Source organism: Zootermopsis nevadensis, unplaced genomic scaffold, assembly GCF_977971745.1.
Source record: "Zootermopsis nevadensis isolate Lab colony 2312 unplaced genomic scaffold, Znev_1.0 Znev_ptg000025l, whole genome shotgun sequence".
Lineage (NCBI taxonomy): Eukaryota > Metazoa > Arthropoda > Insecta > Blattodea > Termopsidae > Zootermopsis > Zootermopsis nevadensis.
This window is the reverse complement of record NW_028259157.1, coordinates 6,597,664-7,516,713: the sequence shown is the minus strand read 5'-3', so window position 1 is coordinate 7,516,713 and position 919,050 is coordinate 6,597,664. Positions and strand designations below refer to the sequence as shown.

General features: G+C 36.5%; 29 protein-coding genes and 7 long non-coding RNA genes across 94 annotated transcripts; 22 read left to right on the top strand and 14 right to left on the bottom strand.

Moving 5' to 3' along the window:
• Positions 1–1,546: 1,546 nt before the first annotated feature.
• Ada3 (transcriptional adaptor 3) lies at positions 1,547–8,345 on the top strand. Of its 11 annotated transcripts, none has more exons than XM_087355646.1 (6): positions 1,547–1,723; positions 2,466–2,571; positions 3,329–3,650; positions 4,438–5,144; positions 7,135–7,315; positions 7,844–8,345. In XM_087355646.1, exons 3-6 carry the CDS (start codon positions 3,354–3,356, stop codon positions 8,081–8,083), a joined length of 1,425 nt encoding a protein of 474 aa, XP_087211772.1. In that variant the 5' UTR covers positions 1,547–1,723; positions 2,466–2,571; positions 3,329–3,353; the 3' UTR covers positions 8,084–8,345. The 11 variants fall into 11 exon arrangements, with proteins under 11 accessions (XP_087211772.1, XP_087211763.1, XP_087211770.1 ...); XM_087355637.1 differs by having other exon boundaries at positions 1,548–1,723; positions 3,306–3,650; XM_087355643.1 differs by lacking the exon at positions 1,547–1,723 and adding an exon at positions 1,892–2,175.
• Positions 8,346–10,230: 1,885 nt separating this feature from the next.
• LOC110831355 (uncharacterized) lies at positions 10,231–18,547 on the top strand. Of its 2 annotated transcripts, none has more exons than XM_022067254.2 (4): positions 10,231–10,343; positions 12,066–12,188; positions 12,627–12,776; positions 14,226–18,547. In XM_022067254.2, the coding sequence occupies exons 2-4, from the start codon at positions 12,108–12,110 to the stop codon at positions 14,349–14,351; spliced, it is 357 nt and encodes a 118-aa protein (XP_021922946.1). In that variant the 5' UTR covers positions 10,231–10,343; positions 12,066–12,107; the 3' UTR covers positions 14,352–18,547. The 2 variants fall into 2 exon arrangements, with proteins under 2 accessions (XP_021922946.1, XP_021922947.1); XM_022067255.2 differs by lacking the exon at positions 10,231–10,343 and adding an exon at positions 10,533–10,681.
• A 1,524-nt stretch (positions 18,548–20,071) lies between these two features.
• Positions 20,072–34,840, bottom strand: LOC110831354 (small integral membrane protein 29). Of its 5 annotated transcripts, XR_002543558.2 has the most exons (5): positions 33,042–33,263; positions 31,145–31,371; positions 30,171–30,314; positions 20,720–20,817; positions 20,072–20,369 (listed from the first exon to the last, which is right to left on the bottom strand). XR_002543558.2 is itself a non-coding variant. In XM_022067253.2 (4 exons), exons 2-4 carry the CDS (start codon positions 31,358–31,360, stop codon positions 20,770–20,772), a joined length of 408 nt encoding a protein of 135 aa, XP_021922945.1. In that variant the 5' UTR covers positions 31,361–31,371; positions 33,042–33,263; the 3' UTR covers positions 20,072–20,769. The 5 variants fall into 5 exon arrangements, 4 of the variants coding, with proteins under 4 accessions (XP_021922945.1, XP_087211783.1, XP_021922942.1 ...); XM_022067253.2 differs by having other exon boundaries at positions 20,072–20,817; XM_087355657.1 differs by lacking the exons at positions 20,072–20,369; positions 20,720–20,817; positions 33,042–33,263 and adding exons at positions 22,901–28,328; positions 34,819–34,840.
• LOC110831356 (uncharacterized) lies at positions 20,817–30,093 on the top strand. The gene is made up of 2 exons (XR_002543559.2): positions 20,817–21,953; positions 23,213–30,093. It is a non-coding gene; the product is annotated as an uncharacterized LOC110831356 (long non-coding RNA).
• On the top strand, positions 33,160–85,657 carry LOC110831361 (Wnk kinase). 8 transcript variants are annotated; one of them, XM_022067264.2, is made up of 31 exons: positions 33,160–33,228; positions 37,729–38,326; positions 39,627–39,976; positions 41,660–41,816; positions 42,568–43,326; positions 45,437–45,609; positions 45,985–46,205; positions 46,696–46,853; positions 48,034–48,122; positions 48,257–48,485; positions 49,083–49,212; positions 49,864–49,994; positions 51,084–51,305; positions 52,584–54,086; positions 58,797–58,915; positions 59,265–59,532; positions 60,352–60,540; positions 62,945–63,016; positions 64,398–64,541; positions 64,865–65,934; positions 66,860–67,052; positions 68,404–68,592; positions 68,851–68,988; positions 69,124–69,213; positions 69,836–70,355; positions 70,700–70,948; positions 71,653–71,804; positions 75,104–78,121; positions 81,246–81,319; positions 82,350–82,564; positions 83,337–85,657. In XM_022067264.2, the coding sequence occupies exons 2-31, from the start codon at positions 38,309–38,311 to the stop codon at positions 84,185–84,187; spliced, it is 11,691 nt and encodes a 3,896-aa protein (XP_021922956.2). In that variant the 5' UTR covers positions 33,160–33,228; positions 37,729–38,308; the 3' UTR covers positions 84,188–85,657. The 8 variants fall into 8 exon arrangements, with proteins under 8 accessions (XP_021922956.2, XP_087211733.1, XP_087211731.1 ...); XM_087355607.1 differs by having other exon boundaries at positions 51,855–52,736; XM_087355605.1 differs by having other exon boundaries at positions 51,855–54,086; positions 64,868–65,934.
• Positions 43,364–464,457, bottom strand: LOC147872633 (uncharacterized). Its single transcript, XR_015537031.1, has 2 exons — positions 463,798–464,457; positions 43,364–43,944 (listed from the first exon to the last, which is right to left on the bottom strand). It is a non-coding gene; the product is annotated as an uncharacterized LOC147872633 (long non-coding RNA).
• On the top strand, positions 86,589–96,142 carry LOC110831362 (bifunctional peptidase and (3S)-lysyl hydroxylase JMJD7). Of its 6 annotated transcripts, none has more exons than XM_022067266.2 (5): positions 86,589–86,820; positions 91,590–91,660; positions 92,197–92,350; positions 93,192–93,523; positions 94,623–96,142. In XM_022067266.2, exons 1-5 carry the CDS (start codon positions 86,786–86,788, stop codon positions 95,432–95,434), a joined length of 1,404 nt encoding a protein of 467 aa, XP_021922958.1. In that variant the 5' UTR covers positions 86,589–86,785; the 3' UTR covers positions 95,435–96,142. The 6 variants fall into 6 exon arrangements, with proteins under 6 accessions (XP_021922958.1, XP_021922962.1, XP_087211773.1 ...); XM_022067270.2 differs by having other exon boundaries at positions 86,590–86,827; XM_087355647.1 differs by having other exon boundaries at positions 86,590–86,914.
• LOC110831366 (uncharacterized) lies at positions 97,067–98,411 on the bottom strand. Its single transcript, XR_002543562.2, has 2 exons — positions 98,082–98,411; positions 97,067–97,274 (listed from the first exon to the last, which is right to left on the bottom strand). It is a non-coding gene; the product is annotated as an uncharacterized LOC110831366 (long non-coding RNA).
• LOC110831364 (eukaryotic translation initiation factor 4E type 3) lies at positions 98,630–103,663 on the top strand. Its single transcript, XM_022067274.2, has 5 exons — positions 98,630–98,648; positions 98,814–98,976; positions 99,790–100,018; positions 100,545–100,767; positions 101,410–103,663. Exons 1-5 carry the CDS (start codon positions 98,645–98,647, stop codon positions 101,451–101,453), a joined length of 663 nt encoding a protein of 220 aa, XP_021922966.1. The 5' UTR covers positions 98,630–98,644; the 3' UTR covers positions 101,454–103,663.
• On the top strand, positions 104,486–133,395 carry g (adaptor-related protein complex 3, delta 1 subunit-like garnet). 5 transcript variants are annotated; one of them, XM_087355615.1, is made up of 27 exons: positions 104,486–104,710; positions 105,519–105,614; positions 105,983–106,111; positions 106,806–106,946; positions 107,784–107,913; positions 109,194–109,333; positions 110,626–110,699; positions 111,572–111,621; positions 112,352–112,401; positions 113,060–113,108; positions 113,856–114,001; positions 115,012–115,160; positions 116,174–116,398; positions 117,479–117,641; positions 119,186–119,403; positions 120,420–120,594; positions 121,192–121,351; positions 121,717–121,803; positions 122,463–122,628; positions 123,136–123,331; positions 123,896–124,040; positions 125,533–125,723; positions 126,713–126,850; positions 127,789–127,926; positions 128,349–128,525; positions 129,732–129,845; positions 131,749–133,395. In XM_087355615.1, exons 3-27 carry the CDS (start codon positions 105,989–105,991, stop codon positions 131,878–131,880), a joined length of 3,477 nt encoding a protein of 1,158 aa, XP_087211741.1. In that variant the 5' UTR covers positions 104,486–104,710; positions 105,519–105,614; positions 105,983–105,988; the 3' UTR covers positions 131,881–133,395. The 5 variants fall into 5 exon arrangements, with proteins under 5 accessions (XP_087211741.1, XP_087211740.1, XP_087211739.1 ...); XM_087355614.1 differs by lacking the exon at positions 104,486–104,710 and adding an exon at positions 105,067–105,376 and having other exon boundaries at positions 122,469–122,628; XM_087355613.1 differs by lacking the exon at positions 104,486–104,710 and adding an exon at positions 105,067–105,376.
• Positions 135,532–152,048, top strand: AdipoR (adiponectin receptor). The gene is made up of 9 exons (XM_022067272.2): positions 135,532–135,625; positions 135,993–136,100; positions 137,662–137,783; positions 139,462–139,606; positions 141,134–141,404; positions 142,626–142,806; positions 143,519–143,706; positions 144,833–145,026; positions 145,963–152,048. The coding sequence occupies exons 3-9, from the start codon at positions 137,689–137,691 to the stop codon at positions 146,098–146,100; spliced, it is 1,212 nt and encodes a 403-aa protein (XP_021922964.1). The 5' UTR covers positions 135,532–135,625; positions 135,993–136,100; positions 137,662–137,688; the 3' UTR covers positions 146,101–152,048.
• On the top strand, positions 153,150–193,625 carry LOC110831358 (ankyrin repeat domain-containing protein 13C). 6 transcript variants are annotated; one of them, XM_087356086.1, is made up of 11 exons: positions 153,150–153,622; positions 156,140–156,181; positions 157,951–158,055; positions 158,263–158,394; positions 158,940–159,151; positions 159,629–159,760; positions 164,998–165,162; positions 165,796–165,945; positions 166,547–166,676; positions 167,533–167,650; positions 170,887–174,953. In XM_087356086.1, the coding sequence occupies exons 1-11, from the start codon at positions 153,598–153,600 to the stop codon at positions 170,981–170,983; spliced, it is 1,308 nt and encodes a 435-aa protein (XP_087212212.1). In that variant the 5' UTR covers positions 153,150–153,597; the 3' UTR covers positions 170,984–174,953. The 6 variants fall into 6 exon arrangements, with proteins under 6 accessions (XP_087212212.1, XP_087212213.1, XP_087212211.1 ...); XM_087356087.1 differs by lacking the exon at positions 153,150–153,622 and adding an exon at positions 153,647–153,737; XM_087356085.1 differs by lacking the exon at positions 153,150–153,622 and adding an exon at positions 153,778–153,967.
• apolpp (retinoid- and fatty-acid binding glycoprotein apolipophorin) lies at positions 205,402–263,821 on the top strand. The gene is made up of 59 exons (XM_022067295.2): positions 205,402–205,545; positions 212,224–212,256; positions 213,375–213,577; positions 214,290–214,475; positions 215,086–215,235; positions 215,861–216,053; positions 216,281–216,524; positions 217,363–217,528; positions 217,884–218,063; positions 219,005–219,151; positions 219,866–220,013; positions 220,463–220,746; positions 220,949–221,158; positions 221,670–221,852; positions 222,374–222,561; positions 223,166–223,426; positions 224,944–225,140; positions 225,823–225,972; positions 227,771–227,995; positions 229,158–229,232; positions 229,405–229,619; positions 230,218–230,347; positions 231,030–231,193; positions 231,462–231,667; positions 232,259–232,391; positions 232,997–233,241; positions 233,500–233,632; positions 233,814–234,068; positions 234,669–234,950; positions 236,276–236,447; positions 237,470–237,627; positions 238,310–238,474; positions 239,085–239,335; positions 240,173–240,320; positions 241,776–241,920; positions 242,598–242,789; positions 243,152–243,372; positions 244,203–244,379; positions 244,683–244,829; positions 245,606–245,774; positions 247,206–247,390; positions 248,739–248,959; positions 249,537–249,663; positions 249,793–249,964; positions 250,447–250,574; positions 251,730–251,870; positions 253,120–253,269; positions 254,065–254,236; positions 255,290–255,483; positions 255,582–255,815; positions 256,551–256,693; positions 257,076–257,245; positions 258,026–258,212; positions 259,061–259,149; positions 259,692–259,921; positions 260,823–260,952; positions 261,502–261,623; positions 261,888–262,091; positions 263,393–263,821. Exons 1-59 carry the CDS (start codon positions 205,470–205,472, stop codon positions 263,426–263,428), a joined length of 10,242 nt encoding a protein of 3,413 aa, XP_021922987.1. The 5' UTR covers positions 205,402–205,469; the 3' UTR covers positions 263,429–263,821.
• On the top strand, positions 267,597–346,540 carry LOC110831348 (uncharacterized). Of its 4 annotated transcripts, XM_022067243.2 has the most exons (9): positions 267,597–267,710; positions 274,591–274,816; positions 301,801–302,061; positions 318,686–318,883; positions 320,802–320,936; positions 321,823–322,064; positions 322,967–323,135; positions 337,358–337,458; positions 338,561–346,540. In XM_022067243.2, the coding sequence occupies exons 2-9, from the start codon at positions 274,762–274,764 to the stop codon at positions 342,509–342,511; spliced, it is 5,112 nt and encodes a 1,703-aa protein (XP_021922935.2). In that variant the 5' UTR covers positions 267,597–267,710; positions 274,591–274,761; the 3' UTR covers positions 342,512–346,540. The 4 variants fall into 4 exon arrangements, with proteins under 4 accessions (XP_021922935.2, XP_021922936.2, XP_021922932.2 ...); XM_022067244.2 differs by lacking the exons at positions 267,597–267,710; positions 274,591–274,816 and adding an exon at positions 283,399–283,429; XM_022067240.2 differs by lacking the exons at positions 267,597–267,710; positions 274,591–274,816 and adding an exon at positions 300,645–300,735 and having other exon boundaries at positions 318,689–318,883.
• On the bottom strand, positions 349,701–351,659 carry LOC147872635 (uncharacterized). Its single transcript, XR_015537030.1, has 2 exons — positions 351,423–351,659; positions 349,701–351,313 (listed from the first exon to the last, which is right to left on the bottom strand). It is a non-coding gene; the product is annotated as an uncharacterized LOC147872635 (long non-coding RNA).
• Positions 351,741–371,506, top strand: LOC110831357 (carnitine/acylcarnitine carrier protein colt, mitochondrial). 2 transcript variants are annotated; one of them, XM_087355652.1, is made up of 6 exons: positions 351,741–351,920; positions 353,960–354,074; positions 354,633–354,829; positions 355,604–355,724; positions 365,348–365,527; positions 371,484–371,506. In XM_087355652.1, exons 1-6 carry the CDS (start codon positions 351,819–351,821, stop codon positions 371,489–371,491), a joined length of 723 nt encoding a protein of 240 aa, XP_087211778.1. In that variant the 5' UTR covers positions 351,741–351,818; the 3' UTR covers positions 371,492–371,506. The 2 variants fall into 2 exon arrangements, with proteins under 2 accessions (XP_087211778.1, XP_021922948.1); XM_022067256.2 differs by lacking the exon at positions 371,484–371,506 and adding an exon at positions 365,614–369,800.
• On the bottom strand, positions 357,365–372,726 carry LOC147872634 (uncharacterized). 2 transcript variants are annotated; one of them, XM_087355626.1, is made up of 4 exons: positions 372,549–372,726; positions 362,930–363,082; positions 361,592–361,717; positions 357,365–360,671 (listed from the first exon to the last, which is right to left on the bottom strand). In XM_087355626.1, the coding sequence occupies exons 3-4, from the start codon at positions 361,712–361,714 to the stop codon at positions 358,335–358,337; spliced, it is 2,460 nt and encodes an 819-aa protein (XP_087211752.1). In that variant the 5' UTR covers positions 361,715–361,717; positions 362,930–363,082; positions 372,549–372,726; the 3' UTR covers positions 357,365–358,334. The 2 variants fall into 2 exon arrangements, with proteins under 2 accessions (XP_087211752.1, XP_087211751.1); XM_087355625.1 differs by lacking the exon at positions 372,549–372,726 and adding an exon at positions 364,187–364,286.
• On the top strand, positions 372,881–375,657 carry LOC110831360 (uncharacterized). The gene is made up of 4 exons (XM_087355658.1): positions 372,881–373,008; positions 374,082–374,311; positions 375,057–375,122; positions 375,310–375,657. Exons 1-3 carry the CDS (start codon positions 372,896–372,898, stop codon positions 375,101–375,103), a joined length of 390 nt encoding a protein of 129 aa, XP_087211784.1. The 5' UTR covers positions 372,881–372,895; the 3' UTR covers positions 375,104–375,122; positions 375,310–375,657.
• Positions 391,598–450,802, bottom strand: LOC110831377 (histamine H1 receptor). Its single transcript, XM_022067294.2, has 3 exons — positions 449,951–450,802; positions 398,072–398,162; positions 391,598–393,137 (listed from the first exon to the last, which is right to left on the bottom strand). The coding sequence occupies exons 1-3, from the start codon at positions 450,314–450,316 to the stop codon at positions 391,996–391,998; spliced, it is 1,599 nt and encodes a 532-aa protein (XP_021922986.1). The 5' UTR covers positions 450,317–450,802; the 3' UTR covers positions 391,598–391,995.
• GlcAT-S (Glucuronyltransferase S) lies at positions 459,442–474,787 on the top strand. Of its 2 annotated transcripts, XM_022067248.2 has the most exons (8): positions 459,442–459,610; positions 459,850–460,030; positions 460,599–460,791; positions 462,707–462,966; positions 463,105–463,311; positions 465,234–465,369; positions 466,280–466,322; positions 471,112–474,787. In XM_022067248.2, exons 2-8 carry the CDS (start codon positions 459,872–459,874, stop codon positions 471,128–471,130), a joined length of 1,017 nt encoding a protein of 338 aa, XP_021922940.2. In that variant the 5' UTR covers positions 459,442–459,610; positions 459,850–459,871; the 3' UTR covers positions 471,131–474,787. The 2 variants fall into 2 exon arrangements, with proteins under 2 accessions (XP_021922940.2, XP_087211776.1); XM_087355650.1 differs by having other exon boundaries at positions 466,280–474,787.
• Positions 474,788–475,063: 276 nt separating this feature from the next.
• Positions 475,064–480,543, top strand: Dus4 (Dihydrouridine synthase 4). Its single transcript, XM_022067247.2, has 6 exons — positions 475,064–476,023; positions 477,228–477,349; positions 478,142–478,217; positions 478,636–478,815; positions 479,470–479,678; positions 479,963–480,543. Exons 1-6 carry the CDS (start codon positions 475,944–475,946, stop codon positions 480,376–480,378), a joined length of 1,083 nt encoding a protein of 360 aa, XP_021922939.1. The 5' UTR covers positions 475,064–475,943; the 3' UTR covers positions 480,379–480,543.
• A 247-nt stretch (positions 480,544–480,790) lies between these two features.
• Positions 480,791–487,141, bottom strand: LOC110831353 (mitochondrial S-adenosylmethionine carrier protein). The gene is made up of 6 exons (XM_022067249.2): positions 486,945–487,141; positions 484,772–484,928; positions 484,509–484,618; positions 483,705–483,975; positions 482,742–482,892; positions 480,791–482,398 (listed from the first exon to the last, which is right to left on the bottom strand). The coding sequence occupies exons 1-6, from the start codon at positions 486,996–486,998 to the stop codon at positions 482,284–482,286; spliced, it is 858 nt and encodes a 285-aa protein (XP_021922941.1). The 5' UTR covers positions 486,999–487,141; the 3' UTR covers positions 480,791–482,283.
• Positions 487,142–487,238: 97 nt separating this feature from the next.
• LOC110831350 (man(5)GlcNAc(2)-PP-dolichol translocation protein RFT1) lies at positions 487,239–504,088 on the top strand. Of its 2 annotated transcripts, XM_022067245.2 has the most exons (11): positions 487,243–487,629; positions 490,696–490,898; positions 491,756–491,945; positions 493,119–493,220; positions 493,950–494,168; positions 494,819–495,079; positions 496,159–496,409; positions 497,134–497,262; positions 497,455–497,575; positions 498,240–498,399; positions 499,414–504,088. In XM_022067245.2, the coding sequence occupies exons 1-10, from the start codon at positions 487,570–487,572 to the stop codon at positions 498,393–498,395; spliced, it is 1,692 nt and encodes a 563-aa protein (XP_021922937.1). In that variant the 5' UTR covers positions 487,243–487,569; the 3' UTR covers positions 498,396–498,399; positions 499,414–504,088. The 2 variants fall into 2 exon arrangements, with proteins under 2 accessions (XP_021922938.1, XP_021922937.1); XM_022067246.2 differs by lacking the exon at positions 497,455–497,575 and having other exon boundaries at positions 487,239–487,629.
• Lamtor5 (Late endosomal/lysosomal adaptor, MAPK and MTOR activator 5) lies at positions 502,446–504,495 on the bottom strand. Its single transcript, XM_022067293.2, has 4 exons — positions 504,314–504,495; positions 504,027–504,088; positions 503,348–503,465; positions 502,446–502,688 (listed from the first exon to the last, which is right to left on the bottom strand). Exons 1-4 carry the CDS (start codon positions 504,346–504,348, stop codon positions 502,625–502,627), a joined length of 279 nt encoding a protein of 92 aa, XP_021922985.1. The 5' UTR covers positions 504,349–504,495; the 3' UTR covers positions 502,446–502,624.
• A 134-nt stretch (positions 504,496–504,629) lies between these two features.
• Positions 504,630–514,670, top strand: Gen (XPG-like endonuclease). Of its 2 annotated transcripts, none has more exons than XM_022067291.2 (8): positions 504,630–505,658; positions 505,986–506,220; positions 508,140–508,229; positions 508,698–508,978; positions 510,241–510,432; positions 510,693–510,852; positions 511,535–511,862; positions 513,502–514,670. In XM_022067291.2, the coding sequence occupies exons 1-8, from the start codon at positions 505,504–505,506 to the stop codon at positions 514,164–514,166; spliced, it is 2,106 nt and encodes a 701-aa protein (XP_021922983.1). In that variant the 5' UTR covers positions 504,630–505,503; the 3' UTR covers positions 514,167–514,670. The 2 variants fall into 2 exon arrangements, with proteins under 2 accessions (XP_021922983.1, XP_087211753.1); XM_087355627.1 differs by having other exon boundaries at positions 511,523–511,862.
• On the bottom strand, positions 513,326–516,046 carry LOC110831372 (uncharacterized). The gene is made up of 2 exons (XR_002543563.2): positions 515,925–516,046; positions 513,326–513,752 (listed from the first exon to the last, which is right to left on the bottom strand). It is a non-coding gene; the product is annotated as an uncharacterized LOC110831372 (long non-coding RNA).
• A 142-nt stretch (positions 516,047–516,188) lies between these two features.
• On the top strand, positions 516,189–536,711 carry LKRSDH (lysine ketoglutarate reductase/saccharopine dehydrogenase). 2 transcript variants are annotated; one of them, XM_087355622.1, is made up of 18 exons: positions 516,189–516,328; positions 518,315–518,430; positions 518,830–518,985; positions 519,623–519,799; positions 520,049–520,201; positions 520,599–520,824; positions 522,013–522,140; positions 522,409–522,683; positions 523,072–523,243; positions 524,835–524,905; positions 525,346–525,479; positions 526,526–526,766; positions 527,481–527,617; positions 528,891–529,175; positions 532,330–532,424; positions 533,373–533,574; positions 533,764–533,940; positions 534,922–536,711. In XM_087355622.1, the coding sequence occupies exons 1-18, from the start codon at positions 516,298–516,300 to the stop codon at positions 535,035–535,037; spliced, it is 2,892 nt and encodes a 963-aa protein (XP_087211748.1). In that variant the 5' UTR covers positions 516,189–516,297; the 3' UTR covers positions 535,038–536,711. The 2 variants fall into 2 exon arrangements, with proteins under 2 accessions (XP_087211748.1, XP_087211749.1); XM_087355623.1 differs by lacking the exon at positions 516,189–516,328 and adding an exon at positions 517,977–518,124.
• LOC110831373 (uncharacterized) lies at positions 525,637–544,381 on the bottom strand. The gene is made up of 2 exons (XR_002543564.2): positions 543,867–544,381; positions 525,637–526,746 (listed from the first exon to the last, which is right to left on the bottom strand). It is a non-coding gene; the product is annotated as an uncharacterized LOC110831373 (long non-coding RNA).
• On the bottom strand, positions 535,539–542,740 carry LOC110831370 (uncharacterized). 3 transcript variants are annotated; one of them, XM_022067289.2, is made up of 3 exons: positions 542,269–542,740; positions 541,858–541,989; positions 535,539–541,631 (listed from the first exon to the last, which is right to left on the bottom strand). In XM_022067289.2, the coding sequence occupies exons 1-3, from the start codon at positions 542,407–542,409 to the stop codon at positions 539,100–539,102; spliced, it is 2,805 nt and encodes a 934-aa protein (XP_021922981.1). In that variant the 5' UTR covers positions 542,410–542,740; the 3' UTR covers positions 535,539–539,099. The 3 variants fall into 3 exon arrangements, with proteins under 3 accessions (XP_021922981.1, XP_021922982.1, XP_087211750.1); XM_022067290.2 differs by having other exon boundaries at positions 542,349–542,740; XM_087355624.1 differs by lacking the exon at positions 541,858–541,989 and having other exon boundaries at positions 542,269–542,332.
• A 26-nt stretch (positions 544,382–544,407) lies between the features above and the next one.
• p120ctn (adherens junction protein p120) lies at positions 544,408–600,741 on the top strand. Of its 7 annotated transcripts, XM_022067283.2 has the most exons (23): positions 544,408–544,614; positions 544,782–544,996; positions 547,056–547,185; positions 549,566–549,672; positions 554,441–554,506; positions 555,475–555,516; positions 556,330–556,498; positions 556,785–556,980; positions 559,561–559,785; positions 564,891–565,016; positions 566,263–566,322; positions 566,545–566,754; positions 567,732–567,951; positions 568,755–568,908; positions 569,557–569,696; positions 570,609–570,847; positions 575,223–575,365; positions 576,576–576,828; positions 577,247–577,385; positions 578,214–578,559; positions 579,848–579,940; positions 583,642–583,688; positions 594,661–594,777. In XM_022067283.2, the coding sequence occupies exons 3-22, from the start codon at positions 547,090–547,092 to the stop codon at positions 583,657–583,659; spliced, it is 3,042 nt and encodes a 1,013-aa protein (XP_021922975.1). In that variant the 5' UTR covers positions 544,408–544,614; positions 544,782–544,996; positions 547,056–547,089; the 3' UTR covers positions 583,660–583,688; positions 594,661–594,777. The 7 variants fall into 7 exon arrangements, with proteins under 7 accessions (XP_021922975.1, XP_021922970.1, XP_087211745.1 ...); XM_022067278.2 differs by lacking the exon at positions 583,642–583,688 and having other exon boundaries at positions 594,661–600,741; XM_087355619.1 differs by lacking the exon at positions 583,642–583,688 and having other exon boundaries at positions 594,638–594,741.
• Positions 600,742–601,922: 1,181 nt separating this feature from the next.
• LOC110831367 (serine/threonine-protein kinase pim-3) lies at positions 601,923–816,924 on the top strand. The gene is made up of 12 exons (XM_022067277.2): positions 601,923–602,353; positions 604,241–604,344; positions 605,704–605,751; positions 607,302–607,565; positions 609,797–609,896; positions 610,466–610,642; positions 611,200–624,699; positions 638,725–638,870; positions 640,058–640,537; positions 727,063–727,214; positions 765,926–766,009; positions 816,857–816,924. The coding sequence occupies exons 1-7, from the start codon at positions 602,269–602,271 to the stop codon at positions 611,409–611,411; spliced, it is 990 nt and encodes a 329-aa protein (XP_021922969.1). The 5' UTR covers positions 601,923–602,268; the 3' UTR covers positions 611,412–624,699; positions 638,725–638,870; positions 640,058–640,537; positions 727,063–727,214; positions 765,926–766,009; positions 816,857–816,924.
• LOC110831380 (uncharacterized) lies at positions 626,391–718,297 on the bottom strand. Its single transcript, XM_022067305.2, has 3 exons — positions 717,822–718,297; positions 659,919–660,836; positions 626,391–637,535 (listed from the first exon to the last, which is right to left on the bottom strand). The coding sequence occupies exons 2-3, from the start codon at positions 660,828–660,830 to the stop codon at positions 637,497–637,499; spliced, it is 951 nt and encodes a 316-aa protein (XP_021922997.1). The 5' UTR covers positions 660,831–660,836; positions 717,822–718,297; the 3' UTR covers positions 626,391–637,496.
• LOC110831385 (uncharacterized) lies at positions 735,126–788,013 on the bottom strand. The gene is made up of 4 exons (XR_002543570.2): positions 787,957–788,013; positions 752,634–752,765; positions 749,578–749,685; positions 735,126–741,776 (listed from the first exon to the last, which is right to left on the bottom strand). It is a non-coding gene; the product is annotated as an uncharacterized LOC110831385 (long non-coding RNA).
• On the top strand, positions 816,852–833,477 carry LOC110831379 (uncharacterized). 3 transcript variants are annotated; one of them, XM_022067300.2, is made up of 2 exons: positions 816,852–816,923; positions 829,226–833,477. In XM_022067300.2, the coding sequence occupies exon 2, from the start codon at positions 829,231–829,233 to the stop codon at positions 830,926–830,928; it is 1,698 nt and encodes a 565-aa protein (XP_021922992.1). In that variant the 5' UTR covers positions 816,852–816,923; positions 829,226–829,230; the 3' UTR covers positions 830,929–833,477. The 3 variants fall into 3 exon arrangements, with proteins under 3 accessions (XP_021922992.1, XP_021922989.1, XP_021922995.1); XM_022067297.2 differs by lacking the exon at positions 816,852–816,923 and adding an exon at positions 823,029–823,253; XM_022067303.2 differs by lacking the exon at positions 816,852–816,923 and adding an exon at positions 824,036–824,521.
• A 1,897-nt stretch (positions 833,478–835,374) lies between these two features.
• Efr (ER GDP-fucose transporter) lies at positions 835,375–845,268 on the top strand. Its single transcript, XM_022067307.2, has 8 exons — positions 835,375–835,739; positions 836,819–836,932; positions 837,683–837,785; positions 838,949–839,080; positions 839,501–839,573; positions 839,852–839,961; positions 842,238–842,389; positions 843,247–845,268. The coding sequence occupies exons 1-8, from the start codon at positions 835,663–835,665 to the stop codon at positions 843,488–843,490; spliced, it is 1,005 nt and encodes a 334-aa protein (XP_021922999.1). The 5' UTR covers positions 835,375–835,662; the 3' UTR covers positions 843,491–845,268.
• Positions 845,269–847,331: 2,063 nt separating this feature from the next.
• Positions 847,332–861,805, bottom strand: LOC110831383 (uncharacterized). 4 transcript variants are annotated; one of them, XM_087355653.1, is made up of 4 exons: positions 857,519–861,805; positions 854,268–854,318; positions 852,930–852,967; positions 847,332–847,925 (listed from the first exon to the last, which is right to left on the bottom strand). In XM_087355653.1, the coding sequence occupies exons 1-4, from the start codon at positions 858,122–858,124 to the stop codon at positions 847,910–847,912; spliced, it is 711 nt and encodes a 236-aa protein (XP_087211779.1). In that variant the 5' UTR covers positions 858,125–861,805; the 3' UTR covers positions 847,332–847,909. The 4 variants fall into 4 exon arrangements, with proteins under 4 accessions (XP_087211779.1, XP_021923000.1, XP_087211781.1 ...); XM_022067308.2 differs by having other exon boundaries at positions 847,332–851,588; positions 857,519–861,804; XM_087355655.1 differs by lacking the exon at positions 854,268–854,318.
• Positions 861,806–919,050: the final 57,245 nt, after the last annotated feature.

Here is a 919,050-nt window from a genome sequence, read left to right as displayed (position 1 = left end):
TTCTTTGCCCCATGTTTTGAAAAAAAATCAGTAAGGCAAGTGGTTAAAACTCCTTCCAGACTGCAGTACTAAATGGTTGAGTGGTTATCACTCCTGCTTCATATTCAGAAGACTCTGGTTTAATTCTCTGCTGTGAGACCAGCTGCCCTGCCCAAGATTTTTCATGGTTTCTCTCAGCCTTTCCAGGTAAGTGCTAGTACAGTACCTTGAATTCTACTGTCACCACTTTCACAGAGAGAGAGAGAGAGAGAGAGAGAGAGAGAGAGTGTGTGTGTGTGTGTGTATGTATGTATGTATGTGTGTGTATATATATATATATATATATATATACTGTAGTGCTCTGAGTCTGCTCCAAACCATGATTGCCACCATCTCTCCGAAGCTTAGCATTCAGACCATTTTCCAGGCTTCCTTTGGACACTTTGGATTACACCATCTCAGTTTAAAACACACTAGGTCTGTCCCCCCTGGACTGCTCCCTGAGACGGGCATGCATCCCATGAAGATCTCATTGGAATTTCTCCAAGTTCACTCAAAAAGGGTTGCAACCTTTAGGGCTTTCTTTGGAACAACTCTTAAGTAAATGACTGGAACAATTACTTTACCCTACTGCCACATGTTCTAAATTACTTATGCTAAAGACTGAGAGTTCTCAATTCTTTGGTGTACTTTTTGCATGTTATTTACATTTTTGTGCAAGTGAAGAACATCTGATGGGCCCATACATTATTGTGTCATTCATCTTTCTGCTAGTCTCCACTGAGACCACTTCTAGACAATACCCAAGTAAAAGGGCTTCTAACGTGCAGAGCCAACCAAAAGCCTTGTGATCCAAGGGTTCTTAACCCACATAAGCAGTTTTGATCATTCGATTTAATATGTTTGTAGTATTCCCCTACCGCGGAGCCAGCAGTATCCATACATCTAAGGCTCGATGCACACGAGCGAGTTATTTTCGAGAGCTCGCCGCGTCATTTTCTCGCGCGTTTTAGCAGTACATGTGAAGCAATGGAGCAATGCACACTATGGCGGTGATGCGGCGAGCAATTTGCGCTCGCCAACATCTGCTGCTTCGCAGCGAGTTCGCCGATCGCCGCGAAGCAGCAGACTGTGTGAAAGCATTGGGCAGTGCACACGTGCTTCGCAACCCTCGCAACTGCTCAGAGTCACAACCAGCATTTCTAGAGGTATTGCAAGCCTCATCGCAGAATCTTTACTTTTGTTGGATGCATCCAGTTTTGCTGCTAGCTCATCAAACGACTTTATACTCATACGACAATAATTATGAAATTTACTTTCATCTTCTCTTAAATCTATAAACATTGTCACGAAAGCCCCCCTTTTAAGTGAACTAATCAACGGGCGTGTCCAATACTTCCTATTGCGTTTTTTAAGGATGTATTCATAAACGAAATAGGCAAAACTACACGTTTTCTTCAGTACACATCCATTTTGGTTGCCATCCAATGTAGTACTGGTGGGAGTTTTTCGGCGAACTCGCAGCGATGACGCTACGTGTGCACTGTCACGGGTTTCCTCGCTGCGAGCTCGCGCGACATTTTCTCGCTCGTGTGCATCGAGCCTAATACCAACTTTTAACGCAACAGCTGTACAGAAGATTTCAAGTCTCTATTAATCTGTGAATGCGAGAGTTATTGACTTCAGTCGAGAAAAACCTATGTGTATGACAAATACTAGCTCGAACTGCTCGGTCGCATACCTAGTAAATATGTTTATTGTCTTTGCTAGCAGTTATCTCCTACGTTGTTCAGAAACTTTTGTGTATCAAAAAGGACAAAGGGAATATATTAATTAAGTGTAGTAAGGTTAAATAATCTAATTACTCGATAGTCAACGATCAAATTATGCGATATTATCCACCTCTGATTTTCATTCGATCATGCTCAATGCTACCACTTGTCGTGTAAATTGCATTTGTGTAAATAAAAACACTGTACATGATGATGAAACCATTACACACAATTGTGCTTAATTCAGTACTTTATTTATAGCTTTCTTTCATACTATATGAAATCGTAGGATCGTTTGTCATCTCTGATCGAGTCTATTTGCTGTATTTATGAGCTCGGCCATTGTGATTTGTCAGTGGTGTTTGTGAATGTTTATGTCTGGACTTTAAAATGTAATGTTTACCATGACATGTGTACGGATTAGGTAAAGAAAGATATTTGAAACTGGTTTTCAGAGACCGATGAAAGCATTGTGTGTATGTAACTCGACCTGTTTGCATGCTTCATTTAATTTGTAATTTCCGTAATATTTATTTTATGATTACATTCTTATAGGTTCTATGAAATATGTGTACATTGAATTCGGAACATCTTCCAGGCCTGTGATCATATATAATTATGGAATTTTAGGTTTATTTAATTACCGACAGTAACTTGAAATTTCTGACGTACTCAATCCCTTTAACGTGTGACCGAATTTTGGTTTTATTTCAGATTACTAGGCCAGTTACAGACCATTGAAACCAATGTATTTGGTAACTGTATTTCGATGAATGCATTGCATGTATGATGCAAAGCGAACTTGAAGAAATATATTGAAGTAAATAAACTTGCATTACATTGTTACAAAACGAACTTCAAATTTGTGAATAACAACATTTTTAATCTGGATATAGGTTATGATAAAACAAGTTAAAAATTTGATAATAAATTGAATAGTGCACATCAGAGCAATGAGTGGGGTTGAGCCACTTATCGCCTTGATGATGGAGGCAGCAAAGACCTCTGAAACTTTACTAACTTCTACCAGACTACATAATGCTGCAAACAAGAAGACAGCCATCTGTGTGACATGTTGTATATCCTTGGCTTATGTCAAATGAAGATCTGTGGAATGTAAATACATTGTAATTATAATTATACCTCTTCTTTATGTGATGGTCAAGAGGTCTGTTGAGAACAATCAGGTTTTGGTACAATTTCCACAAAAGTCTGAGTTTCATCACTAAAATGGATTGTCACATGGAAGTACATAAGAAATAAATTTTGAGCATTCATCTCAATCACTCAGCATTGGAAATGTTTAAAGAATTTTTTATTGATAACATCATATATTGTAAATTTATGCCTCCCAGATTCCTAAATCCATTGTCACATGATTTGTACAGTATTCTTTTAAGATAATGTACAGAAATAATTCTCATGTATAACTGATGAACTATATCAGCATTGGGTTTAGTGATGTTTCAGTCTGTCTGTGTATAACATTAGGAATTAATGCAGCATTATTGAGAGACTTATGTACCTTGATAAATTATATTTTAATCGTTTCAGGTTAATAACTTTTGATTTTGTAGAAAAACATTTCAAATTGGAGAGACCATGATGTCCACTAAAGGAAAACAAAGCCCAAAGAAGGGTGCTGGAAAGCTGAAAGAATATGGAAAAGGAAATAACAGTAAAATTAAAGGAAGTGACATATCAGATTCATCTGGGAAAGAGTGTGCACTCTCCTTTCCACTGTTGAAAACAGTAGATAATGGCAGGATGCTTCCGCGGTATTCTGCCATATTAAATCGAACAGAGGATGATGGGGTTGGCATGGAAGATCTTGATGCTCTACAGCTTGAACTGGAAGCCTTGTTGTCTGCTGTTGTTGTTCGGACAAGAGTATTGCAGGTAATGTTACTGTATCTACTTGTTATATTTTATTATTCTTTGCTTTTGAAGGTGCACAAGCTACATATCTGTGTGTGTGAATGTGTGTATTGACAGTTTGGAAGCTAGTAAGAGTAAATCAGGTGGAACATTGTAATGAAAAGCAAGTTTTAACTTTAAAATAGTAGAAAAATTAAGAATAGAATAATTATTTAAAGTACCTTGGTGAAGTTGAGTCAAGTCGAAGCAGATATAAAAATTGCTGTTATCTGGCAACATTTTGTTACCAGCCTTGGAATGATTATCTTCTTACTACTGGGTCATCAGTGCAGTTAATAACTAAAAATTAATTGTTCCGCTGTTAACTGACTTTATAAATGTATGATTTGAGGTTTACACAGTGGTGAGTCTGAAGATTGCTGTCTTCTGACTTTATAAAATGAGTGTTGTTACATGACTTGTCCAAACCCTAAATAACACATTAATTCTGTATAAGAATATGCATGGAGTAAACATATTAGGAGTATTTAGTATTATTTGTAGGAAATTTAACATTAGTAGGGGTAGTTTTAAATCTACTATTTCTAGGTTAGGATTAAGTGGTATTTCACACCAATATAGTAGAAAGATGTTCCAGTATCTAGATACAGTTTTATGTTGCATTCCTATGCCTTAGATTACATTGTTGATACCCAGATAAAATATGTTTTAGTAATTGAAATCATTTGAACTGATGTGTGATAAATACCTCATTCATAATTTTGAGTCAGGCAATTTGTAGGCACAGTTTTGATTTATTTCCTTTCAGGAGGAGATTCGTGTGTTGAGCAATGCTGAGGAGAAGCGTAGTGGTGACAGTAAGAAGGGAAAGCTTAATAGTATTAACCACATCCACAAAGCACCTCTATCCCCAGGCAAACGAACCAAACAGCAGGAGCGGCCAATGAAAAAACTGAAAGAAGCCAGCTCTTCAAAATCTCGTGGCGGTAGTGAAACAAACCAAGCTCCATTACCCATCAAATTCACCAAAGTTAAAAGTATTCCATCTTCAGCCTCTTCCAGACCAATACAGAATCATGTCTTACCAGAACATGATCATAATGATCAATCTCGTCATGATGCACCCAAAATTGTCCTTCCAAAAAATGATACTCCGAACAAATTCTGGCTGTCAGTGGAGCCTTATTGTACAGATATATCAATGGATGATATAAAGTTGCTTGATGACCTACTGTATGAACATGAAAATGATGTTGAATACCAGAAAGTGCCAGTATTAGGTCGCCATTACAGTCTGCGATGGGCACAGGAAGACTTGGAGGAACACCCTGATGCAAATACAAGCAAAGCAAAGCTGAGACCCACAGCAGTTCCAGTGGATGGAAGTAATATGCTAAAAAGACCAGATAGAGGAAATGATATTGGTAACACAGGACCACTTACTCAAAGGCTGTTATCTTGTTTGATGGAAGAGAACATCATGGTTCCTACAGAAGATTCCTTTGATGTGAAGAGGTTTGTACAGTGTTTTATGATATAAGCAGAACATTTCTGTTTGGTAAGGTGCGGTGTGTTCGTCTTACAAGTTTTAAGATGTGCTTCTATCCCAGAATGAGAGTGCTTTTCAAAGCAGATGAAAGAATAAAGTTTGTAAATAAGGCTGGTTTTCTGATTTGCTGCATGTTTCCATTTGTGCATGTGTTAGCTGGGGGATGCTCTTAAGACATTAATGTGCCCGTCAGGGCATTAGTGAGTATCGATTATAGTTTGCACTAGTATGAATTAATAAAGAAAGCTAAAATAATTTATACTTTTATTCAGTTTTTTACCTTATAAGGTAAGTTGAATCAGAGAATAAGAATTCACATTGCATTTTAATTTTCCAAAATTCTTTCCCACTGCTGACCCTGTTAAGGAAGGGCATTGAATGATGTATGCAAATAACTGGTATTGGTAATATTTTATTGACATGTATGTAACATGTGAGTAGTTAATTACTGACTTATGACAGGAAATTAACTGACTACCTGATGGTGGTGGTAAATTTATTTATTTGTTGACGATTGTTATGTTGTATATCATTTTAATAATTTCTTTCCCTCTTCAACTCTCTCTAGGATTACCACACTTCACAAATGATTTGTGTTGTTTAACAGTGTGTTGAACCATACCAACTCACAATGATAATTAACACTATTGCAGCCCTATTCATTCAGAGGCAAATCCAATACTATACTTATTCATCAGAGTATGCATCATTTCAATGGTATTTGCTGGTAGTACTTTGAATCATTCTATATTTATATCAAAATGACATGGCAGTGCTTATTCAGATGTAAGCTGTCACCAGTTGGTAGTCGTGAAAAGCTAGAAGAGTGCAATATATCAGGAAAATGTGCTATATAAATATCACATCTGAACTTATCTGTGAAATTATTTTAGATTATTTATACTCATTACCTTATTGCATTCTTTCTGATCAAACAGTAAAAGGTTGGTCTGAATTTGGACAGCCATTTACTAGTTATTAATATAAACACATTTGAATATGATGTTATACATTAAACAGGAGTTTAGTTCAGGTAGTGATAGTAGATGTTTTTCTGTTGTTTTTTTCATGGGTGTCTACTTGTAACTGTATAGTGTCAGAACAGGAAATTTTTGAGTGAGGTGTAAAATGAGTGTAATTAAATCATAAGTGTTATATAAAGGGAGTTAAGGAAATATGGGAGGTTGGTTACAAATATGTTGAAGAAAAGATATTCTATAAATGTATTGTGTTTTTAATAAGGTGAATATTTTAAAGTTTTAAAAAATCGTGTTATAAGGGGAATAATGTCTTGTGTAGCATATTTGCAGAAAGCCTGACTGTTTTTATTAAACAGTGTTTATTAGTTAACTGATATTGTTAAAACCTAACTTACAGTAAAGTTATGTAATGATGTGTTCTAAATTTAATTAATTAAACTTTAAATGTAATGATGGGACTGCTCAGTTAATGTATTTTTATTATTTGTAATCACATCTTGTTGGTACAGACAACTTTTTTTAAACTGCTATCCTAGTGAATGAAACTTTAGATTTAATATTATATTTAAGTTATGTAATTCCCACAATGTTAAAAAATTAATGTAATTTTGTTGATAGATACTGTGTTGTATTTATAATTTAGGTGGATTTTGACTTCAGCAAACCTTAGTTATGTAGAAATTCTATTATAGTGTGGGTATCATTCATGTCCACAGATGCACATATTCATTTTGTATTTGTGCTATACAGTAAAGCTTAAATGAATATTGAGACTGCTGGGTGCCTTGAGAATAGTGATTTTTATCTGCCCCTCCAGACAAATTCCAGGATAGTAACGTAAATTAGACCATGACTCTTTCCTTCCACATCCTTCACAATTAATTATCCATTAATCATCCTGTTCATTACTACTGAGTTACTGACAGCATCATTAAATAAACCATAAATAAATAGTCTGTCTTATGTTGTAATGCAGATGTAGGGGCGGTGAAAATACTAAACCAGCAAGGAACTTCACTATATCCAATGCTTCCTCACTTGAGCGACGTGTCAGGAAAGAATTGGAAGATCAAGGCATTCTGGACAGTTCTGAGCAGAAAGAACAAGCTGATGATGAAATTCTAACAGAACTTAAAAGATGTCAGACAGAACTAAAGGTGAGCATTTGCCTTCTTTCAACCAACTTCTGTTATTTATATCCCAAGGACACCATTGCTATTTCTCAGTGAGAAGGGGAGTAACTGCATGAAAAGGCTTGTGATACAAATCTTAGCAAATGGTGAGAACAAAAAACATTAGTTAAAATGCTTTATAGGTTATGTTGTATAGTTTAGTAGTTATTCATAATAAAAGATTTGCTTGAGTATGTCCTTGCCTAATTTTAAAATGAGCTAATTGATTTTCTTACAAAATAAAAACACAGCTTCTAGTCCCATGGTTTAAAAATACATGTAGTTTTCCCACTCCTGTTATAGTCATTCCTTGTGTGTTGCTTAAGCATAGGGTACTAACCTTTTAAGACTATAAGTATTAAATTTCATTGTTAATTCATTACTAGTGAATTGTAGTGGTTGTTAAGCAAGGGATGCAGTTTGTATTATTTGAATTGGTGGATCACATCTTACAGTGTTTTCATAAACATGTGTTTGAAGAGAAAATATTACAATTTTTTTGTGATGTTGAAGGTTATATCAAACCACAACATTCATCAACTGAAACGCCTGAGGAAACTTGCGTGTGATGAAATGTCTCGGCAGGAACTGAAAAGGAGACTGCAGCTAGCTGATAATGATGTTCTTGACATCTACAGAAAGATAATGGCATCAAAACAGAAAAAGAAGCCACCAACAAAAGAGGAAATGGATCTAGCTTGGAAAAGTTTGAAAGATAGGGAATTACTGCTTAGACAGATTGACAATATGTAAATCAGTTTCTGTATATTGTATATATGCTTTAATAATGGTTTTCAAAGTCCAAAATGTGCTTTATTTGGTAAGTTGTTGCAGTAATAGATCCAGATCATCCAGGTGAGTACACATAGTCCATGCTGCTATGATCTTCACATTTGAATAATAAATACCTGATATTTCTGTCTACTTTATTCACTAATGTGGATATACAGTAGGCTAATGGCCTCCTTTTTAAATGTAATCTGTTTGTACTTTAAATAAAATATTTTTAACAAAAGCTTATTATTTTGGATTCATATCATCTTGCCTGTCTTCTTGCATTTTTTGTGTTCAAGAGTGTGGATTGGATTCGCCAGATTCGGAAGGGACTTTGGTGATGGTCCTTGTGAACATAGTAATGAACCTTTAGATTCCACAAGAGATGAGCAATTTCTTAATAAATGGGTATACCAATGGCGATTTCTCTTGATACATCTGAAATTCTGTATTTTCAGTGTTCAATCTGATTGAAAACTTTTGTGTTTCAATGGTTGAAACCCTCTATAGGTCTAACAATAAAACCCAAAATATCAGCCTTGGTATCAAAGATGAAGGATATCTGATTTGATTTTGTGTCTTTGATCTTTATAGATCTTCATATATTTTTATTGTTACAGATAAATAATTTATTTAGAAGTTACATTTTGTTTTTCAAATGTTAACTGAAACTGTGGTACATATGTTTTTGCAACTGTGGCTGCTTGGATTTTTTTGTTTCTTAAATTGTAGTTTATAACCAACTGGAATATTTATAATTTTTTACTTTATAGGCCTATAACAGCCAGAGGGATGGAAGAAATTATCAAAACTCTAATTCTAGTGTTAGAAAGTCCTTTGTATTATGATGGGACATTATTATTTAGAATTACTGTTTAGCAGGTGTGACTTTGTTTCTATTCCAAAGAAATTAGGATGGCAAAAGAACCCTAGTCTAACTTGTTTTCCTTTTTTTTTGTGTGTGTGTCTTTTTCTTTTCATCACACAGGTATTCCTTTTACAGTTGGGAGGGGTGTAAAATATAATGAAGTCATGTAATTTTTTTCCCTGCTAATAAATGTTGCATGATAGTTGCAGATTATTTATCATGTGTCATGCTTCATGGCGACGAAGTTAGATGATAAAAATTAATAGTGATTTCCCAGGATTGATGGCATCATCTAGGTTATTTTATAACTTGTTTGAAGTGGCTGAGGAAATTCTTGGAAACGTTATGCTACCTAGATATGGGACTTGGCACACGGACTTAATATGAGGCAGGCCTACCCACGCTTCAGGTACTTCAAAACATACCTTTTTGGCAAAAGGAATTTATATAATCTCTCCCTGCACACGTTTTAAAGAATTGTGAAATCTGAGGGCGGGAATTATTTTATTTTTAAGTGGTAACGCAACGGTAACTGCAGAGTCATCTGTGACCAGTCTTTTAAATTGACGTAATATGTCACGGTAGAAAACGTAGAACATGTGATTTGAAGCTGGATTATTGATTTCATGTACGTTTGTATTTTGGTCATATTACAACCTCTGAACTGTTCGTACTGTTCAGTTCTCAGAGTAACTAACATCATAATTTTTTTTTACAAAATATTCACTAAAATCAAATTCGACTTTGGATTTACTTATAAGGCTTTGGTCTAAAGAAGCTTTAACCAATCATAACTATAAATCCAATTACGAAATGTTTATGCCAGGCAAAAATCGATATTTCAGCCGAATCAGTGCTTATAAGCAAGCAACTTCCCAAATAACATATGCCAACGGCCTTATGGGTAGTAATGGGGTTGAGAAGTTAACAATTTCAAAAATGGGACGTTGCTTATTTTAAAACCAAGAAATAAATTATAGACCTTTGAATAATACATTACAGAACAGGCATTATTTTATTTTATTACGATTGGTAGCATACAATTTTGTACGTAGTGTGAAGTAGGGTGGTTGACCATTGGTCATTTATAATTTGAAAGACAAAAAATAGACCTGTATATTGGCAACTAATTTCAGCCTCCTTCTCATACATAGTAATTAACGCCACAAAATATACTTTTAAAATATTGTTTGAATTATTGATATTTTACAATTGTGATTCATACTTCCTGTTTTATAATACATATCATAGATAATAATTCAATTTTAACAGCTTTAGCTCGGAGTCAAATCTCGAGGCGGGAATTTAACGCTATCTGTGCCAACGCGATTGAACTACCTTCTTGCGAAGCCGTCATTGTGTACAGTGGAGGTAAGGAGTGATTTAATTTAGTCGGTTTACATTTAATATTTCCTCTGAGGAATTTTCTACAGTTATTTTAAAAACAGTGTCATATAGATAATTTTTGAAGTGAAATTTTGGTGTATTTTATTTGTCTTGGTGTGAAGTGAGTGGAAAGTAAAAATTGTAAGAGTGTATATTCCGTCCAGATTCCGGGTCTGAAATACAGGGATATGGCGTCTAGTGAGATCGAAGAGCCGTAGCTAGGCGGCAAGCCAGAAGCTAGGCAGAGAATTTTACTGGAGATTCCGATCACGTCTTTAATTTTATTTGGGGCTTTGAAGATGATATTAAGTTAATAAACACACGTAAGATGTTTAATATTTTTTGTTTACTGGTCCTTTAGGGATAATTTGTCTGTTTATGCGTTCTAAAAATAGAGAAAAATTTATGAGGACCGAACTCGTTATTTTCCTTGAAAGATGGGTTCGATTTGAAAATGGCGGGCGCGGAACTTCGGTTATTTTATGAATAGTATCGGTTATAAATGTTCATTAAAAATTACGCAGCAGAACAATTAAGATATGATTTGAGTCCATTTTGACGTTCTATTGCTTGGTTGTTTCGGACCATATTCATAGAACATGGCGTTATTGTAATATAACAGTTTGGTGTCATGTAATATGATTAATTTTTGGAGACTGGCAGTTGTGTGAAAATAGTGGTGATTTGAGAGGAACGTGAAGTATAACTAATATATATGCAAGTGCATATTTATTTTACGTATATAACAATTTTCGTAAGTTTGAAATTTTTAGTGAAGTATCATCTCTAGGAAATGTTTGTACTATCGGTTTCTTGGCCATATGCTGTGTCTTGTACGAAATGTAGTGCCTTGTACCGTGATTTTATATTCGACCTGTATTCAGTGTGTAGAAGGCCTAAAGAATTCAGTACATTAATACATGGACTATCTGCAAAATATTTGGGAACATGAAATAAATTCTGAAGCGAAATTGCTGGTACCAGTGTAAAGAGGTGTGAGTTATATTTTGTGAGAAAAACATTTTTTGTTCTCTTGAATCAGATGTATTTATTTATAACAAAATTGTACAAATGTGCTTGCACAGTTTACATAACTTGCTATTTTTGCAATATTTCAGTTAATATGAAATAATGTATGATTTAAAACTTTCATGTCTAATTAAATTAATAAAGTCCTCTTGGGCTATAAGCTGTGTCAGATGATAAAAATTTGCTGATTCAGAGACCATTTCTGTCCTTGTTATGAAGGTATTTGATCAGATGGTTCCTGAAATGGCTGAACATAACATACTTATCTGCTCGCATGTGGTGAGTGATTTTTTTTAAAATTCATATTCTTTTTTGATTACTGTACATTAAATTTGTAACTGGTATGGGTATGAGGGCCCTTGTTAATATAACACTGACATGTTTGAACATTGGGATGAAGAAAAGATAAGTATGATTTGCTTTTTTTAGTTTTATTGTTGATTCGCTGAATGATTCATCATTTGCTTTAGCTTTATCATACAGCAGCAGTGGATTTAAAAGTCTGTATTATGGCACTACTAACCATACTTTAACTTTTGTTTAACAGTTTAGTGGTAAACTACTGTGATGCATGGTTAGCTGGACTGCCTCCACAAACCATGTAAAAAACATATCTTATGTTCATTTTAGAGTTTAAATAATTTGGTTAAAATGTTATTTTGTTTTTTGGGTTTGTAGCCACATACTTGAGTGTCTGGTACAGTGTCAGTTACTGGCATCATGTCTGACAATGAGGCACCAGCTCAGGAGGAGACCAAGAGGAAACGTGGTCGACCAGCCAAGGCCGGTGGAGAAGTCAAAGTGAGAAAATTTTATCAATAATGTGTCTTGCATGGAGGGTTTAACAAGATAGGTGTGTATAAAGTGAAGCTTTCGCTGTGACAAAAGTTTATGAAAGACTCTCGGACTACAAGCCACGTCATGTGGCTGAATGGTGAATACACCATATCCTATGCCAACGTTTCGAGAGCCATCTCTGCTCTCATCCTCAGCTGCGTAACAAACTGGTCCTCTGTAGTGTGCTCGCTGATGGGAACTGGCGATGGACGGCAGGTAGTAGCATGGTGTTGCTGGTGGCCTGTCTGTTGCAAAACAAAGAAGTATTTTGCTGTCCAAGAAGCAAAAACTTAAAATGTATCCAGTTTATTGTATTGATTGAAACACTGTTAAGTTGCAGATCTATATAGTTGCCGTATTGCATAGTTATGAGGCACTGAGGAGTTGGTTTATGTGCTGTAGGAGTTACCAGGAAAGGAGGTGAAAAAGCGTGGGAGGCCAGGGAATGAAGAGAAGAAAGAAGTGAAAAAGGCTGATGGTGCTTCCCCTGCCAAAAGAGGGCGAGGAAGACCAAAGGGCTCAACAAAGAAGAAGGGGAAGGCTGCTGCTAAGGTATGTTTATGATGTTCTGTTGCAGTTCTGCAGTTTGACATAGCATGTTGTCGGTCAGATGGAAGTTTATGTTTTTACAAATATAGTAAAATTTGCTTTTAGTGACTTTGTAATACAGCCATTAATAAGCAGTTTGATAATACAGGTATATCCCAGTTCTCATTGGAGAAACATTCCAGAAAAGAAGAATGTATGAAGAAGCAATTTTTTCCGTAATGTAATTTATTGGAATGCATTGATATTGAATTTTTTTCTCTATACATTTTGACCATTGTTGACTGTGCGTCATAGTTTATATTTGACCCAGTTGTCCATGCATTGCTCTAACACATCGCTTACCTCAGAGTTAAAGTCCACCAGCCATCTGTGGCTTGAAAACTGCTCAGTCAACCAGATTCAACAGAATAGATGTCTTCCCCCTCTTTTTTACCTGAAGACAAAGGAGGATCCACTCTTCAAAATATATTGATATTTAATTTTTTCTGATTTTTAAGACTTTTAAAAACTAGACAGTGGCATTATTCTTAAGAGGGAAAACAATGTGTATTGATTTTCATTGTAAACCTCAAAATGATTTATATTCTAGGCAGAAGTAATTAATCAGCATTGTCTGGTGTGTAGAAGAACAGTTCAGGTGCACATACGTAATATTTTGAGCTTTGCTGGTGTAACTTGACAGCAGTTATCTTTTAGTGCTAAAGATTTCTTGCAAACAAACTATATATTTATGTGGAGTCTTGCATTTTTGTTGGTGCAGTGAGGTAGTTAAATAGGACCCTGAAGTGGTTGTAATTAACTTTAAGTGGTTAATTTGCAGTACCAGAAGAAAATGTAGAAGATGAAGGAACTTTGAGACGTAATGTCAGTATTGTGCACGTGTTGGGCACTGCTGCCTATATTATTACACTCTTCATCCATCTCATGAGTTGTCGAGTTGTTGGTAACTGGTATTTTTCGTCTTTACACTTCTAGGACTAACTTTGTGTTTGGCTGTTTCACCTCTTGCTTCCAGGCCAGTTAACGAAAACAGAATTTTACAGGTAGAACCATAATTCTTGAACTATTCCACACATGTCTAAGAAAACCTACTGTAATACTGTGTCTGTGGGCACATAACAGCAAGTGGTGTCACGTGCAATGATGTTATAGTGGACCTCAGAGTGTCAATTGTACTGAGTAATTCTGAAGAATTTAATTGCAAGGTTCACAGGTATATGCTGTTACGTGAACAGTCCATAATGCTGTGATTGCCTTGCATCTAAGAGGAAGCCAATTAGCCATGGGAACGCTGGGTGGTGGATTGAGAGTCGTTGAGGATGCTCCAGGGAAATTGCCCTGTTATTTAGGCAGGAGTCACAACTTAATGATGGGAGCTTCTGACAGGCGATAATCAGTAAATCTTGAAGAATGCACAACAGTAAATGTTGTAATTATTGTCTGGTTGAGCAGAAGTCTGCAGGAAGCACTGGGAGGGGCCGTGGTCGTCCCAGGAAGGAAGAGAAGAAGGTAGAGTCAGCAGGTGAGGATGAGGAGGAGGAGGAAGAAGAGGAGGAGGAGGAAGAGGGAGAAGACTAAACACAACCATCATCATGATTGGGAACCCAGACTTTATATAACCTGTAAAAAAGTGTCTTCATCATTTTAACATGTATTGTACGAAGATAATGTCTGCAGAGGGTTAATGCTTGGCTTTTATGTAGTGTGGCAGTTGCCAGATTGATGTTTCTTTTAGAGTGGTTTTCTGCTTTGTGCTGAATCCACTTGGAATATCAACTGCACAGGTTACAGTTCACATTGGATGACTGTTTTTCACTGTTTTAGTGTGTATGTAGGGTGTGATTGCCCTGATTTGTTCTTGAGTTTTTCATAATTGAATGAATTGTGTAACTGGAAAGGGGGAAATGATGCAAGGCCCTCTGCTGTTATTTATTTTTTGTGTATGTTTATACTATTTATCAGATTTTGTAATGCGGTGTTACAGTAATATAGCTGCTCATAGTATAAATGGTGAAAATTCTTCATAGTTGCTAAAATACTTTCAGGAATAGCAGCATTTTATTCTCTAAGGATTCTGGCTTCTAGAATGCACAAACTCTGCTAGCATTTGTTCACACCAGTACCTTTTTGGACTTTTACACAACAAATTCAGTTTTGTGTTTTTTTAGCATTTTCACTGCTGCTGTGTCAGGAAATAGGTTATGCTTTAGTCAGCTGTAACTGAAGCTGGTGTTCTCTGCTTTGTTTATGACTATCAGTGTATGTAGCCCTGGGCTCATATTCTGCAAATTTTTGACATACAGGATCCTGTGTGGTGCCATGTTGAAGAACATCATTTGTTGTTGATTAGCAGTGCTTCATATCAACAAAATATTGGAAATTCTGATGCTGTAATAACAAAAGCAAATCTAGTATCATGGCACATGATCCTTTCTAAAAGATACAAGTTTTCATTGCTTACAGTAGTAGAGCAAAGGCATGCATTAACACGCATTTACAACTATGAAAATCTACTGACAAGATGATACTATGACAATTTATTGCTTCATGTTTGAACTTGTAATGGCAGGTATGTCATCGTTATTGCAGCATGTTATTAACACATTTTTGTATACAATTCCACTCATTACTTGTAACACTTCATCATTTATTCACCCTGAGGTGGATCACTACATGTCTGAGTTTTCTTTTAGAAATCACTTATTAAATGGAATATTTTCTGGGTATTTGTATAATTTACCAGTTAAGGAACTTGAAGATCTTGGTAGCCATGTGACTGAGGATAATGTATCTTTGTACAAAAATGCTGTTCTAATGACATCTTTCCAGAATATTCTTTTTTGAGGTTATATATATTTTAGAGTTCCCATTTATAAAACATTTGAGCAGCAGAAATCTCATTAATGTGTAATTGTCACATAAAATAAATATTTTACCAAAGCATTTGCTTTCAAGTACAATTGTAATATCAGTTAATTACAGGACTTAATTAAACATTATAAACATACAATCCTCCTTTTTCCAGGAAGCATACTGTTAATATTTGGAGCTTTGGTTGTATATCAGATGGTGAGGAACCTGTCTTGTGGTTTAAGCTAGTTGTGAAACTTGCACCATTTGGAGGGGGTTGAATTTTAATTTTCAACTTGGATCTTATTTATTGGAAAGGTACACTTGTGGGGAAATAAAAGGGACTTTCTGTTACTGATCCTCTTCTGTTTTGTTAGATGTATCCAAATAACTAGTCCTGCCTGATACATTAAAAGTTTGTGTTTGTTCTTGGGACCAAGGAAAGTTATCACAACCCTGAAAGTACTTGACACGTTGGCTCCCAGACATCTTTTACCGGGCATAAATTTCGTACCATGATCCACTTGTGACCCTGACTGTATACTGTTAAAAACATTCAGAATTCTTGTATGAACCATGTGACACTTGTAGCTCACAACAGACCTCATGCATCTTTCCTGTCTCAGCTGTGGTGTTAGAAATACATTGTTTCACTCCATGAAGACAGCCTCCAATAAATGACTTGCAGTATTAAAATCTATTCTCAGGTGACCCTCATGGGAACCAATATATTAATCGTGGAAGGAAAATCTTTGTGTTTCCTTCTGAGAGTACTTCAGCAATTAGACTTTTAAGCTGGAGTATTTTGTTCATTTTACCTTTATCACATGGGAATAGGGATTAATTCCCTGTAGTGTGGGGCTGCTGGCTGGTTTTCAACTCTGGGCTATTCACATAGCAGTATGCTAGCATTAAACAGATCAGCTATATTGTAAGCAAGGTGGTAGTCATGGATGACAAAGTTTTATAGATGGTATGTAAGCAGGAACCTGCAGGTTGTATTTTTATCAGCTGACTTATGTTAAAACAGCCAGACTTTTGTTAGTGGGACAATTTATTGTCATAGGATGATGGTAAAAACTACTGCCATGGATTGCTTAAATTTGCTATGTGCAGATAAGGAGCTATAATGGAGATCACCCTTCAGAAGTCTCATTTCTGGTATCTAGTATTCTCATTTCCTTGCTTGTTTCAATGCCATTTAAGTGGGCTGTTGATCCAATTATTCCATGTAGTATTGACAAGTCTTCAGTAAAGTTTCAAAGTAGTTCTTGGCTTGTGTGCCCATTTTAGGCATTTGTAACTTGTGTAAAAGTGCACCATAATTTAGTATTCTGGGATTTAGGAGACCCACAGGATGGTAGCTGCAAGGAGTTATGAAAATAGGGGACTGAGCTAATTGCCATTTGCATTGTATGACAGAACCCATGAAAGTGGTGAAACATGGAGTATTAGCACAGTAGATATGGTCCTGTTGCACTGTAACTCCATAGATTATTTCTGTAATAAAGGTTTGCGGTGGTGTAGCAGTCTGTTACATCTCATTTAACTCCTGAAGTGTGATCAGTGCCAGACACAGGCAAGTGATAAAGGAAATTCTTTTGCCACCCATCTTCATGATGGGGGTTTGTATGTTTATGAACAGCAAAATAAAATTACCCTGAATTTTTTTATGTGTATATGATATTTAAACTGCCTGAATCAATTGGAATGAGAGATTGTATTTTTAGATGTAACATGGCTCTGTTGAAAAATGATTACCTAATACCATGATGGAAAGATTGTTATGTGAGCCATTGCTACTATAATTATATCACATTTTTTTATGATATACTTTATATAGTGCTAAGGTATGATGAAGTCCTTTTCTGATAAAATAGAAGTATGTAAATGTTCATACTGTAATTTTAGGCCTCCAAATATTTAAAGCCTTGAGGAAGTATATTGGAGTACTCTGATCTAACATAGAAACCATATTTATATTGGAATAGTTATGGTATAGTTACATCTGATTTACCATCTGTTGTGGGCTTCATCATGTCTCCTTGTAGAGTAAGTGTTTACAATGACAGACAACAGTAATGTTAGCTTGTGCAAGAACTAATGTATATTTGCTGAAGTATAAGTGCAGAAGAGTTTAATAAGGTATGGTGAACAAATAGTAGGTTTAGATGTAGGAAGAGTTGCACTGCTAATTTGATAGTCATCAATTAAGTCTCAGCTGTTACAGTTCCTGTCAGTGATAACTGAAGATGTCACTGTAGCATGCAGTTCACTCAAATAGGTGTGTGTCTCTGAATTGTCATGTTCTAATTTTTTTCCACACCTTTTTAATTTGTCATACATAGTCACGTCAGAAAAAGATCTTAATTGAAGCACCATTTTTAATGTTTTCTTTTGTGTGATCTTTGGTAATAAATGTGAATGTTTTTAAAAGATGCCAAATTAGAAGTAGGTACTTTTTAAAACAAATTCCAAGAACTTCTTGACAAATGTGATGGTTTTGATTACTACATTTTCTTTTAATCACATCATGTTTATTTCAGTGCTGTGGAAAAATCTGTTCTTATTAAAAATACTTGGGAAACAGTTATATCAGAAATGTTAGAAAGGAAAGTTTGTATGTGTAATTATTGTATCATTGGATAAGATTAATCATTATTAGTATTCAATACAATGGATTTTTGTGCTAGCTGTACTTTTTAAATTCTGTTAAATATATGTTAATGTAGTAATCAGAATTAAAACTCTCAGAAGTAGATTATTCATCTTTAAGTAGGTCTGCAATATTAGTAAACCTGTGCGACACTGAAGAATAGAGGCCGTATGTTGTGAACAAAAGGAAAGTGGTGTTTATATGTATCACAATACCACTACAAGCACTACAATTTTTCCTTTTATAAATAAATGTTCAATTTAAGTAATGTGGCTTCACTTTTTTAACTTGCATTATTCACATTTCCCAAACGAAAAAGAATAAATTCCCAGTGAGCATATTTTACCATCTGTGTTTATAAAATTAATGTTTTCAAATCTTGTCATGATTTCTGATTTGATATTGCCTCCATCAGCAGATTGCTGTGATGTCTGCTGTGCATTATACGGTTTTGGTAGCCAGAAATAACAGCTGGTGTTGAAGAGGGACTTTCTATGCATTTAAACTTTTCTTTTTTTTGGGGGGGGGGGAATGAGTTGGTGGTTATAGAGTAAATTAGATCGTTGCAACCATCTAATCGTTTAGTACGTTTGCTACCGCTGAAGATAGATGCCAGCATAATACATTTACATTTACGTAAGCTCGTGAAATACACCACGTGTATTGCCAACCTGTAGCACGTAAAATCACACTTGGTTTTATAACGATCAAGTTTTGAGTTTGTCTTACAAGCCATATCATGGATTCCAGTTTTTAAGGTTAGAATTGGAAGGCAAGCAATCTACTTTATTTTACAGGTTTCATAACTAATATTACTGACTTTATATAAGTAATGTGACATGCGTAGTATTCATATTGCTTAATCAACGATCGAAGTCTACTTTTGCACACATTGAATAGCTAAAGCAAACGAAATTAAATCGCTGTTCCTCATTGCAATGAACACACATCAGTCAGTCTAATGTTGATACAATCTGTGGTGAAATAGTTTCTCGTGTAATTATTATATCTAGCTATTTGTAATGGGTTAAAAAAGCAGTATATACAAGTACGTACGGGAATTTCTTTCCGAAGGTTGGGGGGGGAAGTGTACTTGTAATATGTATAACTTTAGCTTTCGGTTGAGAGCAAGTGTTTGGTGTTAAACGTCAGTTACCATTTTCATTGTGGATACTGGTGATAAGTTTGAGCAAACTGTAAAGACCATGAATTGTTTACAAGCTTCAGTGCTTGTGTTAAAAAGACTCGGGAGATAGAGTGGGATACCATATTTGATCTAGCCCTTTTAAGTAATATGATTGTTATATTGTAAATTATGTAATGGGGAGGTGCCATTTATGATGGAAGAAAAGTGCACAATGTGGAGAGTACAGATATTTGTTAGGTGTCGTTTGTGGAGAGTGCAGTTTGTGGGTTAGCAAGCACTTCCAGTATGTCATAAAAACTGGCTGCAGAAGTCAATGACCTAAATAAAGAGAGTTATATATGCAGTGAGGTCACAGTAGGGTCTGAATCATTCTCTGTTTCTTGCCCAGTGTTTTTAATTTTCGATTTTTCGGGCATGTTACTGGTAATGGATATTCTCCCTTTCATTCAAGCCAGGTGTCAGATTATGACATCCATGGATTACACAAGTTCTGCAATGGAAAATCCATTACCATTACACTAGGGCTCAAGATAGAGTCCAGTGGCAGGCTTTTGTGAAGGTGGGTTCCTTAAAGAAAGTGGGTTATTCTTTGACAAGCCGAGTAACAATCGACTTTTCAAAGAATATTCTGTGTCATTGAGTGAGTGACCTTTAGACCAGTTCTTTATTTAAAATACAATTGATACATGAAAAGATCAGTTGCAACTCAACTGTATCACAGAAGTATATACATATTGGTTGATTACCTGGCTAGCAAATACAATAAAAGGAAACTTTGTATGTAAACATAAGTATACGTTTAATACTGAACTTAAGCTAATTTTAATTGGGAGTTGAAATTTTTCATCACCACCTTGGACGGCATTTGGGCTTCAATCAGGCCTGCTGACAGTCAGGGTGGACATTTGTGTTTTGTTGCATGGTACAGAATGTGCTTTTCAATCTGTATGTGACAAATCACTATAAATGAAATCTTTTGTTTTACAAGGTAAAGTTATCCTGAAGCTTATTTGCCAAATACAAATAAAACTATAGTTCAGGGCTACCGAGAACATATTAATACTTTTATCAGGTAAGGAAATATGTGTGACAGTGAAAGATATTATTATAAATAATTCAGACATGTCAAACAGAAAAAGGATTGACTTCTGTGAAATCAAATATGTCTGACAGAATAAAATACTAGGCTGTCAGTCATTGTTAAACTCAATTAGATTTATAATACAGTATAATTGACCTTAAAATGAAGTTCTCATTCATAACAAACGTTTTGAAAAACTGTCACATACTAACCAAAAAAAATCAGTCTTGAGGGGTGACTCAACAAGTTGACGATGCCATCACTACTGACCCAAGGGCTCTATAAAGGAAAGCCTTCTTGCAGGAACACCCTGAAAAAAGAAAGGATAAAAATATACAATAGTATTTGGGCATAGGTTATCTGATGTTTGAATTGTCTGTGGCACTGTACGTCCTGCAACATAAGAGGGGCCTTGCTATAGAATTGGGAAGCTGGAAGTGTGGATGCATCTTCATAAGTTACCTTTCTCTAAATCTTGAATGTCATGAGATTTTTTATTGCAATATGTATATAAAATGAGCCAGTGTAGCTCAGTCAGTATAGTGACTGGCTATGAACTGGACAACCGGGGTTCGATTCCTGACGGAGCAGAGGATTTTTCCTGTAGACTGCATCCAGATCGGCTCTGGGTCCCACCCAGCCTCCTATCCAGTGGGTGCCAGGGTCCTTTCCTGGGGGTGAAGCATGGCCGGGGCATGATGCTGACTACTCACCCCCATCTATGCTGAGGTCAAGAATGAGTAGGAGCTATACCCCTCCCCCCCCAAGCACCTACATGGCGAATAGTGGGACAGCTTAACTTAAATGTTATTTTCAAACATAGTGATATTTTTTTCACAAGTCATTAAGCTTTTCAATATGGTTGTCATAAAGTAGTAAAAATAAAGATGTGTAATGAGTATGTTAGATGACAGAATGAAATCAGTCACAACAAATTTGTGATTAATTTTAACTATTTATATTCATGAATTTGTTTCACTCTTTATTGGCCTAAGTTTGAATTTTATTTCTGGTTCCTGCCTTCAATATGTTTTGTGTGCATAACAATAGAAGAAAACACTGGGCTAAGGAAGCATTGTAGTGTCGAAGTATTCATGTTCAGTTAGCTGAACACATGCTGCCATCTTAATTGATGTAACATCTGGCATCAAGATTCAGTATTGTGTTTGTTTCTTTGTTTGCTTGTGGATTCTGTATAATGTGATTTATAATTTCTGAGGGCTGTGGAGGTAAGCAATAATAGATTATATTTGTTTAAATCAAACTGGTTATTACCCATAGTTAAAATACTGGAAGAAACATAAAAAAATAATTATAGTATATTTTATAGATAGCAGGTATATCTGGTGTCTGGTCTTATATTTTTTTCAGTAACAATTCAAGGTGGAAGAAAGAGAGGGAAGCAGATAAAAGAATTGGAGGTATTTTCACCTCATAATGAAGATGGTAAATAATTGAATTTGGGTTGAAACTTTATAACTAAATACAGTAACTGTTTGGCTATTGCTGTATTTTCTTTTACTTTTATTTAGTATGGGCTCTTCGCCATATTTCTGCATGCAAGATCTGTTATGTGGTCTGAAGTTTTCTTCAAGTGTTACTTTCTTATAACTGAATTATATTGATCAACATTTGGAATTATTAAATAATAATCCATGGCGTAACAGCCCTCTGAGAGCCAAAGCCGACTAGCTGCAGGAATTACAGAAAACTTTCACCATCTGCATTAATTCCTACAGACCAATAGTATTTGCACTTTTCACATATATTTACCAACTGAAATTTAGTTTATGGGTAATGCCATATAAAAGATATAAATTTTAACATGACACTGCTCTGTAGATATTATGCATATACACATGTATCTGTGTGTGTATGGGTTTGTTTTTGCTGAGTATTTAATGACATTTCACTTCTCCCTATTGCCAAGATCTAGAATGCACACAGTTTTCCTGAACTTCAGAGTTTGCTTAGCATAAAATCACTTTACTTCTAACAAGGACATTATTCTTACTTACTAATGTAAATTTCATGTCAAGTGCTTTGTTATACAATCAGTGTTCATAATAACTAATTTACCTTTGGTCCTTTCTGTATTTAATAAAAAGTTTATTCTTGTGCATAGTCCAATCCAGTATCATACCCACACAGTGGCAAATCTTATTATGAAAAAAGTCATCATTGAAAACTGTACTTACTATGAACTCACCTGTCTTGCACTGGGTTTTTGAGGGAGGAAAAGACGTTGAAGATGACTGTCTTGTGGGTTGTAGTGTGTGGTCTTGTAGAAGTGACCAATGTTTCAGAAATACTTACTGCCACCATCAAGGCACAACATCCCAGAAGACAGTTATCTCCATGCTTGCCATCAAGAGAATCTGAAATCTTACTAAGACTGTTCTTTCTTTGGCACGGTTTTATTATTTATAAAACTAAATGTTTTTAATACTTTGAGTATTTTAATACCTAGCTGCATATCACACAGATATAATACAAAGACATTTAAGATTTTATATATTTTAAATGTATTCCATTTTTACAACCATGGTCATACCTACTAGAGATGACAAATCTGATACAAAAACTGGTGCTGACTGGATGTATGACGTAACATTACACGTAGCAAAACACTGTTTAGTGAAGCTGACTTTATTCTTACAACATGTCCAAATAAAACATTAATAAAATGTTATTTACATTTCCAGATGAAGTATAATGTTGGTATCCAAGTCAAAGACCAAACCCTGTTATTGATATGCAAGATTAATCTTTCTCAAAATCACATACTCTGGTTTACAGCTGATATCAGTTATGGGTATTTTATGAGTGTGGGACATAGATATAAACAAGCTGTAATCTGGACATTTCAACTACATCCTCGACGCTACCCTATGTGGTAGACAGATTTTAATTACACACCCACAATAGTGAAAATATGAGAAAATGTTTATATATTCAAGTAAATTGTATTTGCTAATACTAACAAAATTCAACATTTCTCTTAATACAATGTTATGGTGCCCAAAATGGTTATTTGGTCTGAGGTTTCCTAGAAGTGAATGGTAATGATAGGTATTCATGACACATTTTTCTCTTCTGATGATGTGACTGTCCCCTCCCCCAAAAGTCCTGGTTTCAAAATGTGTGGAACTCCCCCATATGTCTGCATAGTAGGGTACTAATATGTTGTCTCACCCAAAAATGATCCTGATATAAGCAGAAGGGTGGAAAACTCAGCCACACCACATGATTGATAGGAACTCAAATGTGCTACACATTTTTAAGTTTTTGCAACACTACCTTGTATTCTTGTCAACTGATAATATGTGTTTTGTCCAGGATGTTTAAAATTAATTCATGGGAGAATTGATAAATTCTTGAAAAACATTGAAAATTTAATGAAATGATCTGTAAAATCCCCAGGTCAATATATGAAAGAGAATTGATCATTAAATAATGGTAGTATTTCTTGTACATGTACAGCAGGTTGACATAAGCATACAAGTCTCCTTCCATTTGTGTGGTGGGCCTTTCCTCTTTGTTTATATCCGGATCATTCTTGAGTAAAGAGAGAATAGTTATAACAGGGACATCTTTGCCTTTATTGTTACCCTAACCTTAAACATATGCTTAAAAACTAATAAGCCACACAACCTATATATTATACACACAATGATATTTTATGGGTCAACTTTAAGAGTTGAGGTTAATTAAAAGTTTTTTGTAATTTGAAACAGTATTAAGATGTGTTTATTTCCATCAATCTACTCCAGAACTTATTTCCTTCTAATGCTTTGTTCCATATACAGTTTTTAAGATGCTCACCAATAATTACATATTATTTAAAAACACTTTCACCATTCCAACTTTAAAACTCAATTACTAAATTAGTTCTGACTAAGAGAGCTGGAAAATACGATTCTTTAATATGACAAAAAAGTAAACACTTTGATTTGGATACCAGGCACATAAACACTAGAACAGCAATGGAAGTCATTTGAGAGAAAATATATTTTTATTTTAACAAATTTCTGTGTGTCATGAAATTATAGAGAAATTCACCTCAGTCTACTTTATTGAAAATTATAAGGAACTGAATTACAACTGTTAATATCAAAGTTAAATTCAAAATAATTGTTTTACTCTTATCAGTTTTATACTTTTTAAATGAACTGTAAACTAATACAGCGAATTTTACAATGTATAGGCACTCTGTACTCTTCATGTAATAAACTGGTATTTGGTCACTTAAGTATGGTTGCATATTCTTAATATGCAGTAAAAACTTAGAAAGAAAATTAAAATTCTGGCTAAAGTGTACTAGTATTCACCACTGAACAATATAGAATTTCACACTACACATATGGAGGGCGTTGATTAACAAAAATCAGTTCCAAGTCTGCAACCTCTCATTGGGTTGGAACTTTAAAAAAAAAATATTCATAATATCTCGCTAAGAAAATAGTCTAAATTGCAGTAAGCAAATGAAGACATATATCTGACCTCTGGAAGAACATTTCTCTAAAGATAAAAGATTTGTAGACATCACTGACGATTGTTATTTACAGGAATTCAAACGCATGATATTAAGGCTTGCATTTACATTTTTGTTTCTTTAATTAAAAAAAGCTAGCTTTTTTAACATGTGGAATCAGCTCATCACAGAAACAGTTTTCTAATCACTGTTAAAGATGAGTGGAACTTGCTTTACCTGTATCTTATATGATTCACTAGACGTTTTATTCTCTGTTTTGAATGGAAAATGACAGGCCAAAGTAATTAACAAATGTATACAGCCTATTAAATATAAATATGAAATAAATTGCAATGTATGGTCAACTGAACTACTCATAAGCTGTAACACATGGTTGAGAAAGGTTAAGTGCTACACACACACACACACACACAATAATTTTTCCACTTGGTTATGGACTATAGTTGCATTCAAACAACATAAATTACAATTGTTAATTTTTGTCTTCATGGTCAACAGTGTTTTGAAGGAACATTCTGCCTTCATATTCAAGGTCCATATAGACCTTGAAGATTCAGAACACTGTTCATTTGTTAGGTACATTTGCAGCAGTGAATTACTTTTCATAGAGTTCAGTAAATGTCCATATAAAATAAAACTATGCTGTTAACCTGTTTGTGAAGAACAGTAAGCTGTCTCACATGGAACCTCCAGACTTAGAATATTTCAGGGGATTTCCAATGTATGACAGAGGGAATGTTCAGGCATGACCAATATCTTACTTTAATTGTTCTATTGGTTAAGGGGAGGACCAAAACTTGGGATTTGGTATGCAATGAGAATATGATGATAAGGCATTTCTTTAACAATAAATATAAGTGTAGCCATACTTTCACTTTTGTACTCAGCCCTACACAAGTTTCTTTCATTTTTTATGTTTTTATACTGCACTCACTCAGTTCCTGTGCAGAGTCATCTACAGAACAGTCAATGAAATTCTGAAAAATCATTTCTTTGTTCTTTGCAACCAATTTCTAATATTGCAGTGAAGTTAAGAATTGAGGAAGGAACCAAACCAATATATGGGTGACTCTTGTTATATGCACTTTTGCTATCAAGTTTTTTGCATGTCTGTGGTTTTATTTCAGTATCATATCCTATCTGTGGCCACGGTCGAAGTGCCACACAGGTCCTCTGAATTGTGCTCGCAGATTCACTGACTTGTCCCAACATTCTGACTCTGGGGACTACGGATTAAGGCCTCTTATGGTGGATCACTCAGGAAATCCATAGGTGTGTAATATGATTCCCATTTTACACATTCTCAATATACATGGTGAGTTGCAGGAATGCAACCTACACATATAACAAGAGTCACCTGTGCTGTAATTACATTGCTGTTAAAACACTCTTTTAAAATAGAAGTTTTATCAGTTTTGATAATTAATATAAAAACAAGATAAATCAAGTCATTAAGTAACTAGTTTCTCTACATATAATATATGGTTAATATATTTTATAACACACTATTTCTTTATAATGTTTTTTACTCTTAATAAAACACATTATTTACACTTCTCTTTTAAGAGAAAATATTTATAAATAAGTTCTTCAGGTATGTTTGCACCTTAGTTATACAATACTTTGGGGGGGATCAGGTTCTTTTATGAAAAAATAGTGGAAACACTTGACATGGAGAAATGTAGGAAGCAATCATAATTTATAAATCTACTATAAAACTATTTAGTTACTTAGTAAGAAAACAGATACTGATTAATATACACAGATTAACGTGCTCAGACTGTGGTCAACTTTGTTGTATAAAATCTTACATACCATGACCATGGCACATGCTATACTGTTACAATTGACTAGATCCTTTTAGGATTGAAAAGAAGCAGAAATGTCATGTTTTATTAAAGGGGTGAGATGATATTAGCCTGTATAACAGAATAATAGACTCATGGTATTTCTCATTTTATATATATATGTCATTTACATCTGCCACATGAGAAAATTTTGTCCCATTTGACAGAGGTTAAGTGTTGTTTATTATTTTATGTGTATCTTTAACTCTTCCAATATAACACTTCCATTGATTAAGGCCGGGCGCAAACGGAGCCACTAGTGGCTAAACACGACCACTAGTGGCCGCCACTTGTGGCTAAACACGACCACTAGCGGGATAAACAGTGGTCGGAGGCAGCCACAAGTAGTGAGACATGGCCACAACCGCAGCGAGTGGCCCGGTCGGGCCACTACGAACGCCGTGTCTGCGCTGAGTCTATTAAAACTCCGTACAAAATACAGACCGCAGCTTGTGGCGGCCACAAGTGGCTGTGGCTAGTGGCTCCATTTGCGCCCGGCCTAATACTATCTTTTCTTTTGGGTTCAAATAGTCATCACAGGATGAACAGACTTGACATTAATTTCAAACTATAAGTGCAGGTTTCACCCTGAACAGCTTTCCATTCTGATACTCCTACTCTTCTTTGCACAACAATTACTGATAACTGAATAACATTTAAAAATATATTAAAACTAGGAAACAGCACATTGCTATGTTCAACAATAATGAACATCATCTGATTTATTAATTTTAAGAACTGATATCATTTTTATCTACCATTCTGAGAATTTGAAGAGAAAACAAAAAATTTCACTGTAAGTGTTCTTAAAAGGATGAATGATTAGATTTAGACCTGTACCTCTTCATCTATGCATAAATTCATTAGTTATACATTCAGTAAAAAATTCTTAACACTCTACTGCCATGTGGGAAATTTCTCCATAAGTAAGATTTAAATGCTGCAAGATGAAGGTTGAGTGTGCAATAATTATTAGTATAATACTTATAACAGTGTAGGAATTAATAACTAACAGTCTCTTGTCTTAAATGTTTTTTAAAACATGAAAAAGAACATTAATTTTGAATACATTACAAAGAAACACATGATACAATACATCTTTAGTCATTATTATGTTCTTGGAATTTTAAATAAAAGTTACATTCCTTCAAACATACTAAGCATGTTATTAAAAAAGTCAATAAAACACTTCATTATAAAGTTCAGTAAAGAAACATAAAATTATTTACAGTATAACTAATGTCCTTAGTGCTGCTGTATCCATATTCTGTACCAGAAGTAGGTGCAACAGAGGTTGGGGGTTCCCTTACTCTTTAAATTTCACAGTGCTTTAAACTTCTGTTCAAGGGTGACATTTCTCTTTGAAAAATATCAATCAAAATCTGTTTAATTGTGTCTGTACTAATTAATTAAGATTAGCATTTATCTTCTAAACAGGTCTGTGTTTTCAGTTGTTGGGAAATCCATTGATTTGTAATCCTAAACAGAGAGAAACAAAGCACTAATTTTAGTATTTTACTACAAACATACCAATAAATGACATGCAGCTAAATAGATTAGACTCAAATCTAAAACTGGATTCAGATTGTTGCATGCCAGGAAAATTGACTAGATTACTACAATGTTTCTAGTAGTTCGGGCCGTCCCCAACAATGCAGGCAGTCTAAATGGCTTACCTAGGGGGAGGGGAACATGTAACTTTATGCTCATGAAGGAATTTTGATTTGATGAAATAACCATAAGACGCAATTTTTAATGACTGCCATCAGCTAATGGTCACTGTCAAAATATGGGTAACAGTGTGGAACATGGTTTGAATTCCCTTTAGCTGATCTGACCTAATTAGAAAAGAATCATGGGAACGAAAACAGCCTCAGCATATGGCATGGCACTGGCAAGAAATTTCTGCCCCAATCAAAACTGAAATTCATGGCACAGTGGTCTGCTGAGTACATTATCACTCATTTATATTGTTTATATCTTGTTATAAACTCTGTAATTACAGACTTAATTCTGAAATGGTCTAATAATTATTGTTTATGCTGAACAAAATAATGAAGTCAGAGAACTGCTGTATATGCATTTTTACTGTGGTGGAAGAAATGTAGCATTACAGAAGTTCTGGTTTTTAAAAACTTTAAGCATGCATGTGTTAGGACACAGGAAATGAAAAGATTTTGTTTTGCTGTGGAATTCACTTAACCGTTCTTCTGGAAGCTCTTTAATAATTGATGATCAAAAGATTGCCTTCAATGTACCTTTCAGATGAAGTTCTTGTAGTCGATGTGTGATTATATTAATAATTTCAGGGGGCTGAGTAGTAACATATGATAAGGTAACAACTGGTAAAAGTTTTACAGAATATCAGGTAAGTATTATAGTGATTTTACACCTGAAGAAGATAATGAAAAAAGAGATTTCTTGGTAATATCTGTTCCATTTTATTATGTTAGAATGTGAGTGTTTGTGATGCAGGTTGTAAGGAATTCGTATAAAAGAAAGAAAGGGAATATGGAGGTTATATAATATATTTTATGAAAATGATAAACACTATTGAAAAGAATTATGTATTATAATTATTACTATTAAATAATAAATAAATATTTACACATTTATGTATCAGAATTGGCTGAAAGAAAAGATTGTCAGGCACTGAGAAATAAGAGGGAGAAAAAGGAACTGTAGGACTTGATTTAAAAACATTCAACTGGGACACTTTATAAATGTAATTGTGAGAGTTCACAGTGTATAAAACTGCAGTGCAGTAACTGAAGTGAATGTATCCATACTGAGAAAGATAGAGATCCTATGTAAAATTCCCAAAAAAAGTGCATTATGTGCTAGTGATGGAAGTTGGGAGTGATGTTAGTGGTGAGAAAAATTACAGTTATAGTACACAGTTTCAGTAATTAAAGCACAGTCATTCCACCATATTCCACTAAAGACTATTCCAAAGATGTGATTAACTGTAGATTTAAACAGGATAAAACAGCATCTAAAATAATGTTAGTAAGAAGTAAACCAAGAATGGTTAATATGTACAGTAATCAAAAGTTATATCTCTTGTTCTTAAAAGCCTTTCTAGCTTACATAGTTCAAAAGAATTTCATAGTCTTTCTCAGTTCCATACAGTACTTCCACTCAAATGCTTACTAACTGTTAATATTTTTTAAATATTGTTCATGTACTCCCTTAAGTCTCAGAATAAAATTGTGGGCAGTAATGCTACAGAATTAGACACAGATGTAACAGTTTCATTTTATGATTATTTACAAGATTGGTAGCAGCTGTGTAAACATGATACAAAAATTTGTAACCTACCCGATGCATGTTGCGGTGATCCATGCCTTCTTCCAGCAATTCTACTTCCCAGTCTTCCCCATCCTCTGTTGGGTCAAAATTATACAGTGGCATCAGGTGGTGGCGTAGACGATCTAAGCGCTTCTTTCGTATGATGAAGTATACCTGCACCCAACAAGTGACACTATGAAAAGTCATATGGAGTCCATGGAGTAGTCTTCCTCGAGAAGCTGATAGTCATTCAGATATTCATAAAATTACCCACATGATATTGAACCTGAAGGTTATGATGCTGGTCGTCTGGATAATAATGCCATGTGGATTTGTAGGTTCATACCGGTGTTACTCCAAAACAGTGGTATCTACCCACAAGTTCACACAGCATTACTACCCAGACCAACTTGAAATATTTTCTGCCACGAGAACCTCAGATCTCAAACCTGAAGGTTCATTAATTTGTTCACAAGTGCTTGTCACCAGCCTGAGAAGAGTTTGTTGAAAAAAACTAGTGAAAGTAATAGCCAATGAGAGGGAATGAACCCTGGGCCTTGTGAATATGAAGTAGCATTGGTAATTCCTATGCAGCACCAGTTTGAATGTTGTCATTACTTGACAAACTTTGTGATGCTCTTTCAGAAGGGCATTGGATATCCTATTTTCACCTTCATTAAAGTATAGTACTATGTTACACTGAAGTATACTAATGACACAGTAGTTATTTAGTTCCCCAGAGAGCAGTGTGGTATATCAGTAATGATCTAGACTTATATTCTGAGGTAACAGAGTTTGAATCTTTGCAATATTACCAGATCTCCAACTGACTGTAACATGCTTTTCCTTATTCTCTTCAGATAAGTTCTGAGATAGTACCTTGAACACCTCATAAATCCTTTGCTATTCATCATTCATAATCATTTATCTGTTTAATTTAATTCTACATAACCTCTGAAAATGAAACAGCATCATTTACCTAAGAATCAATAAAAACAAATTACCATAACTGCTAGCAAGCAGAGGAGAATGAAGATACCCAAAGGAATGATTATGTATTGCATTCCTTGTGATTCATCTACACTGACAGTAGGTACAGAAGGCATGTTTGTAGCATTCACATCATCTGTGGATTGTAGAGGCGAAAGAGATGTTGGGACTCCAGTTGAAGAGGTTAGTATCATAGTAAAATTAAGTACTACATCACTCATTGCCACCATGGTATGACTAGCTGCAACAACAGCAGCAACAATAACAACAATAAATGAAAAAATGACGTCCTAACTTTATATTTTTAATATGAATTGAATGAATGGCTCCTTAGTTTTTAGTTGGCTCACTGAATAATTCAATACTCAGCTCTAAGAAATACAAATAATATTCCATGCAGCTGTACTTGACTCTGGCTACAGCCCCCATGCCAAAAGGATATCTTAAGTTAATGCTATACTGATGACTATAAATGATGTGCTATTAAGAAATCATCACTATCACTTTAAGAAAATGAAATTTTTACATCATATAAGTGTATAGCTGAACTTGAATGTCTATTAAAATCCATTACCAAGAACCAATAGTTCATCAAATTTGCACCAACCAGTACAGTTCAAATGCCACTTCTGAACAGCAGTAACCATGAATGAGTCTCACTTAACAACTATGCTAACAGAGACAATTACATTCTGTGAAGGAGTTGAGATATCTGCATCTAGCCACAACTTTTTATTGATTATTGAGCAACTAACATTAAGCATAACAGCTATATGCTAAATAAATTTATGATAAAAACTACCATCAGCAAAAATAATTAGTTCATGTCACACATGTACATCTATATGTGAAATAAGTTCTGTACTTGTATTATGACATATTCAACATCCTTTGGTTTAGCCTAAAGAAGGATCTATGGAATGTAAAGAAACTCACAACTCTCCAGAAGCACTATAACTATCACTTACTAGGACAGTGATATGTAAGAAATGTTTAATTTGTCATTGATTTTGCACACAATTACAAAATATACATAGGCTGACAAATTCTGAAGCTATATGGCATTAAACTGTGGATAACTTTCCAAATGTACATCAGAATTATTCAATAATTACAAACATATCAAAACATCCTGAGTACCCAGAGAAAATTTTCTGTTTCACATTTCTTTGTTAGGATGAATTTATAACCTAACTTCTCAGTAAATTTGGTTTGTTACATAAATATATTATGGATAAAGAGGAACCCTCAAAATGAAATGATTGTAGTAAATATGTGGAGATAATAATATGGCTCCCACCTCTGTGTGGACCTCTCATATTGATGGAGAAAGCAGTTTAAGATTCAAACTAGTAACAAAATCTTGTCAGCCATGTCTTGATACATTACTTGTCCATAACTGACAATCATAAAACAGAACTAAATAACAACCATTAGTAGTTATGAGGGAATGCAAACAATTACAATCATTTGCCAAGGTGATATGGCATTGTACGTGTATACTCAGAAGGACAAAACAGGTTGTGCATAATGTAACATCCCACAGCTGAGATAAACTTTCAAGCTCAGTATGTTCTTAGTCATCCATCTGTAGTACAATACAGTACTCAAACATGTTATTTATTAGGTGAAAAGTAATTTTCACAAGATGGGCATAAATAAAGGGCCACATTTTTAGATGTCACAGAAATAAGAACTGAAAAAATGCATACCAATCGAAAGTATGATTCTCACACACTACTACAGAATAAAATTACAGTACTACATATTCTTCACTGGCTTGTGAGGAATTTATAGGTTAATATTCCACTTATTTATACAATTGCCCAATAAATGGGAACGGCATTCTTCATACCACACATAACATTAGTCACTGAGAACCTACTAGCTAAAATAACAAATTATTAATACCTGTATTTCATTATAAACTGAGTAATGGCTAGATTTTATTTCAGAACTATTTGTTTACTCATTTTTAACCACCATTATTTATACTGCTTTGCTCATATTATTTCCGCCAGATAGGATCACAATCGTATTGCAGAGGATTGAATAAAGGTCGGGGAAGTTAGGCAGTGTCCTTTAAAGCGAAAATATTGTAAGTTTCACAAATTTAATTATAAAAATTGTAACTTCTCTGTGCCATATAGGCGTACGTCTTCACAGCGTGTGAGAGTAAATGTAAATGATCATTATGGATTGAATATCTGTAAATTTACAAGCAGTTTTCTGATGCAAGGTTACGCAGGGATGGGTCTTTTCTACAGTCGGCTCGACGTCATTTGTATAGAAGGCAACGAGCTATATCAGCCGTATTTTATTTGCATTGATTTGGGTGCGTACTGTACTAGTTGCGGATTAAAAAGTGATGAAGTATTCGGTTAATGTCTGAAAAAGTATTTGCACCATTGTTTTATGGTCATTAACAGTTTTTCCGCGCTGTCATATTCGATTTTGACACATGTGAACACGTCTATGAAAAATACAGTATATGTACGTGTTCGTCACATGGAGTCATATTTAGACGAATAATACAGCATTTTTATTTGTATGTAAATAGTGGAATTCGATGAAGTCAAGACATTGTTTTACAGCATATTTACGAGATGATTGGCGCATATGTTGTCAAAGTTTATGCAGTTTCACACATATTTGTACTTTGCAGAGTAGCTGACTGGTCTTTATATAATTTTCGTACAGTTTGTTCCATGTAGAGTATAGGTTTATATAAAGGGCTAATAAGAAAACTGCTTTTATATGTGTTGGTTGGTTGGGTTTGTGCCACTCTGCAACTTCCGTAGCTATCATGCACTGAGATCATGGTAAAGTGGTTAACACTCATGTTTCATATTTGTGAAGTCACTGGTTCAGATCTCATCCTAGAGACCTGATCTTTCTACTGAAGTGTTTCGTGGTTTTTCTGAGTGCCAGGATAGTACTTTATGTTAGGCCATGCCCCAATTTCATCTTTTAAATTAATCAAATAATTTGATGCTATATAGTCTGGCAGCATTATTAAATAAACCGCAGATAAAATCAAATATCATATTGTCAGCGTTGGAAATAATTTTGGCCATTGCATTTAAGTAGTCAGTGGTATTGAAATTTAAGTTCTTCACTTCACCTTAATATTGTAAACCCAAAGTGGGATTTAATAATATAGAAGAACTCTAATTTTGACTGGTATTAGGATTTATGGTTTCTGTGTTGACAGCTGTTTCGAGTTAAAGTGCAAAATACAGTTTGTATTCCATTATTATGCCATTTGACATGGTGGATTTGTATTCAACAGTCCTCCTTCCTGGCTTTGTTAGGTTTGGTAAGACCAGGTCAGCCTAGCCGAAATTAGATTAGGGGAACTTGTGCACAATTTTAGAATTGTAGTAGCCTTCAAAGTCCATATCTGGTTGCATGTGTAAATGGTAATGGTAATGTTACCAGTTTCTAAGCACCAAGCCATGAAGGTATGTAGTGAGTATGGATATAAGCTCTGCACATTGTTGGTCTTGGTGGAGGTTTGGGGGTCTTGGTAGGCCCCATAATGAGTTTGGACATGATGGCAAAAAAAGAAAGTTGACAGTGGAACCACAATTCCGGAGAATCCGACGTAAATATGTCTCTGTATTGTAATAAAATGTAATAATTATTATATAAGATAAGTACTTGTGATATTCTAAAACGTTTTTACCAGCACAAAATTATCTAGTCTACGACACACTTCTTCTACAAGCGATTCACAGCTCAGCTCTTTCCGCAATAACGAAAGCGGTTTGTTGACGGCAGTAATGTAACACAACAGTGCCAAGTAAACAGATGACGCAACAATTAGTTTATTAGGTAACATAACAGTGCATGCAGGAGTTCATATAAAAGCTGACCATTGTTGTCAGTCCATATTTACACATTGTTGATATGGATCTTACACAACTTCGTTACACATCTTCGTTATGCTTCTTTGCCGAATGACCCTTCCGCATAGACATATTTACATCAAAAAAGGTTCATTGCCAAGAATTGAGCCCCAGTAGTCTGTCCTGTAGCCTATCATTTTACTGATTGTTCTATCTTGGTTCACATTATGCATATTTGATTTACAGTACTAATTCTTGCTCTCATTATTATAATTTTTAGTGGACAACATAGAAAAATTTCAGACAAACTCAGATGTCCACAGTATAAGTGCAAGATATATAACTTTCATATGCCAAGTACTTAACTGAGTAAATATCAACAAGACGTTTACTATACTAGAATTAAGCTATTCAGTAATCTTCCCTCCACTATAACAAGCCTGAATCTCAATATAAAAGAGTTTAAGCCAGCACTAAAAGAGTATAGAATAGAATTTATTTACATTCCATAGATCCTTCATTGGCCTAAGCCAAGTATGTAGAACAGGTCATCTACTATCTCACTCCTACTCCATAGAAGAATTGTCTCAATCATAAAACCGTAGCTATTATAAATATATGTAAGCAATGGTGGTTATGTTTTCTTGTCATCCACCAGTCACACGGGGCCGGAGCAGGTGTGTGTGTGTGTGTGTGTATCTATATATATATATATATATATATATATATATATATATATATATATATATATATATATATATATGACACGGTTGAGAGCCCCAACCACTTCAGTACCCTGAGGACAAGAACAGAGATGGACCTCAAAATGTTGGTCTCTTCATGTTTTAACCACTTGACGCAACTGATGGCCTGAGAGGATTTTATTGTACACAGTCATTGTGAAAGCTCAAGATCATACATTCTTGTATAATTGTTTTTGCTGTAATAATGTAGTTGACTGTAAATCACATATCTATGTAATTTATATTTGTACTAGAAACAGATATTGTATTTGTCCTGTGACATCCTTGGCATAGGCTGTATAAAATGTAAATATATTCTATTCTGTAATTTAATGGGTAATCTTTGGAACCAGGATCATCTTTTGATTGTGAAGGTTAAGTCCACAGCATGAACTAAGTGAGGAGAAAACTCTCGGTTCATTTCTTAAACATATTTTGATGCAAGTCATCTTTATGAGTTTAAGTTAGTGTGTTTATCATATTCCTCTTTATCACTGCATATTTTTCAAGAGTGTAAATAAGAAATAGTCACTTTGGTGTGCTGAGATCCAGTTTGTTCAGTATATTGATTGCATGTGACATGCCTAAAAGACACATTGCTGAGGGATGCTATAACTGCACAAAAATACCTGTGCAGCCATCTTAGTCCTGGTTAATTATTAATTTGTTTAAGTTTAATTAAATTTCTTTAAGTGAGTAGGTTATATAGTGTCATATTTATGCTGTTTCAATACTGACAATCTCAATCACATTGACTTCTATAGAACCAGTGTAAAAGTGGCAAAATAGGTACAACCATGAATAGAATGGGTGGAATCATAATGAAGGTGGTGTGTTGTGAGCTGGTCATAGCAAAATTGGAATGACACCATTATAGAAACAGAGCCAACTACAGGATACAGAAAATACAAATAATCAGCATATGTGATTTGGTCGAAACAGTAAATTGTCAACCAAACTAATGTAGGTATATTGTGTGTTTAGATTCTCACTAATGCACTAGGCACTTTCTTGGATGTGCAGAAGCATGTCTGTGAAGGTCCTTAGCAGTTTGGCTGTCCAGTGTGAAATTATAGTGGTGGTTATACTTGGTCTTGGAGGCTTGCAGCAACTTTCAGCAACATTTTGATTAATCCTCATTGATTCTTGCTTAATTTAACAGCCCTGTATCAACTGAAAAGTATATAATATTGGTTGGTGATGAATGAAATGGCAGCTGCTGTATGAAAGATCAGTCATCATTTACCAGTTGTCATCTTCATTCCTTGAAGCATCAAAGCTTTTTGTACAATCCTTGAGGTTGATTGATGACCAAGGCTTGATTTGTCTTGATGTTGTTATTCTGGGCTTTGGAACCATGTAGACTCATAGGTAGATGTCAGTGTTTTAGAGTAACATCTCCATCTTCAGGGCTGATTTGAATAATCTTGTTCAGAGTTTATTTAAAACTCTTATTGCTCACTCATAAGACTTAAGCTTGGTTGGCTATTCATAACAAGATTGTAAGAGCTTTTAGAAACAGTCATTCTCTGCAGATGGCAAAGTCTTGAAAGTTGTGAACCATGTTTTGTTGGAAGTTAGCCCATTGGCCCACCATTTAACTTTGTTTTTGCTTCAAGGGAGGAAAATAAATAACAAGTGTATGAAAATGAAGTTGTCAAAAAATACTTGATGCAGAAGAAGGATGAAGAAGTGAATGTTTTAGGATGTTTCATAATGAGGAACCTTGTGGTTTGTAAAGGGTTTTTAGTATTGTTAGGTTACAGAAATGAGGGAGGCTATTATGGGCTGGTCTGGCTGTATAATTATATTGTTTGTTACCTTTTATGTTTACTGTTGAAATAATTCTGATTTTGAACGTAAAACAGTTATATAAATTTTTCACTAACATTGGACATTTATCCACTTTACGTGAAAATGATTACCTGTAAAGCACTACCATGTGAAGCAAATGCCCTCTATGTTTGGTTCAATTGATATGATATCTCATCACTTTTCTTTCAGGAATGTTATCTTCAAGGATGTCATCCATATGGACTCTTCCAAGAGATAGTAAATAGTAACAAGTTGTAAAACATCAGTTCCCTGAACCTAGAGGCAGATTGTGAACCTTTCATCTAAGTCTCAGTTAAGCAAAAAGGTGGAGGACAGAAAAACAGGGAAAGATGATTCAACATATCAATATATTTTCCACCACTTTTCTACTAATGCATAAAATTAGTAAAAAATTAGTATTGTGAAATTATAGAAGTTTAAAATACTAAGCTTAGGTTTTGATAGAATGCTGTTTATGTGAATCTGCATCTTTAATTTATTATGAGTATTAAAATATCTAATTACATACATTTTAATTAAGTTCTGTAAATACACTGTGCTTTTAAGTTAGAAGACAACACAAAGTTTATAATCAGTTTAATATTATAGTCTCTATTATTAAATTGTTATACTGTTGCTGTGTGAGAAAGTCAGCTATGAAAGTGTTGCTGTCAGAAATTCTAGAAAGAGTTCATTGTGATGTACTCTTCAATTGAAACAACTTCTGTGTAGCAAGAGGAGCCAGCAATAGTGTGGGTCTCCATGTGCCATGAGCAATACCCATAGGGTGAGTACATTAAATAGAAGCAATATATCCTGGGAAACCTTATCATGCCTCCTTTCCTTAAACTTTTTCTTACATTAGAGATGCCTACAAAACTTACAGTTTAACAGTTATTTGCTTAATGATCTGTCTGTATATAGAATTTCTCTTGGTATAAAGCTCCAATGCATGAAAATTTACAATCATTACCTCAAATGTTCAAACTGCTGCAATTTTTATGTTTTGTCTCACAAAATATTGCCATACAAACTCTACAGTTGTTTTTATATCTATGGCGCTGCATATGCTAGGCTACAGAATTAAAGTGACTAGAAAATATAAACATTTTTTATGCATCTTTTTTAGAATATTTTGTTAACAGATGGTGGTATGTCCCTACGTCCTTACCTAAGAAGCTCATATGAGCATCACGTTGGAATTTTAGATGGTGAGGAATTAAACAATAGAAGGATGGGGTTACCTCCAGTGGCAAGACATCAAGTTTCATGACAAATCACCCATTATATAGATAAAATTATTGGAGGAGAATGGACACTTGCAGCTGCCACCACATTTTTGTCCCTCCTCCATTTTTTATTGGTGTTTAGTGGATTAATTACTTTGTTATTTTGTGTTCCTCCATTTCTTATGTGTTTACACCTTCTCATCCTTTTACTGAACATCATTGTTGAGTGGTTAGGTCTCCTGCTTTGTATTCAGTAGGCCCATGTTCATATCTTGGCTCCGACACCAACTATCTGGATTGAGGATTTTCATGGTTTTCCTAACTACCTCTTAAAATGCTAGGATAGTAACTTAAATTTGTTTCACCTGCTTCCATTCACCTCCTATCTAATTCATTTTTCCTAATTGTTCTATCATTTGATGATATACAATGTGGGGTATTGGTAGCACTGTTAAATAAACCACGAAGTGATAAACAAAAATAACCTCATAATGTTATCCAAATTATTTTATATTTCTAGGTATGTAAGGTGATCATTAGTTAAAAAATACATATTGAATAATTTTTGAAAACAAATTTTTAGGCACCTCCCATTGGAGTAAAAGTAGAGGTTATACAGTATTGGTTGCTTTATACTGATTATCATAGGCTTCAGTTAATACAATTTAAACCTTGTGTTGTGATGAAATCATGAATAAACATAAATTAAATTATCAAGGAAACTGAACGTGAAAAAAAAAGGGAATGCAGAGAGATGCGTGGTTTCCCTTTTGTCTTCTGTTATGTGGACAGTTGACATTTCAAACCAGCATTTTATGATTTTTTTTAATACAAATTCAGAATGTTTTATTCTTTCAGATTCGAAGTGGAAACAATAATATAAGTACGAATAATACAAGCACAGCTTCAGCAAATCCAAATTGTCAGGTGGAAACTGACAATAACAGAGACATTTGTGGTGAAGTGTTAGTTAAGAAGGTACAAGAAACCAGCATTTGCAATACGGGGACCGCAGGCAGTCTTATAACAAGAAGTGATGCTGGTGGTGGCACCACCAAACGAGGTCGAAACAGTCACGCCACCTCCTTAGCCTCAACAGGACATGGTTGCCGTAGGTCAACACATGAACCAACTCCCAGCCCAACTAGAAAGAGGAATTCGCTTGGAAGTACTGTTCGGAGTTTGTTTCAGTCACGGAATAAAGACAGGTTAGAGAACTTTTTCCTCTTTTTTATGTAGTAACACAGACATGTAGTGTGATTTCTCTTTTTGTAAGCAAATTACATTTTTAATGTGCGATACCATGTTCTCATGACAGTAAGTATGAAGATGGCTGTCTTCTGGGTTGTTGTGCTTTGTAAACTTGTAGAAGTTTACTAACATTTCAGAGGTGCTTGCTGCTGCTATTAATATTAGCTGCCCTAATGATGGAGGCAGCAAGGTCTGAAATGTTGGTAAATTTCTACCTGACTACACAGCACAACAATCCAGAAGACACTTTCAGCATTTTTTATATTCCAGAAACTTTTATTAAAATTATTGGAATATAGTCTACATTTAGGTTCATCCATTTTATAGCATAATCAGATTATTATATTTTAGCAACTGCTGTAACTGATGTGAAAATTATGTAGATTGATGAGTAAATATGGAATTACAGAAAAATATTGTTGAATCTAACATTCTTCTGTCAAGGTTAAATTCATATGTAGTTAAAATTAGGGTGAGGACCAACAGTGTTTATTTGAATGGAAAAGATCAACTACTGATAGATACTCTGCATTTGTCAGATACTGAAGAAGTAATGGAAGCATAATACTGTTTATAGACTTTTGTTCTGATTGAAGTATTGTATAGCATTCACATTGAATTTGTTATTCCCACGACACTTTTTAGGCTAATTGAAATGTGTCATGAAAATGTCAGATCTCAGCCTCTTATATTATAATTACATATTTATAATTTCTTGTAATTATACTGAATATCTAAGTATTTTCATATGATTTGTGCCGTAGAATTTATTATGCAGTGATGTCTTTAGGGAAGGTCAAGGCCTGAAAATGGGCCGAAGCACCAAAGATGATGATGGTGTCTTCTTATTTAGAATAGGAGATAGCTAAATATTGAAATAAAACAATTTTATGTGAAATGCAGTCTTTTATTATATAACATACATGCAAGTGTTGAGGAAAATTTTAGGAAGTAGTAGATAATAATTAAATAGGGAATAGAGAATATCATATAATTAGGAACTGTGTAAATTGTACTGCTCACCTAATACAGTTAAGAGTTATCAGTTCAGTAAGGTAATTATGTGCTGAGTGTGTATTCTATAATAATGAAAACAGTGGTCCATATAGATTTTTTGGAATCTTCTTACACTGCAGCCACTCTAAGATTGAGGAGATGAGAAACAGGATGCAGGGGTTGCAACTGGACTTATCTGGTTTGTGGCATGCTGTATTATTAGCATTGTTATACCTTTGGTTTATATTATAAGAGAGTTAATACCCATTCATATCCATAAGCATACCTACATATTCTCATACTTCGGGTCTCAATCACTGCAAATGTATGCAAAACCTTGGATAACTTGAATTGGTCTGTTCTGTAATTTTTGAGTGACATTGTGATATTGTATAGTTTGGTATATTTTCTTGGTGACAGGTAACATTTGGAGATCAATGTTAACTATTTTGATCACTTTTAGGCATATACATATATTGTTTTAATGGTTTAAGATTTAAAGAATCTAGTGCTTTAATTTACTGCTGTAGAAAAAGTAAAACACTGCTAAATTACGTAAGTGCTCTTCTTTCTAGATAATATGTACCTGTTGATCAAAGACTGTACTGTATTACATTCTGCATGATATATTTATTTTTCTGCAGAGTAACCTCTCAGGTAGTGACTTCATACTCTAGTCAAGCATCTACCAGTCACCGCACTCAAGACCGGAATTCTGCCAGTCTGTCTTGCTCATCTAGAAATCGACATAAGACCGGTACTCCATCCCCCACACCCTTACTTTCTGGTGGTGACAAAAAGGTGGGTACAAATTTATTTTCTCTTTTATCTCCCTAAAATTGATAGATAGGTCTCGGAACTTATTGCATTTTTATGCTTGATCACAGAAAATTAAATTGGATACCCAAATTTGAAGAATGTGTATTGTAAATGTAAGAAGTAACATGTTGTTCCAGAGCACAAAGTACTGGTTTGCACTGGAAGCTGATTGAACCCCTATTACAAATTTTGCTCTTTAGTTTTCTTTTTAAGGGGTTGCAGACTAATTAAAATATGTTTCACCCATCCATTTACAATGTGTTATGTATCAATGCTGTTCATAATCTGTGGTGGTGAATGGAAAGAGAGGATATTTACATTTTGCAGAAAATGTGTTAAAGTTGTGTGAGAAAGCTGGTGGAATTTTATATGGCATTTTCCCTTCCTATAATAGTGCCCAAACTAGTATGTTGGTAGCAGGGAGACTGGAAGTCTTATGTTGTCATCTGAGGTCATGTTTTAAATAAAGTAGGGGGTGAGAGTATGCCTAAGTATTTGAACTCGGACTTTGTTTAAATGTGACATAGTGTTATTGACTTAATTGCATCCAGTCCTGAGGAAGTGTACTCACATTGGTGTATCCAACATCAGGTGATTGCTACTAATTGCAGGAGTTCTGAGGTAAGTTAAAGTGGGGCTGAATGACAAAAAGAGATCTGTATGTAGGGTGACAGTTTTGCTTTCTCAGTTTGAATCATTATAATTAATTAACGCATTTGTGTTTATGTTTCAGACATCTTTGCCAGATTTTTCTGGCCGCATATCAGCACCAGTTTCCCGCTGTGGCTCAAGATCTGTATGTCCTAGTTCTCAGAATCTAATTGCTGATACTCAGGAAGTTCTACCTCTCATCATTAGCACCGTGGCATCAAACAAACAAAAAAGTAAATCCCACCAGCTTGACACCACCTCTACATCTGAAGTTCAGGAAAATACAATAGCTGATGAAATATCAAAGGAGGTATCAAGTATATTAACTCCAGGTGACAATTTAGCACAGGTGGCATCATCACCACCAGTGTGTGCAAATTCTGGATTAGTGAATAAGCAAGAAGTGTTACCACCTTCTGCTTCTGGTGTTACAGTCGGACCCTTCAAACTAGAGGCAAAGCTTCCAGAAATAGTTTCACGAAATCCTGTGAAAGCAAGTGATGTAGAAGAAGCTACTGGTGCTGCTCAGTTAGTGAAAGATACTTTAGATTGCGTAATTCAGTCATGTTTACCTACAGATGATGACGGTATTGTTGTGGTAGAGAGAATGGGTAGAGAGATTGTATCAGCAGGAACTGCATTGCTGACTGGTGGTAATGTATCAACTTCAGCAGTGGATGGAACCCTTGAGGATGATGATGATGAGGAGAAGGCAATTGGTGTTTCTCCAGATGGAAGGTTTCTTAAATTTGAGGAGGAGATTGGAAGAGGAAGTTTTAAGACCGTGTACCGAGGCCTTGACACACAGACTGGTGTTGCAGTCGCATGGTGTGAGTTACAGGTAAGAATATGCAATACAGTGAAACCTCGATGCATCGTTTTCGGCGGGGGTGGGAAATAAAAACGATGAATGCGGGAAAACGATAGATGCGGGAAAGCATTAAAAATTTAAAAAAAAACAATGTTTCTCTTTCAAAGTTACTTCTTTTTACCAAAAAAGTCTTTAGTGGACAACTGGTTTGTCGAAACTTTACGTTTTAGACCAAACAGAGCACTTTCCACGTTCAAAATGTTTTCCTCGTCATGTTCACTAATATTAAGCGCATAAAAGAACGACTTCACTTTCGCCAATGCAGCGTGTGCTTCGGCAAAACTCGGCAAAGCTTCGGGCTCGCATTCGTCTTCTTCCTCTTCCTCACCACTCCAACCCCCTTTGCGGACAATAACAGGAAGAATGGAAATACTATTACTGCCGAACTCAACGAAACGTAGCTGTAGAAGACCCTGAACCGCTGGAAACGAGATGAACCAGAAGAATGAAAAGTGCCGCCAGCCTTTCCTTTGTACTTGTAATAAAAGCATTTGTGAAGAAATTCACACTGCACATGCCATCTGGCATCGCTGGAACGAAATATGAGTGCACCCTAATTAAAATCGTAAAATTTCTGACAATGAGCACCTCCATTCACTCCAACTATCACCCCTGCACCGCTGACCCTCATTCCAAAAGTATGTGCTGGTTGGGCGATATAACAGGTTACCGCTACTGCGTATTCCAAAAACATTGTGCGTCTTTCGGTATTAATTTATCTCAAAACCCAGCATTTTAATTTCTCAGAAACGATCATTGCGGGAAAATTGTGGGCCGGGACTAAGATTTTTGAACGATCGATGCGATAAAACGATAGTTCGAGGAACGATAGAAGCGGGAAAATGTAACATTATTTTATATGGGATGTATTCGGGACCGAACAAAACGGACGATGCATCCGGGAAAACGATAGTTCCGGGAACGATGGATAGAGGTTTCACTGTATAAGAACAGTAAGGGTGTATATGGTCCCACATGGTCTGAGGCATCATGCTTCAGACCGGCGATATGGAATGCATGCTGGTTCAAGTCTCGGGGGAGAAGAAATTTTCTCATGAGCTTTCGACCAGTGTATGGGACTGGTGCCAATCCAGCATCGTGAGGAAATTGGGGAGCTACAATGGGTAGCGTAATACGGTCATGAAAACTAGCGATGGCTGGGGTTCGTCGTGCTGACCACATGTCACCCTATATCTGGTTGGATGATCGTTCATCTCTGCTTAGGCATGTGTTGGCTTTGGCTCTCTGGAGCTGTTATGTCACGGATTTAATTTTAAAGGGTGTATATGTACAAGCAAATGTGCTTGTATATGCGCATGCACACACGCATGCCTGACAGCATAGTGGACCTAACTATTCCTTGTCAGAAAACATGAAAATTATACAATGCCTCTAATTGGAAACTAATACAAAATGAGAATCAGCCAGTATATTTATTTTGTGTGTTAGAATGGTTTTGCATATACACACTATGAATTTATGCTTAAAGGTTGAGTTGTTTATTTTCTTAGACAGTCCTTTGGATACTGCTTACATATACATACCTAACCAGGCTTTCTTTATACAAGAAAGAAAACTGAATGCCTTAAATTGATGAGTGTCCTTCCATGTGGTAACAACTTGAGAATGACTGAACACATTACTATGTAATTTGATGTTGGGGAGTTTTATGAAAAATTACTAAGCCATTTAAATTTTGGTTGAAATAGGCCAAAAAAAATTGGAATTTTACATGAAGACCTACATACATTTCTTCACTTTGGTTGGGTGTCTATGTAATCATGGAGACAGGATCTAAAATTTGATCTTGGACCTTGTGAATGGCTAAAATTTCAAAATTTAAAGTGGGTTTATTAGCTAGAAACCACTAGAGAAAAAATATATATTGTGTTAATTTTTTGTTGAATTTTTAATTTGTTATACTAGTATGATCAGCATAGAGAGTAGTTTGAAGATTATATTTATAGTGGGCGCAGTGTCATTAATATATACTAAAACAAAGGAGAGAACCATATTGGTTTAGTCAGTCATTTATTAATGAAATGGAAGTAATGTTTTCTGATGTGTCTCATCTTTGTAGGAGAAGAAATTGAATAAGACTGAACGATTGAGATTCCGAGAAGAGGCAGAGATGCTAAAAGGCTTACAACATCCAAACATTGTCCGCTTCTATGACTATTGGGAGGTGACTTTGACAAAAAGGAAGTACATTGTTCTTGTTACTGAGCTCATGACATCTGGAACACTCAAAACGTATGTACAGATTTACGAGTCCTATTTTTTTAACCTGTCACTACAAGAACATTTGTATCAAAAACTGATATTTCACTCAGGTGTTCTAATTTAGATCCTAAATATATACTTTTAGTATAGTTAATTTGATTGTATTTAAGCAATAAAGAGTTCCGAGTAAACATATATAACCATGTTTCAATGCATGTAGCGCCGGTTTGACCTTATTAATGATTTGAAAAATAATAAATAGTAGTGTTGCTGTGGATGTTATTGACCCCAATTTTGATTGTTGGTGAAATGACTCTGTTTATGTTTGTAATTTTGTATTTTGCCCTGCTGAGAATGCTGAACACTCAAGGAAATGTGAAAATAACATTCTTAAATCTTTTCCAGTTACCTAAGGAGATTTAAGAAAATCAATCCTAAGGTTTTGAAGTCGTGGTGTCGACAAATCCTAAAGGGTTTAAGCTTCCTGCATTCAAGAACCCCACCAATTATACACCGTGATCTGAAATGTGACAATATCTTCATTACGGGAACAACAGGCAGTGTCAAGATTGGTGATCTTGGTCTTGCAACTCTTAAAAACAGGTCGTTTGCTAAATCTGTGATAGGTGAGTTATAAACTTCTTGCCCTTATCAGAGTCATTGCTGGGATTTTAATTAGTAATTTGTGGAATAGAATGTTGTAAGATTTTAAGGAATTAATAAATATGAAATTTAAGTTATCTCTGTTCCTGAACATTTTGGCTTATAGATACATAATTGGTGCCAAGATAAAACTCCATGCATTTATATACATGACATCAGATGGAGGGAAATGGTTAGCTTCACAGTCAACAACAAATTTTGTTCTCTGTATGGAGTATGTTATGTGGAGGTTTCAATTCTGAAAATTTAATGTAATGTGTATTTTCAGGATCTAAGCATTTCTGTTGTACTTGGAGGTCTTGATTACAGAAATGTTTACAAGGTAGTCTTATTGTGTAATGTAATGGGTATACAGTTAGAAATACTTTTGTTTCTTAGAAGTGCTTCTATATAGGATAGTTTCTTATTAATATCTTGATACAATTTTAAAAGTATATGATGTATTATTTTTAGGAACTCCAGAATTTATGGCTCCAGAGATGTATGAAGAACACTATGATGAGAGTGTGGACGTGTACGCATTTGGGATGTGCATGTTGGAGATGGCCACATCAGAGTATCCATACTCAGAATGCACAGGACCTGCCCAGATTTACAAAAAAGTTATCAGTGTAAGTTCTACATAAAAACTTAGCTTCCATATTTTTCACTGTTTTGTTCTCTCTGTAAGCAAGGGTGCCAGTGTTTGAGAACTTTAAATGACTGAATGTTTTACATCCAATTCAGTAATTGGAGGAAGTATTTCTTCAGCAAGCTATTTAAGCAGGAAGTTAGGAGAGACACCCTTGCAGCCAAAAGGCTTTGAAGAGACTATATTTGGACTGGATGTCATAAGTGGGTCTGTTCTGTATTCAGGAGAGCATGGTTTCAAAATTCAGTCTTCATACTTGGTATCGTAACTAAGATTTATTGTTCTTTTCCTCATTTCCACCAGAAAATGCCAGGATAGTATCTTAAATTAGCGTATGACTGCCTTCTTCTATATCCTTTTTAATTTATTAATCACTGTATCCCTTAACACCAAGGTAAATGTTTCAAAATATCTGAAATGGTAAATCAGAGTATAAAAAGTAGTGAATACAAAATTCTGCATGGGGTTGAACAGTGTGACAGGTTGCACCACTAGTGATAGTCTGAGTTTGCTGTTTCCCCAGCTTCCCTTTGTTTTGGCAAAAAATTGGTTTGGAGATGCTCAGGTTTTAATTTTTGAGGCACTATGTATTATGCATAGTGTGTATTTTAAAAATTGATCTTCCAGCACTACCAGTCTAGGAAGTATAACAAGTGATTAACAGCTGTTTGGCACTACTCTTTGTCTAAATTGACATAATTGATTGATGTCTGGTGGAAAAAGTGGTTAAATATAAAAATTACTCATATTGTGTGAGAATGCAGTAAGAAATGTGATTAGTAAGGCCAGATATTGGTGCTACTAGCATTCTCATGCACTACACTCTGTTCTGATAAACTGCCCATAAAAGTATTGACATGCAGATCTTCCACATTTTCTGTTGTCGGTAACCTCTCTGCTCCAACAGAACGTGACTTGATCCATGATATTTCTGAGTCTGTGGCATGCAGTAGCTAGAGGTTGGTAGCAGCATGTTTGCTGTTTATGATGGTTAATCATAGGAATAGTTGCAGAAAAAAATGGTCATATTTGTAGTTTTATTTTCTGAAAGGAGTCTTATAGAATGAAAATGACATTACTCTGCTAAGACCTTTTATGCACTATGAATGTTACCCATGGTTTTTAAGAGTATGTAATGTTTTAATATTTTTTCTTTTCAGGGAGTAAAACCAATGAGCTATGAGAAAGTAGAAAACCCAGAAATTAAAGATATTATTGAACACTGTATAAGGCCTAGGAAAGAAGACAGGTGAGGTCCATATGTTGGTTCTATGTTTGCTCTGAAAACTTAGGTGAGGTTGGAAAGGATAAAGCTGGCAATGTGAGCTAAAAGAGGGAGTAAAATTTTCATGTACATCAGCCTTATTTTTTTTGTGTTCACAGGCCTGGCGTAAAGGATTTGTTGGTTCATGAGTTCTTTGCTGAAGATCTGGGATTGAGGTTAGAGATTATATCACGAGAAGAGGCGATAGCTTCTGCTTCAGCAAAGGTGGAGTTCAGGCTGCGAGTATTAGACCCAAAGAAACGCAGCAACAAGCACAAAGAAAATGAAGCCATTCAGTTTGAGTTTGACATTCAGGCAGATAATGCAGAAGAAGTGGCTAGTGAAATGGCAAGTTATTGTAAAATTTAAGTATTCTGTAGTACTGCATGTTAAGTGTTGGTTGCAATTTATTTTCATGTTTATTTGTGCTTCAATTAGCAGTTTTGCCCATAGCTCAGACTGTATTGTGTCAACATATGTCATGGCTGAATTAAGTTCTGATTATGGCTGAGATATAAGTAATGTAATAAATGAACGTTTATTCCTATTTTTCATTCCATTTTGCCATTTCAATAAAATTAGTTTGAAAAATATTAATTTTGTGCTGTTGTGTTCCCCAATCTTTTTTTTTTTTTTTTTCGTCTTTATTTGGAAGATGATTATATTGAATGCAAGATTTACTGGACTAGGACTGCAGGTTGTTTTCCTGTCTTTTCCTACATTATAAAGGACACTATAAGATTATATATGATGATCAGGTAATATTCTTGATATAAGAGATTCAAGGTTTTCATGACAGTGAAAATGTAGAATTTGGTCTTTTGGGTTGTGACACTAGTCTTGTAGGTTACCAGTGTTTTGGAATACTGCATTACCTACATCTTCAGTGTGTAACCCATTAATTTTTTTGTTCTTCTAATTTAATATCATTATAAATAATTACAGGCAAAGTCTGGACTCATAATGGAAGATGATGCCAGAGCTGTAGCCAAAATGTTAAAAAATAGTATTTCAACTTTGACTAAAGAGAGGGAGGATCGGAAACATCTGGAACGCGAGGTAGATGTTGTAGTAGGTATGTTGATCCCACATGTAAGGACTAGATGTATGAACTTTTGGAACGAGTGACAGCTGTGGTCAGCAATAAAAACATACTTAAATTGTGTAACATTATTAATTAGTACTGTGTGGTTCCAAGTACTTGTACAGCAAATTCTGTACAATTAGTTTGAGTTTATGACAGAGCCGTATCTCTTATAATAGAAGAGTGCCTTCACTATGTTTCTTACATAACAACAGTGATATTTTTATTACAAAAGTCCCTTTTTTGTGTGTTTGGTCTGATAGTCAATTACCCATGACTGTTTCTGTATGATTTCTGAGCTAGGTATTTGACTGACAGGTATTCCCAACTCTGCTGTCTTAATACATTGATAACTGGATTTAAATATTGTGCTAAACTGCTGTAAACTTGTGCATCTGTGGGGACTGTCAGCAAGAGAATTGCCAAACTTTGGTGGACCTGAAATGGAGAGAGAGTATTTAACTAACATGGCAGCACAGTATGCAAATTTAAATTGGGTGATTAACCATTCTGATGAAACTACAGTTTTACTAGGCTCTATTTTGTGAAAAAGCAGTATGTCTGATTTCTGTACATTTTGTCATCTAACATACCAACCATATTGCGGGAATGCTGTGTGATTTTATGTTTGTTTAATTTCAGAGATATCTCCAGACTCCAGTTATATGTCTCAGAGCAAACCAGACAGGGCACTGGCAACAGGTCAAACTCTCTACGTGCAACAGCAACAAGTGCTGCCTCAAGTCCCACCACAGCAAGTGCTACCACAACAGGTTCTTGTAGAGTTCATCCTCTTTTGTCTTTTTTTCCTTTCCCCACTGTCAAAGAATTGGCCCAACATGTATTGCTTAGTTCAGAAATCTCATATCTTTGTAGTGATAAAATAGACAAAAATTAAGTGTGATACATTATTTTTGTGATAAATTCAAATTTTCTTGTTACGCTGACATCAGAAAATAACTTACTCTGTTAAATCAGACATGTCTTTTTATAGTTGTCATATAAACTTCCTTTGGAGTAGGTGACAAAGACCTGGTTTTTCTTCTTTGTTGTCTTTTTTTCCTTGGGATTATCTTGCAGAATTGTTGGATTGGATGCGAATAATTTTTCTGTTTACTTAAACACTTTGTCCAAATTGCATTGGTTTGATGCCTGGATTTTGCTGAATCATGCTGATGTAATAACAGGACATAAAAATGAAACAACTACAAAATAACAGGTTTTATACAACTGTCCATAATTGATTAGAGAAAAATTGAAAGAATGATATTTGTCTGAATCCTAAAGAAGCATTTTAAATATCCACCCATGTGAGGAACATCTGAAAGAACACCTAAATATTGTAAAGTCTGTCTTATAGTACCCACATCTAATGAGTCATTTCTGGTCTTTTGATTATGATGCCATGTAGTCTTGTAGGTGGTTGTCTACAAGAGCACTCATTATCACAACCCATAAGACCACAGTCATCGTGTCACTGCTGTGAGAATCGCAAATCTCAGAATCTAGTCAAATCTTGATAAGGATAATTAAGGTGATTCATATTTGCTCTGTCACTTGTAAAACGCATGTGATTATATTGACGGTTCGTAGAATATTTAATACCTGTGACTCGTTAATGAACTTTTGGTTCCATGACTGCATAGTTTCAGATGTTATATTAAGTTGATTGTGAGTGATGTGTGGGTAAAGATTTGAAAGGCAGCAGGTGTGAAGTGTTTGAAGATGTTATTCTGACATTCCTTTTAAAGGGCAGGAAAAGCATGAAAAGCATCAGTCATAAAGTGAATATTTTTAAAGTTTAGGAACATAAACTGTTTAAATTGTGATATCAAAGTATATATTCATCTTTTGCTTTGCAGCAACAGACTGGCATAGTTCATGGCAGTTATATAACTCCGTTCACTTCGTTATGCCAGCAACAAGCAATGCATGTAGTAGTTCAGCAGCCCACTGTACCAGCTGCTCAGCAGCAGGAGCAGACATCTTCCCAGCAGCAACAGACACAGAAGTTGTATATTGCAACTAACTATCAGCAATCTGGTGTCCCACCTGTGATTTTACAACAGCCGACTAACCAGCAGGTAATGATAATACTTCCTATGTTTTTAAGAAATTGTGAAAAAGTAGTCCTTCCAGCTTGGAGAAAACACAAAGTTCTGCAATTTTATGGTGGTTAAAATTCCTTATTAACCGATTGAATTTGTGATGTTATTTATACTGATGAATATTGATGCAAATGCTGTAATGAATTAAGAATATTAGAAATGACAATATCCAAGAAAATTTAGTTACTGCTTGCTTGATATCTGTCCTGTAGCAGTTGAGAATTGACCTTGTTTTGAAAATTTTGTTCATGTTGATTTACATGTGCAGGAGTACATAATTTGATGTCTTTATTTTATTTTTCCCACAGCTATAAAAATATCATTGGTGATTAATGTGCATAATTTATGAGAGATCTGTTATTGGAATTTGTGTTTAGATTAACATATTTTATGTACTGAATTATTGTTTCCACTGTCTGTTTATTACACATGAACCGTGAGAAAAGAATAGCATGCCCTTAAGGGTAGTAATTTAAAATATGTTACTGTAATGACATCCTGACACCTTGATTACTATTGTTCCAGGTTGGCAACATTGAGCTGTCGGTGTCAGCCCCAGCACCCCTCCTCCAACCTATGTATGATCCTTTGCATCACCCATCCTGCGTAGTTAGTTCCTCCAATGTCAATGCAGGCATTGGCAATATGGTACAAGTGAATGTGGTCCAGCAGCCACCACCAGTACAATCCATCCCAGCATCTTATTCCAGCTCCCAGTCTTTGGGAAATATGGCTGCTGTTGCTATGCACAACATTCCCAGTTTTCATCCAGCAGTGGGTAGCTATATCTCCCAACAGACTTTGCAGGTGCAAAATATCCCAGGTTTTGTGCCACAGGTTCAGCAGCAGAGTTCAGTGATGCCAGGGTTATCAGTGTCAGCGACACGGGACACCCCACTACCCACTGTTTTAGACACTAATTTCATTGCAACACAGGTCTCTCAGTGTTCATCAGTTGCAAACATTTCACCAGCCTCAACGTTATCTGATAGTGTAGTGAAATCAGTGAATACTGTAAAGAAACAGTTAATGTACTCCCAGCAACCTGTTCCATCTTCAACCATTGCTGACCCTGTATACCATACCTCCAGCCAGAGCATTTCAAACTCAACATCACAACCTCAGAGTTCAGTTACATTCAGTCAGGCTTCCCAGCAGAATTACCAGCTGCCAAACCTTGCTCAGCAGCAATCTATGATGGAAAATTTCCAGCAGTCAAATCTCCTCACAGAAAATCTTTGTATTCTATCCCAGTCTCCTCATCAGACGAAATCACTGGGGGCCAGTAACACTGCCCAGTATCATCCTCAACCAGACATTCCACAACATGAATCACAGATGGCTGCAACTAGTGCCAGTACTGCACCGATCTTAGGATCAGGGGTGACTTCAAGTGACATATCAAACGTAAGTTTTCTACAGGATATGCCACAAAATTCAAATTGTAATCAAGCTTCATCTGATTGCAGTACAGCTTCCAAACCTAATGCTAATGCTAACACTAACCTCGTACAACCAATAACTTTAAAAATTCCATATGCTTCATTTCTGCAAAATACTAATGCACAGGTGCTTACATGTTGCCAGTTTTCAAAAGTAGATCCATTGCCTTTACAGCAGACTGCTCCAGTCATACTTCTCCAGCAACCTAGTCCTACAGCCTTTGTAGTCAATGGAGATGCTTCTTCTGTTCCTGAAACCTACACACAAAACACTTCATCTGTGCTGCAGTACCATTTACAGCAGCATGCAATGTCAGATTTTGTGCCAGCCAGTAGTGAGAGTTATGCTCTGTCCCCTGTCATGACTCCAGTTCCTACACCAAACCCACCTTCAACACCTATCCCAGGGGCTCCTAACACTCCATTCTTAAACCTTAATTTACAGATCCCAACGAAAGATGTGTATTGTGTGAGTAAAACCTCTCCAGTTTTACAAAATGCTGAACTGACTTGTAAATTTAATCAGGTGCAAAACTTTCAGGCAGAACATGGCCAGTTTCAGGGAGTTGTATATTCTGATAAAGTTGATCAGACATCAGATTATGAGACTCCACAGTCATGTGTAAATGTGACTGGATCACAGAATTACCAGTCAAATGCTACAAGTATCAGTCATATTAATGATCAGTTACTGAACATTCAAATTAATGAATTACCACTACATGACCAGCAATTTGATACACAGAAAAGGCTACAACAGAAACAGTATTCTGCTCGAGCTAAAACAAAGGATGTAAACAAGGTGAGTGAAATCCACCATTTGAAACAAGAAGCCATTCACAATGCAGGAGAATTCTTTGAAGAAGGCTTACATAGTGCAAATCAATGTATAAGCAGTAAACTAGACCCAAAAACCCATATAAACCATGAAATGAGCAGTGTGAAAACCTCAAATACAGTAAATGTTTGTACTCAACAAATTCACAATAAGGAGGAAACACAAAGAGCACTTGAATGTTTGAAAAAGGACCAAGAAGAAATTGGTACACAAACAACACCTTCATTGGACTGTGGGTCAACAGTGGTGGATTCACCAGCCAATAAGGAAACTGGTTCTGGTTCCTCAGTACTTTACCCATTATTGGGTTATACTGCAGAGCCTGTGCAGGCATCAGAAGCAGTACAAATATTGCAAAGTTTGCCATTACCAACTTCAGTTTCTGATGAGATGGCAGCCCAGGGTCACATGCAAAATAGAAGAAATTCTTCAGCAATGTCCAGTGTGCAAGGATCTCCAACAAGATCCACTACAAAGGTAGAAGATGGATTTTTCTTAAGTAGGTCATGTAATTAAAAAAACAATTGAGTTGCAATGGGAAGAAAAAGCAAGACTTCCTTTTCATTTGAAAGTTAGTTCATGCTTTTTTGTTATGTTAGATTAGTTTCTCTTCATTTTCTCTCTGTTGTAGGTTTTTGCTGTCATGTTAGCAAGGTAATTTTTATGCAAGAAAAATACATACCCATTGTTCGTCAACAAATAGTGCTATATTCCTGCATTTTAAAATATTTAAATTCACAGTTATTGGAAGTATTTATCTAAAATAATGTCACACATATTTTGTAAAAACTTGTTCAAATTTGTATGCAAGAGATCATTACACAAGGGATAGAGCATTGTGATATGACAAAGTAAAACATTGTTGAGAATGGGTGAGTGTTATGAAGCCCATGAAAAACTGACTGAAGATATTACCAGATATTTTGTTTATCATTGAAATTCTCAACTAGAAGTTTGAGCTATGGAAGTACTGAAGAGCAATATCTTAAAATATAAAATATATACAACTATAAACAGGTTAGTATTAGAATGTTTCTTAGAAAAATTGGGTTGGAGGGTATGAGTTGGATTTGTCTGTTCAGGATTGGGACCTGTGGCAGGCTCTTGTGTGCACAGTAATGAACCTTTAAGCTGGATTTGTGGTTCTTATGATGGTGAGCAAGAAGATGGCTGTCTTCCCGGTTGTAACACCATGTGGTGTGGTAGAAGTTATTAGCAATGCAGAGGTCCTTGCTGCCTCCCTAATCAGAGCTATGAACACCTCTGAAGTGTCACTAAACTTCCACCAGGCTACATGTTAGAACCCATAAGACAACCATCTTCATAATTACTGCAATGAGAACCTCAATCCTGCTAAGAATTGTTCACTGAGAAAGTAGAATTTGCTTGGAATATTTTGTATGCTTGACAGTGATAAGGCATTGTTTTGTGACAGTTCCTGTTTATTTGCTGTCTGTGAATATGTAGGTTTTTTCTGTTTTGTTTTTCTCTTGTTCACTGTGGCCGCTACAATGGAAATCTCTTTTTCTTCTTTTGGATTATGTTAACTTCTTTACTTCATGCATAGTGATCATTGCATTTGACAGACTTGAGTTTCAAAATTGCTGATAACTTAATTCAAGATTTGTGGTACATTCTCACATTTATCTCTTAGAATACTTTTATACATTATAACTCATACCTAATAAATTTTACTCTTGTTGCATTAGAAGATGACTGTCTTCTGGATTGTAGCACCATTTCAAAGGTCCTTGCTGCCTCATTGCCCTGATTATGGAGGCAGCAGTGACCTCTGAAATGATGGTAAACATCTACCAGACTACATGGCGCTATAACCTGGAAAACAGCCATCTTCATGCTCACCACTCTGAGACCCTCAAATCCTACTTGTTATAACATTTATTAGGAAATTAGTATTTTGAATGGAATGGTTGATACCTGTGATCAAAACTGAACATCATTCAACAGTACATAAAGTGTGGCTTAGATTGGAATAAGTACAATATTTGAAGTATGTTATCATCAAACATACACAGTTTTCTTGCAAAAATATTACATGCTCCTTTATGCATTTCTTTTGAGCTATCTCATTGCATATTATTGGTGGCAAACTGGAATGTTTTGTGTGCTTTCCTGTAATGGGCACATCTGACACGTAAATTTAGTTCTTACCATTTAGAATTTACAGTAATTTTAAAAGTAATTCCATCTTTGTATTCAATTTGTTCTTTTTATGTGGACAACAGTTGCTTCATAGTAGCTTCTTCAATAAATTTTGACCAAGATAAGAACAATTCACAGTCTGGTTAGGTTGTAGCTTTGTGGGTATTACAGCTACCCACAAGTGTGACTTAGTATTAATTAGACTTCAATGGATGAAGATGGTGATCTTCTGAGTTGTTGTGCTGTATAGTCTTCTGGGTGTATATCAACATCTACCTCCATCTCCTTGATTGAAGTGAGGATAGGCAAATTGGAAGCACCATTGCTATATTCAGTTCTGTCATCTGCAGAAGTAGGCTGTTACTGAATTAAACATAGGCCTTTGTATCTTGTCAAATGACACCAGTATCTTAGCTAACAAATCCAGGCATATGGACAGGAATATCAGATAAGTTATAGAGATTGAGCTCCATCCAAACAACTTGAATATAGTGGAAGGTTTCTTCAGAACAGGTCATGGAAACCTTATATTCACATCCCAAAAGTGGAAGAGGCTTCTAAGAACAATGCATATATTTTTCCTTGATCCAAAGTACTTTCTTGTGGTCCTGTTTGTCTTGACACATCTTTCCTGTCTGATTGCTCTGTAAAGGGGACTGTTCTATTTTTCCAGTCTTGGCTCCATCTTTGCCCCCCTCTTTTATGGCTGTAATTGACTAATCATGTTCTGACCCCATATTTAACCAGGATTTCCCATCTTTTCTCAATTCAACCCAGAGAGGTAGAGGCAGTATATTTGTGTTATGTTGCTTTGTAACCAGAAGATTACATAGTAGAACAAGCCAAAAGACCATGCTCTCAACTCATCACTATGAAAATCTCAAATCCAGCAGACTTAAAATTATTCCTTCCCCATGCATATAGTTATACGTGGGAACTCGGTGTTTATTAACATGAAGTTATCAGTGAGTATCATAATAAATTGCTGTATAATCATTTAAAAGGATGATTGGGAAATAAAAATATTCTGTAAATTTCTGTTCATTTTATTGAAATTTCAGTATATAGAGTGAAACTAGAGTCTTGCATTAACCTTTGTTGGCCATGTGCCATGGCTTACCCAAGGTCTAGTTGTGTATCACAGAGCATAATGCTAGATGACCTTAAACCCCAGAGTTAAAGTGTGACCAGTAGTAAGTGGGTTTAAATTGTATTATTGTGCAATACAGGCTAAGCAGGTCAATGACCAGCTGGTAGGTAGAATGTGTGATTACAAGTATACTTCATAGCATCCTAAATGGTATCTTACCTGAGACCCTGTATGGCTAGCAGTTGACTGCTGGATTTTGGTTAACACTGAAAGTTACATTCCTTTGTATTGTTTAAAAAATGGTTTGAAGGAAATGTGAACATATATTAAATGTTTTTAAATAACTGTTGAACTGAAATTGTTGAATTGAATATTTAAAACACTTTTGGGGGTAATAAATGTAAGTGCCCTGCTCCATTATGCTCTTATATTGGTCAAATATTACATGCTGTTGTATAGATAAATTGTAAAGTCCTGGTTCTTCTGTGTTGGATTTTTAGTGGATTGAAATGCAGTTTTTTAAGCTTGGTGGTAGGATTATATTTTGGCCATCAAAGCATACTATGAAATTATATTTTGAATAGTATACTTAGTATATATTTTTCTGAGTGTATTAATAGAATAAAGAAAATGGCAGCATTTTCATACATGGAAATATGAGAAGTATGTTTTCAAACTCTCCATTCTGCAAGTTCAATTTCATAATTTTTTTCAAATTTGTAAACTGTTTAGTGTTTGGTCCTGTTACTACTTTTGTTTTCAGGGATGTGGAGATTCTGAATCATGGTCTATAATTTATATATAATGTAATGTCCATAAAATTTTGTTTATAAAATCCTCCAAGTTGGAAATCGGTTATACCTGTATTTTTAAATGAATAGACAAAGGAAAATATTGTAGAATATTTATCAGTTTAAATACACATCTTTGTGAGAATCCTTCATATCACCCCAAGTACCTTAGCCAAAGCAAGTTATATGCTGTGACATGTCCCACTTTATGGATATGTGACAAAATATATAATATTCCCATAAAGATTATTGCACTTGCAGGATGGAGAATGTCCTTGGCTTATACCTGTTGAATATACTGGGGAGTGAAGGCAGTTACTAGCCTGTGCCACCTTGCAGATTGCCAAGAACATTTGTCACTTGGGTTTAGGACAACACAAGTAATATTTTGAAAGTTAGTAGATTTTTATGGTTTTGGTTCTTTGGTAATGGAATCTTATGCATGGGATCTTGGTACATATATGTATGTGTCACTTTTGAATGTGCTAATGATTTTAAGTGATTCCTTATTGTTAACATTTTATTTCTGCCAAAATTGGCATTACAGCTCTTCTTATTTCTAAAAAAAACAACTCAAGAACATTAATAATAAATGTAATTTTTAAAAGATATTGCTGCAGTTTTAGTGTTTACCTATAACTGGGCAGTAAGTTCTTATGTGTTTTAATTGTATGAAGCACCACATTAAGAGGTAATATTATATGGATTTTGAGCTTTATTTTAGCAATAAAAGAGTAAAGCTACCCCATTACATGCCATGGAGGTGTTTTTTGGGGAGGAGGTGTAGTTTGTACTGATGCTTGACCTTAGCACTAGATGGGGTTGAGTTGTCGGCATCATACCGACCGTGCTTTACCCCTGTGAAAGGAACCCCAGTATCCACTAGATGGGGAGTAAGGTGGGCCGCAGAGCCTGTCTGGATGCAGAAGCTACAAGAAAAATCCTCTGCTGCTCCCAGGGATCAAACCCCATTCATCCATTTCATAGTCTGACACTATACTGACAGCTACACCATCTCGTTTTCTTTATGCAGTAATTCTTGTTAATGTGAATTTAAGGCAAACAGTTTGTGTTTACTGGTTATGTTATATTTGTGTGTTTTTATATTGAATCTCTATAACAAATATTTTGTAACATTTCCAGCTGAATGAAGGCGGAAGCCCTCGACAAGGATACCAAAATGGATTATTAATTAGTGACCTTCCTCATACCTCATCAGATCAAATGCCCTCACATTGTATCAGAACTACTTTATCAGAACTGTAAGTTTAAAGAATTTTCTGTGGTAATATTGATGAGAATATAACAGTTATGAAGATAATGTTTGTAACCGTATTTCATCAATTTTAAGACGCCATCAGTTGTAAGATGCACTTTTGATTTAGTAATAGTCAGGAAAAAATATATATATATTACAATAGGAACTGTCAAAGTTATAACATAAAACTTCTTTATATCTATAATTTTGGGATATTTTTTGTTGCTATTTTTCTGTTTACTGTCCCATGACTAGTGTTGTGGACATGCACATAATGCATATAGCAAAGAACATGTGAGAATATTATGTGTATTCCAGTACAGAATCCACTTTCCAAGCTTCTTTTCTTTCAGTATATCGTCATCTGACCTGGAGTCTTGTTCTGAGACACAGAGTGCTCCTGCTGTTCCTGCTGCAGAAGTTCCTATTGAGAAACGTTCTAAAAGAACAGGAACAAAACGACGTAAGACTGTAGGTGATCGTGGACCCAAATTGATTGTTCTGTCTTTGGGTAATGGTGGGGGTGTTGTGGAATGCCAGCTGGAGTCCAGCAAACACAGGACGGTGACATTCACCTTCCATATACAAGATGTGGTTCCACAGGATATTGCAACCAACTTGGTAAGTCACTTCTCACACTGTTGTTTCTTGTGTGAGTATTGAGGATTGAGTAAATGTACATTTTTTCTTTTTACAGTCTGTATTGGAATGTCCCATAGAGTTAAATGTTGATATAGTCAAGTTTATTTTATAACTAATTGTGTAATTTACAAAAATGTTTTCATTCCATTTTTTCTTCTTTATTTTTAAATATGGCTAATTCCAAGCCTACTAACAGGCCTCAAAATGGCCTTGCCTGTGGTTGTTGTTATGTCCTTATTGTTATTTATATTTCCACATCCTATTGTCATCTGAATAACTTATGCATCCATGGAATGTAATAAAGATGTATGTATGTATGTACTATCAGTGAATTGAGCTAAGTATGTATTGCATATATATTGCGTTTCATTTGCTATAACGTTTGGTTGTCTTTAATCTCTTGGCATTGTGACTTATTGTGTCATACCAATTTTATTATTTATGGTACAAATCATGCATTTTATTAAAATTTATCAAATTTAATTACTTCCTCAAACCACTGAATATCTTTGCTTTAATATACATGACACTGTGTTTTGCATGATTTTATATGCATTTTAATGAGCTTTAATGTCAACATATTTTCATTTTTATGATTTGTTTTCTTTGGATTTAAAATGACTGTAACTGGATTTTCTTGTATGACAGAAGCTTCTAAACGTTGCATCTAATGCAGAATAATCTATGGAAAATGGTGCAGTTTTATCATACTTTGATACTAGAATAGTATTTTATTTTTAAAGTGTAACCTCAGACCATGGTAGTTCTGTAAGAATGTGGATTTATCTTTTTTTTTAGGTGGCTGAGAACCTTCTGCCAGAACACCAGTCTGATATATTTGTGGACTTGATAAAAGATATTGTACAGCAGTTAAAAGATAATCCTGATCGTTTGCCTGTGTTGCCTCACTGCCCATTAGATAGCCCTGTAACTAGTAGGAAGCCGCGAGACAGAGAACGTGATCCATTGGCTGAGTCACAGACAAGGGTAAGTTTTTCTTTCATATAACATAAATAATTTTAGTGCAAATAGTCTTGTTTCTGTAGAAGCTTTATTAAAATGGAGGAATGCATAAAGAAAAAATATTTGACACTCTTTATTGAAACATTTGTTGGGGAGAGATTGTCAGTATATTATTGATCTACTTGCCTCCTAGATTCTAGAAACAGTCTCATTGTAATGGTGATCTATTTCCAAAATATGAACATTAAAAAATCATCAGAAAATGCTGGTTTACCATTTTTGGCTTCCTTCCATTTTTATACTATATTTTGAAATTGAGAGTACTCTGCTGGTTATAGAGTTCATGTTTTAGCCACATGAAACTGACTTTTTATTTTTATTTTATAATGCATTCATTTACAGTAGTGGTTGAGAAATCACTTTTTTTCCATTTTCTTGTGTACGACGTGGTTGTACTGTAATAAAGAAAGACCACATTACATGGGAGAAGTTCTGCTCAATTTGTCACTATTAGTTTTATTTATTTGTCTGACATTGCTGTGTAAGTACCATTTTAAGCTGGATACATTGTTAAAGCCATGATTGTGGTAACATTAAGAACTTAGTTTACCAATAAATATTTTGTTTAATACCTATGTATAGTTGTTCCTAATAAGAAGTTTTCCAGGGGACAAAGTAATATAAACTTAAACAGGAAAATTTAAAAGGGTAGGTTTCATAATGTTTAAAAATTAGTTTTATCCTATGTAGAAGACTAGTGAAATAATAATGATTTGTTAATTGTATGATTACTATAATTTAGCATGTGAATTGTTTATTAAAAAGAACAAAACACAGCTATAAGTTTGTGTATGTATGTACTATAATATTTTGATGAAAATTATTTTGCCTTATGTCTTTTCGTGTGTATGCTGTATTACATCGCACTGAATAAGTAGCTATGAACACTTTCTAAATGCACAGGCTTTCAAATATACTCTGTATACTTCTGCTATCTTGGTTAAAATCAAGAGACTTGTCTGAAGTGTTCTTCTTTCTTAAAGAACATATCCAGCATTATTTGTTTTACTTTTCTTTCTAACAAAGTTCATGTATTAGCATTCATTTCCTAAGCATTTGTAGTGATTGACTGACTCATTAGGAACACCATTAAGAAACTGGAAATAGGTGTTCAGACACTATGCTCCTTTGTTAAACATTGCTTTTGGTTTGCATACTGCTACCTGATCTTCCTTATCTTTTGCATCGTCAGTTTCTACATTTCTATCTTCAATAAAGAGGTCATCAGTTTCCTGAACTGCACACGGAAGAACATTGTCATCATCCTGTACATACTTTTCAGATGTGAATGTCATCTTCATGGTGATGTTCTGGTGTTTTATAGAATTCAACATTCTGGAAACAATTTAAGATAATGTTTTTGATTCATTAGCCATTCTCCTTTTTCAAACCTGTTTATTACTCCATGGACACCATATAAGGCATCTGTACCTTACTTTTGTGTCTGTCTACACGGCAAGGACTTAACAGTGCTTGAAGTGCCTTGGCTCCTCTGACTGTCCATTTGCCAGAAATGACATATTTTCAGATTTATCCATATTTGTACATACAAACACAGTAATTATGTCTTTACTTCTGTAGCTCCCATTACAGCGGCTACCTTTGAGAGCTTTTGTTTTGTCTAGGAGTAAGGTGAGAAATTACCTACACTCATCTACATTAAATATATCCTTTGGATCGCATGCACACTCAGAAGAGTTGCAAGCAATCATGCCATCCAGGGAGTGCTGAAGGGTAAAATATTTATTGCTAGGTGTGAAGAAGAATGAACTTTTTGTAGTTTGAAGAGTTGGATATAAATATCTGAACTGTGCAGCAAAGTTCATAATTGCACATATATGATGGATTTGCTGTTGTGAGAATATGGCAGAAAGCATTTCCGTTGTGTGTGTGTGTGTGTGTTAGTTTCTGATGTGTCTTACTTTGCTTTTCTCTTTTCTTTCTTTTCTCTCTCTAATTCCTCCAATCTTCCTCAACTTTTCCTTTCCAATCTCCTGTATTTATTTTTTCTCCTGATTTTGCTGTTTCTGAAATCATATTCACATCTCCTGTGTTATGTGCATTTTTGGTTTCCATATATGATATCATTATATCTTCATTAATTTCTGACCATAATTTTCTAATCTTGTTGTCAACCAAAATGTTCATTCTTTTTGTTTTCATTTTTAACCTTCTTATATCTTAAATACTTTGATTTCTTTCTACTGCTCGCTGTCATTTCAACCTTTGTATGTCCAACTATCTCTACCCCTTCCCACAACATATCTATAAACAACTCCCACCTCTCTCACCAAACCAAAATCCTCTTGATACGACCTACACCGCTGAGTTTCTTACTCCATTATCTCGTGACCTGACCTAACTGTAGGTACGTCATTCTTCACTAACTCGTCAGAGTTCTCATCGGGCTTCATATAAAGGTCACAGGCGACATCGTTCGGTAAGTTAATCAGTCATGAATTTGGAAAGCAATGATTAATTTTATTGCATTCAGTATTTGCTTGTTAAACTTATTTGTGTTTTGGGTCATGTTTCCTCCATATGAGTTTATTACATTCAGACTGATTACCTTTATGTGTCATTAATCTGTTGTCTGTTACTTTGTATGTTTGTGTATGTTGTAGATAAACAGAAATTCAACATAGTTGATGAACTGGAATCTGATGTTACTCATGAATTGTTATAACATTTTTATGGAAACAAAGACCTGGAAATTCAGTTATGTGTTAGAGTATGACTATCAAGAAACCCAGAATGACACTAGTAGTTGTATCAGATAAATGTGTGCTAATGAAATAAATTGTTTCGATAAATTGTTGAAGATATTCTGCATTATGTGAACTTACTGAATTTAATTACTACTAGTGGTTAATGCATCTGTTACCTAGGTATTTCCATTTAACTCTTATTATCTCATGTAATCTGTGTTTCAAAATAGCCATGGATCCATAAATGAATGTTCCTCTTTTCCTTCTCTTATTTCAAATTGCAAATGAGATCGAATGATTGTTATGTATGATGAATTGGAAAGAAATTACCTCCATCTTCAGGGTTGGAGTGAGTCAAAATGATGTGAGGTGTGGGGAAACTGAAGGAAGGTAACATGAATTGGCATATGATTAAGATGATCTTTTCAGGGCCTCTCCCCATTCTTACTGGCTACCCTCCTATATAGATGACATCACTTCAACCCTGAAGTTGGAGGCAAAATATTGGTAGCCGCATGCCTCAGTCTAGATTGGTGTTCTGCTACTTTTTCACTTGTGGCACATTTTCAACAGAAACATTGTGGCACACCACTAAATTTTGTCTCTTGAAAAGAGGTTGTGAAACTATACGTGGCCACAAAGAATGCAGGCATATGAAAACAAAACATTACACGTGTTGAATAAAATTATCAGTGATGAAGAACCTGTGTGTATTTGTGCACGTGTGTGTGTGTATGTGTATTATAAATTATAATTTTGAAAGAAAAGGTATTGGCTTTTGTCTGACTATAATGCAAGAATATACAATTTCTTACAAAGTGCACACCTGAAACCTTGTGGTGGCACACCAATGTACTGTGACACACCATTTGTAGAACACTGATCTAGATGACAACAGTTGGCCTCATCACCACTATTAGAACCTCAAATAAATTACATGATATTTTGATTAGTGCTACTAAGATAGCCCCAAGAAGCTGTCTGGAGTTAGAGTATGAAATATATATATATATACCAGACTAGCTTTGACACTATGTAGAACATGAAAAAATAATGAATGTGTTAATTTAAGTTAAGCGTTTCAGATGTGTGTATGTAAGTTGTGTTTTGCAGAAGGATGAAACAGCCACAGTAGCAAAGCTGATGGATCCCATAGTGAGAGAGAGAGCATCATTATCAGGGCCAAGCAGCCCCATGCATGTTGTACAGCAGCACCCTTTGGCAGCCATTTCAAGTACTACAGTTGGCCCTTTGCCGGTATGAATTTTTCATACATAAGGCAGTCAAATTATATGCGGTTCCCCACAATAGACAACTACAAAAAAAATCCAAAGATTTGATTTGTAATTAATTTAAAATTAAAATTTGAGTACATGTGTAAACAAGTGGCTTATTTTGTTATAATTTCTTAGTAGAAATATAGTTTAAAAGTTTTCTTCATTTATGTTAAATTTTTCTACCCATTTCTGTACTTGCTTCTATCTACATCAAATTCATAGTTTTATCTTATCTTTTCTGAGCTGTTATATCTTATATTGTGAGTATGATGTTGAATTATGCAAATATATTTTGTGTTGCAGCAGCGCCTAATATCTCGCTTTATGGTGAGCACTGTTGATGAAAGTGCATCTTCATCTAGTCTTGTTGGCTCCATGTCAACTCCAGTGTGCTCCTCAGCGATTGCAGATCCATCTGTCACCCTTCTTCGTTTACCATCTCTCGATCTGTCAAAACAAAGTGCGGACCAGGTTGAAGTGAAATGCTTATCTAATGACAGGACAGTTTTGGGAGAGACAGAAACCCATTCCATAATTTATAGTGATACAGAAGGAAATGTCAGCAATATAGGAAAGAAAGTTGCAGTTGGAAGGGAGAATCTAAGCAATGAAGATGTTAGGAAACAGTCATCTGCTTCTACAGATACCATTCCTACATTCTCAGTGGATGTTAATTATGACCTGAATTCTTCAGAATCTCAGTCTCAGCACACTGAAATGCCAGGCACACAATCCGAAATATCCATGAGTTCCTCTACAGATGTATATTCATCTAAACGTTCAAGCATAAATGACCCAGATGTTCAATTGGGGTTGCTTGAGATTGATACATTTATGCACACCATGCCTGAACCTTCCACACAGGACCATATCATGGCTTCAAATGGTCAACTTATTGAAGGAACTCCATCTCACTTATCACAAACTCAGGGACAGTTTGGCACAGTTCTGGTAATGGATGGAACACAACTAGAACAGGGTGTAAAGAAAATGACTTTAACTCAAGTAATACAAGACACGCAATTGTCCGACCTCTCTGGAAGTGAAGGCCCTAGCCGGAAAACAAGTTTTATATCTGAGAGATCAACAGAATTTGATGAAGCTATGAACACAGCTGAAGTCTATAAATATGCATCAGAAGTCATTCCATCATGCCATTCACCTGCAGAGCCTCAGCAGCAGCAGCAACAAACTAATTTGCAGACCACTTTTCCACTGGCTAGTCAATTATCCACATCACAAGCTATGCCTGGAGCCAGCCAGACACCAACTCAGCAGTACACCCCTGAGAATACCATCATGCCTGCAGTTGATCAGCAAGCATTGTCAATGCATCCTAGATTGTCACAGCAGAATTCTCTGGAGAAAGACAGGTAATGGTGGGGGTGGTTATAACAAGTGCAGCAGCAGCAACTCAGTGATTTAAATGTGTTTCAAAATTTTGATCATAGCATATCAATTAGTTGTCTTTCATGTTGATTTTTAGTATGTTTTCCCTCTACGTGTACATATTTGTACCATTCTTTCCAGATATAATTTTTAGGTTGTGTCTGCAACCAGAGGAGACTTTGAGAAAAACTAAAATTTTGGGTCAGATTTGAACTGACCTTGTAGTAGTGATACTGGTGGTGGTGGCTGTGGAATTGATAGCAGTAATATAATAAATAATTCTGTCTGTTGCAAGTGGATGGAGTATAAGTAGGATTTTAGATTTTCACAGCGTTGAGTCCAAGGATGGCTGTCTTCTGGTAGATGTTTATCAACATTTGAGAGGGTGATCATCTTGCTGATGATGGAAACAGCTAAGACCTCTGAAATGTTGGTAAAATTCTACCAGACTAAATGGTGCTACAACCTAGAAGACAACCATCTTCGGACAGAGTACAAGTTCTGATATATTACACTGCTTCTGGTAGTTCCTGGTGGGGGTGGGGGGGGGGGGGGGTTGTTGCTGTTATCATTATCATACAAGGACTGGTGGAAACAATTATAATCATGACATATTGCGAATGAAGTAAAGTCACACCCTTTGCACCATATAAAGGATACAGTTGTCTGAGTATAAACAAACAGGAACAGTGACAAAATTTCACTTTTCATTTCTTGGAAATATTTTGTGTTGAAATACAAAATTAAGTTTAGCTTTTTGTGCTGCCACATTATAAGCTGTAACATTTAATAACAAAACTTGTGTTCTGTGGTATTTGTTGTGAGATAAAAACTAATGTTGATTTTTTAACATAAGAAATAGAATGGTGGAAAACAAGTCTTGAAGGATGTGCATATGTATTATTTCAGTGGCCCACAAACAATAGCAGATTTACAGCAGAAGCTGCTGCAGCTTACATCACAGCCATCATCAGAACGTGTATTGACTGCAACCCCCCCATCCCACCCTGCTACTCCTCAAGTTCAGCATACCTATGACAGCTACATGCAGACATTACAACAGAAACTAGCATCCATATCAATGCCTAGTGGCCACAGCCTGGTGAGTAAACTTGAAACTTATTATACTTAGTTTTTGTAACTTGGGAGATAAATATGTCCGTTCTCGGGGCTGTATAACAAAATGTTGCCTAGTGTTCCAAAGTTGGAATAATCTCTTCATTATAGAACATTAATTTCTGAGTATTTTGTAGTGTTAAGAATTGAGTGCATTTTGCCAGCTGTGGTTACTAAAAGAATGGCTAATGATATGGCATAAATTTATTCAAATATTCTCTGTTTTGAGATTATTTAAGTCTGCCAGACATGTTTGAAATACTTGGTTTTTCAAGTAACCCCAGGGTGAACAGACTCACTGAGAAATGTTGCCATAGCAGTAAATTATTCAGTGTTTGAACACAGTCCTTAAGGTGTTGAGTTGACAGACAAGTTGCAACCTAGCTGTGGACAACATGAGTTGATTATTAACTGAGTAGAGCAATGGGGCAAAGAAGCAGTGGTTAGACTTTGATACTGCAAGAAGAGCATACTTAATACCAGTGCAGAAACTAGACAGAAGATACAATGAACAGGACTTACGACATAACTGTAAAGAACTGCAAGCAAGAATATATTTATTTGTAAGCATTGTGAAATTAATAAATCTATAGTTTAGACAAAGAACCCAGCAAGTTGTTTAGTTGTAATTGTTACAGTGTTGCATAATTTTTTGTATTTGTACATAATTTTCAGAATGAAAAGCCCTTTTTTAAACAGAAACTTTATTTTGTTACCTTTTTCCTGAAAATCAGAAGTGAAGCTAACAGTTTACATATGTTTAATGCAGAGGTTAAGAATGGAGATACATTTCCTCTCATCCATTCATTGTAAATGCCTGTGAGGAAGGCATTCTTTTTTTAAAATTTCAAATAGCAACGTAAACGTTTTATTAAATGTAAGAAATTATTTTGGCATTCTTGTGTGCATTCAAGTTGTATTTTTTCATACTTGGTTCCTTCTTGGGTGATGTTTCAGTAGTGTCTGTTCAAGTGATATGAGTCGGGTAGCTCAGTTTGTATAGTGACTGGCTATGGGCTGGGGGTGGCAGAGGATGTTCCTCTAGCCTCTTTGTCCAGACCAGCTCTGGGGCCCACCCAGCATCCTGTCTGATGGTTACTGGGATCCTTTCCCAGGAATAAAGTGTGGCCAGGGTGTGCCACTTACCACTTACCCCCTTTTAGTGCCAAGGTTGAGAATGAGTATGAATGAGTATGTTGGCACTTAGAGGAGAGGATGTATAATCCTCTCCTCTAAGTGCCAACATTGGCATGTAACAGGATGGCTTTACTTTTACTCTTTAAGTGATACGTTTAAAATATTATTTTCAGAGAGTATGATGTTTCATTTTACTGCAGGGCCCATTGTCACCACAGAGCACGTTACATGCAGCTGTAGCTAGTAGTTCTGTGATTCCTACAGCTGTTGATATTATATCTCAGCCAATGATGCAGACAGGTGTAATGGGCATTGAGGGCTTAGCAGTTTTACCAACTGATCAGCCAGTCATTGTTCAGCCTTTGGCTGTATTAGCTCCAGTTCAACAGGTAGGATTCTTTATTATATTTGATACAAGGTAAAATAATTTGGCGAGTGTAATACTTTCTTTCTCTTTTTATCAAACTAGACCTCTCCAGTCCATATCACTTCATCTTTATTTCCTAATATACATTTTATGTTGTGTTGTCATAATTAATCAGTTAAATTGTGATTGAACTGTAGATATAGTTTTTATTACTGTATGTCATTTTATGATATGATACCATTAAACTTGTGTTGTTATTTAGCACATATTGGACTTTCAGATGTCAATAACGCCTCTTGTGGATAGCAGTAATAGTAGTAGTGGAGTCATGTCACCTAGTCAGATAGCATCAAAGGAAGATATTCAGCGTCAACTGAGGCCACGACCAGCGGCAATTGACCTGCACGATCTTGAACAGGTGATAATTCTTTAGCATATCTGACCCTCTTTTTACTTTTTTATTGTACATGTTGAATTTGAATATTGTGTTACTAATTTTGTTTCTTATTATATCTTTTGAACAGTATAAATATGTGATACATTTCTATTTCAGGAGTTGGCAAAGATACATACTAGCCACCGTCATGTTGCTTTAAGTCAGGCACCAAGCATTATACAGCTGGGCATTAGTCCTGCAGCGCAGGTAATATAGGGGTTTAAGGATGTTCAATCAAAGAAACATTGGGTTCTTCCAATTTAAAATGTATGGGTTACTACTGTTTCATACATAAATATGTGATAATGAATTTATTAAATATTGCAGTGAGATTGTGGTTTAGTTACATAAAATGAATTTCCTTTGCATGTGTTTTTGATTTATATTCAGTTTTTGCGTATCTGAAATGCATATATCTAGCACATAATGTTAAACATTAACATATCTGACTTGTATTGAGGAATTATCTAATTAAAAACTCAGGCAGGAACCAGGTATCCTGGATTTATCTCTGGCTTTAGGCAAAGGTTGAGAAAAACACTTTGAAAAGACTATAAGTTGTACACGAGAGGCTAAGTGAAAAATGTTGTTGCTTGCAAATATCTCACTATAGTATCCAAATTAAATTGACCAATCATATTTACTTTTATAGCTGCATACTTTATCAGGTATGCAGAAAATTTTGTGTGATATATTGTGGTCATAAAATGGTGTCTGGACCATAAACAGACATAAGATCAGCCCAAGGCAAACCTGGTTCACATTGTCCTCTAAAAATATTAAATTGGAGTCTTGCAATATTTAAATTAAAATTGTGGGTTCTGTGCAGGTAATACCACAGCCCATGGCTCAACTGCTGACTACTGTACCCTTGGCAGTACCAACTCCTGTTCAGCCAGCAAATACTCCGGTATTCCCTCCTACTGTACTGAATCCAAACATGCCACTAGTTACTGACATCAGTGTTAACACTACACCAGATGAAGCTGTCATAGTGGTGAATCACTCTGAGGCTTTGGAGACCCAAACCAGGGGTTTGCGTTATAACAAGGAAATTTCAGAGGATTCCCAAGAGCGTGTTGTTTCTGATACAGCAATGGTTGAGAGTGAAACCCAAACTGCAGATCTGTTTATGACAGAATGCCAAACTATGACATCAGATACAAATCTTGTACATAAAAACAAAGGCCCTGCAAGGAGAGAACCACAAGAGGAGAAGTCATTTGATGAAAATAAACAGCAGGAGCACAAGGCAAAGCATGAACAAAAGAAGACAGATGACAATTTAACTGTAAAAAGAATATCCAGATTTCAAGTGAGCATTGTACAAGAGGATATGTCTGTGGCAGGTGAGATTTATTATGCATCCTGGCTTCATTCATGTACGTAGTACCAGTGTTTTGTGATTTTCTTTACAATATATAATTTCCATATGTTTTGTGTTGTAAATTTTATTTATTTTGTTTAAGACCTCCGATCAGAACAATAAAAAGTCTGATGATAATATTGTCACTGTATTAGTGTTGAAAATCAAATAGAGTGTGCAAATGTCCAGAAGCTCAGAGGACATTTTGATTATTTATGATAAAATTTTCATTGTGGGCATGGAGGAGAAGCAGTGATAATAGACTCAGCATCAGAAATTTCAGGAAGGAGGGTTGGGTATAAGTTGATTCATTTTTCGTTTCTTCAGTTTCATCTCAAGCTTCTTGGAGTTCAGACACAAGTAATAAGCCAATAACCACAACAGCTGTAAAGCGAGGTAGATTTAGTGTGGTTACCCACACAGATGATATAACTCCTGTGATGCCACAAATTCCAACATCACAAGTATCTGAGGATCAGATTCCAACAACACTGTCAGCACTTGGTAATAGGTTTTCCACAATTCCACCACTACCTGATAACAGGACTCTTGCATCACCACCAGTATTTGATAATGGTGAGTGTAGTTCCAACCTGCATCGAGTTTCTGTCTTGTGAAATGCAGTCTGACTGTAGTCTCTGAATTTATTTGAAAATAACTGAAACATAGGTTATAATTTACATAAGTAGTATATATATAAATAAATATATATTGTTTATAAATTATATTTATATTATATAAATTCATACGAATTTTATAGGGATCCTGTATTTCATCCATTACATATGACTCATTTTTCATAGATAATTTTTCAGTACTTAAATGATTCTTTTGATATATAATGTTATGAATGGATTTATGTTAAATGCCTTTGAGTTACTCTCAGTTAGTGACGCTGCATCATGAACTATCATTTTTATAGTATTAACCATAATATTAAGTAGTTAGTGAATTTGATACCACAAATTACTTGCATCACAGCCGTATGTCATGTGTAGTGACTATGATGATGCATCTTGAAGGTTTATGTGTCAAGTAATTATGCCAAAGCATCAGTAACACAGACCGTATTCAGTACAATATTAGACTGAAAAGTAGCACACTGTAACTTTCAGTATATACTAGTTTACAATTGTGATATTGAGAGACGAAAGAAGTAGCACTATAGGTTACAGCTTAGATGGTTAGTTTACATTTTTAGTGTCTAACTGAGAACTACTGTATGCCTATGATGAAAGAATTTTTGTTTTGTATTAATGGGTTAATGATGGTGTTTACAGCACCAGATTCCCAGCTGTTAACAGAGAGTGACTACACTCTTCAAATACTTCACAAAGCAAAACCAATACCATTAGTTTCCTCGGGAACGGGACTTGTTACTTCGTCCAGTGGTTCTAGTTGCAAGTTTACTTCAGCAGGTGCCAAGAATGTTGTAAGTATCCTTTATCAGTATTGCTAAATATTTCTTGCTGATTGTTTTTATATTAATTTAGTATGGGCTTAATGCCATTATTAATTTTTTTATGTAATAACTAGCATAGTGTGACCAATAAAAGTTGACAGTAATGAGCCTTTTGTGTTGAACTGCAATACAGTTTATTGCAGCATTATTGCATTGAAAGTACAACATTTATAAACTGTCTTTATAAAGTAAATTTAATGATTTAATGAAAACATCTTAACAGTGACTGAAGCCAGATTCCTGCCAAATGTAAAAACACAAAACCAACCACCAGACTCCCCCAGCTGCAAATTTTGGTAGGCCCCACCATATTGCCTTATTTGAGTTTCTTGTGAGAGTTGTACACGAGTTGTACTGTCATAATTTAATTTCAATGTTTCCCTTATTGTGTGATTGGCGCATTTATAGACTCAAGTGAACAACAAAAGGAAGTCTGTCAGAGACAAGAAGCATTTCAGTGTGCTATCTTGCAACTCAGGATACTCATCCAGAAAAATAAAAATCATCAAAATCTCATTGTGTTCAATTAAAATTCCCAAACTCTCAGAATAAGGGTTATAGTAGAATTGCTTGGTGAAGATTTCTTTCTGATTACATCTTATTCACAGTTCCCAGGAGTTCTTCAGGTGAAAATTAAAACTGAAAGCAATGTTTAAAAGAGCTTGTATTTGTGAAATTAGGATATACTTTTCTGGGAAGCTTTTACATTGTTTTAAAGTACAAATATCAGGTTGCTGATGCATAAATTTATTTCTGCACTCTGTTTTGCTCCTTACAATCGTGAAATAAAGTCTGTTTGGTACTTTGTCACATAGTATTCCTTTTTTCTCTCGTTCCACCTATGTTATGCCATATTTGTTTTTATTAGGACTATCAAAAATTATATTTTAATTTAATTTACCATTAATCATTCATTGTCATGTACATTCTAATATAAATAGTAACAAATTTGTTTGATCTGTGTCATAGATACATTTCTTTCATTTTGGAAGTAAGTTATTAGTTGACAGTATCAAAATAGTTAACACAGAGCTGTTGAATGAATAGAGCTGATATTGCCAAGACAACTAATGTGTTTAAAATTTAATATTTTAATAATTGACAGTAGTGACTGCATACAATAATAGAATTATGTTTGTATGAAGCTAAATGTACATTACTTTTAAAAAGTTCATATTTTGTAATGTATTTATTGTTTAATCATGACAGTTATAAAGTTTACAACTTTTAAGATTTTCTGAATCATTAAAGTTTTGTCTCTGTGTGTTAGTTACTAGATGACAGTCTTCTTCTCCATACTTAATTTATATTTACATGCTTATTCTGTGAACCTCTCCCTAAGTAGTCTTACTGTGTCTCATTTGGGCAGGGTTTATTTCTTTGTAGGCATTATTGATGGTTTGCCGGTTTTAAGGGTGTATTTAATGAAATCTAATTTTAAAACACGTATTTACAGTTTTGCTATAATTTCTTTTAATTTTTTCTTCTAATACACATATTACTTAAATTCATCCTTCAGTGACACTTTCTTCAACTATCATTACTTCCTGTAACATTTAATTGGAAATGTGAGATTGTGGCCTTTAATATATTGTCACACTAAATGGAGTCCAATATTTTAAGTTTACCCACTGTTTGTATTTAAAACACTTTCAGTATCTCAGTTTAGAATAACAAGAAGTGTTCACTCAGAAATGTATTTACGATTGTGAAGTATCTTTGTCGTGTTCATAATTTTATTATCAAATAGGGTACTTTACTTGAAAATGACACAAATGCTTAGTTTTTATGCATTCTTTGCTTGAAGTGTGTGGGGAGAACACATTATGGCTGACCATTTGTCTCTCTGTCTGTCCAGTCATTTCTACTCAAGAACCAGTAAATGGATTGGGATGAAATTTGTTATGGAGGTTGTGCCATTTGGCAAGATCTTGGAATCATACTTTTTGAATATTCTACGAAATAGAAGTAGAAATAAAATGGTGGAATCTGGTATGGTATACACTTTTCTGGCTTGTTAACCATGTCCTTATCTTTAAACACATGTCATGGATTAGTTTCATAATACAAAATTGTTCCCCATCTTAGTCTTTTGAATCTCTAGCTGTATGATTAAGTGGTTTTTTACACTGCCAAGCTTTCTTGTGATGCTATGCTATTGATGTCATATTTGTTCTTATTGTTAAAGTTATTATTATTTACCATAATTAATTCAGTGTTTTTTTATTGTTGTAATAGTAGTAGTGGTTGTAGTAAAAGTAACAATTATATAACAGAGGAAGTAAAGAAATCTGCCTTTACTCCTTTTTAGGTACAATCCTTTAAAAAATTATTGATGACTTTGCTTATTGCATCTAAACAGAAGTTAAGTTCTAACACCTTGTGCTTCAACTAAAGTCACACATACTAATTCCCTACCTAAACATTATATAAATATATTTCACATTTGTTATCACTGTATGACAGCTTCATAATGAAAGTTGATATAAACTGACTGTCAGGATATATTTTAAGACATTGTATGCTGACAAGTAAAGAAAATGCTGAATCATTGCAAGTGATATACCAGATTAGATCTGCTGATAATATAGTATCATAAGTGTGTAGTTCTTGTAAGCTTTTATTAATTGCTGGAAAATATCGACAATTTGAACATACCTGTTTATTGAATTCATGACGTGTGGAAGTCGTATCACTGAAACAGATATAGTATGTTTGTGTATTAATTTTAAGTTAAATTTTTTTTATAAACATTCATCCTTTAATAGAGGCCATATATAAGTTATCAACTCATTTTCATTCATGTTAATTAAAGTGAACCTTGAGGCAGATGAAGTTCCCCTTCACAGTTATATTTGAGATTATTGTCAAAGTTGTAGAAAAAAGACTGCATTGGAACTAGTGTATGGATATGGATTACAATACTATGTGTAAGTGAAGCAGTTACTTTATATATTACACATTAGTTATGCCTATAGAACACAGCAAATAGCAAAGTCGCCAAGATATTAGAAATTTCTAATTTTATAATGAGAGTAACTGTGATTCATTTATTGTGCTCAGGAGAAGTGAGTGTTTAACAACTTTATTAGCTTTTTATTAGTGGATTTTCATAAATTTTTTGTCATATTTTACAGATCTCTCTTGTTTCTTTTGTATTTTCATTTTCTTAACCATCGTTTCTCGAAATTATTATTTATTGTAGTTTTTTTGTTTGTTTCTTTCCGGCCTCTTTTTGTACCTCAATTCTTGGGGCTGGGAAAAAATAGGTTGCTACAAATGCCACTGCAAAGCAACTTATAACAGTTCCAAAATCTGCTGTTGATATGAATACTGAATCAGTATCGTGTGGCCACATTGAACCACAGGCAGCATTTCGACTTCGTACACCACCTGTGTCACGGAAACGGCAGTTGCCATTGACACCTGCTGTGGACAGCCAATGGAAGCCACTTGTACCATGTTGTGGACTGGAAAGTGGAGTCAGTGTAAGTGATCCTGGTAACTTGATGTCTCAACCACCATATCATAATACCATCCAGAGTAACCAGTCTGAGAATGACAATGGAAACCAGGAAAGCAGAATTGATGTTCAACAGCAAATGCTTCATTCAGTGGCAGCTGTACCATTAACAACACAACCTACCAATATTAACATCCAAAGTACCACACAACACAATGTTACCCAAGTTGCGAGTATTTCTCATCAGCCCAGTACTTCTAACATCCCTGTTTACCAGAGTGAAATACATACACTTCCAGTGATGCACACAGTTCAAAATAATAATAACCATCGATTACAGTACCAGAATGTTTCTGGTTTCTGCTCAGTAGCAGCACTACCACTAAATGTTTCCATTAAATCAGATAACGAAGGGACAATTAGAACACGAGATATTCATTATCCAAACCTCGTAATAAATCAGAACCCAGTTGAATTGCCAAGATTCTCTTTGAATACAATTCATACACAAACAGGACATCACAACATTGAAAACTGTGAGAGGATCACAGATAAATACAATTCCTCTTGTAGTACGCAGTCACATAAACTATATCAGCAAGAATCAGTGGTTGGTTACAAACAAGGTAATGCAAATCTCATTGCAGGATTTCCTAATCAGATCAAAAAAAAAATTAATATTCCAATTCAAAAGTCAAGGCAACAGTCCATGGTGAGACAGAATAATCACCCTGCTCAGCAACAGTATTTTCCAACCCAGACAGTATCACCATCAAAATTGCCTTTGAAACGAGCTGGAAGTGTTAATATTGCTTCCGTGTCCCAGGGAGTGAATACTAGTCATCGTTACAGGAAGTACAGTAGTAATGTACCTTACTTTGATCGTGATAATTCACTGAGAAGTATTGAAGAAGGTAGAAGTGATTTTGGAAATCACTTAAAACCTGGTTCAAAATTTCATGACCACTTCAGTGAGTCTTACCTAGTTCAAAGTCTAGGCTCCAATAATCAGAAAATATCAGAGCCATGTGATGTTAAGAACTTAAAAGAGCTGTCAGAACATGGTGAATCAAATCCTATCTGCACTGAATTTTCAAAGACAAACCTTGTACATGCCAACAGTGTTGCAGACTTTAGACAGTTTCATCTTGCACCAACATACAGGAATTCTCAAGACAATAGAAGGTTTCGAACCATAAGTACAAGTAAAATTTCAACACTAGATGAAGGGAAAGGGACAACGGTGAAGCCTAAGAAAACTTATCAACCCATACAGAAGTGGTCCAGTTTTTCTAACCTTGAGAAAGTTGATAAATGTGGAATTGTTTCTGGGAACATCAGTGAAGCTTCAAAACAGTTTGCGAAAAGTAGCATTCATGAATTGAAACCACTACAGCAACGCAGGAAGCTACCTGTTCCTCCATATACATCTAAACCCTTTGATATAAAGTATCCAGATCCCTCAACTTCAGTTTTTGCCCAGAAATTATCTTCATCTCAGATATCAAATAAACATGCCTCAACAGGTGACTTGACTACAGACCATCCATTTCCTTCAGAAAATCCACAGTATCGCCGTTGTACCAGCATTGAAACATCAGCATTACAAAACAAGTTTCCATCACAGCATCTACCTGGTACCTCTCCAGACATCCATTACCATCATAACACTGGTTCTGTATTAAATGCATGGCACAGTACTACAGATATTGTAAAGGATGTGAATAATCCATTTAGAAAACTCATTAAACCATCACACCTGTCATTGAGCCAAGAATCCTGTAATGCAAAGCCCAATTATCCTCAGTCCCACAGTAATAAAAAAAATTATGAATGCTTTAGTAATGTCACTGATAATGACAATGATCCTCCTGTCAAGAAAACTACAAAACCATGCTACCTGTCACTGAGTCAAGAGCCAAGAGATCTGATCAGAGCAAAACTGAAACAAGCAAAGAGTATGAGCAACCTTCCGCTATTTAACAGAAACCAGCCAGTGCGTGTCAGTTCAAGTTCCTCCATGAACTCTAGTCCTAGTATGTCACGTACATCTCTTCACCCTAATGATGCTTTCTCGATCCACCAAAATAGAAATGGCTTAAGAACTCACCTGTCACATTCAGAGGATTTGCTTAGGGACTTGGAACCAGTGTATCATACAGTTCATGCTGGCATGAGACCACCAAAATATTTAATGGAATGGGAACATAAGCTGCATTATTCCATCAATAAGGAACTGGAAGATGTTGGCAACTCATCAGAAGCGAACTCAGATGATATGGAATATTTGGACAGCCGATCTTACTTTGAAGATGAGGAATCTCAAGATGATGATATGTTCTACTCTCATGTAATTCCATCAACATCACCCCAAGACCAGGAGAATATTAATTATAGATTTTACAGGGATACTGAGGATTATGTTGATGATGAGGGGAATTTGCGAACTAATCCTGTTCTTGGAAGGACAACAGAGCAGGCATTGAAAGCCGAATGTTTGTGTCGGTCTCCAACGGCAAGCACCAAGCCTCTACTCCAGTTTCATAGATCACAAGAAGAGTTACAGACACAGCATAAGAAATCTCTGGAATTAGGAACTTCTGCTGCAGGGCAAACTCAAAAAAGGTCAGAAGATGCAAGTCAGAAGTGTGAAGTTCTTTCTCAGTTGCCTTACAGTGGTGAAGATCAAGTAATACCATCTGGTGGCAGATTTGAGAACTGCAGCAATCCAAATTTTGATGGCAGAAGGAGAAATAAACTTCCAACACAATATGTTTCAAGCCACAGGGGTAGAGAAAGAGACTTGGGTCAACAGACTGTGATGGTAAGAACTTCATCAATTGGAAAAGTAATATCTGGAAATGGAAAGGGAGTGGTGTCCGGTTTTGGAGCATGCTGGGTTATGGGAGCTTGCGCTTTTTCTGTTTATGATGGCTAGGAAATAGCTTCATGCAGTTGCATCAACATATCATGTGTTCAGAAATGTGAGTTTCCTTGCATAATGATGATGAAAAATGTATCAGAATATATGTACTCTTTTTTTCTAGAATGAAAGTGGCATTGCTATTTGTTGGATAATTTAATTTTACTGTCCAGTGGAGATGGATTAATGAGTGGGCAGAGATTACGTAGAGAATGAATGTGTGTGTACATGTGTCCATGTGTATGTAACTAGGAGGAAGTGTTCTGTTTTGACTCCACTTTCTTTCATGTGCAATTGATACCACTGGTTAAACAGCCATCATTGCATTTTATTATCCCATAAACAGAAGGTATGATAAGTCCCCCCAGTGCCCTCTTTTTCTGTTTCAATTACATATGGCAACACTTGACAGGTAACAAAGCTTTACTTTAAAATTGCATTGTTTTTCCTTTTCATCCCATGTTCTTATACTTTGCATATCCTGTCCAGTTTGAAAAACCACATCATACTTGTTTATGCAGAACAAAGGAAAATGACAAAGCATAGAATAAAATGATGTGATTCTTGTTTGAGTTTAATATGCATGTTATTACTGTCAAAATATAAATCTTTGCGTTATGGATGGTGGCTTTATACAGTTCTAGCATGCAGCTTTAGATTATGTCATTTTGTATATCCCAGATCAATTGCTCTATCACATTGTGAAATCTGACAGTTTTCCTGTGCTGTTTCAGTATCCTTGCCTGCTGTAAATATGATCCACTGCTTCGTTTCACATTTCTCTATGTGGCTCTTGGTCTCTCATGCAGAATGCAAGCAATTTGAGAGGGGAATAATTAATTGTTTGCATAAGCTATGCTACAATAGTGAAATATGATTATAATTCAATAATTTTGCATTTTCCTCATTTAAATATTTTCATGCCATGTCATTTATTAATATTTATCATCTGCAGAAACTGTAAATGGGGTTTCCACCCACCTGAACATTGTGGTGCCTTTACTTCAGTCTAATGGAATGTAAATTGTTTTGTCAACTTCAACCATTATTTAGAAACACTGCTTGGTTACCATAATAGAGATGCTTGCAGAACATGTTCCAGCATTTTTTGTGTTATCAGGATATTTAGCAACAATTGCTTTGAATTGGCACAATGTCAGATTTATACATGGCAGTGGTAAAGTATCACACAAACTTTAGTAGTATCTATGTGATTATGGGTTTTTCCCTTCCATTATAAAATGTTTCATATATAAGTTGCTTTGTAAATATTGCTATATATTATAAAATTAGATGTAAGTTTGTAGCTGCAGAATTGTATATACTGGCTTAATGATGTGTAATTTTTTAGAATGGAATTTGGGAAGATAATAAGTTTTCATAATGCTAAGTAATGTACTAATTAATTAAGTGTTTTACAGCATTCAGATCCATGAACCATGTAACTCTGATTTTTGATATTTTATTTTACAAGGTGCCATGAAAACTTCTTTCACAAAATATTTGTCTTAATGGATACAAGTCCAGTCATTCTGGTAGCAGGAGATATACAGAGAAAACTATTTTTGGAAGTTTCTGTGTAAATATATCCTGATGAGTGGTGGAGTATGATTTTTTAAAAAGTGTTAACCAGATCCAAGCAGGAGGTGGGAGGGTGTTTGTGAAAATTTTGGTACTTTAGTATATACATCATACTTATCTTTCGTGATGCACAAATCACATGGCACACGTTTACAACAAAAGTTGCAAAATTAAAATTGTGGGAAATATGATGCAGCACTCTACATCAAACTCCAGCACACAAGCAATTGTTAATGTTCCAACACTGGCTAACATGAATGTCATGCAGTGTCCCTCCTCCCCTCAGACTTCTGCCATATCATGTCTTCTCTAATTGTGCCGACCAAACAGATGGTGAACATAACCCCAGCTAGCTGGCCAACAACACCTGGCTGGCTGCAGCTTTGTAACCATGCATTTTATCTTAAAAGTTCTGCTGTGTTTCGGTGTATGGAGTATCACTGAACCAGAAACATGAAGCTTAATTTTTAATTTTTTATGGTCTTAGCCATCCCAACACAATTATGTGAACGCTTCACCCCTGATCCTGATCATAATATTGCGTGATCACTGAAAGAACTTGTAGGCTTTGAGGTTCTCACAGCGGTGAGTACAAAGATTGCTGTCTTCTAACCATCATCTTCACGGGCATATTAAATTTATGTTTATTTCCCATTATCATGTTGCATTTATATAATGCTTTAGTCTATAAGTTGGAAATGGCAGTTAGATAGTTGCATAATCTCTGCTTCTGAATATGTTTCTTGAACATCAGGACATTTTTAAATACCCTCCTTTACATTTTGAAGTAAAGGTAAAAGTCCTTACAATATAAGCATACTGCAGTGACCCATACTTTGTGCACTTTATTATTTAAGATTTTTTTAATATACTCTGGAAAGTACAGTGTATAAATGATTGGAATTAAATTTGGAGTAAATTTTTGCACAAGTAGTCTAAAATATGGCTACCTCAGCTAACTTGATTTCATCTCATTGGTCTGGTATCTCCTGCTGTGAGAAATATTTTACATGTTGTGATTGTTATTGCATCAGGTTTTCTGTGTGTCACTTATATATTATTCATACAGAAGCTGTAGAAATTTCATACTGAATTTGCCCATTGTTTACCAGATATGTGTTTCATATTGTGGCCTCTGTGTGCTGGAATATTTGGTGATTATTATATGCATATAATCAGATTGCTGTATATGAGTTTTATGATGTTGGTTTTCAGAAAGTTTATTGTAATGATTTCTGCAACTATAAAGTCTCTGTCTTTCAACGCATTGTCCATGCATGACCACCTACCAATAATATGAGTACTAATGGTTTGTTTCCCCCCCCCCCCACCCCCCTCTTTTTACATTCAATACTTATAACTCAGACATTGGGCAGGGTCATTACGTGGTAAAGGCATTGGAATGTGTTCTGTTATTTAGAGTAAGTTATTTCCACTGTTACAGGATTCTGAGTCTGAAGAGGAATTTATTGCACAGTCATGGATGAATACTGATGGATTTAGACTACTTCTCAAAAGGTAAATTAATTTCACTGTGTTTTACATGTGTTGAATTAGGGCTAACATAATGCAAGCTGGTGGTCATTAATATGGGTTCTTACACAGTTATAATGTATATTGTCCATTATTTATGGGTATTTGGAATGTAAAACATTTGAGGAGTTGGCTTTTCACCAGTTTTCAGGCAAATGGTTATCATTATATTGACAAGCCACCCCAGCATTTATGATTAGTACTTTGGGAATTTTGGGTTTGATTCCAACCATTGTCACTAATCTGAAAAATAAAATAAAAATGATTTGAACTGTATAATGACAAGCACTCGCCTGAAGATAGGGGTAGATCCAATGTTTGAAATGTCATTCATATCAAATATAACTTAGACAATAATGTGTTATACATAATTGTAATGTAATGAATCTGGCATTGTCACAAACCTCAAGGGAGCTATTGGATTTTTCTAAGTCAGTCATTTTCTACTGCTGTTAACAGCATCTGGTTTTCATTTTATTTGATGTGTTTGACATTGATTAGGCCTCCCTGAATAAGGGACTGGCATAATGTAAAGTCTCTACCTATATAGGGTGACAGCAAAATATAGACAAAAATATTTGGTGCTTGATAAGAAGGTCTTAACTCAAACATAATTATACCAACTTAGGCCCTTCTTACTGAGCACCAAAGAACAGTCCATGCAGCCACTGTGATTGACCATTTGTAGATATGTTAATGTGATATTGGTTCTCAAGCCCTAACAGAAGCCTATTGATGATGATTCTCCAGTATAGTCAACCTGATGTTTTGTCATAATCAGTAACAAATTATAATTATTTTAGTCCATTCTGCAGTGAGTTACATGAAGATCAATTTTAATATATCCTCCAGTTACCTGAGATTCTCACAGCAGTAAAGCTGTCAACATTTGTAATGGTTTTTGCGTGAATTTTTAAAGTATTGCATCACTTGGACCTTGACACTGACTTACACCAATATAATGCATAATCATTTTGCCTATTATGAATAAAACCAATTTTGTTGGCATATTCAGGCAGCATCTAGAAAGGGAAGCATTGAAGCAAAAGCACCAAGATGAGATTGACGCATTCCACCATCAACAGTTGATGCAGCAGTTGAATATGAATACCAGCAAGTTTGAGACTCACCAACAATCATCATCATCATCATCATCATCTACAGTCTCAGCACCTGCAGTTACAGCCATGTACCCAGTTATGTATCAGTCCATGGCTCCAGCATATACAGGTAATTGAATACTATTCATCCTTAAAAAAATGCAAATATGCGTGTGATTATTAAACACAAAATATAATCTCCCACCATTGATCCCTTTCCTGAGCCACATGAATCCAATCCATACTCAGCCTATTTCCCTGAGTCCATTTTAATATTATCCTCCCATGTATGCCTACGTCTTCCAGGTGGTGTCTTCCTCTTCAGGCTTTTCAAGCAAGATTTTGATACATTATGCCACTGTAAGTGTTCAGTAATCAACACAAATGGAAACGTGCTATGTGGAGAAATAAACTGTGTAATTTACTTTCTGTGTCAGATACTCAGACATGTTTCCTTGCATCTAAATTAAAGCCAACACTCAGTGGTTAGAGAAAGAGCTTGTTTATATATATATATATATATATCCCCCCCCCCCCCCCCCCGTATAGTATGTTTTATGAGTTAATAGTAAGAGGCATGCCTAATTATTTGAATGTCAATATCAAGGCTTCCATTGAGGGTATTTTGTACCTAAGAGCTACACTTTAAATGGGACATATGATGTGTATGAAGGTTGAATTCATTACAAAGTTCATTTCATTACATAGTTGACTAATGTCTAAACTAGTTATGTTCGTTTAACTACATTGACTCCTTTGTGATAAGGAAGAAGATTTAAGATTACAAAATAAACAATAAATTGTTGTCTTAAATACATACCTAAATGCATGTTAATTGAGGAATTAAAGTTTATTTCTGGAAAATAACATTAGTAGGTAAGTGTTATCTAATTCTGTTGCAGTGACTGCATCACGTGCACCTGGAGCCAGTTTGGAAGATTATCTGATGTACAGCACAGCACCGCAATCACCCACATTCGAAGCAAGTGGATGCCCATCATTACCAAATACACCTCCTCCATATTTGCCACGTCCAATTAATGGGCAGCTGCATTCCATGACATCTGAAGAAATACTTCAACTCTCTGGTGCAACAAACCAGGTTTTAACAAGACCAGTAGTTATTAACACTGCAAATGGTCATCAGTTTCTCTCTAACCATATCAGTATGGTGAATCCAAATCAAACAATGATGGGATACAACCCTAAAGTCTTCCAGCAAGGGAGCAGTCATGGGTCACCTAATACTGCTGTAAATGACTGTCTGGGAGCAGAGACAACTAACATTGTCACAGTGAGACCTGACCTTGGACAGATGCCTCCTCCATCTGGTGGTATTCATTACACAGAACCCCTGTGGGTACCAGTCTCATCTGCAAACCAGGCAAATCCCAATATGATTCCTAGTTCAAGTCAGTGTTTCAACCAGTATTCAGTTGGCACCCTTGGTGGCCTTCCTGGTTTTCGTCGTGTTTCAACTGCAACTGGAAGTATCTTGCAGCTGGCCCATGGCTCACCTCCTCAGTTAGCTTCTGCAGTAAGAACTCCTGGCTATTACTTCCAGCCTGCTGTAACTCCCCTGCTTCAAGCTGGGATGAGATTTGTATATGAGACCCAACAGCAACAAGATGGCATGGTTTCTCCTACTCGGCAGCCATTGACTCCAGTGAACTCTGCAGGACCAGCAAGTCCATCAGATCGCTGTCACATAGATCATCATGACGGAATGAGTGGGCAGGCTGAGCATAACTAAACATATTGTCTTATACAAAATTTGTTTACCTTGAAAACATTTAGAATGAGATTGCCAAAGTTTTGATTTATGTAATTAACTTTGTTTCAGAATTAGCTGTTTGGAATTTCTGCCATGTAATAAGTTACACTGTTTTTTCAAGACTGTTTATTCATTTTTAATCACGCTATAACAGTCCAACACTTTCTTTAAATTTGTTCATTAATATGACTACTTGCAGAATGAAGTGCTGGAATGAGTATTAGTGACAGGTGAAGTTTAGTATTGCTGGATCATTACAGTCACCAGAAATATATTTAATTTGTATGTTATGGCAGTCATTAAAATAGCAAACAAGTGATATTGTAAATAACATTTGGAGAGTTCAGTAAATAAACTTAAGAACATAAATAAAGTAAGTAACTTTCTGAATATGCTTTTTAATAAACAATTTGAGAAGTATCATTAAACTGTCATTATATTCTGATATGAATGTAAAAGTGTTAAATATATAATATGAATAGGCTCAGTTTGCGATACGTTTGAAAATTCAGTTTTAAGATAGAAAGACCTTAGAACAAAAATAAGGATACTCAAGTAGTATATGAAATAATTGATATTATGCTGAAGTAATTTGTACAGTATTTAATTATCAGTCTTTGAAACAGTGGATCTCTTATAAGCTTAAATAACGTGAGAATTTGTGGTGCATGTATGATTGTTAGATGTTTAATTTCAGCATAAATTAATACAGTTAAGTTTCAAAGACTGGTTCGTTTGGATATATGATAATGAAATTGGAATTATTAATTAGTTTTTAATCCATCACAGCACTTTTGAAATCAATAACTTTCATAGTGTAAAGAACCATTCCATAACATCTGTTTAAAATTAAAACATGCATCTGAACAAGACTGCAAAATTGTGCTTTTTATTAGATTCATGTATATTTAAATCTTATAATTGGAAATAAGTTTTTGTGTTAAATGCATAAATATAAGTGCTTTTATCATAATTCTGCACTACAATGTCTTAACATGGCAAATCTGCATATGCTGTACCTTAATAGTGGTACCTAGTAACAGCTTTGCAACTGCTCTATAATCTTTCAGTTTTTATGTTTTTTCCTTCTGTTTTGCCTTCCTGGTGGCATTTATATCACAATAATAATAGTAAAGACAGATTAAAAATGTAAGACTGAAATACCAGTAATTTTAAATGTATTATATTGGAGGTGATTATACTGGTATGTTTATTTGCAAATAAAATTAAATGGTGATGGTTGGCTATAAGAAATTGAGAGACCTACTGCGTAAGTACAGAATAATTATTTATTTAAAACACTCTGTTCATCAGAAAGGATGAAATAATCATTTTAAGGGTTTAAACAGTAAACTGCAGAGAGATGAATGAGTGTTCACAGATTTAGTTAAAATTAATTTGTAAAGTTAAAAACATCTGGTACTGTTAGTAATAAAACAATTGAATTTATTGTGCATCTGATCATTCATATTGTATTTGTTCCTGTGATGGAATAGCTGGATTTAGCAATTTGTACTGTCTTTCAACAAGCAGGAAGCGCACAGAGGTTTGTGCAGTTACATCTGACCACACATTGTGAAAGTAAGTATAATTGCCTTATTACATGTTTGTATGGTGCAGTTATATAAGCAATTAAGTATGTTGGAAGCATTGTGAAAAATAGCATTACCTGGTGAATTTGCAATATAATAATGTTAAATATGGGGACTACAATGTAAAAATTTGTGTATAATGTATAAGCATGTTGCATTGTGGATACATACAGCAGAGGCCGAGTGAGAAGTGCTGGCATTTGCACAAAGGACTGATTTTGGTCGTATGAGATGGACCAGTGTATGTGAACATCTGCAGGTATAAAAATGAAAAATGTCACCAAACAGATATGGCTGTGAGATTTCAGGATCTCACAGTGGCGAATGTGGCAGTGGATGTCTTCTGGTTTGAACTGCCGTGTAATTTGGTAGAATGTTTCAGAGGTGCTCATTGCCCTAGCGATAGCGGCAGTAAGCATATCAGAAACGTAGGTAAACTACACAGTGCAACAAACCAGAAGGAAGCTACTGTCGGACATGACTTCAGGGTGCTGACGAACAGAATGGAAATTATTTGAGATCACCGAAAAAATGCATTGGAAGATGTAAAGGCATCGGTTCTGAAGAAAGCTTATCCACGAAACACCCTGGTAATAATCTGTGCCGTCACGATCAATACATGGCGACCTATGCCGGTTACTTCCTGCCGCGCATTGGACATGTGTACCAATCAACCAAAAAGCTAACTAAGAGTGGAGCCCTGCAAAAGACATTGTTCCTTGCTAGGTAACACCATTCCTGCGTACGAAACGCATTACTGTAAATGGTAAACAGAGCCTTATAACTGAAACGTGAATATGCTTACGCTGACGGGGGTTTTGTCGCGGCGGGAGCATGACTATTCAAACTGGGGTCTGTTTGCTGCTGATAAGAGGTTATCCCGTCAGGAACATGTCCGTTGTGCAAAGAATTTTGGTTGGTCGTATGTGCATTTCTTCGTTACTTTTATAGTCGCAGTTGGATACATTGACTGCTAGTTTTTAATATGTACTATGGAGCATTAGTGGAACTTGGGCGGAGGTGAGAGGTTAGTCGGAAAGGTGTTTCGCACGGATGTTGCATGTTTTAACCGAATAGAAGAATTCATTCGATTATTCCCATTACTATAAGTAAGGTACGGCGACAAAACAAATATGTATTTACTACGAACAAAAGGCTTGTTTTTACGTTTCCCTGATTGAAGCAAAAATGAAAAGGTTAGTGTGTTGCTTTCGCTTCATTTATAGAGAACTTTAACCATTGCCTTTGTGCATGTTATGTATCCCAAACTCATGCATTTTCCTTAACGCTACATCCATCTTATCTCATGACTGTAAGAATCAGTATGAGGAAGAGTAGAGTAGAGTTGAGTTTTACATTAAATAGATCCTTCTTAGGACTCAACCAAAGGATGTAGAACATGTCATTTCATACAATATACATACACTTCAGAACTTTCAACACAAGTACAAGAACGTATTTCACATATCAATGTACATAAATTTCAGATTCTGCAATACAAGTATGAAAAATAATTTTACAAATTAATATTCATAAACCTCAGAATTTTAAATGTAAATACAAAACTTGCTTTACATGTACGTAGATTATGGATATAAAGCTTAAACATTTTCAGCAGAGATGAAATCATCTACAGAATAGAAGGAGTGAGTAATGAGGTAATCTTTCAATGCAGGCTTGAATACCTTTATATCATAAACAGGAATTATGGAGAATGACTATTGAATTTACATTTTGCACAAAGAAAGATAATAAAACTTTCATTCCAGACATTCTGCTATGAAATTATTATTTATATCTTTATCTGGCAATGTAAATATATGAGAATTGTGTTTAAAGAAACATCATTTTTAAATAGTTATATTTTAAAGAAGTCAACCAGTTTACCATTTTATTAACCATTGGTTGCCCTTTAGTTTGAGCTATACTACATTTCCAGTGAATTCATACCTCCAACATAATATTAGGTTGGATTAGTTAATAAGTTCCCCTGAAATGCCCTTTAATATGTATGAGACTTTGTGGTACCACATCCCAGAAGACAGCCAACTTCATGCTTGTCATCATGAGAACTTGAAATCTTGAATGAATTTTGATTCTCTAGTGACAGACTATGACACAACTTGTTGCATATTCTTGTAAGGGGAACATAAATTTATTTACCTTAACCATTACCTTAGCTGTTACTGATAAGGTAATGGGCTTGAAATATGATTGGAGGTGTGATGGATCTGTTAGTTGACAGGACTTCAGTAAAGGGAACTGCTACCAAGAATGGGGAAGATTAAAAATTGATAGAAAGAATTGCTAGTTGATCTAGTGAATAAACACTGCAGCAGAGGAAGAGAAGGGTTTAGGTAGTGCCATCTGTGAAACATATCAACTTTCTGGGTTTTTTGGCACTGACATTACCCAGGAAAATAATTCTTAATTAAATATTGATGTTTCTGCTGAAATGACTTCAGTTGTAAAATTTATCTTTTGAGTGTTACAATGTGTATTCTGCATGTAGTGGACACAAGCTGGAGGACCGCCCGTTGTTGTCTGTATGTGGCTGCTTATACCATACATATATTCTTAGGTGCTCTTCTTATTAGGAGGTTGTGTCCCTCCATCCTCATCCTAAAGACATGCCATGTCATGACAAGGGACAATGTTAGCATTATACAGTAGATACTTATGACACTCACATATGGTGGAATTTCCACTAAATTTCTTTTGGGGTATCTGGATGGATTTGTGGAGATATATTACAAGAGCGTATTTCTCTCCTAGGTATCATTTCCAGATCAGGTGTAGGGCCCACCCAGCCTCTTATCAATTTGCTACTAGGGGCTCCTTCCCCAGCTGTAAAGCAGATGGAGTAAGAAAATGACAGCTTACCTCCATGTAGTGCTAAGGGCAGGATAGAGTGGATCTGTACCTCGATTCCCTAAAATTGCTTAATGGCATGGTGCTTAATAAGGACCTAGGACAGCTTTACGTATAACATGATTATTAAACTATAATTTTATGTGAAAATATTTTGTTGCTGTGAGGTTGGTAATGCTTATTTTCACAGCTGTGGTTGGGTACTAGTTAACCTACTTTGTGTTGGTTTTAGCTTCTTGTAGTTAGAATCTGACTTCATTTTTATAAATGAACTAATTTTATTTGTAAGAAGTAATGCATGTACACATGAATTTTAAATGGTCAGTGATGTACCATGACTTGCATTATTCAATTTACAAGTTTGTGTTTCTTTTTATTTTTACAGATTGCAGATGTAACAAGTACTTCAACAACAAAAACTTACTCTTGCATGCCATTACCCAAGCCCTTAAAAGGATACTTTTGGACAAGGCTTAAGAATTGTTTCATTGAAATGCTAAAGAATATCAACTGTATACACTATATCAGCATTTCTGACTCAGTGGTTGCAGTATATTATTAACCCAAAATATTTCCCTTTTATGTTATATAATCATGTATATCTGACTGTGGGTATAAAAATCCTTTTTTATCAATACCCTCTTTTTTATTTTGTATATCCAGCTAAAGGTTTGAAGTTCTCATTTTGCTGGCTCTTTTCTTATTTGTCTCTGTAGCAGTGTGAGTAGGTATTCAAAACATTGAAATGAAGAGAATTACCTGAATAATTTCTCTACTTGCAGAGGTGCATTATTAAATTTTAGTGGATTTAAATATTTAGGTTTGCACAAGTTATATCTCTACAGGCAATCTTGAATGTTGTTATAAGTGGGTTTTGTTGACATATTTGGTTTCTTGCTTCTCAAATCAAATTCTGTTGGAGGGCAGTATGGCTTAAAAATCTGAAGATGGAGAATCCAAAACAGTTGCCTCAGTTAAATGCATCTTCACAGCAATGGAATCATCTGTATCAGGCTGCTCAGTTCTCTCTATATAAGCACATACAGAATAGACAAAGAAGCTTGAATGAACATGCTGTGTCTGATTATTATTCATATCTTTCTGTGAATGTGGCAAAGAAATCCTTGCTGAAAATTGTGCCTCAGGTAAAACGGAATATATGTAAAGGTTGTGAAGGACTACTACTTCCTGGAGTAACAGCACGGGTTCGTATTCTCAAGAAACCATCTAGTGTTATTGAATGGAGATGTATAAGATGTCAGGCATGCAAGAAATTTCCTTCTGTTCGGCATTACGAAGCTTCGTTTGAAAGTTCAGCTCTTAAATGCCAAAATATAGGAGCACAGAAAAATGGACATAAGATTGACAGTGATTACAGAGTTAAGATAAAAGTCAATAATTTGGGACTTGAGGAAGAGCGTGGGAATAATGTTAAAAGGCAAATTTCTCAACACATGATGCTTGACAGAGAATCTGACTCGCTAAACATAATAAATGGTAAGTAAGTGTGCAAGAGGAGAGCCTTATTGATAGAGTGAGAAGTGGTGTAATAAACACTGATTTCCGTATGTGTTAATAATGAAGCAGAAGCATTTTACACTATTGCAGTGTTTAGCTTTTATTATCATAGTCTTCAGCAATATAAAATTTTCCTTGTCAATTATTTTGGCTTATCAGTTACTTATGAAATTGCATTAGGAACACAAAAGGAGATGTGGAATGAATTTAAACTTATAATAATAGTTGAGTTCATTTATTCTTGTGCATGACAGCAGCCAGACAAGGCCAGTTACAGCCAAGCACACAAAAACAGCAGTAATAATAATTATTATAGTTCAAGGTTTAGAAATTAAGAGACTTATCATAGGTTACTGTGAAATGAATCTGGTTACTTTCGGTATTTGGAACTGAATCAGTTTGTAGTGCAGTAATACTCCAGGCTTGTGATCAAGGGATATGTGATTCATATTACAGTTGGCAATTTTGGTTGTAAAAGTTTCTAGCGTTCTCATCCTCTGCAGGGATATATTAAGTTGGCATCTCGGTGTCAACCACCTCTTTTCAAATCTCTCCTTACTTACCATTCATGATATTCATCATGCAGTTGAAACATCATAAATAATATAAGTATCAGCCAGTTGTTGATGGTAAAGTCATGTTGTGTTAGGTGTTCCCTTCACTGCACTACATTTGAGACAAATATGAATAAGAAGTCAATAGGTTTAAAGGATGTAATAAAATAAATTAAATTAACCTAGTGGAAACAAACCAGGAGGAAGCCCTTTTGTAGGATCAAAAGCCACCGTTATAACTTGTTCAGTGTTGGTAAGTAGGAAGTTTGATAAAAGGCCTTGATGGAAACAATAGCATGGGGAATTTAAATTTCATGTGAACTGAAATATTCTGTTAGGCTTGCTGTTTTTTCAATCTGTGGTCTAGAATTGTGAACATGGTAGGAATGAGAATTAGTTCCATAAGTAAGCAAAATTGACCTAAAGAGTAGCAGACTTCAATGATATTTTAAAGGACTAATTCAAAACAAATGTGGGCAGGCCAATATTTGCTCCTGATAGAGGTAAATTTGTCTACTGACTTTCATGAGCAAACATTTTGTTCCAAAAGTCATATCACTTGAAGATGATTGTCTTGTGGGTTGTTGTGCCTTGTAGTCTGGTAGAAGTAGGTAAACTTCTACCACACTACATGGTGCAGCAACCCAGAAGACATCCATCTTCGGACTCACCGCTCTGAAAACCTCAAATCCTACTTGTCATATCACTTGTTTTCCAAACCACAACACAACTGTATGTTAACATATCCCATCATAGTGATTAGTGAGGCTGATAGTCTTAGTGTCTGAAAGTAACTGCAGAGTATGCAGATTTTTTCACTTTAATATTATTTTGTTTGTGTTTCAGCTGTTTCACAATGACAGTGTCGGAACAGAGGATTTTGAAGTCTTTCAGACTTTTATCAACAGATGCCAAAGGTAACTTTCTTTCTGCTTTATGTTTGATCTTTTCATATTTCTTACTGGTCATGTTTCTGAGAATTTTGTTCATACTGCTTACAGTTCACAGGAGTGAGCCCAGTTACATATTTAATGTGTTCATAGTCTTGCTGTTTCTTATATTATTCATTTATGCTCAGCTTCATATGAAACTAATGATACAGTGGTTAAAATGCAAATGGTTTTCAAATTAATCAATATACGCAACGCAAGATGTACAACAGTTTTTAAAATATATTAAAATTGATAGACCTGATGATGATGTAATACTCATTGAAACATGTCGTCGATAACAAAAAATGTAACAAGATGCAGTATCTACTGAGAATGTTATAATTTTAAGTAATTTTAAACAACATTATTTTAAGTTTGTGTATAGACGGAAAATAAAATATTGTATCAATAAAACACAAACATGACGCAATTAAGATATAAAAAAAAATGATAGTATGTATGAATTGATTTCATGTCATGTTATATCACATGAATTCAGTACATTTTGTCTGTCCATTCAGAGCTGTACTTAAGATCAGCTGTTCCAGTTGTGGATAGTCCTGTTTCACCATTGGAATTTTACCGGGATTGGGTTGCGCCTAACCTTCCTGTCCTGATCAAAGGTGCAGTGAATACTTGGCCAGCCATCAGAAAATGGAATGTGCAGTTTTTTAGGTGAATTGTAGATATCTCCTTTATAATGATTTGAACAGTAACTTATTAGTTGAGTTAGTATACTACAGTAAGTCTGCAGTAAAATAACTGAATTAATTATAAATATTTAGAACTTGTTAACAGTGGACAGAAATTTTGTTCATAGAGAAAAAATTACCACTTGCTCAGAAATAATAAGCATACATTTAAGAAGTTGCTATGAATACTTTTCATTATTTTTTGGGCACCCAAAAACCTTTCTGAGGGTGTCAAGGTGCCTGTAGGCATATGATTTTGATCTATATTGTAAGGTGACACCTAACCAGTGTTATCGTTGTCACCTTTAGTTTCATGGACAGGGTTTTTGTGCCAGTATTTTCACCAGCAACAGTGTAAAATTATTCATTCATTGATGTCTTCTCGGGTAGTCAGCCATGTCAGGTGGTTGCAGAAAACCAACCTTTCAAGAACCATCTTGGTCTTCATCATCAGGGATCTACCATGCCTGAGCCAACAGACATTGTTTGAAAATGAAATTTAGGGTGCTATTTTAATAAGAGTAGCAACAGGCAATGCATCAGTCAACCTCTTTTACTACCGATTTGTTCTTATTTATAAGTAATGTGCTTCTCAGTTTAACCCTTTAAAGCCTATTGGTAACTATATGAGCCACCTACTTTCAGTCAGTAAATCCTCACTTTCCTTATTTAATTTCCATGTGTCCTGTGGTATTGGTTCATTGCTTTTCACATTTCTGAAAGAAACTGCAAATTTTAATGCCTCTTGTTAAGGATATAACTCGATAATTAACGGTAGCTTTTCTCATGTCAGTAGCTTGACTGAAATATGTTTTTTGTAACAGGGATTTCCTGGGTAAAAAACTAGTGACTGTTGCTGTAACACCAAATGGTTATGCTGATGCCATTGTCACAGGCAGTGGAGAACCATCTTCAGAATACTTTGTGACTCCAGATGAAAGGGTTATGCTTATGTCAGAGTTTTTGGATGCTCTTGAAAATAATGATCAGTATCCTGGGGTGTTTTATATCCAACGTCAGAATTCAAACCTGACAAAAGATTTCCCAGAATTGGTTACTGATGTAGGAAGAGACGTTCCATGGGCCACGGAGGCCTTCGGCTGTGAGCCTGAAGCTGCTAACATATGGATGGGTGACAAACGGGCTGTCACCTCAAGTAAGTAAATTGGATACAACCGCATTATTCTTTAATTCTGGAGGTTTGTGACAGTGGTGCATTGTTGAAGCAGACTACTTTCTTTACATTATCCATCATCCCAAATTTAATAAAACACGACATTTCGGAGATAAGAATCTTATCTCCGTCTTCAGCCCAATCAGTAGCTCTAGTCCCTATCTCCAATCTCCGAAACATTGTGTTTGTTAAATGTGGGACAATGGATAATGTCCAGAAAGTAGTTTGCTTCAACAGTATTCTTTATTGAGTAATGTAATAAATTTACAGCAGTAATATTGAATGTGAACTGGGGATAGCTGTCAGTGTAGAGACTGGCTACAGACTGGACGACCGGGGTTCGATCCCCAACAGAGGATTTTTCCTGTAGCCTCTGCATCCAGACTGGCTCTGGGGCCCATACTGGGGTTCTTTCCTGGGGGTAAGGCGTGGTCAGTGTGTGACACTAACCACTCACCCCCCTCTAGTGCCGAGGTTAAGAACAAGTAGAAGCTATACTGCCTCTTCCCCCAAGTACCTACATGGCATATAGTGGGTCAGCTTTAATTTACTAACTTTACAGAATGTGAAATGCTTTGTATTTGGGAGGTTCTACATTCCAGTGTTGACCCCTAAGAGCAGCTATCCTGAATGATTTTTTCCCCCCATTATTTTACTGTCCCTTCAGGCAAGTGCCAGGATAGAACAGATTAGGCCGTAACTACATCTGTACATATCCTTCCAAATTCATTATCATCCTATCATCTGGCACTTTATAGTCTGAGTTACTGATGGTATTGTTAAACAAACATAAATAGAGACAATACATGTGGTATTTGTCAGTTAGAATCTGGACTGAGAAATTAACTTTGCTGATTGAGATTTTATATGAAATGAAAGTAGGTTGTCAAGTTTGCTCTTTCTACTTCGCCGAGCTGTTCATTACTATTATAAGATATTGTTGCAACAAATTCTGTTCAAGACCTCATACAGAGTTCTGAGATTTTGTGCCTGAAGTATGTTCCACATGATTTTCCAGTATATTAATATTCCATTTTAAATTTTATACAGTATTTCAGCTTATTTATTCACTTCATTTCAGTGCATAAAGACCCATTTGAAAACATTTACTGTGTAGTCTCTGGCTACAAGGACTTCATTCTTCATCCTCCAACTGATCGGCCATGGATTCCCTACAAGAAGTTTCCTCTTGCAAGATACAAGGAGATATCCCCTGGAATTTTTGACATAATACCCTGTGGTAATGTCCAACGTAATAATAACAATTCTGATTCAGAAAAAGAGAATCCACAGCACTCTTACTGTAATGATTGTCCAGGTGCTGCAACAGCAAGCTCTGAAGTATGCAGTAAGGAAAAGGCTTTACATAACAGTTTTGAACTAATTCATAACAATTTAGGTGAAGAATCTGATTTGTCTGATGGATTTGTAAATTATCTCAGCAAATTAGAAATAGATGATTGTGTGAAAGCTGAGTCTAAGGTTCTCTATAAAATGTATGTTAATGAACACAAAGTTAAAACTACATCGCATGGAGGCCCATGCCAAGTGTGCAATAAAGAAAATTACAAGCAAACACTAACTTTGTCTGATGATGAAGATGGATGTCAGGATGCATCACAGACATCATCACACAGTTTAAGTGCCAGCATTGTCCCATGGATCTGTATTGATCCATTATCGCCTGATTTTGCCTCATATCCGCAATACAGAAATGCAACTCCTATCCGAGTCAGAGTCGAAGCAGGAGATGTGTTGTATTTACCATCTCTGTGGTTTCATCATGTTCAGCAATCACATGCTTGTATTGCAATAAATTACTGGTATGACATGCAGTATGATCTTAAATATGCTTATTTTCAGTTTCTGGAATCACTTGTAATGAAATCATAGTTGTGTTTATTGCCATTACTTTAAATTGGATTTTTAGCCTTTTTCTACTTCATTTAATGCTCATAATTAAAATGTTTTTGAAGAAACCTGCATAAAAAATCCATGTCTGTGTCGGGCTTTTCCAGGTTGATTTTCTAATAACAATCCTTAATGATTGAGGCAACTTGTTCAATCTCATTTGAAAGGAATATGACTGGGAAGTTTAATATAAGTGAAGAAGAAATTGATTATGAAATGGAAGATTGTAAGTCACATATATTTTATTTGTCTGGAGTTGTGAAATAGTTCATTGTCAGAGAACTATATGAAGCCCATTTCATGCTGTTTACATGCTTTGGTCTACACAAAGTACCATAACATAGTGTACAGAATCATGAGAGCAAATAACACTAATAGTGTACATTACAAATTTGGTACTGTTTCACAAATCAGGTTAATTAATTGGTTTCAAGTTTGTAAATAAAGTGAGATGTATATTTAAAATAATATGCGAAAACTTGTTTGGTGTTGTCTCTTGTTTGTGCACCTAAATGTGAGCAACCTTACCAGAATGCATGAGAAGGGAACATACGTAATTACCATTTTGTAGATATTTGATTGTCTTGTTCTTGACACCAAAAAATGTAGCCTGCTTATTAAAGTTCCTCTTCAACATTGGTGTATGGAAGTTTTACTGAATAAAGAATTATGCAGTTGAGATGATTTAAATCTGCGGTTGTATTAGTATTGTTAAAGGACACTGCATATTAAAGTCTTGCAGACTCCTTACATTTTTAAAACCATCATACTTCTATTCCAATTTGTGTAAAATATGTGTGTGGTGAGGGAAGCAGAAAGTTTTTGGAAAAATATTTATGCTGTGGTAGTCACATGGTTACTTTGAAACTGACTACAGAAATTTTTTTGTAGGAAAGAATTTGATAGAATGAGCTAGGGAATCAGTCAAAGAACACTATGCAGAAGGATACAAATATGTTTATGAAGGTGCCTCTTCTGGAATGTAGCTCTATGTAATTTGTTGGATGCTGACAGTCATTTTAGATGACTCATCACTCTGATGATGGAAGCTGTAAGCTTCTCTTTAATGTTGGTGTATACCAGACTTCATGGTGTAGCATCCGAGAAGGCTGCCATCTTAATACTCAGTGTGAGAACCTCATATCTGACCATCTCACTTTATGTCAATTAAACTAACAGTTGATAGACTGTGTATACTCTATAATGTGAATGTCTTAGTAATGAAAATCCTTTCTTGTATTAGTATTTTTTCTAAAGTAATGTTTTTTTTTGTTGAGATGCCACAAATAGTTTTTACAGAAAAGGTGCCTTTCAGATACCTCGGAAAAAATTAAGTCATACCAGAAAGGTCACTGTATGATATATCTCATGATTTGACCAAAATAACTCCATGGAACAGTGCTTGACAAGCTAATAATTTCCCCATCTAGTCAAATTCCTTGTATTTTATGAAAGAAAGCCTACTTCTGGATTCTATCCTGAATCAGATAAATCCAGTTGCTTGGATAATTTCAAATAATGTGGAGGATGACCCCTTACTGCTTGGTCACTGCTGAGCATCTTTATTTCAGGATATAAGGAACAATACTGTAAAGTATAAGCAAATTAATACAATTTACATAATAAAACAATTTAATAATGCAGATATAAAGTCTCACAACACTTACATGATTAAATATTAGGCACAATAATTACAATTATTTTGTTCATACTTATTGACTGCTTAAAAGATAAATGTAATTTCTGTTGCGGTGAATGAAGATGTAAGAAAAGTGTCAGATCAAATGGACTAAACTGAGAAAGCAGCTGGAAAATCGTGCATCTGGAAGAAAAGAACAACCTTAATGTATCCATGTCTCTTCTAGGTGCATTATTTTGAATCATTTAAGGTAAGTTAAAACTATGGGAATTCCTCCTCCTTTTATCGTTGGAACTGGGTAATGTGTCTGGCAACTAAGGGAGTTGAAATAAAAAACAGTACCCAGCTAACAGCCACACATGTATAAAAATGCAAAGTTTTAAAGAGTAATTTGTCAGATTTCAATTTGAATTTTTTCTTGTTACAATTCAACTTGGGATTTAGGTGAATCATTTGCCACCCTTCCCTACAGCCTGATGCTCTTTGACCAGACATTTCCCTTGCACTATTTTCTATTTAAATTGTACAAAAGTTTCAAAATATAAGTTAATACATTATATATGGAAAGCTACATGGAATTAAATGACATGAGTTTAATAAGTTCTTCTGACTTGACTAATTGGAGGAAACATTTAAAGTATGAAAATGCATCATCCCTTACTGTTTTTGTAAGAATAATATAGTGCATAATTTAAAAATAATATTACTAAACTAAAATGAAAGTTATTCATGTCCTCCAGGACTGATAATTACAGAGGCATGGACCCTACATCATGTTTCAATTGCCACTACCTCTACCCAATATCTAATAAACACAATCATAGAAACTTTAAAAATCCTATTATATGTATTTTTTACAAATGATTACTGTGAGAAAGGATGAAGTCAGATCTGCAAATGAACAAGGAAACTATGTGGCATTTTGATATTTCAATGGAATTCATGCAACACTGAAATCTTCACACACATCTTAACAAATTAAATGCCCACCTTTCCAAATTAAAATACGTATATCTGTGATGCAATTTTGCACGATGCTATAACGCATCTAGTCCTCCACCTCTTCTTCTGGCATAACAACCCAAACAGGCACATATGCCAACAATCCCAATAGCCATTCCAATAATAAGTGCTAATGCATCACCAAAATCAAAGCCATGTGAAGCGTATGCTATATGACAGAAAGTGAGAAATACAAATATGATATATTCCCACATAATTGTCACATTTATAAATTATATTGTAAACAATACGCGAGAATTAGACTTCATTGGTGAATCACTTTGCAACACACGCAACTGATTTATCACGCCGAACATAATCATATGATAGCAGTGTTGTCATGTCTCCAAAATGGCGCGATTATAAACAATGGCAAAATTATACAACAATTTTTAAGAGAAATGATGATCACTATTATTTCAATGGTTGCTAATTTGTAGACTAACAAATTTCACATAAATATCTGCAAATTATTATACACAACTGATAACACCAGATTTATCTGTTCTCTGGCGGAGAAACTCTGAACGAATTTAAGTTTATGCGTGAATATGGGTATAAATGTATTTTATTTAATTATTTTCGAGAATACTGGATGATTGCCTATTACTTTAAAAGTCGTACCATAATTGACACGATGTTTCATCATTTTAAGTGAAATTATTATATTGCTGACAAGTGAATCGTGCAAATGGCAGTGAAGTGTCATTTTCATTTTAGGTGGTTTGGTTAGGAAGATGGCTTCCTCTGGTTCAGAGTCTGGAGATGGTTCTTGCGATTTATCGAAGTCTCCCATATTTACAAATATTGCACTCAGCAATATTCGTAGCCAAGAAACTAAAGGCGTGCCACTTCAAACTCCATGGACATTTTGGTTGGACAAGTATGGACTTTTTATTATACAAAATAAGTTGTATTTTTTCTGTTACCTGTTATCGTCTAGCCTTAACATTTTCGTATCACCCTGTGACGTTACGAAGGTCAAGTTCGGAAATCTCCCCCAATTTCCGTATTACCAACCTTCACATTCAACAGATGGCTAATTGGTATGAATGTTAGAAGAATAATTTGTGTCAGCAAATTATTTATGATAAATTATGTATTCGATTGCAGTGGAAAGTGATAAAGGACAGTTTATTGAGGTAACAGATTATTTGTTTGTTGCTAATTATTTTAATTATATTTTGACAACAAGGATTTTATAAATTTTTAATTAGTAACAAGCCAATATTTGTTATGAACAACATATACAGGAAACAATAAGAACAAAATTCCATTGCCTAGTAAATTATTAATAAAAATAGCGTACTGCAGAGTTGGTGGGGAAGGAGTTGTTAGGATGTCACTTGTGGAAGATTAGGGGTAGAGACAGAACATTTCTAAAATTGTTGTTAAAAATGTATATATAATTATTTGTTCTTTTGGTATCTTGAGTTCAAATTGTTGAAAAAATAACAATCATTATAGGAATACTCAGAGTTATTTCATTGTCCAGAAGTAGGAATACATAATTTTGTCCAAATGATCATAATTCATCCCATCACACTATACTGTTGCAGTAGGACTGTGAAGTGATTGAGCAAATTAACATACTGTAAATGCGGCAGCACCAGCAGCTGGCTTTGGCTCTCAGAGGGCTGTTACGCCATGGATTATTATTATAAATTCTTAAAGTAAAATATTTGCAATGTTTCAGGTCAATTCCAGGATCCACAGCAGCTGAGTACCAGGCAACGCTAAAGAAAATCTATACTGTGAGCACAGTACAGGGTTTCTGGGGTGTGTACAACAATATTCCAAGTGTGGGTGATTTGCAAGTGCGATACAGTTACCACTTGATGAGAGATGAGCACAAACCTTTGTGGGAGGAGTCCTATAACCAGCGAGGAGGCACCTGGCGCCTGAAGTGTTTCAAAAATGATACGGTATAATTATATAATTTGTTTTTTATGCTTTCAGGAAATTTGAGATTTTCACATGTCATGTAAACAGTGGAGGTCTTAGTCATATTCATTCAACTTCTGGCTGTCTTCCGATATAACAAGCATTAGCTAGAACATCTACTTTCGTGTCCATTGAAATGGTCTTGTCAAAATGAGCAGTGCATTTGAAAGATCCTTCTCTGCCTGCTATGTGAAGGAGGATGAACAAGTTTTTTCAGCCACATTTCATTATTTAAAATAGAATCTTTCTCTTAATCCTTATTAACCTTTTGAAGACCAAGCTCATATAAATTATACTGAAACATCCAGTCCATACTTCAAAGAAAACTGGTGTTATCTAACATTCAGACACTTTTCACAAACACAGGTCTCTAGTGTAAATATCAGTAGATGAATTAACATGCCACAAAGTATTACATTGTTTCTTGTATTTGCTATAATTTTCAGTGGTTTACAATTCTAATTTGAATCACCTTATTATAATAATAGCTGTTTTGTAATGTTATAGACCAGAGTGTGGAAGGAACTACTGCTGGCAGCAATAGGAGAACAGTTCAGTGACAGTATATCAGAAGGGGATGAGGTGTGTGGTGTGACTGTGTCAGTGCGGGAACGTGATGATCTGGTCCAGGTATGGAACATATCTGCTGAACTAGCATCTGAGGCAACAATACTACATAAAATTCACAGGCTTCTACCAGATGTCAACTTCACAACTGAGTTTTACAAATGTGAGTATCTACCATTGTAGAGCTAAAATGCCTGTTTATTTTTAAGGTATATCTGAAAGTCTTTATATGTCATACCCATAGAATTGTGTACAATGGAAATACAGTGCATGTGACAGTGTTTGTTGTCTGAGCTGAAGGTCCGTAAATAAGTACAATTGTTGCAAAGTTCATGGGATCACTATTTGGCTGAATCTGTACATTACTGTAGATAACTGTTGAGATTTGTCAGGTCTATGCCTCTCAAAGAAAAATGGCTTCGGTTTAGCTGGGATGTTTCAAATAGATGGAAATGTTCCTAAGATTGTAAAAGGAAAAATTGAACAGGGTGAATGTATTGTTATGCAGAATCAAGATGTAGTGGTGACAGAATGTGTCTCTCATTTTCACATTTCACAATGGTATCATGTGGACACTTCCAAGATAGGCAAAGGAATGCTAAGCTGTATGAAGGAGTATGAGTTCAATTAATTGGTATTTTGGTTGTTTTTAACCACTTCATTTATGTTCATTTTAGCACAGTTCATCGTTAATATTTCCATTTGAAAAAATCAATAACCGTGTTTAATTCATATTTATATCTCACCAAACATTGCCATCTGTGTTAGTGCAATTTTTTGTAATACTTTTTCTGTTGTATTTCAGCTCATCAGACTCATCATGCTTATGAAGGGGGAAAGTCAGCGTGATTTCAGATAGCCATAGTGCAAATTATGTGATGAATTCAGTAAGATGTCATAGTAATAATTACAAATTAAAGGGAAAACAGAGCTAACCTACTCATGTCAGCTAAATTCCAGTTTTTCAGTCCTCTTCATTCCTGTTATTTTCTTCACGATAAATTTATTTTTCAAGTTAGCAAATTTTTAAGATAACATTTCTGTTAATAACAATCTTCACAATGTTTTCCTAAAGGTTTATGATGAAGGCATTTCACTAAACTGGTGTATGGTATTGGGCATTCAGACATTTTCTTTTGTGAACTGGAAATTAAAAACTTTTTAAAGATCCATTAGAAGCTGGCTCTGCACAACCTATTCAGCTGGGTCCATTGGAAGTGATGATAGTTTGGATGATATACATGAATTGCTGATTGCAGTTGATATTTCGAACACTTGATATAACATTTGTTTTTGATTTCAGTGTAATTTATTTTTTGATAAATTTAACATGTGTCAGGAATGGGTTGTGTGACTTTTCTATCACCCTATAATTCAGAATGTTGAAAAATTAAATTAAGAAACAAATTTCTTTTCTTTACACATCATTTGCACAGCTTTAATGAATAGTTTCTCAATGGCTAATTATCTATTGACATGTTAAATATTTCTGTAAATGATTGTTAACATAATGAACAGGACTTGGGTGGGGGGAGTCTGTATTTTGCTTGTGAAAGTGTAATAATACAATTCATGCATCAGTCTGGAAGGGTCAGAAGACAGGTGGTTGGTGGCCTCTGTTAAAATTTCCTTTTTTTATGATATTCTTATATGCTGTTTTTGTTTAGAGACAATAATTAGATTTTGAGTAACTTTATACATACACTTAATTTGAAACTGTCGTGCTGTCGTGATTTGTCCAATACACTTCATACACGGAAATGCATTGTCAACGTACAAGAACTTTACTAGTCTTAGAGTTCTGCTTTGCAATCACTGCCAAATGAGAATGTTTTTGAATACAGCAGATTAGTTTGAATTTATGATTTGAATGTTGTAAGGGTATAATACATCTGTAAATGAATTTTGTTACTCTATCCACCCAGTCTGTTTCTGTAGGACACACACCATGTGATACTTCATTGAACCAAAGGACACGTGACCAAGGCGATATGAATAAAAGTGGTTTTTTTTTTGGGGGGGGGGGGGGGGGTAGACCAAGCAAGTTTTTTTCTCAATCGTAACAGGTACAGATTACATTTCATAAAATTAAATCAGTCAGTGAGTTAACATGGCATAAGTTAAATCCTGGGGTCCGAAGTGGCCACGCGGTCTGAGGCGTGGGCCTTGTGCCGCTTGGTCACTGGGACCGTGGGTTCGAATCCCACTCAAGCCATGGATGATTGTCCGCGTTTTTCTGTGTTGTGCTGTCCTGTGTACAGGTAGAGACCTTGCGACGGGCCGATCCAAGGAGTCCTACCGAATGTCTATAGATCAAGCCAACGAAAAGTTGGGACCCGCAGTGCTCAGGCACTTGAAGAACGGGTCGTTCCCAGTATCCCCAGTAAGTTAAATCCTCCAGTAGTGAAGATCATTCGTTTAAGGAAAACATATTAATGCAAGTTATATTCAGATTGTCTTCCTAGTTGCCACTTCGTTTGTCTGGCTGCATCAAGGTTGCATGAGCAGACATTCTACTTACTGACTGTTAAGAAAACATAGGTACAGTTTAGCATTATTATAGATCTGTCTCTCATTACTTACTGTGAATTACCTAGTTAAACCTCCTCCTGCTGGTGTTAGCCTTTGCTGACAAGTGTCAAAGCAGTGGAGAAAATGTTTGCTACCACACTTATTTAAAAACCTTCTGTTCTGACTGTCCTCACTTAACCCTCATTAACTTAAAACCCCATTTTTAAATTAATAATACACATTCACTTGTCTCTTAGTTCCAGAAAATGTTTGACTCTCAATCCTTGTATGATACAGAAGGCACAGTGTGCCTCTGATGTTGAAATGGAATTATTAAAAAGAAAAGTGTTTGACATGTTACTATGCATACTTAAGTGTAAGTTTGATATGAAGTTTGTTGTTTTTTATGGGGGATTTTTGTGAATTCAATTTTCTAGTGGTATAACATGCACATAATTCTGCCCAGAAATTCATAGATATGTGTTTATAAAAATCATGTTGTATTTTTTATGTGTTTGCAATTGAAAATAAAACACTATTTTTATGTACTGGTTTTATTAATATACATTCTGAAGCTTGTTTCTTCTACATGATATTGACTTATTGTGAGGCTTATGTTTTGATGTTGAATCCTATATAAATTACATGTTACAAAATATGGGTATTCAGTCACTGCTGCATCTAATAGTCTTCCACTATGAGCATGGTTCTTAGTAAGTTTTATGCTACGTATCACATGGTCTATTTTGTATTGTTTATTGGTACCCTTGACATAATTCAAAGAGGTATGTGATGCAGCCTGATTCTAACTGCCATTCCATTTTCATGGGCTAATAGCAAAACTTAAATTTAATTAACTAGCTTACATAAAAGAAGCTTTGTAATAACACTTTGCCTAGTTCAGTGACCATTACTATACTCTCTTTTTTATGATTTTGCAAAATATTTGACCCATGTTCTTATGGTATATTGTAATTTCTCAGTTTTTACTTGCAGTCATTAATTTTTTATCACATTAATTTTGTCCAGCAAGAGTAAGTGGCCCTGTGAACCTAACTTTGCTTGAGGAATACCAACTGGAAAAATCATGTCAAATTTATAAGTGTACTTTTTTATCATGTAATGATAAAGACTTAACTTGAAAAAAAGATTATTACTTTTCTAAATTCTGATACTATTATTTAATGAATAATTTGAGTACTTTCATTTGAATAAAAATCAATGGAGACTACTGAATGATGCATACAATAATATCGATTGTGCGACCAAATAAACTTCCCAATGGGAATGGTCACAGATCAAATAAGTTTTCCATAGTGCTAATCAACTGTTTAAAGTCTGGTTATAACTTTCCAATACTTTGATTCGGTTGCCATTATTCAAATAAAAATTTCAGTGAAACCTTTAACAAGCTTAACCTGTATCAAGCTCACAGTTGTTTAATCTATATTAGCTTTATTTCTTGATTAGGTTCAGAAGTACATTTCCATGTTTTGAAATAGGTTAGCAGACATTCTTTTACAAAATTACAATTTTACGTGTTTTGTATGGGTGTGAATCCTCGTCTGTCATTATAACAGCAATATGCAGGTTGAGTAAGTAAAACATGTTATTTTCAGTATTAAAAAACCCTGACGTGTTGTATTCAGTTCTTTTTTTGTTGGACACATTACAAAGGCAACTTTTCGATTTCCATGGATAGAGTGCAATGTTCACAAACATGGATTCAACGTTCACAATTATTTATTGCTTGGTAGGAAGGGTTTAAGATCTTGTTAAGCAACAATGAAATTACCTCCTTTTTTAGATTTAATGTCAATCTGTTCCAAAAAGAATCCACTCTTCGTCAGTCGAAGGATACTCTAGACAGTAACAAATATGTAATGACATGAAGGAAAGTGTGTGTATATAACACGGAGCATTTCAGTGTTGCATGGCGGGTAAGATCTGATGAACGTAAACGTCACATGACCTCCAGATAAGATTTGCGGTGGTAGTGTGCGAAATGAGGATTTACATTTATTCCTGTTCTGTGATAATTAGTATAATTTTATGCAAAATGAGTGTAACATTGTATTGATATTTAGTTAGGTGTATACCACATATTATTAAACTGTATTCCTTCAATTTACAAATCATATTTTGTTGCTGATGTGGGGATTGCCATGGCACTTAGAAAAGTCAAGGGGAACTTAGAACGTATGTTTGATAAAAATTTAACAGATTTAGTTCGTGGAATAAGGAATAACAAAGACAATGAGGTTAGTATTGAATCTCTTTTTACGTACGAATTTAATTACAAGTTCTGATAGTTGATTTAAAATACGTATGCGTGACTGACTTGAAACAGGTTGGAAAATATGGCTTCGAAGCAGTAAGTTGATATGACAATTTATTTTTCAGGCAAAATATATTGCCCAGTGTATTGAAGAGATCAAGCAAGAACTGCGGCAAGACAACATAGCTGTCAAGGCAAATGCTGTTGCTAAACTTACATATGTGAGTAGTAAACCTATTACGTGAAAAATAGATTTTATTTGTTGAAAATGTGACAGCATTTTAAAATCCAATTCTTTCTCTATTTGTTCTTGTGAATATGAGCATTTTTGTTCCTTATGTCTTTGTCTCGATTTCCTTGTTTAGAAGATGAGTTGTTTAATTTTGAAGCATTCTATTCCTTGACAGATTCATTTACATTTTGTGTTTTGAACACAGGGCCCAGTTGTAATATTAGATATAGTAAATATTGTAATGCTAGGTGTAGATGTGTCTGATTTTGCAGTGACACCATTTCTGCATTGTAGACATTTCATGTCAGGTTAATGTTGTCAAATTTTTTTTTATATTTGTTGCATTTATGTTTACAGCTGCAGATGTTGGGTTATGACATTAGCTGGGCAGGTTTCAATATCATTGAGGTGATGAGCTCATCCAAATTTACCTATAAGAGAATAGGTTATCTTTCATCATCTCAGAGTTTCCATTCTGATACCGAAGTAAGTGTTTGACTAAATACATTGCATGGGATTATGACTACAAAATATTCTGCATGACAGCGTGGCTAATATTTACATGCACATTGAATATTTGTGGCCAGTAAACCACAGATTTATAAGACCCTGCTCCCACACACAAATGCGCACATAGAATCTGTGAGAGAAGGAATGGTGTAGGATGTTATTTTAGAATGAGTTTGAAAAATATAATCTATGGAACAGATTTACTAATTTAAAGTAACCTTAGGGTATGTAGTAAAAGAGTTTACTTAAAGTGATTGCATAGAATAAAAATATTTTATTCAGATTCCATCAGGTTTTATTACACATATCAGTCTGTTATGACTGCTGACAAACATATTTCTTTATAAACCTAGCATGATATCTTATACACAGTCCAGCTTTATGTGCATTGTATTAGCAAACTTGCCAAACTGGTAACCATAGGCTTAAAATCTTCTTGTTTTAAGAAGCTTTGTACCTGAAATATGTATTGTTTCATAAGAACAGTGGCATATGTTACAGTTTTTAAAAGCACTTGTGTTACACCGCAGTATCCATGAATAGTGACCAGAAGCTGACTGAGGCATTAGTCAGATACATCATGTGTGAATCATCCTCCATACAGTGTCTGTGACAGGAAAGTTTAATTTTTTGGCATCAAGGGTAATGAATATATCACCTTTTTTTCCAGTTATTAATGCTCACAACTAATATGATCCGTAAGGACCTGAATAGTCAAAACCAGTATGACTCTGGTCTTGCTTTGTCTGGGTTGTCATGTTTCATCAGTCCTGATCTTGCTAGGGACCTTGCCAATGATATAATGACCCTGGTAAGTACATTTATTTTCTCTCTGCAGTTTGTTAATGTTCATTGCTGATTTGTTGCTGGATGTTCTCCTTGACTTATCTCCAAGTTGATGTTTGTTCCAATGCTGTGTAATGTAAAGCACTTTGTAGTTGAGTTGTCTGTATATCATTTAAAGTATGAAAACTATGTAGAATGAAGTTTCTATAAAGTTAATGTTGAATAAATGAAAATTTCAGATTTTTAGAATATATCTGTCAAGGTGCATAATTGGTGACACTGTCGCACCTGGCATAGACCTCCTGAAATACAGTTTAGTACATTACTCATTTGTTACGTAGCAAAGATGGTGTCACTTAGCTTATTGACAGAGTGTTGTTTCATCTAAGTTGGAAGACACGCTTTTGATATGTGAGATAATTTTCTCTCCATAACATGTATCACATGTAATTAAAACATTAGAAAGCTTGTGTTGGATTATAATTATAATTTAAACGGCTGAAATCCCTAAATATTTTAATACAACATTAATCAAAACTTGAAATTTATCATCCCTGAGACCATAACAGTGTATGGGGTAGAATATACAATAGAAGGTGTCTCCTACTGTAATATCAACTTCAATTTTGCATTAAATATTCTGTTGTCAGAAACATCGCTCTGGCGACCAATAAATCATGGTGGTAATATTATTACAACTTGTGTGGAGGAATTGTCACTACCAAAATAAAAATTTCACATTGGATATACCACTTAGGTACTGAATAAACACATATTTTGTGTTCCCATATAGTGTTTTCTTAATTAAAATGTGACATGAAGTCACACTGTGTAACAGTAAATAGGAGTTGGTGTGTTGTAGCTGACATCTACAAAGCCCTACCTCAGAAAAAAGGCTGTTCTGATGATGTACAAGGTATTCCTACGGTTTCCTGAGGCTCTTCGGCCAGCATTTCCACGCCTAAAAGATAAACTTGAAGATCCAGATTCTGGTGAGTTATGTGGCAAAATTAGAGAATAATAAGAAGAAGAGTATAAATTTAGGGATTGAAGTGAATTGAGATAAAATGCAGTTGTTATGTACCAAGAATGAAAGTTTCTAAAGTTAACAAGATTGGAAAGATGTGTTCCTTGGAGTACACTAATATGTAAAATTGTTCTGTGTGCCAAACCACCTAAGTTGTTGCTGTAGTGTGCTCTGAGACCATCAGCATGTTATAGGTAATTCTTGCATGATTGTGATCCCAGGTTATTGCCTTGGGAAATTCTTGAGCCAGTGTGATCTGAGGTCCCATTATCTTAACAGTGGGTTCCAACAGTGGGGCCTCAGGTCCTGTTGTTGAACAATGATCCATGTTTACGTCCATAAAAAAATGCGACAGACAGGCTGACATCCGTGGATGGGCCCAGAAAGTGTTCTCTGTTCATCTTACAGCATGTAGAATATCTAAAGACTGTTTTGTAAAAACTATTCTTTCATTTCTTGATTCTGTTTGTACGTCTTTCATTTAATATTATATGTAATTGAACCAATTTGTAAAATTTTCATACAAAATATCTATCCAAGGCAATGACCTGTTCTTGAAAGCAAATTTAAATTTTCTAGTAGCTTACTAGACACTTTACAGCTTCACAGGAACACTTGGTGATGTGTTTAACAAGTATTTTGACTTACCAAGCATTACCAGGAAGAAGGTAATTTTCTACTGAACATCACAGAGAACTTGGATTGTGAGAGAGACAAAGTGGCAGACCATTTGTTTGTGTCTAACACTGGACTGGTTGTCAAATTTAAGCATTTAACATGGCCTAGAGCAGGGGTTCTCAACGTTTAAAACTTGAGAGCACATTTGCTCCATTTTATCAAAATGCAGTTACACATGATTATAAATGAGGACAGTTCATTGAAACTTTGTGACAATTTATTAAAACACTATTAACCTCCTGTCACAAACAGATTCATATAATATCCAATACTTTTCTTTAACAGATTTGTAGATTTGTTACCTTTATTAACTGTTCATTGAAATTAAACTCTTAACTTAGGTGATAATTATTGTTTCAACATGCAAGGTCCTACAGTGTTCTTTATGTCTTACAAAACCTACCTGTGGGGTACTGTATATGGCTCATTAGTTAAGAAATCCTTGTCTATGAATTATAATTTGCATAAGCTGTTGAACTATAACATGATAATATAGAAATATGAAAGTTGCATATATATATTTTATGTTGCATAGTTGTACTATCTCAGGGTGTTTATGTGCAACAGGTGTCCAATCAGCAGCTGTGAATGTAGTGTGTGAACTGGCACGCAAGAACCCCAAAAACTATCTAAGCCTAGCTCCAGTTTTCTTCAAACTGATGACCACTTCTACTAACAACTGGATGCTCATAAAAATTATTAAGTTGGTGAGTGCTAGAATCTGTGTGCCTGTCTTGAAAATATGAATCTGTGATCGACCATGTCTTAGAAGCTAAAGAAACAAAAGTTGTGGCAAGAATTACCCAGAACATAAACAGTTTTTTTGGTATAATTAACCCTTTAAAGGCAAGTGGTAACTATATGTACTGTCTGCTTTAACAATTGGTAATGATGCATTTTATGTTTATGTCCTCGTACAGCATTAACCAGTTGATGTATTTGAAATGATGAATTTTAAATGCTGAACTCAAGTCCGCTCAGGTATGTTGTGTGCCAAAGATAGAACTGAAAAGTATTCCTCTTGCTTAGTTGCCATGTGCTGTGGACATGGCATTGTACATCTTGGACACTGAGTTGGATCAGTGTAGAATGACAGAACACTGTTTTTGATGAAAAGCAGATTGAATAGGTTTGAATGGATTTTTTTTCTTTTGTGATTCATAATTTTGTTCCAGTTTGGTGTCATGACTCTTTTAGAGCCAAAAATTGGATGCAAACTTACTCAACCACTGATAGACCTTATATCAAGGTAATTCAATGTCTGCCCCCTAATTAAAAATGCTTCAGATAAAGGCTATGTAATTATAGGTGTCATCTTCATGTAGAAGTGATTTTAACACTTGTTGGATAAATATGACTGTAAGTAATACACAGTCTGTTAAAGGTGGTTGGTAGTTTTGTGTTCTGTGCAATCAAGGTTGATGTAGAGGGGTCAGAACACAAGCTGCTGGAAATACGCAGCACAAAACAAATGCAGGTGTTGTATCTTTGCTGTACATCTTTTTTTTTTTTTTGTTATTGCATAAGCCCTATCGCACTTGAGATAAACCTTTTGAATTTGAGATAACCATTGTTTTAATAACTTGCATAATTGGAAATAGAAATGCTAAAAGTTGTCTGTCTTTCTGGGTTGTAGTGTGGCAGAAGTTTACCAACATCCTGATGATGGAGGCAGCAATGATCTCTGAAATGTTGGTAAACTTCCACGAGACTCCATGTAACTACAATTCAGAAGATGGCCATTTTTGTACTCAGCGCTGTGGGAACCTTAAATCCTACTTAAAAATGCTTAAAGTCAGCTAGCAAATATGTTGATTTTTATTAGTCCATTAAGTTAAGCTGTCTTTTTTATTTGTCTAGGAATGTGATATTCAGACTCTGGTTTGCTCTCTCCCGAACCAAATTTAAGTTATTCCCGTAGTATTTCATTCAATTTTTTGTGTTGTCCTTAAATTCCTTCAGGTGAGGTTTTCCCAATTGGCTTTTCTATTATTTTCAGTTTGGAGCCCTGACCCCATTGGAACCTCGGCTTGGTAAAAAGCTAATAGAACCGCTCACCAATCTCATCCACAGGTAAAAACACCTTTACTGCTTCATACCTTGTACTAAGCTAAGCTAACCTACTCTGTATTATGCCATATTAGAGGACATCAACAAGTCTGGCATGTGTTAAATTGATTATGTGTAGTTGTACTATATTGCATTATTGTCTTCAGGCCAGAATCTATCTTTTTACATTGATGTCATATGGAAGTGGTAATTATCTTTTTCTGCATGTACATAGGGTATATTTTAAAATCTGTATACAAGCCACTGTAGTGACATATTTTGTATGGTTCTAACCAAATTTGACCAGGTGAAGACGAAAATGTCAATTAATGGTAAGAAATCTTAAAAAATAAATATGTTTATCCAGTAAGCCACATGTATAGGACATATATACTTCAATTTACTTGCATAATTTTTCCCTTGAAATATAAAATTGATTCATCAGTTTCATGACTGCATGTTATTTTCAGAATAGTTTTATTACCAGTTTGTTATATTTGAAATTACATATTTAGTTTTGTTTTGCAGTAATTCAAACAGTGTTTTCTTTCTTCTGTAAAGGTAGGGCATATGTTGCCCAGTATACGTATATTAGTTTCATCTTACAATGAAATGTACATATATGAACCTCTCTAGAACTCTTTCATATAACAAAATAATTTTTTGGTCCCAGTAAGATAACACTAAGATTACATGGGTTATATATAGCCTTTGTTGCAAAGAACTCTCATATAAAATTCTAAAAATTTGAGTTGCCTGAACATATATTTTGGGTCAACAGACATTTAATTTTATTTATTTATAAAAAGAATAGCTTTAAGACTCATGTTCTTTGTAAATTATTTTTTGGTTTACTAGTTACCAGTGAATTGATTTATTAAAATTTGTATTAACAGCACATCGGCCATGTCCCTCCTCTATGAGTGCATCAATACTGTCATTGCAGGTAAGACCTTGGAATGATTATATATTATTTCATTTATCACTAGGAAGTCTTAGTTACCCTTGTGTGTCTTATTTGACAATACATAACTTTGACTAATTGATATAGCAATATTAAATAACCTGCAACAGTTGAGTACTAGTTACCCACTTATTTAAGACAAAATTCCATGGATGATGACTGTGTAATGAATATGAACATGGTCATGTAAGCTGATGTAACAAGTGGGAAGGATACTTTTCAGCGACATGACATTGGAATTTCTGAGATCAATCACTGTCCTAATGAATGAAATCTCTCACACGTTACCGTGTTACCATCGTACATATGCTTCAGTTTGTTTGATTTCGTGGCTGTCTGTTACTGTACTGCAAGAAGTAATTCACTTTGTGTGGATGGTACTTAAGATGACCGGCTGGCAGCCAGGAGGTGGGTAGCATTTCATTTCTGCCTGTTTGGCATGTGTTTACATACACGCCATAGTCAATATGAAGAAAGTATTAATAATTAAATTATATTAATTTTTATAGAAATGTGGAGAAAGTCCTAAACAAAATGAATAAGATAACAGCATCTGGTTATTCTTCATACTTGTTTCACTTGCATGGTGGTGAATGTTCCTCCAAAACATCAACTCCCTGAGGGAGGGATCCCAGTTTTCTTTTTGCCTGTCAATTCTAGTTGTTAGATAACAGCTGAATATAATGTGGTTAACTGATTGGTTTGTTGACAGTTCTGATCTCAATATCATCTGGAATGCCAAACCATAGTGCATCAATACAGGTGAGTTACTAGAGGTTATTTTATGTGAGAGAAAGAATTTGAACTTTTGTGAATTTATTCAGATTAGTTACTTCATTTTTTGACATATTTTATTAGGTAAGGTGCGCATGCACAATCATAAAAAGCAGGAAATAGTCTGTCTTGAAAAAGGTTTTGTGTAAAAGATTAATACTTGCCACATCAGAAGTCGCTTCACCCTGTTGGAACCAGATGTCATTGAAGTTGTTGATTCAATCCATTGCTGAGGGCTCTGTGTTTAGGTATGCTGGTAGTGCATGGAGCTATGTGTGGTTTCATGTTCTTTATTGAACCTGTAATATGTCATTTTGTAACCTACTCTGTGGTGTGATATGATTTGTCAGTTTACAAATCACAAGGTGCTTTTGAAAGTTTCACTGTATTACCGTTAAATATTTACTTGAAATAAGTGATTCTACTTAAGCAGCACAATTTTGTACATTTCGTTGATGCTCCCAGCCAGTTCTTTAGGGTTATTACTCTTCACCCAAAAGAAATATGTGCATAGTTATTATATACAAATAAAACCTTTCAATTTCTGACAGACCTTGCATAAAGCCAAATTTATGGCAGAAGTTTGACTTTGAAAATTATGGTGTTTCAATCTATAGTATATATGTGTGTGTTCTACTTTTTCTAGCTTTGTGTGCAGAAGCTGCGAATACTTATTGAAGACTCAGATCAGAATTGTAAGTTTTTCACTCAAAGATATTCAAACAGCCTATTAGTTCCAATCTAAGAGGAGAAAGAATGGTAATGTGGAGCTTAATGGTATATGTTTCATACCAGATTTTCTTTGAGTGTTTGAATTATAGAAATTTAAATTAGCCAGCCTTGCAGCACACATGAAAGAGACTTTGGTGAACCTTATGGAAGTATGTTATGAACATTTTAACTGCATTAAAAAGGTGCGTGTTAGGATTTAGTGGTGGGCAATTGTAGTGACAATTTTGAATCTTCAGGTTCAATATTTCTGATTTCTAGAAGTGTGAAGACTGATTGTGGAATATTCTTTACTGTCTAATGTTTCTAATGAACCTAGCTTAATAATTTTGTTGTAGAATGTAAGGTAACTTTCATTACATTGTGGAGTTTTAAAATATTGGTCTATTAATAAAGTTTCTTATATTTTATTAATTGAATAGATCCAGAGGGCCACAACTGAGCAGATAAACTACCAAGGCTATGTGAAGTATGGCAGCATTGTGATCAGGCTTACAGGTTCATTACCTTGAAGACAGCCACATTATTGTTACATATAGTATAAAATATTCTCTTGCTTTAATTTTGGAACTTTATTGTCAGACCTCATAGGTGTCGCATTTCTGTTTTCTGATAGAAAATTTGTTTTTCTTATTTTATAAAACTGTCTAGAATTTTGTTACTTTTGATATGAGACATTGCTGTACTGTTTTCATTCTAATGTTTTCCTTCAGTGAAGTACTTGGGGCTCCTGGCTATGTCAAAGATACTCAAAACACATCCAAAGTCTGTGCAGGCTCACAAAGACCTCATTATGCAATGTCTAGATGACAAGGATGAGTCAATTCGTCTTCGTGCTCTGGACCTCCTTTATGGCATGGCAAGTATATAACTGCAGAATTTATTGAGAAAGTCATGTCTGTACAGTGTGTAAGAAACCATCATATTACTCTTGAAGATGGTGAAGGCCGTGTGGCCTGGTGGAAGTTTACCAACGTTTCAGAGGTCCATGCTGCCCCCATCGTCAGGGCGATCGGTAAACTTCTTCCATACTACATGATGCAACAACCCAGAAGACAGCCATCTTCAAACTCTCTACCTTAAAAACCTCAAATCCTACACATTGCTCTTGTAAGACAGTAATCAGAAATTGAGAAAATTTTAAGCTGTTGCTTAGGCATTTCAAAATACTAAATGCCATGACATTTTATATGTAAGTGTATATAAAAATTTTATTTTTAAATGTTATTACTACCAGCATGAAGTATGTATTGATAACTGATATACAGTGTCTTCGAAAAGTCACTGTGTAATTGCTGTTATGTAGTAATGTGTAAACTGGAGAGCTCTTTTTGGGCAGAGCAAAGGACCTGTCGTCAGACAGAACACTGAATAATAATAATAATAAGTAATGTACAATCTGATAATACTGGCGGATTGTAAGAAAGACAAAAAAAGTGCACAGTGACTTTGAACACACTGTACATACACTGAAATGTACAGTTTGATGACAAATTTAAATACTGTAGACATTCCTAATCAATATATGTTGACAACTTTCTATAGCCATATGTTACCAAAAATTTAATTATACAGCACTGTGTTTGAAAGTGAAGGAAAGGTTTAAAGACATGCAGTTTGTGTTTCTAAACTCAGCAATAAAACAAATGTATACAATAGTAAAGACAGACGTTTGAGAGGTAGACAATACCAGTTATTTTTTCCTTCAAATTATGGGGGAAGTAGAAGGAAAACAAATTGGTATTAGGCTTATAAAGTCTAGAAGAGCAAGGAAAAAAATAATTTAGGCAAAAGGGAAAAGTTTCTGGTGTTTAGTGGGTTCAGGGAAAAGCTGTGCATGAATAGAATATTGTGTTTCTCATTCTACAGGTGTCCAAAAAGAACCTCATGGAGATTGTGAAGAAGCTGATGGTGCATATGGACAAGGCTGAGGGTACAACATACAGAGATGAACTACTCTCAAAAATTATTCAGATCTGTTCCCAGAATAACTATCAGTATATCACAAATTTTGAATGGTGGGTATTGACTCTTGGTCTGCAGTCAACTATATTACTTAGTTATGGTAATTAAGGCATTCTTATTTATTTAATAGTGCCTCTTAAAATACATATATGTTATTGAATACTGATTGACTGAATGATAAATTGAAGAATTGTTGTAGGGAAGTTGTGGATTGTTTTTAGCTAGTAACATACCATCATTTAGCTGCAGGGACAGAAGAAAACAATTAAATGCCTCAGGATAGCTGAATGGAAAGACAACACAAACTAGTTAGAAGACTACAATTTGATACAACCATTGCCTGTAGATTTTATGATGAGTATGAATGCTGAAGAGTCCTGCGCCATAGCCGCACGATCTGAGGTATCATGCTTCAGACCGGTGATACGGAATGCGCGCTGGTTTGAGTCTTGGGGAAAGAAATTTCTCATGAGATTTTTGACCGGTGTATGCGACCGGTGCCAACCCAACATTGTGAGGAAATTGAGGAGCTACAATGGGTAGCATAATCCAGTCATGAAAACTAGCAATGGCTGGGGGTTCGTCGTGCTGACCACACATCACCCTATATCTGGTTGGATGATCATTCACCTCTTCTTAGGCATGTGAACGTGAGGCCAGCAGCCAGCTAGTCGGCTTTGGCTCTCAGAGGGCTGTTACGCCACAGATTATTTATGAATGCTGGATGTTATATTACTTTTGATTTAGTGAAAGCTATTACATTTGATTCAGAATCATCTGTAGTTTATTTTTTTATATTCTACCATTCATTTTACTTAGCAACAAAATAATGTCATCTGTTATCTGTACCCATATCACAGAGAACGGTTTTTCATGTATTCTTGGTACCATATACCCTATTACCTGTACTTTGTTAATAGTGAAAGAACTGTGAAGAATTGGTCCTGTATTATAGGATTTATGAAAGTAAGCTTAGGAAGATCAGTTAAGACATTTTAAAATGTTTTGTATCATGTAATTGTTTCTAGCTAGATGATTATGAATGTAACAAACAATTTTGTTTCAGGTATGTGAGTGTGTTGGTAGATTTGACACGCATGGAAGGTAGTCAGCATGGATTACTTGTAGCTTCTCAGATGCTGGATGTTGCAACACGAGTACAAGCCATCAGACCATTTGCTGTCCAGCAGATGGCTCTCCTTATAGACAATGCACATTTATTAACAGCTCAGAGTTCTACAATGTCACAAGTTCTGTATGCAGCGGCGTGGATAACTGGAGAGTTCTCTCAGTAAGTGTGTTTATACAGTAAATTGTCAATAAACATTAATAAAGGTAACAAAATTTTAATTTTCACACACAAAATCACCATATATAGCGTTTTGTGTAAGTGGGAATTTGTCTTATAAAATTCATATTAACATCTTTTTTATAGTTGTGTCCCCAGGGCACAATTTTTGTTGGCGTAAGGAGAACAAAGTTTTCTATATGTCTGTATAAAATGTTGAACTTTACTATTGTGATGTATGATTCCCATGTTGTGTTCCTTCATGTGTAATGGAGATGTGCATAACAAAGAAAGAAAGAATAAATGAATTAAAGGAAGGAGGCAGAGGAACATGAAAATGGAATTCCTATATTCAATAACTTCACAGAAATAAAGTATGACTTCAATTAAGTACAAACTCAGCTGCTGTCACCATGAAACAAATTACTGAATAATCAGCAATTTCTAAGTTATAAACTCTGAATTCCATGCTTGCATATTTACATTGCTTTTCTGATGAACACTGTGCCTCTAAACCTAGAAGCACGCAATAAAATGTATTCTGAACCCATTGTGAATCATGTTCTGTATTCACTGCTGTATCATCACCTCTGAATTACCATGTTCAAATGTAGGTACGTAATGAGTGGTAACATCTTAACATATGTTGTCCATTGACCCATATAAAATGGAAATAAGTTTATAAGAAGAATAGTACATGTTATTGACATGTCTGTCTTGTTCACTGTCAGTTTGCAACATCTGTCACACCTTCACCAGTGAGTCTCTTTGCCATCGAAGAATTTATAGTTAATTGTAATAGCAATCTAAGGAGCTGAGGAAGTATGTTAAGGAATATAAAAATTAATACCTGGACAGAAAAATCTTGGAATAGTGCAATTATACAAAATACTTATTTTTGTGATATTTGAGTTTCTTGTGGCGATGAGTGTAGAGATGACTTATGTTGTTGTCCTTTGAAATTTCTGTGACATGTACCAGAATGTAGGGCAACATCCCAGAAGATGATCACCTTCGGTGTTTTGGAACTCTATCATTCTTTTAATACTCATTTTAATTTTCTGAATCCTGTCCTGCTTGCAGGTATCTGTCAGACCCTCAGTCAACACTTGAGGCCATGTTGCGTGGACGTGTGTTTGCCTTACCAGGACATATTCAGGCTGTTTATGTTCAGAACATTCTCAAACTGTTTGCTAACATTCTTAGTCATACTGAGGAGGATGAATATATTGAGAGGATCAATAAGGTAATTGTATAAATTATTCTCATGTAAAATGTTAAAAAATGTGCATTAAGTAAATTATTTTTAAGCAAGGTGGGTAACTGGCATGTTGTTAACCTTTCCAGAACAGATTTTACATGAGTCATTATAATGTAATGTATCTGATATACCACCAGTGTTAATAGTTGTATGTCATCAGTAGATATATTCTTAACCACTATTATTCTCTTTTAGTTAGGTATTAAAAATTTCCTATTCATGAATACCCGCATATCATGTAGAGCTGACAAAGTTAACCTTTTTTTGACAGTGAGTCAAGGTTTTCATGAGACAGCGACTTCTCATTGAACATATACAACTCAGATGAAAAAATTGTGACTTGGTCCTTGTAAGTTTAATGGAAGTATGTAATCTGTGTGATGGAAAGAAAAAATATTATAGAAAGATGAGCCATCTCAGATTCACACACTGGGTTGTTGTTGTTCTTCTTCTTCTGCTTTACGGTCCTTATTCGGTCCATGGCCTCCTCAATTCTCCTTTTCCATTCGGTCCTCTGTTAGGTCCATCTGTCCGAGGCTTTGATTGAGGTTTCGAAACATCTTCCTTTTTACGGTGCAAGGTTGTTAGCCTTGCGACCAACCCCCAACCAGGGTTCCTGTCTTAGTCTGACCTCTCCCCCTCGACCAATCTGGCTAGGGAGGCCCTACCAGTAGATATTCTACCGCCAGCATAGCTCTTGGGATCACTGAGGTACTCAAGCCCCACCACTACGACAAGGTGCGGGTACCATTAAGTGGGGACTGGGTACTTAGCAGAACAAATTACAGTTGTAAGGAAGTACAAACTCACCTGCTTGTGGCATGATATGTTGGGAAAAGAGGAAGCCCTTGTAGGATTTGAGGTGGCAGCAAGTCTGAAGATGGTTGTCTTCTGGGTTGTTGTGCCGTGTAGTCTGGTAGAAATTTACTGACATTTCAGAGGGCCTTGCTGCCCTGCAGGGACCTCTGAAATGTCACTAAACTTCTACCAGACTACACGGTACAGCAACCAAGAAGGTAGCCATCTTCAGGAACTCCTTGACTTCAATTTAAGGAACATACTGTAACTTGTTGAATTTCAGTTTTTGAAACTTCAGGTTTGCTTCATGCAGCTAAAGCTTAAAGTTTTATGGGAGTTTGACACTTCTGGTTTCAAATGTAGTTTTTGCTTGGTTTCAGAATGATTGACCCCTGCTTCAGTGTTTGTAAATATTTTTAATTAATTACATCGGAGCAAATTAGAGCCCCCAAGAAACTCTGATTAATTTTGAATTCAGAAATTTGGTAAAGACTGGAATAAATGCAATTTGCATTTTGATTCCTTCCTTATTCTTAAGTGATGAATATAAAATTGTTTTACATTGTAATGCTATGGGACTATAATGATTAAAGGACAACAATTTGACTTCTTCATATTTTGTCTTATTTTTGTTTTTCATGAAGCAGAGGGAGATAGGAAACCAACATTTCCACTCTTTTTTATTAATTGATTTAGCGAATGGTACTGTATTGTAATGATTTTTATTGCAGTTGTGTGATCTGATAGCAGAGAACTTGCCACAATTTGTGTCAAGTGCAGATCTTGAAGTCCAAGAACGAGCTAGCTCAGCTTTGCAACTTCTGCGGTACCTACAAAAACAAGTCAACAAAGGTGAACTGGGATTAGCAACAGAAATGGCAGCACTGTTTGTTGGAGAATTGAATCCTGTGGCTCCTAAGGCTCAAAAGAAAGTCCAAGTTCCAGAAGGGTGAGTCAATATATTGTATTTTATTACATGGTAGCTCCAAAAAGTTCCGGTGGCAGAAAAATTGAGCTATGTTGTGTCAACTGGACAGGTGCTAGCACATCATGTATGACCCTACACACAACAGAATTGTTGTCACTAGACTAACTGGCATGAAATAGTAGGTTTTGTCACCTGTAACAATTGTTCAGAGACAGGCTGCTGTATGCTACATTACTAATTCATGAAGATTTCTTTCTTCTGGGTTGTTGCGCTGTGAATATTCATCGCCCTGATGACGGAGGCTGTATGACCTCTGAAACGGTAAACATCGACCAGACTACACAGCGCAACAACCCAGAAGACAGAAATCTTCATACTCACTGCTGTGAAAACCTCAAATCTTACATTACTAACTCACTTATAATTCTCATGCATTCATCACATTTTTTCCTGCATTACCATTCGTCATTCAATGTGTTGTCAGATGCAGATGTGTCTTACAATCTTTACCAAGATTGATGTGACAACTACCAATTGAAATTCTTTCTCTGCACTTGTTTCTACCATTTGATAATGAGTACAGTGCACAGCCTCTTGCATGTCTCACATTGCCCTCATTCCATGATGTTCCAGGCCACCTGCTGTGCAGTTCCTGTACCACAGATTCACAACAATCCTTGAAAAGACATCAAGAACTTTGAAATATTCTTATTTTCATATCTCCATTAACTAACCACTTCAAAAATTAAAAGCATTTGCTTTACACACATTAATTGCTTTAAGCTTAGTGCCATATTGTGATATACTTAATTAAAAGTTAGGAGACAGACTTGAAAATTATGTATTTCATTTATTTTTAGGTATTACTGGTTCCTATTAGAAAGAGAATTTTTTCCAGAATTCTCTTTATATTGAATGTTTGCAAGTTAGACATGATTGGGATTGGAATATATTACACTTAAAATTTATTCCTTGCATAATTCCTAGGTTTAGTTGCATCTGAAGATAGGTAATTGTAAGTTTGTTTTGTTTTATAGGCTGGATCTTGATTTATGGATTAATGACCCTCCATCCGAGAGTTCAGAGGATGAGGATATTCCTGGTATTGGAGCAGTGGACATATTTGTTAAGACTGACAAGTTGACGGATGGAATGTACAATGCAGATAACTACAACAAACAGCCTGAGTTAACAGAGGAAGAACTGGAGAAGGTAAATTCTTCGGCTGAATCAGTTGCATAGTGTACTATTTAGAATACAAATAATATCTTTAAATTGAATGTCAGATTGAGAAATGTTCAAAATTCATAAAAATTTATTTTGTATATAACTTCCTGTGTAAAGATGTTGGTTAAGTTCTGTACAATGAAATTACATTTGATGTAAATCCAATACAATGTAAAATTCAATATATTTTGTGAAATATTTTGAAAATAGTAATTTATTATTCAAATATTTTGTATTACATAAATTTGTGCTGTACTCAATGTGAAATGGTGCAAGTACCGTTAAAGAATGCAAAGAGGAATCTTGAATTCACATATTTTCACGCTCAGCAGAATGATTACAGTTGCAAAGTCTGAGATCAGTTTGAAATTTGAGAATTTGAAGCCACAATTCTGACACTTTTTTGCACATTCTTAGCATTTAATATTCAGCTACTCTTGTAAGACTTAGTAACTGAAGAAATTTAAAATATATTAAGTTAATGAGTTTGTTAAATTTTAGTTATGAAAGGATATGGAAAATATTCCATTTACATGTACTCTTTTATTCATTATGTTTTAATTATTATGATCAATATTGTAGCGCCGAGAGGTACGCAAGATGGAGCAGGCAAACAACCCCCACTATTTGAAGACATCTAATGATCACAAAACAAACAACAGGCTCAGCAGCACTGTAATAGACAACTTTGCAGAGGTTCCCATTGCAGAGATAGATCTGCCCGTCCCACTTAAGATTCCAGGTAATACTAATTGTTACAATATGGTTATTTTATTTTTGGATGATGTCAGTTTATAGTGGATCCTTTACTTAATTTTTGTTGCATTGTATTGTAGTTTGTTTTTATTAACATTAAAGTACTGTTTATGTAATATAGGCTACTTAAAAAGTTACTTAACAAGGTCAAAACATTTAAGCATTGTGTTTATTCAAATCATGAACATGAAATCTGTACCATGTACAATAATTTTTTATTCCTTCTTTATTTTTGAAGTTATAGCATGTTTGGAGCTCCATAATTTATACCCAGTGTTCAGTAAAGTTTTTTTCTGATTATATGATTCTTCAGTATTAAATATGTAGACCTTTTTAATTCTTGTATTTTAGGTATTGCTTCATCTGACAGTTACCTCAGTTTGGACCGGTCTGCCGAGAAGCGGCACAAAAAGAAGAAATGGCGAAAGGGAAAGAAAGGTACATTGAAAAATCAACATGCACACACACAAAAATAAGTAAAAATCAGTAGAAGTAGACAAAAATGGAAAGATGAGATTTTAGGTTTTAATAGCAATGAATATGAAGATGATGTGCTATATAGTCTGTTAGTCATGTAGTCGGAGTGATCACCCTGATGACAGAAGCAGTAAAGTCATCCAAAATGTCTGTCACTGTATCAGACTACATGGCACAACATTCCAAAACACAGCCATCACCAACATCGTAAGTATGTACTCTGTTAAAGTACACAGTTTAAAAAAGAATTCCATGTGATTTTGAATCTTTCACTGGTCTTTTTATTTATTTATTACGGATATTTATCTGTTATTGACAGATGTCAAGCCGTAGAGATATGCTGCATGGTATAAATTTTCTTCATGATACTAATAAGAAGTAAAAATTTTACATTGTATGGAGGCTCAGATATTGCTGTCTCTCCTTAAATGTATACAATATTTAAATATATCTGAAATAGGCATTGCAGATTTTATTCAAATATCTAGATTAAACAAGCAGGTGGACAGATACTGTTTCCATTATGATTTAATTTCATGCAGAATGCAAAACAAAAGTGCCTGAAGTTGAAGAAATGGTTATAAAACCTCAGACTTCTGCATGTATTTATTTTCTCCAAGGTAAAGTGGCTACAAGTGAAGAGGAAGAGGAGAGTGTTGTGCCTGTCCACATGGTGAATACGGACATTGGAGAAATGCCTGAGGGAGCAGAGGTGTCTGATGGGGAAGAGCCTGATTCTCGGCCAAATGATGACCCTCATAAAGCATTGGATATCAATTTAGACGAGTATGTTTTGCATAGAATGGTTTTAACAATTTCAGTTTCATGTCTAAATAGTTACAGAGAAGATAAGACATTCACTGTGAATGCAACATTTTAGTACATAAAATAAAGTTGTAAACTATTTAACTAAAAACATAATTCCAGTTATAAAATATAACTACAATTTGTATGCATGTCAAAAGTATTAGTATATGCTAGTGCTATCCTACATTTAAATTTCTTAATCACCAAAATTACCTTTGCACAGAATTTGTTGGGTTAATGGTGTGTTTTTAAAATATAATGCATTGATAAAAGTTTGCAAGTAATTATAATATGAGGAGAGGCAGGAATATTGAAATAATTACTTTTCAAGAAGTAGACAGATTTTTTCAGTTAGTCTCCTGTCCTTTAAAACACAAAATAAGTGAGCATTTGTAATAATCACATAGATTTGCTGATATTTTAAATTTATAAAACTGGATATTTATTTTTTTATTGTTATTACTGGATACTTTCTTTACTTTGTAGGCCTCTGCGAGATGAGGAAAAACTTCCAGTTCTGACACACCGAATTGCTGAGTCACCACCCGTGGCTTCAGAAGAACAACGTGGTGGAGAGACAAAGAAACACCACCGCCACAAAGACAAGAGTCGAAGCAAGGACAAGCAAAAGAAGTATAAGAACAAATTAAGAGAGCATCAGAGCAGCAAGAGTAGTCAAAAGGTGAACATTGTAAAATGTAACTAAAATATTTATCATCAGGATGTGTAGTTTGTTTATTGTTGGCAAAGAACAACATTTAGTCATCATCCAGGAAGTTGTATTGAGTTTGGGTTAAAAGAAGACAATTTTGAATGCCTATTCCAAAGTGATGAGCAAATGTAATTTATTATTACTTTTAGACTATACAGAGCCATTTTTGTTTCTTGTAGAACATTATTAAGTATAAATAGCATATCATTTTACGCTGCTCTTGAGGTGGATCAGTTGTAGTTCGGTGCCATCTAATTTTCTCCGTCCCACTACTGTCACCACTGACAGTGTTTAATATCAGTAACAGAACATATTCATAAAATTGGATGTCTTGCATGCTGTTAAGGAAGAACTGATGCTTTCTGTTGTAGTTATGGTGTTAAATCATTAATTAACAAATGTCCTTAGAGAAAGAATTCACATTTGGTTCTCCTCCAGAGGTTGATTTTAATTATAGAACTCCTCTTCACAGCACAAGGGATTAGCTTGTAATTGTCCAATTTGGTTACATTAATAATTTTCTTTTATTTCCAGGCAGCAGAGAGTGTGGACTTATGGCTCAACGAGGATCCTCCAGATTACCATGCTGTGATATCAGAATTGAACCAGGAAGAAGCTTACACAATTAAAAATACAGAACTGAAATCTTCTAGAGAAAAGAAGAAGAAAACCAGAGATGGTGAGTTGACTTAATTAATTTCTTTGCTTTTTTACATTACAGTGAAACCTCTATCCATCGTTCCCGGAACTATCGTTTTCCCGGATGCATCGTCCGTTTTGTTCGGTCCCGAATACATCCCATATAAAATAATGTTACATTTTCCCGCTTCTATCGTTCCTCGAACTATCGTTTTATCGCATCGATCGTTCAAAAATCTTAGTCCCGGCCCACAATTTTCCCGCAATGATCGTTTCTGAGAAATTAAAATGCTGGGTTTTGAGATAAATTAATACCGAAAGACGCACAATGTTTTTGGAATACGCAGTAGCGGTAACCTGTTATGTCGCCCAACCAGCACATTCTTTTGGAATGAGGGTCAGCGGTGCAGGGGTGATATTGGAGTGAATGGCGGTGCTCATTGTCAGAAATTTTACGATTTTAATTAGGGTGCACTCATATTTCGTTCCAGCGATGCCAGATGGCATGTGCAGTGTGAATTTCTTCACAAATGCTTTTATTACAAGTACAAAGGAAAGGCTGGCGGCACTTTTCATTCTTCTGGTTCATCTCGTTTCCAGCGGTTCAGGGTCTTCTACAGCTACGTTTCGTTGAGTTCGGCAGTAATAGTATTTCCATTCTTCCTGTTATTGTCCGCAAAGGGGGTTGGAGTGGTGAGGAAGAGGGAGACGACGAATGCGAGCCCGAAGCTTTGCCGAGTTTTGCCGAAGCACACGCTGCATTGGCGAAAGTGAAGTCGTTCTTTTATGCGCTTAATATTAGTGAACGTGACGAGGAAAACACTTTGAACGTGGAAAGTGCTCTGTTTGGTCTAAAATGTAAAGTTTCGACAAACCAGTTGTCCACTAAAGACTTTTTTGGTAAAAAGAAGTAACTTTGAAAGAGAAACATTGTTTTTTTTAAATTTTTAATGCTTTCCCGCATCTATCGTTTTCCCGCATTCATCGTTTTTATTTCCCACCCCCGCCGAAAACGATGCATCAAGGTTTCACTGTAATTGCATTTGTTGTTAACATTTTCCTACTGGTTAATCTATATCTGTCAAAAGTTTATTATTATAATTTATAGTGAGATAATAGGTTTTTTGTGTGCGTGTGTGTGAAAGGAATTGTATTTCATAAATTTAGAATTTACTTAAATTCAGGAATATTTTTATTCATCTGTCATATGTTCTCTTATTGACTATTTCATTGACATTTGCCATCTGAAGTTCATCTGATTGTCATAATTATCAGATTAATGTATTCAGTTATATATTTTTTTGCTTGATTTTTTTCCTTCAAATTCTATATCTTATTTCTTGCTTTCTGTCGTGTTAGTATCCAAATAACAACTAGTTAATAAACAAGACGATGTATCAGAAATTGAAAATAAAATTGATTTATGTATGTCAATTTTTAAATAATGATTTTTGTATGGTAATGAAGTGTCTACTGAACCATCATGTTCTTGCTTGCTATGTTTTCTAATTTTGCTTTGTATTTTATATTAGGCAAGAGAGAGAAGAAGAAAGGTCAGGCAAAGTACAAGGAAGGTTATGAAGAAGCTGCTGGAATCTCAACACCCTCAAAGGAAGTTGTGGAAGATGCTGTTACTTCCGAGATAAACCACCTGGTATCAGTTGTGCAGCAGCCTCCCCTGTCAACCTATGTTAGGTTAGCAGGAGACAAAAATTTGCATCTGGTAAGTTGTTACTAACATTTTATAGACTCATACACAGGGGGAGGTTGGTAAGATTTACCAATGTGACATATGCTAATATGCATTTCATACATAAATGTTGTACTGAAAGCAACAGTTTCAGCAAGGGTATACCAGAATTAGTATCAAAAATGGAAGCAACTTTCCTTCTGGTTTTGTACACCACCATCTCAGGGAAGTGTTTTTGTTCATACTGCAGACGCACGTTAACCATGGTAGGTGCCACTTGTTGGATGAAGAGGATGTTATTTTCTGTACATGTTAATGAATCAGCAAGCACTCATCATATTTACATCTCAAACTGGCCTGTTTCAGATAGCTGTGTTCTTTCTTGTAGTGCTGTATAGTTCATTGTTTCAGAGGTACTTGATGCCCTAATCATCAGGGTAATCAGTGTAATTATATGTATTTTGATAACAGGAAGTTAATAGGGATGACAGAAACTTGTTTATACATATTTCAAAGAACCTTAATTTTTAGAATGAAAACTTAATGTTTTGCCTTACATTTCAGACAAATATTATTTAGGAAGGGCTTGCAGGCTTTTGGTCTATTTTGGAAACTTACGTATCAGTGTAATGGTAAAGGCAGACCTATTATTATAGCTATATTGGAATAATCCATAATATTCAGATAGAAGTACAATTTTCACATCAGTAAGTTAAATTTTCAGGAAGAGTGTTTGATTATAATTCTTTGTGATAGAGTGACAAGTCCTCCCCCCAGTTATACATGCTTTTCTTTTCTGAAAACATAAATGTGGTATTTGAAACAAGTCAAAAGGTATGTTTTAAGGAACATCAGTGTTCCATTAGTCAAATGGATGCTTGTAAATATTTTACATGTCTTAATGATTATTATTACATATTACTCTTCTCTAATAGCAAGATAGCTGTTTTATCTGCATTTCCTTGGTAAATTAAAACAATATTCACCTTCACAGCTTGTAATTTCTTATTTTCCTTTTGCAGATGTATGAGACAAGACTTCTACCGCATGAGATTGATCAGATTGTAATTTCCTTCCTGCTGACAAATCAAAGCTCTTCTCTCATTAAGGAAGTGGTTTTCAGCATGTGTGATACTCCAGCTGTGAGCTTGCTGAGAGCTGTATGTACTCTGCTTGACTTCTTTGAATTTTCTTGTGTCTGATATCAAATAAAATTAAAATGGCACAGGTTAAGAGTAGCTTTTATGTTGACATTTCAGGTTACCATATCAGCATGTATGAAGATGGCTGTCTTCTGGGTTATTAGTGTGACAGAAGTTGACTGACATGTCAGAGGTACTTGCTGCCTCCATTATCAGAGTGCATGGCACAGCAGCCCAGAAGACTGCCATTTCTATCTTTTATGTCATTTACATTACATGTATGTAATGTAGGTTGAGTGGTAATAATTTAGTGGACTCTTATTCAGTGCCACACAGAATGTCATAGAACAATGCTGAGAGTGAAAAGTCACTGACACGACTTATTGTAACCTTAACTCTTGTTTCGTAATGATCCATATCTGCACAAAGAGACCTAGCAAGCTGTTGCATACTTTTTTGATTTGGATAGCAGTGTATCAAAACATATTAAATTGTCCTTCTGGACTTTGTCCATTTTCCAATATACAAATTAGAAAAATACAATGTTTTGGAAGTTGGATTTTGTCTGTGAACAGGTAAGAAAGGGAGTGAGGACAAAAAAAAACTATCTGCAGGGCCTCCTGGTTGTGCTAGCCAGAAACCTGAGATCTCAGTCCAGGTTTAAAAATAGTTTGTTGTCTTGCAGTGGAGATCTGATCATCATGAAATTTGACTTGCCTTGCAAATGGATTGTGTTATAAATGATAAAACCACAGTGATTGATACATTCTACATTCTTATTTGAAATGAGTCATATGCACATCACAGCAGACATGCCTTTTGTCTGTCTGAATGCCAGGTATAAAAATTTGCATTCTGTAAATTGGGCTTACATCCATAATTGTTAAAACTCTTGAATTATACATTTTCCATCTTCTCATGCCTCATAGGTCAAGAAGCTTATTTTGTGCTTTCAGAACAGAGACAATCAGTTTGGGATCAAGATGCAATTCCAACTCCCAGCTAGGTCTAATAGCGAGGCTCAGCTTGCCTTCCGTGTGGCAGATGTGACATTCCCACATAAAGTGAGGGGGACTGTCACTTATATGGTCCAGGTGAGGTCATAGAATTGTAGGAAAATATACTATGTTAACAGAATATAAGGTGAGAATTTGCAACATTAATGTTATCTTTTCAGTAAGTTTGTACCTGTTAAAAAAGGAGATGTTCTTAAAAAGGGACTGCAGTATTGCCAAGATAAGCTTCTCATTCTTTTTATTAATAAAAATTGTTTTGACTTGATATGGCCATAAAACAGGCCATTAGTAACAGAAACTAGTTGGATCAGATTCTATAGCATTAGTATTTTCCTTGTCACTTCTAGTATGTATGTGTTCTAGGTTCAAGGTTTTTTAACAAATTGAGAAGACTGTTAGATTAGTGGAAAACTGAATAACAACAAAATATTGAATGTATACACGCACACACACTCTCTCTCTCTCTCTTTTCTTCGCTATATGAGTGTTTCTTTTTTCAGACTGCTGATGAGTCATCCACACATGAGAAACTTGACTTCTGGTTAAGTTTACCGTGTTCAACTTTCATGATTGGTAGATTGTCACATCGTGATACTGTTACTGATCTGCTGTCTAGTGGCCAACTAACAAAACGGAGGTCCATGCTCCTTGATAATATTCCAGGAGAATTTTCACAGGTTTGTCTTCTATCTGCTAATCCACAAAAATTTTGGCAGGTAGTAAATTGATAGAAAATGCAATTTTAGTTGAAGTTTGTGAAAGTATTGAGTTTTTTAAAACAGTATTATGTAATCCAAGTTTTTTGTACATAAAATGATGAATCTTTCTTCCAACTGCTTCCCAATCATTTGCTTGATGTGAATGTGGCAGTGTTTGTTTTTAATATGATAGATCATTAAATTTGGAATTACAACTCTGTCTAGCTGCGTTATAAACTTTTGCCAATGCGAAATATTGAAATGAGGGAAAAGCGAGTCACAAAATAATTTCCACAGATTTTTCCTTGTTTGTGGAGATACAGTATTTGTGGCTTATGCCTTCAGGTATGGTCTTTGACCATCTTGACCTCTACTTGCCTGGATGATAATGAAAATAATGATGATGGCTGGTAGCATGCAAATTATGGTATCTGATCTCTGGTGATGGTCTGGTATGGCTGACAAACACAGAGTTATGATTATCTGTCTAATAATGTATACATATTACTTACAATGCACTCATCCTTGAGCCATGTGCAGGTCATGCACCAATAATGTGTAATATCTGGTTTGCATGTTTGAAATTCCATTATATCAAAGACCTTTCACTGCTCTGAATAAATTACACAGATTTCTCAATTTATAAATCAGGGGTCCAGAACATTTTAGTAGCGTATTCAAAGCATATGTTTAAATGCAGTTGAAAAATGGTACAGTTCCTTTGTTATTTTACCAGGAAGATGAACACATTCCAACTGTACTGACAAAACTTCACAACAGATCTGATTTACAGGCAATATATGTATATATAAATTTGATAGCAGTGCTTATATGAGCAGTTTCTTTTTCATAAGTTGTAGTGCTGTCTGTTGGAAGTTTACCAACTTTCCACAGGTCCTTGCTGCCTCCACCATTGGGACAATGAGGGACTTGGTCCAATTTATCATGTAGAAATGGTCTTGGACGGTTTTAAATTCATGTAAATATGTCGAGAGCTTGGTGTTATATTGTATTTGCAATATTTCCATTGTTATTTGGCATTTTTGATTTAAACCTTTAATGCAACATAAAGTTTACGCATCTATAAATGTAGTTTACTTAGATCCTGGATCTGAGGAAAGTGTATAATGCCAAAAATCTTGAGGTTTATTCTGAATGGTGTGGAAGCTAATAAAATTGTTTTAGATATTGGCACAAGTGTGTTTCCACTGCCACTTCATGCTTGTGGAGCAGATTGATGAGACTGCATCCCTGTACAGCCGCTCCATTCAAGACCACCACATCTGTCTTCTGATTAAGGTAATCATCAAGCACTTTTTAATTCATAGAAGCTGTTTCTATATTTTACTTCTAGTTTTGTTTCTTATTTTGGGATAATTCAACTCATTGTATTTTTCAGAAAGTAAGTTTTTTTTATATAGTTGAGAAACCCAGCACCACCTTGAATTCAACCCTAAAGTAATTTACCATTAACCATGTAATTCCAGGGGGTGCATTATATGTCTGTTTTACATGGAAGATTCTTTGGCACACCACAAAACCTCTCTCTTATGAGTATACAATGAGGACCTTTGGGTCCCATGTATTTATATGTACATTTATTTAACAAAAATAAATGCTTAAGATATGAAGCGTACTCTGTGTCAAGTGTATCAAGTTATTTTACTATGAAGCTCTATCTTTTTATTACAAATACAGTATGCAGTTTATCATCTGAGCTGAAACAAATGACATCCTGCTTCAGAAGTTTATATGTGCTGGGCTTGTGCATGCTTGTAGTAAACTCTCTAGCATATAACCAATGAATAGCACTTCACAGAAATTTCAGTTGAATACTAATCTCTGGGGGGGAGGGGGGGGTATTTTTATAAAATAAGGTTTAAGAAAAATGTTGAGGACTCGTGAGAACACATTTTTATACATATTCTGTCACCTGTACAACGATTCCAAAATATGTCACAATGGATGTATGTAATCACAACTACTTTTATGAATAATACAGAAAATAGTAATCTAATTTAGGTGTTTCCAGTTTTACTCCATTCTTGGGATTTCATTTTTCTGTATAACCTGAGTTAACTGAGTATTGAAATGTTTTTATGCATTCAGTGATTAAAGCTTGCTACATAATTAGAAAATGTTATTAACCCCTTTACAAGTATGGCATAATTTTGCTTGTGGACCGTTATGTGGTAGACACTTTACTTTGAATGTCATCTTAATGTTCGTGTATTGTTATTATTTTATAATTTAATAATCTTTAACAAATTCTTCCTACAGCAGGGACCCCCATGTGGAAGGCAGTAACATTCTGTTTCTGTAGTCTACAGTTTCAATTTTAAAAATCTTAATATTTTGGAAATTGGAGGTTGTTAAATATAATTTTGTAGCAAGTACTGAGGGAATGAGATAATATTAGAATGAAAAGCTCTGTTATCAGTGGATAGTAACAGATTTGATTATTGAATATGTATGGTGTTTAAAAGTGGCAAGATTTTTAATTATTTGATGCTGGAAAGTGGTTGTGTTGATCACCAACTGTTTCTGTAACTATTAATTTTAACTTCCATCACATTAAATGCCTTTTATCATCAAAATATTCTATTTATGTTTTTGAAGGAAGCACCTAGAAAGTAATGCAGTTTCTGTTACTCTTTGTTTAGTGAAAATTACCAGTGTATTGGAAAATTAGTTTATGATTACTAAAAACAGAAAGTTTGTTTAAAAAGCCACAGCCTGCTGTTGGACTTGACCCTGAATCAGTTATATCCATCTCCTATCCTCACAACCCATTTTCATAAACAGTCTTCATGGTATCTTCCAGATTATCATTTTACAGGTTTGACTGTCAATTTTTTTATACATTTTGCCTCCTTCATCTGAACTACTTGTTTTGCATGTCATAATCTCCTTTCTTTGATTTCACTATTTTAAGAATGCTAGGTAACACTGAAAATGTATGTAGCTTACTTTATAATGAAAAGGAAACTTATTACTGTATAATAATTTTTCTTTTCCATTTTTGTCCACTTGATTTTGAAAAGTTGTTTTATTTATGGATAAGTATGATAATTGTTTTTAAATGATAAGAACAGATTATCTGACAGTTATTTAAATGGATTACAAATTAAAGTATTAATAAGTTTATATATGAGGTATTTGATTTGGGTTAATGTTTCAAACTGTTGGTGATTTGTTATAGTCTGGAAACAGTGGCAGTGATGTTCAGGTCTCCTTTGAAGGAAAGAGCAATTGCGACATGCTTCTCACTAACATTCTGTCTGAGATTGAGACACTCCTCCGCCCTTCAGAACCACTGGAATCATCAACATAACTTCAGTCCACATGTGAAAGTGGTTGCAGTTCTCAGATCCCATTGTATTTATTTGTGTCCCATTTGGTAGAAGAAACATTTGGATTACAGACATTTCCTGTCATTATTACCAGTAATGTATGTATGATTTGTTGATTGGTTATTTTTCAATGTATTTTGAAATGCTGTACCAGTATACTAAGTTGTGGAATGCTGATTCTGCTCTAACATAATTAAGTGAAAGCATACTGTATTAATTTTACATTGTCTGAATCTTATATGAAGCCCAAACTGCATTTGTTTCTGAAGACTGGGAAACCTTGAAGACTTAAGTTTATATCAGTTAAATTAATGCCAGTGAGAAAATGTTAATGCCTTGTTTGGCATTTAAATGGCCTACTGCTTAGCTTATTCTTAAATGTCTAGTGATACCCCTTTCCTGGCATTTTTTCATGTCAGTGTTTGTGTTTATTTGCCAAGGCATTTAAGTTGTATGATTCATAAGGCAGTTCCTTGAAAGTTTAGTAGCTAACATTCTTGTGCCCTCTTGATGACATCTTTAAATACAAAAGGTAGAACATTTAAAAATGATAATGAGTTGATCTCAATGTTGCTCAGAATGGATGGCATCTTGCCTTACGAATCAGTCTTGATATTCCAGTGCAAGAATTTGATGAAACTTGAAGACATTATCATAAAGCATTGTTAAAACATTCATGTGTTTAAAATAAATAAGAGTGTGTAGTGCATAGGAGGTAATTGCAGGGAAGTTTTAACTTTTTAAGATGGCTGTCTTTTGGGATCTTGTGCCATGTAGTCTGGTAGATATTGACCAACATTTCAGAGGAACTTTCTGGTGCGATGATGATGGAGACGGTAAGCTCCTCAGAAGTGCCAGATAGTATCTGTTTGACTACACTTTGCAACATCTTGTAAGACAGCCATCTTCATACTTGTAACTGTGCATTAATAGCTGGCGGCAGAAGAAAAAACTGGGAATTTATATGTGTATATTTTTGAAAAGTAAAATAAATTTAATTCCAGGCAGAATAACATTTTCATACAATTACGTTTAAAAAAAAGTACATAGAAGTTTTTTTTACATAACAGTGTCAAAAATGTTATCTGTTCTCATAGTATAAACCATATGGTTTAGAATGATAATTATTTGAAGATAGCACCAGAATAAATAGTTTCAGTCACTATAACTATCATGTTGGTAATTCATACTGGTCCATGCTTTGAAATAACTGAAATCACCCTTTGAGTTACTAACAAACTACTAGCTATTTTGAACAAATAAATTGAAGGCATGGTTATTACAATTTGTAGTAAATATTCTGTCTTTAGGTTAAAGAGTTAAAGTATAAGAGCAAATATTGACATTAAAAAAGAATGAAATTTGTTTCTTATTGTTGATACTCCAAAGTATGTAAACTAACAAGTTAATGTACCCCACCATTTGAATGCACTATTTTATTGAATACTATAAAATATGTTTTATATATACAGTATATTAAATATACTAGTATGTGAGACAGTTGTGTTCATCATCACAGCATATGATACCACAACACCAAGTAGTCAGTCATTAATGACCTCATGACAACTCTGTCAGTTAAAAGTTTCATTGCAAATGTAAAATAATAGATGTTATCATGAAGTATGGGTGCAGGACTTTTGATTCTAAATACTATTAAGGGTAATTCATAAATGATGGGGACTCTCCTGGAATACAGGCTGAGACACGTTGATAGCCACACAGTCACACTCCACATACTTTCAACTGATGTCATGTTGCCATCATTGTGGTAAGTTTATGGTGGATGCAGCACATCAGCCTTTTGGGATAGTGTACACCAACTCAGACACTGCTGCAAGTTGTAATTGGTAGGGAAGATGAAGATGTGATAATACTGCAGTGAATGACAGTTTGCTGTTGCCTCTTGGTGAAGTCACTTCACTATCAGGTTGTCCTTTGTGTCCCAGAGGACTGTGACCAACTGCTCGCCAGTCAAGGGAGCTGTCCGAGTATTTCCTTCACACTTCCACAGTGTTGATTGCCTTTTATTTTCAGGGATGTGGTTTTGAAAGTATGTCTCGTATTCTGTGAACTTTCCTGTGGTGATTCCGACACTGACGACTTCTTTTTTGGGTACATTAATGTAACATGAGTACTACAGTTTACTAGATAGAATGTTGTATTTCTGTTAATGCAAGGTGTCTTAACTTCTTGTTCCTATGTTCCTAGGAAGATGATGACACGTAAATACTGGTTTATGCGTCTAAGTAATTAGTATTTCATAATTTGTTTCACATGGCAAAAATATATTTATGTAAATATTGTGCTGTTGTATAGTAAGAAATGATGAGCATTCATTAGTACTAAATAACGTGTCCTGAAGAACTAAGACAGTATTTACATGCATTTAAATTTCCACATGGCTTTATTGTGTTGAACTTAATTTTCAACTTTGATATGCTTTATTTATGTTAAATGCCATACAGAATACTGCAATGAACAAATTGACATCCTGCTGTAATTGACCATCAATGTGAAATGTGTCTTGAATTTGATAAGGTTTCTGTGCCAATGGAAGTTTGAATGATTTTTCACTTTTTAGATCAGGTTAACATGGGTAATACACCCCTCGTTTCAGTAATAGCATGAAAAGGTCAGAAGGAGGCTTAATTCATTTATAATTAAATTGGGTCTTGTTTTTATGGAGCAAGTAAAATGTGTTTTTGTATATGTAATAATTTCAATTTCCGTACAAAAGACATGTTAATTTGAACTGTTTGTTTTATAAATACTGTCCTAATAGCTATCTTTACAGATGTCTATTATTGATAGATTTATTTTGATTGGATGGTTGATAAGTCTCATTATGTGTGCTTGGGCTAGTATATGATTTGCAAAATATTCTTGACAATTTAAAATTTTACTTGTTTTGTGGGTGTGGAGTCATGGTCTTTCACCATAAGGGAAGAACATGGATTGAGATGTTACTGAACAGTGTGCTGTGGAGAATATATAGACATAAAAGTAGAAGTAACAGGAGGATGGAAAAAATTGCACATTTAAGAGCTTCATGTTTTGTGCTGTGCCATATGTTATTAGGATGATCACATGGGCAGGACATGTAGCATGCATGACAAGATGAGAAATGTTAGATTTTTAGTGGGGAAATATAAAGGGAAAATACAATTTGGGAGACTAGGCATAGATGGAATTAATCTTTCTTGAAAGAAATAGAATGTTACAAGGAATGCTCTTTCCTCCATCACCCACTTCCACACCCACAAGTCACAAGATTACAGTCGCGGACAGTACTTGACACCCTGTTTTTTATTTAAGTATATGCTCCAAGTTCCTCATAACTTTTTAGGTGATCAATGAGGCGATGCTGACTTCCTTACCAAGGAAGGAAGGGTTTGGTTTATGGACAAATATAACCGACCTAGATGATATACTACAATAAAGAATTTTATTTACATTAGACCCTCAACTTGAATGGATTGAGTTCATTAAATAAATACATGACTTCGAGTTTTAAACTGTTACGTAATCTATGTCTAGAAGCGTTTCCTTGTTGAAAGTGATTTGCGCGTGCAAAGGTTCGGAGTCTAGGGTGCTAGTGGTGGATGTGAGTACTGGATGGCGCAAGTGTCACAGGAAGTGGGATTCTGCTTTTGCGTCCGTAATCGACCTTCAATGTACGTAAGGAATAGAAGGGGGGTGTGTGAAATGTAGTTGAAGTATGGTGTAAGTTATAAGTTAATGATAATTTTGTCATAGTTAATTGTTATTAGAACCGAAAAGGGCTCGGTTTTGTTTCAGAACTCCCTTTTTTTGCTCGTGTCTTGTGTAATTTATTTTCGTATGTATTGAGCATGAGGAAAAAGATCAGTGTGATTGTTTTTGGGGTGTTAGGCGATAATGAAATCCATTATTATTTATTTATCAACATATATGATTTTTTTTATTTATTTAACGAATTTCGGTGACGTGCATGCATGCTTTACCAATAACAGTGTGTTATATAAAAAGATTCGTATGGTTGCATAATGACTAGGTATGAAGGCAAAGTCTAATGTTCCAAGAGTCTGTAATTAAATATCTTAACTTACAGATATATCTTTCATACGATCCGATGAACAAAGTTATGATCACCTCATGTTACAAACTTCACATCCATCTTAGTACCATTGACTTGGAATAGTTGGACTGTAACAAGAAGGTGAGTATGTATCTTTGAAGAATTTGTCTGATAACAAATTTGCAGAGGTAATAGGGACATTTTGTAATAATTATGGATACTGAACAATGTGTTCCCCTTTTTATCTTATGTGTTAACTGGCACAAGACCATTTGGAATTAGAGTTAATGAAATTTGGTAGATACCAAGATGAAGTGGAACATGTAACCATGTTCTAATAGAAGTGACAGAAAGAACTCTGAAGTCATGAATTAACTAAACCTTTTGGAGTATGAAGTTTATCTAACCATCGTTTAAAAAATAATTTTTTTAAAGAGAACCCAACACATCTTCATTGCGAAGATAAATTGGTTAAAGCTGTTCAAGGAAATAATTGCTCTTCATTCTGAGAATTACATGAAGTCCATAAACACTTGAGCAGGTGCAGAGTTATTGAACGTTAAAACGTGATACATAGCGTTACTACTGTGCTTTAAAAATTTAATCTTAATAGTTGTTCAAATGTTAACAAATTTCACTATTTATGTTCTTTAAGGTGCTGGTTGTAGAAAGTTATGACTAGCCATTGTGAGCATCAGAATAAGTTATATTTCCTTCCTATAGACATTCAGTAGTTATGATTATCCACTTTCAATTTTTACACTTCTCTGGCATAGAAAAGCATAGAAGTATTTATTGATGTACATGCATATGCATGTTCCTTTTGGAATGAATCTAGTAATTTTCTTCATATGTATGTAATTTACAAAAAGGAAAGTATTTTTTAATATTACTGTTGTAGCTGATGTTTTTGGAGCTACTATCTATGTATGGTATACTGTGGACCCTGAACTTTTCAGCCCTTGGTCATCCTTCGCTGGTTTTAACATGTGTGAACTTTATATGGTTATAAACCATGTTAAATTTTTCAGGCAACTTTCTAAGCTTGCTTGATGTTTGTCAGAACAGAAATGTGGACACCACAATAAGTATCTCTCTTTGGGTTTTTTCCTGTATTATGCATACTATGTTGAAATCTGCTAAGATGCAGTTTTCTTGATTGCTTCTTTTATATGTTGGATTTTGTATGTGGATACATTCTGTGTCACAGATAAACCTTGTCAGTTTAATGAGTGTAGTTAAAACTGCCTGTTTTTGTACCGGGTGACTTTGCAGGGAGACGTAGATTGAAATGGGTGAGTTTTCTATATGTTGTGTGACATACTGAACCATTTGGTTATGTATACACTTTGGAGTGACAGCGAGCCATTTTTTTCTCTTTTCATAATAATCTTTGTTTGTGTGCATGTTATTTAAATGTTGTAGAAAATATTGTAGTTTCTCTATTCCATGTGGCCAGATGAAAAAAATGTCATTTTAATTTAAATTACATATAATATTCAGATTAGGCCATAGTTTCTTAAAGAGATAACACCAGTGAATAAATATAAAAGGCCATGCATGAGGTATTATAGGTAATTAATTTACTTACAGGAAGTTCAAGATGTTAAGATATCATTATGATTTGTATCAACTATTGTGTTGCTAATTGAATTTGTTTTCAGGTGTAATAACAGTAATTATTTTTTTGTTATTTTTATAGCATATTGTATAAAGTTCATCCTTTGCAATGAGTGACTATGAGGATGCCATTGAGACGCTGGAGTATTCAACACTAGGTTTGGTAGAAGGTCTCCGTCGGCGATCTCTGTGGGATCCAGAGAGGTATATATCTTTTATTTACTTTAAAACTGTCCATTTCTGTTGTCAGCTAAAATACTGTTTAGCCATATTATTCACTTTATAGTATTTTGTACTTGAAATAGTTGAGAAATGGAAGGATGAATTTTAAAGTAGGCTACAGCTCTTAGCAAGGCTAAAAGAGGAAAATCAGTATGCATGTCGTAAATCTTTTATATGTTATTCAATATTGTTAGTGCATTATGTAAGACTGGTGAAATTAAGAAAATGTTGACCAGTATGTTACAAGTGACAGACTTGTTTAATGTTTATTGAATGTGATTTAAATCTCCATACATGGAGTTAATGACAGAACTCTGATTCAGAAGTTTGTCTTTATTTGGTAAATACAAAAACGCAAGTGTGTGCACAGGTTTTTTTTGTGCTTCTCCTGCTGAAATGTGTTACTCATTTCTTCTTTCTTGGTTGAACACATACAGTATTGCAAGCATGAACCTGTGCTGACTTCAGTCTTCAACACTGACAGATTTTTAGGTGCTTTTCACACTGTAGATTGAGTGAAGAATGCCTTATGGGCTCATCCATGACTGTCTGCTTGCACATAGCACTTTTTGTAGGAATTTAGGTAACTCATTTGAGCCAAAGTAATTTTTTAACACAGTGTTAGGACACTGGGGATCATGGTCATTGTTGAAACACATTGCAGCAGTAGAAACTGAGACACATCGTTGCAGCAGTGGGAACCAAGACTGATGGTGTCTCACATCAGTGACTTTGGTTACCATTATTGTGCTATTTCTTTCACTGAAGTTGTCTTCTGCTGATGGTGTATGCATAATTATTGATTTGTACACATCTCAGTTGCATTTACAAATTATTGCTGTCAGGTCCCCTTTCACCCTAGCATATATGTTACCCTGTTTGAAATTTGTGTTTTGCTGTCAGATCCCTCCAGCATGATTCTGTTTTTGAAGTCTTACATTTGCTTGTTCATGAGTGCACTTCATCAAAAAGTCTGGTGAGGAGAAGTCAGCCTTTTAAAGCTTGTAACATATCCCTTCTACACTTTTGATGATTTTGCACTGTCTCATGTGCTGCTAGTTATTTGTGTTGTATAGTGCCTCTCCTTTCCCATATATGCGTTCATATCATAAGTTAGCCATTTGCACAGTTTGTAAATATTTATGCAAAAGTATTTATGTTCTTAGGAATATAATGCATGTAAATTACTCTCCCTTTGAAGAACTAAATCACTTCATCCACATGTTAATATTCAGGTTTTGGTGGATTATGAAGTTTAGCACAGGTCTCATTTGTCTGGTTCCTTCATATTGTCCCAGGAATTTAGAAATCTTAGTATGTAAAAATGATAGTGTGTCATCATGTTGCTGTAAAATTTTATGTAGAAATGTTCACGAGTTGACCATTAGTCTTTGGTGTACGGATTGTGTGTAAACCAGCCATTTCCATGATTCATTGTTTTCTTTTATGTGCTTGAGACAATTTATACTTTTATAGGGCGTAAGGGTTGATTATATATTTATTAGTTTGTCTGCACGTTTACAAAAGTCTTCTGTTGGACCATACTTCTGGATACTTCAATACAGTTTGCATCATTACAATTAGTTTATCCAAGATAAAAAATAACCATTTATTGCCAGTTATATTTTTGTAAAAATTATGAGTGTGCTTTAACCAACAGGGAGTCACTGTCATCAGAGATCCCTGTGTTTCGTGATGTAAATGATTTGTTGGATGATGATGCCAGTGTACTGGCAGAAGAGGATGATGGTGTTGGATGTCCTTTACCAAGTACTCCTGAAGATGAACATCTTTTGGATTGTGAAGTGAGAATGTATTACAAAATTTTTGCTGCTTTCTTTTTCATGTACGAGTAATTACAAGCTGTAGATCATGTATACTACTGGATGTATAATTAGCAGAATGCATGGTGGATGAAATATATGTGCATGTATGGCATTTAGAGGCCACATTAAGCAGTAGTTTCCTCTTTGGCCTTCATTACCATCCTGCTACTATTGGGAACTTTGTTATAAACAAGGTTTTGAAAAAATAATTATTTTCTAAATAAATGTCAAGTAACTTTTTTTTTGTCAGTTTCATATTAACCTTGTGATTTTGTGGACATAAGAATATAATCTCACCTTCCATAGAAATCATAATATTTTCCAGAACTCTTCTGCATATGTCATAAAAGAAGGATCAGTATATGATGTGACTGATGTAGAGTCTTCTTCTTCTTCTATGGCTCTCTGGTCCGTATTCGGTCCATGGCTTCCTCAATTCTCCTCTTCCATTTGGTCCTCTGTTAGGTCCATCTGTCTGAGGCTTTGATTGAGGTTTCGAAACATCTTCCTTTTTACGGTGCAAGATTGTTAGCCTTGTGACAAACCCCCAACCTGGAGGATCAGGGTACCTTTCTTAGTCTGACCTCTCCCCCTCGACCAATCTAGCTAGGGTGGCCCTACCAGTAGCTATGCTACTGCCAGCATAGCTCTTGGGCTCACTGAGGTACTCAAGCCCCACCACCATGACAAGGTGCAGGTACCATTATGTGGGGAATGATGTAGAGTGGTCAGTGAAATATTAAACACTTATACACAGGGTCTGCTGTGTGCCAATTTTCAAATCTTTGTGGTTAGAATTTAAAGGTTTATCATTGTCATTGTCATGAAAATGCTGGTATAATGCTTTAAATTAGATAATATTCACTTCTGTTCACATGCTTTGTGATTCATTATTAAGATACCTACTGCCATTAAATGTTATTGTAGTTGGGAGAGCGCTTGTAAATAAAAACACAGTACAGGAAATCAGTGGTCAGTGAATAGTGATTCAGAGCAGTTATTTGAACTTCTTTGTTACAATTTGGTTAAATGTTTGAAAACTTGCAATACATTACATTGCATTTCAAATTAACTAACTCCGTGCATCAGAATAATTAATCAGAAGCTAATAGTCACTTAGCTAGTCAATAAGCCAACCAGTGGACTTCATCCTGTGCTAGATATGCAATTCTAGTTTGGACCATATTTTGTTGTCCTCTCATGTATGTCTAGGGCTTTCACACAGTCTCTCTTCTTCAGGTTTTGTGACCACAATCTTGTATGCATTTATCATCTCCAGTGCATGCTACGTACCCTGCTGAGTTTTAAATATCTCTATAATTAAGCCTGCAGCTTTCTTATATGTATTAAAATCATTAATAGAGTGATCCTACAATCATGTAAATGCCCCTGCAGTTTAATCAGTCAAGTATTTTCAAATTAAATTACATTAAATCCATCCTCTTGAATGATTGTTATCTATTTCATGACTCATATGTAATTAAATTAACATTTTTTTTTGTACAGATTACAGAAGTATTGAAAGCAGGTGTTTTGTCAGATGAAATAGATCTGGGAGCTTTAGCACATAATGCTGCAGAGCAGGCTGAAGAGTTTGTACGCAAAGTATGGGAGGCATCGTGGAAAGTTTGTCACTTCCGGAACCTGCCTCGCTGGCTCCAGGACAACGACTACCTCCATGCTGGACATCGTCCTCCATTACCAAGTTTCTATGCTTGCTTTAAGAGTATCTTCCGGATTCATACAGAAACTGGAAATATATGGACACATCTCCTTGGTATGTAAAATACGTTGTCCCAAAATAAAAATTGTTCCAGCAATGATAGTAGTATAATGGTAGTGACATCAGTGGTTTATTATTGCTGTCACAGTCCCTGCAATGTTGTACTTAGAGCATATTTATTTGTGAAGTTCAAAATTGGGTGAAAGAACTTTCCGTTATTGCCACCATTCTAATAGAATTTGAGACTCTGTAACATTTAATTTGTATGTAGAAAATAACATATTTTGGATTTTGAAATTTTGTTTATGTTGCTGGTAAATATGAAATATGTAAAAAGTCTCAAGATGCTGTGGGAACTAGAGATATCTGCTTCCTTGCAATAATTGTTTGAGGGGCTCCCTTACCACATCAGTTTAACGAAATTGCAGTAGCCTGTTCTCACTTAGAATGCTCAGTATTTGCCAACAAATTAAAATATTTACAGTGAAGTGGTCTTTCAAGAACCTTCATTAGACATCAGAAAGAAAATGCTGGTTGAAATTGATCAAAATGTGTGTCAAATTTTGAAAATTGTGCTAGAAACTAAAGGACCAAATTTTCTCAACTGTAAACCATTCCAAGTACTGTTGAATGATGAGAATGGTAGGAAATGAAAGTGACAGGAAAAGAGGTATTTAAGTTTAATTGTCTCCAGACTGTGTTGTGTGACAATGATTGGCTGAAATTACTGACAGAAGCAGTTGAATGCTCTTGTCAAACCAAAATAAATCATTTAGTTTATGGTGATCCTGAACATTGTTCTGAAGGATATGATGGCATTTCTGAAGTGGAAGGTGACAGTGATGATGACGACAGATCCTACAAGAATCTGTGCATCTAATTTACAAGTGTGTCTCCATCCATTCTCACACTTCCTCATCCTGAATTTGCTCAGATACTAAGCTATAACTAGCATACATGCTCATGTTTGCAAAAATTAGATGAGAAAGAATAGTATGGTAAAGTTATTGTGTGACCCAAAATTTGGTAGTAATAAGTATGTTCATAACAGTGCATCAGACAGTGTGAATGTTCTCCAGATCTGAATGCTATTAAAAAATGCTAATGCTAATATTAGCTAGAAAGTCCAAGTAAAGCAATGAAGAAGTAATGAGGGTCTCAGATTTAAGAGAACTGATGGCCTTGTGTAGTCGAAGGGATCTTTTCTTTCCAAACTGTTTTCACCCCAAAACTATAAAATGTTCATTTTCACAGGAGTTTACCTCTGCATTACAGGTTGTGTGGCTTTTATTGGGGTGGCAACTTACTTCTTGACACGGCCGAGTATTGAGATACAACTACAAGAGAAACTAGTATTTGCAGCATTCTTTGCTGGTGCTATTCTTTGTCTAGGTTTGTCCTTTGCCTTCCATACAGTTCACTGTCATTCAGAATGTGTTGGCAAACTATTCAGCAAGTAAGTATAAAGGTTGGCTTTTATGTTAGGTCATGCATGTCACTTTGTGTGTGTGCGCGCGCGCTCACTTGCTCGCTCACTCATTCATCCGTCCATGTGTGGGTGTGTGTGAACTCCTTCAAAATTCAGTTACAATATGCAGTAATTATGCTCTACAAGCAGGTCTATTAATATTTTTTTAGAAGTTTCACATTTATCACTAAAATGTGGCTGAAAGAAAGATGTTAGGATTTACTTTTGAAGGGATTCTTGTAATTTCTTCAGTTTGGTTTTATGTGACATAAATGAATTTGGAAAATTTCTAGCAGAATGTTTTGGCAATGTTGAGGTCTTAAGTTCTTAAATTGCTCAGCAAATTTCCTTAAATTCAGTTTGAGGTCAAGTTTAAAAGTCAGTCTTATTGTCACTACTTATTTGCACACATGAACAGTTGTGAAATATAATGATAATATTGATGAACCTTACTTGGCTTTTTATAGAATGGTAGTTTTAGTACATATTGGACAGTCCACTTTGGTAATTCTGACCCTGAAAAGTTCAGTTAATGTAAGTTTTGATTTAATGTAAGGGTGGAGGTATCCTTTACAAAAGTCTTATCTAAAAGTAATTAATAAATTAATATTGGAAACCTTCAGTAGATATGGCAAAAAATATTCTTAGGGTTAAATTTATGATGTTGTTATGTTTAAAAATATCTTTACTTTCATTTCAGACTGGATTATTGTGGCATTGCAATGCTCATTATGGGATCATTTGTTCCGTGGTTGTATTATGGATTTTATTGCCATTTCCAGCCAAAGCTTATCTACCTCAGTGTTGTCATATGTCTTGGAATATCTGCCATAATTGTCTCCCTATGGGATAGGTTCAGTGAGCCCAGGTATCGACCGCTTCGAGCAGGTAAGACTCCATCCAGCATTTCCTGGCATATTTTAAATCAGTTTTCAGACCCCAAATTTGTTAAATCTAATAATCGTAATAATAGTCATAATCATTGTCATTGTGTTGTTCTTATCATCATCATCATCGCTCATGCTGCTGTCTACTGCTTCTGCTGCCACTACCATCATCACGAGGATTGCTGCTATGTATCATAACATTAATTTATGTTATGTTCTTTTATATGCAGATGTATTCTTTCATGCTTTATATGACTAAGGAGGTCTTCATACTTATACTTTAATGCTGTCTGTGTTGTCTATAAACTTTAGTTGCTTTCTGTATGCTCTATGTGCATAACTTTCCTGTAAAGTATTTACAAAAGGGGTTTATAATAGCAACAAAATTACAGACAACTGCTGGTAGAAGTACAATGTTTCCCAGTATAAAGTGTCCTAAGGTATGAACCTCCAAATCATATTGTAAAGTGACATTTGTAGAATATGCTCAAGGAGGGATCCATCATGCTGAAGGCACATTTCAAATTGTTGGCGAAGGTTTTCAAACTTACATAAAAAAGTGTCTATTATTTGCCCTGCAGTGTATGTGTGGTGTTTTCCATTGTCATTAGGTGTTGCTCCTTGCTTCCTTCCTCATCAGCCTGCATGCTGTATGAAATTCTGCCAGAAAGAAAGAAGACATTTTACACAGAAATCTCTCTTGGACATGTTCATTGCAAATTTGTTTATTTTGATCTTTATAAATCATCTGTTGAAGGTTTTTAAAGAGTTTTTACAAACTTTCAACAGATGATGGTAAAAGTCCAAAATAAATAAGTAATGTAATATCTTTGCCAAAGACATTCAGACAAAGAGTAACATTTATTGCACTTCTGCAGTTTCTCAATCCAGTGATAGCACAAAAAATATCTGCTTCCTGGAATATTTAGCAAAATTTGTCATGGATAGACATTCCATAAAGGCAGTTTTTGTTTGGGCTGCTTTTTCTGGTCCTTACTGTATTAACTCATCTACAGCTGTAATGTAATAGATGTAAATGTCTTCTAATTACTCAGTATATTGAGTCATTAGTGTTATGTGGAAAGACATGACTACTGCTGAGGTTAAATTGTTCCATTATATTCTAGGAGTGTTCATGGTGTTTGGACTTAGTGGAGTTGTGCCTGCTGTCCATTATGCCATCTCTGAGGGTTGGTTCAATGCTATATCACGAGCATCTCTTGGTTGGCTTATACTTATGGGCTGTTTATACATCTTAGGAGCAATGTTTTATGCATTGAGGGTCCCTGAGAGATTCTTTCCAGGGAAATGTGACATATGGGTAAGTTTTCACGGCAGAATGATCACTCCACAATATATGTCTTGATCATTACCTTATATTGATATTTATCATTCTATTTATAAGTACAGAATTTAATTCCAATATTGTATTGTCTGTACTTGTTGCATATTTGGCAGAGTAAACAAGCAGTGCAAATTTTAGAGGTTATGAAATATTTGATATAGCTGAGCCGGCCTTATTTATAAACTAAACAATAAACTGGACTGCATTAATTATCTAGGAATATTACTGTTATTAACTACATTTGTAAATAAATTACTGTATCATGATTATATACAGGAAGTCTCATAAGAAAATGAGGAGTTTCTTCATATAATTTTGCATAATCACAATTTAGTGAAAATGTCAGTTTACAGTAAGAAATATCGGGGATTTCATTGTACATGTTTTCACTACAACTTTACTTAATGGTATATGAGAAGTGACAAATACAGCTTAGCCTATAGAATTTGTCTAGTGGCTGTTTTATACTGAATTTTTGTTTAAAATGTGAGATGTGAAATGGATTCTAATTTGCTGGCCTCCACCAGTCCCTGTCCTGGGCCAACAACTGGGCTACCCATTTTAATTATATTGAATATGTTGAATTATTTTTAATAAATTAATTCTACTGGGGTATTTTCTTAGTATGTAAATTCAAGTTCATCTACAATTTTCAGGTAGTATGTTATGCATTTTTCGGTTCACATTGGTTGATAATAGCTCATACTTGGTGTACGTTAATTTTGTTCTGTAGTTTGTAAAATAAATCATTATCAAGCCAGTTTGAATTATAAATTTATCAAAATTGGATAAATCATGTATGGACTTACATACTTACAGGCTTACATACTGGACTTGGAAAAGTTTCTGTGCTATGTATGCTGTGAATTTTAATTTGTTGATGTTACTAATTTACCGATTTCTTGAAACCAGTTTCAGAGCCATCAGATATTCCATGTGCTAGTGATTGCAGCAGCTTTTGTTCATTATCACGGAATATCAGAAATGGCTATGTATAGAATGACTGTTGGTGAATGCACTACTCAAAGTGCTGCAGTCATGGCCTTCTGATGTCATCATGTGGCTGGTATTACTGCTACAGCACTGGGGAAACATAAAACTCTTGTGAAAGTAACTCTGTATGATTATGTACCAAGACAAACTAAACTACTTGAATGACATCAAAATAGCGAACTGAAATCGGTACTACTAGGTGTCTCAATTTTTTCCATCATCTAGTATTTTGAATGGAATGTAACATTTCAGAAAATGGATCTCTCTATGTTTTCAGTTAGAGAGGAACCTAGGTCCTGGCTCTTTCTAACAGATCACCTTTTCATCTGAGGATGGAAACAGATTCAATTTCTGAAATATTGTGATCCATTTGGTATACTGATCAGTGGACAAAGTCCAGAAACCTAGTAATAGTAATTGTAATATTGTACACCAGTATCAGAACCCTGTAAAGTGATTGGTTAACGTAATGAAAGAGACCAGAAAATCTGTTAAAGGTAACATGATGCCATCCAGTGTGAAATTACGTGAAAGAAAGGTACCAATGCCAAAGGTATAACGGGAAAGCTTCAAGTGAACCAGTACTCATGGGTTACTTTGACATAAGAAAGCAACATTTAGATGTGGTTTGAAATATGATGTGAGCAGAAAGTTATATTATGAATGAAATTGTTTTCGTCGTATTGTAAGGAATTACTTTCATGAGTGATGTTCACATCAACAAGAACTGAATCTGTCTGTGTTAATCTGTCAGACCTCACACATCAGTTAGTACATTCAGGTAGCTCTTTGTTGGGAAATATTGAAGTTACACAAAGAAGAAATGAAAACAAACGAGGAATTGAGTTCTTAATATAACTTGCAGAAGGTAGCTGAATTAAAGTACAGTGTGTAAGGATTTGGGTTAAATTTAGTTTAGATAAATATGTTGTTATATATGGATCTAAGAGAGGGAGGAAGTAACAGGAGGATGGAGAAATTACATAATGAGGAGCTTCATAATTTATTCACTTCCATCAGATAGAAATAAATGATCAAATGAAGGAAGATGAAAATAAATCAGAGGACAGGGGGGACATGGGGAAGGTAAGTGTAATAAACAAGTATAGAACTTTAATTACTTAAACAGTAAAATATGGTTAACTGAAGTGCTAGAGAAAAAAATGAAGACTGAATAAAAATGCAGAAACATTTTACCATTTGGTTAGGGACATGAGAAATTTCTATAAAGGGAGACATATGCCTGTTTGACTGTTAATGTATGGAGCAGAAACTGGATGTGGACCAAGGCAGATATTAGTAGACTAATATCAACAGATATGAGATATTTAAGGAGTATAGAAGGAGAAACCAAAAGAGAAAACAAAACAGAAAAGGAGAATATAAAGATAAACATCTTGGGTGGCAAATTAACAAATAATGATAACTGTATGGATGCACTTTATGAATTAAGAGAGAATCCCACAGAAGATTTCAAACATGAGAGCAAAATAAAAATTCCAAAGAGGGAAACCAAGATATGTGGAAATATCTTATGAAACAGAAGATGAAGATGCTAAACTAAATTTGATGAAGAACTAGAAACTCAATTGCCATTGATTATTGGGATCTTAACATGTAAAAGAATTTTTTCTGAATAAATGAAAATGATGTTATTGTTTTAAGAGTTATATTCTTTACAGTTAGACATTAAAATTACAATCCAGTCAGGTGAATTTATTGAAATAAATAAGCATGTCAGTGTACATTTTTATATATAAAGTCAGACAGCTAAAGCAGTATGTAGTATGTCACTTCAGTTTTTTCTGTAAATCACATCATGTCTTCTGGCCATTTTGCATTAAGAAGGCATATTTGGAATCATAAAACACATTTTCAATATCAAAGGAAGGCATACTGGGAAAGAAAGCATCTGAACATTTGAATAGATTTTCAGATCCCAAAATTTGAAAAGTTTCGGTTAATTGATATGTTCTTTGAAGGATGAAGAAAATTTGCATTGAAATTCACTGTGTCTGTGAATAGCATCAACTGATCATGGTTAAGATTATTTCAAAACTATTTTTAAATCATTGCATACAAGTAAAGTTTACTGTAATTTTCTTAAAGTGCTTTGTCTTTCATATAGATTGAGTCAGAACAGTTTGAGCGGAAAGTTGTGTTACCCCAAAACTTACACAGTTTTATAGATCTGAATTTACTTTTGCAGACACTTTCTGCATTGTGTCAGTATAAGCCCCATCATTATCTCAACGTCAGTGAATACATTGTCACATTAATTTTGACATGTCCTGTAATGTCTGTGGAGTTGCAAGGTGGAATGCCACATTTGTCACATCTTTTAATTCTTAAGTTGCCCCATAATATTCAACTTCTGTAATCTCTTCTATGAAATCCCATAAAGCATTGTTGGCGTGGTTGTCAGGTCTACTGTGTGCTAGCCAAAGAAGTGCAGTGATAGATGACTGATAATGTTATTGTGGGAAAATGTCATTAAGCTAAACTGTTGCAGAAAGAAAAAAATCTGTGGGAATGCTGTCTTGCTGGAACCACATGGTTTCTGCAGTCCATGCTTGAGTCATTTGCAGTGTAAGTTGGTTTCTCAACATGGCGTCATTCGCAAGCCTGTCAAAAAATTAGGGACCAAATGTGTGCCTGTTATTCCTGCCCACATCATAATGTGGAGAATTGTGTTCCAGTTTCTCATTTAAGTGGGGCATTGTCTTTAGCCCAGAACACACCATTTCATTGTGAGGAACTTCAGTACATGGTGCATTCATAATGTTTTTTGTAGGTCTGGTTAATGTCTGAAGCATTAATTCACATCAGTGCCATCTTCCCATATCCATGCCACATCATTGTTAACACACACCAGACATTGAATTGGGGTAATGTGACATTCCGCCCACTCTGTAGTTTATATATTGACTGAACTAATAGTAAAAGTGGTCAAAACAAATGCTGATATTGTGGAACGTTGATCTTGTAGAATCTAGCTGAATCTGCTATTTTTGTGAAGGAAAATGGTAAAGGTTGTATAGTGGTTAATAGTGTCCCTGATATCACTTATTATTTAATTATTAACGCTGTCAGATAACAGAGAATTAGAGAACAATGTCATACTGGATCAGTTTTCACTAGTTATAGTGTGTTTACAGCAAATAGATGTAAGTGGTCATGAAATTTGAATGCTGTTGCTTATTTTTGGAAGAAAACTTAAATGTCATTACGGTGTGTCTCTTCTAATATACTAGACATAAAACAAATGGAAGAAATCCTGTGTGTTTATTTTACAGTATTTCATATTTTCGAAGAAGAGTTCTTGCTGTCACATATCTTAAATTGTATTAGTAAAATTGTAGCTTAATTGTTAATAATTTATAAAGTATTGTTCCTTTTTTGTCCATTACTAAAGTATGTATGTAGGTATTTAAAGATAATGATACAGAGAAGCATGGCAAAATTAACTTTCATGGAAGATTCCTGTAACTAGCTTTGATTGGATACTCAGAAAGTAATTCTGGTAGTTCACTGCTGAACCAGCATTTATCATATGTTTTAGTATTTTCATACCTGAAGTTATCAAAATATTTTAAAATATTGTGTAACTGTAATTGTCAGGACTTACATACTACTTATATGTATATCTTACTGATTAAATTTATGAAACTTGCTTTGGCACTTCAGACATATTAATGACATTTCCTGAAGAGAGAATGTCTTTAAAACCAACTTTTTTGTTATTGAACCCTATTAATGTGGAAAGTACAGAGTAAAGTCTGCTTGTGCGATACTATATGTTGCGTGTTATTTATTGGCTTTATGTAAATTTATATGCTGGGGTCATATGCCACAAGTAGGACAAGGGATAAATTATAAATATTTATAGTCTGTATAAATGAAAGCCACTGGTTTTATTATCAAACTTTAATTCTGTAAGTTCTCTGTTGTTCTCATATGATAATGGGAATGGGACAAGAACATTACATTCCACACTTGATGCTATAAAACATGGAAGAAAACTTATGGTATAAAATGTCTGGGGCAGACTTGTATCTTTAAGTTATGAACATATGTATATAATTGTTTTGTTACGTGTGCATCCATTTTGCATAAAAAATGATTTGTCCATTGTTTGTAAACATCAATATATGTGGTTTTCATTAAAATGCAGAAAGTGAAATGTGATTGGGTTACACAGTAGGCCTAAAATTTGTGTTTAGTATTACAATTGAGATTACCTTTTCCTTACTACTATGTAGATGCTTACATTTCTACTTTGTATATACTATTATTTACTTGCATTTAGTGTATAAAGCCTTTGTCATGATCCATAATTGGCATTGGTACTACTGCATTGCCAACTTAATGAAAAATACACCATTCAGAAGTTTATCCTGCTGCAGATTCTCCATGAAGTAGCCAGTTGGTAGCAACAACTGACATTTGATTTTAAGAATTTAAATTAATCATCTAACAGTAGACACAGAATATGTATTTTATATGAATATAGTGCTGCCATTATGCTCAAGGCTTGCACTCCAAAATTTGTTACACTAAAAGTTAAGTTAAAGTTGGACTTGTTATGTTTTACATCATTTTATAGATATTCATTATGCATTTCTACCGGAAACATATGTTTTCCATATTCATTTTGGAAAGTATACATGTTTGTAAAGTAATTGATGTCCAATGCATTAATCTCTGATTTTGTTGGCCAAGGATTTTACAATGAAAATTCTTTGGTGTATGTTAGGAACACAGAAACTATCAGTGATAACTGTTGTGATTTGACAAATCTTGGAAATTGTTAACTGCCAAGCCCTAAAGTAAGTTGTTACAGGAGAATTACCTGAATTAGATGATTATTAAATTAATGCAGCTACTGATTTTCCTAACTGTGTTGTAACATAGACTATTCAGTTCGGTGCTAGTTTGCTGTCCCCTAATAGTCTACAGGGAAATGGGAGTATATACACTTGATCCTCCTGTAACATGATGAGTAATGGAAATTTTTATAACATGAATCTGTTTTGTAAACCCAATTGTAAATAGAGAATAGAACAAAACAATGATTTCTTTAATTTTGCTTAACCTAGCCAGATATTGTAATTCATAAGTAATGTTAACATTTTTGGTAGTAAAATAAAATTGTTATCAAATTCAAGTTGTAATTTGTTACAGGAGGACTTCCACAGTTACTCTTTCTGCTGCTGATGCATGTATACTGCATATCAACATTTACTGTATCTTAAATTTTCTTCCCAGTCTTTTCTTTCAGGTTTGGTTGCATACTCAGGATAGTATGCAGCATTTCTGGCTATGGACTGAGTTGTTATCTACTTAGCAGTATTCGAATAATGGTAAAATTTAAATAAGGCAGGAAGATATATAGTTCAAGCCTTTAGAAATGTATGTTTATGGACTTTATTTTCACTAGTATATAACATTTCTGTGTTTGCATAAGCTGCAAACTTTAGTTACCAGCAGGTATTTTTTTCATGTCAAGCTCAATATAATTATATCACTAGTCTTGAAATGGAAATTAATTTATTATTATCATAACAAATTCTATGTATGGTATTGAGTACAGATGAAATTTTGTGAAAATTGACAATACTTCTCTCGAGAGGGTTAAAGTAAGGTGTTCTAATATAATTGAAAGTACTGCAGACCACACTGCTGTAAAATTCAGCATAGTTAAAGTTTTGTTAAGATTCTTTATGTCACGTGGAAGAGAAGAGTGATAGTTCATTAAAGTATGTTATGTACTGTATTCTAGATGAAGGATGAATGCAGATGTTGGCAAGATATTGTAGTTGGAGAAGTGGTTCTGCGCCCTCGCCCATTGACGGAATTGCAGTTTATCAACTTGTTATTTTTGTGGCATTGTTACCGTACTGGGTCAGAATCATGACTAGCTGAAATGCTTGTTTCAGCTATAGTTTGAACATTGTATATAATGTAAGAAATGAAAGTGATATAAAATTAATACTTGTATTGTACAGACCTTTGAATTGACTGAAAAACCTTATTCATTTTACCAGAATTTAAAGAAATTAATTAGAATATATAATTTTTAACATTCCTTTTCATGAGATTAATATAACTGAATTTTATGCAAATTCATTCATGAGCTAATAATGTTAATGTTCTCTATGTGAACTTCAGGGTAGTTTCCATACAACACCAAGACACTTGTCTTGAATGTGTGTGTTCAAATGTTGACTCATGTAGCCTATCCTGAGAATTTTTTTCATGTCCATGTCACCAAGAAAATTCCAGTGACATATCCCTCATTTTAGGGTAATGATCCATCTGTGCCCCACACTCTTTTGTAAAAATTATGATTGGGTCAGAAAATAACACATTGGATTGAAAGGAAAATGATATGAAAAGATTTGTGCTTTAAAGTTTGCTACAAAAGAAAAATATTGAACTCAGAAATGAGCATACTGAATGACAGATGTAAACACAGGAATGGAAGCTGTCTTCATGCTTATCCCCCAGTTATCACCACCACCATTTTTCCTTGTTATCTTTTCTCACATTCATAATCTTTGAAAAATAGACACTGTAGTAAATTTCTTTATAGCTTTGCTGCTGTGTCTATCTTTCAGACTTAACTCCAGTAATACACAAATCTTTTTCTTCACATATACCTTATACATATATCTTCATATTATACAAGCCTAAAACATTATTTTAACAAAGAATCTGTGGAGTAATTCTGTTTTCCTACTAATATTACTAAATTCTCAGCAGAAGTAACTATTCAATGGGAAATATAATATTTTTTTTAAAAAAAATTATAATTACTTTATAAGAACATGAAGTAGCAAACAGGACAGCCAGTACCCTCATCAGAGAATGCAATTTAAAATAATTGATTTACTTTGTTTCTGTGTAGGATTTGAGGTTTACATAGCAGTGAGGCTGAAGAAGGCTGTCATCTGGGTTGTTGTACCATGTAGTCTGGTAGAAGTTTGCCAACGTTTCAGAGTAAACTTTACCAGACTACATGGTGTAGCAGTCCAGAAGACAGCCATATTCTTACTTTCTTTCTTCCAGTATTTTTATTTTACTTCTTTCTTTCTTTCAGAATGTTCTGCTGCAAAGAATTCAGGGATTTGAACATTTCTACATTGATATATAAAATTTTAATGAACATGAGTGCAATTTAAACTTAATGCGGATTTATATTGTTTTTTTACGTCCGCTTTGGCAGCAAACCCATCCTAAGAATTCCGTGTTGTAGGGATGGGACAAGTTTATATGTGTGGAGGCTGAGTACCTCGAAAATCAGGGCTAATACAAAACGGCTAAGGTGATTTATTTTCACGCTATGACAATAAGGAGGGCTTAATGTTATTACAATTCAGGCCCATTTTACTTAGTAGACCATAGAACATCAGCATACCACTTTGTATTATTATTTAGTTTTATTTGAAACAGTCGACGGAAATGACTAAAACCAAAATATGGAAGTTTGGTTCTTCATCCAAAACATGAGCAGTCTATCGCTTCGTGTGCTTCCTAGTGGTAAAGCTGTAAATGATGCGGTCTTACTGGAATGTTGGTATGTATCTATGGTATAGGTTATGTTGATGGTGTGTGGGTTATGACTAGTTTCTATTTCAGTGATAACAACTATGTTAAGTGATATGTTTAACTAACACGTAATTAATTTTTAGGTAATTATCAAATTATATATTTAGACGCTGTACTATTTTCTCTACAAACAAATGGTATATGGGAGACCAACTTATTCAAATTCTGTATTATTTTGACTGACATATTAAACATGAAAAGATGGCGGAAGACGTTCACTATTGCCCGCTACATGAATGTGTTTTTAGTGGTGATGTAAGAAGATTGTCGGGTTTACTGCGGTTACACGACGTTACAAAGAAAGATAAACATGGTATGTTTCTTACAGCATTTCTGCTTGTTAATAGAAATTGGTGTAATATAACTCAAATGATTCGTCGATTTTATTTGTTACTGTAGGAACTTGATTTGCGTAAATTATACAATTCACCAGATATTAGGACGTTCAGATCAAGGAGGATGATATTGGCCGGGCATGTAGAACGAAATGCTGGTTAACGCGAAATGAATACAAAATTTGGTGGAAAGCCTGAGGAGGAAAACCTAGGCATAGATGGGAAGATAATATTAAAATGGGCCTCAGGGAAATGGGTATGGAGGGTTTGGATTGGATTCATCTAGCTGAGGTTGGGGACTGCTGATGGGCTCTTTTGAACATGGTAATGAACCTTAGGTTTCTTAAAATCTTTAAAGTTCTGGATTTTTTTTTCTTGACTAGCTGTGTGTGCTGTTACTGTTTCAAAAAGGACTCTGCCCCATGGAGTTAGTTATAAACTTGATTTGTATTGTGTTTTAATGATATGTCAGTAATAACTCTGTATTTCATGGTATTTAGTAGTAGTGAAGTAAAAGTAAAGTTTGTCTCGCTATATGCCATGTAGGCGTTTGGGGTGAGTGGAGGTATAGCTCCTCTCTTCCTTGACCTTGGCACTAGATGGGGGTGAGTGGTCAGCATCACCCCCCGGGAAAGGACCCCGGTACCCATTGTAGAGGAGGCTGGGTGGGCCCCAGAGTCGGTCTGGACGCAGAGGCTAGAGGAAAAATCCTCTGCCCCCGTCGGGGATCGAACCCCAGTCGTCCAGCCCGTAGCTAGTCACTATACTGACAGCTGTTCTGGCTCATATTTAGTAGTAGTGTTGCTAAATAGGAATTAGTGTTGAAGTATGCTTGAAGCCTAGCTCTGTTCTAAGGTATCACATTTGTTGCTCTAAGATCCATTCAAAGATTTTCCTTTCATCTATCCCTAAATCTTGTTCATGGTCTCTTCACTTCTGGCTTTTGAACCAAAATTTTGTATGCATTTCTCATCTTCCACATGTACTGAATGCCCATCCTATTCATCCTCTATCATGTGATTGTAATAACATTCAATGAAGAGCTATGAAGTTCTATTTACATTATATAGTTTTATGTAGCCTTCATTTCTTCCCTTCTGGGTCCAAGTATTCTCAGCACCTTGAATCTGTGTTCTTCCCTTAACTCTTTGAAGCATCTGATCTAAATAATATTTAAAGATTCAGTCTTTACCACAAAGAAATGCAACATGTCTCTATTACTTGGAAAATGCTGTGTAAGGAAAGAATTTCTCTTTAGTCTGAAAATGATAGGAAACTCACAAATACACTCTGTGGAGCAAAATGCAGATTTATAACTTATTGAAGCAGGTAGTACGTGTAGTTACCACTGGGTTTTAAGGTGTTAATCAGATAAATAAAGTTTCACACCCATACAAACAAGAAGTGAAGAGGTGGTTTTGTATAATCATGATTTGAGGTAGGAGACAAGAAGTTCTAAACTGCTATGTAGCAAGCACCCCCACCCTTCCGAAAGAAAAGTAAAGCCATCTCATTATGCGCCTGTTCATTCCCCAAATTTAAGTGCCTTATAATTTCATTGTGAATGCCGTTTTAATTTTATGCTGTTCATATCTCTGTGACTGCTTATTTAATATTCAGCTACCATCTTAGGTGTTTGTCTTTTCCATTCATGTCCTGAAGACATGCCATGTTTTGATGGAAAGGGACTGACTTGACCATTATCAGAGTGATGAGCCCTGATGATGGAGGCTCTACAACCCAGTAGACAGCTATCTGGATAACAGAAAGTCTTGTCACCAGAAAACTGAACCTTGATGTGGATACTCCATAATGTTCTGCCAATTTGCCACAAAATCACAGCTATGTGGTTTTGTTAATTTGCACAACTTAATATCACTGCTACTTATGTACAATCTATACCCTTTGTTGCTTAAGATCATGTTTGTCTTATCTGAAGAATTAACAAATTTAAAATTAATTTTCCTAATAATGCCACAAGCTAGAACTGCTGTTTGTAAATAATTGAAACCAAAGAACTTGCCCTGCAACCTATTATATCTTTATATTTGTACAGATGAATGCTGTTATCAGTATGAAGTTGTTAAATCATTATCACACTCCAGAAATTTGCATTTTTTGTGTTGGCTACTTACTGTATTTATTTTCAGGTAACACAGCATTACATTTGGCAGTCATGCTGGGCAGGAAAGGTAATTTTGTGAAAACCTCAAATCTTACATTAATTTTGTAATATTTGGCTTGATCATTTCTGTTCAGTTTCCATTTGTATTGTGTGGTGTGGTATGGGGTCTTTCAAAAAGGTTACTCAGTTTAAATTTTTTTATAGTTTATGAAGAGTACAATAGAATGCAGTCCAAAATAAGGCTCCTCCATAAAGTATTTAGGCTCACATGGACAATCTTGGCAATTAATTAAAATTTGTTTTAATTTTGTAATGTTGAGTACTGGGAAGACCATTGGTGAGGAAATGTGAGAGTAGTCTGCTGCCATTAATATAATTAGCAAACATCTGTGTGTAACTTGCTTTCATTTTTTCTCACCAAAGTTTGTTCATATTCATTTTTACTAATTTTTGTTTGTTTGTAGGAATACAGTTGGAGTAGTCTTTTATCCCATCTGAAGGTTACTTGCTTTACAGTTGATTTCTGTTTGTTGCTGCAATATCAAGTGGCAGTAATCTCTTTTAATTAATTGTAATTCTTTAAGAATTTAAAAATGTAAAGAGTTACACATGGGAGTGCCTTAGAGGAATTGTACTTAATGCGTATCTAAAGTATTAATACAAAGTGAGCCTGCAATGCTACTTGCCATGGGGCACTTGGGAGGAAGAGAAGGTATAGCTGCTATTCATTATTGACCTCAGCACTAGGTGGGGGTGAGTGGTCAGTGTTATGCCCTAACCACACCTTACCAAAAGAAAAATTGCCCTTAGTACTGATTGGATAGGAGGCTGGGTAGGCCTCAGGGCTGGTTTGGACACAGGCTGGAAGAAAAATTCTTTGCTCCTGCTGGGGATTGCACCCCATTTGTCAAGTCCATAGTTAGGCACTGTAATGACTGAACTACTCTGGCCCACCTGAGAGGTTATAGTAATGGAAATAAATTAACACTAACATGGAACTCAATAACATTACTGAATCAATATACATTTTTTCCTTGGAATAACATGATTGTGTATTTATGTTTAATTTTATTGAGTTTATAAGAATTTTCACAGGGAGATAATGAATGCTATTCAAACTTTGATTCATAGCATGTTGTACCATCAAGTGTCATTTCCATACTTATCAAGTATAGCAGGCATTTGCTGACTGCCCAGTTACAGGGTATTAAGCCTGACCAGTAGAATTTTGTTTGTTTCAGCCATTGGTTTAATTATTCTTGAAAGAACCAACTTGGACTTGGGATTTGTGATGTTAATTATACTCTTATAATATTTCTAATTTGTCAGATTTTTATATGTTTAAAACAACTGAATTAAGGTATTATATACAAATTGGTGTATTTAGGGTCTCTTTAAAGTTAATATTTTGATGCTATATAATCCAAGATAATGGCCACGGTGGTCTAGCGGTTAGAGCGCTGGCCTTGTAATCCTGGGATCTCGGGTTCGATTCCCGGCGGTGCCCGAATTTATAACTTGTGTTGGGCAAGGCCGTGGTCTAGGAAACACGGAGTTTTCCTCCGGGGGCTTCCCCGGTTTCTCCGTGGCATCCAATTCACACACAGAAGAAGGCAATGGCAAACCACTTCTGGATCATCTGCCAAGAACGTATATGAACAGGTCCCAGTCCGAGAAAAGGATGGAAGGATCCTGTTCATATGGACCTGTCGTCAGACAGAACACTAATTAATTATAATCCAAGATATTGTTAGCATCAGTAAATAAACTGCAAATGAATAAATAGATATATTATAAACAAATAAATAAGTAAAGTGAATGTGTTTATTCTTTCAGAATGTGTCCACTTGTTACTTGCACATGGAGCACCTGTTAAAGTCAAGAATCTTGCAGGTTGGAGTCCTCTGGCAGAAGCCATTAGTTATGGTGACAGACAGACAAGTAAGTGTGTTGGAGTGGTTTGCCTAGAAGGATTTATAGCAAATGTTTTATTATTTCTATTTTTGTAGTTTATATATCAAAGAAACTGTACTGTGTTGAAAATAAAAAATAATATAATTGTTTGTATAATGTAATATATGATTTTATGTAATATATTACTATATATATATAAAACATGGTGTAATATTATATTTGTTAACTTCACAGTTTCATCACTTGTACGCAAACTGAAACAGCAGGCTAGGGAACAAATGGAAGAAAGGAGACCAAACCTTGTTTCAGCTCTCAATCAAATGGGTGACTTTTATATGGAACTCAAATGGGACTTCCAAAGCTGGGGTGAGCATTACTTCAGTCTGAATGTTCCTTGATTACAAGAACAAATACTTGTATATATAAATATTTTGTGTAGTTAATCTCTTCATCATGGGTTTCTAAACTTTATCATTTTACAAACCCTTCTTAAAAGATCAGAATACACAGATTATCATCTAAAATGGTATAGAGTGAAACATGCTTATAAGGAAATCTCAATGGAGCCAGACATTTTTCTATTTATACAGGTTTCTGTTTTGATAGAGGTACTTCTTACTTCTTGCATTAACAGCATAGGAAAGGAAATGATGTGTCCCCCTGAGTGTTAATCTTTATTTAATAACTCGTGTAGAATATATAAGATTGTAGTGTTCAGCAAGGGTAATATATTTTTATAATTTATTGAAAAAGTCTGTTATAGTATGTTTGTAGATATGTCAGTACATTTTAAAACAATGTAATTGTGTTAGATAAATATTGCCTTACTGGTTCTAGACAATATGAAAAGTTAAACTAATCTTATAGAAATAGTAACTTTGTAAATGTAGAATTTTGATGTATTGTTGCAGTACCACTAGTATCAAGGATTCTTCCATCGGATATTTGCAGAATTCACAAACGTGGGTCATCTATTCGTCTTGACACTACACTGGTAGATTTCAATGATATGAGGTGGGAACGTGGAGATATCTCGTTCTTGTTCAATGGAGATCGGAAACCCAACCTTTCCTTAACAGTTTTGGACAATAAGGCTGAACTATATCAGCGTGTACGATATGAGGTAATGCATCACTAATTATCTTAGTGTAATTTCAGAACACCTCCAATGTTTCCTATGACTATCTCTTCTCCTTTATTTGGCACACAGACATTCTAAAATAGGGTACAACTTTTAAAATTGGTAGTCATGTCATCTATACATGCATTAATGTTGGTGTAGAAGAAATAACCCATGTCCTTTCTGATTTGTAAAGCAGCAGGCAATTAAAAATGTGTGCAAAATATCTAAATTACCAAATAAGTACTGTACAATTCTTTATTTGCCTAGAATTCCAGATTTAAGGTACAAGACACACAAAACCAATTATTATCATTTCCACAAGAGCATAAATTCTTTTTTGAGCCAGTCTCAACATGACTGCTGACAGCATTGTGTAAACTGAAGTCCTTGGTTTAGTGCACAGTTTCATTGCAGTAGCTTAGAAAAGAGTGAATGACAGATGTGCGTATCAGATATGGTAACATTTGTGTTCTTCAGGAGACAGAGATGGAAATTGAGGATGAAGTGGATATCTTAATGAGCAGTGATATTATGGCGGCACAAATGTCAACAAAGTCCATAACATTCACAAGGGCACAGACAGGGTGGATATTCAGGGAAGACAGGAAGGTATGGCAAAACTCACTGATTATAATTAAAGTGAAAACTTATTTTTGAAAAGAAGCTGCGAGTTCATTGTGTCTTACTCCTAAATATGAAATTATGTTGTTAAAATAGTGTCAGTTGTAGTTGTCTTGGTTTTGATGCTGTTGCATGGTCTTGTAGGTTGTTTGAATATTTTGGAGGACTGTGTCACCCCTGTCTTTCAGGGTTGAGTGTGGGTATATGTGCCTACATGCACGTGCAATGGGCTTGTGCTTGCAGGTGTTGGGGAGGGTGGATGTTTCTGATTTTGTAAGTTTGTAATCTGTACAAACTTGGGAATATTTCACTAGGTATGATGTGATACATATCATAGCATGAAGCTAAACAGAAATGTAACAAGGTGCGTTAGATAATTTGATGCTGGATGTTAATACAGTTGTAAGACTTGAGGTTCTCACAGCGGTGAGTATGAAGATATCCGTCTTCTGGGTTATTGCGCTGTGTAGTCTGGTCGATGTTAACCAACGTTTCAGAGGTCATACTGCCTCCGTCATCAGGGCGATGAATATGCCAATGGGGTGTGAGGAGCTGGATTTATAGGCAGGGAAGTGAAAGGTGTAGCCTGCCCCGAGCCAATGGGAGCAGGTATGGGAGTGGACCAATGGTAGCACGTGGGCGAGAGTGGGAGAGGGAGAGAAATATATGAGAGAGAAAGGTGAGTTAGGTTGTATGGATAAGGGCCCTGAAAAGGGCCGAGTTAGTGGTCTGGTTGGTTCTGGCGGCGCACTCTTGCTCGCTCTCGGAGTGTGTGAATAAGAGGCTTCCAGGACCGGCTCAGGTGAAGTCCATCTTCCCTGTTGATCTCGATGGCTTCCCTGATTAACCGATCCATGTAGCCGGTTTTTGAGGAGAGGATGGAAGTGTCCTCTAGCTGTATATTGTGTTCCAAGTTGAAGCGGTGTTCAGCAACCGCAGATTTCTCGGGCTGCCCGAGCCGGATGTGGCGTTCGTGCTCCTTGATCCTGGCCTCAAAGGAACGGCCTGTCTGGCCGATGTAGACTTTTCCGCACTCGCAGGGAACTCTGTATACGCCAGGCGTCTTCAGTCCTAGGCCGTCCTTTACCGGCCGGAGAAAACTGGGAATTTTCTTTGGCGGAAGACCCACAGACTTGATGTCGTGCCTGGCCAGCAACCTGCTTATGCGGTTGAAGGTCGTCCCGACGTAGGGCAGGAAGGCAACCGAGGCTGGTTTTTCAGTAGGCGGTGGCAGCCTCGCAGGCGGATTGAGAGCTTTCTGAATCTGACGGTTGCTGTATCCGTTTTTCCTGAAGGTGGTGGTGAGTGTCTCCAGTTCACTCTGTAGGCTCTCGTGGTCGCAAAGGGCTTTATCCCTGTGTACCAGGGTCGAGAGAACGGCTTGTTTGTTGGACGGGTGGTGATGGGAATTGGAGTTGAGGTAAAGGTCGGTATGGGTTGGTTTTCGGTACACCTTGTGGCCTAATGAGCCATCAGGTTTCCGGTGGATGTCTATGTCGAGGAATGGGAGATGGCCGTCCTTTTCAGTCTCCATGGTGAACTGGATGCTCTCGTGAATGCTGTTGAGGTGGCTGAGGAACTCAGCGAGCTTGTCAGGGCCGTGGGGCCAGATAACAAACGTGTCGTCTACGTAACGGAACCAGCAGAGGGGCTTGAAGGTCGCCCCGTCTACGGCCATTTCTTCAAAGTTCTCCATGTAGAAATTGGCGATGACAGGTGATAGTGGGGAACCCATAGCCACCCTGTCGGTCTGTTCGTAGAACCGGCTGCCGAACTTGAAATATGAAGATGTTAGTACAAGGTGGAACAGCCTCAAGACGTCGCCATCGAAGTGCCGTTCCAGGAGACGTAGGGCATCACCAACGGGTACCATGGTGAAGAGAGACACGACATTGAAACTAACCATGATGTCCCCAGGACCCACGTGGAGCGACTTGATAGTATTGATGAATTCGGTGGAGTTCTTCACGTGACGTGGAGAGTGCCCCACCAATCCACCGAGTAGTCCCGCGAGATATTGGGCGAGCCGGTAGGTTGGAGCGCTGATGGTGCTTACGATGGGCCTGAGGGGAGCTCCTTCCTTATGGATCTTGGGTAGCCTATACAGTCTAGGGGGCCTCGAACCCTGGGGCCGTAGCTTTTTGATGACCTCCTCTGGAAATGAACACTTCTTGAGAAGGAGGTTGGTCTTCCTTTCAACGGCTTCCGTAGGGTCCTTAGACAGTAGCCTGTACGTCGGGGCTTCCAGAAGGGCTCGGATCTTCCCGTTGTAGTCGTCGGTGCTAAGGACAACCGTCGCGCTACCCTTGTCTGCCGGGAGGACCGTGAGGTCCGCGTTATTCCGCAGGGCTCGGAGAGCTCTCCTCTCAGCTCTGGACAGATTGTCTTTTGGCTTCTTGGAGGCTCTCAGGATCCCCTTTGGGGGAGGGTTAGTTGTGTTTCAAAATCTTAAGTAACACACTAAACTAACCCCGCTGTCTCTATCTGATATTTTACTTCTTTACGTCGCTGTTCAGAGGCCAACTGTTATAGGTCAGTCAACTTTCTACGTTCAGCCCCACCCTTACAAATCTTCGTCTGCTTTTTCCCCTTCTGTTCTTGTTGAATACGTTTTCCTATGTTTATCAATGTGGATTTCCCTTCGCTTTTCATTATTTGTTAGATAGGTCAGGTTTTTAAGTTCTTACGTCGCTATTCAGAGGCCAATTGTTCTTGGTCAGCCAAATTTCTACGTCCAGCCCCACCCTTACAAATCTTCGTCTGCTTTTTTCCCCTTCTGTTCTTATTGAATACGTTTTCCTACTTTTATCAATGTGGATTTCCCTTCGCTTTTCTTTATTTGTTAGATAGGTCAGGTTTTTAAGTTGCTACGTTGCTATTCAGAGGACAATTGTTCTTGGTTAGTCAGCTATCTACGTCCAACCCCACCCTTGCAAATCTTCGTCTGCTTTTTCCTCTTCTGTTCTTGTTGAATTAGTTTTTCTACGTTTATCAATGTAAGTCTTCCTTTGCTTTTCTTCATTTGTTAGATAGTTCAGATTTTTAAGATTTTACGTTGCTATTCAGAGGCCAATTGTTCTTGGTTAGTCAACTATCTACATCCAACCCCACCCTTGCAAATCTTCGTCTGCTTTTTCCCCTTCTGTTCTTGTTGAATACGTTTTCCTACGTTTATCAATGTGGATTTCCCTTAGCTTTTCTTTATTTGTTAGATAGGTCAGGTTTTTAAGTTGCTACGTCGCTATTCAGAGGACAATTGTTTTTGGTAAGTCAACTATCTACTTCCAACCCCACCCTTGCAAATCTTTGTTTTCTTTTTCCCCTTCTGTTCTTACCGAATAAGTTTTTCTACGTGTGTCGTTAATATGGTCTCATCTAGCATTGTAAGTCTTACATTGCTTTTCTTCATTTGTTAAATAGTTCTGATGTTTTAGTTATTTACATTGCTATTCAGAGGCCAATTGTTCTTGGTTAGTGAACTATCTACGTCCAATCCCACCCTTGCAAATCTTCGTTTTCTTTTTTGTTCTTCTGTTCTTGTTGAATACGTTTTCCTACGTTTATCAATGTGGATTTCCCTTCGCTTTTCTTTATTTGTTAGATAGGTCAGGTTTTTAAGTTCTTACGTCGCTATTCAGAGGCCAATTGTTTTTGGTCAGTCAACTTTCTACGTCCAACCCCACCCTTACAAATCTTTGTCTGCTTTTTCCCCTTCTGTTCTTGTTGAATTAGTTTTTCTGCGTTTATCAATGTAAGACTTCCTTCGCTTTTCTTCATTTGTTAGTTAGTTCAGATTTTTAAGATTTTACGTCGCTATTCAGAGGCCAATTGTTCTTGGTTAGTCAACTATCTACGTCCAACCCCACCCTTGCAAATCTTCATTTTCTTTTTTGTTCTTCTGTTCTTGTTGAATACGTTTTCCTACGTTTATCAATGTAAGTCGCTCTTCGCTTTTTTTTTATTTGTTAAGTAGGTCTCATGTTTTAGTTCTTTACGTCGCTATTCAGAGGCCAATTGTTCTTGGTCAGTCAACTTTCTACGTCTAGTCCCACTCTTGCAAATCTTCGTCTTAAAATCGATCATAAAGTCAGTTTTCGTAATTGTAATATATCGAGTATATATGAGTAGTATTATTAGTATCACTTTACCTTCTTGCAGTTGTTGGATTTGGTACTTCAAATACTTGATAACATCTTCTTTCACTTTTCTGATGTTTTAAGCCAACTGTCAGTCAATTTTTAATAATGCGACATGCTGCTTCTGTAGCAGTGATAATGCGACTGGCTTGGTAGTCAAGCGTTATTTGTTTACTCGGCATTATTGTGTTGTACTCGGCATTGTTGTGTTCCACAACAATGCCGAGTTTGTTTATAGTTGACATTGTTGATGACGTAATTTCTTGAAGACAACGAGGAATCACAAATTTTTATAATATAGATACAAATGCGCATAATTTATCTTGTATGGTGTGATATCCGTAGTGTTTTGCAAGAATAGATTTATGTCCATAGTAAATCGTTATGAGATCCAATGAAGCGTTAAAAAAAATGGAAAATGTGTGCTGCATTGGAATGCACATTTTCATTTGTGTTCTTGATGGACAGAAGATTGACATTCAGTATATTCTGTTAAAAAGAAACCACCTTTTATATAACTTATATACAGTAGGGCCCTGCTTTTCGGCGCTCCGCTTTACGGCGATCCGCTAATACGGCGCTCAACAGCTGAGTCATAGAAGTGCGTCCGGCGCCATTTTCTCGTCGCTGATTCAATCTGTTTACAACTTTCGTGTGCTCCGCGTCTATCTGTATTTCTGGCAATTTTTCAAAGTTATTTCAAACTGTATATTTAGCGTTCGATGAAATTAAACGTGCCACACCAATGAACTCTAAAGTCATAAGAAAAAGAGATAACCTTTTTGCCGACATGGAAAAACTTTCAGTTGTGTGGATTGAAGATCAAACCAGCCACAATGTGTGTACTACTGATATTCATTTAACTTTCATATCGTTTTCTTAGGCCTAGCGCTATTGTGCACTTACTATATGATAGTGTAAACATCTTATTAGACTTTGATATGCATTTGCAAGTGAGAAAAGGAAAAGATCCGCTTTTCGGCGATTTTCGCTTTACGGCGGGAGTCTGGTCCCTAACCTGCCGTATAAGCGGTGCCCTACTGTAAAACTGTCTTTTCAGTATTGAAAATGAATATTATAAATTTGCAGGAGATGGTTGGGCCATTCCATTCAGAGTTTTATGTCATCAATGGTATGCTTCTCGAGTCGCGGAAAAGGCGGGAGCACCTCTCAGAAGAGGACCTGCAGAAGAACAAAGCCATTATGGAAAGTTTTACCAAAGGCAGTACACAGGGTTTTGATAACAATGGAGAGGTAAAGGCATTACACTTTCTTCCTTTAATTGTGTTGCCTTAATTAGCTAGCAGCCACATCACTTGGTTAAACTCTGCTGACATTTCAAGGGCAATCTCTGCCCTCATTTTCAGGGCTAGTCATGAGTTTAACCAAATGATGCTGCTGTTAGCTCGAGAAAATTTTATTAATTGTCAAAATTATTGGGGATCATCAGCATGGATTTTTACATAACTGCTGATCAGATATTCTGCATTTGTCTGATACCCAAAAGAAAATGGGAGTATAATGGGACATTAGTGCAGCTATTTATAGACTTTAAGAATACCTTGGTTCATTTAGGAGAGAAATATTATACATTCTCATTGATTTCAGTACACCCATGAAACTAGTTGGGCCAATTAAAATGCGTTTCATGAAACCTATAGTAAAGTCTGTGGGCATAGGAAAAAATATGGCTTAGGATAGGGTAATTTCTTGACTAGCTGAACGTACTGTGGTCAGTGGAACTAGCTAGCTAGTTAGGTAGCTAGGAATGAATGAGGCAGGAAATTTTGTTCATTATTTGTGGCACATGTGATGAAGTTTGACAGGCTATGATTTTACCGAGAGATCAGTCATTTAAGGCAGTCTGTTTGGATTTTTGCATTGCAGCCTGTACGGAGGCCATCATTGTCACCCCCACCAGAGAGCAAAGTATCATGGGAGGAATATATAGGAAGTGAACCTGGAAACCATCCAACATTAGGGCGAAATCTTGTATACAAAGAAACCAGCAAAGCATTCAAGGCTACTGTTGCTATGGTAAGTAAAAAGAATTACCATATTTATTTCTGTAATTTACCGTGAATGACATGACAGTTTTTGCCACATTAAATGTTTATATCGTTCTTCTGGCCATTCTTATATTTGTATATAAAATTTAGATTGTCATATGCAAATTCATTGCTCTCTCAAACACACATACATGCACACACAGAGAAAACTATCCGTACAGAAGTATATTATTTGTGTTGAAGATATACTTTTTATAAAAAAAACATTTAGTAAAAATAAAGCTGTCCCCAGTATATGCCATGAAGGCTTTGGGGGGGGGGGGGGGGGGGGGAGAAGGTATAAATTCTACTCATTCTTGGCAATCATCACTTGTGTGTGTTACTTCCTGCGGAACATATTGGGATTCTGTTGCCGATGCTCTTCAACCCTGTATAGGTCATTTGTGTCAGTATGCCACCTGCTTTTTGTGTTTGTAACTCTGCATGTCACAGAGTTTATTTTAGGGTTTTCTTTGGTTCTCAAAATAAAGAGCAAAAATTGTTCTAGAGATAATGTGTAATGGTGATGTGTGTTTTTCTTATGGAATTGAATTAATATGTAAGACCAGTAAAACACATCACATTTTCAGAGTCCTGACTTCCCGTTGTCTGTGGATATGCTGCTGAATGTACTAGAAGTGATTGCTCCTTTTAAACACTTCAGTAAGCTGAGAGAATTTGTTCTTATGAAGCTACCTCCAGGCTTTCCAGTCAAAATAGGTGAGCAATGGTTCTTTAGTTTTAATTCACATGCATTGATAACTGTGAGCCATGTGGTTAGTTTGGTTGGTGTTAGATGCTTTTTCTTCCATTAAAAATACCAAATAAAGGTCAAAGTACTTTACATATTGGGCAACAAGTTATTGGATACCAAAATGATTCTCTGTGATACATTTGTGACTTTTATTTTGTTATGTTTAAATAGTTCTATATAGATGTTTAAAGTGAATAAAATAAAGTACCATATATAGGGATTACATTTGTCTGTTATGATAATTTCTTTCCTTTAAATCTGTCTGTATTTCCTTCATACATGTTTAATCAACCATCCACTGTGCCTGCTATTCATAATCTGTAAGCAGTTATTTTGCAAACTTTTTGTGTTTATAGTATGTGTGTGCTAGACACATGGCAAATCGAATACTCGCACACTGTATTGAGGGTCTTTTGGACTGACAGACTTGTTGGTCATTTGGTTGAAATGTCAGCCAGTCTACCAGTCCACATGGTGCTACATCCCAGAAGAGTCGTCTGCATATTTACTGCCCTGATATCTTAGGTTCTCACCTAGGTGGTGATTTGTTAGTATGATATTCAGATAGTATAAGACAGTCAAGATTTTCCCATCAAAATATTTTAATAATTTATAGTCTGACTGGTTTAATATATGGGCAGCCATCATTAGGAAGATAGTACACTTCCATATATGTATATAAAGACTTTGTTTCCAGTCACCACTTTCACATACGCTTTCTTACCTCATTTTTTTGGAAAGAAGAGTGTTTGATATAACAAGATTATTGTTAATGCAGGTACTGTACCAGTTCCAAGTTCTATTTGATTTGGTTTGTTCTAGATATTCCGATCCTACCCACTGTTACAGCTAAAATCACATTCCAGGAATTTGCGTTTCGGAATGACATCAAGGCTGAACTCTTTGAAATACCATCACATTACATAGAAGACCCAACAAGGTAAGATAACAATGTTTATATATCATCACAGTATGGCTATATCACATGTTTCTTGGTTCTACAACCCAGTTGTGGGTTTTTGCCTTGTCCTTTTTGGAGGTTTCTTGGTCTTTGAAGTGTGCATTTGTGAGTAGTGAGTGACCAGCCCACTGACTGCACAATTTCTACTCAATCCTGATTTGACTACCAGAGCCATCAAGCAGTGAATCAAGGGACTTGGGTGAGAAATGACTGCTGAATTTTGCTTACAAAACATCTCGTTCGTGCTTGTAAGGTTTTTTTATATGCCATGAATCTACGACGTGGGACCGCTGGCTTTACTTCCCCTCCGAAGAAAGTTGTGCTACGGATTTTTATCACCCTTAAAAATCCATTGCCCTTGGCTGGGTTTGAACCCGCTAACCTTGGGTCCAGTGGCGAGCGTGCTAACCGCTAGTCCACCGAGGGTGACGTGGTTATATCATATGGGCTAGATTAAAAATGCCAGATTTAACACTTTGGACATATTTTTATATATATTACCTGACAGCAGTTTCAGTTTACAGTTACAGTTTGTGTGACCATATGAAAAAAGATGATATGTTGAAGTTTACTATTTTGGCAAGTATTATGTGACATTGTGTATTTCCATCACATTATATTTTAGAGAGGATAGTAAATGCTGTAACTGTGTCAATGTCATGCAAGTACAAATTTTCATGCATTAGATTTGAATTTTGATCATCGAGTGGTTAAGTTGTTTTGTATTCAGAAAAACCGTGCAAGTGCTAGTATTTATTATCTCAATCTTACTGCATGTCTTATCACATTTTATAGATAATGATAACAAAATGCAGTTTATATGCACTTTTTACTTTCATTATAATACTATTATATTTCATTATTTATCAGTATTGACTATAGTGGTCAGTGTTTTGTGTATGAATGTGAAGGAGAGAATTGTTAAGAAAGATTGCTCCACCATTGGTTAACCCTTTAAAAGATACGCAGCGTATTGCAGTATCCGTCTCGGTGGTATGCTAAGTTTAAATTTGCTACACAAAGTTACGTTGACACAATTATATGCCTGCCATATTTTTTGTTTCTGTGCCAATTTTGCCTAAAATAATCATATTTCGATAATTAATTAAGAAATGGCAATGTAACCAATGGCATTGTGAAGACTTAAGAAAACATTACTTCTTTGTGTAAAGTCATTATTCTTGTACATATTTACTGTTTTAAAATTTAAAACAAATTTGAATTTTAATAATTGCAAAACATTTACTAAATATTTTGTAATATAATCACCTGCTATTCAATTCATAGTGTAGTCATTGGGCTGGGATGTTGTCTACAGAGGGAAGTTCTCTTTCTTTTGGTTGGGTTTGAGTTGTGAGCACAAACAGCCAATTTCTTCACACACAAACTTGCACATCCACATGCATGTGCCTACAAATACACAAATGTGATGACTGTTACTGAAAACTGGCCAGTGATTTGAATGTTTCAGTTCTAGCCCATTCCTAATCAGGTAAGATATATTTGTGGTGCTTATGACATTATACTGATAGATACAAACTTTTTTTATAATGAGAATGGCAACCTATGATCTTGTGCTGAAGGATTTTGTACCATATCTTTAAGTGATTAATAAAATCATAACAGTATCATTCAGGTTAGTGAGTATTTGGGCTGAGTTTCTGAACCCGATACCTCATCAGTATGAAGCAGATGTACTAACTGCTCGATCACCATGTTTGGCACAATAATAAAAATATATTTAAAAGTAGTCGAGTGATGAAGAGTCTGCTGTGGTATGTTGGGCAACAATATAATTCAAACTTGGTTTGGAAACTGTGTTTTCAAGTACTTACCACCATCATATACTGGTAAGTCCTATATATATTCGAAATCAGAATCATTCGACATAAGTTCTCATAATTGTCTGTAATTCTGTTGAGTTTTTTTTATACATTGGCTTTGTGATCCACCCAGCCTCCTATCCAGTGTGTACTAGGGACTTTGCCTGGAGTTTAAGTTGGCTGCAGTGTGAAGCCGACAGTTAACGTTATCTCATTTTGAAGTTTAGAATATGTGGACCTTATTGCCATGTCCACTTTATGCCTTTGTCTTGTAATGGTTAATCACAAATACAACTTTATCTTTATCTGAGGTTAGCACATTTATTGGGCATAATTAAAACCAGCAATGTAATTACAGTGGTGTAAAGTTTTTGAATTTATATTGTGTATCAGATAAAAATTATTTAATGAAATGTGAAATTTTAGTTTTGAAATGTAAGGAATTAGTATTTCTATGTGTTATCAGTTTCTGAAAACATTTTGCATAGTAGTAAGGTTGAAACTAAATTTGATGACTTCATTAAGCACACCAGTAGTTTTTGCACTGTAACTATTTCATGCAAAATCCATTTACAGAAATTCTTCCTGAATTGTCATCCTTAAAAGAAGGTCACATACGTGGTCTATAGTTTTTAATGGCTGACTGTTTGTGGAAGATGTAGGGCTATATTATAATGATTGATGAAATATTTTAATTTTTTTTTTAAAACAATTTCCCTGTTTTCTGCCAATATTATTTTCCCATAATGGATGTAATTTTTTTTAATTTCTGCAGCGTGGTTACTCTCTGTTTTGGTCTATAAATTCTGTCTAGATGGTTCTGTTACCTTATATTGTGGAACTTGTTTTAAACATTCTGTTTTGGGATCAACGTCTCATATCTGCGAGTGTCCAGATTCTCATTCTTTATTGCACATTGTTTTTTCCTTCCCTATAGGACATGTTTTTTTTCCAAACATCTTTTGCATTATTATAATCCACTGAAACATTTTTTATGTAATTTCCTTGTTAAATATGAAGATGAACTTCATTCTTTTCACATTTTGTCATGGTTATATTTACCATTGCCATGCATGGCCTATACGTAATTTTGTTCTGGTTTTACTTCATATAGCTAGCTGCTGTTTTATTGTTGTCATTATCATTGGCATTTAATCTTAATAAGTCACAGTGGATGAGGAAGTGTCATATGAAAATATTTTTGATTAATTATTGATAGGGAAGGAAAGAGGTGGGAGAATGATGTGTTTTTAGGGTGGTTGTAATACTGCAGAAATTTGGAAACTGCTGCTATAGTTCAGAATGTAGCTTGTCCAGTAATTTGGCTGGTGATACACTGAATGGCTGGGGTGCAAGTTTATTAGAGGTGTTGGAAAATTTTCTCTTCACCAGCATGTCCGGGATGGCTTTGGGATGCACCTACCCTCCTGTACGATGGGTACCAGATGGTGGAGAACTTTCCTCAGAGGTAAAGGCATCCAGAACGTGAAGCTATTGCTGAGGTCTGAGAATATGTTGAACATTCCCTCCATGCCCCTGTGCATATAATTGGCATGCTGTTAGGTACAGTGGTACCGTCCCTTCACCTTAACCTCTTAGATAACATGTAATTCTTCCATTTACCTGGATTAGTTTGGAGAGATGGGATCAGATAAACCACTTACGTTTCTTCAAATCTTGTCACTGTTATGCTCATTCTGTCACCTTACTCCTCCTATTTCCTAATTGTGATTGAATGGGGTCTTGTGCATCAAATTCCATTTAAAGTCTTTCTGGCATTCTTGTAACTTGAAGACAGAGAAAACTGCATAATGAGGAACTTAGCTATGTGTATTTTTACTCAAATATTATTAGGAGAATAATGGGGATAGGATATATAGCACACCCAGTACGAGAAGTGTGTATCAATTTTAGTTTGCAACCCTCAATATAAGAGACCCACGTCAGTGACTGAGGCATAACTTCAAGTACAAAATTAAAGTGGATTTTAAAGAAAGGTGAGGTGACTGGATTTACCTGGCAGGATAGAGTCTAGTTGCTGGCAGTTGTGAACACAAGTAATTTAAGTTCTGGATTCTGTCAACTGCTTTGCCAATCTCATTGCTTCATTTTAGTAGTGGAGTGTTTCATTTGATCTTCTTAACATCAGTTCTGTACCTGTACTGCTACCTACAGAGTTGAAGTTCTAATTTGTACAAGGTGTACAGTTCTACTGCATAAATGTAAGGAAAATATCCTGTTTGTTAAATTGTGCTAAATAAGCAGTGTAAGCCTCACTTTAACAGTCCAGTTTTATCTCTAAAGTTTGAGGTTTTTACTGCAATGTGAATATCAAGGATCTTATGGGTATTGTATTTTGCACAATGTCTTGATGATGGAAGCAGTGCATTCCTCCAGAACAGTGGCACATGGCCATATACTATAACAGCCCAGATCATCATCACTTATCTCAAGTATTTTTCCTTGTTCTTTGACGTTTCTTCGTGATTCAGTTTAAATTGACATTTTGTTTCTTGTCATGCTGCTTAGATCGTCAGGTTCTGGGAAGAATAACTTATGGAGTTGAAAAGTTGTTTTTATTACTTATAAAATAATTTGCTAGCCATGATTTTAAAGCAGGGGTTCTCGCCCTTTTTAGACCAGGGGTCATATCATTTCGTACAAACTTACAGGCTGCCAGGTTATATTTGAATACAGTTTATTTAAACTTCATTGTAATTTATAAAAAAATATACTATTTATTCATCACAGAATGTTATCGAGCTACAGAAATTAATGCAGGTCGTGAGTTGAGAACTCCTGTTTTAATGTACTGAAGATAAGTTTGCAGGAACTTGATTATTGAATGGACATCCATTTTTTTCATATCACTGGAAAGTGTGTGGTGCCTTACTCAGGCAGTTAGATCAAAATAATTTCATTCACATGTGACATTAAAGAAATAGTGTCCTGAATGTACTGTTTGCCTGTAGTTTCACTGACTATATCCACAAGGTCTCAGTTTTTAAATGTTGTGAATATTTGTTGTTGAACTTTATCAGTAATGCAGGAAGGTATAATTTAACACCATTAGCATTTTTAAAAAAATTAATCATAGTCTGGCCAGAAGTGCCCAAAACAAAGTCTCTAAATCAGGTGAAATGGAAATAATAATTTTAAAGTTCTCAGTTCCATTTTGTGTGGTCAAGTGGTACAGAAAGTGTAACCACAAAATTGTATGTTTACATGAATGCTTGCATGGTTTTGTATAGGGAAATTATGTGAGATTGAGATTATTTGAGGGGGGTGTATGCATGTGTGTAGTTGCTTATGTGTATGTCAAGTTCTTGTATCCTTCAGCAAAAATGTGATTGTAGAGTAGTAACTACAGCATTATAGTAAGATTGTATTTATTTGTTTATAATTATTAACCAAATTTTAGATTTATTAAACAGGTAACTGGTGTGTTGAAATGATACTTTTGGCAACCTGTGATGTGTAGCAGAACAGAATATTTTAATGGATAAAACATGGGTATATGCGAGTGGTTTAGTGAATGTGCAGATTGTCCAGGAAAGATGTTTATACACATTCAGTGAATGAGATAAAGATATTTAATAACAAAACTAAACTAAACCAAACCATTACATAATACAGCATTGAGACTTATTTAATTAGCAAATCTAGTATAGGTATTCAAAATAGCTACCATTGGCTTTGTGGCACAGTTGACTGTTGAACAACTGACTGAGACGCGGTCACTGAAGTTGACGCTTGGATGGCTGCGCAAGACTGTTCTGTTTCTTACTGTGTAGCTCTTGAAGTGTTACTGGCTTTGCTCTGTGCACTGCATCCTTCAAGTACCCTACCAGAAAAAGGCGGGTGGGATTAAATCTTGCGAACATGGGGGTTACTCAGCAGATGCTGTTGTGTTCTATCTGTTGGATGGGAAAAGTGTCAAGATAGGCCCTGACATCATGATGGTAATGTGGGGGTGTCCCATCTTCTTCATACCATGTCCTCACATCCATACAGCTGACGTATGGTAGGAATAATGAATTCTTGAATGTGTATGTATCTTTTTGGGACACTCTGTATATGAGCCAGGGTAGCCCAATCAGTAACTTGACTGTGAGCTAGATGCCCAGGATTTTATCCCAGGCAGGGGCAAAGGATTTTTCTTCTAACTTTTGCATCCATATTGGCTGTGGGGTTCACCCACCTTCCAATCCAATACAGTGGGCACTGGGGGTCCTTTCCAGGGGGGTAAGGTGTGGTTAGGTTTGTGATGCTGACCGTTCACCCTGTCCAATGCCGAGGTCAAGAATGAGTAGAAGCTATTGATCCTCTTGCCACAGGTGCCACTATGGCGTGTAGCTGCACAGCTTCACTTTAGTGAATATGAGGTGCTAGTTCGACTCATCAGTTACTTGTGTTAACCCAGAAAGTTTGTTTATTCTTGAATTCTCTTATTCTCTGTGACAGTAGAACTCAAAGGTTTAACACTACCAACACCAGACACTGCCTTTAAATCCTATACTGAGTCCAGTCCACAACATCTAAACCTTATTACTTAAACTGTCTTTCTTCCTCCTGCTTTATCATCCAAGTAACAGCTTTCCACTAGGTTTCTTCACCAAGTTCTAGCCCCAGTAGCTTGTGAACAGCTTAATAGCTTAAATATATTTAGTTTACAAGTCTCATTGCACATAATTAACCCTTTCAAGTCAAAACTTGTGAGAATAATATTTTTTAATTACAGTCCATACCTCAAAGAAAACACAGCATTTCACCATTACAAAGATGAAATTGATAAAAACTGTTTAAAGAAATCTCCCTGTTTACATTGAGAATTGTACAAAATGCAGCATTTCTGATTGTTAAAGAAGATGGTACACACATTATCACTCGACTTCAAAGGGTTAATCAGTTTCTTTGTGAGTTTGTTTGCTTTTTGTTGTGTGCTAATTTCTTTAAAATAGTTCATTATAAGCTATGCACACTAACCTTAAATTTTACTATAGTTTGAATTCATACATGTAAACATTGACACAAATGGCAGTTTTAGTCATATGGTTTTACTATTCATGTTTCACTACATGTATGCATTTTTTTCATTAAGGAGAAAGGTACTTCCATTACTCTGAACTTTTAAAGAAATGTTTTGAGGCCAAAAATTTAGTGTTCGGTCTGTATGCTGTTATAATTGTTAAGAAAAAATAAGATACCAAGGTATTCTTTTGTTTGTAATAAAATATTTAATTGATAATTTTGTTTAGATATGATATATTAAAAATTGCCATTTTGTGTTAAGGAATGTGTATTAATGTACAATTTTCAGATCGGTTTGGAGTGTACAGGTATGTTTGCTGTATGTGTGCAAGGTAATATCAACTTAATAATTTTGATTAATTCTCTTCTAGATACTCATGTGTTATTCTTTTGAAGGTTACATTTGTAACACTGGTTATCTTCCATTTGCGTAGGTTTCCTGACTTATGACGATTTGATCAGTTGATGCTGATTGAAATTAATTATCGTCGTCCTCTGATTAGAACCAATCACCATACCCCACGAAGTTTTCATCGTCATCATGTCCACCATCACCACCTCCACCACAGATCTGCAAATCCAGTATTGAAACATCCTACTGGTTGCAAAGTTGGCAGCACTGTTACCAAACATAGTCACTACGGTACAAATGACGTCACTTATGAAAATGATTTTGAGTTTAACTGTAGCAGCAAATCTCTGCAAGATAATGTGGTCACAAGTGGCAATGTTATAAATAGACATGGTGTCAGTGGGGGTCTGGAGTGTGGTTCTGCTCTGTGTTTGATGTGGTCTGGCACCCATGGTGAGTCATTGACTGGAGGTAGCAGTCGTGTCTGTTTTCCAAAACTTTGTGCATCAGGAAATCAGTTAGCATCTGCTGGAAATGGAGATGTAAATGTATGTCTTTCTGTTTCTCATCAAGTGGCTCTAGAGTTTCCATTAACCCTAAGCCTAGGAAGCAGCTATTCAAGTCACTGTGTCTTGTATCTTGATAAGACCACTTCTCCCTAAACTGTACATCATTTTATGTCAATTTCTGCAGTGTTAAACATCCAGAGAACTGAAATATTTGACAGAATCTGTCATTAACCGTATTTAAGATGCTGATATTTCCAAACACCTGAAAACACTTGAACTGTTTAAGAAAAACATTTGTGGAGTTCATGTTGGTTACATTATGAGTTAAATATGGCACCTTGTTTTGTGTTGATAAATACTTAGAAACCTTTATCATGTTTGTTCTTATTTCTTTTATAACCCAGCTATTGTAGTCTCGTGTTGGAAGTTAAATTACATTACACAGTTCTTTTATGCTGTATGTGATTCAAGCGGGTTTAACAGTATGTAGTTAACTGTTGAAGTATAAATAACTTAATAATTTAAGTTTTGTTTCATAGATATTTTGGCATAAATCTTCTATTGTAAAATTGAGCCCAAAGCAAATTTGCTTTTGAGTTTCATTATGCTCATAACAGTGAGGAGTGAACCAGCGAATGTCATCAGTATGCACTACACTGGATTCATGTGTGTAGATTCTGATAAGGGCTATGGTTTAATATAGTATGAGAAAGTTAGTTACTCCAAAAAGTAAAACAGTTTAGCATCAAATTAAAATGAACATGTGAGTCAAGTGTCATACTTTGATTATTCTTGTTTTGTGTGCAGCTAATTATTATATTGTATATATGGTCTAATTCAGTTTTATGAAATATACCATTTTCCCTCTTTCTCACTTTTTAACCATTTTAATGTAATTTTCTACATAAATGTATATAATGTATAGTTCCAGAATTCTTTGTGTGGTGTCATTTGTTGAACATTTGTTTTATTGATCTATCAATATTTTATGCAGCAAATGTGAAATACTTGTTTACATATAGAACTTAATTCCTTAAATATTTATAATTACATTTTAAGAACTTAAGCAGTTCCTAAATAGTATTTAATTTACATGTACTTCCCAGCAAGTAAATTGTTCCAAAAAATGTTTGTTTATTTAGTTTTTTGTTAATTATTGTTTTAAATGTTATAGTAAAATTATAGATGAATGTATATTAATACTTTAATGGTTAATTAGGTTAATTATTCTCGTTTTGGGTACTAATCTGCATCTTTTTGTTTTGTTGGAGAATCAGAATCACAGGATATAAGTGAATTGCAAGGTGGACTGCAGTACTATATGGATTTGTGTTTGCATGTACCACCTCAGATCTTTCCTGTTCAAAATATGTGATCTTCATGCAAATAACTTGGCCTCTTGCCATTTAGGCCATGTATCCAATATGTAATGAGTGTATAAACAGAGTATGATTGCACTTTATTTGTTATAAGTATATAATACATATGATATGTCTGAAAAGCAAAGCACTGGATGCAGAGGGATTCAGAAAAAATGAACATTTATAGAAGTGCAGAAAGCTATGGATATATCCAACAGAGTTGGTAAGGTTACGTGGTAAGGAGAGATTAGAAAGACAGTCTACATGGTAAGAAAAGTATGTAAAAATTACCTGAACACGTGCTAGTATTACAAATCATTTTTATGATTTTGAATGTAAAATAATAAAAGAAATTCATATAGAGTTATCTGAAACCTTAGCAGAACATGACCAATTGTTATGACAAAATTTTGATCATTAATTAAATGAGGCACTTTTTGGCTTTAATTGTGTGACGTTTTAGTGATGATCAAGCATTGGATTATAGTAAGTGGCTCTTCTGTTTAATCACAGACATTTGTATGGAATGAATTTGTTCACATTTGGTTCATAAGAATAATCAGAATAATGCATTTAATATTTATTTGTGATTAACAGTTTTGTTGCTTTAATTAAATTTTCTGGACATGTGAAGAGATTATGAGGAACTGTGTATATGGTCACTCTTGTAGTGAAAAAGTAACTGAATACTGGCAATATTTAGAAACCATAAACACAATCTTAAGTTTACTAGGTGCCAACCCAAAAAGTATTCTTTAATATTAATCACAATTTAAAATACTAGAAATTTGACCATCATGAACACTAGTATAGAAACTGGAATACAGAACACCATTTTGAGTATTTTTTGGCCTGGTATAGTATATCTAAAGATGTGGAATTACATTGTTTATTTCTCAACATTCTTCTTTACTCAGTGCAGGATTTCTCTCTGTTCTGTTTGCTGTACTTTTAAATCTACCCTACATTCACTTTATTTATTTTATTGGCCTGCTGAAGCTAAAGTGGGTCTAAATTATGTTGAAAATTGAGTTTATACCAGGAAGGAAACAATGCTTCTTCATAACAAGGTCCGCTCAGCCTATCCTATTTACCCTGACAATTGTGTGAAACCCATAAATACATTCTGTGCGCAAAATGCAGAGTTGCTGATTATTAAAGTAGGTGGTTGAAAAGTTACCACTGGGCTTTGAGTGGTTAAAAAGTAGCATTTTACAGAAGACATTCAAGATATTTTTTAAGAAACATGGACAACAGATTATTCTTTCTGTTTTATTATATTTCCAGTCACTGATACATTATACTGTACAGTTCAGCTTGTCAATGTGAAAACTGTGGCAAACTTATTTTTATTTAACTGCTGGAATATCCTCCTGTCCATTTGTAACCTTGAATTTCCAACTCTTTGGAAACCATGTTCACATAATCCATCATATGGACTGTTTTTCTAAAATGCAAGTGTAAACAAAGACATAGTTCAACCAGAGTGGAATGTGTTATTGTTATATTAATTATTACATAATCAAACTTGTGACTGTCATTACCATTGTCATAATTACTATCATCTTCATTATCATTATCCGCAAGCAAGGCTATAATTGTAGTACCTTATGCACTAGGGTAAAAACTCCTTCCATGTCACACATAATTTTTTTCTTATTGAGTACAAAAAGTGAACATACTCATTTCAAATTACTAATGTTCATTACATATGACATACAACAAGTATCATATTATTAAATTGGGATAGAGCAAAGGAGGGAGGCTGATAAAGTAAATCAATGATGTGTACATATCTTTGAGACTTTACGAGCCTTGTATTACAGTTTGGTGCACTTTGGTTAAAATTCTACAGTTGTACTGCAGGGTACCAAGGTATTTAAAAGGAGTAGAACACTTGTGTAAAGAATAAAAAGTAATGGAGTTCACTCTAACTTGTGTGATATGACATAAAATACTAATTAAAAATTAAGTGATAGATGAGAATGACACTTTCCAGGATAGTACGTAAAGGTACAAATTTTTACAAATGTATATCCATTGTATTGCATCTTTATTGCAGACTTCGATGGCAGTGACTACTCTACCATGAAATCCGCCCAATCTTCTGCTATTGAAGTTTGCAGGGAAGATGACATTGATATTGCTCATTTGCCCTTTGCTGGCAAGTGTGCTAAAATTTTCTGTAATTGATGGCAAGGGCTGCTTTCGCTAAACTGAAGTCCACTCAGTATTGTGCTTATGAAAGTTGCGCAGAAGATGACATTTAATTTGAAATGACTGTCTTCTGGGTTGTAGTGCCATGTAATGTGGTAGACATTTACCAGGCTACATGGCACTATGACCTAGAAGACATCCATCTTTGTGCTCGCCACCATGAGAACCTCATATCTGATATTTAAATTGTTTCTTTGGCCCTTTAATGCTAAGTGCAGTGTAATTTCCGGTTCTGTCCATTATGTAGATTTGCATAAGTAATGCATTGGCTTCTTGTGGGTGTTCCGAATGTGCTACTCTATGTGACCTTGAAATGAGTGTGTCTGGAATTAAAGTATAATATACTTGTGTTTTGAAAAAGGTATGATTAAAAGTGTTACCACTTGCTGGTGGGGAAGGAACACATTTGTAGTTTCTAATGTCCTATGTTTACTTGTCCAGAGTTGAAATTTGTCAACTGAAGTGTGTATGATTTATAGTATGTGGTGAATATTCTGCCAAAAGTCAGAAAGCCTAAATATATTAAATGTCCAATCCAAAGGGCCCAGGTAACTTGTAATTAAGTTTGTTCTTGTTCCTTATGTAGAGCCTATGGTGTGAAGAGATATGTTGCAAGATACACATAAAACATTTTTTTGTGTGAATGCAGTTGCGTGAGGAATTAATGTAATATTACATTCATAACTAATGTTCAGTAACATCTTATTTAAATAAAAGTCACACATATTGAACTTAATAATGGCCATTCCATTATAAAATCCTGTGAATGTGTGAGCACAATATGCCACCAAATAACATTGAAAATTATTGAAAGTTACATTGTGGTCAAACAATAACTAAAAATATACCATAAGGGCATATGCTGAAATGGCAGTTTGCCCCATTCAGTGAATGCAGATGTGTTTATAATTTTTCGGCTGTTGATCTTAGTTACAAGCCACAAGTTCTAAGAATTTAATAAATTAACACAATTGAGGAGTAAAAGTTTTTTATTGCATTGTGTGATCAGAGAACAACATTTTAAGTATCAAACTATCAATGAGCAGTACACACTGTCATTCAGGGGGTGAAGCTGATGCATGTTACTAGAATTTCCATAGCTTGAAGATTGAGCTTTCACTCCTGAAGCTCAGTTCTTTTATTAAAATATTATTCTGTGTACAGGACTTAGGTATGATGTCAGGTTACTAGGCTCCGATTAAAATTGAAGGATTTTGCAATGATGCTTTGAATCCTAATGTTTTGTGCTTGTCAAGAGCAAAGGCTTATTCTGGTAATATTGTATTGTAAATGAATTCATTTACAAGTTTACAGATCGTATAATTGTTTTATCCTGAATATTGGCTTGCAGCATGTTTTAATTAAGATATTTCTTTCATTAATGACATTGTATTAGCCTTCCTTTATACAGTGTGTTCGTACATGAGGCACTAGACATGTTTAATTTTATGGTGTTTATTTCATTCTGTTTAGTGATTTTCTGTATGAAATGTTTATTCATATTTTCTGCTCTTGTATAAGTTACAAACATTTTCGTGTATTTGTCACTGAATTACTGGTCAATCATTTTTATTACATATGATTATTACTGTAAAAATTATACTGTAATATTGCTGCTACTGCTTTCATCATTGCTCTACCACTGCATTTTAAAAATTCTTTAACATATTTGGAATATATCAAATTAAGTGTGCCTGTTACTCGAAGGAAATTAATATCATTTCAGTCATCCAGATTTTCACTGCCATTGAAATTTAAAATCTTACACAGTGTTTTGTTTTTGAGGTCTGTGATTTCTAAATTTTTGGTAGTATTCTGCACGGTCAGGTATTTATATATTGGTGTAAGTTTCTGAAAATTAGAATTGTATGTCAGAGATTATAAATCTTATGTTAGTAATATTTTGCCCTGTTATTTGTTATTAAAAATAAATCAGTTACACTTTTAATTTATGTATTTTTAGAACAAGTTTTTTGAAAAGTAAATGGCAGCTGTAAATATCTAAGATTCTGGGATGTAATATTCTAAGAGCATATAAGTTTAGCTTCATTTGCATCATGAATACTATGTAGAAGTCCACCACCATCTATACTTATGTCACCATGAAGACCTCTAATTCTGCGTTGTTTTCTGAAGAAGTGATGGAAAACCAATATCCATAAATTCTTCTAACTGGTTTAAGCTGGTGATTGCAGATCAGGTTGTACCATGTTAATTATGTGAGTTCCCTTGAAATTTTGGTTTAGAGGTGGTTGGGAAGCCGGTAGTTTATGTAGGGTTTGTAGAAGGACTAGGTTAGAGTAAATTGGAAAATTCCATGGTGTCTTGTTCAGATGTAACACAGTGGCATTGCATTTGATTTTGGCAACACAAAGTACCATCTTTAAATATATGCACAGATTTCAACATGATTTTATCAAAATTGACACAGAACTAAAGTATCCCAGTCTGTTGTGCAGTGAGTTAACTATTTATACTTTTTTGTGTTTAATTTTATACCTACCATTGTACCAGAAGCTGAGATTACCCAAATTGCGGATGTCACACAGTTATCAGGTTATGTCAAAGAGTTTTCACTAGTGTTTAACAAAAATTCCAATATGAAATAATTTGTATTCTGAAACCTTGGCAACCTTTCTCAGCAAATGGATATACACGCGCTGTATACTCCACCTATCTTCTGAATACCTCCGCTCTTAATGGTAATTTTCATGCAGATTGAACATTGTTATTAACATCTTAAATTTTTATGAAGTTAACAATTTAATGACTTTTCCTGTTTAATTTGTTTTGGTTGTATGATGATGTTTCAATGTGTTTTATAATGAATCCATGGTAAAATGTAACCTTATAAAATTCTGGTTCCAGGAATCAACAAATATGATAATAATAATGCAAGTGAAGATAGAGGTGATAAATTAATACTGCCAGTACTGCGACTGATTTTTTAAAATTATTTTAAAGTAGGTGTGAAAACAAAATAGAACCTCAGATATATTATAACTCTCAGTTTCCTGAACATAGTGTATTTTATACTGTCTCATGCTCTTGTTACTTCAAATTGTTTGTTATTAAAGTTGAACCTGTTGTATCATGTGACACCATTTCTGTGTCAGATTTTATTTAACATTCAACACCATAGAGTTGCTATTGAAATACATATGTACATGGATTTGTGCTATCGCTTTAAACTTGTTGAAAATGGTTGTGTGGCAAGAAATGGAGCTATTAATTGAACAGAATGTATTGCTATGCAACCTCATCATTCTGTTTATTAACCAGAGATTTTAGCATCCATACAAGCTTAAAAACCTATGGCATTTGTCAGAATATAATGATTTTCTTTTAATTATACTTGGAGATATTTTGTTATTTAGTATGCTGTGAATTTAAATTATGGTTTTTCATCTTTATTTCAGTCCCTCCCAGTGACCACATAATTTCTTTACAAGCATTTGGAAATAGTTCCTTGCTAAATTAAAGGCAAAAATATGTCATTTACGATACTGATTTGTATCTAGTAATATGAGCTGTTAACACATTATGTATTTTATTAGGATTATTTCTCAAGAGTGAATATCAGAGGATCATAGAGAAAATGCGTTGTGAAAATTTTGGCAGTGCTGTCCTCTGGGTAGACTGAAGATTTTGGTAATGGTTAAGATTTTTTATTCCTGCATTAAGTGAATAGAAATGTGTATGATTTGAGGATTTTATAGTGTGAGTTTAGATAGTGCCATATATAAACCTTTCAGAGGAACTTGCTGCATCTGCCTGTAGGTACTTCAATCTTGTATCCTCTGAAATGTTGATATACATCCAGATTACTACATGTGTAACAACACAGAAGACCATGGTCTAAAATAAAAATGTGTTCTGTACAAAATGTGGATATTTCTCTCAAGTAATCCAGTTTGAGCGCTTCCAATTTAAACCCCATAAAATTAATTTCTGGTGTTACTGACATGGTAGTTGTCAACATAAAAATCTTACATTATGAACCTGTGTCTCAAAATTTTACTCTTTTCTTGTTGCAAAACACATTGTCAGCAGAAGAGCACATTCTGATTTAAGATTTTGAAACTAATTTGTTTTATTTTATCTCTTTCCATATATAAATAAAAGTTTGGGCTATAACAGTATCTTCATCAATAGAATCTTGTTGATTTTGAATCACAAAGATTATAATTGTTTGTATAATGAACTGATAAAATGTTTTGTTTGAATCAACTCCATGGAACATAAAGATTCCAGTCACAGTACAAATATTTATTTTACATACAAAAGAAATAACATTATTAAACATGTGTCACCTCTTACATGTGATCCGGCTTCATACCACTAAACGATGAAAGTAGTCAGTAGCCCCTTTGTCTGAGGGTTTAAATGCCCTGTCCCTCTGCAATACAGATTATATGTGACTAATACCTTCAAGTTTTGTGAATAGCATGATGTTTATTGTAATGTACTGCAAGACATAATTATATATCAAATTTAAAATCTTTGGTGATTAATTAGTTTGAACTGGTGCTGTATACCACATTTCAGTACTAATTCTGAGTTCATCATCTCATATAGTGCATTAATTGTTGATATTATAAGATGTAATTGTATGATGTTAAAAAAAGGGATGTTACTAACGTAGTCTACACCTATTCGTATTTCCTCATTTACACACATGCTGTTCTCATCTATCACAAGTAAACTGTTTCTAATTGAACTTTGTTACGTGGTTGAAGAATCGTGTTTAGATAATGCTAGATATGAGGTTCAGTTGCAAGAAGGACTCGGAAACAACTGAACTATGACCGAGTTAATCTATGTGTCTGAATGTCTGGTTCGAATTAAGTACCAAGCAGGTTGGTGCAGTGATACCACTCCAGACTTGTACCTGGTTCTAATGTCTGCCTAATTACCAGCCATTTTGTTTCATATCTTTCATGGTTTTTCTCAGTCTGTCCAAAAAATTAATAAAAATTTGTCACATGTTGCAGGGATAAGGTGAGATTTTGAAGGAAATTTTTAACATTACTGGAGTAGATGTTCTTGAAGGTTGAACCCATAGATTTCTAATCATTTTGATGACATTGGTGTAGAAAAAGAAAGTATTTTTGAACACATGATGTAATAAATATTCTAGACTTCCATTAATAATAGATAAAATAGTGTGCAAGACATACAACAGGTTCATTCCCATTTTCTGCCAAAATTGGGAGTATCTATTCGTGCAGCTGAAATATGTGGCTTCCTTGTAACACAGAAATGTTTCTATAAACCAGTAAGTAAACATAGATATAACTAAATATATGAACATAGCATGAAAACAAAATCAGCAACAGTCATGTTATAACTATAATTAATAAATCATTTGAGAATGTTTCAAAATTCAGTATGTTTAAGTAACATTAGGAAACAAAGAATAAGATTCAGGAAATACTTGTTCTTATTTGGTTCAAAAACTGTTATCCTCTCTACTTTCCATACTGCCAAAGATCAAGTTACCATTATATAGGTGGATAACTTTGCCATTTGCTTTAGTGTGAAACATGGTTTTATTTAGAGGAGTCTGAAAGGAAGGAAGTAACAAAAGTTTTGGATATTACACAACAAGGAATTTCATGATTCACACAGGACACCAAATATAAGTGGTGAAATCAAAGAAAATTGTGAGTTGTGCATGTGGGTAGGATGGGGGAGACATAGAATACATACAGAATTTTTGGCAAGGAAATCTCTTTAGAAACGTACACTTGGAAGACTTACAGGGAGATGGGAGAATAATAATAAGATGGACATTAGGGAGAGGGGTTGAGGGTGGGAAGTTCAAGTGTCCTGTTGGGCTTTGGTATTAAAATCGTCGAACCTTTGAATTCTGATACCATATTACGAGTATTTATTGAGGCAAGTTACTCTTGAATCGGAAAAAGGTAAAGAGGATTATGTTGAGTGTATTTTTCATGAAAGCATCAAATCATAAATGGATACGAGGTGCGATCGCAAAGTTTCAAGACTGCGCCTATAAAAACCCGTACACTTATCTCAGGTATTAAATTCATCCATCACCCTCGAAGTAGTTCCCCTGGGAGTGAACACAACGATCCCAGCGCCGCTGCCAAATCTGGAAGCATCCCTGGAAATCTTTCTTTGTCAGCCTGTCAAGCACCATCTGCGATTCTGCCTGAATCTCTTCTATCGTCTCAAATCTCCTTCCTTTTAGCTGAATTTTCATCTTTGGGAAGAGGAAGAAGTCACACGGCGAATAAGGAGGGTGCGGGATGACGGCCATGGTGTTTGAGGCCAAAAACTGCCGAACTTTGAGGGCGGTGTGCGCTGGCGCGTTGTCATGATGCGTCGCATGTGGAGTTCTTCCTTTAGAAACAGCTGACAGGTCCCATAGCCTATCCCAACAATGTCGCACAAGTCGTTGATGGTACGACGTCGATCTTCGTGAATGGCCTGCCGAATCTTCGTAACATTTTCGGGCGTTGTGCTCGAAGATGGTCGTCCAGAACGCTCGTCATCATCGACAGAGGTTCGGCCATTTTTAAAACGTGAATGCCACACAAAAGTTTGTGCACGACCCATTGCGGATTCCCCAAATGCTTGCTTTAGCATTTCATAGGTTTCCGTAGCCGTTTTGGCGAGTCTTTGGCAAAATTTGATGCACACGCCATTCCGAAATCTCAGGAGGGTCGGTGTAATGCACTACCAAAACGCCCGTAACTAAGAAACAAATGCTAATTCGATGATGCCGGCTGGCACACTGATTCACTATGAATGTAGGCCGCACCCCCTAGCGGCAGAAGCTCGTACTACATCCGGTTCGCCCTCTATTGACACAGTCTTGAAACTTTCCGATCGCACCTCGTACTTATTTTCACACAGGTTCAATCAATATTATTGATTGTTTTTAAACTTGCCATGTGTGTGCAATATAGTAGCTTGTGCTCATGTTTTTGGTAATTGTTAAGAGGATTTTGTAATTACTATTTGTCATATTAATACCTCAAAATATATGTCATATTCAAAGCCTGATCACTTTTTTAATATTACATGTTAGGACATGTATATCTACTGACATAAAAGTTTCATACACTGTTTTCGTTTTAGATTTTAAATATGTCGAGTAAGATATGCTTTCATAACTTGACTTGAAATTTTGTAGACTTAATACAATCATACTTTACGTACATTTGAATTGAATATATTTTTAAAGTAAAATAAATTTTTAATAAACATTGTGAACACTTTACATAGTATTTTAAGAATGTTAAAGTTTTACAAGTTATGTTTTAATGATGTTATGCATGAAGTGTCATGAGAGGAAAGAAATGGCTGTGGCCTAGTTGAACCTTTTAGTTGTTGCCAGTGAGATAACTTGTATACTGTTTCTGTCTTCATGTGTTGGGCAAGATGGCTCATATAGTTACAAGAATATTTTCTATGTGCGATACTTTTGTTCAGGCATGTAGTGAGGCTCTCAATTATCCATATCAGAAGTGTTGTAAAAGAACAGAATTATGTATTGTGGTTGGTTGAGTTGGTTTTGTGACAGTTAAAAAGAGGTCCACAAAGTATAAAAAGTCAGATTTTTACAATTTCAGTGATAACAGTGATATTTTTACTAATTGGCAAAGGATTAATATTTTTATTCCTTCATTTATGTAGAATGGCTTTGGGATCTGAAGAAAGAATTTAATTTGGGATACCATTTGTTATCAGTATTTAAAATGTGAACATCCTAAGTAGAAAGGAGAAGTGTTTATTACATCACAAAATTCACTGTAATTTAAAGAAAATTGTGTGTGTGTGTCTTAAGAATATAGATCAGGAGTATGTACCATTACCAGATGTATGCAATAAAACAAAAGCTAAGAATTACAAGAATTTTAATGAGCTTGTTTGGATGTAATAAGAAATTACTATTTTAATTTATCATAATTGAATCATTTGATATTATTATTCACCAAGTAACACGGAACCATGATATTATATATGTTTTAATTTATCGGGAATTCTTACAAATTAATAATGTCTTAAATTAATCAATTAAGGTTTGTAGTGTGATAGTGAATGCTGTCAGTATTGTTTTAGAATTATTTATTATAGTGATATTATTGTGATTAAGGTGTAAAAATAATGGTGTGTAGAAAAGGGGAATTAAATTAGAAAGTTGTCAACATTCAAGAGTGTTTTCATTCTATATTTAATTAAATTTAAAGTCTGACCATTTGCTCTGATCAGGTTACGAGTACATGCCAGACAAACCTCGGAACTGTCTTATGAATTCTGAGCACGCTGTTTATTAGATATGTGAAATGCAGTTAGCACACCGGTTTATCACTGGCTTGTTCCATGGATAATCATTCATTGAATACAGTGAGGATATGAAATTTAGGCAGTTTCATGTTTTTTTAAACTTATAAATTTGGTGAATAGCATTTATCATAGTTAAGATCTGCTGGTGAGACTATTGCTAAGACAAATAAATGGTGCCAGTTATCTAAGCTGTCAAATGATCGACACTGCAAACATAATGGATTTGACCCTGATCTGTGCTTTTGACTTCTGGGTACAGGAGAACTGTACACAATGTTTTATACAGATAAGCACCAGTTTACTTCCAGAGTTCAAGGGTCAAGATTCAATTCCCCAAAGGAACTTTGTCAGATATTAAGAAGAAATTATAAGCAGAAGTTATCCACTGCACAGATCAAATACTTATGATTTTCTTTTATAATATATTATTGCCCTCTTTTGCTGTATGCCTTGATAATGACTGGAAGAAAATTGGACAAAAAAAGTTTTTTTGTAGCAGCCTGATGTATTGTAGAAAAGAATAGTGTGAAAATTTTCAAAGGTTACTTTCCTCTCCACTTCTTCCCCCTCCTATTCCTTTATCCCCTTCACCCTTTCTCTACCTTTACCTTCTTTCTCGTCCAATCCAACTTTTGGGGCAGTCTTTTGGCAGAAATAAACACAAAAATTTCTAACATCGAGACCAGCATGTCAATGTTGTTCTGGGTAGTAATGCCACATGGACGTGTTAGTAGTTACTAATATTTCAGAGGAATAGACTGCCTCGATCTTTAGGGCTGCTGGTATGTACGTGCAGGTCCGCCTGTTGTTAAATCCAGAAGACGTATCAACTTCTTCACTACCGTGAGTTCCTCAGATCTCAAAAAAGATACATGTTGATAAAGTATCTGGTTAATATGGTGTGATTAATATTCTGACCCACACAATAGTCCATTGATGATCTGAAAATGTTAATAAACTATTGTAATTAGGTGTGTAGACTTTGGTATAGCAAGAGGCAGTGAGAAAATGTATAAGTTTTGTGTAGTGTGTGTGTGTTTGGTGAAGTAACAAATTGGTAACGAGCACAAAATATATACTTTTGTCTCAATTTTATGATGACAATTGGTGGACCAGTGTAGGCAATCATATTGTTTGATGTCTAATGGGAAAATATAATCAAATTGCAAACATGCCTAAAAATACTGTCTAAAAATGTTTATTTGTAGAGAAATGTCAAAATGATTGACAAATTTGAGTATGGAGACAGCATAAAAATATCAACTTTTTTTCTTGTGGTTTTCTCCTTCTACATGTATTTCCTGTTCTCCTGTTATGTTCACTTCTTCTTATTCAGTGTCGTGCCTGGGGTCTGAAGGGGTCAGATTGGATTAAGATTATCTTAGCTAGCTAGCTAACTAACTAACTATATGCCTTACCGAACCCAAAGGTCCATCACCGAACTAACCAAAGCCCTCCATCGGTCTCTGTCCTGGGCCAACAAAATCCAGTCTCCTTCAACTCCTATCTCCCATCTATGTCTAGGTCTCCCCAGTGGTCTCTTCCCCTCAGGCTTCCCAACCAACACCTGGTGCGCGCTACAGGGTTTTCTTAGTTTCATCTTTCAGTCATCTAAATGCAAGACTGCCATAATCATTCAAACAGTATTGCAGAATTTAATAACGTCTGCATGGGTTATCAGCCATGTCAGTCAGTTAAACATCAACATTTTAGGGACCATCTCGTCCCCATCATCAGTAGTATTTGATCAAATGAACTGACGTGGCTTATAGCCCAAGAAGATTTTATTAGTGGTAGTTGCCGTGAAAGCTTCATATCATGCAGTCATACATCGCTTTGATGTATTTGACCTTCCTGGTCTCTGTCAACTGTAACGGTATTGAAGGAATACATTTCTGATCTCGGGGTACCGATAATGTACAATTTGCTGCTCCTACTTAGCAAGAGGATGATGGCTGGTAGAGGAAGTCTACGTGTCCAAAGCACTGTGTTAACCTGGTGTTCGTAATGTTAAAAACAGATAGGATGAGTCATTACCAATTTCAAATTTTTTGTCTTTTTCAGTCGCCATTGTGCTTCCTCAAACCAATTCAACAGCATTACCAATAACATTTGGAGATGAATTAAACTGAGTTATTCCTGACTAAAGATCAGTTCTTGTTTCCTCGGAAGCATAACTTTCAAAATTTGTTCTGTGTCTTGCACGTGTTTCATATTATTCCATGTAGCAGTGTACATGTTCTAGCTGGTGTTGCAAATTGTTATTAGACTAGAGCTCAAGGTAAAGGTTTATCTCACTTTAATAAGATTTCTAAAAACTTCTACCGCGTAAATTTGAGGTGGGTCACAATTGTTTATTTAACCCTCAAAGAAGGTGGTCGGTTATTCAGTAACATAATTCGCTTGATATTTGGAACAAAATTAAGAAGTGAAAGAGGACAATTGCCTTAACGTCAGTGCTGAGATAAACTGGTCGTTGTTTTATTAACTATTATAAATTTCATTAGTCTTGTTAGAAAACATCCAAACATCACGATATATAGGAAATATCCACCGACCTTGTGAATAATAGTTTTTAATCGTGGAAATATTTTGACCTGTGTACAGTTCGTTTATATTTATTACACTGACAGAATCTGTCTTGTCATTCCCGGCATGTGATTGGAATGAATTATTACACAGATAATCATGAACTTTTAATACTTCCACAGTGGAAGATTTTCTGTTTTATTGAACCATCTCTGCATCTGACTTATAAACACATTAAAAACTTTTTTGATCTTTTATGGTAAAATTGTAAAGTACAGGAAGGAATTCATCTGCTGGTCTGAAAAGTATACATAGTATGAAACTTTTGAATTTTACTTCCTGTACTTGAACTTGTAGTTGCTATGGAAAATTGTAGTGAAATAGAAAAGAAGGGATTGAAATTAGGTTTCAGTACTCATTCCGTAGTGGAGAAGTTTTCATGAGTGATCACTCTTGTCGATACAGAGTAAAACCCGAAACATGAGATTATTACCCCATATCGATTTTGAGCAAGGATAGCCATGGCCAAGGCAGCTTTCGTCAAGAAGAGAATACTTCTCACTAGCAAGTTGGGCTTTGAGATGAAGAAGAAACTAGTGAAGTGTTACGTAAGGAGTGTCGCGCTGTATGGAGCGGAGACTTGGACACTCAGGAAGAAGGAACAGAAATACCTGGAGAGTTTTGAAATGTGGTGTTGGAGAAGAATAGAGAAGATCAGGTGGACGGATCGAGTGACCAACGAAGAAGTATTGAGGAGAGTCAACGAGCAAAGAAACATTCTGCAGGCGATTACACGAAGGAAAGCTAACTGGCTGGAACATATTCTGAGAAGAATGGGTTACTGAGTGATGTCATCGAAGGCAAGGTTGAAGGAAAGAGAGGACTAGGAAGAAGATTGATACAGCTAACCGACGATCTTAAACAAGGAAAGAAGATGACGTTCCAGGAATTAAAACGAGAAGCCGAGAATAGGGAAAACTGTCGTAAGACAGAACACTGAATAATAATAATATAATAATCGATTTTGTTGATCACCAGAAAGATTTAATTATTATTAGTCACCTGTCGTAAAGGCTTAGAGGTTTGTGTATTGGAAAATTCAAATACTTCCATAAAATACCCTGAAAGTCCTTAAAATGAATTTATTTTAGTAAGAGTCCTTAACATAAAATGTTCCCACTCTTTGGATGTGGCCTGTGTTTTATAAAAGGTTCCTGATTTAATGAAGATGGCCACCTTCTGGGTTGTAGCACTGGTAGTTTACCAACGTTTCAGAGGTTCTTACTGCCTCCATCACCAGGGCGATCGCCCTGAGGATGTTCTCTCCTGAGTTACCTGGCCGGACACTGATCACAAGGCATTGGTAACTCTTATGTTCCATGAATATTTGGATTGTAGAGCTTTATTCTGATTGGACCCCGTACTCTGTTTCTCGAAATCCTGGTAATAGGGAGTTCGTTCTTTTTAACCGTGTTAGCCCAGCTATCACTTTGAGAAAGGAAAGGTGAAAAGTCTTCTGTCGTACTGTTTCAGTGGTACTCCGTACACTGGAACACAGCAGAACCGATCAGAAAATATGTATCGTGTCGGTTGTCCAATTGTCTTTTCTCAATGATGACGAGGTTGATTGTGAATCGTATAAAGAGACTGCATTTACGAGTTAAAAGTCCGTCAGATTATTGCATTATCAGTACCATAATTTTCTCTACCTCGAATTGTCGTCATAATTGTGTCCTTGACCTGTTTTATCCTGTTTACCACTTGCCTGGGTTGCCATGTCAATTTTCATTAGGTTTGAATTGCATTTTAAATTAAACGTTTTCCATAGAGTACAAAGAAGGTTATAATTTGAAGACTGTTTTCTGGTAAATTGGTAGTTTACCAAAGTTTTAGGGGTTCTTGCTTCCTCCATTGTCAGGGCGATGATGAGGCAAGAAGCACTCTTAAAACGTCGGTAACACCCCAAAAGACAACCATCTTCTTAGTCGTCGCCGTGAGAACCTCAAGTCTCACAAAGTTGTATTTTGTCTGTAACTTACATTGTAAAATGGACAGTTTTGATCTGAAGAAGACATTTTATTATATCGATGGTGTCGCTAACCAAGACACGCTTCACACCGAATTTATAGACGTGTTTATTTCTTCATCTGAGTTTCACATGTCATTAAAATGGTTTGCTAAAAACTATTTCACGGGGTTCGGCTTCTATTTCCCGAAGAGCGCTGGACAGAAATGGACGTGTTTTCAAATACACAACTTTTCAAATGAAACTTCAGTTCCATATCAGATTTGAGATCTCACAACGGCGAAGTCGTCTACGCTGGTCTTGTGGATATATTCCGACGTTTCGGAGAAACACTCCCCATTTCCTGGCCGTAACCCCCCGAAACGAAGTCCTCGTGGAGTAGTCCCGAACAATGACATCCATATTTTTAGATACTATAAATATTTTCCTAGAAGAATGAAGGAATCTTTGAGTAGCCTTATTCACTGTAGTTTTCTTCAGGCCGTGATTTGAACCCAGGACGTTCCCAAATACGACGCAGGAATGCTGACCGCTCGATCCAAATATTCGGTATTTGATCTTCAATATGAGTTTAGTACACGGGATTTATGTGGAGGAAAGTTGAATTAACCCTGCAACTTTCGAAAAAAAATTCCACATACAAAATTTATCCAGTTTATGTCATGTAGGTGATTCATACACAAGGGTTAAAACATTTTAGCCCCAGGCTTTTGGATACGACCCACGGCCTGTGGAATTGCGACACAGACGCGGGCTGAGCTCGTCGTCTGTCCAGATTGATTGCAATTGTTGCCATCACCACCCCTAGAGGAACATCGTGCTTCCCTGTGATGATGATTCGTTAAAAAGTCTCTCGCATAAATGAGCTGCTTCCTGACATCGCCCGTCCTTTTTTCCCTACTCCTGACTGACAGTCTGAAAGAAGGAGACCTTAAAGCCGAATTCTAACATGCGTCACACATCGGACGTCACTAGTTCTCAGTATGTTCGTCTTGAAGTCTTGCTTAATAATTGTAGCTTTATAGGATTTGAGGTTTTCACGGCTGTGAGTCTGAAGATGGCTGTCTTCTGGCTTGTTGCACCGTGCAGTCTGGTAGAGGTTTACCGACGTTTCAGAGGTCATTTCTGCCTCCATCATCAGGGCGAGCACCAGAAGATAGCCACCTTTAATTGTAGCATTGTTTGTGCCCATTATATGTATCATTGAACGGGCGATCTGCTTTTCTTATCTGGTAAGGACATCGCCATTTGTGTCAGCACCTCGTCTTGTGTGTGAGAGGGACGTTTTGCCCTCCTTTCCCACCTGTTTAATAAATTGACAAAATCTCAATAGAATTTCATCTGCATTTTATACCATTCTAAGGTCTGCAGTAAGAATTATAAAGCTGCCTACAGAAAGTTATGATAAAATTCAGATTGTAGTTCGATGTACTTCACTATTGAAGAGTTTTGGCCGATCTGTGCTCTAGATGTTTTGCAGACAGTCTGTAAATTCTACTGTTCACAGGCAACGCTTTGTACAAGTTTGATTACATATTACGGCAAATAATCACAGCATTAGTAAATCAGCTGTTTCTTCACCAAGTCATCATGACATTTGTTTCTTCCTGCTTTGTTACAGGAAGAAGTGATTAATTCTCCGAAGACGTCACAACACGGATAAATATTGCCTTTTCCCCAATAGACTGCAAACTTCTACATTTTGGAATCCGTTACAAGTAAGAGTCATCTTTCTATGTTTTATATAAGATTGTGAACTATTTTGATAAAATAAATGGTAGGTTGGCTCCAGTTTTACCTTCATTTGACGGAACATAGGATTTTATGTGAAATTTACTCCCTGCGAAATGTGAATAAGATTCCTGAGGGCAGTGAAACAATTCTATATTCACTTAAGGCACGCAATGAGGTCTCAGACGATCAGCTGACGCTGGAGTTTCGGAGACTGTCTTTGGGCCCATATTGTGGGCGATGCTTTCACCGGAAACGTTGATAAACCCCTACAAGGCCACACGACGTCACAACCCAGAAGACAACGATTGACATTCGCAGAATTTTCTTTCTAGGGCGTCTTGGATGTAATCTTTCTAGCAAAATAACATGTCTTTAAATATATCACGGCTGTTTCCACTCACTAATCAACATCTACTGGCAAATGGACAAAATGCACTGATAAACTGATAGCTGTATAGCTCGTGTATTTTATAGACTATAGACCTACAATAATCAGGAGCGGAGCGTTCGTGTTGGCCCTGTTAGACCGACGTTCCCCTTAGACCTTGGGATTGCTTTGTAGGCACCTTCATCAAGTTAACACTCGTTGTTGGCAAGGATTCCTGTGCAATGGGAACAAAGCACAAAACGTGGTCAGCCATCCTTTGTCAGAATTTTCCCTTCCTTCGTCTGAAGATACGTATCTGTAGGGACACCAAATCGGATGTTGACGAATGAGTAAACACTGTGTTAGGTTAAAATGACGTGTTTCACCTCTGCCACTCGCAAATAATCCATAAACTTACTGTTCGAACTATCAACAAAGACCACAAGCAATGGAATATTTTGTGGTCACAGGTCAAAACGGCTTCGGGGCTAACTCAGCCTTCTGTCAAATTGGTACTGGGTTCCTTCCTCGATCTATAAATGATGAACGATGCTGAACTGATGTGGCATATCTTTTGACTTTGCCTGTATGATTCAATTCACGTCATGATGGCACCTAAAACGACTTCTTTAGTCCCTGTTTGATTACCTGCCAACTGTCCTCGGCAATTGATTCAAATAGGTAATTGCTTTCGAAATGGAAAGGGTAGAGCTGCATAGCCTATTGTTAAATTGGATAATTGGGGCACGTACTGGTGACTGTTATGTTGACTATCATGTATTTTCTGTGTGGCCTGTAGGAAGGAAAAGTCTGTTCATCAGGGTGCGTAATAGTTGCAGAATAGGCTCGTGATCAGCATAATTTGAAAAAAGGTTCGACGACTTTGGTAAAGTTAATAGGGCCTACATATATAGTGCTTAATTGCTTGTAATTCCAGTTATCTAATGACTGTAAAATTGCCATAACCTCTTTTAACCGTTTGAAGCCGAAGCTCATCTAAACAATATTTAAAATTTTAATTCTTATCTGAAAGACAACACAACGTGTCTCTATTGAAGTAATCAAATGGTTTGTGATGTTAAGCTTTCAGGGCGACTTAGTGTAATAAATTCTTCTCGGGCTACCAGTCGTGTAAGGTGTCTTAATGAAGAAAATGTCTTCGTTATTGCTGTTTAGGGAAATAATCTGTGCTTATTCTGCGAAGCAAACGAAATCCAAAACTACGCTCGGAGGCAAAATGCATAGTTATTGATTGTTCATGTAGTTGCTATTGGGTTTTGAAGGGTTAATTGACCATATACTTATATGGCCTTGAAAAGAAATTAACTAGTTCATACTTCCAACTACTTGTATTGCTTTATGCTGTTTTAAGAGGAAATATTTGTAGTTAATACATACCAGCTTCATAGGAGGCCTACCTGAACTTTCGAGCAATTCTACGGAAAACTCAAGGTTATAATGAAATGGAATAAAATTAATGGATTTAACTATTAATACGTTTAAACTTAGCAGCACCATGATAGGTTATTAATGAAGGTGAGATGAATCAGTCACCAACAATAAAACAAAGGAAGCATACAAAATGTTTGTGGACAAATCTCGTTGATAAAAAATGTGGAAGACGAAGGCATAGTTTGGGAGATAATACAAAGCCTGCCTTGTAGTAACAACGGTTGTGACAAGCCATCTAAGAAGTGATAATTCGAGAATGACAAAATAAACCCAACATAGGAATGCCCTTAACTAACTCCATGGAGCAGAGTCCTTTTTGAGCAGTTGATAGTATGCCCAGATAATCAAGGAATTCACCGCCCTTTACAGAAATCAAATGTTTATTACTGTGTTCGCAAGAGACCCCCACCATCATGGGAATAATCCTTTCGAAAATTATTCTTAAAGTAATAATTAAAGATACATTTTAATAATACATCTCTTAATGTAACTTACTTCAGTACAGCCAAAATACTGACGGCGTAGTAACCCAGATAGTCACATCGCCATGAAAACATCAAATCTTACATTATTTAATCTCATTAGTTTGTACCACTTCGTTAATTGACAACTTTTAACATCGGATATTTTATTCAGTCATTGCATTTTTACAATTAGTCATGTGTTAAATATGGACTTTAGAACATCGATGTAGAAATATTTACCATGAACTCTGGAAACATTGATGTCGCTGAGAATAAACCTACGTCTCTTTCCGTCTATTGCTGTAGGCCTGTATTTGAGTCGTTTCACCATTGAAAGTTATGTTTATTAACCATAGATATGTAAAAACAAAATACGAAATTATTTTATACGTAAAACTCAGCATGGAAACGAATAATGAAGAATTTGTCTGGTTTTAAAATGAGAGACTGAGTGAAAAGAAGGTTCCTGCGAAAGTGTCGTGACATCTGGAGGGTTGTCTAACAGTTCATTACCATTTAATGAGAAGACTTGTATTAAATCTCATAGATAACATGGAATGATAGGTCACAATATTTCTGAGTGTATTCAGACTTGTTACATTTGGCGATGTTCTTGTGGGACTTTCCGTCATGTACACACTCTGTGACGAGTATACACGGCGCCAAAACCTAGAAGTACATTATTCTCACTGCAGTGGAAACCTCAAATCTCATTCTGTGAAACTGAATTCGAATTACATTATATGAACTGTTGTAATACAACGAAGTTATTATGAAAATAGTAAGAATCCTACGGTACGTCATAGCTGAGTGGTTAGCACTGTTTTGTGTTTTCGAGGTTCTGGGTTCAAATGTCCGTCTGGAGACTAGCAACCCTATCATCTCAATTCTCGAGGCAAGTGTCAGGATGGTACCTTAAAATAGGCCACAGCCGGATCATTTTCAGTTCGTTATACGTTAATTATCCTGTCATTCAACACTGTATAATCTGATCTACTCACAGCTCTGTTAAATCAACTATAAGTAAGTGAAATACAGCTATAAGTTCCTAGCCAAACTTTGATGCTATAAAATTTGTGTAGTTGAAATCAAAGAATTAATCATCAATTTGAACTGAGGGACCTGTTATCCTGAATTTTTGCATATTTCTCTTTTTCTGTGTGTGTTTTCCTGAGCCTCTACATGCATGTACTGAGTTAGTAGGTCTAACCTTAAAAAAAGAGGGAGAGAGAGAGAAAAAGAATGAAAGAGCCTTGAACATCTGCATAATTAAAAAAATAGAATCTTGGTGGTATAATCAGACAATGTGGTTTAGAGGAAATTCCACTAGCAAATCATATATTAAGTTAGTTTCAGTTTATCATTATGTTATTCCACTCTTATATTTGTTTGACTTCCTACCACATACAGTTTATACTGGATACTGGGAACGACCCGTTCTTCAAGTGCCTGAGCACTGCGGGTCCCAACTTTTCGTTGGCTTTGATCTATAGACATTCGGTAGGACTCCTTGGATGAGGGATCGGCCCGTCACAAGGCCTCTACCCGTACACAGGACAGCACTACACAGAAAAACATCCATGGCTTGAGTGGGATTCGAACCCACAGTCCCAGCGACCAAGCGGCACAAGGCCCACGCCTCAGACCATGCGGCCACTTCAGACCCCTACATACAGTTTATATTATTTGAATTTTGAAATTAACTGTGTGACATAGTCCAACTTTAGACTGGGAAGCGTATTCTCAGTGTTGGACTGACTCCAACAAAGATCACTTTATCTCAATATGTGACAGACCACTAGCATTAATTTAAGTTTATTTCTTTATTTTACATTTAGTTTGCTGGGGCTATTGGTCTGAGTCTAGCTGAAATGGTTTCCGCATATTTTGGACTGGGGGGATCTGAAATATCCGGGCATTAACGGTCAGAAACTATCAAAGCAGTTTCAACTTAAAGATTGGACATTTCCTCTGTATTTTCTTTTTAATTTTCATTTCATTATTCCACTTGCTCAGCTGGCAGCACAGAAATTCAGATTATTTTATATGAATTTTTTAAAACATCTTGCACATATCTTGAAATCTGATGCCTTTCTAGTGAATAATATTAAAAACCATATCGAATAAGCCATGCAACTAAAAAAATGTAAAGTATGTATAAACATCTTTTGTTCCTGGGGAAGGCTATACCATATTGGGTTATCTGGAATAAATTCCTTTCAAATCTCAATGTACTAGTTGTAAGACTTACCAAAAATCAAAAGTAAGAAACAAAAGAGTGTAAAAAGCTGTAATCGTGATAAGGAGGTTATGAGTTTTGCTATGGTCGTTAACCTGCATCGTCCATGAAACTCACCTTATGCGTGATCTGGCTGGCTGTGTGATGCACTATCTTACCATTAATCCATAGATCCTGGATCTAAAGTCCAGCCAACAGCCACAGTTTAAATTTCTATTCCTGTATCATAAAGGCAGATATAAAATATGACAAAGGATATTCGTTGTGAGGTTTATAAACTTTCAGTCATTTTTATTAACTTTCCACATTTTCACTCATTCTGTGTGACATAATTGTCTAATTTTGCAGAATTGAAATAAATAGTGTGTTTAGATGTATTTATAATTATATTAACACATTGACTCTTCTGGGATGTTGTTCTGGAAGAAGTTTACTGACATTTCAGAGGTGCTTGGCCCCTCAAGTTTCATTAGTGTGTTGATGATCATCTTTATTTTTGCTGCTGTGGATTCTGAAAACTCACCATTGACAACTATTTTTTATTCAGAAGTTATCTTTTGGTATTCTTGCTGAAACTTTTTGTCCCTATAGGGGGCCTCTTTCTTTGCGCATGAATCTAGGATATTAGAATTTTATTTGCTGCAAAGTCTAAATGTTATTGCAGAGATCAGAGGAGATATCCTTTATGTGACCTAGTCAGGAGGTGAAGTAAACAAGTATCCTATTTCCCTCATTCAGTCAGTTACAATTCTTTTTTTTTATAGACATTGCCTTTGCAGGATGCTTATCTCGTGAAGTTCATGGACACTATTAGGTTTTCTTAGTTGATAACAGTACTAATGAATATTGCTTTGTAATTTGTTCAGATGGTCGGTATTCCTCACGTTCTTTCATACATAACCTTTTGTAATCAAAGAGCACGTGAATGTGCACTATAATGGAACAGTGATACTGTACTTCTCTCTATGGGAAAGGACAAGAAATAATTTTGAAATAAAGTAAAAATTTTGTGTTGGATTTAAACTACTGGTACTATGACTCTGTTATCTTTGACATGAATAATTTTTACATTGATAACTAATGCAAGGGAAATGGATACAAGGTTTTGTAATTTGATATTACTGGATGTTTGACAATTTACAGTTTTCTGCAACTAATTATAAAAGTAAGTTTAGATGCTTCAGTTCCACTGTGGGTCAGCTACAAATTTTACAGGTTAGCTGACCAAAGCAGTAGTTGCACTTATTATTGATGAAATATTCAGCGCATTTAATCCATAAATGCCATCTTATTAATCTGCCTGTAGTCTTGGTTTCTACAGAGAAACATATTTTATTGGCACTCCTCTGAAATACCAATGAAAAATTTGTTTTTAAATCATCCTAAAATTCATTCAGGTGTTTTTCGAACTACATTCTGTCCAAGAAGTCTCTGTACTTTGGTGTTATTTCAAATTTAAAGCTTATTTTTGTGACAGCTGAGTATGAGTCATTGACAACAGCATGACTTGGTAACAGTTTTGCTGAATGAAGTTCGAAAATGAGCTGGGTTTGAGGTTTTCACAGCAGTGAGCTCGAAGATTGCCGCCTTATGGGTTGTAGTGCTCTGTAGTCTGGTAGAAGTTTACCAAGGTTTCAGAGGTCCAACTGCCTCCATCATCAGGGTGACGAGACAGCCATCTTTTTCTTCTTCTCCTTCTATGGCTCTCTGGTTCGTATTCGGTCCATGGCCTCCTCAATTCTCCTCTTCCATTCTGTCCTCTGTTAGGTCCGTCTGTCCGAGGCTTTGTTTGAGGTTTCGAAACATCTTCCTTTTTACAGTGCAAGGTTGTTAGCCTTGCGACCAACCCCCAACCTGGAGGATCAGGGTACCTGTCTTAGTCTGACCTCTCCCCTTCGACCAATCTGGCTAGGGAGGCCCTACCAGTAGCTATGCTACCGCCAGCACAACTCTTGGGGTCACTGAGGTACTCAAGCCCCAGGACCACTACAAGGTGCAGGTACCATTAAGTGTGAAAATGCTGCTCATGTGTCACTGATGTTATCCACTGTAACCCAAATGCACTTAGCTGAGTGTTAACGAGTCACTGTACCTGCCTGTTTTGAGTGAGCCCTCTGCTGCAGAGGATGTCTTGATGGACCTGGCAATGCATTTGACTTTTAGCCAGTCATGAGGTAGGGGTATAGTGACGTTTTATTGCTCAACTAAATGGGTTTAGACCATGACAGATAACATTAATGCACACTAGCACCACCACCACCGTCACATGCAATATTGTCACACTTCAGACATCATTCTGTTGTTAGTGGTACTCATAGGTACCATAAATGTATTATGAGTATTACAATTAACTAACAAAGGATTACAGTGCCTTCTTGGACAATCTGTTGGTCACTGTTACCAACTAAACACAATAAAACTGTTACTGACATTAGCTGATTAAAATGGTTAGCAAAATAAGCATTGCTTATTCTGTAGAATAAATCTCGTCCAAGGAGTCCTACCGAATGTCTATAGATCAAAGCCAACGATAAGTTGGGACCCGCAGTGCTCAGGCACTAGAATAAATGCTGTTAATTAGAGAAATCTTGAACAAACACATATTTAAGGCAGACGGTTTTTATAACTGTTGTGTTTTATAAAATGCTGTAATTACATTTTGTGGATGCAGTAATACAATTTATCAAGATATTTGACTGAAAAAACCCCAGAGAAATTCAAGTTTGCAGAGACACTTGATATCTGCCATAAGACATCTCAAGTCAAAATCAACATAGCTGTAATATAGTGTGGTCACTATCATGATGAGTTAAAGGTCACTGGCCCTAATGATAAGAGCCGAATTTAGAATGAAATGATGCCAATTTCCGATGTCAGCAAAATTGACTGATTTTTCTTTTCTTTTAAGTTTTGTGAATTTATAACATTGAATGGAAAGCTTGTTTTCTGTGAGATAGACAACACTTAATGAATCAAGTTCATATAAATTTCATTATAGAATTAACTGTTCGGTTGAAGATTTCTGTCTTCTGGGTTGTTGTGCTGTGTAGACTGGTCGATGTTAACCAATGTTTCAGAGGTCATACTGCCTCTGTCATCAGTTAGTTAGTTGCTCAGTCTTCCATTTGTCATCAGTTTTAGTTCAAGATAAGAATGTCTGGAAATTTGCGGATGCAACTACAGTTGTACTCATTAGTAGACACGCTATCTGGCTAGCAACAATTATCTCTTTGATGTATAAATATGAAGCAGCTGAATAATTAGAAATGCAAGAAAGGATATTTGTAGCTCACATTAATGCAATATAACTTCTAATATTAGTTCGGTAACTTCATCCCTTTCATCTTATAAAAGCTGATCTCCCCTCCACCATAAATAAAAGTGCCATTTGGTATCTGTAGATGCAGTATACATCTTTGTGAGATTTATGGAATAATTGCCACACGCTTATCTATTAAAACATTCTTCATCTAGTGTATAAAGTGAAGCTTTCGCGGCGACCGAAGTTGATGAAAGACTCTCAGGTAACAAGCCACGTCAGGTGGAGCGCTACATAGGACCAGTTTCGTTTCGCAGCTTCCCTGAGGATGGGAGCAGAGATGGCTCTCGAAACGTTGGCGGATAAAATGGTTCATTCACCATTCAGCCACCTGATGCGGTTTGTTACCCGAGAGTCTTTCATCATTCTTCATCTAGGTTTTTAGTTTCTAAAATTAGATATATTAAGGATCCTTCTTTACTAGATATGAGCAAAATTGTTCACCATGTGGTCATAAATATTTCTTAATAGTTAATTCAGTTTGGCATGGCTAGAAGAGAAATTTGAAGTCCAACTTTTCATATAAACAAAATTTCTAGGAATATCACTGAAATTATATTGGCATAATGCACGCAATTAACATTTTAATTCTAATTACAAAGGAGAAAACAGGAGAATGAACATACATTTTGGTAAAGTGAAAAAAGGCATACTTTTTTTTTGAAAGAAAAGGGTACACGAGGGGCCCAGCTAACACTTTAAAAATAAATAGAATTCTTCTGCCTTACTTTCGTGGTTACAGTGGTACTCCATACGCCAGAACACAGTAGAACCGATGAGATCAAATACATTATTAGTTAGCTGCAGCGTGGCTTATTAGCTAGGTGTCTGTTGGTTACGCTGACGGTGGAAAAATCATAAAACACGACAACCTGTTTCTTGTTTCGAACCAAGGACATCTAAGTACGATGTGTGCGGCACCATGATCATACCCCCCCCCCCTTTAAATATAGAATTGACGGAGAGGACCAATGAATTTTATATATTTTTGTACTCTTTTCGCGTCAGATATTTGAGTTACTTATAACAGAGTTCTGTTTGATATCTAATATATTTATTGACTGTGTGTTTGCTTTTGCATGCAGTTCTGGTGGGGTTGCATCTGTTACAGACATTATCATCATCATCATCATCATCATCATCTCACTCGTTTTCAGATGGTTGATGCTTAATCAGCTCGTTGAATTGCCACTAATCGAGCATGTGCCTTGCTGTACAGGGAGACCAACAAACTCTTTCTACTTGGGGCCATTGGGTTTCTTGTTTACTTAACATCGCTCTATCTGCATACTTTGTACAGCTTCGAATAGGAGATGACGAGAAATGAATTGGAAATTGTACAGGAAGAAGTGGCCGTAGACTGTTCTGAAACATTCTTCACACAGTTGTTGGGAAAACCATGAAATATTGTCAGAATACCCGGCTTCAGGGTCGAGAATCGAATCTGGGACATTCCGATTGAAAAGGATAAATAATTATCACTGTGACGTTCAGTTTATGGTCAAGTTGTTAGGCTTGTGGGCACCCCGATTTTTCCTTCTATCAGACTACACGGCTCGACAATCTGGAAGACCGCAGTCTTCAAATATTAGCATGGTTTATGTTGAATGTTTTCATAAACAAACTATTTTGCTTCTCAGAAGAGTATAATTAGTTATTGACTAACTATTCAAGGACTTAATTTGAGAATGTGGCCGGACCGGTTTACCATTCAGATAGGCCTGTATCTTCCACGAGGATGCGTTTTATTTCTGCGTGATCCGCAAGCTACATTAGTTGGCAAAGCTAGATATGATATGAAGAATTGAGATTGGAGAATTGGAAACGATGAAATTGACGGTGTTGTTTTCCTGAATTGTGATGCCGTGTACACGTGTAGGTAGATTACGAGTCTACACTGAAGATTTCTGTCTTGTGGGTTGTTGCACTGTGTAGTCTGGTAGATTCATCGCCCTGAAACGTTGGTTAACATCGACCAGACTACACAGCGCAACAACCCAGAAGACAGAAATCTACATACTCACCGCTGTGAAAACCTCAAATTTTACGAGTCTACACTGCGTCACAACCCAGAAGAACATAGTTGATACGAAGAGGTGCACACGAAATTTTCAAATTAAATAGCATAAAAAAATCAGTGATGTATTTGGATATATTGTGTTACCTTTGGAGGATATTTGTAAGTAATATACAGTTGTTTAGATTGATATATTTTAAAAATCTGAGAAATAGTTTCTATGTGATTTATTGGAAAGGGATAGGATGGAGGCGGTTGTGAATTGTTTCAATATTCTCTTCCGATATCTTCTTAAAATGAGTAACACGGAAATTGTTTACAAGGATGACTTTCTTTCCAATTGTGATTCGATAAATTATCTATAATATACGTCAGGCCCTTACAACTCAAGTAATTTATTCTATAAACATCATAAACTGATTTTATCCTAATAAACAAGTACATTGCAAATTACTGAAAATATTGAAATTCCTTGTGCCTATTGTACAATTAGCAATATGAAATATAATCGCCAAAACGGGACTAACATCTTCTGCTTATCAGTCTTACGCAATCGATAATATTGTAAAAGTTATGTTTATTCGTATGATCTGCGCCTTGCTAAAATGAAAAGACGTGAAATATTTCAGGTGAAAATGCATCATTTTAAGATGCGTATTACGATGCAAGTTTTGTGGGCCGTGTGCCACCCTTGCTTGTATCATTGTGCTCAACCACGTCATATTGGTGAACAGAGACATCCGGTTGTACCTCTGAGGTCCGTGGTAATAATAATACAGTCGAATGTTATTTATGAGATCTGATGATGGTGTGAGAATGATGATACAGGTACATATCAATGTATGAGTTTACATGTCATCAAAATCCAGAATAATCACATTGTCATATGTTCCTTACTAATCACAAAACAATTATGTTTGTGAACTTTAGTGGAGTCTCATGGGGCCTTACTTTGTTTTGTGTACTTTTAGATAATGTTCAAGTTTGCTGCAGTTATCTTGAATGTCAAAGGGCCTGGTGAACTTTATGTCATCATATCCACCGGCTGCTAGTCACTAATAGACGTAAATACATTGATATATGCACAACCAATAAATGGAATCATGTCGATATATTCTGACACACCTGAAACCTTGGGTTTATATATTGATATTCTTTAGTAATTCCTCTGACAGATTCATTAATGAAGCTAGTTACAGATTTGAGGTTCTCATGGCAGGGATGTCGATGTTAGTTTTTGTTGTGATGCCCTGTGGTCTTCCAGAATGCTAGTAACCACATACAAGACTACGTGGCATTACAAGCCAAAATATTGTCACCCACGTTATTAAATACGTCTATAATTTTGTTAACAAAGTTCACGTATGGCACATATTTAGGATATACCTGTTAGTGTCAAAGTTAAATAAGATTACTTTGATCATACGAAGTATAGTTGGCGCAGTAGGTTTTGGCCGGTGAAATTTTCAAGGGGAAGGCTAGGAGCGAGTCTCTTTTGCGATAGTATAATGCTGACTGCACCGAGAAATACACTGACCGTGCCACCTCAGGTACACAGACTAGGCCCGTCCGCCAGCTCCGCTAGCTTCTCCACCGGCCAAAAACTACTGCGCCGACTATACATGAATAATTTTTTAATTATGGTTTTCACTGTAAATAATATCTTTTAGGAAATATTAAATACAAACAGGGCAAAATATTTCGTCAGTGACATATTAAATGGGCCTGCATATATGAATAGAGCAAGTTTTCATTCATCAAACCAGACCTGCAAAGCAATGTTTGGTTAATGCAGATCAGTCAGCAAACATTAGTTTATGAAGAATTTCAATTGCTTTAGTCAATCTGTTATTCAGATAGACAAACAAACATTCGGGCAGTCACCCAGTATTTGGACAGACTGAACAGTAATGGTGGCATGCCTGGCTCTTATGTAAGCTTTGCTGATGTGATTGCCTGCCCCCACCAATTCATGAAATGGAGGCTATATAAACGCTGTCAGGACGTAATGGCAGCTCTTGTGGGTTTGTGCTGCCAGCATGGCAAAGCAAGTGAAGTCCATGGGGGTAATACTCCTATTATCTCTTCTGTTGGTGCTACTGGCATCTGCTGCAGGTAAGGCTGAATATGACTACTTCCAGCTAAGAATATTGTTGAACTGCGGTTCGGAAACTTAATGTAAAGAAACATCGCAGGATATAAAGTGTACATGGAATAAATAAATTTAAATTAATATAATAAAAATGAGTTTTTGGATGTGTATTTTAATTAAAAAACCCAGGGTGTGATCAGATAGACTATTGTGACTATGTTAAAGATTCAGGTTTCCTTAGTGAGGAGTTTTCTGAAATCTGAGTAACTGTGAATTGCTAAGGGAAGAAAATGAATCATTTTTGGCAAAGCCTAAAGGCAAGCAGTGTTTGAGCCCCCCCCCCCCCCCAGCTGTCTGAAAATGGTCGTCTTCTGGGTTGTTGTGCCATGTAGTCTGGTAGTCCTGATGATGGAGGCAGCAAGGACCTCTGAAACGTTGGCAAACTTCTGCCAGATTACACGGCGCGACAACCCAGAATACAACCATCTTCAAAGTCACCGCCGGGAAAACCTCAAATCCCACATACAACTGTCTCATTTCTGACATCTCTGTTTTAGGTGCAAGTGTTATTTCTTTAGCTGTTATAATTTGGCGTCTGTCTAATATTTTATATCATACTGCATGTAAATATTCTGTTAAAATGCTATGTATTATTTCTAGGGGAAGTTATATCAAATTATAAATACCAATGATGTGATAATCGATTTATCTTGATCAAACTTCGCACAATTATAGCTATTTAATTTTAGCCATACTTTATATAATAGTTTATAAAATTAGCTTAAGATTTTCGTAGCTTTAGGCCTAACTGATTTTTTCATATTAATTGCCTGAAAATTAATGAATATATAAGTTGCACAGTCCATAATGGTAAGAATAATCTTCTATAATTGTTCAAAGCAACATATTTCAGTTCGTGTTTGTCACAATGCAGAGACAGGTTACAGGGGCTGGTAATCACTCTAAAAATGCCTCTTGATTTATTATTGGGCATGAAATTTGATTAACAAATAAAGACGAACCAAGCGACCACTAAACATTTGCTATATATAAATTTTCCCCATAATTTTTTCGTCATAAATATGTTATGTGATATTGTCAAATTCTGTGCCTAATTTCGTGATATTTTAAATTTTAGTCATCACGTTTTGCACTTTGTCTTGTTCCATGTACTAAGGTCGGTCTGACTAACTTTTAAATCCATTAAATATACGTAATATATCATTGTGATGAATTTTTGAAAAAGTTGTAACCAGGAGCGTTATTTAGGCTCGTGCCGGCCCTGGGAGCTTTGAATGTGGTTTAGATTTAAATCCATCAGTTTTGATGATTTATTTCATCTATAAACTTAACCTAACTTGGTTTAAATAGTAATGAATACATCGAAATTCCAAATGTTTAGTAGTCATGGATAATCAGACCATATCGCATGTTGATATTATTTGCTTAATTATTTTAAAATCTCCATATCGAGTGTTTATTTAGCTACGTCATTAGCTTAGAAGCGTTGAGTTGTTGGATGATAACGAATAATGAATTGGAAAGGATACGAAAAGAAACTGACAAGTTAAAGGAAAATGTGGAAAAATCATAGCAGTTTTGTTTATCGTGTAATGTCACTTTTTATGGTTCTGCAGTATAGCACATAAAACTCATTGTGTCTGTACAAAAGTTGAAACTTCTCGTTACACGCTACGGCCCTCGAAGAATTTGTTTCCTGTATTGAGTTGTTAATGTTATTTTTTTTTTTACATGTCATATCCCTGTAATATAGGCCACAGTTCGCCCAGTGTTTTTAGTGTTTTCAGTGTTTTTAGTGTTCCTTGTGGCGCATTTGGGTCTAATCCTGGGTTGTGGTAGGCCGCGTGTTTGTCCTACCAAATCTTACGGCCAATGTTGCTTCAGAAGAGTTTTAACTACTGTCAATTTTTAATCTGACGATACCACTTAACGTAGGTTAAAAAAAAATATGGACGTCTTTTCTTTGTCGATTCTTTCAGCCTCTTATTTTGTGAGTACCAGACAGAAAGATAATCGGAGAATTACCATACTCTTCCATCTAATGTTGAAATTAATGCGTGGAGATTTACTTCCACGTCCCCTATTCGCCTTCGTGGTGCGTTGATTGTGCTCAGGGATAACTTTACTTTCACGTTTGCTAATCTGCTATTTTTATTTTATTGCGCGTGGTATAACCCCATAATTTGAAAGAAGTTTCGTCAAGTAAGTAATAACAATCCCTATTGTGTGAGCTAAGTGATTCTTAGATTAGAGGTCATTTGCGTTGTCCGCCCCCCCCCCCACCGACCATCGACACAATATCGCCGTCCTCTGCATTCTACAAGCAGTGATGGACACTGTCGAATGGATATCTGTAATTTTTATTCGAATGAAACAAAGCAGATATCATGATTAGCTACTTTGATGTGAAATTTATGTTTGAATTTATTTACTTTCTATAACGTGATACACTTACGAATTCTACACGACTTTTAAAATTTATACGACATAATTTTGTAGTAGACAAAGGAAGTTCGTAGTTTTTATTTCTTACATAGGCCTATAGTTACCATTATTTATTTTCGCGTGTTAGTTATTAGCATGTTATCAGTTCCAAGTTTTATGAAGTGTGTTATATTAACATTTGAAGTCAAGCTTAATGTCTATGGACCATGTGGTCATGACTGTGTGGATTGACCATTGTTTGATAATTCTTCAAAGCTTCTTATATCCGGTCCAGTGATTGTTAGGCTCGTATGTCTTATCATTTATAAGTAGAACACGTGTACAGACTGAGTTAATAATATTTAGTGGCAAATCATTAATAGGCCTATAAAAGAGAAAAGCATACCAAGTACGCTATAAAGCTTGAATAAACTTGATGTTGGGTTTTATCCCAGTTAGAATAAAGATTATCATGTACAATTTTCCATCTGTTCTATAACAAGTTAGTTTAGACATGATTTAACATTGTCATTGACCCTCACAAGGTCTCAGAAAATTCTTGATGCGTCACTGTTGCATGCACGTAATATTTTATAAGTAACTTTGTATTTGTATTCGCACTGGTTCAGAGGGAAATAACTACAGTCGTCCTAGGCACTCAAACCACTGCTGGGTTCATTGTGCGCCCTTGATCCTGTTAGGGTCCATCTAAAAGAGCTTATCGCTCCCCGTGTATCAACAGAGCGAACACTGCAGCACAGAATGTTGTTTGGTCAAGAACCGTTTTGTTGCTCCATTACATAATCAAGACATAACGACCCGAACAAACTCCAAGTGAAGTGACGCAGGCAATAGTTAAATGTTACGAGATGCAATGTCAGTTTACTTTTACAGTGGCTTCAGAACGAGTCAGTTTATAAAATTTGTCATCAGAAACTAGAGCGTCGTTAGATAGCACATTCAGATATGCATTAGTAAAATAAGTGCGTAGTAAGCAATGAATTTACTTTGAAACAAACCCAAGACTTTTTTTTTATAACCTTCCACTATTAGCAGGAACGAAACGAGTTACGGTGATTATCTTGTACTGTTTCTGTAATGTTTTAATAGCATAATTAAGCTGTAAAGCGAATAAATTAATTATGAGTTTTTTAAAAATATTATAATTATTTCGCAGTTTGTAACAATGTCATTTTTCGACAGTTTTTATTGGATCGTGTCCATCACCGTCACTAGCGTATTCGTGAAAAACTGTGCATTCTAAGCTCTTACCTGCGAATCAAAATCATTAAATAGACACATGTAAGGAAGATACAATATATACATAATATACTAATGAACACGTAAAACCAACAAGAAACGAATAAAATATAAATAGAACGTGGGTCTTAGAGTACGCGTGAAACAACCACACCTACTGCGCTATTATCCTGGCACAGATAATAATTGCATAGCGTTACTGTTGTGTAACAAGTGAATAATAAAATGCGTTCTTATGAGGGGAGGTGTGGGTTTTGTGAAAGGGACATTTTAGATGTTCAGGTTGGTGAGATTGATGATGCTGTTCTTCCGGGTTTTGGTACGTTAACCCGTTTTTACTGGCATTCGTGTGCCAGAGACTCGCATGTGACACAGGCAGGTGTCGACATTGTGTTGACATTGAATTTCATCGTTTGTCTTGGCCAAAGTTATTTTATGGGACAGGAACGAACTCTGTTTAATATAATGTAATGAAATAGTTCTTTTGTCATATTCAGAAAGTTTTTCATGTATCACCGTAACATAAAACATACGATGTTACCGATTGGCGTGCCACCTGCTAGTACTTTGTGTTCAGCAACCATCTTCAGTTCCACATTTCCATGATGAGTAGTAGGGAGCGGAATATCACTTTAACAATTTTTTAGGAGTTGTTCTAAATAACTTATATTGACGTCTGAGTGTTTTAAATCTGTGAGGGGGGAAAATGTTATTGATTCTCTTTATTTGTCGACGCTTTTTCAGCTGAATGGATTTTGTCAAATGTTAAAAAGGAGGATGATTGTTTGAATTGCAAATGGGAAACATCTTAGAGGAAGTGGTCTGTTTGAAGATAAAATCCCTGTATCCATCTGCAGAGTCGAGCTAGTCGGTCTCCATGCCGAGATTTGAATCAGGGATCTAACAAATATTAAGGAGCTCCAAAATGCAATGACTGATTCCGTTACAAGTGGGAAACATGTTTGATGAGTTAAATATGTTAGTATAAATTAAATATATAGCATTAAAGGGGGGGGGCATCTGTGTCACACAAAATGTAGTCTTTGTAAGAGAATGGTGAAGAATCGAATAACTCTAACTTAAATTTATTTTATATATTTACATACAAGTATTATAACTTTAACTTTACAGAACTTAAACACCTACAGACTTTGTGCCAAAAGTGTCAATATATTTTAAAGATTCTAATAATTTGTTGTCTGTTTTCACATGACCTCTTGACTTCGTATTTACAATTTTTTAATTACTGGTTTGAGAATCCCGATAACTTACAGAACAACATCAAGTATAAAATACATTGAACTCAGACGAAGCTCATTTTAAGTTTCACTCATGATATCTAAGATAAAAGGTTAATATTGCATCTTTTCAGTTTTATACAAATAAGTATGGCTGCAATACAAAAGAACTTACACAACTTATTTCAACAGCACTGTTCTGGCTTTAACTTCAGGGAATTTGTGTGGGAAGAAGTAAAATTACACATCCACAGACATCATATTTAAGATTGGATAATTTCTTCATTATCTCAATGCCAAGGTTAAGCTGAAGCCCTGCCTCAGATATTGACCCATAGTAGGTGACCCATACTACATGTTATTGCCAACATGAACTTCATCGTTAGATAAAAAAAGCACAAACTGGTCGGAGAGACAAATGTCACAGTCCAAAAGTGATATTTTTGCCCTCATTTGCATTCTGTTAGTACTGATGTTGCATAGACGACAGATAATTACGCTTGTTTGTCTGTAATATGTTATATATTTCTCTCGTATTCGCATGTAACCTTAATTTGAAACCAGAGGCCATTTTTAATTGTTTCCAATTTTCAACACGTGACATAGCAGTAGAGTGTAATAAATTGAATTGGTCATACATGTACCTAGAATAATAAACCAGTGATGTAAAGGGCTTTTTGTCTTTTGTAATATATGCCTTATGTAATTAATGTTTTAAAATTCCGTTTATATCTCCAAGAAACGTTGCTACATTCTCACCCAAATCAGTGAATTAAACGTACTTTAGAATAGTGGTACTCAACCTGGGGTACGCGAAGACATCTTAGGGGTACGTGAAATTTAAAAAAAATATTATTTTATTATAAACACTGAATAATCAGTAATGTAATTTATTTAATTTATTTTAGATGTAGATTATATACTATGTATAACTTGAATTATACACCTTTGGGGGTACAAATTTGGAGAGAAATTATATCTGGGGGCATGCAAACAAAAAATGGTTGAATGCCACTGCTTTAGAACACTTTATTCTTATGCACTTTATGCTTGATGACTGATTAATTTTCCGTTTGTTTACACTTTTCCAACTGCATTGGTTATATCTTATTGAGTCGAAGGTTTTATTTACTTATTTGTTATTAGTCTATGTTATGAATGATGATATTGTTTTAGTGTGATATATGGAATATGATTTTGGCTTTGTTGTTTAAACTAAGAAGAATTTTACAGGTAGAAACTTTCGTCAAATGATTCCAAACACAATGTCTTTCTTCTTGAAGGGTGTGGATATTAATATTGTATGCAGATAACAGTATAGTAGCCTTTAAAAGGGTGGGGTGGGGTTATTACAGATCATTTCTGTAAGTAATTTAAAGAAGGAAGTGGAGCCATTATTATAAAATTTTGTTTCTTAGTCAGATTTCAGATATTAAATCAGTTTTTCTATGTGAGGCATCATAAATTTATTCTTGAATTTTATTTTTCATTACATTATAATTATATTCTACTCCTTATCATCAGTTTAAAATTAGAGAAAACGTGACTTCATGGTTAAAAATGTAAGCTCTAATCATCTAGTACAGGTAACATTGAAATTGCTAATTGTATACTTTGTTTGAACGAATGTGAAAATTGTAAAAATATTATTTGCTTTTGGTGTGATGACATTGAGATTTTTTATATAAATTATGTAAACTAGTAACTGCTACATTTTTTGATAAAGCACTAACAGCCATTTTGTTTTCTATTTTTCAGCATCACAGAAATGCAAAATTGGATGTCAAGGTCGTAAGTATTTATTGTTCTTTTAATTAAATACTGTGCACACAGATTAATGCTTCACATCTGTGCAAAGCAAGGATGTTATTTATATCCACATTTAAATAATTCTTGAAAGTAGCAGTTAAGGAATAATAGCAGCTTTTTAAATTTTGATTTATTAATTATATATTTGATAAGTGAATAGTTTTTAGTGTTTAATTGTTGTTATCAAACTGTATTAGACTGTATTTCATTTTATAAATGTAAAGTTTTAACTTTTTTAAAGAAAGTAGGCAAGACAAAGTACAATTCATTACCCCGCTGTTATTATATTGTCCAAATAATGGGCAAACCATGAGTAACAGTTCGTTGCCTAGTTTTGCGACATGTACTGTAGTCATGAATACTACTTGTTGTGGGTGGTTTATGGAAACTTTTAAACTGAACTTTAAGTAGTGAACTTATTTTATTTGTAAAACCACTGAAACATCATAGTGCCTTTCCTATGTGTCGTTGCAGATCAGGCTAATGCACACATAGCTACTCAGTGTTAATTAAGCTTTCCTGTTGAAAAGGAATAATATTACGATTGGTCTTAGCGAAATGTTGATAGGTACATTAATTGTATTGTACTGACTCAGTATAGGAACCTGCAACAAGCTTTCTGAGGTCACTCAGTTTAAATGTCTAGTTTCTTTAGACTGAATTTCTTGTACTACCTAGAAAATACCCTGTTCCAGAGAACTGATTGGTTAGTTAAAAAACCTTGACATTAATCATAATGATCAGAGCAGAAAATTAGCAGGAGATTAAAAACAAATGGGAGAATAAAATCATTCTGATTGCATTTTTTGTTTGTTCCAATTTTTCTTCTTGGCACAACTTTCTGTCCTTATTGGTTCAGTAGAGAGAAGGAAGGGCAGTAAAATAGTCTGGCATAGTGTTAGGAAAGTATGCCGTTACCAGGTTTGTTTGAGATGGAGTAAAAATATCAAGATTTTGGATCATTCTGAATTCTGTCCCACTTTAATTCAGCATTTTGATTATTATCTTAAGGTTACATGAAGTGTACTGTGCCCTGTTCAAGCCTGAAGTATTGAAGCATCCATGTGAAAGTTAATTAGATTACCAAATTTTGTTTCAAGGACCGTCCATATACCAGTTGCAATACGGAACTGGATATACTTATGTGTACAATTTTGAGGGGAATACGGTTGCAAGACTACCGGGTCAACAAGGGGATGGAATAAGTCTTCAGTTGAAGGCAACAGCAGAAGTCAGCATATTGGACAACTGTCAAGGTGTCCTGAAGCTAAAAGATGTCCAAGTTACTGGACCTGACTCACAGGTAAGAATCTTAATTTGATAATACAGATGTGTCAGCCTTTATCTGCCATTGTGTGATTCATTTGCCTGTGTCACAATAACATACTGCTAACTATTAAACCCTGGTGTTAAAGTTCAGCTGGCAGCCTCCTGTTTCTATACAACAGAGGTTAATAATACTATTTCACATTAACATATAGTTTAGAGATGAATAGCTTTAATACCATGAAAATGAGTTATTAGTTGTGTTTCAAAAGGGAATAGTAAAGCATCCATTAGTTACACCAGAAACTATATAATAGCTATGCAAATGGCAATACATAATATATGGGATGAATGGTATTGAAACCCGGTATGGTAAATCTACGTTAAATTTTGTAGAACAAATTTATTTTGATGTATTTCAGTTAATTTAAAGTACCAGTTTACTCAAGAGCTTAAAAATCTTTTATATATATATATATATATATATAATTTTTCATCCTCTAAGAAATGTTGGTTATATTTTATATACAGCACTTCATACAAATATTACCATGTGTAAATTTCATTCACTTTAATTTATTTTAAGATTTCTTAGTATTTTAACTGATAGATAAAGAGGTTATTAAATGTTTCTGTAGTAAATATACATAAAAATTACCTAATGTTAAGATTATTACAAAATCTGGCGCCAAACAGTGTGAGACAAACATATTGAAATGTACCATGTTTCTCCATTGTTTGGCGCATAGAAATACAGCCATCTTAGTGACCTGGAAGCTCACCCAGTTTCATTTGGCTATGAGAATGGCATCGTGGACAGGGAATTGTGCACAGAGGAGAAAGACAGTGAGGCATCAGTCAATATCAAGAGGGCAGTGCTGTCTCTTTTACAAGTGGCTTCAACTGATGCTGTCAAAACAGGTCAAAGCAAAGTGGTAAGAAATCTAGGTCTTTCTGCTAATATGAGTATCTTTTTTGTTTTTTTAATAAAATAATATAGTTTGTCATTTGCTTTTGAAATCTGTAGTCTTCATTCAATAGGTAGTATTTCAGTTGCTATGACACTTATGTGGGGAAATGGAGACATTGCTAATTAATAATGGTTGTGTTAGATGTCTGAATCATATTAATAAATAAAAGTATAACACACCCTCAGGTGTTACTTATTGAACATAGTCTGTACCACTTAAGGCATCATTCTGATTTTAAACATATGTTCAGTCTTCATTTGTTCTTAGATTGTTTACTTTGAAGAAAGAAATTTATGTGAATGTGAAATTGTTACAGTTACTGATTGTAAATATTATTAATTTTGGATATTCTTTTAAATGCATTTATAGTAAATATGAAAATTTGTTGCAAGTCACAAAATCACTGAATATTTAGAGTGTTGTGATGTATTATATATTTAATTTTGTATTTAATATAGAATACTGCATTGTTTCACGAGTTATAATAATTTTGAAAGTTATACCTGACATTCAATACTTAAAAGAATATTGCAGAATTGTGGTATTACTAGTTAATTTAATGTGTAATTTGCAGCTTGATGTGTTTGGTCTCTGCCCCACTGACATCAGTGTCGCTGAACGTGGTGACACAACCACCATCACAAAAATTAGGAACCTCAATAAATGCCAACTCCGCGAACATCTGCGACAGGATTTTGCTTCTGTAACATATCCTATTAATTCAGTAAGTATATGGCTATAGTAGAAAATCCTTCTGTCCACACTCTTTCCTTCATTCTTTTCATTGTCTGGTATGTTTATGTGTAACTATATATGGCATATAATGCATAAATTAATCTATATGCACAGCATATTATGGTTTAATGTATGTGGAAGTCTGGTATATACAAGGTTTACTACCAGGGAGTGCTGATATAGTGTTTAATAGAAAAGATGTGTGATGTTACATACATTAATTTTTAGAACCTAAATTTCAACCATGAACTTAATAATTTTTCATTGCTGAACCACACTTAGGATATGATTTTTTTAAAAGAAACTTTGCTTAAACAAATAATTTTCTTAGCTGTATGGAAGTCATTACCATTGTCAGTAAGAACTGTGCACGAATTTACTTATATAAGGCCCTGTGGGTCTCACAAATAGCCTTCAGGTATTTGAATCTGGAAATCTAATATTTTATTCTTGTCTGAATTTACTATTGTGTAATATACATATACTTCCATACATCAAACACAGCGGTGTTTCTTTCCTGTAATCCACAATTATTTGAATATGGATAAATAATATTGTAATCTTGCTTCATTTATTTGTTTATTCTGACAGGATTTGTTTTGATATTTCTGTAGGATTTTCAGGCAACACCCCTGCTGGAATCCACACAAGATCTACGCCAGCAGCTGAAGGGTGGTATCTTGAACAGTGCTGAGAGTCATGAGAAGTACCTGTATAGGCCATTCTCCAATAAGGAGGCTGGTGCCACAACCTTAGTAACTAGCAAACTGACATTTGTAGCTCACAACAAGCAAGCTGCACCTGCAAGTGAGTACAAAGATATGTCATTTATTACAGTTCAGTAACACTGAATTCACATTTTAGAGGTTGAGTTGTGTCTTCCAAAATTTGAGCCTACTTGACAATAATGTAGCAAGTTCTATGATGTTTTGACTACAGTTTTGAAAACAGTATTCCATATTTTAATTTGTAAGGCCTTTATTGAATGAAACAAACACTGGAGGCCTTAATATAATTTTTATGCCTGTTTATAGCATCTGGAAGCACTCCTCGCTCCCTTGTATTTGAACCTCCGCACGTTGGCAATACGGGATCCAGTAGTGTTGCAGCTATTATTGAGGCTTTGCACAAAGCACATCATGCCATGCCGGAGTATGTTGGAGAAACAGCAGCAAGAGAGTTTGCCAATGTTGTCACCATCCTCAGACAGAGCAACAAGGATGATCTCTTCTCAGTCTACAGCCAGGTGAAAGCGGGTGCTGGTTTTAAGGCGGGAACGTAAGTCATGGTTTTATTTGGTGCAATTAAAACAAATAATTCGTCTGATACAGAAGAGAATGAAACCTAGAACTTTAAAACAAAAGTCTAAATGCCATAAATGTTTTGTGAATTCTTTGCTTCAAGTTCTGTGATATTGAGTTCATACATGTTGTAACCATTGACAATATAAAATCATGGATTTTAACATTACTGTTAAATATTGCTTTATTTTTAATCCAAGTAGGTTAAGTCTAGGGAAATTTTAATAAATATTTCATTACAATGTCCTAAGAATGCAGACTAATTAATGATCAGAGGTTTCAGGAAATTAACAGCTACTTTGTCCAGCTCATTTCAGTCTTTTCCCAAATGGAATTTGATATGCTGTGTAAACCTGGCCATAAAAGAAAAAAAAAATTGGTGAATATTATTTACCTATGTAAGTGTATTAAAATATAATCTGCCTGAAGGTACATTTTTCACAATGAAGTTATGCAGGAAGGAGACCTTATATTGCATATTGACAGATATCAAATTCCACAGCAATTGCATTCTTTGATACTGCCTTGGAATATTTTGTACTATTTGAAGCTATTGAGAAGTGTAAGGTTAGCGAGATGAAACCTCAAATTGATTGTTCTATATTAGCTTAAAAAAAATTCACTTCATAAAGTAAAAATCTCAGAAGATGATTGTTGGGAAGGGGATCAGGCAAGACAAGACCTCTTAATATGCTTTCACTAATGTGCCTGGCTGTAGATATCTGCAAAGTCAGAATTGTATTCTGAGCTATTGTTATATGTAATTTAAAGGTGGATTGGAAGATTCTGTTGTTGAGTGAGTTTCTACATTGCAGAAAAATGTTCTTGGATGCTCTTTTCCGAGCTGGCACAGGTGATGCAGTTGAAGTTGCTGTTGAACTGTTGAAGACCAAAAAGATCACTGGCCCATATGCTGACTTATATTATCTTCAATTTGCATACACCAAACATGTAACCTTACCAGCTCTCACAGTAGCTGTGGTGAGTGAAAGCTGAATTACTTCTATAATTTTTTATAACAGTTTGTGATATCACACATTTTATATTTATTATTTGATCAGTGTATCTCAAAATGTGAAATTAATAAATCAAAAGTAATTGTTTTTACTTTAAATGACAACCAATGTGCTGTCATAATCCTTCATCTAAGTGCATCATTGCTGCATATTATATGTGCAGATTTTTGGACATTTCAGCAAAAGCAATGCCTTCTTTAAGGACACTTTCTTTTTATGAGCGATTAATAATATGAACCAATACTTTCATCATGATTGTTATCCTACGCAGATCAGCTAGGTTAAAAATTCATCATATTGTTGATATCTGATGTTAACAGTCTTTGCTGGACCAGCCAGAATTTTCTAAGCTGGCATACCTGGGCGTTGGAGCTCTAGGTGGCCGATATTGTGCTCATCACAGATGTGAAGATGTTCCTGAATTTGATGCTTTCCTAGAGAAATTGTCGAAACCTGTCAGTGGTGGCTGCAAGTCTTCTAACTGGGATGAAGAACAGAAGGTAGGCCATCTATACAATTCAATAGAACTAACCACTGCCACCCGGTAAAAACCCATTTGCAGTTAATAATAAATAATAATAATAACACACTGAAACACAAGATATAAAATATCTTACTTTTTCTTTGGAAAATCAGAGAAAAATCTTCTCCCAGACAAGCAATAAAAGGAAACAAACAGATATTCAATTTGTAGCACTATGTAGATTGTTTATATATACATGTCGGAGAGCTTTGTTTCAAGATGGGTTGGTCACTTTGTGTCTTCTGTACATATCAAATAAGCATTAACTCACTGTAATTTTAAAACTAGTCATGCACTAATTTAGTATCATGTGTCATTTATATTCATGAGGCATATCAGAGTATTGTTTTATTTTCCTGAAGCTACATTTCTATTCCTCCAGGTATGTTCTAAGGTTTAGCATATTAGATATTTTTTTCATAATTTCAGTAGCTAGCAATTATTAGAAACGTATAAAACTTTAACTGTACCCACCATAAAATTTACTGTTCTTCTTCATTACAATTTAAAAATTCCTTTCTTAGTGAATTTTACATATGATCTTCTTCACTGTAAGATGGAAGACAAACACAATGTAAGATTTGAGGTTTTCACAGTGGTGAGTATGAAGATTTCTGTCTTCTGGGTTGTTGCGCTGTGTTGTCTGGTCGATGTTAACCAACGTTTCAGAGGTCATACTGCCTCCGTCATCAGGGCCTGATGAAGGAGGTAGTATGACCTCTGAAACGTTGGTTAACATCGACCAGACTACACAGCGCAACAACACAGAAGACAGAAATCTTCACAAACACAATGCTTTGTCTTTGTGTGTGTGTGTGTGTGTGTGTGTGTGTGGCAGATGAATGGTCAGAGATGACAAATTACTTTCAGCTTTATAGCATATTAAGTGAAGAGACATGTTATTTGTTGCATATTTAGGTTGTGGCTTCCTTGAAAGCCCTCCACAATGTTCACCATTTGAACGATGTTACGGCCAACAAATTGCGTGCTTGTGCCCTTGATGATAGTCTCCCAACGAGAGTTAGAGTTGCAGCGTTGGATGTCTTCCAGAGCGATGCCTGCCGAGTAAGTTTAGTGGTCTTAACATTTTCCTCTTTCATAATTAGAAAAGTTCTACAGATGTGTTGTTTTGATATTTTTAAAAATAGCACCTAGTTTTAGAGCATATTTTATAAAATGTTTGCTTTTAATTACAAGTTTCATCACTTGTCCCTCCTGTCAACATTAGAGATGGGGACAAGTGTGAATGTGAATGTTCTGAGATGTCTCTGAAAAATATGTTGTTAACATATCTTTTTAACATATTTTCTTACTTTGATGAGCAGTACTATCATATGATTTCTACTGTTGTCTTATTTAGCAGGTATATACAACTTATGCTTTAAATGCAAACATATTTGTTTAAATTTCCACAAAACAATTCCTTAAGAAAAGTTTCTTTTTATATTAGTTCGGTTTGGAGTTAGGATTGATTTCCATTCTATGAATGATTTTTCACGATGTAAAAAACTATCCTAATGCTGTATAAATTTATATTATTAATCACATATTATATAAGAGCATGTCTCAGAGTTTGTACTATGCAGGAACATTGAAAAGGATTTAAAGTAAAGTTAGCAAAACTCTAAAGAAAAATGCATGAAATATATTTATGCTCTTATTTTTTCTTGACCAGAGCATTATTTAACGTTTTGCTTTATCGTATTGAATTAATATGTTCTTTGATTTTGACTGGTGATTGGAAAAGCTATCTTGACTGTTCCTCATTTATAACTTCAGCTGAAGCAGACTTCTCTGGAAGTTCTGAAAAACCACCAACTGGATAGTGAATTGAGAATCAAAGCTTTCCTTGCACTTGTAGAATGCCCATGCCACAAGATGGCCAATGCACTGAAGGAAGTTCTGGATTCAGAACCAACCTACCAAGGTAAGACATAAAGAATATCAGCATATGAAATACAGATTATTAAAAGATGGATGGTAATCGATCATAGAACATTTGTAATAGATTTCAGAAATATTTTCATGATGTGAAAAAAGTAATAGGACTTTGATGCCATGGTGAATACAGAATAGGAACATTATACAATGTGCTATTACTCTGTCCGGTTTGGACACACTGCAGTGAATAAGCAAGTTTGTCATAAATATTGGTAATTTTTATTTTGTTGACATATTATTAATTCCTAGAGATTCTATAATGAATCCATTAGTTATGAAGCAACATTTTCAAAATGTAGAGACTGATATTCCAGGCTAAAGCAGGACTTTCTATTATTCTCTCAGCCATCCCTATTGTCTTGTATCCTATTGTCATGTATGTATATTTAGTCCACAAAGAGATGCACTTTGCACGTTACAATGTTTTTGTTTCAGTTGGTTCCTTCATTGCATCATACCTTCGCAATCTCAGGGCATCAACCAACCCCAACAAAAGAGATTTAAAATCTGTCTATGGTGAAATCCGTACCACTAAGAGGTTTCCTATAGATTTTCGAAAGTTCTCTAGTAACTATGAGTTTTCATACCTTCTTGATGGGCTCAGCCTTGGTGACACAATTGAATCAAATGTAATCTACTCCCAGAGATCTTTCCTTCCACGAGCATCAACCCTTAATCTCACCACAGAATTATTTGGACATTCTGTCAACTTCTTAGAGGTATGTAAATTGATGTTTGATAAAACATTTTATATATTTCATTTGGATCTGTTATTATTACTGCTGCTTAGTTTCTTAAAGTAATCATATTTCAAGAGATATGGATGCATGAAAACAGTTATGTAGTAGTTCACATTACATTCTCTTGTGTGCCAATAAAATGAAAGTGCACATATTTTAAATTGTCGCTGTTTGATTTCAGTTGGAATTCCGGCAAGAAAACTTGGACCTTATTGCTGAAAGGTTGTTTGGACCTAAAGGTTATTTTAAAACGCATGACTTAAAACAATTCATAACAAATGGAAAGGACAAATGGACTGAGCTTGAGAACACTGTAAAGCAAAGGCTGGATCAAGCTTTTAGAGGCAAACGATCAGTCACCAAGGAGGCACTGGAAGAAGTTCGACACAAGGTAAAATCAAAGTATGATCCCAGTTTTGTTGTAATGTATTTGGTAATTTTTTAACAGTGTACTACTAAATAATACTTTGATTTTAGTTAATCATGTAACTGAACAGATCTTACTGGTAGAAATTAATTTCTTATATAGCAAACAGGAGGAAGATGACAAATATGTACAAAGTTTACCAAATGTCATATCCAAGTGGTTAGTCAGTATCTACAAGACTACACAGTGTTATATCCAGAGAACAATCATCATCCTAATTATGTATTATTTGTTTCCTGGATAGTTGAATATCAGGTTATAAATCGCAAAACAAAATGCTGATATTTAATGTAATTTTTCATGTAACTGTCAAAATATTCTTTTATTTTTTAACATAGTTAAATGGCAAAAGTTATATTACTTTTTATTCAACTTTGTTTTAATGGCCCATTTAAATAGAGTCTTAATATTATATGCAAATCTTGACTGAATTGTAACCTGTAAGTTATGTGTTAATGTTGTCTTTTTTTCACAGTCTGTGACACCAGATCATGCAGAACCTGATCGAGAATTGTTGTTAGAATTATCAGCGAGGTTGTTTGGCGCAGAGGTTGGCTGGTTGAGCCTACACCACAATGCTGGAGATGCAGCAAAGGAACTGTTTGACAACACCTTTGATCTTGTTGACAAGGTTGTGAAAAAGGCAAAGGGCTTTGATGTGAGTACAAGAATTACTGTATTTTTCTCACTATTCTTACTTACTGTGCAGTACAGCTAGTTATTCAGAAGCTGGTGATATTTTTCTCTCATTTTCTCATTCTAATTTCTGTGATTAATTGTAAGACAAAAAATGTTACATTGGTAAAGTTTTGTAGTCAGAGATTTTAATGTATTTTAAATGCAGTGGTGTGATAAAAGGGGTAAGGATGAGGTATTATTCTTGTAACACTTGTACTTGGCCCAAGTTTAATGCATTGCCTTAATTACAAGTGTTTGTATTAGTAAATGTTCAGGTGATGATTTTGATCGGATCTTCTGTGTGCAAAGATTGTTGTAAGTCACATGCATAAAGATAAATTGTAATTAACCTTACTTTTTCTGTCCTTAACTACATGAATCCAGTCCAGTCTCTCCCCCATATTATTTCCATAAGAACCATTTACATTCTTGCTCAGAAAGATAATAGAAATTAGTCTGTTACTATTGTGTGACCTTTTATTATGGTATTTTAAATTTCAGTACAAGTTACAGCAACATAACACTTTCCTGGACACAGAGCTTATATATCCAACATCCCTTGGCTTCCCTCTCAAATTGGTTGCTACTGGCAGCAGTGCCATTCATGTAGAACTGGAGGGAAAACTGGATGCAAATGAGCTTATTAACAACTTTAAAAATTCCCATATTCAACTTAAATTTGTTCCCAGGTGAGTATCTCCAAAGTGTCTCTTAAAATATACCAGTGTAAAAGACCTAGAAACTGCTTGACTTTTGTTGTTGTGTCTCCTTGGCCCTTTACTGAGCCATATTTTGAACCTTCAGTTTCTGTGGGAAAATATCTTTGACCTCATACAGGTATGTTTTTTTTAAAACCTGTATGATCTGAAAAAATAAGCCTTAAAATTTTAACTGAACTGGAATTTTAATTTAAAAAATAAATTATTTCAGACAAATGTGAAAAAGGCATGCATAAATTATATTTTCTTGGTACTTGACAACTCATCATGCTGTCAAGACACTGAGGTCCAGTACATCAACCACTCTTAACTTGTCATGTGGGGTGCGTGCTACTGTGGCACTCACTCACAGTGGCATCATTCATTTCAGTGTGTAACACTGCATTGCGAATGAACTTGAGTCTAAAGATCATTATCGGTCAAGTGTAGTATAAGTCTGTGCTAACTTACTCCAATAAATTTTTGAACAATAATTATGAAATAAATAATTGGACTTTCTTACTGTGCTGTATTTTTAATCTTGTTTGTTGTACAAACATATTGCATCTGATAACATTTATGTTTTCTGTTTCAGTGCTGCTGTAGAACTTGTGGGTGAATTTGTTGTGGATGCTTATGCTGTTGAGGCAGGACTGAAGGTGGCTAATACTTTGCACACAGCTACTGGAACAGATGTTAATGTGAAAGCTACTGATGGGCGTGGAGTTGATATTACCTTGGGCTTACCAGTTAAGAAGCAGGATTTGATTACACTAAAGTCAGAAGTGCTGACTACCATTCATGAACGTGGAAAATCTGAGGTGGATACTCCTGTTACCTTTACAAATACACCAAGGTAACATGTCACTGAAAAATTCTATTCATTATGTCACCTAGAATGTTGCTACATCCATTGTGCCTTTTTGCATGCAAGACAGTGCAACATGAGTTAAGACACCATTTAACTTCATAGACTGAGGCAACATATAATACATAATGCTGGAATTAGAAGTCATATTTAGTTCTATATTTTGAAAAATTCAAAATCCTTCTGATATTCTGCATATTGAAGATGATTGTCTTGTGGTTGTTATGCCAAGTAGTCTGGAAGACTGCCAGACTACACAGCACACCAGCCAGAAGACATTCATCTTTGTACTAGCTGCTGTGAGAGCATCAAATCTCAAATTCTGTATAATAATATCAATGTTTGATTTACAAATAAACATATCATATGTATAACTTTTACATGTAATTTATTAATTGTAATGATGTGTTAATTTGTTACATGGGATATTTCACAGTGAATCAGGGATGAATTCTTTCATGCTGTTTTCTTTTCCATAACTGTTCTCTACATTCTGTGTACTAGTCATAACCATGTTAAAATACTCTGGGTAGTAAAATTATATTAAAATTAAATTCAGAATATATTCTATTCATTTTAACAATTCTAAAGTAATTAAATCATATAAATCTGTACTGGATCTCTAAAGTCAATTTTGACATAAATAAGTAAAGGTTGGTTGGTTGGTTGGTTGGTTGGTGGGTGGTGATTATTTATTGTTAACAGATTTTGGGCCTTATAGGAATATATTTATGAATTTGTGTTATAGCCATTGCCATGGTAGTGTTAAGGGATTTTGGGTCTTAAATGGGGTAAATTTATGACTATGTAATTGTACATCTATAGCCTGCTATATAGTTGTACTTCTATACAGTGTAGCATGGTTATTATAACCTCAATATGAGATCTTGTTAGACATTAAATCACATTATATCCTTTAATTAAGCAAAGATAAGTAATTATTTTAATGTTTTGTTATATAGTACTTAATTTTAATTTGTATATGCTGCTTTGAGATAACAATGCACTTATATAAAAACTATTTTACTTGTCCATAGACTACTATGTGAGTATACTTTTATACAATATAGAAAAACAGATATTTTCATATTATGTGCTGCTTTGTTACACATTTCAATAAAAATGTGTTTAATGTTCTTGATGGACATTTGTCTAGTGTGTGTATGCTTATATACATACTGGAAAATGACTGATTAGCATCTGTGTTATGTTCCTGGGAAACAGAACATTAAGTGACACACTGTTAATTGATTGGATGTTTGGACAAGAATTAATAAAAATAACTGTGATATGTTTTGCCATTTGAGTTCTCTAAAAAAATTTAATAAATCAAATTTGTAATGTAATTTCTTGAGGAAAGTAATACTAAAGAATTACAGGAAGTAATGATATAATTTTAAAATTATGATTACATTTATTTAATTCCTTGTTTTTTAAATTATGCTTTTATGATTAAAATATACCACTGTGCAGAATAATAATGGAGCTGGTTTACTTTGTAATAGGAGGGATTACCATGGATGTTTTGACCAACTGTCTCCTCTCATTGGCCTAACATTCTGTGGAACAGTGAACTTTCCATGGGATCCAATTGCAGCAAAGGCTGCATTCTATCCACTTAATGGTCCCAGCAAATTCTCTCTGACAATTGAGAGTGAAGATGTAACGAGCTATCACTTCCATGCCTCTTACAATAACAAAGGTAAGGATATCTGTCCCTGTAACTGCTATTAAATGTAATTAAACATACTGTTTAAGCTATTGCATGATATAGTTTTGTTCATAAATATGAATTTCAAGAGCTTCATATTGATTGAGTCCTTAATAATAGGTGTCTGCCTCATAATGTCTCTATAATGTGCTACATTTGCTTCCCTAATATTCATCAAGCCTAAGTCAAGCTTAAAAATGTTAAGTAATGTAATGTAAATAAAAGGGATGTGTCAAACTTACCCTTGCACTGTGATCGTTAACTGATCTCTTGTGCTTCTCTGTTCTTCTACTCTGCCAGTAGTCCCATGCCAGCAATAAAGCACAGTATCCTATTTAGCAAGATCTCATGATAATTACCTGGTTTCAGAAAATGCCTGCCAAATGGTGAAAACATGAAAAATTCTATGTTAAAGAGCTCTTTTGTTTGTGGCCATAATCAAGGTCTCCCTGCAGGTCCTTGATCTTTCAAAGTCCCTGGGTCCTTTAAAAGGATTGACCTCCTTAATTAGGTATTCCCCTTAGACCTGGGCCTTACAGGCACCCTGATCAGGGCCTCTGTGGACTTGGGTACTGCCATGTACCCCAGTTTCTACAAGTCCTCAGTATTACAAAGTATGAAGTAAACATGTTTAATATACTGTTATTGATGAATTTGCATTTTCATGTCTCAGACCCAAACAAGAAATCCCTGGAATTGCTGCTAGAAACACCTAACTCCAAAACAGATCGTAAGTTAGGGCTGATTTTGGAGCAGACATTACAACCATACCAGGGACTCAAGGCTCAACTAAACTCACCTTGGAAACATGTGACTGCTGAATGTAAGTCTTAACACAACTTTACCAGACATTAGAAGTTTCCATGCTGTAAACAAGATATAAAAGCTGTCCCACTATACACCATGTAGGTGCTGGGGGGGAAGGAGAAGGAGGTATAGCTCCTACTTTTTCTTGATCTTGGCACTATATGGGGGTGAGTGGTCAGCATCACCACACCCTGGCCACACTTTACCCACAGGTGGAGGCTGGGTGGGCTGCAGAGCCGGTCTGATCGCAGAGGCTAGAGGAAAAATCCTCTGCCCCCCGTCGGGGATCGAACCCCAGTCATCCAGTCCGTAGCCAATCACTATACCAAATATATCATTTTGAAACTGATCCTTCTTCTCTGGCTGTCTTTGGTGTGTGGTATTATCATTGAAAAAGAATCTGTCCTGTCATCTATTGGAAGATATTTGCAGCATCATATTAACATTTCTAAAGGTATTATGAAAATACAAAACAAAATGACTTATATCTTAATTGCGTCATGCTTGTGTTCTTCAATACAATAATTTTATTCACCGTCTTTACACAAGCTTATAGATTGTTTAAATCACATAAAATTATAACATTTCAACATTTGATATTGTTACATTTTAAAATGACGACATGTTTCGATGTTCATTCCATCATCGTCAGGTCTATCAATTAAAATTAAAAACTGTTGCACTTGCTGCCCTGCGTATACTGATTTTTTCTACCCGTTAGATTTTATTTGTTTAACCTCCAGGCTTCTTCCATTTAATTTTGAAGACTGCGCCTGGATGTCTTAAATCGGGTTGTGTGTGAGGTGCGTGTCCGATATTACGGAGCTGTAGACTGCAACAGTTTTTAATTTTAATTGATAGACCTGACGATGATGGAATGAACATCGAAACATGTCGTCATTTTAAAATGTAACAATATCAAATGTTGAAATGTTATAATTTTATGTGATTTAAACAATCTATAAGCTTGTGTAAAGACGGTGAATAAAATTATTGTATAAAACAAAATGAGTGTATTTCTGCTGAAGATTCTAGTGTGGAAAGATTAATATTAAATTGCTGCTTAAGATAGCTATATTATATTATATCTTTCTTGGATTGGCATGGTTTGTGGAGCAAATTTTTGGATCAGTTAATCTAACTTCGGTTTTATTTCAGTTTCTTCAGGAAAATCAGAGTCCTTGTAGTGTACAGTGTAGGAGATGTGATTAATACCATGGGCCTCAGAGTAACCTATAGCGTAAAAGTTACTGGAGTTCATTTTAACAACGATGTTTGTTTTGAGGCCATTTTTGGGATTTGAGACGTCTTTAGTTTAATTGTAATGAATATAATAAAAAACCAGTACATCTGCGTTTATGTGTGTATATACATTTATGACAGCTTCAACTTCTCACAGTGATAATACTGAACAGACACTGATACTCTTTACATGAGTAAAGAAAATAATAGATGCCTTAATTCCTTATTTGTTGTAATTTGTCAAAGTATTGAAATACTGTTCTCATGATTTACTGTTAGTGATAGAACACCATAATTTTGAACACGATATTGTGTTATGTTATACAGATTTCATTATTGTTTATTATCCACATTCCTTCGGAAATGCAATTGACAGAAGTTTTCTTATGACTGAAAATACCTATATTTAGGATTCTACTGACTGGCCTCTAATTTCATGCCCCCTATAATTCCAAAATTAACATATGTAACTCGCTTGCATGGCATGCAGAAGTGACTGTAACATAGATATATTTGGATAGAGTATAATTTATGGTTTAAAATGTAAGAATTGCATGTATTGTATATTTCAGTGGCTCTCACTGACTCAGACAAAGAACTTTCACTCCTGGCCAAGCTGCTAAATGATGCTGATGAATACTCTGTGAAACTGGGAGCATCTGTGACTGGTGATCCGAGCCATGCCACGTATCACCCTCTTCTGGAGTACAGGACACCAAAGCAAAAGGCCAGCCTCGTTGTTCAAAAGGGTGCAAAGGGGCGACCAGAGAGACTCACACAACATTATAGTGTTGATGGTAAGATGGATGAGAGTTATCAGAACTCTGTTGAACAGATTTTGACATGGTGAGATTTCAGGTTCTCACAGCAGTGAGAATGAAAATGACTGCCTCCATCATCATCCCTTATCATGGAGCAATATAGCACCTCTGGATTGTCTGTAAGCTTCTACCAGACTACATGGCACAGCATCAGATTTTGGCATTTTGATTTCAATTTAAATAACAGAATTAACAATTGTTTTGTCAGAACTGTTTGGTATCTTAAATCTTAGACAAATTTGCAAATAAATTCTTTATCCAGTCTAGGGATTATCAGTCTTCCTGTTTCAGGGACAGGTAAAAATGCACAGTTTTCTGAGGACTAGTATTTTATCTGTCTCATGTTGTGCAGTACAGATATTGGTCTACATGTGTAATTATTATGAGCATATCTGAATACATTTATTTGTATCAAATCTAAAACTTCTTGACGATGGTGAAGAGTCAATTGAATAAAAATTTACTTGGATATTATCCATCGTCTAGTAATAAAACGTAAAAGGACGTTTCGGAGATGGGGCTCTATCTCCGTCTTCAGGTTCCTACTCAGTTGGGCCCACTAGATAGAGCTAATCCCTATCTCCGTTTTATTACTAGACGATGGATAATATCCAAGTAAATTTTTATTCAATTGACATTTATTTGTAATGTGATAATCAATAACTTCATGTGATGTTAAAAGTGAAAAGACTTCATAAATAGCAAACACTAAACTTTTACAATTACAGTTTGTGCATGTGGGCATATGGTTTAATTTGTCAGATATATTTTTCTTCCAGTGATCTGGGGCTTGTAAAGCTGCTCCAGCTCCCTCCTGAGGGATACAGCACTCAACCCAATAATTGTCTTCCTCACTTCTTCCCTGGTCACACAGTTAAAGACCATAAAGAAACGCAGGAGTAATGTTGAACAGAAACTATTTAATTGTAAAGTAAATTAAAAGTGAAGTAGAGTTGCTACTTGTAAAAGAGTAGTTTCCAGCTGTAGTAAAAATATGTAGCATACACTAATTAAAATCTGTGGACCAGCATAAATTGCATACTGACAGCAGTTTATGAACCATCAGTTGAGAAATTGCTATATTCCCTTTCATTTGTCTGATGATTGTTTATTATATATGTGTCCTTTTTCTTTTTAGGTTCTGTTACTGTGGAAAAATCTTCAAATTCAAGAAAGTTCACTTTCAATGATGTGGTTTTCAAAACTCCTAGTGGTCAGTACAACTTCATACATACACAGAACTTGCATTGTTTGTGGATCAGAAATCTGTTCCGTAAAATATTTTGAAACTTGTAAAGAAGTTACAAATCTTACAAAATATGCAGATGTTTTTAACATGGTCTTATCTAAGATTTTGTATATGTGAAAATATTTGTTTCCTGCAGGTGAGTACAAGGTGGATGGTACTATTAGTACAGAAACAGGAAGTTCCTTCAACACTGACCTGAAAGTGACATATGGAGAAAAGTATGTGCTTTTGAAGTCAGGTTTAAAGAGACCCTCTCCATCAAACCTTCATGCCAACATTCTTCTTCATCCATCACAGTATCCAGACTTTGGAGTCAACCTTATCTGGGACTACAAGAGAGACAAAAATAATGTAGGTTGAGTATACATGCTTATTATTTAGTGCTGGTTCTCTTAATTTAAGGCACAATGTCTGATTGTTTGTTATGTGCAAGAAATTTGTGCATTCAGAGATGTGCAATCTAATATTGTGACAGTAACCAAAGACCATTGAGCAATATCATTACTGATAAGAAATGTTGACAGTGTCAAGATTAAAAATAATTACTACTTTACTAACTAACTAATTCCATGGAGCAGAATCATTGAGGACCAATGAACAGTTTTTATGGTAAGTTCTACAAAAATTTGTCAACACATTCCAGTTTTGATTAAAATCATTTATCAATAACTACACTTCACATAAAGACCAACTTGTGTTTCTGCATATTGAAATGACTGGATTGGAAATCTCAAGTCAGGCTTACTACCATTTAGTGGAATCCTTCATGATGGTGTCAAAACCCACTCAGACAGCTCACCAGTGCAAAGGTCTTTGATTCCAGAAATTCTGTTGTCAATGTTGCCTTTTTTCCAAAGGTAAAAGGTTAACTTCTGGTGAACATGCCAGAATTATTACAGTATGCATATACATCTTGTTTACTCATAATGTAATTTGCTTCTTTTATTAGTTTGAAAACTCCTTGGTTGTGGTCCATGGAAAAGATGCTGAAAACAGTGATGCACGTGTTACACTCCACCAGTCGGCCCATTACCGTTATGACAATATCAATAGTTTTGAATTCTCCACCAAGAATAAAGGTGAGTGTTCAGACAGTGTATTTATATTATCATCCACCACTTAATCTAGGTGATACAAGTGGCTATATTAGCGCATATTGTAATTTGCTACATTTTACTTTGTTAAAAATGTAGGCAATGGTGGGTGTGGATAAAACTGCTGTTGCCCATGAACATTTGAAATGGTGGTGTGAGTGTGTTTAAATTAGGAAACATTCATAAAGAGGAGGTCAGTTTGAAAGATATTACAAATAGTAATCAAGGGAGATTCTGGTTAGAGATAGTGCGGTTAATACTGAACATTACTAAAATAACCACATTACATGGTTTTTGTAAGAAGTGTTATACTGGTAAGGCTACAAAGTTGGTAGTGTAAAGTTTCATGATGGGATTATGGTCTTATTCCTCCCATGATTGCCACTTGTTTAGAATGAATTTTAGAAAACTTGGTTGTAATTGTCCAGGTGATTCGGTTACTGACTTTGTGACATGATGGCCTAGAAGTAAGACAGAAGGCCTTTGGTTTGAGACCAATCAGATCCAGAGTAATTTTTTTTTTTGCCTTGCCACTAAAACATTTTAAATTCTGTCATTTCTATAAATATGCACCAACTAAGACTTATCAAACTGGTTGCAGCCTTCACAAGTTAAACAGAGGGTTTGTTTTTTACATGTATTGATTTTTTTACATTTTATCTTTCAGTAACCTACCCTTTACTTGGTATTGTTGGAAAGTTTGATGGTTCAGTAACTCGTAAGAGCCTCCATATTGATGTTGAAGCAAGTTATGAGAAACATAAGTTTGAGTCTGAGCTGACTGCAAAGACTGGGGTCCACAAACCTGGAGATTATGAAGTGGAATTTGATGTATGTAATATTAATATTACTTATCATTAGTATTTGTACCATGCTGCAAGTTTAAGATTAGTGTGTGATAATATTTTCTCACCACAGATTTTTTTATCTCTGGTTGTCTACATCTTATGTCAAATTGTGACTGGAAAGAGTTCACAGGTTTAACATGGGGATGACCTGAGCAGCTATAAGCACTGGACTATTATTTTTGTCACTTGTTCTATCTCAATAACAGTCCTCAATTACCACTGTTCTAATTCATAATTTGTTTTTCTTACAGGCTAAAATTCTTGATAACAGCATAGAATTTGAAACAAAGCGTGAAGTTATATCTCCTGATCAGTCCAAATTTATTACTGATTTAGAGGTGAAACCTGGTGGCAAATATCAGTTGAAAGCAGATGTAACCCACCATTTTGAAAGTAGCAATATAAATTTTCAGGTTGATGCTGTGGCCAAAGTTCATGGAAAACCTTATGATTACAAGTATGTATAGTGAACAGTGATTATAAAGTAATGAGTGTAAGTATCAATAGGTTTCATGGTTGGACATGGGTTGATAAATCATTATGAACAAAATAATATCATTTTCAAAACATGATCTGCTGTAAATGTTTGTAGTATAGCAATAATAATAGGAGTAAGTAAAGGTAAAGTAAAGTTTGTCCCACTATACGCCATGTAGGCGTTTGGGGTGAGTGGAGGTATAGCTCCTCTCTTCCTTGACCTCGGCACTAGATGGGGGTGAGTGGTCAGCATCACGCCCCGGCCGGCTTTACCCCCGGGAAAGGACCCCGGTACCCATTGTAGAGGAGGCTGGGTGGGCCCCAGAGCCGGTCTGGACGCAGAGGCTAGAGGAAAAATCCTCTGCCCCCGTCGGGGATCGAACCCCGGCCGTCCAGCCCGTAGCTAGTCACTATACTGACTGAGCTATCCCGGCTCATATAATAATAGGAGTAGTAAACATTTTGTTTTTCATTAAGTGTTTGACTAAATTTTTCATGTGTAGTAACTCAATGGTCTTTTTTTTAGTGTTTTTAATTTTCTGCTTTCAAATGGATCCATTGTTTATTTTAGGCTTGATTCTGGGCTGGTGCTGAATCAACAGCTATTTGATGCACATTATAAGGCTTCACTTGGCAGCACTGATTACGTTGACATCAGTGCCAAGTACAGCAGGTCTAGTGGAAATCCATCTGGAAATGCCAAGGTAGAAATGCCATTATTTATACCGTTAAGGCTGGGCCCACACGACCATATAAAGTACGTTCGTTGCAACAGATGTACTTTTGTACAGATGTAGGTGAGGACACCACACGAGCACCAATTACCATGGCAGCTTGAAAGGATTTAGAACAAAAATAATAGTATTGTCTGTACTTGCAAATCAGAATTCTATGACGGACGTCACGATGTGCGTTACAACGGACGTACTTTGTATGGTCGTGTGGCCCCAGCCTAAGGTAGCAATAAAATGAGTGACTTGTCAATCAGCAGCAGTAATGGAGAGCTTGTATGCCTCTGGAATTGAAAATTACACATTAGACTTAGAAGAAATGTAAATGACTGCTAAATCCCAGAATATGGAAGAAATGTGCGTTAGTAAAAGTGAAAAGTTTGGTATTATAAATTTACCATTGTACACTGATGGTTTGTCTGTTAACGTAAGTGATTTAACTTGTATTGCGTATGAGATGTTATGGTGCGTAACACTAAGTTGTTCCACTATACGTCATGCAGGCGGTTGGGGGGAATGGAGGTATAGCTCCTACTCTTTCTATAATTAACATATTTGCTGAATGTTCTTTTTAACAGGTCTTCCTCAAGGAGTACTTACTTGGAAATGGACAATTCAAATATTCTGCTGGTAAAGGCAGTGCTAACTTTGTAATAGATATTCTAAAGATTGACCGAAAGATCAAGGGCACAGGAGACCTGCAAGTTTCAGGGTCTCAACATGTTGCAACTGTTGATATCTACTACAATGCAGACAAAAACCAAAACCAAAAGATACATTTTCATACTGATTCAGATCTCAAGAAAGATGCCATAACCTCTAAGTAAGTTTGTATGTGTATTCATAATAATTTTTTGTGTTAACGAAAATCAGTTATATTGCAAGCAGTTCATAATACATTTTTTACAGGGTAACTTTTATGGCAGATCACACTGCATTAAATGAGTCTTGATTACAGAGCTATACTTATGAGTTTGCTGTAATAGGGAAGATTAAGAATAATTCTTTGTGTTACTATATAAGCTGCAGCTGTATAAATGTAATCAACAGCCATGTGATCTTATAAACATATTTGCTGCAGGAATACACTTGTTATCTTGGATTACAAGACTGAATTCAATGTTAAGGGAAAACTAACAGACAGACTTGATAATGGACAGCTTAAAGGAGATTTTGACCTAACTCTTCCAACTGGACATCACTTCACTGGCAAGGTTGGTACTGTTGTTGTCCAGTGTTATGTTGTTTAGATATGCTTATAATTTAAGATTAATATGATTGTTGAGCATTAAGTAATAGCACGTGTGCTGCTTTTACTATCGGTATAGCTTTTAGGATAATGAGGGAACAGATTTTCTTCTTGAGAATCTTAACAGTTTTTGGTATTATTTCCAGTTGGACCGAACCCTCCACGTGAGACCCTCTAACAGTGAAGGTGATGTAAAACTTGAATTAACAGCACAAAAGTCACATTCAAGTGAGCCTGCTAAAGTTACTTTTGAATTTGCTGCCAAGAATGTTGATACCAAACAGTATTCATTTGATGGACAGTCCAAACTTGCTTATCACTCACCAAGTGGCAAAGATGTGGCTATTCTTATATCTGCCAAGAACATTCCACAGCGAGAACAAAGAGTAATTGAAGTACAGGTGAGAACAAATACAACTGGAGAAATTATTACAAATAAAATAACAAATTTAAAGGTGTATAGAATGATGAAGTGAAACTCTTTAGAAAGTATTAAATTTTGCTTTAGGGAATGTTATTGTTATTTACCTTTTGTTTGGTCTCTAGTAATTAATGATGTAAGTCATGTAATTTTTAGTTTTGTTATGGTATTCCAACATTGCAACAGGGTTGATGTCCCATGTTTTATGCTTCACTACTAAATACTATGTTGGTAGTGATCACTATATATGCTTAACTGACATAATTATGCTATTTATTTTATAAACAACTTCCTGCTACTTTGTTCATCCTTTGTGTATAAAGATGATTGATGCAAGGTGTGGAAAAGTGAAACATTTATGTGGAAGTGAGTAGCTGTAGAAGATATCATATCATAAAGCATTAATAAAGGTAACATAGACTACATGGCACTACAGCCTAGAAAACAGCCATCTTTATGTAATTACCTCAAATGGCTGGTATGGGGCATTTAAAGCCTCACCAGGTAGCATGATATTGAATGCGTTAAATTGAGACTCACTAAATGTGGTTCCAGTGTAAATTAAGAATTAATATTTCAGGGAGCTTTGCAAGGTTCTCTGATTGGCGAAGCTGTACGTGTGGAATTCAACTCTGAGATTTATGAGCCATACATAACATACAAGGGACATGGCAGTTATGGTACTGGGGCCATAGTCGATCTGTCTGGAAAAGTGAGCAAAACTCTACAGCATCATGATACGTTCTATAAGGGACCATTCTCTGTGGACACTGTGATTGAACTGAAGTTGCCAATTGAAAAAGTCAAGCATATAAAGTATGTGTCTGCTCTTAATGGAGAAATTGAAGAGAATAAATTGCAGGTGAGTGTTCTACTTATTAGTGTCAGACATGTGAGGAGGTAGTGATGTAATGTACAAGAAAATATAACTGTACTGGGCTTTGCAGAATATGAGCACAGAATTAAAATTCTTAATTATTTTGCACATAGTACCAGAATAATAATTAGGTTGTACATAACTGGAGCAGTTGGTGAGACTTTAAGAGTTATTAATTGCCCATTTCATTTAAGGGGACTGGGAGAGAGAGGAATGTCAAAATTAGTTTAACTTAATAAGATTTAATAACAAGATATGCTAATTAAGTATGCTGTTATAATTTTTGGTCTCTTCATCTTCCACATTGGCCCTCTTGACACACACAGAGACTTTATTTATTTCAATTATGAACCATTTCCCTTTAATTTTTATTAAATATATGCACTTTTTCCTGTACAATTATATAACGGTGCTGGAGGCCATTTTTTAATGGAGGAACTGTGTGTTTGGATTGGGTTGGGTTGAAAAGAGGAATATAGGGTCACTTGCACATTATAGAACATCTCAAAACTTGGCTTATTTTGATACAATCATAAGTATTTGCTGTAAAAAACCTAGACCTAACAGAAACTTGATATGCCAAACTGCACCCTCCAAACTTTCGCTGAATTTGAATTCTTTTGGTTACCAGATCAACACTAACTCTTATAATCTAACCAACCAGAACAGTAGTAACAGTGTGCGTGTTAAATGTCAGTAATGAAATGTGAGAGAAAAGTTACAAATATTGGAAATAACAGTACAGAGCATCAGACAAGTATATGAGCAGCCATACTTTGAGTTATGAAGATACTGAAAATATATATTGTAAGTTATTCAAGTCGGTATGGATATGAGAATTAGTATTTAAAAAGATGATGCCAGGTTGAAAGGAATTTGGTGATTATTTGTGTGCTAGTTCCAACTATACTGGGGGCAGTTAGCTTTCTAAGGACAAGCATCACATTAATTTGACATTATACTGTTAAAATAATAATCTAAAAATATGAATATATTAAAATTTAATGTCTTTGTGTGGTAACAAATCAAGAGGCATTTTGCCCAGACTGAACATTCATAAGATTATATCAAATAATTAAGTTATCTGTCTGCCATACTCATCATTACACATTTCAACTAATATTTTTTGGGCAAAGCTGCTTTTTTTTACAAGAGGCTTATTTATTTATTTCTCTGCCTCCATTTCCTTACCAGTCTTTGGTGATGGAGGCTGAGACAGTCTCCAAAGATTTGGAAACTAATTACATGCTCACATGGCATATTTCATGATAAGACTTCATTGTAAAATAATTTTTCTGTTTGATTTCTAGTTTAATTTAAATGAAGTGTATGACTGGGATGATAAGACATTAAAAGTGTCTGTAGAGACAAACATTGAACCTGAGAAGGGAAGTAACAAGTTGATTCTGACTCTTCCCAACAGTGAACCGAAGACATATTCTAGTAATTGGTACTTCAATTATAATGACTTCAAGACAAAAGGTAATACAATATTTGTTATAGGGGATTATTGTCTCTCAGCTCTGAAATTAGTGATATGCAATTATACAATACTCAATGAATAGCAAATAAAATACTGTTAAGATTTAAGTATTGTACATTGTAAGTATTGTGGTTTTTACAGTACTTATTAATTTATGTGGGAATAAATGAAAAATTTAAAATATCAATTAAGGCATTGAATGGATTGTAATATAGTTTATTCGGTTAGAATGTACTAAACACTTTATTTTATTGGTGGAATTGCCAGTAGTATTTATAATACTGTATTTTAAGGTATTCTGTGGTACGTTTTCACTGTTTGAATCAAGAATCCATGATTATTAATTTCATAATCATAATTGTGTAATGTGAAACCCTTCCATTCTATGCCCCATCTAGATTTCTCTCTATCCTTCTGGTTGCTGTGGTGTGGTGATAAATGTTTTTTATTATTGTAAAGACCTATCAATGCCTAAATGTTTCTTGAGTGGTTTCAATTCAAGTTTGGTCCTTAAAAGATTGTAATGTTAACACAATTTTGAGATGATATGCCATTTTTATCTCTGATTTTTGCTTTATAAATTCAATGTAAATCTTCAGGCAGTTGAAATTAATTTATAGAGCTGAAGTTTCTTTACGTCATGTCTCATTTCTCCAAAGTTGGTAGGAGCAATATTGATTCTGTGAGATAGAAGTTTTCAGTATAAAATAATACAACAAGATCTTTAAACAAAGATTGATGCATTTTATTATTAACTATCAAACTTTTACTTCCTTAAGGTATATTGTTGTGTTTTATTGACTTCCATCCAAGTGATCAGGTGTTGATTCCACAGTCCATTAAGAGTTTAATGTTTCTGGAGTTCATTTAGTCCTTCAGCAGTTTGACATAAAACTGTTCCAGAAGGCTATGACTTTAAGAAACACAGATTTTACTTCACATACTTTAAATGTTTTGTAAAGGTTCTGATCAAGAAGGTATGCATTTTGGTAAGGCTATTAATAGATGATTTTGTCTGCAGAACTGTTAAAAGGTGGATTTGCATTGACTGGCAACCAGGATTCTAAATTCACAATTGATGTGAATGGCAAAAAGGATTTATCTGATATAAACCTCCATGCTGCCCTACAGTCACCATATGAAAAACTGAAGAATGCAGAACTGTCCTTGAAGAGAAAGGTGAGCAGTATTCCATATGTTTCTTCTATCACATTGATCTTGGTTTAAGCCTGCTCAGTTTGAGATTTATGTGTGTAAACGTTTTCTGTTATGTGGGTCTTCATTTATTCCTGCTCAGTTTATATGAGATTTATGTGGGCTGCTCAGTTCATACAAGATATGCATGGATAAACCTCTACTGATACAAGAATGCTTAATATTTTTCCATGTTTAGTGTCTTTCATACCACCTCTGTTATTGTATATAATAACTTGATGTTTATTTTGTGAATAATCCATTTGTATCCTAAATTGAGGAATGAAATTCAACATCAAATAATTGGGCAGAAATTATGCACTATGCATGATAGATGAACCTTAAACTGAAGAACTCTAGAGATGGTTTGACTGTGTTATGTTTTGGGTCCAAACTATTTTAGTTGTAGCCTCTGGCCACTGAGAGTGGACTGTAGAAGTTCTTATTCTGATAGTTTGAGGAGTTGTAACAGTGCAGTGAAGTTTTGTCTTATCTTATGAAAACTAACTTACATCTTACATTAAAGTACAACTTTAAATATTGTAACGCCGACCCACGTTACAATATGAAGGAACTGGTCTTAAAGTAGATGCCAGTATAATTATTTTTGTAGAGTATTCAGTTATATTTACAATTTATTATATATATGTATATTTCTGTTTTGCAGTATGTGCACACACCAACGTTTGAAGCAAATACTGATCTTTCTCTGACTGTGAATGATAAGAAATTGACAATTGACAGTAAGCTGACACCTGGCATTGCCCCTGGCCTCCCTAATATTGACTTCACTGCCATACAGGGCAAAAGTCGTGTTTTCTTACTCTTGCAGGTATTGTGAAAATTTCTCATAATTTACGATTTCACTGAACGAGAAAAAATGTGAAAAAAGTGTTTTAATCACACATAATTACATATATCTATAAAAACTAACATTTCAAACAATGGAAAATGGAATTGAATGCTTTTTTGTATTCAGATACTTTTCTTATTGAACTTTTAAAACAATTTAAATGTTTCTAAGAATAGTGTATCTATGACTGATCTCTTAGGCTTTTTATATATTTTTCAGAACTTTGTTCCAAAAATTTGCCTTGTTTTCTTCATTAGGTGATAGAATAAGATGAAAAATTCTATTTTGTTGCCCTGGTAGGTAGAGCTAGTCCAGAGTTCTGAGATTTACTCTTCCTTGGAGTCCAACAGTGTATCTTGAGCCGTATGATTCCAGTCCATATTCCTGAACCCTATACAATAACAGTTTTAGATTTTGTTGTTCCATTCCTAATTCCACAGTGTGTTTGAATTTAATGATCAGCATATTTACATGTCCATGAAAGCTATAATCTTTCAAGTGAAAAATTTTGGACCATAGATCCAATGCCATCACTTATTTAGATTTCAGTACATTAGTCTTATTGCATTTTACACTTTATTTTAAATAGGCAAAGAGCAAGAATGATATATCAGGCAAAGCTGAACTGGAGTGGACAGCAAGTGGAGGTTCTGGTAAATTGACAGCTAGTGGAAAAGCAAACTTTGAATCTGCACAGAACTTTAAGATAGAAGCGGATGTTGACTCACCTGCACTAAAATTGAACAAATGGCATGTACTGTTGGCCAACAAACCTGCAAAGAGTGCCAAGACTCTTCAGATTGCTGTAACAGAAGCTGATGGCCCCATCCTAAATGGCAGGTGAGTTAATATAATTTGTATATGGTACCAATTTCAAATTTGAGTTATGGCAATGAAGATGTAATTTGTGATCTTCTGGATTGTGACACTGTGTGGACATAGTTGGGTAAGAGTTAATTTAATGGAACTGTACCAACTATGTAGTTTATATGGCATCAGATGAGGTGGGAAGATTGTCCTGAATGGTCATAAATAAGGTTTTGTAAGGAGACATTTATGGCCTAGTTGAGGGTACTGTCCCAGCATTCACGTGGAGATACAAAGGAAGATTATGAGAAATATATCATGATGGCCTGTAACTTATTGTACATAGTCTATAACATTACACTACATCAACCTATTTAGTGAAAGAAAAACAAAAATAAGTGAATAATATGGTGGTTTTGGAATCTTAAGGTTCAACACTGCTAATACCGAAGCCTGTCACTGGACACAATCTGTTCTCCTCCAGTCCTTCATAAAATGTATCCTACACGTTTTTCAAAGGTCTTGAAAATGAATGAATGTATTCAAAAATGGTTGCTATTTGTTTTAAAGAAAGCACATAATATTTGGTGATTTAGTTTATGATGAAAAGTCAATGAAATTCTGTTGACCAATTATTGTTGTGGCATCTAACCCAACTATGGAGAACAAGTAAATGATAAACTTGTTTGTTTGTTTGCTTGCAAATGGGACAAATACAAAATCGTGATGAAGATGTCAAAGATAGTCTGGGTTGTAGATTGTAATAAACTATTATTAGCACCCTTTAGAACCGATTTCGAGGCAGCCTTTGTTAATAGTGTGTCCTGTGTTATCCAGTGTGCTCCTATTAAATATGTATCTGTATTGAAGGTTGGAATATCGTGTGGAAAACAAAGAAAACTCATACAAAGCTGGAGTCAGTGGCACAGTGAAGTTGAAGGACTCATCTCAACCACTGAAAGCTGAATTATCATTCAACCGGTACACACCAACTGAAAATGGAGAACTTGGTGCTGAAGTAAGTAAAATTATTTTTCTTCATGGTGAGAGTTATTGCAATATAGGTACAGGAGAAATTAAAAGGACACAGCAATATAAAGTGCAGTACTGTGATACAGTGTCAGTTACTAGAAATGAGGATTTTGTCACATATGAACTCTAAGCCCCCCTGTTTAAATTTAAAAGTCTTGGATGTTGTGCGGAAGAAATTATTGTACCTGTGATGGATGCAGAACATCATTCTGCAAGACTCACATGATTTTTCAGGCACCTAGGAAGAAAACCCATTAATGGACAAAGAGACAGGGCTATATTATGAAGAAATTTATCTCAAGAATTCAACTAATTTTATTGTGGCACTTCAAATGATATCTGGAATTTTTTATCATAGTATATCAATACATCGTGTTACCTGTTTCATGTTAGGTCGTTTATGGAAGTATTCTTCCCTACACATATGTAGTGTTCCATCACAGTGGAGTAGAATGTTTTAGGACAGATTTGTAGTTATTTTAGGAAAAAGGGAAATTTCTAGTTCAAATTCAAGCAGACCTCATATGTTAAGCAGAAGCATGAGCTTCAAAAGTTGTTTTTTGTAGACAGTTTGTGTTACCTTTTTAATTTATTTCAATCATATTAAGGATCTTATTCACAGTTACATGAAAATAAATAAACTGTCATATGTTTTACCTAAGCAATTCTCATAGAATTGCATTTTCTCAAAAAAATTGTTTTAACAACTTCTGTTAAGCTATATTAATTTCTGCTCAATTCCATGGAACTGAGCTCATAGTATGCTCAGCTAGCCAAGAAACTCCCTACCTTTCATGGAACTTAAGAATTTATTTATTTATTCCTAGACATTAATGTTGAAAACAATAATGAAAAATGCAGAGTGAGATTCTTTTTAACTGTTGCTCAGCTGTGGATCTGTTATTAGTAGGGGAAATTTATCCTCTTGTGTCTTTGCTGGCAATAAAATACCAGAAGGGGACTTTTCATTTTTGTAGTGACTTACTGTGAAGAGGAGCCAGGATAGCACAGTTGGTATAGTGACTGGCTACAGACTGGATGACCGGGGTTCAATCCCTTAGGGAGGCAGAGGATTTTTCCTCAAGCCTCTGCGTCCAGACTGGCTCTGGGGCCCACCCAGCCTCCTGTCCAGTGGGTACTGGGGTTTTCCCGGGGGTAAAGCATGGCCGGGGCATGACGCTGATCACTCACCCCCATCTAGTGCTGAGGTTAAGAATGAGTAAGAGCTATACCTTCTCCCCCCCCCTCCCCCCCCCCCCCCCCCACACACACAAGCTACTACATGGGATATAGTGGAATAGCTTTACTTTTACTTACTGTGAAGATGTGAGAAACGTATAATTTGTTGCACTACTTTGATTTGATTTTATTTATAATTTTCTTATACTTATGAAAATTAAGATTACTTTATTGCTGTTATAATATATATACTTTTCCACAGGCATCACTTTTATTCAGTTTAGGACAAAAGTCATTTCAAGCATTAAGCAAGTATACCACCAAGGAGTCACGAGCCAGTGTCACCTACTGCTCCAAAGCCGCTACGTGCTCTGTTTCTGAAGCTCATTCTGTTATCAAATCTATTGGTAAGATTCACTTTGTGATTTTGGTTTATTTAGCCATTTCAATCATTGGTAGGTATGTAGTAACAGGCAATAACTTGGATCCTGATATGAAATATCCTTCTGATTTTACAAAACAAATAGTAGGGTAACAAACTTATGAACAGCATTTATATAATGATATTATAACTATGTAGTAAGTTTGAAGTTGGTCCTGTAATAATACTATATACCAAAGGAAAGGAAGTCAGGAAGAAATTTTGCGGGGGGGGGGGGGGGGGGGCACACGACCTTGATTAATGGTCAGTCAGTGAACTTATGTTAAAATATATGCAATATATTTTCTTATGATCATAAAATTCCACTTCTTGTGTGTGGGTTGATTAATCTGAGTTCCTTAACCTGCAGGAACAATGGTTTATTTTCATGTGAAGAGATAATTGATCGAATGTGAGGGATAATTTACGTACCTTTTTATTATTTAATTATTTCTAAAGGTGTACAGAATGTGTTATGAGTTCTTATTCTCTAATGCAAATGCAGGTAGTTGGTATTAGTAGGCCAAAGGACTGTTCATGTTAGTACAATCTTTTGTGGAAATATAGTTTAATGTTGATAAGGACAGTAACCATACTGACTGGCTGGATAGCCGAGTGCTACTCATCTACAGAATAGTTAGTTATAATTTTGTGTTTTTGCAGATCTAACAAGTCTAGAACATGAGTTTGGGGCAAAGCTTGATCTTAAGGCACATGGCATTGCAGAGGGTTATGTTTTGGAAGGCAAGACTGTAAAACTGCCATCATCATTTGATCAAAAAATTGAACTGAAATTGCTCAATGAAAAGCACACTACATATCAGTTACATTCATATCTCAACGAGAAAACTGTTGGTAAGTATTTTTAATTTTAACCATAATATTTTGGCATATTTTTCCATATACCATTAATTCCTAAGAAATTGTTGATTAGATCTTATATTATAAAAAACATTAATGATTGAATGGGTGAAGTCCATATCCTACTGGTTGAATGTACTTCCTTTTATTGACTTTGTTTTCTTTTGGAATCATGCAGACATTCAGATTATTTAAGGTGGCTGTCATTTTGGTTGTTGTGCCATGTAATCGGATAGAAGTGTACCAACATTTCAGAGGTGCTCACTGCCTCCATAATCAAGGCAGTGAGTAATGCCCTGATGATGGAGGCAGCAAGTACTTCTGAAATGTTATATTCACTTTCTTGTTTGCTGTAGGTACTGTGCTCACTCTGCCACAACGAGTGATTGCAGCTGAAGGTAAATTAGGTTATGTCAAGGAGAAGGGTGAGCAAAAACTTGACCTGAACTTTTGGTTGGACAAGGAAAAACAGCCAGACAACAAGGCTGGTGTTCATCTCCTTGTTGCCTTTAATCCGAGTAAAGATGGGACTACTTTCCAAGGAGAAGCAAAATTTTCACATCCAGCTCTTCAAAAGGTAATAACACAAAACTGTGTTTGGTATCATAATTTATTTGTCAGAAACATTGGTGTTTTCCACTGGAAATATTGTCTTCACTGAGATTAGTCCTTTTACATTGGTAATGAGATTTACAAGTTAGTTACATTCTGCTATCCTGAGTTTGTCCCATTCTGAGTTTGGAATATCTGAAATACCAGTTATAATGGTTAAATAATATGTGTAAATGTTATCAGCAAAATTGTCATTCAGTATTCCCATATTCAAGGTTTTTTTCTCATTTAATGTTTAATTTATGTTGATGTAGCCTAGATATCTTTCTTGGCTGAACCTCTTCTGTGTTTCAGAGGTAACTTAGTTATTTTACATTTACACTTCCTCCATTCAGAGTTCAATGTTAAAAAATATTATATACACCAGAGAAAGGTTGAATTCTTGACCAAGTTACTTGATAACCTGAAAGAAGGCTTTTGTGGTTTGTGTCAGTCTATCCAGGTAAATGCCGGACAATACCATGAAATCAAACAACATTATTACAAATTTTTACTTGCTCATTCACGATAATCTTTCTGTCTCACTTGACACTTTGAAACCTCTGCAGCTGACGTAGTGTAAGTAAATAAAATAATTAACAGTAAATCAGAAATATTAATGTCAGTTTTGATTATTGAGTGAAAGGGTTGTTGATTAGCCCATAGAGTCAAACATCAAGCTCTACTTGTGGGCAGATGTAATCCCCACAGAGCTACAAGAATGCCAGAAGTTGTATTTTCATTAAATGTTGTTTGTTATTTCAGTATTAAAAGATTCTTTTAAATATCTTTCTGAAATCATGTTTTTGTTTTCAGGACATTGCAGTAATAAGCAAAGCCACCCTGTTACAACAAGATACGCTGCTAGATGTTACAATTGATTTTGATGTCTTTGCCAAGAAGAACCAGAAAGTTACTCTTGTTGCCAACCTTGTGAAGAACCAAGTTTCAAATGGCTTCAATGTCACAGGCTACATAGGCGCGAAGGGAAGGGTGAGTGGACATCACTGGAATGATGTTTCAAGTTCTCATGTTACTGAGTATGAAGATGACTATCTTCTGGGTTGTTGCAGTGTATTCTTTTAGTTACTCTGATGATGGAGGCATTGAGCAACTCTGAAATTTTTCCAACAACAAATAATAAATTCAAAGGTGTTCTTGTTTGCTTTTGATGTAAAATAAAATGTAGTAGAATCAAAATTTTAGTGCTGCTAATACCAAGTCCACCCACACACTCTGTCTTTCAAAGATCTCTGGAAACTCATATTACCCTAAATTCTTTGTTGTTATGGCTAGATTGTTGACGTCACTCTTCAAGGTGGGGCAGAAGTTTCGACAAGTGGCATTGGGCACAATTTAGTCCTCACTTACAAGGATGTGCAGCATAAAGAAAAAGAAGCCAAAATCCTGGTTAAGCTCACTGCTACTGATCAAATTGTTTATGTAAGTATGTCTCTTCATTATTAAATTTTTCCCTGGATGAAGTTTCTAAGCACTCTCAGTGTGAGATTTAATGAAATATTAAAAAAAATACATCTTTTCTAATTTTATGTTAAACTTATTTTATATTTCAGCATCATTTTGTGGTATAAACCAGAAAGTACATAAGAATATTATTACATCTTACTTACAATAAGTAGTATAAGAACTTCACTGATAGAATTTGTTTATAATTAAATAATGGAATTAATTATTATGCAACATGTTTTGTTTTAGTGTTATCTTCAGCTTCATTTTCATGCATTTATTTAGAATGGAAAAATGTTTCTGCATATGGTAATTCAGGCATTTACTGAAAATTAGATGTCAGATGCAATTAAAGTAAATATATTAAAAGTTATAACATTGAAATTATTAAAACTTGAAATTTAAAATTAAACTAATGTTGACTGGGTCCAGCATATAAGTGATAATCTTTTAGCCCTTTGTACTGTGTTTGTATGTGATATGATTATTTACATATAAGTGATACATTACCCCAGCATTCTAGTTATGCATGGATAAGAAGGCTAATAACACTAAATTTCTTAACATTACAAAATTACAAATCTCTTAGAAAACACATTTGATGAAAGAGCTGTTCAGTCTGTAATTTCAAGGGTTTCAGTTTGTTAACATTACACAAATTTCTCAATGAAAATTGTATTTAATAACATTGTAATCACCTACTGATAAAATATTGGTGCACTTGAAACAAATGGAATACTCGGATTTAACAGGTCAAGTCTCCTACATCTGATCTCCTGAAGATTGAACAACACATTTCTTCATTGTCAAATGATCAGAAGTCTGTAAAAGAAGAGGTGTTTTTCTTTGGACTCCAGCCTCTTGAAGTTGATAGAGTAATTAATTTTCCAGTTGGCAGCAAACATACGTTTTTCAGGAAGAGTAAGTACACTTTAGTATTTTGTAAATTAGTAGTACATCTGCTTTCATATGAACTGTTAAATGTAAGTTATCTTTGATGACTGTCTTCTGGGTTGTAGCAATGTGTATTCTGTTAGAAGTTTTCTACAATCCAGTAAACAACCATCTACATACTCACCACCGTGAGAATATCAAATCCTACAAAGTTGTTTTTATTGTGAAATCATAGTTTTTGTATATAAGTTTTAATTTTGGTGGAACTGTTCCACTGATCAGCAGGACATTGCAGTCAGAGTGTTTGGTTTTATTTATGCTTCAGTATAAGTGATGAACACCTTATTGGCCCATCTGTAAGTCTCTCTGTCATCATGTCTTTCAGCACATTTTACAACAATGATTTGGGTACCATTGTAGCATTTGTAATTTTGTTAATTTCTGTGCTGAAATCATTGTCTGTGACATGGTATAAATAACAGCTTTGGAATTTTAAGTACTCCAAAGAGTACACCTTTTCATTCTTGTTTGTAACTTTATCTCCATATTATTGCACCTATTTATGAACAAAGAGGAGACATAATTGGCTTCTTTAATTTCCATGGAATCTTATTTTTGTGGATCTTTTACATAATATTTTCTGTTGCTTCTGTGGTCCAGTTAACATTATTTACATATGAAGGCATTTAGGAGAAAATATGGGAGTGAAATGGAATATTACATAAGTGATATTTAAAAACGTATGTTTTAATTAGAACAGATGAATGTAATGTAAAACAGTGTTAGTGATTTTTTTTCAGTATCAGAGAAACTTGTTAGATTAATCAAATCTTGTATGCATCAGAAGTTCTTATAGGTTATAATTTGTTTCTCACTTCTCCAGTTCACAGTGACTAGAAGAAGGAAACATTGTAATCCCAAGACTTTTTAAATCTATTTTAGACTATTCCATTAGGAAAACTGAAGATAATTAGAAGTAACTGAATGACCTAAGTCAGGTTCTTGTGTATGCTAAAGACATGAATTTATCAGATGAAAAAATTGTATAAATATTGTAAAGAAATTCATCTAGAGCAAACAGAAATAAAACTAAATATGAGTATGCCATGAAGGCTCTGTTTTAGTAGCTGTGAGTAAAATCATTCAATATTATTTAAAACTTTGATTACTTTGGAATAATGCAACAAATAAGAAAACTAAGAGAATAAATTTGAGAATTTTTTATTATAATTCAGTTGTGTTAGTTGATGGACTGTATTGCATATTTGCTAAATAGAGTAGGTATGATTTATTGACAAAATAAATGTGTAATATAAATTGAAATAAAACAGAGAATAAGACAATTTGTATGACTGAGACTTTGAGCTGGTAAAGGCAGCAGTGCATTCTGAAGCATACAGACATTACTGTCAACATTTTATTTGACATTTGTTCTGTAGTTTTCCACTTTCATTTCAGGTGTACCCAACAGGAAGCTAGTGGTAGACATAGTGCATGATGTGTTGACTGGATTCAGTATTCGTGTATCGACAGTAATCGATGGTTCCAAGAATGATGTCGTATATATTGGTTTGGATCTGACTGATAACAACTTTTTCAAAACACATTTCACATGGTCAACAGATGAATTGAAGCATATACTGGTAGGTTAATAGTTAAATTCAGTATAATCTCCTTACAGTTGACATGAGATTCCATACAGAAATAAGATATGGTTAGTGAAATAAGGCAGCAAGTGAAGACGTAAACAGTATTTATGTGTTACAAATTCTGGGACTGGTATTTCTTTGCAAAAACTAAAATTTGTACCTGTTAATGATGCTTTCCCCCTCAAATATTCCAGTGTTACTGCCACTTGTTAAAGCACTTCTTGTAGTGTTCTTGCAGGATGATGTTTGTTTTCTGTGTTAGACTTTGCATGATGTCTGTAACTTCCTGAAATCACTTACACTTTGTGCTAAATCTGGAGATTATAAGTGTGGGGTATCAGTGCAATGTTGTGCTTGATTAATTTCCTTATGGAGAGCATGAACTGAGGTAGTATATTGTTGTGATGAACATCCAAAAACCTGATTTCCAGTTCCCACCATAACATCCAAATAAAACACTTGATAGGCAGTACATCTGTCACTGTAAATTTAGTCATAGACACTAAAACGTGTTTGCTCAGTTTGCAATCATGCATACCACATAGATGTTCTAGAATGGTTAAGAGTTTATAGGTTTCTTTGTCCATTCTTGTAAGAATAACACAGAACTTGATGAACACATGTCGAACCATAATACCAGACATTTCACAATGTGATGACCATTACAAACATGTACACGAATAAGTGTTTCAAAAACAAATGCAAATCAGTGATTTCTCTCCAGCTGAATTGAAGTCAGAAACAACTGTTGTCTATATCAATGGCTTATTGTCCACTGATATGCAATAAAACCGTTCCCAGAATTTTATGATTAGCCTTTGTATAATTTTTAATTAATCTTTTTGTTCCTAACTTCCTGTGATATATTTTATAATTAAATGGACTACGTCTCTGTTGATATTCATAGATGAGTTTACTATCACAGTCTGAATATAGAATGATAAATTAAATGTAGCTACAAATGCATGAACTAGGTCGTACAGAGGACTGTTGGGGTTGGTGATGTTCTAGGTTTTGGCACCATGTAGACATGTCAGCAGATGCCAACATTTAAGAAAAACATTCTATTTCAGTCTGCAGGGTTGAAGCTGACAAATCTACATGGCACCAAAATCCAAACAAACATAATCATCCCCACCACCATGAAAACCTCAAATCTGATTACCGGGGGTTAGCAAGGGCAAATTATTTTTCCTCTAGCTTCTGAATCCAGACAAGCTGTGGGATCCACCCACATTTAAAGTGTAGAAATTATTTACAGTGTAATTACAAATAGAAATACAGTTTGTGTGATTTATAAAACAAGTTCAGAAATTTGAAAGAAAAATAAATTTAATTTCAGGAACATTCAAAAGAAGGCATTGAGGCTTTCCTAAAGCAGCTGAAAGTAGTGTCCATTGACATTGGTGAAGAAGTAACACGTGAACTTCAAGATGTTTTGGAATCTGTGAAGAAGGCTCAGCCTGATGTGAAGGAAATTATCTCTTCCTACCAGAATCAACTGAAAACCCTGAAAGAGGAACTTGAAAATGACGAAGGATTTACTGGAGCATCTGAAACTTTGTTAGTAAAACTTATTTCTTGTTACAATGGGTAATAATTTGTAAATTAAACAAGGATAAGTATTCTAGTGAACACTTATATATACATGCCAAAGAGAACACTGAATATATTTTATTTTTCACATATCTAGCATCAACATTGTGTAAGCTTTACTATATTTTAAAATATTCAGTAGTAAACTTTTGCAGAACGTTTTATTTGTAACCCATCCCAAACTACAGTTATGCGAATGCTTCTCTCTTGAAACTGATTATTTTAGGTTTGGTGCAGTTTGCTACAGTCACAAAAGTAGCAGTCAGTAGAAAGTCTTATTTGACGCTCAATCCTAAGCAACAGTGAACACTTTAAAAATTAATCATTTACAGTAATTTTGTATGATATCAAACTTTTTTCTAATTAAAAAAATATAGTGACATTCAAAACGTAGAAATGAAGGCCTTACAGTGTAATTACAAATATAAGTTCTGTTTGTATAATATACATCACATATATTCCTATAATTTTAAGTTGTACATAATACCTTTGAAATGGAAATTTAGGAATGTTGGTTGCTTTGATGGTTTTATCTGTGTTGCAGGAAGAAATTTGTTAATGCAGTCACAAAAGTAGTTGTAGAATTTGGTAAGAAAATTACTGAGCTGGCTGATCGTGTCCTTGAAGTTGTGATCAAAGTAAGGGCTGCTCTTGACGAGTCATTCAGCAAGGTAGTATGCACTTAAGATATCTTATTATTCCATTATTGGTAATCGTATCTGCACAGAATATGTGCAGCTGTAGTTCTGTTTTTAAACCATGCTATATTGATATTTTGTCTTAACAATCTGTTTTGGCAGCTTCTTCCTAAGGTGAAGGAATTCTACACCAAAATATTAGATCTGTCAAGTGCAGTGGGTAGCGTTGTGCTAGAAACTGGTTCAAAAGTTCTGCTGAAGTTCACTGATTTTATTAAGGAACATGAAGATGAAATCAAGAAGAATGTCCATATGGTCCAAGAATTTATTGAAGGTAGAATCCCTTTCTCTCTCACTCATACCTTTATCTGCTGATATGTTAATTTCTTCACATAAGTAGCAGTGTTATGACTAATATTGGATAAATTGTAACAGGGTTTTAAATTTGTTCTTATCATTGCCAAAGAGGAATGTGAATTGAACTAAACAAGAATATGTATTTCAATGTTCCTTATTATTTTCATGTTCTGTTATTGAAGTGTAAGGAAGTACACAGAATATAGAAATTTGGTTTGTACTAGAGTGACTTATGTTCGATAAGATTTTTAAGCAGCCATATTTATCACTCTTTGCAGTATTGAATTTGTAGTGTTTGTTAGCTCCATCAACAACAGATTTGCATGCATAGTATATAAACTTGAAGAATGATGAATTCAGAATCATAAATTTCTTTGGAAAATTTGTGTGCTCCAAGTTGGAAAACAGATTACTACTCTTGTTTTCATATGTCATGTATATATGATTTATTATACATAGATATTGGCAAGATTGTTGGTGAGACAGTTGTTCAGATCCGAAAAGAGGTGTTGGTCTTTGTCCGTGTACTGTTAGACCAAGTGAATACTCTTCCCATCTATGGCAACTTAAAAAAGCAGTATGAGTATGTAAGTAAATTTCTCTTTATGTCAGTTTCTGAAACAGAATTAACAGGTACAAATGATTTAGGGCAAAGTCAGTATAAATTTCAATTGGGTGTGATTAAAGTTACCATGTGTATCCTTGTTTTATTCACAAGTCCCAGCTAAGCATTCCTCTGTTTTAAGTGTTAAGGTTTAACAAGAATATTAATTTCCCTGCATTATAAAGTGTATTTATTTGAATTAACACTTTCTATAATTATTGAAAGAAAAATATTATATATTCTATTACTACTTTGATTCTTACTGACACCAGTGACCACTGGTTGCCACATAAACTGTATTCCTGGTGGCAGGACAGTCCAAATGTCAAAAGTTGGTAGGTTTTCACCACATTTCTTGCCTTGTAGGAATCTTGTATATGTTGTATCTAGTTCAGAATAGGTGTACTTGAATTTTCACTATTGCAACATAGCATCCTGGGATACCCATCTGTGGCATGCAATGCTTGTGGCACAGATTCAACAATAATCTGTTTCTACTGAGAACCTAAAGGTACAGGGTTTTTCTTCTAGCCTTTGCATCCAGACTGGCTTTGGGACCCACTTAGCCTCCTTTCAAATGGACATGGGCAAGTCCTTTCCCTGGGGGTAAAATGTGGCCAATGTGTGACACTGACCACAACCCTCCGTCTAGTGCCAAGGCCAAGAGTGAATAGTATTAATAGCTATTCCTCTACTCTCTCTCCCACCCCCCAGTGACTCCATGGCATTTGCTGGGAACAGCGTTTACTGTCTTGGAACTTGGAAATATGCAATTTCTCTATGAACACTTGAGTTTTGAGACATGCTTCAGTTCCCAGATGCATATTCGCTTACAAATCATTGAATAATTTTTGTTTGCAGTGTTCTTAATTTGTGAATATTAATTGATGATTTTTAAATGGAATGCAAAGTAACTTCATTGTGTAGTTGGTAAATAGGGTATATATGAAATGCATGCTGATATGAATCTCATAAAGATTGCAGTTGCTTGTAGAGAGTGTATAAACTAGTAATTGTTTAGAAAATACAATTTCTAGTGTTTTATTGAATGGTTAGCAAAATAATATAAAATAGTTTTATGTTGTATAAATCAATTATGGTATCTTGAAGATAAGTTTCATTTTGTCTGCTGTTTCAGTTTGTAAGTCATCTCTCACAGAACTTGTTGCCAGAACAGGTATGGGTAGTACTCAAGGATGTTGTTGGTGGTTTCAAGGATTCTGTTCAAGCTGAGGAACTCAGGGAATTTATTGAAGCTATTGAGACTTATATTACAAAGGTATGTGTGCACATTTTAGAAAGTATGATAGCTTCACATGTCTGTGATGTGATTTTACTTAAAGGTTGATTTTTGTGTTACCTGCATAATGATAATTCACAGTCTTTAATATTAATGCCACAAAATTATAACAAAATTTCTGTATAGCTATACTCCATGTTGCCAATAACTGTTGACTTTCATTTTATAATGACTCGCCACAATTAAAGCAAATATTGTTTGTTTTCTCTGCCATTATAATGACTGACTGGGCTTTTCTTATCTGAGTTTGATTCCCAGTAGTCAATAGATTTCTCTTTTAGCCTTTGCATCCAGACTGTCTCTGGGCCCTTTCAGCCTCCTGTCCAGCAGTTTCTGAAGGCCCTTTCCCTGGGAATAAAGCAGCCTGTACATGAAACTGACCACTCCCCTCTATCTATTTCTGATATCAAGAAAGAGTAGTGCTATACCTCAACTACCTCATACGTCTTTATGGTGTGGTGCTTCATAAATACTGGGGACAGTTATAGTGTTACTGAATGGTTGGAAAGCCTGCTTTCATTGAAGTATTAGAGTGAGTTAATATTTTTTGACTACATCATTTAACTATTGAATATTGCTACCATTATAAAATGTTCCTGGGCTATCAACCATGTCAGTTGATTAAAAATTAACATTTCAAGGACCAACTGCATCTCCATCATCAGGATTATGATGTAACAGTTCATCTAAGACAGTTTCGAATTTTCTAATTAGGAAGATTCTTCCTGAAATCAGGCGACTATTATGAGATCCTGTTAAGTAAGATACTGTTCTTTGTCGCTAGCACAGGGATACTGGCAGATTGGAAGAACAGGGATGCATAAAAGATCAGATAATGGTCACAGTGCATGGGTTGCCTTGGTGCCCACCCCATTTACATACATACAGGACTGGATAGAAATAAAAACAAGATATTGTATGGTGCATTACACTGTTTGAGAAGACTTATCTCCCTATGGAAAACTTGCATTTTGTAATTTATATGTATTTATTTCTGTTAAAGAAAATTTTGTTCTAAGGAAAAGTGGAGTTTACAGAAAGCACACTCGTGTGTGTGTATAGTATTATTATAACGTATCCCACATCCTATTATCATCTGAATAACTTATGGATTCATGGAATGTAATAAATATGTATATATGTATGTATGTCTTAAAGAGTTTAAGATGGTTACCTTCAGACATCTTTTGTAGATTCATGTTATTTTCTATTGTATTCTTATTTACAGCATGTGAACAAGGAAACGGTAAATGATGTTGAGGAATTGCACATTATTTTTAATAAAGCTCTTAAGACTCTGAAATCACTTCTCATTGTTGTTCGCAAGCACCTCCCTGCTCCAGAAAAAACAGAAGGAGCAAATTTCCTTGGACTTCAGGTGAGCAGATACAAATACATTTTTGAAGAAAAATTAACAAATAAAATTCTTCTGAAAACTAGGCAAACACGAAGTTTGTCATATAAGGTGTTATTTTTTGCCCATCATATAACTTTATCCCTATTTTCATGTAAATGTGATACTAAACAATATTTAAATGTATAAACTAGTAAATAGGTCACCTTTTAAAAAGAGTTATGCTAAACAGTTAATTGTATAAGTAAAATGGTTTTATTTGCTAATACTGACGTTCTTGTCAATTTTTAATTAATTCTGGCATAAGAAATGTTTGATGCATAGCAACTGTTAACCCTTTCATGATTCATATTTCTGCATTTTGGTTTTGTGTTTCCCTTATGTTCCAGCACAGCTGGCTGTCCATTGGAATTAAACATATATCTGTTTATTTATATATGGTTTATTTAATGACCCTGTCAGTAACTCAGACTATATAGCATCAAGCAAAGATTAATTTGTTTCCACTCTGACATTTGAGTTAAATGAAGCATTAAAATGCAACAACTTTTGGATACATTTCAATCTGCTAGTCTTTGCCAGTATGCGACATTAACCAAAACATCAATTTTTAAAATTTTCAGAAGTGAAGCAATTTAAATTACTTTAATTATGATGGTTCTGTTCTTATTAGAAAATTATTTTGTTTTCAGTACTCTTACCTTCATTTCTGTATTTCTGAATTTATTTCCATGTTGAGATGATAATTTATCATGCAGCAATTAGAAATTCAGAACACTTACAAAAAATATTTGTTACTGTCAATATATTTGTTTTCAGCTACCATTTGAACTGAATGCAGTGTTAGAATTGCCAAAGTTGGTAGCAGTCAAGTTCAGTCCTCTACTATTCCTTGCAACTGGTGGTCTCAGTGAGCTACCTACACTACAAGAACTCATTCACACCTTCAGGCCAACCATCAATCCTCTTGACTTGATACCACCATTCAAAGGTATGAAACTATTACTGTCATTAATATTTTAATTTTGAGGAAAATCATAAATACTCTAACCCCTTATGTTCTAATTTATGTGTCACTCTGAATAACATGGTAACCAGATTTAAATTACCATTTTTTCAATACTGTCTGAAAGAGGCCAACAAATCAAGAGTTACAGGGTAGGTATTTGCCATTTCATTGTGCCCACTTGTTAGTATTAGGGTATAAGAGACTAACTATTCATTCTGACACGTTTGAAATTACAAGTTCTAAAGAAATATTGTTTCATTCTTAGTACTAATATATCAGCATCCAAATATGAAATTAAATATATGAAAATTTATAACAAATACATATGTCTGTTACATGTTATGTGTATTTTTAACTCTTTTAGTTCTGCAAATGAGATTGTAGTTCACTTATTCTGATGCTGCCGAAAAGAGTCCCATGGATTTATCCCCTCCAGATCTATTTTGAACTGTTACTCTACTCCTCCAGCATATTCTCTTAAATTCTTCTCCAGCTGTCCACCCATTTTGTTCATGCAAATATTGATAGTGAAAACATTTACTAGCAACAAGTGATTTGGGCTAGTGACAGGCCAGAGGGGGCTGAGAAAAATACAATAGTGGGCAGAAAGGAGGAAGCTTTGAGCATTGTCATTTGCACCACCTTTGGATATTTTCTTAGCCTCTTTGTATAAAAAAAGAGAGAGAGAGAGAGAGATTATTTTTGATGTAAATACTTTTGGAATTTGGTGGTTTTAGTAAACAGTCTCTTCTGCCAATGTTAGACCAATCAGACAGCATTGCAGTGTTCAGTGTACCTATATTACACAGCAGAAGCAGGCTTTAATTTTAAAATATAGCAAGGAAAGTTACTACTGGAATACATTTCTGTAATGCCATTAATTATGAATGTGCTAGAGTCTGATATGGACCTCGTCATATGGATCAAGTATATAATAAATATCTTGTGTTACATAGTTTACTTCTTATAATTTGTAAGTATTAATCAAGAGTTGCTTGTATTCATACAGTATTATGATTTATTTTCAAATTACAGCTCAAGGAGTACTGATAGACTTATATCACTTCATCACCCTTGATGGACGTCACTTCACTTTCAAGGGTACATGTAGTTATATTTTGGTCCAAGATGTTGTTGATGGAAACTTCTCTGTTGCCTTTGACTACACTTCAAAATCAATTGTTATTAGTGACCAACAAAATAGTGTGGAATTCTTCCAGGACTCAACAGTAAGTATTGTCTGTTAGAGACACATGGAATTTTGCATTTAAACTGTTTTGATGAATGTAGGGAACACTTTTGTCAATTTTTTTCTTTGTTTTAACAGTTCACAGCAGATGGGCATCCTGCAGAGTACCCTTATATACAGGGTAACTTTAAAGTATGGAAAGACTTTGAAAGTGTGAACGTGTTTCATGATGCTGGCCTCTACGTTACGTGTAAGACAAACCACAACTTCTGCTTCTTTTCTGTGTCTGGATTCTATTTCGGGAAGACGCGTGGCTTGCTGGGTGCTCTTGACTATGAGCCTTGGGATGATTTCAAGAAGCCTAATGGACAGGTCAGTTAATTACAGTGCTCATACACAGGTGTGTTTGCAGAAATCTATGTTTTTGAACAGGAAATAAACACTTTTCTTAATTATATGATTGCACCTGAACATTTTTAAGTAATTACTAAATGTACATGTAAATGTAAGGTACTAAATATGAATGGTACATCTAATTATAATGCTCAAGCAGTTACCCTAGTACTTCACACTGTAAAATTAGCTTTACATAGCAACACCAATAGGTGACCAAAATAATAAATCATTAAAAGCCATGTTTCTACTAAAGTTATATGTTATAGTAAAGGTACAGAGCAATACTACTGTTATATTGTTAGGTCACAGACCATGGAGGATGAGAAAGAAGAAAAGAAAAGAATAATCCACACCACGCTGGGTTAAAAAGGTTTTATTCTGTCTCTAACTGGGGTCAAGAAATGGAACTCTTGGTTGTGATAAGATTTCAGGTTTTCACAGCAGTGAAGATGTCAGTGTTGGTGTCCTGAGTTGTAACACTACGTGGACTTGTAGGTATGTTCCAGTGTTTCTCAAAAATGTTGGGATGTACCTACAAGTCCACACGATGTTATAACCCAGAACACAAACACCAACATCAACAAGCAATGAGACTACATAGTATCTAACACAGTGTCTAAACCCAGAGCACCACAATCCAAAAATTAAAGCTTTACTTCAGATTTATGAATGTTTAGTATCAGAAATAATTTATTATGTTGTGTTTGTCAGGTTGTGTCAAAGGTAAATGACTTCGGTAACAGCTGGAAAATTAACCCATCATGTAAAGATGTTAGTGGAACAACTCATCATGATCATGACATGCCAGAACCACCAGAATGTACCCATGTATTTGGAAGTGCCTCATCTTTGAGGTATAAAAGCAACAAACAGTTTAATGATATTTAAATTACCATCTGGGTCTTTTATGAACAATTTTAACATTGAAGCGTCCACCTGAAACACAAAAAATTAATTTGGAAGTCATTGATTCTGAAAGCTCTGATGTTATGTTATATTATGTTTCATTACATTTGCAACAAATTATAAAACAGAAGTTTTAAAGGTAAATTTAGATCTATAGAAAACAAACTTATAACCTTTCTTCTTTGATACAGTAAGACATTTCATAAGATTCTTCTGACAAGTTTATAAAGGACGTAAACTCTGTGACAGTTCAGGTGGCTGAGGAGAAGAATAGATTATATCTGGTAAATGTAGTAATTAGTGATGTCTTGCTTGGCACTAACCATTCAGGTTGGGGTACTTATTCGTTCCATCTGCTCCTTTCCGAGAAGCTTGCTCACATATTGTTGCTGATGCAGCTACTTCTGAAGCAAAGAAGGAGGCTGCATGCTCAACTGCTGCAGCATATGCAGCTCTTGTTCGCAGACAGTACATTTTTGTGTCTATACCATCAGACTGTGGTGAGTTAACTAACTGATGTTTCTCAACTGATGGTTGTTTCATATTCCAGTCACTGTCATATACTACCAGAACTAAAAAAAATTACCCAGTAAAATCCTATGGGGTCGGTACTCAAGGCTCAGGTATACGGTCATGGCTGATGATGCAGGAAGATTTTATTGAGTTTAGTCACCATGAAAGCTTCTTTTCATATATGGGAAAATAACTGTTTTACAGTCAGTGACTTTATCATTTTTGGAACTAAATAGTTTGTGTTGAATAGTATTACTTTATTACTTTTTTTTTTAACATTGACCACTTTAGTGGTAAGAAAGAGGATAGTGAGTCTTGGAGTCAGTCTCTGCACCCCTTACAAGTGTAGAGACAGAGACACATATTATAGACATCAGATCTTTAGAAAACAGATGTCAGAAAATTATTTCATTTGCTCTCATGCATAAGTTTTAATTTATAGTATGGTGTTAAATAATTATTTCCCTTTCTCTTTAATTGCAGAGTTTCTTAATTTAAAATTAAGTAAGTTTCAAATTGACAACCTCAGATCTTACCTGTTCACTACTGAAAGGTACCGTCCATGTATAACATTCAAACCTCTTCATAAAATAGACATTGATACATGGTAACACTGTTAGCCTGCATGCATTAACAGAGTCCTTTAAAACATCCGCAAAAACTTGTGATAGACATAAAAGGGATTACAACTGTAGTTACGACCAAACAGTCTTTTGCTGATGTTACCATGGAACACGTGTTAATTGCATCTGCATATATGATTACAGTTCACTGTTCGGTAGTAAGTGGTCCTTCAGTTGAAGCTGGTGACTCGGTCAGTGTGAAAGTACCACAGAGAGCAGCTGATGTCGTGATTGTTGTGGAGCAAGATATACGCAACAGTGAATTATTCAAGGAACTTGTTACACCACTTGTTACAACTCTCTCCAGTGAACTGAAGACAAAAGGAATCAAGTAAGCATGCATATTGTTATAATTTTATTAATTTTAACATTTTTTTCTCACTTCATGTGAAACCTCTTTCAGTTAGGAAGGGGATACTGGTAGTCATTGTTTCATTAGTACTGCATTGTTACTCTGCTCTTTGCAGAATTATAAAGAAAATTTAATGTTTACTGCCATGCTTACAACTAAAATAGTCTGTACTCTGAATCATTCATATTCATTGTGTTTTATTTAAAATTACTTCACCTTTAAATCTAATTTAAACTTGTTAAGGTAAGTAAGTGACATTTCAAATTTGCTTTTAATGCGGGTTGAACATGTTCTAAAAGATCTGTTGAAGGGTGAAAGCGTACTTTAGACATGCTGGCTATAGAGACCTTATCGATGTAAATATTCAGAATTAAAGTAGTAAAGAATGAGGAATGTCACTCTTTGGGTTCTCCCACCTCAGGCTTGAATTTATTCATCTTGTTCAGGGTATCTTTTGTTGAACTAAAGTTAATTATTTGACTAGAATTTCATCGAATAAAAATTTCCTTGGATATTATCCATCGTCTAGGTCCGGGGATAGGGATTAGCTCTATCTAGTGGGCCCAACTGTGTAGGAACCTGAAGACGGAGATAGAGTCCCATCTCCGAAACGTCGTTTTTACGTTTTATATTTACTAGACAATGGATAATATCCAAGGAAATTTTTATTCAATTGACTCTTCACCATCGTCAAGAAGTTTTAGATTTGATATAGAATTTCATATTGAAGAGAATACATGTGTATTTATTGACAGAATGTAAATCATTGTAATGTGTGTTTTTATTTATTTATTTACTGTTGCTGATCTCAAAATTCTGTTGTGTAGTGATGTACACTTCACATTAATTGGTTTTGGAGAGTCTACACTCTATCACCCCGCAGTATATACAACTGGTGGAAAGATCAGCTTTGAGGGTAAGTCATCTACCACTTCCTACAAAGCATAGTAATAATCTAACTTAAAACTATCATAATACAATTAGGGTTGCTCTCAGCCACTTTTTAAGACAGCATTTCACAGAATGATCACTATGTCAAAACTTATCCACATACATTAATGTCTTAAAGATTAGAAATGCCTGCAAAATATTCAGCATATTTACATTTACACAATGTATGCTATTGTCGGCGTGTCATAATCTTTTTCTTCTTACCACTGCATCATTATATGAATACAAACATAGATTTTTGCTGCTGATTAAGACATTCTTACTATTATTGTCACCTCTAACTTCATATTTACTTTTACTGTCATAACATTTAATTGCATTTGCATATTTGTCTTGTCTTGACTTTATTAATTTTAATATCTCTGTTCCTATATATAATGTAGACATGAAGTATTGTAACTGTTAAAGATTCCACGGTTGTTACTATGTTATTATGTGTAAGAACACATGAAGTTTGTTGTAAGTTTGGAATTTATCAGTTTGAAAATAATTAACGTATACTTACAGGTAAGACAAAGAATATCAAGTTCACTGACCACGTGGATGTATTTAGTCTGAAGCTGGATACCTATGAGAATAAGATAAGGTACTTGAAGGCATTTATTGAGTCTGAGCTGGCCCATGGACCATCTTCCCGTGCCTACCAGTTTGCATCTAGATATCCATTTAAGATTGGCACTTCTAAGGTGCTCGTGGGAGTTGTAGCTTCGGCTAAGACCAGTGCATTTAGTGTCTCAGTAAGTATTTAAATCTTGTGTAATGTATAACATATTGTGCTGCAATTCATTTTTAATATTATGTGACTTTTATCTTGTAAATCAGCACTTGTGTCAAAGTGAATCAGTGCTGAACTTGGTCTTATTACCATGTACAATTGACTCCCACTAGTTTTTTTTCTAAGTGATACAGAAGCCTCCTTACACTGAAAACACAGCTACAGGTATTATTACATGTTTAGATTCCCTAGATTAAAATTCGTGCAGATTTCAAGGTTTTATTCAGTTCCTTAATTATGCTCCTTTGAATCCACACTTCATTTTTATCCTGACATTTACCAATGTCTTCTAAGGTTTGGTAAAGGAATATTATACGCACAAAAACAGAAACAAACTTTTGGCCTTTTTTATCAAGTGATGGCTTGTTTGATGGTAATACTGTAAACTTGTATTTAAGAGTTACCAACTTAAAATCTCAGCCAGGCCACAGTCTATCTTGACTGAGGGTTTTCTCTGTCACACCAGGAAATGTTAATATTATACCTTAAAATAGGCCATGACCACTCAATTACAAATCATTACCAACTCACTATTTATGATCAACTTTCTATTTCACCTGACATTATACATAACCTGCAATTTAAACAACATTAAATAACCCAACAATTTGAATCAATCTCTTTAGTGAATTTCTAGTCCCTAGATTTTCCTGAAATGTTACAACATTGCCTTACTGGTTCTTTTATATTCACTGTCATAATTTACTTCTGATCTGCTGAATATTAAAGACATTTCAAATACATTTTGAAAGTTTAAAAATTAAAGGTAGACTCAGAGACCGTTAATGTCAGAATTTCTGCTGAGCAGCGTTTCGTAGACAAACTCTGACTGTAGTACAGTTGTTAAAATCTTTTCTTCTCAGCTCCAGCAGTTGGCAGCTCTGTACTCAACAAGTGTTTTACATGATCGTGGTATAGCATTCCATGTTATAGCGCCTGTAGATGATCTGCATTTAACAAACAAGGATGTCAAGACTGTCAAACAGGTTGTAGGTATGTGTCACTATTTAGACTGAAAATCTGGACTTTTGGAAAACTTTGAAGCGTGCAGCTATATTTGAGAAAGCCGATATGGTCAATATGAAGTCACGGCCATAAAATATATTATGTAAAAGCTGCTCTACTGTGAACACTAAAAACCTTTATATAGGCAGGTGAAATAGTTCATAGTGTTAACCTATCCGTCTAGCTTAGTTTGCTTCACATATTTTAAATCTGAATTAAATTTGTATGATCCTATTTCCCAGGGATACCTTATATTTTGCATTTTTAATTGTCACTGCCTTTAGTATGAAAGTTACAAGTAAAATTAAAATTGTGGCAGAATCTGTTTATATAGGAAGCAATACAAACAAAATAAAAATGTATTATATTTATGGGGAGTGAATGATTTGAATGTAGATAAATACTCTTTTAGAGGGTTACTGTAACATAATGAAACTTCTGTAGCAGGCATGTTTCCCTATGACATATATTAAAAGTATTGGAGGGTTATATAAGTGGTGGTCAGATAAACATACTTTGTTTTGTTTTTTTCATTAGGTTTTGATTCCCAACACGTTTACTTGCTGAGTGATGCAAAGAAGAAGGTCTTGGAAGGTAGCACAGAACTACGCAATGTTCTTACCTTCAATAACAACATTTGGATCCCCATTGCTCTTGAAGTATGTACACTGCTTTTCTTTTCCATCTCTTAAATAGACAGAAAAATACCGTGATGAATTCCGGAAGTTGGTGTTTCATTTAATATGTTATATATATTAATATCTTTCTCATAGATCACAAATTGTGGGTGAAATCTAATGGTGGGCAAACTTTTGTGTTTTTATGTCAGACTCTGCTTAAGGAAATCTGTTCCAAAGATCATATAGAGGTAAAATAAAATTGCAATGGAAGAGATTAAACCAATGCAAAACTTTTTCTTGCAGAGTTATGGAGCGACATATGTTGCTCAGAACTTCTTAGATGGAAAGGCATCTGCCAGAAAACAGTTCTTGCAAGTGGTGTCGCATCGCATTGCTGAGTCTCTGGAAACAGAACAGCATCAGGACTGCACATGCAAACTAGTGGATGGAATAAACCCCTTCTCTGATTGCAAGGTTACTTATCGTAAAGAAAGGGAACCACTGTCTGTAAGTATTATTTAATAACTAACTAGATGGCTTACCGAATTAACCAAAGTCCTCCACCGGACCCTGTCCTGGGCCGACAGAATCCATTCTCCTTCAACTCCTATCTTCGATTGATCTTGCCTGAGATTATCCACCCATCTACGTCTAGGTCTCCCCAGTGGTCTCTTCCCGTCAGGCTTCCCAACCAATACCCGGTGCACACCTCCTGTCCCATCCATGCGCGCTACATGCCCAGCCAATCTCATTCTTCTCGACTTAATCACCCTGACAATACTGGGGGAGGAGTACAGATTTTTAAGCTCGTCATTATGCAGTTTTCTCCATACCCCTTCGTCTTCTCCTCTAGGCCCAAATATCCTCCTCCTCAACACCCTATTCTAAAACATGTCCAATTTATGTTCCTACCTCAGAGTGAGAGACCATGTTTCACACCCAAACAAAACAACAGGCAAAATTATTGTTTTGTATTTAATACTTTTCTTTTTGTCTCTCCTTAATAATTCAATTTCTTTAGCCTGTAATCAGTGGCCACATCTGGTGACGTGACTGTCGTGGCCTTTTTAACCAGTCTCTGCATACTCACAATTTAAAATCACACATGACAAGTCATTGAATGTCTTGGATATAAAATTGAGGAGCTGACAGGGGTTATTCCAGTTCTGTGTTACAATCTAATCTATGTTAGCACATGGTTTATTCTGAGTATAATTGCCTGGGACCACGTATGCTAGCCAAAAGGATACCTATCGTCCGCGAGGCGCGAGAGTAGACGTGGCCTTGTCAGCCATGGCAGGGGGGAAGTGGGTTCTGCGCACACGCCGGTGATGTATTCCTTACCTAAGAACATCGTGCTATCAGTCAGTCAGTACATTAGCTCACGATGTACGGCCTGTATGAGCTGCGGGTGTTTTTCGATCTTCTAGTAGCGCAGAATTCTACCCCCACCTCCCTCAAAGATGTCAGGTCTACTCTTGTGCCTCGCGGACAATACAAGACCTCATCCTGCTAACTTCTAACCTGGGACCAATTTTTTTTATATATATATTTTACTTCTGAAGTTTTACCTCGGTTCTGTGAATGAAATGTCAGAATATTTCTTTCCTACAGAAAAGAGGTCTACAGTTATTATTTCCTCCATTTTGATAGGTTTTAGGTCTGTATATCTGTCCTGCTAGTTCTAGAATTAATAAGTTCATTATTTTTAAATCATATTACATTCAGTATATAGATGTGATTTTAATGTACGCACTTTGTGCTTATCTACGATAGAAAAATCATGTGAAATTTCTCTTTTATTCCAGCAAATCAGGGCATCAAAGGGTGGAGTAAAGGGATGAAAGTGAAGCCGATGTAGAAGTCAATAAATAACACACAGAAAATGAGAGAAAACTGGAAAAAAATATTATGAACTTTGTACGATAATTTTTAAATTATAAATATGATTACAGTTGAGTCATGAGAAATCATGATTAATGATTATGTTAAGTATTACTTCTAATTTGCATGTGATCATGTGTAAAATGCTGGAGAAATTACTAATATCTATTAAATAATTTGTCAAACAGTGCAGAAAGCAGATCATTGTGTATTCTGTTTATAAACGTTCGTAGGAACGGGGGAATTTATTGCGATGTGTTGGTAATGCTGACAAGTGCTAGTCAGAATCAGTTGAGCATTTTGAAAATAAAACTTGTACAGAATGACATAAATATAAATCTGGTACACTGTCATCATTTTGTATTATTTAAATTGCACTTACACCAAACAATGCAAATTCTGAGTTATTTATGTACGACTTATAATATTCAATCTGTTTAGTTATATTTTATATTGATATAAATCATGAATATTTGACTGGATGTAAATAAAGGAAAAGGCATACTTCTGTCTCCAGGAAAGAAATATTGTCACTAAAATAATGCATTCAGTTAGGTCTGCAAATAAAATCCAGAAACCAGATTTCCTGTCAAGATTTTATGAGTTTTCTCATTTCCTCTGTTCAGTTGCTGGAAACAATGCAGAATCAATTGCCCATAATTGATATTTAAGCGTTATGCATTAGGACATCAAGAACAGAAAGAGATACTCTAGTGTTATAGTGACACTTAATATAATAATAATCCGAGGCGTAACAGCTCCAGAGAGCCCAAGCCGACTAGCTTGACTGCTGGCCTCACGTTCACATGCCTAAGCAGAGGTGAACGATCATCCAACCAGATACAGGGTGACGTGTGGTCAGCACGACGAACCCCAGCCATTGCTAGTTTTCCTGACCGGATTACGCTACCCATTGTAGCTCCCCAATTTCCTCACAATGCTGGGTTGGCACCAGTCCCAAACACTGGTCGAAAGCTCATGAGAAAATTTCTTCTCTCCCCCCGAGACTCGAACCAGCGCGCATTAATATAATTATGATAGTTTAAAATGTTGAGCATGTTATAAAAGTAACATTTGTTCACCCACCATTGATTGGTGCATAAAGACAGAAAATCAGGATCTGATTTCTGCTAGCCATTCACATTCTATGGCATGAGAAAACTTATCCCTTGAAATCTCTTGTCGTGGTCCTTAATTTCTTTGGCAGATTTATGCTAAATGAATATTGGATCCCTCAAAGACTTTTAAAAATGTATACAGTAATCCATGAGTCAGAATAGCTAGATTACTTTATACTTTATATGACACTGACAATTAATTAAAATATTCTGAATGGTAGAGTATGCCATGTATATTTTTAATGTACCTAAGTTTTCTAAAAAGAAGTTTAAGTTGCAGTACCTTGAAGTCCCAGTGTCCTTTGTTGCAAGAATTTGCAGTTATGATCACAGGCTACTCACGTATATCAGTTATTATTCCTTCGGGCAATAAATAAAATAATTAAATTTTAACATCCGGTTCAGATTCGGATATTCACTGTTTTATAATTTGATTTACAAGTTTGTTGTGTGTTCTCGGCCTGTATTGTATATTGACCAGTTCATTTATTTTCTGTTGTCGTCATAACCACAAAACCCTGCCTGGAATGCTTGGGTCTAGTATATAAATACATAGCCTGGGTATGTAGAACGCTGATCATTCAGAGGAAAGAAACACATTCGGAATTAAACAACTTCAAGATGACGAGAAAGAACCTATGCAAGAATCTATTGTAAATATTTGGGTTTCGTTTTGTGTACAGGAAGTATAAAATACAAGCGCAAAAAGTGTAAAAAGAGGTTAGAATGTAGGCCTATCTTTAAATCAAAACTAGCTCCAGTAACATAAATGATTTTGCTATTCCAGTGGTAAGCTGTTTCTTCGGAATTATTACGTGAACATAAATTTAACCTCAATATCTCTACACATTGACCGAGAACAGAGGGAACAACTGAGCCTATAATTATCATCAGAAAGATGTACAATTGAAAACAGAAAAGTACGTAACATATTTAAAATGCACACAGGGTCACCTATGGGCCGAATTGGGTACTTTCAAACGTTTTACTACAGCTTGGTTCTACTACGCATGAAGTAATTATAACTATATTAAGCGTTATTTTCCTAAGATCCACACTGTTTTCTTAAGATCTGTTTTAAAATTATTCTCCCATCTATGCCTAGGTCTTCCGAGTGGTGTCTTCCCTTCATTGGTACCAGTTAAAATGACGTACATATTTCTCGCTTTCCACAAGCGCTACGTGCCTCATCCATCTCATTTTCCCTAATTTAAGCATCATCATAATATTTGGTGAAGAGTATAAATTATGGAATTTCTCATTATGCATCGTTCAGTGCATTGTTTATTGCAATGTACTGTGTATTTATCAGTGCATATGTCATGTGTGAATTATGAATTAGTGTTAAATGTACTTCAGATTAATACATATCACTTTTGAAGTTTTAAGATTGGAGACGGCAAGACAAATGATTCTGATTGAATAGTGGATGCCACGCACATTAATATCAGCGCCATCGGTTCATATCATTAGAAACCACGTGCAATTTTACATTGTTTTATGTTTCGTAATTTCGTCACGAGGAGCAGCTGCGTGGTGATGTGGGAATATAAATGTCTTCCTACCAGTTTTAGTGTCCAGTGGTTCTGCTATTCTGACGAGGAAAGGGTTATTAGCGTTAATTATGTAGCTGGCGGACTCTGCCCATGACATACTTAAAAAGTATCACAAACCTGTAGGACTTTCACAGATGGGGGGCAGAAAATTGAGTTTCACGTAGGTGTACAGCGTTTGAAATTATTTAATATTGCAGTACCAATAATAAAATAAAGAATCTTCCTGCATCCTTCTTCATCTTCAAGTGAGCTTTTTCCTAGACGTGTATGCATTCCTTGTTCCCCCCCCCCATCCTAGCTACATGCCCAGCCCATCGTTTCCTCTCAGACTTTACTATCCTAACAATATGAGGCGACCATTTAAGCCACAAATTCCTTCGTAATGTAATATTCTGAATTTACGATTCATTATTGTTATCTTAACCCCGTTCCTGGACACTTCAGTTTGACCTTGTGGTGGTGGACGTAGAATTTGATCAAACCAGAATGTTTTCAACATCGGTAAATCAACTTTGGGTTTCAGATAAAGAAATGTTTTACATCTTTCTTTTACACAAACTTATTTAATTTGCATGTGAAACAGGCGCATCGTTTAAAACATTGTCTGATAGTCAGGATCTACAGCTAAGTATTATTTCGTCGAATGCGACATGTGAAGATAATAATGAACAACGAGTCGAAAAAAGATTTAACACAAACAGAAAGTCGGTTCGAACTATTCTAAGGTGAAATATGAAACCTTTTAGGCTAATATGCCAGGAGGAACGTAGAATAACTATCAAAATGCCCTATTAATAATAGCCGATATTCTAGCTAAGATGCGAACCAAGATATCTGGGGATAAAAACAAGAGCCACTTACAACTGAATCGGTCATTTGAGAAAACTGATTTATTACTAACACGATAATCACAAGGCGGAAATGCATAGTTCCCCACAAGAACCATATCGGTCCTAGCCTTTACTGTGCCCAAACAGACTTATTTATAGTGTTACTAGCAAATGACATGAGTCCAGGACTCATGATGTTTTACTGCTTGGTTCTAATTTGTGTTTCGACCACAAAGAAACCACTGAAACTCAAGTTAGGATAGTGCACTCGCAAAAATCGCTTTCGGTATTTCTGTGTGCTGCAAAATAGACAACACCCTTCCATTTCTCTTCTTTTTTTCTTAAGGGAGGGGGGGATCTCGATATCAAATGTTTTATGGTGTCAGTATCATTAAACTTTCCAAGAAATGAAGCAGTTTGTAAAATGTTATAAAATTAAATAACTGGCATTGCTGTGTTGCTGCCTTGTGATACTAAGAATACATCCGAAAATAAAATAAAACTGCATATGACCAGTATACGTAGGTAAGCGCTACGAACGCGAATGCGCATGGACGTAAGAATTGAGCGGGAACTACTTAGTAGGGAAAACTGCACATGCGCAAAAAGCACCCGGTAGAGATACGGGACCATGTGATGGCTGTTAGGTAACAGTTGTGATCAGTTGGTCCTTGCTTGGCTCGTGGCGAGCAACGTGATGGAAGAGCGGAGAAGGTCGAGGGAAAGTTTGTGTTTTGTGTGAGTGTTGGTGAACGAAATTATTTCTATTATCACTTTAATTGACTAGGCTTGTGACGTGATTTCACAATAAGAACCAGTATTCTGTAACCAGAGCATTATGCAGATGAGAAAGAAAATTAATGTAATATGAACACTTTATTATATCTCGAAAATCTTTACACCAACTGCATTATATTTGGACCAGTAAACGGTCTTCAGAAAATAACATTTAACACCTTGTAAAATATCTGCTCATTGGGTATTATGGAAACGAAAACAACAATCATAAGGCACTTCCGCATAAGCCGAGGTTAAATATGCGAACTAAAGTAATCTAACCTCAAAACATTTCATTAAAACAAAGTTCCACTGCGAAAAAGTGCATTAATGCTTTCAGAATCTTGTTAGGCAAGGGAATCTTAAAAAAATACTTGTTTGGAAGAACACCTTACTCGTGTATATATCCAGAAAAGAGTGTTCAGAATTTCTGGATAATGTTTTTCAGTCTAGAAGGCCAGCGAAATTAGTAGTAAACAGGGTGTGGGGAGTTTGTGTAGTGTAGGTTGTACAGTTATGACTCCATAATGTAAATCGAACCTGTGTATTAATATTTTGGACGATGCGTGATCTACTATGCTTGACTTTTTGTTTGAAATAAAGCGAGGTTTTTAAATGCGAGTAATATGTTGATACCGCACGTAAAATCTATGAGTAAAATGTGCCACATGCATCGAATGCTCAAAAGATATGGGTTGAGAAGTAAAAACAAAGCAACATGTTTTTTTTCCAGTTTTTTGGTGTTATATTTGATTTTCTTACAAGCTGTTCGCTTGCCTTGCAAATGGAAGGTGCCTATCAGTGCTGTTCTTTGAGGGGAACCTTTGAACGCATGCTCTCGTGTTACGTAAGATAGAGTCCAAGCATTCTTCGCAGAGGGTGTGTACATTTAACTGCGTTGGAAGGCCCATGCATTTGATACGCGAAGCGAGATACTGACGCCATGCTTTGGCATTGATTATTTATGAGTATTTACGGGCATTAAACAATTTAATTTTTGAGACAAACAAATTACATTTTGTGTGTTTAAAATCAACAAACTCTTACAGTTCCACTCAACTTACGAACCAGAACTGTGCAAAGGATAATACGTTTATTTGCTCTGAGGGTAATACGTACTAATCGGTATCCTGTCATAAGGGAGTATTTGCGCTTCAAATTGCCTTCAGCAAAAATTTAATTTTCATTAGTCTCGTGCGGGGGACGTAATATTTACAGAGGAAACAAAAATCTTCAGAGAACATAACAAACTTTCCGAAATTTCTGTAGTGTATCAACTAATATTCTCTGTAATGGCTACCTACAAAAAGATGGGACTCAGTCTTAACAAGAATTGAATCGGTCATTAGTAAAACCACATTAATAATTTTTTTAAAAAAAGAAACTTTTCCTATTGCTACCATAGCAATCACCGGGAGAAATCCGTCGTTCCCCACTAGAATTACATCAGTCCAAACCTATACTGTGCGCGAGCAGCTTTAAGTTAAAACATGGGTCCCGGACTCGTGATGTTTCGCTAAGTTTTTGCCGTAACGAGACCACAGAAATCCATAGCGACTTACGTAGGTCAGTCCAGCTTTGAAAAAACGGCAGCCACTTGAGTCGTGCCGTAGTCCTTCAATATTATGTGTGATACTTGTAAAACAACCAGAGTAAAAAACAAAATTTTATCTAATAACTGTACATGTTGAAGAGGTTAGTGAACTTCTACTACATAAAAAAAATGTTTACCAATTATTCGTGGGGGGAAAATAAATCAAGTTTCTTTCCGTCCGGATTTTCAACGTATGCATCGCGTTTAGCGTGTACTTAATTTTTTCCGGAAGTGTTCGTTAACATTTTGTTATTTAAATTGAGTTTCGACGTTTTCAGACACCAGACAATTATTTATATTGAGATTTAAGTTTGTCATGACGATGAAAATGGCAATGTTGTTCTCGGTTGTGACAGCGTAGCCACTTCAGCCCTGAAGATGAAAGCAGTATGTTTCTCCGAAACGTTGGTATATCTACCCATTAGTCTACACGGCGTCACAACCCAGAATAACATTTTGTTATCCTTTCGCTACAGTGCATAGGCCTAAACCCAGTTTCGACCTATCGATCCATCGCTGTAATCAAACATTCCTTTGTAGTGGTAACGGGAGATACCCGGTTATCAGCTGACTTTACCGAGGTTTTCGTGTGGGTCTATAGATAAATTCAGGGTTGTCTGACATTTTGGATCTGCCGAGGTAGCATCGTACAAAGCCTTCACCCACTGACCATTCATGATCATCTTCCTATCTCACTGAATGCTGTAGGTTTCGGTCTGTGAAGTTGAAACAACATCGTGAAGTAATATTAGAATCGATTATTTCGTGACATTAGTAAATAAACTCCAGTGTAGTTCCTTGTGTTACTGAAACACACCTTCCCCTACCATCCTGGCGTTACAGGTGAACAAAACTTCGCTGGGTTAGGTTACACACGTAACCTTTGACCATTACCAATAACGCCAGTAATATCAGAGTTGTTTGTGGTCATTGACCGTTGCATATGCAAGCTAGACAATGACGTCATCAAGGGGATTCCCCCGTATGGTTTCGCGGTCGGTGTTCATGACTTAATATCCTTCAAGGTCATATATTATGTATAATAATAATAATGGGTGATGTGATTTATGTGTTTATAATTTTTTTATTAAATTGTTTCTGGGAAATTGATAGCGAAACTAGAAATGGACTCTGCGCGGTCTTCAAACTCGGCGAGTTAGATCTTATGTAAGATGTGAATTTTCACGTAACTGAGCCGGGATTGCTCAGCCGGTAAATTGGCGCGCTACGGGCTGGTCTAACGGAATTTGGCTGCAGACCATGGCAGGATTTCTCTCTTCGGCATCACGTCCTATCAAATCGGCGACATAAGTGGGCCCCTGTTTCCCCGAAGGTGCAGCGGTAGGATCGTTTAGCTGATCATTTACCAGCTAATGCCTCGATACAGAATGCGAAGAGCTTTTCACAGACGCCTCAGCACCATGCTTGTTAAAAGGAGCAATTTGCCTTTTGTATGAGCCGTGGTCGTTTTGTGTTTTAGAATTTTATTTATTCATGTTCCTTTTTAAAAAAACTCTATCCGCTTCAACTTTGTAGACCTATTTCTGGAGGAAAACAAAAGAAGTATGATTGATACAAACTCGTTTTCTCTTTGTTTATTTGCAGTCGAAACTCAGTTTTATTTACAAGTTAAATTAATTCTGATTTTCAGGGTCTTCCATCAAAAGTTAGTAGTTATTCATTTATCCTGTAAGAAATTTCTCTCTCTGTATGAAACCCGAAGACATTGCCACCGGTCTCTGCCCTGGGTAAATTATACCCACTTTACACCCTCCCACCGTGTTATTCTAGGATTTGTTTTAATATAACCGTGCCATCCACGCCTTTGTCTGCCAAGTGGTCTCTACCGGCTGAACTTTCCTGTGCATTTCTCTCTCCGACATGCAGTGCAGTTTCTTCCCCTCATCATCATCCTAATAATACTGTGTTAAGAGCACAAATTACGAATGCCAACATTATACAGCGTGTCGCAAAATATATATGCACGTAGCATGTACCCCCACGGTGGTCTAGCGGTTAGAACGCTGGCCTTGTAATCCTGGGGTCTCGGGTTCGATTCCCGGCGGTGCCCGAATTTATAACTTGTGTTGTTCTAGGCCGTGGTCTAGGCAACACGGAGTTTTCCTCCGGGGGCTTCCCCGGTTTCTCCGTGGCATCCCAACAATTACTCCATTCACACACAGAAGAAGGCAATGGCAAACCACTTCTGGATCATCTGCCAAGAACGTATATGAACAGGTCCCAGTCCGAGAAAAGGATGGAAGGATCCTGTTCATATGGACCTGTCGTCAGACAGAACACTAAATAAAATAATAAAATAAAGCACGAACCATTAACCGTGTGTGTGTATGCATCTTTTTGGGACATTCTGTACATGCCTACATTTTTCTGTAGTCCTGGTAGGCTACTTTCTTTTTCTTAGGTCAAAATACTTTCTTTAGCAATTATTTCTAAAACTTTCTCAATATTTACTCGCTTCTTAAGGGGACTGAACATACTTGGATATAAAAAACATTACGTATGAAGAAGATGGATGAAACCGGAAACCACATTAATATTTACAAACTTAAACATAACGTAAATGTAATACCAGATTTGCAGGAATTCTCTAACTTTTGTTATTTGTTTTATTCAGTATACAGTATTGACTAGTTCTCGTTCTGAGTATTTCCTTCATTCGTCTGTGAACAAAAGAGCCAAGTGTACTCTGACTTCGAAAGTTAAAACTTTCGATACTAAATTTTGATACAGGCTTCAGAATTGTCACGAACTTGTCCGTATATTAATCAATGTCTTCGTTTATAAATATCGCCACTAGCTATCACGTAAGTTTTCATAACTGAATAATTCTCATTAATTAAAAGAATAATGGATGCTTATTCCTTGATCCAGAAAATGTACAAGGAACTTGATAACGCTTTGTATAATGATAACCATACTTTAAAGTTAAATATATGATTGCAATTAATCGATACGTTATAAAACACTTTTATGTACACAAATGTGGATGTTACGTCTATCCAGCCGAGACGTAAATTGAACTAAGAAAATGTCTAATGCTATTATTGTTCATTAGTGTGGCGATATCTTCAGTTGTCACTGGATTGTCCATTCGCCGTCAAGGATGTTCGTTTCGAAATGTTCTCGTTTTGAAACCACAAACTTACGTAACTCCCGTTTCATAGAGAATTGCAGCATGGGAAATAATTTCCTAAGGCCAGCGAAGTTCCGCATTTTGAAGGGCAGGGGCAGAGTGTTAGGTATGCAAGCCCGGCTAGCACTTTCAAAAACGAAAAGCAAAGAGTCGTTTGTCTTTTGCGCGTGAATGGTACTCCATAAAACGGAACAAGGCAGAACCGATCAGATAAAATGCATCGTTTGCCAGCTGAAGTCAGTCAAGTGATCGTGGCTTAAGCCTCAACTAGCTTGGTAACAACGCCTGGCTGGATAGAGCTGGCTAACGATGCATTTTATCTGATCGGTTCTGCTTTATTCCAGTGTACAGAGTGCCACAGAACCATGAAAGCAAGGCAACAAAGACAGTGTTAGCCGGGATAAGACGGTTAACATGAACGCTTCGCCCATGCGTGATTATGCTACGCGCTATTGTCTGTAGGGAGGTTGGAAGTAGAGGTCAGAGTTTTGTAATAGATTGCAGAATTAGTGCAGATCAGTTGTCAGCTTGGCGCTGCGACCTCTTTAACTTCTTTGTAAATATGTTCAGACCTGTAAGATTTGAGGTTTTCACAGCGGTGAGTATGAAGATTTTTGTCTTCTGGGTTGTTGCGCTGTGTAGTCTGGTCGATGTTTACCAACGTTTCAGAGGTCATACTTCCTCCGTCATCAGGGCGAGGTTTTCACAGCGGTGAGTATGAAGATTTCTGTCTTCTGGGTTGTTGCGCTGTGTAGTCTGGTCGATGTTAACCAACGTTTCAGAGGTCATACTGCCTCCGTCATCAGAGTATGAAGATTTCTGTCTTCTGGGTTGTTGCGCTGTGTAGTCTGGTAGATATTTACCAACGTTTCAGAGGTCATACTGCCTCCGTCATCAGAGTATGAAGATTTCTGTCTTCTGGGTTGTTGCGCTGTGTAGTCTGGTAGATGTTTACCAACGTTTCAGAGGTCATACTGCCTCCGTCATCAGAGTATGAAGATTTCTGTCTTCTGGGTTGTTGCGCTGTGTAGTCTGGTAGATATTTACCAACGTTTCAGAGGTCATACTGCCTCCGTCATCAGAGTATGAAGATTTCTGTCTTCTAGGTTGTTGCGCTGTGTAGTCTGGTCGATGTTTAACAACGTTTCAGAGGTCATACTGCCTCCGTCATCAGTGCGACACAGCGGTGAGTATGAAGATTCCTGTCTTCTGGTTTGTTGCGCTGTGTAGTCTGGTCGATGAATCGCCCTGATGACGGAGGCAGTATGACCTCTGAAACGTTGGTAAACATCGACCAGACTACACAGCGCAACAACCCAGAAGACAGAAATCTCCATGTTGAGACCTACCAGACGTACAAGTTAATGTGGTGGTTGAGTAAGAAGATGTCTGTCGTCTGGGTTACTACGCCGTGTAGTTTGGTAGAAATGTACCGACGTCTGGAGTGCTTGCTGGCTCCATCATCAGGGTGATCAATTACTGTTGACAGGATTCCAGTATTCAGAGAGTAAAAGTTCGCACGAATGTGGTAGTCAGATCGAGACTTATGTAACATGAATGGCGTAAGAAACTTAGGTTGATGTTTGGTTTTCTCTCTGTGTAGTAACTGATATGGAACTACGCGAATGTGCTTGTCAGCTGAACGTACAATGGCGTGCTGTTCTCTTGAAGGTCGCTTTCCGTTTGAAACCACGGCCTTCGTAAGAAACCAACCGCCAAGACGGGCTCCAGGAACACACACACAGTCGCTCCCTACTTCAACACTTCACTTTTCGCTTATTGGCCACTCCTCTGACGAAGAGTTGGGTTCAATATTGCTGTTCTTCTGGTATTGATCTTGAACTGTGGATCAAGTCCAGTAGAGCAGCGATTTCGAACATAACGCACCATCGTTAGACCACTTTAGAATTTATACTTAATTAGTATTTAGACTTCTAGTTAACCGTTCGATTTCTGAATGGCAGTTTGAATTTGTAGATAACATTTTAAAGATATTTCCTATGCTCAGTGATAGAAGAAATTGGACAGCCTCCACTAGGATTTCCCATTTCACTAATGCTCTGGTAAAGGTGTTTTTTCCTCTGTGTTTTAAGTGTGATGTGGAGCAGGAGAGTGTGATGTAAAAACATATTACGATACTGATACTAAATACATACATACGAGAAACTGACCGATCAAAACATTACCGTAATTTGAAGCAAAGAGAACTTGTGAAAGCAGTGATACCCCTTGTCGAAACACATGAGGACAGGGACGACATCTACATGGGGAAGAAGGGAACGAAACGAAAAACAAGATGGAGGGTCCTACCAATCGGTGGTGAGTAAATTATATTTTCTGTATTGTAATAATAATAATAATAATAATAATAATTTATAACTTGTCAATGTCGTAAGAGTGATTCCTGTAACACAAGTTTATTTTATGTCGCAGCGAAATTTTGTTTAATAACGATGTGCTATACATGATTTTTGTGTATAAAGCTCTTCCGAGGTATTGTGCCGTAGAATTTGACCGACATTTCAGAGGCGCGTACTCCTTCCATCATCAGGACGATGGTACTCGCCGACGCGAGACCAAGAGATCTTACGATGTACATTGTTAAAAGACGTTTTTTAAATAGTAGGAACTTCGACTTTCCGCAGACCACAAAGAAAAATATGTTGCATTTCGTACAGAGTACAGAACGAGTCGCAAAGCACTGACATCGGCATATTTTCATTCATATTTAGATTTTAATTCGTTTTCGTATTGAACTACATTAACGTGAGCTGACAGCAAAACATTGTTTCATTTAATAATCTCGGAACAGTGTTTGAATATTTCCTGAAGATGAATTTCTTCTGGGTTCTCGCGCCGTGTATTCTCATAGAAGTTTATCGAAGCAACTATCCGTCTTCTTACTCGTCACCGTGAGAACCCGAAATCTCGCCTAAAAAAATTTGTTGACTACAATTTGTCTAAAATCACCAGGACTGTGTTTTAGGCCTTTGCATGTTTTTTTAAAGATCATTACGACATAACATTTCGCTGAGACCCCGGTATTGAACTGTGTTGTGCTGTAAATACAGATTTGTGTCTTCGGCTATAAGGAAGGAGAAAAATAGACTTGGCAGTTGGTGCAGTTCATGCCTTGTACTATTCAAGGATTGTAAGTACAGTAACACTGGCTCAGAAGTGAACACGGATGGAAGGAAAGTTAATTTAACTCCAAGCAAAGTTTTACTGATCGTATACGAGCCTTTCATATGAATCATCATTAACAGATTTCATTTTTCACACGTAGTTTATTTATAGGTTTCTTACGGTTTTCAGGGTAAACAGATATTGTTTCCTGAAACACATTTAACCATCTGATTCGTGTAATGGAGATGTGTTGTGTTTTCTTCTGAGGTAAGAATTTAATTTCAGTGTATTGTTTAGATGAGCTACGAGCTTCAAAGGGTTAAAGTCGAGTACCGAATGCCCTCTTGAGGCTGAAACGAGTGATTTCGAGTAAGGACCATAGAGAGACACTAAACAATTGATGAATTAATTTGACAAACCTCTGAAAACTAAACAAAGAAATAGGAATGTGAAAAACTTGGAACCTGTCGATACTCTTTAATTGTTACAGTTTAATTTATACTGATTAAGAAAATGTGGTTCTCACTGTGGTGAGTACGATGACGGCTGTGTTCCGGGGGTACCCTGGAACGTCGGTAGGTTTCTATATACCAGACTACACGGCGCAACCTAGCACAACCCGGAAGTCGGCCGTAACTTACACTGTTGAAAACTAGCGCGTAATTAGCTTTAACTAATTAAAGATGGCAGGTTAGTTGTTTTCACTGATTCTCACAAAGACCGGCGAAGTTCAAACCAATTGCTTATAAGCGAGTTATCTCGTGCGTGGCGTGAAAGTGACAGTGTAGTAGGCATATTATAATTTTTTTTATCAACTCCAGCGTCATATTTTTTGTAGTAGCTTACAAATTGTCCGGGGTTTGCATGCGTTCAGTCTTAAGACATTTTTGACTCGAAAATGTTGAAGAAAATAAGTCAACACTTGCTTTGGACGCTGTTAGTAGAGCATACTTAGGTTTTAAAGTTACCGTTATATCACTGAAGTGTCGGGTCATTTACCTTTTAGGTGTCATTTAAATTTATAATTTGCATGTGTTGAAAATTGTTGAAATTCGATAAGTTGAACCAAAATAAATGTCGTTGCTTAAACTTTGAGAACGTAGCGGTCTTTCCGTTACGAAAGTTTTTTTTTTCTTTTGACGAATTATTGTTTGCGTTTTCAGATGCGTGCATATTTTCTGTTGGAAGATTACTAAAGATTTAAGGAACTTATTACATGAACCGTTCGGTTTACTTTTTGTAGGATGTGTAATATTTAAAGAATATGCAGTTGGTTAATATTTATGAAACTGACCTAGTTTAAAAAAAGAAAGAACCGGCTATGAGTGTGCTTCATAAAGGAAGTCATGACCGTTACCGCGCGTATTCCATAATTTTTTTCGTTTTAATTCCACCATTTGATGCTGTGAACCTGCGCAACTGAAAGCCGTTGTTATTATATAAACCCAGAATCAGTCTCTTGGGACACATTTATTATTTCGACAGAATATTCCTGTTTCTTTATGTAATTTCCTCCTCTTATTTTCTTTTCTTATTTTAATCCATTCAGTTTAATTTGCTTTTTCTCTCATTCCATCGAAGCAAATTCTTGAACACCGCTTTTACGTGGAAGATGGCCACTATCTGCACATTCCTTAAATTATTATCGATGCGTTATCAGCCTTGCCCCACATAAGATGCCATGTAACGTCTGCTACTGATAAGAGGTAATTAAATAACTGCTATTTTAACCGAACATCAACAGCTAAATACGAATCTTAACGTGAATCCTATTGCAAACAACAAACAAACTAGCCAGCCATTCGATTAATCAGTATTTTAACGTGTCGAGGCATTCGGTTGTTTCTAGCAGTCTGTGATATTAGCTTAATGTTTCCATAGTCCTGTAAATTTTCAAAAATTGAATTACACTAAATCTATGTTTGTGTTGAATTGTGATATTTCAATCACTGTAGAAACCTTCCGAATTGAAAATTTATCTTTGTTCCCTTCATTGGCAATTTTCTGAATGCTTAATATGATGGAAACGTATCTTATTGAGATTTAAGGTTAAGTTTAAGGTTCTCACGACGGAGATGTAGATGGCTGTCTTCTGGGCCAACAACCCAGAAGTCAATGAAGTTTATCACATTGCCTTGCTTATCATGCCTACTTCAGTCGACAAAATCTCTCACAAATTTAATAAACGTTTGATGAGACCAGAAAATCCCTTTGTCTCTTGCAGACCTCATATTAACATATGAGTTCCCTGAAGCCAAATCTGTTTATTGCACCCCATTTTTAAAAATAGAAGAATCCCTGGAGAAGCCGATGCTCTTGTGGGTAAATTGACACAACTTGCCAGCGTCTGCTTTGTCTGTTCTATAAATGTCTCATACTTTCCTACGAGGACTGGAAACTGGCGGGCGATGATGATGATAATAGATTGTAGGTTGTTGAACGACGCTGTATGAAATGAATAAATTATTTATTGTCGATGATTACGTCAAGTAAACTTCAAACGTATGGGAAGACGCGGTCATTACGTCTTTCAAGATGTGTCCTGGTGAAAAATATCACCTGAAGGAATTTGACTTAGTGAAACCACGAAATAACTCTCAGAATACTCTTCGTCCCGACTGAAACACGAACCTGGCACTCTCGAATACAAAACAGAAACATCACCGCTGGAGCCAAACTGTTAACTTCTCAAGGACGCTGCTCCATGGAGTTTGTCAACTACAACACATCGTCTTTTATGTTATTTGTAGGAAATACAGCGCCTTTCAGGATGCATTTTGAGATAGGCAGTTACGTTACTGTGCTTTGTGATGTGCCTATTTATTATCGCCTCTTAAGCTGAACAGTTTTAAGTAATTACACCTGAGTGTTCTATGGCGAACTGGAAAGAGTAACAAGGTGAAAGGGTAATGACCTGCTTTGCGGGACTGTACTTGCCCATACGAGAACTTCATGATGACAGTAAAGTTGACAGTTGAAACGATGCTGACCACTTTTAAGATCACACGGTAGCTCAACCCTGAAAACCACGATTCAAAACCAGTCTCATACATCGAATTTCGCATCTCTTGAATTTTGACGACAGCGGAGTTATAAACGACAGGATAATAGTGACGATATTGTGATAAGACGCTTTCATGACACTTTCCATGCTATTAACTAGATAAATCGCCCGTAAACCTAACCTAACCTAACATTTTCTCATGAACTGTGACGTGTGGTAAGTCCAAATAAACTCCTTTCAGGCCATTAATTTGCAGTTTCAAACAATGGAAATTCTAAGTGCACATGGCAGTGAACCAGTGACGACTTTTAAACGGAATATTCAGCTTAAAAGTTGTTAAAGCTCTCACGAATGTAATTAGTATGATAAATATAATAGTTAATTTAAAACATTCGAACTCCTCATTTAACCACGTTGTTGTTGGAAGTTGGTATGTAAGGTTGTGCAGGGTCGTGGCCTCCTCCTACATAGGTTCCGTCGGCTAGGTGACGTTATAAACTGTATTGATTTCTATGGATTTTCAAAGCGGCGCGGCGTCGTAAAATGCAAAGTAGGTATCAGTATTCCATTAAACTAGATTCAGAATACGAAGGCAGCAAGGACGTATTATAAGTTTATTTTCAGATTCACACTAGGAAGATTTGATATTAGCGTAATTATAAGCGTATGTTATGGTTCTGTGTGAATTTGGATAATCAGTGAGAAAAGTGACTGTCTCCGTTCTGATCGACTGAGGTTCGATTCCTGGCAGGCGCAGTTCTTTCCGCACCAAGACTCAGATCCACCCATCTTCCATCTTCGTATCTTGTGAGTACGGGGGGCGGGGGTGCTTTTTCTCGGGTGCATGCAGCCGAAATGCGAAACAGACCACCGAACGGAAACAAATGCAGAGGTTATGAATGTGTGTATCGTTGCCTCCTTGCCCCCCATACACCTCCATGATTTGGAGCAGGCCTAATTTAATATAGGCCGATTACCGATTATCGTGGGTCAGGATTTTCGTAGTTTTTCTCATGTCCTACAGGCCAAGACCGGATCCTTCAAATTCCCTTCTCTCTATTCATTCGACGGTATATTTTTCTAAATATGACGGGAATCAATAATTTGTTTGTATATTTCTGCACTTAAAATTTTGGTTTTTGATTTTTGTACAGGCTGCATCACTGACTGACAGTAATTATGGGAAGTTTATGCAGGACGAGAAGGATCTAGTCACAGTCTGTTTTAAGTAATCGTCCCGATATGACACCGACTGAGGAAAACTAAGATATATTTATAAGGACATGCTGTCGGTGACAGGGTTCGAACTGGGAACCTCTCGCTTATCAGACAGGATGTTTAACCACGGTCACGTTTTTTTGATCAAAGAATTATTTCTACAAGGTTTATGGAAACCATGGAAACCATTGTTAGCTGTACAGTAATTTACTTAATTCTAATTGCGCTCATGGGAGAAAATAAAATATATATACTGTACGTTTTAGTGGAACTCGACGGGAAAAGACAGTTCAGGATAAGTACACATGTCAGCGACGATATTAAAGTGAATGTTAATGAAAGATGGTTTTAGAACGTGGACTAAGTTCGTATTACTCAAGACAGGATCAAGTGACTGGTTCTTGTTAACACGGCAGTAGAAATCGGGATTTCTGTAAGTAGTGAGCGACTATCAGCTTTTCAAGAAGGATCTGTTCCATGGAGTACGGCAGTTGAGTAGTGTCATGATAGTAGGCCCACTGTGTGAGAAACACGATATGTAGCATTATCGATAAATAGAAAGTGATAGACCGCCCATATCGAAAATACGTCATGTTCTTCTTCTTCTTCTTCTTCAAGGTGCACTTCCGTCTATAGGAAAATGCATGTCCTGTGTGCGCAGAAGTTGAAAACGCAGATTAAGGCCACATCAAATTTTTTAGCGATTGCAAGCTGTCGTGACGGGTTCCAGGTTAAGTGGGACACTCCTTAGAACTGATTAATGATCTGACACGGAAACCAGTTTGGATTACTTGCTCTGGAATCAGATCGATGTTCCTCATGCGCGCAAGTGTAAGTTCTAGGATCGATTATGGCATGAGGAAGAACGTAATTACTGCTATCTTCTGACTACCTTACTGAGTAGCCGTAATAACCTTCAAGCGTAGATGCGTCACAACCCCAAATGTTTTGATTCAGAAGCTTCCCTTCCCGACCCCTGACTAAACACGCGAGGGATAAAATATACAGAATTATTATTTAACGTGTTTTGGATGGATATGAACCTTGGTCTTTTACATTAAGAAAATAAAAATGAGGGCCTTTGAGACCATGGATATGAGAATACGTGGATCTAAATGGAAAGACTTAACAGGAAGATGGAGAAAATTGCATGATGATGAGCTTCATAATTTGTAATTTTTCCAGATATTATTAGGACCATCAAATGAAGGGAAGTGAGATCTGCGGGACATGTAACCTGAAGAGAAAAGTTTGAAAAGTGTTCAGTGGATGGTAGAGTAAATAGGCAGTGAGGCTGTGGGCCAGATTCAACCGGAATAGTAGAATTTTGTAAGAACTAAGGTGGCTGTATTCTGGGTTGTATCTCCGTGAAGTCTGGTATTAATTTACCAGCGTTTCAGAGATTCTTGCTGCCTCAATTATCAGAGGCCCCTTCATCGCCTCTGAAACGCCGGTAAACTTCTGACTCGACGGCGCTACATCCCGGAAAACGACCATCTTCTAGCTTGAAATAGGCTGTCACTACAATTTTATGACGGAAGTCATGGTAATACAAAATATCAGTAAGTGGTTCAAAGTTAGTGAATATTCATTCAACTCTCCTACCAAGAAGCTGTTGTCTGTCTGAAGTCTGTGCTGAGTGTCGCAAGGTGTCTGCAGGGTTGCGTCTGATTCATTTGAAGGAGCGTTTGTGGACATCCCTAGTTGACCTGGTGTGAATGTTCAGAATGTCAAGCACTGGTGCTGATACAAATGTAAAAGGGCTTGGACCGGGAAGCGCCGCTGAACTCGGAGGTAGGACCTCTCTCCCTCTTCGGCCCTTACCTCCTTGTAATGTATTTTTAGATTGCAGCCGAGCAAACTATTGGAATATATCGTCCACCGTTTTGTCGCTAGGGACAGCTTAGTAGCATTGCTGTACAATGTATTCTTATGACCTTTGTAAGTAGTTTGGTAGAAAGGAAACCTGATTACAGTTTGTTTATATAGAACAAATACAAGCAACTATTCCCAATGCTGACAAACGGCACTGAGACTGTAGAAAAACACAATTTTATGTAAAGCCAGTCATATTTCAGATGTGTAGAATGAATGATGACGAGTCGGAAAAGAATTAGGTGGAAGCGGTCGTGGTCTAATTGAAGTTATTCATTTTCCGGGTGGTACTGAAGGCATCTGTGAAAACCCTCGGTCATGATAGCCTATTTCAGGGTCGAGATTTGAATCTGGGGGAGGGGGGGGCTTCTCAATATGAAACAGGAATTCTGACTTTTCTATTGCGTCTGTGGAACGAAAGGGGTATAAATGTGTGATATTTGATGTTTGTGAGGCGGTAAGGATGATTGGTGATGGCCTGGGTTTTGGGACCGTGTAGATGCCGACGTTTTGGAGAAACATAATGTCTCCATCTTCAGCCCTGAAGATGGAAGCAGTATATTCTTCCTACACAGTGTTGGTATCTAACTTCAAGTCCACACGGGCTTGCAAACCAGAAGAACAACATCGTTGAACAGAAACTCATTCGAAACGGAAAATACGTAGAAGTGTGTTGGTAATCTGCTACATACAGATTTTGCTGTGTAAGAAGGTAAGGAAAGAGACGAAGATGTGTCGTCAAAACAGAGCATCGCTTTCCCGACCTTAGCGAAAGATGATAGAGCAGCTGAAATATTAATGTCGATATCGTGGCATCTAGTGATACGCTACCACACATAAATAATGCTAATACTGGCGTGTACTCTGGATTTGGGAACCCCGTGTAGGCGTAATCTGTGGCTGTTGCAACGAATAGCATTTCACAGTTTCTCTTGTCACTGCCTGTTATTCTTTTTTCTCTCACAGTTGCCATTGTCAACAACTCAAACCTTTCGTTACGAAACATAACTCTTGGTCTGCATTTTTATTCCTTAGAGAAGCGTTGTTCAACTGGTGGCCCGTGGGCCAGATTCGACCCGCGAAAGTATTTGTTAATGTGTTACTAGTTGGTTCAAACCCATTTTTTTTTTCGAAGTTGATATTCCGTCATTGGTAGAAGAACATTTTGCTCAGTGCTCTCACTAAAGCCATTGACTTTAAAAGCATAAGATGTACGTCCTACTGGTAGAAATTGTTATTGTATCAGATATAAGCTTTTAAAATAGCGGAGTTTAAATAATTTGTGCAACTTTTCCAGGTAAAAATTGAGAGATACAAGCTGTTGCAGGAGCAAATTTAAAATAATATACAACTTATATAACAATTTATATTTCAGCATATGCAATGGAAATTTGTCATTTCTGAATAAGTATTATTAAAGATAACGAAAATGCAAAAATAGTGACAGTAGGGGTTTCTTACCCCCCCCCCCCCCTTGGGTCCAACAGGAAATCTATTCTGGCCCGAGTGAGGAAAAAAGTTGGACCACAGTGCATTAGAGTATCAAGGTTTCCATTTCTAAAGTGACGTAAGTCACGTGGTTCGGCTGGTTTGTGTTACGTAATATCTGCGGAGTGATTTCTCATGACTGTTCCGCAGAGCGATTTCGGGACAGAAATCCGTCCGGAATCTAACTCGTTGGTATCTTGGCGGCATGCAGCATATTGGAGGTACGATTACACATAAAATATATTTTAGCGTTATGTTACGTCAATATCCATCTACGTAGAGGTGCGGAGTGTTCATGTTAACCTTATTAGAGCTGGCTAACGATGCATTTTATCTGATCGGTTCTGCCGTGTTTCAGTGTATGAAGTACCACTGGACCACAGAAGTAAGGCAGAAGACTAATTATTTTTAATTTTTAAAAGTATTATCCGGGATGACACGATTAGCATGAACACTCCGCTCGTGCATTAATTCGCTGGTTTTAGTTCGTCGTTGAGCTCTGGGCGACATATTTTGGACCCGTTGGTGTCTCGTCTTCCCAGCTTTGGGTAGTTCTGTCTAAATGACCCCTCGGAATCAGAGTGCGCGCTTGCATATAAAGAACAAACGAATAAACAAAACACTCCCGAAAGATGGGTTGCAGTGATAAATCCTGAAACTTGTTTTATTATTTATTCTATCCTAAAAAAATATGTTTTATATTAATAGATGGCCAGCTGTTGAATTATTCAGTTTCATAGTTCTACTAATTTTTTTGGTGGCTTTGAAATAGGATTAATTTCATATTACTATAACTCCAAATAATATATCAAGTGCACTACAGATTTGAATATTTGGACTCTTATCGAACAACTGAAATCTTTCGAAGGTGGCCGTACTTTGGGTTGTTGCATCATGTAGTCTGATAGAAGTATACCAACGTTTCAGAGGTTCTGCCTCCATCATCAAGGTAAGGACTTTTGAAATGTTGGTAAATTACCAGACTCTACGGCGCTACAACCCAGAAGACAGCCATCTTCGTTCTCGTCACCATTAGAACCTCAGATCCTACTGAAATACATTCGAGGTATCTATTGTCGAAATTTGTCATAAGCCCACAGGAAGCATAATTTAAACATGACATTTTTAGATTCACTCATTTATTAATTTGTTCGTTTTCATTCAAAGACATTATACAATCGATATATACGATAGATTTTATTTGAGTTTAGAAAAGTATGGGAACCGATAATAACTTGAAACTAAACAACGAAGCTGGATACATAATTGATTGACTTTCCAAGCTTCGTGACATTATTACTTAATTGTAAGTCCATCGTCTTGCAAATACAGTTAGAATAAATATAACAAGAAACATTGTATAAAGGCATTATCCGGAATGAATACGAGTGAACTGCGTTGTGTGTTTACTCATCAGCCGAGTATGTAAGCGCTTATCTTCAAATTTAAGATACGTAAGAAAACTAATGGCTCTTTATTCGGAATCTTTGAATAACTGAGATAGTTAAGAAACTTTATTTCTTCACGTAAAGCGACACAGACTAAGTTGAAATTATTTCACGAAAAACGAGTCTCAAGTGCGACTGAACAGGTGCGTTCAATCATTTGGATAGCAAATATACGTCTTTGATGCAACATAAAAAATGTGTTTTGCAGACGTAGTACATTTTTTTAGTTGTTTTTTGAGAGTGGTGCAGAGGTAACAATTCCGGACGGTTCTTTTTCGAACCCCGGTGGCTATCGGCTGTCCTGGGGGGGGGGGGGTGTTTTTCCATTTGCTTAACCCCTTAACGAAGATATTGCAATAGCCCTGTGCAACGATATGAGTGACTAGAGCCAGCAAAGGATCCAAATATGTAGAACTTAAAAAATGTATGCGTTAATTAATAAATTAGCACATCAAGACAGGGGTAATGAAATTATCATCTCAAAAGCTCAGATAAATGACAGTTGAATGTTTTGTTCCAGTTGTCATAAATTTATGACTTTTTATGGCAGTATATATATATGTATATTAATGCATTTTTGTGAACATGTTTATTAAAACTATGTGTAATTTCTCATGTTTGAACAAAGTATAAGAAATTTACTCCAGTGGCCCAACAAGAATACTCGCCATGTAATCGCTTCACCTCTGCCATATTTCAGACAAGAAAACTATAAGGACTCGTGTCCGCTTCGATTTTTATTGCAGCAAATTTGACAAGGAGGAAACTAGGAAGGAACTTATAACACGATAAGGTCATTGACCTTTGACCTTCCATTCAATTACAGGCGGTTCGTTATAGATTGTGCTTGACTACAAGCAGTTTCTTATCGTTGTTTGTTTCCAGGTCCGTTAAACGACGTCTTATCAGCGGTAAATTTTTTCATGGAATACAAAGTCGACTGGATTTGCTGGTTTGGGAATTAAGATGGGGAAGCTGTCGTGTCCCGTTTAAATGTACTGTGCGTGTTTTTTTATTATTTAACAAAGCTTTATCAACTGCAGCCTACAGTTTAGAAAGTTGGACTGATTCAGGGCTCTTTGTTTTTCGAGAACGATTTTCTTCAATTTTCGGTAATTTTAATGCTATTTGTCCACGTGAAAGCTGTAAAAGAGTTTCAATGTATTATCATGAAATTTCTTTTTTTGTCGGGGAACGCTTCTAAGAGTTAATGTGTGTACCAGTGTTTAAAATCAATTAGTTTGTCAGTGACGGGGCGCACATGTTAACTGTGTTAGCTCGGCTACTATTTTGAAAGACAAAAATTAAGTCTTCTGTTTTACTTTCGTGGTTCAGTGGTACTCCATGCATTGGAACACAACAGAACAGATCACACAAAATGCATCGTTAGTCAGCTCTGTGTAACCAGGCACGCACGTACACATACACACACACACACACACACACGTGATCCTTTGTGACATTTTGAAACATGTTAAATTCAAGATAACAAATTTTCACCGCCCGTACAAAACCAGGGAAAATATTCGCATCTGATCGTATATCTGGTTACCATTGTAAATCAAAACAAAAAAGTAAATTAATTGTGGAGAACTTGTCAGGGGTGTTTGCGAAATACACACAGAAGTGATATCGTTTGACAGTATAACAACTTGGGTGTAAAGTTCACAACTTGTTTCTTATCGGTGAGAATTTCTTTTTGTGGCCCCATATCCGCTGTAAACGTATAATTTGGTTTTATCCCCCTTGTGACGTAAAGAATTACGTAATATTAATTTAATTAACTGTTATCACATAATCTTTACTGAGTAGGTAGAAACATTTTGTTTTGTTGAATATTACGTGGTCTGCACCTTAGAAGGAAGAACACTGATTTTCGTGCTTGAAAAAAAAATCCCAGACAAGTTTTTGAAGGTGATTGCCCTGATGATTGAGGCAGCAAGAACCTCTGAACGGCAAACTTCTACCATATTACATAGCGTAACAACCCAGAAGACTACCATCCTCGTACTTCCGCCGTGAGAACATGAAATCTAACTTATAATATGATAATCAGCTGTTCAAGAAATTTTCCTGCTTTTGTGGAATACATACCAGTGTTCCAGAAACTCCGAAATGCTACCCTCGCCTGAGCCAGTTGAATCAATTTTATATTTTCACATTTCATATTAGAACTTCGGAAAAATGTACTGAGTTCGAGTCCCGGTGAAGATGTTGGGCTTAGGGATATTTTTTTTTGTTATATTCAACGATATGCATCAAATTATCAGGCATGTGGGAAGCTTTCCGGTAATGAAGGTTGATAAGAAATGTAAACATTTGTAGGAATTACCGGCAGTAATACTGTGGGCGCTCTGCTAGTTGAAATATATAAACCAGCTGTGCATTTTTGACGTGAATCTAAGAATCAAAATTAATGAAAATCGGGACATGTGGGGCAGCACATCTTGCACAATTTGAAAATTGATTTGGACCGCGTAAACATCGAAGAGGGCCACTAGTTGGAGGCGCCTTCTCTACACTACATTAATGTAGCTGTGTGTTAACGGTGTAATTATCCAGCTGCAATTCTGTTCATAGCGTAATGTAAAATACGATATAAAATTCGCATCTTTCTTAAAAGACAGAGTCGTCAGTTGACTGTCTGTTCATGATGTATTATTTTCGTCATTTATCCTGGACGTTAGATGGCATAAGGAAACTGCTTGCTGCAAATTTACATTGGATTTATGCTAATGGAAAAGTAAACTAGACATACGAAAGGTGTCTTTAACTGTGTACTGTGTTTAAACGTACGTCTGCACTTCTAGGAATCAGCCTTATGAACTTCCTTATTGCGGACAAGGCCTCTGTGGGTGTCAGGATGCTGCAGTCCTCTGGCCTTCATCTAGCGTGATTGAATTATCGCAACTTTGCAGTGAGCAGTAGTACATCTTAAAATTTGCCACTGTTCCTTCGTCCAAAATTACCGTACAGCCGATATATCGACAATTGAATAACGATATATTGAAGGAACTTTCGTTGACCGAGGTCTTTGCACTTTCAAAAGAGAATGGTTTCATGCACATCACGGCATTTTTCGGAAGAAGTTATTTTATCCACTAGGTTAACTTTCATCGTAAGATTTTAGGTGTTCGAAAACACCTTTTGATTGAATTTAAGTTCTTAGACGATTATTTTGTCTGGAAGTGCCTCGTATTTCCCGTTGAGTTGCATCAGCTTGCTTCTTGTCAAATCAATGAATTGCTATGCTCACATTGCATCACCTCAGCCAGTCAAAGAAATAAAAGTAAATGCATTAGAACCCGTGTAAAATTGTTTTGCACATGTGACTTAATTCCTTATTCTTGTCACTGATATAACGATGGCGTAAGTATATGTTAATGAATTTGCTTCACAAGTCAATTTTGCTCGAGTTTACTTCTGAAGTAATGTGTGCTATGAATTAAATTTCATCCACCAGCCCAGAATGTCGTAACCGATAACTTCTAACTTAGAATTACGACTTTGCCCTAGCTGCATATATTTACGTTCGCCATGATTATATTTGGATGGTTTGTACACGGTGTTCTTAAAACTTCCTTTATTGAACTAAAACCCCATTTTAATTATAATCCGTTGCTTTTAAAATTCGGAGACTGATTAATGAGTTTGTTGAAAAATCGTTGGGTCGAAGAAAATTAATTCACGAAGGCTAAGATCAAATCAGCCAGAATTTCTTCACGTGTGCAGATTTACTTGTACATTTCTTTTCGTACTTTAGAAAGGAGTCGTTATTGTTGAAGTGAGGAGAGGGGAGAGGGGAAAACCTCGTGTGAATGCTGTAAAGAAAGTCTCGTCTGGGATCTTAACCCCAAACTCCAAGAACAGAGACTCGGAGATTGGTTTTATACTAGTCACGTCGTAGGAAAATAAGAAATTAAAATGGCTAGAATTTGTGAGTAAGTCGTTAGTAAAGTATTGGCTAGTGCATTTGCCAGAGACTTTACACTATCCTTCGACTATGTACTATGCACTTACAAGTTATGTCAACTAAACTGTGAACCTTAAAAGCAATGCCAAATAAAATACGGCCGCGCTGTTGTCTGTTTAGCTCAGCGATTCTCAAGATTTCTACGGCAGACGTGGAATCAAGTATTGTTAGAAAGTTGTTTGTGTGGCATACATAAATATTGAATGTTTGGTGCCTTAAATTTACGAGGGTCGCTCATTAAATAATGCCCCACATTTTTTTTCTCAGCCAATAATGAAGATAGAAAAGTGTACTTTTACATGCTTGAGATTTGATGTTTCTCGCGTTCGTGTACGGAGTTTCAAATGATTCCAACCAATGGCGGAGCTGTAGTGAACTGTTAAAATGGCGTCTATGAACTACTCTCGTTACAAGCAACGAGCTGTAATTGAATTCTTTTTTGCTGAAAAAGAAACTGTGGTGAACATTCATAAATGTTTGTGTGCTGTGTATGGAAGCTGTGCAGTCGATAGGAGCACCGTTGGTCGCTGGGCTAAGAGAGTTAAAGCTTCAGGAAGTGAAGAAACCGAGCTCCATGATCTGCCGCGCTCTGGGCGTCCTGCCACAGCCACCACTCCAGACATGTTGAACCGCGCGGATGCCATTATTCGTGAGGATCGGCGCGTCACAACTCGACAATTGGCCCAACAGCTTTCAGTCAGCAATGGAAGTGTAATTGCAATTATCCGGGCTCTTGCATATTCGAAGGTGTGCGCAAGATGGGTTCCACGAAGTCTCACAGCAGACCACAGGATTCAAAGGAAAACAATTTCTTCTGAATTGTTGGAAGCGTTTTGATGCTGAGGGATCATTACAGGTGACGAAACCTGGATACACCACTTTGAGCCGGAGACAAAAAGGCAGTCAATGGAGTGGCATCACCCTCAATCACCGAGAAAGAAGAAATTCAAGACAACTCCCTCCGCCGGAAAAGTCATGATGACTGTCTTTTGGGACAGTGATGGGTTCATTCTTGTGGGTGTAATGCCAAGAGGTGCGAGACGCGTACATCGGGACCCTGAAACCCTCAAGAAGCGTTTCCGACGAGCTCGGCCTCACAAGCATCCAGCAGAAATTTTGCTCCTGCACGACAATGTACGCCCTCACACAAGTCCGAGAACCCGGGAAGAAATCACCAAATTGGGTTGGACGGTGCTGCCCCATCCACCCTCCGACTTTCATCTCTTTGGGCCACTCAAAGATGCTATCCGCGGAACAAGATTTGAAGATGACGAGAGCGTGATTCAAGCAGTGAGGACATGGCTACGTGCACAGGACAAGAGCTGGTACCGGCAAGGCATGCACGCACTTGTTCCACGATGGCGTAAAGCCGTACAAGTTGATGGGGACTATGTGGAAAAATAGTATGTGTAAGGGAAACATTGATTTATATTGTCACTAAATTTCAGCCATCTTGAATAAATATATTCTGAGGAAAAAAATGTGGGGCATTACTTAATGAGCGACCCTCGTAGTATATATTTGTTTATTTATTGCTGTGTGCTATGCAGTGTGTCTCATATGCCGTTCTTTCAATCCCTTGGTATGGAATTATAGCTAAATCGGAATATATGTGCGTTAACTGACTAGGAGATATTTTCTTGTTTGATTGTATACAGCCCTTGTTAAAACATTGTAATGGAATAAAGTCACGTCCAAAAGGTGCGGACTAAAGCATGGCAAGAAGGAAAGGAAGGATAAGAACGAATTAAAGAAATGTTTTCAAATGAGAGTGCACACTGATTGAGAAACACTGGTCTAGAGCAGTGGTCTCAACCTGGGGTACGCGTACCCTCTGGGGTACGCGAAGACATCTTAGGGGGTACGTGAAATTTTGAAAAATATATATATTATTTTATAATAAACGCTAAATAATCAGTAATTTAATTTATTTTAGATGTAGATTATATACTATGTATAACTTGAATTATACACCAACAACTTTGGGGGTACAAAGTTGAAGAGAAATTATATCTGGGGGTACGCGAACAAAAAAGGTTGAATACCACTGGTCTAGAGCACAGACACATGTTCTGACAGACCTGGGTTTGCAAAAATTACTCCAAGTGTACATTCCTGTCGACTGAAAAGCGATTCTGTATGATCCTTTTTTCATTCGTAAAGTTATTGACGCTGTATAACGCAAGTGTTTAAGGTTCGGGTGAAGTGTTTGAATTGTGGATTATTAGGCGCAGATTTCATTTTGCCGTGTACAAAACAAACAAATATTACATTCAGTCTGCGAAACAAGATTTGTACCTTGAATGTCGCGGAAAGTTGGTAGGCATTTTTAATCCTCTCTTCCGTTTTGTGAAATGTTTATCTCGACGAGTTATAATACGCGTACATGCACATTCAACTTCGCTGGTCCATATTCCAAAACTTCAGTTACAATAACGTATATAAAAGTATAGTAGCCGTCACCTAATTTCATGCTTCAAGGTCACAGCTAAATCGTACAAATTGCAGCACGAGTGAAGACCCTTCAGAACTTGCAGCGTAGCAATTCTAACAACGCTTTACTGGTGACTTAGAGAGCCGCGCAGTAAATAGGATGTGTGAAGTCCTTCCGTGGCCTTGATATACATAAGCCGTTTGCGGGTCTCCGCAACATAATGTATTTGTCTTGCGTCTGTAGCTTAAAGTAATTTAAAGGAATGTAAATTTCGGAACTTACGATAGGAAGAGTTTTATTATTATGTCCCTAATGTTACAGTGGCCTTGATTTTTATGTAATGCTCCGAGATTAATATACATTTCTAAAATTACATGCTCCATTTTAAGTCAACGACCTCTTCATGTGTCGTGTCTCAGAATCGTGTGTTCCGTTGTGGGAATCCAACGCCTTATCATTGTTTCCTCAGGAGATTTACTGAAGTTACATAACATCCGCATGTGGAAGCTGAATTCTGAACCTTACCTCTCAAGAGGGTCTTCGCAGGTGATATATCAACATTAAAAAATATTTCACAACTTCAAATTCCATTACACTGAGGAAGATGAGATATTCACGGCGGCTAATATGAAGGTTGCTGTCTTCTGGGCTGTATCGTCGTGTTGTTTGGTAGAAGTTTACCATCGCCATTATGATGGAGGCAGCAAGTACCTCTGAAACGTGATTTGAAGCTTTCGCGGCGACGTAACTCAAAAATTTCTCGGGTGATGAGCCGCGTCAGATGGTTAAACGATGAAACCGACGTTTCAGGGACCATCCCTGTCCGAATCAGGGTCGCATCAGAACCCTGATGATCGATTAACCATCTGACGCGGCTGATCAGCCGAGAAAATTTTATTGATTTATCTCTGAAACGTTGATAAATTTCTACGCATGCGGAAGGAAGCGGCCGTAGCCTATTCCAATGGGCTATCACGATATTTGTGTTGATGAAAAGACCTCATGAACCTGTCAGGATAAATGGCCTGCTGATCCCAGATCCGAACCTGGGATCTCGACCCGCGTGAAATATAAGTACTTTTGAACAAGTCCAGAGTCAACAGAATTCAAGATTTATTTAATCCTTTAATGTCTATTCAATTTTGATTCGCCGTTTAATTACTTTGCTTTCAGAAAACATATTTTATTGTTAGATGTAGCTGTGTAATCTTATCGGTTTGTCGACTAATTTACTTCACAAACTTGGCTTACATTTTATTCTTCTCCAAATAATTTAATATTAGTATATTAAAAATCGGTTTGTAGACGGTAAAAAGGATATGTACTGTATTGTTATTTGGTACTTTGTTATAAGAGCTTAAATCAAACGTAACTTATATTAACTTAAGCTCTTATCTGGCATTAAAGATACGGATTTGAAGCTGTTGCTGTCCTGAAGCAGCTTAAATGTTACTGCAATGCGAGAGCTTTCTCCTCCCGTGATGCATGTCGTGGGCTGAAACTTTACAGACAAAGATTTTGTACTCAGAACATAAACATTGTTTCCACCGACATGTGAGGAGACGAACTAATTCCCTGGGTAATTTGTCCATTGCTCTGGTAAAATGTAACTCGTGTGACTCAATACGCAGAGCGTCGCTCCAAACAAGAGTTTGATACTGTGCCAGTTAACATATTTTAGAGCTCTAAATTGAGTTCAAACGATACGTCAATGGAGTTCTTTTCAGAAAGAAACAGGTGTTTCCATTAAGAACAATTGTACCTGTTCTAAATAGGACATGGGTGGTGTCCTATAATAAATGTATTTTGTCAGAGCCATCGCGTGTTGGAATTGCGGTGGAAGGAAGATGGCGTAGTTTACGAATAAAATGTGTGATGTTCTGCGAACCACAGATACCAATTTCATCACGTCGGAGTTGGTACTAACAAATTAACATCATTTAATCATGAGAATGTGCTCTAATATAAATTATTAAAAGTGGAAAATTGACGGCACACCCAAGATCCTCCGAAGTGATAACATTTCCCCAAAGCTTTCAGTCTGCCCTCTAATACACACTTCCCGAATTCATTCTTCATGATTTACTTTTACGTTGTTGAAATAAGCTACAGATCATGAAGAACAAGTGAAATCGAAATTAATGCTAGCAGTTTACATATTTGAAATATTTTCCCCCGCTATTTGCCAATCATTATTCAAATGTTGACATATTGTTCGTAAGAAGTAGGAATATGTATTACGAACAATAATTTGGACAAAGGTAATTGTCTTCTCATAGAAGGCTGTCTGATAGAAGATTACCGATGTTTAAGAGGTCCTTGCTGCCTCCATAATCGGTCTGAAATGTCGGTACACTTCTACCAGACTACGCTGCCCAAGAATCCAGAATACAGCCATGCCCTTCACTGCATAAAATAGACTTCCTTAAAAAGCTTATAGTCGCTCGGATGTCAATAATTTTTCCGACTTCGTGTTCTGTGTAGTTCCTCTGTATTATTCACTACCCCCCCCCCCCCAACTTTGGAATGATGTACCCCTACTCTTGAAAGACGTCCTCCATTTCCTGTCATGTCAACGTAGCAACATGGCTGTTACGTTTTTGATATTGATAAAGAGAGTAGCGCTGTAGCGGCTTGTCCTATGTAAAAAAAAATGAGATAAGAAACATGATTTGCAACAATTTATTATTTCTTCATATTTCCACATATTTTGCTAAATATCAGAGTTCTCCTATGTCCTAGAACTATGGAACGCTGTAGAATCTTTTCCGTCTTTAGAACATTTGACAGGTGCACAAGTTAAATCCATTCGTCGAGTTATCTCGTTCGTAGTATGGAGATTGTTAAGAATTAAAGTGGAAATTGCAGGAGCTCTTTATTTGTGGAAATGTGTAAAATATAAAATCTGGTCAGTGAATTCGATAAATTATAGTTCGTGTCTTTAGAATGTAATCTTGTATACTTATTGTTTATTTTGCTTGCTAAACCTATCTTCAGTTCAGAAAAGAACTAATCTCAATTACCGAGTAATTAAAGCACAGACTGCTAATTTTCTGAATGAAAGTCAAACAGCATAGAGCCGACAGTAAAAATGTCGTGAGTAAAAGCGACTTGGCACGGGTCTTCGTTCGTTATTTGCCAGAATGTTCTAAAGTTTTGGATAGATTCGGACTCTTCGGTATTAGAACTGTACATATAATCTGCCTTTGTTCTCTTGTAATGATCCCATTCAGTCCAATGGAGATGATTAGTTGACATGCTTCTTGTCTTGTTACTGAGGGGTTGGCACCTCGAAAATGATCAGTAGTTCTTTCTGTAGTCATGGCCGAGAGGAATGGATGTTTGTCGGGAGAACCTGTCTATAATTAAGAACTTAATTTGTAGCACACTTCAAAGTTTATTTCTGGTTACACAAAAGGGATAGTTCTAGTAGTCACTTCTTGAGTCTGGATTCAAGATATTTTTGTTCTACAACACAGCAAATTAACAATAGGCCTATATATCGTTGTAGCATTAAGGGCACAGGTCTTGTAGGAACGGAAGTTTGTGCAACAGAAATTTTACTCCGATATCTTTGATTTTATTCTGTTTCCTAGACGTATAAAAGTTCCTTTATATTTATTTATAATATCTAACCCTAAAACCCAGTGGTAACTATACCACCTGCTCTAACAATCCTCTAATTCTGTATTTTGACCATAGAGTGTGTTTAATGCGTTTCCTGTGATTTTCGATGTGGATATCGATTGTTTCCTTAAACAGCATTAACCAAAATTGTCTTTGTAATTGCAAGTGTTGTGTTTTCTTTGAGGTACGTGGTGAATTATTAAATATTATCTGGACGAGCATAAGCTTCAAAGGGTTAAATGTTATATAAATCGAAGCTTTAGCTCAAGAACCGCTGTATTAAACAAATATTGTAATGGTGAATCTTAAGAATTTTATCTGAAGTCAGGCGCAAGTGATTGTCGTAATTTTTTATGATGATGAGTATGGCGATGACTTTGATGACGATGTAGCCTTGCTTATCGCCCTGATGATGGAGGTAGTAACCATCTCTGAAACGTCGGTCTCCATACTCGCAGCCGTAAGGACTTAAGATTCTCATCTAGCCTATGCAGTTTGTCCCTTCAAAGCCGATGATCGTTTAAATAATATGTAAGAAATCAGTCCTTACCTCAAACAAAACAACACTTACAAAGACCAGCTTGTTAGCGCTGTTTAAGGAAATAACAGCTGTTTACAGTGAGAATGATACAAAACACGTTCATTACAAAATGGAGAATTGCTGGCTGTTGAAGTAGGTGGGCCATGTAATTATCGTCAGGTTTTAAAGGGTTGAATAACATTTTAAAAGTTAAGGTATTGAATTATTCACACTGCGCGATTTGCTTAACGGTCTTAACTTATGTCCCGGTCGTAGGTTGTTTGTATATTTATATTTACGTGTTTGACTATGTATTTTTTTTATTTTAATTCTTATTTTTAGATGTCACTGTAAGTTCCCTCTCAGTTTTCGACGCCTCTTCACTTTCTTTTGTGTAATTTAGGAGTGAAAGCCAATTTCGTTATGCATAAACCTGTACGTAATTCATAGGCTAATGTTACTGGATGTTTGTAAATAAGGACCAATTCTACGGAACTTGCTACTGGTGACAGTTCTGCAAAGAGCGAAACATGTGTTGAATGTTATATTAAGAGCTCTCTCCGGAGGAGAGTAACAAGGTGTGGCAGGACAGACGTGATCATTTTTTATTCCTTCTTTGTGATGAATAATACGAGCGACAGTTTTGTGTAGACGAATCATTGACACCTTGCCAAGGAAGTAATGTTGTGCCAAACAAGATGGCAGCTAAACTCGTGCTCCAAGTACATTGTGTACACCACAACGTATTCTAACGTTACAGTACACCCATTCCCCGTTCGTTCGGAAAACGTACGTGCCAGGAGAGAGTTCATAAAGCCAGTCACTGTTTCTCGTAAGTGTGATGTTAAAATTGAGGTTATATTAACAAATGACAGAAGACTGACCGCACTTAATTTTAAATCAACATTTGTATTAGGTAAGATTTCGGGCTGTCATGGCGGTGAGTATGAAGATGGCTGTCTTCTGGGTTGTAGCGTCGTGTGGGCTGTGGTAGAAGTCTGTCGACTTTTCGGAGGTGCTTGCTGCCTCATCTCCCTGATGACGGAGGCAAAATTATCACTGAAACACATTAAGCTTCTACCAGCCTATAAGGCGCTACAGCCCAGAAGACAGCCATCTTCATATCCTTAGACATAAGCGCCTGAAGTCTTACTAATTGATGTTTAGATTAAGTTACCTTAAAATTCGTTTCTACGGTTCGGTTTAGCTAAATATCCCGCTATTTAATTCACGTTCCCTTTCATATTTCTCGCGCTTTTGGCTTATTTTGTATCCCTTGTCTTATTTGACTTTGCATTTTTAATCGCTCAATAACAGTTTGTGCATTTGGCCTCGTATTTATCTACAATTTCTGTTAAATGACTGTGCGATGGCTGAGTTGTTTTTATCTGTAATGAAATGTGTTACAGTAATAGTTAATTTGTTCCAATTATTGACAGTGAGTGACGCAACAAAGGATCATGACTCTCCTTCCTACATTTCTGCGTCTTGTCGTTAAAGTGAGGTTAGGTTTTTTCATTCAACTGGACGCGTTTGTGATGTTCCGCTTCGTGCTCAAGAGGCCGGAGTTGAATTACATTTAGGAACGCATAGCTTGTTCTCACAATCGCCCCACAAAATAAAAGTGCGAAATAACTGCACAGGAAAATTATTCATGTCATAATGTTCTAAATAAGAAGAATACGGCCAGTCAGCCAGCCATTAACTTGAGGGTGTGAGCTAGCACTGCTGTTGCGCATTCGTGCTTCCACCTTTTGCTGTTACCGCTGCGGAGCGCTTCGGAGCAGTTGGCCGGCTCAATGTGTTCGGAGGAGCGAAGTAGTGAACACGCCCGGCACGCGTAGAAGGGGTCTGATGTCGATTCCAGCGATGCAGAGTACATATTATTTCAAGCATAATTGATTTTATACAGACGTGAATTGTTGACGGTGGTACTCGATCGTATGAGTTGTGTTGACAAAAACAAAGAAGGAATAAATAACCAATACATTTTCTTTGCTGTTGTCAATTAAAGTGGCATTCTCCACCATATTTTCAGTGCAGTGTTTTCAATATGGCGGAGTGCGCAAGATTTTATTTTGACAGTACAAAGTGAATATAATCTGTTTATAGGTCTTGTAGCCCAATCGTCATTGATTTATATGATGAGTTTCCTTACACATGCCAATAAACCGATTTTAAGATTTTATTTTGTGCGTCATAGTTATAAATGTGATTTTATAGCCTTATACGACAGTTTCCCCCCAGAATTTCTTAAATTTTGATCATAACTTCTGCGGTGCGTAGAAAATTTAAAATTTACCAAATTATTCGTGTACATGAATGGTATTATTCGTTAATATAATACGTGTTATGTATTTATTTCCCACTTTTCTGAAATTTTTTTTTAGCAAATGAGTCATATTCTAGGTATAATTTAGATTAGACAGCGACATGAAATTTATGATAGGGCATTGCATTCGTATTTCTGAATATCTCAACCAATGCTTTTTTTTCAATATTTAGTGTAACTACAGTTGTACCTGTGAATTCACATAAAAATGGCGCCATGTTACGCACGTGTCTTCTAGCTCATAACTAAATATGTGTGTGTGTGTGCGTGCGTGCGTGCGTGTGTCACGGTAAGAGGGTGGGAAATGTGCTTGCTTTGTCTCGTTACCTCCCCATGCGTGTGCATACATTAAAGTGGGTGCATCATATGAAATTAAAACGTCAAATACCAAAAAAATACTTTTGGAAATAAAAGTGATCCGTAATGTCTATTTCGCGATAATTAGGCTGTAGAGATATTGACGACTTCGTAAAGGGGGGATCGTAGTTTATATTTCGATACTTAGTTTATGTAATACATTCTACATTTATTATTATAAAGAGTCTCTCGAACCATAAGCATGTTAATATTTTGAAATAAATAATGTTTATCTTAGTTTTGTATTAATCATTGTCGCACCTCTAGAACGTCGATGTACTTAACCAGACTGCACTGCAGAACATCCCAGAAGACAGCCATTTTCATACTCACCGCCATGAGGACTTGAAATCTCACTAATTCGTAAATATAAAATGAAATTATTCTTGAATATTCTTAAAGTGTACCCTCCCCAATAGCGAATGAAAATTTTGGCTAATGTATGTTGTCTTAGATGAAAAAAAATCTTATTATTTTACCGAACATCGTGGTCGAGTAGTTGGCACTCCTGCTTCGGATTCGGGAGTTTTAGAATTCAAATCTCGGTCCGGAGACCGACTGTACTGAGGTTTTCGTGGTTTTATTCAGCCGATCCATGAAAATGCCGAAATCGCACCTTAAACTAGGCCACGACTGCTTCCTTCCACGTTTTATACTTTTTACTATCATCTTATTCGACGCTATATAATATGACCTTCTGAAAGCGTCGTTAAATAAACAATAAATAAATAGATTTATCCTTTTGTACTTTTTACTTTCATTTTGATCCTTTCGAAGAACGCTTACCATATTTCCTGCGGTTTTGCAATTTTTTTCTCTATACTGGAAGAAAATAACTCAAGTAATATATATCTTGGTTCTGTTTACTCTCTACAAGCAAGATAAAGACGGCAATGTATACATAAAGTCCAATGTACACAAATCACTTTCAGCAAAGTGTAACAAAGGCGTACTGAAGAATTTCCGTGATAAACGTATCCATCAATGTGTAATATTGTTTCGCTAACAATATTAAGTGTACGACAGATGCTGCCAAATATTCAAGCTCTTAAGTTTGAACACAACATTAATGTTGCTTGCAATCGTAAATGTAAATGAATTTATGTGCTAGGGGAGATTACTGTTCTCACATCGGGGAGTATGAAGATGACTGTCTTCCGGGATGTTGCTTCGTGTAGTCTGGTTCCTGAAACGTCGTTAAACTTCTCCCAGACTAAATACAGTTATCTTTAATTGCTACGGTGGTTTGGGAAAGGACGGGATAGTAGGTAATTGAGATTAGGTTCTTGGTAAGAAATTTATTTTTTCTGTTGGTTTAATATTCGATATCCAGAAAAAAAACCCTGCTTGATACTGACCTGGATAAAGCAGATACCTGTCTTATTGCAAATTTATATATATAATCCTTTCTTGATTTCCGATAGTTTAATGAAAACCCGTTTAATATTAACCTGTAATATACCAAAACTATTTAACGTAGAGATGCATATGTAAAACAAGATTTTAACCTAAAATTGTCTGCTAAAATATTAGACTGCTCTTCATATTACAGTCTGTCTGAGCGGAGAATTGACTCAATCTTGAAGCTGTGACGTTATGCTGACTGGTGTCCTAAACACATTTTCCCTTCTAAAAATGTTCCCCACTGTTGGATCTCCTGCATATTTGATGCTATGAGTGTGGTATCAGTTACCTGAATGATAAATTAAATTCTGTATGAACCAAGAAATATTAAAATTACAAGAATGCGACGAAGTAGAAAAGCCGAAACTAATAGAGAACCAGAGTCAGCCGATGTTTCTGTACCGCTTATTAGAACGGACGTGCGTCTGTGCGAATGGGTATTTCTGTGAAAGATCTTGTAAATTCTGTGCTCAGAGAGACGGTTTATCCGTACTGTGATTCGTGAAAATTCTCTCAGTAGGAACGCAAATGGGAAATCATAGGAAACAAAGTGTCAGAGAAATACGATCATTGGTGTATTGTAAGACTGATTAACAAAGGAGACAATGAGAGGAAAGCAAGAGCAAAAGGGAAATGGCGAAAGAATGAAACTGAAAATGTGTGTGTAATTAATATGAATTCCTATTTTTTTTTAATTTGGACTGAAAATGCATGGAGTTCATACTGTGCAATTTTTTTTATCTGTAAATGTCTATGTTAAACGGAAGTCTTTAGTATAAAATAAAATATTTAGATCTCTTAGGATTCCGTTATAAACAGGTTATGCCATATTTGTGACTTAATTTACTGGATCTGAGAAATGTGTCGGATATTTTTCTGTTATCATGTATTTGTTGAGGTTGCTTATATAGTTGAACGTAACTGTTACTTCCCGGCTGAAACAGCATGAATCACCGCCAAGGTTTTCCGAATACGAGTCGATATCCCTCCATAAAAATATTAACATCAACTTGCCAGTCCCTGCCGGGAACCGGGAAGTGACATTTGCGTTCAACTTTATCAGTAAACGCAATGTATTTCGCATAAACACTGCATCTGCTGTTTTTTTTCCTAGGTCAGTATTCGAATGGAATTTATAAAAATCGATGTTGAACTCTTGTGGTTCTCGTTTTGAATCTGCACAACATATCATGGCCTGTAACAGTTCACACTGATGAATTTAAAGTGAAATATATCTAACATTAATTAAACGATTGAGCATATGCATCTGATAGAGGTGAAAGTGAATTGAACTTATCAGAGTGTCAGACGAAATAATTATATATATACACTTCGCACATTTACATTTCAAAGAAAATGCAGTGGAGAAGAAAGCGGCGTGTTCTTTATGTCATCGGTTCTGCTCACCATGCACTGCTCATCAAACAATACCGTGAGTCACATTTTAAAATTAAACTCGTATACCTTACCTCAAAATAAACATTCACCTGTCTAGACCTCTTTGCTGCCATACGGGACTAGTCAGATTCTTCGATATGATATTTCAGCGTCACATTTGACTTTCTGCAAACTCTTAGGTTATTAATAACTTTCGGTTTTAACACTTCTGCTATAGTCGGCGCAGTAGTTCTTGGCCGGTGGAATTTTCAAGGGGAAGGCTAGGAGCGAGTCTCTTTTGCGATAGTATAATGCTGACTGCACCGAGAAATACACTGACCGTGCCACCTCAGGTACACAGACTAGGCCCGTCCGCCAGCTCCGCTGGCTTCTAAATCGGCCAAAAACTGCGCCGACTATACACGAGATATTTCACGTAGCGTCCTGGAAGCACACTTACTGTGTTATAAAACTGTATTTCTGCAATACAGCTTCACATGTACTAGAATAATTGTTTCAATGAATAATAGTAGCAAATATTACGAAAAGTGAAAAGTGTGGTTTAAAAATTTTAGCTTCCGAAGGAACCGGGAGCCAGTTACTGTTCAAATTCGTCTCTCATCCTCTGATAAATGTGTACATTCTAAGTTTAGGCGTTGGTGTGGGAATAATAATAAAATGGATCTTGGATAATTATGGTGTGAGGGTGTGTACTGAATTTTTGAATCCGGTGATGGAAATACGGGTCCCATTGGAGTAATTTTGAAAATTGTGTTCGTGGGTCATTTAGAACCAAAATAAACGTGTAGCATCCAAATAGTCAGCTGCAGGGGGAGAAGTACTCAGAACTTATTGATAAAAGTGTGCTCTTGCACCACTCGCATAGCACCCGGAAAGAATTTTTGTCTGTCTTACGACCTGCAGTTACGACAATGAATTCCAGAAATTTCTTCAACTGTTGTAGAGTAATTCAGTCACAAGCGATGAACGTGCATATGACATTCGTGCGAGCTGCTCCGTGTACTTTTTGATCACAAAATGAGAACTATGTCCGAACCACAAACGACGATTTATTCCCAAGCATACGGCATTTGACGACGTTTCCGTGTGTGTGTTGCAGGTGAAGATGGCTGCAATGGCGTGTGTTCCAACAATGAGGACGAGGCAGATGGAGACAGAGACTCGGCCTCGCCTCTCAACAATTCTTCTGCCGCGACGTCCTGTGCGCCTGCATCTTCACAACAGCGCATGCCCAGAACAAAGCCTTCAAGCACGTCACCTCGCGGCAGCAGCTACAGTTACAGACATCGTTCCTATTACCAACAGCCATGCGACAGCAGCCAGCCACTTGTCACAACGGAGAAGAAAACGTTCAACGAAGGTCTGTGCACAAGCTGTTACGTATTTCAGAATTTCTCTGCGGTCCAGAAGAATTGAGAGGGTCACGCTTACGAGCGTCGCCAGTCTACCCTGACACCCCCCACCCCCCGGTGCGATAAATATAAACAACATTTTAGTCGGAAAATCAAAACGGGGAGGTTACTTGGGGGACCAGAGGCGAAGATGGGAGGATAATATTGAAACGGATCTTATTGAAATAAGGTTTTGGACTGAATTCGTGAGGATCAGGAGTTTACGTAATTGTGTGGACCAAATTTCTTAGACGCTGCTTTAATACGTCATGCTTTAGTTCCTCTTGTTCAGTATGCGCTAAACTTTAGTGGTAATTGTATAGTTCGTGATTAAATTAAATTATTTTGTGAATACGTGTTTTTGTAACACGTGACATGCGTATTTCTTTGCGAACGCACCGTAGTAATGTATACCTAATGCAAAAGTAAGAAGTGTAGAAGAGAAGGGGTAAAGATTACGCTTTTTTAAATAAAGACATTAGGTAGATGTGAGTTGTTGGCGTCTCTCTCCGGCCGTGTGACTCCTAGCGAGAGATTCAATGATAACCATTGCTTAGGATTCGGCTAGGCCCGAAAGACTGTCTCGACACGTTGGCATAGAAAACATTCGTGCCTCTGCCAGGAATCAAACCCCATTCGTTCAGTCGGAGGCCAGTCACTGAGTCATCTCGTCCATAGCAGAGTGTGAGATAGTTTTAAGGGATTTGTATCCAATATTGTAGGACACTGGTTCGAAATCATTCTGGCTTGATTATAATTATCTCTATCTTAATGGATGTTGCAAACTGGAAGAAATTAAAGTTGGGAAGCTTTTGGTAAAAAACAACGTATGACGGCTACTGGCAACGATAAGAAATAAACCTGAGATTTAAATTCTACTGGGGGCGAGTATGCATATGATTGTCTTCTGGGTTGTTGCACCGTGTAGTCTGGTATAAGTGTACCGACGTTTCTGAGGTGGTTTCTGCCTCCATCTTCAGGGAGATGATTATAGGTCTGTATCTTTCCTCGCAAGGATGTAGAGCCAACGGTTATTTCCAATAATTAAAACTGTTTATTCATGTCCTGAAGGTTTACGAACACCTCCATGAAGATAGCTGGCCCCTGTGTTCAATCGAGTGACCTCCGGTGTAGCAGAGCGGACTGGCTTGCCGCCCAAATTACAGCTCTTGGTCATGTGGTCATGACAGGCCGCATAAAAGTGTGGGATGTGCGATTACAGTAGAGGAACCACATCCTAGAAATTTGCCAGATGAAACCGAGCGTCATAGAAACTATTTATTGTGTTAGGCATTGTTCATTGTCTGAGGTATATTTAATAACACACGACATTTCGGAAGTTGTTTGCCTTTCGGTAATCAGGGTCTCTCTGGTGTTGAAGTGGTTAGCGTTACTACCCTAGTATTCAAAATGTTTCGGGTTTGACTGTGGCTGTTGTCAGCAATAACGTTGAAAAGACAGAAATTCGATATCTCATTAGGTAATTTGTAGATAGAAGTGTGGTGACTTTTTTAACGTCGTACCACATACGATGGTAATTGTCAAAAATAGTAGGCCTATTCTTTTATAGCTTACCGACGTTCTCCCTGATGATGGAAGCAGTAGGTACTTCTGAAACGTTGGTAAACTTCTACCATCTTCATACACTCCGTCGTGAGAACCTGAAATCTTATTGTATTTATCTTATTTTTGCATTTATCAACATGTTTTAACCTAAAACAAGTTCTGCAGTTTGACTGAAATACCAGTGGACCAATATTTTCTGATTAGGATTATTCTGAGTTTCTGGTTAGCTCAGTAAAGTTAGTAGATTCTGCCTGAACAACTGGAACTGAGGAATACTACGATACAGTTCAGGCGAAACAACCAGTAATTTGGTACAATTTCGTACCAAATACTTATCTAATACCTGTCCAACATTACAGCTATATACAACCGTGTTCCGTTCCAAGATGGCGCTAGGAGCACGTTTCACTAACGATTTAATTAGGCAAATAATAATACAATGTTATCAACTGCAACACGATCGTGACCCCCTCGCGCAAACGCGCCTTTTAGATAGCGTGAGCGGAAACACCGTATAGACTCGTCGATGTCTGTCGCATTTTCCCTACGAACTAGGCCACACACATTACTTGCGTCATTATTGTGAGAAACAGCCGCTACACTGGGAATAGTCCATTGCTAAAAACATTCACACACCAACGGCAAGAGAGGTCATTGTTGGTGCACACTGATGTAATTATTGACGTCGGAACAATGGCCTTGGATACCATTGTAGCCTTTATTATTCCTTTCAAGTAAGAATGATTTAAGTTTACATTTTGTTTGAGCCGTGGTTTTGAACGAAAAAACATTCTGATGCCATCACCCGTGTAGCGTGAAGAGGACTTTTGGAATTTTGGTGTACCCCAAAGAGTAGACCTTTCAAATCTTGTTTTAATTAATACCCTTTTATACCATGTAATGAATGGTCAAGGAACTTAAGACAAGAATTTTCGTAACAATGTTATCCCTAATAACCTTCCGTAGTCCAGGCAGAATTGTATGAACGTAACACAACAGAAACAACAAACAGGAGTCAGGACGGTTCTTAAGAGTCAGTGCTGCGTGCCAGCCATTGACATTTAAACCATTCTTCAGACGAAATCGTCAAAAGCAATAGAAGAGGACGTTCAACTCACGAAAGTACATTTCCCCTGATGACACAACGGACCAGAGCGTATCAACCTTTAGTGATAGGTGACATTCTGTAATAGAAATAAGTCGCAGTGCTTCATAAGGATCCGTCGACGTCTGTTAATACATTTGTTGGTCATCCATCGCGCATGCGTAACACGTATTTCAAAAGTTAATATTTTCATAGAAATATATTTCCCCGTACGATAAATTAAGGCTTTATTCCTCATAAATAGAATGTGATAGTTGATTGCTTTTTATATTCTGTTTTTTATAACTTTTGCGAACAAATGTTTGTCAGTTCTTGTTTATTTCTGTCGATCACTTTCACACATTCAGTTCACAGTCCATTCTCTTAAGTCCGTTGATATACCGAAATTCATCAACTTATTTGAATAGAAAGCATATATAAAAATGTTCACTTTGAATAGCCTGGATCGTATTTCATTTAAGAACGCGTACGCACAGACATACTTTTTATTAAGAAATCGTGACACAGTACGGAATTTAAGGTTAATACAGCAAGTTTTCTTTACAGCGTAACCGTGAAACGAAATTTGCCCCAAGGGTCGACGCGGCTTGACGGGCGAGAAACGTCACGAATCCGGGCTCGCAAAGGAACGTGATATGCCGCTAGTTTTACACGTACCTCGAAAGCTTTCACGATTTCCATGTTGGTGCTTGATGCGTATGATAGAAACTTGCCAGGAAGGTAACTTGATAAAGAATTAACGCGATAAAACACATCAAAAGGCTGAATACAGAATAAATCCAAAATTTCTTAGGTACTTAACAAATTAAGAAGGCCACAATGTGTAATTAAAAACCGCTAGTCATAGAAGCCTTTGCAGCGAGTATGAAGACAACTGCCGTGCTGCTTCCATCATCAGGGCGGCGTGTACTCATTGCTCCGATGATGGAGGCAGAAAGTATATCTGAAACGTCGGTAAACTTCTACCAGACTACGTGGCGAAACATTCTAGAATAGTCATCTTCATTCGTAATGTACATTTGGAACAATTCGTGTAGCAATTTTAATGTTAATAAATGCTTAAGCAGTGTTTGTAACACATAGTGTGGACGGCAACGTTAAGGAGTCGGGAAAGGGGCCCCAGAATAGGCCCACATACAACTTTTTTAACTTCCCCGCAGCCCTTTACGTCACAGACTGAAAGAGGCTTGCGTACAGACCACATGATCTTATTCTGTTCTTAGTTTTACCTTTTTTTCGGGCATTATCTCTTGTGTTCCTTAAGTTTTCTTATTTTTGGCCACGATGGCAGGGCCAGTGGGCCGGTGGCCAACTATGCACCCCCTCCCCAGGGCCCCCTTCCCCCCTGACCGTCTGTTCGTGTAGAAGCGAGCACATGACACACACGGCTGTTACGTGATTGAAATTCTCGTGACCGGACTTTAACATATTATTTATAGTGTCGAGTTTAGGATGAACATATTTTTACGCAAGATTATCCATCCATTCATTCACGCCGTGATGGGTTTTATTTAAACCCCGAGTGTTACTAAAATCGTCAGCTAGGCGGTTACTCGATTCTGTTTTGAGGAATTTATATTTACAAATGTTCTATTTAAAATACCGCACTGGTAATAAAATCTTGTTGCGAATACTACAGATTTATATCTTTAAATAGGCTGAAATTTGTGTCTTTCTTGCGTCGTATGCACATGCATGCATTTATTTTCACTAGGAAGTTTCCTTTATCATTAAAATCTCCTTGGTGTTAATGTCTTTTCATGCCATATAGCGTCATGTGTTAGGATGATCAATGAATAGTTAATTTGAAAAGTTATGAAAGACTTGAAAGCAAATTCTAAGGATAGGATAGAATAAAATGTGTAGGCTAAGTTTTAGGGTGAATGCAAATGGCAGGGAAGCAGCTGTTTTTTAACCAGGAAGGGCCAAAAAATATCGGAGAAAAACACCACATCAACCTCTAATACCTTCTTCAGACTCATTCTTAATCATAAATCATGCATATTTATCGTCCTGATGATGGAGGCAGCAAGCACCTCTGAAACTTCCGTAAACTTGTACAGGACTGCACGGCGAAACCTCGCAGAATACAGTCATATTTAGTAAGTTTCTTAGCCTGAGAGCCTCAGTCCTGCACTAGATCAATAAACGCTCATGATGTAAGTTCTTAATAATGTAAATTTTTAAAGCATATGTAATGCGGAGATCTTAAGATAAATACGTTTACTTCACGGGACATGTTTTCGAGTTGGCCATGAAGTTCTAATTGTTTGCTGAAAACGTAATTATAAAATTGTCATGTTTGTATAATTTTCATACTGTGTGTAGTAAGGTATGTTTTTATTTCGTGGTTCGTTTTCGGGTCTATCTTTCAGCTTTTTTATTTTTATTTAGTGTTCTGTCTGACGACAGGTCCATATGAACAGGATCCTTCCATCCTTTTCTCGGACTGGGACCTGTTCATATACGTTCTTGGCAGATGATCCAGAAGTGGTTTGCCATTGCCTTCTTCTGTGTGTGAATGGAGTAATTGTTGGGATGCCACGGAGAAACCGGGGAAGCTCCCGGAGGAAAACTCCGTGTTGCCTAGACCACGGCCTTGCCCAACACAAGTTATAAATTCGGGCACCGCCGGGAATCGAACCCGAGACTCCCAGGATTACAAGGCCAGCGTTCTAACCGCTGAAATTGTACCACGACATACAAGGAGGAGTATTTTGTCTCTCTCTTCCTGCAACTGGGCCTTCGAAGTCTCTCTTGTTATCACTGTCATGTGGTGTCTTTGGTTTAGCATTTCACAGCTTTATCTTTTAACGCAAGGCGATGTTAGGATATTGTCAAGATGTTGTTAATTGTGACTGTAAATATAATATGGCGCCTGTGACAGTCATTTGTGAAATATGCTAGCTGGAATAGTGTACGTTTCTGGTCTGAGTAAATTAGAACTAATTCATTGCAGGTGTCCGTTGCATAAGTTTGTACAATGTACAGGTTTACACTGTGGTAGGAACATAACATCGTATTTGTAGAGCGTCATAGTGTTTAAAGTTTCCTCACAAACATTTAAGTTCCTTTGAGTGATGTTCTGTTGTCATCAACTTTTTTAAAAACACGTTTCTTTACAAACAATTATCCTTTTTAAGATGGCTGTCTTCTGGGATGTTGCGGCGTGTAGCTGGTAGATGTCCCTGACAATCGCTCTCCATTTTGTTATTAGTATGGGATTCCATCAGTAACTTTGGTGCGTAAGGAACGCATTTAAACACCCAAACTTAGTGATATCGTGGTTACCATTATTGTTTCGAGTTCTGGATTTAATATGACTCGGTTTTTGGCTAGGACGACTGTCCTGACAAATGACTTTTTAAATGTCCACATTAAATTAAAGCATGCCATTGCCTGAACCCTCGATGAATCGATCATCTCCGATTCAATGCATTAGATAAAAAGTCAAAAACTGATGCGGGTTTCTAAATAACGAAATGATGAGTTGATTGTTTTGAACATCACTTACTCAAAGCGGCGAGCTGGACTGGTAAGCTTCACTTACTAATTACGAAATGCACTGAAAAGTAAATATGCGAAACATGATTAGTTCTAATTATGATTCTTATGCGAGTATTAGAGTTGTACTCGTAAAATATCACCAATGTTGTCCCGTTGGAAGACATAGATAATTTGAAAGTTATTAAATTTATGCCATTAACTAATAGTTTTATACCAAGTGCCTAAAATATTATGTTTAGAAGAACTGACTGAATAGCCTACGTCAGGTTATTTATGTGATCGTGGGGTTACTTTGCTCAGTGTAAAATATAACGTATGTTATTCTGGGTTGTTGCGCCGTGTAGTCTGGTAGAAACTTACAGACGTTTCAGAGGTGTTTGTGCATCCATCATCATGGCGATGAGTAGACTAAAACGTCGGGAAACTTCTACCAGACGACAGGCATATTCATAATCGCAACCGTGAGAATCTGAAGTTACATATATTTGATCTTATTAAGATGTTTTCTAAATTCTGAACGTTTCGGTTTGACATATTGGCTCCATCGTTAGAATGAAGATGGAGGTAGTGCGTTTATCCAGACCTTGGTGATTACGTACAGAGCTACGCTGCGTCAGAACCCAGAAGAACACAATCAATATACCTTCTAATAAGTGTATGATTTGTGTCTGCGACTTGGTATTTTTAAGATTAATAGATAAGAAATTGAGATGGGTGTTATATTACTTATGGAGCCTCTAACATCACTGCGTCATTGCAGTTGCCTGGCAACTAAGTTTGTGTCCGTCTGTGGCCTACCTTATTTGGAGGTCCAGACGTTGAGTAATGCTAAAAAATCCGGTAATGTTGAACAGTACCTTACATGCAGATGAGTATATTCCTGACCCATCTGTGACCTTTTGTGATGTACTCTGACCTTACGTAACCTCGCCTCGAAACCCGCCCCCGCTGGTATGGGTAGAGAGACTGCTACTCCAGCAGATCAATACAAGGGCGTATCTATGCCAACAGTGCACCCTCCAACGTTCCACTTCTGAAGACGATTGTCTGTGTGTACTGGGATGGGACTATCTGCATCTCCTGCCTTCAGACAGCTTAATCTAGTTGTTAGTTCCTTTGCAATGGTGCCGTCAGGCCAGCTTTATGCAACACTTTGCAAAAGTAACCTAATAATACTCTATATATAGGAATATAAGATGTTTTTACGATTTGATGAACAGAGAAAGAAGTTCTCTTGGTAACGAACGTGAAGATGGCTGTCTTCTGGGTTGTTGCTTCGTGTAGTTTTGTAAAAGTTTATCGACGTTTCATAGGTGCTTGCTGCCTCCATTATCGAGGCGATCATCGCCAGTATGATGAAGGCTGCAAGAACATGGACTATACCCATCTTAAATAACACATTTTCATGATGAGCTACTGTATATAAGTATACTCATGACTTTTCACTGGAGCAGTAAAATATAGTTGTATGTTTCATAGTGTATCAAAGAAATGCAGAATGTAACTGTCGTTTACATGTTTATGTTACATAGAATAAGCAACATTTTCATATTTTGTATGAAATATTTGAGTACTGGCCTGTGAGTTTAATTAGGCCAGGTGCAATTCTTGCATCTGATCTTCAAAAAGATGTACCTCGATCTAAAAATCCAAGGAGGCCAAGGCTCGACTTCGGGCTGTCGCGTCATAGAAGAATAATCTAAAAAATTGTTATATTCTTCATTCCCAAATAACTGGCACAGTTTAGTCTCCACAATTCTGTCCCTAATCGTACCAGCATTAAAACTACAGAAACAACGTTCACCAAGGAGTCTGGGCAATAATTCGTGTAGTTGTACTTGGTTTAGGAACCACGTTTTATCTTTGCCCCAGTTTGCTATATATTACGTTTGTTATTCCAGTTAAACTTTTAAATATGATAGGTTTCTCTTAATAAATGTGATGACGCAGATGACACATGCGGTTGTCACTGATAAATAATTCCCAAAGGCATAAATTGTACTCACATGCAGTGTTCGTTATGAAATGCTGTTTTATGTACTTAGTTGAAACTGATAAGGAAATCAATGATAAATTAATTCCGCTGTGATATTCACATATAATGTGTATTCGTAATGTTGAGAAAATGGATGACGCCATGTAAATTAAGATGCAAGAAAGGATTAAGGTGTACGCCGCGATGTAACTCGTATTTACTGTGTTGTTCTATATTTTTCTTGCGAGTAAGAAAGGCCATTAGATAAAGTGACGCCTAGCAATAAAGATTTATCTAAAGTTATACCACGTACTTAATATTTTATTGGATTAATTTGTAGGTTATTTCATAGCAATGTATCACTTACAGAGGTTAATTAAGCTTTCAATGGTAATATTATGGTACTATGCACTTTTCCTACTATTAAATAACTTAAAATCACATGCTGCAGTCGAATATAACAATAAGTTATTACCATATTAAAGCGCCTGTGTGTAGTGCCACACGAGTGACTGATTTCTATTCGATTTGGAGTGTATTTACTGTACGTATATGCATTTAAATAATCTACTGAGGTGCGTGCTACCTCCGTCATCAGCACTTTGAAGATCGTTGCATACATGGGAGGATAATATTAAAATGGAATTTAAAGAAATAGGGCTGGAGGGTATGGAATCGATTCATCATGTTCAGTGGCGGGCGTTTGTGATCACAGTAATGAACCTTTAGGTTCAATAAAAGGAGAAGAATTTATTTGTTGAGTTAGCAACTGTTGGCTTCTCAAGAAGGACTCTTTTCCATGTAGTTCGCTAGTTAAACGTGGAGGGTCTGAATAAATTGTCCATGAATTTAGGAAACGAGGTTTGATGAGGGGGTTTTAAGCGTGGGATGGAAAAAATGTTTTAACTCGTCACGGACCACGAACAATTTTTGACTCTTGTTTTCAGTTTTTGAACTGCACTCAGTGCTGATAAGATAAGGGAGTGACAGCATTTCTTTTCGATGGGATTGCGCAGTCAGTGCTTGTGTTCACAGGGATTTCCTAATTTCTTTCCTGTTCATATATCTCGTCCATGCCACGGAAGGGTTTACATTAGTTTTACAACCTATAATGTTACACCAAACATTTGGTTTTAGCACCAGGTTGTTAATTATTTCCAAGAGTTGCGGAGAAAACAGATCTGATGACTGACGACAGGATTCGGATTTGTTTCACTACTTGATAACTTTAGTCATTATTTCCGCAAGGATATCGAACCCAAAACATCTAGAAGTAAGAATCGCCAAAATGCGGAATTATTATTTCCATATTCTTGACACAAAAAATGCGTAATGGTGTGTAAGCATCCCAGTTCCGAAAGTGTACGGTAGCGTAACGTGTTAGGCAAGTGATGTCGAAGGTTGAAACATTCATTATTTCAATCTTTACACCGGTTTACGTAACGCTGTCTTAATTTCATTGAGTGTATTGTGTTGTAATGTGGGATGTGCCATTTATAACGCAACCCAACAAGAAAGAATGCATTCAGATGCAGGTTCATGGAATCACCTATCTCGATTCAAGGTCACCCTGTTTGCTAGGCCGCTAAAGCCAGTTGCACAAAAGCTGGACAGGTACGAACATAGTGTATTCATCAGTAGAATTTGTTTTAATTCCCTAGTATCGTTTGATGCTGTTAGTGAAGTATCTAGCTATATCGTAACAAGAAAGTACGGACTGATAACGACATTTCAGGGAATACAGGGAAGTGTTTACTGGGTATGAGGTTCTGACGGTGGCTGTCTTCTGGTTGTCGTTTTCCTGGTATTAGAGACAGCATGTACTTCTGAAACGTCGATAAACTTTTACCACACTATATGGCGCTAAAACCGAGAAGACAGCAATCTTCACAGGAAGTGTTGTCTGTGGCAAGTGTTCATCGAGCGACAAAACGGCTGAAATTACTGCCTTACCAATTCCAGGCAGTGCATCAGCTGCAGAAACCGGATACGGCTGTAGAAATTAAATATTTCCATTGGTTTCGTTGTTTTGTGCGTGAAGAGGTCCATGTATTGTAGTTATTATTGCGTTTTAAAAGGCACACTCTGAGCTTTACGTAACAGCAGCATCTGAAAACTGCTTATTCCCATCTTAAACATTCGCTGTATATCTATGACAAATTGTGCACTGCATGCAGATATTTGCTTAGCCTGTTGTAAATATTCATACGAGCCACTGTACTGAAGAGGAAGTTACTTCATTGAGTGAACATAAAATTTATATTTAATGAGGTTCTTATGTAATGCAATGGAACTCAAAGTTGTTTGAGGTTCTCACCGCGGTGAACATGAAGACGACTGTCTTATGGATTGTAGCGCCGTGTACTCTGGTAAAGTTTACCGACGTTTCAGAGGTTTTTATTGCCCTGATGGAGGTACCAAGAATCCCTGTTCTTCTACCAGATTACATGGTGATACAACCCAGATGACAATCGTCTTCATAGTAGTTGATTGACTACGTTAATCCTACATATATGAGAGGTACACTGTTCGAATCACAACGAGAGCCACAGTTTTGAATTGGCTTACCTAGTTCCCAAGGGACGCTGAAGACTTCCGTGTCGAGTGATTCAATTTCCTGGATTCAAATTGAAATGAAATTAGTTTCTTTTATTCCCACGATATCATAAATGTAAAGAGTATTGGAAAAATTCAAAATTAAGTAAGAAGGATGTAGTAGCAACTCTGAAAATAATATTACTCTACCAATTGCCCCATTATTTCTTTTGATCCTTAGTTAAGATCATGCCCTTGCACATCGTTGTTGCGTTGCAATGGAGTAATGAGAATGAAGGTCGGTGGTTGCATAAGGCAGCAGGCTCGTAGACTGTCCTGTAGCAACTAAAATTATGTCTCACATTATTCTAAAACAAAACCTAATTGCACTCTCCGACGTTTCGGCGTTTTTGTCTTACTTAATTTCCTTGTTCTGCTCTCTCTTTTGGTGGTGTTTGTTGCTGTTGATGTGTGAAATGTTAAGTATCTTCGTTTCTTTAAACTTCTTTCTAAATATTCTTGCCAAATATCGAACTGTAAGCTTCTGAGAAAGCATAAAGATTTTCATTTAGTAAACTTTAAATATACAAAGCTTTGTTTCAGACAGCTTATTAGAAAATGTGTTGATTGAAAAGTGAAAATCTCTTCTTTGAATAGCGAAGTCAGTCTCTAGGTTGGAAATGTTTTTTTTTGACTACAAAGTCAGAAATATTTGCGTAGTAGCTCATTTTGCTTCTCTCTCCAGCCTCATATCAGTTCGCCCTTCTTCTAAGCACCCTGTACTCAAAAACCCTCAACCTGTGGTCTTTCCTTAACTTGAGAGACCAAATGTCACACCCATGCCAGACAAAGTAACTTACATAGCTTTGCGTGTTTTAATATTTACTTTCTTTAGTTTACGAACGAGAAAACAAAACTTTCTGAAATGCATGGTAGCGAGCATTCCAAGAATTTAGTCTGCTTTTAATTTCTCACTTCAAAATTTGTTTACAAATGATAAATTTAGCTTTGTTTTTTATGTGTTCCTTGGTACTATGCAACACACGTATTGATTGTGAGGAGTATATGAGATTTGGAAGTCATGCTCCAAAGTTCGGAACACTTCATCTGTTTCACTTCGGAACAGTTTTCTAATTCGGCCACTGTTGTCGCCACTGTGCCAGAGTTGTTTGTTCTACCGGGCTTGACGCTTGTTTGGCGTCCTAATTATAGAATTACATAAAAAAAACTTGTAGTGGAAGCATTAGTAAACGATAACACGTACTTAAATGGTTTGCGTATGGCCGCCGAATCCAAATAAAACTGTTCACTTAATCTTATCTTTAAGATTCAGATACCTTCTTTATACAGTCGATTTTTCGTATTTACCGTAATTTTATCTGTGTGCTTTCAGTTACTGAGGATGATTGACTTGTCTGTGATACCTCATTCTTCTGCATATATATCTACTGTCATTCTGTCTAACTTATGCGTGCACTGTCAATATGTCTTTATATCTGACACAGAAGGTTGGTCTAACGGAAGTGGTTCGAATTTCTCTTCGAGAAGTTTTCGGTTCCAGTCCCAGCCAGTTTATCTGCGAACTTTATTATTTACCCCTCAAAAGAATCATGGAATAGTGTTTCCACATGTAATTAATGATTGTCTTTCTAAATCCTCCTACAACAGGTATAAATTTAACATGTGTAGTTGAAGCAGCGATAATACCTAAGAAACTGAAGTTTTATGTTCTCACGGTGGTGAAGTTGTCGATGTTTAAAATGGCTGGACTTCTAAATTGTTGCCCCGTGTAGTCTAGTAGAAGTTTACCGACATTTCAGAGGTCCTTGCCCTGATGATGGAGGCAGCAAGGTCCTCGCCACCCACCTGGGATTCAATATGTAGATTCCAGTCGCCGGCCAAGATAATCGTAATTTAATTGTGTGAGATAAGATGCTATCGTAGAATGCTCAGACATTCAGTACGCTCACTCGTGCCTTACACTGAGATACGCCATTATGCGGTGTCTATTTTAAGGAAATCGATTCTTTCCGAACTGTTTGATGTAACGAACAGCCAGGTCTACTGTAGAATATGTTTACAGAGCAAACAAATTTTTTTTCCAATTTTCAGTCGTCTTTTCACCATTTAGGAAATAGGTAAGTTTAGTCATGTGTTTGAGTTTTAATACCAAACTATTCTGAAGCGAATTAATCCGGAATTAATATTTCAGGCCTGGGACATACATCCATAAAAATTCTGTTTTAATGTCGATGAAAGACTCTCGGGTTACGAGCCGCGTCAGGTGGCTGAATGGTGAATAAACCATATTTTAATGTCGTTAAAACCAATTGTGTTAGAATTATGGCTGCAGGAATGTAAGACGAGAAGAGCGATGCTCAGTTTTTCCATCATCGGGGCAATAAGTCACTTATCTGCCATATGACGGAGGCAGCAAGCACCTCTGAAACGTCTGTAAACTTCTGCCAGAGTATTCAACGCAACGTTCCAATCAGCATACTCGCTGTCGTGAGAACCTGAAATCTAACCTATCAGAGATCTGATATTTATGTGGTCCTACTTTAATTGCACAAAATCATGAACCGATTAATTATCAGAGCTTTCATTTTGATTTAATATCGATCTCTTGTCGATCGAGTTATATTCTGTGTACATTTATGATTGCCTTTAGTCGAAACATTGAATTTTAATAGTACATGTATGTTAGAGCTGAACTGTAAGAAATTTACGAACTCGTTGACAGAGATAAGAATAATATTTGGGTTAAGGTTTGGGATTTCAGTGATGAAATAATTCTTACTTTTCAGCAACTCATTGGCCTTCCCCTGATTCCGAGAGGACTGTCCATCAGCTCTGCAGACAGAACTTTAAGAAATGAGAACCAAAATGGCTGCATGCCAAGTTCAAATAATTGTGTTATTCTGAGCCAGAACTGCGTTTTGCTTAGCAGAGTCCTCCTAGAGATGCTGACAGTACCAGCTAGTCAATAAGTTCCACGAGACTGTCATATTTTGTCGGCTCGGAGTTTCAAGACGCGAGTCTACGCTCTTAAATGTCGCCCTGTATTCTCTCGGCTGCAATGAAGGGAGAGTCCGCGGGCGAGCTTAAGAACGAATTGGGGTTGCCATATTAATTAAATGAAGTACTCATGTAGTGGACAAGAAGCGATACCTAACGATGTTCGAAGCAAATCTAATTATAGCAGACACACACTTTTATTTAATGAGCAGAAGACTCGAAGCTATGGCGGTAAATTTCAACTCTAGACACAATTATCGATTGTGCAGACATAGAGTTGTGACGTCATGTCTGCTCCGCACGAATGTAGGGGGCTGTTCTACTTGAGGGCTTGCAGTTTTTCAGAATTAAGACTCTTTTTCACAGTCAGTTTTTGAGCACACTTGTGAAATACAGATGTAAATAATTTACATCTTTTAAATCTTAACTTTTAAGCGTACCGCGTTACTTATTACCGGATATTTCAACTCGTTTTTACCAGTTTATTCGTACATTAAACTATGCTTCAGTCGCCAGGCCTGAAGTCCTTCAGAATAATTCATATCTACCCACTAGTCCACACAGCGTTACTAACCCAGAAGACCAACGTTGACATTATTACCGCCGTGAGAACCTCGTATTTCTCAGCTGTCGGATGTCTGCCCTACAATTTGCAGGACAAGTTTAAGGTCCCCTACTTTACATAAATGTGAAATCTAATATTATTTTTATGAATCGGAGATCATAATTCAAATAACATAAACGCAGTCCCAATGAACATCTGCTATTCATAACGTAGTCGATACGGTGCTTGCTGCCTCCATTATCATAGTAGGCCGCTGTCTACCAGATTACATGGTACAACATTCCAGAAGACGGTCATCTTGAATATGCCACCAGCGTTTATAAATTCCATCTTCCTTTCCCGAAGTTCTTTAACACTTGCAGTAGGCGACTTCACTATGCGCTCACCTCGCAGTCATGTGACACCCCTCGAATTGACAGCAAAAATGCCATAATAGGCTGAATTAGGGGATATGGATGACAGTGGTCAGAGTTCAGAGCCCTCCGTGCACTCAGAGTTATATATTGCCTGGGGTTGGCAGATACAGCAAAACCAAAGTACAGAAGGCCAAGGACGATAAACAAGACAGTTGATCAAGTTCTAGTTTTTAACATGATTGCCGGTTACGCTCTGGATAAGGATAGAGTTTAATTATAAACAGCTATAGCCCTGATGACGGAGGCAGTATGACCTCTGAAACGTTGGTTAACATCGACCAGACTACACAGCGCAACAACCCAGAAGACAGAAATCTTCATACTCATCGTCCTGATGATGGAGGCAGTATGACCTCTGAAACGTTGGTTAACATCGACCAGACTACACAGCGGAACAACCCAGAAGACAGAAATCTTCATACTCATCGCTGTGAAAACCTCAAATCTTACATACAGGACATTGGAACTTTCTATTTTGCGAAACACGTTCTTAAGTATTGAAATGGACGTACAAGGTTCAGAACAACAAGGCCACAAAAATTGTTAAGAGATTGAAGCAATAAACGTGTTGGCTAAATGAAGGACGCAGCGGTCACTCAATGAGGTGCTTAGAGACAAATGGGACCCTTTTTCAATGCGCCCAACCGGAATATATCGACAGCTTGACAAACTTCAAACACTTGCTGAGCGATTTAACCTAAGTCGTATAAAAGAGTTATATTTGTACTTAAAACAATAAATCTTTATTTGGGACGGGTGTGATTTGCGGAATGTAGTACCCACACGTGTTTGCTGTAGTTGTACTGTCTGATGTTTGCTTTGAGAAGTCTGGTCGTTAATTTGTAGGTTACGTAAAGTTGTTACGTCATTTATGATGTGACGTACAGTCGAATGTGACGAGGAGGATTCTATGTTCATTGAAATGGAGGTGTGTAAAGGAGGAGGAGTTGCGTTTGGAAGGTACAGAGTGGTACAAAGAAGGTAACTGCTCTTCATTAGCACAGTTGAAAAACGAAATGACACCCAAGGTCGAAGTTTAGAACAAATTAGTTATCCAGAACAACTGCGACAATTACAGCTGTGTCGGTATAGTAGTCGGGGCGAATCTGTGCTTTAGAAGTAAAAGGCAAGGGGTTCAGAGGGATGGAAGGGGTAGCAGCTTTGGACACATGTACTGTCCATTACATAAACACTGTTTCCCAGCTGCAGTACTTTGTGGATCTCTGTCTTACAAACCATAATTCAGTTTGAGTTCTCTTCAGTTCTGTTGCCTTGTAGGGCGACACTCCATATTATTCCAGCAATCGTCTGGAAAGATGAGAGGAATCACGAAAAATTTAATTTAGAAAATCTACTAAAAGATAAAAGGAGAAGATACGGATAGTCAACTTCGGCTGAAACTCGAACCCGTTTTGTCTTAAACAAGAGAGACATGGAACTGTTGCGCGCAGACGCGGATTAATTTCTGGCTCATAATGACTCGTATGTTGTCACTGTGAACTGTGAAACTAATACTTAAAATGGCTTTCATGACTTATTTTAAGGGTTGCAATTTCTAAATTTTGACTGTGAAGTTTGAAGACTGATTTTACATATTTGAGGTTTTCATATCTGCGAGGTTCACGATGATGTTCTGGGTTTTGACGCCGTGTAAAGTCGCAACGTTTCGAAAAAAACATCCCTCTCCATTATCAGGGCTGAAAGTAAGGGGTGATTTGTTGTTTGCTTTCTTGGACGTTTCGTCTGTAGAGCTGATAGAGCTTTGATTAATGCGAGAAGGTGATTATGAATAATAAACGAGTAAGAATTTGGTCATAAATGTAAGAAAATTGACCCCTCCTGCATTTTAGATATGCAAATTAAGGTAAAAAGTTTCTTGATTTATTTTCTTGTGATGATGTTCCAGAAGAGTACACAAAGATAACAACGCCTCGCCAAGACGTGCTGTTCAAGAAGGGCTACTTGGGCCGAAAGCGACCGACTGCAACATCTGCAGCCGAAACCACTGCCAATGTGAATAACAGCAACACGAATCATGATTATTCGGCACCCGATGTTGCAAATGGAAACTTCAATGCCAATGCGACTGCTGAACAGAACGGAGGTGAGTAAAGATCCCTGTTTGTACGGCAGAGTCCTCATTATCCGACCTAAACGGGACCGAAGGACGGTCGGATAATCGAGTCTGGAAATTTCTGTCTCTGTGTGTCGGTACATCAATACTTGGGGGTTTGGTAAGAGGGATAGGAGGTGTCATGTCGTTTTAGTGTCGTGTTATAAGTAGTAGCATATTTTACATTTTTTGCTCACATATAAATAAATATTTCCAAATTCCTGCATGGTACAGTCTGCCTAGAAAAGTTTTTAGTTACTCGGCTGGTAAAGAAAATCCCTTATTTTATGAGATCCAGACGTTGCCACTGTGTTCACAAAGGGCATCGCTTCACCGAATCACGAACGATGAATTGAAGATCATTTTTGATATTTTTGGATGAAATATACGTTTGCGTGGGATAACTGAAATAACCTTCTCAGAAATTCGGGATAACCAGCCTCCAAGCCTGGATTCGAACTCAGTGACCACCCCCGAATGTGAAGTAATGCTGATTATTACTCAGCCATTGCGTCAGGAATTCCAGCAGAACTAGTAACAATATGACATTGCATTTGCAAGAACAGCAGAGGAATTACAGTCAGGTATAGAATCGGCAAACTGCTTGGCGTTCGAGAGACCGTTGCGTGCTGAAAACATCTGTCTCAGGATTCAGATTCGTCGAGTCCACAGCCAAATGCGATTTGAATGAGTAGTATAACTACTATCACGTTCCTACAGTTGTGACGACACCCACATACGAACTTGTTTGCCTCAATCTTCGTAATAATGAGATAAACGGAGCGTTATCTTTCTTCAGGAGCTGATAGTCTCTTAGATCGTCAAGATATTTTCCTACATTTCATGCGATCTCTCGTCACTGAGCCTTTGGATCTAGTCCACGCTCACATATTTCATTCTTTGAAGATCTCGAACTTATCAGTCAGTGAAGCGACTGGCTTCGGGGTGGATAACAGACTTTCATTTCTCGGCAAGGGGAGGCAGTTTCCTCTTTGGCACAACAGCCACCTCGCTCCGATTCGACAATAGCGAGGATTTCTTCCTCCCAGAAATAAGACTGCTGCACCATGAAGCTGATCTCTCAGCTGCGTCCAGTGAAGAGTTTAAAAATTTCTACAACACTTCTTAATGGTGTGATCCTTAGGCACACGGGAAATTTCTACATTTTACCTTTATCTTACCTCCCATCTACGCCTAGGTCTTTCGAAATGCCCTTTCCTTATTAAAATATTTAATGCATTTATTCCAGTAAGAGCGTACACAGAATTATATGTGTAAAAAAAAGATTGATTCTACAAACACCTCAGATTTTTATGATAATTCACTTCGTAAAGTTACATTTCTTTGTCAAATTCCTTCGCATTTTAATCTCGGAAGAATCGCTTCTGACCAAAGATAAGAAACCGCGCATGATTTGCCCTGACCAAAGGATATTCATATCACACCAAAAAATTTAAGAAAAAAAGAGTGAGCGGAAAAGTCGGTCACGAAAACAAACACTTGAGGCCTGACCCAGACGAGATGCTAAAATCGAACCTTTCGAGAAAGAGTGAGTTATGATAACGAGGAACTAATCTCCCGGTTCATTAGGTCACATGGGGCAATGATCCACCAAAAATAAACATCGCACTTGTTTCCTATTATGTTGTCTTCACTCAGCCCCTCGGCAGTTGCTGCTAGCACAGAAATTAAAATGGCTGGATAACGGTAGGACGACCACATTCTCAGGACTTCCAAACGTCCTTTTCTCTGCACACCGAGAGTTTCTTCAGGCTGTACTTCAACCCACATCCGTTTTTGCGTCTACACGACTTTGCGCTGAAGTGCCGTATCGAGTTGTGGCTCACTTCTCCCACAATAATATTCCTCGATCCGCCACTGATCAGATGACTGTCGCTGTTTGTTGCAGAGCCCATGGAGAATGATCACACCACGAACAGCGACATGATGAGCCCATCAGAGGACGACCCTCATTACATGTACCCTGCGAACGGCTACGTGGACCAAACAGGAGGACCTCCTCCTGGCCTCTACTACATAAATGGTGGGTAAATCCTGATGATGGAGGCATTAATCTGCTCCGAAACGTCGGTCAGGCTAGACGGTTGAACATTCCAGAATATAGCAATCTTCATAGATGAAGTTAATTGTGTAACAATTAGTAGATTGCGAAGACGGAAACGAACCTTTGGGTTGCATAAAAGGTTGGAAATTGCTTGGTTTTCCGAGCGATTATCGGTTTTTCAAGGACTCTGCTCCATGGAGTTAGTTTTAATGAACAGAGTTTTATATAATTTAAAAACAGTGGTTGCACAGAGCTGGAATGTTCTACTTAAATTTATTTTATACATTGCGCACCATTTTCACGCACAAAACGACGAGTTCAGTAAGCAATACAAAATTCTTGGAGTCGTGCCCCGTTCTTAGAGTTGATGCATTGCTTGTAATGTCGCTCGATATGCATATTTTCCACAGAAAAAAAACTTCCTGTGCCGAAATTGTTTCAGCATTCGGTGTTATTGTTCTCTTATCGAGGTACACATTGCTAAATGCTCTGCGATCGGCAGAAAATATAGTTTCCGTGTGGTTTAACGGTAAAGAATGGACACATTCTACTCGCGCACGTGTTTTGAGTAGCGGCCTAGCAACTACCGTGACCTCTGAGTTATGTGATAGAGGGGGTTGAGAGTCTATTACTCAAGGTTTGGCATTCTTCTGATTGCATTTGTGGTTGTTTCTGGATTAGGGTTTAAATGGAGCATCATTTGTAGCAGGTAGGAGGGGCTATTGGTATAGCACGAGGCTTGACTTTGCATAGTTTCATATGAAATATTTGGTGCGATTATAATTTTTGAAGACAGACATAGGCCGACCCTCCCCGTCCACGTAACAAGGTTAACAGTGACGCATTAAAAAGGAATTGCTTGCAGGTAGTGGCTATGAGCTCTTTGACCCCTACTCTGGTAACGTGACCGTGGTAGTGGGCCCTGCGCCTCACTTTGGGGGCCCTGGAGGGGGTCCTCCTGTTTTGGCAGCAGTTCCATGCCAGCCCCTGCCACTGCAGCCTCTGGAGTGGTTCAACCCTGCCTTCTTACCTTACGTCACTGCGCCTTGTCACAATGGCCTCGCTTCCGCCAGGGATCGGAGGAAGCGGTACTCCACGGACTCCCAGGTACTCCATATATATGTTCTCTGAGGTTGGGGATCAGAGAAATGGAACGCAATCGAAAGGCCTGGGTAAAAGAAATCTCGTGACATTTCTTTATAATTGAAGCTAGCAATTTGTGGCAATTAATCAGGTTGCAAGTTACAGCAAGTTGATTCCTGATTATCTTGGGGGCGAATTAACCGTGGCGTGTCGTATTTAAACTAAAATTGAAAAAAATGTATCTAGAAAATTTGTTGTAAAAGTTAGAACGTTTAAAAACAAATTAATAAAGACAATAATGACACATTTAACGTATTAGTATAAATCAGGTATTACTGAAATCTGAAGTTTAGTACTTAGAACGTTATTACTCTCCAATAGAATCCTTTCTTAAAAATGGATGGGTATGTATTGTATTAAATTTTGTATAAAACATTTTTTTTGTAAATCTCTAAAAAATTAAATAGTTTTTGTCTGTAAATTAACTTACGTTTTTGTTAAATTCGCTTTTTTTTTAGTTTTTCGGATTATCCGAGAAAATATATTTCCCATTTCAACCCGGATAATCGAGGCCAATTTCAGAAACCGTAGTGAGATTCCATTTGATAAGTCATCAGTAAACTCAGCACTAAAAGGGCCAACATTCTGATGGGCAAGGTTGTTGAAGAGACCTTTAGGTAGACAAAGAAATCACACAAGAGTAATATTAAATCGTAACTACTGGAAACAGATTATTTTTATTTCGTTTCGGTTATGTTCCGTTTGTCAGTGTTTGTAGTAACTACTATTAATATTCGGTTTTCATAATTGCAGTTAATTAACTACAGTCCGCTTCTTCGTAAAAAAAAGGCGCACGTTTCTTAAAGAGGAACTGATGATATCCTATGCTGAAGAAACCTTTTCTTATATTGTGATTTCCCTGGCAGAACTGCAGCCCGCAGAGCTCCGAGTCTACCGAAGCACCGGGTAGCCCGCAGGAGTGCGATATGGAAGCGACACAGGCCAGTGAGCCACCGGGACCTGCAATATACACGCAGGCCCCAACGTACGTCTATCCGGGTTACATGTTCGGACCTCCCATGTATAACGTTAACGGTAAGTAGAACTCACTTTGCCCGTTACTAGTGTTTTCAGACGAAGAACTTTAAAGGCTTTGTAGGCACTCTTTGGAAAACTGTTACGGGGTTGCGCTATAACGCCATATTATTTTGAACAACCAGGAAACCTTGTGTTTCCTTCCTTCTTTGTTGCCTTTAAAGCCTAAGCCCTTTGGCTTACCAAGGAAGCAGACAGGAAGCAGTCTCATCGCCAAGGCAGTTCTGGCGAAATGTCAACATGGTGATGACGATCGATGTCATTAGCGTGGCATGGTTAGAAATTACGGGGCAATGCGTGAATGAAGTGTGGTTTGAGGTGTATAACGTCTCCAGGAGCTTCGCTGTAGCTGGTGATGTCGCCCAGCTTCGAAGAAAACCACGAGGAAAATGTGATGTCCGTCAGAAAACCCTAGAGAAAAAGACCTTGGATCTTGGTTTCCTGTACGGAGCTCAAATGAGATTAATAATGTCTCTGTTGCGTTTGTTATTACTGTGGGATAAGAGTGGTAGAAGTCCACAGATTTTTTAAGCCGTAGTTATCAACGAGACAACCTGGCCCGTGGTGTGACGTGAAGAACACTTTTGGAATTTTGATGTACTCTGAAGAGTGCTCTTTTCAAATCATGTTAAATTATAGGCCTCAATGCCAGATCTCTTTTGACCAATTCTTACAAAAAACAAACAAACTCGAAGGGTTTCCGCTGCTATTGATTTAGACTCGCCGTAGGAAAAAGTTGTTTACAAAGAAACGTGATTTGACTGTGTTTTGAAACACGGCTGTGAAAACGCCGTTGTTGGTCTTCCGGTTTCGGAGAAACGTGCTGTCTCCATCTTCAGGACCAACATCCACGTGGTTTTATCTGTTCATTCCTCTCTCTTAGATTTGAAAGACGTGGAAAAGAATAAAAGGTTCAAATAATTCCTCCAGAATACGATCTCTCGCATTTCTTTAATTTCCTGGGCACTGACTTATGCTTCTCACGTGGGTCTAGTTTTCAGACCTAATTTCATCCGGAAGTATTTTAGAGAACGTGCAAATTAAGACTTGAGAATTGTTGCTTAGTTACGCTTGATTATTATTAATTATAGGGAACTCAGCACCTGCGTCTTCTCCGTTACGCGTATCTCTGACCGTAGCTAGTGTGTCAAAGATTATGTCGCCGTCCGTCCACCTGTTCCAGTCCAGGAAATGCTGCATTGATTTTGATGAAATTTTGTTTGTGGCTCAGAGTTCGTTCCCAGCGTTATGCACTCAAGATGTATGAAGTGAGCCCTGAGGTTTTCTTACTGCGAGGGGTTGTTAAACCCCAAGCTGGAGGACCACCCATCATCAGCTGTCCTCAGGTCTGCAGGCCTTTTAATAACACAACACTAAAGCCAGTGAAAGTAATGAATCATCCACGCATTGCGACCAAGATTCGCAGCTTGGGAAGCATTTGTCTTTCAGCAGGCGGACAAACCCCAAGCTACTATAATCATTCTTCATTTTAGTTCGACGTGTTTTTGTGGTGTCATTAGCATTGAGGTTTGTAACGTGTTTTATTTTTGTCAAACAGTTTCCAACAGTTGTGCGTATTAATAGCACTTTTTCGTATTTTTTCTAAGATGTCCTCGTGATAGTCTAGGCGTGGACGAAGTTAGACGTTTCGCAGTTGGAGTCCTGCGCACGAGGAATAGACAAGCCTTACCGCGTCTCAACATTCGTGACTGTTAGAATGCCAGGGAAGTAGGCGAATGTGTATGACACGTGATATTGTCACCCGGATATTTGCCAGAGGTGATTGATTGGTTTTTAGGTTATTGAACTCTTTCCGTGATGACTCTTAATGTAAAGAAACCTATTAGAAAGATATATTTCAGTACCATTGTGTGTAATTTCTGTTTTTGACAAATCCCGAACAGTTAAACTGCAACTGTTGAAATATGGGGCTTCTTTATCTTTGTTTCTTTTCCGATCTTCTCAAAAGCCAATTTAATGCAGACTACCTCCCAACTGAATATGCCTCGAACACACACTTATTCCTTTCCTTTTTGCGCTTTCAGAACAACGCTGTTGTATTTTGTATCCATGTGTTCCTCGAATCTGTCAGGAAGCGTGATTTAAGTTTCGTTAGTTACCTTTTTTATATCCTACAAAAACATTTTGTGGTTACGTTCACTTCCAGGTTATTTGTTACTGGCTTACATCTGTGCCCAGCCATTTTCAGTAAATAGTTTGCAGTAATACGTAATAAACGGACAAACGCTCTGCGTACGTAATGTAATATTATCTCAAAAGGTAGCTGCATGCACCATCTAGTGAGAGAGGAGGAAACTATGTTCTCAGAGTAAGTTCTGGTAATATCCGATAAACTCATCTTAGAATTCGGCGTTCTGATGATAATGTAATGATTTAAACGAGCAGCGTTACTTAACGCAAGAATTAACGTTATGATTTGGGATTAGCAGTATAAGGAGGACACAAATAGGAGCAGGAATTAGGTTCTTTAATTTGTTCAGAAAAAGTTTTTTTTTTTTACAGAGCTCTGACCGAGAAATTTCACGGTTCCACGTTTAATGACGCTAGAATACGTTTACTTGCAGGAAGAAAAGGACTATTAAATATGAAGTTAAAGAAACCTATCTGTTGTAACGCCATTAAAAATTGGCGCAAATCATAAAAGCGAAATATTAGTAACCAGTTTTTTTTTAGAGCTCTGTAAGAAAGACAGTGAAATGAGATTTGTATTGACTTTTATCCTTCGTACTGAACACTTCAAAAAGATATATGAAATCTAAAACTTCTTGACGATGGTGAAAAGTCATTTGAATAAAAATTGATGGTGTGGTGATGTCTTTTAATTCCGGGACTTTCACTTTTTTACTTTGTCCGGAGATAGGGATTAGCTCTATCTAGTGGGCCCAACTGTGTAGGAACCTATCTCCGAAACGTCGTTTTACGTTTTATATTTTATATTTTACTAGACGATGGATAATATCGAAGGAAATTTTTATTCAAATGACTTCAAAAATATCTTTGCCAAATCTTGTTTCGCGTTGTTCCAGAACAGTTGAACACAATAAGGAATTGTAGTCCGTATCTGTAAGTTGTCTAAGATTAACTAATTGGACAAGAAGAAAAGACACGTTTAGAAATGGGCTAATTATGTCGTTCACTTGTCTTTACCCGTTCGTGATTTCCCTGTAATCGGCGACACGACCTGTCGTGACTAACCGGTGTGCTGTCCAGCCTTAAGTATGTTGGTCTATACATTCATTACCTGTTTAGACGTAGGGACAACTGAAACTTAACCGTTATCAGATACAAGAACGTGAAAAGAGGTTAGGTTACAATAATTAACTGTAATGACCGGAATATAATTAAAATACGTGTCAGGGAACTGACTTATTAGTAATTTACGAAATATGCATTTGAATGCAGATGATATTCTGTGCTCGTTACAGTGCATGTGATGGTTCAAAGACTTTTTGGAGACAGCACACGCACCATTGTTTCCTAACAATGTACCACATCTGACTTCTGAATAGCGTAAATTGCGTTCTGTTAGTCTTTGTCTCGTCACGAGTGTCGGCAGAGCCGTCACGAAAATGTTATATCACCTGTTCCACTAATTGTTTAACAGTTCGCATAAATGTTGCAAGAAACGAGGGAGGTTTCCGTGCTATCGTGTGTGAGAATATCTCTGGATATTAGAGGCGGAGCGTTCATGTTAACCGAATTAGCCCGGCTAACAGTTTTAAAAACGAAAAATAGTATTTTTATTACTTTCGTGATCCAGTGGCCCTCCATGCCGTGGAACACAACAGAACCGATCTGATAAAATATATCGTTAGCCAGCTCCAATCAGCTAGGCGTAGTTAGCCAATTAGTTGAGGCTTACGCTTGGGTATAAAAAAAGTGTTGTAATAGCTCGTTCAGTTTGAAAGCTCATAATCTTTTTAGTCTATTAAAATACCACGAGTTTTATGGAACCAGAATGTTTGCTACCGTGTTAACAAGAGCCCACCTCTGCTCCAGATGAACCCCGCCCACAGATTCACGCCCATCTGTAACATTATCCTTCCATCTTATCTTGGTCTCGGAAAGTGGCTTCTTATCCGTCATATTTTCTGAGTGTAATGTTGTGTTCATTTATAATCACAAATAAACGAAGTAAATTAACAAATTGATTAATACAAATATAATTATTGACAACTGTTTTAGGGTTCCGAATACGCGTGTTTGCAGTTTTCATCTACAGCGCTTGTTCTTAAAAGTGAGAATAGGTCAGACGAATTAATTATACTTTAATAGAATATTTTCAAAGTATGTTCAGCCATTGAGTGTTGTATAAAGCTGAATAACCATTTTTATTAAAATACACTTAACTGGATATTATTATCAACGTAACTTAATAAAAAATCAGAGAATTTTAGACCACTCTTCGTCAAATCATACCAAATCCGAACGTTCTTTGTAAACTCTGCAGCAAAAGCGTGAAATGTTGATATTGTCAGAGGCTGTGTAATGTATAACTGTTGTAAAATGTAACCTTGTTGTAATCGTACACGACACTTTTCGACTTCGTGTTATAAATCCTACAATTTAGTTTTGTCCATCTCTCCTTATTTCTGGCATTGGTCTGTTTCTTTTCGAATCGGTGGTGCTTGTGGGAAGTTGTCCTCTACACCAGTGGTATTCAACCTGAAGTACGCGTACCCCCGGGGGTACGCGAATACATCTTAGGGGATACGTGAAATTTAAAAGAAAAATATTTTTTATAATAAACACTGAATAATCAGTAATGTAATTTATTTAATTTATTTTAGGTGTAGATTATATACTATGTATAACTTGAATTATACACCAACAACTTTGGGGGTACAAAGTTGAATAGAAATTATATCTGGGGGCACGCGAACAAAAGAGGTTGAATACCACTGATCTACACAACGTTATGGCTGGTGAAGACTGCGGTGTCGTGTAGTGCAGTGCGTTACACCGGTGGTACGTGTGCCACACTTTGGGAAACACTGGTTCACCTAAGGGCCAGCCCTTCTGTCATGTGGAACATGGTCTTGAAACGATGTTTGCATGTACGCGTAGTTGTGAACGTCACCGTGTAGTAAACATTACTCTTGCGTCATGTTAATGAGGTACCCTCTGGGAGTTTGCCTCAGAAGCTTCTAATTGTTTTCCTCATCTCATACGGAGGAGGAACGTCTTTATAATGCCCTGATGTGGCATCTCGCTTTCTAAAGCCACACTCGTATTTTGTCGACTTCGCATCACCAATGTAGATGATAAGACTCGTTAAATAACTTCTCACTAATTATTTACGTTACAGGCCAATGTTAAACCACTATCACTTCAAAATATACCCTCACTCCAATGAATTTGGAAGTAAACATCATCAGAAGTTACACAACAACAGTAATTAAGTTTTAGTTTATAAGATTATAATTTTAACTTTTAACTTTACACCTGAAGATGGTTCAATGTAACCGAAACATGTAGTAAAAAGTTGTACCAAATATGTAAATGATATTTTAATATCTTATATATAATTTTATTTATATACAATTGTGATTAGACGGAAAAAAACACGAATAATTAAATGTTAATTCGCAATATGACGCAATTATATCAACTTATAGTCTAGTTTAACAAAGTAGGTGTTCGTCAATGTTATATTTAATAGAAATTGTACAAGACGTAAATGATAACTTATACTTTGTGCAATACGTTCACTGATAAGGTTTAACGTAACTGTCATTTCCCGGTTCTTAGTAGGAACTGCTTTAAGGCAGTAAACCATTTTATATTTTGCTGTAGCCCTGAGCGGTTAGTCATGCAGTTCCAGCCGGGAGCAGGGAAGTGACAGTTACGTTCAACTCTATCAGTGAATCTATTATGTGCGTAATCCTACATTGCGTTAAAAACCGTGTCTCTTTGCTTGCCTATACACCTATCTGTTTCCATGTATCATCTCCGACACTACCCTACGAATATGTATTAAATTAGGTATCTGGGATCAGTACTAAGATGTATCGGGAAAATTTAGTGTTCGTGTTCTCTTGGCAGCTGGGACAGAAGTAGTTCCTTCCGGCAGTCAGTGAACAGCGTGTTCCTCCGAGATGAAATCAAGATGCAATTTACATTCACGAGCTATTTAAAATTCTAAAATTAACTTTACAGTTTGTTCGTAGCCATGTTGTTTTCAGAGAGATACTGTCGGTCATAATAGATACATAAACACGTTCTAACGTCGCTTATAAAATAAATTATATTTATAATACAAATAGTGTTGTAATACGACGAACTAAATACTACGTCCTTGTTAACATGTCGACAGATGGTATTGATAATTGTGTAAGTCCTGACTTGGATAAGTACACACCGTGCGTTATCTTCTTGCCTGATAAATGTTTATGAATTACAACACCCACAGTGATCAATAAATCAGTAGGGGAACGATAGCTTGAAGTTGTATCAGCGTCTTTAAAAACATTTGTGCTTCAACGTATTTTCGTAACGTTTATGTAAAGATGTTTTAAGAGTAAATTTCTGGCCACTTTCCAAGGCTATGTCCACGAAACAAGAAGTTCTTAAAATTACCATTACATAGGTCATATTATGAAGTTGGAATATTCCGAGACCGTTTAAAAAAACAACCTACAGACGCATCTTGGGAGTTGGTGATGCTTCATATTTGAGTAGCAGTCGCGTCGTACGCAAGTTGAGTATTAAAGAGCTTTCACGCGAAGTACAGAAGTTCAGACATTGAATGGGATGTCCTCGTGATATTTAGAGCACCGGGTTTCCATTCGACATTAAGAATTAATATAAATGTAATTAAATTTCTTTGTACTGCATGTGACTTGTAATCAGGAGGCATTTCAGGTTCTCATGGAGACGCGTATGTAGACTGTCTTCTGGGTTAGACGCGCAACATCACAGAAGTCAAGTCATCTTTAGGGGCGCATGATTTTAGCTCTTGCAAGGTCATTTACCACAGATACTAAGGTCTATTTACATTGTATGTAGTCGCCGTTGTTGATTCTGCCCTTATTTAACAATGCTGTTTTAGTCACAAATATTATATTGAGCCATATGAGATGGATTATAAGTAGTAAATACCAATACGTAAGAACTTGGAAAGGAAAGTTCATGACCCGTATAAAGGCGGTGTTTTGTCAATAATCTGGACGAAAATCCTAACCTCAGCATAATCGATAATCGAGCAGAGATTTTAACCCACTACAGAAATTTCTTATTTGTCACTTAATGGTATAATAACAGAACCATTACAAATCCCTTTTGGATGTAACCTCCGCAGTTGATACAACTCCGATGAATGATCCAGAATCGACCTCAGAATCAATAAGTTTGTTGTCTGTGTTCAAAAAGACAAATTTAAAGGTGGCACTCCGAAGAAAATACAGCTAACTTATATTTTATTTGTTAAAATACTGAAAACCTCTAAAACTTTACAGCCTTGGATTGTGGTTGCTTGGGAATTGTACGTAAAATTCTCCTTTGTGTACGGAAAAGTTATGAAACATTTCTGGCTCATAACTGCCTTTATTAAGAACGGTGAAGGTTTTGCTAATGGCTGCACTCATTAAAGCACCATTAATTAATATGTTCAATTTAAATCCCACTGTTCAGTAGCGTATTAACCATTAGACACACTGCTTTTTAAAATAAAGGAAAGCTGGACCGCTATACGCCATGTAGGCGATTGGGGGGGGGGGGGGTCATATAGCTCCTACTCATCTTTAACCTCGGCCCTAAATAGGGGCGAGTTTTCAGCGTCACTCCCCGGCCGCTTTATACCTTCGGGAAAGGACCCCGGTACCCATTGGACAGGAGGCAGGGTGGACCCCAGAGCCGGTCTGGACGCAGAGGCCCCTGTCGGGGATTGAACCTCGGTCGTCCAGTCTGTAGACAGTTTTATTTCGAAAAGAAATCCCATTGTGATATTAGGAACGACTAGAACTAAACTTGATACGTCAGTTACCAGTGAATTTTAATAATAATGATTTATTATATGAAAATATAAAATCACGGAAGCTGCTTCAGACTGTGGTAAATATCATGGCTTAGAAAAATAAATAAATGTGCTTATAATACAAGAAATATTTTAAAATCTGCCTAAGTTCAAGCACTTTGGAACGATAACAAGCGACAGTGATATTAATAATTAAAAATGTAATCAGAATAAATACTAGAAATAGGTTATAACATTTATTCATAAATACACTCCGTGGGAAAAATACAATAGAGTTGTGAATGCTAAAGCAGGATCTGTACCTGCAAATCTTAATAGCAATGTTTTACTTCATCAGTCCGAAGGGGACGAACGTCTGGTTTTATTTGACTGTCTGCAAGTGAAACTACGTGATGTTGTTCTTAAACGACTGTATTCAATTGCCAGCATATTTGGAGACGTAACGTGCATCAATATTTTCAATACTAGTAGTAGACATTTGTAAGCTCTGTGGGTGTTGCGTCACAGTGCTGCATCACGGCTGAAGACAAAATTAAAAACACACTCACAGGAAGATTCTGGTTGGGCCACCGCACAGTCGCTGAGGGGAATCTTTGCAGGATAATTTGTGAGCACAACACACGTCACTTGATTGTTGGTGGTAGAACTTTGTGAAGTTTAAAGAACACAGTTTTAACAGTGACAGGAATTTAGTTTGTGCCTGTGAAACTTGTTTGTCTTTGGTGGACCGAACAGGTAAGTTGACAGTCGTAAATAAATGTATTAAGCTTCGCTATTGACAAAATTATGTATTCAAAATGTCCTAGCATCCATTTGTATATATTGTCTTTTAGTGTGTAAAATGTATGTCACCTTCAAAACTCGGTTACGTGGATGGCATTAAGGCGCATTGGTTTGGAGATATTTTATATGTTATTTCTTAATTAGTATATTAAAGAGGATTGCAAATTATATAAAACTTGATATCAGTACAGATACCAAATAACTAAACCTATGTCGTATTGTGTTATATGATATTGTGAACATAGACGAGTCATAGAATGTTTGAATGAATATTAGCTCATGTGAGATGAAGGTGGACTTAGTACGACATAGACGATTTCGGTTTCTTTGGCATAAGTTATACAGCAAGAGTTCAAACACGGCAATACTTCCAGACGGACGTAACACCTCCACAACTTCATTTCTGGATGATACAAAAACAACAACAAAACATTCACCCACACAAAATCATGTTAAGCACGACGTACATATACAGAACAACTTCGAATACGATATTAAAAAAATACAATAAAATCTGGAAGAAAACATCATTTGAAATCTGATAAACATTTGACTAAAAGTTGCATTTAAGAAATTATATTTAAGTTTATATAATTTTATACACCTGAAGATAGTTCTTTTAGAACTGAAACATGTCGTGTAAAAAGTGATGATCTAATGTAAATCGAACATTTCGATGAGAACATCATTTAATATATTTTAAATGTTAATTATAGTAATATTTTAATATTTAATAGAATTTTATTGTGATTAGACTGACCAGATTTAAACAAATATATATTTATCACAATATGACGCAACTTTATCATCTCATCATCTTATACAGCAACATGAAATTAATATAAAAAATAATGTCTAATGACAGCGTGTTGGTCCAGCTAACAATTTGAAAACCGAAAGAAAAAAAACAGTTTTATGTCTCACTTTCGTGGTTCAGTGGTACTCCACGTACTGGAACGCAGCAGAATCGATCAAATAAAATTCGTTGTTAGCCAGCCAGTCGAGGCTTACGCTGTACTGGAACGAAAATTGTTTGTGTTGAACAAGACAACTTATTACAAGTCGAATTGAAAGCACAGCATTTATAAAATGTATTTTTGAGTAAATTAAATTCGAAAACTTCTCCCGCCAAACGCAGACCCCGCCAGGCCCCACCACAGGCGCCCTTTATAGCCTCATTTGCGTTCCTTGATATCGTAGTAGCCACCAGGGCACTGAGTGTCGCGGAATTTATCTCGAGAGACTGCGAGAAACCACCCCAGTTGGGGTAGACATTATCTGGGCCTAGATTCGGATCCCGGACTTGCAGAAAATTAATAAGAAGTGCGGCCTTCATCATCAGGGCGATGTGATGAAGGCAGCAGATACCTCTGAAATGTCGGTAAACGTTTACCAGACCACACGGTGCAACAACCCGAAAGACAGACATATTCAGTTTTTCTTTGGCCGTGTTTCATGAACTTTAAAATATATTTTGACATAGACACAGTGTTTATCTCTGCTACCATATCTGGGGCGTACGCCATTTTCTTTCTAGGGGAGTATGGTGAACATAGTGTGAGGCTTGGTTACCAACAAGTAGTACCGATATCTAGAAAAATGGGTTTATTCTAACTAGGCTTGGTTTCCGGCAGGGCTGTGAAGTCGGAGTCGGAAGAAATTTTAGTTGGACAAAGCAACCGATTTCTGCAACAACCATTAGACGTATATTTAAATATAGGTTATGAGTCTAAAAAGTTTGCTGATGATTCATGTGGTGGTGATGAAATCTCTAATGTTGCCATTTACCATTATAATAGGTTTACCATTATTAATACATATTGAGCTTTTATGATGGAGTTGGGGTCGGAGATTTTAGTACCGACTCCGGTTGTTGAAAAAGATTGCATTGTTTGGAGAAGTGTTAACCTGAAAAAGATTTTAACCTCATTTTGAAGACACGCGATTTTTGACTTTCAAATGTGATCATGAATCTTTGCAAGTAACAACGCAGCATTTCGTTATTAAGCTATTTTGGTGCACGATGCAGTTTGTGTAATTTGGCACATCAAGCAATAGACTGGATCTATATATACTTAAGTCATGGCGACCCAATTGAAACTGCGGAGTAAATGATGTTTTATCTTGAGATTAACTTTGTGCTTTAAGGTATGGTCAGTGAAGGTGGAGCCAATCACGAGGCTCTGAACGTAATTGTTTAGCAATTATACAATATTTGGTAAGGCATTTTAGTTATTATAATTTTAACGACTTGGATAATCCCTTTGTAATACACGGAATATGAATATAACACCCAAATAACATTGTTGTTAACTCTGAGAAGTACGGCATTGTTAATGAATGTAACCGGCCAACAATAATAGAAGACTGATATGACCCAACAGTACTGCCTACCGTCAACAATAGTATTCTATATGGCCTTATAATCCTGGGGTCTCGGGTTCGATTCCCGGCGGTGCCCGAATTTATAACTTGTGTTGGGCAAGGCCGTGGTCTAGGCAACAAGGAGTTTTCCCCCGGGGGCTTCCCCGGTTTCTCCGTGGCATCCCAACAATTACTCCATTCACACACAGAAGAAGGCAATGGCAAACCACTTCTGGATCATCCGCCAAGAACGTATATGAACAGGTCCCAGTCCGAGAAAAGGATGGAAGAATCCTGTTCATATGGACCTGTCGTCAGACAGAAAACTAAATAAATAAATAAATAGGCATTTAAAAATTGTCTTTAGTTGCCTCAGACTTTTACAGAAAACGATGTAAATTTCTTCTTCATTGTTATCGGTCTTAGATAAAAGTATAAATGTAAGACAAAATATAAGGAGAAAAGGCAATTGTGATACATAAAAGTTGTATTTGGTGCGAAATGTATGTGGATCTTTAGAAGGCTATAACTATCAAATACAATTCGATGTTGGTATTCTGAATCATTACGAAGTGTGGGCTTTAAGGTGGGTACAAACGTTTCGGAGGAACATACTGCCTCCATCTGCACCCTTTAAGGTAACGTTATTCAATGTTCTGTAGAGACTAAGTATACCACGATATGCCTCAATTAGGGTAACTAGTTAACCGACTGAGATTCGAACCGGGTACCTTCTGAATACATTGATCAAGAAATTACTGTAAAACCAAAGTGGTTGTTTGGGTTTCTATAGGCAGTTGATGTGATGTGTATCATGGACCAAAAATAAAGTTTGCGGAGTGCAGTCCCTTCCCTCCCCAGAGTGCACTGACTTTATCTGCAGTTGACTTGAAGACTATTTCTATATGTAGAGAGGTAATGTATAGGCTATGTACGTCAACCCCAGTACCCTTTCAGATTTTTGGCACACTCGTGATGAGGTGTAACTATGCAACTGTGTTTATTCTATTTAAATCTAAACTAATTTTCTTTTTCAGTGACCAGAGGCATAATGAGTCATATGACATTCACACGGAAGAATTAAGAAATAAAATATCTTTTTTGAAAATAATACTGCTACATATTATTAATGTTAATTATTGCATCTAGTTCTTAATTAAAGAGAATAGATATTGTATGTTATTAGTAAAGTTTTGTTCCAGGCCACCCTAAATCATTTTTACGCGCTGAATGTTGATAGTGTGCTCCAGTGACTAATGACAAAAATGTTTTATCACTTGGCCGCATTTTATCGTAATTAAAAATAATTTTTATTTTTAATGAATATACTTATTTTTTTTAGGTTTAATTTTAAAATTATTTGAAACATTATATCTAACATTACAGTAACTAAAATAATTCTACTGAGCATATTTAGGAGATCCCAGACTCGTGGTTGTCCCTGTCCACGTAAATTCGTGCATAGCAAATAACATGCAGGTTTACCAACATTATAAATTTGCACAGTGGCACTTGTCTTCACGTATTATTGATAAGCTATCTTATTTTCTTTTTCACGCATCATGTGCATCCATGCTGAAAATAAATGTTGTCAGCTTCTTAAATTCTTGAAAATGACAAGTCTTCTGGGTTATTGTGCCTTGTAGTCTGGGCCCTGATGACTGAGGTAGCAAGCACCTCTGAAACATCCGTTAACTACTACCAGACAGTCACATTAGTATTCACCACTGAGAGAACCTGAAATCTCATTCTTAAATTTTTGATGACAAAGTAATTTCCATTTTATCCACGTAATTTTCTTATTAATAAGCCTACTATATAATTTTTTATATATATAAGAATGTACATACTTCTGTACGCAGTTTTTATACAGCAGCTTTTCTCGTGTTTTGTTTTTCATAATACCAACACATGAGAAAACTTTGTATTTGCAACAACAATAATTTATATTTCAGATTTTCAAAGAACTTCAGGTTTATACATTTTTCTAAATCTGTCCTAACCCCTCTTAATTTTAGTTGATGTTTCCTTCGTATTAGAGCATTAACGCAGATTGTGTTGTCAAAGATCTATCAGCCTCATGTTTCAATCCAAGTGTGTCGTGTTGTTTTCATTTGGAACTTGAATAAAATGTCAAATGGTCTTTGACTTTAATCCTGTTGTTTCTGGCACGTGTATTTCTGGCTCACTTGATGGGGAGTAACAATAGAATGACAGCCGGTAATGTCACCTTCTGGCAACAATACCAGATGTGGAATATAAAAAGAAAATTTAATCCTTGCTGCCAAGTTCAATGCACCAGCTGCATTTTCAGAGAAAATGGATTCCGTTTAATAATAGCTACACTTCTCAAAATTTTACTATAAAGGTAAAACGCTTTTGAAAAGCATTTTCCTTTCTAAATTTTCTTTCATGGATGTTATATAAAAACACTCCTTTGACATTTGTCCTTTGCTGTAAGCATTAATAATGTAATTGTATATTTCTTACCTTAATTGCTAATGTTGTTTTTTGCTAGTACTGATAACTTTTTAACTATTCAATATCACTTTCATCCTCAAAAGAGCTAGGTATTAATGGTTAGTGACCTATGTAAATAACTGAAGTAAATTTTCTGTATTTTAAAAATACTGCGCAAATATCCAAGTTATTTATCATTCTCATTTTTGTTCTTGCTATTTGTTTCGAGCTCATTAATGTGTCTTTAAAATATTTCTTTAATTTTTCATTCCTGAAAATTCTGAGTTTTATATCTTAAATTTTTTTAGATTGTCTTTTTCATTTGGCTGTCGTTCAGGGAATCTGTCCAAGTTTTAGGCTTTGTGTAACATCTCGTAACATGCTAGCGTATTAGAATGAGAGATTGTTAGCTCATACCCATCTCCTGAGCTAGAAGACCTCCTATTGCAAGCTGTCCATAACTGCTTATTCAGTATATTTGCAATTACTGTCCACATTTGGAAGTCGTCATCTCTATCTGCAACCTGAGGACACGCTGTGCCATGTTAACAAGGTCTCACTTAACCTCATCTGTATTTTATTTATCCTCAGTAACATAAAGATTTAAATTTTGTTTCAGGAGTAACACTGCAAGGAGCACCAACACAGCCTCCAGTTTGTGACATTACTGGGTCCAACAAACGACGCAAGAAGAAGAAGAGGAGGAGGAGACAAAGAGGAGTGTGTATACCAAATGTTAAAGCACAGTTCTTAACCCTTTGAAGCTCAGTGAAACACCTGCTTCAGCAGTCAGTAACTGTGCATTTTGTATTTATGGGCCTTGTATTATTCTCGGCCGGTCGCAGTGGCCACGCAGTCTGAGGGCATGGACCTCGTGCGCCTGGCCGCTGCGACCGTGGGTTCGAGTCACACTCAAGGCATGGATATTTGTCAGTGTCTCTCTGTGTTTGTATAGGTAGAGGCCTTGTGTCGGGCTGATCACTCACCAAGGAGTCCTACCTTTGCCCAAACAGATCACTTAAATGAATAAATAAACCTCGACACCTACGAGTAAAAGAGGATATAGAGAAAGAAGTATTATTCTCAGAACAGAATTAACAAATTGATCTTTGTGATGGTGAGGAGTTATGTTTTCTCTGAGGTACAGGCTGAATACTTAAATGTTCTTTAGGTGAGCTTTAGTTTCAAAGGGTTCGAATAACTTTGACAGTATAGTGGGAAAACTAATTAGTCACAATATATATGGCAGAGAGTTGCTTCTGACGAATGTTTTGACTGAGTAGTTAATTAAATGGGTTGCCAACACAAGATTCGCTGCATCTAAAGATGGACAGATTGGGCTTTCAGATGGCAATTTTGCTGTCATATTAATTTTTTATTTGTGGTAAACTAATTAATTCAATAATTTTTAAACAAAATCCATCCTTATATTTACTGGAGATCACTGATAATCATCCAATCAACCAAAAGTATAAAATTAAAGGAATATGTTGACTTTTGTAGAAGTTAGTAATAAAAGAATTTTTAACTGTATACAAAAATGAAAATTCATTAATTTTTCTTTTATTATCAGATAATTATTCCATTAATATCAATTTGTTAATGATGTTTAAGAAAATAATCCCTGTTTACACCGAGAATTATGTAAGACCCATAAATACAAAATGGACGTTTACTGGTTGGTAAAGCAGGTGGCACATATAGTTCCCAGTGGACTAAAAAAGTTAATATAAATGCAAATGTAATGCATTTGTGTTGAAAAAGATCCAGTTCTACAGACATAAATTACAGCTTATGACCATCGAGCACTGGTGTGTTTCAGGCTGAAGATTGTTGTTCTGAGGAATCCAGTTCTGATGAAAAGGAGTTGGAGGAACCTGTGAGTGTCACCAGTCAAGAATCTTCATCACAAGAAATTGAATCCGACTCGAAGCAGAGCACCAAACTTAACAATGATTCCAGTACATCATCGCCAAAATCATGTTGTCAGACTCTGACTACCACAGATTGCGCTGAAACCACTACAGGGATACCGGCAGCGCCCACTGAGCAGAATTTTCAACTCAACAAATCTGATTATGAAACATCAGAGCTTGTTAGCACACAGCAAGCATCTTTAGGAGAACAAGAAAATATAAGTGCACCTTCAGTATTTAAACCAGATGTAAAAGACACTTGTTCTGATCACAGTAATTGTAATTTTAAGTCTGTAGTGAAGGAAATAGAAGAGCAATCCATACATGAATTTAGTCAACAGACAATACAAGTAGAAAAAGATAACAGTAAATATTTAAATTCTGTGCAGCTTATAAAAGACCAAACAGATAGCAAGGAGCTAGATTTGCATTCATCTTCATGCACATCATCAACAGTTAATTCATTACAACAACAAGAACTACTAGAGACATCAACTAACTATGAAGATGTACCTAGTATTTTCACCACTGATCATCCAGCAAATGGTGGCTCTTTAGAAAAACAAAATGGGAGTAATGAAGCACAGTCAGTACTAACTAGGATAGACAACAATAAATTAAATTCACTAGAAAGTGCAACTCAAGGGACAGAATCTGGTGTGCAGTGTAATAGTGGCAAAATAATAAATGAATGCATTATCAAAACAGAGGATTCAGTAAAGCCATTAAAGCAAAAGAAGTCTGGCAAACAAGCAAATGGGAAACATAAGAAGAATTTAAAAGGGAAAGAAGATAAGCAAAGGAGACTTAAAACATCTGTTACAAATTGCAATATAGATAGAAATCTGGAACAAGGAGGTGACAAGAAAAATGTTGATACAAAGGAAAGGCTAAATGACGATAAAGTTGTAATACCCTGCACAGCAACAAAACATCACAAATCAGTTAATAGCATTCCTTTAGAAATCACCACAGAAGTAGCAACACACATTGAAACAGACACTCCAGCACAGGAAGCAGAGGATAGTGAGTTCTCTGAAAATTATATAGGAGACGACTCAAACGCGCTGCTGAACGGACTTGATGAGAAGTTCGAGATTTCAGCTGCTGATGCTAAAGATATCTCAGTAGCAGACATGGATGGAAATGAAAATAAATCCACACCAGGGGTAAATGAATCTATCAGTTCTGAAGTATCGATGCAAAGTGACGGAAGCAACCAGACTCGGAAGAGTCCTCGCGAAGAGCCTCCGACAAGACCGGTCAGGAAAGAAAAACGAAAATCGTTTCAAGACCAAACTCCAAGTGATGTACCAACTAACTTCAATGTAACTACTAAACCATTACAATTGCCAGCCATTTCATTAAGACCTGATATACCTAAAACAGAGCATAAAAGTTTGCATGAAGGATCCATATCCCAACAGTTGAAAGGTACAGCAGACATTCTTGAAAGCATAACTGCTGCTCTTACTACAGAGCCACCATTACAAGCAACACTTTACAGAGACAATCCAGGCCTACAAAAAGCAGATTGCACTAAAGATCCCTTCCAGTCGCATAAATCTTCAGTGGTAAAGGAAGGCCACGTAAACGCTGCAGCGTCTGTTTCTAGTACAGTGGGTTTATGTTCAAAGGCAACCGAGGAGAAGTTACTTGACCTGCAGGTAGACATATCAGGTCAAACTACTGCAATATCAGCGGAATGTGAAACAGATTTGAATGAAGAGAAATGCCACCATGAGAATCTAAAACCTTATGCATCGACTAGTCAAAAAGAGTGCGAAGTTATTAACAAAGTAAAACACACATCTGTATTGAAAGATCGAAGGTTTGATGAAGTAGCTCAAAGTATGGCAATTCAAGATAAAGTTCAGCCACCAGTACCACCTCCACGAGGTAAGAAATTACGTGCTTGCAAACACAAATTAACTGAACGTTCGCAGACTCCAGGATGGGATTTAGAAGGTGATAATGCAACTGATGAAAGTTCAGGTGATAGCTCAGCTTCTTCAACAACACACGAAAGTGAAGAGTCCGTAATAGAACTCCTGTCCTCCACACACACAAGTCCTGATGATAGACAAAAACAGAACTCATCTTCTGATGAGGAAGAAGAAATCATATTCAGAGCAAAAATGACTCAAGGGAAGGCTGAAGTAATGGATATCAAATCAATTCCTCCTGATAAACCAAATGTTTGTACACCGTCCATTAGTGGTCCATCTCTTCAAGATTCCAGCCAAATTTATGGAAAAGATGAACTGACCACTTCCAGAACACCACCAAAACTTCAGGAAGAAAAGGTTTTCTTAGAATATTCAGAAATTTATGCTGATCAGCTGTCAAAGGTAATCATCTCTGAAGCTGTTTCTGAATCATCAAAGAAACGGACGTGTCTGCCGATCACAGAGGCAGTTAAAAGGTGGTTGAGAAGTCAATCACCAGAAGTACTATCATTGCCATTACTGGAGGATGAAACAGAATCTGAGATATCATCAGAGGAACAGGAATCTGATGAAAGAACAGCAGAAGCAACTGGAAATCAACTGACCGGTCAAAAAAACGTGCTTTGCAACCCTTTACCTGTACCATTGCTTGAAGACTGTCACTGTCCTTTAGTTAACAGTGGTTATAAGAATGGTACTGGTAGAAGGGTTGCATTCAATGATTGTCAATATTTCAAGCCTCAAAATGAAAATATTGTTTCATACATATATGACAATAATAGAACTAATATTTCTATATCAACTGAAGGAGACAAAAGGCTGATAAATGTGTATGATGATAAAGGCTGCATTTTATCTCACAAGGATAACTGTGTTTCTCTCCCTCAGGGTCAAATAAAAGTGTCTCATGATGAAGAAAGTGTTTTAACACGGTGTCCAAAAAATGATTCCTGTGATATAAATGTTAACAGTCGACATGCCAGCGGTGCTGAAACAGTTCCAAGCGGATTTAATCACAAAAATGTCGAAATGAATGCAGTGAATAGTATGTTACAAAATGAAATTAGTTTGAGCAATGCTAAAGAAAACACCTTCCAAAATAAATCACAAGATATTGATGAAGTTGCCACCAGTTTATCAGAACCGGCAATTTTACGCACCAGTTCTGTTAACCAAATGAAATGTAGATCAGACAAGAATGACTCACAACAGAAACAAATGAAAAATGTAAATGAAGAAGAAAACATTGCTGATAATTCCGAGTCAAATTTGTTGAGAGAAGATGATGAGTGTAGTGTCACAAGCGAAGAGACTCTAGAATGTGAGTGGGACCTTTGGGACTCCAACCAAGCAAAACTTCCGTCAGTGTTAGCTACACCTAAAAATCAAACTCCAGTTGAAGATATCTTGGCTAAAACACCAGAAGATAACTGCTCCCATATGTGTGATCCTGCAATGTCAGTAGCAAAGTATTATAACCTTGGAGCTATACAAGAGAAATTTGTAATGCCCAATGAAGATGAAATATCAACTGACAGCAGTGATGAAGAAGTTGATGCACTTAAACATTTCCAGTGTGAACTGGAGGATGATGATGGCCTACAGACTGCAACATTATCAAGCAATGGGACTGGGAGCTTGGACAAGAAGTCAGATGGACATGAAAGAAATAAAACCTATGGCAATCCAGAAATCTACAGAAGTCACTATGGAAAATCAGGTCCAGTGAGCAATTCCAGGGTTCAAATTCAAGAAGAAGCAGACAGGTGCAGAAATATGTATAACACGACGTTATCGCAACGAGCACAGGCAGCGAACTTGTTTCGCAGGAAATCGTCGGTACTTGTGAGCAATCTAAAAGGTGAAGGCCCATTCCCTTGTGGTGGTATATGTTGTATACTACAATGAAACATTCACACTGCCTCAAAACAATTTGTTTAAAATAAGCATTTCATGGCAATATTTATATTACAGTTACATGTGGGGGGATACTAAATAACAGCAGCCAATAATATGTTTGCAGCAGTGCCAGTGCTTCAGAATTGCATTTCATTTTAGTTTGAACTGTGAGCAACTTTCATGAACCAATCATACGGAAGTCATAATGAACATTGCGTTTTCATGTCTGTTGCATTTCTTAATTGGTTTAGCTATACCTGTAGTTAAATCTGCTGCCTCTAAATAATAATTAATTCAGTTTTAACATAGCAGTTAATAATATCTGTGAGGGAGACTTGAAATATGTACTTTAAAATCTAATAGGCCTGTTCCTAAAACAAAATTTGATTTCAGTATTATTCCTCAAAATGATAAGTACACATAAATGAAAAAAAAATGGGAGTGTCTTAATTTGGGGAAGGGTACATTAACAGAACATTGGTTTGTATGTAGGTAGGCAAAATGAGGGGAGCCACTCTGCTAAACATTTCTGAAATTCCTTCATGGTGACATTTTAAAGGAGACCTCGAGTGGTTTTTTTAAATGGAAAGAATGCGCAATCATAGTTTCTCCATCATGTTATCTGAACTATAGGAGAGGTGGCATGATTAATATTGATTTAAACTCTATGATCAATCTACCCAATCTAAAATAAAGAACAATTACTAAATGGACTGCAGGAGTCACACTCCAAATTTGCAAAATTATTACCCCAATAAAATGATCAAATGTGATTATACCTTCATGTTGGTTTCAAGAACAAATCTGGGCAAACAAAATCCCAAGCTGGATCACATCCTGGAGTTGTAACCAGAGCTCAAGAAACAAATGTCTACTTATACTTTTTGCTGCAAAAATGTAGACCATGATGATTCCTATGTAACAATATTTAACAAGTAAATATTGAAAAACTCATAATCACATTCTGCAAAATTTGTTGAGATAAAAGAGCCTCTCACTGGAAATCTTTTTTGAGTCTCCAATCCTGATGATATGGTCCTTAGAGTTTTAAACTGTTAATTGCAAAAGTGTATTGATTTAAGAGCACCTGATGTTATATGTATTTAGGTATGAACAGAAAGATGAATTAAGAAATATTCATAATTGCTTTTGAAGCTTATTACTATGTAAAAAATGCATAACAGGACAAAACTGTATGTAAGTATTTCAAGGATTAATATATAAAAAACATACATAAATGGGTTTCAATATCAGACACAAGTCAGTTTTTACTCTCAACCAACTAAATGGTGGGTATACACAGAAATAAAGTGCATAATCAAGCATTGTTAATTGATTATTGATTAGTAAGCCTGATGAATTCAAATACAGAACACAGACAAAATTTTAATTGAATTTGGGATATTTTTATAGCTGTGGAATAAATCTTGTCAGCATTGTAGAATCTGATATTAGTTCTGATTGAAATACACAGTAAATGGAATCACAGCAGTCAATTGAAATGTTAGACTGAACATTTTTTTAAAGAAATTCCCTATTTGTATGGTGCTATAACCTTAATATATCCATCTGACAACATCTAGGGAATTTTAAGTTTGCCACATATGCATGAGATCATGAAATCAAAGTGACCTAAGTGCTAAATATGATGCAGGGTCATTATTCATTTTTATGTCGCTTCTCTTCAGGGCCTTCTTATATATTAATCATTACTTTCTTATACTTTCTGTTTCGATGGTAATTAGAACTGATTTTCAAAAGTTCACCATGGTCATTAAAATATCCCATAACTCTAGAGAACATAGGTATAAAGTGATTTAGATTTACTACATTTCTGAAAATGTTTCTGATCGTTGTGTGCCAAGTGTGATGTGGATATTTTCCATAATATAGTTGGATGCTACTGTTTACTTCAGGCTATAGACATTACTGATATGACATACAATAAATGATGCAAATCAATTCATCTGATAACATGGTGGGTGCTGAAGGTGCGACTGGTATTCTGAATTTATTTCTGCTTCATTTCTGTATATTGGGGAAAAATGTTGATTCCACATAATTCTGACATATTTAAGAAGCTTCTCAAGTAATAGTTAAGAATGTCATGATAGAAACTAATTTAACATAAGTTCAAGTTACTGTTCACAATATTAAGTTTACTTGAATCAGCTTATAAAATATTAACAGCCAATGGAAATTCTGTAGGAAATCAATTCAAATGAACATACAAATTGTTCCAAAGTGAGATTTTGTTTGTGTCTTAAATGTTTAGTGTCTATATGTAAATTTCAATGCACTGTGATCACAAGGTGGTTGTGGTTCTGTCATGCTATTGACTCTGTATTGAGTACAATATAAATACATAATTAAAGTAACATAAATTGTAAAGAACAATTAAACTTTCGTAATTACTTCAGCTTCAACTATATGAACAAATAGTGCTAAAGGAGGGAGTTTTGGAATGGAAGACTGTAGCATGAAGAAATGTACTTATGGCTTGTATTTGTTACTAAAACAATTACACAAATTATCTGAAGGACATAAATATTATCATTATTCTTAGTTCAGTCATTGTTTCAAGTTTGTTATATAGCAGAGCAATTACAGCAGCTTGAATATACTTTATCAAAAATGTGTTCCTCTTTTTATCAGTCAGGTATTCTTGGAAAATTTTCAGTGAGGAATAAATAATCCCTAAATGATTCTGCCCATTCCAAGATGGGCACTAAGATCATGCATATAATATGTATAATTCAAGTGATAATAAAGGGGGAGAAATAAATCATCTTCAGAAAATTTAAATTCAGAAAGGACAATAAAACTGATGAGTTTATATTATTCCATTAGCATAAGTGCAGTTATCTACCATCATCCTCTGACAAATCTGATTGTGTATTAAAACTGATACATTTTTAAATATTTATTTTGATGTAAATATTCAAATAAATATGCAGGTCTGCACAAATTTAATGCAAATTTAGGAGCCAGAATATATCAGAGTTTAAAATAATATTTTTGGCATGTTGTCACGAAATTAAATGCCCATTGTTTTCAAAGATAAGACAAGAATATGTTTTGAAAGCTACTACATGTATGAACTGGAATATATTACATAATAATAGTATGCAAAGATACAAAACCATCAGAATAATGTGCAGAAAATCCTAGGCACTATCACAAAATATTTAGGTGTCTTGGCCAACTGGCACCTGGGATTTGTGCTGGCCTGTACATACATATATGTGCCCACATAATAAATAATCATGCATATATCTGGTATGTTCTGCTTAAGTAAGATACAGGCTGATTGACTATCATTCATGGTACTAAGAAAATGTGGGTCTTGCAGAAAGTCCATTTTAACTATTGACATACATGTACATGAAGTGGCAAAGAAAATAAAGCAGAAGAGAAATACAGATATCAAGAACAGGAATAGTGTTACCACGTGATGTAAAGATTTGAGGAGCAATAACCTATTAGATATTGTTTTCTCACAAGAAGAACTTCTCTTCCAAATACCACAGGAATGACAGTATGGAAGCAGTCTCTATGGCAAATGGTGAGGATATTGATTCCACACCAAAACTGTGACATGGTTAACACTAGTAATGTAACATGCTGTTACCAATCTGGTAAGATATAATAAACATGTATGCATGTGGCAGTTTCTTTCAACCAACTTCCTACAACTGAGTTGATGAAACTGCAGATAATTAAACCATTTTAATGCTTGTAAAATTGTTTAGAGTGCTGTCACATTATACAGTAGCAATAAGCTGAAAATACCATTATTCTACCATTACCAGTAAAAGATTTACAAGAAGTTGCTTTTACTTCAAATAATTTGTTTACGGAAACTTTAAGTTAATATAATGAAAACTTTTATTGTCCCATGTTGTTAATGTTCTGATATGACATGAACTGAGAGAGATAATGAAGTTTCACAAATTATGTTTATTTTATCTACATACTGCCTGTCAAACTTCCCCTGCTGTTATATAAATTATATATATATATATATATATATATATATATATATATATATACATATACATATATATATATATATATATATATAAAAACACTTTCCCCCACCCCTAACAAGACTTTTCAAAGCAAAGTCCTTTTAAGATTGTAAAAGACTGCAAAATTGAAAATATGTTAATCAGTGGTAATAATAACTAATAATAATATATTTTAAATATATTATTGTTTTATTTTTGTTGGGTGTATATCCAGAACTGAATATATCCATTCTGTTGATATGAATCACATTTTAAGCTGAATTAAAAATGTGAAAAAGTTAATTTGTTTATTGGCAATGAGAATTATAATACAATATTGAAAACAAACCCAAAATCAGTTAAATATGCAACATGTATATGCTAATGGTTTTTAATATTTATAAAAATGAATGTTACGATTTTAATATGATTATGTAATGTCACACGTACAATATATAAACTATTTTCAACTTAATTTTTGTGTCTGACATGCATTGTTAAAATATTTGTGAAAGAGAAGCTTTTTCTACATGTTGAACTTATTTGAAGGTGTTACTGAGATGTTCATACAAGAGAATGGTGTTATTTTCAAAGCATTTAAATCAAGTTACAGAAATGTGAAACTTTTTAATATACAAGAAATAAATGGGAATTGTTTGTTAATCATAATTTTTGCTGAAGTTTGCCATAAAGATTTAAAGAATATGAAGGTGTCATGCATTGTGGTAGTAACTGAAATGATACATTTCTTGTTATTATTCAGTTACCTGAATTATATCCCTAATAATACATTAATTGTTCTTAAACATATCATTATTAATGCAACTGCTAATGCTCACAGAACTTACATATTTTGAGCAAATTATAATTGTTTTTGTTTACTGCAGTGCAATTAAATATGAGTTCACTTATAAAGCTACAACTATTCTTGCCATATGTCACTTCTGTGTTATATTTTGCTTATTTTCATAAACTAAATGGGGCTCAATTTTTACTTCTAGGACACTGGAACATTCTTGTAGATTGCAGATGAAGATTGTTTATCTACTGTAACAGAAATTAGTACTAATCTGTCTTCTTAATAATGACAACACCTGTGAATTCACATGTATACTGAACTGGTAGATCTCTCTAGTTAACCTGTAAGTGAAATTACAAGGAAAGAGGATAACTAAGTCAATGAACAGCTAATTTCTACACTTTTTTTAAAAACAAGTTCATGATTAAATTCCTAGAAGTTTAAATACATTGCACAAATTAAAATTTTGAATCTAAAAAAACAATATATATTTTAATAAAATATGGCAGTTAAGATGCTTCTGTATATCATTTTGTAATGGAAATTCCACCAGCATGGATATTACAAAATGGACAATTTCATTCCTAATCATCATTGGTGAATGAAGATGGCTGTCTTCTCGGTTGTCGCGCCATGTAGTCTGCTAGAAGACAGCCATCTTCAAACTCACTGCCGTGAAAACCTCAAATCCTACATTTTTGGTGAACATTACATCTAAGATTTGAGGTTTATAGCAGTGACGATGTTATCGGTCGTATTCTGGGTTTTGATGTCATATGGTCTCGATGGTGAACATTTTGGAGCAACACACTAATTCCATCTTCTGCCCTGAAGTTGGAGGCAGTATGTTCCTCTGAAGTGGCCACCTGTAAGACTACACAGTGTCTCAACCCAGAAGACCACAATGAATGTAACTTATCTGTTCTAGCATATGTGGCAAGTCTTAATCAATAACTTAACATTTATAAGGAAATAAGAAATCTGACGATTCAACTCCATCTGCTTTGGTGCTGTAAAAACTATAATTGCACAACCAATACCACAGGTTTCCAAAGTATGAAATAAAGTTACACAGAGATTTAATTATATTGCATTTGTTCACAAATTATTATATATGATCACACTGGCCTTGTGATATGTAGATTTTTATTTTCCACTTTTACAAAGTAGTTCATGTGTTAAAATGAAAATTACAAATTTACTATAAAAAGAGTATTATTTAAGAGTTCTAGTGCCTAGAGAAGTAAAAAAGAGGAAAGAAGATTAATACTCTGATGTCTTGTAATGAATATAGATGCCTTCCCCTCTGATAATCATATGTGAATGTTAACATTTTAGTTGCAACCATAATTGCCAATCACCTCCTGTTTTTTTTAATTAACAAATAATGGCATTGGTCATGTATACACATAATATAATGATGATATGTCAAAAAGTCAAAATAGTGTATAATCTAATTTTCAGTGTGATGTGTGAGATTGTTACATATAAACAAATGTTGCCAAGATATGTTATTTTGTGTTTTTTATTTTAGATTTGCTAAAAAAGTGGATTATTCTTTTGAGATACAAAAGTAACTGTTTCTATTGTTATGAAAGTTAAAATTTTGAATGAAGAAAACATTTAAAAATAGAATGCATTAATGCACTGTTGCTCATTGTTTATTGTTGATGAATGATAATGTAACGGGAGATAAATTATTTTACAGGTTAAGAGGAAATGGTGGAAATATTTTTTGTGCATATTTTTAAAACCAGTTTCTAAGCAAATTGAAAATGGAGACTTTTGTTTTGAACTATCAGGGGAGAAATTATATTCTTAATGTATTGATTTGTTAGTATGCTTATTGAAATAAGAAACGTTGTGAAGTTGAAATTGTAAGCTCTTGATTTTTTTAAGTGTAACTGAAATTGTAGTTCCTTTATCATGTTTCATGGTCATACTGTTCTGTTTATCTCTGTGAATACACATTATAGTTCATACCCATATAACTAGATCATGTGTAATAGTAGGATTAAGAGTTTCAAGCAAAATTCTGTTGTACTGTGCATTTCTTTCCATGTTGGTGCATTACCTATTTAAATATTGACATCATTGTTTCCCATATAACACCAAATTTAAGCAATAATCTGATTTATAGAAGACAGTGCCTTTCAAAATTTTTCTGTAGTCCCAGGTATGCGGTCATTATTCACTTGTTTGTACTCGGAATTTCACTGTTTTATCATGTTTAATATAAACCATGGCTCACATTAAACATATATCTGTGCTAATATTGAAACAGTTCATATTTATGCAATTTTTTTCATTAAATTGAGTAAATATATTGTAATCCCAATGCAGTTCAGATGTACAATACAACAGAATTAAAGATGAATGGACTGCTAGGTAGTGTAGAGACTCTAATAAACTGAAGTATACATTTAGGTTTCATGGTCACTGCAAAATATGTTTCTAAGTAAACAAAAAAAGTCAAGTATTATGGTATGAAAACAATTATAACAATTATATAAGTACAGTAGACTCAGTAAAGAAATATTTTAATTGGCAATTTATGTTTAAACAATGTATGTATAGCATACAGGGGACATAAGCAAGAATATAAATTTTAACATTAAGAATTTAATGCAATAATAGGCAAAGTAAAGTTATTATTACTGTATGCAGGATATACAGAATCTTGTGGAATTTAATGAGTTTATGAATGAAAACAGGAAGGAAGTTGGCCTTGGTATCTGCTAAGGTATCACAGAAACCATTTCATTGAGAGAAAGATTGTTTTTGTTCTTTTTCTGTCTTATGTTCATTTTTTAAAGCAATAAAAATGACAACCAACCAAACAAATGCTTATTGCATATTACAGTATACACAATGTGTCTCCCTTTCATACTGTGTACACATTTTTGACGTAAATACGTCTATAAGGAAGGGTCATTCAGCAAAAAAGTATAACGAAGTTGTGTAAGATCCATATTAACAATGTGTAAATATGGACTGACAACAATGGTCAGCTTTTATATGAACTCCTGCGTGCATTGTTATGTTACCTAAGAAACTAATTGTTGCGTCATCTGTTTACTCAGCATTGTTGTGTTACATTACTGCCGTCAACAATCCGCTTTCGTTATTGCGGAAAGATCTGAGCTGTGAATTGCTTGTAGAAGAAGTGCATCGTAGACTAGATAATTTTGTGCTGGTAAACATGTTTTAGAATATCACAAGTATTTATCTTATATAAGAATTATTACATTTCATTACATTACAGAGAAGTATTTACGTCAGATTCTCCGGAACCGTCGTTCCACTGTCAACTTTTTTGTTTTTAATGTTTACAGTAACATAGGTGAAAATGCTTTGAAGTACATAAAGAGAGGATGAAGAACCAGGTCATGAAAATGATTCTGATTCTTCATATATAGTATATATAAAATAAAGAATGTGGTCATAGGTTTGAATCCTGTCTAGGACATGGATGTTTGAATGTGTTATTTTCCCTGCATATTTTACTAATTAGTTTCCCCACTGGTTTAAGTGGTGTGTCATAAGAATCAGTGGCAGTGATTCAAGCATATTAGAAGATCAGAAAAATATTTTGACAGAGAGAGAGAGAGAGTGTTTTTCTCCTTTCAGATTTTGACCCAATGTAACTAAAAGTCAGATACAAATTATCATTCAAATGTACAGGTATAATGGATCGACTGTTCCAAAATTATAGGCATAAACATGTGCACCTGCATGAAACGGTAGCTCAATTAGTATTGAAAATAGGCTATGGGATGGGTGACCAGCTCTGGGGCCTACCAAGTTGGCACCATGATTTCTTCCTCAGAGAAGTCCACAGGAAAATCTTTGTTGGATTTTCATCAAAACGGACAATTCACGATTTCTCAATTAAACGCCAGCACTCAAGGAAGCAGCGTGTTAGCATTCGACGTTTGGCAGGTTAGGGCTGTAGTTTCTTATCCTCAAGCCTTCATTATATCGTGTATCTTCTATTGGCGCCTGTGCAAACAGACGAGGAACGTAAGCCTGAACAAAGTGGCTAACACGGGCTGAAACGTGATAAGGTATGCTGGAAGAGGCGCTACCATAACCCCAAAATAAATTGCACCTGTCGGCTCTGATCGACCATCCGAAAGATATCCTACATAGAAAAAGGTATTCCAGACGCACAAGTAAAAGGAAGACTAAATCTGGACCGCGCAAAACTAAAATTCTTACTATGTAATCTATACTTTAAATTTTGTGTACGTTTCTTCTCAACAATTACATTTCGCTTTTGGTAAAAATGCTCTTTTGTGAATATTACAGTGCGTTCTCGCTGTCATCGACCAGTCGTGTTTACCAAGTTGTTATTGTAAATTTTGTAGGTAATCTGTGACTTGGAAAAGAAGACACCCAAGAGCAGAGTACAGTCACTTATCTGTGTACTGTAGAATCATCGGTGTTCAACTGTGTCGGGTGGTTGCTGAATATAATTGAATTAATTTGAAGTAACTGCATAAAGATGTCTGAGAAAAAACCTGTGAATCCTATAAAATATTTCTTATCTGGTGGATTTGGTGGAGTTTGTACAGTCGTTGCAGGCCATCCTTTAGACACCATCAAGGTATTTGTTAAATATGTATAAATCTTAAAGGGTTATGTTTATGTAGTTTTCAGCATTGCTTTGAACTATTATAACTTTTGTATACTTATTGTCAGTTTTACCTATCCTCCAAAACGCTGGTGTCTACTTATGAACAACTCGGAAGACCAGCTTTAAATTCTTTAGGGTACTTCTGTCTCAAAATGAACTTTAATTTTACTTGCCACTCTTATAGTTGTGGATTACAGAAAGTCTCTCACAGTACTGCTAAATTCAGTGAAAATTCAGGACATAATGATATTATTATATACGAAATAATAATATCATTATGTATATGACTGTGTTTGTGTGTGTGTTATTTTAAGGGATTTTTGGCCTAAGTAGGATTTAAGGTTTTCTTGGCATCAGTTGTGAAGATGGCTGTCTTCAGGGTTGTAGCACCAAGTAGTCTGGTAGAAATTTACAAACGTTTTCAAGATCATTACTGGCTCGATCATCCAGGTTGAATGGCACTACAACCCAGAAGACGGCCTTCTTAAATTTTTAATCATATTGAAAATAATAATATAAAGCTGTTTATGCATGTATGGACATTATTATAACAGTTGCCATAATTTTGGCTCTATAATTTGTGTGACTGACCATAAAGCCAAATTCTGGATTGACCATTGTCATGACCCTCAATTTTGTAGGTGTGTAGTGCTTGACAGTTAATATTGTCTTACACATGAACATTTGTTAGTTTTTTTAGAGGTGAAAAAGGAAACCTACAGATATTTGACTGGAATCTTTGCTTACTTTCGTGAAATGCTGGAAAAATATTTCTGCATTCTTACCAGGAATATTATGTGGCACCACTTTCAAAACCTGATGTCGCCTTGCAGTCATAAAATTTAGCAACATGGAAATGTAGCTGAAGAATGAGGGATTTCGGTAACAGCAGTGAAGAAAGCCAATTTTAAAAGCAGTAACAGGGTTGTACAAGTAGGCACTTTCTAAATTGCATATATGTGAGCCTTTGCAATGTATAAAAAGAGGTATAAATTGGGTAATGAAGGCAAGTCAGGAACATGATTTACAGATCTTAGTGTCGTTCATCGACTTGAGACAGAGGGACCATAGGAGCCAATGACGTATAGAATATAATTTGCTGTTTACTGGCCATTATGTGCAGTCTCTCAAGTGAGTGAAACCCTGGTACTGACCTGTCATATGTGGGCAGAGTTATTTAAGAATAGTAAGGAATTTAGAATTGCTTAGTAGTAGGCAAACCTGAGCTAGGAGCCAAAAGTTACTCATATCAGTGACATAGCATGTGGAATAATATTTATTCTTGTTAATATCATTATTCTCTTGTGATATATAAGTATATACAGCCAGGCATGTCTTTGATGGTGATTTTCTAACCTTCCTCACACATCAAGGGACTGGGACCTACCAAGGTTTGTTACCAAGAACATTCCTATGTTAATTTTCCTCTTGAGGGTATACCAAAGACTGGGTTCTAGAGGACCTACTGAGGGTAGGAATGGTAGCAGTTCTACTGAAGAGTGGGTTTGTCAGTGGGATTGCAACCTAACCAGGGATTTCTGTTTAATGGTATGTGGCTGAAGTAGGCTGTGACTAGTTAAAACCTAACAGTTTGAATTTTGAAGATGGCAGTCTTCTGGGTTGTGGCCCTGTGTAGTCTGGTAGAAGTTTACCAGAATTTCAGAAGTGCTTGCTGCCTTTATCATCATGATCATCATTGCCCAGATGATTGAGGCAGCAACCTCTGAAACGTCGGTAAACTTCTACCAGACTACACGGCACTACAACCCAGAAGGCAGCCATCTTCATATTTGCTGCTGTGAGAACCTCAAATCCTACCAGTCAGAATTAGCCCAGTAATTATATTATGTCTGCTTCAGAATTTACAATTAAAGGTTATATAAAAACTCATAGGTTGAACTGAAAAGGCTTAAATTTCCTTTTACTTTCAACTGGGACTTAGGGTACAAAGCAGTATTAGGTGTACCACATGGAGGATCTTTTCAGTGAAATGTTATTGATGCTTGTAGGTGAGGCTGCAGACTATGCCCAGACCTGCTCCTGGTGAAACTCCAGCATACACAGGAACATGGGACTGTGCCAAGAAGACTGTCAAAAGAGAAGGGTTTTTGGGGTTATATAAAGGTATGAATGTAGTTATGCTCATTTTATAAAACTTCAGTAGCCTGTGCTTAAGACATGTTCTGTCCAGTAAATATTATGATGGTAAGTCAAAATATGAATTTAGAGAAATTGTAATTTGTTAATCAACCAACTCATAGTTGTCTTTCCTGTACTAAAAAAGTGGCTGGTGATAGTACATAATTTTGGCACACATATTCCAAAGTGACGTTCTAAGTGGCAGTTCTCGAAGGTGATTGAAGAAATCACTGCTGTTATTTATGACCTTTAATGGTTGTAGATAATTTCAGTACCATTTTAATTCTCAGATCTACAATTAAGAACCAAGAGCAGGCAATATACAGAAATGGTTTATTTATCAGAGTTTTAGTATGGACATATAATGCAAGGAACATGTTTTCATATCATCTACTTGTTGATCACCAGGTATGAGTGGTTCTAAACATGTAAAAACAAATTGCAAATCAATGCTGTAAAGTACCATCACATAGTTTACACCATTAGATGAAATTTAACTTTTCTTCTTCGGTATATTAAGGACTTCTATCACGTTCTTTCCAGGAATGGGTGCACCGATTGCTGGAGTTGCACCAATATTTGCAATTAGCTTCATGGGATTTGGAGTTGGAAAGCGATTACAAATGAGCTCACCTGATGACAAACTGACTCTGACACAGCTATTTCTTGCCGGAGCATTCTCGGGAATCTTTACTACTTCTATAATGGCTCCAGGAGAACGCATCAAGTGTTTACTTCAGGTATGAACATTTTTCGTGTTAGTAAATACGCAGTCATGAACCCTGGAATCGTATCAGTGTTGGAGTTTATCTGATAGGCATGACTGACTGAGAAATTGCAGCGATGATCAAATTTATTCTCATGTTTCTTCTTCATTCCATCTCATTCTTTTAGAAGGCCTCAATACATTATCTGTATATATAGGCTTCACATCCAAAAATTAGAGCCAGGACAGAAATGTGTTAGTTTTAAGTCATTAGTTATAAAATACATGTTGTTTTTACAGAAATTTTCATTTACAATATTTATCAGAGTGTGATGTTTGATAAAACTCAGTAGATTTTTCACTTGTTGATAAAAAACCCAAAGGGGGGGGGGTAAAATAATTATACCACATTATAAAATAAATAATATGGAACAGCGAGATCCCAAAACAGTGCAAAAAGACAATTTATAAAGTATATTTTAAAGCTGTTCATGGTTGTTTGGGAAGTTGTGTCACATTGTCTGATAGGAATTTATTTGCATTTTGGAGGTGCTTATTGCCTCTGGATTCATATGATGATGGAGGCACCTCTGAAACATCAGTCAGTTTCTACCAAACTACGTGGCACAACAGCCCAGGAGACGGCTATCTTCGTACTTGTCACTGTCAGAACCTGAAATCTCACCTTGTAGTTTACTTTGTTTAGTAGTACAATTTGTAATGGAACCATTGATGCAGAAAATCATTTGCACATGTACCATAAATATAATTAATGTTAGAATTTGTGTACACTTTTCTATTTATTTAGATTCAGCAGGGTGGTACTGCGCCTCCTAAGTATGCTGGTCCAGTTGATGCCATAAAACAATTATACAAGGAAGGGGGCATTCGGAGCATTTATAAGGGCACCTTTGCCACCATGCTAAGAGGTAAGTACCACCTATTATACCAAGTGTAGTGGTTCACAAATTATATGTCTGCTTCACATGTTGAACATCCATGGGACGTAACATGTCACCTATTGAAGTTATAACATGTTTGGCGGTAATATAACATTGCAGATTTTATGGGTCATCAGTTTGGAAATGTTAGGAAGATCGTGACTGGCAAATCTGGGGCAATAATGATGACATATTGTGTAGAACTTTCTTGGTATTTGCTTTGAAGCACTTAGGATTACCAAGAAAGACCTCGAGGTAAGTGGTCCGTCCAGGATTGATATCACATACCGTCAGAACATATGATGTCTTACCACACATCTAAGCCTATTCACTGATGAGTTTTAAACAGTACAATAGCTTGAGACAGTTCTGCCTCAGTGTTCTGTTTTCTCTCTTAATGAAGATGGCAATTTTCTGGATTGTAGTGCTATGTAGTCTGTTGGAATCTTATGAACATTTATTTCTGAGGTCCTTGCTGCTTCCATCATCAAGGTGTGATGAGTCCACTTACCAGACTACATGGCATTACAACCCAGAAGACAGATATTTTTTTGGCTTGCTGATATTTTTGAGAACTCTGCCGCCTCTGTCTTTAAATGAAAGTAACTAATTAGCAACTTGGTGCGTATGTTTTCCCACACAATTGTTTAGTCAACTTTGCCTTCAAGATGGATACAGGCAGGTTATCTAAAGCTCTTAACAAACTAACTCTCCAGCACCTAATAATGGAATCATGAATAATCATTTGGGTTTGTTCACATATTAACACTATCCTAGAGAGTAAAATAATTATTGAATCAACAGTAAATTTATTTTAAGGAGTGAATTGAATTATGTAGATTTAATGTCCTCTCTCAAACACAATCTTTTTTTCTATACATAATTTCCATGAACACTCTAGTACTTGTCCCATATTGCTGAGAGTACCCATATCCTCTCACCAGACCACATAATAGCCAGACTGAGACAATATTTACCCGAGTATCATCTGACAGTTTGGCCTGAGATTGCCTCTTTAAAGGGGCAATCAGTCCAAGACAGTATTCACTCTGCTGTTATCACATAATTTTTCCTATCTAATACATTTTAATTTCTGGGACCAAACTCTTAATTATCTGATGGGAATGTATTTTCCATTGTGAATCAGGGTACAGTTGGTATAGATTGGTGACTGGAACACAAACACTTTGCATCTCCTAGAATCATTATTCAGAGTGTTTTACACATTGAAAAATATGGTTACATTTAGGATTTGAGGTTCTCATATTGGCAAGTATGAAGATGGCTGTCTTCTGGGTTGTCGCTGTGTAATCTGGTAGAAGTGTACTGATGTTTCAGAGGTGCTCGTTACCTCCATCATCAAGGCAATGAGTGCCTTTGAAATGTCAATAAACTTCTCCCAGACTACATGATGCTACAACCCAGATGACAGCCGTCTTCATGGTTACATTTTTGTAGTAAGTGAAGTATCATTACTTCATGAGTTGTGTTTTTTTTTTGGGACTAAATGAACCGCAAATATATCTCACTCAGGATGGGTAGTATCAGGAATTAAATTCTTTTTAATCTGATAATCTGCTACTGTACTATATTAAGAAAAGCTGGTATGGAAAATAAGCAAGCTGCTCTTAGAATACAGATTTTCTTTAACTGTTTTATGTGAATTTATATTTTTAAATGATGTTTACAGGTAATTTAATTATGATTATATTTACTAAGATTATGTTTGTCCAGTTTTAATGTTAAATTTTGTTGCTTTGTAGACCTGTTATTTTGACAGTTGTTATCAGGAATGATTACTGATTTCACCAGCATTTATAGGCAAAGTTAAGATAAAGTACATTTATTTCCTCAGCAGTCATATTAAGGGTTATTGTATTGTTTTAAATTTTCTATGAACACACACATTTATATTAACCCTTTAATTTTCTAGATACATAAGTAACCAGGGTCTTGAAACAAAGTGTATTACTAACCAAATTCCAAAGCAAACTACTTTTTGTGTAGCAAATTAGACAAGTCTGTTGGGATTTTAGTCAGCCACAACTTTGTGTCAAAAATGGGAACTACATAATTGTTTTAAACTAACTCATTATTCCAGCTGGTTTAAATTCCTTGAAAGGAACTTACTATACTAAAAAGTCTATATTAGCTATTTTTATTGTACTTTAAAAATGGCTTGGCATTTGAAAGGAAGAAATAATTACTTTGCCAAGCTGCATTTGGTAAAATATGTATTTTACTTTGACTTGGAATATTCTGGAGCATTGAATTGATATTTCTAATAATAATCATTAGTTTGCAGTATACATTACATTTTCATATTTAGTATGATCCTTTTTATGAAAATGTTTACAAAATATTTAAACTTAATTTTAATTTTTTTATCACACTTAAAAACACTGCTCTAGTAGAAAACAAATTTTCTGTGTGAATTTTTAAAATTGATGTACAACACATTATTACTCTGATAAATTTATTCTTAGTACACATATTTTCTTTCCATTCCGTAGTTAAAACTATCAGTTTTGGCTTCTTTGTTTCCTAGAACATGTATGCTTCATTTTGAACATACCATTTCTTTAGAGAGTAATGTTATTAATTTTTAGTTTGGTATCGTTTCATCTTCTCTTGACGCTTTTTCTCCATTTCTAATTTCCATGCTTTCTTTGACAGTTTATTTGGCTTACCATTTTCTTCTTGGAGCATATAATTAGGTTCATTTTGTTTCATTTTTTGCTTGGCAGCTGCTTTCTCCTTCATTTCTCTCAGTAGTTCCATTTTTTGCTTTTCCTTCTTGTTTCTAAGATTCATACTTTTATCGTCAAGTACAGTTTGTGCTGACATGGTTACATCTGTGTCTTCTGTTTGTTTTGTGATATTAACATCAGCTTTGATTGTTGTAACATCTGGCTGCTTGGTGGATGTCCAATTATCTGAGATCAGATCATTATTATATTTATCTGTGCTTTGAGAAGTTGATGCAGTAATGAGTGCGCTAGTTGAATGTAAAGTTGATGCGGTTGTATCATCACTCTCTGTAACACCTGTCTCATTGCTTTCGTCCTCCAGTTTTTGCTCGTTATTGCTAGATTTTGTAGTGTTGTATGCAGGCGAGGCTGGAGTGATCTTTGTTGTTCCAGTGGACGTTATAGTAGTTGGAAGTTCATGAATTGGTGTTTGTGTTGAATTTTGTTTTGGGTCAGCATTCCCAGTTGAATTTCCTTCAGCCACCATTTTATTATTTGCATTTGGTTGTGTGACATGAGAGTAATATCTGTAGATTAGTTTATTTCCTATGTATTTAGGTTTAATGCTTTTTTCATAGTCCTCATACTTTTTCTTCAAATAGGCCTTCCTATCTATTTTGACATGTTGCTTCTTGTTGCATCTGAGCTCTTTGCGTAGCACTTGAAACACACTCCAGTTCTTAAATTTTGATGGTGATGTGCATTGTGGTGCGACGCTCTTGTCGTAGACATAACGATCAGCGACCTGAGTGTAGTTACACATGCTACCTTTGTCATAGCGAAATTGGCAAAAGTTGAACTGACCCTTCTGTTTGATTTTATTGATGACAGCTGGTTGCCAGTCCTTCATAGCGCATGTGCAGTGCCATGGGTTGCCATCAAGGCGCACCATCTTAGCTGGAATGTTTGACAGAAATCCAGGGGGAAGTCTGTTCAGCTTGTTGTTTTGTAGAAGCAGTTCTCGAAGTGAAAACTGTTGGTCAAATAGCCCTGGTGGGAGGGACTCAAGAAGATTATCTGACAGATCCAGGTAAAGCAAACCATAAAGCCCGTAGAAAGCGTCCATGGAAATTGAATGGATGTTGCATTGATGCAGCACTAGGTTTTCAAGTTTGGGAACCTCAAGGAAGGCATCAAATGACAAACCTTCAATGTTTCCAGTTATTTTCAACTCTTTCAACTTTGGCATTCCTCTCAGTAGTTCTCTGTCTAACATGGGGATGTCTGCATTGAGGATAGTCAGCTCTTTGAGATTTATTAGACCAAAGAAAGAGTTGGGTTGGATGCTAAGTGGTGATTCTTTCCCTCCAATATACAAGATTGAAGTGGCATTCATAATTTCAAATGTGCTAGCAAATACAGATTCTATAGGATTGTGCCTGAAATCAGCTATGCATAGCTTGGGGAAAGGTGGAAGAGATAATTCAGATAGATGTGAAAAATTGTTATGAGAGAGATCAAGCTTTTCTAGCTCAAATAAGCCAGCCAGGCTCGTGCTCTGAAGACTCAATAGGTGATTATGCGCAAGTGACAAAGTATGAAGGTTTGGTGCACCCAAGAAAGCAAAGTCTGGTATGAACAAAAGGTGGTTTCTTTCCAACAAGAGGTAACGCAAGTTGTAGAGGCCATCAAACATCTCCCAGTTTATTTCACGCAGTCCACATTCAAACACTCTTACAAACTCCAGATTGGTGAGACCAGTGAAGGTTGATATAGCTGCCTGCTCCTGCTGTTCAGCGTACACTTTGTAAGGGAGGATGTCTCCATCCCCATCTATAGGAGGGAGGAATACGAGACGATGCATACCGATCCCATGTTGTCCCTTGTGTTTTACCTTCTTTGAAGTTGGTTGTATGTAGCTGTTGACTGAAATATCATTTGAGACTGGTTCAAGTGGAACAACTGCTAGAGAAGCATGATTTCCTTGTCCTGGGTAGCCTAGTAATTTTATGTGCTGAAGGTTGAGATACTTGAGTGAAGAGAGTGGATGGAGTGCATCATTTCGTAACACCAGCTTGCTTTGTTTAGAATCTGCCGAGGTTACTGGCAGTTCATTTTGTGAATAATTACTTACTTCATGGTGAAAGCCATGGATTTCTAGAACTTGCAGTTGTTGGAGGTGAGACATGTGTTCAGCTTCCAAAATAATCTCCCCTGAGTCTCGAGCTTGCAGGATTGTCAAGGCCTGAAAACATAAAATTCTGTACTGTAGAAAATAGAACATACAAAAAAGACTGTATGGTTTATAACATAAGGGTTGAAGCAATGGAAAGGAATAACATATTTCTGTCCGTATTTCCACGTAAGCATTTGGCATGCTCTCTTTACTGATGTCTTATTTTTCATCATTGGATTCAATCCTCATTATCAATTAGAACAGAGATTCTCAATTTCCAGATCTACTGATGTGTTTTGTAATGTCACTGTGTTTGTTGGAAAACAGTTATTTGATTTTGGAAAAAACACTTTATTAATGTCACTATTTGGCAGTACCTTTGACTGTGTGCAACTACAGCTTAATGAACATCGCCAGTTCCGTAACAGGACATGTCTCACTGATGAACACATAGAAGAATATATGTGAATTGCAACAACAGAAATTAAACCCAACATTGGAAGATTGACAAAATAAAGGCTGAGTCTCACATACGACTGATTTTGTTAAAGAAAACTGAGTAATATGCAAACTGTGTAAGATTTGAGATTTTCACAGCGGTGAATATGAAGATTTCTGTCTTCTGGGTTGTTGCGCTGTGTAGTCTGGTCGATGTTTACCAACATTTCAGAGGTCATACTGCCTCTGTCATCAGGGCGATGAATAATCACCCTGATGACGGAGGCAGTATGACCTCTGAAACATTAGTTAACATCAACCAGACTACACAGCGCAACAACCAAGAAGACAGAAATCTTCATATGCAAACAGGTTTGTTATAGTATGTTAATAATGTTTTAATAAATTGCACTATAAACTTTGCAGGCTGCTAATTGATAAGCAAGGATGAATATGTCCTTGGATGTGGAAGAGGCTGAGAATCCATGATGTAGAACAATTGAGAGCTGCCTGCTAATAATATTTTTATCTGTTGTGTTACGTGCATTTACCTGAACATCTGATGATAGCATGCTGAGAAGTGAGAGAGGTTCAGTGCTGAACTGGAACACACACATTGCCATCTTCAGAACTGCTTTCCCCTTTTCTGAAGTTTGTCCATTATCTTCATACATAACCTGGTTTGGAAAAGCATATTGGACATATGAGTAATATAATTTTGATCTGTACACATAACATCAAACAAAAGACAGGTTTGTTTTGCTCAGTAGCTTATTGACTTGTCATCCAGCACATTCACATTTTTATCAATTGAATTGAGCAGATATTTATTTCTTGTCCTATCACAGAATTCATACTATTCTTTCATAACATAGAGTTAAAGTTATTTGTGTATTTACATATTATCTGTACATTTATTTAATTGAAATTTATCATCAGTGCCATAACACTAAAGATCTCTGAAATTACCTTTAGAACAGAATGTATGAAATAGTGTTATATATTCAGTGAATAATATGCCTAGTATCCCACGGGTGATGATTATTGGGTAAACATTTTATGTTGACAGTCACACAAGAAGGAAGACAAATATTGAAGTATTCATTTTAGGTTTATCTTAATCTGAATTCAAGCTTCTGTACTTGATTTGTGGTAGCTGTCAGTATGGTGTCTGACCACTGACTGGATGACCAGAGTTTAATCCTCAGCAGAGAAAGGATTTTTCTTCTAGCCTCTGTTGGTAATGATAAAATTCACGAATAACAACTGCTTTGGGTTGATTGACGTGTGCCTGAAGGGAATGTTGTGATAATGAAAAAGTGAAAAGCCTAGAGCCCTGTTGTCCCCAGCATCCATGGAACTTTTTTCATCAGCCTCAGAAAAGTATTCTTATGATGGTAAATTTAAGGAGGTTAGGATGGACTGAACACATTGGTTGGATGGAGAGGCAAGAAATGCATATAAAATTGTGGTGGGGAAAGCTATTTAAAAGTAGTAATTTACAAGACTAAGAAAGAAGTTGGAAGGATGATAGTTCATAGGCAAATGGTTTGTAAGGTTGATAGAAATAGTCAAGGATATTGGGCTTTGGTATTTGCAGAGTTGAACTTTTGGACTCTACCACTAGAGAGTTGGTTGGTGGGGATGTTAATTTCTATGTGACTTGGAATCTAAAAAGGTTACTATAAAAAGCTATACAGTAGAGGAATGACAAAAGTAAATAAATAAAATGGAATGTCTATGGTGAAAGGTGTGACCATAATATGGTATGTTATGGAAGTGATAAGTTCATACATTGTTTTAAAATAATTGAATATGTTAAATATGATGAATGTTGGTGAGAATATAATTTAGTACATACAATTGTTTATGAATGATGGATTACTTACATCATTATTGAAATGGGATGGCACTTCTGGGATGTCATTGTTCGAAGTTCCATCTTGTAGAAAATGATATAAAGGTAATTCTGAGAATGGGCTTTCATGACAGGTGCAGGCTGGAGGGCATTGATGACTCCATTGTTCCTCTCTGCAAATCACCTGCAAAAAGCTTACCAGTCATCAAGAATCCTTAGTTACATAGCTTTTTTAACCTACATGATGAATTTCAGATGTAATTAAACATTTGCATTTTACTAGGGAGTGAGTAGCATATTCAGTGAATTGACAATTTTATGTAAACTACCAAGGTAATTCATTGTTGATAGTGAATACAAACAATGATATTGATAAAACTCATATCAAATGAGTAAACTTTCTGAAAAATTGTTAAAAAATTCTGTGCACTGTAATTACAATGTGGAATGACTTATTCTTGAACCCAGGTTTGCTTATTAAGCAGCCTCAATGCTAGACATAAATTGAGCTGTGCAGTCACTGAAATATCTTTATATTGTAGGAATTTTGTTTTCTTTCTTGGAAATTACACTACATTCTCACTACCAACAGGCTGGAAACCTAAGTTCCACGTACTCTCGTTGTATAAGTACCATGCACTCATGGTTAACCAAGTTGTAGATGATTAATAATACTTAAACTATCTAGCTTCTTTAAATGTGCCTTAAATATTAGTACAGAGATATTTTTTATCTTTTTAATGTAGAAGATCATCCAAAACTAATTATTCCTGCCATTATATGCAGTAGATGGTCATGGTATGTATTTTATACCTGACTGTTAGGTGTTTATTTAATTTGGTAATTTTTTACCCACAGTCTTCAAACTGTGAGTAGTAGGTTTGTAATAAATATTATAGGTGTTGTTTTTATAACAATGTTTTACATGTGAGAAATTTAAATTTATTACACCCTGGGACAACACTGTGCATTCTTAATGTAATGATTTAGTGGCTGGACTTTTTAGTAAGGAACATTGCAGATAAGTGGCCAAGAGATGCCTAGTTTAATTCTTGGGCCTGAGGCCAGCTATTTTGACTGAAATGTTGGGTTTTATTACTCAGCCCCTCCAGGCAGATGTTGAGATAGTACCTAAAAATGGACCAAAACAACTTCATGCCACATTTTTCCTGGTTTATCTTTCACAGTGATATGTTTTGACACTACATAACTTGAGCAGTTGAGAAAACAGTATAAAATAAACTTAGGAAAAAGTAACTTTTTCTTAAAGAAGTACCAGCTCACTCACCAGAAATGGAAGTTTCAGGAAGAACAGGAAAAGAAGACTTATTGGTCTGCCAGGCATATCTTGATGCCACATGGTGACCTGCAGGCTTCAACTGAGTATTCTGTCTCTAGTAGAAGATATATCATGCAGGCAGGAAGGGAACATGAGGGTGGGTGGGGGAGGGAAGTTTGGGAGATATTCTATCATTTCCTGGGAGTCACAACCCACTCTTTCCCACAGCATCTTGCAGTGTTTACTTATCAGGGTTGCTGGCTATTATGAAAAGATTATTGTAATTGTACAGTTTCGGTGTTTTTATTAGAAATACACAATTGAAAGATGGTTTAAAAATACGTGCATATAAGTGTAATGTACGGCATACTGTATAATTGACAGCAATCAGAATTTTACTCTTATTATGAGTTCACATCATAAATAGTACATATTAAAATTTGGTTGTACAGTGTAAGACTGTAATCTTGAGACTTGCGGGGTGAGGAAGTGGGGTGAAGGAGGAAAGATAGCGTCAGCCTTTACCGCTTCGGACTTCCTGCATTCCTTGCAAGTCTCAAGATTTCAGTCGCAGACTATAGGTGAAGATGAATTAAAGAAAATACACTGTTCTCTCTTCTAAGAATTTTTTTTACATCAGTTATCAAATATTGTGATATAACGCTATCATTCTAATTGTTACTGTCTCAAATTTACCATATCCCTAATATTGTTACTAGGATTTTTCATGGGTTCCCATACAGTAATATTGACTGTTGATGTTTGTCCTCTGGATGGTGATGCATTGTATGTAGACACCAGCATTCAGAGGAGCATACTGCCTCCATCTTCAGGGCTGAAGATGGAGGCACTATGGTCCTCCCAAGCATTTCTGTATACCTACCAAGGCAACATCAGTGTGTTTACTGTCTTGAGAACCTCACTGATGTTTGCAGTATTTAAGATGATTTTCTAACTTTGTAGTGTTTTGCAGTATTTTTTGAGATGGAAGCAGATGTGAAAAATAATGACGTTATAGAAGAACAGTTGATAAATTCAGTATTTGAGTTTATAACAAAAGATTGTGGACTATTTACTTCAACTAGATTAATTTGTTACCTATCCCAATAAACAGGAACCTCCTTGTAACCCATGGAGTGTGTAATTGTTATGTTCAATTATGTTTTTCAGATGTTCCAGCCAGTGGCATGTATTTCATGACATATGAATTAGTTCAGAAGCTCCTTACACAGAATTCAGAAAGTGGTCAGATTGGAATCTTGAGCACCATCTTTGCAGGAGGAAGTGCTGGTATTGCTAACTGGATAGTTGCAATGCCTGCAGATGTGCTCAAAAGCAGACTACAAACAGGTATGTACAAGTCTATTATCTGAAGTTCCCAGATAATGAATTTTTTTGTGGTAGTTATTTGAATTTGAATATGACACTTGTTTTAGCTCCAGAAGGCTCATTTCCTAATGGGATCCGTGATGTCTTCAAGGTCTTAATGAAAGAAGAAGGGCCTGTAGCTTTGTACAAAGGAGTTGTTCCTGTGATGTTGCGAGCCTTCCCTGCTAATGCAGCCTGTTTTATAGGTTTTGAGCTGTGCATGAAGTTCCTTGACTTTCTGGCACCCAACTACTGACCTTGATGGGGGCCTTATAAATATAATTGCTCATCGCCTTTTTCAGTATCACTGGAATTGAATTTTCTCAGTTGGCTGCCATTACTATTCGATAGTATGTGGACCTTATGAATCGGAGGGGTTCACAGTTGTTAGATTACTGCAGTAAAAAATTAAGGCATGGAAATTGCGTTATAAACTTAGTTGCATAATTTTTTCAAATTACCCAAAAAATGGCATTTCGTCACGTTAGTAATGGAGATTGAGCATGACAGGAACATTATTAATCTGTTAATACAGATGCATACATATATTAGTTATACATACTAGGAGTATATAATTTTGTATAATAAAAGTTGCATCATACAGATTCTATTGTCAGAAGCTGCAGCACATTTAGTCAAGGTACTGTATATTTAATACATAAATAATGTCCAATTTTATGTTCAGTGAGACCATGTTTGCAGTAATTTTTTGAGGTTAAGTAGGTAGCCTAGTTTCTAGAAATATGAACTGGTGCTGTGTTCTTTTTTGTGATTTCTTTGCTTCTGCTTACTCAATTAAGGACTGTCATTGAACTATTCTTGGCATGTGAATCCCTCTGGGATATAAACAGAATAAAATATTAATTTTATATTTAAATCAGTCTGTTGGCATTTTTACTTGGTCTTCCATGTCACATGCCTTGTTACATAGACAGGAAAAGATGTCACCAGAGTTGCTGATTGGTCTCAGGACAAAACTTGTATTTTATTCTGTAAACTATGATGGGGACTTCTAGTGAGGGGTTTGTAAATTATCAGTACTGTGAATATTATAATAATCTTTCAGCCAGCGTGTAAGTTAGGCTGTTGCTTTCTCTTTGTGCGTGTCAGTGAATATTTAAAGTTACCGTTGAACATGATTTTGGAAAACTTGTGTAAATGTGTACTTTCCACAATGCATCTATAATCAAGCAAGTTCGCTCTGTCTTGAGCTGAATTCTCATGTTCACTATAGTGACGTATATTTTAAATGGTAACTTTTCTGTGATGTTTGTCGACTGATTGGGATTTGTTTCTATTTTCACTCCTTCGGAGATACCATAGTAGTGCCATGAACCGTATACCAACATCGCCACCTTTTCTGATTTGCCATATATAATACAAGGGGCATATACAAATGATTTAGACTAACCTGAATTATGTGATCCTCTGATGGTGGTGGCTCCCAGGTCACACTTTGGCCCGTTCCACATATTCTCCCTGGAGGTTGATGCACCGCTGCCATCTCTCTGGCAATTTCTGTATTGCCTCACGTAACCATTGTTTGGGGATGTCTTGTACCCACTCCCCGACAGCATCATGCAAGGCCTCACTATCGGGGAATCGGTGACCACACAGGGGATTCTTCATCTCACGGAAGAGGGCATAGTCACCTGGTGCCAGGTCGGGGGAATAGGGCAGGTGTGGGAGAATGGTGAACTCCAGTGACTGCACGTGCAACTGTGTTCATTTCCCTGATAGTGACGTCTTACATGCTGTCAGGGAGTGGGTACGAGACACCCCCAAACAATGGTTTTGTGAGGCAATATGGAAATTGCTAGAGAGATGGCAATGGTGCATCGACCTCCAGGGAGAATATGTGGATCGGGCTGAAGGGTAACTTGGGCGCCACCACCATCATGGATCACATAATTCAGGTTAGTCTAAATCATTTGTATACGCCCCTCGTAATTTGTCATAATTCTTAACCAGTATGTTATTCAAAACTCTAGAAAATATTTGTAACTGTAGTTTTCAGAAGACTGAGTGCTTGAAAGTAGTTACCAGAGCAGACATTATTACTTCAAATAGTATGGCCTTTATGTAAACTGAATATTTAGCTCAGGATTATCTTCAGAAACCTCAAAACTACATCTGTTTTGTTGAATCTCCTCTCAGTAACTGTTTTGACTTCTTTTTATATCACTGTGGCAAGATACGATCTTTCAGTCCAAAGAAAATTTTAAACTGCAAGTTTGTTATTGAAAAAAAACCCAGCAGATTAGATAGATACAAAATGTGTAGAGTAGTGAATTAATGGTTTGATATGTGTATTGCACTAGTTTGAAGATGTTTAATGGTAGGATTCCTAGTTATTATTTCTTCTAGTCTGCATAAACAAATTTGAATATTGTAACTTGAGGGAAATTCTCAGGAAGCCACTGTCTGCACAAAGCTCAAATTTAACCATAAACATACTTAAAGGTATGTAATTTGAGATACATTTTTTTAAAAAAGAATGTGGGAATACAAAAATAAATAGAATAACATATTTTATAAATGAGTGTTTACAAACATATATTTAAATTGTTTTAATCTACTATATTTTTAAGCTATATTTAAATGACAGGGTAACATCATATGTAAGAATCATTGTGAATTGTACATTTTAATTCAGAAGTTTGTTATTGTGTTACAAAGTTTAGTATGGTTGAAGCTGTTCTGTAATAAGTACAGCTGGAATTTTTTCTCCATGACTTGGCAAGCAAACTTGAATTTCACTGCTCTGTTCATTATAAATTTATAATTCCAAAGTCAGGGGTGTGTTTGTGGTAACTTACTGAGTGGGTCTTTGAGACAGACGAGGAACACAAATAGTCAGGGTGAGTTGCATGTCTGTTAAGGATCAATAGTTGTTGAACAGTCTTTTTCAGTCATATTTTGGGATGAAATCTAATTCATAAAATATGTCAAATAATGAAAATAAGAATTAGAATAAATTAGCTAACTCTGAAGTGATATGAAACTTTCATTGTGACCAAACCCAATATAATCCACAGCCACATGAAATGGTAAAATGAAATCATCGGCTTGGGAACCATTTCCATCCATAGCATCAGGGATTTGACTGGATGCCCTGAACATCCCGTGTTTTAGGCTGGAGCCACATGCCCCTTCATAATTCTATGACGGACATCACGATGTGCGTTACAATGGACGTACTTTGTACGGTCGTGTGGCCCCAGCCTTAGCTGCCTGAAACCAGCGCTTGCAACTGCGTGCTAGCCTGTCGGAGTTAATGGGCAAAGTCAGGTGCTTGCTTTGCTAGCAAAACATAAATTTGTATTGATTCAGCTATTGGAGACATTTGACTATGCACTTCACTGTACAGCTTGAAATTCTGTCCAGAACTGAAACCGAAGATAAACGTTTTCGGCAAGGCATGGCACAGACTTCCACTGCAACAGTTTTGAGCCGCCCATAAAGGTCAATCAGACACCATGTATTTTGCCAGACCCACTGAATGAGTTTTCATTTAGTTTGATATTGGGGAGATTTACTAAAACTGTCAAAACATTTCAATTTTGTTTGGAACCAAAAAATACCAGACATGTTACGTGAAGGCTGAGACACGTTTCTGCATGCAAAAGTGACTGCGTGGGGATCCGCAGCCAGTTTTGCAAGCAGCGTAAGTGTTCTGTTGTTCATTAGCTCCCATTGGCATCAATTTGTCTTAATTTATTAATATTGTAATGTCATGGATCACTGTGGGAGCACCGGTGTGAAGATTTTCAGCGAAATATGTGTGGTTGAAGTTTGCTGCCGCAGAAAGTATACAAACATGAACAAATATACAAGGCACTTCTTTTTGTGGGAAGCAACTTGCAGTACTGATTATAAAGTTAGTGTAAATGAATATGTACCAGTGTATACATTTTTTGACCAGCCGAGAAGAACTGGAATAGGTTCAGTTACACCAGTTTATTATTCACGCTTTACAAAAATGCTTTTATTTTAGTGTCCCAGGTAAATGTATGGTGAATGCTGAAGCAGATATAAAATCTGCTTGACAGAAGTGCTTTGCAAGTCAGTAGTTATGTAATATTGTTTCTTAGATTCACTGTTTATATTGTTCAGAATTCACTGATTGTTATGAGTTTCATAGATGTAGTGTATGACCACAGTCATTTTTCTTTGGTATTTGTGATTTTGAATTCAAAACGCACCAAGTACCTGAGATTGAACATGTAACAAAAAATAAAATTTGTTATACGATTTTCATGAATTATTCACTTTAGTAATATGAAACCGAGTGTCATAAATGCCGCTTCTTACACTCAGAATGCTGTTCATTTGTCCTGTTATGTATAACATATAGTTAACAGAAATGGCGAGTATTATTTTACCATGTGATTCCTAATCGACATCTTTAATTGGGTCCCAGGCAGAGTGGCCATTCTGTTTGTCGTGTTAGTCATTCCATTTGGTCTGTAGTGATAATTAGAGAGTACATGTTTTTGTGAATGTATATATATATATATATATATCAGATTTCAAGTTGTTTAAAAACTCTACATTTATTTGCATTTACTGATTTGATTGAAATATGAGCAACGTTAGTTACTTGGTATAAATAAATATATAAAGAAATCTGCAAGCGTATTTGGTTAAACAGCGCAGTTAATCACTGCATATATGGGCGTATGTTGCAGTTAAGAAAATGTTTGTACTCGGAGTCATAAGAACCAGGCATGTCTCTTCACTTTCATTCAATTCAGTGTGGAAGTGTAGAATGTCAGATATATTTTGTTGGTTTAGTTTATATGAAGTTCTTTCTAGGTGCCCTATAAAGCTGCACCATAGTTACTTTGAAATGAGCTCGTGCGTTATGGGTCAGCCAAATCGTAAATGTTGAGTCCTATGTTGCTTTAATTCTGGCTACACTACTAGACTTCTGAGATAAGTATTCACTCTATTGTGTTATTTTCAATGTCAGAAATAGTTCCACGTATAAGAACTATTCATGGCATTGTAAATAAATGAAAACAGGATAATTAAGATAAAAAACATGAATAGAAGTGCTGATTGCTGACTGAAGAGAAGTTGGATGTAATTGGTGTTAGGTTTGAACATGTTCTCAGAAGTCTCTCCAGACACTTTATATAGGAACCTGGGTTTTCGAATTTGTCAGCACAGTGCAACAAACTTCTGAAAATGAAAGCAAGACAATGAAGAGCTTTTCCAGCAATTGTTTCAGCTGTAGGATTGTTGATCCTGCTAGAAATCCAAGTCTCTGAGGGCCGAGGATAATGTGTACGAGATGTCCAGTGATTAGTGGGATGCTTGAAAATAATCTTGCTGTATTAGAATGTGAATTCTCAAGAGGTTATAGAAGGAATTATGTATTCAAATCGATGCAGTTTTGTGTAAGTGTGGTTTCATTTTCACTTTGTGTTAATAATCTGTGTTCAAAATAGCAGGGATATTAAAAATATTGCCTCTTGAAATTTACTTTTTAAGTGATTAATATTAAACTATTGTTTACTTTCGATTTTAATCTTAGGCCCACTTCTGCTCCAAACACATGAAAGCGCTCAAAATTACAGGACCCTAGGTATGTGTAATTGGATGCATTGCAGACGGTTTGACAATGAAATTGTGACAAACTGTTCAGAGTATGTAATGGAAAAACGTAGGCACTCGTGAAATAAAGATGACAGATTTAAAAATATAATAAGGGACAATGATTTACGCTTTTTACCAACTCATACAGTTCAACTGACTCAGATAACAAATACTGTTGTGCTAACAGACTACCTTCTGGTGTCAATTCTAACCTGTTTAATCACATCTATCGTGTATATTAATTTTTTATTGTCAAATATGTTAATTCTGAGAATGCTTTGTGTCACTGGACCAATTCCTGAACCGTGTTGCACACGTTCAACCTACTTGGCAGAGAGATAGTCATATCTGCTGCTTGGTCACCAAAGTGGTGGCCCTGCTCATGGGGACAGGATGTTTCTCGGGAAAGACGGTGTCCGCCTACAAGTCAATGGCATTGCAACCCGGAAGAACGACATTGACGTCTCACTGCTGTGAGAACTTTACATTTTGCTTTACAGGTTTGCCCACTAACATTCTGTATACATTCCTTGTTACTCCATCCAACCGAACTTTATTGTAGTAAGTTATTTATATTTGTTTTATCTAGATTTAAATTAGCTTGTTTGCAGTAAACCATTTATTCACATGAGAGAGAACTGTGTCGAGTTTTATCACCTCAGGCTTTTTATGCGTAAGCATATTATAGAATGTGCGTATAAATTAATTATAATCATAACAGTGAAACTCTTAATGTCGTATATGATCACTCCTAGATTAAAAAAACTATTGAAAGAAATCCGTGTATTTTGAAGCAATTTTTGTCTCGGAATATACGCATTCCGATTTTTGGCGTCAGGGTTCATTTTGTCGTCATAGTTTGATTTTGGTACGGACTGAGAAAAAGTTTAACTTTGCTTGAAAATGCCAGAGGATTTCGTACGATTCATTTTATTTTACACGTACGGAACCAGTAAAAATTCTTTTTAATATTCTTTTGCTCCGTTACTGCAAACGCTGCGCGTTGAACCAAACAAGAGAGACCTCTGACACACACACATGTTTATATTTCTAAAGAAAGAAATTGTATCCGTTCAGACATTTCTGTAATAGGAATATGGCTGTCTTCTGGGCTGTAGCTTCGTGTAGTCTGGTAGTTTACCAACGTTTCAGAGGTCCTTGATGCCCCTGAAACCTTGGTAAACTTCTGCCAGACTACACGGCGGTACAACCCAAAATACAGCCATCTTCGTACTCACCACCGAGAAAACCTCAAATCCTTATATCCTGCTTAATTTCTGTAATGTTTACCACAAGCAATGAAATCTGCCACACTATTGTGTAAAGGTACTGTTTAAATCATGTGCAAATGTGTTATTTGTGTTCTTAATTGCTATCGTTAAGGAATAAATGTACGTACTTTGTTGTAAATTGGTTTCTTATTAATTTCATTGTAGTCAATACATCTGAAAATTTGGATCACAAATATCTGCTATGTTACTGATACATAGCGTCCACAAATAGCAGTTACCCAGAATTCCGTTGTGAGGTGATTTCTTATTGGTGGACGTTCTTGAAGCGTTTTTTTAGAGGTTCCTCTTGATTGGTTGCTCTGTTATTTGGGCTAAAGTTATAAAAGGCGTGATTTTGAAAATTTGGGTCCCATTTTGCAGTTGGAAATCGCTGAGTGTGGTTGTGGTTAAAGTGTTCTTGGAACAAGAAGTTTAGTTTCCTTGTACTGTTACGTTTTAGTATATTACTGAGAAGATGGAGCCATTCTACTCATTGATGCTTGCATTTGGGTTGAGCTCTGTGTTAGAAGAAGGCTTCAAAGATATTATTGGAAATGTTCCAGAGGAGATGGGCATTATGATTCTCAGGTAACAAAAGATTTTCTTATTGGTCGTAGCATTTGGCCGTTTTTAATATGTACTTAGGATTTTCATTCTAGTAATGAAACGGACATAACATTCACACATTTCAATTTTCATTTTCTGAGCACATTCCAACTGTGCACGACGTGTTTCTGATTTAACGAGTGATACTGTTAAGAGGTGAGGTAGTCGAATTGTAATCCATCTATTGCTGGAATAAGATGAACTGATTTTCTGTTTCTTTGTGATTCATTTATTTTATTGAAATTTGAAGTGCCAGTTTGCAGAACCTGCGATATTTTCGAGAACTTATTATTCATATAATTTTGTTGGTAGATTTTCTTAATGTTAATTTCACACTGTTGCTGTTAACATAGCCTAAAAGTTTACTGTATATGAAAGTAATGGCCTTCAAGTTAAACATGTGACCGATTATACGCCCGCTTCGGTTTATTTGTAACATTAGCTTGAACAGTTGAAAAACGTGCATGGATAGGCAACCAGTACTCGTTTGATTTAGGAACATTTTAATTACAGTGTTCACAGGCTTTATTAAATTTAAAGTTTTACGAAAAATATAAGAAAGTAAACTAGGTGAGAATTTTAACGTTAACAGCTTTTGGAATAAATATTGAATTATTTAGTATCGTAGTTCAGCTGCTTTAAGATTCTTCTCCTCTCTATACTTAACTCTTTGCTTTCTTCTCATCCACTAATAACGATCGTCTATTGCTTGAGCATTGAGATCTATAATTATTATTTAATCGTTATTAACCATTTATTTTAGATTTTCTTCAAGCTCTTTATGTCCTCATTGCATCCTACTTTGTAGGCATACATTTTTAAAAATATGTTTTAGTATATTTCTTATTGATGCTTTGTATATGCAGCACAGGTAATTGTACAATTTCTCCAAATTATTGATTTCAACCTCAAGTTCTATTGTGTAATTCAACTTGTGTTAAACATAGAAGCTAGAGTGCTTGGTTCTGTGGCACAAGCATTATGGTTAAGTTCACACAGTCATAGTTTGTTCCCTATCTTGTGTAATTAATTGATTTTTGAAATCTTGTTCACAGGTTATTAGACCCAAAGACATTACTGTCTGCAGCAATGGTCAGCAGGAAGTGGCTGAACTTGTGTCATGCAGACTCCACTCTTCGAAAAAGAATCAGACAGCAGATACGTAAAGAAAGAGAAGAACGCCTGAAACCACTCGTTGTCTCTGTTAAGAGGAACTGTGAGAATAATATACGGCCATTGGCGATATTGAATGGGGTCCACAGGGTATCTGTTTCATCTGCATCAAGTAAGCTTTGAATAAATGCTTTCTACATCAAAAAATATCTCGGTTTTTATAAGTAGGTCCGGGATAGTTAACGCAGTTATAATATTTCAGTACGCATCTGCAGACCTTTCTGAACAAGGTAATGAATCTTAGTATTCCATGAAAAGTCATTTTTTGACTACATGAATGACCTAACTCCTCAAGAAGGACTGTACCATGGTGTTATGAAACCCCCATGTGATGTTATGGGGAACAATGGTTTAGAGCAGAGGAAAGCTTTAAAGCAAATATTAAATGGGATTATACAAGAGCAGCTGGTGTTTACGCCCTACAGTCCTGCTGCCTCACAAAGATGACTTTCTCTTATAAAAAGCTTAATTCTGGATACCGGGGTTGCCACGATGTCTCAGACATTTATTGAGGTACCTGTTCATGTATACAGATTCAAAGATCTATATTATGTGCGACTATCATAATCCTGATTCCATCATGCGGACTTCAGCTGATAGCAAAATCCAAACCCGTGTGTTCGGAACACATTGTCGTGTGGAGAAGTAATGGATGCTGTGACTAGCTTAAGAAGTCATCTGAAGTTGATTGTAGTCGGTGGACGTGAGCAGTGTAGAGAATCGTCTTAATGCTAGGCTACGGTAAAGCAACTTTCTGGTGGTGCGATGGAAATGTTTCGCTGCGTAACTACCCAGGACACGCTTATAAACCTTCCTTGGTTTATTTTTGGAAAATATATGATATTTTGTTATTGCAGGTTGCGTTTATCTGCCTCTCTTCTTCATCTCATCTGCCACAATATAAAATATCATCTCATGGAACAGTGAGTATGATGAGGTTAGATATTAGCATTAGGTTATTTTAGAGAAAGTTTGATGTTACTGAGGAAAAGTTTAGTTTTTATGGACCTAGATTAAGAATAGACTATAGTAGTAGAGTATTAAATACAATATGTTCTGTTTGTAATTTGGGTCAAATGACTTGTTTACTAATATTATAATGATTTGCAGATTTTGTTCGACCCAGACCTATGCAGCAGCTGCCAGTAATCCGGCGCTTTGCCGTCGCAGCGGCAGGTCCAAAGCAGGTAGTGGCTCGGAAACTAAAACGCAAGATATCTGGAGATTCTGGCAATACACTTAAACGGGCAATGCGGATCTGAGACGCTTGCGTGAAACTTGCATTCAGAATTATCCTGGTGAAGAAAGCATTTTGTACCTGACATCAAGAAAATTAATTCTGAATGAACCAAAATGACTTACTTTGGTTACAAAGCACTTGTAGAATGTGGTACTTGACTATGACTATGTATGTTAATATAAGTACAACTGTGACAATAAAATGATTAATTATATATAGTAGGTGTGTTACTTCTTGGAAGAACCCATTACATTTCTTCGTCCCTGGACATGTCTGATGTGTTGCCTTTTTTTTTTTTTCAATGTTTGCTATTTTAGACGAAGTTCAACAGATTCTCAAATTCAGGCATGGAAGTTTACAGTGGGTTCACAAAGCAAAACATTTTAATTCCACTGTAAGACTGAAATATAAACTAGTTTTACCTGTTTTATATAGGTCTGAAAATTTATCGTGTTTTCTGAAGGCAGACTTGGGGTGGGGGGTGCACTTAAACATCGTTGGCTTAATGCCTGGAACTTTACCGTAAATATAGTATACAAAAGAATTAAAACATTTTAAAAAGTTTACTGTGACTAAGTAAAGTGAGATTGATACAGTCGTTACATATTCAGAAAGTGTAACTGAAAGTTCTTTCTTCATATGAACATGAAGTTTCTGAAGTCACCATGAAGAGCGCTCCGAACATAAACAGCCAATATGGCGAATCAAGCTGAGAAGGCATGGTGTGTTACGTGGTTTGTGGAGACAGTGCATCTGTGTAACGTAAAAACGGAACACCTCTTATTCAGATAATGCGTCATAAACAGTTTTCAGAATCGGGGTGTATGTGCAAAGGCAGGCCGGGGGTAAGTGAAGAAACATTTGCGTTCTATTGCATGCCGTTTGCAGACTGAGAAATGGTGAGGCAGTTTTACACATTCGCCCGTCACTACTATACATACCAACACCACAGTGAGTATGTATTGGAAAAACAAAACAAGTTCAGAATGCGTATTCGATATTGGAGTACACAATACAGTGTTCATTTAGACGTATTACGAGGTGCGATCGGAAAGTTTCCAGACTGCACGTATAAAAACCCGTACACTTATGCTTGACAGGCTGACAAAGAAAGATTTCCAGGGATGCTTCCAGGCTTGGCAGCGGCCCTGGGATCATTGTGTTCACTCCCAGGGGAACTACTTCGAGGGTGATGGATGAATTTAATACCTGAGATAAGTGTACGGGTTTTTATAGGCGCAGTCTTGAAACTTTCCGATCGCACCTCGTACATGTTTTGTTCGGCAGTTCCCATTTTAGCCACCAGATCGCAGTACCTCAGGTTTCCTCTACGTTGGTTAAGGACTCTCACTGTAGAATACAAGAGTAGCAATTCATCCTTCTTGGTAACAGGGGGTCTGACCTGATTAATATTCCTTCAGACCAGCACATTGTAGTCATGTTGTTTCATCCAATATGATCTTGGTTCCTTGCTTTACTTATGATCTGTCTTTTCTCAAAATATATTTCTTTCCTTGTAGCTGTTTTATTATGATGCAGTTTAACTTGCTTAGTACAGACAGCATCATAAACATTAGCTTGAATTATGGGCTCAAGCAGTATGCTCTTTGTACTTAAGTCAGATCTGTGCAGGTGAGGCATTAATGCCACATAATATTAGAGCATTCCTGTGTGCATGAAATCTACCCCATAATCATGATTTTTGCAGCAACTTAGGCTAATTGCAACAGCTTTATCTGTCATTCCACTGCTTGTGTGTATTGTAATATCCTTAAGAAATAAGCATAACACTTGAATGGGTTATTTTCAGCTATGTGATTTCTAAGGTTACCAAGTGTTTAAATACATCTTACATAGCATCAGTCACAGCTTTGGGTTATTATCTTGTTTCTGGACAAATTTCCAACCAATGGGAAAAATAACCAACTTGTATCAAGTATGGTTTACCTGTATAATCGAGGATATCCATCCCTAGATTTTCAAACCTCAGTTTTGATATGCAATGAGGCATTAGAGGTTCCCTAATTTGGCTGCTTGATGTTTCTCACATGTTCTACATGGTTTGACATACAACTCAATATCATATGATAAAGAAGGCCAGAAAAATGATTGGCGAGCCTCTTAATTACAGATCCTCTTATACCAGCATGTCGTTTATGAAGCAGTGTTAGCGCACATGGCTGCAATGATTTAGGTACAACTATTTTGTGTTCCTGAAACACCATTTCTGCTCCTATATATAGATAATCTTTCATCTTAAGGTATGGTATGGAATGTTAAGGGATTTAATTTATAGCAAGCCAGTGTTGCTAGCAAAATTTACAAATAGCAGAATGAGATGTATCACTTGCCATATTCTTTTTAAATTATTCCTGTTGAACTTCACACATAGGCATGTGTTTACTTACTGAATGTACAATTTCAAGCATTTCTGACTCATAACTTGTTTCCTTAAATCGTGACCTTAACAGTAAGCTAGCACAATACAGGTATTTACCAGGTAAATATCAGACATTCAAATTATAATACTGTATATTCAGGTTAACTATTCTTCCACTTCGACTTACTGTGAACCAAATGATAACTAATTAATATACAACTAACCAAACAGAGCTAAAATAGTGTTCATTTTGTACTTATAGCATTGCTGTAAGTGTATTTTTTGAGGTATTAAACATTTAGAAGTATACGTACTCGATCTCTAGCGTATTTTACTTGAAAGAGGGAGTTAGTTCTTTTTTTTGTGAGTTTCATTGTTCCTGTGGTGTGCTAGACACAGATGAATGTTTCACAATACAATATATCACTCCGAGAAAGCAAACGTATGCACAGCAGAAACTTTAAACGCTTTCTTAGCTACTACATCCCGACGCCAGACATTCAACCGTCCAACTCCCCACCCCAAAATCATTAGATCGCAACATTTCCCGCAAATTTATCACAGACCCAGTTATTAATTAAATTGTAACGAAAATGGAACCCGGAAAACTGAAGTATGAAAAAAAAAAAAAAAAGTAAAGTTTGTCCCACTATACGCCATGTAGGCGTTTGGGGTGAGAGGAGGTATAGCTCCTCTCTTCCTTGACCTCGGCACTAGATTGGGGGTGAGTGGTCAGCATCACGCCCCGGCCGGCTTTACCCCCGGGAAAGAACCCCGGTACCCATTGTAGAGGAGGCTGGGTGGGCCCCAGAGCCGGTCTGGACGCAGAGGCTAGAGGAAAAATCCTGCCCCCATCGGGGATCGAACCCCGGTCGTCCAGCCCGTAGCTAGTCACTATACTGACTGAGCTATCCCGGCTCTTAAAAAAAAAAAACAGGATCCTTCCATCCTTTTCTCGGACTGGGACCTGTTCATATACGTTCTTGGCAGATGATCCAGAAGTGGTTTGCCATTGCCTTCTTCTGTGTGTGAATGGAGTAATTGTTGGGATGCCACGGAGGAATGAAGCTGATGCTTTATCTAACCTACTGCGTTATAATGCGTTCCACTGCAGTAAAGTATTCACAGAGATATTTCAGAATCGTTATGGTTTGGAAAATTATAACATGAGTTAAATGTTTAATTTCTGGTTACGTTATAGTCATAAAATTGAAAAGGATTGGGAGAAATTAAAATGTTTGATACGAAACATAACATACTTTCATTAGGAAGTACGTCTTAGTCATGGAATCGGATACGCCGTAGAATAACTGATAAAAGTCAAGCTCAAAACATATCATGCTTTCTCTTTCATTAATTTATTTTTATGAGATTGTTACGCGTTAGCTATAATTCTACTATTACCGTTGAATATAAAACCGGGTAAATGCTGTTGCATTAGAAGGACTACATATTCTCACGCAGACACCCAGTTTTAATGAAATTTTAAATTTATGTTTAGAAATTAGCAAGTTATAATTTTTTACGTATTGATCTCTCTTTAGGGGGACACTTTCAGACATGTGGCATGGCCTATTTTGACATTTTCAAATTTACGAATTTTGAACTGAGTAAATAACTGAGTAAGACAGTAGTCGAAACAAACTGTATGTAGTTTACAAAGGGAGGGAGGAGAGAAAATAAACATGTTTACTTTCATGGTAATTCTCCTTATGCTAAAATTCAGTTGTATCAAAGTTCTTAAATTTGGTTCTTCATGTTTAAAATGTAGTAAACTCATCTCGAACGCGGTTTCGTCCAGCGAGAAATTGATTACACGCATGAAAATAAATTCACATAGGATTGCAACGGTTAAGAAAGTTTTTTTTAGACAGGGTTGAACGTAGGAAATACTGCCGTCTAAAGAAGTTTCAAAGATCTTTCCTGAATTCATCATCACGGCTAAAGAATGGTGAATGATTTCAGATACCGACATTTTTGGTGCTTTTTGTATGCATTTTGGAATTGTTATATTAAAATATGCGTTTGAAAGTTCGGAATTATTCTATATACGTACGCTATATACTCTGAACTACAGACGGCGTCGTTAAATAAACCACAAATAAAATACTTTCTTGGAAACAGTGTTTTGTACCTGCACAGCGCCTTTTAGAGCGGCAACTTCTCTGTTTACTATGTCGTGCATTAAGCCTATTCGCGATTTTGCAGGCGATGAATGATGTCTTATTCCGACAGTGGTCCCAGATATTCGCTTAACTTTCGCAGCCGAGCCGTGATAATTAGGCTATTAGCACACGATCATGGGTGCGTAATTATATGTATTGGGAATGTAAGATATGTCTATGCACGATAGAAGTTGGTACTTTGTAAGAGTGTGGCACAAATACCGTGAAAATCTCACAACCGTTGGGCGCCAGTAAATTGATTGGCGTAGGAATCAACTAAGTATATTGTACATATTTCTTCACAAAATGCGGGTAAATTCATAATATAGAAGTCGCTTATAAATTGTTGGATAATGTGCTAAACTCTTCTGCCTTCATTTCCAAAACATTTATCTTGCCATGGCCTATCTAAAACCCTAAAATTATAATATACTAGAAGTTTTATTTTATTTGGGTCTGAAATTCACTCTAAGGGAGATCGTTGATTGAGGGTGTTTGGGAACGAAGTGTTAGAAGATAGATTTGAGATTTAAGTCAGACACCAGACTACATGGTGCTGCAACCCAGAAGACAGCCATCTTCGGACTCACCACCGCGGAAACATCAAAGTGTCGAAAATAATATTTGAAAATAAGGAGGATCTGGAAACGGAAAATGTAGAACTTCATAATTTGCTCACTTCATATTTAGTTTTTCGACGGTGAAATTAGGGACCATGGGACATAAAGTAAGAATTATAGGATGAGAAGTTGATAGGTTTTTGGAAATATTGAAGGCCATAGACCAATCCTGAGGTCTCGGGTTCGATTCCCGGCGGTGCTCGAATTTATAACTTGTGTTGGGCGAGGCCGTGGTCTATGCAACACGGAATTTTCCTCCGGGGGCTTCCCCGGTTTCTCCGTGGCATTACACACAGAAGAAATGAATGGCAAACCACTTCTGGATCATCTGCCAAGAACGTATATGAACAGGTCCCAGTCCGAGAAAAGGATGGAAGGATCCTGTTCATATGGACCTGTCGTCAGACAGAACACTAAATAAAAATAGTCCACTTTGGCGAACATGAGTTAAGTGGCGTCTTAATATTAAATGGAATCTTTGAGAAATATTGTGTAATCTAGATTGAAGTTACTAAAAATAGCGCAACGTTGTTGAACTTGACCGAATACATAGGTCTGATGGGGAAACAGGAAATATGCATGGATATGTCGTGATAAAGACACATTTGGTAAGCGATTTTCATGTAATATTAGTATGAATCATTCGAAAATATATTGTGAGGATGTGAAATGAATTAAACTGACTCGGTATAAGGTTTAGTAGAGGATTCTGCGTTGCCATGATTAGTTAACCGTTGCTTCAAGAGAAGCAGTGAAGGATGTGGCATCAACTTTAAACTGGCTGTTATGTTAAACCATAACGTCTCCACAATAAACCTTACGTAATAATGGGACTTGCGGATCTATAAAAGTGGCAATTTAATCTGTCCCAAATATATACCAACAAAATAGACAACAAAAAACATGTTGGAGAGGGTTTCAACGCACAAGAACTTTAACTTTCATCACGCTGCATTTAAAATAATAGTCAAATTTTGGTGCGTAATATGAACTATGCTATCTACTATAATAAAGCATAATTGAATTTTAAGACGTATAATACAGTCATATTAATGAAGTTAGTGTTTTAGATTAATCAGCTGAGTCATGAAAGAGACTGTGGGTTATGTGTTTGTTATATAGACAATTCGCATTAAGATGCTGCTTCTAATTCGAGGCTACTCAAACATTTTACTGTCTGTAAATATATAATTATAAGTGCATATTCTATTGTATTTAAGAACAAGACTACGTTTAGGTATGGTTTCGAAAACTGTAACAGAGAACAAATGAAAGAAAATAAGTATTTACTTAATTCACGGCTGACCTGTTGCGAATTTGGAACGTATCGGGTTCAAATTTTGGTCCACAGACCGGCTATTCCAACAGGTTTTTCATTGTTTTCCTCAGTCCCCCTCATCACCTGAAATTAGGCCATAACCATATCCTCTCCAGTTCACTCATTAACAGTTCTATCAATCAACGCTGTGTCGTATGACCTACTAGTAACTTTGTTAAACACATCACATATAGACATAACAACTAGGTCTAATTTAGTTCGGAGAGGAGATCCAGCTTCATCTGCAAACAGCTTTGGAAATGAGAAAAGACTATGTATTATAAACCCATTGTTATGTACATAGAGTCGTACCCGGTCCACAGTTACCCTGAAGATGGCAGCCCCACTGTCTGTCGAAACGTTCGGAAACCTTCAACATTTGACGCGGCTTATCCATAAAGGCCCAGTTATATACATTTAAATTAGTTTAAGAAAGCCTCATCGACTACATAATATTAATGTATCTGTAGCTTAATTTTATTGGCGTTGCTTTGTGGCGTCAGATGTTTTCGCGCTGTAACGTTGGTTAGGGACCACACTATTAGCTGTTGTGGCTTGCTGAAATTTCTGGCAAAAATCCACGAAGCCTGCATTGGAGTGCACCAGTCTTTCAAGTAGCTATTTTAGTGGTAACTAGTAATTCATGATTGTCTTTCTTGAAAACTCTTGTATAGGACAGCAATGTTTCGCATCTGATTATGAAAATGTCAATAAAAACAAAATCCTAAATTAAACGAATCTTTTAATGTATTTAATTTATGATTATTACTTAAAGATACGTATGAGCCGGGATAGCTCAGTCAGTATAGTGACTAGCTACGGGCTGGACGACCGGGGTTCGATCCCCGACCGGGGCAGAGGATTTTTCCTCTAGCCTCTGCGTCCAGACCGGCTCTGGGGCCCACCCAGCCTCCTCTACAATGGGTACCGGGGTCCTTTCCCGGGGGTAAAAGCCGGCCGGGGCGTGATGCCGACCACTCACCCCCATCTAGTGCCGAGATCAAGGAAGAGAGGAGCTATACCTCCACTCACCCCAAACGCCTACATGGCGTATAGTGGGACAAACTTTACTTTACTTTACTTTTACTCAAAGATACGTGATATTAAGAAAATTTGTGTCATTCCTACTGAGCAGCATTATGTTAAGATGATAATGTATTCCAACATGAAGGACGGAGAACCTGAAAAAGGGCCTTTACTGCAGTCTTTCTTTCAGAATAAAACTTTTTTCAAGGGATGGCCTAGCTTATTTCCATGCTTGTCACGAATTGATTATAAGCTATGGAAATAGGATGTTTCGTGATGTAAAATATTTCTTTTTGTAATTACCATGAATTTTATTTGTAACATTTTTCGATTTATCAGATATTTTAGATTTCAAATATGATTGTTCACATATAATTTTGTATATTTCATTACATTGAGTTACAGTGCATTGAGTCTTTGATTTAAATCTGAAGATATGTGACGATGGTATATCATTACAATCACAACCGTTCTGGACATTATCCGTCGTCCTAGTTATAATTAAAATACGGATTTCTGGAAAGTGGAATCTATCTCTTACCTAAAGTGAAACATGCTCTATTGGGCCCAATCGATAGAGCTAGTCGTTTTGTAATTAAAATTATGAAGATAGATGATGTAAAGAAAGTGTTTCATAGTGTTTGTCAGTTTGTAACAGCGTTTTAATGAAGGCATAGTTCTGTTGAGATGCGTGTAGAGGTCTCCTAATAACCAAAATACAATGCCAATAGATTAAACACAATTCTGATTAATGTTATTTGAAACGTGGTGTCTGCCAATAACGTTTTACAATAATATTGACGAATTTATTATTTTTGAGAAAAATTTGGCGTAGAATTGGAAGCTACAAGAACCTTCCAAAAGTTGTAAATCTCTTTTGAGGTAGGTAACTCAAAAGACGAATCAATTTTACTCCTCCTGCTAACATTTTCGCAGTGTGTTTATATTACTAGCGGCAAGCCACTGCATACGATGGAGAACTTTGTTAGTAAATCACTGTTCATTTGTTTGTAAGTTGCGTGGTTGCGTGTAGCCATATCTCCATTCATGGTCTGTTGAGTTAATTTCGTAACACACATATAGGTACATACACTGCATAAGGAGAACTGAATGGTACTAATTTCGTTGTCTGAGGCGGCATTGTTTCTGTAACACAACGGTGATTGGTGCAGATTAAAGCAGAATATACTGACAGCACAGTTGCATTGCTTTAAAGATTGTTGAAACTAAAAAGCAACACATAAAAGATTTTATGAAAAGTAAATTCCTTGCAGATAAATGCAGTAAGTAAGAATTTATATGCTTATCAAATGGAATAAGAATGACTGAGAGAGTTTAGCGTAGCGATAAGGCGTCTGATACCTGTTTGTGAGAAACAGTCAGGGAAGGAGCTATTCTGATTCGGATCATCAGAGCTTTACTCATTTCCTCCAAGTGAATGTTTCGTGCACTGTGTCTTTTAGGATTGCTTTTTCTAAAGTTCGTGAATCTCGGTGCTGATATACGGTCTGTCTCCGTCTGTCACTTTTCTTTGCATTTACTATCAATCAGCATTGTCCGGAAGCTTCTTATAGGCCTGATTATTTCATACGAATCGTCGAATATCATAGAAAAAATTATCCATACAACCATTTTTACAGGGTCTCTAAACCAGGACATAGTTTGGGTTTGTGACCTTTTCCCCAGCAACTTCCTCGTCGAAACAAACAACTTTGTTATTGTATCGTTCTTAGCTTTCCAGCTGCAGGAACCATCTTCACCGGGACTCGAACCCATGACAATTTTTTTCGGTGTTTCGACATTTCTGTAATTGCTTTGTGCTCTCAAAGAATAAGCACGCCAACTTTTTGTGTAAATTTATATATCCGTTCTTGATTTGTAAGCGAATATACACACGCACTCATAATTTAAATTTAATATAGGCCTACAAAAAAAAAACACTTTTGCTTATATCTTGAAATGTTGGAATATACCTAAGCTGTATATATGTAGTATGCTGTAGAATGCTCAAGTTGCACATTTGCTGGCCAAGGGGTAAATTTTATCTTCTGGTTCCAGGATTTGAAATGTAGGAGAAGCTCCCAAAGCTGCCAGACTGTTTTTAACTTGACTGATCAACTTAGGGAGAGTTTCTAACATGTGAATCTGAAGATGTACAAACTTTGAGAGAGCTTGCAGTGTGTATAATTTGATTGGTTTCTGACGGTGTCGTAAAAACTCGGTCATCCTACTCAACTGTCTAATTTACAGAGGGTGCAGGTTTTATTGCTTTAATTGAAGTGAAGAAGCAGTAGAGTTTGCTGCTGCCGTAGTAGCAGCCTGGCTGCAGTTGGTTGTTTTCTTCCACTGAAATAATCGGCGTATCATGGCGGTGAAATGTCGGTCTTCTAGGTTGTAACGACGCGTGGCCTTCGACCTTAAAATGTAAATAATATATTCCTCCGAAACATTAATATCTACCGACAAGTTCACATGGTGTTACAACCCAGAAGACCAACATCGACGAATAAATAGTAGTTTCCTTACATAAATATGAAGCCAAAATCGTTCGAAAATAATTATTTCTCTAATAAGAATGAATATTTGATAATGAGAAAAAAACTTAGGTTTTCCCCATTTGTCGTTCTTAAACTGGAAAAGCTATCATTTTTGTATTTCGCGAAGAACACTGATGACGAGTCTGTACGGCGTCATGGCTCTGAAGACCACAATCGAACCGACAACAGATGGTTAAAAGAATTACTGTGTAAGTTATTGTCTTCAAAGAATGGCATTTTTAGTCTCTATTTCATTTCCTGCCTCACATCCTAAGAACATGTGTTGTCAGTTCGTGCATCCGTTCGACGACAAACAATTCTAAGAAGTTCTATATAACCTTTGACACTGCTCATTCCTTCTTCCACACTGTCTCTAAAGACAATTCGTTTCTCTGCTATTGGACGGAATTTTGTTCCGAGTACAGGATGGGTTTTAGGGAAGTAGGTCGTGGTTTAGAGAGTAGCGGCTTCTTACCGCGAACATCCGGGTCACGTTAAGGATGAATGATTTTAAGTGACATTCGTGGTGGGTAGATTGGTACTGGAGCAGGTTTCCAAGCTATTCAAGTTCCTTCTCCTAATCGTGGTTCCTTCATTGTTCTATTCTCGTCCCATGTGATGTGTGATAGCGAGATCAAACAGCAGATTTTTATTTACCTCGGTCAAGTTAGGGTGATTCACGACTTTTCATTCGGCTGGTCTCGGAACGAAGGTAGTTTGGTTTTGTTAGCAAAGTAGAATCTAGTAGGTTTAAATAGGGTGAGGCTCTGTACTTGTCTTAGGGAAATAATGTTTTAAATTTTGTCCGAAATTTCCTACAACCCGATTGAGGTCTTTTGTCCCAAGCTAATGCATCCTCAAGTAGGTCACGATGGCTTTCTTATTTGCCGTTTATAATCATCCTCCCATCTCATTCGACACTGTGTAGCTTATGTTGTCGAAACAACGTCGTTAAATAACTTAATAAATCTTAAGAAAATGAGTTGTAAAACCTGATGTGCTTGAAACGGGCTCATCCACTTTAAAATCCATTTTTCTCTGTTTATTTGTCTATTTCATAACTTTGTTGGAACATGTACGTAATATATTTCTTCATAAACTCTTCTAAGATTAGATCACGATGAATAATACCTCTTCATGTAATATTAAAACTTCATTTTATTTTTGTCATTCTGATGGGCATCCGTTCAAAATATGTCGTGTCCTAATTCAAACCTTGACGGAATAGAGAAGGCCAAGAGAAACCATAACGTGATCAAGATTTGATCATATTATATTTTCGTATAATTTAATTAAAATAACGTATCATATTGCTTGTGAAACTCACAGAAGAAGAGCTCTAGAAAGACTTTGTTGTAACAGTAAATGCTTAATTTTTACCGGTCTAAACACATTTTAGTATATTATTAAAGCTAAGTTTATGAAACATTTCCTCTCAGTTGACCTAGTGAAGTAATTGGTTACATTTTTCCATACTAGTCTAACCCAGCCAACTGATTCAACGGATTATTGTTTGTGAAAATGAAATATTTTCAACATTTGTTAGGTTCATATGTGTTGAAGACTGAAGTGACAGCGTAGCATATTCGTAAATTATTCATGTGGTTTTAATCATCATAACTAACAAACAGCTTTAATTAAGCACGTTATATTTGTCAGGGTAAAATAAATGGACATATACAATAACGTATCTGTTAACAGTTCAAAGCAGATGTACGAAAGCGTAAACCGACTTAATTTTGTCTCAAAATTGACTAGCCTAACTATAAAATCATTCTCGAATTTAAAACCACTGTACTGGAAAAATCGGTTTCTTTGGAGAGATAAATTTGTGAGGGAGACAGATGACTTTCTGTCAGACACTGAAAAATATACTGCTCGTTGTTACTCGTATGCACAGTTCGAATTTTTGGACGTGTCCGCTGTGCGGCGTCTGATGAGAAGTGAGGAAAAGGGTAGGTCCGTTGGGTTAATTATGTAGTTTAGTTGCAGCTGAACTAACTCTCACACCCCTGTAATTCCTTACGCCTGTTATTGGTCTCACACAAATATAAGGCGCGTCGTGTTTACAACGGCCACGTGTAAGAAATCCGACTGTACTTTTAGTGAGAGAGAAACAGATGAGTTGCGCGCCGCGACGCCTGATGCCGTCCACCCGGTAAACGATAAGATATTAATAAAGGAACGACGTAAGATTTTGTACTCAGAAGTACTTACGTGTTATTGCTGCAATTCCTTTAAATTTCACAAAGAAAAGCTGAACGAAGACAAATGTATTTAGTTCGAAAGTTTGTCTTAATACTTCGGTGGAATAACAGCAACATATTTTTACTTTGAAAACAGCAATGCCCTCGGATCATTCCTGCCCACCTGGCTTCGTTGTCTTTTTTACTTTCATAATTTGGAAGTAAGCGGAAGGAAAATTAATTAATTTGAATTATACTTAATAAGTTTCTTGTAATGGTACAAGTGTCTTATAGGATCATTTAGAGAAATGTTGTGTTTTTCGAAAGGTTTTTATTTATAAATTGTGTGGGCTTTAACTTTTTCTGTTTAACAATTTCGATTGCTCGTAAAACAGTTTTATTTATTTTGAAGTTCTTGTATCCGTTAAATGTGTGACTAACCAAACACTGTGTATTATAAAACTAAGCCGAATTCAACGTCACCTAACATTGTGTTTAAGAATTTTAGTTAGCATTTCTGCTTTTTATTCGAGAGTCCCCGAATTCAAATCGGCCGGAATTTTTTCATTTTATTAAGACAGATGCTGGTAAATGTTTTAAAAAGGCCACGGCCGTCTCCTTCCATGTCCTTTATAATTTATCATTCATCATTATCCTCCCATTTGGTCCCATAAAACTTATGAACTTCAGAAAATTGTTAAATAAATAAATAAATAATTATTTTAATCAGTCTGTATGTACTCGTACCAATATAAGCTGCAGGAAGATGACTTGTGTGCTTCTTCATGTGGGTGGCTATTCGAGATTATTTCAGATTTCATCATCCATTGCATATTTATTCTTGTAACAAGGACTTGCTTTACGATGTTAACTTAATTCTGATCTTCACAGACTTTACTATGGTGAACTTTACACTTTACCATTTGTATGAGTACTACTTAATTTATCTGCCTATTTCTGTCTAGCATGATTTTCAATGGAGCTATGTCAGGGAGGCATTTTATTGATTAACTCGTTGGGATAGTTTGACGTCTGTTGGACGTAAGCCAGTTTCGGTGTAGTTAGCTAGTTTGACATATGTGGGATTGAATTAGTTGGGAGTCGAAGTAGTTGAATTATTGGACAATAATTGCAGTTTATATGTATGGAAGATATGTGATTATTTTAAGCATTTCTGTTGTCTTTGAATTAAGTACAAATGTATTTTATCTGGACAAAGTAAAAAATCCTTCATAGAAAAATAGTTTGCTATTGCAATAAGTACATTTCTCATGTTGTGCACCGTAAATTTAATTATAATTAATGTCAGACCAAGTTTAATATTCCTCACGTAAGTCTATCTCTATCTTGTCTTCAGTTCCACGTTATTTGCTGCCGCATTCAGTTCAGTTCAAGATTTAATTTTAGCAAACTTTATGTGTAATTATTCTACGGTATGTTGATGATCCAAAAATTTCACAGTGCTTCCTTATTCACAATTATAAGCACAGATACGTCCGACATGTTAGTGAAATGCGCTTATGCGTGCTTTTTAAAAATTTATTGATTTTGTAAAATCAAGAATCTTCGTATAATATTAGTAATGTCCTTCGTTGAAAACAGGACAAACTATATTAAAAAAAAGGAATTAATTTGTCGGAAGTGAAAGTTGTGCCAGGAATTCTACAATCGTGTATCATAAAAGTATATATTAAATTCTCCCACAACTTCATTCTAATTGATTTTTTCACCATAAACATATTTTTTAAGAGTGTAAATTATGAAGTCTGGTTTGTGTACATTTTAGTATTTGACTGTACATAATGATAATAATAATAATTCAATTACTTTATTAGAGTTTTGGCGAGATGCAAAGAGTCTATGACAGGCTGATAAAAATATAACAATAAATGATGATAATGATAATATAGTTATGTATGGATAACAATATGCATACAATGTAGGCGAGAAAACTTATGTAGGCTATGTGAGATTTCTGGTTCTCGCGGCAGCGAATATGAAGAATACTGTCTTCTTTAGTGTTGTTGCACCGTTTCAGAGGTGTTCGCCTTGGTGATGGAGGCAGCAAGCACCTTTGAAACGTCGGTTTACTTCTACCAGACTACGCGGCGGAACAACCCAGAAGAGGAATTTTCTTATGTAAGGTATTTCAACAACGGAACACTCGGATTCAGTGTGCGAACAGAATAACGCAAAACATTAATTTGGAAGCATTCAGCGCAGACAGGACAGAGAGGTTCTGACAAACAAACCGGATAAAAGATGGAAAACATAAAAGAGGAAATATTCTTCTTGATTGATGTTACTATTCGAACCGACTGAAATGCTGTAAAAAGGAATCTAAAAAGGAGCTTAAATGTGAGATTCTCCGCGTATAAAGTAAACCATGCCTTGTATGGAATGTTACGTCATACCAGTTATTGATGTAACAGGAACTGTGGAAAAGCGCGACGAAAATGTCTGCTATGTAGTGGACCCATTAGAGAAGACGTGCATGCACGAGTCTCATTGGATAGGGGGATTTTTAATGAAACTGTATTAACTGCAGTTGTTATTTAGCCTCGATCGAACAATGTGCTGGGGTGATGACGTTCGGTGAATTTGAACGGTTTGCGAAGGAAGCCACTTATTTCAGGGCATTGTCCTAGTAATTGCCTGAAGGACTGAGGAAAACGATGAAACACCTCCATCCCGATCATCAGTGTTCCTTATGGGGGTTTGAACCAGGTATGTCCTAGGTACTAATCGCTCGAGTCATCTTGTGCTGTAGATAACAGAGAAAGGAAAAGTTACAGAAATCCATTTACTTTACATTCCCAGTCCCAATAAGTAGTTTAGTTAGTATTACTTCGGCGCAATATATACTTAGTGCTTGATTTTTGGTTTTTGTATGTATTCTTATGATATTTTTATTGGTCTCCTTTTCTTTCGTCTGAGTGTACGCCACCTCCCACAGAGGCATTGTTTGTGGTATGCTCTCTCATTCTAGTGACTTTACGTCTGAAATTAATGAGTTTATCGTTTAATGTAGTCTAGGGTTTTCAGTTTAATCTGTTGTGTTCAACGAATTATAAACTGAGATGAATCATTAGTTGTTTCAATATGTCCATATTATTCATTTTATCTAATAAAACCTTACCACAATTTTCCTTATAGAACTTATAATCTCTCAGTCCGCTTTCATATTTTCTTTTATTGCGTAGACTTTACAGGCAAAAAACAAATTAAACCGTGCTTGAGTTTTTTTAAATTAATGTATGTACGTATTTACGTAGGATGTTAAAAATGGAGGGCATTATTTTAGAATACTTTCGTTGTTTGATTGACAATGCGTCTCAGGCCTGTAGCGATCATCGCCCTAATGATGGAGTCAGCAAAGACCTCTGAAACGTCGGTAAACTTCTACCACACTACATGGCTCTACAACCCAGAAGACAGCACTGTATTTTGTTGCTACAAATATTATGTTGTCTACAGAAATCTGCATGCAGTGGATTTTGTATCTATTTCTTTCCAGCAGTGGTACTTGCAATATAATGATGATAAAATACCACTGAGAGTGTGGTATTATTTTGATAGATGATTTGTTTCAGCCAACTTATTTCCAATCAGTAAAAGATGCATGCTCCTACAGGCTAGTTGTACTTCCTAATTCTTACTTTTTTTAAGGTATGGATGAATTTACCAAATACGAATTGGTAATAATCACAGTGGGAGTGGTTCGTTGTCTAGTTTTAAGCCACAGTCCTATCATTTATCTGAAATAAGAATCTTCCTGCTGAGCTAGTTAGTCGTGTAGGATTAGAGTCGGTACGCTGAACTGCGTTCTGTTATATTAAATTAATCCGCTTTGGAACCTATGTCATTACGAATTTTTATGGTGTACTAACATTCCTGTGGGATTCCAAATCATTAGCTGTGTGATGTACGTTATTAATACATTTATTAATATTAAATACGATACATTTTGTCGTCTATATTTCAATAAATAAGTTTAACCCTAGTTTAGGTGTCTGTCAGTTTTCGTCTTTCCAAATGGGCTGAATGATCACAGATAGAGGCTGTTTGTAATAGTATGTAGTTCTGTTGTCATATAATTTATATGATCGATTTTGGTCCGCAGTTATCATACCTTAGGGTACATATCAGATTTGGTCCACAGTTACCATATCTCTCTTTTCCTGTTCATTCGTCCATCGTTTGTGATGAAACTCCATGATTTGTTTTTATTTAAACAATATTATTCCCGCAATTTTCTTGTACTTCATTATTTGCACACTAGATCGCTGACATTTTTAAAATGTAACAGCTATTGATTGATTTGTTAACGATAGTGAAGATATTGATCATTATTTAATGTTCGTTGTAATTGGTTTGACTGTCTGGCTCCTACCCGGCTCGCCATTGATATCAGGCCATTTGGATCCTTGCTGCCAAATCCTAGCATTTTCTTAAAGGCTCTTTTAAAGTTTGTGTTACAAAGAGGGTACAGAATTGGGTTCAGTGTGGAGTTGATGTATCCAAGCCATATTGTAGCAGTGTGGACGATAGGATTTACACAGTCACTACAGAAAGCTATAACCATGAACAAGACAAAGTAAGGTAGCCAACAGAGAATGAACGCGCTCATGATCACTCCCAGTTGAAGAGCTGCTTTCTTTTCCTTCTGCAAAATTGTGGAATCGGAATCGTTACTGCGTCTTTTGGCTGCGTTCTTGTGCACGAACGTGCGTCGATATTGGCTGCCGGCAGAATTCTCGCGAATTTGCTTCCCAGTTTTCTGTTTGACATCTGTTGGTGCTGTAGCAAGTTCTACATATTCCACGTTGACAGTAACTCCTTCGAAATGGACGAGTCCTTGGCTTTGAGTGCCTTCAAGTTTGTATGAGAACACAGTCAGGTTACGGAACTGATGCGTCTCTCCGGCCATGACGTCTTTCTTTGTAAATGTTGTAGACTTCGAGCTTAAATGGTTTGGAGGTTGATCTTCGGCAATTGAATCAGTGCCCCATACGGCACTGGCGCCAAGTTCTAGTCTACTGCTGTGGTTGCACTGTCCTAGATCGAAGCGACTTCGTTTCTTAATCTCGAAGAATATACGTCCATATAAATATACCATGAATAATGTGGGGATATAGAAGTTGAGGCAAGCAGCAGTCACTTTGAAGGCAACATTACTTGCAAATTCTGTTTCGCACACGGTGGAGGGATACATGCGTTCTCCTCCCGACTCGATGTAATGCCAACCGATTATTGGTAAGATCCAAAGAGCTGACCCGACCCACACCAAGCCAATCATGATTAGAGCTCTTTTTTTAGTGCGACGCCTCAAATACCGCAGTGGAGACGTGATGGACCAGTACCGGTCCATGCTCAGGATGAACAGGTTCAAGATTGACGCTGTGGATGCTGTGTAGTCTGCCGACAACCAGAACTGGCACACTGGGAGACCGAGCACCCATTGACCTGCGGGAACACAAACGCTCATGTCAGATATCTGCATTTCTGCAGACTTTGGGGATTTTGCCATGATTTTTTTAGAAACTAAGTTGAAATATCCTTACAATTCATTCGCCACGTGTGAGATTTGAGGTTTTCACGACGGTAAAGATGGTTAATCTAATCTCATGGGTTCTGGCGCTGTTGAGACTCGTCGGTAGGGACCAAAATTTCAAAGAAACATCTTTCTCCGAAAATTTGCCAGTCACCGACGAGTCTATACGGTGCCAGAACCTAGAAGAGCGTAATAATTTTCGCCACTTGTTCCTTTGGTTGCACTTTTGTAAGGAAAGGAAGATGGGAAGATGGTCTGTGAATGAATGGGTGAGAATTTCATAACCTACATCAGTATTGTGATACATGTATAGGTCTTGGTCTTTCTGGAAAATGTTCCTACCAGTTTTTGAACCCATTATCTTGTGTAAATGTGAAATGTAATACATGGGTTGTATTGACGGTCTTCCAATCTTTATTAATTACTTCTTCGACATTTGGTAGTTTTCATTGAACGCGGAGGCGGACTGTCGCAGAGTATCCACCTACACAGAACAATATAGCACATAGAGGCACGGACAAAAATATCGATGTCTCGAGTGGGATTCGGTCCCACAATCCCAATGTCAGAGTGACCAGGACCCACCACACCTCAGACCGCGAGGCCACTTTGTCGCGAGTCCGCAGATCTGTTGTTTCATAAAACTGGACGGCCACCAATCGGGCAATTCGTGTTAGCGGCGGTTTTTAAAGCTGAAACCGCACGGAACTCGCGGACCGACGCAGACTTTTGAGTAAATGTTAAGATTTATAAGTTACCTAATCTGTTTAAAAAATATTAATTATCGAACTTAGCACTGACGGAAATGTGTTGATTAACCTGAGGAATTTGTTGCATGAATTCAATATACAACCAACTAATCTTCTGTTGTGTACGAATATTGACAATGTCCGTAACAAAGTACATTTATTATGCTGAAGCCGATCTATTAAAACGCTTTCAGACTGATGTTTGAACTGATTATCCAGAGGCTCTATTGGCTAAATCCTGCTATCATTATGGATATGAGGGAGTGAGCTGCTCATGAAACTTGAGAGTGTGACGAAAGTAGAGCATTATGTCGGAAATGTGATGAGATGAATGGAATGTAACGGACAAAGAAAACTGTAAATTCTGAAAAGGAAGGAATAGCAGTTACACAGAATAGCATAATAGGGGCAGTCTACCCTGGTAGAATTTGCGGACAGAAGAGGCTGCATATTATGGGGGAGGAGAACACAAACACTACCCCGAGCCTCGCAAGTACCTTGTGCACTGGTCTTCAGATGTAATTTCTACTCCAGAACACCCAAACGATTTTGTCATACGCAAATCAATGTTAAGGAAACTATTCAAAATCCTGACTCACATATTACTAGACTAATAATGTTTATCTTTCTAAACACGGGCGATGAGAGGATGGTTACAGACTTTAAAAGAATAGCCAATAAAATCAGAAGCAGGCTAAAATTTAATTACAAGTAAAATTGACTAAAAACAAACACGAGACAGTTAAAAATGCATAATTTTGAATTATTCAACTTCACTTTACCTGAGAGTGAAACCATCTACGATTTATGTGTAGTTTATAACGAAGTATTTTAATAAATGTGTCTGCTACTTTCAAGACCCGGATGTCATTCGGTACAGACACAAGTACCACGAACACATAGATATGACTGTTAGTTATGCTCTGATAGTGAATATAACTGTATTTGACGTTGACATATTCCCACAGTAAACGACGAGTCTACTTCACAAATTAAACATTTAATTGAAGTATGAAGGTGTTACGTGTAAGAAATTACTTTACATTCCTATCAAATTCTTTGTTTAAGATCTTTGCCCCATTTTTAGACGATTTTAACATTTCTTTCTCCTCTACCGGGTGTGTAACTGCAGTTTTGAGATTATATAAGGTCTCACCATTGCTTCACGTAGTTATGGTCAGAGACCTCATAGTTCGGTTTTCTTTTAACCGGGGGTCTGCAACTTGTGTGGAGTAGATCCTACATTTTTGTTCTCTTCGATACTGTTTTGCTGTAAGTTTCTTTTCGTAACATTTTTATGAAAAAATAAAGTATACCTCCCATCTATATTTTACTCGTAATTAGTTTCCATTCATTTTAATCAAAATGTGTGAGATAGTTTAGGGGAGGTGGTTTGTGGTACCAGAAATGTTGAGAAACGCAGTTGCGGGTTGTAAATTTTGTTATATGAGTACTGATTTGAGAATCAAAAAATAAAAAACAAAAACAAATTGATATGCGTTCCTTAGGAAATATAAATTGCATGAAGTATCTGTAGGCCTGATATTATTCTGTAGATGAATTCTTGTACTTTTTACTGTTATTATTAAAAGACAAACATAATGAACTCAATAAAATATCCTAAACTATATCCTTTTTAGAAACTCAGTGTGTAGAGGCTTTTAAAGTCAGCAATCTTTGTACTCGGCCACGTGTGAATATTCTTAACTTTCACAATTTAAGATTTCTGCCGTTATAGCCGAATTTGAGAGCGGAAGAATTTCAATTTTTGAGACTGTTGGGTAAAATCAAATTTGGCAGTGAAAAGAAGTTTACGGCTTTTGTCTTGTTATAATATGACAGCGAAAGGTATGCTATTTTTATTGACTTAAAGAATGTTTGGCTGTCAGTTGTTCACTTTATTCCTTATGTTTAGTTTGATATATTTTTTCTGAAATATCAACTCTGACACGAAGCTGTCTCCCTTGGGCTTTGTGAAGATTCATGATCGATATCAAATGTTAGACTCTGAACTGCTTTGTGCTCCATAAGATGTAACAAGTTATCTTTAGTCGTTCAGTTAGCGAGGCATTAAGGCGGTCAAACTTTGTGTAGTTCTGCATATTGATAAAGTTTTGGAACTACGCGTATATTACTTATAACGTTGTTTGCAAGGTAGGGAAGGTGGCGTGACTTTGAACTAATTTACTTTCAATTTTGAGATATTAAGTTGAGAAATTTTTGACGTTCAAATTAGTTGATTTTCCAGGTCTTTTTCTAATGTTCGCGATAGACATTTCCACCGTGTGTGTAATGACGCAGAGTTTTCGTATAACTGGTGAAGACATAGATGGAAGTCCTGAAAATAAGGGTGATTTAGCTGCTGTCAGGTCAAATACCTTCGGAGGGGGTCGGCGTAACTAAAAAGCCAGCAGTTGGATCGTTTGTTTGCCTGAAATAAGCGAATTTAAAAAAATGTGGAGAATAATGCGAGTAGTCTTTGCGTATGTTCATTTTGTTTCCCCACCCCATCCGATTTTCTGAGAATGATGAATATATGACAATGAGAAGTTCAGTGTCGTGATTTGATCTTACTGTGGTAGGCTACAAAGAATGTTATGTATCACAATAGTTGGCAACGATAAAGTAGCTTTCATTCGGAATATGTTAGAGAAGAAGTGTGAATCTAGTGGATGTGTTCATTAGATGTTTACGGATTTTAAAGAAAAGATTAAACTTAATTTATTAAAAAAACGGCCACCAGATCAGTGGACTAATAGCTAAGTGCAGAATACAATACATCAACTCCTGTGAAACCAGCATCCAGTGAAGTGTTAATTAATATGGTTTTGTAAAGAACTCACCTTTATGATCTGTTTAAAACCACATTCTTTCTTTTTTCCCCGTTTTTGCCACTGATGATGACCTCTTGAGGTCGAAACGCATTTGGTACTAGTGTCATTTATAGTGTAAACAGTTTTGTTTGTATACTTATTTTTATATTTAATTTATTAGAGTAGTGCTGCTTAATGTAATTAAATTTCGGAGTCCTTAATAAGTGTATCTGAGTATTTAAAGTGTGCAAGCCTCCATATGGGTTCCGAAGGACGTAGAGATCTTGTAATCTAAAATGTATTTGAAGTGTTTATGTTTTATAATTGTGTGATAACGAGTTTCTGCTGCTTCCATCTTCAGGGCGATGAAGCACCCTGATGATGGAGGCTGCAAACACATCTGAAACTTCAGTGAACGTCCACCAGACTACACGACGCTGCAGCCCAGAATTTATTCTTGCAGCCGTGAAAACCTGAAATCTCATTTGTATTTGGGAGTTAACTTACTTCAGTGTTGGTCTGATTAAATTATCTTTATTTAAATTTGTTAGTATTTTTCAACTAATGTTGAGGTCGTTCAATAGGAGATTTTTCCGACATGTGATAATTGATAAAATATCTGTATTAAATTCGAAGTTAAAAACCAAAAAATACACTTCTAAATCTTACGTGGTCAATTATTTAGTCAAACAGCGCTCATAGACGTGAAATTAATCGAAGCACTTTTACACATTTTTTTTTTTTTTTTTGCTAATCTTCTGTTGTTTTTAATACTTTTGTCATTCAGTAGCTTTGATCAGAGTTCCATTTAGAATTTCTTTGCGTGTATCCTGTGATACGTGTGCCGTAGATTACCTAGCCCTAGTTCAGTGTCTGCAAATACAGTAATTCAGCCAGTTGCACCCACAAAGCATTTCTGAGCTCTTGACTTGTTTGAACTACGCGACAGATTTTCATTAAGACAAGAACGTTCAGAGTATCGAATATCGCAGTAATTTATTTCTCCATAAATTCTCTTGGATTGCAAATGTAAAGGTCCGACATTGAGAAAGTGGTTAATACTACTCGCAAAGATAAAAACACGTTTTTTTTATAGATTCTTTAAAGTCCTGTAATTGCTGTATTGGAAATCAATAAACTAGTAGCATACTGAAGTTTACCGGCACTTTATAAATTAAGGTTTTGCTACGTTATGTTTAACCTTGTACTTCCAACAGTGGAATAAATTTATCATGAAAGTATGAGAAATAGTGTCTTGTGCCATTCACATCTTCAATGTCTTACCGGTGAGCGCATACACGGAGCTAATGGGCATAACGATGCCTCCAACTGTTATGTCAGCAGCGGCCAGACTCATGATGAACATATTAGACACCTGAAACAAAACAACACACCATCATTCGCAAGCATAAACGGACCACTGAAGATCGCGATTGAGTGCTTTATTGCCCAGAAGTCCTTGTTTAAGTTCTACAATCGAAGACTGGCAAATAGCAGGATAATACCTTAAATCAGGCCCAAACTCTTCTCTCTACGTCCCTTCCATCACCAATAATTGTATCATTCGAGGAAGCTATAGAATTTCAGCTGTTGACAGTGTCGTAAAATAAACCATAAATAAAGTAAAAATTAATAGGTAATTGTAAAATCGTTTTTATAATTTTTTGTGGAATATTTCACTATCGTAACTTTTGTACCAGTTTGTGCAGCAAATTCAGTGTGTTGAGTGTCCGATGTAATTTTCGATAACAGAACCCCTCTCAAATGTCAAACTGTTCCAGGAGTAGCATCAATTTTCCAGTGATCCGGTTTCTACTTCCCCCGCGAATGCATATACCTATTGTTTTACATTTCCTTGAACTTCAAAACTACGTGTATATATGCAACATTTAAACTGCCTATAATTTGGTATTTTAGCCTGCGGTAGCATTACCGATGTTGGTCGTCTGGCTTAGAATACAGGGTGACTTGTAGGTAGAAACCAATGTCTCGGGGAACATAATGCCTCCATCTTCAGAACTGAAGATGAAAATAGTATTTTCTCCGAAATGATTGTATCTAATTAAGAGTTTACGCGGTGTTATAGCGCAGAAAACCAATATTGAAAACTTTCTGATCGTATTTATCATTCATAATTGTCCTGTCGTCTATCATTCTGCACTACGAAGCAGCCGGTTAAAAAATCATTATACTTTGTAAAATATTTACTTTGTTATAAATATAATAGTATGTTGTAGCAGAATACAGCCCTCGTAGTCTGTGTATCGTCTAATACCTATTAAGTGTACACAAAACCTTACAGGGACTCATTTCGCTGACAGCAAAGCTTGTGGTATTAGAAATGCAAGAATATAAAATATTGACGGTTAATAATTTGCAGTGTAGTCAGTTACGTGACTCAGATTAGCAGGGATTTTTGAAGTAGCAGACCGGGTGCAGTCAAGGTAATTTTTGTTATTATTTACTTCGTACGTTTAGCTTAAGTTTCTTGCCACAACTGCCGTTCCGCTGGGTAGAATTTAATTAAAATTACTTTTGTGTATTTTTAATGTGTGGGTATTCACTTTCACATTATCCTTCCAGAAATGAATCTGTGTGACGGTTCAAGGGGAAAAGCCGATATGAAAATTAGGAGCACTGGAGCCTGTGGGTTCATTGCTTGTTCATGAGGGTCTGCCAGCGGTCTCTATCCCGAGCCAGATGAATCCAATTAACACCATCACGCCCAAAATCTTTAAGATATCTGCTCCTAGGTCTTCCGAGTGGTATTTTCCTTTTAAACATAAAAATACTCATCTTCCTCATGCACTCTCTATGCCCATCCATCTCGTAATCGTTAATTTGATCATACAATTATTTTGTAAAAAGCACAAACTAATAGATTTCCTCAGTATGTAGTTTTCTCCGATCTTTTTTCACTTCAAATATTCTCAAGCCTGGTTCAGAGGAAATATAAATCGGAATATGTAAGTTTTGAGGTTTTCACGGTGATGAGTCTGATGATGGCTGTCTTCAAAACCTGAATGTTTCGCAGTTTTGTAATTTGTTTCCAAACAAAAAATCATCATAGAGTACATGGCCAGTATTGATAAACAAAATTAATTTTTATGCAAACTTAGTGTTCTTTTCGAGATCACAAAAATCCATAAGCCCACATTTACTTATCTGTAGACAGTCATTGAAGTTCATTTGTTTTATAGTAACTTCTTAATTGAAATATGTGACGAAGAAGTAGAGGGAACGATTCTTTTTAGCAGGAAGTAGCTTATAATAGAATAATAAATTGTACTGATGTTGTAGAATTATGGAATATAGAATAATCTTTGTAAAAGGCTAGATTTAAATGTAAAAACAAAATTAGTAAGACATAATTTGATATACGGAAGGGCAGGGTTATAAGGATTAAGTCTGTGTAGCGAAAGAACAGGGCCACTAGAGATGCTGTGATCTGGAAAATGCTAGACAGACGAAATCCTCTAAGAAATCAGATGAATGAATTAACATTTCAGAGAAACATAATTGTTTTTATCTTCATGGATGAATTGGCGATGCTGGCGAGTGGAGAGTCTACGCGGTGTCACAACCCATAAGAACTACATCGTAGACATGTTCCTCCGAAACGTCGGCATCTACCTTGCTGCCTCCATTATCTACGTCTTGCTATTCAGCTTATAACTATTAAGCTGGTGTCTTCTGGATTGTAACACCGTGTAGCTTGGTAGAAGTTTACTAACTCAAACTCCCACCAGACTACCATCTTCATACCACCGACGCCAGAACCTCGAGAAAGCGTCAATAATTACACCAAGAATGAATATTCAGTTATCTTATTGTGTGTGACAATTGCAAGAGTTCCTGTCAATTGAATCTAGATGTCATGGATATTTAATTGTTCTCCATTTCATTTACATGCATGCTGCATATAAAGGACGTATGAGTTCAGCAGTACTCCATAATTTTTTCTTCTATGCTTTAAATTTCCCTTACTAAAATACGATAACAAAATTGTCTAAACAGAACTTTGTTGTATGTAACACGGTTTTAATAAGTAGTTTTGTTTTATATAATACTTAGTTTTTTTGTTTTGTTTATGTTCAATATTCGCTTATTATTAATTGCATTATAATGCCTTTTTTAAACTGAAGTGGGACAGAATTTTTCTCTCTGCGATAATAATAAATTTAAAACTTTAACGATGTTTTCTTCCATTAGTCAGCACTTTGAATTAACGTCTCAAAATTAAGTTACTTTGAAGATGTTTTTAAAATAATGCATAATTAAGGTAGAAGTTTAATTTTCAAAGTTCTGTGCTTCTGTTAAGTGAAAAACGGATTAGTCTTCACAGCTTTGGTTTTAAATATGCTATATTTGTTAGGTGAAACATTACGTTAATGTGTAAAATTTAGACCCAAAGTTTCACACACATTTTTTCCTGTTTTCGAAAGTGTCAGGTTCATGTGTGATATCTTAAGTCCAAACGTTTGATTATAATAATAATTTGATAATATGTAATTATTAGTATTCTACCATATCCCTAATAAATAATAGGATTTCAATTTATGCACAGAGGAGTTGGTAAACGCCCCACAAAGTTTCTTTCTTTCAATGTAATCAAAGTGCCGTATTTTATACTCTTGCTTGGATGTTACGGTAAGAATAGATAAGTGTAGATGATGCAAAATGGGTCTATATGCGAATTGTATTTATATTATTGTATATATCTACAAATAAGTATGTAGGCATTTTTACATAGGAAGTGTTTGGAAATTTCTATAAGTTTGCCTTCCACGTTTTAAATAATGAATTTACGCTCAACTTCGCGTACTTCCTGGTCGTACCTCTGTAAAATTTAGGATCTGTAGATATTTTGATCTTTCTTCTATTCTTTAGCTCCCAAGAATTAAGCTGCCTTGTTCCAAGTGGAAGTCAATTCTAAGAAAAATGTACCATTTTAATATTTGATTTGGTCAGAGACGAGCGGGAAAGCTGCCCCGAGTGTGTATTTTAAGAACGACGATGGACCACAGTCGGTAAATATTCTTTCGGTATAAAAAAGGCAACATTGAATATTATCAGTATCAAACTACAAAAAAATGACGACGCGAGAGATCTTTTGTAAAAGTTGCTGTCACAGTTTCATTTAAGGTTGTGAGATTTGAGGTTATCTTGGCGGTGAGGATGATAATGTCCTTCTGGGTTTTCGGCTCCGTGTAGATCCGTGGGTAGATACCAACGTTTCGTGAAAACATACTGTCTCCATCTTCAGGACTGAAGATGCAGAGACATCTATCGATTGGGACCGCAGGTCTCTTAAACTTCCTTGGATCTCAAAATGACAACTTTGTGTTCTACTTTCAGTTCCTTGGGTAGAAAATGTGTCCTTCGCATGGTGTCTACCTGCAAGGTAAACAATCTCACAAATTACTAGTCAGTGTTTCTTTTGTGGAGGAGGGGGGAGTTGGTTGGCGTTACATTCCTATTCGTACTTTGGCCTGTAATATTTTCGAAAGTCAGTGCCGACAGACGATTGAATTCTCTAAACGAGCAATTAGTCCAACGTAAGACATCTGTGTTCACAGAATAACAGAAGATTATATAAAAATAGACGCCCAAATGTTATGAAAGTCGCGATCCAGTGTTCATGGAAAGAATGTGAAGACCGAATGGTCGGAAGACAGCCATCTTCAGACTCACCGCCTTCAAAACTTCAAATCCCACGGAGTGGTCACATTTTAAAAATGTATCTCGTTATTTACCTTGCCGAGAAAAACCTCTGCAGCTGAAACAGCTTCATAAAAACGTAAAACGAAGCATTTATGTCCTTTTAACATGCAAAGCTTCTGTATTCCCTTTTGTGTTCATGACTGAATTTCTCTCTTGTTCTAAGGCGCCGTGCTACGATAGCAACTTCTCTCGCACAGGCGTTATGCAGTCAGCACACATAATTTATGTTTGGCGTTCCCTTGTTTGGATTGAAGATTTCTGTGTCATTTTCTGGGAAATTTAAACTGCAGATATCAAAAAGGCTGTCGTTGTAACTGTTGTCTATGAATTAAAAAAAACAGCGAGTTACGTGTGTGTTTAACTGAGGCTTAATGGGAGAGGTAACACGTTTCATGGATTTGTCAGTTGTTTTCTTACTATAATTAGATCTCTCTGTATGTTTGTGTGAACAACTGACATTTCCCTTCTCTTCCCCCCCGCCATTTTCTCGCCAAACATATTTAGTAATTATCTTAACATCAGCGTTATATATAATCTCAGAAGTTCTTATCGTATGGTGAGAGTTACCTGGTAGGTATTCAAGACGGGTATTCAAGGTATCTGAAATTAGATTGTGTATTCTCATTAATTGCGTTAGCTTATCTATAATATAAACATAATAAATTGCAAGATGTTTAAATTAACAATAGAAATAACTATATTCTATACCCATCTTTTCAGCTGCTTAGTATTTTCCGGTCATATATAATGTCTCTAACTTCCTAACCTGAATTCAAAAAGTTCTTTATTTTTACAGATCTAAATTGCGGAAATGTAATTTTTCGAAACCTACGGTTATTTTTAAAATTTTTTACTCCACCATTAAATACAAACTCATATGCAATGATTAATTAATATACAGCACAAATTTATCGAAATTGTCGTTCAGTCTCCCAAAAAAACAAAGAGAAATGACTTTCCTTACCGAAATGTTCTCACAATTTAATTCCGCTATTTTACCGTTATTAAAGTAATTTGGTCCGTCATTTTACAATATTTAAAACAAAACAAATATCTGAAGGCATTTTAACTGTAGATTGATGAACGAGAAACATAAGTGCAATAAAATCCGACTGTAAACGAGCGACTTTTAAGGAAGAGTTCACTTTATATGAAAATCCATCAGGTTCCATAGATATAAAATAAAAACCATGGTAAAATTACCTCTACGCGGAAACAGGAAAGTATGTGTAGATTTTAATAAAAATGAAAGCTTTAGATAAAACAATTTACGAATTAACTATTCACCCAACGAATTCTGTTTGAGATATAAAATTAGCACGTCAAACAAATTGAAATCGTTTGGATGTGAAGTTAATTCTGTAGTTTTAAATATGAAAGATAATTCGTTCTTCCTGTGTTAATGCATAATCAGTACTTCTTTGGTAACTGTTATAGTTACAATCCTAATGGACGTAAATAAATATTAATATGATCAAAATATAGTCTACTATAAAACAACTACTACTACAAATCAGATATATTCTGTCGATGAAATTTATTATAAATGAATGAGCTAACGAAAGTATGGTGAAGAGAAACTCAGGGGAAATGGTATAATGCCGGAACGAATTTTAGTATCTCAGATTTTTCCAATAAAATGTTATACATTTTTTTATTACATCTGAAATGTGGAAGTCGGGAACAGCTACTGTCTTAAAACGAAGTAACAGATTTATTGGTTTGGCACAAGAACCTACATTTTATTATGTTTTATTTTCGTTCTACTAGAGGAACTGCGATTATGTACTGAAGGCTAGCACTCACATGGGTATAAGAATTGATACATACATTCAGCGTAGGCTAATGTCCCTCAGCAGGTCTGTTACGACATTTTGAATTCTGCAGATGTATCAGCATCTTACAAACTGCTCTAACAACAGTAAAATGTACATGTCGGTTTCTTTAATTTCATCTACCTATTCTGTTGCATTACCTCCTTATTTAGTTCATGTCTTATTCCGTCTGTTACGTATTACGTCTTTTTAGAAGTAATTTTATTGTTCGCATTTTGTCTAATCGTTTATTAATAGCTCCTTAAATAGTGTTAATCCTTCCAAATATTTTGTGGCCAGTGATGCAAAGGCCACAGGCTAAATGAAAACAAAGTAGTACCGAGGTAAGGAATACGCGGATGTATATCTCTACTCCCACACAAATCTGCGTGGTGTGTTCTTTGATTAAAATGCCATGGACAACTTCAACATTTTGCGAAGAATAATATTGACAGCTTATTCATACGCATATACATCCTGCAGTTTCCCATCAGCAAGCGCGTTACCCAGCAGCCCTGACAACGAGAACAGAGATTGTTCTCGAAACGTTAGCAGAAAATATGGTTTATTCACCGTTCAGCCACCTGACGCGGTTTGTAACCCGAGAATCTTTCATCAACTCGAAAATATTATTTGGAACATTTAATTTTGTTTTTCTTTTGAAGATTACTGGACGTAACGCCCTGTAGTGTGGTAGACGTTTACCGACGTTTTAGAGGTGGTTGCTGCTTGAATTATCAGTTGGGTGATAGCGACGATCGCCTGATGTTGGAGGTAGCAAGTACCTCTGAAACGTCGTGTGCCAGTTCAGGTTCGTAGTTCGATTCCCGAACGGGCTGAACCTTGAGATGAAAGTTAAACTAGGCTTTGGCGTATTAATCAGGTTTATATAAACGAAGGAGGCGTGATTATATGATATTTTATACGCCTTACTCAATCTAAATTGACTGAATTTATTAATTTTGGTTTTGTTTAATGTATTAAATTGGAAGATAGTGGCGGCAGTCAGTCGCTTGAACGTCTTTCTTCCAGACTTTCAGTCTAGTGGCGACGTGACATTCACAAAGCTTTCGCACTCGTAAAAGTTGTTTTCGAGGCGAAAACTTAATTACTACCAGATGTTGCTCTAGGACAGTAGCAGAGGGGCGACTTGAATTAATGAAATTCGAATATGGCTTTTCGGTACTGTTTCGGTGTCATGGGGTGACATTTGGGGGGACGAATTGGATCGCCGTATTCAAGTCAAAATTTGAGAACAGCTGCAGGATGCGGGGGAGGGGGGAGTTTCTAGCCGTGCTTGTGTTGTCGCTCTCTCAAGTCTGGGTCTTCGAGTCAAGGAGACATGTTCTGCTTGTTCATTAAAGTTCAGTACGTAAACAGCCGAATCATAGCGCTGACCTAATATCAATGTGAAGGGTTTCGCATCTGCTTGTGCCAAAATTTTAACAAAGTGAACATCTTCAAAACTAGCATCTGTGCTGTCTCTAGTTGCATCGACTACGAGATTTCGCTACCTTCACGCAAGGTTAACTTCAATAACCGCCTTCCACGTATATATTGCTTGAGTGTCAAGAGAACCTTGCTTACCGACGAGCCACTATACCAAATTACCCTGAGATACCATTATATTCCTGTCCGTATACCGAATCATACATAGCTGTAACCACACTAGCGTCAGGCACAACACTGGAGTCGATTCCGTGGCTACAACAAAACGGACGACAGGTCGTGTGCGGATGGGCGGTTACGGTCGGTAATGTTCTCCCAGACTATATGGAGCAACGTTCCAGAATACAGTCAACTTCATAGTCGGAAACTTAAAAACTTGAAATTCCACTCTTTATTTGTTAGCGTACTTGCGACTACATTCTATGGACAGCCCTGATATGGGCTTATTAAAATGCATGCAGAATTTATAACCTGCGTCTCAGGCTCAATTGTCACATCTGCTTGCACCGTGCCACTGGCCTGACTCAGAGTTCGTTTACAAATGTCAACAGTGACACAATTCGTCGGTTATTATTCTCATATTCGTGGGAGTTAATTCAAAATATTCACACTAAGTAGTGTGTCTGACAGACTGTCTCGCAGTCGGAGCCGCTTAAAGAATGATGATCTAAAGATTTCTGTCTTCTAGGTTGTTGCGCTGTGTAGTCTGGTCGATGTTAACCAACGTTTCAGAGGTCATACTGCCTCCATCATCAGGGCGATGAGTATGAAGATTTCTGTCTTCTGGGTTGTTGCGCTGTGTAGTCTGGTCGATGTTAACCAACGTTTCAGAGGTCATACTGCCTCCGTCATCAGGGCGAGGTTTTTACAGCGGTGAGTATGAAGATTTCTGTCTTCTGGGTTTTTGCACTGTGTAGTCTGGTCGATGTTAACCAACGTTTCAGAGGTCATACTGCCTCCATCATCTGGGCGATAAATCTGAAACGTTGGTAAACATCTACCAGACTACACAGCGCAACAACCCAGAAGACAGAAATCTTCATACTCATCGCCCTGATGATGGAGGCAGTATGACCTCTGAAACGTTGGTTAACATCGACCAGACTACACAGCGCAACAACCCAGAAGACAGAAATCTTCATACTCACCGCTGCGAAAACCTTAAATCTTACAATGATGATCTGCCTTTCTACGACCAGTGGTTTAGTAAATGAGTATGACTTACTAACCACGCATGAATACACATACCAGAAAATATTTTCATGTACAGAAATACGTACAATTACACACATCTACATCAGAGTTGAACCCAAAGTTTCAAATCGTACAAAAAGTGTCACTGAAATATTGTCCACTTTTTTCAATCTGTATTTGAATTTTGCTCTTGGTTGTCAGTCGTTCAGGTGTGAAGCGTTGTTTTTCCCGCCACTGCTGACGTCGGTTTATGCCCTTAGCAAAGTGGCGCTGGGGGTTGCTTGTAGCTATACAAATTGTGGGCACGTCAGATATGCGGCAGCGATATGAATGATGCCGGCTGTTTGCGTGTGTTTTTACCGTTGACTGGTAATATTAATGAAACTAAAAAAGTGATAAATCATGCAAAGTATATCAGTGTTCTGGAAATATTTGATTAAGGGACCATGTAAAAATATCTCGTTACTCTCCAAAAGTAATACTTTCACATTATATCAGTGGCGGGTTTTCGTTAGTGCCAAATGGAAGGAGCAAGTCGGATCATGAGGAAAATTATATAATGATGAGCTTCACGGCCTGATGTTAGGGTGATTAAATCGAGGAGGATGAGTTGGGCTCGCATAGAGGAAGGGAGGGGTAGTTAGGCGGACAATTATCCTGTCTGACGTTCTTATTTTTTTGAGTACCACCAGGCATATTTTCTGACAGTTTATTTCAAAATTCTATGACCAGTTCTTACTGTGTCCTTTTGTCATTCAACGACGTACTCCCTTCAGGCGCTAAAGGCTTCTGCATTAAGCGGTTGATAAAAGAAATTTTAAAAAAAGAACCAAAAAATGTCATCGAGTCCTTGAAAATATAACATGTGTATCCACGGGTATGGGTTAGTCTATATTACATCCGTAGAAGCTACAGAATATTGTACTTTGACTTGAAAATGTAATCATCACTGACCTTTGTTTTTCTGATTTGAGGATGCACCTTCTGACTGAACGGAAGCTATTCAATCTGCTTACCTGAATACAGCGATCGCTAGCGATCACTGATAAAACCGATAGCTAACTAGAGGATATTCCGTTCTGCATTTCGAGAACAATGGAACATGCAAGACAGCACAGCGTTAGATATTGGCAGATGTATCCACAGACGGCGTAGGGTGGGCATTGTTTCATTTGTGCACAGTTCAAGTCTACGAGATTCGATGGAGACCGATTAGAATGGGCTCAGTTTCAGTTCTCGTAATCTCCGTTTCATTTGACTTCCTTACAATATACATCATACAGCAAAATATCGAAGAACGTTCATTTGAAGTTCTCTTGTGTGTGAGCGATAACAGCTAGTTCTGGCCAGAACGCATAAAACTTATCTTATTACACGGACGTGCATTCCTACAGATATTGTGTTGTTGTTGTTATATTCCGGTACTGTTTTATAATCCAATAATAAAACGAAGATTTGGAAGATGGCTGTGTTCTGGGTTATAGGACCGTGTAGTCTGGTTGACGTTTACCAGCGTTTCAGAGGTCCGTGCTGTCGCCATCATCACGGTGATGACACTTTGGTAAACTTCTACCAGACTAGTCATCTTGCTGATGATGGAGGCAGCAAGGACCTCTGAAACGTCGCTAAACTTCTACCAGACTACAGGGTGGTACAACCCAGAAGACAGGCATCTTCGTTCTCAACGCCGTGAAATCTCAAATCATAAATACAGATTCTGTTCATGAGCTAGCTTCTTTGGTTCTTGCGTAAACGGTCATTGGATCCAATCCTACGAGATTCGGGAAATTGTATTGTATGTAATTATAGATTTCATAGAGAGTATAATTTATTGTTGTTATATTACCGAATTATTAACCTTTTCTTTTCCATCTTATGACATAAATCTTTCGATGCTATATTTTACTTTTGTTGTGTATAAACCTGCCTTCTTTGCATGGAATTCTTTAATGTCGACGGATGCCGGCAACGTTGAGAGAATTAAGTGGGTTTCTTCTACCTCTTTTCTCACTCCTACTACTTCTATGCATGCAGATTTTTGTATATTATTATTATTATTATACAATTTTATTGTGATTTGTTTATTGTAATTTTGATTTCATTTATTTTGTGCTATATATATATATATATATATATATATATATATATAATTGACCATTTGACATATAACACAATAAAATAAGTAACTGAATTCAGTTATTATTAGAAGTAGTAATTGTAATGGTAGTAATAACAGTTTTGTTACTATCCTTTTGAGAAGACCTCATTAATTATTACACGTTCTCTACATGTTATTGTTTTCAGATATAAGCTAAAAATACATACCGCCTCCATGTTCGAATTAATTGGCAAAATATTTTGCACGTAATTTGTAGTTATATGCTCACACAATATTTAATATCCCTAGCTCTACTCCCCATTAGTTATCGCTGTCAAACTCCAAAGTAAAGAAATATTTTCTACAGCCTATATGTTGTCATACATTCTACGAAGAAACAAAAGCTGCTCTTTTCAGGACCCTATAGTAGCCATCGCTCTCAATAGAAACGTTTATGCGTCCGCTTTGTTGCTGTTACTGGTTATAGGAAATTAAAAATTATGATCTTGCTGTTGCTTCAAACGCCGCAAGGTTTGTATCAAATTTTATGAAAATAAGCGAGTTGTTTTAAAATTTGGTCTGTGTGGTCACACATACAGCATGATGATCTCATTTTCCGTAATAACGTGAAGAAAACTAAGAATGATCAGATATTGGGCAGACTAAGATTATCCGAACACATTTTTATCTATTGAAGAACATACAGGATTTTTTTATTAAAATCTTCATTAAGGAAGTGAACTAAAATCTTAGGGAAATTAAATTTTGGTAAGTATGGGCCTAATATAACCCTCATTGCACATAAATATCCAGCGCAATAATTTTTTAAAGATATAATATGGTTCACATTACCATAAAATGTGTACTTTTTCTAAAATGTAGATCTAGTTAAAAGCAGTTCTTTTAACGTTTCTTTTCTGTCTATGAAAAACTAACGAAGCAGAACGAAAACGAATTTGTTTTACAGTAATGCCCGTAGTACAACATTTGAAATTATAGATTCATATCAGAATTGTGTGTATATCCATTCCAGTGACGTATGCAAAATGGCAAAGAACGCATTTCAAAAACACGTGCACTTAAATTTGTGGCACATTTTTCGCTTTTGTTATTTTTATTACGTAACCGATATCTCTGGAAATGTTATTTAAACTCGAATTCCCCAATTCATCCTGTTTGATATTTTACATTTATTTAGGCTTATGTGTTGGAGGCACTGGATGAAACGTACAAATGCAATCGAATTTGTCAAATGCTACGAACGTTTGTCCGGTGAACTGTAATGGTGTTTATTTGTATGTCCGTTCACGCGAACATAATATAAAGTCTACACGCCATGTTTCTAAAATGTCGTTTGATTGTTTGAATTCACTGCCATGTCATGAACTTTATATTATATAAGTAACATTTCAGTCTGATTCCTTTTGTTAAAAAAATGTTTCGTTAAAAAAAATTGTACAATATAACACCACGCTGAAATATATGGTAATTTGAAATGTATTTCGACTAATTTACTTTTTATGCAATTTTTGAACGACGTAGCAAATTAAAATTATAGTCACTATGAAATTCAGAGCATGTTAAATATGGAGGAATCATTGCAGTAATGCGATTTAAAATATTTGTCTACCTGTCTGCTGTCTGAATTCTAAAATTGCAGAACTACAATTCTACCTGTTACTTTATGCTGGTTTAAAACTTGGTCTCACACAGTAACAGTGGAACGCAAATTGAGGGTGTTTCAGAACAGGCCGTTGAGAAGATTTAGAGCTAAGAGGGATGAAATGACTGAAGGCGGTAGAAAACCTTATAATTAGAAGACCAAACTTCACTTTTCATCAGACATTATTAGGATCATCAAATTAAAAGGGTCAAATGGGCTTATAAAATTTCGATTGCGTAGCCCGAAAGGAGGAGGCTACTTGCAAGACCTAGACGTAGATGAGAGTATAATACCGAAATGGATGTTGAGGAACTAGTGTGGATGGTTGTGGACATGAGTATTGTGTGTCGGGATAGGTACCACTGGTGGGATCTTCCATACAGGGGTAAATTTTCTTCACTAGCTAAGTGACTATTATCTTCTCACGCCAGTAAGGACTCTGTCTGATCCATGGAGTTAGGTAGTTAGTGTATGCAGCGTTAGATGAGAGATGACGGTGACTTGGCAGTAAGAAGGATGTGCCTAGGTGTATTTGGGGAAAACGAAATAGCCTCGTATTCATTTACGGAGGCTAAGATGAAACTAACTATACGACTTTATGAAGTCCTATCCCTATCCAGGATTGGAACAGGATACATCACAAATGCTAAGAGGAATAATGTCTATTATAGGGCTCAGTATCTTTCAGTAAGTACTCTACATACTTAACGTAATCAAAATCTGAAGCAGTTGAAAGGAAGACGGATGGACAGGCCCATTTTGTGTGTTTGTAAGACATAAATAATTTTAGGTATGCCCTTGTTATTATTGTCCCAATATGAAGGAAATTCATGGACGTAATCACATTACAAATTTATTCAAAATATATTATTGATGACATGACCGAATTATCTCTGTAAAGTCATTATAACTTAGAAATCGGTGGACAACTCCTTAGTCACTTGCTTCAGAGGACAAGAGGAAGGACAGAAAGAAACACTTCTTCTTCTTCTTCTTCTTTCTCTATATCCACTTTTACCCGTAATGGTCTTAACGTGAATCATATCATGAAGATGTAACACGTCTTGAATGAAGGCCAGATGGTATCGGATAAAATACGATTTGGTGTAGAAATGACAGAATTAGATGTCAAATAATCTGTTCTGCTATGCTACCTCAGCATTCGACCATCGGATTGGTATAAAAAACGAGGTAAGAGGGCCGGTCTCTGTGGAATCTATACTGAAGCTTCAGGATACGGTCGTTAAGTCAGTCGATAAGTTGGTGTCAGTTCTAAGCACACCAGATGGAACTAGAATCAATCGAAGACTTTCGGATTCTGAGTCATATATCATTTATCAACCTGCCCCTCAGAATGTGTATTTCTTGTTTGCCACCATGTAACTGCTACTAAGATAAATTAGAAGAGAAGTGTGCGACAGAAGACTTGAAGTTTGACTCGCTGTAAGACCATTGTTATTTAATTAAGTCGACTTCACTCCTTAGTCCATGTCACAGCTCTATTACCGGGATGATATATCTCGTAATGTGTCTGCTCTGAAAATAGTAAATGTGTGTGTTTCAAGCTGTTTTGCTTTGAAGCTATGAAAACTATGAAAATGCTAGGATTCTCGTTTGCATGTATAGTCCAAAACGGGGATAGAACCAGTCTCTAAATCGTCTACGACAGGATTTTATCATAAAAATCTAAGACGTCCAATCAAATAGATGTGTGTGTGTTTATATATATAAAATACATGCATGTATGTCTGTTCCCATAATAAATTACGCAATTTTTGCAATAAACAAATTTCAGTATGTTTCTTCGTTCAAGCTGTTACAGTCAGCTTTTCAGAATGCTCTTTACTATGGTTTGATTTCGGCGTATAAAAAGAGTTAAATCCGTGTTGAAGTCGGATGACGGGAGCCGAGCAGGAAGTTGATTGCTAATTCAGCTCTTTACAATTTGTGGCAGTCCAGTTGCTCCGCAAATAGGATACACGACAAATAAAAATTAGCGGAACTGTTAGAATGAAGTACAGAATAAACTCAGGAAAACAAGTTAATATTTAGCCCAAGTTCTGACTTCCATCCCTCCACACCGGTGGTATAGTATTTCAAAGGTGCAGAATTCGGTCCTAGGCTCCTGTCACTAATAATATAGAGAGAAAAGTATGGATACAATGACAACCGATCACCGGAGGAGAGGAGTATAGTCAGCTCCAGAAACGTCATATATATCAAACACACCTCGGGCAGCTAACAATGTCCTACACAGTGTTTCTATAATAACTTCTGGCTAACCAGTAAATTCCCCGACCTGATTGTAACCCGAAAATTCACTAATGGTCATTGGACGGTACCTCGAGTCAGAAGAATGCAGTCCATATCTGCATATCCTATTTCTGTTAGGTCCATTTTAATGTTATTTTACCATGTAGGATTCTAAAATGGTCCATTCCTTTCAGGTTGTAGAGGTAAAGTATCTTAATTCTACATATCTCCCATGTGTGCTGTATACTCTACCCATCTTGTATTCACGCGCGTGTTCATCGTAATAATATATGGTGAAAATAACAAGTGATAATGCAGTGTTCTCCATCCTACTATTACTTCATCTCTCTTAATCAAAACACTTTTCTCAACATTCTGCTATCAGAAATCTTCAGTGTAGAGATTGTTTCTTATAGTTGGAACCCAAATTTGAACCTGAAAATTGTGTACATCAGTGTCGTACTGAGTTCGACAAGGAACCTGAATCTAATATTCGCTTACGTCGCACTAAGACCTACAGATAACCTGAAACAGAGAATCTAAAAGTATTAAATATGCCATCGATTAAAGTGTAATTTATTTGGGAATTTTACATTCTTTTGCCTGTGGAAACAAAATATACTTTGTAGTACGAAATTTAACACATTTTCTATTAGTTTTTGCATTTAAATTTCCTGTGTGTTCCGGCAAAACCTAATTAATCCCAAACTTCGTGACATAATATGTCGTAACGATGCTCATAAACCAACCGAGAATTCCTACTTTCTTCAAACGAAGTTCTCGTTTAATGTTCTGCTCTTTGACTTCTAGAACATTCATTTTGCAGCGATTGTTCACGTCTTGAGCAAATCCTGTCGTTAAATACCGCTGCCATTAATGTCTCTTTTTAAGACTGCGATCTGACAAAGCGGTGGCATCCGAAATCCACATATCGACGTCTGCGGCGAATCGATAATTAAATCTGGTGTATAACGAACAAGTATCACTGACTCTGTGAGGATGGGGAAAAGAGGCGCACAGAATGAACAAAAAAGGATGCAAAAGAATGAGAAGCTAGGAAAGAAGGAAAAATTAATCCAAAATTTATAAAAAAAAAACAAGTAAAGAATGACAGGAATATAGAATGAAGGAAAGAATATTAAATGGGAAATTAATCAAGAAATGGTGAATGAAGAATGAGAACAAAGAGAAGGAGAGGAGATGAAAAGGAAGGAATTATAGACAAACAAATAACGCAGGAAATGTAGGGCCATGTAGAATAATTACCCTAGGAAGAATAATTAGCTGTGGAATACTCCCTTTAGAAACCTGGATATTATACATACCTTATAAAATTCTTACACAAAAAATGTCACTTGGTTTTAAAATTAAAATGTCTTATCAAGGAACCCCATTGAATGCAATCGTTTGCTTGTCTTTCCTGTGTTCAGCGTATTCCACGCCTTATTGCCCAGCTGTGGTGCGTCAATGTACGTTTTAGGTTACAAACTGAAACTATTCAAAGTCTCTACTCGAAAAGATATAGATTTCAGTATTAGAGACTTGTGGTCTGGTTCTTTACAAATCCCTAATTACAGTCCTGTCCTCATTCATACGGGTTTGATCATAACTATTAATAGCATTTGTTTTTGGTATATTGTAATTCATTTTTGACATATTTCCCTATAAATGTCAGATACAACTTTTATGTCCACTTTATTCGTAAGGCATTGGCCTGTCAACATCCGACCTGACACAATCAGGCATTAACTTTTTTATAAAAAATTCTGTGATGGAACATGTAATTTTGCGGATTATTTATTTATGTATTAGGCAAGGTATGAATGGTGGCTGTATTTGTTCAGGGATTTGGAGCCTTGTGGGATAAAATTTATGTTGCCAGTTGTCAACAATGATTAAATTAAATATAGGGCTAAATCTATTATCGAAAAATAAAGGAATTCACAAAGCACCCTAGTCGCGAGTTCAACTGCCCTTCCACATGTGAAACTCTAAGATAATCAAAACTTGTTTTATTTCTTTCCTTTGTCTTGATGCAGTTAGAAAATAGACCTGATGATGGGGCATTAAATATAACTTTGCAAGATAGTGTAATTGCGTCATATTGTGAATATTATATCAATTATTTATTTTAATCCGTCTGATCACAATATAATTTTATTTAAAATTTCTTATAATTAAGATAATAAAATATCATTCATGTTCCATATCGATTGATCGATTTACATTTCGGAACATTTACACAACATGTTTCGGTTTTTATAAAACCATCATCAGGTGTAAAATATATCTAAGAACTTAAAACTCAATTATGATTTCTGTAGTTTAAGAAAAACAGCACCTTCGCCCAAAAATGGAAAAACAAACGTAATGAAACATCACCAAAAAACTACAGAAATTATAATTGAGTTTTAAGTTCTTAGATATATTTTACACCTGATGATGGTTTTATATAAACCGAAACATGTTGTGTAAATGTTCCAAAATGTAAATCGATCAATCGATATGGAACATGAATAATATTTTATTATCTTAATTATAAGAAATTTTAAATAAAATTATATTGTGATCAGACGGATTAAAATAAATAATTGATATAACTTTGCAAGGAAACTGTTCATGCTTTAACGATCAAATTAGGTTCTCTTCCCGCGCTTTTGGTTCGAAATTTGATGTGATCGCGACCGTTAAAGCGTTGTGCTTTTTTCCTCGACTACTTCCGGACTGGGAAACGCGTGAGTGTCCGTGAGTGCGTGCGTGAGCGTTTTTACCACTTGCAGACCTCGTAATTACCGCCATTAGTTACTCTGCGATGTAGGTTGTCTGCCCACATCCGGTAAAAAATTATTGTGGTTAGTCAGACTTGGAGAGTAATCACACAAGACACTCTTGAAAAGAATATGTTTATTTTTTGTGGTGGAGATGATATGATATTGCTCCTTTTTTCAAAACACTACTCTTCAGATGTAAAATTTTGAACCGAGCAACGTATACATACATTACTTAATTTTTCTAAAATTATTATTCTCATGATATATACATAACATACTGAAACCTCTCTTAGGAACGTAAGTTAAAGGTCATTATGAACCACCAGTGTTTTGAACGCAGAGTATATTAACGTGTTTCATATTATTCTTAGAATAAACATCGATTATTTCCTGAACATTATTTACCACATCATATTTGTGGTGGAGACAAATTCTGTTCTCTTTCTGGTATGAACTGGATTTTTAAATGTTACGTATTTGATCTCCGGGCTACAAAGATCATCAGAAATAATATTTATTGTTTTATAATTATTGTTTTTGTCTAATGTGCACATATAATTTTTCTACAAAACAAGCCGCCGAATAATGATATGTAATATTCCTACCTATTATCTTTTTTGTATAAGATATGTAGTTTCTGTAGTTGAGCTTCTTTTCTGCGAATGTGGAAAATATACGAAGTTCTCTGATGAAAATCGGCGACAAATAGAGTAAATGAATGTATGATCATCTGGTAAAGATATTCCACCATTTATAATTGTATGAATTTTACAATTTATAAATTTAATCGCCAGCAAATTTTAGGAATATATTTTGTATTTTTCCGTACATTTAAAAGAGATTACAGTATTTTCTGCCCGATGCTTTTGGCATTCTTTGGGGCTGTTTGTAGTAGCTGTCACCAAATTGCATGCTTCAAGGTCCCAGAAAATTTGTACAATGTTGCAACACGAACAGCGTAGCCCAGGCTTTCTTGACAAGCTAAGCAACTATTCGCTTCTGAAGTAGGCTCTATGCGTTTAGTTTCTTCACGGAGACAGGATTAAACAGACTTCTTATAACTTCTAATGAACGCACTATGCTGACCTTCACCTCCATCTAGTCCCGAGGCCCCTCTCCCCAAGCGCCTACATGGCGTGTAGTGGGACAACTTTACTTTACGCTATTTAAATATATGATCCTCGTCCACAGGGCACTGAAGCCTTTTGAACGTTTGAAATTTTCCTTTTTTCCAGATTGTAAACAACTTGCAAAAAACCCAAAAGCACATGCTTGTGAGCAAACAATATTTTAGTTATTTTTATATACAGAATATATGATAAGTCACTGCCTTCTTAAAAGGTATAGGAATGCTTTTTTTTTTTGCTGATCAAACTATAAGTGATAAATTATTCAATTAGGTTGCAAGAGATATTCATGCAAAATGGAAAACCCCTTATTTTGCAAATGGTATTCGCACATGGTGAGGTTTGAGGTTCTCACCACGGCGAGAATAAAGATGAATATCATTCGAGTTGTTGCGCCTTGTAGTCTAGTAGAAGTTTACCAGACTACCCGGCGCAGAATTCCAGAGGACAGTCATCTTCGGATGTTTTCGCATGGCTGCAGGATCATTTCCCAGGACGGTGGACTGGGAGTCGTGGCATTAATGAATGGTCTCTTCGCAGCCCAGACTTCACGTCTTAGGCTTTTTCAGTGTGGCTTGTCCAAGGAATAAGTTATTTAACGATCCAAGACGCCAAAGAACTGGAGGAAAGAAAAGCCAATGTTTTATCATCATTTCCGGAAATGATGGTACTGCGTTCAGTAGTAGCAGACATGAGTGTTGGATTGTGGAATGTGACAACGATGCAGGATCATGGACGTTTAATGCGTTACATAAAACCTTGAATAATCTGTCATTTACAGTCGATTAATTAAAATCAGTTTAAAGATAGAAAATCTGTAACCGTTTAAAAATAGGTAGTAGCTAATCACACACTCTGTAGATCATGAGGCAGTAGATGTTTTTTATCTTTGAAAAGAAAAGAAAAAGTTTTATCTATGTTTCATATCCGACGTACCTATTAAGAGCACCTTAATACCATATTCGCTCTCTATAAAATATTCATATATTATAAACAGCGTTTATTCCTATACGCACAGATGTATGTGTTCTTAATATTATTCTATAAAAAAAATTAAATGCTTTTGAATGAATGAACCGGTAAATAGGAGACAGATTGCGGACATTATTTCTTCTGTAAACATATATTAATATGAAACAGTAAATAATTCGTGATATTATTAGTCTCTGTTCAGTTCTGTGTGTGAAAAGTAGGTTGTTAACTTTATACTGCTGTCTACTTATACAAAATGGAAACTATTAAAAGAATACAAAAATGTTTGCATCTATATTTTAAATTAATTTTAAATCAGTAATTGTGTTGCATAATTTATATTATAATCCCTTCCCCAGATTTTTGTTTTGATTTGAAAATGGATGGAATAAGGTGGCATAAGATTGTAAAAAGCAATAATGAAACCTTAGAAAGTATTTGAAGATTTAATGGTTGTAACTACTGAGGGCAATCACTGAATTTATTGGCTGCAGTTGTGCTGTTTTCACTGAAGGAGGAGCTTAAATTGCTGGATTTCACATACGTATGGTAATCGCGTCCAATTACAACATTTATTTTCAGAGCAATTCTTATGTACGTCAGTAAATCTTCCGGTAATCTCTTCAAATGACCGACGACTCAATGGCACGTGTAGGGGTTGTAGGAATAGTTTGTTTCTGTACTCAAAGTTTCGCTTTTTCGCTACACACTTATACACTGTGTGGTTTGAATTTGAACTGAATTAGTATTGTTCTTCTGGGTTTTGGCTCTGTGTAGACTCGTGGGTAGATGATAACGTTTCGGAGAAACATACTGTTTCAATCTTAAATCTAATTTCTTGTTTAACACAATTTGTAATCATTAGGCCTACATCTTGGTTACGCTGTTTGACCTTTCTTGGTTTATTTGCAACGTTTCCTCAACTTCACAGGTTTTATATTGTCGAATGTGAATATTATTATTAAAGAAGACTTTAAAATATTGTCGAAGTAAGCGGTCGTGGCCTCTCTGAAGATATCCTAATGTTTCCATGGAGATCTTCAGAAGCGTTAACCTCCTCCATCAGGATAATCTGCAAATAGGCAAGGAATTTCAACTTTGAAGAAGTACAGCTACATTCGGTCATTATTTACAGATGACCACCTTCTGAGTTGTAGCGGTCTTTGCTGCCTTGATCATCGCCCTAATGATGGAAGCAGCAGGGACCTCTGAAACGTCGGTAAACTTCTACCAGACTACACGTCGCAACAACCCAGAAGACAGCCATCTTCAGACCCACCGCCGCGAAAACCTCAAATCCTACAAGAAAGGAAGGTACTTACATCTGAAATACGAAGACAGTCTGTAATGTCAGCTTTGTACACGAGGCGACAAGGCGAAAACATCGCCCATCCCTTCCACCGAAATTACTTTTATTTTTTTCGGAATTAACTGGTTCGCGTCGGACAGGGTCAGTAAACATTTCCACGCCACTCACACTAATCAATGCCCCAACACATTTCCAGATCCCATTCTGACGTGACATACAAATACAATTTTTTCCTGTTTAAATATTACTTCCTCTTGTTGCATATTTTATTATTAGTTTACAATAAAACCACAGAACGTCGCGCAGAGTGGTTGGCACTCGTGTTTTTTTTTTGGGGGGGGGGGGGATCTTGGGTTCATATCTCGATCCGGAGATTGGCTATCCTAACATTTTTTTTTGTGGTTTTGTCTAGACTCTCCAGTATCTTGATCGCTTCTTTCCATTATATTTTTAAATCATTATTCTTTAATAGTCTTATCGTTTCACTCTATAGTCTGTCAAATGACAGCGTCGTTGAATGAAGTTCAAATAAATACAATAAATTGTAATTGCACCTCTAGATGTCAAGGTGTCTGTAATTATTACATGACACAAGACCCACCTCTATGCTCCCTCGACGCAAAATTTCAAGGTCATGCTCATTCAACCTGTAGTAATACGTCAAAATTTGGCTTGTTTTTATTTTTTTAATATTTGTGTCCATTACACTAAAATTCAGCGTACCGCCTGCTTTAATCAGTATCTCTACATTTTGCACATGAAGTGTATTTAAAGAATATTATGTTTCTCAGATTAAACAGTGGTTATTTTCTTTTAAAAATAATTAACGAATTGATTTTTTTTGTAAAGACTAATGTTGTATTTCCTTTGAAGTATAAACTGAATATTTAAATATTATTTAAACACATTTCGGTTTCAGAGGGTTGATACAAATTTATGTTTGTATCGTTCCAGTTTAATTCAAACGAAATGAGTTCAAACTAGAATATATCAGTTGTGTCGGACATTGCATGTTGCTGTAAGCCTGCCTCATTTATGAGATGCATTAGCAGACACCCATGGAGTTAGTTATAACTTGCAGGCAGCGTTATAACTAAACTGTGTTTTTTAGTATTGTTGCTCTGCAGGACTTCTCCATAGTAATCACGTTTATCCTGTAGAGAATTATTCGGTGTACCATCCATGCTGCGTATACCACCTATAGAAATAGTATCGGACATTTCGCGTACTCCAACCTCATTAATCGAAATTATATGGAATCGACACTGCAGACGTTACACATACGGGTAGACCCTAACAAGTATTCGTTAATGCAATCCAATGCTTTCACATGCAAGAGTAGAATGCCATCGGTAGTATAACTCGCTTCATTACCGGTAACGTCTATCCATAAGAGGAGCACATGACCCCGATAACAGTCACAGAGTCATAAAGGGTTAAAAAGGTAAGCTAATTCAGAGATAGACAGACAAGGGTGAAGAAATATAAAGCTTCATGACAATCACCACAGCTACTGGCTGTCATCGTGTTCTGCTGCTCAGGCTGGTCATAAAATTGTGTCCATAAAACCAAAAATAAAACAGGAAACCTAGAAGCTCAGGGATGAAAACACGAAAAGCATTTTACTGACGTGCCAGTACAGAACATTTCTCATCTTCATAAATAATATCGAACTGAATTCCTGCATTTACTATCGTATGAAATAAAATAAAGTACAGGATATTTTACTATTGGGATTACGGCAACTAGTAGGTGTACAGACGTTAATAAAAGAAATCTTTCCCGACCCTGAGGTCGAACCATAGAATTTCGAATCACAAAACCAACCCCGGCACATTTGTAGCATCAAACGAACTGGATGTCTCGAAAAAATAAATTTTTTATCTTGTATACGTCACTCCTTTTATTAGAACTAGCCACAGGTGGTCAGTGGTAATTATTTTTATTGACATTACAGAGACTTCCCAGTAAGAATTACGGTCACTGCACCAACCACCTTGACAAAACATAATAGGCCTACTCATTTGCTGAGAATTACCTCCTCAAAACAATCATCGTTATAACATATTTCTTTTAAGAGACAGGCCCACAGCAGTACGTTCCACTACACTTTAGTTTTCTACAAAATGTCAATACTAGGATTTACAGAACGCCACCATACAACGGTTAGTAATATGCACTTTATATTCGGGAGATTTCGGGTCAGAGGTCTGCTTCCAAGACAAGATTTTCGTGATTCCCCTAAGTTCGCCCAGGCTAGAAAAGTGCCTTAAAATATGTTATGACTGCTCCTTCACGTCCTTTAAAAATTCATTATTCACAATTATTCTGCTTTTGACACCTCATAACATATTCAGCATAGAATTACCAATGTTTCCCATGATTCATGCATGCAAGTTGTTATTTCTTCATGTTTTAGTATTATATAAACACTTCGAACTTTGTTAAGATAATTTTGTAATTTTTCAAACACGTGTCGGTTTCTTATTCGAATGCAAATGCGCGCAGTAACACATCGCTGTGTTAAATTTGTGCCTCAGACTCTGGTGTTTAAGCTTCGTGACGTCTACCCGCCTGTGTTTACTGAAGGAAGGAGTTTGCATTTATGGGAGCACATAGTAGCAGGATTTCCATGTTCTTCCGATAAGGTGGTATCGATGATGATGATTAAGGCCAACAGCGTCATGTGGGATCCGAACCACGATAACGAACTGGAGACATTGCTCACGCACGCAAAGTTGGACTTGATGTTGTTCTTCTGGGTCCATGAGTCTATACGACGCCAACCTCCTCACCAAATCATTATCCTCACTGCCTTAGGAGTCTCAAATTTCACAAAGCCTGGCTTGGGTACAGGTGGCCGAGGAGGATTTTCTTCTTTTATCCAATGTTGGAATAAAACAATCCAAAATCAAAAGTTATAACAGAAATCGTCTGTCAGATAAGTCAAGAAGTTTAAATGAGCAATGACCTATCGATATCATGTGATAAATTAACCGCACGGAATCAATAATGCAGCTAGTTAGCACCGCTTTGATTCGCCGGATAGTCGTTCGGCAGGCTGATGGATCGAATGTTACGTGTTCATGGTTTTTGTCATTTGCAGCAGTGAAAGGGTACTATATCAAAATTGCATTATTTTGAGATTTTGGTGTTCACTGTGGTGACGATGATGATGTTCTTCTCGGTTTGGGCGCCGTGTAGACTCATAGGAAGATGCCAACGTTTCGGAGAAACATATAGTCTCTGTCTTCACCTTTACGCATTTCAAACGTCGACAGTAGGTGGTTGTAAATGGATAGATTCACATCCTGGCATCTTCATCGCCAAACAAATCTATCGCTAGACCACAACCGTTCTGAATTGCTCCGGTCATATCGGGCAACGAACCCTGGTCGTCCTGTCCGTAGTCATTAATTTTAATTACTGTTATTTCTTGAGGCGTGAACTAAGAAGAATAGAAACTTGAATAGGAAAGTAGTTCCACCCTTTAGTGAGAAACCGATCGCCCTGATGACGGAGGCAGTATGACCTCTGAAACGTTGGTAAACATCGACCAGACTACACAGCGCAACAACCCAGAAGACAGAAATCTTTATACTCACCGCTGTGAAAACCTCAAATCATACAAAGAAACCGAAAGTTTGTTGAAGGATTTTTATTCAGGTTTACTTTACTTGTCCGTCGAAACTTCATTTGCACTTGCATGTGTCATAAAATAGCTGCCTTCTAGGCTTAGAAACTGATTACACGCTGCTCTGACGTAACAGTGTGTTGCTAGGTCACTTACGCCCACTTAGTTTTCGGCCATCTTCCTACAACAGTAACATCACCTCATAAAACAGATCATCTACACAGTTAGCCTGCACAGATAGGATGAGCTCTGAAACACGCATCTACTCTGTAGGCAGACCATAAACTGCAAGTGTGTGAAAACAAAGTAATAACGAAATATAAGTACCTAATAAAACGAAGTATGTGAGAAATTTGAAGAAGTTGTATATTGAGAAACTGCACGAAGTATGTATGTACGTCGTATTTCAGGTTTTCGCTGTGGCGAGTGTGAAGATTATCCTCTGAGTAGTTGTGTCGTGTTGTCTGGTAGACGTTTCAGAGGTGATTGCTACAAGCTTACTTGCTTAAAATTACGACTGAAACGTCGGTAAATTTCTACCAGACTAGGGCGTAACAACCCAGAAGATAGCCACCCTACATTGTAAACATACATACACTACTTAATTATTGTTTTATTTTATGTATAAGCCTGCGATTTCTATCTAATTTTCTTTTACTACAAGGGTTATGCAACGTCGAAACAAGAGTACAAGTTTGTAAGGAATGAAAAGTATTGGCAGTGAAGGGTTAGGCAAAAATGTCGTCTTTGCATATCTCGACGTGTTATCCCGATGTTCACTTTGGGACTGAAGAATACCACGAGTATCTCACAGGAGGTGAATCAGTCTACATCAGAGTGCTTGGTGTTTTATTATTGAGATTTTGAAAATAGGTTTAAAGAAAATCCCACCATGAGAAGTTTAAAAACCAGTGGGTCTACCCGTCATCTACGGACATAATTACCTACAGGATCTACAATGTTTATTGGATAACCCCAAAGAATTTGGCTATTTTAAACCTAAGTGTAGATGAGATGATAATATTAAATGGAATTTTGGAGGCATAAGACCGAAGGTATGGGGGTGGATTAAGCATTCTTTGGCTTACAATTCAATTGTGAGATTTCTGGAACACTTTGTTACGCTTCATCTAAGGCATTTGTCGGCCGATCAAGGTGGCTCACGTGTCAACGCTGTCATATGGGGTTAGTCGGATGGCCAAAACCAGGAAATGATTAGCAGTGCAAGTAATAGGTATTTAACAAATTTTAAACTTCATATATTTTTTCTTGGGGCTTTCTGGCCCGCGGACACTTTGGAATTGCCTATTCCCCCCCCCCCCCCACACACACACACACAAACACACTTTCACCCGTTAAAATGTAATCCCCATCCAAGCTCTAATCATATGAAAATGAAAATAACTACAAACCGTAAAACAAGGATTCAAGTATCCACACGCCATGTTCTTGGAAAAGACGTGCTAAAGAATGATTTCCTTATATTGTTCACACAAAGACGAATTATCTCAAGAGACATTTTACATTCGTTTCTCACGGACGACCTAGTCAGGTCTCCGTCTGTGTAATTTTCGACGTGAAAGTGGAATAAGTTGCCTTTCATGATCTTGCAGAGAAGTTAGTCTGCCGGCGTTTCGTCTGCGACCTGAATAATGCACGTATGTGTCAGACTTATTCTGCCCTTGAAGCCCGGAGCGAACTATTATCCTGTGTAGGATTTTAGGTTTTCACAGCGGCGAGTCTGAAGATTACTGTCAGTGTGACACATTGTGACCTCTGCCGTGCGTGAGAGAGGAGTTGAGGTATGCTCGTCGCAAGATATCTCCGAGCTTCTCTAACAGTTATAATTACGTGGGGGGGGAAACGCCTCCTTTCCCTTTAAAGCTTTCCTTCCCCTCTCACTGTGAAGTACCTCAGGCTTGCAGATATTTTCATTCTAGTATGGAAAAAGTTTTGGAAAATAAAACAATGAGAGATTTTGCTGTTTTTCATTTAGTATGCTGACATGTTACTTCCCCTCCTGTTAGGTTCCACGTGATTTTTCCCTTTTGGTTTACATAGCGCACGCGACACACTAAAACCGACGTTTTTATGATAGCTAGTATCTCAGTTGTAAATTCTGCACTGTATCCCACTCTAATGCAACTATAGCCAGATAGACCCACACAGCCCCTGAGAGTGAACTCGCCTAAGTTTTGTGCGCAGTTAAAACTCATCCACCCCCATAAAATATTTGAACTCTATGCGTGGAGGGGATTGCATAAAAAGGAAGTGACTTCAAATAGCTCTGCGACGACAAACTCATTTGTAGTGACTTACGAGAATGTCAGTTCGTAAACACGAAACAAAACGTCAATAAACGTCATGTGTCATATTTCATTTTTAAAATGAATGACATTATTTTACATATTTATTACTTCGTAAACTCTATGCGGTATGGAGAATATTATACTATTTGCATAAGCTATTTCGGGCAGAAGTCACTTACATTAATTAAATATATTTGAACTTTGTAGATTACTTTATAATGTTTGGAACTTATCAGAACTTTTCTTTGGTGAATAGGATTTGGACTGAGAGCATACGAGTGGCCTTTCGTTTCCTTCTTGTATTTCTTCTAATTTGATCGTTATTTCAAAGAGCTCTTACGTAGCTCTCCTTTCTACAACACTTTTAAATACGTTGTGGGTAGGAGCAATACCTAGCCCCCTCCCCCCCAGCTCCTGCATGGCGTATAGTAGAACAGCTTTACATTTACCTAACATCGCTATTTCAACCCTGAAGATGGAGTCAGTATGTTTCTTCGAAACGTTGGTATCCACCTATGAGTCTACACGGCGCCATAACCCAAAAGAACAAAATCATTAGTCTTATCGCCGTGAAAACCCAAAACCTCACAAATTAAATACCGCTGTAATTCTCCGATCCGCGCTAAAAACCCAAGCAGTCAGAAAATTTAGGGACCCGACGGCAAAGTGAAGATAATGACCCAGGGACAGATGATAACACGATATGAACAGGTCACCGAATTCCAAATAAAAAAAAAAGAACACCGCTTATCCCCTGTAGCGTACGTAGACATTCGAGACCGACCCGCAATACAGTGAAGTGCAGCTTTAATGAGAACGCACAAACGATTTCGCCCTGCCTTTTCATTTAGAACAATCCCCAACGCAAATGATAAAACGTGCTAAAATATGAGAACCCGGAATTTTCCAACTCGGGGTAGTCACCGGACAAGAGGCACTACAACTACGTATTGACGGAAACCCCCCCCCCCCCCGATTATCGGACCCCCTGCAGCAGGTGACAGCTGGATTTATTTTACTCAACTTGACGTGCATTGCTGACGGAACAATGTTCTGCGTAAGAAATTGGCCTTGAGGCGAAGCCAATCTGACTTCCTGATCAACAGTCTAAAAGCAATTCATTAAGAATAGAATACATGGAGATTTCTGTCTTCTGGGTTGTTGCGCTGTGTAGTCTGGTCGATGTTTACCAACGTTTCAGAGGTCATACTGCCTCCGTCATCAGAGTATGAAGAATTCTGTCTTCTGGGTTGTTGCGCTGTGTAGTCTGGTCGATGTTAACCAACGTTTCAGAGGTCATACTGCCTCCGTCATCAGAGTATGAAGATTTCTGTCTTCTGGGTTGTTGCGCTGTGTAGTCTGGTCGATGTTAACCAACGTTTCAGAGGTCATACTGCCTCCGTCATCAGGGCGATGAGTATGAAGATTTCTGTCTTCTGGGTTGTTGCGCTGTGTAGTCTGGTCGATGTTAACCAACGTTTCAGAGGTCATACTGCCTCCGTCATCAGAGTATGAAGATTTCTGTCTTCTGGGTTGTTGCGCTGTGTAGTCTGGTCGATGTTTACCAACGTTTCAGAGGTCATACTGCCTCCGTCTTCAGAGTATGAAGATTTCTGTCTTCTGGGTTGTTGCGCTGTGTAGTCTGGTCGATGTTTACCAACGTTTCAGAGGTCATACTGCCTCCGTCATCAGAGTATGAAGATTTCTGTCTTCTGGGTTGTTGCGCTGTGTAGTCTGGTCGATGTTAACCAACGTTTCAGAGTTCATACTGCCTCCGTCATCAGAGTATGAAGATTTCTGTCTTCTGGGTTGTTGCGCTGTGTAGTCTGGTCGATGTTTACCAACGATTGTATCGCCCTGATGACGGAGGCAGTATGTCCTCTGAAACGCTGGTAAAAATCGACCAGACTACACAGCGCAACAACCCAGAAGACAGGAATCTTCTTACTCACCGCTGTGAAAACCTCAAATCTTAATATGGCCCACCACAATTAGTGGAATCTGTAGGCAGTTACGTAATTACTTGGTAAAACGAGATTGATGGAAGGTTTGTGAAGACGTGTGTATGAACGAATGAATTGTTAGATGAATGGATGAGTAGACAGACGGGTGGGTAGATAGGGGTAATCAGTGGCGGAGCGCGCCTTGTTTAAAAGTGAAGATGGCTGTCTTTTGGGTTAAAGCACTGTGTCATCCGGAAGAGATGAAAGAGGTTTCACATTGGATAAAGGTGGTAGCAGTGAGTCGCAAGAAGTATGACAAGGTTTTGACACTGGATATCATGATTATGAATTAGGTTTAAAAATGACAAAAAGAACAAAGAGTGGTCGAGAATGTATATAATATCATAGTGTATCATTATTATAAAGTAACAAACTGAGATTGAATAATGATGGAAACACCTATACAATAAACATAATCCCGGAAGTATAAAATGCACGTGACTTCGTGTATAAAATCAAAACATGAATTTGTTATTTATCAAGTTTATCACACAATAATTTATGTGGATTTTATCAAAATAAGTATTAGGTACATTGTCAGTGTACAATGGCTTAACAATGTGTTGCTATCTTTAAAAATTGTAACTTGTATCACAACAATAAATAAATCATGTCGTATCAAATCACGCCATATATCACTTGGTTACAAAATGCGTGTCATACATGGTCGTTGACATCCGATTAACACAGATCTGCGCTGTTATCTGAACTCCAGTATGTGGAGTATTTGAATTGAAAATAACTTGCCCAGAGTATGAAGTAATATTTAAATAATCTTTTTCAAAGTAACGGGCTTACTTACATGATAAATAGAGCGTATCTTATAACTCAAGAATTATAACAGTTTAGATACATTTGTTTTGATTAATTTCCAGTTCGCGGTGCGCTAAATTAAACAGATGTTGTATCTCATTGTCTTTAATTCTGCTGTAGAATGTTCCATTAAAACAGTACAAGAGATGAAAAGAGGACTAACAAAATGGCCTAAATGAGACACTTGTTGTGCTAATGATGTTAATCTTGTGGGTGGGAATATAAACACGATGACGAAGAAAGCTTAATGTCTCTTAGATGCTAGCAAGGAAGTTCGCCTGCTACGGACAACTATTTGTTTCTTATGACTGTAATTATATAACTAATATGTAGGACTGCTTTATCCAATGGGCAAATTGCGTACGTGTCTAGGGCCACTTGATTTTAGGTCCCCCAATCGTGCAAGCGTCAGTATTATTTGCTCAGAATGTCCCTAACTATTCCCGAATAGCTCAAACACATATTTGTGGAATCTTAAGTTCACTCACGTAAAACTTGTGGCCTTCTTTGATGTTCTATGCAGCCAAAGTTCTCTAAATAAGCACAGTTTGCGTCCCCAAATTAAGTTTGAGACGTTTGTCGGCTAGCTACTTGTGTACCTCTGTTTTGTTTTTAAATTAAATAAAGTGCAGATTTTTGCAGTGAAATTCATATTTGTGTGTGCTTGGGGATAAAAAATATATGTTGAGGTTAAACACGGAATTGTTTAACGTAGGCGGCTATGACGGTGTTCTGGATTGTGACGCTGTGTGGACTCGTGGGTAGACACAAAACCAGAAAAGTAACATAGCCACGAAAACTTCAGTTTTTACATAATCGATTTTGATTTTCGCCACCAAAGTGATGGTCCTTGAAAATCATCTTATTCTTAAACGGCAGTTCGACATGCCTGCGTTAGTCTATATTACAGTAATCTGTTTATAATTACGCTGCATGTCTCCAGAATACACACGTACATTACTTACATAAGTTCAGGGGTCTTTAATGGCTAATTCAGTTTGTATGTTCGATTCACGTGTCTGTGCAGTGGAGGTATAAAAGTAATTACAATTTTTGTCATCATTAGTTAAGCATATTATACTTCTGGTCTGAATGTATCAAATATTACGTACCGGTGCTATATTTTGAAAAGGAATTTTAAACAGTGATCGTTTTTAGATTATACGTTTAATTGTTTTCTGTCATTTTCACTTTTGTTGAGTAAATAAACCCTGTAATGCTATCAAATTTTAAGGTCTTGTATTATAAAAAAATGGAAGGCGACGAAGCCCCGCGATCATAATATACCCAGGGTCCATCATTGCCTTAAAGCGACCCTTAGCCCCTGAGTGTTGGTTATGTAGAAATGACACAGTGTCGTACTTACATCGAATGTTTCCAGCTTTTGTAACATCTCACATTTCGGGTTAACCGCCATAATACTGTATTGGTATATGTAGCCATGTTGATGTGCTCGAAGGCATGTGGTATAGTTTGCATTTCCACGTTCCCAGAGGTGTAACAGTGATGTGATATTTTGAAAACAATGGGGCTTTTATCGAACATAATAGTGTCTATAATATAGCTTGCAAATTTATTCCATATCCTTTATTTTTACGTGTAAATGTAGATTAAATTCATGCAGTGTTTCAATTTCTGGATTATTTAATATGTGTTCTATTCTCTGGAGGTCCGTTAAATCACTTTTTTTATCCGTATAAATATCTTATGTGTCATTTGATTTTCTATTCCTTAGGTTATGTATTATTTCTAGCTTCTCGGTTCTGCTTTGACGTCCTTCTCTTGGGTCCATGTCTTTCTGCAACGCATCTCCATCACGTGTTTTACATATTTATATGAAACCGCTTTCATTTGTTATATACACACCAAATTTCTCATCAATCTATACACTGTAGAATAACGTTAATAAAAAAAAAGATTTTGCTTTTAAAGAAAGAAACTTCTGTTGAGCATTAAGTTCGTTGTATCATTTATGAAAGATAATCGACTTATTATAAAATAACTGTGTTTGTACCGTTAAGAGATGGCGTCTATGAAGTCACTGTTATGTCCTTTCTAGAGCATATTTGCCTTTTTCTTTATTTTATTATGAACTGATACGTCTTACATTGTTTCATTAACGCCGTCCATTAAAAAAACAATATGACTTTTTAAGTTGTATTTGTTTCTTATCGGGTTATTAGGTCAGGTTAATGAATAATGATAATCTATTTTAATGATAGTACGATATTGAATTGCTTATTTTACGGAATAAATACGTTAATTTAAAATAGCTCGTTTGCTAAACATCCATTAAACAGAAATAAATTATCCATTAATTTATAACCAATAATTAAAGGTGCAGTTATCTGAGATAATAGGGCCGAATATAAATTGTTAATCGGATAATGTAAGTGTATATTACTAAGTAAATATATTTATCTTAATGAAAATTAAGTTTTTTAAACTGGACAGAACTGAATAGAATATGCATACAACATGAAGGAAGAAATGGACAAAATTGAAAACAGTAAACGAGGTGGCGTCGTCTGACGTCCACACGCAGATGGATATTGATGGTTAGATTTCGGATTTAAGAGGTTTTGTTGAAGCGAAAAGGCATTCCTTACATATTCAAAGAAAAATGGGGAGGGAATCCATTATTTTTTTCAAATGCGATAATACGAAAAATAAAAAGTTTTGATGTTTCCAATCCGATAAAGCGAAAAAGAGAAAGTATTGATTTCCCAAATGCGAAAGTGTGAAAATACGTTGACTGAGCAGTCATGAAGCGAAGAATTCTTGTATTGTTCTTGTTGTTACTAGCAGTTTATGGTCTCTTGTTCTGTAATTCTAGTATGTGCATAGAAGCCAGAGAACAGCCTTAGAAGTAGTTACCTGTATTATTCATTTGGACCCGTGTTTGAAAAATCTACTTTCATTTCCACACAAGTAGGAGCTTGCCCTGTAATTATACAATCTTAGTTTTAATGTGAAAGCATATAACCCATCCGAATAAATATCGTCGATTTTGTTGAGGACGCTAGTGACTGTTTTTAACGTACAGGAAGAAATATATTGTTCACAGCACGGAAAGTGCTAAATGTTAAGTCTGTAATAAATCGAAACCACATTTTTATTCTCTTGCATAGAAAGTATTTTTTCTGTTCATTGTGCACTGGGGGGCTAGTTTTCATAGTATTGTATTCTGTTGTTCTTATAATTGTACACACAAAATAAAAACTGAGGCACTTGTTACACACAATACTCTTCGCTTTGTAGTTACACAAATTTCAGACTTAACAGTGTTTACTGATTTGACATATTGTCTGTGAAATATTCCATGAAATAACACTTAGCAGGGTGTAACATTAATTGTAATTAAAGTCCGCCATTATCGCTGATATTTTTGGTCAAAATGCTCACCTCTGGTGAAAATACAAGAATTAATTCACTGTAACTGATAATACAGTTAAATTAGGATTATGTTTAAATACTAATAGCATTAACTGCTGATATCATTGAGTGGGATTACGCAAATATTTAGATTTCTTTTTCAGAATTTTATTTATATGCTTACATTTAACGAAGATAATATATCTGTACTTTTCTCTGGAATTATGAGCGGCTGGAGATGGTACCACTAGAAATATTGCGTCATAACTAATTAAAATCTGATATGTGATGATCGAACTGAATCAAAACGGAACAATATATGTAATTCACTATTATAACATTTCTATCGTAAGACGCCCGTTGTAATTAAGCGGGAATTATCTCTTTCGTTATCTTCTTCCTTCACGTTCGTTCGTCGAACGTCGTTTTTCATACCTCCTTCGTATTTTGGAGCCTCCATATTCAAATGTCGTTATTGAGACCAACTATCCTGACTGAAGTTTTTTGTGGTTTCCTTTAGTCTTTCCAGGTAAATGTCGAGGTGGTACCATAAATTAGGCCACGACCGCTTCATTCCATGTCATTTTAATGCATCAATCATCAGTCGTCCTATCATTCGTCTTTATATAGTCTGAGTTATAGGCAGCGTTGTTAAATAAACTATGAAAAGTAAAATAAACTCTTCCTTCTTTCTTATCTTTAGCTCCTTCCATTCCGTCTTCCGTACTTCTTTTCCATCCCTTTGATATCCCAGTCTCTTGGGCCCTTTTCAGCTTTTCTTGGTTACGTATTCCTCCTTTCAGTTCTCATATCAGATCACATTGTCTATTTGGATATCTTAAAAAGCTCGTAAGTACCCGTCGAATTTCATTGAAAGAAAAACTCGACCTGAAATCAAATGCACATATTTAAAAGACGTCGCTTTTAGGACAAAGTTTATGGATTCGAAGTATGTGCAGTATAGCTCTAAAGCCGTTCATAAGCAAAACGTGTCACACACATACCGTTGCAAGAAAGTAATAGAAAAATTAGCCACGATACGTGATTTGAAAATTTTCTTTAGAGGTCAACACACCACTTTTAAAATCATATCTGTGAGTGCAATTATACACCAAGCGGTTTCCATATAATTCAGATGTGCACACTCTTTCTTCGTTGGCTATTAAGAATTTTCTCTAGGTTGTAGCTTATTATTTCTCACATTTGTTGAATTAAGATTTAATTTTGATAACACAAGCAGTGTTGCCGGAGAGAGTTTATAAAGCGAGTCGCCATTTCTTATTAGCGCAATGTTATAATTGAGGTTGCGTCCCTGAACGGCAGAAAAATGACAAAGAATTAGGAATCAACAGTTTTATTACCTGAAACAAAACATCCAAGAAATGGAAACAGATTATTAAATTCTTTCACAATATGTATACCAAAGCTAAGTATAAACCGAATTTCGTCTCGTTTCATTGACTGACTGCGAGACGTTGCCTATTTTGTTCGGAAGATTTCGGGTGAGCGAGTTCGCGTTCGTATAAATAGTGGAAGATGGCGATTACCCTGATGGTGTTGGCAGCAAGCACCTATGAAGTATCGGTGAACTTCTACCGAACCACACGGCGAGGCATCCCAACAGACAGGAATGGAAATAAAGTCTTCGCTGATATGTTCCTTTGAGTCTGTCGATCCTACTGTTCTTTGTTCTGACTGACAAAAAGAGATGTGAATTTCTAAAGAAAATCAGCAATTATCCTGAACTCTAATATCCACTTATCTATGTAGAGTATGATATAACCTGATTAGTGGTGCAAGTCAAGAACGTATAGAATAAATGTTTTATATGTGTGTTTCGAATTTATTAACTATGATCAATGAACATACATGTGTTCTACAGGAAATAACATTTCCTGGCAAGAACTTCAAATTACCCTAAATTCTTCATTTGGAATTGACGAGAAAATTCTTTTTACAAATTAGAAGAATGTAACTTATACCATTTTAGCTCTGAGGAGTTTTATGTAATACTGAAGCTTCTCTACATTTGCACGTTCTGTATATAGAATAAATAATCCTTGGGGCTTGGTAAATCTAGTCCTGTCCGCCACTAGTCAGTCGTTGATCCCATCATGCACGGATAATAGGATTATTTATTGACTTCTTTTAAAGTATATGTTATTGTTAATAAAAATTGCAGCTCTTTTCAGCTTATCGCCTTTGACGTCAAACCCCTGACCTTATAATCTGCACTGAGACATATTAATCTGTTCTGTAGAAGTCTTACACGTTTCAGTATTTTCTGTGCTGAATATTTTTGTTACGTTAATTCTCGTCCGTAGGTGACAGCGTTTCGGAAAAATACAAACTGTCTAAATCTTCAGGACTGAAGTGGTGATGCTGGGAATTGAAGAGTTACGTAGGGTGCAGGAAGGGGGGGTTTGAGTGAGTAGGCCTTCCTCCATCCTATATAAACCCCTCGGCTTCTCAACGTCGCCACTTCAGCGCTGAAGATGGCGACAATATGTTTTCCGAAACGCATGCCTCAACCAGCTAGTCTTTACGGCGCCAAAACCTATAATTTCGTTCATTTTATTGACTAGAATTTTCTGGAATGTGGCGTTTTCCCCTTTTATGCACTTTTCTACGATAAATCCTTACGCATTCAGTATGACAGATGCATGCATGCTGAATATAACAAATTATAAAAAGCAATAATTATTCTCAAATTTAATCGTGAGAAGAGAAGTTTCTGATTTTATTGTTTCGTTTGTCTAGGATATGTCTATTTTGGAGTTTATATAGTTATAGCATAATGTATGAACATTTGTATTCAACTGCATAAGTTTTAAAATCATTATCTTTTGATATTGTTCTTAGTTCTTATAAACCGTTTAACGGTGACATCTGAAAGAACATTTTTTACGTAATGGAGCTATCCTCCTTAACATCATTCAGCAGATACAGGGCTTGCAAGACAGACAAACCTGTAGCACTAGGCATGTACAATAAATTTCAGGATTGTCTTCGTTTTCGTAATAATGTGTTTGGGATGGAGTGACAAAGACCTATATTTTGTGCGCTGCATGCGTCTGACACATACTGGTTGAACTAGATAGCATTTAATTAATTTTATTGTTACTTAAGGGAGACAAGAAATGCGTACATTTTAGTTGGAAAATCTGAAGGAAAGAAAACACTTGTAAGACCTAGGTGTAGATGAAAGGACACTATTAAAATGTATCTTAAGGAGATCGTGTTGGGTAGATTGTGGATTGGCTTCGTCTGGCTGAATATAGGGTCCAGTTATGAGGTCTTTTAAACACGGTAACGAAATTTAAATTCTGTAAATGCCGACTTGGTCCATGGAGAGACCTATTTAGATACATACTGTGTGTTACAGTATTACTAGGTTCCGTTGTAAAATTATGGAAATAACAAAGTATATATACGTCATGATGTCAACTCAATTTTCTGTTCGTTTCAACTTTCTTTCGAAACGAGTCATTAACGTCGATGACGTCAAGATTAAATATCCGACAACAGAGAAGGTAAATGTTAATTATGAAGTGAATGACAAGTTTCATTTCGCGTTAAATATATTTTTTTTAATCAGATCAATTCAAACAAATTACTCACTCTAAAACGAATTGCATAATTTCTAAATATTCAACTCTTTATAACAGAACATGCCAAGCACATCAGGTCTTGGAGGGCATAACTTTAATTAATTTTTATAATGACGACAATGAAACACTGCTCACACTGGAATTTAACACTGACAAGACACGCTCACTTTTAATTACAGTGAATTTAAATATGCACTATCGAGCCATAATGAATGTAACGCAGATGATAGACCATTCCATGCCACTAGTTACATGTAGCAGAAAAACCTATCCATACGATGTAGCCTGTAACGAGTAACATTCCATAGGCATTTATAGTAGTGGCGAGCAAATAAATAAAATTACCTCGCCATTTTTCAATCTGTGAACAGCGTTTGTATAAATGACTGAATTAAATTTTCAGGCATAATGCCAAACATTTTCCCACCGTCGCCATTTTTAACCAACGTCGTATATACCCATACAAAATGTCAAATGTTTATCTCCAGTTTTGTACTTGTTATCACCAAGAAACCGTGATGTATAGAATTTCATTTATTTCCGATTGTTTTTTTATGTTATAAAATACCTCGAAGAAAGTTTTATATTATTTGAAGCCCTATTACAGCCGAAATTTGTAAGACCGCACACTAGCCTAAGCGCTAGTGTCGCTCTCACGTGAGAAAAAATTACGTACGTAATAAATAAAATATATATATAAAAAAATATAAAAAATAAAAATTATAAATTATACTGTATGATAATCATTGCACTGTCAATGAAAATCTACAAGTACGCAAACACACAAATGTAATTATACAGCAAGCTCGTCTTTCCGTACACAATAAGAAAAGTTGGCTAAAAATTACAGTTTCAGCTGTTCGTTTATTACTCTCTTTACAACTGACTGAGATTAAACCTAGCAGACAATAAAATGTATTTTAGACAATAAGACATCGAGATAGTCTTTCTATATTTAATTAAAACTCGCGCTTCATAAGTTCAGATGATAACAAATAAACAATATTGTCCGGGGGAAATATCATTATGACGTGTGAACAGACAAGGCAGTTTTTCTGCTTTAGAATATCTGAATAATTATATAATTCTGGCACTCTGAGTTGTCAAGTTGAAAAAGTCGATACTATGATATTTGTTCACAAGTTGAAAGTAAAACAAAGTTCACGTAGCCTAGTTTGCCTGTGCAGTTCTTGCGCTACCATAAATTTAAGATAATCAGATTCATTACCGCAGATATTTCATGACAGGTTTGAGCCATCTAATGGCGTTTTTACACTGCATAGATTAAATGGCATCCAATGGTAAAACGAGAGTGAGTGACGAATTGAAAACTGCTCCAAAGGAAATGGCATTGGCCAATTAAATTATTTCCTGGAGGAGAGTAGTAAAACACCGACAATCTTTGGTCAGGAAGATAAGTCTCGAAGTCGCGATTCAAACCTGGGAGCTCCCCAGTAGAAAGTAAGACAGACAACCACTCTACCACGATACTGAATTTCATGGTATTATAAATTTGTACTTGTCATCACAGATTAAGCTCCTTAACGCCTGTACCGGTCTCAAAAATCTAAATCGGACTTATACTATCTTTGGCCACTTGTTTTCTTCCTCTCCAGCCACAATGCTCTTCTCATTTATTTGTATATGTACTAATCCCTTGATCTACGTTATCGGCCTTAAATTTCTCTAAGTGTATGACGCGCTAAGGGGATTAAAGTTCACATTCCTGAGGATTTTATTTAAATTAACTTCACCGCATAAAATGTTTCAAAATCCATGTTTCATTATGAAGATGATTATCATCTGCTATCTTGCGCCGCGTAGTCTGAAAGACGTTTCCTAAGCATCAGAGGTGCTTGCTGTCGCTGAAACGTCGGTAAACGTCTACCAGACTACACGGTGTAAAATTCCGTAAGACATTTTTATGCTTGCCTCAGTGGGAACCAAAAATCTCATACATTTTATTAGTTTTTGTCCTTACGATAAAAATGCAGGAAAGAGTTGCTATCATTATAGCAACGAAATGTCATCCAGTTACATTTATTATGTGTTTGTTCCTGATATCCGTTATATAACACATTTTGCTAAAACTTATTTTGCATTCTACGGTTTCCTTTAATCTTACAAAAATTTGGCACGCAAATTGCAGAACGCTCCTGATCACTTCGGCGAAGTCAGTTATTTACGAAACACAGTGCCCAGTTGCTCTGTGCTGAGCGGTTCTTTGTTGAGAGGTTACTAATTTTGCTTCATATTTCAGAGGCCCCCACTTCGATTTCCGTTTCAAAGACGTGCACCGTTGACCAAGACCAATTACTAACTTAACATTCACGATCATTATTTCATTATATGATACGCAGATGGTAAAACGACATTAAATATACTTGCTCAGAAACCCAAATTACACATTTACTGTTATTGAACGCGGTCTCTTTAATGTCTCATCTTATGAATACTGTCTACTCGACTGTAATTGTATTCACATCGACAAAATCTTGAAGTAATTTTCCATGCATTGATGTAAAGCTCGTTTACGTCGTGGCTTCTTCTCCGACATTATGAAGAAATTAATTTTTGTTCCGTTCGGCTGTGTCTTATTTATTCCGATTCTGAATGAAGAGTCATCAGAAGATGGAGACTTCCGTGCGTCTACCGCACTGTAATTATGTTACTCACGGAAACAGCAGTCTGTGTGTGCCTGAGTGCCTTTGAAGTCATTGAGAAGAAATCTGTGTGCCTAAAACGCTGGAGCGTCCGACATTTGAAACAGACTGTTGTTGTTGCGGATAATTCAGTCATGGTAGCCCTTTCCGAGAGGAGAAATTATTCTTTTAATCCAAACTTCGGATATATTTCTGATCAACGAAATGTATTGGCTGGCTTGAAGATGACTGTCTTCTGATATGTTGCGCCTTGTAGTCTGGTAGAAGTTTACCGTCTTTTCGGATGTGCTTGTTGTCTCCTTCATCTGGGCACTTTGATGTTGGAGGCAGCAAGCACCTCTGAAACGTCGATAAAATTCTACCAGACTACAAGGCGCAACATATCAGAATACAGTCATCTTTGCGCATAAAATGTGTCAGTGAAGTCGACTGTCCTGAAACCATACGAAGTACTAATATGAGTAGGCGGAGTGGATAAGTTTGACCAGCTCATGGAGTATTAACTACTCTGTCAGTCGTCATTTTCACAAATGGTAGTCTCTACCGTTTTAATTTTTCACGCCTGCATTACTGGTCAGTTGCATTATACATTAAGGCACATCAATGGTTGTAAGGCCCTTTCACACCTGCAGCTCCAAATATACGTATATTCAAAAATAACTAGTGCTTTCATGGGTAGGCAGCAGGAAGAAGTTTTCCACTAAATTATTAAAAGAAAAACTGTAAAGACAGGAACAGACATGGGAGTTCCAAACTCAGATTTATTACTGGTGATTAGGCTCTTTCTGAAGGTAGACGGTCTGTTCATTTTTCATTTAAGGAAAGAGAATAAAAATTTATTATACTGAGTGCAAGGAGCCCCTTTGTGAAGTTTCGTGTTATACACAATTCTATTTGCATTAACAATTTGTACCTAATTTTTTGCTTAACTATTGCATGTATGTGTAATGGTGTTTTTTGCGTAACATAGACTGTTTCGTATGATTTGAGGTTGGTTAGCGCTGTTTAAGGAAGTAATCCCTAAGTAAAGTGAGAATCATACGAAGTATATAAATACAAAAAAACAAGAACAACTCTATTATCGATAGTGCATAAGAATGTCTGAATTATCCGTACACTTTATGTTTAAATTTATTATTCTATTTTTTTTCTGCTGTTGTCAGCCTGTACATCTGTTATTTCTTTCATCTATCTGTGAAGTCGCCCGTTTGTCCATCTGTCCGTCTATTTATATATCGACCCATCGACCAATTCACCCGTCTATTTATCGATTCGTCTCCCGTTTTTGTCTGACACTAGTTGGAATTTGTAGTTCAGTGACGGACTACACGTTTATTCTTAGCAATTTTTTTATTTTTTATGTTTTGATTTTCACTAACACTTGCTAGAGTAAGTGACAGTGTAACAATTATTGTCACACGATTTACCAATAAGGACATTGAGAGTATAGCAGAATTAGCTTGAACGTTAAGCTCCTAGTTCAGGAAGTAAAGTGTAGTTACTTGAAGACATTAAAGAATGCGATAAAGCCTCAGTTATGATACCCGATAAGCAGACAGACATTCTAACTGGGTTCCTCCTGGTTACAAGTATCGACTATTAACGTCACCAGCAACCCACTCCGGCAGATTAATGGTGAATTGGAATTGGTGTGGAAGGAAGTGACTGTGACCTGTTTTAAGAAAATCTCAGTCAAGAAGAGACGAGAAACAGATTCTCTCGAATACGAAACAGAAGTGCTATCCACTTGACTGTGACGTTCGGCATTGTGTCTTCACAGCGGCAAGCACGATCTTGAGTAGATGGTCGCGACCAGGAGAGGATCAGACTTGGTACCACCAGCATCCTGCTGTGTTCTTTTCTAGACATGCATTCAGCGAAACTAAACAATGATGTGTAAATAACACGCGTAGTTCACAATCGACAAAATGTCGGGGGGCTTTTTCTTAGCTCATACGTGCTCAATGGGATTACGCTCACAGTTTGTGGCAAAGTACATTTCATGAATTGCGCTCAAAAGTATACTTGCCCGACTTTCGACCAATAGAAAGACAGTATTATATCACTTTCTGGCCAGTGTTTGTCGATGTCTGTTCCACACATTCTTGAACAGACCATATGAAAAGGAAAGACAGTCAAATACGATAACTTCGCCTTCTCCCATCTTTGTAGTTACATCGACGTGGAAAGAAAGAAAATGTGTAATCCTACACCATGTTTATCTGACCTGAATTGGAATAAATTTTATACTGACGTTCTTTCACCTCTCCTTCCAGTCCAGTAAACTAGACGTTCTTCCTACTGTTGACTGCAGAAGCTGTGCCAACTGCCGTCCCTTCTTGTTCTCTGGAACAACGTTCACGTTTTGTGAACAGCGTTTATTTATGAGTTTTAGGCCTACATGATTCAGAACAAACAAAGACTGCTTTCGTAAACCAATTTATCTACGTAATGGAAACGTGTCTTTTTTAGGTAGAAACAGAATTACGAAAACTTTTAGATGAATTTTGTGTTCAGAAAGCTTAAAGTGGAACATCCGCTACTGATCTCGGTAGCTTTGTTGGAAGCAGTAATTTTTAATATGAGTCATTTGATACGTTTCAATAAATAATTATTTATATTTATTATTATTATTATTGAAATAGTATTACAGAGAATGAATTTCCAAAACATATTATGTTACATAATCAACATTAATTATTGATTTCATTTGTAGTCCTCATCGTTAAGCAAACGAGATATGGTTGTGCATTTTGTCACAATTAATTGGTATTATAAACGTTACAATTCAGAATGAAGGTATTAAAATTAAGTGCGTTATTAAACACAACCTTCATCCCATGTTTCTCTAAGACCAATTTAAATTTATTCTCACATCTACATTCATGTCCCCAAAAGTGTTCTCTTCCGTTACGGTTTTCTGAGTAAAATTTTGTGCGTATTTCTTATATTCTATGCGTACTACAAATCCTGACCATGTTTTTTGACTTCATCGGTCTGAAAATGCTTTACGAAGACTGTCTTCTAGGATTTTGATTCGTGTAGTCTGATAGAAGTTGGCCAACGTTTCAAAGGTGTTTACTGTCTCCATCATCAGGGTGATAATAATGGAGGCAGGAAACACCAATGGAGCATCATCTCAGAAAACAGATATTTTTATAATTGGTGAAAAGTAGAAATTTTGCAACTCCATATTATGCATTTTTCTGCAGTATCCTGTTAATCCCTCTCTTTCAGGCGCAGATATACTCTTCAGCACTTTGTTATGCCTCAAATAAGGGCGGAGCATTTTGTTAACAATGTTAGCCATGTTAGCCTGGCTAAAAGTCTGAAAAATAAAGGTAAAATGTCTTCTGTCTTATTTTCTTGATTTAGTAGTGTTCCAAACACTGGAACACAGCAGAACCGATTAGATAGAATGAATCGTTAGCCAACTTCAGCCAGCCAAGTGGTGTTAGCCCACTAGTTTGGGCTTACGATAGCTGCGAGCGCCTGGCTTGCAGCCGAATAAAGATACATTTTATCTTATGATTTTTGTTGTGTTCTAGTATATGGAGTACCACTGAACCACGAAAGTAAGACAGAAGACTATTTATTTTTCGTTTTGCAAAGTGTTAGCCGAGCTAACACAGTTAACATGAACTCTCCGCCCCTAGACTCAAAACATCTTCAGTGCTAGTGGTACATCCCTGATGAAGCGTATAAAAATTGAAATGTTAAATGCTTTGTAGTTGATTGACTATGATAACAAGAGATACGCCTATGTACTCATATTACTTTTCTGTTTTTTTAAAGAGATGGGATAGCATTCGGCTCTTTTATGTATTGACCGCGGAAATGATTGTGCCTACGGACACACTTCGCATAAGACATTGAATGGAAGGACATCTGCCGGTTTGATTAAAGACAAATATGTTGGCAGATTGAGCTCAGGGAAGATCAACCAATCACTCCTTAGATCAGTAGAAGGCTAAAAAATTTTTGTTTCCGAATGGAAACTTTTGAGATGATGTTTATGTTCCGCAACTGATCAAGGGATGTCCAAGAATCTGATATTATTTCTGAATAGTACGTTATATCGGGACCCTGTGAGCTGATTGATCTTTGTCGTATTCAATGACGCTTTATCAACAACATAGATAATTATTTTTGATTGCTAGAAAGATTGTGGATGATTAGCTGGAAGGAATGTGGTAGCAAGCGATCGTGGTTTATGCTCAGGTACTTTCCAAGCTTTTATTTGGAGGAACTGAGGGTAACTACGAAAGACCTTAGCCAGATAGCTAAACTTCGGGCTGAGATTTGAATACGTATTAGAATCACCTGTAGCATCAGATATAATGGTGATATAATATAGTGGCATCCCAACAATTACTCCATTCACACACAGAAGAAGGCAATGGCGAACCACTTCTGGATCATCTGCCAAGAACGTATATGAACAGGTCCCAGTCCGAGAAAAGGATGGAAGGATCCTGTTCATATGGACCTGTCGTCAGACAGAACACTAAATAAATATAATATAAACGTAAAATTAAAGAACAGGGGAGTGTTTTAAGGGTGATCACAAAATATTCCTGGGTAAACTAATGTTAAGAATTAAAAGTCATAGTCAGTACAGCAAGTCCTCGGGTTCAAAATTTATCACAAAATCGATCAATAAAAAATGTTAGTGCTAACTGCATAGTGTATAATATGTTTCCCTTGTACCAAGATATACTGTTAGTTGCTTACGTATTTTATTTAACGTCGCGTGTAGACCAACAACGATTTCGTAGACAGAACAAGAGTAATTAATGTTGAACTCTCGATCGAGGGAGCGAGATGAACTGAGAAGGCGAAATGTTGGAAATGCGATATCACGGACTGAACGGGAGTAAAGTGCTGTAGTTGGCCAGTAGTAGAGGAGAGAGGGTCAGAGCATCAAGTCCCGCGACGATGGCTATAAACAATGAAAAGGTTACCGTATAATGTTTTAACCACTCCTTTAAAACAGTTGTAAGAGCTATAAAGCTGTAGGGCTTGAAGTCTTCACTGTGATGTGAGTGGACCTATATAGGAACATTATGTTGGCTATTGTCCATTATCTGAGGTATATTTGATGTACACGACGTTTCGGGAGTTGACTCTACTCACGTTTTATGTAAATCGTTGTCATAATGCTGACGTGGTTATAATTATTATTGACCACAATTGTGATCGAATGCTACGCTAACCACTAGACTACCGGAGTATCAATAATAATAATTTAATTCAATTCATTTATTTAAGTGCTTGACAGCAGCCAAAAAGGCCAATAACAGCCAAGCACTAAATCATAGTACAGTATAAAATATAATAAATAATTAAATTCATTTCAATAATAAAAATAATAAACATTAAAAATACAAAAACATACAAATGAAACTAAATATATAAATGTACCATATTAATAATAATAATTCAATTCATTTATTGAATAATAATAATAATAGTTAAATTCCTTTGTTGCTTTGTTGAGTGTTTGCCAACAGCATAGGGCCTATGACAGACAAACACTAATACAGAGATACAAATTTAATAAAAAGAAAATAATCTACTTAGGTAAACACCAGTATAAATGTAAAACACCAATAAAATATTAATAAAATAAAATACAAGGAACAAAATAAAAAACATAAATCAAATTAAAAAACATAAATCAAATTAAAATAAATAACCAAGCTAGATCCAATCAAGGCCACTCTCTAAATCATTTCTCTTATTGAGAAAGTGCCCTCAAAAGAAACAATGTTTAAGCCAAACACGTCCAAAAATTTACATACATCATTTGCAGCAATGACACACGTGGCTGATAATAAAAATAATAATAATAATAATAAATAAGGTTTCTGTATCATGACAACCAATCCATTTGACAATTCAGGATCATCGTCCCATATGGTTCTAGACCTTATATAACCAACGCAGTTGAATATTCTTTGAATACATAAAGAATTATTCCTAATCACACTGTGAAAATTACATATTTTTGTGGTTTTCAACTCTCATGCGGACTCGGTAAATAATACATTTTACGTACAATATTCATAGTGGCTTCATTTAATCATTAACAAGCTATTGTTCCACAGCTGAACAGAAGTTTTGTGAGGATACAATTGCTGACTTCAGTCCAGACCGCGTTTTGAATACAGAGTTACGTAGTGGTTAATTTATGAATTGTATAAAGATTCTTTCAAAATTGTTCGTATTATTTAGGATCAACTGTGCTGAATTAATAAGTGAAATGAATTGAAGGTGAAATACCAGAACCTAAATAAAGTTTTACCTTTTGAAATATTACTTGAGGTTTGGTTACTGCAAACGATAGTAAAGAGATGAACGCAATGATAATACATTAGGAATTTCTTCTGTGCTGTTTCTCTATTCCTAGACTGGTTTTGTCTACTTGTATGGTATTATGTTTCTTTCTGTCAAACTCTAATCACTTTTGAAACAACTGACAAATTTTTATGAAACTTGGTATTAATATCAGACCTTTTTGATAATGTTATTAATCGGGGGTATAGCGCCGTGTAGACTCGACGGTAGATTTCCAACGTTTTGGAGAAACGTACCGACGAGTCTACACGGTTTATTTAGGGTGTGTTATTAATTTAGCCCATATGTATTTTGTGGTTATAAATTAATGCATTTAAATTTAAAACGGAACTATACATATTAATCGCATTTCGAGTAAAAGTAACTTGATTTACGGATTCAGTCTGTTACCACTGTGAGTTATTTGAGTAAATATTTCCATATACACTCATTTTCGTAACGTCGGATCATCATAATTTTGCTAAATTAATTGTGTTAACGCCCCTGCATAAAGCCACTACGGGCCTGTTCTCTCATCAATGTAGAACATCCTGATTCTCGTTGGAAATATCTTTGAATCAAGTTCATAATTTTCTTTCTCAGATTTGTATTCATCCCATATAAATCACACCGAACTACTTTAGATCACAGCAAAGGTTTCTGGATTATTTTAAAATCTCTGACGTGTCACTGGTTACTGTAACTTGGATTATTCAGGACTTGAGCGATACCTTCCTACCTAATACCTGAAAACATACCATTTATAAATTATTCCGCTTTTGACTGGAAGCCACGAAGCGGTTCGGTATGCCTGTAACACCCGAAACTTCTATTCAGGAAGTAGCCGGTTCAACTTTCGGTCTTGTTTCCAGCTGTAACCTTGAATTAGATTAAAGGTGTTCACGCTCCAGCGAGAGCAAAGAATACCTTATGGGCTGTCCACGTCTGTCCGCATGAGTCAACACCATTGCTGAGTAAAAGTGGGACCTAATAACTCCCATTGTTATGCGACAATGGGATAAAATTCTTATTATTTGATCCCATTGTCGCGAAACAGTAGGACCTCTAATCACATTATTGCAAAACAATCTGAGATTGTCTAGCGGTTAGAACGCTGGCCTTGTAATCCTGGGGTCTCGGGTTCGATTCCCGGCGGTGCCCGAATTTATAACTTGTGTTGGGCAAGGCCGTGGTCTAGGCAACGCGGGGTTTTCCTCCGGGGGCTTCCCCGGTTTCTCCGTGGCATCCCAACAATTACTCCATTCACACACAGAAGAAGGCAATGGCAAACCACTTCTGGATCATCTGCCAAGAACGTGTATGAACAGGTCCCAGTCCGAGAAAAGGATGGAAGGATCCTGTTCATATGGACCTGTCATCAGACAGAACACTAAATAAATAATAAAAAAATCTGAGATTACCGTCTGAAGACGTTGTGTAACAATGGTTTGAGCACTCATTAGTGCAAGAATGGCCTAGGATTCAACTATGAACGGGTATCCATTAATTCAACAGTAGCGTCTAGACACATCTAAAAAGTTACTGTACTCGAAAGAATACGTCTTTGTCAATCTCGTTTTAAGTGAGAAACCGAGAATGATAGATCTGTGTACGACGTTGTCGAGTTACAAAGCGCACTGCTCGTTTTAATTTAACATATATGACAGCCAGGTTCAAGCGGATAATCTCTCATCATCATAATCTTGTAACTGGTTTTCTTTTCAGCGCAGGAAACCGTCATTGATTCCTCTGCCATGCTTGAATTCCTGTGAAGTTACCTGATTTCAGTACAATCTTTCCGCTGTGATTTTGCTTTGCCCCTTTTCCGGCTACGTGCTAAATTTGTGACAGAGACCAATCGCTTATGTGACTCCATCCGGCCTTATAATTTTATGGAATTATTTTCTTAGTCTCGTCTTCGAAATGAATGAGAGAAGAATAAGTTGGAAGGAGTTTGAAGGTGTTGAATCGCGATCCGACAACCTTCGCTTTGTGTGTCCCTACCTCATGAATTTCAAATTTTCCCGAACTAATTCAAATTTATACCACGTAGAATGAGTCAAGATCTACCTTACGATTTCCACTTTCGATTATTCTTCTCCTGAAAGGAAGAAAATGTAGCGCTGTCTGTCTGTCGCTTGTATTAAGTCGCGAGTTGTAATATGTTAATATCTTATTAGGAAGACGCCACTTAATGACATGATTTGCATTTTTCCGTTAAGAGACTATGTTCTCCTTCATCTTTCTCAAGTAAATGTTGGGATTGTGTGTCGGCAACGACCACTTCCATCTACGTGAACCTAGAATGCAAAAGCATAATTTGTTATATGCCGCCTGAACTACGCGATAAAATAGTATTAGGCACAGCGAAACGAGGGATAGTAGCCGTAAGTCTAACAGTAAAACCTCTGCGTAAGACATCATTAAGTCTCATGATAATTAATTTATATTTCTATACAGATCAATATCCACGCTGCCATAATTTCTGCTTCTGTTACTGACGTCGGAGCTCATTGTCTTATTTATCCTTACCGATTTTAAGTTTCCTCCCTTCTCGCGCATTTCAGTGGCCACCATAAAATGGCAGGGCAGTAGGAAGTGAGCTGTTGTGACTGGGAGAAACAATAGATAAACGGTTTTTGTCCAGAATTGACCCTGGTACATTTATCACACGAACTTAACCTGTCGTTAAACACATTAATTTATCCAAAATGATAATGGGCTCTTGATCAAGACCAGAAAATTGTAGGGGCACATACGAAGTGCTGACCATACGTTTACAATTCCGGATATTAATTACTTAGAATTCTTTAATAATGTGATGAATGGAGTGCAATTACACCGAATCTTTGTCATGTTACAAAAGAATATTATTCAGTTACAAGGGGCGATTAATTGTAAAGATGTAGAATATCAAGCTCAGATGGAGTACATGGAGTCGCCGCGTTGCTATGGTGCTAATTCGTGAAGCGATGCGACAAACAAGGTTTTAATGTGTAATAGAATACGTAGCTGTTTTATTCATCTTTGTGAGAAATTTCAACTAATCTTCTTCCATTCGCCGTACTAAGATTTCCATGAATTTTGCATAAATATTATAGCTTATAAACATTTACGCATTCAGATGTTTCCCCTGTTCCTGTCTTACGCCATGATTATTTTGTACAAACAATTTGTCATCATATAATATGACGACAAAATTTTTTTTATTTCAATGGGGTGAGAATATTTTTCTATGGAGCTGGGATCTTAACGGGTCCTTTGTCCGTCCCGGAAGTGATATATGGATCCGCGGTGGAATGATATTGACCCAGTGCTGCTTTGTACGCCGCAGACCCCACATGAACTGACAGGGACGCGAACTCTTGCTACCACGGTGATAATCCGGTGACTAACAGCCCAACTTATGATCGTCAGATAGAACAATTGTGTGATTTCAGTGAACAATATGGTCCCCTAAGTTGAAGATTTCTGTCTTCTGGGTTGTTGCGCTGTGTAGTCTGGTCGATGTTTACCAACGTTTCAGAGGTCATACTGCCTCCGTCATCAGGGCGATGAATCTACCAGACTACACAGCGCAACAACCCAGAAGACAGAAATCTTCATACTCACCGCTGTGAAAACCTCAAATCTTACGTCCCTTAAGTTGTTTGAAGTAAGTTTATTTTTCTATTTAACAGTCCTGTTTCAACTGCGACACTTTATTGAATTAAATGGGAAAATGGTCGTAAACTGTGTATAGGTAAGATTTAGAAAAAGAACTGCCGTGCCCTATTTCACATCATTGGCCTGGAGAGATTGCGGCTAAGAAGGATACAAGGCATGAAGATTTTGACAAAGCCAGGGGGGGTGGGGAAACGGATGCGTATAGAATTTTATTTGGAGAACCTGAATGAAAGAGACTACTTGAAAGACTTAGATGTAGATGGGATAATAGTATTAAAGTTGATCTATGGGAAACAGTGTTGGGGGTGTGGACTGGGTTAATATGATTTATATTCTCGGGACTGGGGCCGGTGAGGGTTGTGAACAGGTTTCATAAAATGTGGAGAATTTCTTGACTAATCAAGCTTCTCAAACAGGAATTTTGTCTATCGAGTTAGTTAGATTCCTAGCCCATAATCCACTTAACTGAACTAAAATTTTATCCGTCTTTTCTTTAAACGCAAAACCTGTCCTTTTTATTTTATAGAAAGTGTAAACTGTAATATGAGTAGAACATATTTCATGAATGCGATAAGCTTAGGCTTAGTTTTAAATAATGCAGGCCTTAACTATTTTTATAGTACTATTAATTGGTGTAATTAAATCTGTGAGACTGGTAATATGCCACACGTAGGGTAAACTATACCGAAATACGAAGTTTGCTTAAGTAACCAGTAGCAGAGAAATTATCTTGAAGGTGAAGATTAATTCCGGATTAGTTCAAGATGGGACGCAGTGGAGGACATTGATTTTACGACAAGCAGATACAGGTAATTTGTTAGTAGGCCAGCTTGCTTGGTAGTCAGTTTGTGTGGTTTTCGAATTAACAGTCGCTGAACTGTGCATACAACTGTAAATATTTCATACATCTAGAAAGTGTTTTAAGAAATTTTCATACAATAATGTTTCGCAAATTGTAAAAATTCACACTATTTTGAATGACAATCATGTAAGGACGCCAATAGAATCATAATATGAACCATATGCAAGTCACAAAGATAAAACATGTCACTCGCCTATCTATGTAAATGTCACATATCCAAGTACTAGTTAAATTACAATGTGTTATTCCTGTCTGGCTGCGGTTTATCTACGTTATCTCTGTATTTTAAGGTCTTGCATTGTAGTAGCTTACTGGCGACCTCAATATTTCAGTGATTCACACGCGAGTCGCAGTGTCCCGCGAAATCTTGAAAAAGCGTTTGTACATATAAAAACAATTGACAAATTGTTCAAAAATGAGCAGTAATATCTGTTAAGCCCTGTTTTGTAATCGTCCTCTGTTGCTATCTCCTTGTTGAGCTGTTACTGCCTCCAAATTTTAAATATTTTGTAACAAATTTTTATCTTAGTGTTATAATTTATTACTTTTCTTAACCATTTAGAGCATGGTGGTTACTATATATACACAACCTTCTTTAACAGTCAATAACTCTGGTACGGACTCAATTTTTATATATTATTTATATGAGTTTCGGCTTAAAGCTTTATTTTATAACATTTTACGTGACGAATATCGATTATTTAAATGTTCTCACACAAATTTTACTAAGTGGAAGGAGAAAATTTGCAGGTAGGTGGCAGTCTGATCCCGAACCTCACACATATGATGAATCTGAAGTGTTCGGTTCACACTACAACATATGTCTAAAAAAGTTCAAAGTGACAGCGATCTTTAAATTAGAAATTTATATAATTTAGTTTTCACTATTAAAAGTTCACAAGAAAACAACAAGTTTTCGAGCTTTACTAATTATTAATACTGATAATTATTATTAACTGAATGAAATGTTTTGGTTAATTTTACTCTGTAGAGGTATTCTCTGTCTTCGGCTAAAATTAACGTATTTTCTAAAGGTACGCGGTTCGAATTTCTGTCGTGGCATGGGCTGTCCCGACTGAGATCTTAATTATTTTCAGAATTATACGACATCTCTTTGATATATACAATTACGGTTTAATTCAAATTGTCGATGCTGAATAACGACTACAGTTAATACGGTGGATATATGACATACGAATCAAGTAACAAATTTGTTTTCTAGTTTACTGAACGTGTCTTATACACACACACACACACCTGCATGTACACTTCTTGGAGCTAAAGTGCAAAGTTGTTGGATGACAAATTAAACAACCAATTAAAAAGAAATAAAAGTAGCACGTATGGTGTAGTGGAGGTATAACTCCACCTTTTCCTGACCTCGGCATTAAATGGGGGGTGAATGGTTAGTTTTGCAGTCCGGTTGTTCATTGTTAGTACATAAAAATGGTTGATAAAATAAGGCTTTATATTTTAACTATCAGCAGTTCTGAAATTAGAGTGTTAGTACTTACAGTTTGAAGACGTCGCTCGGTTCTAATGGCGTGAAGTACCATGGCGTTACCCACAACTGTCACAAGACTAAGCATGTACATGGCAATCCCCATCGGTACTGCCAGACCCAAGTTTAAATAAACCTTGTCTTCCAGACTGTCTGCACTTGAATTCTCAACAGTCTCGTCATAAACAGACGTGGTTTTATTCCAAAACATCGAACATGCGTAAGAAAAGTTAATTTTATTTTCTATCGAACATGCTTTGTGGTTTGTATTATTATCACTACTGCTGTTTACTATAAAGTTCTCACTGTAAGCACTAGAAATCTCCATTAGGTGGTTAATGTCGTAATTATATTTTGATATATTGTAGAGATAGTACATTTAGTGACTGATTTTCGGCGATCATTTAAACGAAGGCTTGAAAAAGTGAAAAACAAAAACTTAAAGAGAGGAAAATTTAAAATTTTTGAAGTAATTTAAAGTAAACTTCCTATTAACTTTTCACTTTGTTGTTTCGTTACGGTGAAAACTGACGATGCTATATGCACGACACGACACGACTCAGCGTGCTGATATGTAAGTTTAAAATTCATTAGTAACTGTTTTTAAAAGTCTAATTTGTGATTAAGTTCCAGTGCCGCAAGTAACACGTCCAAGCGTTTTAATTTGAAGATTTTATCCGAAAAATATAACTTTCGAAAGAGGTTACGCCGTTGCATTTTTGTCTCTTCCAGCAAACGGCGATCGTCGCTACTGCTTGAACGTCAGACGCTTTCTGACAAAGGAAACCAAAATACGATCGAGGTAGTGACTTCACTGGCGCAGCGAACGCGATATTCCGATTGGAGTCGAGATGTCCCGGATATAAACGAATTCAAGTGTGTGGAGTGGTTTGGGGCTCTGACGTCCCATGAGCGTCGCGGTGCGAGGCGAACTAAGATCGGATGCTTCGGCACAGTATAAAGGCTTGCATATTCGTTGCTATCTGGATGGCGGCGTCGAACGCATGTATGAACTCTGGATGATACGGAATAAGACAGTGCAGAACTACAGTAGTTAATTACGACGGAGATAAATTGACTTTCGACACACATTTTATGTCCCTCTGAATCAGACATTGGGACAGCCACGCTCCGTGCCATTATATTCAGTATAAAGCGAGGAAGGTATCATAAATGATTTCAGATCCACTTATTACCATATTCAATCTGCTTCATTTTTTCTTATTTGAGTCCTTATTTTGATTAGCTAGCAAACATTCCTCTTTAGCAACATAGATCCTCTTCTAAAAATGTTATTTTTATTTTATTAGCTATTTGAAACCCGGCTGAATGAGAGAAAAGTCACTATATGTAAAATAGGGTGGGGGGACTTAAATTTTCGCCTGTGAAAGTTCCCATGAATTTTGACACTAATATTAGGAGGCAGCTTTGTCATGTTAAAATTACAAATTCCGATAGACTGCAGTAAAACCCTGATCAACTTGAAATCAAAGTCCATTTATAGAATATTTAAAGACTGAGTTTTTTCCACAAATAAAAAACAACCCGTCTCTATTACATAGATAACGTGGTTAGTACTGTTTAGGGAAACAGACCTAATCGCTAATTATTCTGATAATTACACGAAATTATAAATATGATATATTCTGTGGGGAAAATTCAGATTTACTTAGTGTTAAAGTAGGTAGTTCACGTTGTTACATTTTGGTTTTAAAGTTCAATAGAATTTTCTTCGTTGGATGATAGGATGAACGTTAATGGTGAAATAAATCGATCGTGTCTTATTTAACCCTTTAAAGCCGAAGCTCTCCTAAACAATTTCACATATAAAGTTGAAATTGTGGGTTTGCATGCTTGTTCGCTTGTAGCTTGAGAACGGATATACCGATTTGCATCAGACTTAGCATGCTTATTTCCTGAGACCAGGAATAGATCATGTCAGGGTCAGAACTCCGGAAAAGTTCCACGAGTTGGATTCCCGCTGATTGCGTTTCCCGTTACTCAGAAAACTAAGCACGATAGTAGAAATGCGCCTGGACCAAAGTTGTCTCGAAGCAAAGCTAAGACAAGAATCTCGAGAAATTATCCTGAGTTCGACTTCCAGTGAAAATGGTTTCTGTAGCTCGGATAATAAGCACGGCAGAAGGAAATCGTCTAGAGAAAAACTGTTTGTTTCTAAAATGAGATTGTAGAAACTACCGCCGCACTAATGAACTGTCCTGGGTTCGAGTCATGACGAGGAAGTTTTATGTACCTCCAAAACTAAGGAGAAACAAGAAAAGAACTGAGTCAAGACTAATTTTGAAATTAAAGAAACTAAGGTCACAAACCCGAAAACTCTCCTGGGTTCGAGTCTCAACAAGATATGACCCATCCAAAGCGACGCCAACTGAAGATGTCACTGGTAGTGAACAGAAGTCTGGAAAGCCACAAGACATGACGCTGGTAAACCGATACAGACCGTTGGAACGTGTATCGACGAGATGCCGACTCAAGATTCCATGTTCGCGAACAAGAGCCCACGGAAGACACAAGACACGACGCTGGAAAACCAACGCCGAGTGTCGCGACGACTCGGAACACCAAACGAATTCAACAGAAGTCTCTGGAAGTGATCTGACCGGACGATGGGAAACTGACGAGTAGCGTCGCGACGCCGACATTAGACATCATACTTGGTAACATATCGCCTGTCACCGAGCGTTAATTTTAAAAGCGATATCACTATCGATCCAGTGTTGACGCTGTTTCTATGAGCGGCAGGTATCATCCATCGCATGTCGCCTCTTCTCTGTTGCTATTTGCTTCGGTGTAAACGCTGCTTTACGATGTTTTCCTCGTTGCAGTCTTCAAGTTAGAAAGCCGATATTTACGCTGCCGTTCTATACTATCACTTGCTTCATCCGAAAATTTGTATCCCTTTGCTAGTCTCTATATAGTTTAATTGGAGATTTTGCGTCTTAGAGACAATCTTTGAGACCACACTCGACTGGTGACGTTGCCATCAGGCACAGACGCGGTCGTAGTAAATTGCTTGGATTAGTCTCGTAGTACGATTTGTGTTGGCATTCAAAGTTTGAAGTTGCTTTGTATCATGTATTTATTGTGATGGTGAATGACCATATTTACCGTCAGATCGTATGCATGAGACAGGTTGATCTAGATGCACGATTTTCGAATTCAACATAGTCGTTACACTGAACGCGATACATTGCAGTGCTAAAGTGTGATCATACCAGATTGCAACAACGAAAAATAAATTTGTATCTCTTCACACAAAATGTCAGGGGATGGGGGCAAGCTTATTTTGGACTGAATATGTTCTATTATGACTTGGCCGGTCCGTGATATCCCCGAAACCCTACAGGAAAAACTATGATAATGGCTTAAAACACACCACTTCCGCTTCCGTTCACACACTTCCCAATTCATATTTGTTCGTGATTTATTTAACTACTCTTAAATTTTTTTACACTGTTTCTTTGGTTCTCTAGTAAGAATGGTTTAAGTAAAATGAAATATTCAGTGATTTAAGCCCTTCTTACCCAGTAATAAAGTCGCATCGTCAAATGATGATGATTAGTGAATGTTTTGCGGAGAAAAAACTGACAGCGTTGTTAAATAAAGCACAAAAGTAAATAAAATAAGTTATATTCTGAATGTTCTAGAAAACATAATATTTTCATTAATATCATAAAGACATCTGTCTAATCTATTCGTAGTTTTAGTTGGTCGAAGTCTATGGACGAGGTCTGTCCTTGTTTTTCTTAAATTCTGCCCATACATATGTCTGCCTTTTAGCTATCAATTGTATTTTGATACAAATTTTAATTATGTCCGTATTATTGGTTTTTGACGTCAGCACTTATGCGTTTTACCGTTATCTTATTCATTCTATTTCCACTGTGCCATTAACAGTAGGCCTATACCCGGAAATATATTTTGTGAGATATGTGATTCTCACTGCTGTGCGGATAATGGTGATAGTCTGGTTTTTGGAGCCGCGTAAACTCGTCGGTAGATACCAAAATTTCTGAGAAACATGTTGTCTCTATTTAGCCCTGAAGTCTGTAGGCGTCAGCTGTGAAGATGGGAGCAGTATATTTTTCCGAAACGTTGGCATCTGTCTTTTAGTATACGCGGCATCAAACTTAGAAGAACATCATGTTCTTCGATTTTGTTTGAACTTCTATTTCGAATTACGTGAATTCTAAATTTCGTGTTTCCAACAGATTCAGATCTTATACAACAGTCTAGAATATTACGTAATATTTCCTTATATTTTTCAACTTATAAACCACAAAGCCACTGTTTTACCGCTGATGGAACACAAACCTTGTCCTCTATTTTCCGTTCTTTCTACCCCCTTCTTCGACATGTGAATTATAGGGGGCGGGAGTTATGTCCTGAAACCGTGTTCAACCATTGGCCTTGAGGATTTGGCATTTATAGTTATTGGCATTTTTTTTATTGTACGATATTTATTCAGTGTATGAAAGGAGTGATCGATAGAGCTTAGTCATAATTTAATTCTCTTGCATCGGGTATTGGTCGGGAAGCCTGAAGGCAGGAGACCGCTGGGGAGACATAGACGTAGATGGGAGGATAATATCAAGCGGGATCTATGGGAGATAGGTGTTGATGACGATTGGATTTTGCTGGCCCAGGACAGGGACCGATGGAGGGCTTTGGTTAGTTCGGTGATGAACCTTCCGTTTCCCTAAGCCATCTGGTTAGTTAGTTACACATGTTACCCTTTTATTTCTTTATAATAATATACTAATAAGAGTTTTAGTTCTGTGGTTCTGCATGCTATATATTAAACTTCTTATTTCATTGGTTGTTTGATTATTGGGGTACATAATGACACTACTCCAACTACAAAGAGTGCTTAGCGTGTAATAAGAAAAGAGAAAAAACGATATACGAACGAGGTAATAATAACGTCCAATGGATTGGATATTATGAGAAACGAAATAGTCATCGCTTATTTCAAGATACCTTACTGGCGTTCGCCTAGAATGACTGAAGAAAAGTACAAAATTCTCAGTAACATACCCGGAACTACGAAATGGACTCGAACCGGTCACCTTCGTAATAAAAGCCGAAGGTGTTGTTACTGTGTCAGCTTGATTGTCCTGGTAAATGTCCCACCAGCCGTTAGTGTATGGGTATCCCGTGCCATGTGTTCTGTGAACTGTATTTCATTAAATTTAAGACTGAAGTTATGTATATTAGACGCCATTAATACCAACAACGCGTGATTTTATGACTATATTTAATTTCTATCTATATGTATTTCTGTAATGTTATTGCGTTTGTAAGAACTGATTAAAATCTGTAAACAAAATGAATAGGCTAAAAAGAAAGGCATTCCATTAGACCTCACCATTGCACTTTGTGATCTCTGCAAGAGCATTTCGGCGCTTCAAAGGAAAGGAATGTGAACTGGTTTTCCCACTGCTGCGCCATCACTAGGAATCGCCATGGCTCACAAATAAGCGCTAGACTGAAAACTTACAAGGTGTGCATTAAAATTAAGAGAACGCAATCCTGAGTAAGTATACGGGCACGAGAGAAGCTAAAGGATCACGCCATCGCAAAAACGAGATCGTTGAAGTAAAACTCAACGCATTCAAGATCTCTAATTCATTTGAGTTCAAAGTGACTGGTCAGCATGAAGATGGCTGTCTTCTGGGTAGCTATGTAGTCCCGTTGAAGTTTACTCGTCGCCCTGTGATGGAAGCAGCAAGGACATCAGAAACGTCGGTAAACTTCTACCAGACTACACGGCCGCGACAACCCAGAAGACAGCCATTTTCACTGACTGTACCGCACATAATCACAATAGATTTTCAAAGCGTCCTTCCTCCGCCACAACACACGGCTCACAGCGATGTCGAATTGAGCCCCTGGTAGAAGCTAGTAGTTTAGCGTTTGGATACGATGTCTGCAACAGACACCTCATTGTGGTTAATTAGCTCATCGCGGTCCCGAAATTCCGTGGCATAAAATATTTCCTCCATGCATCCCCACAAATAAAAATGGGGAGGTGAGGTTGTTCCGACCAGAATTTCAGCGCCGATATACCCTCAGTTTGACGAGACAATTTCCATCGCAAAAGCCATGCATGAAATGCATATCTGCATAATCTGCATTAATAAATCCAAGCAGTTTTGTTGTCAGAACTACTGTTGGGGTCTGATTGCGCTTAAAGTTGCTCTTCCTCTAGAACTCTCAGCGAGGAGGCCTCGTCAGACGATCACAAAAATATAAATGCCAACAGCGTTAAAACGTCACTCGGAAACGGTCGTGAATCTGAAAAGGAAATCTAAAAATGTGTTGCAACAGAAATTTGATTCATTCTGTCTATGTCGGTTGACCGAATTAACTACTTACGTATTACAGCAAAGTCATAGGCCGATGTTTTATTATTTATTGATATTGCATCATGATCGTCTGTTGTATCCTGTGCATGGAATCAAACTTTAATAGATTATCTTATTTCGAGGTTACTAGAATCGAACTCTGGGCACTTGTATGGACGACAAAATGACGTAATTCTGTAGGTCTATCTAAAGAGATGTACATGACGGTGTTATAAAGTTTGGTGCCTTCGGTAAAAACTGTCAATGTTTTTAAAATGTGTATTACTTTTTCTGTGCCTCTAACTTTTCTCTTGTTACAGAGGAGACAAGAGATTGCTCTTAATTACTACAGACTAATTCTTGTCCTTAAATTTCCACGGCTAGAATTAAATGTGCGAGTTCGGTTTTCAGTGGTCTCGATTGTTAAAGGTTCTCCAATGTGAGATTTTGTGAAACGGAGCTTTTTACCTGCTACTGAATTTAATCTGTGTTGAGTTTTGTATTGCTTATATGGAAAGAAAAATCAGTAGATCGAAAATGGGTTTACGTCTTAAATAAAGACAGTTGATACAAACATTTTCATAACAGCCTAGGAAATATTTTGTAACAAATTAATTATCCCAATACATTTAGAAATGTAATTCCACAGGAACAGTCTCGCTAGGACGGGAGTTCTCAACACTCAGATCGATTATGAATTTTGTGGGACCTGCTAAGTAAAGTAAAACTGTCTCACTATACGTCATGTAGGCGCTTAGGGGAGAGGCTGTATAACTCCTACTCATTCTTAACCTCTGCACTAGATGGGAGTGAGTGGTCAGCGTCACGCCCCGGCCGGCTTTACCCCCGGGAAAGGACCTCGGTACCCATTGGATAGGAAGGTGGCTGGGCCCCAGAGCCGGTCTGGGCGCAGAGGCCAGAGGAACCTCCTTAGATGTTTGGTAATATTATGCTACTCAGTATGATGATATATTATCAGGAAACACACTTCATTAATGTCAATAATTTGCAAATCCTGTCGCTCAAGATCATACATTACTGTAACTCTGTTATCAGAAGAAAAGTATGCCTAACATCGGTTCCTTCAGCGTCTTGGTTCAGTATTTTATATCCGCACGAGTTATTCTTAAGCCACTTTAGCGCACAGTTGTTTACACCGATTTACTGCTTTAATTTCTACACCGTATATAATTATAGTCGAAGAACACATTAAACTAGAACAGACATAGAAACTAGTGGAAAAGTTATTCCAGACGAAGAGTTTGCGATTATTTAAGTTTACAACTTCATTTATTTCTTTTAATTCCGAGGATTTCCTGTCTGACAAATTAGATAATTTATAACCATTAATATTAAATTTAATAATGATTACGTTTTAAATTTTACAAACAAAATATGAATTGAGGGAAGGAAAAGGATCAATCTACGTTATGAAGAATTGGCCTTGTTTAAGGTCCTGGTTAATATTCTCTTCAGAGAACTAACGTCTGTTCTGCGTCATGTTGAAAAAACCCATTGTCGATATTTCAGGTTCTAATGGCGGTGAGTATGAAGAAGACAGTTGTCTTCAACCCATGTTAAAACAAGAAATTCTCGGCAGAGTTAATGAAGAGTCTACTTTTCTACGAATTTCCTTATACAATTTAAATGCTAACAGATATTATAAATCAATAAGTCTGATACTTGTTGATCTCATTCTGTACATGCATTCACGCTAGTATAAATTTATGGTCGCGGAAAATTGACAGATAAGCTTATATCATGGCAGCCTTACGTTATATAAACATAAAACACAATAGTATTTAAGAGAATTTATAGGTATTGTATTATATGTTCTATTTCCAATTTCGCAGTGGGTAATTAGTTACAGCTTTTCAGCCTCAAGATAAATATAAATTTTGCCAGGCTCTGTGTTCTCACATACCTAGTTTTCTGCGTGGTTTTCGAAATTATGTCATCACACAAGACCATAGATAACCGAGGCATACATGTGAGAATAATATTATAATCGACTGTATTTAAACAGGTTACGATTATTCGTCGCCCTGATGACGGAGGCAGTATGACCTCTGAAACGTTGGTTAACATCGACCAGACTACACAGCGCAACAACCCAGAAGACAGAAATCTTCATACTCTGATGACGGAGGCAGTATGACCTCTGAAACGTTGTTAAACATCTACCAGACTACACAGCGCAACAACCCAGAAGACAGAAATCTTCATACTCACCGCTGTGAAAACCTCAAATCCTACAGGTTACGATAATTTGAACTGATTGATGCCAAACTAACACTAGTATTGACACTCAGATCCCTACAGATCGGCAGAAAAATGCGTTTAAAAATGACTTTCGAATTACCTTGAAAATTTTAAAAGCCTCTACTCGGAAAACCCCTGTTGTTATATTGTCGTGTCCAGGGCTGTGGTGTCGGTACTAAAAATCTCCGACCCCTATTCCTTCATAAAAACTCAATATGTATTAATAAGTGTATACTTACTAAATTGGTAACTGGCACCATAAGAGATTATATCACCACCACGTGAACCATCAGCTTACTTTTTAGACTTATATTCAGTGGAGTTCAACGTTATCGCCACTGAAATTTACTGTTTGAGTCAGTTCTCTTTGATTCACATACTAGGCAAAAATGATATTGCTCAGAAATTAATTTTCCTCGTTCTGGAAGGTATTTTTCATACTCTATTTGTGTTTCCGTTTGGTTGAAGAATTCAAAATTTATTTTCTGCATTAATATCAGATAGTTTCACATAAACTTTGAAGCTAATCTTCATATTTACAAACAGTGAATTCTCATTGTATTTTGATTCATTATGTGGTACTGCCACATGGTGATATCCTGTGACGGAGGCAGTAAGCACCTTTGATACGTCGGTCGCGGAATAGTATCCCTGGAGACAGTGACATAAAGATCTGGAAAATTGTTTTTGCAAGTAAGGGGGGCTTGGGAGGGTTGAACGAGTTCGTTGGTAGTTGACATTGTTAATACTGTTACCGCTAGATTGTTTGATGAAAGTTTTACTATAGCTGCGGATAGATGGCAGAACAATGTATACATGACATCATACGTATTGCTAACATTTAACATTGGCGACCAGATTACATTCTCTATGGAGCCGTAATCTGTGTCTGTGACATAACAACATCGCAGAATGAAATCGTGTTAATGAAAGGTGGTTATTGAATGGTTAGAATGTGTATGTTGTTGTGTGAAATATAAGAGGACTGTTGGTTGGTTGTTATTCCGAATGCTTCAATATCTATTTTATACTGTAAAAGAAAGGTAATTTGTTTCATAACTTTATATGACATTAGTTCTGTATTTTTATGACGTGTATACACGTTAGGTTATTTTTTGATTTTTATGTTATTGATTTTATTATGTTAAAATGTTACGTGTCCGTGAATAATATTACAGTAATTTATGTCGAATTGAGATTAAGTACAGTGTTGCAAATGATGTGTAGATGACTATATTTTATTATTTTCTTTGACAGCATATATTTAAAATGTTTGTTGCAGATTGAATTTTAGATAATGATCCATGATAAAACAGATGATGCTTCCACTCAAGAACATGTTCCTGCTTACTGTAGGCATGATGCTCCTTGTGTTGTATTTTGTGTGGGCTTCTCAAGGGACAGAAGTTGCTCGAAGATTTGCTCACCAGGAAAATGTGTTTGTGTGCCACATTTCATTTGAGGTACAGCTGTAGCATAACTATAACCAATTTTACTATTAGTGTTTCTTAAGTAACAGGCTGTCTTTGTGTACATTCAGCTGACTATCTGTAATTTTAAATATATAGGCAGCAAGTATTAAAGTGTGAAAGTGAAGATACTTGTGTAGTCATTTCAAATTTCAGAGAATTTTCATGCAAGATGTTTACTAATAGACCTTTAATTTTACCATTATTCAGTAATAAGAAGTTTTACTGTGATGACCTATATAATAAATATTAATAAATGGATAAAAAAATATAATGTTTCCAGAAGGCATCCTTCTGGGTTGTAGTGCTGTGTAATGTGGTAGAGGTTTACCACCATTTCAGAGGTCCTTGCTACCTTTATCATCAGGGTCACAATCGTTGTCACTCATTGCCCTGATGATGGAGGCAGCAAGGGCCTCTGGAACACTGGTAAACTTCTACAGAACTACAAGGCAATATAACCCAAAAGATAGCCATCTTTGTACTCACTGTCATGAGAACCTCGGATCCTGCTCACAATATTACAGTTTACACATATCTGTCATGTTTGCTTTTACATTAGGACTCCAGAGGTAAACAAACCACAGGCCTCCCAAAAATATATTTTGTTACGCCAACCTATCCCCGGAGGGAACAGGCTGCCGAGTTGACAAGATTGGGCCAGACCTTGATGCATGTACCTGACATACACTGGATTGTTGCAGATGACAATCAGTCTTGCAATGCAATGGTAGCAAAACTTCTGAAGAAGTTTGGTAAGTTCTCTCTTTATTCATATCACAATAAAAATAACTTCACAGAAGATATTTGACAGCTGTGCTGCAGCATAGCCTTTCAACATTTTATCACTGCATCAGTATCTGCAAGGCAGCAGCAGTAACAAGAGGAAGCGATTTTATATTTTACTGTGGCATTCATGTATGACTTGTTTGAGATTACATTTGTGTAGAACATGTACAAGTTTATAATAGACTATCTGGTATTTTGTATGAGTCTTGTGTGATGTGTAACTCTGCTGTGAAGAGTCAGAAGGAAGTTTTTTATGGCTCTAGTTCTCAATAGAAACATTATTCATAATTTTGTAAGTAAAATAAGAGCAAGTGGCCTGTTAATAGACAAGAAACAAAATATCAGTCTTGAGTTTTAACAGAAAAAGTTAGATGAATTTGGAGCATGACTTCAACAATCCCCTTATTCCTGCAGTTTATATAAGCTGTAATTCCTTATTGTGATTTATAATTTAAATTGAATTACTGTGACATGTTTAATACAGATGAATCATTATGCTATTTCTCTAGTATCAGAATACTGTAATCTTTTAACATTATTGAGAAGACTTGATAAACTTCAAATCTAATACAAAAAATCATGTCTTTTTAATAGGCATTCTTACATGAAATAAAATGTATTTGGTGTTTTGTTTTATTTTAAAATTTGCATTTAGATAAATAACATTCTGAAGTTTATAATAATAATAATAATAAAAATATTTTATTGCATTTCATGGATCCATAAGACAGTCAGATGACAACAGGATGTGGAAAAAGTCATAATAATAATACAATACATATTATAAAGTACAATTGATACTATTATATAAATGTCACATAATACAAAATAAAGGGTTCGCACGGTCTCTGGTGGTATGTAGTCACATCAGCTATTTAGACATTTAGTCGATTGCTTTTTCCCAACACACATTCTACTTCTTTTCAGTGGTTATTAACATTCTTGAAACCAGGTCATCTGTGTATATGAAGTCACACTGCATTCTACAATCATTAATCAAACTTTTAAGTAATTCCATGGGGCAGAGTCTTTCAGAAGGCAATAGCTACTAAGATAGTCAGGAAATTCCCTGCCATGTAAGAGAACCAAATGTTAATTACTATGCCACTAGTCTCTGTCTTGAGCCATAAACATATTTCTAGTCAAAATGTTTCTTATTACTTCAGACTTGTCTAATACTAAAAAAGTACTGATCACATTTGTGTCATTATAACTATTACTAGCTTCTAATATAGTGAATTTCAGTGCTGTATTATAATTAAGTTCCATTGTGAAATGAATGTTATTTTGTCCATAGTCACCTACATTATTTTGAACTTGCTCTGCGATTACATACAGCACTTTTATATTTGCTTTGGGGAGGTTATTTTTTCTCTCCTTTATGTTCTCAGCCATAGATATCATTTCTATTTGTTCACTTAATGGAAAAAGTCACACCATGATAGAAGTCATTTAGCACATACTCGGTAATTATGTCAGTCTCAAGGTCTTTAGGCTGAATATAGAGTTTAAGATATACTAAATGCCCCAAGAATATGTGTATACAATACTGATGTATGTAATTGCTGTGTGTATAAATCTTTATGGGGCACTGTATTAAAAATATTAATTGTATTTTAGCTGGAGAGATGAACATGCATTGTGTACATGTATTAAAAATTCATTTTCAGCAGAAACAGGCCCTGTTGCTTGGTGATATTGAACTGGCTGCATTATTATAATGTATTTTTAAAAGACTGTAATGGAATTACACTTGGTCTGTAAATGTGCTGTGACATTACCACACTACTTAACCTTCTGGAAAGGGTTATTGTTATGAATATGAATTGTTTTTAATTTGTTGTTTAACATCATACTAATTATGTGCCATTGTATGTGAAGGTATTCCATTCACTCACATTTCAAGCCCAATGCCAGAAGTATATCGCAAAGCCAACATTGTCCCAAGAGGTGTTGCTAATAGAAGGGCAGCTATTAACTGGATACGTAAAAATGCACAGCATGGAGTAATCTACTTTGGTGATGATGATAACACATTTGACTTGAAGCTGTTTGAAGAGATTCGTGACACCAAGAAAGTTTCTATGTTCCCAGTTGGTTTGATTGGAGATTATGCCGTGAGTTCACCCATCCTGAAGGAGGTAAATGTTACTTACAGAATGGTTTGAAAGTGTTCTTTCTTATGTTGAAATTCTGTCACTGAAACTCTAAGCTAACATTTATTTTTACTTATCATAAGTTTATGCCAACTTTTTGCATTTTTGCGTATAATTTGTCAGGGAAAGGTCATCGGTTTCTTTGACTCGTGGCCATCTAAACGAAAATTTCCTGTCGATATGGCAGGATTTGCAGTCAATGTTGAATTTCTGCTGAACCATCCAAATGCCACAATGCCATACAAAGCTGGATATGAAGAAGACCAGTTTTTGAGAAGTCTTGGCTTGGCATTGGAAGACATAGAGCCAAAGGCTGACTCTTGCACACAGGTATATTAGACTTCTCTTCCTGTAGGTAAGGTGTGCTTATTATGCAAGAAATTTTAAATAAGAAATTGTAATCTTTGGCTGCGGTTTTTGATCTTATGAAATTTGTTCACATCATGCTGAATTTATCAGATAGTTTTTATTTTTGCTTTCCGTGAGTGTCTAAATGTTTTTCTTGTGTTGAGGTTTCATTTTGCTTAATTACAGTGAAACCTCTATCCATCGTTCCCGGAACTATCGTTTTCCCGGATGCATCGTCCCATATAAAATAATGTTACATTTTCCCGCTTCTATCGTTCCTCGAACTATCGTTTTATCACATCGATCGTTCAAAAATCTTAGTCCCTGCCCACAATTTTCCCGCAATGATCGTTTCTGAGAAATTATAACGAAATTTACGCGATATTTTTAGAATTTAAAATGCTGGGTTTTGAGATAAATTAATTCCGAAAGACGCATAATGTTTTTGGAATACACAGTAGCGGTAACCTGTTATGTCGCACAACCAGCACAGATTCTTTTGGAATGAGGGGTGATAGTTGGAGTGAATGGCGGTGCTCATTGTCAGAAATTTTATGAGTTTAATTAGGGTGCACTCATGTTTCGTTCCAGCGATGCCAGATGGCATGTGCAGTGTGAATTTCTTCACAAATGCTTTTATTACAAGTACAAAGGAAAGGCGGGCGACACTTTTCATTCTTCTGGTTCATCTCGTGTCTTCTACAGCTACGTTTCGTTGAGTTCGGCAGTAATAGTATTTCCATTCTTCCTGTTATTGTTCGTGAAGGGGATGGGAGTGGTGAGGAAGAGGAAGACGACGAATTCGAGCCCGAAGCTGTGCCGAGTTTTGCCGAAGCACACCCTGCATTGGCAAAAGTGAAGTCGTTCTTTTGTGCGCATAATATTAGTGAACGTGACGAGGAAAACATTTTGAACGTGGAAAGGGCTCTGTTTGGCCTAAAACGCAAAGTTTCGACAAACCAGTTGTTCATTAAAGACTTTTTGGTAAAAAGAAGTAACTTTGAAAGAGAAACATTGTTTTTTTTAAAAATTTTAATGCTTTCCCGCAACTATCGTTTTCCCGTATTCATCGTTTTTATTTCCCACCCCCGCCGAAAACGATGCATCGAGGTTTCACTGTATAACCTAATATTAGAGCTAATTCTCACAGTAATTACTTGTTTCCATGTCTTTGGGTACTGCTTGTTTATGTAAAACAAGTTATTGCAATAGCTTAAGATACCAAAAGGTAAATGTAAAAATAAGCCAGGGTAACTCAGTCAGTGTAGTGACTGGCTACAGACTGGACGACCAGGGTTTGATCCCTGATGGACGGCAGAGGATTTTTCCTTTAGCTTCTGTGTCAAAACTGGCTCTGGGACCCACCCAGTCTTCTATCCAATGGGTACCAGGGGAAAATACCTACTTTTTATTAAGTGCTTGCACTTCTATAAAGTAGCCAGCAAGGTGTAGAAATTAATTGTCCAACTTATTGGCCTTCATTCACAAACAAAGTTGTTAGCACTCTGCTTTGTGTTCTTAAGGTTCTGGTTTCAGTTCTTGGTCCACAGACCAGCTATCATGTCAGGGTTCTCATTGTTTTTCTCAGGCCCTTCAGACATTCTACGATGATCTCCTAAGGCATGATCACCATATTTGAGCTCCTTCCTACTTTGTCATTTAGAGTCATCCAATCTTTTTAAGCTATGTAACATGTGCAGTTCAGATATTGAAACATACGTGTGCAAACGTGGAAGGACAGGTAGGTGCTCCTCCTAACAAGTGCTACTGCATGTTGAAGAAACATGTCATAGACTTGCCTTTGCAGCATGTAAAATAGTTCAGGTATTCTTTGTTAGGTAGAAACCGAACACTGAATGAAGTATAGTTGGCATTATTTTTTTATATGATATACATTCCTTTAGATTTTGGTGTGGCACACACAGACATCAAAGAAAGTTTCTCCAACGATCAGAATTGGATCGGAACTTGACACAAGTTTGAAGGACTTGCTTGAAGAAATTACAGCCTTGGGAATGGGACACGTAAGTTTAAGCTCTGGTAAGTACTGCAAACAGTATTTTCACCACATAACAGATATTACCTTTACTGTATAGATGAAATTTTATGGGTAATTTTGAAGTGAAAAGTATTGGTAGAAAACTAAATAATTGTGCTGTATTTAATACAGAGATGCCCCCAATTATAATTTCTCAGTTTAAGGCTTTTCCTGTTATATCGTGTTAAATTTCATTGATTTCAGGTTTTCCTCAGTTTATTGTTTAAACATGTTGTGCCTCAGAAGAAAATTAAATGGGGATTTCATAGTTTGTGTACAAGCATGTGCTGTACAGCAAGTGATAGATACATATATTTTGCCTTAAACATTTATTAATTAATCTTACAAAAATACATGTGTATTTCCTACACTTTTCAATTCTGCCCACTGGCTGTTTGTCATTCATATAATCACTAATATTTATCATAAGGCCTTCAGTGGAAATGCAGGATGTGAAATATTGTAACCAATTTTTACGTTAAACACTGTCTAGATTACTTTCTTTCTTTATTTATGCCTTAAATTTTTGTGTTGTTTTTATTCTCTGTTTGAAGAAATAGTACTGTCCTAATGATCAGTGAAAACTACTTTGGGAGCTATGTCTTGGCAGTTGACTACAAACATTTGTTGAAATATTGATTTTGGTCAAGTAATGTTTTCTTTTCTTAATCTTGAAAATATTGACTCTTATTTAAATAAGTAGCTTATGTAAAATTTGCTTTTCAGGAGTTTTATTGTTGCTCATTAGCATCTGGTAGGTCGTAACAAGTATTATATTTTGAAATAAAATATTCAAATAGAAATTATGTAGACAAATGCAGAAAGAAAGATCCTTTATTGTCATCATTGCTGTTGTATTCATCACAGTAATAGTTGTTCTTACTGCTCCTACCACGTGTGTGTACGTTTCAGGTGTGAAGAGTTACATTACGAAGGATGGCAAAACAAAACCCCTGTAAGTAAAGAATCATGATATCCTTGCATATCTTGTAGTCTGAAATTACAGATGTAAAATTGTAGCAAACTTACTCATATACTGAGGAGACAGCTCAGTCTGTACATATGAAGACAATGCTCATCTGCCTCATACTGGCACTATGAACTCACCATTTTTTAAAGAAATGGAGCCCATGTATATGCTGGCATATAACAGAAGTGGCTCCTTTCAGGGTTTGTTGTATTATTTGTGAATGAAAATGTATGATGTGTTGAGTAGTTTTAAGCATTGTTATGAGATGCCTAATGTGGAAAGAGAAAGCGCAAAAACCTACAGAAAGGTTTATTTTTAGGACAGCACAATTTGTAATATAAAGTAAGAAATAAATGGCTTTCCATAATCAGTCATAGCTGGGTCACTTAGCTTTATACAGCATTTACAAAAACTTTAACTACTAGTTTGTATGTAGGGCATTTGGTAGTGCCATCTTGTTATGAATAGTGACTTTAATCTAAGCAGTCTTACACAAGTGCTTCATTTACTCAACTCCGCAGCATAAATGTTTTTTTTCTGAAGTGTATATTTACATGTGGACATGCGTCTACTTCATTTTTTGGGAAAGCAGGAAAGATGTGGTTTTTGTTACAAATTTCTCATTCAAAGTGGAAAACAAATATATGCAGTGAGAACTGAGGATTTCATGGCAATGAAAATATAGATTGTGGTCTGACACCATAACTCAGAAAATTATAATCTACAAGTGTATAATCAAAACCTGATATAGTGCCCCTTCTGTATACCACCGCCCTCGTATTACTCCCATGAAAGCCTTAACATAGAAATGCCCTATGTAATTTCAAAGGTAATCCTCCAGTTAAACATTGCCCCTGCTAGCTGCCAGCAACCAGTATCTGTAGCAGTACAAATGCACCATTAAGCATTATAATGAAAGTGTATTATGGAGATTTGTCTAGGCCATATGCTTGGGAGACACTGTTATAACTTATGATATGGTCACTTCTTCCTTCATGTTGGCTTCCACATCTAGTATAATTTATTTTGACGTCTTGACTGTTGACAGACTTTTGTTTACTTATTCTTGAATATCTTCTTGTTTTGATCTCATATGTTTGTTCTTCAACATCTTCCATGATAATCACAATGAACAAGTAGGTAAATCACCTTGCTAAGCAGTGCTAATATTGATGAGACACTACAAATAATTTACCTGCTTTCGCTAAGAGAAACGTTCACTGTAAAATGTGGGATGTGGGATTTTCCTGTCTTGTAGCCCTTTATCCTCCAAGATTTTTGCAGCTCTGCACTTTCATTTATCTTTGTTGGCTAAATGGTCTTTGCACACATGTTATCAGCATTCATTTCTGCATGTTTTAAGTGTCCATGTTATGCCTGTGCACATATTACACATGAAAGAGCAACTGAAAAATTGTTGACAGTTTGGTGTGAATCTTGTAACAGATATGACTATAAGATCATCTCTAATACGGAAGTGACTAACCAGTCTTATCCTCTGGCCCCACACTGGAGTTTGTGTATATACTTCAGACACTTTGTCTATTTTATCTATATTCTAGTCATATCAGCATAAGTATAATTTGGATTTTCATACCATTTTTACGGTCAGTTATCTATTTTATTTTTATTATTTATATTTGTAAGAGAATTTTTACCAGATTGTATATTCCATTTATCTGCAAAGTTCTGTAATTGTCATAGAGCTGAACAGTTTTAACAAGAGTCTCTCAGACACTGGTATTTCTCAAACTGCTGCTGTAAGCTTGTCACTGGTGAGGAATGCAGGTAAATGGCGGAGAGAAGGTTGGTGTTAATAACGTTTATACTTTTGCATCTTTAGCAGTATTCTTTAGAATATGATTATAGTATTTAATAGCAATTTCATGTACAGTATCATCCGTGACACAGGAGTAAATAAAAACAGTACCATACCTCTGAACATTTTCATGCTACCTTGGGCACATTGTATCAGTTTATGATAGAGTATTAGGAATTAAAGTTGAGAAACACTTCTGTAAGTGGGAAACCTTATGGACAGATGTTCACATGTTATAAGTATGTTAGTAGCACTTATGATTGTGTGTATTTTGCTTGGATTTCTTTCCGGTTCTCTGAGTATGTTTCCATTGTGTATATTTTTCAATAAAGGTAGGTTGTTTGTGCCACTTCATGGATTTAAGCTTAACCCATAGAAAGAACTTTGGAATTAAAATATATACAAACATTATTTTAATTCTTAGTAATTTTCAGTTGATATTATACAAAATTGTATCTAGTCTGTTAAGAGTTTTGCTTTTGCATTCTATTTGTTTAATTTCAGAATTCAGTATGTACTGTACTTAACGAGTATTGTTGATTTGTAAGTTTTACATAAGCTTACACATTTAGATCTGTGGCATTTATTTAGTTATTTATAATACATACTTTTACTTTTAACAAGTGATGTTTCCTGCTACAAAGCAGTATTGCAGCTTTTCTTGGGTCAGGTCTTGCTCAAGTGTGTTGATTGTACTGTGTGCATGTTTCGGCCTACATGTTACACAAGTGTGCAGTGTTTCAGGTGTGTACTTGTAGGAGGATTTTGTTTTTCATCAGGTTGTTGGGGGTTATATTGGCTATCGTGATCACATAGCTCACAGTTGTGATTATTGAGTTACAATATATCATTTTTAAATGGGATATATATAAAACATTTAAGATTATGGAAAGCCCATGTCTGTTCTGCTATGAAATGAGAATCAATTTGCACAGTATAATATTCTCTTCACAGTTACAGGAATAGACAATAACAGTTTACCTTGAAATGTAATAGGTGATATGAAATGAGTGAAAAGGGGTGAGATGTTTATTGTGAACTATCGTGCATTGACTGATGTGCTCATTTTTTGGATATAGATTAGCAATTTGCTTTTAGGTTGTGTGAGTGAAATTCTGATGTAATTATAATATGTTCAGTTGATTGGTTTTAATATTACTGTAATGCCTCTGTTCCACATTATATAGACTGGTTTAAATGTAAATGGGTACTTAAGTAATTACCCAGATGTATTTTTAAAATGAAATTCTACAAAAATTGTTTTCATATTATGTGGGTTGCCCACATACTTCCATGGTTATGATTTTATTCTATATGGATTATGGAACAGTATGTAATTTTATCAAATACTTGTTAGGATATATAATTTTTTGCATATTTTGAAATATTACTAGAAAAGTCTGGTAGTTATTAAAACCAGGTCAAAATGACAGTAGCACTTCAAAATATTGCCAAGAATGAGTGTTTCAGTCTTCTTTAGTTAAATTTAATTCAGTTTGGTTAGCCTGGAGGGTATGACAACTGAGCTATATAAGGAGAGGATGCCAGACTAAAGTTCAGAAATCACTGCAGGTGGTTTTAAATATTTGTACAATTAGAATAGTAGAATTGTGATGGAACTATATTCTTATGTTTAACCATTCAGACAACTCTGTCACCATTTGGAGTTCAGAACTGCTCAATGTCCACCACTAACAAGAACTTTCTAACACTTATAATTGTGCAGCACTGCAGTATTCTGATCGTGACTCAAGTTTTGTCAGTATAAGCATTCCAATTAACATAAATGCAGACATGCTTTTCCATCCCTGTCCCTGTCAGTTATAGTTACAAGCTTAGCACTCATCTTCATCTAGTGCCATGGTTATGAATGTTAAATGTTATCTCCAACCAGCTGCCATGTACCTTAGCCCTGCTGACCAAACTTCATGTTCCCTTGCATTTTGCATGCAGTGCTGAAGTGTCCACTTTCCTCTTTTAGCACCATAATTTCTAACCTAGAAGCCACAATCATACTGTAAGGTCTTTTGAATGTATCACCTTAATAATTCTTATGAATACAAACTTAATTCAGAACAAGTTGGCATTGGATATTCAAGTACTGAAACTTCAGTATTTGCTAATATTTAATTGTCTCTTTTTCATAATAAAGATAATGAAAGATTAAAATGTTTTGGTAAAGTAAAACTGTCCCACTACACACCTTGGAAGTGCTTGAGAAGAGAGGAGATGTAGCTACTACTCATTCTTGACCTCAGCACTATTGAGATTGAGTGGTCAGCATCAAGCCTCAGCTGTGCTGTACCCCTAGGGATACCCCTTCAGCACCCATTGGAGTGTATGCTAGGTGGACCCCAGAGCCAGTCAGAATGCAGAGGTTAGAAGAAAAATCCCTTGCCCCTGCCAGAGATCTAACTTGGTCACCCAGTCTATAGTCAGACACTATCTATACTGACTGAACTACCCCAGCTTGTAAAGTGTTTTGATAAATCATAATATTCTATTTTTGTGTGTATAGACATTGTTAAGTTATTTGTTGCATTATTATATAAAGTTTCACCACAAGATTGTCATACTGAAATACATTTATTCCTACTGGTAATATCTGCTGTGCAATTATGTTTATTAATTTAATATAGAACTGTCATGCATTACTGGTTCTTAATTAAATACCTTCATAACAGTTGTAATGAGTAAATAAAAAGCATGTATTAGATTATTGTTGTAACTGGTGAGACATTCTTCAATTCATAAATTTTTCTTGTCAGATTATCTGGCTTTTTCTAAGACATTTGTCATATTTAATCATTGTTAAAGTAACATTTGACATCACAGACACGTTGCGAAGAATACCTAGAACACTACACAGATCATGTGTAACTAATCAGAGCAGTTTCCATGTTCTGGATAACTATGGCACACAAAAGTGATATTTTGATGCCCTCTCTTTTTCAGAAAATTGTTTCCATACTGAACTGAACATGAAAATTCAGAATATTTCTACCATGTTGTCACTTAAAATGTATAAGTGGCACATATCTCTGGTCCCGATTTTTAAGGCATAAATGTAGGAATGTATGCCAGATGAAGCTTCTTTCTTGAAGTTGTGCTCAAAATGATTGATACAAGGAAAAACCTGAAGATGATGCTACGCATCGAAACATGTAGTAAATGAAGGCGCAGTATTGTAACATCGTAGTAACGATGAATAGCGCAAATTTTAAATTTTAACATCTGTAAATAAAGTTTGTGTATAGACCTGAATTATATTATATATTTTAACAATCAGTAAGTACACCTCCCACTCTTAAAATTAAACATACTTGAGAAAGTGAGTTATTCTGAGATTTCCATCTTAAGTACAGCAATTTGAACAGGAGGATTTATTCTTACAAACTTGCTTAACATCAGTTTTTAGTATTTTGTATACTTTTAGACTTGAAAACCTTCATTGCAAAACTGGATTATTGCATTGTTGTAACTGCTATCCTGTTACCGTCAGAATGCAGGGAGGTTCTATAAAGAATGAATCTCAAAATCTTATATTTATAAGTTGAGTTATGAAAATTTGTTGACAGTGGTGCAGTTGTCATTTCCAGGACTATAAATTTACCAATTTGTATTCAACTCCCTGAACTCCATTTCTCAAATGTGGTTGGTTGTGTGTCACCCATGCTTATAGCCTAGTATCACACATGCACAGTGCACATTGATGGTGTGAGACTGAACATCCAAATATTAATGTCTATCGTGAGAAACACATCTTATTAAAGTGCTGAAAAAATATATTTGTTGTATCTGTTTGACAAAGTGAGATTACTAGAAAGCCATAGTTTATATTATTTACCATGCATTTTGTATTTAATTCATAGAATAGTGCTCAAATATTAATGTAGCATTTCACAAGAGATTATTATCAAATGTAACTCCAATTACGGTTGTTTTATTGGAACTTTGTCTTTGTGTACTTGTTTAGAATTATTGATTGCTTTTTAAATACTAACCAAAGCAACTTGATAGATTTTTTATAATATTTGTAGTGCCAATAGCAATACTGTGCACAATGTTTAAGAAGACAATTAGGTATTCATATGTTTTTATTATACAGCAATAACCTAACTTTCAGATAATAACTGAACACACATAACCATTATGAATGCACATTGTAACTTTGTGTATATTAATTTGGGATTGGATAATGTAAAGAATATGAAGAGAGATTTTGTAAAATTACTGGATACAGCTAAGTGAAATTTCAGTTTCTCATGGTGGTGAGTATGAAGATCACTGTTTTCTGGGTTTTTTATGGTGTAGGCAATAAGCACCTCTGAAGCATCAGGAAATTTCTACCAGCCTACACAGTGCAACAAACCAGAAGACAGTCATCTTTATACAGCATATGGCTGATAAACCCTTTGACAGTTTTATGTCTTACAAAAATTTCAGATGTAAGGGTTTAAAAACAGCTATGAGTTGGTAAAGTTATTAATGTTCTTAATGTCATGATTGGCTTCTTGCTGTAGCTATTTTACTTAAAAGGAAGAAATGATATGTAAAATACTTGTCTCACTTTTCATTGCTTATCCATTAGACAGTTAATTGTTACTTGGACTTAAAGTTATACTGTACAGTGAGGGAAATTCAACTTATAAGAAATGTAGTTAGTTTAACAGTTAATATAATGTTTAAATTTTTGTATACGCTAGCTGAAATACTGAAATGTCTTCTAATAAATTCAACACCAATTGCTGTTATATTACACTGAATTTTAGCACATGTTTGTGAAAGCCTGTTTGCCATTGTCTACAGTGGAAGATTTTTTATACCTAGTAGCAAAAACATTTTAAGGACGTTTCATGTGTGCTATAGTTTGAACTGTCAATATTAAATCATTTCTTTTGTGGTACTATGTTGCAATGCAGGAGTTTACCTACAGAATTAAATATGGTAGTTTTAAAAATGAAATTTGAAGTTATTACTGTTAACTACTGCACTTTCAGATGTCATGAAGGAGAAGCTATGTTAGCTATTATTTGTCAGAGGCATAAAGTACATTTCTGAGGTGGGGTATTTGACACTGAGATATCTTTATATTCATATTCTTTGTTAAAATTCATAATGTAACATTCCAGACAAATTTTTTTGAATCTCTCCTTTCTCATTTGAAGGGGAAGTTATTTTTGCATGAAGTTAATTTTGCATCCTACTGGAAGAGAAATTTCTGATTGCATGGTTTGGGTTTCTGTGAGAACTAGACAGTTCCTCAAACTATAATGTATATATAAAATCGTAAAGCAAGTTATACTGATTTTGTGTACAGTTTTGCACATATGGATCTGTATACTGCATTCGTCTTGCTATTGGGATGATGCCTCACAGATACATCCCAGGCAGGAATTTTTATAGGGTGGAGTAAGATATGTAAGGATTTTGAAAGAAGGGACTGGATGTCAAATGTTGAATATTAACCAACATTTTCGCAGAAAGTGCATTTGTTATCTTCAGGGTGAATGTGGAGTGAGTTCTGGAGGTCTTATATAGGACAATCAGTAGGTGGCAAGTTAGATTTGATGGTGCTGATTTGTGGAGTGAACGGGTGGACCGCTGTCCAATTGTTGGCCCAACCCAAAAAGTTGAAGTTACACACTGAATTCCAGGTGTGAAAACCCAAGGAAAAGAATGTTACAGCTGTTTATCACAGTGTCACCAACCTGTGAGTGATAGCTAGCAGTTAAATTCTGCAGTGTATAGTGAATAAATATAAAACTCAAATTACTTGCTCTCTTCTTCACAATTAACCGACTGAATTTAAATGGAGTTGAAGCATGGTACATTTATCATAAAATTGCAGATTGGTTTTGATTAGACACAATAGAATGGTATATTATCATTTTATAACTCTAATAATTTAAAGTCAGTGTAAGATTTTAATTTTTACAGCTTTGATCATACCAGTAATTCAATTCAGTTCTTTATTATTTAATTCAATTCTTTATTATTAGTGTGCTATATCAACAGCCAGAAGGCCAATAATAATAATATACAGACGCTATTTATGAAGGTAGTAAACCATAAAAGAAGTAAATAAAGTAATATTTTGGGATGAGAAATTAGAGTGACTGAAAAGAGATTGACATTTCAACATAATTTTGTTCAATAACTGCATATGTGTGAATTACACATAGGTGTGTATCTTGTGATATTATGTTGTATTGTTTCACATTGAGTGTACAGTGATACCTATGTGATACATTGTTAAACAGGTGATGCCAGTGGTAACAATACAGAGGGAGCCAAAGCAATATTCAGAAAATTACTGCTAAGTACACATTTTGTATGAAAGTACAGACTTTCAGAACTTCCAGCATTATTACTGTTTTAAGAAGTGGTTTTCTTTTCCTCTCTGTTCATTTTCCCCTTCAAGATGCATTCTTTCTCTAAAATATTAAGTATATTTTGATATCAATGGTTTTTGATAATTGTATTGCATAAAAATATTGATTGTAATTATATCTCTTTGTTTTTATGCATTTTCAGTATTATTTTTTCTGTACTGTTGCATCTGTGCACATCAAGTATCTGTGATGTTATTGAAATTGTTTCATTAAAGTAAAGATGCATATGACACTCCCATGTGAGTTTGAAAGTGTTTCCATCACCTTCCATCACTCATGCTTGCTACTGATTGGATAGCAACTCTCCTTTTTTTGCTGTCTCACAGAATCACAATATATTAACAGGTATGTATATTTTTTGTTGTCACCCTTCATCTTGTAAATTACATTGGAGCAAGACTTCTTAAAATTTTCTGGTCTGGAAACACATGCACCCTTCTGTATTGACTTGAAAGCTGTAAGGTTATATACATGAGGACTGTTTATTGAAACAACATGGCAAATGAAGATAATTGTCTTCTGTGATGGAATGGCATGTATTCTGGTAGGTGTTAACTGAAGACTGCTTTCATCATTAAAGTGATAAATAAGCTGCACATGGAAAGGTTGTGGTTGGAAAAGGCATAGCCCTTGCTAGGCCAATATGAGGGGAAAACTAGAGTGAGGGTAAGTAGGCAGAGCAGGAGAGCCAATTGGTGAAAAGGGGACTTCAGGAAGGGTGCAAGGAAGAGAGAATTATCATTTGGTGTATCAGGAAAAATCAGCATCAACCTTGGCTATTGGGTCCAGTTCCAGGATACAAACATCCTCACCACCAAATCCAGAAACATGGACCATATTAAGGAGGCCACTGAAACTGAAGTCCACCGTAACAACATGAAGCAGGATGGGCTGTGCCTGAGCAGTCCATGATAACCATTCGTTCACAATCAGAGTGTATAAGCTTCCTCCATAGGTGTTGGGCCACACTGACTCTTGTATGGAGGTGGATATATAGCCATTTTTCTTGTCGGGTATGGAGGCAATTAATTCACAAAAAACTCAGGTGTGGAGGTGTTCACAAAGAAATAAAAATAGTATGTTATGGACTTATATAGCCAAAATAGAAGTAGGATATGGAGGCGCATATATATGGAGAGGTCTATGAAACAAGTGACTTCTTGAACACGCCACAACCCGAACCAGTCCGTAGCACTGACCAACGGTAGCCCAGGTCACATTCCATCCCACAACCAAGACCGCAGCACACAGTCGAACAAAACACACCCCAATCGCTTCGTCCGATGGAATCACAGATAACCAAAATTAAACGCTATTGCCCACTTTTGTGTGAAGGATGGTATGTAGTGTGCCGGAAACAACAGCAATGATATGTAATATGATTTTTTAAAAATGTCAGATTCTCCTGTTATGCAGCTATTTAAGGAAAATGATTTTGTTAAAGTTTGTGCTCCTATGGTTCGTTACAGCAAGTAAGTTTTCGAAGAGCTGTTTGCTTAGATTTAAGGGGCGGTGTCAATAAATACCATAAATTGGTCATGTGTGACTACTACAGCAAGTGGGAAATGTAATTGAATTATTTGGGCTTGTTTGTTTTTAGCAAGATTTACGAAATTGCAAATGGTTATAAGGGCACTTTTCCAATTTCAGTTGAGGATTTGTTATTTTTAGAGGTTAAGGTAGTATAATTTGAAGCTTTGATTTGGTTGTGTTTCGTATGCTCACCAGAAATTTTGTACATGTTACCATATGGTATCGACTTTTAAGTGTGGCCCAGGAACAACCTTTCATACCTTAGGTGAACACCTGTTTGTAAATAAACCACATTTAAGTGATAACAGTTGTTGAGTTCATTCCCAATGAATGCCAGCTATTGTGTACATTGGTACTATTTTGAGTTGCCTCTGTTCCTTCATCCAGAATAATCCCAGAATGGATTTCATTTGAAGAAACATCTCTTATTGAAAGAAGTTTCATCTAAACTCATTATTGGTATGCATTTTTTAAAAAAGCCAGCCAATATTGTTGCTTATGCTTGTAATCAATTTCTCATGGTGGTGAGTATGAGTATGGCTGTCTTCTGGGTTGCTGTGCAGTGTTGTTCATTTACAATGCTTACCAACATTTCAGAAAGGTTGCTGCCTCCATCATCAGGTTAAAGATGCAGCAAGTACATCTGAAATGTAGGTAAACTACCAGACAACATGGCACTACAACCCGGAACATTGCTGTAGCTTTTTGATATCTGAAAGTCTTGGCAGTAATTGTTTTATATTTGAAAATTGTAAGTAACAATTATAACTCTGTTAAAGAAATTGACTGTGTTCTGAGTGGTGGTGGTGTTCTTACCTTTGGCCCAATATGAAAGTATGGACATGTATATAATTTGGTAAACATTCCACTAAACTTGAAACATGGTGTTTATTAATGCATGGCAGGATGCATCTGCTTTTGTACCAGTAAACAGCATTACAGACAGTATGGTACCATTTATCTTTTTTGTATGGATATCTGCCATGACATTTGTAAAATTAATATTTTGTTTATGCTTACTGGATGCAACAAACTAAATAAAAGGCAACCAACCTAACCTGCCACAGAATCAAAATTTTTTATGGAAATATAAACATATGCTCAACCTTGAATATTACGTGCCATGTTTTCTTAAACTTGCAGATTGGCATTCCGGTCATTGGTTAGGTTGTACAACTGTCAGCTGTGTTTTACACCAATGATTCTTGCAGATTCTTTTATACAATCATCAAAGGCACGGAATAATGAATTTACTACCAATAAAGGTATGAAATCCACTTTTACTGAAGTTTAATTATTTTCAGACCTTTGCATCCTGTTTTGATTTTGTAGATACTGGTTTCTAACAATTGAATATTAGTATGAAGTGAATGAAGGAGATGGGGCAAAAGTAGCTAGAAAGATGCAAATCTCTCAAAATTAAGGCTATTATGAATGTTGTGTGTTTATTTTTAGATCTGACTTCCATCACAGTGCAGAATATTAATTGTTACAAAGACACATTTTAGTTAAATCATCAGATCTTGGGACTATAGGTCAGACTGTAATGATTTTAAATGAAGAGTAACTTGGCCCATTATAGCATTTATGTTAGAGCACTTAATAAATGTGATTGCAAGAAACAGAAGTCAGTTTTCATGTTTATTTCAGTTTGAAAGTTCTTATTCTTTGCCTCCGTTTGTTTCTCCACTTGCATATGCAGCCAGAGTCTTCAAAAGAATTATATACACTTCATGAATGGAAGGTGCACTTGAAGAATCTTTTTCATGCTTGTCCCAGAATTCTCATTGAACATATATCACATTTCTAATTTAGTGACATGTGGGTACACAAAACTTTTTCAGATTGATGCATCATTTTGGACACTTAGGGTATAATGTAAGTAATGAGCACTGACCTCACAAAATACCAACATTTTAGCATTTGTCTTTCATTTTGTAATCTTTTATTGTATCTGCTAGTTTCTGTCAGAGGCTTCAGAAACCAGAAAGATAAGTTTGAATAACCATGAATATATTAAAGTTATTAACAGGCAGTTTTCCTCTTTCTCTCTTAAGGGGACAGGCCACTAATAGTGCAGTTTGCAGCAAAAGATCCCAGTGATTTCGCTACTGCTGCTGAAATGGTTGCCAGGTAAATAACAATTTCTTAAACTCCACAGACAGGGTCAGACATTTGAATGTGACTTGATGAAGATTGGGGATATTATTTAAGTAGGACAGAGTCCAAAAATAAATCATATTTTTGCATAATTTTATTTGCAGTTGTACATATTGCAGCATTGTATGAAAGATTAATATACTGATGATCTGGAACCAACTAATAAGACAAAAGTTTTATGTTGTTTACCTCAATTCTTCTGGGATGGTACTGTAAAATGGCCATTTATGCTCTCCAACTTGCCTCCTGATTTAGCATTAATTATTCCAGTATAATGTGATTCTGTGTAATTACAGCAATTGATACATTATTTTTGTGAAATACATGTTAATATCAAATTGAGTTATATTAATATGCGTGTTTATAATAATAGAGCTTTATTCTTTTACAGTTACAGTGATGGAGTAGATTTGAATTGTGGTTGTCCACAACGGTGGGCTATAAATGAAGGCTATGGAGTTGATCTCCTGAGAAAACCACATCTTATTAGAGATTTAGTATTGCAAGTAAAGAATAGGATCCCAGGGCCATATACTGTGTCTGTCAAATTGCGCATAATGGAGGATTTAAGGTGATAATTAAACCAGGTAGAAATAAATTATGTAGTCCATTTAATTTGCCTCACCATACTAATGTACAATAATTGTAGGTTTAAATGCCCATGGGGTTACTAACTAACTAACTAGATGGCTTACAGAACCCGAAGGTTCATCACTGAATTCACCAATGCCCTCCACCGGACCCTGTCCTGGACCAACAAAATCCAGTCTCCTTCAACCCCTATCTCCTATAGATCCCACCTGAGATTATCCTCCCGTTTATGTTTAGGTCTCCCCAGTGGTCTCTTCCTCTCTGGCTTCCCAATCAGTACCGGGTGCACACCTCTACCCCATCCATATGTGCCACATGCCCCACCCGTCTCATTCTTCTTGACTTAATCACCCTGATAATACTGGGGGTGGAGTATAAATTTTTAAGTTTATCATTATGCAGTTGTCTCTTTACCTTTGTGAAAGTGTTTTGTTTGCATGAAATATCTACACTTAATTTCTAAAACTGTCTGGAGGCCCATGCTGTGGTATTTTTCTCCTTTCAAAATGAATACATTAGATTGAAACTTTAATTCATATATTGATTTTAAAATTCTCTTATAGCAGTCTCTTGATAAGGAAGATGTTAATTTGTTATGAATTTGAATGATTGAATATGGTTATTCCCTATTTAGGAAGAGTATAGAATTATGCAGGACTTTGGAAAATGCTGGAGTCTCCTTCCTTACTGTTCATGCCCGCACCCCTACACAGAGGTATGAGCCAGTGAATGAGGATGCACTGCGTGAGATAAAGAACAGTATCAGAGTTCCACTGATTGCCAATGGAGATGTGAAGAGTTTCAGTGCAGCAAAATTGCTGCAGGAGAAAACTTATTGTGATGGTGGGTGTATGTAAAAACATAGTAGACACTGTTGATTTTATAATTAATATAATAGATGTGGATATAAATTGACTCTCTAGAGTCCCTTTCCTTAATCTCATTCTAAATCTTGAAGCACAGCAAGGTTTGTAATTGTATGAAATGTGGATAGTTCATGAGGATGCAATAACAAATGCTGTAGTGTGTGTGGTTTTTTCTTCCCCAAATGTTATTACCAGTCCCATAATGCCATATTTCAAACCTGCAAGAATATTATTAAGAGTTACTGTGCTTGACTTGCATAGGTGTGATGGCTGCTCGGGGCATTCTCACAAACCCAGCCTTGTTTGCTGGGCATTGTGTAACTCCTTTGGCTTGTATTCAAGACTGGGTGACCATTTCCACAGCAACAGCAACACCATTTCAGTGTTTTCACCACCATCTTGTATTCATGCTGGAAAAAGTATTAGCAAAGCCTGAAAGACTTGCATTTAATATCATCAAAACAAAGGAACTTGTTCTGGATTTCCTGGCAGACTATGGAATAGTTTGTCAAAATGATATGAAAGAATACTCTGGTTACAGTGCAGTAGAGTGTGATTATGGTAATAATAGTGAAAGCCAAGGTAGTTTTTTTAAGGAGAAGCTTGGTAGCTGTTGTGCAGATGTACAAATGGAAGATTACCTAGAAGATGTATGTCATTTGTACAACATGAAATAGTTGCAGTTTTAAGTCATGCCCATTGTTTTAGTACAAGTTTTGTTATATGATGCTGTCTTAATGTTTGGCAAACTAAGATTTAATGTGTCTTGACTCTTTGCTGGGAGGAAGGAAAGAATTATATCACGTTATATAAATGTTGGTTAACATCGACCAGACCACACAGCGCAACAACCCAGAAGACGGATATCTTCAATTATATCACCACCACCACCGCATTTCAATTTCCATTTTTTGTGGTCTCAGTTTGTCTCCTGAGCACTATTCAGCATCTCTGGGACTTCCAGGATATAGCAGGAAAGCTTACAGATTTGCATTATGCATTAATACCTTAGAATCAGGATAAGGATAATACTGAAACAACATAAAAGGTATTCAAATGACTACATATGAAATTGTATGAAATAAAATATTTGACAGAGTCCAAAGCTGTATTTTTAACCTGGTAAACAAGTATGTATACAAGCAATTATCTTGAATTTGAATGTGTTGATGTGCACACCATTTTCATGAAATGAAAGACTGTCAACAGAACATGTGTAAAAATTACATAACTTTATTTACAGATATGCACTATTTATATTTTTAAAGATTTACCATTAACAGAGGATTTTATATAAAATTTAATGTATTACATACCATTTGTTTTTAAAAAGAGATTCCAGCAGATAGTAATAAAATTATATTGTCGCACATTTCAGGTTTTAGCAACAACTGATTCATGTTAATACATTAAGTAATGTCACTGTTGCATTTATTCCTTTCTTTTAAATGTTCCAGCTCTTGGAACAGATTTTCTAAATTCATTTTTAATTTTCATTTAAACCAGATAGATCTCAAATCTGACCCCAAATAATCAAGAATCTACTGTATAAATTATTAAATTATTTCAACATTCCAAACTTTGTAAGCTTAATTTTGCACAGGTTCTGATGGAATGAGTAAAGTAATTACATTTGCTCTCTTTAAGAAACATTATTTTTAAAAGAGTTTTTATGAGACTAAACTTAAAAGAATGAAAAGTTTTTACAAAATAAAATATAAATGTGCATTCTCTCTCTGTCTATTTAATATATAATTTATTTATTTATCCATATATTCGTCCGAACTCAATATAATGGAATGTCTTTGCAACAGATCTCAGCATATCTTGGAAATACAATGTACAATCCCCAAGCTCGTTGGCAGTCTTCATCTGCCTATTCACCTCGAAGAAGTCTTGTTAAAATTTGTTAAAACAAATATCGGTGAAAATAGTTGCCATTGAAAAATACATTGTCAGCTTTAAGTAACATTTTTACTATGTACTCTGTTGAGGAAATAATGAGTTTATAATTTAAATGTTACATAATATAGTGTGTACAGCTGTGATGTCAGCCAGAGCACGAGCATTTATTATGGGGCTGTTCACACAAGCACAAGTACCCCCCTCCCTCCCTACTGCAGGTAGCCACAATTGATGCCAAGCAGTTTGAGTGCACTGAACATTCTGACAGCTTCTGGCTGGTGGTGGAAGAAACAGGCAGTAACATCTCGAGGCTTGTGGATCAGTGCACAACTTTCTACATGGCTTTATAAGGTGAGTGGAGTTAAGTGATAATCTTTCATTGTGTGGACATAGTGAGTACAAAACTGTGTGCTGCATGTGAGTCAAGAAGAGGAGCATCAGTTGCAGATGGGTGCAGTATGAACACCAGAACAATTAAGTGCAACATGAAGACCAGAAAAACTGCAGTCACAAAGGATAGTATGATAAGGTTGATCATATTCATCTTAATCCACAATTAATTACTGATCTGCTTCACAATATGTTCATTTGAAATTACATAAAGCACATCTCATACAGAGTACATGTATCTTCAAATGATGGTTTAACAAAATTAAGACAGTAATAAACTGCATTTTCTATCTCAGTACATCTAAATTTGAACAGAAGTCCACTGCTGTTTGATATGCACCAAAGAACACAGCACCTCCAAGCGTAATCCATAGAGTACGTGGTATAAAACCAGCGAACAGACTGAAACATCAGAATGTATGAATTATGTGTTAACATTTCCCATGATGTAGAATTTGAGGTTTTCACAATGGTGAATCTGAAGGTGGCTGTCTTCTGGGTTGTTGTGCCGTGTAGTCTGGTAGAAGTTTACCAACATTTCAGAGGTCCTTGCTGCCTCCATCATCAGAGCGATCGCAACAACCCAGAAGACAGCCATCTTAATTTCCCATGATCATCTCTAATTTAAATGGTCACTAAACCTCCAAAGCAGGTGTCATTCTTTATTAAATGCTGTAAAAGACAAAAACACCATAGTGGTTAACAGAACATGGAATTCAAAGAAAAACTTCTTGTATATAAATACCCTTGAATTCCTCGTTCCTTGTAGATACTTAAAAGCACAGCAGCAGTTTGAAACCTTGTAAAGTCAACTTGGGAATATATATTCTTCTCTGCTAACATGATTCTAGTTTTGGCTACATCCAATGGTGTTGTTACAGCTGCTGCAATCCCACCTAAAACACATAGGTCCATAGATTATATAGTGAAAGCGTATCATTTACCATATTTGATTTTGCCAGTTACACATCTTCCCAAAATTAAAACTAGCTATTAAGTTTGCTCATGTTTTTTGAACACTGTCACTGAAATATATGTTGGAAGTCGCAGACTAAACTGGAAGTATTAGGAATGTGGGAAAGAAAGAGCATCAGATGGTCCTTGTTCTTTCTACTGATGTAGCTTATGTACAACACCACAATGCTGTATACACACACATAGAGCACATGTTAACCATTATTTTTCTTTTCTTCAGATAAGTAGAATTTTTAATACTCAAACCAATTATTTCCAAGTGGAGTGTTGAAGTTATCCTGGTGTGTTGCAAGACAGCTTTAGGTATGTTACAGAAATTTCCTTTTCTAAATTAATTGTACATCCCTCTGACTTAAATTGGTTAATAACTGATGGAGTAAAAAAAAAAACAATATAAAAACTTGTGATTGCTTCAAATGCTCATAAATTGGATTGTAGTAATTTTCCCAATTTTCTAACAATACACAATGTAATTAATAAAACATCCTGAAAGGTGGATTCTGACCACTTTACTTTAGGTTGCTTATTGAGAACGAAAAATAAAATGCACTCTTTGATATACATAAATGCTCTTGGTCTAGTTAAATTCCAAGTCAGATGTACTTTCAGTAGAAAGATAGCTGCATATGAAAATCTTTAACTGTAGCTACATAAATTCAACAAATGAGCAGACTTTTATACTAAGGAACATTAAATGGAGGTTCCACTATACAATCAACACCTGAAAACTTACCTGATACTGAGCCACAGACTGCCACTTCAATAACACCGAGATTTTTCTTTTTAGCATAGTACCACTGTGCTTTCAACCATTCCCACATTGGAAACTGTATCAGAACAAATGGTATTTCTCGAAGAACTGTTGTAATAAAGCCACGATATAATCCTAAATAACCTTCTGCTTCAATAGCCCGTCTGCAGATAAGCAGGGGTGATAGTTTATCTAATGCTGCTTGCTGCCTTTGTTTCACAACTTCAATGGGCACTTTGATAAGGCATGATCCCTAAAAAGAAGATTTTGATAGGTTTATTACAGACAGAAAAATGTGATATCCAAATCATTTAAAATTTGTTGAATATACATTTATACGTAAAAATACTAAAAATTAAAGGAAAATTTTTGCATACATACTTCTTCCAAATACTTTTCTGTCAACAAATTCTAGTGCTCCATTCTGTACTTTGCATGAAACAAAATTTATTTACTTCCTTATTATGTCTTAACTTTAACCACAGGACAAGCATATATTTTATGAGAAAATGAAATGCCAGTATTGTTCAAGAAGCATGGTCACATAAGGCTATATTGTTCCCTTAAGAAAGAATAACACTAACAGGATGGTTGTGTGCCATGTCAAAAGGTAAAATTTATAGGTGGTAGTGAATAGCTTTTAAGAGTCAAAATAGGAGGTACGGATGTTAGCATAAAGATTAAATGTATTATTTCATGTATCCTTGTGCACAGAAAATAGAACATGCTTCGTATTCATTCATGATTTCCCATAGTATTTAATATAGCCCATCTGGTTTGACTTACAGTTTCACCAGCACAAGCAGCAACCATGTGAATTACTGGTAAGTACACTGGATCAACATGTTTTGAAAACATCTTCTTGATAGTATCATAGGTACAGAAAAATACAGAAGCTATAAAGAGAACATAATAATGGTGACTGACTTCAATTTGTTTGGTAAAGCAACACAAAAATGAAACATATTTAATCATTCAAATTGTTTAAAATTTACACATTCCATGCATTATCTGTTATTTTTATTCCTAGTATGTTTTAATTTACTTGCCTGAAGGGATGGAACCTATTGCAGCTGTTCCCACTCCTTTATAAAGATGGTGGAATCCTCCACTTTTAAAAAACCCACAAGGACTCTGAAGTCTGGTTTTCAAAGTGTCCAGAGGGAATAAGGTCATATCAACAGTTATGCCTGCTATTCCACCTGCCTGCATGTGTCCAATAGTCAATACAAGTACTTCATCAATACAAATATTTCACCACTGGATGGTACATCTTATGGTTCCAAAGGATTATAAAGCACAGATTTTAAAATCCCTTGACAATGATAGACAGGTATCTAATGGTACGATGTTCACATGAAATTTTGTCCGTTAGTATCTAACATTGATGTTTGTAGTTGAACTGGGATGAACACCACATGCAGCTTAGTAATAACATTCCAAAGAACAAAATTTTACATTTATGCTATTTTATTCATATTTCAAGTAAAGCATACAAGGTTGTAACATAAGCTATTATTTTATATCTAGGCTTAGTAATGTTTGCTGTGCTACATTTACTAACTTAATTTGGATTTCAGATCAAAGATTCAAGGAAAGTACTGTTATTGCTACTACTTATTTCCACAGGGCAAAATCCTAAAAACTGTACTTGTTTTATATGGTTCAGAAACAATGTTCTTTGCAGAATATATTTGAATCAAGGAACAGAGGAGTAAGAAAGGAATGAGTAAAACTATACTCAACATATATAATAGACAAAGGTCGGTTGGCATTCGGTGGTGATTTTTCCAAATCACTATTAGACTGCAGACAATGTAAAAATATAAGCGTATCTCTTCAAAATAAGATGTATTCATTGTATATAAAATCATTCATACAAACAAAACTGTTTACACTTGTTTGTATGCATGATTTTATAAATCAGTACATTGCATGATATGCAAGGTTTTAAGATTATTCATTGGCTCCTGCCTACTTATCTTCTTATTAACAAAACAAATGAACACATGTTTGAAAGTTTTCTTTCTTTATTGATTCAGTTATCACAAATGGATTGTTGATAGAACAGCCTTTACTTTGTGTTACAAACTCAAGAGAGAATGCATTGTAATGCTTGTATAGCCTACAATATATGTTGAAATATGTGTGTTGGCTGGTTGGTTGATAATTTTTTAAAATCAATATTTGCACTATGTTAAATCACATATTCTTTTATTAAGCAAAGATAAAATATTATTTTAATTTGTATATGCTGCTTTGTTATAGTTTTACAATAAAAATGTTTTGTATGCACTACTTATTTTCTTGTCATTCTGGTTGGGTAAGTTTCTAGTAAACTCTAATTTGAAATCTTCATTAGACATCATTACAATTAATACATGAAAGATAATATGTACAATATATGTAGATATGATAATGCAGTTTTAGTTAGAAAACGTTATAAGACCACTTGGAAAATGTAGGCATAGATGGGAGGACAATATTAGAAAAGATATGAGATCTGTGATTTCTATGGCAGTAAAAAAATGTTTATGCTGGTTTTCTGTTTAGTGACACTGTATGGACTTGTAGGTGGATACCAACATTTTGGTGGAACATACTTACCTTCATCTTTATGGCTGAATAACGTACTGCCTGCATTATCTGGGCTGAAGTGGCCCAGAAAACGGAGGTACTGTGTTCTTCAAAAATGTCATATACCTACAACTCTCCACAGTGTTACGACACAGAAGACCAACGTTAATATATTAAGACTGATGCTGGAGAAATAGATTAAGGTGAGGACAGAATTAGAATGTTTTGCATTTCACACATCCTCCATGCCAAGGATGTGGAATGCAGCAATTAACATTCAAATTCCGCGCCGGCAGTTCAATAAAGTAGTTATAAACATTTAATTAGGACCCTGCACCGCGTGGATAATAAAAAAAGATTATGTGGGAGAATACAGATTATAGTCTATATATAATGTTATGCTGAAAATGGTATCTGTAATTACAGAAGTAAGTACTATGAACGCAGTACCGACTATGCGGGTCATTATTTCGGAATATAACCTAAAGCCGTAACCTAGCTTCTTTCATAAAAATGATAGACACAAGCCAATATACAAACAGCAGGAAATTAAATGCTTAAGTACAGCCAAGCATATTTAAAGTTGCCTTTTTATATCATCAAAAATTACATAAATCACAAGAGGCATCGGACCGTTACACTTACAATTAATGATGTTAACATAGGCAGATTCGATTCGTTCGCCATCCCATTAATCATACATAATCGGACATTTCCTATACACAACGTGCTTTATTCATATTTTAACATAGAGCGAAGAACACGTATCTTTTTATTTTTGTTTTTAGCAACACACACATACTACCAAAGGGGAGGATCGCCAAACATCTGCGGCATCTATTCGCAGCGTAGTAAAATCACGAAAGGTGTTATCTTTCCCAAATCTGTGGCGTCAATTGTACCAACCATTCTCCTTTACGAAGTTTATGATTTGGCAGAGATTATAACGTGTCGAAATAATGGAATAATTGTGGAGTACTCAATAAAATTGCCATTCCGAGGTACAAAAGTAGTAGTCTCATTGCAAATATCAGAAGCAAGGTGTAGATATTACAAGACATACAACTGTGGTACGTTGATGTGGTAACAGGAGTACATATGGAGAAACATTGTTACATGCACACGTATTTATTTGAGCGAATTATTGTATCAATACTTCCTGGAATGTTTATAGAAGTTTAATATTTCACATGAGTTATGCAATTCTAATGGAAAATACTTGCGTAGCATTCTGTTTTTAGTGCCGATACAAGTACCAGCGGTATTAATCATGGCAAGAAATTTTCTTAAAAGCAGTCTTCAGAATGCATCTTTCAATATTATATTTCAGGTATGTTGTTAGAAATAAGTCCTGTTCTGTTTTGGTACTGAGTATACGACTTACGACACAGTCGTTTTCCTTCTGATGCTAACTAACAGGGGGATTTGTAGTGCTATATAATAATTAAACACTGTTAATGTGTCTGGAAGTACATCTTAAGACATTATGTTACTTTACACCAACTTCCATAAGTTATGTTGGTGTGGTGGTTAGGCAGTTTAAACTAACCTCACCTCAGGTAAGTTATGTAATAACACTGTTATAGTTGTTCCTAGTGAAATTAAGTTTGTGAAAAGACAAATATAATGCAACCAAGATCCTCTCTGTTTGAAGAATTGTAGAATATAGTGAACCTTGCATGTGAGGTATTCCAAATCCTGCTACCTCCTATACTTTACAATTCTGTAAGAAGACAAAGTTGTCCCTATGCTAAATTAAGCATTACCCCAAGGGGGAGTGGAGATTTATGATCACATACCTTTAATCTTGGCACTAGAGGATGTGAATAATAGCTTCATGGTTCAGATTCATTATTCTCATAGAAAGAGGCTTGGTACTCATAGGACAGGGGTCTAGCTAGGCGCCGCAGCCAATCTGGACTTGGTGGCAAAGAAGAAAGTCTTTGCCCATGCCAGATGAGCAATTATGAATATTAGCTTTTCAGATTCTATTTTGTGGAGTTAGGTTAATTATGAATTATTTCCAAAAGCAAAAGATTATAAATTGAGCTGTATCACTCATCTGGATTGTTGGGGAAACTGTCCTCATTCTCAAGTGTAATCAAGATGGCACCTGCTCTGTGGGGCCTGTTACAGTAAGCTAATCGCAATCACTAGACAACCTATGTAAAAAACTCTGCATGTGTATTTAGTACCTGAGATCAGGTTATGTCAGTGGGAGATGATAATAAAATTAACAATAAAAGTCATGAGAAGGCATAAGAATGTGAAGGTTCAAAAACCCAATAGTTCAGATTGTATTATGCCATTGTCAGAACTTCTGAGGATCAATTTGTATCACTCATGCACATTTTTGGACACTAGAATTAGAATTTATTTCCGTATCGCCATCATACTACGTAACAAGGATGTGGAACATGTAATGGTATGAATACGAACACTAATTGTGGGTTGGTTCTGCCTTTTGACATCTTTCCCAAGGACTGTTACTCCTCTTTTATCCATACCTCCTTGCGACCTTCCCACCTAACTTTCCATCTTTTCCCTCTGGCCATCTTGACCGTGCTGCCAGCGGCACACATATCTTCGCCTTTGAGCTGTTGTGATGCTGGTAGCTAAATTGTATTTGTAACATTCTTTTGGCTTATGGTACACCCATGGTTTACTACTGTGAGCCAGTGTAAGTTATTCCCTCTTCATGTTGTTATGTTTCTAGAGAGTTGGGTTTTTGGTTGTATAAGTATGAGTTGAAGATGGCTGTCTTCTGCTTCCATAATTGCGCTGATGATAGAGGCAGCAAGGACTTCTGAAACATCAGTAAACTTCTACCAGACTACATGGTGCAACAACCCAGAAGACAGCCATCTTCAGACTCACCGCCATGAAAACCTCAAATGATACATAATTGTTAGATACTGTTTTTTCTTCATGGCTGAGCTGTTACTTACTTTTGAGGTTTTTGTTGGGTGCATGTTCTTTTTATATTAACTTGTGATTTAGCTTGTATGGAGTTTTGGTGTTATTTGAGAATTTTTTAAATATGGAATTGTCTTTTAATTGTACATGTAAGTTCTTAATGTGATGCATATAGTGGCCTCATAAAACTGTTTATACTTAGAGCATTATTTTGGTCAGTGTTATGACTCATTCTGTTATTGTACATACTAGTTGGTTATGTGAGATTGTTACAGTGGGCCCTCGCATACTGTTCTTATATTTGTATTTGTTCACTTTATCCAGACATGCTTGTTATTTTCTAATTGTACTAAATTATGTAGCATGTTTAATGTGTGTTATTGTATATTTGGTCTCCTAATATAAAGTTTTGATAACCATAACTGATTTACTAACTACATCATAAGTTATTGCCCTGGCCTGCCATGTTAGTAGGAAGGGAGGTGCAGCACTTAGTACAATAAAATACCAAAACCAGATTTTAACTGTTTACTTATTGCAGCTTTTTCCATAAATGTTTACAGTATTTAATAGTTATGTAATTTCTTCTACAGTGTAAGAGTGAGATAAAAGATAATCTTTGAATGCTGGCTTGAATACTTTTATATCATGGTTTAAACCTTTAATTCTGTGTGGAAGAGTAGAGAATAATTTTATCCCTGCATAGTAAGCACCTTTCTGTTAACTGTTGAGGTTAGCGCTCTGCTGAGTGCATGATCTCTATCAGCCTGATAGAGAACATGCTTATCCCTTGTATTTGTGCTATGCATGTCAGAGTTTGTTTGGAGCTTCTCCACATTGTCTGGTATGAGAGCCAGTTATAAGAGAAGGAATTCGAAACTGAATTTTCTGTGACTTCATTTATCTTACTTTGTTTACATTAAAGCTTGTTTCTTTATAAAATGAGTTCCTGACCATCATTACACCCAGTTCAGCAGCGACTGAAGACAGAACAATAATCCTCAAATATGTATCTAGATTTTAAGAGCAAATCTTGTGGGATAGAATTGTGTAGGTAGTATTAGAATAAGTATTTTCTCAGAGTCACAGTGAATTTACAGTTACACCAGAAACAATTTGATAATCTTGTTTCAGTTCTTAGTATGAATATGATGGTGAAGTGTTGCATCAAAGTCTATCGTTCCTTGCCCCTATTTTTTGTCATATGGTGTAAACTCATGACAGCAGACTGTGTGTTTCTGATTCATGATGTAGCAGCTGGCTATATGAAATGTTTATGACAGGCTTCATGTTATGGTGTAAGGGGGTTAAATACATTTTCTTTAGTAGTAATATGAGAAAATGAATTGTAGCATCATTTTGGTTTCAAATATATTTGCACTACTAAAGTAGCTATAGAAATACAGATTAAAACATTGTTTTGCAGGAATTATATTAATTTTACATATTTTATATATTCTTTGGTATGTTCTTTTATCAGATTCTTTTTAGATGTGTGACATTTGGACTAAATGCATTTGTACTCCGACATGTCAGTCAGTCAGTGGTGGGTGTGATGAATGTTCGTCTCCTTCTTCTTGAGTCAACCATATTATTCCTCAGCCGAGAGGCATTTAGACGTGCTTGTCTCAGCAAGACAACAGAACACAACTGGGCTCAGGTCATCAACCTCCTTTGGCTTACGTAAGCTGTTATTAGTGTCTTAAATCATTTTACTGCATTTTGTATTATTTATGTATGAATTTTCACAAATTGACCATGTTAGTAGCTGTAATTTACCATTAAACTTGACTTTGTCTTTAGAATAAAATGTTATGAACAATACCGCATAAGTCAAGAGTCCAGAGTATAAGAAAATGTACAACAGGGCCTAAAATTATTTTTAAGTTGTTAGTGCAATCTAAACTGGGGAACACTGAGAATATGTTCTGTCAGCCTGTTTGTAAAGTTAAATTTAACAATAAACTGTAACTACGAAGTTGGTTGGTAACACATGTTTCTCAGGGTTTTCTTGAATCCTCTCCTATTCCAACCATTCTTTCACCCCCCCCCCCCCCCAAACTCTTTCCTGTTCGCTCTTTCCACCTTATCCCTTGCTCTGATTGGCCAGTTCTCATGACCTGATCCATTTCCTATCTGATGTAAACCACCTTCTTTCTTTCATTCTTTGCTTCAGTCCTGGTGGTAGAGGTAACGTCAGTAACAGGTCAGTTTTTGTACATTGCCAGCACCCAAAAATAGAATCAGCATGAATAATGAATTACTGTGAAAGCTTAAAATCTATTATGTTCTATATGCACATTGCATTTCTTACTGATGCCAGCTGTAGTGTTTTGTGCATTATTTAATGCCAGTTCTGTAGTAAAAGAAAACAAAACATGCAATAAAACATGTGACCCAGCAACCACTTATCTGAAGTTAGTATGGTACAAGACAGCACGTGATCAACACACATTTTAAAAATGATGTAAAGGGTCAGTATGGAAAAGACAAAATAAAAGTAACAGTGGAGTTAATTTTGTGTTTTGTGTGAATTACAGGGTGCCATTGTGCCAGTTCTTCAGTTTTATATTTGGTTATATTTGGCTGCATGTTTTGACACCTCCAAGCACAGACATCACACAGCACTACACACTTGGAGTGTGGGCAATTTGTCTTAGTTGTGTCATTGAGATGTTCTGTGAGCCAGTGTACCTAGTAGCTCAGGCATTCCTCTTTGTTAGATTTAAGGTAATGTCAGATTGGTTATTAAATATGTATAGGAGTATAGCAGTGGTGATCTGACTGTACAGAGTGTCATAGCCTTTATCCTTTTGGACCACTCTAAAATAATCATCTTGCAGTGGAAACCTGCCCTGTCATTTGTGTGAAACTTGGAACCAGTTACAGAATCACTACCTAGAGTGCCTTTCGTCTGCTTGTGTATGACATTGCTTTTATATAGTTTTGTAAATAATGTATAAATTCTGTGCAGTAGAAAGATGGTAATAATTTTATTGTATATTAGACATATTGGTGTTTGAAGATGAGGGTAATCAGTGATGTGTTGGGTCAGATATGGGCAGAAATTTAAAATTTGTATAATTATGTCCATTTAATTACTATACAGTTCATACCCATGACATCATATGCATTATACTGACCAGCATGAACAATGGTAGCTGAGTTTTGGACACTTCTGCATATCTACTGTCATGTTCCCTAATTGGCCAGCCAGCTTCACACACTTGCAGTATGCTTATTCGTGTAGCTGGCATGTAATGTATTATATATTAACTTCCTTCATGTGTGAAGCAGACACCAGCATGCCAATCTACATCACTGCGTAAACATAAGAACATCCACCTGAAGTTTGCAAAAAATTATTAGCCAGGGCAATGTCACAGTTTGTATTTTGTGCTCTCTGAACGACGCCTGTCTTTGTTTGAGTAGTTGGTGTTCCAGTGGCAACGTTATACAGTGCCACCATATAGTATATGGGAAGCTTCACACATAATTTGCACTTCTGTTCTAATATTTGGGTGATAATCTAGGGATAAAATTGGTGGGACATGTCGCATGTGTATATAAAAAAATATAAATGCATGCAAAACTTCTGAAACTTCAGGGAAAGAGATTAGTTCAGAAACATAGATGTTGATGTAATGATAATATTAAATTGTATCTTATTGAAGTTGTGAACAGAATTAAGCTATGCCAGGATAGGTTAAATTATTACTGCAAGTGAACTCATTGATAAATCTTTGGGTTATACAGAAGCAAGAAATTTTCGACCAGCTGAGTAAATAATTTGTTTTTAACTTATAATTTATGAAGAAACATGTCACTTATATATGTAAGGTACTGAATTCTTTCATCCTAGAATTTTCCTCTTTTGTTGATAATTTTGTAATATTCTTTCAGGTGGTTTTAGATACAATCCATATATTTGTTCGTACGGCAACATTTACTCCACTCATCATTTATCAACCACACCAAGCAGTTGTAGCATTCTCTGTTGCCCAGGTAAGAGAAACAAGTATAGCAGCTACATCACTAATCACATTATTGAGAAGAATTGTGGCCATGCTTGGCATGGCATTTTCAGTATGAATAAATTAATTTCAAGTGACTCTGCATTTGTTATTACATTATTATGAAATTTATGTTTGACATTTGGGGTCTCTTATTTAATGCTTTTGCTTTAGTGTAGTCTCTTGTGAGTTGTGTATTGTGTTATAGTTGTAATTTCTTCATATACGTGCCCAGATATATGAAATTAACATAGTACATAAGTTGTTTCTGCTTTCTTTTCTTATTACTGAGTTTCGTTACATGTGATGTAGCATAGGATAATTTACATTGATAGATTTATGTTTAAAAGTACACACTAAATGAACATTTGCTCTTATTAAACTTTAATTAAATTTAATGTTGTGACGAAGGTATGTTAGAACTGTGTTCTGATCCATCTTATTCCAGTACACATTGCCACAGCCTGTTTGTATCCCTGACTCCATTTTATATTATCCTTCTGTCTAAGCCTTTATTTCCTAAGTGACCCTTTCCATGATGTTTCCCAATCAAAATTTTGGATACTGCTTGCTTCCCTCATGCATACTAAATTTCCAAATATTTTAACTGTTCTATCCCAGCTATGTCAGATTAAGACATGGGTTCTTCACTTCATATATTAAATAACTGTGTGATGTGTTCTCAGAGTGAGGGTTATATACATGCAGTGTTTTGACACAGGTATTGGCAGCATGTGTGTACACAGTGGGACATTATGTGTATTTCCATTACTACATTACCAAACTAATGAAGAAACGTGCTGCACAAAAGATGATTGATTCAAATGGAAAGCCCCCAGTGAATCTGAGGTTTGTTCGTAGAGACTCCATTGCAGAGATTGAGGATGAGTTCCCATTTGAATCTTTAATGGATTTCCTTCCTGCAAAAATAGAAGATCAGGTGTGACACATTGTTACAAATATCTAAATATGAACTTATTTACTGTAAAAACAGTTTTAAGTCTGATAAGGCATGACATGATTTTATTGTACTATTGCAATTTTATAAGCATGAATATATGTAAACAATTTGAAAATTTCACAGTGCATGAACGCTATAAATTTTTCAGTCCTAGTAGTGCCTTATCCTTATGTTGGATATCTTAAATAATGCTTGTAGTTTTTCTTCACATTTCTGAGTTTTTAACCCCTATCCTTGAATTATGTAATAAGTGTTTTAGAAGTTTGCTTTGCTGATGACTTTTGATGTAGTATGAATTTTCCTTTGGTGTATGATAAATTAATTTTCATGTAGGCACTTCTTCAGTATGTATGTATGTAAGTAAGAGAGAATTTCAGGATTAGGAATTTAGCAGCTTTTTGTGTTGGTCAAACTTTAGAAAATGATATATTTTTATAATTCATGTTGTGAGTTTTTACTTAATTTATTTGTCTTTACAGTTACCATTACTTAGGTGGGTGGAGAATTTATATGATGTGACACTGGATAGTAGAAAAAGCAAGAACACTGTCAGAGGATTGGATGTTACATATACAGTGAATTTTCTTAGCAAGAACTAGATGACAACACACTTTGTTTTCTGTCAACAGTTGAGCATCAACTATGGCCTTTCAAGGCTAACATGGAGCTTCTTCAAACAAGGCATCATGAAGCAGGTTCTGACGGAAGGTGAGAGGTACATCATGACACTCTTCTCCGTGCTAACGTTCTCTGAACAGGGTGTATATGACATTGTCAACAACTTGGGGTCTTTAGCAGCCCGTTTTCTGTTTCGGCCAATAGAGGAATCAGCATACTTCTATTTCTCACAGATGGTGGCAAGAGATACAACAATACAAGAGCAGAACCAGGTGCAGCTATTTCTCCCTGTTGATGTTACCTGCATCATTTTTTGTCTTGTTTACCGTGCCTATTAAGGAAACTTGATATTTTATTTATTCTGATATTTATGAACTGTACCTAGTCAGCTTCTCAATAATGTTGAAGGAAAGCTCATTTGCAGAAATATAACTCTGGATCCATGATTCTTGAAAGTGTGTAGTACTAGCAGTTCAGTTTTCGGTTGCAGGTTAACCCTTTAAAGCCCATTGGGAACTATATGTACCACCTGCATTTTGCCCACAGTGTATTTATGGATTTCATATGATTCTCAGAGTAAACAATGATTATTTCCTGAAGCAGTATTAACCATTTTATTCTTATATTGAACATAGGTTTTGTTTTTTGGGGGGCAGGTACTGAATATTATTAAGATGACTTTTGGCTTCAAGGGATTGTCAGAAGCTATATGAGTAATTCTGCATGAGTTTTCATTATGTTTAATTCCTTTTGATAGTGAAATACTGTCAGAAGTATGGATTCTGTTGTGTGTTTGTTGTTTTTTCATTTATGGTAATACTCATTCAAGACTGAATTCCAAGTATTTCCACTTCTATAATATTATGTCCCTGATCATGGCTCACCCAACTGTTTATCTGTTATGTGCTCATATAATCTGATCAAATCCTAGGATGAAGTTATTTGTCTGAGGTTTTCTTGCTTTATTTCAGCCTCTATCAGAATGCTAGGGTAGTTATTGAAAAGTCTGTTGTATTTATCATCCTTTGCCATCCTGGCATTAATAATTGCTTCACTAAGTCTTCAGCAAAAGTAAAAGCTTGAAATATAGGAATTTTCCTTCTAAAATTGTAGATAGAAAATGTGAAGATTTCTGTCATCTGGGTTGCGCTGTGTAGACTGGTCGATGTTAACCAACGTTGAATATTCATCGCCCTGATGACGGAGGCAGTATGACCTCTGAAACGTTGGTTAACATCAACCAGTCTACACAGCGCAACAACCCAGAAGATAGAAATCTTCATACTCACCACTGTGAAAACCTCAAATCTTACATAGAAAATATGGTTGACACATTCAGTTCCTTTCACAGAAACACATGGCAGAGGCTGCCAATGTGCTGTACCAATTACTTCGCTGCATAACTTGTATTGGACTGGTGATACTGGTATTTGGCCAGTCATATTCGTGTTTCCTGCTGTACCTCTATGGTGGTGAAAGTCTCATCATGGGTCCTGGCCCTACACTAATGAGGACACATTGCCTAGCTGTCCTCTTACTGGCTATTAATGGAATTACAGAGTGCTATGCTTTTGCAACTATGAACGCTGCTCAGCTTGATAAGTGAGTTGCTGTATCACCCTTTACAAAAATGTAAATTTGTTATGCTGAAGAACAGTATACAAAATTTATGTACTAGCAATATATTTTAAGCAGTAGTAGTTCCTGAAACATGTTGATAAATGTGTTCCCTGTAAGTAAATTTTAATCATGCATGCAAGATAGAGCTGTCATGTGCTGTAATATTCATTACATAAAAATGTCTGAATATTTCAATTTCTTTGTTCATATTTTTATTTTCTTGATGTAAACATACAATCCATTGATAAGAGCTGAAGTCAGTATATGTATGTTTATTAGTTATGAAGTGACAAATTTCACTTATTTCAGGACATGTCACTGCAGTTGCAGTATCTGGCAAGTAAGAAGTATATGTATAGAAAATTTTGCTATGTCTTAATACAGCAATACAAGGTATAGCAATGTTGTAGGTACTAGGTAATGGAGTAAAGTTTTGATTGTAAGATAAAAGACATTTGAGATATCAGTTGTCTAAAGTGGTGCAAAAACTAGCACACATATATTCTGAGGGAGAGTAGATCTGTGTAATAGTACTTTGGGACCACACACTCTGAATTGTCCAGAGAATTCTGGTATAACATGGATCTTTCTTGGATTCAAGAATATTGCCTTGCTATTTTGGTAGAATCTCATTGTTATGCAGTCTCACTGTATAAACAATGTTATAGTTAGATTCCAATGTAAATCATTGTGTTGATATTTGCAGGTATAACTACTTAATGGCAATACTGTCAGTATCATTTCTTGTAGTTTCCTGGTTACTGACAAAAGCTTTTGGTGGTGTTGGTTTTATTGTTGCCAATTGCTGTAACATGGCAGCTAGGATTGGACATAGGTAAGGTACATTTTGTTTCCCCTACTTTACATTCCATTTTATATAGTAGAGTAGTCTCAATAGCAAAGAAGAAAGATTAAGATGATAAATCAGAGACAGCTATTTTTTCCATAATGGATTTAATTTATTCATACTACCAGCACAATTCTCTATACCTGCAAGCAAGTTATAATTTTATATTTGAATTTTCAGCATTCAGTTTATTCAAATCCAGTATCTTAACACAGAGTTTAAGCCGCTCAGAGGGCTCATCCCTGGCCCATATTTTCTGATCACATTAGTATCAGTATTTATGATCACCCAGATATCACAGGTAAGTACCAATTACCCTTGGTATCTGTAGGTTATTATAGTCTCGGAAATATTCCTCAGAATTGTTTTTCCATAATTTGGTACCACCAGATTCCTTGAACACTGTTCTGTGAAGATTTCATGGCATTTGGGATTTGGATGGTATATATCACCGCTCACTCTTCTAAGATGTGAGCTGTTCTTTAAATAATAACTCTTCTTAGTGGTCATTGAATTGTTAATTTTGAGAACTGAACTGAAGTGGTTTTGAGAGTTGTGAGAATATAGAGGTTTATGGATGGGCTTGGTTGTCACAAATTCCTTACACTGGAAACATCTTTGGGGTGGGGGAATAAGAAATTTTTTGTGCTTAAATGTAAGCTAGATTTTTAAATGTTGTGTCCTGTTCAATACTGAATGCTTTTATATACTTGTTTATTGTGCACTAAAAATGCTGGAAGCAATGTAGTAAAGGTAGTGATATTGGTAATTAAGGTCAAAACGTTTTATAAAAACTCGCATGGTTTATGATTTCAACCACAGACAGTTCACTAACAGATTACCATATATTACTACTTTAATTAACATCGTGATATGGTAAGATATATATTTAGGTGAAGCACGAAATATATAGGAATAAATTTGTTTCATTTTCAAAACCACTCCACAATTGTTTTAATTTGCAGGCACTGTTCTTTGAGTGGTTTAAGTTACTTCACCTGGGAGTTGGTGTCATTTGTTTTGTATCTGTTACAATTTCTTGGGCATATGAAGAACGTGAACTGGTCAGCTTGGCAATACAGAAATGGGCAACCAAGTCACAGGCCCTGAAGCAAGAGTAGAAAGGTAATCATTTGTTTCATTCATCCAGTAGTACTAAGCTAAGTGAACCTTAACTAAACACTGACATATTCTGACATCAGAATATTCAAGTATTCCATCTAATCTTAAAACCTTGCATACTGTGCAGTAATACATACAAATATTATAAGAGCCAACTACTTTAACTTACTGTTTGCTTGTATTTACATAATCAGGCTTGTTTCAGCTCTATAGGGCCATTATCAGTGGTACAACATTTACATATTTGGTTCAAAAATACATAATAAATGAATTAAGATAAATGAGTAAAATAGTCATTGTTGAGAAAGATTGAATCAGTTGCGTAAAACATTAAACTCCCTTTAAAATTAATTGAAATGGTATTGTACATTATACAACCCCTTTATGCATGCTACATCATATTTCTGTATTCCTTGACTACTTCGTCCAGTGCACATATTGCAATGCCAGTATGGCTTCAAACCTCTTTGATCCACTCTACATCTAGAATTAATGATGCATCGTTTTAATTTTGTTGTAAATTACTCCTACTTACAATGTACTTAATCATGACAATTTTTAATTACTAACTCTTCGATTGCCTTGTTCTCCATTGTATATGTGGAATGGAGCCTTGATGTAGCTGCACTTATGAATTGTTATATTTTGTGAGTATTCCTCGTATGTGTGGAATGTTGTATTGATGTGGCTGCAGATGCTTCAAGGTTTTTGCAAGTTTAAGAATGTTCATTGACTTCTGAGGTTGGTTTAATCAGTTTTATAATGGTATTCATTGGCTTTTGTATCTAGTTATATTGTTGGTTTAATGTAGCTTTTAATTAATTTCTTCCAGATGAAATGCTTCAAGTTTAACTGTTTCAGTAGTGAAAGTAATTTTTTAATTCTGGCATTCATTAGTTGTTTACCCTAATGTATACATTTGGGTATCCATACAGAATTTCATCATAACATCTTTCCATTATTCTAATACTAGGTAGCACATGTTCTGTTACCTTCTTATTCTGTTCTTCATTTCAGGTTTGAACTGAAGCAGTAATAGAACATCTTTGAATAGCTCTGTTCTAGTATCATTCCTTCATATCCTGGTCATCATTGGGGCTACAAATATGTTAGAAAAACAACTGCATTGAGACGTTCAGTAGGGTTATGGAAAAGTTACTAATGATGAAAAAACTATTCTAGTCCTAAAAATCCTGTCATAAATTAATACAGGCTTTAAATAATTTGTTTAGAGAAGTGTTAAGAGTCTGTTTACAGTCACAAATGAAACTTTTCTAAAAGGTATTGGATAGTGAATTTATTTTTAATTTGGCACAGTTTTTCAATCCCTGGTGATAGGTGTTTTTATGTGATACCTATAGTTGTAATCCTGGTTGAAATACGTTGACATTCAAGGCAGGCATACTTAAGAGTTTGCCTTTGCTTTGGAATTTGATGTTGGTTCACTGAAATGATGGGCTTATGTTGAAATTAGGACTACCTGATCACTCCCTCAATACAGTGTTTGTTTTACAGCTTAAACAAATATGCAAGTCAAGGTTTTGCATGAATCAGTTACTAAAGTGTCTCCTACCTTCATTATAAAATGTTTGGCAGATACTATTAAAAATGTTAGAACTTACGGCTTTAAAGTGTGGTCTGCAAGGACACTAACTCACACTCGGTTGTTTTGTATTAGAAATTGTGGCATTTGTGAATGGATAGATTTTAAAAATTTACCGAACTCATACCTTTCCTCACTTATTGCTCAGAACCTTTGCTTTTTTAAAGTCACAAACAGTATGTCAGTATGGCTGCTTATGTCACCTTTTACAGATAAGCTGTCTAATAAGAATATGAATGACATTAATTTTTAGTCTGCAGTATATATTAGAACAACAATAAAAATTAAGATATATACAACAATAATTTTGCTCGTTGTCTTGTTTGACCAAGAAACATGGTCTCTTACCTTGAAGGAAGAACATAGATTACAAGTGTTTGAAAACAAGGTGCCTAGAAAGTTATTTGGACCCAAGAAGGACGAAATAAGTGGGGAATTTAAAATATTACATAATGAGGAGCTGCGTGAATTGTACAGGTCACATAGCATAGTGAGGATGGTGAAATCTAGGAGGCTGTAATGGGCTGGACTTGTAGCACACATGGGGTTGGGGGGGATACAAGGGGTGCATACAGAAGTTTGGCAGGAAATTGTTTTGGAAAACCACCACTGGGCAGGCCAAAAAAGTGATGGGAGGATAATATCGAGATGGATCTTAGGGAGGTGGGCTGTGAGGATGGTAAATGGATGGAGTTGACACAGGATCATTTCTGGTGGCAGGCTTTGGTGTTGGTGTGGGACCTGTGGTTTCTGCTACCAGGGAGTTAATTAGTATTCACTAGAAAACACTTATGCTGTTACATTTTGAGTTCTGCATACCATTAATTAGTTGTGTTGCAAAACAGAATCCTTATCTTCTTCTTCCTGAGATGTTTCTGCTTAATGTAGGTTATCTGAGAATCCTGTCCTTTAAAAATTCTGCCTAATCTTCTTCCTGTGGACTTATATTTTAAAAATATGGGATATCAGCACATATGGGGTAATGATGTCTTCTGTTGCCTAAGGTTTCTGTTTCTCAGTATAGAAGAAAGGTTATGGAAGTGATTAATATTTGACAGGCTAAGCTAAGTAACTACGTAGCAGGGTCCTTCTTGCTCAGATGGTCAAGAAATTCTCAATATTTTCGTGGAGCTTGAAGGTTCATTACCATATTCACCAAAGTCTGCCACTAGTCCATTGTCTTTTAGACTGAAACAAGCTTTTTCACTTTTCAGTTCTGAATAGAATTATTCTTGGATGGCCAGCAGGACTAAATGTGACAGAATATTTGTTGCAAAATTCATACCTAATTTTATCACATGTGAACAGATACACCACTAAGAAGCAAAACTGATTATACTAAACAAACTACATGTTTTGAGTAGTCTTCTAAAATTAATATTTATTTTCAGTAACAGAATTTCTTATGACTTATGTGGATAAATATTTTAGTTGTACAGGAAAACTACAATCAAGGAAAATAGGATTCATGTACAGTGAAACCTCTATCCATCGTTCCCGGAACTATCGTTTTCCCGGATGCATCGTCCGTTTTGTTCGGTCCCGAATACATCCCATATAAAATAATGTTACATTTTCCCGCTTCTATCGTTCCTCGAACTATCGTTTTATCGCATCGATCGTTCAAAAATCTTAGTCCCGGCCCACAATTTTCCCGCAATGATCGTTTCTGAGAATTTAAAATGCTGAGTTTTGAGATAAATTAATACCGAAAGACGCATAATGTTTTTGGAATACACAGTAGCGGTAACCTGTTATGTCGCCCAACCAGCACATTCTTTTGGAATGAGGGTCAGCGGTGCAGGGGTGATAGTTGGAGTGAATGGCGGTGCTCATTGTCAGAAATTTTACGATTTTAATTATGGTGCACTCATATTTCGTTCCAGCGATGCCAGATGGCATGTGCAGTGTGAATTTCTTCACAAATGCTTTTATTATAAGTACAAAGGAAAGGCGAGCGAAACTTTTTCATTCTTCTGGTTCATATCGTGTCTTCTACAGCTACGTTTCGTTGAGTTCGGCAGTAATAGTACTTCCATTTTTCCTGTTATAGTCCGCGAAGGTTGAGGGAGCGGTGAGGAAGAGGGAGAAACGACGAATGCGAGCCCGAACTTTGCCGAGTTTTGCCGAAGCACACGCTGCATTGGCAAAAGTGAAGTCGTTCTTTTATGCGCATAATATTAGTGAACGTGACGAAGAAAGCATTTTGAACGTGGAAAGGGCTCTGTTTGGCCTAAAACGTAAAGTTTCGACAAACCAGTTGTCCATTAAAGACTTTTTTGGTAAAAAGAAGTAACTTTGAAAGAGAAACATTGTTTTTTTTTAAAATTTTTAATGCTTTCCCGCATCTATCGTTTTCCCGCATTCATCGTTTTTATTTCCCACCCCCGCCGAAAACGATGCATCGAGGTTTCACTGTATTACCATAATAATAAACAAAGCACTGTTACAAAACTATAAAGCCATTCATTTCATTATTAGATTATTGTAACATTACATAACAGCATAATTATAAATCAATCATAAAAAATCAATTTATTTACTTTATATAAACATAATGACAATAATAATTAAGTTGATGCAGTTGCAATTCATAAAAGCTCCTCATAATTCTCTATACCAGCTTCAAGAGGCTGCAGTCTTTTGAATAGCAGTAACAACTTTTCCATTCCCATGAATATAGCACTGCCTAAAAACAGTACAAAATTAAAACAATTTCAGTATCTGAAAGATCATGTAAAGTGTATTTATCTCTTATAATATATATCTGTGGGTTTAAATAAAACAGTTCATAATGAGGTATGTGATAATTCCTGAACTATTACACAAGTAAACTGATGTGTACTCTGTGCTATAAAATTGTGGTGAATCTCTGCCAAAGCTAAACCTCTGGGAAAGTCCCCTACCATCCCCCCTCTGCTGACCATCTTTGTAGTCATCCTATCATTGCTGTAATACAATTTGGCTTATAGGTGCTCCAACCCCAAAAATGAATTTTAGACATGCCCATGGTTGACACATGCCAAGAAAGGTCATCAGAAACCATCCTGAGGGTAACAGAAACTAACCATTTGTGCACATTGAAATCTGAAGTAGGTTAAAAATTGTAAGCATGTGTCTGCTGATTTAGTGCATGTAATGAGTAATATTTTTATACTTTTGACAGATGCTATAATGTTCAATCTACACATCCCAGTCTAATTTATTTATGTAAGTTAAGTGAACTGAGCTGGCTCAACTCCTCAACTTGTTAATTTACTGACACTATTTCAGATACTATCTTACATGTTATGTACATATACTGAATTTATGAATTTGTCAGTTGACAAGTGAAATTAAAAATTGTACCTAAAGTCATTTTCAAGGATTACCACAGGATGTTTAGTACTGTGAGGTTCCAGCAATCCAGCTTGTTGTGAAAGTGCTGTAATCACTCCAGAACTTTGTGGTGAAATCCCTCCTCTTACTGAAATCACAAACCCCAAATTATAGTTTCTGATGGCTGAAACATTAAGGTTACATCAATCATGAGTCAAGATAGCTCAGTAAGTGGAACATATAACTGGGAATAGTTTCTCAGCAGAGGCATTATATTTCTCATCATCTCACTCAGACTAGTTCTGGGGACCACCTGGTCCATACAATGTTTGATACACTCTCTCCCCATGGGTGAAGGTGGCTTATTAGCCTCGACCTAATAAAGTCTAGAAACCTGTTTTACCTATAAACAAATATGATTAACTGAAGTACATATTTAGAACAACATTCATTATACCAAAAGACATGCTGGGGTATGCACAATAAATTGAAACAGGTCACAAATGACTCCTTTCAAATCCTTACTAGCAACAACTCATGCTCATCATAACCACTTCATTCACAGCAATAAACTTTTGCAGTTGAAACACTTACAGCCACCTGCCACAGAGTAAGATGACTGATACACTGGTTAAGTGGGTATTATAGATCTGGCTCGCGGGAATAAACTTCAGAAACAAGGCAACTTCATTCACTATTATGTACCTACCCCCTAAACATAATCCTTGTTCATCAGCCAAAAGACATCCCCTGACACTGGCAACTTCGGATCTGAAACATGTTTTACCATCTTGAGCAAATTCATGGATACTGTACAAACAAAATCAGCAAAGAGTCCTACATAGTAGGGTAATTATGTAAAACAACTATAATCTTAACAAATGTTTATAATACTTGAGGTAAGACTTAGTATAATTTACCTCCTAGATTTAAACATTACATGGGGCTCAACGTATTAATTAAGTTATCACCTTAGATTTCAGTGCATGTACTTACATATTATCCAAGCACTTGATAATGCTTCTTTCCATTAGAGATTTATTGTAACAAAATAAGGGGCCAAAAGTCAGATAAAATCTCCGTAATTTGAAAGCGATATTTCTCCACAGGAATTTAAGTAACCACTTACAAAAAAATTGGAGATTGTTGACACTCCGTAACTCGATCAGCTGATTTGCTGTAGGTAGACAGACAGGGTTGCCAACAAAGATAAGAAAATCCGCTAAATGGGTAAAGTTCCTATCATCTCATTCCAACATGGCTATTTTTCGTTTTTATTTTCCAACGCTGTGCTATCTACAGCGGTTACGTAGTCGTTTTTGTTCTGGATTATAATGTCTGGTTTATTATTTGGGATGGTTCTATCTGTTCTGAATTGTTGGTTCCATAAAATAGTTATTTGGCCCTGTTGACTTGTCTCCACTGTCTTCAGGATGTGTTCATACCAGTGCTTCTTTTCTAGCTTTACCCCAGCTTTCCTGCATATTTATTATTATTATTAGCTCATTTACTTATTAATTATTTTGCAATAAATTAATATTGTACATTTATATATTCAGTTCATTGTTTGTTTGCTTTTGTATTGTAAGGTTTGTATTGTTAGTGCTTGGCTGTTATTGGCTGTAGTCAAGCACTTTAATAAATGAATTGAATTGAATAATGCTAAGCTGACTGCTGAAAACCGAAGGACCCAGGGAAACCTGACTCAATGTATCCTTTTCCACAACAATTTCTCTGACCTCGACACGAACTCTGGCACCCGCTGACAACTGTATTTTAAATGATATACAGAGACCTCTACAATATCACTCTGAGCATCTGTAGATTAGGATTAATGGAAAGCGTATCCTTTCCGGTACAATGCTTGAATTTCGTTGTAGCACTAAATGGGTAAACAAAAAAAATGTGATCGTTAATATTAGAAGATCTGTGATTATAAACCGCATATTTGGATCTCTCATTACCAGTTTAAGACAGTGTTAAGGTCTCATGAATTACTACTGAAGTGTTGGCTACACAATACTGAGAGTTTGAAATAAATGCAAATGTTACAATTTTTACTGTACAATGTTTGTAAGCAAGTAGAACACTTTTCGCAGGCCAGATCTTTATTTTAACTCGATAAACAATTTATGATTTAGTTGCTTTGGTACATGTATTTCTTAATATAAATCCTGTATGGTGTCATGGGTGTTAAAAATTTGTGGCAAATTTTGGCACCAGTATGCGAACGTAAATCTTTATGGGAGCTTCATGATAAAGTTTTAGCAATAGATCTTAGTTGTTGGGTGTGCGATAGTCAAAATGTTCTGAACACTCAGCAACCTAGAATGTACTTAAGGTAAGCAGAATGCTACTATGTTCATTACAGTACGATATTAAAGTATGATAAGCCCAACATAACTAAATACTAGAAGATGTAACCAGTTGTCACTGAAAAGGAAGGAAATACAAGCATATGTAACAATTTATGTTGAAGAGCTATATTTTCATTGGTTTCATTAAAGTTATTATCATCCATCATTTGAGATGCATGAGTTATCATGTTTAATACAGTCCATTATATTTTGTGCAAGATAACATGCAGTTAATGTGGTGTTAAAATTAGGAGTTGCTGGACATAAGATAACTGAGCAGTTTTCTTCTCAGACAGAAATGCTATTTTTAGGAACCTCTTCTTCCGTACTTCCTGTCTGTTGCTGTTGGGTGTGAAACCTGTGTTTGTATTGGAAGGCAGAGCCCCCACTCTGAAATATGACACCATGTCACAAAGGGTCCAACAGAGGACAAAGAACAAGAAACAGAGCAGCTCTTCTGATGAAGAGAGTGCTAAAGTGTCTCAATGCACAAGGCTGGAAAGAAACAAAGGAAGCCGCTCCCGATTAAACTCCATATTGAAACAGGTTTGTTTATAGCCCAAGTATAGCTGAATGTATGCCCCATCTGTGTGATGTTTGCTGAATTTTATTTGTGGTAGATTTAATAAGCTGTCAGAGGAACAGATTATATAATGTTAACTTGTAGAATGAATAATGAATTGGAAATTATGTGGTTGTGGCCTAATTTAAGGCACTATCCCAGCATTTTCCCAGAGGATCTGAGAATAATCACAATATTTTTAGTTAGTGTGGACAGTCTTTACCAGTTATTGAACTTGGGACATCCTAAATACAAAGCAGGAGTGCTTAACCACTTGAGCATGACATTTGGTCTGTGAGACAATTTTTTTTTAATATGTTTTCAATAATTTTCTTTATTTGTATATATTTCATGGTGCCAGTCATGTGACTGTCAAATGTGAAGTTGGCCAATGCAGTTATATGGAGAGGATGCATGCGTCTAATTATGATACTTTTTTGCCTTTTTTCCCCACGATTTCGCAGTTAAGATTTTACCTTATTATTTTTTCAACAAAGAATTTGTAATTCTGGTCATTCTGACTTGTCCCTTTTTAATTTACATATTTCGTACGTAGTACCTCAAAATGAACATAGTATAGTTTCTGCATTAATTTTCCTTTGTTTATATGACCACTGAGGGTATTGTGCCAGAAGGGCATATCAATTTATTTCTATATCAGAGGCATTTGGTGAAGCTAATCTGTGTATTTGTAGTAACTTTTTCTGCTTGTCCTTGTGATATCATTTCAGGAGTACTTGTGTTGAAAATTAATATTAGTAGTGTGTTTTAAGGAGCTGACAAGCAGATACTATACAATACTTTCAGTGGCATTTTTAATATTCTAGAAGGTTGAAGTGGAAGTCTTCTGGCTCTTTCTCCATGAATCAGTGTATCCTAGTTACATGTATTAGAAATGTGTGAAGGAAAATACATATAAATATAAAAATAATTGGGTGTATATGTTGAATTTGTGATGACTAACAGTGAGCTCTAATATTCTTTTCAGTCTTGTGTTGTGTCCAACCACTTTAGTTAGTCTGTGTAAGAGAAATGGAAAATGGTTACATGAGAAACTTGAATATGTGTACCGCTTATGATATCATATATGTGTATGCATACATGTACACACACATACATATGGGAGTTTTCTTGCGTATGTGTGCTTATGTGCATGCCTGTGCAAATCAATTCTATAGTTTCCTTTTGTTTAGCCATACAATTATTAAGGTAGTTTATAAAACTGAGGAAATGTGATCACTTTTTTAGCCCCTTCTGTCCATTGTAGCATAAATCTGTAAGGCATTATGATCACTAAACTGTAAATCACGTTGGGAGTTTTCTGCTTGTAGGCCATGTTACAAGACATACAACGTGCTGTAAATACTAACTACTTCTAATTATTTTGTATAGGTGTTTTGAGATACACTGCAGAGTGGTCATAAAAATACTGATGTAACATAAGATGGCTTTTGCTTTAGTATTCTTTGCAACTATTAGTAAATACCAAGCTTCCCTGTGAGAGGTTAAAGAACCTGGCCTAACTTAATTGAATTTCCTTTTGTGTATGCTGTGGTAATATGTGGAGTGTGCAAAACTAATGAAAATGATGTGTCACTCTTTAATTCATGATGTCATATTGAGGTGATCTATTTTAGAGATGCAGTAGGCACTAAGAGTCTGTTTAGGCTCCACTGATTGAAAACCAGTAAAGAAAATTGATTGACAGTATCTTTCTTTTGTAACAGTTCAGCACTAGTTCCTAACTATAGTTAGAATAAACCAACATCATAGTTCCTTTCTTATGTACAACTGGGAAAGATGTAGCAATTAAATAAAAGTTTTAGTAAGGAAATATACAAGGAGATTTTTTAGAACAGTTTGCATTATTGTTGACTCAGTTTTTATTTTGACTTCTTTTCAGTGTGAAGCTTTACTAGCAATCATGGGAGTATCCTGTGTTCAAAGTTTTGGTGAAGCTGAGGCCCTTTGTGCACAGTTAAATGAATCTGGAGTAAGCTGGGATTTTTTCTTATATGTTTGTCATTAATACTGTATTTAAGATTTGAGGTTTTCACAGCGGTGAGTATGAAGTTTTCTGTCTTCTGGGTTGTTGCGCTGTGTGGTCTGGTCGATGCTTACCAACGTTTCAGAGGTCATACTGCCTCCGTCATCAGGGCGATGAAAATGCCAATAGGGTAGGTGGGGCTATAAGCCTAACATTAAAACTTTTTTGTGAAGAAACCATAACTGTTCTGGACCCCAGATTCTGTATTTATTTGTAGAAAATCTGTTTGCAGTGGGACAATTACAGGAAAATTAAGGAAGAACAAATGTGTTGGAATTAACATGAAATCGACATAAAATTTTGTTGCTGTACTCGGAACATAATTAAATTCAGTTTCAGAATGTCAAGCAGTTGTGTCAGGTGATGTGTTGCATTAATGTTATAGAGATATCTTAATATGTTTTAATTTTGTAGCTGGTTCATGGATGCATCACACAAGATGGTGATTGCTTCTTGTACGGAGCTCAGACAGTGTACCGTAACTTCACCATTGGTCGTCAGGGGTCTACTAGTTACAGTGTAGAAGAGTACAAGATGATTGTCATTGAAAAGAAGCTAGCTCTCAGTCGACAGAAACTTATCGCGCTGTCCCTGCTTTGTGGATGTGATTACAATGATAAAGGTGTCCTGGGAGTAGGCAAGGAGGCTGCATTGAATTTCCTTGAACATCTGAAAGATGATGAAATTTTGCCTAGGTACTAAATTGTTTCTTGATGTTATGTCAGGATGTGTAACTATTTCAGTACACCTATACCTGATTTTGTGTGTTTGTGTGTGTTGTATTTGCCCTGACAAAAAAAAAATTTCCTTGTTTATACGAGGCTCGTCCTTAAAGTAAGTTTCCCTGGGGCCGTTTACAGAAACAAAACACAATTTCATGGAAATATTTATTGCAACAGATACAGCAAGTGTCCAGCTATTTTTCAACATATTTGCCACCGGAATTGAGACATTTGTCATACCGTGGGACCAACTTTTGAATACCTGTGTCGTAGAAGTCTGCCGCCTGGGATTGGAACCACTGTGTGACAACCATCTCCGCCTCTCTGTCATTCTCAAAACGCTGACGCTGACCGGACAGGAATTTCTTGAGGTGTAGGAAACGATGGAAATCACTGGGAGCGAGGTCCGGGCTGTAGGGTGAATGATTAAACACCTCCCAGCTGAACTCCTGCAGGAGACTTGCTGTCCGTCGAGCTGTGTGCGGCCTAGCGTTATCACTGACCGCACTTCACAGTCGGCGGTAGCTGGAATAAGAACCTCCATCTTCAACAGCTGCAACGATGCTACTGTGAGAACGCGGGAAGTACCGTTAGTGCATGCGCCATGCTACGTCATTGCTCTATCACGTACGCACAGTCGCTTCGCTCAATATAAGGTTTGCTAGCTGTGGGACGAGTGGGAAACTTACTTTTGGGACGTGCCTCGTATTATATGTGGCAGATCTTATTTCCATTGTTTGTCAGTTTCTTCATTTTGATTTTGAGGAAGTTCAAATTCCCAGTTTGTGTATCAGGTTTTTACACAAGGGTTGATCTCTTAAGAATACAGAATGTTTTATGTGGACTGAAGTCGATTGTTAAAAACCTTTTTACTACATAAGGAGTGTCATACAGGTGAATTTCATCTTTTTGTTGGGGACCAACCAAGAAATTAAAATGTTGGAAAGTTCTAGATTCTTTTTGTATTATATCATTCCACATCTTTCTGAAACAACATACTAGCATACACATGGTATACCAGATGTTTATTTACATGAGTTTAATGCATACTAAACAGGTGGGTAGTGAAGGTTTATTAAAGTAAACTGAATTATGTATAATCTGAGTAAATGATAAAAGCATGAGGAAAGTTAATGTTTTTATATTTATTGTTACAGAGGTTATATTTTCTGGCCAAAATAGTGCCACTTTAAATGTGAATATGTTAACCTGTTTTTCTTAATGTTTCCTTACAGACTGAAGCAGTGGCGAACAGACCCTCGCTATGAATGTTTGGAAACTGAATATGCAGCTCTGGGTAATACATGCAGCAAGTGCAACCACACAGGGAAGCTACAGAAGCATGCCAAGTCAGGCTGTAAAGATTGTGCCACAAAATTTGATTGTATTAAAACTACTGACATGCATCATCTTAGTCAGAAAGATCCGTGAGTGAAGTATTGTCTTCTTACAGAGGATAGGACAAACAGGAATTTCTTTGCTTGTATTGCATTTAATTTCTTTAGATCTGTATTGCAAGTAAATTTTTCCTCTTGAGTGATGTCAAATTATATACACTTAGCACCATTTTTGTGGCACCCACATACACCCTGTGCAAAATTAGTCTGTGTGTGTGTGTGTGTACAAATATTGTTATGTAGGTTAAATAAATAATCCTTAAAAGGTGATTTTGTTACATATATTTCAGGGGAGAAAGAAAATGTATCATAGCAGAACTCATAATGAGGAGGAAGGCATTACAAGATGAGAACTTCCCATCCCAGGCCATAATAGATGAGTTCTTGTATAGACAGCCACTCCCCAAATTTGACGTACGATGGAAGCAACCAGACATTGTCAGCTTCATTGTGAGTGAAAATTGTTAATACATTTTGAGATATGAAGTTTCTTTCAGCTGTGAAGATTGATTATGGCCATCTAGCTTATGACGCCATATAGTCTCGTAGATGGTTGTCAACATTTCAGAGGGACTTATTGCCTCCATATCCAGGGTGAATTTATTTCGTGTACAATAAGATTTTCATGTTTTTGTGCAATGTTGAATAAAACTGAATATCTCAAATTGTTGAACAGGCATAGAGTAGTGTGATATACTATAACAAAGTATGTTACATAATATAGAAATTTAGTATCCAAAATTAATTTGAATTCTGTGTCTCACAAATTTCATTTTTGTAGTCTTATTGAAAATTTTAATACCATTAAATTTAAAATAGACATGCCTGCATCATTGTGTCAAAATTTTTGTAATACTGAATTTTGTGTATATGGAATATGTTATTACATGTGTGTACAAGGATCATGGAGGAAATAATAAACTGAATATTTTATCATATTAAATTTTGTACTGAACATTATATAATGTTCAGTACAAAATTTAACAGTTTTTATTTTAGGTTGTTTAAGGCTCATAGGACTGTTTCTGTTCAGGTGCTAAGGAAAATTCATGCAGTGATGTTAATATAGTAAAATTCATTGTTTTAGGATTTTTGAAGTTTATTTCAATAATTGCTAAAGTTGGTCTTACAGAACTATGCTGTTAAGCTTCTTAACTGGACAGAGTTATATGCCGTGGAGAAATTTATTCCACTGGTGACAAGATGGCAGTTACATAATCTGCGAAATGACGGCAGGAACTCAGACCAAGCTGCATTACCATTCATGCCATGTAAAATTATTAAGAAACGAGTACTGAAAAGTGTTCATAGTTTCGAAGTTGAATGGAAAGACCATCATGGCCTTTTGTGCAACATCGAGGTGCAACATGGAATTACCACTGAGCCCCAAGAAATGTTTAGAACTGCATACCCAGACTTGGTGGAGAAATATATGGAGGAGGAAGCAAAGTCAAGAAAGGGTGAGTAGTGTTACATTTCTGCTGTAGTAATTGCATATTCTTTGCAGCATAACCTTTATCATTCAGGTAAAACCACAAAATAAGCAATAATTTTTTAATAGTTAAGACATAAGATGTGGATTTTCTTTATGGTTAAAATTATATGCATACACAATAGTAATTTAATATTCTAGTGCTATTGCAGTATGAAAATAGTTGTAACATAGTTTTTAATTAAGTTGTCCATAAATGGAGATTTATGGAAATTATGGTTCTTCTACATTTGTGCATCCTTACATTTTATTACCTTGAACATCCAGTCCAAGTATTTAGGATCGGGTTTGATTTAAACTGTTACATCCTTTGATGCTGAGATATAGTTTAGATTACTGTAAGATGCTGAACTTGAAATTTAAAGTGAAACAGATGTAAATCACACAGGGATTTCATGGATGTTTTCAAGCATGTACAACCTTCATGTTTGCATACTGTATGTTTATCTGCATGCATTTATCTGATAGCTATGTTCGTTTGGATATAAAAATGTATTGGTATCACAGTAAAGACTAATTCTTTTTGCATCTACTGGAAATTCTTTAACACTAAGAAAGGAATAGTATTAAGTATGAATACATATATTGCATTAAATTTTGAACTCCCTTACATATGTACCCTAGATTGATACCCCAGTTTCTTCCTATTCTTATTTCATATATACTAGACACACGAGAACCAATTTTTTCAGTTCAATACACAATAAATAAGTAAATGAATAAAATAGTTCAGAATCCAGGTGAAAATAGAAATGAAATGGGTTTACACACAGGTACCAATATTTTTAGAGGTGTGGTAGTAAAATATTACATACACTTGTTAAAACCTGACAGTTCAGAATTCCAGCAAGGGGTTATAGAGTTACGCATAAATTGCATAAGCAGTGTTAAGGGCTAAAAAATTCTTCATAAGGAGTAGTGTAGCAACAAATCTTGTGTTTATACGTAATTTTTCTACAAATAGGCATTTGGGGCAAATGCTCACAGGTGCATACAGTTAAAATAATGGATTAAATTTATTTGGCTGCTGATTTTCAGATTTGCAACAGTTATCTTACTGTTACCTCATCTGATCATTGAATAGATACATGCTATTATTATTATTATTAAGTGTTCTGTCTTATGACAGGTCCATTGCTCTGCTCAAACAGAGCTCTCCAGTTGTCCCTATTCTCGGCTTCTCGCTTTAATTCCTGGAACGTCATCTTCTTTCCTTGTTTAAGGTCGTCGGTTAGCTGTATCAATCTTCTTCCTAGTCCTCTCTTTCCTTCAACCTGGCCTTCGGTGATATCACTCAGTAATCCATTCCTTCTCATAATATGTCCCAGCCAGTTATGCTACAGTATGAAAATACAGTATAAAATAACCTAGCATTGTGGTGTGGATGACTGCTTTTTTATCTTAGGTGGGATAGGATTAAAGATATTGGTGTTTTATTAAGATGCTGATTTATTTATACTTAGCTTCTTAAAAATTTACATATCTGCTATTAGGTGCTAGAATACTGCATGTTTTTAAGCAAAAATTTTCTCGTTGTTGACAGAGTACAGTTAAATTAGCTAAATACTTTAAAACATCAACTGATTTCCATGTTATGTTCATTTAAGGGAAAACAACAGGCAGAAAACTGAAAAGAAAAACAGCATCAGTGAAAACTTATAATTGCCAGTGCAAGGAGAATGAAGAACACAATAAGTATACCCAGCAGAGCCATATGTGCACATGTATGAAGTCTTCAAGTAAATCTGATGTCTCCGAAATTCAGAGCTTTTTGGGAAATTTGGATATCAGTTCTGAAGATGGAAAAGGAAACCTGGAGAATTTATCTCATAAGGATGCAATACATATGCAGTCATGTCTGAAAATTGAAAAGAAACAATCAAAGTTAACATTTAATTATCTATGCGATACAGTGGCACAAGGTACTGAAAATAATGTTCAACAGATGAACCAAAAAAGAGTTATGGAGACAAACTTGGAAAGTGGTATAAAACTGGAAAGAGAGACACATTCTGCACATGCATTAAATGGAGACAAAGGCATAGGTGCATATCCATGCAACACATTTCTGAATTCTGAAGTTTGTGCCCAGATTTCATCAGTGAAAGCTGTTGAACTTGTGAACGAGAAACTGCCATTTGGGGAACCGGAAAGGAAAGGAATTTTAGAGGAGTATGACTGTTTGGATCTCGATGACGAGATAATGGATATGTCGAGCATTATAGAAAATATTGTTCGTGGACCCAATAATACAAGTGTGCAACATAATTAGTGTTGTATATTTTTGTGTTAAGTAATGGGTACAGACTTTTGATGATACTTTTGGTATTATCAGTTAAAATAACATACATACCTGTTTTTGTAATCTGCATGCATTATATGAGTTAGATAAAAATATTAAAACATGTAATCGTCATAATTGGTATTCAGTTGGGGTAACAACCAGCTTTCCAACATGTCCAAAAATGAGTCGCCAGTCACAGTTGCACCATTCTTTTGTGTATGCACTGTATAGGTGAACAAAGGCAGAAATGCCGACAAAATCCCATTTGACCTCTATTTCACAACTAAAGACTGAAATAATTACTGTTTTGGCCATTTGTGTGTGATCATAAATGAAGTTACTTTGCTGTTGAAAATTGAGAAAGTGTTTAGTATCAGATAGTTGATATATTTGTTAAAATGTATCCATGCTCAAGAAAAGCTATTACATTCTGAGATCAATAAATACATACATGCTGTGTATAATAAAGGATTGCCACTGTAGTGGAAGGAATTTATTTTTGTATTTCTTAGTGTAGGAAATCAATTTAGATATTATGATATATGAGAAGTCTGTGCATGACTTTACATGCCATCCAGCTGGCTGTTCCTGACTGTTGGTTGCACTAGTATGCACTGACCTAATTTAAGGCTCTTCACACAGACTACGAAAATGTGATCAGTAATAAATAATACTAGATATAAACGAACTGTAGCTATTGTGATTGTTAAGAAGAAAAGAATAAAGCACGGGTATTGCTTTGTTTTGCTTCCAAACAATCAGAATTCCAAAGAAGGAAAAAGTACAGCCATTGACTTAATATGCTGTTTTATATTTCACTGTGGTAAAATTTGGCTGAGTTTAACATAAAATAAATTTTAATGTTAATTTTAACAACAACATTATAAAAATTAAGTTTGTGTATAGACGGAAATAATAAATAAATATATACTGAATTTTATCACAAACATGACGCATCTAAACTACAAAAAAAAAAGTGTAATGTCAGTTGGTGATCTAAGTAATTATGTCTCCAGTACCCGTGTTCCTTGGAACAGTTTTTGCATATTGGCTTCATCTAGTGTTTGAATCATGTATGTCAAAGATGCCTATGATGATGTTGATGACGGTAGAGGTGACTCCAAGAGAAAGTGACACATTGTTTAATAAAACTGCCCTTTTCTGATGTGCTGTATAATCAATATTATACTGTGATCCTAATACCAAAGAAATGATACCTTGGATCACCTTCAAACAAAATGACTCATAAATGGCATGAATATCCATTAGTACATAATAAAGATAAATTATTTTCAATTGTGCTTACAATTAATATAAAACTTCTGCTGCAGTACAGATATGCTTCATCACCCTGATTATGGAGGCAGTATGACCTCTGAAACGTTGGTTAACATCAACCAGACTACACAGCGCAACAACCCAGAAGACGGAAATCTTCATACTCACCGCTGTGAGAACCTCAAGTCTTACATGCTATGTATACATTTAAAATATTTTACATTAACAGAAAGTGAAACATAAGAGGTGTGTCCAGTTGTGACCACAGATAAATCGTAGTTTCTGGGGGCTGCAGCTCAAAACTGGAGAGATGGGGAACTCCACACAGTGTATAAACCACATGTGCCTGAAATGAATGTTATCTGCATACTCTATAAATGTATTTAATGTGTGAAATAGTGTGTTTGGATCAGGCTTTTTGACCATTAGACAAATGACTTCTACAAGATGCAACTACTGGATACTTACTGTTTCAACAAATCAGAAAAATGTATTGTTAATGTAACTATTTAAGTGCTTCCTTTATAATTGTACAGCCACTCCATTTTATTTTGAGGCTTGTAGAGACATGATAAGCATTCTGAATGTAGTGTTATATGAACTTTGAAATATGGTTTATTTGTTAAGGTTGAACATTTTGGCCTCCTGCCAACTGATTTAATCTAGGGTCAGACTTTGATATTGTGTCTGTATAGAAAATTTATCTAACAGGAAACAGTCATATTCCTCATTCCCTTGGTACTGTGATTTATTTACTTCTGCACTTTATTGGTTACTGTAATGGAGGTCTGTTTCAGTTGTCTCTGTTCACCAGATTGTCATGATCAGTGAATTGGAATGAATGGACACGGGCCAAATGCAGATCCAGTGCTGTAAGTAGTAATGGTTGATTTTAATAAATGTATGTGACTGCAGTGCTGGAGGAAGTTACATAATAAGGCGCTACTAACTATTAATACATGACTAATTTCTGTTTAAGATATATACAACATGACTTAAGTGGCATGTGTTCATGCCCAATAATAATAGGTGTTGGTTGAGAAACATTGTGGATTATATTTATTAGCTGTTAATAATTAAATGAGTATAGTGATTAGGTTATTGGATGACTGGGGTTTTGTTCCCAACAGGGCAGAATTTTTCTTTTTGCCATAAAATCCTCAACAGCTCTGCTACCCACACCCAGCCTCCTTCCAGCTGGGTACCAGGGTTAAATTGGCCTGTGTGTGAAGCTACCCTCTTATCTTTGTCTTATGTTGAGGTTAAGAATGTGTGGAGCTATACCTCCATGTTTCATATGTCTATATGGCTTGCTTAATTGAATACCAGGGACAACTTTGCTGTTACCTTATTAACAAGTTTTCAATTTTTTTAAAAAAGTATGCTTTATATTCCATGTTCCTTAGGAAGCAGAATTCATTTAACTATGCAAGGAGTTTGACAAGGTTATGATCTTTATGGTGTTTATTTAGATGACACGGTGAAAATGTGTGAATTCGATACTTTTAAAGCTAATTTTATTATGAAAGCTAGTACACTCTTATATGTAGATATGGATAATAGAATTAAAAATAAATATTACAATATACAGCTAAACTTTGTGAAGGGATGATGGAATGGCTGGCATGCCTGATAAAATATGCACTAGTGGATCACATATTTCACATTTTTATGTTGTACAGTCCTATTGGTTCACAAAAAAGTTACGATCTTCACATCTTGGGCAAGTTACAATCAGGGCTGGATGAACAGAGCTTTGAAGTTATTTCCTTATCTTCCTCTAGAATTTCTTAATTCCTTTGAATCTGAAGCTCATCTGAATATTATGTACATTTTATTACAAATATTAGTTTGTTAATGTTGTCCAAGGAAATAATCCCTGTTTATAGTTAGAATCATATGAAACCCATAAATACAAAATGAAGTGTTATTAATTATTGAAGCAAGTGGAACATACAGTTATCATTGGGCTTTAAAGGGTTAAGTGAACCATTAATATTTTATAGCCAGTCTGTTTTATTCCATAATTCATAACCATTGTATCACAGCAGATATGTGAAAAGTGATGCTAATGGAAACTTCTAGCTATACTAAGTTCCTTTAGTCAGTCTGGATGCTCATTGTTTCTTTGGGTTGTAATATGTTTGTATTAATTTTCAGTTGCCATTATCAGTTTCTCATTTCATCATTGATCAGTTGTTTGGATATTCTTGTGAGATAAAAAGTCAGCATTTGACATCATTAGATGTTGAAATTGAGTGTGAATTTCCATGTTGTGTAACTGCAGTCAAGAGAAAAAGCAAACTTGTGTTTTTCTAGATGTTTATTGTGATAGTAATAATGATGGACTTGAATATAATTGGAGCTTTGGTTGGAATTAATATTTTCCTGTGGCAGCTACCAACTTGTTACATGTTTCACATGATAACATGCTTATCTGTTTCATTATATATATAGAAAAAGGGTAGAAAAATCAGTATTCCTATGACCTTCTAACCCACAGATCAAATGCTATCACAGTATTTCTTATATGTGAAACTATTAGTCACTTTATATGCAACTAGAATCCATCTGAGCTTCCATCTACACAGTAACATATTTTGTAATGACATGTACTGTTAATAAGCTCAGTATTTGTTTCAAGTTAAAGTTCATTCTGAAAATTAAGGTGAGTTTGAAACAACCTTTGGAAACATATTTGAATCTCTTACTGAAGCTCTTGTGTCCTTATACTGAATCTGATTTGTGGGTCCAGTAAAAGGCCGAAGAGCTACTCCAGTGGGCTGTATTTTGTCCATTCCTAAAGTTAATAATAAGACAGTCATTTACCCACACTGATCTCTTTTCTTTTGTTTTAGTAAGTATCAAGATGCAGCAATTTGTGATGGCTACCATGAAAGCATGTAAAAGGTGTGGCTTCATATTCAGCACAAGAACCAATCACCAACGAACGAGAACTACCAAACCAACCAATGTGAGTAATATACAGTAGGTGCATTAGCTGATTTTCACTTAGTGAATAGCTGTCTTTAGTACCTTACTTCCTGATACAGCATCTGATGAATATAGACATTCATCTTTTTAAATAGTATGATAGGAACTGGAAGATTTATCATTTGTGAAAGCCTCCCTGATGATGGAGGCAAAAAGGATCTCTGAAATGTTGGTAAATATCTACCAGATTATATGGCACTACAACTCAGAAGACAGCCATCTTCATCCTTGCCACCACAAGAACCTTAAATTCTACTTGTAAAAAAATGCTGATTGTAGCTTAACCTATTATTGAAATATGTCTATATAGATGAGAGAATGTGTTGGACGAAACATGAGATATGCTTAGTTTCACAACATTGTACTATTATTTTTCAAGACCTCTGTAGAAGGAAAGGTGATAGCAATTCGGCGGGAGGATCAGTCTGTATGGGAGAGGAGAGCACCACTTGCACCATCTAATGTCCGTCACCTTACTCGTGCTGGAGTCAAGGTCATTGTACAACCATCAAACAGAAGAGCCTATCCAATGCAGGTAGGTGAAAATTAGGATATTTATAGCTGACAGTGTCTCAGTTATTTCTAATTTTTTAAAGGCGGGTAGTAATTTGGGATCTTCACTGCCTGTACTCCTCAACTGATATTGTTTGGATGATCAAACCGAGGAGGATGAGGTGGGTGGGACATGTGAGGGAGAGGCCTGAAGTGAGGAGACTGCTGGGAAGACCTAGGCATAGATGGGGGATAACATTAAGATGGATGTTATGGAGATAGGAATCGATTGAGTGAACTGGATGCAGCTAGCTGAGGATAGAGTCCAGTGGCAGGCTTTTGTGAACACGTTTGGCTTTTTTTTTAACAATTTCTACATATATCTATGGTTACTTTGTAAAATAAACCTAATAATATGCTACTTTGTGCAGTATTCCAAATGTATTAGTCCCGAAGACAAAATGGGAATTGTAAAGAAGGGGTTTGGTGTCTTGAACATAGCTTTAAATGTTTCTTAGCCTGAGACTATTTTGCAGCTGCACTGCATATTAAAGTATCTTTGATTTCCAGTGTGAAGCTGGCCCAAGTAACTGCTTATTCCCAACAAGGTGTACTTGCTGTCCATTGACTGAAATGTTTCTTAGGGTAGTTTGATTCTGTAGAACAGCAACATGTTACAGACATACGCTGCAGCTGGAGCGGTGATCCAGGAGGACATTTCTGAAGCATCTGTGATTTTCGGTGTGAAGCAGGCTCCAGTAGATCTTCTGATCCCTAATAAGACTTATTGTCTCTTCTCACATACAATCAAGGCACAGGAAGCAAATATGCCTCTGCTGGATGCTATACTAGAAAAGGTATGAGTAAAAAACTTAAAATTTAGTGTTTATAAAAAAAATTTAAACCTTAAGAATTACTGTGTTTTGAAGGATGGATCTTTCTTTATCATTAGGTAAAGAGGGGACAGACACCTATTCTGCTGGATCTGGTAGACCAAGCTATTCCCAATCTGTGGTCTGCATTTTGCTTATATATCACATGCCATGTTTTTGGAATCATGATATTGTAATGTGCAACTGATAATGATCACTGGCTCTGTTCATCAGAATATACGCCTGATAGACTATGAGAAGCTGATGGATGAACATGGGCAGCGTGTGGTTGCATTTGGAAAATATGCTGGTTTGGCAGGCATGGTCAACATCCTGCATGGTCTTGGATTACGTCTCTTAGCTCTGGGTCATCACACACCTTTCATGGTTAGTGCTGGATTATAGTAACCTAGACTCCTTTTACATTCAGTGTTACTGCAATATAATGCATTGTAAAAATAGGTATATGAATTAAGTAACTATTGGTTTCCATAATCTTAGACAAAAGAACTGATTTGGAAATCTACTCTTTAAAAAAAAATCTGGAGTAGTTTTTTGTATAGATTGACTGCAGACTGGATGATCAGGTTTCTTTTGTTTGTTGTACACTGTACAGATTGCTGAAATTGCTAAAATAAAGTAACATAATGGAGCTTTGAAAGATATTTCCAACTTTGAACACAAGGCTGATTTCCTGTGTATAAACTAGAGGTTGGCGATACTAGTGTTTTCAGGTGGTTGGTTGCCATCATATGCTGAATGTTAAATTATTGCATTGTTGCAGTATATAGGACCAGCTCACAACTATAGAAATTCATCTATGGCTCGACAGGCTATAAGAGATGCAGGGTACGAGATAGCTCTGGGTATGATGCCGAAGTCCATCGGTCCTCTGACTTTTGTGTTCACAGGCAGTGGGAATGTATCTCAGGGTGGACAGGAAGTGTTTCAGGAGTTGCCGCATGAGTACGTCCCACCAGACATGCTAAGGAAGGTGGCAGAGCATGGTTGTGAGTTGCTTGCTAATGTGTAAAAAAGACAAGGAGAGGAAATGTTTTCAACTTATGAAAGTAATGTTGGTACTGAAACCCAAAATGTAATTGAATTATTCATTGCTGAATTAGTCCCTCTTATTTGTAGAGCAGATACTTGTTAGGGATAGGTTTGTATACTAAATTGCTATGTCCAAGACCTTGAGGTCCTGCTCAAGCAGTTGTAGTGCCTGTCTATAAAAATACTGATAGGTAAGGTTGGCTAAAGACGAAGCTAAAATAGGAAAGAGGAAATATTTTTAACGTTTTGCTCAGAAATTCATTTAATAGTGGGTCCCACAAAAAATTGTAGAGACAACATACAATAGCAACTCTGCCTGCTCATGAATCTTAAGATTCTCCTATTTTATTCTTATTTTATTGTGTGTATGGCATGATGAAATTGATAAATATTGTAAATATATGAAGATGGCTGTCTTCTTGGTTGTAGTGACATTTAGTCCGGTAAAGGTTTACTGTCATTTTGGAGGTCCTAGCTGCCTCCATCATCAGAGCAATGAGGACTCATTGCCCTGATGATGGAGGCTACATGGAGCTGCAACCCAGAAGACACCCATCTTTGTACTCATCACCACGAGAACCTCAAATTCTTCATTATAATTGTAATTTAAATAATATATAATTTATTTAAATTACAGTAAATTAATTTCTTTAACATAAATTGACATTCTCCTTTCAGAATAATTTTGTTGTGTTAAATTTCAACTTTCATCCACTGTGCTCTTCTTCAAACTAATCATAATATTTTGTAATGATGCCAGTCAGTTATAGAAGCATTTGCTTGTCAGAATAATAGTTGTTTCCATTGATATTTTGAGTTCTGAATGTGTAGGGCTTAAATGTTACCTTATATTTAGATTAGATGAAGGTTATTTACTTTTTTCCTTGCAGGAAAGGTGTCTATTTTAAGAAGTCGGTTGTACTTTATTTTAGACTCAGGAGTTTAGACATTACATTTTTAGTTATGTGTATTTTCCATTTGGCTACCATTTATGATGAATGTGGTGGCTCTCTGTGGCAAGAAGACTGGTAAGGATGTTTGATACATTTAGGTGGATGGAAACATAAAGATCAATTTGAAATTCTGTACTAATTAGTGAATTCTAGTTTGCATCCATTTTAATTTAATATTGCTTGTGTTGCCAGCTCACACCAAGATCTATGGATGTGAGGTGCGGAGAAGACATCATTTGGAGCGAAAGGAAGGCGGAGGGTTTGATCCTGAGGAGTATGAAAGATTTCCATCCCAGTACATCTCAACATTTAGTAAAAAGGTTGAACTATGTAATTATGAAATTTAAAACTGTTGTTCAATGATAAATTACAACTTCCAATGTGGATGTTGGTGTGGTTAAAGATGGAATTTACAGATATCTAAAGCAACTAATGAATGCCCAAAAAGTGTAATAAGTTCAAATAAATGCAGTTAGAATGTAAAGTTGAAACATACAAGTGAAAGCAGGAAGTTCCTTTATGCTAGTCCCAATGCTGTTACTCTCAAGTTAAAACACAGAATGAAATCTTTATATCTTTATATTGTAGGTAGCTCCATATGCTTCAGTCGTCATCAATGGCATCTACTGGGCGATTGACTCGCCCAAACTTCTCACTATTCCTGATGCCAAAACTCTACTGAGACCTGCCAACACTCCATGGCTTCCATCATCAGTTGGCTCTCCTGCTTTACCTCACAGAATGTTGGCAATCTGTGACATATCAGCCGACCCTGGAGGTTCTGTTGAGTTTATGAATGAATGCACGACCATTGATACACCGTTTTGTCTATATGATGCAGATCGCAACAAGGATACGAAAAGGTGACACCACCAGTAACTACTGCCTTGTAATTGTCTCCTTATAACTTTAGGCACAGTCTCTTTCAGTTTTCATTTGTCCTGTTATGATTTTCTGAGAAAACTTGGAATTCCAATATTTTCTCATAGCTATATAATGCTTCAATCTGTAGTCATGTCTCTGGTAAATTGTACACTTCTTTTTTTAGATGCCTAAGTAATTGTGTGCTAATAATGAGCCTCATTCATAGACACAGTGAGATGGCTGACTTGATGTAAGCTGTGGTGTAATAATTCTTTCTTATCTTAATGATGTAATTTTTTAAAAACAACTGTGACCCATCCAATATTCTTTTATTTCTGTAGAGGTTTAGATTTTATTTCTTACAAGGATTGTTTTCCTGTGCTGCAGCTTCAAGGGTCCTGGTGTACTGGTGTGCTCCATAGACAACATGCCGACTCAGCTCCCCAGAGAGTCAACAGATTTCTTTGGGGACCTTCTGTACCCTTTTGCATTTGACATCCTTCAGTCTGATGCCACTCAGCCTCTTGAGAATCACAACTTTACTCCTTCTGTTGCAGGAGTAAGTACAACAGCTCTGCACAAATACATAAGTTGAAACTTTTTAACTTCTATGGCTGGGCTGCACTATCAATCTTCTTGATTAAGTGCAGATCTCCCACCAAGCAGAAAGGTCAGGTGTTATGAGTCAAATGAGACATGGTAGGTAGTTTGGGAAGAAACATTACTTTTATTCCTAAATTTGTATCAGAGCTCAAAATTTGATATGTGTTTAATGAAATGAAGACCAAGGTATCTTCTCCCAAATGGTACAATTTTTCATCTTAAATTATTGTTGTTGGGGGGCAAGTTAGGTATCTTTCATCCCCAGACCATGTCAAGAATTTTAAGGACTGAAATTTGATAAGAGATTAAACATGAACATGTCTTGTGAAATAAAAGGCTAGTGTTTGTAGTTTTTTATTTTAATCCTATGAAGCATGAAGTTAATCTACATAAACATTCACTCTACCCTTCCATAACACTACAGTGCTAAAGATTGCTCACATTAATATGGTTTGGTTAGAGGAACTGATAGAAATGTGCATTTCTATTCTAATCCTTTACTTTATACACTCTTTGCAACAAGAATCAAGTGGTATACGAAGTAGGATTTGAGGTTTTCACAGCGGTGAGTCTGAAGATGGCTGTCTTCTAGATTGTTGTGCGTAGTCTCTTAGAAGTTTATAAATGTGCATCTTACTCATTGCTGTGATGATGGAGGCAGTGATGACCTATGAAATGTCTATAAACTTCTACCAGACTACACAGCACAAGAACCCAGAAGGCAGTCATCATCAAGTGGTATACTGCTTTAAGAAACAAAAACTTATCTTAAAACTTTGCATACCATGTAGTGTGTTAGAATATAAAATAAGCAAACAAACAAACTATTAACACTAGTGTCTTTTTTATAGTGTTAATAATTTGTTTGTTTGCTTATTTTATATTTTAAAAAATTATCTGTCTACCAGGATTGTGGATGTCCAAGCAAAGTATAGTTTTCACCTTCATTTTGCCATGGAACTTAGTCCCATGTCTTGGAAAAGTCATGAACATTAATTCGTGTTTTTCATCAGATTACGCACATATGGTGGTGTCTTTGGTGAATACATTATCTCTACTGGTTTCAGATTTTGAAAATCTTATGTGCTTGATTTTTGTCACAGAGTGTACATATAATGTAGTTTCAGGAAAGTAACTGTACATAAAGTAATCTTAATGCAAAAATATACAAATTAATAGAGAAAAGAAGGAATGCTTAAGCGAGAAAGTTGATAATGTGGATAAAGTATCTGGTGCTGTTATGAGTAATTTACATATGTAGGCCATTATTATCTTTAAGTGCTTAATCTTTCCTTTATGATCCAGTTCACATTTCAGATTGGTACTGGTAAGAAATATGTAGAAAAGCAGTTACAAATAGTGAACACTATTGGACTATGTAGTAGAAAAAATGACTGTATAGTTGTGGCAGTGAAGCGCAACTTCCATTGGAAAGTTGATGTAACCTATTTGGCAGTTAGCTCTCTTTTCAGTCTTCTGAGTGAATATGATATTTGCTTGATCACCGTGGAAAATGTTATGGATCTGTACATGTGTTTCTTCCCCAGGCCATTATTGCCAGCAATGGAAAGTTGACACCAAACTTCCAGTATATACAGGAGCTGAGGTTAGCCAACAGGTATGTCATACATAGTTTTGCCATTTCTCAGACATTTCCTCACATATTTTCATGATATGACCACTATTTAAAATGTGATTTCATTATACTTATAATGTAGAATCATACTGAAATACTGATGTAAATATTATTAATTACATTTCTAAATTCAAGATTTGAGGTTCTCACAGCGGTGAGTATGAAGATTTCCGTCTTCTGGGTTGTTGCGCTGTGTAGTCTGGTTGATGTCAACCAGACTACACAGCGCAACAACCCAGAAGACGGAAATCTTCATTTCTAAATTCCTTTTTTTTAGCTTCTGGTATAAGTATGGTGTTAAAGCTTTTGGCATTTGATAGATGTTCATTTATTGTTATACATTATATATAAGCTGTGCATTATTTTCATTCACATGCATTTTATAAACAGAGAATTGTGAAGAAGGTTTTAATTTGTTGCAGGTGTAGCAGACATAAAGTGTCAGGTTCAGATGGGGAGGCACCCGCTAGGAGAGTTATTGTGCTGGGTGCAGGAATGGTGAGTGCTCCACTTGTGGAATATCTTCACAGGGGCAACAACTTGAATATCACTGTTGGTGAGTCACAATTTTCGGTGGTTGTTAGTTACAACCCAGATCTTATTTGGGTATGAAGTCATGCAGCTTGCTTCACACCAGTACAGTAAAACAACTGGTAAGAAGGTGGCCTGCATAAATATGCTAGTGCTCATTCATTTTGTAAAGCTCAGTAAGATTATGGCAAAAATAAATTTCTTTAATTCTATTTTATACTTGTACAAAAACATATTTAGTTTTGAGGTGGAATGAAAGCATTGTTTATAGTCAAAATGAGAGGTTTTAGAAACAATTAATTTCACTCTTTTGCATGTCTTATTATGTAAAACAATTTATGAAGTTATTATACATTTAGAAATATAATGGATTGTGTTACTCAGTGTTATCAGACCCTTTTTCCCACATAACTCTTTTGCTGTCAAAAGAATCTGATGCAGTCACATTTCAAATAATAAAGAAATGAGTTAAAGTTTATGTTTAATTTGATTACTTGACAATGTGCAAATACAGTGCACCTGAGACAGCTTTATATTCATTACTTAGTATGTCATAATCGTATTTGACTGTGAGGGATTGCTGTTGACAGTTTATTTGTGATTCTTCTGTTCTGTCTGTAAATATGACTTTCATATGCCAAATACTAACCTCACTAAATATCAAAAAGGAGTATGTTATACATGTATCAAAGTAGTCAGTAATTTTCCACCTACAATTAAAATTTTAACTCATGATATAAAAGTTTACTTCTTAACTCACTTCTACTACTTTGTAGATGATTTTACCTTTGTTGACAATTCTTATGCTTTATGTACATCTATATGTGAACTAAGTTCTGTACTTGTATTATGACTTGTTTTACATCCTTTTGTGTAGCACAAAGAAGGATCTATGGAATGTAAATAAACTCTAACTCTCCAGTCCACTCCACCATTCACATCATAATTTTCTTATCATTACCAATAACATTGACACTAATTTAAGACTTGGTTATTTTGTAACATTTACATTCGAAGCATGAGATTAAAAGTAAATTTTTTATTAATCTCTTTAGCTCTGATATTTTGCAGCATCGGCACTGAAAGATGAGGCAGATGCTGTTGCTGGCCGCTACCCAGGAGTTGAACCAGTGCTTCTAGATGTGGTGGAACGACCAGACTTGTTGCAGGAATTGGTTGCGACAGGAAACCTTGTTGTGTCACTGCTTCCCAGTACGTTGCATTACCTGGTGGCTGGGGCTTGTATAAATGCTGGTGTGCACCTCGTCACAGCATCATATTGTACTGATGAACTGAAGGAAATGCACGACAGGTATTTAAAAGGATATCTTGTGTAGTATCACGTGGGATTAAGAAGGAATAAGAAAAATAAATAAATAACCATCTAATCAACTAGGTAACTGCCTAAATTAATAATGAGAAGAGAGTAAACTATTTATTTGTAGATACACAGATCCTTGCTACATTCGTATTATGTGTTTTTGTGCAATAAGTGCTTATCTTCGTATTAATAATGCAATAAAATCTCCACTCAGTGAAATGCAGAGGACACAAGTTTTTGGTTGTGTTATATGGGAGTTCTTTATTTTGAAGTTATAACCTACTTAGGTACATTATATTTCTGGGTCAAGGAATTTATTAGTTTATGGAGGTTTCTTATTATAGAGAGTTTTACAATATCCAGTAATATGCCCATATATTTTTATTATATGATATTACCATCAGGATTATTTGTTGTCATGTCCCAGAAGAACACAGCCAACTTCTTTGCCAGTGTGAGAATCTTATATAAGATATATGAAAGTACCACTCATATATTCAGTACCATATTTATACAAACAAATCTGACTTCATATAAAGAGTGAGACAATAATGAATTTATGTATCATTAAAGCTGTTAAATAGAAAGTAATCTGCATATTTATTATGGCTACTAGGTGGAGTATACTTTGAAGTATAATAAACTTAGGAACTTGTTATAATGGACTTATTTTCAGTAACTCAAAATAAAATGTCTAATTTCTAGAGCTGTTGAGAAGGGCATCACCATCTTGAATGAGGTGGGCTTGGACCCAGGCATAGATCACCTGCTGGCAATGGAATGCTTTGCTGAGGTGCATCAGGCTGGAGGCAAGGTTGAGTCCTTTATCTCATACTGTGGAGGTGAGTGCAACATTTTAATTTTAACAGCCTCCGATTTTGCCTTAACACTTTCAAGTCTTCAATAAAATCTTCTTGGGCAATCACCCATCTTCAGGATTCTGATGTGACTGGATCCTCAGAAGTCGCCTTTCAAATCTTGTTTGAGACAGTCTGGCAATCATGAAATTTATTCTGACTCTAGCCTAATGATAAACCAAGTCCAGCAATGTGAACTTAAAAAAAAGTGGTTAGAAGATTGTACCAATAGGCAATATTATTATCATTATTATTATCCCATCTACTTACCACTTTATAGGGTGTTTACTTCTATGTACCTGAGACAAACCTTGCCCCTGAGGTACATAGTGCAGCAGCTATTTCTGAAATACATTTTGTTTTTAATATGTGTTACATGTATTATATAGTTTTATTGTGAGAGATGACTATACAGGGTGATTCAAAAGGTTAGGGCCAAACTGGAGGAGCGTATAGAGGGACTCAGAGAGAACAACTTTCGAATGGGAATCCATGTCCTCCGAAGTTATCTTGAGTCAGCTGAGGCCATTGAAGGTAGGGAAGTCTGATAACATACCGCTGAAATAATTTGGTTTGTAAGATTGCTAATGTAATCCTTGTACATTAATAATAATAAAAAAAGCTAGTAGGAGAATAGCAAAGTACGATTATTTCAGCGGTATGTTATCAGACTTCCCTACCTTCAATGGCCTCGACTGACTCAAGATAACTTCGGAAGACATGGATTCCTATTCGAAAGTTGTTCTCTTTGAGTCCCGCTATACGCTCCTTCAGTTTGGCTCTAACCTTTTGAATCGCCCTGTATATTTTATGACATCTTTCGAATATGGAACTCTTGCTTTCATTATATTATCTTTAACCTTACTGTATCATAATACCAGTATGCAAAATAAGAGTGTGTATGATGCTCCTATGGTCCCATTTCTCTTACTGAATGCTTTGTCATAAGCCTCAGTTGTAGCAACTTTTAGATATATAGAGACACGCACATTATGAAAGGTTATCAGTGTGTGAATTTGTAGAATTGTAATCTTACTCTTGCTTTGTGACATAATTATGAGAGGCAGTATAAATTATGTTGTTGATATGTTACATAGCCTGCATGAAACATGTCACATTAAACTGCAGAAATGATTGGGTTGGTCATTAGCGATTGCATTGCCCAATGAAATGTAATACATCATGTTTCAAGCTCTGTTCTTGAAACATCCAACTTCAGTTCCTTTTCTGGTTTGTACAAAGTCTTGCTTTATAACAGGACTGCCAGCTCCAGAGTGCTCTGACAATGCTCTGCGTTACAAATTCAGCTGGAATCCTCGTGGTGTCCTTCTCAATACACTAAGTACAGCAAAGTATATTCAAGATGGACAAATTGTTGAAATTCCTGGTGGAGGACAAATCATGAAAGAGACACAGTCACTTGACTTCTTACCGGGATTTGCTCTGGAAGGCTTCCCAAACAGGGATTCCACCAAGTATGCCAAACTATATGGCATTGCAAATGAGTCCCACACTGTTTTGCGTGGAACTCTACGTTTTAAAGGTATGTACGAGGGTCGCTCATTAAGTAATGCCCCACATTTTTTTCCTCAGAACATATTTATTCAAGATGGCTCAAATTTAGTGACAATATAAATCAATGTTTCCTTTACACATACTATTTTTCCACATAGTCCCCATCAACTTGTACGGTTTTACGCCAGCGTGGAACAAGTGCATGCATGCCTTGCCGGTACCAGCTCTTGTCCTGTGCACGTAGCCATGTCCTCACTGCTTGAATAACGCTCTCGTCATCTTCAAACCTTGTTCCGCGGATAGCATCTTTAAGTGGCCCAAAGAGATGGAGTCGGAGGGTGGATGGGGCAGCACCGTTCAACCAAATTTGGTGATTTCTTCCCGGGTTCTCGGACTTGTGTAAGGGCGTGCATTGTCATGCAGGAGCAAAATTTCTGCTGGAAGCTTGTGAGGCCGAACTCGTCGGAAACGCTTCTTGAGGGTTTCCAGGGTCATAATGTATGCGTCTGAATTGATGGTCGCACCTCTTGGCATCACATCCACAAGAATGACCCCATCACTGTCCCAAAAGACAGTCATCATGACTTTTCCGGCGGAGGGAGTTGTCTTGAATTTCTTCTTTCTCTGTGATTGAGGATGATGCCACTCCATCGACTGCCTTTTTGTCTCCGGCTCAAAGTGGTGTATCCAGGTTTCGTCACCTGTAATGATCCGGGACAGAAAGATCTCTCCCTCAGCATCAAAACGCTCCAACAATTCAGAAGAAATCGTTTTCCTTTGAATCCTGTGGTCTGCTGTGAGACTTCGTGGAACCCATCTTGCGCACACCTTCGAATATGCAAGAGCCCGGATAATTGAAATTACACTTCCATTACTGACTGAAAGCTGTTGGGCCAATTGTCGAGTTGTGATGCGCCGATCCTCACGAATAATGGCATCCGCGCGGTTCAACATGTCTGGAGTGGTGGCTGTGACAGGACGCCCAGAGCGCGGCAGATCACGGAGCTCGGTTTCTTCACTTCCTGAAGCTTTAACTCTCTTAGCCCAGCGACCAACGGTGCTCCTATCGACTGCACAGCTTCCATACACAGCACACAAACGTTTATGAATGTTCACCACCGTTTCTTTTTCAGCAACAAAGAATTCAATTACAGCTCGTTGCTTGTAACGAGAGTCGTTCACAGACGCCATTTTAACAGTTCACTACAGCTCCGCTATCGGTTGGAATCATTTGAAACTCCGTACACGAACGCGGGAAACATCAAATCTCAAGCATGTAAAAGTACACTTTTCTATCTTCATTATTGGCTGAGAAAAAAAAATGTGGGGCATTACTTAATGAGCGACCCTCGTATAAAGATGTGGTTGTGGATGTTAAGTTCAGAATGAATTATGAACTGTGGTTAAAGTATAGGCTGAACTCCTTTAAGGATCATACAGAAGGAACTGTTACGTTATCCTACTGATATTGTTTCTAATGTTAATTATGGTAAGGAAGGAAAGAGAATCATAAGATTAGGCATCAAGAACACCTATTATGAATGGGCATTTTTGCATTATGAATTAATTTGGAAATACTTGTTATATTTAAAAACAATAAACAGTCAACTTAATGTTGTAGCATAATACGTAATATTATTAGCATGTGGGCATTGTTCATTCAATAAAATACTGAAGGGCTGGGGTAGCCATCATGCTGTGAAACTTTTCCAGTTGGTAACAGACCAACTCATACTAAATAGTTCAGTGGCAGGTTTCATTTGCAGAAGTTAAATTCTGTGGAACTTTGGAGATCATCATCATCTGTGGCTCTGCAACCCAGTGTGGGTCTTGGCTTCCTCTTTTGGAAGTCACTTAATCTATTTTGACATTGTGATAGGACTCTTTGGACAAGTGATTAGCCCATCACAATGCCTCTGCCTGTACACAGGACAGCACAACACAGAAAGAAACAGACAAACATCCATGCCCTGAGTGAGATTCAAACCCACGATTCCAGTGTCCAAGTACACAAGGCCTGTGCCTCAGACCGCACAGCCACTGTAACCAGCACAGTCATTAGTATAGTTACCGATAATATTGTTTTGAGTTGGTGAGGATTATTAATGGGGATGTGTCCTGTTGTAAACCCTTTATAGTCACATTTCAGTTATTTGTATCTTGATATGCTGTTTCTTCAGGGTTATGGCATAATTTTTCCTGCTGGTCTCTGTTGGCATATATTAGATCAGTGGTATTCAGACTTGGGTTTGCATACCCCTGGGGGTACGTGAAATTTAAAAAATATATATATATATATATATATTATTTTATGATAAACACTGAATAATCAGTAATGTAATTTATTTAATTTATTTTAGGTGTAGATTATATACTATGTATAACTTGAATTATACACCAACAACTTTGGGGGTACAAAGTTGAAGAGAAATTATATCTCGGGGTACGCGAACAAAAAAGGTTGAATACCACTGTATTAGATAAATACAACAGAAGATCCTTTCATTTTTGGTTTCTTTTTAACATTTTTTTCAAAAGTCTTCATTGACAATCAGCATTTATTTTTCCTAAAAAAACATTATGATATCCAGTTAAAATGGTTGTATTTATATATCTGGCTAGTTAATTGTATTGTGTGGCATGTGGCAGAATGTGTGGATGTAATCTTGGTTTACAAACTGGTAAACTGTGAGAACACCATACCAGGTTGCAAATTGTCATGATGTTATTATCAGAAGGCAAATTTCTTTTAAGCTTGCTGAAGATGGCCTTGGGCAGTTTAGAAAGAAACCCGACTTTAATAAAAGAGTTCCAGCATTCACTAAAAAGCTGGGTATTATGACCAACCCGGCTTTAATAAAAGAGTTCCAGCATTCACTAAAAAGCTGGGTATTATGACCAGCCAGTAACATAGGAAGACTTATATCTAATAAGTAATGAATAAACCCAGCATGGTGATGGACATATAGACAGGATTGACTGTGTGGTGTTCTGGGCTTTGAGGATGTGTAGTTTTGTAGGTGGAATGTATCACCTCCAATTTCAAGGTTGTAACCATTAAAAGACATGGCATCACAACCCAGAAGACCACAATTAACATCTTCATCAAAGTAAACCTCAAATACCATCATATATTTGGAATACAAACTGTATTCTTATTAATATGAGCTTTTTGTTTTCAGGGTTTGCAGACACAATCCAGGGTCTGCAGCTTCTTGGATTATTGGATCTAAATCCCCACACTGCTCTACACCCCAAGGGACCAGACATAACATGGGTAAGCTATGCAGAGAATGTCCAGTTTAATAGAGATTATGTGACAGGCAGAGTGCTGAACTGGCTGATATGCATCAGCTGGTTACTCTTCGCAAGTTCACTCCCATATCCAAGGATAGTTGTTTTCTGGTGCTTTGTCCAGACTACCATATCCAACCTTATTCAGACAGAAACATGGTGTGAAGAAACAAAAAAAAAATCTTTCAGAGTACATTGAGTACACTGTTTTATCTTACAGCCAGGTGGTACATGCAGCTACCTTTAGTGATTTCTTGAATGATCTATCAGTCAGTCAGTTACCATTAATTTATTTACAGTGTAATACTGCTAAGTGGCTGGGCTGCATGATAAGCTAGCAGCAGAGTACCTGAAGGTGAACATATTAACATTAACCAGAATTAGTGATTAATTGAAATTATGGAAATTGTGTATATTTGACTTTATTAAAATTGCTCAAACATGTTCATGTTAGGTTACAGCAAAGTAAATTTAGAAACAGCAAAAAATAACTTTGGGTCCTACTTTAAATGACATGCTACATGGCCTGAGAGAAAGACACTTCTCATTCAACAGAAACTGAATGCTTTGATCCATATGTAACATTGGACATGCAGCTGTTGTCCAGATTATGAGGTGGTAACTTTGAAACCCCTCCCTATTCACTATTCGTAATCATTTTCACATTTAATTCGATGCTATATATACCCACTGCAGTTTAAACCCGACTGATAACACTCTCTATGCTGAATACATTATTAACATTTTCTCTTATCTGTATATTTTTATGCCAGCTTCTGTTTGAAAACTAAAATCAAAATGTTTCATTTGGCTTGAAGTTTCCTTTAACTGATAGTGTTACACACAAATGATAGTCAGCGCAGAAGAGTTTGGTTTCAGGGCAAATAATGTAATAACTAATGACTCATGAAGACTGACAACCTCATTACAGCGCCAGCTGGTGTGTACACTACTAGGAGTGGTAGACTCCTCCATCTTCTACGAGAACCTCAAGACGCAGATGGCACAGTGTGTAGGTGCTGCACGAGTCAGTGCCATTGAGAGTCTGGGACTTCTAGAGGAAGACCTTGTTGTGAAACTTGGCACTCCTCTTGACAGCCTCAGCCATTTCCTGTCTAGAAAACTATCTATTGGTATGTCAACAGGTTATATTTACCAATATATGAAACTTGGTGAATTTTGCATTACTTGACATGTTTAATGTCATTAGACCCCATTAAATTACATCTTCCGAACCAAACACATGTTATTGTGGTGGCTGGTGACAGGTTGAAACAGTGGGTTGTATTGTGGTCAACCAGCTTTGTATATATATTTTCCAGAAAATGGGGAACGTGACCTGGTAGTGTTGAGGCATGAAGTGGCAATACTGTGGCCAGATGGAAAGCGAGAACTTCGTGGTATCAATTTGGTAGAGTATGGTGAAATTGATGGGCATTCTGCCATGGCAAAGGCAGTTGGGTTCCCTGCAGCAATTGCATCCAAGATGATACTAGATGGTGAGTGACTCAGACATTTCATAAAGAGTTGATCTTTGTTGAACCAGAGGGCTTATGTTCTTCAGCAAAACCATGGCATCCAGTGAAGGCATGAACTAGTGGGAAGAATATAAAGTTTGGGAAACTTGTAAAAGAATATTCCTATATATTTTCATAATGAAAGCACTTTATTTTATGTAATTAACATAGAACTATATTACAAATAATAATATATTTGTAAAATATTATTTAGAACTCTACAGAGGTGCTGGTCAGAATGCAGTTGTGGCAGAAGCAGGTGTCAGATTAACCTTTATTGTTTATGCACATTTTTCTTACATATGGTCCAGCTAGCTTTGTATTGCAGTAGCATACAGCTAAATAGTTAAATCCTGTAATTAAAGTCTGACCAGTTCATGGGTCTAGATCCCCTTTTTCTGTATATGGTAACAGTTCAAGAAAGGTGCTAGATACATAAGCCAGTTAGGGACTACTGTACTGGACAGTCTTGAGTAAATTGTTTTGCAAGTTAACCTTTTTGATAATTTTAACAATTAGAAATATGAGAAATCTGAAAAGGTTTGATTTGAGCTTCAGTGTAAATTTTCAGGGCTAAATTTAATTCTTACCTATTGATTAATTTTCTAGATGAAATACATAGATGGAAGGAGGGATGTACATGGTTTACCCATTATACATTAATTTAGTGTTCTTCATATAAAGAACACATAAGAACCACCATTAGATGATAACTCATTCTGACTTGCAGACTGGTTAGGTAACAGTTTCTTCTTTTAGTAACAATGAAAATGTACTGCTTTGCCAAGCACTAAGTAGTTACAAATTTAGAACAGGAAACAGTAATGAAAATGGCTGTTTTCTGGGGTGTAGTGCCACGTAGTCTGATAGTTTACTGATGTTTCAGAGATACTTACTGCATCCATCATTAGGTTCAGCATTTTGTGATAAAAGTAATTTTTGAGTCTTTGTTTTATTTCACAGGTGAGATACAAGAGAAAGGATGTATTCTACCATTCACGCCTGATATTTACAGACCAATTTTGTCCCGACTGCGATCAGAGGGACTCAGAGCAACAGAACAGTCACGTTGGTTTTGAATTACACAAAAACACTTCATTATCCCCCTGCCCCTCACTTGGTAACTATTTAAAACTAGTAATAAATCAGAGATTCACAAGACAGTATTTGGAAACATGCAATATTTATGTAATAATGAAGAATACTGGCAAGCAGTAAGCATGATGTGATAGCAAACTTTAATGGAAAACTGATGCAGCTTTTGAAATTTCACATAAAAATTAATCAACTTCTCTCTCAGTTTTCAGTATATCAGCTGTTTGGGTGTGAATGCTAGTTTTCTTTATATATCTGACTGTACCTTGCTAAATTGGAGAGAAGTAAAATACTGAATTTTTGTTGTTCTTGTTTCATAATGAACTTTTGTTTTTCTAAATTTTTGCCTATTTTAGTAGTACAATCTTCATAGCGATGAAAGTAAGTAGCATTTATAAAAGGTTATGAACAGTAGAGTCACATTATAAATAGTACACAGCTGTCGGCTTTGGTTGGTCACAGGCAGCCCCTATTCAAGTGGCCTATTTTGGGGATTTTTTTTTTTTTGGTGTCTTGTTAAAGCTCATCCATAAAGTTTATCCATTATGTGAATGGCATTTCTGAAAAGTTCAAATGTATAGGGAACAGCTACAACATTAGGACAATATTCAAAACAAAACACACTCTTACAAGTTTACTTATGAGAACAAGACTGGAAGGAAGTCTGAAACAGATGAACCATTGTGTCTACAGCATTCCCTGTGAGTGTAAGAGAAGCTACGTTGGGGAAACACATAGACTGCTAGCCACGTGTCTCTGTGAGCATAAACACGATCTGAAATTGGGTCTTCTAGAAAAATAAAAAGTGGCCCAACATGCCCATCAGCAGGGTCATAGGGTAAGATGCAATGAAGCTAAGATTTTGGAAGTTGAGAATAACAGATACAGGAAATACAAAGAAACAGCCCATGTGGTGTGTCTCACAAATCCCATCAGCCAGTCTAGTTTGGAAATTTCTCCAATTTGGATCCCCCTCATCAGCAAGATTATCAACTCTCAAGGAAGGTCAGTTTTGAATGTGACAGACTCTTCTGAGAACTTCTATGGCTCTGTTTCACGGCTGTATTCTTGGTCCACTGATGGTGCTAGCAGTAGACAGATATGAAAGAGAAGATAATATTTTGTATTTTTCCTGCATGGGGGTTCTGGTTTTGGATTTGGTTTGATGTATTTTAATTTCCATTTCCACATTACCCTTAGTCTTGACATTCATATGCCTTCTTATCATTTCTATTGTTAATCTTATCATAATCTCCTGTTGACAACTTGATCCCAGGTGCTTATTATACATTTGTAGTTCTGATCTACATTGTCCAGTGACTGAGATTAGCTCACTGTAACAAACCCCACAGAGTAGACGCCCTCCCCCTTCACCACACCTGAAGATGAGGACAAATCCAGTCCTGGAAATGCTGTGTAATTTTATAACATCAGATAATGGGCGAAGTCCAAAAAAACCAAACAATTCAGACTGTATTACTCCATAGTCATAACCCTTTGGAATATATCATTTTGTTACAGAAAAAATTCATTTCAAGAATAGAACTTGGATAAAAGTGTGGACATCAGTAATGCTTGGGAAAGTATTAGAATGTCAAAATGTTGTATCACACTCAGTATTATGTGTTAAAAAGGAATAAATCATGGACTGATGAGAAGTGTTCTGAATTAGCATGTCATATTTCCATAATGTCCATAAAAATATTCTCATACCATTCAATCCTGCATATCCCAAGTGATCTGTCTGCTTGATGTTTTGTAATATAGTTATATTTTTGTTTCCTCTGTTCATGATACACGTGTATACCTATCTCATCCTTCTGTATTTAACTGCCATAACATTATTACCACTTTATTCTCAGACACTTTAAATGGTTTTTTTTATCTTTTCTAAGGATGATACATCAGATTTCACCTGTATGAAAAAATATGTAAAATTATAATTCTGAACTAATGGTAGCATAAATTTCCCAAATTCTATTTTGATTTTACTTCATCATGAATTCCATGCAGTAAAGTGAGATCAGATGTGCGATATTTAAATGAAAAGTCAGGACACCAATTTTTCTTATTGTTTTTTAATGAGTAGTTCACAGTGGGCCGAGTTACTCTGCTATGCAGGATCATAAATAAAATGGTGGAATTCTGTAGTTTCCTGGCCTTTACAACCCAGATTGGTTTTGACTAAAGAGACAGTATTACAGATTATCATTGGATGGTGGCAGGCCCATCTTTGTCCATATCTTCCAATCAAAATATGTATTTATCTTGTATGCCATATGCCCTGCCTATCTCATTCATCCTCCTTTATTTCATTACCCTAATAATATTTGAAGAGTACAGATTATGGAGCTCATTATGCAGTTTTGTCTATCCTCCTGTCACTTCACCCCTCTTACAGCCTAATATTCTCTTCAGTATACATCTGATGATGGTGCTACAACCCAGAAGACAGCCATTTTCTGACTTCATCTGGCTCACAATAGGGATCAATGATGGTGGGCGATTTCTTCAGTAGCTGAGTGACTATAAGTTTCTTAGCAAATGAGCAGGGATAATATAGTTCTTCAAGATATATACAAGCTGTTGTAGTAGCAAAGATGGCTTCTTAAAGTAAGTGAACAGAACAGGAATCAATGTACACTTAAAATTTTTATACTGGAAAATGACAATCAGTGCAGGAGATTACAATAATGTTACTTGTCACTACCGTCAACTTGCAGACAATGCTTTGTCAAAATGAAACGTAATGTCTCTTTCATTAAAATTATGATTGAGCAACTGATCATTTTATTAGAGTATAAAACAGGCATATAACAACATTTACATCAATTTAAATATAAGTGCAAATTTTGTTTGAAGTTCAAGGTGAGAAAACATGCGTAAATTGTGTTGTTTCTTTAACAGTACACAATACTTTATAACTGTGTGGGGGGGAGAAGAAAAAAACATTTCAATAAAAATATGTACAAATTTTGGTATGAGTTCAAGTAGATGAAACATATAAACTGCTGTTTCAAATGGATGATTTAAATTTTCTATGTCCACATTTTGCTCTAAATGAAAATATACAGTAATTGTTCTGATATCTGCTCTTGAACATTCTGTCCAAGCACTTGGCTGCTCTTGTACTCAGATAACTGGGTTCTAGAAGAATAAGAAAGTAGTCACGGTCTATTAAAAATTGACAAACAGGTTTCTTTCAAATGTCTGCCATCAAATGTTTAAAACACCTGTTTTCTAATTTGGTTTGAAGATTTGTTTTCAGACAATTCTCTCCTGTCTATTTTTAGTTATTTCGGTACTACAGTGACTCAGATCCTCATTTCCTGTCTTCTTGCAAGTGCTCTTTCTATTCTCAACTACTGATTATTCAACCATGGGCAATCCAATTTGTGTGACATCAGTACATCATTTTTATATTTGTTGTGAACTAGGCCTAGAGTTAATAGTATCAAAGATGAGAATGGTTATCTGTTTGCAGATCCCCACAGTGTTTTCAATAGGTGGAAAAATTTCTTTAACCAGGTTTCAGATGTTCATGATATTATGCAGACAAATATATACATACGACTTAGCCATTCATGCCAGAACCTACCCTTGTCAAAGTGGAAAAATTATAAATCTCTAGGTACTGATCAGATTCCAAATGAATTGATCAGCACAGGAGGTGAAACGTTACATTCTGAGATACACAAACTTCTTCATTCTATATGGAACAAGGAGGAAATGCCACAGCAGTAGGAGTCTATTATTGTACCTGTTCAAAAGAAGGGTGATAAGACAGTGTAATAATTGTCAAAGAATCTCCCTCTTATCATCTGCCTACAAAGTCTTATCCAACATTCTTCTGGCAAGGCCAACTCCATGCCAGTGAAATTATTGGGGATCATCAGTGTGGGTTGTGTCATCACTGATCAAATTTTATACATTTGCCCGATACTAGAGACAAAGTTGGAGTACAATGGGACAGTACATCACTGACTTAGTTCAAAGATAAGCTCTTTACAATATTTTGCTTGAATTTGGTATACCTAAGAAGCTTACTACTTTTCATCCAAAAGATTAGTGACATGTGCATCAGTAAGTCTGTAAGTTACATCAGGTACAAAAAAATTCTTCAGTGTCTTGACAACAACAAATGGAGAAAGCTGGTAAGGTTTGAGCTGAGATATCCTTATGAATGGTCTCTTTTCAAATGCATAATTTTGTAACAGACTATTATCTGGGGTTGACAGGAAGTGAGGATCATGGTGTGAATGAGTATTTTGTACTGAAGAGCTTCTGTACTTCCCATCGGTCTTGGTAATTTTGATTCTGAAACTATGAAGTTTATTCAGTATTTCAGTATCTCTGCCTTCAGTTGATACTTGTTGCTGTGCTTCATCCTTCTCAACTCCTGCTGACTTATTACAATGCTGTTGCTTTCCAATAGACCTATTGTTTGTTTCAAGCTCCTGAGATATTACAGTTTTAGCTACACCTAGCTGTTTTTTATCATTTGGATTCTTCAAAGTACTTTGAAGGTTCTCCTGAGTTGGAATCATCCCTGTGCTTGGAAGTGCTGCTTTTATTGAAGCCAGGAGGCTTCGTAAATTTTCTTCCAACAAGTATCCAAGTTTAGCTTCTTTTCTCCTCCGTTTGGATGTAGGAAATTTATTTCGTGGGCCATTCTTCCTTTGTTTTGTTCCACTAGAACACTCTTCTGAAACTCTCTTCCTTTGTTCTATGGGTTTACTAACAAGAGTAATGTGTCTTGAAGAAATTCTCTGATAATCATTTGGTGCAAAGTTTGGAGCTCTGTGAGTACAATTTGTTGAGGCCATAACTTGTGTAAAATTTGCTTGGGGTGGTGGCAGTGAAGTTAGTGGTTGGTTATTAATGTCTGTGTTTAGCGGAATCTGATTTGTGTCTAACATGGCAACTTGAACACCCTGACCTGTACTACATGTCACATTGCTTTGAGCTTGTAGTGATGAAGGACCAGAAGTCTGGTAAGGTATTGTACAGTTACCTCCAAACTGTGGGATGCTGCAATCAGGTGTTTCATAAGTCAGTACTATTCTTGATGCTGGATACTCAGGAACTTGTGACACGTTTCCAACAGTATCATCATTTTCAAGAAATATCCCAAATTTTGAACCAACAGTTCTAATTACATCAGTAACCTTTGAAGGACTTAACAACATTTCATTCATGGAGATATTGTCTGTTATAGTAGGAGATGGTTTATCTTGTAACACAGACACTGTTGTCATGATTTTGCTAGGAGGATTAGATGCTGGAAGGGTTGACAATGAATAATTCTCTCCTGATGTATAAGTTGATTCTACTATGCTTGAAGGAGTTCCATGTTTGTGGACTGTGGGTGTTCTGTGTGGAATCTGTTGTTCAGGAGGTCCTCTCATCTCAATGGCAGTGTGTTCTTTCCCATCACATGAATTATCTAGTCCTAACATTATGAATTCACTACTTTTGTTAACACTAGCAACTGGACCTACACTTTTGGGCATATAACTTTGAACATCTTTCACTAGTTCTGTTAATACTGCCAATGGAACTGGAGGTAAACCACTCTTATGTTGTGAAATGTTGAACATGGCTCCAATATTAGATGTATTTATGCCTATTTCAGGCAGTGAAGCTGTCATCACTTTTGAGGCACATTTGTCCATATTCTCAACACTGTCTGGTGCAATGTAAGAGGGCTGATTAGACTTCTGCACATCAGGTATCACACCATCGGTAAATTCTTCAGAAGGCTGAATATTACTGCTGGACAATGGAAATGCAGATTTGTGGGAACTTCCTGTATTAGGAATGGACTTAGGAAATGAATTTATCGTAGAACTGTTAACTTTAATAATAGGAAATTTTGTGTTTTCTACTAGTGTTGTGCCACATACAATATCTTTATCGTTTGATGTTTTATATGAGTCGGTATGATTTTTGGCCAGCATTTGAAATAATAGTTTATGTTTGTTTAATGTAGTATTATTTTCAGAAATGCAGACTGACTTATTTCCAATGTCATGTATTATAGCTTGCCCGCAATTTAAGTTTTTTTTTTCACCCTTAGAGTTGTAGATTTGTTTACCATTCTCAGTATTATTGAAGGGTTTACTCACAGTATTCACATTATTTGAATATTTGTCATAAGTAACCACTGCACAATCACGTATTCCATCCAGTGTATTGGAAATTGTACTGTCTGATTTGTCATCTTCTGTTTCAGAATATTTAAGACTACTCTTAACCAAAGGAACAGGTGAGTGAATTTTGCTAATATTTTTTGATGCATGACCAAGTATGGGGAGCACAGTAGCAGAATATAAGGGTTCTTGTACTGAATCAGTCTGGTATTTTTCCTGCACATTCTTGGAAGTGTGTGTCCCTGTACTGGAATCAGAACAGTCTATTGTAGCAGGTGTATTTCCAGAGGATGATCTATCTTCTGGTTTTTGGTGAAGAAGATTACTGCCCTTACTTGATACTGAGCAATCTGAACTTTCAGATAGATTACTTTGATTTTCCCTCGCATGAGTTTTGTCTTGTAATGGTGTATGTATTAGTGAAATCTGGAATACAGAAGTAATGCTTTTATAAATTTTTGCAACAGATTCAAAATGGTTTGGTGAGGAATTTTGGAATATAATTCAGATGACAACGATAATAAAAGAAAATATTTTCAACACATTTAAATTATAGGCTGCTTCTACAGCAAGACTTCAAAATACTAGTCAGTACTAGTAATTGGTTGGAACATACTTTGGAATACTAGAAAAGGGTCTTTTATAAACTCACACGGTATTTCTGGAACAGATCTCTAAGAATGTTATCAGAGAACCGCCAGACTTTTATGAAGTGATCTACTCTGTTGACTAGATCAGTACATGTCTTGCATACCACTGGGGGCAATCCATCTTCCAGTTCAATCTGTGCCAATACAAAAGGTTATTTGTTCAAAAGATTTTTGATTACAGCTGATAATGAATCTCTCTGCAGTCACACCTCCCTGGCCTGACTCTCCAATATCAATTTATAAACCATCAATATCCTAACCCTACTCACTTCAAGATGGAGGCAGCTTATTTCTCTGAAATGATAGTATACAATTACAACACTACATGACACAACAACCCAGAAAAATCATAACTAAACTCATGAAAACCTCAGATTCTTCTGTTGTAATTAAGTATGGCATCCTTACATTACCTTAATTCCAGTGAAACTTGTGATTTTCGCTGCCATTGTTCTTCCATCGATCCCTTCAAATAAGGAATTCATACACTCACCATTCCAATTTGTAATGCAACACAGTCTACACGTTTTACTGAAGTATGTTTGAAACTCCATTGCTATAAACAAACATCCCACAAATAGAAATTTTTACAATTCTGCGATTTTTTGCTTTAGCACAATTAATACTAAAGTTCCAAATTAATGTTTAAATGGGGTAAACATCTTTGTACGGAGTACGCGACGCAATAAATTTACGCCATCCTCAGTACGCATGGCGCGCGATCATGTTCAAAATAGCATTTCTCTGCTATCTGTTGACCAATATTTAAACTATTTACTCAGGTAAACAGCTAAAATGGGGTCCGCGGTGACCGCGCGGTCTGAGGCGTGGGCCTTGTGGCGCTTGGTCCCTGGGACTGTGGGTTCGAATCCCACTCAAGCCATAGATGTGTGTCGGCGTTTTTCTGTGTTGTTCTGTCCTGTGTACGGGTAGAGGCCTTGCGACGGGCCGATTCCTCGTCCAAGGAGTCCTACCGAATGTCTATAGATCAAGCCAACTCAGGCACTTGAAGAACGGGTCGTTCCCAGTATCTCCCAGTAAACAGCTAAAATCTCAGGCTATGAGGGTGAATGACTTTTGTTTTATAGCTGTAAATTTAAGGCGGGAAAAGAGGGACAGATTTGGAAGGGCAGTCATTCTCACAAACAAGGAATACCTTCCATAAATCCTCCCCCTCTACGTCTCACAGAAAGACAAGCTACAAAAAAATTGTCGTGTGTGCATTTGTCTGGTCGCCGTTCTCAATACTGCAGAATACACAAATGTGAAACATAACCTCTACTTTCACACCCAAGGAAATAACTGAATGTAAAAGTCTCAGAATACAGCTAAAAGATTGTTAATATCTGCACACTAAATGTGAGAATAAACTGTCGCTGCTGGTAGATTGAATTAATGCTGAAGATAAAAATAAAAAAATTCAACCTTCCTTAACAATGTAAAATGATTCTACATGCAAACACTAAAAACAAAACACACTTTTGCCCGTTGGTATCTTCTGGATCTTTAATGACGTGTTGACTTGTGTCTCCATCTTCAGCCCTGAAGATGGAGGCTGTATGTTCCTCCGAAACGTTGGCACCACCTACAAGTTCGCACTGTGTGCTACAACCCAGACCACCGTACAAACCTCAAATTTCCCAACACACAAGTTTTCTAAAATAGTTGGAGTTACCATCATAAAAACTATCAGAGACGACAATATTAGGTCACACTTCATGTCCGAGCTGTTTAGCCCCGATTGTCGAAGAAAGGTGAAGGAGAAGGTGCAATACCAGAAGTGAGAGTGACAATCAGGAATTCACTTTTTGTCTGGTAATTGCAACTATTATCCAACATGAAAATATTTAACACCAGCAACCTTCGAGATGAGAAGCCAGAGAATAACAGTTTGTGCTCTATAATATGGACAGAATCTGCCTGTAGTGGGTTATCTTCCCGTTCGATAACTCCTGACAAATACTACAGAAAATCAGAAACCAGAGCAAAAGAGAACTTGTTTAATACTTACAATCTGAATAGTATACAGATTTCCTTCTCTGTGCCACTGCCCACATCACAGTTTCCACTCGAATGAAAGTTATCGAAAAACCTCTGAAACATTGGTAAACTTCTACCAGACTACACGGCGCCAAAGACATCCATCTTAGATAACCTATGGTTTGGATTTGCAGTTACGGTTAGTTACAGCAAGCGCAGACAATTCGCTGGCGTACCACTAACCAAATGTGTTATTGGAAAACTTATTTATGTTAATATTATCTTTTGATTTTCTTGCTTAGTTCGCGTAACACTCAACATTGGCTCTCGTACCATCAGTGGTACGCGTACCTCAGGTTGAGAAACGCTGCTCTAGATGACAGAAATATACACCACATATCTCTTGTCTGCCGTTCTCCTGTAACACTGCCCGTTCAATGAGACATATGGACCACAAACAGTATATTCATAGGTAGATCAGAATTTTGTATAATGTCTGAATAGAAAGTACCATAAGAGGCTAAAGACCTATGTGATCTAGATGGCTGTGGCTGAAACGATTTCGGTGATATTCTACCCAGCGTGCACTGGGCGTGGAAGTAGAAGAATGTCCTTGTGAAATGGGAGTGGGTAAAATAGTGGTTACTTGCGTTGTTCTTGCTGGTAATTTACAGAAAAATGGTCTCTTATGTGCCTATTATATCGAAGAGTTGATATAATTCTAGTAATTGGTTACACGAACTATTGAAGGAAACCCATAGAAACTGCATAAACGGAAGGTAAAACTGGTTGCTGACGTTAAACGGTGGAAGAGGACTTAATTTTGTTGTGCTTGTGTTGTTTGCAGTACTATTTAAGAAAATTTAAGCTTGGGCACTACTGTGTTTGTTTTAAGTGTTGTGTGAGTTAAATTAGTATATCGTACGTCTTTCTGGTTGGATTACAGTTCTTTCATGAGTGTCGGGCCCAGCCTAGAAACCAGGCCTATCAATGAACTCGGGCCTATGTTTGCAAATCATTTGGTGCATCTGAATTATTCCTAGAGTTAAAAAGCCTAGATTTGTGCTCCACTTATCCGGATTACTTATATGAGAGGAAGAAAAGAAATCTCCCAAGAGTTTTAACCTGAATTTATCACTGCTTCATTGGACATGGCTTTAGGTAAGGTGTATGTGATTGTTCAGATACTTTGAATTCGCCACAAATTTAAATTAAGGGTAGGTTCCTGAACAGGACTTTGGTGAGATAATGATTTATATTATTAATAACAAGTACCGTGTTTCATGCCTAGGCCCTCTAGATCATTACATCTTTTGTGGGTGGGGATGTACGGGTTCATATCATGAAGTGTTTGTGTATGGTTTAGTGAGAGACGCTGTCAGTGCCGCAGCGTCGAAAGATGAATGTTACGTGTTTGGCGTATGTGTATATGTAGGAACTGTAGAAATATTACATCTCCAATTACTACATTTCTAATTCTTGGAATGAGATGTACAAAGCTCTTGCTTAGAAGTTAACTTTTTTTTTTACATCAAGTGTTTGAAAAGGCATTATTTAGCTTGAAAGTGTAGTTTGATTTATTAAGGATGAAAATGGTTACATAATATGACATTTTCCCCCACCCCTGCATGTTTGTGCATATCACAGATTTCAACAATGCTTTGGTTGTGTGTTTCACATTTGTTCATGAATACGTGCAGATTCACAGCACTGGTAGTGCCGGTAATGACTGACAGTGTATATGGTAAGACTCAGAAAATGTATGCATGTTTATAAATATGAACTTTCAGTAATAGTATAGAGGTTGCCATTGTTTCCTTTCCTGTTTCTCAGCCTCATCCTTGTATTTTTTATATTGAAGTAGTAATATGAAAAGTAGAAAAGTGTATTTTATACAATTGGTTTCATATTGTGTGCAGATTTAAACAGTTTACTTTACAGGCATGTATTGCATTTCAGGTTTGTTAACATATGTTAAATGTGTTGCAATTAATTTTGTGTAGATATTAGAGTATTTAGATACAACCTTTTATTACCAAATTTTGAGTTTTCAGACTTTCCGGTGTATGATGTTGTGTGAACTACATACAATATTAGGTTTGTGATAGTAGTAGACCAGAAACTGATGTGTCCCATTCAATTCACATCTCTTCTGGTTTTCTTTGCACCTTCTTAATGACATATTCTAAAGCATAGTTGAAAAACAATAGTTTTTATGTTATCCTTGGTTCAGGATGTTCAGAATAGGAAATGCATCAGACAAATGTTGACTACACAGACTTCACTGTGGGTTAGGCTATGCTTCAACACAGGTCGGTACTTACCAGATTTTCACCACAGAGGTCTGGGGTCACTCCCATAGCAGTTTATGTGGAATGTGTGGTGGACAAGGTGTCACTGGGACAGGTTTTTCTCTGAGTCCTTCACTTTTTCTCCACAAAACATTTCACCATTTTTCTGTATTTACTCATGTATCATTTGGTGGATAGACTGTAGGCTGTTAGTGGACACAGCACCTCAGAGACAGAGTTTAACCCCATTGTAACACTAACAAAATAATATGGTTTTGTTTGGAAGATATTTCAGGTAACTAACTATTCTTGCTGATGCAGAATTTTAAATTAATTCACAACCCTTTTTTAACTTTCAGAAATGTTGATGGACTCTTAAACCACATATATATTTATTATAGATTTATAAAAACATGATACTGAATTTAATGAGAATTTTGTATGTTACTTCTCTTGTAGCTGATTTTATAGGCTTTCTTGAAGTGTATATCAAATCAGTAGTTGATCAAAATTTACACTTATAATCAGTAATTTTTCTACTTACAGAGTTGTTTTTGAGAAAGGAATATCGTGTAATATTTATTGTCCAGTTGATAACATTTATATTCCTATATAATTACTAACAAGGGGACTTGGTCAATTGTTACCCTCCAGTTTGGCTCCAGTGTTACTGTCCGGTAGTTGAACCTCTGACTTCTTGGCCAAAATATTAGACATAGAGTTATACACAATTTTATTTTATACTTTCCTCATAGTTACTTTGTAAGTCCAGTAAAAAAAATATTTCTTTAGTTTACCATCATAGCTTAGTTGGTAGTATGTATGCCCAAGATGCGGGCAGTACTATAGAACATCCAAAAGAAATTCTCTCATACTGGCTTAAATGTTTTCTCTTTCCACCCCATTAACTCTTTGAATATTAATTACAGGGGCCACAGGTGATGAGGCATATTCTATCACACCATGCCGAGTAATTGGGATAATCATGCACCTTTTGTGATCTCATCATCCATTGATGATTCTAATGCTAATAATCTTCTCAAACCAGGGAAACATAAGGTAATTATACAGTTTATAATAGTCTACGTTTGATTTCTATCTAGTACTTTATGATTGAATTGCTTATTAAAATTGCTGTCAAGGGAAGGATGACAGGTAGGCCTCCAAATAGATTTTCAGAATTGCTGAAATTTAAAGATTGCCTTTATCAAGATGAATGTTTGTTTTTATTTAGCAAATTTCTGTAGTTCATTATAGTTTTCTAATAAAGGAAATTACAACAAAATTGAAATAGGAAGATCCTGAAGGGTGCACTGTATAATAGGGTGAAAGTTTCATGCACATGTGTTTTATTGTTTACTTGTTTTGGAAAAGAAAATTAAATTGTTGTAGAAGGTTAGTCTAATAATGAAGAAAGTCTTTCACTAATCCTGTTGGTGGGGATAACATTTACAGATGAAAGTCGGATCTTAAATGTAACAATAAGAGGGTGTGTTTGCTAAATACATACAGAACTTAGGTGGTTGCTGTAGCGATAATGCTCTATACTTGTATTCAGAAGGTACTGTATTTGAATCCTTTGGGTAAATGTTGGGATATCTTATGTTCAAATAAGTTATGTTCTTTTCCATGCAGACCTTACCTGCTTATAGCCTCTGTCCACTTTTTCATTATGTTGGTTGATATGTAACCACTGTTGATACAGCATCATGAAATAGTGTGAATTTGTCTGTCACTTGATCAGTCAGTAAGTAAATCATAAAATGAGGACATGTTTTAAGTAGGCTGTGGTACAAGAGACCATCTGCGCTGAAAATCATAATATGTAGATGTACTTTCATTTGTGCTTAGGATTTCCAACTTATGTGCATTTTTTCAACAGATCTACTATATCTGTATGCATTCAACTATGAACCAGTTTTATTTGTTTGGAATGTTAACAACTGTTTTTAGAATATGTTGTATGTATTATTGATTATTATCAGCACTGCCACAACTCTTAAATTTTTTGCATTGCAGCTAAAGTGTTTGCTACATATGAATATGGCTTTATTCGTGTTGGTACTGTTTTGTATGAGATAGGCTATAACCTTTAATTGCCATCTGGGATACACTTTTTCCATATGAAATACTTAAATGCCATATATTAAAGGTTAATAGCTTTGTAACTGGAAGCTGTCAAGTGTGAAGTCTGGTGAGTCAGATCACTCAAAAAATATGTTGCCTAGAAATTATCTTGCCTTGGAAGTGGTTCTAAATCTTGGGTAAGAGTCCATTTTGTATGTACATATTCTGTTATTTGGTGTTCAGAGTGTTCTAGGATACATCCAGCTGTATAGTGATGATTGATTTACTTTTGCGGGAATTAAGATCGGAGCATTACCACATCATGCTGTATAGTTGACTCCTAGATAACATAATGTTAAGTGTTGACTCAGCTAGAAAGATAATGTTTGATTACTCTCTGTAGCCAACATTGGCAGTCTTATAGCACACATAGTGGTTATGAACTGTGAACTGATATGAAACTGTAGGTTCCCTTTGGTAGATTAAAAATTAATTGAAAGATGCAAAGAACGAATATTAAAGAAATGGGGTTTGAGTATGTCAGCTGATTCAGCATTTTTTATGCCGTTCATTGGCAGGTTCTTTGGAATGAATTCCATGTGGCAGTTAATGAATCTTCAGGTTCCATTAAAAGGAGATTATATTTTTACTAGATTAACAGTTGTATGCTTCTTAAAGAGAACCGTTCTCTGTTTACTAACAGTAAGAACAGCTGTATTCACTAGAGGTGGATGTAAAGGCCTTACATTGTCAGAATTTTTAAACAATATTGGAAATGTGTACTCATAGCTGGAAGAGCTGTTGTTACCTTGTATCTGCTGTACCTCTTATAATCACAGTCTGCTTCTCTAATATCTCTCTTACTGTTATTTTTCCATATAATTGTCAACTTTCCAAGTGGTGAAAGAGCCTGGCACATCCTTAGGTTGCAAGTGAAGAGGACAGTTCCCATAATGTGAAATAAGATTTGATATGAAGAAATTTAATCTGCTGTTTTGAATTCAGGTGTAGAGTTGAGGGCTTTTCTTTACAAAATGTTTTCTGAGGCCTTAGAATTGGATAGATAAGTGAATAACATTTCATAGAAGTTTGCTTGCAGCAGTGATTGAGGTTCCTATTTTCTTAAAGAATTTTGTGTATGAAGTGCCCCAAATTGTGTAGTTAATTGTCCGTGTTTTTGAATTATATGTGGAAAAGTTATAGATATAGCAAATATGAATAATGTATTTTTCTAGCTTTTTAACTGTGTAATTGTCCATGGGCATGGTACAGATGCCATTAAAATGAATTGTCAGTTAAAATTTAAGTTGTTCGACAGTTGCATTATTCATTAAAAGTAACTGTGGTTTCTAAAGACTTTGAATGTTTCCAGGAGCAGCAGCTCGAATGGGGTTTGAATGGCCCCGCAGATCATAAGCCTGATCACACATCAATGAAGGTCGCTATGACGAGTAGCAACCAGTTGGTCGACTCTTGTCTGTGAGTAAAATATGTTTCTATTAAAAGGAGATGCTTCAGTGAATACTTTTACCTGTCAAAAACTTCATTGTTCGGGTATTTACTCTGGACATGATATTTTATATATTTGTTGTTGAGTTTGTATTCTTATTGAGTGTATAGGAACAGTTTCTTACCAGTGGCAGTGTATAAAATTTAATAAGAACAATGGCTGTCTTTAAATGCTGAAGGTTTCAGTTTATGTTGAAGGGTTCTTGGCATGTAAAGTTTAACCCTTCAAGTTTATCTAACACTGGCAGTATTTAAAATGGTCTGTGTGTAAGAAATTTGTGACAAACAAATTTTCAAGTTTTCCCTCGCTTTCGGTCATTTTGTCATCATCATTTCAATAGCAAACTGTTCACTGACTCATCTTCTGCACCACCTTCAATATCTTCTTCACTTCTCTTACTGTATGATAGTTTTTGAACCACAACACTCATTTCATCTTTGTCACTAATTCACTCCCACTACCACAAATTCTAATGTTTCTCATAACAGATTCCTGTCAAACTTTGTTTTTTTCCAAATTCAGAGTGCATGAAAGTCTATGATATGCTACGTTCCTTACTGGTTGATACAGTGTCTACTGAAAAAAACAACTTGTGTTTAGTAATATGTATGAATGAATAGATAGAAGAAATGATTGTTTGAAAGTTTACTTAATGTACTATATAAACAGTTTCAAAAGAATAAAATGTGGAATTTGAATTGTTTATTAATGAATGAATAATTGTATTATTGTGGTACTAATTGATGTGCATTATTGTTTGCAGTGTGTAACAAGAAATTTTTATTTCAAGTATTATGGCTTGTTTAGTCTTAAGGATTTCACAATTTGAACTTTGTTTAGTATGCAGTGATAACACTACAGAACAGGTTGCGTACAATGTACATTTAAGAAACTGATTAATCTTTATGAAAGAATGATTTTAGTGTATTGCAACGTGTAAAGCATAATATCATAATTGGTATTAGACATCTCTTTTCCTCCAGTCTGCTCTGCAAAGGCTATACAGTGATCTTATAGCTAGGGAACAGGCATCTCACTTTGATCCCAGTGCAATACCTAGTCACACCATGTGGGATTTGTGGCCAACAAAGCTGCACTGAGGCAAGTCTTTCAGGGATTCTCATGATTTCCCTTCTATACATTTCACCATCCACCCCATTGTTGCCAGTACAGTGCCACATAACCCCAGTAGTTGATACAGCATAATTTAGTGACTTTACCCATTCATCTGTTCTGTGGTTCACACGCTGAATGAATTACATAGGTTTTTTCAGGTGCCATTTGCTGCTGTTGCAATTTATATGATCACTTTATTTTTCCCAAGCAGACATTAAATGTGTAAATACCAGTGCATGACATTTTTGATGATGTTGGGTGTTGGCAGTCTGTGCAGAAGTGTAATTTAAGCATGTTTATTTTGTTTGAGGTCTACGGAAGTTTAATCATGTTATTTATTGCAGGTGTCAGTTTTGTGTTTGTTCTAGAATTATGAATATTCAGATATGAGAAACATTTAATCAGATTGTTAATATGATATATTAATGTACATTTTTTGCTCCAAGTTCAAATAAATGTGAGATTTGTACATAACAAAGTTGACACTATGAAACCTCTGCCCTGCCTTTTGTAGAGCATATTAAATAATACAGTTGAGCAAAATTTGCCGCTCTGACTATTTTTTTGTTATATGCTTCAGCAGCCACAGAATAATCAGTTCTTTGTACTAAGCTTTACTAAGACCATGTAATTTATTTCACAATTAAATTGAGACATGAACAAATTCTGAAATTTCTTATCTTATTTAATTCAGAAATTGTCTTGTCTGCATTCTAAAACATTAAAATGAAGGCAACTAGAACAACAGAATTAGATGCAAAGAAAATAATATAACAAAGAACTTTATTAATGACCTATTACTTATATTGTTAGGGTGTTTCAATGAAGGACTTTGTTAAGGTGTGATTATGTAACTTGAATCCAGGAAACAAGAAGTGCATAGAGAATTCTGGTGGATGAATATCCTGGAATGTTGTCAATCGAAACACCAACAAATGTGGTTTCTTTAGTTGTATCTTTAAGGATGTGGTGTGGATCTAACTAGTTCAGAATGGGATCTACTGATGGGTTTTGGTGTTAGTGTTAACACTTTATCACCTGATACTGGAGAGTTAGTTTGTACTATTATTTAGGAGGCAACTATCAGGACTGAGATTTCATGAATTTTTCTGGTAGCAGAGAATATATTCTAGGTATGAATGACTAAGAACATGGATTTTAATAGATCAAACAATCTGTAAACAAAATTCTGAGCAACATATTTCTTCTTCACAATGTAGATCTGGCTCAATCTGAAATTGTTCCCATACTTATGTTTAAAGATGGTAGAACTCTGTACTTCTTACACAATAAATTGCATAAAGTATTTCAATAATATCATCTCACTATATTAATCCTTTCACTGTTTGCCAAACATTTTGGAGTTCCCACCTGTGATCACCAAAATCAATAAAAATCCATTTCACATACTAGTTTCAAGTTGTCATGAAACAATTACAAACCAATGCAGTCAATAGATGCTTAACATTTGCTGTTCTTTTACTAAGATTCAGATATGCAACACTTGATAGTAAACAGAAATCCTGTTGATAGAAGATATTTTATTCTAGGAAGATACTTGCCTGAACCACACAGAGACAATAGTGCAAAATATATATTGTCAGAAACAACCAAAGTGTTTTAGTGCGCTAGTTTTCTCACATTGAAATTGCTGGAAGTTCTGAAATTAACTCATTGATTTAAGGATGCAGTGAAGGCCATTGAATGACTATTTTTGTCAGTGTTTAGCTTGATGTGAGTTACTTATGCATGTTTACAGTATCACATCTTTTCCACATTATGCTGACAGTACAATTTTCCTTTGTTTGGCACTAACACAGAATTCCTATTTGTGTTAGAAGTAACTCAGTCCCGGAATTAAATTTAATCTAATATGTAAGAGTATAAGTAATGCAAATTATGCTTCATGGACTATAAAGCATCGAAAGATTATTTTCAGCTAAAGTACAAGTGAGACACAGAAATGTGTAATTTTTGTAAGCATTCAGAATTGAATTTGCATTACTTCCACATTTGCAATACAGAAAGGTAAATTGCAATACGTTACTGTTACATCTCTTGATATAGCATGATTCATCCATATTATGTATGAATTCAAGAGATGTTGAATGTGTTATTCTTTGCAGTGTAAAGAATATTTCATCTCATCCCTATATGCTATGATTGGCTTGTAATGCATTCAAAATGTATTATGTCTATAATTTATTGACTGGTATGGTATATTTGTGTATACATATAAACAATATGTTACTGGTGTTACTCATAAAGTATGACATATTAATCTTCTTTAATGGATTTACTTTTATTTGATACTGATTCTGTAGGAGAAGTTTTCTGATGTTACTATTAACCAATTCATTCATAAGATTGTTGTAATCCATTTGACCACAAAGAGCATTTTTTAATGTAATGGACATAAATTTAATCCATAAAATGTAATTCAGTTTAGCATAATTACTATCTTAATCACAGGTTTGTAAAGTGATAAGAATTTCAGTAGTAACATTACCACATGTATCAATTATAAATGCTTTTTTATTTTATTCATAATCAGATAGTATGAGGGATATAAATTTTTAAATTGATCTTCCCTAGACATATTGCATTGTTTTCAGGTGTTGAGTCATGCACACCTGTTGTGGGTTACTTCTTGCTTCTTCTTCCCCTTGTATTTGCCAGTAAGCAGGATAGGCCAGACTTTTCATGGCATGATAATCTGTAATGTAGGAGTACTGAGCCCTTGACACCATGTCAAGCTAGGCATCTATGGGAGGGTACAATTTAAAGTATTGTAAATGAATTTGAACCTTGAGTCATAGTACCTCTAGGGGTTTCCATGTTTTTTATTTTTAACATTATTTTAATGTCTGCTGTTTGAATATTGAGACTATTCACGAAAGCAAGGCTCTAAAATCTGTCAAAAGGAGATGCAGTTATTTATGTTCTGTAGGTTTACAGCTGTGAGAGGTGTTGGGGAAGTATGTACAGTTATTCATGTAATTGGTTTTTGTTCTAGTAAATTGCCTGTCGACTATTATTCCTGTTGGACTATTTGTATTTATTTAGTGAGCTGTGCAGAAAAGTCATATCACGGTTAATGGAAATTATAATTTGTGATTAGTAACATATGTGTTTGTAAAGAGTCTGTAAATTATAGACAACTGAATGTTGGTGTGTTTTGAATGAAGTTGTGCATGCTGGTCCCTTAACTGTATTTTGGGAATAGGAGATTTTTTATGGAAATATTTCTAATGTTATGGTTGGAAAAATTGTAACTAATGTGTTTACCACCAAATCATTATCATACACTGTTAGTATAATTATTACATCTTATGTCTCTCTAAATAAGAATTCAGCTTCTCATGCTCCTAATTAACAACTGGACCATTTTGCAGATGCTAAATACATGGGGTGATGCAGTGCTAGTTACCCAACCCATGAAATGCTGGCTTCTAGTAGATTTTGAAGGCTTACTGTATGAGGTTGGAGCTTGTATGGCTCTTGGCTGACTAATTTCTGGAGAATCTGGGTAAAGTGATGAGATTTCGTAAAAACATGCTGTTATGGCAATTTTTTTTATTGATTGGTGTCCGCTTTGCATTCGGCCGTTTGGCCACGCAGGCTGGTGAACCGGCGGATAGAGCAACGGCAGGAGCACAGCATCACCCACACGGAGATTACACAGAGGTATCGCACTGCACTAATAATCACGCAGTCATGCATGTTTGCACATCACTTACATGCATCATAGTAAGCTTCCTTGCATGTGTCTTACAACTTGTATTGAGGGTTGTCACCATCTTTTATATTTTCCAAATATCATACAAATATTTGTATCATATTTAATATTTTTTTTGTTAGAAGTGAATGTCAGAACAGGTCATGACTTCTTCCAGAGTCTTTCCTGATTTACTATTACCATAAATTTGAGTCACAGTAAACTGGATAAAGAGTCTTTAAAGATGTATCATAGCCATTGATATAATTAAGGAGAAGAAAAAAAGAAGATGTAAGTAATCTTCAGTTTGAAGCTGTAGTTGTCTTGAAATAAAAATATTATATTAGTTTCAGAGTCAGTTTAATGTTTGTAGTTTGAAAGCCTGAATTAGATGGCAAATGTCCCTTCACTTGCTGTTGTATATGCAGATTAAGCGTTGTGATTGATTTATTTTTAGAACTCTTTCTTTGAGCACGTTTTGAGTTGGTGTGAAGGTATTTGTAAGGTAATATGTATGTAATATTTAAGTGATAATTCCTTTTATCACATTATTATAGTTCCGTGTGTTTAAGTGCCATTTATAACATGCTTTAATTGTTGTTTTGTAAATCTGTCAACATTTGATGAAGATGCCATTGCTTGGAACATTATAACATGATGTTTAAGCGTGTTTGTGTGTACTCGTGCCTGGTTTAATGAAAGGAATTCCTTAAAATTCAAGTATAGTGTATGTGTACATGTAAATTAAATACTGAAGTATTTTTTCTTCTTAAATGCCAGGTATGGTCACTTGAGTGCCAGTGATTATTTTATTTTGTTTAATTAATGTACTCGCAGGCTACAAGAACTTGTGAAGCATTTGAATGGTGAACTGTTTCCATCCATCAGTAAATAGAATGATGCGAGAACTGTAACTTAATGTACATGTCTGTTTCAGGAGAGTGCTGCAGGAAAAAACCCCTGATATGCCACAATATACGTAAGTATCATTTCCAGGAATGTTTTTTCATATTCAATTTATTATTCTCGGTATAACAAATTAAAATTATGACTTCGCATGGTATATGATTGGTATAAATGGAGTGAAGCTTTGTTCCACAACTTATGATTGAAAAGCAAATCAGATGGTATTGTTAGGTTACTAAAGTCTAGGAGGCTATGGTGGGCTGGGTATGTAGCTAGGATGTAAAAGACAAGGTGTGTGAATATGGGATTCTTTTGCGGAACTCTCTTAAAAAATTGCTGCTTGAAAGATCGAAGAACAAATGAAAGGATAACATTATGGTGGATCTTAAGGAAGAATGTTATGAGAATAGGAAGTGGATGGATGGAAAAAACCTGCCATAAGATTTTTTTTTACTATTAAAATGCATGACACAAACAATGGCAGCTGAGTTTCAGGCACTGCAAGTACAGTCGCATGCCCTCGAAAGCCAATCAGCTTGTCACTCACTTGATAGCAGTGTTGTTTGTTTTAGATGATTGGTATATTAAAACATGGAGGGTCTCCATAATGCTGAGAAAGTTGATATAGCTTCTCCATTTGGTTTTCCTAGTTCTCTTTGTTAATTCTGAAACATATTTTGTTTTTGTTTATCAAGATGCCTGAGATGCTAGATTTCTGTTGAACTGCTATTGATATGTAATAAGAAATAAACAAACTAGAAGCTTTAAAATTAGGTGTGGTATCATGAAATTTAATTGGTATATGGTGTAGAATGTGAGAGTTGGGTTGTTAATAGGGAATAATGAAGGTGTTCATGCTGACACCGCCATATGTTGATTGTTGCAGAGGGCAGCCAGAGCTGCAACAGACTAGTTCATATTCAGTGGATGTGACGTACCATCCAACAAATGGCCACCCGGACAATCACTCGCCAAATTCCTCTCACCTGTCAGTGCAGAGTGGCGATGCTGCAACTCTTGTGTCTCGCACGCAGAAGCAGCAGACTACACAGCAGGTAAGGCATTTTTACAACAGTACATTAGATATTCATAGATTTCAGGTAAGAAATAGACTTTCTGAACATTTTAACTGAATTAGGAACTCCCATGAAAATTATACCTTATGTACGGTGTTTAGTAATGTTTTTACAGATAAAAAATTGCCCTTGTTTCAAAAGATGTTTGTGTTCGTTGTATTAAACCTTTATGTTTCATTGTCAGGAAGTTGATATTTTTTGTGTTCATTGTGCACCTGTACATATAGTGTTATAATTATTGTTATTGTTGCTGCACTGCCTTCAGGTGACAACGTTGACGAAAGTTGTGCGAGAAGTCCATCATGTGGGGCCAGATGGACAGCCTGTGGACTATGTGGGTGTACCTTATTCTGGGGTTACTGTTCTTCCCACATCCACAGCACCTTCTAACTACCCTCACACGCAGTTTGCAAATTATGAAATCCTGGCCAGTCAGGAGCCATATCCTCCCTTGGATCCAGGTGAGTCTAAGTTACTTTTTCTTACCACACTGAACCTTCCACAGTGTTAATAATGAATTTATTTACGTAATTAAAACTGTTATACTTGAAAGGAGAGCGATTGCAAGTAAACACAGAGTTGAAGCAAGAAAGCCTGCTTGCTATAGGTAAATGTTATTTCACAAAACAGTGTTTAATAACATTTAAACAGAATGGTAAGATAGCAAACAAGAATTGCTCAAAAGCTTCCTAATGAGTATGAAGAAAACATTTTGGTGCTTCGTATATATCAGTACCATAGTTGGAACATTGTCGTTCAGATCATGTAGATCAGTGGTCCCAATGCGGTGCCCACGGGCGCCATGGCACCCGCCAAGGCTTTTTTTGGTTGCCCGCGATGTTACGGAAAGAGGTTATACTGAATAATGAAGGCCGTTCAACCATGAACATTATAAAATCAAAGCGCAGATCTTGACTTACTGACGCCCATCTTGACGACTGTTTGCGAGCAGCAACATCATCCTACACTCCCAAATTTGAAAAACTGGCCGATGAAATGCAGTGCCAAACATCACACTAACTTGCCACTTGAGTAATAATAATTGTACTTATAAAACTACGTATTTTTGATTACACGGTTTCTTGTAAGATTAAACGTCATGTTGTTTTGCGTATTATTTGGTGTCCATATCTTATTTGTCCAGAGAAAAGAAAATTTGGCTTTGTTAATTGGTTGGTGCCCGTCATGATCTCATAAACTCTCAAATGTGCCCCTAGGCACAAAAAGGTTGGGGACCACTGTCTTAGATGGTCAAGTATGGTATCGTGTTTAATAATGTTTATGCTGTTGCAGCTTTGCTGGTTATTGCATGTGCTTGTGTAATGCCTCTGTAGTGGTACTAGTCATATTAATATAATTTGTCATTTTTTATCCTTGGTTTTATTTTCATTGAAGTAATTTTTTCTTAAAAGACTGTAAAGAATGTTGGGTGAGCTTATTATTTGGGGACACAGTACTGAACAAATACAGTATATATTAAATAACTCCTTTTTCATGGTGTAGTTTTATGAAGATAGTGTTTTTTTAAGAGAATGTAATTATGTAACGGTATATTATTTATGTGTTTGAATGCAGTGATGTAAAATGGTAGACAGCTTTAAGAATGCATAGTTTGGGTTTCATGATTTTAATAATAAGGTTAGGTAGACTGAAGAACCTAAATATATGGCTAAGTGATGACTTTTATTTTTTACCGTGTGGAAGGGATTTGAAAGAGCTGAGGAATATGAAGACTTCACCAAGAAATAGAAGTGTAACTAATGCTCAGTTTATTTGCATGTGAATAAATAAAGTTGGGAGCACTGGAATCAAGAACAACAATCCTATTGATTTATAGATGAATTCCATTCCATCTGAAAATGAATTTATACCTTACACGATGACTCATAATTGTAATGGAATATGACTGCATTATGTAGTATAAGTGAATGGAAGCAACAAAGTTTTGTGTGTGTATTCAGTATATAATTATGTAAAAGAAGTGTTGGTGGCAGAATTCTTTTAGTTATTAGATTTTATGTGATTACTATTGTAGTATTCATCATCATCATCTGTGGCTTCACAACTGAGAGTGGGTCTTGGCCGGCTCTTTTGGAGGTTAATTAATCTATTTAGACATTTGGTAGGACTCCTTGGATGAGTGATCAGCCCGTCATAAGGCCTCTACCTCAGACTGTGTGGCCACTGTGACAGTCACTAGTGTAGTATTTATTACCTGTCTAAATTGGCAGAAATGAGCCTTCTTTGTGTTGAAAAGTAATACAATTTATTGCAGCATTATCTTTGCACATCACTCTGAAAGTACACAATTTATAAGATTTCTTTATATAGTAAATTAATTGTGAAAGTATCTTCATAGCAACTGAAGCAAGATTCCTGCCATATTCACCAACGTAGAATCAACTGCCTGACGCCAGACTCTGCTAAGTGCAGACTCCACTGGACCCCATTGTAGGCCTCACCATAGCTTTGTTTGCCAGAACCTAATTTTAGTTTTTCCACATTTCTTTAACTCGTACAGTGAAGTGTGATGGGCGTAATTCTTATGAAGTGCAGATAGTGAAGTCAGAGATGTGTTCTGCCGAGTATGTAACTCTGATCGAGGAAAATTGTCTACAGACGGTAATTTAGCTGCCAGAGAAGTGGATGGAAAGATTATGTATCTCAGAAATTATTTTTGAGGGTGGGAGGTTTTTTTATAAAATGGCTCAGGGTTATTTGTAATGGTCACCTTTGAAAATAGCTAATCTAATCTTTGAGTTCTATAAGAAAGAGTTTATTATAATTATCTGTATAAGAATCGTTAAGCATGTATGGTATAGGTTCAGAAAATGTCAGATATCATTATTGAAATTCTGAAAATTAAAAGCAAAAGAACGGTGAGAATCATATGCACTCTCAGCAGAATGCAGAGTTATTAATTATTAAAATAGGTGGTATGTGTGCTTACTATGGGGCAGTAGAGTTTGAACATGTGGCCATGCATTCAAGGATTCTTGATGAAATTTGGAATTGCTGCATGTTGTTTCAATTAATTTCAGCTCGGCGGTATCCGGAACCTTATCGCCAAACCTACCAAGATTATGAACAATATCCACCAAGGCCAGAGTATCCTTATCCAAACCCACCATATCCTGGTGCCTTCCCAGCTTATGGGGACAGTGCCAACTATGTGGAACAGCCTGGCTATGGAGAGCGACCGCCGACTCCACCTAGTCCCAGTGAGCGCAGTGAATCGCCCCCACTGCAGCAGGCATTACAGCATGGTAAGTAGTTGCCTCTCAAAGTTACATATGATTTGTTTTTATGGAAGAAGTACTTTAAGCTCTATATTTTTAAATGTATAAAGGAAAATGTTAAAAATAAATTTAATGAGTTGGAGCCGGCCGCAGTAGCCACGCGGTCTGAGGTGTGGACCTCGTGCGCCTGGCTGCTGGGACTGCGGGTTCGAGTCCCACTCAAGGCATGGACGTTTGTCCGCGTCCGTTCTCTTCCAGTCTTTTGGATAAAGACTGGCTACGGAAGGCAAGGTGAAACCACCGTGGTATCTTTGCAAGACTAACCCTGTAATGGGATGGTGACCAATCCGTAGGATTGTAGAGTAAAAGAAAAAGAGTTGGAAAGGACATGGAAGGAAGTCAGTGTTGTGTAATTTATGGTACTATCCTGACATTTGTCTGGAGATACTTAAGGAACTGTGAAACACCTCAGTCTTCAGGCCAAGATATGAACACAGGACCTCTCAGGTATGAAGTAAGAGGGCTAATCACTCAGCCACAACATTTGGTTTGATGGTTGTATTTTGTAATTTCTGTAAGAGTCAAAGATTGGAAATTGTGAGAAATCCCTTCAGGTGTAATTCTTTATTAAATAATGTGTATATCGTAATTTTCAATTCTCAACACATTCTTCAGCTGCTTTCAGCAATTAATTTTGTTCTGTTGTGCTGCTGGTGTTAGATGCCTCATGAGTAAGGAACTCGTCTAATATTTTGACATATATAAAAGTTGCTGACTGCTGATTATTTTGAAGATTATCAAAAGAGTTTTATGTATAACCAATGCAAGAATGATCTATTTATTGATTTTGTTGCTTCTGTTCCCATGTGCTTGAACCTGGCCGCATTTAACCTTTCATGTAGTCAGTTTGTATGGTATTGGCATTTTCTGCGTAAGCGTTGTTAATACTGATAGTAATTGCGAAATATGTAAGTGGATCCTTTGAATATGTGTGCAAAGATTTTTGCACACGTATTTGTATGCTGTTTACTTTGTCATCCTTATTGCAAGAGGTCTGTAGTAATATAAGTCGGCCACAACATGGTGCATGCAGAATGGGTTATCCTGCCATTAACAGCATACTGCTAATTTTAATTAGGAATATGTCACTGCCATGTTAAGGGTACAAACAGGATGTGCAGATAGAGGGCTTCAGGGACCACAGACAATCGTTCTCTACCCCAGCATGAAATTCTAGGGCCATATTGTACATAAAACATGATTGGAAACGTGTACTAGTTTGCGAGGAAAAACGCGACATAGCTCGAATTTCTCTTGTGGTCTTCGCATTAGTTCTAGTATGCTATGCAACTGAATCGGCTACCACAGGACATTGACGTCCAAGTGAACTACAGTGTATAAATAAGTAAATAAAAAGTAACTTGAATAGCACATAAAAAGCGTCTAGAAGCAGAGTAATACAAGAAAGAATAAGGGCTAGCGCGCACGAGCGGTTTTTCTGCCGCAACCGCATAATTCTTGTTGCCTGTGCACACGAACGGTGAAATAAACGCATTGTCTGCGTTTTCTTTTCAGTTGGGAGCTGGATTTTTTGGAGACAATTGGCGTGTGCTCTAGGCTGATAAGTCGAGGCATGAATTTTGTTGAGACTGTCGTCGTGTGCGCTTTATGCTAAGAGTAAGGGCGAAGCGTATAAATAAATTTTGGTTCCCTCCACTTGTAAGTCAAAGATTGTTGAAAGCCCAATTTCACAAGTTATATGAGGACCTGCCTATGTATCCAAAGAAATTATTCAGATACTTTTTGTTTTCAAGTTGGCTCGAGTTCGGCAGTAGAGCTTCACAGACTTCTATACAGAGTTTCTCTTTAGTTTTTGTCACTGTACTCCGATATGGTCGGATTGTACAGAGCCGGCCTTTTCTCATATTCAGTTACACCAAGGTCGGGCAAACAGTGGTCGCCGTGCGGCTGTTTCGCCGCTCGTGCGCTCACATAGGTAGGGTTAGTATCGTATGCAAATGGTTGATTGTGTTGTGAAGTCGACAATTGAGCGCCTTTAGTCGAAAGTCGTTGGAGAACAGAGTTCGTGGTAGTGGGTGCGGTTTAGCCTTTGTTCAATTTTGTTTTTATTTTATGTAGATTTTACATCTACAACATTATGATTACATTGACATAAAACTGCGTTGTAGCATTTTTCATACTAACTCAACAATATTAATTTTTGGAAGTTAACTGTGGGGCAGAAGACTTCGACGATTTATATACTCTTAGTGGTCACGCTGGCTATTTTCTGACCTGGCATCTTTCAGTAAGCCACAACAGCTTCTTGCAGCCGTGGACTGTTGTGTGACTGACGGAAATAAGCGTGACGAGAAATAGATTTCTGCTTGTGCAGGAGGATCGATTTCAGAATGTTACATAGACCTTATTTTAAATAAATACAGGCTCATAGTTATGTGACTATGAAACTTGATGTATCATCCAAAAGGAACATTTATTTGATGGTTTGAGAACGGAAGTGTTGGGGAAAAAGTAACAGGAGGATGAAGGAAGCTACGTACAACAGTGGGAACTTTCCACCAGATATAACAGGTCCCCTAAGTGTTGTCTCCTTTTTTAAATGAGATGGGCAGCGGGGCGTGTAATGTAGGCATGGGGGAAATGCATCCGAAATGTTTACCAGAAAATTTTAAGGGGAAGAAATGGCTGTCTTTTTAGTTGTGCCGCGTGGTCTGGTAGAAGTTTGCCGACGTTGCAGAGATGCTTGCTGCCTCCATAATCAGGTCACTCGTCGTCGTGATGATAGAGGCTGCAAGCAACTTTGTCAAACTATACGGCTCATTAGCCCAGAAGTTCACTATTCTGTTACAGATAGATTTATAACATAAGAAGATGTGAAATTCATCACAGGCTACAGATTATTTCCGCAGCCTTGACTAAACTAGTGCAAAAGGCAGTGCTTATGACAATCCAGAGCACACTACAAGGAGAGAAATATGAAGGATGTACAGTAATACCTCGGTTTCACGGTCAGCTTCCACGGCCACTCCTTACACACATGCGCGCGCGCGCACACAGACTGTTACTGCAGCTAGCCAGAATGGTTGGTGTTGTACAAGTCGGCTGTTATAATAATTATGCACGCATATAAGTCAACTTCCTTCGGAAGGGAAGTAAAGCCGGCTGCCCAATGTCGTAGATTTACGGCATGTAAAAGAACCTTACGAGCATGAACGAGATGTTTCGTAAGCAAAATTCAGCGGCCATTTCTCACCCAAGTCTCTCCTGATTCACTGCTAGATGGCTCTGGTAGTCAAATCATGATTGATACAAATTGTGCAGTCAGTGGGCTGGTCACTCACTACTCACAAATACACACTTCAGAGACTAGGAAACCTCCGAAAAAGGAGGCGGCGAGGACCCACAATTGGGTTGTAGAGCCAGGGAACAACAACACGCATATAAGTGATTTTTTCATAACCTATTTTTGTCATTTGTATCGATGTGCCTTTCACCTCGATCTTACGGACTATATTGTTAAATCCAGGTTTCACTGTATATCCGTTTTAAGTGCTTTGTGTCAAATTCGTTCGGAAATACGTACCTCTGTGAGTAGTACAGATACAAGTAATGAAGTCCATTAACCATCACTCCGTTCTGCTTATCGCCCGCCGTAATGGATTTCTCCGCGCGTTTACACTGATTGACTTACATAAAGCTGGAGTACGTTAACTGGTAAGCGATACATTATTTCTTCCTTAATTTTTTTTGATGGTTTTAAATGCGAATAGTCAGAAGCTCTCGAATATCACATGCTTGGGACGAGGAAGGAACCAGTAGACGAGCGGTGTACATACGGCTGCAGCCTTGGGTATATTTATAGCTCGAAACAAACCAATTGAATGAGGAGGAGATGGAGTTTGGAGTGTCAGTTGTGAGTAGTGGAGGATGCAGGAGTGCAGAAAGAAAGTCACGAGATGCTGGATGTGGAATATCGCGGTTTGACTTGCAGAAGTCGTCTGGATGCCGAAATCAAGTGTTTTCATTCAACTAAGCAACGGTGGGTTCTACAGATTTGCTGGCGTTTACCAAAATAAATTATTCAGTCAGTATTTGTGTCGGATTACTTACGGTTCCAGAATTTTCGACTTCCCCTATGGATATATTTCCAAATATCGACGCTTCGTCTGCAGTTTTACGTATTGTATAATCGGTTTTATCAGAAGTGGATGAGTGTAACTCTGATTTTATCCTCCATTTTTTAAGAAACGTATTTTTGTGTGTCAGAATGTTTCGTGAAATATACGGAAATACTTTTGAGTTGTTGGATTGCACAGTGTGTTGTTGAAATGTTTCCATGTATGAGTATTCATGTAAGTGAATCGTAGTGGAAATCTAATCATTGTCTTGGGTAAAACGTAGTAGTGTGTACAGAATTTATTGGAAGTTCTTGCCGTGGTTCCAAGATATCTCGCGTTCTTTCGCCCATCTTCTGCCCTAGTTCCCGTCTTTACAAACCGCGTCGTTGCTGGAGCCCATTGAGTGACTGGTACAAGGGTGATAAAAATCAAAATTAAAATGAGTGAAAATGGAGGAAAAAAGAAGTGGAAATTTTGTTAATGAAATGTTTCCTTAATATACCATATTCATGCCGTGATCATAAGGTCCTGTCACTGTTCCCTATCCTGAGCCAGATTAATCCAATCCACACGCACACCCTATTAATCTAAGATTCATTTTAATCATATCCCCTCATCTAGGTCTTCCAGGTGGTCTCTACACTGTAGGGTTTAAAATAACAAAATTGTACTATTTTCTTTTACCCCCTTGCATGCTATATGCCCCACCCATTTCATTCTCCTTTTTTTTTGTCATCCTGTTGGCATCTGTTGAGTACAAATTATGGAATTTGTCATCATGCAGTTATTCTCTTCATGTGTCTGTCACTTTGTCTATGTTAGTTGCAAATATAAAGTACCAATTAAACAACATATGTGAGAATATCACAAAATTAAAAATCTAAAGCAAAGTCTTAATTATATTGTGCTTGGCAATGAATTTAAAGCTGTATGTTTATACCAGACTCAGTTATTTTTAGGGATTATTGATATTATTAATTAATTAATTTATAGATTACCTTCGAAAAGGTGCACCCTTCCCTCAGTCTGGATATGATGAATTGGATTCAACACTAATTCCTCCACGCCAAGATCATTACAGGATAACACCATCACCAGGAGGTCCTGTTGATCGATATGGTAAGTGAAATATTTTCATTTAGATGTGGTACTGCCATATGTTTATGGTTCTGGGCAGGCTTACTATTTGATCAGTAACTTTAATGTGCTTGATATTTGATACTACTCCACTTACTTTACATGTTCCTCAAAAGATAGTGATCAACGCATAAAAACGTGAAATACTTGCTAAAATTCCATCCTGTAACTTACTTGAAATGCTGGTAACTTCCTTAGCATTTGCAACAGCTTATTAAATTTGTATTCTGTGCAGTATGTAGAATGTATTACTTTGTGCTGAGGAAAATATGATTTTAACTGACATGCTGAGATAAAGTCATTTGCACATGCATAGATCTTTTGTTAATATTATGTTGAATCTTTGAAAGTACTATAAAGTTTAAAAGTAGAAAAGGTTCCATCACTGGTACTTATGAAGCACCATTAAGATGTAGGGGCAGTGAAATTATAATTCCACTCATTCGTCATGTGGAGCTGAGTTGTCGGCATTATGCCCTGTCTACTTATCCCTAGACATCCATTGAATAAGAGGGTGGGTGGGCAGACAATAGAGCCTCCGTCATCAGGGAGGCAGTATGACCTCTGAAACGTTGGTTAACATCGACCAGACTACACAGCGCAACAACCCAGAAGACAGAAATATTCATACTCACCACTGTGAAAACCTCAAATCTTACGAGTATTTTGTTGTTGGCACTCAGATATAAGGAATGTGGGGCATTTCACTACATGTTGAAGACTTTATAGCTTGGGATTCTTTTGATTTAGAGATGTACGTTAGGGTTCTGTGAACTGGTAGTGGTGAGACCTTCAGAACATGTTGGCATAGATGGTCTTGTCCCTCAGTAAGTTGGGAGGAAGAGATTCTAGTATGCAATATTGTATATCAGTCTCAGTGGGGAATATGTATGTCCACCCACACGCTTTGAAAATACCTACAAAATATTATTTCATGTTATATGGACACATATACCTAAAAATAGTGTATTAATAATCAGGATGAAAAGGGAAGTAAAATGTGTTTCAATGCTGTGTAATTTCTGGGACTTTGTGAGTCTGTAACTGAACTGCAGGAAGCCAACATAATTTTCACTGTTCTTTAATTTCTTGTAACTGAAAGGAATTTATAATACCATTTTTTTGGTGTAATCTTGTCAGACCCTGATCTCAATATCATGTTAGAATTACACAAAATTGTTACATGATTGGTATCTTAGTGATTATATTTGTTTTGCAATTTTAATAGATCAAATTACTCATCCCTGGAACATAGATGACTCAGGGGAACCTTCACAACTACCACATGGTAGGTTATTTGAACTATGACTAAATTTGTGCAGACCTTTTGATTTGTAACCTTAGCTTCATTGAATCTTTAAGTTAGAAATACTGATTTTGCATGACGTACCTGCCAGTCATTGAAGTTCTGCTTATATTATTCATTTGAACATTGATAGCAATACATAGATGATAGCCTAGTTGGCAGTGTGCTCTTGCATGTTGAATTTGCTTTGTTTCTTGATTGTAGGAGAGGATCCCAAACTAGTGTATGGGTATGCTCCCCCTTCTCCATACGGCACCGTTCCAGCCGCATATGGTAGCAATGGTGCAGACCCCAGATTGTATGAAGAAAATGGCCCACCTCCAAGAACTATCTTTGAGGATGAGGAAGAACTACGAAAACATCTCTCAATGCATACCTCCATTCCTTCTCCTTCAGTTGATGATGAACAAAGGGGTTGGTTTTAATTTTTTGTCTTATTTTGGCTTTGTGTTCATCATTAATTTGCTTCAGTAGTATCCTTGCCTTCTTTACCAAATACAGTATTATAATATTAATATACAGACAATAGAAGTGTTGTTAAATTGTTTAAATTAAGTTTTATATTTTTGTTCCAGTTTCTTGCATTCCTTAAAAGCATTAATTTATTAATACTATTTATTCAGCCTGATTTGATAAAGTTGTTCACAATGAGTAGTGCCAGTGCTACCATACAGTTGCCATCAGTTATAAATCATTTGGACTTCTGATATGTATCCTTTGCTCTGGGGATACAAGTATCATCGCAATATGTCAGCAGAATACAAGCCCTATGTTCCTATGTTATGAGGTATCTGTTTGTTTCATTAGAACATACGTCATATCCATCTGTGAAATAATTTTAATTTATTGAGATAGTACAGTAGTAATATCTGGATTAACCTTATTATATGGTAATAAGGGATTTAAATCGTGCTGTGGGGCTGCTGGCCAAACTGACCGAGGTCGATGGATTTTTAAGGGTGGTTAAATCTGTAGCACAACTTCCTTTGGAGGGGAAGTAAAGCCAGTGGTCCCATGTCATAGATTTACTGCATGTAAAAGAACCTTACGAGCATGAATGAGATGTTTCTTAAGCAAAATTAAGTGGCCATTTCTCACCCAAGTCTCTCCTGATGGCTCTAGCAGACAAATCAGGATTGAGTAAAAATTGTGCAGAGGCAGTGGGCTTGTCACTCACTACTCTATAAATGCACACTTCAAAGACAAAGAAACCTCCCACATGGGAGGAAGCCACGGCTTGGCTTCAGGCTGTTGCACCATAGAAGAAGAAGAAGAAGAAGATTTGCTATTTTTTATTCATTTATTTGCCTGCTTCTGTTGTCCTAAACGAAGTTATTTTGTTGTGTAATATTGCATATCTTTGAGGACATTGACTGAGGAGTTTGTTTCAGGAATGCGGTGGCGTGATCCAAACCTTACAGAAGTTATTGGCTTCCTCAATAATCCAAATAATGTAATAAAAGCAAATGCTGCAGCATATTTGCAACATTTGTGTTACATGGATGATCCAAACAAACAGAAGACTAGATCACTGGGTGGAATTCAACCGTTGGTGGTGTTACTAAATCATGACAGTCCAGATGTCTATCGAAATGCATGTGGAGCATTAAGGTATGTATTTCTTTTAAAAGTGGTTTTGTTAACCCTTCCAGTACTGTGCGTGTGTTCGCTATGGTATAACAGAGTCTCATTATATATAGTTCTTTCAGTCTCTTAGCACAGTACACTCATGTATTTATTTGTAGGCTTCTACCATCTGTTGAGATCAAGTGGAACTATAAGTTTATGGATGCTATTGTTTAAAGAAGAAATTGAAATAAATAGCTGCTTGTTTACAGTGTGGTCAACATGGCTGACTGACATGTAGTGGCAGACTTTTTTAGGAAACATTCCTAATGAATAGCTTTAGGTATTGTCAATGAAGTGTTTATGAACAAACAGAGTGGTTGATTCTACTGACAGATATGTTTTTATTCCTGAAGAACTTTGTAATTCTGATGACAGAGATAATTTTACTAGACATACAAAGGAGGAACAGAAGTTGTCTTTAACTTAAAGGAGTGAAAAAGAATTTGGACCAAAGTACACATGGTTGGTGGTTATCTTATTGGTATAGATAGGATTTATTTCTCTGTAGATTAAATATTTAAGCCACCAGAAGGCAAAGACTGAGTGTGTTTGGATTTGAAAATTTGGGTGTTATGAAATCCCCTACCCCCTTTTGTGTGTGTGTGTGAGAAAATATCAGATGCATAGAAAGCCTTTATAACAAGCTAAGCTTCTCTGCCTATTCAGTGTAGAGTTTTTAGTGTCTTTTTCCATTCTTGGATTGCTACTATAAATTCTGTATATCACTATAACAGTGTATGCAATTGGTGCCATGCAATTTTAATGTCAGTAATTTCATTTTCCAGGAATTTGTCTTATGGGAGACAAAATGATGAAAACAAAAGAGCTATAAAAAATGTTGGTGGCATTCCTTCTCTTATAAACCTGTTACGGAAATCTTCCGACGGTGAAGTGAAAGAGCTTGTAACAGGAGTCCTGTGGAATCTGTCATCTTGTGAGGTAAATAATTTGTGTCAGAAATACTGATATTGATTGTATTTTGATATAGGATGATTTAAAAATTGAAATATGGAGGAATGTCCAGGGAATATAGTACTGTTTAACTGTTTACTTCAAAGTATGTCAGCACTGTTAATGAAACTTAACCTGTCATTTTCTTGGTGCTGGGTCCAACAAGTGAGTGTTGTACGGACAGTCTTTGTGCTAAAACATTCTGACTACTAATGTATTAACTATTCCTATCATCAGTTTTTGCATCCAGGTAGAAATTGCTGTCAGCGGCTACTTCCATAGTTTTTTTTTTATGTAAAACACCACATGTTTATCTTAAAAAAAGTAGCTTGGTTTTATTTTGGTATTTATATTTCTGTTCATATGTCAAATATAAGAATAGAATAGAATAGAATTTATTTACATTCCATAGATCCTTTGTAGACCTAAGCCAAGGATGTAGACTATGTCATAATACAAATACATTGTCATTAGAAGTCCATTGCATCCACATGTCAGTAAAATATATTCTTTATTTAAAAAATGTAGGTGACAGAATTATATAAACTGCTGGCCATAAATAATGGCGTATCATGTTTTGTTTTTAATTTACATCTCTCTCTCTCTCTCTCTCTCTCTCTCTCTCTCTCTCTGCAGGATCTGAAAAGGTCAATAATTGATGATGGACTATCAGTTGTTGTAAACAATATTATCATTCCACATTCGGGTTGGGATCCAACATCTGCTGGGGAGACGTGTTGGTCCACAATATTCCGGAATGCATCTGGTGTTTTAAGGTAAGCTGACAAAATTCAAACAATTTTTTTTACCTCGTCTATTAAGCTCTTTAGATCTTTTTGTAAGAGTAAATAAAAAAATTGAGGGAATATTTCAGTTTGGTACTAAAGAGCAAACAGTTATAAATTGTATGACGGACCAGTAGACAGGCTCGTGTGAACACTGTTGATTTTCAGCTTTGCTTAAAATATGCCAATAGAAAAGTCCAAGAAAACAGGAAGTAGAATGATATATGTCAGTCAGTTTCTGATGTATACTAATGATGTTAATTTATTGCTTTGAGGAAGTTTGTATATTGGTAAATGCAGAGAGACTACAGGACAAAATCAGTTTTAAGGGTACGTAATAAGTCCTTTGAAAATTTGCGAGTTCAAATATTGGGCAGCAAATAAATTAAGAACAGGTTAAATTCAGGCAATTTGTGAAGGGGAGATACCACTTAGAACATTTACAAGGGGATATAGTGTTTAAGAGAAAAATTCTATCCTGGCTGAGCTGTCATGGTTCACATTGTAGCTTTTACTGCAAAAGAGAAAAGAACACTTCTGCCAATTAAACAATTCCTGTAAGATTTGAGGTTTTTACAGCGGTGAGTATGAAGATGTTTGTCTTCTGGGTTGTTGCGCTGTGTAGTCTGGTCGATGTTAACCAACGTTTCAGAGGTCATACTGCCTCCGTCATCAGGGCGATGAATCGACCAGACTACACAGCGCAACAACCCAGAAGACAGAAATCTTCATAAACAATTCCTTTTATAAGAAATTCTGTTAAGGATATTGGACATCTCTTTGTTATAATATTTTACATTTAAAGATTTCTTTGAAAAAAGTGTGTGAAGATAAATTTGTTTTTGTTGTAATGGAACTGCATGATACTATTAAAATGTTAATAGAATTTCCTAATCTTTTCAGAAATGTTAGTTCTGCAGGGGAGTATGCAAGAAAGAAGTTGAGGGAATGTGAAGGTTTAGTGGATTCATTACTTTATGTTGTGAAATCAGCCATAGAAAAATCCAACATTGGCAACAAGAGTGTCGAGAACTGTGTTTGTGTTCTACGTAACTTATCCTACAGATGCCAAGAAGTGGAGGATCCAAACTATGACAAACATCCTCTTCCAACACAAAGCAGAGTTGGAGCACAGCCGAAAGGTATGAGATTCTTCTTTAATGTGTGCAAAATATATTGACTGCAAATATACAGTATTTGTCTATTCTTAATTTTGATTGATGGTGATAGGTAACTTCTTATATTCATACAGGGTTTCCCAAAAAGATGTATACACACAACCAGACCATTACATATGTCAGCATTGGCACTCATTGAATTAGCAAATTTAATGTAGGTGTTCATTAGCTTCATGGCACAGTTGCAGTAGTAAGCATCTTACTGACAAGTAGCAACCAAAGTTGTTGCTGTGTGTGTATATACAACTTTTTGGGATATTCTGTATATCAAGCTCATTAATCAGTTACATCAAAGGAAAACCACTCCTCTATTCAGTAATAAGGCAGCTTGATAGATCAATTCTTTGAATCGCTGTAGAACCAGTCAGGTAATGCATTTATTCTGTGTGTATATGTGGGAGTTACCACTTTGAATCCTAGCTGTGTGACTTGAGGTTTCATCGCTTATATCATTATCTCCAAGTGAATGCTGTGCTAGTACTTTGGATTCAACTTAGTCTTCTTCAGATTCACCGTTGACTTCTGTTGTGTTTGGGAGTAGGGTATTTAAATTTCAGTATTATTGGACTGCCAGCTGGACTTTAGCTCCAGGTATAATGGTTTAGCAGTATGTTAGTGTGATGTTCTGCCACTGACACCAGTTATTTTTTAAATTGTTTATAATTACTGTCATGTTGGAGGTTCTTGTAATTTCTCACTGCAGTGTTCATGTAAGTAGGGAATTAATTGTTCCTTGTTAGTAGGGACTTACTTCCTTGAATAATGTTTCCAATCTAATAATTCATGTAGTAATATAAAGTACTTAAATTAATCCAATCCTGCTTCATGTCGGAAAGTGTCTTGACATACATAAGATGCATTACGTGATATCCTATTTTCTTTCAAGAATTTTTGAAAGGCATTTCTGAAGCTGGGTTTATCCAAGGGTTCTTTGAGAGTGGGTTAGTGTGAATATCTGCTATGGGTCTTTCATGTGTGTCATATCTCCCTCAGTTTCTTGTAGTATAGTTTGTTACTGTAGTTTATAGTGATAGTGTTCCTGGGAACAATTTCACTTTTGTTGAGCCTTGAATAAGTAAACATGAAAGTGCATTGTGTTATGTGGAACATGACCTGTTACGGGCATAGTGGATTTTTATCCATTCAGTTTGCATTACTCTACACTCCATAGTGACATGTGAAAGTAGTATTTTATAACTGATATAATATTGATAGTAAAGTAACAAAACCTATTATTTAAAATTTAATTTCAAATGGTTCTTGATTTGTAGACAGTGTAATTTATTATTTAGATGGTGTGTCATTGACATTTACATAAGTGTGGTGTCCTGTCATGTATATTAAAATACGTGGAAATTGTATGATCTAAAACTTTCACAGTCAGTCAAATTAATAAAATCCTCTTGAGCTATCAGCCATGTCAAATGGTTAAAACTTGCCAACATTTCAGGGGCCATCTCTTTTCCCATCATCAGGGCCCTGGTGGGATAGAAGTGGTCACTGAAACATCAGTGAGGTTTTACCATTTGCCACTACTGACAGCCTGAGAGGATTGTATTAATGTGGGAATTACTTGCTTTATTTTTGTCATATCTTTTAAGTGATAGGATAGCAATTTTAGTTTTTTATTCTTGAAATGTCTTTTGTAGCATACAGTCTGTGCCAAGGTAAGACAATAAAAGTATGACTTATTGTCATGGTAGAATATAGTTGATTTCAGTATGTAGAATTTACATTTACTTTTGAGAGTGGATGATATTCCACCCTAACCTATATATGGGTTGTTCCAGCTTTATTCGGCCAACAACCTAAAATGTCATTTTGAAATAAAATTCATATAATAAATTTAAGTTTTATTAAGATTTCATGGAGCATGACCTTTAATTTTTAACTTGTGAACTATATAGGTAATCTTTAATAACTTATTTGTTTTGAACCTTTTGAAATTGAATGATTTGTAAGATGAAGCTTCTATTTTGGAAAGAGCTAATAAATCTGTATTTTAATAGAATGGAATGTTTGAACAATTCTAGTTGTTGAAAGCATAATGTATTCGGTGCTTATAGTACAATATATGAATCTTAAAACACATTGGTCAAATTGGACTGGTATGCCCCTCAGTCTACATTAAACTGTAGAAGTGCATGGATGCTAGAAGGATGGTAGAGTAAAGCTTGCTGAAACTGTATAAGTATACTTTCTTTTTGTTTCTTATCACTTGCAGTGTAGGTACTGGAAACATGTAATTAATTCCTATTGCTATGACTAAGATTTTGAGAAAAATCCAGATATTTGATGAACATTTTTAAAATGGTATATTTATTTGGTTTATCAGTGTGCATGTATTGTTCTGTATGGGAGAAGACAAAACTGTAATGCTTGAAAACTGAAGTGCTTGAGAGCTTAGTGTTATTGTATGTGTCAGTTACTTGGCATCTGCACACCACAGTAGTGATTTGGACTTGGCGTGATTTGTGAAATGAGATGGCGAAGCAGGTATTCACTGGTCAACAAATATTCTGCGTGGCAGTGTTCACTGAATTGTTACATGTGCACACTGCTCTTACTGTGTGAAATTAAAACGTGTTATTTTTTACTGTGGTACTGAGCAAAGCATGTTGCACTGGCATCCGTTCTTCCCCCTCCCTTTGAAATATGCCAAGATAGATGACACAAACAGTATTATGTCTATTATATCACATTTTACAGTGGAACATGTATTTGTGTTGTTATTATTATAACTTATCTTCTATGGGCTAATTAATTTAGAGAGAGGAGTGTATAGAATGTATTATTTTACCATATTTAAGTAATTAAATCATGATTTTATTGTAAAAATGTGGTTGGCTTTATCATATTCAGTCACTTTTTTGTGCATGTTTAAAACACTTTTAAATAATATTTAACTCCCTGCTGTTATGCAGGTGTTGGAATGTCTCAATTACAGAGCATAGTACATTATAGTCATTTAAAATATCACTTTTCCTGTTTTAGTAGGTGGGTACATTTTCAGAAATATCAACAGATGGCATTTACATAATTTTTAGCATGACTGTCATTGACATTTCATCCGAAGTAACATATCAGAAGTTAATGAAGTGTCTGGCTGTATGCTAGACTGCTGGGACAAGACTTCCTCTTTGCTGTCATTTATATTGTAACAGTGATCCATAAGTAAGCTATTGTGGATTTTTTGAAGTGAAATATGAATTTATTCCACACGCTTTCAATTATTTCCTTGATTAGTGCGCTGTCAGTTTACAAAACACAGTCTTGATTATAGATGCCCACTCTGTGAACACTGCACCACTTCTAGCTCTCTCTCTATCCACTGACTAAAAATCAGCATATGACTCTTACCTGCTCAGAATTGTCTAACCAACTTGCTCTGCTTATATAGCAGTTATATGGCTGGAGAAGGGTCCAACTCAGTAGGGTGTGTTTCCGATCTTTCCAGACCATATGACAAGATGTTTTCCTTTTTGGTCACCAGAGTCCCCAAAAATTAAGAGAAAAGTCCATACACTGCATGTGTGCATACCTTGACTGATGAAGATGTCGCTCCAAGTGGGCTGGGCTCCCATAAATCACATTGCACTGGGGGGGGGGGGGGGGGGGTGTAATAATGCAGCCAACTGGACCAAGGTAGCAAGTTCCTGTGACAACACATGTATCAGCTCTGGGTCCCACCCAGCCTCCAATTCATTGGGTACTGGGGATCTTTATTTGTGAATAATGTAACTAGAGCATAAATCTGACTCTGTACTTCATTACTGCCATTTGCAGGTAATTCTGCACTAGTATGTACTAAGAATCATACAAATTTTGTGAATGGGTAGAGATTAGCTAACAGTTTTAAAATAACTCTGTATGGAGACGGGTATAATAGATTGATACTAATGAGGTGCTTATATGCAGTAGATGTAATTTTCAAAATGTAATACACATTTTAATTGCAGTGGCATTTCATTTTAAAGTATAATTTCGAAGGTCCCCTTGAAATTCTTTGTAAGGGCATTTCAGTGTATTAGTGGAATTTTCTCTTTGTGCAGGAATTATCAGATACAACGTAATAATTTGTAATACCAATGCAAGTGAATTTTACATTAACCATAGTTGGATTGTTATTAATTTTTTAATAGTGTGTATAGTAATGATCTATGAAGGATTTGTTTTCAAATATAATCTGTATAAAGAGATATGATATAGTAAGTGGAAAACAGTATTAAACATTAGTCACAATAGGTAGTAATAAATTCTTGTCTCAACCATTGTCTCATAAGTTACTAACATGTGTATGTATTTTGTGTGTAATTGTAAGAGTATTTTATCTTCTTAGGTGACAACTTGGGATGCTTTGGTGCCAGTAAAAAGAAGAAAGACACACAACCTGTTCAGCAGAAGGAAGCAGCTGGCACCAGTCGAAGCACCACACAGAGAACGGAGCCTGTCAAAGGAATGGAGCTTCTGTGGCAACCTGAGGTATGAAATAATGTGTCACTTGATGAAGATATAGTTTATGCTGATTGATTTTTTATTTTATATAAAATTGAATTTTATTTATATTAACTAAACATTAAAAGGAGAATATAGATGCTGATCTGGATTGTTGTGCCATGTGGTATTTTGTCTTTGTGTCCATGTGCCAGTGGTTCAGAGAGAGATACTACCAAAGTACATCAGAGTGCAACAACCCAGATCACCTATATTCACATCACTGAGAATCTCAAATGTTAAGAAGACTGTTTGAGTATATCTAATTGGAAACTTACGAGTTAATTGTGGTCTCATACAAGGACATAATGTTTTCCATGCAGAGTTTTTAAGTCTTCAAGTTTTTGTTGTAAATGAATGCACCAAAATCTTGGGTGGTCATATGTGTTGAAATTTGGATAAAACTGATGTTTCAGAGAACTGCTCTGTCTCCATTATCAGGGTCTGTGTTGCGAGTGACTATGAGTCACTTATGTATATACCAGCCCTCTTCTTGATTGGTGTTAATTTAGATTTTCATATTATTCTTGATGGACAATTTTCAAACATACAAGGTGATTTAAAAGCCACTGCATTCAATGATGGATGCATTCTCTGTACCTCATGTTTGATGCAACCCATTAAAGAGTTCATGTGTTACAGAAGTGATGAGGTATTGTTATTTTTTTGAATGGTAGAATCACGAAATGTATCCCTAAGCTTATTCTGGGAAGGTAAGTAAGAACAGGATGCCAAGTAGTGTTTGACATTGAATATTCATTGTAATTGTGGAAAAACATCCTTTGCACTTTGATTGTTGAAATACAACTGACAGACTGGCATGAACAGGTTGCAACATGATGTGATCTTTGTGGGCTCTTGTATAGTTATAGCAATAATGTGGGTGTGTGACTTTTTGATCAACCTGTAGTCTGAACTGAAAATATTGATGTTTTACAGACATGTGGTTAATGTACATGGTAGGCCATCAGTGAGCAAACATGGTATAACATGAAGCATAGAATAGATCACAGACTATTGTAGCATGTGTGGAATAATGAAAATGGTAATGTGATGTTGTTCTTATGCATTTGACATCTTCTGTATAACCAAGAGGACCTGGTTATCTGGATCTGGATCTGATCTTTCAATGGGAAATGCAGGATTGCTGCTATTTTTCTATTTGTCATGTTGGTTTGTATTGTAATGTTTGTTACAGGTTGTGCAATCCTACCTTACTCTGCTGCAAAGTTGCTCAAATCCTGAAACACTAGAAGCTGCTGCAGGAGCCCTACAAAATCTGGCAGCATGCTACTGGCAACCGAGTATTGAAATTCGAGCAGCTGTACGCAAAGAAAAGGGGCTTCCAATCCTTGTTGAATTGTTACGGATGGAGGTGGACCGTGTTGTTTGTGCAGTGGCCACAGCCTTGAGGAACCTAGCCATTGATCAGCGCAACAAGGAACTCATAGGTATTTACATTAAAGTTGTTATGCATTCTTTCTATAATGTACATGAAGTGAACAGACAATATGTCTGTTTTTATTCAGCTTGAGAATCACTGGACACATTTTGATGCCATTTGGTATGGGCATCATGCCATTGGAGGTTGCCCTAAATTCATGCATTTTAATTTTCTGCACCCAGCACTACCAACATGACATACATGAATTTGCGAGGTGGGAGCAACACCACTGCTACACTGTTACAGTGACGTATGGCAGTAGGTCTTAAAAAATCCACTTCATGTAATCTGCAGTGCACAGTTAATAGAAGTTAATACATGAAGTATCTTTTATTTTTTATCTGCATATTTAAGGCATGCTAACTTTTCAGTGAGGTGACTTCCTCGTAAATGAATGTATCATATTGAAAATATTTCTTGTTTAGGGAAATATGCTATGCGGGATCTTGTGCAGAAGTTGCCATCAGGAAATCCACAGCATGACCAAGGCACGTCAGATGACACAATAGCAGCGGTACTTGCAACTTTGAATGAAGTCATTAAAAAGAATGCAGAATTTTCAAGGTTTGTGTATCTCCTTCTGCAGTGTATGGATGAAAGTTTAATAAAGACCTGGTGAGACAGCAGTTGCAAGTTAATTCCTGCTTCAAATGTTACATTTTTATACAGTCCAGTAAACACATATCAGTTTTGTTTGAGCCCTCACACTACCAATTTGTTAACTCATCACATATCATGGTTTTGTATTTCATTTCCCACTATGTAGCATTTCATTTTATTATGTCTTGAATTCTGGCAATTTTCTTTCATGTTAATTTTTATTCTTTCTTTCTTTTCTTTTTGTTGTTGTTGTTGTATACAATTTGCATTAAAATATTATGATGAGTTCTGATAGCAGAGTGAATGAATTTAGTGATGGAAATCCCAGACTTAAAGTTGCATGGAAAAATGTCATTGACATTGAACAAGCCTATAAGCACATAAAACTACATCAAGCTAAGTGCGATAACTCAGTTGCTCATGTAAAGTATTTAATGCTGTTTGCAGAAACAGATGAGTGTTTATGTATGTGTTTTTAATATTTCATGTAATGGTATTTATGGAAATGGATTGAATTTTAGAATTATAAATTATGAATAGGAGCAAACTGGCTCATTCAAGGTTTCCTGCTACATTGGATACCTTCTATCTCTTTGGGGGTCTTCACGTTTGAAATGAAATGGTCTTGGCCAATGAATTCTAATAATTGTTAACACTTAACTTACTCAGTCACTCTGAGCTCCAAGGCAGTTGTTTGTTCTAAGTGCTGTGTGTAAATCTGTAGAATATTTATGTGGACCCTAGTGTCTCTGAGAGCTGACTCCCACCTATCTTTACATACTTATTGCACAGATCTTTGCTGGAAGCTGGAGGTGTAGAACGTCTAATGAACATTACGCGGCAGAGGCAGAAATACACTCCAAGGGTACTCAAATTTGCTGGTCAAGTTTTGTTCACTATGTGGCAGCATCAAGAATTAAGGGAAGTTTACAAAAAGCATGGTTGGAAAGAACAAGATTTTGTGACTAAAACAGTTGCAGCAAGAAATGCAGGTCCAAATTCTCCAAATAATGCCAACAGCACATTAAATCGTCCAATGGCAAGCCAGGGAGGTACACGGTATGAAGACAGAACAATGCAACGATCTGCTAACATGAACAGTGCTTCTCGAAGTCCTGGGCCTTCCATTTACCAGCGGGTGAGTTCAGTATATGTGTGTGAGAGAGGGAGAGAGATATTTACAATATTAAGAATTCTGAATAATTAACTGCATGCTAATTAGATTGTTGCATAAAACAGTTATGTGGCTCATTTTATTATATTTATCTGGATATAGGTCATACCTTTTATTCCATTTTCGGTCTCGAAATTAGGAGTGGAACGTATAGATATAGTCTTTTCTCATTCCTGTAACTGCCACAAGCATTGATATCAATGGCTCATGATTACATCAGTGAGCTGTTACCCCTTCCCCCACCCTTCTGCTGGTCAAGGTGCACACACATAAGACAAGATATTTCACTGTGCTAGCAGCTTCCTAGAGTACCCTCCCTGTCATATATATGAGAAATATCTGGCAATCAGTGGAATATTCCAGCATCTTCTCTGGGTTAAAATTCAGTTCAGTGTCCAGTTGAAGAAATTCATTTATGGACTGGTTGTGGAGCAAGCTGCGAGTATGAGCGGTATGCAGGCTTTATTATGAAGGAGGTGCAGTAGCAGAGTATTTTTTGTACAGTAGAAAACTTATACCCAGATAGTCAAGGCTCTGATTTGCAAACCTAAAGATCATTAAGCACTGAAATAATAAATTATAATAGTGTATGGAATATATCTGTTCTGTATCAAAAGAACCCATGGTGTAATCTCTGATCAACATTTTGGAGGAATTAATAAAATCCTCTCGTGATATCAGCCATGTCAAATGGTTAAAACTCACCAGTATTTCAGTGACCATCTCTTTCCCCATAATCAGGACATCTGATGCTGCTGTGGACCACCAACATGCTGCTTCCATCTTCAGGGTTGACCTGAAGTTGGAGAAAGTATGTTACTTCCTTTGTATCAATCTAGCATCATTCTTTATGTTGTTTTAACATTGTCGCCATTTGTTAGAATTTTTCTTTGTTTCATGTATTGTTCTCTTCCATAATAAATGGAGAATTGAGTGAGATGATTTAGTATTGTTCAGGTGTTTATTTAATCATTAGACACAACATAAGTAATAGTTTTGTTAAAATGAACATGAATAGACGTTTTCTTAAATTTAAATTACCACTAAATTGAATTTTAAAATAAAGAAATTGCAATGCTTATGATGAGGGAGCTTTATGAGTAATGGTATATTTAATGAAAATGGTTGTCTCCCATGATGTAGGATCATGTAGTCTGGTAGATATTAATCAACATTTAAGAGGAGCGTATGGTCTTCATTTGTTCATCATCTATCTTTCTTGTGTCAGTCTTAATAATTTGCTTCCTTGCAGGGTGAAGATATTCCTATGGCAGACATGTCATACCCAGAAGGAGGCACCCATGCCCCACCTCCAGGAGGTGTCCGAGCTTATCCTCCAGCTCCAGTAAGTGACGCTGCTCGATAAAGATAACTCTCACACAGAACCAAGCTGACATTCTCACATTCACTTTCTTACAGATATGTAACAGACACATTAGTATTGTGCATGTTTTAGCCTCTTGCACTACTCAGTCCAGTTGCATTTGAGTTTCTGCATGACAACCGTGATTTTAACGGTTAATAAAGTAGTTTGCTAGGTGAACTTTATTTGGGCTAATATTTTATGTACTTCAGTGCTTAATTTTTTGAAAATAAAAACATAAAACTTATAAATAATTATGTTTGTTTTACAATGTTATGTCATCTACGTGTATAATATTTTAGTCTCCACAGAACATTGCATTTGAAGATAGAACAGACAGCTACTAAAGCTTCACTTTTTTACTGTGAAGATTAAAATGTGCAGCAGTTGCCTTTTCTATCGTGGTGTAGATTTACATTCTCACTGCCGAACATGTTAGAACGAAAACTATATTAATTATTTTTAAACTAGCAAATGTCAAAATAAACTTTTTTGGCATCACTTTTGTTTTTCATTACCATTTGTGATACTTGAAGTTAATATCATAAATAAATTGAGAAAAACAATATTAAAGAATACTTGTATTTGCTTTGTAACTTAATCTAATTTGTTGGTACTTGTATGGACAGCATAGTAGCCATTTTACATTGTTTTTTAAATATAAGTTTAAATATTACAGTTGACTCCAATAAAGACTTATGTTTGTATACAAATAGGCTTAGACTTCTTCAGTACATAACTGTTTAATTTATATTTAAGTATTCTGATGACATATTCAGATAAATAGGTATGGTAACTGTTTTCAAAATGTCCTTGCTTTTCTGTTTTGTACTGAACAAATACTCTTCCGTGTACAAACACACTTGCAGGTGTTCTCGATCTGTCTCATCTTTCCTTTTGTTTGCATTTGCTTTGGTTTTATCACATCATGGGCTTCCCAATTTGTTTGCAAGAAGAGTTGAAAGGCAGTCTAAATTTGTGTCATTTTATTTAATGTATTGGTATTATTTTGATATAATAGTTTCACATTCCAGGTAGCTTAAATATAAGTTGTTATAGATGGATACTTATAGTTTAAGTATAAAATGTGTCTGCAAGAATTTACAGTTTTTATGGCTCTTCCATTATTTTTCTTTAGCAACAGTTTTTGGGATTGTGGGTACTGTTTAACATTGTACTATGTTTTAGTTCCTGTAACCATGCAGACCACTTCCTTTTCAATAAGATGGAGTGCATTGGAATTAGTATTTATGCTTCATCTTTCTCGTGTTATTTATTAATCCTACATAGTGAATTCTTTATAACTGATAACCACTGTTTTTCTTCGTACAAATTTGTTGCAGTCACATTTGTTCTTTGTTGTGCTCTTTGTTCTAAACAAATGTTAACAATGTAGCACATGAGCACATGGAAGTCACTGCATACCTGTAGTCACCTGCACTACACAAGGAGGCCATGGAAGCAAGCTTTGGTGTTGTACTTAAACTCCATTAATATTGACAGGTCTGTTATTAATCACCATGTCTCACGTTATGTTCAAAGAATCCAAATACAAGTCTTGGTGTTGGAAAGTCGTTTGAGAATTCAAGTGAAATCTTACTTGATAATACTTTATTTAAATGTGGTTTCCAGAGTGTGGGACAAACGTGTAGAATGTAGAGCTGGCAATTTTGTGTTCTTAAAAGAGCAAAATGTGTAATGTTCTTGAAACCTTTGTTGTGTCTCCATAGTTAATTTTTCATTACCAGAATCCCATGAACAAAAGAAGTTGCCCTTAAATTGTCAAATATCATGCTGTGTTATCTGTTGTCTCAAAAGTGCTTTCAATTTAATAAAATTTTCTTATTGTTTACCTGCTTAATGCATGGTTTGGTATTAAACTACAAAAATTCTCCTACCTAACCAAAGAAAGATCCAAGTTGAATTTAGGAGAATGGATAAGGTAATTGGTGTATATTTTAGAAAATTTATAACAACAAAGGTAATTATCAGGTATGTGCTATATGGCCCGTTACATTTTTACGCCGTGCCTTCAGTGGCCTTCATAAACTTCTCTTCTCCTTTAGTTTGTGTTATAATTTGCTTAGGTATTCTGTTGTTATCTGGCCTTTCTTATTGTTTCCAGTGTGTCAATTATTTTGTACACAGATTTTGCTTAATTCTTATTATAAAATGTCTTCATCTTGTTTGTAATCTGATAGTATGTAATTACCAATTTTTCTCATGTATTTAATTTTTTATTCCAATATTTTGATAATTTGGTTTCATTTGCTTTTCTGATCATCCAGGCTTTACAGATTTTTACCAGAGTTTTATAAACTTCTAAGTCTGTTTGTTTATGTTTTTGTAACATTGAAAGTATATTACTCATTTTGCTTTTATGCATTTTGTTATTTTTTTATGCCTTGCCCCTCTAGCCATCATATATTATATGATGCAGCCCAAGTAGATGAAGGTATTGACTAGTTCAGTACTTTATTATTGTTAATGCAAATTTTACTCCTAGTAGGGTCTTCACTTAAATGACCATGATTTTTGTTTTTTACCAAAAGTGATAGTTTTTTAAGCAGTTATCTGCAAATTGCTTTCTGCATGTTGTAATTCATTTGAATTTTGGCTATAATTACTTGACTATTAAAGTTTCTGCTGATTTATATTCTCCATTGCTCTTTTCATCATATTATAATATAATTCATATAAATTGTATAAATGAAGGAGGAGAAAGGCCACATCCTTGTCTCACTGCTTTGTTTTGTTGATTGACTCCCATTCAGATAAATTAGGTTTTATTTTTAGATATCTTATTATTGGTGTCAAAAATAATAAAGGTTAGGAACGAATAACAGAATATGTAAAAAGTTTGCATTTTTCTATACAGTTTATAAAAATATGTATGTACTAAAGTTCAGAATATGTAGAGGTAAATAGACAAACATAGCATTATTTCACCTCATTATTTTACAGCATTTGTTACTTGTTTTAAAATGTGTTATAAAGAAAAAAGTGTATTATCCTCACTACAACTTTTGCCTGAGCCAATTTTCAATCTGAGCATTATTTATTCTTATAAGTATACAGGGCTTAAAATAAAATTATAATCCATGCTGTCTCATTTTGACTGAAGTTACGCTTTATTTTTGAATTTCACTTAATATCAGGCTTCACTATCATGTGTGCAGATGTGGTAAAGAAAGTAGCAGTATAAATTCTGTGCATATATGGTACTGCATGGAGTAGATTGCTTGAGAAGCTAGTAGTGTTTCAGCTGGTTAGGAGAATTCCCAGCCTCTTGTTACCACTTAGTACAAACAAGTACACAATTTTAGTGAATTAATGAATTTTAATGATTATATTCACACAACACCAATTCTTGTGATTTAAAGTGACATACAGTTAGCACAGACAGGATGGCAACTTGACCCATGTATTGACTTGTATCTTCCACAGTTACGCTACTTCTAATCATTCTGGAGCACCTAAAATATAGATTTTTTGCAGTCTTCTTATGCAGAAAATCTGATAATTCTTTTATTGCATTGTATTTGGTTTTGAGATGCAGTGATGAGACCAATTACCTTTCTGTGAGGCATCATATGCAGACAGGAATTAAGAATCCATTTAGAGGTTCTTGTCACTTTTGTCCTGGTGTACACAATTAAATTTTGTTCTTTTCCATTTGCCAGCTTGTGCAACGCAGCTAACCTGTCCTCTGCTTGTATCTACTGTACTGGTGGGTGTATGTTTTCTCTTCTCTTTGTCATATAGTTGTAGATATCATGACTCAGTTTCCAAGTACCTACTTTAGCTTCACATGTTGATAGATTCATAACGTTGCTGTATTGAACTGTTAAGAAAGTAAGATTGATCTTTTGCTTATTGAAAGTGCTCTGAGACTGAATCAAGTAGCACAGAGTTCAGTTGATTGTGAACATTTTTGCATTGAACAAGGATTGACACATATCATCATCATTACAGCTGATTGTGCACAGTTTTGACACTCTTCTTGTTGCAGTGAATGCTTCAGAATATGTGCCGGTATAATGAGAAATGTGTGAAATGTAAAGATTTTTGAGGTCATTTGTTCTGTACTATCACTGGCAGGATAAGCTAGAAAATTTTGTAGTTTCTAGTCAATTGTATAGATATACAAAAAGTGCTATTCCCTTCTCATACAAAATTTGTATTGCTTAAAGTACTCCACATGAAGGTTACAGTTACAAACTGAAGACATCATAGGAAATGTTTCTTGAATGACACTGATTATGCCACAAGTGCTTGGGATGTTTGGAATTTAATGTGATCCTCTGAAATTTCCAGCCATTTTACCAGAAGCTCTCCTTGCACAGTGGAATGTCAATACTTGAGCCAGTCACTGCAGTCATACAACCATGATGGCTGTCATAAAATAGTCCAGCTAATTAGTATGTCTGTAATAACAGGAAAAGTGAATCAAAAGAAAACATCTTTTTAGTAAATTCTGCATGATGCGTGGGTGGCATTGCCTTCATCACACTGCCTGCAGTCTGCAAGCTCTCTCCTACACTGGAATTATACACATGAATATATGTTTTGTTTTCATTCACTGAAGTTTCAGAATAGCATTATATTTTTACAGCTGTTTTATCAGTTTTTCACTAATTTGTAGCAAGAATATCTGTTGATTTTGTGCTTGAAATTGGCATCATAAAATTCGGATATGCATTTGAAAGCAGGTGTCAGATTGTAGTAAGCGTGGATTTAACTTGAAGTTAGAAATGGATTTTCATTTTCCACTGCTTTCATCTGTTCCCATGATGAAATTAATGTTTGCTATGATATGTGTGTAAGTTAGAACATCACTATAGAACTGAGTTACAGCTCAATATTAGCAGTCCATGTTCTGGATATAAGCTGTAATATTTCAGTCTGTGCATTGGAACCTAATGAACTTGATGCCTTGAAGGTAGGCAGATGTGAATGCAAAGCCATACACTGCTCCAATTATAAGTTTTTGTTGTCAATGTAAACATTTGTTGCATATATATTATGTTTGGGCTGGTTTAGGGAATGAAAAATTGCCTTATATGATGGTGCATGCTGTCTGTCTTTTCCTAAATAACCTTTGAATAAAGTGGCCAGTTTTGTGAAAGTTTGTACAAAACTCAAACCAGTGGAAAGCAGTATTTTAGAGTTCCTGCATTTAATGGTTCCTACATGGCAGTTTTGTTGACTCTTGAAACCAGGACAACATAGTGCTATTCAGTGCTGGATACTAAAATGACAATATATTTAAAAATAAAATTTTACTGAAGTTATTAGTCAGAAGACAGCCATCTTCAGATTCACTGCCGTGAAAACCTCAAATCCTACAAAGTAATGGTATGACACCATTGATAATTAATGAATGATTGTAAGCAGGCACTGAAATTTAATGCAGTGGGAGATTATGAATGTTTCAGCAAAATGCTTAAAACATACTTTTGCTGGAAAATACCAACATGACAGTGATACAAATATCATGTCTAAATTAATCTACTGTTTACTTTCCTTCCATTTATTTGTGTTAATAAATTAATTCTTTCATAGAATAATTTTTACTGTAGTAGTATTATCAGTAAATTTATATGCACAGGGTGGAAGGTAGAACACAAATTTGTTTAACAAAAATTTTTAAGGAAACTAATGTATATGAAGAAGTTTCAGGATCCTTGTTTTCCTTTTTCCACATTGTATGTGTAGCATTAAGTTATTTGTTGATATTGGTCCTCTACATAGTGTCACAACCCAGAAGATCTGCATTGTCATCTTACCACTGTGAGAATCTCAAATCTTATCAAGTTATTCATTTACTGAAGCCTTTAAATGCACTGAATTCCTTTATCTATTACATTACCTACAGAATTGACTATGCCCAGCTTGAATTAAGATTTTGAATACATTTGTTATGGACAATATACCATATTAATGTCTCCTGCAGTTTGTTGTCGTCACATTCATAATGGCAGATGTGTATATATGAAGTATCACAATTAAGTAATTAAACTGATTCTATAAAAGAATATATTTTACTAACCTTTATGGTAAGTGTGCTCACAATATTGCGTGCCCCTGATTTCATGCATACATTCCAGTATTTCTTCCATGTATGGAAACATTGCTTCAAATAATTTTTCAGAAGTCTATTCAATACTGTTATCACATTCTTCTGAATGTCTTCAAGTGATTCAGGATAGTCTTCTTTTAGTTTTTCAGTTTCATAAACATGTGATGTTACAGGGGGTCAAACGAGGTATATGCAGTGAATATTTGGACATTGGTATTTGGTTTTTTTAGCAAAAAATATATTTATTGAGAGTATTGCATGGAAAGGCACATTGTCATGTTGCAAAATTTACTTGTCCACCCAAAGAATTGGTTTTTCAATTAATGTTCTCCCTTTAACATTCCAAAACTTTAAGGTATTCTGCTTGGTTGACTATTTTGGGGGGGGGGAAAGATTTTAATGGGTAGTTTGCTTGGAACCTTAGAACAGCATGGTTTTGCCTCTCAGAGATGGTGAACTTTTTCATTGCAGATTTCCCCACCTCTGTCCCACTGGGAGATCCACATGTAATCTTCGGTCACAGTTCTTTTTGTAAGGTTGAGATTTTTGAGCATCTTTGATTAAAGTACTTGGCAAATATATTTTTCCTCTCCTTTTTCTTTCCCCTGCAGACTTTATTCATGCTCATATATTTGGTCAAAATCATATCACAGTTTGTTTTTGTTGACATGGTTCATCAAATTGTCAAAAGTATGTTGAGTACTCGCTTTTAACAATGTATTGCCCACATTTTTTGACAAAGAAAACCCTGCTCAGTAAAACATACTGATAACAGCAAACTAATTTTAATGGCTAGTTGGCATTCTAATTTAAAGTGTAATGCACCTTTTTAGGCTGTAATTGTTTCTATTGCTATCCTTCCCATTTTATTGTTTCCTCATCCTGACATTAGTCATTCATCACTAATTAACAGTAATAGTTTCTGCATCAATTCCAATGAAGGGATTCATTTTATCCTAAATATATAGGTCAATTGAGTTCTGGGACAGTGTAAGAAGTTCAGGAAAATGTGAGGTAAAGGAACTAAATCCAAGGGAAGTATGATAATAAAATCATTCTTGTGCGTGCATGCCGTTTTAAAATATTTAACGGTTACTGTTGTTATGACAGCATTGACTGATATCTCTTACGTTAGGAGCAGTTGCGAATATGGCATGGAAGACATTTTGATAGGTCTGTTGTAAGTGTTTGTTGTTAAGAGAATATTTTGTATTGAATCATTCATCTGAAAATCATACTGTTCATAATTATTAGACAAAACTATATATTTACAAGGTAGTGATACTCCTACATATAACAGAAATTTTCTTTATGACAAAAATGTATGCAAGGTAATTAATTAATACTATGAATTAGGGATGAATGATACTTTTACTGTTTTTGAATGTTCTGTTTCATAAGCACTACAGAAGAAGTACATTTTATTTTCTTTTGTGCAGGTAATGTTTTGGTCACTGAAAATTGTTGGACTTGCATTACTGAAATTTATTGAACATATGCCTGTACATATTTGATTTCTCTGACTTCTTGTTAAGCTGAATTTTGTTGTCCACATCTTTGGAAAGTTATCATGCTGCATCTGTTAGGATTTTAAATGTAATAAACTTTAAGATTGCTGTCTTCTGCGTTGTTGCGCTGTATAGTCTGTGTCCACCACGTTTCAGAGTTCATGCTGCCTCCGTCGTTTCCCTGATGATGGAGGCAGCATGACCTCTGAAACGTTGGTGGACATCTACCAGACCACAGCGCAACAACCCAGAAGACAGCAATCTTCAGACTCGTCGCTGTGAATACCTCAAATCTTACTTAATAAACCTTATTCAGTATTGTAAACTTCACAGATTACTAATACATTATACTGCATATGTTGTGCCTTAACTTTGCTCAGCAATTTGGTTCAAGAATCAGCATATGCTGCGTGTTTTGAGTTATACGGTTATTAGTTCGCTTTTTATTTTAAAGTACTGAGATTTGTGTATGGATGATATGGAGAAGTGTGAATGAGCACACAGATGTCACTAATAATGATAGAGAAGAGGCTGTACAGTCACTCAGTCCTGATTTGCTCGAGGGTTTGCTTCCTTAGAAATTACCATATTTATGTATGTATGTCTGTCTTATTACAGTGTATACGTTGTACTTTACAGGTAGAAAAGTATTGACATCAACATTAAACTAATGTCCTTAATTTGTAGTAGTAGCTTATTTGCAAAGAATTGATGAGTACAGTAAGTAATTGTATTTTGAAATTGATGGAATAAAAGTTAAAGATGCTTTTTACGTGAAGTCTATTTGCATAACACTGAGTCTTGTGCAACTCGGTGTGTCTGTACTCTCCTGTTTCACAGATCCTAGTCTGATATTAACTAGCCTTAATATGCCATTTATTCTTTAACTGAACAAAGTTCTATTTATAACAGAACTGTAGCAATTAGTAATGTATTGCTGAGTAATGAATGGGTTGTAAATCATTGGAATTAGGATTACATTTATAAATTGTTGTCTGCTGGTCAAGTGTCACAAAGTCTCTTGAACATCAGATTTGCTCTTTCATGTTTTTTCTTCCATCCTGTACCTGCTTTCCCACCCTAATATGTTATACAAAAAATTCTTAAAATTATAGAACTAAGTTTGAAATGTGTAAACATATGAATAAAGTCCAGAGTGGCATCACGGTGTTGGACTTGAGTTACAGAAAATCTTGATCAGTGTCCATTGATAAATGCTTGGTTATGGAGATACAGTCATAGCATTTACTAATGTGCATGAGAAGGGAAGTATAAAAACTGTTATAACATGATAAATGTTTTGTTGTGTTTATCTTCTGCTACAAGATATTCACTATAAGTGCTGGTGTGGATGCATGCAGGGATACAACATAGGAATGGTGCTGGAACATGCTGTTTCTTACTAAGAGTGAGACATGCACTCTTTGTCACATCATATACACTATGCCACATAACCTCTCTGGTGTCCACAACACTCGTAGGTGAACTTCTTCATGTTGCCCAAAAGGTTGATTTGAGTTACAGTGATTATGAGGGTAAATTGGCCTCAGAATCTCATCTCTCCAACATACAGTACCTTTTAAGATGTGTCATATGCATGCAAGTAATTAAAGCGTTTCCAATCATGTCTTGGGTAATAATATATTTTGGTTAATTAGGCACATCATATACAAGTATAGTTCTGTAGTTACTGCGTATATGTGTACAAACATTTCAACTGATGTTAGCTATTTCAGAAACATTCTTTAAACACATTGTAAAAACAACACACATTCTTTGATTGTTTTTAGAAACAAAACAAAAATAAATGGATTCAACTTGTTTTTCTTTGAAGAATACAACAGTACAGGCAGAAAAATACATATTTCACCACTTCCCTTCTAGGCTAATGCAGTTTTTGCCAGGATTGTTATTACCCTCTAATTCATACATGTTTAACCTATAAGATTGCACCATAAACTAAAAGATCTGTTTTGGTGAATTGTAAGTGACAGCAGTGAAAATATATAAAATAAAATACCCATATTTTAATTTTTATGAAATTGTCTATTATTTAGTACAGTATTTTTTATTGTAACATCTAATAAAATATATATAGGTTTTCACTTTTCTTAAAACAAGGAATCATCTCAATTGTGGATGCAGTTGTCATATGATATTTCTAGTATAATTTTCAAATTTCATAGTACTGAATGTGAGTAATGGTACAAAATGAAGTTTATATCTTCATCTGTTTTATTAAAGTGAAAGTTTAATAACTGAACTTTAACATCTACATCAAGTGATAGTATATTTTCTTTAGTCTGAATAACATTTAATTGCAGCAGTGTCATATGATAGTAGATTTTCTATGAGAAGTTAATAAGTTACTGTTACTCCCATGTATCTTCAGTTTTAAACTTATTTACATGATGGGTTGTGTTAATTATGCAGTCTTAGAACCATTATAAATATAAATATTTCTGTACATAAGAAATATGTCTCTTGATGAGAGAGGCAAAAATGCATACGGAATGTTGGTGAGGAAATCTCCTGGAAAACAGGCGCTTGGAAGACGAAGGAGGAAGGGAAGGAATAATAATATAAAGATGGATCGTTTAATATCTTAGAGGATTTTCAGTTTTGTTAAACCCAGAATTTTGTTATCACAGCTATTATTTGCCATTGAACTTTATCCTGAGCTAGTTTAATTTAGTTCACTCACTTACACTCCATTCCCATAAGATAAATTTTAATAGATTCTCACTCATGTGTCTTGGTCCCTCCAAATGCCTTCTCTGTAGGATTGTTATGACATTTCACCTTTGTACTCTATTATTAGCCATTGATGTATCTCTTGTTTGTAGGTCGTATCAAAGAATATGACTCCTGTTTCACTTTTCACTGTCATCTTAGGGTACTTTCTTGCCCAAGACCCTTGAATGTCCAATATAATATTATGGTTAGGACCTTTACTTTGTTTTGTGAATGGCTGTTCAATCCATAACCATTTTCTTATATTAGCCTTATCTGGTATTTAAATCTTAAATTATTAGTCAAATTAGAACATTGTCAGTACAGGTTCTGTTGTCATTTACTCTGTGAAGATGGAGGTGATTGTTCCTCCAGCATGGTAACTACCTATAAGACTACATGGCATCATTGCCCAAAAAGCCACAACTGATATATTCAGCATTGTGAGAACCATAAATCTTGGATTAGAACATTGCTCATGGTTATTTAATGTTTAATTAGATATTTATCTACAAATATTACTGCTTATATTCAGTGCCTACCCATGAAGTTTGTTTTACACATGTTGAGTGAGTTAATTTTTTAAATTTATTTCTTTAATATATCTATTTTGTTGCTAGTGCTCTTAGACTTCTGTAAAGAAGAATAGTACAAAAACTCCTTTGGCACATTTATCTTGAATTCACTTTTGTTTTCTAGTTTTGTTGCGAGCATTTTTCTTTGTCACCAATTTCAGTTTATATCATTGTTCTTTTACTTTTACATATAGGTTCTTAGTGTTCAGTAATACTTCTTGAATTCAGATTTTGTATTCCTAAAGTTAGGTAACAGGAGAGGAGCCAGTAGCAAATTGTATTATATTTTATCTTTATCTCAGGTTCTACCAGATATTTATATTTTTTCTGATTCCCTGTTAATAGTACCATCATAAGTATAAGAGGTGAAACTAGGCTTACTTATTTAAGCCTTGCCTTTATATAACTGAATTTAACAATTTTGTATAATTTTATACTGTTTTGATGTATCCACTAAATATGTATTTAATGTGTGACCATTAAACTTTTTTCAAAGTCTTGTGGGCCGGTCTTCATAAACTGTCTTGTAATGTCACCAAAAGCCCTAAAATAGATGCACTATAATTACCTTTTATATTCACTTAATCTCAGGGTATTTGATTTATACAATATAATTTTTTTGTGAATTCTCTTATAGTCTTCTACATTTGCCATCTTTGTTCAGAATAAATATAGGCAGTGTATTATTATATTCTTATGAATTGATTTCTTGGGTATATTTGTCAAGACTTCTGTTTTTAACTTCTGGAACATATTTTTTCTCCCAAATTTGTCTAGGGAATGGTACAGGAAATGTGTTGTAGGTACCAGCTCTTAAATTTTGAAGATTTTGTCTTTGCTTCATGAATTTATGTAAACCATGAATCTTTTGTAAATTTGCCCTTCTTTTATATTGATTTGTTTTGCATGACTTTACCTGTCCCAGATTATCATTTAATGTTTTCTACTGTAAAAATAAAAATACATATGCCACTTCCACATTACATGTGAAGTCTTAAAATGGACAGTTGGATATGACTGACATGTAAGCAGTAAGTAGTAAGTAGTGAATGCAAATTCTCTTTTCAGAGTTGTCTGTGCAAAATGAATAAGAGAATAATGTCTGTATTTAAACATGGTGTAGTGAGAAACATCAACAAGGCATCTCACCTCAGCAATTCAGCAAAGAATGGAAACAAAATTGGCTGAAAACTGTAAGCGAAGCCTCAAGACAAAAGTATATGGTTAAACAGGTTAAATTCCATTTGTCATGGGTGGTGTGTCTGGAAATCTTGTACTTGCAACATATTTTTCTGTTGCTTGAACCTGTGACTTGCTATTGAAAAACATTGTCCACTTTTTAAATCATAGTTAAATTTGATTAGAATTTATGATTTATATTTTCTCATAATATGAACAATTCAAGAATTTTAACAAATTCTCAACTACAGAGTCTTTCCTGAGAAGTTAGTTGCTTATTTGGAAACTATTGTTTGTGTGGTTAAGTTTATTATTATTGTTAGCTCATTGGTGCCCTGGCCTCCCAAATGGCTTTTCTGTGAGTTTACCTAACCAACATTTTTTCTTCTTGTTTTGTTTATCCCATATGTCCTTTCTTTTTGGCTGTCTCAAACTTCCTGTGACATACTTAAGATGAGGTATTTGCTTTATGTCAGAATTTATCTTAGTTATTTGCTTGTGTAACTAGTGACACTTGAATATGAACACTTGCCCAGACAGGCATTTCTGGAAAGAACTTTCTGACAACTTTCATTTAAATGATGCATCTTTTTAGAGAGGCAAGCACAGTTTTAAAAATTATTTAGGAGAGTGGTATGTTTGCTTTTGTATTTTCTGAATGTTCTTGTTCGTAACGTGCAGTTTTTGTGCTCATGCCGTGTTTGTAATTTGAACATACAATGAATATGTGAATGTGAGGCCAGCAGTCAAGCTAGTCGGCTTAGGCTCTCAGAGGGCTGTTACGCCACTGATTATTATTATTATTATTATATGTACATTCATTATCCATTGTAATGCCATATTTACATCCCCTGTGACAGTGGTGCATCTGCAGTTGGTATAAAACAGAAAGGTACATTTCTGCTACGTGGTGTACCTAAGTATACTTGAACTTCTGATTATATTACATGCCAGAAAATTGAACATGTTTTAACAGATACAAGAAGGCACTGAAGTGTGGCATCAGATAATTTAAAGCGGCTGGCTGTGATACCATTGTACAGTGATTATTAAGTCATATTTCTCTCTGAGTACTTCAATTTTTCCATGCCAGTCACCACTCAGCCAGTGTTTCATTCTCATCTTTCATCAACACATCATCATTTTAAGTTCTGATTTTAATAAGTGTTTCCATTTTCAATCCAGCCAACATGATATCAAATAAATACCTGTTGTGTATGGATACATAAGTGTGAATATGAGAGAGAAGCTAATAAACACTTTCTTTAATGTGAAGTGTTCGGAAATGATTTGTGTCTTATCTTACTTTCAATGAAAGGAAAGAGGCGAGTGAAGAATGTAGTCTGAATCTTGATTATAGATCATCACCTCTTTTGAAATATTTTTGTATATAATAAACTTTAATAAGCAATGTTTATTTGAAATATTGGTAACATGAAATTGTATTTGTGAATTTTTAGGTAACTATGAGTGGAAAAATTCTGAAATTATTAATTCTGAAGTTAACTATGAAAAAAACTGAGTGATTACTAACAAATGAGCTGAATAGTGACTTATCCATTTTGTCTGCCTTTTTTAAATTATGTATGTGTGTTATGCACATATTGCATACATAAATTTAAAGGGGAAAAAGTTGTGACCTTAAGTGAACACAGAAATTTTCCTGTGTTCTACTATATTTACAATTACTCTGTTCAAATGTCTGAACAGCATTCCTTGGACTCTTCAGTTTGATAATTGTAGATATTATTTGTTCAATAAAAAGTGATCATAATTAACCTCATTTAGATTTTACAATATGGCAGTGAAGGTTCCTATTTAAAATTTGTTCCTTATTATCCTGATTAAGTTTTTTGATGTTCTTATTCCCTCCAGGCTAATGCCAAGAGTACCTAATTGCTTCCTTCCCATCCATAGCATCAAAAGTACAAATTAGCAATATTTAGCATGAGATTTTGCCCATTTCATTTGTGTGACTGCAGTCTGCTTTGCACATTAACATGGAATGTGACTTCACCTGATTATAGGAAAGATGATAATGTGAAATATGTAGCAGGTGTGCAGCCCACTGTTTGACTGCATGAATATGTTTTTTATTGCATGGTAGACAATATAATGGGTTCACAGTTACTACAACAACATAAAGGAATACTTGATACAATTACTTTCCAATTACATCACTGTGTGATTTATTTTGAACTCTCATATTTTATTTCTTGCTTTCTTAAAAAACAAGTCCAAGTACAAGAACAACAATATGGAGTATACACTTTAATTATACACAGTTTTCCTTTATTCACTTTCAGTGATTTGTGTTGTGTATGATAATATTAAGCTACTCAAAATATTTGTTAAGTGTTGGTTGTCATGTTATTAGCCACAGTTTACATTATGGATAACTTAGAATATTGAATTTTAATTCCTCTGAAATGGCCTTCCGTATCAACAGAAGTTTTAAGATTTGATACAACGTTGTGTCTGTTGAAGGAATATGTGTGTGAATTTATGAAATTTACATAAAGCACTGCATGTAACTTACACTTGATATTACCTATATAGAATGAATTTTTAAATTGGCAGTTGTGTGGTCAAGCTAATGCAGATCCTGTATTGTGGATGTTCCAGCTAGCCAAGCCAGGAGAACCTCTCTACGCTCAAGTAAATCGGGAAAAGAAAAAGAATCGTCAGTATGAAGCAGGTGCACAGCCACAGTATGATGGCCAACTCCCTCCAGGTCCAGGTGACATGTGGGGATATGAAGAACCAGTAAAGGGGATGGTGATGGATGGCCACAGGAGTACTCCGGCTGGCGGGGATTCATGGGTCTGAAACCCAACGATGCACTTTCAGGACACTTACATGCCAACACTGTTTTCTATAATTGAAGTATCGTAACAAGTTGGAAGAAATGTAACAAACCTGTCTATAAGATGGCTGGAAAGTGCTCAGTGTATCCACAGAATTCTGTTTTAAAATTATTAGTGTATATTTTACTGTTGGTACTGAAATGAAGTAACTGTACATATATATTTGTCATTTGAATGGTTACATTGCTTTAAATCCTCCTTCCCCCGCCACCACACCCCTAGTGTGAGGTGTGGGAGCAGTTCTTGCCTGTGTTGGTGAACCACCTGTTGTTGTCAGGTTGGTGAGAGTGCCATCCAAAGACCCCTAATGAGTCTTTTTCTCAGGTTCAGGGTTACTATTGATATGAAACGTTGAGAAATATGTGTGTTGGTGTTAGAATGAGCATTCCATTGATATATATTATATATGTTGTCCTTGTATTGATACAGCTACAGAAGGAACCCACCTTTGTGTTAGTGTTTTATAAGTGTCACTATGGACATGTAAGAACCTCATGGGGAATTGGAAGACAGTATCCATAATTTACCCTCGTGAAACAGTGGTCTAGGTAATATTTGTGTATACCTTCTAAGTAAGACAACAACATTAGTAGTCTACAGCTTATACATGGTATGTAGGTACAAATGATGGTCTTGAAGATTTGTCCCAAACATCTTTGAAGCTATCAGGAGAAACATACTTAGAACTAGTTATACGTGCCCACAGTATGATATATTGGGTTGATCAGCTTGTTTGTTTTGTGTCAGCTGTTGCCAAGATTTGAAACATTGCAAGTGGCTGGAATGAATTTGGGATAGATGTGTTGATCCTTGTAAAATTTTAAATCTGTACAAACTCTAAAATATGGTGTCAACTGGCCAAACCAAAGTTTGCGGATTTTTTTACAGTGTATATGGCAGAGGTTAGTCTCTGGGATCTTACTTACATTAGAAGCTCTGTTATATCTGTCACTTGTTACTTCTGCCCCCAAATACAGCTGGTCCTTTTGAATACATGTATTTCAGTTGTCAGAATTTTAGTTTAGCATTACATTGTACTTTTCTATGGATATTATAGCTTTTACTTGGTATTATTTTATTGTACACAAATTTCTGCATTGCACAAATGATGGTGAGTCGTGACTTAACTAGAGGTAGGCCTACAGTCTCATCCCTTTTACATAACAGTTAGGACACTGCATTTCAGATGCCTCAACAGAATTTTACCCTTTCACAGCATTTTAATTGTAATAACTGAAATGGTGTGTAATAACTTGTTAGGTGACAGAACTCTGTTCTCAAATGATATTGAGAGATGTGTAATCTTACAAAACAGAACTTAGTTCTTCAAACACTGGAGAAAAATCTACATAAAATAATGTATGTTCCTAGTTTTTCAGCTATTTGTTCTTGGAAAGTGAAACTAATCTGAATGATCATGATCTGCTGCGTTTCAACAATGTGCAGTCATTTTTGTGGTTACTAGTGTGTTTTGGGAGAGCCTGCTCCATTTCCCTTTTACCCTGAAGTAGAGGCAGCAGGTTCCTCCAAAAGTTTGATAACTTTCTAAGTAACTGTGTGGTGTTGCAATGTGGATCACAGTCTAAATTTTCACCACCATAGAAACCTAAAATCTCATAATGTTTGTCTTGGTGCTTGTGAATGTATTATATGTGATTTGAAAATGTTATTTATTACATGCCGTCTGAAGTGATTTGCTCCTTTCCAGAGTGTAAGGGTAACATTTTCTCATACAATCACAGAACTTTGCAAGTGCCTAAGTAGATTTTTCCATAGTATTTTATTTTATTCAAAATATACTTAATTGCATACACATTCTAAAATAAAATACAGGCTTTGAAATGAGATTAGGCCTTTCTTACTTTGTGGTTGTAAAATTTATACCAATGAAAGTAGTTTGAAACATGTTACATTTGCTTGTTGCTTTGAAGTTTGACAAATTTGGAAGTTTTTGAGTATTACTTCACTATGTTGAGAAGTAAAATAAAATGCTAGCTTTTTATTTTAAATTTCTGATTGTGTACTGTACATTGAGATTGGATTAAGTTCAGTTGGCACTCTGTATAATGTTAAATTGTTTTACATAGTTTATTTGGGGCAACAGTTGTTGTAAAATAAACATATTGTAAAAGTGTATACATAACATTAGTGCCCACAGAATTTATAATACTTTTCTTCTTCTTTTTCTGTAGATGATATTTAAGAGAAACCTATCTTCAGGCATCCATTTTGAGTTTGAAGTTTTTGTGTTTGATAGGCAGCTTGAGAAACTAAGTGCATTTATCACAATTTAGTTGCTAAATTGACACATGAATAAGTTTGAATTACATGTATACAGATGTTAAAACTTTGCTCAGAATTTTATTTATTTATCTGTGAAAGACTAATATGACAATATAGTGAGATTTTATATTGAAGTTAGTATGTGTTTATTCTTTCATTTTAGTGGGGGCATTGGTGTTTGAGCCATATTTAGTACAGATATATTCATGTGAGAATTAGTATGTTGGTTATTTTGTATTTCAAAATGTATGCCTAAGAAAAGGACTCTGATCAAAACTGTCAGCACAGAAGTATATAGAGTGTTTTATTATATATGTGAACAGAAAAATCTTTGAATTAAGAGTCTCAATAAAATTTGTGCTATTGAGTATATTTTAATTTTAATAGTGGGTTTAAATTCTCTTCAGTTGGTAAATTTTATCATGTTTGAGGTCCCTTTTCTTTTCTGATTTAGTTTGATTAGTATTAGGGTATTTGTAATTGTGGAAGGTTCCATTCCATGAATGAACAGATATTGTAATCATAATACTAACTGGCATTGAAACTCCAGTATGTACATTCAAATCATGTTTCTATAGCTCATGTGAAGTAGACCCATATTGAAATGATGGTGAAATGAGAATTCAGGATCTGCAAATAGAATTTTATTTTAAATATTTTAATAATAGTTACTCAGTTCCTTGCAAATTGAAAATGGGCATTTTAATTTCTCTCCTCTTGGTGGTCTAATCAGATTCCAGTAGAGATGAGAGTTTCTTCTGCAGCATCTCAAGAATTTTATTTACATTTTGTTCAGATTGGTATGAGGTACCATATAACTTTTAGTTAGTCCTATATCATGCGCAGGATGTTCATAGCAGTTACTTCATATATGTCTGTAGGTAACAGCAGCACAAGTATTTGCTGACACAAATTGACCAGTATCTGCACATCAAAAAGTTTGTGATGTTTCAATAGTGTTTCTCATTTTTACTTAAGTATGTTCATGGAGGATTTGAATGAGATCTAGAAATGATCCATGAGAATGTGACTAAATATATTTCAGAAAGTGTTAAAGATTATTAAGAGACATGTAATTTTGATTTTTATTATAACTTGTTCATATTTCCTGGATGATTGTATTATATATGTGTGTCAGTTATTATGTTGCCAGGACCAGAGTACATACAAATGTGTTGGAAGACAAATAGGTACATGGCATTTTTTATGTTTGTGTCTCTTCTGAACATCCAGTTCACATTGTTTTCCTATTACAAGTAGCTAGTAATGTCTCTAGACTTGTAATCCAAAGCTGGTTCTATGTTTTGGTGTTAATTGTAAGTATGCATGTGTTTTGGTTTGTGAATGTCATAGCTACATTTCAACCAACGTTTTGGACAGTACTGTGGTTCTACTGCCCATTTATTTTCAGATAGGGTGTTCCATTCAAAACCGAGTTGTTGAGAATAGCAGCCATTTAACGTAATGTGGTATGATCTGTTCATTGGTTGGTATCTAATACCCCCAAAATATGGCCTATGATGACCTATCCTGGCCTCAACTTACCCTGGACAAGTCTATAATCCATTTCTGTGGTGTGGGGACACTGATAAATAGAAATCTTTTTAAAGGTTTCTGATGATGGTGTAATACAATCTGGATTGTTCAGTTTCTGGACTTTGTCCATCTTCTGGTGTTGTAAAATTACACATGGTTTCAAGAACTGGACTTGTCCTCATCTTCAGGTGTGGAGGTGAAGGGCACCTGCTCTGTGGAGTCTGTTAGAATGAGCTAATCTCAGTCACTGGATAACCTAGGTTAATCTTATCTCCCATTGACATAAGCTGATCTCAGGTGCTCATACATTTGTAGATGTTTTGACCTAAGTTGTCCAGTGATTGAGATTAGCTCATTCTAACAGACTCCACAGAGCAGGTGCCCTTCACCTTCACCACACCTGAAGATGAGGACAGATCTGGTCCTTGAAATGTTGTGTAATTTTTGACATCAGATCATGTACAAGTTCCAAAAACTCAACAGTAAAGGCTGATAGGTAGATTCAATCAGACAGCAATTATGGAGACTCTTGTTAGCAGAGGGGAGCTGTAGTTTAGGTGCTGTCCTGGTGTATTTCACTTTTGCAAAGTTCTATGTGGCAGAATTAAGACTTTAGTAGACTGTTATCAGAAAATTTTCATGCAGATCTTACTGGGAATCAAACTCAACACCTTGACAATCCATCATCTTAGACCACCATATAATGGCTGAATGCTCCATGTTCACCATAAGGAGCTCAGGGCATCTGCTCATTCTTCACTTTTGATACAGAGGATGCAAACTGGCTTTTTATAGGTTTAGAAATTATGTTATCTACACAACCCTTTTCCAATACCACAGATGTGAAGAATATGAGTTTGGTAAGTTTATTTTACAGGAAGCTATTAACTTTATAGATTGTCATCTTACATGTCACTTGTTTTAAATATAATATGAATTCTGTGTTCTTACAGTCTCATTACATCCAGCATGAGTGCTGGCTGTTACAGGTGTACTTGCATAAAGTATCTGAACATTGTCCAAATTATATATGCTTTGCTGTAGAAGTTTATAATAATACAACATGCTAACCCTACCAGTGAACATGAGCAGATGGCCACAGTATGAGAGCAGTGTGTTGCACATGGATATATATGCCCCTTTGCTCTGTCTGTACAAATTTACCTGTCATTTTCATTTGCAAGGTGGCCTATGAAGCTCAATTTTAATAGAAGAATTCTTGATTTGGGTTCTGTGAATGCTGAGAAAAATGCAGTATTTAATATCTGCCCAACAGAATGCAGACTGCTAACCAGCAAAAGGTTTCTTCATGGCAAGTGGATGGGGAAATTATGTATTTCTTCCCTTTTCACAATTTTCTCTTAACTTTATTCTAGCATGTAGTCCTCCTTGCTAATTGTATTACAGTTGTCATCTCTGGAATTTGCAGCTGATGTCTTTTGGAATAAGCCAGTGAAGTAATAAATGCTCAAATTTTTGTTTCAATTATACAAGTCCCACCATACATACATACAACCTGTCGCATTGAAAGAAAACTTCTCTGGGTTCAGTTAACCATAGTGGAGTATCCAAAATGGCAAGGAAGGTTATGTCATATGTCATGGGAAAATTTCTTCTGTTCCCAGTTTTAATGTGGGTGACCATATCTTTATCTTGTATATTAATGTGTAATTATTTCTGTTCAGATCATTAATAGTGATTAATTATTGTTATTAATGTTAATATTTATGATTAATGTTTATAACAATAATTACTGTCATGATTCATTATTAATAGCATTTGTTTTTAATATAACTAAAGTGAATATCTATAACCAAAATGCAAGGGGAGATGTTCGCCTTTAAAACTCTAGATGTAGGCTGTCAACAGTAAAGCAATATTTCATCTGTCTGTATTTTTTTTACAAAATACCAACTTTAGTAAAACCTCTCTATAATGAAGTTGAGGTATCTGAACTTTGTTATATTGAGATATCTTGCATGTAGGTTCATAAAATAAAATCAAACATCTTATCATATAATTCCTTTACTGAATTTTCACATTTAAGATTTCCAAGAGTTCCAATACAACTTCAGTATTTGGAACATAATTAATTTAGGGCTTCTATATTCCTATTTTGTGGAATGCAGAAGACCTATCATTACATTACATTTATTTTTGTATGTAATGTAAATTTTCTGTACACTCTATCAAATGCAGTTGTGAGCAGTTATTATGTGGGCTACTTACACAGATGATGCAGTAAAAAATTTCACCTGCTCAAGTACAGAAGAAGGTTGTAGTTAGAAAAGACTGTTGTCGGGAACCATCTAGTGTTTGAAAGATAGTGTATAAACAGTATTAAAAAGTTCATTGTTTGAATAAAGTCTTCTAGTCCATATTGGAGTGAATACTTATAGGAAATTTGTGCTGTAATTTTTTAATGTGTGGTTTGTGTTTATTAGAATGGCCAATGAGGATGGTGGATTCAATATCCAAAAAGTTCATAAGACTGGGCAGATGATAGTTCAGCATGATTGAAGTTGAATGTGTTACGCTATAAAGTGGTTATGGAAAGTGACCTATAGTCTAACATTGTAGTTAAGTTGAAAATGTTACTAACAGTCATAGATTGGTAAGTATGCGGGTGTTTGAATTTTCCACCATGCTTATTATGACTAGTTACTATAAGGCTAATGCCTTCACCACTTTATGGAGCTCCCACAAGCAATATTTGCATGTTACCGGATTTATTCTGTTATATTTAATGGTGTAGGGGCAGTACTGAAGGTTTGTAAAGTGGTTCAAGAAACAGTCGGTTTGAAATATATTGTGCAAACAGGCGTCAGTTTTATTATGCTGTCTAGTGTGAATATTGTACAGTTTATTTTCTGTTGTAGTTCTGTCATAGCGGGCGCATAAAGCCATTTTTGTATTTATTTTACAGCCTATTTAACTTTCTAAGTCGCTATTTAGAATGGTTTTCTTTTATTACATAATTATTATTGTACGTAGGTTAAGGGTAGAAAGCGATGCTTATGAGATCACCCCCTCCCCCCCCTGAGTGCCAACTTATGTCCATGGAATACTCTGCAAATTGGGTAAAGTCTTTTTACGCAAGTTGGCTATACAATATATTCATCGTGTCGTAGTAATCTGTGATGTCAACGAGTTTATGAAACCTGCTTTTATTTATATGTGCATTGGGCAGGTGAAGTTTGGTGGAGACCACAAGAGGGCTATGCTGAGATTGTGTCTGTAGTGGTTCTGTGTACGAGTTTGAGAACAAAATGGTGTCACATTAAGGATTATGCAGAGTAGTTTCTTATACGTAAATTTCAAATATTTCGTTGGTGGTGTATTAGTATTCGTTTCGATAAGGAATATTAAAGAGTGACATAACATTCTTTACTTCTATGGAGAGTACTGAGAATTATTCGCGTGTGGTTTGATTTCTTGTAACTCCTTATGTTTATATCAAGAATAGTGATTATCTTTCGCTTGATGAATTTCTTGCAGTTATTCATAATTTAATGTCGAAATATAGACAGTGTGCATTGAACATTCAATGATGGAGGTTTCCGATTTAGGAAGATCTATTTCGAGTCTTTTGGGAAGTAGTTCTCATTTACATTCTGAGAAGGAAAAGGAAGGTAAGATTCCTGGAATGGGCAGGACATGATTGATTAGGAAGTGATGAGAAAGGGTTGTTGAGGTATATTTTCGTATCTTTACCAGTTTTAGAAGTACAATGTTTGTTTTAAAGGGCATTGTGTTGAATTCTAGAGGATAAATATTCAATGTGACATTACTTCAGAATGTCAGCTGCGTTACGTGGAGCATTAAGCAATATTGAACTAATTTATGCAAAGACGTAGTTTGCAGTATTAATGTATTTACAAGTTGGCATTATGTTACGTAACGCACAATAGGTCAGATTTAATAGTAGTAGTAAAGTGCCCATCTGGCCATTTCATTTTGTTTTCTTCTCAAATAACAAGCAGTACAATTTTATTTCTACTATACTAATCAGGCAGTTACACATTTCTTAGTAGTAGTCACATGTGCCTGCATGTACTGTGGAACGTATTCGTAAACATGCCCATTTTCGTAACCAAGAACATTGTTATACGGAATTATAGGGCATTTGTGTAACTAATTCAGAGCATTTGTATATAATAAATCGTCATTTTATGCAGTAGTTTCCCTTCAGAAATTATAATAGTAGTGTTCAGGTGGTCAATAAATGTTCAGCTTTTATTGTTTCTGTAGGTTTATTACCATATTCACAGGGGCCTGGCATCTTTGACTATTTTAATATTTTCCATACCCTAGTTCAGAGTTCTCAGTCTGCAAATGTTATATGTTTGGTGCAGTCTGCATGTATTTTATGTAATATGCTTCCTGTGTTGGTCCATATGATGAAAAATGTTTTGCTAATATCAAGAAACATGATTTTGTTGTTGTTAGTATTTGGCAGTAACTATCACTGTGAAGATCTGTAGGCTATAGCATAATGAAAAATGTCAAAATAAGAACTAGGATGTGATGAAACGGATGCATGTAAATAGAGGGTCTATGTTATATAAATAAATTCTATTCTAGCAATAACAAAAACTAAACCTTTGCAGAAAGACTACTGAAGCAATAGCTGTTACTTTTCTCTTGAATGACTGATTTGTTAATGAAAATTATTGAGTAATATGTGAACCTGTTTGTGATAATATGCTAGTAACATCTTTAAGAAAGTGCTATGAAGTTTCAGTAAATTGTCCTGATTTATAACCTTGTTGTCATTGAGTCTGTAAGTAAGTGTGAATTTGGCCTTCAGTCTGGAGAAATTTGAGAGACCCCCATTCTGTTCTTTAAAGTCTGTTTTTTTAACATTATCCCATTTATTTCTATGTGTTCAAATAGTCTCTGGGTTTTCTAAGATAAATTTTGTGTGCATTTATCTCCTGTGTGCATACATGCTCCATACATCTCTTGTTCCTTGATTTGATCACATTTGTAATATTTTGTGAGAAGCTCAAATGATGTTTATAATTATTAAATTATACCATTCTTTTTTTCCTTCCACCCTGGGTCCACATATCTTTCTCAGTATTTTGTTCCCAAACATCCTGTGAACTAAAATAAAATGTTCTGACCTTACCTGTAATATCAGGGAATGATTATTTCTTCTTCACATTTCCTTGGAGATAAAAGCCAAGGGGAAATTAATGGTTTTTATTCATGCAGCACATACCATTGTTGTCTGTAATACTTACCTGTGCTGAAGCATTGCCATTCAAAAAGAAAGTGGCAGTTTTTTCATCTTCCACTAACTGTCCAGAGAAAGGTTTGTCCATGTACTGCATGCATTTTATAGGATGTGATTTGCACAGGTTCGAGACAGTATTCCAGTTTTGAGCTTTTGTGGTTGGAATGGTGTAATAAGTTCTATATTTAGGGAAGACCCAGTCCTGGTGTTTATACATAATAATGTATGGTAATTTTATTTAATTCCACTTAAACTTAACCCTTTTCTCTTTTCAAAGGACATTGTGATTCGTTTGAGAGGTCATATCGTGTTGGGAACATTCTTGGCAAAGGTGGTTTTGGAACTGTTTATTCAGGTGTTCGTGTTCATGATGGAGTGCTAGTAAGTAAAACTTTTACTGTAATAGTATGGCAAATGGCATTAGGGTACTTGTATAATAAAGTAATGAGTCCAAAATAAAGTGATAAGTCATGCTGAGTGGTGATATTCAGCAATGTAAAATGCATTGTAGAGTGTCAGCTAGCACTACTTAAATCTGACAAGTAGCAAGTCAGTTTTTCTTTCTGTCATTCAGTGGTAAAGCATTGATTATTTGATTATTATTAATAAAATTTGAAAATTCAATTGAATTGTTGTTATATGAAAGAAACCACACCAGTTCTGTATTACATTAGTTCTTTGGTTAATGCTATTTAACCATTCGAAGCTGAAGTTTACCTAAATAATATTTAAGAACTCAGTCTGTTCCTCAAAGAGAACACAACAGAACACAACACTTCATCATTACTAAGATCAGCTGGTTAATGGTTAAGGAAGTCATCACTGTTCACAGTGAGAATCATACAAGACCTGTAAATGAAAATGCTCATTTACTGATTTTAAACCAAGTGGTACATATAGTTCCCGCTGGGCTCCATCTGAAAATTATGCATAACCCATAACTAACTGTTTATAAAATGCAGAGTTATGAAAGGTGATATACATAGTTACCATAAGGTTTTAAAGAGTTCATATTTTGCAGGTATACAGCCTTGTACTGTGTACCATAATGTACTCTGAAGACACATGGTCATGTGTGCCCAAATTCTTAATGTTGAATGCAAATGTGCTCACTTTACTTTAAACACTCATTTCTTCCTTGATTTATCATGTTGATTGTTGTGCTACTTCACATAGCCTATGAAATGTGCTTTTCAGCCATTTCATTGTTATAATCCCGCAGAACAGTAGCCACACTCATTTTCAATTATGTGCAGATATTTATGCATGTTTGTCAAAGGATTAATTAAAAGTACATAGAGGAAAGGAAATCATTTTTGCTCACAAGAGTTTGCTTTAATAAAGAATTGATTTAATTATTCTGTATGATTGTAAAGGTGAACAAGTTTCTTTTTGTATGTTTGTGTTGTCCTAAGAAATGGTTGGTATTAACTGAATTGAAAACTGCTAGCAAGTATTCCAGTATGCTATTGTGCTGTGAATATATGGTTTAATTCTCTGGTTAGGAACAAGTAGGATGAGGAACATTATGCATGTTGATCAGTGCAGGAGTTTGAAAAAATAATTCCTAAATTGTGTGAAACTGTTTCACATGCTTAAACTTGATGTGTATTCTTATATTAGTAAAGTTAGTTTTATATACATGTCTTGGAAGTGATTTTGAATCACCGTAACCATGAAAATGCTTTCAAACAATAATTAAAAGTATAAATACATAAAATTTGTTTTTGTTCATTTCAGGTAGCAATAAAGCAAATTGCAAAACTGAAAGTAACAGATTGGATAGAGGTAAGTATCCAGCATTTTACCTGGGGTTTGTTGTGATATACATTTACAGATTGTTCAAAATTTGGTGATTTTTCTTAAATAGTGCCATTCTGTGTTACCTATTGTACAGTTATGTTTAACCTCTCAGTTCCACGTAGTGTATGATTGCTTTGGTAATGCTACTAGCTTTGATCATCTATTCCATGATTATTTTTTAAGATTTAATTTGAATGGTATGCACTGAAAGATGGAAACCTGAACTTTTTATATCATTTTTTGTAATCAGTAATTATGGTATAGAAAGTTAAATATTCTGCCATTTTTTCCTGGACAGCTATTTCTGTCTGACTGCCAGGTGCTCTGCCACACTAATGTTTGGTAGTGTATGCATCTTGGAGAAACTTCTTCAGCTGAATGGAACCAGTTGTTATTGTCAATTTGAAAATACTGCATATTATGCATTGTTGACATCTGCAGTTTTATCTGAAACATTTTGTTTTACAGCCAGGTTAAGATGGTTTTATATGAAGGCAGTTGACAAGAGCTTAGAAAATTTCCTTTGTGTTCTTTATTAATTGACCGTGTTAAATTTTTAATTGAAGTGTGAGCTGTTGAAATAATCAGTTAGTTTTTATAAGAGGTAACATGGTTTGTATAAATATTAACAAGGAGAATTTTGAAGATGACTCAATCTTCTGGGATGTTTTGCATTGTAGTCTTGTTGAAGTTGACTGACATTACAGAGGTGTGTACTGCCTCCATCATCATGGCCTTTACATCATGACAGTAGAGGCAACATGCACCTCAGAAACATCAGTAAATTTCTAGAAGACTAAACAGTGCAGCATTCCAGAAGATTGAGTCATCTTCATGCTCGCTGCTGTGAGAACGTTAAATCTCACAAGGATATCTTTGTACATTACTATCATGATTGAATGTAATGTGAATTCAGGAGGTCAAATTGAGGCACTAAGAAACATTTTGTTTAATTCAGAGTGGCAGATATAAAATACTTTCCTTCCTTCTTCCCCCCCCCCCTCTCTCTCTCACACACACACACACACACACACTCATTCACTCACTCACTCACTCATTATCTCACTCTCAGACACACAGACATTCACTTCCTTCTGTATTACCAGTTAAATGCTGAGGTTTTTATTGAAGGATTTGAGGTTTTCAAGGCAGTGAGTCTTCAGGGTTTTTTATTTCTAAGTTTCTCCACCTCCCCACCTCTCTTTTCCTAATTCTTATGTTTACTTGCATAACTTGTGAATTGGAAGTAAATATGTTCTGAACAGTAGAATATGGTAATTGTGTTTAGATTAATGTGAATAAAATCCTTCATATTTTATTTATTTGTTTACTTCCCAGTCTGGCATTAAAGTATGTATAGCATGAAATTGGTTGGGTGGAAGAGTATAGGATCAGTTTATGTTGCTTATGCTTTTAAATGCAAATATTGCTATAAAAGGCAGTGGTTGGTATAAAGATTGTTGTTTGTTAAAATATAAAATACTAAAGTCTTATAGTTACGTGTTTTTCTATTAATTGTATCTAATGGTTTGTAGGTTGGAAGTCAGCGTGTTCCATTGGAAGTTTGTTTGTTAAAGCAACTCACCCACATTCCTGGTGTAATTAAACTTTTGGATTATTATGAGCATTCTGACTGTTGCATCATCATCATGGAACGCCCAGACCAGGCCAAAGACTTGTTTGACTATATCACTGAAAAAATCTGTCTCAAAGAATCTGTAGCTCGTGGCTTCTTCAAGCAGGTTGTGGAAACTATCATACAGTGTCACAATGCTGGTGTTATTCACAGAGATATCAAGGTTAGTACTGAACATTTTGTGTGTGTGTGTGTGTGTGTGTGTGTGTGAATATGTGTGTAGTTATGATAAAGTGATTGGTATGCAGAGAAATTTTCTTTGGGAAATATGAACATTTTAGGTTATGTACTGCAAGTTTGATTCAAGTCTGAAAAGCATCTGTTGTATTTATACATATAAAATGTTCTGCTCTTGCAAACATGTTTTTATGACCAGTAGTATTGTTAATCATAACTAACTGCATGGAGCAGGGTCTCTCTTTTGAAGTTGCCAATCACTCTGCTAGTCAAGTAATTCCCCCACCTATCATGGAACCTGGAGGTTCATTACCATGTTTTCAAGAGTTTTGCATGAGTGAGTCAGTCCAGTCCATGCTTGACGCTGGTTCCTTAAAATCAATTTTAATATCATCCCATTTGCACCGAGGTCTTTCAAACAGTATCTTCGCTTCAGGCTTTCCAACCAAAATTTTGTGCACATTTCTCATTTTCCGCATGTGCTATATGCCCTGCCCAACTTGTTTCCCTTGATTTCATCATCATAATAGTGTGACTTTTCTTTTCAGAGTATTGCAAGAATAATGTCACACCAATGGCCTCTTAGCTTACTTGTATATATATGGCAATCCTGTCTCTAACAAACTCTATCCTCTTAACCAGTTATATGTGAAAATGTCAGTTCCTAAGTTTTAATTAACATTTCTGTTGCCATAAAAAATGGATAGTTTTCTGCTGTTTTAGTACCACGCCAATTCAATCTGTCTTCCTATATTCCCATTAAATATGGCTTATACTTTGCTAATTTTATTGGTGCTAAGTAGGATTTGAGGCTTCCATGGCAGTGTATATGAAGATGACTGTCTGGGTTGTTGTATTGTGTAGTCTCGTAAAAGTTTACCAATGTTTCAGAGGTCCTTGCTGCCTCCGTCATCAGGGAGATAATGCCTGATCACCCTTATGATGGAGGTACATCGGTAAACTACTGCCAGACTACATGGTGCTACTATCCAGAAGATAGCTATCTTCTTTCTCTTGGTACTATTTTCAAGAAGCCTGACCTATAGAAATTCCCAGCAATTAGTTCCAAGTCTCATGTCCATTTTCTGCCACTTAGGTTATTTTCAGCCCTTATTGACTGTTACTGCTCATTGAGCATATTGGCATCTATCCTCTATGTCTGGAGGTTTTCTCCTTCATACATAATTTGAGCTGTGCTGTGGTGACATTGGATTTATTTATGTGATGATACACAGATTTACTAGACGAGAACAAGTAAAATGTTCAGATTGACTTTCAGGCTGTAGTTTCACATTTTTGCATTTTGTATGAACATTTCAGGTTTCAAAGTATTCTGTATTATGAAGTTTGCAGATCATAATGCAGTAAATTAATTTACTTATTTATATTGCATATGCTTCTCTGTCAGTGTTTGGATCACTTATTAGGTATTAGAATAGGTCCATGATTTAGTTTTGTATGATTGAATTAGAACTGCCAGATGATCCCTTGAACATTTCCTTGGAGAAAAATGGTTAGAAACAGAAATGTTTTTATGAGAACACTGAAGAAAGGGACAATCAAGGCCCATGTCTGGAGGAGGGAGAGCATTTAATGGAGTGTTATAGATTAAAATGGTAAGAACAGCACTGTTTTATTGTGTGTGCACCTCATAAATACCCATGTTTGAGGAACTGTTCTTTATTTCCTTTACAGATTACTGTGGTTGAAATCAGTAAGAAAAGGTTTTTTAATGTCTGCCTGAAATATGAGATGACATCTCCCAGGGCCAAAAATTGAGATAGGGGATGGAGATATTTGTTATGAATAGTATATTGTAGAGAAATGTAGTAAGTTTCAAAAATGCTCCTTGTGCTAACAGACTACAGAAATATTGTTCAGATGGCAGTGACCAAAATTAGTGCCAGTTTGGTGTCTGCTAAATGGTAGATACTTATTTCAGTTAGAACATTGCACATGTTGTAGTGTGTTAGCTGGTTGCGAGAAAGCAAATGATCCAGTGTTGCGGGTTGGACTTCACCCAAATCATCTTTTGAAGCAAATTGTGCAGATATGCTAGTTTGGAATAATATTTGTTCATTTGATACAACATATGTTAAAATGTTAATGACCAGTTTCACAATGCTCACACCTCAGACGGTGAGGAGTGTTTTAAGATTTGTGTTAGAAAGTTGAAATCCTAATTTTTATACAATTTTTGTTGTCTTTTAATTTCAGGATGAAAACATACTTGTTGACTTAAAATCCCATTCCTTGAAGTTAATTGACTTTGGCTCAGGTACTTACTTGAAAGACAGCATCTACACTGACTTTGATGGTAAGTATCTCCACATTGCATTCACTGATAAACCAGAATGTGATTGTGTTAGTCCCTGCCAAGCACTACAAGATATTCGTAGTACAAGTCAAGTATCGCTCAGTAAGGACAATAAAAACAATTTACCAAAATGAATGAGGTGCTGAAAATGAAGTCTCTGTGACAGTTGCATTCCAGTTTATTAGTGAAGAGACTGTTGTAAATGAAATTGTTTTTCTGAAGTCCTAATGATTATAATTGTTTGTTTACATTTATCCTGCATTTTTCTCCCTTTTATAAGCATGATTTGTTTGTAGGAGTGTTTTATACAAATACATTGTAGTATTCCACCCAAAAGTTCGGATTTAAAATGGAATTGATCACTCCATGCTGTTACTTTTGTTGAAGACCCAAGTTAATTTTTAATATCTGAAATAGTATTCATGTAATAGTGTTATTCTCTTGATCAGGTGAATTCTTACATAATAATCTCTTCAGGAGAGTTGTGTATTAAGTAATTTCCCCATGATTCAACTTTTCTTATAGCAGAATGAAGTATTCATATTTAATTGGTGTATGTATACTTGTAGGAACACGTGTGTATGCACCTCCTGAGTGGATCCAGTATAACCGATACCATGGTCGCAGTGCAACTGTGTGGTCCCTTGGAATTTTACTGTATGGAATGGTTTGTGGAGATGTTCCATTTGAACAGGATGAAGAAATCATGCAGGCAGCTGTTCATTTCCGTACACAACTCTCAAATGGTTTGTATTCATTTGGGACTTGGTACAAGACATTACACATTTTTCTTTGGACCAGGAAGTGGCCTGTAACTTTAGGAGCCAGACAGTTTTTTGGCCTTAGGGTGTTTATATTTTAATACTGGCAAAAGGAATGAAACATGCCACCAATGAATGGAATAAATTACCTTTTGATGCATCTTTTAGCAAGCTTGCAACAAGGGAGCATGTTTGCCTTTCACAAAATAATTGTCAGTTGAGGTTACAGTTTTTTTCCAACTCTTCTCTTCAATACATTTAGATAAATAAAAAAAATACTGTTCTGATTTTGCATTGTGATATTGATTGGATAGATTGACAGAGACTTGGAGCTAGTAGTTTAAAATGTAATCAGAAGTTTTCATATGCTGCTGCAGTAATTTTCTTTATGAATAAATGCCATAGTTGAGGTACAGAAAGTACATCAATCCAGTGGACAGCCATTTGCACACTAATTTGGAAGACACATAATGCCCATATGTAGAGATCTGTGTTATAACTGTGAAGTGAGTTATTTTAAACAATAATCTCCTGTGTTCCAGATTGTCAAGACCTGATACAAAAGTGTCTGCAGATTCGTCCAAGTGATCGCCTACATCTGGAAGACATCCTGCAGCATACATGGATGAATTGTAATTTAGATTCATGTGCTGACAACACAGGGTCTTTGACTTGTGTTCGTCCTACTAGGCGAAACTCTGTAGATCAGCATTCCTTGGACCAGGCTTCCACATCATCTCAGGAAAGCATTTGACCACACTGTATTCACTAGCTGTAGACTTAATTTTAGTATTAATTAGTAATGTAGTGTCATTTAGGGAGAGATACTAAATGGGAAAGGCCTCATAATGGCAGTGACCCACAATTGGCTGTGATGAATGTAACTCTTTGCCTGAGCTCCCACCGTGACAAAATGAATTAACCTCGCCCTTTCTCCGTACTTATCCTCTCTCCATTGGTTTATATATATATAACACTTTCACTTTAGGATATTTTTTGGAAGTTCTGCTTCATTCCCATAATTTGATGTGTAATATAGTTGGCTTACTATTGTATATTATATATTAGATCGTGTTAATTTATTAATATTATATTGCTACCGTATTGCTCAGGCAGGGTTTTGTGTGCTGACTTACAGAAATATTATTTGGGCACACTTTTTTCAGACCCAGAATTTGGTTAAAGTAATTGTCTAAAATGTTGACCTTGAAGTGTCTTACACTAGACACACACACAGTACACACCACACATACACAAAATACATGCTGCCCAATTTTTCAATGAACATTGTAGAGAAGTGTTATGGTAAATGTAAGTCTAGTTTTTGTGACTAAAATTCAAGTAGGAGTTGAATTTTTAGTAGTTTGTATGTGTGATTTTGTACATTGTTATGGAAGGACTTAACTGGGATTGCACCAAATACTTGATGGCTGAATTATATTCGGCCGTGCTCACTGAGAAGTCATATGTCATCATCATGGTTTCATAATCTGGCAATAATGAACTTTTTAGCATTTTTGACACTAGTTGTGGTACGTGTTTTTCTTTGTTTTCAGTGGTGTTAATTTTTGTAAAATTTGCTAAGAGTTTAGTAAGAACTTTGTAATGAATCTTACAGCTTTCTTATGTTACCGTAACCAGCTTGTCTTGAGCATTAAAATCTGTAGTTTTTAGTAAATTAATTATTTATGACACTCATGGCATCATTACAATTGAATATAATAATTTTAAGTATTGTAAATCAGTCTATTTTTAGTTGACAGAAAATTTAAGAGGTCAGTTTCAGATTTTGTTAGAAAAGCTGTGACTTTCAGAAATATCTTATTTCTGTGGTTTGTTTGTCTTTCTAGAGTTAACTTTATATTGCAGTAATAATGTGTGAATGGTGTTCAAGTCTGACTGCATACATTTAAGTCTCTTAGGTCTGCCAAGACAATTTTAAACTTTTGGCTGCATATGCCTTATGGAACCAATTGTCATTTTATATTTTCACAGCCATGTTCAAGAGCAGCATTTATTTGCACATATTTTTAAAATGTTATTTGTATACTTATTCAGATCATGGAACACTGTTAAAAGTGGCAACACCAACCTCGTTTCTTGTGAATATGTGATGTGATTGATGATTTGCTGGAGTTTATAATTTATTTTAAATTAGTGCTCTATGTTGAACATCAGATATTTAAAATGGTGCAACACTTTTGAGAATTTTCATGTTGTTTGACAAGTGCCTATTAATTTAATTGTGTTTGTATGTTACTACAGAGTATTTGGTGCATCCATGTTTTTTCAGTCTTGCATACATTGGTATCAGCGTCAGATTTTACACCTTATGATTACAGATAATTGCACATGGCCATGACTGAACATCTCTAAATTATAAATTTGTATTCAAAGCTGTTAGAACTGCGTAGAAAACACTGCCATTGTTCCTTTATAATATAGACAGCTATGGTGCTATAGAAAAAGATTTCCATGTTCTATATTAATAACAGCTAAAATATCAATTGAGGCAGAGCATATGTTCCAGTGTATATTCCATTGCTTACATAGTGTTGTCTCAAGTCTTCATTGCCATGAATGATGTGAGCGTAACGTCGTGCGAAGATGCGGGTAAATTACTCATGGTATAATGAAGTTTAAATGTCCTGTGCAGCTATATTATTAATTTCTTCGCTTTAAAAACTGTGTATCATGGGAGTTTAAAGTTATGTCTAAAAGCTGCAGATACAGATGTGAGGTCTTCCTTTGTACTAGTACAACTTCTCAGATTTTATGTTGCTCAGCATGATGAAAAAGTTCTACATGCCTGGGTAATGGGATATTTTCATATTTGCTGCATGATTGACCTCTTTGAATGGAACCAGATATATGAATTCCAACATAAACAGGTATAATTAGTGTTTGTTGAATAGTAGAATTTGCCAGAGGCATTATTTACACACTTCAGGTGAAATCGCACAGCAGTTTGATATTTGCTACATTGTCAAAGATGATTTTATAATATAATATAAACAAGAAGTTTGAATTATTTGTAGTACTTGGAGAACCTTTTAAGCATAACTTTAAGTACTGTGTACAACAGGCAGTTTGGAAAATTAATGATGTACCTTGCATAAATTAATCAAAAATACTACTGAAAGAATCTTATAGTAAGAACTAGATTTTCATTTTAAAATTATCTTATGACCATCAACTACAGTAAATCCATAAGTTTCTATTTCCTTCATTGCAAACCTCTCTCACTGAGACTATTACTTGCTGAGAGACTTGTGTTTATGAGTTTAAGGAATAATGGCCAATGGAAGACTTCTGAGAAGGGAATAAAAACATGGAGCCACATAGATTGGTGGAAAGTACTGATGTCAAATTAAATTCTTAGGCAATTTAATGTTGAAATATATTTGAATTAAGAAGTAAATTAATTTGGAATAATTCTCATTTAAAAAGTTTCCATGAATGTTACCTACTTCAGTGGTGGTAAATGCTGGCTTTAGATTAGACTATATTTGAACTGTCTCATATCAGCCCAGATGAGAGTATGACTTATGAGACAGTTGTTATGATTTAACGTTTTAATTGTCTGTTAGCCACAATTGAGAATATAAGTTATTCAGTATTAAATTAAAGACAATTTTTTTATGTAATCCTGAACAAGTTATAAACTGTATGAGTTGCATTATTTTTCTGTTGGAGTGAAAATGTAGTAGATAAAAATACTCCATACTGTTTTAAAATTCATGAAACAGCTGATTTGGATTGTAACTGATGAATGAAGATAATAGTTCATATTATACATATTCATGGTTTTATTTTTGTAAACAGAAATGTGATGTTTGTTTAATTTAATTTAATTTATTGAAATTTGTGCCTTTTTCTTCAACTGTTATATATATTTTAGTATGCAGTAGGTGTTGCAAATTACCATAAACAGCGGCTTCCCAAGCTTCTCTGTTGTAAATGATACATTACTGAGTTTTTTTTAAAGCTATCTCTGTGTCTTTTCACAGTGGCATGTGGTAATGATCTCTTTAGGTATTAATAATTGACTTGGTGAAGTGGAGTCTTTATTGAGAAGCTGGTAGCCACTCAGCTGATTAGAAAACTTCCTGCCTTTTATGGATCCTGAGGGTTCATTGCCACATTCATAAGGGTCCACTGCTGGGCCCTTTCCTGATCCATATGAATCCAGTTCACACTGTATTTCTTTAGGATACATTATAATATTATTCTCCTAATTATTCTAATCCACATATGTCTGTCAAGTTGCCTCTTCCTTACATGTCTCCTGTCTAAAATTGTTTGTGCTTTTCTTGTATCTCCCATGAGTGCTCCATTGTACACTTGCATCATCATCCTATTGAATATCAGAACATTACTAATAGGACTGGAACAGTACTGAGTATAGTTTGCTACCTTTGTTCCATAAAGATATGAGATTTCAGTAGTTGCTGCTGTATCATTCATTCATTATTTATTATAACAGGAAGTGTTCATTGCAGAATAAACTTTTATACGACCTTGTTGTCCGTGGTGTTATACACTGGGAAATATGTTTGACCCAACGAGGTTATTTTTGTTTTGTAAAAGGGCAAGTGAGTTGTGCTCCAAATAATAATGCTTACTGTATGTCTTGAAGTGTATTGCTTTTCGTTTTTTTTTTAGATGGATCAGTGTAAAGTAAATAGTAGAGGATGGAACTTGAGTGATAAATATGTGTTACATCAATTCCCAATTTGGTTTTTGTTTCAACACATAGATGCTCCGCAGTCTGAGCTACTCACAGTGTTGTTAAGTAAATCATAAATCAGTCCCAAGACATGCTGAAAGTAGTACTGTGATGTGTTATTTTGTTTTATTTATGCTATAGTGTGTCATGTCAGAGGTTGACTGACCTGTGTTTCATTATTACATTTTGTGATTGTTACACAGTGTATCTGATTTGCAAGTAATTGATCTTGTAGTGAGAGAAATTTCTGAGCATGAATATGAAGTGTGAATACATGAATTTTGTGACTTTGAAAACATGAAGAGTGTATGACTAAACACATTTTCAGAAAGAATTTAAATATGTAGAATGTTGGTGCAAGGTTCACATATTGCATTTTTCTAACATATAACAGTTATTGAAGACTTGCTTCAAAATATATAGTAACCAACTTTAAAGTTTAAAATTAAAATCTGTTGAGTCATATGTGTAAAACTTGGTCTTCTTTCCATCACATGTTAACATTTTAGAATTTCTGGGCCAGACTGCATCGTCAAGAAAGGCATTTGACAGGAATATAGACCAGGTAACATTTGAAGTTTGCAAACTGCCACATTTAATAGGTGCATGGGGATTATTTTGTTGCCATGTTTTAACTTTGCAGTGACCAGATCAGACCATTCAGGAAACGTAATGGGGCATATAATCTTTATATTCTTGAACTGCAGTATTTGAGTTTCTAATGTGTATTGACTTTTCAGATATGTGCTACTTCTTAATTTTTTCTACAAAACCGTAGTATGAGTGAATGCCTCCTGTGCTACAAGCCAGAGCAACTTAGTAGTCCATGCCCAAAGTAATTCATTAATGCTTAGGAATGTTTTACATGATTAAATAGGATTTGAGGTTGTTGCGGCAGTGAGAATGAAAATGGCTGTCTTGGGTTGTGCCATGTAGTTTGTTAGAAGTTTTCCAATGTTTCAGAGGTCCTTACTTTCTCCTTGCTTTGTCATTATATGTTGATCTCTTGCACAGATTGTGTGGTGTATTTGAGCTTAAAATGCTCACTGTTATTGATGATGCTGAAATTATCAGAAAATTAGCAACAAAGAGATATATAGGTTGAAATTTATCGTGAATATTGCTCCATGTTATAATGTGAACTGTTCCGTGACGGTTAAAATGTGATGTCCATACATCTGTTAAGTACTAGAAAATTATTGAGCTAATTTTGTTTAAATTATTTCTCTATGATTAATGTAGAAGTGGTCTGCACTGACTAGTGATAAATTAGACCTCATGTTCACATAATTGCTGTATGACATACAGTATGTCTCAGAGTGATGACGATATTCATGACTTGTATTTATTTGAAAAACAGTTTCAGCACTGAAATAGAGATTTCCACAGAAACCCTTAAAGTTTACCACCATGTTCACTTTGTGTCCAATGCGGTGCTGTCATGATATAAATTACATTACGTTGGATAGGATGTGGGACAGATACACAGACTTGTTGCCTCTCAACTTCTTTTTATGTGGGTTCATCAAGAGTCCTGTCTGCACACCACAAATACCACAGTCCCTAGCAGAGTTAAGTGATGAATCTGAGGTGCAGTGGCACAGCACATGGGAAGAACTCTGTATTGCCAAGACATTTGTTGTGTGACTTGAACCACACACATTAAGAATATGTAACCTTGAAATGGTTGTGAGCTTAAATTATTTCAAAGTTGTAACAGCTTTGGTGAATTTAAGTGTAGGTAATGATGTCATCTTAATTTTTTTTCTGAGACAACCTGCAATACACATTTGTCACATATGAAAGCAGTGATGCATCCTTTTGAGGGATTTTATGGTTTAGATGTAATCTGTTTTGTGGGGAGATAAGGGAATTGTCCATTATAGAGATCTGTTGTTCCCTGTGAATAATTTTGTGTGGTGGAGCATGATTATTTTATTTATGTTAAGTTTTATTGACCAACCACCATGTGGAAGTTCAAATTCCTTTCCATGAGTTACATGTTAATTTTTAGGGGTGGGATTGAAGAGAGGAGATAACTTCACTCCATCTAATGCAATAACTGTATTAGCTTGTAACTGAAATTGAGGTCACTTCATATTTGTAGGCAAATAGCAATTTGGGCATGTTTCATAATTCTGTTGTTACTGGTTTAACATTTACTGTGTTGAATGTATTTTTGTCACATGTGGTAATTAAGGCCATTACTGAGTTGTCAAGGCATTATATGTGTCTTTAAGAACCGAATGTCACAGTGCAATTAGCATTCCTGGTTTTATATGGCAGGCCAGTGTCTGCAGGCAGATTCTTGGATAGTACTTTAAAATACACTGACATTGCTTCCATATTCTTTCCAGTAATCATTTAAAGTCATTCTTCCATTTGGCACCTCCCAGCATTTTATTTGTGTCAAAAAGTTGAAATGAAACAAAGCAACAAATCATTTACTTACACTGTAATGAATAGAAGCAACTGGTGAATTGTTTTGGCTTTAATAATTTGTTTATATCCAAATGCTTAATTGAATTACTGTCACATTAACTGAATCCCTTTTTCTTCCCCAGTTACAAATTTATTATCTAATGTCTGTGAATAAATAGAAATGATAATGCGAGAAAATATATGAATTGAAAACTCAAAAGACTATTTTCACTTGTTGCAGATAAGTAGATGACTGGATTTGTTCAGCCCTTTAAATCTGTATGCAGAAAATAATGAAAACATATGGTCAGGCTAGTCCATAATCAGCTGGTATCTTCCCATACCATACTTTAGTTCACATGTTATACCTATATAATTTACCTTAATACTTTGTAGTAGAATCGTGTATTTTACCAAGTAGGATTTGAGGGTCTCATAGTGGCAGGCATGAAGATTGCTGTCTTCTGTGTTACAGTGCTGTGTAATCTGGTACATGCTTCCTGACATATTAGAGGTACTTGCTGCCTCCATCATCAGGGTGATTGCCCTCTGAAACATTGGTAAACTTCTACCAGACTTCACAGCACTACAACCTAAAAGACTGTCATCTTCATGTGTTTTACCATTCGCTTATAGGCTTACATGATAGAGAATTGTGAACAAAAGTTAATGAATCTTGCATGAACATTGGCACATGCTTCTGAACTGTGTTTTTCTGCACTTAAAATAATTTATTGCAGGAGGTTGCATAGGTTTTATTTTTATTTTTTATAGTCAGTACTTGTGAATAGTTCAACATCAATACCAGTGATTTGGAAAATACATGTGCTCCAAACTGGATCACATCATTTCACAGTTATTGCATCATACTCATAGTTAATTGTTACTCTTGTTGGTATTAGTTAAAATATTTATTGCTTTAAAATTGAATATCTCAAAGAAAAATATCTGAAAATTGCATTTAAGCATAATGGTACTAAGTCACATTACATTCTGTTGAAATGTTTGATTTTTGTTTCATATGAAAGATATACTATTTGACTGGATCAGTTTCTACTCTTTAAAAAAATATGAATATAAGGCATTGGGTGGTACTTTAATAGTGTGCTGTATGGTTAACTGCAAAGTTGTGTATTCTTTGTTCTAACTCTTCAGCTGGCACTGTCAGTGTTTGCATTACACATGACACAGTGTTGGCAGCCAAAGTTGTGTGTAGAACTGACTTCTGAAACCTGCTTCTTTAAAAACATCTGGGTGATATGGTGAAAAAACAATTTTATAGTGTTCAACAGTTATACTAGCACAATTTTTAATAAGTGAGGACACAAGAAAATTGGTACTTAATTTATTTCATAGTACAAATCTGTGTACTATGTTAATACTGTGACATAACAATTTTCAGGGTGCCACCCAGTGCTGTAAAAATGGTTTTAGCTGTCAGCTTATTTGCGTTCATTGTAAAACAGTTCGAGATAATTTGGTATTTTATGCATATGTTCCAGAATGAAACATTACAGATCTGTCTCCCTATTGGATGTGGTTACATTAACACAATAGTGATTGTTAAATTGTTGTGCAGTGTAATTTATAGCATCTGAGGACCTGTGCAAATTTGCACATGTGACAACATAATTTCTGTTGCTGATTTGAGTTTCTAAATATTTGCTTTAATATAGCAAAGAAGGGTTTATTTATAATTTAAAGTATTAAGTTACATAGTATTTGACCTAATAATATAAGGTTACAATGTAAGTAGCATTCTCAGAATTCAAAATTATGGTGTTTAACCATTATCATCCGTGCACTACAGCTTATGCATGATTTGTCTGGCTGTGTCCTATTAGTTTGATGATAAACTATTAACCCTGGAGTTTGTCTGGCCAGCACCTGCATAGTACAGGGGTTTAAATCCCTTGCTCATGTATGATAAAAATTAATCTAAAGTGTTTTGTTAGGAACGTTGTAAGTATGTGTAGAATTTTTTGAGGGAAATTCCTATTGCCATTTGTCTACACCAAACAGGACAGTAAGTTTTTTTTTGTGCCTTGACTCTTGTGGAAGTTGTCTCCTTTACATTCTGTAATTAATACATAACCTGAATGCTACATCCCCCACTAGAAAATAAAACTTCCTCTTGGTGAGAATTTAGGTTATCGTGGTAGTGAGTATGAGGATGTCGTCTTCTGAGATGTGCCATATGGTCTTTTAGAAATTGACTGAAGTTTTGGAGGTGTTTGATGAGTAGCTTATTGCCCTGATAATGTAGATAGCATACATGTCAGAAACAATGGTAAACTTCTGCCAGACTGCATAATGAAACATCCTAGAGGACAGACTTCTTTAAAACTCTCTCCTGATTTACTCAATTTTGTAAGAAACCAGCCAAAGTTTTACTCAGGCTTTATGAAAGACTTTAACGAAGTCTGAAGGAAGGATAGTGGCCCAAGAACTTTGCCTGTGTAATGTAATGAACATGTGGCTTTAACTACACAACTCCAGTTTCTTTTCTCTTTGAAGATTGCTTCTGTAGATTGGTTTTACATCAGTTCTCATGTAACAATGATTAATTTGCATGATATTTTGTACAGTTCAGTAGTGTAAGAAATAGTTTTGTTTTTTAAGTGATGTGAACATGTATTTTTGTCCTTATTTTAAGTCATGTAGTTATGTTGTTTTTACTGTTTTTTTAATTTATGTGAAGTGGGCGGAAAGAACAAGGAATATCAGAACGAGAGCCACATTTCACACATGTGAGGTGTCTCCCTGAAGAACAGTGTGAGAAAGAAATAATAATTTATGTGTATGCATGTGGAGTCTCAATGTGAACAGTGCTCTGTCCGATTTCTACCCGTGTTTTACATTTGTTTGTGTATTTTAGTTGCAGTGCCCTGAACATGTCCATTTTTTCATTTTGAGTTAGCATTTCATTAATGACATTCCTCTTTTTGAAAAGTTGTTTTTATCAAGTATGCAAGGTTTGTTTATTTAAGTATTTATTTTGTACCTTTCAGTATTTTAGTATGCTTTGTAGCATTTCTAAGATACTGTCGTAAAAATATGTGAAGCAGATCATTTCTGTTAAAAATGTGGGACCATTCTCATCATAGTGGCAATGGGAGAGCAACTGAAGTAAAAGCAGAGTTTTTTGTGCTTTTAACTCACAAAACTGAAGTTAACCTTTCACTTGCCTAGCATTGCTTGAGTCCTGGTGTTGGGTTATGAACTCAAATCTTGCTCATTAATTAAACCACATGAAGTGAAATTTATGTTTTTGTTCTCTGGTTTTAAGTTGGATGTATAGTTAATGTCATAGCTTATTGCAGAGAACTCTATTCATCAGTCTTCATGGCACAGATAAGTAAATTTGCTCTATTAATATAAACACAAAGTAACTTGGAAGTGTGTATGTATGAGCATGCACATTTATTATTATTTGTGAGTAAACCAATGAAAGTTTATATGTAGCATCCCAGTTGATTAACAAGTAGGACTGTATATAATTTTAATTTAATCCATCTTGGTATCCAATTTAAATGAAATGAGTTTTTTTCTCATCATGTGGATTCAAGATCAGGGTACATCAATAGGAACATACTATTTTTTTGTAGTCTGTATGTCTCTTGAATTAATAGGTTTATTACACTGTTTAGCTGTTATGTGACTTTTTCAACTGGTAGTTTGCCCCAAAAGTTCCTAGTAGACTTTACACATGAAAATGTTCACTATGCACATGCAATGCAAATTGAGTGTTACATATGTCATTAAGAAGCTCCATTCCTATTCTGATGTTGATTTCATGTAAATGGGTTGCAGTTTATTTGCTTTTGTAAGCTCTTACAATATTTATGCATACACATTCTCTTTAATTCTATTTATATTGAAGTTTGATTTAAATTTGTATATATTCAGTGATACTTTAGTTTAAAAGTTGACAAACATGTGCACACATAGTGTTTGTAAGATTGGACTTCTTGTCAGTTTTTGTGTTTTGTCTAAGATTATAACTAGGCTTCAGTTCTCTTATGGAAAGGAACTTCCACTGGCACCTTCCTAAAAAATACTGTGCTAAAAATTACTTAAAATAAGAAATTATGCAGTCTATGTAGTGGCTTTCACATTTGATATTCAAAAGTGTTTTCATTTTTAAAGACTTTTTTGTATAAATATAAAACTAGATTCCTCACCAGAGGGAAAGAACATAGATTGAGAGCATTTTACAACAAGGTGCTGAGGAGAATATTTGGACCTGCGAGAGAGGAAGTAACAGGAGAGGAGAAAATTGCATAAATCAGGAGCTTCATAATTCATAATGGATGGGACCAATGAGAAATGTTTAAGAATTTTATTTTGGAAACTGAAGAGAAGTCCTAGGCATAGATGGATGATATTATTAAAACTGATATTAAAGAAACAGGTTTTGGGGGTGTGGACTCAATTCTTATGGCTGAGGATAAGGTCCAGTTGAGGCTTCTGTGAAAATGATAGTGATATTTTCAGGCTTGATGAAAGCTAGGGAATTTGTTCTTGACTAGGCAGATGTTATCTACAAATGAAGGGCTCTGCTCCATGAGCTTAATTATTTCTTGTGATAGAACCTCAGTAATTTATGTGATATCTGAGTACTGGTAAATTTCTTTCCATAGAGAAGAAGCACTGGTTATAAGTAATCCATTGTGGTCACCCGAGAAGTTTCATGTGATCTTACAGTTCTTGGTCCTGGGATAGAATTATTCTATTGCATTGATGTTTGCTGTCCTAATTTTAAATGTGATCTTTTACAATTTAAAGGTGATGGTGATCTGGGATTTAAATAATCCTAATTCTGATCTGATACAGATTGATTTTAGCTATGACAAAAATGCATGTACTTGTATTGTGTAAACGACTGAGGATAAATTGTCATATAAAATGTAACAAAATTCAGTAGTAACTCATGTCTGATGGATTTCATCATTACATAACACAAAGAGTTTGGCCAGTTGACTTTCTCTGTTCTCAGCTGTGTGATAGTCTCTGTAAAATTATTTTTAGATCCTTTTATCAGATTGGGTTTAGATGATTGTTTAAAGGCATTGCAGCTCATAAATAAGATCACATTATAAAAATTAACAGACAAAATTTCTCTCTAGGCTAGTCTGTGGCTATTTCAGTTTATATGATGCAGCGGAGTCCATGTTTAATGTTAACCAATTTAACACTTTTTCTCATTTAAGGTTTCCTCCAGTGGTATGTTGAAAATCATTTCCTCATTTCTGAGGAAATTTAAATGGGGATATTACTGTACATGCCACCATACTAAATTTGTAATAACTTTTATATTAACTTCATGTCTTCACATGCATTCATCTCCATGTGAAGTGTCTGTGTACTTTGCATTTGAGATGAAATTGGCATGAGCCATAATGTAAATGTAATGGATTATGTCATTATTTGGGTACATAAAGGCAAAACCTGTGTTCATATATTACCTCATTGTATGCTTGCAACAGTACAATACGTCTTCCTGCTCCAATAAATAATCATCATACATGATAGTATAATTGAATGTAACATATATTGGTAGCAGTGGTAAGCGAAAGCATGTCCTGTTATGGAACTATTAAGTGTTCAGCATATAAATTTGTTTATTCTTACAGGGAGCTTTGCTATAGCAGAGCAGAATTGCTGAAACATTGAGTCTGTTGACAGTTCTTTTGTATGTTTATTTTGGTGGAATGTGTGTGTGTTTATGTGTCTGTCCACACAGACACACACATATTTTTAAGGCAGATGTTTGCATAATTCAGAAAAGAAATTGTTCATTAGCCTGTATAGTAGCATTAAGGAAATATATGAGTATTCTGTAGAATGTCCAAAATATGTGGAAATAATTTTACCTCTCCTTGGTTATTAAAACATAAAGTAGGGTATTGAATATGCTTATTTATTCTATTTTGCCATTCCAAGCTCCCTTCCTGTGTCCTATTATATTGGGCTCATAATAATTCCAAACTTGGGCAAAGTCACACTAAGAGGGGCAGGGAAGGGCAAAGAGTCTGTCGGAGCATGTATTGTGTAATTGGATATAAATGTTCTGCTTTTAATTTTGACACATTTGGTAACACCTGCTTTTACACATCACTATTTTAAGAACCATAGAAAGTATAAAACACTAGCAATGCAAGCACATCGTTAACCCACACACACTTCTTTTCCAACCTAAACATAATCCTCAGATGTTGTGATTGTTAATCTAGTTCATGTCTGCTAAAACAGTTCATATTTATAATGACTTATATAATTCAGAATGGTGCTAAAGCAGTAATAAATGCCAGATTTAGAGCTATTCTGGTGATGCTTTTTGTGTTTTAAGTATAAAATAACTGAAAATATTTAAATTCCAGTGCCTATTGCTTCCCAAAAGATATTTAATTACAAAGAAATACAGCCCATATATTAATGCATTATTTAACAAACTATGAATAGGACAGCATAAACAGATTTTAGATTTGTTGCACTTCCTGAGTAAAGGATTTAGGTTAGTGAATCATGCAATGTTTGTTCTGTTTTTTTGTAGTATTAAAACTGGTAATAGCCAATCATCATGGCTGGCCAGTTAAGAAGTTCACTGTGTTTACTGAGTTACCAATGGAGTTTAAATCTCACCAGGCAGCATGAATATATTATTTTTATTGCCACCACCTAGGACCCATGCAAATAAGACATGGTTTAATAATCCTGGGTCACACTGGCTGTATTTGTGTGTTGGTAATGCTGTAAGTTTGTTTTCAAAATGTATCTTGTAATTATTACTGGTTGGCAGTTGCCCTGTAAAGTGGTTGTAGTTTTTGTCAGTTTATTAGGTGAGATAGGCTACAACTGCCTGGTTCCAAATCCATTTATGAATTACCAGGTAATCTTTCCATTTCATTTGGCATTGTGTAACTTATACAGTTGAAATAGTAAGTCTTTGGTGCTCAGTAATAAGTCAAACACAGATTTGTTGACTCATCTTTCTTAGCAAGCACCATGGAATGATAGTCCTGAGAAGTGGTTTCAAAAGTAAGTGATCTTGTAAAATTTCATGACAGAAGCTCTAAGAGGAAAATACCATTAAGGTTTCTTTCAGCAGGTAACATTTTGAAATATTCTGTATGGTAGGATAATTATGCTTAGTAATAATTGTGATTGTGAATGGGATAGACAGAATGAAGTAAACCTTCCATGTACAGGAAAATTTCAATGCAGACCCAAACAGGAAAAGTATATGAAATATTATTAACTGGTTTGTCTGAACTTGCAGGTTGTCATGTTTAATTTGGGTTTATGTTTAACAGCAACTATATTGGTAAACATGCATTCATTATCATGTCAGTTATAATCATGAATAGTATGAAGTAAACGGTTTATTCTTTGTTTAATCTAGATTGTATACTACCCTAAAATAAGTTAGTGTTCATACTAAAAGACAAGTACTTTTAAAGCTTGTAACACACATTCCAGTTTTATGATTTTTTTTTCTAATCGTTTTCACATTATATAAATTCCTTTCTGTAGTTAGAAAATTTTTAGTGTATTTATTTCTCAGAGGAAGAGACCACTTGGGTAACCAGGATTTATTTATTTATTTGTGGTTTATTTAACTATGGTCAGCAGCTGAGACTGAAATCATGGAATGGTAAGATTATTAATAAATTAATGAATCTTAAAGGTGGATGGAAGCAGTCATGGTATAATTTAAGGTACTATTCTGACATTTGCCTGAAGGGAGTGGGAAGACATGAGAAAAGCTCTGTCAGGATAGATGGTCTCAGAGCCAAGATTTTAACCATAACCCCTTAATATGAAGCAGGATGCTACATTTGTTACAAGGTATGAGAGGGTTTTTTTTTGCATCATGGTATTGGCAATGTTGTCTCTTAAATAGTTATTATGATAGAGTGTACAAAAATGTTAAGTAGTTCTTGATTACAGTAAAATACTATGTACAGTTGAAAATGGTTTTCAGTCCTTTAGCCATGTGGTTTTATGCAACCGCTCTAAAATCGTAGATTTTTACATTCTATAGAATGAACCTAGTAATGTTTCAGGGACCTTAAATGTGAAATTTTGTGAGTGAATCCTGCAGTCAGTGTTTACAAAGGAAATTGGACTGAAAAAGGACTACAGCAGGCTTTACTGATGTCATTTTAAAAAAATCAAAGCTATATACATGTACTATCCATAAGTTCATGTATATAGCTTTGTTAGAGCATGTACAGTCAATCTATTTGACCTTTACCAACTGTCAATGTGACATAGGTGTTATTTAACATTGTGGATTGTGGATTTCTTAAAAAGTAATGAATTTATGGTGTAGGATCTGCAAAGAAATGAAAATGAGGTAGTTTTTCTAAGACATTGAATTCTTCAATAAGAAAACAGGTGTGAGAGTAAGCAGTTGCTGGCTTGGTGAAGTACAGTATTTTTCTTGTGAGATTTTCTAGTCCACATACCAGCTTCTCCTGATGCATAAGTGAAAATAATGGTCCACCTTTGGTCTTTAAAGTGACAGGTTCTGATGGTTACCTTGAAGGGTAGGACTTCACAATCACAACACATGTCTGATCCTTGAATATATTTATTATTCTTTACACAATTCTTGATATAGAATGAACTGGGGATGTAGGGTTGCAAGCAGAAATAACAGATATGGGCAAAGATATGGTTTTTTATGAATACAGACAGTAATATCGATGAAGTTAATGTGTTTGATAGTATTACAAATTAATAGATGCCAGTTTGAAGATATGTTCTCATAAGTCAACACTACATTCAACTATATTTTATACTCGTATATAATATATATTATATAGCCATATTTTCGTTTCAACATTACCTGTTTTGTTTGTTGATTGACATTGTTTTGTTAAGGTAATCTGAAATTTAAATCTTTATTAATACTGTTGTATTATGACAGTATTAATAAAAAATTGAAACGTGGAATATAATGATATGAACATCAAATTTAAAATTAGTCTGAAATTGTTATACAATTTTCTGCAGATTTCTATTCTGCAACAAAAGATGATATCTGTAAACAAGCTATTTATAAATACTTTTCTGTTTTTAGTTTTGATGCTTTACATTATTATTAGCAGAGACACTCTAATGTTGTGGAAGAAAGTATGATATTTTGAAATAGAAATCCAGGTATACATTTGTGACATATTTGTTATGTATATTATAAGTATTTTTACGTATTTGATATGAATACCTTAAATTTTATGAATTTTTGTTTAAAGATTAAGTTGTAGAAGTTTTATAGTTACACAGTCACAATTATTGTGTAACTAAACATAGTTCACAGTGTAAGCCTGGACTTCTCTGTTGTCCCACAACCTTAGCACTTTACCTATAGGTTTATAAAGATTGTTGAATAAAGTGAAGAGGAGGTATTAGTTGTAATTTTTATGTAACAACAAATATGACCAGTATATTTTGAAATTCAAAATAGCCAGTTTCCCATAAGCACAAATATCCTGGTCAAGGTTATATGTACCTCACAACCTCTAAAGGTAGTTAGCAAGAAAAATGAATTACAAAAAAATTGTACTTTTTAGTAGAGAAGATGCTACCTGTATATTTTAACAGGTAGTGTTTTTATTCAGAGCTCAGTTTATAAATTTTCTGAGCCCAGGGCCCCTGTTTGTTACAGATCTCAACCTCCCTTCCCACCAAGAATTGTAACTTCTAATTTGAGGATTGTTTATTAAAATATTTTGTTATAGTAGGGTGACCAGACTGAGGCACCAGTAGGCATATGTTATGAAAGTTTTAGGTAATGGTAATGAAATGATTGTTATTAATGGTAAGATGGAAAGATGAGGGATATGAATAAATATAAAGAAAATAAATTATAAATAATAGAGACTTAACCTTAACTTTGAACAATTTTTTAACAAGATTAATGCATAAGTAACAGTCTTAACATTATAACATTCCATAAGACAAAATAATATTTACCACATATAGCCTATTTTAAGGAGCTACTTCTGAAAATTATGAAAATACCAACAGTAACCAGGATGCAGATGGGGTGTCTGTGGAATGAAAGGCAGTAATGAAAACCATTACATTATCATGTTCAGTATAAAATAGTGAAAAGAACTTCTGATTGTCACTGTTATTAACACTGTCATGTCCACAATACTAATTCTTCTCAATAAAATTAAAAGTGTATTTAATTCATATTTATGTATGTTGATCTGCATGATATAATGTGTGACATGATATGAATATTTTAAATTTTTTTTGTAACAGAAAAAGATCTACCACAGTAAGTACAGATGGTGAACTATCATCCAGTGTCATTTGTTTTATATAACTTCATTAAAAGATGAGGAGAGTTGTAGGAAAGAGGGATTACATTTAAAGGTTAAAATTAGCTATGGTGGAAAGCTTTATTGGGACACTGTCATATGCCACATAATTCTGGGGCTGTCACTGAAAGTAATGTTGGGGCCTTCTGGTCACCATAAGTATAAAATAAAAGTTGTCATGGGAATAAGTATCTTACATTTAAAAACATTTAAAACATTATTAACATTTTGCCATATCTAACACAGTAGAACACACCAATACCAGTATTAAATGCAGTTAGAGCTTTTAAGTTGATTGGTCTGATAATGAGAGGGTGCACTGAATTTAAATGGTGTGGCAGAAGTTAACAGTTGTTACACATCCATAGGGACCCTAATTTATTTTTGTCCCTGAGCCCTTCAATGCCTAAATGTAATCTGATTTAATTTGAATATGTAGATATGTTTATCACACATACAATGCAATGTTCCTATGGTATGGGACAATAGGTCATGTCACTGTTCAGTCTTAGCCATGGTATCTGGTAAATTAATGTAGGTAACCAACTTCAACTCATCCGACTTGTTTATTTATGAGAACCCGCTTTCTGTTTATGTTGTATATTGTACTGTATAGAAAAGTATTGGTTCTTTTTTGCTCTATAAGCAATGAGTCAATTCTTATTGTATTTTTAATAATGGAAGCCCCAAAGTTTAGACATCATCAAAAGGCCAAAATATATTGTTCACATATTGTTTATATTGTTTGCCACATCTACTGTCATGTTATGAAAACTTTATGTAATTGCTTGCATTTTGGATTTGTACATAGTGTGTTTAATAAGTAATATGTGCATCATTTGTTACATTCCAAATTTAAAGTAATGTCATTCCATCAGATGTGACATGTGGCAGACATTTACATTGTGCAAGGCTGTGAGATCAGTTCAGTAAAAAGATGAAAATGTTTAATAATTTTTTGCCAAAACGGTTATATAACAGATTAGCTATTTAGGTAAGCAGAAATGAAAACTGATATGTGTGATATTAATTTCTTCCTTTACAATATCAAGTTTATTTCTTAAGTAGTTTGGTTGGTTTTGTGTCAACAGTGTAACATATCCCGTATAAATGTTTGAAAGTTACAGGCTTTCCAGCCACAGTGAATTCATTGTGACTATCTTAGTTTCCTCTTATATTTCAAGTGGGTAGAACAAAAATTATTTATTTTATAATTTGCTAGAGAGAATTTCTGTTTTTTCTTTACACACTAGATTGTTGTATCTATATTACAAATAATTTGTTCTCTGCTTGTCATTGTTCAAATAGCGTTCCTTTTGCTCATTGACTATTTATGAGATGTTTTCTGGGTTGTGACACTGTGTGGTTTTGTAGATGGCTACAAACATTTCAGAGGAATGTATCTCCCTCATCTTGAGGGTGAAGTCACCTAAAAGACCACATGATATCACAACTCAGAAAACTATTGATATCTTCGCTGTTATGAGAACCTTAATTCTCACATACTACTTAGAATTTATGACAGAATAGTTATATTTGGAACTGGTAAACACCTTTAATTTTAAAAATTATGCCTTGACTTTTCTGAAGTTTATAAGCCTACTTACAAATGATATTCTGGCAATCAGATTTTATTACTTGTAGATTTAACATACCTTCAACTGAAACAGCAGGAATATATTTCTGTTGAATTGCATATAGCAATGAATTAGTTTCCTAATCTGTCTAGTAGCTAGGAAACATACCTTTTAATATTCCTTACATCACACACAAAAGGTATGAAGATAAGAGACACTGGATGCAAACACAAGCCCTGAATATGTTACATATATTGATAAGAATATTATATAATTTATATAAAATATCATTTTCAAATGAATGCCTTGTCTACCTGTAGAGCAGTAATACATTAATACATGCCTCAGTGTAAGGTTTATAATTTATGATACACAATTAATAAAGAAATGACAATTCATGTATATCTATCTTACAGAATAAACTATCACATAATAAACTTGATATTTAAGAAGAGACATGTATATTATACTGGTTAGAAATTTCCTTGAATATTGTAGTTTGCATATAGGAACAGAAACATTTAAGAAAACTATTGTATAAAGAAGTTTATAATAATGACTTTAAGTAAATCACACTGGTTGTTAATACAGTTTTTTATAGTGATATTGTTACATAGCTTGTTTGGAAATACATTCAGTGCAGTCCTTGGGGTATGTCATTGGAAATGGAATTTGCTTATAATCAGAATAGAGAAAATGAACAATGGAATGTCTGTGACCAGAAAACCTTAAAAACAGGACTGACTGAGCTATTTTGTAAAGGCAGTGCATCTGTTTCTGCATGTTCATGAAGACATTTCCAAGAGTTTCACAAAATACTCACTTGAAGTATAATGTAACTGTATTATATGATTTATAATATAAACATTATTAAATTGCACAGACTAGACTGACACTGAATGCAACCATTTATACTGGCTAATAGTGCCAGCACACTTACATTAGAAGATGTTTGTTACACAGTTTTGTGCAAAATTTTCATAAATAATTTCTCTAGAAGTAATCTGTATGAAGAGGAAAAGCTTCTACCCAGAGATGTCTGTTCAGTAAGGAAGCATGACCTTCTATGTCCAAGAGTATTAAAACATGAATTGTTATTTATAAGGTAATTGCTAAATCTCTGAGATGTGCAGCATTAACAGTACATTTATATTTGGTAAACAAATCTTATAGTTTCCAATATTAACTTTTCTGGTAAATACTGTATTTCATTCACAGCTTTTGTGCATAAGATTTTAATAGTAAACAGTGGACAAACAATTTGGCACACTGTACATAACATTAACTATATTTGTAATACACTGAAATATGGGTCACATAATAGTTAGTACAAGCGCAAAATTTAGAACATGAAGATTGTTCCTGTCATGTGGCACATATGTTATTGTCTTATTGATTTCCAGTATTAACATATATATAGAATCAGTGACAGTTTATCATCACATTTCATATTAAACAACCATAGGAATATGAATTGACAGGCTAAGATATGCAGGAGATAATGATCAATCATTATTTTACCCATGCATTTGTTTGTTATTTCCATTTGCTTGCTGTTTCTTAACCACCCATTTCCTTATCTTTTATTTTAAGCCTTAGTGTACACAAATTTTACATGTGACATCACAATTATTTCAATTTAAGAATAAATGATTAAATGTAATGATAGACATTTTATGTTACATTGAATTTGCACTAGTTGGCATAACTACAGGAAAGATACAAGTCACTGGAGATACACATCCATAGAATGACAATTTTCTGCATGTAATATTTACTATGTATAATCAAAAAAATTATCCAACAATTTGACTTTTAATTCCAAGTACCATTTCTTTCATGCAGTTCTTTACATCTCCTTCCTTAAATCCTTAGAACTTTGTTATAGTATGTCAGATTACACATTATTCAGTGATTACAGCACTTTTATACTACCATGTGATTTGGGTTACTTATTGTTCTGCTATATTAATTTCAATATTTAATGCTCATTTATTGTCAGTGTTCATTTTTGACTTAGTATGACATTTCATGTGTTGCCTTGCAGAGCATTAAAAATGGAAATATGTACAAATTCCTGAAAACTTTGGAAGATAAAGATTTCTTTTGTTAATTGAAATGTATGAAGGAGTGTGTTCATTTCTTATCTTGTTATATGTGTGTATAGTTATGTTTATTATTTGTTACTATATCACACATCATCAAAGTGGGAAAAATATGACACTAAGGCAGAAAGCTTTTCTCATGTGTGTTTTTTGTGACATTACTTTCAAGATAGAGCTTTTACACTTCTTCTGTAATAGTTCAATGGAATGCTGTCTTAAACATTATATTGGCATGATATTGGACTTTTTCTCGGTATATAATTATTCTCACATTATAATAATAGGGTTATACTTCTGTGTTTCATGTACTCTATGTGTTTTTACCATTGTAATGAAAATTTTGGAATGATTTTAATAATTCTCACGCAGAATATGTTCTATGGATTTGTTGATATTCTAGGTTATCATTAGGAAGTCAATAGTTATAAGACAAGCACATGAAGTAATTATAAACACAATAATATTTTGTTTTATAATTATACATTATTTCTTAGTTATTGTTCTCATATGTATAAACTTACAGTAGATGATATTTTAACCTTTATCAAATGGGATATGGGAAATCCCCTACTATGGAACTGCTGGTCAGATTCTAACTCTGTGGGTAAGGGTTTAGCAGTATTGTAGTCCCATGCATGGCCGGCTGGACTGCATGTAAGTTGTAACACACAGACTGTAAAAATTAAATTGAAGCCACTGAATATATTTTCATTAGTAACATAGAACACACTCCTTCTTACAAGTTCTCTCATTGGATGGTGTAATGTAATAAGGCTATCTTATTGTCCTTTGGCATGCATACAGATAGATTCTTGTCATGCACATTTATTACAAAATTATGTTGTCTTTATGAGGACTGTGGGTGTGAAATAATTCAATACATCACAGTACTTATTGAATTCTGTAAATTCATGTATCAGAGCATGCATATGGAACAAGTGACAGAATTATATAATTATTTCTATAAAACTCTCAGTTAACATAATGTTTAATTTTTATGCTGAGTACTTTTGTCTGTTGTATAACAGTTATGAAATAATATATGGTTTATAATAAATTACATGACACACGGTGGAGATAAAGCTCCATGCATTCTTAACCTTGATACTAGGTTTTGTGTGTGTTGTCAACTTCATTATTCCAGGCAAAATGGGCTATGATACTGCCTAGTCTGCATGGGCCCAAGAACCAGTCTGGATGCAATGGCAAAGAGAAAAATCTTTGCTGTTGCTGGGAATCAAACCCTGGTCATCCATTTCATAGTTACTATATAAATCAGAGACTGATCTGTGAAAACTGCATAAATTAATCACAAAAAATCCTCAGCCTTTAAAGGGATTTGTTACATTTGTAGGGATTAATCATGTTCTATTTTATAACGCAAGACAATGAGTCAAACTGCACATTTTCTTAGTATGCTCATTGTGTAGTGTAGTTGATAACCACAACACTAATAGTACCGTAACTAAGACCAATTTACTTTAATGAATATGTGTGTTTGTCTGTCTATAAGCACTATAATCATACATACTTTTCTCCACACATGTATAATATATATCACATATAGTAAATAAACTATACAAAATTAATTTTTCTTAATTAAGTTGTCCATCTTACATAAAAACTATTTATTGACTTTGATTTCTGTCAATCTGTCAAGTTATATATAACATATGAAAGGTATTTTAACCATGCAAGAAAAATATATAATTTTATGAGACTTAATTAAGATGCTTTATTTATGGAGAATAGTATAGACTGACTTGCATTTTATGATATGGGCAGGGAAGTAGAATTAAGAGATCTTGATTCTGCCAGTCTAATAAATTCATCTGTTTGTAACACTGATAATGTACAGCATGATCAGTGGTACAATATTTAGTCTCAAATAACTTATGTATACTCTGTTGTAGTTTTATTTTCTCTGTGAATATTTAAGTAAACATTATGCCTTATTCTTGTAAATCATGTATTGAAACCAAAATTATTATAATTATTGTAGTTTATTATCACTTAAATTATTATCTGTAATTTAATAATGCATTTTGAAAGAGAAACTGGAACACAAAAATATATATCTATCAGCATAACTGTTATTGGCAATAGAGAATTTCAGTTTAATAGAAATAATTAAGCAAATTTACCAGAATTTTTCTTCCTTTTACCCGTAAGGCAATTCAACATTCTGATTCTTCAGTCAAATATAAAATATTTCTACTAGAATTACTCTTGATTTAGACTGAGGACATGGAATATTTTTTTTATTTGATAAAGATGTAATCAAATAATTATTTTCAGTTTTCAGCTCTTATTATACTTCTGATTTAGTTTCCAAAAGTACTGTACTTCTACATATTGGAAGAAATTGTTTTATTTGAATTATTCAACAGTTACATTATGTTTCTTCAGCACTTGTGATTAATATGATAATCTTTTTCTGTATTTCTATTAATCGACGGTAATAATTGACATTTTCATTAATAACAATTTAATTATTGGCATTTGCTCGGATCAGCTAGTGCAGTGAACTTCATTGTTATTATTTTGTAACAGTATCATTACTGTGACATAACCTTAGTTATAAAATCAATATTACATGAAAAAGATGAGGTTTAACTGACAAAAATATCAGGTTATACTTATTAAGTAGTGAGTTGTAACTGTTCAGAATGACTAATGTTTATCTTGGATCATAAATGCAGTCATCCTGTCAGCTCTTGAGTACTTAAGCAGTGGTACCTGCAATTTTAATCTCTCATGTGTGTCATGGAGTGTTCTTTCTTGTATATACTCTGTCTCTCATTGTATGTTTAACTTATTTATGATGGTCTCATCCTCCTTCATTTGATAACCTTAATAATACCTGGCAAATAATACAAATCATAATGCTTCCCATTATTAAAGAGAATCATGATTGTGGATTACAGTGAAGGAAACTTAAATTTTACTCTTACATTTCTTTGATACAAAATATGCCTCAAAACTATAAGACTTTTTTCATATGTTCTGTAGCGCCATTATAGATTATTTGGCTGCTTTGATAGTTCCACCTTTTGATTATTTTCTGGATTTTGGATTCCATAATCATAAGACTGAAAAAACAGATTGAAGAATTTTTACAAAATAAAACATTTTGCTTGAAACAGTGCTGTTCTTTCAACATATAAACATTGTACTTCTCATTTTTGTATGTTACTGGAGAATATATTTGTAGGAGAAGTATATTACTATTGTCACAATTTCATTATTGTCTTCATTATTGTCATTATGTTTATGTTTCTATATGAAGATATAAAAGGGAATGAAAGAAACAGAATGAAAGTCATTAGTCTTCAGACATACATACTTGCAACATAGACATATGATGAAAGGAGAGAGATTTGCTGGACAGTTTTTGAAGCAACATATCTAATGTGTGCTATGTGTCACATATCAGTCTTTAGAAAACTGTGTGACATTTTCTAAAGCAACCGTGGAGGAGAGATGGATTAAACAGATTAGTACTTGTTAGTACTTGACACAACCAATAGTTTCATTAAAGTATTCAGTCACACTTTGTGTTTCTGTTCTTCTCATTATCACTGTCACTATTTGTGTAACATATTAAAATGATTATATGAGAGAATTAAAATAAAAGTTCCTTTAAATGTGAGAAGGCTGTAAGACAAGAAATGAAATTTTAGATGAAGTTATGTATTGTTTTAAATGTGAATATTTTTTTCATAACACTAATTTCATGTGCATTACTAACGTTATGTAAGTGACAGTGTTGCAAAAAAAACAGCTGTAATGTGCAATGGTGTTTTTATTTTAATGATAACTGCATTAATTTGTAATTTTATGAAGTCTTAATGTAACTGATATTAGGAAATTCTGTCTTACATTGTTAGGAAATATTTAACATCAGAAATTGGTACATTGTTTTCTGTGTCAAAATTTTATATATATCAGAGTTCATATAAATAATAATTTTCTTTAAGTTATTCAGTGAGTGAGCAGAATTAATAACCATATGCACTTAATGATCTGAGTATATTCCTTCATTAATGTCTCTCAGGCTAAAAGGGAACCGTGGCTATTAGTGATATGCGTAATGTTTTTGTTGCAGTTTTCTCATGCTTGGTATGACTGAGAAAGTTTAAAAGCAGAGTCATATTAAACAACAGTCTTAGAGGGAATGAAATTCAAAATGAAGTTCTAAATGTTTAAAACTGTTTGATGAGATATGGCTGTGCCACTCTTCGTGAAATGTTTAATTATACATTTTATTTTGAAAATTACAAAATGTGCAGAATATGGGAGCAAAAGTGGAATATAAAATCACTGAATCATATATCATTTTTAGTGCCAATATGGTTGTATTATTTTTATATTTGCAGTTATGTTAGAGAAAGAGTATCTTGCTTCAAACAATTACCATTTTAACAATTGAAATAACACCTTTCTTGAAGACAGATAAATGCTTACATTGATCATATCTTCATAAAATATTTGAAGAGTTTATCTGGACATTTTAACTATGCTCTGAATTATATACATGAATTTGCAAGTCACACACTACACCAATAGATTTTCAGTTATTTCTACTCAGAATCTTAAAGTACTGATAAGAAATCCCACACCAGACTGGTTCTAGTATGGATATATGTTATCATAAATGCATTAGGATGAAACTGAACAAATACATTTTAACATTTTTGTTTCTTGAATTTATATAATTACATGTCTAATAAATGTTAATTTAATATGGTGGTATTTGAATACCAGAGCAATGAAATCCATAGCAATCAATGCTTAAGTTGTCTTTCTTCAACAGTGTATTAATGCAGTGCTTAAGTGCCTTTAAAGGTTAAGTTAACAGGATAAATAATGCTCTTCTTAATCAGCAAAATGGGGTTCCATAGTATATCACTTGTGTGTCCAATAGAAACTGAAAAGCAAACAGTTGAACCAATTACAATATAATTTAATTTCCTCTACATATAACATCAATACTGGTACTCATTTGACTGCCTTCAAAACACTTTGTTGTTTGTTGACAGGTCATTGGTAACATTCTTGTTGCCAGTCCTGCAATTAATAACATAATATTTTATAAAGGTAATTTATTTTAAATCTGAAAATAAATAATAACTTCTGTTCATTCGTAAAGGGGGTCATTGATCCTGTTTAAAAAAACTGGATTTCTTCAAAGTCCATTGTAACATTACTTTGTGTAAACATATCATTTATTGTTTTTCCCTTCTCATAAATTTAAACTTACTGTGTACTAATCTGTTTCTTGCATAAGTTTTTGTAAACTTTATTGTCAAATATTCAGTATATTATTCAATACTGATGTTGGTTCAGTTGTTACTTCCTTATAACTGAAAATATATTGAGTATAAAATACTGAGAACATAATTTTATAGCATTGCACAACACTGCTTTAGATCTGTTTCAGAGCAAGGAGATGGCTACTCAAAATATTTCCTTTGCATGTGAAGGTTATGAACAAAATTCATAAAGAGTAACCTAGTCCTGCAACATGGTTTTGCAGAGCAGAAGTTGACTGAGATTGCAGTGCCCTACATATTTCCCAAAATTGGAGTGATTAATAAGAACAGAAGGGCCTTCTGTGACTCATGTGAAATCCAGTTGTATATTTAACTGGCAGCATGTTGCTCACTAGTGATGGAAAAAACCATTTTCTGCATCCATAGTACTCTGAAAATAAGAATGAACAGTATTAAGTTTGGATGTCATTGATTTATGTGTGAACAGAATTTGTATTAGAGGACAAAACCACAACTGAAGACTGGGAAATAAGAATAGTTTATAAGATTTGAGGTTTTCACAGCGGTGAGTATGAGTATTTCTGCTTCTGGGTTGTAGGGCCATGTAGTCTGGTAGAAGTTTATCAACGTTTCAGGAGTCCTTGCTGCCTCCAACATTAGGGAGATGAGTGAAGTTAAATTCCTCTTGAGAAGCTGATAGTACTATCAGCTAGTCACAGAATTCCCCGTCTTTTATGGAGTCAGAAGGTTCATTAGCGTGTTCACAAGAGCCCGCCACGTATCCCTATCTTGAGTCAGACGAATCCAATCTACTCCGTCTCATATTATTTCCCTACAGACATACAAAATCGATCCCCGTTCACGTAGTGCCCAACAAACTTCTTACGTATTCGGGACTTATCCTCATTAAAGTTCATCATGTAAAGGACGCAAGTCAGAAACATGGGAAACGTAACTGCAGTCCATTGTTTACTGCCACTGCGAGCGGGCTGAGTCCTGAACGGAACATGCTTTGATGTACAAAGCTAAACAAATATACTTCTCTTCTCAACCGTGCGGAGTGATCACAATTGCTGTGCAAATATTCTATGCTACTACTGCAATCCGAATGTTGTAGCACAATGTGCGTGTGCTGTATGAATAATATTTATTTTTGACTGGAAGACGAAGCCAACATTTTTAAAGAAACGAGACTTGTATTCGAGAGATAGCCGGTTGTAATCTCGACGGCGTTACTGGATATTCGAACTGCAATTCTTGGCATTCCTCTCAGTTTTTTGAGAAGAATGCCGAGACAGTATATAAACCCACTTTTATTTTTACCAACCACGATCGTTATCCGGTCTTATTCGATTCTATATAACCTCTCCAGTTGAGGTAGGAATTACATTTTCTAGAGGCCTCGGATTTAATTGTCGGTCGACTACACTGGCTTTGAATTTTACTGATAATTTATTTAAAGACTTTTTTCAGCTGCACACGTTATGTAAGCTACGTCACTAATTTGTCTGGCTTGTTTAAAAATAGTACGTTAAGAGCACTAAAATATTTTTGGCGATCAGACGCGTCAAAGCTGGGTTGAAACTGACATTTCGGAGAACTTCTGTTTCTGTCATCAGGGTCAATGCGGCGTATTCTTAACCCTCGCTGGTGACGAAGCTTCGGTACACGGGCCCCAGAGCTGGTCTCAACATGGCGGCAAAAAGAAACTGTTCTCCGGGTAAGCAATGAAACCACTGTCGTCGAGCCCCACTGACCCAATCAGGTAAATCGTGTAGTATTCCAGTACTCGATATTTGTCATATGTAGTAATCTCTAAGATTCTCATTGTTGCCTTATTATGTGTAATTTTCACACACAACGTTCTAGGTATGTTCATGAAAAGTCTATGCAAATTTTCACACATCTTAAGTAATAAATGAGTTATTGCAACCAAAATCTGGCTGTTAGGTTGAGATTACCTTTTCACAGCTTCTCAGTCTTTACGGATATAAGCTGTAACCATAGCAGTGGATGGAAACTTTCAGGGTGGTGTTTAATGTAGAGCATTGATGTTATCGGTGTTAAACCTTCCAATTCTAAGACCACGGTGTTAATTACCCCTCTCGTTAAACGGTAGTTAAACAAACGTTAAATAAACGTGTGATTTTTAACGATTGTTTCTGTCAGGTATTGTGTTAGTAGATTCAGGGAGCCTGGATTAGAAGTAAGCCATAACTTCTGAATTTTGAAAAAAACTAGAGAGAAATTGAGCTGTCCGTGAACTTCTATAATGAATACGAATATCCACCAGAAACTCTAAATAAGACAATTTTATTTAACTACACAGAAGTTGTCATTAATATGTAAAAAGTTAAAATAGTCTCTAATAGACCATACATGCGTATTTCAGTGGGCCATGCATAGCTTTCAGGCCTATACGAATTTGTAATTTAAAGTATGTGTTAGGAGCACTGTTACCAAATCACTGTTTACTGTTTTTATCTGATGCACGTTGTTCTAACCATGTTTAATATCTTATTTATACACTGTTTACGCTTAAGGCAATTATTATTTGAAGTAATTATGTGTATCTAGCAACTCTGCTTTTATTTGCATTATAATTATTGGCAATTTTATTTATATTCCTTCATTTTTTGCTCTGTGTTAATATTGTTTCTATTTTGGGTTTGCCTGTACTTGGCAGTTATATTTAATACTGTACATGTATAAGTTTAGTTAATCCGTTTGTGTAATATTATCCATTATTATTTCACTATTATTGTATATATTATCAGTGTTTGCCTGTTATTGGCTTCTTGCTGTTGGCAAACACGTAAATAAATTAATTGAATTGAATTAATTGAATTGAATTGACAAAATCTTATCATTAATTTGTCAGTACATCAAGTTGCATAGCCTGTGTTAAAATTAATAACACCCTCGTTGTATTCTCTGCTTTGTCACTCTTAGTGAACGCACCCACGATAGCAGTCTACGCTTGAGAAGTGCATCACTCTTCATTTGTCTCAAGGACGAGAAATGGCGCGATCGCTATTGGCGTTCCAGTATGTAAAGAGAATGAACCGGAGTAGGAGGTATTGTTTAACACGTTTGGAAGTGTTATAAAGTTTTTGTGTGGAATTTATTAGTTTAGAGTGTAATGCAGGACGTCATTTTTGTCTACAACGCAAAGTGATAGTGAAACGTTATCAGTGAACTTTCAGATTAACATCTTGTTGCTGATGGTAAGAATCGTCCGAGTCTCCATAGTAAGGAATCCACTGTTGTTAGGACGGTATAATGAGTTCAAGAAATGCTGTGTTCTGTTTTTGGAAAACACGAGGATGCGTTTAATTTACTTTATTTATAAAGACGATATGAAAGGACATAGAACGAACAGACTGAGTGTTTCTTCGCAGTTTTACAGGCAGCACAGGTACGAGACAATCGGTGAGCACAAAATATTTACTACTTTTCTCAATGTAGGTCAGTGCTTCTCAACCTTTTGGTGCTCGCTGATATCAGTTTATTCATACGGCGCACTAGAATTAGAATATAGAACTGAAATTGATATAAGAGTACACCTATTTTTAGAAATCGTTTTTATTTAGCTTGGTCCCACTCGTAATAGGTTTTTCTTATAACAAACGTGCCCAATTTTAGAGGCACGCTAGTAATAATTATTTTGTTCAATGGAGAGCACATCGTATGTTTAGACTGAGCAACACGGAACCATGCGTTCACAAACGTAAATATTTACTTTAGTGGCAAACTCTGTCAACAAAAAGTCAGTACGAATTTATGTTGAGTGGGGTGAATTGCCTTTGTCTTAGTTTCTTTCTTGTATGTAGGTCTAAATGAAACATTTCACATATGATAATACTTGGTGGTACACTTCAATTGCAATATCAGCCCGTTCAAAATCAAAGTAGACACATTATATATATATGCCAAATATTATGCTTGCTGAAGGCAGCAATATTGCTGAAAAGTGGTAAACAAAGTTTTCCTTCAAATGTGGCTTAAAAAACTAATTAACTAATCACTAAAATACCATCTTAAGGATAATAATGTGGTATTAATAATTATTTGGTTTTTTAACTTGCATACTTAATTTTAATTCTAAAGCCCAAAGCATTGTTGCACACCGATTGAGGATCAATGCCGTAAACGTATTACAAATCATTACAATACAGCAACCGAAAAAGATAAATTAGTCAATTTTAGTAACTAACGTAGGATACATGGGGGAAGTATCAACATTAGCCCGTTTTGTGTAAATCTCGATCCTCCTACAAACGGCAACAGCTGGTTCGTGTCATCTATCAGTACTATTATAAGATGTTGACATTTCTGCGGTGCAGCTCCGTTCTAAACGTGTCGTGTTTTTATCTGTTATGTTTTTTGTCTTTTTAGCCCTCCTAGACGATGATTAGGCTATAGGTCCATATCATAAGAGGCTTTATGTGTATCCGCAGGCTACATATAGCGCATCCTAAGGGTGTTCTACACTCCGTTTCACATGCTTGTCAAAGTAGGGAACAGCTTTTTACTACTTTATACTTATATGAGGACCCCACCGCCTTAAGAAGTGAAAATTTTATGTGATTACTTATATCCTAGTAGGATTTCTATGACAGGGTCTCAGGTTTTTATAAGCAGCGGTCGGATGAAGGGGCCTGTTTTCTGTTTGTTTTTTTGTCTTGTAACGCCACGTATGAAATCTTTATCTGTAATGTTATTTTATGGGAATAAAATTTAAACATTTATATTTTCACGCTTTTAGTCCCTGAACGATGTGTATGATATACAAGATCATAGACTCTGTATTTCACGAATAGAGCGAAACGAAAGGAAAATAAAAACACAAATAAGAAGAGATAATTCGAGCAATGTTTTTCGAGTGTGGATGACGGGGGAATAGCTTGGGGTCTTCGTACGGTGTCATTTTGAAAACTGTTAACAATAAACAATGTTTAAATGGAGGATTAATCAGAATCATATGGGAACCACCTCATAATCAGAGATATACGAGGTGCGATCGAAAGGTTTCAAGACTGCGCGTATAAAAACCCGTACACTTATCTCAGGTATTAAATTCATCCATCACCCTCGAAGTAGTTCCCCTGGGAGTGAACACAACGATCCCAGCGCCGCTGCCAAGCCTGGAAGCATCCCTGGAAATCTTTCTTTGTCAGCCTGTCAAGCACCATCTGCGATTCTGCCTGAATCTCTTCTATCGTCTCAAATCTCCTTCCCTTTAGCTGAATTTTCATCTTTGGGAAGAGGAAGAAGTCACACGGAGCTTAGAAAGGAAGTTGGGGTCGGTTCTTGCAAGATCTTTGAGCTCCTGACAAACGAGAAGTAGATTCTGCTTCTGGTCCTCAGACAGGATGCGTCGCATGTGGAGTTCTTCCTTTAGAATCAGCTGACAGGTCCCATAGCCTATCCCAACAATGTCGCACAAGTCGTTGATGGTACGACGTCGATCTTCGTGAATGGCCTGCCGAATCTTCGTAACATTTTCGGGCGTTGTGCTCGAAGATGGTCGTCCAGAACGCTCGTCATCATCGACAGAGGTTCGGCCATTTTTAAAACGTGAATGCCACACAAAAGTTTGTGCACGACCCATTGCGGACTCCCCAAATGCTTGCTTTAGCATTTAATAGGTTTCCGTAGCCGTTTTGGCGAGTCTTTGGCAAAATTTGATGCACACGCCATTCCGAAATCGCAGGAGGGTCTGTGTAATGCACTACCAAAACGCCCGTAACTAAGAAACAAATGCTAATTCGATGATGCCGGCTGGCAGACTGATTCACTATGAATGTAGGCCGCACCCCCTAGCGGCAGAAGCTCGTACTACATCCGGTTCGCCTTCTATTGACACAGTCTTGAAACTTTCCGATCGCACCTCGTATTTCATTATACCTCCGATTAAATTTTCGAACCGGGTACCTTCCGAATACAAAGCAAGGGCGAGTTAGAAAGAAATGAAATATTTCTGAAACTGCTATGATTTTGATAGTGCATTCACTGCGTTGAATTGTCTGTAAGTCGTGAATGAACATGTTAAGCCAATAAGAGCCCATTGTCTCGAGGATTGAATAATACATGAGCGAAGGAATAATGTGGCTCTGTTGATGCAACCACTACTTGGGGTATAAATACTCGTTTATAGTACATCTCAGAAATCTGAACGTGTAAAGTTTGTTCGTCGATAACGTAACGAACAAACAAACTTGCTCAGCAACGTTGGTAATATATCAAATCTAAAACTTTTTGACGATGGTGAAGAGTCATTTGAATAAAAATTTCCTTGGATATTATCCATCGTCTAGTAAAATATAAAATATAAAACGTAAAACGACGTTTCGGAGATGGGACTCTATCTCCGTCTTCAGGTTCCTACACAGTTGGGCCCACTAGATAGAGCTAATCCCATCTCCGAAACGTCGTTTTACGTTTTATATTTTATATTTTACTAGACGATGGATAATATCCAAGGAAATTTTTATTCAAACATTGCTAATAGTTTTAATAGTTGATCCCTGCGGAGGGGTTTAGTTGTGAGATTCATCTACAGGTTTACATTATTATCGAGGGCGAAAACAAACATAAAAACGCAGAAACTCTATTTGACATTAGTTAAGATGGTTGGAAGTAAACTCAGAGAGAAATGTGGATGTCCATGTGTCGACACCACAGAATAGGACCCAGTCACATAAAGAAGTTAATAAATCCTTAGAAAATGTGCCACATCTAGGATGTCTAGGACGACATCAGGAAGTAAAAATTAAGTTTACGAAGAAGTTCATATTGAGTTAGAGGAGCGCTCGCTGCAGTTAATTTTTAGTTGTTTTTTATCTAAAAATTGTGATTTTTTATGAAAAATTGTCTTTCAACCTAAGGAGAGGCATAGATTTATGGCGTTTAAGAACGGGAATCTGAGCGGAATGTTCGGGCCTGAGAAAGGAAGCAACTGGAGAATAGAGACAATTGCATAGTGAGGAACTTCATAATCTGTACTCTTCGCCAGGTATAGAGTGACCAAAAATTCATGCAATCCATTACTAACATATGTTCTATTTGTCAAAGAAATAAAGCACGCTGAAATCGGAAAATGAAAAGGAGTGTTGTATTTAGTATTTGAAATGTCCGCCGCGTTCTTCATGTTTCATGCAACCCGGCGAAGGATTGCGCCAGACGAGATATTGTCGATTTTTTTTGCACAGGAGAATCGAGAAATATACCCGCAAACTCATTCTGGCAAGTTAAGGAAGAGATTCCTGGTGAAATTCGGCAATGAACTTGCACTTTGACTGTTCAGAGTCAAATGACGGACTGTCGCGAGCACATTACAACATGACGTGACCTGCGTTTATTCATCCAGTCGAATTATATTGAAAGTGACCATCAATAAATATTTTAGTATGGGTTGCTTGACTTTTTTGATCGGTGTATTAATAACGACATTAAATGAACGAGGACGATATGTCTGAGACATTAGCACATAAGAGGAGAGAAAAATAGGTTACACAGAAAATTTCAGTCGCGAAACCAGCACGAAAGAGACGAAATTGGAAACCAAAATTGGAGCATAATATTAAAATGGATCTTATGGAAGTAGAATACGAATTCCCGGTAAGAATCTCAGCCGAGGCACTAATATTTTCGTGGATTTTCTCAGTTCCCCCACACGGATGCCGAATGCTTTGAAATATGAAGCGAGACCTTTCTTCGTAGTCATTTCAAGTTCACCGTAGGTGATCATCCTATCAATACCGCTGGAAGGTAAATAACCTCCGAAGCTCAGATAGTGTCGTTAAGAACCTTATTATCCATCCATCAATCCCTCGATCTGTCATACCAGGCGCACGTGAGTGACTGCGCTCCTGCTTTTGGCTGATTTAATTTTCGACTCACGTTCTTATTGCTGCCGCTTAAATTACCGGCGGAAATGTGTAGGCCTAAGGCAGAGTCAGTGATGAAATATATTCCCTGTATTAATCTGCAGCCATTATTCGACGTCACTTCTATCAAATGGAACTGGACGCGAACGTTAATTGACAGGTCGAACGCGTGGGGAGGACGGATCGAAGAGACGTTCCACCCCCTCAAATTACACACACAGTCGATGGTTTACCAAAACGATGCTTGTAACAGAGTTGTTGTATGTTCGTGTTGGAAGACTTAGGCCAGTTCAGCTTCGTTTATTTTATTTTTTTAATTTTTACGCTGTATGAATTTGTTATTCCACTTGGCAGAAGAACCTCTCAGGTTCAAATCCTGAAGATAAGAAACCCAATATTTTCAAACGTGTGTGAGTGTTGATGTGTGATGGAGGATTGCAGAACTCTGCGAGGCGGAAATACTTGACGCGGTCCCCTTGCATCTTCATTCGTGTCAGACTTACTAAATCCACTCGATGTTTTCGAACAATAATGATTGTCCCCATTGACGCAGGTTGTGACGTCATGAGTTGGCAGTGTCTAAAGAAGAAATTCGAGATCTTCAGTTCGAATCCTAGACGGGATGTTCAAAACCGAGTGATATTTTGACTCTGTTGAGAGCCGTGTGTTTACAGGTTGTGAAAGGCGCAGACACGAATTTGGGTATTTCACGTAATGCAAGTTAAACCTTACGACTTGCTCGAGAAAACACGTGGAACTCACTCCGGCATATCTGATCGATTTTCTGTGCCCCAGTGTATGGAACACCTCTGAACTAGGAAAGTAAGACTTTTTTATTTTTCGTTTTTTCAAGTGTTAGCCGCGTTAAAATGAACGGTATGTCCTTGGTGCACAGTTAATGCCTGATAGGAATTTATTGTCTCAATTCGGCAGCATGTTTATTCTCCGAAATTATTTGACGATTTCCATAAAATTTGGTTTGAACAGTCTAAACTAAATACTTGAGTGAATTGCTTTTGGTCTGTATTAGACAAATAATATATGTATAGCTCAAATTATCGTAAAAATGTCTGTAAATATTCACATATGTAAATTTCGTTTGTATTTAGTCAAATACAAAAAGTATGTACTTGTCTGTGTTGTGTAGAAACTGTGCCTGTTATTTGCTTCATTAATGATGAGATAATGACCGCCTTTGGGGTTGTAGCGCCGTGTAATCTGATATCAGTTTACCAACGTTTCTGAAGTCTTTACTGCCTCGATCATAATCCGCGATGATAGAGACAGTAAGGACCTCTGAAATATTGGTAAATTTCTACGTATAATAACCGTAATGAGATACGAGATTTTCAAGGTCTTCTGGGCTGTGACGTCGTAGGTAGAAGAATATTTACAGCAAAATTCCACTGATTCGGAATTAACTAATCTCGGATCACCTTTGTAACTATTAGACTTCCTTCTTTCATGTGCATGTGTTTTATTTACATAGAATGCAGTTTTTCCATAAATTTTATTTTGGTTATCAACATTTTTAAAAGTTTACTTTCTTCATAAATTTATATCCTAATGCAATTTATATTAACATACGTCGCTGGATATTGAATAAATTTACTTGTTTTTATGAACTACGACTTAAAAATATTTATATATAATTATATGTTTTATAATTCCTAATTTACACTAATTAAAACTACCAGTTTCCTTACTAGTCCGAATTGCGAATTAGTGAAATTTTAGTGTATTAAGTGTACGACAGGATTCAACCGGATGAGTACGGTTCAGCGTCGAGCTATTGTGAACTGTTTAATGAAAAATCGGATTTTATGTAGGCTTAAAGCAGGGAATTTTGTGATCGACAAAGCAGGTCTAAATCAATTATCCGTCAAGTTTAACAATTATCTGAAACGGAGGGCTGACAGAGGGAATGGCTCACAGCTCAGCGGCCACGCAAAATTCGTGTGTTACTGGTAGCAGCACGTTTTAAGCATATCTACCTTTAAATGGAACGGCTAACGTTCTATTCGACATTAATACATGCAGTTTTTTCACATCTTCTGCGAAGTGTATATAATATTGAAGAAATCAGTATTAAAGAAAAATTAGAGCTGTTAAGGACATAAAAATCGGTACAGACGTTGACAACTCTCCAGGCATACGAACAGGAGCACAGAAGTATGTGTCAAATGGTTTTAAGCGCCGCTTATGAACATTACATTTTTCTGTGACGCAGTTTCCTGGAATTTCTAATTATAACAAAACTGTAGGAATTGAGACCATCATTTGAAATGCGACGGGGGAGAGGAAGGAATGGGAGAGTAGCAGGCTGTAGGGACGGAGTTGTGTGGGATGGTTTCCAAAGATATGAGTGTGAGAAAATATCATCGGGAAAGAGAAAATTATGGAAACATTTGTAAAGAAATTCAGAACGAATTTGAATTAAAATTTCAAAATTTCGTTTCAAAGTTTGGAAATGTTTATACTCCATACTCCGCACAACAGGTATAAATTAGGTTTAGTCCCTGGCAGTGAATGGTTAATGGAATTGATTCCAAGTTTATTTTTTAGCTTGGTTGGTAAGAAACCTCCACACCAATGTGGAAGTAATGTTATTACTTGAAGTGTAGTTGATAAAATTGTTCGTGTCTCAGTGAAATACCTGAAATTGTTCCTTGACCGCAGTAGGTATTTATTTAAATTTGGATATTCCAATATATCTGCCCTTCAAGTAAGTAATCATTTATCTTGTCATAGAAAGAATCCTTGTCTGACATATAATGATACATATTATTCCCGTCATATTTTCACATTAGTATTTTCTCTAAATTAAGTAGTGATTCTTACCATTACCATTTTATTATACATAATCAATATAATAGAATAATTATAATTGTCTTGTTATTATTACCAAAGTTCTGTAGACCTAGGAGTCATCATTCAGAATGGAATTGAAAAACGAATATATGCGTCATGCAAGATATCTGCGAACCTGAGCTGCGTCATGGGCGTATGGGGAGGGAGAAAGACGCCTTAAGGGCGATCGCTTACTGTCTCTGCCCATACCTCGACTGACTGGCCACCAACGTGTGTGTTTGTAACGGCCAATGACGCTCGGAGATAACTTGCGACAAGTATACTTAAAAACCGAAAGAGAAGTAGCAAGGAAATACAGATTATTTAGTATGGAAGTGAAGAAAGTTATCTCAAATAGGATTTCACAAACTTTTTCACGATTTTCACATCGAAAACTATGAATAGGAAAGTTATTGCTAACAATCATATGAATACATTTTTATCCCCAAGTGATAGTTTGTTCCTCTGTGAAGATTTTTCCCTTTGAGATTTCTTTGAGTGTACGGTGGTCTCTGTGAACAGTTTCGACTCGGCAGGAACTGTTTCATACACATTTTTTGCTTCTAGTCTGGAAATTGCCCATTTACATTGGTAAGCCGAAGGACTGTTATAATATTTAATGAATATCACACAAGCCTGAAGCCTGTGAAAAGAGTCGAGAGGAGACATCTTTTTCCGTAGCACCTTGTAAGTTTTGTTTCTGTGAATCGTTCAGTATTATTAACTGGCGACTAATTAGTTATTGGCTACGGTCTAGACGACGGGGGTTCGATTTCCTGCGGGAGCTGCTCTGTGGCCCACCCCCTTTTTATACACTTTGACCTCACAGGGGGGAAACAGGCCGAAGTCGGGGACCGGAAGTTTGAAGAGGATTAGCAGGTACAAAAGGATTTCTATTATTTCCTGCTGAGCCTAGATTACATTTTGTACATTTTAGAAGCATCGGTGCCCACAGATCTCTTTATGCCCTGCAAAATCCGGTTAGAAACAACGGTAGAGAAAGCAGGATTTGAGGGTCTCACGGCGGCGAATATGAAGATGGCTGTCTTCAGGGTTGTCGAGCCTTGTATTCTGGCAGAAGTTTACCTAAGTTTCAGATGTGCTTACTACCTCCATCTTCAGGACCCTCATCACTCATTGACCTGTGATGGAGGCAGAAGGAACCTCTGAAACATTTGTCAACTTCGGCCAGATTCCTAGGCTCAAGAATCCAGAAGACAGCCATCTTAATATTCGCCTCAGTGAGAACCTGATATCTCACATGTTTCATACTGTTTGTCACTCGTGCAGTAATTCAACGTCTGTACATATTTGAAAATATGCACTATATAAAATGGTGTATAATCGTTCACTTTATTGAAAAATAGCTTTGACGGTAAAGTCTTAACACTTAATTCCATGAATCAAAAAACATGTTTATTGATGCAGGCAATGCATTAAAATATGATAAAGTTTTAAATCGCTGTAAAATACCTAATTTCACTCTGTGAAACGGTACACCTCAATAAGTTTTCCACTAGCGGAACGATATACACACGGTTGGTAAATTGAGTGTGTTACATCACGATGTGACATGTGAAATGGCTGTTCTGGACTGCTGTGTTATCTAATAATTAGAGCTGTCAACCCATTAATATTTTAAATCAGATATTTATCATGTCTGTTAACTGGTAAATTAATCTGTTAATATTAACACTTCCATGATGAAGTAAGTACTAATTTATTTTCGTGTTAATAATTCGTATTCAGTTCGAAACCTAGGCCTGAGAAATGGTTCACCGAGTTTCGTTAAGACACAAAAGAAATTTATGAAGGGAGGTGAGGCATTCAGACGTTCGTATGGCTTGCGTTCTAGAGATAAGTGGTTCGAATCTTCGTGCGAGATGGCTGCCACTTTCTACTGACAAGTGCTCTGGTGACACCTTCATAAAATAATATTACAAGAATCATTGTCCCTAGCGCGGATCGCAGCGGCGGCGCTGTGTGATTGTGGGTTTTTGGCTGGTCGAACGTAGGAACCGTAGAGTCGAGTTCTCCGCGAGTCATGGGCGTGTAAGTAGAGACCAGGCGTCTGGCCGAACCCCATCAAAGAGTCCAAGCGAATGTTGTAAAATGTTTGAAAAGCTGCCAGAAAATTTCCCATTAATGGTAAAGTTAAGAATGCACAAAAACGAATCTGTAGTTTTAGTGTTGCCTTCGAGCTCAAATGTACAAAATTTGGAAGAATTATTCTTAATAAAATAAAATGGAGTAAAATATATTCATTATATAAAGACGAATATTATGTTCAGTAAGCAGGATTTGAGATTTTCACGGCAGTGAATCTGAAGATGGCGGTTTTCTGGGTTGTATCGCGTCTACCAGACTACACGGCTCTACAACTTAGGAGACATCCATATTGTAATGTTCAGTAGTTCAGAATTGTTGGTAACATGAAACAAATGTCGACACATAGCATGAATAAAATGCTATAAATTCTATTGAAATCATATTAATTTATCATTGTTTGTAGAACCATACCCACACGGAACAACAACCAATAATTAACACGATGTTAGACACATTTAGTGTTTTGCGAATAATTTAGCGGCAGTTGCTGTTAGCGGTAGACGGCGACTCATGCAGTTGTGACTGAGAGCAGGGATGAGACAGTTGCGTATAACTCTGTTAGCGAACTCACTCTGTCGCCGCACTTATTCATCACCAGTTTCTCGGTCTTTACTTCACTAGGCTTCTGAATGAAATGTAAGGCGGAAGACTGATAAGACACTTAAAGAACGAAAGTCGCTGTAAAGAGCTTGTTCATGTTAACATTTGAAAACCATGCTAGTGACAGGCAAACGTTTGTTGCATTTCGGTAATGGTTAACACATTTTATGCAAATTCCATAGTTCGTACAGTGTGCATTTAGTGTAAAAATTTATAACAATTTTGACGGTTCGGTATTTTAATAATTTCTGTGCATTACTGAATTTAGGAAATGCACGTATTTGTGCGATAGATTTAAATTTAATTGTATATAGGTGGAAGGAGAGTTTATTTTCAGTTTTTGTTTAAATCTTGTCAGTCTAATCACAATAAAATTCCTATTAAATATTAAAATATTACTATAATTAACATTTAAATATTTAAAATATATTAAATGATGTTCTTATCGAAATGTTCGATTTACATTAGATCATCACTTTTTACACGACATGTTTCAGTTCTAAAAGAACCATCTTCAGGTGTATAAAATTATATAAACTTAAATATAATTTCTTAAATGCAACATTTAGTCAGATGTTTATCAGATTTCAAATTATGTTTTCTTCCAGATTTTATTGTATTTTTAATATCGTATTCGAAGTTGTTCTGTATATGTACGTCGTGCTTAACATGATTTTGTGTGGGTGAACGTTTTGTTGTTGTTTTTGTATCACCCAGAAATGAAGTTGTGGAGGAGTTACGTCCGTCTGGAAGTATTGCCGTGTTTGAACTTTTCAGTGTTAGATAAAACAAAGATTCTAGAACAAAATTGGACGAAGTTTCTCTGGGTGAATTGTTTCGCCAGTATAATTCAACAGGTTAACGGAAATATTCTCTGATACTCTGCAATGCTCGTTTCACGAGTATCAGCCAGTAATCGATACGTCTTCTGCCGCATGTGGAAGACCTATATTGTAAACACAAGCGTAAGGAAAGAATGAGTTCAGGTGTGGATTTCGAAACTTAAACAGAAATACATTAAAGAGACTCTGAATGATTGAATGTATGTGCGAGAGTGAAGTAATTAACGAAATTCAAACAAATCTCTCCAGCCGTTTGTATAAATACCGCCTCTACAGCTCCACTTGACGCACATTTGGATGCAACAAGTGGGAGTAAAGCGCCATGAGAGTGAGGGAATTGAAATATTCACATGCCTGGGCATTTAATTGCGGCATCGAGTAGGGAGATAAAAAGACGCGCACAGTTACAGAGAATAGGCGTCTACATCTGTATCCTACGGTCATTTATAGGCTTACCCAGTCATTACGACTACGTAACCCACAGTTGGTCTTGTAACTACTGCAAAGACATTTCACCGACAGAACTCTGGTTAAATTAATTATTCGGTTTTGTCCGTCTAATCACAATTATATTTAAAATTTAAAATTTACAAATAAGATAATTAAATTATCATTTTATGTTCCATATCGAATAATCGATTTACATTTGGAACATTTTTTATAACATGTTTCGGTTTCATCGAACCATCTTCAGGTGTAAAATTATATCAATAAACTTAAAACTCAACTACAATTTCTGTTGTGTACCTTTTTTGGTGATGCTCATATCCATATTATTTTCACATATTGGAGCGAATGTATTATTTGGAGTGAATGCTTTTAATGTTCTACATCGGTCAAAGATGAGAGAGTAGACACGTTGATGTGTCTAGAGTTGTCTAGAAGTTTATTGATATAATTTTACACCTGAAGATGGTTCGATGAAACCGAAACATGTTGTAAAAATGTTCCAAATGTAATTCGATTATTCGACATGAAACATAAAATGATAATTTAATTATCTTATTTGTAAATTTTAAATTTTAAATATAATTGTGATTAGACGGACAAAACCGAATAATTAATTTAATATTTGATTCACAATATGACGCAGTTATACTATCTTAAGAACTCTGGTTAAAAACCGATTTAGTTCGTGTACGGTTTTGTATTCATTCTATCTGTATGACGAAAACTAAGCGGTTCTGATTTATTTTAAGGCACTATCTCAACATTTAACTTGGAGATTGGAACAAAACCCCGTGTCAATATAGCCGACCGAATCCGAGAATCAAACTCCGGACTTTCCGAATGCAAAGCAGGAGTGCTAACCAAATTAATCAAAATGTTCGGCTTTATATGCCTGAATCGATTACGAAAACCACTTTGGTCTCTATCATAATTTACCTTATTGAGATTTAAAACGATTACTGCCATAATATAATGCAGGAATCGAACTACATCACCGCGTCATTCAGTTTATTACTGTTTTTCATACTTCTATCCTTTTAAACCATTTCCATTAGTAGAGCCTGAAAGCTTTGAGTCCCCTCGCTAGACTACCGACACACAACACTCGGAGATTTAGCGTCATTAATAGCCAGACGTAGCAGTGGAGATACATTTGATATTCTCTGGAATGCACAAAGTGGTGATGAGTGCCTGGCGTAGGAGATTACTTGTTCGTACCTAGTACCGTGCGACACAGATATCTGTGCCAAAGACGCAGATATGGCCTCTGCAATTACACGGACGCCAGTTTACAAAAGCCGGTGAATAATTGATTTCCCGTAGAGCCCACTCTGTCAATAGCTTTAACAAGTACCTCTTCACATTTTTCTCTCAAATGGAGCAACGGAATTAGCGTCAGTACAGTCCGACTTCAATTGAATACCACTATTGTGAAATCACTGGTCTCAAAGGTGCTTTTCAATGCAAGAACGGCAATCCCTTCTCACCCCAACATCATCATCATGACCACACAGTGCACAACCAAGAGACAATTCTGTGACTATATTTGGGCCCACGACAATTCTGAAAGATGGAAATCGCTACCGAGTCGTCAGAAGGTCATTCTTAGTTCATTTAAAGATGCTATTTCAGCTTCTTATGTTATATAGTATACACTATTAAAGTGTTGTTTTAATGATCAATTGGAACGGTGCAGAAGGATTCATGCATGTCCTATTTTAAGGTATAGAATTTGGGACTGCCGTCATCTGTGTTCAGCCACATGAAAGGTTTATCATCGTAAAGAAGGAAATCACAAAAAAAGTATCAAGCCAGTAAAAGCTACAAATATGTAATGCACTAATCTCCACCAATTAAACGTTTTCGTTCACACCTCCGCTGATTGGTTCCCACTTAGTCGGTTAAAAATAATCAGTCCATGAAAGCAGCTCGGCAGTTCCAAGTCTAGGGAACTGTTAATTATATGCTGAGTGCAGAGAAATTAAGCTTGACGAAACGGAAGATGCTGTAGGAGGTGATCGGGAAGGAGGTTGATAAAATTCGTCTCGCGTTTTATATCATTTGTTCTCCCAAGGTTCTCACGGCGGACAGTGTGAGAACCTGAATTCTCAGTGTAGTCACATGGATGGTTAATTTTAAGCGACTCTGTTGACCTACATGAATCATGTCGTACCCTGTTATGTAATATCTCCCGTTCGGAATTTCTTTCTTCCATAGTGAGTAAAAATATTTTTTCCGAGCGCTTTGCTTTCATCCGTGAAGGGAAAGGACCACATTTCATAAACACATAGAACAGAAAAATGTGTGGTATATTGATGGAATTATAATTTAAAAACTAAAGCATAAAGTCATTTCCTGAATTTATTTTTCTCCATATTTCATTATAAATATTCTTTATATTTATCTTTGTTCCCGAGCACGTAAAATTTCAAATTTTTTAAAATGATTTGTAACTTGTAAGATTAAGTTATTATACATTATTTTGTATCTTATGGGCAATACTTTTAAAGATCACACTAGCTTTGTTAATTTTGTTTCCATGTTAATTATTCAGTCTTTTCCTGTCTTTTGTCTTACGTTCATCTATAAGTCGATGCCTTTGTTCACGACACGTGTTGAGGAAGCTTTATGATATCAAACGTAGGCGAATGAATAGTATCCATAATGCTCACTTCCTTTCCATTGGTTGTATGAATTCCGCCTGGAACGTCGAAAAATATTATATTCAGTCATGTGTGTTATGTGCCGTGGTATCATGTTAACCTAGAATGCACGATATTGTGCTGTAACTTTGCTGAAAGGAGTCTTCCCGACTTATGAAATGGACGTGATCTTTGAAAAACGGAAATTCGTTAAGCAGAATTGTTTCTTGTGAGATTTCAGGTTTTCGCGACAGTGAGTGGCTGTCTTCTGTTCTGGGTTGTTGTGCCATGTAGTCTGGGGGAAATTTACCGACGTTTCAGATGTGTTACTGTTATCATCAGGGTGATGATCGCTACTGTGACTGAGGTTCTCAACTATACAGGTCATATAGCACAGAATTAAATTATGACTGCGGATAATGAATTCGCAATGGCGTAGAATTTAATGCTCAAGATCTAGTCCGGTGGCGGGCTCTTGTAAATACGACGATGGACCTTCTGGTTCCGTAAAAGGTGGGAATTTCTTGACTAGTTGAGCGACAACGGTCTATATTTTAAGGCACTATGCAGTATTTAACATTGGGGGAAACATGTCGCTAAGGAATAATTTCAGCAGTACTTCCGAACCTGGAAAGAAGGTGATTAATGATAGGTTGAAAAGTAATCAAGGTTTGTGCAATATTTTTCGGTAACCAATGTCTAACATTAAACAGGTCTTTACATGTTATAACAAATGTCATATGAACTCCGGCTACCCTTCCAGAACATGTTTGTTGTGTGAGAAACTGAAGTATTTGAATAGAGCCAGACTTGCGAGATTAGAGCAAAAGTCTTTCATGCAGATGGTAAGGCGCATTTTATTCTTCTTCTTCTTCTTCCTCTGTGGGTTAGGACACAGCCTATTCCGGTCTCTGGTTTTCCCTCCATCGTTTGCAGAGCTAATTTACTCGATATACGTGATATCAGGAGATGTAAATAGAGATTAAACCACATGATTTCCACAATTTGTAGATCCTCACCTCTTTCAACAACCGCCATTGCTGTGGGTTTTGAAGGGATGGAGAGATGAAGTATCCAATGCAAATCAAATACCACCTAGTTCTTCCTTTACATAACGCAGATGACTGTGTGTTTATTTCAGCTTTATGCATGAGTTTTGTGAACGGTTTGCTAAGATCCACACGTGCTCACCCATTAGGCTAGACATTCTCGAAGTTTCATCCCACATTGCTACTAAATTTCTTATTTTTGTGACTATTATTTTAATAATACATCATTTGGCGAATGCTTACTATTATTAAGCTCAGAATCTTCTGTCTTATCGTGTCCTATCTAGGTATCTGAAGATTGAAATTAAGAATTTATCTATTTACCTGTTGCTTTTACGTCTACAAAACTTGATCTGTCTTTCTGCCCTTCAACTGGTCAAGATTGTAATCTTCTCTCCAAGTTATTTGTCGTAGAAAATAAAAATTAACTGGAACAAAACTAATGGATAGCATGCATGTACTCAGTTTTTCAGATTTTATGCGTGGAAGTATTGGTTCAATTTATTTAACAGACAAGGTAGTCTTTCGCAAAACCCCATCTCATAGGATCAAGGGAGACTAGAAGTAGACATGGTGTGACGTAAACATCTGCCAGAAACAAAGCAGTCGCGAGAAGCAACATTTTCGATGAATATTTAAGTCCGTGAGCAAATTTCGTAAAACCTCGTGCTTTTGTCCGTAACTAGGATACACTTTTTGCATTTTCTCTGTCCATATTTTTCATAATATGGAACCTCACAGATCCAATTTCTTTGCTTGAATTCTGAAACTGGCGAAATATCTTTCACTGGAATTGGGACGAGATTTTCCAGATGTCGTACAAAGTCCGTTTATGTGAATGCTGTGGACACATTACAAATCACAATTATAATTTCTGTTTTAGTTACGTTTGCTGGTATTGTAAGGCGCATTCCGACATTGGATCGGATCTTATTTCCGATAAAGTCGGACCACCATCTGGCAGTTTTGGCAGAAATATTGTTTTCTAATACGTTCAAATATTTTGTAATAATTTTGCTTTAAAGCGGGGGGAAAAATAAATAGAGGTTTCAGCCTACACATATTTCTAACAAAAATTTCAAATCGTATCTGCTTTTAAACGTGCAAACTACATGCGAAACGGCGATTAAAACTCCACCTACACACATGTTGTTAACATGCCCCTGCCAGAACGATAACACAGAGCACCAGTCGGGAAATAAGCTGTGGTCGTAACGTGAGTCATTTGACCATGTTTTCAAATAAACATGTAGTTTTGTAATCCGCGGAGCAAACATTTATGTAAAATTTTTTTTTTTTTTGGTCCCAAGACCTCTAATATTTTGATAGAAATATCTAAACAGTTTAATGACTAAATGTTAAACATGGCAAAACTACCTGTGTTTACATCACAATCGATTTTTGACAATGACAGACAGCATTGCCACAATTTTACAGAACTGAGTATGCACCATTAGCATTATTTCCAGATTTTAATTTAGGAGAAGAAATAAAAACGCTTGTGACACTCGCATTATTAGTGGTCGTGGGTTTCCGACACTGGAGTCTGCTGACTACAACTTCTCTGCGTCTTGGAGTGCAGAAGAAAGGACCTAGAGTCAGATTTATCTTTCCAACTGCCATTTGTTGATGGCGCAATACGGCCGGCGATTAGACTTTGGACGTCCTTGGTTTGAACCTTAACTTGAGAGACCTCAACAACCAGTTTGGTAACCATGGCTACCACGAAGTGGCCCGAGAATTTCAATATCTGATTGATCATTAAGACGTACTGTGTCGTTCTGAAGACTTTTAGAATCCTTCTTTCAGAAAAGGGACAAAGCTAATTACCTCCCTAGTTGTGCCAGACATTGACAACGACCGTTCACTCTTGTCTCATGTGCCCTGGAAGTCTTGATAAGCTTTGTACAGGCTTCACTCTTGTCGTCGATTTGCTAGAGGCAGTACAAATTGCTAGCTCTGTGTCACTAATCTTCAAATAACCGCAGTGAAATCGGGTATTACAGCTTCCGCACACATAATAACCTTCTGTTTTCAATAGAATTCCTGTTCGTACCGGGGGCACAAATCCTTCCTGGCTGCCTTAAGAATCCGGCGGAATAACGAAACGCAGTGAACTTTGTAGCACAGGTGGCAATGCGGGATCACAGAATACGCCCGCTCGTCTGGAGCTCGCGTGATGTTGATGATGATACAACAACAAGAACGCTTAATTTTTGTTTGTAAGGTAAAACGCGTAATTTATAGATCCGAACGATGTAGAAATTCCCAGAAAACTGGTGTAATCATATTCTGTGTCGACTTGCTGCCTGCTACAGCCTTTCTTCTTTAAAGATTTCCCGTAAAAACAGCCACTGCCACTGCAGGCAGGAAGAACAGTCACATTTTTGCTATATATGAACATGGACTTCTTCTTGGATTTTGAGTCGAACTTTCAGAAGAGCTCATTGCCTCCATCACAAGCCCTGTTGATTGAAGTAGTATGATTCTCCGAAACGTCAGTTAATAACTGTCATATTACACGGCAAAAACTCCCAGAAGACAGCCGTGTACATACGCGCCTTCGTGAAAACCTGAAATTTCAACATTTGCTTTTTGTTATTAGTGGCATTGGACCTTAAGGTTACGCTGGAAATCTTTTTCAGAGAATCCTTTCATAACTGCGGCCACATTGCTTTGAATACCCAGCGAATTGGAAATGCAACGCTTTACAGGAGATATTTAGATTATGAAATATGAAAACTAGAATATAAACAAACAGGCGAGTACGGTAGATGTTTAGAACTTGTCATTTTATAGCAAATATCACTCCATCTAATGTTCTTTTAGAAGAACAAGTTCGTAAATGGTTAATGTTGTGACGTAAGACCTAGCCAAGCACGCAATGTCGAAATAAGGAACTAGGTCGAATAACTGTAACCATTTACTTAAGACTGAAAATTCAGAAGGAATTGATTTTAAACTCCAAGAGACATTGAATAATGCGATCATGTCAGAAAGATCAATACAAGAAGCTACATATTTAGACCAGTGAGGCGGTCAGAAAATATGGTGTACCATGAGAAAAGACAACCGGGAGTTTCGGTGTGGACGGACAGAGGAAATGTAAGGAAGACGTCTTTTGAAATAACCGGTCTCCACGCCTCTCAATTACAGACGGGAATACTAACCACTACACAGCGACGTTCATACATCTATAGATTCCCATGAATCACCACAGCTCGAAAATAAAATATATAGCCTGTAAAATTAAGATAATGTCGTAGCATGTTGCTCTGTGAAGATGGCTGTCTTCCGAGTTGTTTCGCAGTGCAGTCTGATAGAAGATTGTGATGGCGGGGGCAGAAAGCACTTCTGAAACGTCTGTAAACTTCTACCAGACTTCACGTCGCAACAACCCAGAAGAGATCCATCTTCATATTCACTGCAGTGACGTGCTGCTCTAAGTTTATGTACGGAAATAAAATTTCGAAGTAAAGACGGTGACAATAAAATGCGCAGAATTTCAATGAAATAAAATATCAATGCTGATACGAGAAACGTAATATAAAAGGAATGAATAATGTAATACTTTGTGTGTTCCGTGTTTAACGACCATCTCTTCTGTCTGTGGGTCTGCCAATCATATTTCTTCTCGGAACCGGATTTTTCTTTGAAGAGTTTCTTCCTCTTAAAAATACATTGAACTCGTAACTGTAGTATTACTTGGAAGAAGTCTTCTGTCCTTCGTACACGGGAAATTTAATGTCGATAACATGATTCAAAAGGTTATTTCATATAGGAAGAGTCGGAAAGATTGCACACAACGGGTGGCGACAAGTGGTATGGAATGATGACGTACAAGGCGAATGATAATTCGCCTGTTCTGGTTCTGACTCGGGAATTTCCGACTGCGATGTGTGGACGCCAATTGCTACTCTGCGGCTTTCTTCGTTGAAACACATGACAATATAAAACATAACAACAATAACGTGAGAAATATATTATTTGATATGTTCTAAATAGACAGAAGATGACTTGTCTTCTGAGTTGTTGCGCTGTGTAGTCTGGGAGAAATTTACCGACATTCTTGAAACTTTGGTCAGTATCTAAAAGACTACACGTGTAACATAACAGAAGACCGCCATATTCATACTCGCCGTGAGAACCGTAAATCTCATTTTATAAATAATCCTCTATGACCCATGCAAAACTCACTGCATGCCAGATTTATACACAAATACATAAAATTAACATGTATAGAACATGAATTTTGGCATTCGAAAACCTAAGGGGCTGTTGGAACAATACTTCAGTAATATACTATTTTTATTCAAACTGCATGTTTGTGGAAAACCTATTCCTTGTTTACAACTCGCTACAGCACAGGCACTACTTACTGGGATTGCGTCTGGGTAGGATCTGTGGTTGTACAGATGAACATCCCGATCTGCGTACTTGGTCGCAGTTGGTGCCAGGAGGTCAGGGATTGCCAGCAGGCTTCCTTTCTTCTGGGCTAAATGCATGTTATGGTCATAGTGGATAGGTTCCCCGTATCGAACAGCCTCAAAGTTGGCACCTGGATGGGTCGGCGGTACGTGAATCATTCGTCCCTGATAAGAGTCAGCGGTGAGTCCTCTGAGTGCAGCTGCTCTTGCAGCGGCCTCCTCGGCCATGCGTTGTTCCTGCAGCTCCCGCGCCCTCTCCAGTCTTATCAAGTCCTTCACCTGCTCGAAACTGCTAGCCATTGGCGGCGTGTAATGTCGGAATTGTTCAACAGGATGGCTGGACCCTCCTGATAATCTGAACGACGCGACTTTGCGAGGTGGGACACCAGTGATTGCTCCCTGTTGTCCTCCTCCGATGAGACGGGCAGCCACTTCCTCGTAGGCGCGATTACGTTCTTGGGAATTATCTCGTGACCTTGATCTCGGAGGGGAATGCACGATCCGCCCATACACATAACGACCGTTTCCTCGCGATCGACCGCCACCAACACTCCGTGGTCTGGCGTATGGTTCCCACACATTGTATACGAATGGGTCTCTGTATGTGGGGATTTCGTTAGTAATTTCCGTAGCACGGGATTGTCGCTTTGAGTATCGCCACATGGCTCTCAGCTGATCGCAGCTAGGCTCACCGACCAGATCGCCGTCCCAGGATCCACCAACAGCCGTTGCGGGCACAAACTCAGTTCGCTGAGCACTTCCGCTCCCCGACAGCTTGTAATCTGTAGCCCGAGGTAGAGCAGCACAGGTCAGTACCAGGGATACGTAGATTATGCAACAGGTAATGGCTGGTCCAGTTTTCATGATTATCTGCAACAAACATCACCCGAATTATTTTAACATAGCTCTCAGTGACCAAATGGACGAAGACTAAGAAATCTGAACAATAAAATATAAAGGTGTCAGACAAGATTAAATTTGATGTCACTTTTAAAAATCACCTATATCTGAAATTGAGTAGGAATGATTTTTTTTAATTCTGAACAACGTTATGACTTACATTCCAATTTTGATCGTTTATACAGCCTTTAATTGCAAGATAATCGTTTGTGATTCTTGTAAACGAAGCACAGCACTTGCTATTCCCTCTTAAGCCAAAATGCTGTCATTCTGTGCCTGCAACGTGCATAGCGTACCAGATATTGAAATGTTAGCTTCAGTATTTAGAGGAAAGTACAGATCTTATTAGGTAAACGTTTGGTGAATAAATGCTAATTTTATTAAACGCTAGTATGTGTATCACATATGGCGAGTTCTTATATGATTTGACAAATATTTGTCATCTACTATATGTTTGGTTTATTTCTTAGAGTAAAAACATTGATGACCAAATTATAGGAACAGAGTGAAACACATCGCTGCAACGTCATTAGTGTTGAGCGGAAATATTCTGTTTTAATTTTGTAGTCAGTAACATGGTTGAAACAGGTTTAGTTTATTTGCAACGAAAACTGCCAGTAATAAATTTCGTTTAATCTGAACGCCCATCCGTTTGTTTCCACTACGAAACATTAAATGTGTGTCAAGTCTGAGGATGTCAGCCACAGAAGTAGAAAGCCGTTAACTACTCCAAGTTAACCGTGCTTCCTAAAATATATAGGTTACAAACATTTTGTTAACATTTACGGTGAAACGTGTTCATATATATAGTATATATAAGTCATTATTCTATTCTTATTTTAACCTTTTAACTTTAACTTTGTGAATTCAGTTATAGAGAGCGTACAACACATTTCTTACTAAACCTTTAAAATGTTGTCTGTAAGACGCTTTTGAACTAGTTTCGTCTCAAGTCCTTCTCTTGACCTTTATTTTCTACTCGTATTTGTTTCTGTACTTTGATGTTAAAGAAAACAATTGCATATTTATTCTACAGATGCAGTTACTTGCCTTCGTGCTTGTTATCGTTGTTGGTAGAGTTTTGGTACCATGTATTACAGAACGTGTTCTCGAATTGTATGTCTTGTGACCTACTTAGAGATGCAATATTCCGTTTTCTTGTTCAAATAATGACGCTTGAAATGAAAGGCAAACATCTAAGTATGATTGGATGTATTTTCGTTGTCGTTTTCATGTACAGATTATAATTTGTATTTTATAAGAGTTTAGGATTCAATATTCTGTGCGATTCAAAAATGTTTTCACGGCTGTCAAATTAAAACTATATACCAACTGTATTATTTCATTGAAATTAGAAAATTTGATTTAATTTCCGCTTTGAATTTTTTACCTTCGGACACGTGAGTCATTGCTACTTTTACGAAATTGCTATTTTTGTATAACAGATACAATTATAATAAGAAAACACGAAGTTAAATACTGGAATTTGTTTGGTATCTCTTTAAAAAACACATATAGTTATACAGACCATGTTTGAGTGAGATAAAACTAATGAAGAGAAGGTAATATTGCTATTTGCTGGTGTATATTTTTTTTACTTTGGAGTAGAATGGTTATAGAATCAATGCTTGTTCAAATTTCGGTAATTGAAACAATTTCTTGACATGGTTGCTCATTTTAAACTTTATTGCGGTGCTCAGATGTAGATTATTTTTAATATATTTATTTGACATCATTTGACGACGTTATTTCGCTGTTGTGATGATGGCTTTGATAAGTGAAATGTGTGTTACGTATTATACATTTGATCATGGTCGTATGTTCATGAGTTTATACTTACATTTGAGAATAACCGAACTTCTAGCCGAGACGTGAACCCGGGATTATTCTCGAATACAAAACAGTGGAATGAGCTTATTTGTTGGTGAGTGTCTAATTGTATTCGCATGGAAAAGCTGGAACGAATATGCAGTTAGTATTTTAAGATTCCAGCTGCATGTCGGATTAAGATGGCTGAATTTTGGGTTACAACTCGGTGTAGAACCCAGAAGACAGCCATCTTCTTACTCGCTGCCGTGAGGACGTCAGATCCTAGTTCGTGTGGGACAGCGCCAGTGTTATTAGGCTACATATTGTTTTGCTGCAGGATATTGAAGTAGAAAGAAACGCCGGCGTAGGAAGCCATGCTAAATTCAATTTTCCTTTTCAAGATCTTGTAGAAAAAAAGAATGAAAGGAAAACAGAGACAGACAAAACATCTAAAATTATGCAACAAATGAAAGTGAAAAAGCGTGTGGCTAGTTCAGTACAATATAAAAAGAAATTTTGTATTTGTCTTATGGGTTGTAGCGCCGAATGAACTTGCAGGTAGTTACCAACGTTTCGGATAAACGGAAATATTTCCATTTTCATTCCCAGCAAGGAACATATAGATTTTTACAGTACAGTTCCAATTATCTAATCTTCACTTATCTGACATTCTGTCTTGTCCAACATACCCATTACTAATTTCTTGAAAAAAGTAAAATTCTTTCATTTAGAAGTTTACGTTATGATGTTTGCGAGATTTGTTAAATCGATGGCGTATTGTATTTTATTCGTCATTTAATAATATCGTAAATTGAATCGATATTTTCCGTCGTCTTTTTCATTAGCCTTATCTGACATTTTCGTTTATTCTACCGTCCTCTGGTCCCGTTTAGGTCTGATAATCTGGACTCTGCTGTATTGCTCGTGTACTACGCACTGAAATGACGCTTGTGACGTTCTGTTTTTGTTGAGGCAGTGCTTTATGTTTCTAGAATAAAGGATAGAAATTTCTGTAGCTTACTCTGAAATTATAGTTACGTTTCAGTACTTTATTATTCTCCATTATTCCTATTATTCCACTTCTCCTCCTTCACTACTCCCTACCCATGATCACTGTCCATGTCATTATCGTCATTATCATTACTTGTTAATTGCTCGTGTAGTTTTACGTCCCACCCTCTGCTGGGTTCTTATCGAGACAATGATGGATGGGAATAAAATGCTATGTGAATGAAGAACAACGTGTAAGGGAAAATGGTAACTTCTCTTAAGTTATTCTCTCATCTTAAACACCGTCATCATCAGTTTTATGTCTTGTTTTTAATCTCATTCTTTTCTTCAATCCGCCGCCTTTCTCTACCGAGCTGGTTCGTGTACATACGACACTGCAAAGCTGTAATCGTGTCGTACGCAGTTCATGCACGGATGATACTTTGAAATGGAGCGAACCCGCGTCCTTGCAACTTCTTACGTAGATTTTTCATTGTTACATTACAATCCACATTTTTATTGCTGTGAAAGCCTGAAATCTCGTGTCTTAATTATTAATTAGACAAGGTTGTTCTGTCAAATGTGACATCATTAAGTTTCAAGGAACCTGTACATTCTATTAAATTCCGTTAATTATTTATTTAATTAAAAATTGTAATACAGTTAAAGTTTTGTGTAATGAGAAGAATTTATGTTCTAATACTATATCGGTCTGAAATGCCGATTCATATACCACCTGTTAATTACCGACTAGATTGATTTCTTTTATGGTTGATTTTAACTCAGTAATGCAAGATGGAAAATGGTACAATAGAAGAATCTTGGCACATAGGACGGCACTTGAGATTTGTGTGCTTCACCGTCTTTTCCTGTTATCATAATAACCGTTCTGTACAACGATCATTTAAGCATTTCAATGTGCAGAGTTATGTGGAGATGCAAATGTATAAAATGTCAGATTCTAGTCCTCTTCACATAATTTATTTTATTACATTTAAATTAAATTCATTCTGCATGTAATACCGCATTTCCTCAATTTTAAGACGCCATCGATTGTAAGACGCACACTCGATTTATTAATAGGTTTTTAAGAAAAAGGACTCTATGTCAATTCTTAGAGGCCACTAAATGTAAGAACCCCGATTTAAGATTTTTTAATTTAAAAGAAAAGCGTATTAAAATCCAGGAAATACCGAAATAGGTTTACTGTTATTTATGAATTTGTTGGATAGACTTAGATTGTTCTACAGTCCCTTAATATATATGGAATGATGGTTAACATGCATCAGTCATATGAGCAGACACGTAACGTGCATAGAATAAATAAGAAATTCTTTCACGGATTCAGTTATAAAACCTGAAGGGAAGATATCACTTGAGAGACGTAGGCACAGATGAACAGCTATGTGAAAACGGATGTTAGAGAAATCGGGTATTATCTTGTGGATTCGATTTCACTTGCTCGCATTATTTCTGTGAATATGGCAATGAATATTTTGGTTGTATAATCGTGTGAAGTTTCTACATCAATTTAACTACTACAAGTATGAACGTTTCTAGAAACACCCTGCAGCATACAGCCTAGTTACATAAATTATCATTAGTGTTTATAAAACCGCAGGACGCAATATTGCTAAATTGAAACACTAGCTTAACTTGTATGCATATTTATATTTGCCCGTCACACTGAATTTCAATTTCCTCGCCACAGAGAGGAAAAGTTATCTCGGAACTGAGCCGCAGAGCTGAAACGACAGGGTAATCACCTGTTGCATGACTTTCGGATAACTTTGATGAAAATCACTGCATTGTTTCAAAAGTTTTAAAGAGAAGATTCATAAACAGAAACCGAATTCCTTATAAGCGTTTTTCCTCAGTACAAGAAAATTGCATTAGTAATAACAAGAGCGAAAGAATAGGCAATTAGATGCCTCCATGTGGCTATTGCAGTTATTTTCTTGAAGATTTCTGTCTTCTGGGTTGTTGCGCTGTGTAGTCTGGTCGATTCATCGCCCTGATGACGGAGGCAGTATGACCTCTGAAACGTTGGTTAACATCTACCAGACTACACAGCGCAACAACCCAGAAGACAGAAATCTTCATACTCATCGCTCTGATGACGGAGGTAGTATGACCTCTGAAACGTTGGTAAACATCTACCAGACTACACAGCGCAAAAACCCAGAAGACAGAAATCTTCATATTCATCGCCCTGATGACGGAGGCAGTATGACCTCTGAAACGTTGGTAAACATTGACCAGACTACACAGCGCAACAACCCAGAAGACAGAAATCTTCATACTCATCGCCCTGATGACGGAGGCAGTATGACCTCTGAAACGTTGGTTAACATCGACCAGACTACACAGCGCAACAACCCAGAAGACAGAAATCTTCATACTCACCGCAGTGAAAACCTCAAATCACACAAATCATTTTCTTCTTCTACGTATTAGGCCCTACTTCTGCTGAAAATCAGAATAAATTGTAAAACTAATTATCTTGCAACACTTGGCAGAAATAATAAATAATATAAATGAATAACCTATTATTCAGCGTGTAAACGTATTTGGTGTCTTTCTAAAATTATTATAAATGTAACGAGTCTTGGAATAACCCTAATGATATCTAAACAGAGTTTGTAGAATATAAAGTTTGTTTGGTCTCTCTCAATTATGAGATTGGATGGAGATTTAATTTAAAGTTTGTAAAAACCAATAAAATGTGATCCATAAACACTGTTCGGGGGAGTTCTAAACTTAAATAAAAGGAAAATTTTTGTTCCAAGCACATAGATAATATAAAGTGACTTGAATATTTGTAATAAAGCATCTGAGATGCTTCTATATTACGCCCCGTGTCCATAAATCTAATATTAATATTCTAGATTAATATTTCCCAGATAGACACAGCTATCAACCAGTTTCCCTGTGTTACATTGTTTTATTTAATTTTTTTTCCTATTTGAGACGAACTGGCATAACGGCCTGCTAGTTGGGAGCAAAAATAATTTGACGTGAAAGGCCACTTCCGCAGAAAAAAAAGCAATTACAGGGCATTTGGCTCTCAAGCGCCCCCTTCCAGTTGATTGGGTTTTTTGTTCCAAGTTATCGACGTAGAACTCACAGAAGAATTACAGCGTTAGACATGGCTTCACATTATCCACCACAGAAACTTCGTATTTGCGAAAGGAAATGTTGGATACTAGAACAAATTAAAGTGGGGGCAAGCTATACGAGATTTCATGTTCTCACAGCGGCGAATATGAAGATAGTCGTCTTCGGTTTTTTTTTTTGCCGCGTAGTCTTACAGAAATTTACCGACGTTTCAGAGGTGCATGCGTCCTCCACTATCAGGCCGATTAGGTTTGTTAACTTCTACTGTACTACACGGCGCTAGAATCCACAAGACACCCATCTACGCACAGAACATAATGTTTTATTTTTCCAGTGTGCTTCCAATGACGTTTTGGTACGTTGGCTCTTTACACAAATCAGAGTTTATTTCAGTAACACTTGTAATAACATGAACTATCTCTTGAAAAGTTAATTTTGTAGTGTTTTATTTTTAAGCTCATAGTATTATTATAATAAAGGATGTCTAGAACAGAACATGGGTGAAACGGAAATACGCCGATGTCGGAATAATTTGTGTGCTCCCGAAAACAGTGAAACTAATGTCAATTTCCCCCTAAAACGGGAAAGAAAAGGTGTAAAACGAAGACATTATTTTTAATGATGTAGTTTTTTCGTATAATTTTGTTCCGTGCTGTTTCCTAGAATATCTGCAGAGAAAAATTGCTTTCACAGATGTGGAATAATGTACCTCAGATGTGAAGAGAAAAATAAATATCAGTTAATTCTATGCAGAACTGACAAACGAAACAGTTAATGGAGAAAATAAATAAATTAAATGGATAAGGAAAGATTAAGAAACTGATAGAGGAGTGAGAAATACGAGAAAAGAGAAAGAAAGAAAGAGAAAATGTATGTAGTAGAAAGGAACTGGGGGAAAAATGAATTAGTCTTCTGGGTTGTAGCGCCGTGTCATATAGTAGAAGTTTACCGACGATCGTCCTGATGATGGAGGAAGAAAATATCTCTGAAACGTCGGAGAAAGGTCTGCCAGGTTGTATTGCGCTAAAACCCAGAAGACTAGAATTAATGGCTAGTACGCAGTAGCAATGTAGTACACGAACATAGCGCGATTTGTGATTGATATAACCACGTGGGGTGTGGACATTCGCTGTGAATTATTTCGTATGCAGGTAAGCGCTAGTGTTACATTGTAATTTTCAGTTCCTTGGGGATCTGTATTAAAGTAGGTTTTATTGATTTCTGAGACTTCGAGAAGTTTTATTTTGTGCAAAAGGCAAAGGCAAACTTCTTTTTGTGCCTAAGCCTTCTTGGGGAGCGGAGGTAACGGTTCGAACATTCGTAACCTGTGCACAGGATGGAAGAAAGTTATTACTTTTATGCTTCGCTCCTGCCGCTTTGCCCCGGGGAAAAGAGTTCCCCAGACCCGCTGGATGTAATGGCGAAGAGAGAAATCCTTCCCGTGCCGGAAACCAAACCCTGGCTGTCAGCACGCTGCTAGTCAATTTTAGAGACTCGATTATCTCGGATCCCGTCTTTTAAAATGTCTTGCCGTAATTTGGATTGTATACAACAGTAAATTTTTTAAATCGTTTATGTCCATCATTAAATTAAGCCATGGAAGTTATTTTCAATATGGATATATAAATTCCATTTACTATTACACAGAATCACAGAACGCTGTGAAAACGTCAACATATCGCGAATATTTAAATCAATTATAAACGTACTTGTAGCAAAACTTTACAATTCGACTGTCTTCATTATATTAAGTAAGTAAGTAAGTAAGTAAGTAAGGAGATTATTATTACATCTGTATACCGCACAGTCTGTATGGTACTGAACTGCATTAATGAATTTAATATAATGTAATTCAACGTAGCTTGATTAGATTAGTTTTAATTTAATTCTTTTAAATTGAATTCCAGTCAAAAAACAAAAGGCTCTTATATAGGCTACAAATTTAGCTTTGGACGGATTATATATACAGAGTGTCCAGAAAAGATGTATACGCAGAAACAACCTAATGGCTGATTATCAGTCAGTTGATCACCGCTGTCACCAGTGCCACGAAGCTAACTGTGGTCAATTTGAACGCCTACTAGATTATATAATTTATTAAGTTCCAGTTCTGACAAATGTAATGGTTTATTTATTACAATATTGTTATTATGTTATTCTTTCGGACACTCTTTTAATCCATTTATTTAATTTCAATGGATTGAAATGAAAAGTGCATATGCCAGTACTTTTAAAATAGCTTTTTTTTTATAGAATACCCGTCTTTAAGCGTAGAACCATGAACATATGTGGCAAGGGTATTTATCCTCTTCGTATCTGACTCGTTAAAGTTTACCATCGTATTGCAGATTGTCTGAAGAGTTCATGCCACATATTTGTGCCATCGTTATAGCTGTAACTGAATACTAGTGGCAGAGTTTTGTGCTACTGCTCTTAATAGAACCCCCTTAATCTACCACTGCCACTAATACCTATTCAAAAGATTTTCTGCTTTCCCTAGCTCTTGGTATACGCATCTGAAATAAATCACCTAATATAATGACATTTTTATGTGTTACAAAAGGCAAGATACGATAGGACCCAAAAATATATTCCCTACTATTCAACTACATGTATTAAGAATCAGTGTTATTGAACACCAGTGAAACGTGTGTGCTGTGCACAGGGGAAGTTAATTATAGGTGCGTAACAAGGTATTTTACCTACAAACGCTGGTGTTGCTGAACTGGAATATCTAGAGCCGTGTAACGCCAATTTACTATTAAATAATTCCGAAGAGTGTCAATGTTATGTCTTTATCATCTGCGTAATATAAATGAATTTTAATTAGTTCCATAAATTAGTTTTGAATTATGTTCATATTCACATTCCGTTGAACACAACTCGAAACCAAATTTCCTAGCCTCGCATTAATTTTCAAATATCGTATATTTATTTCATATTTGTGGCCTCCAGATAACAGGCCGCTACGAGTTCGATTATCGATATTTCATCGATCTCGCATGTCGATGACCTGTAATCCATCAACGTTATCGCTATATACGAGAATTATCAGAGAATTGTTTGCTGAAGTTTGTAATCGTTCGTAGGTTCGTTGAGAATTGTCACAACGTGGTGATGCGATCTGCTACATTTGTCATACTATACGACCGATGTCGTCTTCTCTCGTTTGACCACCTAGCAATATCGATTCTCACTGACGTAATGCTTTGCTGGGTTCTCTTGCGTAAGTGCTTGTCTCAAATGAAATTAAGGAAATGCAAATGATTATAGTCAACCAGGACTAACATAAAGCAACGGAGTACTTCAAGGAAATCAGCAATTATATTTGAGTGTGTTCAGTGCGCATAAATCTGTGCTTTACTTGTGGTGCAAACCGCGACTATTTGTATTTACGTTGATGTGTGAGAACTGGTGGGAAGTGAAATCTTTTACTAAAAATACTATAGCCGCTCAGTGATAGGAGCATGGCCCTCCGGTAGACACTTGACTCTTTCCGGGGTGTTCACGGCATGTAACTTCTAACAACTAGAGGCTGCCGATATTGCTAAATATTTTACACTCATTTATTTAGTTAAAGTGTTGACTACAAGGAAAACACTACAGATATTAACTGGCTCTAGCCACAAGAAGATGATTTCACTTGAATTCCGGAATTGTAGTAGACTTGAATGTTTGCGTGCGACTATGATCAAAGTTTGTTGCAGAATACCCAAAAAATTGACGCTTTGTTGAAAGCCACGAGAACCTCATATCTTAGTAAATAACCGAATACTTATATGTGATTATATACTGGGGCACTTTCAACTTATATTTGATGCTGTAACGGTGACAAAGTATAGAATAAAATGGTGGCTTGCGAGAAACAAGTAAGCCGTTCACAGTTTTTGTGTGGAAACCATTTAGAATGTTATTGCTTGAAAGACGGAGATGAATGTGAAAAGAGAATATAAAAAATCTTACGATCTAAGGTAATATGTCCAATTAATTTGGACTGAACTGCTTCAAATACTGAATTAATAACAAACTGCTTTTGCTGGCAGTTTAAAATCTCCGGATTATAGTCCCAGAGAGTTAAGTACCTAATTATTTAAGCAGTAATTCTTGTTTGGAAGCCTCGTATTTTTCCCCTAAGAACCTTTTAATTTTAGTTCCTTAGAACCACGTAACTTGTTTTGATCTTCCTTTACAGTAAGCAGTAACCAAAGAGTAAGAAGCTATTATTGTAGTTAATAAAGCGATATTGCAGTAATTTGCAAGTGGCGCTGTGCGTTGCTTAGTCTCCATCCTGAGAATATTGCAATTCGAGTCGAGAGATCGGGAGAACTGTGGCCAGTTATTTGTGGTAAGGACATTTGTGCTATATAATCAAATCCTCGAACCGCAAATACGCATTAGGTTATGATTTACTGCATATTGTTAACCCATATCATGAAGTGACAGCACATTGCGGTCTAATTGAACAGGATTCACAAACTGAAAATAATCGAGATCTGTTCTTTCCTCTGATAAAAGAAAATTGCTTATAGCGAAATTTCAAGTGACATAACATTTTAGTTTCAAGCAGTCTGGCGTTTAACACAGGTGCCACTAGACTTCGATCGTATATATGATTTGAGGTTTTCACAGCCGTGACTATGGAGACAGAAGTCTTCAGACTGTGATCTTCGTTCCGACACCTTGCACTCGGCTAAGTAATTACAAACATTTTGGAGGAACCTGGTCCCTATATCTTCATGGTAGAAATAAGTAGAGCCGAAATGCAGGTGCTTATATAAGTTTATATATTATTCATGCAGAAATCAACTTAATTCTGAACGTGATGCATTGGAATAGGGACATTTTACCTTCAGGTATTCTTTTTTATTTTGGAGATGAAACGAAGGAATATTTGCTTCAAATTGACGCCGCTGATCGAGAAGATTTTATCAAATGAGAACATGAAGATAGCTGTCGTATGGGTTGTTGCGCCGAGTAGTCTTGTAGAAGGTTACCGATGTTTCAGATGTGTTTGCTGCTTCTATCATCAGGGTGATAGGTAAGCTACGTGAGGAATCGGCCTGAGACTTGTGAACTAGTCGGACCAGGTCGAACTTTGACCGAATTTGTGAGGAAGAGGGTGAAGACAGGGTGAGAGCAAGGGAGTCAGTTGGGAGAAGAGAAGACCACAGCTTTACTAGAAGACAGGTGTAGCTCGGACATGTGAGAGAGTAACGGCCCTTATCAGGGTCCTTAACGGGAACAAACGGCGAGATTAATACACGGCATAAAAAGACCATAAGACAGTCATCTTCCCACTCGTGGGCGTGAGAGACTAAAATCTCATTAAATGAGAGCATGGAATTGAATAATAAATAAATAGCTTTGAAGGAAATTGTCGTATATTCGTTTTAAAAAACTAAGGAAAGTCACGAAAGACCTCAGATAAGATAGCGGGATTTGACGTCGTATCTCTCAAGTACAAGTCTAGCATGTTACTATTACTTTAACCTGCTTGTTTCCATTGAACATAATCCTTGTAACTTATATGACGTTGTTTGGGTACGAAGCGCAGGTAAGTTGTGGCACCTCACGGGTAAAAAATCAGAATGTAAGACAGGAATGAAGTGAGAAGAAATGGGAGCACAATTAGGACGAAAATAACAAAAGATGAAGAAAGATAAGGGTTGCGCCCGCAAATGGGATGTATATTTCCTTTTTATTCGATGAGTTTCTCGGCGGAGACCACGAGAAACCTCCAATTTGCATTACTTACCGCATGATTCAATCCCATACGTAAACAGGGCATTTGAGATTAGCAGTGCTTCGTCCTGGTGTGCTAATTATCCGAGTGAGCTTTACACAATTACGAAATGGACGATTGAAGTAGCTAGTGGAGTGTTAATGAGGTCGGTGTATTAGCCCGTTGGGATGTTATTTTCGAGACAAGTAAAGTTTCTTCCTGACAATATAGAAATTTAATTTTGTTTTTACTCCAAAGTTATAACAACTGCCGTTTTCTTAACGAATTTACCTTACTTCATGCAAGTATAGCTTTGCCCAACCCTTTACAGCCAAAGCTCGCCTGCACAACTTTTTATGTGAACTTGAAATTATGGGTTTCGAGGACCATCTTCGTCCTCGAAATGTTGGTGTTTTCTTCATAAAGACACCTTTCACGGCTGGTAGCCCGAGAAGAATTTATTGTACTGTCTCCAGAACATTAGCATAATCATATTCATTCTCATCGCTGTTAAAACGACGAGAAATTTGTCTTTGCTGGTACTCATTTCTACTGGGAAACCTCTCAGCAGTATGATTGCAGGTGCAGATTATATAGAAGCGGAGAACGACTTTTATAGCTTCGTCGTTCTCTTCTGTATGTACATTAGCATGCGCACGTGTCTTGGTATTCTTGTACGTCTAAATTCAGAGAATTGACACCATGACACGCATTATTCTTTTAACAATTGATGTCACTGAGCTGCTCAAGAATTATCCTACTTTCACAAAACCCTAAAATTTGGCTAATGATTTTACGTAATCTGCCCCATTTAGTGTTCTGACATACCAAATCCTTGTGTTTCTCACTTTATCATATCATTCCAATAAATCTATGTCCTAGGCCATCTGTGATAATTGGTAACTATTTTTATTAAATGCGTTTTAATAGCTAAAACTTTGCAGCGTTGAATGATATAATGATTAATGAGTAATGAACAATATGGAATTTGTACCAAATTATATGGATTTAGAGGTTAGCGGGAGATAGGAATATAGAAAACTGGTACAAAATTGGGAACATTTGAATAAATTCATGTAAAAATGGGAACGGGACTTATGAAATATCAGGTGGAATGTGTACTACAATTAAGGATAATTAAGAATATAATTAACGGAGATTTAAATAAAGATCGTGGCTAATGTAGACAATAAATGGGGAATAGCGGGTTTAAATGTAAATGGTAGGATAGAAATATAAAATATACACAATTAAATGCAGGTTATAGTCTTCAGTTAATGTGAAGTATAAAGCAATTTAAGATAGACTGCAGGGTACGAGTAAGCTATGAATTGTGCCTTTTTAAAAATAAAATGGTTTGAGGAATATGCATGGAAGAGTGTAGTATGGAAAGTAGAAGGAAAGGAAGGAGCTAAATAATATCAACTCGAATTCTATTGCACTGTAATTCGTACCGCCAATCGGCACTGTTGTTTTAGTCCAATGCCTAAGTAAGTTTTAACCTTGTTATTAAAACGCGAAAGTTATTTGGAGCTAAATTGATCGGTGTTTATTAAGATGTTTTCCTTTTGTATTGAAGAGAGGTTGCATTGCCTTATTTATATTTTCTAAAAAAAAAAATTTAAATTTTTTATTGAAGCTTGATTTCTTTATAGGCCCGACAGTTTGAAACATTTTTATCTGTATATTTGCAGACAGTAGTGCAGTTGTTATGTACTTTAAAAACAATACCTATCCGTCACAAAGCAGTTCATTCGTAGGTCAATAATTGGGCGGAAGTTTATATATAAGTAAATTTGTATCAGACCAAAACCGTAGTCTGAATGAGCTGTGTTTTGAAGTAATTAGACGGTTAACTGAAAATAGTCTCTTGTCTCCAGGGATGCATATTCAAGCGCAAAGGGGCTTATATTACTTTTACGAAAGCGTCGCATGTAACACTGACTTTCTTCTTATAAGATTATTATCTAAATGTCTGTTCAGTTTCTTGTTCACGATGTTGTCGTCTTCATAAGACGATATTTTTTTAAATTTCCGTAGTAAAATAATTCCCTCTAAATATGATTTCACCTTGGTTACAAAGTGGGATAGTGGGATGTACGAGTATGTACCGGATTTTATTTATTTTAAGATGCCATCGACTGTAAGACATCCTTTATTTAGTAATAGGTTTTCATGGAAAAGAGACGCTATGCCAGTTCTTAGAAACCATCAATTGTAGACGCACCCCGATTTAAGATAATTTCAAATGTAATAAAGCGCGTATAAAATCGAGAAAATAAGATGTGTGCTTACCACAGACGTATTGTTTGACTATTTAAATAGGCAGAATATATCCCATCGAGTATGGCACGTCAGGGATAATAAACATGTTGTATACATCCACTACGGAACACATGTAGGCGATAATTAAGGAGGCATACTTCCTAATAACAGTGAAAAGTCTAAAAAAAAAAGTTAGTATTAGTTAAACAATTATACTCATTTCTTATATTTTTACTTGGCAGTATTGATGAAAACCCGGTCAATTAAGAATTTAATTCGTACAAGTACTTGCAGTGACTTCCCGATTATAGGCAAGTTTATACACAGTTTCTGCTACGAAACTTAAGGAAACGATGATGATATAAAGACGGATTAACATCTCTCCTCCAAGGATTACTAGGAACGCAACCCATAAATCTTCGTGTTGGCATTCAAGCCACGTTTTATTAAAGTTCGTCAAGTCTTGCTAAAGAGAATATCAAGAGCTTTCAGTTAAAAGCAAAATTAAATTGGCGTGTAATATTTCTGAAACACTGTAATTTAAATTTATTATGTATTCCTATATTATTATTGTTATTATTATTATTAATCCGAGGTTCTCATTTCATGTCATGCTCCTTAGTTGTTTAGTAAGTAAGTAAGTAAAATGACTGCCTACAGGTTTAATTCCCAGTAGAGACAAATTTGAAAAAGGGATATTAATTTGCAGAAATTAGAGGTTATAAAATGATAAAAGACGATGAAAATAGAGAAGTAACATCAGTGATATGATTTCTGTGTGTCAAAGTGGAGGTGAGCGTGTACAAAATAAAATGTTTACCGTGAAAAGTTGGCTATAATACAAGGATTCAGTTTATAAAATAAGAAAGGAAACAAGAGATAGTAGGACTATAAAAGAACTGTAATAAATTAATATCGCACGCTTTCGTTCGGTTGTAATGTACAAACATTCTTAATGTGTTTTATAGAAATGTTGAAATGGAGAGGAACCAAATTCTGTTGCAACAAGAAATTCAATGCAATATAAAAATTAACTAGGAGTTAATGACTGGCTAAGTAACTGTGTAACTACTGCAGTCATTCTTCAGAAGATTATATTTACCCAGCTGGCCAGGTAATCTCGCGGCTTTGACGGGTTCTTATGGCTCAATATGGTATTGGAGAAAATAACATTGGACCATATTCTGAGCATTTGAATGCAACCTATATCACATTTATTTAAAATCTATTCTGACCAAGTTTCCCCATTTCCACTACGTGTCCCTCCCTTACGATTCTCCTTGATTTAATTATCTCACAAATAACAGCCCTTGAATGCTTCCTCCGCAACCCGAAGTTTACAAACCGTTGGAGTGTTTTAGGATATAACCGGATACTATGTATTTTCCTTTGTCCTAAAGAAGATTTTTTTGGTTGAAAATGTTGGTCAGTAGCTACAAAAGACGAAGAGCACTTGGCAGTCATTCGACTTACATCGTGGTACACGATTCTATTTTAAAAGTTTACTCAGAAATACAAACGAAAGTAAGTCACAAAAAAATTAAGAGTAACATTATTTTCAAATTTTCTGAATGGATATAATAACGAATTTCAAAAACAACTGGGGTGACAATTGCTCAAAATATTTGGGAACTGGCGTTTGTTTAGAATTTTGTAATACTTGAAATAATAAGTTGATAGTAATAACTGTGGTTAGTCGATATTAACCTAAAATTTTAATAATTGATAGTCCGGTTGTGGTTTGAACCTTCCGAATAGCATACCAGGGCTTTGCCACTTTTCTAATCTGCTTAGAGTCACATGGTAGTTTTCTAAGGAATGTAAATGTGTCCTGTTTCTAGAGATTTGAGTCATCTTTCAATATTCCAACACGAGAACGCTTGAATTTCGGGAGCTGCCGTCTTCAGGTAAAAATGCCTATTCTGTTGGGCCCCGATAGAAGGGGATAATCCCACTCCCTGCCCCTATCCTAGTTCGGGATCATCCTCTTCTATCGGACTCAACAGAATAGGAATTTTGACCTGAAAATGGGAGCAGAATCAGCCCCCGAAACGTATTTCTCGATTTAGAATAGTGAAAGATGGCTGAAATCTATAGAAACAGAAGTATTGATTGTGACGCATTCTTTAGAATTATATCAACTTATTTTATATTTCTTTGCACAGTCTAGATGTTATGATGTGTAGTAAACAACGTCGTGATTCGTGTAATTATGTGTTCAGTGTCGGAAGGGGATAATTTGGTCAAAACATCATTAAATCTCGGCAAACCACAGTAAGCGCTATCTACTAACACGGTGGTTCTTGTAGATTGTACCCTGACATATGTCGTGGAACTTCAGCTGTTTTATTTCCTTTAACTTTACGACCTCTGGTGTTTTATAGAGACTAGTGAATTGCGTTCTTTATGTGACAGGGATGACCATCACCCTTCGCCTTACTGGTGCACATTTTTTCTACACGGTAAATTAATATTAAATTTTTCTCTCATATTAAGTTTTAATTTTATCCTGGATCAAAATTTGGATTATAAAGGACGACAGAGAAGGCGAATAAAGGGAATATTAGACAGAAAACAGGTATATACGGTATTAACGATTAAGTAGACGATTACAGAATAAATTGGTTAGGACGTGTACAGTGTGTGAAAGAAGGCGGGCTACCGAGGAAATGACACAACATAGACCAAAGTGTTCCATAGTTTCTTCATTTTGGTCAAGAATAGTTGTCCTGTTTGACCGAAGGGCCAAGAAACCCCTCATGGTGACATTTTTAAAATTAATAGACAGTATTTTAATCCTTATCAGCACTTATTCAGAAATGATAGATTACAGTCGGATGTTTTCAGATATAAGTGTTATTGAAATGTGCACAAGTTACTGTTTAGTGACATGTTATTTTAAAGTTTCCCCTGGAACAGATTGCGTCTGGCACGTTCTACAACTTTTAAATAGAAAACTTACATTTCGCGGTAGGGTTTTAAAATCATAGCATGTGTGGCACTTTTACATAAGCATCAGACTAGATAAAATGGCAATGTTTTGCAAATTCTTCGGAGTGAAAAAATTAAATGACCTTGTACCAACTTATGACAAATTAACAGATAATTTCGCTAGCCTGTTTACAAGTGGTCTCGAGTCGGATGCGATTCGTGGGCCGCCAGTTGGAGTGCGCTGTAGACCGAAGGGATAAAGAAGTGGGAATAGACGTGAAAAAGAGTTGGACAGTTGAGACTGGAATCCCCATTAGCAGAACTAGAAGCATAAGTTTCAATTGTAGTTAATTACAAAACTTTAGGATATTATGTTAAGTTTAGTTCATGCGGTAAATTCTAATTCATTAACACAATTCCAATTACGTTTACTCGGACGATTAAGAATGTCAACATGGAGTGAATTTCATCTCCTTAAAATCTTAATCTGAACAAACCATAGCTTAAGTCATGAAGGCTGTAGTAAAACGAGAATAAGCTTTTACAGCTGGTTTGTTTAATTTATCGCAGTGCTTAGAACACTGCCTGTCCTATGCAAGGCTTCCAGATCTCGCATCCACTACATATTCACCTTGAAGATGGCAACTGCAGTGTTTGCCTAAACGTTTTTTAATACTTAACATTCAACGCGGCACACACCTCAAAGCCGAAGTTACATATTTTTTGTAGATAATTTCTGATTTATCCCATTGTATTCCACGTTCCTCATTCCAGGAGGGCTTTACTGCCTTGGATTTGGACGTTTATCCCGTGTTTTCTTTGCATTCATTTCGGTGACTCCAGTTCAAAGTGATTTTCCTATCTATCCTGCATATTTTATTCCACATTCGTGTGGGATTTTGTGTATGTAGTGTTATGGTTTCGTGTCTCTTAATTTTTGTGTGATCTTTTGTGAGTGTGCTACGTACTCTGCAGTGTTGACTGAGGTTTTATTTCAGCTTTGTGGAGTTTTCCTTGTATTTATTTTTTTATTGTGTTTTATACTCTTCTTTCAGTTTTGTTGTCAGCTCCTGTAGTTCCCAGGAGAGAAAACGAGAATGTGACATAGAACTGTGTAATATCAAAATATCAGGACTTATCTGCAGGATATGAAGTAATCGCATGAACAACATCAGAACCACTACAAAAACAAACGTTTCTGTGCCGACACTGTGGTTTAGTGGTTAGAGCAAAACAGATATCCTATTAGAACCGAAAAATTAAATAATCATCAGAAGATGGAAGTCATGTTAAGTCATTAATAGCACGTGTATGTATATACTCTGCACAGTGTTTAATAAAACAGTGCTATAAGTGTACTGCTTAATTAAATATTACCAATAATAAAATTGAATTATCGCAGTTGGATCCCGTTTTTGCGTCTTTTGCAGTGCTTGAAATCGGTACGGCCGTAATTTAATCTGTTCTGTTTTTTGATGAGCTCTTGTCACAAACACTTCCTGTGTAATGAAATGTCGTTAACATTCGACATATTGCTGTCTTACTCGGAACTTCCTACTTAGGATACGCATTCATAACGCTTCGCGAACTGCAGCAAAGGATTTCTGTGTAAAGTTTAAGAACGGACACGCATTCTGTTCGTGAATGCACTGTCTTCGCATCTGCAGAACAGCGTCCTAGGAGCCACGGTGACATTAACTCAAGTGTCATGGGGGCGGAACTGCTTTTAACTGGATTTTTGTACCTTAATACGTGATTGTTGTGCTGATTTTTAGACGATACATCGTATACGGAGAAATGAAATGCGTACTGGAAATGTTTGAGATAATAAAGGCGAAGTGAGTAAACAGATGCTCCAAGATCCCAATACGCCGGAGAGCGGCTTGGGTTCGGTGTTACTGCGCAAGAGCGGAAATAAGATTAAGATTTCTGTCTTCTGGGTTGTTGCGCTGTGTAGTCTGGTCGATGTTTACCAACGTTTCAGAGGTCATACTGCCTCCGTCATCGCCCTGATGACGGAGGCAGTATGACCTCTGAAACGTTGGTAAACATCGACCAGACTACACAGCGTAACAACCCAGAAGACAGAAATCTTCATACTCACCGCTGTGAAAACCTCAAATCTTACGAAATACGATTAGCTACAAGGCGCCGTGGAAGTCTGGCGACTTCTGTGTACAGAATTCTACAAGCTTTCCTTCCAACTCAGACCTTCTCGGTTGATATATAATCTGCTTGTGTATCATTATTCAAACCTACAATACCACTCAGGCTGAAAATTTATATCGATGAAATACAAGTTTCTCAAGTATATCATTTCACAAAGGTCATAGGTCGTAAGAGAGGGTATTTAAATAAAGGAAGAGGTTTTCAATTGAGGAGAGAGACGATGTAGGTAGATGTCTCTCAAACATTTTAAAAGCGAAAGAAGACTTCAGTACAACCACACTGGCTATAAAATGGAGAACCTCGCGATTGTGCAATCTAGAATAGCCGTGTCATATAAAGAAAGGTCTGTAAGAATGTCTAGTATATTTTTAAATCGGCTGCCAAAACTACACCACAAAGAATACACATTAACAGTTTTTAGTAGATCATCTGTCATTTATACAAATTAATTTGGTTTCGCTTCGAAGACATACCGACCAACTACATTCTACGTCTGTAGGTATTTAATTTCTATATTTACATCACAAAATTCTGTGAGTTGCATTTCTATGAAGAAATGCTAACTTTTTAATGTAGATAGACAGTTTTGGGCGTGCGTTTCTTCCTCGCTTATTTTTTCAGTTTTGTTTGTTTTATCTACTTTTTGTTTTTCTTATATTTCGTTCCAAGGGAAGGAGACTGGAAGAAGTTACCATTTTGTATGGTAAATTAACTTATCAACAAAATTTATTGTGCAGATGTTTTCATGAAAATAATGCTGTAGTTAGTTGGTTAAGAACTTTCAACGCGCCTGAAGATGCGTCTCTGGATGGCATTGAAGACAACTTTGAAAACCAACGCCAAGAGTCGCAAAGTCGAGATATGGATAATGGTTAACATAGCTAACCTAACTTAACCTAATCTTTTCTAATATGATACAACCCACCGCAGTGGCACTGCGGTCACTGCTTTTATTTAATAATTCAGTCCGTTCCGGAAAGAAAACACAGCAATTCGCCATTACGAATATCAATTTTTTAACCTTGTTTAATTAAATAATCGCTGTTTACACTGAGAGTCATACGAAACATAAAAAGTGCACATTTTCAGGTTATCAAGCAGGTTGGACAGATATTTAGGACTAGGATTTAAAGGTTTAATCACCAAGATCTTAGAAGATAAGACTCGCTTATTCTGCCAAGATGTTAATTTTTATTGAATAATATTTATTAGCAGAGATGGAATTCAAAATTCTTATCTCGTGTTTACTATAACACAGCATAGTAAAGAATAAGCCTGTGGATGATGCTGATAAAGTTTTGTAGGTCATTCCCCTTTATATTTTTCTGTTTTCTTAATTGTAAATTACATTGGCTTAAATTAAGCATAATGAAATTCACGGTACCGTAGCAACGCTGACTTGTATCTGGTAATTTAAGAGACAGAAAATTACATGTAGCACAGAACGTCATAAAGCATGTACAAGCCAATGCAAATGTAGTTCATGTAATAAATCATCAGCAAGTTGACACGCCAAGCGCGGAGGCTGGGAGTACAGGCGAAGCCAGTGGGTATTCTATAAGCTCAAGTTACAATGATTTTCCAGGCGGGTGCTATGATGTAATCATGAATGTTAAGAAAGACACTATTCATATTTAATTTTCCGGTTAATAATTACTGTAGTGTTTTATAGAATTTAAAATTAGGTTAAACACGAGTTCCACAGCATCTTTCATCTAATCCAAAACCGCTATTCTAAGCCAAATATCTTTATGATTTGATTTGCTCATTCACCATTCGTAATCTTAATTCAATTACATGTTTTCTGTACCTGATCGTTAATAGCACTAAGTGTTAATGACATGAACTAATGCTTTTACCCTTCCGTTAGTCTTTATTTCTGAATGAGTGTATTTAAATAATGAAAACCGTGAACAAATGGTAGTGGCGATTGGCGTAAGACTTTGGTTATAAGCTATGAATATTAAAGGATAAATTGGGAATCTGTTGTGGTATAGGATATTAACCACAAAATAACCAGGAAACAAGCGACAATCTTAAACCAATTTAATGGAAAATATTCAAATATTCAAAATATTCAAGCATGTCTAATCAATTCTCTTAATAACTTTTTGTGGAGTATCTTTTCATACGATACATGTTCTGCTTCTTTCTTAGTATACTTCACAAGTGTTCAGTAGCATAAATCATATAGAGCTGAAAGAATTATTGTAGGTTAAGATTTTACGTTCTTAAGTCGGCAACTGTGAAGATGGCTGTTCTGGGATATTGCGCGATGTGGTCTTGTACAAGTTTAATGACGTTTTAGAGGTGTTTGCTGCCTCCATCATCAGTGCAATGAGTACGCCGCTCGCATTCTCTTCTGGCTGGACCTTTCTCCTGTTCGCTCCCTTGCTCTCACCCTATCGCCATCCTCTTTCTCACTGTTCCGACCGGTTCCCAATATCAAACCAATTCCTCGCGCGCGGCTTATCATCGCCCTGAAGATGGAGGCAAAAAGCACTTCTGAAACATCGGTAAGCTTCTACCAGACTACACGACGCAACATCCGAGAACACAGTCATCTTCAGAATAATTGTAAATTACTAATTGGGAAAAATATTGAAAAGACCGTGAGCTGCTTTAACTTAGGTTTTTATTAAACCACGAAAAAGTCCATTTAGCATGATCGATATCTGAACTGAGAATTGAACCCGACACCTTCGTATTAAATTAGAATATTAACCACTTTACCGCGGCGTTTGGTTTTAAAACCATATTTCGCGATTGAGTGGTAACGTGTAAAAATATGCTCTACGTGTTGAATATGAACAATATTATTAGTCTGCGCTGCAAACATTGGACTCGCTCTATTTATCTATGGGGAAATGTGTATAGAGTTCCCTCATCATCTACCACACATGTTTAGGAGTTGTGTGAGCCCGAGCTGTTATGTTATCTTGGCAATGAGGAGTGTGGGTGACACTTTAGAGTACGTGTCTCCGGATGCAAGCGAAAGCTTATAGAGGTGTTAAACTTCAACGTTGCTAAATATGGTTTCTGATTATTTTTTTCTGTCTTTTCTCCTGAATTAGATCTTATAACAATAAATTATTTAGTGTATGCGTGTCATAATTAAATGTAATTATCTCGTATCTACTGGTAGCATTTATTTTTTTTACAAATTACGCATTTTATTTCATGATTGTTGTTGGTAAACTGATTGGATACGAAGCGCACGGCAGGACCTTGATTATCGCAAAGGGCACTAGGAAAAATACATTTACCACCACATCCCGAATGGCTGTCAGACTCATCCAGCTTTTTACCTAATGGAGCGTGTAACTAAATTCACGTCCATCTAGTACAGAGGTTCAAAATGATGGTTAAATGCGTGTAGCTGTTGCTTCAAGGGATACAGGGACCACATTTTCTGATGTGTTCCAATGTTCCATTATAAACATTATCTTTCATCAGCACATTTGTTTGTAACTGTGTCTTCTACCATTTAAAGAAGTAGGCGCTTCTAATTTTGATTTCTAAACATCTCTTTACTGTTTCGTTTTATATGTAATAATAATCTCCTGTTTAGAAATTGGTCTTAGAGGTTTTTACATCGTGTAGTCTGCTCCTAACTATGTTCCTTTTAAATAGTTTTATGCAGTCAGATGACACAGCGCAATAATACAGAGTGCTTTAATATCTTAACTTACATTGCCATGGAAACCTCAAAACCTGAATGTTTTTCTAAGTACTTATATTTTCCTGTGAATATATTACATCATTTTTGTGATGAAGATAGTACCATTGTATTCTGAGAATACGTAGCTCGTCTTATATTTCTCTGTGTGTGAAATGAGGTCAATTCTTCGCATAGTGTACGAGAATTAATCAGTTAATTGGTTGTGTCAGTACGCTGAAGCCGTATGTCTACAGCCAACTTGTACGTACCTTAAATATTATATAATAATGCACTTTCTTTGAAACACTGTCTCGTAAATGTCCTCTTTCCGCTCTGCTAATAAGACATGGTGCTTCAATTTATCTACACTTCAGCATCTCTTATTAATCATATAGCTGACGCTCATTTTGCTAATGGAATTATATACGGCATCAAAGTATAGTCAGGGCCTCCCGTTTAAGAATCGGATATGTCAACCACTGAACGACAATATCAGGTCATAGGTTTGTGTACACATTAGTTATACTCATAATAAAGGCGATAGTGTAAAGACGACACATGATGTACTATGTTTTGTTAGCTGTTAGAAGCTTAGTTTACTCTGGAAGTGGTAACATGCCAACCCCAGATAAGAGATTAAACCATCACCGCGTGTTGTTCTTAGCGACAGGGAAGCAGAATTTTCTGGACGCAATCCTCTCTGATCCTACGAGTAATAAAGGTTTCACTCTCGTAAAGAGTCTTGTGATTCCATTCCTCTTGGGGGCCCACCTTCCGCTCTGGATTACGTCCCCCCCCCCCCCCCCCCGAGTCGTTCTTATCCACTGTCTCCTTGAAGGGATCTTCTACCTACCGTCCTACTCGCATCTTCTTCCTTCCATCAGTAGAATAATCTCCCAAGAGTAGGACCTTCTTATTTCTCCAACGAGAAAAGTGGAAAATGCAGTGCATGTCTGTTTATGATATTACTGTCGGGATCACATGCTGTAGCTGAACATTCAGTAATTTTACTCTGGACCAACTAAATAATGCTGGCTCTTATTAAGACATTGAATTACGTGAGCTACTATGTGTACAGTGTTGTTTCGGTTTGATTTTATTTGGTTTTCTTCGCTTTGTTTTGCTTCTGTTAAATTGTGTTTCACTCGCTTTAGCATTCAATATCTAGCCTCTGTGTTTCTCGACTTCTTCCATGTAAAGACATAACCTAACCTAACGTAGCGTAACATAACCAGAACTGAACGAAATTGAAGCTGAAGGGAACCTAACGGAAGTACACAGAACTAGAGCGAACCAAAGTGTCCGAACTCAAAACAGCCTTTTCTTTTATCCCATTTTGACTTACGTCACACGGTACAACGGTGGTAACCCGACGCTGAGCGTCTTGAGATCGAGTTCCGATAAGGTTGTTTCCTTTAGCTAGGAGAATAAGCACGGTAAAATAAATTCGTCAAGACCAAAGTTGTTTGTTTAGCGAGTAGATTGCAGGAACGGAGGGCGCAATGACAGATATCACTCCTGGGTTCGAGTTCCGGTTAGAATGTTTTTGTAGCTTGCACACTAAACACGATAGAAGAATGGCGATGAGATTGCAGGAGATCACAAAACCAAGATCTCTCTTAGTTTAGAGTCCCTTTGAAAATGTTGGGTTTAGAGTTTAATTTTTCGTGATACGAAGATCAGGCCTGTGGAAGCTTTGAGACAATAATGATTGATAAGAAAAGTAAGAATTTATCGATTTTCCCTGCAGTATCATTGCGGTTATTGGACATTCTGCTAGTTTTGTGTTTGCCTCTTCATAAAATTCCCGTAACATTTCCAATTTCACAAAACATTAGAATTTTGTTTTATCTTCTATAAATCATGTCATCTAGGTCAGTGTTCCCCAACGCGGTGCCCGCGGGCGCCATGGCCCCCACCAAGGCTTTTAATGGGTGCCCGCGTTGTTACGGAAAGAGGTTATACTGATTAATGAAGGCCGTTCAACCATGTACATTATAAAATCAAAGCACAGATCTCTACTTACTAATGCCCATCTTGACGATTGTTTGCGAGCAGCAACATCATCCTACACTCCCAAATTTCAAAAACTGGAAGATGAAATGCAGTGACAAACATCTCACTAACTTCCAACTTGAGTAATAATAAGTGTACTTACAAAAGTATGTATTTTTAATTGCATGGTTTCTTGTATCATTAAACGTCGTGTTGTTTTATGTATTATTTGGTGTCCATATCTTATTTGTCCAGAGAAAAGAAATTTTGGCTTTGTTAATTGGTTGGTGCCCCCCACGATCCCATAAACTCTCAAATGTGCCCGTAGGCACAAAAAGGTTGGGGACCACTGATGTACAAAATATAATTTCGAAATTTCAGCGGCACGGGTATCAGGTAATCTAACCTAATCCAACATATACTGATGTGACCTGCCCTAAACTAACATAACCTAAACTTACCTTACTTAACCCAAAGCATCATAAACTAGCTTGACTCAACCTAAACTAACCTAACCTAGACCAACCTAACATACACAAACTTAACTTAACCCAGCCTAACGTAACCTAACCCAACCTAACATAACCTAAACTAACCTAACCTAAACTTAACTTAACCTGACCTAACATAACCCAACCCAACCTAACCTAAACTAATCTAACCTAAACTAAACTAACTTAACCCAACCTAACCCAACCCAACCCAACCTAAACTAACCCAAATTAACGTAATCCATCCCAACACAAATTAGGCACTGAGTACATAATATGACCGTCAAATGACCTTGACATATCTATGACCACTAAATGATGTGTGCAATGTCACACAGATTCCTACAGTTCTCTTTGGATATGCGTGACAAAATTTTATTTCGAATGACCTTCAAAAGTTTGAGGCTAAAATTTCTCAAACAAATGGCTTGATCTTGTGGTCTTCACATGACCTTGGCCTGTACATGATCTCATTTTAACATGAGTATGGCCAACCAGATATTTACGGTTTGGTGGAAATAAACATTACAGATATGACCTTGAGAATTTTAAAGACACGTATCTAGGAAACTAGTGGACCGATATTGTCGAGCCTTCCATATGACTTTGAACTGTACGTGACCTTATTTTAACATGAGTATGGCCAACCACGTATTCACGGTATGTCAGAAATTAGCGTTAAGAGCTATGACCTTGAAAATTTTAAAGACCTCTCTCTGGGAAACTAGTAGACCGATTTTGTCGTGACTTCCACAAGACGTTGACCTATACGTAGCCTCATTTTGATATGAGTATGGACAACCAGGTATTTACGGTATAGCAGAAATAAGCGTGAGAATATATGACCTTGAGAATATTAAAAACCTCTATTTCGGAAACTAGTGGACCGATTTTGTCTAGCCTTCCACATGACCTTGACCTGTACGTGACCTCATTTTAACATGAGTATGGCCATCCACGTATTCACGGTTTGGCGGAAATAAGCGTTAAGAGCTATGACCTTGAGAATTTTAAAGACACATATCTAGGAAACTAGTAGACCGATTTTATCGTGACTTCCACAAGACGTTGACGTATACGTGACCTCATTTTGACGTGAGTATGGTCAACCAGTTGTTTACGGTATGGCAGAAAAAAATCGTGAGAATGTTTGACCTTGAGAATTTTAAATACCTCTCTCTGGGAAACTAGTAGACCGATTTTGTCGAGCCTTTCATATGACCTTGACCGGTAGGTGACCTCATATTGACATAAGTATGGTCAACCAGGTATTTTCGGTATGGCAGAAATAAGCGTGAGAATGTATAACCTTTGAGAATTTTATAGACCTCTATCTCGGAAACTAGTGAACCGATTTTATCGAGCCTTCTATATGACCTTCATCTGTACGTGACCTCATTTTGACATGAGTATGGTCAACCAAGTATTCACGGTTTTGTAGGTATAAGCGTTAAAATCTATGACCTTGAGAATTTTAAAGACCCGTATGAAGGAAACTAGTAGGCCCATTTTATCGTGACATCCATATGACCTTGCACTATTCCTGACCTCATTGTGACATGAGTATGGTAATCCAGGTGTATAAGGTTTGGAAGAAATAGTCTTGAGTCGATATGACCTTGAGAATTTTTAAGACCAGAAATATTAAACTATTGGGCCGATTTTGTTGTGGCTTGCATATGATCTTGACCTATACGTGACCTCATTTTGACATGAGTATAGTCAATCAGGTATTTACGGTTTGGCAGAAATATGCGTGAAACTTATGACCTTGAGAATTTTAGAGACTTCTATCTGGCAAACTATTGGGGCGATCTAGTCTTGACTTTGTCATGACCTTGGCCTTACAGTGACATAAATTTGACAAGAGAATAATAACTCTGATAACTACGGTTATGAAGATGTAAAGGCGAAATAATGTACAACATTGGTCCCCAACGCGGTGTCCGCGGGCACCATGGCGTCCGCCAAGGCTTTTAATGGGTGCCCGCGTTGATACGGAAAGAGGTTATACTGAATAATGAAGGCCGTTCAACCATGCACATCATAAGATCAAAGCACAAATCTCTACTTACTAATGCCCATCCTGACGATTGTTTGCGAGCAGCAACATCATCCTACACTCCCAAATTTCAAAAACTGGCCGATGAAATGCAGTGCCAAACATCACACTAACTTCTCACTTCAGTAATAATAATTGTACCTATAAAAGTACGAATTTTTGATTGCGTGGTTTCTTGTATCAATAAACGTCGTGTTATTTTGTGTGTTATTTGGTGTCCATATCTTATTTGTCCAGAGAAAAGAAATTTTGGCTTTGTTAATTGGTTGGTGCCCGCCACGATCCCATAAACTCTCAAATGTTCCCGTAGGCACAAAAAGGTTGGGGACCACTGATCTAAGTTCTCGATAAAAAAGCAAAACATCACGCCAGTAAAGGACATATTCCAGCTACGTCTCAAACTAAATTCCGGTGTCAGAGAACTGCCGTGTCCTGAATTTGCCAACTTAGCCAGCTGTGGCATATCAATTGCCAGGCCTCACAGTGCCCGTCACAATGATATATCAGTTTTATTGACCATTTTATCATAATACAGGATCCGTTACGAAATTCGCAGGCACACTACAAAAGAGAACGCATTAACAATGAATCGTTCTAATAATCCGTGTTTCCTCCTTTGTTATGTTTACTTATAAAATACTATAGTGTTCCATTGGTAAAGAATGCGTACTCATTAAATCTCCTCTTGACATAATGTTTGTATTTATGCCATTAATTTGGATTTCTTATAAAACTGTAGAACTTCGTTAAGTTGCATGTATCGACGTGAAAAAACATCCAGTAGCTCTTAGGAGACGCCAGGAGTTACCTTCTGAACTCTGCAGTAAATGAGGCAATGCGTTTGGCGTCCAAATTGGATTTAGTTCGTTAACTCCCGTCGTAGGAAATAATAGTTGGTTAAAGGAAAGAGAGCGTATTTTCTAAAGCTGTCTGAGAAAACACACTGACAAATCTGAGCATGATTTTTTGTAGTGCGGGTTAATAAGAGGATGAAACTCATAAACCCGAAGAGACCTTAGATGGCTGTCTTCTGCGTTGTAGCGCCGTACAGTCTGGTAAAATATACCAACGTTTCAGAGGCCCTTGCTGCCTACATCACTAGCAGTAAACTTTTACCAAACGACAACCCAGAAGAGAACCATCTTCGGACTCATTGTAGTGAAAACCTGAAGTTCTATTTACTTCACGTCTTTATATCGATCAGCGTACTAGATATCAAGAAGACAAACTAGCAACACTTAATTTCCTTTTTAAAATGAAACTGAAGCTACGATCCTTTCAATAACGGGAAGAAAGAAATTCGGATTGTACATGAGGTAGACTTTACTGATGCACTTGGCAGCTGGTGCTCCAGTTAACAAATCCATTCCACTGTTCCCCTAAATTCTAGCACTGTAGTCCACCTCTGCACTCCAGCTAGTTGCCCCTAACACTTATCTTTGGTTCTCTTTTAAATTGCTTGTTTTATGTTCCTTTTAATTTAGAGATGCACACATAAAACATGAAAAAATGGTCTTTTCAAAAGGAGATGGGAATCTAAGGTAGGTTAAATATCTCGACCCTGTTTCACACCCACATCAACGACATAACATATAACATATTGATCTTAAATTCAGAGCAAAAAGCTTGTGGAATGAGTTTATTGCCCATACAAATCAATATTAAACCTTTCGCCGACTTGCGTGGTCTTGAGTAATTAGACTCGCTTTCCGCCTTCAGTGCAAGAAATGGTGGAAATGGAATGGTATTGCTGGTCGTCTTTAATATCCATTGCTTCAATAATCGACTACCCATACGCACTACTGTCCATCTTGATTGTTCATTACAGGCGTGAGAAGCCGTTAGAAGTATACATAACGTTTCCTTCTTTTGTATTCGATTTGACGTCTTTTACGACACAACTCTCTCGTTTTTTTCAAAGATTGCTGCCTGTGTCTTGTGATAACTGTACTTAATATATTTACATTATGAACCACGATATCTTGAATATGAGACACACTCAAAGATGCGTAATGTTTTTTTTTTTAAAAAAATTGGTGTTTTTGAAAGAAAACGAAAACAACTACATAAATTTTATGTTAAAGAACTGAATTTATGTCTTTGAATATGATCAGGTGACTGGGTTTTTTAATGTGATAGATAATAAGCCTTCAGGTTCCATATACGCCGAGGAAATTCTTGACTAGCTGAGCGAATTTTACGATTTCAAGAAGGATTCTGTTCCATACAGTTACTTATTTGCATTCCATTTCTGTACATTGATGTTGCAACAAGGACCTCTGAATCGTCGGTAAAAGTTTGCCAGACTATACAAAGCAAAATTCCAAAAGACAGTCATCCTCCTACTCGCCGACATGAGAGTCTCAGCAGACTTTATGTCTAGGTAAATTTAAATATTATCGGCAAATCAGATAAATTTTGAATGATTAATTTTATTATTTTAATGTTAAACAAAAGAGGTCTAAGTGTAATTCCTTGTGGTACTGTAGCAATACAGATAAAGGAGAAGAAATATTTCCACGTTCCGAATAAAGGAAGATCCATTTGAAAAGTAGCTTTGAAACAACTTAAAATCAAAATTCTAAAATTATTAAACTTATCCAATAAAGGAGTATGAGGAAATTTATGGATGGAAATGAAGGAAACAGATTCAGACTGTCCCCGTGAACAAACAAACAAACGGCAAATCATCATTTAAGTAAGTACCTGAATTAGTTCCCACAAATTTTAATTTGAGAAGCCGTGCTCATTTGAGTACAGCTTAAATTTAAATTAAGTGAAAGATGTTAGTGTGTAATAGTTTAAAAAATGTTAGAGTTTTTAATTTGGCGTAGGTTTATAATTAACAAGTAGAGCTGTTTTGCCTGTCTTAAAAATAGGTACAACAGCGGACTGCTTCCATAATGAGGGAAAATTCCCATTTCATAAAGTGAGATTGAAAATGTTACGTAAAAGAGGAGTGTATACCTAAGGACAACGTTTTATTATAAAATTAGGAATTTCATTTAGTCCGACGCATTTCGTCTAGCGGAGACGACTAACGGCTCGATTAACGTCAGAGTTAAAAGTACACTGACGATTCAGAAAGCCAGAACAAGCGAAGTCGGGATATTTCGGATTGTTTACGGAAGAGTAAGAGATAAAAATAGCTTTAAGGTGGTGTGCAAAGAGGCTTTTGCAATATTATTGAATCCGTAATAATTTATCTCCAGCTTAAATTTGGGTAAAAGATCGATCATTCGTATTAAATTTAATAATATATTTCCATAAGTGCTTTGGAAGGGTCCTCAAATTGTCATCAGCAGTTTCAATCAATCCAGAGTATCTGCCTTAATAGTAATTTTGATTAGTTTACGATAATATGAAAAGATTGTTAGTTAGATTTAATTTTGTATGTTATTTCGTGGAAATAATGCATTGTAACAAGATACTTTTCACTTATCCCTGGCCTGCTATGTACATGTACTTCTATACAACATAGCAAACAGTTACTTACGTTCTAATGCCTCACCGGTTTTAAAATAAAACAAAGGTAAGCAGTGGTTTCAATGATATATGTTTTTTTACGCTTTTCAATAAAAAATGCGTTCTACGTATTATATTAGATTCTCAGGTCATTTTTGACTTGTAAATTTCTACTGTAGTAGAAGTAGGATGTACTGAAACAGAAAATGAATTAATTTGCAGTGGAAGGGTTGTATGATGTCCTTACTGCGTGCCTCCCTACGATCGCCTCTTGCGCCCACCCAAAGCATCTATCTTCCCCATTGTTTGAGACGTCACCCCACAGAATATACGTGTTATAAGACGGCTCCCTTACAATTTCCTAAACAAAGTGCTGTGTTATTGAAAACATCATCTAACAGCCCCATTAAACACGAGCTAAAAGCTTTCCTGGCGCGACGAACTGTAGCTGTAGCGTGACTGCTATGTTCGTTTGTCTCTCGCTGTACTAAACGTTGAACTAACTAACGGATTTTCAAGAGACTTTAGTCTAATATAATGTCGTTGGAATCCACACCGCTGTATGTCCTTTTTTAATTTTCTATCACTATTTCAATCACTGCTACCGTGCATATTTATGATGTGATACTGTTACTAACGCCACTGAATGTAGGATGATGAAATTTTTGCAGTAGTCGACATTTTAAAAATAGACATATTGTAAAGACTATTTGTGTATATGATTATTAAACTTCAGATCTGATATCAATAATTAACATTGAAAATTGTGAAAATTTTGATTGCGCAGAAAGTGATCACTAAGCTGCTTAGCTAAAATTCGTAACTTAGTGAGAGCTTGGTTGTTGCTATTTTGCAGGAGTTTTATTGTATGCTGACGTTTATGAAGTTTCTGTTGTCTCAATCTATAGGGCGTTCAGCCTTAATGACCGTAATTATAATACCAGTAGATTAAGCTAAGTAAAAGGTGGTTCTTGCTGTATAAGCTTTTGAAATGCTGTGCTTTAAGAAGAGAGAAATCGTGGCTTTGATGTAGGCGTCTGAAAGCCACTGCCACTTTCACAACCCTTCTCAACTCCAAGCAACAGGAGTGAAGTGAAGAGACCCGAGGGAAGGGTGTGTTGTGACCGGATCTACAATGAAAGTAAGGTATTGGAACAGCGGTGGGGAAGAGGCAGAACTTACATGGCCTTAAGCTCTTAATTTGAAGCTGGAATCAGTAAGTATCACAGATGAAAATGGTGACTCTAACGATAATTACTATAAAACTAACAATCAGTTTCTAATAAGAAATTAACGGAATGTACCTATTCACTCTCAACGAATTTGAAACGTATGTATGCTTCTCTGGTACGTCTGAACGATTCTAATATGTTACGCGTTTTCCTGGGTAATCGGACCTGTCACATGGAATGGGTTGTTGGTGGAATGGCGACTGGCTAGGCAAAAGGGAATTAATAGGTGAGGAACGTTCCCTACTACAGTGTGCCCATATGAATTTCATATGGACTGCACTGGGATTGAACCCGGACCCTGAGAACACTTGCAACTCACAAAAATGTAGTATGTAAATGATGGAAATTTTTATAAATCACTTTATTCATATGTTTATCCACCCGTACATCTATTTATATTTAAAATTTTAATGTTTGTTTATCATACCCATTTTATTCTCTGCTGAGTAATGAAAACAATTTTATGAAGAGTTTTTTGTCTTTAACAACTTTTACGTGAATAATCTTAATGCGACTAGAAATAAGTCAAGTGGGTTTTCCGCTTGCCTGTCACACACAATATACGAATGGGGCCAATCGTGGGTGGTATTTTATTTTAACATATCGATACGAACGTCACTCAGCTAAACAATCGATATACCGTCATGACTCCAAGGGACACACCGAAACACGAAGGCCGGTGGACGTACGTAGAAGTACACGTCATCAGTCTGTTAGTTACAACAAAGCGTAGGTGCCGGAAGGATGGGTTTCAGCCATTAATGACGGATTCCAATGTGGTTCTCGGAATCCATTACGGTGAACGTACAGTTGTATTTGTATCCGATATACTTGAATGAAGAGGAGGGATTTCTCGTATGTAGCAGAGAGGTGTGAATCAGGAACGTGCCTGTCAATATTTATCAATATGATCTGTTAGTAAATCCACCATGATCTCACAGAAATGCAGGGACAGATAGATTTTTTTCAGGTAGTTAAATGCATGGTTGGTCTATATCAGCTGATGAAACGAATCGTTTATCGTGGGATGCTGTAAAACGCACGCACAAATAACCAAATCCCATTCGAGATTTAAACACGGGATCATGCAACGACTAAGACACACGTTGGACAGATTTAGATACAACTCAGTGGAAATTATTTTTAATGATAAATTGGTCTTTTCTGAGGCACACGTGCTCAATTGTTGCTCTAAATATAGACTGGCATAGCGAAATAGCTTTGAAAACTTTATGCTCAGAGAAAGTTCGGAACCGGTATTTATAAGAAGTGTTATAAATACAGTTATTATTCGTATTTAGTGTTACCTCAGGATATAGCGGTCTGTGAAAATGTATGGTCATTATATTTTCCTTATGTTCATTTTTGCGTCTCTCTCCTTGGGAAGTGACGTTTGAATTTATTGTTGGCGTCTAATTATGCCTGAGAAATGCACCGATGTCAAATTCAATTAAGGATATATATCAAAATAATACTGTGCCACCAACTAGAAGTAACAGTTTAATTAACTACAAAATAGGAATAGAATTTAACATCTTTATTATCTAGAATGTTTCGTCTTATGAAGGAGAAATATAAGATGTTATGTTATTTGCATAAAAGTTCTCGGTATCGCAAAGTAAATGTTCAAAATAACATTTGTCTTCTTCCCTGAAGATTGATGTGATAGGTTCTACCGAATGTTTGGTAACTACCTAGAAAACAACGTGACGTCAATTTTAAAGTAGTACTTAAACACGTTTTATTGGAAAGTGTTACAAAACAACATATAAAAATTAAAATCTTTATCTTTACTTAATCACGAAACCTGTGAACCGTCAGTTTTGCTACTTCATATAGACGTACATATGTACATAACAGGACATGGATGAGTGAACGTACAGTACAATGCAATAATAATGTATAACATAAATTAATAAAATTTCTTGTCTTTGTTTAATCGAAGAATATAGTGCGATTCAATCTAGTTGAATCTCAAATAAGATTTGATATCGTGGTTATAACAACATTCACATCATAAATATTATTATATAATCCCAAATCCCTTGACAACAAAAGATCTTTAACTAACCAAGCTACAAACACTTTATTATTATATAGATATTCGACGATTTGCTATAATTCTCTGGTGGTTTTTTGTACAGACGCTGGCTATTATTGGTAATAACTGTTTGTCTACTTATACGGTAAGAATAACCTCTCGAACAAAAGTTGTTTACTGCAGCGAGGAAAGAAATGTTGCCATATAATAGTTAGCACATTAATTTTGCGATGGGTGTTCTGTAGCACTGAAGAAACAGCACAATTTCGTACCTTCTGTCATAAGCTAAGGGGCCTCATCTTTGACCCAACACTTGGATGGACTTCGAGTAAAGGTAGGTAGTTCGTCTTCTGCAAGTAAAAACACCATAAGATCCCGTGTGAGTACAGTCCGGCAAAGCGGCTTAACCTAGCAATACTGTCAGTTGCTTGCTGGTGACGGGTGTCCACGGAGATTGCCTAAGCTACGAAGACGAACTTAACGCTCCGACTCCTTCAGAGAGGTTTAGATCCGTGACAGTTTATGTTTTCACGGTGGCGAGTTAGAAGATGGCTGTCTTCTGGGTTGCTGCCTGTATCATCAGGGCAGAAGACAGAAAGCACTTCTGAGTCGTCGGTGAACTTTTACCAGACTACAATGCGCAACAACCCAGAGGACAGTAATCTTCGGTTTCAGATTCGCTTGTCGTATAGTAGACACAGACTGGAAGACCGAGTTTCGAATCTGGATAATGGAAAAATGTTTCTCTTCCCGAACGTGTCATTATCGGTTGTGTGTCCACCCTTCCTGCTATCCCTAATCAATACCTTTTTTTGTTTAGCTCCAGTATATTAATCGAAAATAATTATCCGCATTGAAAATAAGATATTAGAAGTTACTGTGGGTCTGTTTCTAAGTATCTGATTGGCTACGTTCCGAATAAACCATGTTCGCTTTCCGGAAGGTTTTACCACTACCTGTTCCTTTCCAATTTATTTAAATTCACCATTCACAAATCATTCTACTATTGGAATTTTCACAAACTAAGCACTTGAAAAGGAGCTGTCAGATGAAGAATAATTTATTTTTCTCGTTTAACCTTTTCGTATTTTTAATAATCCTCTCAGGAAAGGCTGGACTGACTGAAATACCACAACCAAGAATTATGAAAACTACAAGTCTTGATTTCCATATGCTTAGTAAGGTTTATTTAATAAGATTAAAAATACATATTCTTTTCAAGGGGTAATTCTGCTGTGAGAGTGACAGTAGTACTAATTGGGTTGCGTTATAAATGACATTCTGTATTTCAATGCAACAGATACTGAGACCACAAATGGATTTCAAGGCACGTACACAGTTTTCATCTGGACGATACGTGATACCTCAACGTCAGCAAAAGTAATGTGTGATTCAGCTCTCGGTTTACTACGTTAACTATCTGTGGTGATATTCTCCTGTTTTCTTCTACCGTACAAGTTTGGCTCAGCCTTGAGATTGAGAAGTACCTGGATCAAACCTCTGTGACGTGCGCTGGTGTATGTGACGTTGATCGTTTCGATTCTTCTATCAGAGTTATTTAGGCGAATCGCGTTATTGATCAGCTAACTCCCTGTTTGTCGATACGCATGATCGTTCCCAGTTGCATTATTTTTATCGTAATTTTTACCTTTTTTTATAAATTTTATGAATTGTTCCTCTTAATTCATCTCTTAAATTCAGCATAGTTTTTTTATAGCAATGCAAACAGCTTGGAATATTTCATTATTACTCCTTTTCTCACCTAAAAATCCTTTTCTTTGCATATTCTATAACATGTTCTAGCCTCTTTATTGTGTAGCTGGGCTTTGTCACTTTATTCTGACCGCCCTTTCCGCGTCATGCTCTGATTCTCAAATTTAAATTAAGAACACGGTTCGTTCCTTTTTCGGGGTGAAAGTTGACAACTGAAAATGGCGTATCCCGACACACGCACGCGTACACACAAGGAGTATTCAGAGTGTGTTGTAATTTCTTAGTCCAGATTTTCTTTATTTATCCGTACGCATTCACAGAAATATATTTTTCTTAATTAACGTTTTAGAGCCATTGTTTAATCCGCAGTTTTATTTACATACTTACAATTTAAAAGACCGAAATTTATGAAGTACTGTAAATGTTAATTTTTTAAAATAATTTTCCCAATGTTAAAATTTGTTACTTTTTGACAAAATAGATTAAAGAAAAATATTGGTTGAATGATTGATTTTTGTGTTTAAAGCCAACACAACTACTGTGGTCTGTCGAGACTGTTGACGCATTGAATCGTTTATACCAAAACTTTAACTGTGCACTTTAATTTTATCTAAATATTTTAAAGCGACAACTCCTCTATTTTACACGTAATATCTTCACCATACACAATGAATTAGTTGCTATATCCTAGTTTCTGTAAACGGGATAAGTTCCCTGAGGATTAAGTAGGAAATAAACTATTGGAGATTTTAAGGGGCGGGGTATCGCTTGTTTACCTAAAAACACAGAAATAAAATTATTTATACATCCGGAAAAGGGGCTGGGTTTATGGAACAACGTCGTGGAGCAACATTGTAAAATATACGTTTTTTCTGCAACGTGTGTTAGGTGTATCCAGGGCAATCCAACCATCGGCACTGATATAAGCTGTATTTTCTCGGAAATTTACCGGTGGTGATGAAGTCAGAAAACAATGCTATAATGCCTGATGACTCAAAATAACATATTTGTTTCAATTTAACCAGGAAACATGTTCACCATTTCATGAAATAATTTGTAAATAGGATGATTATGCAGACAGGTAAGATAGTCTAAGTACTATGCGATCATTTCTTTTAAAAACATGTAATAAATTTGCCTGTATTTAGTGCCTAGCCTTCGTGATATGGTGTCTACCTATGTCATAAAGTCACTTAAGACACATATCCGTAAATTATTTTCTGCACGCATGGTTACAGATTTGTGTCTATAATAGTCAGTTATCTCAGAGACGACAGCTTGTTAACTTTGGTTAGTATAAAGCATGGTTTCGAACAACGTGAAGCAGTGAAGTTGATACATACATAGTAGTAGAGTATAATTACTTTAAGGCGGGGGATTGTAATCAATTCATATTTTAAACAAGATGAGCGATGGATATATACACATGCACAAATTAGGTTTGCCATCTGTCTTCTCTGCGTCATTGAAAATAATTGGAATTTTTCATTATGTAAAATCCTTGGACATGATATTTAAATAATACTTCCAGAGAAACGTATTTCCTTAATTGTTGGTACGTACGTAGAAATTTTCATTTAAGGGGGAAATAGAGTGACGCCATTCATTTGCTCTTCTCCTCCGCTCAAAATGAAGCCAGGAAAATCGAAGTACGCTCTGAAGAAGATTACGGGAATTTAGACTCGCCCCTCTCTCCAGTACAGCCCCTCCCACTAGCTTTCAGACCTGCGACTTGCCGTGTTCCAGTTTGTCATTTGAGGCACAATATAACAAAGTTACACAGCTACCAGATGGTTATAAATTAAAGAGTGAACAATCTTCTCCTCCCGTATGAAATAATAAGAAGCTTCTCTTGTGACTAGGCTGTGGTCTCTTCCTCATTGTCACCCTAATAATTATAAGGGTGGGCAAAATCGAATTAAGGGATGCTCTTAATGCACTTTAAATTCAATCAGCTCAACAGGTATTCTCCGATATATTTAGCAGCTCCGTTTCTGGACAACGCAGCACATAGTATAGACCAATGATATTCAACCTTTTTTGTTCGCGTACCCCCAGATATAATTTCTCTTCAACTTTGTACTCCCAAAGTTGTTGGTGTATAATTCAAGTTATATATAATATATAATCTACATCTAAAATAAATTAAATAAATTACATTACTGATTATTCAGTGTTTATCATAAAATAATATATTTTTTTAATTTCACGTACCCCCTAAGATGTCTTCGCGTACCCTCGGAGGTACGCGTACCCCAGGTTGAATACCACTGGTATAGACTATATTAAAAAGGGGTTATGTTAAGTAAGATTTGAGTTTCCCACGGCTGCGAGTATGATAGTGGTTGTTTTCTGGGTTGTTGTGCTGCTTATTCTGGTAGTTTATCGACGTTTCTGGGGTGCTTGCTTTCGCCATAATCAGGGTGCCCTGCTGATGGAGACAGCAAGAACTTCTGAAACGTTCGTAAACTACCAGACGACATGGTGCAACAACCCAAGGACATATTAAATATGGCGATTAACCGATTGTAACTTTTTTAATTACGCTACTTCAACGGTTGAATACAATGTCGCTGTTCAGTGGGTAATACAGTTGTTTCGTATTCGGGAGGTCCTATGTCGGTTAACTTGACTGAATGCTGCCTTGCACCTCCTGAATCACTTCAGTACGACACTGGGATAGCGCCTTGACACAGGTAACGTTATAATATTATTCTTTTTTCTGACATCTGAATATGTTTCAAGTAATTCAGATGCATAAATGAACCTGGAATCAATAGATTGAAGTAAACATCGAACCGTCTCTCTTAGCAAGTTTATAGTCGCTCAGCTAGTCAATTGAACCCGAATGTGCGTTACTGTATTTGCAAAATCCCGCTACCCGTATCAAATTCTTGGACAAACAGGTTCCTTTTGTTTTAACAGTCGTATTTTTTATGGTAGGGGAGGGGGGAGGGTTCATGCGATTCGAATCTGGTGTCGTCACTGAATACCGTTATTTTGACTAAGGAGCCATCTTATTTTTCTCGGTATCTTACAAACATACATGAACTTTAAAAAATGTAGTATTTTTGTCGATATTAAATGTGCTAATAATAGAATGGAACCTGTTGCGAAATTTCTTGGAGTAGAAGCCCATGTACCTATATTTTAGCTAATTCGTGTGCTGAGCAGTCGTGTTATTTATGTACGATATTAAATTTATTAGCACAACATAAACAGCAGCCCTCCGTCCCTGTCGGAGCACTCAGAAATGGGCGGCGTGGGCGAAATGGCTGAGGGTTGACTCCCCTTTTAAGTCGCTCTGACAGCGTGGGCGCACGGATCTGAGCTCCAGTATTTGCTCTGCTTCGCTTCTGACAAATAAGAATGAAACAGAAATCCTCTACGTTGTCTCCTACTTCACCGGAATCGAGAAATGCTGTCAGTGATTGTTCCATCAGAACTTTTGTGATGATTGGGGAATTCTGGGACCTGAAATGATATAATCTATTTGTATTAACTTTTCAGAAATTAGAGATGCATGCATCTAAGTACTGCCTTTGTGTGTACTTTGCAGTTACAGATAAATAAACTCCATGATGTTGGGTATTCTTTGAAAAGTTGACTGTCGCTCAGCTGTTTAATATTTTTGATGCTTTTACTTAATTCCAAATTTTATTACCGTTTTCACGAATGGACGCCGTTTGTCCCTGTCCTGAACCAGTTTAATCTAGTCCGCAACTTCGCTCTCTAATTTTCTAGTCGAACAATTTTGATACGACTCTGCCAATTTGGAAACTCTGATAATATTAGGCGAAGAAAACAAATCATTAAACTCATAATTATGTAATGAAACTGTCTTTGTTTATATAAATTTTTAACTCCTATTTATGAACTATGCACGAAGTTATTCCTAAATTTGACTAACTCTAGTAGGCATTTCACAATTTTAATTTGATCTTAATTCCAATACAAATATTACACAATATTCGATTTTTTCGTTCACAAGTCCTTAATTGTTACTTTTTAAAATTAGTTCTTATTCGATTTCACATATCACTAATTACATTCTCTGGTTTATTATGTCTCAGAATTTATTCTGAAATGTTTAATCGGTTAGACCTTTGGTAGAGCTTCGTGGATAGGGATTGGCTAGTCATACGGCTAAATATTTTATTTGTTATTCTTAAATTACTCTTTCCTAGTAACATTTATTATATTACAGTAGCAGGACAGAGGCTTAGTCAATTGTAATTTGCTCATTTCCGTGGAAACATCAGCAGCCAATCAGACGTCTATCACGTGATAAGCAATGTAAACACGAAACTACTGTGCCATATAATACGCAAAGCTACCTTTGTGTAAAGCAAGCACAACGCCTTGAGTGGTAAAGGTTATTGTTTAGTACCATTGTAGCCATCACACCTCCTTTCATTTGTCGTTACGTAACTTCAGCAGTGCAAACAGATTACGTAACAAAGCGAATCTAACAGACGTCCATGTTCGGAGACATGTGGTTAGTATTGTGACCAGTACAGCCATTACCCCCAATCCAACCAGGGAACGTTCCTTCGTATACAAGGGACTATCGTCTTTCAGGACATTGTGAGATGGCAAGAGATCACAAATGGTATCAGACCCCGAAGCCTGTAGTGAAATTAATAAAACTAGTAGGATTTGAGGTTTTCACGGCTGTATTCTGGGCGATGAGGCCTCATCGCCCTGGTGACAGTAAGCATCGCTGAAACGTCTGTAAACTTCTACCGGAATACACGGCGCTACAACTCGGAAGACAGCTCTTCTATATCAAAATTTGCCTGGGAGAATGAGTTTTCATGAATTATAAACACGAAGAATTGTTTAAATGTAGGCTGTTTGCTTTGAAGAGATCATTGAAGGAAAATTAATGTGACAAAACGTTGTAGTCTTTTGTTGTAACATCCATTCTCTATTCGACAGGTCGATTTTCTGGATCCGGCGTCTAACATTACGTGATTTTTCGTAGGTTTCCTTAGTTCCTCGAGGAAGTTACTGGATACGACCGCTCTCTTTCAATTTATTATTCAAAATATTTCTTTCATTCTGCCCTTTATTATCTACTGGAAAAAATAAACGTAATGCGGAACTTAGAGCCCTCTCTTCCGGGTGAGTGTTTTGTGTATTTACTAACTGGCATTAACAAAGAGGGCTAAGAAGTTCTTATATTGTAAGAATAGAAAATATGCTGCGACAATTGCCGTCCATGAGAACCAACATTGACTGCACCATATGCTATCATACCTTATGGACGGTTACTGTAACACATTTTCCTTTGTCTCTATGAATCATGCTACCTCCCAGTGTTACTTAGCCTGAACTGCTTTTATCTTAATGGAAGCAGAACTTCCAACATGGAGACGAATGACGACAAAGGGTAGGATGAAGAGACACGCAGCTTTCCCGCCTTATAAGAGATTCAAGTGTATGAACGAGCTAGCCTCTTTCTTCCCGTTTAAAAGCGTGTGACTTTAGAAGAAGGTAAATATATTGTATAATTCCATCCGATCCACTTTTTGTTTTTCTAGTATTAAAATACATTTAATATTTACGCGGTAGATTTTGTATATAACTGCAATATTCGTTTATTTCGGCAGTATTTTAAGTGATTTACAATAATATACTATACTTGTTGGAGGCCGTCATTTCAAAGAAAGTTGCAGAAGCAAACGAAATCATTTGGAGTCACTACTTAATTATTAAAGATCTCATATCACTTTACGAAATTTTTAATTTATTTAAGATGCACCAAGTTAAAGCTGAATTTAAGTTATTAATTTCACCTGAAACTGCCTTAAAAGCGTATTTTGTTATACATGAACTGAGCAATGTTTGCAAATGTTTCGTAGCTCACTACATCTTCATATCACGTCGACACGTTCTCGGTTATCATCATTGGAGTTTATGCAACATTTCCAATTGATCGAATATAGAAAAAACATGACTGGAAAGGTTTAATCAGTACAAATCATGTGGTCTTCGTGTTATCCTTAACTTCTGTAAATCAACAACGATACGTTATACGGCGCTTTAGCTCTGTGGTATCATATTGGAATCGTACGTATGGGGTCATGAGATCAAATCCTGGCCGGCCAAAATACTTATTTTTTCACGCTCCCGCCATGTTGCTATTTTACATTATGCAAAGAATGACTGTATCAGATTTTTGTATTTTATGGAAATCTGTAACCATACATCATGCCATGAAATACGCCCTAATGCAAACTCCGCTGTTGTCGCTCCCACCTCACAAGTTTGTTTGTCCGCCATGTTGGTGTTTCTTATTGTAGGTAAGCGAAAAGTACGATTTTAGGGCAGTTCCCAATGGCATAATTTCGATACTAAGTCTCACAGCTGTTCTCTAATTGAATCCTGCGGACGGACAGAGTGGCCTCCCCTACATCCTTCCCTCTCAAGCCATAACAAGCTAAATGAAAACGGAATATTGAGAATGTTCGTACACAACGGAAATCAGTTTCTGGACATTGTTGCCAGCAATTCGGCGAGGCAGTACGCCCAAAATGTTTTGTTATAAAAACGGTGAAATAAATCCGAATTATGTGTAGTAGTGGTCTGTCTTTTGGAGGTACCGGGATCGAATCTGTGCCGAGGAATCTAAGGCTTTCACTTTCTCTTGGCGGGAATCTAAGTCATATCACGTATTTACGAAACTTCTCCTGTAATTCGTAATTATCTTCTCTCTTCTTCCCGGTTTTCCTCAGTCCCTCCAGGCAACTTCCGGGATAGTACCTAAAATTAGGCTCCGACAGCTTCCTTCCACATCCTTCCAATTCACTGTTCACTGGCATTGGACGCTATATGATAGCGTCGTTAAACAAATTGTAAATACATAAATTCTCACTCGTTTTTTCAGTCTGGATTCAGGCCCGTATGACTTTGTAGCTGTGCTGCATCATAATTTCCTTGTGCTGTCTATTCCACAGGCAAACTCTTCTTGTAAATAAACACGGAGCGTGTGGAGAGAAAAGTGAAAGCAGAGTGTTTTTTGTGGGAAAGTATAAAAACTGCCTCTCAAGGTCCCGTCGCCCAGCTTAACGGTTAACCACTCGACAGACATCTCGTTAGCCGTGCTACTCGTGTGCGAGAAATCGGAGCGCCTTTCTCTATCGGCAACTTCTCTTGTTTGCCTGTGTTGCGATGGCTCGAAACACACTTCTGCAGGCGAAGGTAAATGAGACTGCTTAGAAAAGCGTTTGAAAGCAGCAGAACAGCCAATTACAAGCAAGTGCTAAGTGAAAAAACAATAAAACAACAAGAAATAAAAAAGCGTTGGAAAACGAGAGAAATTATTTTGAATTAAAAATGACTGACTGATTTTTATTAGATTACGTCTATAAATGTATGTTAATTTTGTGAAGGAGTTCATTATATTAAAGTGGTTAACGAAGTTTAACTTTTTTGGCAAATAAAATAAATTAGTATATGTTTAGATGCAAAATATGATAATTGGATTTAACTACCTCATGATTCGATGATTTGTCCAGTAGTTGACTTTTTTTATAAACTGTGTTTAAACTTAAAGCTTCATAAAACATTACAGTTGAGTAACAATACGCGTTTCATGGAAGGCTCTTCACCATGGCGCTATATACAGAATAATTGAAAAGTCGTCCATTTTTTACACATATTCTCTTTGTAAAAAAATTAATTACATTGTAACCATAAAATAAAAAGCAATGTTATACTAAGTGTTAGATACGTCCATTGCTTTTAGTGATACATGCATTTACTCTTTTCCTCATATTCGATGCGACGTGGTGAAGAGCTTCTGTGTTACAAAAACGGTTCACCAGACGAGATATTGCCAATCTTATTTAGCGGAAAATGAGTCCCTAAACCCTTTTGGGCAAATTGCGTAACAAAGAGATGCCAAGTAGTGTTCGGCAATGAACACTCGTTGAATTTCTGGAAAAGACGTCCTTGCAGTTCGACTGTTGGGAGGCAACTGACGGACCGGCGCGGGGGTTACACGAAGTGACCTGCGTGGGATTTTGTGTTTATTAATCCAATCGAACTGCGTTTAATTGAAACCATAAATAAACATTTTAATATTGGTTGCGTGGCTTTTCGACCATCTATCTATATAATGCGTGTGTTTGTGTGGGCGCGTGTGAGTGTTTGTGCGTGCTTTTTGCTATATGTTATTCCCACGAAAGATGCGTTTTTGTTTCATTGATTTGCATTCACAAGTAATGAAACTAAATTGCAAAGCAAAAAATTTTTGTTTAAGTTAATTGGTGACAATGAAAGAGAAAAAGGCAGATGTATAATTTCACAACGAAAGCAGCAAACTTAATGATAATGCGAACGTTATTACTGTACTCAGTGCAGAACATGTAGTAACTACGCACACACCTGCTTTTCGATGACATGCACTTAGTCGAAAAAGATGCAAGAGATTTCAGACTCTAAAATTATCCTGTTTGGTGAATAACGTATGCTATATTGCCGGTTGTAGGAAATTGGATTGTATTATCTTAGGATATTATTCAGTGGCATAATATCCATACCAAATTTCATCCAAATACGTTCAGCAGTTCTCGAGTTGAATCAGACAGACGGACAATGACCAGCCCAATATGGACATCGTGCAAAGAACGAATAATAATTGTAAAATGAAATAAAAGAGAATGTAATAGAGACGCAGGCATTGGAATACACACTCCAGAGAGACCTCAGTTACCACATCAAAGGGCGAGGAGGCTAATTGCATCTAAAGGGTTTTGGAACAGGCAGCTAGAATAATCCTGTAAACTTCGTACTGCTGATATAGGCATACTGTATACAGTTATATACAATCTGAGAAACTGAATTAACACACAAACAGAGTACCACTGAACTAGTTACATAAATTTATCGATTTAATTTTGATCCACTGTTAGTTCGAGTTTCCCTGGAATCACGTCTATCACTTGTTCATTATTCTAGTTCCCGCCAGAACAAGGACACTTGTACCGGAACTCTCGAAAATAGCAGACAACAGTCTGGTCTGATTAACGGACAAATACAACTTAGCTAACTACACCGACCATGCAGATATTACAGTCCTCTTGAAACAATGGTTTTAACATAGCTACTACTAATTATGAAGCACACAAATTCAACTGCTACTAGAGTCAAATAAATTACATTTGCAACTCAGACTGGACCATATACACACCGTCAGAAATTTAGAATTGTGTTTTATTCAATAGATCTTGGAGTCGTATGTCGAGAATGATTATAATCATATGAAGAAAATATAAATAATTATTTATATTTTCTTCATAAGATTTAATTCCGGGAAAGTTGCCCCACACAAGAAAGAAATTGCATAGAAAAGTAGTTATTCAGTCTATTTGAACATAGTGAGATTTTAGGTTCTTATGTCGGCGAGTATGAAGATGGCTTGTCTTCTGGGTTGTTGCGCTGTGTAGTCTGGTAGAACTCTGCCGATGTTTCAGAGGTGCTTGCTGCCTCGATCATCAAGGCGATGTGCAAGCCACACGCGAGGAATTCCTCTGAACCGTCGGTAAACTTCTTCCAGATTGAGAGGTGCTGCAACCTAACTATCTTCAATATAGAAAAGACGTTAATATTTCTCTCATCATTCTCGTCCTTCCACAAACTGACAAACCTTTCGACTTTTGGTTCTCAAATTACTTTCTTTCCATCCAATAGTTGAACCAGTCGTATCCCGCCGTTTGAATATCTTCGTTAAATCTGAGATTGGTTGAAACCTTCTCATCAAACTGTATAGCGATCGGAGACGAAACTAGCATTTTCTAAATTCTGAGTACGTTTAATGAGTCTTTTCTCATTACCTGTTTCAATAACTCCCCGTGCCCACAAGGGATGTGACCCGAATCCCTATCTGCCTTCGTCGACATGAAGTCCTTACCACATTAACGTACTGCTTCCTTAATTTCAATTTGTCGTGCCTCAATCGTCGTTGAAGCGGTTTTTATGTAGAAAATGTCTTGTTACTGAACACTAATCAACTTTGAGGAGAATAATCTGTAAGTCTAACCTCACTCATTAATCCTAATAGTTAACAATAGAAGATCAACATTAACTAAAATAATTAATTCCTTGAGGTTGGATGTCTTCTAGATTCTTGCGCCGTGTGGTCTGGTGTAAGTTTACCGATGTTCATACCTCTGAAAAGTCGGCAAAGTTGCACCAAACTGCACATGAAAACAACACAGAAGACAGACACCTTCATACTCGCCGCCGTTAAAACCCCAAATCACAATTAATTTCTTGATAGCGAGTTCAGGAATATGGCGCTTGCAAGGAACTTACAAACTATCTGAAAGGAGGGAGAAGAAATGGACTGGAATAATGGAGCACTCAAACGAGGGAACAAATGGAAATGGAACAGCACTGAGTGAAAGAATGTTAACTAACGCCGTGTGAAATGAAATTATAATTAGAGGTCAATGGAATGAAATATCGATTGTGCAAGGTGAATTCGGAAATACAAAGGAAGAAATAGTTGTCTGTTACAATGCACCGTTAATGCATTCGCCTATAAGGACTGAGAAAAAACCTGAATCAGTGAAGCCAATGTACCGACAGAGAGTCGAATCGTGTGCATTAAGGCTAAATGTCTATCGTATCTGTGAGATAAAATTCCTCAATATCGAAACAAGTAAACATTGCGAGGTGTAATTAATAATAGACTCTTAATTGTTCTAAGTTGCCGACAAACTGGTTTGTTATTGCAACAAATGGCGCATTGTCTTTCTTCTGAGCAACGTATCCCATTATTTTTTTCCTCAGAGCTCTGTACCAAAACAAAACACCGCAGATAAAAAGAACACAAAACTGAAAGGACGGAATTTGTACGGCAGTTGAACACTGTTGAGTTCTGCAATCTATGCCCACTCTTGACAAAAACACTTGAAACTCCTCATAGAGTTTTCGTTTTTTTATTACCATTGAATCGATGTTTTAGTCTATCGGAGGACAAGTTACATTGTTCTTCAGTAAACAATAAACTTGTGTCATGTATTCTTCAACATGCCGGCTCTAGCAGTGGTGGTGAGTATGCCATGAGTCTTGAATAGACGATATTCTTTTAGGCCTACTTTTGAGGATGTGTGGTACTTGAGATCATAAAACGTAATATATTAAAAGAAACGAGTGGGGTAAAAAGAGTCCCACTCTAATTTAAAGTACCCAATCCTGGAAACACACAGTCAGAAATTTAACGTAATTCCTTTTTCTTTATGATAGTTTATTGAAGATTGGAATCCGCTGTTTCAAATCCAGTAGCATTTCGAGTATCAAACTGCATTTAAATAGATATTATTGTAATTTTAACTCGATATTTTTCAAATCGAAACCCTTATTAAGAAAATCAGCTGTGTTCGAGTTTAATTTAATGGAAAATAGGGTTCTGTTGTGCGAACCAAAGTTAATATAGTAAATTTAATCTAAATCCTTCGAGTTGTTTCGGAGATGAAACATGCTTAATTACGGAAGGGTACATTTCACAGTTGTGCGTTAATTTATTCATATTTTACATAAAACTTATAAAAATAAATATAATGTAACGTATTTTTGCCTGTAATAAGGAGCAGATGTGGAAGAATTGTCTAAATGTGTGTAAAGATGCAAACTATTTTTATCGATCCGTTTAGAAAAGTGACAGAAATTTTGCCCTTCTGATTCTTTCACACAGAGTCAGTTAAATACTTTGGTTTAAAACCGATACAATATTTGCTGTGTAACTAATTTTGTCAAAAAATAAGAAATATTCTTGTCTTTGAAAATCGGAGCTACTGGTACAGTATTATGGCGACAGAGAAGAATTCTAGAAGTGATACTGTTGAATTGCAGAGATATCATGCTTGGCTTATTTATTAATTTTAAACTGTCATTATATTAACGTCATGTTCGTTTTTATTTAGTGTAAGTAGTCCTAGCTAAATAATCTTAAATCAAAATTCTGCCTTATTAGGAAAGAAGAAGTTGTGATTATTCAGTGCTTATGATTATGAATAAACTCAGTGAAGTAGTTACATTAATAGATTAATTTAAGGGTATTTAACAATGCCTTTAAATTGCATAGATTACATAGTGTCGAATGACTGAAAGGGTGCGGGAGGAAATATTCATCTATGATAAGGAAAGTTTTCAGATTAAACCGAAGGAGACTGATAAACGCAGAAATCTAACATGATATCCGATCTCTGTGCCGAAATTTGAACCCAGAACCTCCCGAATACGGAGAGGAAGTGAAATAGGTTACACCCGAAGTTCGGTATCAAAAATAATGGTGGAAATTCTTTTATTATCTATCGAATACATTTTTAATATTGTTAATTGTTAAATCTTCATAACAGATGAAGCAAGAATTATTAAAGGTACTAGATAATTCTGTAAGGTGAAATGTTCAACAGCGTTAGATTTTTGTTAGTCGATGTCGTATCATAATTTGGTGGTGCGTATTCAATTAAAATGCAAATTCCATTCTTATAAGTATTCATGAAATGTGTGACTTGCGTAGGTAATATTTTTGTAATGGATTTACTGACATTTTGTGTACTAATTTTTTTTGTTTCGTCCTTTAAAGTATAAATTTTTTTAGGTTTTATAAGGTAAATGGGCTTTCAAAGCGGATACGAATTTTAATTCTTCAAAGTTCTGACGTTTATGTTGCTGCATTAGACAGTGTGAGTGTGTGAACTGAGTTCTGATGGATTAGGTTAGGGTCAAAGGGTCGATATTTTCAGGAACGGTTTTGGTCCCATAAACGGCGGGGAATTTTTGACCAAATGAGTAACTACCAGATTTTAAAAGAAGAACCTTGATGCGTGGAGTTGGTCATTTCTCTCTCTCTTTATGTGTGGCTCTACAGTCCTTGAAGGATCTTGCCTCCTAACACATGGGAGGTCTCTTAATCAAATTTAGACTTTTGGTAGAGGAATTAGTCATTCATCCATGGATAAATACGGCAGATTATAGCAATGCAAGCTTCTCAGAATTAATGGGATTATTGGAATGGCTCACATGTTCATTACGGAGCAGATATAAACTATATCGTCAACTGACTGATTGAATAATTAAGTAACCAACCACCTCCATGCTAAAATATCTTGTAGGAAGTTTATAAATACTCAGATAATCAAGAAATTTCTTACGATCCGCTAATATTCCAAGCCACCACGTTAGCACGTTCACACCCTCCTACTCTATAATTCATTTTAACATGGTCATACCATCTCTGCTATGTCTTCCAAGTAATCTGTTATGTAACAGGTTTCCGACCAAAATTGTGCTTGCTTTTCTTACTTCACCAGTGTTGAAATCTACATTATATGCCCTCTTAATCCTCCTTGATTTAATCAAAATAATACTATTAGGCGAAAATTATAAATTATAAAGCTTCTCATAAGTATTTCTTTTTAATCTCTTGTTACTTTATCTTAGACCAATGTCTGTTCCCTGGCACTTCATTCTCAGATAACTTCAAATTAGTTCTTCTCTTAGAGTGAGGATTGTTGCTTAAAAAGCTACGCAGACGAGCAATCGATATTATGCTTAAATAACAACGAATAAACTTTGAGCATCACGTAACTAATTCCTGTGGAGAACTCGGAGCAAACTTCTATGCACGCAGAAGCAGCCCAGGGATCCGATCCGTCTTTAGAAAGTTCTGCTTTTCTGTTCCTCAAACGGAAACATTCGGATCGATTCCGTTTTCATCTGTCGGCTCCGCGCTATGACTTAAAGGGGCACGATGAATTTTGTATCTCTGCTCCTAATTTTCCTTTTAATTTATGATTACGTTCCCACCCTTGTCCATACCATTTTAAATTTTTCAATCGAAAACACCATAAAATAACCAAAAAACAACGAACCATAAAAACAGTTATTTGTCTCTGTCTTCCTGTCAGTATGTTCCTGTATCCACACATTTCGTTTCAGAAACCACTTGATGGATCAAGACTAAGGATGAAGATGGCTGTCTTCTGCGTTGTAACGCCGTGTAGTCTGATAGATGTTAACCGACGTTTCAGAGGTCGTTGCTGCCTCTATCATAACGATGCTACAACCCAGATGACTCATCGTCCTGATGATGGAGGCAACAAGGACTTCTGAAACGTTGGTAAACTTCTACCACACTAAACAGTGCAACAACCCAGAAGACAGCCATTTTCCGCAAAAACAATCATCCGGAGAAGTGTCCCGCGTTTAGGGAAAACACAGAATCCCGCCATAAGACCATATAATGAACCAGTTTACTGCATACAGTATTTCTCCGAAATACATTTAAATCAAGGATTTCAATAGATATCCGTTATATGTTGTTATATTGATACAAAATCGTACGTGTTTATGATTTTATAAATTGTTCATGAACCTAATTCAGCTCTGTACGAAATATCATATATTACTACTTTCATTACGTAATTATCATGTTTATTCATACATCACTTTGTTCCTAATAACCAACTTCAATATCTCATCAGATTTTATACAATGGGCAGATTTACGGTTTTTTCAGGGATTCCATAAATTACGGCATTTCTTTTTATTACCAGAAAACTACACGATACATTAATACACTGAATCCCATATCACATCGAAATCAGCTACCATCAATAATATTAGGATTAAACCCCTATCTACGCTATGTTTATCATATAGCCTCTTTATTTGAAGCTTTCTGTCCTAAAGCCTGTATCAGTTTTTGATTCGCCTTTCAGAGTTACAAGTCTTCCATCACAACCTTTTCATTTAATCCCAATAATGTTACCTTAATTTTAAAAATTATTAAGCTGCTTGTTGTGTTATTTCTTCTTTCGTCCGTTTTAACATTTTAAATGCAGTTAAAGTTCTTTCTACGGATTGATGTACCGCATTTCATGCACATGCGAGACAGCAGATATAATTCAGTGTCATTTTGAAAATAACTTTATTTCAAAGACCTTAATTTTCAGGAACTAAAGAAAATAGTTGTTACCACTTTTGTCAATCCTATCAAAACATTGCAAGCCAAGAAATAATTGGCTAGAATCTTGTTAAAATCTTGCCCCCATTCTATTTATATAAAACAACTGATATTTCTAATCAAATGTTTGAAATTTTTGAAATAATTTTCTTTCTTTCAGGGAGACTTCTACTACGTACAGTAACTGCTTTAAATTATTGTTCTACTTTGTCACAATCTGCCCATTATTTATTTGCTTCCAAATATATCTCTTATACAATATCTTAATCATATCAGTATTGGCCTATCTGAATCAATTTTTAGCAGTAATTTTAATATTATAAATCGTAAACACTTTTTCCGTATCCTAACTCCAGTTGACTGTCATTTACTTGAATTATGTATGTATTATGTAATATTTTAGTTTCTTTTAACTACAAATCGATAATGTCAGCAATGTCTGAATACTGAAACAGAGTTTACCTTTGCAGTTATCGATGTCGCTTCTGTTATATACACGCCACGCCGATGTTTCATCGTAAACACATTTGTATTATTGTAGAATGTAGGGCACAAGAGGTCTGATCTCTCTTATTTTTAGAGCATTAACAGGCTGGTTCTTTATGAGCCTTATTCAATGCGAGAACTGTAGGTGTTCCTTGCTCTCGAAGATCAAAAGTGTGCTTTTACCATCCTCTAGTGTCTAATGATGCAACGAAGCCTTGGTTTAGTACGCTGTGTTCAAAGTGCATATAAAAACATGGCTGGAATGCAACTTCGCTCGCACAATAACCGATAATAAAGAGAATAAATTTACCCTAGAAACGACCTTATTCCAGAAATAAGGCCCTTTCAAAAGCGATGTCAGTATCAATGCTGCAATGTGTGCAGTGATGCCTTGTCTTTGCAGATGTATTTTGTATTTGTATGCGTAGAACACGAAGGCGTTTTTAATTATTTTTTCCAAAACCGAATAAAGCTTTTTTCGAAATGATTGATTGAATTATGTTTTTGCCTTAGATAAAAACATGAAATTGCTTTCACAGTATGCCGTTTTCGTAAATACATTAGGCAAGCACTTGGAATGCGTTCTAAAAATGTTTATGGCATGTTAATTGTTTGCTGGATGGCGCTAAAATGGTGATAGCTTAAACATGTAAGCTGAATTTTGCAAAATAAAGAAAATAATATTTCCCAGGTCGGGTTCAGTTCGGTATAATTTCTTTATAAGAACATTAGGGTAGTTATTCTGAGATATATCACGGCAAGAGAGTATTTCTGTCACTGATGACGAGACTTATCGAAGGTATACGGGGAAGGTGTACGGGTTATGAATCGACATGTTGATGTCCGTCTTCTGGGTTGCAGCGCCGTGTAGTCTGATAGAAGTTTATCAAAAAGCGTCTTACCTCTGAATCATTGATTAACTTTTACCAGACAATACAGTGCTACAACCCAGAATACAGCCTTCGTACTCACAGCTGTGAGAAACTCAGATTCAACCAATACGTGTCTGGTTTGTAGCATGGAAAATTCTAGAACGTTAACATTTAAAAATTTACATCAAAACACCCAATTTAGTAACTGTCAGATTAAAGGACAGATTGTATGTATGAGTTAAGATGCAAATAGTTTAACGGATGGGTGCATTCTGTATTTGACTCTCAGAGTCTTAAACGGAAAACATTTATTAACCCTTTAAATTTTTGGTAAAAATATGAACCATCTGATTTAATATTCAGTAATTCCGAATTTTTCATTTATGTGCTTCATATGATTCTCAAACATTATTTATTTAAACAACATTAAACACTTGATATTTTTAATGTAGAATTATTGTGTTTTCAGGTGTGGGCCGAATTCTTAAATGTTATTTGGACGAGTTTTGCCGTAAAAGGGCTAATCAGCATTGAAAATATTAAAATAAACCTGTAGTAACTGTATATTTTCTACACGCCATTTGTCGTTGGTGTAGTGTTGCCTCATATTTGTAGTTTCTGTGCTGTCTTTTTATTCAAAGAAGTCTTATTCTGTTATTATATCTCCATGACAACGCATAATTTATATTGCTGAGAAACTGCTGTTGAGAGATGGCGAGACACGCTTCTTTTCAGTGATCTCTTCAAATATCAATTTAGTCCAGCCCAGTAAAGCCAGCGGGCAAGTTGACTTGTGTTCAAAGCCTTCTCCTATTTCGTTCCCATGTAGGTGAATTTTAAGAGAGGTGGTATTAGTGTAGAACGTATTCACTAGATCCCTAGTTTATTAATAGTTGGAAATATATATGAACATAAAACAAAATTTTCCCATAAAATTAAATTGCCTTTCACCGTGTAAAATAAAAAAAATACATAACAGTACTTAGTGTAGCTTTACTGTTTGAAATTGCTTCCTAAATGTTGAAACATTTACACCAGTATTAAAACACTTCTGTGACTGCCAATAGAAAACTTTCATATTCACGCTAATATTAAAATAGTTCTGCTGCTGCCAATAGAACAAAATGTTGTCCTTCAGAAGTCTTCTGAATTTGGGCCACAGATGTTCCCAGAATGAATTATCGTCCCTATCTGAATTTGTGTATACAATCCGATAATAACTCTATATGTATGTATTTATTCAGTCTGACGCAAGTTCTAGAGGGTGGATAGCAACTCCCTGGTCCTTGTCCTTCTGTTTTACACACTTTCTTTTATGGTTACTTAAATTATTTTCCTGCTCTAAGAAAATCTTTAATCTATTCTCCTAAATTATAGTATGTCACTAATTTATTGAAATGGCGTTTGTCACTCAAAAATACAGTCTATAATTAACAGTTTGTACTTCTCTTTCTGTCTTAATGACTTTGCCTTTAGGCACCTATTCTCAGTTATTTGTTTTTATCAGTCACTATCTTAAAAGTTGGGCATATTACCCTCTATTAATCGCCCGTAATTACAGTACACATTCCACCTATTAATAAGTCTGTGTATTTACGTTTATCTATTCAAACTTAATGTCCATATTATTAATTATTACTACTTATTTGTTCTTAAAAATCTAGAGTACAACTATCGTGATATAATCTATTAAATTTTGTGCTTCAACCACTGTGCAAGTTTGCTTATTTAATGTTTGCTCTTTATTATTATTATTATTATTATTATTATTACTATTACTATTATTTTATTCAGATACTCACATGTGCCAAGATAAGTCGACAAACAACTGAAGTCTCTAACGAGAAAATGGGTGCGCTCTGACGAAGATACGTGTTTGTTATGAGAATGTTACAGAGAGTGGACTAAAATATGAGAATGCTAGTACACTCCAGCCCACGGTAGTTTCGTTTCGATGTCCTATACTTAACATTAAAAATTTATTCGTTTTGCTGCTAAATGTACTATTTATGTTTAATAGGTAAAATCATATTTGCGGCACGCTCCGTGCATGCATGATTGTTGCTACCTATATTGGACAACTCAACAGGTCAGTCGCCGTTTAAAACAAAAATTAATATAATTAGACTTAACAAGTTCACTATAAGAGTCACTTCCAAATTTTATAAATTTATGGAGCAGAGTCCTTCTTGAGAAGCTGATAACAAATTCAGTCAAGAAATTTTCCAAATTTTATGGAACCCGTGATATAATTACTTTGCTCGTAAGATCAGTCCCTACCCTGAGCTACATTTATCCAATCACCTATTTCTCTGAGAACCATTTTAACAGTTACGACCGGGTTTTCTTTTCTCCAGTCCTTCAAACCAAAATAAACTTGTTTCTCATCTCTGCTGTGCGGAACACATGCTCGTCCTATCTCATTGCATTGTGCTGGCACCTCTATAACATTCGAAACTATAGATTTTTAGCAACAGGTAGAAGTAATTTTTCTCCAGTGCTTAAGAATCACATCATGACGACATATGGGGGTTTGAGGCCAATCTCCTAGCATTCTTAACCTCGGAAGTGCATATAAGTGGTAATCAGTGTCACGCTCTTCTCGCTTTACCCTTTGTACTCAATGGATATGAGGTCATGTGAGCCACAGAGGCTGTCTGGAGGCTGGGCAAGGAGAAAATTTCGTGTTACAGCGTTTTTGGAATACTGAACTCAGTCAGCTACACGACAGATATAGGTGTGGCCTTTGTTATGAACATTTTAATTCGGTATTGTCTCTTTATGCACATTCCATATAGGTTTTTGAATGTTCATATATGTGTATACAGACGGATGTTGCGATGTTATATGTTCGGAAATTTTAGTAATATTAGCGATCTTCTCAGAAATATTATCGCAGAAATTAACGAACAGAAGTTATTTGTAATAATTCTTTAGTTGATAGGTAAATAATGCAATGAAAATTTTTCTCTCATCTCACTTGTTGCGATGTGTGTAATATTATATCTGTTGTCCTCAAGTTTTCGCGTCTGGAGTTCAATGTGAAACTACGGGTTTTGGGGACAGGCTGAGTTGAATGTAGATAGTTATCCGACGTTTCTACGAACATTACATTTGTCTTCTTCAGGGTTAATGTGTAGAGGTTGGGCATTTTTAGAAGCCTTTCATAGGACAGGAAGTTGATGGTAAACAGAATTTCATGGCACTGATATGTGGATCGACATCCACTGCCTGCCCTGTGTAAGACTTCCAGAAACGCCCAACCTCTACACATTCACCCTGAAGATGGAAAATACAGTGTTTGCCGAAACGTTGAATAACTATCAACATTCCACGCAACCTATTCCCGAAATCGAAGTTAAATACACTTTAAATTATATCTGCTGTCTGCGTTGCTATATGTCAGAAAATTTCTTTGATAAGTTCGGCCTCACGAGTACAGAATATCCACAGGATAATTTTGATTTAGAAAATTATTTGTGATCTGCACAAAAATTTAATGCGCGAATGGCTGTTACAACAAATTGTTATAGAAATTGAAACCATTCAAAGGAAACCTATGTTTATATTATTATTGACATTTCTTGAACTTCATAAAACCATAGAAATATAACAATTCCAAGTAATCTCATCATAATCCAAACTAAGGTAGGCTAATAACATTTTATAATATTCTATGAATAACTGTAATTAAATGATTTTATAAGTATAATAACAATTTACGTAATTGGCTATCTTCTGAAAGTGTTTATAATTATCTGCAATGAATACTTTTGTTTTAAGTACGTGAAAATGCGTGAGTTATATAGAAAATTCTGTTGTAAAAATCTTATTTTCGGGAATGCTTCCGTTTGTAAAAACCGCAGATACGAATTTATGTGAGGGAGAATAGGACAAGGGACACACAAACAAAATTTAATCCTCTGCAGACAATTTAGGAAAATACTGCCACTAAATATTATAACAACCGAATCTGTATTACCTACTTTCCAAATTGAATGTATATGTACGAGCATTATAATGTAATTTGACTGGGAAAATTTAAACATTTAAAATGAACGGAGTGCGTTGTTGGTGGTATTTAAAATAGCAAAAAATTAATCATGTTTACCGTTTTATTTTTGTTTTTGTACCACTATTTATATTGGGAATGTGAACAACTTTCATATTATCTTTTTCCTTGGTGCTAAACTAGTGTCTGCTTAATTGAAAAGTGCAGAAGTACTCAAAAAAGTTTCATATGGTAATTAAAATGATGTGGTTGCACGTAAAACGTGGCATTGTTTCAGAAAACATTCTGCTTGGCGCTTTTGGTGTAGACTGCAGACGATTTAAAACGTTTCTTGAGAATCAAAAGCTGCGACGGCTACCCTGCAGGAAGTTCGTATAATCGCATGTTTTATTGTATTCTGCTGCATTTTAAGTGTACAGACTTGTCTCTAATTGGAGCACAGATGCAGTTGATTCATATAAATCTAACGCTACAAAATTGTATTGATTTTGAAGTTTCTGTCAAATGGTTTCATACTGTGGATATTTATAACTTGTGGAGGAAGATCAGTGCACATTCCGAAGTAGCACAACACGAAGGACTTCACTGAAGTCCTTACGTTGTGTGCAATCCTTGCTTTAGATGCATAACAAATGCATGGAGACTTCAATTCACGAGATGTATGTCAGGTGGCAGATTTTCGCTAAAATATAAACGACTATACACATTTCTTTTGCCGTGAATTATAAACGCTATTAAAAGTAACATATAACGTGTTTCAGAAATAAATGCTCCGATTTGTTTCACCTTACTGCCTGAATTAAGGTCTTTCGCAAAACTGCAAAACTTGACTGTGGTTGAAGCTGAAACCTAGAGACGTGCAGGTTTGTATGCAGTCTGGTCTTACGACGCAGCAATACAATAAATGGGTCTGCCTGCCACGTGTGTTCGTTCCCTTACCTGGTGCTGTACTGGTGCAGTTTCTGTGGTAGTGTGGTGGTGGGTGAGAGGTGCTCGCTGCGGTCTGTGTTCTCTCTTCTCTATCACCTGAAAATAGGCATGCCTATGTGTTGCACCCTAAAGTGTTCGCCTTGCTGCTATGAACGGGTTTCAAATTCCCGCCAGAAATCGTGCTTTTAGTCCGGCAGGTGGGCTGTCGTCTGTTCTCTTGCCGTTCGTTCGTCCGTCTGTCTGTCCTTAAATCGGCAGGTCCCTAACTCTGGATGACAAGCCCGAAAGTAGTAATGCCAACTTAACGAAGTGGCAAAGTCTTTTATATGGAGCCCTTCCCCCCCTAAAGGTTCGGTTGTCAAGTACAGTTGTGCGCGCGTATTGCTCAAAAGCTGAAAGACGATTCAAGTGCGCGTCGTCTTCCTGGTTTGTGTCGATTGGCTACCAGTTACATCGACACCTGAGAGGCTGGTCTCCTCGCCACCCACGCTCGCTGCGAGTGCCATGGCAGTCGGAGCCAGCATTGATCCTGTTCTGCAAGCCTTGCCTTGCGCACAACTTCGCGGGATGCATAATATCGATAGGCTCGCAGCTTGGAGGGGAGGGATGAAACTATTCTGTTTTGGCGGGAACGTGGGAGTAGAGCTAGCTGCTTTCAGAATGAAAGGCTTTATTCACCCGCAGTCACCCCCCGCCTTGGACTCCCCGCTCCATGTACAACCACCACCCCGCTGTCCATTATGCTTCGTCGCTGTTCTTTGGAAACTACACGCCGATGCCTGAAAAAGGCAAATAGCTCAGCTCAGATATTTAAAACAGCGCCAACATTCGTGTCCATTGCGTAATTTTATGAATGACACCTCGAATTTCACAGTAACAAATCCATTTTGTAATATAACAGGTATTACTCAGTGATGTGATAAATTCCTGCAAACGCAAATATCTGTCTCGCTCCTGACGTCTCTTAATCACAGTATAGTCATATTGACACCATATTAATGGAATTGTCATTCACATGTTAAGAATTCTCACAAAGGAGTTTCACGTCCAAATCGATTTTAAATTTCTTTAGGCTAACATATTATGAAAGTAATTATCTTCATGGCATAGGGTTCCCTTGACCAGCTGATAGTTGTTCAGCCAATTAAAACGTTCTGTTTTTTTATAGAAACGGAAGGCTCGTCATCGTTTTCACTTAAAACTGCCATTCTAAAATACTTCAGTCTATTTCACACTTTCATAACCTATCACTTAATGATCTAGCTTAATATTATCCTCACATCTACGACTGTGTCACCTAATTTATCGAACCATGTGGTACCTCCTCAATGGTTAGAATCTACCTCCTCTGCTGGCCCCGTCACATCATTCACACCCCACTCAACTGCCACGGTTGGGTCTTTAAGACGACCCCCTTATCTTCGCACGTACATTCGCCCTGAGGATGGCATCTCCAGTAGTTGCCGAAACATTAGAATACAATGAAACCTCGATGAGCTTATTCTCGAAAGCCAGAGTTAAACATTGACTATACCTTCTTGGATTTCCAGGCAATTCACTGGTTTTCCTGATAGCGGTCTTTATAGTTGTTCAGTGTGCCAAGAGTAAAACACAGGAGTAATAATTATTTTGAAAAATACTTTTTTCAGTTTACTTAATTATCACTTATTATGTAATCACTCAAAGAAGTTATATCGGTAGCCAAATAATCCGTAATTAATAGTACTATGTTAAACGGTTATAAATGCATAGCTGAGTTGGCTTGACAAAGCCTGGAAAAACCTAAGTATCAAAATATTTCCTTAATATCTATTTTCGAGTCGAACAGACACACGTATGGATAGAATTAAAGTATAAATGAAGACGCAAATTTATTTATTCTCGGGGGCAAGACTGGATTATCTCAAAGTGACCGAGAGTTTTGTAAGAAAAATTCTGTTCTTGTTAAACTTCTATAGTTTTGAGATTAAACGACATTATTAACAATTCGGACGCGATATGTTAAAGTCTGATGTATGAAGAAGTAAACAGGAATACATGTCCCTTATATATCTGAAAACGTACTAAGTAAAATCAACCCACTTAGGAATAAAGGGAATACATCGCGTATTATATATAGACTTGAAATGAGATGGCTGATGCATTGCAGCATCAGAACTCGTATGTTCGATTTCGCATTCTCACGGCGGCGACTATGAAGATGGTTGTCTTCTAGGTCAGTGGTCTCCAACCAGGGGTACGCGTACCCCCGGGGGTACGCGAAGACATCTTAGGTGGTACGTGAAATTAAAAAAAATATATTTTTTATAATAAACACTGAATAATCAGTAATGTAATTTATTTAATTTATTTTAGATGTAGATTATATACTATGTATAACTTAAATTATACACCAACAACTTTGGGGGTACAAAGTTGAAGAGAAATTATATCTGGGGGTACGCGAACAAAAAAAGGTTGAATACCATTGTTCTAGGTTGTTGTGGCATGTAGTGTGTTAGACGTTTACCGACGTTCCATAACCTCTGAAATATCGGTCAGCATCTACCAGACCACACGGCGCAACAACCCAAAGACAGCCACAAATACAACACCTCCGATTCACTCTAAGGCAAAGTTAACGAAGGACGGCATTGGCTCTGCTGTTCAGGTTTGTGGAGAGAATGAAATAGCAGAATCAGCAGGCGGAGACAACGCGGCACCCAGTCCTGGAACGATCCCGGAAGCTTAGTTCGCGCGGTATCTGTTCTTTACAGCAGGACAGCAGGCGGGTGGAAAACAGTAAGGGGAAACACAGACGTCCGTAGGGACAAAACGTAAGCGCCTTTTTTTATCACTGGAACACCGATCGGTAGATAGTTGTGACATGGTTTTCAGAATTAATAAATCCTTTGTTGCAACCGCCAGTTGTTTGCGTACTAGCTTTCACACTTGTGTTCGTGTTTCTTTCACTCCGTGCGTGTAGTAAATAGGGTATGAAGTTAAATCCCTTGATCAGGTGATAAAGCACGTGACCACAAGTGTCAATCTGTTGTAATATTGATGTAACGAACATAAGTTCTACAATTTCATAGACTCCATTGAGGTTTATGATTGCAAAAATTTAATTCGCTTTGCCCAGATGGGTCTGGCGTCTCTTGGTTTATTATATTTTACGCTCTCTCTTTTGCAGGTGATACAAAATCAAGTACACTTCTCGTATTTCCTATGCGTTCTACATTAATTGCCACCCTCATCCTTTCGATCGCCATTATAGTGATTATTTAGTAATAAGTGCAGTTTGCCAAAGTTCTTATTGTGTTCACGCCAGCTTCATTCTTCACGCTGTATTGTTATAATAATCAAATCAAGGAGGATTGGATGGTTCATTGGGGTTGTAACATCCGTTGGCAAAATGCATACAAAGTTTGAGTAGGAATAGATGGGTGTAAAGTCTTAATTTATGTAGGGCTTAAGAATATGAACTGGTTTTATCTGAATATCAAATAAGTAACAAACAACTATTAACACTGTAAAAAAGACACTATTGCCATACGCGTTTCAACCTCAAGAGGTCATCATCAGTTGCATCTGGGTAATCAATTCATTTAAACAAACGGTTCAAACTGGATTTAGAAATAAATAAGGTGTTTCACAAAAGTTTTTTTTCAAACGATACTGCACTAGGTGTTGTTATTCACAGAGTAGAATTATGCACTTAGCTATTGATTCGATGATGACCTCTTGAAGTTGAAACGCGTATGGCGTGTCTTTTTTATAGTGTTAATAGTTGTTTGTTACTTATTTGATATTCTAATACACTACACGGTATGCAAAGTTTAATGGTTTTTATCTGGCTGAGAATAGTTTCCAGTTATAGGCTGTTGTGACGACGATAATAATACTTTGTGTTCTGTAAGAAGAAGAAATTACCTTAACTCCCTGAACGACTTGTCTCATTTCTCAAGAAGGGTTTTGCTATATCAGGTTAATTTAATTAGTTAGATAAACTGATAATGATGTTAAAAATTACTCGTAGCCCACTGAACACCTATCATTTACCTGTTGTTAATGAGCCAATATATGAGGAATCTCATTCAGGATCTTAGCTTAAATTCGAATACATAAATCTCGAATACGCAGGATTGCCTAATGCTGTCGAACTGTTTAGAAGGCACAGCTATTGAAATGTGCAACAATATACGAAGGCAGGATATTTTAATTATCTTACTGAATACAACAGGGTATCTGTTTCAGCACCGATACATCACGGCAGGTGTTTTTGACATTCCTAACCACCTCGGTGAAACATGGCGCACGTTAAAATGGCGCCAGCAAAACTGAATTACGGAGAACGGTAGACTCATTCAGCATATTTTGTAACAACATACGAACTTTGTGTCACAGTTAGAATGCATATTCATGATACAGGCCTACGTGACGTATTACAGGGTAACTCATAAATTAAATTGTTACGCAAGTATATGGAATTTTAGGTTTTCACGGCGTGAGGATGATTGTGATGTTCTTCTGGTCTTTGGCGTCGATAGATGCCAACGTTTCGGAGAAATACGCTGTGTCTATCTTCAGGTCTTCTGAGCTGAATGGAAACAGCACGTTTCTCCGAAACGTTGGCATCTATCGACGAGTCCACACGACGCCAAAGACCAGAAGTGCAATATTCTTGCGAATGTTCGACAAATATTTTAATTCATTTAAGTCTCACTAACTTGTGAAGTTACTGTTACATAAAAATTCGGATTTTACAACAAAATGAAGAACACTTGAGTTTTCAAGAGGAGGCCTTTGTAACATGTTACTAATTAATTACAGACATATGTTTTTGCAAAGAATATTAAATTTCAAATTGTTTATCTTTAATTTACAAGTTCTCTGATCTGTTCAAAAATCTTAGAAGTGTAGATATTTTAAGTTAGGGATGTTCAAACGTTCTTAGAAGTGATAGGCTCGCTGGCCGGGCCTTTCTTATTAATGTAGGTGGTCGGTATACAATTATCGGCTTTCTCATGTTAAACGGGTGTAATGAATTTGGCAAATTAAATATTTTGCGAAATATTTCGATATATACGGTCTAACTTCTTTTATTTATTTATTATTGATCATTAATTATAATTAGACAAATGGAAGAAAATTACACTCTAAATGCATACCAGGCGCATTTGTGAGTATTTCGTTTTCGCTTTTGTAATTTCTGAATACCTTGACATATTTAATAAGACAAATTCTGAATAAATAGGTTAAAATTACTGCTTACTTTCGAGACTTAGAGCTTTAGAAATTTGGTAGGACTACTTGCATGAGTGATCGACCTGTAGAAAGGCACTTCTCGACCAGTACAACAAAATATAAGACTTTTTAGTCAAGGACTTATATCCTGACAGGTTTTTCGTGTTCTTCCTTCTCTCCAAGCAGATGCTATACGTCACAAAATTTCCTTCCAAGTTCTCACAATTCATCATCACAGACTTCTATTTATGGTGTATAGTCCGTGTAGTTGAGACAGCTTCGTTAAATGAACTAAGCAATTGGTGTATATTTCTGTAGAAATAGACTATTATAATGTGGCTGCCTTCTGGGTTGTAGTTTCGCATTGTCTGGTAGATGTTTGGCGACGTTTCGGAAGTACCTACTGCCTCCGTAATTACAGCGATGATCTGTCTGACGATGGTGGCAAGAACCTCTGAAACGTCGGCGAACTTCTACTAGACTACAACCCAGAGGAGAGACGTCTTTTTTTACTGCTCGCATTGAGAACGTAAAATCTTACGAGATTATTTTAATTTTATAAATAGCTTTGCTGAAGTTGCTTGAAAATTATTCTGAAACAAATAACATCTGCTGCACATCCTGTTTTGTAAAGAGCAACACTGTGAGAGGTTTTCCGTGAAAATTTCACCTCAGATGCCATAACTATTATGATTAATGTTAAGCATTTGTGACAGAATTTTCAACACTTCATGTTGCGGTTTTCCTTTTTTCGCAGGGGGAGAGAAACATTTTAACTCATTTTCCATTGCCAGAGCTGTATCTCTCCACCCACACTCAACGGCTTACATAAATCTTCATGCTGCCACATGTTGCGAACTGGGGTAGGAATTAGAAAATCAATGGCTGCATGATACTGCACTATATCATTTGACAACCTTATATCAATCTGCAATATATATTATTAACATTCGTGAATTATTCATTTAAGTATTTCAAACATGTAAGATTGTTTTTCAGAGACACATTTTTAAGGCTTACAAAAATCTAATAAGAAAAACAAATTGTGAGAGGAACGGGAAAAATTCAAGCACAATTATAAATGTGAAGTTTGGTTAATTTGTACTTGTTTATTTAACGACTATATCTAACTACCTTGGTCATGAAGCTTAAAATAATTCGATGATTTGGTCAATTAGGAATGACGCGGAAGAAAGCAGTCATGGCCCATCTGGAAACTTGGTCACAAAAATTGAGTAAAACCACGAAAATCCTCCGTCAGTATAGAATTCTTCCCGAATATGAAGCAGAGTTATACTCTTTTGGTTCGGCTTTGTCAATCCCGCGAGTTCAACATTTGGTAGTCCTAGAGACTAAACGCATCGAGAGACAAAACAAATTATACAGCTTCCTGATCAAAGCACAGCAAGTTAGTGTGACGTGGCTTGAGACCTGTGTTTTGGTGTGCCCCGGTTTGACTCTCAGCAGGGTTACCTAAGTTTCTCTTCTCGTGACTTTAGTTTTTCGAAGTTGACCGCAACTGATTCTTTCAGCGTGGTTTACAATCCATTACGTACATACTTATCGTAATGTTCGACGCAACATTGCCTGTTAGTTGATAAAGCGTCGTTCAGTAATCCAAAGTAAAAGCTGAATTTATATTTCATTATACTATAGGTACTTATACTCTGTCGCGATGTATATAATAAATATCGAACCTATTGAGCTACTGTCAGCAACAAGTGCGAGGTCACAGAACTACTTCCTTCTACCGATCGGCAGTAGTTTTTAGGTCATTTTTCACTTTCTTTTTAGTTAAAATATTAAAATTAACAGCGTCGTTCCAAACCGGTAATAATAAACGAACAGGGAACAGTTGAAGATGGGTTAATAGTCTGAAATATTTAATGATGTGTTATATATATAGGGCATGAAAAAGTATTTGTGTATTCCACAAAGACTGCAGTAACATACTTGTCACATTATGCATTCTAACAGGAAACGTGTCTCTTATCATCATTTAAATACTTGATCAAGTGAAGTTAATATTTGCTGTTAGCGTAGAAAGGAAACTAGCTTTAACAGGAAAATTATGAATTCTTAATTATATAATTACTTTACAATGAGTCAAGAACAATGCCGATTATTTAGAAGTACAGAGTTCTCCTCTTACCAGGCAATTGTCGTGCCACGTATTTTCAAATCTTTTTTCCCCTCAGAATCTCTAATCGACCGCTAGGTTAGGAGAAGTTATTTGAATTTAGTAGGCCTAAGCCATAAAATCTTTCTACCAAAGTCTTAGTCTCTACTCACTATTAAACTCAACTTACTGTTTTATTCAAGGCAATATAGTCTCTGTATTTGAAATATCGATTTTGAATAACCGAACTCGGTCATTCATTCGAAGCGTCTGTGTACGTGGACAAAGCCACGCTTTGTTCTCTAGGACCACTGTTAAATCCGAAATTAATTTAATTCTGGGCTTCGAATCCTTTTGAAGATTGATTCAAAGAACGCAACTCGCAACACAAGTGTTTGCTCCTTCTCCATCTGGTCCGAAAGAATGATAAAATCTCCATTTTATTGACAGTTCCTACATTTTAGATCTCTGCGTAAAACTGCGCGGACTCGAGAACTCTCACTTTCTGTACTGAACATCGATGGGGAGGACGTTTGTCTCTCTAAAGGATATTTAGTTTTTTCCCAACCAAGTCGAATTGCTATGTGGCGAGAAACCGGACTAGCAACCTCGCCATTCCATTTATTAACCAGACGCCTATGCCAGAACTCTTCGCGTAAATAACTACTTGCCTTTGTCGGAATATAATATTACCTCATTCAGTGCTTATATTTCCAGTGGAAACATGATTTTTGCATCATAACTTGTAAATTAATTTTGCGAGACGAAGAAAATGGTTAGGTTAAAGTATTAAGCAATGGCAAGACAGGGCTCTTATTTACTATACAATGCCAAATGTTCCCCTCATGACCATACCTCATGAACATTGTATGTTCATTTATAACAAATTAAAAGTTCATATACTACGTGTCAACGCGAAATCATGATCATGTTTGCCCGATAGTGTTAGATTTCATATTACGATAATAAGTTTCCACTATACAGGCCCACATAAAATTAAGGGAGCGCGGGATCTGCCTTAACTGACAAGTTTTAACAATTTTATGAAATTCATTATGTTACTGTTGCAACGAGATAAGTTAAATTTTTGTTTGTAATTAAATTTCAACAATTATTAAGATAGAGTCTTATGCGATTAAAGTAGCATTGTTAAATAACCTAAAAAGTCAGTTTTAAAATTGAGATTGGTTAGTTTTCTTTCTTTAACACATTTAAGATAGACGCGTCCAGATATTTAATTTTCAGATTAAACTGTTATGATCTAATTATATTCTACACATTCGACGAAAGCTGGAGTTATTTAATAATCTGAAATTTACCGAGAGAATTAGAATTTCTTTCTATCAAAGAGATATTCTTTTATATCGTAGACACCTCTTGATAAAATATTTTTCAGAACGTTATGACAAAACATTTACATATAAAAAGTTGAGATAAAATATAACATGACTTAAATCAGTCTGTCACTTACTAGTTATCACAAATATAAAAGCTAGATTTATATGAAATTGTTGGAAATCTGTCTTGGCTTTACCAGTTTTATGATGAAATTCACTAACGTTCTGTGCGCCTCTGACCATCGTCGTACCATAATGAAATCCTGGATAATGCCCTGACGGGATGAATCTATATTACAAATCCCATTAAGTACTCAGAGTCTCTGCCATTCAGAAGCGTCCACCTGCAAAGCGGACAAAAGCAACGCCACAAGTCACACGGACTGAACGCTATAACGCTACTTGGACTTCAACGGTGGGCCTGCTCTTTTGTTCATCATCTGTAACAGAAGTTATGGTTAATGATGACGTACTTCCATTTCATAAAATCTATTCTTAATTTCGGTTTCCGAGACAGTGACTTGCATTTCACAAAACTCAGCACTGCTTTAATCTTGTTGGATTTCAGGTTTTCATGGCTGCGAACATGAAGATGGTTGCCAGGTAGACGTTTGCCGACGTTTCACATGTCGTTGCTGCCTCCATCATCAGGGAGATCATCGTCCTGATGATGGTTTATACATGGGGGTGTGATCATAGTGGTGGATCACCTACGTAAAGGTGAGTACATGGCCTGCAGGTACTAAATGTAAAGGCGGATGGAGGTTTTTCCTACTCTACTTAAATTCACACTCAGTCTGAGACACACGAACCTATCTAGAATGGTCACTTTTCGGTTTATTGATTGAGACGGATCGGGATGGCAAAACTGCGTTTGTGACACACAATTAAGCACTGTATTTTCTTTCTTATTTCATTCATTGATTAAATATCGACGTTGAGCACCTGAATTCACGATATTGCATATAACATGGAGTACCAATATTTACCTGTTAAGAGTATTGTTGCGTCGATGAAAATCTTGTGGTTATTGTCGTGTGGTGGTTCCCATGCGTATAGCTTCTGGTCGTAATTGTAATGGACAATTTTGATTCCGGTTAGTCACACATATGTAATTGTGTACAATCTATTATGACGATATAATGGCCAATCAGTGTTGTACACTTCTACCAACGACTTAATTAACCGCCAATTACAGAAGAAGCTAAAGGAATTTGTTTAGCAGTACGGAAGAATTGTAAAACGTCAAGTGAGTCAAACTGACATGATCGACTCGGTTAATGACATAAAGAAGAAGTGTTCGAACTTATATTATGAAAGCTGCGAAATTACGTGATTTTGTTAAAACGTACGGATCTGTTACATAAGATGATACAGTAGGACATGAAAGAGTAATAAGAATTTGTAAGACTTGAGGTTTTCACAGCGGTGAGTATGAAGATTTCTGTCTTCTGGGTTGTTGCGCTGTGTAGTCTGGTCGATGTTTACCAACGTTTCGGAGGTCATACTGCCTCCGTCATCGCCCTGATGACGGAGGCAGTATGACCTCTGAAACGTTGGTAAACATCTACCAGACTACACAGCCCAACAACCCAGAAGACAGAAATCTTCATACTCATCGCCCTGATGACGGAGGCAGTATGACCTCTGAAACGTTGGTAAACATCTACCAGACTATACAGCCCAACAACCCAGAAGACAGAAATCTTCATACTCATCGCCCTGATGACGGAGGCAGTATGACCTCTGAAACGTTGGTTAACATCGACCAGACTACACAGCGCAACAACCCAGAAGACAGAAATCTTCATACTCTGATGACGGAGGCAGTATGACCTCTGAAACGTTGGTTAACATCGACCAGACTACACAGCGCAACAACCCAGAAGACGGAAATCTTCATACTCTGATGACGGAGGCAGTATGACCTCTGAAACGTTGGTTAACATCGACCAGACTACACAGCGCAACAACCCAGAAGACAGAAATCTTCATACTCTGATGACGGAGGCAGTATGACCTCTGAAACGTTGGTTAACATCGACCAGACTACACAGCGCAACAACCCAGAAGACAGAAATCTTCATACTCATCGCCCTGATGACGGAGGCAGTATGACCTCTGAAACGTTGGTAAACATCTACCAGACTACACAGCGCAACAACCCAGAAGACAGAAATCTTCATACTTATCGCCCTGATGACGGAGGCAGTATGACCTCTGAAACGTTGGTAAACATCTACCAGACTATACAGCGCAACAACCCAGAAGACAGAAATCTTTATACTCATCGCCCTGATGACGGAGGCAGTATGACCTCTGAAACGTTGGTTAACATCGACCAGACTACACAGCCCAACAACCCAGAAGACAGAAATCTTCATACTCATCGTCCTGATGACAGAGGCAGTATGACCTCTGAAACGTTGGTAAACATCGACCAGACTACACAGCGCAACAACCCAGAAGACGGAAATCTTAATAAGAATTTATAGGCCTATTACTTATAAGCGTGTATAATCGACTCTGTAAACATAACCCAAGTTTGAATACTGCTATTATGAAAACCTGCCATTGGACACGATCCTTGGTTAGTTCCTTCCGTGTCTAACCTTTACAACTAACTTCCTTGTGACTGATACTGAATTTACCCTCCCATATTCTTATTGGTATTTGATATGATCGTTTTGCAAGAGGCTTCCCTGCCACAATTCCGAGGCGGATTCTATCCACGTCCGTTTATAACGTATGAAAAACACTCCTATATTTTGGCGCTGTACAGCACATGAAGTTAAAAAGCGTCATTAAATAATACAAGAATCACTGAGTTGTGGCGATCAAATAATGGTACCCTGTGACTACAGTCGTTCGTAATTCGTCATTCATTATTGTAATGCAGATATCACTGGTGCATGGCTACACGCAATGTTATCAGCCCGCATTGCCATAGAACCGTCATATTGCACTGTGGCGTTCGACATGAAGATTGACCAGTTCATTCAACTTGGCTGCCCTCTGGGTTGTTGCGTCGTGTATTTTTCTAAACGTTTTCCTACGTTTCAGAGGTGCTTGGTGTCTCCATCATCAGGCCGATGGTCGCCCTGACGATGAATGTAGCAAGCACTTCTGAAATGTCAGTAAACTTCTACCAGAACAACCCAGAAGACAACCATCTTTATCCTCGCCGCGGTGAGAATCAGAAATCTCGTATAAACTTTACATCATGAATTGTGGTATTTCGTGAAGTCTTGTAGGTGATTACCAACGTTTCGAATGAACATGTCGCCTTCACATTCAGGTTGCAAGATGAAAGTGATACGTTAAGTCAAGACGTTATCTTCCTTGGAATCTGAGATTTTCTAGACCTTCTGATCATCTGTTAACTTTACAGAAATTTCTCTATAACACGGAATTCTTAGGTGGACATTTAGCTAGCCAGTACAACTGTTTGCTGGGGAAAAGTTGCTTAATATTAAAGAACTTCTTTAGGTAAATTTCATATTCATACGTAGGTTCTGTTCTGTGTTCCCCTGTTTCTCCATAAGAGTACTCCTCCAACATAACATAAAGAGTGATTTATACTGACAGGAGATTTGTAACTGTCCTTTGCATCCTGGGTAGCCAGGCTAATTCCACTTCACATTCCAAGGAGCGCCTGGATTCTACAGCACGCTCTGTGAATTCATAAGAAGAGGCCGAATGAAATTAGATGTAGAAGGAAGGGCCGACTAAAATGGGGATTTTGTTATTCTTGGGGGACGGTCACGAGTTCCTTCACAGACTAAATGAAAAGAATTCGCTGCGTCCGTAAGCTTCAGAATGAACAGTCTTTGACCGATTTGTTCAATTAATACGGTTTTCCAAATTACACGAGTTATGTGACGTCTGATGACAGGATGATTTTTAAATTAGTGGCATGATAATGGTCAGTTGCGTGGCACTACCCGAGCCCTTGCCCGGAACGATTAAGAAACGCTGTGAAGAACGCCAGTCACAGAGATTTCAGGTTCTGATGGCTGCGAATATGAATATAATAGCCTTCTAGGATGTTGCACCGTGTAGTCTCGTAGAAGTTTGCCGACGTTTCACATTTATTTACTGATCGTCCTGATGATGGAGGTAGAAACGATCTCCGAAATGTTTGAATGTAACATCATACTTACATAGCTAATTGCCAAGAAGCGCCTGTTATTTTTCTCATTTGCATGTTTTGTAAGCAACTTAAACACTTGAAACGTATATTTTAAGTATAGACCCCCACCTCAGACATTAGAAAAAGTGCCCGAAGATATTATTCTGCTTTCGTGATATTTGTGAAGGGATCGGCTGTAACACGACGTGGGTGTACATGAATGATGAAGGCAGGAGAAGCAGAGAGCATAAGATTGAAATTGTGTATATTCACTCCTAGCTCGACAACTGATAAACTGATTTGCGCCAAAATTGTCAAGCTCGTTCCTTGAGACCAGGAAGAGAACATAGAAAGGTCTAAACTCCTGAGTTCAAGTCCTGAGAAGTTCGTCATTTACAGCTCATAACCTAAGAAAGATGAAAGAACGGTGTCAAGACAAAAGTTATTTATTTCGGCAGGGAGACTAAAGGAGCTGCAGCCCTAAAAATATAACTTGGGTTCGAGCTACTGTAAAGACAAATATTCCTAGCTTTATGGATTATATTTTTATGATATACAACGATGTGACCACATTTCGAACAATTAAGGCGTATAATAAGCTTTGGGCAAGAAAGATTATAATAAAATGTTAAAATTCCTCGCACTGACTGCGGGAATTCTGTGAGTCTTCCAGTATTCAGTCTTGACGATGGAATTTCCCTCATGGGCAAACAGAATGATATCAACTACGTGACGATGAATGTATTAAGAATTTTAAATTTCTGTGTACGTGATGGAATTATGTCTTTAAAATGTAGATTTAGAGCGTCAGAGTTTATGAATGGGACACGAAACGACAGTAATTTGACCATTTATGTAGATCTGATGGTGGTCAGAGATCGGTGGTGAGTTCATTTATTTATTTTGTTTCTTCATTATTTAAAGTTACTAGGTTCTAAAGTAATTTAGCGTTACTTTCCAACCGGAGACGCTATATAGCGTTCAAGCAATGTGGGAGTATGATTATGAGTGGAATTAGATACTTGTGGCCTACTTGAATATAATACCCCAGCGTTCATCTTGAAAAGTGAGAAAAGCCACAAAACATAATTTGGGATAGCCAGTGGACTGACCGAGATAAGAACTCGGTATTCTGAGCCTGATTAAGGTGCTTATATGGGGAGTATCGTATTTCCGCGATTCCTTTATCTGTCTGCATTTCATCGAGTATTTTATTTATCATATTCTGCCTCGTTTTCGGTTGACATGTATTTTTTATTCCTTTTAGTGTAAACCACCTTCGCCATAATACGATTTTTTTAGAACTTAATAATTTGTCATCACGTTCGTGAACGTTATACATCATGGTTATGAGTCAGCGATTAGTTACATCTGCTCACTATATTTTAAATCTCCGCTTGGGTCGTTTACAACCCTACATCTGCGGTAATATGTAATTTGTCTTAGAAGGACCAAGTTGACGTAGCGGTAACTCTGTAAATTAATATTCGAGAGGTACCTGGTATGTAAGAACCTCGCCTAGATTACTAGCTACCCTGACTTAGATTGCTTATGGTATACTTAGGTCTTACCATATGAATACCGGGATATTACATTAACATATCCTACAACCACCTCTTCAAAGTATCTTCTAAACCAAGGTTTATTATTGAAGACAGCTGTCTTCTGGGTTATTGCGCAGTGTAGTTTGGTAGATTTCCACCAACGTTTCAGAGGCCATACTGCCTCCATCATCAGGGCGATGAATTGCTTGACAGCACCGAATATAGCGGTAACTTTGATTTTAGATTTCAGAAGAAGTGACATCGTCTATGAAGCTTATCCCGAGTGTAGTTTAGGAAATTCAAGACGACATGAGTATTACACAATATATCTGCCGAAATTAAAACTGATAATTTTTAAGAGGGCAGTGTTACTTCGTTACATCGTTCTTTCCTACATTACTAAATCAATATGCAAGAAAATGGGACAGAATTAGTAGGAGAGAATTATTCGTAGAATTTGCATGTACCGTTTAGCGCTTAAGGAAGGCAGTGCGTGGGTGGTGTTGAGGGAAGTGTTCGGGCTCTACGCTCGTCAGTTTGCGTGAAAAGAGATGGCAGACATCAAAGTGTACCAGGAGTAGAGGTATTCGCGAAATTTGCTGTTTAACGACATCGTGTAGTCTGTCGAGTTATCTTCACTGGTGCTGGAGCTAGGTCATAATTCTGTGTTCTGAATTGAACAAGAGAACTGGAACATAATTTCCAAATACTTGCCAGAATAGCTTTACGCTGTTCAAGTGATAAATTCTATAGAATTCATGTAATCCGCGGTTGCTTCTCCAGGTATATACCTGGAGAAGCAACCGCATTTTAAATACTATAGTACGTAATCGTTATACGCTTCTTATACGTGTGAAAGAGATGTTTGAAATTTATATAAAACTATATTTTTTAAGATGTCTGTCTTCTGGGTTGCTGTGCAGTGTAGTCTCGTAGAAGGTTACAGACGTTTCAGAGGTCCTTGCTGCCTCCATAATCAGGGCCTGATGAGGGAAATCGACCGACTTACATCCATTAGACGACACTGTCGTTTGGACTCCTGTATGATCTATACTGCAAAGGAAGAGGTTTTTCTCCAACTTCTAGAGTATCGAGTTTTGGGTTTGACCCAGTTATTTATGAAGGGTTTTTGAAGCGCGCTCCTTCATCTCAGGCCCCTTACCTTATGATATTCATCATAAGGAAGGAGTACGTCATGAATATCTGCAGAATTCCTTGGAAAGTCGTTCTAATAGCGAGGGTAGTAATTTTAATTGAAGGACCTGCGGTTCTTATTGTTATTTTGGCTTTGATTGTCGTTTCTTTCTTTTACGAAAAACGGAGAATGACCTAATTGCGAAAGTTCGTTGTTATGTTTATATCCATCCGGAGGTCTCGCCAGAAGAGCGCAGGTGTTCGGTGTTTTACCAATTTCGTAAGCGGCTTAGTTACTTGGCTGTAACGGTAGTTCATTTACAAATTTAAGATATAATGCTAATAATTATGTAATATAAGTAAGTAAAGTGATTTAAAACGATTTTAAACGAAACCTTAAATGGAACAGTTACGAAAGAAAACCTTTTAGCAGATGTAACAGTGAATCATTCGTAAGGTAGAAATATTGTGGGAATATCTGTGTCATAAAAGAAATTGAAGTAATATAATTTTATAAGATTTTAAATTCAAAATAACGTTCTAAAAGGATTCTAATGCGTTGTCAGTTTCATGCATTTTATAAGATATCAATTTTAAATAGCATATTTTAATTTCTGATATCGGTAGCGTTCTTGAGGAGGAAGGTCTTACATATGGTTTCCCGTCTCATATTTTGTTTCATGTAAGCTTGTTAAGAAAATGAGTGGTTTACCTTTATAAATATACTTGCCCTTATTTAACCCATTTTCATAACCTACATTAGGCTCCAGTTAATTTAATTTTCTTTTATTGATGAACAAGCAAATATTTAGTTGGATTTCAGGTTGTCACCGTGGCGAATATGAAGATGGTTTTGTCTCCTGGGTTGCTGCTCCCGCAACGTTGAAAATCAAACTCCACTCTCACGTGCTGATCGATCGGGATCCACACCACTCGTTAAAATCATCTCGTGCCAGAATTTAGCTGTTTCAGAATACCGAGGGAATTATGCTAGAAGGGTGTATGAACGAAATGAATGTTTTGATGGATATTGAGTTCTTACGCTTATTTGAATTGCCAAATGTGCATTATTTTTTTCCATACGCCCAAACTTAGTTGTCTGTCTCTGTGTAGAGCCGAATTAGCATTATCACCTTCTATCTTGGCATGCATCTTGCTGTTTTATATTATTAGATCAAATATCTCCGATTATGCAAATGTGCTGACACGGTTTTCCGGCATGATGCCCTGGAAATAATATAGATTCTCTTTCTGAGTTCTGTACATTCTGGGGATGGAAATCGATAGAAATTTGCATTTATAATAAGGATGCTGGTTTACCGCTGTCGGATCTTCTTACCAACTAAGGGAAATCTTAATTGTAGTTAAGCTGCACAGCAATTAGAGATAAATATCTGTATAACGCCTTACTCAACCTTCCGCCATCTTTATAGCCTAGTTTTAGAAAAATAAACTGCTAACGCCTTTTAAGTCCCACAACTGCATTTTGGGATGAATAAAAAATGCTTAATTAAAATTGTAAGCATAAGGACAATTCGTAGATCTTTAACATACTAAATGCTGAACGTTGTTATTTCGAATCTCGGTCCAAATATCGGCCATGTTAAATAAGATTTTTGTGGTGTTTGACAGTAGGAACGACCACTTTCTCATGCAACGTTTACAAGTCGTAAATAAGTGTATTTAACCTATGGAACTGACTAAACGTCGTAAAATAAGACAAAAACACTGTGCCAGATATAAGGCTAATTTAAAATAGAGATAGTGAATATCAGTCATTATGCAGGAACGGAAGCATTAGGAAATTTCGTGTGTAAAATATGAATTATAAATTAAATGTATTTTAAAGAAAAATTCGGAGAGATATTTTATGAATCATAAGTGGTTATGAAGATGATTGTCTTTTGGGTTGTAGCGCCATGTAGTCTTATAGAAGTTTACCGACGTTTCAGAGGTGCTTGCTGTCTCCATCATCATATTTTTCATGTTGGAAGCAGCAACATAACACGAGACAAGTCATCTTCGCACTCTGTAATGAGAACTTAAAAATTTACTACGTAAGTTTTTTTTATTCTGTTTTCCAATTTAACGACTCTTTCTTCAAGTGCAGTTTCAGTAGTTTCGACAGCGAAGATGATTCTAAATGATGAGATCGAGAAATGTTTAAGGAGAATGTCGTGACATATATTAAGATGCTATCCAAGAGAAAACTTAAGTGACATCCGAGCCAAGACACAAACCCGGAACCTCCCGTTTACGAACCATCATTGCCGAAACTTATGCCATCACGCGACGTTAAGTGTACAATGAAAGAAATATGTGGCAGTTCATGTTGTAAAAGCATGTTACTTCTTTTAACTCTTCTGACGACAGTTCCTTACATTCTGTTGTATTTTTCTTTTTGAATTTGTCCGTCGTCTAAATATTACAAAATTACGTTTCTGTTTCCGTCATCTGACAAAATAAGACAGAAAACCTTTATGGTGGTGCAGGTTTGGAACTAGCTAAGCCAGACAGTTTTTCACATATTTTTTTACCTGTTTATGGAAGTAGAATCCGGCTTCCGAGACGTAATTTTACAGTTCTTAGACGACGGACCAAGTCCGAAGGAACAATTTAACAAATTTCTTCTTCGTTCCTCGCACACATCTCGTCATGCGACTGGGTAGTAGAATGACCGAACAGCTTAAAGGACTGTGGTGAATACCGAATGCATTATACGTCCTGTGCCGTGAATCTGACATACATAGCAAATGCACCTCAAGCGCTTTGAACTTCCAAATGTAGGATCGATTGCTTCCTACAGGCTGTTCGTCGTACGAGTTTAGCGAGTTCGTTATTTGTGTGAAGTGAGCACTAAAGCGACTCGCCATATTTTTATTTAATTCGGAGCCGAGGTATTCATGTTGGATGCTACATAAGTTTCTTGAGCAATTTTACTGACTAGTGAGCGGTGTCAGCTTGTGTTTCATTGTAAAATCACGATGGCTACTACAGCTTGTTTTCATATTGCTACATTTAAGCTCAGTACATCATGTTAGTAAAATTGTATTAAGTGAAAATAAAATTGTGCCTCTTGTTAATTTCTCACATACAAAAAGTTGGACCCATGTTTTCTAAAGCAATGTTTTTCTATCTGTTTTACTCTATCTTTATCTACACGTTTCCATTTTCCTTAATTTGTTTAGTCCTCTATTTCGCTTGTATGTTTTTCATTATTTGATATTTGTGCCCTTCTTTCTTGTATTTGGACTTCATTTTCAAATATTTATTCTCTCATGTCTTTTTTCTTTCTTTCTAAAATATAATTCTTATCATTCTTTCTTTCGTTCTTAATCCCGATATTCCTTTCTGTAATAATATTATCAACTTCGCGCTCTGACCCTATTACGTCCATTAATTCCTCGTGTCCTGATCGTGACGGTTATGTGGCTTAACACAGGCCGTCAAGACCAGAGCAATTTCCTGTGATGAAGTTATCTACCAGGACCACGTGTTTCCACAGATAATGTAATGAGTCCCTCGTCATGGAAATTTGATCAATGAGGTGGGTTTGGTAAGCGATAGTTACGAATGATTTTGTGTAGTCAGTAGTCATACTTAATAAGATTTCAGGTTCTCACCGTGGTGAGTACGAAAATAGCTCGTTTACAAACTGTATCATCGTATAACCTGGTAAAAATTTATAAATGTTTCGGAGGTCCTTGCTGCCTCCATTATCAGGGCTATCATCGCCCGAATGATGGACGCAGCAACTTGTATCAGACCATACGGTGCTACAACCCACAAGACAGCCACCTTCATTTGTTTTCTTGTTGAAAATTATTTCTCCTTGCACGATCTGATGCTCAGATGACGTTCTTGAGTCGTTTCCATGGCTACAGTGTACGTGTAGTCCTTCAGGAGAAAACGAGCCTCATCAACCATTTTTAATGACATCCTTATGCACCTACGCACAAGAAGAATAAGATTTCTCAGTGTATGTTAGCAAATGGCCAGCTTCTGCTATTCAAAGAAAGTGAACCTGAGAGTAATTCTAATTCTGTTAATGCTTTTGTTGAACTCAGACCTCTTGCTAACACTGTGTAAACAAATTTATTTTTTCAGTAAATTATGTAACTAAATTAATTGCTTATATACCTATCCTATATTTTTTGCAAACAGATTTCTCCTGTCACCTTTTCGTCATAAATACCAAGAAGATTACAATGAGTAGGATTTGAAGTTCTCACTTTGCGATTGTGAAGATGGCTGTCTTTTGGAATGTTTGAATTCCTCCCATCATTAGGGCAGTAAGAACCTCGGAAACGCTGGTAAGCATCTACCAAAGTAAACGCCCGGGCGCTACAACCCAGAAGACAAGGCACATCACTTCCTAACGTGGTGGCAGGCTAGGATTCCCCATGCGGGGATTCTTCAGTCAGTCACTTCCGCGCGAAAAATAATTCACGTAGATGTTCGTTCATAGTGTCCGTTATTGTTATACAATTATAATCAGCAATGCAGTGTGGCAAATAATTTCATTAAAGGTTACAAATAAAAAATTTCATTAAAATTTGTTTAGCTGTTCTCAAGTTGTTACGTACGAACAGACAGAAGGACTTGGCTTATTTATACAACTTTTATTTGCAAAAGCACCTAGAAGCAGACCATCATACCTTCCTTGCCATTGTTCTTGTCTTACTTCACCACGCTTTCATAACTGCATAGTCAAAATAGAGGGTGATAAAGAAGTATCATTTGGAAGGTAAATGATAATGACGTATTTTAAAGCAGCACTCCACCGTTTTCCTGGAGGTACTGAGGAAAACAACTGAAAACCTAAGTTACAGTTGGATTTAAGGCCATTAATGAAACAGAAACCTCTGGCGTTATCGCATAATTTGCACATATAAATTTAGTTACTTGCTTATTTATGTCTAGACTAATTTCCTTGCCTCCAGCCGGTAGCGCCTTCATAATCAGCAATATTCGGAAAGTGTAATTGTAAATTACAGATAATTGCTGAGGCAGCCTTGTAATTCTGTGACGCCGCGGGCACGTATAAATAATTAGATCTGGTCTCGTAGCTGTGCTAAATGTCCACACAGCGAGGGGTTAATTACAAGGAAAATGAGAGAGGTGGAACGCTCAGAGCAATAAAGGCAGCGAACTCATCAGTGAGACATCCCTCCAGAGTATAATGCTATTTGTCTTCGCAACTATGACCCATTAAAACGTACTATAAAGTCCCCTGAATGTTATATTTTAGGACTATTGTATTTATCGTTCTGATTAAATGTGGTATTTCATTCAATAACAGAGCACTTAGTACTGCATTGCGTTTTAAATATGAAGACTGCAATTGTATGGCAAAGAATTTCCTTGAAATATGTACAGCCCTAGTTATTTAAATTGTTAAGGAATTTCATACTTGGAACCTAAAGGTTCATTGCGTGTTAAAGAAGACTGCCACTCAGCCCTATCTTCATGCCGCCAGCTCTAGTTTCAAGATTCATGTTAATAACATACTCCCAATTATGCTTAGGTTCCCATAATTTATTCTGTTCAAATGACCTTCAGGCGCCTTGAAAGGAGACGTTCGCACGGGACGAAAATCTTTACCTTCGTGCATTTAGAAATGTGAGACTACTCAAATCGTCACTCTAGTAGAAAATTAGGTAGCCTAATATGAAAATACATACCAAGGTGAAGTAAGCGCACTAACACTGGAATGGACACTTTTAAATGAAACTAATTTATAAATAATCTTATATTTTAAATTGTATATAATAATGATAACCTTTTAGAATCTATATATACAGTTCATGAGATGTAATTTTTTGGTGCACACAGTAACACAGAAGTAAGAGGTAAACACATTTTATATTAAGAGTAAGACGCACTCTACAAACTTTTCTGAAGGAAATCTTATTTTTGGGGCAATGTCTTCAGTATTCATGAATTACGTAGATGAAATGTGTCTGGTTCCAATCGATTCTGTCCTGAAACTTGAACTTTATGTGGCTCTTTGACTTGCAGACGATTTGTAGGCGCGCTATTGGTTTTCCTGCAGAGACTTGCAAATTGCGGGGGTCAGAACCGAACTGAATAAACGAATTCTTATGCAGACCGTCCGAGCAGTTGAATGGGAAGCATGCTCTCAGCAGCCCCAGTTTCCAGTAGCAGCAAAAGTACAATCAGTTTCTTGTGTGTGACTTCAGTTATCTTGACTTGTATTTATAATTTATTTTTATTTACTATCTCTGATTAAAGTATTTGAATTATGGGTCCAAATACTCCAAAGCGCCCCACTGAAAATCAATACTGTATATTTCCTCTTTCCCCTCCCCCAGTTACTGTTTGCACGAATTTAAGTGCGTTTTCTGAATTTGTAGTTCATCTGCAAGTAATTCCTTTCCTATTTTACTCTTTCCCTCTTTTTTTTCTTTTTTGAACTGTTTATAACCAATCAAAGCGTGGAGTTATGTTTGTGAGCAAGTAGACTATTACCGTTAAACATTTACGAGAATTTCTATAAGAATATTAAAATAATTCTGTTGCTTTCGAAATTGGTGTCGACATTATCATTTGCTTCTTTTGAGAAACGTGTCAATGCATATGAAAGGAAATTTGAATTGCTTATCATGAAATTCAACGATTTCTTTTTCTTGGATTTATAAAATTTTAAAAGCCCTCTTTGTCTACGACAACGTCTTTGTCCCTTCATATCCAAAAAGAAATTCTGCCCAGCCTTTAAAATCTTTATAAAGCTCTTCTTCCTTTCTTGTTTGTTATAATATTTTTACGTCTCCGTAATTTTACATTATTTGAATGTGATTAATCTTGTTTCGTCTTGTACCTCTCACCCCTTCATTTAGTTTGAAGAGTTTATCTTCATCTAATGCGTGATGTATCTGTGTTTAAGATGTCTCAGGATCTTCATTTCATAAAATGTAATTCTGTGTTTTTGATTATTAGATTTAAAATGTCATTTCTAATATTTTTTTATATGTTAATGATACTTATTGCAAAAAAGTATATAAAAATTAAGTAGTAGTGTCCAAAATACAGTATATGTAGAAACAACAGATGTTACAATCAGCAGGAAGCCACAATGTTTGATGAGTCTTTGCAATAATCCACTGTCTGCCCTATATAAAGCTTCCAAAACTCCCAGCCACAACACACAACTCTGAAGATGGCAGTTGCAATGTTTGCCGAAACTATGGATAGGATAGGTTATTATACGCTGCGTAATCCCGAAAGCGGAAGTTATAGGTCGAACTCAACCGTTAAAACCTGAGAACTAGAAGAGAGACTTGTTTTCTGAAGTACGATTTGAGGTACTCACGCCGGACAGTACGAAGATAGGTGACAGTCTTCTGGGTTATAGCGCCGCGCAGTCTGGTAGATGTTTACCAGCGTTTCAACGTACTCATTGCCCTGACGACCGAGGCAGCAAGGACATCTGCTTGGTAAACTTCTACCAGACTACACGGCGCTACAAGCCAGAAGACAGCGATTTACTATTTTTTTATTATTATGAGGATAATATCAGTCCATTAACTAACTAACTAGATGGCTTACCGAACCCGAAGGTTCATCACCGAATTAACCAAAGCCCTCCACCGGACTCTGTCCTGAGCCAACAAAATCCAGTCTCCTTCGACTCCTATCTCCCATAGATCCCGCCTGAGATTATCTTCCCATCTACGTCTAGGTCTCCCCAGCGGTCTCTTCCTCTCAGGCTTCCCAACCAGTACCCGGTGCACACCTCTTGTCCCATCCATGCGCGCTACATGCCCCGCCCATCAACAATTTTAAATGATTCTTACAAGTATTTTTCTTGTAATAACCTTGCCTAATTTGCATGCCAGGTAATACAATATTCGAAAATGCCATTATTCTTTTAGTTAATTAATGAATTCATTCATATAGGGTTTACTGTAAAAACAGCTGTCTGCAGCCACTTTATTGAGCCCTGAGTTGTGTATTGTTAGTTTGGCCTCTCCCACATTGTTCAGGGAAGGGTCTCGAGTACCTTACAATCGCATCGTTAACCACGTCGAAGTATGCAGAAATTTGCCCGAATTTACACTGAATTGAGTATTAGGTATTCCAATGTGCAGTAAGTCATTCTATTCCTGCATCTGTTGAGTAACAAACGTAGTAGCTGTTATCGGAAACAGCAGTTCGCCCTGTTGTAACTTAGATGATAATTGTATTGTTCTCAGCAACAACTGATAGCTGGTAAAGCTAAAATCTCTTTGTGCCTAAGTACCACACCACAAAGGCATAATAAGAGGGGTGAGGTTAGATTATAGTTATACACATTCCTGAGCTCGGCATTAAAGGTGAGTGGTCGGATTCATTCTCCGATCTCTGACCCACTGAACAGCAGGCTAGGTCGACCCAAGGACAGTCCGGACGTTATCTCGAAGATAAGTCTACGCTCTTGTCGGTCCAGTCCGCACCCAGTCACTATGCAGGCTGTAATATCAAAGTAACTGATTATAGTCGTAGTCGAGGAAATTCCCCCGTCTTTTACGTAAGAACAGAGCTCTTAACCGATTTCAGAATAGCCCACCATCAGCCACAAAAGAATTCAGTCTACACTTCCCCGCCCTATTCCCTTAAGACACGTTTTAATGTTGTCTTGTTCATCTTATGGTAGAAGTTACAGTGTAGTGTGGGAATACTGCAATCGATATTATAATGTGAGATTTTTTATTTTTACAGTGGTGAGGTTGATGATGTTCTTGGTTTTAGAGCCTCGTGGACTTGCCGGTAGATGCCAACGTTTCTGAGAAACCTACTTTCTCCACTTTACGCCATGTCTACATATCCCAGGAGAACATCAACGACTAGATAAAATGATTTTTTTTCTCAGTGGAACGCTTTGTAGTTATAGCGTTTCTAACCAGTTCTAACCAGGCGGTACTGTGTGTTTAATTCAGTATCTCTCGGAACATTAAGTCACAATAACATATCGCTTTAGTATTCAGGACAAAAGAAGCAATATGCTCTTCCGAAACGTTAGTAATCACTCGCAATAGTGAAGAACATGTTAACCCACTAGATCACAATCCATATTTTCAACTCACACCTCGTATTGTGGGAGTGTCTTTGTGCACGCGAACAGTGTTCATGGATTCATAAACCGTTGTGTTTTCATTCGCGTTACTCTTTGAACTTTACATAACTGTTCACGGAAAACATTAATAAATTAAAAATATTTTAGAGAAGGAAAATAAATGGAGTGACAAACAAAATATTAAAAAATGCATAAGCGTATTCTGAAAAAGCGAAGCATATATCAAACATAAAGGAATATTAAAAATATCGAGCTACTAACATTTTAACAAAGAACAGCAGCACACTCCAAGGAGATTACAAAACAGGGCTGAACAAGTTCTCTCTGATATTACCACATTTTATAAACTGTTGTTAAAAGTATAAAGTATACATTTGAATGAAAAGTGTCGCATCTTCCAGCCACTGAACGCGGCTTCTTCTTCTTCTTCGGGTTCTTAATATTCGTAGTGTAAGGAGCCTTGTTGTCAGCAAAGTGGATTTGGCGCATATCGACAAACTTTGCTTAAAAATATACATGAAGACCTAAGTTACCAAATTCATTTAAGGTATAGGGATACCGAGGCTTAGATAGGAGGATAATATTCAAATCAATCTGAAAGATTCAGTATAGAGTCCAATCTTGAGCTGTTGTGCCGTGTTTATCGACGTTTCAGAGGTGTTTTCTGCCCCCAACATCATCGTTTTGATGATGGAGGCAGCAAGATCCCAGTAGACAGTCATCTTCAAAATCATAGTTTGTATTCTCCACGTAATATTTTAGGGTCATTAATTCCAGAAGTATCAGAAAAATGAGAAATTCCCGCAAAATGTTGTTCAGTAAAACTCAATAGGAAAGTCCACGCGGTAGATTTAGACTTAGACGAGAAGATAATATTATAATTAAGCTTAGAGTTACAAGATGTTGACTTGGGACTCAATTTAATTGGCACAAGGTAGGGTCGAATTGCAGGCTTTTGTGGGCACGGTAACAAATGTTGAGACATTTTAAAAGTAGGAAGCATGTTAACCGTCCTAGAATCTGTCAGATTTTTAACGAAGACTTTGCTGTTACTTTCATTAGTCACAATCGTAGTCTATTTTTCTTGGGATTTATTTCTGAGAAAATTATAGAAATAATTCTTACGTCAGCCAGCGATGTACGTACAACGTTTATAGCGAAACCTCTTTGAAGTCCGAAAAGGAGATAGGAGGATAATATTAAAATGGAAAGTTGAAAAATAAAGGTGAAGTTTTCTGTATGCTACACCATGAAAACGTGTGAAGCAGTGGTAGTTGCAGGTGGTAGATAATTATAACCTATCTCAGGAAAATAGGTTTATGAGGATGGAAGGTGGATGTAACTAACTCAAGATCATGTCCAGTTTTTTGTTTTGTTTCGTTTGTTTGTTTGTTATGAACATTCAGGAACTTACGAGTGCTTATACCAAAGACATAGTTGTCTCCATCAGACAAGCACGTGAAATTGTTTCTAGAAGTTGATTTCTGTGATATTGATGTTTGTTTGGAACCCGTCGTCGGAAAATGTGGCATCTGTTAACCGTCTTGCTTTAGCGGTGGAATGCTAGTAGCTAGTAGTTGAGAAACAAGTTGCTGGTTGTGGGAATCGTGACATTTGTTAAGAGTTTGTTAGAGTTTGTGGTATGAGAGATTAACTATGTAAATATGGACTTGCAATTTAAATGACAAGTTCTCCTCTCATTTTGTGGTATCTGAATACGACCTGTAAATGAATGTCACCTCACAAGCGAAGTTGTAATATCTGTTCCTTGTTCTTGGAAACGCTACGTTGTACAGAATGAAATGTTTACTCCCACATGCAGCTCGGCTTTTTAATTCATTGGTTTGCTAGTTTGTTCATATTTCTTCTGATACAGTATTCGCTTTTCAGATGTTTTGAACGTGACTAGGCTGCTTTAATTTTTATAGAAACTATAGGACGAATAAATTAGATTTAGTCTGTTTTGAAAGTTTCTGCTTTGTTATTTTTACAGAATATTAAGTTAAATGCTTTCATCCAAGTTTCTGTTAAAATATACTCTATTGTAAAAGATAATTGCTTAATTTCCAATATACATCTTTCATAAGTGTTACTTATGTTTGTATGTACGTGTATATTACATTAATCCCTTACATGTGTCCTTAGATTTCATAAATAATGAATTCGCACTCACCAGCGCAGTTATTGGGTCTCACGTACGCCATGTGGTTGAAGAAAACTGAACCATTCCATGTAGAATTATTTACGTGCATTACTAAAATTGTTGTAAATTAGAAGAGTCTGCATATTCTGTTCAAATTTATTTGTGCTAATACACGAATTCTTTTCCTTTTATGATGCGAAATTTTCGACATTTCACTGCCCCAGTCTGAATAGTATACTTTTACGCAGATCCCAGAAATCTCGTTGTAAATTACATTAGTTACTTACTTTATAAACGTGTCTGTTCTTTAATATTTACGTCCTTCTTGGATTATTTCTGATAGAATTTGAACAATAACTGGCAATTTATAGTTTTCCATTAGGAACTTCATCATCAAAATAAATAAGTTTAGATACTAATGGCTTCCTAGCAGGTTTATACATTTAAGTGCACTTTACATTGTTAACTGATACAATAACAGTTGTAATAAGCCGTTAATTAGTTCTGTACATTTCATTCACAACTAGACGGAAGAATCCCCCAAATATATAAATATTTCTGACAAATACGTCATTATTCTTCGATACGTTTTTAATGTATCGCTTATGCATTGCCTCACGAAAGACCCTGTAGATAAGAAGTGTCACTCCTGCAACGCCATGTTTATTTACACACGAGAAGTGTTTTACTATGTTTGGCTAGTAGAACGTCGCGTAACGTTTATACAGGGACTATTCTGCCGATAAAGTTTGATCTGCATGAGGGGGCCAATTCATGGCAAAACCCAGATAGTGGCTTTTTACGGCGAGTGGGATGATCGGCTGTAATAAAAAGAGTACACACAATCCGTGCTGTAGGCTAAGTTCGAACCTTCGACCATGCCAAACAAAGCAGGAAACAGCGTGTTCCCAGCTGCCGGCATGCATACAATTTGCATGTGTTCGTTCATACCTACGTGTGGGCCTTCTCTTTTGTCACTGTGGGCAACTGTATAATGCAGTTAATGTTCGTGTCTTTACTCAATGAAGCCTAGGAGCAGGTTCGTTGATATTTCGGAAGGTTAGTATGTGGCTCTGAATGGTAGGTTTACTTTGAATGGTGAATTGAAATGGTCCTGAAGAATAGAAGTTTTTCTTTCCCAGGACTGAGGAGGCCACGAGGAGACCTAATCGGAGTAATTAGTTACAGAGCAGAGATTCGAATTTGGGATCGCGGAGGATTGCTAAGAAGTCAAACACAATATAAGTGCATGGAGGCCTAATTACATGTCTATGAATTTTGCCTGTTGGATGTTGTGCCGTTTAGATTTGTAGAATTTTACCAACGTTTCAGAGTGGCTTTCTTCCTGCGTCATCAGGGCCCTGATGACGCATCGGTCAATTTCTACCAGACTTCACGACGCAACATCCTAGAGGGCAGCCATCTTCAGCACTGTATTTTAAGCAACGTTACTATCTGTGTATTCCGTGAAAATGTATTAACATACAAATGGTTTATAAGTGGCATCGTTCAGAACGCTGTAAATTACTTCCTTCTTGTCGACATCGTTGCAGTTAAATTGATAAATTATAAGTTTCGAAAATTCTGTGGTTCGGTTTTCACAAGTTTTGTTTATTTTTATTTTCGGATGTGGTTCCGGGCCGGCAGAGGTAAACGGAAATAGAGAGGAGCCGGTACTGGAAAATGTGTAACTGAAATGAGCAAGAAATTTTAATCATTCATAAGCCTACACTTTTAGGTTTGCTTCTATCCTCTGCAATCTTACATATCTTGTGAGCGTCACACAGCTCCGACTCGCTTATTCTTAAATAGGTCAAATTTTCGGTCATTAATTGCCCGGGATTTATTTATTTCTCTAAGTACTTTCTTCTTCCGTTCTTCCATTGCTTGTTAATTTTCTCTTTTTCCATTATTTCGTCTGTCTCTATCGATTGTGATCTGTATTGTTAAGGGGGGATATCCAAATTAAATTATAATTGCTTTCGTTACGTGGAACAAGTGGTTATTTAATCTCGACGTCTTACCATTTTTTGCAAGATGTCAGTGCCAGTGGTTATAATCTTTCATTTACCATCAGAAAGTTTCTTGTCACTGATTTATGTCTGCAAATGAAGAAAACTTTTTCACCTTTAACTCTGGAGTAAATTAGGAGCCAGGATGATATATGTCTGATATAGGATTTGAGACTTTCGAGGCGAGTACAATCAATAAAATCTTCTCGGGCAATCAGCCGCGTTAACTGGTTACCGTAGTAAACCGACGTTTCGGGAACCAACTCTGTCCCCATCATCAGGGTTCTGGTGTGCCTGGCTTCCTCGGAAGTCGCGGGGTTTACTACGGTAACCAGTTAACGCGGCTGATTGCCCGAGAAGATTTTATTAATGATATGTCTGTCTGCTTGTGCTCACATTACATTACGACGTTATGGAATCGTGTAATAGATTACGTGGGATGTGATTTGTTTCTTATGATCTAAAGAAAATGTTCTGTGTTAAATGCCTTTAGGAGTGAGACGTAAGCCTATAGAAATACATAAGATATGTGAGATTTGAGGTTTTGACGGCAGTGAGGATAATATTGTTCTGGGTTTTGGGGCCGTGTAGATTTGTTGGTAGATGTCAACGTTTCACAGAAATATAACGTCTCCATCTTCAAGAAATCTGCTTATGAGTTCACACGGCGCAAGAATCCAGACGATGAACTATACAACATGGCGTTTTGTCAGTTGGTTGCATTCGTATTAATGCGACATCCATCGGTGCATGTTCGGGGTCATTTAACAATCCTATCCTTCATAATGGGAAAGCGAGAAATGCATACATATTGTTACTTCATAAAGTGTATTGGGATCGTGGAAGTGACCTTAAACGCATTCTAGGCAGCTAAATTTTGTGCAGGAGAGTGGTTTAACTTGTTTAAATTATCAAATCCTCGAATATCATCAAATAAAGAGCCTGCAGTACGTATTGGATACGAGGCTGCCTTGGCGGTAATCGAGCTCATAATCACTTTGCTCAGCTATTCAGGTTGATGGTTGTCTTACACACTGAAGAATATTGAACTTGTAGTAAAGTGTAATGTGATTTTCCGTCTTCCTTATGGTTCCATTTCATTTTATTGCATCTTACAGACCTAAGAACCTGTTTTTGCAACAGTAAGTTCTCATTAACTATAGACAAGAGAATATTGACTCTATAGGATATGTGGGGTATGAACCCTTTAGCATTGAATGCAGCTTACTTTTGATTAATTCAAGTTAAACCTGCCTTTTAAGATTGTCATCCGTCTACCCTCTTAATTTACAGGTCGTTCCATTTACGATTCTAATGCTTCAGCGTTAGGAAACCGGAGATCGCGGTTAGGTGGTTAGTATTCCAGAATTTTGTTCGGGAAATCCCAATTTGGTTCTGGAGCCAGTCATTCTGATTGAGGTTTCCGTGGTCGTTCTCAGTCCCTCCAGGTATACTATGTTAATATATCTTAAAATATGCAAATACATATTGAATTCTTCCACATCCATCATAGTTTGTCATTAAAATTATTGTCTCATTCGGCAATGTGCAACATTCAGCCGAGAAAGAGTCTTCAAACAAATTCGGAAACAAATATCAGAATCTCGTTTACCTCTTGCAAGCACACCCTTACCCATTGAATAACTCGCTCAGTCTCTAGCTTCCTCTCTTGCAATCAATCAATAACTTCATAGCTCACGGAATCGCTTGCTTACTGTCTGATTCGCCCACTCGCTCGCTTACTCTCTCTGTCTCGAACACTAACTCAAAACACTTCTTCGCTCACTGAGTCATTAATTCAGTCAATTACTCGTTAACTCCCTAAATAACCAATTCACTTGATAGTCAATTCACAGGGCAGTCAGAATAATCTCAGGCTTTTAAGGGTTAAGTCTGTCCCCATCACTCTTTCAATCGTTAAATAACTTTTCTCGCTTATTCAATCACTACGTTGTAGAATCGCTCATTCACTTTAACTCAATCGCTCTCAACGAGTCACTTGCCCACTTGATCGATTATTAGATCTTTAGTTACATTTCTGTTTCTAGTTCAGTGTTTGTTGTATGCCTAATTTATCATGTTGTCCCCCGATAATCAGATAAATAAAGCAACAACATTGTTATTAGATAGAGCGGAAACAATGGTATACTGCGTTCCAGTGTTTTTGGCCGCTGAACTTTGTGAATTGGAACCTCGGAGCGAGTCACTTACGAGAAGTTTGCTGGAAGGGATGGCAGCAGGCCGCGTACAGCACACTCCAAATAAAATGTCACCATGGTATGTAACACAGGAAAGTAGATTTCACTACACTACACATCACAAGAAAATTAACACCGCAGAGAGTATTAGATAATTTTATCTTCTACACAACTCTTCGGCCCTCTTCCAATTCTTCCAATCCTCACAGACCATCGCTTTCTGACATATCACTCGATTCATCACTACCGCTGCTGTTGTTCACTCCATTATCTTCAATTATAATTCGTTCAATAGCGTCTTCGATTATGCCTTCTTGTTCATACTAAATTTGTTCTCGTTTCTCCATATGCTGACATACATTATTCCATTCCCCTTACCCAATTTCTTCGAATCTCTGGCGACACAAATGCTCGACGTCCTTAATTTTAAATGTCGTGTTCTTGCTTGCAACCTATTGTTTTACATCTTCCCAAATAAGTTCAATGGGTGTTAAATCGGTATGGTACTGCGGAAGTCTCAGCAAAGGTGCGTTCTTTGTCTGCTAAAATCTGATCAATCACATAATACTCGTGCTTTGACTTATTTAATTTGATGAAATCTTACAGTTGAGCTTTCAACAGGCTGTCACAAAATGGAATTTTCATTTCCTTTAGCCAGGCTTTCATTACGTCCTTCTTTGATTAAGACGTCGGTGGTTTGTCTGTCTGGGTGTTGTGATACGAGGCGTTATCAATGACCAGAAAGGAGATTTCAACGAACAGTTGTCATATTGTTAACACAGCACAGTCACAAGACAACAATATCAGGCTTCTACACTGCTGTACTGACACAGACTGTACTTACCTACGGAAGCTCCTTCCTTCCTTCATTGAGTGGTCCGCATACTGGGCACTCCCCACAAGTTCAGCGGCCATAATCGGTGGATCCAGTTCTACGACACAGTGTTATCACCTGTAACGTACACAGCAGAAAATCGTCTATAATTTTAACATACAGCAACAGCATTTTTATTATAACCTGTAAAACATATAGAACAGAAACTACCCTCCCTCCTTATGAAACCATCCATCCAAAACATTTAATTTCTAGTTACGATAGCTCTATAGTTGATGAGCGTGCAAAGGGGTGACTGTTTCAGCGCCACCCACCACATGTGTGACGCAAATTGAAACTTGATTAAAGAAACTTGTCATTTGATTGGGAAATCTAAATACGTCATTTGCCTGTAGCCGTGCTGTTAATTGCGGTTGGTAGTGGAGAACTCATGAATTGTGAATTAGGACAAGTAAATGGGCAGTATGACATGGCAGCTAAAGAGTGCAGTTCCAAACTTTCCACAGTCCATTCTTTCGTTTCTTGAAACTAATATACTAAATTGTGTTTTATTTGTGCTCGACAAACCATAGCTCAGCCTATTATTTTTCACAATTCGACTGATCCATCTGTGTATTGCTGTTTGCTTCGATTGTTAGCTTTCTTCTCTTTTGTGGAAAACAAGTTAGCAACTGTACTCATAGCATAACAATTCTGATACTTTCCCTAGAATTTGGCCGTTAACCTTTGTTAATGGTATCAGTAAATGTCAGAATTTTTAGGAGCTAATGACCTGTGTGTGGATGGGATTTTTAACGGTTCTTTAATTTTTCTTTTATAATAATACCGATTATATAATTATCAGTAGATAAAAGTATGTACATCTTACGTTGTTGTAAAACAAAACAATTTAAACAAATATATTCCACAATAAGTCTCAGTTTTTCTCCTAAAACGCGTAAAACGTTGGGAAAGTCTCGCGTTTATCATATTTATACGAGGGAGCTCTTTGCCAAATTTTTCACTCACGCTAGTTTAGAATTTACCAAAGCATGAAATATTTCGCTATTCTATGTGATATTTATCTGTAACAAATTCAGAATCGCAAGTCCAAGTGTCGATTATACCTCAATATTTCATGGATCAACGGCGAACTTCGCGAGTAAGTAGTTGGTTAGCACATTCTAGTTTGATATTCATCAGGTCCCAAGGTAGAATTCTGAGCCAGAATCCAGCTATCCCCCTTCAGATTCTTTGTCGATTTTCTCGGAGACTGCACTGATAAAGCTGTTACGTTGTAATCTTGAAAAACCATATCGGTAACTGAATGCAAAATGTCTGCTATCGCCCCAATATATGGAATAAATTTTGCCTCCAATTCGTCAGATTACCTGACCCATAGTGCATTGTTTTTACTGATACGTAGCTGTCATTAACGGGGAACTATCACAGATTTGACAAACTACCACACCTGGTGAAGACAGCAACGTCATTCAGATCGGGAGTTATTTAATAACAGAATTCATGCTATAATAAACATAAAATAAAATCCAAATACATTCTACCATAACCATTGTTTTTACAGAAGAAAATTATAGTACATACTAAAACAATTATATTTTAGGTGAAATATGATATGGTTTCATCGTGTAACCATTTGATTCAATTGATGCCCGAGAAGATTTATTGATATTTTTAACTCTCGTGTTCTGAAAACAAGGTTTAGATTAATTTTGTATAGAACCGTTATATTAATGCAAGTATAAATTACTCTTAAATCTAGTATTTTTGTGGGCGTTTTTAACCAAAACCATATCTTCTGGTAATCAATGTACGGGATGAAAACAAAGAATCTATGTGGTTTCAAAACAAAAATTGAACTGCAAATAGAAATGAAACTTACGCAAGTGGTAGAAAAACTTTTAACATTTTTGCAGCATGTGTGAGAAGTGACAAAACTTCAACGATGGTATTAGAAGTTAAACTGTTTATATGGCGGTAAAATGGCTACTCAACCCACGAAAGCGAATTTATTTATGTGGAGAACTTTTATTGAACTTTATCCGAAAAGCCTGTTGAACCGCGGAATGGGACTGATTCATAACCATTCGGATTAAACTCTTCTTTCCAGTTTGCTGGAACACTTTATGTTTATGGTATGACATTCTTCTGTAATCACACTCGTACTGCAAGACTTAAAGACGTTTACTTCTTCCTAAAATATTTTATTTCTTTGTTCATTTTTCCTTCCTTGGTTTCTATCATTCCTTCGTCTTTCTTACATTTTTCGTTGTTTAAACTTCCAGCTTATGCTTTCGTTACATACGAGCTTACTCTTCGTAACTTTTTCTTGCAAGCTTCACAGTCGGAGTTAGTAGTTACAACTGTAAGGTTAATTTATCTCTAGTACTTTAATGAAGCACCACACCAAGCACACGTGTGTCGTACGGGTATCGTTCCACGCATTCAAAACCTCAGTATTAGATGCTGATGAATGGTTAGCTTTACACCCACACTCTTTGGCTAGGAGGCTCTGTGGGCCCCAAAGCCCTTCTGGGCGTCGTGTCTGAGACGCTAATTCTTCCTCACCTGGAATCGAACCCGGTCTTGCATCCATTCCTTAGTCACTGTATCGACTGTGATGTCATTTGTAAGATTGTTTCAGAAATTTGAGAATTTTATGTGGAGAATAAATAGTTGCGTTGCTTTATTGTTTTATTTCCGTCAGAACGCCGATACTGGACTGGACTGGATACTGGATACTGGAATGTGTGAAAGGAGAGTAAGACCCATGCGTTGCGATACGACGGTGCTCTGTGTAGACGATGCCAAAAGACTGAGCCTGCGGTAGAATGTGTCGGTCTTTGTTCTACAGACCTAAACAAATTCAGTTCACAAAATGGGACATTATTTCAATTAGGCCTATAGTTTTTCTATTGCATCTGCCATGACGCTCTTCAGAGCACTGCAGTTAATAAAGGGAGTAATTACATGAGTGTAGTCTCAAGTAAAATAATTATTTCTCGTTGAAATGACACGTTTAAAAAAGAACGGACAGGACGAAGGAGCATGGAAACTGTACTCACGTTTGTGACATTTGTCAAAACAAGCCTCGACCCACACAGTAGTTCCGAGAACATGTCACAGCACCGGCAAGCATCCGTTGCCAGGACCGGTAAGGCAATCTGGAGAAACATGGACAGCTTCCGTGTTCCATACTGGAAATTTAAGGGAAACAAGATCTTTTCTGGAAACAGCAACGAAAATTTCTAGAATTTGAATTAAGAGAGAAAGGCAGTGAAACGCAATTTTCATACATTATTTATATATACATTGCTTAACGACGTTTCAGTATCTGAGACCGTCGAATGGTAGGATGATCAGTGAATAATGAATTCGAAAGGATATGTAAGGAAGCCACCTTGACCTAATTAAACGTAATATGTCTTTATTTTCCTGTAGAAACAAGAAAACCGCGAAAACCCTCGGTTGGGATAGCCATATCCAGACCTAAATTTAAACCCGTAACCTTCGGAATACGAAGCGACATTCAATAAGACATTGTTAAACACCTAAAACATTCAGAGCAGAAGTGACTTTTTTTGAAAGCGAGAAATCTTGCTCGTAGCGTAAAAAAGGGTCAATATTTTTGCCCATGAAGACATGCATTTAGTTATTTGCAAAATAACCTAGCGCAAGCTTATTGTTGTAGGAACTTTGTTTCCAGTCTCTGTATCTCGTGTTATTTTTTTTTTCGTATTACGCCCTCTCGAATGCTTCTATTCATAATTAATTCTGGCATTTAATATAACCTGTCTGGCTGGGGATTAGCCTATCGCAAAATCTGAATCCACATAACACAACACATCACGAAGGCCTGCAATAATACCAGCGCTCCAAGTGACATGTGTATTAATATGTTGTTTCAAAATACTGCAATTTTATACTATGACAATTCGTCAGTATTGTAACTTATCACCCGCAAAGACTTCCCATATTAGCAATTTCTTGATAGTCAGTATGAAGATGAAAGATTAATTACACCAATTAAAAATTTTCATTTCTCAGTTTCTTCTGTGATATTTTGTGGAAGTATATTTTCAGGAATCTAATGAAGATATTTATGACACACTGCATACTGCTTTAACCCTTGACAGCAAGTGGTACCTATATGTACCACTGCTTTAATTTTTGCTAAACCTGCGTTTTGCCCAAATTGTATTTATGATCTTCTTATGAGTCTCAGAATAAACAGCGACTGTTTACTTTACTAACTAGTCTCTGTAACAGGGACGTGTTGTGTTTTCATTGAGGTAAGAAACTAATTTTTAATGTTATGGAAATAATCTTTGAACTCTGAAGATACAAGTTTTTTTAATTTCTCAAATACACGCTATCGAAAAAAATTTCCAATGAATTAGCAGGTCCTGTTTGAGACCTTAAATTTTGAGTTCATTGTAATTTTCATATTATATTAAACCGATATAAACAAAAATTAAATTCATTCCAACTATTTCAGTGTATATTTGAAACACAATATTTTGTCGCACAGAAAGAAATTCTGATATTAAACATCGAACCATATAGAGATATGTATATTCTACGCATTATGAATTTAATTTATTGCAGTTAGTTCAAAGAAGGCATAAATACAGACAATTCATTCGAGATTTGGACGACTCGATCTGTTTAAATAGTCACAGCGCATTTCGGATTTCCTATAGCGGAATATGTCATGAAAATGGCTGCCTTACAGCAGAATCTGAGGCTGATGTTTACATCATAACATGCATTATCAAGTCTTGTATAATAAATTACTAACATGAAACTGTGTTTATCGATATAAGACAACAGTGTTCGGAAATGCAGGTGTACTGCAGTATTGCAGTTGGATGCCTGTGTAGACATGTTAATAAAGGGCCTTTGAGCGTGTTGGAGATTATATTCTGATTAGCCGTCAGGCATTGATGTGGTATTGATGAAGTTGCAATTTTGAATGTACTCTACTGCCACACTCAGTGGCTGCACGGCATGAGATCCTTGAACAAGCAGATACTGAGCGCGCGTGTTCCTCCAAAGACATGGGTTTGTGTGTTTTTCTGTACAAAAAAATCATCCCGACATCGTCATAATCCAAACCATGTGCTGGCCTCAGTGCAGATGAAAACATCGCCGAGGGATTCTGGGAAGTAATTTCCGCTATTGACAAACTTCCGGGAAACGGGGGGAAATTTCGTGAGTGGGTGAGACAGAGAGGCTGTGGCGAGTTTAAGATCTTTGTTTTGGTCAAGTTTCTAAATCACGTTTCAAAATAACCGCTGCTTAGGAATAAGTGTTTTTGCAAAGTATAAGTCCAAAGTATCGAACCTGATCAAGGCATTTGTGAGAAATATCAAACCGACAAGTTCTTTCGAACCTACGTTTCCCTTTATATTTTATGATATGTCCTTTGAATTTTTATCTTTTTATCGGCATTGCCATGTTCCAGGCTTTTGTACAAAGCACCATCGATCGTTTATATTTGTAGGCTTGCTTTGTGCTCGTAAGTCAATACAGAGACAGTACAGCTTAGGAACTGCCTATATTATTTGAGAAGTTTTCCATTTGCAGTGAAGTACTTTGACATATCACGTATTTCTTCAGGCTATTGGTGTTTCTGGTATTATACTTTTATATTTGGTTTAGCAAATCTGCACAAGAAGGCTTATGGGAAGTGGAGCTGAAGCCCCACTTTTTCTTAACTTCGACACTAGCCGAAGGTGAGTAATCTTACGTCCTACCTCCCCAAACACACACACACTGAAGGTGGCTAGGCTGACGTAAAGACGTTCTGAAAAGAATTATTGGTCCACACCTGTTCATAGTTATCCCAATCCTCATGTGAATATCTGTATTTGTAATGTACGTATTTTACGATGTTGTCAGTAGCTCAGACTGTAGAGCGCCGAATCATGTGATGATTAATGAATCATGAATTGTAATGAATACAGAGGCCATAGTGCAAGAAGGGCCTATCAACATAACTATTGATTTGCAGGAGACCAAATTCTTACGCTTACTTGGTTTGACAAATGTGCATTATTAGTGTTCGTACACCCGAATGTAACTCTCTGTATCTAAATGTAGAGTATCATTAATATTAAGCTCTTATGGCGTGGCTCACTGTTCTATGTAGTTAGGCCAAATATCTCCACTTATGCAAATATGTTGATACGCCTTTCTGGCATGATGCCCTCGATATATAAAGAAGACGTCATGGCCTTATCTAAGCCACTATCGTAGAATGGACTGGAAGGGGTGAGAGAAACAAAGAAGTACCTCAATCAGCGTGGCCGATCCGAATCCGGGACAAGTAGCGTATGAAGCAGGAATGTCAATCACTCGATCACAGCGTTCTTTGATCTTGTAAATGAAACAGGAGTGGATTCATTTTCTGTCGCTACGTGACTTGTCACTTGGCGAGATTCCACGTTAAACGTCTACCATACTACACAGCGCAACAACCCAGAAGACAGAAATCTTCATACTCACCGCTGTGAAAACCTCAAATCATACATAAACATAACTGTTTTCTGGGGTGTTGTGCATTGTGGTCTGGTAGAAATTTATCGACGTGTCAGATCGATCGCTCTGATGATGGAGGCCTCTGAAACGTAGGTAAATTTTTACTACACGGCGTAAAATACCAGTAGACAGTCACGTTCTTACTGACCGTCTGTTAGTGAGCCTCTTTGGCCAACCTGTTGTTCTTGGCATCGATCCTCGTCTGGAGCTCTTGGCGGTATTCTGTAACAGCCTCTTAACAGATGCAATAAATTCGTATTCTTTTATTGTCTTTTATTTTTAACACTCCGATCTGTCGTTTTCACTGTTTGCTCCATGTTCTGTGTGTAGGCCTAAGGCAGTAACTTAATGTTTTTGTATGTATGTATTTTCCGCTGTTCGGCCTATTCGGAGCGTTTCTGGCCGGTGCAAACCGATACATCATCGCGTTTTGATTTTAGTATTTTGTTTTAAAGTAACAGTTACGACTACTCAGCGAAGTCTTACATAAGAGTTCCTGTTGTTTTGATTCCTAAATTGGATCCTCTAGGACTTAAAAGTACCTAAACGTCCAGGCACATTAAACACATTTATCCCAGTAACTTTGTTCCACCTCTCAAACAGATTTCTCGATATCCAGGCAGGTACGTTCCTCAGGTCCTGGACAAACATTATCGTTGAGGAAGGAAATCAAATCTGAATTACTTTACGAGCCACGCCGTTACGTAGGTACCTGCCTTGAGAACTACAGACACACATATTGCAGTTGGTGACTACGATTTTCACCTCAGCATTTGATATTGTGAAGCAATCGACACATAACTTCGACAAAAGTACGGTAGCCGCGGCTCATTTGTTTTCGTAAACGAAGAAAATTTCCGACGAAGTCATGTTTTTGTGTAATTTATATTCATTTGTAGGTAGTTCGTACCGTAAATTGTTTTGTAGCACTGCTAGGAAGTGAAGTTTGAATGAAGCTGAAAAGAGTGATGTGTGTTCGTGAACTTCGAGTGACTCTTGTGTCAATCCGTCTCTCTCATTGCCCGTTCTCAAGAGTCTCTCAAGTACCAACGAGTGAGAATGGGCTCTAATACGAGAGGAAGTTACGGTCCTTGAACCCGCCGCTCTGCTCTGACTAAATGCTGTCGGGTGCCAGCCCACAGCTTTATCAATGCGCAAGTCTTCGGATTCAAACATGTCCTTATTGTTTAGCTACATCATTTATATATTACACAAATCTAAACATTAAAACATGCACAACTTCGCAGAATCTCACTGCTGAATGGTTAGAAGTCTAGAAACTTTTTCGTAGGCCCCGGGTTCAGATTTAAACTCAGGAACAGACAAATTCTTACTGACGTTCGATGGATTTTTTCAAACTTTCAAATTCCAAGATAGTGTTTTCTTTCACATCCCTCCCAATTTATTATTTATTAATTATCTTATAATTCAAGGCTTCGTTAAATTAACCGTGAATAATCATCAACTCTAACGAATTAGGCCTTTTGGCTTGTTCCAATTCGAAATCACTTCTGAAATTATTAATCAGTTTGTGAATTTGGCAGGACTGCTTGGACGGGTGATTAGCCTATCGCGAGGCTTCTACCTATGCAGTACAGCACAACACAGAAAGACGAGGACAAACAGCCGTGCCTTAATCGAGATTCGAACCCATGATCCCAGGTTAAAATCCGCCAAGACCCATGCCTAGAATAAATCAGTAACTAGTAAGTCTACAAGTGTTGTATTTTGCGGCTGTGAAAATTGATCTCTCGATTGTAAGGACAAAATACAGATAACAGAAGGATGGAAAAGTTGATGGTTTCTCAGATAGTTAAGAAATCCCCTCCTTACATTGTACCCGAAAAGTCATTACCGGATTTGCAAAAGTCTGCCATTGCACTCTGTACTGAGTCGATGTCCTGATGATTGAGGCAGCAGGAATCTCTAAAACGCCCGTAAATGACTACATGGCTCTACAACCCAGAAGACAGCAATCTTTATTGCTACTGAAATAATTGCTCTGATTCTGTGAATGGAAGTATTTCATCTCGAGGACCTGATTCGAACCGCAAACCACTGTTTCCCTCCCCCTGACTGCATTTATAGATAAAATGGGCTGTGGATTCTGTACAGTGGATTCATCCTCTTCTCCAAGGACAAAAATGTCACCCATTAGGAACCCGCATTTGATGACAGAGCGTCCTTTGACTACAAAGCATCAGGTAGCTAAGAGCGAGGTAGAAGTTTGAAATGTAGCTGCAAGAAAATGGAACGAACGGCTGGGGTCAAGCAAGCTCCCAACCCCCAAGCCCCCCCCCCCCTCCCAGTGTACCAGGGAGTCCTATTGATCCTCAACCCACGGTTAACATTCTGTGCCAGCTGGGGTCGCTTGGTTAGCAAACATTACTCGGGTGGCTGGCGGTTCATACCGTCAGTCAGCGTGGAGCTACATCGAGGACAATTTATATTTCGATTACTTGGTTCTTCTGGGTTAATTGCAGATTCATAACTAATTTTAGAGCAGATACTATTCTCTTCAGCGTATTTTATTTTACCATGAACTTTGAGTTTTGGGCAGGGAATTTCTTGACGATCTGAGAATTATAAACTCTTCAAGAAATATCCTGCGCCTTAATGCTGGTCAGTTAACTAATTATTTATTCTGCGTCAATTGCAGAGGAATTGTAGAATCAGTTGTTTGTCTCAAAGTTTTTTTATATACTTTATACTGAATATATTTTTCAGAAAGTTTGTTCACCAGTACAGTTTCTTGGTAATTTTGGAAACTGTGATTTGATGGCTGGAGCCATCTTGACGTGGATGGGTAGTTTTGACTTGGTCTCTGAATGTCTTTGGCGATGCTGTTATATAACTGGATTGTATCCAGATGAAGTAAGATCCATCATTCGAAATGTTGTGATTTAAGATGTTCTGAAAGACTCTTAACATACGACGATAAAGTCTAAAATAAAGAAATTAGTAGGTTCGATGTGTGTGCTATTATTACTTCAAAGTCATTCAGTGAGAAGAGTTCCTTTTCAAAGCACTTTATGTGGTACGCAGTAATGGAAGAGCTTTCAATAATTAATTGCTATTGTTACGAAGAACGCAGTGGGTTTTGTGAGGAAAATTACGATTTGTGAAAGAGAAGAACGCTGTTGCAACTGTTATGACCTTTTTGCTGTATTCCTGACTTTACTGCATGATTGAGCACGCTTTCTCAGTTGTGTAGGTTAGACAGCATTGCGGAGGATAATTGTAAATTACGAATTTGCATGTGGAAAAATAATGTTGCTATCTATTTTGAAAACCCCCTTGACAACTGACAGTCTTTTACGAGTTTTAGTTTCTCGTTCTCTGCCTTCAGCATTGCCGACATGGTAGCTGGTTAATTTTTTGAGATGTAGACAACAGCAACACGTGGCTATGATGTTTTGTGTGGCTCTCAGATTGAAACTATCATAACATGAAATTAATCTTGCAGATTATGTTTAAATTTTCAGTTATAATCTTGTAATATGACGAACTGTTAAAGAATGTATATTTAAGGCACTGCAGTGTCTTGAGAATATTCATATTTTTCAATATCAATGCCGCCTCCATCATCAAAATCCTGCACAGTAAAATGGAGTTTGTCCTAGAAAAAGACGTGTATACACTTGACAGTCACTTGAACATTATGGTTTATTAATTGTAATTCATTCACCACATGTAATAGATAGTATTTTTTACAATTACTTTGTTCGGAATTTATTTTATATGTCCCATAGGTCCAATCACGTTGATACTTAAATGTGTTACTGCATTAGATAGGAAATCTAAAGTTGTACCTTATGTTAGTAGGAGCTGTTCTTATTGGCTAATATCGATTTTCTCGTTACACGAAGGAAATGAGAACCCAAGGATGCTTGCCCTAACTGCACCTTTTGCAGTAAACTTTGTGACCACGGAAATGTGGGACTCATAAATAGTTGCGTTCCAAGCGCTGGAGTCGGATAGTATTCGACACTTCAGCTTTGCTGTCCGCCCTTATCGAATTCAGCCACCCCCCCCCCCCGGCAATTCACAGAAATACTCTAGTACTTAAGTCATCAGAAATTTAATTTACTAATCTCTGGATTATTTCACATAGGGAGAACCTAATCTACTTACATATGGCATATGAACAAACAGGACTTTGAAATTACGTTGCCATAAATACAGTATGGACATAGTCTAAAGCCTTATGACGAAAGTGTGTTGTTGATTTTATACACTATTAAGTAAGTTCAATTAAAAATTTGATGATACTTTTCTACTATAGTACGTATTTTTTACCAACGGAACACCGTGTTATGTGTGACTATATAGTATAACATTATGTACTTACGTTTTCCATATGTCTTTATATTTCAGCGCGTATAATATAATAATATTCAATAAATTATTGCATTTATTAATAACTTGGGATAAAGTACTAATTAATGCCAACGAAACTAAAAATTCTCTCTACAAGAATATATGTAAATCTTGTAAAAATTATGTTCTTTTCATGTTCAGATGGAAACAGTGAAAAAACCTGATAATGGCTTCATGTAAACCGAAACAAATAGCTTCACTTTTAAGCTTTGCACTTATTAAGAACCGCTTAAGATAATTTGGTAAAGAGTTTTGTGTATTTATTTTAATGTTTAGTGCAAATTGCCTTTTTCTTGAATATCTTATGGTAGGAAAATATTGTAATAGACAGAGTGTGAATGTGTGCACCGAATTAAAGGGGCTCAGGGCAGGGTGAAACAGCGGACGTTTGCAAACACGTAATAAACGTTCCGGTTTAATAAAACAAAGCCGGAAATATATTTACCGACTGAATAATTGTCTAAATTGCTTCGTAACAAATAGTTTTATTGGTAATGGAATGTAGTCAAGTATTTTAAGCAAATTTGTAATTCGTAGTTTGTAACTGACATGGTATGTAGACCGATATCATCAGTGGGTAATCATGAAAGCGCATTCCAAACATAGCGTTTACTATTTTATAGTTTGGCCGCAGCTTTGTGGTTCAAATTTATAGGATTTTAGAATTTACTTTTTGGAGTTTCCTCGAATAATAAACCTTCTTTAGGTTTCACATTCCGGTTTTAACCACCACAAAGTAATAACTCTGCTAATTGTTCCGAGAAACGTTTGACCAGGAAATTTTACTTTCTTTGATACTAGTCAGGAAGGAGTTAACTTGCAAGCAACGTTTAGAATATTAGCTGGTATTTTAAATGATCGTTGTAAGTAAACTGAAACATACGTCATTGTTAATATTCATGTACAGTTTATTTCGAGAAAATTCCGAAGAATGCTGTCTTAGTAATTATGCCTAATTGAACAACAAATTTGGAAAGTGTCCTCTTTGGAATATATTAACATTCCAGAGGTGTTCTTCGTGTCATGTAAATCATTGTTACACTAACACGATCCAAGGTCGATGCTGCTCAAAAGTGTGTTGTTACGATGACCTTAGGTCATTCTTACATTATTGCAACCATGATGATCGAAGCACAGGGGTAGCAAAGGTGTCGGAGAGGTGAACAGTGGGGCAAAGACCCTGGAGCAAAAATCACCTAAGGCCTGGCCCAACAAAGCCCCAGATGATAAAGTCCCACGGGTTAAATATAAAATTTCCTATTTGGACTAAACGTGAGTGGCATTGTCCTGGGTTCTCTTAGTGGTGCAGTCTCCGGAAGTGGCTTAGTTCCGTTCCTTCTGAGGCATGGATTATCGGGGTGTTCATCGCCGCAAAGCAAACTGAGGGAGTCGAAGCCAGAAGGAGCAAGCAATGAATATGACGGTAGAAAATCGAATAACATATGAATATAGTAGCAGTGATAATACTAAGGATGACTATGACTAAGTAAGTCTAAGAACTGGAATAATACCAATAATAATATAAATAACAATAAGAAGGATAAGCTCATGGTCGTGCGGATTGCCTACGTCGTAGGAGACAGACGTAGATGGCCCATTAGATGGTATTCGCTCATGCTGCAGTTTGAAGAACACCTGGAAGGTTTTTGATTTAAATACCCTAACAATATTAGTTGAATGGTACAAATCATGTAGCCTTGATTATGTTTAAATTTCTTTGTTGTTCAAGTAGAATTAATAGTCCTCGGTTGAAGGTGTCTGTATGTGCCTGTGTGGGCGAAGAATGACACAAGGTCTGGCGACTGCCTGTCATTCTGTAACGCAGGATAAAGCAAAAACGAGACTGTGCCTTTACGGTGACAATGGTTAGGTAACGCCTTACAAGTTTTATTTTTTCTTGTTTCGTTCCTTGGCTCGCAAGTCTCATCTCTCACCGGTGTCTGGTGAGATTAATGGGATGCTGTAATCTTAATATTGATTCCTTCTCCTACTCCCAGAGAAAGAGCTACTTCAAGAGGCAGCCTCAGAACATTTTTAGAATCACAGAAGCATATCACAGGCCTTAGGGTACATTCTAAAGAAATATTACAAGCATTGGTGGATTTAGCGATTCTGAATTATTCTCGGTTTCACTAACATTTATTTTCTAGTAATTTATAAATATGTTATGACCGCAACCCTATGTTCTGTTGCCTCATATGGGCCTATTTTACAACCTCTGATGTTTGTGGAGCGTTTTGGAATGGTAATTTGTAGAAGTAAAACAAGTCCCAGTTCCACTTTGTGCGCCACAAATAGCGCATGATATATGTGGAATTGAATTCTGAGCTTTGCTTTGAAAAGCTTGTGTCTGTCTAATCAGCAGATCTATGTTATGGACCATTACCAGTTTTATTACTAGTAGACTGATTTGTAACATGTGAGATCTGAGGTTTTCATGGCGATGAGAATGATTGATGTTCATCTGGGTTATGGCGCCGTGCAGACTCGTCGGTAAGCGCCAACGCTTCGCAGGAACACACTGCCTCCATATCCAGGGCTGATTTGTAAAATGCCACCTTATATATTTTACCCACCATGATTCAGTAATTTGTAAGTAATCGTCATTCTTGTGTGATCTGTATCCTACTAACATTCATGTTCTTAAATAATTGTCTTAAAATGGGTTCCAACTATAAGTACCCGTACAAAATACTTGAACCCACAATGAACATACGCTGTCACCACACAACTTCACATGACTGTCTTGTTGACATAACTGAAGACGATGAACTAAGAACTTCATCGTTAGAGTGACTTTCATCTGAATTAGGTTCCCACATAGTTTCACCAGCATTTCCTATGACATCGATGTCTGTATGTAGGCAGATAAAAGCAGTTATTTGTTACGGTTTCAAAGGAATAGTGTTATTTCTTCGGAACCCTATAAAATACTAATATTAGTCGTCCCTTTGAGGATACATGTTGATCCACGTAATAATGAGAGGCTTAAGAAGCCAAGGAAGAAGAAGACTTTGATGTAAGGCAGATTCTCTGACAATTACCTAGTTGTAAGATTTGAGGTTTTCACAGCGGTGAGTATGAACATTTCTGTCTTCTGGGTTGTTGCGCTGTGTAGTCTTGTCGATGTTTATCAACGTTTCAGAGGTCATACTGCCTCCGTCATCAGAGTATGAAGATTTCTGTCTTCTGGGTTGTTGCGCTGTGTAGTCTGGTCGATGTTAACCAACGTTTCAGAGGTCATACTGCCTCCGTCATCAGGACGATTCTTAGTATGAAGATTTCTGTCTTCTGGGTTTTTGCGCTGTGTAATCTGGTAGATTTTTACCAACGTTTCAGAGGTCATACTGCCTCCGTCATCAGGGCGATGAGTATTAAGATTTCTGTCTTCTGGGTTGTTGCGCTGTGTAGTCTGGTAGATGTTTACCAACGTTTCAGAGGTCATACTGCCTCCGTCATCAGGGCGATTGAGTATGAAGATTTCTGTCTTCTGGGTTGTTGCGCTGTGTAGTCTGGTAGGTGTTAACCAAAGTTTCGGAGGTCATACTGCCTCCATCATCAGGGCGATGAGTATGAAGATTTTCGTCTTCTGGGTTGTTGCGCTGTGTAGTCTGGTCGATGTTTACCAACGTTTTAGAGGTCATACTGCCTCCGTCATTAGGGCGATTCATCTTCAATTACCTAGTTTCACGCAGTTTGTAACCGTAGAATTTTAGAAATAAGATTTGATAAATATCCGTGTAATGTTAATGTGATCACAATTTATTCCTGAAAATGTTGTGTGCTGTTGCTGATAAGATAGCAGTTATTAATTTTGGGACATATATATATATTTTTTTCTGGACTATCTGGCACTCTGAATTATTCCTTTGTGTCGATGTTGGACAGTTCGCGAATAAAGGTCGCAAAACACTTTGATAATGTCCTTCTATCCTTTTATCATGTTCTATTGTTCTTCAGTGTAGACATGAAGATAAATATGCAGAATAACTTCAGTTTCTAAGGGTGTGCGTAGTGTATTTTTATAACTCGATAATTTAAAAAAAGTCCATAGTGTGAAATTTACAAAATGCTCTTTTTAAAATCCCCACTTATAAGTTATGATACCTTTCAGGCTTTAAAATATAAATTGATATTGTATTCTTTAAACACACTGCTGTAATTTAATGTATATGAATCTCTTTTCAGACTTCAGAAAAATAGCATGGCTCTTATTCATTTTGAACCAGGCGTACGTCCATTTTAATCTCCTGTTTCAAGCACTCTCAGTCAGAGCTGGTTTTCCTCACCATCCACCGGCGTCAATGTGTTTACTAGCTTGGTGTTTCATTACGTAATCTTCTCTTATTTTACAATGAAATAAACAACATTATTTTCTCTGTGTAATTTGTTCTTTCCTGTTTTACTTAGAGTCTTTGTGTAAGCTATGAGTTTCTTCTCCATTTTGATTGTCAAAACATTTGACAACATCATTATAACTTCGTAAGTTATATAAAGCCTTTTATGATCCAAAAATTAATATACTGGCAGTGGAAATGTTTTTTCAAGTGCGGGATTAAAGATTTTAATGCGGAAACCGAATGATGATATTGCACCCTTCAAGCTATTGTGCTAGGATAAAAATGACAGGAAAATAATTTTCGAAACGAAAACAGAACGTGGGCCTGCAATGCCTATAGATTGGGGCATCGCCCATTGTCTGAATGATACAGCCAGTCGAGTGGGTGTGTAAATCAGAAGTGAAGTTGAAAGTTGGCAAACTGCGGCCCTGACTGCTGTATAAATTGCAGATGACATCCTGTTGCGCCAAGAGTCAGTCGATGTGCGCCCACTGATGCTGAAATATAGCCCATACGAGTACACGCGGATGCTTGCTATACTTTGCGACTGTGCATATCGTACTTACCTCCTCGCTGATCTTCCAGTCCTTTTGCTGAACATAAAAAGTCTGCTGTTCCAAAAACCGTCACATAACATTGCACAGAACCGGAAATTATTTCCCCTTGTGTTTTGCTAATATTCAGCGTATCCAAATACGTTTAAAAATAAAGTTTGTCTATCTGAATGGAGTCTGCATCATATTTTATGTATACCAATCTTTTTGTACAACGAGACGATTTTTGATAAAGTCAATAAAATGTCGATGTTCTCCTAGATTGTGACGCCGCGCGGACCAACGTTTCGGAAAACATATTGTCTCCAGGGCATCTGTCGACGAGTGAGTCCACACGGTGTCACAACCCAGAAGAACAACATCGAAATCTTCACCGTAGAATAAACCTCAATGCTCCCAAATCGATTAGAGTTTTATTTTAGTATCGTGTAAAATGAGAGTGGAATTGGACAGATAACATACCAAAAAATAAATTCATTTGACAGCTTTGAAGTATACTCCTAATTCCAGATTTTTTCGAATTCTGTTTAATTGTTACAGGAAAATGCGTAGTAATATGTCTGCCGACACAACATCCCAATCAAGTCTGCCTTAATCTTTTGGGTTGCAACTCCGCATGGACTCGTAAGTAGAACATACTGCCCCATCTTCACTGCTTCAATGCTTCCAAATATATGTTCACTTTGTAGCCTGCATGTTATTGAGAGAACGCAGACAATGGGATACTTAATGGGTAGTATTATAATTCTGTCGATTTTAAGTATCAAAATTGTATGAAAATAATCATCAGCTCATGCAGCTATGTACGTTTCGCTTGGATTATTTATGTCAGCCAGTAAAATGACTGGCTTCTGGCTAGAAGACCGGGGATATTTTCCTGACAGGGGAACGGATTGCCTCAACTAGATCAGCTGTAGGTCCACATATTATATGAGTATCCTGGGCTCCTTCCCTGGGTAATAAGGCCATATCGTGGGATTGACCACTCGACTAAATGGATTGCTGATGTCTGGAATACGTGGATATGTTAAGATCACATACAACTATTTTATTTTAGGTAATATAGATAGCGTAAAATAATATAGTGAAATTTAAAGTCCGCACGGAGGCGAATATGTGTATGACTGACTTCTGGGTTGTTCCTGACGTGTCGTCTAGTCCCGGTTACGTCGGTAAACTTCTACCAGACTACACGGCGCAAGAAGCCAGAAGACAGCCATCTTCAGACTCACCGCCGTGAAAACCTCAGATCCTACCTACTATACTTGCATAATACCGTCTGTTTCATATATTAGGAAAATAATTTCTCAAGTTATCTACGCAATATTGCCAAGCTTGTCATGCGAATAAAGAGACGTAGAGGGAGAGATAAAGAGGCGATAAACTGTAGCAAGGAATGATGTGTTTGGGGTAGACGACCACGTGCTGAAAAGGAGTCTTATAAATGGATTTGCACAAAAGCTATTATCAGACAGTTAATTTAAGTGCTTTCGAAGCATAAAAGAAAACGTTCGAGCAATTACGTCCGTCCTTCTAATCCCCTCTGACTACAAAGACTGAAATCAATATCGGAGAAATGAATACTGCTTGGAATATGATTCAGTCGTTACTGAAACAAAATGATTCTGACTTTCGCCCTAACCACTGTCAGTTCTAAACATTATTTCACCAACCATCTCATTGATGTTTAAAATAAGTGGCGTTTACTCATGTCTCGCTGAAGGAAATGTTAAATACTTTCAAGATTTATAAACATGGAAGAGATGCGTATGTTTTATAAGATATAATACTTTAAGGTGATTGTAATAAATTTAACACCTTGATGAATAAAGTAGATGTAGAAGAACAGGTCTTCATTCGTTGAAATAATATAAATGGAAAAACTTTTTTGTAACAGATGATGGAGAACTGAGGCAATAATAACAGATTCTCACTCTAGCTTAGTATAGCTCAAACACATAGACATTAAAGTAAGTTTGAAAATTAATATATGGTCTGTAGGTCTAATTATAATCTACATGATCTTTTAAATAAAAATTTCCTTGCATATTTTCCATCGTCTAGGAAAATGAAAATATAAAACGACGTTTTGGAGATTAACTCTATCTATTGGGCCCAACTGAGTAGGTACCTGAAGACGGAGGTAGAGCCCCATCTCCGAAACGCCGTTTTATATTTTCATTTTACTAGACGATGGAAAATATCCAAGGAAATTTTTATTCAAATAACTCACCATCGTCACGAACGTTTAGATTTGTATAAGAATACAATTTTGTCCCTCGCTATAAAGGAAGAACGTAGCTTCAGATAATTAGAAAACAAAATGGTGATGAAGACATTGCAACGTTAAGCAGATGGTTAAAAGTCAAACATAAAAGATTACATATAATGATAAGCATCACAATTTATTTATTATTGCTACTGTGATTTAATCAAGGAATTTTGCAGCATATTGCAGTACGCATGGAGAAATGAGAAATGGGATCAATATTTTTGTCGGACAACTTGAAAGAAAAGACTACTTGGAAGTCCAAGGCATACATGGTAGGATAACATTAAGATGGATCGTTGATAGATATTTTATATCATGCAGATTCGATTTAAATTATTCAGAATAAGGTTCATTGGCGGTTTTGTGTGAACATTTTAAAATACTTTTGGGTTTCATATAAATAAAAATATTCTTGACTCTCTGAATAAATGTTTGTTTCTCAAAGGAGATTGTATAATCTGGTTAGCTGACTTGAAATAAGTATGAATGCAACAGTTAAGTGCTTACTCTGAGTATGCAACAATCTCGTATGATAAAAATTGAGAACTTCGAAATAAAATTGACTGGAGTTTGATGTGGGACCAATGTAGGCAAAGCGAATTGCAAGAAACCATAAAACGAATGAAAGACTGAAGTAGAGATTTTCATAGGATAAGTCTCATTAAAAGCACCGGGAAGCAGCAAAATATGTAAGAACAATTAGGTGTAAAAATTAATGTCAAAGATATTTAGTAATCGTATATGTCTATGAAGAGATTTTGATGCCCGTGACCCTGGAATATTACTTGTCCTTGGTTTTGAATCCCAGACCCTGGGTCAAGAATTATAACGCCGTTTTAGGCAGTCCTAGAACATATACTGATTTCACGAGTGTCATTAACATTTTAGAAATATATTAATATCATAACACCGAACGCCAAAGCTCAAATTGATCTGTCATGCTGCCAAGAAATTATTTGACACAAGAGTGGGAAGACTGGAATTTTATTAAATAAAAAACTATAGTTGTGTAGGTTACGTCCAAGTTTCTTAGTCTGGGTGGTTTAAAGCACGCTGGCTTGAATTTGGATTTTAAATTCACTCCAGGCCCGGTTATAGGATTCACACCCACAGGCCTAGAATTGCCGCATTGGAAGTTTCTACTCTAATACGAGCAAACTTTCCCCAAAGAAGAACTTGAGTGCTGTCAGCTCACCACAAACTTCTAGTTTAAGCCTTCGATAGTTTTCACGGCGTCTCTCAGAAATCCGTCCTCTACTCTTTAAGATACAACGGAAAAAGATTGTCTTTTTATTACTTGAAGTAAAGTTATCCGTGTGTCTGTGGACTGAGGTGACATAGGGGACGTGGGGTAATCCTCGTTGTTATTTGAACGTGTCTGTCAGTTTCAAGCTCCGTCTGCCTTGTCTCCGGAAAAAGTCTCTGGGTGAATAAGGTCTAGAAAGGCTCTGGGGCTGTGCTGATAACCAAATTTCTTGCAATATCACCGTCGGCGTAATACATACAGAGTGTCCCAAAAAGATGTATACACATGTTCAATGAAACTTAATGGACACTCCACCATTTTAGTATCTGTCGAATTCTGCCAAAGTGTTATGCTGTAATGCGACCGAAGCATGTATACATTTATCAGTAATTTCCGAAATGCGGAAACTTTGACTTAAGTAAGGGATTCAGGAACGTAATTCTGAACTTCATACATGTATACCTACAGTGTAGAAAGATAAATTAATAACTAGTAACACGGCTTGATTTTAAGTCATTATAACCCTGTATTTTAATATATCTGAAACAATTTTACGGAATTTAACTGAAACTGAGTTATGTTTTCGATAATCCGCGTGATTATTATTTCGATAACAAAATATGGGCTCATTTGAAATTGGCACTAAATAAATATCCATTTAAACATATCTGTTGTTACTGTGTTTTTAAATTTCACATTTTGCACATTGGTAGATGAGGGAAAACTGATTTTTTCTATGATTCTTGGAAAATAATTGTATGGAATTCATGCCTGTTTGGCTTTCGATACAGTTGAGACATTTAAATAAAGCCCAACATAAAAGCAACACGGCGTCATATTGGATTATATTTCCCTCGCCCGAAACAACAAAGAAGGCGAGAGAGGAGAGAAATATAAGCAAGACAATTTGTAACTCACGCCACCCACGTTTCTCAACAAAATGGGAAAACTGAAATATTTCTCAGGCAAAAGGCTGCATAACTGACGAGAAATAAATCTAATGACCCTGTCATTGAGGAAAATTGTACTGTTAATATAGAGAGTGTCCCAAAAAGATGTATAAACACAAGTTTAATATCCATATTATAATGCTACACCCCGTACAGAGAAGAAAATGACTCCGAAAGGTTAATTATGGGAAAAGAAACCATTGAAACATGTCAAACGAAAACAGTGAATGAGGTTACAAAATCATGCTCCAGAGCCGCTGCCCTGTGCATATTGGATACATTTCGTATCCTATATTCTCGTTCACGAGTGTTTTAAGTTTGCCCGGTGCACACTTCTGACGAGGAGCATAAGAAGGATGTTTTACCACACAAGGCATGAGCCGATATTACAGGAGATGTTATACTGAAACCGCGCCCTTCCGCCACAAAATTCCATTATTATATCCGCATTCTTGGAATAACATTCTAAAAATTATATTTAATAACTTTAGAAACAGTCAGCCATAAATGACCACTTTATTCAATTGATTCACGCTTATGAAGATTTGTGTCTTCTTAGTTCTGTGCCGTGTAGTTTAGTTAAAGTTTACCGACGTTTTAGAGATGCTTACTGCCTTCATCATCAGGGCGGTGAGGGCATCAAGAACCTCTGAAACGCCGACAAATTTCTACCAGACTGCAGGGCATTACAATAAAGAAACAACCACCTTCATATTCGCCACCGTTAGAACCTCAAATCCTGCTTAACCCTTTGTGTTTGGGAAAGTATTTTTATGTGACTAATACATTAAATATTCTTTCAGTTCTCCCAAAATTTTATTTTCATCGTTGTAAAAGTCACAGTATCTTTGTATGATCTGAGGTCTTCACAGAGGTGAGTATGAAGATTTCTGTCTTCTGGGTTGTTGCGCTGTGTAGTCTGGTCGATGTTTACCAACGTTTCAGAGGTCATACTGCCTCCGTCATCAGAGTATGAAGATTTCTGTCTTCTGAGTTGTTGCCCTGTGTAGTCTGGTCGATGTTTACCAACGATTCATCGCCCTGATGACGGAGGCAGTATGTCCTCTGAAACGCTGGTAAACATCGACCAGACTACACAGCGCAACAACCCAGAAGACAGAAATCTTCACAATATCTTTAATATAAAGTCATATAAATTTATTTCTATAGCTTAAGTATACTTTATGGCTTGGCCCTTGCCTTGAAGAGTTTTACATGTTTCGGATACAATTTGAACATACGAATCTGTTGTTCTATAAAAGAACATTTTTTTTATATTTCTGTGCACAATTTGGAAGGCACCCACTTACCATCAACACATAAAAATAAAATTCTTTCCACTTGTGTATAATCTGCGGTATTCGTCTTTCAGTTTTGCAATATTCAAATCATAGTAATCCCCAGCTTAACCGGATTATTACGATTAAAATGTCCGGTTCCACCGCTGCACTAAATGTGAGCTGAGTTAGTGGCACGGATAAAAGCAGAGCGAGCTTGTTAATTAACGTTCTGAGGGAGTTCCCTTTCCGGGATGTTAGATGTGCCTTAGGTGCACAAGATTCTACTTCCCCGTCTCCGAAATTTAAAATCCTTAATATTACGGTTCGTGTGGGTTGGCGCTGACGTAGTAAGATAGTACGGGTTTACATGTGCTACAAATTACGTAGAAATAATGTATGGAAAAATCTTCCGGTGTTCAAAAAGAGTGCCTTGTCGAATATATCTGGTTCATAATTAATTAATTTGCTGGTATCATATATATCACTTCATTACATTAGATGATTCGTATTAAAAATTGTTAGAATGAAATTGTCTTTACACACTTCGAAAAAAAAATCTAGACCATAGCGATTTAAACCCTAGCAAAAGCAGAATCTTTTACAATCGCTTACATTGCACAATCTCCTATTTTTAAATTGCGCTAACACATCTTCGTGTTGATATTCTGGGTTTTGGCGCCGTGCAGAATGGTGGCAGATGCCAGATTTTCCGAGAAACATACTCAGGGCTCTCTAGTGGCGATGTTGGAAAATCCCAAATCTTTACAGCATGTGGGTGATTATGAAAGAAGAGACGAGAAATGATGATGATGATGGAGGGAGAGTTGTATTTATTTGTGGTTTATATAACGACGCGTTTTGAGTAGTTCAGACTAGCGTCTAACGGGAGGATGCTAGTGGATTGGAAAGGATGTGGAAGGAAGCGGTCGTGGCCTAATTGGGAGAGATGTAGCTGAAGCTTGATTTTATGGTCTTCACTGATGATTCAAAAAGAGTATTTGAAGACGTATCTTGGTATATTTAAAGTATTATTTATAACATTAGACTAAATCTCCCGAATACAATATATTAGAGCTGACCATATTACCTCTATTTCGATAAGGAAGTTCTAGTATAATTTCACTGTACTGTGCAATTATATTCTTCTGGAGAGAGGAGAGAAACTCGAGGAAGTTTCAAGAGCATGATCTGGAATATCCTGAATGCAGAACAGAAGTTATTCCACTTGGAAAGTAATCATTTGGCACTAAAATCATTCCGCTTGAGGCTACTTATCACAATGCTTGTAATTTCGTGTGGAAGACGAACACCATATTAAATTGCTTAAAGAATTTGAATAATTTGCCAGTGACTATTGTGATTTAAACTATTAAATTCCCGAATGAAACGACTGAAGTCCGAATTATAATCTAAGTTATATGAATGAGATTTTCCGTGATTTTCCTCCGATAGTGGAGGTAAATGCTGCGAGAATACCTTAAAGAGATTACGACCGTTTTTACACATTTTCCTCAAATTTTTCTTGAGATAGAATTGTTAAATAAATTGAAAAAGAGACAAAAAACTACAAAATATAGAACTCTGAAGCAAATTAGTCATAATTGACTTACATGTATTCTGGCTTTCTGCTAATCACATATTTTAATTTCTTAAAACAAAAGTTTGTTTGAAGGAAGCCATACAGTAACGAACGTTCGTGCAGACATGAATGTGGACCTACACAGGAGCCATAGAAATAGCATTTGCAGGCCGCGTGTTATTCAACCCGGGATTACATAAATGTTACGGTTCTCACAAATAGGGATCAGTGACTTACAATTTACCAACTAAATAGTAACGCATCTGCCACTTTCTGATACACAGAAAATCCATTGACACCGCTTCGCTGCTTTTCTTTTTCATATTCATAAAGGATATTAATTTTATAAATGCGCACAAGGAGACTAGAACTTTCCATGAAATCAGCAAAGTATTCGTGAGCCTTAGCTGTACGTAAAGGTATCAGAATGTCGTTTTCAAAGCAATTAAGCAAATAGTTTTCCCCCACGCATCTCATTTTTCAAGCAGTTCCGTACCTGTTAAGAACATGAATGGTGAGAAATATTAATAGCACAAATTAAAGGGTTGTATAAAAATGCTGCATAATTTCGGACTTTGAAGTCGTTATAGCATTATGTCAGCTATTATTTTATTCTGCCTGAAGTATTGATTGGAAAATTATGGTCCGCGAGTCACAAGCAGCCTGAGAAAAAGTTCAGCCCGAGACGATGTTCATATTTTATTCATAATATAACATTTATCAATTTGTACTTCCTCATGTATATCATAAAGGAAGTAATGATTTCTTTAAATAAGTAACTAAAAACGAGATTAAATTTTAAAGGTTTCTGAAAATGGTATGTTACTCTCGGGATTACTAGATTCTTAGAGTTTGTTTATCGTCCAGTGACTGAGATTATCTCATTCTAACGGACCCAAATGAGTAGGTAACTCTTATCCTTCTCACCTGAGGTCGAAAACAGATTCAGTTTCCGAAACGTTGTGTTTTTTTAATACCAGACGATGGACAAGTCCAAGATTTTAGTAATCCTGAGAAACCGATATTGTTTGCGAAAAAGCAAGTTTTGCTGCCCCATATTATACGAACTGTTTATTGCATTTTGTGTGCCTATAACTAAGTAAAAGGAAGTTCAGTGATACCGACTCAAGATTCACCACTTTACTTGCTAAGATCGACAGTCAGTTTGTGATCGATCAATTTTGTCCATATTAATTTTCAACAATACGGACTTATATCCCTTGGTGTAGCCTACCTGTAATTTATATTTCGTCAGTTTTTATAACTGATTATTTCAAAACGATTTAAGTATAAAACGTTTATATCGATTCATTTCGACCCATGACCGTTTCTAAATAGGTCCATTTGGCCCATGATTATAAGTAATTACCCACCCCTGGCCTAGTTGAATCTTATTAATTTATTTTCAAATTGTAGGAAATATTATTTGAAGTTGAGAAGATTGTTAGTTACACCAGTAACTCCTGAAGATATGGAATTTTGTCATCGAATAACGTGAATGCCGACAGCACGTAAGGGTATATATGTATCTGTCTCCTACAAACCTTAAAGAAATGGATATGACGTTTTCCCGATATCTTTATTTATTGAGTATACAAAATAAAAAAGCATTTAACTCAACGTCCACGTTTCTTACACTAAAGGAAACCAAATCTTTCATATTTCCTCACAGTGTTCCAGTTATGTCACTATATTTATATGGTCAACATTAACAGTAGAGTCCACATATAGCTTGAGACTGAGTTATGAATGCTCAAGTTATGTAGGATTCTTTTATATTTGTACTTTGTCACAATCTCTTTATGCGTTCTCCAACTCGAAATTTATGAGACAATAACGTGGATAGACAGACAGATGTGTCGATATTTTCGTGATAGATTTATTCAGAGCTAAAATATTTTTACATACCACATCTTCTATTCCGTATGTATCGCGTACATATATATACTTGTGCATTTAATATCTTTATCACAGTAATTGCCCAATTTTCAGTGTTCTTTGCTCTAACTTCCTAAACGCTTGTTTGTGTAACCAGCATTTCTGGAATCTCTCCATATCTCTGGAATCTGTACGTTAAATAGGCAGGCGGGTAGAAGATCAAGCAGGTATACAAGGATGATGGAATGGACCAGTCAGGAACGATTGGCTAACTCCCTAAGCCTTTACTTGCTCTAACCCCACATCAACCCTTCTACTTCATATTCCCTTCAGCTACATGTTTCTCTGAAACGTTGGCGTCTACCGGTAGTCTACACGGCCCCAAAACCCGTAAAATCATCCTTATCGCCAAGAAAATAAACTATGCAACTCACGTCCGAGAACGTAAGGTTATACACTGGCCGCAGAAAATAAGATAAAGATAATAGCACAACTTTTATTCTTAATGTTTATTATTATTAGTAAATTACTTCTTGGTCCGTAGGAGAAAATGTCGTATGAATACTGCAATAACTACATTTTATTTCATTAGTAGGCCTGCTTCGTTTTAAAACACATTTTACCTACTTTTGCATATAAATATCATCGTGAAACGCAACTGAATAGACACTAAAAATGTAAACTTTAACCTACCAGAAGCTTGGAGTGTCGATACTGAAGCCATAAAGGCAGATTTTGCCGATATTCTCACAGAGAACTTGTCATGGCTCGCAGGGTAGATTATCTGTGCCTGCAAGTCAACATATTGCGAGCTGGCTTGTCATCAAATTGCGGAGCATTGTCTGCCCCCCTAACACGGTCTTCCTCCCCTGAGAGGCTTCCTATATATGAAATCACAGCACACAGGGACAGAATGGTATATAACGATTTATCCCTGTCACGCCGTTTCTTTCAGTTGTCCAATATGTTCCAAATTTGGCACGTACTACGAGTATTGATTCCGTTTGATTCAGTCATTGTCATTCACACACACAGACAAGTACTATCGTATAGGTTGAGCAGAACAGAACGATGATTTCATTCAGCGGCAAAGAGCTCACGAGTGTATGTACATATTGTGCACAAAAAGTGTAATTCGTCTGTACTTATCGCAATTTTCAAAACTGATTGTAGCCCATGTGTTCGAGCATCTTAATAACTTCCGACCAGGAACACTGACGTCAGCTCAATAAAACCATCATTAATATTTTGGTGTTAATTAGTCAGTAATTATGCATATCAATTACCGTGATTAATGTCTCTTTGGTCCCTCTAACCTCGTTTTTTTCCCCGTGAGGTTTTAACTTTGCGTCTCGCAGTTTTACCTTTCTAGGGGAATTTGAAGAACGTAACCGCGGCCAACAGGTGCTGTACAAAATAAAGAAAAGCGCGGAAATAGTTTTTTAACATTAGATCAAGCATATTTTTAAGTTCCATCATGATAACTTCGACGTAATGGTAATGAGGGCTCTAATAGTTATGGTTGTTGCAATGACAAAACTGCCAGCTATTGTTGTAATGATCGCAGTGATGGCTGTTGTCTACACTCTTTGTTGTAGTATTGGTAGCAATGGTAGATTATTTTATTGCTTGTTTGGCTACACTGGTATTTGTGATTTTGGTAGTACTGTTAGGTGTGTCTATTGTGTTGGTAGTACGTTAATTGAGAATGCTGAGGTATTCGGGGGCTTAAGAATTGAGATTGTGGTGTAACTGTAACATCAGTTCTTGTGTAGTTGGCTCTTCCAGTTATGGTTGTCTGTTGTGTTAAGGTTTTGGCAGTACTGGTGAGTTTGGCTCCAGTAGGTTGTGGTATTAGTGCTATAGTCTTGGCGGTGTTAGGTTATTCAACCGCGGAGTGGTATAAACTACGACAGTTCTAAGCTATTTTATTCTTTGTGCAAAAGTAGAATGCGAGATCTTCAGAATACTAAGCAGGAATGATAATCATTAATTTTCTGTTTAAATTTTCTGCGGGAATTTACAGAAACCTGGTAAAAGCTCTTTCGGTGATGAGATTTTGATCTGCAAATAACTGTTAATAAATGCCCGATTCTGTAATATTCAAGTATCTGCTGTAATGCACTAAGTACGTACAGTGCTGTTTGACCACAGTAGGAGTTGCAGCAGCTTTTTAACACACTAGACGTGGGTTCATGTTTATTCTGAATATTAAGTACGCCCTAATTCGTGTACATGAATCAGGAATGCTTTATTATCTGTTGCAGATTTTGTTTGCTTGAATAAAGTTGACGTACCTCACAGTTCGCTTGGTATATATATGTATATACGCATAATGTTGTTTCTGCAAAGTCACTTATAGCAATACAATCAGATGTCTCAAAAAATAATATATAAATATATTTCAAAATATTCTAAACTGGTTCGGTTTCTGTAAATTATGTCTTGTAATGGCTCTCATCTTTGCTAACGTTGGTGACATGAGCAGTAATTCTACGACAGACAGCTGCCGCTTCAGGAACCTTCAAGTTCTACCACCGCAGTGTTATTCATATTCCTGCTTATGTATCAGCTTTCTTTAGGACACGTCCATCAGTTTCTCTGGACCACATCTCTGGCAGCCTCTGACACAGTTACTTATTCACTATATGATGTTTTAGAATATATCAGTAAGGAATGTAATTATTTTGTTTCTTTTTTGACTGCTTCATTCATTCTTTCCTCTCTCTCTGAAAAGAAAAATTCGTATTATTGATTTATTTTATTTCAGTTAATAAAAATTCCGAGAAGTATGAGATTAGCGGACGGGAGACGAAACTTCGTGCTACATAATATCAGATGTTTTGTGGATCAGCCGAAATGAAAGGAAGAAAAGTCTGTACCATAAAGTTATTTTGTTGGTTTAAATTCCCTCTTCAGTCAATAAGTTATATTTCTATAATGTTGACATGTCTTATCGTTTCCTTTAGTAATATGGCTTATATTTCTTATTTATATTTAAGTTCGCCATGAATTAGCAAATGTTTCCGATGTTTAGAATCAGTGCTGGCTTTGGATCGCCTACTTTTTCAACCGTGTCCGTACTGCACATGGTATATCGTTCCATAGCTGTCAATAACGACGTGGATTATCATTTCGACAAAGATTGATTAGTTGACCAACTCCTCCCATTGACACCAAAATCGAAAACGCATACACAAAGGGTCAGAAAGATGAAAGCAACACTGGATATTGAATAGCATCATACAGTAAAATTTGATGGTGTATTCACTCAGTCAAATAAATTGTTGACATTTTGTCAGTGGTTTAACTATTAATTATAATAGAACAATAATCTTCAGTCCTTATGAAAAACGGTTGCAAACGTGAATGATCGTATTCTACCTTCCATAACGTAAATTAAGTCAGTATGTTCACTCGATCATAGATTCGTTTTGATGCATTTTAATCCAATTATTATCAGTAAGAAGTTAAACTGTTGTCTTATATTGATGTTTTATTATGATTACCGTCTAATTTTTATGTACAAAATAGGTGACATTAAAACTTCTCCGTAAGTTTATCTTTGCGCTGTCCATAAAGTAGTCCGCATTATCCACCTCGTTTTTTACTTATGAGAAAGCCGATTAAGCACTGCTCTGTCAATGATTCTATATTACTGGCAATTCATATCAAATTGGACGAGTCGCGAAAGTACACACGTATTTCTATCAGATAGGAATAACTGTTCTTTTTTATGGTGAAATTTGATTGAAACCACTTTTTCAAGCTGCAGAAATAAGTGGCAAACAGAAGTGGAGTAAACTACGCTAGAAATTTGGCAATTTATCGGGTGGAATACAGTCGGACCAGTTTTTGTCGCTGGGGCTTTCGTATTGCTACTGTGAGCTTTTACTCACGAATGCAAGTTTCAATGTAGTGATGATGAACTTGACACCAGTTAAATGTACTGTTTTAGAAGGAATTTCTAATGTGCTAACAATTTAATTTTTTTTTATAAAAATAGGCCAGATACACAAATTTTTAGTAGATTTAATCATATAAAATCTGCGTCATTTACCTGCCATCTTGTTCCAGCTGTGTTCCATTTGACATTCACTTAGAATATTGTTTTTGTCGTTTGCATCATGTCAGATTGCAGTCTGCCATTGCTAAGATTATCATTTATACTCTCCATATCCTTCTGGGAAACATTTATTCTTGCTTTTTACTTGAGACTCCCGGCTTCGTTTCCATACCGAAAGTCACGGAGCCCTAACTGATTTTCTGTTTCATAAACGTAATATACTCTTTGTTAATTTGAATGATAGAATATTGAGATTTAATTATATCTGTGCGATAAGGATTTCGATAGTGATGTTCTGAGTTGTGATGCCGTGCGGACCAAAGTTTCAAAGGAACTTGATGTTTCAGCCCTGAAGATGGAGGCAGTAAGAATATTCAGATAGAAGTGTGTATTGTTGAAGTAATTATTGAAAGAACTTTGATTTTTGGCCTGAATAAACTTACAGGCTTCACTGTAATCGTCCTGTTTAATAGAAATACATATTTTTATTGTTGTTTTATAAGTTTATCTATCTACGCACTTCATAACATAATATAAACGAACCACGAAGTAAAGCAACATCATTAAAGATTCTCTGGACTCAGGCAGCAATTGATGACGTACGTTCCTTAAATTGTGTAGGAACCTGAAGACGGAGATAGAGTCCCATCTCCGAAACGTCGTTTTTTACGTTTTATATTTACTAGACGATGGATAATATCCAAGGAAATTTTTATTCAATTGACTCTTCACCATCGTCAAGAAGTTTTAGATTTGATATACGTTCCTTAAATTGATAATAAATATAATATTAGAATAAAATGAAACAAATAGCATATGTTTGTACGCAGTGCATAAAAAACTGCTACCTTTAATAAAAACATTCACAATTTTACAGCACAGAAGGTGAATCTGAAATAAATATTCTTACTAATCGTACCCCCACTGTTTTCTGCTTACGTCCTTAATATTCTGGTATGAATATCTGCGGCGAGGTAGCAGTTGCTGATGACAAATCAGTAGGCGTTGGTCCAGCCACATTGGTGCACGGGACTTCCCAGCATGCCATGACTAGTCAGGCTTTGAGGCGGTGTGTATACATAATATACAATATATCCTGCAGCTGTGTGCAAAAGTTGACGGCCTTTCTGCGTATCTAATGGAAGGTTATGCAAACATTTCGGAAACATTCAGTACGTGAATAACTTGTTTTAAAGAAACGTTTTCACCTCGTCTCATTTTAATTAGGTTAACTGATGGAGCATAAATAGTGTGGGTTAGCGCAAATGGAAACTGGAAACTGATATGCATGTATTCAGAACTTTTTTCTCTCAAAAGTAGAACCACTTAGTAGCCTCGTAAATCAGAAGGTTGCCGGATGCTTTCTTTTAATCGTGAAGGATAAAAGTGTTGGCAACGATTTAAAAATCGTGCATAGTTTGTATTCGTTCCTTGTATCCCGGTCGCATTACGATGTGTGATAAGTCAAGGCTAAAGAAATGCTATGAACTTAAAAGAATAGAAGATCCTCAAGACATGATAATATAACAAGCTTAAAACTAGAATGTAGGAACAGTTCAGGACACAAATACAACACATTTCAGCAGTGAAACTTCGAATTTCATAAATCCTATGCACGTAAAGAAAAGAACTCGAATTTACATCACACACGGACACAACCTTTACAAGAACCTGGACTTAACATGTTCAAGTATGTAGCTGTTCTACGTACCTGCTACATACGAAGTTTCAAATCATACACAGATAACAGATATAGCAGTTAAAGTTTATACATTCGTCCATAAACAAATTTTCGATGAAACGTGAGCTAGAAACCGACCCGTGAAGCTCCAATTAAGTCTTTGAGTTCAATTTCTATTTGGTTCTCGGTAATAACGACTTAATTTTCGTCAGTACATATTGAATTTGACCGAGCACTGCTTAAACTAGGCTTGTAAATGTTATAAAGTTATGCAATGTCGATCTGGAATATTTAAACGAACGTAAATTTACATTCTCGATACTGAATGTGTTAACTTGAGATTATTACGGCAGTTAAAATATTAGTTGTGGTCTTCTGGGTTGTAACACCGTGTGGTTTTAAGACCACTCACGACACTTTTCTCATACGTTGTTATAAAAGAACGCGGCTTTCAGAATGTCGGGCTGAACCTAACAGACAACGCCCCTCACGACCAGTTTATTTGTACACGTTAAAAATCTCCAGGACATTCTTTTCTTAATGTTAATAGTGTTGTGACCTCCACACCTGTCGGAGTCCGACGACACATATGTAACAGTTACAGGATTTTAGTTTTTTGAAACCTTGTTTCCTTCAAAGATGCCGAATATATTTCTGGCACCTGTCCAGCAGAATTTCGTTACGATAAGGATATTCCTTTCACCCAAAAGAAGGATATTTCTTTCGTGTCATCGTTTGTAAACAGAAGTGACTGTATACATTCCTATTTTCCGTTTCTGCTCGAATGTCAGTTTCTCAAAGTGCTGCACATATTAGGTAGCCGCCTGTAAAAACTACAAACGATACAAATTGTAGGAAATTCGCTGGCGAAAGGAGAGTCAAGATAGGGTGTAAACTATTTTTGACAAAGTGTGGCAGGCATAAGGTTTACGTCAATAGAATAACGATTACAGTGACTAGTGTTGTTCATTAATCAACAGTAATACCGTGAAAACTACACGACCGTCAGTTGTTCCACAATTTCAGCACGCTATTTTTAAGGAACTGTTCGTTTATATTTCTTTCCTTGTCTCTGTCACTGTCTTCCTGTCTCATTCTATTGTCCGCCTCTCTCGCTTTGTCAGTTTCTTTCTTTTATTTCTTGTAAAGTTCATTTCACAGCTGTTTTCTCGTTGCGTATCTCTCCCATGGGACGGCTGTCTTGTGCATTACGTGTTTTAAGTGTCTCGTCTGTGGGGAATCTTCTCATTTTGTCTCTGCAGAGACGTACAAACTTCGTACCGCACTACCACATCATCACCATTTGTTGCGCATTGCAGTAGCCTGTTTCCTGTTTTATTATCTCAGTTGAACAGTGCATTACCTGTTGTTGTCTCTTCGTACAATCGAGTATTACACGCAAATAGATATGCATGTTTGTAACTCAAACGATAATTGGTGTACCAGCTCTGCGTCTCTCTCACAAAATTCTACATTTAATCAGAAAAACGTACCTTTCCAGAGAATAGTGATTTCCTGTACGATACAGGTTGTAAAAGTGCACTCAGACTAAGTAAGTATATTTTTGTAAGCACGTTCCTTGAAAATCTGTATTGATGTTAATTTATTATACATAAAAATTAATTTCTTTCGTTTAACCGTCTTCTACTGAACTCTCGTGAACCCAGATGACATTAGAGCAAAAATGATATAAATAAGGCCATCGTTGGAAGAGATTATTATGTAACATTGATTTTCAATGACATGTAAGTGCAAGAATAATCTGGGACATAAAAATGAACAGGGATTGCGTTAGTTGAAGAATACCTGCTTGATGTGGCATGAACATTGCCTTTTTAATGTTTGTGTACTCCAAAGAGTATGCCTTTCCAGTCTTGTTAATTTTTGTGCTGTCCCACTCCTTCCCGATTCTGACGTTTGTACTGGTGTTACGATATCATGAAACTGGAAACGTAAGTGTGGTTTGGCGTGCACTGGGGGGCAGCATTCTCCTACTTTGGGTCAAAATTAAATCTTTCTTCATAAGAATCTGTTTGTTATGTTTAATTTCAGAGAGAGTAATTTCTTACCTTAAAAATATGAAAAACATCCCCTTCAACATATTAAGATACATTAGTAGAGCTTTGAGATCTCTTACTATAAATGATGAATGGTAAATTGGATTTTAACATCTGCGCTATTTAGTGACAAATTTGAGTATTACAAATTACTATCGTGGCAGAATGCATATTTAAGCTATTTCAGATCAACTTATGAGCACTCTCTCATTAATCAGAGAAATTCTGAAGAGAATCTGTAGTTGATTTCTACATATTACATAAATGAAACAATTTTATTCGTAAGAAGAACTGATGATGTCCACATTAATGAAGATCATTAAAAAGAATCTGTAGTGTAAAATGTTTGGGAGCAGCGTAATATGCATGCCATCTGGTGAAATATTTGTGTACTAGAAATTACAGGCGTAGCAGGAACCACCACTAGATGGCGCTAGTCAAGCTGTTATCTGTTAAGCTTTGGCACCAGGTATTTGTGCTAGGCTAATAAGTTTAATCGAATTTAAATTTGTTTTTAATACACACGCTGTTTAGTGGTATTTGAGTATTACAAATTAATGATATGGTTGAAATTGTTCACTACAAAAGTATAATTAATGCTAGTTAGGACGCCATCTGTTGATAAGCCTTGGTATTACGAATTATGGACAGGCTGGTAAATTGGATTTTAATTTGCGAGTAGCGCGCCCACTAACATCTGCGCTATTTAGTGACAAATTTGAGTATTACAAATTACTTTCGTGGCAGAATGCTGTTGTAATAAATTGTATGATTACACTTTGACCAGTCCACAGATAATACCAACATGTCTATTCAACGAAGATAGTTTCGTCATGTTAACCTTCATGAAACCAGAAGCATTTGTAAATATTATAGTTTTAGACGGCCGTTCAACGAGAAACTCTGATGTAAAGTAATCAATTGTAAGTATTGACAATTAAAAAACCGTCACATCTCTAAATTTCTCACAAACATTGCACGACTAAATACATGTTCTTTCTCCTGTTACGTTGGCAGCAGCACTGTAATGTCTTTTGCTGTACCCCACTACGTGAAAAGTGACTGCTGTCTTGCGAAGCTAAGGAACATAGTCGCTACTGCAAAGTAATTTTATATGCTTTGTACAAATATCTAAGCCAAGGAAATGTTTGTCTAGTAGTCATAGAAGACGATGTGGTCTGGAGAAAACTACATAATGACGAACTTACAAATTTGTACTCCTCCCCCTGTATTGTCAGGGTGATTAAATCGAGAAGAATGAGATGGGCAGGGCATGTAGCGCGCATGGATGGGACAAGAGGTGTGCACCAGGTATTGGTTGGGAAGCCTGAGGGGAAGAGACCTATGGGGAGACCTAGACGTAGATGGGAGGATAATCTCAGGCGGGATCTATGGGAGATAGGGGTTGAAAGAGACTGGATTTTGTTGGCCCAGGGCAGGGTCCGGTGGAGGGCTTTGGTTAATTCGGTGATGAACCTTCGGGTTCGTTAAGCCATCTAGTTAGTTAATAGTCATAATTCTGTGAAACCAAACGTCTTCAGTTTATTTCAGAAATCGATTAGGAGTGTGATTTAGGTTATCTCTGCTTTGGTGATTTGCGAATTTCGTATATATTCCCTTGTCCAATGGCGCTGACTTATAGGTTCATATTAATTTAACATCCAATTAGACGTGACAATGTTATGATACCAGGAGACAGCAAAGAAAGCCCAGTCAATTGTTTTTTTTATTTGCTGAAACTGGAGTTTGTTTTCATGCACGTGCATCAATAGTCTGTCGAATTGAGAAGAATTGACCTTGAAACTGAGGAGTAGTTTTGTTTTTAGAAGGGAATTATTTATTAACATGCCTACTTCTGTAGGAGCGAAAGATCACGAGGACTGGATACTACTGCAATAAACAAGTAAGGGAGGTAGGATTTGAGGTTTTCACAGCGGTGAGTCCGAAGGTGGCTGTCTTTTGTGTTGTTGCGCCGTGTAGTCTGTTAGACGTTTGCCGACGTTTCAGAGGTCGTTGATGCCTAACTCATCAGGTCGGTAAACTTCTACCAGACTACACGATGCAACAACTCAGAAGACAGACATTTCAAGCAATGGAAGGGCGAAGGGGTACAGCTCCACGATGTGTTTGCGCATGCGTGATGAAGTCTTCGCCATTGATGAATATCTTCAGCTGTGATGTCTATCATTCCGTTTGAAGAAAATATAAAATGGCTGGAAGGGTTTCCTTAACATGTTATGGACGTTTTGTTAGTTGGGGGTAATAAAGGCCTCAGTTATTAATTTTATATATTAATGCCAATGTGACATGCCGAAGTAGTGATGTAAAACAATGATGACGCCATTACTCACAATCGTCTAAGTTGCGTTATGGCGTCATGGCGCCTGAAGTAGTCATTGGCCTTGATGAGGTCATTTTTAGTTGATTTTGTGAAGCGTGTAAATAGAATGTGTGGAGCAGGGAAGACCTTTTGGAGTTTGTATGTTCTCGTAACAGACCACCTTTTTCAGTCTTCTTGTTTTTGGATGTGAGGGTCTCACAATGCCATATTTTCAAAACCTAAAAATGTCGCATGATACTTTTGCTCCTGCCAGCCGCGTGTTCTTCAGTCCTTGTTGTATTTGCTAACACTCGACACAAACTAATTTGATTGAAGTAGGCCTATGACACCGAAAGTGGAATTTTAAAAACGTAAAAATATGCTGAAATATGTTAAAAATTGTTTTTGTGCACTGTTCAAACAAAGGAGGTTAAGTTACTGGTGACCATATTGTAGATACAATGCAGGAAGAATAAGAAAAGTACCAAATGTTCTGAAAGTGGCGTAAAATACATTTAGAAGGCTCCTGTCTGTCGGATGGCCTGAGAGATGTTTCTGATTTTCGTCAGTCCTTCTAGCAAAATTATGAGATTACCTTAAAATTGACCACTATCGTTTCGGCAACCCAGCAGACAGCCATCTTCATGTCTTTAGTAAAACAACAGATTAACCAACTAAAATGTATATTTTTATTCCTCATCTCTTATTTTAAAATTGGAAATATTTTCTGTTACATTCATTTTAATCATCTAAATTTCTTTATTAAATCATTAGAAATTCTGTGTGATGTAACAAATGTGAAAGGTAAATAAACATCGCTTTACACAAAGTACCGTGTCTGTTCACGTAACGTTGACGAAATTACAAATTTCATTTGTTATTTATTCAAACGTGACAAAGAAAACAGTAAAGAAACAGAATCAGCAGACCATCCCTAAACCGCGACATTGATTATGACAAATGACACTGCAGTTCTGAGATACTATGCTGTTCCCTGAATATCATTAACCTGAACTTCAACTGAAACTCAATACTTGCACAAGAAGTTGCGTTTGTTAATGTAAAGACCGACATGTAATAAATAATGCCCATAGAAAGCATTTCTTGGCAATTTTTGAACCCGTTGCTAAGAATAACAAATATGACTTTGGTAGTTGTTTGCCCGTCGCCATGTTCTCGTCTATAAATTGAGTCTACCCGATACACTTCGTCGCTGTTAATTATCTTTGCTTCGCTAACGATATACTCTATTTAATTTGTAGTTTTTTCCATAGAAGCTTTCCTCTAAACGTAGCCAGATGTGGCAGCATTTCCTTTAATTAATACAGATTCACACAAGACACTCAACGAATCTCCCCAGTGGTGTTTTCCTGCCGAGACACGCCGGGTTGCCAACCGGAACATTTTAGAACTAGAATTCGAATTAAAATTAAATTATTTGGTTATTCCGTCAAATCACAATGTATTTAAAATAAGATAATTAAAATAATTAAAATATCATTCTGTGTTCCATATCGAATAATCGATTTACAATTGGAACAGTTACAACATGTTTCGGTTTTATTAAACCATCATCAGGTGTAAAATTATATTAAATTTAAAACTCAATTACAATTTTTTACAATTTTTCGTAGTGTAGTTTTTTGCAGGTCGTGTCAGTAATAAACCTTGATCGGATACGGTAATACTTCTGGATCACCTCCAGACACAACTGTGTTGTCTACTATTTCATCTCTGACCGATGTAAACATCAAAAGCATCACTTCAAACAATAAAGTTGATCCATTATATGAAAATATCTGGACACGACCTCCAAAAAACTACACTACGAAAAATTGTAAAAAATTGTAATTGAGTTTTAAATTTAATATAATTTTACACCTGATGATGGTTTAATAAAACCGAAACATGTTGTAACTGTTCCAATTGTAAATCGATTATTCGATATGGAACATAGAATGATATTTTAATTATTTTAATTATCTTATTTTAAATACATTGTGATTTGACGGAATAACCAAATAATTTAATAAGTCACAATATGACGCAACTACACTATCTTAGAATTTGAAGAACGTATTCTGCTAAAGTCTATAATTTAATAACAAATTAAAGTTAAGTAAGTACAAGCAAAGTGAAGTAGTACTCTTCACAGCTCTGAGTAGATGCCATCTTGCGTCGACCGCATTTCTTTTTGGGTTTTACTCGTATGTTTGAACCTGTCTGGAATCTTTACTTTTAGAATACGACCTGTGGTTTTCTTGCTTGTGTGAGATAGTTGCACAAAGTTCATAATGGATAGTTTGCTAGACAAATTACTGTGAACTTTATCTTTTGATGCATACCGCTTACTTAGCTACATTACTCTACGTTAATTTAAATTAAGAAAATTAGCATATACGGAAGTTCGTAAGAAAAATTAATATATAAAGCTAAACACAGGTTTCATTTGCAGCTACGACTCTTATTGGAAATACTTTTGATTAGGAGAATATTTAATTAAAAATAAAGAAACGTGGCATCTCACTGTGTGATGTTTTGCAGTCCAGTTACCTTCGTAACAGTGTTGTTCAGTTTATTCCAACTACTGATTTTATTATCTTTCAAGTGAAGATCTTTACGTGCGTAACGTGGCATGGAGTGTAAATGCGTCAATGACTCCAATAGAATCGAGAAATATTAAACTTAATATCATAAATAAGGCGCTTATTTTCGTGAATATAATTTATGTTGCAAATTAGTAATTATGGCATTCGTGTCCTTTATCGTGGCCCTAAATTTCACGATGTTCATTTGAAGTGTGCATATCTTAGTGAGCTTGACGTAGGCTACTACATTCGAATAGAAATTCAGCACAATAATGTCCGGCGAATGTGGAGGCCATGACATCATTCACTGATTGTACATTAATGGACGTAGCCAAATTGTAGGATGTCTACGTTCACCGAGCATCTTTCTTTCACGTCAAGGTCGAGTTGCTGTTATATTCTACAGGTCAACCCCCCCCCCCTCCTCTCTCTCTCTGGCCACCGGTTAAGGACTTTGGTTAGAGAGCAGTAAATGTGCCCTACTGAATAAAATTCCGATTACAAAAGCTACTTATTTAATATTTAATTAGAAAATACACTTGCTTGTCTGAAAGTTCCTAAATTGACAAGCCGAATCCTCCATCCCTTATCTAGCTCGAACCAGACCAAGTACCTCACCTACAGTCACAGTAGAACAAAACAACAGGTACTCACTCAGACCGCACATCATGGCGAGCACGAGTGACGCAGATTCCAATAGCAATCTTTCTTGTTCGAGAGCCCCCTTTGAGTACAGATCGTGCAAATTTATACGGATCAAAGGACGCGCAGTTATGACGTGGTTCGAGGGGACCGCCCTGGAATCGGCGTTTCTCATTGGTCAATTGGATTTGTTCTACTTCCCTAACCACAATATGGAACACAGAACTTAGACGCGGATTCATGCGGTAGGAAGTGTGGTTGGTTTAGTCCGACTTCCCCGGACTTCCTTCCAGTAGTCCTGTACGAGGTGCGATCGGAAAGTTTCTAGACTGCGCCTATAAAAACCCGTACACTTATCTCAGGTATTAAATTCATCCATCACCCTCGAAGTAGTTCCCCTGGGAGTGAACACAACGATCCCAGCGCCGCTGCCAAGCCTGGAAGCATCCCTGGAAATCTTTCTTTGTCAGCCTGTCAAGCACCATCTGCGATTCTGCCTGAATCTCTTCTATCGTCTCAAATCTCCTTCCCTTTAGCTGAATTTTCATCTTTGGGAAGAGGAAGAAGTCACACGGAGCTAAATCCGGCGAATAAGGAGGGTGCGGGATGACGGCCATGGTGTTTGAGGCCAAAAACCGCCGAACTTTGAGGGCGGTGTGCGCTGGCGCGTTGTCATGATGCGTCGCATGTGGAGTTCTTCCTTTAGAATCAGCTGACAGGTCCCATAGCCTATCCCAACAATGTCGCACAAGTCGTTGATGGTACCACGTCGATCTTCGTGAATGGCCTGCCGAATCTTCGTAACATTATCGGGCATTGTGCTCGAAGATGGTCGTCCAGAACGCTCGTCATCATCGACAGAGGTTCGGCCATTTTTAAAACGTGAATGCCACACAAAAAATTGTGCACGACCCATTGCGGACTCCCCAAATGCTTGCTTTAGCGTTTCATAGGTTTCCGTAGCCGTTTTGGCCAGTCTTTGGCAAAATTTGATGCACACGCCATTCCGAAATCGCAGGAGGGTCGGTGTAATGCACTACCAAAACGCCCGTAACTAAGAAACAAATGCTAATTCGATGATGCCGGCTGGCACACTGATTCACTATGAATGTAGGCCGCACCCCCTAGCGGCAGAAGCTCGTACTACATCCGGTTCGCCCTCTATTGACACAGTCTTGAAACTTTCCGATCGCACCTCGTATATTGCGTAACACTGTGAAATTCCAAGATTTACGAAGTAAGTCCTACTCAGGGGTGCAAATACACGGCAACGTGGCCCCGGCACAACAGTTGCATTGTGGAATTTGTTATTAGGACAGGTGTCAGCAAACTACGGCCCGCCGGCGAAATCTAGCCCGCCGCCTCTTTTTGTACGGCCCGCGAGCTAAGAACGGGTTTTACATATTCAAATTCTTTGAAATTTCAAAGTACGCACTATAACGAAACGGCCGAGTTGAGTAGTTGAGAGAAAGAATTCTATAAATGTCTTCCAAGCAATGAATACGGTTAATTAAGATCATATGCTCGGGGATTTATACCTGTATTTGGCAGCACCTACCTGTGTGAAGAGACATTTTCAAAGATGAAATATGTAAAATCTCAATACAGGACAGCATTAACGGATGAACATTTACAATCAATTTTGATAATAGGAAGTACTGAATTTAAACCTCAGTTTGGTGAAATGTTATCTCATAACAGGCGATTCCATTCTTCTCATTAGTAGAGCTGTATTTCAAACAATTGTAGTCTAGTTATTATTATTACGTTACATTTTGTTCAATAAATTTGTTAAAACTTGTTTTTTTCTTGTTACATAAGTAGGCTTACTATATAAATATCCTCGAGTTTGCCTCTTGGCCCGCAGAGCCTAAAATATCTACTATTTGGCCCTTTAGAAAAAATGTTTGCCGACCCCTGTATTATGATAACGAATATCATCACCTATTTGGCTGTTAATATGTTTCAGCGGACATGGACTAATGTTTAATGAAAGCGAGACTTTATTTTGCAGATATTAAGTCTATTCTAATATTACATAGGCCTAGAAAAATATGAGTCGGTATAAAAGATTGTGCAAATTGAATCTGTTCTTAACTGTTAGTTAACTGAGTAATAAGCATGACAAACAATTTCCAGTCCTTCTGTATATGTATTCAGTTCTGATTTTTTAACCTCGATCCACTCCTTTAGTCGAACGCACATTGGAAGAGCCACAAGATGACGCTTGTCAAGATTTGCTTGGTCATCCCTAAACTAGGCCTTCCACTTTTTTACTGAAGGCTGGATTAATTATATGCATATAGTGAAGTAACTACGATATAATCTGTACGATTGTTAATTGACCAATAAGAGCAACAAATCGAGAGAACTATAAGAAAATACGCACAACACAGTGCAGTGGTCCCCCGGTTTACAATTCCATCGACTAACGTTCCACCTCCTATAGTACCTCATTGTATCTATCGATAAATTTTCGATTAACTGTATGTTTAGCACGGCTCCCAATTTCGGGCAATCGGAGCGCTCCTATGTGGACTCAGCAGGCTTCAGGCAATCAGCGTTTGTAGCTCACCTGGTTTGCCTTTCAATATCTGATGTGCATTGCTTGTGCAGCAAATGTTTGTCTTATATTCCATTAACGATAACTTAAATTAACAAGGGTTTTCGTTGAACCGCGTAATGTCGTTAACCGAGGGACCACTGTACTGTTCGCACCGCAGCTACATTCGACGCAGAAATCTCCAACTGTGTCCAGAAGATATGATCGTGTGCTCTGATTAACTAAATAACATGTTTTTATTGGTTTATTAAGGTATAATTGGCATTCATGATATTATGTTAAAATTTATTAAAGCAGGTATTCCATTGAATATTCAAAATAATAGTTTTATATATAGTCTATTTTCTGTTTTATTCTGCAATGAATTCTGAAGAAGGGATCTGCTCTATGGGGCTAGTTGTTGCTGTTATTTTTTCTTGGGTCTGTTATAGGCATTCGAATACTTTAGACTGCTGTTAATTAACAAAGTAAGTTAACTGTGAAATTAAAGTTATACATACTTGGTGGTACCCGTTCCAGGTACAGGATTTCAGTGTTACTGGGTTACAAGTCATACATATACAGTCTTGTAGTGTACCACATGTAACTAGCGTGTTCTCATTTCGGGATGATGTTCCTTAATTTCGCGTTTAATTCAAGGACGCTTTGTCAACTGAGTAGGTCTTATTGCATCGAATTAGAATGATTAATTAGTAGATTATTAGCTGCGATGTTTCAGCTGCAGACTTTCACAGTGTCGAATAAAATGGGAAGATTGTTATGTATGGTAAGTAATTACGGAGAAAGGGTTCGTGGCATGTTTCAAGGTACTAACCAGACGTTCGCCTTTAGAGGCAAAGTAAAAACGCAAATTAAAACTGTACACCGGTACACATGTCTGATATGTTCTTGAGAACTGACGGTAATTATTATAATGTTTTGTGATTCTTGTAGAAGGAAGCAATAATGTCCGTCTTAAACGAATTTCCTCGGCATTTCCTTCGAGTGACTTAGGAGGACCTAATGAAATGTCAATATATTCGTTTGTTGGTTAGTTGGATGACTGGAGAAGTGGTTGTGATCAGGTAGCGTCATATGTTTCCTATGGACACACTCGCTTTTTCATTAATCTTTAAAAACTATAGCATTGAAAGATTTTTTGTTTTTTCCCCAATTAATTACTGTAATTTTTAGTTTGATGTGGGGAATATCACGAGAGTAATATGAATAATGATAAGCCTAATAGGGTAAGGTAGTAAAAATTGACACTTTAAAAATATGAGGCGGACGGGGACTTACAACACTTTTGCGGGGAGAGAAGAACTTTTAGTCAGTAAACTTCAAAGTAGACCAATAGGCGTCGATGGGAGGATAATATTTTGTTGAAATGGATTTAGCAGGCTCAGGATTTCGCCCAATGGTAAGCGTTTATGAACACAGTAATGAACCTTCGGTTCCCACAAGAAGAAAGTTTCTTTATCAGCTCAGTGCCTATGAAACACTTGGAAAGAAAGACGCTGCACCAAAAATGTATTTAGTTGTTTATATAAATCAGATCACCTTGTAGAATTTTATGTTTTTTCTGTATATTTTCTCTTAACTTTAGATTTGTGAGACTGAAAATTCGTAGAAGAAACAAGAGAAGTTGTTGGTAGTGGAAAAGCTGCAGATGAAAGTAGCTCACCTGTAGATCTGCTGTTGTAAGGACTACTTAACCAAAACGCGCTCACGAATACAAGGCTGTTTTTAAGTTACCAGCAACTGTTGTCCAAGGGGTTTCTTTTAGTTGTCAGTTTACTTATACACGTCTGAAAAAATGCAATAGCCTTACGTCAGCAGATAGCAGCTAAAAATTGAATTCTTCTGTTACCTAATTTCAATTCTATTTTCCCCAAAACACGATCCTCATATGATTAATACATTTTGGACAAAAATCGAAACGATTTATGTTTATTTCCATTGTGTAGGATTTGAGGTTTTTTCGTCGGTTTAGTCTGGTAGAAGTTTACCGACGTTTCAGAGGTCCTTGTTGCCTCCATCATCAGGGCCATGACTTATTCTACATCCTATTGTCATCTTGCTAACTTATGTATCCATGTGATGTGATAAGGGTGTTTGTATGTATGCACATATATACCACCTTAAATCCTACCTAGGCAAAATCTTCTCACAACCCTCCCCCCTCCCATCATGATTTTGGATGTTAGAAGCTTACACAGATGATGAATCGTCTTTAAATAAATAATAGGCCTGAGTTGTCAAATGCTTAATTACTTTCTACTTAAATATTACTGAGATTTGTAGAGGATCGCCTTGGAACCCTATCTGGAAACAGTAGTGTATTATCTCCCCCCCCCCCCCCCCCCCCCCCCCGGGACCAAGGGTCTACCTTTTACACTTTAACTACGTATATCCGCAACTGGAGGGACCTGACATGCCAACGCTTTCCGCATTAACGAATGTCCCGTTGAGTGTGCCAGCGAGGAGGTAGCAGTTGGTGAAAGGCTGGTTTGTCCTGAGCGGCTTCAGCCAGCGACTGCTTGGCCTTTAGCTGGTGAGAGATCGGCTGGCCAGACAGTCTCGCAGCAGCGTCAGTGCTGCTGCGTTTGTAGCTTCAGTGGTAGATTAGTTATATGAAGATTCTGTTGCATTGTCTTCAAACTGGTCTCTTACACGCCATATCTTTACAAGACAATTCTCTGTTATGATGGACACATGGAGACAGAATGAAAGGTAGGATTTGTAATAAATGTGTTGTAAGATGCGTATTATTTGTGGCTCGATTAGAGAATATATATGAAGAATTAGACGTATGAAAAAGAGAATAAGGAAGTGTGTTGTGCGTTTAATCAGCGATTTATTTAATGAAGAAATCTCAGTCGGAACTCCGTCATTCTGTGTTATCCAGGTAAGTGACTGCCAGCGGTAAGGAGCTGTTGTTACCTGCATGCACATACTTCTGTCATATACTAGGCAGTCAGCAACGAGTATGTTTTTCACACACCGTACTATTATAATATAGAATTTCGATGCTTTGTTTCCGTTGTGTTAAACAATCGTTAAATCTTTGGCCTTATTTGAGAAATAGGTTTCATACTCTTAACCGGAATGTTGTTAGACCAACTTCTACCTGTGGCTGTGTTTTAATATGCCACGTTGTGTCAGTGACCGCAGCTTCTATCCGGAATTTGTAGCAACACCCTTATTTACACATTATTTAAGAGCTGTATAGGAAGGCAGTGCTCATTACAATTACTTAGCTGCTAAATTATGTTCTCACGACTGTCTGTAGTTGATTATTGAGAATAGAAACTAAGATTCAAAATATTTCTGTTGTATTTATAGATTCGTTCAGCGTTAAATTACCTTGTTTGTACAGAGAATTGTAATGTTGAAGTGGTCTAATGCACGATCTTACAGGAGTTATAATTTAACATTTTAGGAAGTTAAAACCGTACTTGGCAAGACAGCGATTTTCGGAGTTACTGTAATCAGCGTGAAGTCTGTTAAAATATCCTGTATGCAACTAATGCCAGTATCTGCGTAAACCTAACAGCAGTAACGCGAAATATCAGACGACAGAGGGAGACAGCAAACGTTTAGTTGAATATCCAATGTTATTAAAAAAAAAATTTTGAAAATAAATTTTATTGACAAACGAAAGTGCAATCAGAATGTCATGATTCGCGTTAATAGTAGATCAAGGTTAGCATGGTATGTGAGGAAACGTTATGAAGTTTACTTGTTCTACAGTCGAGCGCTTTCACATCATGCAATATACTGGGACGCCACAAGCCCACTTTAAACGAGTAATATTAGCTAAATCCATTGATCAGTGTAATTCTAAAAATGCTAACGGTCGCCCATCTAGTTAAGAAGTTCCTCAATTTTTATGAACTCTTGAAGTTTGTTACCTTGTTCACAAGAGCCCACCCAGACCCCTCTGAAACATAGGCGTTCTACATACCACGAAAGTTGACCTGACAAGGGACGAAATAAAAATAGAAAGGAAATATAAAGTTGGAAGATGGCTGTCTTCAAGGTTTCGCGTTATGAAGCCCTCCAGGATTTCAGACTGACGTGTACATTTTTACTCTCCCTCACCCATGTCTTCAGAACTTTTTTTCTCTTAGGTAAAGGCCGCATGTTTAATAGAATCATCTATTTTCTAGGGGTGTTTTAATTTCAGTTGTTTAATTTCGGCCTCCTTGAACTTTGTCATTGTGTTTTATTACAATATCGCGTTTGAAATTTAATGTAACTCGGGTTATCATAAAAGGATATAAAACAATAGGAGAGAGGCGATGCGGCCATTTGGCTCCCAAAACACATTTTAATGTTTATTTCTAATGCACGCAGGCCATGAACTTTGTATTTATCTGAATATCGACAGTAGTCTTAAATTTATTTTTATATTTCAATTTTGTTACGAAAACATATGTTAAAAGAACAGACATTATTTTTGATCCCAGATGACACTGTCAGCGTTGTTCGTTTTGTTGTCAAAGGAAAAGAATACTGTTACGAATTGAAGATCCGGACATTGTTTATTGTGGCAGCACAAGTTTCTAAAGTGAAATGTTACTGGTTCTTTGATCTTCGCAGTTCCGAGTCACGTTTGAGACGAGGTAGTCAGATGTGCCAGTATACTGAATCCGTGTATTGGCAGAAAACAATAGCGACATTCTGTTAAGATGCTGTTCAAAACGTACTAAAGAAAGGCACACTGACTGTCTGGTTAAATATTTTAGAAATTTCATTTCACGCCGTCAGAAAAAATAAGAGGATTATACATAGTTTGATCTTATGATGCAAAACTTAAAACAACTGCTTATTCGAAGATGGTTGTAAACTACCCTCATATACTCTTTTCCTGACCTTTTTCTCGATTTAACATTCTCATCCCTGCAAAGCGCTTATTAAAATTCTTCTCTTCATCAGTCTGCACGCACGAACGTGAATAATTGTTAGCACTGTATTCTGATTTTATTAAGAGTTTAATATACTTACAGTATTAGAATAACAATGTTTTGTCAGTCCTAACATGTTTTCTTACCTCCAAATTCTTTGTCGTAATATTGTGAAATAGGTATGAAATACCTAGAGCAGCGTTTCTCAACCTATGGTACGCGTACCACTGGTTGTACGCGAGCCAATGTTGAGTGGTACGCGAACTAAGTAAGAAAATCAAAAAATAATATTAACATAAATAAGTTTTCCCTGAACGAATTTGGTTAGTTGTACATTTAGTGTGTTAAAAATGAATTAGTGATACGCCAGCGGAAAAGGGTGAGAACCCCTGACCTGGAGGAATTACTGATAATGTTAAGCTCCTAGAGTAGACCTATCCTTTCTGGCTGAGTCCTTGTTCTCCTTAGCTCCAGAGTCTTACGTTTCTGACGAACGTATTCCCAGAAAGATGACTGTCTTCTGGGATATTGCACAGTACAGTCTGGTAGAAATTGGCGGACGTTTCAGAGGTACTATAGTAGCAATAAGCATTTCTGAAACGTAGTAGATCTCTACGAGACAGTCATGTTCATACCCACCACCGTGAGAACCCAAAATCTCACTTCTTATCACGAAGTTTATTAGTCATTTGCTGGTTCGTTGGGAGTCAGTAAGAGTTCTATGAGAAGTGATTTTAATTACTTAATGTATTGTGTCAACAGTTTACATGAGTTACATGAGTTGACCGAATATCGTATTCTATTTACGCTTTATTCGTGTCATTACAGCCAGATACCGGATGTCACAATGTGATGGTCAGCATTCCTTTCTTGTATCCGTAGGTATCAGGTTCTGATCTCGGCCTGGTGACCGGATTTGCTGCCTGAGGTCCTGTCTTTTATTGATTTCTTTCAGTTTCTCTAGAAAAAATTATAAAACAGAATTTAAAGCCTAGTGTGATTACATCACCTACTTCAAAATAAAAAAATCTCTGCCGAGTAAACATTTATTATTTACATAAACAGCATTAATCAATTGATCTCTGTAATGTTTTTTTTTCGGTTGGGACCAAATCTTTAATTATTTAGATGAGTTTCGGTTTCAAATGTTTCAAGTCATTTTGTTTTTATTTTCCTCAATTATAGGCCACTAAGGTATATTTATTTATATTTTGTGGTTCATCACAGGCTGTTCTACTTAATTTGTCTAGTGGTAAGTGTGCTTTGTATTAATGAGGTCTCGATTTCGATTCCAGGCGCGAATAACGATCATCTTGACATGCGTTTCTCGATTTCTTCATCCTTTCACGCAAATGGTGAGGTATTACTTTAAAATAGAACACAACAGTTAACACTCAAATATTCCCTGATTTGTCATTCATATAACTTATGGACGCCGTATAACCTTCAGAACTGTAGAACGTCGTCAGATAAACTAAGAATATGTTACTTTTCGACCGTAAAAATGCAGAATCTTGAAGTACAAAAGCGAAGAAATATTAGTGTTGTTGTCAAAGGTTTTGTAGATTGATTAGATTTAGATGTCATTAGGCCACTGTAAATTGGTGATTAACAGATTAGAAATGTAGAAAATCCGGGAGTAGGCCTAAAATAAATAGATATTAGCAGATATAATTTATAACAGTAATTTAATAAGTTCATACTGCCGCCATATTTAATGCTAGTTCGGTTTTGAAGATGGAATCCGTATATTCCAACGAAATTTTGCTACTTACCTACAAGTCTACAATGCATCTCAACTTAGACGATCATCATGTACATATATCTTAACCCCATGAGAACTTCAAGTCACGTAATTTTTAGCATTATGAAGAAATGATTCTATGATGGCACACTTCAAGGTCCCCCCACATTCTATAAACTATTCTCAGTGACTAAGCATGACAATATGAATGCATACAACTGCACGTAGGTATACTTCACATTAGCCTTAGGTGGATTTTAGTGGTCTGTTTTATGGTCCAGTCGTTTCTCTCCAATTAAAGTGTCTAGATAGTCCCCAATACCTATTGTGTCAGCTGTTTAGTGTGCCCCAGTACCGGTCTGGACGTAGTGGCAATCAGAAAAATCTCTGTCGGGAATCGAAGTCTGGTCATCCAGCCCATAACTATCCAGAATTATGGACGGTATTTATAATTACGGAATAAGTGTCATAAAGTTTCGTTTTGACTGGTACTGTACCCGTCAGGGCAGGGGTTGACTATACAACGTCAGGTCAGACTTATTTCCTGTTGAGAGCAGTCTATAGTGCGAAATGTTTGATCAATTCTGTATAGCACAATAGATAGGACTTACTTAATTTATATTTAAATTAGCGGGTTAAGAGCGTAACAGTTCGGAAGGTCGACTGCGGAGTCGCTTTCACATGTCAGTTGATCCATGACACAGACATTAAAACTGCGAAGCGGATGCAACTTGGCGATGTAAGTTTATAGTAAATGCCTGCATGATATAGAGAGTGTGTAACAAATCGGAAACACTTAAAATTATTCATTGTCAGGACTTTTTCCATCGTCTGTTATTTAAAACCACGACGTTTCGGAGGCTGGTTCTGTCTCCGTCTTCAGGTGAGACGTACTTTCTCTGTTGGGTCCTAAGTGTAAACTACCGTCGTCAAAACCCTTTAGAATTGAAATCGGAAATAGTTTTATATTCATTTTGTGGAAGTTACATATAATTTATAAATACGCCCGGTTCTGACCGTGGTTTTTATTTTTGTCTACAAAATGACTTCAAACTTTACAAGGGGTTCCTCGATCATTTTTCATATTTTACATTTCAGTGCTATACAGTGTGTTCAATTTACGTTGTTGTGTTAAGTAGCTAAACAATGCCATCTATATATAATAGCATGAATGTGTAGTTTAAATTTAACTGATTGACCAAAACTTAAACTTTGGATTTTAACCGAAGCAGCGATGAGAACTAATCTATTAAAACGTAACCAGCAAGTAAAATAATCCTGAAGGATAAATAAATCATATATTTTAGTCAGAAAAGCTGAATGGAAGGATCACTTGTGAGACCTAGACGTAGATGGGAGGATATTATTAAAATAGCTGTAAGTGAAGTACGGTATTAGTGGTGACTCGATTTAACTGTTTTGAGACAGGATCCAAAGGCCGGTGGACACGTTAATGAACTTTTTATTTTTCGGTTTTAATGCGGAGAATGGAAGAGATAAGATAATATTATCTTTCGAAAAATTATAATTCAATAATTATCGAACACAATAAAGTTATAAAGAAACTTAATAAAATACTAAGTGCGTAGCACAAGGCTTGAAATAATTTAAATAAGTAGAATGTGAAGATCCGAGTGTTTTATTCCTTGTAGATAGGAGCTTTGGGTATTGTATTCCGACAAAGCAAAATGCATTGTTTTGGGCAGAAACATTTTTATATTTATACAGACGTCATGTTAAGTCGCAGCTGAGTGATTAGCCCTCCTCTGTCGTATTAGGGAGATCCAGAGATTGAACCTATGCCCGGATACCTCTGTAGTGGCTAATTTTTTTTCCAAAGATTCTCATTCCATTCACAGTTGGGATTGTATATTTTACCTTGAAATAGCTCACATGGTCTTTTCCATATTGGCGTAAATTTATGAAAAATACTATAATATATTTTGCCGTTTTCCATACATGTTTTGCTTTCATGAGATGATAATGTTGCGTCATATTGTGATGATTATAATTGTTTAATTTTAACCGTCTAATCACAATAAATGTTTTATTAAATATTAAAATATTATTACTACAATTAACATTTAATATTTAAAATATATTAAAATGATGCTCTTTCTATCGAAATGTTCGATTTACAATTAGAGCATCATCTTTTTCACGACATGTTTCGGTTTTCAATGAACCATCTTCAGGTGTATAATCGATATAAATTCAAATGTAATATTCTAAATGCAATCCTTCGTCAGATGTCCATTAAATATCAGTTATCCTCTTCTAGATCAATTGTACTTTGTTATCACATTCAATGTTGTTTCGTAAATGTATGTCGCGTATAGCGTGATCTGGCGTGGGTGAAATGTTTGTAGTGGTTTTTTTATAATCGGTCTGTAAATTAAATAATAATATTATAAAGACTAAATAAATATTAGAGATTGTGATTAGACGATTAAAATTAAACAATTATAAACAATGTTTTGCTTTGATTCTTCAGTTCTAGTGCTGAATAATTCACAGAAATATAATGCCTCTGAAAGTAATGTAAAAACATGCAGCCTTCTTAGTTAAATGAATGATTTAAACTATTAATTTGACTAATACGGAAATTCGATCGTCAGTTTCAGTTCGACGTAGAACAAAGACAGACTCGGCATTTGCTATGGCGTGGCCACAGCTGCAGTACATATGTGCTTGCCGGTCTAGTTTTGAGTCCCTGATTCCAAGGCACCTTGGAGTACGAACTGTGTACCAAGAGCTGGGTAACCTAACGGGACTGCCGCCTTGCTGTATGCTTTGTAATTGTCATAATAAAACACTGCATAATTTATCCTTCTTGAACTTTGAACTATGACGACTCTTTCGAAAGTACATTCCCTTCCCACTAGTTGTAACTACATAAACTCACCATTTACGCTTAGTGGGAATACTCATTATTCAAGAATCACAGAAATACATCGACTAAAAAGTAATCTGATCTAAGTTCATGCGGAGAAGTTTTATGTGGTATAAATTCTTTCCTTTAGGAAGTGAAGATACGACTTTAAATGAGGTTAGGCTATTGCAAGACGACTGTAGAAAGAAAGAAAATTAAAAATAAAGAGATGAGCACAGGGAGACAGTGAAAATGAAAGTATTACTGGTAGTAAAAGCGTGCATGTCGTGATTTCGTTCAGCTTCCACACTAATCTCTGTTCACGTTCACATTCGAATATAATGGGACTCGATAACAATCGATTTATGAAGTCAGTTCTTATCATTTACAGTTACTCCAGAAGGGACACTTCCGCGTCATTCTGGTCCTCATTTTCAGTTTTCAAGTTTCGTGAAACAGAATAAGGTACGCTTTGTTCACTTACTAACTTCGGCAGAGAAATTTCTTGCTTGTGAGGAAGGTTTATCAACTGTAACTGCGTAGTTTCTGACACTATGAAATCTGTTCCGCTGATGGTCTGTTTTAAGATCTGTGCTCAAAATTCACACTTCCCGCCAATAGCAGCCCTTTAGTCCAGCTGATAAGTAACATTCCCCCCGCACCGCACCAGAAACGACTTCCCCCAGCAGGGTTTTTCTCGTCATCTGTGGACAGTACCCATACGTGGCTATTTCCCTTTTGGTCCCAAAATTTTGTGTGCAATTCTCATTTTCCCTAAGCATGTTGCCCTTCTGTCGGTCTCATTTTCCTTTATTTAATTTCACACACATATAAAACGGAATTGTACTTTTTTACTTTTAATAATTAGGCTTTTAAATAGACTGCGAGGAAATTCTTCAGAAGATATTCTGCTCCCTTTTCAACTGAGTGTCTCTTTGGAATTAATTGCTGAAATATGTTTCAGGAATATTACGATTGACGTACGTGGAAGGATGACAATAGAATGATCGTGTTATTCTTTCCGCGATATCAATTTGTGGGTACTGAGGAAACCGTGGAAAATGTCAACCAGCAAAGTCGATACCGCTATTCGATTCAGAAAACGAGTTCGTTGATAGACACACAAGGAGTAGTAACTCACAAATACATGGAATTTTTACGTAGCACATCTAGTCGGCTGGTTTGCTTTTCTGTGGAATGTGGATTGTATCTTGTCGTGGGAACGTTTTAACGTGAGTTTGGTTCTTCGTGGTTTTAACCAGTAGATCCTATTGTTTGCTAAAACAGTGTTTTTAAATTTATCTGGATTCTGGCATCGCTCTCAGCTTACATTTTCATTCGGTGCCCTAAAGATAATACAGTGTCATTAAAGTGGTAAGCAGGCATAGCTTGTGATTTAGAAATCCAGAGAATTGGTAGAGCTGCGGACTGGATTAGGGGGTTTCAATTTCTGGCGGTAACGTGTAGTTGTCATGAAAACCACGAGTGGCATACAACATGACGTGGAGCGCAGACGTAAAGGAACTTCATGATTCAGAACATGTTTCTAGTGTCCGCTTCACATTATCGTGTTGAATTCCTGTATGCTCTGGGAAGAAAGGTTTACGATTCTGTCGTTTAGTTGAAATTAGAAGTTGGAACTTGTTTTATTATTAAATTGTTCTTGCTCTGAAGCCATTTACAGTCTCATCATTGTTGTGTGTTATATGACTAGACTTCGACCGCGTCATGGCTGTGTAATCGTATCTAACGTGAAGGAAATGCCACTACAAAGATCAGGTTAAATTATTTTGGGTTAATTTTCGTTTGTTTGGTGTATTGATGAGACGGCTTGTCAGCCATTTTATTGATTGATATAAGTCTATAAAGTAAGGTAGTATATTTGCGTCATATTGTGAATTAGGTTAATTTTTTTAATATTTTCCGTCAAATCACAATTTTAATAATATAATAAAATATAAAATAAAATATTTTATATATTACTCCATATTTATTAATGTTTTATTTAAATCATTGCTTTACAGACTAATATTGAACATCAGATGAACCACGCCATATAAAAAACAATACCTTCGTTCTAATATATAAGAGTAATCTGATAAGAACATTTCAATAAACTGCATAACATTGTAAATGATTGTAATTCGAGTTTTAAATTTACCAATCTAATTTATACCTGAGGACGGTTAAATATAACCGAAACATGTCGTAAGAGACGTTCCAATTTGTAAATCGATCATTCGATGCGGAACGTGAAATGATATTTTAAATATTTTATATTTTATTATCTTATTAAAATTGTGATTTGACGGAAAATATTAAAATATAAGTCTATAAAGTGGTTGACTTGGGGCTGGGTTACATGTGTTCGATTCAAAGCAGAGACCATGACATCCAGTCCGACTTGTGATCTAGCTATTCTCCTGTCCATTGTCACCAGGGGCTCACCTCATAAGGAATATGAATCAGTGTGTAAGGCTAACAACTTATTTCATTGTCGCTGTGGATAAAAACGCGTTGTACCTAAACTACATGTTAAAATTTCATGATCTGGCGCATGTCTTCATGTACGCTGACTCCAACTTATTTTTACTGACTTTACCAAACATCAAAGTTATTCGAAGAGTAAAACCAGAGTTTCTTTGCAGGAAATGAAGAAATGTGTTCAAACCGTAATAATTTGCTGACAAGATTTTGGTCGTAGTAAACAGGTTTATTGGAATGTCAGACACGATTGAGGTCAGGCATGGCCAAGGGATTTTGTCCGACAGTTACACACACTGGCATAAACATTAGTTCGATGTTAGAACTACCACCATCGTGTTTAATTACGATTTTCATGTCAGGGATTCGAGCTTCGACTTCTCTCTGTTTCACAACACAACTTTAGCTGCCAGTTTTGTAGTTACCATCAGTATTGACTGTGTCATTGCATTACGATCATTGAATTATAATCGAATCATCTCTGTAGCTATTTAATAATTATGAGTATGTACCAATATAGACATTCCTATCAAGCCTAAGTAATCAGAGACACACAAGTAAATTGTAAAGACGTAAACATTTTTCTGTACGACAAAATGAGGATTATATAAAAATGTTTTCTCGATTTTCCTCTTCGTCGTTATCTTGATGATGACGACGACTGGATAATAGGGCCCTGTAATACCTCCATAGGAAAACAATGGCGTAAGTTGGCTGTCGGTAATAAAGATTGTTAAAAGAATCTGAGCTGATACAGTCATAAACACCTGGACTTTACGCAATAGGTTACGTATGTGGAAACTGAAAGATATAATTCAGTTGCGATATCAACAAGAATAATACCTCATATCTTGGTACATGTTGAGAATTATAATAAAAGATAATGCGTCTTACTTATCTCGCGCAATACCAAAAAACGGGTTTTATCTTTAAACTAAATAATTGTTGCGAGACATCGTTCTTTATGGACAAGGTCTGGAAATAATAGTCAGAAATCTTCCCAGCCTGCGACTGTAAAAGGCTAGCAGTGTGTTTTCTTGTGCTGGGCACTAAAATTTGAGTTACACAGAACGAAATATTCTTTGACACCATGAGCTACATAAAATTGTATTTTATACTCAAAAAACTTGTGAATAATTACATATTTCTTCATTATTTATAATCATTACCTGGTCTTAGTGTATGCACACTGCTTATGCTGTCAAATAAGTGAATTGTTCCGATTTTCATCCGGTGACAATAAAAATTCTCAGAGGGACGCACGTAGATGATGTCCTTAACAGACATTGCAAGCCATTGGGTTAAAAGTAATGCTGACAATTAGATTATTGTTGTTTAATGCCACTAATAAGGGGTTGTATTTGTTTTGAAGGCCTGCTATAAATAAATCGTATTTTAACAAGCTTTTTCAGATTAGTTTTTTTAATTACTACTTTTGCATCATGAGACAAAGTGAACACGTGATTGTATAGTGAACTTTTACTGTAATATGAAATGTTATTGAGGAGCTCAAATATCGATTGTGAGGCAAGAAGAGATTAAAGCTTTCAGAACACAATGCTTACTTTTCGGTGAGGATAATGGGTACACGTGTTTTCGACGGGAGATTTTTCTGCAAGTTGCCAGATAAATTACGAGCCTTGTAACAATAAGTCATAATCTATATTAGAACCCCTCCCAACTCTGGGAAGCCAAGGTTAGCCGTCCTTTGTTTGGTGAGCCTACTAAATAAACATCAAGGCGAACGTATAATAATCAGTAAGAAAGTGATTAAATTGAAAGGCAAAACTGTCACAGTATGTAATTGGAAGGGCTTATGTAAGGATGACAATTACCAAATTCTAAACTTAAAACTTCTATCAAATGTGTAATGGGGACTGTCACCTTTAGGGTAATGCAGCCGTAGCGTGATACGGATAACTCAACTTTCTTTGCCACATGTGCATAGAAATGTGTTTACTCTTAAAGAAACTCTAAATTCGAAAAGCAGATAACTTAAAGTGTCGACAGTAATTTGTGAGAACATACGCTCCAGTAATTTTAAATCGATTCAAAACTGTTTACAAGAATTATGGCAGAAGATATACCTAAATTAATCAGAATAAAATACGCTTAGCAATTATGTATTTATGATGATCTCCATTCCCATTATGAAATTCCATTTGCAACTAATATAAATATGAAAACTGTAAAAATGTTTAGGTGAAATGTAGAACAAATGTGTTTAATACAAACTAAAAGCATTTGGTGTTTAATATTTAGAACATGGCTCTGGGACCCACCCAGCGTATCTAGTGGTACCGGGGTTCCTTTCTCGGGATTTAGTCTTAATTTTGAGTTTAGAAATGTATGGAGATGCAACCCCACTTCCTTATATTGTCTTCGTGGCGCGGTGATTAATTACGCACAAGGGTCAACTTCTGTGTGTGGAACAAGATACCTAACTTTCTAGAAAGCATGAGCTATTGGAAATTTAATTATATGCACAGGTATGTACACTCTCCGTACCTGAATCTAGTAGTTAGAAGTAACACTTCAAAGTCTGACATGAATTTATATATGAGATTTAAGGTTTTCACAGCGGTGAGTCTGGAGATGGCTGTCTTCTGGATTGTTCCGCCGTGTAGTCTGGTAGAAGTTTACCGACGTATCAGGGCGATCATCGCCCTGATGATGGAGACAGCAAGGACCTCTGAAACGTCGATAAACGTCTACCAGACTACACGGCGCAACAACCCAGAAGACAGCCAACTTCACGAATTTTTACCTTGCAAACCTTATTTAAAAATCCATTACTTCAGTAGCATGCTAAATATCAGTTTTAATATCGATATCGTGATTAGAATCAGTGCCCCTTTATGATTCAGCGGTAACAGTGTTTGCAGCTTTCTGCGATGTTAAATAACTTTGCGTTTAGTACACAAAACGTATCCTTGGGTGTCGTTTGATTCACAGAGTAAACATATATTGTTTCCTAAGGCTTACAGAACTCCAGATTTAAATACAAGAATCACGGACTCGTAATAAAATGGCGTTCTGTTTTATTTCACTGAGTGATACTGTTTTGGACATTACGACATCAGAAAGCATTTACTAAATTTCAATAACGAGGTCATTTCTGACGTAAAATATTAAAATTGCATCTGAATAAATGATTGTTGATCTCGATTTCATATGCATGATAGTTCTTCATGTGAGGACCTAACACTTATAATATTCATAACGTTCTTGTTTTGCTTAGTCCCATATTAATTCATGGAGACATCGGAAAAATAATCACATAGGCATTATAAAAGTTGTGCAAGTTTCAATTTATTCCATTTAAAGCAGGCATTAATCAGACTACAACTAATATTATTGTCATTTGAATGTGTTGTCTGCAAGATGCATGTATAATGTCTCTTGTGCATACGAATACACACATTCATCGTCTCTAACTTTAATGAAAGACAAACAAACAGACGTGTACTTAAAATGCTCATTACTTTTCGGCATTTCTAACTGCAGGAAGGAGGCAGAAAGCTTTTTCGACAAGTTTCTTTACCGCTTTGACACTGTCCGATGCTCGGAGGACTGCAAGTAATCTTCCTGTTGATCGTCGTGAAAACTTGGAAGTCTTGATGAACGTATTTATTCTTGTCATGAAGTAGCTTCTCCTCTGAACACTCGATGCTTACGGATAGGTTAGATTGTTGGTATTACTTTTATTGGACCAGATCGAAATAACGAGAAACCGGTCGTTGTAGACAGGGTACATAATTTGTGATAAAACTGGTTGACTGGGGACAGTTGAATTTTAGATTGTTTGATATATGAGTCATTTTGATACTATCGTTTATTCATTGTTTAGAAAGGAAATATGAGGGCGTGAAGAAAATAAGTTGAGTTGTGACTCTTTTAAATATATTTCACGTACAATCGAAAAATCAGGTCACCTTGTGACAGAACCGTTTAAAGCACTGAAGTCTCATACCAGGAAGTAACATATGCGATGGTTTTATAATGTTATCGTCTGCACATGTCGTATTTTACTTGGTCAGAAGACAACACTAGAAGTTCATCGTAACCCTTATGCAAAAACTGACAGAAGTTTGCATATCAAAGAATGGCGTTACGCCACAGATTTATAGTTTTCGTCTGGTGTGTTTCTCAACTGGTTTGTCGTGACATTTTGAATTAAAATATGTTTCTACGTATTGACAACATGTGGTAATAGCAGTGAGATACCATTTTCAGTCATGTTATGCCATCTCATGGGTCTGTACTGCTATTTCTTTGATTCCATAATAAATAGCTAATGCTGGATTCTGTTTTAAAATCCAGTTAGCATAATTAGACCTAAAAATGATATACTATTATATACTATACAGTTAATATAATTCTTGGTTGCGAGAAGAAATTTATTGCCTCGGTACTTTTATATTAGCTATTTTATTCTTTATATTTTTGTATCTGTTTTAATTTATTAACTACAATTTATATCTACATAACTCTTTGACACTACATAGTTCCAATATTTGTGTCTCGCAACGCCCGTGGAATAAAATCAATCACTCACATATTCCGCATTTTACGTACATAATTTTTTTTAGTCAGCAATTTTTTTATCGGAATTTACAAAAACATTGACCATTCGACTCGTGGGTCGAAGTCTTGCTGTATGTTGCATCTTCCAGAAGAGAAACTGTATAAACAGGAAGGTATTTTGACATTCTGTAGGCGAATCTTCTGTGGAACATGGACGATGAAGAAATTAATTTCAGTGATGGAGAATTAATAATTAATAGTTGGACCTGCACGTATGCGGGGTTACGATTATATTACGTAGTATATTTTTTAGTTGGGAGTATGACTTGGTATTTCTGGGTTTAATGTTGGTCTAAAGGTTTTCATTTTTAACAGAATGCAAAAGTCACGATGTTAAAAAATTATAAATGTGGAATAGGAATACATTGATGATGGTGATTATGATTACAGCACCAAAGCGGTGTATATGAAACAGGCAAATTCTTGGGCATGTCCAACACTTGGAATCTTGTTAAAATGTTTGAGGCATGTATGCGTTTTTTGTGACTGACATTTAGGCACGTTCGAAACTAAAAGTTTAAAAAATGCTCCTATTGCCTTCGCCGTATGTGTCTGACATTTTATATGGGTTTTTTTTACTAAAGTTTGTGAGCACGTTCCAGTTTTAGTTGAAATCAGAGAATAATAGCATTTGTTTCACATGAACTTAATGCATTTCTACGCGCGTAAGTGACTGAGTGAGGAATCCCCAGCCAGCAGTGCAACTACTTGGGGGAGTCCCCGTAATGACGTAATCACCCAGCACGCACCAGACAGCCCAACCACGCAAGGGTCACTGACTTTAGACAATTCTGACGTCACACGTGTACCATCCGCAGAGGTCGGGCGTTTCTGTTCTGAGATGCTGATGGATTGTTACAATGTTTAAAATGTCTTGCTGACTACATAAAATTTGTGAGGCGTTTCACTACTCAAGTCGTGAATTAAACTAGAAAATGGTCATAACTTTCTAGTGAAAGAAAACAAATAGAGATGGGTAAAATGTGCAAGGAGACGTTCTGGTGAGGAAACGAGAAAGAATAAAGCTAATAAAGCTTACGGCTTCTCGCCCACTGAGCAAAATCTTTTTGTAGACGAGGTTTCAATCCCTAAGCCATGTGTTCAACAAGGACACTGTACAGTCTCTTCATCTGTTGATAGAGACCGGTATTCGGAATTCCGTTATATTATTTTTATGTCAAATGGAGAGTCGTTAAATTGCTATGATTCAGTCATGTTTAAGTTCTTAATACCCATCAGATGCGAGGTACTGACCCATTGTATATAAGCGGCATCCATTACAATATGAGTTAGAAATATGTGTTCCGTTACACGCTTTCTCGTATTACGTAAAAAAGGAAGAAGATTTGGCTGTAGAAAGTAAGACAGTTGCGATGTCATATTATAACAATTCCTACCGTTTTTACACTGAGTTATTATGAAACGTCATGGACACGTCATCAGTATGGCTTCTCATAATATCTATGCTCCCCGTAGCGACGTTACAATTTTATGAAAAGTATAAATTAATTGCTTTCATTGGAATGGCCATTAAGGAGATGGGCAAGCAGACAATAGATCGTATACATTTTCTGTTGCTGACTAAACTGTTTCGATAGAACAAATACGAATTTGTATAAGGTTATTAGAGTAGGCCTTGTTTCCAATCCCTGCACTCTTAGGGACTTTTCTTTCAAGCAGTGCTGCCAAATGTCTAAATTGATTCACAGTTTCAGACGTAATGCTGAATTGCAACAGGCGACAATGCCTAAATCGTAAAGAGTTTATTGTTGTTGTTATTTCCGGAGTTTTGGAGGCGACAGCGACCATTCCCAAAGATTTTGCGAATGTTTACCTTTATGTGCTTGCCCTCGAAACCGTTTCCCTGTTCGGCGGTCGAAAAACTGCTTACAGCTGGATGTTCTCAACATTTTCAGAATCCGCGTTTTGTCAAACAGATTTTGCTGGACGTGCATGACAGTTTTCTTAGATATTTCACCATGTTGTCTCGTATATGACCGACGTTTCAGAGGTGGGTATTGCCTCCAACATTAGTGCGATTATCATCGTTGGATACACGACCCATCTCTGAAACGTTGGTTAACTTTTACGAGATTACAAGGCATAATATCAAATAAGACTGTCATCTTAATACTTGCAGCCTCAAGAACCTGAAATCTGAGGTTAGTTGGACGTTTCGGATGTACGCGGTCCTGGTGGTATACTCTTCAGATTTCATCTTATGTGATTTCTTCATCTGTTTATTCCTTAAAGAATTTTTCAAACAACTCGTATACAATTAAACACATTTTAACAGTTATAACCATCATCAGCAATAAACGAATTCTGTAGTAATACACAGTTCTCAAGGATGACTACAAATGGTTTTGGATGTCGAGGATGCAGATATCAAAAGCGTTTTCACTTGAATTTCGCTGTCACGATTGATATATTCCATGTTATCGAACACGATGTTTATTATGTATTTTGGTGGATAAATGCAAATAAAACTTTGGTATCTTGAAGTCAAAAAATAATTATCTTTACATACCTTTCCCACCTTCATTTCTTCTACAAGACCGTTAAAATGAATGGATTTTTTTTTTTGTGTGTGTTCTTGATTGCGTTGGTTTGGAGAAAGAACTGTTTGTTTGCGCCATTTTTACTAATTAAAATGTGCGCCCAAGATTAAATCTAAGATTAAATTAATTTAGTTATCATATAAAGCAGTTGGTATTAAATTCCACTCGTGTGTTTGTTGTGGTAACATTCAAATAATTATTTTTTTACTAGTTAACCACACTTTCTCATCTGCACAGGTTATGTAGTGTCGAAAGTGAATAGCATTTTATCCTCATGCTCGTTAGGTTCACTCTAGTAAGTGTGTAGGTAGACAATACAGCTTCTTTCCACATCCTTTCTAGTCATCGTTCAGTCACAAAACTATTGAAATCAATTTTAAGAAAAGCTCTTACAGCGAACCAAGAATTACTCATTCAAAAACCCTGATTTAAAATGGCGACTTAACAAGTTCTGTGACGTTCCTTGCGTGGTGAGTTAGTGAAATAGGTTTAGAAGATGTTTATGAATATGTGAGACTGTTTCTTGGGGCTAGTATTGAACGTGTCATAGACTTCTCTTATAACTAGCAATGACCTTGGTGCTTACAGCCATGCTGGATCGGATTCTGCTGTGTTTTCTTCGAAACCTCGTTCCTGCGACCAGACTGACCTCGGGTACAGTCAAGCAAGAAATTCAGGAGACATTACTCACTTTCGAGTAGTAACAGCTAAACAAACTGGCGTAAATGTTTATAAGTTTTACATTCTGTTTGGTTAGATGATACGGACACGATCATTTATTCATAATTAATTTAACGAGTGAGGTTTTAGGTTCTTACAACGAAGAACATTAAAATGGCTGTCTTAAATTAATAAATGTGACAGTTGGAAAACCACAAAAATCTCGCCCGAATAATAGATGTTCTCTCCGAGAATATAAAGATTTATTCAGGACATCCAGGGTTAAGTTTCAGCCCGGAGACTGGCTGTCATGAGAGAATTTTCATAGTTTCGCTCAATTTCTTCGGTAAAGTACTTTGAAATAGGCCACAACAGCTTCTGGTATCCTTTCCATTTCATCGTTTATTCATCACCGTGCCCTAAGCTGTATAATTTGAGTTACCGAGTAATAAACTAACTGAATGGCTTAGGGAACCGGAAGGTTCATTACCGAATTAACCAGTCTCCCACCGGTTGCTGTCTTGGGCCACCAAATTCCAATCGCCTTCAACTCCTATCTCCCATTCTGAGCTACTGACGGCATCATTAAATAACTCGCAAATAAAATGGAATAAAAATCTTAGTGGCCAATTATAATGGTAATCACTTGACAAGAATTTTCGTTGTCATTCAAAGACACGTCGGTTGTGTTGGTATTGACTGGGGATTTTAGGATTAATCCGTCAATTAATTGTATAATTCTACAGTTTCTGATTATTTTTTGTCATTTAATTTCATGACATGCAATGTAGCATTATTGTGACTCTATTTCTTTCTGTTAAGTATTTTATTACTGTGATGTAACATGGTTTTGTTTGCAATTTTCTTCTCAGGTTTGCTTTCATTTCTACTAAAGTTCTTTGGAATAGGAAGGTGGGCGTATTTTTAATACTTGCAAAACCATCATTTACGATCTATTGTGTATTCCCATATGAGTAAAACGTAATGGGGAAGTTAAATATTGAATAAAACTGTGACGAAATTGTTATTCTGTTTTTGACACCTTATGGATCGGTAGTTAGATAACCGGCGTTTCGTAGAAACGTGTCCATCTTCACGGTCTAAAGGTGCGCCATCTCCGAAACGTCGGTCTCAACCTACTCCTCTGCACAGCGTCAAAACATACAACAACATCTTCATCCCGCCCCCGTGAGAACACTGAACCTCAAAAACTGTGACGAGGTTCGCATTCTGCACTTTTTATCCCACTCTATATAAAACTTTTGTATAATTTATCGTAATTTGAAGACGAATGTCTTCTGGATTGTTATGCCGTGTAGTCTGGTAGAAGCCAGCCATCTTGAGACTCACCGCCGTGAAAACCCCAAATCCTACTTACCGTAATTTGTCCTAATTCATATTTCTACAACCATCATTAACACTTGTTTCTAATTGTCTCTTTCTCAGTCTGTTTTAACTATTCCCTTGCCTGTTACACTTAATATTACATGGCGAAACACAACAGATCAAACTGACAGCAGTTCTCTTTTATTTTATTTTATTTTTATCGAATTCTGTTCCATTTTGCCTTGTTCCACTCTCTTCTACTCTGCTCTAGACTCGATATAAAATGTACAGAATTCAGATGCATCTGAAATATTGACATTGAAATGTAACCTTCCTACCTCCAGCGGATGATGATCGCGCTTGTACTCTGACACACACATATTCAGATAAAGAAATACACAAAAGGGAAGAACGAATAACGATGATAACGGAGCCTTTTGGTAGAAGGAGAGGGGTAAAGGTCACAGGGACAGAAATATATATATATATATATATATTACGTCCGCTCCTTTTGTAGGCATTGAAAAATATATAATTGATACAGGGAAATTATATTTGCAAAGTAAGGAATGGTTCAAGATGAATAAATATTGAAAACTGAGCTGCTTTAAATAATGTACTTTGCGAGGATCTGCTGAGTACTTTCTTCTAAACATGACTTGTAGATCGGGACTCTTAAGAAAATTTGATGACTAACCGACTAAAACTGCGTCTTACTGGCAAGTCGTTTCCGTATACCAATTTAGTAGTCGTGCAAAGGAATGAAGGAATATACAAATTGTCAGAATTAAATTATCTGGATCTCGCGAATTATTTAAGTGAGTGTCAAATGAGTGCGTCACATAGCAACATCACACATCTGGATCACAGGCGTTGACCCTGTCATTCGTAATGTTTATTTCGTCCATTTTTACTCTTGGTATAAAATTCTGAGTTCTCAAGTTTTTCCTTACCTCTGATTTACGTTCATTTCATATAGCGACATTTTCATCAATGAAAATTAGACACTTTCTCTGTCTGATAAAGAGACATTCGGTATATATGGGATTCGAAATTTTGTCACAGTGTTCACAGAAGTCTGTTACATGAATTCGGTCCGTGCGTTATTGCTTTAAAATAAATTTTAATACTATCCTCCCGTTTGCAACTAGACTCTCAAGCGGATCCGAAAAATTATCTCAAAACCCTGAACATGGAGGTACCATGTTCCTCCGAAACGTTGGCCTGCCCAGTCTCCTGCCCAATTGAAACCAATGATTAATTTCCAGGGATAAAACAGTTGCTGTACCTCCACTCCCCATTACGCATTCATTATGTGATGCTTAGTTAAGCTTCATTGAAAGGTTTGTTATCCTGTTATTTTTCTCGGAAAACTGAGGAAAGCCACGAAACACATCAGTCTTCATATCCGTGTGCGGGCCAAGATTTGAACAAGTGGACAGGTATCGCGCATTGATACAGAATGGAATTTAGACCTAGATATTACCTAGAAATATTGTGTTGGCCTGCACAGTCGAAATGTTTGTGAAACACTCCTAGTTTGCGCTGGGTACTGCATTATACTTCTACTTTCATTTAACTTTCACTAGGTTTTCTTATCAATACTAGCGATATAATTGTAATTTTCGGACAAATTTTCGTTAATTTCGTGATTCTTTTGCATATTTTCTAGAAAACTCAGTCTAGTTTGTATCGTAATCATTTCACGTGTAATGGCATTCTTGAGTGTTTTCTCCGTGTACTTGGGCCATGATTTACAGCCAGACATTTGTAAAGTAACGCAAAATTCGTGACTTTCGGACAGGATGCTTGTCTCTCAAGGGCACGGGTTATAGGCCACTAACACAATACAGTAGCATCGAAAGTGCTGTCATTTTCAATTCTCCGTGATTGTCTAAATTTGTGCTACGAAATTTCTCTGCTGCATTTTTACCACGAACTAGAGTGGAGAAAATTTCACTCACTTTATTTCGTTAGAAGTTATCCAAACTCTTAAATATGTTAATCACAATCACTTTCCAATGCATTGCTTAGTAAAAGACGTGTGTGTTGACTGAGTCATTTTGTTAATGTGCTATTTAACTATGCATTTTTACCGGTTATATCGATTTGGAAGTGAATAGCAAAGGATCTATTTTAATCTCGCAACTACGAGAAGGGAAGTGGGTTGAGAAATAATTTTATAGGTTTCTTCAAGAAAACAAGTTTAAATATCAAATTATTTTATTTCAGGTGCTTATGTAACATTTGGAACGTATTTTTCTTTTGCCCTGAAGAATTGTTAACCGCTATCAGCCCAAAAATATTAATCCTAGTAATGATTGTTAATTGGAAAGATAATATAAAATTAATTTCAAGTATATCAATTACAGAGGCCTGTCATTTGTCTTCGAATACAGGATTTTTAGCATTTTAATTTTCAAAACAGCTGCTCATTAATGGCAGTCTTCCGGTTGTAACGCCGTGTAGTCTGTTAGAAATTTACCAACGTTTCAACCAGACAACATCTACACGGCGCTACAACCCAGAAGACATCCATCTTCGTAGTGACCGCCGTGAGAACCTCAAATCCTTGTTGTTCGCTGCTGTTGTATGTGTTAACGCATTTCTTCGTAAAATAATAGCAGCCAAAATGGATTGTATGTAGTCCATACCAAGAGACAGTATGAGGCGGAATGGGTAAGCGACTTGTAAGAATCGATGACGACTTTCCTGTTCGACGTCACTATACCGCTCTTCGTAATTAACGCCAGGGAAGTGCGTTGACGTTACAGCCACGTGACTCCAACATGTATCATAGTTCTAACACGTGTTTATCTCAGTCGTTTGAGGCGGACTGCCTGTTAATACCATAATTTTCACCATTACTGCCTCTTTTAATATTATTACCTGGCCAATGATCATGTTCCCGTCTTATTTGATGCCTTAACGTTTGGATTTCCTACAGCGCCTTTAAATAACGTACAACAGAGTCCCGATTATCATACCTTACATCAGTTATCCGACATTTTGTGTTATTCCCGCGTCAGAAAGCTCCATTTTATCAACAGTCGACACAGTCGTATTCACCTCAACGAGTAATTCAAATCTCAGAACGTAATTATTGATCTATGTTACAAATTCGTCAGTGGTATCTGTATTGTATAGGGAACGAGGCTAGAAACATCCTGGTACATGTGTCAACCGAACATGTTCTGCACGCTACGTGCATACGTGCGCTGGAAGGCTATCGGCGCGTATGGTTTGCCGCTCTTGGTGACACAAATAACTCCCACTTCAAGGTTGTGTAAGCTTGGCCACAGACGTTTCACAACATCCATGTGGAGATAAGAAAAAAATGATAGCGATACATCATTAACCCGTTTCGCTAAACATAAATGGACGATTACAGCAAGGTGTTGAGTAATTATCGATTTAGCAACGTGGTCAAAACGCCCTGAAAGAAGCTCGCCACGCAATAGTAGTTCGTTATATAAAGCATTAGGAATCAGATTACGAGCTTTGAATCCCGCTTTGGGTGTGGTCTTAGGGCTAGCGCGCACGAGCGGTTTTTCTGCCGTAGCGGTAAAACTACCGCAACCGCATAATTCTTGTTGCCTGTGCACACGAACGGTGAAATAAACGCATTGTCTGCGTTTTCTTTTCAGTTGGGAGCTGGATTTTTTGGAGACAATTGGCGTGTGCTCTAGGCTGATAAGTCGAGGCATGAATTTTGTTGAGACTCGTCGTGTGCGCTTTATGCTAAGAGTAAGGGCGAAGCGTATAAATAAATTTTGGTTCCCTCCACTTGTAAGTCAAAGATTGTTGAAAGCCCAATTTCACAAGTTATATGAGGACCTGCGTATGTATCCAAAGAAATTATTCAGATACTTTTTGTTTTCAAGTTGGCTCGAGTTCGACAGTAGAGCTTCACAGACTTCTATACAGAGTTTCTCTTTAGTTTATGTCACTTAACTCCGATATGGTCGGATTGTACAGAGCCGGCCTTTTCTCCTATTCAGTTACACCAAGGTCGGGCAGACAATGGTCGCCGTGCGGCTGTTTCACCGCTCGTGCGCGCGCACACAGGTAGGGTTCTTCGTGTTCTATTGCCACCACCAGCCGCTGTGCGGCCACCGCGCCGCATCGAAACTGAGACATGTTGCGGCAGAAAAACCCAAACGGTAAAACTACCGGACGTGCCCTACGGAAACAGTACGTTCCATCAAAGCGGCGGAAAAACAGATAAGCTTTTGCAAGCTTTGGACATAGTGTGTAACAAAATAGGGTCGTTAATTCTCTCGGGTGGGTTGCAAGGAAAAATTATTTTGCTTCTTAACCAACTGTGCAAATGAACGCGCCTTTCTCTGAGGAACTGCACGGTCATGACAGTATAACAGAATATTGTATTTGCTTTGCAGGACTGTGTTAGATTTGGGAACTTGAAATGACCCTGGATTGTATATGTCCGTAAGCTAAATATGCCATATTAATTACAGAAGAGTATTGAATTAGATGATACGATGTCTGTACGGTGATGTGGAAATTATTAGGGATGAGATTTCAGGTTCTTTCGGTGACGAGAATGAGACGGTCAAATGGGTTGTTACGTCATGTGATGCCCTACTGGCTACACCTTCAGGGCGGTGGCCCTTAGATAAGATGTAAAGGTATACATTAATGTGTAAATAAAATTTTATTTCAGTACAAATATACTTCTACAGTTAAACATTAGTCAACGTTAACTGTGGAACCGTGGTTACACTGTCAATATTTATCCATCCTAGTCCATCACTATACAGACCGAGGTATCAGGGATACTTTTATTGTTTTACGATCTGCCTTAAGAGAGATATCAGGGTTTAATGATTCTATTTGTCTTTCTTTCACTCCTACCATGTAAATTATGAGTACTACCCCTCCGTGAAGCTTCTATATCACATGGCAGTACATATAAGCGCAGATACCTGGCACTAATCAAGCTGCTTCGAACGAGACCAGTGAATATATATAAGTAATCTGTAAAGATTTTAAAGAAGGCGATCTTTGCCTTATCACAAGTTTACATCTCGGTATTCATTTAATAAGACGGAGAACATTTTGGGCGAAATTCGAACCGCGTACGTCCTGGATACAAGTCAAAGGCTGCGTCATCGTAAAGGAAGCTAACACGAAAAGTTTAATTAAATTGAATAAAGTCTATTGCCGATGATAGATATTAAATTGTTGTAATCTCTTTTGTTACAGATGTGCTTCATCCACAGAAGTTGAGTAAAACACGGTGATACCAGTCCGCGATAACGCAATCCACAGGGTACGTGAAACAAGATAATTTTCTGCTGAATTCTTCTGTCCTTGATGTTTTATTTCATTCCAGATTTTAACATTAAATTTCATTATCAGTTTGTTTGTTTTGGAGTTAGGTGAGATTCAGGTTCTCACGACGGCGAGTATGAAGATGACTGTCTTCTGGGGTTTTGCGCTGTGCAGTCTGGTAGAGCTTTACCGACGTTTCAGAGGTGCTTGCCTCAATGCGATCATCTCGATGACGAAGGCCACAAGGAAGTCTGCTACCAGACTAACGGCGCTGCAACCCAGAAGAAAGACAGTCTTCAACTTTGGGTTTAGGGATTCGATAATCCCGGAGTGTTTGTTAATTTGAAACTGTAATCGCTACAGCGAGAATGTTCAAAGATAATCTTTCAAGTTTATTTCCATATCAGCTCTGAAGCCCTTATTCGGCACGTTTCTTGGAGTGTTTTCTTTTTTATCCGTTACTATTGCAACGTCTCATGTGCGCATTTCGCAATTACAAACGTTGTTTATAAACACACGTGTGTGCTGCAAAGACATGCACATAATACAGTGCATTCATTGGTAATTAGACGCAACCGCCACTTCCCGGATAGCGGCAGAAACATATAATATAACCTGCAAGTTGATTTTACTGTTTCTATGGAGCCATGCGTGACTCGCATCGCGAAAACATTGTAGCGTTTCGCGGAGAATCATACAGTTTGATCCGGGAGCTGAGTGAGAGTTGCGTTTAACTTTATCGGTGAACGCAGTGTATAAAATGGTATAGTTGTGACAATAAAATCATGAAAGTTATCTTCCTGAACAGTTGTCCATCGTAAAATAATTCGGAGCTTAACATTCCCCATTAGTATACCAGTGGTTTGTATGATTATGGAAAGTGGGGTTTTTACTGTGTGAGAATAACCCAAGTTACAAGGATTTGAATACAAATTGCTAAGGAAATATTTGACCTGTGGGCAGTAACGGAAGTGGGAAATGGGGGTTAGTTGATACGATAAATAAGAAAACTGCATAACTTGCTTTCTTTCATTATGTTCTGTCGCTACTCCTGTTTTGTCCTGTAGACAAACGTTTGAAACTTCTATTCGATTCTGCTCTTCTAAACTTTCTAGCTGTTTACTTCAGTTAGATTGGGTTAGGTTACCTGTTTCTCCTCACTCGCTAACTCTGTCGTCCGGGCACCTGGTTCTATCTACTCCCTTTGTTATTTATGCATGTTTTTCAGTATGTATTGCTCCTTAAAACATAGTGGTAACTATGTATACCACCAGTTTAAAAATTATAACTCCGTATCTTTGTTCACAGAATATGTTTGATATTATCAGAATAGCCAGTGAACACCTTGTGAATTAACTGTAACAATTTTATCTTGTAATGGAGAAGCCTGTGTTTTATTGAGGCAATAACAGAATTGTTGAATGTTACGTAGGCGAACTTCGGATTCATTGAGTTAATAGACCCTTTGTACGCATGACATTTACTGGCAGGATAAATGTGAACAGTGTGGAAGGAAAATATCGTTTCATATTTTAAAGTCCTGTGAAATCATTCGCTAAGAATGATCAAAAACCAAGGAAGACATCAGGATATGTAGCCTTCGGTAGAACAACCGACCGGGAAACATCTCGAATATGAAGCAGATATGCTCACCATTCGATTGAGACGTTTAGTGACGCTGTGTTTTGTGAAAGGTTTAAATTTTTGCGATATGATGACCACATATTCTCTTTAATTTGAAGGCGGCAAGTACTCTTGTGACCTTCAGATGTATAATTACCCTCAGTCATGGTATTTTCATTTGCGATATATACACAGCTGAGTCGGAATGGTCATATTCAGTTTACTCTGTCTACAAATGCTTGTCATCAGTTGTAGTAACACGTGTCATTCGGTAATAAATTATATTTGTGTAATCGTTTTTTACTGCGAATCAGCGTGTAGAATTATCTTTTTTTATCGTTTCTCAATGCTTACCATTTCAGCAATGTATGTTGGCATGGCCGTTGTTTCTGTACGTGTTTTGATACCTAATGCGTTTTATTTGTATTTGTTTCGTAACCGTTTTCACTTACACCTCATGATTCTACCTTGTGATATGCGTGGGTGCTATTTAAACCAGCGTCATCATCATAGTCATCATCCCGAAATAAATTACGTGTTTAAACCTCACGGACTCAACTTTCTTTTGTTCTGCATGACGTTTTATAGTGCCTACTTTCCATAGTAAGGACTGAATGAAACTTCTAGGTCACGCGGTCTTCACGTAGGACTACTAATTCCTGGTTAAACGTTACCATAGTAGTTGACACCTCGGTACGCGCTCATCAAGACGGATGGTACAGTCATCAATCTGCGTATCGCAGAGAACGGAAATGTAAGATTCGTTTATGATAGAATTCGAAAGATCCTAAAGTTTTTAGTTTGATTCAGGTTTTCGCGTATCTACTTGAAGTCGACGCTCGTCTTCTAAATTGCATTTAAGAATTTGGTCCTTACCTCAAAGAGAACTCCACACTTCACCATTACTAAGATCAGTTCGTTAATTTGTTTAAGGAAACGTTCCCTGTTTACAAGTGAGAAACTCACGAAACCCATACATACAAATAGCAAGTGTTATTGATTGTCAAAGTAGGTGGAATGTATACTTACCAGTACCACAATACTTTAAAGAATTTATATAAATGTGCTGTTGACAAATATTGCACAGAACATACCCACGGAATGTCTCGACAAAGTGGTTAGTACTCGCATTCGTAAAAACATGGGTTCACATATCTGGCTGGAGTTCGGCTATCCCGACTAAAGTTCCTTCGTATTTTTTTCTGTCCTTCCAGTTTAATGCTATAAATTAAGTCACAATTGCATCCTTTCGTGCAACTTTCAATTTATTATTCATTAATCGTTTTATCACGATCGCCCTGATGATGGAGGCGATACGTACATCTGAAACGTCGATCAGTTTCTATGAAACTACAGAAGGTTTTAATCTTCATACTCACTGCCGTGATGACCTGAAACCTTATTTACTATGCCACTGTTTTTGTAACCTAATGGTCGATATATTTACCACTAACGATACATATTCAATTGGTAACATGAAAGGAGGCTCTTGTTACTGAAACCGTGAAGTTGTCCTTGCATGGTATGAACGACTGAAGCGTTCTAAGACTAGAAGGCGAAACAGCCCATCCCTCGTCGTTCAGTGATTCGGAAATGCACCGTTTCCAGCAGAATTATTAATATGAGTAACACTTTCCGTCTAGTTAACTGACTGCCGAGGAAAACGTGACCGATTTCAACCTTGCCACGCGCCGGGAAATGTTACGATGTTTTGTATACAAATTTCGTACTCTGTCAGCTGCGCGATACTTAATAAACGCGAAACATTCTGGCTGGTGCAAGTAAGTTGTTGTAAATCTGGACTTGGGCAGGTGAGGCGGTCTGGGGCCCAGATAATGGGAGCAGAGATGGTCCCCGAAACTTCGATTTTTAACGAGTTGCCACGGCTGATGGTCCGAGAATATTTTATTAATATTATTCTTCGTTACGGCTTTATGTCATACGTCTTCCCCCCCCCCCCCCCACATTATTGACGGAAATATCTAAATAGAACAACCTAATCAGAGCGAGCTGTAGCGATCTCATATTATGCAGGGACAAATTCGTACATTTTGGTTTCTGTAGTTCCGAAGGAAAGGAATTTCTCTACCTTATTCCCATTAGCGATTTATTTGTAAAATAAACTGTCAATTAATTATGTATATATGAATCTGTTTCTGTCACTTGCATACTAATTACTTACGTCTATAAAATTGTAGATTGTATCTTCTAATTCCGTGATGTCGAGTTGTTTTGTCGTGTCTTTCCTTCAATGTCAGCTAAAGGAAAGTGTTGAAGCGAGTAGGACAACTTAGTTTGGTATTTATATTTCAGATCAGGTGATAGTGTTCAAGAACACCGACTCTTAAAAACACCGTTAAAAATAAAGCGCAAATCGCTAACGTATGTTTTTTTTATTTTTCGTTGAGCTCGATTGATAACGCAAAATACAAGAAAACTGTAAAGAGGAAACATGCTCATGATACCGCCTTACACTCTTAAATTATATCTTAAACATTAAAATAACTTGGTATTTCATTATATTCTGAAAAATTTGCAAATAATTTGTAATGTAAATCGCCAATATTAAACATGCAGACAGCCTGAAAAAACAGACACGCTTCTTGTAAATGTGGCTTGAAAATAAATCAAATTTTATTCGACATTGCAGTGTCTGTGGATAATGGCAGCAGCATCTCATCTTCTGGGCAATACCCCTATTAATGTTAGAGATCTTACGGAAATAAGATCTGAGCTGGATTGAGCTGGCTCAGGATTGTGTCCATCTTGTACGAAGTTCGTATATTTCAGCGTTTGCTCTTTAACGTTCCTGCTTCGTGAAATTTCTATGTAAATCACATACACAGTCTTTGTTTCCTAATTACGCACCACTGTAGGCTATTTGATCGGCTGGCAGTAATTGATCTACGTCAGTAAACTTCTACCAGACAACCCAGAAGACAGCCATCTTCGATCTACAATCACTGCTCTGTCCTATTGTGGCCTCTAGGGCTAATTATAGTTTTTCCATGTCATGTCAGTGTTTTGATACATCTTTATTTCGTTATTAATTCATGTTTTTCTGCATCCTGTTGATATAGTAACGGACGTAAATTATGTGCATCCAACTGTTTCGAGCCTTGGAATTTGAGACGCTGTTTTCGAAATTAGAATGAAATGAGCAACAAGTGTGTATAATGACTGGCTTGCACGCAAGGTCACAGAGCTCCAAGTTATGTTAAGATCTTCTTCCCATATATTACGTCAGTCTAATGTCGCCCATGAATTACTGAAAAATGATAGATTTAAAGAAATTCTCAGAGTGCTGACTGAAGTGAGTTATTGTAATTTCCAGGCAGTACGCTTGTGAAATGGCACTGTTCCCAACTGCAGTGTGTAATTCTTTTAGAAAATTTAGGAATCTACAAAATTTAAACTGATTTAATGAAATTCCTTTGTGGTTCTCGCTTTCGGGTACCAGGCAAAATCTCGGGATCTGCGTTGATTAAAATAGATGCACGATTTCTGCGTTAACCAATTCGAAATTTTCATTACTAATTTATTTGTGTTCTTTGCAGGAAGCTGGCAAAACGAAGCATAATCAGGAAATTATATCTGTCTGTCCATAAGTTTTATGTCCAAAATTACTGAACGAACTTCGTTCAAATTTGATATCTAAAATAAATCTAAGTCGGTACAGGCACAAATTTCCTGCACTCTAAATTAAATAAAATTATTGTTTATTAAAAACAGAAATTGGCACGTGACAGAATATGACATCGAGATACGACATAAGAGAACACAAGTAAATATTATAACTTCATGCAGTGTTACTGCTTTCTTTGTTGTCGACTTATCCATCGTCTGTTTTTCAGAGTCGTTTTCAGTCTTAAAACCTTTAAAGATCATTAGGCTGGTTCTTCTTCGTCTTTAGGTAAAAGGTAGGCGGGATAGGGAGGCAGTCAACCTATTCTGTTGGGTCCGGTAAACGGAGCTATTTCCGATACACAGAAGAAGTCTAAAAAAGGTTCATTCTTCGAGAAGTGATTTTTTTAAAGTCTTCCGGGTTGCATTATAGTGCCGTGTAACCTGGTAGAAGTTTCCCAGCGTTTTAGAGATTCTTGTTGCCTCCATCACCTTGTTGAAATCATGAGTGGTTCACCGCCTATCCTTGTGAGTTATTTCGTGATTTTCTTCAGCCTTGAAGCGAATGCTGGTGTGTACCTCGAAATAACCAATCATTACCAGTATACAATTATAATGATTTTGGGACCTTTTTCAACGATAAGACCTCCACCGTTGAAACAGCAGCATTAAACAAACAAAGAGGCAATTTCATGCTTGTGAATGTACTTTTGTTACATCTAAAATGTGATGATACTTTTCTTAAGTTGCATTGTTCTAGAATATCGATTAGCAGGAGAACAAACTGTATCGAACGAGGTACATGGCAGTCATAACTTTTTCATGTCTTCGATTTCCATTCCTTTCGTCAGTTGGAGAAAACAGTAGAGAGGATTGGACACCGTCAGTATTAAACAAAAGAAGCTTGCTAGGAGGATTTGTATTAAAAGTTGTGTCGCAATGCGGGATTAATATTCGGAGATGCACTTCTTGCTTCGAGCCGTTGGGATGTCTGTTGTGTATCCTGTCGCCTGCTGTACATCTCAGGGACGAGAGTTCAGTGTTAAGATTTTGAATTTGTTGAGGGGCAGAGGAGTAGTGAGTGAGTTATTGAGTGTGGGTGAATGATTATTACGTAATGAAAAGCTAATGGTCTATGAAAGCCACTCAGGATTGCTAAGATATCGAATCTAGGAGGCTACAGTGTTAAAGTTTAATATGCATGTGTCTTTTCAGGTTCTCACGGCAGCGGGTATGAAGACAGATATCATTTGGGGTGTAGCGCCGTGTAGTCTCGTTAAAGTTTACCGAACTCTATCGTCAGGGCGCCAGCGCCGTGATGATGGAGACAGCAAGCACCTCCGAAACGTCGGTGAACTTCTACCAGACTACACTGTGCAAAAACCCAGAAGATAGCCATCTTAGTATTTGCCGCCGCGAGGACCTCAAACCCTAAAAATTGTTCGTTACCAGACTGTGGACATAGGTGTAATAGTCAATTGAATAAAAATTTCCTTGGATATTATCCATCGTCTAGTAAATATAAAACGTAAAAAACGACGATTCGGAGATGGGACCCAATTCAATTGACTCTTCACCATCGTCAAGAAGTTTTAGATTTGATATAGGTTAAATAGGTTTCTTCTAGTAATAACGTTTATATAGTGTAATAAACAAACACTGCTTTCGACTTAGTGTATATGATGAGTATTTTGGAACTTTGGGTGCGAATGTGGGTCATCCTATACAACGTCAATCACTTAAGATATTTGTTACAGTAAACTTCTTCACCCTGCGTGAGCCCCAAACGAGTTTGTAAGCAATGTCAAACGTGTCTATCGGACGCCATATTTCAGTTGTTTACCGGTCGGATTCTGCAGGTAGAAAGAGAGACCTAATCGAAGTTGATGGTTGTAGTGGATAAAACCGAATTATTCGCAGGTTGGATGAGGTGGAAATGTTGCTGCGTGCTGACGAAACCTCCATTTTTCTCTTCGAGTTTGTTGGCTCATGAGTGCCAGTTCCTTGGCTTTCTGTGGTTCTTTTTTTAATACCTGTGCCGCAGATGAAGACAGTGATAGATGTTAGGATGAACAAAGAGCTGTCACGGCAGGAGTAGATTTATAGATCTTTCGGGAAAGAAAACGATACAGGAATAATTCGTTGTGACTTTGCATTCCGACGGATGGATTTGCAGAAGAAACCGATAACGTACCATTTCAATTTAATAAAAGTTGATGGAAAAGAAGGGTGACTCTAATGGAAGATGATTTCTAGTATTTACAAATAAAGAATACGGAGGAAAGAAGAGACTGTAGTCAATAAGCAGCCGCGGACAGTCGGGATTTAAGATTTGAGGTTTTCACAGCGGTGAGTATGAAGATTTCTGTCTTCTGGGTTGTTGCGCTGTGTAGTCTGGACGATGTTTACCAACGTTTCAGAGGTCAAATTGCCTCCGTCATCAGGGCGATGACATATATGCACGTAAGAAACATATGCATAATTTTAATGGTTAGGTTCTCGAAAGTTGATTCTTGAAAGCAGATGGTAGTTAGTACTTTGGTGATTGGAACTACTGGATATGGATCAAAGAAATGTCTGCTTTGACCGATCACGGCTCTTTCAATTTCGTAAATTCCTGCAAGCGTGCACTTAACTTGCTTCAGCATTTTGCGTGACCTTCGAGACGGCCTTCTCACGTAAAGGTAGTTTTGTGTTATGACGGCATGAGTGACTCACTGTGTGATGTCAACCGACAACATCTTCGGTTCGTTGCTGGCGTTTCTTGGCGTCAGAATGCGAGAATAACTAACTAACTAACTAGATGGCTTACCGAACCCGAAGGTTCATCACCGAATTAACCAAAGCCCTCCACCGGACCCTGTCCTGGGCCAACAAAATCCAGTTTCCTTCAACTCCTATCTCGGATAGATCCCGCCTGAGATTATCCTCCCATCTACGTCTAGGTCTCCCCAGCGGTCTCTTCCCTTCAGGTTTCCCAACCAGTACCCGGTGCACACCTCTTGTCCCATCCATGCGCGCTACATGTCCCGCCCATCTCACTCTTCTCGACTTAATCACCCTCACAATACTGGGGGAGCAGTACAGATTTTTAAGCTCGTCATTGTGCAGTTTTCTCCACGCCCCATCGTCTTCCCTCTTAGGCCCAAATATCCTCCTCAACACCCGATTCTCAAACACCTGCAATCTGTGTTCCTCCCTCTGAGTGAGAGACCATGTTTCGCACCCATACAAAACAACAGGCAAGATTATTGTTTTGTATACTTTAATTTTCAGGTTCTTAGAAATCAGACGGGAAGACAAAATATTTTGGACTGAGAAGTAGCAAGCATTTCCGGAATTTAGTCTCCTCCTAACTTCCTCACAAGTATCATTTTGATTTGTTATTGTTGTTCCCAAATATTTGAACTTTGTAACCCTTTCAAAGGATTTATTAGCTACCCTAAGATAATTTTGCCCGCCTGTCTTCTGATGACGAGATACTAACATGTACTTAGTTTTTTCTGAATTTACTTCCAGCCCCACTTGTCTACCAGCCTCTAGTAAAACTTCTGCGTTCCTCTTTATTGTATTTATATCGTCCCCCAATAAATTAACATCATCAGCATATGCCAATAGCTGATGTGTCCCGTTCAATTGCAAACCCTCCTGCCTACCTTGGACCTTCCTGATGGCGTATTCTAGCGCAAAGTTAAAGAGCAAGGGAGACAAAGCATCTCCTTGTTTTAGACCGTTCTTGATGAGGAATGTCTCAGATACATATTTACCTACTCGAATTTTGCTGCAGGTTTCATTTAAGCACATTTTTATTAGACCCACTAGCTTCTTTGGTATACCAAATTCAATAAGAATATTATATAGCACTTCTCTCTTCACAGAGTCATAGGCTTTTTTGAAATCTATAAATAACTGATGTACAGTCCCACCGAACTCCCATTTTTTCTCTAGTATCTGACGAATGCAAAAGATCTGATCAATCGTTGATCTGTTTCGTCTGAACCCACACTGATGATCCCCAATAGTTTCATTCGCATATGGGGTTAATCTTGCCAAAAGAATGTTGGATAGAATTTTGTATGAGGTTGATAGCAGCGATATTCCTCGGTAATTACCACACTCAGTCTTGTCCCCCTTCTTATAAATAGGAATAATTATGGATTCCTTCCATTGATGTGGCATCTCTTCCTTATCCCAAATTAACTGAATAAGCTTATGGATCCTCATATGCAACCCTTTGCCACCTGCTTTAATTAATTCGGCCGGAATCTGATCAATTCCTGGAGATTTATAACTTTTCAACTTCCCAATGGCTAGTTCCACTTCATCTAAGCTAGGTTCTGGCACCAACAGTTCAGCTGTATGCATTTTAATCTGTCTAATATCACCAGTATTATGAACATTTAAGAGCTCGCTAAAGAAATTTTTCCACCTATTCACAATTTTTATTGGATCTGCAAGCAAATTGCCACTATCATCCTTTACCAAATTAGTCTGGGGTTGATATCCTTTCTTAAAGTTATTAATGCCTCTGTACAGGTCTCTGATGTTTTTTTCCTTATTATTTGTCTCAAGTTCAGCAATTTTGCCCTTCAGGTATTCCCTTTTCTTAGTCCTAAAGGTTCTACTAGCCTCACGTCTCACGTTACATAGATTATCCGCATTTGTTTTGTTTGGGTTCTGCAACCATTGAAATTTTGTTTGCTTCCTTCGATCTATTAATTTTGAACATTCTTCATCAAACCACGGTTTATTTTGCTTTCTCCTGTAGTATCCTAGTTTCTCTTTTGCTGAAATTTTGATGCAGTTTCTGACATTTTCCCACTCCCTGTTGATGTCCACACTTTCATTATCCTCATTTGTCTCTAAAATTTGAAACCTATTCGAAATTTCAACTTGATATTGTTCCTTTGCCTCTCCCTCACTTAATTTTTTCAAATCAAATCTTTCTGTGTCAAAATTTTGTTTAGTTCGTCTACTTACTGAAAGCCGCTCCCTCACTTTTGCTACCACCAGATAATGATCAGTGTCGCAATCTGCTCCTCTGAATGATCTCACATCAATTACATTTGTCTGCCTTCTCTTATCTACTAAAACATGATCTATTTGATTGTGTGTTCTGCCATCTGGGGAAGTCCAAGTGTATTTATGAACATCACGGTGTGGAAATTTTGTACTTTTTACAATTAAATCTTTTGACGTAGCGAAGGTCACTGCTCTGACGCCATTATCATTACTAAGTGCATGGAGACTCTCGCTGCCTATTGTGGGTTTGAAGACATCCTCCCTCCCAATTTTTGCATTGAAATCTCCTAGCAGAATTTTCATGTGATACTTGCCAAATGTATCAAATACTGATTCCAATTCTTCATAAAAGCTATCCTTGATATCATCGCTTTTGTCTTCAGTTGGGGCATGAACATTAAGGACAATGATGTCGCACCAACGTCCTTCCAAAATTACGTAAGACAACCTGTCACTAACAAATTCTACTCTCTTAACTGCTGCCCTAATTCTGCTATGAACAAAAAAACCCGTCCCTAGCTGATGATTGTCATTCCCCTTTCCATAGAAAAATGTAAAATTGTCCACTGGGATCGTGCCCTCCCCCTCCCATCGCACTTCCTGCACTGCCACTAAGTCTAACTTATAATTACCTAATTCCCTACACACTGATTTCAGTGCCCCAGCCCTATAGAGGCTCCTAATGTTCCAGGTACCAAATCTCATGTCCTTTTTCAATTGCCGTGGTCGTGCCAAAGAGTCCGTCCTGATCCGAGGCTTGGTTGATTTTTTCGTAACACATATTTTTTTTAAAGGTGAAAGGTTGTTAGCCCTACACCCAACCCCCAACCTGGAGGACCAGGGTATCACTCTTAGTCTAGCGCATCTCCTTAGACCTGTCCGGCTTGGGTGACCCTACCATGAGCCGAAGCTCAGGCCGGCATAGCCCTAAGGGTCATTTGAGCAGAATGCGAGAATAGCCTTTCTTATAAAACAGGGCTGTCATTTACATTGAATTTATCTTTCACTAATTTTATGCTACTTTTGGAGACACTTTTCCTTTAACTACTCTTTTTCATATTAATTGTAATCTCCTTTATGAATGCCTCTTTCTTCACCTCATCTGTTAATTCCAGTCTTCATTTCAATATCCACACAATAATTATGGTCACCATTTATTATTCTAAATATTCTATGAAGTTTTGAGAACGGTTGATACAACGAACACTGTGCTGGCCATTGTCCATTGTCTGGGGTGTATTTGATATAAACGACGTTTCGGCAGTTGACTCTATCCCCGCCTTTAAGTGAATGGTTTTCATAACACTTTTGTCGTATTGTTGGTGACAGCTACCGGAGGTCGAGTTGTTTTGAGTATTAACCTAATATTTGAAAGGTCCTGAGTTTGATTCTGACCGTTGTTTAAATTTAGGTTATGTTTCTTTATTGTTTGGTAATTTATTATAAGAAAATTTCATTTGATATTGCTAGACACATAACTTCTTTTTCTTGAAATGTGTCTGAATTTAATTCAGGAACTGTTTCTTTTCTATCAATTCCTAATTTGGCTTTTTCTCTTTTTTTGTAATTGCCAAAATAAAACAAAAATCATGCATCTTGTACAGTTACCCCATTATAATTTTGAACAAATTTTCACAAAACAGTCACAACACTATGACAAAATATTTAAAAATCAGACTTTTAAATAGAAAAATTAAAAAGTTGGTAATATCTGTTTTGTGACTTCAAAATTCGCTGTTTGCTCGTGCACGGATTAAATACTGCACATATTTATATTTACATAAAAATATCTATCTTTAAACGTGGATACACCTTTTTGGAGAAAATCCATGTAATGAGAGACATTTGCATATTTTATGGAATGGCCATGTAGTGCGTATATCACGGGAAAGAACTTGCTGACTTACTTGAGCCCCATACATGTTGGCAAAATGAACTTCCTATAATATTTTTAATAAGAAGTGAGTGAATTAAATGCATGTTGGAAGTGTGACCAATTTATATCAAATATTCTGATGATTTATTTTACAGGAAAAATGGCAGTTTGTGGATCAAGGTTTCTGCACCGCATGCTGTGCTTGGTGATTCTCTGGGGACTTATCGTGCTGGCTGTGTTTCACCTACGGGGCCATGAAGTAGAGGGCCCTGATGTAGGATCAACGAGCAATTCAGTCAACAGTCGTCTCCTGCTTCAGAAAGTAGGCGATCCTCGAACGCCTCACACAGAAGCGACCGCCAGCACCAGTCAGTCACCTTTATCTGCTGCACATCTTTTACTGGAACTTGAACCCAGCATTGACAAGTCACCAAGTTTTTCTGAAGCAATGATAGTGGAAGAAGTTCAGAAGAAACTTCCAAGCCTACCAATTGTGTACTGGAATCGTCACAAGGACAGACCCATGTTTTATAAGAATGAAAGTTGTGCAAAATTTCCCAGTATATTTGATCTTGAGTTCAATAATATTTATTGGCAAAATCTCCATACAACTAATGGTACATTTCAGTTGTTTGGTGCTTATTATGATGTTCGAAAAACCAGCAAGATAGGCCCAGCGGTTAGGATCTTAGGGATGATCAACCGGATTGAACCTACCATAAAGACCTACTGTCAGTTTTGGTTTGAATCGCAGAAGGAACCTGTTTTTATGAAAGTGATGGAATATAAGTACATATGGTATCGTAAGTGGGGAAATTACAAGCAAGGAATTTATCAACCTTACCTTATTGCTTGTCAGATTCCACAACAATATCAAAAATTTGTCCCAGCATCTGTTTCCATTGTCGAAAAGCCTTGTGATACAGCAACAAACAATCTCCGTGTCGTATACAATAAGCCTGAGAAGAAGAAAAAGTTTGCTGTCTGTGTAAAAGGCTTGGACTTCCTTCATGAGGACCTCTCTGTTCGCTTGGTGGAGTGGATAGAACTTCTAGGCATACTAGGCGCAGATAAAGTGTTTTTCTATGAGCTTCAAGTTCACTCAAATATTTCTAAAGTTCTGCAATATTACCAGAAGTTGGATCGTGTGGATGTGACACCATTAACTCTTCCTGGTGGTCAGCCAAATGTTCCTGGATTTCAACATATGTATCTTGTAAAGAAATGGAATAACAAGCGTCAAAACGAACTTATTCCCTATAACGATTGCCTGTACAAGAATTTATACGCATTTGAATACATTGCACTTTTGGACATTGATGAAGTAATAATGCCTGTCAATACGATGTCGTGGCAAGAGCTGATGGATATTGTCCTGCCAAAAGCACGTGCTGCCAAAAATGACACTCAAGCCTCGTACAATGTACGAAATGTCTATTTTCTAGATGATCTCATCGAAGTTCATGGTTTTTTCAAAGATATTCCTCGCTACATGCATATGTTGCAGCATGTATACCGCAGTAAGAACTTCACAAAACCCAACCAATATGTGAAGTGTTTCCATAATCCAGAGCGAGCATTGACATTACACAACCACTTTCCATTAGCCTGTCTGGGTGGAGCCTGTTCTTCGTACTCCATTGAAACAACTGATGCACAGCTGCAGCACTATCGGGCTGACTGTGTTCGAACGCTGAAGAAATCCTGCGTTGAATTCCGCCAGAACACTGTTGTGGATACAACTATTTGGAAATTTAAAGAAAAGCTAATTATGAGGACCACTGACACCCTGAAGAAACTTGGTTTTTTTGGTTCACGTGATGTTAGGGCTCATATAAAATCAGATACAGTGAAGTGATCTTAGGAAAAACTGAAACAAATTTAATTAAATGATTTGGAAATAGTTAATTATGAATAGAAAAATTACATTGATATTTACTGAACTGTTACTGTAAACTGACAATCATCGATGATGGGTCTTCAGATGTAATTATATTTATCGTGAAAGGGAGCTCAAAATAAAAAGTAGGAGAGTGCACCTGTCATTGCTATTAATACAATCACTTATGAAACTTCAATTACAGGAGTGGATTTTTCCTCTTTTTATAAATTTGATTAATGAAGATTGTATTGTTAATATTTGCCAACAGTATGTGTTTGTCAGTTGTGTAACAGATATTAGATGTCTGGACTGAACTCTGTGTTGTGTGAAATTACAGAATAAATTTAAAACTGTCTCATTTGGCTTAAACTATTTAGTTGCCTGTTCTATTTACTTCCTGAAAGTAAAAATACCTGCTTCCAAATTCTGGTGATATTTAATTAAGAAATGTGTCAAATTTTCACACTTACTATCACCTTTGACTAGATTTTAATTCTAACCTTGATGGTATTCAATATTGACGTTACCTGGTCTTATTATATAATTTAAAATAGCAGTATCATAACCAGCATGAAGAGAATATATTTAGTAAATGAATGCTTGAATTGTGGATGGAATATGAAGATTCTTTCATCTGTTGGCAAATATTTCTTTGCTCAGACATGGCCTCTCAAATATGAACATACATACTGATGGTTAAGTGTTCTCTAGAACTTATTTGGAATCATGGAACACTAATGCATTCATGATAGGTGAATTGTTAAAAACTTTCTCCTTCTGGCTGCAATACAGTGTACTTTAATTTCCTTCTACATGTACATTTTTTAATTTGGTATTTTTAATGTGCCATATAAAGCTACTGAAAAATGTAAAATTATATAAATTGTGTATAGGAAGAGTTTAAAAACTGTCAATCCATCCATTCATCTGAGCAAGATGATCTATGGAATTCAACGTGAATATACGAGCATGAAATGTGTGCCGTTACTCTGATTATTAGACCGCCTTCTGGTCTGTTTTTTTCCATTTGGAATAGAAGAAGAGAGAATGAAGAAAATTTAATATGGTACTAGTTGATAAGAAAATAAATGTTTCAGGGTTTATTATTATTTATATCTGCTTATCAAATTGAAATAAATTATACCGTAGCAACAAGTAACAAACTAAATCATGCTTTGTTTCCGGTTGAAGGAGAGAAGTGTTCTTAGAAAAGTGAGGAAAATGCCTAGTATGTAAATAAAGCATATCTATGAATTTGTTTCAATGATGAAATTCTGATTTGACTTCTTCTTTTTGTCTTCCTATCAAGCAATTTCTATTTGACATGGCAGTGGTAGATTTGCATTAATTTTATTCTAGGCAAATATGTAGTTATAATTTGCTATGGAAGAAGCATGTATATATTAAGAACTGCCTTTTCTTTGGGACTTAGGAATAAGTGTCCGGAATGGCTGTGGTTAAATGTGTATTTATTATCTTCCTGGTGAGTTTAGTTAGCTTTCATTTATAGCAGTAGTTCAAAACCTAATAAAATACAAATGGATCTGTATTAACTATGAATATTCTCATATCTAGTACTCTGTACCTAAAAATATAAAAGAAACTGCTAACTTATAATAATGACAGTACATGGGTTCATATTGCCATCAAGAGTGCACTTATGTAAAAGTAAATTATTCTTGCCAGTTAAGTTTGGTTAGGAAATCTTCTTGACAAATTTGTGTAAAATTTAGTTTTCATTTTCACCATTAACATGTAATGCTGTCTGTCTAAACCTCACCAAGTAGTCCTGAGTATATACTTGAAGAAATTATATATTTAAAAAATTGTCAATTATATGTTCTGTCACATTAGCTGTGGTTCTGCATGTATTCTAAAACTGAACTTGTAACATCCAATGCATGGAGCAACTTCATTTAAGTTGCCAGCAATATTTAAATAATATCAGTAAAGTGTTTTCTGTTACTCATTTGACTAAGTGCTGCAAAGGTGTTCCACAACTAAAATTGACACTGATATTTATATCAGAACGTTATAACCTCTTTTGTTTTTCAGTATTATCTCTTGTAACGAGTTCTCTGTTTTGCCCTTTTTTACCATTATTTTGATGATGTCAGTTGTGTACTACTTCAGTAGCAGCTGTTACAGATGGTAAAAAGAATACTTTATATTTGTACAGTATACTGCCAGCTGCCTCTGGACTAGTGTTAGATAGCATAAAGTTGAAGTTGGGATCATCTTAATGTATCCGAATAGTATTTATAATTATAAGGGTTGTAGAGGAATAGTGTAGTTAACAAATCATCCAGTTTTACATACTTGTGAAAATGGTGCTTCTTCAAATTGTACAACACAACAAAATGTCAAGAAATCTAGTGTATCAAGTTTTGCATATGTTGACCAGTTTTACAATGGTAAATTCAATTGAATACCATTTGGAATTATTGTTGACTTTTATAGTCTAGCATTTTACACAACTATTAAAGAGAGATGAAAATCAGATAATGTGTTGTTAGAATTGGAAAGGTTTGTTTTCCTTTGTTAAATAGTGTGTTGTAAATATAAATGGGAATATTATCTAAGAAAGAATGGAAGAAAAATCACAAGTCCAAGATAGTAACTACAATTTATTCAAAGAAGGAAACTGTTTTGGCAGGTATTTATTCCAATGCAAATCAGTCAACCATTCCAGTTTAATATAATTTTGAGCCCACCTACTGCAAGTACCCATAATGCTTCCAGTACATGATGATGATGATCTGAACATGAAGTATGAAGTTCATGTATTATTGATAGTTTTCTCTCCTAAGAGATGTCAATATAACGTAGTTCAAGCTGTTACATTTCATTTTTATTCCAGAAACATATTAAATAGCTAACTAACTAACTAGATGGCTTACGGAACCTGAAGGTTCATCACCGAACTAACCAAAGTCCACCACCGGACTCTGTCCTGGGCCACCAACATCCAGTTATTGAATAGCTACATTGTCAATTACTTTGTCAGTTGAATTATCCAGTACTTCTGGTTCCACAAACCCTGTCAACCTTTTAGGTCACACTGATTGGAATTGCTTTGATAAGAAACATAGAAAATCCCTGGAGTAGTAACTTATAAAAACAGGCTTTATGTAACTATACATTATTAATACTGATAGGTTCTCAAATTATGTTGAAGTTCTTTTATTTTTTAAGTTTTAATTTAGACTTCTACAGTCAAGAAGTTCTATGCTACAGTAGGTAGAATCTTTATCATCTCATTTCTAAATAATTTAATATACAAATAAAACTAATTTTGCCTGTTGTTTTATAAGATCATGAAATGAATTTTTCACTTTGAGCATATATCAAATATTGAGAGCATCTGATAACAAAGAAAATGTCTTTAACAACGTTTCTAGTTTTAATTTTTTCATTGACTATAGTTCACACAATCATTGTAAATGGAAGGATCATAGGAAATTATGAAATGAGAATAATATGGAAGTGACTGTAACCCAAAATACAGTTGAACCCTGATTATCTGGCCTAAACCAAACTAAAGGATGCTTGGGTAGTTGAAAATGTTGGAAAAGATGAGGATAAATATCCAATAAATTCAAGAAAATACAGTTTGCCTTCAAATACAAAAATCTGACAAACAAATATAGTGTTTAACATAATATAAATTTGTAAATGAATGTGTTTATTTTGCTAAGAAATTGTTAATGGGTATTTGCTTCTGTGCCTCCTTAGGTCATGTCGTGCATGGTGGGGGAATAATTTATTCTGCTACATTCTGAGTTGACTGTAGGTAAAATGGAAAATTCCAAAATGGCTTGTCAGATAAATAGAATGTTGGGACTCTATTGTACTTAAGAATGTAAGTATAATCCTAGTACATTTTCCTGGACAGACTGAGGAGAAGATAATGTTCTGAGAAGTACATTTCAACTAAGAAGGTCGAAGAAAAAAGTAAGTGGAGATAATTACATAATTAAGAGATAATATCCATTCATCTCTCGCTGTTGTTAAGGTTTACTAAGGATGGAGATGATCAATAATTGAGGAAACTAGGAATGTGTGTAACATTCTGGTTTGAAAATCTGAAGGGAAACCTAGACATAGACGAAAAAGTTTTAAAATATATGGTTACTTCAAAAAGTTAATAGACTAGAATATACTCTGATGCTGTGACATTGTGTAAAGTGTTGAAACCTAATTGTGAAGTTGACATGCGTTCAGCCGTATGTATGACAGAATTTTAAATGTAGCTATTAGATTAACAAGAACAATTTGCCCGGATGTGCGCTGAGTCAATTTCAGAGTCTCAGGATATGCCGTTTGCCGTGGTTTCGGCGTCTGTTCTTGCGTGAGATTTGTCGGAGTCGGGATGTGGGAAGATATAAACCCGTGTTAGGGACTAAGCCACTGATGTCGAACATCAACTTGGAAATTTTGCCGTTATTAGAATAGAGATGGCAGAAGCTTTTTATCAAGCGCCTAACGTTTAGTTGCTGGTCAGTTGGGAAATTTGCTGTAAACTGTGCGTACTTAACCACAACCATCTGTGTGAAATATGTTAAATGCGGTCTGTGGAGAAGCGTAATGGTTGATCGTTGACGTGTTCAAGGTTATGTCCATTTGCCGAGAAAATGTATTACGCTTCGTTCTTTTAATTATTTTCTTTTCTGAAAGAAAAGAGCTGGTCTTCAGAACAGAATAGTCAAGATGAAGTCTGCTATAGCAATTGTGATGGTGTTTGTAGGATGTTGCAGCAATGTAGTATTCCTGGAATTGTTAGTGAAGTAAGTTGTACAGTATATTGTACCACATGTTCCCATTACTTTTGTAAAAGTGTGTATTCTGTAATGCATATGAATTTGCTATTGTAAGGATTACTAGAGTAAAATAGAATAGAATCTATTCCACCGATCCTTCATAGGCCTATGCCAAGGATATAGAACATGTCATAGTGCAAATACAATACTTATTTCTGGCAGAGATATAAATTACATGGTTATGACAGTAATTTGCAGACGACTACAGTATTACCGCAAAAATAATTACACAAGAAAGCATAACCACTGTTGCTTAAAAGCATTTATAATGGCTGAGTATTTTTTATTGAGTTCAATTCTTATGTGGAGTACAAGGAGTGTGATAGGAGACACTCTTTTAATGATAGCTTGAACTTCTTTATAACATGATTCAGACTTTTTATAGTAGGGAGAAATTTGTTTATTATTGAATAGCTTAATTACAGTATATTAAATTCCTTTTTGATATTACATAATTTGCAATCTGTATATATATATATGTTCACACATGGGAGACACTTGTGTTTAGCTTGACTGCTGTACTCCTCTGAAATTTTCTTTAATTCATACCTTTCATTTCCTTGGCTTGACTTCCAGTTAAAAATTGTTTTACATCTTTTTGTCAACATTAACAACCCTACATGAAACCCACAACCATTGTGACCTGCTATGCACAATCTACAGAAGTTTTTGAAACAGAATTTGTCATTGTTCTTGTAGCTGACCTTGAAAAATCATAACTGAGAAAGTACACAAGTTAATGCAGCATTGTATTCTGAAAGATTCTGATTGGTGCAGCTCAGGTTATCATGGTGTTTTTGAGTGTTAAGTTTGTACAAACCATTAATCATCTCTCCCTTCTGGCCACTGTTCTTGAAATTGTCAATGTATCTTATCAGTGGTGATCATATATTTATAATTGCTGTCCTTGATGCTGTAGGTTGTTCCATCTTTTAGTTCCATCTCTTCATCCCCTTAAGCATCATTAAACAAATATTCTCATATTATTTATAAATTAGTTTATTTTTAACAACTGCCCTCTATTAATTTTTATTTTTTTCTTTCAGGGAAGATCCATCAAGTGGCAACATAATTACATTTTCCCAATTTTTTATTATTGCTCTTGAAGGTTTCATCATTACAGCTCACTTTGGAACAAAAAAACCAAGTATTGGAATAAAGTTAGTATATTTTCTGGTTTTGCTTAATTTGAATAATTATCTTCAGAATAATTATTAGTACAGCATATCCAAGTATGTCCATTGTTATAAGAGCTGGACCTAGACACTCTCTCTCTGTGGCGTCCTTACTATTGGTTCAGACACAGCTTCTTAGCCCATGGCCATTGTTGGTTTGAGAGGAACACTAGTACCACATAATATAAGGTCCTGACATGATGCATGATAATAGGTTTCTTATTTTTATTTTCTTCCCCTCACTCCTCTAAAAGAACATGGCAGCTGCATATAATCTATATTGTCTTTAGTCTTGATGGTAATAATTAATGAAGCAGTGGCATTATAAATGTGAGTATTTGCTATAGAGACACAGCATAAACATACCTACAAATTCTAGGTTGGTAAATGGACAGCTATGAAGATGATAATGTTGCAGAACTTTGGCAAATGTAACTTAGAATCCAGAAAAAACAACTTTCTGCATATTTTTTCTGTCTTCAGGCTTTACACTGCAATTTGCCTACTTGTGGGGAACATGTAAATAAAAGTATTCTATGTGTGTATTAGTTGTACTTGCAAATATCAAATGTTCTCTGCACTATTTTAAGATTGCCTTAACTGTGATTGCTCTTACCTCGAGCCTTTATTTTATAAAAATATGATTTTATAGTCTAATACAATTTGTTTATTGAGGTCGTAAAGTATTTTGGGTTACTTTATAATGAACCACATTATATACTTTTCTCTTTGCAGAGATTATGCAGTCCTGGTTGCTATGTTCTTCTGTGCTAATGTGTGCAATAATTATGCATTCAATTTCAACATTCCTATGCCCCTGCACATGATATTTAGGGCTGTAAGTATATGTAATCAACAAACAATTTTTACAGTACAGTTCACTGATATGTATATGTTTGTAGGAGACAGAATCACTAATTCAAATTGTAAGGCATGAACAGAGGCTTGGGGTTCAATTGTTTATTGGCTTCATTGATAGTGGTAGTTACTATGGCTGCTAATGATGTCCTTTCACACCACACTGCAACAATAGCACAGCACAATATGAGTGATACAGGTGCTCGATTGTTCTAATCATGTTTGACATTTATGTAAACACGTTAATAACTGGAGTATTGACTTTATTGAATTAGGTCTTTAACAGGAATAATTTTCTTATGTCTAATAATACATCTTCTGCAAGTTTTATGATACATTAAATAAAAATAATTGTGTGTAATTATAAAGCAGTTTTGTCACCCTCAGTGGACTAGTGGTTAGCATGCGCGCCACTTGACCCAAGGCTCGCGGGTTCAAACCTGGCCAAGGTCAGTGGATTTTTAAGGGTGATAAAAATCTGTAGCACAACTTCCTTCAGAGGGGAAATAAAGCCAGTGGTCCCGTGTTGTTGATTTACAGCATGTAAAAGAACCTTATGAGCATGAAACGAAATGTTTCGCAAGCAAAATTCAGCAGCCATTTCTCACTCAAGTCAAGATGGCTCTAGCACACAAATCAGGATTGAGTAAAAATTGTGCAGAGGCAGTGCGCTTGTCCCTCACTGCTCATAAATACACTTCATAGACAAAGAAACCTCCCACATGGAAGAAGGCCAAGGCTAGACTCGTGCTGTTGCACCATAGAAGAAGAATAAAGCACTTTTGAAAAAAAATCATTATTTTTTAAAGTTCGAACTCAGGACATTGAAAAGAATTTAGATCTTCTTCAAAGATTTCCACATATTTAGGACTTTATTCATACAGTGAATTTTATTTTGTCATTGCCCTGATGACGGAGGCCGTATGACCTCTGAAATGTTGGTTAACATCGACCAGACTACACAGCGCAACAACCCAGAAGACAGAAATCTTCATCTACGTACAAGTCAACATGGTGCCACAACCCAGAAGACCGACTTTGACATCTAAACTGATGTGTGACCCTGAAATCTCATATTTTCCTAGATATTTCTATTACTGTATTAAATATGTATGTATGTGTTTCATTTTTTCCTCCCCATAGGGATCATTGATTGCTAATATGATAATGGGTATACTGATCCTGAACAAGGAATATACTTCGTCAAAATACCTGTCAGTCTTCATGATTACACTTGGCATTTCAGTTTGCACTATTGTCTCAGGAAAAGATATGGTGAGTACTGATTTAGAGTTTGGAAATTTGTTTATATTCTGCAACCTTCTCTAAGCCTGAAATTTGCACTTATGCTCTCTTTACACATCAGTATTTTTCTCTTAGAACCATATTCTTAGTTTAGGGGTTATAGCAGTGAGGTAAAACATCACAGTGGTTCTCTGTTGGTGTGAATTTGCTGGAAAACAGCCTGTAGAAGTGTTTCAAATGTTGTCTTAATTTCTATAGTGGCAAATTCCAGTGACTGGAACTGCAGTGTTATAAGTGATGTGAAAGCAATATGTCCACTAAAGAACAAAATATTATCAGTAATATTTTGCAAAAATTTGTGAATTATGTTCAACATCTTTAAAATCTATGTTGATAGTTGGAGAGCAGTTTTTCCTTGTCAGGTTAATTTTAATTTTTGTTTTTATCCAGAAAGCAACCACACCATTGAATCAGATAGTTCCTGAACAGTCTGAAATGGATGTACTTTTTTGGTGGATTGTAGGCAAGTATCTTTAAATATTGTTGCTCCTTATTATCTGTAAATATAAGTGAATAAAGCAATGGAGATAAAAGAGATAGTTCCTTTTTGCAACTACTTTTAGTCATATTTCAGGAACACAGAAATTTATTGGTCATTTGGACTTCACACTCTAATTCTGATAAATACCAGATATTGTTTGACTAGTGATGGTTTAAAGCATTCTGTTGTGCATTGCCACATGCTGTGTTCAGACTATGTAGTGACTTTTCATGTTAATATGTATGTCTTATGTTTTCCAGGCATTTTACTCTTAACAGTTGCACTCTTTGTATCAGCGAGAATGGGTATATACCAAGAAGAGCTGTATAAAAGATATGGGAAGCATCCAAGAGAATCTTTGTATTACACAGTATGTATTGTAAAATATTTTTTATACAGTGTGTCCATAAATTAGCAGATGATTTGAAGGGTATGTAATTATTTATTTATATTACGGAAAGCTTGTGTACTACAAAACAGTCGTACAACATTTAAGTTTTTTTGTTTGTTTTTTATGCGGCCACTGAAGTTGATACATAAGTTTTTTGTATGTGTTATAAATAAATACACTCCCCTATATTTGTCTGATAATTTATGAGCACTAGTATATTTAATGCAGTTTCAGTGTTTGAGAGGGTGTTGTTAGCATGGAAATTCAGGCAGCAATTTATGATATCCTCATTGACCCCACTCTGATAATTATTTTCTCCTTGCCTTTTTCCTATCCTCCACAGATTTTTCTCACACTATTAAACATGGCAGAATCGAAAGTACATGAACATTTGTGGTAATTGCTGAATGATATAGGATTTTTGTAAGTCTTCATATCAGAACTGGTAGGGAAGGTGCGGGCAGTGGTTTAAGTGTGTACCAGGGTAGCTCAGTCTGACTACAGACTGGATGACCAGGGTTTGATTCACAGCAGGGGCAAAGGATTTTTTATCTGGCTTCTGTGTCCAGGTCAGTCCTGGGGCCCATTCATTGGGTACTAGGGGTGTTCCTTTCCCCCAGGAGTAAAGTATGGTCAGGGCATGATACTGACCACTGATCCCAATCTAGTGCCAAGGTCTTGAATTAGTAGTAGCTATACCACCTCTGTCTCCAAGCACCTTCATGGTATGCAGTGGGGCATGTTTAATTTTATATGTACTCAGTATACAAAGAGGATGAAAACATGGTAATTTGCTTCTGAAGTTTGATTTTCATGGCACTTACTGTGCTTACTCTGATGTCACAATTTGAAGAGTGAATGAATGTTAAGTTTGTGTATGGTGTTGAGTAAAACTGCAGTATTTATTTATTTATTTTTATTATTATTAACTGCAAATGGGTTTTTAACCAGTGGCAGTGGTGCTACAATAAGACACAAAAAACATAAGATGCAACAAAACAATAAGACAACAAAACAACACACCACACTCAAAATAAAACAACTCATAAGATTACAAAACCATAAGGCACAAGTAACAAGTGGTATAAAAATTTCAGGGAGAGCCAACAATCACTGGATGATGACCTGTGGAAGGGAAGGCTGGCTGTAGCTAATAATTATGACAGTTCATTTTGGAAAAAGCGTAATATAAACAAAACTGTGTGTAAAGAAATTCTTTGTCATTTGCAGAAGCTGTCCACAATTTTGTGGGAATTTATGAAATGGCTGCTCCACCATTACAGTGTACCAGTTCATCTGTTTTTTGTTGTTGTTGTTGGGTTTTTTTATATATATATATATATATATATATATATATATATATACAGGATTGTCTGACTGTGAATGATATCACTATGTTTTCGCAATCTCTCTAACTTTCCTAGTCCCTGCTTGTTACTACCTGAACATCTCAAAGGGATGCAGGTTCCTGTTAGCATAAAAGGTATAAGAGACTTCAACATTGTTACACTTGTTGGAGAAGTTCTGCATGAGTGCTTCTGGCAGTGATAGAAATATATGACAGCAGAAGGCAGTTATAGTTCGCAACTGTAATTTGAGACTTGCAGGCGAGGAAGTGGGCTGAAGGAGGAAAGATAGCATCAGCCTTTAACGCTTCGGACTTCCTGCATTCCTTGCAAGTCTCAAGATTACAGTCGCAAACAATACTTCAGGAGTGGTATGCAGTTAAACCTGCCATGATGATAGGTAAGTTCTCTAGAGTAAAAGTACATGAACTTTTTGACTAACGTGTGTGTGAGTGTGTGTGTGTGTGTGTGTGTATATATATATATATATATATATATATATATATATATATATTGGCTGCGTGTTGCACTTTAAATTATTTGTGCTCAGTTTTATAACGATTCAAACCTGTGTGGTAAATGAATGGACTTTTGATTGCAAAGAGTTAATCATTCTCTACAAGGAAAGTATTAGATGGCTTTTGAGATGTGTTATCATCATCTGAAACAGTGTTAACCAAAGTCTGCAGGTTGTTCCTAAGGCATACACAAGTTGAGTATATTTCACTCTTTTATTCTTTATGCTGTATTACTACAAATTTTAAGTTTTTTTTTGGTCACTTTTTTTCCTTCCACATTGGAGTAAAAAGTAATGAAAAACTATATATTTTATGTATATTTTAGTTAGTGTGTATTCTGAGGGGGGGGCCATAGTACCAGAAAGGTTGACAGAAGACCCTTTTGTTACAGCATCTACTTCCCCTGCCCGGATTTCTTATTTTGTATGAGAACATTTATTCACACATCATTTCATTTGCTCAAAGTGAACCTGTGGCAGTGCCTGTCATTGGTGTAGGACTACCGAAACTCTACCTTTATCTAGCTGGCAATGTTCTCACACAGTATCCTTTTATAATGTTTTACAGACTCAATTTGTAAATATATAATTTATCAAGATACCAGTGTTTATGGGTCAGTACTGTAGGTGCAGAAGTATTGTTGTTTGTCCATATTTTTTTTAGAAAATATGGTCACATTGCACTCTGAACATTTTAGATAAAATTTATACCTTCACAGGCATTGTGTATAAAAGTGTGGTGGCTACAAATGACATTACAACATTTTCTATGTCTTTCCTACAGCACATATTGGATAGATAGCTACAGTAGCTTTTGACATCTTTGTTCCATATTTTGAGGCATCTTTAAAAAAGGATTTTAATGTGCAGCTAAAATCTTATGTTCAGTTGCACTGTGTAGTTTATAGCAAAGGAGTGTGTAATTTGAATTTTGGCCAGCATACTCTTTTTATGTGGGTACTTCAGTGTGGTTTATATATCTGGTGGTTAAAAAAGGTTTTTTCTTCCAGTTTAAGCTTTAAAAATTGAAGTGAACATTATATTTGGGGGTGCATTACATCTGAATGGATCTTGCTGTTTATATTTAGTGATTTATTAGTTTATTTGTTCTGTTTAAAATTAATTTTTTACGTTCAGGCATCTTAAATATGTAGGATTTGAAGTTCTTGCGGGATGGGTATGAAGATGTTGTCTGGTAGAAGAAGTTTTCCAATGTTTCAGAGGTCCTTGCTGCCTCCATCATCACCCTAATGTTGGAAGCAAGAACTTCTACCAGACTACACAGTGTAACAACCCAGAAGACAGCCATCTTTTTCTTAGAATATGATGAATTCATTTATAGACCATTTTCTGGTACAGAAATAATGTTTAAAAGATATAATTTTCTTAACAGGTTTACAGATGTGTATGTATCAACTCAGTTTATGTCCTAACAACTGAATGCACATCTCTCACCGTTACCTTGGTTGTAACGCTTCGAAAATTCATTAGTTTGCTCTTCTCCATCGTGTATTTCAAGAATGAATTCACCTTTGCACATTGGCTTGGAACCTTTTTGGTGTTTTCTGGAACTCTAATATTTACAGAAGTAGTAGATAAATTCAGAGCTGCAATATCTAGTCCATTACCAAAAAAGGTTGAATAATATTCCATATTATTTGTAGCTGTCATTCAAAAGGATTACCATACTAGTTTAAAATACTGTATTTGTGTGAAGAAATGTGTCCTATGAGTTCAGAAGTCTGGATATGTTTGCTCAGTTTTATGTTGTTACACGTATGGTTTTCACATGAGTGTGTTCAGTTTTAAGAATGGAATTTTATCATTTTAAATTAGAATTATATATCCTTGTATTCATATGAATCAAAAACATTTGTACTCCAGAAGTGTTTGTTCCGTGATGAAAAATTTGGTATATGACTGGTGCCAGAAATACATTTATTTTAAAATTGACCTTTAATTTATATTTATTTTTATTCATGATAGTGAAAATAATGATCTGCTATAAATATGGGAAAAAGAAATAGTATATTTTTATTGTCTTATTTTAGTCTTTTTCCCCCACACTTCCAGAGCTTACAATTTAAAGAATTTTCATGTGATAATTGAATCTTAGAATTATGATTGCCTGTAATGGCTCTAATTAAATTATCATTGTTATTGTTTAGTATTATTGACTGTTGTCATCCTAAATTTAACTTATTAAACACAGTGTTTATGGTTATGAGAAGTAGTGTTCATCATGAGATTCAGAGGGTTGGTGATGTTTGTATTAAATATATTACAGTTTTTATGGGCTGTGGTTTGTTAGAAATGCTAACTGAATGAAACAGCATTTATCTTCTTGTCCATAGGTCTTTATAGTTGTAGTTCAATGTATAACTTCGGCTTTCCTGTGAGAACCACGTCCTCCATTCCTTCAATCAACACCAGCAAATTCATCTTGCACCCACTGCCTGCTTGTATAAGGCCTTCAGTAATGAGCCCCCACCTCAACCACCTTGAAAATGGCAACTGCAATGTTTGCTGATATGTTGGTTAACACCAAACGCCTGGCTTTCACTCGAAAGCAGAAGTTATATAGCATTTATCTTGTTCCATCTAAACTTTTCAACGCATATACAGTGAAATCTCGATGCATCGTTTTTGACGGGGGAGAGAAATCAAAACGATGAATACGGGAAAACGACAGTTGCGGGAAAGCATTAAAAATGAGAAAAAATTAAAATAGTGCGTTTTTCTCTTTGGAACACACAAAACCTGTTTCAAAGTTACTTCTTTTAGCAAAAAAAGTCTTTAATGGATAACTTTACGTTTTAGGCGAAACAGATCCCTTTCCATGTTCAAAACGTTTTCAACACCACAAATATTGTTCGCATAAAAGAACGAATGCAGCATGTGCTACGGGAAACTTCGGCACAGCTTCGGGCTTGCATTCGTCGTCTTCCCCTTCCTCGCCGTTATCACCCCTTTCGCGATCGTCACACGATTCATTGACATTGTCGACCACGCATGTGGCAAGCTCACTGTGCGTCTTTCGATATTTATTTATCTCTAAAGCGGTCATTTTGAATTCTAAAACATTGCGTAAATTTCGTTATAATTTCTCAGAAACGATCAGTGCGAGAAAATTGTGGGCCAGGACTAAGATTTTTGAACGATTGGTGCGATAAAACGGCAGTTCGACGAACGATAGAAGCGAGAAAATGTAACATTTTATATAGGACTAATCAGGGACCGAACGAAACAGACGATGCATCCGGGAAAACGATAGTTTGGGTAACGATGGATAGAGGTTTTACTGTATATTTTATGCAAAACTGTTACATATTGTCTGTGAGTATATTGATTGTTTTGAGTAGTGCATTCACTGGTAAAGTTGAATAAAACTCACTTCCTGTCTGCCAGCAGGTACTGCTGTTATTTTGGTAAGTTTATTTTATTGTTTTTATGGAGTGATACTTGATTTGTGAACATCAATCTGAGGATTCTGCAGTTTCAGCAAAGAAATTATGTGCATTCATTTTTGTCACTGAATTCACTGTACTGTAGAATGTGTTGTCACTGTTACTCCACTTTTGGTATTTCATTTTGCATTTTGCATTTTAAATAAGGGATGTCTTTACATTGTGTAGGCAACCGAATGTTGTGGTTGAGTGGTTATCACTCCTGCTTTGTATTCGGGAGGTTACAGATACAAATCTCTGCCCAGAGACCTGCTATCCTGAGTGGGGCTTTGCATGGTTTTTCCTCAGTTCCTCCATGCAAATGCTGGGATAATGCCTTAAATTGGGCCACGACTGTTTTCTTCCACATCCTTTCCAATTCATCATTTACCATCATATTCTCATTTGACACTATATAGCTACTGAAAAAGTGTTGTTAAATGAACTATAAATAAATTTGTGTAGACAGAAAAATACATTATTATATACACCTGGATTTAGGCCTGGTTTTCTGAAATGTTACACAATATTACATATTATCAACCCTTGATTTTTTAAACTTTCAAGTTATTCTGATTTGCATAAATGTAGTGTGATTTTGCCATTCCTCAGCTGCATAATGTTATGACTGACATTCCTGTTTCTACTTTCTCTCAGTTTACAGCTCAGCTAATTTTCTTCTAAATTGAAGATTTACCATTGGTTTTTTGTCAATTTTTCTTGTTTTTGTTCTTGTACAACAACATGAATTATCAACAGCAGCATTCATTTCCCAGAGAAACATTTATTACCATGTAACAGATTCATGAAGAAACCAAACACTGACATGATGATTTGTGGTGTTTACTCTGCCTGTGTGCTTTGTGTAGATGTTCCTGTCAGCCCTGATAATGGAGGCAATGACAGTCTTTGAAACATTCAGTTGTACCATGGCTGATTAGCTGAGAAGACTTTATTGCATTCAGTCACTGTGAAATGCTTCAGATATTACAAATTCAGAAGTATCTTTTTATATCAATCAAACAGGGGATGACTCTGCATGTACACATAATTAATACAATTAATTCTTCTCAGGTGGTTAGACATGTAAAATTGATGTCACAGTCCAACATTTTTTAACCCATCTTTGTATCTGCCAGCCCTGTGGTCACTTGGGACCAGGTATGGACATTAGGGTGGGTTCTGGAGCTCCAGACATAATCCTGTAATTTCTGTTTGTGTGACTGGAGGATGTGGGTATTGCTGTGGCTGAGATGGATTGTTCTGCTTGTTAACTTTGCTCAGCATACTTGTTTGATAGTGTTATGCATGGGACTTTATAGTGGCTGCATAGTATTCAACACTTAGATGGCTGTCTTCTGGCTTGTAGCTCCATATAGTCTAGTAGAATTTTACCAGACTGCTCAGCACTACAACCCAGAAGACAACCATCTTCAAACTCACTGCTGTGAAAACCTCAAATCCTATATAGTAGACCTGTGGGTCAAACACCTTATAGTCCAAGAACAGGGTGGTCATAATATTAACATGGTTCTGACAAAATGTTTGATGGTAATGTCTCCACTGCATGATTTATATGGTTTCTGGAATCCAGAGATAAATATACACATTTAACCACCTGTAACCTGTCGGACTCCATTAAATGATGTGAGGGATATGGCAGGTCTTAGAGAACCCCTCCTGCTATAGTAATGACAACTACTTCACCATTAAATGTTCCACTCTGTTTTCACAAAGGCTTCTGAATGGTGCTATAACCTTTATAGTGGTAGTCAACAGACTGCTTCTATCTTATTTACAGAATAATCTAGTCATGACAGTATAGTTATATAGCATTTCCTACATAGTACTATCTAGGAAATGCTATGCTTAAGTTCTACGAGCTTTATTGACTTGGAACTAGTCGCACATTCCCACTGTATTATTTACAACGGTGAAAATACTAGGCAATCTTTATTGAGTCAGTTTTGGGGAAAGAGACATTTCTGGAAGGAGGAAACATCTACTTAATTATAAAATAAATATATTTGCAAGGCAGCATTAAAATACAGTTTTATTTATTTAAAATATTAAACATTACAACTGTAACTTTAACATTAATCTAATGTAATGAAATATATTTAGTATCACATATATAAGCAACATATTTTAACAGCAATAAGCATAATTTAAATTTAACTGTCATTCAGAACAATTCTCCTTTTTTGCCTGTAAATAAGGCAATTTAATTTCAGTCACACTTGTCAGTAGACTCATTTTCCTTTACAAATTTTGATACAAAAGCTGTGGTATATAAAACATAGAGAATTATTATAAAATGGCAATATTCATTTTTAATAATTATTCAGACATTTTATGTGTGTGTAGAGATCATGCCTTATAAAATCAATTTTATTTTCCACCAAATGTCCACATACTAGTTTTCCACCTTCTGTATAGACAGTTACAAGCTGTTAGAAATCAATCAAATTAACACTACTTTCAGAGACATTTATCTCCTTGTGAATCATTGGCACTCAAAATGGAATAACATACTAAATAAATCTAGGTAATGAATGTTAAAAGAACTGGCATTTTGTTTCCTTGGATTTTCTGGTAGAATTTAATTGGCTGAACGGCTAGGAACCATTAACTCTGCAACATATAGGCATCAAAGGTGTGACCAAATTATCTGCTTGTATCTTCAGAGATGTCAAATGTGGAAAATTATTGTGTATTAGGCAAACATTTTCCAGTGTTGTATGCCAAAGCTCATTTCTACGTGTGTTTTGTTCAATATGCGGATACATCATATTTATAATATTTATAATCTTTATTACATTCCATGGATCCATAAGTTAGTCAGATGACAATAGGTTGTGTAAAAAGTCATAATAATACAATACATATTATAAAGTACAATTCATTCTATTATATAAATTTCACATAATACAAACAAAGGATTCACCTAAAGCAATAAGTTACAAATAAATCTACTCATTACATGCAGAAGATAAAATATCACTTATTTGTAAAGAATAGAAATTCATCGACAGAGTAAAAGGAGTGTGTAATTAAGTATCTTTTTAATGCTACATTAAATTGTGCCTTGTAATTTACAAGACTTGTGAGACTTAATGGTACACTGTTGAAAATTTTGATACCTGCATAATAAGCACTCTTCTGAAAGCATGAGAGTTTGACACCTGGTCTATGATGAATTTCTAGGTTTGACACCAGCCATTAATCTAACAATTTTCTTTTGTAAAGTGAATATCTTTTTGCTGCTTGATGCATTACCCCAAAAAATTATTCCATACTTCATTATAAAGTGAAAATAGGCAAAATATACTGATTTGAGTGTGTCAGTGTTGCTGACATGCAGCAGAGATCTAACTGCATAACATGCATTTTTTGGGGAATAGATTGTAGCACATTGTCTGTTAGTTTGAATGCTGCATTACAGTGGATACACCTTTCCTGAAGCCAAATTGTTCTGGGACCAGTATGTTGTTAGTATGTATATGATGACTTAATCTATTGTACATAATCTTCCCAAGTACTTTAGAAAAAGTAGTTAACAGTGAAATTGGCATGTAATTTGTCATACTAGTTTTGTCACCTTTCTTGTACAGCGGTCTTAGTATTGATATTTTAAGGCGGTCTGGGAAAATGCCTTTGTATAATGAGTGATTACAAATGTGGCTTAATGGATGACTAATTAAAGCTGAACAACCTTTCAAAATTGTACTTGTTATTTCATCATAACCCGATGAGTTTTTTGATTTGAGGGACTGTATTACACTTTTCATCTCAGTTTCAGTGGTTGGAATAATATTAAGACCAGGAAATACAGATTTTAAAAATGAAACAGCATCTTCTGCCCCTGCTTGATGTAAATTTAAGCTTTGAATATAAAAATAACACCCACTTTTAAAATATTCTTGAAAGTAATACAAATTAACCAATTTTAACATTAATACCACATTTGCTACCTAGATTTCCATTAAAAATGTGTGTGAATTGCATGTATCTTGGGAATTAAGAAAGAGTAAAATATCTTATGAAAAGTAGCCCATATAAACCCTAAAATGCTTAATATTATTGACCTAAAACCAACCATTGTTTCTGAGCATTATTTTATTAGAAATATTCCAAATATTTTCTTGCAATAGAAACTCCAAACACATATTTTGAATTATAACATGTATTACTTAAAAATAATTTCTTATTCAGGTAGTATAAGATTTAGAATTCATACTGATCAAGTCATATAAACTTCCAAATCTTCTTTCACTTTCTCCTGGGAAAATATAAATTAGTAAGGTAGTGAACCTTTCTATATGTTCCTTTGTATGAAATTAGTTCATATTTATTTCTAATAAGCATTCATTTATGCAGTCTCAGAGAGACATTCACACATCAATGGAAGATTACAATATTTAGACATACAATTCATTAGTTCTAGTTTTTAATAATTTCTACAATATACATATTATTCTTCGTAGAATTGATGGTTCCTCATATAATTATATGTGTTTGTGTGTGTGAAGTGTTTGTAGATAAAACAAAAGTTATTGGTGTATGTAGTTATACTTCAGAACTGAGTCCAAAGAACAGTTTTTCAGACTTTTGCACATTTTTGTTAGTGTTAAAATATTCTGTGCATAGCTTATGCTCAAACCATGGTACAGTACAATGTACCTCACTTAAAATAGAAAATCTCTGGTGAGATGACAAAACTATGTTTTACTGACATGTACATTTTAAATATATTAACTGTGCTTGCTTCCTAAATTGTCAGTGAAGTACATTGTCTGAAGTGTAGTAGAGTTATAATTGATTGATGCTGTTGTAAACAACAGTATACTTTAACAAAGTGTTAGAGCAGTGAAGTAGGTTTATGTGTTGGTGGAATTATTGCATGCATCCAGAACATGAAGTATAATAATATTGTCTGGATTGGCTCATCCACATGTAATTCAGACTATATATTTCTACTGTTTTGTAAAGGAGATGGAACATCAAAATCATATCCTGAGCCATATGAGTCCAATCCAAACCTCCATACCCTCATTCTTAGGGCACATTGTAGTAATATCCTTCAATCTAGACCTGGTCTGTTCATTTGCAACCAAACTTTACATGCATTTGTCATCTCTCCCCTACTCCATCCATCTCATCCTCCTTGATTTAATCATCCGAATAATATTTTATGAATAACTATGATAATGATGATAATAAGGGAATTTGCATGAGATGACAATGTGCAGTAGTCAGTCACTGATTTTGATCTTATCTTGCATACTATAACATGGTATTTGTTGAAGATGGCTGTCTTCTGGGTTGTTGTGGCATGCAGTTTGGTAAAAGTTTACCGATGTTTCAGAGGTCATTGCTGCCTCCATCATCAGGGCAATGATGATGATGGAGGTAGCAAGGATCTCTGAAACATCGGTAAACTTCTACCAAACTACATGGTACAATAACCCAGAAGACAGCCATCTTCAGACTCGCCACTGTGGAAATTATAAATCCTACATGGTATTTGCTGCATGCATTTTCACAATGCATGTAGATGTAACTATTGTTTGGTATGTGGAAGTGAGTCAGTTTACACACTTTGTGACAAAATACTCACAGCATGCATTATTCATAGAATTTATTTAACCTTTATTTATTATTCTTTCCAGAATATGAAAATCTGTAAATTGTTACACATACATAGTCTCAAAATTAAATGAACATGCTTTTCCTGTAGGTTGTGTATTGTAGGAAAATTGAAATGGGATTTGTGTTTTCCAGTGAACATGAAAGGTTAGGAATGGCTACCCACTATGGACCAAATTTCAGGAAAATTATGCAGCTGGTTTACCTCTCACTTACAACACAATGTTAAAATATGTATTACAAAAGTATTATCTAGTTTATAAGTGGTCTGTAATTGGGTGTTTAAAGCAGAAATTTTTTTGAAGACTATTTATTTTGGAAGTCATCATCCATAAGGACTAGTGATTAATGTATCAATAAATTTTCCCAGAAGTATCTCATGAAAGTCTGGAATGTTTAATTTCCAGCCTCTAAGAACAAATGTAGATCATTGTTCTGTAGTTAATAATGTGTCAGTTGAAATTCAATTCTGATGGAAGTTTTTTTGTGTCTTTTACTGGTTGTATACTCTTTTTGATAGTTGGAGTAGTGGAATTTTATATTTCTTGTCAGGACACAAACTCCTTCTCAATGCTGTCCAAGATCTGTTGTTCTGAGAGGTCATAGTCTGGAACACTATGTGGATGTAACATGACAATATCTTCTGTCCTAAACATGTTAAAATTGTATAAATACCATCAATTTTAGTTGAAGTGAGAGTGGGAAACTGTTGAACTCTTAACAGAAATAAGGTACTCACGCATACTCCCTATTATTTCTGTCTGAATTGAATGAAATTGATGTTATTATTCTCTGATGTTAATTAATGAGAAGTAGGCCAATTTCCATTTTGCATTAACATTTATGGATCAGGTCACATGCAACAGAAGTTATATGAAAGAGGAGGGAAATTTTGTGAACAGTAAATATTTTTGTAACAAAACTTTGTCCACTACTAAACAGATTGTCATCATGGGTGAATCCAAGTGTCACATCATGTGAAAAATAGAAAACATCTTCTGGTCTAGCTATAACAGTCATTTTATAGAAATTAAGTACATATACCCACATACACAATCTCACAATCTAAACACATGTGGGATAGTAGGTGAACCAACCAACAGTTCATCACTTGATTATGCTTCTCTTATTTGTATATTGAAATATACTCTTTTAGGGTTACATATTCATTATTTTACTGATATGATATGGGAGAGAAAGAAATAATGTTGGCAGCCATTAGAGCAGTGTAAAATAAAATAAAATAATTGGTTATTCCACAGGAACATTTTGTGTTAATATCTGAAGGGGAAGTCAGATGAATTTAATATGGAAGAATGATCAGATAAAGTAATGGAAGGAGGAAAGACATGTAAACAAAGTGTGATAAAAGGTTATGCTGTTGTCCATAACTTCACTACTAGATGAATGAAGTAGTCAGCTTCATGATCTAGCCACTTTACCCATGGGGAAAGAGTCACTATTACTTGTTACATGAAAGGTCTAATTTTATCATAACCGCTGGGCAGGAATGAGAATCTTTGATATACTTAGTGAAAGCCCAAAACCCTTTGCTCAAGCAAGGTAAGATAAAGTTGCCAAATGTTCAGAGGATAGCATAGTTTAAAATAGAGGACTTTGACTTCTTTATTTGTATATTACAAACTATTCGATACATGAATTATGTACTGTATGTTAACATGGCTTGTATAACCTATTAGACAGACAAACTTTGAAACTTTATAATAACAAAATGGAATTTATCTCACATGCTAGCTGTATTGTCTCTTGAATTTAAACATGCATACAGACAGACACAGTGAACCATTAACCACCTATCTGCTAATAGGTACCAAAGATTTTTAATACACCTAACACCAAATCTGTCATAGGACATGAACCTGAACCACATAATTTAACTTATTTCCTTTGTATCAGTATTTGTAAAGACAATTTTTTTCTCCATGTTTAAGTTTTTCTTGTACCATTATTTACATGAGTCATACTTACTTTGAACTAGATGATTCTTTTCCCTCATTCAGTGCATCCTGAAATGAATGTGTAATAAGATAAAGTATCTCTATTTCTGCAGTCACCATTACTAGTGCTTTCTTCTTTAAATAGATGCATTCATAATGACTGAAACAACAGTTACCCTAGTAAGGGGAAGTGCAAGTTATTGTGAGATTCAAGGTTCTTACAGCAGTGAAGATGTTGATCTTCTAGGTTGTCCACATGGTGTTAAAATCTAGAAGACCAACATTGCAAGATGTCTTCTGCATGCATGCTGCCAGAACATTTAGAGAGAATGTTTAATGAATATGTGATAACTCTTAACTGCTTCCTCCCTTCTTTTTTCAACATCTGTCAACTGCATTTTAATATTATTTTCCTGTCTGTGCACGTCTCTTCCCCTTAGGTTTTCCAACCAATCTACTACATTCTCCCAGTATGTGCCACAATGCCTCTTATCACATCCTTGGTGATTTATGTGATGAACACAACTTAACGAATGTCATGACTAATTTTTCTTTCATTCCATTGCTTCTTTGTCTCTTCTGTGACAAATATCCTTCTTGGTACTTTGTTACTAGGCACCTACGATCTACATTCTTTATTTAATATACACATGAAACAAATTACAATTTAACATCACAGCTTTACATAAAGTCTGCAGATTAATTAAAAATAGTAATTATTCTGGCATTCATTTTTGTAGCAATACTATCATATGTAAAACCAATGACACCACAAAACAAGAAACCAAGATCATACTTCAGTTGTTTCTTACAACATTGAATAGAATCAGGTAGTTGGTGAAAAGTGAAATAATTTTTTAAAATATAATGCAAGTTTTCATTGTTATAGACATTGGAGTGACTTACTGGCCCTTTGAATATTAAGTGGATATTGTGCATATCTGTAGGGTCAGGTGATCTTATTTCTTAGCTTCACACATGCATTTGTTGAGTTGAAAACTGATTTTAATGTTGATTTCTGGTGGATATAAAAGCAAGTCATATTTTAAGGTACTGTGCCATGTGTCTGAAGGGACAGGAAACACAGTTAATGTCTCATTAATTATATCTGGCATCCATATACAAAATCAAAAGTGGAATCTATTGGATGAGAAATAAGAGGGAGGGAACCGAATAATAATGTGAATTACATAAATACATACTGATTTTCTCTTGGATTGCATTACTGATTACACTTCTACCATGTGTAGATGATATAACATGTGTCAGACATTTTGGACATTTATGGTTGTAAATTCTGTCAGTTAAAATAACAGAATATTACAAAGTTATGAGGTGAAGTGCTCTAGAAAGGTGACAGTATGCGTACCTTCTTATTGGCTCTCCGAAATTTATCAGGATCAAATCCATCAACGATGCTCTAAAAAGGGGAAAATGCATTCAGTGTAATTAAAACTGTAATAATTGATGCTTACAACATAACATCAGAATCCAGAAGAGCAACATCATCTTCACTGCTGTGAGACTGTAAGATCTTAAAAGAGGCTGTAATACCACTTTTCCTACTATGCAATTTGGCCCACTTACATGTGATAGAATTGGCCTGCAATAATTTTTATTAACCATTGGGACAAATATTGTTCAAGAGGAGACTTCATTTTATGTGTAATATTTTGTTAACTACAGATATCATCAGTCTGTAATATAGTTTCCCCTTATAGTGTCTGAGAAGTACAGTGGGGAAATTCCTTTAATCAGATATGCCAAGTACTGCAAAGGACTGTTGTTCACTTCTATTGATTCCACGGTGGATACAGTAAAAACCTTCAAAGCATTGATTTCTGAGCAAGGTCAGGAAATTTCTGTCTCTTCACTGAATATGCAATTTATCCGTAGCAAGAATCTGATTTAATAAATGGAAAGTCTGGTGCTTGATTCAGTTCAAAGGTCTTCAGACCAAAGTCCTGAAGTGTCACAAAACTGATTGTTTTAATTCATTTGCTGAGCTCTATTAATTAACATTTCATTCATTGTGCAGTCTTGATAAAGAGAACTAATTACTCAACCTGTCTAGAAATTCCCTATTTTTAAGGAACGAAAAGACCATATTCTGAACCACATGAATCCAGTCCACGACCTTAGACGCCTCTTCAGTAAGGGCAGTTTTAATATTAACCTCTCACATTGTGCCAAGCTCTCAAAACCCATTTCTTACTCTAAGCTCCTCTGACCAAAATTTTGTGCTTATTTCTCACTTCCCCATGCAATCTATAACTACTACAGACTTAATGTGTAATCGAACTGGAAACAGTGAATGAAGATAGTCGCTTGCAAAGGATGAGAGGAACGTGTCCGGTTTAAAGCAATATTCCCGGCAAATTATTTAAGTGGGCCTACTAACGAAAATGCCAGCCTGGTAGCTCAGTCAGTATTGTTATTGACTACGGACTGGACAACCGGGGTTCGATCTCGAACTGGGGCAGATGATTTTTCCTCTAGTCTCTGCGTCCAGACCGGCTCTTGGGCCCCACCCAGCCTCCTTTCCCGAGAGTAAATCGCGGCCGAGGCGTGACGCTAACCACACACCCCTACCTAGAGCCGATGTTAAAAATTAGTAGGAGCTATACTGCCACTCCCCCCAAGCGCCTACATGGCGTGTAGTTGGATAGCTTTGCTTTACTCTTTTTACTAACGAAAATAATTTTAAAAATCTCTACCAGTCTCCCGTCAAAGCTTCATATTTCTTATTTACTGAATGTGGGTGATTATTATTGCATTGTTCGTTGTTTCTTAGGAGTCCAATGAAATTATAACTGTAAAAATGGGAAGGAATGAGAAGTAATAATTACCTACTTCCCTTTCCCAGAATTTGCCTAGAAAAATTCAAAAAAGAGGTCTGAGATTAGTGGGGCTTCAGTCTGAAGTTGGAACCGATGACTTCCCGCTTATGAAGTAGGTTTTCTGACATTATTATTACGACTCTGGTCCAAAGTGTCCTTACATAGTTTATGGCGATGAAAGACAATGATAGAAATTAATCATGAACTATTAAAGTTGATCGGAAGATGCTTTCTCATGGCGATGAAGACGTCCGTGGTGGTCTTCTGGGTTGGACACCATACGTCGACACCCACATCCAAGTCGAAACTGCGTTACAACTATAATATCGCCGGTCCTGGTTCGATTCTCGGCCTGACTAGCTATACTGACAGAAGTTTTTAGAAATTCAATTAGTGTCTTAATATAGGCAACACTTATTTCCTTTCTCATCCTTCCGAAGCAAATTTACCCTATTGGATGACGTTTTATATTATACGAAGTTGGGAAAGTTTTTTCACGTGACCTGAGAAACACTATAATATTTCGTGCTATTTTAAAATATGTACACTGAACGTAGCTAATAACATTTTACATTGTACAGGATACATTAGGCAGGCTGTTTTGGGTAACGGCTTAAGTACTGTATTGTTACATTATTAAAGAGGATATATTTTTAACGGGTAACATTTTAAGAATATCGATTATGCTGTATTGATCTACGAGTAGCGTGTGAATATATGAAGAGGGTGCATGCGTGCAGCCCTTAAGCTTAAACATTTCATGATAGTTTACTCCGCTCAAAGGTTGTGACGTACTTATGCAACACGAAAGTCAGATAACCTGTAATATCAAGTTCATGACTTTTTTCAGGGTACTACAGAAAATATATATATATATATATATATATATATATATATATGAACAAAGTGTTGGACACTGTTCATTGTCTGAGGTATATTTGAGAAACGCGACGTTGGCTCTGCTAACGTCTTCAGTTGATTGGTTGTCATACTGACATTTTCTTTTGTATCAGTAACGGTCGGGTTCGAAATTGAAACCGTAGGAATCCTAACCTAACCACTGTACCTTATAGGTGTCAGCATAATATCAATCAATTACCTGAAGACGGGAGTAGATCCAGCTCTCGAAACGTCGGGTTTCTCAAATATACCTCAGGCAGTATACATTGTCAAAGATACTGATTTTGTCATGAATTAGCCATTGTCACAGACCTTTAGAAATCGATATGTTGTGTCCTTAATTTTGATGTGTTGCAGACTAATGAGAATTCGGTTGTCACAGTGTAGGTACTCTGGCCTGTTACGATTGAGAATTACTTATGAAAGGGTGAATATTTAGACATTTGATAGGACTGCTTGGACAGTGGATCGCACATCGCATGGCCTTTTCTATACATGTCAACACTACACACATAAATACATACACGAACAAGACCCCTTAGTTTTGATATATATTATACTTTAATTGATTTAAGAAATTTTAAGAGCTGGGATAGCTTAGTATAGTGGCTATGTTACGGGCTGGACGACCAGCGTCCGATTCCCGGCATGTTAGAAATTGTTTATCGCCACAACGTCCACACCGGCTCAGGGGCCCACCAAGCCTCCGTCCTATGCAATTAATACCGCGAAGATTAAATAATTTGCCTAATGAAATAGTTCACTCAACAATTTTGTAAGGTCCATTAAGGTGGGTAGCCGTAATTTATTCTGCCCCAGTCTTTTTAAATTTAATACATTCGTGTTATATTATAAAGCGTATATATAAACATTGTCTCACCTTCTGATAAATCCATTCGTCTGGAGATTTCATGGGTTCTGGCGGGCTCCATGTGAACTTCATAGGCGCTGATTTTGTGTTATTATTGTTGTTATTTAGTAATGCTGACGGTGGAATATCGAAACGTGTCTGGGGACCGGAAGAGGATCTAATACTGCCCCACCCAAAGGTCGTTGCAGTGTTTTCAGTACAATTATCTCTTTCAGGCGAATTTTGCAAAACGGGAACACCAACTTCAAAATCAGTCCATTTTGTTTTCAGCAGTGAGAGGTCACGTTCGTGTGAAGGTTTGTCGGGAATTTTAAGATCAACTTGATCACTGATAAAATTAGAACTTGAAGGAATACCAAGGGAATCAAAAGTCTGTTCAAGGTCCTGAATATCTTCAAGTTCATCGTCGTTGTGGATACTAGTAACGTCATGCAAGTCCTGGCGGAGTTTTCCCATTTCTGCTCCAGCCTCCTTAAGAGTTTTCTCGGTGGTTGGTTGTCGTATTGGCGGGTGTCTCTTCCTCGTGACGACCACATCCGAAGAATCATCGTCTGCAGGGGCTGGTCTAAGCAATGTCTCGATTGTCACCTGATTGCGGCTGCTTCCTGTCCCCATCACAACCTTCAGGTAAGGCCGCTTACCATCGACTGGGAGAAATGTCGTGGAACAAACAGGTGGATTGCCTCAGCAAGGACGTATTGATTGGTGTCTCCGTGTTAGTTGTGCTTACAATAGGTTCTGCTTCTCTTTACGTGACCCAACCTGTCATCATTGCAAATAGGTAGGGGAAAGGTGGGGTTGAAAGTACGATTGAAGGCGATACATTTTTAAAGTGTAGGAAGAGGCTGAGGTACGTCTTATCAAGTAATTATGCTAGCGTCTGTATTTTGTGACAAAACTTTTCTGGTTGTTGTTTCTGATTTTGTGACGAGCTCCATAGATGAGAAATGTGCACTACAAAATTTTAGTTAATGAGCCTGAAGGAAAGAGACCACTCAGAAGACCTGGGCTTAGATGGAAGGATAATATTAAAATGGATTATAGGTCAATGCATTGCGGGATGTGGATTCGATTAATCTGGCGTAGGAACAGGTGGCAGGTTCTTGTGAACTCGTTAACGAACCTCTATGTTCCATACTGAACAGAAAATTTATTGACTAGCTAACTGAGCAAAAAAGAACTCTATTCCACGGACTTTGTTTATAATTTCATTGGTTTATGTCATTTTAATTAGCACCTCAGATTCTGATCATGGACTTGCACAGACTATTATTAAGACGATAAAATCAGTGGGGATGACATGAGTTGAGTTTATAGCATATGTAGGATAGATGAGAATTATGTACAAAATTCGAATCCATATACCTGAAAGGAAGACACGCTATTAAAATGGATCTTTAAGAAATACAGTGGGGGTTGTAGACTCGATTCTCCCAACTCAGGGCAGGACCAGCAACCTCCCAGTGGGGCTGATTGCTTAATATGCAATCTGTAGATTTCCACCATACATAGACAATTCAAGTTAATCAAAGACTGAACTTGTTTCGTTACTCTCGTTTTAATGTAATGCTGAAAGTCTTCTTGCTGAAGCTCTGTGTTCACAGGGGTAGATTGCCATAACTGAAGACATTTTTCCTAGAGATGAATAAGCTTCCCAACGGTAGCTAGATCTAGGGTAAATGAAAGGATTCGTCTATAGTTACATTACAACTATGATATCCCTGTTGTGATTGGCATTTCATACTTGTGTACGGGCCTCCAGGCCTGCCTGTTGTAATGACCATTTAATGACATCCAAACCTAACATAAAGCCAATTTAGAACTACCATACATGCCTCTTATAATACCAATACAGAGGCCTCCAGGTCTGTGTATTATAAAAACCATTCAGAAAATACAAATACCATCCACCCACCACCGACAAACCAACTACAGACCACCCTCTGAACACCGAACTACCCACAGAAGACGATTCACCCACCATCAACACAGTAACTATCTACCCACCCTCTACCAACTGCCCACCACCTCACATCAAACACCTCTCACCAACTTAATTCACACTAACAACCATCCCATTAAGATCTACATCCACGCACATCCGACCAACCCCAACGACACAAGCACCATCCCCATGTCCAACACCGACACATTACCACTGACTCACCACGGCCCCAACCATCACCGATCCACCCAACACTGCCTCACCCACTAACGACCCAACCAACTCACCTACCACTCCCAGCCGACCCACAAAAGCACCAAGAGACCACTAAACATACACTTGAACCCACTTCCCACCATCATCAGAGCCACCGCCGCCGCCGACCCCGCCGCTACCACCACGAGCACCACCACCTCGACACCCACCACCACCACCGTCAACATGACCACTACCAACACCTCGACCACCAACACCACGAACGCCACCACGACCAATACCACAACGACAACCATCGCCAACTCGAACACCAACACCACAAATAATACGACCACTACAAACACCAATAAGACCACCACAACCGCCGCCACCTAGACCAACACTACCATTACGACCACCACAACCACCACCAAAACCAGCACGATCACTACCACCACATCTACCAACACTATGACAATAAATCGAACACCAACATTACCACCACCACCACCAATACGACCATCACCAACACAACTATGACTACCTCTACCAATGCGACCATAACGATAACCAACAATAACACAACCACCTTCACCACCATAACCACGACCACCACTAACACCACCAAGACAGCTACCAACAACCACACCTTCACCACGACGACGACCAAAATCCCTCCACCATCACGAAAAACACGATTACCACCACCACAAATACGACAACCATCACTAGTACGACCACAGCGACAACGATTACCACGACAAACACCGCCAGCACGACCAGCACTACTACCACCATTACGACCACCACCAATAAGAAACCATCACTACAACAACTATCACAATCACCACCATGAACACAAGCACCACGACCACCACCGGCACAACGAACACAACGAAGACCAACACCTCGACAGCCACCAACACGATCATTATGGTCACCAACTCCATACACTGTCACGTATCCACGTCCGAACATTCAACGTCTCCGCGTCTCCATGTCGGCAAGTCCAGGCAACTCTTGTTCCACGCGTTATAAGTGCTTGAGTTCCCGCTTCCCCGTGTACACGAGACACCATGTCCCCCTGTCTCCACGTCCCACATCGCCACTTCCCTACGTCTCCACGAACACTCAACTCCGCATCACAACGTCCCCACGTCACCATGTCACATCAACACAACACCACGTCAATCCGTCACCACGCCTAGTCGCCTCGACTCATCGTCCTCACTTCCCATCTTCCCCTGGAACCCTCGGCCTCTCACCACTTGTACCCACGTCTCCCCGTCCCTGCCCCCATTCTACCACCCGCATTCCCCCGTCATAATACTGGAAATTTTCCAAAAGTCGGACAAAAATAAAAAATTGAAGAATTTCAAATTAATTTTTCTCAAATATTTCAAAATATTTGGCTCTGTGCTGTTTGTAGATAATTTCAAGCAATTTTTGATTTTTTGATTTTTTTTAAAAATTTCAATATTTTTTTAAAAATATTCCCTGTGCGATCCCCACCAAAAACAGTCTATGCCACACCCGGCCTCTGAGGGACTTAGTATTTCCATAACCATGTATCTGCCTCACCCGCTCTCTACCGGACTCGGACTCTTACCCGGTGTCCTACGTGAGCGATTAAATGCGAGCGGTGCGAGTTGCTTGGGTGAAGCGGAAATATCAAACTGGCTGTTTGTGTGGCGCTGTCCTATGTTACAGCGAAGCAGTCGCCGGCCAAAGTCGAGATCAAATATTTTGATATTTTCGCGCAGGTCGCTGCGCTGGCCAGTAAGGCGCATGCGCAGATAAGCTCTGACTGTGCAGTACAGGAAAGGTGCATGCGCAGAAAGACCGTGTGCTTCTATTGCAGTCTCTCACGTAGGACACAACAAGCGATTCCCTTATGTCATATGACACCCCATGCTGCTTATGCAGCTCGCTTCTTATCACTCACGTAAGACATTGCCTTAAGGTCCTGGTCATTGAAGGCGGCAAAGACACGGTCATACAGACCGGATCGTGCAGATACCGGGTCCTAAAGAGACCGGTTTGGGCTGAGACCCCGTGTAGTGAATTTTGAAAAATTTGAAAATTATAAAAAATCAATAAATGCTGGAAATTGTCTGAAAAGCGCACAAAACCAAACATTTTTGAAATATTTGACAAATAATTTTGTAAGTGAAATTATTCAAAATTTCTTTGTTATGTGCGCTTTTTGGATACTTTCCACCATTTTTTGAAAAAAATTTCAAAATTTTCCAAAAAACAAAAAAAGCTGGAAATTGTCTGAAAACCGCACAAAACCAAATATTTTTGATATACTTGAAACAAAATTGTAAGTGTAATTTTTCAAACTTTTTGTGCGCTTTTCGGACAATTTCCAGCATTTTTTGATATTTCGAAAATTTTCAATGTTTTCAAAATTTATTTCAAAATTCTCCCCACCTGATGCCTTGCAGAACCGGTCTCTGTCGGACTGTTTCTGTCGTAGTGTCTCTGACCAACGCGATCTGTCTCACATGGTCTATGAAGTGTACGGCAGACATCACGTAAGGCAGAGACCGAGACGGGCAGAGACACGGTCGGTCACACACCGAGTCTTGCAGAGGCCGGTTGTTGCAGACACCGAGGCAGTCAGCAACCGGGTGAGATAGAGGCCGAGTCCTTTCAGAGACAGGATGTGGCATTCACCGAGGCTGGCAAGCATCTCTTGGAGAGAGATTTGAAATAATTGTTGAAAATTTTCGACAAATCAAGAAATACTGTAAAAGTCACTTAGTACTCTGTAATTTAGATCGACGAGGTTATGATGTTACGGATAAATAGCTCAGACCGGAGAAACAAGAAATGCGTACAGAAATCTTGTAGATGAAACGTCATAATAACCTCTCACTTATGTTACTGAAGGCCCGACATAGCAAAACAGTGCAAGGGAAACGGGTGGTTAGGATCTCATCTGAAATTAACTGGTCCTGTACGATATACAAATGTGGGCTTTGACAGTACCAGTAATGCTTGGCGTTCTTTTACCAGAGAGTTAATTAGTTATTAAAATAGTCTGGTGCTCTATGAAGTTTAGTGTCTCATTGTATTAGGATTATGAATGTATATTATCAGATTTATACTGCGCAGGCATAATCACTGTGGATTATGAAGCCTGTGAGTAATTATCTACGGCATCTCCGTTTCCGAGGACATCACTTGCCGACGTGTGTAACCAATGCCTTCACAGGCATTCCAAAACACTATATGTAGAGATAGACCGATAGCTTTGGTTATTGGAGTGATTCTGGGTCTATAAACTCCCTTTGTGAATATATTCTGGTTTAATCTTTTAAAGGGCAAAAGATTGTCTAAATAAATATTTAAAATCACGGTTCTCATACCCGTAATAACTCGCCACTTACCGTGACATACGTAATGTATTTTAATGACCTACGGAGATTGTCTTCGCTTTATTTTGAGAGTAAAATGAATGCCGTACCATGTTGGCTACAGGCAAAATTGTGAACTTAAAGGCAGGTTTGAACTGTTGCGCCTTGGAGACTTCTAGGTGTGTGTACATTTTTTGGAGAAACATGCTGCATCTCTAGGAATAAAGGTGGAAGCAACTATTGTCTTCCGAAACGTTAGTATGTACCTGCAAGTCTTAACGGCGTCACAACCCGGAAGAACTTCTATACCTTGACCGCCATGAGAACTTCAGATCGATGAAACTTTCCATAAAGACATGTTTCCGTTGTAGACGAGTTTCGCTGTCTTATGTACATTAGCTGATATTCTCAGGACCTTGTATTTGTTGAAGCCATTCGGTACAATTACGAAGGTTGTAATCTGTAATTGTTAAGGATCTGTGTGTTATCTGCTTCGAAATTGAGTTTTTCTCCTCTACTTTGATTTAAATTTTATTGAAATGAGGTACGTCCATGTGAAAAAATAGTCGTTGAAATAGTGGAGAAGCTCTCCGGCTTTTATAGAATGCAATAGATTATTACCGTGTTCAGACTAGCCAGCCGCTGGTTCATGTTCTGAGACCGATTAATCCAGTCACATTGTAAGATTAATTTTAGTAACATCATTGCGGCTACGTAGTTCACCTGCCTAATTCCTTCTCCGTAGATTTTCTCACAGTCCCTATATGCAAATGAGTAGGGTATAAATATTCTTAATAACAAGCGTAACATAGAAGTGTCGGTATGTGCGTGTGGGAGTGCCTTGTTGTCCAGACTGCAAATAAATTGATTTCAGGGAAGAGCTTGTAGCAGTTTCCATCAGATTTTATATTTGAGGTTTCATTTCGTTGAATATGTGTTGCGACGTTGTTAACCGCCTACGAGCTAACACGGCGTCACAACTCAAAAGACCACAATCGGCAATTCCATCGAATTATTCTCATATCACTCCTACTTACGTCGCTCGTCCTTTGGAGAAGAAAATCGGCGATGAAAGTGTCCATAACTTCATAGAACGCAAGGCAGAACAACAAACAAAGCTATCGAACTTACTCAGTTTATTTCTGAGAAATTCATTCTATGCTTTTTCCTTGTACAGAAAATGTGACGCAGTTCAGCAGCGTCACAAGTGCGCAATGATTAGTTAATAGACCTGAAATAACACCAAGGGTTCGAGTGGTTCTACCGGCCAGGGTCTCTGCCTTACATGTTGCCGCACCAGGGCTTTTCAGAGACGACACGTCAGAGCCTTGTCATACAGAGACCGCTCCGTGCAGAGACGAGTCAGGCACAGACCGCATTCGTCAGAGACACAGTATATCAGATACTGTCCGACAGAGACCGGTCCTGCAAGGCATGAGGTGGTGAAAATTTTTGAAAATTTTTCAAAAAATGCTGGAAATTGTCCAAAAAACGCACAAAACACAAAAATATTTGAAAAATTTCACATTCAAAACAAAACCAAAGTTTCCAAAAATATTGGTTTTGTGCGCTTTTCAGACAATTTCCAGCATTTTTTTATTTTTCGAAAATTTTGAAAATTTTTCTAAACTTTCACCAAGAGATACGTGCCAAACTCGGTGAATGCCTCTGCCGGACTCGGCCTCTGTCTCACCCGGTTGCTGCCTGGCCCGTGTAGGTCTCGGTCTCTGCCTTACGTTTGGTCCGCCGCACCTGTGCTTCTCAGACACGGCACGTCAGAGCCTTGTCATTACAGAGACCGCTCCGTGCAGAGACGAGTTAGGCACAGACCGCATTCGTCAGAGACACAGTATATCAGATACTGTCCGACAGAGACCGGTCCTGCAAGGCATGAGGTGGTGGAAGTTTTTGAAAAATTTCAAAATTTTCAAAAAATCAAACAATGCTGGAAATTGTCCAAAACGCGCACAAAACCAAAAAAAATTGAAAAATTTCACATTAAATTTTTTTTCCAAATTTTAAAAAAAAATTGGTTTTGTGCGCTTTTCAGACAATTTCCAGCATATTTTGATTTTTCGAACCTTTTGAAAAATTTTCTAAACTTTCACCAAGAGATACGTGCCAAACTCGGTGAATGCCTCACACTGCCTTTGCCGGACTCGGCAACTTTTAATTTTCTTTCAAATTTTCCGAGAATTTTTGGTTTTGTGCGCATTTCAGAGCGTTTGCAGCGTTTTTTGATTTTTCGAAAAATTTGAAATTTTTTTCTTCTAAATTTGACCTGGCGCATCCCTATCAGGACTAGACTCCGCCGGACTGTCTATTTCACACAGTCTCAGCCGTACTCAGTCTGTGAGTCAACCGGTATCTGCTGTACACGGTGTGTGATTCACCAGGTCTGTGCTTGACTCCGTCTCTGGTTAAAAAGGTCTCTGCGTCACTCGTCCTGTGCCTCACCGGTCTCTGCTTCATGCGGTGTGTGCATCAGCCTGTACATGCTTGACTCGGTCTCTGCCTCACCCGATCTCTGCTTCCCATTTTCTGTGACTCACCACGTCTTCGCCTCACTCTCTCTGTCTCACATTTCTCTGCTTGTTTCGGGCTGTGCCTCACCCGGTCTCTGTTGAACCAGGTCTTTGCACAGACGGCCTGGCATATGTCGGGTGATACAGAGAACGTATCTTGCAGAGAGCGAGTCCGTTAGACACCGCGTCCGACAGAGAAAGGGATCAGCAGTGACCGGGTCGTGCAAAGACCGATCCTGGTCTGGATATTGAGGAGAAGCTTTTGACAAAAATATAAAATTTTTCGAAAAATCTAAAAACGTAGGACATCGTCCAAAAGGCGCACAAAACCAATTTTTTTTAAAAAATTCTGAATTCAAAATTTTTGTCGAAAATTTCGAAAATTGTTAGTTTTCTTCGCGTTTCACGCCATTTGCAGCCATTTTTATTTTTTAAAATTTCGACAATTTTTGAAAAATCAAAAAACGTGGGAAATCGTCCAAAAAGCGCACAAAACCAAATATTTTTGAAAAATTCTGAATTCAAAATTTTTGTCGACAATTTCGAAAATTGTTAGTTCTCTGTTGAACCAGGTTTTTGCACAGACGGCCTAGCATATGTCGGGTGATACAAAGAACGTATCTTGCAGAAGCCGGTTGTTGCAGACACCGAGGCAGTCAGCAACCGGGTGAGATAGAGGCCGAGACAGGATGTGGCATTCACCGAGGCTGGCAAGCATCTCTTGGAGAGAGATTTGAAATAATTGTTGAAAATTTTCGACAAATCAAGAAATACTGTAAAAGTCTGAAAAGCGCACAAAACCAAAATTTTTCGAAATGTTAGAAAAAAATTGAAGTTGAAAATTACCAATTTTTTGTTTGTTTTGTGCGCCATTTGGACAATTTATAGCATTTTTGATTTTTTGAAAATTTGGAAAATTTGATTTTTTTAAAAATACTCCCCTCCCCTTATCCGCTACAACTGGTTGTCTGCCGCACATGGAGTCTCTTCGTGGAGACCCAAGTTCCGAAAAGCTCCAAGTCCCGAAAAGTCGCAAGTCCCAAGTCGTGAGAAGTTGCATGTCCCAAGTCGCGAGAAGTCGCAACTCCCAAGTCGTGAGAAGTCGCATGTCCCAAGTTGTGAGAAGTCGCATGTATCAAGTCGTGAAAAGTCGCATGTCCCAAGGCCTGATAAGTCGCATGTCCCAAGACCTGATAAGTCGCATGTCCCAAGTCGCGAGAAATCGCTTGTCCCAAGTCGTGAGAAGTCACATGACCCAAGTCTTGAGAAGTCGCATGTCCCAAGTCGTGAGTAGTCACATGTCCCAAGTCTTGAGAAGTCGCATGTCCCAACTCGTGAGAAGTCACATATCCCAATTCTTGAGAAGTTGCATGTCCCAAGTCGTGGGAAGTCGCATGTCCCAAGTCGAGAGAAGTCGGATGCCTCGTGTCTCTGCCAGTCTCGGTCCTGTTTATGTGATGTCTGCCGCAACTGGGCTTTTCAGAGACGGCAAAGACCGTGTGAAGCACAAACCGCGTTCGTAAGTGACACAGTACATCAGAAACAGTCCGACTGAGACCAGGTCTGCAAGGCATCAGGTGGGGAGAAATTTGAAAGAAATTTTGAAAAAATTTAAAATTTTCCAAAAATCAAAAAATTCTGGAAATTGCCCAAAAGGCGCACAAAACAAATATTTTTGAAAAATTCCACTTTGATTTTTCTTTAATAAATTTCAAATATTTTTCATTTTCTGCGCTTTTCAGACAATTTCCAGCATTTCTTGATTTTTCGAAAATTTAGAAAAATTTCAAACAAATTTCAAAATTCTACCCAAGAGATGCATACCTGTCTCGGTGGATGCCTCACCCCGTCCCTGCCGGACTCTGCCTCAACCGGTTGCCATCTGACTCGGTGTCTGCAGCAATTGGCCTCTGCATGACTTGTGTGAACCGAGTCTGCTCGTCTCCGAATCTGCATTAGGTGGTGTGTGCCGCAATTGGGCTTTTCAGAAACGGAACGTCAAGGAACATACGAGGCAATGACAGCGTTCGTCAGAGACAAAGTACATGAGATACAGTCCCACAGCAAACGGTTCTGCAAGACATCAGGTGAGAAGACTTTTGAAATAAATTTTGAAAAATTAATGAAAATCAAAAAATGCTGAAAATTGTCCAAAAACCACACAAAACTAAAAAAATTGAAAAATTACACAATCAAATTCAAACAAGTCGTGAGAAGTCGCATGTCCCAAGTCTTGAGAAGTCACTCGTCCCAAGTCTTGAGAAGTTCTTGTCCCAAGTCTTGAGAAGTTCTTGTCCCAAGTCTTGAGAAGTCTCTCGTCCCAAATCTTGAGAAGTTCTTGTCCCAAGTCTTGAGAAGTCACTTGTCCCAAGTCTTGAGAAGTTCTTGTCCGAAGTCTTGTCTGCATGTTTAGGGCTGTGCCTCACCCGTCTTAGCTGAATTCAATTTTTTTTCGAAAATTTCGAAAATTCTTCGTTTTCTTCGCGACTCACGCCATTTGAAGTCGTTTTTAATTTTTTTAAAATTTCGAAAAATTTTGAGAAATTTCAATTTTTTCGAAAAATTTCGAAAAATCGAAAAACGTGGCAAATCGTCCAAAAAGCGCACAAAACTAAGAATTTTTGAAAATTTTCAACTTTTAATTTTTTTTTAAAATTTTCCGAAAATTTTTGGTTTTGTGCGCATTTCAGAAGGTTTCCAGCTTTTTTTGATTTTTCGAAAAATTTGAAAATTTTTCATTCTAAATTTGACCTATCCCATCCCTATAAGGACTACACTCCCAAGTCTTGAGAAGTCACTTGTCCCGAGTCTTGAGAAGTTCTTGTACCAAGTCTTGAGAAGTCACTTGTCCCAAGTCTTGAGAAGTCACTCGTCCTCACTTGTCCCAAGTCTTGAGAAGTCCTTGTCCCAAGTCTTGAGAAGTTCTTGTCCCAAGTCTTCAGAAATCACTCGTCCCAAGTCTTGAGAAGTTCTTGTCCCAAGACTTGAGAAGTCACTTGTCCCAATTCTTGAGAAGTCACTCGTCCTCACTTGTCCCAAGTCTTGAGAAGTCCTTGTCCCAAGTCTTGAGAAGTTCTTGTCCCAAGTCTTGAGAAATCACTGGTCCCAAGTCTTGAGAAGTTCTTGTCTTAAGTCTTGAGAAGTCACTTGTGCCAAGTCTTGAGAAGTCACTCGTCCCAAGTCTTCAGAAGTCATTCCTCCCAAGTCTTGAGAAGTCACTTGTCCCAAGTCTTGAGAAGTCACTCGTCCCAAGTCTTGAGAAGTTATTGTCCCAAGTCTTGAGAATTCACTTGTCCCAAGTCTTGAGAAGTTCTTGTCCCAAGTCTTGAGAAGTCACTCGTCCCAATTCTTGAGAAGTCACTCGTCCCTATTCTTGAGAAGTCACTCGTCCCAAGTCTTGAGAAGTTCTTGTCCCAAGTCTTGAGAAGTCACTTGTCCCAAGTCTTGAGAAGTTCTTGTCCCAAGTCTTGAGAAGTCAATCGTCCCAAGTCTTGAGAAGTCACTCGTCCGAAGTCTTGAGAAGTTCTTGTCCCAAGTCTTGAGAAGTCACTTGTCCCAAGTCTTGAGAAGTCACTTGTCCCAAGTCTTGTCTGCTTGTTTAGGGCTGTGCCTCACCCGTCTTAGCTGAATTCAAATTTTTATCGGAAATTTCGAAAATTCTTAGTTTTCTTCGCGTTTCACGCCATTTGCAGTCGTTTTTAATTTTTTTAAAATTTCGAAAAATTTTGAAAATTCTCAAAGGGGAAATTTGAGAAATTTCAATTTTTTCGAAAAATTTCGAAAAATCGAAAAACGTGGCAAATCGTCCAAAAAGCGCACAAAACTAAGAATTTTTGAAAATTTTCAACTTTTAATTTTTTTGAAAATTTTCGGAAAATTTTTGATTTTGTGCGCATTTCAGAAGGTTTGCAGCGTTTTTTGATTTTTCGAAAAATTTAAAAAATTTTCATTCTAAATTTGACCTGTCCCATCCCTATCAGGACTAGACTCCCAAGTCTTGAGAAGTCACTAGACCCAAGTCTTGAGAAGTTCTTGTCCCAAGTCTTGAGAAGTCACTTGTCCCAAGTCTTGAGAAGTCCTTGTCCCAAGTCTTGAGAAGATCTTGTCCCAAGTCTTGAGAAGTCCTTGTCCCAAGTCTTGAGAAGTTACTTGTCCCAAGTCTTGAGAAGTCACTCGTCCCAAGTCTTGAGAAGTCACTCGTCCCAATTCTTGAGAAGTTCTTGTCCCAAGTCTTGAGAAGTCACTTGTCCCAAGTCTTGAGAAGTCACTTGTCCCAAGTCTTGAGAAGTCACTCGTCCCTAGTCTTGAGAAGTCACTCGTCCCAAGTCTCCAGAAGTTCTTGTCCCAAGTCTTGAGAATTCACTTGTCCCAAGTCTTGAGAAGTTCTTGTCCCAAGGCTTCAGAAGTCACTCGTCCCAAGTCTTGAGAAGTCACTCGTCCCAAGTCTTGAGAAGTCACTCGTCCCAAGTCTTGAGAAGTTCTTGTCCCAAGTCTTGAGAAGTTCTTGTCCCAAGTCTTGAGAAGTCACTCGTCCCAAGTCTTGAGAAGTTCTTGTCCCAAGTCTTGAGAAGTCACTTGTTCCAAGTCTTGAGAAGTCACTCGTCCCAAGTCTTGAGAAGTTCTTGTCCCAAGTCTTGAGAAGTTCTTGTCCCAAGTCTTGAGAAGTCACTCGTCCCAAGTCTTGAGAAGTCACTCGTCCCAAGTCTTGAGAAGTCATTCGTCCCAAGTCTTGAGAAGTTCTTCTCCCAAGTCTTGAGAAGTCACTTGTCCCGTCTTGAGAAGTTCTTGTCCCAAGTCTTGAGAAGTCACTCGTCCCAAGTCTTGAGAAGTTCTTGTCCCAAGTCTTGAGAAGTTCTAGTCCCAAGTCTTGAGAAGTCCCTCGTCCCAAGTCTTGAGAAGTTCTGGTCCTAAGTCTTGAGAAGTCAATCGTCCCAAGTCTTGAGAAGTCACTCGTCCCAAGTCTTGAGAAGTTCTTGTCCCAAGTCTTGAGAAGTCACTTGTCCCAAGTCTTGAGAAGTTATTGTCCCAAGTCTTGTCTGCTTGTTTAGGGCTGTGCCTCACCCGTCTTAGCTGAATTGAATTTTTTTTCGGAAATTTCGAAAATTCTTAGTTTTCTTCGCGTTTCACGCCATTTGCAGTCGTTTTTAATTTTTTTAAAATTTCGAAAAATTTTGAAAATTCTCAAAGGGGTACCCCTTTGAGAAATTTCAATTTTTTCGAAAAATTTCGAAAAATCGAAAAACGTGGCAAATAGTCCAAAAAGCGCACAAAACTAAGAATTTTTGAAAATTTTCAACTTTTAATTTTTTTGAAAATTTTCGGAAAATTTTTGATTTTGTGCGCATTTCAGAAGGTTTGCAGCGTTTTTTGATTTTTCGAAAAATTTAAAAAATTTTCATTCTAAATTTGACCTGTCCCATCCCTATCAGGACTAGACTCCCAAGTCTTGAGAAGTCACTAGACCCAAGTCTTGAGAAGTTCTTGTCCCAAGTCTTGAGAAGTCACTTGTCCCAAGTCTTGAGAAGTCCTTGTCCCAAGTCTTGAGAAGATCTTGTCCCAAGTCTTGAGAAGTCCTTGTCCCAAGTCTTGAGAAGTTACTTGTCCCAAGTCTTGAGAAGTCACTCGTCCCAAGTCTTGAGAAGTCACTCGTCCCAATTCTTGAGAAGTTCTTGTCCCAAGTCTTGAGAAGTCACTTGTCCCAAGTCTTGAGAAGTCACTTGTCCCAAGTCTTGAGAAGTCACTCGTCCCAAGTCTTGAGAAGTCACTCGTCCCAAGTCTCCAGAAGTTCTTGTCCCAAGTCTTGAGAATTCACTTGTCCCAAGTCTTGAGAAGTTCTTGTCCCAAGGCTTCAGAAGTCACTCGTCCCAAGTCTTGAGAAGTCACTCGTCCCAAGTCTTGAGAAGTCACTCGTCCCAAGTCTTGAGAAGTTCTTGTCCCAAGTCTTGAGAAGTTCTTGTCCCAAGTCTTGAGAAGTCACTCGTCCCAAGTCTTGAGAAGTTCTTGTCCCAAGTCTTGAGAAGTCACTTGTTCCAAGTCTTGAGAAGTCACTCGTCCCAAGTCTTGAGAAGTTCTTGTCCCAAGTCTTGAGAAGTTCTTGTCCCAAGTCTTGAGAAGTCACTCGTCCCAAGTCTTGAGAAGTCACTCGTCCCAAGTCTTGAGAAGTCACTCGTCCCAAGTCTTGAGAAGTCATTCGTCCCAAGTCTTGAGAAGTCACTTGTCCCGTCTTGAGAAGTTCTTGTCCCAAGTCTTGAGAAGTCACTCGTCCCAAGTCTTGAGAAGTTCTTGTCCCAAGTCTTGAGAAGTTCTAGTCCCAAGTCTTGAGAAGTCCCTCGTCCCAAGTCTTGAGAAGTTCTGGTCCTAAGTCTTGAGAAGTCAATCGTCCCAAGTCTTGAGAAGTCACTCGTCCCAAGTCTTGAGAAGTTCTTGTCCCAAGTCTTGAGAAGTTATTGTCCCAAGTCTTGTCTGCTTGTTTAGGGCTGTGCCTCACCCGTCTTAGCTGAATTGAATTTTTTTTCGGAAATTTCGAAAATTCTTAGTTTTCTTCGCGTTTCACGCCATTTGCAGTCGTTTTTAATTTTTTTAAAATTTCGAAAAATTTTGAAAATTCTCAAAGGGGTACCCCTTTGAGAAATTTCAATTTTTTCGAAAAATTTCGAAAAATCGAAAAACGTGGCAAATCGTCCAAAAAGCGCACAAAACTAAGAATTTTTGAAAATTTTCAACTTTTAATTTTTTTAAAAATTTTCCGAAAATTTTTGGTTTTGTGCGCATTTCAGAAGGTTTGCAGCGTTTTTTGATTTTTCGAAAAATTTGAAAAATTTTCATTCTAAATTTGACCTGTCCCATCCCTATCAGGACTAGACTCCCAAGTCTTGAGAAGTCACTTGACCCAAGTCTTGAGAAGTTCTTGTCCCAAGTCTTGAGAAGTCACTTGTCCCAAGTCTTGAGAAGTCCTTGTCCCAAGTCTTGAGAAGTTCTTGTCCCAAGTCTTGAGAAGTCACTTGTCCCAAGTCTTGAGAAGTCCTTGTCCCAAGTCTTCAGAAGTTACTTGTCCCAAGTCTTGAGAAGTCACTCGTCCCAAGTCTTGAGAAGTCATTCGTCCCAAGTCTTGAGAAGTTCTTGTCCCAAGTCTTGAGAAGTCACTCGTCCCAAGTCTTGAGAAGTCACTCGTCCCAAGTCTTGAGAAGTTCTTGTCCCAAGTCTTGTGAAGTTCTTGTCCCAAGTCTTGAGAAGTCACTCGTCCCAAGTCTTGAGAAGTTCTTGTCCCAAGTCTTGAGAAGTCACTTGTCCCAAGTCTTGAGAAGTTCTTGTCCCAAGTCTTGAGAAGTCACTCGTCCCAAGTCTTGAGAAGTCACTCGTCCCAAGTCTTGAGAAGTTCTTGTCCCAAGTCTTGAGAAGTCAATCGTCCCAAGTCTTGAGAAGTCACTTGTCCCAAGTCTTGAGAAGTTCTTGTCCCAAGTCTTGAGAAGTCACTTGTCCCAAGTCTTGAAAAGTTCTTGTCCCAAGTCTTGAGAAGTCACTTGTCCCAAGTCTTGAGAAGTTATTGTCCCAAGTCTTGTCTGCTTGCTTAGGGCTGTGCCTCACCCGTCTTAGCTGAATTCAAATTTTTTTCGGAAATTTCGAAAATTCTTAGTTTTCTTCGCGTTTCACGCCATTTGCAGTCGTTTTTAATTTTTTTAAAATTTCGAAAAATTTTGAAAATTCTCAAAGGGGTACCCCTTTGAGAAATTTCAATTTTTTCGAAAAATTTCGAAAAATCGAAAAACGTGGCAAATCGTCCAAAAAGCGCACAAAACTAAGAATTTTTGAAAATTTTCAACTTTTAATTTTTTTGAAAATTTTCTGAAAATTTTTTATTTTGTGCGCATTTCAGAAGGTTTGCAGCGTTTTTTGATTTTTCGAAAAATTTAAAAAATTTTCATTCTAAATTTGACCTGTCCCATCCCTATCAGGACTAGACTCCCAAGTCTTGAGAAGTCACTAGACCCAAGTCTTGAGAAGTTCTTGTCCCAAGTCTTGAGAAGTCACTTGTCCCAAGTCTTGAGAAGTCCTTGTCCCAAGTCTTGAGAAGTTCTTGTCCCAAGTCTTGAGAAGTCCTTGTCCCAAGTCTTGAGAAGTTACTTGTCCCAAGTCTTGAGAAGTCACTCGTCCCAAGTCTTGAGAAGTCACTCGTCCCAATTCTTGAGAAGTTCTTGTCCCAAGTCTTGAGAAGTCACTTGTCCCAAGTCTTGAGAAGTCACTTGTCCCAAGTCTTGAGAAGTCACTCGTCCCAATTCTTGAGAAGTCACTCGTCCCAAGTCTTCAGAAGTTCTTGTCCCAAGTCTTGAGAATTCACTTGTCCCAAGTCTTGAGAAGTTCTTGTCCCAAGGCTTCAGAAGTCACTCGTCCCAAGTCTTGAGAAGTCACTCGTCCCAAGTCTTGAGAAGTCACTCGTCCCAAGTCTTGAGAAGTCACTCGTCCCAAGTCTTGAGAAGTTCTTGTCCCAAGTCTTGAGAAGTTCTTGTCCCAAGTCTTGAGAAGTCACTCGTCCCAAGTCTTGAGAAGTTCTTGTCCCAAGTCTTGAGAAGTCACTTGTTCCAAGTCTTGAGAAGTCACTCGTCCCAAGTCTTGAGAAGTTCTTGTCCCAAGTCTTGAGAAGTTCTTGTCCCAAGTCTTGAGAAGTCACTCGTCCCAAGTCTTGAGAAGTCACTCGTCCCAAGTCTTGAGAAGTCATTCGTCCCAAGTCTTGAGAAGTTCTTGTCCCAAGTCTTGAGAAGTCACTTGTCCCGTCTTGAGAAGTTCTTGTCCCAAGATTTGAGAAGTCACTCGTCCCAAGTCTTGAGAAGTTCTTGTCCCAAGTCTTGAGAAGTTCTAGTCCCAAGTCTTGAGAAGTCACTAGACCCAAGTCTTGAGAAGTTCTTGTCCCAAGTCTTGAGAAGTCACTTGTCCCAAGTCTTGAGAAGTCCTTGTCCCAAGTCTTGAGAAGATCTTGTCCCAAGTCTTGAGAAGTCCTTGTCCCAAGTCTTGAGAAGTTACTTGTCCCAAGTCTTGAGAAGTCACTCGTCCCAAGTCTTGAGAAGTCACTCGTCCCAATTCTTGAGAAGTTCTTGTCCCAAGTCTAGAGAAGTCACTTGTCCCAAGTCTTGAGAAGTCACTTGTCCCAAGTCTTGAGAAGTCACTCGTCCCTAGTCTTGAGAAGTCACTCGTCCCAAGTCTCCAGAAGTTCTTGTCCCAAGTCTTGAGAATTCACTTGTCCCAAGTCTTGAGAAGTTCTTGTCCCAAGGCTTCAGAAGTCACTCGTCCCAAGTCTTGAGAAGTCACTCGTCCCAAGTCTTGAGAAGTCACTCGTCCCAAGTCTTGAGAAGTTCTTGTCCCAAGTCTTGAGAAGTTCTTGTCCCAAGTCTTGAGAAGTCACTCGTCCCAAGTCTTGAGAAGTTCTTGTCCCAAGTCTTGAGAAGTCACTTGTTCCAAGTCTTGAGAAGTCACTCGTCCCAAGTCTTGAGAAGTTCTTGTCCCAAGTCTTGAGAAGTTCTTGTCCCAAGTCTTGAGAAGTCACTCGTCCCAAGTCTTCAGAAGTCACTCGTCCCAAGTCTTGAGAAGTCATTCGTCCCAAGTCTTGAGAAGTTCTTGTCCCAAGTCTTGAGAAGTCACTTGTCCCGTCTTGAGAAGTTCTTGTCCCAAGTCTTGAGAAGTCACTCGTCCCAAGTCTTGAGAAGTTCTTGTCCCAAGTCTTGAGAAGTTCTAGTCCCAAGTCTTGAGAAGTCCCTCGTCCCAAGTCTTGAGAAGTTCTGGTCCTAAGTCTTGAGAAGTCAATCGTCCCAAGTCTTGAGAAGTCACTCGTCCCAAGTCTTGAGAAGTTCTTGTCCCAAGTCTTGAGAAGTCACTTGTCCCAAGTCTTGAGAAGTTATTGTCCCAAGTCTTGTCTGCTTGTTTAGGGCTGTGCCTCACCCGTCTTAGCTGAATTGAATTTTTTTTCGGAAATTTCGAAAATTCTTAGTTTTCTTCGCGTTTCACGCCATTTGCAGTCGTTTTTAATTTTTTTAAAATTTCGAAAAATTTTGAAAATTCTCAAAGGGGTACCCCTTTGAGAAATTTCAATTTTTTCGAAAAATTTCGAAAAATCGAAAAACGTGGCAAATAGTCCAAAAAGCGCACAAAACTAAGAATTTTTGAAAATTTTCAACTTTTAATTTTTTTGAAAATTTTCGGAAAATTTTTGATTTTGTGCGCATTTCAGAAGGTTTGCAGCGTTTTTTGATTTTTCGAAAAATTTAAAAAATTTTCATTCTAAATTTGACCTGTCCCATCCCTATCAGGACTAGACTCCCAAGTCTTGAGAAGTCACTAGACCCAAGTCTTGAGAAGTTCTTGTCCCAAGTCTTGAGAAGTCACTTGTCCCAAGTCTTGAGAAGTCCTTGTCCCAAGTCTTGAGAAGATCTTGTCCCAAGTCTTGAGAAGTCCTTGTCCCAAGTCTTGAGAAGTTACTTGTCCCAAGTCTTGAGAAGTCACTCGTCCCAAGTCTTGAGAAGTCACTCGTCCCAATTCTTGAGAAGTTCTTGTCCCAAGTCTTGAGAAGTCACTTGTCCCAAGTCTTGAGAAGTCACTTGTCCCAAGTCTTGAGAAGTCACTCGTCCCAAGTCTTGAGAAGTCACTCGTCCCAAGTCTCCAGAAGTTCTTGTCCCAAGTCTTGAGAATTCACTTGTCCCAAGTCTTGAGAAGTTCTTGTCCCAAGGCTTCAGAAGTCACTCGTCCCAAGTCTTGAGAAGTCACTCGTCCCAAGTCTTGAGAAGTCACTCGTCCCAAGTCTTGAGAAGTTCTTGTCCCAAGTCTTGAGAAGTTCTTGTCCCAAGTCTTGAGAAGTCACTCGTCCCAAGTCTTGAGAAGTTCTTGTCCCAAGTCTTGAGAAGTCACTTGTTCCAAGTCTTGAGAAGTCACTCGTCCCAAGTCTTGAGAAGTTCTTGTCCCAAGTCTTGAGAAGTTCTTGTCCCAAGTCTTGAGAAGTCACTCGTCCCAAGTCTTGAGAAGTCACTCGTCCCAAGTCTTGAGAAGTCATTCGTCCCAAGTCTTGAGAAGTTCTTGTCCCAAGTCTTGAGAAGTCACTTGTCCCGTCTTGAGAAGTTCTTGTCCCAAGTCTTGAGAAGTCACTCGTCCCAAGTCTTGAGAAGTTCTTGTCCCAAGTCTTGAGAAGTTCTAGTCCCAAGTCTTGAGAAGTCCCTCGTCCCAAGTCTTGAGAAGTTCTGGTCCTAAGTCTTGAGAAGTCAATCGTCCCAAGTCTTGAGAAGTCACTCGTCCCAAGTCTTGAGAAGTTCTTGTCCCAAGTCTTGAGAAGTTATTGTCCCAAGTCTTGTCTGCTTGTTTAGGGCTGTGCCTCACCCGTCTTAGCTGAATTGAATTTTTTTTCGGAAATTTCGAAAATTCTTAGTTTTCTTCGCGTTTCACGCCATTTGCAGTCGTTTTTAATTTTTTTAAAATTTCGAAAAATTTTGAAAAATCGAAAAACGTGGCAAATCGTCCAAAAAGCGCACAAAACTAAGAATTTTTGAAAATTTTCAACTTTTAATTTTTTTAAAAATTTTCCGAAAATTTTTGGTTTTGTGCGCATTTCAGAAGGTTTGCAGCGTTTTTTGATTTTTCGAAAAATTTGAAAAATTTTCATTCTAAATTTGACCTGTCCCATCCCTATCAGGACTAGACTCCCAAGTCTTGAGAAGTCACTTGACCCAAGTCTTGAGAAGTTCTTGTCCCAAGTCTTGAGAAGTCACTTGTCCCAAGTCTTGAGAAGTCCTTGTCCCAAGTCTTGAGAAGTTCTTGTCCCAAGTCTTGAGAAGTCACTTGTCCCAAGTCTTGAGAAGTCCTTGTCCCAAGTCTTCAGAAGTTACTTGTCCCAAGTCTTGAGAAGTCACTCGTCCCAAGTCTTGAGAAGTCATTCGTCCCAAGTCTTGAGAAGTTCTTGTCCCAAGTCTTGAGAAGTCACTCGTCCCAAGTCTTGAGAAGTCACTCGTCCCAAGTCTTGAGAAGTTCTTGTCCCAAGTCTTGTGAAGTTCTTGTCCCAAGTCTTGAGAAGTCACTCGTCCCAAGTCTTGAGAAGTTCTTGTCCCAAGTCTTGAGAAGTCACTTGTCCCAAGTCTTGAGAAGTTCTTGTCCCAAGTCTTGAGAAGTCACTCGTCCCAAGTCTTGAGAAGTCACTCGTCCCAAGTCTTGAGAAGTTCTTGTCCCAAGTCTTGAGAAGTCAATCGTCCCAAGTCTTGAGAAGTCACTTGTCCCAAGTCTTGAGAAGTTCTTGTCCCAAGTCTTGAGAAGTCACTTGTCCCAAGTCTTGAAAAGTTCTTGTCCCAAGTCTTGAGAAGTCACTTGTCCCAAGTCTTGAGAAGTCACTTGTCCCAAGTCTTGAGAAGTTATTGTCCCAAGTCTTGTCTGCTTGCTTAGGGCTGTGCCTCACCCGTCTTAGCTGAATTCAAATTTTTTTCGGAAATTTCGAAAATTCTTAGTTTTCTTCGCGTTTCACGCCATTTGCAGTCGTTTTTAATTTTTTTAAAATTTCGAAAAATTTTGAAAATTCTCAAAGGGGTACCCCTTTGAGAAATTTCAATTTTTTCGAAAAATTTCGAAAAATCGAAAAACGTGGCAAATCGTCCAAAAAGCGCACAAAACTAAGAATTTTTGAAAATTTTCAACTTTTAATTTTTTTGAAAATTTTCTGAAAATTTTTTATTTTGTGCGCATTTCAGAAGGTTTGCAGCGTTTTTTGATTTTTCGAAAAATTTAAAAAATTTTCATTCTAAATTTGACCTGTCCCATCCCTATCAGGACTAGACTCCCAAGTCTTGAGAAGTCACTAGACCCAAGTCTTGAGAAGTTCTTGTCCCAAGTCTTGAGAAGTCACTTGTCCCAAGTCTTGAGAAGTCCTTGTCCCAAGTCTTGAGAAGTTCTTGTCCCAAGTCTTGAGAAGTCCTTGTCCCAAGTCTTGAGAAGTTACTTGTCCCAAGTCTTGAGAAGTCACTCGTCCCAAGTCTTGAGAAGTCACTCGTCCCAATTCTTGAGAAGTTCTTGTCCCAAGTCTTGAGAAGTCACTTGTCCCAAGTCTTGAGAAGTCACTTGTCCCAAGTCTTGAGAAGTCACTCGTCCCAATTCTTGAGAAGTCACTCGTCCCAAGTCTTCAGAAGTTCTTGTCCCAAGTCTTGAGAATTCACTTGTCCCAAGTCTTGAGAAGTTCTTGTCCCAAGGCTTCAGAAGTCACTCGTCCCAAGTCTTGAGAAGTCACTCGTCCCAAGTCTTGAGAAGTCACTCGTCCCAAGTCTTGAGAAGTCACTCGTCCCAAGTCTTGAGAAGTTCTTGTCCCAAGTCTTGAGAAGTTCTTGTCCCAAGTCTTGAGAAGTCACTCGTCCCAAGTCTTGAGAAGTTCTTGTCCCAAGTCTTGAGAAGTCACTTGTTCCAAATCTTGAGAAGTCACTCGTCCCAAGTCTTGAGAAGTTCTTGTCCCAAGTCTTGAGAAGTTCTTGTCCCAAGTCTTGAGAAGTCACTCGTCCCAAGTCTTGAGAAGTCACTCGTCCCAAGTCTTGAGAAGTCATTCGTCCCAAGTCTTGAGAAGTTCTTGTCCCAAGTCTTGAGAAGTCACTTGTCCCGTCTTGAGAAGTTCTTGTCCCAAGTCTTGAGAAGTCACTCGTCCCAAGTCTTGAGAAGTTCTTGTCCCAAGTCTTGAGAAGTTCTAGTCCCAAGTCTTGAGAAGTCCCTCGTCCCAAGTCTTGAGAAGTTCTGGTCCTAAGTCTTGAGAAGTCAATCGTCCCAAGTCTTGAGAAGTCACTCGTCCCAAGTCTTGAGAAGTTCTTGTCCCAAGTCTTGAGAAGTTATTGTCCCAAGTCTTGTCTGCTTGTTTAGGGCTGTGCCTCACCCGTCTTAGCTGAATTGAATTTTTTTTCGGAAATTTCGAAAATTCTTAGTTTTCTTCGCGTTTCACGCCATTTGCAGTCGTTTTTAATTTTTTTAAAATTTCGAAAAATTTCGAAAAATCGAAAAACGTGGCAAATCGTCCAAAAAGCGCACAAAACTAAGAATTTTTGAAAATTTTCAACTTTTAATTTTTTTAAAAATTTTCCGAAAATTTTTGGTTTTGTGCGCATTTCAGAAGGTTTGCAGCGTTTTTTGATTTTTCGAAAAATTTGAAAAATTTTCATTCTAAATTTGACCTGTCCCATCCCTATCAGGACTAGACTCCCAAGTCTTGAGAAGTCACTTGACCCAAGTCTTGAGAAGTTCTTGTCCCAAGTCTTGAGAAGTCACTTGTCCCAAGTCTTGAGAAGTCCTTGTCCCAAGTCTTGAGAAGTTCTTGTCCCAAGTCTTGAGAAGTCACTTGTCCCAAGTCTTGAGAAGTCCTTGTCCCAAGTCTTGAGAAGTCACTCGTCCCAAGTCTTGAGAAGTCATTCGTCCCAAGTCTTGAGAAGTTCTTGTCCCAAGTCTTGAGAAGTCACTCGTCCCAAGTCTTGAGAAGTCACTCGTCCCAAGTCTTGAGAAGTTCTTGTCCCAAGTCTTGTGAAGTTCTTGTCCCAAGTCTTGAGAAGTCACTCGTCCCAAGTCTTGAGAAGTTCTTGTCCCAAGTCTTGAGAAGTCACTTGTCCCAAGTCTTGAGAAGTTCTTGTCCCAAGTCTTGAGAAGTCACTCGTCCCAAGTCTTGAGAAGTCACTCGTCCCAAGTCTTGAGAAGTTCTTGTCCCAAGTCTTGAGAAGTCACTTGTCCCAAGTCTTGAGAAGTTCTTGTCCCAAGTCTTGAGAAGTCACTTGTCCCAAGTCTTGAAAAGTTCTTGTCCCAAGTCTTGAGAAGTCACTTGTCCCAAGTCTTGAGAAGTTATTGTCCCAAGTCTTGTCTGCTTGCTTAGGGCTGTGCCTCACCCGTCTTAGCTGAATTCAAATTTTTTTCGGAAATTTCGAAAATTCTTAGTTTTCTTCGCGTTTCACGCCATTTGCAGTCGTTTTTAATTTTTTTAAAATTTCGAAAAATTTTGAAAATTCTCAAAGGGAAAAATTTGAAAAAATTTCATTCTAAATTTGACCTGTCCCATCCCTATCAGGACTAGACTCCCAAGTCTTGAGAAGTCACTTGACCCAAGTCTTGAGAAGTTCTTGTCCCAAGTCTTGAGAAGTCACTTGTCCCAAGTCTTGAGAAGTCACTCGTCCCAAGTCTTGAGAAGTTATTGTCCCAAGTCTTGAGAATTCACTTGTCCCAAGTCTTGAGAAGTTCTTGTCCCAAGTCTTGAGAAGTCACTCGTCCCAATTCTTGAGAAGTCACTCGTCCCTATTCTTGAGAAGTCACTCGTCCCAAGTCTTGAGAAGTTCTTGTCCCAAGTCTTGAGAAGTCACTTGTCCCAAGTCTTGAGAAGTTCTTGTCCCAAGTCTTGAGAAGTCAATCGTCCCAAGTCTTGAGAAGTCACTCGTCCGAAGTCTTGAGAAGTTCTTGTCCCAAGTCTTGAGAAGTCACTTGTCCCAAGTCTTGAGAAGTCACTTGTCCCAAGTCTTGTCTGCTTGTTTAGGGCTGTGCCTCACCCGTCTTAGCTGAATTCAAATTTTTATCGGAAATTTCGAAAATTCTTAGTTTTCTTCGCGTTTCACGCCATTTGCAGTCGTTTTTAATTTTTTTAAAATTTCGAAAAATTTTGAAAATTCTCAAAGGGGTACCCCTTTGAGAAATTTCAATTTTTTCGAAAAATTTCGAAAAATCGAAAAACGTGGCAAATCGTCCAAAAAGCGCACAAAACTAAGAATTTTTGAAAATTTTCAACTTTTAATTTTTTTGAAAATTTTCGGAAAATTTTTGATTTTGTGCGCATTTCAGAAGGTTTGCAGCGTTTTTTGATTTTTCGAAAAATTTAAAAAATTTTCATTCTAAATTTGACCTGTCCCATCCCTATCAGGACTAGACTCCCAAGTCTTGAGAAGTCACTAGACCCAAGTCTTGAGAAGTTCTTGTCCCAAGTCTTGAGAAGTCACTTGTCCCAAGTCTTGAGAAGTCCTTGTCCCAAGTCTTGAGAAGATCTTGTCCCAAGTCTTGAGAAGTCCTTGTCCCAAGTCTTGAGAAGTTACTTGTCCCAAGTCTTGAGAAGTCACTCGTCCCAAGTCTTGAGAAGTCACTCGTCCCAATTCTTGAGAAGTTCTTGTCGCAAGTCTAGAGAAGTCACTTGTCCCAAGTCTTGAGAAGTCACTTGTCCCAAGTCTTGAGAAGTCACTCGTCCCTAGTCTTGAGAAGTCACTCGTCCCAAGTCTCCAGAAGTTCTTGTCCCAAGTCTTGAGAATTCACTTGTCCCAAGTCTTGAGAAGTTCTTGTCCCAAGGCTTCAGAAGTCACTCGTCCCAAGTCTTGAGAAGTCACTCGTCCCAAGTCTTGAGAAGTCACTCGTCCCAAGTCTTGAGAAGTTCTTGTCCCAAGTCTTGAGAAGTCACTCGTCCCAAGTCTTGAGAAGTTCTTGTCCCAAGTCTTGAGAAGTCACTTGTTCCAAGTCTTGAGAAGTCACTCGTCCCAAGTCTTGAGAAGTTCTTGTCCCAAGTCTTGAGAAGTTCTTGTCCCAAGTCTTGAGAAGTCACTCGTCCCAAGTCTTCAGAAGTCACTCGTCCCAAGTCTTGAGAAGTCATTCGTCCCAAGTCTTGAGAAGTTCTTGTCCCAAGTCTTGAGAAGTCACTTGTCCCGTCTTGAGAAGTTCTTGTCCCAAGTCTTGAGAAGTCACTCGTCCCAAGTCTTGAGAAGTTCTTGTCCCAAGTCTTGAGAAGTTCTAGTCCCAAGTCTTGAGAAGTCCCTCGTCCCAAGTCTTGAGAAGTTCTGGTCCTAAGTCTTGAGAAGTCAATCGTCCCAAGTCTTGAGAAGTCACTCGTCCCAAGTCTTGAGAAGTTCTTGTCCCAAGTCTTGAGAAGTCACTTGTCCCAAGTCTTGAGAAGTTATTGTCCCAAGTCTTGTCTGCTTGTTTAGGGCTGTGCCTCACCCGTCTTAGCTGAATTGAATTTTTTTTCGGAAATTTCGAAAATTCTTAGTTTTCTTCGCGTTTCACGCCATTTGCAGTCGTTTTTAATTTTTTTAAAATTTCGAAAAATTTTGAAAATTCTCAAAGGGGTACCCCTTTGAGAAATTTCAATTTTTTCGAAAAATTTCGAAAAATCGAAAAACGTGGCAAATAGTCCAAAAAGCGCACAAAACTAAGAATTTTTGAAAATTTTCAACTTTTAATTTTTTTGAAAATTTTCGGAAAATTTTTGATTTTGTGCGCATTTCAGAAGGTTTGCAGCGTTTTTTGATTTTTCGAAAAATTTAAAAAATTTTCATTCTAAATTTGACCTGTCCCATCCCTATCAGGACTAGACTCCCAAGTCTTGAGAAGTCACTAGACCCAAGTCTTGAGAAGTTCTTGTCCCAAGTCTTGAGAAGTCACTTGTCCCAAGTCTTGAGAAGTCCTTGTCCCAAGTCTTGAGAAGATCTTGTCCCAAGTCTTGAGAAGTCCTTGTCCCAAGTCTTGAGAAGTTACTTGTCCCAAGTCTTGAGAAGTCACTCGTCCCAAGTCTTGAGAAGTCACTCGTCCCAATTCTTGAGAAGTTCTTGTCCCAAGTCTTGAGAAGTCACTTGTCCCAAGTCTTGAGAAGTCACTTGTCCCAAGTCTTGAGAAGTCACTCGTCCCAAGTCTTGAGAAGTCACTCGTCCCAAGTCTCCAGAAGTTCTTGTCCCAAGTCTTGAGAATTCACTTGTCCCAAGTCTTGAGAAGTTCTTGTCCCAAGGCTTCAGAAGTCACTCGTCCCAAGTCTTGAGAAGTCACTCGTCCCAAGTCTTGAGAAGTCACTCGTCCCAAGTCTTGAGAAGTTCTTGTCCCAAGTCTTGAGAAGTTCTTGTCCCAAGTCTTGAGAAGTCACTCGTCCCAAGTCTTGAGAAGTTCTTGTCCCAAGTCTTGAGAAGTCACTTGTTCCAAGTCTTGAGAAGTCACTCGTCCCAAGTCTTGAGAAGTTCTTGTCCCAAGTCTTGAGAAGTTCTTGTCCCAAGTCTTGAGAAGTCACTCGTCCCAAGTCTTCAGAAGTCACTCGTCCCAAGTCTTGAGAAGTCATTCGTCCCAAGTCTTGAGAAGTTCTTGTCCCAAGTCTTGAGAAGTCACTTGTCCCGTCTTGAGAAGTTCTTGTCCCAAGTCTTGAGAAGTCACTCGTCCCAAGTCTTGAGAAGTTCTTGTCCCAAGTCTTGAGAAGTTCTAGTCCCAAGTCTTGAGAAGTCCCTCGTCCCAAGTCTTGAGAAGTTCTGGTCCTAAGTCTTGAGAAGTCAATCGTCCCAAGTCTTGAGAAGTCACTCGTCCCAAGTCTTGAGAAGTTCTTGTCCCAAGTCTTGAGAAGTTATTGTCCCAAGTCTTGTCTGCTTGTTTAGGGCTGTGCCTCACCCGTCTTAGCTGAATTGAATTTTTTTCGGAAATTTCGAAAATTCTTAGTTTTCTTCGCGTTTCACGCCATTTGCAGTCGTTTTTAATTTTTTTAAAATTTCGAAAAATTTTGAAAATTCTCAAAGGGGTACCCCTTTGAGAAATTTCAATTTTTTCGAAAAATTTCGAAAAATCGAAAAACGTGGCAAATCGTCCAAAAAGCGCACAAAACTAAGAATTTTTGAAAATTTTCAACTTTTAATTTTTTTAAAAATTTTCCGAAAATTTTTGGTTTTGTGCGCATTTCAGAAGGTTTGCAGCGTTTTTTGATTTTTCGAAAAATTTGAAAAATTTTCATTCTAAATTTGACCTATCCCATCCCTATAAGGACTACACTCCCAAGTCTTGAGAAGTCACTTGACCCAAGTCTTGAGAAGTTCTTGTCCCAAGTCTTGAGAAGTCACTTGTCCCAAGTCTTGAGAAGTCCTTGTCCCAAGTCTTGAGAAGTTCTTGTCCCAAGTCTTGAGAAGTCACTTGTCCCAAGTCTTGAGAAGTCCTTGTCCCAAGTCTTCAGAAGTTACTTGTCCCAAGTCTTGAGAAGTCACTCGTCCCAAGTCTTGAGAAGTCATTCGTCCCAAGTCTTGAGAAGTTCTTGTCCCAAGTCTTGAGAAGTCACTCGTCCCAAGTCTTGAGAAGTCACTCGTCCCAAGTCTTGAGAAGTCACTCGTCCCAAGTCTTGAGAAGTTCTTGTCCCAAGTCTTGTGAAGTTCTTGTCCCAAGTCTTGAGAAGTCACTCGTCCCAAGTCTTGAGAAGTTCTTGTCCCAAGTCTTGAGAAGTCACTCGTCCCAAGTCTTGAGAAGTTATTGTCCCAAGTCTTGAGAATTCACTTGTCCCAAGTCTTGAGAAGTTCTTGTCCCAAGTCTTGAGAAGTCACTCGTCCCAATTCTTGAGAAGTCACTCGTCCCTATTCTTGAGAAGTCACTCGTCCCAAGTCTTGAGAAGTTCTTGTCCCAAGTCTTGAGAAGTCACTTGTCCCAAGTCTTGAGAAGTTCTTGTCCCAAGTCTTGAGAAGTCAATCGTCCCAAGTCTTGAGAAGTCACTCGTCCGAAGTCTTGAGAAGTTCTTGTCCCAAGTCTTGAGAAGTCACTTGTCCCAAGTCTTGAGAAGTCACTTGTCCCAAGTCTTGTCTGCTTGTTTAGGGCTGTGCCTCACCCGTCTTAGCTGAATTCAAATTTTTATCGGAAATTTCGAAAATTCTTAGTTTTCTTCGCGTTTCACGCCATTTGCAGTCGTTTTTAATTTTTTTAAAATTTCGAAAAATTTTGAAAATTCTCAAAGGGGTACCCCTTTGAGAAATTTCAATTTTTTCGAAAAATTTCGAAAAATCGAAAAACGTGGCAAATCGTCCAAAAAGCGCACAAAACTAAGAATTTTTGAAAATTTTCAACTTTTAATTTTTTTGAAAATTTTCGGAAAATTTTTGATTTTGTGCGCATTTCAGAAGGTTTGCAGCGTTTTTTGATTTTTCGAAAAATTTAAAAAATTTTCATTCTAAATTTGACCTGTCCCATCCCTATCAGGACTAGACTCCCAAGTCTTGAGAAGTCACTAGACCCAAGTCTTGAGAAGTTCTTGTCCCAAGTCTTGAGAAGTCACTTGTCCCAAGTCTTGAGAAGTCCTTGTCCCAAGTCTTGAGAAGATCTTGTCCCAAGTCTTGAGAAGTCCTTGTCCCAAGTCTTGAGAAGTTACTTGTCCCAAGTCTTGAGAAGTCACTCGTCCCAAGTCTTGAGAAGTCACTCGTCCCAATTCTTGAGAAGTTCTTGTCGCAAGTCTAGAGAAGTCACTTGTCCCAAGTCTTGAGAAGTCACTTGTCCCAAGTCTTGAGAAGTCACTCGTCCCTAGTCTTGAGAAGTCACTCGTCCCAAGTCTCCAGAAGTTCTTGTCCCAAGTCTTGAGAATTCACTTGTCCCAAGTCTTGAGAAGTTCTTGTCCCAAGGCTTCAGAAGTCACTCGTCCCAAGTCTTGAGAAGTCACTCGTCCCAAGTCTTGAGAAGTCACTCGTCCCAAGTCTTGAGAAGTTCTTGTCCCAAGTCTTGAGAAGTCACTCGTCCCAAGTCTTGAGAAGTTCTTGTCCCAAGTCTTGAGAAGTCACTTGTTCCAAGTCTTGAGAAGTCACTCGTCCCAAGTCTTGAGAAGTTCTTGTCCCAAGTCTTGAGAAGTTCTTGTCCCAAGTCTTGAGAAGTCACTCGTCCCAAGTCTTCAGAAGTCACTCGTCCCAAGTCTTGAGAAGTCATTCGTCCCAAGTCTTGAGAAGTTCTTGTCCCAAGTCTTGAGAAGTCACTTGTCCCGTCTTGAGAAGTTCTTGTCCCAAGTCTTGAGAAGTCACTCGTCCCAAGTCTTGAGAAGTTCTTGTCCCAAGTCTTGAGAAGTTCTAGTCCCAAGTCTTGAGAAGTCCCTCGTCCCAAGTCTTGAGAAGTTCTGGTCCTAAGTCTTGAGAAGTCAATCGTCCCAAGTCTTGAGAAGTCACTCGTCCCAAGTCTTGAGAAGTTCTTGTCCCAAGTCTTGAGAAGTCACTTGTCCCAAGTCTTGAGAAGTTATTGTCCCAAGTCTTGTCTGCTTGTTTAGGGCTGTGCCTCACCCGTCTTAGCTGAATTGAATTTTTTTTCGGAAATTTCGAAAATTCTTAGTTTTCTTCGCGTTTCACGCCATTTGCAGTCGTTTTTAATTTTTTTAAAATTTCGAAAAATTTTGAAAATTCTCAAAGGGGTACCCCTTTGAGAAATTTCAATTTTTTCGAAAAATTTCGAAAAATCGAAAAACGTGGCAAATAGTCCAAAAAGCGCACAAAACTAAGAATTTTTGAAAATTTTCAACTTTTAATTTTTTTGAAAATTTTCGGAAAATTTTTGATTTTGTGCGCATTTCAGAAGGTTTGCAGCGTTTTTTGATTTTTCGAAAAATTTAAAAAATTTTCATTCTAAATTTGACCTGTCCCATCCCTATCAGGACTAGACTCCCAAGTCTTGAGAAGTCACTAGACCCAAGTCTTGAGAAGTTCTTGTCCCAAGTCTTGAGAAGTCACTTGTCCCAAGTCTTGAGAAGTCCTTGTCCCAAGTCTTGAGAAGATCTTGTCCCAAGTCTTGAGAAGTCCTTGTCCCAAGTCTTGAGAAGTTACTTGTCCCAAGTCTTGAGAAGTCACTCGTCCCAAGTCTTGAGAAGTCACTCGTCCCAATTCTTGAGAAGTTCTTGTCCCAAGTCTTGAGAAGTCACTTGTCCCAAGTCTTGAGAAGTCACTTGTCCCAAGTCTTGAGAAGTCACTCGTCCCAAGTCTTGAGAAGTCACTCGTCCCAAGTCTCCAGAAGTTCTTGTCCCAAGTCTTGAGAATTCACTTGTCCCAAGTCTTGAGAAGTTCTTGTCCCAAGGCTTCAGAAGTCACTCGTCCCAAGTCTTGAGAAGTCACTCGTCCCAAGTCTTGAGAAGTCACTCGTCCCAAGTCTTGAGAAGTTCTTGTCCCAAGTCTTGAGAAGTTCTTGTCCCAAGTCTTGAGAAGTCACTCGTCCCAAGTCTTGAGAAGTTCTTGTCCCAAGTCTTGAGAAGTCACTTGTTCCAAGTCTTGAGAAGTCACTCGTCCCAAGTCTTGAGAAGTTCTTGTCCCAAGTCTTGAGAAGTTCTTGTCCCAAGTCTTGAGAAGTCACTCGTCCCAAGTCTTCAGAAGTCACTCGTCCCAAGTCTTGAGAAGTCATTCGTCCCAAGTCTTGAGAAGTTCTTGTCCCAAGTCTTGAGAAGTCACTTGTCCCGTCTTGAGAAGTTCTTGTCCCAAGTCTTGAGAAGTCACTCGTCCCAAGTCTTGAGAAGTTCTTGTCCCAAGTCTTGAGAAGTTCTAGTCCCAAGTCTTGAGAAGTCCCTCGTCCCAAGTCTTGAGAAGTTCTGGTCCTAAGTCTTGAGAAGTCAATCGTCCCAAGTCTTGAGAAGTCACTCGTCCCAAGTCTTGAGAAGTTCTTGTCCCAAGTCTTGAGAAGTTATTGTCCCAAGTCTTGTCTGCTTGTTTAGGGCTGTGCCTCACCCGTCTTAGCTGAATTGAATTTTTTTTCGGAAATTTCGAAAATTCTTAGTTTTCTTCGCGTTTCACGCCATTTGCAGTCGTTTTTAATTTTTTTAAAATTTCGAAAAATTTTGAAAATTCTCAAAGGGGTACCCCTTTGAGAAATTTCAATTTTTTCGAAAAATTTCGAAAAATCGAAAAACGTGGCAAATCGTCCAAAAAGCGCACAAAACTAAGAATTTTTGAAAATTTTCAACTTTTAATTTTTTTAAAAATTTTCCGAAAATTTTTGGTTTTGTGCGCATTTCAGAAGGTTTGCAGCGTTTTTTGATTTTTCGAAAAATTTGAAAAATTTTCATTCTAAATTTGACCTATCCCATCCCTATAAGGACTACACTCCCAAGTCTTGAGAAGTCACTTGACCCAAGTCTTGAGAAGTTCTTGTCCCAAGTCTTGAGAAGTCACTTGTCCCAAGTCTTGAGAAGTCCTTGTCCCAAGTCTTGAGAAGTTCTTGTCCCAAGTCTTGAGAAGTCACTTGTCCCAAGTCTTGAGAAGTCCTTGTCCCAAGTCTTCAGAAGTTACTTGTCCCAAGTCTTGAGAAGTCACTCGTCCCAAGTCTTGAGAAGTCATTCGTCCCAAGTCTTGAGAAGTTCTTGTCCCAAGTCTTGAGAAGTCACTCGTCCCAAGTCTTGAGAAGTCACTCGTCCCAAGTCTTGAGAAGTTCTTGTCCCAAGTCTTGTGAAGTTCTTGTCCCAAGTCTTGAGAAGTCACTCGTCCCAAGTCTTGAGAAGTTCTTGTCCCAAGTCTTGAGAAGTCACTTGTCCCAAGTCTTGAGAAGTTCTTGTCCCAAGTCTTGAGAAGTCACTCGTCCCAAGTCTTGAGAAGTCACTCGTCCCAAGTCTTGAGAAGTTCTTGTCCCAAGTCTTGAGAAGTCAATCGTCCCAAGTCTTGAGAAGTCACTTGTCCCAAGTCTTGAGAAGTTCTTGTCCCAAGTCTTGAGAAGTCACTTGTCCCAAGTCTTGAAAAGTTCTTGTCCCAAGTCTTGAGAAGTCACTTGTCCCAAGTCTTGAGAAGTTATTGTCCCAAGTCTTGTCTGCTTGCTTAGGGCTGTGCCTCACCCGTCTTAGCTGAATTCAAATTTTTTTCGGAAATTTCGAAAATTCTTAGTTTTCTTCGCGTTTCACGCCATTTGCAGTCGTTTTTAATTTTTTTAAAATTTCGAAAAATTTTGAAAATTCTCAAAGGGGTACCCCTTTGAGAAATTTCAATTTTTTCGAAAAATTTCGAAAAATCGAAAAACGTGGCAAATCGTCCAAAAAGCGCACAAAACTAAGAATTTTTGAAAATTTTCAACTTTTAATTTTTTTGAAAATTTTCGGAAAATTTTTGATTTTGTGCGCATTTCAGAAGGTTTGCAGCGTTTTTTGATTTTTCGAAAAATTTAAAAAATTTTCATTCTAAATTTGACCTGTCCCATCCCTATCAGGACTAGACTCCCAAGTCTTGAGAAGTCACTAGACCCAAGTCTTGAGAAGTTCTTGTCCCAAGTCTTGAGAAGTCACTTGTCCCAAGTCTTGAGAAGTCCTTGTCCCAAGTCTTGAGAAGTTCTTGTCCCAAGTCTTGAGAAGTCCTTGTCCCAAGTCTTGAGAAGTTACTTGTCCCAAGTCTTGAGAAGTCACTCGTCCCAAGTCTTGAGAAGTCACTCGTCCCAATTCTTGAGAAGTTCTTGTCCCAAGTCTTGAGAAGTCACTTGTCCCAAGTCTTGAGAAGTCACTTGTCCCAAGTCTTGAGAAGTCACTCGTCCCAATTCTTGAGAAGTCACTCGTCCCAAGTCTTCAGAAGTTCTTGTCCCAAGTCTTGAGAATTCACTTGTCCCAAGTCTTGAGAAGTTCTTGTCCCAAGGCTTCAGAAGTCACTCGTCCCAAGTCTTGAGAAGTCACTCGTCCCAAGTCTTGAGAAGTCACTCGTCCCAAGTCTTGAGAAGTCACTCGTCCCAAGTCTTGAGAAGTTCTTGTCCCAAGTCTTGAGAAGTTCTTGTCCCAAGTCTTGAGAAGTCACTCGTCCCAAGTCTTGAGAAGTTCTTGTCCCAAGTCTTGAGAAGTCACTTGTTCCAAGTCTTGAGAAGTCACTCGTCCCAAGTCTTGAGAAGTTCTTGTCCCAAGTCTTGAGAAGTTCTTGTCCCAAGTCTTGAGAAGTCACTCGTCCCAAGTCTTGAGAAGTCACTCGTCCCAAGTCTTGAGAAGTCATTCGTCCCAAGTCTTGAGAAGTTCTTGTCCCAAGTCTTGAGAAGTCACTTGTCCCGTCTTGAGAAGTTCTTGTCCCAAGTCTTGAGAAGTCACTCGTCCCAAGTCTTGAGAAGTTCTTGTCCCAATTCTTGAGAAGTTCTAGTCCCAAGTCTTGAGAAGTCCCTCGTCCCAAGTCTTGAGAAGTTCTGGTCCTAAGTCTTGAGAAGTCAATCGTCCCAAGTCTTGAGAAGTCACTCGTCCCAAGTCTTGAAAAGTCCTTGTCCCAAGTCTTGAGAAGTTCTTGTCCCAAGTCTTGAGAAGTCCTTGTCCCAAGTCTTGAGAAGTTACTTGTCCCAAGTCTTGAGAAGTCACTCGTCCCAAGTCTTGAGAAGTCACTCGTCCCAATTCTTGAGAAGTTCTTGTCCCAAGTCTTGAGAAGTCACTTGTCCCAAGTCTTGAGAAGTCACTTGTCCCAAGTCTTGAGAAGTCACTCGTCCCAATTCTTGAGAAGTCACTCGTCCCAAGTCTTCAGAAGTTCTTGTCCCAAGTCTTGAGAATTCACTTGTCCCAAGTCTTGAGAAGTTCTTGTCCCAAGGCTTCAGAAGTCACTCGTCCCAAGTCTTGAGAAGTCACTCGTCCCAAGTCTTGAGAAGTCACTCGTCCCAAGTCTTGAGAAGTCACTCGTCCCAAGTCTTGAGAAGTTCTTGTCCCAAGTCTTGAGAAGTTCTTGTCCCAAGTCTTGAGAAGTCACTCGTCCCAAGTCTTGAGAAGTTCTTGTCCCAAGTCTTGAGAAGTCACTTGTTCCAAGTCTTGAGAAGTCACTCGTCCCAAGTCTTGAGAAGTTCTTGTCCCAAGTCTTGAGAAGTTCTTGTCCCAAGTCTTGAGAAGTCACTCGTCCCAAGTCTTGAGAAGTCACTCGTCCCAAGTCTTGAGAAGTCATTCGTCCCAAGTCTTGAGAAGTTCTTGTCCCAAGTCTTGAGAAGTCACTTGTCCCGTCTTGAGAAGTTCTTGTCCCAAGTCTTGAGAAGTCACTCGTCCCAAGTCTTGAGAAGTTCTTGTCCCAAGTCTTGAGAAGTTCTAGTCCCAAGTCTTGAGAAGTCCCTCGTCCCAAGTCTTGAGAAGTTCTGGTCCTAAGTCTTGAGAAGTCAATCGTCCCAAGTCTTGAGAAGTCACTCGTCCCAAGTCTTGAAAAGTCCTTGTCCCAAGTCTTGAGAAGTTCTTGTCCCAAGTCTTGAGAAGTCCTTGTCCCAAGTCTTGAGAAGTTACTTGTCCCAAGTCTTGAGAAGTCACTCGTCCCAAGTCTTGAGAAGTCACTCGTCCCAATTCTTGAGAAGTTCTTGTCCCAAGTCTTGAGAAGTCACTTGTCCCAAGTCTTGAGAAGTCACTTGTCCCAAGTCTTGAGAAGTCACTCGTCCCAATTCTTGAGAAGTCACTCGTCCCAAGTCTTCAGAAGTTCTTGTCCCAAGTCTTGAGAATTCACTTGTCCCAAGTCTTGAGAAGTTCTTGTCCCAAGGCTTCAGAAGTCACTCGTCCCAAGTCTTGAGAAGTCACTCGTCCCAAGTCTTGAGAAGTTCTTGTCCCAAGTCTTGAGAAGTTCTTGTCCCAAGTCTTGAGAAGTTCTTGTCCCAAGTCTTGAGAAGTCACTTGTCCCAAGTCTTGAGAAGTTCTTGTCCCAAGTCTTGAGAAGTCACTCGTCCCAAGTCTTTAGAAGTTCTTGTCCCAAGTCTTGAGAAGTCAATCGTCCCAAGTCTTGAGAAGTCACTTGTCCCAAGTCTTGAGAAGTTCTTGTCCCGAGTCTTGATAAGTCACTTGTCCCAAGTCTTGAGAAGTTATTGTCCCAAGTCTTGTCTGCTTGTTTAGGGCTGTGCCTCACCCGTCTTAGCTGAATTCAATATTTTTTCGGAAATTTCGAAAATTCTTAGTTTTCTTCGCGTTTCACGCCATTTGCAGTCGTTTTTAATTTTTTTAAAATTTCGAAAAATTTTGAGAAATTTCAATTTTTTCGAAAAATTTCGAAAAATCGAAAAACGTGGCAAATCGTCCAAAAAGCGCACAAAACTAAGAATTTTTGAAAATTTTCAACTTTTAATTTTTTTTTAAAATTTTCCGAAAATTTTTGGTTTTGTGCGCATTTCAGAAGGTTTCCAGCTTTTTTTGATTTTTCGAAAAATTTGAAAATTTTTCATTCTAAATTTGACCTATCCCATCCCTATAAGGACTACACTCACAAGTCTTGAGAAGTCACTGGTCCCGAGTCTTGAGAAGTTCTTGTACCAAGTCTTGAGAAGTCACTTGTCCCAAGTCTTGAGAAGTCACTCGTCCTCACTTGTCCCAAGTCTTGAGAAGTCCTTGTCCCAAGTCTTGAGAAGTTCTTGTCCCAAGTCTTCAGAAATCACTCGTCCCAAGTCTTGAGAAGTTCTTGTCCCAAGACTTGAGAAGTCACTTGTCCCAATTCTTGAGAAGTCACTCGTCCTCACTTGTCCCAAGTCTTGAGAAGTCCTTGTCCCAAGTCTTGAGAAGTTCTTGTCTTAAGTCTTGAGAAGTCACTTGTGCCAAGTCTTGAGAAGTCACTCGTCCCAAGTCTTCAGAAGTCATTCCTCCCAAGTCTTGAGAAGTCACTTGTCCCAAGTCTTGAGAAGTCACTCGTCCCAAGTCTTGAGAAGTTATTGTCCCAAGTCTTGAGAATTCACTTGTCCCAAGTCTTGAGAAGTTCTTGTCCCAAGTCTTGAGAAGTCACTCGTCCCAATTCTTGAGAAGTCACTCGTCCCAATTCTTGAGAAGTCACTCGTCCCAAACCTGAGAAGTTCTTGTCCCAAGTCTTGAGAAGTCACTTGTCCCAAGTCTTGAGAAGTTCTTGTCCCAAGTCTTGAGAAGTCAATCGTCCCAAGTCTTGAGAAGTCACTCGTCCGAAGTCTTGAGAAGTTCTTGTCCCAAGTCTTGAGAAGTCACTTGTCCCAAGTCTTGAGAAGTCACTTGTCCCAAGTCTTGTCTGCTTGTTTAGGGCTGTGCCTCACCCGTCTTAGCTGAATTCAAATTTTTATCGGAAATTTCGAAAATTCTTAGTTTTCTTCGCGTTTCACGCCATTTGCAGTCGTTTTTAATTTTTTTAAAATTTCGAAAAATTTTGAAAATTCTCAAAGGGGTACCCCTTTGAGAAATTTCAATTTTTTCGAAAAATTTCGAAAAATCGAAAAACGTGGCAAATCGTCCAAAAAGCGCACAAAACTAAGAATTTTTGAAAATTTTCAACTTTTAATTTTTTTGAAAATTTTCGGAAAATTTTTGATTTTGTGCGCATTTCAGAAGGTTTGCAGCGTTTTTTGATTTTTCGAAAAATTTAAAAAATTTTCATTCTAAATTTGACCTGTCCCATCCCTATCAGGACTAGACTCCCAAGTCTTGAGAAGTCACTAGACCCAAGTCTTGAGAAGTTCTTGTCCCAAGTCTTGAGAAGTCACTTGTCCCAAGTCTTGAGAAGTCCTTGTCCCAAGTCTTGAGAAGATCTTGTCCCAAGTCTTGAGAAGTCCTTGTCCCAAGTCTTGAGAAGTTACTTGTCCCAAGTCTTGAGAAGTCACTCGTCCCAAGTCTTGAGAAGTCACTCGTCCCAATTCTTGAGAAGTTCTTGTCCCAAGTCTTGAGAAGTCACTTGTCCCAAGTCTTGAGAAGTCACTTGTCCCAAGTCTTGAGAAGTCACTCGTCCCAAGTCTTGAGAAGTCACTCGTCCCAAGTCTCCAGAAGTTCTTGTCCCAAGTCTTGAGAATTCACTTGTCCCAAGTCTTGAGAAGTTCTTGTCCCAAGGCTTCAGAAGTCACTCGTCCCAAGTCTTGATAAGTCACTCGTCCCAAGTCTTGAGAAGTCACTCGTCCCAAGTCTTGAGAAGTTCTTGTCCCAAGTCTTGAGAAGTTCTTGTCCCAAGTCTTGAGAAGTCACTCGTCCCAAGTCTTGAGAAGTTCTTGTCCCAAGTCTTGAGAAGTCACTTGTTCCAAGTCTTGAGAAGTCACTCGTCCCAAGTCTTGAGAAGTTCTTGTCCCAAGTCTTGAGAAGTTCTTGTCCCAAGTCTTGAGAAGTCACTCGTCCCAAGTCTTGAGAAGTCACTCGTCCCAAGTCTTGAGAAGTCATTCGTCCCAAGTCTTGAGAAGTTCTTGTCCCAAGTCTTGAGAAGTCACTTGTCCCGTCTTGAGAAGTTCTTGTCCCAAGTCTTGAGAAGTCACTCGTCCCAAGTCTTGAGAAGTTCTAGTCCCAAGTCTTGAGAAGTCCCTCGTCCCAAGTCTTGAGAAGTTCTGGTCCTAAGTCTTGAGAAGTCAATCGTCCCAAGTCTTGAGAAGTCACTCGTCCCAAGTCTTGAGAAGTTCTTGTCCCAAGTCTTGAGAAGTCACTTGTCCCAAGTCTTGAGAAGTTATTGTCCCAAGTCTTGTCTGCTTGTTTAGGGCTGTGCCTCACCCGTCTTAGCTGAATTGAATTTTTTTTCGGAAATTTCGAAAATTCTTAGTTTTCTTCGCGTTTCACGCCATTTGCAGTCGTTTTTAATTTTTTTAAAATTTCGAAAAATTTTGAAAATTCTCAAAGGGGTACCCCTTTGAGAAATTTCAATTTTTTCGAAAAATTTCGAAAAATCGAAAAACGTGGCAAATCGTCCAAAAAGCGCACAAAACTAAGAATTTTTGAAAATTTTCAACTTTTAATTTTTTTAAAAATTTTCCGAAAATTTTTGGTTTTGTGCGCATTTCAGAAGGTTTGCAGCGTTTTTTGATTTTTCGAAAAATTTGAAAAATTTTCATTCTAAATTTGACCTGTCCCATCCCTATCAGGACTAGACTCCCAAGTCTTGAGAAGTCACTTGACCCAAGTCTTGAGAAGTTCTTGTCCCAAGTCTTGAGAAGTCACTTGTCCCAAGTCTTGAGAAGTCCTTGTCCCAAGTCTTGAGAAGTTCTTGTCCCAAGTCTTGAGAAGTCACTTGTCCCAAGTCTTGAGAAGTCCTTGTCCCAAGTCTTCAGAAGTTACTTGTCCCAAGTCTTGAGAAGTCACTCGTCCCAAGTCTTGAGAAGTCATTCGTCCCAAGTCTTGAGAAGTTCTTGTCCCAAGTCTTGAGAAGTCACTCGTCCCAAGTCTTGAGAAATCACTCGTCCTAAGTCTTGAGAAGTTCTTGTCCCAAGTCTTGTGAAGTTCTTGTCCAAAGTCTTGAGAAGTCACTCGTCCCAAGTCTTGAGAAGTTCTTGTCCCAAGTCTTGAGAAGTCACTTGTCCCAAGTCTTGAGAAGTTCTTGTCCCAAGTCTTGAGAAGTCACTCGTCCCAAGTCTTGAGAAGTCACTCGTCCCAAGTCTTGAGAAGTTCTTGTCCCAAGTCTTGAGAAGTCAATCGTCCCAAGTCTTGAGAAGTCACTTGTCCCAAGTCTTGAGAAGTTCTTGTCCCAAGTCTTGAGAAGTCACTTGTCCCAAGTCTTGAAAAGTTCTTGTCCCAAGTCTTGAGAAGTCACTTGTCCCAAGTCTTGAGAAGTTATTGTCCCAAGTCTTGTCTGCTTGCTTAGGGCTGTGCCTCACTCGTCTTAGCTGAATTCAAATTTTTTTCGGAAATTTCGAAAATTCTTAGTTTTCTTCGCGTTTCACGCCATTTGCAGTCGTTTTTAATTTTTTTAAAATTTCGAAAATTCTCAAAGGGGTACCCCTTTGAGAAATTTCAATTTTTTCGAAAAATTTCGAAAAATCGAAAAACGTGGCAAATCGTCCAAAAAGCGCACAAAACCAAAAATTTTTGAAAATTTTCAACTTTTAATTTTTTTGAAAATTTTCCGAAAATTTTTGATTTTGTGCGCATTTCAGAAGGTTTGCAGCGTTTTTTGATTTTTCGAAAAATTTAAAAAATTTTCATTCTAAATTTGACCTGTCCCATCCCTATCAGGACTAGACTCCCAAGTCTTGAGAAGTCACTAGACCCAAGTCTTGAGAAGTTCTTGTCCCAAGTCTTGAGAAGTCACTTGTCCCAAGTCTTGAGAAGTCCTTGTCCCAAGTCTTGAGAAGTTCTTGTCCCAAGTCTTGAGAAGTCCTTGTCCCAAGTCTTGAGAAGTTACTTGTCCCAAGTCTTGAGAAGTCACTCGTCCCAAGTCTTGAGAAGTCACTCGTCCCAATTCTTGAGAAGTTCTTGTCCCAAGTCTTGAGAAGTCACTTGTCCCAAGTCTTGAGAAGTCACTTGTCCCAAGTCTTGAGAAGTCACTCGTCCCAATTCTTGAGAAGTCACTCGTCCCAAGTCTTCAGAAGTTCTTGTCCCAAGTCTTGAGAATTCACATGTCCCAAGTCTTGAGAAGTTCTTGTCCCAAGGCTTCAGAAGTCACTCGTCCCAAGTCTTGAGAAGTCACTCGTCCCAAGTCTTGAGAAGTTCTTGTCCCAAGTCTTGAGAAGTTCTTGTCCCAAGTCTTGAGAAGTCACTCGTCCCAAGTCTTGAAAAGTTCTTGTCCCAAGTCTTGAGAAGTCACTTGTTCCAAGTCTTGAGAAGTCACTCGTCCCAAGTCTTGAGAAGTTCTTGTCCCAAGTCTTGAGAAGTTCTTGTCCCAAGTCTTGAGAAGTCACTCGTCCCAAGTCTTGAGAAGTCACTCGTCCCAAGTCTTGAGAAGTCATTCGTCCCAAGTCTTGAAAAGTTCTTGTCCCAAGTCTTGAGAAGTTCTTGTCCCAAGTCTTGAGAAGTCACTCGTCCCAAGTCTTGAGAAGTTCTTGTCCCATGTCTTGAGAAGTCACTTGTCCCAAGTCTTGAGAAGTTCTAGTCCCAAGTCTTGAGAAGTCCCTCGTCCCAAGTCTTGAGAAGTTCTGGTCCTAAGTCTTGAGAAGTCAATCGTCCCAAGTCTTGAGAAGTCACTCGTCCCAAGTCTTGAGAAGTTCTTGTCCCAAGTCTTGAGAAGTCACTTGTTACAAGTCTTGAGAAGTTATTGTCCCAAGTCTTGTCTGCTTGTTTAGGGCTGTGCCTCACCCGTCTTAGCTGAATGAATTTTTTTTCGGAAATTTCGAAAATTCTTAGTTTTCTTCGCGTTTCACGCCATTTGCAGTCGTTTTTAATTTTTTTAAAATTTCGAAAAATTTTGAAAATTCTCAAAGGGGTACCCTTTGAGAAATTTCAATTTTTTCGAAAAATTTCGAAAAATCGAAAAACGTGGCAAATCGTCCAAAAAGCGCACAAAACTAAGAATTTTTGAAAATTTTCAACTTTTAATTTTTTTAAAAATTTTCCGAAAATTTTTGGTTTTGTGCGCATTTCAGAAGGTTTGCAGCGTTTTTTGATTTTTCGAAAAATTTGAAAAATTTTCATTCTAAATTTGACCTGTCCCATCCCTATCAGGACTAGACTCCCAAGTCTTGAGAAGTCACTTGACCCAAGTCTTGAGAAGTTCTTGTCCCAAGTCTTGAGAAGTCACTTGTCCCAAGTCTTGAGAAGTCCTTGTCCCAAGTCTTGAGAAGTTCTTGTCCCAAGTCTTGAGAAGTCACTTGTCCCAAGTCTTGAGAAGTCCTTGTCCCAAGTCTTCAGAAGTTACTTGTCCCAAGTCTTGAGAAGTCACTCGTCCCAAGTCTTGAGAAGTCACTCGTCCCAATTCTTGAGAAGTTCTTGTCCCAAGTCTTGAGAAGTCACTTGTCCCAAGTCTCGAGAAGTCACTTGTCCCAAGGCTTGAGAAGTCACTCGTCCCAAGGCTTGAGAAGTCACTCGTCCCAAGTCTTGAGAAGTTCTTGTCCCAAGTCTTGAGAATTCACTTGTCCCAAGTCTTGAGAAGTTCTTGTCCCAAGGCTTGAGAAGTCACTCGTCCCAAGTCTTGAGAAGTCACTCGTCCCAAGTCTTGAGAAGTCACTCGTCCCAAGTCTTGAGAAGTTCTTGTCCCAAGTCTTGAGAAGTTCTTGTCCCAAGTCTTGAGAAGTCACTCGTCCCAAGTCTTGAGAAGTTCTTGTCCCAAGTCTTGAGAAGTCACTTGTTCCAAGCCTTGAGAAGTCACTCGTCCCAAGTCTTGAGAAGTTCTTCTCCCAAGTCTTGAGAAGTTCTTGTCCCAAGTCTTGAGAAGTCACTCGTTCCAAGTTTTGAGAAGTCATTCGTCCCAAGTCTTGAGAAGTTCTTGTCCCAAGTCTTGAGAAGTCACTTGTCCCAAGTCTTGAGAAGTTCTTGTCCCAAGTCTTGAGAAGTCACTCGTCCCAAGTCTTGAGAAGTCACTCGTCCCAAGTCTTGAGAAGTTCTTGTCCCAAGTCTTGTGAAGTTCTTGTCCCAAGTCTTGAGAAGTCACTCGTCCCAAGTCTTGAGAAGTTCTTGTCCCAAGTCTTGAGAAGTCACTCGTCCCAAGTCTTGAGAAGTTACTCGTCCCAAGTCTTGAGAAGTCACTCGTCCCAAGTCTTGAGAAGTTCTTGTCCCAAGTCTTAAGAAGTCAATCGTCCCAAGTCTTGAGAAGTCACTTGTCCCAAGTCTTGAGAAGTTCTTGTCCCAAGTCTTGAGAAGTCACTTGTCCCAAGTCTTGAAAAGTTCTTGTCCCAATTCTTGAGAAGTCACTTGTCCCAAGTCTTGAGAAGTTATTGTCCCAAGTCTTGTCTGCTTGCTTAGGGCTGTGCCTCACCCGTCTTAGCTGAATTCAAATTTTTTCGGAAATTTCGAAAATTCTTAGTTTTCTTCGCGTTTCACGCCATTTGCAGTCGTTTTTAATTTTTTTAAAATTTCGAAAAATTTTGAAAATTCTCAAAGGGGTACCCCTTTGAGAAATTTCAATTTTTTCGAAAAATTTCGAAAAATCGAAAAACGTGGCAAATCGTCCAAAAAGAGCACAAAACTAAGAATTTTTGAAAATTTTCAACTTTTAATTTTTTTTAAAATTTTCCGAAAATTTTTGGTTTTGTGCACATTTCAGAAGGTTTGCAGCGTTTTTTGATTTTTCGAAAAATTTGAAAATTTTTCATTCTAAATTTGACCTGTCCCATCCCTATCAGGACTAGACTCCCAAGTCTTGAGAAGTCACTTGACCCAAGTCTTGAGAAGTTCTTGTCCCAAGTCTTGAGAAGTCACTTGTCCCAAGTCTTGAGAAGTCCTTGTCCCAAGTCTTGAGAAGTTCTTGTCCCAAGTCTTGAGAAGTTACTTGTCCCAAGTCTTGAGAAGTTCTTAACCCAAGTCTTGAGATGTCACTTGTCCCAAGTCTTGAGAAGTTCTTGTCCCAAGTCTTGAGAAGTCACTCGTCCCTAGTCTTGAGAAGTTCTTGTCTCAAGTCTTGAGAAGTTCTTGTCACAAGTCTTGAGAAGTCACTCGTCCCAAGTCTTGAGAAGTCACTCGTCCCAAGTCTTGAGAAGTCACTCGTCCCAAGTCTTGAGAAGTTCTTGTCCCAAGTCTTGAGAAGTCGTAATCCAAGTCTTGAGAAGTTCTTGTCACAAGTCTTGAGAAGTCACTTGTCCCAAGTCTTGAGAAGTCCTTGTCCCAAGTTTTGAGAAGTTCTTATCCCAAGTCTTGAGAAGTCACTTGTCCCAAGTCTTGAGAAGTCCTTGTCCCAAGTCTTGAAAAGTTCTTATCCCAAGTCTTGAGGAGTCACTTGTCCCAAGTCTTGAGAAGTCACTCGTCCCAAGTCTTAAGACTTGACTTCTCAAGACTTGGGACAAGAACTTCTCAAGACTTGGGACGAGTAACTTCTCTAGACTTGGGACAAGAACTTCTCAAGACTTGGGACAACTGACTTCTCAAGACTTGGGACAAGAACTTCTCAAGACTTGGGACGAGTGACTTCTGAAGACTTGGGACAAGAACTTCTCAAGACTTGGGACAAGAACTTATCAAGACTTGGGACGAGTGACTTCTCAAGACTTGGGACGAGTGACATCTCAAGACTTCGGACGAGTGACTTCTCAAGACTTGGGACAAGAACTTCTCAAGACTTGGGACAAGAACTTCTCAAGACTTGGGACGAGTGACTTCTCAAGACTTGGGACAAGAACTTCTCAAGACTTGGGACAAGAACTTCTGAAGACTTGGGACGAGTGACTTCTCAAGACTTGGGACGAGTGACTTCTCAAGACTTGGGACAAGAACATCTCAAGACTTGGGACAAGTGACTTCTCAAGACTTGGGACAAGAACTTCTCAAGACTTGGGACAAGAACTTCTGAAGACTTGGGACAAGAACTTCTCAAGACTTGGGACGAGTGACTTCTCAAGACTTGGGACAAGAACTTCTCGAGACTTGGGTCAAGTGACTTCTCAAGACTTGGGAGTCTAGTCCTGATAGGGATGGGACAGGTCAAAATTAGAATGAAAAATTTTCAAATTTTTCGAAAAATCAAAAAACGCTGCAAACCTTCTGAAATGCGCATAAAACCAAAAATTTTCGGAAAATTTTTAAAAAAATTAAAATTTGAAAATTTTCAAAAATTCTTAGTTTTGTGCGCTTTTTGAACGATTTGCCACGTTTTTCGATTTTTCGAAAAAATTGAAATTTCTCAAAGGGGTATCCCTTTGAGAACTTTCAAAATTTTTCGAAATTTTAAAAAAATTAAAAACGACTGCAAATGGCGTGAAACACGAAGAAAACGAAGAATTTTCGAAATTTTCAAAAAAAAATTGAATTCAGCTAAGACGGATGAGGCACAGCCCTAAACAAGCAGACAAGACTTGGGACAAGAACTTCTCAAGACTTGGGACAAGTGACTTCTCAAGACTTGGGACAAGAACTTCTCAAGACTTGGGACGAGTGACTTCTCAAGACTTGGGACGAATGACTTCTCAAGACTTGGGACAAGAACTTCTCAAGACTTGTGACAAGTGACTTCTCAAGAATTGGGACAAGAACTTCTCAAGACTTGGGACAAGTGACTTCTCAAGACTTGGGACAAGAACTTCTCAAGACTTGGGACAAGAACTTCTCAAGACTTGGGACGAGTGACTTCTCAAGACTTGGGACGAATGACTTCTCAAGACTTGGGACAAGAACTTCTCAAGACTTGTGACAAGTGACTTCTCAAGACTTGGGACAAGAACTTCTCAAGACTTGGGACGAGTGACTTCTCAAGACTTGGGACGAGTGACTTCTCAAGACTTGGGACAAGTGACTTCTCAAGACTTGGGACGAATGACTTCTCAAGACTTTGGACGAGCGACTTCTCAAGACTTGGGACAAGTGACTTCTCAAGACTTGAAACAAGAACTTCTCAAGACTTGGGACGAGTGACGTCTCAAGACTTGGGACAAGAACTTCTCAAGACTTGGGACAAGTGAGGACGAGTGACTTCTCAAGACTTGGGACAAGTGAAGACGAGTGACTTCTCAAGACTTGGTACAAGAACTTCTCAAGACTTGGGACAAGTGACTTCTCAAGACTTGGGAGTCTAGTCCTGATAGGGATGGGACAGGTCAAATTTAGAATGAAAAATTTTCAAATTTTTCGAAAAATCAAAAAATGCTGCAAACCTTCTGAAATGCGCACAAAACCAAAAATTTTCGGAAAATTCGGAAAAAAATTAAAAGTTGAAAATTTTCAAAAATTCTTAGTTTTGTGAGCTTTTTGGACGATTTGCCACGGTTTTGGATTTTTCGAAATTTTTGGAAAAAATTGAAATTTCTCAAAGGGTACCCCTTTGAGAATTTTCAAAAATTTTCGAAATTTTAAAAAAATTAAAAACGACTGCAAATGGCGTGAAACGCGAAGAAAACTAATAATTTTCGAAATTTTCGAAAAAAAATTGAATTCAGCTAAGACGGGTGAGGCACAGCCCTAAACAAGCAGACAAGACTCGGGACAAGAATTTCTCAAGACTTGGGACAAGTGACTTCTCAAGACTTGGGACAAGTGACTTCTCAAGACTTGGGACAAGAACTTCTCAAGACTTGGGACAAGAACTTCTCAAGACTTGGGACGAGTGACTTCTCAAGACTTGGGACGAGTGACTTCTCAAGACTTGGGACAAGAATTTCTCAAGACTTGGGACAAGTGACTTCTCAAGACTTGGGACAAGAACTTCTCAAGACTTGGGACATGCGACTTCTCAAGACTTGGGACATGCGAATTCTCAAGGCTTGGGACATGCGACTTCTGAAGACTTGGGACAAGTGACTTCTGAAGACTTGGGACAAGAACTTCTCAAGACTTGGGACGAGTGACTTCTCAAGACTTGGGACAAGAACTTCTCAAGACTTGGGACAAGTGACTTCTCAAGACTTTGGACAAGAACTTCTCAAGACTTGGGACAAGAACTTCTCAAGACTTGGGACGAGTGACTTCTCAAGACTTGAGACGAGTGACTTCTCAAGAATTGGGACAAGAACATCTGAAGACTTGGGACAAGAACTTCTCAAGACTTGGTACGAGTGACTTCTCAAGACATGGGACGAGTGACTTCTCAAGACTTGGGACAAGAACATCTCAAGACTTGGGACAAGTGACTTCTCAAGACTTGGGACAAGAACTTCTCAAGACTTGGGACGAGTGACTTCTCAAGACTTGAAACAAGTGACTTCTCAAGACTTGGGACAAGAACTTCTCAAGACTTGGGACGATTGACTTCTCAAGACTTGGGACAAGAACTTCTCAAGACTTGGGACGAGTGACTTCTCAAGACTTGGGACGAGTGACTTCTCAAGACTTGGGATAAGTACTTCTCAAGACTTGGGACAAGGACTTCTCAAGACTTGGGACAAGTGACTTCTCAAGACTTGGGAGTCTAGTCCTCATAGGGATGGGACAGGTCAAATTTAAAATGAAAAATTTTCAAATTTTCCAAAAAATCAAAAAACGCTGCAAACCTTCTGAAATACGCACAAAAGTAAAAATTTTCGGAAGAATCGGAAAAAATTAAAAGTTGAAAATTTTCAAAAATTCTTAGTTTTGTGCGTTTTTTGGACGATTTGCCACGTTTTTCGATTTTTCGAAAAAATTGAAATTTCTCAAAGGGGTACCCCTTTGAGAATTTTCAAAAATTTTCGATATTTTAAAAAATTAAAAACGACTGCAAATGGCGTGAAACGCGAAGAAAACTAAGAATTTTCGAAATTTCTGAAAAAAATTTCAATTCAGCTAAGACGGGTGAGGCACAGCCCTAAACAAGCAGACAAGACTTGGGACAAGAACTTCTCAAGACTTGGTACAAGTGACTTCTCAAGACTTGGGACAAGAACTTCTCAAGACTTGGGACGAGTGACTACTCAAGACTTGGGACAAGAACTTCTCAAGACTTGGGACGAGTGACTTCTCAAGACTTGGGACAAGTGACTTCTCAAGACTTGGGACAAGAACTTCTCAAGACTTGGGACTAGAACTTCTCAAGACTTGGGACAAGTGACTTCTCAAGACTTGGGACGAGTGACTTCTCAAGACTTGGGACTAGTGACTTCTCAAGACTTGGGACAAGAACGTCTCAAGACTTGGGACAAGAACTTCTCAAGACTTGGGACAAAAACTTCTCAAGACTTGGGACGAGTGACTTCTCAAGACATGGGACAAGAACTTCTCAAGACTTGGAACAAGTGACTTCTCAAGACTTGGGACAAGAACTTCTCAAGACTTGGGACGAGTGACTTCTCAAGACTTGGGACGAGTGACTTCTCAAGACTTGGGACAAGAACTTCTCAAGACTTGGGACGAGTGACTTCTCAAGACTTGGGATAAGAACTTCTCAAGACTTGGGAGAAGGACTTCTCAAGACTTGGGACAAGTGACTTCTCAAGACTTGGGACAAGAACTTCTCAAGACTTTTGAATAGGACTTCTGAAGACTTGGGACAAGTGACTTTTCAAGACTTGGGTCAAGAACTTCTCAAGACTTGGGACAAGTGACTTCTCAAGACTTGGGAGTCTAGTCCTGATAGGGATGGGACAGGTCAAATTTAGAATGAAAAATTTTCAAATTTTTCGAAAAATCAAAAAACGCTGCAAACCTTCTGAAATGCGTACAAAAGCAAAAATTTTCGGAAAAATCGGAAAAAAATTAAAAGTTGAAAATTTTCAAAAATTCTTAGTTTTGTGCGCTTTTTGGACGATTTGCCACGTTTTTCGATTTTTCGAAACTTTTCGAAAAAATTGAAATTTCTCAAAGGGGTACTACCCCTTTGAGAATTTTCAAAATTTTTCGAAATTTTAAAAAAAATTAAAAACGACTGCAAATGGCGTGAAACGTGATGAAAACTAAGAATTTTCGAAATTTCCGAAAAAAATTTGAATTCAGCTAAGACGGGTGAGGCACAGCCCTAAACAAGCAGAAAGGACTTGGGACAAGAACTTCTCAAGACTTGGGACAAGTGACTTCTCAAGATTTGGGACAAGAACTTCTCAAGACTTGGGACAAGAACTTCTCAAGACTTGGGACGAGTGACTTCTCAAGACTTGGGACAAGAACTTCTCAAGACTTGAAACGAGTGACTTCTCAAGACTTGGGACGATTGACTTCTCAAGACTTGGGACAAGAACTTCTCAAGACTTGGGACAAGTGACTTCTCAAGACTTGGGACAAGAACTTCTCAAGACTTGGGACGAGTGACTTCTCAAGAATTGGGACGAGTGACTTCTCAAGACTTGGGACAAGAACTTCTCAAGACTTGGGACAAGTGAATTCTCAAGACTTGGGACAATAACTTCTCAAGACTTGGGACGAGTGACTTCTCAAGACTTGGGACAAGTGACTTCTCAAGACTTGGGAGGAATGACTTCTGAAGACTTGGGACGAGTGACTTCTCAAGACTTGGGACGAGTGACTTCTCAAGACTTGGGACAAGAACTTCTCAAGACTTGGGACGAGTGACTTCTCAAGACTTGGGACGAGTGACTTCTCAAGACTTGGGATAAGAACTTCTCAAGACTTGGGAGAAGGACTTCTCAAGACTTGGGACAAGTGACTTCTCAAGACTTGGGACAAGAACTTCCCAAGACTTGGAATAGGACTTCTGAAGACTTGGGACAAGTGACTTCTCAAGACTTGGGACAAGAACTTCTCAAGACTTGGGACAAGAACTTCTCAAGACTTGGGACAAGAACTTCTCAAGACTTGGGACGAGTGACTTCTCAAGACTTGGGACGAGTGACTTCTCAAGACTTGGGACAAGAACTTCTCAAGACTTGGGACAAGTGAAATCTCAAGACATGGGACAAGAACTTCTCAAGACTTGGGCCGAGTGACTTCTCAAGACTTGGGACGAGTGACTTCTCAAGACTTGGGACAAGTGACTTCTCAAGACTTGGGACAAGTGACTTCTCAAGACTTGGGACAAGAACTTCTCAAGAATTGGGACGAGTGACTTCTCAAGACTTGGGACGAGTGACTTCTCAAGACTTGGGACAAGTAACATCTCAAGACTTGGGAAAAGGACTTCCCAAGACTTGGGACAAGTGACTTCTCAAGATTTGGGACAAGAACTTCTCAAGACTTGGGACAAGGACTTCTCAAGACTTGGGTCAAGTGACTTCTCAAGACTTGGGACAAGAACTTCTCAAGACTTGGGTCAAGTGACTTCTCAAGACTTGGGAGTCTAGTCCTGATAGGGATGGGACAGGTCAAAATTAGAATGAAAAATTTTCAAATTTTTCGAAAAATCAAAAAACGCTGCAAACTTTCTGAAATGCGCACAAAACCAAAAATTTTCGGAAAATTTTTAAAAAAATTAAAATTTGAAAATTTTCAAAAATTCTTAGTTTTGTGCGCTTTTTGGACGATTTGCCACGTTTTTCGATTTTTCGAAAAAATTGAAATTTCTCAAAGGGGTACCCCTTTGAGAACTCAAAATTTTTCGAAATTTTAAAAAAATTAAAAACGACTGCAAATGGCGTGAAACACGAAGAAAACGAAGAATTTTCGAAATTTTCAAAAAAAAAATTGAATTCAGCTAAGACGGATGAGGCACAGCCCTAAACAAGCAGACAAGACTTGGGACAAGAACTTCTCAAGACTTGGGACGAATGACTTCTCAAGACTTGGGACAAGAACTTCTCAAGACTTGTGACAAGTGACTTCTCAAGAATTGGGACAAGAACTTCTCAAGACTTGGGACAAGTGACTTCTCAAGACTTGGGACAAGAACTTCTCAAGACTTGGGACAAGAACTTCTCAAGACTTGGGACGAGTGACTTCTCAAGACTTGGGACGAATGACTTCTCAAGACTTGGGACAAGAACTTCTCAAGACTTGTGACAAGTGACTTCTCAAGACTTGGGACAAGAACTTCTCAAGACTTCGGACGAGTGACTTCTCAAGACTTGGGACGAGTGACTTCTCAAGACTTGGGACAAGTGACTTCTCAAGACTTGGGACGAATGACTTCTCAAGACTTTGGACGAGCGACTTCTCAAGACTTGGGACAAGTGACTTCTCAAGACTTGAAACAAGAACTTCTCAAGACTTGGGACGAGTGACGTCTCAAGACTTGGGACAAGAACTTCTCAAGACTTGGGACAAGTGAGGACGAGTGACTTCTCAAGACTTGGGACAAGTGAAGACGAGTGACTTCTCAAGACTTGGTACAAGAACTTCTCAAGACTTGGGACAAGTGACTTCTCAAGACTTGGGAGTCTAGTCCTGATAGGGATGGGACAGGTCAAATTTAGAATGAAAAATTTTCAAATTTTTCGAAAAATCAAAAAATGCTGCAAACCTTCTGAAATGCGCACAAAACCAAAAATTTTCGGAAAATTCGGAAAAAATTAAAAGTTGAAAATTTTCAAAAATTCTTAGTTTTGTGAGCTTTTTGGACGATTTGCCACGGTTTTAGATTTTTCGAAATTTTTGGAAAAAATTGAAATTACTCAAAGGGTACCCCTTTGAGAATTTTCAAAATTTTTCGAAATTTTAAAAAAATTAAAAACGACTGCAAATGGCGTGAAACGCGAAGAAAACTAATAATTTTAGAAATTTTCGAAAAAAAATTGAATTCAGCTAAGACGGGTGAGGCACAGCCCTAAACAAGCAGACAAGACTCGGGACAAGAATTTCTCAAGACTTGGGACAAGTGACTTCTCAAGACTTGGGACAAGTGACTTCTCAAGACTTGGGACAAGAACTTCTCAAGACTTGGGACAAGAACTTCTCAAGACTTGGGACGAGTGACTTCTCAAGACTTGGGACGAGTGACTTCTCAAGACTTGGGACAAGAACTTCTCAAGACTTGGGACAAGTGACTTCTCAAGACTTGGGACAAGAACTTCTCAAGACTTGGGACATGCGACTTCTCAAGACTTGGGACATGCGAATTCTCAAGGCTTGGGACATGCGACTTCTGAAGACTTGGGACAAGTGACTTCTGAAGACTTGGGACAAGAACTTCTCAAGACTTGGGACGAGTGACTTCTCAAGACTTGGGACAAGAACTTCTCAAGACTTGGGACAAGTGACTTCTCAAGACTTTGGACAAGAACTTCTCAAGACTTGGGACAAGAACTTCTCAAGACTTGGGACGAGTGACTTCTCAAGACTTGAGACGAGTGACTTCTCAAGAATTGGGACAAGAACATCTGAAGACTTGGGACAAGAACTTCTCAAGACTTGGTACGAGTGACTTCTCAAGACATGGGACGAGTGACTTCTCAAGACTTGGGACAAGAACATCTCAAGACTTGGGACAAGTGACTTCTCAAGACTTGGGACAAGAACTTCTCAAGACTTGGGACGAGTGACTTCTCAAGACTTGAAACAAGTGACTTCTCAAGACTTGGGACAAGAACTTCTCAAGACTTGGGACGATTGACTTCTCAAGACTTGGGACAAGAACTTCTCAAGACTTGGGACGAGTGACTTCTCAAGACTTGGGACGAGTGACTTCTCAAGACTTGGGATAAGTACTTCTCAAGACTTGGGACAAGGACTTCTCAAGACTTGGGACAAGTGACTTCTCAAGACTTGGGAGTCTAGTCCTCATAGGGATGGGACAGGTCAAATTTAAAATGAAAAATTTTCAAATTTTCCAAAAAATCAAAAAACGCTGCAAACCTTCTGAAATGCGCACAAAAGTAAAAATTTTCGGAAGAATCGGAAAAAATTAAAAGTTGAAAATTTTCAAAAATTCTTAGTTTTGTGCGCTTTTTGGACGATTTGCCACGTTTTTCGATTTTTCGAAAAAATTGAAATTTCTCAAAGGGGTACCCCTTTGAGAACTCAAAATTTTTCGAAATTTTAAAAAAATTAAAAACGACTGCAAATGGCGTGAAACACGAAGAAAACGAAGAATTTTCGAAATTTTCAAAAAAAAAATTGAATTCAGCTAAGACGGATGAGGCACAGCCCTAAACAAGCAGACAAGACTTGGGACAAGAACTTCTCAAGACTTGGGACAAGTGACTTCTCAAGACTTGGGACAAGAACTTCTCAAGACTTGGGACGAGTGACTTCTCAAGACTTGGGACGAATGACTTCTCAAGACTTGGGACAAGAACTTCTCAAGACTTGTGACAAGTGACTTCTCAAGAATTGGGACAAGAACTTCTCAAGACTTGGGACAAGTGACTTCTCAAGACTTGGGACAAGAACTTCTCAAGACTTGGGACAAGAACTTCTCAAGACTTGGGACGAGTGACTTCTCAAGACTTGGGACGAATGACTTCTCAAGACTTGGGACAAGAACTTCTCAAGACTTGTGACAAGTGACTTCTCAAGACTTGGGACAAGAACTTCTCAAGACTTGGGACGAGTGACTTCTCAAGACTTGGGACGAGTGACTTCTCAAGACTTGGGACAAGTGACTTCTCAAGACTTGGGACGAATGACTTCTCAAGACTTTGGACGAGCGACTTCTCAAGACTTGGGACAAGTGACTTCTCAAGACTTGAAACAAGAACTTCTCAAGACTTGGGACGAGTGACGTCTCAAGACTTGGGACAAGAACTTCTCAAGACTTGGGACAAGTGAGGACGAGTGACTTCTCAAGACTTGGGACAAGTGAAGACGAGTGACTTCTCAAGACTTGGTACAAGAACTTCTCAAGACTTGGGACAAGTGACTTCTCAAGACTTGGGAGTCTAGTCCTGATAGGGATGGGACAGGTCAAATTTAGAATGAAAAATTTTCAAATTTTTCGAAAAATCAAAAAATGCTGCAAACCTTCTGAAATGCGCACAAAACCAAAAATTTTCGGAAAATTCGGAAAAAAATTAAAAGTTGAAAATTTTCAAAAATTCTTAGTTTTGTGCGCTTTTTGGACGATTTGCCACGTTTTTAGATTTTTCGAAATTTTTGGAAAAAATTGAAATTTCTCAAAGGGAGAATTTTCAAAAATTTTCGAAATTTTAAAAAAATTAAAAACGACTGCAAATGGCGTGAAACGCGAAGAAAACTAATAATTTTAGAAATTTTCGAAAAAAAATTGAATTCAGCTAAGACGGGTGAGGCACAGCCCTAAACAAGCAGACAAGACTTGGGACAAGAATTTCTCAAGACTTGGGACAAGTGACTTCTCAAGACTTGGGACAAGAACTTCTCAAGACTTGGGACGAGTGACTTCTCAAGACTTGGGACAAGAACTTCTCAAGACTTGGGACGAGTGACTTCTCAAGACTTGGGACGAGTGACTTCTCAAGACTTGGGACAAGAACTTCTCAAGACTTGGGACAAGTGACTTCTCAAGACTTGGGACAAGAACTTCTCAAGACTTGGGACAAGAACTTCTCAAGACTTGGGACGAGTGACTTCTCAAGACTTGGGACGAGTGACTTCTCAAGACTTGGGACAAGAACTTCTCAAGACTTGGGACAAGTGACTTCTCAAGACTTGGGACAAGAACTTCTCAAGACTTGGGACATGCGACTTCTCAAGACTTGGGACATGCGAATTCTCAAGGCTTGGGACATGCGACTTCTCAAGACTTGGGACATGTGACTTCTCAAGACTTGGAACATGTGACTTCTCACGACTTGGGACATGCACCATGTTAAGGCTTGGGACATGTTACTTCTCATGACTTGAGACATGCGACTTCTCAAGATTTGGCACATGTGACTTCTCACGAGTTGGGACATGCGACTTCTCAAGACTTGGGACATGTGACTATTCACCACTTGGGACATGCGACTTCTCAAGGCTTGGGACATGTTACTTCTTACGACTTGGGACATCCGACTTCTTAAGAGTTGGGACATGTGACTTCTCACGACTTGGGACATGCGACTTCTCAAGACTTGGGACATGTGACTTTTCACGACTTGGGACATGCGACTTCTCAAAACTTGGGACATGCGACTTCTCAAGATTTCGGACATGTGACTTCTCACGACTTGGGACATGCGACTTCTGAAGACTTGGGACGTGACTTCTCAAGACTTTGGAAAAATTTTGAAATTTTTCGAAATTTTCGAAAAATCAAAGAATTCTGGAAAATGTTTAAAAATCGGACAAAAACAAATAATTTCGAAATTTTTTAAAAAAAATTTAATTTGAAAATTTTCAAAAAAAAATTTTTTGCGCCATTTGGACAATTTCCAGCATTTTGTATTTTTTAAAATTTTGGAAAATTTGATTTTTTTCAAAATACTCCCTACCCGTTATCTGCTAGAACCGGTGTCTGCCGTCTCTGACGTATCGCCTGCAAGTTTCTAGTCCTTTACAGAGACTGCATCCAGCAGAGTGAGTGCTGCGGAGACCGTGTTTTGCAGTCTGTGTGAGGCGGAGTCTGGGTCTAGAAGACACAGGATGTGGCTGGAGAGAGACTAGCAGAGACGTCTTTGAGGTGTTGCAGAGATTGCGTCCGCGCAATAAAGAGATGATGCAGAGACCTCTCTTGTAGAGTATGTGTGCGGCAGAGTCCGGGTCTAGCAGAGATCGTGCATTGACGTAGACACTAGCTGAACTGTTCACCTGAAGATGGGATCGGAAAATTTTTGAAACTTTTTAGAAAAATGTCTAAAAATCGCGCAAAACGAAAATTTTTCGAAATTCTTGAAAAAAAATTAATTTGAAAATTTTCAAATATTTTTTTGTTTTGTGCGCCATTTGGACAATTTCCAGCATTTTTGATTTTTTGAAAATTTCGGAAAATTTTAATTTCAGTGCTCCCCTCCCGTTATCCGCTAGAACAGGTGTCTGCCGTCTATGACGTATCGCCTGCAATGTTCTAGTCCGGTATAGAGATTTCATCCAGCATAGAGCCAGTGCTGCGTAGACCGTGTCTTGCAGTGTCTGTGTGAGGCGGTGTCCGGGTCTAGAAGAGACAGGATGTGGCAGGACAGAGACTAGCATAGACGTCTTGTGGTGATGCAGATACTGCGTCCGGCAACGAACAGGTGATGCAGAGACCGTCTCTTGCACAGTCTGTGTGCGTCAGAGTCCGGGTCTAGCAGAGACCATGCATTGAAGTATGGACACTAGCTGACGTGATCTCCTGAAGATGGGATCGGAAAAATTTTGAAAATGTTTCGAAATTTCGAAAAATCAAAAAATGCTGGAAAATGTCTAAAAAGCGCACAAAACAAAAGTTTTTCAAAATTTTTGGAAAAAAATTTTAAGTTGAAAATTTTGTTTTGTGCGTAATTTGGACAATTTCCAGCATCTTTTCATTTTTTCATTTTTTTTAAAACTTTGGAAAATTTGATTTTTTTTCAAAATACTCCCCTCCCGTTATCCGCTAGAACCAGTGAATGCCGTCTCTGACGTATCGCCTGCAAGGATCTAGTCCTGTACAGAGACTGCATCCAGCAGAGAGCAAGTGCAGCGGAGACCGTGTCTTGCGTCAGAATCCGGGTCTAAGAGAGACCGTGCATTGACGTACAGACACTAGCTGACGTGTTCTCCTGAAGATGGGATCGGAAAAATTTTGAAAATTGCTGGAAAATGTGTAAATTGCGCATAAAACCAAAAAATTATGAAAAATTTTGAAGTTGAAATTTTTCAAAAAAAAATGTTTTGTGCGCCATTTGGACAATTTCCAGCATTTTTTCATTTTTTGAAAATTTTGGAAAATTTGATTTTTTTTTTCAAAATACTTCCCTCCCGTTATCGGCTACAACCGGTGTCTGCAGCACACAGAGTCTGAAACACACTCCCTTTCTGAAGGAAAGGGAGTGTGCACGAATGTATCTATGTATTAACGTCTCTGAAGTATCGCCAGCAAGGATCTAGCCCGGAAGAGAACGGGTGACAGACTGCATCCGGCAGAAAGCGAGTGCTGTGGAGACCGTGTCTTGCAGAGTCTGTGTGAAGCGGAGTCCGGGTCTAGAAGAGACCGGATGAGGCAGGACGGAGACTAGCAGAGACGTGTTGTGGTGAGGCAGAAAAAAAAATTGAATTTGAAATTTTTCAAAATTTTCAACTTAATTTTTTTTGAAAAATTTCGAAAAATGTTGGTTTTGTGCGCTTTTTACACATTTTCCAGCATTTCTTATTTTACGAAAATTTCGAAAAAGTTTCAAAATTTTTCCGATCCCATCTTCAGCAGAACGCGTCAGCTAGTGTCTGTACGTCAATGCACGGTCTCTGCTAGACCCGGACTCTGCCGCACACAGACTCTGCAAGAGACAGTCTCTGCTCACCTGTTCACTGCCGGACGCAGTCTCTGCCTCACCACAACACGTCTCTGCTAGTCTCTGTCCTGCCACAGCCGGTCTCTTATAGACTCGGACACCGCCTCACACAGACTCTGCAACACACAGTCCCTGCATCACCCGTTCACTGCCGGTCGCAGTCTCTGCCTCACAACAATACGTCTCTGCTAGTCTTTGTCCTGCCACATCCGGTCTCTTCTAGACCCGGTCTCCGCCTCACACAGACTCTGCAACACACAGTCTCTGCATCACCAACCAGTTCACTGCCGGACGCAGTCTCTGCCTCACCACAACACGTCTCTGCTAGTCTGTTCTGCCACATTCTGTATCTTCTAGACCCGGACTCCGCCTCACACAGACTCTGCAAGACACGGTCTCTGCAGCACTCGCTCTCTGCCGGATGCAGTCTCTGTAACACCCGTTCTCTTCCAGGCTAGATCCTTGCAGGCGATACGTCAGAGACGTTATTACATAGATACGATCGTGCAGAGACCGATTCCAGTAGAGACTTCGTCCTTCAGAGGGAGTGTGTTTCTGACTCCATGTGCGGCAGACACGGGTTCTAGCGGATAAGGGGAGGGGAGCATTTTTAAAAAAAATCAAATTTTCGAAATATTAAAGAATGCTGGAAATTGTCCGAAAAGCGCACAAAAAATTTGAAAAATTACACTTACAAAAAAATGTCAAGCACATCAAAAATATTTGGTTTTGTGCGCTTTTCAGACAATTTCCAGCATTTCTTGTTTTTTCGAAAATTTTGAACATTTTCAATTTTTTCAAAAAGTGCTGGAAAGTATCCAAAAAACGCACAAAACAAAGACATTTAGAAAAATTTCACTTACAAAATTTTTTGTCAAATATTTCAAAAATATTTGGTTTTGTGCGCTTTTCAGACAATTTGCAGCATTTTTTGATTTTTCGATAATTTTCAAAACTCTCCTCAAGAGATGCTTGCCAGAACTGTTCTCTGCATGACCCTATCTCTGCCGCACTCTCTCTCTTGCGGACTCGTTATCTGCACGATCCGTTCTTTGTATCATCAGATATCTGCCAGGCCGTCTCCGCAAAGACCTGGTTCGAAAGGGACAGGGTAAGGCACAAACCGAATCAAGGAGAGACATTGTGAGACGGAGTCAAGCAAAGACCGAGTGAGTCACAGAAAGCGGAAAGCAGAGACCGAGTCAAGCAGACTGTGAGACAGAGTCAAGCAAACACCAGGTGAGTCACAGAAAGTGGCAAGCAGAGAACGGGTGAGGCAGAGACCGAATCGAGCAGATAATGGGTGAAGAACACAACGTATCAAGCAGAGAACGGTGAGGAACAAAGCGAGTCACCCAGAGACCGGGTGAATCAGACATAGTAAAGCATAAATTATCGACAAATCAAACAATGTAGGAAAATGTCCAAAAAGCGCACAAAATTGGAATTTTTTGAAAAAGTTCTATTTCCAAATTTTTCGGATTTTCCGAATATGTTTGGTTTTGTACGGTTTTCAGACAATTTGCAGCATTTTTTAATTTTTCGAAAATTTTGAAAGTTTCGAAGCGTTGTTCAAAATTTGACTTACCCCATCCCTAACAGTACTGGACTCTGCCAGACTGTCTACTTCACGCAGTCTCAGCCGGGCTCGGTCTGTGCCTCACGATATCTGCTTTACACGGTCAGTGCTTCACCCGGTCTCTGCTTTACTCTCTCTGATTCACCCGGTCTCTGAGTGACTCGGTCTGTGCCTCACCGGTCTCTGCTTGCCACTTTCTGTGACTCACCTGGTCTTTGTTTGACTGTCTCATACTGTCTGCTTGATTCGGTTTGTTCCTCACCCAGTCTCTGTCGAAGCAGGTCTTTGCAGAGACGGGCTGGCAGATATCGGGTGATACAGAGCACGGATCGTTCGGAGACCGTGTCCGGCAGAGACCGCGTCGTTCAGAGACTATGCGGCAGAGACCGGGTCATGCAGAGACCCGTCTGTGCCTCACCGGTCTCTGCTTGATACGGTGTGTGCTTCACCTAGTATCTGCTTGACTCGGTCTCTGCCTCACCCTGTCTCTGCTTGCCACTTTCTGTGATTCACCCGGACTTTGCTCTGACTCTGTCTCACACTGTCTCCTTGATTCAGTCTGTGCCTCACCCAGTCTCTATCGAACCAGGTCTTTGCAGAGACGGCCTGGCAGTGATCGGGTCATAGAGAGAACTATTAGTACATAGACCGAGTCCGGCAGATATCGGTCCGTCACAGACAGGATGCGGCAGAGACCGCGTCATACAGACACCAGTTCGGGTGGGGAGAATTTCTAAAGAACTTCCAAAATTTTCAAAAAATCAAAAAATGGAAAATATTCAAAAAGCGCACAAAATAATTTTTTAAAAAATTCCGACTTCAATATTTTTTCGAATTTTTTTACTTAATTTCGCTTTTCACGACATTTATAGCCATTCCTAAAAAATGTAAAGTTTGTGCGCTTTTCAGACAGTTTGCAGAATTTTTTGATTTTTCGAAAACTTTGAAAAATTCTAAAAAAAATTGTTTTCCCTACCCGATCACTAACATAACTATTCTCTAACGTAAGTGGTCTGCCACACCTGGTCTCTACCAGACTGTCTGCCTCTACCAGTCTCTGCTAATCTCGGTCTGTGGCTCACCCGGCTCTGCTTGACACGGTTTGTGCTTCACCCGGTCTGTGCCTCAGTGTATGTGCTTGACTCGGTCTCTGCTTCACCCGGTCTCTGCCTCATGGTTTCTGCTCGACTCAGTCTGTGCCTCACCAGGTGTCTATCCAACCAGGTCTTTGCAAAGACGGCTAGGTTATTATGAGTTGAAGCAGCATAAGTCATCATTTGACAAAGGATGTTCAAAACTACTAAATCAAAGGAAATTAACCAAATTGCAATGGTTTCAGGATCCAAGGCAAACAAATAGAGATAATCTGAACAGATATATGACGCAAAGCTAGTAGAAATTTCAGGAACAAAAAGAGCAAATATCTGAAATACAAAATCAATGAGCTTCCAACACAGTAAGACAAGAACTTTAGAGACTTAAACAAAGGTATAAATGAATTAAAGAAGGGTTATGATCCGAAAAGTAACTTTGTAAAGGATAAGAATGGTGATCTGCTGGCAGAATTTCACAATACTTTGAACAGGCTGAAGAATCACTCCTCTCAGCTATTGAATGTACATAGGGTTAGTGATGTAAGGCAGATGGAAGTACATACAGCTGAACCATTAGCAACTGTGCCTAGTCCTTTTGAGGTTGAAATTGTTATTGCAAAGTTGAAAAGGTATAAATTGCCAGGTAGTGACCAAATTAAAGCAGAACTGATACATTAATTTATTTTATTTATTGTTTATTTAACGACTCTTTTTCAGTAGCTCAGACTATATAGTGTCAAATGAGAGGATGATAGTGACTTTGAAAGGATGTGGAAGGAAGCGATCATGGCCAAGTTTGAAGAATATCCTGCAGAATAGAGTAAGTAAATGACCAACTGTGATGTTTTGATGATTAATAAGACAAATTTCTCTCACATGTACACTGTAATAATGCCAAAAATATACTTCACCCCATAAGTAATGTGGGCCTGAAAATAAATGTAAGTGAATGAAACATATATCAACCAAATATAAGTGTGGTAAATGATGAAATCTAACAAAAATTTGTCAAAGAACCCAAAAGATGCATAAAACATCACCAATGCCAAGAAGTAAAATGGCCGTTCAGATTAATCAAACTGAGTACTAAAGTTGCATGACAAAATGCTGTTTAAACTACCATATCATATACAATCAAACCAGTTAGTTTTGGCACAGTTACTTGCCAGAAAATGACAGTACAGTCTTTTAAGGACCCTGAAGTTTCATTATTGTGCTCAAAGAAGGCTGTCTGTGGCCACAAATCACATCATCACACACCTTTCTCTAAAATCAATTTGAACATTACACTCCACTTTATGACTGAATTTTCAAGTGGCTTCATTCAGGATTTCCAATTAATCTTCAATTTGCTTCACTCCCATTCAAGTTACATGCCTGGCCCATTGCATTTGCCTTGATTTTATGGCTCTAATACCATCTAGTGAAACACATATTGTTATGAATCAAGTGTGGTGAGCTAGAATAACTCCACCACTACCACCTGTCTGTTATGCACAGTGGGAGTAGGAATCGGGGTTGATCCCACTACCACATACACTTGTAAACATGCATTCTTTTCCTACTGCTGCTCTACATTTATAACAATCCCACCACTGCTAACAATTGTTCGCCTGTACTATATTTCACAACTGGTGCCAACAGTTTCCCATGGGTGGTAGTAGTAGTGGTAGTAACAGTAACAGTAGATGTAGTAGTAGTACCAGCACATTTACTTTTCCACATATATATAAATGACCTGCCAGCAACTATAAACTCTATTTCCAAACCTATTCTTTTTGCTGATGATACAAGTATCATTATTGCACACCAAGAATTGATCTATCTTGAAAATATCATGAATGATGTCTTTGCCAACATAAACAAATGGTTTAGGGCTAACAAACTGGCACTAAATTTTGAAAAAACAAACTTCACAAAATTTGTTACTAAGCACAAGACATATCCTAGGTTAAATATAGGTTTTGAAGAAAAATTAATTGTGGAAGTTGAAACAAACAAATTCCTTGGCTTACAAGTTGACAATACCTTAAATTGGAAGAAACACATTGAGTATATTATTCCCAAATTAAGCTCTGCATGCTTTGCCATGAGAACAGTCGTACCACTCATGACAATAGATACTTTAAAGCTAGTTTACTTTGCTTACTTTCACTCTGTAGTGTCATATGGATTAATCTTTTGGGGAAATTCAACAGACAGTAATAAAGTTTTTTACATGCAATAGAAAATAATCAGAATAATGGCCGGTGTCAAAAGCAGGGTATCTTGTAAAAAATTATTTCGTAAATTTATTATACTTCCACTTGCAAGTGAATTTATACTCTGCTTGCTATCATTTGTGGTGGAAAACATGGATAAATTTAAAAGAAATACAGATGTACATAATTTAAATACAAGACGTAAACATGATCTCTATGTTTTATATTATTATTTAGTGTTCTGTCTGACGACAGGTCCATATGAACAGGATCCTTCCATCCTTTTCTCGGACTGGGACCTGTTCATATACGTTCTTGGCAGATGATCCAGAAGTGGTTTGCCATTGCCTTCTTCTGTGTGTGAATGGAGTAATTGTTGGGATGCCACGGAGAAACCGGGGAAGCCCCCGGAGAAAAACTCCGTGTTGCCTAGACCACGGCCTTGCCCAACACAAGTTATAAATTCGGGCACCGCCGGGAATCGAACCTGAGACCCCAGGATTACAAGGCCAGCATTCTAACCGCTAGACCACCGTGGCTATGATCTCTATGTGCCAAATGCTAACTTTACTAAATATCAGAAAGGAGTGTACTATACAGGTATCAAGTTATTTAATAATCAACATAATATTCAACAATTAAAAGTCTAAATTATGATATAAAGGTATTCTAGCCTGCATTGAAAGATTACCTCTTTACTCACTCCTTCTGTTCTGTAGATGATTTCATCTCCGCTGAAAATGTTTAAGCTTTATATCCATAATCTACGTATATGTAAAGCAAGTTTTGTATTTATATTTAAAATTCTGAGGTTTATGTATATTAATTTGTAAAATTATTTTTCATACTTGTATTGCAGAATCTGAAAGTTATGTACATTGATATGTGAAATACGTTCTTGTACTTGTGTTGAAAGTTCTGGATTGTATGTATATTGTATTAAATGACATGTTCTACATCCTTTGGTTGAGTCCTAAGAAGGATCTATGGAATGTAAATAAACTCTACTCCTACTCTGCAGCAGCAGTAGTAGTGATAGCAGCAGTAGGAGATGACCCCATTCTGTGAAATTACTCTTTAAATTTAAATATTCTAACTCTTCCACCTGCTAGGCTGATACCAATGACCCAAGAAACATATTATTATCTGTAACACCAATAACTATTGTGACACAAGGCTGTGTAGCCAGGAATAAGGTGCAAGCATTCACAGAGTATATCCAAGGTAAGACTCACATCTTGTCTTTATGGTTTCAATGTACAAGACAGACAAGTTAAAAGTTTTTTCAATTAAATTAATTAAGCATCATGATCTAAGTGCCAATTTATTATAGATATGTTGGTTTCAAGATAGGCCAGTTGCAGTGGCCATGCGGTCTGAGGCATGGACCTCGTGCACCTGGCCGCTGGGACCGTGGGTTCAAGTCTCACTCAAGGCGCAGATGTTTGTTCGCATCTTTCTGTGTTTGTACAGGTAGAAGCCTTGCAATGGGATAATCACTCATCCAAGGAGTCCTACCAATGTCCAAATAGATCAAATGAATAAATAAACACCTCGACATCTGCGTGTAAAAGAGGATAAAGATTAAGTAAGTGGTTTCAAGATAAATACAGTAAAAATG

Excerpts from the sequence above, each read along its gene's own strand:
- GlcAT-S (XM_022067248.2), top strand. The coding sequence starts at position 459,872 with ATGATAAAACAGATGATGCTTCCACTCAAGAACATGTTCCTGCTTACT. Across the intron at positions 462,967-463,104 it reads GTTCACCCATCCTGAAGGAG|GGAAAGGTCATCGGTTTCTT; the intron begins GTAAATGTTACT and ends ATAATTTGTCAG. Across the intron at positions 465,370-466,279 it reads ACACGTAAGTTTAAGCTCTG|GTGTGAAGAGTTACATTACG; the intron begins GTAAGTACTGCA and ends TGTACGTTTCAG.
- AdipoR (XM_022067272.2), top strand. The coding sequence starts at position 137,689 with ATGAGTGACTATGAGGATGCCATTGAGACGCTGGAGTATTCAACACTA. Across the intron at positions 143,707-144,832 it reads GTATCGACCGCTTCGAGCAG|GAGTGTTCATGGTGTTTGGA; the intron begins GTAAGACTCCAT and ends ATTATATTCTAG. Across the intron at positions 145,027-145,962 it reads CAGGGAAATGTGACATATGG|TTTCAGAGCCATCAGATATT; the intron begins GTAAGTTTTCAC and ends TCTTGAAACCAG.
- LOC110831380 (XM_022067305.2), bottom strand. The coding sequence starts at position 660,830 with ATGAAAACTGGACCAGCCATTACCTGTTGCATAATCTACGTATCCCTG. Across the intron at positions 637,536-659,918 it reads CCTACCCAGACGCAATCCCA|AGTACTATGGATGCAGAAAA; the intron begins GTAAGTAGTGCC and ends TCTTATTTTCAG.
- LOC110831353 (XM_022067249.2), bottom strand. The coding sequence starts at position 486,998 with ATGATTAATGGGATGGCGAACGAATCGAATCTGCCTATGTTAACATCA. Across the intron at positions 484,619-484,771 it reads AATAGGTTCCATCCCTTCAG|CTTCTGTATTTTTCTGTACC; the intron begins GCAAGTAAATTA and ends TTCTCTTTATAG. Across the intron at positions 482,399-482,741 it reads AAGGAACGAGGAATTCAAGG|TCTGTTCGCTGGTTTTATAC; the intron begins GTATTTATATAC and ends CTGATGTTTCAG.
- g (XM_087355613.1), top strand. The coding sequence starts at position 105,281 with ATGGCACTTAGAAAAGTCAAGGGGAACTTAGAACGTATGTTTGATAAA. Across the intron at positions 105,377-105,518 it reads GGAATAACAAAGACAATGAG|GCAAAATATATTGCCCAGTG; the intron begins GTTAGTATTGAA and ends TTTATTTTTCAG. Across the intron at positions 121,804-122,462 it reads ATGGCGAAAGGGAAAGAAAG|GTAAAGTGGCTACAAGTGAA; the intron begins GTACATTGAAAA and ends ATTTTCTCCAAG.
- Gen (XM_087355627.1), top strand. The coding sequence starts at position 505,504 with ATGGGTGTTAAAAATTTGTGGCAAATTTTGGCACCAGTATGCGAACGT. Across the intron at positions 508,979-510,240 it reads GATGATGAAATTTTGCCTAG|ACTGAAGCAGTGGCGAACAG; the intron begins GTACTAAATTGT and ends GTTTCCTTACAG. Across the intron at positions 510,853-511,522 it reads CAGACATTGTCAGCTTCATT|TTGGTCTTACAGAACTATGC; the intron begins GTGAGTGAAAAT and ends TAATTGCTAAAG.
- LOC110831362 (XM_022067266.2), top strand. The coding sequence starts at position 86,786 with ATGTACTATGGAGCATTAGTGGAACTTGGGCGGAG. Across the intron at positions 92,351-93,191 it reads TGGAATGTGCAGTTTTTTAG|GGATTTCCTGGGTAAAAAAC; the intron begins GTGAATTGTAGA and ends TTTTTGTAACAG. Across the intron at positions 93,524-94,622 it reads CAAACGGGCTGTCACCTCAA|TGCATAAAGACCCATTTGAA; the intron begins GTAAGTAAATTG and ends ACTTCATTTCAG.
- LOC110831350 (XM_022067245.2), top strand. The coding sequence starts at position 487,570 with ATGGCAAGAAATTTTCTTAAAAGCAGTCTTCAGAATGCATCTTTCAAT. Across the intron at positions 493,221-493,949 it reads TAGCATTCTCTGTTGCCCAG|GTATTGGCAGCATGTGTGTA; the intron begins GTAAGAGAAACA and ends GTTTTGACACAG. Across the intron at positions 495,080-496,158 it reads CAATACAAGAGCAGAACCAG|AAACACATGGCAGAGGCTGC; the intron begins GTGCAGCTATTT and ends TTCCTTTCACAG.
- LOC110831354 (XM_087355657.1), bottom strand. The coding sequence starts at position 31,360 with ATGGTGGCAATGAGTGATGTAGTACTTAATTTTACTATGATACTAACC. Across the intron at positions 30,315-31,144 it reads TCTGCTTGCTAGCAGTTATG|GTATACTTCATCATACGAAA; the intron begins GTAATTTGTTTT and ends TGTTGGGTGCAG. Across the intron at positions 28,329-30,170 it reads ATCACCGCAACATGCATCGG|GATTACAAATCAATGGATTT; the intron begins GTAGGTTACAAA and ends CTCTCTGTTTAG.
- Efr (XM_022067307.2), top strand. The coding sequence starts at position 835,663 with ATGAAGTCTGCTATAGCAATTGTGATGGTGTTTGTAGGATGTTGCAGC. Across the intron at positions 839,081-839,500 it reads TTGTCTCAGGAAAAGATATG|AAAGCAACCACACCATTGAA; the intron begins GTGAGTACTGAT and ends GTTTTTATCCAG. Across the intron at positions 839,574-839,851 it reads ACTTTTTTGGTGGATTGTAG|GCATTTTACTCTTAACAGTT; the intron begins GCAAGTATCTTT and ends TATGTTTTCCAG.
- LOC110831379 (XM_022067297.2), top strand. The coding sequence starts at position 823,133 with ATGCACTTCTTGCTTCGAGCCGTTGGGATGTCTGTTGTGTATCCTGTC. Across the intron at positions 823,254-829,225 it reads GAGGGGCAGAGGAGTAGTGA|GAAAAATGGCAGTTTGTGGA; the intron begins GTGAGTTATTGA and ends TTTATTTTACAG.
- LOC110831370 (XM_022067289.2), bottom strand. The coding sequence starts at position 542,409 with ATGGAGTTTCAAACATACTTCAGTAAAACGTGTAGACTGTGTTGCATT. Across the intron at positions 541,990-542,268 it reads CAAGTTTCACTGGAATTAAG|ATTGAACTGGAAGATGGATT; the intron begins GTAATGTAAGGA and ends GTATTGGCACAG. Across the intron at positions 541,632-541,857 it reads ATCTGTTCCAGAAATACCGT|ATTTCACTAATACATACACC; the intron begins GTGAGTTTATAA and ends TCTGTATTCCAG.
- LOC110831364 (XM_022067274.2), top strand. Across the intron at positions 98,977-99,789 it reads TGGACATTTTGGTTGGACAA|GTCAATTCCAGGATCCACAG; the intron begins GTATGGACTTTT and ends GCAATGTTTCAG. Across the intron at positions 100,019-100,544 it reads AGTGTTTCAAAAATGATACG|ACCAGAGTGTGGAAGGAACT; the intron begins GTATAATTATAT and ends GTAATGTTATAG.
- LOC110831360 (XM_087355658.1), top strand. The coding sequence starts at position 372,896 with ATGGAGCCATTCTACTCATTGATGCTTGCATTTGGGTTGAGCTCTGTG. Across the intron at positions 373,009-374,081 it reads ATGGGCATTATGATTCTCAG|GTTATTAGACCCAAAGACAT; the intron begins GTAACAAAAGAT and ends TCTTGTTCACAG. Across the intron at positions 374,312-375,056 it reads ATCTGTTTCATCTGCATCAA|GTTGCGTTTATCTGCCTCTC; the intron begins GTAAGCTTTGAA and ends TTGTTATTGCAG.
- Dus4 (XM_022067247.2), top strand. The coding sequence starts at position 475,944 with ATGTCAGATTCTCCTGTTATGCAGCTATTTAAGGAAAATGATTTTGTT. Across the intron at positions 477,350-478,141 it reads TGAATTTACTACCAATAAAG|GGGACAGGCCACTAATAGTG; the intron begins GTATGAAATCCA and ends TTCTCTCTTAAG. Across the intron at positions 479,679-479,962 it reads GGAGAAAACTTATTGTGATG|GTGTGATGGCTGCTCGGGGC; the intron begins GTGGGTGTATGT and ends TGACTTGCATAG.
- LOC110831383 (XM_022067308.2), bottom strand. The coding sequence starts at position 858,124 with ATGGGGACAGGAAGCAGCCGCAATCAGGTGACAATCGAGACATTGCTT. Across the intron at positions 854,319-857,518 it reads ACGAATGGATTTATCAGAAG|AGCATCGTTGATGGATTTGA; the intron begins GTGAGACAATGT and ends TCCCCTTTTTAG. Across the intron at positions 851,589-852,929 it reads AAAGAATCATCTAGTTCAAA|GACAGAAGATATTGTCATGT; the intron begins GTAAGTATGACT and ends TAACATGTTTAG.
- Ada3 (XM_087355646.1), top strand. The coding sequence starts at position 3,354 with ATGATGTCCACTAAAGGAAAACAAAGCCCAAAGAAGGGTGCTGGAAAG. Across the intron at positions 5,145-7,134 it reads GATTCCTTTGATGTGAAGAG|ATGTAGGGGCGGTGAAAATA; the intron begins GTTTGTACAGTG and ends GTTGTAATGCAG. Across the intron at positions 7,316-7,843 it reads GATGTCAGACAGAACTAAAG|GTTATATCAAACCACAACAT; the intron begins GTGAGCATTTGC and ends GTGATGTTGAAG.
- p120ctn (XM_022067279.2), top strand. The coding sequence starts at position 547,090 with ATGCCGAGTAATTGGGATAATCATGCACCTTTTGTGATCTCATCATCC. Across the intron at positions 556,981-559,560 it reads ATATCCTCCCTTGGATCCAG|CTCGGCGGTATCCGGAACCT; the intron begins GTGAGTCTAAGT and ends AATTAATTTCAG. Across the intron at positions 578,560-579,847 it reads GGCCTTCCATTTACCAGCGG|GGTGAAGATATTCCTATGGC; the intron begins GTGAGTTCAGTA and ends GCTTCCTTGCAG.
- LOC110831358 (XM_087356085.1), top strand. The coding sequence starts at position 153,856 with ATGGCGGAAGACGTTCACTATTGCCCGCTACATGAATGTGTTTTTAGT. Across the intron at positions 159,152-159,628 it reads ATCAGCGTGTACGATATGAG|GAGACAGAGATGGAAATTGA; the intron begins GTAATGCATCAC and ends TGTGTTCTTCAG. Across the intron at positions 159,761-164,997 it reads TATTCAGGGAAGACAGGAAG|GAGATGGTTGGGCCATTCCA; the intron begins GTATGGCAAAAC and ends ATAAATTTGCAG.
- LOC110831367 (XM_022067277.2), top strand. The coding sequence starts at position 602,269 with ATGATGGAGGTTTCCGATTTAGGAAGATCTATTTCGAGTCTTTTGGGA. Across the intron at positions 602,354-604,240 it reads TTCTGAGAAGGAAAAGGAAG|GACATTGTGATTCGTTTGAG; the intron begins GTAAGATTCCTG and ends CTCTTTTCAAAG. Across the intron at positions 607,566-609,796 it reads TTATTCACAGAGATATCAAG|GATGAAAACATACTTGTTGA; the intron begins GTTAGTACTGAA and ends TTTTAATTTCAG.
- LOC147872634 (XM_087355625.1), bottom strand. The coding sequence starts at position 364,258 with ATGTGGCATCAAGATATGCCTGGCAGACCAATAAGTCTTCTTTTCCTG. Across the intron at positions 363,083-364,186 it reads TCCTGAAACTTCCATTTCTG|GTGATTTGCAGAGAGGAACA; the intron begins GTGAGTGAGCTG and ends AGCTTTTTGCAG. Across the intron at positions 360,672-361,591 it reads TGCTATCATCAGATGTTCAG|GCCTTGACAATCCTGCAAGC; the intron begins GTAAATGCACGT and ends TTATGTTTTCAG.
- LOC110831357 (XM_022067256.2), top strand. The coding sequence starts at position 351,819 with ATGTCTGAGAAAAAACCTGTGAATCCTATAAAATATTTCTTATCTGGT. Across the intron at positions 354,075-354,632 it reads GTTTTTGGGGTTATATAAAG|GAATGGGTGCACCGATTGCT; the intron begins GTATGAATGTAG and ends CGTTCTTTCCAG. Across the intron at positions 355,725-365,347 it reads CTTTGCCACCATGCTAAGAG|ATGTTCCAGCCAGTGGCATG; the intron begins GTAAGTACCACC and ends TATGTTTTTCAG.
- LKRSDH (XM_087355622.1), top strand. The coding sequence starts at position 516,298 with ATGGACACGGGCCAAATGCAGATCCAGTGCT. Across the intron at positions 522,684-523,071 it reads CGCAACAAGGATACGAAAAG|CTTCAAGGGTCCTGGTGTAC; the intron begins GTGACACCACCA and ends CCTGTGCTGCAG. Across the intron at positions 533,575-533,763 it reads GTCTAGAAAACTATCTATTG|AAAATGGGGAACGTGACCTG; the intron begins GTATGTCAACAG and ends TATATTTTCCAG.
- Lamtor5 (XM_022067293.2), bottom strand. The coding sequence starts at position 504,348 with ATGGAAAGAAGCATTATCAAGTGCTTGGATAATAT. Across the intron at positions 504,089-504,313 it reads ATCAAGTGCTTGGATAATAT|ATCCGAAGTTGCCAGTGTCA; the intron begins GTAAGTACATGC and ends AACATGTTTCAG. Across the intron at positions 502,689-503,347 it reads ATCCTTGAAAATGACTTTAG|GCAGTGCTATATTCATGGGA; the intron begins GTACAATTTTTA and ends TACTGTTTTTAG.
- LOC110831377 (XM_022067294.2), bottom strand. The coding sequence starts at position 450,316 with ATGTACTATCTCTACAATATATCAAAATATAATTACGACATTAACCAC. Across the intron at positions 398,163-449,950 it reads CCGAGCGACGTCTTCAAACT|GTGTCTAATATGTTCATCAT; the intron begins GTAAGTACTAAC and ends GTTTTGTTTCAG. Across the intron at positions 393,138-398,071 it reads CTCCGTGTATGCGCTCACCG|GTCAATGGGTGCTCGGTCTC; the intron begins GTAAGACATTGA and ends GTGTTCCCGCAG.
- apolpp (XM_022067295.2), top strand. The coding sequence starts at position 205,470 with ATGGCAAAGCAAGTGAAGTCCATGGGGGTAATACTCCTATTATCTCTT. Across the intron at positions 241,921-242,597 it reads TTCTGTTATCAAATCTATTG|ATCTAACAAGTCTAGAACAT; the intron begins GTAAGATTCACT and ends GTGTTTTTGCAG. Across the intron at positions 253,270-254,064 it reads CAAATTTCCTTGGACTTCAG|CTACCATTTGAACTGAATGC; the intron begins GTGAGCAGATAC and ends ATTTGTTTTCAG.
- LOC110831348 (XM_022067239.2), top strand. The coding sequence starts at position 300,660 with ATGCAGTGGAGAAGAAAGCGGCGTGTTCTTTATGTCATCGGTTCTGCT. Across the intron at positions 318,884-320,801 it reads GACTGCTGAACAGAACGGAG|AGCCCATGGAGAATGATCAC; the intron begins GTGAGTAAAGAT and ends TGTTTGTTGCAG. Across the intron at positions 337,459-338,560 it reads GGAGGAGGAGACAAAGAGGA|GCTGAAGATTGTTGTTCTGA; the intron begins GTGTGTATACCA and ends GGTGTGTTTCAG.
- LOC110831355 (XM_022067254.2), top strand. The coding sequence starts at position 12,108 with ATGTCTGACAATGAGGCACCAGCTCAGGAGGAGACCAAGAGGAAACGT. Across the intron at positions 12,189-12,626 it reads AGGCCGGTGGAGAAGTCAAA|GAGTTACCAGGAAAGGAGGT; the intron begins GTGAGAAAATTT and ends TATGTGCTGTAG. Across the intron at positions 12,777-14,225 it reads AGGGGAAGGCTGCTGCTAAG|AAGTCTGCAGGAAGCACTGG; the intron begins GTATGTTTATGA and ends CTGGTTGAGCAG.
- LOC110831361 (XM_087355603.1), top strand. Across the intron at positions 45,610-45,984 it reads ACATCTGGAACACTCAAAAC|TTACCTAAGGAGATTTAAGA; the intron begins GTATGTACAGAT and ends AATCTTTTCCAG. Across the intron at positions 60,541-62,944 it reads TGGCTGAGTCACAGACAAGG|GTACGTCATTCTTCACTAAC; the intron begins GTAAGTTTTTCT and ends ACCTAACTGTAG.